Source organism: Ambystoma mexicanum, chromosome 4q (assembly GCF_040938575.1).
Source record: "Ambystoma mexicanum isolate Mex_15411 chromosome 4q, UKY_AmexF1_1, whole genome shotgun sequence".
Classification (NCBI taxonomy): domain Eukaryota; kingdom Metazoa; phylum Chordata; class Amphibia; order Caudata; family Ambystomatidae; genus Ambystoma; species Ambystoma mexicanum.
The window spans coordinates 332,697,675-333,621,664 of NC_090928.1; the positions used below are offsets into that span (position 1 = coordinate 332,697,675).

At 46.8% G+C, this 923,990-nt stretch overlaps 1 protein-coding gene across 4 annotated transcripts; it reads left to right on the forward strand.

Moving 5' to 3' along the window:
• The first annotated feature begins 289,676 nt into the window (after positions 1–289,676).
• FEZ2 (fasciculation and elongation protein zeta 2) lies at positions 289,677–862,730 on the forward strand. Of its 4 annotated transcripts, XM_069607918.1 has the most exons (10): positions 289,677–290,081; positions 490,566–490,674; positions 620,042–620,158; positions 666,581–666,725; positions 714,319–714,587; positions 736,342–736,422; positions 766,116–766,191; positions 799,253–799,318; positions 844,433–844,461; positions 857,735–862,730. In XM_069607918.1, exons 1-9 carry the CDS (start codon positions 289,759–289,761, stop codon positions 844,441–844,443), a joined length of 1,197 nt encoding a protein of 398 aa, XP_069464019.1. In that variant the 5' UTR covers positions 289,677–289,758; the 3' UTR covers positions 844,444–844,461; positions 857,735–862,730. The 4 variants fall into 4 exon arrangements, with proteins under 4 accessions (XP_069464019.1, XP_069464018.1, XP_069464020.1 ...); XM_069607917.1 differs by lacking the exon at positions 844,433–844,461 and having other exon boundaries at positions 289,678–290,081; XM_069607920.1 differs by lacking the exons at positions 289,677–290,081; positions 844,433–844,461 and adding an exon at positions 481,989–482,133.
• Positions 862,731–923,990: the final 61,260 nt, after the last annotated feature.

The following is a 923,990-nucleotide window of genomic DNA, read 5'->3' on the forward strand; positions in this document are numbered from 1 at the left end:
ATGTGTGCTTTCGCGCTCCGCCTTTTATCGCTTTGGGGAAGGTAAAGGGCCGTCAGGTGTGCATGGTTATTGTCAATTGCCTGATGTTGCCTCATCCTTGTGTCGGGACAGGTCAGGTAAACGGCATCGGTTTTAGTCCACTGTTTATCACAGTGGGGGAAAGTGTTTGTATCATAAGATGGGGGTGGTAAACATTCCAGACATCCTGCAGGGTAGGGTTTATGGAATAAGCGGGAATGACCAGGATTATTATCTTGAAATAAGCAAGGGGGATTGTGGGAAGGTAATATTTGGTTAAAGAAGACTGAGCATGCAGGAAATAATAATCAGAGGGATGGTGAGAAGACTGAATCAGGGACTGCTCGAGTAGACAACAGAACAACAGAGATTCGGGGAGATGTAGTTTACCACAGCCTCTGAGATACCTAATAGGTTTACCAGATGTGGAGGGGTTGTTGGATTTAGGGAAGGGAGATTTATTAGGTGTAAGGGAGGTTGATCTGGGGTTACCTATAAAAGTCTCAGAGATTTGGTCCTCCTCATCGTTTTCCCCAGTGTTATACCGCGTCTCACCTCTGGTGTTTTCCTGAGCATGACTCCGTGTTCCCCTACCCAGGTGATCCTCCCCCACTGGTCCACCCCCAGGAACTGGATCCAACAGCGATGGCTGTTTCCTGGCCACTTGGATAAGGGGTTCCTGGGTCTTACTCAGGAGAGCACCCTTGGGTTTCTCACACACCCCTAGACTGTTGCTTCCAGTAAGGGTAACAAGCACCTCTCGGCCACATCACAGGGACCGCCTGTTTCCATGGCTCTCTTCTCTTGCGCTCTCCGCTCCCTGGAGACTCTGAGAAACCTAGATTGTTCTCACTTACTAGTCCCCGGGGATCTGTCATCCAGGTGGCCAGGGCTCAGCCCTCACTATTGGATCCAGTTCCTGGTGCTGGACCAGTGGGGGAGGATCACCTGGACAGGGGATCCTCAGGGAGTTGAAGTGGGACACCGACGGGTAAGACGTGGTATCCCCGTTCTTATAACACCTTTTCCCCATCCTACCATGTAGGATACTCAAACACTCTACCCCCACCCCCCTTTCCAACACAAACACTTTTGCACACCAGGAAAGACGATGGCCAAACACCAGAGCCGTTTACCTGACATGTCACCAACACAAGTGTCAGGCAACGTCAGGCAATTGACCAGAATCACACACACACACTTGATGGCCCTTTTCCTTCCCCACAGGGATAAAAGTGGAGCATGAGAGCACACTACGAGCAAGGCAGACCGCACGTCGAGAGACCTATCCAAGCAGGCCAGTTCAAGAAGAGGAGAAAGGTATCAACAGCTGAAAGTGTGACAAGCCGAGACGCAACCTTACCCTTTCCGACCCAGGCCCGCAAAACCTCTGTAGAAGGAATCGTAAGACCGCGACAATAGCCGACATGTGTTGCAGCAGATGCAAGCAGTACAAGGAGCCCTCCTCTGCTGATTATCAAGCCAGGGAGAGAAACTTGCTACCGTGGTACCGTCCTTGACTCCAGAGCCAAGAAAAGCAAAGCCAAGCGATTCATCACAGCCGGTGAGTCGAGGGGAGAACCGATAAGAAACCAAACTGTGATGAATGAAAGTTACAAAATGACAGAAAAGTGAAGTTCAAAGAACTGTTAACATTAAGGGAAAACCAGCTGCAGAGGGGTCTGGCACCACGTGGGTGCTCATTCAAGAGACGCTGGTTGATCCCACATTTGTTAAAACTACTGATACTAGAAGGCCCTAGGAGAGCCGCAAGAAAAAGGTCAAAGTGGTCACACAGGGGTCTAGCAAAATCCCCCTTTACCGTCGAAAGTCTTTGACCGGCAAACCAGTGAAAACCCAAGGGAAGTGAATCCTGCATCATAAGAAAGTAGAAGGAAATGTAAGTTGGCAATAGTGAAACCCACGTAGGGATGCTGATGGAAAGGGGCGAAGCCTAAAGTCCCAAAGAACAGTGTGTTGACAAAAGTAAACCCGACAGAGGGATGTCCACAGTGTACTGTTTAAAAAGACTTTGAGATTTGTTAATGCTATTAGAGGAACTGATTTGAAAAGCTATAGTGAACTCGATGGAGGGAGGCTGACATTCGAGAGGGGTCTGAGCCCAGAAGAGGGTGATCCATGGGAGAAAAGGCATCACCCAACGTACAAGCAGAAAGGAACTTTTGTTTATTATTTTTGGAACACATCAGGTCCTCGGCAAATGACTTTTTATAGAAAAGAGACTTAACCACCGAAGGTCCTGATACCTGAGAGCGGAATTGTAGTCTTGTGCTGGGAAAGCTCAAGCGTGTGCTGTGTTCCAGAGTTCCGCCTTGTCCTGTGCTCAAAATGTGGGGATGGAGGACCTTGACTACCACATCCTGACTTATTTGTGAACACTTCTTTCTTTCCTGTGAATCCTATCCCACACCCTTTTGTATTTAGTTGTAAGGACTGGCAATAGGTTTTTCTTAGCATGGGCCTTTTTATTTGACAAGACGCCACTAGGACTGCCTTATTATTATTTGATGGTCGTAGCTTGCTCCCATCTTTGATTTAGGGTTAGATTAGGCATTTTTCCAACCTACCTATACAGTTTAATAAACACCCTTGAACTGTGATCACTTCTGTCTGTCTTTGCCGTTGCAACCATGAGTTCCTTACATGTGGTGTCAGAAGTGGGATGCGACTCAATTGAAACGAATTGGGGATCCCTACAATTTCAAATGTGTAGTCAGAGAGCTTCTAACCCTTCCATCGTCAACAAGGAATCAGTAGGGTTTGATATCTGTAGCAGTAGGGAAGCTATTATTCCCCCTGGGAAAAGAGGAATGATTCCTACAGACTTGGTTTTGATAACACCTCTGGGGTGCTAAATAGGATTGGCCCCAAAATATGGCCTAGCGTGGAAGTTCGGGATAGACGTCTTAGCAGGCGTTATTGATCCCGACTTCCGGGGAGATGTTCTCCTACAGAATCATGGTGAGATCCCTTGTGAGGTACGTCGCGGAGATCAAATTGCCCAGGGAATTTCAGAAAGAGCTCTATTTCCTCAGTTTAAAGAAATTGAACCAGATAAAACAGAAAGAGATAACTTATGCTTTGGGGAAACTGATAAACCTCTTAACATCGAAGAAAGGAAGGCAGAAGAACCTACCATCTATCCCGACCTAGCCTTTGTCCAGCGAAATGATCCAACTCTCGCTGAAACCTTTCTACAAGCAATTCTTGAAGGAGAAGGCTTAGAGAAGGGAAGTCCTTTGTTCTTCTTAAAACAAGGATTGCTTTCTAGAAAAGAGACATCTATGGAAGGTTTAGTAAAAACACAGTTGGTAATACCCAAGAGCCACTGAAAGGTTATGCTGGAAATCGTGCATTCCCATCTTACCGGAGGGCATTTAGGGCAATCTAACACCTAGGCACATATTAGTGAGAAGTATTACTGGCCAGGTATCCATGCCGATATAAAGACCTTCATACAAACGTCCAAAATATGGGAAAAAAAACAGAACTCACATCTCATTACCTGCCCCTCTGAACCTGTTGCCGATCGTAGAAGTCCCCTTTTCAAGAATCGGTATGGTCCTAATTGGACCTCTAGAGACATCCAGACTAGGCAATAAATATGTTCTTGTAATTGTGGATTTTGCGACCCGATATACCGAAGCATTCCCAATGCAAAATAATACACAGAGCAGATCCTTATACACCTTGTACTGTATTTCTCCAGGGTAGGCTTTCCCACGGAAATACTAACAGACCAGGGTTCGAATGTTATGAGTAAACTTATGGCAGAAGTCAAAGAGCTACTACACATTACCACCTTGCAAACTTCTGTGTACCATCCCCAAACAGATGGCCTGGGAGATAGATTTAATAAAACCCTGAAGGGAATTTTGCGAAAATTGGTAGATAAGGGTGGGAAAGACTGGGACTGAATGATCCCATGGCACTATTTACAGTAAGGAAAACCCCTCAGGCTTACACAGGATTCTCTCCTTTCGAACTGCTCTATGGTAGAAAGCCCAGAGATGTCCTGAACATGCTCTGGGAAACCTGGGAAGAACGAGAGGAGGCCCCCATTTCCATCTCGCAAACCGCCACCAGAATGCGAGAACTTATGAAATTAGTCCTAGACTTAGTTTATACTCATATGGAAAAGGCCCAAAGCTAACAAAACTCCACTTATGACAAAAAGGTGAATTTAAGATAATTCTCGTTAGGACGAAAAGTACTTGTCCTTTTACCTACCTCAGAAATCAAACTTGTCTCCAAGTGGCACGGACCCTATGACATAGTAGAACGAATGGGAACCTGCACTTATAAAGTAGCCCAACCGGACAGCAAACAGAAGGTTCATTTGTATCAAGTGTAAATTTCTTGAAAGAGTGGAAAGAGAACCTGGCAGCTACCCAAGCCAAGGTACTAGCCTGTCTGGTTCCCGAAGAGATAGATAACTTTGACTTAATTCCTCCCGAGCTATCTACCCAACAACAAGAAGATCTAAAAGATGTAATTGACTCATTCCCCGATGTATTCTCAGAAAACACGGAAATAGTAAAAGGCATCTACTACTATATTGAAACTCCTAAGTTAAAGTGGTACAATTAAAAACGTATAGACTCCCAGAAGCCCGTAATCAGATGGTGTTTGAGGAAGTCAACAAAATGTTGAAAGCCAATATTTTCGAGCCTTCTTCAAGCCCATGGTCCTCTACTATCATGTTGATCACTAAACGTGACAGTTCCTGGAGATTGTGCATAGATTTCTGACAAGTTAATGCCATTTCGGACTTCGATGCCTATCCCATACCCCTCATCGATGAGCTAATTGATAAACTCAGAGCAGCCATCTTTCTAGCTACCCTAGATTTAACCAAAGGGTACTGGCAAGTTTCTGTGTATGGGCCAGATAAGGAAAAGACTGCGTTTTCAACGCCTCTAGGACTGTTCCAATTTAAAGTCCTTCCTTTTGGCTTACACAGCGCGCCAGCCACTTTCCAACGCCTCATGGATCAAATCCTACAACCCTATTCCGATTTCTGTGGAGCTTATGTATTTTTATTTTTTATTTTTTATTAACATTTTTATTGGTTTCGATCAAACTAAAAACATGGTAATAGCAAAAGAAACCTTTACGAGTTTAAGAACTTTAAAACAAACAATGATCCATCAATTTCAGATACAGGTGAGTAGCTTCCTTATTGCTATTATGGCTTAGAACAATCAAGTCAAGAACAAGAAAGGAACCTATACAATAACAAATATCCTTCACTGGACTTTAACTCCAGATCGTGGTAATCTCATCATATGAAATTCTAAACATTCCTTTGTTCCCTTAGTTCCTGTTATTTCATAAACTTCATGCCCATTCAGATTTCAAACCAATTACTGAGTCAAATAATTTGAGCATCGCCAAAATTCACCCTATTTTTTTCCCATTAACAGCAGATCCCAATGTTCTTCTGGCGTCAGATAATTTCCCATAAAGTGCAATCTTTCTCCACGCAGTACCTCACATTCCACTGCTATATGAAAAAGTGTTTCAATTTGATCTCCCTTCTTGCAGAAACGACAGATGTTATTGTCCAAACCTCCCTGGAGCCGTCTGAACAAAACATCACGCGTGGGCATGATATCAGGCGGCTAAGCAGGAGAAGATCCCTGTAATACCTTGAAGGGAATTTACAGAGATACGAAGGAGAGTCGTTTAAACCCTTTTTTCCACCCACCAGTTGAATGTGAGGGGGCGGTAGGTCTGGCTTCATACGTGTTTATCCAGTCACTCTTTTCCAAAATGATCTTTACTTTTTGAGGGTTTTCCCGTAACATATTAATGTCCACCCCACAAATGGACAGTGTATCATTCATCCCCTCAAACCATTGGCTCAAGAATCTTTCATTTACCTCATCCGCAGGTCTCAAGATGACAAATGGAGGAGGGACGTTGAGCATAATACATTTCCTATAGAAAGATATTTCCTTCCATAGTACTATGGAGGCCATTGAAGGTAGACGCAATTCATGCTGAATATTTGCTGTGGATAAGGAGGTTGGGAGTCTTAATACCTTACGCCATGGGTGCACAACATACGGCCCGCGGGCCAAGTGCGGCCCGTGATGCTGCTGGATGCGGCCCGGCAGGGTTGAAGACTTTCCTAATGGAAGGCGGCCCGCAAGCAGCAAAGGTCGCCCTCCATTAAGAAAGTCTTTGTTTTCCTTGCCGGGCCGTGAGTCACGCAGTGTGTGTGTGTATGCTGCCAGGGAAGCTGGGGCTCAGTGACCTAATCTGCCCTGGCAGGGGTGCAGAGTAGGGGGGGCTGCGGGGCCCTCCCCCCCACCCCCGGCAGAATGAAGTCTGGGCTGAGCAATCCCCACCCCCCCACGGGCCGCACAGAAGAGGGGCAGTATGGATGGCCCTTTGTTCCATCCATACTGTCTCTCTCTGGCGGCCCGGGTAAAAGCCGGAGAAAAAAGATGTTTAAAAATGGAGGGACGGATGCAAAGCAAGAGGCTCTTGTTTTGCATCTGTCCCTCCATTTCTAAAAATCGTTTTGGGTTGGGTATACTTCTACATCTCGGCTCCGTCCTGTTTTTTTTGTTTTTGTATGTATGTTGAGATGCGGAGGTGGGGGTGTGTGTCGGGTGTGTTTGTATTTGTATGTCTGCAGTGTATGTTGAGATGCGGGGGTGGGGTGTGTGTCGGGTCTGCTTGAATGTGTTTGTGTGCAAGTGCAGTGTATGTTGAGATGCAGGGGTGGGGTGTGTCGGGTCTGCCTGAATGTGTTTGTGTGCAAGTGCAGTGTATGTTGAGATGCGGGGTGTGGTGTGTGTCGGGTCTGCCTGAATGTGTTTGTGTGCAAGTTCAGTGTATGTTGAGATGCGGGGGTGGGGTGTGTGTCAGGTCTGCTTGAATGTGTTTGTGTGCAAGTTCAGTGTATGTTGAGATGCGGGGGTGGGGTGTGTGTCGGGTCTGCCTGAATGTGTTTGTGTGCAAGTGCAGTGTATGTTGAGATGCGGAGAGGGGGTGTGTGTCGGGTCTGCCTGAATGTGTTTGTGTGCAAGTGCAGTGTATGTTGAGATGCGGAGAGGTGGTGTGTGTCGGGTCTGCCTGAATGTGTTTGTGTGCAAGTGCAGTGTGTGTTGAGATGCGGACGGGGGGTGTGTGTCGGGTCTGCCTGAATGTGTTTGTGGGCAAGTGCAGTGTATGTTGAGATGTGGGGGGGTGGTGGGGTCGGGTCTGCCTGAATATGTTTGTGTGCAAGTGCAGTGTATGTTGAGATGCTGGGAGGGTGGGGGTGGGGGGGCTGGGAGGGTGGGGTCGGGTCTGCCTGAATGTTTGTTGTTGTTGTGTGCACGTTCAGTGTATGTTGAGATGTGGGGGGTCCGAGTCTGTATGCGTGCATGCTTGCGAGTTTGTGTGCTGAGTTGGGGGGGCTCGAGTTTGTATGGGTGCATGGTGTATGCTTGTGGGTTTGTGTGCTGAGTTGGGGGTGGAGGGTTCGGGTCTGTATGGGTGCATGGTGTATGCTTGTGGGTTTGTGTGCTGAGTTGGGCGGTGGGGGTTCGGGTCTGTATGGGTGCATGGTGTATACTTGTTAGTTTGTATGCAGGGGTGGGGGGGTTGGGGTCTGTATGAGTATGGGACATAGTGTTTGCATGAGGGGTGGGTGTCATGGGGCATAGTGTTTGGTTGAGGGGTGGGTGTCTTGGGGCATAGTGTTTGCATGAGGGGTCGGGGCCATGGGGCATAGTGTTTGGTTGAGGGGTGGGTGTCTTGGGGCATAGTGTTTGCATGAGGGGTCGGGGCCATGGGGCATAGTGTTTGCTTGAGCGGTGGGTGTCTTGGGGCATAGTGTTTGCATGAGGGGTGGGTGCCTTGGGGCATAGTGTTTGCATGAGGGGTGGGTGTCTTGGGGCATTGTGTTTGCATGAGGGGTGGGTGTCTTGGGGCATTGTGTTTGCATGAGGGGTGGGTGTCATGGGGCATAGTGTTTGGTTGAGGGGTGGGTGTCTTGGGGCATAGTGTTTGCATGAGGGTGGGTGTCTTGGGGCATAGTGTTTGCATGAGGGGTGGGTGTCTTGGGGCATTGTGTTTGCATGAAGGGTCGGGCCATGGGGCATAGTGTTTGCTTGAGGGGTGGGTGTCTTGGGGCATAGTGTTTGCATGAGGGGTGGGTGTCTTGGGGCATAGTGTTTGCATGAGGGGTGGGGGCCATGGGGCATAGTGTTTGCTTGAGGGGTGGGGGCCATGGGGCTTAGTGTTTGCTTGCGGGGTGGGTGTCTTGGGGCATAGTGTTTGCATGAGGGGTGGGTGTCTTGGGGCATAGTGTTTGCATGAGGGGTGGGTGTCTTGAGGCATAGTGTTTGCATGAGGGGTGGGTGTCTTGGGGCATAGTGTTTGCATGATGGGTGGGGGCCATGGGGCATAGTGTTTGCATGAGGGGTGGGGGCCATGGGGCATAGTGTTTGCATGAGGGGTGGGTTTCATGGGGCATAGTGTTTGGGGGTGGGAGCCATGGGGCATAGTGTTTGCTTGAGGGGTGGGGGCTATGGGGCATAGTGTTTAATAAAAATAGGGGGTTGAAAAAGCCTCCTGCCACACCACGCCCCACCGCGCCTACCGCCCCACCCACATTTACTTTTTGGCCCACTATAGCCATCATGTAAGGTACTTTCGGCCCTCTGTCAAAATCAGTTGTGCACCCCTGCCTTACGCCAAAAGTGGCCTTCCATCCTAGGCCATATTTTTCTACCCAAATTGGGCAGAGTTTCTGCATTGTAGGTGAGCACCTGTATCACCTTTTGTCAGTAAAAGGTGATAATAGGTTTCATAGAGAAGACCCCATAGCGTCTATGATTGGCAATTCCTTGGTTTGTCAGATTTTGTAACTTTACTTTCAACCAAGCCAATTGGGCATTTTCATTTAAGTTCTTATTGATCTTTACTCCCAAATATATCATGGTTTCCACCACATCCAACCACACTTCCTCAACCCTCCATGATTAAGAAGTCTTTTGGCCTCATTACAACTTTGGCGGTAGCCGTGCCGCTATAAACGGCATGGCGGCCGCCGGAGTTGCATTCTTTCCGGCACCCACGAATGGGCAAGAACCGGGTCATGCCGAGCTCGGCGGACCCGGTAATTGCCCATTTGTGGGTGCCAGAATCAAGGGCATCCCGATCCCCATTCTGCCCCATAGGGCTGAATGGGGGTGGGGACGTCAGATGCACCGGCACATTCAGAGTTGTGCCGATGCTTCTGACGTGCTCTGCTCGCGTGTGCCATTTTATTTAGGTAAGCATTGAATGCTGAGATTCTGCGTTGGAGGCCTATTGCCGTATGATCAAGAAAGACAATGGGCCTCATTACGGATCGGGCGGTCTGGAATTAACAGTGGTGGTAAACCCGCCGCCACTGTTAATTCCGGACCGCCCGATCCCGAGTCCTGCAGGCGGGAGATGATCTTCCCGCCAGGTCTGACCTGGCGGGTTGAACACCACCTGCCTGCAGGCGGACGTGGAAACACCAGCACCATCATGAGATAAATATATGAAGTATAGAAGTCCCTGTATATAAGGCCTGCATGTCCTCTAAGATGTGTACTGGGCACTTCCAGGCTTTCAGTTTGGCCCACAATTGACTCCTGTCTACACCATCGAAGGCTAGATGTAAGTCCAAAAAGGCCATATACACCATGGTGTTATTTGCAATTGCCCTCCTGTAAGGGATCACTATGAGCAGGAGTTAGATTAACAAAAATGTGTCTTTATTGACTTAAAAAATGGTAACAAAAGAAAAATTAAGTTGGGTAAGAACCCCTGTTTAGAGTCCAAATTTGTTACCAGCAGGCTTGGTTAGAGAATAAGGAAAAAACCGTAGTTTAGTCTTCATATGCCCACTGGAACCTCTCTGCTGCTTCCTCACACTCTGCAGACCTCTGCAACAGAAAGGAAACGAATCCCTCAGTTTTTCCTTATCTCCTCCCTTATATAGGGGCTTGGCCAATTCCACCCAATCAGGATGCTTCCCGCCCGAAAGCTTGAAAAGCCCCTCCAAGCCCCGCCCCCTTCCTTGGAGGATCCTGGTCACCATAATGGAGCCCACACTGGTGCCTCGTGGAGAACGCTGGTTTTCATTGAAAAAATACACGGGAAGTTCTGTGATACATAGTGCTGTCTTCTACAGTTTTCTGTGGTGCATTCTTTTGTTTACTAACACGCTCGTATGGTTTTCTGTTCCGGTCATTATAACTGCGGTTTGACTTCGAAAGGAACTTGCTGCCCTTAATCTGAAAACAAGTTTTTCCCTCGGCTGCCTGAGCCGGCATTGACTTCAGAGGGAACGTGTTGCCTCTGATGTGTAAACTATTTACATGAGTCATTTCTTTTCCCGCGGCTGCCTGAGCCGGTTCTTTTATGAAGTCTGTACTCGCACGGCCGTGGCCGTGAATCTCAGAGTATGGGTGGGTTTCGTTTTCATGATCCAGCACTGTTTTATTTTCTGTCTCTTGTCCTCACCAACTCTCCTTTGGGTATTCCGTGCCTGGAGCTTCTGTCAGGTTGTCACACACACCCCCTCCGGTATAAAGCGGATCGGGCTGCTCTAGACTCTGTGACAAATACAACCTGAAACGCAGCTGGTTTGTGTACAGTTTTGAAACAGTAAGCTTGGAGTGTCAGAAACCATCTCAGAACCCTCTGATCTGAGCCTGCTGTAATGCCTGCCGGTCCGTTTGCGTTTGATGCAGCTGCACCTGCATTGCCTGTTGCAGCTGTTGCTGACCTTCTGTAAGTGCTTTGATTATGTACGGCTAGCCATTGCAAGGGAGTATGTACTGTGAACACTGTAAAGTGTCTTCCCAGAAGATAATAGCGTAGACTTTCAATTGCCCATTTTATGGCTAGACATTCTTTTTCCAGTGTTGAATATGCCATTTCGTGTGGGAACAGTTTACGACTAATAAACGCTACCGGAAACAAATCATCTTCGGTCACTTGTGAGAGTACGGCCCCCAAACCTGTTCCTGATGCATCTGTTTTTACGTAGAATTCCTTCTCAAAATCAGGACATCTCAAGACCGGGAGTGAGGCTATGTGTTTTTTTAAGTTCCAGAAGGCCATTTTTGCGGACGAATTCTGTGATACGTCTTCTTTATAGGAAGACTTCAGGGCCTCTGTTAATGGACTGGCGATGCTGGAGAACAATGGGATAAACCTTCAATAATAACGCACGAAACCCAAGAAGGCCCTTATCTGCTTTCGGTTGCAGGGCATGGGTAGTCTCATAATGGCCTTCACTTTTTCGATTTGTGGTTTGATGAACCCTTGTCCAACAAGGTACCCCAAGTATTTGGTTTCCGTGGCTGCCAAAATGGTTTTCTTTGGATTTATATGTAATCCTGCTTTTCCCAACGCGGTGATCACTGCTGTTAGGTGATTTAGATGTTTTTCCCTTTGTTTTGCTAAATACAATGATGTCATCCAGGTACGCTGAACTGAATTCCTTGTGGGGAGCTAAGACCCGGTTCATCAAGGCTTGGAAGGTCGCAGGGGCCCTGTGCAACCCAAAAGGTAATACCGTAAATTGGTACAATCCTGAAGGTGTGCAAAATGCTGTTTTAATTTTGTCCTCTTTGCGTAGTGGGATCTGCCAATAACCTTTGGTTAAGTCAATGGTACTGATGTAGTGGGCTGTGCTTAGTTGGTCTATTAATTTGTCGATTCTGGGCATGAGATAAGCCTGATAGGTTGAAATGGCATTCAATTTTGTATAATCCATGCAGAACCGGATGCTTCCATCCGGCTTAGGCACCAAGACGATGGGTGATGACCAGTGACTGTTTGAGGGTTCGATTACCCCCAATCGTAACATCTCTTCCACCTCCTTTTGAACTGCTGCCCTCTTTGCTTCCGGTAGTCTATAGGGTCTGACTCTCACAGTATGAGAGGGGTCCGTGTTGATGACATGTTCTACCAGATGTGTTTTTCCTGGAAAGAACGAGAGAACGTTTTCTAATGGTTGTAGCTGGACCGCCAGTTCTTTCTTCTGTTTTGGACTGATTTGGGGTCCCCATTGAACTGCCTGCATAGCTGAGTCTGTTCCAGTTACCTTTAGGGTGTTCATGTTGGTTGTCTCGGCCACCTTCCATTCTTTCAAGAGATTTACATGATAGTTTTGCTGTTTCTCTCTTCTGTCTGGTTGCTCCACCAAATAATTCACGGGACCCAGAACTCGTATGATTTTGTAAGGTCCCCTCCACTGTGCCAACATCTTATTGGATGACGTGGGCAGCAAAACCAACACCATATCACCCTCTTGGAACTTCCTAGCTCTAGAGTTATGGTTGTAGTAATGAGCTTGGGAGGTTTGGGCTCTCCCCAGATTTTCTCTGGCCATCTCCCTTAGTTTGTTTAGATGTTCTCTCATATCTAGAACATAGTCAGCAAGGTGGGTTTCCTTCTCTTGTTCTTCCCATTCTTTCTTGGCTATATCCAGGACTGTTTTGGGTTTATGACCAAATAATAACTCAAAGGGAGAAAATCCCGTAGACGATTGAGGTGTGTCCCTCAGTATCATTAATACCCATAGTAAGACTCTGTCCCAATTTTTGCCTGTTGGTGCCGTGACTCTTTTGAGCATCATTTTGAGGGTTTTATTATATCGCTCCACCAACCCATCAGTTTGAGGGTGGTATATTGAAGTACGTATATGTCGGATATTTAGCTGTTGGCAAACTTTCTTCATCACTCCTGAGATAAAGGTGCGTCCCTGGTCCGTTACTATTTCTGTGGGCAAGCCAACTCTTGAAAAAAATGGAACTAATTGGTTGCATACCTGTGTAGCGCTAATGCCCTTCATAGGAAATGCCTCAGGGTATCTTGTGGCGTAGTCTATTATCACCATGATGTAGGAATATTCATGACTACCGGGTTCTAATGGTCCAGCCAGATCTATCCCAATTCTGGAAAAAGGTTCCTTTATCAGTGGCATGGGTTGTAAAGGAGCTTTTTCTGGTTTTTGTGGGTTGGTTTTTTGACATATAGGACACTCTTCGCAATATTTGGCCACTTCTCGGTATATTCCGGGCCAAAAGAATCTCTTTAGTAATTTCTCTTGTGTTTTCTCCTTCCCCAAGTGTCCTCCTACAGCATCATCATGTGCTATTCGTAGTACAGTCTCTCTAAAGACCAAGGGTAGTAGTAACTGTTCCAATTCGTCCTTCTTTTGATTCAAAGTTACTCGATATACCAGATCATTCTTTGACTTGAACCACGGATAAACTCCTTCTTTGTTATCTGATGTTGCTTGATCTCGAGCATGTTTTAAAGTCGGGTATAACAACAGTTCACTCCGGAAGGACCTGGTCCCTGATTCTGGTAACTAGTCGATTATTCCTACATATCTACGACTTTCATGCCACAATTTTTGTTTCTCTCTGACTTCTCTTTTTGTCTTCTTAGGTCTTGAATGTGACTTATCTTCGATCTCAGTTTGAGCATAGGGCGCGGTATGTAGCCACTCTTGATCGCGTAGACATTCCTCAAATAAAGGTAGGTCTTTACCTACTAGCCCTTGTGCCGGTAAATGGGGCATTATGGCGACCTTCATCCTCGTACTAACCCCCTTTACCTCAAGATCTACTTCCTGGGAGGGATATGCCTTGGTGTCCCCATGCACACAGGTAATAGGAATAGTTCCTCTACCCTTCCCCGCCAACCCACTTACTTCAGGTTTTATGGCGGTCTGCTCACTTCCTGAATCCAGCAGGGCGTGTCTCGGTTTTCCATCCAGTCGTACTTCCATCAGATACGGATCCTTCCTTCTTCGGTATTCTTGTTTTTGAGCAAATCCGATTTCCTTCGGCTCTGTCTTTGGTTTTCGTGGGCAATACCGGGCAATATGTCCCCATTCGCCATAGTCAAAACATTGTGGTTGTCTGGTCGTCGTGTTCCATCCATTTCCTTGCCCTGGTTGACTGCTCTTTACCTTGGGTAGGGCTGTTCTTTTGGGCACCAGTGTGTTGGGGTCTACCGACGGTGGTCGGGTAGCTCCTGCTTTTTGAAATGCTGTTGCGATATCAATGGCCTCTGCTAGGGTGGGCCTATGGTGGTGACGTACCCATCTTTGCATTGCGGAGTGTAAAGCCTCTATGAATTGTTCGAGTTTAACCTTCTCCATTATTTCCTGTACTGATCCGGAGGCTGGTTTTAACCATTTGTCACAGAGATCGTGTATCCGGTAATACAGTTGCCTGGGGGTCTCACCGGTTCCTAGGTGGGTATCCCTTAGTCTGGCCCTGTAGGCCTCGTCGTCGACCCCCATTCGTTCTAATATGGTTTTCTTGATCTCCGCGTAAGTAACATCTCCTGTTGGATTAGCCGCCTGATATGCTCCTTGTAGGGGACCAGTCAATAACGGAGCAATGAAGTGGCCCCATTTCTCCACCGGCCACTGCGAATTTCTTGCCACTCTCTTGAAGTTGGTAAAAAAAATACCCTGGATCTTCACATTGCTGATATTCTTGTAGTACATTGGTTGGGGCTATGGAGTTACCCCTTGTAGCTGTCATAGTCTCTGTGATGTGCTTGATGGCATCTTGCGTGGCTGCCTGTATCTGTAGAGCCTGCTGTAATGCCTGCCGGTCCGTTTGCGCTTGATGCGACTGCACCTGCATTGCCTGTTGCAGCTGTTGCTGACCATCTGTAAGTGCTTTGATTATGGCCTCCATAGCGTTCTCGATCCCACCGCTGCCACCACTGATGTAAGGGATCACTATGAGCAGGAGTTAGATTAACAAAAATGTGTCTTTATTGACTTCAAAAATGGTAACAAAAGAAAAATTAAGTTGGGTAAGAACCCCTGTTTAGAGTCCAAATTCGTTACTAGCAGGCTTGGTTAGAGAATAAGGAAAAAAACGTTGTTTAGCCTTCGTATGCCCACTGGAACCTCTCTGCTGCTTCCTCACACTCTGCGGACCTCTGCAACAGAAAGGAAACGAATCCCTCAGTTTTTCCTTATCTCCTCCCTTATATAGGGGCTTGGACAATTCCACCCAATCAGGATGCTTCCCCGCCCGAAAGCTTGAAAAGCCCCTCCAAGCCCCGCCCCCTTCCTTGGAGGATCCTGGTCGCCATAATGGAGCCTGCACTGGTGCCTCGTGGAGAACGCTGGTTTTCATTGAAAAAGTACACGGTAAGTTCTGTGACACAATAATGCTGTCTTCTACAGTTTTCTGTGGCGTATTCTTTTGTTTACTAACACGCTTGTATGGTTTTCTGTTCCGGTCATTATAACTGCGGTTTGACTTTGAAAGGAACTTGCTGCCCTTAATCTGAAAACAAGTTTTTCCCTCGGCTGCCTGAGCCGGCGTTGACTTCAGAGGGAACGTGTTGCCTTTGATGTGTAAACTATTTACATGAGTCATGTCTTTTCCCGCGGCTGCCTGAGCCGGTTCTTTTATGAAGTCTGTACTCGCACGGCCGCGGCCGTGGATCTCAGGGTATGGGTGGGTTTCGTTTTCATGATCCAGCACTGTTTTATTTTCTGTCTCTTGTCCCCACCAACTCTCCTTTGGGTATTCCGTGCCTGGAGCTTCTGTCAGGTTGTCACACCTCCGTTCAAGCAAATTCAGGACAAAAAGGTTCACTGAAGTTCCTACCCCCTTGATGAATCCCGTTTGTCTGGGATATAAAATCCCCTTTTCAGTTGCCCATGAGCTGAGATCCCGAAGGATCTTGGAGGCAAAAAGCTTGCCCAGTGAATCCAGAAGGGCAATAGGGCGATAGTTCTTAGGATCAGCCCAATCGCCCTTCTTGAACACCGCCACTACTCAGGCCTCTCGCCAAGATCCCGGCATCTATCTATTTACCATTACCTGTTTGAAAAGGGACACCACAAATTTTGCCCAGGCCTCAGGGTTTTTCTTCAGCATACAGTTGGAAACACCATCAGGTCGAGGCTTTGTCGTGCCGATTCGTGAGCCTCTGAGATCTTAGCCAGTGTGGAATCGATGGTGGGCAGGTTGGTCTGACCCGTCCAGGTTGGAAAAATGCTACGGGGATGAAATCCGTACATGCAGTAAAACAGAGACTCACCGATGGCGGTATGTTTTGAGTTATTGTAAGTGAATTCAGCAGTGGGTAACAAGGGCACCCAATCGTCTTGATTGCTACAGCAGCGAAGATACTGTTCTAAGGTTGCGTTAAGTCGTTTGGTCTACCTATTCGTTTACGGATGGAAACCCAATGACAGAGCTCTTTCTATTCCAAGTTGGTGTCACAAGGCTTTCCAGAATTTGGAGGTATATTGACTGCCTCTATCTGATGTTATCGTGTCTGGTAAGCCATGCAGACGGAAGATGTCCCGAACAAAAACCTCTGCCATTTCAGCCGCTGTGGGGACTCCCGAAAGGGGGGAGAAGTGGGCCATCTTGGTGAAAGTATCAATGGTGACCATTATGCAAGTACGGGATCGAGACTCCGGGAGATCCACTATAAAGTCTGTCGACACCTGACCCCAAGGGCGAGTGGGAGGAGAGCCCTGTTCCAGTAGACAGATGGGTTTGCGGGGGGAGTACTCGCTCTTGGCACACACTAGACAGGCCTTACGTATTCTTCTACTTCATACCTGAGATTCGGCCAGTAGAATGACCAGCGGATGAGATCCACAGTGCCTGACTGAACCCTGTGTCCTGCTGTCTTGTTGTCATGAAACCAACTCAGAATCTTCCAGCGGAGGGTTCCTGCTGGTATGTATACGCTGTTCTTCCAGAACCATAGGCCCTCTCTTTCCTTGAGAAGTTCGGTGGGCTTGATGGGACTGGTTTGTTGCTCCAGGGTAGTAAATAGTAGCTTCTTTGACCTGCTGGAGGAAGGTATTTATGTGTGCCAGGAATCTGTTCCTGGGAAATAATCGCTCAGCTGGGTGGTCCATTGTGGCTTCTGAGGATCCCTTACAGGAAAGGGCATCCACCAGAGTGTTTTGGCTGCCTGGTAGGTATGTGATCAGAAAGTCATATTGTGCAAAGAAGTGCCCCCACCTGGCTTGGGGGGAGTTGATACATTCCATAGACTGCAGGACCCTGAGGTTTTTGTGATCAGTCCGGATGAGAAAAGGGTGGACACTACCTTGAAGAAGGTGGCACCATTCTTCACAGGCTTGTTTCATAGCCAAGAGCTCCTTTTTCAGAACTGAGTAGTTGTGTTGGCTAGTAGTGAGAGGCCGTGAAAAGCAAGCTATGGGGTACTCCACACCAGTGTCCTGTTGTAGTAGTACAGCCCCAATGGCTGCTGCAGAGGCGTCTGATTCCACAATTAATGGCTGATTCTTGTTGGGTTGTCTTAGGATGGGAGCTGAGCAGAAGAGTTCGTCGAGATGCTGAAAACTCTTTTAGCCTGGACTAAACACTGAAAAGACCCGGAACTCTTTTTGAGAAGAGCATTGATTGGCAAACTCACTTCTGAAAACCCCTGAATGAAACGGTGCTAAAGATTTACCAAACCTAAAAACCTTTGTACCTCCTTGACCGAGTTAGGAGCTGGACAGTCCAGTATGGCCAACACCTTTCTCTTGTCCATGGTGATTCCTTGTTCAGACAAGATGAAACCCAGATAGGGTATTGACAAAACTCTAAATATGCACTTCTCTGGTTTGGCCAACTCCAGCACTGCCACCAACCTTCTTGGTCATCCGACCCATGAAGCAGTTGAGGCTTTCGCCGCCACTTTCTCACCTCCCCCTACCCCTTTGGCTGACTCAGACCCTGACATAGCCCTTTCCATGCTCCACTCTGCTATATCTGATACTCTGGATGTTCTTGCCCCTGTCATGAGGATCCGCCTGAAGCCCAAAGCCAAGTGTAACTCTTGGTACGACTCAGACCTCGTCACCCTTAAATGCAAGTCCAGGGTGACTGAGAGGAAATGGCGTGCTTCTGGTACATCCTCCGACTATCTGGCCTGCCGCCTGCTCTAAAAGCAATACCGGCTCTCTGTTTGCACCAAGAAGAGAGCTCACATCCAAGCCCGTGTCTCTGCAGCTGAACTCTTTAAAATCTGCAAGGAACTGGACAATCCTGCCGCAGTCTCTACTTCTCCTGTCCCTTCCCAAGCCCTCTGCACGGCTCTGGCTTCTCATTTCATCTCTAAAACTCAGGACATCCTGTCCTCTCTCTCCTCCTCTCCCTTTCCTCCCTCCACGCCCTGCTCTTCCTCTGGCCCTTCTTTGGCCACCTCTTTCCCTCCTTCTCTGCCTGTCCCCCGTTCTACCCTGACAAGATTTCCTGACAAGTCCGATCTATGAAAGTCTCGTCAAAACAGGTTCACTTCTGCTCCTCCAAAACCATCAAGGACCACATTGACTCCCTGGCTCCTGCCGTGGCCGACTTCTGCAACCACTCCTTCGCCACTGGAGTCTTCCCTGCCCCCCTGAAGCACTCCCTTGTGCACCCTCTTCTTAAGAAACCCTCTGCCGACCTATCTTGCCCGGCCAACTATCACCCAACCTCCACCACTCCTTTCCTTGGCAAATCCTGGAAAAGCTGCCCATCTCCCAGCTTAATCTTCACACTGAATCTGTTGGTTGCCTCCATGACCATCAGTCGGGCTTCAGAGCTGCAGAAGCACGGAAACTACTCTCCTGAAAATCCATGAAGACCTGTTCTCCTACCTTGACTCTAACACAACTGTGTCCTCATCTTACTTGATCTCTCTTCTGCCTTTGATACGGTCAACCATGCCATCCTGCTCAATCGACTCCATGATAACCTGGGGATCACTGGTCTGGCCCTGGCATGGCTGACTTCTTTCCTCTCTGAACGACCCTCCCAGATTCAACCTTGGTCCTTCCTCTCCTCTATCTCTATCTCTACCTGTGGTGTTCCCCAGGGGTCTAACCTCTCTCCCTGGCTGTTTAACCAATACCTGGAACTTCTAGCCCACCACATTGCGCGCTTTGCCCCAACTTCCAGTGCTATGCGAATGACACTCAGCTCATTTTCAGGCTACCCTCAGCCACCTCTTCTCTCTCTCTCATCTCTGACTGTCTGTCCGCCATCCAGGAGTGGTGTGCTGCCAATTATCTCTGCCATAATGCCCGTAAGACTGAGATTCTCCTCATTGGCACACCCACGCCCTCCTTTCCTGTCACTCTCTGGCCCGCCTCTCTTGTCCCTCTTCCTGGTGCCACCGGTGAGGCTAAAAACCTCGGGGTCATCTTCGACTCCACATTCTCCTCCTTCACTCCTCATACCTCTGACGTCTCTAAGAAGTCACACTACCAGCTGCACCTCCTCAGAGGTATTCTTCCTTTCCTCTCCTTCCCCCAGAAGCTCACTGTCTCCAGAGCTCTGGTACTCTCTAGGCTGGACTACTGCAACAGCCTATTTATAAATCTGCCTGCCTCTACTCTCCACCCTCTGCAACTTATCCAGAACAGGACTGAAATCTCTGCACTGTCTCCCAGTGGCTGTGAGGATTAAGTTCAAAACCCTCTGCATTGTCCACAAGGCCTTCTGGGGCCTGGGGCCTCAATACCTTCAACTCTCTCTTCCTAAATATCTTCCTTCTCGAGCTCTTCGCTCATCCGCCTCCAACTCCCTCAGAGTCAGTCGCTTTTCCAAGCAACGAGTTGGTGGTAGATCTCTCGCTTCGGCCTCCCTGCCTCATTGAAACTTGAGGAGAACCATCTCCGGTTCCGGAAGCACCTCAAAACCTTTCTCTTTGCTCCTGCATTTTCTCCTCCTCTCCCCTGCTGAATCCCTGGCTGAAACTGCACTGGTTACCTGGCCACCCTCTGTTCTCGGGCCCAGGTCCCCTCCACCACCAGTCGCACACCTGCACTGCCTTCCTGGCAACCCCCCGCACTCGTGATTGTCTCTGTATCCCTACAGTCCCACTACCAGCACTTGACACCGGATGTCTGCACTTACCCTTGCACTTGCCACCAGCTGGCCGTACTTTACTTATTGTTATGATTCTTTTATCCCATGAACTGCACTTCCCCCCCTCTCCCTCGCACTTTCCCCCTTCCCATGCACTTGCACGATCTGAATAACACCTGGCCTAGAAGGATCGCTATCTGTCTTCCCCCTGTTCCCCCTAACTTGCCTTGTCGCGCCTTGGAACACTTGTGTGTTTTAAATGCCATATCATATACTTCTTGGACATGTTTGTGGTGTTCCAGGGGATTGGTTGAAAATATCATTATATATCGTCCAGATACACTATCATGGAAATGAACATGAGATCCAAAGTCATTCTATCCATAAATCGCTGGAAAATAGCTGGGGCATTGACCAGCCCGAATGGCATCACCTTGTATTCGTATAATCCAAACGGTGTGCAAAAGGCCTTTTTCCATTCGTCCCACATCCGTATTCGGAGTAAATGGTAAGCGCTTCGTAGGTCCAACTTGGTGAAAATCTTGGCGCCTTGCACTGCCTCAATAATGTCGGCAATCAGAGGCATCGGATAGCTGTCTCTTATGGTGACTTTGTTTAAACCCCTGTAATCAATACAGGGCCGTAGTTCAGCTGAGTCCCGCTTAGGGATGAAAAAGAGTGAAGCTCCTGCGGGGGATTTGGAGTGTTGAATGAGACCGTTATGGAGATTGGCGTCCAGATATTCCCGCAGGCCTTGTAGATCTTCAGTGGTGTGAGTTATGGGACCTGATGACAGCGGCAAACCATCAACACCCACTACTTTCTGCCCTTCCTTACGAACGATTCTTTGCAGACCCACTTTGTATGCCCAGATGGTATCAATGGAATTCCCAGCCGCCCCGCAGTCCAGGAGTGCAGGGCCTCAATCTGTTAAAGGTTCATGTTGACCCGAACAGCCACCACCATAAGGCTAGAGTCTTCGGGAACGTCAGATGAGACAGACAAAGAAACGTAGGGACTAATAGTAGAGTAGAACCCCTGGCAACCCATCCCTTCTAGGGCCATGGGTGACCATTTCCCAAACGGTGTGGAGGGACTTCGGGGCAGTCCCGCAGGAGATGTTTCTCAGATCCACGGTAGGCACAAAGACCTTTTTCCCTGCGCCGTCTCCTTTCTTCAGCAGAGAGTGGAACTCTGGTAGCTCCAATCTGCATAGGTTCTTCTCGAGGAGTGGAAGGAGTGGTAGCAGGAGTAGAGAAGGAGTCGCTGAAGGCGGGAACACCCCAATGCTTTCTTCTTTCGCTTCGTCTGTCTTGCAGTCGATACTCTATTTGAAGAACCGAAGACAACAGGTCTGAGAAAGATTTTAGCCTTGGAGAGTGCGCAAGTTCGTCTTTGATTTCTTCTCTTAATCCGTGTCTGAAGATGGCATACTGTGCCTGTTCGGGCCAACCGGCCTCAGCCGCCAGGGTCTTGAACATTTAGATGTAGGAGAGCATATCTAACGAGCCTTGACGGGCATCGAGTAGGTCCTCGTAAGCAGTGTAAGTAATTTCAGGGCGTTCAAACGTCTGTTTGAGAAGGACCCAAAATGCATCAAAGTCTTGTAAGATCGGATTGGCATTGGTGACCAAGGGTGTAGCCCAGGTCAACGCGTTACCAGTCATATCAGATATGAGAAATCCGATGCGGGCCTGGTTGGTAGAAAATGCTCTAGGCCTGAAGGTGAAGTATACCGTGCATGCATCTAGAAATTCCTTTACCTTCTTAGGTGTGCCGTTAAACTTGCCCGATGGTAGTGCCATTGCGGGTAACTCTGGGGGTTGATGATTCAGAAATCAATCAAGAAATGCTTCTTCCTCCTTCACACAGCAAGAAGAATCTTACCTTTCCTCTCTGTCACGGCTCGCTCCCTTCGCTACCGTTCCCGCCACTTGGGGGCATGTTTTGGGGTTTATTCCCTACTGGACATTTCCTTCGAACCCTATGCTACAGTGTTCTGATGAATTGGGAGCGTTAAAACCTTATATTCCAAGTTACTTCCCTTCCGGATCCATTCCAGGTTTTTGGCAGCCAGCATGTTACTTAAATCAAATGACTATGATTCCCGGAATGCCTTGGCTCACTGCTTCGCCTCCTGCTTCCCAGAATGCCTGGCTCACAGCTTCATCTCCTCTCTGGCAGCCAGCATGCTATTTAAATCAAATGACTATGCTTCCCAGAATGCCTTGGCTCACTGCTTCGCCTCCTGCTTCCCAGAATGCCTGGCTCACTGCTTCATCTCCTCCCTTGCAGCACAAGGCTGGGTGGAGGATAGGCAACACCTGTGGTTGCAGGTGCAGCAGGCGGCACACCTGAGGGGTGTGCTCGTTTAGCAGCTTTAAAAGCCTCAGTTTGCTTCAGTCCGGCGCTGGTCATTGTAGCAGTGTTCCTGTTGTGACTAGTCTCCTGTTCCTTGTTCCTGGTTTCTGTGCCTTGTACCTAGTTCCAGTTCCTAGCTTTTGTGCCCCGTTCTTAGCTCCTGTATCTTGTTCCTCTGTCCTGGATTTCGGATTAATGTGCTTAATTGATTTATGCTTTCTGCATTTCCCTTTCTATCTTCTTCTGTCTGCAGACAGCCTTTCTCTGTGCTTTACTATTTGATGCAGCCCAGGTTGCCGGTGCGTTCTATCTCTTTATGCTGTTCAGGTTACTGAAAGACTTGATGCATTAATCTTACTTTTGTAGTATTAGGTTACTGCCTTTTTTCCTTGGTTGGGTGGGAAGGTTTTCTTTGTAATAGCGTTTCCCCTGCTCCTGATCCTACTTTATTCAGATTCCATTCCATATTTTCCATTGCACTTCTGCATTTACTTTCCATCGCATATTAGGTGTGGGTGTTGTTGTAACATGTTCCAGTGTGTATCCCCTTTTGTTTTCCTCACAAGTTAATATCACAATTCATACTTGCCACTGACTAGGGTTAATGTATTTTGTTATCTTTAACACTTTGCTTTTACAGCCTTCTGGGTTCCTGTTTGATCTACAGGGTTCGTGAAATTACTGACATTCTAGTGGTCTTTCCGGTCCTCGTGAGTACTGTTTGAATGTTCCTTATTCAGTATTTTACAGAGTGTCAGTTCACAGAATCTGTACTTGCTTGCCCGCTACGTGGGTTTAGCGCTGTCAGTATCTGTAAGAGCATAGTGGGTAAAGAGTTTGCTGACTTTCCTTTCAGTTATAAGGAGGTCTTAAGTGCTTACCTTACATTCCTTTTTCGTATATTGGTAAATACTTTATTTGCACTCCTGGGTTTATACATACACAAGCTTTGGGTATTTTATGCACGTTGTTAGATCCAAAGTTGTTCCCTGTACAATTCTGTGCACTTTTCCCCTTGCCATAGTCAAGGCCTTCTTCCTTTCGTAACAGAATGACCAGCCATTATTCCCGTCTGAATAGGGCCAGTTTAAGAAAGAAAGGCAGCAAGGTCACTAACAAGTTAGTACAGAAAGTTTCCCCTAAGTCTACCTGTGAAAATCAAAAGTCTGCTCCTGACTTAAATGAACTCCTTGACACGAATGGGTATTTACGTGCGAAGTATTTTACCCACTGGGTGGCCCATCGTACATTGCCTGATCCTAATTCTGTCTTTAATTTTGATCCAGATATGTCCGCACAAGCCTTAGCAGCGGAAAATAAAACACTGTTAGATTTACTAAATACGAGTACATCTGTTGTTGAACCCCATGATTCCGGTTGTGCTTTACCTCAGATTGAACAGTTTCATGATTCAAACATAAAGAATGAAGGGGTTCATTACATATCTTCTGTTTTCAGCCCTCAGTCAACTGCTTACTCCTCTGCACAAGTACTTACTGTAGTCCCTAGTGTCAAGAGGTCTGATGTCAGTAGTTTACTTAAGGGTAACACAGACCAAGTCGGTAAGAGAGAGTATAGATCACAAGACTTGCAAACAGTAAATGACAATGTACAATCAGTAAACGTCCGGACGACTAGGGTAGGATCTAGCCCTGATGTCACCATGCCTTCCCTTGTGCCTACTGATAGGGATGTACAGTTAAGCCCGGGCATGCTAAAAGCTGAATTTGAGGAGTTAAAACGAGAATACATCAGTTTACTAGAGGAGAATAAAAATTTACGATTTTTTCTGACTACACTTCAAACTTTATCCGTTGATGAAGTGAAGACTGTTCAATCTCTGAGTGAGGAGGTTTTAGTAGGTCATGATACTTGTAAATATGAAAAATCTATTGGGAGTGAAAGTCCTCTTTCTTGCACAGCACTTATTCAGAGCACAGATTCTGACAATTGTTCTACCGTTTGTCAGGAATTGCTATTAGTTGAGGATTTACAAGTCACTCCTTTACCTAAGATTTCCTCTGTAGCAGTCAGTCATAATTCAGAGTTTGAACACATACATGCTTCTGGTTCCCAAACATTATCCACAATGGTGGCATACACAGAATCAGTCACTACCGTAGGCTTAGGTTCTGCCCTTGATCTAGCTGCTGAGACTGAAGTAAACATTCAAGCTGATGTGGAAAACGATGCTACCTCTGTGTTCATTCCTTCTTCTGCCAAATTATGTCACAATGAACAATCAAAGACAGTACATAATTCTTGTTTTGATGAACTCATTCCACAGTATACTAAAACAAAGACCCGGCAGGCGATTCCTGAACTGTTGATTGATAATCTGCCACCTTCAGAAGTTGAGACAAAGGAATGGACATTCGACGAAATCCTGATTAACAGAGACTTTACTATGGTGATCCCTCTGGTTGATTTTGATTCTTACAAAGGAAGAGACTCTGTGTCATCCACTAAGGAGAGGGACGGCATGGATACAGCTCAGTCTTTTGTTACTGGTGCCAAGGAGTCAACCGCCCTAGAGGTGCATTCCATTCCTGAGCCACAAATGTGTTTGTTGACTTCTGGGACTTCTGTTTATCCTCCTACAACCATTGACTCTTCGATTATCCAGTCCACGGCTCTGCAGTCATCATTGTCTAACGTGTCTTCAATCAATGAACAATTGCTATGTCTGCCAGTCACTCAAGAGCCTTCACCATGTACGTGGTCAGAGTCAAAGACTTTGACAAGTTTGTCATCAGCTAACGTGACGGCTCCAGCTTGCATGCCCTCAGCCTCTGAATTTCCTCTGGCATGCCTGTTTTCGGCTACAGTGACTCATCCAGCGGATTATCCTTCAGCCACGGAGCCTCCGGTAGCACATCCTGAGTGCCTGTCTTCGGTCCCAGAGCCTACTGCTAGTTTGGCTTCAGTTCATGAAAAACCTGTATCCTGTTCAGCCTCGCTGCCAACATCGGAGGTGCACCTGTCTGCTCTGTTTGATCGTGTTGCAGATTCATCTACTTCAGAGCTACCTCCTAAATCACAACCATTTACGGATGAACGTCCAATCTGCCCTTCTTATGCTTCAGGAGGATCACCAGAAGGCCTGCCTCTTACACAAGTTAATACTCCCAACTGCTTGACTGTAGAATCAGCACCTCCCGCATATGCTACATCTGAGTCTGAATCTTCTGCCAGAAACATCAAGCTGGATCACGACTCGGGATGGTCTTACATGCAAGGCCGTTGGACTTGCCTGGAGTGTTACAATTTGGAGACGGATACCATCCGCCATGGCCCAGACATCGAACAAGTAGCCAACCAGGATAACGGGCTGGACGGTTCACATTTGGGGACCGGTTTGGATCAGCCGCTTGACAGCCTTTTTGTTGCCGGATCACACATGAGCCTGAAGGAAGGGACGGGCACGGCCCCCCAACTGCTGCACCATTCGGGTGCTAGTAGCCAAAGGAAGGACATGACTGCTGCAGTTCAAAATGTGCCCGTTATTACTCCTGCGAATGTGCCTGATGTGCCAAGTACTGCGTCTATCACTCCTATCGGTATGCCAAACGTTCCTGCGGTTGTATTCCATGAGCAACAAGGTGGCTACATGACTGACACCACGAGTGCCAACCTCGTACAACCCATTGGACTTCCAGGTCCCCAAGGCGTGGGACTGATGCAGTCGAACCTTGGTCACCCTCAACCACAGGCCTTTAATCAAATGGGTGACAGAGTATCCGAATCTCTCAGCCGCCACCTTCCTCTTCCGAACATAAACATTTCCTGAAACCTGCTGTTTCCTCACCTCCTGTGTGTCCACTTTCGGCAGTAAGGCTAACAGAACCTCTACCGTTGTCTAAGGCATGTAGCACCAGCCTGCCTCTCTCCTCAAAGATGTATGCATATCCTCTTCCAATGACTAAGTTACCTGGACCTTCCAACTCTGCTTCGGGTCCTGCAAGTCCTTCATGCCTTTCTTCGACCCATGAGTCTCTTCCTCACCGAAAACCTGCCTATGGCTCTTATAGACTGCGGCCTGATTCTATTCATTCCAGTCCTTCTGCTTCTGCCCGTGGGTCATCGTTTCCGTCAGTGCCACTTCTGAAGACAATGCGCTCCTGCATTGGAAAGAAGATGTTTTGTGCGAGTAACGGCCCCCTGGAGTCGGCCGTGGGAGGGGGTATAGTGTCACGGCTCGCTCCCTTCGCTCCCGTTCCCGCCACTTGGGGGCATGTTTTGGGGTTTATTCCCTACTGGACATTTCCTTCGAACCCTATGCTACAGTGTTCTGATGAATTGGGAGCGTTAAAACCTTATATTCCAAGTTACTTCCCTTCCGGATCCATTCCAGGTTTTTGGCAGCCAGCATGTTACTTAAATCAAATGACTATGGTTCCCGGAATGCCTTGGCTCACTGCTTCGCCTCCTGCTTCCCAGAATGCCTGGCTCACAGCTTCATCTCCTCTCTGGCAGCCAGCATGCTATTTAAATCAAATGACTATGCTTCCCAGAATGCCTTGGCTCACTGCTTCGCCTCCTGCTTCCCAGAATGCCTGGCTCACTGCTTCATCTCCTCCCTTGCAGCACAAGGCTGGGTGGAGGATAGGCAACACCTGTGGTTGCAGGTGCAGCAGGCGGCCCGCCTGAGGGGTGTGCTCGTTTAGCAGCTTTAAAAGCCTCAGTTTGCTTCAGTCCGGCGCTGGTCATTGTAGCAGTGTTCCTGTTGTGACTAGTCTCCTGTTCCTTGTTCCTGGTTTCTGTGCCTTGTACCTAGTTCCAGTTCCTAGCTTTTGTGCCCAGTTCTTAGCTCCTGTATCTTGTTCCTCTGTCCTGGGTTTCGGATTAATGTGCTTAATTGATTTATGCTTTCTGCATTTCCCTTTCTATCTTCTTCTGTCTGCAGACAGCCTTTCTCTGTGCTTTACTATTTGATGCAGCCCAGGTTGCCGGTGCGTTCTATCTCTTTATGCTGTTCAGGTTACTGAAAGACTTGATGCATTAATCTTACTTTTGTAGTATTAGGTTACTGCCTTTTTTCCTTGGTTGGGTGGGAAGGTTTTCTTTGTAATAGCGTTTCCCCTGCTCCTGATCCTACTTTATTCAGATTCCATTCCATATTTTCCATTGCACTTCTGCATTTACTTTCCATCGCATATTAGGTGTGGGTGTTGTTGTAACATGTTCCAGTGTGTATCCCCTTTTGTTTTCCTCACAAGTTAATATCACAATTCATACTTGCCACTGACTAGGGTTAATGTATTTTGTTATCTTTAACACTTTGCTTTTACAGCCTTCTGGGTTCCTGTTTGATCTACAGGGTTCGTGAAATTACTGACATTCTAGTGGTCTTTCCGGTCCTCGTGAGTACTGTTTGAATGTTCCTTATTCAGTATTTTACAGAGTGTCAGTTCACAGAATCTGTACTTGCTTGCCCGCTACGTGGGTTTAGCGCTGTCAGTATCTGTAAGAGCGTAGTGGGTAAAGAGTTTGCTGACTTTCCTTTCAGTTATAAGGACGTCTTAAGTGCTTACCCTACATTCCTTTTTCGTATATTGGTAAATACTTTATTTGCACTCCAGGGTTTATACATACACAAGCCTTGGGTATTTTATGCACGTTGTTAGATCCAAAGTTGTTCCCTGTACAATTCTGTGCACTTTTCCCCTTGCCATAGTCAAGGCCTTCTTCCTTTCGTAACACTCTCCTTCATCCACAAAGCACTCACAATCGTCGCCCTAATCATGTAAAGAATCCACTATGCAAACAGCCTCTATCTCGGGACACCAGAATACTGTTACACTCACCTGATATCCACAGGGACGCCACCCAGCCAGGTTACTCACTGGTATGCTTCTCAGCTTTGCACAGATGTGGTCTACGGAGGAGGTTCTGCCTGAAAGCACAGGAGGACTGTGTTCAAGACTAACCGACCGGGGTAAGTATCCTCCCTCCACCCCCGTATGATTTCAGCCCCTCTGGGCCCTCTCCTCACGTGGTGGTAGAATTAGGCGTGCTCTCCTTCCTGCCTTCTTTGCAGGGGTGCGTTGTCTTTCTTCGGCGTGTGCGGTCCAGTTACTTCACTGACGCCGGCCCGTTTGATATTGTTCAGGTTGGTCTTATTGCTGTTCTTTAGTTTTGTTGCTATCCTGCATCCCTTTCTTTGTTTAGAATGTCTCTTTTTCCTCCCTTAGGTATGCAGAGCTTCAGTGCGGCAAACTGGCTTGGTTGAGCCCCGCTGGTAAATGATGGCGCTTTAAGAGCGCTATGATGCGGTAAGTAAGCGCTATGCACAGCTCTACAAAGTCTTGCCTTTGCTAACCTGTGTTTTCCTTCCTTGTAGGTCGCGATGTTCTTCAGCACAAATAGAATGTCTGGAATAGTGCCAGCCGCGATGCGACCCGCCATGTAAGTCTTTTGAGCAGTTCGTAATTTACAAATGTCTCTACTGCTTTCTTTAATGTTGCCTCTATCTTCCTCTTTCGGGTCGTACTGTCCAGGAGACGTGCTGATTCAAGGAAGCTGTTCTCAGAAGCTGCGAGTGGTTAAAGATGAAGACTGCAGGTAAGATGCTGCTGCTAATGATGTTTCTTTTGTCCCCTTGCATGTTCTGCTTCTCCGACGTTCGAGGGAATAGCTGGACACGGTGAGCGTCACGCTGCAAGGTGCAAAGTAACGCAAAGTGTGTTGTCTTGCTCGGGTGTGGTGTAAATAGCCCCAACAAAATAGTCCAGGTAAAGTAGTCCCTAGGCTACCACACCCAAAGCACTAGACCGCATAGCTTGGTTCCTAGGAACCAAGCTATGTGGATGTCTCCATGTTGGCTGGCAACACAATAAGTAGTTCCCAAGCACATGTTTCTGATGGTGTATGAGCCTGGCGCCATAGGCGCCAGGAGTGGCCCCAAGAGGGCTTTGGAAAAGGATGCCTGGCTCTAGAGGCCTGAGTCCTGACTCCACCTGGCCAATGGGTTTGCCAGAGGGGGTTTTGGGCGAGGGTTGTGACAAATACCTCCTGAAGAAACTACAACAGATCCAAAATTCAGCAGCCAGACTCCTCCTCAAACTATCCAGAAGAGACCACATCACTCCAGCCTTAAAAACACTGCACTGGCTCCCAGTCAAACATTGCATCATCTTCAAAACAATGTGCATAACACACAGGGCAATCAGAGGACAAGAAGCTGAATTTCTGCAAAAGAAACTAACAATCTACAAGCTGACAAGACTCCTCAGATCAAGCAACGAAATCCATCTGGATGTCATGCCTCACTCACCTGTTGCATATGGTAGCAGGAGTCCATATGCTTTCAGAATGGCAGCAAGACCGTTCTATTACAGGTGGAGTCTGTTTTCAAACTCCCCGCTAAACGGTATTGCATTCTGGCTCCTAAGGTCACATGATCTCGTTCTGGGCACAACAGTCACGTGCCTTCGGCACGTATTTAGGTACTTTTCTCGAAGCGCCCGCGCTTCTGATTGTTGTTGCAACTTTGTTTCCTGCTGGCAGTCAGATTACGCTTGGACCGCGTCCTTCAGCCCTGGGTTTCTCACAGTGCTTCTGCTTCCAAGTCTACACGGAATCTTTCGTGCTGCAATATTTTGATTCCAGACCTTTTTTCCTCGCTTATTTCCTGAGAAGGGAACTTCAAAGCCATTTGCTGCACCTTGTGGAGGCTTCCCAAAGCTGACTGCTGCTCCTCACGGAGGTGTGCTGCCTGACAGTTTCATTATCCGAGACCGCTCTTATTCAGTCCCGGATGGGTCCTGCCGTAAGTTAGACTCTAACACATGTCTGCTCCTTTGTGTTGACATTTCGCTTATAATCTTCCATGCTACTCTCGTAGTTGCGGGAGTGACTCTACAGCTTATTGTTTAGTTTCTTGGACCAAGTACGTTACTTACAGAGACCCATCAGTACTCTGTCCCGGTTGGGATTTATTCTTTTCCAATTTAAGCATTAAGGGTGAACGCTCTATAACACAGAAAGATTGTCAGTTTGAACACTGAAGATGCCAGGATTCTTTGTTTTCTAATAGTAATCAAGGGTGTTTAATGTACAGCCAACCAGAGGACCTTCCAACCACACCCTGCTGGAGATGCCAGGATTATGTTGTGTTATGTTTTGTGCACAGAACTAAAGGACGCTATCCAGAGTGCACCTACCCAACAATAGCTTGGCCCTCGTTCTGTTCGGGATTAGTTTCCTACTAACCTTCCCTTTCCTTGTTGTTGTTTTGTATTTTGGATTCATCTGGACCTTCAGTTCGCCTCAACCCTACAAACTACTCCTACAGGTTAGTGTAGCAATAGTGGGATTTAAGGAGGTTGACTGAATAGTATTATTACTGACCTTATGATTTATTGTACACAGATTGGAGAATGTGCATTGTTACTCACCCTTTCAATTGATTCCTCGCTCTGGCCATGTTATTAGATCGGGCAGTGGATGAAATCAATAGAAAGGATTTTTCCTCGAGGATACTTCAGTGAAGGTTAAGAAGAAGAATTTGCAGCCATATTGTATCCTTTTATGCTATTTCACCTGTATCCTTTTTTGGTATAGCACTTGTTCTAGTTGAATTCGAGGGTAGCAAGTCACTGGAAAAAACCATAACGTAAGAAAAAACTTGGGGGCTCCTCCTCCCACTTAGCCGCAAAAACCTGGAACAGCATCCCGAAAGAAATAAGAAACACCAAAGACCACCTACCATTGAGAAAACTACTAGAAAACTGGCTCTTCAACATAACAGACTCAAACTGAGAAACCAAAGGGGAAAAACAATGAAAAGGTTGACTATCTAATACGACAATGACAACAGCCAAAACCGAATGAAGAAACTCTTACCACAACAAGAGAGACAACACTAAGTCCAATAGGACACAAACGACACCCATGAGGACACAACCCAAAATCCCTAGCCAACTCCCAGCGAACAACCATTACCCACGCAATAAATGCCACTACCGCTCATGCCTGTTAGGTGAGGGTTAGTGCCTACCACACCAACTAAGCTGTGGATATTGGCAGGGCCATGGACGAAGAGAGTTGTGAATGAAGGCAGACACAGCGCATGGAGCGCTAGAATTGCCTCACTCCAAAGGGGGTAGTAGCGGTAACATGAATGAGCAACCAAATAAGAGGGAGAAGCCGAGGAGACCGAATTTATGGAGGGAACAAACCCGGACTTACCGATGCAACACCCCTACTAGACTAGATTGGGAATGCTCTCTGGGCTAGACTGCAGGGGACGCACAAAATGCCTGCCCGCCCTGCACACAAACAGGGGCCACATAGACGCCGGCACACAACCTGGGCAAGCTTATGCATATGAACGGATGCCATATGGTAAAGGGACCATGAGCGTCGCACAACCCTGTTCTGGATGCAGACACAGTGACACTGACACACCCTGCGGAATTAGGAATGGGGAAATGTAGTGCCCCACTTCCAGACAGCAATGCCAATTAACCAACCCACTAACAACTCCAACCTCTGCATACACCTCTTAAACTCTAACCAAACACAACCACAAACCTACAACACAACAATCTGCACAAACTTCACTACACTACAACAACAAAACAAGGCACACATGAATCACCACAACAGAACACAACGTCTCCCAACAGTATAACACCCCAAGCCCAGCAAACGGAATTCCGGGCCGAGGCCGCCAACAGCACATCACTGCCCTCTTGCCCTTCTCCAGCTCATCCCACTAACTCCCCCCCACCCCTCCCTTTTCTTTCAGAGCCGCCAGAGCACCAGGGGACCACTCCGGTGGTGATAGTGTGCGGTACAAATATCCTTTAACATTAACATTAACAGCAGTTATCAGTTGTCGCAGCACTGCGTTTTTAGCTTTTAGAGATTGCACCTCCTGAGATAGCCCCTGGATGGCCCCAGGAGCTCTTGCACTTGTTCCATCGTAGCCATGTCTACTTCTTGGCATTACAAACTGTCAATACTCAGAGCACCTTCCCCAGACCCACTACTTTCCACTTCCTCCTCACCTGGATCAATGGTCTCAGAGGCGTTAAGGTCCAGGCGGCGTCTGTAGTTGTAGTCCTTCTCTTTTTTAGGAAATACTGGCTTACCTCGGAAGGAAGCCACAGTAGCCGCCTGTGAGCTGCAACCCTGCGCCCCTCCTTCCGAAGCAGCCTGGAAAATGGGGGAAAAGCCAGAGGCAGAAAACCCCCCAGAAAAGTCCAATGCAGAACTGCAGTAAAGATAGTCTTGATGTCTTCAATGGGATGGCTGAGGAGTCCAGAGTAGCAGATAGTAGTCCTGGTCTGTGAGAATAGTACTTCCTGAACAGATCCCTGGAGGGAGAACTCAGATCCGCTTTAGAACGGCAGGAAGCAGGTAATGGTGGAAGCGTCCGTGGATGCCGGTAGATTGACTCAGGGATATGCGGCAAAAGTAGGAGGAAGCGCTGCAAATAGACAGATGAGAGCTTCCGGAGAAAGAGGGAGGCGGAGAGAAAAGGAAACAGGACCGCTGTAGACCAGCGAGGGGAGAATGAAAAGGAAAGGGGAGCGGGTGAGACCGCGAAGAAAGCTTCCGGGCGAAACCGCGGAAGAGAGAGAGAGAGAGAGAGAGAAAGAGCACAGCCCCTCAGGTCCCGAGAGAAGAAGTCGGGAAGAGGCCGACAAAGGCAGAGGGAAAGTGTTACGAGAATGCAGGGAACAAAGCAGATGAAAGGGAAAACTAGCGTATTCACCAAGAAGGAGGAAAAACTGACCTAGCAGTTGCAACGCACCAGCTGCTGGGAGTTCGGGGAATAAGAACCTCCCAGCAGTCGCTATGATGCAAAAAAGACTAGACAGCTGCCTGAACTCCGTGCAGAAATGTAGTAGGACTGTCAATGGCTGCCCAGTCTCCATTGTCGCCATACACGTAAGGTGCCAGGGCGCATGACATCGGTAAAGGGTTCAGAGGGGCAGGTAATGGGAAGAGCGTGTCTGTCTTTTGGCATATTTCGCATGTCTGGATGAAAGTTTTTATATCGGCATGGATCCCCGGCCAAGAACATTTTTCACTAATGTGTGCCTGTGTTTTAAATGTCCTAAATGCCCTCCAGTAAAATGGGAATGTGCAATCTCTAGGACAAACTTTCGATGACTCTTGGGTATTATTAGTTGAGTTTTTACCAAACCTTCGGTGAAGGTTTCTTTCCTGTAAAGTAACCCTTGTTTTAAGAAGAAAAAGGGACTGCCCTTTTATTTGCCATCCTCTTCCGGAATTGCTTGTAAAAAAGCTTCAGCAAGGGCTGGATCATTTTGCTGGGTAATGGCTAGGTCAGGATAGATAGTAGGTTCGTCTCTCTTCCTTTCTTCGATGTCAAAAGATTTATCAGCTTCCCCAAAGCCTAAGTTACCTCTCTCTGTTTTATCTGGTTCAGTTTCTTTAAATTGAGGGAATAGAGCTCTCCCTGAGCAATCTGATCTCCTTGATGTACCTCAAAAGGGACTTCTACATGAATCTGTAAGAGATCCTTCACGTCTCCCCTGAAGTTGGGATCAATAACGCCTGCTAAGACATCTATCCCGAACTTCCATGCTAAGCCAGATTTTGGGGCTAGTCGGATGTAGCATCCTGGAGGGGGTATCAAGACTAAATCCGTAGGAATTATTCCTCTTTTCCCTGGGGGAATAATAGCTTCCCTACTGCTACACATATCAAACCCTATTGATTCCTTGGTGGTGATTGAAGGGTTAGAGGCTCTCTGACTACGTTTTGGAAATTGTAGGGTTCCACAATTGGTTTCAATTGAGTCTTATCCCACTTTTGACACCATTGTAAGGAACTCATGGTGGCAACAGTAAAGACAGACACAAGTGATCACAGGTCAAGAGTGTTTATTAAACTGTTCATGCAGGTTGGAAAAACCCCAAATCTAAACTTAAATCTAAGATGGGAGCAAGTGTCGACCATCAAATGAAAATAAAGCAGTCCTTGTGGCGTTGTGTCAAAATAAAAGGCCTATACTACGAAAAACCTATTGCCAATTCCTTATGCTAAATACTAAAGATTGTGGGATAGTTTTCAAGAAAAGAAAGAAGTGTTCACAAAATAATATGTCAGGATGCGATCGCCTTGAGGTCTCCCTTCCCCACGTTTTCAGCACGGGACAAGGTGGGACTTTAGAGCATAGCACAACTCAGGCCTTCCCAGCACGAGCAAACCGTTCTGTAGCACCTACCAGGTTCTTTGTAGGTTTAAATAAAAGTCTCTTGCCTTCAAGGCCTGATGCTCTTAACATACAAACACAAAGTTCTTGCTCTATGAACACCTTGGGTGATGGCTTCACCCTTGGGTCCCCCTCTTCTGGGCGCAGACCCCTCGCAAGTCTTATTAAAAAATTTCACAAAACATTTATTTTCTTAATGAACTTTGGGCAATGACTTTCCACCCCTGGATCTCCCTCGCCGGGCTCGGATCTCAAATAATAAGGTGGCACTTTCCTTCCCCTTGTCTTGAAATGCTTTCACAAATCTTCAAAAACAATTCCTCATGGGCCTTTTAGACTTTGCCCCTTTCCATTAGCATCCCCCGGATGGGTTCACTCTTGCCAATCTTGCTTGATTGTTTCAAAAAAGTAGTTGCAGAGTCGGAATCAAATTGTCCTGAGGGTGACCAGGACTTCGGACAAAGTGAAAAAAGAAGATATTTTGATATCCGACACGAATACTGCCCGATCAACAATGTGGTTATAACCTCCTACAGTAGGAAACTACAAATGTGGAAACCGCATGTATGCAAGTATTCAGACAACGCCAAGAAAAACATTGCAATGCCAAATGGCACAATCAAACCAATTAGACATCTGATAAATTGCAACAGCAAATATACTGTATATGGGATCCAATGTATTTGCAATAAATACTACATAGGAAGCACCATAAGAACTCTGAAGACACGGATAGACGAAAACATCAGATCCATATCCAACCAAGACCCCAGATCACCCATGGCATCACATTTCTACGAACACCACCATAAGGAACAAATACAGTACATTAGATTTTTTGGTATAGAAAAAGTGAAACCACCACCGAGAGGATATTTCAAAAAAATACTAAGGAAAAAGGAAGCATATTGGATATGCCTTATGGACACCTGCCATTCCAGACTAAACACAGACCAGGAAATGTATAATTTTCTTTAACAAACTTAAATTACAAACAAGCATTGTAAGTAATGATTTGTTCCACTATATAAAGCATATGTCATTTTCATGTATAAGTATATAGATAACAGCATACTATTTAATGTATGCAGTATTATAATTGTTCCATATATGTACTTCTTTTGAATTGCATGCTCAAAACTATCTCCAATATCTCCAAATATAGTTAATATAATTAATTACTTTAGGAAAATATTCAGACTAAACCATGAATGAAAGAACTCGCACAATTGATTACGAAGTATCAAACAAACCAGACAACATCAAAATAAACTTCAAAGTAATAATCGAATCCCGAAGCAAAACATTATGTCACCTAGAAACAATAATATTTGCATTCCCAAGGCAATTTGGCATCTGCATTAGATTGACGCGCAACGGCATGGCATTCGCGTCAAATTGACACCTGACGTCATCGCGCAGACACACGTTTTTGCGTCATTGCGCAAAATAAAAAGTCTGAATTCCCAACAAAATGGACGGCAACCACACCACGAGGAAAGCAAACAGCGTCCTTCTACTAAAAACAGGTAAATGGTGATCCTACTTATTTTTAGTTAGTGCAAACCCACATCATGATTGCAATGATGCCAGAATGATATTTAACCCATAAAGAAACTAAGAATATAAATATCCTCTCCCTATAGGAGGAAAATTATTACCCACAACTGTATACCATGCTGATGTCTTTAAGTGCTATAGAAGCAACCTAAGAAGACTAAAAGCCCAACTAATGAATCTCTGCAACCAAACAGGAAAAAGAGCGTATTTTTCAATGTGAAGACTCTCGTCAGAATCTAATGATATCACCAATATCAAATGTCAAATATTAAGGTTAAAATCATCCTCTTCTTGTAGGAGGAAACCATTACAAATGCTGTCACATTAAGTTGTTACAAAATAAAAAGGAAGCAAGAAACTACTAAGCACAAAAGACAATTTGACTTAACTGTAAATGTAAACAAGATCCAATCACTATATCTCACATGTTTTTTTGTGAAATATAAAAAGGCTAATTTATACAATGTCTGTTTTGCTTTTAGGAAATTGTTATGCTTGAACTAAAATGGTGCTGGTGCGCAGTGCATTCTGGGAACGCTCGGAGCCATGATGGATATTTACTTCATGCCGCAGTGAAAAGCTGCACACATTTTGCTGAGTGTTAGATTCACGGTGCTAAGGAAAACATGCTTTCCAAACCGGGTATGCAGTCAAGGACATTTCTGCTGGGAAAGCTAACTTTGTTATGGTTTGTTACTGTTCTCCGCGGAGCGTGTTTTTAGAGGAGGGAGGCACTCTGCTCCTTGATGGTGGCTGTCGATTGACCCAGCTGGCAACCAACGGCTGCTCATCAACTGCGCAAGTGCCATTTCCAGAAGGTTCGAGAACTGCCACCCCTTTTCGGAGTGTGTATATATGCGGAAACCCGGAGGTGGTCAGGTGAGACTTAAGCCGGAGGAGGACGCTTACGACTGGCACTCCTATGAGCTGTGGTGCTCTCGGCCTGGCTATTCCCGGGGTCTTCCAGCCGCTTCTGGGCGAGATGAGGAATCCAGTTACGCTCACGGTGATGTATTTCCTTTTGAATTCTTTGCTTCTTCTGTGATTAATGTCTATGTTACTTCTGTGAATTATTTCTATGTTATCACTGGTTGCTTCTAAACTTTGAATAAATAGCCGTATAAGTGCTGATTATCTTCTAAGAGTGTGTGGTTGCGAGTTATTGAGTCATTCTGCGTTCAAAGTATTTGCTCTATAATTGCATTGGTGATTTATGTTTTTCCGTGCACTCTGGGGAGAGCAATACATTTTTGGCGTCCGAGTATTCAAGAATCTGTTTGAACGTAGATAGGATTTGGTTGTCTTGCAAGTGAAGTTTTTGAGTAGTGAAGTTTGTTTTTCCTTTGCCGGTGTGTGCGTGCCTGTGGGAGTGATTGCAGTGTGGAGAGAAAATATATATATATAAAGAGGTTTTGTTTTGTTTGCGATAATGAGTAGTTTGTTCAGGAAGAAGAGCGTTACCGCTGGCGGTGACTGTTCTGATGTTGTTATTCCAGGCTGGACTAAGAGTCCATATGATAAGTTGGCCCAGGCGCGGGCATGTGGTGCAGGTCTAAGTGAAACATGGGATCAAGGATTGGGTGATGCCGATCCGTCTGATGTAATGGCATGCTTGCAACAAGTTCCAGTAGAACGTGGCAGAGAATGTGCGGCATTAGGTAGGCGAGGTTGGGTTCTTTTGCATGCTTATAGGAAAATATATCAAATGAAGGTGGAAATGAAAAATTAGGTTTTGCGATTAGAGAGAGAGCTGGCTGCAGAAAGGTAGACTGCGTTAATGCAGCAGATTCAAATGAAACTGTTTAAAGATAAGGCTGACACATATCAGGCTGTGGCCGAGAGGGCAGCAGTCAGAATAGCCCGGTATAAGTATAGGAAAAGACGGGGAGGGGTCAACAAAAGAAAGGTGAGAGCTGTAATTGCTTCCGCTGGTGTGGACTGGGATCCGGATAAGTAGGATGGTGATATTTTTGATTCAACCAGTCTAGAAGGTAGTTCCGCAAATGAGTCTGACCCTAAAATGGAAGCGAAACAGAAAACAGTGGCGGCTAAGCCCGTTAGAAGACGGCGAGCTGGACCCCACCCGCAGAATCCTGCTGACAGAATGATGGATTTAACCACGCTGGAGGATTACACACAGCAGGAGTTTGGGGAAATTTTTACCCGTTTGAGGCAAAAATCAGGGGAAGCTTTAATGACATGGATGGTGAGATTGCTCGATGGGGTGCTGCAGGGTTTTTGGCAGATTCTACGGATTCACCGCGTTTTTTACCCCTGTCAATTGACACCAATGTACAGGAGGTCTTAAGGGCAGGACCACCCCCTGATGCAAATGGTCAAGATACACAGGTGTCTTTGTTGCACCTGGTAGCCCAAGCGTGTAACCGTCAATACCTCATTACCACAGATTGGCCTAGTGAAGAAACAAAGTGGTATACGTTGAGAGAAGCAATTCAAAATGTCAGAGAGCATGCTATGAAAGAGGCTATTCACATAGATGCTCCTGACCACATGGGAGCCGTGCCGCTCTCAGTTTCAACTCGAAACATGGTGATTAGAACTGCGCCACCCGCATACAAAAGTGTCATTATGACTTTGCTCGTAGGTATGACGGGCAAAGCTACTGATGAGGTAGCAGATGCCATTCGGCAACTTGCAGATTTGGGGGAGTGGGATAAGAGCGATAACAAGCCATGGGAGAGAGAGGAGCGTAGTGAGAGAAGAACCGAAGGCAGACGGCAAGATGGCAGAGGCTCCCGAGTATCCCGAAAATACATGTTTTTGGCTTTGTTGAAAGATGGTGTGCCACACGAAGAAATTGATGGCATTGAAACCAGAGTAATGTATGAATTATACAATAAACAAGGACTTGCAGCCAAAGAGCGCTATAAACAGGTTAAGAAACAGGTAGTCACCACGCCACAGGGGGACACCTCACCTTCTGCTCCCCCTGCTGAAGAACAAGATGAAGGGTCTATGGGGACACCTTCCCTGTACCAGCCAACATACACTGATTTGAGAAAGGTGGTGAGTGCAATGTTAGAGGCAGAGTCAAGTCACACTCATTCAAAGTTTGACTAGGGCTTCGGCCAAGCTCCGGCAGCGTCTGCCCGCATAAAAGTTGATAGGCGGCCTCATGTTGATGTTAAGATTTTTTGGAGGCCAGGAAATACACAAGGGGTGCGAGCATTGATAGACACCGGGGCGGAGGCCTCTTTGATTCATGGCAAACCAACACGATTTAATGGCAAACAGTTTACTATTACAGGTCTAAGGGGAAAGGAGACCCCCGCAGTACAAACGAAAGTGGAGCTGAAAATAGGCAATTTGAATCGGCAAAAATACCAAGTGCTGATTGTCCCGATACCTGAATATATAATTGGCTTTGACATTTTGGAAGGTTAACCTTGGGACTTGGTGGTAAAACATACCAGTTTGGGGTGAGTGCATTGATCTGTACACCCATTACTGTAGGCAAATTGAAGATGCCCCCAGTGCAAGTGCCAGTGGCAACCAAGCGGGTAGCAATGAAACAATACTGCATTCCTGGGGGTCACAAGGAAATTTCAGACACCATCAAAGAATACGTGGAGGTGGGTGTATTACGCCCTATTACCACCGCATGGAACAATCCTCTTTGGCCTATTAAAAAGGGAGATGGGTCGTGGAGGATGACGTTGATTACAGGGAGTTGAATAAACACACTCCTCCCTTATTGCCTGCAGTCCCAGATGCCATTACCTTGATTGAGAATGTCCAAAAGTTTGAGGTGACTTGGTATGCAGTGATCGATTTAGCCAATGCATTTTTCTCTGTGCCAATTGCTGAAGAGTGTCAAGAGCAGTTTACATTTTCGTGGAGTGGACGCCAGTACACTTTCACAAGGCTACCTATGGGGTACATACATAGTCCGACTATCTGTCACCGGCTGGTGGCAGAGCACTTAGACAAGATACCGTGTAAACCTGACATACAAATCTCTCATTACATTGATGATATTTTGATTCAGGGCAAGGATGAGCACAGTGTGCAAAGCCAGTTAGATGTCATTACGGAAGGATTGAAGAAGAAAGGGTGGGAGATTAACCCGAATAAAATTCAAGGTCCAGCTGAAACAGTGATATTCCTAGGGATTCAGTGGCATCATGGGCATCGAGAAATGGTGCCAAAAGCCCAACAGAAAATACTTGAATTCACCACTCCAATGAACAAAAAGCAAGCTCAGCAGTTTATAGGGCTGTTTGGGTTTTGGAGACAGCACATTCCCCATTTAGGGCAGATATTGGCCCCCCTCTACAAGGTGACACGAAAGAAATATGAGTTTCAGTGGGGGAAGGAGCAACAGAAAGCCTTTGAGCTGGCGAAAGACACAGTGCAGCAGGTGCTTGATTTATGGCATTTGAAGGAAGGCAAAGTGGAATTAAATGTGTCTGTACAAGACAATTATGCTAACTGGAGTGTGTGGCAGAAACAAGACAGGAAACGTGTGCCATTGGGGTTTTGGAGTCGTAAGTTGCCCGATGCTGGTAACTCATACACTCCGTTTGAGAAGCAATTGTTGGCGTGTGATTGGGCCCTTGTTGATACTGAGCAAATGTACGGTGGGCCATGATTTATTAATGAGACCAGAAATACCAATCATGCAATGGGTACTGAGCTCTCCTAAAATGCATAGAATAGGACATGCTCAAGAAGCCAGCATAATTAAATGGAAATGGTATATTCAAGACAGAGCCAGATCAGGAAAGGGTGGAGTGGCAAAATTACATGAGCAAGTAGCCAACATACAGCCCTCAGATTACATACCATCGGAAGTGCCTGAAAAACGTGAGTCTCCCGTGAAATGGGGAGTACCTTACAGCGATTTGACCGTGGAGCAAACAGAGCATGCTTGGTTCATGGATGGTTCAGCTCGATATGTGGGAACTGAGCGGTACTGGAAAGCAGTGTCGTACAATCCCAAAACAAAAAAGATGTTGACAACGACAGGGAAAGGGAAGAGCAGTCAGTTTGCAGAGCTTTACGCAGTTTACCAAGCATTGAAACAAGAGACCCCTGGTCAATGTTATGTGTACACAGATTCATGGTCAGTGGCGAATGGATTGGCAGTATGGTTGCCAACTTGGCAAAATAATGGGTGGAAGATTCATTCAAAAGAGTTGTGGGGAAAAGAACTGTGGCAAGATATTACAGAAATGTTATTACAAAGTGAAGTCACTGTATATCATGTGGACGCGCATTGTGCCACGGACTCATTAGAACGTTGGTTTAATTCTGTTGCAGACGAGCACAGCAAGATTTCATCTGTGGATGCAGAGGGTCAGGAAGACGATTTGGAGGGTTTGGCCAAATGGGCCCATCAGAAATGTGGGCATCTTGGAGAAAAGGCTACTATCAGGTGGGCACAAGCTGGAGGAATCAGTCTTCCTTTAGAAGTAGTGAAAACGATAATTTTGCAATGTCCAGTGTGCCAACACTAACTGCACAGACCTATCCCTCAGATTGTTCGAGGTACATTGCGAAGAGGAAAATTACCAGGTCAAATTCGGCAGATTGATTATATCGGTCCGATGCCAATCAGTAGAGGTTGTCAGTATGCATGCACTATTGTGGATACCTACTCAGTATATTTGATGGTTTTGCCGTGCAAATGTGCAACACAACTGAACACCATCAGGTTGTTAGATCAGATCATCCTACATTATGGAGTTCCTTTGCAGATTCAAAGTGACAATGGGTCACATTTCAAAGGCAAACTAATCCAGGAGTATTGTCAGGAAAAGAGCATTGAGTGGTTGTACCACGTACCTTATTATCCAGCTGCTTCAGGGTTAATTGAACAAATGAATGGGTTATTGAAAGAACAGTTGCGCAAATCTGGAGACGGCAATTTGGCAGGCTGGCGTGATCGTGTGTTTGATGTGGTGCAAGTATTAAACAATAGACCTGTGAATGAGCATGAAACTCCTTTGATGCGACTAATGACTCCTACTTTACAGGTTCAATCCAATTCAGTCAGAGAAACACTATTGTACTGGGAAATTACTCCGGGTTCTTTAGCTCCCTATCGAGCAACTCCAGAGTCAGCAGGGGTAGACTTGCATTCCCATGAAGAAATCAGATTAGACCCAAGTGGGATGGTTGTAATTGAAACAGGGACTGGAGTACAAATTCCCCCAGAGCAAATGGGATGGATTGCCCCTAGATCTGGCCTAGCATTGAAGGGAGTTCAAGTGTTGGGAGGGGTAATTGATGCTGATTACCAAGGCGAGATTAAAGTCATCCTGATGAATAGTGGGGACCAATTGTTATCAATCCACAAGGGTGATCGAGTGGCCCAATTGATCATTATTCCCATTAAGTTGTCCATGATTAAGAAGGGGGAGCATCCTACAGTGTTAACTGCTCGTGGGGATCACGGTTTTGGCTCTTCAGACAGTATGGTACCATGTGCAAAGGTGTGGGTGGAAAAGCCAAGTGGCCCACCAGTGCCCGCAGATGTCATTGCATCAGGCAAAGATCAAGTAGTTTTAGTCATGGAGCCTGGTAGAAAGAAATGGCAATATGTGCCCGCAGACAAATGTTACCTGAGAGAGTAATGTACAACACTGATATCTCTTTTCTGGGTTTGCCTTGTAGATCCTGTGTCTGGCTGGTCTAATATTTGGGAGAATTAAACAGCCTGCTGCTACCAACGAAAAATGTCACATCTGTGCCAGTGATCAAGGGGATACTGATAGTGATGAATAATGTTGTCCCAAAGCAACCTCATGCCGATGCCGAAAAGCCAGCCAGACCGAAGACTTGGATTCGTGAAATGCAGCAAACACGTCAGGAGCAAGTGAAAACAACCTTGATGCCAGTCATGCGAGATGCATTTTCAGGACGGCGAAAACATTCTCCTATGATCACTCAGACAGAGAATATGTGGATATATCTGGCACAGCAAGTACTCAACATATCACACTTCTGTCTTACTGATGTGCCCAATGCTGAAGCTTTACTGACTATGTGCTTAGTAGCAGTGCCGACGCCTGTTCCGGTTTTAAAGCATATCTTTGGCGTCACACACAATGATTCTTTGGTTCAAGATTCTGATATTAGGCAAGCTTTTTCCGTTTATGAGTACTGTAGGTTCTGCCAAGAAACCGATCGCAAATGGAGAAATTTGACACGTGTTATTACTTATAATATAACCCAAGGTGATGTATGTTATTTTATGACCTGCAATGCACAAGAAATTGGCAAATGCCAACAGATCGATTTAACCAAACAGCACAAGCATACAAGGTTGGAGCAGCGACTGTGTTCGCGAGTGCCACGCAAATGCACCAGTGTAAATAATACTATGTCTTGTAATCATACAGTGATAGCTGGCAGTCATTTGAATCATGTGAAACTGTTACTCACCACTCCGAAATAGACAGAAGATGCAGAGGAAATGACCTTGGAGATGTTGGTGGTATAAGATTCAAAATTCAGCCTTCCATCCCAGCTCCCCTGAGTACAAGACTCAGGCTTCCTCAAAGAGGGGCTCTTTTCCACAATGTACCTCTCTGCTGTTTCAGTTGGGACAGACAGAGGTGTCAATTCAATAAAAGAGCGGGGAGAACACACACCGCCAATACCAATGCTGCAAAGGAATACAGAGATATTAGACAGTGTTGAGATTATGCAAGTGATTAGAACAGTTGAAGTAATTGGGCAACTACCTAGATAGATATTGGAGTGGAGTTTCCCTGGGATGATCTACAAAGAATAACACAAATGAGTGGAAATGATCTAAATCAGTATCGGTTCCAACTATAGCTATAGAATTGATAACAACTGACCTGAGTAAAGATAAATGGAGGAAGAGGAGTCCAGGATTCTGAAGACAACAACAGGAGAAAATAACAAACAGGGAAGTTAGTATAGGGAAGTAACCCCGAACGGCACGAGGGACGCACTAGTGCCGGGTTGGTGCAGTTCAGGAAAGCGTTTATATGCACGTAAGAGCAATCTCACAGGAAAGTCACTCAATGTCCCAGAATCCAACAGAAAACAAATATCCAAACTAGATGTGGAGGTAACAAATAGCAAAGATGAGGATTGTCAATCAAGTATGTACCTGAGTACACGAGTATAGTTGAGTAGCCGTTGAGATGATCCGGATAGTAGACAGCAATTTGGTGTGCAGAGCGGCAACCAGGAATAAGAACCGCAAGACACAGAAGAGTAGCGTTCCGAGTCCAACAACCAGACGAGCACGACAGGAACAAAGGAGGAGACGAGGCAATCCAAAAGTCAGGCAAAGGTCAAAACCAGGAGTTCAGATGAGGAATCGTGTAGGGAGACACGAAGAGGAAACAGACGAAACCGCGTGTAGCTGTAACGCTAATTAGCAGCAACGAGCCCCTTGGAAGACAGTGGTTTTATAGTCATAAGAGGGGCGTGGCTGGCTGTACGTCTTCCACGTACAAGACGTGTCAGGTGACCCAGAGTGCGTCGACGTTTGTACAGACGCCATGGTAGCTTGTACCTGGACCATAGAGGAGCCTGCAAAGAAGTCGTATTCTGCAAGGAGGCCCGCGGGGAAGTCTGAAGTGTAACAGAATCTTCCAACAGGATGGCTCTTTTCATGTGGCAACATCACATACACTTATATTCCAGCTAACATTTCCGGAGGTCCATGTGCTTTAACTCGATTAGGACTAATGATGTTTCCTTTACACCCAGCGATAACTCGAGGTAAACGGTCAACTTTTGAATCTGTGGGTCTATCTCCTGATTGTGATTCACATGTACACTTGTTATCAGAAGCTGAGGTTCTAGCAGTAACCCTTTCACTAGTGGGAGTTTGGGGTTTAGCTGCTGGGGGTTACAAATCTTTGATGAAATTAGCATGTTTAGTAGTCAAAAGCCTTAATCATACTTTCCAGGCATTAGAAGAATTACTCCTTGATAGTCAAGTTATTAGAAAAGCAACTTTGCAGAACAGAGCTGCTGTTGATTATCTATTGCTAAAGCATAATTTAGGGTGTAACGCTTTTGAAGGTATGTGTTGTTTTAATCTAAGTGACCATTCACGATCTATTGAAAGTCATATTCGAGGTTTGAGGGATCTCATTTCTCAAGTGTCTCAGGATTGTACTGGGAATTGGTGGGATTGGTTATTTTCATGGATACCTGATATTCGGGGTACACTACGTTACGCTTTTGCTTGCATTTTCATTATATTAGCTATCATAATAGCTTGTTGTTGTTGTATTCAATGTATTCCCAATTTAGTTTTAACGTCTCGTAGGTTTCAGAGACCGGCTCCTTTGCCACCGGGCTATGGAAGGTAAATATCCAAGAGTGGAATTGTTATGCTTGAACTAAAATGGCGCTGGTGCGCAGTACATTCTGGGAACGCTCGGAGCCATGATGGATATTTACTTCATGCCGCAGTGAAAAGCTGCACACATTTTGCTGAGTGTTAGATTCACGGTGCTAAGGAAAACATGCTTTCCAAACCTGGTATGCAGTCAAGGACATTTCTGCTGGGAAAGCTAACTTTGTTATGGTTTGTTACTGTTCTCCGCGGAGCGTGTTTTTAGAGGAGGGAGGCACTCTGCTCCTTGAGGGTGGCTGTCGATTGACCCAGCTGGCAACCGACGGCTGCTCATCAACTGCGCAAATGCCATTTCCAGAAGGTTCGAGAACTGCCACCCCTTTTCGGAGTGTGTATATATGCGGAAACCCGGAGGTGGTCAGGTGAGACTTCAGCCGGAGGAGGACGCTTACGTCCGGCACTCCTGTGAGCTGTGGTGCTCTCGGCCTGGCTGTTCCCAGGGTCTTCCAGCCGCTTCTGGGCGAGATGAGGAATCCAGTTACGCTCATAGTGATGTATTTCCTTTTGAATTCTTTGCTTCTTCTGTGATTTATGTCTATGTTACTTCTGTGAATTATTTCTATGTTATCACTGGTTGCTTCTAAACTTTGAATAAATAGCCGCATAAGTGCTGATTACCTTCTAAGAGTGTGTGGTTGCGAGTTATTGAGTCTTTCTGCGTTCAAAGTATTTGCTCTATAATTGCATTGGTGATTTATGTTTTTCCATGCACTCTTGGGAGAGCAATACAGAAATTTATCTACTATAGTAATGCTTTATTAGCACCTCCTGATGAACCGGTAAATCTTAAAACGGGGAAACACGTGTTGAGGGGCTCAAACTAGAATTTGAGTGAGGAATCCAAAAATAAACCTAGAATCTGTGCACTATCAAATGAACATAATTTGATAGTCTAACAGAAAGGGGTTCAAACAGAAGACTTGAAAGTGGAATTCATAAGTAATAAAAACTTAAAACCACACTGAATAAAATATATTGAGCAGTTTAGTGAATAAGAAAATCAATAACAAAATCTGTGCACTATTGAATGAATATAATTTGATAAGTCAAACAGAAAAACAAAATACGTGATGATGTGTAAATAATCTTGAATCAGATATGAGGATTGTCATTGAAGGTAGATTATTTAATCTGACAAAACTTGAGAACAGCAATCTTGCTAATAAAAACATCAAAAGGTGCATTTGTGTCGGATATCAAAATGTCTTCTTTTTTCGCAAATCTCCAGGAAACACAGTGTCATGACCTACAGAACACACCCCTTTTGGACTTCCTGGTCCTTGTCTCAACGGGGCTTACACTCCCTGGTACTCCCAACATGGCCGTCCAGTGTGAAACACCTTCCTCGCTCTACACGTTGGACGTAGCGTGTTCTATTAATAGAGCATGCCTCCCGCGGCTTCTTGCGTCTCAATGCTATTGCGAAGTAGCAACCAAACGTGTGCTCCGTAGCTCGCGGTATTGTTATCCTTGGTTCTATCCCAACCAACCCCATTCCTAGTCCCTTTCCCTCCTTTCTTGATTCCTGGACTCGTGTGCTTAGTAGCACACTCTATTAATTTCCCGGATTCCTGGATCGTTGCATCCTGGAACTTTGAACGCACACTGGAGTCGGAAGAGACTTGTGCAGCCTTATTCAAGACCCGATCCGTCCGCGAGAAGGCATCGACCAAGAAATCCAGCAAAGATCGGACTCAGGTGAGAAGGGGGGAACTCCTTGACAGTTTGAGACGCCACCCGACCGAACTCGATATGGACATGGAAGCGGCCGCCCAGGACCTGATGTCACGACTCGCTCCCTTCGCTCCCGTTCCCACCACTTGGGGGCACGATTTGGGGTTTATTCCCTACTGGACCTTTCCTCCGAGCCTTATGCTACAGTGCTATGATGAATTGGGAGCGCTAAATCCCTATTTTCCAAGCTACTTCCCTTCCGGATCCATTCCAGGTTTTTGGCAGCCAGCATGCTTCTTTAACCAAATGACTATGCTTCCCAGAATGCCTGGCCCACTGCTCCACCTCCACCCTTGCAGGACAAGGTTGGGTGGAGGATAGGTAACAGCTGTGGCTGCAGGTGCAGCAATCAGCACACCTGAGGCGTGTGCTCGTTAAGCAGCTTTAAAAGCCTCAGTCTTACTTCAGTCCAGCGCTGGTCATCGTTTGCAGTGTTCCTGTTGTGACTAGTCCCTTGTTCCTTGTTCCTTGCCTTTGTACCTAGTTCCTTGTTCCTGTTTTCTTGTTCCTCCGCCCTGAATTTCCGATTCATGCGCTAATTGATTTCTGCTCCCTTGATTCCCTTTTTGTCTTCCTCTGTTTGCAGGCAGCATTTCTCAGTGCTTTCCCCTTTTAGCTGCAGCCCAGTTTGTCTGTGTTCTATATTTCTTTGACTCTGTCCTTTGCTGCTGTAAACCCGTATGCCTTAGCCTTCCTCTTAGATTAGCATCCTGTCTTTCCCTTGGAGGGGTAGGGGGAAGTTTGCATTGGTTATTTCGTTTTTCCCTGCTCCTGATCCTTATTTTCCATTGGGATCCATTCCATGTTTTCCATTGCACAACTGCATTTATTTCCCATTTGATATTTAGGTGTTGTCACGCCGCCCGTCCTGAGGTCCCCTTACCCGCTACGGCGCTCCCCGTCCTGGAGGCTGTATCCTCGTTTTCGGCTCCGAGGTCCGGGGATGTCCTGGGTCCCTGGCGCTTCCGGGTCTCCTACGCGCACTGCTTCGCGCATGCGCGGGCGCCCGCTCTCCGCGCTCCGCGCATGCGCAGTGCGCAGGATGCTCGGTTCGGGAGGGCGTGCGGCTCAAGCCTCATTGTGGGGTGTCCGTTGCCGGGGAGACGGCACGGCTTGCGTGACAGGCCTCCCAGGTGCTGGCGGGCCTATTTAAGGAGCCCTGATCCTTTTCCAAACCGCGTCTCAACGCGGTTTGTTCGGATCGTGTCTTTGCTGCCTTGCTATTTCCCTTGTTCTGCCTGGGGGACCTCTGCCTTCCACTTCCCCTTGTTCTGCCTGGGGGACTCCTGTCCTCCGCCTTCCCTTGTTCTGCCTGGGGAACCCCTGCCCTTCGCCTTGTCCTTCCTCATTCCTTCTTCCCCTTCCTTCAGCTCCAGAAGTCCCGTTCGCCCTCCTTGGTTTTAGTCTCTGCCCAGTCCTTCCAGTTCCTATCCGCTCTGAGCTTCCCCTCTTGTTCCGTACTTCCTCCTGACCGGCCTGCTCTTCTTGCTTCCTTGTCTTCGTCCCTGGAGGGACCGTTCAGCTTCCAGTCCCCGGACCTGCCTACCATCGGAATCCCACCAAGGACCCCGGACCATCAACTCAGAGGCTCCCCCTGCCAGTGCTTGCACTGTCCTGACGCCACTCAATCAGGGGTGAGCCAACCCGTGGCGTTGGGAGCCGGTTCACCTCCAATCCGGTTCCATTCGGGCTGGTGTTGGGCTGGTTCCCCGCGCCATCCGTCACATCTCTCCGGGTCATCCGACAGCCTGGCCTCATCACCAAGGAATCCAACCGGACGAACAGGTACGCAGCGTTCTCGTGACGCTATTTACAACAGATTGAGACGCCTGTCTTCTGACTCCTCGGACTTTACGATGGAAGAGGATCCGGGTCTTCGTAACGAACTTCAAGCGCTTCGTGCCGAGATGGCGGCACTCCGTCAGGAAAATGTAGCCTTACGCCAAATGGTGACTCAGAACACTGGTGCCATACCACAACCTGAAGGTCCCATGGCTCACACAGCTCCCATCAAGTTCGATGGAGATCCCCGCCGTGTGGGTGAATTCTGTAATCATTGCCGCATACACTTTCTCTTCCGTTCATCACACTTTACCAATGACAAGGCCAAGATCGGATACATATTGGGCAACTTATCTGGTAACGCTCTTGCCTGGGCGACTCCATTGGTCGTTACTAATAACCCAATCCTGAATGATTTTTTAGCCTTCGAGAAAGCATTCTTGGATGTGTTTCAATCCCCCAATCTAGCCTCTGCAGCGCAGAATCAACTGATGGATCTACAACAAGCCAATACCGACATCATTTCTTACATCAGCCGTTTCCGTCAATTGGCAACTGACTCCTTATGGCCAGAAGTAACGCAAAAAACCTTGTTTCGCCGGGGATTAAGAGAAGAATACAAAGATGAATTGTTGCACATACCGGAACCTGATGATCTACAGAAACTTATTGAACAAGTTCTGAGGATAGACCAGAGGTTGGCCGAGAGAAAAGGAGAGAGACGTCGGTTTGAAAAGGGAAACCTCAGACCACTGACTCATCCTACTGGGATATCAACACCTTCGGATGCTACCCAAGAACCAATGCAACTAGGAGCTGTAAGGGGCCCGTTATCGGAAGAGGAGAAGAAGCGCAGGAGAAGTCAGCGACTGTGTTTATACTGCGGAGGCGCTGGACATTTCCTGGGAACCTGCCCTCTACGTCCTATCAAGAAAGGGGGAAACTAGAAGACCTGTCGTCTAAGGGAAAGGCTACGACAGGTCCTTTCTTGCTTTCAGACCTTTCCAGCCCTGGGTTACAACTGCCCCCAATGCAGCCTGCCGTCTTGATGAATCTAGTGATCACTTTGAAGTGGCTTGATAAAAGGATCGATGTCCATGGTCTATTAGATTGTGGGGCCTCCGGGAACTATATTGACGAGACATTCGCCATCAACCTTGGTATGCCTTTATTTACCAGAAGAACGGTTATACCGGTAGAGGTCATCGATGGTACACCCTTAGCTTCCGGTCCCATTCGGTTGCATACCATCGGCATGCTGTTACAGGTCAAGGGGCATGAAGAAAACATAGCCCTCGACGTCATCAAGTCACCATCGTATCCTGTGGTTTTGGGACTGCCTTGGCTTTTGCGACACAATCCTACAATCGATTGGGAGTCCCGTACTTTGAAATTTGTTTCTGCCTTTTGCCTCCGTGAATGTTGCTGCCACAACACCTCCTTGAAGTCTACAACCTTGGTCCCTCTAATCCCGGGAGAGGACTCGTCTGCCTTATGTTCCCTGTCCCAGATTCCGAATGTTTACGCCGACTTTTGTACCGTGTTTTCGGAACCCGGAGAAATACCTCTTCCTCCTCATCGGTCATTTGACTGCCCCATAGACCTGATCCCTGGTGCTGTGATTCCTCATGGGAAGTTATACTCTCTAACTCAGTCTGAAAAACAAGTACTCCGGGATTATCTGGATGATTGTTCTAAGAAGGGTTACATCGTACCCTCCAGATCCTCCGCCGGTTTTCCGTTGTTCTTTGTCAAGAAGAAAGAGGGGACCCTGCGGCCCTGTATCGATTACCGTCAATTGAACGACATAACACTCAAGGACAGGTACCCATTACCTTTGATTCGGGACATCATGGAGTCCTTACGTTCGGCCAAGATCTTCACTAAATTGGATCTCCGGGGAGCCTACCACCTGGTTAGAATCAAAGAGGGCGACGAGTGGAAGACGGCATTCAAAACGCCCTTTGGACACTACGAATACAGGGTAATGCCCTTCGGGTTGTGTAATGCCCCGGCCGTCTTCCAACGGTTTATGGACAACGTGTTTGGCGATCTGGTTGGCATCTCGGTCTGGGTTTACCTAGACGATATCCTGATCTTCTCGGACGATCTGAAGGAACATGTCTCGCATGTCCGCGAAGTACTATTGCGTTTGTCACGTAATCACCTGTACGCCAAAGCCGAAAAATGCTCGTTTCACCGGAATAACATGGAGTTCCTGGGATACGTAATCAGCAATGCAGGTATACACATGGATTCGGGCAAAGTGAAGGCTATTCAGAACTGGAAACAACCTCATGATTTGAAGTCCCTTCAGCGGTTTTTGGGGTTCGCCAATTTTTATCGGCGCTTTATTCCACAGTTTTCACAGGTCACGGCCCCATTGACACATCTGACCAGTGCCAAGATACCTTTCCTTTGGGATCAAGAGGCATCGACAGCATTTGAGTGCTTGAAGACAGCGTTTAGTACAGCCCCTGTTTTGCGTCATCCTAACGATGAGATGCCATATGTCATCGAAGCAGATGCCTCCAACTTCGCTGTTGGAGCGGTCCTGCTACAAAAACATCCTGCATCCGGCGATGAACATCCTGTGGCCTATTACTCACGGAAACTCACCTCTAGTGAGCTGAACTATGCCGTTATTGAAAAAGAACTTTTGGCCATCAAGACGGCGTTTGAAGAATGGAGGCATCATTTACTTGGTGGTCGTTTCCCTGTAGAAGTTCGCACCGACCATCGCAACTTGCAGTTCCTACGAACATTGCAGTGTCGCACTGCTCGCCAAGCCCGCTGGGCCTTCTTCTTCTCTCACTATGATTTCAAAATCACATACATTCCTAGCTCCCAGAACCAGAAGGCTGATGCCTTGTCCAGATCCTTGGAAAAGGAAGAAGTGGGAGCCGGTTTGGATACGCCTATGATAACTCCCAAACACTTTCTCCTAACCTTAGCTCCGCATCTCCAGAAGATCATCCAAGAGACCTTGAGGGATCCGGAACGTGTCGATCTACTAAAGAAACTCCAGATCTGCGAACGCGACGGTTTTTTGTTCTTCCTGAACCGGTTATACATACCTTCGGCTGCCCTTCGCTTGGACATTCTCCACGGGTTTCACGATTCTCAAGTAGCTGGTCACCGTGGTATCAAGGCTACCCAGGAGTTGATCTCCAGACAATTCTGGTGGCCTGGATGGGCCAAAGAAGTAAAGTCATATGTGGAAAGTTGTCCTATCTGTGCTCAGACAAAGACACCTAGAAGAAAGCCTTTGGGACTACTTAGGCCTACTGAAACACCTCCCTACCCTTGGCATACGATCGCTACCGACTTCATTGTTGAGCTTCCGCCCTCTGCTGATCACACTTGTGTCATGGTGGTCGTGGATTGTTTCACTAAATATGCACATTTTATTCCCTTCATGAAGATTCCTACTTCCTCCCAGATGGCTTTGGCATTCCTACACAACATCTATCGGTTACACGGACTCCCTGTGAAGATCATCTCTGATCGTGGTTCACAATTTCTTTCATCTTTCTGGCGTCAGCTGTGTAGTCATCTAGGCATCCATAGAGCCTTGAGCTCAGGCTATCACCCGCACACCAACGGTCAGACCGAAAGGACGAATCAAACCCTGGAGCAATACTTACGTTGCTATGCCAATGCCACTCAGTCAAACTGGCTAAGGTACCTGGACTTGGCGGAGGTTTCCTATAACAATGCGGCCCATGCTGCCACCGGCATCAGTCCTTTTCTATGTTCAGCTGGACAACATCCCAAGCTGGTTCCTTTCTCACCTGTGGTGCCCAGCTCTGTTCCGTCTGCAGACCACTTGGTCTTCAATATTCAGAAACAACATGTCCTGGCCCGGAGAACCCTTACAGAGACACGTGAGCGCATGAAGGAGCAGGCCGATAGGGACCGAACCGCGGAGCCCGATCTCCAGGTGGGCGATCTGGTTTGGTTGTCTTCCAAAAATCTACCTATTCGTAATTTACCTACCAAATTGGCACCCCGGTTCTATGGGCCTTTCAAGATTGCCAAGCGTTTGTCCTCAGTGGCTTTTCGATTGGTGCTGCCCCGCACTTGGAGGATACACCCTGTCTTCCATGTCTCACTTCTGAAGCCCTATGTGAAGGATGTCTTTCGACGCTCTAGTCCTCAGCCCTCCTCTGTTCTGGTACAAGGGGTTCCTGAATTTGAGGTTCAGGAGATCTGTGATTCGCGGATTCGTCGGGGTGTGCTCCAGTTCCTGATCGATTGGAAGGGTTATCCCGCTTGTGATCGCACTTGGGAGCCGCACTATAATGTGCACGCTCCCCGGCTTATCCGTGAATATTTTCTTCATTTCCCCTGGAAACCTGGGGCCCCGGGCCTTTCTGGGAGGGGGCATAGTGTCACGCCGCCCGTCCTGAGGTCCCCTTACCCGCTACGGCGCTCCCCGTCCTGGAGGCTGTATCCTCGTTTTCGGCTCCGAGGTCCGGGGATGTCCTGGGTCCCTGGCGCTTCCGGGTCTCCTACGCGCACTGCTTCGCGCATGCGCGGGCGCCCGCTCTCCGCGCTCCGCGCATGCGCAGTGCGCAGGATGCTCGGTTCGGGAGGGCGTGCGGCTCAAGCCTCGTTGTGGGGTGTCCGTTGCCGGGGAGACGGCACGGCTTGCGTGACAGGCCTCCCAGGTGCTGGCGGGCCTATTTAAGGAGCCCTGATCCTTTTCCAAACCGCGTCTCAACGCGGTTTGTTCGGATCGTGTCTTTGCTGCCTTGCTATTTCCCTTGTTCTGCCTGGGGGACCTCTGCCTTCCACTTCCCCTTGTTCTGCCTGGGGGACTCCTGTCCTCCGCCTTCCCTTGTTCTGCCTGGGGAACCCCTGCCCTTCGCCTTGTCCTTCCTCATTCCTTCTTCCCCTTCCTTCAGCTCCAGAAGTCCCGTTCGCCCTCCTTGGTTTTAGTCTCTGCCCAGTCCTTCCAGTTCCTATCCGCTCTGAGCTTCCCCTCTTGTTCCGTACTTCCTCCTGACCGGCCTGCTCTTCTTGCTTCCTTGTCTTCGTCCCTGGAGGGACCGTTCAGCTTCCAGTCCCCGGACCTGCCTACCATCGGAATCCCACCAAGGACCCCGGACCATCAACTCAGAGGCTCCCCCTGCCAGTGCTTGCACTGTCCTGACGCCACTCAATCAGGGGTGAGCCAACCCGTGGCGTTGGGAGCCGGTTCACCTCCAATCCGGTTCCATTCGGGCTGGTGTTGGGCTGGTTCCCCGCGCCATCCGTCACATCTCTCCGGGTCATCCGACAGCCTGGCCTCATCACCAAGGAATCCAACCGGACGAACAGGTACGCAGCGTTCTCGTGACGCTATTTACAACAGGTGTGGTGTGCGGTTGTAGCTAGCTCCTGTGTGAATGCTTATGTTTTCCTCACTAATTTGTAAACACTATTCCAACTTAGGTATTTAGTTTTCCTCCCATTGCTGTTATAGCCTTTCTGGGTCCCAGTTTCATCAACAGGATTCGTGGGCTAGCTGACATTCAAGAGGTTTACCTCGTCCTCGTGAGTACTGTTCTTTAGTTCCCTTATTTAATACCATCAAGAGTGTTAGTTCACAGATCCTGTCATTGCTTGCCCTCCACGTGGGTTTAGCGCTGTCAGTACCTGTAACAGCAATTGGGGGTAAGGCGCTTGCCGACTTTCCTCGCGGTCAGGTGCTTACCCCACATCCCTTTTCATATATTGGTTTTGTTGTCACACTCTATTTGCACTCCTGGGTTCTAGCATACATGAGTCTTTGTTCCTGTGTGCACGTAGTTTAATTCGAAGCCTTTCACTGTGTAATTTAGTGTACATTTCCCTTGCCATATTCGCTGCCTTTGTACTCGCATGACTAATCCTGACACCTGATGCGTGGCATGCAAGAGCTATCAACCAAGGTGCAGAATCTAAAGGCGGAAAACGCCGCTCTCAAACAATTAGTTCTATCCCGTGATTCTGCCACAAAAGAAAGTGTGTTGCTGGGCGGCATAGTGGACAAATATGATGGGTCGGCAAAAACCCTTCGTGGATTCCTGGATTCATGTTTGGTCCACTTTACTTTTAAGCCCTACTACTTTTCGACTCCCAGGGCTAAGGTGGGTTTCATAATTTCTCACCTTTCAGGAAATGCCTTAACCTGGGCTACGCCCCTCGTTAATTCCAGCGATGCTCTCCTAGATGATTATGATGGGTTCATACAGGCTCTTAAAACCATGTTTGACCGCCCAGAGCAGGTCTATAGTGCCCAGGAATGCCTGTTAGACTTTCAGCAGGGATCCCAGGATATGCTCACCCATGTAATCCGATTCAAGCAATTAGTCAAGGAAGCTGATTGGTCCCCTGAGGCGAGTTTTACCCTTTTCAGGAGAGGACTGAATGAGGAGATTAAGGATGAGTTGGCCAGAGTGGCTCGCCCAAACTCATTCCAGGCACTAATGGACCTTGCCATGCAAATAGACTTCCGTATCCAGGAAAGGAAGGCAGAGAAGAAGAAATCCAGAGGTAATTCTCCGAAAGTGTCCTTTGAGAGCACCACCAAGACGGACACAAACCCAGGCTCAGTCACTGAACCTGAACCCATGCAGATAGGAGCCTTCCGTGGACCTATATCCCCCAAAAAAGGATGAGAAGGATTCATACGGGGTTGTGCATGTATTGTGCCTCAGACAAACACCTGGTTAGGGAGTGTCCTCTAGCCCCTCCTCGGCGTTCGGGAAACGCCAGCTCCCGATCCTAGATGGAGCAGAGCTTCGGGAGAGAGATGTTTGCTCCACATCAATTCCATCCTTGAACTCTCCTGGACAAAACAATTTGGTGATACTAAAGGCCTTCCTATCGCCCTCCAAGAATAAGACCTATTCCATTCTGGCCTTGGTAGACTGCAGAGCTATGGGAATTTTCATTGATCAAGTTTGGGTTGTTAGTCATCATATTCCATACGAGACACAAAGCACCATGCAGCCGGTGGAAGCAATCGACGGAAGACCCCTCACTTCAGGACCCATAAGCCTGCAGACAAAAGAGACCCAGCTTTCTATAAACCATCACCAAGAGCGGATTAGATTCAACATCATTAAGTCAGTACCCCATGGTATTGGGTATGCCCTGGTTACAGAAGCACAATCCGTATATCAATTGGACGGCAGGATCACTATTCCTAGGCTCAGAATTTTGTATGTCTCACTGTCTATTCCTGGATCCCTCCTTGACACCCCCTAAAGAACCACCAAGAGACCAGCAAACACCACTCATGGTTTCCAATATCATACAAGTCCCTGAGGCCTATCAGGGATATGCTGATGTATTTTCAACTGCCATAGTCCAGACCTTACCCCCTCACAGACCTGAAGACTGCGCCATAGATACAGATCCCTCAGCAGTGATTCCCTTCGGCAGAATGTTCATCCTTTCCGAACCTGAGAAAAAGGCCCTCCGAGAATACCTGGATACCAACCTTGAACATGGTACCATAAGACCTTCAAAATCTCCAGCGGGTGCTTTGTTGTTCTTTGTTCCCAAGAAGGACACCAAGGAACTCAGACCTCGCCTCGACTATTGTGGCTTAAATCAATGCACCCTCAAAGATCGGTACCCACTGCTCTTGATCTCGGATATCCTGGAAGCTGTGAGAGGCGCCGTAATAGTCACAAAGTTGGATCTCCGGGGTGCCTTTCATTTGATCCGTGTCCGAGAAGGAGACGATTGGAAAACAACCTTTAAAACACCCTTTGGTCACTATAAATATCTAGTCATGCCCTTTGGAATATCTAATGCCCCCGCAGTTTTTCAACGTTTCATGGATAAGGTGTTTTCTGACCTGTTATTCCTCTTCGTCATTGTCTATCTGGACGACATATTGATCTTTTCCAAGGATCTTCTAAAGCATGAAGAACATGTAAAGGCAGTATTACAACGACTCAGTGAACACAAACTTTTAGCCAAACCCGAAAAATGCCTGTTTCACGTTACTTCTGTTCACTACCTAGGATTCATCCTTAGCCCAGAAGGAATCGATATGGACCCTTCAAAGGTAAAGGCCATACTGGCATGGCCCACTCCCACGTTCGTGAAACAAGTTCAATCCTTCCTGGGGCTTGCCAACTTCTACGGGAAGTTCATATCCACCTTTTCCTAGATCGTTCAGCCGATCGTTGCTCTCTTGAAGAAAGACACCCCCTTTATCTGGTCTACACCCAAAGATAAAGCATTCCAAAGTTTAAAGGCAGAGTTCACGCAAGCCCCCATCTTGGCCCAACCCGACATAAATCGACCATTCCTAGTGGAAACGGATGCCTCTAACTACGCCATAGGAGCGGTCTTGAAGCAGGAATTTGAGGATAAACTGGAACACCCCATTGCTTACCTTTCAAGAAGCCTGACTCCCAGTGAGACACACTACTCCATCCTGGAAAAGGAACTGTTAGCCATCCGCCAAGCCTTCACTGAATGGCGACATCTACTTCTGGGTGCTAGATATCCAGTTCAGGTCCGCACGGACCATCGGAATCTTCAAATTCTACAGTCATTGGAGTGTAGGAACAGTCGTCAGGCGCGTTGGGCCTACTTCTTTGCCCAGTACCAGTTCCACATCACTCATGTTCCCAGATCACAAAACCTGATTGCTGACGCCTTATCTCAACGTCCTGACTATGTAGCTAATGAAGATAGGGCCTATCCTAAGATGTTTCCCCACATGATCTTTGTAGCTCAAGCAGTCAATCTCCTGGAAGAAATTCGAGTGCAAACCCAATCCTCTGATCTCTGGAAGGATATTACAAGGAAGAATCAATGGAACCTAAGAGTTAAGGAAGGATATTTATTCAAGGACAATGCACTGGTCATTCCTACACAGAAATTACAACAATGAATAATAAACCTCTGTCATGATACCCTTCACTCCAGACATCGTGGCATAACCAACACCCTCCGCCTCATACAAAGACAGTTTTGGTGGCCTGGAATGAAGACCAACGTACAGCAGTACATCAAAGCTTGTACTATCTGTAGTCAAAATAAACATGATAACAAGAGACCGGCGGGTTTTCTACTGCAACCTACACTGCCAACAAGGCCATGGGAATTCATTGCCACAGACTTCATTGTGGAATTACCACCTTCCCGAGGATACAGAACCATCATGGTTACCATAGACGTCTCACAATTCTGGAAACATCTCTGACGCATTTTGGGAATCCAATGCGCCCTCTCATCTGGTTATCATCCCCAAACCAACGGGGCCACAGAACGTGCTAATCAGACCCTGGAGCAGTATCTTCGATGTTTCGCCACCAAGGTTCAGGATGACTGGTTGCTCCTGATACCCGTGGCTGAATTCGCCTACAACAATTCTGATCATTCAGCACTTAAGACCAGTCCCTTTTATTGTAGCCAAGGTTTCCATCCATCGGTTCTAGCCTCTGTTCTCCCTCATCCTACACCGGTACCTACTGTCGACTCCTGGATCGAAACCCTCATCAACGTACACCAGGAGGCCAAAGAAAACCTAGGGAAGGCCAGAACACAGACTAAGAGGTATGCGGATTCCAAAAGAAGACCAGGCCCTTCTTATGCAATTGGTGATCAAGTCTGGTTGTCCTCGAAATTACTACCCCAACATCTACGGCCAAACAAGTTGGCCCCTCGGTACTATGGTCCATTTGCCATCAAGGAAATTATAAATCCAGTCTCATACCAGATCAGACTACCAGACTCCTGGAAGAAAATTCACCCAGTATTTCACACATTCTTATTAAAACCCTACATCCAATCCTCCTGGAAATCCTGTCGACCCCCTCCTCTGCTGGTCGACAACCAATTGGAATATGAAGTATCCCGAATATGTGAATCCAGGTATAAACGGGGTCAGCTTCAATACCTGGTTGAATGGAAAGGATATCCTCCTAGTGAAAGAACCTGGTAACCACTTTCTAATCTCAAGACCCCTCGACTGCTCAGAAGATTTCACTTTATACACCCGGGCAAACCCGGAGTAACGGGTCTTCGGAGAAGGCATGCTGTCATGACCTACAGAACACGCCCCTTTTGGACTTCCTGGTCCCTGTCTCAACGGGGTTTACACTCCCTGGTACTCCCAACATGGCCGTCCAGTGTGAAACACCTTCCTCACTCTACACTTTGGACGTAGCGTGTTCTATTAATAGACCACGCCTCCCGCGGCTCTGCGCGTCTCAATGCTATTGCGAAGTAGCGATCAGACGTGTGCTCTGTAGCTAGCGGTATTGTTATCCTTGGTTCTTTCCCAACCAACCCCATTCCTAGTCCCTTTCCCTCCTTTCTTGATTCCTGGACTCGTGTGCTTAATTTCCCAGATTCCTGGATCGTTGCATCCCGGAACTTTGAACGCACGCTGGAGTCGGAAGAGACTCGTGCAGCCTTATTCAAGACCCGATCCGTCCGCAAGAAGGCATCGACCAAGAAATCCAGCAAAGATCGGACTCAGGTGAGAAGGGGGGAACTCCTTGACACACAGTTCATGTGCTATTTTTCAACATGCAGGGTTCACTTCCCTAAGCTTTCACTGCAGTTTCTTATGTCAAAGGCTTTCAACTATACAGGAATTTTTCTTGACCTCCTGTATGACCACTTTGACCTATCTTGGCGGCTCTCCTACGGCCTTCTTGTATCTATAGTTTTACTCAACATGGGATTGACCAGAGTCTCTCGAGTCAGCACCCACGTGGTGCCGGTTCCCTTTGCAGCTTGTTTTCCCTTTTTACAATTCACAGTTCTTTGAGCTTTCTTCAAATGGCTACTTTGCGACTTTCATTCAACACAGTTTGGTTCTTATCAGTTTTCCCTTCGACTCACCAGCTGTGATGAACGGCTTGGCTTTCCTGTATCTAGAGTCAAGGCCGGCACCACAGTAGCAGAAGTTTCCCTCGCTCCTGCTTATCAGAGTAGACACGCTCTGTGTAACCTTGACATTTGCTGCAAAATATTTGGGTTATTGTCCTCAGTCTTACGATTCCTTCTGCGCAGGTTTTCGCAGGTCTGTGTCAAAAAGGGTAAGGTCGGGTCTCTCCTTGTTAGCCTCTCGATATTCACTGCCTTTCTCCTCCTCTTGAACTGCTGAACCTGGATAGCTGTCTCGTTGTGCGGTCTTCCTTGCTTGTACTGTGCTCTTTTGCTCCACCTTTTATCCCTGTGGGGAAAGGAAAGGGCCGTCAGGTGTATGTGATTGTAGTCAATTGCCTGACTTTGCCTGACGTTTGTATTGGGACATGTCAGGTAAACGGCTCTGGTGTTAGTCCGTTGTCTTTCGTGCTGTGCGAAAGTGTTCGTGTAGGAAAGTGGGGGCAGTGTTTTGGAATATCCTACGTGGTAGGATGGGGAAAAGGTGTTTAAAGAAGGGGGATACTGCATCTCACCCGTCGGTGTCCCAGTCCCACTCCCCAAGGACCCTCCATCCAGGTGATCCTCCTGCACTGGTCCACCCCCAGGAACTGGATCCTTAAGTGATGGCCGTGTCCTGGCCACCTGGGTGACAGATCCCGAGCACTAGACAGGGAGACACCTTCAGGGTTCTCACACATTCCAGTGTGTCCAAGTCTTACTCTTGATCCCTTACAACCCCCATACATGGAATGACATAATGCCAAAAAGCTACTGAGGGACATTACCCTGCCAATTGACATGGCATGCAATCAATACCCCAAAAAAAGTAAACCATCATGGATGCCACACATACGACCTACACATGTAACCCAGACTCCCATCATGTACCATTCATGGGAGCAATGCACAGGCCCAGGCAATTCCCTTACCCCCTTGAGGTTCCCTTCCCCAAGGCAGTGGTTCTTAGTTCTTTCAACTCTCTTGGTTGCACTCCTACTGCTTTCATCCGCTTAATGTTCAATACAGGAAAACACTAGGTCTACTTCACCCTCCTTCTGACTTGCTTTAAAAAACATTTCACAGTGCTTCAGGCATCATTTCCTATGTCCTTTTTTTATAAACAATTTTATTTTAAATCGGTTGCACAAATGGAGACAACAAATCAGTACAGAAAATGGAGAACATCACAGCATTCCCACCCCTCTACTCTAGGCACAGTTGTCAGAACAGTCCACCCATCACCGGGCATGCAACCAGGAACCCAAAGCTTCTCATTGGCTTGATTAGTGATAGCTGTAATCTTCACAATGGGGAACTCCCTCGTCTAGGCACAGTTGTCAGACCACACTGTCTAACCCCTCAAAGGTCATGCAACGATGAGTTCCCTTAACATTGTTTGGCCCCTTCTCAGGCTCTTTCGCCTCAAGCTTCTAACTTCTCACACTTGTATGCACTTTGGGTATGGTAACACTCTTCTGTTCATGAAAAACCATTCTGTTAATGTGACACTCTTCTGATGCACGTTGCTCATTGTGACACTCTTGTGACACTCTGCTGTTAATGTAACACTCTCCTGTATTAGTCTTTTGTTTTACCATAGACTTATGGGCCTTTCTCCCACTATTTTATTTTTCTTTCAACAAAACATGTTAGTTCAGAGGCAATCGTTTTTGTGGGTATCGGTCTCGGGCCGTGTGCTGTCCAACTGTAGTGAAAGCCTTGGATGTTAAGTGCTCCTTCTTCCATTCCCCCCCCCCCAACAGTAGTACTTTTTATTGAACATTTTGGTAATAAAGTGCATGATGGCAACCTAACCTTTGCATATATCCCCAATTGTCACCACGCTCCAAAGCCGTTTCTTTTTACAAGGATCAATATGGGGGGGTGCGCCCCACAGATCCACCATGAGGGGCGGGGAACAGATTTCAGACACCCACCAATCATTTCGTTAGCGTTACACACTATCAGCCCTGTAGCCATCTTGTCAGTGGGGGCCTTCGGGTGAGGCCTGGGTACTTTTCAGAGTAGTCCACAAATGGTGCCCATGTGTTCAGGAAGGTGTTCAGATTCCCAGAGCATATAGCCGCTATCTTTTCTGCCACTATAATTTCCCAGCATTTCGACCACCATAATCGAGTCGAGGGGCCATCCGCGTCTTTCCATAATCGGGCCAGTGCAATTTTCGCGGCCAGCAAGAGGTGTGTGCATAGGTGCGCCATCTTCCCTGACAGTGGGAATGCCTCTCCTCCAGTTTCCCCCAGGAGAATTATTCCTGGGTCCCACGGGATTGCTAGTCTTGCAATTGCTTTAATGTGGTCCATCACTTCCCCCCAGTACCTTTCCGCTCTTGGGCAGGACCATAGGAGGTGGAACAGAGTACCCCTGTCTGCACAGCCCCTCCATCAGTTCGGGGGGTGTGGGTCCGAGTTGGCTCTGTTTAGCAGATCCGGAATCCTTTCATTGTTAGAATACTTAAAGGATTGTTCAATATTGCATATGCTTTTTGTTTTGCCCACACTGCTGCTTACATACAGTCGGACATTCAATAAGTCTGTATGACTTCAAATGTTTTGGTTAGCCATGATCTTATTCAAATAGCCCTTGTTAACTTCAAATGTTCCATCAGTGTTCAATACGCTGTGATCTTCAGTTTGGTGTTCAATGTACTTAATTCATATTTTCACCTCAGTTCAGTGTTTAATATACTCAATTAGCAGTTTCAACTCAGTTTGGTATTCAATATGGTTCACATTTTCTTGGACCGTCACTTGCCTGCGGTCCTAGGAACGCTCCAGTCTCACTGTGTCCTCTGACACTCACCGGCGCTTCGCATGTGTTTCAGCGGCTGCTCCTGTGGCTCCTGCTCACCTTCTCCGTGGCGGGGAAGCAGACCGCCATGTTTGTCGGGCACGTTCCGATTGCACTTCTTGACCTCCGTCTTTGCAATAGACTCAGACCGTGTCTCCCCTGCTCCTGGTTGATTTTGCAGCTCCAGCTGCATCCGAGTCTCAGCACAGGCAGCATCTCGCTCTCTCTCTACAGTTTGGCAGCCCCAGCTGCCTGCCTTCCAGATTAAGGATTCCCAGTCCTGAACTCACCAGCTGCAGGTCCTCAAGGATAGATACTAGCATCCTGACTTCAGAGTCTCTTCCCAACATGGCATCTTGACTCCTCGTTCTCCTTCTCCTTGTCCGGCTTCTGCTTCTCTTTCTTGTTTGGGCTTTCCCCTTTTATATACCTGAGTCCCATTAAGGGGCCGCAGGTGTGAGTTGTTAGCTTGTCTAGCCTGGCCATACTTAATCCAATCAATGCGACATACCTGACCTTCAGTATTAGATGTCTTCATACCCCTCTTCTTCATCCCAGTACTAGAGCGGTGTTTATAATAGGAAGTGTGTATTACTCCTAGTTGCTTCTTCCTCTTCTCAGTACTTGGTGGATTTTGAAAAGGTGATATAGGGTCTGAATGGAAATAGCCTATGAAGGTTGAGGAAAGGGAGGGTAAGTCAGTGTTAGGAAAGGCGGGATACCATGTCTCTCCCAAGGGCATCCTACTCCTGGTCCCCACAGACCCTCCACCCATGTGATCCTCCTTCGCTTGTCCTCCCCCAGGGACAGGATCCAAGAGCGACGGCCTTTCCCTTTCCACCTGCACAGAGGATCCATGGAGAGTAGGAGGGAGAATGTATTTATTTATTTTAATATTTATAAAGCACACAGATCCCGGGGGCATATGGGCACTGGTTTACATGAAAGTAGTGGTTACAAATGGTTACAAACATAGGTGGTACATACATGGTGCATAGATCAGAATTTCTGTGAAGGTGACAATTGCCACGTGCTTATAGAGTTGTGCGAGTTCAATTAATTTTGGAGGTCTTGGGAGAAGAGCCAGATTTTGAGGCCCTTGTGGAAGGAGGACCAGAAGGAGGCATCTGATCTTAGAGCTGGAGGCAGGGCATTCCAGAGTTTGGCAGCGATCACAGGGAAGCTGCCGCCTCTGGCCTTCTGACGCCTGTATCTGGGAATGGTGAGTATGTGTGAGTAAGCAGCCTGCATAGGTCTGATGGATGGGGCCTTGGAGAATTTTCTGGACAAGTAAATCAGGACAGTGTTTGATAGATATTTGTGGGTCAGGGACAGCATTTTGAACATGATGCGTTCTTGGACAGGGAGCCATTGGATATTTCGTCTAGCTGTGGACATGTGGTCTTTTTTAGGGATGTTTAGGGCGTTATTCTGAATGACCTGTCATTTCTTTTCATATTGCGAGAGTTGGAGCCTGAAAAGTGGGAGTTACAATAGTCAATCCTGGATAGTAGAAATGCTCTGGCAAATGTGATGCAGCTATCAGCGGTCAGGAAGGGCCTGCAGGCATTGATCAGTTTAGCAATGTATGCTGCCGCTGATGCAATAGCGTTTACCTGTCTAGTTAGGGATAGTGCAAAGTCTAAGTATAGACTTCTTTACCTTGTTTACCTCTTTAGCAATAGTGATGATGTTCCTGTCGATAATGGATTTGTAGGAGCCATTGAGTTTGTTTAACCAAGATAAGGAGCAGTTCGGTTTTTTCATCATTTCGGGAATATTTCGTGTTGTGACATCCAGGCCTAAATGGTTTGTTAGATTTTGCTATTTGCGTAGGAGTCAGTGTCATAATTGCCAGAGATAGGTACGAGGATTTGGGTGTCATCTGCATAGTTTGAGTAGGTGACACCCAGGTCATCTAGCAGGTCAAGGAGGGGCTTAGTAAAGATATTGTATAGTGTTGGTGAGACTCATGAGCCTTGTGGCACTCCGCAAGGGGCTCGCGAGGCTACCGCAGAGGTGGAGATCACTCTCATTGTGCAGTTAGATAAGAAGGCCTCTATCCAAGCTATGGCTTTGGTTGAGAAATGGGCAGCTGAGGAGAGGTGTCGGTAGAGGATTTTGTGATTGACCAAGTCAAAGGCCGCTGAGAGGTCAAGTAAGAGGAGGATGGCCAGGTTACCCTTGTCTAGGATTTCATCCATTTTGATATTTAGTCCAAAAGGGTGGATTCCGTTCCATGACCGGGGCGGGAGCCGTATTGGCTGTAGGCCGAGGAGGTTGTGAGTTTCCAGGTATTTTGGGATTTGCAGGTAGGCTGCTCTGTTAAGTATTTTAAGGAGTAAGTGTACGGTCGTGATAGGGCAGTAGTTGGCGTGAACATTGGCGTCTAATGTAGGCTTCTTGAGGAGGGGGAGTAACCAGGCTTCTTTTAGGTTCTCTGGCACATTGACAGTTGTGAATGAGTTATTGATCAGCACCGTAATGAAAGGGGCAAGCTCTTTGGCACAGTATTTTACAAAAGAGGCTGGACATATGTCTCCTTGGCATCTGGATGATTTCAAGCCTTTAATCATTTTGGTAGTTTCAATAGTCGTGACCGGGGCAAATTCAAACCAGGGAGTTTTTTTGCTTTGATTTTGGTTTGAAGTAGGACGATTTTGTTGAGGAGTGCCTTTTGGATGTTCCAGCACCAAGGGAAGTCTTTAATGCAGTTATCTGGTGAAGGAGCTTGTGTTTCGAGTTCATGTAAAATAGAAAAAGCTCTATTGTACCTGAGTTTGCTTTTTCAATTCTCTCATATGTATCACTTTTGGTTTGAAGAATGGCCTGTTTGTATTTTTTGGATAGGGCAGTGAAATACTGTTTGTTCACGTCTGAGGGTATTTTTTTCCAAGCAGTCTGAGCTGCTCTTTTTGTGGAACATAAGGCTCTAAGATTGGGGGTGTACTAATAATTCAGGTGGGCTATCGGTTTGGGTTTCCGGTTGCTCAAGGGTGCTATTTTGTTAATGGCTTCTAGAAAAGCTTGGTTATAAAGCTAGACCATGGAGGTAGGGTCAGTGTTTGCATGTGAGTAGGCTGTTGGAGGTAGCAGCAGGGGGAGTAGGTTGGCTGGAGTGATGTTACGTGAATTTTCCGAGAGGGAAGCCGTTGCTGGTTGGATCGAGACATCCAATTGTACTATCTTGGTAAAAGTGAATGTGATAATATTATGGTCTGACCAAGGGAAAAGAGCATTAGCTAGTATGTTGGTGTTGCAGTGAGATCTGCTAACCAGTCTAGTGTGCAGCCTTTATCATGTGTGGGGCTTGAAATCTGGTGGGTGAAGCCTCAGGCTTTGATGTATTGGCTAGGGCATGTGCATAGGGATCGGAGGGGTCGTTAGGACCTAAGTTGACATCTCCCAAAAGAATGATTTTGGAGGAAGGCTTGGTGTAGGCTGAGAGGAGTTGCGCAATGTCTTCCTCAAAGGAAAGCAGTTGGCCTGCGGGTCTGTATGACATAAGGGTGGCTGTAGCGAATGAGGAGATTTTGATCGAGGGCAGCTCGCCTTAGCGGATAGTTTGGTTAGAGAGTTCTCTAGTGGGTAAGAGGTTTTTGGCGATAAAAGGTACTCCGCCCCCTTTAGAAACAAATCTGCCTTTCTGCCTTTCTGGGATAGCCAGGGAGAGCGAAGGGTGGCCAGGGAGAGCAGCTGGATGCACCCATGTTTCTGTTATTGCTAGGAAATCAAGGTTGTTGAGGGTGATGAGGTCAGATATGCCGAGGGCATCGGCAAGGAGGGATCTGTCATTGATGAGAGCTCCATTGAGGTGTGTTGTAGCATCCACATTTGTGTCAACAATGGGGGTAGGCTTGTTAGATATGTGTTCTGCGATAGCAGTGGTCGATAGTTTCGGTTTAGCAGGGGCTATGGCACGTGCTGTGGGCACTGTTCCTAGGGTGGTGGTGGTATAGGTTATTGCTGATGTAGCCATCCTGTGGGTACAGTGAGAAATGCCTATGGCAGCATCACATTTGAGAACATTGGGCTCGGAAATGCATATGGCAGCATCGCAATTAAGGACATTGGGCTCAGAAATGCATGTGGCAGCATCACAATTGATGGCATTGGGCTCAGCGATGCATATGGCAGCATCACAATTAAGAACATTGGGCTCAGAAATGTATATGGCAGCATCGCAATTAATAGCATTGGCCTCAGAAATGCATATGGCAGCATCAAGATTAAGAGCATTGGGCTCAGAAATGCATATGACAACAGCGCAATTAAGAGCATTGGCCTCAGAAATGCTAAATCCAGTAGTGGTGGCTTGACACGTCGTGATTCAATTGAGTCTTTCTGAAAATATACCCCTCAAGAGTACAAAAGGACAGATTGAGGTGAGTATTGCCTGAATATATTTGTACACCCTGGTACTCAGACAGCTGGCTGCAAGAAAAATTAACCAAGTATTGACATTTGGCTTAAGGCAATGTAATCTCAAAACAAGGTGAAGAACCGATACTCACAAGCAAGAAGATCAGAATGGGACTGAATAGTTCCAAGCTAGATTGGTGAGTATCCTAAAACAAGAGAGGTAACTGTTACCAGGAGGACAGAATAGTAAGAAAAAAGAAAGAACCAAACTGTATGTGCTTACCAATTGAGTGGTCTGGGTAGAAACAGTAGATGTAGTTTGGGGAATGACGTGGTAGTCTTGGAAACACAATGTCCTGTTTCCTATTCCCGCCGGCACGAGGACGCCTAAGGAGTCTATTAATCCTAGCGCCATTGCGCTAATGTCCTTTGATCCTTACGCCGATGCGCAAAAGTTCTTTCTGTTCCTTAAGGTCTTTGGGCGGTAAGAGAGTGAAGACATAGCACTGATTGTAGATGGAACAATCCAAAAGACTTAGGTCTTGGCAAGCAGGTAAGACGTGAGGAAGAAGACAAGGCAGTCCGTGAAAGTTCTGAGGTATGCAATAATCGGGTAAGATGTGAGGAATGAGGCGAATGCAGTCCGTGGCCGTTCCGGGTCTAGCAATGAGCAGGTAAGACTTGAGGGATGAGGCGAATGCAGTCCGTGTCCGTTCCGGGTCTAGCAATGAGCATGTAAGACTTGAGGGAGGAGGCAAATGCAGTCCGTGGCTGTTGCGGGTCTAGCAATGAGCGGGTAAAACTTGAGGGATGAGGCGAATGCAGTCCGTGGCCGTTCCGTGTCTGGCAATGAGCGGGTAAAACTTAAAGGATGAGGCGAAAGCAGTCCGTGACCATTCCGGGTCTGGCAATGAGCAGATAAGACAAAGGTAATGACAAGAACAAGGCAGGAAAGTCACAAAGAAGACCAGGGATTCAAGGAGCCAGAAGACAAGGTAACAAGATGCGTAGCTTTAGAAGTTTTACAAATTCAGAAGCAACGCCGTGCGCGGGGGCGGGGCTTAAATACCGGTCAGCTGACCGCATGCATAACGCGGCGTTGTAGGCCTGAAAACCTACGCGAATGCAAGGGGCGCCAGCGTCTCCAAGGCAAACCATAGCATTTCCCGAAAGGGAGCGGGTAAAAAGACGAACCATGATTCCAAGGAGCTAAAGAGAGTCCCGCTTTGGAGCGAAAACTGTTCCCTCTACTGTGGATTCTGGAATGTTTGTTCCTATACGGGACCAATTTATGATCAGACGAAGAGACTTCTAATGGAATCCTGACAATATGGCAGCATCACAATTAAACAAGCGAGTACATTAACCACTAGCTACCCACCTCTAACACACCCAAGGGGAAGGCTATTTATCAGAAAATATCCTCACAGTGGAATTTTCATACAATTCTGTCTACCACCACGGTCAAAAAGTTATCCTAAACATATTTTAATCAATATTTACTCCAAACATAACCGTAAAAACAACATAAAAAGCCATATACAGTGTTCATCATTTATGAAAGCCGTAATGGACAAGATGGAAAGAAAACAACACTTCACACTTATGGCTGTAGTTCACATCACAATGTTTACGATCTATCAACATTGGTTATTTGGCGTGATGTTAGTAATAGTGTGACTGAATCGCATAACTATTATACACAAATATGGTATAATGGCGTCTACAATCTGATGTGTTTCTAGCGGCAAAGGACAGCACTGTTGCAGTCAAAATCTCGTCAGTAGTGTCCCAGGACCCGTCTTCAGGACGCAGTGAGTTAAAAGGGCGGTTACACTTGGACAGCACTGTTGCAGTCAAAATCTCGTCAGTAGTGTCCCAGGACCCGTCTTCAGGACGCAGTGAGTTAAAAGGGCGGTTACACTATCACCATGGCGCATATGTAGCAGTGTAGTCACCTATACAGTGAAAAAAATTGAAGCAAATATAAGATTTACTCAATACCAGTAAAAACCTTTATCTCCGTGGTGTGAGTGTAGTACAGAGAAATAGCCAATTTGCTAACCTTATGGTGATTTCTTTTGGTGTGATGAGAGAGGCGATTGCACTCGTCAATCTTATAATGGCGGCCGACAAGTCCGTCCAAATAGTAACAGCTGTAGATCAATACATGTTTTTAGTCAATCAAATATACGATTTTCAAGGGATACTAATCACGATACAAATATTTACTGTTTGGCTTGGACCTCAATTCAATTATAAGTTCCCGCACGGCGTGTTGATCGTGAACATAGGTTATGTAATCATTTGGGCACTACATGTCCCATAATGCACCATGGAATCTATAAAAGATAAGGAATATATCAGTTCTGTGCTGGTTTAATTTAGAAAGTGTAGAGGTTACATACACTCTGCACTTACTTGACAAAGAATGTCCCAAACGCTATCTTGCTTTTTATCTCATATTTTCGTTACTTTTAAGTGTCAGCTCGCATTGTCAACCAGACCAGGGAATCAAGTCCTGCATGGGGGCAGAAAGAGCCAAAGGAGACGGTCAGCCCTCTAGTTATTTGTTGGGTAGCCGTGTGTGTCAAAAAAATCAAAAGAAGCTTACCTTATGTGTCAGTTCACGCGGTGAAAATCTACCGCTGCAGGGCACAGCTTCAATAACATGTACCTCAAGGAGGGACTGCCTGCACACTTCTATCAGAGCCCAGTGGTGTCGAAATAGAAAGTGGACTAACCTAGTAGTCTAACCTAGTAGTTTGCTTCAATTTTTTTCACTGTATAGGTGACTACACTGCTACATATGCGCCATGGTGACAGTGTAACCGCCCTTTTAACTCACTGCGTCCTGAAGACGGGTCCTGGGACACTACTGACAAGCTTTTGACTGCAACAGTGCTGTCCTTTGCCCCAGAAACACATCAGATTGTAGACGCCATTATACCATATTTGTGTATAATAGTTATGCGATTCAGTCACACTATTACTAACATCACGCCAAATAACCAATGTTGATAGATCGTAAACATTGTGATGTGAACTACAGCCATAAGTGTGAAGTGTTGTTTTCTTTCCATCTTGTCCATTACGGCTTTCGTAAATGATGAACACTGTATATGGCTTTTTATGTTGTTTTTACTGTGATGTTTGGAGTAAATATTGATTAAAATATGTTTAAGATAACCTTTTGACCGTGGTGGTAGACAGAATTTTATGAAAATTCCACTGTGAGGATATTTTCTGATAAATAGCCTTCCCCTTGGGTGTGTTAGAGGTGGGTAGCTAGTGGTTAATGTACTTGCTTGTTTGATGTAGCCTTCCTCACATACCACAGCCCCCCCTTACAAAAAATTGAGGAATCCTGTGTGCTCACAACATTTGTTTACAAGCATCACAATTAAGACATTTTGTATGTAAAAGAATTTTTTATAGAAGAAATCAATTATTTTACTTCAAAATGTAAGTTCGTCACAATATGATCATGTAACACTCTTCTCAATTTGCACTAACATTGAGTTTATAGCATGAACGAAATCTTTTTACCCTCAAATCAAGCCTTCAAATATTCTGATCACAGGTAGACAATTTATCACAATGGATTTCAGACAATCATCACATATGAGTAGATTGGAAAAAGCTCAATATTAGGTCATGTGTTTAATCCTTTTGTGCTTCTTTACGCGTTTCGGGGTCTGTATTCCCCCTTCTTCAGGAGTTGTCTACCCAATTTTCTGATTCTTTTTCATATCTACAAAGGATAAACAATGATTAAAATTCAATAATACTAAAGTTCACAAATTCATAAGTGGTCTGTCATGATTCTGTATTTTATGATCACCTGTATATATCTCATCCACGTATTAATTCCACAGTTTCTTCCTTCCATTTGGTTCCTAAGAATTGGTATGTAATTCGTCCTAAAAGATCCAAAATATATATGTAAATAATACCTACCTTCTAAAAAGGCAGTAGATGTTATGCCTATGCTAGTTTCAATCACTGGCATTTAGATCTGATCTAGCGAACAATTCTAGATTTGAATGTGAAGATCTTTTCGTGAGACCACTCAGATAATAAAATCTAGAATTTTTCGCTAGATCAGATCTAAATGCCAGTGATTGAAACTAGCAATGGGAATAACATCTACTGCCAGTATGGGGTTAGGAGGGGATGTCGTTGAGCTCTCGTGGTGAGGGCGGTCATGGCCCTATATCTAAGGAACGCATTTTTCCATGTGAACGGAGGAGTGGTTGTCTGTAGGTGCTACCGGCATATAGCTAGGCGAGATGCTAGTCGCCTGTTCTGATTGTTAAGAGGCTTTGGTGGGGGCCAGCATTGCCTGCCATCTCCCAGGTGAATCTGGTTGGAGAGGCTGCATCGGCTTATCAGAGCCTGGCAGGTTTCTCAGGTTTCTCGCAGTATTCTATTGGCTTTTGCCAGTACTTGTTTCTCATCAAATCCAGTTCCTTGTATTTAGGCTGCTGGCAATGTTTGGTTTCTCCACAGCTGACTCCTTTACTCTTACGATTCCAGCTTTTAAAGTTCCTCCAATCATGATTGTTCCAAAAAGGACTAGAACCCTCACTACTGAAGCAGTAGTTATCCTTACTCTTGCTGTTCTCCTCCTCATCTCAGTACCTGGATGAGATCGGTATGTGTCTGCATTCGTAAAATTAGTATGTGTTGTTCTCTCCCTCATCCCAGTAGCATACTGGTGTCTCCTGGGAAATGTTGTAGGGGATGGATAGGGAAAGGGCTTACAAAAGCATAAAAAGGCTTGTGGGCAGAGGGTTCATTGGGAACAGGGAATGGGGGATACCGTGTCTCACCTAAGGACATCCTCTCCCCACTCCCCAAGTCTCCTCCTCCCAGGTGATCCTTCCTTGCATATCCACCCCCTGGGGCAGGGTCCAAAAGCAATGGCCTTTCCCAGGGCACCCGCAAAGAGGCTACTGGGGAAACAGAAGAGAGGATTCCCTCAGATTCCTCACACCTCCTTGTAGGTGACTCTGAATACCCATTGCTTCTGTGGCTGATGATTCCTCAGAGGAATCTCCAAATGCCACAGGAAGTAGCATATAACAGGGCCCATGGCAGGACCAGGATGACAATAGAGTGCCCCCTTGGCCTCTGGAAGGCTGATTCATAGGCCTGCACTGATCTGGGGGCGTGCTGATGTACAGGTCAGAGAAGGTGGTACAGATTAGTCTGGCCTGTGCAGTGTTGCAGATCTGGACATGCCTCCCCAGAGGGTGAAGCTGAAGTGCCAGCTGGGCCCATGCACGTGGGAACCGAGTGCATGGAGGCCAGGGATGGGCTCATGGCCCGGCAGGAACTGCTAGAGAACTTGTTTTGCTTTCTCCCTCCACCTTGCACACCCCTTTCACCTTTGTATATATTCTACACAATCACAGTAATCAAAAAGAGGAATGCCCTGTCATTGCTTCAAGTGAAAGTGTGTTCTATGTTTCAACGTGAATCGTGAAATGTGCTACACCAAACCAGCTACCAAAATCCCCAAACACCCACCCTCACCACACTCTCGCTAAACACCCATCTTCAACACACCCTCCCCAAATACCCACCTCTCCACACACTCCCCAAACACCCACCCTCCGAACACCCTCCCCAAACACCCACCCTCCGAACACCCTCCCCAAACACCCACCCTCAACACACCCTCCCAAAACACACTCAATGATTCACCCTGGCAGTTTCCAAGTGTTACTTTGGGTGCTTCTTGTGCATGGAGCTTTTCATTGGCTCCTTTCCAGTGAGGAGACACTGAGTGTGGCACCTTGAGGTTCCAGGCAGGTAGCCCTCTGTGCGGGTCACAGAGGTGGAGGTCTCTGACCCCCTCATCCGCATGTGCTGCAGTGGCAGCTGAATGGCCTGGTTGATTGCCTCGGCAAAGGAGGACGAGTCGGTATCCTCCTGTACTCTTTGTGCAAGTGTGACAATGGCAGCAGTGGCATGCCCAAGCGACTGGACCATCCCACGGCTGCACCCCTGCACGCTCTCGTGCATAGCATCCATCTCTTTAAGCTGCTGGCCTGCAAGATCGGCCATGGCAGACTGGTGATCCTCAATGGCACGTAGGCGTGCATTCAAAGCTGCGATACTGGGCACTCAGCAGAGGTGGTGGGCTGTGAAATGATCCAGGGCTGTAGCAGGCTGACGGATATGAGGTGTCATCCCCCTCTTCATCAGCTGTGGGCACATGGGCCCTGCCACAATGGCCTGTGATGGTGAGGTGGCGTGCTTATGCTTCGGCCACTACTGGACACGGGAGGGATGGCAGCACTGTGTCCCTTGACAGGGGCTGGATTGGGCCTAGAGGGGTGTCTTTGGTAAGTGTTGCGGCTCCTGGCTGCCCGGTGGAGGGAGCACTGAGTACTGCCATGGGGATGGCGATGTCCATAGGAAATGCTGGTGTGTCCGTTACAGTGGTAGGTGGAGGAGGTGATGGTGGCAGAGGTGCAGTGGTCGAAGTGGGCGCGAGCGGTTTGGGGCAGTGCTCCTCTAGCTTTTAAAACATGTTTTTCTATTCCTATGCTTTTATTTTAAAAATAAATAATTCCGGAATGGTTTCGTTTTAAAATAAAAGTGTAGGAATACGTTGACACTTGCACTTCAGTGCACTGCACTGAACATTCCCTTACACAGCAGCTGTGTTTTTCTGGGGGTTTCGATTGCACATGTGAGGGGGCATGCCGATGGGGTTTGTGGAGAGCGGGGGCATGTCAGCAGGGAACATAGTTCCACCACTTTTCGTACACTTCGAACACTGTGGAGTTGCGATGGTGGTGATGGTGGCGGAAGTGGCATGGTAGCCCTGCTGTCTGCCCCTGCTGGCAAGGGGTGTGGGCTTTGCAGGTTTGGATGCAGCTGATGTGCCAGATGTAGAGGGTCCAGCCTCGTGACTGTCAATTGACTGTGTTCCTGTTGGGAATATAATGGCATGGTGTTAGTCATCTAGCAGTTAGGTGTGCAGGCTTGCATTACAGTCATGCAACATCATGTGTGTCCTGCAGCTGTACATTTCATTTGGATTACTTGGGTGTGCTGGCTCCAATGTGTGCTCCTACGTGTGGGTGGTGGGAGTGTGCATTGCCTATTGGCCTGCCAAGGTAGCTTGTTGTTGTGTGTGCAGTGAGGCATCAATTCATGACATGGCCTTCTAGGCACAAATGGGTGCTTCTTGTGCATCCATGTGTTGGACTGCACATTTGGCTATGGTACTTGTTCATGGATACATCTAACCACACCCCCTGGCATTTGTGTGTTGACTGGCCATTTGCAGTGACTGACATGTGTTGGACCAATTCCCTTGCCCATTTGGTGCTTCTCTGCTGGGGATGCATGTATTTGGACACAACATTTGCTTGTACATGGTGCCAATTGTACTTAACGCCATCGCCTTGGGTCCTTGCTCCAGCCTCTGCACTCCCAACCCCCTCAATGCCCTCCATGTGCAGAATGGAGCTGGCCGTCTCCTCCGAGGGCATGAGGGACAGGGGGCCGACCGTGTCTCCTCCTGTGGCACTCCTCTCCCCTTTGTGCTTCGCAATGAGACTGTGGACCCTTGCCTTGAGGTCGTCCCATCTTTTGTAGCAATCCCTTGCACTGCGAGTGACAGTCCCCACAGCCATCTCCCTAGCCATAACTTCTGCCCATATGGCAGACTTCCTTTGCATGCTTCTTCTTCTGTTCCTACTTCCAAAGAGTGATTCTAAGTGCTTGATGACTGCATCAGCCAATGTAGTGAGGTCCACATCTTTGATTTTCGGCTTGCGGAGCCGCAGTTCTGGGACCTGGGACTTCTTTGACTGTGATATCCTGTTGGCAGTTCTTCTGGGATCGGATGGCAGCAGGAAATGGGAGATTCGGGGTGGATTGTGTTTTAAAGATGGCTGCCGCTGGGCTGTCTGTACCAGCAGTGATGTTATTTCCATTGCCAGTGTAGAGGAGGTCCCAAATAAAGCCTGCACTCCCATCGCACATTTTGAAGTACCAGGAACATTCACACCAAAATATGTGATGTATGATGAGCAAATAAACCAGCAGAGAGCCGCAGTAGGGCTCTGCCCAGTATCCATCAGAAGAGCAACACCCATTGAAGTACCAATACCCAGACAACCATGGACAGTAAGGTATCCATTGAGAAAACCCTACCACCAAATTAGACGAAATGAAGATTGCATAAGTACCGTCCCGGAAGTAACCAAAAAAGTCTTAATGGAAGACGAATGGTGACGTCACGAGAGCCCGGACGGACTCACAGATAGAACAAATGACGAACCAAGAATGACACAAGGAGACAAAACATCATGAGAAAAGCGATCGTGATCTTAAAGTGGTTGAAAGCTATCAAAGCGTAAGAGAGTTAAGCTGTAAGCAGGATGAAGATATTCAACCAGCTAACACCTGTATATATGCTTGAAACGGCAAGAAAGCTAAGAAAACAGTGCGGCTTGCCATGCTAAGTAGAAGAATAGCGTGGCAAGTGCCATTGTACATAATCTACCTCAAAACGAAGCACATTACTATAAGTGTGATTCCACTTTACACGAAAAGCAGAATCAACTCAGATTACTAGAGGCCAAACAAGACAAGAGTCATATCCTAGCAAAATGAGAAGAGACGGCTGAATTGAAACTCAGTAGGTGCAACTCATGCCAAGAGAGCCAAGGTCAAACCAATAGAAGGAACGAACAGTAGCTACATCTAATTGAAACTTAAGAACAGAATATCCTGTCTTTGAAAGGTAAGGAAGCATAGGCAGGTGGCAAGCCAAATAAGAATGAAATGCACAAATTGAGAGAACCTAGGAAAATTCACGGTGTCTGCATCACGTGGCCATCCGAGCGAGGAGAAGCGCGAGTTCACACCTACGCTTGGCATCCGCCCAGCAGGAGATATCGGAACTTTCCCAGACAGAAGATGCAGTTTCGATGCCAACCACAGTAACATAATTGACACATTGTTGTTAAAGTGATGATTGAGTGTAACCTTAATTTGAGGAAGGCCGGGTAGCTGAGGGGGCACTCTGCACCTGGCTGACCATTCTGCGTGCTGCTAAGTAAAGTGGAAATTTATGCATGGGGTTGGTGCCAACCCAATCACAATGGACCAAATAATCTAGGCTCCTATAATTAGTAGAACCAATGGGACATCATACTTTTAGTGACGTCTACAGTAGTCATTTTGAAGAAAGGGCTTAGACACCCACCTGACAGTATTTATCCAAACCCCTCACTCCGTTACCATATACAGATATAGCACCTATATGGGCTGGCCGGGGGTCTCCTGAGTACACTTGGTAGCAGAGGATGGTTATTGATTATCGATTATTGATTTGAATAAGACACCTATTGACCGTCGACATAAAGTAACTCTAGGTCTTCGGCAATATCACAAGTCCTTTGCCATTCGGCTGAGTAGACCGTGAAGCTCCCCATAGACAATGGTAGTGTAAAGAGACTGCAGACGGGGCCTGAAGGGACCCGTGTTCCCCACGCATCCCTTCCCATTCCTACATGCAGCTGAACGGGCGAAAAACCGAAGAAGGCGGTAACAAAGGCGGTGATCCCGAGGGTCCAGAGAAGAACCATGCGAACTGTGAGTGAAAAAGACTAATGTTCTGGCAAAAGTGCATGCTTTAGAACAAGTAACAGGAAAGGGTAACGGAGGGAGGCGGGAAAAAACTAAATATAGTTTGAAGTAGAGAAGACTGTATATATATATAAGGGGATAATGACTGGGGAATAATTAAATAAATAAGTGTTACCGGGGAGGACACCCGAGAAGAGATAGGTTACCGGGGCAGACACCCGAGAAATGAGAGGATTCGCCTTCTTCCTACGCTTTAATATAGGGGCTAAAAGAAACGTGTACCCAGAGTCCCACATAATGGGAAACAAATAGACTACCACAACGTTTAAAGACATTGTGAAAGGGGTACGTTTACACTCCATGAAGGGGGAATGATTAGAGGCAGAGATATCTATGTCCAGCTGGTGTCAGTCTAGTCTGTCAAGCATCTGTCTTACATGTTTTTTGTTGTGACGTCATACGTAAAAAAAAATCTCAGAGAAAACTGATTTAAATTTTAATGCGATTTAATAGCTGAGATAAAATCGCATATGAATTGATGTTTTTTTAGTAAATCAGAAGGTATAAAATTTTGTTGAAAATTTGGTTTGGAGCTTTCAGCGTTTGGTGCTCGCTCATATTATTAGAAGTTGTTTAAGCCACACGAAGACGTTGACAAGTGTTATATAAAAGAAAGGGGAACAGATTTAAGCATGGAAGATATGACTCCATTGGCACACTTATGCAAGCAGTTGTCAAAACACGCACCCAAGCTAAAGAAATACAGTACCGAGTGGGTTAAAGGTACAGGCCACAAGATGTTTATGCCATGGCCACAAAATGGGTCTTTATCTAAAGCCGTTTGTATTGCTCTCCCCAAAGTACACGGAAAAAACATAAATCACCAATACAATTACAGAGCAAATACTTTGAACGTAGACAGACACAATAACTCACAGCCACACACTCTTAGAAGATAATCAGCTCTTATACGGCTATTTATTAAAATCTTAGAAGTACATAGAAATAACTCACAAAAATAATATGGACATGAATCAGAGAAGAAGCAAAGAATTCAAAAGGAAATACATCACCGTGAGCATAACAGGATTCCTCATCTCGCCCAGAAGCGGCTGGAAGACCCTGGAAACAGCCAGGCCGAGAGCACCACAGCTCACAGGAGTGCCGGACGTAAGCGTCCTTCTCCGGCTGAAGTCTCACCTGACCGCCTCCGGGTTTCCGCATATATACACACTCCACAAAGGGGAGTCAATTCTCGAACCTTCTGGAAATTGCACTTGCGCAGTTGATGAGCAGCAGTCACTTGCCAGCTGGGTCAATCGAGAGCTACCCCCAAGAAGCGGAGTGCCTCCCTTCTCTAAAAACACGCTCCACGGAGAACAGTAGCAAACCATAACAAAGTTAGCTTTCCCAGCAGAAATGTCCTTGACCGCATACCAGGTTTAGAAAGCATATTTTTCTCAGCACCGTGAATCTAACACTCAGTAAAATGCGTGCAGCTTTTCACTGCGGCATGAAGTAAATATCCATCATGGCTCCGAGCGCTCCCAGAATACACTGCGCACCAGTGCCATTTTAGTTCAAGCATAACACTGTTTTACAACATATGACGACATATTTGCATGCCACATATACAGGCAAGAAGTTAGAAAAACGCCTTGCTGTTCTCGAGTTGTGGAAAATGTATGAACAGGGAAAGGAGGAAGAGCCGCCAACAGATTGGATACTTAATGTATGCACAGAGGGGGGTGAGACGCCTACTGCGCCACCTGCCCCACCCAAAATGAAAATTGAAGAAAGTAAGGACGAGGGATTATACCCACTGAGAGAACTCAAATCAGCCACAGGGTACAGCAAACCCGCATATGAGTCACCTACACATAGTAGTGACGAAAATCAAATTAAAGATAAGGATAAGAATATTGCCTCTGCAGTCCCAAGGGACAAGGAGAGATGTGATGACGAAAGAAGAGATCAGGCACAGACAAGTGCATCTCTCGACAAAGAACGAGAAGTGAAGAGACGGAAGGGAAGTGAAGGCAGAACTGATGAGATAGCATTCGCAAAAGACAAATGGATAGGAGGACACATTTTATTGAAGCTCGATGGCAAAGGCATTGATGATGCGAAACAAAAAGAGAGATTAGATGAGACACAGAGAAAGGGTAAAGAGAAGGAGTTAAGAGACGTAAGGATAAGAAAGAAAGACAGACAAAGGTGAGAACAGCTATTTCGCGAAGAGCAAGAGCGACAGCTCGATCGCAACCCAAGAGCAGCCAATGACCAAGACAGACAGAAACAGCAAAGGTTAGAGGAAGAGCAAAGGATACGTGAGAAAAAAATAAAAAGACGAAGAGATGAGGAAATTCAAAGGGCAGATGAACGTAGAAATTAAAAGAGAAAGGAAGAAGATAGGGTCAGAGAAGAGGCGAGGAAACGCAAAGCATTTGGTGACGACAGAGAAAGTAAGCGAAGACAGAGAGCACGCGATCTTGAATATCTGGGGAGAGAGGTTAAAAAACCTGCTCCAGTTGTAGACTGGGAAGACATCGAAGAATTCTTTCCTGAGTATGATTCAGTACCAGGCACATCTAGAGCAAATATTGACAATGACTTCGACACCAGAAGCATCGGAGAAATGATCGATAGAATATATGATGAAATGGGGCTAGAACAAATACCCCAAGGGGAGGGGGGAGATGAGCGCCTGGAGAGCACTCAGCTGTATGACACTGAGGATGTCACCCGAAGTAGTGGGAATAGAGAGCTATCCCTGGATAGATTAGAAATAAGTAGGAACAAGGAGGATACGAGAAGTCGCACTAGTTGGGAACATACAATGTCCGACTTCGAAAGGGAGAAGCGATGGAAAATGAGGAAGAGGGACGGAGCGAAAGACGACTCCCAAGGGGAAAAGGAATAAGGTGGTCAGACAATAGCGAATCTACACTGAGAGCATCAAAGTCCGCCAAGCAGCCTGACCGATATGAAGAAGTATCTCGGGGTCAGAGGGGGGTGTCTTCGCCGCCCTATGGGGACAGACTAAGGGCATTGCCAGGTAGATGGCGATGCGGGAATATTACCCCTGCAATAGACAGAAGAACAATGAGAGAAGAGAGAGAGGGCTACACATTCCAATTTCCGTTGCTCGAGAAGGGGGGAGTGAGACCGCAATATATACCATGGCCACACATGGATCGAGAAAATTTGAAAAACAAGCTTCCAATGCTGACATCAGGAGCCTGAAAGTGGATACATGAGTTAGAAAAAATGACAGGAGGAAACACGTTAGCCATAGGGGACATCAAAGGTCTCCTAATCACCATACTTGGTGAGAGAGCAGACGATGTGTGGGCACGAGCAGGCTACCCTGGCGTAACCACAATTAATACCGCGCACGACGGAGCTCCATCCAACAATTGTACATCCGTAATATGGAAAGTGCTACGAGTACTATACCCAGATACTTCTGATATGGGAGCTATAATGACGCGAAAGATGAAGGATTCGGAAGATATGTTAATTTACATACAGAAGTTTCAAGACGCATGGGTGCTCGAGACTCATGAATCTTGGACGAAATCTATACCTGTGTTTTACCATATATTGTGCCAAGGGCTGCCACAGCCGATACAAAAACAACTCAAGAAATTGGTGGCAATTGAAGCCAAGCCTTGGGCTGAAATACAGTTGACCATCGCACATTATTGTAGACTGCTGCAGGAAAAGAATTGCAAAAAGGAAGCAACTCGAAAGCGTGAGGAAGCGAAATGGGTGCAAAAGAAATTGCCAAAATATGCTCTTGAGGGAGCCATGATAACTAGCACAGCTGAATCAAGCAGGCAGCAGGTGGCTTGTCCACAGCAGAATAATCAGGGCAACAAAGGGTTTTATCTTGGGGGAGAGGATTTAGGGGAAGAGGATGGCAGAGCAATCAGGGAGGTTTCAAAAATAATCAAGGAGGCTTTCAAAATATGCAAAATGGTAACCAAGATATGTCAAATGGGCAAATGAGCCGACCACTGCCAGTTTGTTGGCTGTGTGGAATGGCAGGGCATTTGGTGCGCACATGCAGAAATCGAGGCATGATGCATAATGGCCAAGAGGAGCAGGCATGGCAAATCCACCTGCAGTTTTACAGCAGGGTGGTGCACAGAATCATGCAGTGCAACAACAAGTGCCAGGAGTGCAACAGGTGGTGCAACCGCAAAGCATGGGGAATTTTCCACAAGGACAATCCCAACAGGCACCGCTGCAATTATCACAGACCATGAACCCTGGAATGGGAAGTAACAATGGGAATGGGGGAAATTCACCAGCACCCAGTGGGCCACATTTGTATATAAACTAGGACAGCTCACTGGGAACCCTGATGTGTTCTATCCTATCAGTGACAACAGACCCTCACAGGGAACCTAGGGCGGATATCGTTATAGAGGATAAAGAATATTCCTTCTCAGTCGACACGGGTCCAACATGCTTGTGCATACGTGAAGGCAAGTTTTCCTTGTCCGGCGAGGCCATAGATACTCAGAGTTTTACAGGAGCTACCAGTCATGTTCCCTTCACAAATGCACTTCCACTCTCCATAGGAGAATGTGAAATAAATGTACCTTTATTATATTCTCGGCAGACCCCAGTAAATATTTTGGCTCAAGATTTAATGACAAAGTTAAACATGACAATCACGTTCACGGAGAAGGGCATAGTATGTTCCACTCCAGGAATGCACTACTCAAATGTATGCGAAATGATTAGAGCATACTAAGGAAACATAGCCATGAGGGCCATACCATTAGAGCCAGACTTTTTCGCATATGGTATGTGTGTGCTTATGGCAGGATTGCCAGGCCTTGCAGACAAAATAATGAGAACCCCTGATGAGTTTTTATTCAGACCCAGAATACCGATGCATGAGGAGAAGGGACAAGTATTTCCCTTGATAATACACACGGCTGCAGTGAAAGGGAGAGTGGCCTTGATTGATGGTTATGACGACGAGGGCCGACAATGGTGTGCAGTAATCGCCATTGAAGAAAGATATCGATTGACTGACGTCACCGATGATGATCTGTTTGAAGAGCAAACACATATAGGAGAGACAATGGTGGAAGTGAGTCTCACCTTTTGGGTAAAGATGATTAAAAGAGAAGTACCTCAGAGAATGATGTTGGCACTAAATCGTCCTAAATATTTTTATGACGACATAGCCAAGGTGCCTGTTTCAGTATGGACTACAGGCCCCTATGACGTAGGCCTCTTGAAGGGGGTTGGGGAAGTGAAGATTAAACTGAAACCAGGAGCAATTCTACCAAGAGCCCTACAATATCCCATGTCCAGAGAGGCAGATGAGGGGATTTTTAAGACAATTTCTGCTATGATAGAGCAATGCATCTTAGTGACGTCAGAGTCGTCATGTAATACGTCAGTTTACCCTGTGAAAAAAAGTAAAGGGGGGTCATGGAGGCTAATTCAAGATCTGAAGCCAATAAACGATATTGTTGAGGCCGAGTTCCCTCTAGTCCCGAACCCGTCTACAATTCTATGCAACATACCCGTTGAGGCAAAATATTTTACGGTGATTGACTTGAAAAATGCATTTTTCTCAATCCAGTTGCACCGTGACTCACAAGATCTGTCGTCTTTCACATTCAGATAAATGCACCTGAAAAGCACGAGGCTGCCACAGAGGTACTGTGAGTCTCTTTCTATTTTGAACAGAGTCCTGCAGATGGATTTGAGCAATATCACACTAGAAAGTGTCGTCCTGCAATACGTGGATGACATCTTAATTTGTAGCACAACAGAAGAACAATGCAGGCACGATTCTGTACAGCTATTGACTATACTGGCTGAGAAAGGATATAAGGTTGACAAAGAAAAGTTACAATATTGTCAACAAGAAGTGCTGTACAAAGGCCAGCTGATCACACATGAGGGAAAGAAAGTGACCCCAGAAAGGGCTGAAGCCATATTCAACACGGCTAAACCACACACGATAAAGCAGATGCATAGCTTTTTAGGCCTATGCAACTATGTCAGGGCATGGGTCTTCGACTACAGCTCTTACACCAAGCCTTTACTTCAGGCTCTAAAGAAGGCCCAAGTGACGAAAGAAAAGATCGAATGGTCTGAGACCATGGAGAAAGGATTTGCTGAACTCAAAAGAGCCATTTGCACAGCACCAGATTTAGGGATCCCCAATTATGCGGAGGAATTTTACCTGTTTTCACACACAAATGGCAGCGATATGATGGCAGTACTCACACAGAGAACCACGTTGGGGTACAAGCCCCTGGCTTACTATAGTGGGAACTTGGACCCAGTTATGAGGGGTCATTTCCAGCGCGAACAAAGTTTAGCTGCTGCAGCATTCACTATAGAGAAGGCTACAACCATTGTAATGGGATGCTCAATGACGTTGTACGTCGAGCACTCGCTATTTGCCATTCTAGAGAAACCAAAGGCACATTGACATCTCAGAGAGCTTCTGCTTATGAAGTGATCATATCAAATCCATCGATTTAAAATAGTCTGATGCAAGATAGCGAACCCAGCTATGTTCATAGCAGAGTCAGTCACTGAAGGAGAGCCCATACATGACTGTGCAAATTATGAAGAATTCTATGATGAAATCCCCAGGGTGAAAGAAAATGCCTTGGCAGATGGAGCGATTGTCTTTATTGACAAGTCTTCGAGGATCGACCAAAACGAGGGGCAAAGATACACAGGCGTTGCTGTGATGAATCACACAACGAATGGAGAGCTTCAAGTGCTTCTTAGTGCACAAATACCATCTCATTATTCAGCACAGGCTGCAGAATTATTGGCGTTAATACTCGTTATTGAGAATCACGCAGACCAGGAAGTAACAGTGTACAGTGACTCCGCCTATGTGATGTCAACAGTGCACGCAGGTTTAGCGTGCTGGAAAAGGAGGGGCTACCTCCGAGCAGACGGCACGACAGTGCAGCATGCAGCCTTATTGGACAGGCTGATCAAGGCACTACAGCTCCCAGTGGGCATGGCGGTCGTGAAATTCACCGCCCACACGAAGGGGACAGATTTTAACTCACGCGGGAATCAAGCAGCAGACACGGAAGCCAAGCGTTTAGCATCCAAAAGCAAAACAATCATGGAAGGGGAAATTATCCATGCCAACGAGCGAATGATGGTTACATGAACTGCACCTGAAAGTTACAGTAATTTGGGGCAAACACAGCTAATGGAACTTCAAGGAGAGGCACCACAGGAAGAAAAGAACCTGTGGAAACGTCGAGGGTGTTCTTTAAACCCCTCTGACAGCTTGTGGCGACAATACAGCACTGGTAAACCAGTAATGCCTGTAGCCCTATTAAAAATAGAGCTGGAGCAGTTGCATTATCCGGGGTACATGACAAAAGAGAACCTAGCAGCAACGCTTGCAGAAGCACGTTGCATTCTTTATGGTAAACTGTATAATTTGTCAGCAATTCACGGCAGGGCACACATTAAAGGTAATAAGAGGAGTCATCCCAAGGCCAAATGGGCCTTTTCAACACTTGCATATCAATTACGTCGACATGATTCAAGTATGTAAAGAGTACAGATACTTAATTGTTGTGGTGTGCCCATTCTCTGAATGGGTTGAGGCAGGTCCATGTACACACCCAGACTCTACCTGTGTGGCCACATTTTTTGCGAGAGAAGTGTTTCCCAGGTGGGGGGTGTGCAAGGTCATGAGGTCAGATAATGGCCCTCATTTTGTCAATGCAGTGTTCGAGCAGATTAGCTTGCTGCTTGGTATAAAGCACAAGTTCTCGTCGGCGTATCATCCACAAGGTAATGGGATCTGTGAGAAGCTCAATGGCTTGTTAAAGGAAAGTATAGCCAAGTTGAAGCTTACTCTAAAGAAGGGATGGTTGCACTGCCTTCCACTGGCACTGTATGCACTTCGGAACCAACCCGGGTCCGACCATCATTGTACACCACATGAGATAGCCACAGGAAGAAGAATGATAACTCCTCTGACACCCCGAGATAGAGCTAGATGTGATGCCCAGTCAACAGGAGAGGTTTTAGGGTCTGAAATGCAAAACTATCTGATCTGCATGACATCTTGCCTTACTTTAATTTCAGACCAGCTGCAGCGGCGACAAAAAGGGTGCAGAGCAGCAAAGAACACAGAAGGAGACACTACAACAGACCAAGTTCAAGGTCTACGTGTTCCACCCATCTTCCCTGGAGATGCCGTCCTTGTGAAGAATCATACGAGGAAAAAGTGGGACGAGCCAAGGTTCAACAGTCCTTTTACAGTGGAGGACTGCTCTCCGTCCGCAGTGAAACTACAAGGCAGGAGAGCTTGGATTTTACTCAGCGATTTAAAACCCTACAATGGACAAGGCCTATTGCCTGCACCCCAACGAGAGGAATTGACGAGCGACGGGGAAGAACCACAGCAGGTGCAGACGAGATCCATGACGCGGAAGAAGGACGTGAGACCAGCCAGACAAAGACAAAGAACTTTTTGCAAATTGTAGCTTAAATTGGACACTTCCTCTAAGCAAAAAAGAGGATAAGGACATAAAAAAACAGACACTCTGTGCATCCTTGTTGCAGGGTGAAGAAGAAAATTGCACGCACAAGCCACAACACAGACTGATGACTTTGAACTTTGAACTGAGGCATACTTATGCTTTGAGAAAAGAATATGCCAAATTTGACAGAGGACACTTACATTGGAAGCAAATGCAGTATCCTGACTCGTTCCACACCGAGACCCTATTCGAAATCACTTATGGTGTCCCGCAGTAGCGACATCACCAAGTATGTGATCACCTATTTTGATCTAGTGCTAAGATCATACCCGTCATTGGTAGGGAGGCTCACCAGTGTCACTAACTTTCTACAAGATCCTGAAAATGAAAAGACAACAAGACAACTCCTCACTGTCATTGCCGAACAATTTATCCTACTCCCTGAGTAAAGTGAGAAAGAATCAAATGTTCCCAACACAGGCGGAAATAGATGAGCTCATCAATACACTGTTCTTTCGCATAATCAAAGACTGTCCAACTCTTATTGGGAGAACAACAGATACACTCACATTCCTCAGCAACCCAGCAAATACAGAATATTTAAGCCATCTTTTAAATAAAAGCATAATTCTAGTTGCACTCCATGCAACCGGACAGTGGAGACATTGTTTACATTAAGGAAAAGAACGCATAATCCTGAACCTCAGCAAAGATAGGATAGATGTCCCTGTCACCAGAAGACAGCAGGTTGGCACACAACGTCCTTTTTCGTCTAGTCACCGACTTTCCAGAGCTAGTGGGGAGACCAATCGATGTTGATGTCCTCACTTTCATCAGAGACCCAGCTAATATTGCACAGATGGGAATGATCTTACACGGAATTGTACTCCAAGTAGAGCTTTATAACCATCAGAGGAGCTATCTGAGGAGAGTCTAAGAGCCTTCCGCTGAGGGACAGATCAAGGATGCGGTGCCAAGAACTCCACATGTCATATTTGTTGTTATTTTATCCCTAATCCTTTATACTGATCAACGTACACTATGTCCTCAGGACTGAAGCAAATCCGAGGAGTGGATTGGGAGCTTACCTATTTTGAACATGCACAGTAAAGGGACTCACTAAAATGTTATTTTATTTCTGATTTCTCCCATAGTCTAGTAAAGGAACTGTATCCTGACAAAAGAGACAATTTGTCACTCGCGAGAGGGGGGACACTTGTGGAGCATCTAACACTTTTAAAACACAGAACTCGAAAGTCGATATTGGTTAAGGAAATGCAATAAAATTGACATTTGATAAATGATTGAGATGGGGGTTCAGAGCAGCAATCTGGTCCTACCCCAGGAGGAGAGAAGACCAAGTTTCTCTGGAAGAAAATGCTGCCGCCTGACCTAGAGGCGCATAATGTACTTATGCATCATATTCATTATTGTTTTACTGTCATTCTTTATTGGTGCACAAAGCGTCCCAATTTCGGTGCACCCACCTAACGATGCACGCATAAAAGCCACAAAAGCACCCAGACCTTATATAGTCATTCCAGTCCCTAGAAGATCTGACGGTGGAGTGAATGAACTTGAAATGGATGTGATTAGCAACGATACACACACACTTGTGGTAACAAACTAAAAGAAAAGCTGGAGACAGGGTCAGCAAGGGATGAATGAAGTAACATCACTGACAACTACACACACGCAAACGCTGAATGCACACGAAACAGGCCTAGTGTCAAGGACTGCAGAACCACAAACCAAAGCAGGAGAGAAGAAGAGACTGCCTGCTATAAGAAACTCCACAGCAGATGTTGTGAGAAAACAAGAATTAAAGCAAAAACCCACAGAAGCAGTTGTATCAGAAACTCTTAAGAAAACAAGAGCCAACACTGAGAAACTCTCTGCACAGACACAACTGGTAGTAGACTCATTCGTTCTGCACATAGCCAGAGCAAGGGAACTGCAAGAGGAACAGAAGAGCAAAATTGCAGAGACTGTATTACAAAGCATATATATTCCAACGCAAGGAACAAGTACCAGTTCTTGTTACACCGCTCCCCGCATGAGCTGCGACTCTTCCTACAAAGACACGCCCCCCCACGTCTCTAGCCTCTTCCCATCCAGCACCCAAACACACACGTCCCGACAGGGGTACCTCATTACCTTATCTGGTGTCACGCTATGGGGCACGACGTGGCATGCTTGGCAGGACTGGGGTTTATCGCCCTTCATGTGTGTGGCAAACGAACTGGCGACTCCATCACAGATACGCACGAAGAACTGCGCGACCCAGCGCAGCCCGGAACACGTGACTCGTTGCCTAGCAACTCTCAACGCTTGGGTATACGTGTCACGTGATAATGGTCACGTGTTTCCTTTCCATGGTTAAAAGGAGCCCGGTTACGGAAAACGTTGCTTCACAGCTGTTCTCTCTGGATCACGTGTTGCTTGCGCTTCGTTTTCAAGTCTCCTTGCTTCGCCAGGCCCCTGCTCTGTCTAACGGACTGCTCAGTGCCTAACCCTTGTCTGCTTTGTCTACCTTGGAACTGTGGATTATTGGTTGATGAACTATTTTGCCCAACGGATTGCTCGTGTCTCACCCCTTTCTGCCTTGGAACTTGGAACCATCAACGCCGACCTACGCTTTGCCTACGGACTGCCTCGTGTCTCACCCCTTTCTGCCTTGGAATTTGGATCCATCAGCGCCGACCTACGCTTTGCCTACGGACTGCCTTGTGTCTATCCCCTTGGACACACTTCTGCTACTCGCTACCTTTCTTGTTACGAAGACCCCGTCCTGGGTGGTCACCTGCCTGTCTCTGCCGCCACGTCTGTCCCCCCCCTGGTAACGCTTGCCTCCGACTCCCTGGGACTACGTTCCAGCATACACAACGCTCCAGCATACACAACGCTCCAGCATACACAGTTATATCGTGTCTTGGTTGTATTCACGAGATTTTGCATATTGAACAGTTACATAACCTTATACCTTCCTTTACAGCGCTCCAGGGGTTTTTCCGGTTGTTCCTGAGTCCTGGCTCCACGGACTACCTTCTTTGGTCCTAAGCATCACTCTGGCGGTATTCTTGTGGTTGTCAGTCTGATACTTGGGAACAGAGGGATAGCCCATACTCTGCACGACCAACAGCTGCGTAACAGACTGTGAAGCCTTTTGGTCATCCAGAGTATGAATCCCTCCACCGGAGACCCAGTGACCGCTTTGATGCAAGCAGTAGCGGCCCTCAGGACCGACATGGCAGCCGCTACAACAGCCATACATGACCGTCTTGATGCCTTACAGAGCACGCGTTACCCATTACCCCCAGACACCGAATTCGGGGACTCCGGCCCCTCGGAACAGCCAGCACCTATCCCGGCCTCTGCACCCACTCCTTTGTTGTTTCCGACACCCGTTCCTCTTGCTGCCCCAGAACGCTACCAGGGAGACCCCCGGAAATACCGAACCTTCATTAATCAATGTAAACTCCACTTTTTGTGCAGACCCTTGGCTTTCCCTGATTCAGTCACAAAGGCCGCATTCCTTCTTTCACATCTATCTGGGGTGGCGGCCACCTGGGCAAATCCAATGCTGGAAAACGACCATCCCGCTCTGTATGATTTCGACCTCCTCACAACGGAAATGGCCAAGGTCTTTAATACACATCATAAAGCCCAATCACGGGACCTTGAACTCCTAGACCTAACACAGAGTAAGCTATCGTTAATAGAATACATAGCTCGGTATAACCAGCTCGCCGCCGAGACTTCCTGGCCGGAGGAGAAAAAGGCGATTGTGTTCTACCGTGGCTTATGTAACACCATGAAAGATGCGCTTTCAGTGGTTCCTGCCCTTCCCTCGGTATTTCCAGACCTGGTGGATCTCGCTTTACAGATAGATGCAAGGAGGTCCGAGAGAAGGACAGAAACAACATTCGCTAGCCAGTCCGGTCAGGTCTCTTCTACCACCCCTTCCGAACCCATGCAAATAGGAGGCATCCGAAGCCCGATAACACCGTCAGAACGCGAACGCCGGAGGGCGGATAACGCCTGCTTTTATTGCGGGTTAAACGGGCACTATGTAAGGGAATGCCCCCGATGCCCTAAGAACAAAAACCCGGGTTTTCAGAAGGCTCGCCCATGATACAGGGGGCACCGGCGAGCCTGTCTTCAAGCACCTCTGAACCCGCCTTCGGCCCTGTCAGACCAGTGATAGTCCAGGCCCTCATGAAGCCCACTAGGGATGTCACACATATGGTCCATATAGTGATTGACTCTGGGGCCACTGGTTGTTTTATCGATATCGCCTTGGCCCATCGTCTCAACCTACCCCTGGTCAGAAAAGAACACCCAGAACCCATACATGCTGTTGACGGCAAGTCCTTGTCGTCCGGCCCCATTCAGTTTCAGACCGCACCCTTGGAAGTATTGATCCAGAGCACCCACAGGGAAACCTTGTCGTTTGATCTTATTACCACGCCACAATTCGGTGTCATTTTGGGAATCCCCTGGTTGCGACAACACAACCCGTTGATTAACTGGGGGACAGGACAGGTCTCGTTCGAGTCAGAGGTGTGTCAGCAGTTTTGTCTTGTGGAGGGCGATACGCCCTCCTCTCCTGCCAATATCCTGGGCGTCATGACCGCTACTCGCATTACTGACGCAACCTCCGAGACTGGGCCTTCACATACTGTGGGGGCCGTCCTGGCTGACATCCCCATCGAATACCACGAATACCACATGGTATTTGATAAAGCCACGGCGGAGGGTCTCCCTCCACATAGACCATACGACTGCCCGATTGATTTGGTTACGGATGCGCCTATACCCAGGGGGAGGATCTACTCATTGTCCCAATCAGAGGAGCAGGCCCTCAATGAATACATCCAGCAGGCATTGCAATTGGGTCACATTCGTCCATCAAGTTCCCCTGCTGCCAGCCCGATATTTTTTGTGCCGAAAAAGGAAGGCGATTTGCGTCCATGTGTGGACTACAGGAAGCTGAATGCCGTTACCATAAAAAACAGGTACCCTCTCCCCCTCATCTCCACACTGCTGGACAGGTTAACCAGGGCTACCATTTTTACCAAATTGGACCTAAGAGGGGCCTACAACCTGATCCGTATGCGACGTGGGGATGAGTGGAAGACGGCCTTCTGCTCTCGGCAAGGGTTATTTGAGTACACCGTAATGCCCTTTGGGCTTTGCAACGCTCCCGCAACTTTCCAGCGGTTTATCAATGACGTGTTCTCCGACGTCTTGGATACCTACGTAGTGGTATACCTGGACGATATATTGGTTTTTTCTCCCTCCTTAGAGGAACACATCGTTCATGTCAGAGAGGTCCTCTCTCGTCTTAAAGCGAACGCTCTGTTCGCCAAACCGGAGAAATGCATTTTTCATTCAAAGGAAGTGGAGTTCCTAGGCTTCCACATCTCCCCCGGAGGCTTGTCCATGAACCAGTCCAAGGTTCGTGCTGTCATGGAATGGCCGACTCCGACTAATGTTAAACAACTTCAATCCTTTCTTGGTTTCGCTAATTTCTACCGGCGGTTCATCGCCGGCTTCTCTTCCATCGTTTCTCCGCTGACCGCTCTGACCAGTCCTCTTGCCCCATACTCTTGGACCCCCACGCAGCAAAGGGCGTTCGAGGCACTCAAATCCAGGTTTACTTCTGCCCCGGTCCTACAACACCCCGATCCCGACCTCCCCTACGTTCTGGAAGCGGATGCCTCTTCGTTTGCACTAGGTGCGGTGTTGTCCCAGCCATGTCCAGCCACGGGCCGGTTACATCCGGTGGCCTACCATTCTCGGAGGTTCTCAACAGCCGAAACTCACTACACGGTAACCGAGAAAGAGCTGCTGGCCATCAAGGACGCCCTCCAGACATGGAGACACCACCTCATGGGGGCAAAACACCAAACGGTGGTTTATACAGACCACAAAAACCTGCAAGACCTGGCCTCCCTGAAGTGCGTAAATAGTCGGCAGGTACGCTGGCACTTGTTTTTTGCTGCCTTCGATTTTGTTGTGAAACACAGACCAGGCCTCACCAATGGCAAGGCTGACGCTTTGTCCCGATCTCCCGGTGGTGAGTCCTTAGTTTCGTTCCCAGACACTTTATTAGGGAAAGGCCATGTTGTCTGCTTATGTACGCCCTCGCCACTCATGCTCACTGCCATTAGAGAATGGGTTTCTCAACATCCCCATATGCTCACGGAATGGGACATCACTCTCCAGGATGGGCTCCCTTTCATTCAGGGCAAGCTATTCCTTCCTACATGCGATGCACGCAACCAGGCGCTGGCATGGTCGCATGATGCGGCCATTAACGGCCATCCCGGGCAACAACGCACCCTTGAATTGTTACAACGCTGGTGCTGGTGGCCATCCATGAGGAAGGACATAGAAAGTTATGTAAACACGTGTTCCATATGCGCACAATGTAAAACACGTAGAGGACTACCATTGGGGTTGCTCCTGCCATTACCCATACCTCCCAGGCCGTGGCACACCATTTCGATGGACCTCATTACTGATCTACCTCGCAGACAGGGTTACGATACCATATGGGTTGTCGTTGACTCATACACCAAAATGGCCCGTTTTGTTCCCTGCACAGGCATTCCATCGGCCCCAACACTAGCTCGCCTGTTTTTCAAAACGGTTTTCTGTCTTTTCGGTTTACCACATGTCATCATATCAGACCGGGGATCCCAGTTCACGTCCTGCTTCTGGCGCGCTCTTACCAGGCTTCTGAAGATCGATGCACACTTCTCTTCGGCGTACCACCCTGAAAGCGATGGGCAGACAGAGAGGGTTAACCAAGCCCTAGAACAGTACCTGCGCTGTCTGTCCCTCCAGTACCAGGACTCTTGGTTCAAGCTGCTCTATCTGGCTGAGTTCGCATACAATAATTCCCGTCATTCGGCCACTGGGTTCTCCCCTTTCTACTCTCTGTACGGGCAGCATCCTCGCGCCCTACCGCTCCCTGACTTCTCCTCGGCCACTCCCGCTGCTAACGCCTGCGTGCGTGATTTAGCGGGGGTCCATGCACATACTCTGGTCCACCTCCGCGAGGCTCAGGCGGTGATGAAGGCCAAAGCGGACCGTAGGCGGGCTGAGGCGCCGGTCTATCATGTGGGCGATCGGGTATGGTTGTCGACCAGACACCTGCGAATCCCTGGTTGTCGCAAGTTGTTGCCCCACTTTGTGGGCCCCTATCGGATCGCCGGTATACTTAATCCCGTGGCCCTACGCCTGACTGTACCGCGTGCTTGGCGGATCCACCCGGTTTTCCATATCTCCCTCCTCAAACCGTTCCTTGCTTCCACTCGCATCCTTGTTCCTCCCGCCCCAGTTTCTGTGTCTTCCCAGGACGTTTTTGAGGTCAGTGCCATCCTCGGATCCCGCTTCCATAGAGGCCGTCTACAGTACCTGGTGGACTGGCTGGGTTATGGTCCCGAAGACCGTTCCTGGGTTCCCTCCCATGACGTCCAGGCCCCTCTTCTGGTGGCGCATTTCCATAAGGATAACCCGGCTTGCCCACGGGGTCGTGGGTCGTTGCGGGGGGAGTCTGTTACACCGCTCCCCGCACGAGCTGCGACTCTTCCTACAAAGACACGCCCCCCCACGTCTCTAGCCTCTTCCCATCCAGCACCCAAACACACACGTCCCGACAGGGGTACCTCATTACCTTATCTGGTGTCACGCTATGGGGCACGACGTGGCATGCTTGGCAGGACTGGGGTTTATCGCCCTTCATGTGTGTGGCAAACGAACTGGCGACTCCATCACAGATACGCACGAAGAACTGCGCGACCCAGCGCAGCCCGGAACACGTGACTCGTTGCCTAGCAACTCTCAACGCTTGGGTATACGTGTCACGTGATAATGGTCACGTGTTTCCTTTCCATGGTTAAAAGGAGCCCGGTTACGGAAAACGTTGCTTCACAGCTGTTCTCTCTGGATCACGTGTTGCTTGCGCTTCGTTTTCAAGTCTCCTTGCTTCGCCAGGCCCCTGCTCTGTCTAACGGACTGCTCAGTGCCTAACCCTTGTCTGCTTTGTCTACCTTGGAACTGTGGATTATTGGTTGATGAACTATTTTGCCCAACGGATTGCTCGTGTCTCACCCCTTTCTGCCTTGGAACTTGGAACCATCAACGCCGACCTACGCTTTGCCTACGGACTGCCTCGTGTCTCACCCCTTTCTGCCTTGGAATTTGGATCCATCAACGCCGACCTACGCTTTGCCTACGGACTGCCTTGTGTCTATCCCCTTGGACACACTTCTGCTACTCGCTACCTTTCTTGTTACGAAGACCCCGTCCTGGGTGGTCACCTGCCTGTCTCTGCCGCCACGTCTGTCCCCCCCTGGTACCGCTTGCCTCCGACTCCCTGGGACTACGTTCCAGCATACACAACGCTCCAGCATACACAACGCTCCAGCATACACAGGTATATCGTGTCTTGGTTGTATTCACGAGATTTTGCATATTGAACAGTTACATAACCTTATACCTTCCTTTACAGCGCTCCAGGGGTTTTTCCGGTTGTTCCTGAGTCCTGGCTCCACGGACTACCTTCTTTGGTCCTAAGCATCACTCTGGCGGTATTCTTGTGGTTGTCAGTCTGATACTTGGGAACAGAGGGATAGCCCATACTCTGCACGACCAACAGCTGCGTAACAGTTCTACAATACAATCATACACCGGACCAGTGTCAGGCTGGTTGGCATGGGCATTTGTAACCAGCAGGAGAAAGATGTATGAGGACAGGGAAAGAGCTACCAGACTCTTGTCCACTCAAATGGCGCAGATGAGGAGGCCTGCACCATGGACCAGGATACCTGAAAATCCTCCAGCAAGAAAAAGCCATACAGATGCATTCAGGGATGTAGTCATAGCCAACTACAGGAAAACATTAAGAATCAAGAATCAAGAGAAGTATGCATGGAGATGACAATGAACTCAATGACTGCCTGGACAGCACAGCACATCTGGCAAACAACATATGGTACCAGCACATGAAAGAAGTTGGAAGACGAAGTTCAGAAGGGGAATGCTTTGTTTGCGCACTCCTAACATACAGCATGGGGAAGTACAAGATCTTCGTAGCTGTAGAAATCGATGTCCAGACAGTACACCGTATGTCACTGTCACAATCACTCCCTGGGTCAATCGACTCCTCACCACTATCCAAAGTGACCCTTATGCCCTCCTGCTCACCTGCCGTCTCTTCTTCTGTTTGGAGTCCAAATCTCCTTCTTCTCAAAGCCTCTTCTCTGGAATGAAGATGGGGTCTGCCTCGAGAGGAAGCCACCCTGCCCCTCTGACTCGAGGCCTAGGGGGGCCCCCGAAACGGGGCAGACCAAGGAAGGGGAAAAAGCCAAAAGGCACAAAAAACCCCTCTTGGGTGAGTACGATGACAGGATGCCAGGCCAAAATGATTGGAATGAGAGGACCCAACAGAATGAAAAGCCTACCCAATGAAGGTAGGATGGGAGTGGTGAGTAACAATCAGACAGAGAAAGAAAGGGAAGAAATGTTGGAGCCACGATAGTAGCGAGGACGGAGGGACTGCAGAGGAAGAGGGAAGCCAGAGAGGAACGGGAGTAGCCGATATAACAAGGCTGGACAGCACAAAACCACAGGAGAAGGTAGCGGGAGAAGTGTCGAACAGAGAGGAAAGGACTGGAGCGTACCAACCCGGAAGCCTAACGCGAGTAGGTTGCAACGCGCGGGCTTCCGGGTTGGCGCTCGTAATAAAGCGTGCCGCTGGTCCGACAGCGGAAAGCTGGACCGCGGCTGGAGAACGTGCAGCGTCGTAACGGCCATTTCAATGGCCGCTCCAGCGCCAGCGTCTCCACAACTGCCAGCGGCCGCCGTGCGTGACAGTATGCCCCCCTCCAGATCCGAACCCTCCGGGCTTCCCAGGATGTGTTCGGTGAAAACTCTTAAGCAGTCGAGGAGCATGTACATATGACCTGGGTTCCCAAGAATCCTCTGAACTGAGATAGTTCTTCCACGACACAAGGTATTCCAATCTGCCTCTACGATATCTGGAATCTAAGATAGCAGACACCTCATATTCTTCTGGTATAGACTTGGGATTACCCACTATACCTGTAGCTTTTCTAACAGGGGTGCTTGAATCAACTGGACGGAGTAGGGAGGAGTGAAAGACTGGGTGTATCCGAGACATGGACTTGGGAAGTTGTAATCTATAAGCCACTGGGTTAATTCTCTTGATTATTTTAAAAGGTCCGATAAACCGGGGGGTTAGTTTGGTCGGGTGTACCCATCTAGGCAAATATCTAGTGGACAACCAGACCCGCTCTCCTTCCTTCCAGTCAGGACCTGGTAAACGACCTCGATCAGACACATTCTTATACCTGCGTCTGGTAGATATCAAGCTTTGTTGGGCGGTAGTGTGGGCTGTGGTTATTTGATCTAAGGTGGATTCGATGGTGGGTATATTAGTGGGTGAGAAGAAAACCGGTAGAATACCGCGAGGGTGGAAACCATAAGAACAAAAAAAGGGGCTGAGTCCCGTTGCCGAGTGAACAGCGTTGTTATACGCGAATTCGGCGGTGGGCAGAAGACTCACCCAATTGTCTTGATTCTTATTGACGTAACATCGGAGGTATTGCTCCAGAGAGGCATTAAGGCGTTCTGTCTGACCATTAGTCTGAGGATGGAAACCGGATGACAAGGCCCTCTCTATACCTAACCGTTGACATAGGGCGCCCCAAAATCGAGAGGTATATTGAGTGCCCCGGTCAGAAATGATCTTATCAGGCAGACCGTGGAGCCTAAATACGTCCCTAAGGAAAACTTCGGCCATTTCAGTAGCGGATGGCACTCCTTGCAGCGCTGAGAAATGAGCCAGCTTGGTAAATGTATCGATGGTAACCATAAGACATGTCAATCCCTGGGATCGGGGCAGGTCTACAATAAAGTCTGTGGATATTTGGGTCCATGGTCGGCTTGGCAAGTCCGGTTGCATCAGCAACCCATAGGGCTTGTGAGTGGAGTTCTTACTTCGGGCGCACACCATACACGATTTACAATGCTGCTTCACGTCGCAAGAAAGAGAAGGCCAAAAAAAAGAGCGAGAAATCAACTCTAATGTACCTTTGACACCTCTATGTCCAGCGGTAACATGGTTGTGACCCCATTCCAGAACCTTCAGTTGTAAGGACTTAGAGGGAATGTACAAACGCTGTCCCACCAGTAAAAGACCTTCAGACCAACGAAGTTGAGGGTGTAAGCCACCCGGCACAGTGGTTGCCAAATTAGGTTGGGTTGCTGTCTTAACCTCTTGAAGGAATGACGAGATTATCCCCACTATCCGGTTCCGGGGAAACATAGTATGACTAAGTGAAGAAGAGTGATATTCGGAAGACTGACACCTCGACAAGGCGTCTGCCAAGCTGTTTTGGGTGCCTGGAATGTAGGTGATAGAAAAGTCATAATGGCTGAAGAAATGAGCCCAGCGCACCTGCCTTGAGTTGACACATTCCATATTCCGGAGAATTTTCAAATTCTTATGATCAGTACGTAAAGTGAATGGATGTGAACCGCCTTGAAGTAGGTGTCTCCACTCCTCACATGCCACCTTGAGAGCCAGAAGTTCCTTTTCAATCACAGAGTAATTCTGTTGACTTGTAGATAGTGTTTTAGAAAGATATGCGATAGGATGTTCCAGTCCATCTTTGAGTTGAAGAAGTACTGCTCCTAAGGCGCTAGCAGAAGCATCAGCCTCTACTACAAAGGGCTGATTCTGATCAGGTTGGGATAGAATGGGTGCGGAACAGAATCTCCCCTTTAGATCAATAAAGGCTTGAATGGCTGTTTCTGACCATTGAAATGGCTTGGCATCTTTCTTAAGTAACGAAGTAATGGGCAGCACTATTTGCGAAAAATGTCCGATAAACTTCCTATAGAAGTTGGCTAGTCCTAAGAACCGTTGGACATCTTTCAAAGACTTGGGTGGAGGCCAGTCCATGATGGCAGACACCTTCCTAGGATCCATGGTTATGCCTTCATGGGATAAGATATAACCCAAATAAGGAACAGAAGACATATAAAAGAGGCACTTCTCAGGTTTAATCAATAAGTGTTGAGATTGTAGCCTATGCAACACTGTCTGAAGATGCGATGTATGTTCGGAGGAGGATTTTGAAAAAACCAAGATGTCATCAAGGTAAACTATGATATAGATGAATAATAGGTCAGAAAACAGGCGATCCATGAAACGCTGGAATATGGCCGGAGCGTTAACCAAGCCAAATGGCATCACTCGATATTCAAAAAGGCCAAACGGAGTCCGAAAGGCAGTCTTCCATTCATCCCAATCTCTTATCCGGAGAAGGTGGTAGGCACTCCGGAGATCTAATTTAGAGAAGATGGTCGCGCCCTGTACAGCTTCCAATATGTCTGCTATCAAAGGCATTGGAAAACGGTCGCGTACTGTGACCTTGTTCAGACCCCGATAGTCAATACATGGCCTTAATTCTGAGGAATCCTTTTTTGGTATGAAAAATAAAGAGGCTCCAGCCGGTGATTTGGAGGGACGAATGAGGCCATTGGTCAGATGAGAGTCCAAGTAATTTCGAAGCGCCCTCTTCTCCAATAGAGACAAGGAAAACATGCGACTAAACGGAACCAGGGCATCTGGCACCAGCTCGATGGCGCAGTCTTCCGGCCGATGCGGAGGGAGATCCAAGACAGGTTTGTCTTTAAAAACTCCTTTGAACTTATCCAATTCTGAGGGAATTTTACAAACTTCATGTACTCCTTCTTGTTGGGGGGTAAGGACTTGTACCAAATCTTCTGAGGCATGGAGTAAACAGTTCTGTTTACAATATGAGGAGGTAAAAGCCAGGGTGTTCTGTGCCCAATCGATGAGCGGGTTATGCCTCCTTAGCCAGGGAATTCCGAGGATAACTGGAAAATGGGCTGCTCGTATTAGGTCAAATTGTATCTGTTCCGAATGCTGGAGAATGCACGCCTTCAAGGAAACAGTGGAATGGGTGATAGGCCCCGATGACAGGGGAGAACCATCAACTCCTTCTACCTTCTGGACCTCTTCCAGTTGCAGCAGAGGGAGACCATGTTTGTGTGCCCACTCGGTATCCATAAATACCCCTGCGGCGCCACAATCCAATAGCGCCATGGTGGTGAAGGCTTTTGTCGGGGTTTCCAACAGGATGGGAACAGCCATAAGGCGAGAGTCCATGGTGGTGGAATGAGAAGCTACAGTCATCGTAACATAGGGACTTGTGGTCGGACCTCGGGTACTCGTCCCTTTCAGTTCCGAGGTCGATCGTTTCCCGAGCGTCTAGGCGGGACTTCAGTACAGTTCCGAAGCAAGTGGGAATTGGATCCACAATACATGCAGAGGCCCGCATCTCTCCGACGTCTTCTTTCTTCGGGTGTCAAAGAGGATCATGCGGACCCAACTTGCATTGGTTCCTCCTTATTACTGGAGTGAGACAGTGAGGGCATTGGGTAGGCACTAGGTAGAGGGGTGACCGACGCTTTCTGCTTCTTCTTTTCAGCCTTGCGTTCACTAAGGCGGTAGTCGATCTGTGTTACAATGGAGAATAAGTCCGACAGGGTAGTGGGACGGGCTATCCTGGCCAGCTCATCTTTTATCTCCTCCTTCAATCCTCGACGGAAAATTGTATACTGGGCCCTTTCTGGCCAACCTGCCTCAGAGGCCAAACGTTTAAAGGTGGAGAGGTATGTCAGCAGGTCACTGGAACCCTGTTGCACATCCAATAGTTCTTCTGCCGCCACATGTGTTATCTCGGGTTGTTCGAAAGTCTGGCGCAGTAAGGTCAGAAAACCCCCATAATCTCTGATAATAGGGTTGTTGTTGGTCACAAATGGGGTGGCCCAAGCCAAGGCATTACCGATCATGTTAGATATCATATACCCCACTTTGGCTTGATCATTAGCGAACATCAGAGGTCTGAAGGCAAAATAAATGGAACAGGCTTCCAAGAATTCTTTTAAGCGCTTTGGGGTGCCGTCATATTTGCCTGTGGATAAGGTCATAGGCGGTAAGTCGGAATCTCTAGCTTCCCGATGAGAGATCATCTGCCTCAGGACAGCATTATCTGCCTTTACATTCTGCAATTCAACATTCATGGCCTGGACCGCAGCCACTAATTCTTGTATTTGCTCGGGGGAGGCCATACTTCTTCTTGGGCGTTGCAAACTGTCACAATCACTCCCTGGGTCAATCGACTCCTCACCACTATCCAAAGTGACCCTTATGCCCTCCTGCTGACCTGCCGTCTCTTCTTCTGTTTGGAGTCCAAATCTCCTTCTTCTCAAAGCCTCTTCTCTGGAATGCAGATGGGGTCTGCCTCGAGAGGAAGCCACCCTGCCCCTCTGACTCAGGGGCCTAGGGGGGCCCCCGAAACGGGGCAGACCAAGGAAGGGGAAAAAGCCAAAAGGCACAAAAAACCCCTCTTGGGTGAGTACGATGACAGGATGCAAGGCAAAAATGATTGGAATGAGAGGAACCAACAGAATGAAAAGCCTACCCAATGAAGGTAGGATGGGAGTGGTGAGTAACAATCAGACAGAGAAAGAAAGGGAAGAAATGTTGGAGCCACGATAGTAGCGAGGACGGAGGGACTGCAGAGGAAGAGGGAAGCCAGAGAGGAATGGGAGTAGCCGATATAACAAGGCTGGACAGCACAAAACCACAGGAGAAGGTAGCGGGAGAAGTGTCGAACAGAGAGGAAAGGACTGGAGCGTACCAACCCGGAAGCCTAACGCGAGTAGGTTGCAACGCGCGGGCTTCCGGGTTGGCGCTCGTAATAAAGCGCGCCGCTGGTCCGACAGCGGAAAGCTGGACCGCGGCTGGAGAACGTGCAGCGTCGTAACGGCCATTTCAATGGCCGCTCCAGCGCCAGCGTCTCCACAACTGCCAGCGGCCGCGGCCGCCGTGCGTGACAGTCACACGTAGCAATGTGCAAGACCAGAAGCCAGTTCATGGGTAGTGATGCCTCTCTGAAATGGGCAACTGAACAACGGATCCAAATGAAGACGACTATGTCCAGGACATAAAGACAAGAAACAATGGAAAGACGAAACACATTGTGATCAGATATGAGAAGCCTGGAGTTAAAGGAGCAGAGATCAGAAGAGAAGCAAACCAGAAGCTAAATGTCCAAGGAAAAACTCCAGAAGAAGCTTGGAGATGGAAGAATTGAGGCCAAATGCAAATTTGGGGAACAGTGCTTTCACCAGACGGATGGGAGAAAGGAGTAGTGATATGCCGAGCATGGATGGTCTTCGGTCACTACGAGCCAACCATCAACATAGTGCGAAACGGATGCAAGCCATTATAGCCAAAACTTGAAAAACTATTAACATGGGTCGAAAACAAAGGAGGACCCTTGCAGATAGTGCCACTGGAGAGCCCAAAGTTCTGCTTCAGGAATAATGGCACAAGGAAGATGGGAGAGAATCAGAACTGTGGACGAGTTTTTGAAGCTCCAGGAATGGTACATGGACCTGCATTGATTATGGATCATTATTGGGCGTGTCGATCCAAAGCATACATCAGACTGCCAAGAGACTCGGGAGGGATATGCACGATAGTGAACGTCCACGTTCCAGCATTGGTTATCCCGAAAAGTGACCTGAATATTGACAGTTTCCCAAAAGCAGAAGCTCACCTGAGGAAGAAGAGATCTGTGGAACTGATAACTCGGATGAAGAGAGAGAATTATTTCTCTGCTAAATCAGAAGATGCTTTTCATGCAATCCCATATGAACAGAGGCTATTCAGCCTCACCTCACCGGTGTTCACAACAATTTTCATGCCAAGATTCCAAGTTGGAGCAAATACTAAATAGTTACAGAAAACCAGATGGGAGTTACTGCAGACCATCAACACGACAATAGAAGTATGCAATGCAATGAAGGAAGAGTTAAGAGCCATCCGACTGATGATTCTCCAGAACAGATATGTGCTTGACATGATCACAGCCATGGATGGAGGAGTTTGTGCAAAAGTTGCACATTTATACCTTCTCACGACAAGGAAAATGGAACTTTAACAGAAGCCATAGGTATGCTGACGAAGCTACAGAACCAGATGATCGACCAAACTGACGAAGTTGATGATGACAGCTGGTTTGGATCACTATTCTCTTAAGTCCCACAATGGATGGCAGACATATTCAAGTTCCTAGGAGCCCTGCTAGTGATGATATTACTGGGATTTTGTGTTATCAAGATAATAATCTCGCAATGCCAGCAAACTGCAAAGAAATCCATAGGGATGAAGATCATGATTGATGTCAAGCCAGGATGGAAGCCCAAAGATCTGACTGATGAAGAAGTAAGAGACTTTGTGAAGGCCAGCAGGCACGCGCCAGAAGGTACACATTTTCTCCATCCCAGGAAGCACAGAAACTATGTGGGAAGATAGGTTTACTGTAGCCCAAATGGACAATGTCAACTAATGACATGGAATAAAGACAAACATGTAGGGACAGCAGGAAGCCTGAAAGGAGTAATACAAATATGGACTCCAAACAAAGAGACACTTCTTCAAACCATCATGTATAGATCCAGAAGATGAAGAAGGAATGAACCCAGGCGATGGAGTGAAGATAAACATAGAAGAATCAAGTGAATTGCATCCAAAGAAGGAGGTGAAAGTGGTCGATGAATCGCCCAGAGGGGGGAGTGTAGAGGAGGTCCCAAATAAAGCCTGCACTCCCATTGCCCATTTTGAAGTACCAGGAATATTCACACCAAAATATGTGACGTATGATGAGCAAATAAACCAGCAGAGAGCCGAAGTAGGGCTCTGCCCAGTACCCATCAGAAGACCAACACCCATTGAAGTACCAATACCCAGACAACCATGGACAGTAAGGTATCCATTGAGAAAACCCTACCAACAAATGAGACGAAATGAAGATTGCCTAAGTACCGTCCCGGAAGAAACCAAAAAGGTCTTAATGGAAGATGAATGGTGATGTCACGAGAGCCCGGACGGACTCACAGACGAACCAAGAATGACACAAGGAGACGAAACATCATGAGAAAAGAGATCGAGAGCTTAAAGTGATCGAAAGCTATCAAAGTTTAAGAGAGTTAAGCTGTAAGCAGCATGAAGATATTCAACCAGCTAACACCTGTACATATGCTTGAAACCACAATAAAGCTAAGAAAACAGTGCGGCTTTCTATGCTAAGTAGAAGAATAGCGCGGCAAGCGCCATTGTACATAATCTACCTCAAAGTGAAGCACATTATTATAAGTGCGATTCCACTTTACACAAAAAGCAGAATCAACTCAGGTTACTAGAGGCCAAACAAGACAAGAGTCATATTCTAGCAAAATGAGTAGATCGGGCTGAATCGAAACTCAGCAGATGCAACTCATGCTAAGAGAGCCAAGGTCATACCAATAGAAGGAACAAACAGTAGCTACATCTAATTGAAACTTAAGAACAGAATATCCTGTCTGAAAGGTCAAGATAAGGAAGCGTAGGCAGGTGGCAAGCCAAATAAGAATAAAATGCACGAATTGAGAGAACCTAGGAAAATTCACGGTGTCTGCATCATGTGACCATCCGAGCGAGGAGAAGCACGAGTTCACACCTACGCTTGGCATCTGCCTAGGAGGAGATATCGGAACTTTCCCAGACAGAAGATGCAGTTTCGATGCCAACCACAGTAACATAATTGACACATTGTTGTTAAAGTGAGGATTGAGTGTAACCTTAATTGGAGGAAGGCCGGGTAGCTGAGGGGGCACCCTGCACCTGGCTGACCATTCTATGTGCTGCTAAGTAAAGTGGAACTTTATGCATGGGGTTGGTGCTAACCCAATCACAATGGACCAAATAATCTAGGGTCCTATAGTTAGTAGAACCAATGGTACATCGTACTTTTAGTGACGTCTATAGTAGTCATTTTGAAGGAAGGGCTTAGATGCCCACCTGACAGTATTTACCCAATCCCCTCACTCCGTTACCATATACAGATATAGCACCTATATTAAAGTTACCTTTTCCGAACCATTAGAAATGCGTATTAACTTTTGAGTGTTACACGTCACTTATGACGAATTTTCAGTATAAATGATGTGTCCTTTATGAAGTTCGTTGGACTTGAAGCTAGACGGACTATCGCATCACTGCTGATTGCCATGACTCCCCGTTTTTTGTACTTGTCATTAAGCTGACTCCCTTTGCCAAACCATTGAGTTGTCCTTATTGATTGGTGTTGGAGTAATAAATCTGCACCCCCATCCATCTCAAGGTGCAGCTATCTCGTCTTAAAGTACTCTCGGAGCAAACCTCGGCTATATGGGCCGGCCGGGGGTCTCCTGAGTACACCAGTAATTCCGGTGCTGGTGATTCCAGCAGTTTTGATCGCGGTATTGATATTATTGGCACAAATCAGCCGGTAATACCATCCAATGGCTGTTTTGCCGGTAATACCCGCATGCTGTTATTACTGTTTCTGGCAGGGGGTGGGGCATGCCGACAACTCATGATATGCTGTGATAATTCCAGTGAATGCCGCCCCCCTGCCCCGGTCGCGGTAACACCGACATGCATACGCCGGGCCAATAAAATGTGCCCAGGACTTGGTCCTGGGTTTTTGTCACTCCCTGGTGGCCGGTCTTGAGGTAAGAATGGGCCATATACATGACCAAACTTCGGTGGCACCTAGGGACTCCAATCTCCGATATAAGAGGCTTCACGAAATAAAAATAAAAGGCTCCGCTTTGGTCTAATTGGGTATTTTCAGGGGCAACATTCCGGAGGCTTTTGACAGATTCGGGTCACTCCTTTGCACAAATGCCAGATAGGGTAGGGTTGGAGTGCGTCTGTCAGTTTCTAGATCAAAAACACTGACCTGAACTCGCAGGAACCATGAAGTGAGAACACCTCTGCTAAAAGGGGAAGAGGAATGTCCCTCTTGTAATATTCACAGGGACCTTCTGTTTCCTGTCTCACCAAATTATTCCTCTCTGCACTCTTCTACACCAGGAAGAGCAGGATTGGATGCAAGGCCAGGAGTCTCTTTATTCAAATGATAACAGAATAGGGAGTAGAAGGCGGAAATTAGCTAACATACATATAGCCCACATTTATCCCTCTGGTAGCCCCATGGGTGATTTACTTGTAATGGGAAAGCAATCCACCAAGTAAGAAATATGAAGGCGTCATGAAGCAAGACACAGACAACAGATTCAATGTTCTAAATAAAATTATTTTATTTACTTAAATGTCAGGATGGTGTAAGGCCTAACTTGCCCTACCTAAAGCAACTTAAGATAGTCTGAGTCAGTAAGTTCAATTTAAAAGTATGTCTGTGTCCAAAACCTGTACTTTCCCTCACAGCCAAAGCCAAACAATGTGTAGGGATGTCAGCAACAAAAGAAGTAGTGTTCCAAATAAAGTTCTGAGCTTCTTCCAGCCCTTGGCCTGCTTTCCAGCTCCCCTTCCCCAAGTTCAAAACAGTTAAAAAAGGTCTTGGGGTTCCCTTCCCAAGAAGATAACACAGTTCCAAAAAGGGCCCCAGCGTTCCCTTCCCCAAGACGACAACACAGTTCACAAAATCTCGGTTTTCCCTACCCAAGACTTCAGCTCTTCCAGCTTGTACACTGCGAGAAACCTGAAGGTTCCTCACCCTCTAGTCCCCCTAGATCAGTCATCTAGGTGGCCGAGACACGGCCATCCCTATTGGATCCAGTTCCTGGGGGTGGACCAGTGGGGGAGGATCACCTGTATGGTGGGTCTTCGGGGAGTGGAAGTGGAACACAGATGGGCGAGACGCAGTACCACCTTCCTTCTAACCCCTTTTCCTCTTCATAGCCCGTTGTCATGACGCGTACGCCATGGAAACTGTGGAGACAATGGAAGAGGGGCTGAACTAGTTCCGTGCTGTTAGCGGTCTAGTCTTTCCACGCACGCATGTTACGTCTGGACGCATTTAAATAAGCGTCAGACAAGTAAGCCGATGCATTGCAACCCTGTTGTTCCCTTCGGGTTAACACGCTGTGTATCCTTTCCCTTCCTTTGTTTTTGCTCCCTTCCACCCGCTTCTGCTGTGTTGCTCCCGCGTGCTTCAAGCCTTTTCTACCTCCGGCTCGGCACTTTCCCTTCCCGTGTTTCCCGAGCCTCCTCCCTCCTTCTGCTCGGTTCGGGAGATTCCTTCCTGCTTACCCTCCTCCCGGAGTCTCGTCTCCTGACTCCTCTATAGTGCCCTGCTCCAATCCTCTAGTCATAGCTCTTTCCATCTGTTTCCAGAAGGGCGTTCTGGGAGTTGCAGTCCTTCTTCTACCTACATCGGCAAGCCTTCTAGCCAAGTTATCAACAGTGCTACCTACATTCCAGCACTCCAGGGTTTTTTAGCCACGCTTTTCCCTGGTTTTGGGGGCAGGCTCCCTGAGGGTCCCTTTGCCAGGCAGATAGCTAGTGGGCAAGGTGGCCTCCAGTGGAGCTCGTCCTAAACTTACAAAAAAAGGCCGGACACAGTTTGGAGAGAAAGAAGAGCAATATCCATGGATAGTTCCTCTGAAGAAACCAGTACAGGTGAGGAGAAGGAGGAGGGGGCAAAGGAGGGCCTTGATCAAGTGGAAACTTTACCCTATCATGAGACCCGTAGGGTACTTAGAATCTCTACCCCTCCACCCCCTTTTACGACATGAACACTTTCCTACACTGTGAAGGACAACAGACAAACACCAGAGCCATTTATCTGACATGTCAGAACACAAGGGTCAGACAGAGTGAGGCAATTGACAATAATTACGCACAGCTGACAGCCCTTTCCTTTCCCCACAGAGATAAAAGGCGGAGCATGAGAGCACACTTTGTGCAAGGACGAACGCATGAGGAAACAGCTACACCAGACCAGCAGTTCAAACAGAGGATAAAGACGGCAAGACCTGGAGGGACGATGAGGGGGGAACTGCCCTGGCCCTTTTCATCTCAGACCTGCAAAGCCCATAAATGAGAAACCATAAGACCGGGAAGTCCAGCTGGTGTGTGGTGTGACAGGTGTCAATGGCACACAGAGCCCTCCGGTGCTGATAGCCAAAGCAGGGATAAGCGCTTGCTGCCGGGGTGCCGTCCTTGACCTGCAAGACAGGAAACTCTGACAGTTCAGCACAGCAAGTGAGTCGGAGAAGACAGATAGTAAAACCGAATTGTGCTGGGTCCAAGGTTGTAGGCGGCAATCTTGTTGAACAATGAACTTGTTTAATTGAACTGTAAAGAAACCCTAGTAAAAGGTTGAGAAGCAGAGTGGTCAGGCGTCGTGGGGCGCTCATTCGAAGGAATCCTAGTGAAGCCTTTTTTAGGTCGTGTTGTTTTGTTGAAACTACGAAAACCAAGAGGCCTTCGGAGAGGCCAGTGTGAAGTGTCAAAGTGGTCCTATGAGGGTTGAGCAAAACCCCTCGTACACTCGAAAGTCTTTGACACATTGGGGAAAACTGATTGAACTGTGAAACTGGCAAATGTGAACGAAACAAAGGGAGGCCTACGATTTGAGGGGAAACAATGATGCACCTGTGAACATTGTGATGACAGGTGTGAACCTGGCTGAGGGATGTCCACAATGGATAGCTGTTTAAAAAGACATTGATACTTTTGAATGGTACGTTTTTTAGTAAAAGGCCGCAGTGAACCCGATTGAGGGAGGCCAACAAGAGGGATCAGAGCCAGGCTGAGAGGGATGCAAAGGGGCGAAGAGCTATCGCCCAACGTGAACGATTATCAAAGGTTTTCTGTTTTATTGTTTTTGGTTCAGCCGGCTTTGTTTGTTTGTTTATTTATATAGCACGCAAAACCCTGAGGTATCATGGCGCTTAAACTTAAAAGATTAGTTTCAGTGCTTTGGGTTACAGACAATGAAGCGTAAAAGGTGAGTTAGAACAACGTGGAACGTGCAATGGTGAAACATCATGCGCAAAGTGCAGAGAACCTTTTACTAGGGTTTCTTTACAGTTCAATTAAACAAGTTCATTGTTCAACAAGATTGCCGCCTACAACCTTGGACCCAGCACAATTCGGTTTTACTATCTGTCTTCTCCGACTCACTTGCTGTGCTGAACTGTCAGAGTTTCCTGTCTTGCAGGTCAAGGACGGCACCTCGGCAGCAAGTGATCACATCCATTGAGCCTGACCCCATGTTATGGGTCGGCAGCAACACAAAGATGCAAAGTCAAGTCAGTGGGCACATGCATAGTGCCTACCCCATGTTGCAAGGTGGCAGCAGCACACACATGCGAGAGTCAAAAATAATAGGCAAATACCTGGTGCCTACCCATGTTGCAGGGCAGCAGCAGCACATAGATGTGAAAGTCCAGCAATAGGCAGATCCATGGTGCCTGCCCCATGTTGCAAGGCGGCAACAGCACGCAGAGGTGAAAGAAAATCAATGGGCAGATACATGGTGCTTACCTCATGTTGCAGGGCGGCAGCCGCACACAAATGCGAAAGGCAAATCAATGGGAAAATACATGGTGCCTACCCCATGTTGCAAGACGGCAGCAGCACACAAATGCGAAAGTCAAATCAGTGGGCAAATACATGGTGCGTACCCCACTCAGCAACACAGGCGACCATGAGGGGGGATGGGCATACTCAGCATCACAGGTGACCATGGGTGTCAGAATCCGAGTCCTCGGATTCTTGACTCACCTGTTTGCTTCTTGTGGATTTCTTCTTTGGGTTCGCAGGTTTTCTTTTCATGAATGAGCGTGCCTGATAAAGGTATGCTCTGGAGTCTTCAGGATCCAGTCTGCTGAGCTTCGGAGACAGCACTGGTCCGCGATTCCCGTTCGCGGTGGCTCAGCGGTTTGGGTGAAGCGGCGCTGGTCCGCGACTCCCGTTCGCAGAGGATCTGCAGCTCAGGTGAGGTGGCGCTGGTCCGCGACTCCCGTTCGCGGTGGCACCGCGGCTCGGGTACGATCAGTTGGTCCAGGAGGAGTCCAGGAGGGGACCAGGAAGGAGACAGATAACTGGGTACAGAAATGGGCTTTGAGAAAAAGGGGGGAACCTGGAAGGATGGAAGGAGGATACCAGGATACAAGGAAAAGCGGCGAGACACTAGCACACAACTTGCCTGATGGAACGCAGGCAAGCAAAGCGTTGAGACGCGCCGAGGCGTGGGGGCGTGTCTCTTTTCAAGGGAGCATGAGGTCTATACAGACGACTAGACATCATTGAAACATGGCGTCGGCCATGTTGAAGAGGAACTGATCAATGACTATTGACTGAGGGACCAGGCAGACCAGAAGGGTCGATTTCGCCGATTCATGACAGCATGCCTCCTCCTAAACTCCAGTCCACCCGGCTTGCCTGGATGAGCCCGATGAAAACTTTGCAAAAGGCGTGGTGCATTCATATTGGAGACTGGTTCCCAAGTGCGTTCACTAGGCGGGTAGCCCTTCCATTCCACCAAATATTGGAGACAACCTCTTCTGTACTTTGAATAACAGATCCGGGACACTTCGAACTCGGTTTGATAGTCAACAAGGAGTGGAGGAGGTTGAAGAATTGGCTTCGTTGACTGGTAGAAGGGTTTCAGTAGTGATGTATGAAAAACAGGGTGGATTTTCTTCCAAGTGGTTGGTAATTGAAGTCGAAAGGCGACTGGGTTGATGATCTCTATCACCGTGAAGGGTCCGTAGAAGCGAGGAGCCAACTTGTTGGGTCTTAGATGTCTGGGAAGATAACGTGATGAGAGCCAAACTTTATCTCTGACAGAGTAAGAAGGTCTGGGATGCCTTTTAGTATCCGCAAACTTCTTTATGTCCTTCCTGGCCTTTTCCAAATGTTCCTTGACTTGCTTGTGAATGGAGGTTAGTTGAGCAATCCAGGCGTCTACTGAAGGAGTCAATGTGGGTGGTGGTAGGAGTGTGGGTAACACTGATGGGTGAAATCCTTGGTTATACAAAAATGGACTGATCCTCGTGTAATGATCTGAATTGTTGTAGGCAAATTCCGCCACTGGAATGAGGAGTGACCAGTCATCTAGTACCTAAGATGCAAAACAACATAAATACTGTTCCAGGGTCTGGTTTACTCTTTCTGTAATCCCATTCGTTTGTGGGTGGTAACCAGACGACAATGCCCGTTGGATACCCAATTGCCTACAAAGATGCTTCCAGAACCTGGAAATATATTGTGGTCTGCGATCAGAGATGATTTTGGAGGGTAGCCCATGCAACCGGAATATATGGGCGACAAATATCCCTGCCATCTCGGGCGCAGAAGGGAGTTTGGTTAAAGGGGTAAAATGGGCCATGTGGAAAAAAAGGTCTATGGTGACCATTATGGTGGTAAATCCTCTGGAAGGAGGAAGATCCACGATGAAATCCGTGGCAATGTTTTCCCAGGGTCGAGATGGTACTTCCGGTTGTTTAAGTAAACCTACTGGTTTCCTGTTGTCGATCTTGTTCTGGTTGCAGATTGAACATGCTTGAATATAGGCGTGTACGTCAGAGCGTATCTGAGGCCACCAGAAGTTTCTTCTGATTGTCTGGTAAGTAGCTGTGATTCCACGATGCCCGGTATGGAACGTGTCATGGCAGAGACTCATGATTTTGGATTGGATCTTCGGGGTAGGAACAACTAAGTATTTGTCCTTAAAGAGGTATCCATCCGTGACTGAGAGAGCCCAGGGATTATCAGCAAGATACTCCTTCCAAATGTCTGATGTTGCAGCCTCATTACGGATCATTTCTAAGAGTGAATTAGCCCGTGCTATGAACACCTTGTCGGGAAACATCTTGGGTAGGAGTGGTACATCCTCCTTTATATAATCCGATCTTCGGGATAGCGCACCTGCTAATACATTGGCTGACCCAGGAATGGGTTGAATGCTGATTTGGTATTGAGCAAAAAAGTAGGCCCGCCGTGCCTGGCGACTGTTTCGGCATTCCATGGCCTGCAAAACCTGGAGATTCCGATGGTCGGTCCTTACCACGACCGGATATCTAGCTCCCAAAAGGAGGTGGCGCCAATCCGTGAAAGCCTGTCTCATGGCGAGTAGTTCTTTCTCCAGGACTGAATAATGAGTTTCACAAGGCTGTAATATCTGCGACAAATAAGCTATTGGGTGTTCCAATCCGTCTTCTGTAGCTTGTTTAAGGACTGCCCCAATAGCATGTTCAGAGGCATCAGTTTCTACCAGAAAGGGTTCGGTAGTGTCTGGTTGAGCCAGGATGGGTTCACTAGTAAACAGATGTTTGAGTTTCTGAAAGGCCATTTCTTGACAGGCAGTCCATTGGAAGAGAGTATCTTTCTGTAGAAGACGGATGATGGGTTGAACAATTGCTGAAAATGAAGGAATTAATTTCTGGTAGAAATTTGCAAGTCCTAGGAATGACTGCACCTGCTTCACTGTGGTTGGGGCAGGCCACGAAAGGATTGCTTCCACCTTAGATGGATCCATGGCTACTCCTTGAGGACTCAATACAAACCCTAAGTATTTGACTGTGGACACATGGAAAATACGCTTCTCGGGTTTGGCCAACAAATGATGTTGGCGCAATCTTTGTAGGACCATAGAGACGTGTTTTTGGTGTAAGGTCAAGTCTCGAGAATAAAGCAAGATGTCATCTAGGTAGACAATCACGAAAAGAAACAACATGTCTGAAAAGACCCGGTCCATGAAGCGCTGGAAGACGGCAGGAGCATTGGCTAGGCAGAATGGCATCACCAGATATTCATAGAGGCCGAAAGGGGTCCGAAAGGCCGTCTTCCATTTGTCGCCCTCCTTTATGCGAATCAGATGATAAGCCCCTCTTAAATCTAGCTTGGTGAAAATCACGGCTCCTCGCAGGGCCTCCAAGATATCCAAAATGAGTGGCAAGGGGTATCTGTCTTTCAAAGTACATTTATTCAAACCTCGGTAATCCAGACATGGACGGAGTTCCTTAGTATCCTTCTTCAGCACAAAAAATAGAGATGCTCCGGCTGGAGACTTGGATGGACGAATAGTTCCATTGGAGAGGTTGGTGTCTAGATACTCTCGTAAGGCAGCCATCTCGGGTTCTGATAGAATAAACATCCTCTCGAATGGTATAACTGCATTCTCTTTGCACAATCTTCAGGACGATGAGGAGGGAGTGATTGAACTATGGCAGAGGAAAATACATCTGAAAACTGACGGTACACCTCGGGCACCTGGGTAATGGTAGAGACCGTGAGGTGTTGTGGTTGTGGAGGGTTCACTCCGGCGGACTGTTTGGGTTCTCCTGAAGGACAATGAGTGAGACAGAATTCAGAACACAGAAACAAGGATCCAGCTTCCCAATTAATATATGGATTATGTTTCCTCAACCATGGCATGCCAAGCACTATAGGATAGTGAGTGGCCTTAATTATATCAAAACGCAGAATTTCTTGATGATTGTGGATAGAGAGCATGAGTTCAGACGTTTGTTGAGTTATGGGACCGGAGGATAAAGGTTTCCCATCAATTCCTTCCACTGCTTGGAAAACCTCTTTGGTCTCTTGAGGATTATGATGTTTCTGCGCCCATTCGTCATCCAGAAAAAGGCCCATTGCACCGCAATCCAACAGGGCTAGTATGGAATGTATTTCTTTATGGTGTGTTGAAAGGTTCACCTGGAGTAGCACCAGGGTATTGTGTGATGGACAGTCTTGTGAGGGTGAAGGGTCGGAGCAAGATTCCTTTTCCCCAAACTGGGCTCCGTTCAGGATCGTGAGCTGGCATTTCCCGAGCGGCGAGGAGGGGCAATCGGGCAATTACGCACTAGGTTTTTATCCGATGCACAGTACATACAAAGACCGCCATTGATCCTTTGTGTTCTTTCCTCGGTGAAATGTGGCCTCTCAAGGACCCAAGCTGCATGGGTTCAGGTTCAGATTGACCTTTGGGAGAGGCTTCTTGTTCCCCCGGACTATTATAATCAGGCTGAGGTTTGGGTGGCAGGTTCTGTGTCTTCTTCTTCTCAGCCCTTCTTTCCTGTATTCTGAAATCTATCTGTAAAGACAGATCTAGGAGGGCCTGATAGGAAGCTGGGCGGGCTACTCTGGCTAATTCATCCTTGACTTCTTCACTTAACCCGTGCCTGAACAAGGTAAAACAGGCTTCTGGGGTCCAGTTAGCGTCCTTGGCCAATTGTTTGAAGCAGGTAACATATGTCAACATATCCTGGTTTCCCTGCCGGAACTCTAACAGTCTTTCCTGGGCAGAATACACTTTTTCAGGGCAGTCAAACATGGACTTAAGTGCAGAAACAAATTCATCATAACTATCTAGCACTGAATCCCCATCGGAGACCAAAGGAGTAGCCCAGGCCAGCGCGTTGCCAGATAAATGAGAGATCATGAACACCACCTTAGTTCTGGGGGTTGAGAAATAATATGGTTTTAAGGTGAAATGAACCAAACAAGGGTCCAGGAAGGAGCGTAAGGTTTTGGGATTCCCATCATATTTATCCACAATGCCTCCTACTGATGCGCTTCCCTGATATGCTGAGTCCCTGGACAAGTCAAGCTGTTTTAGGACAGCGTTCTCCGCTTTAAGGTTTTGCACTTCAGTGGTGAGTTCCTGCACTTCAGTGGTAACACAAGATGTGGGGGCCCCCCTGCGAGCCATGCTGAGGGGGCCCCCCAACTCAGCAACAAATCAAGGGTCGCGCCACACTCTGGGCCAGCCTAGATTATCACACTTGCGCAAAACGCACAAATGTGCTGCTGAACGGATATGCCGCACACTGCACTAGGAGAAAGATATACATATGTGTTTTAATATAACATACAGCACACTGTCTGAGAAAAATTGGCTAAAAGCCAGAGTGTTTGCAATTGTTTTGTAGGGTAACACCAATCCAATAGATGCAAGTCACCAACAGAGCACAGGAACATTAAAGCTTTGCTATTAAAAATGCCATGCCACAATGAAAACATGTCCAACTGGCTGCACAAGGTAGACCAGTGTCGACATGTAATAACAATATAGTAAAGCTTGCCAGGCCACATTTAGACATATCTAGACTGGTTGCACCAAAATGGCAGTCGAAGCAATAACACTCATCAAGAATAGAACTCACATTCAAGCCTGTGTCTCTGTGGCCTCTAACAACACGGCCAAACTCTTTAAAATCTGAAAAGAACTGGTCAATCCTGTTGAGGTCTTTACATCTCCTGTTCCCTCCCCGGACCTCTGTATGGCTCTGTCATCTCACTTCTATGCTAAAACTCAGGACATCCTGTCCTCCATCTCGTCTTCTTCTCCCTCTTCCTCTCTCGGCCCCCCTTTGGCCATCTCTACCTCTCTTCCTCCTTTCTCCTCTTTCTCTCTGACAACACCTGACGAGGTTTCTAGACAAGTCCGATCTATGAAAGTGTCATCCAAACAGGTGCTCTCCTGCTCCACCAGATCCATCAAGACCCATATTGACACCCTCGCTCCAGCCTTGACAGATTTCTGTAATCACTCTTTCCCCTCTCCCGTTAAGCACTCCCTTATGCACCCACTCCTCAAGAAGCTTTCTGCCGATCCTGCCTGCCCGGCAAACTATCGCCCAAACTCCATCACCCCTTTCCTGGGCAAACTGTCGAAAAAGCTGGCTATCTCCCAGCTTACTCTCCACACAGAATCTGTTGGTTGTCTCCATGACCATCAGTCTGGCTTCAGTGCCAGAGACACGGAAACTGCTGTCCTGAACACCTGTGAAGTTCTGCTCTCTAACCTTGATTCCAGCATTCCTTCTGTCCTCATCCTCCTTGATCTTTCCTGTGCTTTCGACACGGTCAACCATGCCATCCTGATCAATCGACTCCATGAGAACCTGGGCATCACGGATCAGGCCCTTGAGTCGCTGACCTCCTTCCTCTTGGACTACCCCTCCCAGGTCCAACTTGGTCCCTTTCTCCCCGCTCCATCCTCTCACTCTGGTTTTTCAACCTCTATGTGGCCCCTTTGACCCACCTGATCTCAACATTCTCCTCTAACTTTCAGTGTTATGCGGATAACACTCCGCCTTCCTTCAGGCTCCCCTCAGACTCCTCTCATCTCTCGCTCATTCCCGACTGTCTATCCGCGATTCAGGATTGGTGTGCCTCCAACTATCTCTGCCTTAATGTCAGTAAGATGGAGATCCTTCTCATTTGGACTCCTGCCCCTACTTTCCCTCTCTCACTCTGGCCGCCCGCCTTGGGCCCTCTTCCTTCGCCTTCCTGTGAGGCAACAACACTGGTGTCATCTTTGACTCCACTCTCTTTCTCTCCTCACATCTCAGACTTTGCCAAGAAGTCCCACTGCCAGCTGCTCCTCCTCAAAGGGACTCTTCCCTTTCTCACTTTCCCCCAGAAGCTCACTGTCTGCAGAGCCCTGGTTCTCTCTAGGCTGGACTACTGCAACAGCCTCTTTCTCAATCTGCCGTCCTCTACTATCCAGCCCCTGCAACTAATCCAGAAAAGGACTGCAAGACTTATCCTTGGCCTCAAGCACAAGGATCTTATCTCTCCAGCCCTGAAATCTTCCACTGGCTCCCAGTTGCTGCAAGTATCAAGTTAAAGACCCTTTGCATTGTCCACAAGGCTTTCTGGGCCCGGGGCCCGCACTACATCCAACGCTCTCTTCCAAAATATCTTCCTTCTCAAGCCCTTCGCTCATCTACCTACAACTCTCTAAGGGTTAGAAGCTTCTCCAGGAAGAGAGTGGGGGGTAGATCTCTCTCCTCTACAGGTGCCTCCCTCTGTAATAGCCTGCCTGCCCCTCTCAAGCTTTAGCAGACCACCTGAAGTTCTGGAAGCAGCTCAAAACTTTCCTCTTCTCCTCTGCTTTCTCTCTCTCCCTCCCCTGCTGGCCTACCTGACCTACCTGTCTCCTGTACTGACTGGTTGCTTGGCTACCCTCAGAGTCTCACTGAGTCGAGACTCTTTCTTGATCAGTCACCCTTGCACTGCCTCTGGTCCTACCATGCACTTAAGGGCTGTAACAGTAACCCTACAGTCCCTTGTTCTCCTTGCACTACTGTTATGCGCGCAGGTTCTCGGAATGGTGTACGTACTTTTCATGCAACCAGGAAAAACACGGGAATCAGCCGAACTTCGTGTAGTGGTTCACAGGGAGGAATACTTCGAACCTCGGTCTTCCGAGGCGGATGGAGGTTGCCATGGAAGCTTAGCAATGCGTTGCTAAGGAGACGCAACGTTCGTGCTGGTTCACGGTGGTGATCATGTGATATTGGGTATTTAACCCCGCCCCCCTGCTTGCTCAGTGCTTCTGATTAAGCATTTTTGGCGCTACTTGTTTCCTGACCTTGCATATTGTTTACCTGGTATCTTGAACCCTTGCTTCTGTGACCTGACCTTGCTTTTGGATTTTCCTAGTCTGTTTTGGTGCTTCAGTGATTTACTGGTTTTCGACCCTTGCCTTCTGCCCTTGGATATTGTTATTGCCTAATCCTCAGTCTAAGTTTGCCCGTGTGGATTTGACCCGGATTGTTTAAAGGATTTCTTTTGGAGGTGTTCACTTCAGTTACTCTTGTTATTTCTTGGTACTTCTTGTACTGTTAAACACAGTATCTATTACTTCATGGAACAGCCTCTGCTGCACTGCGGGACAGCCTCAGCTGCAACGTGGGACAGCATCAGCTGCGCCGCGGGAGCGACGTGGGAAGGTATCCGCCGTCCAGCGACACAGCCTCCGCTGCTACGTGGGAAGGCATCCGCCATCCAGCGAAACAGCCTCCGCTGCAACGTGGGACAGCATCAGCTGTGCCGCGCGAGCGACGTGGGAAGGCATCCGACATCCAGTGACACAGCCTCCGCTGCTCCGTGGGACAGCGTCCGCTGCATCGCGAGAGTTGTTTCACCATTTGGTAAAACTGCAGAACACTTTAGCTTTTCGTATTCCTTCTAACTCAGACGGAAATCTAGTTTTTCTCTTTCATCACAAATCTTTGCCTGTCATATTCGTGTGCAATCAACCCTGGAATCCCTCTGGTAAGAATCTCAGTGTCTTTGCTTGTTATTGGTAGTTTAGTACTAAAAGGGATTGTAAACCAGAGAGGTCATTTCTTTTTGCAGAATATTCCTATTATTTCCCGATTCCTGCTCAGATCGTGGTAAATCTTCTTAGGATCAATTCTATCATTGTGCAGGTTAGTGTGGGAGGAGTGTTAGTATTTAGTGAATCCACACAGCATACTTGGATACTAATTGTGCTTCTTTCCTTCTACAGCTAGGGTGGTCTCGGAGGGATATCCAAACATCTTTCAATTAATTGATCCCTGTGTATCTGTGTTGCTACCATTCAGAGGGGTACATTGGTGGGAAGAATTCTTCTTCTACACTACGGGGTCAACCAGTGAAGAGGAATTCTGACATAATCAGAAGCCTTTAAACATGGACCCCAACGAGACCCTAGCTAACCTCCTTCAATTAGTGGCGGATTTGAGAACAGATATGGCTAATGCTCAAGCCACCACTCAGCAGCAAATTCTGGAGCTCCAAACAGCCATACAACCCTTGCCTCACGCAGCACCAGTATTACCGACTCCCCCGGTCGTTGAACCTGCACAGGCGGGGGCCGGGCCGGTGTATGTCATGTCCCAATTTCCCTTGGCTCCACCAGAAAGATTCCATGGGGACCCAAAACATTTCAGGACGTTTCTAAATCAATGTTGCTTGCACTTTTTATGTCGACCAGGCTCTTTTCCTGATTTTGCAACCAAGGCAGCCTTCTTGTTGTCCCATCCTGGGGGTACAGCAGCTGCCTGGGCTAATCCTCTTTTGGAGGAGGGTAGTCCTTTATTGTTCGATTGTGATGCATTGATTGAAGCCATGGGGAAGGTGTTTGATACTCGATACAAGGCCCAAGTCATGGAGCTGGAATTATTAAGCCTGCAGCAAGGGGATATGACGCTGTTGGCCTATTTAGCGAAATTCAATCAATTAGCTGCTGAGACGGGTTGGCCTGATGATAAGAAGGCCTCATTGTTCTATAAAGGACTGTCCGAAACTTTAATGGATACCCTTGCTATAGTGCCTGTAGTTCCAGCCTCCTTTCCAGAATTACTGGAACTAGTTCTTCAGATAGATGCTCGTAAAGCTGCCAGAAAAGGGGAGAAATGTGGTCTGACTCCTGACGTCCAAGTCAACCCTTTATCTTCCCCTAGTACATCAGAACCAATGCAGATTGGGGCAGCTACACGAGGTCCTCTTTCACAAGAAGAAAGAGAGCATCGGAAGAAAAACAACCTATGTTTCTATTGTGGATCTTCGGAACACTTATTGAAAGTTTGCACCAAGAAACCCTCCAAGAAACAGGGAAACGCAAAAGCTCGGCAATGAAAGGAGTCCAGTTGCCGAGCAATTACGAATTCAAGGACTCCATATCTGTCCAACCGGTTGAAATGGTGGTACATTTCAAGCTATCACAAGGCAAGATAGTTCAAGCCACAGCAATCATAGATTCTGGAGCTACAGGAAACTACATTGATTCCCTGTATGCCAAGGATCTGGGTCTTCTTATTATTGATAAAGCAAATCCCGTTGTTGTTAACGCTGTGGATGGATCTTCCTTGGTTTCAGGAATGGTCATTCAGCAGACAGAGGATTTGGAAATGGAAACCTTGATGGGGCATTCCAAAATTATCTTCTTTGATCTTATATCTGCACCTCAGTTCAGGCTCATATTAGGTCTTCCGTGGTTACGGTTGCATAATCCTATCATTGATTGGCACTCAAGCAGTATTGAACTTATGTCAGAATCTTGCGAGAACCGGTGTTGGAAGAACAAACTCCCAGCGAGTAGTCCTTGTCGTCCTCTATTGGATATTGCTTCTACTGGTGGAGCAGTTATCACCAGTGCCTTGCCTACAGAATATTCTGAATTCAAAGATGTGTTTGATGAAGGAGGTGGTTTGGTTTTGCCCCCACACAGACCCTATGACTGTCCTATTGATCTGATCCCGGGGGTAAACTACCCTCAGGTAGGATTTATTCCTTAGCCCACAAGGAAGACCTCATTCTAAAGGAATACATTGATCAGTCACTGAAAACCGGTTTCATACGCCCCTCTCGTTCACCTGCGGCTTCTCCCTTATTTTTTGTGCCTAAAAAAGAGGGGGACCTCCGTCCGTGTATTGATTATAGGGCTCTCAATTCTATTACTGTTCGGAATCAATATCCCATTCCTCTCATCTCAGTACTTCTGGATCAACTGGGTTCCTCCGTTATATTCACCAAATTAGACCTACGCGGTGCCTATAATTTAGTAAGAATCCGTAGTGGAGACGAGTGGAAAACAGCCTTTAAAACCAGGTATGGCTTGTTTGAATACAGAGTCATGCCTTTTGGGCTCTGTAATGCCCCCGCTACATTTCAATATTTCATTAATGATGTTTTTCATGACATGATGGACCAGTTTCTTATAGTCTACTTAGACGACATATTGATATACTCCATATCCTATGACTTACATGTTACACACGTTTCCCGCGTGTTACACAGATTGCGTGAGAATAATCTGTTTGCTAAGTTAGAGAAATGTATTTTCCATGCTTCGGAAGTGGAATTTCTGGGGTATGAGATAACCAGTAAAGGAATTCAAATGAGCCAGTCTAAGGTTAAGGCGGTTTATTAAGGATTTCTCCACTTTGGTCGCCTCATTGACCTCTTTGATGAGCAGTAAAGCGGTCTTTTATTGGGACGGTGTTTGTGATCAAGCCTTCCAGAGTCTCAAAGCAGCTTTTACCAGCGCTCCGGTGCTTCAACACCCCAATCCGAATCTACCATTTGTCGTAGAGGCTGACGCTTCGGACATTGCTCTTGGTGCCATATTGTCTCAGGAGTGCCCAGAAACCAAGGGGTTGCATCCGGTGGCATTTCATTCAAGGAAATTGACTTCCTATGAGCGGAATTATACTATAACTGAAAGAGAGTTATTAGCGGTACAGGACTCCTTTTTGACCTGGCGTCATCACTTACTGGGTACAGCATTCCCTGTTCAGGTTTTTACTGACCACAAGAATTTAGTAGCCTTACAGTCCGTTAAGTGTTCCACTGCTCGCCATGCTAGGTGGCATGAGTTCTTTTCAATGTTCAATTTCACCATTACTTACCGGCCAGGTTCTTTAAACACGAAGGCCGATGCACTCTCACGCATTCATGGCGAGTCATCTCCTCCAAGTACAGATGGTCGTCCTCTATTACCACACCAAGTGATCTGTGCGTGTACTCTACAACCCACCTTGCGTGATGGATTACGGGGATGGGTGAGAGACAATCCTGTGGAAACTGCCAGACTTAACATTGAAGTCATACAAGGGTTGCCTCATATCAAGGGTCTGCCATTTCTTCCAGATGACGATACACGTAAGAGGGCCATCAAGTGGTGTCATGATTCAATGCTAGCAGCACACCCGGGTACTAAGAAGACCATCGAGCTGCTACAACGGTGGTGCTGGTGGCCTTCTATGGCTAAAGATGTTACTGAACACATTGCTTGTTGTTACGTATGTGCTCAATGTAAAAGCCCTCGTTCCAAACCTGTCGGCTTGCTTCAGTCTATGCCTGTCCCTGACTATCCATGGTATATGATTTCCATGGACTTTGTGGTGGATTTGCCCCCGGTTTCTGGCTTCAATACCATTTGGGTGATCATTGATTACTTTACTAAATTGGCGTTGTTCGTACCTTGCCAAGGACTCCCTACCGCCCCTACATTGGCGGATCTGTTTCTTAAACATGTTTTCCGTTTTTTTGGCCTCCCTTGCATTATCATTACTGATAGGGACTCACAATTCACTTCTCGTTTCTGGAAATCTCTTACCGCTTCTTTTGGTATTGATGAGCGCTATTCCAGCTCGTACCATCCTCAAACGGACGGACAGACCGAACGTCTCAATTCAACTATGGAACAGTATCTTAAATGTCTTACTCACCAGTATCAGGACACCTGGCTTTCCATGCTTTCTATGGCAGAGTTCGCTTATAATAATTCTCTCCATACCTCTACGCGTTCTTTGCCATTTTTTGCTTTATATGGTAGGCATCCTAGGTCGATGCCTCTTTCTCAGGCCTTGTCCGCACACCACCCTGCAGCCTCCTCTTGCATTCAGCAACTTGTTTCGATACAGAAGCAGGTTAAACTACACCTGGAAAATGCTCAGTCTACTGCCAGACGTTTCGCTGACGCCCATCGCTCTCCGTCTCCTACGTATGTTGTGGGGGGTAAAGTTTGGCTCTCTACGAAGAACTTGCGTATCCCTGGTAGACGGGCGCTTCTCCCACGATACTTCGGTCCGTTTGTTATCACTGCGGTAATAAATCCTGTCGTTTTACGGCTGTCTCTCCCTGCCAAATGGAAAGTACACCCTGTTTTCCATGTGTCCCTCGTCAAAGCCTTTCATCCTGGTACCTCTCTCCCTTCCCGCCCGCCTCCCCTGTCTGTGCAGGGTGAGGTGGAGTATGAAGTCCACAAGATCCTGGATACCAAGGTTTCCAGAGGTGTCAGAATGTATTATGTGGAATGGAAGGGGTACGGTCCGGAAGAGAGGACATGGGAACCTGTCACTCATATTCATGCTCCTCGTTTGTTGTCTGAGTTTTGGGCCTCGAGAAGATGGGACCCGTCTTTGGGGGAGGGTACTGTTATGCGCGCAGGTTCTCGGAATGGTGTACGTACTTTTCATGCTACCTACAACTCTCTAAGGGTTAGAAGCTTCTCCAGGAAGAGAGTGGGGGGTAGATCTCTCTCCTCTACAGGTGCCTCCCTCTGTAATAGCCTCCCTGCCCCTCTCAAGCTTTAGCAAACCACCTGAAGTTCTGGAAGCAGCTCAAAACTTTCCTCTTCTCCTCTGCTTTCTCTCTCTCCCTCCCCTGCTGGCCTACCTGACCTACCTGTCTGCTGTACTGACTGGTTGCTTGGCTACCCTCAGAGTCTCACTGAGTCGAGACTCTTTCTTGATCAGTCACCCTTGCACTGCCTCTGGTCCTACCATGCACTTAAGGGCTGTAACAGTAACCCTACAGTCCCTTGTTCTCCTTGCACTACTGTTATGCACGCAGGTTCTCGGAATGGTGTATGTACTTTTCATGCAACCAGGAAAAACACGGGAATCAGCCGAACTTCGTGTAGTGGTTCACGGGGAGGAATACTTCGAACCTCGGTCTTCCGAGGCGGCTGGAGGTTTCCATGGAAGCTTAGCAATGCGTTGCTAAGGAGAGGCAACGTGCGTGCTGGTTCACGGCGGTGATCATGTGATATTGGGTATTTAACCCCGCCCCCCTGCTTGCTCAGTGCTTCTGATTAAGCATTTTTGGCGCTACTTGTTTCCTCACCTTGCATATTGTTTACCTGGTATCTTGAGCCTTTGCTTCTGTGACCTGACCTTGCTTTTGGATTTTCCTAGTCTGTTTTGGTGCTTCAGTGATTTACTGGTTTTCGACCCTTGCCTTCTGCCCTTCGATATTGTTATTGCCTAATCCTCAGTCTAAGTTTGCCCGTGTGGATTTGACCCGGATTGTTTAAAGGATTTCTTTTGGAGGTGTTGACTCCAGTTACTCTATTTATTTCTTGGTACTTCTTGTACTGTTAAACACAGTATCTGTTACTTTGTGGAACAGCCTCCGCTGCACCGCGGGACAGCCTCCGCTGCAACGTGGGACAGCATCAGCTGCGCCGCGGGAGCGACGTGGGAAGGTATCCGCCGTCCAGCGACACAGCCTCCGCTGCTACGTGGGAAGGCATCCACCGTCCAGCGAAACAGCCTCCGCTGCAACGTGGGACAGCATCAGCTGCGCCGTGGGAGCGACGTGGGAAGGCATCCGACGTCCAGCGACACAGCCTCCGCTGCTCCGTGGGACAGCGTCCGCTGCATCGCGGGAGTTGTTTCACCATTTGCTAAAACTGCAGAACACTTTAGCTTTTCGTATTCCTTCTAACTCAGACGGAAATCTGTTTTTTCTCTTTCATCACGAATCTTTGCCAGTCATATTCGTGTGCAATCAACCCTGGAATCCCTCTGGTAAGAATCTCTGTGTCCTTGCTTGTTATTGGTAGTTTAGTACTAAAAGGGATTGTAAACCAGGGAGGTCATTTGTTTTTGCAGAATATTCCTATTATTTCCCGATTCCTGCTCAGATCGTGGCAAATCTTCTTAGGATCAATTCTATCATTGAGCAGGTTAGTGTGGGAGGAGTGTTAGTATTTAGTGAAGCCACACAGTATACTTGGATACTAATTGTGCTTCTTTCCTTCTACAGCTGCGGTGGTCTCGGAGGGATATCCAAACATCTTTCAATTAATTGATCCCTCTGTATGTGTGTTGCTACCATTCAGAGGGGTACATTGGTGGGAAGAATTCTTCTTCTACACTACGGGGTCAACCAGTGAAGAGGAATTCTGACAACTACCCAGAACTGTGCTGCCCTGACAGCACTTACTCAGAGCATTGCTGCCCTGTTTTTCCCCTCCCCTCTCCCTTGCACTTCCCCCGTCCCTTTCCCCTTGCGCTTCTCGTTATCGCACTTGCACGATCTGAATGACACAAGGCCTAGTAAGATCTTTTGTCTTGTCCTCCCTCTATCTTCCATTCCTTGTCTTGTCGCGCCTAGAAACACCTGTGTGCAGGTGCGTTATAAATGACTTATATCATATCATTTGATCACAGATGCCCAGAAAAATATACAAGGCTGCAGTAAGAAACGGCTGACTGGCAGCACCCAAATGGCAGTCTAGCCAGGTAATTCACTTAGCAGGACTGCTTTATCATAAATGCCCCATTAAATAAAAGTCAAACCAAACTGAGGAATGACTAGACTGGCTGCACCAAAATGCCTCTCTAGCCACTAATACCACATATCATGCCTGCTTAGCCTGGACATGGACAGCCATTATAATTTGTCGTATAATCCTGCCCCCCCCACACATCCCCTCTCCCTCCCACCCCAACCTCCAAAATCAGCTCCTTGGTCCAGAATTACCTCCACGTCCCTCTTCCTTGCCCCAGAGCTTACGGTTAAGGCTCCTTGCCTCATAGGTAAGTACTGGGATGAGGAAGAGTGGGACTAGGAGTAATGAAGATTACAGCTAGCTAAATCAAGCATTACTTCCATGTACCTCTACCTCATCCCAGTACTTGTGTATGAGGCAGAGTGCCTTATAGACAAGTACTGTCTCATACACACTAGGACGAGGAAGAATAGGGCTAGGAGTAATGAAGATTACCAATAAGTAATCAGGCATTAAACACAAGTATTGGTGCAACACCATTGAGTTGACTGGGATTCAGCACTCCCCCCCCTGAAATGTTGGGCTATGTTGACCAGACCTGGCTGACCTTCAGAGCAGTTGCCAGACAGAAAAGGACACAGATGTTAAACGGCACCTGGGTTTCTCTGTTAACAAGAACCCACATAAAGCAATTCACTGTTAGTACCTGCATTCAAATGCCACATTTTTTAGGCAATTGAAATCGTGATGTGGGTTTAATACTTGCATGCCAGGGGAGTGATTGGAAGGGTAGAGAGGGAACAGGAGACCACTCATTCTCACAGCAGTCCATAAGTGGGTGCTTTAAACCTTAAAGGAGAGAGTTAACTGCTTGTAACATTGAAGCTGCACTAGAATAATCTCATAAAAATGCATAAAGAAATTAGATGACCCAAACAAATAAGTTTGCCCCTCCCCCACCGCCCATGAAGTTGACACCCCTCCCAACATTTGAAGGGTTAGCCCCCGAAATGTAGGTTTTGTTGCACCCCTGAACGCAAGCACACACACCATTCACCATATACACACACGCACACCCAGCCATCCATACATTTAAGTGTGCATTCTTTCACCATACTGGCACACCCAGGCAGCCACCCATAAAATTACGTGTGCACCCTTTCACCTTACAGGCACACACACCCAGGCACCCACCCATACATTTAAGTGTGCACCCTTTCACCATACACTCACACAGGCAGCCACCTATACATTTAAGTGTGCACCCTTTCACCATACAGGCACACCCAGGCAGCCACCCATATATTAAAGTGTGCACCCTTTCACCATACACTCGCACAGGCAGCCACCTATACATTTAAGTGTGAACCCTTTCAACATACACTCACACACACACACATCATTGGGGTTGAGGGGAGCCCTAACACTTAAAAAAGAAATTGGGCCTCATTACAACTATGCCGGAATGTAAACAACGGTTCTGGTAAGCTCACCAGCACTGTTGTTTCCGGGCCGGCATATTACAGCTCTGCGGGCGGTTGCCGTCCTGCCCGGCAGATCAGACCTGCCGGGCAGAACGCCACCAACCCGCATAGTTTTCACGGAAGCACTGGCACCGTTATTAACGGCGCCGGTGCTTCTATGGTCCCCATTCCCATAGAGTCCGATAGGACTTTATGGAAATGGGGACTTATCATTTGCCGGCGCCTGACTTCCCAGACCGCCGGGGTTGTAATCCACCAGTGTTACCGGGAAGTCAGGCGCCGGTAAATCATTACGGGTCTGGCGGCAACCTGCTGGTAGCAATGGCACGGTTGCCGCCAAACCCGTAATGAGGCCCATCGTTTCTTTTTGAAGTCACTCTGACATCATAAAGAAATTATTTCTGTTACAGAAATAATTTCTTTATAAATGCAGAGGGAATTCAAAAAGAAGAAAAAAATCTTTTTTTTTGCAAAAACAAAAAAAAATCTTTTTTTTCTACAAGTGGGGGCCCCTCCCAGGACATGTGATGGTGGGGCCCCCTGCACCGCGGGGGCTGTGGGGGCCCCTGTTACGCCAGTGGTTCCTGCATGCCTCTCGTTAGGTCTTGGACAGCTGCCTCCGTGACGAAATCAGTTGTAGTCTGTTGGCGTCTCCAACTGTCAGAATCCGAGTCCTCTGATTCTTGACTCACCTGTTTGCTTCTTGTGGATTTCTTCTTTGGGTTCACGGGTTTTCTTTTCTTGGATGAGCGTGCCTTATAAAGGTAAGCTCTGGAGTCTTCAGGATCCAGTCTGCTGAGCTTCGGAGACAGCACTGGCCCGCGATTCCCGTTCGCGGTGACTCTGCAGCTCGAGTTCGGCAGCGCTGGTCCGCGACTCCCATTCGCGGTGGCGCCGCGGCTCGGGTACGTTCGGTTGGTCCAGGAGGAGTCCAGGAGGGGACCAGGAAGGAGACAGATAACTGGGTACAGAAATGGGCTTTGGAAAAAGGGGGGAAACTGGAAGGATGGAAGGAGGATACCAGGATACAAGGAAAAGGGGCGAGAACTAGCACACAACTTGCCGGACGGAACGCAGGCAAGGAAAGCATTGAGACGCGCGGATGCGCGCGGGTGTGTCTCTTTTCAAGGGGGCATGAGGTCTATACAGATGACTAGAGCGCACTGAAACATGGCGTCGGCCATGTTGAAGTGGAACGGATCAATAACTATTGACTGAGGGACCAGGCAGACCAGAAGGGTCGATATCGCTGTTTCATGACAGCGGGGGGTGGAGGCACACTCAGCATCACAGGCGACCATGGGGGGGGCACACTCAGCATCACAGGTGACCATGGGCGGACGGCACACTCATAATCACAGGCAACCATGGTGGGGCACACCAGCATGACAGGTGACCATGGGGGGCACACTCAGCATCACAGGCGACCACGGGGCGGGGGTGGCGGCACACTCAGCATCACAGGTGACCATGGGGGCACACTCAGCATCACAGGCGACCATGGGGGGCACACTCAGCATCACAGGGGACCATGGGGGGCGTACCTGAAGCAGACGGGGAGCAGACATGGGCCTTAGGTTCGGGCCTTTGGTGGGCGGGCCATGATAGGCTAAATAAGAATGGGCAACAGCCAATCCAGGACCGCAGTAGGACAAAGCCCCAGGCACTCCAGTGCTAAGGGGAGGGTGGCCATGTTGGAGTGGCAGGCCAGCAAAGGAAGCAGTGAGGAAGAAATGCTTCCATGAGACCTTGTAGGCAGAAATAGTTCCCCCAAAACCCACAACAAGCTGCCAAATGCAGCGCCGCATAATGCACACACAAATGTTGTATTTAGATCACAAAATATGCACAATATTTGGAGGCCCCAAGGGCCTGATCTCACTGATCTCAGTGATTTCTAAGACAAGAGAATTTAAAGGAAAGAGACTTGTCCCCAGAAGGTCCTGCCACCGTTGAAAGGAACTGTAACCTCATGCTGGCGAGGCCCAGGAATGTGCTGTGCTCAAAGGGCCTGCCTTGTTCCGTGCTAAAAACGTGGGGAAGGGATCTCCAGCCCTACCATCCTGACTTATCATTTGGTGAACACTTCTTTTTTTTCTTGTGAACATTATCCCACACTACTTTGTAATTTAGCTGTAAGGATTGGCAATAGTTGTTTTTAGTACAGGCCCTTTTTATTTGACAAGATGCCACTAGGACTGTCTTATTATTATTTGATGGTCGTAGCTTGCTGCCATCCTAGATTTAGGTTTAGATTAGGCGTTTTTCTCACCCATTATACAGTTTAATAAACACCCTTGAACTGTGATCACTTGTGTCTGTCTTTACTGTTGTCACCATGAGTTCCTTACAAAACTTACAATCAGTTCAAGTCTCTGAGTTCTCAAAACCAGTCCCAGGCCAACTTTATAATCATTCAGGCTCTTCATTGGTTCATGCAGATTGCTCTCTTGCTCATTCACTTCAGCAATCCTATTCCAAAGTGTCTAAAGGTTTCGACGTTCCTCTCCTCAAGAATTCAAGAACTGCAATTAGTTCAAGTATTTTGGTTTTCAAAACAGATCCACTTCAACTTTGTAATCCTTTTCACTAGTTCACACAGATTGATCTTTCTTCCACTGCAGCACACCTGTTATGAGAGGTGGTTTCTTCATCTGTAGTTCTTTTTGCGCTTTCCTATTAGAGTTCACTCGGCCTAGGCGCAATTTTTAGAACTCACCGTCCACCCATCACAGGTCAGGCAACTGAAAACTTTTGGCACTCTTATTCGTATGTAGCCTTTGGTTTTTATTGCTTGGCACTCTGTTAGCTTTCAGTATTCTTTAGACTTTCTTGCCAACACATTTTTCTCTCTCACTGCACCTGTGTTTTGGTTTACATTCACCTTTGACTCTCCTTGGCAGTCTCTTGGCTTTACCACAGTGTGTTCTTAAACACAATTCAATTGGTGATGTTCTCTTCCACCACCTTGCTTTCACAGTATTCATAAGTACTCATCACTTGCTTTTCACTCTTTTGATAAAGATTCATCATTTCACTTTAAGTGTTCATCACTTGCTTTTCCACATGGTTCATAAACATTTACTTCATAAATGCTCATTACTTGTTGTTAGGAAAGATTTCCATTTATTTGTAATTTTCCCTCCAGTTGTGAACCCCCCAACTTGTTGCTGTTGTCTGACCATCCTAGCCTGACTTTCACCATTGGAGCCCAGCCTTCTGCTGTACTCTGCTGGGTTTTCGCTCACTTTGTTATGGGGAAACTGACTTGCCCTTAAAGACAATAGGGGGTCATTCCGAGGTTGGAGGTAAGGAATTACCGGCACCGGTAAGGGTGCCGATGCCGGTAATCCCTTACCTCCGTATTCCGAGGTCCCTTTGCAGGTCCTTCCTTACCTCCTGCTTTTAGCAGGAGTAAAGTACGGGACCCGCAAAGGTACTTCGGAGATAATTACGGTACCGTAATTTACGGTGCCGTAATTACCTCCTTCCCCATTCCCATTGAGCCCTATGGGGCAGAAATGGGAATGGGGAAGGGCAAAAGGTGAATGGGGAATTACCGGGTCCTCCAACCCTGGAATGGACCGGTAATTACTCCATTCACCATGCCGGATTTGGGACGGTTTCGGAGGCAAGCATGGAGCTAATTACTCCATGGTTAGCTCCAAACCCGGAATGAGGCCCAGTCAGTACTGGGAGACTTTGTTTCCCTTAGCCTTTCACTTTGTTGCTGGTTTTTAGCAACATGCTAACAGTGCACAAAGTACCTTACAGTGCAGTGTCCTGGGGTGTCATTTAATTTTTTAAGGCCCTAGACACCCTCAAAGGATTTTTCGGTAGAAGTACAAATGTGCCTTGGACAGAGCTGGTGGCAGCTGTTATTTTTCATATATTATTAATCCTTTCGTGTGGTCCATATCGTGTTTACCGGGTTTGGCCCAGGACAGTGACTTGGCTCCAAAATGGCCATTCCACAAGGACCGTTGTTTTGTCCTTTGGCCATCTTGTCCTTTTGCCTTCCCTAGGTCGAGCAGACCCGGGAAAACCCTTATTTGGTCATGCAGATCCCCGCGCAAACCGAAGCTTTCGCATGCTCCTGCATGCCTTGTGTGTGTGCATCTAGGATGTGGGCTGGACTGTCTAGTTCCAATACACATTCTGGCTGCCAGGATGTCTGGTGTGCTGGGAATGACTGGGACCACCGTGGTCCGTGATTGGTCCACATCTGGGATGGCTGTATGTGAGCAGATCTCTCATTGGGTCCTCTTCGTTTTGGCGCGAAGGATATTCTGGATAAGAAAAGGTCCCTTACACCCATACCAGGTCGATCTCTTGAGTTCTCACCGAACTTTGGATAGGAGCCAAGTATCCTGAAACCAAGAAGCAGACCAGAGGAACCACTGGTGACCCGCTGGAAGGTTTGGCACCCTGAGCCCGCTATCGTCCCGTTGGACCCCCTGTTTCTGATCGAACTTAGAAGGTCTGCAAAAGCGCTTCGACCCATTGGAATAGTGGTACTAACTATTCTTGGCACCTCCAACTTAACCTGTAAGCAAGCCTTTTCAGAAGTGTTCCTGGACCGCCCAGTGGACTGACCAGCTTGCACAGTACCTTTGCCCTGGAACCACCGCTATCTTGAGTTGACACTTCAACATTTGGAGACTGTAAGCTCTGGGTGTAAGGACCGAGTTTCGTACACCTAGCATTCCTAGGTCTGGAATTAGGAGAGTACGCCTGAACTCGAGCATACGTGGTCACTGTGTCGCCCTGCTGTGGTGACGAACTTTGTGGGTACCTTGTTGCTGTGCCCCCCTGTGCCCATCCCTTCATCAGAAGCAGAGAAATCGCCAATGTCCAAACACAGAATCATCCCTGGAATACAGCCTCTGAAAGCTGCAGAACTGCACAACTGCAGGAGTCGAAGTGGACTTGACTGTCGAAGTTTGGTCCGGAGTGCACTGAGGATCATGAGTACTTGCAACCCTTACCGGTGGCCCCTTGCGCATCCATCCATTTTTACGCAGAAGTGTCCCCTGAGGACCACTCTTCTTTCTTGAGGTAGCCTGTGCTACCGAGCTATTCCCAACTCTTGGATACTGTTCTGCCCTCTTGGGGAGACCCTCCTCGAATAATGGGAACTTATTCTTCACCTGCCTTCCTGAGCTGCTACAGTCCCTGCAAGAGATCCTGTTTTGGCCCAACCGCACCATTGCGTGCATCATCATCGAAAGTACTTTTGAGCACAAGGCTCCAATCATCATAGGGACTGGACTGCTTAACCGCCGACCAATGCTACCTTGATTGGTCTGGCTTGTCCAGAAGGTTATCCTGTTCCAAGAAACTCGGCTGGCCTTTTGAACCTCTGCCCACCAGGTCAGAAATCCATTTTAACACTTACGTTTCACACTTGTTCTCACTTCATTTGTAAGCACATCAGAACTTTCCTTTAATTCGGCATTCAATAATACTTGCTTCACATTCAAGTTAATTTAATTTCAATATGCAGCTTGCTCAAAATCCAAATCCACTCACTTCGAGTTCACCATTAATTGTTACACGTTTCAGTTCATTCGGCATAACCATATGCCCATCTGTTACCCCGGCAGCTCCCCGGGATGAGTGTTCCCTCTATTTCATTCACGGTACTCTGCCGTTCCACTGGACGTTCTCTCTCTTATTTCTTCCGGCATCCTTCGGCTCTGCGTACACTTCTCGCCTTCCTCAGACCATGCTGCATGTTGCTGGTAGCTCTGCTCTTCACTTGCGGACGCTACCGGTGGCCTGCAGTACTTGGGAGTCTTCCATGCCCCACAGCTTCAGCTCTGGGCACAAGGTAAAGGAGACTCTTGCGGTCTCAACTCTCTCACAGCCCACTCAGGCCCCGGCGTACTGGTCTCTCCTCTGCAGTAACCAGTGTCCTGTCCTTTCCTTGGCAGCACCCTCCTGGGCAGGATTCTTCCCCTCTCAGGCCAGTTCCGTGCGGGCCAAACTCTACGAGCCCAGTTTCTCTCAGCTTGCTGATAGTTCAACCTTTTATGCACCTGTGACCCGTTAACAGGTTGCAGATTCAAGTCCTTGATTTCAATTGTGTGAGGCAAGCATGGTATGAAGAGAGACACAGACTCAAAAGTAACAATTTGAAAACCCTTATTGTCAAACTTTGTGTCATGCCCGGCTAGAAACTATGGAGGAGATGGCGGCGCCATTACTAGTTCCGTTACGCTTCTGCCGTTTCTTGGGTAACGGTCTAGTTGTTTTCACAATGGCCGCTGTCGTGTATACATTTCCACTCTTCCTGCAACTCCGCACGTTGCACTTGTTTTCCTCTCGTGCTTGCGCTGCACTGTGTTTCGACTCGGTGTTTATTTTTTTCTTGTCAGCTGGCCGCTAACTTTTCCTTTGTAGTGGCTTACCTGTTTCCTCCGCTCCCTCTTTGCATGGCAACTGCCTCCCTCTTACCTGCCATTGTTTTAGTCATCCCTTTTCTGGCTTCCCTCTGCCCCGTGTTGTGCTCCTGTCATCGTTCTGTTTTCCTTACCGCACTGTGGTTGCTCCGCCCTCCTGTCCCGGGAACACATCTATCCCACAGATTGAAGGCCACTCTCTCTCCGGAATCAGTATTCGAACTCCCATCGATAGAGAAGTGCGTGGCTCGCCCGTGCAAGCTCCAAGGACCACGTTAGCAGGGTTTTTGTGCCGTTAGGCTTTTCCCTGTGTATTTGGATCTGGCTCCTGGGGAGGCCTCTCTGTTGGAGTATATCCTGCCGACAGGGTGGCTTCCCGAGGAGAGAGACCCTACCTACTGCAGAAGAAGGGGAAGAAAGGAAAGCAAGAGACCCGGAACCCCTGATGTCAGAAGAAATCTCAAGAAGAAGACCTTCTGGAAGAGACAGGTGAGGAGGAGGGAGGGAGGAGGATTCCGACCTTGACAGCATTCCTGACACTTTGTGGGATTGGTGTAATGTCTACCTGGCCCTAGCTCTAAGGGGGTTGTTCCCTCAACTGATGCGTCTAAGGGCCGTCAACGTCCGTAAATCAAAAACCAAAATTGGTCTGTGTCCAAACCTGTGCTTGCCCTCACTCTTGGATCAAATGTGATAGGGGATATTCTTAAAGGAAAAATGGTGGCTCATAAAAGAAATATAAACCACAGCTGGTTTTAGGTAGCTCTGCCAGTTTCAAAAATAGTTCAACTCAAAAGGGTTGTCATCGGAACCTTCCATGTAGGGCTCTTGCAGCAAGTCAGTAAAGTTCACAATGTGTCATGCTGCGCCGTTGGAAACTGTCGCACAACTGGAAACTTCAGTAGAGTTTCCATCATGGTTCCATGAGTTCGTCCTGCAGCGTTGTAATATTCTTCCAAGATGGCCGCCGCCTGTATTTACTCTGCGACGGAATGCAGCACAGAGTGTTGCAACTATCACTGATTTTTTAGGTGAGACGCTAGTGTATTCCTGGAGCCCCTGCTCCCGCTTCAGCGCTTCCGCTGTTCAGCCTTTCTTTCTTTGGCGTTCCATTATGTTCGCCATTTTCCTTCTTGCTCTCTCCCTGTGTTCTCCTTGCCTTCGGAGGCGTCGCTGCTCCCTTCTACCTGCAGCCTCCCGCTTCCGGGTCTCACCCCGGTTCGCCCTGGATTCTCTTTCTCTCCTGGGTCTCGCCCAGGTTCGCCTTTCTTCTTCTCTCTCTCTCTCCTTACTGTGTTGTCCTTTCCAGTTTATGCTCCGCTCTTGCTTACCTGTTGATTGAAGTTGTACCTCTTAGAGTCTGTGTCCTGGATCCTGGCATGCTTACAACCTTCCGCAAACTCCACTCTGTCCAGTGTTCTTTCGGTACCAGCTAGTGACAACGTGCTGCATTGCGGTCCTGAGTCTTACTCCTCAAACACCTCTAAAGAGGATCTGCCACAGGGTTTTTTGCTGCAAGGCTTTTTCCCTGACTGGGGTCGGCTCCCTGGGAATCCCTGCTGCTTGGTGTTTACCAACACGCCAACATGGCCTCTGGAGGCGCTCACCCTTATCTCCACAAGACAAAGAAGGGCCGCAAGGGAGAAGAGACAAGGAAAACCAGAAGGAAGAAGAAGACGGACACCCAGGACAGTTCCACTGAAGACCCAGGTGAGGAGGATTGGAGGGAGGAGTCACCAGAGCACAAAAGCTTGCAACGCCCAAGGATCCCCATGGCATCCCTGAAGCAATACCACAAACTGGTAGCAGCTATGCAGGGTTTAACTGCAGAGGTGCAGTCCCTGCATTCCATAAATGTCAATCTACAGCAACAGATCGCGGTCCGAGAGGATCATTGGGGGCACCTGCCCCCTTTACCCTTACCTTTTGGGAAATACGATGAGAATCCAAAAAACCTCAAAGAGTTCCTTGATGCATGTCTGCTGTATTTTACCTTCCGTCCTAGAGCCTCTAAGATGAGCTTGTGTGGGTTTCCTTGATCACCCAGGCTAAACTGTCAATGAATGTTTATGCACAGTTTACGCACCTGTTCAGGTCTAGGTTCAAACGACCAGATGTGCAATTCTCATCCTACCAGGCCATGCTTGACCTTAGACAAGGAACCCATGATGTACAGACGTATGTTACAATGTTTCAAAAACTGTCTGCTTATGCAGGATGGCCTGATTCAGCCCAACAAACTCTCTTCCGAAGAAGCCTCCATGACGACATCAAGGATGAGCTGGCTCGCACTGCAAGGCCATCAACCTTTCCAGAGCTGGTGACTCTCTCCTTGCAGATCGAATTCCGCCTCACGGAACACCGTCAGGAAAGAAGAACCCCGCTTTACCCACAGCCCATGGCTAGTCCACCCTTACCAGCAGAGAAGACAGGCGGGTTACAGGGTGAAGAACCCATGCAGATCAGTGCAGCCGGGGTCCATTGATTGCTGATGAGCGCAAGAGATGACGGAACCTCGGTCTATGCATGTTCTGCGGTTTCCAGAAGCACCTCCTGAGGAACTGTACCAAAGTCCCTCCTCGTCGACCGGAAAATGCTACACACCTAACCTGACCAGGGAGAGATCCGGGGGTGTTCTTCCAAATCCCTGCAACAACACGCTGAGACCTAACACCACAAATGACAGCCGACTCATGGTGTTCCAGGTGACCCTATCCCAGGATCTCTCACCCCCCATGCTTGATTGTGGGGCCGCTGGAAATTTCATCGATGTCACCTGGGCCCATGAAAACGGCATACCTTTGTCAGCCAAGCAACAATCCATACCAGTAAAAGGAGTGGACGGGTCCCCTTTGACCTCTGGTCCCATCGTACAGGGGACTCGCCCCCTTCAAGTCACAATGTTCTGACATAAGGAGGTGGTGGTGGTTTTTGACGTGATTCGGGCGGCTCATTTCCAGGTTATCTTGGGAATACCCTGGTTGCACCGTCACAACCCCGCTATTGACTGGTCTGCCAACACCATTCTGTTCCATTCCTCATATTGCAGACAGAACTGCTTGCTACACAAGGACTCAACACCACTGGAAAGCATGGAAGTCACCTTTACTGCATCAGTCATTCACTCCTTACACACACATTACCAGGAGTTCACAGAGGTCTTCGAGGACAGAAAACCACACGTCCTACCCCCTCACCGGAATGAAGATTGCGCTATCGACGTACTCCCAGATGCTTCCATACCATTTGGAAGGATGCACCCACTTTCTCTGCCTGAGCGTAAAGCTCTCAAGGAATACTTGGACATAAATCTCCAGCATGGTCTTATCAGAGAGTCCCCGTCATCTGCCGTAGGATCTTTGTTCTTCATCCCAAAGAAAGGGACCCTCGAGCTCAGGCCATGCATCAACTATCGTGGTCTAAACCAACTCACCATCAAGGACAGATACCCAATGCCCCTGATCAAGGAAGTCCTGGAGGCAGTTCAGGGAGCTACGGTCTTCACTAAGTTGGACCTCAAAGGTGCCTACCATTTGCTTCTTATCAGATCCGGCGACGAGTGGAAAACGGCCTTTTGGACACCTCGGGGACACTGTGAATATCAAGTGATGCCGTTCGGGTTAGTGAACGCCCCCGCAATCTTTCAGCAGTTAATGGACAAGGTCCTCGTTGATATTTTGTTTTCAAGCGTGGTCGTATACTTAGATGACATCCTGGTCTTTTCAGCTAACTTGACAGAACATAGGGCACATGTACGTGAGGTGTTACTCCGATTGCGGAACAATCATCTTTTCGCTAAGCCAGAAAAGTGCTTTTTTGATGTACCATTGGTGTCCTATCTAGGGTATGCCCTTTCGGAAGACAGAATCCAGATGGATTCAGGGAAGATCCAGGAGATCCTACGATGGCAAGATCCCAGGAACATCAAGGAGGTACAGCGTTTCCTTGGTCTAGCCAATTTTTACAGGCGCTTCATATCTGGGTTCTCGGGTCTGGTACTCCCTATTACTTCGCTCCTTAAAAAGGGCATACAGTTTCAATGGACACAAGAAGCGGATAAAGCCTTTAACACTCTCAAGCAGGCCTTCACCACGGCCCCAATACTTGTACAGCCTGATCAGTCCTTGCCTTTCGTGTTAGAAGCGGACCCTTCAGGGGGCGCTATAGAAGCTGCTCTCTTACAAAAGGATATGGACGTGCTTGAGCATCCGGTGGTGTACAACTGCTGGACTCTCACACAAAGTGAACAGAACTATTCTGTTATAGAAAAGGAACTGCTAGCCATACACCAAACATGTGAGGAATGGCGTCATTTGCTCCAAGGAGCTGCTCATTGTTTCTTGGCAAATGGAATGCCAGAATGCTCGTCATGCCCGCTGGGCTTCTTTTTTTTCCCAGTTTGATTTTGATATCTCCCATATTCCCAGGAAAGAAAACGCCTTAGCCGATGCCTTGTCCCGTAACCATGGGGAAGATACTGGCCAATATCAAGGAAACAAACTTCTATTGGCAGGGAAGAAGTTCCTAGCTGTGGTTAACACCTTTCTGCAGGAAGTGATCTCCAGTACATCCCAGGGGACCATCCCCAGTATTCCATGAGGCCGGCTGTAGGAAAAGGAGGGCTTATTCTTCAAGGACCATGCCTTTGTCATGATTCCTGCCCCTCATGTCCCCAGCCCTCCAAGATGTCAGGCTGGAGCCAGGCCACGATCACCTACATGGCCCTCAAGGGCTTCTCCATCCCTCCAAAGACCCACTTGGAGTCAGACTTGGCGCTTGTGGCACCAGACTCACTCACTCCCATAGGATAACATTAAGGATTGGACTTGTAGTGCATTGATGGGGACACGATGGATGCCCCCACATATTTCGGTTCCCAGAACTGCATGTGCAGTCTAGTCTTTTGGGTGTGGTTCAGCTCAGACACACCTGGGATACCCAGAGACTATTTAAGCCACACCCAGGCTGAGAAACATGCTTTGTGTTTTCTGCACCTGCAGCGTGACACTCACCGTGTTCGGATCGGTCTCCAGTAGGCCTGCATCTTTCTTCTGCGCTCAGCTCCTGCAAGAACAAGAACACCATTAGGAACAGCCTTACCTTGCGGCGCTTCTGCCCATCATTCATTGCTCCTTCTGTTCTGCGGGCACCTTCGACGGTGTCATTCCCATCCTGGCACGCCGCTTCCTAAGGAAAAGGGAAAAGAACAGAAAAAAGGCATTAGTAAGCATTCAGCAAATCTTCGCTTATTTTTAAAGGCTGTACGAGCTTCAAACGATTACCTGAATTCCAGCCGCTCTGGGGGAACTCTGTCTCCGGAACTTCTCATCCATCTGCAAGAGGGAAAAGACACTCCAGGTTACCGTGGAAACATCTAGAGGCGCAACATACCACGCTTACGCACTGCATTTCTTCTTCATAACCGGCATCCACACTGAAAACGTTGCGGCACCTAAAAGACACAGAAAAAGAACTCAGTGCAATACAAATAAGAAAGGGTCGCATTGCGCATCGCCCTCTCACTCACCTTCAACGCTACTCATCTCAGCAGCACGTCGCCATCCCCGGACGCCGGCCATCATCTAAGGAAGGAAAGGAACGAAGTTAGAGAACTGTTCAAAAGACTCATTATACTTACCTGTCGGACACTTGCCAGTGAAGTAACTAGGCAGCAACCAGCCCACATCAATCAACGCGCCCCTGCGCTGAAAGCAGGACGGAGAGCACACTTTCCAAGAAGACAAGGTGAGCTGTGGATCAAAGGGAAGGGTTGGACCCCAGGGAAGAAGGGGTTCAAGCACACAGAGACAATAAGGAGTTAAACTCTACCAATCCTGTGTTTCAGGCCCAGTCTCCAGTCGAGTAGACTCCAGGGAAGGGTTTGAGATCGTAAGAGGTCAGAACAGGCTGAGTGACGTCCCCGTGGATACCAGGTGAGCGTTACAGAACGCAACGCCTCACATCAAAATCCACCTGGGCATCATGGAAATGTCAGAAACCGACCAGTTAGCCCACATGTTGGGGCAGCTTAGTTCCGAAGTACATGCAGCCAGGCAGCTCTCTCCTCTCTCTGAGGAGAGAGCTGATCATAGCCAAAGAACACACTGATGATTTAAGCCGGCAACTTCTCCAGTCACAAGCAGGGCATGCACCATTGCCAGGAAGCGTGCCCTCGATGCCAGCACCATCAGCTAATCCCGTTCAGATAACCCTTCCTGGGGCAGTTCTCTTGGCACCGCCCGAACGATTTACGGGGGATCCCAAGAGGTTTGCAACGTTCATGAACCAGTGCCGCCTGCACTTCCTTTGTATACCATGGGCCTTTCCGAATGACCAATCACGGGTCGCTTTTGTGCTATCCTACCTGAGTGGTAGCGCCGCGGACTGGTCTGTACCATTTGTGGCCCAAGACGATCCTTTGCTGCATGACTTCAGGGGCTTTCAGCAGGAGATGGAAAAGCTGTTCGCCCGTTGTACTCATGGGCAGGCATTAGACAACGAACTTCTGTACCTACGCCAAGGGAATCAAGACCTATTAACATACATAGCCAAGTTCAATAGACTCGTAGTTGAAGCAGAATGGCCAGTGTAGAAGAGAACCATGTTATTTCATCAGGGGTTGCGGGGGGAGCTCAAGGATGTTCTCGCACAAGTAGTGAACCCCCCGAAAGACTGCTCAGAATTCATTGACCTTGTTGTTCAACTGGATCATAGGTTGCAGGACCGAAGAGCAGATCGAACCAGATGGGACCCTCGCCCTCTGTATGTACGTTCAAAGGACAATATTGCCCGCACAACGGAAGGTTCAGGAGAACCAATGCAAATCGGGGGGGTCAGATCCCCCTTGACTAAAGCGGAAAGGGATAAAAGGAGACAGCAGTAGTTATGTCTGTACTGTGGAAGGTTAGGTAATTTCCTTAAAGAGTGCCCTGTGAAGCCACCGAGGCGGACGGTAGGGGCCACGGATAAGGAAGATACCATCAAGGAATCGGAAAAAACTCCCCAGCCCGACAAGTTTAGGGGTCCACTTGTCTAGCGAAGAAAGTGAACTACAGACCTCCCATTTTGCACTATCTGTGGTCTTGATCAATCACCAACAACCATCTCAGATGCACGCAGTATGAGCTTACATTGACAGTGGAGCCGTTGGGAATTACATCGACCAGGATCTTGCGGCAAAGATGGGGCTTCCGTTACACCCTAAATCAACCACTGACACTGTTACCACTGTCGAAGGCACAGAAATAGCTTCTGGTCCAGTATCCCAAAGCACTGCAGCTTTAACCCTTCTGTGCCAGGATGGACACCAAGAATCTATCGTTTTCGACCTCATTAAGGCACCACAGTTCCGGTTGATTTTGGGAATGCCATGGTTGGTAGCTCACAATCCTCGAATCGATTGGCGAGCAAAAGAATTGGCCTTTCCCGAGACTTGCGCCCACACATGTTATCGCCAAGAGAAACAACCAATAGACAGCAGAACCTCCACGCTTGCGACTGTGGCAATCGGCACCCTACCAAGTGAATACCAGGACTTTCAAGATGTCTTTCAGAAAGGACAGGCTAATACCCTGCCACCGCATAGACCATACGATTGCCAAATCGACCTGATACCCGGCGCACAAATCCCTTGTGGGTGAATTTACGCACTCACGGAACCAGAAAACCAGCACCTGAAGGCCTATCTTGACCAATACCTGGCCAACGGGTTCATCCGTCCCTCCAAGTCTCCAGCAGCCAGTCCTCTATTCTTCGTAAGGAAAAAGGAGGGGGACTTGAGAACGTGCATCGACTATCGCGCGCTGAACCAGATTACTGTAAAAAACTGCTACCCCCTGCCACTGATCCCTGAATTGCTTGATCAACTCAAAGATGCCCAAATCTACACAAAAATAGACCTGAGGGGGGCATATCACCTTGTTCGCGTAAAACAGGGGGACGAATGGAAAACCACTTTTCGCACCAAATACGGCTTGTACGAATATCAAGTAATGCCCTCTGGCTTTTGCAACGCGCCTGCAGCATTTCAATACTTCATGAACGATGTCCTATGGGAATTGATTGATGTCTGTGCTCTAGTGTACATCAACGATATTCTAGTATATTCCGCATCAAAGCAGGACCACGTTAAACAAGTCCGATCCGTATTGGAGAAACTCCGTCAACACCAGCTCTACGCCAAGCTCGAAAAGTGCTCATTCCACGTCTCCGAGGTGGATTCCTGGGCTTTATTCTCAGCCCGAATGGAATCCGAATGGATGTACACAAGGTAGATGCTATCCTGAACTGGCCATCCCCAAATTCATTCAAGGGGGTTCAAAGTATGCTGGGTTTTGCAAACTTCTACCGCCGGTTCATCCCAGGATTTTCGCAAATCGTGCATCCCATCACGTCATTGCGAAGGAAAAGCAACAAAAAGTTCCATTGGACAACAGAAGCCAAGGAAGCTTTCCAGGAACTCAAAGGAAGATTTACATCTGCCCCAATCTTACGCCACCCTCGCCCTGATCTCCCATACCTGGTGGAAATGGACGCCTCAAGCATGGCTATGCGAGCTGTCCTCTCACAAAAGGCCCCCGAAACGTGCCAGTTACACCCTGTTGCCTTCTGGTTGCGTAAATTCACAACCCCTGAACTCAATTACGCTATCACAGACAAAGAACTCCTGGCCATTAAGTCAGCCTTTAAGGCAAAGGCATGGCGGCACTACCTCTTGGGCGCCAGACACACAATCACCTTAATAACTGACCACCGGAACCTCCAATACCTAAAAACAGCAAAGGCCCAATCCTCACGACAACTACGTTGGGCTCTTTTTTTTGCTGAATATGACTATGCGATTACATTTCGACCAGGGGTGAAAAACGGGAAGGCCGATGCCCCTTCCCGTATCGGGGTGGAAGAGCAAGGGTATCAGACCCCTGACCCAATAGCAATCATCCCGAGTGAGAAGCTCCTAGGAATCTCAGCAACCATAACTCAGAAAGAATTATATGAAGAAATCCAAAACCTGATGAGTCCGGAGCAATTACAAGTGTGGAGTGCACAAGGAGAAAATGACATGATAAAAGATCAGTTGCCCTACTTCAGGAATCATTTATTCTTACCAAACCAAGAACTACGAGAACAAGTCACGTCCGGTTATCATGATTCCTTGATCGATGGCCACCCCAGAATCGCTAAAACCCTAGCCAAGGTAAAATGAAATTATTGGTGGCCCACGTGGCGTAAAGACATTATCCAATTCATCCTATCTTGTGGAGTGTGTGCTCAAAACAAGTCATCTAAGCAGAAACCGGCTGGGCTATTACAACCATTGGAAATCCCACCAGCACCCTGGCACACGTTGTCCCTCGATTTTATTAGTGACTTACCACCCAGTCAAGGGTTTAACACTATTCTTGTGGTCGTGGACCTATTCTCAAAAATGGCAGATTTCATTCCTCTTAAAGGGCTCCCAAATGCTTCCACTCTTTCAAAGGTATTTCTTGAAGGCATCGTACGGCTCCATGGGTTTCCTTCAGTTTTGGTCTCAGACCGAGGTACTCAATTTCTATCTAACTTCTGGAGAAAATGCTGCTCTATGGCCCAGATCGACATCCGGCTATCCACAAGTCACCATCCCCAAACAGATGGTCAAACTGAGAGGACAAATCAGACGCTCGAGCAGTATCTGCGTTGCATGTTACACCAAGCTGAAGGAAGCTGGTTCGACCTATTATGGATAGCTGAATATGCTTATAATAATTCCCTAAACACCAGCACTGGGCAGACACCCTTTTATACCATGTATATCAGGCACCCACGTACTTCTGAGTTGGACGTTTCTACAACCCTGGAAATGTCAGCAGTCAAAACCTTGCACACAACCATTTCTCAAACCTTTAAAAGGGCAGCTGAACACCTACTTCAAGCTAAGAATCGCCAAAAGAAGTTTGCTGATCAACACCGAGCAAAGGCCCCCAACTACCAAGTGGGAGACAAAGTCTGGATGGCGTCTAAACACGTGTCCATTAAAGGAACCCGAACTTTCCATCCAAGATACCTGGGTCCATTCACCGTCGCCTCCGTGATAAATCCTGTGGCGGTCAGACTAGCTTTGTCGTCAAACTTGCAGATTCATCCTGTGTTCCACGTGTCTCTCCTTAAACCTGTTCAACCTGGGACCCGGGTAGCAACGCCACCGCAGCCAGTAGTAGACGCCGGGGAGCTAGAATTCAAAGTCAAGAACATCCTGGATTCAAAGTACGTCAAATCCAAATTATACTACTTGGTAGACTGGAAGGGGTATGGTCCCCAAGACAGGACATGGGAGCCTTGTGAGTAGATCCATGCACCTCGCTTGCTTAGACGATTTCATAAAAAACCATCCAAACAAAGCAGGACCAGACAGAAGAGCCACCTTGAGAGCGGCTTTGGGGGGAGTGCTGTCATGATTCCCGCCCCTCATGTCCCCAGCCCCCCAAGATGTCAGGCTGGAGCCAGGCCACGATCACCTACATGGCCCTCAAGGGCCTCTCCATCCCTCCAAAGACCCACTTGGAGTCAGACTTGGCGCTTGTGGCACCAGACTCACTCACTCCCATAGGATAACATTGGGGCTTGGACATGTAGTGCATTGATGGGGACAAGATGGATGCCCCCACATATTTCAGGTCCCAGAACTGCATGTGCAGTCTAGTCTTTTGGGTGTAGTTCAGCCCAGAGACACCTGGGATACCCAGAGACTATTTAAGCCACGCCCAGGCTGAGAAACATGCTTTGCATTTTCTGCACCTGCAGCGTGACACTCACCGTGTTCGGATCGGTCTCCAGTAGACCTGCATCTTTCTTCTGCGCTCAGCTCCTGCAAGAACAAGAACACCGTTAGGAACAGCCTTACCTTGCGGCGCTTCTGCCCATCATTCATCGCTCCTTCTGTTCTGCGGGCACCTTCGGCAGTGTCATTCCCATCCCGGCACGCCGCTTCCTAAGGAAAAGGGAAAAGAACAGAAAAAAGGTATTAGTAAGCATTCAGCAAATCTTCGCTCATTTTTAAAGACTGTACGAGCTTCAAACGCTTACCTGAATTCCAGCCGCTCTGGGGGAACTCTGTCTCCGGAACTTCTCATCCATCTGCAAGAGGGAAAAGACACTCGAGGTTAGCGTGGAAACATCTAGAGGCGCGGCATACCACGCTTACTCACTGCATTTCTTCTTCATAACTGGCATCCACGCTGAAAATGTTGCGGCACCTAAAAGACACAGAAAAGGAACTCAGTTCAATACAAATAAGAAAGGGTTGCATCGCGCTCTCACTCACCTTCAGCGCTACTCATCTCAGCAGCACGTCGCCATCCCTGGACGCCGGCCATCATCTAAGGAAGGAAAGGAACAAAGTTAGAGAACTGTTCAAGAGACTCATTATACTTACCTTTCGGACTCTTGCCAGTGAAGTAACTAGGCAGCAACAAGCCTGCATCAATCAACGTGCCCCTGCAGGACGGAGAGCACACTTTCCAAGAAAACAAGGTGAGCTGTGGATCAAAGGGAAGGGTTGGACCCCGGGGAAGAAGGGGTTCAAGCACACAGAGACAATAGGGAGTTAAACTCTACCAATCCTGTGTTTCAGGCCCAGTCTCCAGTCGAGTAGACTCCAGGGAAGGGTTCGAGGTCGTAAGAGGTCAGAACAGGCTGAGTGACGTCCCCGTGGATACCAGGTGAGCGTTACAGCCTTGTATCTCCCTACCAAAGCTCTGCAGACAGAGGCACTCTTGTGGTGCCACAATCTTCCTACCGCAGGAAACAAGGGTCAAAAGACAACGAAGGATCTCCTCACAAGACATTTTTGGTGGCCTACAGTGTATAGTGACGTGAAGACGTATGTATCCACGTGTCCTGTTTGGGCCTCAAACAAATATCTCACCTTCAGACCAATCGGTCTGCTACAGCAAGAAGGACCTCTGTCTCAAACCTGGGTACACATATCTACACACTTCATTGTGGATCCCCCCTTCAAAGGGGCCACAGCCATCATGGTGACTGTTAATTCGTTCAGCAAACTGGTTCACTTTTCCCCAATACGCAGTGTTCCTTCTCGTCCCAAAACTTCTTCTGTGTTTTTGAAGGACATAGTCCGCCTACATGGTCTTCCTGGGACCATCATTTCCCATCATGGCTCTCAGTTTACTTCTATGTTCTGGGCCTCTCTATGCAAATAGTTGGGTGTCCAACGCGCCTTGTCCTCAGGATACCACCCTCAGAGTAATGGCCTGACCGAACTGCTAAATTCTACACTAGAGCAATATCTGCAGTGTTTCTGCAATCAGGAGCAAGACAATTGGACTGATTACCTCCCAATGGCAGAATTTGCCTACAATTACTCAAAACATACTGCCATCAATATGAGTCCCTTCTGTAACGCTCACCTGGTATCCACGGGGACGTCACTCAGCCTGTTCTGACCTCTTACGACCTCGAACCCTTCCCTGGAGGCTATTCGACTGGAGACTGGGCCTGAAACACAGGATTGGTAGAGTTGAACTCCCTATTGTCTCTGTATGCTTAAAGCCCTTTTCCCCGGGGTCCAACCCTTCCCTTTGATCCACAGCTCACCTTGTTTTCTTGGATAGTGTGCTCTCTGTCCTGCCTTCAGCGCAGGGGCGCATTGATTGATGCGGGCTCGTTGCTGCCTAGTTACTTCACTGGCAAGAGTCCGACAGGTATGTATAATGAGTCTTTTGAACAGTTCTCTAACTTCGTTCTTTTCCTTCCTTAGATGATGGCCGGCGTCCGGGGATGGCGGCGTGCTGCTGAGATGAGTAGCGCTGAAGGTGAGTGAGAGCACGATGCACAATGCACCCCTTTCGTATTTGCATTGAACTGAGTTCTTTTTCTGTGTCTTTTAGGTGCCGCAACGTTTTCAGCGTGGATGCCGGTTATGAAGAACAAATGCGGTGGGTAAGTGCGGTATGCGGCGCCTCTAGATGTTTCCACGCTAACCTGGAGTGTCTTTTCCCCTCTTGCAGATGGATGAGAAGTTCCAGAGACAGAGTTCCCCCAGAGTGGCTGGGATTCAGGTAAGCGTTTGAAGCTCGTACAGTATTTAAAAATAAGCGAAGATTTGCAGAATGCTTACCAATGGCTTTTTTCTGTTCTTTTCCCTTTTCCTTAGGAAGCGGCGTGCCGGGATGAGAATGACACCGCCGAAGATGCCCGCAGAACAGAAGGAGCGATGACTGATGGGCAGAAGCGCCGCAAGGTAAGGCTGTTCCTAATGGTGTTCTTGTTCTTGCAGGAGCTGAGCGCAGAAGAAACATGTAGGCCTACTGGAGACCGATCCGAACACGGTGAGTGTCACGCTGCAGGTGCAGAAAACGCAAAGCATGTTTCTCAGCCTGGGTGTGGCTTAAATAGTCTCTGGGTATCACAGGTGCCTCTGGGCTGAACCACACCCAAAAGACTAGACCGCACATGCAGTTCTGGGAACCGAAATATGTGGGGGCATCCATCTTGCCCCCATCAATGCATTAAAAGTCAAATCCCCAATGTTATCCTATGGGAGTGAGTGAGTCTGGTGCCACAAGCGCCAAGTCTGACTCCAAGTGGGTCTTTGGAGGGATGGAGAGGCCCTTGAGGGCCATGTAGGTGATCGTGGCCTGGCTCCAGCCTGGCATCTTGGAGGGCTGGGGACATGAGGGGCAGGAATCATGACACCTTTATTTGCAACTATGGTTATCATCCACGACTGTCAGGGTTCCATTAGATGTCTCTTCGTCTGATCATAAATTGGTCCTGCATAGGAACAAACATTCCAGAATCCACAGTAGAGTGAACAGTTTTCGCTCCACAGCAGGACTCTCTTTAGCTCCTCGAAATCATGGTTCGTCTTTTTACCTGCTCCCTTTCAGGAAATGCTATGGGTTGCCTTGGAGACGCTGGCGCCCCTTGCATTCACGTAGGTTTTCAGGCCTACGAAGCTGCGTTATGCGTGCGGTCAGCTGACCGGTACTTAAGCCCCACCCCCACGCACTGCGGTGCTTCTGAATTTGTAAAACTTCCTAAGATACACATCTTGTTACCTTGTCTTCTGGCTCCTTGAATACCTGGTCTTCTTTGTTACTTTCCTGCCTTGTTCTTGTCATTGCCTTCGTCTTACCTTCTCATTGCCAGACCCGGAACGCCCACGGACTGCATTCGCCTCATCCCACAAGTCTTACCTGCTCATTGCTGGACCCGGAACAGCCACGGACTGCATTTGCCTCCTCCCTCAAGTCTTACCTGCTCATTGCTAGACCCGGAACGGCCACGGACTGCATTCGCCTCATCGCTCAAGTCTTACCTGCTCATTGCTAGACCCGGAACGGCCACGGACTGCATTCGCCTCACCCCACATTTCTTACCTGCTTATTGCTAGACCCGGAACGGCCACGGACTGCATTCACCTCATTCCTCACGTCTTACCCGATTATTGCATACCTCGGAACTTTCACGGACTGCCTTGTCTTCTTCCTCATGTCTTACCTGCCTGCCAAGACCTAAGTCTTTGGATTGTTCCATCTACAATCAGTGCTACGACTTCACTCTCTTACCGCCCAAAGACTTTAAGGAACAGAAAGAACTTTCGTGCATCGGCGCAAGGATCAAAGGACATAGCGCAATGGCGCAAGGATCAATAGACTCCTTAGGCGTCCTCGTGCCGGCGGGAATAGGAAACAGGACATTGGCCCTCATTACGACCCTTGCGGAAATCAACCGACCGGACCGCCATAGCGTAAATAGCGTTTCCGCCATTGCACGATGGAGCAAAGTGCGGCTCATTCCGACCCATCGGGCACGAGCACCACGCCATGGCGGAAGTGCAAAGTCCGCGATGGCGGAAATGACCCCAAAACGGCCCACACCGCCGCCGTACGGCGCCCTAGGTGCAATACCGCCACCCATCACAGCGGACACCGCAGTGAGCGCCAACCGGAAAGTACGGTGACCGTAAATATACGGAAACGGAAGTAAAAGCATGGTCCCGGAACGGGAAACATCCCGCCGTACACCTATAAAACCACAAAATCCACACAACCATAAAAAATACTACCCTGAGACACATCCCAACCCGTCATCCACCCTAGTGAAACCAAGAAAAATGGGAAAAGTAGCGAAGAAAGCGTGCGACCGCAAGCGGCAGGTCCACTTCTCCCGTGAGGAACTCACGGTGCTCACGGAGACCCTCCAGGAGAATGCTGCCGTCGTCTTCTCCACGCAAATGACCAGGACGGCACTTGCGAACAAGAAGGCCATATGGGCCCTGGTGGCACAGCGTGTAAGTGCGGTGGGGACCGCACCCCGCAACCCACAGCAATGCAGAAAGCGATGGGACGACCTGCGGATACGCGTCCGTAGCATACTTTCTGCCAACCGCAACATTGCCACAGCTACCGGGGGAGGATCGGAATCACCCATCAAGTTGACCCCCTGGGAAGAAATCTGTGCCTCCACCATTGGAATGGAGAGCATAGAGGGAGTCGGAGGGATGGAGAAAGGAGTGCAGACATCCGAAGATTCAGGTAGGTGTCCCAAATAAAACAATGCCAAAACCACAATGTCCAATCATGTGAAGTACCACGTGCCCACATAGTGCAACAGGAACACATGTCCAGGAGAACGTCCACATACATAGGCCTGATAGCACACTTTAAAACTCACATCAAATACATAAATAATTAAAAATCCTAAAAACACCCTCTACACGTGCAGCAGGCACACCCTAACTGCAGGCTGCCAAACAACTGCACCCTCACTCCACACACAAATGAAACCACCTCCAAGGCCCCGACCCAAATCACCCTCAGGTACCACCCCAATGCATGTGATACATTGCCATTCCAATTCCCACAGACCCATTAATAACGCTCGCCCTCCTTTACTCCACCACAGGGTCCGATCCAAACGACGAGCTCCAGGACACCCCTACCAGCACACCTGCAAAGAGGGCCAAGACCAACGGCCAAAGACCCTCCACCTCAGCTGCACGCATCAAGACACGGCAGCAGCACAAATCAAGTGACAGCACACAGGAGGGAACTCCAACAGGCACCCCAGCAGCCAGCATGCCCACAACACCACCACCACAGGTCCCCCCAATGGATGCCACAGTAGGCACTGCTTCTGGTGGCAGCAGCACCATAGGTGATACTGCATTAATGGCAGCATGCTCCGACACAGAAAACGGGGATGTCGAAGTTAGATCCATCCATGACCTGTCTCAATCCCCCTGTCTGTTCCATCCCGTACACCATGAGGATACCACGCAGGGGCACCCACAAGACGACGACTGGCCATCCCCCACAAGCCCTGTGGCAAGGCAACATGAGGTGATCAGCCCCTCTGTGACACCACCGCAAATGGCCATGGCCCAGCAGAGGCAACAGTCCCTCGACCAGTTAATCGTGCAACAGCAGCAACTGGCCACGCTCCTCAAGGACCATGCCGATGAATGTGGGGGCACTAAGGCAGACATAGAAACATCAACTGAGACACTGAGGGCAGAAATGGAGAGAAGTACAGAGACACTAAGGGCACAAATGGAGAGTAGCACCGAGAGCCTGAGAGTACAAATGGAGAGTAGCACCGAGAGCCTGAGAGTACAAATGGAGAGAAGCACCGAGAGCCTGAGGGGGGAACTGCATGCGACGTCCAAAGACGTATGTGCCGAACTTGCCGCAGTGCGCCGTGTGCTCACTGAGCTCTCACAAACCCTTAGGGACATGCATGGACGTGAGCAGGCAGAGACATCATCCGTTGCAAGTTCCGTCCAGGGCAGCCCCCAACGTAGATCTGGGAGGAACCTGCGCTCCACAGGCAGGGGTGCCCCTGATACCCGCAGAGGGGGCTTGCAATAGCGACAGCCCACTGACAATGAGCATCTTTGGACACTGGTGTTCGGGGGGGAGGTAGGAGGGTGGAGGGGGTGTGTTGGGCTCACTTGGGTGGCGGGTCGATAGGGTGTTTAACATGATATCACATATGCCATAAACAATGCACGATCATGCAATGAGATGTGTGGACATTGATCTTTGTGTACGAGGCCATTATAGGCGTACAGTCCATATTGTGCATGTCCCAGACACACACAGTGCTACGAGTCCCGTGTCCATGTATCAGCCACCAGGCGTGAGTGCTAGAAGCATGCATCTATGAGATGCTGACGAATGTCACGGCCCTCCTGTGCCTCGCAGACTCCTTGAGGTGCTGCCACATCCCCACCCTCATCATGACCATCATCAGGTGCTTGCAGTTCTGCGTCAGGGGGCATGGGCACATTTCTACGTACGCACATGTTGTGGAGCATGACACATGCCATGACCATCTTTGCAACCTTCACATGGCGGTACAGGAGTGCCCCGCCAGACCTGCTGAGGCAGCGGAAACGAGTCTTCAGTAGGCCGAATGCCTGTTCTATGACTACACGGGTACGTGAGTGGGCATGGTTGTAGTCCTCCTCATGCTGGTCCCGTGGGTTCCGGACTGGTGTGAGGAGCCATCTCTTCAGTGGATACCCGGCATCACCTGTATGTGGACAAGAAAGGAATATTGAGGAATGCCATTGCTACGTACGCACCCCCCCCCTTCCTGCCAGGTCATTGCCGCATCACATACCCCACATCATCATGCATGAAATGAGACTCACCGAGTAGCCAGGATCTGTTCCCTGCGTGTCGCTCCATGTAGCGTGGTATAGTAGAGTTCCTCAAGACCATAGAATCATGGGTAGATCCAGGGAATCTGGCACAACAATGTGTAATGATCCTGTTGGAGTCCCACACCATTTGTACATTCAGGGAATGAAATTGTTTTCGGTTGCGGTACTGGGCCTCCATGGCATGTGGGACGACCAATTCCACATGGGTGCAGTCGATGGCACCAATGCAACCCGGTATGCCGGCAAGTGCATGGAATCCCACTTTTGTGTTCGTAATTTCCTGCTCCGAGCGTGGTAGAGAGATGAAGTCGTCTGCGTGCTTCAGGAGGGCATCGAGCACTTGCAATAGTGTCCGTGAGAACAGTGGCTGTGATATGCCATGCAACTGTCCGACTGTGTGCTGGTAGGTGCCTGTGGCCAGGAAGTGTAGTACAGACACCACCTTCAGTAGGGGTGGGATGGCGGTTGGGCTATCTATCATGCTGACAAGGTCAGCCTGTGTCATGTCCACAATGGCGGTTATGGTGTCCCGGTCCAAACGGTAGAGGGTGTGGATCTGCTCATCAGTGAGGTTGAACGGATGTGCTCGGAGGCGTGGGATTGCGGGCTGCCTGCGTGGTGGTAGTGGCTGTGCTGGCGGCCCTTGCTGGCCCTGCCTTGGCCTCCTCCTCCTCCTGCGTCTCCGCCGTGCGGCCGGTAGTAGTTGGTGTTCGTCTTCTTCTTGAAGTTGGAGTACTTGCAGTGCTATCAGGTCCCCCAGGGCCAACATGGCTAGTCCTGCCGGTAGCATTTCGGAGTGGGTGTGGTTGTGGGAGGAGACTGGGTGTGCAATTTATGTGTTTTCAGGCTGTATGGCCTCCACCTGTGGTGATTCATTCCACCTGTGCAAGCTGCACTCCCCTTTGGGCGAGCACGTCCCGCACACAACGCTGCAATTCGACGAATGGCATCTTGCTATTGCAATCATGTATTTGTACCCGATGGCAGTGTAACATTGGTTGATATGTTCATTCGGCTATGGTCCCATTGTTTCACATACAATCTTTGCAGTCGCGAACAGACTTGTGAAGGGTCAGTGGAACGTAATACTCGAGTAACGGTGGACCCTCATGCAACACTGTACCGAGCTTCACCGACGGGCGGGGCGTTCCATTTGTGAGTGAAGGCAGTTGCCATTTTCACACACAGCCGCACTAGATGGATTAATTTGTGGTTTCAAGCGGCCACAGATGCCTTTTCGACGTGATGTTGCAAATGAGGAATTCGAAGGGCGGCGCTTTCGGTTTTCAGCTAGCGGCGAGGAGATGCCCACAGGTCTGACTGCAAATATAACGTTCTATTGTTCAATGTCCTTGGGACAGGGGCCATGGCGAGGATGCAATGATTGATATGAATAGTATGGGATGCGCAATAGCGACGTGGGCGATGAGGCCGGACGTTCCCAAATACATGTTACTTCACAACACTTGAATAACGGGCTGGGGCACGGTGGATTTTGCAGGCTGCATAACGCACAGACTCAATGGAAATTTCACATGTTATGTGAGTATGGAAACAGGCGTTTTCATTACGGGATGAGGGAATGATGTATGGATGCATGGACAGATGATTTGATACAGAGTTTGCCATGTACAGGGCTTCTTGGAATCTATCCGCCTCCCCTGCGCTATGTGATGCAGGGCTGCCATAGTGGGGCCATCGTCTATCTGGCCTTGTTGAGCCCTCCCTGTCTCGACGCGCCTTCAGACACTTGTGTCTATGCACGTTACCAATCCCATCAGATGGATTCTGTTGTAACAGACGCATGCACAGGTACACTCGTTTGTGATAGTGTTTTCACCTCGATATAGATAGTTATGATTCGCAAGTGGTTTGTGGGTGGTGATGATCCTTTGGAGTGGGCTAGCATGCATATGGCTGTGGATTTGGTGTGATCATTGAAGTGGTTAATTCAAATGTAGTTCTGATGGCCATACTATTCTTTTTCATTTCATTTGGTTGACAGGTATCTCCTCCCCTTTTGCCACTGCCATCTGTATGCCACTCCTGCAGATGGATTTTACTCCCGACACCTGCTGCTTCGTGTTAATCAGTGGAGCAGCATTAAGATCTTATGGGACGATCGCCAATGGGCCACATGCCCTTACGCAGTACTAGTGGCTAGGAGCAACATTTCGGACTTTCAGCTGGACTAGTGCCTCCCTATTGGGACGGCCCTGCGGTTCTAGGCGCTTCCATGTTGCCTTTTCGTACGGGAATGTAGCCCCTGTGTACCATGAAGGAACAGGGCGTCACACAAGAAGTAGCTGGTCATTTATTGCGGATGCAGCCCACGATAATGAAATTTATTTTGGAGTTCATGGCCTAATGGCTGTATGGGCTTGGTGAATTTGTTGTGCATTAAATTTCTATTCTGATATGAACCGTGTAGCGTTCTTCTTTGCGAGTGATGTGGCATATTCCTATTTGGGGAGCGATGTATTGTGAGGAGATCTGCATTGGGTTCCAGCTTCGGAGTATAGTTGCGTGGTACTGTGCTGGGCGCGTTTGCCTACGGAGCCCAGTGAGGTCAGGGATAAGGGCTGCCATTATGACTGTTTTGATGATGTCATGCTCAGGGGCGGGGGATTAGCTTTTGTGTAACAGATGCCGGTCAGCCAGTTGGATTGGTGGAATGATGTGATTATCGGAATTTTGCTGGTCACAGGTGCCTGTGTTTGCGTGCGTTTCTTGGTGGGAGACTGAGGTCATGTCCATTTGTATAGCTTCTGTATTCGTGCCATCTGTGCCCTGCAGCTCCCATTGGGCACTCTTGAGATTCATTTGTTCGTTGGCAGGCATGGATGACTAGTACATTTCACTGGTTGCATTGTGTGACTTCATTGCACCTAAGGGGGGTTGTACAATGTGGCCAGGGAGCGGTGTACAAGCACTCAGTAGGGCCGTTTACGGTTGGTTCGCGATGCCATACTTCTCACCATGGCGGAATGGTACTTTCCGCCGTGCTTGATGGCGTTAGGTGCATGTCCGCTAGGGTCGGAATTTGCGTACCGTTGCGCCATGGTGGTAATTACGGTTTGGCATGGCGCGCGCGCGCGTGCTTGGTGCAGTTAGCGTTGGCGTTCACTACGGTGTCGCTAATGGCATCGTACTTTGCGGTGACGGGTCATGATCGCACCGAGCGCTATTCGATGGCGGTATTGCATTTCCGCCATTGTTTTTCGATTTCCGCCAGGGTCGTAATGAGGCCCAAAGACATTGAATGAGCGAATGCAAAGACATTACCTGAGCGCTCATCCAGAACTGTTTCACTTCGGGTCGGCGCCATATCTCCGGCACTCCGAACCCCGGCCCCTAAGGGGAAAAAGACATAAGCATTAGCGCTTGCTGCAATTAGACAACGAACATTATTATTAAGCTTGAACTTTTGAACAGAACTTTTACAGCGCCTTACCTGAACAGTCAAGCTTACCTTAACTCCCATCAATCCTCAATCCAGTGAAGTAACTGGGTTTCATCAGAAGCAGGATGGAGAGCTCATCCTTCCAAACCCTAAGGAGGGTATCCAACGAGCCAGGGAAGCCAGAATAGAGGGGCCCTTCCTGTCCATCTTCAGAGTTCTGCGCCTTCGACGCTGCGCCTCCGTGGGAACCAGGTGAGCGTTACAGATTGTTGGCGGTTCTGAGCCGGCTCATCCTCATTGGCCATTGAGATTACGACAACGACTCACCTGATTTCAATAATCGTCCTGAAAGACGCAGTCGTCGTGTCTGGTGTGTCCCGGTTCAAACTGCCTCGATTCAGGACCCTCACCGCTGTGCTCGCAAGACGTGGACCACCGGCCAGAGACGGGCTGTATGCAGATCTGCAGAGGAATCACTTCTCACTTTGCATAGGGGCGCCCCTAAGGCACAGGCTGATCTCGGTCCGGTCACCTCGTCCTCGCTCGTCTCCGCGATGGGGCATCAGTGGGAGGGTCCCTGTTCGGGCACCATTTTGACGGATCAAAGACCGGAATTAAGGCATCCAACCATATACTAATGACACGCCAGTCACAAGGATTCAAAGTCAAATATATTTATTCAATAACAGCATTTGATCAAATCGATCACAGCGCCCCACGATGTGAAAGGCGGATACCTTGAGGTGAGAGAGAGAGCGAGCATCAGTACAACACACACATATATGTCAGACTTCACAGCATTAGAAGGTATTGCCCGGACTCCTTTGTTCAGACATCATCAGGTTAGTGTTCAAGGGGTTACTGCGTAATTCATTACAACAAGACATCATACATTCTTGCCGCCAGTGTCAAGACAATTTACTATCTGAGAACCAGGTGTATCTGGTCGGAGAAAGACATATCATGTTCCCTATGATGTGGTGGCATTCCTTGCTTTACCAACTATTGTTATCTTTCTGTGCTAAGGTCAGACAGTTCTGAAGCAGAAATGAATAACAACTCCCGTGGAAAAGCACATACAGCCATGTATAATTCTTTCTAGCTGCCTGCAAAACAATTCATGTGGCTGTCACAAATCTCAGCCTTATCTGTAATGTTCAAATCACTTCCCACTTCTGTCTCCTCCCACTCCTCCTCACCTGATGAAAGATCCTTTGGTAGCTTCTTCCTTCTTTCTTTAATGGAGGATTTCTTTTTAAGAAGATATGGTCTACCGCGGAACGACGCCACAATGGTTGTCGGAAGGTTTCTGGAAAACCAGTGGCCCCGGATCCGCGATAGCCAAAGGGGAAAAAGCCAAGTAGGCAAAAAAAAACAGAACGTCTTGCTGAAGAGAGGGAATCCAGATGTCACTGAAGATATGGTAAGTATCCTTGTTGCTCCAGAAAACCAGGTAAGTGCCAGTGTCTGTTGGTGGAACTGGACAAGAGAAGAGCGTTCCACAAAATGCTCGGTGCCACAGGGGAAGGAATGAAGGTAGTGCCGCTGAGAGGGTGAAGCAATACGCAGTCCGAGGGCCGGGAAAGAACTAAGCGGAGAGGAAGGAAAACGGAGCGAAGGGAGAGAGAGAGAGAGAACTGGTTGGAGCCCTCAGGAGAGGGAGAGCGAGAGAAAGAGAGACCAAAGCCAGGGAGAATGTGTCATGATCCCTACCCCTGGGGACCCAGACCAATTCCAGCAACCCCAGAAGCAGGCATCAAGTTACCCCAAGCAAACCCAACAACCCCGCTAGGGGCTATTTGGGTGCAGTCCTGGCACCTATGGCGCCAGGCTCATATGGAGAGTCAGTCCTGGCGCCATAGGCGCCAGGCTCATAGATTAAAACTTACCTGATGCAGACCATGCTGCAAATTTACCTGATGCAGACCATGCTGCAAGAGCTCCAAGCCAAACGAGGCTTGGAAGGGACTATTTTACCTATGGACTATTTTTTTACTCGGGTGGGGCTGGGGAGGAATACTTACCTAGGACTACTTTGGAGGCTATTTAAACCATGCCCGAAGAGCAGCACACGCTTCGCGTTATTCTGCTTCCAGCAGCGTAATGCTCACCGTGCCAGCAAGTCTGCATCCAGTCTTCTGCCACGTCCACCTCGAGTTTGGAGCTCCTAGAAAAAGGGAGAAAGAAGGAGAAAAGGTTAGAACAAGAGCAATACCTTTGATCCTTACCTGAATTCCCGATCCATCGCGCCTTCGAGCTGGAAGAAAGAAGTTATTTTAATGCCCGTCGCCTCGCCTGCTTCAGCGCCGCGCTGAACTCACTGGCCTTCGCAGCATCTTCACATTTCACTGCATCCTCCTGCATGTTACCGCCGCACTCCGGCACCTAAGGAGAAGACAAGAACAGCAAGGTGAGCCAAGCGAATACACAGAGGAAAACCCCCCATAGACTTACCTGATTTTACCACCGGGGGTACTATTCTTCTTCACGGGTCGGCGCAGCTTCCACTGCATCCTAGCCGAACCTCGGCCCTTAAGGGGAAACAAAAGGACAGCAAGGTGAAACAAGGGACTAACAAGGGGAACCCTCCTCACCACAAAAGACTTACCTAATTTTACCGCTAGAGGCATTATTCCCCGAGACTTCATACTTTCTCTCAGCGCCTGAATAAGGGAGAAAGCAACAGGTTACATATGGACATTATTTTATCGAACTGTGTTGGATAATACAAATCCTTACCAGAACATTACCGGTTGCCACGAGGAACTCTTCAGTAGGGTCAAGCTACAACCTGCAAGGAATCGGACAAGAGTGAAAGTCAGGCATTTGAACTCTTACGAACTGCATACTTACGGCGTCTTTCCGGGAATATCAGAGTCAATATTGTCCTGGAACTCACCAATTCCTTCGAGCCGGTGAAGCAACTGCTTATCTACGCGCCCCTGCGCTCAATGCAGGATGGAGAGCTCATCTTTTCAAATCATCAGGTGAGACTATAAGAGGGAACATCCAAGGTGATCAGTGGGGAGAACAGCGGGGTGGGGGGATTTACGCTCAACTCCACGGGTGGTTAATTCCCTTTCTCCACTTGCAGAAGAATATTCCTACGGGCCAAGCGAACAAAGCTAGGTGGGCCAGTCCAGCCCGTCATCTCTGCCCTACGCGTCACATTGTGGAGACCGCAGCAGTCCAGTCCAGATCGACGCCTCTGTGGGAGCCAGGTGAGCGTAACAGAATGCGAAGCCTACCCACAAATTACCACCCGGGCGTTATGGATACCTCAGAGACTGACCAATTGGCCCAATTACTAGGGGAACTGAGGGCTGAAGTGCATTCCGCCTGTCAAGAAACCAATGCTCTTAGGAGAGAACTGATTTTGTCAAAGGAGCGAACTGATGACCTTGCTAGGCAACTGTTGCAAAGCCAGGCTGGACAAGCACCCCTACCTGGTTCCGGGGGAATCCGGCTCCTGTTTTATCGAGTAACCCTGTGCAAATAAACCTACCAGGACATATTCCGTTAGCCCCACCCGAACGCTTTGCCGGAGATCCCAAAAGGTTCACCGTGTTTATGAACCAATGCCGCTTGCACTTTTTATGCAGACCTGGAGCCTTCCCAAACGATCAAGCCAAGGTAGCCTTTGTATTGTCATATCTCAAATGCAGTGCAGCTGATTGGTCAATTCCACTTGTTACTCATGATGACCCAATTCGTCGGGATTTTGAGGGCTTTAAAACTAGCATGGAAAGACTATTTGCCCGGCACTCCCAAGGACAGGCCCTGGATAACGAACTTTTGTCCCTACGACAGGGTAACCAGGACCTTCTATCCTACATCGCAACCTTTAATAGGTTAATAGTGGAAACTGGATGGCCTGAGATAAAAAAAAAATCACGTTATTTCATCGAGGGCTTCGAGGAGAACTCAAGGATGTCTTGGCTCAAGTTGTGGACCCACCTCAAGACTGCGCTGAATATATAGACTTAGTGGTCCAGTTAGATCACAGACTTCAGAACAGAAAGGCTGATCGAGCCAAGTTTGAGAATCGGGTGTTGGTCAAAACCCACGCTAACCCTAAAGGAGCAGAGGCTTCGGAACCCATGCAAATCGGAGGGGTTAAAGGACCCTTAACCCAGAAGGAAAGAGAAAGGAGACGGCAAATGCAATTGTGTCTATATTGTGGAACATCTGGACATTTTCTATGGGACGGCCCTGTAAAACCACCCAAGAAGGTGGTAGATGATAAGAGCCATATGGAGTCAGACTCAGGAAACGACCACGACCGACAAGCGTAGAGGTCCGCTTGCCGAGCTTGAAGAAGGATACTCAGACCTCGCATTTCATCATACCAATGGTCATCGTAGATCCAGGGCAGCCATCGCGTATGCACACAGTAAGGGCATACATTGATAGCGGGCCATAGGAAACTATGTGGACTATGAATTGGCTTCCAGGATGAATCTACCTCTCTGCCGAAAAACCACCTCAGATGTCATCACCACAGTCGATGGAACTGAAATTGCCTCTGGGCCTGTAACTCATTCCACCACAGAGATGACACTATTGGGTCAGGATGGGCATCGAGAGACTATTGTGTTTGATCTAATCAAAGCCCCATAGTTCCAAATAATACTGGGGCTACCTTGGTTGGAAACACATAATCCTTGTATTGATTGGCGAGAGAAGAGAATAACCTTCCCGGATTGTGCACAAACCTGTTACCCAAAGAAAAATCAGAACGCAGGCCTGGCCACAGTAACCACAGCAGTCATGCAACTACCTCCAGAATACCAAGAATTCCAGGATGTCTTCCAAAAGGAGCAGGCAAACACCTTACCTCCTCACAGATCGTACGATTGTCAAATCGATCTCATACCCGGTGCACAACCCCCTTGTAGCAGGATCTATGCCCTTACGGAACCTGAGAACCTTCACCTACGACAATACTTAGACCAGTACCTTGCCAATGGCTTTATTCGCCCATCCAAGTCCCCTGCATCTTCAGCTTTGTTCTTCGTACCCAAAAAGGAAGGTGACCTCAGAACGTGCATAGACTACCGCGCATTGAACCAGATAACTGTTAAGAACCGATACCCGTTGCCTCTGATCCCTGAACTACTAGACCAAGTGAAGGACGCTTGTATATACACTAAATTAGATCTCCGGGGGGCATACCATCTGGTACGTGTAAAAGAGGGTGACGAATGGAAGACTGCTTTCCGCACTAAGTATGGGTTATTCGAATACCAGGTGATGCCTTTCGGGTTGTGCTATGCACTAGCAGCCTTCCAATACTTCATGAACGATGTCCTTTTTGAACTCATTGACATTTGTGTTGTTGTGTATATCGATGATATTCTAGTATACTCCTCTTCAGTATCTGACCATGTGAAGCACATCCGAGCAGTCCTTGAGAAATTGCGCCAGCACAAACTATATGCAAAACTAGAAAAATGCGTTTTTCATGCCACAGAAGTTGAATTCCTTGAGTTTATCCTGACCCCAAAGGGAGTCCGAATGGACTCACGAAAGGTGGACGCAATCCTTAAGTGGCCATTACCAAGTTCAGTTAAAGGAGTACAAAGCATGCTTGGCTTTGCCAATTTCTACCGCAGATTCATCCCAGATTTTTCACATGTCGTACATCCAATCACAGCACTCTTGCGAAAAAATAAACGCTTTATGTGGACTGAAGAAGCTGAAAATGCCTTCCAAGAGCTGAAAGCGAAATTCACGTCTGCACCTGTCTTAAAGCACCCGCGCCCTGAACTTCCATACATAGTGGAAACTGATGCATCCAGTCTAGCCATGGGAGCTGTCCTGTCTCAAAAGGACCCTGAAACTGGCCAGCTTCACCCAGTAGCATTTTGGTCCAGAAAGTTCTCAGCACCCGGGTTAAACTATGCGGTTACCGACAAGGAGTTATTAGCCATTAAATCTGCCTTCAAGGCTTGGCGGCAATATCTTCTCGGTGCCAGGCATACCATTACTGTGATCACCGATCACCGGAACTTACAGTATTTAAAAACAGCCAAGGCCCAATCGGCACGTCAACTCCGATGGGCATTGTTCTTTGCCGAGTTCGATTTCGTGATAACCTATCGACCAGGTTGTAAGAATGGTAAAGCAGACGCCTTATCCCGACTAGGGATGGGAGAGGCAGAAGTGAACCCAGAACCAGTACCTATAATTTCCAAACAAAGGATTCTTGGCATGACTACTCTACAGACACTAGAGGACATTCAGGTAAAGATCCAGCAACTCTTTGATCCTACAGCCCTGCAGGACTGGGTAAAGAAAGGCCCGGACTACTCTGTCACCAATGATCTGCCTTATTACCAATGGCAGCTATTTCTGCCACACAAGGAACTACAAGAGCTAGTCCTTTCCCGTTATCATGATACCCTAATGGAGGGGCACCCAGGTATTGCAAAAACTGAAGCTAAAATTAAAAGACAATTCTAGTGGCCAACCTGGCGAAAGGATATTAAATCATTTGTGATGTCTTGTGGCATTTGCGCCCAAAACAAAAGTCAAAAGAAAAAACCAGCTGGACTCTTACAACCTTTAGACATTCCGCCTACACCATGGCACACCTTATCGTTAGACTTTATTACCGATCTACCTTCTTGTAATGGTATTGTGGATCTTTTTTCCAAGATGGCCCACTTTATTCCTTTAAAAGGACTACCTTCAGCCTCAATCCTGGCCAAAGAATTCCTCGAAAACATTGTTCGCATACATGGATTTCCATCCGTGTTGGTCTCTGACCGGGGCAGTCAATTCATTTCACATTTTTGGAAAAAATGCTGTCAATTGGCGCAAATCGATGTGAGGTTATCGACCAGTCACCACCCCCAGACCGATGGTCAAACGGAGAGGACAAACCAGACTCTCGGACAATACCTGCGTTGTATGTTTCATCAGATGGAGAGTAATTGGAAAGACATTCTTTGGATCGCCGAATATGCATACAATAATTCAGTACACTCTGGAACTGGACAAAGCCCCTTTTATACCTTATATGGGCACCATCCTCGAACCTCAGACCTTGACTCACCCCAAGACTTAGAAATGCCAGCAGTGGACCATCTGCACCCTACGATTACACAAGCCTTTAAGGAAGCAACTACACATTTAAAACAGGCGAAAGAAAAATACAAGAAAGATGCTGATCGGCATAGAAGTGATTCTCCACAATACCAAATAGGGGACCAAGTATGGCTAGCCACAAAACATATACCTCTAAAGGGAACACGGACCTTTAACCCCAGATATTTGGGACCTTACTCTATTAAGGCCATTATCAACCCGGTGGCTGTCAAGTTGGACTTACCTGCTAATATGCGAATTCATCCCGTCTTTCATGTGTCACTTTTGAAGCCAGTACAACCAGGGACAAGACTAACCAAGCCACCAGACCCCATCCTTGTAGACGGAGAACCCGAATTTGAAGTTAAGAACATCCTGGACTCCAAACTGATAAAGTCAAAACTTTTTTATTTAATCGACTGGAAAGGTTACGGACCACAGGAAAGGTCATGGGAACCTAGTGACCATGTTCATGCACCACGATTGGTGAAAAAATTCCACCGAAATGTCCCAGACAAACCGAAACCACAGGTAAGAATGACTTTAGGAGGGGCCTTGGGGGGGAGTGCTGTCATGATGCCTACCCCGGGGACCCAGACCAATTCCAGCAACCACGGAAGCAGGCATCAAGTTACCCCAAGCAAACCCAACAACCCCGCTAGGGGCTATTTGGGTGCAGTCCTGGCACCTATGGCGCCAGGCTCATATGGAGAGTCAGTCCTGGCGCCATAGGCGCCAGTCTCATAGATTAAAACTTACCTGATGCAGACCATGCTGCAAACTTACCTGATGCAGACCATGCTGCAAGAGCTCCAAGCCAAATGAGGCTTCGAAGGGATTATTTTACCTAGGGACTATTTTTTTACTCGGGTCGGGCTGGGGAGGAATACTTACCTAGGACTACTTTGGAGGCTATTTAAACCATGCCCGAAGAGCAGCACACGCTTCGCATTATTCTGCTTCCAGCAGCGTAACGCTCACCGTGCCAGCAAGTCTGCATCCAGTCTTCTGCCACGCCCGCCTCGAGTTTGGAGCTCCTAGAAAAAGGGAGAAAGAAGGAGAGAAAAGGTTAGAACAAGAGCAATACCTTTGATCCTTACCTGAATTCGCGATCCATCGCGCCTTCGAGCTGGAAGAAAGAAGTTATTTTATGCGTGTCACCTCGCCTGCTGCAGCGCAGCGCTGAACTCATCGGTCTTCGCAGCATCTTCACATTTCACCGCATCCTCCTGCATGTTACCACCGCACTCCAGCACCTAAGGAGAAGACAAGAACAGCAAGGTGAGCCAAGGGAATACACAGAGGAATACCCCCCATAGACTTACCTGATTTTACCACCGTGGGTACTATTCTTCTTCACGGGTCGGCGCAGCTTCCACTGCATCCTAGCCGAACCCCGGCCCCTAAGGGGAAACAAAAGGACAGAAAGGTGAAACAAGGGACTAACAAGGGGGAACCCTCCTCACCACAAAAGACTTACCTAATTTTACCACCGGAGCATTATTCCCCGAGACTTCATACTTTCTCTCAGCGCCTGAATAAGGGAGAAAGCAACAGGTTAGATATGGACATTATTTTATCGAACTGTGTTGGATAATACAAATCCTTACCAGAACATTACCGGTTGCCACGAGGAACTCTTCAGTAGGGTTAAGCTGCAACCTGCAAGGAATCGGACAAGAGTGAAAGTCAGGCATTTGAAATCTTACGAACTACATACTTACGGCGTCTTGCTGGGAATATCGGAGTCAATATTGTCCTGGAACTCACCAATTCCTTCGAGCCAGTGAAGCAACTGCTTATCTACGCGCCCCTGCGCTCAATGCAGGATGGAGAGCTCATCTTTTCAAATCATCAGGTGAGATTATAAGAGGGAACATCCAAGGTGATCAGTGGGGAGAACAGCGGGGTGGGGGTATTTACGCTCAACTCCACGGGTGGTTAATTCCCTTTCTCCACTTGCAGAAGACTATTCCTACGGGCCAAGTGAACGAAGCTAGGTGGGCCAGTCCAGTCCGTCATCTCGGCCCTACATGTCACATTGGTGGAGACTGCAGCAGTCCAGTCCAGATCGACGCCTCTGTGGGAGCCAGGTGAGCGTAACAGGATGCCACGAGAGACCGCACAGAAGCAGAACAGGGAAAGCGGAAAAAGAGAAGAAAACGCTTGCGGGGGGAAAAGGGAGCCCAGAGCAGAAAAGGAGTGGCTCAACAGATCCAAGGGAAATGATAGGGAGCGCAACAACAGCAGAGTAGCGAAACACAGTTGCAACGCGGCGAGCCGGCTGCAACAGAACGCTAACATTGTGGTGGCGGCCATCTTGGAAAAGATTAGACCACAGCCTAGAGTAGCAGTCCCAACGTGGTGGGACTATCTATGGCGGCTGAGCTTCCACCGGCCCCAATGCTTTACAAAGAAGGGGCACATGACAGTGGCAGCGTGGCATTCCAAGCTATGTAAGCAACTCAAAGTTCAAGCAGTGGTCGGTTACTGTGCTCAAGCTGAAAACCAGAATATATATATATGCGATGAGCAGAGAGCAGAACAAAAACTCAAAATGGCCTCCTTACACAAAATGGCCTCTCAAGCAATGGTTTCAGGTTCACATGTTGCGACATTGTTTCATGATGCGAAAGTGATACGAGTGTGCTTAGGCTAATACATAATCAGACGGCATATTTGCATTTATGTTTCTACACCACCCACACCCCCACACCCTACTAATCTTGCGGCCGCTGATCACTGTGTCCCTGCAACACCTGTTCCCTTTCACTTCCATGATCGGGAACCGGCGCAGCAGGGTCCTTTCCACAATATAGTGAGCAATGGTGCGGTGCTGCCACATATCGCCCATGGAAAGTATGGAGGAGATGGTCGATATGGAAGAAGGACTGATTTATTCCATGCAACGCACAGCGCGTTCTAGTCTTCCTGTTTTAGCCGCCTTAAAGACCAGCAGATGAGAAGCACCTGTGCGTTGCAACTTCCTTACTTTGTACCCGCGAGTAAGTTTGCTTACCCTCCCTCTTGTGTTCCCTTCCCGGTTTCTGCTTACCTTGTTTGTTGTTTGATAGTGGGTTTTGCTTCCCACTCGAACGGCTCCTTGCCTCCTTCCGTTCTGGTCTACTTACCTCTCCGCTTGCGCAGCGTCTGTCGCCGTAACCTGTTTGCCTCTCTCTCAGCCCTTCCTGCTACTGCTGTACTCTCTTCCGCGCTGGGCGGTTCCCCAGCTTTCATTGTTTTCTGTGAGCGGTGTCTACAGTCAGAGCCATGTGATCCTGACAACAGTCCTTTCCTTGTGTTCCATTATCTTCGTGTGTTTACCGCATGCCAGCTGGACCTCTACCCGGACAACAAGCAACCACCTACTACGACATCAACCAGTGCATTCTGGTACTTGTAGGCAATACTACTCTCGCCTTCACTCTTACTGGATTTCTCTACAGACTGCATCAGCTACCATCCATATCAAGATCTACCAGGGTTTTTTCATCCAGTTTTTTCCCTGGTTTGGGGTGGGCTCCCTGGAGTCCCCGCTGCCGGGCACATGGCCTCTTTGGCAAAGTGGATTCTAGGCGAGCCCGTCCTTCTCTCTTCAAATCCAAGAGCAAGATCGAAACCAAGTCCACAAGAACCACCTGGAGAGAAAAGAAGAAGGAAAATTCTACAGACAAATCTACTGCGTCTCCAACAGATTCATCAGGTGAGGAGTGGGCTAGTGGGGCTAGTTGTATAGACACTGTAATTGATCAACCTGTCAAACCTGAGAGGTGCACAACTTTTTTGCACCTTCACTTCCATATAACCCATCCACAAGCACTGACATGCCCATAGCATCAGTGTACTCAGGGGGTTCACAAGCAGATATAAACAACGAGTTAAGAGCATTGCGGGAACGGTTAGTCAGGTTACAAGAAACTGAAGAAGTACCACCAGAAATAAGGGTACCAGTGCAGAAAATAGGGGAGTGGAAGTCAGGAGATTTTTTGGTTGGACTCAACCCTAGGGCAATAAAAAGTGTTTGTGTCAAAAAAGATCATGGGGAGAGGGTATGGACGGTCCTGGGACAAGAAGTAGAACTAGTAAGGGAAAATGAATGGGAAGATCAAGGTGGCAGAAATAATGAAGAGGCAAGGCAAGAAAGAGATCAAGGAGAGGAGGTGGCGAGAAACCTGTCCCCACCACCAAGGGCAGTGAGAAGGGATAGACCAAGAAATAGACCAGATTTAATGGTGGTAGTACAAAATCAGAAAAACACAAAAAAGGGGTAGAAAACAAAATACACATGCAAATGCCTCTTATACATAAAGGAGTAGGGATAACGCAGTATGTGCCATGCCCTCAAATGAACAAAAATAATTGGATTAAAGCTCTCCCCCAGCTTACAGCCAGAGCCAGTAAATGGATCTATGAATTTGAAAAACAAACAGCAGAGGTAGCCTTAGCACTAGGAGACCTTAAGAGTTTACTGGTCGCCATAGTTGGAGATTAGTCTGGGGACATATGGACAAGGGCTGGGCCCTGGGGTAAGTCTTGCAGATAATGATCATAATGGAGCACCCTTCAATGAAGTATTGATATTGATATTTTAGGGGGGCGTGGCCTGGAGCTCATGGCGAGTAGAGGCTGAGGCGCCGTGCTCCGGCCGAGACACCGCATCTTGATCATTTTTGCCTGACCCAAATCACACCTGCGACGAAGAAAAGCGGACCGAGTGTAGCGGAACCGTCTCCCGACACGATCCCGCAACTTTTGTTCGGATCGGAGTCTCTATACCAGCAGGATCGCCATCGTAACGATCCCCCCCCTACCTTCGGCGGGACCCAAGATGGCGGCTACCCACTGAAAACGGCGCCGACAGAAACAGCGGCCGCCTCTACAGCGGCCCCAATCCACAAACTGGTGGGCGCTTCTGAGGCGGGTCGCAATCAACAAGGACCACGTCCCCCTACCTGGGCTCATTCTAGCACGATACCACGATCGTCACCAGAGCTTGGCAAGAAGGAACCAACTCAGGCGGCGATAATGCTAACAACGCCTTAGAATCATGGAAAGCTCTACTGCACGACATACAGTACGCCGCGGACCATAAACCCCCCCTGAGAATGCACCCCTAACAGCAATTTGACTAAGAACCACCCGAGAGATGGAAACCCCTTGAAATCAACCCCTTCTGGCATCTGAATCGCTGAACACCTGCCCCCTCCTCACTCACATTGACAAAAACATTATACTGCAACATGAAGACTGTATTGGTTAACTGTTTGTTTGTTACGTTAATATCTGTTAATTATTAAAGTATATGTATTTGCACAAATGCTAATAAAATACTTTACAAAAGAATTGATATTGATATTTTATTTCTATTGCGCTCGTACACAAGTGTTTCAGAGCGCGACAAGGCAAGGGAGGGGAACAGGGGAGAACAAAACATCGATCTTACTAGGCCCAGTGACATTGAGAACACGCAAGTGCATGGGGGAGGGGAAAAGTGCATGGAAGTGGGGAGAAGTGGAAAGTGCGAAGCAGAGGAGAAACAGATAAATAACAATAAATAAATAATTAAAGCAACAAACAGTTTTAGTGCAGCCAGCAATTTGCAAGTGCTAGGTTTAAGGCAGCAGACAGGGTAGGTCTGATAAGTGCAGGAAGAAAAAGGGGGGGCTGTATGGGAACAGATACAGACCCCAGTGCAAGGGGTGGGCCGGAGGCAGTGCGGGAGGGTGGCAGGGTGAGCAGGTACCTGGGCCCGGAGGAAAGAGGGTGGCCAGGTGCACGGTGCCAAGAGAGAACAGATCAGCAGGGGAGAGGGGGAGCGAAGCCAGAAGAAAAGAGGAAGGTCTTGAGGTGCTTCCGGAACCGGAGATGGTTCTCTTCAAGTTTTAGAGTGGCAGGGAGGCTGTTCCAGAGGGAGGCCGAAGACAGAGATCTACCCCCAGCTTGTTTCTTTGAAAAACGACTGACCCTGAGGGAGTTGGAGGTAGAGGAGCGAAGAGCTCGAGAGGGGGGGTATTTGCGGAGGGATAGCTGAAGGTATTTTGGACCCAGGCCACAGAAATCCTTGTGGACAATGCAGAGGGTTTTGAACTTAATCCTTGCATCCAATGGGAGCCAATGGAGAGATTTCAGAGCTGGAGAGATAAGATCCCAGGGCTTGAGGCCAAGGACAAGTCTCGCAGTCCTGTTCTGCATTAGTTGCAGAGGGCGGAGAGTAGAGGAGGGTAGATTTAGAAAGAGGCAGGCTGTTACAATAGTCCAAGCTAGAGAGAACCAGAGCTTGGGATACCATGAGCTTCTGGGGGAAGGAGAGGAAAGGCAGAGTACCTCTGGGGAGGTGCAGTCGGAAATTTGACTTTTTAGAGACCTCAGAGATGTGGGCGGAGAAGGAAAGGGTGGAGTCAAAGATGACCCTGAGGTTCATAGCCACGCAGGTGGGGGTAGGAGGAGGGCCAAGGGAGGCCGGCCAGAGAGTGAGGGGAAAGGATGGTGAAGGTGTGCCGATGAGGAGGATCTCCGTCTTGCTGGCATTCAGACAAAGATCATTGGCGGCACACCAATCTTGAATGGCAGTTAGGAAATCAGAGTTGAGAGAGGGAGAGAAGGTGGCAGAGGGCAGCCTGAAAATGAGTTGAGTGTCGTCAGCGTAGCACTGGGAATTTGAGCAGAAAGTGGCAATGCAGTGGGCGAGAGTTGCCAGCTATTGGTTAAAAAGCCAGGGCGAGAGGTTAGACCCCTGGGGAATACACAGGTAGAGAGGAAGATAGATGAAAGGAAGGCCCCAAGTTGGACCTGGGAGGGTCGATCTGAGAGGAAAGAGGTCAGCCAGGCCAGAGCCTGATTAGTGATACCCAGTTTTTCACGGGGCGGTTGAGCAGGATGGTATGATTGACCGTGTCGAAGTCAGAAGAGAGATCGAGGAGGATGAGGACAGAGGGAATGTTAGAGTCAAGGTTGGAGAGCAGATCTTCACGGATGTTCAGGAGAGCAGTTTCCGTGCTTCTGGCAGCTTTGAAGCCAGACTGGTGGTCATGGAGACAGCCAACAGAATTGGAATGAAGGTTAAGCTGAGAGATGGCCACATTTTCCAGGAGTCTGCCAAGAAAGGGAGTAATGGAAATTGGGCAATAGTTAGCTGGACAAGAAGGATCAGCTGTGGGTTTCTTGAGAAGAGGATGCACAAAGGAGTGCTTCAGAGGGGAGGGGAAGGATCCCGAGGCAAAGGAGTGGTTGCAAAAATCAGCAAGGGCCGGAGCGAGGGTGTCAATGTGGTCCTTGATGGTTTTAGAGGAACAGGGATGAACTTGTTTTGATGAGGCTTTCATAGATCGGACTTGTCTAGGGACCTCGTCAGGGAGAGAAAAGAGGAAAGGACGAGAAGGATGGTGGGGTAGTGGCTAAAGGAGGGTCAGCAAGCACAGATGGGGAGGGGAGAGGAGAGGTGTGGGTGGAGAGGGTGGACAGGATGTCCTGGGTTCTTTAAATGAAGTGAGAGGCAAGGGCATTGCAAAGAGCCTGGGAGGCAACAGGAGGGGTAGAGACTGCAGCAGGGTTGGCCAGCTCCTTGCAGATTTTAAAGAGTTCGGCCGAGTTGTTAGATGCCGCAGTGACACAAGCTTGAATTGAAAGTAAGGGCTAAGGTATGGGATGCCCTACGAAAGATGTACCCAGCTACCCCTGATTTACATTCTTTAATGCAGTGCACAATGGGTGATGATGAGGACCCAGTTAGGTTTTTTCTTAAGTTACAGGAAATGTGGAGAGTTGAGATAGGAGAGAAATGGGACCATCCAGTACCATTTTTCTACTTTATCAAAAAGAGGGGATTACCAAAAGAGGTCCAGAAGGCACTAGATAAAATTGTCTGAATAGAAGCCCAAGGGTGGGCAGAGATACAAAGTATAATAGTCCACCATTGTAAGAGAATCAAGGAGCAGGACAGGGAGACAGACCGGAAGCGGCAAATGGACGAGGCAAAACCGACCGCACCGGGTCAGCAGGAAAGGACAGGAGACACTCAACAAATTGTGAATGCCACAATTGTGGCACTATGGGGCGAAGGAGGACAGGGACAATGGGGTGCGGGGGACAATACCCCAACCCATAGTGGCAGTATGAAGGAGCACCAAGGGAAAGAGGAGGATTTCGAGGAGCAAGAGCAGGAGGCTTTGGGGGGAAAGGGCCCTGGGGAGGAGGATTGGGAACATCACAGTGCTGGTATTGCGGGAGAAGGGGCATTTCGCAAGAGAATGCAGGAACATGCCTGGGATGGGATTTAAGAATGGGCCATCACTTCCAGGGCAGGGATTCCAAGGGCCCCAAGGAATGGGACAACAGCAATTTGGGTGAGGGGGTCAAAATCAGTTCCCTTATGGGGCTGACAGGCAAGGGCAACGTGGGCAACAACCACAGCAGGGTGAGGGAACACAGTTCAACAGGATGAAAGGGGAAGCAGGTGTGTTTCTGAACATTTGGAAGGTGCGCTTCATGAACGGAGCGTTTTAAAATGGCCTGCAAGTCTAACTTGTGCCCTGCAGCACTGCGAGCCGAACTCTTGCTGCTTCCCCTGCTTCCTGGAGGAGGCGGGGCCTATCGCGCACACGTGAGTGGTCACGTGATTCCAGCCCAGCATAAATTGCCGGTATATCCGCCCGAGCGGCGTGTGTTTCTGAACATTTGGAAGGTGCGCTTCATGAACGGAGCGTTTTAAAATTGCCTGCAAGTCTAACTTGTGCCCTGCAGCACTGCGAGCTGAGCTCTTGCTGCTTCCCCTGCTTCCTGGAGGAGGCGGGGCCTATCGCGCACACGTGAGTGGTCACGTGATTCCAGCCCAGCATAAATTGCCGGTATATCCGCCCGAGCGGCGTGTGTTTCTGAACATTTGGAAGGTGCGCTTCATGAACGGAGCGTTTTAAAATTGCCTGCAAGTCTAACTTGTGCCCTGCAGCACTGCGAGCCGAGCTCTTGCTGCTTCCCCTGCTTCCTGGAGGAGGCGGGGCCTATCGCGCACACGTGAGTGGTCACGTGATTCCAGCCCAGCATAAATTGCCGGTATATCCGCCCGAGCGGCGTGTGTTTCTGAACATTTGGAAGGTGCGCTTCATGAACGGAGCGTTTTAAAATTGCCTGCAAGTCTAACTTGTGCCCTGCAGCACTGCGAGCCGAGCTCTTGCTGCTTCCCCTGCTTCCTGGAGGAGGCGGGGCCTATCGCGCACACGTGAGTGGTCACGTGATTCCAGCCCAGCATAAATTGCCGGTATATCCACCCTTGCGGCGTTAAGCCCTGGAGGCAGTAAGGGCTGGAGAGAAACGCTGTTAAGCTGTTTGGCTGTGACCTGTGCCTGTTCAGTGAGTATTACAGATTTGAAGTTTCTTCATATTAACGTTGGCCCTGATTTCCCATACGTCACTGAGGTAAGGGGGGAGAGTCGGACTCTGGCAGCTCCTTAAGCTGTCGGGCGTTCCTTATCCGGTGACGGGGAGCTGACTAAATATTTTTCGAAAGATAAATTTAAGTGATACAGGGGAAAGCATGACGGGAAAAAGTAAACTTTTAACATTGAAAACTGGAATGCCTCTCAGTGTCATGGTAACACGAGCATCAGTCACGCTACAACCATCCCCAGCAAAACCTTCTCCAACAATTGCGATGAAGAGGAAAATTAGCGGATGCCCAATTGTAATACCAGACAAACGTATGGTTCTAGGTGACATCAGTGAGTTCTGTACTTTACACACATATGGTCTACCCTCCAAAAGCCCTAATCTTAGTAATGGTCAGTTTCCTGACCTGTGTGACGACACGAATCTAATTCCAATAACGAATATTACAATATCTGATACACAAATCATGTCTGAAATTACAGAGATGACGGCGAATGCAGCTACACAAAATGATGTGACAAAACTATCCAAAATCGCTGAAGAAGTGATAGATCTGCAGAAACAGATAAGTGACCCAGAAAGTATGGAAAATGAAGTATTGGAATTAGACAAGGTGGAGGCCGACGCACAAAGTAATGAGATTTCTACTATAAACATATCAGAATCTCAAAATAAAAGTAAAATAACCACGCCGGTAAATAAAATAACTATGGCGGAAGCTGAAATTAGTCTTTACCAGTCACCGAGCCTGTTTGAACATTTAAGTAGTGAATCAATGCAACAATCTAGATCTTTTGCACGAATAACTCAGCGAAAGTCTGTTGCTCCTTGCAGCCCTTCTATTACTTCTACACCTCGAAAAGTTGCTGAAAAAAGGGTTGCCTTACTAGATATCACTTTGCAGGCTATGAATACAACAATAATGACTATGTCCAAACTATTTAACACACTAGAAACAAAAATAGGAAATCAAGAAAAAAAAATTGACGCAATCAGAAGATGGATGAAAGATTGGGAGGTAAAACAGAAGGCAGAAAAGACGTTCTTGACCATGGATACATCTACTGAAATACAAACCATCGATAAAATACCAAAAGATGTAGACACACTAATAAACCTAACTCCTACTCTGGCCACTAAACCTCTCCCTTTCTTCAAAGATATCATTCGCCCAGTCACATCAGAAGATCAAAAAGAAGATGTATATGGACCAAGTAATGAATCGCCAGCTCAAACAAGTGTAACACCTAAAATAGGACTAACATATAACATATTTGGAAGACAAACAAATGAGAACTTGGGCAATAATAATAACCCAAGTTCAGAAAAATCAAATCTCAAGACTAAGATACAAAACAGAACCAAAAATCAGAAAAAAAAACAAATATTAAAAATTTCATTCAACGGCTGAAAAGCTTTAAACTTGCAACCAGAACGGACAGTCGGGCATTACTACGACATAATCATCTAACAAAATTAAGACAAGAAGCCTCTATAAAAAAAGCAGACAACAATAAGGATTATGCACCCCTAAATGACATAATTTCTCTGCTTGAAAAACCAGACAAAAAGAAATCATCTTTAGTGAGTATGGAACAGACAACACAAGAAGAAACACCGAAAACTGATATAAGTCTATTTTCTGCACAACCATTACTGAAAGAAAATCCCAAAAAAATAGATAACAAAACTCTCTACTCAGATGATATTTTAAAAGATATAAGAGCAGAGATAAAAAGATCTCTTGATGATTATATGAAAGTTAAGGAGGGATTTTCTAATCTAAAAGAGATTACGACGACAGAAATTGAAATCCCTAATTCTGGACACGAAAAAACCTTGATATCTGCAGAGAAAAATCTGGAGTATAGTACAGAAACACCATTAATTCATGAAGCACAAAAAATTGCTGTTAAGATTTCAGAAACTAACTCCAGTAAGCTAACACCTGATAGCAAAGCTCAATCCTTAGCAGATAGTAGTAGGGAAAAAAAATTCCACACCATAATTCATAAAGCAATGGACGAATACTTTCAATTGAACTATCGGGGACTGAACAAAGAAGAGGAACTAAAAGATAACCAAAAAAATAAAATTGAAACACAAGGAGGAAAAGTGGGAAAAGTCACAGATTCGATCAAAACAAATAATGAAGGGAGACTTGCAGAATCAAAAACAAAATCTCCAAGACATTCTAAACACAAGCTTAATCCTAATATACATCATAGATTTATCCTCAAATGCCGGGCAGAACCATTCCCGCAATATGATATGTGCCGAACAAGCATAATGGCCATTTTTAGTGACCTACCGAGTCTGAGAGATATTATGTCTGGTGACATAGCACAAGTTGAATTCTTAAACGATGACAACTTGGCGGTGGTCAGATTGTGGATCGCTTCAAATGTGGTTCGAAATGTGATCTGGCAATCTCGACTTGAACTGTTTGCACTGGGATTTTTACTTGCTATTGACCCGACTAATTATGATGATGAAATTGAGTGGGATATAAACACAACTAGAAACAGAACCAAAGAGCTGAATGTATACAAATTGGATAAGCGACATCAACCACAAAGCCAAATGAATGAAATATATCAAACATCTACATCTGTATCTCAACTACAAAGAAACTCATCATAACTATTGGAGGAGGGCGACGTAAGACACCTTTCCATAGTTAGTTGGAACACATGTGGTCATGTACACTTACTTAATGTCTGCTCAAGCCTTTTACCACACACAATAGTAATGTTACAGGAAACCTGGTTGCTCACAACACCATTATGGAATGGCTATGAGATAATTTTATCTCCTGCAATTAAAACAAACGGTAGACCAGCTTCGGGCATGTTAGTGGCACTAAAAAATGGAAGAGGTTTCACATTGGAACCCTGGAGTACGCCTAACCCATATCTACAATTGGTTAAAATTATCTACAAACATGGCACAATAGCAGCACTTAACATATATAGAAATCCGATGGGAATCACAGACTCAAAATTCTTCAAAGACATAGAAGATTTACTAAACATTATTCTAATGACGAAAGAAATAACAAATACTCTGATTGCGGGTGATCTAAATCTTCACTGCCTATCCACTGAAACTCATAAGAGAAATGCAGTGTGTCTTAGATGGGAAAGCTTGATGAAAACCCGAAATTTCCTCATGCTAAATGGGTCTCAAAAAAATGATATACCACCCAAAAACACGTGGACAAGAGGTACGTCTAAGTCAATAATTGACTATATGTATGTTGATACTAAAACTTTCAGTCAAATAACTAATTTTGAGGTGCTGCACCAAAAACACAGCGACCATGAAATGTTGTCTGCTACTTGGAAGAATACACAACTGAATGAAATGACTAAAAATAAAGGATATATTCCAGTGTTAACGATTAACAACTCAAGAACTCGTTTTAGGTGGAACCCAAGTAATTTAGAAAAACTAAATTACGATATTACACTAGGAACCAAGAAAAATGAAGCTATAAAAGATTCTTATATTTCGTGCTTACAAGTGTACAAAGTAACCCCAAGTAGGGGTAATCAAAATTCTTATGCTTCCAAATTTAAGTTTGATGAAAAAATTCAACAGCATAAAAATAACTTGAGAAAGGAAATAAAATTGGCAAAGACCTTATCAACGGAAGCTAGAGGTGGAATCATTAAAACCTTAAAAAACAAATATAAGAACTGGTTAAGAACACATAAAGCATGGCTCTACCAAAACCAAGGAGAAGAAATGTTAACTGCATTGGAATCTAAAAATATTTCAGAAATGTGGACATTGTTAAATAACGCAAACCAATTTACCCAACTGTCAGTACAAATAAATGGTGTATTAGAATCGGATTGGGTTAGACATTATCAAGAGCTATACGCTGGAACAGAGTTAATAAACCCAGAAAGTTTAAGAAACCAAGACAACTTTCAAGATTTACTTATTTCAGAAGAAGACATTTTAAGCTTCATAAAAAAATCTAGTAGATCACGAGCACCGGGCCCTGATGGGTTGAGTAACTATATGCTCAAAGAACATCCTGAGCAGTGGACAAAAATTCTCTTCAACATTTTCTCCTTGATTATAACCACAGGTATAGTCCTGGCATCATGGCGGAAGTCAATAATAGTACCCATCTTCAAAAAGGGCAATCGGACATGTCCTTCCAACTACAGACCGATTGCGCTTTTGGACGTACCAGGGAAAATCTTTGCTAGGTTTATCTTGAGAGACTTCAACAAATGGGCAACAAACAACGACAAAAGAGACCCATGCCAGACAGGCTTTATAGCAGGCCTTGGCACCTCAATCAACCTACTAACCCTAACTTCAATAATTCAACATCATAAACAAACAAGACAACCCCTGTACATGACATTTGTAGATTTCCGTGCTGCCTATGATTCAATTTCACGAGAAATGTTGCTTCAAAAGCTAATTCAAGAAAATTGCCCGTTGCACATAATTACTTTAATAAAAGCTTTATATTCGGACACAAGTATCCAAATAAGGATAAACCAAGAGGGTCTTTTGTCCCCTCCTATTCAAACATATAGAGGACTTCGGCATGGATGTATTCTTGCTTCTGCTTTATTTAGCTTTTTTATAGCAGATTTACGAAGAATATTTACTGCTGAATTTGCGGATGCACCTAAAATAGCCAACAAATGCATTCCGGCCTTGTTATATGCCGATGATTTGATACTTTTGTCAAAAACCCCTGTGGGACTACAGAAACTGCTGGACGCATTATCTACATACGTAACAGAAAATTTATTAGTGGTTAATCTGGAGAAATCCAAGGTCATGGTATATAAGCCATCACTGCAAAAAAATAGGAACTACATATGGACAATACAGAAACAAAAATTGGAAAAAGTTCAACAATATACGTACCTGGGGATGATAATCACAGGAGCTACTCATGAAGCACAAATATCAAAATGGTCCAATAAACTTGACATGCTGATTTCGCAGGCCAAAATAATTCAAGCAAAATATGGGAAGTTTTCCATCTCACCAATCCTAACATATTTCAAACAAAAGGTAACACCGATACTATTGTATGGAGCTGAAACTCTACCAATCTTACATGAAAGCTTATGGGCTAAATTCGAATCAAAATTCTGGAAGAGTGTTTTAAATTTACCAAATTGCACTCCGATAGCATTAATCAGAAATGAATTGGGACTGATTTCTATTTACGCTCGCTATTTGTGGTACCTAATATCTTTAAGCAGGAAGTGCATTCTAGCAATCAACTCAAATATGCTTATAGGAGTTTTGGCACAGCACATACTCTGCTCAGATGACACCTTTGCGCAAGGCTGGCGTAAGGAGGTCATAAATGCAATGGCTTATGCCGATGTTACACTGAAGCTATTAATTGAAAACCCGAATGCAGTCAAAACCAAACTATTCCAGTGGGACTGGGGTAGAAACAGAAACACGTGCTTAAGATATAATGATTTCGATGGAACGGTGTTCATACACAAGAAATACACACTGGCTGAACCATATTTACTAAAAAGCCCATCTGTGCAACATAGAAAAGAGTTTATGAGATTAAGATTTAATCTGTGGCTAACACAAGAGGTTCTAGCAAAAAGGAAAAAAATTTTAACAACAGAAAAAGATTGCAGGTTCTGCAAAATTACATCACAAACGGAAACCTTACGCCACCTACTGGTTGATTGCAGTGAACTTTGTAACCAAAGGGTTAAATTCTTAAAACCAGCGGTAAAAGATCATATAAACCTGTCACATAACACTCTATGGAAAATGATAGTTGGTGGACTTTCTATTCGGTTAAGAATGGGAGCCTTAAATTTTTTAAATAGCTTAGAAGAGCTGAGAACACAAGATAAAAATAAGGAATAAAACAACGAATCCAGACAAAAATCAAATAGCTTCTGATGCTGAAAAAGATAATGAAGTGAACTTTTATGCAAATGTTTTATGTAAAGTAAATGCTACACAAATGCGATTAATTGAACACACTTGACCTTATTGTTGTGAACTGGCTCCCCTTTTGATGTCTAAATTCATTTTAAATGATCTTTTATTGTCATAATCATGTTTTTCATTTTTGTATTGATAAATAAATTGTAAAGTTGATTAATCTCAACTAAAAACAATAAAAAAAAAAAAAAAAAAAAGGGGAAGCAGGTGCCCAGTTCCAAGGAGTTACAACGGCGGGCGGCCATTTTTCATTCCCCTGGACAAATACATATTCTGATTATGACAGCCCACAGAGAGTACTCGTGTGTCCAATCCTATTGACAACCACACACCCTGAAGAGGAGCCTTTGGTGGATGCAGAAATAAGAAACAAGCAATTTATATTTATGGTAGATTCAGGTGCAACTAAATCATGCATTATGGAGCACAACTTTCCATTATCAGGTAAAACTGTTGACACGCAAGGAGTCTATGGGGCTATTTCTACGGTTCCATTCACTGAGGAGCTGGATATAATAGTGGGAGGGAAGGTAGTACGTGCCCCCTTGTTATATTCAGAGAGTTCCCCTGTTAACTTGTTGGGTAGGGATCTGCTCAGTAAACTAAATGTAACTATATCATTCACAGATCAAGGGGTAGTGTGTTCTCCTCCAGGGATGTGTGTAGCTCGAGCAATGGTAACAATCAATGCAGTGGCAGAGGAGTCAGTAGTCCTGTGGTGGCAGATATATTTGTGTATGGTATCAAGGTACTAGCAAAAGCAGTGCCTCAAATTACGACAAAATGTTGGCGAGTGCCCACAGATTTTATTTTCCAACCCATGGTGCCACCCGAGATGGTGGCAGGGACAATATTGTCTTAGATTTGAAAGGACTAGTAGTGTCAGACAAAAGTGTAGTCCTGATTGGAACAGACCAGGACGAGTGTGAGTGGCACATAGTACTATGTGAAGACCCGACAGTACAATTGAAGGAAATGACTGATGAGGCGTTATTTGAGGACAGTGAGCAAAATGGGGAGATAATTTTGGAAATCTGCACCCCCTGTGATATGGTTCAGTATAGGAAGGAATAGTGCCCCCTGATGGAAGTGGTGAACCAGTCTTTATTTATTTAGGGGGACATGCACAGTTATGGACTATTAATCCACATGATGTTGGGTTACTGAGAGATGTGACCCCAGTACAGATTACATTGAAGTCAGGAGCAGTACTCCCGACGGTGTGGCAATACCCATTGTCAAGGGAAGCAGAGGAAGGAATAAAAGGCACTATTCAGGCTCTATTAGAGCAAGGGATCATTGTGCCATCCACGTCCCTGTGTAATACAGCCATATACCCAGTCAAGAAAGCAACAGGGGTTAGTTGGAGGATGATCCAGGATCTACGTCCTCTTCATGATTTGGTGCAGAAGGAGTTTCCAGTAGTTCCAAATCCAGCGACAATCCTATGTAGCATTCTCAAGACAGCAACATGCTTCACAGTGGTGGATCTGAAGAATGCGTTCTTCTCAATCCCACTTCACCCTGATTCATGGTAATTCACTGTGTTTACGCATGGTTATCAACGCTTTGAGCACACAAGATTGCCTCAAGGGTTCTGTGAAAGTCCAAGTATTTTCAATAGAGTACTGCATGCTGACTTGGGAAATATTCAGGTGCCTTGCACAATCATCCAGTATGTGGATGATCTGCTGGGATGTAGTGAAAATGAACATCAGTGCAGGAGGGATTCTATTGCATTATTGCAATAGCTGGCTCACAAAGGGTAAAAGGCAGATAAAAAGAAGCTACAATACTGCCAACAGGAGGTGCTATACTTGGGGCAACTTATTTCTGCAAACAGGAAAACAATATTACCAGATAGGGTAGGGGCAGTCCATGCCAGCCCTAGGCCTAGTACTGTCAAGGAAATGCAGCAGTTTTTGTGCTTATGTAATTATTTTAGGGCATGGATCCTAGACTATGCAGCCTACTCAAGGCCGCTGTTACAAAATCTCAGAGAAGGACAGAAGACAAACAATTGTAAATTGGAATGGACTGAAGAAATGAATAGACAATTTGAGGACTTCAAAGAAGCTATTTGTACAGCCCCTGTTTTAGCAACTGCAGATTATACACAAGAGTTTTATTTATTTTCCAACTCTGATGGACAACTCCTGACAAAGGTATTGACCTATAGTGGGATTCTCGACTCGGTCATGCAGGGATAGCTTGCCTGCGAATAAGCACTTGCATCGGCTGCTTTTGCGAAAGAGAAAAGTTCCACGATTGTCATGGGGTGCTCTGTTACCTTGTTTGTGGAAAATTCACCATTCGCCATTTTGGAAAGATCTAAATCGACCTTGACAACTCAGAGATCTTCTGCATATGAGATTATAATTTCCAAACCTAATTTTCATATATTAAGGTGTAGGAAGGTGAATCCCGCCAAATTTCTGACTGAGGCATCCACTGATGATGACCTGAAAATGCAAGACTATGCTACATACGAGCATTGACAGAAGGAGAGATACTATATGTTGATGGATTATCAACAATTGACCACGAGACAGGACGGAGGCATACAAGGGGTGACAGTGGTGTGCAGCAAGGGGGGGAGCATGAAGTTCTAATCATGAAAAGATTACCTATGCATTTATTCAGCTCAGGCAGTGGAAAATGTCGCTCTCATTGAGGCATTGAGAGCCTCCTAAGGTCAGTGTGTCACTATCTACTCAGACTCGGCATGTATTTGTATTTGTTTATTACTTATATCGCGCGCCAAACCCTGGTGTAACTGGGCGCTTGAGAATATAGGTTACAGATATACAGCAGGTATACAGGTTATACAGATAAATCACAGAAAAAGTGACCCTGGTTACAGCTGGGTCGGAATACGAGATAGACAGGTGGTTGTACAATGGTAGACGCTGGTTACAGTAGGATCTGCCAGGGGAGGCGGCTAGTCTCTTACTGAGAGGGGTTGTTGCTTAGCCATGTTTTTATGCCAGCTTTGAAGGTGAGGAAGGAGGGTTCCTGTTTGAGGGTGGTGGGGATGGCATTCCAGCATTTGGTGGCTTGAACTGGGAAGCTAGCGCCACCTGCTGATTTTAGGTTGTATCTTGGGACCACTAGGTTTGAGGAGTTCGAAGATCTGGTGATACGGGTGGGTTGGTGGAGGCAGAGTTTATCTACCAGGTATTTCGGGGCAGAATTGGTGAGACATTTGTGCATGATGGCTAGAGTACGAAGGGTGATTCTGTCACGGATGGGCAGCCAGTTGGCATTTCGTCTGTGTGTGGAGATGTGGCAGGATCTCGGGAGGCTGAGTGCTGCTCTGGCTAGCGTTAAGCAGCTACTTGTGGATAAAAAAGATTTACAACTATAGATCAGTTTGTTTGTGTAGGCTGTAGAGGATGCAACGCTGTTGACCTGTTTTCTGAGGGAGAGGGTAGAATCAAGATAAACCCCCAGGGTTTTTATCTCTTTGGAGACATTGATTGTGTTGTTGTCAATGACGAAAGATGAGTATCTGCAATCGTGTTTGCTCAGGCATACCTGAGAGCCTACGATCATCAACTCTGACTTGTCGTCATTGAGACAAAGGCCGTTGTCGGCCATCCAGGCTTCAATTTCAAGATAGATATTGTTGAATAGTTTGGAATCATGGTCATAGCAACCAGTAAGATGGATGAGGACTTGGGTGTCGTCAGCATAATTAGTGTAGACGACACCCAAGTTGTCTAGGCGGTAGAAGAGGAGCTTCGTAAAGATATTGTATAAAGTGGGTGACACGCAAGAACCTTGCGGGACGCCGCACAGTATCGGAGTTGGGTCTGCGGAGGCTGAGGGTGAAAAGACTCTGGTAGTGCGGTCTGCTAGGAAGGATTTGATCCAATCAGATGCATTAGAGGAGAATGCTGCTGCTGTGGATGGGTGTTTGGCAAGGATTTGGTGGTCGGCGAGGTTGAAGGCTGCAGATAGGTCTAGCAATAGGACTGCCAGTTTACCTTTATCCTTTGCCTCGTCCATTTGGATCTTTAGGTCTAGGAGGGCTGTCTCGGTTCCATGTCTACGTCTAAATCCGGATTGTCTAAGAGTGAGGAGGTTTTTCTCGTCTAAATGTTTCTGAATTTGCAGATATGCCACCCAGTCCAGAATTTTTAAGAGGAAGGGGACAGTGGTGATAGGCCTATAGTTGGTGGGGATGTTCGGGTCCAGGTTGGCTTTCTTTAGTAGTGGCATGACCCAAGCTTCCTTAAGATTTTGGGGTACCTGACTGGAGGCGAATGAGGAATTGATCACGGTGGTGATGAAAGGGGCTAGGATTTTAGCTCCATCCTTGATGATAGTGGCCGGGCAGACATCTCCTTGGCAGTGTGAGGGTTTTAGGCTTTTAATAATGTTTTCGACTTCCTTAGGTGTTACTTGTGAGAAGGAGAATGAGGGACAAGGGGGGGTTGTTCTGTCGTAGTTGCGGTTAGGAGATTGGTGGTCCTTTTGAAGACTGGCTTTTTTAGCTATGATTTTGTTTTGGAGGAGGGTGATTTTGTCTGCGAGAGCTTGCTGTATTTTGGTGCACCATTCTGCATTTTTGATGCACTCTTGGGTGGGGGTGCTGGGGACTCTAGTTCTTTTAGGATGCTAAATAATTCCTTGGTTCTGGAGTTGGCATTTTAGATTCTGGGTTCATAGGTATGTTTTTTGGCTGACAGGATGGCTGTTTTGTATGTCGCGGATGCTAGCGTGAGCGCTGTTCTATTGGTGGTAGAGGGTGTTTTTCGCCAGGTGGTTTCGGCGGCTCTTTTTATAGTCCTGAGGCTTTTCAGCTCGGGGGTAAACCATTTGTTGAGGTGGGTCTGGGGCTTAGGTTTCCTGAGTTTGAGAGGTGTAACGGTGTCTAGAGCTGACTTGAGGGTGTTGTTATAGAGATCGACTAGGTATGTTGGGTTGAGGTTGTTAGCTTTAGGCTCGACGAGAATGTTTTTGATGAGAGGTTGGAGGCTGTCTATGGAGATGTTTCGACAGTTTCTGGCTAGCGATGGAGGTTCTATGTTGGCTTTTGTTGGGGGCGGTCCAGAGATGGAGAACTGGATGAGGTGGTGGTCAGACAATGCAACAGGATCGTTTTGGGTGATGGCGATAGAACAGTTGAGGTCAGCGATCCAGTCCAGGGTTCTGCCTTTGGAATGGGCTGGAGTGGAAATTCTATGTGCGAAACCAAGGTTGGAGATAGAGTTAGCCAATGATTGGGCATGTGGGTCATTGGGGTCATGGAGGCCGAGGTTTAGGTCGCCTAGGAGGATAGTTTTGGATGCGAGTTTGGTATGTGTGGTAAGGAGATCAAGAATGTCGTTCTCGAAAGTGGATGCCGGGCCGGGGGGCCGGTAGACAAGATGCATGAGTATTGTGGTGGAGGGTGTCAGTGATAGTTTCACAGATAAGACTTCTGCAGATTGGAAGCTGATTTGGGGTATGGCTCTGAGAGCTAGGTGGGATTTGGCGATGAAGGCCACTCCCCTGCCTTTGTTGGATGTTCTGTCGGCTCTGATGATGGGGTAACCTTCTGGTAGTGCTAAGGAGAGAGCAGGGGCTGCTGCCTGGTGAAGCCAAGTTCCAGTGACTGCTAGAAAGTCCAAGCTGTTGAGGGTAAGGATGTCAGAGATCTCTGGGGCATGTGCCACAAGGGACCGACCATTGATAAGAGCTCCTTTGATGTTTATGGTTAGTGGCAGGGGATTTGTGATTTTAGAGTTCATATGGGGAGGAGGGTGAGAGGAGGGACTGGGTATATTCTTGGGCTTAGCAGAAACTTGGAGTTTAATAAACCGTGTACCAAATCTTTGGTTCCGGGTGTGGAGTGGGAGCGGGATAAGAGGTGTGGGACGTGAGGCGTAACGCCGTAGCCATTCAGAGGGGCTGAGTGAGTCCACATGGTCTATGGGAGGTGTGATGAGGGGAGAGGGGGGTTTGGGTAAGGGTAAGGTGGATTTGGTGCAATTCGGGAGTGCTGGTGTCCCTGGGTGAACTAAAGGTAGGAGAGAGGAAAGAGCTAGCGTGGCTCTATGGAAGGAGGACATGGTGGATTGCTATGGATGGGTAGAGGGACAGTGGTCTAAATTAAGGCTAGTAGGAGGATAGCATAGACAGTGTGCTGATAGCCGAATGACAGTGGGGCAGTGCATATAATAGGCGGCTGAAAAGACTAGCAAGGATAGATAGCGCAATGGGCTGGTTTCAAAGTATGGGCAGTGTATGAAATAGGCTACTATCAAGGCTGGCGCAGGGCAGTTAGAGCAGTGGGCTGGTTTCAAAATAGAGGCAATGCATACAGTAGGCTGCTATGAGGACTAGCAGGGACAATTAAATCAATAGGCAGGTTTCAAAACAGAGGCTTTGCATCTGGTAGGCTGCTATGAGGACTAACAGGGGCAAATTAAATCAATAGGCAGATTTCAAAACAAAGGCTATGGATATGGTGGGCTGCTATGAGGACGAGCACGAGCAATTAAATCAATAGGCAGGTTTCAAAACAAATGCTATGCATACAGTAGGCTGCTATGAGGAGTAGCACGGGCAATTAAATCAATATGCAGGTTTCAAAACAAAGGCTATGCATACAGTAGGCTGCTATGAGGAGTATCACGGTCAATTAAATCAATAGGCAGGTTTCAAAACAAAGGCTATGCATACAGTCGGCTACACGTGTGAGGATTATACAGGAGAGATAGCGCTTTATGATTGGGGCATGCTGGGTACAGGCGCTTTAAGTACGGCAGAGATGAAGACTGGTGGGTGGGTCATGTGTCACAACAACAGTGCATGCAGGTCTTGGTGGAAGAAGAGAGGTTTTTCGGAGGGCAGATGGCTCTGTAGTGCAGCATACAAGGCTGTTGCAAGAACTAATTGAAGCCTTATCATGGCCCTCCACTGTGGAAGTGGTCAAATGCGCTGTCCATGCTAATGCCACAGATGAAATCTCTAAGGACAACGTGGCTGCAGACCAGGTGGCCAAGCTGGCAGCCTATCTCCCAGATACAATGTTAACAGAGTGTACAGTCCCCACCCATGTAGAGAGTGAGACCACAGTTCCATACACATCATTGCCCATAGCACAGATTTTAGAGTTGCAAGGGAAAGCACCTGAGGAGGAAAAGGAGCTATGGTTGCTGAGGGGATGCAAACAGTCTCCCACTGATGTATTGTGGAGGCAGGAGAGTCCTGGGAAGGTGGTGAGTCCCCAAGAATCACTCTCTGTGGCATTTCAGCAACTCCATTTCCCCTCCCACAGCTCTAAACAACATATTGTGGCAGATATTCAGGAGGACTGGTTTGTACCAAACCTCCAGGAGAGCATTTACAAAAAAGCAATACATTGTCTGACATGCCAAAGTTTCCACACCGTGATGACATTACGGACATTAAGAGGTACTTTACCTCACCCTATGGGGCCATTCCATGAACTGCATATAGATATTGCAGATATGGGGGAAAGGTGCAATCGATATAGGTACCTTATTGTGGTGGTTTGCCCCTTTTCAAGGTGGGGGGAGGCAAGACCATGTGCACACCCAGATGAGAAGAGTGCAGCATGGTTCCTGGTCAGAGAGGTGTTTCCACTAGGGGGCGTGTGCGAAGTATTGAGATCAGATAATGGCACACATTTCTTTAATGCGCTATTTCAGCATGTCACAACGTTATTGGGCATAAAACCTTGAATGTGCTCAATTTACCAACCTCAGACTAATGGCATTGTGTAGAGGATCAATGGGCTTTTAAAGAGTAAACTGGCAAAATTGTGTTTCACGTTAAAGAAAAACTAGTGTATCCAGTTTTTCTTTAACGTGAAACACAATTTTGCCCATGGCCCTCTTCAGTTCACGCTCAAAGCCTATTAAGGACCACCATTAGACACCACATGAAATAGTCACAGGCAGGCGCATGCAAACACCCATATCCCCTGTGAGGAAAGCGTCAGATGCACATCAATCAGTGACAGTACTAGGAGAGGAATTTAGGGAATATTTAATAGCACTAACACGTGCTATCAAATATATCTCTCGACAGATTGAGCCACCCAGGAGCAAAGGACAGGACACACTGGAAGGGACAGCAACTGCAAACATATCTGCCACAACTGGACCATTATTGCCATGTCTGTGGCTCTCCATTGTAACGCATGATGGCCCTGGTGCATTTGGAGGAGAAGTCAATGCAGGAAAACTTGACTGGCAACAGAGTGCGCCCCTTGTCACTAATTCTTAACCATTATGTTCCAGGAGTCCCGGGCTCAAAAGGCTGCAGCACCAGGGCCATCTTGCCTTACAATGGAGAGCCACAAACATGGCTTTCGCCCTCCCCCTATCAAGGGTAAGATCTGTGCTTTGGAGAGAGTAGTTTCCAGTCACCTGCAGTAGAAATTAAGTGTGAAAAATACAAGTACCAGAATCCTTAGAGACACTATAGTCAATTAACCTGCTACACTTGAAAAGGAACTGAAGACACGCCTGAAAAGGTAAAGAAACACAGCCTCCGTGAAGATTGATGGAGTGATGAAAACGTGCGTTTGGAGGAGAAGTCAATGCAGGAAAACTTGACTGGCAACAGAGTGGGTGCCTTGTCACTAATTCTTAACCATTATGTTCCAGGAGTCCCGGGCTCAAAAGGCTGCAGCACCAGGGCCATCATGCTTTACAATGGAGAGCCACAAACATGGCTTTCGCCCTCCCCCTATCAAGGGTAAGATCTGTGCTATGGAGGGAGTTGTTTCCAGTCAGCTGCAAGAGAAATTAACTGCAAAAAATACAAGTACCAGAATCCTTAGAAACACTATAGTCAATTAACCTGCTACACCTGAAAAGGAAATTAAGACACACCTGAAAAGGTAAAGAAACACAGCCTCCCTGAAGATTGATGGAGTTATGAAAACGTGCCTTTGGAGGAGAAGTCAATGCAGGAAAACTTGACTGGCAACAGAGTGCGCGCCTTGTCACTAATTCTTAACTGTTATGTAGGGATACGTTTAAAATGAATGTCATTTGTTTTAGGAATTCTGCATTATTTTTTTTAGTATTATATTGTTTTTGTTACGCTCAGCTGGTATCCACGGCGACGCCACCCAGCCCTGGTTGGATGATTTGCACTCTCGAACCCTCTCCTGGTCCCATGGTAAGGCCTCTGGTTAAAGATGGGTCTGCAATATAGGAGAGCTGGATTCAATACCAGATTGTCTTTATGTTTTCCCACCTTCCTTGGCCTCAACTCCTTCCTCCCCCTTGGGCCTTCTCCTCACCTTAATATTGTAAAAGGTGGATTCCCCGTCCTGCTCCTTGTGGCAAGGGCGCGTAGATGTGGGGGGGCGAGCAGCGACCAAGTTACTTCACTGGTGCAAGCCCCCTGTGGGAACCCAGGCCTGCTGCGACTCCGTAGGTTTGCTGCTTTACAGTCTTTATATGCAGTTCTTATGTTCCTTTTACTTCGAATAATAATGTCTTGCGTCTTTCCTTTTAGGTATGGAAAGGTCTTTTGGTGTTGTCATGCAGTTTGAAGATGAGCATGGGCCTGTAGGCGAAAGCGTGGTGTGCGCGATGCTGTCCGGTAAGTAATGCGCGATGCGCGGCGCTGTTTCGCCTTTTATATTGCTAACCTGTGTCTTTTCTCTCCTTGCAGGTTGCGATGTTCCTCGCCGAGTGCCGTGATTTTCCAGCAATGATACTGACCAGGAGATGACTACCCAGGTAAGAATTGTGTGGCTTTCTTTGTTCGGGAGGAAACGTGAGTAAACGCTTATTAATGATGTCATTCTTCCTCCTCTTTCCAGGTTATGGTATTCCAGGATGCATGCTGTGCCGGATGATGGAGTTCGTACCTTCAGGTGAGTGGAACTGAAGTCGGCGATGGATTGAAGATAGGATACTATTCCAGGTTTCATAGTGTTCTTTTTCTCTCTGCAGGTCCTTGGTATCAGGTAAGCTGGCATCAAAGAACTGGACACGGTGAGCGTTACGCTGCCCACAGCAGAATAACACGAAGCGTGTTCTGCTGTTTGGGTGTGGTTTAAATAGTCTCAGGTAAAGTAGTCCAGGTAAAGTAGTCCCAGGTCTGCCACACCCAAAAGACTAGACCGCATAGCTCAGTTCCTTGTAACTGAGCTATGTGTGTGCCTCCATGTTGGCTGAACCCCCCCAAGTTAAATCGTCCCAAGTAAATAGTCCCATTCTAATGTTGGTCTTCATTAAGGTTATGAGCTTGGTGCCAAAGGCGCCAGGACTGACTCCAAGAGAGTCTTGGATAAGGTTTTAAGGCCTTTGACCTGGCCCTAACTGGAAGGCTGACTTGCCAGTGAGGGCCAGGGTTAAGGGTCATGACAGCTTTGTATCACACTGGTCATGGTTGTTGGAGTGTATGAAGGTATGTCTGTTATATTGGGTGGCATATAAAGAGGGGAAGGACAGTTCCATATAAAGGAAAATAATGCTAATGATAGTAAGAAGAATCAAACAATGTCTCACTTTTTTCCGGCCACCCCTACAGGTTTTCTTAGATGAATAAAACGGGAAGTACGAATGACGTATGATTTATATAAGGGGTTGGGCTTTGGCACCATTTCTGACATTGAGTACTCAGAATCATCAAACAGCTGGTACTCCAATATGCATACTGCAGGAAGAAATGGGATTAATGAAAGCTCTTAAGTGTGTGCACTTATGAGGGGGGCGTGGCTACGAGGCCATGTGAGGAGACGTGTTCCATGAGGGGCTCTGCCGATCCTGCAGTGATCCGTCCAGAAACGTGCACACGTAGCTGAAAAAGCATGTACATGCATGCGAATATATGGAGCGCACTCGCTGAGACTTTCATGCCCACAGAACGCGTGAGAGCAAAGTTATGTACGGAACGGGAACTACGATGGCCCAGGACACGCGACGAAACAAAATAGCAGCCTGAACATCAGAACAAAGGAACCCATCGTGAAGAGCCAGCTCCATGACTAAGGAGCAGCGAGGGCGGTGTTCGTGTCCAGCAACAAGGGGAAGCACACAGCAGTGCCCCTATAGGAGAAGGAAGCCGTCTGAACCCACATCAAAGCGGGGTGTGCGTGGCTCCCAGCACGCGGAGGTGAGGCTATGTAGAAGGATTGTCCCCGAAGCCGGTCCAAGACGGCTGTTTGTCACTGCAGGGGGAGACGCGCATACGAGCGCTGTTGTCCCACGAGAGGACTGAGCATAAGGTTATGGCCTTGGTGCCTGTATAGCACCGGGGTCAATACATTGTGGCAAGCGGCGGCTCAATTCGGAGCGAGCCGGCGAGAACAGCTGCCTATCACGGCAGCGGGAGGCAGGAGTGGTCTGAGCACACGGCCACAGCCCTCGCATCAGAAGAGCACCGGCGCCGATACTTTGTAGCAAGCGGCCGCTCGAACAATCAGGGTGGGGCGACAGAACTTCACAAGAGATCCAGTGAACCGCAGGATGAAGCTTGGGGAGACACGTTTGCAGCCCGGAACTGAAGAAGGGCTGGGAGGTGCTCACATAATAAAAGTAGCCTTATCTTGGAAGAAGGGTGATACTTCAGATGCACTAACAGTGAATGGATGCAGGGGATGATTGACCACTGACAGTGGGCCCAGATGGTACAGGCACGATCAGAGGGGTGGCTTGTAACAACATTTGCATTGCACAACACAGAGCCACGCCGTTGCACAGGGCAAGGGATTGCTGCATCACAGGGCGCCCCCAAGTGCCATACACCTTGGCAACCAGGAGCAGGGAAGATACCTGTACAACCGCTGCTGGGACCCATTCGAGGGTGCATGTGCAGGCGGAGTGTGGTCAAGCGCGGACTTCTTGCAACTGGTCTGCGCATACAGTAGTGAAGCTGCGAGGAGTGTCACCATATCTTAAGGTGGCCGGACCCCCATGCTGTTACAGGAGTCCCCGGCAATAGTCCTCGTGAGGTACGGAGGAGTCGGACCGACTAAGCGGAGCGAACCACATCCGAGAGCATCCGTGGATGCTCACTGAGCGACAGACAACCCGCAGGGCACGCAGAGAGGAGCATTTGAGGGGCCTGTGGAGGTGCTGGGAGGACACAATCCACTCCAGGCATAGACTCAGCAGCAAACGGAAACCCCCACTCTAGCCCATCCAGGCTCCATTAGAGACCGTGGAACGACCCGGAGGAGCCAAAGACCAAACGCTGGGGCGCCCGCATAAATTCGCACAGTAACACCAGGATGGCCAACAAGCTGGCCAAAACAAAGGGCAAACAACCCACGCTCGAGGAATACGCCAGAACACCGCCTGTGGCAGAAGGGGCCAGGAGCAAGGAGAGGACCCCCACAGGGGGCACTGATGCCACAAACAAAGATCGGCAGATCCTCGAAGCAATTGCGGACCTGAAAGTAGCATGGGAAACCAAGCTGGAATCGGCTATGGTCGAACTGAAGGCGGCACTGGAACTAAAAGTAGGGTCAGTACAGGAGGAGGTGAATCTCCTCCGGCAAGACGTCAGGGCACTAGCTGAACGTTCAGGCGACCTAGAGAAGGAAGTGGCCCCGAATACGGCTGCATGCACATCCCACAAATCTGAGATCCATATCTTAGAACAACGCATGGGCAACTTGGAAAACAGGGCAGAGGAGGCAGAGGGATGCGCCCGGAGGAACAATATACGCATTGTAGGATTGCCGGAAGGAGCAGAAGGACCTAACCCCACAGAGTATGTTGAAACAATGCTGCTGCAAAAGGTAACCGGAGGGGCGCTGACTCAAGGATTTGCGGTGGAACATGCGCATAGGGCCCTGACAGGGAGGCCACCACCAGGAGCCCCCCCGAGGCCGATAATTGCCAAGATCCTGAACTATCGAGACCGGGAAAAAGTCTTAGAGCATTTCCGGAAGGGAGGAACGATACAAAGGGCATCGGCAAACATAACGGCATACCCGGACTACACCCTGCAGGTACAACGACGATGCATGAACTTCGGTGCAGTGAAAAGAAGATTGCGAGAAGCAGGCTACAAGTACATGTTGATCTATGCTGCGAAATTGAAAGTGTTCTACAAAAACAGAGCACTGTTTTTCGATACTCTTGAGGATGTCTCAAAATGGCTTGACACAGAGCTGTCCCCCGGAATCGGGTATCCAGAAGGAAGATGGCGCAGATAAGTAACATGGAGACTGCGGTACCCAGGGTGTTGCAGTCTCAGACACTGGGACTAGAATATAAGACAGGGCAAAGACTGTCGGAGCAGGGCCACCAGGGTTGCATATATGTGATCCTTTGAGCACAGAAATGTATTGCTAGGTATAGGAGCCTAATGGAACCAGCCCTCATACCCCCACGTATAGACAGTTAGGTTACCTGTAGGTCGGTGACACTCTGCTGGGTTCCTGATCTCGGCATTCCGAGGCAGGACCAAATGTGGGGGAGACTGAGATCCGGGGATGGAGCTGGGCACCAGTTGGGGACGGGTAGGGAGGAGGGAGGGAAGGGAATGTGTGCAGTCAACATAGTTGGGATAGGGGAGGTGTGGGGGGTTAGTTGGGGAGTTTATGTTGAAGTTGGGAGGGGTAAGAGCCCACATTCATGCCAAACTAGACTGGAGAGAATAACCGGGAGGGAGGGAGGAGGGACAAACCTCATATGGCAATGGGAAGTCTCAGAATAGTAACCTGGAATGTGAGAGGCCTCAACAGCTACCTGAAGAGGAATAAGGTAATGATGTACCTGAGAAGGCAGAAAGTGGATGTAGAATTATTGCAGGAAACCCACCTCACTAAGGAGAAACTAGAAGTGGTTAGGAAAAAGTGGAGAGAGACCACCATGGGAGCATCATATTCTGCTTATGCAAGGGGGTGGTCACGTGGGTGGCACCTCAGGTACCGTTTCAGCTGCTCCAGACCACAGCAGACCCAGATGGAAGAATGATAGTGGCGTGAGATGCTTGAAAACAGAGAATTGAGCATCATAAATTCATATGCCCCTAACCAGGACACAGCGGCCTATTTCAGGACCCTATACGGTAAAATTAGCCCCCTACTGGGTGGCGCAATTTTATGGGGAGGGGATTTTAACTGTACGTTACACCCCAAAATGGACAGGTCTGAAAATAAATTAGATAGACCCACCCCGGCTGCAAAAGCACTACAGGCCCTGCTGAGAGATTTTGAAGTAGAGGAAATCTGGCGACAGCAACACCCGGAAGATGTTTGTTGCCTCAGAACTTGTAGGGGAAATGATTGGCTCGGAATACAAGGCACGAATACTATCGGACCACTCCCCCATGGTCTTGGAGTGGAGACACCAGCCCCCTAGAGCGAGAATCCCGACATGGAGGCTCAGAGCCGAGGCCCTGCAGGACTCGGTATTCTGCGAGGATCTAAGGGAGGCGATTGTAGAGTATTTTGATACCAATACAGGGAGTGTGCAGTCAGAAGGAACCTTATGGGAGGCGTTCAAAGTGGTGGTACGGGGTGGAGCCATATCCAAATCCCGAGGGCTCCAAGGGGGCATAGAGCGAGAGCTACAGGAGACAGAGAAGGAACTGGAAGGAATAATGCAGAGGGGGAGCACCTCACAGGAGGATGCTGTACGGGTGAATCTATTACAACAAACTAGCAGGGAGCACTGGGATAGACTATATAAATTGAACTATAAAAAATATGTCGAAAGGCAACATGCAGGGGGAGACAAACCGGGAAGGCTGCTAGCATGGTTATACAAGAATGAGACACAAAGACAAGTGGTCAGAGAGTTAAAGGGGGAAGAAGCCCAGACCTGGGACACCCAAGAGGGAGTTAACGAGGGGTTCCTTAGATTCTACAAACGCCTGTACAAGGACACGGGGGAGGAGATGGGTCAAGAGATTCAGGAAACACTGGAAGACATAGGATTACCCAAATTAAACGATGAGGAATGGGAGGACCTGGACGCCCCAATCACAATAGAAGAATTAGAGATAGTGATTCAGAACCTACCCACATATAAGGCTACGGGGTCGGACGGCCTCCCCAGCAAATTTTACAAGACATATAAGCAGGAGGTACTCCCCCCGCTACTCGCCATGCTAAATGAAGCGCTCGAATGAGGGAGGTTGCCGGAGTCTCTGAGGGAGGCAGTGATTATTCCGCTCCTAAAACCTGGCAAGCCAAGCACGGATTGTGGGTCATATAGACTCCTATCTATGCTCAACTAAGACAGTAAAATCCTCATTGCAACGCTGGCAAATAGGCTCAAACGTGTCATTGGCAAACTTATACACCCCGATCAAACAGGCTACGTTCCAGGCAGGAATATAACCGACAATCACAGGAGACTCCACCACATTATAGAGCAGGCAGAGAAGGACCCTGGCGAAATGGTAATAGTCTCGTTAGATGCCATAAAAGCCTTCGACTCTGTGAGGTGGCCGTAGTTGACGGCGGCCTTGAAAGAATACGGGATGGGGCCGGGGTATCTGAGGTGGTGAGGTGGGTCAAAATGGTATACAGCTCCCCAATTGCCAGGGTCAAAACGGGTACAATAATCTCAGACAAATGGCAACTTAGCAGGGGCACTAGACAGGGCTGCCCCTGGTCGCCCATGCTGTACATCCTGGCATTGGAACCATTGGCAATCTGCCTTAGGCAACAATATGGGGAAATAGGGATCCTTACGAAAGGGGGACCGCACCTGATATCATTGTACGCCGATGACATGCTGCTATACCTGCGCTTCCCAGAAGAAAACCTACAATATGTCCTGGAGGTGATGGAATGCTACGCCACCCTCTCGGGCATAGCGGTAAACCCCAAGAAATCAAGCATGTTCCCCCTGGGGAGATATAGGGGGGCCATGCATGGAAACCTACCAGTTTTGTCGATACCCTGGCAGACTAGGACATTACGATATTTGGGAATCGACATATACCACACAGCTGCGGAGGAATACAAACAACACAGAAAGGGCAGTGGAAGGCTTCAAGAATAGTATGGGGTTCTGGTCCAAGCTCCCCCTGGCCATAGTGGGTAGGGCGGCTTTGATTAAGATGGTGGTCCTGCCGAGGTTGTTGCACTTTTTCACGAACATCCCATACATGCTTCCCAATCGCTTCTTTGTGAAACTCCACAGTTTATGCAGGGGCTTCATATGGCATAACTCCAGGAACAGGGTAGCCCTTTGGAAGCTGCAAAACTCGTGTGACAGGGGGGGCATAAACCTACCGAACTTTGAGATATACTACCTGGAGGGACAGCTCCAGTATGTGGCCAGATGATTGTCCAAAGAAGAGACGGCTGAGGCCAGGCTATTGTGCAAGGATTCCGCCCCCTTTTTTCTTAGAGAAGTGGTGTGTTTGCCTAAATCAAAGATGCAAGGAAAAGCGAGATTGCTGGAACTGGGCTGGAAAATATGGAGCAAGGCATGCCAAATGGTGGGAAACCCGACCCCATGCTCCCTACAGGTGCCGCCAGTGGTGCTATGCGGGGAGGACTCACAAATGCTAACAGGGATCCGTAGATACTGGGAACCGATGGGCATTGCGACCCTTGGAGACATATGGCAAGAGGGGGAGATACTAGATTTCCAGAGATTAATGGAGGACACCGGGGTACATAAAGGCCAATATATTACATATACAAGAATTGTCAAACATGTGTGAGAAAGGTGGCCTGAGGCAGTGCTTGCGGAACAACACGATACGGTCATTGAGACGATGTACGATATTTCGGAGGGCGGGCACGAAATAGCCCGTATTTATGAACTATTGATGACCAGGGTGAGAAAGGAGTTGCTCCAACTGAGGCGGGACTGGGAGGAGGAGGTGGGAGAACCCATACAGGATGGACAATGGGATAGGGCTCAAAGGTATCATAAGAAGGTGTCCCGAAATGCGAAGCTACATCAGATCCAGTTATATATCACTCACAGGGCATACATGACCCCTAGCAAAATTGTCATGTTTGGAAGTTCAGTGACACAGAAATGCCCTAGGTGCGGGGAGGTGGAAGCTGGAATGATACACATGTTTTGGGCATGTCCGGAGGTGGGCAGATTCTGGACGGAGGCTAAACTATGCCTGGCCCAAAAAGGGATTACACTGGAGGTGGAGTCAGTCTGGGCATGCATGTTGGGGGGTTTTGCCAGACCACGCAATCAGAAGCACATTAGTAAAATGAAAGACCTGGCCTACATCCTGGCCAAATGGAGAATTGCAATGAGCTGGAAAGCAGCCCAGAGACCCAGAATAGAGACCTGGTGGGCTGACCTGCTGAAGTGGGCGGAGGCAGAGATGGCGGCTTGGTATGAAGCAATCAGTAGGGGAGGGGAGGGGAGGAGGAAGCGGGACCCTTGATAGCGTGGAGACAACTGGTGGCCATGATCGTGGGACCCTCCCAGGCCGAACTCAGTGAAGAGGATACAAGTGGGAACAATGAGGGAGACAAACCCAGAGGTACATAAGCAGTTGCATTGAAGTAGGGGCTCGAGTTAAGGGGGCGGGAGGGGGAAGGACTGTGACGCATGACATGTAAATACAATGATGTGAAGCTTACACGTGAATGTCCTAAACGTTTGTAAAGTTTTTTGTGTTGTTAATAAAAAGAATAAAAATTGTTTTAAGAAAAAAAGTGTGTGCACTTATCCCGCACACATCTGTCGGGCTCCTAAGGTTTTAGTTCCACATCCAGTCCCAGTTACAGAGGCACAATGCCTGGTACATCTTGCACTAGGTAGGATAAAGGACACATTCCAGGCACACAACGTGCAGTTGAGGAGCATTGATCTAGACCCATCGCTATGCAATGGCAATACGAAATACAGCAAGTGTCTACAATTACCATATTTTTCCTTGGGAGGTTACTCACATGTCAACGACAAATGGCAGAGCACCACAGTGACGTGCCCGTCAGATGGACTGATTGAGTACAGCAAAGAAACAATAGCCCAAGTAGAGACTATGGGGCTCATTACAAGTCCAGTGATAACCGTGCCGGTACTACCAGCAGGTTGCCGCCGGACCTGTAATGATGTACCGGCGTCTAACTTGCCGGTAACACCAGGGGATTACAACCCCGGTGCCACAATCACACTTTATGGGCCTCATTACGACCCTGGCGGAACGGGTTAAACAGCGCCGTAAAAGGCTGCGGCGCCGTTCAACCCGTTCCGCCACATTACGAGGTCCCCTCGCGGGACACGTTAAGCACGCCTGGGAAAACCAGGCGTGCATACCGGGTCCCGCGAGGGGAAGAGGGAGCAAACAACGGGCCATCTCGTAATGGCCCGTTGTTTACTCCCTCTCCCATTCCCATTCAGCCCTATGGGGGCTGAAATGGGAATGGGGATGAACCGTGTCCGTGTCCTCGAGTGAGGAATTACCGGGCCATCCGAACTCGGAATGGTCCAGTAAGTCCTCATTCCGAGGACACGGACACGGATGCGGTTTTGCCGGCAGCCATGCCGCAAATTGCGGCATGGCTACCGGCATAACTTGTAATGAGGGCCTATATGTCGACACTCTCTCCCGAACCACAGAGCCGAATGAATCGACCCCTCCCACCGTGGTTGGCACAGGTACCTGATATAGATATACACAGGACACCATCAGCCTCATTACGAGTTGTCCGGTAAAAACGGGCTCATTACCGGCATGCCGGTAAGAGCGGGTCCGTGCTTGTATGAACCCGCTAATAGCGGGTGATTACGAGTGCACGAGCACGCGCGAACCCCCATGCCGGTAATGGTAATACCGGCATGCCACTAAAGGCCCTCCAACCCCCCGATAGCGGCATCACGGGACCCGCCGATACAGGCACCGCCTCAGAGCAACCCCTAAATACCGGCCCGGTAATATCACCATGCTAATACCGGGTTCGCAAAACTAGACCCGGAAATTACGTCATCGCACAGGAATGGGAAATGGGCCGGCGGTCATCTTTAAAAACACAATCCATTGCCATCCTCCCCAACCACCAGTCTTTTCATGTCGTGCTGCATCAGAAAACCCTGAGGATGTCTAAGGCTACCCAGAAGATGACCCCCCGGAGGCGGAAACAGCGTTTCTCTGACACTGAGCTCAACATGTTGGCGGACACTCTGGCCCAGCATGCAGACACAATCAAGTCAAATGACATGAAGCATGCTGCCCAGATGAAGAAAAAGCAAATCTGGCAGGAGGTTGCCCAGAGGGTGTCGGCCGTGGGGACCCCCCCACGCACTGTGCGTGACTGCAGAAAGAGGTGGGACGACCTCCGCTTGAGGGTGAGGAACATCCTGGAAGTCAACAGGAGGGCGGCCATGGTGACAGTCGGGGGGCCACACTCACCAGTAAAGCTGATGCCCTGGGAGGAGACTGCCAGCTCATTCATTGATCCCGAGTCAATAGAGGGATTCGGAGAGATGGAGATGGGTGCCGCATCATCCCCAGAAGGAGGTGAGTGACCCTGCACATCCCTGTAGGGGAAACCATGACGTAGCACAAGTGACGTGGAAGTGAGACTAGGCAAGCCAATGCATGTCCCAGACCCACATCAACATATCCAGTCAATAATGCGTGCCACACCCTGCCACACACAAATGCATGCTGAGTGCCAATCCCAATCCCAATACACGGCAACATAACATGACCGTGCCCATGTAACTCAACACACAGACCCCATATCAATGGCATGCCACCTGCCATGCATTGATGGCCTACATGCCCCCCCAGAACACCAATTGCCACACCCCTGTAATAAATGGATGCATGAATGTATGAATATATCACAGTGCAATAGTATGTCGCTGGCATGTGACACCATCACTGATGACATGAATCTCTTCTAACCCCCCAGGCACCGATGAGGAAGATGCCAGGCAGGAGAGGGGCGCAAGGGCATCAACATCACGCCATAGGACAAGGGCCGCCGCCACCAACACCCCACAGCCAGAGAAACAGGCCAGACCAACACGCAGTGTGCCAGACCGGGTTGAAACTCAGCAAAAAACACCTGCTGCCAGTGTGGGCCACACACATAAAGTTACGCTGTCGACTGGTTAAATTGCACCAGTCTGCTGGAAGGACCTTTGTGAATATCTCACTAATTTGCTTTAAGTAAATGTTCAAAATTTTCCAAGAATTCTTCAAAAATAATAATAAGTTCAATTAGTTGTAACCAAAAAATCTTTTATTTAGAAATCTGCATTTGTCTGAGGCCTTTATCAAGCATTATATTGTCCAATGCATTTCGGTCTGTGCTAGACCTTCTTCAGGGACTATTAGTGATCAAAAGATAAAGAATAAAAAAATAAAGATCATGTTATCTAATATGTTAATAACAGTATACATTTTCATTTAATCTAATGCAACATTTTACATTGTACTTAAAGTTTGCTCCAAAATGTACCTGTATTAAACGATGCTTCTAATCTTAGGCCTGTTTGTATTCAATTCCTTATTGGAGAATTATCCAACTCTGCTTCACTCAAACATGCTTGTTTATATTTTGTTATATGCCCTTTGTGCAGCTTGCTTCTGTTCTTGATAATCTAAATGATAACCAATGTATACTTTAAATTTCAGCAAATATCTAGTCACAAATGGTTCTATCAACCAGAGTTTCACTTGTTCTCAAAAAGAGTCTTACCTGTAGTAAACAGATGTAGAAGCAGCCGGGCACCTTGCTCGCGTGAAAACGCGTTGCTTGTTGCTCGGGCTGCTTTTATAGTGCAGAAAATGGCGCCGGCGCGCAACGTGATGACGTCATCAACGTGATGACGTCATCGCGTGCCGGCGGCCATTTTGAAATGTAAAAAAAAAAAAAAAACTTCAATTGGATGTCGACTGTTCCTTTGTGTGTACCAATGTACATATACAAACTTATGATGTGTTTAACTTCTGGGGTATTAGATCTTTTTTAGTTTCACACATAATTGGTTTCTTAGAGTATTAACTCTATATTCCTGAACAAAGTAAAACCAGCTACAATTCACATGTTCCATATTATGGTATAATTGCCACACATAAATTGTTATATTATTAGTTATTTTCTCATATGAATTATTGCTGTTGTAATTCCACATGAAGTTCTGTATATGTTGTTTCAGGTACATGTAACGCGACTATCAACACTTTAACTTACTTAATATGAACACCCAATGATACGAACCAATTATTTACTGATATGCTCCTGGTTGCTATATACTTCAACTTTGTATACATATTTTGGACATTTAATAATTAACAGCATACTCACATTCATGTGTTGGTACCTAATTTCAACGTAATTTCATTTCATTAAATTTACTTTAAAGAAAACATGCAAAGTTACATTCCTCATTGAGGCCATCCGGATGCATAGAGTTGAGTTTTTCAATCCAGTAGGTTTCCTTCTGATTTAGAAGTCTGTTAATGTCAACTCTCTGTCCTTGAGTAACTTCCAATACATCCAAAATTTGAAATTTAATTTGCGCTATTTGATGATTAGCTTCTCTAAAATGTCTTGCTACTGGAGATTTGATGTTTCCTGTACGAATATTTGAACGATGTTCGTTCCATCTTGTTTTCGCTTTACGGGCGGTTTGTCCCACGTAGTACTTGCCACATGGGCACTTGATACTGTATATAACATTCATAGTGTCACATGTTGCGAATTTCGTCAAGTAGATTTTGCGGCCTGTGTTTGGGTGGAACACAACGTCCCCTTTCTGAACCATGTTACAATTTGAGCAGTTCAAACATGGAAATGTTCCCTTTCTTGTTGTTCTTGTTTTTTGTGTTTGAATGTCACTCCTTATCAACATATCTTTAATATTCCTGCTTCTGGTGTAGGCAAACATTGGAGGAGTGGTATAGAGGTATCCCAGTATTCTGTCCTCTGATAGAAAATGCCAATGTTTCAAAACAATTTTCTTAACTTTATTACTCTCTGTAGAATATTTAGTCACATAGATAAATGGTGTTTCTTTAACTGACGTAGATTTGGTTAATACCTCTTGTCTATCCATGGTTATCACTTTGGAAATAGAATCATTGATCTCTTGTATAGGATAACCTCTTTGTAAAAATCTCTTTGCCATTTATCTATGTGAATACTGGGACACCTCTATACCACTCCTCCAATGTTTGCCTACACCAGAAGCAGGAATATTAAAGATATGTTGATAAGGAGTGACATTCAAACACAAAAAACAAGAACAACAAGAAAGGGAACATTTCCATGTTTGAACTGCTCAAATTGTAACATGGTTCAGAAAGGGGACGTTGTGTTCCACCCAAACACAGGCCGCAAAATCTACTTGACGAAATTCGCAACATGTGACACTATGAATGTTATATACAGTATCAAGTGCCCATGTGGCAAGTACTACGTGGGACAAACCGCCCGTAAAGCGAAAACAAGATGGAACGAACATCGTTCAAATATTCGTACAGGAAACATCAAATCTCCAGTAGCAAGACATTTTAGAGAAGCTAATCATCAAATAGCGCAAATTAAATTTCAAATTTTGGATGTATTGGAAGTTACTCAAGGACAGAGAGTTGACATTAACAGACTTCTAAATCAGAAGGAAACCTACTGGATTGAAAAACTCAACTCTATGCATCCGGATGGCCTCAATGAGGAATGTAACTTTGCATGTTTTCTTTAAAGTAAATTTAATGAAATGAAATTACGTTGAAATTAGGTACCAACACATGAATGTGAGTATGCTGTTAATTATTAAATGTCCAAAATATGTTGAAGTATAGTATATAGCAACCAGGAGCATATCAGTAAATAATTGGTTCGTATCATTGGGTGTTCATATTAAGTAAGTTAAAGTGTTGATAGTCGCGTTACATGTACCTGAAACAACATATACAGAACTTCATGTGGAATTACAACAGCAATAATTCATATGAGAAAATAACTAATAATATAACAATTTATGTGTGGCAATTATACCATAATATGGAACATGTGAATTGTAGCTGGTTTTACTTTGTTCAGGAATATAGAGTTAATACTCTAAGAAACCAATTATGTGTGAAACTAAAAAAGATCTAATACCCCAGAAGTTAAACACATCATAAGTTTGTATATGTACATTGGTACACACAAAGGAACAGTCGACATCCAATTGAAGTTTTTTTTTTTTTTTTTTACATTTCAAAATGGCCGCCGGCACGCGATGACGTCATCACGTTGATGACGTCATCACGTTGCGCGCCGGTGCCATTTTCTGCACTATAAAAGCAGCCCGAGCAACAAGCAACGCGTTTTCACGCGAGCAAGGTGCCCGGCTGCTTCTACATCTGTTTACTACAGGTAAGACTCTTTTTGAGAACAAGTGAAACTCTGGTTGATAGAACCATTTGTGACTAGATATTTGCTGAAATTTAAAGTATACATTGGTTATCATTTAGATTATCAAGAACAGAAGCAAGCTGCACAAAGGGCATATAACAAAATATAAACAAGCATGTTTGAGTGAAGCAGAGTTGGATAATTCTCCAATAAGGAATTGAATACAAACAGGCCTAAGATTAGAAGCATCGTTTAATACAGGTACATTTTGGAGCAAACTTTAAGTACAATGTAAAATGTTGCATTAGATTAAATGAAAATGTATACTGTTATTAACATATTAGATAACATGATCTTTATTTTTTTATTCTTTATCTTTTGATCACTAATAGTCCCTGAAGAAGGTCTAGCACAGACCGAAATGCATTGGACAATATAATGCTTGATAAAGGCCTCAGACAAATGCAGATTTCTAAATAAAAGATTTTTTGGTTACAACTAATTGAACTTATTATTATTTTTGAAGAATTCTTGGAAAATTTTGAACATTTACTTAAAGCAAATTAGTGAGATATTCACAAAGGTCCTTCCAGCAGACTGGTGCAATTTAACCAGTCGACAGCGTAACATTATATCATACCTCCCTTTGCAACGGGGAGGAATCTGGCGACAGGACCAAATACTTTACTAAGTTTAAATTACTGAATTAACTTACAACGTAGTGCCCACTCTATTCTTTCTTTGGACAATGGCCACACACATAAAGACCAGCAGCAGCCACCCATAACAGTGGGAGGGTGTTCCGTTCCTGCACCACCAACCACCGCGGACGTTGCAGATGCAAATGTGGACACCGAGGGAGTCACAGTCGTGTCCACTACACCCACCCCAAGCCCCCTGACCACCTCCCCACCCCATATGGAGGCCGACAGCAGTGATGATCCCTGCCTCCACGACTCCGACCTCGGAGATTCCGACATGTGCCTCTTCGAGGAGGACAGCACCCTAGATGTGGGCCCCACGCAAGCACCATCCACCACCCCGGCTACCACCACCCTGGCTACCACCACCCGGGCTACCACCACCCCGGCCACCAGCACTCCGGCTACCACCGACACCTTTGAGGCTCGCCTGTCAAGGGTGGAGGCACGACAGGAGTCAATGCTTGATCTTATGCGGCAGTATATTGTCGATGGGGAGGACACCAGGAGGGCCATTGCTACTGCCATTGGGGAGACCACAGCAGCCATCGCTGTGAACACTGCTGCCGTTAACGTGTCTGCAGTCGTCAAGAGGGACTGTCTGGGGACAGTAATGCAAGTGCTAACATCCATCCTGCTCCATATGCAGCGGCCACGCCTTGGAGCAGGCATTGAACCTGCCTCTGACACGTCCTCTGCTACAACACCTTCAACCTCAGCCCACACAAGCCCTGTGCGGATGACCCGGAGGAGTGGACGGCACTCGGAGATGCCACCCCCGGATACCAAAAAGGCCAAGAAGTAGATTGTTGGACACATGGTTGTTGGTGAAGGGAACAATCATCAGAGTACATTTGTAGACATTTGGGGTTTGTAGGGTGGGTTAGGGAGTTCACTGGGGGTTGAGGGGGAGTGTTCACATTGTTGCCTGTTTGAAAAATACACCTGTTGTGTGCCAAAAATTAAATGGCTGGACATTCTTCATTTTGTGCATGTACATTTAATGTGTGATGGTGTTCAGTGGCCAACTCCCAACAATACAAGCATGCATGTACACAAGGAGCCAGTGTGTCACTGACACATCTCTATCATAGTCCCTGTGTTTCAGAAGTATTCGTGAATTAGTGCTTGGCGTACAGCATGGCCATCCCGTGCATCACGTACTGGCAGGGGGGCTACTTCACCTCCGTCTCCATCCTCATCATCCTCACCCGGGCCATGCATGTCAATGGCCCTCATTACAAGTCAGGCCGTGGACCATGGTGCTATTAGCACCATGGTCCATGCCGGATTCCGCCATGGTGGATGGCGGAATTACCGCCCCATTCCAAGGTGAGTGGGGCGGTAATTCCCCATTCACCATTTGCCCTTCCCCATTCCCATTTTTGCCCCATAGGGCATAATGGGTATGGGGAAGGCGCTAATTATGGCCCCGTAAATTACGGTGCCGTAATAAGCACCAAGGTCGCTTAGCGCCTTGGACTTTAACGCCTGCAAAAAGCAGGCATTAAAGTGTGAATCAGGCGTTAAGGGTTTAACGGCGCTGACGCTCTTTACGGCGCCGTTAACCCCTTAACGCCTGACTTGTAATGAGGGCCAATGTCAGGTGGCAGTGGTACATTTCTCCGGACGCACATGTTGTGCAGCATGACACAGGCCATGGTGATCTTTGCCACCTTCTCAGGCCTATATAGGAGTGCCCCACCAGACCTGCTGAGGCAGCGGAACCGCGACTTCAACAGGCCAAAGGTCTGCTCAATCACAACACGGGTACGGGTGTGCACACGATTGTACTACTCTTCATGGCTGTTCTGCGGGTTCCGCACAGGGGTAAGTAGCCACGGCCTCAAGGGATATCCTCCATCACCTGCAAGCAGATACAAATAGGTGTGTGTCACTCTAAACTGCCACCTTCAGGGAGCACAGTCATGGCGGCAGCTATTTGGTGTGGGCATACACATGTCCCTGTACGCATGCAAAAATGTCACCTAGATGCAATCTATACTGTCATGAGGTGTGGTAGTCTGGATGGCGTTAAATAGATGATGCAGGGTGTAATCATGCATGCTGAGGCAGATCTGCTGTGGTATTGCAACAATGTTTAGCCTCCAATTCATGCTGTTCATTCTTCACTATGCATGGTCACACTGACCACATTGCCTCAGTTGCCATCCTGTTCATTCATGCATTGCTTGCCAACACCATGTGCCTCTTGTTGTCATCGATATGCATAATTTGTGCAATGTGGCCCAGTGATGTGTCATGTTCCGTTTGGCCGGTTCAGGTCAGGAGTGTTTAGCTCTGCATGCATTATCCAATCACCGGCAATTGCCACCCAGGTGGAGTATGCCCCCCCTTTCCCACCTAGGTGGAGTATGCCCCCCCCTTATGCATCCCTACACATCAGTACCCCAAAGCACTGCCATGGGTCAGTTGTGCAACTCACCAAGCAGCCAGGCACGTGGTCCAGCATGTGGCTCCATGTGATGGGGTAGCGTGGAGTTGCGCAGTACCATGGCATCATGTGTTGATCCGGGATATCGAGCGCAGCAATGTGTGATGATCTTGCTAGAGTCACATACCATTTGCACATTGATGGAGTGGTATTGCTTGCGATTGCGGTACACCGCCTCTATGGCATGGGGGACTCCCAATTCCACATGGGTGCATTTGAGGGCACCAACACAATTGGGCATGCCTGCCAGTGCATGGAAGCCTACTTTAGTGTCGGCATCTCCTGGGCAGTCCGTGGTAGGGATATGTGGCTGCTTGCGTGCTTCAGGAGGGCATCCAGCACTTGGTTCAACATGCGTGAAAATAGTGGCTATGAAATGCCATGCAGCTGGCCCACTGTGTGTTGGTAGGTGCCTGTGGCCAGGAAGTGGAGCACAGACACCACCTTTAGTAGCGGGGGGATGGCAGTGCGTATTTCTATGAGGCTGGCAATGTCGTTCTGTATCATGTCCACTATGGTGGTGATGGTGTCACGGCCCAACCGGTACAGGGTGTGAATCTGCTCAGGGGTTAGGTTAAAAGGGCTGGGTCTGGTGCGAGGGATTGGTGGTTGCCTGCGAGGTACTGCTGGCTGCGCTGGTGGTAATTGCTGGGCCTGTCTCACCCTGCTTCTCCTCCTGCGTCTCCTCTGTGCTGCCTGTTGTTGCTGCTGTAGTTGTTGTTGTTGTTGCTGTAGTTGTAGCAGTATGGGCATGTCCTCCAGCGCCATGATTGCAACAGCTAGTGATAGCATTTTGGTGTTGGAAGGGGTGTGGTGTATGGGTGTGCTCATTTTATACTGGCCCAGCCTCCATTGACTCCACCTGTGGGGATTGTGTGCACCTGTGGCAGTTGCCTTGTATCCTGATTGCTGTTTGCGGGTGGTCCACGATGCCTGTATGGGTGGCATCGCGCAGCCCGTGATTACCGGCTTCACGATGCCGGTATTTGCATGTCCGCATGGGTTGGGATGTCGCCCTATCACCGGCATGCCGGTATATGCTCCCCGAAGGGGCGTCTGTACGCGCCCATGCCGCTATTAGCGGTGCCGTTATTTAGGGTGCCATACCGGCATCGTTTTTGCCTTACCGCCAACCTTGTAATGAGGCCTCATGTGTGTTACGCTCACCTGGTATCGACAGGGATGCCACCCAGCCCTGGTTGGATGATTTGCTCTCTCGAACCCTCTCCCGGTCCCTTGGTAAGGCCTCTGGTTAAATATGGGTCTGCAATATAGGAGAGCTGGATTCAATACCAGATTGTCTTTATGTTTTTCCACCTCCCTTGGTCTCAACTCCTTCCTTCCCCTTGTGCCTTCTCCTTACCTTAATATAGTAAAAGGTGGATTCTCTGTCCTGCTCCTCGTGGCAGGGGCGCGTAGATGTGGGGGGCGAGCAGCGACCAAGTTACTTCACTGGTGCAAGCCCCCCTGTGGGAATCCAGGCCTGCTGCGACTCCGTAGGTTTGCTGCTTTACAGTCTTTATATGCAGTTCTTATGTTCCTCTTTGTTCGAAAAATAATGTCTTGCTTCTTTCCTTTAAGGTATGGAAAGGTATTTTGGTGTTGTCATGCAGTTTGAAGATGAGCATGGGCCGGAAGGCGAAAGCGCGGTGTGCGCGATGCTGTCCGATAAGTAATGCGCAATGCGCGGCACTGTTTTGGCTTTTATATTGCTAACCTGTGTCTTCTCTCTCCTTGCAGGTTGCGATGTTCCTCGCCGAGCGCCGTAATGTTCCAGCAATGATACTGACCAGGAGATGACTACCCAGGTGAGAATTGTGTGGCTTTCTTCATTCAGCTGGAAACGTGAGTAAACGCTTACTAATGCTGTTTTTCTTTCTCCTCTTTTCAGGTTATGATATTCCAGGATGCATGCGGTGCCGGATGATGGAGTTCGTACCTTCAGGTGAGTGGAACTGAAGTCCGCGAAGGATTGGATACAGGATACTGTTCCAGGTAAGTTTCGTAGTGTTCTTTCTCTCTCTGTAGGTCCTTGGTTTCAGGTAAGCTGGCATCAAAGAACTGGACATGGTGAGCGTTACGCTGCCCACAGCAGAATAACGCAAAACATGTTCTGCTGTTTGGGTGCAGTTTAAATAGTCTCAGGTAAAGTAGTCCAGGTAAAATAGTCCCAGGCCTGCCACACCCAAAGTAGTCCAGATAAAGTAGACCCAGGCCTGCCACACCCAAAAGACTAGACCGCATAGCTCAGTTCCTTGTAACTGAGCTATGTGTGTGCCTCCATTTGGCTGAACCCCGCCCAAGTTAAATAGTCCCAAGTAAATAGTCCAATTCTAATGTTGGTCTTCATGATGGTTATGAGCCTGGCGTCAAAGGTGCCAGGACTGACTCCAAGAGAGTCTTGGATGAGGTTTTAAGGCCTTTGACCTGGCCCTAACTGGAAGGCTGACTTGCCAGTGAGGGCCAGGGCCAAGGTCATGACAGCACTCCCCCCCAAGCCCCTCTCACGGTGGTACTTCTGCCTTGTCCTGGTTTGGCTGGGTAATTCTGATGGAACTTTTTAATTAAGCGAGGTACATGGATGTATTCACTAGGTTCCCATGATCTGTCTTGAGGGCCGTATCCCTCCCAATCAACTAAGTAGTATAGTTTGGATCTGGTGTATTTTGAGTCTAGGATATTCCAAACGTGGATTACACATTTTTCAAACATCTATGCAGCTCGACCATTCCAACTTGAAAAAGAAATAAACAACATCAAAACGAAGTGGACAGTAAATGTCACATACGACGACCTGATCTCTATGATTCAAAACCTAAACACATCTAGAGTGCCTGGCCCTGACGGACTTTCAAATGCCGTACTCAAGCAAGACCATCCTGCATGGGCAAACCTCATGTGCCAGATAATATCTATCATAAATACACTCAATCAAATCCCAACCTCCTGGAGATCAGCTACAATTGTCCCTATCCTTTTAGCAGGTGTTAAAAACCAACCCGCTAAGGGACCTTGGTGCTAATTACGGCACCGCAAATTTGCAGTACCGTAATTAGCACCTTCCCCATTCCCATTATGCCCTTTGGGGCAAAAATGGGAATGGGGAAGGGCAATGGTGGAAGGGGGAATTACCGCCCCGCCAACCTTGGAATAGGGCGGTAATTCCCCTTTCCACCAAGGCGGTGCCGGTATTTTACCGGCATGGACCAAGGTGCTAATAGCACCTTGGTCCACCGCCTACCGTGTAATGAGGCCCTTTGTCTTTTTTTCTCTTTTTAAATTTTTTTTTTCTCTCTTTCCTCTTTTCGTTCTCTTTTCTTCCACATCTCGATCACAATGAACACAGCACAATGATGAAAAAGTTTGAAACCAAACTAAAACATCAAAAAAAAAACCTTTACTTCAAACTCTGGTTCTCTGTCAACTAATACTGGTTTTGTGTTACATATTGGCCCTGTCCTGCAGTACCTCCCATTTCTTGTGGCCACATACAGGGGCAAGCGCGTTCCAGAACTTCGTTGTGGCTTCGGTATCGGTTGCCATGGCGTCTGGCCGTGCAGCAGAGAACGTCGCATCAGCTGAGACGTCCCGTGCGCAGAGAACGCGTAAGGAGGCTCCGCCCCCCTGCTCCATAAAAGCCGAAGGGACTCAGCGGCTTGTTGCTGCTAATTGTGGCGTTACGTTCCTTCGGTTTCATCCCGTTCCGGTGCTTATTCCCTTTTTCCTCTTGATTACTTGACTTCCTGGATCTTCGACCCACCTTTGTCTACTTGGATTGTCCTTGCCTGTTCCTTCAAACTGACTTTGAACTCTGTTGCCGACTTCGGATTGTCTTTGGATTGCATTTGCTTTTTCCTCCAGTCTGATCCATGAACCCTGCTGCCGACCTCGGACTGTCCCTGGATTTCCACTGTGTTTTCGCCCTGTCTGGTGAGATTACTTTTTCTTGCTGCTCTACGCAATTTGAACTATCTTCCTACGCAGAGTACCACGCTGCACATTACAAGACCGCTTCACCAACTTGGCCTGTGTTTGTGCAATTAAGGTAAAACTCATCAAATTCTCCTGTATTGTTCATTACCTGAAAATCATCAGCCTTTCTCATACGTGCGGATTCCTGGAACTATATCATTTATTCTTGCCTTTTCTACCTTAACCGAGTGCATAGAAGTGACGCTTTCCAGTGTATGCACCAACCCGTCACTAGTGCGACCCTTGTGCCGCCCAGGTATATTCTTCCTTACTAACCTTCCCCTTTGTTGTTTTGTACCTGTCGTCGTTTTCCTTTCAACTGGTACCCATTTCCCCTAGGAATCCCACTTATCAGGTCTGCTGGGTGTTGTATCAGTCATAGTGAGTTTGTGGTTATCGCTTGTGCATACTCATAGTCTTGGGTTTTCTTGTAGGTTCATCAATTAAGGTCCAACACCACCTCAACCATTGTCTAGGTACTTAGAGAAATATCTGATTGTCTAAATAATTCCATATTGCCTGATTGCTTCTAATCATACTGTGTTTTCTTTGCAGCATTGGTTATTGGCGGTGTGTGTTCTCCCGCTCTTTTAGGCGATAGACATCTCTGCTGGATTTTACTCAAAGGGCAGAGAGGTACATCGTAGAAAAGAGCCCCTCTTAGAGGAAGCCTGAATCACAGAATTCAGGGGAGCTGGAACTCTGAAGGTTGAACCCGAACCTGTTAAATCCTACCTCCCTCCGCGAGGTCGTCTTACCTAGGCTCCAATCAGCATACGGAGCGGTAAGTAACAGAATTAGCAGCCTATAAAAATGTCTACAGAGACAACTGATGCCCTGGATCTGATTGTGCAAATGGTCACGGATCTACGTACTGATTTGACCAACGCACAGGAGGCATTGCGTCAACGGGTGGATGCTATTCAGTCTTTGGTGACTACTCCAGTCTCACAACCCAGTGGCACTGCAGCTACGGCTTCGGGGTCAGGGTTTCCAGCTCCCAGTCAGGAGTCAGCTCCGGTAATGCTTACCACTCAGTTTCCTCTGGCCCCCCCAGAAGGTTTTCTGGGTGATCCCAAGCAATACAGAACTTTCGTCAATCAATGCAAATTGCACTTCCTCTGTCGCCCGGCCTCTTTTCCGTCTTCCACCACTAAGGCAGCGTTTGTGTTGTCACTCCTAGGTGGTACTGCAGCCGCATGGGCAAATCCATTGTTGGAGTCTAACAGTCATGTGGTCAATAATTGTGATGCCCTTCTCACCATGATGAGTAAAGTATTTGATACGAGATACACCAGTCAAGCCACCGACCTGGAGTTACTGAAACACCGACAGGGGAATAACACCCTACTGGTTTATTTAGCCCGCTTTAATCAGTTGGCTGCCGAAACCGACTGGCCTGAAGAGAAGAAATCAGCACTCTTCTATCAAGGTCTATCTGGCGAACTGAAGGACATTTTGTCCACTGTTCCAGTCGTTCCCACTACATTTGGAGAATTACTTGATTTAGTCCTCCAAATTGATGCCCGTGAGGCCGAAAGACGCAGGGAAAAAAGAACAACTGTGTTCGCCCCGGCAGCAGCTGAACCCACATCCACAAACCTACCTGCCCCTGAACCCATGCAGATAGGAGCGGTTAGTGGTCCACTGACGCCTACTCAACGGGAATATCGCAGGTCACACAACTTGTGTATGTACTGCAGAGCTTCAGATAATTTGTTACCCGAGTGTCCTAAAAAACCCAAAAGCAAGGCGGGAAACGCTAAATACCGACAGTAGATAGAGTCCCTACATCGGGATGTTTTACTCTGGACTCACCTTTGCAGGATCCTGTTCAGCTTTTTCGTCTCCCTGTTGATTTTTCGTCGACCCAGAGATTGTCATTAAAAGCTACAGTGATAATAGATTCCGGTGCAACAGGCAATTATATTGATCAAGGTTATGTCTCTGAGTCAGGAATACCCTTACTCCGCAAAAAACACCCTGAAACTGTCAATGTAGTAGACGGCTCTATTCTTGCTTCTGGCCAGGTCACCCATCAGACGGTTCCTTTAATTATGAGTACTGAGGATGGACATATGGAAGAAATCTCCTTTGACATTATCAAGGCTCCAGCTTATAAACTCATTCTTGGTATTCCGTGGTTGCAATTTCATAACCCTGCCATTGACTGGTCAACGAACCAGATCCAATTCCCGTCAACCATTTGTAATACCCAATGCACTTCATTGCTTGGGATAACCCAAGACAGTCCGGCTAGAGCACTAGCATCTCCTTCAATGCATATTGGGGCAATCACTAAATCTTCCACACCCGTGGTCCCATCTCAATATGCAGAATTCATTGACGTATTTGACAAAGGAATGGCAGACACACTATCCCCACATCGGGTCTATGACTGTCCAATAGATCTTGTACCAGGGGGAAGGATACCATCTGGGAGAGTGTATTCCCTCACTCTCAAAGAAGATGTCATACTCAAGGAGTACATAGACAAAGCACTTGCTATGGGCTTTATACGGCCATCAAAGTCTCCAGTTGCTTCTCCTCTCTTCTTTGTTCCGAAAAAAGAAGGAGACCTGCGACCTTGTATTGATTATCGTGCCTTGAAAGCGGTAACAATAAAGAACCAATATCCCCTTCCGTTCATCTCTGTTCTCCTCGATCAGTTGGGTTCATTGCAGGTTTTTACGAAACTTGACCTTAGAGGAGCATACAACTTGGTACGCATGAGAGAAGGGGACGAATGGAAGACCATATTTAAAACAAGGTATGGTCTATACGAATACCTGGTGATGCCCTTTGGGCTTTGCAATGCCCGGCCACTTTTCAGCCTTTCATGAATTACATTTTCCACAATGTTTTGGATCAATACGTCGTGGTATATTTAGACGACATTCTAATTTACTCACAGAATCTCACCGAACATGTCCAACATGTCAAAACTGTGCTTCAACGCCTGAGAAACCATACATTGTTCGTAAAAGCAGAAAAGTGTATCTTTCATTCCTCCGAAGTAGAGTTCTTGGGGTACGATTTAACTAACCATGGGGTTCGGATGAGTCAATCCAAAGTGAAGGCTATATTAGACTGGCCTATACCTAAATCTGTTAATTCCCTACAGTCTTTCTTAGCTTTTGCTAATTTTTATAGGTGTTTTGTGAATGGCTTTCCTGATCTGTCAGCTCCTCTGACCTCCCTGACTAGTGCCAAAGTCTCATATGTATGGTCACCAGAGGCACAGAAAGCATTTGATCAATTGAAATCTGCTTTCACTACTGCTCCTGTTCTTATGCATCCAGACTCGGATCTTCCATTCTTTGTAGAAGCGGATGCCTCAGGTTATGCAGTTGATGCTGTTTTATCACAACAGTGCTTTCTTTCGGGCGACGTACATCCCATCGCTTACTTCTCTGGCAAGTTGACACCATATGAGAGAAATTACTCAATTACAGAACGCAAACTTCTGGCCATCAGGGATGCTTTCTTGGAATGGAGGCATCATCTTCTTGGTGCTCGACACCCTGTAACCGTTTATTCAGACCATAGGAGTTTGTTGGCCTTCAAATCCATGAAATGTCTCACTGCCAGGCAGGCACGTTGGCATTTGTTTTTCTCACAATACCAATTTGTTATTACCTATCGTCCTGCCAAGGCTCAGGTATCAGCTGACGCTCTCTCTCTCTCTTGTGCGGGTGACCGGCTCATACATACGGAACATAAGCTGCTTCTACCGAACAGAGTCATAAGTGGCTGTTCTGTTCAACCCTCCTTGCGATCCGTTATTACGGATTGGGCCTCTACTTATCCTAATGAGATTGCAGAACTGAACTTGGATCTGGTGCAAGGTTTACCATTCAGGGAAGTGTTTTCATTCCGCCTGGTCAAGCTTGCACTTTAGCCCTTCAGTGGTCTCATGATTCACCTGTTGCTGCGCATCCAGGTAACCAGAAAACGTTGGAAGCATTACGACGTTGGGCTTGGTGGTCGTCCATGGCACGCGATGTACAAGACTACATAACAACGTGTGCCATATGTACTCAATGCAAGACTTCCAGAACCAAACCTGTAGGGTTATTACATCCCTTACCAGTTCTATATAAACCCTGGCAGATGGTGTCGATGGATTCCATTGTCGAATTACCAGAGATACAAGTACACGACACAATTTGGGTAGTAGTGGACTACTTTACAAAGTATGCTATATTCGTGCCTTGTTCCGGGTTGCCTTCAGCACCCGAATTGGCCAGGTTGTTCATGTCTAATGTGTTTCGCTACTTTGGGCTACCGTCTGTCATTGTCTCTGACAGGGGAACGCAGTTTACTTTACGTTTCTGGAAAGCTCTTATGGCTTCTCTTGGAATCGATGATAGATACTCTTCATCTTACCATCCACAAACAGATGGGCAAACTGAAAGGGTGAATGCTACTATTGAACAGTACCTATGCTGTCTCTGTCTCCAGTTTCAACAAAACTGGTTTACGGCATTGCCACAAGCCGAATTTGAATACAATAATTCTATGCACACCTCTACTGGAGTTTCTCCTTTCTTTGCCCTTTATGGATGTCATCCCAGAACATTACCAATTGATCCATCATTTCCAAGTTCCAATCCGGCTGCGCGTGACTGCGTCCGTGATCTGGATCAAGTGCACAAATATGTACAATGTCATCTCCTTAGGGCGCAAGACTGTGCAAAGAAGGCAGCTGATGCACATCGTTTGCCGGCACCTACCTATCAGATGGGCATGAAGGTGTGGTTGTCTTCCCGTAATTTACGGATTGCCGGCAAACGCTTGTTGTCACCTCGCTTCGTGGGTCCTTTTTCCATTAATAAGGTCATCAATCCTGCAGCATTCCGGTTGTCATTGCCCAGATCCTGACGTATACATCGGTCTTTCACGTTTCCCTCATTAAGCCTTTTGTTCCTTCCACTAGGCTCCGGCGCGTCCATCCCCTGTTGTGGTAGATGATGAAGAAGAATATGAGGTATCTTGCATCCTGGATTACAGGGTATCCAGAGGTACTATCCTTTATATGGTCGATTGGAAGGGTTTTGGTCCTGAGGATCGTACTTGGGAGCCTCTTGCTAATTTACATTGTCCTAAGGTTTTGAAGGAATTCCATTCCGCCAGGGGGTGGCCGGTGTCTTTGGGGGTGAATGCTGTTACATATCGGCCATGTCCAGCAGTACCTCCCATTTCTTGTGGCCACATACCGGGGCAAGCGCGTTCCAGATCTTCGTTGTGGCTTCGGTATCGGTTGCCATGGCGTCTGGCCGTGCAGCAGAGAATGTCGCATCAGCTGAGATGTCCCGTGCACAGAGAACGCGTAGGGAGGCTCTGCCCCCCTGCTCCATAAAAGCCGAAGGGACTCAGCGGCTTGTTGCTGCTAATTGTGGCGTTACGTTCCTTCGGTTTCATCCAGTTCCGGTGCTTATTCCCTTTTTCCTCTTGATTACTTAACTTCCTGGATCTTCGACCCACCTTTGTCTACTTGGATTGTCCTTGCCTGTTCCTTCAACCTGACTTTGAACTCTGTTGCCGACTTCGGATTGTCCTTGGATTGCATTTGCTTTTTCCTCAAGTCTGATCGTGAACCCTGCTGCCGACCTTGGACTGTCCCTGGATTTCCACTGTGCTTTTGCCCTGTCTGGTGAGATTACTTTTTCTTGCCGCTCTACGCAATTTGAACTATCTTCCTATGCGGAGTACCACGCTGCACATTACCAGACTGCTTCGCCAACTTGGCCTGTGTTTGTGCAATTAAGGTAAAACTCATCCAATTCTCGTGTATTGTTCGTTACCTGAACATCATCAGCCGTTCTCATACGTGCGGATTCCTGGAACTATATCATTTATTCTTGCCTTTTCTACCTTAACCGAGTGCATAGAAGTGACGCTTTCCAGTGTATGCACCAACCCGTTACTAGTGCGACCGTTGTGCCGCCCGGGTATATTCTTTCTTATTAACCTTCCCAATTTTTGTTTTGTACCTGTGGCTGTTTTCCTTTCATAGTCATAGTGAGTTTGTGGTTATCACTTGTGCATACTCATAGTCTTGGGTTTTCTTGTACGTTCATCAATTAAGGTCCAACACCACCTCAACCATTGTCTAGGTATTTAGAGAAATATCTGATTGTCTAAATAATTCCATATTGCCTGATTGCTTCTAATCATACTGTGTTTTCTTTGCAGCATTGGATATTGGCGGTGTGTGTTCTCCCGCTCTTTTAGGCGATAGACATCTTTGCTGGTTTTTACTCAAACGGCAGAGAGGTACATCGTAGAAAAGAGTACCTCTTAGAGGAAGCCTGAATCACAGAATTCAGGGGAGCTGGAACTCTGAAGGCTGAACCCGGACCTGTTAAATCCTACCTCCCTCCGCGAGGTCGTCTTACCTAGGCTCCAATCAGCATACGGAGCAGTAAGTAACATTTCGGGGGTGTTGTAACCCGAGTACCAGGTTACCATGGCTACCTCCAACCTCGTAATCAGGCCCCTTGTCTCCAATTTGATAGTCAGGGGCTTTACTACAATTTTGATCAGCGAATTTCTTTTGTCTGTTCTTGGCTTTGAGTAAATGTTCTGCTGCTTCTTTGAAGGCCTGGGAAATAGTCGTATGTAGGGTTTTAACTGCTGGCATTTCCAAAGGGGTTGGGAGATCCAATTCTGAAGTACGTGGATGTCTACCATATATATGGCCTCATTACAACCCTGGCGGTAAGTGAAAAACGATGCCGGTAAAGGATTACCGGCATCCCTTACCGCTAGGGCTGATTATGAACCGAGATAGTGCTATCAGCGGCACCGTAATCAACGGTGCCGCTAACTGCGCCAAGGGTGCGGGCACGCGACCTCCCACGCCATAAATACCGGCATGGCGCAAAATAGGGATGAGTACGAGTCAAGCAGACATGCTCTTAACGCCCTTGTGAAGGCCGTAAAGTACCATACCGCCATGGTGCTAATACTGCCATCGCGGACCAACCGTAAACGGCCATGTGCAGTTTTCCAACGTGACACAGGTGCACATAATCAGCACAGGTGGAGGCAATGCAGACTGGCCATGCACAAAAGGAGCACACCCCACCCCTTCCCACACCCAGTCACACTTCACAATGATCCCAGTAGGACTAGCAATGTTGGGGCTGGAGGACCTGATTGCAATGGAAGTGTACAACAACAACAACAAGCACAACAGGCAGCACAGAGGAGACGCAGGAGGAAAAGGAGGACAAGGCAGGGCCAACAAGCCCCACCAGCACAGCCAGTGCCACCACGCAGGCAGCCCCCAATCCCACGCATCAGAGCCAGTCCATTCAACCTCACCGCTGAGCAGATCCACACCCTGTACCGTTTGGACCGGGACACCATCACCACCATCGTGGACATGATACACGACGACATTGTCAGCATGATTGAAACACGCACCGCCATCCCCCCCTACTGAAGGTAGTGTCCGTGCTCCACTTCCTTGCCACAGGCATCTATCAGCACACAGTGGGGCACTTGCATGGCATTTCACAACCATTATTCTCACGTACGCTGAACCAAGTGATTGATGCCCTCCTCAAGCACACAGACGACCACATTACTTTACCACGGTCTGCCCAGGAGATCTCAAAAACCAAAGTTGGTTTCCATGCACTGGCTGGCATACCTGGTTGCATTGGTGCCATCGACTGCATCCATTTGGAATTGGTGGTCCCACATGCCATTGAGGAGGCGTACCGCAACCGTAAGCTATACCACTCAATCAACGTGCAAATGGTATGTGACTCTAACAGGATCATCACACATTGTTGTGCCCGATTCCCCGGATCAACCCATGATCCAATGGTCCTGTGGAACTCCACAATACCACACTACATGGAGCGACATGCAGGGCAGAGATCCTGGCTACTCGGTGAGTCGCATGTCATGGCCATGTTAATGTGACGTGTGTACGTGATTGAGGTACAGATGCATACTCTACCTGGCTGATATTGGGGGGGGGAGAGATGCATACTCTACCTGGCTGATATTGGGGGGGGGGGATGCATACTCTACCTGGCTGATATTGGGGGGGGGAGAGATGCATACTCTACCTGGCTGATATTGGGGGGGGGAGAGATGCATACTCTACCTGGCTGCAAGTACCAGAGGGAATGGTGCAAGCTCATACCCCAAAGCAGGCCAGACTTGAGCTCACACCTGACCACATAATGCGAGATGTAAGCACCCCTACCATGTGAATGAAGCTCTGTCCCAACCATTCCACAGCCATCTGCATGTCCACTATACCAAATCAGACCGCATCCACCCTCAACGAAATGCAGCTACATGCAATGACTTCAGCCAATACACAGCACCAAACACCATCTACTGAAAGGCCTGTCCCCCATCACTGCGTAAAAAGGAGTCACATGACGGTAAAAAACATCAATACACCACTACACTGACACAGAGGCCCACCTAAATAGCATAACACCTACTGAATTGCTCAGAGATATCATCATGAGGCTGACAGCAATGGTGCCAGGATGAAAGCATTGATATCACTGGACATCTGCCAGATCACCAAAACAACCATGGTGGACTAACACAGTGCATGGTCACTCACAAGGTACTGGACCCCCCTGTGCACACTAGTTGATGGCATGCAAAACTGTCTATAAGAGGAATACACATATAGCAGTCACATCGTTTGACTCCATTCAGGCATTGAAATGGGGTTCAAAGTAAGAGAGGAATGCATGCCATGGTGTCACTTGATGAGGTAAAATCTGATGTTATGACTAACACGTACATTTGCCCACATACAGGTGATGCAGGCTATCCCTTGAAGAGATGGCTCCTTACCCCAGTCTGGAACCCACAAAACCGGCACGAGGAGGACTATAATCGTGCACATACACGAACCTGTGTGGTGATTGAGCAGACATTTGGCCTCTTGAAGGCACGGTTTCGGTGCCTCAGCAGGTCTGGTGGGGCACTCCTGTACCGTCATGAGAAGGTTGCAAAGATCGTCATGGCATGTGTAATGCTACACAATATGTGCATCAGACGGAATGTGCCCCTGCCCCCTGACGCTGAACTTCAACCACCTGACGAAGAGGATGAGGAGGGTGGGGATGGTGCAGTACCTCAGGGAGGAAGCAATGCACAGGAGGGACGTGCCATGCATCAGACTCTGATTAACCAATGTTTCTAGCACACATGGACGGGGCTTGTCACATGGTGATGGCACTTGGGGCACTGGGTGTGACTCGGACATGCACATTGTGGACTGTTCAACAATAAAGCACACGAACGCAATGAACAATGTCCACACATGTGATTTGTGCATAACCAAAAAGTGTATTGAAATAGAAAATTTAAGTGAACACACCCACTCCCCCCTCCCCCTTCAACTCCCCAACACACCCACTCCCCCCTCCCCCTTCAACTCCCCAACACACCCACTCCCCCCTCCCCCCTCAACTCCCAAAAACATGTTGTGGATGCCTGTGCTCAAGTGCATCATGTGGGATTGTTCCACAGGGCGGCCTCTATTGGCACCCCCCTCTCCCGGCACCCGGTGCACCCCTGTCTGTACGGCGCAGGTTCCTGTCCGATCTGCGGACGGGGCTGGTTCGGGTATAACTGGCAGCCGAGGAGGAACTGAGCTGCTCACAAGGACGCATGTCCCTCATAGTTTGAACAAGCTCCGAGAGTACGTACCGCGCCGCGGCTAGTTCAGCACAAATATCCTTGGAGGTGGATTCTATGGCTGCCTTTACAGTTTCTGCACAATCGCGCATTTCCCCCCTTGCGCTGGCGCATTCTGCCACATGCTGTGTCAAGAGGGAGGACAGTTGTTCTTGCCGCGTGATGATTTCATGCATTGGGTTCTGTGTTTTTTGGCCTGTGGATGCTGCTATTGGCATGTCCATTGAGCTGCTCACCTTCTGGACATCTGCCACTGGGCATGGAGTGGTCGGCCATGAGTCATCAGGAGATTGCTCCTGTGTGCCACCGTCATGCTGGCCGCATGGGGACAGGTAGGGGGAATGAAAGAGGAGAATGAGGGGGACCCACAACAACATCAACATCCCCTTCTTCATTGTCTGAACTGGCAGCGGTGGCAGCAGTCTCCCCAATCGTGCTGCTTCCTGCAAACCCAGTGCCTTCAGTAGACACCACTGGGCAGATGGTTGTTGTTGGTGGTGCCGTAGTGTCTGACTTGCTGCACATCAGTGCCGTGGACTGTGATGTGCTTGTTGATTTTGGCTGCTGTGGGGGTTTGATTTTTGCACCAGAGGTGAAGGGACAGTGTTTTGGGTCTTCGGACCTGGCCTTCTTGGCAGGTGTAGTGCCAGTGTCTTCGTCGGCACTGTCCGAATGAGAGCCTGTGGTAGACCAAAGGAGGGAAAATGTTAGTGATGGGTCTGCGGACATTGAGCAGGCATTGAGATGGCTGCATTCATTTTGATTACTAGATGGTGCACATTGGAGGCAGTGACATACAGGTTGTCTCCCTCTTAGGTGGTAGAGGCATGGAGGAATGTGGGTGGCTACAGAAAGGGTGTGCATAATGCATGTGTACAAGGTGGAGGTCAGCACTGCCTGTAGGCAGTATTTTGCTAATGTGTCATGTTGACCCTCTTAGGCATTATTGCACTCCCCAAAAATCTGGTCTTGAATGAGCTTTGCATGGCTGGATTTAAGGCACCTACCTACGTCGCCTGATGTCGGGGCTCCTCTCTCCATATCTCCGACCCCCTCTATGCTCTCTGTGCCTATGGTTGCGGCACATATCTCCTCCCACGGCTGCATTTTGATGGGCGAATCAGCTCTTCCGCCAGTCACCATCCCCAGATTTCTATTTGCTGACAGTATACTCCTGACACGGAGACGTAGATCGTCCCACCTTTTTCTGCACTGTCTTGCATTTCGGGGTGTTGTGCCAACTGCACTGACCCTCTGGGCTACCATGGCTCATATGGCCTTCTTCTTCATGATCGCCGGTCTGTTCATCTCTGTTGAGAATACTACATCGGCATGCTCTTGTAGGGTTTCAACCAACATATTTAGCTCCTCCCTAGAAAAGCGCTCCTGCCGCAGCCGATCTCTGTTTTTTTTTCAGAACTTTAGGCATTCTGATGATTGATGGGTGTAGGAGAAGGTTTGTAGAGGTTGTGGGGGTCAGGTGTCCACTGGTTGAAGAGGATGGCAATGGATTGTGTTTTTAAAGATGGCCGCCGTGCTCTTTCCCGTTTCCTGTGCGGTGACGCAACTTCCGGATCCGCTTATTTGCGGTCACCGCTAATTGCGGTTCCCGCTATTAGCGGTAACCGCTAATATCGATAGTTAGGGTGGTGGACGTGCTATTTGCACGGCATACGATGCCGGTAAGTGGCGTTTCTAGGACTTTACCGGCATGGAGGTGATTACATTACCGGCATGGCGCAATGCTCGTGCCCGAGATGTCGTAATGTGCCGCTTTTAGCGGTATCTGGCCAGCACGGACACGTTAATTGCACCATGCCGGTAATGACCATTACTTACGTAATGAGGGCCATAGTGTAGAAAGGGGTTTGTCCAGTGCTGGTGTGTAATGAATTATTATATGCTATCCATTACAAGTCCTTCCAATTTCTTTCCACTTGATGTAACATGCAACGTAAGTATTGCTCAAGGGTTTGGTTTGTTCTTTCTGTTTGGCCATCTGTTTGAGGATGGTGACTTGTGGATAGTTGAATGTCAATTTGGGCCATTGAACAACATTTCCTCCAGAAGTTGGATACGAACTGACTACCTCGATCTGAGATCAAGACCGATGGAAAGCCATGTAACTGTACGATTTCCTCCAGGAATACTTTTGCTAAATTGGATGCATTTGGAAGACCCTTTAAAGGAATAAAGTGTGCCATTTTAGAGAACAAGCCTACAACTACTAAGATGGTGTTGAATCCTTGACTGGGAGGTAGATCTGTAATGAAATCAAGGGACAGTGTGTGCCATGGTGCGGGAGGAATTTCCAATGGTTGGAGAAGATCAGCTGGTTTCTGCTTTTGGGACTTGTTTTGTGCACACACACCGCAAGATTGGATAAATTGTATGATGTCTTTACGCCATGTGGGCCACCAATAGTTTTGTTTTACTTTAGCTAGAGTTTTGGCAATTCCAGGATGACCTTCAATCACGGAGTCGTGATAACCCGAAATAACCTGCTCTTGTAAATCTTTACTTGGCAAGTATTGATGGTTCCTAAAATATGGTAACCGGTCTTTAATGGTGTAATGTTCTCCTTGAGTACACCACTCTTGTGAGAAAGTGGGATGGCTACTGGATCTGAAGTTATGTATACCTTTTCATCAACACCCATGCGGGACAAGGCGTCAGCCTTTCCGTTTCGGACTCCTGGCCGGTAGGTGATCACATAGCCATATTCAGCGAAGAAAAGAACCCACCGCAGTTGACGGGATGATTGAGCCTTTGTTGTTTTTAGGTATTGCAGGTTTCGATGATCAGTTATGACCGTGGCAGTATGTCTAGCACCAAGGAGATAGTGTCACCATGCCTTGAAAGCTGATTTTATAGCCAAGAGTTCTTTGGCTGTGATAGCATAGTTGAGTTCGAGAATTTTCGTGACCAGAAGGCCACAGTGTGTAACTGGCCAGTTCCTGGGTCCCTTTGTGAGAGAACAGCTCCCATAGCCATGCTAGAGGCATCTGTTTCAACTATATAAGTGAGGTCTGCGCGAGGATACCATAGAACTGGAGCAGAAGTACATTTTTTCTTAAGTACTTGAAAGGCCTTCTGTGCTTCTTTGCTCCAATGGAACTTTTTATTGTTTTTTCGAAATAGTGATGTAATTGGATGCACTATTTGTGAAAAATCTGGGATGAATCGGCGGTAAAAATTTGCAAAGCCCAACATACTCTGGATTCCTTTAAATGAAGTTGGTGACGGCCAGTTAAGAATGGCATCTACCTTGTGCCTATCCATTCTGATACCTTTTGGTGTGAGGATGAAACCGAGGAACTCCCCTTCGGTGACATGAAAAGAGCCTTTTTCGAGTTTAGCATACAGTTTATGTTGGCAGAGTTTAATAAGGACGGAGCAGATATGCCTGACATGGTCTTCTTTTGTAGCAGCATACACTAAGATGTCATCAATGTAAACCAGGGCGCAAACGTCGATTAACTGCCGCAAAACATCATTCATAAAGTACTGGAATGCAGCAGGAGCGTTGCAAAGTCCAAAAGGCATTACCTGGTATTCATACAAGCCGTATTTGGTAGGAAAGGCTGTTTTCCATTCGTCTCCTTTCTTCACTAGAACAAGATGGTATGCCCCCCTAAGGTCCAGTTTGGTATAGATTTGGGCGTCTTTGACTTGATCCAATAATTCGGGAATAAGGGCCAGTGGATAATGTTTTTTTTACTGTGATCTGGTTTAATGCGCGACAGTCGATGCAAGTCCTCAAATCTCCTTCCTTCTTTGGTATGAAGAATAAGGGACTAGCTGCCAGTGATTTAGATAGGCGGATAAATCCATTTGCCAGGTACTGATCAAGATAAGATTTCAAATGGAGGTTTTCAGGTTCAGTAAGTGCATAGATTCGACCACAAGGAATTTGCGCATCAGGTATGAGGTCGATCTGACAATCGTAGGGCCTGTGTGGTGGTAGAGTATTGGCTTGTTCTTTCTGGAACACGTCTTGAAAATCTTGGTATTCATTTGGTAGAATACTAGTCACACCTAGTACAATCGCCGCCGTACTGGGAGTAGCAGATGTACATAAGTCTGTTTTCCTCTTTTCTTGGTAATAACAGTGGCAAGCACAATCATCGGAAAAGGCCAACTTTTTGGCACACCAATCTATTAGAGGGTTGTGAGCTACCAACCATGGCATCCCTAAGATTAGTCGAAACTGAGGAGCTTTGATGAGATCGAATGCAATAGATTCTCAGTGTCCATCCTGGCACAGTAGGGATAGTGCTGCTGTACATTGGGTTACTGGTCCGGAAGCTATTTCTGTCCCATCAACAGTAGTAACTTTTTCAATAGTCGACTTAGAGCATAAGGGAAGCCCCATCTCTGCTGCCAGATCTTGGTCTGCATAATTCCCAACTGCTCCGCTGTCTATGTATGCTTCGACAGCATGCATCCGAGATGGTTGTTGGTGATTGATCAAAATTACTGGTTATGCAAAGTGTGAGGTCTGTGGCTCATCCTTCTCGCTCGACAAGCGGACCTCTACGCTTGCCGGGCTTGGTAGTTTTCCGACTCCTTGTTATTATCTTCCTTCTCTGTGGCTCCAACAGTTCTCCTCGGTAGTTTCACTCGACATTCTTTGAGGAAGTGGCCTGATTTTCTGCAATATAAGCATAATTGCTGTTGCCTTCTCTTGTCTCTTTCAGTTTTAGTTAAAGTGGGCCATACACCTCCGATTTGCATGAGTTCTACCGTGTTTTTCAATGTACGTGGAACATTATCCTTTGACCTGACATACATAGCTCGAGTGTGTAAACTTATCTGGTCCACTTGTCTGTCTTGTAATCTGTGATCTAATTGCACCCAAGGTTGATTAATTCTCCACAGTCTTTAGGTGGGTTAACCACTTGAGCAAGGACATCCTTTAGTTCCCCTCATAGACCCTGATGAAATAGTGTGGTCCTTTTTTCCTCAGGCCACCCAGCTTCAACGACTAGTCTGTTAAATGTTGCTATATATGCAAGCAAGTCTTGACTTCCTTGACGGAGTGCCAAAAGTTTGTTGTCTAATACTTGGTCTTGGGTATGACGAGCAAAGAGTTTTTCCATTTCCATCTGGAAACCCCCAAAGTCATGTAACAACGGGTTATCCTGACTTACCAACGGCACTGACCAATCTGCAGCACTGCAACTCAGATATGACAAGACAAAAGCAACCCGTGCTGGTCGTTAGGAAAAGCCCCAGGTCTGCAAAGGAAATGAAGATGACACTAGTTCATCAATGTTGCATACTTCTTGGAGTCCCCTGTAAATCGTTCAGGTGGAGCTAAAGGAACTGCCCCAGGAAGGGTTATTTGTACTGGATTGGTGGCAGAAGTTGGTACAGGGGCTGGCAGAATGTTACCAGGCAATAGGGTCTGTCCTGCCTGTGATTGGAGCAATTGTCTACTTATTTCGCCGGTACGATACTTAGTAACAATCAAATCCCTCCTAAGAGCTTTGGTTTCTTGCCTGGCTGAATGTATTTCAGTGCATAATCGTCCCAACAACTGAACTAACTGGTCAGTCTCTGAAGTCTCCATGACGCCCAGGTGGATAATATTATTGAGGCTTTGCGTTCTGTTACGATCAGCTGGTATCCACCCAGCCCTGGTTGGATGATTTGCACTCTCAAACCCTCTCCCGGTCTCTTGGTAAGGCCTCTGGTTAAAGATGGGTCTGCAATATAGGAGAGCTGGATTCAATACCAGATTGTCTTTGTTTTCCCACCTCCCTTGGCCTCAACTCCTTCCTCCCCCTTGGGCCTTCTCCTTACCTTAATATTGTAAAAGGTGGATTCTCCGTCCTACTCCTCGTGGCAGGGGCACGTAGATGTGGGGGGCGAGCAGCGACCAAGTTACTTCACTGGTGAAAGACCCCTGTGGGAATCCAGGCCTGCTGCGACTCCGTAGGTTTGCTGCTTTACAGTCTTTATATGCAGTTCTTATGTTCTTCTTAGTTCGAATAATAATGTCTTGCTTCTTTCCTTTTAGGTATGGAAAGGTATTTTGGTGTTGTCATGCAGTTTCAGGAGGAGCATGGGCCGGTAGGCGAAAGCGCGGTGTGCGCGATGCTGTTCGGTGAGTAATGCGCGATGCGCTGCACTGTTTCCCCTTTTATATTGCTGACCTGTGTCTTTTCTCTCCTTGCAGGTTGCGCTGTTCCTCGCCGAGCGCCGAAATATTCCAGCAATGATACTGACCAGGAGATGACTACCCAGGTAAGAATTGTGTGGCTTTCTTCATTCAGCAGGAAACGTGAGTAAAAGCTTACTAATGCTGTCTTTCTTTCTCCTCTTTTCAGGTTATGGTATTCCAGGATGCATGCGGTGCCGGATGATGGAGTTCGTAACTTCAGGTGAGTGGAACTGAAGTCAGCGATGAATTGAAGACAGGATACTGTTCCAGGTAAGTTTCGTAGTGTTCTCTCTCTCCAGGTCCTTGGATTCAGGTAAACTGGCATCAAAGAACTGGACACGGTGAGCGTTATGCTGCCCACAGAAGAATAACGCAAAGCCTGTTCTGCTGTTTGGGTGCGGTTTAAATAGTCTCAGGTAAAGTAGTCCAGGTAAAATAGTCCCAGGCTTACCACACCCAAAGTAGTCCAGGTAAAGTAGTCGCAGGCCTGCAACACCCAAAAGACTAGACCGCATAGCTCAGTTACTTGTACACCGGAAAGAGGGTGAGGGAAAAACTAGTTTGGATAGGACTGGGGAAACACAGGGTAAAACCTAACCTATACAACCCTGTCATGCATATTCAGATACGTGATACCTGTAGACTTAACACATTCACACATAATGCAAATATTCCCTGCTCAACCTGCCTCCTAATCCTGCCTGATGTTCTACCCTTAAATGAGTATGACAATTCAACATAAACACATCAAAAACACTTTGCCGTAAGCGAGATGAAACAAACAAATGGGAAGTTTCCCAGCATGATAAGACACACATATGGCCTCTTGGGCAAGCTTAAGCGACATGTAACAAAACATAGAACACATGTAGTAGCAGACTCTAGTTAACAGCACTAGTTTTGCTAACACACATAACTTCCTGATTCCAGGATCTGTTGTCTCGTAATAATCAATGACTCGTGGCACTGGCCCCTTTAAAGCTGGGTGTTAGTAATTTCACAAAGTTCCACCAAGGGTGCGTACAACAGACAACTAGACATAAGCCTCTCCCTAGACCATCATGGTAATACTTTGGTCTGTCCGCCAAGGACTGTAGTACATCACAGATCCCTCCTGTACTTATCTTTAGTCCGGGAGTCCTGCGGGACTACCCCGACGATAAAAGCTCTGCAGAAAATGGGCAAACTGGCAGCGTGTCTGTCCTCCTGCCGCAACGCTTAGTCCTCCAACCGCCCGAATAACAATGCGATGGGTGCATCAAAAACTCCTGCTTCCTCCGACAGCATAACGCCTAGCAAAGCAAAATAAGCCGCACCTGTCTAGCGCTGTTGCCGGTTAATAAGCTGTGAGTAATAAGACACAGCTGGCAACGCGCGCGCAACCCAGGACTGCAGGCGGCTGCTAATGCTGCTGGGAAATGTAGTCTTTGCTTCCCCAGCTCTCCGAAGCACTTCATCGTGCAAAATGCAATACTCCCCGTCTGCCCTATCCTCTATTCCTGACACCCGGCGTTCCAGAACATCAGGTGCCAGTACATTGTTAGTCACCATTCCCGTAGAGTCTGGAGTGGGGACCACGGAAGCACCAGCACCGTTAATAATGGTGCCAGTACTTCCATGAAAACTCTGCGGGCGGGTGCCGTAATATGCCAGTCCGCAAACAATGTTGTTTCCGGACCGGCAGGGTCTGAATTTGCCCCTCAAAGTGTGCACAAATATGGCCCCAATACATCACAAGGCTGACATGGATTGGAACAATGGAGAAGCCAGCGCGAATACATAGAGACATAGCCTATGAACTTTGTTTTAGCAATGAAGAAACCGTTCCTGTTTGCGCAAACACACAGTGCAACCACACTCTTGTGATACCTGATATGACGAAAGGTACGGCAGCGGTGATGGATTACTACTGGGTTTGTGGCTGACATGACTACTTGCACCTCCCACCATCCTGGAGGGGCAAATGTTCACTGGCCACCCTGCACTCAGTGCTACTAGTAATCCCGGAAGAACACCTGAAGGGAGAAGAAATGCCTCTCAAGGTGCCAACAGCACCCCACCACCCAGCAGAAGGAAACTTTCAGATCACACAAGAATTTGGTATGCTGCCAGAAAAAGCACGATTTCAACAGCGGGAAGAAAGAAGAGATCAAACTATGTCTTGAAAGACTCTTGCGCACTGCTCAGAGGAATATATGATGAGTATCGACTTTTTAGCTCAGCAGAGACTTTCTTTTCATCTTTTTTGGCTCCTACGGTGCAAGCAGCTGCTAACGCCAAGTGGGTGCAGATAGCCGATGGGAGCTAGTTCAACTTGCCAATGACATAGAGAATGGGTTCAAAGTAGAGCACCGTGCATTGAGACTCATGACGATGCAGAACGCTACATGCTGGATTTGCTAAAAGCCATAGAAGGAGGAGTGTGTAAAAAGTTGGGAAGCAGCTGCTGCACTTTTGTATCCTCGGAGGATGCTGAGAATGGGTCACTCTCCCACATCATCGAGGTGGTGCACAATCTAGGTGTTCAAATGAAGAAAGAAGGTGGAGTTCAGAACACAGATTTGCTATCGGTTGCCTTTGATTGGGTTCCAGCATGGCTGGGGGAAGCAGTAAAAATACTGGTGCCTGTTATATTCTTTTTGGTCCTCTTCTGCACGTGCCAATTGGGTCTCTGATGTTGTGTCAATATAGTTCCTAATAGTGCAAATATGATGGTATCAATTAGGGGATCGAAAACACCTTGCCATACAATAAACAGCGAAACTCAAACTGATATATCTGGGGCTGTAAATATGTCGGTGCGGATGCGTTTGTTACTGTAGGAGTAATGAAGGGGGGGAATGTTGGGAAGGAACTAGGGTCCTCCCGCACCCCCAAGCAATTCAGAATTAGGCAAGACCTCTTTTAGGTGCTATAGGCAGTGGGAAGGCTCTCTCATGCAGATATATTCACATACAAAGACATGGGTAGGCACTGAAGAAGGACATGGGCAGACACTAAAGAAGGCAGTTATTGTTTAAATATAAGGCACAATTAACTATTAGCTGGATACATTTGTAAATCCTATGCATTGTAAAATCTTAGTACGGTAAAAAGGCAAACACCCCCGCCCTTCCCGGAAAGAATGCAGCTTGTGCTAAAAATGGGCTACAGTCTTCGACGATGTTCATGCTGGCACTAGCAGCACAAATTCACTCACAAGCTGTTTACTGTCCGTCAAGGGTTCAGGCAGGCTTTCTGTGTGATGGATTAGAAAAATAAATGTGTAAAACTACAGGGCCCAGATAACATTTGCAGGAGGAGTAAAATATGGCTAGAATGAATGAAAATGGTGTACTCAAAAATGTTTATTTTTTCCTGGGGCTAAGCCTCAATGTTTGTAAAGGCCTGCAGAGCTACAGTGTGTTTCTATGTAAGGTAGAAAAATGTAGAGTAGCATGTTCTGACAGAAACCGCTGACAATGAAGAAAGGAAGACTTTAGAGCATCCCTGGTATGGAAGCAGGACAGTTTGGGATGGAGCCATGGCCTATATCCAGTGACACAACTACAGCAAGCCAGGAGTATATAAGCCCCTGCCTGGCATCACTGTGGCAGGAGAAAGGAATGGATGAGGGACAGGAGAAGAGCATTCAGGTAGCAGAGTTCTTTGCTACCATCCTTATTTTCTGTAAGATTAAACTTGTTATCCTTACAAGATAGACTCTTGGCCTTATTTCCCTAGAGGGGTGTATTTATTCTGGAGTAAGGGTAATTAGGGACACCCTTACAAGAGACACCCTTACAATTCTGCAATCAGCTGTTTGCTACTTTTGTTCAACACAGTTCGGTTTCTTTATGGGTCCTCCCCTCGACTCACTGGCAGTGATGAACCACTTGGATTTCTTCGTATTGGGAGTCAAGGACGGTCTTACAGTTCATTCCACTGAGGTCTCACGGGCCTTGGTCAGAAAGAGCTGGGTCGCTTCTCTCCTTATCAGCCTCCCGGTTTGCGCCGTCTTTCTACTCCTCTTTTTTTTTAATTCGCATTTCAAAAATACAATAACAAAAACTATACGCAACCCTTCTTACCCCCTTGAATTCTTGACCCCAACCTCTCCCACATCCACCTGCTGAGCAACAGAACATTTTTAGTTTTAGTGCTTGTGCCACAGCCTTATGTTTTCATAAATCGGCTAATCATGCAATACCCATAATGCATAGTTTTTCAGGGCAATATTGAACCTTGAAGTCTTCATGTAAAAATGTCAACGCTTCTTTCCAGTCTTGCATAAACGCAGAAAGTTCTCCCTGCAAACCATTCCGAGATGTGGGGCAGATCACTTTTCTTCCAGTTTGGGCTATCACTAGTAGTGCTGCTAATTGTAATATTGCATACGCTTTCTGGGTGGATTTCAAACGTTGTCTAAAATGTTTGACTATTGTAATCATCAAGCATGATCGTAAAGAGCGAGGCATTTGAATAGCAAAATTTCACACATATGTTTCTTCACCTCACCCAATACATTACCAGTTGCGGACAGTTCAACCATACATGCTTCCAGTTCCCTACCAATCCACATCCCCTCCAACATTTATTAGATATAGTATGCTTCATCTGATTTAAATGGGCTGGGGTGTAGTGCCACTGCACCATGAGTGTATGCCAGAACTTTCTGATTTGAATCACTCTGGAGAGCTCGGGTATTACTTTCCATAAAACTTCCCATTCCTGGTCCATTATCTCCTCCCCAATGTTTCCAGTCAGCATTTTTTGTAGATAAGCATCACTTTTGAGGTCCCCTCCCTCATTATTTTATATAGATTAGAGATGATAGCTTTATTCCCTAGATTGGTTGACACGCAATTCTCAAATGGTGTTAACTCCCTCACTGCGGCTGCTTTGATTGGAGGGGCTAGAATGCAGTGTCTCACCTGGAAATATTGGAACCTACATTTTTCATTTTACCCCACTCCCGTTTGCATTGTATGAATGTTTTAGGCTCTGCTCTCATGAACATGTCTTTGGGCTTTTTGCACCCAACCTCCTCCCATTCCTTAAATGCATTTGGTTCTAAGCCAGGGGTGTACTGGGGATTAAAAACATAGGCGTCAAAGGAGAGGGAAACGTTGTGAGGCCATATTTTCTAACCGCCACATCCCATGTTTCTTCCACCAAATACATAATTTCGCTTGCATGTATACTGGCGGGGTGATCCTGCTTTGGTAGCCATAATATATCCCTGATCTATATCCCCCCAACGCTTGTTCCATTTGCAACATCCTTTCACAGGTGGTCACGTGGACCATTAACTCATCACCCTAATTTGAGCAGCGTGATAGTATTTCAGAAAGTTGGGAAGGCCCATCCCTCCTTTGGTTGTTGGGAGCATTAGCGTAGTAAAAGCTATGCAGGGGATTTTGTTGTGCCACGCGAAAGACAAAACCGCCCTATGTATTTTATGGAAGAACAATAGGGGGACTTTGATAGGTAGCGCATGAAAAAGATAGTGCCTTAGGGAGGGTTACCATTTTTACGGAATGAATTAAACCCAGCCAGGAAATCATAAGGGGGTCTAATTTTTTTAATTTGAGATTCAATTTCTTTGAATAGGGTGGGTAGTTGGCAGCTGTCATGCACGGCAGGCAACTTACCTTGGTTCCAGGAACACTGTCTTCACACAGAACTGGTTATGCCCATAGAACTGCTAAGACTTTTCTATTCTAAAGGGAGGTTGTTTGATATCTTGCCCTGAAAACAACGTTTGCATTATTCACGTTGTTGAATTCACGTGATTAGGGATTGTCACGTGTGTTACGGGATTACGTTCATAGGCAGTGTGGAGACGTCACTCGCTGCTTCTGATTGAACCAACATGGCATTCTGTAGCTGAAGCTTTGATCTGCGTCCTTCCATCTCTTCAACAACTTCTTTGGCTTTCCTTGTGTGTGTTGCTTCCCCAGGCGAAACCCTGTTGTTCGCGTGCATCTCTCTACACGCTACTGTCAGCAGTCGTCTACTAAAAGACCAACGGATGGTTTTTCCTGCAGACGCGAGTTCGGCAGTCCCGTCTGCATGTACTCTGGTCACGTGTAAAACCTCACACGGTTTCCTGAATTGTTCAAGCGCGGCTTTCCTGGCTGCGTGTAATTTCGTCACGTGTAAAAACACACGCGGGTTCCTGAACTCTGAACGTGCAGCTTTCCTGGCTGCGTATAATTTTGTCGCGTGTAAAAACACACACGGGTTCCTGAACTCTGAACGTGTGGCCGTCCTAGCTGCGTGTACTTTGGTCTCGTGTAAAAACAGACATGGGTTCCCGAACACTGAACGTGCAGCTTTCCTGTCGGCGTGTAAGTTTGTCGCGTGTAAAAACACACGTGAGTTCCTGAACTCTGAACATGCGGCTTTCCTGGCTGCGTGTAAGTTTGTCGCGTGTAAAAACACACGCAGGTTCCTGAATTTCTAACGTGCTGTTCCTGGCTGTGTGTACCATTGCAGATGTCATTCCACACGCAAGTTGTACTACGCTTTTGATTTAAACCCTGGCACCTATGAGGAGATAACAGGTGGATTTCTACTCCTTATTTCTGTTCTACGTGGGAAAGGAAGTACTGCCGACAACTGTTATTAGACGGTGATTGTGCACAGTACTTTGGACGCTATCCTGTGGTGCACCAACCCGGTATCTAGCGTGAGCCTCGTACCGTTAGGGATAAGTTTTCCCGTACTAACCTTCCCTCCTTTTGTCATTGTTTCCTTATTTGGATTACTACAGAGACTTGTTGGCGGAGCCCCAGTTATCCTAATCTACAGGTTAGTGTTGTCTAAGTTGCTATTGCTGTGCTATTAGTGATAGTTAATGTTGGGACACTTCCTCATTATACTTTATTGTATCCTAGGCTGACTTCCAATGATTCTCCCACGCCCTTTCCAGTGATCCCTCTCTCTGCCTGTTTTCTTAGTCAGAGAGTTGTATCATTTGGAAGGTCTATTTTTGACTTCACTATGGTCAAGCCGTTTACCTCGTCAAGGATCCCGAAGAGCACTACCAAGTGTATCCTTTATGGTTATACCCGTATCCTTTTTCATAAGATACTTGGGTGATTTATGACAGAATCAGAAGCCATGGAGGGTACGGATCCTTTAGCGGTCTTGGCCCAGTTAATCACTGATTTGAGAAACGAAAGGATTACAGCACAGGATACGTTGCGTCATTGCATGGATGTTATGCAAGACGCCATGCATGCCTCGCCTCAGGGAGTGCAGGCCCCAGTAGCCACGGCATCTGGATCCGGGACATCGCCACCACAACGGGAAGCCGTTCAAGTGGTTATGCCAACACAGTTTCCTCTTGCTCCCCCGGAAAGGTTCGCTGGTGATCCTAAAACCTATAGAACCTTTGTCAATCAGTGCCGACTCCATTTCCTTTGCTGGTCCAATTCGTTTCCGGATTTAACTACAAAGGCAGCATTTGTACTTTCTCATTTGGGGGGTACTGCTGCCGCTTGGGCTAATCCTTTATTGGAGACAAACAGCCCCTTGCTTTACGATTGTGATGACTTGCTGGCAGCCATGAGTAAGGTCTTTGAAATGCGTTATGCCACTCAAGCCACAGACTTGGAGTTGCTTAGTCTACAACAGGGTAATCAAACCTTATTGGCATATATAGTAAAATGTAACCAATTATCAGCCGAGACCAAATGGCCTGAAGATAAGAAAACGGCTGTTTTCTACAAGGGTCTTTCAGATGAATTAAAAGACGCCTTGTCTACCGTTCCTGTGGTCCCTACGGGGTTCACAGAACTGCTTGATCTAATTCTGCAAATCGACGCTCGGCGAAATGCTCGTAAAGGGGAGAAAAAACCTTTCTTGCAAGCATCTGTTCGTACTGATGTACCAGCAGCTCCCTCCAATGAACCTGAACCAATGAAGATTGGAGCTGAGAGAGGTCGATTATCTAACGCAGAAAGAGAGAACCGCAGAAAAAACAATTTATGCATGTATTGCGGTTCATCTGAGCATTTACTGGTTACATGTCCCAAGAAACCAGTTCGAGCGTTCGGGAAATGCCAAAACTCGACATTAGCAGGAGTCCCTGTGTCGAGTGCTACATCAGACTCCCAGACAATTCTAGCTTTTGCACCTATAGCTGTGGAGGTGACGTTACATTTTGCAAACCAAGAAATAATTTCCAGGCATATGGTTGATTCTGGAGCCATGAATAATTACAACGACATCACATATGCTAAGACATGTTCTATACCTCTGATAACCAAGGACAAACCTGAAACAGTGAGCAATGTGGATGGATCAGTATTGACTTCGGGTATGGTAACTCAAGAGACTGTACCTATTTGAATGATTTTAACAAACGGTCATTCAGAGGAGATGATTTTTGATGTAATAGCGGCTCCTAATTATAAACTGTTGCTTGGTCTTGCCTGGCTGACTCTCCATAATCCGACTATTGATTGGGTTACGGGACAGATCCAATATCCATCTGTTTATTGTAAAGAACATTGTTTTACAAATCAGGTGGTGTCATCTAAATCTCATATATTGGCCTCTTTGGAGGAAGGTTCAGCTATTATCAGTGCTATACATGAGAGTGGTACACATATACCATGCGAGTATACTAAGTCTGCAGATGTTTTTGACAAGGGACAGGCAGAGAAGCTGCCTCCACATAGAAAGCATTACTGTCCGATTGAACTGGGTCCTGGAGCCAAAATCCCTACTGGTCGAGTTTATTCATTAACCCCCAAAGAAGATGTAGTCTTGAAAGAGTACATAGATAAAGCTCTCGATATGGGGTTCATACGGCCATCCCACTCGCCTGCTGCCTCTCCGTTATTTTTTGTACCAAAAAAAGAAGGAGATCTAAGACCCTGCATAGATTACAGGGCTCTTAACGACATCACCAGTATCCATTAACACTGATAGGTGTCCTGTTAGATCAGCTAGGTACTTCCATGTACTTTTCTAAATTGGATTTACGGGGAGCATACAACCTGGTTCGCATTTGTGAAGGTGACGAGTGGAAAACTGCTTTTAAGACGCGGTACGGCCTTTTTGAGTATCTGGTGATGCCTTTTGGCCTTTGTAATGCTCCCGCCACTTTTCAGTTCTTCATGAATGACATTTTCAGAGACATGATGGACCAGTTTGTGGTAATCTATCTGGACGATATATTGATATATTCATCGTCATTCCCAGAACATGTGAGGCATGTGTCAGCTGTCCTTCAAAGACTCTGAGAGAACAAACGTTTTGTTAAAGCTGAGAAATGTGTCTTTGATACACAGGAAGTTGATTTCTTGGGTTACGATACTACCAACAATGGAGTACGAATGAGCCGTTCCAAAGTGAAGGCCATATTGAAATTGCCCATTACTCATAATGTCAAGTCACTACAATCTTTCTTAGGTTTTGCAAATTTCTATCGCAGGTTTATTCGTTCATTCTCTAAGACAGTGGCCCCACTGACAGCCTTGACTAGTTCAAAGGTACCATTCTGTTGTAACCAGAACACACAAGCATCATTTGAGATGTTAAAAGAAGCTTTTACCACTGCAACTGTACTACAGCATCCTGATTGTCAGTTTATTGTAAAAGCTGATGCTTCCAGTGTCGCTACAGGAGTGGTACTTTCGCAAGTTTGTGCGGAAACCATGGAGGCGCATCCAGTAGCATTTTTTTCTCGCAAGCTAACTCCATACAAACAGAACTATACCGTTACTGAAAGGGAATTGCTTGCAATCAAGGATGCCTTCCAGGAATGGCAGCATCATCTTCTTGGGGCCAAACATCAGGTGGTGGTGTATTCAGATCATCGTAACCTTCAAGTATTCAAAACTACAAAGTGTCTTACAGACCGACAGGCTAGATGGCATGTGTTTTTTGCTCAATACAACTTCCAAATTACATATCGTCCTGCCAGACAACATGTCAAATCGGATGCATTATCCCACATCGGTAAGGAGGTAAAAGAAGGACCCCCGGTTCAAAATACGTTGTTGGCAGACCATGTGATATGTAGCTGTTGTGCACAGTATTACGCTCACTTGGTATCCACGGGGACGCTGCCCAGCCCTGGTTGGATGATTTGCACACTCAAACCCTCTCCCGGTCCCTTGGTAAAGGCCTCTGGTTAAAGATGGATCTGCGATATAGGAGAGCTGGATTCAATACCAGATTGTCTTTATGTTTTCCCACCTCCCTTGGCCTCAACTCCTTCCTCCCCCTTGGGCCTTCTCCTTACCTTAATATTGTAGAAGATGGATTCTCCATCCTGCTCCTCGTGGCAGGGGCGCGTAGATGTGGGGGGTGAGCAGAGACCAAGTTACTTCACTGGTGCAAGCCCCCTGTGGGAATCCAGGCCTGCTGCGACTCCGTAGGTTTGCTGCTTTACAGTCTTTATATGAAGTTCTTATGTCCCTCTTAGTTTGAATAATAATGTCTTGCTTCTTTCCTTTTAGGTATGGAAAGGTATTTTGGTGTTGTCATGCAGTTTGAAAATGAGCATGGGCCGGTAGGCGAAAGCGCGGTGTGCGCGATGCTGTCCGGTGAGTAATGCGCGATGCGCGGCGCTGTTTCACCTTTTATATTGCTAACCTGTGTCTTTTCTCTCCTTGCAGGTCGCGATGTTCCTCGCCGAGTGCTGTGATGTTCCAGAAATGATACTGACCAGGAGATGACTACCCAGGTAGGAATTTTGTGGCTTTCTTTGTTCGGGAGGAAACATGAGTAAACGCTTATTAATGCTGTCTTTCTTCCTCCTCTTTCCAGGTTATGGTATTCCAGGATGCATGCGGTGCCGGATGATGGAGTTCGTACCTTCAGGTGAGTGGAACTGAAGTCGGCGATGGATTGAAGACAGGATACTATTCCAGGTAAGTTTCGTGGTGTTCTTTCTCTCTCTGCAGGTCCTTGGTTTCAAGTAAGCTGGCATCAAAGAACTGGACACGGTGAGCGTTACGCTGCCCACAGCAGAATAACATGAAACGTGATCTGCTGTTTGGGTGCGGTTTAAATAGTCTCAGGTAAAGTAGTCCAGGTAAAATAGTCCCAGGCCTGCCACACCCAAAGTAGTCCAGGTAAAGTAGTCCCAGGCCTGCCACACCCAAAAGACTAGACTGCATAGCTCAGTTCCTTGTAACTGAGCTATGTGTGTGCCTCCATGTTGGCTGAACCCCCTCCCAAGTTAAATAGTCCCAAGTAAATAGTCCCATTCTAATTTTGGTCTTCATGATGGTTATGAGCCTGGCGCCAAAGGGCCAAAGATGGCCAAAGGCGCCAGGACTGACTCCAAGAGAGTCTTGGATAAGTTTTTAAGGCCTTTGACCTGGCCCTAACTGGAAGGCTGACTTGCCAGTGAGGGTCAGGGTTAAGGGACATGACAGCACTCCCACCCAAGGCCCCTCTCAAGGTGGCACTTCTGCCTGGTCCTTGTTTGGCTGGGTAATTCTGATGGAACCTTTTAATTAAGCGAGGTGCATGGATGTATTCACTAGGTTCCCATGATCTGTCTTGAGGGCTGTATCCCTTCCAATCAACTAAGTAGTATTATTTGGATCTGGTGTATTTTGAGTCTAGGATATCCTTTACTTCAAACTCTGGTTCTCCGTCAACTAATAATGGTTTTGGTGGTGTTGTAACCCGAGTACCAGGTTGTACCGGTTTCAGGAGTGATACGTGAAACACAGGATGAATCCGCATAGTGGGTGGTAGGGCTAATTTAACTGCCACTGGATTTATTATGGATTCAATAGAATAAGGTCCCAGATATCGGGACGAAAGGTCAGAGTCCCTTTTATGGGCACATATTTTGATGCTAACCAGACCTTGTCTCCAATTTGATAGTCGGGGGCTTTACTACGATGTTGGTCAGCGAATTTCTTTTGTCTGTTCTTGGCTTGGAGTAAAAGTTTGGCTGCTTCTTTGAATGCCTGGGAAATAGTCGTATGTAGGGTTTTAACCGCTGGCATTTCCAAAGGGGTTGGGAGATCCAATTCTGAAGTAAGTGGATGTCTACCATATATAGTGTAGAAAGGGGTTTGTCCAGTGCTGGTGTGCAATGAATTATTATAGGCATATTCAGCTATCCATAACAAGTCCTTCCAATTTCTTTCCACTTGATGAAACGTGCAATATAGGCATTGCTCGAGGGTTTGGTTTGTTGTTTCTGTTTGGGCATCTGTTTGAGGATGGTGACTTGTGGATAGTCGAATGTCAATTTGGGCCATTGAACAACATTTCCTCCAGAAGTTGGATACGATCTGACCACCTCGATCTGAGATCAAGACCGATGGAAAGCCATGTAGCCGTACGATTTCCTCCAAGAATACTTTTGCTAAACTGGATGCCTTTGTAAGACCCTTAATAGAAAGAAAGTGTGCCATTTTAGAGAACAAGTCTACAATTATTAAGATGGTGTTTAATCCTTGACTGGGAGGTAGATCTGTAATGAAATCAAGGGACAGTGTGTGCCATGGTGCGGGAGGAATTTCCAATGGTTGGAGAAGACCAGCTGGTTTCTGCTTTTGTGTTAGGTATCCACCTACCACTAGACTCCACTCACACACACAAGGTCTCACAGGGTTTGCTAGTTCACATGATACTTCACAAACTATGAGTAAACACACACGCATCTCACCCAGACCTCAGGCAACGGCTAAGCGACTCGTTCTGCATAAGAACCTTCGCCGTTTTCACCAAGTCATGATTTGCACTACATTTCCCAGAGGGTTCAGCCTACGGGACGCTACAGTCGTTCCTGGTGGTTGGCCTGGAAACTATGGCGCCCGCTTCTCATTACGCGGAAGTGTGTCTTGTTTCCTGTTTTTTTAACTTTCTGGATTTTCTGCTGCCTCGACCTCGGACTTCGTGTTTTGGACCAGTCTCATGCCTACTCCTTGTCTGCTTTGTTTGCTTGGATATTATTGGAACTTTGGTAATTCTACCCTGGAACGTTTCTTTGGATTGTCTTGCTGCTCCCTTGTCTGCTACTTGTGCTGTTCATTTCAATTCAGTGTCTCTTGCTCTTTCCACGAACCACGGCGTACCGGACCTGTCTAATTCAACATTCACTGCGACCTTCCAGTTGAAGTGCTTGTATTCCAGTGCAATATCAGCCCTTATACCGTTTCCCCCCAGTCGTACACCTTGGACTAGAGACTGCCTGCTTGGTGTGCTTCTGTTCGTCCTCGTTTCGTCGGGTTTCCCCATTTGGAACTAGAGACTCTACGAAGGAGTCCTCGTGTCGTCGGGCACAGTTGGGCTGTTGCTACTTGGATATTGCACTTTACTTTTGTTCTTATTTGCTGACATCCCTTGGGTCCACAGTAAGGTACATAATTCACATTGCACATATTTTCCAACCTTTAGAACTTCCACCACTTATTCTGTTGTCTTTTGTTTGCTCTATCACAGCATTAAGGAGGATAGTTTTCCCTGCACTTCTTACCAGCTCCTGTCTTCCTCCCATTTGAGGTTGGTTCTGCTACTTACAGTATTCTACTAACATATTGCTTTGTGTTGTTACTTAATCAGGGTGCTTTTCATAGGGTCCTGGAGTTGCTGGCATCACCTTGTGATTATCCTCTGGGCGTCTTCTGGGATCCTCCTGGCGGTTTGTGGATTTCCATCTTTCAAAGAATGCCTCAGACTGTCAGTTATTAGGCGGCCAGTCAGTGGCATTGTTGAGAAGAAATCTTCAGCTACACTACGTGGTCAAGTAATTGCTGTGGATTTCTGACATTTTGGGACTTGTTTTGTGAACACACACTGCAAGATTGGATAAATCGGATGAGGTCTTTATGCCATGTGGGCCACCAATAGTTTCATTTTACTTTAGCTAGAGTTTTGGCAATTCCAGGATGACCTTCAATCAGGAAGTCGTGATAACCCGAAATAACCTGTTCTTGTAAATCTTTACTTGGCAGGTATAGACGGTTTCTAAAATATGGTAATTGGTCTTTAATGGTGTAATGTTCTCCTTGAGTACACCACTCTTGTGAGCGAGTGGGATCCATTAAGAGTTGGATCTTGTTTTGGAGTTCACCTTGTGTCAATGTTGTCGTAAGACCGAGGAGTTTGTCTTCTGGAATGATGGCTCCTAGATCTGGAGTTATGTATACCTTTTCATCAACACTCATGCGGGACAAGGCATCTGCCTTTCCGTTTCGGACTCCTGGCCTGTAGGTGATCACATAGTCATATTCAGCGAAGAAAAGAGCCCACCGCAGTTGACGGGATGATTGAGCCTTTGCTGTTTTTAGGTATTGAAGGTTTCGATGAACAGTTATGACCGTGACAGTATGTCTAGCATCAAGGAGATAGTGTCGCCATGCCTTGAAAGCTGATTTTATAGCCGAGAGTTCTTTGTCTGTGATAGCATAGTTGAGTTCAGGAGGTGAGAATTCTAGTGACCAGAAGGCCACAGGGTGTAACTGGCCAGTTCCTGGGTCTCTTTGTGAGAGAACAGCTCCCATAGCCATACTAGAGGCATCTGTTTCAACTATGTAAGGGAGGTCTGGGCGAGGATGTCGTAGAACTGGAGCAGAAGTTAACTTTTTCTTAAGTTCTTGAAAGGCCTTCTCTGCTTCTTTGGTCCAATGGAACTTTTTATTGTTTTTTCGAAATAGTGATGTAATTGGATGCACTATTTGTGAAAAATCTGGGATGAATCGGCGGTAAAAGTTTGCAAAGCCCAACATACTCTGGATTCCTTTAAATGAAGTTGGTGACGGCCAGTTAAGAATGGCATCTACTTTGTGCCTATCCATTCTGATACCTTTTGGTGTGAGGATAAAACCGAGGAACTCCACTTCTGTGACATGAAAAGAGCATTTTTTGAGTTTAGCATACAGTTTATGTTGGCAGAGTTTAGTAAGCACAGAGCGGACATGCCTGACATGGTCTTCTTTTGTTGCAGAATACACTAAGATGTCATCAATGTAAACCAGGGCGCAAACGTCGATTAACTCCCGCAAAACATCATTCATAAAGTACTGGAATGCAGCGGGAGCATTGCAAAGTCCAAAAGGCAGCACCTGGTATTCATACAAGGTGTATTTGGTACGAAAGGCGGTTTTCCATTCGTCTCCTTTCTTCACTTGAACAAGATGGTACACCCCCTAAGGTCCAGTTTGGTATAGATTTGGGCGTCTTTGACTTGATCCAATAATTCGGGAATAAGGGGCAGTGGATAACGATTTTTTACTGTGATCTGGTACAATACGCGATAGTCGATGCAAGTCCTCAAATCTCCTTAAATCTTTTGAACGAAGAATAAGGGACTGGCTGCCGGTAATTTAGACGTGCGGATAAATCCATTAGCCAGGTACTGATCAAGATAAGATTTCAAATGGCGGTTTTCTGGTTCAGCAAGTGCATAGATTCGGCCACAAGGAATTTGCGCACCAGGTATGAGGTCGATCTGCCAATCGTAGGGCCTGTGCGGTGGTAGAGTATTGGCTTGTTCTTTCTGGAACACGTCTTGAAAATCTTGGTATTCATTTGGTAGAGTACTAGTCACACCTAGTACAATCGCCGCCGTACTGGGAGTAGCAGATGTACATAAGTCTGTTTTCCCCTTTTCTTGGTAATAGCAGGTGCAAGCACAATCATCGGAAAAGGCCAATCTATTAGAGGGTTGTGAGCTACCAACCATGGCATCCCTAAGATTAGTCAAAACTGAGGAGCTTTGATGAGATTGAAATGCAATAGATTCTTGGTGTCCATCCTGGCACGGTAGGGCTAGTGCTGCTGTACATTGGGTTACTGGTCCGGAAGCTATTTCTGTCCCATCAACAGTAGTAACTTTTTCAGTAGTCACTTAGAGCATAAGGGAAGCCCCATCTCTGCTGCCAGATCTTGGTCTACATAATTCCCAACTGCTCCGCTGTCTATGTATGCTTCGACTTGATCAAGTATAGGCGTCCCCTACCGCGTAAACCCAGGGGAGTAACTAAACAAGTAAACAAGGAAGAGGGGGTAACGCGGGGCAGAGTGCTAGAAAAATCAAGCACGATAAGTAACCTTCAATATGAGAGCACAATGAGGAGATAGGCCTGGTCAAGGATAGTATAAAATCAAAAAGTCTTTATTATTCATATATTAAATCACATAATAAATAGTGCTGAATCCATGATAAAACAGCATAAAAACAGACAATAAATATGGAATATATACAGGTAAAGTGCATCACAGTCAACTGAGCTCCCTGCATTGCAGGACGAGTATAAAGTGCAGTCGTCCCCCTAAAAATTGGAAGGAGAAAACAGTCTTGCGGAGAAGTCAAAACAAGTTGGGAGAGAAGAGAGACAAGGGGAGGGAAGGCACAGGAACTGAAAGAAAAAGGGGTAGGGGGAGATACCTTGTTAGGGTCCTGATACTAACACCAGTCTCAAACTGCATGCACAGTCCAAAGGTCAATTCTCAGTCTGGCTGTAACTGGTCAATTTCTGAAGTCTCCATGACGCCCAGGTGGATAATATTATTGAGGCTTCGTGTTCTGTTACGCTCATCTAGTATCCACGGGGACGCCACCCAGCCCTGGTTGGATGATTTGCACTCTTGAACCCTCACCCGGTCCCTTGGTAAGGCCTCTGGTTAAAGATGGGTCTGCAATATAGGAGAGCTGGATTCAATACCAGATTGTCTTTACGTTTTACCACCTCCCTTGGCCTCAACTCCTTGCTCCACCTAGGGCCTTCACCTCACCTTAAGATTGTAAAAGGTGGATTCTCCGTCCTGCTCCTCGTGGCAGGGGCGCGTAGATGTGGGGGGCGAGCAGCGACCAAGTTACTTCACTGGTGCAAGCCCCCTGTGGGAATCCAGGCCTGCTGCGACTCCGTAGGTTTGCTGCTTTACAGTGTTTATATGCAGTTCTTATGTTCCTCTTAGTTCGAATAATAATGTCTTGCTTCTTTCCTTTTAGGTATGGAAAGGTATTTTGGTGTTGTCATGCAGTTTGAAGATGAGCATGGGCCGGTAGGTGAAAGCGCAGTGTGCGCGATCATGTCCGGTGCGTAATGCGTGTTGCGCGGCACCGTTTCACCTTTTATATTGCTAACCTGTGTCTTTTCTCTCCTTGCAGGTCACGATGTTCCTCGCTGAGCGCTGTGATGTTCCAGCAATGATACTGACCAGGAGATGACTACCCAGGTAGGAATTGTGTGGCTTTCTTCGTTCGGGAGGAAACATGAGTAAACGCTTATTAATGCTGTCTTTCTTCCTCCTCTTTCCAGCTTATGGTATTCCAGGATGCATGCGGTGCCGGATGATGGAGTTCGTACCTTCAGGTGAGTGGAACTGAAGTCGGCGATGGATTGAAGACAGGATACTATTCCAGGTAAGTTTCGTAGTGTTCTTTCTCTCTCTGCAGGTCCTTGGTTTCAAGTAAGCTGGCATCAAAGAACTGGACACGGTGAGCGTTACGCTGCCCACAGCAGAATAATATGAAACGTGATCTGCTGTTTGGGTGCGGTTTAAATAGTCTCAGGTAAAGTAGTCCAGGTAAAATAGTCCCAGGCCTGCCACACCCAAAGTAGTCCAGGTAAAGTAGTCCCAGGCCTGCCACACCCAAAAGACTAGACTGCATAGCTCAGTTCCTTGTAACTGAGCTATGTGTGTGCCTCCATGTTGGCTGAACCCCCTCCCAAGTTAATTAGTCCCAAGTAAATAGTCACATTCTAATGTTGGTCTTCATGATGGTTATGAGCCTGGCGCCAAAGGGCCAAAGATGGCCAAAGGCGCCAGGACTGACTCCAAGAGAGTCTTGGATAAGGTTTTAAGGCCTTTGACCTGGCCCTAACTGGAAGGCTGACTTGCCAGTGAGGGTCAGGGTTAAGGGTCATGACAGCACTCCCACCCAAGGCCCCTCTCACGGTGGCACTTCCTGGTTTGGCTGGGTAATTCTGATGGAACCTTTTAATTAAGCGAGGTGCATGGATGTATTCACTAGGTTCCCATGATCTGTCTTGAGGGCTGTATCCCTTCCAATCAACTAAGTAGTATTATTTGGATCTGGTGTATTTTGAGTCTAGGATATCCTTTACTTCAAACTCTGGTTCTCCGTCAACTAATAATGGTTTTGGTGGTGTTGTAACCCGAGTACCAGGTTGTACCGGTTTCAGGAGTGATACGTGAAACACAGGATGAATCTGCATCGTGCGTGGTAGGGCTAATTTAACTGCCACTGGATTTATTATGGATTCAATAGAATAAGGTCCCAGATATCGGGACGAAAGGTCAGAGTCCCTTTTATGGATTTATGTAGAAAGGGGTTTGTCCAGTGCTGGTGTGCAATGAATTATTATAGGCATATTCAGCTATCCATAACAAGTCCTTCCAATTTCTTTCCACTTGATGAAACATGCAATATAGGCATTGCTCGAGGGTTTGGTTTGTTGTTTCTGTTTGGGCATCTGTTTGAGGATGGTGACTTGTGGATAGTCGAATGTCAATTTGGGCCATTGAACAACATTTCCTCCAGAAGTTGGATACGAACTGACCACCTCGATCTGAGATCAAGACCGATGGAAAGCCATGTAGCCGTACGATTTCCTCCAAGAATACTTTTGCTAAACTGGATGCCTTTGTAAGACCCTTAATAGAAAGAAAGTGTGCCATTTTAGAGAACAAGTCTACAATTATTAAGATGGTGTTGAATCCTTGACTGGGAGGTAGATCTATAATGAAATCAAGGGACAGTGTGTGCCATGGTGCGGGAGGAATTTCCAATGGTTGGAGAAGACCAGCTGGTTTCTGCTTTTGTGTTAGGTATCCACCTACCACTAGACTCCACTCACACACACAAGGTCTCACAGGCTTTGCTAGTTCACATGATACTTCACAAACTATGAGTAAACACACACGCATCTCACCCAGACCTCAGGCAACGGCTAAGCGACTCGTTCTGCATAAGAACCTTCGCCGTTTTCACCAAGTCATGATTTGCACTACATTTCCCAGAGGGTTCAGCCTACGGGACGCTACGGTCGTTCCTGGTGGTTGGCCTGGAAACTGGCGCCCGCCTCTCATTACGCGGAAGTGTGCCTTGTTTCCTGTTTTTTTAACTTTCTGGATTTTCTGCTGCCTCGACCTCGGACTTCGTGTTTTGGACCAGTCTCCTGCCTACTCCTTGTCTGCTTTGTTTGCTTGGATATTATTGGAACTTTGGTAATTCGATCCTGGAATGCATAGCTCTCAACCATTTGCCTCGCAAAGGCGGGTGAAATCACCCGATTTTGTTTCTGGTGGGTGAGACGCCCATTGGAATGAATGCGCGTGCAGGAGACTTGGTGGATGAGTAAGCCCTTTGCAAGGCGGGTGACACCCGCCAAAAGCGGGTGAGCTGAGAGCTATGGGAATGTTTCCTTTGGATTGTCTTGCTGCTCCCTTGTCTGCTACTTGTGCTGTTCGTTTCAATACAGTGTCTCTTGCTCTTTCCACGAACCACGGGGTACCGGACCTGTCTGACTCAACCTTCACTACGACCTTCCAGTTGAAGTGCTTGTATTCCAGTGCAATATCAGCCCTTATACCGTTTCCCCCCAGTCGTACACCTTGGACTAAAGACTGCCTGCTTGGTGTGCTTCTGTTCGTCCTCGTTTTGTCGGGTTTCCCCATTTGGAACTAGAGACTCTACGAAGGCGTCCTCGTGTCGTCAGGCACAGTTGGGCTGTTGCTACTTGGATATGGCACTTTACTTTTGTTCTTCTTTGCTGACATCCCTTGGGTCCACGGTAAGGTACATAATTCACATTGCACATATTTCTCGAACCTTTAGAACTTCCACCACTTATTCTGTTGTCTTTTGTTGCTCTATCACAGCATTAAGGAGAATAGTTTTCCCTGCACTTCTTACCAGCTCCTGTCTTCCTCCCATTTGAGGTTGGTTCTGCTACTTATAGTATTCTACGAACATATTGCTTTGTGTTGTTACTTAATCAGGGTGTTTTTCATAGGGTCCTGGAGTTGCTGGCCTCACCTTGTGATTATCCTCTGGGCGTCTTTTGGGATCCTCCTGGCGGTTTGTGGATTTCCATCTTTCAAAGAATGCCTCAGACTGTCAGTTATTAGGCGGCCAGTCAGTGGCATTGTTGGGAAGAAATCTTCGGCTACACTACATGGTCAAGTAATTGCTGTGGATTTCTAACATAATCAGAAGCCATAATGGAAATCCAGGACACCCTACCACACATAATGCAGTTGGTTGCGGATTTACGCAATGATATGGCCACGGCTCAAGCTAATACGGAACTTCGTATTAACGCCTTGCAAGCAGGGTTGCAACCTCCTGCCGCTATGCCTTCAGGGTCTGACCAAGCCTCTGCTTCTGCTTCTGGGTTGCAACCTCAGAGCTCAGGCCCAGTTATCATGACCACGTGATTCCCGCTAGCTCCTCCGGAAAGGTTTACAGGCGATCCGAAGACATTCAGGTCTTTTCTAAATCAATGTCGATTGCACTTTTTGTGCCGACCCATGTCCTTTCCGGATTCTACAACTAAAGCTGCGTTCCTTCTCTCTCATCTTGGTGGAACGGCAGCATCTTGGGCCAATCCGTTATTAGAGTCAGGAAGCCCACTCTTGTTTGATTGTGACGCCCTTATCCAAGCTATGAGCAAAGTATTTGACACGAGGTACAAAACTCAGGCCACGGATCTAGAATTATTGGGGTTGCAACAAGGTTCCTTACCTCTCTTGTCTTACCTAGCTAAATTCAATCAATTAGTGGCTGAGACAGGTTGGCCAGAGGAAAAGAAGGGGGCTCTTTTTATAAGGGTCTATCTGATTCGCCGAAGGATGTTCTTGCCACTGTACCGGTTGTGCCGGTTGCCTTTTCAGAGCTCTTAGATTTAGTCCTTCAGATCGATGCCAGAAGAGCGGAACGTAAGGGGGAACGCAGAACTCTGTTACCCCCTTCGATGTCCACTTCCGCTTCCGCTGTAACTGGCAGTGAGCCTATGCAAATCGGGCTGTCAGGGGCCCATTATCACAAGAAGAAAGGGAAAACAGAAAAAGAAATAACCTCTGTTTTTATTGTGGCTCTCCCGATCACATTCTGAAATCCTGTACTAAGAAACCTAAGAAGTCGGGAAATGCCAAAGCTCGGCAGTAGAAGGGATCCGACTCCCGAGCAAAGGTTTTTTGGGCCCAAGTATCACAGCTCCTTTTTTGGTATCCACAAAATGCTCCATACCTTCCGGTTTGGAATGGGATATTACGGCTGTTCTTGATTCAACTGTCACTGGCAATTATATTGATGCGGAATATGCCAAGGCCTTGGGTATCCCTGTTGTTCCTAAGTCCCATCCTGAAACGGTTAATACGGTTGATGGTTCCACACTAGCCTCCGGACTAGTGACCGAACGGACGGTGGATTTGTGTATGATCACTAATAACGAACATTCCGAGACCATTCATTTTGATTTGATAGCCATACCTCAATACTTAATGATCTTAGGTCTACCTTGGTTGGTGTTAGATAATCCTATTTTGGACTGGAGGTTGGGCACCATTGAATTTGTCTCGGAACATTGTGAAAAAACATGTTTGGGATTCTCTAGTACAGAGAATAGTCCTTGCCGACCCTTGTTGCTTAATACAGCGGCAATTGAGCAGTCACACCTTCTCTTTTACCCCCAGAATATGAATCCTACAGTCTAGTAGGAGCCTAGTCTTTGATGTGAAGGGTGCGGAGACGCTGCCTCCTCACAGACCCTATGATTACCCTATCGATCTGATTCCAGGAGCCAAGATTCCCACGGGTAGAATTTATTCTTTGACCCAGAAGGAGGATCTGATCCTTAAGGAATATATTGACAAATCCCTTAAGACTGGTTTCATACGGCCTTCACGTTCACTGGCATCAGCTCCATTGCTCTTTGTTGTCATGACCGCACTGCAGACCTGCTTCCTACTTTGCAGCCCTTCTGTTTTCCTGACTGATGCTCCCTTGTTCTCTTCCTTGAGCCATCTGTACTCCACCTTAGGTTATCTACCTTTGTATCTTTTGCCCCTTTTGGCTCACAGCTACAGTTTCCTACTCTTCTTTCTTTTGAACTTCCTGCTGTGTGTGCTTATCTGCTACCTTACTTCAGCACAGCCACCCAAAACCTACCTGGGTACCCTGCGCCACTCTTGACAGAGTGCCATTCCTGACAGAATGCAAGACCAAAAAGATTTTTGTTCCATAGGCAGGAAAAGCACACACAGACCAAAGTTGCCTTCTTTTCGGTTCAAGAAACCTCTACAAAGATGTAATGTTTTCCTAAGGACAGCAAACAAAAACCCTAGTTTAAAAGACAGACTCATCCTAGTAAACAAAGGTTTACAAGCACAGTACTACACTCACTGGCTCTCTGACGCTTCTATGTATAACTACTATGACATTTGCAACTATGATCCACAGTCTCTATCTGTAGAAGAATTACAGCTAGATAACAAACTCTTGCAGATTTTGTTACCCCCAACCAGTGGAAAACACTCATGCGCATTCTGGCATTTCTTTTGACACTGCTTCAACCAAAAATGTTGCACTCATTGTGGCAAACTCTCAACCAGAGTACGTTATTGCAAAAGTGACATCCTCAAGATCAGCTTGGCAAGCTACACAACCTCCCCAGACTACCGAATCCACTCATTTAACAGGACAAGCCATTCAGTATCCTGAAGTTAGAGCTGCTAGTCCTGGGTACAAAAGACCAATACTGACCATCGGTTGTCTTAATGCTTCCCCTGTAACTACTAACCACGATAACTCTAAGGTCAGTCTTCAGATGGTAACACCTGGCTTTTCTGCTACACCAGATTCCGAAGTTGTAGAACTGGCTAATGGAACATACCAGTTTCAAGAACAGCTCTTGCGCCTTAAAAGACAAACCCAAGATCTCTATGATGAATTTGTCTATCTGCATTATAAGAATCTAGCATCTGACACTATGTCCAACCCCCGATATTCTGTCTTTAGAGTTTAACAGATTAAGGCCTGTACTGGTAACACAGAAGAGGATACAGACTTATACAGAGCAGTTGGAAGACCTGAACTTGGCATATACATACCAGTTAAAGCTTGACACCGCTCGTTCACTTACTAGCCACTATAACACAGGCTGTCGTTCAGATAGTGAAGAATGGACTCCTCCAGTGGGCCAGATCGCTCACACGGCCATTACACCAAAGATCAAGTGTAATCATCTGACTGGACATTCCGCTGAGTCAAAGGATTGTTCCATTCTTGCCCTTGATGTCAGTCCTTTACTCCCACTTACAGCCTCTACTGAAGTGACCAGATCTGAGATGTACTCTGCTTCTATGAACATTGGCACCCCTGACCATGAGTCAGATCCTGAAACATTCCCAGTACCTGTCTGGAATACAACTTTGCCTACTGTCCATACCCCAGATCCATGTATCAACTTGGGCACACAAGACTTTGCAGGCCAGCCTTCGGACGTCTTACCCTTTCCTGGTCCTACATCCACCATGCTACTTGTTACAAGATCTGCTAGCCCAATCTCTGCTGCTCCCCCTGCTAGTACTCCTGAATCTGCTACTGATGCCTCATCTTAGATCACTCCTACTGCAGTCGAAGCACCCCCTTCCTCTCTGCCTGCAAGGACAGTACCTGTTGCAAAGCCAGTTAAAAGTTCTCCTATTAAGGCTACAGCTCCGGTAGAGCCTGTTGGTGCCTCTGCAGCACCTAAACTACCAGTCACGACGCCATCAGTCTCAGTTGCGTCCCTGTCGGCTGGTGCTCCTGTGAAACCTATACTTCCAGCTGTTACAGCATCTGAACTTCCTACTGCCATTCCTGATCTTCCTGCAACTCATGGTGTTCCTGCAACATTTGTTACTCCTGAAGTCTCTGTCGCAAATCTTCATGTTGCCATTGCTGCTTCTGACTATTTGGACGACCGTCCTAGAGCAACCAATTCAGCTGAATCTCTGGTTCCACCGTTCAGCACTGTACCATTGCCAGTCCTAAGGAAGACCACTTCTTTCAAAGCAATATATGCCATGGAGCCTGCAGCACATCTCCACAGTTCCTCAGTTCATGAACGCACTGTTGGACTTTGGGTCCCTAAGAAGTTGTCTTTTCTGAATTCTACCTCAAAGGTTCAAAACATTGGTAATGTCTCCTCCCTTCAAGACTCTCACCTTGCAGCATTAAACAGTTTTTGGTGCTTCATGATGTGCCTTTTTGGTATAAAACTCTCTCGCGGTGTGACAGGCCTTGGACGTGCTCTTCTTGTTGGTCAGTCTTCAGGGGGCCTGGAGAGGGGCATGGAGAGGGGCATACTGTCATGCCCGCGCCACTGGCACACGCATTGGCAACCGTCATGGACTACTTGGTACTCATTTATCCTCCTAATACTCCTTGAACAACTCCTTTTCACGCCTTGGTCTTTTATTTCCATTTGCTCTACTTTGGTTCTTTCTTATTTTATTCAATGAACTACATTTACCATAATGCACCTGGCTTCAGTCCTCAATTCCTGGCTATTCTCATTCATCGTTATTGGGACCACAATCCCCAGAAGCCCTAGCGGCCAGTGCTGCTTCCACCTGCTCAAGACCAGAGAGGGAGGAGGCAGATTGTTTCAGGTGTGCTGCCCCAGGTGCTGTCTATTAGCCTGCCTCAGAACAGGGCAGGGCGGTATATAAGCAGCTGCCTGCAGGAGCACAGTGTCTTGCATCTTGAGATCTTCCCGCTCCTGTTTGCCTTGACCCTTTACTTTGTATGCTGTTCCTGTTGCTGCATTATCCTGTTTTGATCCAGTGCCCTTTCCGGGCTCCCTGCCTTGCAGCCGATCACGCTCCGCTGCCTTCTACCTACAGCCCTTGTCCTCTGGGCTTCCCGCCTTGCAGCGTATTACAGTCCTCTGCAGCCCTATACAGTCAGCGGCCCTGCTCCTCTAGGCTCACTCCTTGCTGCCTTGCTCTTGCTCTTCTGGGCTCCTTGCCTTGCAGCCTGCCTCACTCCGGCTGCCTACGGTCCTTGTCCTCTGGGCTCCCTGCCCTGCAGCCTGCCTCACTCCGGCAGCCCACAGTCCTTGTCCTCTGGGCTCCCTGCCCTGCAGCCTGCCTCACTCCGGCTGCCTACAGCCCTTGTCCTCTGGGTTCCCTACCTTGCAGCTTACAGCCCTCTGCTGTCTCCAAGCCCTTGTCCTCTGGGTTCCCTACCTTGCAGCCTGCACCTCTTTGCTGCCTACAGCCCTTGTCCTCTGGGCTCCTTCCTTGCAGCCTGCTCCCTCCGCTGCCTACAGCCTGTGTCCTCTGGGCTCCTTCCTTGCAGCCTGCTCCCTCCGCTGCCTACAGCCCGTGTCCTCTGGGCTCCTTTCTTGCAGCCCGTCTCCCTCCGCTGCCTACAGCCCTTGTCCTCTGGGCTCCCTGCCTTGCGGCTTGCTACATTCCTCTGCCTTACAGCCTGTTTTACACGTAGCCGCCTACAGCCCTGCTCCTCTGGGCTCCCTACCTCACGGCCCTTCTGTTTTCCTGACTGCTGCTCCCTTGTTCTCTTCCTTGAGTGCTCTGTACTCCACCTTAGGTTATCTACTTCAGTCCAACTGCCTTTCCTTCATTTCCTTCTGCTAGATTGCTCATTGACTTCCTTTTCGCTGGATATATCTGTTCTTGTCTTCTCATGTGTCTTATGTAAACCCTTTGTACAGAGCTTGCCTGTTGGTTTCCGGCAGGCAACCTCTGCCCCTTCCCTTGTCCCGTTTTCAGTGTTACAGACACCCACTGCTGTTGTTCCCAGCCATCAGCATACAGCGTGGGCCGCTGTTATAGCAATCTGTGCAAAAGGCTGGAGTTTCCTAAGGTTCGTGGAACACTCTTTCCCATTTCAGCATACACCCCAAGAGGAAATCCAGTTTGTTTGTACCTTTATATCTTTTGCCCCTTTTGGCTCACAGCTACAGTTTCCTACTCTTCTTTCTTTTGAACTTCCTGCTGTGTGTGCTTATCTGCTACCTTACTTCAGCACAGCCACCCAAAACCTACCTGGGTACCCTGTGCCACTCTTGACAGAGTGCCATTCCTGACATTTGTTCCCAAAAAAGAGGGGGACCTTCGCCCATGCATTGACTACGGGCACTAAATTCGGTTACTATAAGAAATCAATACCCCATTCCACTAATCTCGGTTCTCTTGGATCAGTTAGGATCCTCAGTGATTTTCACCAAATTAGACCTGAGAGGGGCTTACAATTTGGTTAGGATCCGGCAAGGGGACGAATGGAAGACGGCATTTAAGACCAAATATGGATTATTTGAGTATTGTGTAATGCCGCTTGGGTTGTGTAATGCTCCTGCTACGTTTCAACATTTCATTAATGACATTTTTAGTGACATGATGGATCATTTTGTTGTCGTATATCTTGATGACATTTTGATATACTCAGCTTCAATGGATGTCCATGTCCAGAATGTCACACAAGTATTACAGTGCTTGCGCGAGAACTCATCATACGCCAAATTGGAAAAGTGTATTTTCCATGTTGCCAGAGTTGAATTCCTTGGATATGAGATTTCGGACAAAGGCGTTCAAATGTGCCAGAACAAAGTCAAGGCGGTATTAGACTGGCCAGTACCTAAAACCCTGAAAGCTTTGCAATCATTCCTTGGTTTTGCAAATTTTTATCGATGTTTCATCAAGTCGTTTTCTCAAATAGTAGCTGCGCTCAGTCGTTTTACCAGCTGTAAGAAAAGGTTTGAGTGGAATTCCGAAGCTGATAAAGCTTTTGAGATGTTGAAACAGGCTTTTACTACGGCACCTGTTTTGCAACATCCTGATGTAAAGAAACCCTTTGTGGTGGAGGCTGACGCTTACGATTCTGCTTTAGGAGCTGTGTTATCTCAAGTATGTCCTGATACGGATTTGTTGCATCCGGTTGCTTACCATTCAAGAAAACTGTCTTCTTATGAATGTAATTATACTGTCACAGAGAAAGAGCTTTTGGCAGTATGTGATGCCTTTTTGATTTGGAGACATCATCTGTTAAGCACCAGCACACCCGTCACTGTGTATACAGATCAGAGAAACCTTCTTGCTCTTCAATCAGTCAAATGCTCTACGGCCCGCCATGCCCGTTGGCATGAATTATTTTCCCAATTTTATTTTGTTATCACGTATCGACCTGGTTCCTTACATACTAAGGCAGACGCTTTGTCGCGTCTGGATGGTGATCTTACAAGACACAGATCTCCGGGGTCTTTGCTTTTGCCCAACCAAGTCGTTTGTGCTTGTACTCTTCAGGATTCCATGAAGATCGCCATTCAAGATTGGGTTAAGAAGAATCCGCAGTTATTAACGAACAACGAAATTCAGGTTGTTCACTCCCTTCCTTATGTTCAGGGGAGACTCTATCTCCCAGATACCTCTACAAGGCAAAAAGCCCTGGCATGGTGTCACGATTCTAAATTGGCAGCACGCCCGGGTATAAAGAAATCCTTTGAGCTACTCCATCGTTGGTGTTGGTGGCCGGGTATGCTCAAAGATGTTCAACTTCATGTTTCCTCTTGTGCCGTTTGTGCCCAAGCCAAGTGTTTGCGCGGTAAACCGGTAGGTCTATTACACCCATTACCGATCCCTGAACATCCCTGGTCTATGATTTCTGTGGACTTCATAGTCGAACTTCCATCCGTACAAGGTTATCATACTGTATGGGTGGTCATTGACTATTTCACGAAATATGCCTTGTTTGTTCCATGTCGTGGTCTTCCGACAGCTCCTGTTTTGGCTGATATGTTTCTAAAGCATGTTTTCCGTTCTTTTGGATTACCGTCCATCATAGTGACGGATCGTGGTTTGCAGTTCACTTCTCGATTTTGGCGAGCCTTGACAGGTTGTTTTGGTATTGAAGACCGTTATTCAAGTGCATATCACCCTCAAACTGATGGGCAAACAGAGAGATTGAATGCTACCCTGGAACAGTATCTTCATTGTTTGATGATACATTATAAGGATTCCTGGTTGTCAGCCTTACCATTGGCTGAATTTGCCTATAATAACACAGTACATACGGCCACGGGTACCTCTCCTTTTTTTGCTACTTATGGCCGTCATCCTCGGGCTTTTCCAAATCCTTTGACGATAATACCTTGCAACCCTGCCGCTATTACTTGTACCAATGGATTGAAAAAGACACATGAACTTATCAAGGAGCATCTTGTGGAAGCCCAGGCTCGTTCTAAGTTTCATGCTGATGCTCATCGTTCTGCTTCTCCCTCTTATTCCATTGGGATGAAGGTCTGGTTGGCAACTAAACATCTCCACTTACCTGGACGAAGGTCTCTACAACCACGCTACGTTGGGCCTTATGATATCACTGCCATCATCAATCCAGTGGTCGTTAGACTTGCTTTGCCTAGTTCTTGGAAAATCCATCCCGTTTTTTATGTGTCCTTGCTCAAACCAGTGCATGCAGACCTTCGACTACTTCCTCGTTCTAGACCTGTGGCAGTTGGGGGTTCTGATGAGTATGAGGTTAGTGGTATCCTCGATACTAAGGTCAAGAGGGGTGTGAGAATGTATTTGGTGGATTGGAAAGGTTATGGGCCGGAAGATCGCACTTGGGAACCAGCCGGAAATATTCATGCACCTGTTCTTCTTTCTGATTTCTGGTCTAACCGCAGAGTGAGGCGCTCTTTGGGAGAGGGTACTGTTAGGTATCCACCTACCACTAGACTCCAGTCACACACACAAGGTCTCACAGGCTTTGCTAGTTCACATGGTACTTCACAAACTATGAGTAAACACACACGCATCTCACCCAGACCTCAGGCAACGGCTAAGCGACTCGTTCTGCATAAGAACCTTTGCCGTTTTTCACCAAGTCATGATTTGCACTACATTTCCCAGATGGTTCAGCCTACGGGACGTTACAGTCGTTCCTGGCGGTTGGCCTGGAAACTATGGCGCCTGTGATTGTTTCGTCATCACGTTCGCATCCAGGTCATGTGATTTTGCAGTACTTAATGCTCGATTGCCATGGGTCCCGCGCTTCTGATTACGCAGAAGTGTGCCTTGTTTCCTGTTTTTTGAACTTTCTGGATTTTCTGCTGCCTCGACCTTGGACTTCGTGTTTTGGACCAGTCTCCTGCCTACTCCTTGTCTGCTTTGTTTGCCTGGACATTATTGGAACTTTGGTAATTCTACCCTGGAACGTTTTCTTTGGATTGTCTTGCTGCTCCCTTGTCTGCTACTTGTGCTGCTCGTTTCAATTCAGTGTCTCTTGCTCTTTCCACGAACCACGGCGTACCGGACCTTTCTAACTCAACCTTCACTGCGACCTTCCAGTTGAAGTGCTTGTATTCCAGTGCAATATCAGCCTTTATACCGTTTCCCCCCAGTCGTACACCTTGGACTAGAGACTGCCTGCTTGGTGTGCTTCTGTTCGTCCTCGTTTCGTCGGGTTTCCCCATTTGGAACTAGAGACTCTACGAAGGAGTCCTCGTGTCGTCGGGCACAGATGGGCTGTTGCTACTTGGATATGGCACTTTACTTTTGTTCTTCTTTGCTGACATCCCTTGGGTCCACCGTAAGGTACATAATTCACATTGCACATATTTTCCAACCTTTAGAACTTCCACCACTTATTCTGTTGTCTTTTGTTTGCTCTATCACAGCATTAAGGAGGATAGTTTTCCCTGCACTTCTTACCAGCTCCTGTCTTCCTCCCATTTGAGGTTGGTTCTGCTACTTACAGTATTCTACGAACATATTGCTTTGTGTTGTTACTTAATCAGGGTGTTTTTCATAGGGTCCTGGAGTTGCTGGCATCACCTTGTGATTATCCTCTGGGCGTCTTCTGGGATCCTCCTGGCGGTTTGTGGATTTCCATCTTTCAAAGATTGCCTCAGACTGTCAGTTATTAGGCGGCCAGTCAGTGGCATTGTTGAGAAGAAATCTTCGGCTACACTACGTGGTCAAGTAATTGCTGTGGATTTCTGAAATTTTGGGACTTGTTTTGTGAACACACACCGCAAGATTGGATAAATTGGATGATGTCTTTATGCCATGTGGGCCACCAATAGTTTCGTTTTACTTTAGCTAGAGTTTTGGCAATTCCAGGATGACCTTCAATCAGGAAGTCGTGATAACCCGAAATAACCTGTTCTTGTAAATCTTTACTTGGCAGGTATAGACGGTTTCTAAAATATGGTAATTGGTCTTTAATGGTGTAATGTTCTCCTTGAGTACACCACTCTTGTGAGAGAGTGGGATCCATTAAGAGTTGGATCTTGTTTTGGAGTTCACCTTGTGTCAATGTTGTCGTAAGACCGAGGAGTTTGTCTTCTGGAATGATGGCTCCTAGATCTGGAGTTATGTATACCTTTTCATCAACACCCATGCGGGACAAGGCATCTGCCTTTCCGTTTCGGACTCCTGGCCTGTAGGTGATCACATAGTCATATTCAGCGAAGAAAAGAGCCCACCGCAGTTGACGGGATGATTGAGCCTTTGCTGTTTTTAGGTATTGAAGGTTTCGATGAACAGTTATGACCGTGACAGTATGTCTAGCATCAAGGAGATAGTGTCGCCATGCCTTGAAAGCTGATTTTATAGCCGAGAGTTCTTTGTCTGTGATAGCATAGTTGAGTTCAGGAGGTGAGAATTCTAGTGACCAGAAGGCCACAGGGTGTAACTGGCCAGTTCCTGGGTCTCTTTGTGAGAGAACAGCTCCCATAGCCATACTAGAGGCTTCTGTTTCAACTATGTAAGGGAGGTCTGGGCGAGGATGTCGTAGAACTGGAGCAGAAGTTAACTTTTTCTTAAGTTCTTGAAAGGCCTTCTCTGCTTCTTTGGTCCAATGGAACTTTTTATTGTTTTTTCGAAATAGTGATGTAATTGGATGCACTATTTGTGAAAAATCTGGGATGAATCGGCGGTAAAAGTTTGCAAAGCCCAACATACTCTGGATTCCTTTAAATGAAGTTGGTGACGGCCAGTTAAGAATGGCATCTTCTTTGTGCCTATCCATTCTGATACCTTTTGGTGTGAGGATAAAACCGAGGAACTCCACTTCTGTGACATGAAAAGAGCATTTTTTGAGTTTAGCATACAGTTTATGTTGGCAGAGTTTAGTAAGCACAGAGCGGACATGCCTGACATGGTCTTCTTTTGTTGCAGAATACACTAAGATGTCATCAATGTAAACCAGGGCGCAAACGTCGATTAACTCCCGCAAAACATCATTCATAAAGTACTGGAATGCAGCGGGAGCATTGCAAAGTCCAAAAGGCAGCACCTGGTATTCATACAAGGTGTATTTGGTACGAAAGGCGGTTTTCCATTCGTCTCCTTTCTTCACTTGAACAAGATGGTACACCCCCTAAGGTCCAGTTTGGTATAGATTTGGGCGTCTTTGACTTGATCCAATAATTCGGGAATAAGGGGCAGTGGATAACGATTTTTTACTGTGATCTGGTACAATACGCGATAGTCGATGCAAGTCCTCAAATCTCCTTAAATCTTTTGAACGAAGAATAAGGGACTGGCTGCCGGTAATTTAGACGTGCGGATAAATCCATTAGCCAGGTACTGATCAAGATAAGATTTCAAATGGCGGTTTTCTGGTTCAGCAAGTGCATAGATTCGGCCACAAGGAATTTGCGCACCAGGTATGAGGTCGATCTGCCAATCGTAGGGCCTGTGCGGTGGTAGAGTATTGGCTTGTTCTTTCTGGAACACGTCTTGAAAATCTTGGTATTCATTTGGTAGAGTACTAGTCACACCTAGTACAATCGCCGCCGTACTGGGAGTAGCAGATGTACATAAGTCTGTTTTCCCCTTTTCTTGGTAATAGCAGGTGCAAGCACAATCATCGGAAAAGGCCAATCTATTAGAGGGTTGTGAGCTACCAACCATGGCATCCCTAAGATTAGTCAAAACTGAGGAGCTTTGATGAGATTGAAATGCAATAGATTCTTGGTGTCCATCCTGGCACGGTAGGGCTAGTGCTGCTGTACATTGGGTTACTGGTCCGGAAGCTATTTCTGTCCCATCAACAGTAGTAACTTTTTCAGTAGTCACTTAGAGCATAAGGGAAGCCCCATCTCTGCTGCCAGATCTTGGTCTACATAATTCCCAACTGCTCCGCTGTCTATGTATGCTTCGACTTGATCAAGTATAGGCGTCCCCTACCGCGTAAACCCAGGGGAGTAACTAAACAAGTAAACAAGGAAGAGGGGGTAACGCGGGGCAGAGTGCTAGAAAAATCAAGCACGATAAGTAACCTTCAATATGAGAGCACAATGAGGAGATAGGCCTGGTCAAGGATAGTATAAAATCAAAAAGTCTTTATTATTCATATATTAAATCACATAATAAATAGTGCTGAATCCATGATAAAACAGCATAAAAACAGACAATAAATATGGAATATATACAGGTAAAGTGCATCACAGTCAACTGAGCTCCCTGCATTGCAGGACGAGTATAAAGTGCAGTCGTCCCCCTAAAAATTGGAAGGAGAAAACAGTCTTGCGGAGAAGTCAAAACAAGTTGGGAGAGAAGAGAGACAAGGGGAGGGAAGGCACAGGAACTGAAAGAAAAAGGGGTAGGGGGAGATACCTTGTTAGGGTCCTGATACTAACACCAGTCTCAAACTGCATGCACAGTCCAAAGGTCAATTCTCAGTCTGGCTGTAACTGGTCAATTTCTGAAGTCTCCATGACGCCCAGGTGGATAATATTATTGAGGCTTCGTGTTCTGTTACGCTCACCTAGTATCCACGGGGACGCCACCCAGCCCTGGTTGGATGATTTGCACTCTTGAACCCTCACCCGGTCCCTTGGTAAGGCCTCTGGTTAAAGATGGGTCTGCAATATAGGAGAGCTGGATTCAATACCAGATTGTCTTTACGTTTTACCACCTCCCTTGGCCTCAACTCCTTGCTCCACCTAGGGCCTTCTCCTCACCTTAAGATTGTAAAAGGTGGATTCTCCGTCCTGCTCCTCGTGGCAGGGGCGCGTAGATGTGGGGGGCGAGCAGCGACCAAGTTACTTCACTGGTGCAAGCCCCCTGTGGGAATCCAGGCCTGCTGCGACTCCGTAGGTTTGCTGCTTTACAGTGTTTATATGCAGTTCTTATGTTCCTCTTAGTTCGAATAATAATGTCTTGCTTCTTTCCTTTTAGGTATGGAAAGGTATTTTGGTGTTGTCATGCAGTTTGAAGATGAGCATGGGCCGGTAGGTGAAAGCGCAGTGTGCGCGATCATGTCCGGTGCGTAATGCGTGATGCGCGGCGCCGTTTCACCTTTTATATTGCTAACCTGTGTCTTTTCTCTCCTTGCAGGTCACGATGTTCCTCGCTGAGCGCTGTGATGTTCCAGCAATGATACTGACCAGGAGATGACTACCCAGGTAGGAATTGTGTGGCTTTCTTCGTTCGGGAGGAAACATGAGTAAACGCTTATTAATGCTGTCTTTCTTCCTCCTCTTTCCAGGTTATGGTATTCCAGGATGCATGCGGTGCCGGATGATGGAGTTCGTACCTTCAGGTGAGTGGAACTGAAGTCGGCGATGGATTGAAGACAGGATACTATTCCAGGTAAGTTTCGTAGTGTTCTTTCTCTCTCTGCAAGTGTCACGGATGGCACTCTGTTAAGAGTGGCACAGGGCACCCAGGTAGGGTTTGGGTGGTTTTGCCGAAGTAAGGTGGACGGATAAGTACACACACAGCTGAAAGTAAAAGAGAACAGAGAGTAGGCAAGTGTGGCAAGGAAATAAGGTACAACAGAATGTATTCCCTCTTGGGGTGTATGCATATATGGGAAAGAGTGTTCCACGGACCTTAGGAAAAACGCCAGCCTTCTGCACAGTTTGCTATAACAGAGGCCCACGCAGTTTGCTCATGGCTGGAACAACAGCTGTGGGTGTCTGTAACACAGAAACGAGACAAGGGAAGGGGCAGAGGTTGCCTGCCGGAAACCAACAGACAAGCTCGGTACAAAGGGGTCTACAAACGATACAAGAGAAGATAATAACAGACAAATCCAGGAAAATAGGAAGTCGATGAGCAAACTAGCAGAAGGAAATGAAGGGAAAGCAGTATAACTGAATTGGACAGGGATAAAGAACAGAGGGTTGAAAACAAGGAAGAAAGCAAGGGAGCAGCAGTCAGGAAACAGGGGGACTGCAATAACTGAAAGTAATAAATGCAGGTAAACTGTTGTGGATTGCAGAGGACTGTAGGGTACAAGGTAGAGAGCTCAGAGGAGCAGGACAGCAAAGAGCAAGCCCAAAGGAGCAGGGCTGTAAGGAAGGGAGCCCAGAGGGAAAGGGCTTAGGGCAGCGGAGTGAAGCAGGCTGCACGGCAAGGAGCCCAGAAGGGCGGGCAGCAAGGAGGGAGCCCAGAGGAGCAAGGCCACTGACTGTAGAAGGCTGCAGAGGACTGTAGAGGGCTGCTAAGCTGGAAGCCCAGCGGACAAATGCTGTAGGTAGAAAGCAGCGGAGCGTGATCGGCTGCAAGGCAGGAAGCCCCGAGGACAAGGGCTGTTGACAGCGGAGTGAAGCAGGCTGCGCAGCAAGGAGTGAGCCCAGAGGAGCAGGGCCGAAGACTGTAGAAGGCTGCAGAGGACTGAAGTAGGCTGCAAGGCTGGAAGCCCAGCGGACGAAGCTGTAGGTAGAAGGCAGCGGAGCGTGATCGGCTGCAAGGCAGGAGCCTGGAAGACAAGGGCGGAAGGTAGCAGCGGAGCGTGATCGGCTGCAAGGCAGGAGCCCGGAAGGGCAAAGGCAGAGGGTAGAAAGCAGCAGAGCGTGATCGGCTGCAATGCAGAGAGCCCGGCAGGGCACTGGATCAAAAGCAGGAGTAAGGAGGAACAGCATACAAAGATTCGTAGCTCGAAGCAAAAAGTTGCTGGAAGGACTCTTAATGCAAGAGACTGAGCCCCTGCAGGCAGCAGCTTTTATACCGCCCTGCCCAGCACAGAGGCAGGCTAATTGGCCGCACCTGGATCAGCACACCTGAATACAATCTGCCTCCTCCCTCTCTGTTCCTGAGCTGGTGAAAGCTGCGCTGATCCCTAGGGCTTCTGGGGATTGTAGTTCAGATGATGACGAATAGGAATGGCCAGGAATAGATAGTTATAGCCAAGTGCTGACTTGCCAGTGAGGGCCAGGGTTAAGGGTCATGACACACCGCCTTCTCTAAAACAATAATTACAGGACTGGGTTGTACGAAATCCACGATTGGTTCAGGAATACAACCTATATGACACAACAGCTTGCCTTTCACACAAGGGGTGCTTTATCTACCCACGGATACCACGCGGAACAAGGCCCTCAGGTGGGGGCACAACTCCATTGTGGCAGCCCATCCGGGACAAAAGAAAACTCTAGAGCTGCTAAAGAGATGGTGTTGGTGGCCTTCCATTACACGAGATGTGATTGATTACGTTTCTACATGTTCAGTATGATTCCAATGCAAGAACACTCTGGGCAATCCAGTGGGTTTGCTACAATCTTTACCTGTCCCTCACAAACCATGGCATATGATATCTATGGATTTTGTGGTTGAACTACCAAAGAATAATGGTTACAATACCATATGGGTTGTGGTGGACTACTTTACTAAATTGGTGTTACTCACCAGTTGCTGAACTGGTCGGGACGTTGCTCAACCTTGGGATAATATCGAAGAGGGAGCAGCTCCGGAAAGTATTCAGTCTAAGCTGGGGTGTACAACAGTACTACCCAGAACCAGACCTCCTCAACTCTAGGACCTCTTTAAAGCAATATACCCCTTTGCTGTAGAACAACATAGTCAGAGGAATCCATTACCCAAAAGAGCGGGGAAATCCACACCGCCAAACCCAGGCTGTAAGAAACAAAAAAAAACAATTACATGTCACTGACTTTGGATGTAACTGTACAAATTCAATATCAGAGTGGCAAACAATGCCTGAAGAGAATGTTTGCTAGGACTCAGGAGCAACTACGGGTGGTTTGTCTGGAACCAGGATAAGTGGGAACAGAGAAAAGATATTAAAAATGGGAACCTATTGATTAATAAGGAAACAAACACCAAGGTCAGGGCTTAGCCAATAAATGTTATTAGGAAGGAAAAAGTACTAACCAACGATGGGAAAAAGTAACAAACAGGAGGGTTAGTAGAGGGAAACTACCCCGAACGGCACGAGGGTCGCAACTAGATCCGGGATGGTGCACTACAGAAGAGCGTTCAAAAAGTGCACATCTGATGGTTGAATTAATTCCAAATCCTGTAAATAACACAATAGTTCCGGAAAAGATGGGGCTGGTCAAAGAAGACTGTCAGGGGTTCATGACATTCCCCTTAACCGGTGCTACCATAACTTAGAGAAAGCAACGGGCTGCATGAAGTGTAGCAGTGAAGAAATAACTACAAGGTTGCTCGGAGATGTTTGATTATGAGGAGAGGCGGATTGGTAGAAAGGCTTACCTTACTAACGAAGGCAGCGATGGCCTCAGCAGGTAAGTGGAACAGCTGGTGTGGAGCCTGGAGGATCGCTTGGGAAGGACGAATGCAGAGGGTGGGCTCGGCACACAGGAAGAATGGCTGCCGAGGAACTGCTGTGGGAGGCGGCCAGCCGAGAACAGATGCAGCGTGTGGATTCGGCACACAGGAAGAACGGCTGCCGAGGAACTGCTGCGAGAGGCGGCCAGTCGAGAACAGATGCAGCGTGTGGATTTTGCACACAGGAAGAACCACTGCCGATAAAAGCGCTGCGAGATGCGGCCAGCCGGAGGAACGGTAAGCCAAGTCCAAAGGGTAATCCAAATAGAATGGTGAAATACGGTCCAAGTTCAAAAGTGGAAAAAAGGCAACTGGAATCAACGGGCTAGTAGGAAGTAACGCTAATTAGAAGCGGCGTTTCCTGCTTCGGCACTCGTACTTATGGAGGAGGCGTTACCGGGTTCACGCATAGACGTCGCGTCACGTGACTACCCGATAAACGGGCAGTGGAAACACCACGTCTCCAAGGTAATTTCCAGCGTTGCCAGACTGGGGATGCTTGGAGACGTGGAAAACGGCCGCGGTTCATAACAATTGGCTCTCTTTGTTCCCTGTATTGGGTTACCAACAGCTCCTGTATTGGCTGATTTATTCATCCGGCATGTGTTCCAGTTTTTTGGTTTACCTTCAGTGGTAATTACCGACAGGGGTTCACAATTTGCTTCACGTTTTTGGAGAGCACTGACTTCTGCATTGCTTATTGATGATAGAATGACCAGTGCTTATCATCCACAAACGGACGGACAGACTGAGAGGGTCAATAGTACCATGGAACAATACCTGCTGTGTTTGTGTCTCCAGTTCCAGTCAGACTAGGTAACTGTTCTCCCGGCCGCAGAATTTGCTGACAACAATTCCTATCATAGTGCCATAGGTACTTCTCCTTTCTATGCTCTGTATGGGCAACACCCCAGATCCATCCCTTTGGATTCTGGTTCGTCCATGGATACGCCTGCAGCAGGCCAAAATATCAGAGATCTCAAAACTCTACAGGCAAAAGTGAAACAACAATTGGAGCAGGCAAAAAGACAAGATAAGATTTATGCTGATGCTCGCAGAGTGCTGGCACCCGTTTACAAACCAGGAATGAAAGTATGGTTGTCTACTAAGAACTTGCATATACCTGGCAAAAAGAAGCTGCTGCCTAAGTACATTGGTCCATATGAGGTGCTCAACGTGATTAATCCGGCTGCTGTCCTTTTTGCGTTGCCACAGCAATGGCAAGTGCATCCAGTCTTTCATGTGTCACTCATCAAACCATGCTCCGATAATACCAGATTGCCTATACGGCCTGTTGCTGTTTCAGTGAAAGGTTCAGATGAATTCGAGGTTCAAGAGATACTGGATATGCGACTTCGTTCTGGTCAACCATATTATCTGGTGGACTGGAAGGGGTATGGTCCCGAAGATAGATCCTGGGAACCTCTTTCCAATATCCATGCACCCACTTTGTTGCGTAAATTTCACTTGAAGAGGGGTGCGGCGGCCCATTTTTGGGGTGGCACTGTCATGCATGGCAGGAAACTTACCTTGGTTCCTGGAACACTGTCTTCACACAGAACTGGTTATGCCCATATAACTGCAAAGACTTTCTATTCTAAATGGAGGTTGTTTGTTATCTTGCCTGGAAAACGACGTTTGCATTATTCATGTAATTGAATTCACGTGATTAGGGATTGTCATGTATGCAGCATTACGTTCATAAGCAGCGTGGAGATGTTGCTCGCTGTTTCTGATTGAACCAACATGGCGTTCCGTAGCTGAAGCTTTGATCTGCGTCCTCGCATCTCTTCAGCAACTTCTTTGGCTTTCCTTGTGCGTGTTGCTTCCTCACACGAAACCCTATTGTTCGCGTGTATCTCTCTACACGCTACTGTCAGCAGCCGTCTACTAAAAGACCAACGGATGGTTTTTCCTGCACACGCGAGTTCGGCAGTCCCGTCTGCCTGTACTCTGGTCGCGTGTAAAACCTTGCGCGGTTTCCTGAACTCTTCAAGCGCAGCTTTCCTGGCTGCGTGTAATTTCGTCGTGTGTAAAAACACACGCGGTTTCCTGAACTCTGAACGTGCAGCTTTCCTGGTTTCGTGTAATTTCGTCACGTATAAAAACACACACAGGTTCCTGAACTCTGAACGTGTGGCTGTCCTGGCTGCGTGTACTTTGGTCGTGTGTAAAAACACATGCGAGTTCCTGAACTCTGAACGTGCGGCTTTCCTGGCTGCGTGTAAGTTTGTCGCGTGTAAAAACACACGCGGGTTCCTGAATTTCTAACGTGCTGTTCCTGGCTGTGTGTACCAATCCACATGTTATTAAACACGCAAGTTGTGCTACGCTTTTGATTTAAACCCTGGCATCTGTGACGAGATAACAGTGGATTTCTACTCCTTATTTCTGTTCTACGTGGGAAAGGAAGTACTGCCGACAACTGTTATTAGAAGGTGATTGTGCACAGTACTTTGGACGCTATCCTGTGGAGCACCAACCCGGTATCTAGCGTGAGCCTCGTGCCGTTCGGGATAAGTTTTCCCGTACTAACCTTCCCTACTTTTGTCGTTGTTTCCTTATTTGGATTACTACAGAAACTTGTTGGCAGAGCCCCAGTTATCCTAATCTACAGGTTAGTGTTGTCTTAGTTGCTATTGCTGTGCTATTAGTTATAGTTAATGTTGGGACACTTCCTCATTATACTTTATTGTATCCTAGGCTGACTTCCAATGATTCTCCCACGCCCTTTCCAGCTTTCCAGTGATCCCTCTCTCTGCCTGTTTTATTAGTCAGAGAGTTGTATCATTTGGAAGGTCTATTTTTGACTTCACTGCGGTCAAGCCGTTTACCTCGCCAAGGATCCGGAAGAGCCCAACCAAGTGAATCCTTTATGGTTATACCCGTATCCTTTTTCATAAGATACTTGGGTGATTTATGATAGCAGCGTATAAACCTTGTAAAATCAGGGTAATATTTATTCCCAATAGATTAATTTCCTCTTGCGCCCATCCAAGTTGAGTGTGTGCTCGAAGCTCTAAAACTTCCAGAGGCGAAAGTGATAGATTTACAATTTCTGATTTTTTGGCATTTAGTTTTAGTCCCCCCCACCCCCCCCCAAATGTTTTAAGTGCAGGTGTAGCTACTTGTAATGTACTTGACGGTTCTGCTGCATCAGCATAAGCCATAATTTTGTGATTGCAGCCACCAAACAAGATGCCTTTTATCTCCTCTGTTTGTCGAATTCTGGCTAGAAGGGGTTCCAAATGTAATGCATACACAAAGGTGAAAGGGGGCACCCTTGCTTAAAACCACGCTCAAGGGAAATTAGAGAGGAAAGCTGACAGTTTATTAAGAGGCTTACAGAAGGATTTTTGTTGTTCGCCTCAACCCACCTTATATAGTTTGGACCGAATCCCAGTTTATCTAGTGTCAGAAAAAGAAACGGCCACTCTACTCGATCGAATGCTTTTTCTGCATCTATGGAAACGAGAACCACTGGAATCTGTTTCTTCTCAACTTTCTCCAAAATGTGGCACACTCTGCGTATGTCATCGTGCGTTTGCCTTGACTTAATAAAACCTGATTGCTCTGTATGTATTAGCAAGGGTAACAGGTCAACTATCCGATTGGCTAACACTTTGGTGAACATTTTGGCATCTAAATTAATCGGTGTAGAATGATTGAAATTGCTCATGGATATGATCGGTGTCAGAGGTCATCTCCCCCAAAGGTAATTTAATTTCGTGTATAACCTTTGATGCCACTATTTGGCGAAACTTGGATACCAAAAGGTGGTCCATTTTATTGGCTTTAATATAATATTTTTGTTTGAGAAATAGAAGGGATTTTTCTACTGTCTTGGTTAGGTGAAGATTTAATCTGCCTTCTGCGGCTCTGAAAGATTTCTGCATCTGTGGCCCTCTGTCTATTTCAATTTTCTTTCACAATTTGAAACAATTCTTTCTCTAATTCTTCTTCCAATAATGTTTGTTGTTTGCGCCTATTGGCTTCTACCTCTATAAGAAGACCCTTTATGGTGGATTTAAACACATCGAAAGTAACATTCAGTGAGGTTTCCCCCACCTAAGTTTAAATCAAAACATTCTCTAGTTTGTCCAGCTATCTGCTCCCTGATAACTTGGTCTTGCAATAGGGTTGACAGGAATCTCCATGACCATAGCCTTGGTTTATCTTTTGTCTGCTTTAGCATAAGAGTGATAGGGGCATGATCGGATATAGTGATTGTGTGTGTCGTGATTTGCTGAATAATTCACAAAAGTGGAGTAGAGATCCAGGCGTAATCTATACGGGAAAATGATCTATGCACATGTGAATAAAAGGTGTATCCTGTCTCGTCGCCCTTGAGCGAAAGCCAAATGTCTACTAAAGAAAGGTCTGCAAATATTTGCCATAATCCACCCGAGGGGGAAGGCGTTGCCCGCTGCACATGCTTGAATGATTGTTGGGTATTGGCGCAGGTGAAGTTTCCCTTTGTCAGTACTGCAGATGTGTGTTTCTTGGAGCGCCATCATAGCTGGTTGGTGCCGCCTCAAAACTTACTCCACCTCCTACATTTCTGCACAAAACTTACTCCACCTCCTACATTTCTGCAGTGTATTAAGCCCCTTGACATTCCATGACAAGAACTTGAACTTTGACTATTATGTGCCGTATGCTATAGGATTGATAAATGTTGAGACCATATTAACAAAATATTGAAGCATTCCAGTGCCCTGCATGCTTAACCCCGCCCAACAATCTACCTGCCCCATTGCTACAAACATGCTTACACAACAGCTATTCATATTGTTCCACCCCCAACCTTCACTGACACCCCCGCCCAAAATGTTCCCTAGTGCAAATCACAGTTCCTAACCGAATCTGGGAAGGACTCAATCGGCTGCGATCCATCTTTACTCCCAGGGTAAAAAGCTTCCCCATCTGTTTCTCCACACGGATAGATTCCAAAGTGCCGCTCTGCGTCTTCCTGCTTGTCAACGATATTCCTATTAATGTTACTTCTGCCAGAGGAAATTCGCTGTTGCACAGGCTCGGCTATAATGTTATGATGATGCCTAAGCGGTCGCGCTCTTAAGCGGGATCGCCAGTCTTCCTTTTGCGGTTCTCTACGGTTCCTTCTTTGTCGAGTGCCACTTTGCCATTTCCCGGTCATGGATTTTGGAAATACGTTGCCACTTGCAGATGGGTGTCTGCTGATGTGTCTTCCACAGGGTCCTCTTCTATATGTAACAGAGCCATTCCTGACTCACGCAAAGTTGAATGATAGCCCGAAAGGAAATTTCCATCTATATTTTATGCCCCTAGCTTGAAGAGTGTGCACAATATCTTTCATGTCGCTGTGTTTTTGGAGGGTTATCCTAGAGAGATCTTGATATAATTGTATCTCCGCCCCATTGTATGTGATTGTCGCGGTAGCCCTTAACTCCTTAAGAATCCGTTCTTTTTGTGGCTATAGGGCACATGCAGCTAGGATGTCTCTGGGTCGGGTGCCTGGTTCCAATGTTTTGGGACCAACCCTGTGAACTCTGTCCAGCGGAATTTCAATACGTTCGATGCCGGCGTTAAGATCTGCAAATATTTGACCTATTGCCTCTTTAGTTCTGTGCCTAATATCGTTTCCGGAAGGTTCCTTATCCGAATATTAGATATTCATGATCGGTTTTCGAGATCCTCATATTGTAGTTCTAGATTGCGTGTTGTCCTAGACAACTCTTCCAATGCAACATCTGTCTGTTTACTGTCTTCTGCTAGGGTTTGTATTGCCTGTTCATTCAAGACCGCTCTTTCTGCTAAATGCTAAATTTCTTTGGTTACTTCGGCAAGAGACCCAATGATCTCTGCTGTGAACATGGAAAACTGCAGTTGAAAGTTTGAGGAAAACCGATCTTGAAACTCCTGGAAGCTTTTGGTGAAGTCTTCTTTGGAGGCTGCCAAGCAGGGACTTCACGTTGCACCCAGGTGATAATTGCTGCTTGCGTGTGGGCACAATCCTGAGGGGTGTTTGCTACTGGCCCAAAGCTTTTCCAGCGACTTATGTTGTTTCTGCTGGGACAGGAGCTGCCGGTTTGAATCCGCTTATCTTTGCCGCCTGACATATGTCCTCTGCATAAAGCGTCCGGGGGCTTTATCGCTGGCTCCTGTACTTGTGTCGTGACCGGTAATCTGGTGCAGTTCCGATGGGATTATGTAGCCTGGCGTCTGCAGTGGATACACGCCGTGTTTGGTGACCCTATGTCCATAAAGTGTGTATCTATATGGTCATTAGCCCTCCTTGTGCTGAATCCAGGTGTTCTAGATCCAGTTATACATTGCTTAGAGCCATATTCGAGGAACTCAAGGCTTCTGGTTGCTCTGAGAAACCTTCAAAAGTCCTTAGAGTTTCCCTTTTGTTATGGTCCAGTGTACTTCCCCACTCCCTCCTAGCCTCTGCTACTGATGTTTAATTGTAGTTATGTGATCCACTTGTGTGCATTATTATAACGTCTTTCCCCGTATACACAGGGGCTCAGCTCACCTTCTTTATGGTTAATGTGAGAGGCCCAATCCTGTCAGTGTCTGAGTGCCTCAGAGGGGGAGGTTGCTTGCTGCGCGTGCATTTGTTTTGATTGCTTCTCTTAACGTCCCCAACGCCTTTCATGTTCTGTCAGTGTCCCAATGGGACACCGGCCTTAATTTGCGGCACAGACGACATTGCCTGAATGTTTACCGACCATGGGTGTGGCCAATGCATGGAGCTGCAAACCCGAGTCTCAATTGGCGGTTTCCCGCAGCACCGCATTGATGAGGGAGCGAGGCAATAGGCTTCATCTGCTGTGATCTTCCGGATCGGGGATTCCTTAAGAAAGCTTTACAGCTTCTGAGAGGCTTGGGGGTAAAAATATGATAATGGAAAGATAGAGCACTCTCCTGCACGTCTTCCCTACTCGGTGGCCATTTTGGAATCCAGCTTTCTCCTCCCCTTGAACTGCCATGCCCGGATAGCTGTCTCATCGTACGGTCTGCCTTGCTCGTATTGTGCTCTTGTGCTCCACCTTTTATCCCTGTCGGGAAGGGAAGGGAAGGGCTGTAAGGTGTGTGTGATTCAGGCCAATTGCCTGACTTTGCTTGACCCTTGTGTTGGGACATGTCAGGCAACGGACCCTAACGTTGTCTTTCGTGGTGTGCCAAGGTGTTCATGTTAGTAAAGGGGGGGGGGTGTAGTGAGGTTGAGTGTCCTATGTAATAAAACAGGAAAGAGGGTTTAACAGAAAGGAAATACCATGTCTCACCGTAGGTGTTCCCGTTACACTCCCTTTGGACCCCCCATCCAGATAATTCTCCCTCACTCGTCCACCCCCAGGAACTGGTTCCAATAGCGATGGCTGTGTCCTGGCCACCTGGATGACAGATCCCTGGAGCCTAGTTTGGGAGACACCCTCAGGTTTCTCACACTAGGTACTGAGGATCAAAACCTAGACTTGCATTTTCTCTCTTGTCTGCGCCGCACAAGCACTTTCTATATCTCCTGTCTATAGTGTTGATGTCTTTGCCTGTCTCCTCTCATCTGCATATTGCTCCATTTCTTGTTTTTTCGCTGCATCCTCTCTCTGCAGAGCCACAAAAAACTTTCTCAGGGTTACTCTCTGTGAGGAAGTCTGGTTCTCCATTTCCTGTGAAACACAAGCTCCGAAGGACAGCGTCCTGTCGTCCCATGCAGTACAGTGAGTTTCTATATTCTCGGAGTATGTTGCACACTGCTTGGTTCAATGAAATCTTGCTCAATAAAGTTTGCTGTAGTACCTTTTTGAGGCTCCCCATGAACTTCTCCACCATACCATTGGCTTGAAGCCAGCGCAGTTACTTTCCTCTGCCAAATGCCCAAGTGGTCCATGAATCTCACAAACTCCAGACTGCTGAATGGCGGTCCGTTGTCTGATTTTATTATTTCAGGAATGCACCATGCTGAGAATACATTATCCAGCTCCGGGATTACCATGCTGGTCTTTGTGCAGGAGATCAGAGATCATCTGCACAAGAGGGAACCGAGAGAACTCATCCATAACCACCATGCAATATTTTCTGCATCCAAATGGTCCGAAGAAATCCATGGCCACATGTGTTCATGGGGCATCTGGCATGTCCGACATCCACACGGGTTCCGGGTGGTCGGTCTTGGCCGTGCACTGACACATGTGTTTTCTACCATGTCATCAATTCCTGGAAACCACATGGTGTCCCTTATTTGGGCCTCATCACGAGTTGGGCGGTATCCCGGTCAGGATACCGCCCAACTTTATTTGCATTACCACCCACCAGCCCAGCGGTAATACCTCTGGTCATGGGTTGGACGCTAACCGTTAGTCCCCATTCCCTATTGAGTTCAATGGGCATTTTCCTGGCGTGTTTACCACCAGCTATGATCGGGCGGACCCTTAAATGCAGTGGTAACGTCATTACCACCGCATTTAAGGGCATAGGGCCTCATCACGCGTTGGGCGGTGTCTGGGCGTTATTAACGTTAACCATGGGATTAGTTGCGCAGAACCTGCTGTATCACGAGTCGGTGGACACACGCACACATTCCCAGCGTTAACGCAAATACCGTATAACACAACACCAACAGAACCGGGAATCGGGCTACCGTCTGAAAGTCCAGCGCAAATAGCGCTACCGCCAGGCGGCACCACACGCAAATAGCGTGCGTTATTAGCGCCCACATGAAACGATTCTCTGCCGGAACAGGAAACAGAGTGGCAGCCATATTGGAAATTACAATCCACTGAAAATCGGTACTCCTGGAAGCCATCCAGTGAGTCCAATATATATCACAGGGGCTTGTTAGGGACAAGCCTGCCCTGGATAGGCAGCGCAAGCCCAGGTTCACTGAGGGTGTACTGACAACAGTAGTGGAGGAGGTGATAGGGCACCAATATGAACTCTATGGGCGCCAACAATCAGCAAAAAGGTCACTGCGGTGGGCTGTGTCCATAGGGATGGCGAGGACTGCTACAAAAGATTCAATGACTTGCGGGTTCGGGTCTGGGGCATGCTGGCACAGCACAGGACCGACAGCATGGTAGTAGGGCGAGGACCACCACCGGAGCTGACCCCATGGGATGAGCTGTGCACCAGCATAATTGACATGGCCACCATCGAGGGAGTTGGAGGAGCGGAGGCAGTCACTGGCACCCGGAGGCTGAAGGTGAGTCAAGACATGCAGTGGCTAGGCCATCAATGCCCCCCTGCCATGCCACCACAGGAAATACACATTACCAAGCACTTTCCCCCTCCTTCACTAGGCAAAAATATATACCTACCCATGGCAAAATGATAGCAGGCCAGGCGCATGCATGAGTCCAACCACCCTGTGCAACACCCCTGCCTTTAAGTTCAGCTATGCATACCAAAATGCGTGAGCGAATGCGCCCTAATGCCATTCCCTATGTCCCCTACAGGCGGACAAGCTTCACCTGAGGATGAGGAACAAGCCGGGCCATCCCATCGTGCATCCACCCTCGCCTCCACCAGCACCAGCATGCCACGAAAAGGCTGCCAGGGGACACCGCAGCGGAGGACCCACCCCACCACACCCCACTGCAGCAGTGCAACACCTGCAACAAGGGCAAAACCCACCAGGTCAGAGCATGTGGAGGCTGAGGGCAGAGCTGCAATTGCTGCCACACAAGAGGAGAAAGGAGCAAGCAGTGAGGCAAGAGAGGCATCTGCTTCCCCACACATGGCCTGAACCAGGAGCATCATGCAGGCACCCCACCTCAGAGCCCTGTGCATGCAGCAGTGCACAGCCCACCCACACAGGGCGGGGCATGCCACCATCACATACCAAGCCCAGTGGCTGACAAGGACACCCTGTCCTATGCCTCATCCTCAGGCAGGTCCGACAGGCATCACAGGCCCACCAGGCAGGACAGCCCCACAAGGCAGGACAGTCCTGCCAGGCGTCGCAGCCTCGCCCCACCCTTCCTTACAGGTCCCATAGCCGCGTGATGGGGCGACTGGATGTAATGGAGTCACGTCAGTGGAAAATCGAGTGCCTCGCCACGGCACACAATCAGTGCAACTAAGACAATGGCCAGCGACAATGCCCGCACCAGGAAGGTGGTGGAAACGTGCATGGCATTCCTCACCAGTTTTGGGCAGAGGGTAAGTGAGTTATGTGTCGGCTTCTCTGCATTTGCGGAACAGACGACGGACATTAACAACCTCCTCCGGTCGCAGATACACTGGCCGCCTCCATCACCACCACCTCCTCCACCCCATGAGGAGTCTCAACAGAGGTCACAGCGTCGGATGCAACAGTGCTCTCCCAATGCCGGTTCACGTGGCAGGCGGTGTTGGGGGCTGCTCCGGACCACCGGGCAGCCCCATGCTCGGGTCGGGTGGCACCCGACGAGGGACACACAGGTGCGGCGGTCACGCCGCCTCGGTTGGGGGTGGGGGCTCATCCCACCCGCTCCGGGACACCGGAGCTCCACACATGGCCGGCTGGCAACCGGCTTACCGCGGCCCCGGCTCTGGGGGCACCCAGGCCGGGGTCGCCACCCTGGCCCGACTCACAGGGCCAGGGAGACACACATGGACGGCGTTGCCCAGCAGGGGCACCGTCCGGACGGCGTTGCCCGGCAGGGGCACCGTCCTGGAGCTGGGCCCCTTCCTTGGGCCCAGCACACGTGGTGGGGCGCCGCCATGGCGCTGACACAAAGAACACACACACACCACGGAGTCTCGCTGGTCTCGAGTGCCGAGCCGGAAGCGGCTCGGACCTTTTATTAAGATGGTCACATGGGTAACCATGTGACCATGCCACAGCACACTGGACGATACCATGGCCCCTTGCAGGGGTGCCATGCAACACTCCTCCTTTTTCATAACAACAAAACGAAAAACCCCAAAATCCCCACCTAACCACAACTACTACTATTTGAGCCACTCTACTACTTTGCACACCCTTTATTAACCTGGGTGAGTGGCTCTCATGTCACTAAACAGTACCACTGGGGGCTACTGGCACCACATAAAGCCCTCCGAGTCTACAGGTGTGCACCACCCAACATTTCCCACTCCCTAGGCCATTTTAAGCAAACTCGTGTCTACGGGCTCACAGTCTACAGGGGGACGTCAGTTATGATGCCCACCTCCCATACTCGTGGAGTCGCCGGAAACCAGCTTGCATCCTCACCAGCACTCGTATAGACCAGTCACAGCAAAGTCAAAAAAAACCGGCAAAGCCGCACCTGGGGAGGCCCAGGGGCCACATCGGTCAGGTCCATAGCCTGGAGAGGAGATCGTGGCAGGGTGGCAGAAAAACCCTGTTCCTCCTTCCAGGGGCCTGGGCGGGCAGCTTGCATCCATCTTCCCATCGCGCCCCGGTGGAAGTCGGGCCCGCCTCACCTTGCTGCGGCCCAGGGCCGCCAGGCACCTCATGGCATCCGATGCCGCAGATCTCCCTCCACACGGGGGCAGCAGCACCAGACTTGTTGGGCGACGCCCTCTCCATTGTTACTTTTGCAGGCCCGTGTGTCTTTGGGCCTGCATTCTCATTTCCCCTTTTTTTTTTTTTTTTGCACGTCAGGCCCATGTTCTTGAGGGGCACTGCCGCATGCTTTCCTTCTGTTGGGGGGGGCAGACAGCCCACCTCACGGTGCGGCGACGCCGCAATTTCACCCCCACACGGGGCGGGCAGCTTCTTTGCGGGCCCAGTTGAAACTGGGCCCGCTGCACAATGATGCGGCGATGTTCGCCGCTCCTCCTCCGCGCGGCTCACAGACGGGGAATGGGCAGGGCCTCCTTTGTTCCATTTTTTTTTCTGCGGGCCCATCTGATGATGGGCCCGCCTTCCGTTGGGGGCCGCGTCAGCTGTTGGGCGGCCCATGCCCCAACTCGGTGCCGCGGCCGATGCCGCTCCTCTGTCGGGGCCGCCTCAGCTGTTCGGCGGTCCCTCCTTCCAACCTTCCTCCTCCGCGGCGGCGGAGGCAGCATCCTCCTCATTGCCGCTGCGGGCCCCGTTGGATTTGGGCCCGCATCCTCGCTGTCTTCTTGCGGGCCCGGTTGGACTTAGGCCTGCCACCCTTTGTCCTTTTGCGGCGACGTTTGCCGCTCCTCCCCACTGCGGCTCGCAGGTGGGGCAGCACCTCCTGTGGCCGACGCCGCAGAAACTTCTCTCCCACACGGGGATGCGGGGGGAAAAGAGAGTTTCCGCCCCTCCTCATCGCGGGCCCTGCTGGCGATGGGCCCGCGTCCTATCTTCTTCGGGGCGCGCGGGGCCCCTCTCCCTCCTTAGCGGGCCCAGTTGGAGATGGACCCGCATCCATCGCTTGTGTGCGGCGGATTCCGCGGGGCACTCACACTCCCCCCCGGGAAGGGGAGAAAACAGTTTTCCTCCTTCCTGGTGGCGGTGGGAGCAGACGCTCCTCCACATGCGGCCGACGTCGCTTCACACGCAGGGCTCCAGCCTTCGTCGCCATTGTTGGGGGCTGCTCCGGACCACCGGGCAGCCCCATGCTCGGGTCGGGTGGCACCTGACGAGGGACACACAGGTGCGGCGGTCACGCCGCCTCGGTTGGGGGTGGGGGCTCATCCCACCCGCTCCGGGACACCGGAGCTCCACACATGGCCGGCTGGCAACCGGCTTACCGCGGCCCCGGCTCTGGGGGCACCCAGGCCGGGGTCGCCACCCTGGCCCGACTCACAGGGCCAGGGAGACACACATGGACGGCGTTGCCCAGCAGGGGCACCGTCCGGACGGCGTTGCCCGGCAGGGGCACCGTCCTGGAGCTGGGCCCCTTCCTTGGGCCCAGCACACGTGGTGGGGCGCCGCCATGGCGCTGACACAAAGAACACACACACACCACGGAGTCTCGCTGGTCTCGACTGCCGAGCCGGAAGCGGATCGGACCTTTTATTAAGATGGTCACATGGGTAACCATGTGACCATGCCACAGCACACTGGACGATACCATGGCCCCTTGCAGGGGTGCCATGCAACAGGCGGACACGTCTCCAATGAATCGAATGTGCACTGTCGGCCTGAGGGGCCATGACATGGACACATGGTTGGGTGGGGGAGGGGGATTGTGTGCTGGGGTGGTGTTGGTGGTTGGAGGGTGCGGGGAGCGGGGTTGTGTGCTGGGGTGTTGTTGGGGATTGGTGGCAGGTGGGTTGTGTGCGGAGGTGTTGTTAGGGGGTGGGGGAACAGTGAATGGTTTTTGATTCGATCACATTAAAAGCCATTGAAATCAGAAGAAATGCAAGGACATTCATCATTTTGTAGTAGTGCTCTTTAATCAAAAATATGTGCAGGTTGTGTATTGGGTCCAGTGACTGGACCTCATCACGAGTTGGGCGGTATCCTGGTGGTATTGCCACCGGGATACCGCCCACGCTAATAGCGCCACCGCCAATGGGTCCCGTGCTATTAGCGCCGGATCATGGGTTTGGCGGAACGGGAATTCCCCATTCCCTATTGGGCCCAATGGGGAATTTTCAACGCAACTACCGCTGGCGGAATTACCACATGGTAATTGCACCAAAAATCAGCAAATTTGCAGCGGATTCACCCCCAGCACAGAGCTGGGGTAACTTCTCCCAAACCCATGATTTGGCTGACCCTTAACTGCGGCAGTAATAGCATTACCGCCGCATTTAAGGATTACCGCCAAAGTGATGACCCCGACTGTGTCAAAAATAATTGTCAATCAGTGCCTGTCTGGCCAACCTCCCCTCCCTCACCGCATCCCTGTGTGCATCAGGCCTGGATCCAGCCACATGCTCCTAGTCATCATCAGCCCCTGGGTGTTGCCTGTCTGCATCAGGGGGTAGCGGCACATTCCGGCACAGGCAGATGTGTGGTCCATTGCACATGCCAGGACGATTTTGCCTACTTTGTCCGTGGCATACATTAGTGCCCCTCCAGTGCGATCCAGGCATCTGAATTGTGCCTTCAAAAGTCGAAAAGCACGTTCAATGCAGATGCATGTCTGGCTGTGGACATGGTTGTAGGCGTGGCCATGTGGTGTTCTAGAGTCACATAAAGGGGTCATCAGCCAGGTGAGCTGCGGGTATCCTGAGTCACCTGCAGGTGATGGGATGACAACATCAGGCATTTGTACCATGCGTGGGTCTACAGAATCAGACTATTTAACCATTACGCACCGTGGGCATTCCTGTGAGCAACAGGGCCATGCAAGTGTGATGGGTGTCCGTCCTTTCAATTTCATGCCATGTATTATTTGTCCTGTACGTGGACACTGTGTTGTTGTTGTGGTGGCTGTCCTGTGTCGGCTGACAGTTGACTGCACATGGGATTGCTGCTGTGGCACAGGTGGACATGGCACTACAGGTAAGGGGGTGCATGGGCCACTTGTACTCATCATGTATGGGCATGGACTCACAGTTTGCACCCATAATGGAGTGTAGGAATATTCCCTTCTATTATCGCGCAAGGGGCAGCGTGAGCCGTGTGCCCCGGATTCAACCTGCAATGCTCCTTGGATATGGCTGGGCCAGTGGTGCATGTTGTCCCACAGGATGGTGCTACTGTTATGACTGCCTGATCGGGGAAAGTAGGCATTTGTTTTATGATCTGCCTGTTTCACTGGATGATGGTAAATGTACATTGCACCAACAATTTGGTTTAACAGTTAATACATGCTTCAATGCTCTACTGGGATGCTCTCTCTGTGATGTTCATGTACATATGTAATCCTCGATATGTAATTAACATAGTTGGACTTTGGAGCCCTTCAGATAGCATGCGTGCAATGGATGGGATGCAGAATAACTCTGACACCAAATGATCAAACCAACTCAGGAAGATGGCAAAAGGTTTCTGTTTTAATTTCAATTGTCTAAAACAGGTTACAACGGACATAGATGTTTGCTCAAGTCTCTCGTACATTTCATAAAAAATCACAGTTATATAATAAAAATGTGTCATACGTGACATCATACTATGTGGCAAATAAGAAAAACCTACGAGGGATTGTGATACGCTCAAGAGGAACATGTAAGTATACTTTCTAATATGGGTGGGATTGTGCCCACCTCTAGTGAGAGTCATCTTCAACATTATTAAGTACACAATATATAATTGGCTCTCAAACTATAAGGCCCTTCATTATATGGCCCTCTACAATTGGTTGGCACACTTGTGCCATGTTTGGAACGTTCGGTTCACTTAGCAGCACGTAAGCTCATACCCAGCTGCCAGGAGTGGGGCATGATTTTACCTCCCCACCCAATTAACCCAACGTCTCTCATCACCCATGCCTTCTGCCATGAAGATTGCCTTTGAACTTGGCCTTGCAGTGTATTTTTGTCCGTGAGAATATAAGGGGTGTCCGGGCATTCACTATCACTTGTTCTAGACCTCCAAGCCCAACTCTATTCCCATCCTGGGCTCACGTGACAGGAGACCACAATTTGGTCCGTTTTGCAGTAATTCAATGTCTTAAATGAATAAAACCTGGCACGCTTGGTGTTCTTTTTCGCACCTTATCAAGAGATGATTCAGCTTTTCACGTTCACTGCCTTCAGAATATATAACCAGCCTTGGCTTGCTTCAACTTTGATACCAGGCCAGACAGCTTCACCATTCAAGTCCGCGATCTCAGCTAATTCTTTGCTGCAACAAAGTTCTCGGCCTTTCCTCTTCATGGGTCTGGGCTTACTAAATCATGACACCGATGTCCAGCTTCTATACAATGGTGGCTCCACCTACAGATTATTTATTACGTATATCCAGCTTCTAAGATCACTTAATCTACTTGCGTTGCTGAATCTGTACAATTATTGAACGGCTTGCATTTTCTGCAGTGTTCTTCACACGTGCACTCTTTTCTTCGCATATGAAAGTTTACTCAATTCTTTATTTCGTCATCAGTTTCAATAAAGGTCATATATCTTCTTCAGCCAGTCTTCTCTGTGCGTCAGGCTTGTCTCTTGTGACGTCACTAGCCCCTCTTTCGCTCTTTTTCATATTCCTTCAGGGAGTTCTTCCCTTAGATCATCATCTCTTCGGGAATACATTTGATAAGGCTTTCTCAGAGGGTATCTTCTTTTGAATATTCTCTGTGGTATGGTCACAATTGCTGGTGTCAGGCATGGCACGATCTCAGGCTCCCAACATACCAGAAGTAGGGGGGCAGGACTTCCTGCAGAGGCATTCAGCCGCTCCTTTACACAGTACTTTAGGGAATTGGGAGTGATATCCTCTCACTTCAGAATCCTATCTGGGGCCCTGGGTGGACTCGCTGTTGAGTGATGGGGTGTGGATCTGCACTGCAGCACATGGCGCAGCAGGGCATCCAGCAACTGGCCAAGGATTGCACTGAATGTCGACTGGGCCATTCCATGCATCATGGCCACAAAGTGCTGTAAGGTGCCCGTCCCCAGGAACTGCAGGAATGCCACCAGCTTAACCAGTGGGGGTACCGCTGTGCAGATGGCAATCCGGCTCCCAATGTCATTTTGTACCATGGCCAGCAACTCTGTGATGGTTGCCTGATCCAGCCGGTACTCAGTTACTATCTGAATGTCACTGAGGGCTCAGGGTGATAGCCTGATCTTGGGGATGGGTGCACGCCTTGCTGGGGCTGGTCTCCTTGTCCTCCTCCTCATCCTCATTTCACCACCCCGCTGTGCTCCTTGTGCCCTTGTTGTCCAGCACCTGTAGCTCCAGGCGCAGCATGTGGAACTACTGGTCAAAGCTCCCAGCAGAGATAGGCAGCATGGTGTTGAAAAGAAAGTGTGCTTGGGGTCTTTTCTAGCCCTCTGGTTTGCATCGTATGCACCTGTGGCTTTATTCCTGGTACCTGGGTTGATTTACATTCATCTGGAGGCTGGGGGTAATTTCAGCTGTATTCTCGCCGATTTTCGGGCAGTAATACCGCTGGAAATGGGGGTGTGATAGGTCTGTGATAACGCGCTGTATTTTCAGCGTTGTTAACACCGGCTGTAATAACGTTGTCTGTGCTACCGCTGGCTGAATTAACGCTGGTCCCTTTTGGGTCCGGCGCTAATTTTTTCAGGGTCGTGATCGGGCGGAGCAGCATTCCTGGCGGTAATACCATTGCTGCCGGGTTTAAGGGCTACCGCCCAACTCGTGTTGAACCCCTATGTGTGAAAAGGTACATCCTGAGAAGGTAAACTTTTGTTTGAAACCAGAGGGGCCTAAGCTTGAGGAAGGGAACCCTGAGAGGCCTAAACAGAAACGGTGTCTTTTTGTTTGTAAATAGAAGGATTGAAGCATAGGGAAAGGAACCCCAAGAGACCGAAAGACATTTGGAACTTTATTGACTTGCTGCAAGAGCCCTATGTGGAAGGTTCCGAGGGCAACCCTTTTGAGTTTAACTATTTTTGAAACTGGCAGAACTACACCTAATGGTAAGGCTATGTGAAACCAGTCTTGGTTTGCATTTCTTTTTTTGAGCCATTTTGTCTTTGAGACGACCCCAGAACACATTTTGTCTAAGAGTGAGGGCAAGCCTAGGTTTTGACACCGACGGATTTTGGTTTGGGATTTACAGACATCGACGGCCCTTAAAAACATCAGTTGAGGGAACAACCCCCTTAGAGTTAGGTATAACACTAACCCAACAAAGTTTTTCAATACAAGTTTTTAAACTGTTGCTTTTGAGTCTGTGTCTCTCTTGATACCATGCCTGTCTCATATATGGTGTCAGAGTGGGATGCAGCTCAACTGATAAAAGTTGGGAACCCCGCCAGATTAGAGAACAACACTGGGCAACACCAATCACTGATGGCGTCCGGCCTCACGTGACGCTCCTGTGCGGTCACGTGCCCTGTCACGTGACCTAAATTTCCATCAAAAGGAGCCGAGAGGAAACACTCAGCGCTTCACAGCTGTTTCTACCAGAGACCTGTTCGGCGTGACTCATTTCTTCTTGCTACAGTTTGGAACTCGATCACGGAACGTTACTTTGGACTTGTATTGGATTTTCCTCTGGATTGGACGTATCTTCTGGACCCTTGGAACTCTTGACCTCCCTTTCTGGCCCTGGTACTACTCTGGATTACCCTTTTGTCTTGGCGAACTACGAACCACACAATTCCTGTTTATCACGCTTTGCCCCCTGAGCCACTTGGGGTTCACTAACTATTGTGCTCACTACCTGGACCTTGGGTTGGCTCGCTGACTGGTCACGTTCTGGCTGCAGGTGTGGGTTGGAGGAGCTGCAGTACACCCCAGCCTGCTGTTCATCTTCCCTTGTTGCCCATTCAGGTTTCCCACCAGCTCTACCATCCCCGGGGTAAGCTTTGTCATTTTACCTTGTTTGCTTGCACTGCCATTCCTTTCAAAGTATACCTGATCCTAATCTTTGCTTTACAGCACTCAGGGGTCCTTCCGGTGTTCCCGGTATCTGACGGACGACGCCACTCCACACCTGTGGCCTCAAAGATTGCTAGGGCAGTATTCTATACCTGCTCGAGCGGTACTTGGGGACGGAGGTAGTTTATAGCTGCACGACCATCAAGGCGGACCACCAAGATCAGAACAGAGGCATGGTATCACAAGTATGACACTGACACAATGGGTACAGTTTGTAAAACCTTTATTGAAATTGTTGGGGTTGGATAAATTCCTATTCTGCCCTATAACTAAGATGGGAGTAGTCTCGACCATCAAATAATAAATAACAAAGTGGCCTATGCTTACAAAACCTAACAAAACCTAATGCCTGCCCTATCTATTGTACAAAAAAGTGTAAAAAGGAGAACTGTATGCAAAAGCAAAGTCAGTGTTCAAATGAATAAAGGTGATTGAACTAGCTCTCCTCCCCACGTTAGACCTCACGGAGTAAGGCTGTCCCTGTAGGCAGGATGACACACTCTGGCTCGGCTTCCAATATGGTACACAGTTCCACAAAGTGGATCAAGGCCCGTCGAGCCTTCCACATTTAAGTCTCTTTTCTTAACTTCAAAATAATGTTTCAACCAAAACGTTCACAAAGGTCCCCCTATGTCGGGCTCAGACTTTTCACCACACATTTCTTGTAGGTCCCCCTCTGCCGGGCTCCGACCTCTCCCGATAAAGTTCAACACATACTTGCCGGGGGGGGGGGCTCCCTTCCCCAAGCTTATTTCACTTTGGGTCTCCCTCTGTCGGGCTTGGACCACTTTCGGATTTCAAAGACTTTCGAATGTGTGTGGTTTACTTTCGGACCACTGCAGTACCACTTCGACTCAAAGCTTACAGTTCAACTTTCACTCATCCCTTCTCTAGGAGTTAAATCTCGTAATTTCACTTTTGCTTTTTTTTGCTTACAATTTACTTTTCACTGAGACTTTGAGGGGGCTACTTCCTTTCGCCGGACCACTCCGTTGCTTAGTATCGCTGATTTTGCAGCTGTCTTTTACTTCAAAGTTCATTCACAGGTGTGCCTTTCCTCGTGTCTCACTCACACGCATGCAGCCTTCAATTGTGATAAAATGTTGCTATTTCAAACTTTAACACATACAGGTCTTTCAGGTGGCTGGCCAACTAACCAGCTGAGTGTGTCTTTTTCTTGGTTTTGCGGTATCCAATTCACGAGTCAAGATTAGTACCACAGGCTTGGCCTCGCCTCCCCAACTCTGCCGTTCACCCGGGAGGGTCGCTGGCGTCCTTGAAACACAGTGCAGTCTTCACTTGTTGGATCTGGCCTCCTCCACGTGTTTTCCGCAGCCTGTCGGAGGCAACAACCTCCGGTAGGGAACTCTTGGGGTTTTCGACCCGGTGCTCTCGACCCTTGGTCTGTCGTTCTGCTCTGAGTGGGTTTGCCTTCTTTCCAGAAAGTTCTGCTTGTAGTCATGTTCCGCCTTGCTCAGAGTGTGTCTTTAGGTGTTGCCTTTTATTTGTGTGAGGAGAGTTAACTAGTATCAGGTGTAGGCACTTAGTGTAAAGTGCCTGACTTTGCCAACGGGACATGTCCAGTACGATGTGAAAGAGTTAGTCTGGTAACTCTCAGTCACCCTCTTCCTCGGCCCAGTGTTTGTGTAAAAGGGGGGGGGGGTTGGGACTTTGAAAAATCCTACAAAATAGGATGGGATAGATGAACAAAAAGAGGGGGAATACTGCGTCTCACCATCAGCTATCTCACCCCCACTCCTTGAAGACCTCTCACCCAGGTGATCCTCCCGCACTGTTCCACCCCCAGGGTCTGGATCCAAAGGCAATGGCCGTGCCCTGGCCACCTGAGAGAGAGAACCCCGGGGACTAGCAGCTGGGACACCCTCTGGTTTCTAACAGTAGTGAACCACTCCCGAACATCATGGGGGTTAACAGGAGTGAACATTTAGAAAGCCTAGAAGGTTCAAATAAAGGGCTCTCTGAATTACTACTTCTCTTATTAGTACCCATCTGCCCAACAAAACAGATGGAGAAAAAGATTTGGCAGGATAAACCAACACATGATTCTGTGGGACAAGAAGAGAGGAGAATGTTGCTTTTTGGGTTTTCTAATGCTTCCTTAGATGAGTCGGAATCCTCCTGTATAGAACGTTGTTATTTTTGTGGGGATTGGGACCACAGCATAGATTTCTGTCCCATAAATCAAGAAGAAGAGCTCATGGAGGCACAAACAAAGGAGGGAGTAGAAACCACAGCCCTATGTAGATCTCTGTGTGAATCTCCCATCCCAGAAACACTATCATCAAGATCCTTGTCTCCTACTAACACTGAACCCGACTCTTTTGTGGAAGGGTTGAAACCCTCTTTGGGATATTTTCCTTCAGAACAGGAAGGGAGGAGAGACCTCAGTCCTATGGAGTACTTGTGAGTCTCCAATCCTAAGGACACCATCTTTAGAGTCCTTATCTCCTAATGAAAGCGAACCTGACCCTTTGGGGAAAGAGTTGAAAATCCTTTTAGGAGACCTTCTTTTAGACAAAAGGGGGAAGACTACAGCCACCTGCATGACACCCCTCCATAAACTTTCAGAAATACAGATATCTACGGATGAGCCAGATATAGGACTGGGAGGGGATGAGCACATTGCAGCCTTCCCCTGAAGGCTATAGGGAGGAGGATTGTGAATTTACTGTAAAATACCCCTTCCTAGAACCAGAAGGGGTCTCGTATACAGGGCTGAGATACATTTTAAACACTGATCCAACTAATGAACAGGAAATCCCTACTATAAAATCTGAACCACAAGCAGAACATGGAGACCAACCAGATCCGGAGGTAATGGGTACAAACATCTTATATATCCATTCTGAGGAACTAATACCTACATGAGAAATCAAGTAAGAACAGGTATCTGTGAACCTAGACCAACCGTGTTATTCCTGTAGAGAGTTTGGTCATGTGACACAAGATTGCCCTTTGAATAAAATCAATCCCATCATCGATCAAGGAACATAAACCCCTCCTGCAGCAGGCTGAATAGGGATGAAAAGGTAGGACTAGCATCCAAGAACATCGTATATATCTCAAAAGGTGAAGAAAATTAAGAACAGGAGAAAACCCCATACATTCCTATACACTGGGGTCAATGCCATTTATAGAATACCGGCCATCTTAGAGGGAAGGACTATCTGGCCCAACTGGATACTGGGGAAAAAGGATGCGCAATTAGGGCAGACCTGCTTCTCCAAGGTTGTAAAATAGTTGGGAAAGAAAAAGTGGGCTCTAGCCATGGCCACCTTGAGAAACCTCTACAAGCACAGGTTCACATTTCCATCTTGGGCGAGAATTACCTCTTGTGGTAGCCATAGTTCCCAATCTTTCAGCCCAACTAATTATAGGAAGTAGTGTACCACAATTTGATCAGTGGATCTCCCAAATGACCCAAATAGGGGTTGAGCTAAAGAAACTTAGGCAACATTATGGGTTGGAAAAGGAATCTACCTCAAAGGTTATGCAGTGGTTCTTGGACCGTCATTTCCATTTTTTCACAGGGGAGCACCGGGGAAACCAAAAATGAAATAACATGGATTTTTTTCCCAGGTTCTCTGTGAAACGTCCCGGTCCAAACCGCATAGGGGAAGGTTATGTGAGAAACCTGAAGGTGTTCTCCTACCTACTCCCCCAGGATCTTCCATTCAGGTGGCCAGGGAAGGGCCATCGCTTGTGGATCCTGACTCTGGGGGTAGACAAGCGAGGGAGGATCACCTGAGTGGAGGGTCACAGGGGCTCAGGAGGAGAGTACCTAAAGGTGAGATATGGTATTCCCCCTTTTCCCATTATACATCAAAACCCTCTCCCTCAGCTTTTATGGGTTATTTACAATCCCATTGCATCTCCCCCTCCCCATTTCCAACATATACTGGGACGAAGAAGAGGAGATTGAGAGTAGTAAGATTTACCCATAGGAATAACATTGGGAGGCAGGAAGAGGCTTACTACATTTCACCACTAGGCTGTCCCACTAATAGAGTCAGGCAAGGTCAGACATTTCACCTTAAACATGCACACCTGACTCCACTTGACTCTCAGCTAGGGTGTAAATGGTGTGGTTCTACCAAAGAAGATGAGCGAGCTTGGGTTGCTGGTTGGAACCTGGAAGCCAGGGAGCAGGAGGGTGCATCAAGAGAAGCCTGGAAGCTCTGGAGGGGAGCGGGACGCCAAGATGCTGACCTGGTGTGTCAGATGGGTTGCCGCGTGGCAAGGAAGCCGTGTCTCCAGGGAGCCGGAGTGAGGCATGCCCGCAGCTGCTGGCCGTATCCAGCCAATGCTCGTTCCCCTGGGATGTGTGCCGGCCCCTGGGGTATCTGAGGGGCAGGTGGTAAAACCCTGACCTCAACCTACAGATCTCAAGGACCTGCTCACCAGCGCTACGCTACCGGGTGAGTTTTCACAAAGAAAGAGAGAGAGAAACTCAGTAGAATGCGGGTGGCTGGAGTGGGAGCAAAAATGATGAAAGATGCAAGCAGCCCGTTAATCGGAAAGCAGAAAGAAAGCGAGGAAAACCAGAGAAACAGTGCGCTGGTAGCACGAAGACAGAGAAAGACAGAAACAGTGAATTTAAAGGGAGCGAGAAGCAAAGAGAAGGGGCAAGCAACCCGAAAACAGGAAAGAGGGCGCAAGCGACCCGAAAGTAGAATAAAGTGAGTGGAAAGCAAAGAGAAGATGCAAGCGACCTGAAAGCAGGAAAGAGGGTGCGAGCGACCCGAAAACAGGAAAGAGGGAACAAGCGACACGAAAATAGGAAAAGGAAGGTGTAAGGGTGTGTGGTCAAATGAGAAGAGTGTGCCAGGGCTAAAGCAAAGCAATAGGAGTGTGCAAGAGGCACAATAAAGACAAAAGGAGGTGCAAGTGTGCACTGTAAAGTGTAAAGAAAGGTGAAAGAGAAACAAGAGGAGAGTGGAAAAGGCAGAAGAGGAAAAGGTGCCAGGAGAAAGATACAAAGAGTAAAGAGAAAGGTCAGAAGTCAGAGTGGTCACGCAGGGGAGGAGCAAAAGCTCCACATTTTCGAAAGTCTATGACACTGCCCCATGAAAGGACTATGGGCCTCATTCCGAGTACGGCGCTAACCAATGGCGCTATTAACGCCTTGGTTGACGCCGTACCCGGACCGGCAGCACCTTGGTGGATGGCGGAATCACCGCCGCATTCCAAGGTTGGCGGGGCGGTAATTCCCCATTCACCAAGGCTCTTCCCCATTCCCAAATGAGCCCCCATAGGGCTCAATGGGAATGGGGAAGATGCAAATAACGGTGACCATTCATTACGGTCAGTGTTATATGCTTGGAGGCCCCTTTGCGCCCTCGACTTTAACACCTGCTCAAAGCAGGCGTTAAGGGCGAGGGCGCAGAGGGAACTCGGAGTATGGCGGTAAGGGAATACCGCCACCGGTCTCGTTACCGGTGGCCGCTATCCCTTACCGCCATACTCAGAATGAGGCCCTATGTGTTGAAAGGTACATCCTGACAAGGTGAACTTTTGTTTTAAACCAGAGGGGCCTAAGCTTGGGGAAGGGAACACTGAGAGGCCATCAGAGACATTTTGAACTTTGCAAGAGAGGCCTAGACTTGGGGAAGGGAACCCTGAAAGGCCTAAATAGAAACTGTCTCTTTTTGTTTGTAACTGGAAAGATCGAAACTTGGGGAAGGGAACCCCAAGAGACCCAGAGAAATTGGGAACTTTATTGACTTGCTGCAAGAGCCCTATGTGGAAGGTTCTGAAGGCAACCCTTTTGAGTTGAACTATTTTTTAACCTGCCAGAACTACACCTGATGGAAGGCTACCTGAAACCAGTCTTCTTTTTTTTGAGCCACCATTTTTTCTTTAAGACGACCCCAGAACACAATTTGTCTGAGAATGAGGAGAATCATAGGTTGTGACACAGACGAATTTTGTTTTTGGACTTACAGACATCAACGGCCCTTAGAAACATCAGTTGACCCTTAGAGTTAGGGCCAGTTAGGTATTGCACCAATCCAACAATGTTTTTCAATAAAGGTTTTCAAACTATTGCTTTTGAGTCTTTGTCTCTCTTGATACCATGCCTATTTCACAGCGTGCTTTTCCCATGCAGATGATATGTCACTCCTACAGGCACCACCCCTTGCTTCATGCCAAGCTGATACCAGGGTAAGACTGGAAGGGTTGGTTCAACACCCAGTCCACACTATAGTGTCGACCATGGCCGCCACTACCAGGGGGGTTAAGGATGTCCTGTCCACCTCAAAATATGGGACTTTACCTGTGGCTCCCCCTCAAATAATTCAGCCCACCATTTGCCCTCTGTTTCCCACTAATATTAACCACTTAACTGCCAGGAAAATGGTCCTAATGGTATTCCCCATGCACCTTTGATGAGCAAGCTTGTCCTTGGCACGTAGAGCGTGCATGAAAAGGAATGGGCCCATGGCTTAAGCAGGACAGCTCAAATCTTTTGAGCAAGCACAAAAGCTGTCCAAAAGAATATATATATGTCCCAAAGTTTGCAGACATTTTATTGTTAGGGAGAGTGTGGTGGCAAATGAAATGTGCATTAGAAACAGTGTATATTATGTGCTTAGACGGATTTCAGCTTAAATCGCCATTAAAGACATGTTTGTCAAACATAAAAAACATGTGGTCATTCTGATGTTCCAAAAATGCACTTTGAATGTATGCAAAGCAGGAAAGTGCTATTTGTTCCACTCCCCTTTCTCATAGGTTAATTAGTTACTGGGGCTCCTTCTGAAAGCCGTAACACAGTGAAATTAGTGTGAAAAAGTAAGGCGTCCAGGGTCGGACATGGACGAGAAATAGACCCAGACACCCAGAAGAAAGTGGCCCACCCCTCACCTCAAAAAAGTGGCCCTCAAACCATCATCCGTGATTCGCGTCGTCAATTATCGACTACGGAAAATGCTACTTATGGAAGGTTGATGTTTCTGTTGCATGTTATGTTTTGTGGAAACCCTTGAGAAAGTGATAACAGTCCCTTTGTTCTTTTTTTTTTTTTAAACAACTTCATCACATAGCTAAATACTTATTTGCAGAACCAGACTCAAGGCAGGTCTGCCCATTTCCACTAGTAATGAAAATAGAGTTACATTTAATAAGCGGTACAACCAAATGATGACACATGCACACACGATTGATCCTTCACAAAGCGCATAGGCACCACAAGACTTCATTTCCAAGAATGCAGTCTACTCATTTGACCTCAAATTCAAACATGCCCTAGAATACACTTTGCCTCACTAGATAGAAATGCCTGCTGGCAATACATGTCCCACACTGCGCTATGACTAACCCATTGTAGAGTACAGGGAATTCCATGTCCCAGAATACATTATTCCCTTACTGATTAATGATGTCACCAATCACCACAGGTGTTCTCTCGGATGATACTTGTAGGCACCTATACTGGGTGAATCGCGGGACTGGCAGCTGCATATGTCGGAATGCATTCCCTCACTCAATATGTACACCCTCATAGTGCACTGCATGCCTGAGAACACACACTGCTTCTGTACATCTCTCCTCACCGAACTATAGGTCCCAGACTGCCCTCTGGCTCTTATGATGCAGTTAATGTCATCAAACTAGTTATCGCAAGATTACGTGGCTCACTTAAGAAAAATACCCCCAAAAGTCTATTCATCCCATAAACCAGCTGGCCTCCCTCAAAACAGATGCCACAACATGTCCACGTGTTACGAAAAGCACTCGCTCTGTTCAGAGGCATCCCAGTTAAAGACAATATAGAGAAAATGAGTATCAAAGGGAGCCAAGAAAAGGAAGCCAGGGAAGGATTATGCAAATCATGAGTGGAAAGATGAAAGAGAACACGTTTAGCAGAATCAAAGATTGAGGGAAGAGTTGCTAGCTTGCTAGGCCACTAGACCAATCAGAAGGGCAGAATAGCAGTCGATACAAGAGAAGATTAACAAATACTCAATAAAATTTTAAAAAGGAGGAGGCCATAATTAGAATTTTTCACAGAGTAAAAGGAAAGAAAAGGATGGGCCTTATGCATGTTATACAAATGGAAACTACAGGAATGAGCAATGTTAGAAATGTAATGGGAATCGGATCAAAAATAACCTTAGGATTATGTGGTATCCTCCCCAAAGCATGGCAGTAGCATGGAAGCATCTGGCAGAACTCTGTGGGATACAACATGTAAGTCTTTATTGTAGTTACAGGGCATAAATACAGGTAGTTAGGCAAGAGTCTCAAAGGCAAGCACCCTCTCCATGATCCCATCCTGTCTCATCCCAACCGTCAACTCACTCACACACCACATTCCACTCTCAGCATTCCACAAACGCCCAGCATGTCAGCCACTGTTGGTACAACACAACAAGGTCACAGAATACCACACACCTCCTTCACTAAAACAATCCACAAGTCCTCACACCGATAACAAGAAGCAACCAATCAACAGAGAATCCATTCAGAGAACCAACACTCACATGCAGACCAAATCGTCATAAAGCATTAAGGAGTGAGCACTAACATGCAAGGTGTGCCATAATGCACGTAGAACGTAAGGGGTCCAACAAATCAACCAACATAGGCACGGCAAGCCTCTCAAGCATGCCCACAGGGTGGACGAACAATAACGCATTTCTGCCACACCTGGACCAAGGGCCTATCAAACTCTAGATGCAGAGCAAACCTTGCTACCTTGGCAACACACTGAAAACCCAAAATCGTCTCTTTGTCACCATACCGCAAAGCTAGGGTAAATAAGCAGGACGGAATTCCTACGTGTGCTTGGACGGGCGCTCTCACTGGTCATGAATAGAGCACGCTGTGTACCCCGCGAAGTAGGCGGCCCGGCCGGCACGTACAAGATAAGCGGGGTGGGGGGGCGCGTGCATTGCACCGTGCCTGGTGCCATATCACTGCAGAAACCGGGAACTTTCAGTAATCAACAGCACCCCATCTACGGTCCATCCCGATTCCTGATGCCCATGCTCCAAAGGCACTTTGAGCTGCAGGGCTGCAAATCGTGCTGTGCACAATGTACCTATCTTCATGCGGAATACATGTTTATTCACGTGTAAAGCGCACACGCTTCTTGGCGCTGAACCAGGCAATAATGTACATCGCTGCCCGCTGGTAGTAATATATTTTGTAATGGTTCATGCGCACGCGCTTCTTGGTGCTGCAGCAAGCAATAATTCCCTCCAGCTCCAAAATGTGTATTCATCTGTGAAACGAATCCGCTTCTTGGCGCAGTAGCAGACAATAGAGTGTATCTCTTCTCGCTCAGACTCGCTGGGACTGGGAGTAATATGGTGAAGCGCATTCACTTCTTGGCACTGTAGCAATAATGTATATATCTCTTCCCGGTGACACTGAAATGTGTATTCATTTGTAAAGCGTCGATGGACGTCTCTGCTCGCTGTGGTGATGCCCCATGTACATTTTGTTATTCATTTGGAAAGCACACCTGCTTCTAGGCGCTACATCCGACAATGATGTGAATCTCTCCCTGCTGACTCCGATATCTTTATTCATTTGTGAAGCGCAGACGTTTCTTGGTGCTACAGCAGACAATTATGTACAGTCTTCCCACAGACTCGTATAAGTGTGTTAGTTGGTAAAGCACGCCGATTCCCAGAAGGGTTGGGAGCAGCAGAATAGCTGGACAGCACAGACCAAGGCTCAGAGGGCTGTGCCTTGAAGAAGGGTGGGCCGCGAGTGCTGGACTAATCCTTCACTGAAGGAAATGTGCATGCACGCAGGCCCTTTACTGTCCAGCTTGCCTTGAACTTGTTGGCAGTTGCAAACAAATGGAAGATTTCCCACACAAACGTCTTGGCCGCTGAAGGGGGTGCCAAATGCTGAAGGGGGTGCCAAATGTCTGGCCAGTGCCCACATGTCACTCAGCAAAAAAACGGCGCAAAGAAACAGTAGTCAAAAAGGCTCGGACGAGAAGGTCTGCAGCTTCACATGTCTCCCTAGTGCTAGAGTTCAAGTGGACTACAAGTCCCAGCAGTCCTCGTAGTAGGCCCCTCATCCCAGTGGAGTAACTATGGTGAAAAAGTTTGGGGGGGACATGACATCTGAAGAAAAGGTGCCCCAGCCAAATGAATGGGGAGAAAATGGTGTGCCATTAAAGTTGGGGGTGACAAACACCTCTGTTCACCCCTAAACCTACCCCCTTGCCTGATCCCCCCACCACCACACACAGTGGCACATATTAGAGGTGGGCAAGCCAATAAAATTAAACGGAGAGTCGAGTCAGATACAAGCCGGATGTCTGGGTTGGCCCAAAGAGCCAAACCACAAGCTGAGACATTGAACGGCATGTGTTAGACAGCATAATAATATTATGTAAATAACTGAAGAGACATAATAAAAAATGTTGTGTTCATCATCCCCATAGAATACTATAAAAAAAATCATTATCTATAAGCAAAACTGGATTCGAAGGTTTCTCAAGAACGATTAACTCACACCTGGGGGAACTGGAATCAAGGCGCCGCGGGTGGGGCACGATGACACCGGTCCACGACGACGCAGACGACTCCGCTCCTCCGCTGCTGGCTTTGCTGGCTGCAGCACTGCCTGCTGGCTGCTGCTGAGGGCGGCCCGAGGCTGAGCCCTGACGGAGCCACACAAGGTGCCCAAGGTGGCGGGCCGGGCGTGCTACTACTGCAGTCTGCTGCTGCTGCCTCTGTGTGTGAGCCCAAAATGCCCAGGCCCAGCAATATCCTGATGAGAGATGTCACAAAATTGACCTGACCTCTCCAGGCTGGAGGCACGGAGTCCTGCTTTTCATTGGCTCACAGTTGCTGTCGTTCCCTGGGCACAAGGGTACTCAGACAAAGTTGCTTTCAACTGCAACAATTTGTTATTGTTACTTGGCACCTGCAAAGTTGAAAGCAACTTGCCATCTTGCAAATGGAGTGTACTGCTGTGTGTGCACTGCGAGGTCAGGCCCGGTAGCCCAGGCAGGGTGGGTGAGGGCTGAGGGAGGAGGCCAAACTGAGGCAGGCTAGCATCGCACGGCGGCCCCTCTCCTTCTATTGATGCATGCATGATAAAAATCATCAAAGCAAGGTAACAACGTGTGTGTGTTACCTTGCTTTGATGAATGCTGCAGCCTGCTGCTGCCATCATCCAATCCGCTTCTGGCGAGCTGGCCTGGGCTGCAGCCGCAGGCAGCCAGAAAGTAACTTACGTTACTTAAAGTAACGTAAGTTACAAACAATATATTTCACTGCTATAAAAACCAGCCCTGGAGTGGCTTGGTCTAAAACCGGCCCCCATGTCCTCAAGGTCGTTCGGCCACGGGCCGAACAACCGATAGCGCAGTCGGACCCTGAAGGCATCAATGGCTTCCGCCAGTCTGTACACTTGTTTTATCACTCCAGGGTATTTAAAACATCTTTTGCAGGCAGAGTGGAAGGCAGGAAAGTGAAATATACTTCCCCCTCCTCATGGCCACTCCACCTGCAGAACCACTGAGTTTGATGCCTGCATGAGATTTATTTTCATATATGCATAAAACGAATGGATTTCTGTACAATCTGCCTGTGTTTAAAACATGCTAAACGAAGATGGATACCATAGGAATCCGTTACAAATATTATCTGCAAAATGTAATTTGAAGCCGGCTTTTTAATTGTTGTGCAAAATGGAGAATGAAATGAGAGTGGCAGTGATTTTGCCTTTATTTAATTTATTTTTTCAGTCCATTTTGTAAAAAGGGAAAATTGGCTGCAGGAGACCCAACACTATCTAAGTGCTAACTTACGTTTGTGATTCCTTCCATGGAATTACAACTTTTACCAAAATGAGCCTCACCTATTGAATAGTTCATAAAATGAGTGTGAGTGTGTTTACAGACATCAATTTATTTACAAACTAGGCCAGATAGATTTACTTAAAGTATGCAGACTGGACCCTCCTACATTTGACAGGTTCTTTGTCGATGGGGGAATCCTACTAGGGAAACGTTTGTGTCCCTGAAATAATTCCCAGAATTCGCCCTTCCTTCCAGGGACAGATATTTTATATCCCTCTATGAATCCATAGACCCATCTAGCCTTTGGGCAATCGGCCATGCTTCTTTCAATGGCTCTGGAAACTCTACATAACCGATTATTTCAACATAAACTTGTAATACGTCCTTCTTTTGAGTGAGACAGTGCTGATAACCAAACAAGTGAAATGGAGTGTTTTGCCAATGGGACAATAGGCAGAATATATACTATACGTCTTAGATGCGAAATGTAGTGTATTGGCTGCATGACCATGCCCAGTGTCCATCCATACTCTGGGTGAAAGGTAGTTTGTCCATTAACAAATCTCCAGACCCCATCCCCAAAAAATGACAATCAATTCACTTTCCATAAGCAAACTGCTAGAGGGTATCAAACTTTCAGGTGACAGTCCAAATGGTTTTGTGAATCCCTTTGCTCATTCTTACCAAAAAAGCTTATCTTAAAAACTCATCCTTCCAAGTCACAGGCAGTCGTCACTGAATCCATCCTTCCTACAGGAGGGTTATATGTTCTTATATCGGCAGGTTTTTTTGGAGAGTTTTTAAAAAAAATATTTGGCCGAAAAATCTCATTGAAATTGTTTTTTATATTTGGGGGGGTTTCCCCCGAGCCACCTTTTCTTTATTATCTGGCACCTATTCCCCACACCCACCTACCTCTTGTATCCCCTTACCCACCATATTTTTCGATGAGTTTTCACGAAAAATAGCCTGCCGATATAACAACGTTGTACCTACAGGAGACAGTTCTTCCATTCCTTCCTGCAGGATGCAACCCTGCTGTCACAGTACATGACTAATTGATTTTGCAAAAATGACTTTACAGTTATGTTGCATAGTAATGCTGCTACACCACTCAACCACTATAATCCTAAAAGTAAATAAACTCAGAACAACCTACCTGCGACCACATAGATTAAAACACCTTACCACAAGTGAAGAAGAGTGGTGGAATAGGTTAATGAGTGGAGAATCCATAACTTTGACTGTGGCAACAGCCAAGTTTCTTGAAAGCCTAGAGTTGGAAGACAAACCAGTTGAGAACAAACAGAAAAATTATGATTTTAAAGAAGAAAGCACAGAAAGAGGAGAATTTTAACGATACAAAACAAATCAGAATCACACCATAATTCTCTTCAAATCCTAAGCCAAAAGAATGATTTTTTAAAAATTGTAATACAATTGAACACACACACAAAAAAAAAAGTACATCTGCCAGTATTGGTCCCCCCAACATTTCAACAGTGGTTGCTCCCCTGGAGCCTGTCGACATCCCGTTAGTCTGGTGGAAGGTGAACACAGACTAACCCTACAGTGAACAAAACAATACGGGGCAACAGACTGGAACCCTCTGCGCTTGTCAGAGCTATAGCCACTTGTAGACCAGGTTCAAGTTGGGAGAGAGACAAGTGTGTAGCTGCTGTGGGGAGTTGTGTATAGTAGGAACCTATACCCAAGTTATGCAAGAGACAATATAATATAAGAATGGACACAACCACACTGCACAATTACAAAAGTTATTTGGTTCTCAATTAACTAAGATGAATATAGCATATATTCATCTTAGTTAATTGAATCCAGATCACTTTTGTAATTGCAGTGTGGTTGTGTCCATTCTTATATTGCATTAACCCTACAGTGAGCAGTTTGTACTGTTTAAGCATACTGATGATACAGGGTGCGCTATACTAAGTCTCTATGAAAATGTTTTAAAAAAAGAAAAGTACCAAATGCATTTGAGAACAACCAAGACGAAGAACTTTATTGATTGCTTTGCTTTTGAGTCAGTGGTAATTTACGTGGCAGAAAGTAAAAAAAAATAAAAGTAGCAGTTTTTGCTCGAAAACGGAGTGCCTCCCTACTAGGTAGGGAGGGTTAGAGTCTATAAACGAACTCAAATCATTTGGTGGAAATTCCATTGGGCTCTTCTATAGTCCGTTTTTAGTTCATTATAATTGTGTTAAATTGGTAATCCGTGTGTTTAAAAAAAATATTGATATTTGTGAACAAGCCCTCATTCAATTGCCAATCAGTGTAATTTAAAAGCCTCTCTCTATTTGTTGCGAAATCCGGACAGCTTCAAGGCAAACTAATATAATAACAAAAGTGTAAAGTAGGCAAATATATGATATTGAATTTTTATTTTAAAAAAGCAGTTTCTATAAATAAGGATCATGACACTGCAGGTAAGCAACATCAGGAGTATGCAGGCATGTCATTTCTCCGTGATCTCCTTCCCTTGAGTTTGTATAGGTCTGTGTGAGGCTCTCGGTTTTTTATCCCATCGCTGTCAGTTTGTAGGCAGGGCTTGTTGTGGGCGGTTTTCGGCTAGGACTTTGACAACATTGCTTGGCAGGCGGCAGCCACTGGGCGAGCAGCAGCGCAGTGCTGCAGTGAGCCGCGAGCCGGGCCGCAGCCATGGCCGCCCCTCTGGCCCAATTCGACGAGGACTGGCAGGACTTTTACGAGTTTAAACCCCCAGCCTGCGCGTTGGACCAGGTCAACTCAAATGCCCCGTGTCCCGCGCTGCCCTCCGTCGGCACCCCATTGGGCGTGGAGGACTTGTCGGATCTGGACAACAGCTTCTCTGGTGGGGATATGGGCAGTTTCCAGTCCATGGAGGACCTGGTGAGCGGCTTCGACGAGCAGCTGACCGTCTGCTTCCGTAACTACAGCACGGCGACCGAGGACATCGCCCCCGTCAAGCCCATCACAGAGGAGAGCACCATGAAGGACGACGAGTGAGTGCGGGCACATTCTTCCAGGCATCCTCTCTGTAGGGGGCGTACTCCACTGCCCCACTGCACTCACAAGACCTCCTCACTGCAGGGCCCCGGAACCATCGGGAAGTGGGCACTGTCCCGGGGCACTATCTTGACCTGCCACCTCAAAAGCGTACCGGCCACTCACTCACTTACCTATCAGGCCCCTTCTTAGCCGGGAGCCCTTTGCCCATCACTGCACAGCTCTCTTATCTACAGGGTACATCTGTCCACTGGACAGCACCCATCCATCCTACGACGTCCCTCCGCAATGCCTGTCTCTGTCCAATTACCCCCTCGCAAATCCTTCAGTGCCTGTACACCTTTCGCCAGCTCAATACCCAGGGGCATGGACCCCCAATAACCTCCCATACCATTCTGCACTAAAGAGGCCACCTCAGCTAACTCCAGATTGTGCCATCACCCCTTCCCCCCAAACTAGCAGCATTCGCGGATTATACTGGAGTACCATTCCTGTCAACGGTGCAGCCCCACCTTTCCTTAACATCATGTCCCACTGACTGAACTCATCCCGGGAATCATCATTCCCCCTCAAACGCTGGCCAACAGCTACTATCGTTGTTCTTATCTTCCCCTTCCCACCTTTTTTTGCTCTTGGCAGTAATTCAGAACCGGACCCATTTTCCACTGAGTACTCGCACATTATGCGGCTCATTTCGTACACCAGAAAACATATGTCCTGCCATTATTTGATAACGGAACATTCCATGAATGTGACGGCATTAAGCCTTCTTGAAGAGAGGAATTTCAGACTAACCCTTCTCAGTTGATAGTGGACATTCCCATTTCTTCTAGGGAATTGTCAATATGAATATGTTGATGCATGCCTCCTGGTCTCAAGATTGAGCACATCATTGAAACGTTTCTCCATATCCAGTGCTGCCACATTTTGCAAAATGTTGAGTAGTGATAAGGATTATTACAAATGTCCCAGGCCATTAGAAACGGTGGCATGTGCATTCTTCTTTCCTGTTGTGGAGGATTTCCTTGTGGAGTAGAAACGCAGTAGAGGGTCTGAGTCAGGGATCTGGCTCTCCAGATGTTTTGGACTATGACTTCCATGATCCTTCCTCATTGACTATGCTGTATATGGCTGATGTGAGCTGCAGTTTAAAACTTCTGGAGAGCCAAAGGTTACAGACCCCTGCCTTAGAGACTCTACTGCATTTCTTCTCAGGGTGTCGGTTGTGAGTAAGATGCAAGGTTTCTGTGTCATAGTTAGCAAATGTTTAGTTACAAATATGATGCCAGCCTGTACCCTTTAATGTACATTTAAATGAATGGGCATGCTTCTATGTGATGGTTCTGCACATTTAATCACATCAAAGCACTACCCTGTAGGAGAAGTGAGTTGAGAATTCATTCAGAAACATTTGAGTTGTTCTGACGATTAGGTGGTTGGTTTAATTGTAGATGGCCATCTGAAGCATATCTGCACAGCCGAGGGTCCTTGTTCAGAAAAGCGTTTGTATCCCTTGTAATTGCAGAGGTATGGGGGTGAACGTTTTTGTTGGGTGGGCTCTAGAGGCGTCTGAATTCAGAAAAGCGTGAAAAAGCAATAGTTCAGACGGGCTCTGTAAACTAAATGATCGTCAGTGCACCACAGGGTCTGTGCCTAGACCAGGCCTCTAAGAAGAAGGCGTGAAGGCCAAGGGAGTCATTGAACCTGGGTTGAACTTGGGAAACTCAAATGTGGTTGGGCTTTAGTTTCTCAGTCCGCCCATTGTGTGGTTTCTTGTATCTGCTCTTTCAGAAGCCCTCCTGTCAGTTCCTTTTGGGTTGCCTCTGCTGTGAAGACATATCCCCCTTCTAAGCAAGCGCTAGGTGTTCTCACAATCATCTGCCTATCTCACTCCTTCCCAAACTTCCTCTGTGTGCTGCACGTCACCTCCGTGTATTAAAATGGGGCATCTGATTCAACCAAGTCGGGGTTATTGGGAGCATGCATGGCAACATGCCCCATTCCATTTGGGAGATGCTAGCCCAGTTCTGCTTTTAACTTTACATTCTGGGACTTGTAGTCCTGGATCTCCCTGTTATAAACCCCAGGGCATGTTGGCATGTATGAGAGAGCCTCTACACTTTATATGAAAAGCTGGATGGTGTGGGCAACTTGAGGATGTCCTAGATGGTAGACACAAGTAGAACTAAGTCTTTAATCTACACAAAAAGTGAGAATGCACGAGTTAGCATTTTCCACTTGTTTAAGTGAGTGTGTATTGTCGTGAATCCAGGGACAAGCCGCTGAGGGGAGGATATCCAGTTTGTGCACACCTGCTAGTATACTTTTGACCATTAAGGTATTTTTCATGGATCAAGTGTTATTTAAAGGAATTCTTAATGTTTTTGGTGGAGCGCTATTTTGTCACCTGGCGTCTAATTTCAAAGCGTTTGTCTGCTTTTGTGGACTGTATGTAGATGGAAGGTTAGGAATCCTTTCTTTATTATTGGGGAAACTGAGATACTAGAATGCGCAATGTACATGGAGTTGATCATGGAACTCAAATAATGTAAATCTTGATTTAAAAAAAACTTTAGAGAAACGTTTCGATGGGAATTAATAGATTAATTCTTAAATATTTTATTGAGAAATAAATGATTTTGTTCTCATTCCAATCTACAATGCTGGTAATCTTAAATGCATTCCAATGAGTGCATCATTTATGACCCTGTGGACGTACCAGTTATTTCAACTATTTAATATTTTAACATGAATGCCCATTTCATCTTGAAAATGGTGCATATTAACTGCAGTGGTAATGGTGGAAATGTAATAAGGTAGTAACTTCAACAGCCCCTTGGTCCTCACCAGCGTTCCAGTGCACTATGGAGTTCTGTGCTGTTGTCCTTTGCTACTTTGATTAAAGTCCAATATTGATTAGGAAGGAGCGTACAGTGTTCCCTTTTGTCCTCCTGAAAGAGGTTGGTGAACCTGAAAAGTCGATTTTCTGTTTGTGTGGATTCCTTTAAAAAATGGTTTACTTTAGGTGAACCTGAAAAGTCGATTTTCTGTATGTGTGGATTCCTTTAAAAATTGTTTACTTTATTAAAACAATCAGTGAAATAATAGGAGTATATTTTACAATACTCTCAATTAACTTGTTTAAATGGCCCATAGTCGTGGGTGAACATAGGTTTTCCATTCCTATGATGTTTTTGAGAAAATGTAATCACTCAATTTTTTTTGTGACAATTGTCAGTGCTAGAAGAGATGCCTTCAAATAGCTTTACTCGCCCTAGCATTTCATGTACTCGTGTTTAATCGTAGAATTGTATACAGTCTGTGCCATCTCGGCATGTTGTGCAAAATTTTAAGGACCTTATTTGAAAAATGCAGACAGACTTGGCAATATATCTTGAATTGACTTGTTTATTGGCAGCCAGAGCCTGCCTTCTCTGGTTCATGCACTATTAATCCAGAAGCGGTTATACCACATTTTTTAGTACTACCATCCAGCGCTCGAGTCCTAAAAAATGTGTTGGACTCTGACAAGCTTTGGGAAGTGACGTCACGGGATGTCAAAGTGAAAAATGCAAATTTCATCCAGGCTTGTCTTTCAAGATTGGGAAAAAAACACACATGACAAAAAAGCATTTGCTAAGTGAACAGATTTTATGACCTCACTGCTAAATGCAAGCACCTCGTAAATCTGAGAAGCTGTGACAAAACATGTCCTTTATGGTAATATGTCAGACATTTTGCATCTCCACGGCCCACGATTGCCGTGGTCAAGTGTATAATTTCAGAGGCCAGAGCCAGGGTTTGATTCCCGTCCAGTGCGCGAATACCGGCCGCAGCCTGTTTTATTAATTTAATTTGTAAAGCGTACATACAACCCAGAGGCATTGAGGCGTTGTTGCAGGTACAAGTCAAGAAAACCTACTTTGTCAAGCAATTGTGATTTTCCGTCACAAAAGAACAAGGGTGGCATAGGTGTAATTACAGTTGTATCACATTTACATATTAGCGAGGCATAATCATACATGATGATGGTACAGTGTGGTGGTGATAAAGAACAGTGTTTAACAAGTAGGTGTTGTGTGGAGGTGGGGTAGTGTGTTAGGAGAAGAGCTGAGTTTTGAGAGCTTTACGAAAGATCAGTAGGCTTTCTCAGCCCTCATGGCGGAGGCGGGGGTTGTTCCAGAGTTTGCTGGTAAGGGAAGCTTGAGCCTCCTGCTTTGCATCTCTTTACTTTGGGCAAGACTAGTCGATCAGTGTAGGGGGTCCTGGTGGGTCTTGAGGAGTGAGCTTTGGTGATTGTTTGGATTAGAGACTGCTGTATTGGAGAGACACTTGTGGGTAATGGAGAGAGTTTTAAAGATGATGCGCTCCTGGATGGGGAGCCAGTGTGATTCTCTTCTAGCTTGAGGGATATGTTCTTTTTTCGGGATGTGGAGAGCTGCTCTCAGGGCATTGTTTTGGATGACTTGTAGTTTCTGGATATTTCCAGAGGCGGTGCCTGTGAATAAGACATTGCAGTCGTCGGTCTTGGAGCCAATGATGGCACAGGCTATCTATCGTAAGGCAGTTATTTTCAGTGAGGAAGGGTCTGGCTGCGTTGAGGACCTTAGTGGCGTAGGCTGCTGATGAGGCAATGGCGCTTACTTGTCTAGACATAGTGAGTGAGGCGTCGAGGAAAACTCCTAGAGTCTTTACAGAGGTTGAGACAGGAATTATGCAATTGTCAGTCTGGAAGGCAGTGTATTGCTGTTGAGAGATTTGAGGGCATTAAATGAGCTGACAGTTAAGATCTCGGTCTTGTCGCTGTTGAGAAAGAGATGATTCACTGCCATCCATGCCTGTAGTGTAGAATAGATGTTGTTGAGGGTGGCAGAGTCATCTGTGTAGTTGCCTGAAAGTATGATCAGGATTTGAGTATCATCGGCATAGTTGGTGTAAGCTATACTGAGGGAGTCTAGGATATTAAAGAGAGGCCTGCTAAAGATGTTGTAAAGTATTGGGGCAATGCAAGACCCTTGAAGTACACCCCAGGTGATGGGAGTGGGCGAGGCATTTGAAATCTCTGAGAAGACCCTCATGACCTTACCTTCCAAGAAGGAAGCAATCCAGGCAGTGGCAGGCGGGGAGAAATTGGTGTAGGTGGTGGCACAGGATTTGCTGGTCAACCAGGTCGAATGCTGCAGATGGGTCTAGGAGGAGGAGCAAGGCCGAATTTCTTCATCCCAGATCTCGTCTAGCTGGTTCTTTAGGTTGAGAAGGGCAGATTCAGTCCTGTGCCCTGGGTGAACCTTAGGTGAAGCAACCCTAGGATTTTGTTGTCCTCCAGGAACTGCTGAACTTGCAGGTAGGCTGCACAGTCTAGTATTTTTTTAATAGGAAGGGGACAGTGGTGATTGGCCTATAGTTAGATGGAATGGCTGGGTCTAGTGAGGTTTTTCTTTTTAGGAGAGGGACGACCCACACTTCTTTTAGACTAGCTGGAACTGTGCTTTTAGCAAAGGATGTGTTTATAAAGGCTGTGTTGGCGGGGCTAACACGTCCGCGCAATCTTTGATGAGTGATACAGGGCATATATCGCCTTTGCATTTGGTGGGTTTCAGGCTTGTTGAAATTATGTATTTATTTTTTTAAACCCACAGGTGGGCAGCGGACACCGTCCACCCACGTGGTCCTTCAAATTGAGCTCTTCTACCATCTCCAACTAATCAATGGATATGCTTGTAACAACAATTGTATCATAATGTATGGTACAGCAATCAATATTTAAACAATAAAGCTGTTTTACCTGACACATTTTTATTTTTTTAACGTCAAATATCTACCTCTGTTTTTGAAGAGTATGTGAAAGCAATATCATCACAGCTCCCTAACACATGTTCTGACATCTCCAGAAACCTACCATGTTAACTGGTAGGACACCATATGCCTTTATACATCTTGGACACAGTTTATTTGTAGCGGCGCATTTGCAGAGACTCTTTAGTACACATTGAAGATTTTGTAGTCCTAGTACAGCTGTTTTGTGATTATTGGCTGAATCAGTTGGTTTTCACATCCATAATCGCGACTATAGATCAACTGTTGCAGTGCTAGATTAATATCACCAATGCCAGATAGTAACATAGCCAGATTTTATATTAATAAAGTAGATTCATCTATACATATCCATAATAGTTGTCCATACCATAATTCTTATGATCTAAATCAACTGTCACATAGCTGTATTAATCCTTTGCCCGGTTGTTCCTTTGCCCGGTTGTTTTTCCCTATGTGGATACCCACATTAATTATTCCACCTCTTGAATGGCTACTGCATAACTGTCTCAATTTGTCAGCAAAGCAAGTCTAACAATTGAATAAATCGACTCATAGTTGCATACCTAGATTATTTATTGCACATGCAAGGCATAAAATAAGCAGTGTCTCATAGCAATTTGCTATGCAGTTCTGTAGGTTTGCTAATTAAATTGACATTTGTGTAGCAAAACTTGCTATTTAAGTTATCCTGTTCAATGAAAGCACGGCTCACCCTGCATTCGTCTTTGGCCCTCAGGGCCCTCTCTCCACCCTCTTTTCTCTGCGCAAGTTCAAAGGGGCTAATGGAGGCAGAGAGTGAAGCAGTAATAGTCTCCTCCACTCTTATTGTGGGAGTACTAGGCAACATTTTATTTTTCAATATATTGCAAACCAGAAGTACATTTGGAGGATACTTTTATTAAGCTAACTACCCTGTCTGGCAAACACCAGTGTGCATTAACTTTTTTTTTTTTTTTTTTTTTTTAAGACAGTCATGCGATTCCATTCCTAAAAATGTAAGCTGTTACATAATGCATAATCAGTCTTGCGGCTGTCAAACACTGCATTGTCTCCATGCTTTAGAGTAAAGTTTAGTGTATCTAAATCTCATAGTTCAAACTATATTTCATTTTGTTGGGGAAGATGTATCATATTGAAGTGAACACTTTTGAAAATGTACATGCTCACACAACCAAAGGCTTTTAATGGCAAACCTAGTTCTGTGAGCTGCTGGTTGCATACATCTGTGCAACTGGTGCTCAATCCATGAGCTGATCCCATACTTCATCGCCCAGCTGCTTTATACCAGCTACCCTGAAAGTGAGATGGCAGCAATAAATAGTATTCCACCTAGTTTGGCCAGTCCTCTGCCTGCAATGCCATCCAATCTGCTTATTCCCTTACTTTCGTTCCTCTTACATAATGAATACACAAAGCTAATGAGATGTTTATACAAAGTAGTGATTAATAGTTCCATCCAGTCTGTACATCTACAGATCTACTGCAATACCATGCACTGTAGTAAGCCTCCAGAACTCGCTTTGCTCTATGATTAAGATTGCATTATATATTGGCACCTGTGGGAGAAAGCTGGCCATCTTTTTAGAGTTTATTTTGCAAGATCTATTTATTTGTGTCCATTCATGCAGCTAACCTTTTATGTTTTGCAGACACTCATCCAGCGCTCGCAAGTCTACTCGCCCACTCGCCTAGTCAAGTAGATTATTGGAATCGGTACCATTTGCAGGGGATGTTTGAACATTATATTTAACATTAACCCCTTTTTTCACCCAGAGCCACGCGGGTGCCTGGAGACTTCCCCAGGGTGGTAGCGGTGCACGGTATGTGGTATAAATCAACATAACATATACTTTACAGTAAATGTCAAAGGTTCTGCAGTGCATGGCTGGCCTCTGGTTGGCAGCAGTGTGCCAAAGAAAGTGGTTTTGTGGTCACATGCCCCATTTTACAGAAAGCGCATTTACATTTTTTGTCATCTGTTGCCATGAGTCGAGTGCATTTCTCTTAGGTCAAGTAGGTAAACAAAGTTACTCAACCTGCAGGTCTAGCAGAATTTTAAAGAATTTGCAAGACCTGACTCATCTCACGATTGTCTTACTTTAGTAGTACACAGAAATGCTACATTGTTGCTCATTTTATGTCTTGGGTACAAATAACTTCTGGTGACATTACAAATATTAGTACAACATTGTTAATCAAATGGGCTTGTTTGCTAATCGAGAACATTTTAATTAGCAATCTCTGCTAATCAATTTTTGAAAACTAATTGATGCCTTGATATGCAGATTCATTGTGGCGTGGCTATATTTATTTGATGCATACCTAGATTCATTTTTACATAAGTAGATTGATAGTTGGATGAGTTCTATTCTTCTATAGCCCAATGAACCTTTCACACAAGAAGGTATCAATTCGTTTTAAAAAATGGATTAGCAGAGTTTGCTAATTAAACTACCTTGATTAGCAAACAAATTTATTTGATTAGCAATTTTGTACTAATATTTTAATGTCACAATTTCTACCCAAGACCTAAAATGATCATCAATATAGCACTTTTGTGTACTGCAGAAGTAAGGCATTTGTGAGATCAGCGTCAGTAAAATGTAATGGTTAGCTGCATGAATGGACACAAATAAATAGATATAAAAAAGGCTGTGAAAACAGGTTTTCAGTGCAAGGCTCTGTGCAGCTGGGTCCAGACTGTGTTGCACAGGGCAGTGTCACATACGTTGTATGACCTACATGCTTGACTCCTCATTTGCTCTGCCAGGAGAAATTTAGATGTTTCAGAAATCAAAAAGTTTACAGTGTTAAAGGAAAGTCATAGCCTTAGACTATGTTATGTTATGTTACTTTGCATTTATATGGCGCCTTATGTACCATTGGTATGGTCTCAAGGCGCTGGTAGGTTGACCGCACTCGGGAACCGAAGTTCAGGTCAGTAGAGAGAATAGAGAGAGTCAAAAGGTGTGTGTGAGCACCGGATATGTGTGCAGCTGGTGTGGCATTTGTGTAATAGCTGCTTCTTAGCGGTAGGTGTGGAGGTTGAGGGATCAAGAGTATGTGTTCGTTCTGGCAGGTTGTTATCCAGACCGATTTGGCTGCGTTAGGCCTCAGGAGAAACGCCTAGGCTGGAGGGTGTGTAACCAGCAGAGTTTAGTTAGGGTGATGGGGAGTATGAGTCAAATGATGGTATGAAAACAGCTATACCGAATGGTGTCATAGTATCGCTGTGTTCTAATTGAGTGGAGATGTGAATATGGTGGTTTACCTTAGCTGCTTGAGATCGAGCCCACTCCAATAGTTCCATGTACTCCGACTGTTCCATGCATTACGACAGTTTCAAGCACTCAAAACCATTTCTTTCAATGCCCTCCAAACCATGTAAATCACACCATTCCATGCACTCCAGTCTGTTCCATGCACTCCAGTCTGTTCCATGCACTCCAGTCTGTTCCATGCACTCCAGTCTGTTCCATGCACTCCAGTCTGTTCCATGCACTCCAGTCTGTTCCATGCACTCCAGTCTGTTCCATGCACTCCAGTCTGTTCCATGCACTCCAGTCTGTTCCATGCACTCCAGTCTGTTCCATGCACTCCAGTCTGTTCCATGCACTCCAGTCTGTTCCATGCACTCCAGTCTGTTCCATGCACTCCAGTCTGTTCCATGCACTCCAGTCTGTTCCATGCACTCCAGTCTGTTCCATGCACTCCAGTCTGTTCCATGCACTCCAGTCTGTTCCATGCACTCCAGTCTGTTCCATGCACTCCAGTCTGTTCCATGCACTCCAGTCTGTTCCATGCACTCCAGTCTGTTCCATGCACTCCAGTCTGTTCCATGCACTCCAGTCTGTTCCATGCACTCCAGTCTGTTCCATGCACTCCAGTCCGTTCCATGCACTCCAGTCCGTTCCATGCACTCCAGTCCGTTCCATGCACTCCAGTCCGTTCCATGCACTCCAGTCCGTTCCATGCACTCCAGTCCGTTCCATGCACTCCAGTCTGTTCCATGCACTCCAGTCTGTTCCATGCACTCCAGTCTGTTCCATGCACTCCAGTCTGTTCCATGCACTCCAGTCTGTTCCATGCACTCCAGTCTGTTCCATGCACTCCAGTCTGTTCCATGCACTCCAGTCTGTTCCATGCACTCCAGTCTGTTCCATGCACTCCAGTCTGTTCCATGCACTCCAGTCTGTTCCATGCACTCCAGTCTGTTCCATGCACTCCAGTCTGTTCCATGCACTCCAGTCTGTTCCATGCACTCCAGTCTGTTCCATGCACTCCAGTCTGTTCCATGCACTCCAGTCTGTTCCATGCACTCCAGTCCGTTCCATGCACTCCAGTCCGTTCCAAGCACTTCAACCATTTTATGCACTGCTCCTTTCATTCGTTCTACCCCACGTTATCTTTTCTCCATGCATCATCCATCCACATACGTCATCTTCACATGTTCTGTTCACTTAACTGTTTCCACCCATTTCACACGTTCTATCCACTTCACTCGTTTCACCCACTTCACTTGTTTCGCCCACTTCACCCGTTCCTTCCACATGCTTCACCCGTTCCATCCACATGCTTCACGCGTTCCACCCTGTTCATCCGTTCCACCCAGTTCATCTGTTCCACCCAGTTCATCCGTTCCACTCGCATACTTCACCTGTTTCAACTTCATACTTCCTCCTTTCAACCATATTTTTCACTATATCCATCCACTTCACCCGTTTCATCCACATACTTCAATCGTTCTATTCAATATATTTGACCCATTTTGTCCACATACTTTACCCGTATCGTCCATAAACATTACCCTTTCTTCCAGCTCCAACCTCCGTTGCTACCACCCACTTCACTTGTTTCTTCTCCTTACTACACCCGTTCCCTCCAACCACTTCAGCCGTTCCATCCACATAGATCACCCGTTTGCTCCGCACTCTACACCCGCTCCGCACCCGCACCATACCCTACATCCGCTCAACACCCTACATCGGCTCCACTCTATTATCCATTCACACCCTATATCCGCACCACAACCTACGCGCTTCATCTGGTCCACCACTCACTTTGTTCGTTTAAAAAAATATTCATTTTTTTACTCATTCTAATTAGTTTGTCCTTTTTAGCTAACCAATGGAGGTTATTAGTTTTCGATTTCTTGCTCGGATCATGATGCTACATTGCTATTTATGATCTAGCATTTGGCAAAGTCATTGCGATGCTGTTATCCAGTTTGAGTTTGGGTCGGTTTTAGTAATTTGCGGAAAGACATGAGGTCTTCAGTGAGTCGGATGTGAGGTGGGAGTGCGTTCCACAGCGTGGGGGCCAAGGCTGAGAAAGATGATCCGCCTAACCTAACTGAGTTTGTTTTTGGTATGACTGCGTCGGCTGAGCTTGATCTTAGAGTATGTGCAGGGTGATAGGGTTTTAGTTTGTCTTGAAGATATTGAGGTCCGGTTTTATGCAGTGTTCGGTGAGAAATGCATAAGGTTTTGAAGGTCACCCTTCGGGCAACCGGAAGCCAGTGCAGAGTTTTGAGGGCTGGGGAGATGTGGTCTCTCGGGCCAAGCGCTAGTAGCAGTTTGGCTGCAGCGTTTTGTGCTCTTTGTAGTTTAGTCAGTTGGTATGCGTGGATTCTGAGGTAGAGGGGGTTATCGTAGTCCAGTCTTGATATAACAATTGATTGGACCGCGGAGAGTCTGTTGGCAAAGGCGAGGTATGGAAAAATGCGTCTAAGAGTTTTAAGGTGGTAGTGGCAGGACTTTGAGACGTTGTTGACTTGGCGCGAGAGTGTTAGGTCAGAGTCTAGGGTGCATCCAAGATTTTTTACTGAATTCGAGGGGGTCGGTGAGTTGCCCATGGCAGATTGCCAGGGTAGTGGGTGTGGAAGAAGTTTGGTGTTGCCACATACCATGATTTCGGTTTTGGAGGGGTTTAGCAAGAGGTGGTTTGTGGTCATCCAGAGCTCTATGTCGAGGAGGCAGGAAGCAAGGTCAGGTCGGCAGTTCGGTTTTGAATTCAGGAGATTTAGAATTTGTTTCATCAGCGTAGTTGTAGCACAGGATGTTGTGTGAACGAATTATTCGTGGGAGGGTGGCCATGTAGAGATTGAACAGGAGGGCTGATAGGCATGCTCCTTGTGGAACTCCTGTGGCGACTGGTCGGGCTTGGGAGGAATAGGTGGAGAGTAGGGTTATTTGGTTCCTATTTTTGAGGAAGGATGCTATCCATTTGAGAGCGGTTGCACAAATTTCTAGGGAGTGGAGGCGGCCAAGGAGGATTGAGTGGTTGATTGTGTCGAAGGCGGCGGATAGGTCAGGAAGGATTAATGCGGCGCATCCTGCAGAATCTGCCGTGTTTTTAAGGTCATCCCAGATTGAGGTTAGGGTGGTTTCGGTTCCGTGTCGGGCTCTGAAACCTGATTGAGCGGGGTCTAGGAGATTGTTGGCTTCGACAAAGGCATTTAGTTGGGAGTAGGCAGTTCGGTCGATGAGTTTGGCAAGGAACCTTGTGCTTGAGATGGGGCAGTAGTTTTTGGGCTTGAGATGGTTGAGGGAAGGTTTTTTTATTAGAGGTTTGATGTGAACTGTTTTTTATGCGTCTGGAAAAATTCACGAGGCAAGGGAGTCATTTATGATGGCTCTTGCATGTTCTCCTACGCAGGTAGATGCCCAAATTTCTTTGACGGTTGTGGCCGGGCAAGGGTCCAGCGGAGAGCCGGATGGTAAGTACGTAGTATGGTGTTGCGGCAGGCAGGGTAATTGCCAGCTTCAGGTGGACAAGATGGCCCTTGCCTGTCATTGATATGGTTTTCAATATAGCATTAAATGCCACTTTCGGTGGTGGGCAGGGCCGCTAACGGCCCTCAACCCTGAGCCAGTTAGAACCAATCACCTCATTCTAGCACTGTATATCCATGAAAATGTTTTTTATCATCATAAGTACTCCGAGCCACCATCTGTGGTGCAGATGCCTATTTTGGTCTTCGGCACTTTTAAGAGTGGAGGAGATGATAACTGTTGCACTCTCTCTCCATTGGCGCCTTTGAACTTGCAGTGAACAAAGAAAAGAGGGGGAGGGACCGCTGAAGGCAAGAGAGGAATGCAGATGCAGAGTGAGCTGTGCTTTCAATTTAAATAGCAAGCTGTGCTGCACAAGTGTCAGTTTAATTATCAAATCTACAGATTTGCATAGCAAATTGCTATGTGACACTGGTTATTTTATGCCTTGCACTACTCTCTATTGCAAACCCAGATCAATTCTCACACCACTAGATCTAGTGCCTCACAGCTAGATGTATTTTTACACGGCCAGATACATTCTGTCCTACCACTAGATTAACTCGCTTCATATGAACATTAATTGCCAGATAGCCGATTTACTGTTGCATAATCAGATCAAATGTTTTACACACTAGTTTGTGTTGCTTGGACAGATTAATTTATTCTCACCACTCAATTATTGCAAAGCCAGGTTTTTTTTTGTTGCATATCCAGATTAACTGCTGCATCACGACGTTTATTGTTACAAGCCAGATTCTTCATCGCAGAGCAACATTCATTTCCTCACACAACTTGATTTGGCTGCATAGCAAGATTATTGTTGCAATACCAGCTTCATTTTGTAACTAGTTTGCATAGCTACATTAGGTGTTGCATACCTTAATTATTGCATAAGAAACATTATTGTGCATATCCAGATTGTTGCATAGGTATATTCATTTGTTTATTGCATAGGCAGACTCATTTTTGCATAGCTATGTTTGTGTTGCATATTTAGAGTAATGTTCGCTTACCAAGATCTATTGTTGCCTCGTTTTATTGCTGTCCAACTGTACTTTCCTTCATGTAACCACTGTTTTTCTACTCTATACTAACCTAAGCCCCTCTAAAATCTCCTACCACCTTAGAATGCACACATTACCCGTCCCCCATGTCTACCTCAGGCTTATCTGTGACCACATCGAGTTACGGAGAAGCTCACTTGTTCAGTTTTCCCACCACACCCCCAGCTTCACATTAGCAGTTAGCACAGACCGACAGCGCGATCATTTCAGATCTTTTATTCTCCCCTCCCGATAACCATATTCCTAATTGTTACCCGGCGAGGGTCAATAAGCGTGTTCCAAGCAAGCTCATTGGCTGTTTCCCGGGCCTTACTGAGAAGGCTCTGAAACCTCTGGTTCACGGCTGCGGCACCGGGGTTCCTTCCGTGACTGCCCACTATGGCAAGGAAGAAGGGACTGTTTGTATTCCCTTCTACCATCCCCGGCAGCCATTTTTTTATTTTATTTTATTTGCTCAACTCGATAAACGGTTGCAGTGTCATTTCTCGACTTGAGAAAAATTGCACTTAGTACCTTTGTACGACGTGCCAGGGTTTTAATGGCAATATGACCCTCGGATGGAGACCAGTACCAGTTGGGTAATGCTCCCCGGGCTCCTTTAAAGCCCTTGCTAAGCTCAAGCTTCTAACTATGGCCGCAGGGGCAATACCCGACCGGTAATGACCCCCCCTTGTTACGTTGTTGTTTGGTGGTGAAGGGAAGGAAGTGTTATGAATGAATCTGAACATGTTGACTGGACCTGAGTGTTTACAGTGCTTGAGTGATGTCAGTGGCTGAGTTATGTCATGTGTGGAATGTCGGATGAGCGGAATGATGTTTGGTGTGAGGATCTCACCTTTGTTGCCAGTTTAAGATGGGAAGTTCTTCAGGCAGTTTAGGTAAGGTAGTACTTTATTTGGTTACATCAAGGAGATACATATGTTGACAGGACAAGTATAGGAGCAGGGAGGAAGCTCACTGGCTCCCAACAGCTACGCTACATGATTACCAACTGCCTAGGATGGAACACTCACACCAAACAACATTACACTCATCCTACATTCCACACATGACATCACTCAGCCACTGACATCACTCAAGCACAGCAAACACTCGGGTCCAGTCAACATGCTCGGGTTCATTCATAACACCCCCCTCCTCCTCCCCATCAGGCCATATTTCCTAAGTATCACCGCCAAACCCATAGAAACAGACTGACAGTCAAGAATCTGAAGCTTCCAACATCACATGTTTTGCATCTGCCTGTCCCTCTATTCGACAAACAACCTCCACCCGCTGCGCCAACTCTGCTCTTACAGTGCTACATGCAGCCAGGCCACCAAAATGGCAAAAGGTAGCCATGTAAAACCACTTTACTTTACATCACAATGCTTGGTCCAAAATAAATTGGGAATCATTTCTTTGATTGCCATTTCCCGCAATCTCAGCCAGACTTTCATGTTCAATGTCAACCTCTTACACAGAGTGGATAGCTAATGTGGGGAGGCGAAAACCTTAAGTTCCTACTTATTTAAAGTTCAAAGTGAGTGGTTGTAACTGTGTATCTTTTAGGATAAAGCTGGAACATCTGAAGGCAGATGTTCTGTCTCTACTTCATTGATGTTTTTTTTATTTGTCATTCGGAAAGTGTTGTCCCAATGTATAAAACCACAGTTATCTCAGAGGTTCAACTCCATTTTTTGCTGACGCTGTTATATACATTCCCACAATGGCGGATGAGAATAATCTAGTGCAGAGCTTTTACTAATCTGATGCCTAATGTCACAATAAAAGAGGATGTGAATCTTCACCTTCTTCAGACAAAGCTTATAATAGAATTTGAGAACAAATCCGAATGACCGTAGGGAAAGGAATAGGCTTTGTTCATACATAGTAGGGGGGGGAGGTGAGTGAGAAAAAGATTGGATAAGCAGTATCTAAAAACGGAACCTTGGTTTTGGGCATTACAAAATAAGTGGGACCAACCTCTGGGAACTAAGCGCTGCTACATAGTATGCCGCATATCCAACTTCCACAAGAATGCAAACTTGTTTGTCCATTCTATATGATCAGTTATGCTTTAAATCTCTATAAGCTGTGTCCTAATTCTTCTTATGTAAACATAAAAAGTACCAAGAGTGTGTGTGTGAAGGCTGATTCCAGAACAAACGGGGAGGTTTTCCATTGAACATCATGTCAGGCAGCCCTACAGATAAAGGGTTTATTAGCCACTTTTACCAGTGGTCGAAGTGGGGGGGGGGGGAGGGGCGAGTGGTTGGGACTTGGGAGCGGTGCTTCTCTACTTTTTACTGTTCCTATAAAGTCAACCTCTTACACAGAGTGGATAGCTAATGTGGGGAGGCGAAAACCTTAAGTGCCTACTTATTTAAATTTTATTTTAAAAAGAAACCATTCCGGAATGGTTTAATTTTAAAATAAAAGGGTAGGAAGAAGTTGAAACGTACATATCAGTGCACTGCACTGACCATTCCCTTTACCAGCAGGCGCGTTTGTTTGGGGGTTTGGATTGCGTGGCGGAGGGGGCGTGGCAATGGGCTTTGTTGCGAGCGGGTGCAGGCCAGCAAGGAACTTCCACTACTTCTTTTCGTACACTTCGACCACTTACTTTTACTACCTAAAAATGGGCAAATACTCCCCAAAAATATAAATGGGGAGTAAAAATACTCCCAACCAAAAAAATAGGAATCCGACACATAGGGGCTTGTCCCCCTGCTTTTATCCTCACAATTCCATTGATATGTTTGAAGAGGTAGCACATATAGTACCACAGGAAGAAACTGCTATTATTACTGCTTGATCGGAAAAAATAAACACGCATCTTTTAATGTACATGCATAACAAGGTGTAAAAACATTCTCACTTATAAAATACTTCCACTGGAATTTGGACTTGAAGCTTTTACTCCCTAAAAAATCATTTTAATCCCAACTTTAAAAACTAAGGAGTAAAATACTCCCATCTCCAAATCTTATCTGGAGCACTGATCCCATGTAATTAATACAGAAACATAAAACCACAAGTCCAGTACAATAATAAACCTAGCATAGCAAAATATGCATCAATTTTATAGACAAGCTTTAAAAATGTTTTTACAAAAAGAAATGCATGCACAAAAAATGTGACTGGTTCATTTTCTAAATGGTGACGTATGTGCAAATATGTTGAAATAAAAGTTTTTTTGGGTAAAATTGACACCGATCATAGTCAAAGTTAATTTAAAAATACTGGAAACATAAATCCCAACATGTTTCCGTTGTATGATTGCAAGAGTTTTGCCAGGGGCTGTCAAACCAGTGACTGGTGATGGCGATACGGTTACTTGAACAAGGCAGAACAATCAACCAATAATAGCACTTTCATGCTGGTTTGTTCACAAGTAAAAATGAAGACCAAAAGTAGTTCAAATTGTGCCTTGTTCAAGCAACTGTATTATTGCCATCACCAGTTACTGTTTGGACGGCCCCTGGGCTTGTGATCATATTTTTCTGTATTAATTACCTGGGATGATGTTCAACTGCAACCCGGCCAATTTTCTTTCTGAAATCACTTTTCACACATGATTGGTTCTTTTGTGTGTTCGTGATTTAAAAGCCAAGTTGACATTGACCACTTTTCTAGGCTAATCCCCTTTATTAGTTGTTGGAGAAAAGATTTCCTTATGAACAGGCACAGAAACGGAGTTCATGACTGTATGACACGAGGTGGCCTGGTGAATCAAACGTAGAGCATGATAGATGTTGGTGTCAAGCTAACCAGCAGTTTTGATCCCTGAATACGTTTTAATTTTAATTTCTTTATTTTTTTATTCCCTCAACTCCCCTTTGATGGACGTTCTGGGCAAAATTGTAATAGAAACCCTAGAAATTCAGGAAAAACACTTCAGTCAAATTGACATTTCGGCTTCAAGGCAAAACCTGACAATCGCTGAAATGATCCATTAATGTCCCTGTGGAAATTGACTTTTAGGGCCTTATTAAGAGAATTGCGGTATCCCCAGAGCAGAAAGCACCATACACATTCATCATCATTACGTCACTTGTGGCATGCTGGGAGCTTGGATTTTGATCTGGTCAATGTGACTAGCTGACCTCGTAATCCAACATCGTTCTTACATACTTTGTAAAAAAAAAAAAAAAAAAAAAAAAAAAAAAAAAAAAAAAAAAAAATCATTACGTCACTTGTTTTGGCAGTAAATCCTGCCAAATTATGAGTGGCAAGGTGGCAATGCTGTTCCCATTTTGGTGTCTCATTGGACTCCATTGGGGTTTTGGAGGAGTTCTCACTGGTGGTAATTATGCAGACGGTAATTCCTCAGTTTATTGCAGGTAATGTAGAGGGAAAAACCTTCAACCAAGTGCTGGATGTTTTCCCTCCACATCCTCTCCAAACTAAGACTATAGTAGTCCGGAGATGACATTTTTTCCCCGTTCACCACCATACTCTAAATGAGGGAATTGTCTAACATACAATGTCACACCACTATAGGGTGGTAGTAGAGGTTGCTGTCTGTGAAACAAGCCATATCATCTTCTATACCCAGTTGCACTACTATTATATTGATTAAAAGGTTTTTTAAAAGTTTTCCACAGCGTCACAATTTATTACAGTGAACCTATGACATGGGGTTTACAGTTGGCTTCTCAAATTATTATTATTGGGGTATTTTCTTGAGCGCAGACCTAGCTTTGCGAAGCAAAGGAGCACTTTACAATCATAGGGGAAGAACAAGATTAGGGAGAGAAGAAACAAGGGAGTGGAGACTTAATAACAGGGGAAAGTATGTAATTTTCAGCAATGGAACTACAAGTGACTAAGGGTGACCTGTGTCAAACCACTCTGGGAAAAGCATTACTCCTGTGGGGTTTGGTTCAGTGGTGGCATACATTCCCTTTATTTTAATGGAGGAAATTGCTGCAGGGGCTTCTGTCTCCCTTGTGCTGCCAATCATGAGGGAGTTGTGAGTTATCTCATTCCCAGTGTTTCTGGTAGTGTGGGTTGGAAGTGAGGTTCAGTGGTCCATTAACTGTATGGGTGAGGCTGCGCCTCCCACTCAGGGTATCAAGTGAGTGCAAGGTGTTTGTTCCCCAAGGCTGCTCCCTTTTGGTGGGTGGAGAACACTCCTGTGGGTTACCCAGTCTTCCCCATTATCTGCCTGACTCCAAATCTGTAAGTGCATTTTGCTGGTCCGTTCGATTTTACTCTGTTGGGAACAAGGGAGACGTAGCCCCTTTTATTGTTGGTTTCTTAACATGGCTTAGGCACTTTGGCACAGGGACGTGTTTTCTACCCTTCTTCCTTGCAAATGCAACCTAACTCAGTCTTCTGTATGATCCACCCACTCCCAGGTCTAAAATTGCATTGCAGTATTTGGTATTGTTCAAGAAGCGAATTATGGGACATGTTGTTGTTTTTTCTGGTATTGTTGATGTGGAAAATTCTGTGTGGTCACTTCTCCATTTAGTTGTGGTCACCGATCTTTGTGTGGTTTGACATGCCACACGTAATGTGGCAGAGGTTGTGGTGGAAGGGATTAACGAATTAACACATTTGCTGCATGAAAATCTGTATATAACATAACATATATGTAAGTCCTGTGGCATGACTCTAACATTAATACCACAGCAAATATGCCTGTAACCATATCCTTAAGCAAAGCGCCCAGATCCCCCAGGGCTTGGCTGCGCTCAATACATTTATAAATAAAGGGAGGAGGAGACGCATCTAGAGTTTTAGAGAATAGTTGGAAAGAAAGGATGTGACTGGTCTCGATATTCTGTTGAATGTTGCTGTAGACTGTTAGGATTTTTAATCAATGAAGAAGGCTTATAGTTGTAAACGGAATTCTTGCAGTTAATATCCTAGAAGGTAAACTGCGTTTAGTAACTCGAGTCTGAATCCCTAATTGTGCATTTCTGGTACGAGTAGTCGCTGGGATATGCTGCGCTAGCTGTTATTTTTCTAGCTGCTGGGAGTTTGGCAAAGTTGGGTTATCAAGTCTGCCGATTTAAGGGTGCCGTTTTGGAGAGAGTGTGTTCTGTCCACTAGAGAGGGGCTGTCTGAACTAGCGTAGATTGTGCTGTCAGGTGTGGTTTGGAAAAAGGGTGAAGGCCGTTTCTTACGACTTGCACCGTTGTATAATGATTGTGGCTATGACTTCTTCTCATTGATAGCGGGGATTTCGCAGTGGTTTTTCTAAGGGTCAGGGGTTATATCTGTCAAATTGCTGCCCAATTTCACTTTTGGGTGTAATGGGGTATGATATATGCCAGAGTTTTACTGATTCAGTTGGAAGAGTGGATTGAAGGAAAGACGTTTCCACTAACCATCCACTGGAGGGGTTCCAGCATGAAGTAAGCACTATTGACCAATGTTTTCGACCATTTCTCCTGTTATGGAAATATGCTGTCTTGAGGAAATTAAATCTTTGTCTTAGTCATTGATCTACAGAACGGCCCCTGGTGGTTTACTAAGAGTATAACTATGGGAAATCTGGGAAATACCACAGCCACTGCTGAAAGCAATAATGCCATTGCACACAGACAATGACGCAGTAGGCAGATGTAGCTTCAGTGGTGAAGTAACCTGTTATGTTTTCCCTTGGGCTATACTTGTGTAGTCTTAAGAGATGGAGGCAGGAGTCCAGCAGTGGCGTCACTCCAGTTGTGTTGTAAGTTGTGAGTCTTTATTATCCGGTTCTCAGGTACAAGCCAGGACTATACCAGAGAGATACCGGTGCCCACCACCTAGGCTGATCTTCTCCCAGTCTCTACCTACTGACACCCATTGAACCTCTGTCAGAAGATGCAATACAGGATTTCATACATGACACGGGCCATGACATCACAAGCAGTCACACGCCACTTAACAACCCCTCCCCGTTTACAGTACCGAAAGGTGTGTGCCATGGCTGCGTATTAGCCCCAACACATTCTGTCTATTCATCAATGGGGCAATTGAACAAGTTGAATCTACTCCCATTGATGCACCAACACTGGGCAATGACAAGTGCCTTCATGCATGCTAATATCTCTTACTCCCGCAGGTCTAAAAAAACATCTATTGTCCTTTATAGAATTCTGTAATGACAAGGGACTTCAAATTAATCGCACAAAAACAAAATCTATGGTCTTCTCTCTGCTGTGAAGGAATGGTGGAAGCTCATGTTATCAATGGGACAGATTGCAGTTGAGTAGGTTTAGACATAAGATTATCTGGGAATCGGATTTATGGACACTGGTAAATGGAATATCAGTTAAGAAAGCCAATTTTTACTCTATAGAGATACCTGGCAGGTTTGACAGGGGCATAGCTTTGGAACTTTACGGCCTTCTCTAAAAGTGTATAAACTACAGGCTAGACAGACATCCTTGTATGCCTGAAAACATTTTGACTTTCCCTCCTGCGCCATGATGTCTGGCACTGAGAACACCTTCCTGAAAAAAACCTTACGACTTAACCCGTTATGAATTACCACTATATCTAGAAACAAATGTGCAGTCTAGATCGTATTGTCACACTAAAACCTTTACTGTATTGGGTACGATTATGCGGTATGCCTTCTCTGGCTAAGTATAGAACTGCTTTGCAAGCTCCTGTGTTACAGACCAGAGGTGTTGCCCTTTCCTAGTGTAGACAAGGTAAAGAGCTAACCCCCTATATTGACCACACAGAGCTATGATCCAACCCCGAATCTACAACTAGGAATGCTAAATTGTTTGTGAAAACATACCTAAAGGAAGAAGCTGATGACATTCTGATTTGAGTAAGACTTGCACACTCCTGGGAGTCCAAGGTGGTATTTGACTGTAAATCATATTTATACCACATGAAGCCAGACTATGTTCACTCATTCTACATTACATTTAGTTTTGGCATTTTACTGGTGGCTTGCTGGCTCAACTCTTTGGACGCATCCAGGATAGATCTGTGTTCCTATTGCCAAAACAAAAAAAGAAACGGATTCATTTCATGTTACTGTGTCCATTATACAAAAAGATATAGGAAATTGTATCTGAAGCCAAGCTTTGTTGAAGGCGGTAGTCAGTGCATAGTGTAGGTTATGACTCTATGTAAGATGACTTGGAGAGAAGGAATGTTATGCAACGAGCCTGGATCTGTAGTTTAGGATTCTTAAACTTTGCATTGTATTCCATTTGCTGATTATGTATTGTTGCTAATTCACGTCTGTTAAAATCCTTTGTATCATTGGTATTATTTAAATGAGTTTAGCCGAACTTTATACTGACATATTAGGGTTGTATGCGATAGGAGTTGGGAACCGTACCTACTGTTGGATTGCACTTCAAGTGCTTTTTTTTATTCTATGCTGGTGGTATTGCTTATATGTGGTTATATGAGAACTATTTTATATATTGCATTTGTAGTGCTGTTACTTTGTCGATTTTCTTTTAATATGGACCATCAGGAATAATCTTTTGTATTTGATGAATGATATGTGTATGTATATGTCAAATGACGTTTAGTTGAATAAAGGTATGTTCTACTTACCATACAAATTGTAATATTAAAGAAATGCACACCACGCCCAGTGTGCATTTGTTACTTGGTGATTCAACCGCCCATATAACCCTTTTATCACAGGGATATTTACCAGATATAAAGATATGTCGTCATACTTATGTTCCCAAAATGTTCTTTGATTTTATACAGAGTGGTATTTTGAAAAAGTACAATAGGAGTGTACCAGACTGTCCATTTTAGAATGATAACTTCTATCTGAAAGCAATTAATATATTCTAGGCTCTGATCATGTGCTTTGCTCAGTAAGATAGTGTACTCATCCTGCAATACCTGTATAAGAGCCTATGCATTTTCTTTTTTACAGGCTTGTTGTGACCTCACTATTGACCTGTAGTAAGACAATTACATAACTACGGCGTTGTAATCATTTATTACAGTTGCATTGCGAATTCACAATACCTGCTGCTTGATTCCTTTCTTGTAAAAATAGCTTTCGCTCACATTTTACAGCAATACATGGAGAAGGACAAGTTTGTGGCAGCATGTTTAGTGCTCTGCTGCAGAGCAAGAATCCATCTGCATCTTATTACTTACTTTAAAGTCCAAAGTGTTTTTAGATGCATTTTAATAAAACTCCTTAAACTATTTTTCTACAATACATTAGAAGCTGCATATTGCCATTTTTTTTAATGCAAACAGATTCCTAAAGTGATGCTATGTATTGGCAACTGTAAGATTTAATTTGTTAGATTAAGCAAGAGGTCCATCGTTTTAGGGGAGGACTGGGTGTTGCCATGTCTTATAAGAAATATAATACCCCATACCCTCTATAAGCCCAAACTATTGCATTAGTGTACAGCTAGGGAGAGATGGCATATGAGGAGGCACACAGTGCTTGTAGGTGTTGTTGGTTTTTTTTACCCACCCGTTGACTGCCCATGACCATGCTAATCCCTACCACTCCCACCCATTGACTGCTCCCCCCTGCCCAAAGCACACCCTCCTGGATCTCTTTGAGCTAACTTTTTCAAGACTTAAATTCAAACTTTGCACTGGAAGTGCCGGTCAGGGATCTTTCAAAGCAGTGTTCTTAGAGTTAATGGATTCATTTGTGCTGTTAATGCGCTACTGATGTAATGCTAATATATTAACCAGGTCAGCCTATACCCACTTGATTAATAAGCGGTATGCACGTCCTTCACTGAAGTCTCGTTAAAAACGAGCATTAGCAAAGCCAACATTTTGGCTTGTGTATAGGTATTAAATGGACATTTGCCAGGCCCTGCTATCATATGCTCAGATACTGCATCATTTTGAAGCTGCTACCGTTATTGGCTAGTTAGCAGCATTACGGCAATGTCTGGGAAATACCCTTTCTATATCTGCACAAAGGCAAAAACTGTTGGCATTGCCAATGCTTATTTAAATAGCTGGTTTGGAGATCTAGATCAGCAAATGACCTGCTGGGAACAGCTAGCAAATATTATACGTTTCTAAAACGTTCTTAGTTTTACAATCTCATGGTGGCTCATTCATTTATTAATTTATGTATTGCATAAGTGATTATTTGAAATGAAATCTGAAAGCTTCACGTTCTGTGCCACATGATACTGCAGTGGTCAGGAGGTGAACACATTATCCCAGTGCTTTAAAAACCCAACTGTGTCGAAAAAGAAAGTAAGTAAAGTAAACCGCTCCAGTTTGCTCATGTAAGTAGAGATATTCTTTATTGTAAGAATGCTAGAATTCTCCTTTAGAATTATGCAGGAAGCCAGGACCTGTCTAAAGTTTCCCCAAACGCCAATAATTAAAGTGAGTCATAGATTTTGTGTGAATTAATATAGTGAATGGGATAATGCACTGCTTTTGCCTTTATTAAAGTTGAATGTACGGTGTGGATTGATTCTGTCAACACGTGCAGGCTCGAGAGCCCTGGGAACTAAAGTCCTCTGCGGATGTGCAGGCTGCCTCACGCCCCTTCACCTGATGCCAGGAGACTGGGCGGGAAGGTCGGAGTCCATCACTCATAAACTCCTTCCCCTTTCTGCAGAGATTTCCAGGAGTGGTGCCATATGTCGCAGCAGTGGCGCTACTAGTGTTGTTCAGAGAGAAACTATGTGGAAGCAGATTTGCAGATGAACAGCGTGTGTTTGGTATCCCGCCTAAAATTAGACCAGTCCTCCCAATCAAAAATAGCAGAGTAGCGGAGAGTAAGTTGTGCACTCCTGGATGCCTGCTGCCCGGATTGCTCCGACCACTGGCGTCATCGTGTGATCTATCACAGAAAGAGGAGCTCTACTCTGGTGTGTCCTCCACTGATGAGAGCGTAGAAGATGAAAATGGATCTTCATTTTCAGCCAGAATCACTACCTTAAAAGGAGGGTGAATTTACACAAGAATGCTCATCTTTTAACAAGGGGTAAACATTTCAAGTTGCAAGCTACTTTCCAGCCCTAAAAAGTCACTTGCCACCAAAATTCTACACATAAGCACATTACACTATTTCTTACTCCCAAAGCGTAACTTATCTCGAGCCAATGTCTTGTGATGAATGCATATTTTGCACCCTGTTTTAACTTTTGTTGGGGGAGATTCTGGGGTTGGCACAACCATACCTAGTGTCCACAGACCTCCAGCTCACGGAGGGCCCTAACTCCCTCCAATATCCCAAAGAAGTCGAGGTCCACACAAGGAGCAAAGGTTAAATGCCGTTTTTATTATATCAAATGAGCAGGGACAACATACACGGCATCAAGTTTCATCCGAGCACGTCTCAGCAGTTTCAGGATTGCAGGCCCTTTTAGTACACTTGTGACGTCACAATTGTCGTCACTTACCAAAAATCCTTCCCCGAACCTAAGGCCCATTTTGGTTGGCTCCCAGACTGGTACATCCAGTATAGAGACGTATGTGGGGCCGTGTTATTGGTGGTGGCAGTGTCGGGTGGTACACTTGGTTCATCCCTAAAAGTTGCTACCTGACAATTGTTACAGTAGAACCCCTGATGATTGGCTGGAGATTCCGTCCGCCAGCCCCTGTCTCCTGGTGTGCTGATTGGTCAGGCTTCGGGCCCCCAAGCCTGGCACTAACGTTGTTCCCAGCCTGTGAGACACCTGCTCTCGTATACTATGTATCAACAAGATATAACTATGTGACAATGTGTAACAATGAGGTCTTTGCTAATGCCATGAGAGCAGTCCAGTCCCAGCGCATATTGTAGGTGGATTGTTGACATTTTGTTGCAAGATTCAGTCTCAGACGTGTGACGGCTGCATCTTCCCAGCATCCAAGTGTTGGCTTCATGTCAGGTCGGCCGGATCACGTGTGAGGAGAACGCTAGGGAAGTGGAATTACTTTGATTTGTATTTTAGCTTGAGGTGTCCTGCCCGGTTGCCGGGCTCATTGTGGCACTGTGAGGAATGCCAATTTGCAACATTATGGCCTTGGTGGTGGCAGTCCCTTCCAGGGCGAATCTGTTCACTCAGCAGCTTGCAGTGTCGAGATCTCTGCAAAAGGAGTTTTGTGTGCTGGATTGATCCGATGCCTACCTACATTTTGGTTATTCTTCCAATATGGTTGCTCCGGTTTAAAAGCATGCAATGAATGGTCAGGTCCTTTGAGTGCTCCTGTCCATCCATAGAGTAACTAGCCAATAGCATCTGCAAGCATATACACAAGTTCATCTTGAGCTTCTGCGGTGCGATAGCGGGTCTATATGAAAAATAACAAACGTGCAGACAGAATGTCTGTCACTCTCCTCTAGCTCATAGAACTGTATGTGTATGTTTGTGTGGATTGGTGTATGAGTGTCCCGATTGTGCCTACTGCACATGTGCTTCTTGTCTAATGGGCTATGTCGTCATGGAGTCTCTAACGACCTACAACATGGTTTGTGGGGACATCAGTCGAGTTGGTCCATATAGTCGTCTCCAGCTCGGTCCTGGTTGTCGTTGGTTGAGTTGGCTAAGGCTCGTGCCATCGTGGGAATGGCTGGATGTCTGTCGTGATGTGAGCTTGCGTTGGGAGCGGGGGGACTGGGTGCAATCTCTGATAGTCGACAGTTGTTCTATCGGGAGTGCTTCTTCCGGTTAGGAGCCCCATCAGGAGGGAAGGGACACTCAGATTTTCCCTCTTCACTTTAAAATAAGAATAATTCAGTCGCAGTTGTTCCCTTAAGAAAATCTTCTTACTCTCGGAAGCAGTGAGCAGAACACTTCCACTGCAAGATCCTTTTTGCAGATAGATGTTATGCATCATTTAAAAAAAAAAAAAAGGGTGCAATAGGGTGTTCTGCCTTCCCAAATCTCAGTCATTTAGTTATATTTTTTACTTATGGGTTCCCCAGTGGACTTAAAAAATAAAAAAAAATTAAAAAAAAAAAAAAGGCTGGAAGGCAATGTGCTTTTTGGAACACAAGAATTCATTCACACACCATTTAGATTCTGAATTAGACACTTCTCAGATCTCTTTATTATCTTAATTAAAGATTTACAAGCTTAAGAAAAACAGAAGCACAAAACAAATGAAAAGAAAACAGAAATGTAATACCGTTAGCGTTGTTTTGAATCCCCTCATCTTTTCCAAGCAATTCATTTGAAACCCCAGGTTGGAAGAGAGCCACTCGCCAATGGGAACAGGCTGAGGGTGCACGTTTGCTTCTGTCAGCTCAGCGGAAGTTCAAAAGGAGTGAGAGTGACTTGATTTTACTCTGGCTGTCTGATGTCTTTCACTCTAATGTCAACCTAGTATTTTTCCAGAGACGTTCACTGTCCAGAAAGTTCCACAGCTGCTCGGCCGGTGCAGCCATCAAGCTTCACTGCTTTGTAAACAACTCCTGGTTTCTCACAAGAGCTGACAAATCTTGCCTTCGGCTTCTTGTGGAATGTGCAACAAACTTGGTCTGCACACAAAAACAAGCTGTTTTTCCACGGCTTTCTCAAACGCACACTATGCTCAGAAATGGGCTTTTATTTCAGTTTTGAGTCTGTTAATTTGTGTTCCCAACAAGCATTTCACCTAGACCCCATCTTGGAATCATAGCATTTTCTTAATGCATTACATAGGGAAAACTGAAAACTATGGCTACACAAGTGTGCTTTATGAGGCGGTGAGTGTGTTATGACTTTGAGCTGAATTACAATTGGTAGAACAAAGGTAACTTGGGTTGGCTCACGGAACCCTTACCTGCTGGAAAGCAGTTATTTGTGGAAAGGTGGGGAGCTTTCCTGACTACACGCCTGGCCCTGAGGTAGTGAGACAGGGACAGGGACAGGGGTAAGGCCGGGGAAACCTTCCTGGGGAAAATACCTGATGTAGATTGGACAGTGTGTCCGAGGAATGGAAGTAGAAGTAGTTCAACAGTAGACTGTGTCAATCGGGGTAAAACTATGTTCGCGTTTGAAGTCGCATAGGATACAAATGCAGTACTTTGACTGAGAGGAGGCGAGTAGAGCCTTCTGTGGTTTTGGCAGTTAAAATGTTCAGTCTCAGCTGGAATAGGGAACGTGTTGCGTATAAAGGCACAGCCGGTGTAATTTAACAAAGGCGGAAGATAAAGAGAATTCTGATCCGTAATTTAGCCACTTCAGTGTTCTTCAGCGTTCCGTTTCAGAAGAAACGAGGAATATGTTGCAAAAATAACTGTGGCAGTAGAATTGCAATGCGATAGAGGTTGGAAAGCAAACATGAATGAAGGAAGTAGCGGGAGAAAGGCAACTAGGAAGGCGGGAAGGGTGAAAAAGGGAAAGAATTAAGAACTTTGAACTCACAAGTTTAGAATTGTTCTTTAGCGTAGCACGTAGTCAATATTGTAGCAATCCGCCAAATGGATTCCACAGAGTGTTTTTAAAGAGATGGATGGGTAGAGAAAATGGCAGCCATGATGGAAATAACTAGACTGGGCAAGGTGAATGGGAAATGCAGACCCATTTGACGCCATGTTGGAAGAAGGATGCATAGTGTTATTTTTGTAGTTTCCACTTGTTCCATAGGGAATAGCGGTTTGACAGTGTGTGAAGGAATCCAGAGGAAGCAGTAGGCTCCCTATCTATTATTCACCTGGAGCATACCCTATATGACAACTGTATAGTATTCAGGGTATCTTGTGGTTTCAACGAAGGAAATTACTTCAAAGTTATTTACTTTGAAGTATTTACTTAGAAATATGTAGGTAGATGTGGGCTGACGGGTGAAAAGTGGGTGGGGAAGCAGTAGGGGTAATAGTGAAGGGGAAGGCAGGTTATGAAGGGGCAACCCCCAGTAAAAATAAATAAATAAAATCGAAGTAACATTACAAAGTAAGCACTTGGAAGTAAATGACCTTGAATACTTTTTTTTTCTGCAAAATGACATGGAACCGTATTCAGGGTTCTGGGATGAATTACTGGGTGGTTGGGGACACACCGAAAACTACAGGGATGCAACCATACAACTGAAAGTAATGGCCTAGAAATGTGATGCATAATGGCATCTTGTATTATTCCCTTCTCGCAAGGAATAGCTAGAATGGTGATGGCATGGCCAACATACTTCCAGTCTCCCTATAGACTTGTGACAGGGGTGCAAAAACAAGGATTCTGGGCCCCTCCTTCAGTGAAAGGCAGACTGCAATGAGTGAACCCAGAATTACAGCAGCTCTTCAAACAAAACACAGTTCATAGGTTGAAAACCATGAGTACAACTGTCCCTTGAAATAAATGCAGTTCGTAAGGTTGGCTGCCGAACTTTGCAAATAAAATGCCGGTCTTTAAGGTGAAACCAAAGATTGCAGCTGTCTCTTGAGAAAAATGCAGTTCATAAACCTCTGCACGCCCGTCAAAACACACAATTGTTTACTGCTCTGCCAACTCGGGTCGAATCACCCAATAAACAAAACTTCCTGAAGCCACATTTCACCTCTTTTCCAGCTCCTTTTCCATCTGGAGTTTTCCTTCCTTCCGCAGACGGGTTGGCCTGCCGGCAGATGAGGTGTCCACCGGAGAGTGTTCCTTTTCTCACTAGTAAGCCCACCGGTACTGGGGACTGGCCTCGTTCCACTCCGTGCCTCATTCCATTCCTAAAAACAGAGAGAGAGCTGGAGTCGTTTTGTGAGCCTTTTAACCCGCATGCCCCTCCTCCCTGGTAATTAACGTTGGGTGTTCCCACCCCCAGTGTTATCACACCTGATGCTAATTCTCCTCCCTGCTTGATTCTCGTGGAGTGAGTTCTAGTATTAAACCCTGACTGTGGAAGTCCACCTGAATAGAGAAATGCGGTTTTTCGTCTCCTTTGCCTGATTTCTTTTCCCCTTTTCTGGCTTTTATATTGATGAGGTCTTTGCTGAGGCATTCTGGGATATGTAGTCAGTGTCTCTATTTGTTTGCTCGTTTCCCTCATATTTAACATTATTTTGTCCTGTGTGATGACTGGCTTATACCCCTCCAGGCTGTTCAGTTCCGTATCTTCATCCCTTGTTAGGGCGGCCGCTACTGATTCCCTATCACAGTAGATCAACCTCTGGAAAATGTTTGGGGCTCATCTGCACACATTTTCCTATGCTCAATGCATGGCATACACATAGACTTGTGTACTCTGGGTGTACACCTGCCATATTTAGTTGGAATGACAGTCAAGTACACATCCAGGCATCTCAGAAGGGGAAGGCAAAACCTTTCTCCTGCCATGGCCAGCCTAATTAACTAACAAATGCTCCATGGATCCAGTCTGTCCTTTGTTAGTTTCTGGTGGCAGCTTCACATACTAATCAGAGTGAGGCCTGGTCGCAGGACTAAAATAATACAGGAAAACCCCAACAACCTTTGATATGCACTGTGTCAACCTGAAGCCAGCTCCCACCTCTCGGTATCGAGGGCAGTGACAAGTCATGTCTGGGACTATATATTTACAGTAGTCACCCCTGCAGGGGACCCCATTCAGAAGGTACAAGTGGATTGATGGAGACATACAGTCTGTTCTCGCTGCAGCTTCAAAGGAGACCTGCCACTTTAATCAGGAACCACAGAAAGCTCAATTAACAAGAGAGACCCTTTGATCCACAACAGGAAGATGGGTGGTACTTAGTATTACATGTTTTCACTCCTTTACCTTTTCTGTTGCAAAGCACTCTGGTTATGACCTCAAGCATACAGGAGATTGTTGGTGGGGACCCAGGATTGGTTCATTAAGGTAGGCTTAGCTTACACCAATCACTCGGCCCAATTGGCTTTAAGAGAGGGTCGAGCCCCTCTTTTGGCAGATCTGAAGACTTTGCAAGGACTAACAGAAGAACTCATTTGGACCCTGGCCGAAGGTACAGTCAGCCTTACAGCTTCCGCCAGTGAAGGAAGGCCAGGATTTGCAAAGAGGCTAGTAAGATCCCTCCCCTATATATCTCCCAAGGAACAGGAGATACTGAACCCAGAGGACCCTCCAGCAGCTCCTGAACCGGTCCCCAGACAGCACACAGCGTGCCCTGCTAGGCTCTGCAAGCAAGCTTCCAAGGTGGCAAGTGCCAGAGAGTCTCTGAACCAAACCCAGGACAGGACCGGTGCCTGCAACACTCTCCTCAGCTTTGGGACATCCGCCTTAAAGGACGACACAAGCCCAGTGAAGAAGGTAACAGGAGTGCTTCGACAAGCATTAACCAGAGTCTGCCTTAAAGGACATTTTTGAGCGAGTTGAGCCCCTCGAGCTGCAACCGACTGCACTGCTGGCTGTTACACTGCAGTCGCTAACGCCACACGAGACGCAGCGACAAGTGCTTCAGACCCGCCAACCAGCACTGAGACCCGAGCTGCCATGTAGGCCAGCCTGCAGTCGAACGTCCAGCCTTGCTTGCCAAATTGCCTGCCACCTTCTACCAGAGGCTGTCTTCTGTCTTGAACTCTGTCATAGAAGATGCAAAGCGCCCTGAAACTGACTTGACGCTGTCGAGCAGCAAGAACTTCTACAAGCACAAGGTAGATTGTGGTTCTGTCCCCCTAGTGCTTCATTGAAGAGCCCTAGTGACATTTTAGGACCCATTGCCCCCTTCGTGCTGAAACAAAGTATCCTTGAACTATTGCGATGAATTAATTTACCGACTACCCTCCTGTCAGTATCCAGAGTACATCCCTTTTCCTTCTTTGAAACTGTCCTTTTCATTCTTTTACAGGCTGGGTTGTATTTTGTAGTGTTCTAGAACTGTCGGTTGAATAATAATAAAGTAGATGTTTTTATACAACCTTGACTGGACAGTCCCTTTAATCATTGGGTAATGATTGTATTTTTGCTGGGTTGCAACGATTCACGACCTTGCAGAGATGAGCCTGCCGTTCCGTCCACGTTACCAAAATTGGACAAGGAGGTTTATAATTTGCTTGTGTTTCCAATCTGTTCCGATCCCTTCTGGTGTACTACAGGTGTGGGGCTGATTGATGGTTTAGAATCCGGCATTAATCCCTGGACCACTCGTGCCTCGAAAGTTGATTTGTCGCAACAGTCCTGAGATGATCTGGTGGGATTATTTGAAGAAGGTAGCGGCTGCCCTTTCTGCCCCTACACACACTGCCCTGGCCCTTACAGAGCAGAGGACTGAATATGTTGGGAGGCAATTTTTAGGCACTGTCTGACGAGCAAGATCTGCTTTCTAAGGTTCAGGTGTCCAATGGCCTTGTATGGAATGTGATACGTTTTCTAACAAGAATCCAGTTTGGGTAACTAGTAATATGTGTCTGTGGGGTCTTTGGCCAGAGCCAGTGCAATTCTGCCAGTAGGTGGCCATCTAATAATTCGAAACAGCCCAGCATCTTATAGATGAGCATTAAATACCCGTTCCACAGGCTGTACCGGGTGGTAATGGCCCAGGGACAGAGTTAATAGGCCTGAGCATATAGCACCCGGGTTTCCAATGTCGAAACCCATGGGTGCTGACAGCATTGTATTTTGTATTGCGTCGTCCCGTTCATTCATGCATAATACTTTACTACGATTTCTGCTGTGGAGGGTTGTCCATGAAATAACCGAAAATAAAATACCTAATTAGAAACTACCAATGGGTTTTTTTGGTTAAAAAACCGAAAATTACTTTGGGATTTTTGCCCCCGCACTTTCTTTTTAAAAATTTTTTTTTTTTACCCCCGCACCACCGACCTACCTTAACTTGTACCCTTTCCCCACCCCCACCCATTTTTAAATAAAAATATACACAACTTTCGAAATTATTCGACCACATACATTTATTTTCTACGGATAATGCTGTGGATCTGGAAGATGGGGCTCCAAGTGGCACCCCTCTTACATTTCCATGGCATCCCGGGAGGCTGGATCGGCGGCGGTTGAGCCACTGCCAAAAGAATAAGTTGAGTGGGATAGGGGGTCGGGAGGGCAGGAACGGCGATGGAGAGAAGAGGAGGATGACGTAAGATAGTGGGTTGGGGGAGCAGCCATCGGGTTGCTTGGAACGGGCGATTCAGCCCACGATCTAAGCAACCTAATTGGTTGGCTGCCCCACCTTGGGTGCTAATGGTAGTTTATTGATCTTGACGTCTGCCTTTTCCCAGTTACAGCAAGCATTTTCATGTTTGTCTGCATTGGATTGGAGACCTTGGAGTGGGCTGGATGAGTAGAGTGGAGAGACTTTCTTTATAGATATCCTTGCTAATTAAGCTTTATAGAACTAGCCCTACGGCCCCACTGGGAGTTCAGGGCCTTGAAGAAAGAGTTGAAGACCCGGGCATCGCACGGGTGTTTAACGAGGTTTATGGGCTCATAACTCCAGGTATGGTCTGAGGCGTGGTCAATAAAGCGATTATGTTCCACGTAGGTGTGGTGAAGGGAGGGCGGGGGGGGTCAAAAAAATGAAAAAAGGCCAATCTGCTTGGAGTGGTTGCTGGGCACTGGGTGGGCTGCATCTGACAGGTGCGGCCGGTCAAGGTAATGGAGTGCTGGTCATGAGGGAGAGGCCTAGCCCCACCTGACAGGTGCAGCCATGGCAAAGATTGTGATCAGCAAGGGAGAGGAGGCATCCGTCCTCCACCCCAATAGTTAAGAAGCTTGGGGAGGGTGGGCGATTTCTGTTGGCTGGGAGCCATCTTATCGAGTGCAGCCCGGCAAGGAGGAGAGCAGAAGTGGAATCAGTGGTTTGGGCGGCGCTCCTGTGATGAGGGAGTGCCATGCCGATATCCCTGCCGGCAGCGCGCACACATGCAGCTGGGATGGGACGGAGGGGTGATGCAGTGGTCCCCTATTGGCCAATTTCACGGCCATACCGGATTTCCAAACAACACCACCTTGTATGGCTCGGAAATTGACCAATGTGGGAGTGTCATGTTGCTAGCCTGGGATACAGTCGTGTTTGTTTAACGATGGGGGTAGCACATGTACTGTATGTTACAGTCTGATAGAATAGGTGTAACGGTTTTTTACACAAACAAGTACCCTCCTGAAGGTGGGGCATAAATGACACCATCCTGTTTGGTCAGCGAAAGAGGCATACCAACGTGAATTTGAGGACATAGAGTAAAATACTTGGTGCTGTGGTACCTCTGGAGAAGGAACATTGGCCACCCCTCCTCCATAATTAACACACTTGCATATGTGCCTCCACCTGCCACTTAAACATGTTGCAAGTTAGGCAGCAGGTACCCCATTCAATTTCACAAGTGGAACAAGTACAAATTGACACACTGACACCAAGGAAGCTTTACTACTTGAAGTCGAAAGAACAAGTACAATTATTAGCAAACGAAAAACATTCAGAAAAGTAGTTTCTAAAGGGTGCACCAACAAAAATGTGCTGTTATACACATTGATCATTCACATTTAGATCCCAATTAACCCCACTAATTCATTTAGGGGGAAAGGGTTTATTTTTAGACGGAGGAAAAGGGTACAAGGGCACCCAGCCAGACTTGAGTTATTAATGTCTCTGTTCGAGTCAGGGCAACAGCGGGTTGATAGACTTCTTGACCACATCCGAGAATAGGGCTGTACGGTGAATGCATACACACCACTCCTAGGAGTTGCAGATAAATATGGCCTTATATTATACAGGGATCCTTCAATGCCGGGGTTCTAGCAAGACCCCACCCACCCTCAGAATATTGGAAAGATGCTCCCAATACATGTTCCCCCTTATTTCTTAAGGAACATCAAAGTTTCACTCTTAAGGAGGTGCTATAAAGCATTGGTTGAACCAACCACCTCTGTAGAACTAAAAGTACACCTCGTAAATAAACCGTGTCATGCGATAATAGACCTGCGGGCCCTCTCGGTACCAAAAATATACAGTAACATCTGGGAATGCGCTCCAGGAACCATTAACACTGCGTTCTACCCCCTAATGCTGGTCTTTGTGATCTGAAGCACCTTTGAAGGAACTCCTGAAGCAAAAGTAGACCATGTAGGGACATCAGTACCATCAACTCTAAAAACACTGGGGACACTGCAGGGGCGCTCACGAAGGGATGCTAACCAAACTCCTATAGGAACATCACCCTAATGCAGGAGTTTCTAAACTTTTATTTTATGCTGAGCCACCCCTTATGTATAAATGTTGGCAGGATCCCCAACAAATACTAGAACGGCTTAGTTTTTCTTTTAAAATATCCCCCTTCGCCCACTTCCTCATACATCATTTTGGCCTCCAGGAGGGCCAGCCCCATAATTTGGAGACGCTTTAGGACCCCCTGTTAGAGCACTTTCGGGTGGAAACCCTGAAAGGCAGAGACATCGAGTAAAGCCGCCATGCTCTTCTCTCTAAATGGGCTTCATCCTTTTAAAGGCACCTTTTAAATGTGGTCTGCTAAAACGTAACTGGACATGGCGCTAGAAGCACTTTGCACAAGGGGTGATTTAAAGCACTAGGGTTGTATAGAAGCGTGTTGGAGCTGTTTAAAGGCGGTTTGAGACGGTGCGGATTTGTAATGTTTATCGACTTTTAAGTAATGCCAGTAGTCCAGGGCACGGGGAGAACACTCCGCCGATGTATATGGTACAGGCAAGCTTGGCATCTGCAGAAGAACTAGAATCTACATTGCCACTGATAAAAGGTCAGATAGGACCCCCAGCCTCCACAATACTTATGGGGCACTGCGGCGTGTGGCTGGTGCGCACACGCCGTGAATCATTTGCTTTAGGCTGCTGTTGCGTTTTATATAGGAACCTCTTACTGGAAGCATAAGGGGTACGCGTTGAAGCCCAATGCCCGTGGTTCGCCAGTGTAATATATCGGGCTACACCACAATAAGAGTCCATAGAAAGATGCAATGTGGCTATTCAATAACCGGGACCAAGACGATTGGTTCCTAATGTGGTCCCCTGGCTAATCCATGCCACCTAAATGGCTCCACGTGTAATTCTTAGAAGCATCAATTTCGGGCTATGGTAGCATCTCTGTTTAATTGTTGGCACTGCTTTGCTATTGTAATGAACCGCACTGAGGCGGCCGTACCCCACCTGGATGTTTTGGGGATGACGGTGCTAGGCTTAGAAAGCCTGCATTAGGCCTGCACTGCTGCTGCAGTGCTGCAAGCATTTCATTCTCGGGAGCAGAGCAGGTCGCCCCACCTTCCTTAAGCAGGAGAAACCCATTGATCGCAGTTAAAATCGCCTGCGTCGCAGCATGTGCCTATATGTGCATGTCAGCAACTGCGGGCTTTGAGCGCAGACATTGATCGCATCTCTGAGGTGATCGCCGGTGTTTAGTCCGTCTCTGGAACAGCAGCAGCCTTTCCCCCAGAACCGCGTGGAGATGTTTAACGAGCTTCCATCGTATTTTTCAATATGAGGGATGCGCCAAGCTGTGATAGTCCGTATAGGTTCTATATACTCGTTTCTCCAGCAGGTTTCTTTGTGGTCGAACAATTGGTTCGACAGGAGGGGAGTGAATTTAAGGGATAATGGAGGTGAATGGCAAATATTTGAAAGCTCGGCAAAGTGAGGCCTGCAGGTACAAATGTCTTGTTGCAGTGCTGCCGGGAACTCTCTCCCACCCCTCCCCCCATTGTCATGGTGTAACGTGTTCAAATTTAACCATAGAGAAATAAAATCAATAGAAAAATCCTCCAGCAGGGGCAGGTAGCTCCTCCCTTGCTCTCTAACTAGTTTCGGGACACCCTCAAGAAATTAGGGCAATGGGAAAGGGGTTGGCAGTTCCTCCGAACTGGTAGCTTTGGCAAACCTACCACCATTGTCCAGGTCCTTTGTGCCAAACTCTAGCTTGATGGGTGATTCCCTGCTCAGTTTAGAGGAGGGTGCACCGGGTGGCAGCGGCGAGAGAGGAGTAGAGCTTCTACTGGCTTAGTTGATGAAGATTTGCCTTTAAATAGGAGCCCACATTGTGGGCAGAAGAAGGCTACGATTCCTACAGTAAAGATCACATTTTATATCGATCAAGCTCTGTGAGTGAGAGTCAAATCCTCCATACTGTCAGGAATGGCCAAAACATTGGCAAACCCTTCACTAAAAACTCTGCTAGGTAGCAGCGTGCGTCACTGTTTGGAAATAACAATTTCACAAGCAAGTGGCCATTATCCGTGTAATTCCTAACACTGGTGCAGATACCCATGATAGCAGAAGTTAAAATGCTGAGGCGGAATACTGTGAAGTGGCAAGCTTTGCATTACAAAAATGTTGAATCCAGCTTTCCCCCTACCCGTGACCCCCGCTCTCTACTTACCTTTGCTTGTTGCTACTTATCTTCTCTCCTGTGCGATCCTCCTCTCACCTTTCCAGCTGCAACGTTTGGCTCCTACCACGAAAGTGGGTAGGGACTTCCGTCGCAGAGTCCCTTTTTTTTTTTTTTTTTTCTTTTTTAAGAAGTTATTATTCCTCGCTGCACTACTTCCTTTGGAAGCGGGGACACCGTTGCAGCCTCCATTCAGTATAATGGGATTCAGCATTTTATTTCATGCTGAATGCCAATTTATTGCGCATTCAGCATTTTTTTATTCAACATTTTGGAAAAGTCGGGTTTCTGGAACTGCTGCAGTAGAGAAAATGAGTCGTGACAGGTACTAGACTGGGGCCTGTGCCCGCAGGATACGAGGGTTATGCGATTGCTGGCCCTTCCTGAGTTCCCAGTGGCTTCCGACTCCATTCATCATGGTATCCTAGTATCCATTGTGGGGCTCAGAATGGGTCTACGCTCCCTCTCCTCTTGATCACATCGTTCGGGCATCTTCAGGCATCCGCCCAGTTCGTCCTGTATGTATGTAGGGATGGCTCTACATAATTACATATGCATGTGATAATTAGCCACTGGAGTCTTTCTAGATCAGCTGGTTCTCTCCATTTGTTGTAATGCAATTTGCATCTGTATATATGGAATTTTGTAGAGTGCAGAGAACATCAAGCTGCACAAAATACCCCCGGGCTGTATTCAAGATTGGACGTTGAAGCAGTTTTGGAACGTTAACCTGTTTAAGACTGGCTTTCTATTCTTGATGAACACAGACTGGTGGCAATTTGAAAATATGTCACTCTCTCTATTGCTTTTGACTTCCCCTGGATAGAGTACCAGATGTCCCAGCATCTACAGCTGCATCCCTGGACGTCATCTTGGACCCTTTCCCTGGATAGAGTACCAGATGTCCCAGCATCTACAGCTGCATCCCTGGACGTCACCCTGGACCCTTTCCCTGGATAGAGTACCAGATGTTTCAGCATCCCTGCGCGTCACCCTGGACCCTTTCCCTGGATAGAGTACCAGATGTCCCAGCATCTACAGCTGCATCCCTGGGCGTCACCCTGAACCCTTCCCTGCATAGAGTACCAGATGTCCCAGCATCTACAGCTGCGTCCCTGGGCGTTACCCTGGACCCTTTCCCCGTATAGAGTACCAGATGCCCCAGCATCTACAGCTGCATCCCTGGGCGTCATCTTGGACACTTTCCTTGGATAGAGTACCAGATGTCCCAGCATCTACAGCTGCATCCCTGGGCGTCACCCTGGACCCTTTCCCAGGATAGAGTACCAGATGTCCCAGCATCTACAGCTGCGTCCCTGGGCATTACCCTGGACCCTTTCCCAGGATAGAGTACCAGATGCCCCAGCATCTACAGCTGCATCCCTGAGCGTCACCCTGGACCCTTTCCCAGGATAGAGTACCAGATATACCAGCATCTACAGCTGCATCCCTGGGCGTCATCTTGGACACTTTTCTTGGATAGAGTACCAGATGCCCCAGCATCTACAGCTGCATCCCTGGGCGTCATCTTGGACACTTTCCCTGGATAGAGTACCAGATGTACCAGCATCTACAGCTGCATCCCTGGGCGTCATCTTGGACACTTTTCTTGGATAGAGTACCAGATGCCCCAGCATCTACAGCTGCATCCCTGGGCGTCATCTTGGACACTTTTCTTGGATAGAGTACCAGATGCCCCAGCATCTACAGCTGCATCCCTGGGCGTCATCTTGGACACTTTTCTTGGATAGAGTACCAGATGTCCCAGCATCTACAGCTGCATCCCTGGGCGTCATCTTGGACACTTTTCTTGGATAGAGTACCAGATGCCCCAGCATCTACAGCTGCATCCCTGGGCGTCATCTTGGACACTTTCCTTGGATAGAGTACCAGATGTCCCAGCATCTACAGCTGCATCCCTGGGCGTCACCCTGGACCCTTTCCCAGGATAGAGTACCAGATGTCCCAGCGTCTACAGCTGCGCCCCTGGGCATTACCCCGGACCCTTTCCCAGGATAGAGTACCAGATGCCCCAGCATCTACAGCTGCATCCCTGAGCGTCACCCTGGACCCTTTCCCTGGATAGAGTACCAGATGCCCCAGCATCTACAGCTGCATCCCTGGGCGTCATCTTGGACACTTTCCTTGGATAGAGTACCAGATGCCCCAGCATCTACAGCTGCATCCCTGGGCGTCATCTTGGACACTTTCCTTGGATAGAGTACCAGATGTCCTAGCGTCTACAGCTGCGTCCCTGGGCATTACCCCGGACCCTTTCCCAGGATAGAGTACCAGATGCCCCAGCATCTACAAACGCATCCCTGGGCGTCATCTTGGACACTTTCCCAGGATAGAGTACCAGATGCCCCAGCATCTACAGCTGCATCCCTGGGCGTCATCTTGGACACTTTCCTTGGATAGAGTACCAGATGTCCCAGCATCTACAGCTGCATCCCTGGGCGTCACCCTGGACCCTTTCCCAGGATAGAGTACCAGATGTCCCAGCGTCTACAGCTGCGTCCCTGGGCATTACCCCGGACCCTTTCCCAGGATAGAGTACCAGATGCCCCAGCATCTACAGCTGCATCCCTGGGCGTCACCCTGGACCCTTTCCCTGGATAGAGTACCAGATGTCCCAGCATCTACAGCTGCATCCCTGGGCGTCATCTTGGGCCCTTTCCTAACACCGTCCAAACACTTATAACTATGTAGCTGGCTAATTACCAACCGCAGTGAATCTTTCTCTACCTCTGACGGGCTTTAGGATCGTGGTGCTGGTGCGATGCACTGCCCCCCTTCTGAAAGAGCTACACTTAGTCCAGTAGATAAAAGCGCAACAATGACTCCACCCTCAACTAATGCACACAATCTTTTCTTGTTTTTGTCTCCTGAATTTTAATTGTATTGCAACATAGCCAATCATGACAAAAGACCTGCAGTGAAATCAGTAGTACAGTAAGCATGGCTAAAATCCGGTTTAACACTTTACTGCCGCCTCCTCCCCTCATTCCCCCCCACCCCCCCAAAAAGGCTCTGACTGCCGGGGAATGATTTCAAGATGACCATGGGGACATGTGCATACCTGTTTAGGTAAACCAGACCCATTCTTTCAGATATGCACACACACACACACCTGCATTTACGTCCCAGGCGGCAGTAAGAGGGTTACATTTTAGTAGAAATCCATACAGCATTTAATGTCCGAGTAAAGGCTACTATTGCAGTTCTTCAAGCATCTACAGTGTATTGCCACGTATCCAAATAAGGCAGGTAGGTAGGAAAGTGGGCATAAATAAATATGAAATGTTATTAAATATACATATCGTTTTTGAGTCTACTCCTTCTCGTTTTCATGGAGTAAAAGCAAGCACGTGTACTGTATTGCAGTTTAAGTGATGCAGCTAATACAACAAAGCCATTTGTGATATGGGAAACATATGTTTAACTTTCTCTAGGGCTAGATTTCACTCCCACGAGCAGGTTCTTAACAAATCAATTATTTCCCACTCTTTCCTTTGCAGTATGCATTTGTGCTACTCCTACCATTATGGTGTTGTGCAGTGCCAATGGCAGCACGCTATATCGTCTGCGCCTGCATGGCTGACAGACAGACAGACAGACAGACAGACAGACAGCGCAGGTATAGCAGGCCATGTGCATTCATTTCTTGGCGGCCGGATCCAGGGCCATTCACTGGTAATACACAGGAAGCTGCTGGTACTTTGCTGCGCTGTCTACAGGTGTAAAACAAGCACTGGCAAAGTCACTTTTGCCTGTGACTGTTTTTGTTCAAGTACTAATTATGGTGCAACAAATTCAGGTTTTGTCGCTCCATTTCAACCATTAAAAAGCAGGCACTACGAAGGGATTGCGCTGCTATTAGACCGAACTATAAGCTCAACTCGCTTGAAAAACAAGGAGAAATTAAGAATTTGTTAACAGTACAAAAACTGGCTGAAGCAGCATAAATGGTCTACCAGCAATTCTTGCTGGTTAAAATGAATTGCCTGGCTAAAAACAAGCGATTCACGCTGGTTTTGGGCATGCTATAATGACTTTCACAAATCAACTTCTCCTATAGAACTGAACCCCATCTCCCAGGAGAACTGGCTCAGACATATCCAAGAACTATACATGGATACATCTTTGTCAGTACCGATAACGATTTTCCTTCCGAAAGTAAGTTCTCACCACTCCGGGTTAGGCATTGAAGAGGACACCCTGTCGAATATAATCTTAAAACTTAAGGACTTGCGTGCACCTTGTCCTGACGGAATTCCAAACGTCCTTAAGGCGCATCCAAAACTGTGGGCAAAAATTCTAAAAACCCTATTCACCCACATAGAATGAACTGGGTGCTTTCCCGCAAGCTGGCACAAATCAGTGTTGCTGCCCATTTTTTAAAAGGGTGATGTTGGATCCTTCCAACTAACGCCTTTTGGCAATGATGGACACCAGCCAGAAAATATTCTTGAGGATCATTTTGGATGAATTGAGATCTTGGGCAAAAAAAAATATATAATTTTAGCCAATTCCAAACAGGCTTTCGGAAAGCTTATAGTACTACCACAAATATTTGCACTCTACAATTTCTAATTGGCGAATACAGTAATAAAACTGGCAAGACTCTGCAGTGCTGCTTTGTAGACTTCTGTAAAGCATTTGACTATATATCCCGGCCCATTTTATGGGAGAACCAAAACTGCTGTATTAGATACAGCAATTGTGCACAAATACATCAGTCACAAAACGTTTAAATTCAGCTGGTGTTCATACTGATTACTTCCAAACCATTTGGAGGGCTAAAACAAGGCTGTGTTCTGGGCCCAATCTTATACTTGGAGCAAGAAAGCCAGACACTCCCCCGCCCTTCCCCACCCTCCCCCCGTCCTCCCAAAATCAATGGTGAACAAATTCTGAGCCTCTGGTATGCAGATGGAATCATTCTGTTCAACCAAACGCCAATTGGGCTCCAGAGGACGATGGATACTTTGGCGTTATATGCAAAGAAAAATGGCATGAACATCAGTCCTACAAAAACAAAGACCGTGTGTCTGAGCAATAGTACGCTAGGAACAAATCCCATTGTATGGAAATTACAGAATAGTACATTAGGGAGTGCAAACGCCTTCATGTATCTGGGCTTTCTGTTTAAAAATACACCAATGTTGTATTATGCAGAAATGATCATGGAAAGAACTTCGAAAAAATGGTTGACCTTGAAGAACTATATAGCACATCATGAGGGACAGAACATCGTGGGTTTGCTTGAAATCTATCCTGCTAGCATCGTTGCGTCAATAATGTGCGCACTTGAGGCTCTCCCGCACTTATACGTATGCTGGCTGGATAGATTTGAAATCATTTTACTTTGTTCTGTAATGAACTTACCAAACGCAGTCCCAGTGGAAGCAAGTATGGTCTAATGTCACTATCAACAACATATACGCAGAACACTGTTATATGCCAAATGTCTAAAAACAAATAATAACTCTAATGAACTGTATGAAACTTTGGGCGGGCATGATGCTGTAGACGGGGAAAAAAACGTGTTCATCGCCGAATTGCAATCTAATGCGCCGACACATTTAACTTCATTGAATTATGAGCCCAATATATTTGACGTTGAACCCAACTATTCATTAAAAATTAAAAACCAGTCCAAGCTTTGGGATCGAGCCAAGAATGTAGATGGACTCGGAGATAAAAATGATTATAGGGAATTGTCATCCCAGAGCTTTCCCTTTTTTACCCCACGCAGCTATTTGATCAAAAACTGTTCTATTGGTTTAAAGCGTTTTATGTTGCTCGTGCACCTACGTTTTCTCCCAAAAAAGAGGTGACAGGATCTTGGTAAAAATCTCCACTGTCAGAACGTCATTGTCTTTTATGTAGGGCCCACGTGGAGACTAGCCGCCATTTATTGTCGGCATGCCCAGCACGGAGGTGAGAACTTATCAGGGTCTGTACAACAGCTTCAAAGTGAAGGGCCAACGTTTGTGGCCTATAGCAGCTGCTCAAAGGATGAAATGATGCACAGTGACTCTTCCAAAGAAGCCACTTGTTGCATCACGCCCTGCCACAGCATCAGGGAATAAGAGGATCTTGAATGCCTATTCGCCAAGTTCTTATTTTCATTTCAACATGTCATGTCCTTTTTTGTTGTTGTTGCATTTGAATCTTCTGTGTTGCAGGAAATGGAAGCAAAATCGAGTTGTTCATAACAGCAACCAATGTCTGTCTTCTGACAACTTAAGGACAATGATTGCACAATTATTGTCCATGCTTAGTTATTAGCATGAATAATGTAATGCCATGTGGCTGTTAAGTGGGTTCCATACTCTGTGAGGAAGTGCTCAACAGAACACCCAGTACAACTGAATATAATCCCTCGCCTTTATGCAGGACCACAACGGGTTGGATTGGCAAACGCTTGACAGGAAAGGGGATGGATGTCTGCAGCAGCCACATAGAGATCCACAGTGAACAGTCTTTCACTCATTAAGTGAAGAGGGCAAGCTGGCCGACCTCATCCCGACATTCAAACAAACGAGGCTCAGGCCTGTCCACAGGGGGCTGGGCGGTTTGTCAGCTGCCGCCATGAAGGATTTTGGTAAACTTGAACCCCTGCATATTCCCAAAGGGGAGCCCTTGCTCTCCTCGGCTACCCCTTTTAATAATATTGTACATCATGTGTCGCAGGCGCACAGCCGGTCCGGGGAATGAGCTTGCCATTGTTGCCCTAAAAGAAGAGCAGGCCATAATTTAGTTGACCTCTTATCCTCCCACCCTTATTGAAGGGGGGATTAAGTCATTGATGGGACTCTGTGTTTACTCTGACTCTCAAACGCTTCCCTCGATGCTTGTTTCTCCACAGGCTTGGTCTCAATTCTGCTTCAGTGCCTTTAATTTTGTCTGCTTTGTGGACTTCACTGGGTCCATCAACTGGCTCTGCATGCTTCTTTTTCAGCTTATCTGTAGCTTTTGGAGAATTGGGTCGCATGCTGTCCTCGGCAAACGTGCGACAGGTTTACACGTCCACTGACAGCTCTTCCCATCTCCAGCGACTCTAACTCCTTATACTTTTTCCTTCTCTTCCTCTCAAGTTAGACCTTCTTGTCTTTGGCCTCTCTCGGAGTCCAGTCCATGTGCCAGACGTAGAAAACGAATTCCGTCTGTTTCATCCTTCAAATAAACATCTTGACAGTTTACATATGGTGACTTGTCAAAGTGTGTACTTACGTTCCCCAAACTTGACGTGTAATGTTGTATGAAATGGGCATGGTGCTATGATGAATTTCCCACACACAGCCATACAGATAAGTGGAATACCGGTCAGTTTTACTCCCTACAGGCAAATACAAAAAGTTAACTGCAAGCAATGGACACATAGAATCCAGGCCCACGCTACCGGCCATACAGCTCTAAATATTACCGAAACAGTGGAACTTGCTCAGCAGTACCACAGGAAATAGCTGTAATATTATAACTGCCGGTCTGAAGAGGAACTTTAAGGTAAAATGCAATGCATGTTTTTTATTTTATTTTTTATTTGTATTGAAATGTTGATTGATAAACAAGCAATTAACAAAACAATTCCCCTGCTTGCCCCCATGACAACGGCATAGTACAAGCTGTCGGCTGTTCCTGTATCCATGTTCTATGAGTATATATCCCCTCCTCCATCTACATGAAATCCAATATTCGCATTTTGTGCAGACAACATTGTTTCACAGTCAATTTGTGGGTAGGTCGTAAAATCCCCCAGCCTTGCTTAAATCGCGCACTCTCTCCTTCAGTTATAAACGTGACCCATTCCATTACTAGCATTTTCCAAAAGTTCTGAAGCCAGTCAACCAATAATGGTTGTTTATGCTTGCACCTTTGTGCAAGTAACCAGCCAGGCTGCTACCAACACCCCCATAAATGCTTTCTTCTGAGCTTAGGTGGGCAAACTAACTTATGGGTCAAACAATCCACACATCCACTCTTGTGAACTCGTGGCCGTATCGAGTGTGAACATTGCCTTTACCTGGGATGTAACATCCTCCCAAAATGTTGCTATTAGCGGGCATTCTCACAATATGTGGGCCCAGTCCCCTTTTCCCTGGAATTCTCTCCATCATTCTGGTGGGACTTGTGCAATGCTGTTGGCGTGTAATGCCACTGCATCATAATTTTGTACCAGGTTTACAACCTGAGTTGTATTGACTGTGTCGGATTTGGAATGTTCTTCCACTGTTCCACAGGTATGTCAGTACCTTGTGTTCTCCCGCTTCTTCATATATGACCCGTGTTGTCTAGACATGGAGTCTAGTATCTTCTATAGCATGGAAATCAAGCTCTTGGATCCCATGTGTGTGGGGATAAACATCTCAAACACTGTCAACTCCATCAATGCAGCTTGCTTAATGGCAGCGTCCGACATCCAGTGCCTCAACTGGTAATATCTCATTCTATCCCTTTCTGTGAGCCCTATATGATATTTACATGAATCAAAGGGCAGTAGTTCAGTCCCCTGCCTCATGTCCTCAATTAGCACTCAGCCGACCTTCTGCCATTGCGCAAAGGCACTCGGTTACATCCCAGGTGAGCATTGCGGATTCCCAAATATTGATGTGAAGGGGGAGGGGTTTGAGGAAAGCGCCCCCTTCCCCACACCCGGTCCAACAGGCGACCCCAGCTCATTGATATAATAGGACTTATTCAAGTGTTCGGGGGCCTATCACATCTTCATAACGATAGGTTACCCTCCAGAAGTTTCCCCACCACTGCCCTGTCCTCCTCACCCATGGTTTGATCTGTCTCCGGAGAACCATTCCCTCACTATCTGAAATTGTGACGACTCATATTATTTGAGGCATTTGTGAAATCCGAGACCTCCCCTGTCTCTAGTAGCCATCAGTGCCTTCAGTGCAATCCGGGGGTGTTTATTCTGCCATAGAAAAGCTGACAGTATTTTGTTTAAAGACATGAAGAAGGATTTTGGGACTTGGATGGATAAGGCTTGCAAACAATATAAAAGTCTTGGAAGTGTGAACATCTTAATCCTCGTTATTCTTCCTAACCACGATATTGACAATGGATTCCAAATATCCAGATCTTAGGGGTGTCACGGTATTTGTTTTATGACGGTACGATAACCATGATGTACCGTCATTTGGCAAGAAGGTTATCGCTGTATAGCAGGTGGAGTTAACTGATCTTAACAAATATTTTCTAAAAGGTCATAAATTGACAGATTTATCATCACAAACAAAACCAGGCACCCAGGGCCAGAATTGGGCTTTTCAACATACTTTCCACTGAAATGCCTTGCTTCCACCAAACGCAAACGCACGTGTGGCGAGGAGGGGGTGGGGTGGAGGCCTGCTGCAACTTGCAAAGCAAACTGAAAAGCTTTTCTTAAGTGGTCATTTAGGCTTTTTGCTTCCCCACTGGCTACTGGTGAAGATGAACATGTTGCCATCTTGATAACCTACATGCCACAGATCAATGGAGGCTGATGGTAGTATACGCTTGTGTACACACGCACATGCACACGCACACACGTACACGTACACACACACACACACACACACACTTTTTTTTAAGTTACAACCTTTAGTTTCCTTGCGGGCCAAAAGGTGAGTAATCACTGACATGTTACCCTTTGGTATGGCAGCAGGGAATACCCACAGAGATGAGTGAATTTCGCAGTGTGACTTCTTATATGTAAATTCAATGATAGAACCAGGGAAATCCCCCATTGGCATATGTTTAGAGAACATTATCCATTATAAATATATAAACCCCAAAGCTGCCACCCCAAAGTAAACCCTTTTCCTTCTTGGCACTGTATCTATTCTTCCTATTGCTAACATATTGATTTTGTGTAAGGCCCGTGTGGTTTATGGAATGGCATTAAAAACTGCTCCAACTGAAACTATTTGGCAGACGGCACATCCAACAGTGCAAAACCAAGACTGTGCAGCAATTGCTTACTGCAGCCTTTCCAAATCAGATTGAAAAGCACACTTAACGGTATAACGGTATAAACAATGTGACGGTTATTATTGTTCAATTAAGTGGTTCACTGTATCTTTAACGGTATACCGTTACATCCCTATTCCATAACCTGTCGTAGGACTCGCGCGTAGTTTCAATCATACATCTGAGGTATAGTCTTAGCAATGGTTACCACCAGATACCTTATACCCCCATTGGACCAGCAAAAGTGGGTGTTTTGAGCTACATTATTGGTGTGTTCGTGGGGTGAGGGACAAATCTACAATTTCTGTCTTTTGCACATTAATCTTGAGGCCCGCCACATATTCAATATGTTGAAGCTCCATTAGCAGGGCTGCTATTGATCTTTCCGGTTCCGTCAGGGATACTAACATGTCATCGGCGAACGCGACAATCTTATGCTTCTCCCAGCCAAATTGAATATCTTTTTATACCTGTGTTTTGCCTGATTTTGGTGAGAAGGGGCTCCAAGAATAGGGCATAAAACAGGACAAGGGACACCCCTGCCTTTTTCCCTGGAGGATGGGGACGCATTTAAATAATTGGATGTTCATTAATAACCGTATTGTGTGATTCCTACAGTTCGCTCTTATGATCTGTAAAAATCTAGTGCCAAAGCCCTCTTGCCCCATGTGCTTTAGTGTAAAAGGAATGTCCATTCGACTAAGTCAAATGCCTTTTCGGCATCTAACATCTAATCATTGGTTTTTCAATTAAATGGCAGATCTGCGTAGTTTTGCAAAGGTTTCTCTTCCGGTAATAAATCTAATTGCTCCCAGCATTGATTAACCCTGGCCAATGGGAACAGCAGTTTAGCAAGAATACCTGTGTAGATTTTTGCGTCGATATCCATCGACGCGATGGGTCTATGAACCCAAAGCTCATTGGGTCTTTATTGGCTTTCGGAATACCACCACTTTAGCTTCCGACATTGACTGTGTAATCATTCCCTCTGTTGCTATGGAATGGAACAATTGTGTGACTTTTTAGGCCAACTTCATTTTGAATTTTCTGTAAAACAGGGCTAGAAAGCTGTCGGACCTGGGGCCTTATTTAGCGGCAAGGATTTAATTGCATCCTCGACTTCTGTTCCTGTATGTCCGCCTCTAGCTTCTAGCTCTCCACAGGGGTCAATTTTGGTAGGAGGGTGTCAAATTTAAGTAAACTGCTACTGCACTTTGCTTAGGACTGGAGGGGGCATATAGGGTTTCATAAAAATCCACAAATGTAACGGTGATGGATGCAGTATCGGTTTCCCTTTTTTAGTAGCGATTTTAAGAAGAGTGTGGGTGGCAGTGGATGCTTGTAACTATCTCGCTAATAGACAGTCTGCTTTATTGGCTGTAACATAATACCTCCGTTTTGCATGTAGTAGGGACATTTCAGCTTTACGTGTACATGGTGTATCATTGGTGGCAGCTGGTGGCCCTCTCGGCTGAGTTCTGCCTCCTGCCCTCTTGGGTACTGTGATGAATCTAATGATGTCATCACTGAAAGGCGGTCGCTACCTGATCCTGACAGTGGCTATCCGAGGTAGGACCATATGGGGGTGGAGGGGGTTGAGACCTCCCTCATGGGAGAGAGGTGGACTCACCAGCTAGAACATGGTATCCCCCTTTCCACACGGGGTATGACACCAACCCCTTGAATTGGCCTATTGTAATATAGAACTAAAACCTACAATCTGCACAATACAGTTCTTTCTTTACTTTAATTTATAACACGCAGCCAGTGACCCGTAGGCTTAAGGGTGCACAAATAAGAAACAGACACAGAAACAAAACATATTATAGAGCATTCAGAAGCAGATCGTAATAAGCAATAACATTAAAATTGATTTAGAAAATAAACATGCTTTTAATTTTTTCCTAAAAAACATCTGTAGTTAGAAGTTCACTCGTGTCAAGTGGAAGGGCATTTCAAGCCCTAGGAGCCACATTCACAAAACTCCCCTTTCATAGTTTTATTACTGTTACTTCTAGGATGCTGCAGTTGATTTGAGTTATTCGATCTGAGGCATTTTACACTGATTTCTCAATAAGAAGTTCCTGCAGGAAAGAAGGCATTGTTCCCACACAACACTTGTGTGTGATCAGAAGTAGGTGATAAAGTATTCTGGATTCCACCGGGAGCCAATGAAGGCTCTGTCTGTCTTTGGAAACATGATCTCTCCAGCCAAGGCCTATAACTGCTCTGACTGCGCTATTCTGAATTACCTGTAGTCTGTTACATTCCGACTTTGGGATGCCAATTAAGAGTACAACACTAGTCAATTATTTTAACCTATTATGGCTCTGGTGATGGTTTCTGCATTCACTTGAGAAAGATATGGGCGAAGATGGGACAGCAGTTTGATGTAGTACGCCGAAGATGAAACCAGGCTGCTGACATGTGCCTTCATATTTAAATGCTGATCAAGGGTGGTGCCTAACGTCTTGACTTTCTTTTTTGTAGAAAGGTTACTTTCCACAATGGTGAAGCCATCATAACAAGAACCTAGTTTTTAAAATCATATTTGGGGTGCCAACCACCATGAGCTCGGTCTTGTCTTTATTCAAAGCCAAGCCATTCTGCAACATCCAACTTTGGATGAGATTATACACTCTATTAATGTTGATTTCATCGTCTTCATGTACCCCAGTCAGAGGGATGACACATTGTGCGTCGTCTGCATAATTTGTAAAGGCCACACCATTCCGTTCCAAGAGATCAAAAAAGGGGACTGTGATAATATTGTAAAGGGAAGGGGAAACGCATGCACTCTGGGCGACGCCATATTCCAAGATAACAGGCAGTGCTTCCGCCTCCCCACAATACACGCAACACGCTCTATTACTAAGAAATGACGATATCCAGGAGGCCGCTTCAACTGAAAAATGTTCAATCGCCATTAACAGGGTGACTAAAATGGAATGGTCAACTAGATCAAAGGCTGCAGACAGGTCCAATAACATCAGAAGAGAAGCCTTCCATTATCCATACCCTCAAGGACCTGGACTTCAACTCAAATAATGCTGTCTCGGTCTCATAGCCTTGTCTGAAACCGGACTGGAATTTATTCAGAATTGGAAATTTTGTTTAGGTGGGCCGAGATTTTGATTATAAGCCACACGGTCCAGGATCTTGAGGAGAAAAGAGGGGTTACTAATTGGGCAAGATTTTAAAGGCATTTTAGAACATAATCCTGTTTTAAGATGTGGGTTATCCAAGCCTTTTTTAATCCCATATGGAACTAAGTTTACTAAGAAAGAGGCATTCACAAAATTACAGAGGGAGTCGATCGAATAGGTGAACAAGATTTAATAATCACGGCTGAGCAAGGATCACCCTAGCATTTAGTTGATTTAAGATGGTCAGTAATGCTAGACAGTTCTGGGGCTGAAATGGGCAAAAACCTAAATTGATGCATTGAAGAATTGTCTATTGATACCTCCGCCTGTAAGGCTTCCAACTGCGTTTTATGAGATACATTTTCTTTTTGAGCAGTGTCGGTTTTGATATTTTCTAGTTTGCCTAACATGGCTACCTGAATAGATGTGCACCATGCATCATCCTTCAGCGTAAACCAGAGTCCTGAATATGAGGAGATTCTTGCTCTTTAACAGTTCCTTGACTTTGACTGAGAGTTCTGAATTATGCTATTAAACATGTGTTTCTTAGCATTCATACGTGCTGATTTTATATTGTTTGGCCACAACCTTATAGGCTCCCAAAGTCTGTGAATCCTGGCTAGATTCCCAGGCATAAAAATGTCTTAGTTTGGAGGCTTCAGGTTTTTTAAGGTCGGCAGAAAACCACGAGTTATGAATTTGTTTGTCCTTAAAATGTTACTTTTTTTTAGCAGAGCCAAGGTCTTCGTAATGGCACCAAAATAATGTATAAGAAGGTTAGACATTTCCTCAGCTGAATCCGAATTTAAAATATCTGGCATAACTGAGGTGAGCAATGGTCCAATCTGCTCTAATATAAGATTTTTTGAGTTTCTAGTTAGAACAGCTCGATTACGAAACCCTTTCAGTTTTGTAGGAAGTTCACTAACATTTGTGAAGTGAACAAAAAAATGGTCCGATCAAGGGCAAATCAGAATTTGATGGTTCTTAGTTGGAGTATTATGAGTGGTCACCCAATCGACAGTGTGCCCCTTGCAAGTGAGTAGGTTCTCTAAACTTTTGCTGAAAGCCAAGATTATTCAATGAATCTTCCAAACCAATGGCTACTTCATCTGACTCCTGTCCCAACCAGAAATTAAAATCGCCCAAGACCACAAACTTGGTCTTGGGTTTAAAAAGAAGTAGTAAGAGATTTATCAGGAGTGTTGGGAAGTCAGTCCCTGCAGTAGGGGATCTGTATAACAATAGTAAGTTAATGGTAGTTTCTGCGTTGATGCCAGTTTTAACCATTTTCATCTCTGTCCTGGCAATAACTTGGTCAACCTCCCATATAAAATTTGATTTAAAAATCAGGGTGACCTCCCCCGCCCCCACCTCTTCCTGCTATCCAATCCTGTCGAAACAAGCTGTAGACTTCTGGTATGGCTAGGCCCATAGACGGATCTGCTGCATCGTAACCCCAGGTTTCAGTTATAGCACAGATATCCACCTTGAATTCTATGATGTATGTAGCAACTTCAAGGGCATGCTTAATTAAGGATCTAGAATTCAACAACACTACCCTTAAAGCCAAAGCCGAGGGTTTTGCAGTACCGGTGCAAAAAACTCAAAGGAGCGGCCGGAATAGACTCAGCCCCCTGAGATGTACCTACAGCCCCAAAAACGACACTTATTTCTCCTAATTCTGAGAGCTCCCCCAAATGTGAGATGTGTAGTTCCCTACCTCCCTCTGGGCTACTATGAAACCCTCAAAGGTCTGCTTTCCTTTATATCTGCCATAAGTGGCTCGATTTAAATCCTGCGTTACATCATAGGGATATGTAGTTAATTGAGGATCAGTCCCATCTGATAAACGCTCAAGGGAAACAACCTGAATGGGATTCTGATTAATACATAAGTAATTCACTTCCGTTGATGACTTCTGAGCAAGAATATTGGTAGCGCTTACCTTGATAGGAGGTATCAACGCAGCATTATTTTTGTGAAATATGACTCTGGCTGCCGGTCATACCCTTGTAGTAAAAGGACTGGGACGAAGAATAGATAAAGAGCACTGAGGCCGCAAAACCAGAGGCTCACTCTAGTTATTGTATGGATCCGATATGTGTCGGGACGTTCAAAGACATCAAGCAGCAAGCAACATGGAGAACCACTACTCCTGATGCAGGCCGGGAAATGGAGAAGAAGCAAGTTGCAGCGGGGGACCAAGAGAGCTCCTGCAGTTGCCCTTACGAGAGGCTTGGAAGTCGGAGGTTTGCTGCGCAGAGGCCGAAAGCAGAGGAAACTGTGGAACGTAGCCCAACTCATTGCAGGTAGCAGAGAGCCGACAAGACGCCAGCAAGATGAGGAAGTGGGCCGCTGGGGAGATTGCGGAGAGCGCCCAAGCAGCCAGGAGAGACCAGTGAGCCCAGAGCGGGGAGTTGGGATACTGGGGCGCTTTGTGACATATATTGCACACCATTTACAGACAGATATATGACCTGGGTGAACCTGAGCAGGGGAGCGGGGAGACCAAATCAAGCGTTGAATGAAGCAAGTGAAAGAGGGTCAAGGATGCAGTGGCTGAATAAAGAAAATATAAAAGCCTGGGACTGTTACAAATTGGGAAAGTCCTGGCAGTAAAGTACACCAGGTGAACTGATTGTGAGTCTGGGACCAGCACCCAATTGTATTAGGAGAAGTGTTTGGAAGTAAAGGAGGAGAGTGCGCCAGACCAACAGTCTTGGGCTCACTCTCATGTTTGTCAAGAATCTGTGTGTAAACTGAGGAAATCAAGAGGAGTGAGTCGATCTCTGTGTGTGGAATCCTATGGAAAGGAGTCATTCCCCATGGAATTGAAACGGACATATTGTGGCTAAGGGAAGGGAAGGAATACCTTAGGGATTTGTCAACTGTGCCTAGGAACCAAGAAAAGAGGAATAACATCTTGGCATTGCGAATTGTGAAAGTGACCAAGAGATCAGGGAAAGAACCATACCCTCAAACTGTGAATGGTAATGATCCTGAGGAACTCAGATGAAGGGAAATCTCTCCTGAGGATTGTGGAACTTTGATTATTTCTTTTTGCACCTTTTGGAACTTTGTTGGAACTCTGGAAAAGAGCTGCAGACGACCAGTTTAAAGATTACATCCCTTTTTACTTTATCTTGAGTTTAGCGTGTAAGGATCAGGTCAGGTTAGGATTTGGACACACAACGGAGAACTTTACTTTGGACATTCTGACACAGACATCCTTAGTTTCGTTGAGGCACCTTTTAGGCAAGATAGGATTTCTCCCAACCCTCTTCATTTTAATAGAAGTCTTACTCCTGGTTCCTTACAGTAATCTAATCCACTCCCACAGTATTCCACTTTGCAGGGGGGGGCACCAGGAAGTTCTCACCGTGCTATATCCTCCTCTTCTAGGTGTAGCAGAGTCCTTCACTCTTCACATGACATTATTTGATGTTGCCTCCCTTCCATTGTGAAGAGCAAGCCAAAGGGAAAAGTCCATTCTTACTACGGGACCCATGGCTCTATGCTTTTGCAGGGTTGTCAGCGCCAAGTCTTGCAACAGCTTGACATCCAAACCATTTATGGTAGTTTTTCCCTGTAGCCGCGCTGCCCTCGATACACTCTTTTTGTCCAGAAGAGGTCCTAGCGAACAGGACATCTCTAGGTCTACGACGTGCAGCAGGTTCCATCCTTTTAGGACCCACCCTGTGGATTCTGTCAATCCACATGTATGTCGGAACAGTTTCCAGTAACAGATCACCAGTAACGGATCACCAAAACAATTTTGGAGCATGTCTCTCAGGTCTCTATCAAGGATACTCTTTTAATCCTTTAATGCGCATATTAGACCACCTTGATCTGTTTTCCAAGTCCTCTACCTGGAGTTTCCAATTCTGCATCGTCCTTGCCATGTTTTCCTACAGTTCACTACTCTTGTTTAATCTCCCCTGCTAACTCCGTTAGGGCCTGCTCATTGGTATCTAACCTCCTTCTGGAACCTACACTACCATTCAGTTAGTTTTAAGGGGGTTACTTAATAATGTCCTAGTCTGGTGGAAATATCCAGGTCCTAGATGTCAGCACATTTTGTAGCCAATCGGCTGGGAGATCCAGGAGTACCAGTTGTGGTGTCAAGTAGAAAAATCCAAGGGGACCAACGTTGGATCCTGACGATGCCAAGAAAGACCATAAGGAAGCCAATAATGAAGTGTGGGATACTATACATCCCAAAGATCATGAGTGACTGCTTTTTGCCAAGGCAGTGGGTTTGAACCTGGAGGGTGGGAGGAGGGAGGAGTTGAAAGACTGAAGGAGGTTCAGACGCCTCAGAAAAGGAAGTCCTCAGACCTTTATCTAATTGTGACACAAATAAACCCTACTGTGAACTTTTAATATGGTGTTGAATCTTCCATTGATCCTCTGCCAATGACGGTAACCAGAGTGTTCATTGGAATCCATTGCAACAGTTTTGTGGTCTCTTCATTCAATGGCCAAGTACGTTCATTCTTCTTGGAAATCCCTGGCAGTGAGGCGAGTACCTGGGCATTTGATGGCAGTAACTGGCAGCGGTGTGAGTACTTAGACAGGTCATGACAGTACCAGGCTTCTACTTGAAACGGGGTATCTGATATATTTACGAGTATTGTCAGACGTCGCCACAGGCTAAATCTCGGTTTAATAGTGTCAGTAGACTGCATATGACCGGACTGCTATGGTAAATTATGGCACGATCTGGGTATAGGATGCCATTCCCTTATATGTGGTGGCCATGTCTGTCCATATGATGGCAGTCAGTTTATGGCATGTGTTTGGAGTACCTGGCCATATGCGAATAATAAATGGCAGGAGCATGTGCTCCATATTTGTGCCAAATAAACATAGAAACATCCCATAAGATTATATTACTTGCACGTATGGTGTAATTCCAAAACCACAACCGTGATGCACCCCTTTGTTTGCAGCCATACATGAATCGATATTTACAACCAGATGCATATACATTCAAAATCCCAGAGAGGATTGTATCCCAACCCCCACACCCGTCTATACACTACACAACTCATACAATTAAAACAAACATGATTTAGTTGCTTTGCCAAAGCCTACTAATTGTATCCAATTCCAAGGTCGATAAATTGAGTAGCATTACATTGGTTAATAAGCACTGTTATTGTAGTGCTTATATGCGGAAGCATTCTGGCATAACGTGCTTTACAAAAACCTGGTGATATTATGATGCTTGTAACTGGTCAATAGGTTCACCTGGAAGCATATGAACGTATAGGACGCACAAAAGGCCCTACAAGCCTACCCACCATCCTTTATTTTTTACTCCAGAGTCCTATTTCAATCATTCACCCAGGTGTTCCCTTCAGCTGTCCCCGCATCAGTCGGAAGGTCCACTTGATCTTGTAGATGTCTTTGACCCCCTCTGCTGTGTCACAGAAGCCCAACATGGACAGGATAGGGCCCTTTATAGCGTTACCTTGTAGTTTTGCTTTGTTAATGACCAGGTAATTGTTCCTGGCATTTTAAAAGCAGATTTGGAAGTACACTGCCTTGAGCTCCTGGACTGATTTATTGACATTCCAGCCCCCTTTACTAGGTCTTACAATATTTCCTTGTCTGTGTTAATGATCTCTTTGGTCAGATTCCCATAGGTGGATAGACACAGCCAATGGAAGTAACCTTTTTGCTTACAAAGCAACCATTTGCATTTGTGTTGATCTTGATGACGGTTCATCAGAAGTTCCAGCAGATTTCAGTTTTGAAGATCTCATGACCATGGGTACACTGGCAAAATCGTCAGCTGGGCAGAAACGGTTATTGTATTGGGCAAGCTATAAGGGAAGTCAGATGAGCTGCTAAAGAAGATCTCTAGGGGTTAGAAAAATCTTCAGACAACGCAGCAGTTACGGATTAGGAATGTTAACTTTTTATCTGAAGGCTACGGAAAGCAGCCTAGTTGAATAAAACAATGTGGAAATGTACTACCCCTCGTGGCAATGACGTGGCTTTTCCCAGCTACTAGAAGAGACTATTGCAGGCGAATTATAAACTGAAAATGCTCTTTGATATGCAGGTGGCAATTAATACTAAGTATTCGAGACAATTCAGGCTGCTTGGACATGGTCTTGATGGATCAAGACTTGCCCTTATGTCAGCAGGGGTTCCAGAATGTGTCTGGGTTGAATATCTTGCAACACTTTACATGGACAAGGAGAATGGATGTGCCTTGGTAGTGGTAACATTACTTTAGGTAATGGATGACTCAAGTTCTGGGAAGGCCGTCATCTAACTTGGTTCTCTGGTATTTTTCTCAGTGGTTGCCTTTTTCCTCGGTGGTTGGCCAGAGTTCTGACACCAATAGTAGTACATAGGGGAGTGAGCACAGAAGATGGTGGGGCAGTGTTCTGCTTCTCTTTTAAAGAAGCCCATTCTCTCTGCCTCGATCAACTACAGAATGATAGGTCTTCTCGAAGTTTCAGGGAAACTAATTACAGAGGTTTGCTCACCCACCTTTGTAATATGAGTGAAGCAATCTGCTTCCATTATCTCAGCTAGGTTTCCACAGAAGCCTCTTGGTACCATCGAAATGTAATGATGTTGGTAAGGAAGGGTTTGCCTAAGGCAGTGCGCCCTTTATGCTTTGCATTTGTGGACTTTGACAGAGCCTTTGACAGGTTTAGTAAATGCGAGCCTTGCGAAACAACCTGTTCAACTGGCAAATTCCCTTGCTGTGTCTAAAACTCATTATAAATCTTGTAATGAATGGGTTCAACATGGGCTTGATGGAAATGAGAACTCTCTGGAAACATACCTTTACAGACCCAAAGCAGGAATGCATTCTTGCTCCTCTGTTTGTTAATTTGCATATAGCTCATTTGCTCAAGGCATTAAGTAAGGAAAGACAGTTTTCTTTATTTTTAGGGTCATTGTGGAGTGTTTGTACTGTCGATTGCCAACAACACTGTCCTCATGGACAGGATTCAAACAGGCTCGCATTGATTCCTGAAAGTCCTGAAGGGTTGTATCGCACATGATTTGGTTGTCAAACTTGTCAAAGCCTTGATTGTGTGGCTTGGGATACATAATGGGATATTCTCATGGATGATTGGACTTCATACATTTCAGGTTAAATCCAGTTATTTATATTAGCAACCTCTTCAGAAAGAGAGGAGTAAGGCAACACAATTGACTTCTGCATTGAATACCTTCAATAAATGTTACAGCACCCTTACCATTCTCACTCAGGAAACTGCTTCTGGGTGGGGAGGGGTGTGATTCCCACTCTCCTTTATGGAGTAGAGCTATGGTTTCTGACTTTGCAAGTGGATTTCTCAAAATTGGAGTGTCAGTTTTAAAAAGTTAGGTTCTGGCAGGGTAATTAATTGCTTGAAGATGATTTCATTTATAGCAGTCCATTTATTGTGTCAAATTTAAAGCACTCGCTGAGTAACTTAGATTTAAGGTTTTATAATATGGAATGTATCATCCATGCAACAGTCACGTGAAAAATGCACAGTATTTTCTTTGTCGACTTACTGATTAGGTGTACTATTTCGTTAATTGTTATAAGATGACGAGTTGCTAGTGATCACTGTTGTGATTGTTTATATCACTTTGTAGGTTCTATGTGGTTTCGTAGAAACACATTTTTGAATCGTGATTTTGATTGGTCGAAGTTTTGCATTTTTCTTTTTTTTTCTTTTTTTCTTCTTTTATCCCTCCTATATTCCCCCTTCCTCTGCCCTAGACCCAAGGGCCCAGCCCCTATCCCACTTAAAAAGATATATATAATTTTTTTTTTCTGTTTTGTTTCTATGAAACCACCATATACCAATTTATTACATTTGAAATATAATAAACAAGAAATTCAAATCCTTGAAGGCCTATCACAGTTTTTATATTAAATTCAAAATGGCAGAGAAAAGCATTTTTATGGATTGCTGGAAGCGATTTTATTTTCCGTGTCCAGAATTCTCATGGTACACTGCTATCTTTAATAAATGGTCACATGACAAGATTAAAACTGAGCGGATAGCAGAGCTTTCAGACAGACAGATTTTCGAATCCAGTGAGCATCAGATCCAGACATTTAGGAGCCCCTGTTGCCGACGCACATTTTTTCTTTCTAGCCCTGAAGACCTCTGTAGCAGAGTAGTGGGATAATGATGTAGTTGGGCAGGGTATATTTTACTGTCCATGACAGATCGTGATGTATGAAGGCAATTAAATGCCCTTTCGTTTTACTCTGCTAGACACCAGGGCTATGACTGGTGCCTGGGATAAAGGTCTGTGATGGGAGCATATTTTCCGACTGGATCTACAAGAGATTGAAACGCTTCGGCACTCGAGATCAGTGTGTTCCGAATTGAAGGCCATGCGCTTGCTGCATAGTACAACATGTGTACTTGTTCTTAGTGATGTGTGCCTCCACAAATCTCATTAGCTACACAGTGCGTTAACTACAATCTACTTCTTTCCATGTTTTTGTCACCTTCTGTGAAATAAGGGACAGAAATCTAGTAGCAATTCTTTGTATAGTTAACACATATTTTTATTTTTCCAGTGTTTTTATTTGATATTGGACTTTAGCTATATTTCAGTTTAATAGGTTTCTTTTAAAATGTTTACATATTGTTTACTCTCTGCAGGAAAGAAAGTGATACATCCGGAATGACCAATCCACAATTTTATTAATTATTTTATGGAAAATTATTTAGGATGACTAGCTGTCAAGTAATGTAAATGTGATAAAATAGCTGGCAGGGTTTTAATTTAAAAAATGGGCAACAACTTATAAAAAGAGCATCAAACTGGAGCGCCCAGATTTTGAAGGTTACTGAATTGTCTGCTCTTGTTTTTAAATCTAGGGCCTTGCGTGCACTAGTTTTATCACACCATCACAGGGTATCTGTATTAACTTATTTAGCGAGAGACTCTCCACATGACAAATCTAACTGCTCAAATCAAACTGTCACATATGGCTTTAATAAACCACAGACCGGGGCAGGTAACGCTTTTCCAGACTTTAATATATATACGGGAGAGAGAAGCCTGACTGGTTTGTGGTAACAATGATCCTGATAACAGACGGGTAACAGTTAATGAATGTGGTGTAATTCAGAGGGTGGGGGGGGGGACTCGTGGGTACAGAAGTTGTCAAGAAGCCGGATAGAGAAAAGTATGTTGGATCCGAGACTAGGGCCAATGATTGGAGTAGGGAGGGCCTTGGCCTTCTCCCTCTCTCTCCGTCCAGGGGTTTACTAAAGGGCCAGGTTGCTCTGGTTTCTCCCAAGAGGATTGCTGCTTCTCTCGCTTGTTCTCACCAGTCTCTCACCATCTCCCTTCCCCCACACTCGCGCTCCTTCTCTTATCTTCTTTTCTATCGGTCCTGGTCTTTCTACTCTCCTTCCAACTCTGATCTTACTAATCTCTCTCTACTAATTTCTGCCCCCCTTCCAACCACTCATACACCCCTATTACTCTTATCTCTTCCTCTTTCACTCTCTTGCTCTCTTTCCTTTCTCCTCTGTCTCCCCCCACCCACTTTTCACCATGTGCCGCGTTTTCCGAACGGGAAAGGCATAGTTTGTTGTGGGGCTCTCTCTGCTCTTCAAATTGGTCAAAGTTTGTTTCTTCTTTCTGTTGTATTCTGTATGGGAACCTCTGTGCATCTGCTGGATAATGGCACGTGGGCTGTGCTTTGCAGTGTCCTGTCCACTCACAGGACTCTGATCTGGGTTCTATCTGCAGCTGTCTTGGATCTTCTGGAATGGCTGATTCTGAGAAAGAGAAGAGCCCTGGCGAGCAAGGAGGTTGTATGATTTCATTGTTGAGACAAGCACCAATGTTTTTACACCTTCCATCACAACACATGCTTAGGGGAGCCAGGCATTGCCTCTTCTCCGGATCGACAACTGTGATCCTGCTTGGCGTTGCTAAAGCTCAAAGGCAGCAAAGTTTATTTTAACTTCTTTTTATTGGTTTTACAACATAAAAGGGATGGGAGAGAACAAACAAAAAACAGAAACGAAAGTCCCTCTCCCATTGTCTTTCCCCCCTCCCTCCCCCCTCCCTCTCCCTAAAGGCAGCCGCATTATGTTCTTGGTCCTTTGCCGCCTCGGGGGCCGGCGCCGGTCGTTGTCAAGTTCGTGGCTGAGGGGCCAGTCTCCCAGTGGCCTTACTCCTTTCCTCGGAAATTTCCCTTGGCCTTGTCTTTGCGTGTGTTTGCTGGTCTTTCCCAGTTGGAGTTGCACTGTTCAGAGTCCGCACAGGTCACAACCTCTTCTTTTCCTTCCCCTTAGTTCTCTCCATTGTGAGTTATGTAGTGCCTCCCGACGTGGGCGGTTCAATTTCGTCGTTTTCTGTGTCCCCTGGATCGCTACTGTCAGTCGTATCGTCATCGCCTCCACTGCCAAGCAGGTCTTGCACCAGGGAGTTCCATGCTTGTAATCTGGCTCCGCTGTTGCTCTCTCCCTTTTGTGTAGCTCTCGCCCAGACTGCCGTCTCCGCTATTGCCCATTTTTGTAGGTCGGCCCACCATCCTTCCTTCGAAGGGCCTTCTCTCTTGTTCCATGCCATCGCTATGCGGCGTTTCGCTAGTATCGTCATTAAATCTTTCATTTTCGCCACATGCGTCATCTGCCGGTGCCCTCTTGGGAACAGGCCCAATAGGTATGCTGCTGGCGTTCTTGCTGGCATCTGTATGTCTGCTGTCAACGCTTTTTCTCTCACCGTGTTCCAGAAGTCTGCTATTTGCGGGCACGACCAGAACATGTGCACCATGTCGGCCTGTTCGTCTCCGCACCGCGGACAGCTCCGGGATTGTCCTTCTCCTATCTTTGACATTCTCTTGGGGGTTAGATATGCTCTATGTACTATGTATATCTGCAGTTGTCTGAACCTGGCGTTTCTGGACACCTTTTTTGTGTACATGAGGACTTTGTTCCATTCCTCGTCTTCGAAGGGTTGTTGCAGTTCCTCTTCCCATCTCATCCGTGCTGTTAGTGTCTTTTTGTTGGTGTGTCCCAGTATTTGCTCGTAGAGTCTGGACACCGTGTGATCAAAGGCAGCAAAGTTATATCAAGTCTACTGAATCAAAGAGTCCATAGGAATGACTGAAACAGCCCTTAAATGGTTGCTTTATTCCTACTCAATAGGACCAATCTGGTGGAACTGATATGCCCACCATACCCACAACTTCTCGAGGAGTCCACAGTGCAGAAATTGCCTCGATGACACATATCATCACACACCATTAAGTGAGATTTCATATGTATGCAGAGCAGACCTAGCAACATTTAAAGCTAGACAAAAAGAATGCAGCAATGGCTATATTGCAGCTGCTGCCTTTTACTTAATTCGGAAAAGGTTGTATGTCACCAGTTTTTGCCTAAACACTTAAGACATTACTACTGTAAACGGAGCTCTGTTGGTGTAACGGCAAAATGTATAAAGCAGACATAATGGCCCAAAACCATGCAGCTCCTCTTATCTTTGGCCTTCAACTCAATGTCCAAAGCTCTCTGGCCATGCAGTCCCAGTAATGGACTGCAAAGTAGGCAAGCAAGTGACTTCAAAATCCCATGCACTGCCCACTAGCCATTCCATGATGCCAGGAGACCATGCTAAGGAATCATCCTACAATCTGACTGGCTACAGTGGTGAACCAGAAGAAGGACTCGGACTGCAGTGGGACGTAGTGTAGCTTGATGTATTCAAAGTAAAAGAAAAATGCCTAACTGGCTCTATCGCTATGAGGGGAAGTCCCTACCTTTTTTAAAACAAAAACAAAGGGTGCGCATCGTAGTCCAAACTAAAGAGTCCTGAAGCCAAATTACTAACTATCTGTCCCTAACACTTTTAGAAACCCTAATTAAAAAAGAAAAAAGGCTTGCACAACAGCCTCAGATTGGCTTCTGCCTGGCACGGTTATTGGAGGACTTATTATCAGTCTCAAAGTTCTGTTAGAATGTCTTTATACAATGCACAGTCCTCGGTTGTAGTTGTTGGTTAAAATTGTCTTCTAAACAGTTCTCTCTTCCCCCCCCTCTCTGGGAGAAGACACATTTTTTTCTCTGGGTTTATCTGCTATTTACCACTGGTTGAATCCCTCCAGGATCATTTCAGCTTTTTAACATTAGTCCACTCTCTCCAGGATCACTTTGTATATTCCTTTCTGTATCCCACCTTTGTGGCACTGGGACTCCCCAAATTCCTCTGGCTGTTGGGTATGGTTATTGGTTCTTGGTCTAATTAATCTCATACATGTTGGCTTCTCCAGCCTTGATACGAAGCAAACGTATCCCTTCCACTCCCTGGTTCAGGGGACATGTGCTCATACAATTCTCTCAGGTTCTTATACTGTGAACGGCTTCCCCAGCTTTCATATACAATGTTTGTGCTTTTTTCACTCTGATTTACTTTGGTCGCATGCCCGTTACACTCTCGCTGGCTTTCACGTTCTTGGTGGCTTCTCCAGCCTTGATACGCAATAGTCACAACTCTCTCGCTCCGTATTACCTGGGTCTTGTGCCTGTTCCGGTTTCCCAGCTTCTCGTACCGTGAATGGCTTTGGCAGTCTGACTCCAGTTTGTAGCCCTTGCTGGCGTTCTCACTTTGGGAGCATTCGCTCCCCTGCTTGGGTCTGTCTCGTAACGACCGAGACTCGTCGTATGTTGTTGGTTGCTAGACGCCCGGCCCACCACTCTGCTCTAGTAGTCGTGCCACCAGGGAAGACGGTTTGCTTCCCGTCTAGCCTCCTTTCCTGACCGGAGCCTCTTGTTTGGTAGATTCCAGCTAGTGGGTTTCGTTCCCACTACACTACTGCTGGTTCCTCATAGCTCTGCCCCTCCAGGACCTGTCCACAGAGGCTCACCTCTGGATTCTCCTCCCGCTGTAGGAGTCGCGCGTGCCTCTCTCTATTCTCAGTTTTTAGTCTATTCAAGTATGTCATCTCAATTAAAAAATGTGCGTCTTTTCTTTAAGGCAGCATTCAGATGGAAGTCAGTATTACTTGAAGTCAACAGGATGGATGGATGGAAAGATTGCTGGTATTTGTAGTTAAACTCTCAGAACCAACAGTTCTTTAAAGTCCCATGTAGGCAAACAATGTAGTCCATTCACGGAGGTCCTCCCTGGACTGGGAGTCATTGTCCCCAAGAGGGGAGTCGCTCCCAGTGAGGTCTCACTTGTCCAGACCCCTATGGGGGTTGGGGGATATTGTGTTGCAGGCTCAACCCCCGAGCCTTACAGGGCGTGGCTTCTGTCTGGACGGAAAGGATGAATTGTCCAGATTCGTCACACTACGTAAGGTTGGCATCTCAAAACCTGCTGGTAGTAGATTGCTCTACTTTCAAGTTCACATCTCTTGTGACTTGCTTTAGTCTGTTCCCCCATTTCCACCCATATATGGAATAACTGGTGTTACCCACATCTGATTGGCTAAGTCTTCTGTGCGTCAAAGACCTGCATCTTTATATCCCACATATAGAGCACAGTGCTTCCTTCCCTCCTGAACCTCTTTTCTACAAACCTTTGAATACTCCTCCTCCAAGAAGAGGGCTCACAGTGATATGTGTCAAATGTCGGTGATAAATCACCCTCTACATTTGCTCAAAAGAATTGCTCTCAGAAGTATATTTTTCCTTTACTGTGTGAAAAACCTAAGGGTGTTTTCCTACCTACTCCATGGGGATCCCCTTCTCAGGTGACCAGGGGAGGGCCATTGCTTATAGATCCAGACCCTGGGGGTGGACTAGCGAGTGAGGATCACCTGGATAGAGGGTCCTCAAGGATTGGGGAGGGGAGACCTGGCACCCCACCTTTTCTAACCCCAATCTATCTTACCCTCTCTCTACTGTCATAGGATATTGTCACTTGTGTCCTGTACTACCCCATGACTTTCCATCAGACACGCAAAGGAGAGGATTCGACGGGTCATACCTTTACCATCCTGAACATCACTCTTACATTGAGGTGGGGAAGAGAAAACTAAAAATAATGCAACTTTTCTATCATAAATGCCCCTCAAAAACGGAGTCATGGTATTCCCTCCTTCTCTGACATTGACCCAAACAACCTCCCCGCCTCTCCCCAGCCTTCATGGTATATATTAAGGCACACTGTCTTTGACAAAGAAGAGGGAGTCAGAAGGAATACAGACTTCCCTTGTGAAACACTACTATGGTACTGGGACGAAGAAGATGCAAACGGAGGCACACTAGCATACTCAATGGAGATGTCCCAATAACAAGGCCAGGCAATTGAAACTAAGTATACCCACCAGCAGTATACCCACCTGTAACTCATTAACCAGTCACAGGTGTATAAACAGGAGGGAGAAAGCAGCAACAGCAGTAGCAGTCCTGAGAGTGATGGAAGCAGATGTGGTCGTGAAGCCAGAAGGGAAGGGAAGGGAAGGGAAGCTGAAAGAAGGCGAGACTCTGAGACGAGCTGGTGTATGCAGTGCTGCAGCCTGGAAAGTGCCCCCCATCCTAGGGTCTACGAAGGCTGTTATTCCTGGCAGGTGTGGCTTAGGAGCTGGAACTCCTTGGGACAGAGGCAAGGCAGAGGAAGGAGGCAAGCTGAGGGGCCATTACTCCACCCACCAGTGATAGTGCTGGAATGCCTGGGGGGGTAGAGGAAGAGCCCCTAGGCATTTCACAAAGTTTGTGGCAAGCGCAATAGAAGGGAAAGTCTTCAAAGGGAAGCCGGTGAGTGTGAGAGGCTGAAAAATCTTGTTCACATTCGTGGGCATTCCGGGATGTCTTAGAGACTGAGCAGTTCTTCTGCAGTTGCTTGGCTCCCGTGGAAAAATCTGTTTTTATACCACACCTTTCCAACCATTTCCCTGAGCCACGGGTGCCTTGTTAGATTAACAAGTGGCAGAGTTACGCTCACCTGGTATCCACTGGGACGCCACCCAGCCCTGGTTGGATGATTTGCACTCTCAAACCCTCTCTCGGTCCCTTGGTAAGGCCTCTGGTTAAAGATGGGTCTGCAATATAGGAGAGCTGAATTCAATACCAGATTGTCTTTGTTTTGGCCTCAACTCCCCCCTCCCCCGAACAACCTGGGCCTTCTCCTCACCTTAATATTGTAAAAGGTGGATTCTCCGTCCTGCTCTTCGTGGAAAGGGGCGCGTAGATGTGGGGGGCGAGCAGTGACCAAGTACTTTACTGGTGCAAGCCCCCCTGTGGGAATCCAGGCCTGCTGCGACTCCGTAGGTTTGCTGCTTTACAGTCTTTATATGCAGCTCTTATGTTCCTCTTAGTTCGAATAATAATGTCTTGCTTCTTTCCTTTAAGGTATGGAAAGGTATTTTGGGGTTGTCATGCAGTTTGAAGATGAGCATGGGCCGGTAGGCGAAAGCGCGGTGTGCGCGATGCTGTCCCGTGAGTAATGCGCGATGCGCGGCGCTGTTTCGCTTTTTATATTGCTAACCTGTGTCTTTTCTCTCCTTGCAGGTTGCGATGTTCCTCGCCGAGCGCCGTTATGTTCCAGCAATGATACTGACCAGGAGATGACTACCCAGGTGAGAATTGTGTGGCTTTCTTCATTCGGGAGGAAACGTGAGTAAATGCTTACTAATGCTGTCCTTCTTTCTCCTCTTTCCATGTTATGGTATATCAGGATGCATGTGGTGCCGGATGATGGAGTTCGTACCTTCAGGTGAGTGGAACTGAAGTCGGCGATGGATTGAAGACAGGATACTGTTCCAGGTAAGTTTCGTAGTGTTCTTTCTCTCTCTGCAGGCCCTTGGTTTCAGGTAAACTGGCATCAAAGAACTGAACACTGTGAGTGTTACGCTGCCCACAGCAGAATAACGCAAAGCATGTTCTGCTGTTTGGGTGCGGTTTAAATAGTCTCAGGTAAAGTAGTCCAGGTAAAATAGTCCCAGGCCTGCCACACCCAAAAGACTAGACCGCATAGCTCAGTTCCTTGTAACAGAGCTATTTGTGTGCCTCCATGTTGGCTGAACTCCTCCCCCAAACCCCCCCCACCCCAAGTTAAATAGTCCCAAGTAAATAGTGCCATTCTAATGTTGGTCTTCATGATGGTCATGTGCCTGGCGCCAAAGGCGCCAGGGCTGACTCCAGGAGAGTCTTGAATGAGGTTTTAAGGCCTTTGACCTGGCCCTAACTGGAAGGCTGACTTGCCAGTGAGGGCCAGGGGCAAGGGTCATGACAGCAGTAGGGAGAACCCTGATAGCTTTGTGCAAAAGCTTAATTTAACCAACAAAATTGTGGGATGGTGAAAGAAAAATATGGAGGAGGCCCACAAACTGTGCAAAACGTACTGGCCACTGTTGGAAAATAGGCCGATCCCCCATCTGGGTGAGAATTTCCTTTCAGGAAAGGTTTGTTTTGCCAGAACTCTGTCGGCTGTTAATTATGTCTGCTGTTGGGGATGCATTCTTCAGTATTTCGTTTCTACATTTTTTTTTAAAACTTATTTAAACCAGAGGCTAATGCATACGGATTGGCCAAAAAGGAAGAATAGGCATACATGTGATGCATCAACATACAAGATTGAAACTGCAGCACCATACTGCACATGTATAAACACTGTCGTGATTATACTGAATAACATACATGACTTAATAATATGCAAAAAGGACACATAGGGCGTGGTCTGGAGTGCAGTAACATTCCATACCAAAGCTGCATCATTCTGCAATTGCTAAGTATACTCTCAGTGGAGTTTTAATGTCTTTAGGCCTACACGATGAGACAATGGTAGATACATATAGTTCTTCCCTATCAAAAGTATAAATGAGATCACAAATCCACTCTGCATGTGTCGGAGAACTCTTTGATTTCCAATAGTGAAGCACACACCGCTTGGCAACTACACAGACTACATTAAAGAGATGCCTAGCAAAAACTGACACCTGGCCTATGTCTCCCAGAAGTTACTTAATGGGCCAGCGAAGGGGGGGATATCCAGAATCTCATGCAGTGTAGCCGCAACCCTCTCCCAAAAAAAAGGCAACACACGGGCAGTGCCAGAACATGTGTATAGTGTCGGCTGGGGAGTGTCCACACTTCAGACATTCATCAGAAGTGTCCTGGGAAGATATTGTGAGTTTTTGGCGTGTAGTGCAGTTGATTTAAGAGCTTGAACTGGATGAGCCTATACCGAGCAAATGGATACACCTCCTTAGTGAGCATACCACATTTCTGCCACTGACCATCAGTGAATTGGATGCCTATGTCGTGTTCCCATTTCTGCCTTATAACATTCTTGGGCATTCAGAACAAGACCATAGAGTCTAGATACTAACCGTCTGGATTCTTTACAAGTGACTATTACATCTATAAACGGATGCGTTTCGGGTTCATGTGGAAACATCATCCACTGCCATTTCACAGCGGCCCTCAACCTATAGTACTGCAGAAAAAACAATAGGGTTGCTACCGAGCTTGGACGTAAAGTCATCCAGGGTCACAAACAGCCTGCCTGGGGAAAAGGTCACCCAATACCGGTCCCGCACTGTTGCACCAGGTTTTCGGTAAGTCGACGTCAAAGGTTGGGGCCAACCCAGGAAAGTTCCAGAGTGGTATATTCTTATGGTAGAGAACTGAACATTAGAGCCTGGCCCGTACATAGACGGTCGTGTGTACTGGGTCAAAGGTACAAGAATCAATGTATTTGTCACTGAAGATGACTGCCAATAGGTTATTAGGTAATGCTCCATGTCGTTCAAGCGTCATATGCACAGGCCCAGGCCCCTGTGAGTACCAATAACCTGTCGTGACTTGCCGCGTAGTGAAGAGTAATGGACCTCTGTCCACAAATCACCCACAGGGATGAGTGAATATACTCCCTGTGCGAGCTTTGAGGCCACAGGTGGTTTGTTGGTTCGCCGGATCTGATGACGCCCAGGACCCCGGAGGCTGTTAAATGGAAGGTAAGGTTAGCACAGGCAAACACAGTACTGTGATATGAAGAAGTGTGTAAGAATCTCTTACCTAAACCCAACAGGGATGATACTGGGGTGTCGGGGATCTGGTGCGAGGGAGCGCCGTAGATCCGGACAGCCGTGTCAGCCGTGTCCCAGATGGTAGTTGCCGGTTGTACCTGTAGCCTGACGGTAACTTAATGGGCACTTGAGTTAACCACGTAGCGCCAGTGGCCGAAAATCGTAGAGTCAAGAAAGGGCAATCCGAAAACAATCCGTTAATCAAAGCCGAGTGTCCAATGTACCAATATCCGAGCGACAAGATCCGAGGAGTAAGCAAGCCAGTCCGTGATTCATAAGCCAAGGTCCAAATCCAAAGTATCAAGGTAACGTGAATGCTGCAATTGCCGAACAGAGTCGTGAAACAGCTGTGAAGCGGTGAGTAAACTCGAACTTCCCGGTTTTATGTGCGCCGGCTCCCGATCACGTGAGCGGAACTCTGGGCACGTGATCGGGAGAGCACCGCGGAACCAGGAAGTAACCGCAATCGGGTGTTCCAACCCGAACGCAGTCTCCATGGGAGTTGCCAATGGAAACGAGGCAACAGACCGGGTCGGACTTTCCGCACTGCCCGCCCTCGTTGACGATGGCGACTCCCTCGCACCCTAGGTAAGGAGATGTCTCGGGAGGTGGGCTGCAACCCGGGGACAGTAACCGTGTGTGCTGGTGTATCTGAAAAGGTGCATGGTGGCGGGACTGGTTTGTTGTGTATGACATAACCCACGTATTGGGCCTGTGAGAGCAAGTGATATAATTCAATATCGGGGGCGGCCAGTCCCCCTCGATCATATGGTTCAATGAGCTTCTCCCATCATCATGTAACGTATAGACGAGAAGAAGACCCTGCCCGGCCAAAAGGCGACATTGCAGAAAAATATAGTAACTTTGGGAAAACTATCATTTTCAACAGAGGCAATCGGTCATATAGGGAGAGTGGCAATTGAGCCCATATTTTAAGCTTTGTCTCCAACTGACACGCATAGTTATCCGTGTACAGCTTGGCTGTAGTCGCGAGACCCGTATGCCCAGGTATTTGAAGCTTGCGCCTACCCAGCAGAACCACAGGAGATCCACCATCGGAGAAGTGGCATCTGTGAGGGCGAACTGCTCGGACCTGGACTTGTTGACGCTATACCCAGAGTGTTTTGTGAATATCTGTACCTCGTCCATCATAGGGCCAAGGTTGACCTCAGGATTGCGTACGTATAACAATGTGTTGTCTCCTTATAAGGATATAACCTGTGGGGGTCCTGACATACGAATCCCTATGTGCCCATGTTTACCCCTCATGATCACAGCGATTGGTTCTATTGTCAGTGCAAACAGGGAAGATGAGGGACAACCCTGGCGCGTTCCCCTGTACAAGGGTATGATGGGGGATAGTTTAGTGTTGGTCCTCACCCTAGCCACCGGATTGGGAATGGAGAAGTTGGACATATCCCTGTAAAGCCGCCCTGAACCCAAACCAATGCAAAACCCTCAACAAGTATTCCCAGGACACTGAGTGAAAGGCTTTCTTGGCATCCAGAGATGCCACGACTGCCCTGGCCCGCTGATCTATCTGGGAAATGATGCCAAAAAGCCTACGGAGATTCAAAGCAGTAGATCTGGTCGGGATGAATCCCAACTAATCAGTATGTACGAGATCTGACATGTAGAGGAGGAGTCTAGATGCCAAGACCTTTGCTAAGATCTTTGCATCTGTATTGATCAAGTAAAGTGGCCGGCATGTAGTGACCTCATTCAGCACCTTCCCAGGTTTCACCGGAACTGTTATAATTGCCTCGCCCATGGATTGCGAGAGAACAATAGCCTTGAGAGACTCCTCCCATACCTGTGCCAAGTGTGGAGCAAGAATAGCATCATACTCCTTATACGGTTTCAACCCATAGCCTATTGGACCCCAGGGCTTTGCCAGACGCCAAAGCTGCAATAGCACTCGTTATTTCATCTGCAGTAACTGGAGCGTCCACCGCGAGCAGGGACACGTCCGGCAGTGCCAGGAGAGCAATGCCTTCCAATTACTGAGCCAGTTCCCCGTCTGTACTAGTGTCTCTACAGGAATAAAGGCACTCATAGTACGCCTGGAACGCTACGTTAATATCATCATCATCATCTGGTGTCTGGGTAGTACCAGAGGACACAGTAATGCCTGTGATAACCTGCATGGATAAGTCCATTTTGACTGCTCTAGTCACAGCCTGGCCTGGTCTATCTGCCTTGCCATAACGACGGGCAAGCACAGGCCTAGCGATGTATAGCACCGCCCTGTCTGCAAAGTACTGAAATTGCAGTAGGATGCCCTTAATCAGCCGTAGAAGGGCTCTGTCTTTCTTCCTCCCATACTCGTTCTCGAGGTATCTAATCAGCCCCTCGAGCTTGCGCAATTCCCGCTGTAGTGTCGTAAGGGTCCCGGCTGTCCATGAAAGCAGTTCTCCCCTCTTAACTACATAAAAGGTTTCCCATACAGTGGAGTACAGTGTCACCGATCCCCCGTTTTTGTTAAAGAACTCTTCAATTTTAGTTTAGAGCGTTTCCATGACAACCGAATCCCTCAGAATCGTGGCTGGCATATGATGGAGGGGACAGGGCCTACGTGTTTGAGTGAAGACCAGGGATAACACCATAGGAGAATGATCAGAAGAAGTGTGTGGAAGGAGACAGCACCCACGCACCCTGCCCATCTGGTCTGTGGACAGAAGCCAGTAATCGATCCTGGACATGGAATCGTGGACTGTGGAATAGTATGTATATTGTCTCACTGTGGGGTGGAACCCGTGCCAGACATCCGATAGGTGTAATTGCAGCATAATCTGCGACATTGCTTAACCCGCCAGGATGAGAGGTCAGCAGGTATTGGAGTAGCGTTCCATAGTAGGATCAAGGATCATATTCATGTCACCCCTTCCCCCCAAATTCCAGGTACATCAATGTAGCCAACTAGTATATCTGCAAGGGACTAGTAAAAATTGGGGTCGTCAACATTGGGGCCATGGGAGTTTACCAAAAGTATGTCATCCCCGTCCAAAGTTCCAATTACCACCACATATCTTCCCTGAAGATCTGCATGGCTACTGCCCACTTTGAATGACACCGAAGCGTGTATCAGTGTCCTCCAACCTCGGGCTTGCATGGAGTAAGACGTATAAAAATATCGGTCAGCCCCATCTGGGGGCAAAGGACTCGTGCAACCGTCCCAAAGCATGAGTTTCCTGAAGGATGAGAACCTTAGTGGCATGACCCTCCAGATATGTTGGCAGCCGCATAGCCATAGCTGGATTATTTATGCCCCGAACATTCCAAGTGATAGAGGTCACCACCCCCTGTGGGCACCGCTCATCCCTTCCAGTCATCTTGCATCACCCAGCCATAGGGACCTTTCCACATATACAGACTGCCCATATAACATATTTCATTGTTTGCCTGAACTTTTATAACTTTTCTAAACCCCAAAAGTTCTCTCTGCCCACCCTTGCCCCACCCCATCATCACCCCCAACTTGATGACGATTCCCAAAACAACTGAGATCTCTTGGGAAGAAATTCGAGCAACAACTGATTCCAAAATGCAGCTGGTTACCCCGGCATATTACAAACCCGAGCCTGTTTCGTCATGGGACCAGACTCTGCCAAATGAGTTTGAGTGCAGGTGATACCTATGTTCATTCATCTGCATCGGAGGGGCCAGGATCAGAGCACTGCCTTGGGCCGGGATCCGCCAGAGGCCCCTGTGGCAGAAGTGCATTTGAGGATTTGATGTATGTTATGGCGTTGGCAGGCTATCAAAGAAATGCACTCGTCCTGCATGCTGTATACAAAGTTTGACAGTAAATATGAGGTCATATGTAATCGGTCAGAGTCTCACAATCGATTTACATGATCGTATGGTCTGCACTGTACCTGGACATTAGTGGTGAAGTTGGGGTGGATATGAGTTTTAGCTGCTTCGTAATGCAGTGTGCCACGCTCTCTGCCCAACTCCAACATGAGGTCTCTGTCTCTGTAATTTAGCAGTTTGGCAATAGTCGTGTGTGGAGGTGCCCCCGGGTTTATGATTGGCGCTAGTGTGCGGTGGCCACACTTCACCAAAAACGGTGCCAAGAATTTTGGTGCCTCCAGTAGTTGCTGCAGAAGTTCCTCTACAAATGGTTCCATTGCCCCTTTCACCGGAGCCTCCGGCACCCGTACTATGCAGACATTATTTCGCAGAGGGCACAATTGTATGTCGTTGCATTCACTCCGGATCGCTGCCAGGTCCTTCATTGATGCGATGTGCCGGTCGTGTTGTACAACTTTATCCTCTGTGCTGCTAATCCTGGTCTCTGCCTCCGTAATCCAATCCCTTTCTTTCTCTTATTTGGAGCACAACGAGGTAATGTTAGCGGAGATATCGCCCAATAGTATGTTCACCGCAGCAGAACCAGACTGTATAGCAGTCAAAAAGAGGGTCTGTGGTTCATAGTTCCGCCAGTGTTTGCCCCTCAGCACTACACGCAGGCGTCATCGGCCATTCAAATCGTTGCTTAGCAGCGCCACCCCCTTTCTTCAGTATTTTTAATAGGTTCCTGGTTTTACAGCTTGGGATGTTCCTTGAAAACATGTCTCGATGTACATTTAGGGGCCTTCATGGAGAATATTGGCCTAAATCACCCATTTGTAATGCCTTGATGTCAACCAATTTTCATTCTTTGTCTGCGCTTGTAGCCATTAATTCAAAATGTCATCTGTACCGCATCCTCTCAATTATCCTTTCCGAAAGACAAACCAATCTATAAAGCAATCTTTCTAGATTGTAATGTTTTATCCTCTCCTACATATTTCTTGTCACCTAGCAATGTTAGCAGGTGATGAGGCAGGGGGTTAAGGTTTTAAGTCCCCCTTTATTGGACAGTTTCTGCCTCTGACATTGAGACTTAACATTTTTCAAATGGCTCTTTGCCTTTGTTGTTGTTGGGGCTCCTTGGTAGCTATCCATAAATTCATTCTGGTGCTTAAGCACTACTAGGCCTATTGTATCTCTGAATAAGCAAAGTAAAGTACACCAATTAATGTTGGATATCTCAATAGGTGTACAGTCCAAAACCAATCCCAAATCTGACTAAAAACCACGACTACTCGACATACTGCACATACCACTCAAATAATTAATTTGTATACTCTAACTACTTCTGACTGTATATATTGTATATTACCTCTACAAAATGTATAACTGTAAATTCTATATATATATTGTACTTTTGTAACCTGTCCTTAAGCGCCCTTTTACTCCTGGGTCTGGAGCGCTATATAAATAAACAAACAAACAATGGGAGGCTTAATGTATCCACTCCTAATCGGATTACTGTAATTGATGCATTGGCCTAATATATTGTTTTCTAAAAACTGTGTTATTATGGCAATCTGCTTAAATACTGCAATTTCAAAATCTCTGCATCCCCACCCCGCTCAGGCAATTGTCAAAAATATATCTTTCTACGAAAGGCCTGTTCTTCAGCTCTTCCCTTGATTGAGTATATGAATTCGGGTCCGACTTATTCTCCTCCTCCATTACTTGCATCCTCGTCTAGTAGGAATTGACTAGCTAGGAGCATGCTCTTTTATGGAAGCTCGGCATATCCGATGCAGTAGAACCTATATTTAAAGTGCTCCTATTTCCTATTATATAGGCAGCCCATCTGTTAAGTTAGTATATTCTTGCTAAACGAATCCTCTTAAATTAACTATTTGACTGAGGCGTAGGTGAAAAATGAAGTCTGATGTTAAGCAGTGGTAGAAGTGTACCAAAAAAGTAGTGGAACTGTGACCCCGGTGGGGAACAGGGTAGGCAGGAGGGGAGCAACGTGCAACACACTTTTTAAGGGTGGCAGGCAGTCATTCTGGTTGCCAGCCAATTGAGTTGAAACAGCTTTCAGTTTATCTGTTACTGCTATTGGGTGGTGAAGTTGAGAAATGTGCTTCAACTTCACAAAGAACGGTTCCAGAACGGAGAAAATGTTTGCAAAAAGTAGTGTAAAAAATAAAAGTGGTGGAACTCCACTCCCAACCGACCCCATGCACTTTGCCTGCTGATGTAAAAGATAGTTTTTGTTCACTGGAGTCAATAATGTGCCTAGCTACTTTTTGTTAGCCAGAAGAGTTTTAAATGTCATTATAACATTGCTATATTTGCTTCCTTGCATAGTATTGTACTCTTATGTTACTGCAGAGGGTAGAAAGCGGTCTTCTAGCCCTCAGGATCAGCTAGGCATTTGTGTATGTTAGGCAAACTAATTATTTTCCTGTAGTAGATGAGCAGATTTTCTTATTTAAATATAGATTTATTAAGTAAGCTGCGATTCAGATCAAAACCAACGCCAAAAGGCATGCCAATGTCGGTTAAGAAGTCGCACTGAATTTGGCATGCATACATTCATAAATTGTAGTATTTTTCCTCAAGACAAATTTCGGTAGATGCAACAGAATTGATCAAATGTGTCCCGGAGGCCTGCCATGGGAGTTGCGAGAGTGTGTCGCGTAAGGGATGTGCTAAAGTGAGTGCCTTCCTTGTGCAGCGTGAGCTCATGAATATTTCACCTGAAATAAAGAACAAATCTATTCATAAGTATTCTGAATGATCATGGTAATATTGCTAGTATTTTCACTGCATCTATACTTGCAATGTTCTATTCTATAATAAATGGCGCTCTTGTCCACCATTGTGCATTTCGGTTCTTTTATGAGTTTTTCCTCAGCAGTGGGTATAGAGGTGAGGTACATTGAAGTGGCTGAATATCAAGTAGTTGAGATTCTAAGAGCATGCATCATAATTGCATACATTACAAAGACCTTAATTTTGGATGGGGCCCTACACCAAAATCTTGCGCACACTTGATTTCTACAGTTGGCCTTCCACTTAGATCTTACAGTACAAGGGTGTCTTAGACGGTGGGATCGGAATGGCAACTATGTGATCAGAGGCAGTGGAAGGATGTGATAACATCTGACTTGAACCTAAAGGTGCTTAAAAGCTCACTGTTCTTGTTATCGCAAGATTCCTTTCATAGGACATTCCCATCTGCTCTTGTCTACCTAATATAATATATAAATCTTGTATGTACCAAAACATGTTGGTCACTACAGATCCGCTCAAATCTATTTCCTTATCCTAACAAGAAGCATTATAACGATTGTGGTGAGGCCCAGGCAAAGACCCATTAGGCTCCATTGGAATGATCGTCAGAAAATTGTGTTTTATCAATAGTACAAAGAAGGACTTGGTTGGGTGAATGTGTATAGGATCCTCTAAGGAAAATCGTGTCAAGAATGGACTAAAGTAGGGTTTCCATGCAGTTTACACCTTGCTTTCGTAAAATCATGAGGTTCAAACTCTCTTAAAGTCCTTGCTCCTCCTGGGGCATCCTATTCTACAAAGTAATGTTCAAAAGGCACGGTCAGCAGAAAAGTCATTCTGTGAGTCTTTTAGCCTCCTGTTTAACCGAAGTTAATAGCATAAATGTTCCAATGGTGGCCAACTCAAGAGTTCTCACAACCTATACATAAGTCAGTCCCCATACTAAATCAACAAACACAAAATCCAACGGTTCCCGGGGAAGCACCTTCAGGAACTACTTAGTCTGGACTGTTGTGCTGTCCTCTCGGCTTACACCTGTGAACTCAAGGAGATCTGCTTTTGATTAAGAGATTATTCCCCTTTCTCACCTTGTCTGCTTCACAATGAGCTTCTCTCAGATGTGCTCGTTTTTTGATTCTCATAAATGGCTTCCTTTTTGTGCTCTCCCTTTCTCAGATTTCACCAAAGGCCCCTTCCAGACCTCCCATTTGTCAGGCTTCACACCTGGCCATTCCCAGACTTTAACTCTCTGATTCACCTCTGTCCCTCCTAGACCTTGGCTATAATGGGATTCCCAATAGGTAGCTCCTAGACCATGGATTTATCAAGATTCGCAATATGTCCCTTCTGGACACAGTTTGCTTTGGGTTCACAACATGGGCTTCCCAGATGTTGGATTTGTTGGGGTCCACAACAGGTATCCCTTGGACTTTGGCTTGGTTGGGATTCACAGCATATAATCTTTGGATTTACCTTGGCTTTCTCAGCCTGCCTAACGCTTTAATGCATATTTCTCCCTACTCCCTCGTTTAGGGTACATATCAGGCAGGTGCTCTTTAGTCACCAACCTGCCACAGTGTTGACTTCGATACCAAGGTGTTACTGTTGGTGAGCATTCAGTCCTGGCTAACCAGCTTCCCTAGGTCCAAGAGTTCTTCTAGTGTACCTCTAGACACACCCACCTCCTCAATGTCCCCAGGTACCATCCACTCCAAGAGCGTTTCTCCAAGTGTCAATGGTCTCTAGTGTCGCCTTCCAGGCAGCACTATCTCTCAGCTTCAAGTGTTCCTTCTTTTTATAGGAGGTATTTCCTCATTGGTTTCCCTTTGTGTCAAAGAAGGCCTGCACTGCACATCTGCCTGCACCAGAATTCTCCTCTGTACTGACATTTTCCAACTACCTTTCTACACCTGGGGATGGGGAGGTTCTTCCCAGGCACTTGAATTGCTCAATTGCTCACCCTCCTAGCCTCTCTGAATCCCTTTGCTGTGTGTACATTTTGAATTGCCTTCAATACCTTCTGATTTTGTCTTGGCCAAAGACAAGGGCCACTATCTTTGCCATCTAAAGGGTCCAAATGGGCCCAGTCCTGGCGCCTCTGGCACCAGGCTCATGAAAAAGTGTGCACGTGCATCCAGGCTGGGCGTGGCCATTGGAGAACATTGGGGAGCACGTGCAGGAGTCTCGGAGTGGCAAGGTGGAGCCACAAGGCGGGGCCAAGGGAGGGGCCGGGACCGGGCTATTTAAGCCAGCCCCACCTGCAGACAGGCGCTTCGCGTTAGTCTGCTTTCAGCAGCGTAACGCTTACCGCTGCCTGCAGTGTCCTTACCTGTTTTCCAGCTCATCATCTCGACTTGCATCTCTCCTGATTCCAGTGCATCTTCTTCAGCGCGCACCTTAGCTGCTTCCAGCAATACCACCGCTCGGCGTGCAGTTTACCTGGCTCCAGCAACGTCATCGCTGAGTGTGTATCTTACCTGTCTTCTGCAATCCCATCTCCTGCAGCGCATCGCATCTTACCTGATTCCCATTGCCATCTGAGACGGAGCGCATCCTCCCCTGTTCTGGACGTCTAGCTACGCAGAGTTCTTCTTCTCGTCCATCTTCATGGAGTCAACCATCCAGCGATCGCTGACAGGTCTTCGGATAACCGCTTCCCATTTGACATCGCCAGGCCATCCCTGCAAGAGAAAAGAACATACAAGGTTAGACACTGCATAAATAACTTGCGCTTAGCCGCTCAACACCTGAGCCTTGCGTTCCACCCTGAAAGCCAACTTACCTTCTAAATTGAGAGCCTCGCTATCCTCTTTGGCTCCATTTGGGCTGGCTCTCAACACCGCGACTTTGCGTGGTCATCTTCACACCTATTGGGGAGAGAAAAGACATTGCAAGAATCACGGACAATAATCATGGTGAAAAGACATTGCACAAGGATATGGACAATAATCCTTGTTAAGAACACTTACCTTCAAAGTGGTACAGTCGCAGCTGGCCTGGGCCGCCACACCCACGGACCAGTGAAGCAACCAGGTCCACCGCAGATGCCCCTCCTGATGAGAAGCAGGACGGAGAGCTCATCCTCACAAGAAATCAGGTGAGCCTGTATGGATAAACGCTTGCTCATCTCATTCTGGAACGAAGGGTCCAAGGGAAATCGCGATCCAACCACACCATTCTCATTGCCTCTCATATTCTCTCTGGTGCAGTACCAGCAACCAGAGCAGACCGCATTACCGCAGCTGGGTGAGAGAACCGATCCAGAGGAGCCAAGTCCAGGGAGGGCTCCAACCGTGCCCCAACGTCCCCGCAGAGACCAGGTGACCGTAACAGATTTGCCCAGGTTTTGCATTGGTTAATCATCTGATGGATTAGTAGTTGGGTTAAGTGGGACTGCAGGACTTGAAAGGTGTGAACAGTGTTTGGCACCATCTTTGAGTTCATTAGTTTGCTTGTGACAGGTATGCGATCTCCTCTCTGTTTTCTGGTCTGCGGCCCGCCAGTTAGCGGACTGTGAAAGGACACACCAAACCTTTGCATTTCTCTGGGTTTTTACCTTTCAACAGTAAGAGGGATTTGCTTCTTCCATGGTTGTAGCCTCTTCTGTCCTGTTCTTCTGTTCTGGGGCTCCACCTCTGAGCTGGTTATAGTTGGTCTTGGGCGTTCTGGTCGTTTGAGTCCCTGTTAGAACTGGGCCCAATTATCTCTTTGATATTGCCCTTAAGAGCTTTCTTGGCTATTGGCCACTGCCTCCAGTTCAGGATCTGGGCAAACGCCTTGCCACAAAACGGGATTACTTCTCCTTTGTCGGTCTTTGGGCCGAGGGGATTCTAGGGCATAGAATCTAAGGGTAGCCTTGGCGGGCAGAAGGTTGTTCGGCAGATGGCTGTGAGCAAGCCCGAGGGATGCTTCACCCATTCTCTGAGAGGCCCATCTGGTAGCGGTAGGAACAACCCAGTCCCTAGTGATTAGCTTCCCCCACATAAAAGGTTGGGAGACGGTTCTGACTGTTCACCACAAAAACCCATCCTCCTTTTACAAACTTTCTTTCCCCATAGTCATTAAATGTATAGGATATGTTGAGCCATTTTAAGATTTGAGCTTTCATTTTGTTGATAATCGTAAATGCTTTACAATTGCAGATGCACAAGGCGACTGTTGCGGAGCTAGTATGTGTATGTTTGTGTACCAAACACTTAGAACATTTAATATAGTACTGCTGCTGGATTCTGTCCACTTCTTAGCACTGTAGTAAAGGTTGTGTTGTTTTTTTTTTTTAAACAATTTTGATTTCAAACAAACAATACAAACCAAACAGGCAGTGCATACATCAACAGTTCCATTGTACATTACTTGCTTCCAAGCACTGCTTCCCTTATCCCACCCCCCGTTCTGAGCCTATTACTTTTCACATCCTGTTCTTGCATCTTGTGGTAGGGTCTCCCCTTCCATGGGTTCCGCTGGGTCTCATGTGGACCCAAACAATTCCGCTATCAGCAATTTCCAGACCATCCGGGTCTGTCTCCTCCTCCCCCCGGCTCTGCCCACTTCTTGCCATACCATGGTTTCTGCCTCCGCCCATTTCTGCAAATCCTTCCACCACCCCTTCACTCGCGGTCTATGGCATGTCTTTCACCCCATAGCAATTCTTCTCTTTGCAAGCACATATGCCAGATCCCTCAATCTATCTACATGCTTGAGTTTCTGCGATCTTGGGAACCCCCCCAGCAAACAGGCCCACACTGTATCCACTACAATCTTGACCCCCTTCTCCGCTAGTTTCTGCGCCACTTCGCTCCAGAAGCGTTCAATAACCGGGCATGACCAGAACATATGCACCATGCCCGTTTTCTCCTCATCACATTTAGGTCATGCTTGCCGTCCTACATTTTCAAACCTCGATATCCGGTGGGGCGTCATATACGGCCTATGCGTAATATACAGTTGTATCTGTTTTAACCTCGCATTCCTTGATACCTTCTTGGGGTACCCCTGGACTCGTTCTAACAGCCCGTCTTCCATCGGGGCTCCCACTTCTTCTTCCCAATCTAGTCTCAACTGTGTGACCTCCTTCCCTACCTTCGACATCATCATCTGGTAGATTCTAGATATCTCATGTCCTCCCTCTGCTATGTCATATATTATATCTATAGCAGCATCTGGTTCTTCCTCCAATATAACTCCGGGCCACACTCTTAATTTTCTGCACCATTATATAATACATAATATACTGGCTCGTGTGAAACCCAGTTTCTTCCCTCAGCCCCTCAGCCTATTATAGATCCCTCTCGCCAGATATCTCCCATTGTCGCCAACCCAACCGGTTCCCAGTGGTTCCTGATCATCATCCTTAGTTGTCCTCTCCTTCTGTTAATGCAACTAGTGGTACCTGCGGAGAGCATGGAGACGGGTTCTCCATCATCTGGCATGCCCTTCGCCACATCTTCCACCCTAGTATCATCATCTTGGGACGCCCTTTCATTTCCGCCCTGGAGAGCCACATCATCTCTTTCAAGTAAAGTGGGGCACAATCTTGCCCAAATAACCTGGATTCAGAGGTCCCTTCATCAGACAACCATTTGGCAACATACTGTAGTTGGCTCGCTACATAATAAACCTCATAGTTAGGCAGTTTTATCCCCCCTTTCTCATAAAAATTCTGTAGCTTCCATAGCGCCACTCTGTTGCTCGTGCCATGCCACAGGAAATCCCTGCACATACTGTTCAGTTTAGTGAAGAACTTCTTGGGTATTAGGTATGGTATATTCCCAAAATAATGCAGGAGCCTAGGCAGGACCACCATCTTCAGCATTGCCCCTTGTCCCATCATTTCTAAGGGTAATTTCACCCAGAATCGCATGCTGTTTTCAATTTTGTAATAGCCACCTCCATGTTGCTCCTATGCTCCTCTTCCGCTGTGTGGTATATATCTATCCCTAAAGACCTAAATGTATGAACCGCCCATGGTACCCTTAGCACCGTTAACTGCTCCAATAAGATCCTTTTGTATCCACCCAATGGGAACATGCTAGACTTCTGAGGATTCACCGCTATACCAGACAACCCCGCGTATCTCTCCACTTCCAAAATATATTGGAGATTTTCTTCCGGGTGCCGCAAGTACAAGCAGCATATCATCTGCGTATATGGTGATCAGATGTCGTTCTCCTCTTACCTCAATGCCTATAATAACATATTGTTGTCTCAAGTATATTGCTAGGGGTTCTAGGGCCAGTATATAAAGCATTGGAGACCACGGGCATCCTTGTCTAGTTCCCCTGCAAAACTGCCATCTTTCCGATATCACTGTTCCCGTTTTGACTCCAGCCAATGGCTCACTATATAGCATCTTCGCCCACCGTATATATCCAGGCCCCAGCCCATAGCACTTCAGGGCTGCCAGCAGCCATGGCCACTTGACCGAATCGAAGGCCTTTATTGCGTCCAAGGACACAATTGCCATTTCATCTTCATTTTCGCACCCAAACTCAATAACTCTTTGGAGTCGTCTGTGATTATTAGATATATTCCTGTTTGGGACATAACCCGTCTGATCGGGGTGTATCAGTTTGCTAATAACCCTCTTCAGCCTGTTTGCCAAAAAAGCCGTCAATATCTAGCTGTCTTGATTTAACATCGACAATGGTCTATCGGAGCCGCAGCTATGCCCAGGCTTGTTAGGTTTGGGAAGTGGTATTATAATCGCTTCTCTAAGTGACTCTGGCAATCTTCCCAACTCAAACGCTTCATTTAGCATTTCTAACAGAGGGGGGAGCACCTCTTCCATATATACTTTATAAAATTCACTTGGGAATCCATCCGCCCCAGGGGTCTTGCTAGTGGGCAACTGTCTCGCCACCTCCCCTAGCTCCTCCAAGGTAATCGGTGCGTTTAGCTCCTCTCTCTCTTCCACACTTATCTTTGGCAATCCTATATCTTCCAGTGTTTCAATGATCGTCGTGCGACTACTCTTACCATCGTCTCCGTATAATAACCTATAATAGTCCGCAAACTCCTGGTTGACTTCCTCTTGGGTGTCGGCTACACTGCCGTCCTCCCTCGTTATTGTTCTAATGGTGGATTTAGGGGTTTCGCTTTTATATAGCCACGCCAAGAGCCTTCCTGGTTTATCCCCACCCGCATGCTGTCTTTCTACATAGTTTTTAAAGTTGAGGTTACACAATCTATCCCAGTACTCCGCACATTTCTGCTGTAGCCTGAGTATCAGTTCCATTTCCTCCTTAGTGCCACTTCCACATCTAAATGCCTTTTCTAGTTTCTCTTCCGTCTCCTGTAGGTCAGCTAGAATCCCTCCCTGCAGACCTTTGGATTTTGGTATGGCTTCCCCTCCCATTACAACCTTAAAGGCTTCCCACAGCATTCCTGCCGAGTCCACACTACCAGTATTAGTCTCAAAATAGTTTATAACATATCCTCCCTAAAAAAGGGGTCTCTCAGTGCCTCCGCTCGTAGGCGCCATGTCGGAATCCTTGCTCTCTGGGGGGGCAGTATTGCCATGCGAGGATAGTTCAGTATTTTGGCGATTATCGCTCGAGGAGTGGCCCCAGGCTTCGGTTTCCTCATAAGGGCTCTATGTGCTCGCTCCACTGTGAATCCCTGCGAGAGTTTGTCAGCTCCAACTTCTTGCAAGATCAAGTTTTCCAAATAGTATGTAGGATCTTGGCCTTCCTCCCCCTCCGCCAGTCCGACCACGCGGATATTGTTCCTTCTTGCCCTCCCTTCTGCTTCGTCTGCATGGTTCTCCAGGTTGGCCACCTGTTGCTTCAATATATGAACCTCCTTTGTATTGCTGCTGCTAGTGTCTGTGTTGATTTTCACCACACTTTCCAGGCTGTTCGTTCTCTCTGCCAGAGTTCTAACATCTTGTCGCAGCAGGGTGACTTCTATGAATACTGCGTCTATTTTAGTCTCCAGGGAAGTTCGCAGGTCTGCCATCGCTATCCCCCACGAGTCTCTCTGCTCTGTTATAGCCACCAGTATCTGGTGGTTTTCAGCCGCTAAGGTGCTCTCCGCCCGGTGCTGTCGCGCCGCTGTGCGTTGTCACCGCAGGAGACTGCTGCGTCTTGGCAAATGCTTCCATCGTGGAATGTTTGCTTTTGCTCTTACTAGCAGTTCCTCGCCCCGCCATCTTGCAATTTCTGTTATGTATCTAAGGTTACTTGTTCTGTGGTGTATCAATCCTGCCTCTCTGTCGTGGTGTAATACCAGTGTATCACTCCAGGGCAGTTGTCCTTGAGGAGCCCCTGTATAAGTTTGTGTTTGTGAAGCAGTGTCTTCGGGTGGGTTGCGTCCTCCCACGTTTCTAATATCCTACTGCTTCTTGGAGACTATTCTGTACCACCAGCATGACCACCCATCTCTCGGGCTCCTCATGTTCTTCACGCCACTGCTTATTTCCTTTGCAGTGCCCCCTGTATCATACCGGCTTGGCTACTCCTCCAAAACCCTCAAGTGGGTCGCGTCCTCTCACGTATCTCCTCTGGTTACTGCAGTCGGCCCCCCTTTGCTTATTTCCTTGGATCGCTGGGTACTCCTCCTTCTGCGCCGCCAGTAGATATATTCAATGTTGCCTGTGTGCTTCAATGCCTGCCACCTGTCTTATTACTATCAAATATCCAGGAGGCGCCAGCCCATAGACTGCTCTTGCTACTGAAATGGTAGTACACCCGAATATCCATTTAACCTGGAAGTGCTTGGGTTCACTACCCGTCTCCTCGTGCAGGTTCTGGGTGCCCTCTCTGCCCTTTGTTGATTTAGTTCCTAAGCCTCCTTACAACGAAGAGCAGGCGTCCAGCGCACTCCAGGTGCTAAAGTGTCACAGCTTCCCATAGAGACTCAGCACCCAACTAACATTACAATAGGGTTGCATGTAGGTTAGAGTTATGTGCTCCACTGCACACCAAGGATGTTCATTATTATTTGTTACGTGTGGTTTGCCACCATCTTGTGTTTGTTCCCAGCTCGCCTCCAGCACCTGTTTGCCTCACCCTCGTGGGTACTTCGTGTTCATTTATTACGTTCTGCAGTCAGCTGGGGCTCCGTTTCACTTATCCATCAGCCGCTCACGGCCGGCATTACACAAGCAGCCGACGCTGCCGCCTGCAATCCGTGCCTGCAACAATGTCCTTCTCGAGCGGCTGGGAGCCGCGTAGGCACCAGCCGTCCGTCTTCACTACACGGCAACTGTAGCCATTATTTTGATCAGCTCCTCCGCTCAAGCTCCGTAGCGCCGCCTCGTTATAGCCACATGAAAGTTACATTAGCAAGCATTAAAGGTGAGGTGTTGCGTGGTCTGCGTAAAGGTTGTTGTAACCAATTTAATGGTACTTATGGTGAGGAGTCAGAAATGAGTCGTACGCAAGTTTGCCAGGTTTATGCTTCAAGACCTTTTCTGAAAATGAAAGGGGTTGGGAAAAGGCCTCTCTCACCCTGCTCTAAGGATTCCACTACCTAAACAAAAATGAAGGCTCTCTACATGTCAGGATGTCAAGCACGAAACTGTCCTGTGCCCAACGTTCTATTCTGACCTTCTCACTACAAACTTAACTGTAAGGTGGAAAAGGCGATTTGTCTTTAACCTTGATTGGTTTGCAAAAAGTGTTCGAAAGGAAGGATAAAAGATTCATTTTCTTCAAGGATAACCTTCTTTGTTCCAGAGGGTAGCACCCTTCCCGTGGATTCCTCTTCACTTTTTTTTTATTTTTTTTAATTATTATTATAGAGGAAAAATATCAACTTTACAGCATATAAAATATCAAACATTTTCAAATTTTACACACATTAAAAATATAGAAAACAAAAAAAAAAGGCTATCACAGAAACAAAACACAACATTAAATTGCACACCTATGATTCAGATTCCTCTTTACTCCTTGCGATCATCCTACACCATAGTTATTTGGGGCCTCTCTTGGCCAAGTACAATACTTGCACTTTTTAACTTCACAATTTTGGTTTGTTTTCAAGAATAGTTCTTTGGGCCTCTCTTTGTCAAACGCACGTTAGGCTTCACAGTTTCTTTCAAGAAAAATTATTTGAACCTTTTTTGGCAAAATGCGACATCTGCATGCAATACTGTTTGTCTTTATACTTTCTTTCATGAGTAATTCTTTGAGCCTTTCTCGGCTAAATGCAACACCTGCACATAGAACCTGTTTGTCACAATCCTTCTTAATTGCCTGGCATATTCCCCTACAAGGATTTTATATACCTGAAATTACCTGATGTACTCTCCTGCCAGGACTTCTGATTCACTCCAAGCACGTGTGACTGCCTGGTATACTTTCCTGCCAGGACTTCTGCTCATTTGGGTTTCTCACCCACTCCCAAACTTGCCTGTATATAGTATTCAATAATGTATCTTCTTGATATATGATCTTCTTCCTCCTCCTTTCTTCGTATTGGCAATGTGTACATTTACACATTTGCAAAGGGATTATCTGCTACTTAAATTCCCTTTTTAGTATGGCCATCTTTTTTCTTTCTTTCAGGTAGGTAACTTTCAGATATACACCCTCAGCGTGTTCACTGATACGCCCCGGTGTCCCCATTGCTCTCAGGAGAACTTGCTGGCTTCTGTAGGCATTAGTTTACTCGCCAGCTTCTGTAGGCGTTCGTTCCTTCTCTCGAAGTTGGTCGGGGAAGGATTCCTGCTCGCTTATCTTGCACGTTCTTCTTTCCTTAGCTCTGCGGCTTTCCCATGACACACCTGCTGTCCTTTTGTCTTCGGTAAGCAAACTTCTCTTCCCCTGCGTCTTGCGTCTGCAAACGGCCAGGAGTTGTTCACCTGCTCCTGGCATTCCCGGAGCGTCTCTGTTTCTTGTTCGTTCTGCAGCAAGCCACTTCACTCCACCACAGCGGTTCTGGTATCTCGAATATATTCTCCGAGCTAAGAGGTGTAACTCTCTTGCCAGTCACCACAGCAGTTGCCCTTCGTTCTCTGTTTGGGCTGCTTACATTTTCCGGGCACAGGTGTGGGCTGGGAAACACTAGAACACTCACTAGATTTGCAGTCTCTCTTGTTCCACATTGCTCGATTCCCTCCTTCTTTGTCTCAGTATGTCATGAATTCTGGGAACAGAAGTCCATTGTAAATGATTGACTTTATGAAACTTGGATGAGCATTTCCAAAAGGTTTTGATGGCAAGACATCTCTGATAGACTGATGGAATCAACTTTTTCAATTCCACTTATCAGATTGACCTGGTTGGTTCACAGAATTAACAAGGGGCTTGCCTGTTCTTCATGGGAAAAGCAGTGGAAGCATGGCAGTAAGCCATGAGGGACTCGGACATGGGATCGTTGTTCTCAAGGGGAAATGGGGGGTACCATGTCTCACCCGATGAAGTCATGACATCTCTCTGGAAGCGGTCTCCTCCCATTTGATCCTCCCTCATATTGCCACACCCAGGTTCAGGATCAGGTAGCGGCTGCCATCCCTGTCCACATGAGAGGAGGTTACTTCGGGGTGTTCAGTGATAACTCCACCCGGATTCATCACATTACTTTACAGACCTTGAAAGGATGATGGAGGAACTCGGCCCTGCCAGAATTCACACATGTTGAATGTAGGTTGCAGTGACATCTCTGAGGTGAGCACTAGGCGTGCAAGCTAGGTCACTAATACAATCAGGCGGGCACCCACTTACGAAAAAGAACTAAACTAATTAATATAAGAATCTGTGTACACAGAATGTAAATTGTGGTATTCTGATTCGACAATCCAAACTTTTGAGCACTATAGCAATTGCAAGATTGTTCTTGCAAGTGGTTATTGTAAGAAGGCCATGTGTTATCAGAATTTGGTAATGTCAAATAGGAAAAAAAAATATTATACCACATGGAAGATGAACAAAGAACAGTTATGGATGGCCTAAATACACATGCTGAAATGTTGATGCGTCCACTTTTTATGCAAACTAAAATGAAGGCTATAGATGTGTAGAGAAGAGGGTTGGTTTATCATAGGCTGAAAAAGATTCTGGTTGTTTGGATTAACTAGTTTGAGTCACATTAGCCATTTTAGTAGCAAGCATATGGAATTCAGGATTTTAGTGTCTAGCAGGCAGCAGTGGGCATGCTCTCTGGCCTGCTCCATACATCTCCCATAAACCATGATCTGACCAGGACTTTAGGATGGCAGGGCGCTTTCAATATTGGAAGGCACTGAATATATTTTTCGGAGTCAAAAAAGGTTGCTTTGGATTGCAAAAACACCAAATGTAACACAACTTTAACACAGCTGGGCTATATATGGCAGGGCTCGTCACCAAGGAGCAGGTTGCTGGACTCTGCATAGTAATTCTTGGCAGATCTTCCATACTCCACCATTGCCAACCTGCCTACTATTGCCGACTGGCCGATCGTTGTCACGCAGTCCATCTCGCTAATCTCTCTGCTTTGGACTGGGGAAGAGGCCTTGTGACCCACGCAGTTCTCTTCAGCAAAGACACAACTGTTTGCTTGTTTCTTAGTACGAGTTGCAAAACACCTGAGAAACGGTATGCGCTGACCTAAGCATCCAGATAATTGCTTTATAATTGTGTCCAATGCAAATATCCTCAGATGAATGTGAGAATTCTGTGATTTGAACAATTTACAGTAACGGTTATTTAATGTGTACACTTGGAATGTATCATAGCTGCAATTCCTTACAGTGGTTAATTTGTTAAGTAACTATTTCTTATCAAGCACATATTATGTATTTATTTATTGTGATTATTTGAGTGCAGTCCTAACTTTGGAAACAACAAAGTTCCTTACAACAATGGCTTAGTAGGAATATAGGCAAGTGGGGCACAGGTTACATCTGGGCCGTAATAACATTTCCTCAAATAGTTGTAATACATACCTTTCCATTACAGTGGATGTACTATCCACCTCCGATATAGCATTTATACTGCAAGCTCTCTTGAACGCTTGCATAATTGATGACAAGATGCATGGTTCCAAAAGGCGGATCTCCATAATCGATCTCAAACGACTGGAGTTTGCCTGTGCCTTCCTCTCCTGCAGACTGAAAAGAAGTACTTGGGTAAAGCACGGATTCCACGAACAGATCTTACCTTTACTAAAAGTAACAAAGAGGTGGTATCACGTGTACACGTCTTCTGAAAACTTCTTTCTAGGGAGTTCTCCCTTGCCAGGTGGACCCAAAACAATATTGGAACACTAGCTGTTGCCAGCTGACTGTGTTCTTTTTCTCGGCCTTTCCGTGTGGGTGACTGCTGCTTAGTCAGCTTTGCGTTTCATAGAGCCGCCCCAAACGTGGGATACATTGTATTTTTGAAAAGGCTGCAGTAAAAAGGACATGATTTAATTCTAATACTCTAAACTGGCTCGCTTTAATTTTTTGAAATGCTAAATTCTAATGGTCGCCAGTATATATTTTTTGTTGTGTCTTCCTGTGCAAAACACATTATCACAATCTAGAACAAACCTATAACACGGTGCACAATTTGCACTCGACACTAACCACTGGCTAGTGATATTTGACTCTTGGTGTGTAAGAAGGGGTGCAATATGTGTATGTATAGAATTGAGGTGGCAAGTGACTTTTTTTTATGACTGGCTAGTAGCTTGCAACTTGGAATTTTTACACCCTGCGTATAATAAACTATTTTCTAATAAGTTATCATACCAGTATGGTCAGTCTTGTACAAACCTATTATAAATATCTCCATTGCGGGCTCTAGTCTTCTATGCATAAAATTAGACCGCATTTTGGGATTATAAGAATGACCCCAGATCTTTGAATTTTCATGTTTCCTTTCCCAACCTAGAACTTTAGATTGGTTTTATGGTAACAAACAGTTACACTGGGGAAAGGCAGGAGGAGGAAAGAATGGGGTTGTGGAATGGGTTTTACCCCATCTCCACTTGCCGACAAAAGGGAAAAATCAATGATCCTAAATTACTGAGCAAATTCATAAGGTATTGAGAAACGTTTTACAAGAAAGAGGTTTTGATAAACCATAGAGACGCTACTACCCAGGGCAGTACAGTACACACTCTTGCGTTTGTAGTATTTGATTCAGTACTTCATTTTAATTCCCACTCACGTGGGCGATTCTACAACTTTAATATCCTGAGCCAGAAGTTGGCACATCACGTGGTCACAACATGTCTGTAAAGGTCTTTGTACCATACAGAGGGGTTCTTCCTTTTTGCAATACTTTGCAGAAGGCAGCAAGCTGAAAGACTGCCATTTACAGGCAGCTCTTGAAATCGTCGGGAAGGTAGGCAATTGCATGGTCGTCTTCTTCTTTGCTCCTGCATGAGCTAATTTGTTGCACAGGGACGCCATTTACATACCAATGCATTCATTTGCATTTCTCTAACCCACTCTCAATCCTTGGCACCGGTTCGGGCTGAACCTTTTGGCAGTCACTAACATGCCCCTTGTGGTGGGAAAACAAGAGAAACGAGGACAGGATAGTCTTCAAAGGTACCCTTGCAAAGTCCTCACAGAAAATGAGGAAGTGACCCGTTGATCATTCTGCTCTTCTGGGGTTCCCTGGCCTGTTGGCGACAAACCAATCCTGGTATTGTTTTTGCATTTCCTTGTGTATTACGGTCCTTTTTATTAGGGATATGCCTTTAAGCTAAACAATACAGAGCTGAGCTACTGCTAGAACACATACTTTATTTTTGGGTGAAGATTCCAATACATTTGGCAAAAAAGGGTACCTTCTCAGTTGATACCCATTATATTTTACATAGGCAAGTGGCATGCTATTTCGGTAATGAGATTTTATATCCCACCATGGATTTACCCCCCCCCCCCCCTTGTGCTCGGATGCTGCTGTTCAGTGACCATTCACAGCAAAGCAGGTAGCAACAACAATCCTGTACGTTCAAGCCCTGCAAACAATCAGTGTATGCCTGATAAAAGAAATGAACACAAGGTTTCAGACTAGAGCCCCACTCTACCATCGGCACATGTATTGCACTATCGAATCCAATATCGCCACATCCCCTGCGCCCTACATACCCCCAAGAAGAAATTGTACTTCTGCACTAAAAGCTAGTTCTTGGCATCCACACTTCACCCACTCTTATGTCTACTACAAGCCATTCCTGTTAACCCATTACATTGTGGAACTTTGCCACACAGACTCATTTACAGTTGTGAGCATTGTCACTAGGTCTCTCGCCCAAAGAAACTCGTAGGAGCTGCCTATCAACCCCAAAGGAGATGTTACATGCTCCCTTCTAATACACACAGTAAGCCCCCTCCTTTGACTGGCCATTCTGGGAAACATCCTTAAAGCCTCCCACATTTACTCGAAGTGCGGGGCCAAACTCTTCCCGGGCAATTTACTTTTCAGTTTCTTAAAGAAAAGGTATTGGCAACTTTATAATTCCACAGGAAGCACGCAGATACACATTCATATGGTTATTCAAAGCCGATTTGCTAGCATTAACCATATGTACAGTTGGCTGGTGACTTGATTTGCCTCCCGAGTGCACAGTCAATATATTGCAGGTTTTGTGGATCCAGGAGGGGTTCCATGATTTGGCAAGAGAAACCCCCCAGCAGAATTGAGACGCTTCACCCACATCTAGTGAACATACCGGGATATGTTCACACTTGCTTGTGTTCCATGTTGAAACATCAAACGCAACTGTTCTGTGGTGCATCAAAGCTTAAAGGTGCAGGGAGAAGGAACTCTCTTGGGTTCCCAGAGATCTCAGTTTTTGATTGGGGGGGAGGGGCTGGAAAGCATGCAGTCTCTCGTTAGTGGAGTTTGAGCACTTTGTCTGGCTAGGCACCTGTCTACAAGTGACATCCCTGGTCAAGGGATCAATAGCACCTTCTGATTCAAGGTTACAGCCCCCACCCTCAAAGCCAAGATGGGAGCATTGATTACCTCGTTTTGGAACAGGGCTCTTGTAACATGAATTATTTTTGTCTTCCAAGTGGGTTCAATTTACTAAAAAGGCACACGTTCATTATATCCTAATCACATGTCTGGAGAAAGAACTTATGGAATCCCTTCGTAACGCCTCAAAGACAGCAGCTACTTCTTTTCAGTCCCCATGTCTCCTTACATAGAGAATAACTCCTTAATAGAAAGACTTGTGACTGGCATAAAATGTGCCTCCAGAATTGCTTACTGTGTTTCACATGACCCTCCCCCCCCCTCACCCTTCCCCGGCCTCCCGCACTCTTACCCAACTGAAATCCCCCTTGACTTGCACAGTGTTATGCACCCCTTTCTCTACTCTGGCCTATTGTGTAATGTTGAATATGAATATGTAGCGTATTGTGTGTGTGGATTCCTGGGGGGGTGGGTGTGTGTGGTGTGTGTGTGTGTGTTGGTGTGTTGGTTGTGTGTGTGTTGGTGTGTTGGTTGATTCCATGAGTGGCACATTGTGAAGTTGGTTGATTCGGACAAGAGGTGCCATGATTTTTCCATGAGGGAAATCGCGCCTATAATAAAACGCCAGTTTATCTGCAATAGACCTGATACCAAAATCAGACACCTATCTGGGCTATCTTGCCAGGAAACATGTGAATATTGGACTATATCGGAACTATATATTGTGCCTCGAAAAAGACAGATGTGTGCGAACGTGTCCGCATATTTAGTAGTGACCATGGAATAAATATCGTAATGTCAGCATATCCACTTTGATCAGTTTTGTTATGCAATTAGTTATACTGCTAATGCCAGCGCACGTACATGGAAGAAATCTAAATATGTTTTGTTAGACGAGGCAGGGGTAGCCTAGAGTGCCATAGTCTGCAGCTGTCAACGGATTTGACACACCTTCTCTCACTTAAGCCACAGCACCCTTACACCTGGTCACCCCAAAAATACTTACCGGTTACCGCTCTTACAACGTAGCTATGCATAGATGGATTTTTAACTGAGAGTGCCTTTTAGATTCCCCTGAAAGCAAACATTTTTCAATTAGTTTGGAATGTTACTCCACAGCAAATACCTTGAAGGTCAGGTAACACGATTACAAATCCAGGAAAGTAGCAGAAACAAATGCAAATGAAAAAAAATGTAAGTGAAATTATTAAACTGATTTGCACCTGCCACCAGGCCACTGTGATAAAGGCACCTTTTGATCAGAGAAGTGTGAGGGAAAGTGTCGCTTCTCAGAAAAAAATGTATATACAAAGATTTTCTCTTGCATAAATGTATTAAGTGAAGCACGTTTTCAAGTGATTTTGTCTGTTTGTTCCTTCTATGTTCAAAAACACAATTTTCTCCATTAACTGTTTGCTCTTTCTCTTCAGTGTTTTTTTTTATTCTCACAGAGTTGGAAAATGCGTTATTGTATATAGTCTAAAAGGTCATGTGTTCGGATTGTCAAGTTGTTTTTCTCCTTTATGATCTGCTAGCCTACTGTCCCACTCAACGTTCCTACCCATCAGACCATGTTCTTGCAGGTTTTATTCAACAATTTCCAGCACATAGGATCATATATCTCTGAAGAAACTTCTTTCTCATCTCCCCGTTTGGTTGAGTTCATCTGTTCCGGAAGCTTTTTTTACTGTTGTCTTGTATATAGAGGAGAGGTAAAGTTTCTTTCTCAACTTTATAGCCCCAATTAGCAAAAAGTACCCGTACTCTGCATGAAATCTGTAGACTGACATGATGACACAATGGTCAATTGTTGAAAATCAATGATCCTCTAGGTCGCTGTTGAGAATTGCTTATCGCTTGATGTGCTTTGCACTCTGGAGTAAACTGCACTGAGAATGGTCGCATGTGACTGGCTAACATAGCACAGAGGAGATGTGGAGTTGGCGTGCTGCAGCATACCAGGACCTTCTGTGCAATCTCCCCACCTGTTGCCTCACCCTGCCCCGGTGCAGTGTGTTGAGGATCCAATTTCTCAGAAATGGTGCATCTTAGGGCCTTGAAACGTCGTTTGCGAGGGAACTTCGAGTTTTATTCCCTGCGTCGAGATTCTTAAAATGAGCTCTGTCCGGTCATTCTATGACCACATTAATGTTTTGCTCAAGCATCAGGGGCATGTGTGAAGGGGCTGAAATACAGGGAAAGGGGTGGGGTGTCCAAATGCAATGTGGCCTGTAGTATCCAGAGAGACCTAACGGGTAATTATGCAAAATTTGGTGCACATTGGTGGAGCAGTGTGGAATTGTATAAGGAACAAACTAACAGAACCACTTTTGGGGCCTTCAAATCACTACACCAACATTTGAATGCCTCTTCTCCATACTTTTCTTCTACGCCCTTTTCTTTTTGGTGTTGGACCATTCCTTGTCTAAAGGATTTGTGTTCCTCTCTGCTGTACGCTCACCATATGCGTTTTCTAGGTCAGCTAATATATGGGTCCAAGCACCTCTCTCCGAGTACTACTGCAGGGATCATCAATTGTTATTTGGTCCAGTGCCTCTCAAAAGGCCTCAGCGGCTGTCTTCTGGTGCCATTTTATCTCGCATACTAAACGCTCTTCGCTCTCCTCTTTGGATACTTGCCATTTCCACCAAGTCTTCTGGATACTCCGAGTCTTCTCAGATTGAGGCTTCGTACACCATCAGTGGTCTTGAGGCACCAGGGTTGTCTCTCTTGGACTCACATTAAGCGCTGCTGTTTGCTGCAGTGAATATTAAATGACACAGTGGCTTTCTCAGATGACTTTTATGTGTTTGCTTCTTTGCTTCAGGCCTCTTGCTGACTCCTTCTCCTGAGGCAGTCTCTCCATGTTTAAAACCTCTTTTCTTTTTCTGTAGCGTTTTGTTGGGTCTCCTATTCCCGTCTCTATTTCTAATTAGTTGGCTAATCGTGGGTCTGACAACTCCTCCCACACTGGTCGGTACCCACAGGCATCCCCAGTAATCCAGATACGATTTGGAAGTGGGAATATTTTACTGCTTGTTTTTTAAAGTTGGGAGTAAAATTATTTTTTAGGGAGCAAAAATGTAATTGCAATTCCCAATGATAGTATTTTATAAGCGGGTAAAAATGTTGTAACTCAAAAACTTGAATGTTTTTGTAATATTTATTTCTTTGTACCCATTTATTCATGCTCATTAAAAGAAACATGTTTACTTCTTCCAACCAGGCAGTTAAAATAGTAGTTTCTTCCTGTGGTACTTTGTGCACTACTGGTCCAATGTTTGAGCTTTGAGGGTGAAAGCAGGGGCGCAAGATTCTACATGTCTTTTTCCTATTTTTTGTCAGGAGTATTTTTACTCCCCATTAAAAATTTTGGGGAGTATTTGCCAATTTCAAGGGAATAAAAGTGGCTGATACACCTCTTATCCATCCGGCTGGGCATCTCGAGCTTTCAAATGGATGCCCTACAACTTGATTTTTATGAGCTAGACAACTGGATGTGGTACTCCCTGTCGAAGAAAATGGCCCGTTGACCACCATTTTTTTTTCCTCTGGGCCTTGGTGAAGTAAGTGCTCTACATTCAAGCTCTACAGCAGTTCACACACCTGATTCATAGTCCAATCCCGTGAATGTGATGGCTTTCAGTCACCAAATGCTTGGCCTAGACTGCCAAGCAGCACAGTTCCTTGGACCGAGTGTCAGCACTCCAGTACTGTTTGAGAAAGGCACCCTTTATTTTTAAAAAAATTTCTCTGCAGGGGAGAAAAATAATCCATAAAGAAGACAGTAGTTCGACTCGCTTTGTCACACTGTGAAGAACACTATTCAGCTGTCCAATGTTGAAATGAACATAGCCTGAAAGGTGGAAGAACAATCCGATTGGGGCAGGAACGTTTGTGCAAGTTTTTCCAGGACAATAGAGATGTGTGCAGAAGTACAAAATGTGAAGTTAAAAAGTTAATACGCAGCAATCCTGATATGATAAATCATTTAAAATGCGCATGTACACAAGTGTTTCTAAGCGCGATATACAAGCCAACCCTGTCTGGTAGAATGGAAAGGCTATTAGTAAGTGAACGACAGTAATTGCATTTGAGCATAGTTGAGTTTTAAGAAGTAATGAGATATACCATTTTCCATGGCACTCAGCCATTCCCTATGATGATTAATACAACAGTTAGTCTCTTCCCTCACCACCTACTGCATGTTGTTGTTGAGAAGCCTTCTTTTTATGAACAATTTGTCCCATTTGCAGATGCGCCTACAACTTCAGACAATCTGTTGGCTACATAACACTTACTACTAAAATTTGTTTAGCCCTTCCAATTTCACCCGTTTATTGCTGATATCCTGGGTTGTCGCGCGCCAAGTGGTAATAGCTCATATAGCCGTCCTATTCTTTTTATTTGCATTCCAATAAAAATAGTTCCTTAGAACCATCGGAATACAAGGTAAAAAGTAGACTGAGGTTTTAAAAAATAGGGAATAGAACCACAATTGCTATATTATATTCAATCCCTTTAAACAAACACTTCAATTGCCATACGCCTCAGTTCCGAGGGCCATCTTTCAGAATTTACATCAGTTAACCGGGGCTTGAAGCAGGGGTGTGTGTTGGGACCCATTTTATATATTGCCTACACAGTTGACCTCGAACCAGCTCTCAAGACCATTTGTAATTTTCCACCTAGAATAAATGGCACTAAAGTCATCAGCATGTCATATGCTGACTCCATCATCCTCTTTGACCTGTCTCAAATCAGCTTGCAGCGATCATTATTTGCGCTTTCCGAATATGCCAAGGAAAACGAAATGGTCATAAATTAACTTAAGACGAGAACGATGCGCCTTGGTGGGTCTCAAAAAGTTGTGGAGAAATTTAAATGGCAGGTGGGAGAAAACACACTGGTTAATGTACGAGAGTTCTTGTACTTGGGCTTTCCAGTTGTGACTAGACCTTCATTGTCTTATTACGAGGCCTTCTCTCATGACAAAATCTGGAAAAGATGGTTGGCCATTAAAAACTTCATCGAGCATTGAGGGGGGGGTCCAATATTGAAGGTTTTGTTCAAATTTACAAGGCAAGCATTACTCCATCAATTCTATGCGCCCTTGAAGTTTTACCATCTGCACATGTCAAATGGCTGGATAAACTAGATGCAAAACTATTAAGAACAATTAAGCTCCCTAAATCTGTGCCAGTGGAAGCCTTGAGGCTAGATAATGGCCTTCAATCCCTATATTGACTGTGGTCTGTTAGGAAGATTCTATTATACTCTAATCTGCGTACAACAGATTGTAGATCCAATGCGCTGTTCCAGCTGTGTTGGGCCAAGAGATGGGGGTAGAATGGCGTAATTCTTAAATTATGGAACTTCAAAATTGTATTAAACAATTGTCTGGATTGGGCCTTCATTTGGACATGTTTGAAAGCCATCTAGACTATGAAATAATTATTTGCGAATAATGATTCACTCCTTGAAACACTTGTGTATAGGCACGTTATAAATGCCATATCATATCATATTCAAGTTAAAACTCGGCAATGGGACTTGCCTGTTAATATCAATAAACTTCATAACCACAAAACCTATAGGGAATATTTGTACCAAAGCTTTAAGGCAGGAGTTCCTCATAGCTATTTAATCAAATGGTCTGGGCCAGAGCTGAGGCGTTTTACCATGCAACTCGGCTTTAATATCGTGCAGACTAGTTCACTAACCATTGCAAGAGCTCTCCATCTCACGATGAAATATGTAGATGGTGCCGTCTTGAAGTGGAGGCTTGCCGGCATGTGTTAACTTCTTTTACAGCACTAGGGAACCATTATAGGAGGTGATACAGGAACTTTGTTAGTTCACTAGATAATGTAAGTGAGGATCAATTTTGGGCTACATTGGTTTGGGCTCATTCAGTCATCTTAAATGCCGCCGCCCTAGATATCTGAAAGTCTGTCGCCAACGAGGAAAAGGTTTTCCAAAGCACCTGATGAATTATGGGTTTTACAATCTGATGAAATGTGACAAGTTGATTGTAATAATTTGAGTTTATATGATCATGTAGTATTAATTGCATGCCTTTTTTTACTTTGTATATTAAGATGATAAAGATTTTAATGGAGAGTTCTAATATTAATTATTTTATGTGCGTTCATTTTATATTTTGATAAATACATGTGTGCTTAGTTTTGTAAACTAATGCACAATACAAAAACATGTTTTTATAAAAAAGAAGACCGAGGTTTTGAGAGCTGCAGTGAAGATTGGAAATGTTAGGCATGCTGTGGCCTTTCATCCTTCATTCGTTTTCCTTGCGCCTCCTATTGTCCTGCATTGGAGGGTATCCAGAGCTAAAACCAGATGTTCTTGTTCTCTGTATTCATATGTGATATAATAAGCGGTTGAAAGGGCCCCGAATAAACACAGCGGGCATGAGTCACACACATATGTATCTTAGAAAATCCAGAGATGCCCAACTCTGATGGGCACCTGCTACCCATCTCTGATAGGCACCTGCTACCTTGCATCTGATTCACAAAGCCTGACAGTAAGGCACATCTTGATGTGAAGCCCATGTGTAAATGATATTCACAGCTTTGTGTCACAGAGACTCCCCTAATCTCCATATTCACTCGTTTTCTGGCTTTAAGTCTGTTATGAGGTAACGGGTGCAGATGTGAAATGTATATCTCTTGATTTGCTCCAGGGTTTACCTGTTTGTGATTTATACATAATTTGATTTTGGAGCACTATGCATATTACTCTGGCTTCAAGAAAATTGAGCCTGCATACGTTAACCGATGCTACTTTGAAGTTAACCTTGTCAAAAATCTTCTTTGCTAGTTTTGGAAGCCTCTTGAGTCCTGCGGGAACTGTCACGTTTGCAAGTGTCAACTGTGACCTGAAACGCGATGGTTACTGCTGCCATTTTGCGTCACTGTAGCTTAGGCCGATCACCTCCAATCAGAAATAATTTGTGACGCACTCCCTAGCTTGCCGCCTCCTCGAAAAGCTAAGGGGCTTTTGCTGCGATGCGTCATGCTTTCCAATGATGTCTCTCAAAGTAGCCTTTTCTGTCTGTGCAGAGCAAGGGCTTTCTGCTGCCACATGAACCTTTCAACAATGCCAGATGCTTGGGAAATTAATGTAATTCTGGGTGCAGGTTGTACGTGCCCATATGCTGCCACAACTGCACAAAGCAGCGACCACGAATATAAACTCAGTGCACTTCCTACTGAATGTATATGTATTGTTGCACACTGCTTTCACTCCTAACCCCCATTATTAGACGCACACACACAAACACATTTGTCTGGCCATTCAGAATGCAATACCCTGACTCGTTGAATATGCTCCTAAGTGTCAAAAGTGCAGTGTTTTTTGTGGCCTTGGCTTTTTTGTTACAAATACATTTTTATGAAAGAACACGAGTCATGCAGTAACTGCAATAATGGTCTAAACCTCGCAACACAGCCACCAGACTGAAAAAGGTACCAACCTGTTATCCCGACTTAGAAACTCCTTTTGACTTTCTCTTTATCAGTAAGCGCTAATGCACCCCTCTGAAAAATACTGCACTCTCAAGTGACCTTGCTAAAATGGTTGAGCGTCGGTGGAGCCATGTTCACAGTTGATCTGTGCGCATTTCAAGTTTGTTTTCATTGTGGCAAAATCGCTATGCTGCACAATATTGAAAGGACATCGGGCCTCATCACAAGTTGGGCGGTATCCCAGCGTTAATACCGCCGGGATACTGCCTAGGCTAATAGCGTTACCGCCAACGGGATCAAGGGTTTGGTGGTAATGGGTATTCCCCATTGGGTCCATGGGCCATTTTCAGCGCAATTAGCGTGCACTAATTGCTCCCAAAAATGGGCGTTAAGTTGGCGCATTTACCCCAGCTTAGAGCTGTGAGTAAATGCTGCCAGACTCGTGATTGGGTGGACCCTTAAATGCAGCGGTAATAGCGTTGCCACCGCATTTAAGGGCTACCGCCTAACTCGTGATGAGGCTGATCTGGTATTTTTTACTATATTGTGCAGTTTAATACCCATCATTGTGTAGTAGCTCAGCTCTGTCTCCGCTTATTTCCATGACTTGTAGCCTAGCTTCACCACACCCCAGTCTTACCCTCTCTCTCCACTTTAGTGTGCAAAACCCCCATTCCATCAGATGTTAGCATCACTCAGTAGGCCACATGTGAGTCTGACCCCACCTTGTCCACTTCCATGGACTTTGGTATTCCAGATTTTGGCAAAAAGAAGACTGCACTTGTTCCCTTTGGCTTCCTTTTGTGGGATATTGTGTGAATGCGATACCGGTGCTAGAGGATGTGGGGAGGCATTGGGCCTCCACTAAACTCACATTTCTGCTACAAAGGACTGTTACTCCTCAGGGTATAATTCACCACGTATGCTCATAGCTAAAGAGCTCATCGTGCATTCAATCCAGCTTTTTATGCCTGCAGGTAGTCATCCCGCGTCACAGGTCGTGTTCGAACTGCGTTTCTTCCTGGAGTTTCCTCCCTATGGCCCTCACAGCTGTTCTTCACCTCAGCAGCAGCCTGCAGGCTTATCCAGTAGCCCCCGTTCTGCCACTAGCAGTTAACCGCCAGAATCGCTCTCTCCAGCACCAGTGCTCCCTCCTCCGGACCGGGACTATTCCAAGTCTCCATGGTCTGATTCCAGGGTGAGAATGAGCCGGCGAAATCTTGAAAATCTTTGCCACCAAGGATGAATGGCAATTCTGACGTGGCCCCATAACATCTGGCAGCATCTTTGGCACACCCGTATCTTCCTATATTCTATAGTCCTCTGTTCTGACCTGCCTCATATAAATTGAGATTGTAGCAAGGTGCCTCGAGGAGCTTCGCCCAGCATGAACTTTTTTACGATTTGTGCCATTTTTGCTTGTTAGTCTTGTGTAATGTTGGTAAGTGCCCACTGCCATGTCAACATTATTTGAAAGACGAGACTATTTTTTTCCATGTCTGTGGTCCTAAACAAAAAGCACAAACCATTCAGAAGTCAGTAGCTGGAGGCAGATTTCTGAGCGTGCTAGGAAGCTATTTGCTGCTTAAAAGCCGTAAGATAGCTCAGCCGGTTGAGCACTCGCTGCTACAATCTGAGCGTGAACTGCAAGTTGCAGGTTCGAATCCCGTCATGGCCAACTGTCTTTCATGCTTCCGAGGTCGATAAATGAGTACCAACCAACTTCAGTTGGGTGATATTGTATGTAAACATGTTCTCTGTAAAGCTCTTTGGAGTAAAGCGCTATATAAAAACACACATCATTATCACATCATCATAGAGCGCTGTTGCTAGACCGAGATGCAGAGATCGACCCAGAGTGAGGGCTAGACCACTAGCAGAGAATGGTTGAGAGTGAGGCGGCAGAGAGCTGAGTCACACAGCTAGGAGCGCACACACTGTCCCAGACACTGGACAAATCTGAGATGTCAAGCAGCCAGGGAGGGAAAGGTGCAACACAGAGACGAAACATCAGGAGGGGAAGGTGAGACAGAGACCGAATGCAGAGCCTCGGTATTAGCAGGGGAGGAGATACTCCAAAGGGGGGGAAGCACAGTAAAGGATAGATGTTGACTTTGGGATTTGAAGGCCATGTTCCTCCTTTGACTGAAAAATGAAAAGAGATCAAACCTAGACTCCTGGCATACTGGGGTCGGAAGTCTAAGTTCCCATAATCATCTAAGAAAGGGATTTAGTGGAGAAATGAAGCCCAGGGTTCCAATGCGAGTGGTAAGGCGACCAAATTGAAAATCCACGTTCCTTCCCAGACACCAATGATAGAGACTGAAACACTAACCATTGCCTGCTTGGTATTACTATTATCAACTGGTTTTGCCTTCACTATTCTGAAGTTAGTAGGAAAGAGAAATGCCAGTCTCTGCTGGGTGACACTCTGCATGCAGCCAACTAGAACAGCTAGTGGACAGGGGAGACCAGAAGAAGGGGACGGAAAACATCCTAAGGATAACCATGAAGGGGAAAATCTCAAATGGCTTAACGGCCACCAGGACGGATCTGTAGTGTTAAGGATTTCAATCAGGTGACACACACCTTGGTCTCGGCCTAGGATGCAGCGCACGACTGAAATGCTTATTTTTATACTATATAGATTCAATTTGAGATGGTACACCACTCATATCACACCCCCTTTTCAAATACCCCGGATCACAATGGACCATGAACCAGGCTGGTTGGTAAAATACAATAGTTATTTATTTTAAATTCAAAAGAAATCCTACACTTTTTAATATGGGGCAGCAATCACCAATGGGGTGATAATTACAGTGTAAATGTGAGCAATGCATGGGGTTTAACCTTCTAGTGGAACATATAAGCAGTACAGTGGAATATGAGCACTTTTTTGTTTAGGAAAGATAGCACCAAAGTTTGAATTTCCCCCTGCAATGTTCTTTCAACCCACAAATAATCAATTATGAGTGGATAAACCGAAGCAGCAGGTAATTGGGAATAAGAAACCGGAAACAGAATCCAAATCTGCCCTCCCCTCCCCAAATAAGAGAGAGAAACTGATTTGAAACCCCTTTTAATGTCATGAAATGGCACTCGGAAATGGACAAATAAATAATGAATGTGTGTTAAAAACCTTGATGCAAATATAATTCCTCACTAAAGCAACAATGCAAAGACACTAACAATCACAAAGAATGGATTACCAACAGCATACAGTTCGAAAATGAGTGGAAAGTTTAAAACAGATTGCAGCAAAATTGAAACGTTGGAAACTTTACAATATTTTGTAATTCCTGCCTGAAATTACCCAAACGGTTTTTAATAAAAACGGGTGAAATACATTGATTTGGAGGGGTATAGAGGTATATGCTAGGGATATTGTGGAAGTGAAAATGAGTCTCTAGCTGGTAAATTGAAGGATTTATACAAGATATAAAAAGGTGCGCTTTGAGTAAAATGAAGCTGTGAACTAGGAAAGGAAATCAGTTGTGACAAGAGCAGTTTTACTTTACACTAGAGTATTCAGGCTAGGTCACCAAAGAGGGACACAGTAAGCTACAGGGTTGATTTACGACTTCAACCCTCTCACCTCAGCGCCCAACCCTGGCGGAAACCAGTCCGATCACTCGAAATAGGACTAATGGTTTAGGATTACACAAAACAAAATTACTAAAGAGATGGCGCTAGCATTAGAAATCAAGGGCAGGGTCGCACAGATGATTCTGACAGTTTTCCAAGTTACCAGGATAAAGATAGGATGGCATAGAGAGTGTGATAAGGAAAAAGACCAGATATGCAATGGGTTTCTATGGGGTGGCGATTATACTCACAGTCCACTTTTTAGTTTGGGGATTTTCGGACCGTCAACGGTTCTGGTCACTACACAGAAGCACACCTGGCAAACAGCTGCGCAGTTCTAGTCACAAGATGGCACTTCTGGACTGGCAATTCTGGTCACTGGATACTAAAGGTCAGCTGGATGGCAGGATGGCAGGGGGAAGCAAGCCAGGCTGGTTCGGGATGCTTCCCAAAAGAATACCACAGCTTTCCCCTTTTTAATGGGAGATTAGTGGGTTTCCAGAATTAAGGCCTTGCTGGAGCAGTGTCGGCAATGCTTGTGTTTTGCAGTGGGCCCTAGAGTAGGATCAGCAATGCTTTGGTCTTGTAGTTGGGATCTGGAATCTGGATGGATGGAACTGGAACGCAACTCAGGAAAATCAGGAAGAGTGTGTGTCCAGAGTCTTGTCAGGGACTCGAGCATGGTGACATCATAGACTATATGGCTGGGCCGGCTTAGCGAAGCCCGCCTCTAAACAACTGGATTGGACAATCAATGTTGGTTGCCTCCCCTGGGATGTGACTCAGTTCAGGAGGTTGCATTTTATGATGTAAAAAGACTTACACCAGACCTTTTTGCTAAAAATCTGTCATACCCGAATTTACACATTTGTACAGTTGTGGCACCTTAATAAATGACAATCGGTTACATTTTATGTAGAGCACAGCCGTCCGATCCTGCAATCTGTGAGCCATTGTTTTGTACTTTTATACTTTTTTGCTAATTTCCTGTGTGAAATATTCGGCCTAAAATTCCATAACCACATGGGTGTGGATGATCATAAGGGATGTATGTACAAAACTTTGCATTTGCAACATGGATGCTTTTCTTGTAATCTGCAATACTTTGCCATTTCTGTCCCCAAAGTGTCAGTGAATTCTACAATGTCTTCAATGAAAGCCCATAAAATCATATTTAAACTATAACATTTTTACATTTTTACAAATTCTTGCTGCAGAGATAAAAAGTCGTTAAAGTTTATTTATAAAGCAGTCTTTGGAAGCAAATGGCAGTCCCTTGTCTGTCACTGGACCATTTTTTTTCTTTCTTCAGCTGCCACCAACTGTCACTTCAGCCCTGTGTGGGGTGGGGGGTTCCCAGTTTGATTGAAGGTTTTATGACGCCCTCCACTTCACAGGTTAGTGTCCCAGGACTTCTATTGTCCCAGCCTGGAGCACAGACGAATGTCTGACGAGCGTGTGAACTTTCTTTGTCTTGGTCCATTCAAAGTTTTTCAAGCTAGCTATCACTTTCGTGTCCTGGAAGTTTATGGTGTGGCTCTCTTCCTAGGGGGAGGCTTTAACTCTGCCAACCGGAATAACCTGTTTTCGACAGCTTGCAAATCCAGCAAAGGCGGTTTGAAACCTTTTATTTTCTGATATTTGGTCCTGAATTAAAACAAAACTGTGGAATAAAATAGCCCATGTATGTATTTTCACCAGCCACAAACCCCTTCACATTGCTAGGTAATGGCAGGCTTTCCTGCAACAGTTTACTTTTTAAACAGGCATTTTTCTCCTTTAGTTTTGCAAAAGCCAATTTTTACACATGTGTGGAAAACTGCTAGCATTTCCTTTCAAATTCGATTTTTGCCATCTGATTTCCCAATATTGCCGTGCAGCAGAGGCGTTGCAAGGGGGGGGCCAAAGGGGCTATAGCCCCTGGTCTTTTGGTTGTAGCCCCGGATAGAATTTCAGGAGCTACAACCAAAAGGCTAGCTAGCCCCCAGTCCTGACATTAAAGTAGCCCCGGGTCTTTTCCAGACCTAGCAACACCCCTGCCGTGCAGCCATAGTTATTTTGTTCTAGGCAGTAGTTCATTTGAAGCACAGATGCATTGAAACTGACATGGCTCAGATGGCTGTAGTCTCTTTTGAACTACTGAGCTTTGATATATTTGTAAAGAAATGAACGCGTTTTCCCGTGCAAGTAAAAGTGAAGCTCCTTGTTGATTTTTCTCAAAGTTGGTTTGACAGGGCCTGTCATTCAGAAATCATGCCTGGTATTGCTGAAGCACAATGATACTGGGCATGGCCGTGCCTTATTAATCAGTGATTTAAGGGCGAACAGATGGAAATAGCGTCAGCAGCATTATTTCAAAGGTGAAATGTTTCCTTTATAATGGAGATCCTGGGCTTTCGGCAAAGCCGTGCTGCCTTTTCACTCCATTTCTTTTGTATATGTCCGAACACACTGGCATGCTCTTTCAGTGTGTCCTCTTGTTCCATCCTGCCCAAAGTATGCTTGGCAAGAAGGTGCAGCTATCTTTTTGTTGCTGCAAAAACGCAGTTTTAAGGCCATAGCGCTCACAGGAGCCAGCACAGCCATTTTGCTGTTTCTGCACACATGCAGCTTGCTGATGTGGTGAAATACTGTTGAGTGGGTCAATATATCCCACGTAAGAAGGAGACTTCAAGGACCCATACCCAAGACATTCAGAAGAAGAAAGTCCTAAGACCACACATGAATGAGTAGGAAGAGACCTCAAGCCACTGGACCCGAGGAAGGGGCCATGTAGAAAGCTGGTTCCAGTATTAGTGCGATCCTAGTTATCCGTGGACCAGGATCATTAAGGGTTCCTTCACGCCACCATCCGACTGTAGTTTCACACAGAGTCGGAAGGCTTGCCACAAGCAGCTGATCACCCTGGCACTAATTAGGAATTCGAGAAAGTTATCTGAGCGCCCTTGAGAGAGTTGACTTGCAGATTGAAGCTACAGCTTTCTAAACCAATTGGGATTCAAAACAGTTACCTGAGTGCCCTATGGGGAGCAGATACAGAATGAAGTGATACCATTCTAAACCTTACCCATTTAGAATCTGCAGACACAAGACTACTGTCCAAGCCATCGCCTATTTGATAGGCGCTTAGACCACCTGAACTGACCACTCCCTCCAAGGCCCACGGGAGGCAAGGCCAGCTCCTGTTTTGAGCCTGCCAGCAGTCCCTATCTCCCACCTGTCGAGCAGGAGCTCCAGGTCATGTCCCTGCAGGAGCAGTGGACCCACGAAGCACACCTGCTGCCCAGCCCTGCTGTCTTGAAATTATGGTAAGCGCTGATGTCCTCCGCTCGACCATGCAAAAATGATATGCAAAGCCCCCATTTCTCATCCGACGAGCACGCTTTGTTCCTGAACGCAGCAAAACGAAAATAAAAGCGTTTATTTTCCCAAAAGGCTTTTTAGAGCCCATCGCCGCCATCAAGGTACACGAGGTACCCAACTTTCCAAGATGGCTGATCGCAGTTTGTATTCAGCACCATCCACCTAATCCGGGCCCCTGCGACGAGCTGATTGGCTGCCAGGCCCATATCCAACCTCATTGGCTGCCGGCAGGCAGAGCCGGCCCACTCCCTCCAAGGCCCACGGGAGGCAAGGCCAGCTCCTGTTTTGAGCCTGTTTTGCTGTGGTTGCCGTCTGCCAGCCCCCCTGGCTCCTGCACCCGCCCTTATCAAGGTAATACTACCTCCTTTCGCAAGGAATGCCTATTTGAAATTTACCTCCACTACTGTTTGCACCCATGCGCCAGCATCATCGTTAATTCTCAGTGTCTACCACAGTGAAACTATTCACTCCGCCTCTTTGACTGCTTACGAGCCTTTTGTTACTCTTTTCACTCCATGCTCCTGCACTATCCTGCCGGCGCCTGATTCAAGATCGCTGTGACAACAGCTACAGATACGCTGTTTCTAGCCCACAAACTTGATACCAGCTACAGCATCATGCATGACGCATTTGCTCACTGCACCACTCTGGGAATCTCCATTACTACATGTGCATAGACAACCCTCTAACTGACTACAAATAACACTTGCCTATACTGCTCTATTATATATCTTTTATGTTCACCAGGCCATGCTGCACACTCGTTGCCTCACGCACGATCTGCTATTTCTTACATCTGTGCAATTATGTACCGTGTCACTTGGATTTCTCTGTAGACACCTTATCATCTGTGTACCTCCCATCATCTGTGTACCTCCCAATCATAAACATTTATGCCTGCATTTTACTCTCCATGAGCATTAACGCACCGCCTGCTAATATAACTATAATCACTGCTGACTAGAGTTAGCCTACACAAGCCTGCTATTATCCTGCCCTCTATCAAATCCCATGACTTATGTTGATGCTGCCTGCCAGTCTCTGATGGAGGGCATGTGACACAATGCTCAATTTTATAGAATGCTCCAGGGCCAATGCTTTTAGACTAACTGCCCTATCTCAAATCTAGATGTCACTAATGCATGCCAGTCATTTTGCTCGATGTCTAGGTGCCACTCACTGCCTCTAGCTATTTTTGCTTAATCTAATTTAGATGCTACCAGTGTATTCTTGTTAGCGCATGTTAGTTACTCTGCCTAATGTTAAATCTAGGTGTCACTCATTGCCTACAGCCACACTGTTCTATCTGATTTAGGCGTTACCAGTGCATTCTAGTCAGTGCATTCTAGTTATTCTGTCTAATGTCAAATTTAGGTATCACCTGTTGCCTTCAGCTATTTTTGCTTTATCTAATTTAGATGCTACCAGTGTATTCTTATTAGTGCAGTCTAGCTACCCTGTCTAATGTCAAATCTAGGTGTCCTTCACTGCCTGCCTCCAGCCATATTGCTCTACCTAATACAGGTGCTACCAGTGCATTCTAGACACTCTACCTGACTCCAAATTGTGGTGTTACTCACGGCCTTTAGCCTTACTGTATTATCGCAAATCCAAGTGTCACCAGCGCATCCCTGCCACACTGCCCAATGCTAATCTAGGTGTTACCTACTGCCTCTAGCTACACTGCCTTATCTCAAATAAGGACACTACTAGTGCATCGCAGCTACACTTTCCTATCCTAAGCGAAGTACCTCAATTCTTCAAAGCTAACCCACTCAGTCTTATCTAGGTGTCACCCCAATGAAACTTAGCCTATCTGTGCTATCCTAACCAGGCATCACATTAACACTAATCGGTCTAACCGGCGTCAACTAAATCAACGCCTAAATACCAAACACTTTCACCCTATCACCGAGCATGTGTATATCAACCACCCACTTGCTTGCCTGCACCTTGATCCTCATCAATACCGCATTACGGCCCAGTATGGCTCCTCTGCCACCTAACGCGCGAGACTCATCCACGTCCAACACCAAGTCCTCATACCTAGATATAAACTACCCACAACCACTGCAACGGGCCAGTCTCCCTCGCTCTACCATGAATAGGAACCTAGGACTTAGAGCCAGACTAGCCAAAATTTACGAGCCTTTAGCCCGCTCACTGCCCACCTTACAGAATGCTAAAACCCTACCGAGGTCCTCCACTAAAAAACTTAATTCGCCCCAAAATTCCAACCTTAAACCCTCACTCAGTTCCCCTACTCAGGTTATTCCTGAGTCCACACAAGACAAGTGCCACATTACTTCCACCAAAATCACAACCAGCCCTAAAATAAAGGGAGCTCTGATCAATGCCAGATCGTTAGTAGCTCACGCCACTGAAATTGCTGATCTAATCCTCAATGAAGACCTTGACATCCTTGCCATTACTGAGACCTGGTTGCACCCAGCAGCAGGCCCCATGCTCATGTTGGCAGTCCCAGATAATTATTCCATCCCGAGACAAGATCGTCCTAATTCCAGAGGAGGAGGTGTTGCCATTATCCATAAATGTAGTCTTATCATGAGACTAGCAACACCCACTACCGTCCCATCATGTGAAACACTCTCAGTCAAACTCCCACTGACCAACACCCAAACTCTCAACATCCACCTGATCTACCGCCCGCCAGGCCCCATTGGTACCTTCGATGAAGATATCGGTACCATCCTCTCCACCAACCTCACCAGTTCCACCCAAGTCCTCACCCTGGGTGACTTCAACTTGGGCTACAATGATCCTGAAGACCATTCCGCCAGCACCATAATCAATACTCTTTCGGAACTAGGTTTCACGCAAAGAAGTATGGCACCTACACATGACAAAGGTAGAACACTCGATTGGGTGGCCGATCACAGCTGCCTAGCGAACATTACTAACACATCACCCCTAGCCTGGACTGACCACCACCTGGTTTCGTTCCTGCTCTCTACTGACAGACCCCCACCCCCACCCACTATCAGGGCCCCGCCCACCCTCACAAGAAATAAGAAGAATATGACAGCTGAAAGACTTATCCCGTACTTACTCCCTGCACTCAACTTACTCCCAGACAACCTAGACCCTTAGACCTTGGTTGAAGAATATAACAAGACCATGGCCACCTCGCTGGACCTAATTGCCCCCCTCAAAATGAGACCTAGCAAACCAAAGACGCATCTAAACAAATGGTACACCCCATTCCTTAAAAATTTAAGGCAGCAAAAAAGGAATTGTGAGGCCACTTGGAAAAAATCCCCCTCAGATGCAAATAAACTCAAACTCTCCAAACTAGCCACACTTTACAAAAAAGAAATCTACCTGGCTAAACAAACCTCCTTTGACTCTCGCATATCCCAAGCAAAATCAAACATGAAGGAACTCTTCTCCATCCTTAAAGAAGTTGAAACCCCTACAGTACCTCTCGACACTTGCACTAAAGATAAAAACTGGTGCTCAGAAATTCAAAGTGCCCTAGCCAACAAAATTGCAACCCTCCAAAGTAAAATAGCCTGCAAAAAAGTGTCCCTCAACGGCACTCTTCCCTCTAAAACACCAGACACGCCCACACTCACAGATCTCCCTCGCTTTAACTTTTCCAAAGTCACAATTCTCGAAGTAGAAAAAAATCATCCTGTCTCTGAAACCGTCCAACTGTCAGAGAGACCTATGCCCAGCACAGCTCATTAAAGATGCTGCCCGTGACCTCTCTCCCTTCATCACAAAACTGATTAATGCCTCCTTCACCTCTGGCTCTATCCCCACTAATCTGAAACAATCCTGGGTACTTCCACTATTAAAAAAACCCACACTCGACCCAGCCACGCCTACAAACTACAGACCCATAACGACTGTCCCCTTCCTACTAAAAATCCTGGACAAGGTTGCTTATGTACAAATTCAGAAGCACTTGGAAGAACACCGTCTACTGGGTTCCAGACAATCGGGGTTCCGCCCTCAACATGGAACCGAAACTGCCCTCATTGACTTGAAGGCTCAGATCGACGCGCTCAGAGACAACGGCCAAGTTGCCCTACTTCTCCTCCTCGATCTGTCTGCAGCCTTCGATTTGGTTGATCACTCTGTTCTATGCACACACCTCCACACATCAGCTCACTTCTCGGCCGAGGCTATCACCTGGATTACCTCTTTTCTTAATGGTAGAACCATGAGGGTCTTCTCACCTACAGCGGCGACAGACCCCATACCCATCACTTGTGGTGTCCCACAAGGTTCCCGTGTCTCCCCCACTTTATACAACATATTTACCAAGCCCCTTTTCGACGATCTGGATCATCTCGGTGTTACCTACACTAACTATGCAGATGACACCCAGATCCTCCTTCCGCTTTCTGGAGATTATGGAAAGGATTTGGCCTTGCTAAATAGGGTGTACATCATCCAGGCATGGATGGCCCTACATGGACTATGCCTGAATGATGATAAAACTGAACTCCTCATTCTAGGCACCACATCCAGTCTAAAGAAACTCGGCCCTATCTATAACTCTTTCATGATCGATGGGAACAACATTAAGGTTGGACAAGAGGTCAAAACTCTGGGCTTTTACCTGGACTCTAACCTCTCCTTCAGAAGACAGGTGAACTCCTTGGCCTCCTCCACGGCATATACGTGTAAATTAATCCGCACAGCTAAACCATTTCTGTCTGACACTAGCTGCCTTACCCTCGCTAGAGCCCTTATTCTATCCCGCCTTGACTACTGCAATGCCCTTTATCTCGGATCATCAAAGGCTACCACTAGCAAACTACAAACTCTCCAGAATAATGCCCTCAGAGCGGCCTTGGGCATCTCCAGAAGAGAGCACATCTCAGGACTTAGCAAACAGAATAACTGGCTATCCATCAACGACAAAATTCTCTTAAAAACTGCATCACTCACCCACAAATCCTTAAATAACGCTGCCCCTACTTACCTTATAAATAGATTCCACAGACAACCCTCCCTGAGACCCACCAGAACTGCTTACAAAGACTGCCTTACAGTCCCCAACTTCAAACGAGCCACCATAGGGGGCAATAGCTTCCCAGTGAAAGCAGCCAAACTGTGGAACTCATTGCCGCCAAATCTCAGAGCGGACCTACCCTACCAGAATTTCCGATCTAAGGTTGTTTCTTGGCGCAAAACGTTGGCTGTCTAAGATACTTAAGCAACCCGCACAGACTGTAACCACGTGCGCATACTGGTCTATAAGTATATTTCATATATGTAACTCTTTGTTGACTTGTATTTAATTTTGGTGTACCTTCCTGCCTTTTTGTACATTCTATGACTATTGTAACTAAGCCTCACATATTCCTGAAAATGTTGCGCCCTGATACCCTCGGGTACGTTTGCGCATTACAAATAATAAAACAAACAAACATATGAAGAAGTGGTCAAAATTACAGTGTTGTTTAGGAAACTTTATCCCTGTAATTGAACCTTAAAGTCAATGCAGGTCGACTGTAAACCAGAGTTTTTTTGCAAAGCCAACTCGATCCTCATATGACATTATCCCTGAAGAATTTCCCTCATTTGTATTAAGTCGAAACATGTCGGGCATAGGTCGGCCGCATTTTGAGCAGCTGTCTCACTAGACCACTACGTGGTAATGTGTGCTACATAGTAATGACCTGAATAAAAAAATATTCATACTATGATAGTGTGACACATATATTCGAAGTGTCATATTCAAACTCTTTGAAATTGGTTAGCAGTTAGCGCTTTGTGACGCTTTCTTAATTATTTGATTGAATACTTTAGTGTCTGTTACCGCACAAGTCACTTTAATGGGGTTCGCAAGTCACGTTGTTGATTAATTAGGTACATTTTTTATTTTTTAAGAAAATGTATGTTAAGTATATATTTTAATGATTATTTCTCTGGTGTGTAGCATTCTGTCTGTCAACAAGCGTGCCCAGTATTTAAGGGTTCACATAGACAGTAGAACGATCAGCCAATCCATTTGATCAAAAGCTCAGGTTACTGAGCCACACAATGCTTTCTTGACCAGGTCTTTTGTGTATTATTGTGTTTGTTGTCCCAGGGATGACCCCCTTAACGTCTCTCCTTGAGTCTCAGGTAGAAAACTGTGCCAGCATTTGCAGTATGGGGCACAGGTCCAAAAGGAGAACATGAAATGAATTACCAGGTGATGTGAGGAAAAAAAGCAGGATCCTCAGAACTGCATCTAAGAAGCAGAATTGTAAAACAAACAACACAGTCTGTTCCTCATTTATGCTGCTGGCCTGCTGCACTTCCCAGACTGACCCAGGCTGATTATACATCATCTTGGATCTTGCAATGCTGGCATGACTGGTTAGAAATTACAATAGGGAAACCACTATCTCGGAATCGGATGAATTCTGATTCTTTTTGATGCATCCATGTGCCTTCTGGCCACAGTGATCTTCATGCAGGGGCATGCTACCTATGCCTCAGGCTCAGTGCCCCCTTTGCCCAGGGTACCGAATTTGTCACAGGCAGAAGAATGCCACAGTTACAAACTATGTCCCCTGACAGAGAGACGAAAGGCATGGTCATGGGTACACTAGAATAGTTGCAATCCAATTTCTAAGCTGGCTTTTCGTAAAACTGTGATATTTTGGTTACTCCTGTTTACATCAGCCGCCCCAAAGCATAGCAATCGTGAAGAAAATAATTGTGCTGAATTAAAGCACATCATTATATAATTTACTTTTGAAAAAATGTCAAGTTTGACGCCTGCTGGGAGTGCAAGGTAGTCTTACAACCTGAATATTCCCCCCTTGTGGCCAGATGGATACACCAAGCACTGGGTAACTTTTTAAGTGATAGTTGTGTCTCAGGGCCCCTACCTAAATTTGACGAGACCGATCCAATTTTGATGATGTAAAATGAGGGTCCAAAATATCATGACATTTTATGATGAAATAAATTCTCGCCATTAATTTTAGTATTTATTTAAGTAATTGAATATGAAAATAGGCTACCAATTAGATACATAGAGTTGATGGAACATAGGACTAACATGACATACCAGCTGTCATTTTAATAATTTTGACCTGAAATTTAAGCCATGAACGATAAAGAGGATAGTGTTTAGCATACTTTAAAATAGTTGTCTCATGCATTACAGTTGACCAAATTTGTTGTGTAGATGCAAATGATCCTATTAATTTGCTACAATGATGTTAATGCCGCACCATCTTGTGACTTATATATATCTCTGTAACAGACAGAATGAGATGGGATGAAAGGAGGGATACAAAAATGTACTTTAGGTGTGAGATACATGGCCACTGGTTTTCATAATTATTTTTGCTAACTTTAGGTTATTCGAACTTTCATTACAATCAGTGTTAAGGGAGAGGTTTCCTGGATTTATCCATTTGGAAACAAAAACTATCAAGCACACATATTCAAAAGACTGGACTGGTAAGAAATATGTGGGGGAGTTTTTGACATGTCAATAAATGTTCATGATTAATTAGTTTCCACCCAATGCCCATTTCTGTTTATTATAGAGCAATAAAGAGCAGACTTCTTTTGGAGAAAAACAAATTAAAAGAGAATTTCACTATTAGAAGGAGGTTATTTCTACATCATAAGGTCAGCAGTAGCTTTTCTTTGATGCATTAAATTGGATAGAGTAAAACAGAGTGATACAATCTAGTTGTGGATGAAACATATTTTTGTAGGAAGATAGCTAATTTTACGCCCTCGGGAGTCAGGAAAACGTAAAGCTCATTGTGCATACAGCATCTCTTGGATCACACTGAGAGATTCTTGCAAATTGCTGATCAAAGTGGAATGATTTCATTGTATTTTTTGTCTGCTCTATACAAAACAGATAGTGTATATATAAGGATGATTAAATTGTGTCTATGAGAAACTGTTTTCTAAACATGTTTTTTCTTGGGGTTTATGTAAAATGTACTTTAAAATATGAACCAATTGTATAAAAATACAAATGCATTGAAGCAGAACGTGAAAGTGGCTAATCGAAATTTGAAAACATCAGCAGGTTAAATATATTAAGTATTACAATGGTTGAGAATTGTTATATTTTGGGACTGTTTTTGAAGTTCATATATTTTTTTTGTGTACAACATTTCTTTAAACTTTGTTTGAATACGACCTTTAACGTTTAAGTTTGGTTTAAATTCGTTCAATCACCACACAAGGTTTATTTTTACCTTTTTAGGTTTGTTTCATTGTCCATTGTTTTCACTTTCTTTACCTTGTGTTGCCCCAGCCAGAGCTTGGAATTGTCTTTTGAAATGTGTTTTATTTGTTTTTATATTTCATTTGCCTTTCATCTACTCCCTTGTGGACATCACTTCCTGTGGTGTTACTGCTATTGCACTCCTTTCAACTGGCCTAGTCCAAGGAAGTGACCTCCTGCTTGTGCTCGCTGACCGAGGCCTCCTCCAGTATATTGATTAAAGGCTTGAGTGATCCCCGCTTGGCCGCATTTGCCCGATTACCTGCGGTTACTTTATTTTGACATATTTCTATAATTGTGATTTTTGATTTTGCTGTAAGTTGACATAATATTCTTATTTTGCATTATTTGCACTTTTGGTTCCTTGTACTGCCACTGGCAAGATGCTACCTAACCTTGTATTTTGGATTAGTTTTTGCCTGCTCTGCTCTGCTTTTGTATTTCTTTTGCTTCCGTGGCCTGCTTAGTAGTGCACCAGTTTGCAATGCCATACTCGCCACCCTGTCTACTTGGATATGCACACATCTACAACTGGTGCCGAGAAATCTGCGGTCCCTGTTTTTGTGTTAGCCTGATTCCCAAACTCTGTCACTTCCTAGTTCTGGCTGGTCAATTAGCTTTGCTGAAACCATCTGCGCCTTAATGATTGTATTTGTCCACAAACTCCAGACCTCCTTTTCTTAAGTGTTATGGTTTAAACATGCTTCCCTTACTGTCTTGGTTCTTTTGGTTCTTCTATATCTGCCAGTTATAAAATTCTTCATGTTGATCACACATGCAGACTTTGGAAGCAGTGTTGCCATTATTTTCAGGGACTTTAGTTGTCTCTGTGATCTGGTGCTCTTCTGGAACTCTTGCCTACCGAGAGAGATGCAGGTCAATCCTTCTATTATGTTATTCTTTGTCCTGATTTGCTGCCCATCTGGCTGTGATGCAAATATCCCAGGCTAATTCACCACCAAATTAATCTTTTCTACTCACCGGTTGGCGAGTCATAATTCATGTAATCTATAGCTCAGTGATTCCCTCAACCTCTTGTCTCTGCTCTTCAAAGCAACCTCTGCATTATGGAACTGTGCCCAATTTTGCTGTGCTGCCGTAATAAGGACCGTATCATTGTTCACATCTTTGTTTCTGAAAGTACCGCAGAGTCTGGTAATTCTGCCATACAATTAGTTATTCCTTTGCCCACCCACTAGCCCTTTCTGCCTCTGCGTTCCATCAGATCATTGGGTAAGGTCCACCTTCCTTATATCTTTGCAGCCCTGCTCTCCTCCCTTCTACATTCCCTTGGCAGTAGGCCAGCTTTTCCTCAAACCAGCACCCTGTCCCGTCCCTCGATCCTTGAAACCTCGTTCTGGTTCTCTAAGGCCTTCAGCCAGCAATAAGGAAACCAATTGCCCTGCGCACAGTACTAGTGGACTGTGGGAACATGTTCAATTTCCCCCTTTGGCCTCAAATGGGAATATGCTGCTTCCATATGCAATTATAAATGTGCAGTGGTGTGCTCTGCCACTGCCTTTTTACATGTAGGGAGACCTACTGAACATCATTGCAAAGTGTTGCCAACTGTAATACAGTACATGGAGTACAACTAAAGATCTGATGCAGCTCTCTTGGTGATGATGTAAAATGCTGCACCATTTGATGCAGTTGAAAGATTGTATGTTGGTGGGGCACTCACTGTCTCCTTAACAGCATGCAAAATGAAATGTATGCATATTTTATAGGCGATTTGATTCTAGAGTGGGAGCCTAAGATTTAGCTTCCTAGCAGTGTGTGCGCGTGCCCTGGTCCTTCCTGACTTGCTCAGCACGTTGTCTGATACAAGGAAAGTTGCTGATCTCCATATGTCTTGACATTATTACCCTAAATTGGGCACCCTATATCGGAACGTTACTCATTAGATTGTATTGGGGAACTTGTTAATTTTGGTTATTAGGTGGCCACCTATAAGCCCAAACTATTGCATTAGAGTACAGCTATGGAGAAATGGCATATGAGGAGGGGCGTCAATAATAGTATTGATTGATTGATATTTTATTTCTATCGCGCTCATACACAAGTGTTTCAGAGCGCGACAAGTCAGGGAAAGGGAACGGGGGAAAACAAAAACAACGATCTTACTAGGCCCAGTGACATTGAGAACGTGCAAATGCAGGGTAGAGGGAGAAGGGGGAGAAGTGCATGGAAGGGGGAACAAAAGGAGAGTGCGGAGCGAGAAGGAAAAAAACAAAAATAATAATAAAATAATAGATAAAAGGGCAACAAACAATGGGCGTGCAGCCAGCAAGTGGCAAGTGCTGGGTTTATGGCAGCAGGCCGTGTACGTCTGAAAGTGCAGGAAGAAAAGGGAAGGGCTGTATGGGTACAGATACAGGCCCCAGTGCAGGGGGTGGCCCGGAGGCAGTGCGTGAGGGTGGCAAGGTGAGCAGGTACCTGGGCCCAGAGGACAGGGTGTGGCCAGGTGCATGGTGCCGAGGAAGAGTAGAATCAACAGGGGAGAGGGGAGGAGAAGGCAGAAGCAAAGAGGAAGGTTTTGAGGTGCTTCCGGAACCGGAGATAGTTCTCCTCAAGTTTTAGAGTGGCAGGGAGGCTGTTCCATAGGGAGGCCCCAGCCGAAGACCGAGATCTACCCCCAGCTCGTTTCTTAGAGAAACGACTGACCCCGAGGGAGTTAGAGGTAGAGGAGCAGAGTGCACGAGATGAGAGGTATTTGCGGAGGGATAGCTGAAGGTATGTTGGACCCAGGCCCCAGAAAGCCTTGTGGACAATGCAGAGAGTTTTGAATTTAATCCTTGCATCCACTGGGAGCCAATGGAGAGATTTCAGAGCTAGAGAGATACGATCCCAGGGCTTGAGGCCAAGGACAAGTCTCGCAGTCCTGTTCTGGATAAATTGTAAAGGGCGGAGAGTAGAGGCAGGTAGATTAAGAAAGAGGCTGTTGCAATAGTCCAGCTTAGAGAGAACCAGAGCTTGGGAGACAGTGAGCTTCTGGGGGAATGAGAGGAAAGGAAGAATACCTCTGAGGAGGTGCCGTAGGAGGTTTGACTTTGATACATCAGCGATGTGGGCAGAGAAGGAGAGTGTGGAATCAAAGGTGACACCAAGGTTCTTGGCCTCGCAGGTGGGGATAGGAGGAGGGCCAAGGGAGGCCGGCCAGATAGTGAGGGGAAATGAAGGTGATGGTGTGCCAATGAGGAGGATCTCTGTCTTGCTGGCATTAAGACAAAGATTGTTGGCGGCACACCAATCTTGGATGGCAGTTAGGCAATCAGTGATGAGAGAGGTGGAGGAGGTGGCCGAGGGCAGCCTGAAAATGAGTTGGGTGTCGTCTGTGTAGCACTGGAAGTTTGAGCAGAAAATGGCAATACAGTGGGCGAGAGTTGCCAGGTATTGGTTGAAAAGCCAGGCGAGAGGTTAGACCCCTGGTGAACACCACAGGTGGAGAGGAAGACAGATGATCGGAAGGACCCAAGTTGGACCCTGGGTAAAGACCCCCTGTTTTGTTATCGGGGGGTCCGACTCATGAGGGAATAATCAATTGGAAAAAGATACAAGTGAGTACAGGCTACCCCATCCTTTAACACAATAAGGTACGGATAGGTATCTACAGTGGGACAGGAGTGCAGGTCACTTTGTCGTTAATGATCAGGTAATAATCAAAAAGCTGATGGAACAAAATGCATTCACAATTCAAGATACACCAATATTAAAACAACAAAAGGATGTGTCTCTAGCAGGATTTCTAGTGAGTTCAAAATCAATTTCACAAGGTAAAACCGAGATAACAAAGATATAGGGGGTTAGTAGTTAAGTGACTTGGAGTGCTGTACTCCTTATCAGCACACTTCATTGGTCAATGTGTTTTTTTTCCAGCTCAGGATGACTGAACATGCTTTCAGTTTGAATGTATAATCTATCCTCCATGCTTTCTTCAGGACTATATTGCTTAATGTAATCTTATTGTGAACTCCCTTGGGGGGTGGAGCGGGTCCTCCAATCTAGATTAAAATACATTAAAAAAAGAATATTAAATACAGTGTAGGAGGGGAGATCAGACTATGCTTTGTGAGCGTTCAGAACGCGCAATAGCAGAAGGGCGGAGGAATGGGATAGGTGCTGAGGTGCTCATGGGTGAGCAGCAAGTGAAGTGAAGTGCAATGAAAGGGAAGTCCAAGCCTCCATGGTGGAGGGTGAGCCGAGGCAAGTGCTATGTATAGACAGAAGCTGGGGCGAATCGGTGTGGGAGGTCAGGGCCCTGAGGATGCATAAGGTCCCTGAACACCAAACAAGCCACTGTGAGATTAGCAGAGGTGAGAGGGGGGGGGGGGGAAGGAGGAGGTAAAGAGGAACATCTTGAGGAGTTTCCAGAATTTAAGAAAGTCCTGCTTAAGACGAAGAGGGACGGGGAGGCTGTTCCAAAGAAGGGAGCCAGCAAACGAAAGCGATCAACCCACTGTTTAGCGAAATGCTTCACACACAAAGAGTTAGTGCCAGAGTAGCGCAGAGATCTAGAGGGGGAATATTTAGTAAGAGAGAGTTGAATATAGAGTGGTTCCCAGCTCCAGACAGCCTTCTGGATGATACAGAGGGATTTGAATTGAATCTGTGAAGCAATCAGGAGCCAGTGAAGACTTAATAAGGCAGGAGAGATGCAGTCCCTGGGCTTGAGGCCAAGGATAAGTCTTGCTGCTCTATTCTGGATTAGCTGGACGGGGTCACAGAGTGTAAGAAGGTAGATTCGGGAGGAGGCTTTTGCAATAGCCAAGCCTAGGGAGAACCAGGCCTTGGATAACATTGAGCCTCTGTGGCAAGGTGAGAAAAGGTAGAATTCTTTTGAGAAGGAAAAGCTGAAAGTGGGACTTCTTGGCAATATCCTGAGTGTGAGGTAGAAGGAGAGAGAGGAGTCGAAGATGACTCCAAGGTTTCTGGCTTCAGAAGAAGGAGCAGGGGGAGAACTCACAGAGAAAGGCCAGGGTGAAGGGAAGAAGTCGGTAGCAGGGGTCCCGATGCGAAGGATCTCCGTTTTGCTGGCATTGAGGCTGAGATCATTGAAAGTGCACCAGGCCTGGATGGCAGAACGGCAGTTAGGGATGATGGTAGGTGCAAGGGGGTCAGCCGGAGGTTTGAAGAAGTGTTGTGTGTTATCAGCATAACACTAAAAGTTGGGGTAGAAGGAGAGGAGTAGTTCCATCTGAGTAAGGTAAACGTTAAAGAGCCAAGGCGAGAGGATAGAGCCCTGGGGAACACCACATGTGGAGAGGAAGTGGGAGAGGAGAAGGTACCCAGGATGACTTGGGAGGAGTGGTCAATTGGGAAGGAGGACAGCCAGTCCAGTGCCCACTCCGAGATACCAAGGGTGTCGTGGAGCCTTTCTATGACGATGGAGTGGTTGTTCATATCAAATGCAGAGGAGAGGTCAAGAAGGATGAGGGCACCTGGTGAGTTGGAATCCAGGGATTCGAGCAGTTCTTCACAGGTGTTCAGAAGAACAGTTTCCGTGCCTCTGGATGCTCGGAATCCAAATTGATGGCCGTGGAGACCACCAACAAGTTCAGTGTGAGAGTTGATTTTGGACAGGGCCAACTTCTCCAGCAGTTTCCACAGAAAGGGGCTGGACAAGTAGGGTCGGCTGATGGTTTTTTTAAGGAGGGGGCGCACAAGGAGTGCTTGAGGGAGAAGGAAAAAACCAGTAGCAAAGGAGTGGTTACAGAGATCAGTGAGTGCGGGGGCAAGAAAGCCAACGTTGTCCTTGATGGTTCTGGATGAGCAAGGGGAAACCTGTTTGGAAGAGACCTTCATGGAGCAGACAACTCTGATGACTTCCCCAGGCGAAACAAGGAAGAACGAGGAGAAGGAGGAAAGGGCGTGGCCAAGGGAGGCAAGGGGTTGAGTGATGGATTCGGAGAGGGAGTAACAAGACTGTTCAGGATGTCCTGGGTTTTGGTGGTGAAATTAGTGGCGAGTGCATTGCAGAGGGCCTGAGAAGGAGGATACTGCGGAAGGGTTGGCTAGTTACCTGCAGAATTTGAAAAGTTCAGCCGTGTTGTTGGATGCACCAGATACCTGTGCCTGAATGTGGGCCCTTTTCTTTGAACGGATAGAGAGTCTGTATTGCCTTTGGAGCAGGAAGCCGGCCAGTTTGTCAGAAGGTGAGACCGAGGTTTGCCACTTCAGTTCCGTAGCTCTGCACTTTCATTTCAGGGCTGCAAGTTCAGAGTCATACCATGTGTTGCACTTAGAGGCAGGTTTCAAGCGGAATCCTTGTAACTGGGGCAAGAATGTCAAGAGTGTTGGTGATGGACAGGTGGAAGTTGCTGAGAGCAGTGTTGGTGGTAGAGGCTGAGTTGGGGGGCTAAGATGGGAAGTGAAGGCAGCAGCTGACGCTCGTTTCATTGGGCGGATGTTTGTGAACGAGGCTGGCAGGGCTTTAGGGGGGTGGTCACAGGACCATAGGGACCCAGGTAGGGGGAGAGAAGAGTGGTCTGACCAAGGGAGAGGGGTGACCAGGGGAGATGAGAGGGGGAGATGAGAGGGGGAGATGGGAGGGAGGGAGAGAGGGAGATGCAGAGGTCTATGAAAAGAGTGGATGCTGTGCCAAGGGGAGTCCAATTGGATGTAAGTCACCCAGGAAGAGCAGGTTGGAGGAAGTTGAGAATGAGGAACAGAAATTAGCCCATTCAGAGAGGAAATTGGAGGTAGTACCAGGAGGCTGGTAAATGGTAGCAATGGTCAGGGTGGAGGAGGCAGAGGTAATAAACGTGCATGCCAGACTCTCAAAGGAAGAGTAGAGCTGAGTGGGTAAGATGGAAGAAGGAACCCACTCTGGGAAGATTAGGGCAACCCCGCCATCAGCACAGCGAGATTGTGGCTTGGAAATGATCTTATAGCCATCGGGTAGGAAGGAGTTAAAAGCACTGACCGAGCTGGCATTGAACCATGTCTCAGTAAGGGCGAGAATGTCAAGGTCAGTGTCTTCAAGAAGGAGGAAGATGTCAGCAGAGTGTTTGTTGGCCAAGCGGGTGTTAAGTCGCCAGGTGGGGATGGTCACTGCCTTTTGAAGGTTTTCTGAGGTGGAGTATAGGGGCGTGGTACTTCAGTCAGAGGGGGATTTAGGGGGAGAGGCAGGAGAAGGAAGAAAGTTGACGTGTGGCAGGATCCGGTCAACGAGAAACAGGTTGGCCTGAAGACCCTGAACCAGGATAGTGCCTGTGTTTTAGACATTGATGATGTAGTGTGATGAGAAGCCCCCCAAGAGGCCTTCCCACTTGGTGCCACCATTAATGGGAGAGGATGCGAAAGGGGGGAGAGTAGAGATGAGATGGGAAGTCCATAGATCTGGAGAGGATACAGAGAAGAGGATATCGGTGAAGTCTCTCTGGAGGATGCACTCACATAGGTGTCTGCAATGGGAAGGCCAGGATTTACCCCCAGGATATCTTTTTTTGTGCTTTTTTCCGTCCAGATTCTCTGAGAGGGGGAGGATCGGTGATGGTGTAGCAGTTAGAAAAGATTGGAGAGATGGTGAGTGCCATCTCAGTGGCAGAGGATAGATGAGAGAAGGAAAAAGAATAAAAGGGGGGCGGGTGGCTGCACTGCACGGTCCTGAGCCTAACTCACAAGCGGCCTAGCATGGTTATGAGGGAACAAATACAAATGCAGAGCAATAGGTGGGGTGCAGGAATCCATTTTTAAGAAGGATTACAATGCAGTGCACAAAAGAAATGCAAGATGTAGAAGCACACCCACCAAGATTCAACTTTTTAAATGGGAATACAATGCACAGAAAGGATGCAAGATGTCAGGCAAAAACGCAATGCTGTGCACACAGGGATGCAAGAGGAAAAGGAGAAACACAACGTGAGACAAATTTACCAATTGTAGAACAGAGTGAAGTTACAAAAAGAGGTGGTCAAGGGAGAAGGCAGAATAGGATTGGCACATTTAAGGTCCAGGGAGATAGCTGGAGGAGGCAATGGGACAGTTCAGCTATCACTCACGTTTGCACAGAAAGTGGGGCTTGAGGTGCTGTGGTCCAATTTCATGCAGGAGCAAGATGAGCAAAGGGAGTTGCTGCATTGTTTGTGGAGCCGCAATGGGGTGGGGGCACAACCAACCCCAACCAGGTTCGGACAGGGGCCTTAAAAGTGGGCATTAGGTGGGGGCCGGCGTTCACCTGCCTGCTTCCCTAATTGGTCTACAAGACCGTTGCTGTAGCCAGTGAGGATCAAGAGGAAGGGAAATAACCAAGTACTCCAGTGCTGATGGAAATAGCGGCCATCTTGGAGAATGGTAACACAGAATTAAATAATAATGCCCATGAACTTCGAGCACGATGTTACTGGTGCTCGGAATGTGCACATTTCAGCATTTGAGAATAAAATAAAGTAATGGGGAATTTGCACTTGTATTTCAGCTTTACTCCCCACTCAATCAGTCTCAGGCCCACATAGGGCTTACTATGCTTTGGAGAGGCGGTCATGGGTTAGCTGCTCCGGTGACTCCACACAGGGAGGCAAGAGGCTCAGCAGAAGGGCAATCCAGCGCATGGAGAGGAGAGCGTGCACCTGCAGATGTAGGGAGGGAAAAATAGAAATCTTACCTGCCCCTTCCAACTAAGAGACTCACAGCTAGTCTGTGTCTGACTCCACCATCAAACCGCTTTTGGTTACTACAATCAGCACTTATTTTTCTAATATTGTGGTGGACATTTTTCACCGGGGAAGGGTGCTCAGCCGATCATGTGGCTGGAAATGCGGGTGAGAACACAATGATTCGACTGTGTTTTCCCAGCCACCTGAAACACTACACCGGGTGTTGCCATCTTGATTGTGGGGAGGCAACAGGGAGCTGGACCTGCCTAGAATCGGGCTGGCGGGTTGTTACCGCCCATGTGGATGATGGCTACATATATTTTCAGAAATAGAAATGTTTTCAGCAACTTGAAATGAAGAAGGGCACTGCAGCATTTGATTGGCCATTATAGATTTGGAAATTAGTTGTATGTGTTTTGACAACACAGACCGAGGCAGTGACACTGATGAGCAACAGTAACACTTACATAATGCAATGCAGGACGGAAGTGAAAAGCACATGTTTTTAAAAGCATACTTCACTAATCTCTTCCTTACTGAGCTTCACAGGTTAATAAATCGTGGCTGCTGCTTGAAGTGAGTTTTTAGCTGGAAGCACTGGTTATACCTGGGATAGCCACTCAATCCCTCTAAATATGTACCTGCAATAGGCTGGTAGAGAGCAAGCACTCTAGTCAGACCTACATAAGGGTCAGTTGCAGTTGTGCAGGGAGGAAATACTCCAGTATAAAATAATATATATATATTCACTGGATTCCCCTTAGTCCCCGAAATTCTTCTCGAAGGGAAAGTGTTAAATCCTTTGCTTATGAATTCAGTTTGTAGAACAGAAATCTGATCAGTCTATGGACACCTTACTGTTACACGTATGAATGACAGTGTTGAGCCCTGAGCCGAGGGAGATTACTGCATAAGGTAATGCCCCGGTGCCTGTAGTTACCTTAACAAAGGCCCAAGGGAATTGCCTGCTGCGGTAATTCCTCTCCCGGCGAGGGGCTTATTGCGATTAGTACCCTGGTCTACTAGACCAGGGTACTAATAGTGTCTTTATTTTAGTTGCGAAAATGTGGCGTTTTGCAACTCAAAAAAGAAGAAAAAAAAGATGTGGCTGCCGTGGAACGGGGTTCAGGGACTACACATAGTGCCTTCTCCTTTTCCATGGCAGCCATTGAATTGAGTTTAAAAAAAAAAAAAAATGTAAAAAAGGATGGCCGCCAAGGAATTGGGAGAAGGGACTACCCGTAGTCCCTTCGCCTTTCTGTGGTGGTCATTCGCAAAAGGAACATCGAGGGACGCAGCTCAGGAGGGTGCTTTGACTGGCTGGTAAGGACCCGGTGAGGGCTAATAAGATCATTTGTAACAATCTGATTGCCCCTCGCTGGGTACTAATCCAAGATACACACCGCTAATGAATTGTAAATAAACCAACAAGAGGTGTGAACTCAGCATAGAATGTAGAATGTATGTGAGAGCTTCCATGAAGATCCAAATGGTGTTTACTGGAAGAATGTGTAATGTATGGATGTGAAGAGAGTGAGGGGGTGCTGAAGGAGAAGGAAGGAGGCCAGTGGGGGTTGGGACTGCTCTTAACGTATATACTGATTTACTTACCCTCTTAATACACACATCTTTTGGACTATGCTAGGAAGCCGTTTGAGAATGGGGTGGAATTCAGAACAGCAGCGATTGACCTGTTTTTAAAATCTAAGAGCGAAGAGTGCATCAAATGATTCCGTACGAGATGGTGATTCCAGAAGGGGGCATGTTCGATTGTGTCGGACGGCTGAGATTTGCTTGGCTGATTTATCATTCACCAGGAAAATAGAAACTGAAGACACTGGGCTGACTATTCGCTGTTGCAGTCCTGTTTGGTTCAAAATGCGACAGACATGTGTTGTCAGTTCTTTTTAGCATATCGCTGCCCCTACTCCATCCTGCCGTCCAACCACTGATCCCTCAGCTGGCATCTTACAAAATGCAAGAATAATATGCAGTTGCTGAGCCTGCTAAATTTGTACAAGACTGCTGTCAGTAAGCTTCACGGAGTTGAAATATGTATTTCACAATATGCAAAGCAAGGCAGGCTATTGAGAGAGCTAGCCATGGACTGTCTAACCAGTCTAAACTGTGTCGAAAGACAACCACACTTTGCATCTCATTTGGTTATAAATGCATGGTTCTGTATGCCCAGCCCTGTGGCTATTTTCTCCCATCATCGTGTGACTTCACAGTGTGAATATTGTGCCAGGAATCGGAGTATGAATCATTGCTGCAGAAAGGGAGATGACTACAGTACATGTCAGCGAGTTTTGTATGTATTGCTTTTGTTTGTTTCCTCCAGAGCTCTCGACGTTCATTGGCCCCAGTCTATCTTACATATTGATTGTGCACAGTCTTTCAAGGTGCCGTTCATCGTTTCACCGCTAGGTGGCTGTTTGCCATTCAAAAGGGCAGGAAGCACCTGCACCACCATGCGCTCTCTGCCAGACATTAGTCCTGGTAGACTCTGGGTAAGTCTCTCATAACCAGGACTAATGTCTGGCAGAGGGACTCCCAGGACCCCTTGTTAATTTGCATATTTAAGTAACTTTGGGTCTCACCCTAAGTTACTAGGGGAATCCAGACGTGGACCCCTTGCTCACTATTCTTAGAGAGGCACAGATCCACCCTACTGATGAGGTCCAACCAGACCGAAACACGTGTCTGGGGATGCTGTTGGCACTCTTGTTCAGAGGAGAATTGCCTAGCATTTTGGTGCTGGACTGTCCCAGGGCAGGACAAAGACTGATATGTTTGGGATATTTCTTCTCTGTGAAAGATAGTGAGTTAAAGACTCTGGGTAAATCTCTCATAACCAGGACTAATGTCTGGCAGAGAGACTCCCAGGACCCCCCTTGTCAATTTGTCCCTTTATTATGTACATCCTCTTACTTTTTGCACGTGTTTTTATATACTCAGGGGTACAATTTCCCACTGAGGGAAATAGCAACGTGAGTATGCAATTTTGAAGACTGTACCAAGTGCACGTATACTATCCAGAACATTCCCCTCATTTCCTAGCGTTGTATACTGGTCTCAGAATGTTAGGAAGTTTGTAGAGTGAGAGAAAAAAAGCATCTTTTCTAGATGCCATTTCTGTAGGCCAGATGACCAACGTATAAGTGCCATCCTGGATGTTGGCTTCCACTTACGGCTATAGCTGTCTCTCTCTCACCTCTTACAGCCCGATAACATCTGTCTCAATCACCAAGGTCGAGCTGCTCTTCTGCCAGAGATCCCCCTGCTGTTACTAATGGAAGCAACCCAAACATGTATTGGTTGTTAAATTAAGGGAGGGGGTCTGCAACCAGCTATTCTCCAGATGTTTTGAACTACGACATCCATGATCCTCCAAATTTGGCTATGCTGGGTTGGGCTAACGGGAGTTGTAGGAAACATCTGGAGAGCCAATAGTTGCCGACCCTTGCATGTGGGCCTTGGGTTGCCAAAGAAACTTGCATCTTTCTGAACTGTTACATTTGCGATTTCTCCCAAAGAGCTGATTAGCACCTTCTGCTGTGGTAAGACTTTGCATTGGGTTATTTTTCGTAACGGAAATAGCAAATGGGTATGCCGCCTTAATGGTTTTCCATGTTTCACTCTGCCTAGATAGTTGTTTGAAGGCTCGTGGCCTACAATCCCTTTGCCACAGAAGAACATTTTGCTTCATATTTACAGGCATATAAAATTACAGTAGACGACCATTCAGAACTTGATATGAGGGAATTGAATCTCTAAGTAATGGGGAAAAGGTTAGTGCCCCTCTGGCTAATTTGTATACCCACAATGCTTTGCTCCTGTTGCTCGGGACTGGAGGTGAACATCCAGTGATGGTTCCTGGTTGGCTCTGTGGCATGTGTGACTTGGCTCAATGACTTATTCTTCTTTCACATACGAGTTAAAAAACCAAGATGAACTAATGGAACCCTGAGGCACCCCACAAGTCAAGGCAGAATCTTTGGATTCGAAGTGCCTATTTTCCCAATTGAAGAGCATTCCCTTAGGTAGTGGACCATATAAGTCCATTTGCACTTGAGCATTGATAGTAGGATTTGAAGGTTGCCAATTTGTAATACTGTACATGCGCTAATGGCAGGCGAATGGCTGGAAAAATCCCAGTCATTGACTAGGAATTGGTGGTCGGAGAATGTATGATGCATATGTTTAGGGGCTTCAGGTGTGCTATTGAAAGTATAGACTAGGTCTAAGGCAAGACCAGATCTGTGGCTCGATTTGTTGACTCATGGTATGAAACCTAAGTTATCCATGTGTGGATTTGAGCTGGCTAGTATAGGGATTATTCGGTTGGCCAAACTAGAGAATGTGCATACTTTTACTAGCATTTGCTTGAATACTTGTGAGGAACTCTGACGATTTGTTAATAAATGTGATACTATGTCCAGGAGGGTGATGGGCCACCACAAGTATAGAATTCAAAATACTTATGAAGTGCTGGCAATGGAAATGATCATCTGTGGGATCCCACCAGTTGTGGAAAGGAGGGGAGGGCCGGGTTCGGCGCAGGGGTGGGGGGGAGGAAGGATATTTTTCCCAGCCCCCCATAAATAAACCTTTCTCTTTCTGATGATTATTAATACCTGCAAAACAACCCAAGAGAGGAGGAGCGATTCTTTTAATGTTGCAAGTGCAGTATGAAAGGTGTACACCTTTTTAAACCTACACATCTGTACTCGGATGTTTTCTGCAAAATACAATCCTAGCGGGCATATGCCCAGATATCCTGACCAAGCCTCCAAGTGATTTTATATGGAAGCCTCTCGACCTTGGTCCCAAGACAGGAGTTAGAATCCTGGACTCTGCAGCAAAAGCAGATTAAAAAAAAACACAAAACCCTTGAAGGGTGTAATTGGATTTCCCCTGAAAGAGATTTTTTTTCCCAGAACCGGGAAATTCTGTCCCAGTGAACAGCACTGCTTGCATGTAATTTTTTTCAAATTGTTGGTAGGTATGATATTGATATGGGTGACTTTTCCTCTTTTTAAGAGAAAGCGAGTGCTGCTACTCCACCTGTACAGTATTGGGTCCAGACACAGTCATTACATTTTAAACGCACATGCACTGAAACAATAATACATTGCTACCGAGCAGATTCCCAACCCCCACACGCTAAGTGCGGGTGGATAGCTCATGAGTGAAGAACTTGGCACTGCATAATGGGGACGAAGTATCCCCCTTCCAGCTAATATTGGAACGGTTAGCAGCAGTACCAAAGCAGCTTAAACTGCTCTACTAAAACAAACCTGCACCACAGGACATACCCCCACTACACACACTTGCACCCAGGGTACAAGCCTCAATGTGCCCACCAGACGAGCTGACCGCGTTGCAGTGGCAGATGTGCGATACTAAGCAACATAACACACAGTTGAATGTTCATGGGCTTGACTTTGTCAAGATCCCAGTCTTTTAAATGTTCACCGAAAAAGGCGAGCGTATTTTGTTTTCTGCTTCGTACAGAGAAACTACCCTTTAAAAACACGAACAAGTTTTCATAGTAGTAAAGCTTGCTTGGAGTGTCGAGAGCTATTATTTTTTACCACAGCGCAACTGTTCGGCAGGCATTGGGAAAATAGGCCCTGTGTGGTGGCCTGAAAGGAACACTGGACGCAGGGTGGTTTCGTAGCAGGCTTTATTGCCCTGGATACCACATAGGGTTATATGCACATAAATATTAAGCGTGGAGAAGTCACTGAGACGACCACTGCAGTTAACTCACTGCCATGGGATTGTGACTCTGTCAGTGTCTATACAGGTAATCTGGATGGCAATCACTGCTGTTGGGTTCACAGCAGTGGGTTTTTGCCTTCATCAAGTTAGCTTGTGCTGTTGGCTTAGTGGCACTGTCAGGCAGGGGGCCTGATTACAATATGTACAAGTCAGGCTGTAGACCTGGTTGCAGCAAGAGGAGCGCCGGGAGCGTCCTCCCGTCTCCCGGTCTGCTGCAAAGTCTCGTTGCCGGGATCTCGCGAGACGGGTTCCTCACACCCTGCTAGCTTGTTCTAAAATGCTCCCTCACCCCCTAATATTCCACTACTGTGTGAAAAGGATGGCTGAGTGTGAGGGTTTTCCTGGAGCGCACAGCCGGTTAGCAGCATTTCCACTATCCGGGGGAAAGCTTGTCTGCGTGTCAGGAGAGCTCTCCAGAAACGCAACGTGCTGCCTTCCAAGCAGTTCGCCTTTCTTTTGCAGCGAATAGTCCGGGTAATATAAAAGAAACTTAAGTAATTTACTAGGGTGCTGGCAGCCAGGTTGTAGCATGAACACATCACAAATTACATTGGTTTTTCTGATGTTTTTATCTACCTAGCCTGTGAATGGGGACTGGACGTTTAAGTGCAGTTCCTGCCGAGAAGTGGGCAATTTACCCAGGGAAGTCCACTCTGATTATTCTTTGCTGGCCGATTCCAGGTAATTGAATATTCGCAGGCCACCAGTGACTGGTTGGCCCACACACCTGTTGACAGGTGCTTCTGTAAATGGGCCACACGCTGGTCCCATTTGCTACTGCACCTTGTCCCCGCCCTCTGTACCGCTAGAAGCCTTTGAAACCGCATTTTCTACAATGACCACTCTGTCCACAATTCCAACTCATTGCTGAAAGGCAGAGTTCATACAGTTTACTAAAATGGCATCCCCGCTGATGAAATATTCATGGCTTGGTATTATGGCTATGCACGCTCCACAAGGCTGTAAAACGACGGAGGAGAGAAAGAAATGCCAATTAGCTTTACTCTCCAAGGCCGGACACGATTTTGTATGGTTGAGTTGCTTAAATGAACCAGTCGCAACCCCAAGCTGCTTTGTTATTAGGCATCGCAACGCACGCTGGACATTTCCACATGGAAGAAATAATGTGCCTCGGTGAACCAAGCTTGATGTTCTTAATGGTGAAGTTGAATTGTCACTGTTGGGAGTTTAGCTGCTAGAAGTATGCATCTAAACACTCAGTGTAACATGATACGTGATCATTAGTCTCCAACTGAACCTCTGCTTACAAACTACTACTACTAAGTCTGTTACCAGAGGGACTACTGATATTGTCCTTGAACAGAAGTTGAAAACCGATATAAGGGCAGCACCAGTAAACATGCTCCCGACGCTGTAGGTTTTCTGATGGATTGTAACACTTGTTGGATGTACTCTGATGCCACTGCCCTAGAGCTCAGCATTTCTGTGTTGAGCTCTAGGGCAGTGGCATCAGAGTAAAGAAGGAAATGGCATGAGGGTGAAGGCTTTGGCAAGTGTAGGTGCGATTGTGTGCCTAGGGTTGTATAGGCTGGACTACCTGTGTCTGTACTATATTAAGATGGATTAAAGAACCTCTGACTGACATGACCCCATCCACATTTGATATTCCTTGTGGGGTCATGGAGCTCCTTGGTTGGTTAAAACACATGGTAGTGTACAGTCAATGTTGTTTATAATATATACGTTAAAAAAACTGCCCTTGCTGGAAAGCAGTTTAATGCTCCAGACAGTGGTGAGAGGTCAGAAATGTGAGGCGGACAACTTGGTAAAGGTTTTTCACAATTAGCTATTTTATCAATTTAAAAGGTTGTGACAAACACCTCACTATCACTAACTTAAAGGGAATTTCCCTGCCTATCAAAATAACTAAAGAGGAAACACTGTAATAATAGGAATCTGGCCCTCACACATCAAACTCATAAAGGTAATCTATGGCAGTTCAGATGCAACAGAAATAACAGTTAGGTTCAACATAGACCTGGTAACTGTATATCCGTGTAACCTGGGTTGGCTCCCCTTCCCCAGGTTCAAAGCAGGATTTTCAATCCAAAGTTCAGATGAGAAAGTTCCTCTATGTAGCCATGTTTTAATTGTAAAGTTTGCCTTACTCCAAAAGGTCTTCCACTTGAACTTCTTAACCACAAGTTCACAAGTCTTTATCTCTTCAATTATAGATAAAAGTTCAGCTCAACTTCTCCTTAATAGAACACAAATGATTTCACAATTCTTCTGTATCAACAACAATGTTCTGTCAGGATGATTCCAACACAATTTATGAAACACTTTAGTGGTCTTGCCACTTATTCTTCTCAACTGCCTTCAACCACAATGTAATACTTCAACAAGTTCCTCCTGGTTCACTAACCTGCCAGGACTACTACTAAAAGGTCTCTTACCCTGGTTCACTCTCCTGCCAAGACCAGCAAGATTCTAACCCTACTACAAGTATGATGTGGTAAAGTTGACTTCAAACAGTTTCATCAAGTCTTTTGACTTAAAACATTAGTATTTATGGGAAGACATGATGCACATTAATGCTGGTTGTTCCACTTTTTGATTGCCACATGCAATGCAGGTTATGTTCCTCCCCTCCTGAATACTTTCGATCAGGAGGGCTTCTTTCCTGCCACTCTTGTTTTCCTACTCTTACCTCAACCAACTGTTGGAAATGTTCCTTTACCACACTTGCCCTTCTTTGTCTTTGGCAATGCTTATTGACTTCCTGCTCAACTACTGCCTCTTCCTTACTTTGCAATAATGGTTTTAATTAGTTGTCTTCAGGATTGCTCTTTCTTTACTTTGGCAATGCTTGCTAGTATTAGCTTGCTTTAATATTGCCCCCTCTTTTTCTTGGCAATACCTTTTGGCCTTGATAACAATTATAACGTTTCAGTCTTGTTTGCTTACAAAGTTCCCATTATGCCAATTGGACTTCTTTAAGTTAGTTTGATATTCAAAATGGTTACTTGTACACATTGGTCGTCTACGGAGCGTATCGGGATTGCCCGAGAATGGGAAACTCACTGTTGCAGTCGGACGCATCTGATCAACTTGCTGCCACATCTCCCTCTGCTGCCTCCTGCATGGCAATCTGCTTCTGCTGGTCTCCTGCAGGCCGCATCATTAGGGAAAGGAGCTGCCCTCGCTCCTGGTCCCTTCGATGCTCACCAGCCACCAGAATGTAATGAGCAATCTAGAGTGCCTTTCTCTCCTGCAGGAAGAATTCTTACAATCTTGCTTCAAAGTGAGCACGCTTGGAGACCCTCTCAGGACCGTCACCCGTTCCACATACAGCGGCAGCTCCGGCGTCTCTTCTTGCTTTCTTCTTTTGCTGCCACTGCGAACGGCAGCCTCTGCAATTACTCCCCCTCCTGGCTCTGCTTCTAATGGACTGCACCTGAAGGGGCCATATACATTCAGAAGTCCTGCTCAGGTGTGGGTCATTGGAACCATTAGCCTGTCTCTGGCAGTTTAGTGCCTCCGATTCCCTCTTCCTCGTCCCAGTACTTAAGGCATTGTGGGACTTGAAGTCCCTAATGTACTGATACTGTTTTTCTGCATAATCATGAACTTCAACTTTATTGAATTTATAAGGTTTATTAAATGAATCCATAGAAAAAGGTTTTAGAAGATTCAGTGGCTGATTCAACTTTAAGGAAGTGTTGTATTTATCATAAGTATCAAGATTTTGATCCTCACATGTTTTATTTCCGTTTTGATTATAGAAGGTTTTACTACCCTCAGTGCAATTAGCTTAATGAATGGAAGTCTTACTCTGACAACATCCCATTAAATATCCTGGCACCCTAGAAATTGCCCTCTCTGAAGACTACAAATACAGCGTCTCTCCCAACGGAATCCTCTAGTCCCCCTGGGGATCTTCTCCTCTTAGGTGATTGTGAGGGGTCAGAAATGTGAGGCGGACAACTTGGAAAAGGTTTTTCAAAAGATGCCATTTTATTAACTCTAAACGGTTTGACAAACGTCTCACTAGCCCTACTCTGAAGATTTCCCTGCCTATCAAAATCAACTAAAGGGAACACTAACAAAAGGAATCCGTCCCTCATACATACATACAACGAACTTATAAAGGGAATATATGGCAATTAAAATATAACAGAAATAACGGTTGTGCTCAACATAAACCTGATAACTGTTTCTCCATGTAACCTGTAGGTGATCATTTTCCCCAGATTTAAAGCTGGATGTTCAACCAACAGTTCAAAATAGGAAAGTTTGGCCTTGCAACAGGTTGAAATAATAAAGTTCTTCTTGCTCCAAAAGTTCTCACTTGGACTTTGATCAACAGCTCAAAATAGATGACAAGTCTTTGTCTCTCCTCTTCAACGCAACTTGTTCTTGGAAAACAAAAACACTTCCACAGGTCTACTACTACACAGTCCCTGCCCTGGTATACTCGCCTGTCAGAACTAAAGAAACTCCTAACATTGCTACAAGTACTTCTGTGGTAAAGGTTTGGTTTAAACAACTTAGCAACGTCTTTTGACTTTCAACAACTACCAGCCCACCCGCCCGCCTCCCTTCCCACTCTCTGCTCCGTGATTGGGTCCTGCTGCCCTCTTAGGACAGTCCCCCCAGGGCCCTGGGCCACCCCTGGCTTAAGGGCCCCAAGGCAAAGGACAGCTCCCGAAGTAGCAGCTCCAGTCCGTGTTTGCCCCTGTTTGCCTGTGAAACCTGCTGCCGTCAACCAGCAGTGACTGATGAGGTAAGCGGGGTTGGGGGAGAGAGGGGGGGTACAGCAATTACTGTACTCCAGAAAAACACTACCACTCATCCTTCCTACATAACACAGCACACCAAGGTTAGACAGCTAGTAATTTCTTTTCAATCACTGATATGTACCAATTTCTAGGTGTTTTTCATTTTACTGCTATGTCTCCAATTTAGGCATTTGTTCCTCTTCACAGGTATCAATTAGCCGAACTATGTCAGGGAGCAATTTTCTGCAAGAAGGGAGCCGTCCGAATGGGAGGGAGACCTAGGTGTACCCTTCCCTATAGAGGATCTAACGGGGAAACGGGGTAGAGAGATGGATCAGACTTAATTGGACCACTGATAGAGGGCCTTAGAGGAAAAAGGGGAGAGAGATGGGTGTCCCGATTCTCGGGACTGATGGACCACAGGAAACACTTGGCCCCCTGGAGGAACCCTTGGGAGTGGTAATTGCTGCACACACAAAAATATACTAAAGGGGAAGGGATATGGGCAGCACATAGTCTGAACACTGGGGGTAGAAAAAAGGTACTGCCACTGAATACCCCATTGAGGACCCACTCTCCTGCACACAACATAGGAGTGGTAAGTGTAGAACACCAGAATGTACGACAGGGGAAGGGATATGGGCCACAGTGAATCAAAACGGAGGTGGAAGGATAGGGTACCGCCACTAACCAAGCCTCCTAAAAAACACATCCTTCTGCATGCACCTCTCAGACTCTGATGAACTAAACACAACCATACCTCTACAGCACAACAAACCGCACGCACTTCACTACACCATAACAACAAAACAAACCACTCATAGCCTCGCACAACAGCACATGGTGGCTACCAACTAAAAACATCCCTACGCTCAGCAAACAGTGTCAACTGAACTGAAGCTGCCAACAGCACATCACAGCTCTTGCTCTTTTCTCCCGCTCAGTCCTACTAACTTACCCCCATTTCCCCTTGCTTTACAAATCCACCAGAGCACCAAGGAACCATGCAAGTGGAAACAGTCCACGGTATAAGAACCTTTACCATAACATAACCTAACAACTTCAGAATGTTCTACTTCTTCTGGTAAGTCATGAGACACATTTGTGCTGTTTGTTCCACACTTGTGATTGCCACATGCAATGAAGGTTATGCTCCTCTTCTTCTGAATGTTTTATATCGGGAGGGCTGCACTCCTGCCACTCTTGTTTTCCCACTCTTACATCAACCAAATACTGAAAATGACTATCTCACACCTGCTCTTCTTGGGCTTAAACAATGTTTGTTTAGGTTTTCTCAACTACTATACTAGTCGAGTGGCACAGCGAGTAGAGTGCTCGCTTTGACATCCGTGCAGAGCCTGCTGACGCAGGTTCGAATCCCGGCTATATAAATGCTAAATTATTATTATTATTATTACTGCCCCTTTCTCACTCGGGCAATAGGACTTGCAATGTGTTGCTTTTTAATGTCTCGCTCTTGGCTTTGGCAATAAGTCTTCTTAGTTTGTTTTAGCATTGCCCTCTTTTGGCTTTGGCAATACTGGTTCTTATTAACTGGTTTTAGTATTGCCATCTCTTGGCTTTGGCAATAATAGTTATTGCTAGCTTCTTGTGATATTGCCCGCTTTTGACTTTTGCAATTGCTCTGACCTTTGTAAGTATTATTATAACCCTTTTGTCTGCTCCCAAAGTTCTTACTCTGCCACTTTAGCTTCTTTGTATTAGTTTGATATTCATATTCAGACTTATTCTGCCACCTTAACTTCTTAACATCAGTTCGTTATTCAAAACCATAGTAGTCGGGCGAGTAGGTAGAGTAGTGGGGGAGGAAGCATAGTAGGAGTGGAGTAGTGGGTGGAGGGGGGAGGAGTAGTGGCAGGAGGAGCATTAGTAGGGGGAGAAGGTGTAGTTGTAGAGGGATTAATAGGAGGGGGAGGAGAGTAGTGGTGGTAGAAGGAAGGAGTAGTGTAAAGGAGGGGAGGAGTAATTAAGTTTTGTTGGAGGAGACTTGACATCAACGGGTGGAGGCAAGAGCTAGGAAGAGTGAAACATCGGAGAGACAGAAGGGTGGTGGGTGCAAAAGGGTGACCCAAGAGAAGAAGGGAAGAGGTGGATGGGAATGAACCAGCCTGAGTTTATCCGAGTAAGTGCAAGTAATTATCCCAAATTCCTATTGAGACACTCACAACTGATAAGAACAGGGACAATTTGGAAGCCCACGATTGCCAGCATTTTGGGGACACCTCAAGCCGAAGGTAGATATTAGACATGGGGTTACTGTTCAGTCTAACGACCCAGTGTTAAGGATGGCTGGTATAGAGCAGCAAATCCCAAGGGAGACTAGAGAGTGATGGCCCTAGGGCCCACGCAGTTCTTAATAAAAACATGTGAACAGTGTTTGAGATAAGTGGTTTGTGTGCCATATGTGGTACGTATGAATATATACAGGTCATTTTCACTACTTCCATATATTCCTTCTCTTGGATAAAGTATTAATTTCCCAGACAGAAATAAAAGCATGACCTGAACATTTCCTTAATTACGAACCATCTAAAATAATCAGCAGTTCTACTATGGAGGTGTCTCAGAATAGCTGAACCTGGAAATCACGCAGTTCTGAGTGGCTTTCAAGAATTGCAGCAGGAATTGGGCATCTGCAGGGGATTCTCAGCTGGAAATCACAGTAAAAGGTCTTCCCACAGCCAGGGCCATCTTAAGCACTTTTGGAGCCCAGGGCACGGATACCTTTGGGGACCCCCTCCCTGAACCCAAGAAATGAAGGGGTGCAGAGTACCTGGTTGTGCCCCAAACATCACAATCACAACACATAGGTTGATATGCTGCCTCGCAGCGATCAAAATAGGCAAGGGTACCCTTTCAGTCTTCTTACCCTCTTCATGCTTGCTGTAATCATAATGATAAATGAGTAGCATTTCAAGGCCAACATTAGAAGTCCATCAGGAGAGTACTTATGGTCTACCATAAGTACAGGACACTTTTCATAAATAGCTGCCACGAGAAAGGTATACCCGCCATAGTATAAATGCGGGACAGATCATATGAAAAAGGTGCACATAATCCAGAATAGACAGACAACTCAGATTAGCTGCCTCACAGAATGCAAAAGTGCGGAGGCATGGCTACAGGAGACAAATTGGATGCAAGGAGTAAGCTACACATGCCATATGGTGGATGGAGATTAGAAGCTACCAGGAAGGTGTCCTTATCCAGACAGATTGTCATTATAAAAAGAGGGACATGGTTTTCAAACAGAATTAACATGATATAGCAAAGAAACTCGTGGATTTGGTGTGCAGTATATCAATGCCTACTATTTTTTTTTTATAGTGGAAGCAGCACTATAGCCAGTGAAACAGTGAGAACAAAATCACTCTAAAGGCTGACAATTATGAAAGCTTCAGAGACTGGCAAATTTGCTAGGTTAGGCAATACAAGATTGAAGGGATGCCTAGGATCACACATTGGTTAAGATATGAAGCTGGGATTTTCACCCACTGTGCAATTTCTGTACTTCACCACTTTGTGTTCTAGCACTTACAGTTAACTAAAATAATCACATTGTATAGAACTGACTTGGAAAGTAGACATAATGCATAACCCAACATGACAATTTTGAAAAACAAATGATATAGAAGTGTTTTATGCAAAATGGTAATGATTGTCACTTCATTGTCTCCACCAACAAGGGAAGAAATTGATATGATCTTAAAATACTTTTTCTGGGTTTCTCTTTTCTCTTTTCTATTTTAAAGATTTAAATTCACCCAAAAAAACAGGCTCGTGAAATTATTCATAAATGATGAGCAAACACACATTTGAGTTGTCCAAAAAAGCCAACTGTTTTTATGTCAAAGAAGCAGACCTTAAAATATGCTTGTCGAAGCCTTCAATATCTGGTCCTCTCTCTTCCGTCTAGAAGCCCTTCCACACCAGTGGCCTACATAAAACAATGATGATCAGGGAATGGGCTAAACAATGCAACCAGCATTTGAACAGGCAATCCTTTTCACAGAAGACACCACAGTAATGTCAGTGATATAAGATGATTTGTCCAGGATCACTGTAACGTCTGCTGGCACAGCCAGGATACAAGCATAACATTTTGGTTTCACATTTTTGAATATGGATAGCTTATCACCTCTCGAACTAACACTTTATGTTCATCATTTGGGGTGGCTGCCTAGGTTTTACAAAACCCCATCAGAACAAACCAATTTCTAGACCTTCAGCTCATGATGCTTTGTTTGTTTTTACAGCAACCACCACGTGGTGCAGGTACATTGCTAATAATAGCACCTGTTGTGCTACAAAACAAACTACATATACACAGATGTTATCAGATTCAGCCATAGGAAATGCTGAGTTGACCTTGCTGGGATTTGTTACTGTAATCTTGCATATGAACACAAACCTCTGCAAAGAGTGCTTTACACATTGAGCTATATTCTGAACTATTGGAGCACTCACATTTATCAATAAGCATTTGAACTTTGGCTATTGCACATGATCAATATAATCACAACAGAAAGTTGAGTATGGTACAAGAATTGTGTCTTAGTGAACACACAAACTATGAATATCACAGTGAACACAAAGCATTACATGATTAATGGATCAAAGCAGAATTTTCTTTTCAACAACAGTCTGGCAACAGGATTGGAGTCTCAGCAGCAAAATATCCTGACACGTGGTATTTAAGTTGAATAAACAATGTGAACTGATTTAGAGTAGGCAGGCTTGTAGGGAACCCCTCCAAGGTGGGGGCCGGGGCATTTGCCCCTTTTGCCCACCCATAAAGACGTTTCTGACCGCAGCATGCTTGCCACTCAACTAAAACTTGCATGAAACCTCGTTCTTTAAAAAGTGCAATGCTATATCCATGCACAGCCTTTAGGCCTAAATATGGGCATATGTTCCAGGTGAATTGTGGCTTGGGGGTGCCCAGGCTATCCCCCAAGCAGCTGGCAGTTGCTACACCACTACAGGTGGCTTCTGGGGGCCCAAGGCATTATCCAAGGCCATACCCCGGGAAAACTGAGCACTGCCTCCCTCTTACAGGGTCTCCTTGTAATATGCAAACCTTACCTGCTTTTCCAACTTGTGTCCCTGTTCTTACTAGCTGCCCTTCTGCTCTGCTTTTTATGCTGCTTCTCCTGCTGGCTGCCCTGTTCACCATTCATGCTCCCCCAATCTAAGCCTAACCCCTGCTGCCCCTGCCACTGCCTCCCGGGCTTCTGGCGTACCAGTTAGATTTCCTCTGGCGTCCTCTTTTGTCTTTGCTACTCATTCCTAAAAAGGTGGTAGCCCCACCCCTGCCCCTTTTCTCCCCCACTCTCTAACCCTCACCTGCTGCTCTTGCACAACACTGGGTGTGTGTAGGCATCCGTAGAGAGGTTGTGGGTGTGGGGGGGGGGGCGAAGATCGGCAATTGCTTCCCATAATTAGTTCCTTGACCCTCCCCTTTCCCTCCACTCCAAGCAAGGGACACTTGTCGTGAGTCGTAGCGGTGGCTTCATCCACCACCAGTCAATCACGTGTTTACAGCTTCTCTGCTTGCTTACCCTGTTCTATATTCGGACCATGAATATCATTGCAAAAGGGTGTGGGGGGCTATCTGGGCTCACATTTTTCTAAATGTGCTTACAATTTTATACAATCAACAAAAAGGAAATTTTCAAAGTGAAACATCTTCTTTTTCTTCACATTTATTTTCGTTTTTTTTGGTCGAACTATCCCCACAAACACCCTACGAAATGTGTGCTTGTTCCTTTTGAGTTTTGTTGCATGGTATACTTCTAAAGATGTTATTTGCTTGTCAAGCTGCTCAATCGAAAGGAAATGTTTCTGTTGTGCTCACAGCAGTTAGGAACCTGAGCTGTGTGTTCATGGGGGCCAACAACTTTTGGTTTTCACTATGGAAGGCAGAAATGTCCCTCCTCTGCCCTGAATATGAGCAGGCGTCCAGCCCAGCTCATCCCCTGACAGAATGGCGCATTGTACAACACCCATTTGTTTTTTTTATAAGGATTTGCAAAAAGCCATACGATGTACAGCCAGCTTTAAACATAATTCATTGCAGCAACAGTCACTCAACTTGCTGAGCTACCTTGGTAGCTAGAATGTGCCACTTTATCCTTCAAAGAATTCCTCCTTGGATATGGATCCCTGGTTGTGGTCAACATCACTGCATTATTAACTGCACAGTTCATGTACATGACTTAAAAACTAATAGTATTTCATCCCCAGCCACACTGACACTGCACACAGTTTCATTTAGGATGTAGAGCCAGAAACTGAAAACTGTAAACATTTCTATACCGGCAAAGCAAGGTTCCTGTCCCTAGTACTGCAGGCGCCCCCTTTCACAGGCGCTAATGTGTGTCTCTCATCTGTTAAATAGACTGTCTTTGATTACCTATTGTTTTAAACTGAGCTGTGAGTGATATTTCTTTTATTAAATTGACGATTTTTGACTGCATATTATGTGAAGCTGAGCTGGGAATGGGGTCTCTTCTGCTCCATCTAACTACATATTATTTGAAGCTGAGCTGGGAGCGGATGTCTGTTTTCATTAAAAGCATGCAGTCTCTTGATGAGTGCATACTATTAGGTGAATTATGAGGGATGTCTTCTCATTAAAGGCATGCTGTCTTTCACTTGTATACACATCATGCATAACAAGCTGCATGCCTTCCTCAATTGACGACAAAGTGCTGGTGACTATCGCATGTATAACCCAGTGGGAAAATTAGACATCTTAAATTAGTGGATGTCAGGTTTGAGATGGAAAACAATTTCTCATCATTACATTGATTCTGGTACTTATTAACCTGGCTTTATTTTCTTTTTTAAAAAAAAACTTTATTTAACAGCTGCGGTACACAACTACAGTGCGGCAGAACGACAATTCAAGCATGTATATACCATAAACATTCGATACAGTCTCTCAGCATAGTGTGTAATATTTACAGAGTAGGCGTGTTATTTGGCCCTGCCGGGCTACTGCTGTTCGAGTCCATCTCACATAAAATATACTCTGAGCGGGGCCCAGATGTCCTTCGGTTTACATGGGCTTGGTAAAGTCATTACATAGTACTCCTCACATTCATTTACATACATTAGTTCCTTGAGGAAATAATTCACGTGCGGTGCCTGTACACTCTTCCATTTTTACAGAATGCACTTTTTGGCCACCGCGCATGCGATGTTAAAGAGCCTTCTGATCACCTCGGATCTCTTACCTATATCTCCAAACAGGTATTTTAATGGTGTGAGGTCCGCCGGTATCTGCGTAACTTCTTCCAGAATTTTTGCCACCTCCCCCCAGAATGCATATATGTGTGGGCAGCTCCAATACATGTGGAACGAGTCAGCCTGATCGGCCCCGCATTTCTGACATCTGCCAGGGCTGCTTCGTGTGAATTTCGCAATTTTTTGGGGTGTGTAGTGTAACTTCTTCAGAACCTTAAATTGGATCAGCCGGAGGCCCGCATTCATGGATACCCTCTTGGTCAGTTCACAATACCTCTCCCAGGACCTATCACTAATGGTAGCACCCACATCTGATTCCCAGGAGGCCTTTATAAAGTTCACAGTAGGAGTATTAGCCTGTATGGCCGTGTAGAGCCGCGATATACTGGTTCCCGATCGGGTGGACAGGGTCGCCAGGCGCGGGTATGGTGGGGGCCCATCAGGGAACAGGGGCCATCTAGCCTTAAATGCCATTTTCATTCTATAGTATTGCAAAACCATCAATTGATCTCTACCCATCCCCGTTTTGAATTCTTCCAATGTTATACATTTTCTATTTGGGAATATGTCTTTGATTTTGAATTGTCTCTCTGGATCCCATGTCTTTTGCACATCAGAGTCATACGTGGGTGCTATACCTGGGACGTTCCAGAACGGGGCTTCTGAGTAGTATGGTGACTCCAACCCGAGCCTGTGGAAGATCCTGGACCATGCATGCATTGTTGTACTAACTGGGTCGAATGGACATTCATCCTTGTGTTTGTTTTTAAAGATAACTGACCTTAAATCGGTCGGACGTGCTGCATGCGTCTCTAGAACTATGTGGGGTGAGGTGTCTTGCTCGTCATACCAATGTTTAACAAACTGGGCCTGTGCCACTAGGTAATATAATTCAAAATCTGGTGCTGCTATGCCTCCTTTGTTAAAAGGTTTGACCATCTTTTCCCACTTCATTCTGGCCGCTGAAGGCGAGCGTCCCCCTGATAGCACGATCATCCCCTCAATGAGAGACAATAATGGACTCTCCCAGGATGGGAATAAGGCCAGGACAAAGTGCGGGTGAGCTTAAATGGGAGTTTATCAATCAGAATAGGGCATGCAAAGAACTCTGCAAACTCCGAGAGCGCTCTGTCTGACAATAGCAAAGACAGGCGTATATATTTACAAAAAGCGTCATAAGGACCTACATGCTATAGGGGGCACAAGTTCGTGGGGATTGGGTGGCGACGACTAACTATAGGTGCTGCTGCGATGTGGTTGGTGGACGTCACTGGATGCCCTCGTGGGTTGGGCTGGGCCGGGCAGGTCAGCTGGGCTCATCCGGGTGGTGGTGTTGTGCCAGCCGCGACCAGGGCCACGCACACTGCAGTCATTCAACATTGCACTATTATCTTCCCCGGTAAATCTTTCAATAGGTTATTCTACAGGTTAATGCAACACAGGAGGAATGCACCTAGAGTGGGGTCTTTTGGCGATACAGCAATACATGGTTACCATCATCCTGTTGGCCGGGTGTCATAGGTCGCGAGGTTGGGTCTCAGGGGATGGGACGGCCGTCCGATCTATCATGTCTTGTTAGAAGTCATTATAAATGAGTTCCTGTAGTGTTGCTATAATATTGGGTGTCCTAATTTTACAGGGGCCATTAACTTAAGGTGAGCCGGTGGGTCGTGGAGCCTAAGAAAGGGCGTCTTTGGATCTGTGTTTTAAGGCCGGGGTTTTACTGCTGGGTTGTAAATAATTCAGGTGACAGGCCGTGGCCTTGGGTGCTGCGGGGGGAATGTGAATGCTTGAAGCGGCTCCTGCCGAAATGGGGGAGGTGGAGCAGCGTGGCACAGGCCTCTGCTTTTTCGTCTGACAGGCTTCACTGGGAGGAAGGGGGAATGGCCTTGCACGTGTTCACAAAGGTATTTTCCTCGAGTGTTGCAGATTTAAGTGGAGGAGACATAAACATTCATATAATATACAGTACCCATTGAGTCTTTTCAAAGTTTATGTTTTGACATTGTTAGTGCCTTCCACATGGCCAATTAACACATGTTATCTATACGCTACGTATTTAACACCCACAACATTCTGTTACATTTCTATATATGTACGATAAGTGAGGTAGTAGTAAGGTTGGTGGAGCACGCAGGAGCAAACCGTCAACAAGGCTGGCGGTAGTGATACATAGTGAGCTTGGACCTACAAATGGTGCCTTTTCGTGCACCCCTTACATAAGCTCTCACTAGGGTTGCATTTGTTCTCCTTTGCACTCTAGCAGCATTAGTTCAGTTATGGCGCGGGACCGTGGGGTGCAGTCTTCTCGGTGAAACACATAACACGAAGACCCCCGGGACATCTTTACTATTTACACATAGCTACGGGGATGTGGGTACTTCACCCCGAATGTCATGTAAGCACACATTCTACCATCTACATGGAGGTTACAGTTTTTTAGTTAAAGGGCCGTGGAGAGAAATCATTCATCACAGGTGGTTTGCTCATTAGTGTTTGGGGACTCTGCTTTTGTCAGGGGACCATTTTACAGTTCTTTTCCACTCCGGCCCTGCTGACCGGGTCATACTGGGAACAGCGATACACTGCGGAAGGTGAAATGTTACAGTGTTGGTATCTAACACTAGCTCATGTCCGTCTTGTTCGTGGGAACAGGCTCTCGGCGGATCTGCCAGAGAGCTGCGGCCACAGGGATAAGTGAAACTCTCCAAGGGTGGGGGCTGCGCTGTGGTGCACCAGGGCTCGAACCATCTTTATTAAACAAAATGGTTTCCAGGGCCTAGCTAAATTCAACAGGTTTGGTCAATGTCTTCAGCCAGTGGCCCACCCACCACCTGGGCCCTGGTGGCAGGGGGAACCCTTGACGAGCCATGGACTTCACCGGGGGAGAGGATGCAGGGGAGGGGTGGTCTCTTGGACCAATCCTCCCATATACCGCCCCCCACACCAGACAAACTCCACCACCATAGACCTAAGTTTATCGAAAAATTGCCTACCAGGCCATATCGGGACATTAGTGAATACATATAATAGTTTGGGGAGAATAACCATTTTCAATACAGCAACCCGGCCGATGAGCGATATGGGGAGTTTGGCCCAAAAATGGAGTTTAGCTGCAATTGTGTCCAAGAGGGAATCCTGATTGTTCGACAATAGGGAGGCTCTATCTCTCGACACAATCACACCCAAATATCTAATCTTATCAGGGGACCATTTTAGACCATGTGTATGTTCCGGACATTTAGTGGCGGGGGTTAAGGGAAAGATTTCCGATTTGGAACGGTTCGTTTTGTATCCCGAGTATTCTGCAAATTCCTGTACCACCCCCATCACTGGCCCCAGGTGTGTGTCTGGTTCTCGGACATACAACAAAGCATGATCTGCATATAGAGAAATGGATTGGGTCAGGCCCGACATGTATATGCCCCTCCGACTTTGATGTTCTCTAATGGCTGCTGCGACTGGTTCCACCGTGAGGGCGAACAATATTGGGGAGAACGGGCACCCCTGTCTCGTACCCCTGCCCAGCATACACCAATCAGACATGGTGCGATTTGTCAATACCCTAGCCCCTGGGTTGGTATATAAGAGTTTCACGCATTGTAGGAAGTATGGACCTAGTCCAAACTTCTCCAGCACCAAGAACAGGTATCTCCAGGACACCGAATCAAACGCCTTTTCGGCATCCAGAGACACGGCCACCGCCTGGGCATTAGGCTTAATCTGGGCCATGATACCAAATAGCCTACGGAGATTTAACACCGTGGATCTAGTAGGGATAAACCCGCACTGGTCCGGGTGGACCAGTACTGGCATGTTAGGCAGAAGTCTCGTGGCCAGGGTCTTTGCAAATATATTGGCGTCGCAATTTATAAGGGATAGAGGCCGATATGAGGACATTTCATTCGACGGACGTCTGGGTTTGAGGAGCACCGTTATAATAGCCTCCTTCATGGATGTTGGGAGTGTCCCCAGTTCCAAGGCCTCCACCCACGCAGACAGGAGCACTGGGGCTAGTTCCTCACTGAACACCTTGTACAGCTCGGCCCCCAATCCGTCTGAGCCGGGTCCCTTAACATTAGCTAGTGACATTATCGCTTCCTTAATTTCCTCGACCGATAGGTGTTGGTCAAGCAACAGTCTGTGCTCTGTTGACAGCCTCGGGAGTGTAATGTTTCCTAAGTATTCTCCAATTTCTTGTGGTGTTTTCAGATCATGGTTAGCATACAGGTCTGAGTAGAACTGGGTGAATTCTCTATTTATATCTCCCTCACTTGTGGCCACCCTACCGTCCCCCGCTATTATGCTAGAAATCCTGGTATGATGTCTTTCGGCCTTCAACAAGTTGGCTAGGGTGTGACCTGCCCTATTCCCCACGCCATAACGGCGTGCTTTAACTGGGGTTGCCATATACAGCAGCTCCCTAGTGGCCAGTCTATTGAATTCCTGCAGGTTACCATTAATGTCCGCCAGGACACTGTCCTCATGCGCGGCTGTGTATCGCATCTCCAATTCGCCCAATCGCTTCTCAGTTTCCGCCAGTTCCATCCTGATGGCTCTCAACAGCCCCGTGGACTTGGAGATCAGAATCCCCCTCATCCAAACCTTAAACGTCTCCGATAGAGTTGCACTGCTATTCACTGAATCTTTGTTTGTTTCAAGGAAGAACTCCACCTCTGTGTGTAGTGCCTCCGTCACTGTGGGGTCTCTGAAAATATCGGGTGGCATTTTCCATCTTCTGGGAGGGGGCTTTATATTCGCCAGTGTCCTATTTAAAAGGATAGGTGAGTGGTCAGATAGGGTACAGGGGAGCATCTCACTACTGTCAATTTGGTGCATGAGCGACGCAGACACCAGCCAGTAATCTATCCGGAACTCTGTGTCATGCACTTAGGAGTAAAAGGAGTATTGCCTTTTATGGGGATGAAGAGCCCTCCAGGCGTCCACTAGCGTGAATTGTACCAGGATTTGTTGTAGGATACCAGCGGTTTTGGTGGGGATTCTGTGTCTAGACGTAGAGCGATCTAGTGTGATATCCAGAATGGTATTGAAATCCCCTCCCCACAGCACTTGCTCGCCACCAGAGAAGTTCACCTCTTGTATTACATTTGTGTAAAAATCGGGATCATCCACATTCGGGCCATATGTGTTCACCAGTATCAATTTTTCCCCTGTGATGCTTCCCCACACTATCACATAGCGACTTTGTGGGTCTATCTTGCTCTTACCAAATTGAAACCCAACAGAGGGGTGGATCAGGATGAGTACTCCTCTCGCCTGTGAAGAGTACTCGGTATAGTATCTGTGTTGACCCCACCCCTTCAAAAGCTCAGTGTTTACTTTCTGCAGTGCATGAGCTTCCTGTAACATGACTATCTGGGGGTGGTGTCGGAGCTTTAGTCTCAACCCTCGGGCCATCATATTGGGGTTAGCCATATCCGCATGTCTTCATCACGCCCCACATCGCACTGCTATTTAGGAGAGTTACATGTGCCGCACTGTCACCACGTTTTTTAAGAACTTGTGGGACTCTTCCAACTGATTCCCAATATCCCAACTCCCCCCGGTCATTTCCACAATGCTCAACGGAGCTAAACAACTTGCAATACTTTAATCCCCCACCGCCATCATCTTCCCCAACTTGACAATGCCTCCCTGTAATTAACATTCCCCTGAACTGGTGGAGCTTTCTAGAGGGTCACTAGGTGCAGCCATCTGGCGCGCCCCAGCTAGAGACTCACGGCCTGGATAATCATGAGTCTTTGTTCAGTTTGTCCTTGTTATGTAGTTGTCAATTTTTCCTCAGCTGACAGGTAGCTGGTTTTCATTCCATTTTCAGTCTGTCGGGTCTCGCCTCTCATCTCTTGGTTGTGGTCTCGCATTTTGGTTCGCCGCTCGGTCTCCGGGGGGCAACGGAATTGACGCCTCAACATACGCCATGGCTTCTGTGGGGTTTTCAAAGAAGTGGGCCCGTCCCCCATGTTGTATTCTCATCCTCGCCGGAAAGATAAGGGTATAGGGCACATTACGCATTTGCAATTGTCTTTTTACTCCTTCATACGATCTCCTTTGCGTTTGCACAGTGGTCGAAAAATCCGGATATATGTGGATTCTATTCTGATCATGGTGTAGAGTTCCTTTTTCCCTCGATAGTCGGAGTATAGTGTCTCTGTCTCTATAGTTGAGGAGCCGCGCAATTGTAGCTCGAGGGGAGCCCTGGTTGCAGGCGCGGTGCTAGGGTGCGGTGGGCCCTTTCAATCAGAAAGTGTTCCGGAAGGAGTCGGCGCCTAGGATGTCCCTCAGTAGCGTCTCTACTTGTTTCTCCATGGGTCCTTTGCCATAGTTTTCCGATACCCCAACGATCCGAATGTTTATTTCTCCGGGACCTCAATTCGAGATCCTCGGACTTGGCTTGAGTTTTGTGCAATTCTGATTGGAGGTGGGCTATGTCTCGACTGTGTTGTAATATCGTGTCTTCGCTTACACTTATCCTGTTTCCGCCTCCGTAATACGTGCCCTCTCCTTCTCCACACATGCTTTCAGGGATCCGATCGTCACCACTATGTCATCTAGTTTAACATTCACAGCCATGAATCCATTCTGTACCAGCGTTGCCAGGCGATCCATCGGGTCATTCTCCTGCCCATCTGACGTTCATGGTCCCCCCACCTGCCCCCCAGTCGCCTCTTGTGGTTGCGAACTGGTGTAGGTATCCTTTGGGCCAATCTTTATCCCTCCTGTCCCTTTCTTCTCGTTGCGGCCCATGTGCTGTGGTGTTCTGCTGGGGGTGGACTATGTTCTCCCACGTATTGCCGCCCAATGAACTGGTGACTGGCCCAGGATGGGGAAGGGTCATTTCCTTGTATGTCTGCCCTTAGTATATGGTGGTTCGCTTCTATAAATTGAGTAAATCTGGCAGTTTTGCGCTGGTGGGAGCCCCCCGGCCACCACTCCGGCCTGTATTCGTGAGGGCCTTGTTGGAGCGTTGGGCAGTGCGCCCGGAGCAATAAAAGCGGCGTCCCCCAGTTGTGTCTGCACGTTCTAGGGCTTGAGGTCGTTGCAGTTATACTGCACTTAAGGGCCAATGTTCATTCTTTCCCTCAGTCACATGTATGTGGCCCAATGGGACCCCGGGATGCCTCCACTTTCAAGGATCCGTGTTTATTCCCCTGTATCCATTGGGCTTATAACTGGATCGAGAACTGCCGTGGGGCACGATGTGGGGCCCCCCCCTGCCGCAGCTGCCTCCGCGAGCCGCGTATCGTAGGGGGTCCGCCTCTCGGGCATCGGAAATAGGGCCCCCGGTGCGGCCCAAAATCACTTACTTTATATGTGCGTGAGGCAGACTCCCACCGCACGTGCCCCCGGGCCAAGTCCGCACCCCAGCGGGCAGCGTCGCGAGGAGCCGTCAGGTGCCGTGGGCTGGGGCTGGGCCCTGCAACACTCCCGGTCCCACCGGATGAAGGCGGTCCACTTCCACCGGGTCCCGCTTCTCGTTCTTGCCTCCTCCTGTCTCCTTCCAAGGGCCGCGAAGAGCGATCACCGCTGCAGCCACGATCGTCTCGGGGGCTGGCGGCCTCTCGGCTCTCTCCTCGTCTCCAGGATATCGTAGGCCGTGCGGTGCCCCACCCCGGCTTGCAGTCCAAGCGGTCGTGGAACGACCAGGCGGCCACGCGGATCTCCCTTTGCCGCCGAGAACGCCGGACGCAATAACTTGCGAACACGGGCACAGATTTCCACTGCTCTTTCACCCAATTGTGCCTTGTGTTTCTTGCCCTCGGATGCTGGCTTCTGTTGAAGTCTGGGACGAATCTGAGAGGATTTATGACAAACAAGGATTTTGTCCGAGCCGGAGCTCTCACACTAAGCGGCCATACTTGATGTGCGCAACAGCGCCCTCCCCACCCCCAACCTGGCTTTATATTCTAAAACTAAAACCAGTTACTGAAGAAAAATACTGAATGAAATGTGCTGAAACCAAGGAGTTCATCGTGTTTGCCCTTACAGGACACACCGCTCAAGAGGTTTCCTCCTGCACATTATTATACATCATGTAATGAAGCACCAGTGGGCTAGTCCCCATAGCCATTCCTCCAGATTGTTGGGATATTTCTAGGACTAAAAAGGGGCTGGAAAAGATGTCTCAGTGACATGTAGTTATCTGGTCACTCTAGTCGACTGTATCAACATGCATATAAAATGTAAGCTAAAATCTTTAGAGGTATTCTGGGGGTAGAACAGCCCAGCTAATAAAAGATAATATTCGCTACTGACCAAACAGGATCATTGTAAGGACCCTAGCGCCCCAACAGAAAAAAATGAAGTTTACTGCAGCACGGGTAGCATTAGTGCATAGGCAGTAGAAGTGAAAGCTTCTCTCATATGGAATAGATACAGAAGTTGCAAGCTACACCTTAACCTACATCTTTCCTTCTAGCCCTCTTTCTTCCTATCCTCCCACTAACCCCACTCACCTCAATGTTCATTTTAATATATTCTTTTTTGAACTCTCCTACACCCAAGACCTAGCCTCCTAAATTTTTACTCTTGAATGATGCTGGAGTACATTTTCCTTCCGATGTTGACCTTTTGAGGCAGGTTGTATTTTCCATAGGTTTTTGAGGCCTCAGTCCATTATGTCCTGTGTTTTGAACTATGACAATTTACTCGGGAGCCAGTATCCTGATTGCAGTACAAGGCTAGTGTGGAGTGATTTTTTTTCAAACCAAGGACCTTTTGGTTGCATTATTTTAGACTAATTAAGTGTTTGTCTCTGACATCTGAGTGCAACCTTAAGTCACTCATTTGAAATACTGGCATGGTGGACTTGGCCCTTCAGAAGTTGATAAACTGAGTACGTTGAAGTTCCTCACCCTCCTTACTATCAGCCAAACCATGGAACTCAATGCCCAGAAGACTCCATGGCACACAGAGGACAATCACCTAGTCTTATGAAAATCTGTCGAAACCTGGCAGTTAGCTAGACTCCAAAATAAGCACAGCATCCTGTTGAGACCAGTCCAGGGAGAAATGTCACCATGTAGCCATCGCTGGTTGGGACGGGAAGACCCACGAGAACCACTCACATGCACCAGCAGGGTCCTGTAACTCGCAAGGGATGGATTGCTTGGATTTTAACATAATAGCCATCACAAATCCAGACATAAAAACGGATTAGAGCACCACTCTCATAAACAGGACAAAATAGAAACTGACCCCTTCTCGTCAGCCTCGCTGACCTGTGCAGTACATGTATGCAGAACACATGGTATCAAAGCACAGTCAGGATAGTCTCCCCATCCTTTTCCCCTCTTCACACATACGACGAAACTGACACGACTGCATAATCATAACCTGGAATCCAGAACAGGAACAACCCCTCATCAAGGTGGATAACAACATAACAACCCAACGTGTACTTTACCAATTCGCTATAACTATAACACTAACTATGTAATAGGACTCCTCAAGAACCCCAAACCACCCCCTACCCCGACATTTCAATATACTAGCACCTTTAAACGGTATGCAATGGTGATAACACACATGGCAGATGTATGCCTGCTAGCCCCACCGCAACACTCGGAGCTAATTACACAGCCTACTACATCTTTAGCTTTATCACACACTGTGCTCTGCCAGGGGCTTGCCCACTGTTTGTGCTGTCATGTAGTATCCCTTGAGTTTTTCCTTCTAGGTAGAAAACATACTTAAGTGTCAATGCCACAAACCACACCGAACCATACCAGCACCTAGGACTCTGGTACTTCCAGCCCTTACTCAGCGTCACATGTTTAGTATCTCTCTCCCTTACAACCACCACCTCCCTTTCTTTTGGCAGAACCACATGCCCCAAGCCCACCACAAATTTGAGTGGTTCACTATACAAGACCACGTTGCATTATATTGCATTAGCATCAATTTGGATAATAAAACTTATAGCAACATTTGGAAGAGAGGTATCCCCTATAAAGAAATAGAATGAAATATGATATTATCATTAATGTTAGCACCTGGAGGCTCGGCATGGGGTGTTTACTTCATTTGTAAAGCCCCCACTCAGAGCCTCCTCGGAAGCGGGAAGCCGCCATCTTTCCCGTCTGGAATTAAGTTAAGTGCCCCCCTGGCACTGCGTTCCCTTCCCCCTCATTCCCCCAAACCCAATGTGCACATCATCCACCCACCCCTATCCCACTTACCTTGCTCTCCTTTGTCTCTTAAAGGAACCAGGAACACTGTGTTCTGGGCGCATCTCCGTCGTGGCAATGGCTGCCAAGGAAAGGGAGAAGGGACCATGTGTGGTTGCCTTCTCCCTAATCCATGGTGGCCATCTTGGTTTGTAGTTTTTTGAAGTTGAGAAACAGTAACCTTGTCATTTCTCAACTTAAAAAAACACTATTAGCTTCCTGGTAAACATGTCAGGATACTAATGGCAATAAACCTCTCTGGGTGGGGGGCTTTACCGGGGTAGGTAATGCGTGGGTTAACATTAAAGCCCTTCTGAATGGCCTGGCCATTACCTGGCCCAGTAATGCACCCCCTCTGGCTGGGTTTATTGCTGATTTAATTTTAAAATAATGGACCCAGGTTATAAGGAACATTGTTATGGAATCTGTTTCAAACACTGAGTGGGTACTTTAAGTCAGTTGAAGTGTCATGTTGTAATTGTCATATGTAAGTTTGGTGGGTGTGCCCTTCAGGAGGCTGTGGGCTGGACCTAGAAGGTACCTGATGAAAGTGAAAGTGGGCGATGATTGCAGACTGCTCATTTCTTTTGTTGTGCAATTTTTAATTCATTTTGTATTAAAGCTACAGCATCAAATGATAAAACGTATTCAATGAAAAACATCCACTAAAACACTTGTAATACTAAATGCCTTTGGAAGTTTTTTGAAGGCCCATATGCAGCTGATGAACATGACCTAACTTTTTAGGGTGCATATTAACGTGATTCAAAACTTTTATGGTCCTTTTTTAACCAGGTTGCTAAAACATAGGTTTGCTTAAATCACTTTGAACTGTAGACACTTCTTTGATGTGCCACCACCCTCCCCCTTGCTCTATGTGTGCCCACTTCGTTCCCCCCACTAATATTTATTTCTAGAGATGGCACTGGGTTGTGGGCGTTGTCTGTTCTGGCATCACATCAGTACATGCATGAAACTTCCCTGCGCGTTTCGTCTGAACCTTATTTTTAGGTTGAGGCCTGCACTTTTCTACGTATGACTGCGGTTCGCTGCAGGTGCAGAGAAGCTTGTATGATTACCGCATTTCTTAGTGTTCATGTTTTCTGCTGTTAATTAAACAGATTGGTATCTTCAAGCCCTGGTGGTGCTTTAAGATACCAATCTGTTTAATAAACAGCAGAACTTGTACATTTGGAAAACATGAACACTAAGAAACGCAGTAATTATACAAGCTGCTCTGCACCTGCAGCGAACCGCAGTCTTGAAACGCAGAAAACTGCAGGCCTCAAACTACCCAGCCACCAGTAACCAAACTGAGCATCGCACCCTATTATTCGGCGCAACTCGTGGCCACCACCAGCACTATAAGACTATCCTCAAGCAGTGGCTCTTACAAGTCACACGGCCTTGCCTTGATAAAAACATGCTGGCGGTTCGGCTCCTTCAGCATCACTTTACTAAGCCTGTCACAAGGACAGGTCAGACCTAGACACATTATCGCATTATTGACAAAACCTTGGAGGAAACTCCCCGACAAATTCTGCAAGCGCCAAGTTGCCTCTGGTCCTTCCTCATCCACGTTAACTCCTTCTGGGCAGCTCGGGGGAGGCCCCAGACCAAGGCCCGTGCTTCACGCATCCAGTAGCACTAGACTTGACCTATGCCCAGCGCGGGGGATGATAGTTCATCATCACCCGCCCTCCCTACTCTTTATTTTTATTTTTTTATTTCGTTTTGTAGAAGCCCTTCCTGTGACGTGGATAGAGCCATTGCTCAACAGCCCAAAGATAGATTTATAGATCCACAGACCGAAGGACCACTAAACAGCGAGGAGTATTTATTTATTTATTTATTTTTAAGTGTAGTGCTAATAAAAAGGGCAAGTGTACAAACTTTGGAAATACCAACATTCATGCACAAACACTTAGTACACATTAAGAATATTACCAATACAAAGTCCATTACATTAAACATTAGTTCACAATAGAGCACTACTTCGCAACACTGGATTTCGATATTCGGCCTCTGATAGCACTGCTACAGTTAAAGTGTGTGGATTGCAGTAGAGGTTTAGTTCGAGTTTACTTTGTTTTAGGGAAATACATCATATGAACTTGGTGTTTGTACCTTCTCTTCTTTGTTAGACTTACCCGGTTAACATTTTCTTAAGTGCTTTTTCCTTGGAGAGCTGCCTAGGAACAGATGCATACACGCATACATTCATCGTAATCCTTTCATACCGTGAATGCACTGCCGTTTTAAGGGTTATCCCAGTTTAAGTCTTTTTATTCTGCTTTATTTCCTTGAAGGAAGACCAGTAATGCTCGACCGCTTTTTTTCTTCTGCAGAAATTCAGGGTGACGCGGTTGGATGTGTCATGACATTTTTTGGACAGGAATTGCCTTAAAGCAGATCTCGGCTCCCCGGTAATAGGGTGCTGCTGCCACATCTTTGCTAAATGTCTAACGGTACGAAATGCGGCCTTTGGACGTTTATGGTTCATTGGGATTCCGCGCAGAGCTAGCCTGGAAGAATGTTACATAACTTTTCAGGGGGACAGGTTCCAGTTCAGCTTCGAGCGACTGCTTCATCTGGAAAATCAACTGTATTATTTTCAGCAGCTCAACCTTATTTAGTCCCCAATGGCCTTCGGTTCTCTGAACGGAAACTTTGAAGAACGCTCATTGCTAGACCGCACATTTGTCTTTGATTCAGTATAACTCTGTACCCATCTTCCAGCCCTTACTTTCATAGTTAACTGTATGGCTCACCATAGGGCACAGGCTTGGCCGTGTATCCTCTCCCTACAGCGCCTACTTTTACCAAATATGTAATTGGGATGAAATGACTACTGCTCCGCAGGATTACTGGAATGACTAGTTGCTCAAGCGCCTACTCAACCCGCACTACTAAGCCAGTAATGATCCCCACCCCCATCATAAAGTTGAAACAGGCACCACCCAACAGATACCTCCTTCACCACTTCAGGAGGAGTGTGAGCTGGCACAGATGCAACACAAGCTACAATGGTACTGTGGTGCCAAAATAAGACTGTCCAACCAAAGTTCTGTGAAAATAGGATCTGTAATTAAACTAACAAAAATGCACACAACTAATCAAAACTGGCCCACCCCTGTAAGGAGACACACAGATAAAGCTAACTTTAAAGAGCACTCTGGGTTGTCTGATGTAATGTCTTGCCTTAACGCATTAGTGGATGGTGGAATCGCCAGTAGGGCACTTCATCGGAGGATAACTGTAGCTACTCTTCTCTGTTAAAAAATTGAGATGCAGCATCACCACAGAGCCAACAACACTGGTATGCTTTGCTTGCAACTCGGATAAGGTGCTGACGTTGCTACAGAATCCCCAACCAACTAAACAAAGAGCGGGACCTGAGCTACACCAAAGTAACCCTGAGATAGTCAGCCAGGAGCTTAAACAACAAGAGGGAGCTGGGAATCCAATATGGCGGATGTAGTTCTCAAAGCTGTGTTGAAGACCAATCCAGGCCCACAGAACAATGATTCCTAATTTCACTGTATATAAACCACCACACCTGTTCACCTTCCCTTTCCACAAGAGGGAGGCTGGAGGGAGGTCAAAATCACCATACAGCCTCAAGGGCTCAGTTATTAGGTGGCAGTAGGAGGACTTTTCCAGCGTGTTGCTGGACTCACTGGTTTGACGTCGCTGTAAGACTGACTCAGAGACTGCTGCTGCCTTGCTGTGTTGTTCAGTGCTTCCTGTTACTGAAGGACTGAGTCTGTCCTCTATTCCCATGCAACAGTAGGAGGAGCCTTCTCTACACACACTCCACTCCTGACGCAGAGCGTCGGCCGAGTGTTGGTAGAGTTTTCCCGGTGCCTATGGAGCCAGCCATGATGCAGGACGCTGGGGGGCTGCAGAGAACCCGTAGCCAAGCTCGGACGCATCAAAATGGAGGTAATGGAGCGGCTGGTTCGAACCGTCTAATTTCGGTTAAAGTTACAAAAACTGTACCATCTACTGTAACTTCTGGAGCCATGGACCCGTCAGGGAGCAAGGTACCTACAGCCCAAAGCATAGTGGCTGAAACCAGAACTGGTCTGCCCCCAGGGTATCTTGTGCCCACGACCCCTCCACTGTTGTTTGACACCCCTGCCACCGCCTCTTCCATTTCATCGATGGAAGCGCAAAGTCATTACTTAAGATCTTCTCTCCCTCTCCGTCCATAAATGGTTGATGGAAAAGATCTTTGAGTGTGGGGTTAACAGAATGCCGAACATGAGGGGAGGGAGAGGGAGGGTGAGCCAACATTGTGTGAAGGGGATTCCTCATTGGATGGTGCTGCCTCAAGAACGAAACTCTTAAATTATGAATCGCCTAAATCCCAGGAGGTAGTGAATGGGAATGAAGCAGCCCCAGACTCAATCTCCGTTTCTATCCTCTTCAATCCCTGGCAGAAAAAAGGGAATGTTTTCCCCCGTCCAAATCAGTAGCTGCGGAGGTCAGGAATGACCACCTGTATCGCTTGGGTGGAGGAGTGGCGTGAACCATCCGATGCACAATTGCTGGCGGGTTCCATTCCCGCTGTGTTGTCGCATACGATCGGCCTCCTGCAGTCCCCTATCCGAGCGATGGAACGTGAGATGAAGACTTTGAGGTTGGAGGAGGAGACACTGGTCGAGCACTGTGGGAGTACAGAGCTCTGCTTTGGAGGATGGTGCCAGTCGAATCGAAGATTACACCACTACACAAGACTTAAATAAAAAGTCTTGTGAGGCCTCGAAGGTCCTACCATCAGCAAAACCTTTTTCAAACCTGGAATCAGGTCGGTCCTGGACATTGACCCGCAGGCCTTAACAGAGGAAAAGGCTTTGGCGGCAGGATTCACGAAGGATATTGCAAGTGTGATGCTGCAATTAAGTATGGATTGTAATCCTAGGGGGGCAAAACACCCAATCACAGAAGTTGGAATGGCGCAGAACCAGGCTTGGTAATTCTGTGTAAGAAGCCGAAATCTGCAGCTCCTATTAATATCCCTTTGACTCCCAGGGCTCCGCCCCACCTATCATTGGGAACTGCCTGCAGACGGGGCTTTGGTGGAGAGTCTCCAAGGGGACATTTTCCTCGGTGCAAAATCTGGAACCCCCAAGATCCACAGGAGCTAAGAGAAACGTGCATGACAACATCTAGTGCCGATTTGCGAGGCCAGAAGGAAGCCTCCCTAAAAGTGGGCCGTACAGATGGCCAGGCCGCCCATCTACAGGCTACCATTGGTTTGATGGTCTCCATTACACTGTCACCCTTTTTGAAACTGTATGAAAACCTAAATGACTGTCTTAAAAGACCAGGCGATGCTACTTGCCTTAATGCACACCAAGTTGGTCTTTATGGAATCAATTATCGAGGCTACTAGAGAAAAGAGATCAAGGGGAAAGGAGGCAGAGGGGGTGATTATCAAAACACTTATTGATTTAATTCAAGAAGCAAGGGATGATAAAAGGATGTTCCTGGGAGGGATCTGGGATACAATTACACTATTGAAGGATCAAGATGGCGCTACAGTGAGCAAACAGGATGCTAAACAAGTCCCAGTAGCAACTGCATTGAGTTTACCGCTATCTGAAACCATACTGGGTGCGAAAGAATCAGTTGACATTGCCCAAGTACCTACGTGTTGAGAGCTCGCTGATGATTCACAAGCTTCCCCTCCTTGGGAGCAGCCCTTACCCCAGGCCCCCTGCTGAACCCAAGATTGCCTCTCTCCGAAAGCTCTTCAGCTTCTTACCAGGTACGAGCGAGTTGCAGCTCAGAATTAACAATGGTGACTCGGCCAGAGAAGCAAGTAGGGAGAGTCGTAAAGAGTGCAGATCACTTCCCGATCTTTAACCAAGAGTCCCAAAAATAGGACATTTCCCCAGCTAAAGATAAGATGCTGGGTCCTTTGAAAAAGTCTAAAAATAGTCCCTACCAAAATCCCCAAAGGGGGGTGGTGCACAGAACTATATTAGAAATCTAAGAACTGTATCAGAGGAGCACACGCACGTCATAACCCCAACTGAAAGTCGTAGGTTGGGATGTACTAAGGAAAATCATCTGACCCAGGGTACAAATGAAGAGGTTAATAGGACCACTCATACACAGGAGGCGATAATTGACATAGCTCTGCAGATCCTCTGATGCAGTTGTCAACATACAAAGCTCATGATTCTGAATATTCTATGGATGAAAATCTGACAGAGGGTAACTTTACCTTCTCGGTCCCTGTAGAAGAAGGGCCTGAACTCCAATCCAAGAGGCCAACCCAACGCAGTGGCATTCTTGACTGTGGAAGAAAAATGGGCAAGAACCACGAACAAGCCTGCCATCTCAGAGAAGTCGCCCTCTTTGCTGGGTAGAATGATCAAGCACTCCCACAATGATGGACAGATTTTTGAGGCGGTGGGTGAGGGGGATATTAAAAATTGGGCGGCGATGTCTCGTTCTCAAAATCACTCTCATGACAGAATGTCTAAGATACAGGACAGGAACCACACCAGCCGCACGGTTATCCTGGAAAGGGTACTGAAAGCGAACCATGGTTTAATATTGAATCAACACAATATAATGAGCCTCCACCACCACGTCCCTCGATTGCGTGTGATTGAATCTAAAATTAGATTGTGGATTTTCCAAATGAAAATGAAAACGACTGAGTGTGTCTACATAAGACTTTTGCCTCCTTAACAGCGCTTATGGTTAATGCGATCGATGAATTGCGAGCTCTGTGGTTTGATCTAGAAGCCTGCAAGCACCCAATGAAAACATCCTGAGAGTCGGGACGGCAGGGGCGTGGCCGACCGCCATGTGAGAAAGCCGCGCTTCGTAGCAGCTCCGTTGATGCGCTCATCATTTTGCCCACAACCTGCATCCACCTTAAATGAAACTACACCTGCGACCCGAAGATCGCTTCGGTACAGTCGGCTGACCTTCCGACGGTGTTTTGGGGCCGGTGCGTGGCCTCACCGAGGAGAAACGCCGTGGTGTAGGAGGAAAGCGCACGACTCAAAATGGCGACCGCTTGCTGACCGCGGAAGAGACGAGCGCCGGATCGCGCCCAACACAGAGCGGAAAAGGAGGCTCGCCTCGGACTCCGGCTACCAGGGGGAATTGGCCCAGTCGACCGACGGCCGGAGACTGCATCTGCCCCGTGCGCCTCCCCTGCGGTAGAGGCGCACAACGAAGGGCTCAGACCCGGTAACAGCGCTACGAGGTACGGAGTGGGAACAGGGCTGGGGGGACATTCGGCTCGTCGACCGAACCTGCTGCATCATCCCTGAGAGAGGTTGCACTCTACCACCGGCCCTATTGGAGGCCGGGGCGCTCCGGAAGCAAGGGTTTGCCGAGATCATAATCCTCGCCCCCCAGCACCCCAACCCGCCGGCGCCCCCCATTCCAAGCCCGCCCGCACAAGAGATGTCCGCAAAAGGCCCCAGGAACAAGCACAAGCAGACAACCATGGAGGCGTTCGCAGCCACTGGCGCCCTCAAACCAGATGCCGCCTCGACGACCTCGGAGGTAGGACCCTCTGAACCCACGAACTCGCAACTACTGGAAGCCATTACGGCGCTCCAAAAAACCATGGAGGGCAAGATAGATGCCATGGCCATCGACTTAAACCTACTCAGACAAGATGTGCGCTCCATTGCGGGCAGAACGGAGGCATTGGAGTCCCAGGTTAAAGAAAATACTGACGCCAAAACTCGCCTCTTAAGAGAGGTAGATGCCCTAGCCCAGAAAGTCAAGAACCTCGAAGACAGGGCGGACGAGGCGGAAGGACGGGCACGCCGCAATAACATAAGAATTATCGGATTGCCGGAGGGGACGGAAGGGAACGACCCCACGAACTTTGTCGAAAATCTGCTGCTGCAAGAGGTCGGTGCCGGCAAATTGTCTCAGGGGTTCACCATCGAGAGGGCGCACAGATCCCTCACTAAGCGCCCACCACCGGGGAACCCGCCAAGGCCGATAATAGCTAAAGTCCTCAATTACAAAGACAGAGAGACTATCCTGGCCCACTCACGGAATGGGGGCCACATTGAGTCTGGCTCCGCCAAAATCGCAATCTACCCGGACTATACCCTCCAAGTCCAAAGGAGCAGAGCCCAATTCGCCCACATCAAGGCCAGATTGAAAAATGCGGGCTTGCGATACATGCTACTATACCCGGCCAGACTTAAGATCATCCATAACAATCGAACGCACCTCTTCGAATCACCGACAGATATAAATGAATGGATGGACAGGGAGCAGATCCCTGACATAGAAGGAAGGCAACGGAAAACAAGAGAAAACGGCACCCCCAAGGAAGCCTAATGAAACCACTTTATCGGGACGTATGCGAAGTAATCTCACCTTGCAGATTGTGGCACCATCGAGTGTCTTGGAGCTGACCGAATGGCACCGCTTGGTATCGGACACTACCAAGGGGATTGGCCCGCACCCCCGAATCTCTTTGGGTATCTAACCCGCCCGTAGGGCACCAGAGGACCGTAGGTCTAATGGAGCAGAAACGGGGATGTCAGGATGGGGGGAACCCCGTTAGACTAGTTCTGTTATTGGCTAACGCCAAGTTCACTGTTTGCAGGGTCGGGAAATTGCCCGTTAGCATCCCGTCCCAGTTAGTTAATGGGAAAGTCCGGAACCACCTTGACCACCACACATCACCACTTCAAACTAGTATTGTTAAGTGCCACCGCCAGAGCAGGCCACTGAACCATACACTGATAGGCCGGGGGGCGACACCACAGGGCAGCCCACCCACGTCCTCACACTCACGCTACACCCATGACTAACGTTGTTAAAGTCATGTCATGGAACGTTAGGGGCCTGAACAGCTACATCAAACAACACAGGGTCCACACCTTCCTCAAACGCCACAAGATAGGAATCGCCCTATTGCAGGAAACCCACCTGAATGCACAGAAACTTGCGGCACTGGCTAAGAGATGGAGAGGAACCCTGATAGGCACCACGTACTCTAACTATGCACGGGGAGTCCTGATATGGATTGCCCCCACCATTCCCGTCAACCTCGCATGCACCCACATCGATAACGAAGGTAGGATGGCCTTGCTCAGAGGCACCATAGACGGCAGAGAATTCTGCCTAGTAAACACCTATGCCCCCAACCATGATGCGACGGTCTTCTTCCGCTCCTTATACACCCGGCTTAGCCCGGACAGAGACGGCACGCTCATATGGGGTGGCGATCATAACTGCACCCTTGACCCGCGTATGGACAGATCGGATAACAAACATACCCGCCCCTCCCCTCCCGCTAAAATACTGAAAGCCCTCTTACATCAATACGCCCTGCTAGACCTCTGGAGGACTCAGCACCCGGAAGAAAGAGGCTACTCCTTTTACTCACCCCCTCACGCGGTCTACACTAGAATCGACAGCCTACTGGTGAGCGAGGAACACTTAGACACATTTGTAGACACGCAATACCTCGCTAGAGTGCTGTCTGATCACTCCCCCATAGTAACCTCCTGGACATTAACGGCACCGCGACCCCCCATACCCACATGGAGACTCAGAGGCGAAGCACTGTTAGACAAGGCTTTCCAAGAACAGATTAGGCAATGCACGGCGAACTATTGGCTGACAAATAAGGACAGTGTCCAACATGTCAGCACGGCATGGGAAGCTTACAAAGTAGTGATTAGGGGGGAGGCGATAGCCACTATAGGGGGGGCCCAAAAGTCTATCACAGCTAAGTTGGCTATTGCTGAAAACGAGCTGCAGCAACTAGAATCTTTGGCCTCCTCAGACCCAGCCCACGTACATAGCATAATCGAACTAAAGAAGGCCTGTCTACAACATTGGGAGGCCCTCGGGAAACTCAGCTACACGAAATACATCGAAAGAAACCACGCCCTAGGTGACAAACCGGGCAAGCTACTAGCGTGGCTCTGCAAGCGGGAAACCCCTAGAATACCTATCTGCCACATGCGCGATGATGAAGGCGTAGACACGTACTCACAAGCAACCATAAACCATATATTCACGAAGTACTATCAGGCCCTCTACACCGACCCCTCACAGCCAACAGACACTGAAATAGGGGATGTATTGGACATCATTGATTTACCACACCTCGAGGAACACGCGGCTGAATCCCTGGAAGGGCCAATAACCCCCGACGAGGTCGCAGTGATCATTAGAACGCTCCCCGCAGGGAAAACCCCAGGTCCGGATGGGCTCCCGGGCGAGTTCTATAAGGCCTACGAAGCCGAACTAGCCCCACTACTTGCCCAAGTCTTCAACGAGGCATACGACACAGGCCGACTACCCAGCACCATGAGAGAGGCAACCATCATACCCCTCTTGAAACCTGATAAAGATGGCGCAGAGTGCGGCTCGTACAGGCCGCTATCCCTACTGAACACAGATAGCAAGATTCTCGCAGCAATCCTGGCCATGAGGTTACGCAGAGTCATCCCGTCCCTGATCCACCAAGACCAGACAGCATATGTGCCCGGTAGAACCATTACGGAAAACCTACGCAGACTGCACCATGTTATCCACAGCACTGAAGGCAGACGGACACAATGTGCAGTAGCATCCCTTGACGCCTCTAAAGCATTTGACTCAGTGCGCTGGAGATGGCTCCTGGCCACCATGTCTAAGATGGGAATAGGGCTCAGCTACATAAAATGGGTCACACTCCTTTACACCAATCCAGAGGCCAGAGTACGCACCAACAGCACCTTCTCACACAAATGGGAGCTTTCTCGAGGAACTAGGCAGGGATGCCCCCTATCACCCATGCTGTATATTATAGCTATAGAACCCGTGGCAGCATATGTGAGACAGGAATACGGGGATGGAGGCATACTAGTAGATGGGGTGAACCATGTGATTTCCATGTACGCCGACGATATGCTCCTCTATCTAACAAACCCCACACACATACTGCCCTACATACTGGAAACCTTAGATAGATTTCACAGATACACGGGGATCCAGATCAACCGGGACAAATCATGCCTATTCCCCCTCGCCGCCTTGAGCGGGAAAATGGCCGGTCAGCTCCCCGATCTTGCCCTAAACTGGGAACCCTCCTCCTTCAAATACCTGGGCATCAGAGTGCACAGAGACCCCAAGACTGAGCACGTACTGAACACAGTGAGGGCAAAGGAAGGCCTGGCAAGGTCAATGGAGTTCTGGAGCAGGCTGCCGCTATCGGTAGCGGGCAGGGTGGGCCTGCTGAAAATGGTGGCGCTTCCCAGACTGCTGTATTTCTTCACCAACGTACCACACAACATACCACGACAATTTTTCAACGAACTACACAGACTGTGCAGAACATTCTTGTGGCAGGATGGCAGGCGTAGGGTCGCCCTCGAAACGATGCAGAGACCGTATGACAAGGGGGGCCTCAGAGTGCCCAACTTCGAACTGTATTACCTGGCCGGACAATTGAAGCACGTGATACAATGGATGGCCGACGAGGCCACTACGGACACTCGCTTGCTACAGCCGCAAGTCCCGCAATTGCTCCTCAGGGACCTGCTATGGTCTGAACCCAAGTCTAAACAACCTCACTCATACCTGATTCTCTTGGGCGTCCAAATCTGGCGGAGGGCCTGCAAGGCTGCACTGATCCCTGACCCCTACTCTCCTCAGATCCCTATAGCCGCCATCATGGCCAACAGACCGGGAAGCCATAGGATAATAAGAGACACTTGGGAACCTTGCGGCGTAGCTACCCTGGGCGACCTGGCGGATGATCAGGGAATCTTAACCTTCGCGGAGTTACAAAAAGTCTCTGGTATCCACACGGGACAGTTCTTACTCCACAATGCAGTGATTAGGAAACTGGTGACCCGCTGGCCACCAACGGATCCGTTAAATACTGGTCACGAACACATTGAGGACCTGCTCGGGGCGGCCGAGGGTGGCCATGAGACCTCAAGAATATATGACACACTGCTAGACAGCGTCACCCAACGAAACCTCCAGTGTAAGGCGGCGTGGGAACAGGAACTAGGATCACAATTCGAAGACAATGAATGGGGGGCCATAATGGGATACCACAGGAAAGTATCCAGGAACGCCAGGTTCCAACTCATCCAATTCTACATTACGAATAGAGCGTATCTCACACCAGACGTCATCTCCAGATTTAGTGGAGCTGTGACCACTGGGTGCCCCAAATGCAACGAAGCCCACGCGGCGATGATACATATGTTTTGGGGATGCCCCGCCATTCAGTCTTTCTGGGCCCAGGTCAAAGCCAAGGTGGCCGAGGCGAACATCACCCTAGAAGTTCATACGCCAAAAGCATGCATCCTCGGCATATACCCCAGAAGCAAGAAGAACAGACCACTCAATAAACTAAAAGACCTAATGTATATACTGGCGAAGAGACGCATTGCAATGAATTGGAAGCGCCCGCGGGCCCCCTGCTTGTTGACTTGGTGGCAAGACCTCCGCAAATGGACGAACGCAGAGACAGCGGTCTGGGAGATGGCGCAGTGCCAACAAAGGCAGGACACCTCAGACGACCTACTACAATGGGTGGAGCTAACGGTTACGCTGTTCAGCCCCAACATGGGAAGCTCCTCTGGCGATGACACAGATGACCCACAACAATCACGTGGATGAACTGGTGGTGTAACACGTTTGGGCCCGGACAAGTTGGGATAGGGAGGGGGGAGGGTGGGATGGGTGTGATTGCACTTTGTTTTTTGTGTATGTTCACGTTGATGACACAATGAAAATAATAAAACAGATTAAAAAAAAAAAAAAAAAAAAAAATCCTGAGAGTCGGGACAACCTTTATATACTCCTAATCAAAAGGAGGAGACCCAAGCGGTAAGTAGAGACTGCACAAATAAATGAAGGGCACAAACAAACTAAACCGCAGCGAGATAAGCCTCTGGTTTTACTTGGCCCAGACTCTTTAAAGATCACCATAAGAGGCTCTGGAAAAGGCCCGGGTCCGGAGGGCAGGGATGGGAGTGCCGAGCCTTTGATGCAGACCATCGCTAGAGAGCAGTCCTGGCATTGGCTGGCATTGGCTGGCCAGCGACCTTGCCCCAACCTCTAGAGACTAGAGTTTGACCTGGAGAGGAACCGGGAGGGTGGACTTCAGATCCTGGAACACCAGAGGCTTTACCCACCTTTTTCATAGCTTTGACATAAGACCATAAGAATGGTCAAACTGAACATTATGTTTACAGGAAACATTTCCTTTATTAGGTGGCTATACATGATATCTAAATAAAGCAACAAAGGGGGAATTGGGAAGGCCCAGCTCCCATCTTCTAACATTGATAAAAAATAGTTCCATAGAGAAGGTAATTAGTCATACATCCTAACCCCGTTATTCAGATATTAATAATCAAATTAACGGACCATCCCTCGGATAGAAAGCGTTGTCTGGCACTCTTCAACCTTTACTGGAACCCAAATTCTGAAGAATCTAACACGCTTGTAGATTTAGTAATGGAATTTATAGATTTGTTCTACTCACAATTAGACGACCCTCAAGGAATGATCTGTTGTGATATAAACATTGTGTGTCTTCGTCCCACCACAGGTACAGAAGGGAGGGTGGTGGGGGTGGCGTCCCATAACAAGAATGCAAAATGCCTGGATTGGATGGGAGGAACGGCTGTGAGAGATATACATATGGTGAATGGCCAAGTTAAAGGAGACCAGATTGGAGCCCCGACCTGGCATTCAGGGTCAGCAAGGGCAACTCTGGACTATTTGTTTGTTGCCGGGACTGTGCTCCCATGGGTTATATCCTTGACGGTTTATCCATCTAAACAGAGTGACCATGATCCGCTGGTGCTATCCTGTAATAGAAGGCAACGGATAGGAAGAAATAAACCCTCCCCATGGAATTACAAGACTTCTTTGGAACCAGTAAGAAACAGGATGCACATTATTACAGCATTGGTGCCCCAAATGACTGAAAACCTGATAGCTCGGCAACAGTCCGATGTGGGGGGGTAGAATACAAACCTATTCTGCCCATCTTTCACAAGAAAGAAAGAATCGGAAGTAAACCCAGTTTCAAGCCAAAACACTCCTATGACAAAACAATCGTAACTCAGAAGCGTTTGCTACATAGTGACCTCAGGACTTTAAGATCCCTCTCAGCCGTCAAAAGGAGTCTAGCAACGAAAAAAAGTGGAAACAATGGTACAAGTACTGGTCATCTCCTACAGAGCAACACTTTATCAGAACGATTCTGAGGCCATGCTCCAGACTTTGGATTTAAAACATTTGAGAAACCTATGGAAATTGCAAAATGGTAGGGAAACTGACAATGGCTCACTTCAATTAAACCCGGTTCCAGAGATTTGCTGGGTTGAACATTTAGAAAAATGTTTCATGCAGAAGATCCGACAGAAGGAAGGGATGACCCACACCAAGCCTACCCACTTGGTCACTCCATTGCGACGGGGGAGACATCTTACGTAGTATAAAGAAAGCAAGTCATTCACATGTCCCAGGGCCTGATGGGCCTGATGACAAACGCTATGCTAAAGGATGCCCCAGAGGCTTGGGCTGACTTTTGCTTGGCTTTATTTTGCCGGATCATTTGTTGTGGCAGAGTTCCAGCCACTTGAAAACGGGCGGTAGTGGTTCTCATTTTCAAGAACGGCAATGGGGTGGACCCAAAAAACTTCAGCCCAATCCTCCTTCTTGATGTATTGGGAAAGATTTTTGCGGGTATTTTGCTGCTGTGCCTGAAGGAGTGGATCAAGGCGACTGGGTCTTTCGACCCCAGACAAAATGGTTTTGTCAACTGAGTCTGCTGTGGCCTGAACTTGCTCTTGATTAGGTTCTTAAAGATGAAGACTTTGAAGGGGTAAGGCAGGCTTTATATGACCTGTATAGATATGGAGTGTGCCTTCGACTGCATTAGCTGGGGCCGAGTATGGGCCAAATGAAGGCTATGGGATGTCAGGAGGACCTAGTGTCTGCAATCAAACACCTGTATTCTGGGAGAGTCTTGCAGGTCAAACTTGACCAGGCAGGAAACTTGATGAGGGGAATTCCTACCTACAGGGGCCTGAAGCAAGGCTGCCCTTTGGCCCATATTCTATATAACATCTTGAGTACAGACATGAGAGGTCCTAGATCCCCCCCCCAGGTCCTGCCGTCCCAGAATCAACAGAATCTCTGCGGCATGGCTCTTGTACGCAGACGACTTAGTCCTCCTGGACAGAACTCCCATTGTGCTGCAGAAGAAGTTGGACATACTGCAGAATTATGTAGACCAGAACAGCTTGAAGATAAACAATGCGACGACGGAAATCTTTATATTGGGAAGTCCTAGGGGGAGGAAATCAAAAATCCCAAGTTGGATGTTGGGGGGGGGGGGGGGGGAGGGCAACTGAATACGACCTGAATAAATACTTAGCAGTGGATGGGTTGCCTAAACATAAACGTAAAACAGCTCACTGCGCAAGGAATGGTGATTGGGAGGAAGTATGGAAAGTTTTTCTCTCCTCCAAGTCATATGATATGATAGGTTATTTGTAACGCGCTTAATATCCAGAGGTTTCTAAGAGCGGACCCGCGGTTCGAACCTGTTGCTCCGTGTCACCTTGCTTCCAAGGCGAGCTTGTTGCCCCTGAGTTATCCTCCTGAGACAACTTGTTTATGAACCCGAGGTCATAAACATTTACAACCACAAGGTCATACCAACATTGACTTATTCCGGAGAGGCTTGTTTGGGTTTGCCTTTGGGTATTTGGGAGAGATTAGAGAGTCGTTTTTGGAAGACAATATTACGACTCCCTAATGCAATTCCAATGGCAATCATCAGACACGAACTTGGCCTCCTCTCACTACATGTGAAACTTGTTTGGAAATCACTGACGTTCGGTAAATTAATTGCCCCAGATTTCCCCCAACAATTCCAAATTTTAAGGATGAAGGAAGAGAGCATGTTTGACTGGTCGTTGAATTTATGGTGCGAAAGATGCATGGGATCATTGTCCAACTTCGGCGAGTCAGTCGACACACTATGCAGGAATCCACTCCTGACAAAGACTGCTGAGTGGAACAACAGCAAAGTCAAAAGATAGAACTCTAACACCCATACCCCCTCAAACGCGTTCCAGTGCACCAAACATAACTCCACAATAATTTAAAAAATTCCTGAATGCAAAACACAGGGACCTGTTTCTCATATTTTGCATGAATATAATTCATACAAAAGTGACATTGCACATGTATGGTGGTCTTTCAGAGGATGACAGATGGCGATTATGCAAAAACCATGCAGAAACATTAAAGCATCTGTCCGGAACTGAGAACACAGAGAACACTTTTACTCTATGAAAAGATGAGGAGGAGCTTTGGGACAGACGCATATGCCTGGTGGGAGGCACTTTATGGGGGGGGGGGGGGGCAATGTGGGGCTTATTCGAAATGTTGTAAATTTTCTTGAGTTGATCTTTATGAAGAAATTCAAGGAAACAGAAACCGAATAAGAACGGCCCCGGTGAATTACCTTCTGGCTTTTTCTGTTTATTTGTTCCTTTGACCTCTACTGCAACTTTCCCTGTGTTCTTTTTCAAGTTTTTAAGGTTTCTTTTTTTTGCTGGTTTGTAATGGAATAGTAAAAGTTTGAAATAAACTAAAATTATAAAATTAAAGTAAATTTAGTGCTGGCTGCAGAAAGGAAGAGTAGAAGTTACGGAAAGAGCTGAAGGCAGGCAACTGGAGCAGAGCTCCTGGAGCCTGAGGGAGAACTGGAGTCGGGAGGCAGCAGGAGAAAGCTTGAAGGCTGGGGTTAGGAGGAGATGGGAGGCCTCACGGAGGACCTAGAAGGATGCGTAAATGCAGACCCAAAAGGTGGGGAGTTGAGAGACCCAGTGGTTTGGAGAAGTAGTACTCAGAAGGTTGGGGAAAGGAAGGTCCAGAAAGTGACCGAAATATGGGAGCGGTAAAAAATAGTGGTGGGTATGGGGAATATGCCGTGAAGGGTGTGAAGGGAAGAAGGTGGGAGAGTAAGGAGTGAATTGAGGAACCAGAATGGTTTATTTATTTACTTCTACTACACTTATTAAATAATTTTTCACACAATATATATCAAAAATGCTTAAACGTTTTGAATCCAGTAAATATGCATCCTAAAACGTTAGACGATCTATAACAAAAAATGTAATTATAAGTTGGTGGCAATATTATTTTTGATGGAAGAAATGCATACAAATCCTACTTTGGTTGCAACAATGGTGCAAATAATGCCTTATATGCATAGGTGACCTTATCACAGAAGTTGTTCTACCTGTTAAAATCTGATTCCAAAACATGTCACTGTGCAAAATTCTAAAATCAAAGGACCCAAGAAGGAAAGGACCCAAGAAGGTCATGAAGGCTTCTCTAAGCATTATACAACTTATTAATAAATGACGTGTGCTTTCCAAGTACTCATTATCTTTACACATTCTACATACCCTTGCCTATATGGGTATATTTAACTTTGCAGGAGTCTCAAAAGTGAGGGCAGTGAGTTAAAACGTAATTGCATAAAACATCTGTGTACCATAAGGGAGAAACAGTGTCAAGTGTTTTTATGGTTTGTGTATGGCCAGTATCTCGAAGATACGATCTTGATAAGGATATTTGTAACCGTAACCATAATTTTAATTGAAATGCCATAATTGTAATTGACATGGCCAAAGGGGTGATGATGTTGGGAGTGTTGGAAGAGATTTGGACCGAAAGGGGTGCAGGAGAAAAAACGGCTATTGCAAGAAACTATTGATGAGGGATGGGTAAAGGAAGGACATGCAATAAAGGAAAGTGAAGCAGAGTGGGCAGAGGAAGTATTGAACGAAGTGGAAAAACCTTGGGAAGGCAGGAAATAAGGTGACAGAAGTGAAGGGGGAACATTGGGTATCCTCCAAAAGGTGAAGGAAAAGGTATTCAGGGAAACGGAGGATGTGCAGGGGAGTGCGGTTAAAGGATTAGGAGAGCAGTGTAGCAAATCAGGAGGGTACAGATGTTTCACATGATTTTATTAAAGGAAAAATTATACGGTCTAACTTTCCCTATCACTATGGGTGGTCCCTATATATGTTACTAAGGTGCTCGCCAGCCATTCGTGAATGTCCAAACGAATAAGTCCTCTGTCCAAACTAACTTAACTGACCCTACCACTATGATGTTAATGTTAAAGGACATTTGTACCGCGCACTATCTCCACCGTAGTGGTCCCTTGGTGCTCTGGCGGCTCTGAAAAAGGGGGAAGTGGGGTTGAGTTAGTGGGAGGAGGCAGGAAAATTGCAGTGATGTGCTGTTGGCAGCCTCAGCCCGGTGGGTCCGTTGGCTAACTAACTTGGGTCTGGATAATGGCTGCCTTCTCCTGAGGGTACTTCTGGAACCAGTCTTAGGATTCCTTGTTTATATATAATCTTCAACTAGTGTCGTTATTTCTTGTATCCGTCTCTGTAACTCTTCAAGTGGTCTGCTAGCTTTTTTTCTCCTCCTTGTATATAGCCTTAGTGGATCTTTTATAAGGTCTGTATTCTTGGTTCCTAGATTCAAAGTATTTTTTTTAAAGTATTATTTCTCTGATAGACCTTCTCTCCTGGACAATTATGGTTCACTTTATTCTGGACTGTTTGATTTTGTATAATGTTCACCGGGACAGTTCCTCTGACCTCTGGCGTATAATATTCTCTTTCTCTTATGTTATTCTCTTCTTGTATAGAATACCAGGGTACTTATCCATTTTCCCAGGGTATTGTTATGCATTGTTCTTTTCTTTCGCTCGCACGATTTTCAATACTACTTTCATATAACAATTTTTAAGTTCATCAGTTTCACATTCAACATTTCCTCGTGAATTTTACTGGGATGAGTTTCTTGCACAGCATAATTATTCCCTCTGGGCCTCACGGTATTACCTTTCTCCTCGTCAGCTCTGACTGTGAAGGAGAACGTCTTCGGGCTTCTGGTTTCTCTGGGAGCTTCCCTCTTGCCCCATATTTCCATTGGCTTGCTTTCGCCACGTTTCCTTCCTCCGGTTTTCTCTTCTCACGGCATCCCAGTACTCTGCTGAGTGACCGGACACCTTGTTTCTTTGTGCTTGCAGTGGTATCATTGATAGTTCGTGAGCTAGCTGCCCACCGTGGCTTCTCATGGTGGGGATTCACTGTAACCCTGTTAAGTACAGTGTGGGCTTGAAACTCGTGGGCTTCACGGCACACGTCTGCTCCATCTCTTCCTGGTGATACGCACCTCAGAGCCATCCCTTGCCCGCAAATGCATTCCTCTGTTGCTCGTCGAGTACACTCTATTCAACTAACTTGTCCTGGTTACAAAGTCTCTGGTATTTTAGAGCATTCTATGTAGGCCACAGTGTGCACAACTTTAGGGAGTTTTTCACAGGAACAGGAGTCCTTGTCATCGAAGGGGGAGTCTCTCCAGGTGAGGTCCAACCTGCCTCGACCCCTAGTGGAGCAAGCTCACCTCCGTAGCCTCATGTGGGTTTGGGAGCTCTCCGTTGGGAAGAAGGGATATCATTTCCTTGATTCATCACTGGGGTTATTAGAGCAAAATGTTGGGAGCAGAGAATTGTTAAGACAGAGGTGTTGGACCCTGAGATAAAATGGATACACCCAAAAAGACCAATAAGGGCAATAATTTGTGGAGGCAAGATTTGAGGGGTGACCCTGGGGAGAAGAGATTAGAGCGGGTGGTTGGAGGAGCCCAAACCCTGAGAAACGGGGCAACTGAGGGACATAATTGTGCTACCCTGTCCAAACTTTAGGGCAGCCTCCTGTGACCCTTTTGCTCCAGTCCATCTGGTAAAGCTTGCCTGTCGTGATCCCCCTAACAGAATCCTTCCACTATTTCCAAGTATGGGGTTAACACCCGGGATTGAGAGCTAAGGAGAAAAGACCCCAAGAACTGTGAAAGGTAGCGCACAGGAACTCTTTCGAATCTGTGACTGAACTCACAAGTATTGTGCAACCTTTACTGGGTGAAATTCAGTCCCTGGACTTAGTGTTGGCAGAACATTCGTTGGACCGTTTTACTTTATAGAGACGTTTTCTTTGACTAACTTTTCCCAGAGCACAACCCAGTAAGGAGAAGAACCATCCTGACAACTTTTAATGTAATTTAAGAAACTTTTTGTTTATTTTGGCTAATATCTTGTGCACGTTTAGTAAAAAAAACCTTTTTGTTAAACTGATTCCCTGGCCTGGGCTGTTTGACAATCACTGTCCACTGGTGTGACAGTTAGAAGACCAGGGTGCTCAAGCTAAGATTTCAGCAGCAAAAGTCAAGTTCATGGAAAATGTTCTTCAAAAGAGTGGAAGTGGGTCTTAAAAGTCAATAGAGTTGTTTAAGGTGGACCAGGGGTATAGGGCCAGTTCAAGTTCCTTATGTTTTTGTCATTGGGGCTTAACCACTTTGAGCCAGGCTTCATCAAACCTGGAACTTGAATGCTTTCGCCTCATGAGTGGGGACATGTCATGGAATGGCAGTGACTGGTTTCAGTGATGTAGTGCTGTTCAGCAGCGGAAATGGTTTTCAGGTCAAAGATGCTGGGGACAGCAGGTAATGCCATGTTGAGTGGGGAGAAGCTGAATCTGGCCGGCGGGATGTGGGCTTGGCTGGCTCAAAACAGCATCTAGGGACTGCAGCGGCAATGGCTTGGAGCTCAAAGAAGCTGGTAACCAGCCATTCGCTTTGAGTTGGGGACGCTATAAGACTTGGCGGGTCTCAGATGCAGAGTTGTCAGAGCTTCTGTGTTGACTGAAGCTCAGAGATGCAGAGGTGGTAAGAGTGTCGAGCGGCAAGTGCTGAGATGACTCCGGCGGTTCCGTTGCAGAAACCTGGATGGCATATGAGTTCCCACACCATTGTAAAGCCAGGGGTTGCTTCCTTGGTTATGTTGTTGCTGGGAGAAGCAATCCAAGGTCTGAGGGCAAGGCGAGTCCTTTCCTCTACACTCCCTTCCAGGAAGGTTTGTAGAGGGCACTATCAGGAGCTCTGTCACCTCCAGCAGCAGGGTCCTGGGTACCAGTGACTCAGTTGCAGTAGGCCTTGTCCACACAACGGGTTCACCTCAAATGTGCCCTTGGGATGGGAGAAGAACTTTCATCTTCCTTGGAGTCTTCTGTCTTCACTTATGTATCAAATGACTTTAGAATAGATGGTTTTCCCAACAGAGTTCCAGGTGAATCTCCCTTGTCTAAGTCCAAGATGAATCAACTAAGTGTAACACACACACACACACCACACGATCCCCTCCCCCTCCAGATTGGTCCAGAGCAAGTCTGTTGTTCGAGTCCAATCCAGGCTACAAGTGTCCTTTGCCTTCTGATGACATACTCTTGTGTGCTAACACTTTTGTACAGGTGCGTTATAAATGCCATATCATACTCGGAGTTCCTTGTCTGTAGGAAGGGGTCTGAATGTTTAGGAAGCCCTACCAGAGTTCAAGATTGTGGAACCCCTCTCTGGGCTCACACGCTCTCATCTAACTCCACCCCTTCTGCTGCCTGCCTACTTCACAAGGCCTCCAGTAATCAGAAACCTGGTGCAATAAGGCCATTGTCATAGCGCTGTCTTTGCAGCACTGGCCCTGGAGATCCTTCCCGATGGCTACAAGATCCTCTCCGCTCCCAGAACCAACCTTCCCGATGGGAGTGTAGACTTGATAGTCCCGGAGTGGTTCCCTGCTTCTATCATTCTTACGCAAGACTACTCCTCCTTTAAATGCCTGGTCTGCAGGCTTTCTCGGTCTCCTGGCCTTTCTCTCACTGTGGCCACTATCTATCTACCGACCAGGTAGCCACCTACCTCTGAGTGGGCTGATCTCTCCTCCTCCCTCCTCGCCTCTACCTCTCAACCTCTCCTCCTCTGAGACCTTAACATCCACCTTGATGCTCATTGTCCTTCTGCTGGACTCTTTCGCAACCTCTGCGACTCCCTCTGTCTCTCTATTCTTCTCTCTGGGCCGACCCACTCAGCAGGGCAAACACTGGACATTCTGATCTCCTCAGACCTCCCCCTCTCACCACTTCTCTCTCCTGGGGTGACCACTTTCTCCTTTCCTCCCATCTCTCTCTCTCTACCCACCAGGCCAAGCCAATCCCAACACTGCCCACCTACTTTCTTGGTCATTAGTTCCATGAAGTCTGTGTCAGTTGAGGCTTTTGCCGGTAGGTTCTCTTCCTTCTGCACCTTTGGCTGACTCACATCCTGACACATCGCTCTCTAACCTCCATCTTTCTATCTCTGACACTGTTGATGTGCTTGCCCCGTCATGAGGATCTTCTTGAAGCCTAAATTCAAGTGCAACTCTTGGTACGACTTGGACCTCATCACCCTGAAACGCAAGTGCAGGGTGGCTGAGCGGAAGTGGAAGGTTACAGCCGTGCCCTCTGACAAACTGGCCTGCCACCTGCTCCAACGGCAGCACAGACTCTGTCCTCACCAAGAATAGAGCACACATCCAAGCCTGCAGCATATAACAACTCGGCCGAGCTCTTCAAAATCTGCAAAGAGCTGGCCATCCCTGCTGCATTCTCTACCTATCCTGTTCCTTACCAGGCCTTCTGTACTGCATTGGCCTCTCATTTCATCACTAAAACTCGGGACATCCTGTCCACCCTCTCTTACTCCTCCTCCAACTCCTCTCCTGGCCTGTGGCCTCCTCTCTTACCTTCTCTTCCTTTCCCTTGTTCACCCCAGACGATGTTTCTAGACAAGTCCGATCTATCTAAGTCTGGTCAAAACAGGTTCTTAAACCATCAAGGACCAAATCCACACTCTTGCTGCAGCCCTGGCCAATTTCTGCAATCACTCTTTTGCCACTGGAACTTCCCCTCCCCATTGTGGGCCCCCTCGTTAAGAAGCCCTCTGATGATCCTTCCTCTCCAGATAACTATCGCCCGATCTCTATCGCTCCTTTCTTGGGTAACCTCTTGGAAAAGCTGGCCATCTCCCAGCTTAACCTTCACACTGAATCTGTTGGTTGTCTCCGTGACCATCAGATCAGCAGAAGCACAGAAACTGCTCTCCTGAATATCTGTGACAAACTTTTCTCCAACCTTGACTCTAACCTTCCTTCTGTCCTCATTCTCCTTAATCTTTCTTCTGCTTTCGACATGGTCAACCATGTCCTACTGCTCAAGCGTCTCTGTGATAACCTGGGTATCACTCATCAGGCCCTCTCAGGTCTAACTCTCTCTCTTTCTCTTTCTCTTTCGGTACAACAGGGGGGACATGAGAGTTGTTTGCCTGGCTAATAGAATGCAACTTGAAATGTATACCCCTGGTAGGAAGCCGCCCCTTATTTTCTTGTGCTCCGATGTAGAGTTGTCTTTTTATTTTCTACATAGTGTTATAGTGCCTCCTTAAAAGGTGGTGCAGGGCGGAGGGCTTTATTTCAAAATGATACCTTTCATGGAATGAGCAGCCACCTTGCTCTCTGTGGCTCTTTGTGTTTTTTTTTTTGTATGCATTTAACTGTACTCGGCTCCTGCAAATCATGGCAGCATCTTTTGTTATGGTCTGCTCTCTTTCAAATACTGCTTTGTGAATAAATACCAGACTGGCTCCTGCTCTGACTTCATATCTCGGAGTCATTTGCAGCCTTTCATTTATTGGATTACTGCCGCTCTTCTGAAAGCCTAATCTTGTTATGGAAAGTTAAGTAGTTCGTGTGGCGATTCGAGCCTCTCGACTTTCAACGAGTCTTCATATTGTGGGGAGGCAAGCAGGCTAAACCAGTTAAATGTCACAGGAAGCATAAGGCTGGTGTAGCACATATTCCAAATGTTTGCAGAGATGACTGTGCTCTCCCATTGGTACTGATTTTCTGCTTCCTTCGCGGGTGCTGGCAAATGATCTGTAGAGCACCTCTTACGAAACGCCTATTTTCTCTGGTACCTCTCCACTAACTTGAATTCTTTAGTAGTTAAATATAAGGCAAACAACCAACCCATTCCTGTAACCTACTGAAGATTTGCCTTGCCTTGCAGAGTCATTGCTTCATTTCTTCTGTCTGCAGAGGTCCCTGCTGGTTGCTTGGTCTCTTTGGAGAAATTCTTGGCCTCGTGACTGGTCCTGATTCACTTGCACGCCAGCTCCCTAGTTCCTCTGACATGCATGGCACCCACCATGGGTTCGATTGATTGAACCGTTATTGTGTAAATGCCTGATGGCTGTTCTCCTGATATTGAATATTTGCTTCTTCATGATGCAATGATAGCTGATCATGATTTGATTGGCATTGCATCAACCTTTAGATCCGTGGAACATTGTGGGTGTCTAATGCTGCACGTGAGGTCACCACCATATATCCACGACCCACTCTCAGTAATGCTTAAGGTATGTTAAAAAGGTGTACCTAAAGCATCCCTTTTAGATAATCCACAACATGACTTCTCATATGTTTTGTCGCGTAACAATGGGAGATTTGTGGAACTATGACATCCGTTTTTAGGTTCTATAACATGCTTTCAAAGTGGGCGTCGGGAAGGAGGGGTACAATTTCATTTTATTTGCCATTATGGTTTTTTGTCCAAAGCCATTCTACCCAATTACTGAATGTTCTGTCCTGTAAGCCCTTGCTAAATGGAATTGGGAGTCGTGCAGAGTCTCGTGAGTCTGCTTTACCTGCTGGACTGTTTGCTGGAGCCTTCAGTCCCCTTTCTACTGCCATTAACTGTGAAGGGTGTGCTCTTAATCCCCTGTACTCCGCGGAGCGGCGCGGAGTCGTGCAGAGTCTCGTGAGTCTGCTTTACCTGCTGGACTGTTTGCTGGAGCCTTCAGTCCCCTTTCTACTGCCATTAACTGTGAGGGGTGTGCTCTTAATCCCCTGTACTCCGCGGAGCTGCGCAGAGTCTCGTGAGTCTCTGGAGGCTCTCGAGGCTCAAAGAGCACAATCCTTATGGATCGAGGAAAAAATCACAACCTGCCGACAAGAACCATACATCACCCCCTCACCCGTTTGCAGCTGAAACGTGCAGAAGAAGGACCAGAGGTTACTTTACCTGCGTGCTGAAACAGATTTACCGTGACCACCTTATCAGCCGGGAGCAACCAAGTAAGAAAATTCAAACCTCATTCTTCCCCTGCCGCACGTATAATATCTCTGCCGCGAGTGCCAATGGAAGTTTTGAGTGCTAGCACTAATGATACGCAAACTGCGTATGTTGCTGCAGACGGCTCTCATTGTGCAAATCGTTCCGACACAGAGTCTGACTGTATCCCTTCTTTTGATTGCACATCGAACTTAAAAAAAAAAACAGAAAATGCGGCCAATAGCTCTGTCTCCAGGGAAAATGAGGGGAGCTTGGTGAGGAGGGAAAGTAAGGGTGTTTCGCAAAGTACTTTAAGTAAGGGCGTGCATCATTCCCCCGGGAGTGGTGCTCAAGCATTGAACGTGTTGCCTCCTGTAGGCGATTTTGTTGGCTGCGAGGATGACCGATGCTCGTGCGCACTGCCGGCTGATATGGGGGGTCTGGGTGCTTGCCTGGTGCAGGATTGTTAGCTGCTGATTTGCGGGTCCCAGTTAACCGCGAAACACAAAGGCTAACTTCGGAAGCCACTGGCTCTTGGCTCCAATGCAGTTCTGATCCCTGGTCACCTCAGCCTAAGTCCCTGAGTTTGGGAATCCCCTCACTGTCCCCCCAGTCAAATGTGTTTGAACCCCTGCCGTTTGCTTCTAGCTCATCTCCATCACATAAAACTTCCCTCAAGGCGGTTGAAAGTACCTTTGATAATGTAGTTTTGAAAACAACCTGTCTATAATCACGACAAAAGAAGATGAACGAGGTATGAGTGAAGCAAATTGCAGTCTTCCCCCTGATAACTATATAGACTCTAATTATCTGAAAACACCTCAGGTTGACAAATGTAATTCCCTGGCCATTGTGAATAAACTCCTACTAGATGTAACAAAAATGAACAGCTCAATGAACGCCAAACCAACAACAAACGTCATTGATGTTAATAGTGATCCTACCAACAATGAGACTTGTTCCAGGGCAAAAGAGCTTGAGGCTAATGTACGAAGAAGTAGTGCACGGCCGAGCGGTCTCAGAAAAAGAAGACAAATTGCTTCAAGTGAATCTCCTCCGATACCATGCTCCCAAAACAGGAAACAACGGGGTCGAAATTCGCTGACACAAATCTCGCCAGTACCATCTAGCTGTCACAAGAAAATGAACACAAGACATTCTATATCCTCATATAATGAGGAGCTTTCTGACCACTCATCCTTGGATGAATCGTTGAATGTTTCCCCTATTAGTCATCAGCCCCCGAAAGAGGGAAACCTTCCACGTACAGGAAATCTGCTTCTCAAACAATGAAAGACCTCAAGCTGCTAAACATGGTAAAAGAAGCTTTAAATGATCTTAGACAGTTTGTCTTGTCATCATTGACCATAGCCATGGCCCCAATGTTAAAACTCTACGAGCAACTAAATGATAACATCAAGGATTTAACTTCATTGGTAACATTTTCAAACTCTAAGCATGTTACAGCAGAATTGTCGCAAAACGGAGGAAATATCAAAATCCTGGATTATATCCAAAGACTTGAAGTCCTAACAAGGATCTGGAGGATCAAAAACGCTCAAACTCTGACGACAAACGTCTACTGTCTGAAATAACATTGGAAGCGTTAAGTTTGCTGAAACAAACCCAATTCTCAAAGAGATCGTATCATGCAACCCTCCAAGATACTTGGGGTATTGAGCAAACATCACAAATGGTGGACACACTCTCAAATGTTCACAATGACTGTGTCCCTCGCAATGATGATCTTGGAACACCGTCAAGGACAACTGCCACACTTTCGACACCGAATGGACAGGTGGGGGCTAATACTCCCAAGCCACATCTAAAACAGTTAATCATGAGTGTTCCTCGTAAGGCTTCACCAAGTGTTGTAAGACCTATGATTGAGGGAGTAAATCCCTTGGCTGAGACTCAACTGAATTCATCATTGAAACCGTCATCGACTGCTCTGGTTGTTGATGTTGTAAATTGTCTGCCAGTTGAAAATATATCATCATTTACCATCGAGCAAGCAGAAACCTCAATGAATCCTTCCTCAGTTAAGCCATCAATCTCTCCTGAAATCAATTTGTTGGATGTAAATACCTCAGTACCGTCCACGTCTGCAAATGCCGAAGGAATCACTGGATTTTTACAAGAAAAAGAAACCTCCTGTCCAGACACAAAGGACAAAACGTACAATATATTCCAGAAAGCTCAGAGTTCCGATGTAAACAAATTGCAGGAAAAAAAACGAAGAACCAAAAATGTAAACGGAAAGGCAACAACATGGGTTCAAGGAAGTTTCTAAGGAACCTAAAATCAGTCAATGTATTTGTTAATACAGAAAATGTAAATGAACCACCTAAAAAGACCAATACAGATTTTATGCAAAAGTGCTCCGTTGCCCCTGAACCGACAATTGTGCTGGATGAAAGTGTTGACCAAGAGATCCTAAATTTGTCAGTTTATGAAGATGTGACTAATACCGAAAGTGATGAAGAAGACTTGGATCACAAAATTACAAACTCGGAGGCTATGGCCAAATTTGATCGGCCAAGCTCTCAGAAGGGAGCTTCCCCTGGTATTAGCGGGCGAGTGTGTGAATTAATTCTTCCACTAGCAGAAGAGACTCGTGGCTCCCGCTGAAACTTCTAACAAATTTGAAACTATGGTGGAAAAAAGAAGGCGCATGGGGGCTCGGATTGAAGCTTCAAAAATCGCAACTGAAAGTAGTTCAGTTTGCTGGAAAAAGCACAGCAAAAAAGCAGCCGGAAGAATCGGCTAAATTGAAATTTGACATGATTGATACGGCTAGAACAAAACAGCCTACCGGAAATTACCCTAAAATGCCTATGACTTTAAATCTGGCAAACAAAAATCGAGGCACTTCGCAACAGAACCTCTTTGTAAATAAAGATAAGCTGGGTAACTCAGCGAAGTACATACTAATTTTGGAAAGAATACTGGACACAAAAGATGGTTTCATCTTGAACAGCAACAATGTCCTTAGGTTATTACATCATGTTCCTGGTCTGCGGTCAATAGAGTCCAATGATATTCAAACAGTGGCTTTCATCAATGATCTTCAGAATGATAGTCAGTCTGCATATAAATTCCAGACTTGTCTGTGATTTACTTTTAAATGCAGTTCCCTTTTTACTATCCTTGGGATTTGACATTCATGAGGTTTCTGAAAACAATGTAGCGGTTCCTTGCCCCACAAAGGTAACGGAAGCAACGGATAACAACTTGCCTTTAACCGATAGGGTCACCTTTGGAAACAATGTTAGCCCAAAACTTCCCAATAAAGTTGCCACTGTGACATCTGCCAACAAGCTGGAACTCAAGAAAAATCTAAACAGTCCCTCACAAAAATAATTTTGTTTGGGAGGAAAACATCAAAATTACAATCCTGGGATCTGTCTCCTCAGCTGCAAACGACCAAACCATCAATCCACAAAGCCTGGAGGTTAATGATACGCTAAAAAACTGGAATTGGCTTGCTGGCGTTTTGGGAGGGCAATCTAGCTAATGCCATCATATGAATGTCCTCTCATGGAACACCCGAGGTTTCACACATTTGTTTAACGAATCTAAAAATAGTCTTTTGAATCAAACCGTGATCTGCCTCCAGGAAACATGGCTGACTTTATGCCCATTGTCGGATGACTATGAAATAGTCATGAATCCGGCCATTGCAAGAAAAAAAGTCCGTCCATCTGCTGGTCTAATAACGATGGTTGAAAAAAATTCGGGATGGAAGGTGAAAAGTTCCTCCAATCATACTCCATATATTCAACACACAATTGCAGAAGCTACTTCAATTAATCCCGGGAAAAAAACTCAGCTTAATATAATTAATTTAAACTGGCATCATAAAGAAGCTGACACATATAAATTCATGAACACAGTCCTGGATTTAATCGATGACATTAACAGCGAGCAACAAGGACCCAACATAATTTGCTGTGGTGATCTGAATTTATCGTGCATAAGGGATGTGAAAGAGTCTGTAGCATTGACCACAACGCAAAAACTGGCAGTTAAATGGTGTTCCGCAATGCAAGAAAGAAACATAGCAATGGCGAATGGGAATATCAGTGGAGATATTCCTGCACAAAAAACTTGGAAAAGTGGAAAGTCGACTTCCATCATAGACTATTTCTTTATCTCTGAAAATCTGTGCCAACTTTCGGTGGCGCTAACGGTATTAGAAGATCCAAATAGTGATCATAGTAAGCTAACACTTACTTTACTCTCTCCGACTGTTATGAAACCAAACATCTGGAAAAACCAAGTTGAAGTCGAGTCCAACAGAATTTGCCTGAAAATAAGGCCATATGAGGTAAAGCGGATTACAGACTCGTACTACAAACTTATAACCAACTCAACGGACCCCTGCCTTGAATACACTGATGTATTAACACAGTTCATAACCATCCAAAATGGTTCAAAAAGACCGGACTTTGCACCCAAACACTGTTACGATCTTGAGATTGCAGTAAGAAAGAGGCAATTAAGGAAAGAACTAAGACAGCATGCTCAACTTGAGTTCGATCAGAGACAGCATGCAAAAAAATTCTCTATGCAGCATTATAAAAATTGGCTAATTTCGCACAAATCCATACAATACCAACAGGACAGCGAAGCCATGTTAGCGGTACTAAGCAATAAGAACTCAGCCGACTTTTGGAATCTGATTAATAATACGAACTGTCAACAAAGTGCAATTCAAACAAACATGGTCCCGCAAGCAGATTGGCTCAATCATTTTGAGTCGGTTTACAGAAAAAGTAGCCTAACAACCGCTCCTAAATTACCAATACTCAATGAGTGGGATCTAAAGTTTGACAAGGAGAGCATAGTACAGAGCATCCTACGAGCTTCTTCTTCAAGAGCACCAGGTCCAGATGGACTTACCAACCATCTAATAAAACAAAACCCAGAGGATTGGTCTGAGTTCCTCATGCTATTGTTCAAAAAGGTCGCGGAAGAAGCCAGCATTCCATCTAGCTGGAAATCAGCAATTGTAATTCCCATTTTCAAGAACGGAAATAGAACAGATCCTAAAAACTATATGCCGATAGCATCATTAGATGTTCTGGGGAAAATCTTTGCTATCCAGTTACAAAACCAACTGATGAAATGGATCGAAACTACAAAACATCTGGACCTCCGACAAACTGGTTTTGTCCGAGGTGTCTGTTTTGGCCTAAATCTGTTACTATTGAATATCTTGAAAATGAACGCCATACGGGTAAATAAGAAGATCTATTTAGCCTTTGTGGATTTATCCCAGGCATTTGACAGCATTGACAGGGAACTACTATGGAAGAAAATGGGGACCTGGAACTGCCCTCTCAGTCTACTCTTGGCCATCAAAGCACTTCACACTGATAGTTATAAGGGTGGGACTGAATCGACAGGGTCTCCTCTCTGAGCCAATAACAACCCATAGAGGAGTTAAGCAGGGTTGCCCTCTTGCTGCCATAATATTCAACTTGTTCATCTCAGACCTGGGTGAAGCCTTTGAAAACATCAATGCCTTCGCTCCAAAAATAAATGGCAATGAAGTGAATTGGCTCTTGTATGCAGACAATCTAGTTTTACTAGATTCAACACCTATAGGATTGCAACAGAAACTGCACATCCTTGACCAATATGTCATTCAAAACGGATTAACTGTGAATCCCAAAAAATCTGTAATCCTAACTCTGCAAGATCTTCAAAAAAACAGAAGGAGATTTGGTTCGAAAAAGTTTGTATGGAGAATTGGGAAGGAGTCGTTAAAAAGTGTTGACCAAACAATGTACCTTGGCATGTGCATCAGCTCAAGTATGAATGAGTTCCCTTGGGTTGCAAAAACAAAAGAGAAATGTAAACAACTAACAGCACAGGCCTGTATACTTAATAGGAAGTTTGGGAAACATTCATTGAAACCTGTCATAGATTTCTACAAAATGAAATTCATCCTGGCCATCATACATGGAGCCAATAGTGCTCTGGGATGTCCAGACTCCCTATGGTCTTCGCTTGAACATCACTTTTGGTCCAAAGTCTTGCGTCTTCCAATGGGCGTACCAACTGCTTGCATAAGATACGAGCTAAGTCTGTTGTCAATCAACGCAATGGTGATGTGGTATACTCTGAATGAGTTCAGAAAGATAACTAGTGATCCAACCGTACCCCAATATCACATCTTAAGCAATGCAGGCACAAGCCCGATTGGTTGCATTTTGTCTCAATGGTTAAGACGTTGTGACGAGTCCCTAAGCGACCTAAGCACTAACGGAGAGCTACTCCATATGAATCCGGTTAAAGTAAAATCGTTACTTTGGCAGAAAGATTGGATCGATACAGTGGACATACGAGGGACTCATAGAATTATGAAAACATGTCCAGCTGAAGCAAGAAAAGTAAATGACCCTCAATCCTACTTGCTTAATTTCCCCTATACCGCCCGCAGACTCCTTTTCATGAAATTTCGTTTGAATCAATTTCCAACAAGAGAAACACTGGCAATCCGACATAAATATGGAGCTCCAATGCTGACCTGTCGTCTATGTGGGGAGGAAATCGAAACACTGAAACATCTTATTCTGTTTTGTACACAATTACGACAGGAACGCTCTTTTCATTTGGGTAGACCTATTGTGGCAAGACCAACTTTGTCTGCTGAGGAGTGGTGGGACATCATGCATCAAGACCTAGAACGCAGCCTAACTCTCAAACTGACTTTTCTATTAGAAAAGGTGATCAAAAAACTGGAAAAACATGAGACTGATAACAATGTTGCTCAATGTTCAGCCTGAACTTTGGGAATTTAAGAGTGTTTGGGCCTCCATGGTTTTGAATTGTGCCCTATGTGCCTCCTTCTCGATTTTCTTTCGTCTTGCCTTTTTACCTCTATATTTCAATCTATCTTTCCATTGGAGCTCTCTCTGTGGATTTTTTCTTTCTCAAGAACGAACTTTCTAATTGAGTTTTTCAGAACTTTTGTATATACATTTTCTTTTGTTTATTTTTTTTTAAAGGTTTGTAAAAAACCAATAAAAAAAAATTGGGACAACACCTATTTTAATACAATCAATGGATAACTGCTTCACTGAAATTCTGCCCCGCCTAAGGTGGGCAACAGTACCTCCCCAAGTCCAAAAATTGTCAGCAGGGCTAGATCTGCATGCACGAGGAGTAAACCTTGGATTTGAGGTCTCCAGTTCAATCTGGATGCAGGATGCTATTGTTAGTCGCCAGGTCGACCCAGTGTATCATTCTGCCTCTGCATGTTTGGTCTGTCTTAAACATTCTCATGGTATTGGTCAGACATGGGGTTGGAGGGTACATCTCAGGACTAATATATGTAGTCCCCTGTACAACCTTTAATTTCTCTTCCCATCGACCAGTTCACTTCTCCTCAAGGTGGCAGGAAAGACTTGTGCGATGGGCACAGAGAAGACACTATTCATGCCCTTGGTATGTTTTCCTCGCTTGCTATTTTAGGCAGTAACTGCCTTTGCAGGATTACTCAGGCGCTAATGGCTCACCGACTAAGTTAAAGGTCCCGAGCAAGGCGAGGGCCATCAACAAGGTAAACCATTTTCATTGCCGGCTTGGAAAGTAGACCAACGAGGGGAGTATTGATATGAATACCCCAGCATTGCATCCAGGGATACTAGAGACAAAGTTTATTTTGCCACAGGAAATGGCACGCTTGATGCTAGCAAATTCTCATGTTACAGAAACTACAAAGGAAGATGGCTGCCAGGGAAGTGGTAGGGGATCTCCAGGTATTTCTTTACCATTTCCATTGGTGGCTTGTGAGTGGGAGAGTGGTGAGGGAGACTGGCATGGATTACTGCAGGCAAGTATATTTTGTGGTGATTGGGTAGACTATTGTATGGGTGTGGAGCGGCAAATGGCAAAAGAGGCTGACGCTGTGAGCCAGGATGTGCTCAAATACAGGGTATAGGAGGGCAGGCACTTGCCGCCATGTTCTTCCTGCATTCAGAGTCCACTCATTGGTTAAGGCATCTAGGTGCTTCTTTCTTGTAGTGCTTTTACTTGAAGTATTTTTTCTCAATTTCTTAGAGTGCACTTTTTAGTCTAGCAAAGCTCTTTAAAAATATGATATAAATTAATGTTTAAGTGCTAACGTGAATAAAAAATATAGTGCAGCATTTTTAAAATCTAGGCCCTTGTGCTCAGGTTAATAAACCATTAATATCACCTTTTACTAGAGTGCTTCCTGACAGATTTCTCATGTTTCTAGGCACTGTAATGCTAGGTGGTGTCATTACGAACTTTAATTGGATTCAATGTATTGACCAAAGAAGGATGGTGGTTCTCAGGGCTTCAAATGTCATCAGTAGGGCTCAAGTCCAGAAAAAAACGTGGGGATTCATTAACATACGCAAAGGGACTGAATGTATCCTAAAGTGAAATATGCACATTTTTATTCAACTGGCCTTTCCAATTACAAAAAAAATCCAAATAGAAATGAGCATCGTCTTTCACTAAATTAATCGTCAATACCCGGGAAAAAAACAGCTACAGGAGATTTTCCTAGAAAACTGCTGGCAAAGTATAAAAGATGTGGACCTTTTAACCCAAAAATCTATATTGAAATATTCACTGGAAAGCAAAATACCAATACAAGATGTGTTCTTTGAAGACACTTTCATGTGGTTTTGTGGGTTAGTGGGTTCAAATCCTTGTGGGCGAAAACTTGAGCAAACAAGCTTTTTTGCATACTGGCCTCAAACACACCCAAGGTGGGGATTGAGTTGGCATCGTGAAAAAAGTGGGTGGATGCTCTCAGCCCACATCTAATCTCAACTTGTACCCTGGAAGTCAGCACAGGGCCAGATAGAACATCTACAGTCCAGCAACCTCTCATCCCCATCCATTGACCTGGTAAACCATCACAATCTGATCCCGCTCCTCACCAGACGTTTGGCTTTCAATAAATCCGGTTTTATAAATCGGACTTGACAAGTAAACACATCATAATTAAAGTACTGCAGCAATATAGGAACCCTTTTAGAAATATGTTAAACAAAAGAAGTACAAAAGTGTTATTTTCCACATTTTGAAAAATGGCTTGAAGGCTGTCTTTCGAGACTTAATCATAACAAAAGATTATGTGAAATGGTAACCTTTTGCATCGTTTGACAAAGGCATACTTTTATATGATGTGAGTGAAATGTGACATTCTCCCTCCATCCCAAATTTAACACACACAATATGCATACATATGAATACTATCGAGACAGTGCACAACTCTTTTTTTTATTTATTATTATTTTTTTTTTTGTCAACATATTTTAATTGTCTTCAAAGAAGACAGATTTGGGCGGCAACCAGTTTTCTTGTATTTGCTTTCAGAATAAAATGTCCCTTTTCAACCACTTGTCCAAAACGAAGGTTCTTAAATGGGCCATTACTTTAAACAAAGAGCATGATGAGCTGTAACTGTAAGGCTGATGGGCTGCTGGGGAGGTGGGCGGGAGGTATTTGACTCTATGAGCGCATCACCGGGGGTTGGGAGCTGAGAGCACGCTCTCGCTAAAACGGGCACAAAGAAAAGACATGTGGTTGGAAGTAGACCAACCCTCGTTAATTCTTATACTCATGGTAGCAGGTAGCTGCAGGGGCCCCAGGAGCACGGGCCTGGGGCGACTGCGCAGACTGCCCATGCCTCGGGACGGCTCTGCCAGGGGGTAATAGCGATAAACAGTTTGTTCGTGGATGGACGGGGCTGGAAACGTCCATAAGCACTCGTCAAAGCCACTGCTATGCTCTGGTTGACCATGTCCAGGCCAAGCGGGCTGCTACCACCACCGACTGCCTGCAAACATGGTGCTTTTCACTGTAATAGAATATTGGAATGTTGGCAGTTCTGGTGCAGACAATGCAGTGACGGAGGGCAGTAGTGGCCGGGATGTTTTAATTTCCAACATTTCGATGTTTTACCTTTTGACTTTCCTTGTTTTAAAATGAGCATTCTACCGTCTTTGGGTGGAATGTTATAGCAATAATGTACTCCTCTGCGAGCAATTGCCAGCTAGTAAGAAACCTCGCTTTGCGCTCCTTAGATACACATTCGAAAAGGGGGTCTATTAACTTGGGCCTACAACCATTACTACCTCGCAGTGGCCCTATGGATGTGGTATTATTGCTTAATTTGGACATTTGAGACTGCACTTGACATACAGCTGTCAAAACCTATTGGCTAAGCCCTTGCTAAGTACGTGCCTAGGGAAAACGTTTTTCTAGGAGGATGGTTAAAATGCGATGGTTAGATGGTAGAGGGAGGGTTATCCCAGTCAAAATGGCTAATTTTATTGAACATGAGGTAAATGTTCTGGTAACGTTTTGGTTTGTAGGGAATGTAGCGGAGGAATGGATAATGTATTAATAAAATTAAAGGATAGCCACAGAGGGAGTAAGTGCTCAGCTAAAAAAAAAACGACTGGGGGGAGGGAGGAGAAGGAGGAAAAGCAACTTTAGTCTTCTACCGTGCAACTCGTGGGAAAATGCTGTTGAGCAAAGAAAACTCAGGAAAACCACAATTAAAAAAAGAGGCATGAGAAAATAACATTGGGCCTCATTACACGGATGGCGGTGAACCATGGCGCTATTAGCGCCATGGTTCATGCCGGTAAAATACCGGCACCGCCTTGGTGGAAAGGGGAATTACTGCCGTATTCCAAGGTTGGCGGGGCGGTAATTCCCCCTTCCACCATTGCCCTTCCCCATTTTTGCCCCATAGGGCTCTATGGGAATGGGGAAGGTGCTAATTACGGTACCGCAAATTGCGGTACCGTAATTAGCTCCCTGGTCCCTTTGCGGGTTGGTTTTTAATGCCTGCAAAAAGCAGGCGTTAAATTCCCCAACCCGCAAAGGGACCTCATAGTAAGGCGGTAAGGATTTACCGGTACCGGTAAACCCTTACCGCAATCCGTGTAATGAGGCCCAATGACTGCAGAGAACAGTGAAACCTTGAAGGTTGTGAGGCATCCTTCGGCCAAAATGTTCACTGGCTCCCTGACTAAGTTGTAGTTGGTAAGGCTTGGGATCGGACCTGCCTTTGCCTTCGCTTCTGTGTCACTGTTATGTTCTGCTCGTCTTGGGATGAATGGGACCTTGACTATGTCATGAGTATGTAATGGAACAAAGACAGAACACAGACCTAACAATGTTTACACTTCAGGTAGAGACTGAAGATCCTAATCTTCAAATAAAATCTTGCTGATCGCTGAGCTCAACCATAAGTACCGCCCCCTGGAGCTTCCACCTCGCTTCCCTTCCTCCCCCACCCATTCCAGCTGCCTCTACCATCCCTGCACAATACCTGCATCCCTCACAACACCCGTATACCTCTGGGAGCCTTCGCTGTGTACAGCGCTCCATTGCTTCCCAGCTGAGATTGCGCTTTTTAAAACCAGTACTAAAGCCGTTCATTCAGACATGTTTGTCTGTTGGAGCGTTGGCGCCCAGATTTAGGGATACCAGGTGACAGTGTTTACCTCCTCGGATGTCAAGTCAGGGGATAAACTTACCTGCCACCAGACGCTGCCTCAGAGTCCTATCTCTGACCAGATTCTCATCCCCACCTGATATAATGGGATCAGTATTGCGACACTCCAATGAACGCCCCTCGCCGGCTGCCCTGGAGTCGTCTCTTTCAGCATTCTTTCTTTGGGTGGTAGTTACCTAAATCGTTCTGGACTGGTTCCTACCAGTGTTGGCCCATGTTTGTTTGTTTTTTTTGTGTGCACTTTTTTTGCAGATGTGCTCCTTTTTTTATACAATATAGCCTTATTGACCGAGGGAGGGGTCCTTTTCGCCGAATTTGGTAACTTGGTGGCGGGTCATCGCCAGTGATTATGACCACTTCCGAGGTCTATAAGGTTATTGTCACATAATGGTGGTAGCAATACATGTTTTAGATTTTGGTGGTGAAGTTAAAAACCTTTTACTTTAATAGTGGGTAGGGTAAATAACAGAGTAAGGAAATTAAATGTGTTTTTGTTTTGCAATATTGAAATAATATATTTGTCCTCATAAATTAAGCATTTTCATTGTAAACTTGGTTGAACTGAAACCTGTTTGCCATGTCTTAGCTTTCTCTTTCGTGTGTTAAATGGGAAGTTGCAGCAAAAAATTTAAATAGCTGTCATTGAGGAAATGTCTTGTTGAAAGTAACCTTGCCTGGAAATTGTATTGTTGTTTCCGTGTCTGCCTTTGAAGACAGAATGTTCAGAGCGCAGGCAATGCCAGTAGTTATTGACTGCACTCTCAATAATCTGATTGGTTGAGAAGAGGTCAATAACTATCTCCATGTGCTAATAACCATTATTTGTACATTTGCTGACCGGTGACCCAAATCCTGTCATTATTAAAGATACCTTCCCACACGTGCCCCTTATTAAGGTATGCTTTTAGCACTGCTCCATATGCCTATAGTACTGTTCCTCTTTTTGCAGCAAATGCTGCTGGTGATGTTTCATCTGACTGACTAGTTCTTTTCATTTTATAGAAGAGACTGGTCAGTTCTACTGTCATGTTGTGGCACCACAACCTATGTGTGACACCCGATCCTTTTGTGGACACAATCCATGCAACTTTTCTCATCCTTTTGGAACTTCTCTTCCACACCTGCCTCTTGTGCCTGTGTGTGCGCTTCGTCTGAGTTCTTTCTTCTTTTCCTTTTTATTCAATTTCATGAAGGGAGGTGTGCTGTGTCCTGGAATGAATGAAATGTTGTGTGCATGTGGTGAGTAAGTAATGATGTGGAGTGTTGGGGGTTCGTGTTCTGCCTCTCTGTTGCACGTGTGTCCTTTGGCACAGTTGGAGCTGATCACCAAGTATTAGAAATGCCCATTGGCTGTCTCCCTCTTGTACAACTTACCAACTCATATGATGCATCCTGACTGGGGGCGAAAAAAGTAACCTCCCACCAGTTGTCGCCTAAGAGTAATCTCTCCACTCCCTAGACCTATATAATGTCTACTGATTACTCACACTTGTGGTCTGACTTGGCGAGAACTAAATAAAGTAAACAAAGCTAACAAGCTGTCTCAAAATGATTCTAGACTGGACGAACTCCAGCTGCCTGTGCCTCACCGGGTCCAAGACTGAAGTCATACTGTGGGGTACTTCGCTCAGCCCCTTGCTCTTGTTTAAACTGCCAACTGCGCTGGCCACCTTGCCAATCCGTTTTGCAAAAGCTAAAGACGTTGGGATCCTGTTCGACTCCAACCTCTTTCAAACCACACACCAGACCACTATCAAACAAGTGCTACCATCCCGTACAAATCTTAAAGAAAATCCTGCCAATTCTCGACCTCCACCAAAGATTAATTCGTTAAAACGTTGGTCCTTTCAAAAATGAACTTTTGTAATAAAATCTACAGAAAGGAGCTCTGTAATCTCGAACATGATCAAAACAGAGTAACGCCTGGTCTTTGCCATCAACAAATGCTACTTTCCTGCCAAGGTTCCTCAATCACTACACTTGCTTCCAGTCCAGAAGGGATTACCATGAAATGATCGAAAAAAAGGCCAACTGTTTTTTTAGAAATGCGGGAGGAGACCCCCACACCTCCCCCCACTTTCCCCTACCTTAACTTATCCCCTTACCCCACCCCCATTAATTTTTAATAAAATAAAATTAATAAAACCAATTCGACCAAAAAAGTGGTCATTTCTCATTAGGTATTTTTGTATTCGATCATTTCTGCAGATACCTACAGAATCACACAACCCTGAAACTCTTATGGATTATATGCGTAGCCTTATGATCCACAGGGCCTATAATAAACTTCTCTACAGGGAATCGCACCTCTTGATTTACCAGAAGACCCAATCGCCATAGCAAAAGAAGCAGGGACAGAATGTCCCTTGTCAAGGGCCCAGAACTTTGGAACAGATTTCCATTTGCACAAAGACTGAAGCCTAATGTCTTTGGGTTCACGGCTGCTTTTAAATACTTCCATTTGTGTGGCCTGCACAGCCTGATCTACACTGCTATGATCCCTAATCTGAAGTAAAACTTTCTTTTTGGATAACTGAAAGACAATTTCATTGTCATTGTTAGGGCAGAATTTTATTTTGGGGGGGTCTACTATCCCTTTTCATGGATCGTCAATATTTTTGCTTCCTCCCTTGTTTTTTTGCATCTCTGACTTCCTTGTGGTCAGTGAGACTTCTCCTGAAGTCTCCCAGTCACAGAAACCCTTTTTGGTATATGGTAGACTATATGCTTCAAGGGATAAAGGTGCATCTTGAGCCCCCCCCCCCCCTATTGTTGGCCCCAGGGTGATGTTCTCACACTTCATTGGATTTAAGACGTAAACTGGTCGCAGCTGCAATTCATTTTTGGCTTCCCCGGGGATGCAATGCGATTTACCCCATTAGTAGCCTAATATACCTTTTTGGTTTTAAGTCCTGCTCTTGGCCATTTTTTTTGTCCCGTCCTTTTGTCTTTGGAAACCACAAAGAAGTCCTAAAATAGCTGTTGTACACATATGGTCTTACTCTGAATCCAGGCCTGCACCGCTAATGTGGTTTTGACTGGGAGTGGGCCTGAAAGTTTGATGGGTTTTGGGGCCTACGTCATTGGCCGACTGCCAAATCCTTTATTGGGAACTGTGCTATGTTTTTGGGTGGCTGGCTTTCACTGTCACAGGAGTGTGTTGGTTTTTCTAGGGGAGACCCTGAATTTGCCCTCTGTTTTGTCACATTTTTCTTGGAAGGGTGTTGGTTTACTTATCTTTTGGAAATGCTGGCATAGATGAGCTGCTGCTGCATTTGAAATCCACTTTTGGCCATACTGGCTGGGCTTCTGTCTCATTACCTTGGACATTCTTCCTGAGTTGTCCTCTTCCCCTGGTGCTTTGACTTTCTCTCTGTCGTTTTACGGCCATCTTGCCGTTTACTGCCGGGAGCAGTCGCCTTTGAATGGGAAGCTGACGCCACTCAGAAGGGTGTTGGGACACCAATACTAATCCCCAAATTTTCATTTAGGCTGTCCTGGGACGACACCACCGTTGTTTCTGTCCTGGGACTATTTTCTGTTTGCTGGCTGGGTGTCCTAATTTCTCCTGTGAACCCTCAGAACGTGCTTTGCCGGGTTCCACCAACTTTGAAGAGCCATTTTGCCATTGCTTTCGCTGCTGGCTGAGAAGTCTCACTCCAGGGAAGACTATTTTTTTTTGTGGCCATCTGGGTCTTTGTTGGTCTGGGGTTGAGGTACCTCAATGACCTGATACTGTAAACCGTACCTGGAAAAGAAGAGCTGTACTCACTGGGTTTTTTCCGCTTTCCTGAGGTGTCTTTTTCAGGAACCGCAACCATGAGTACTTCATTATGGACCTTGGGTTTGTGATTTTCTTCGAGATATTACTCCCGAGGGTCCCTGTGGTCAGTGATTATTGGGTCCTGAAGGTTCCATTCACCCGCGTTTGGTCATTTGTTTGCATTGGCCTGGTCCCTGCTTGCCTGCATCTCTTCTTTGGGTTGCTGAGTCTCGGACCTGGCACTGGAGCTCCTCAGCAGGATCTCCTTTGGCACGCCCCACATGATCGGTTGCTGTGTGCTCCACTGCTGTAGGCTAGAACTGGCCCTTACATTCCTGTTATCCATAACTGAGGCTGTGCCTACTAACTTTGTTTCATGTATTCCTATGGGGAACTCTCTGAACTCACCGGGAACTCTCCTAAAGTGACTTTAGAGGTACTTACCTGTTTTGGGACATTTTTTCTGTGCCCCCTTTGGGTCTTGCGCGTTTTAGACTGAAGAATACAAGTGTAGCATGCATCATTGATTACGCACTTGCCTATGAAAAATGCCTGGTTACAAAATATAACGTGTTACTGCATTCATTTTGCCTCGGACTGTAATGTGTTGGTACTATCAGTCTAAAGGTATTCTAACTGTTGGTCGTCTCTGGGATTTGTGTTCTTCATTATTATCTCCCCCCACCCCCCGTCCTACATTTACTGTAATGTGTGCATTGTATTATGTACAATTCTATACTCTAGGGCAGGGGTCTGCAACCCTCGTTCCTTCAGATTATTTGTACTATTACTCCCATGATAGCTCCCATTAGTTTTGCTGACTATGGCTGATAGAAGTTATAGTTATAGTTTGGCAATGGGTAGTATAGCGCAGTGGCATCACGCTCATCGACGCAGAGTAACACAGGTCTGAACCCCGGTCCGTGCTTAGAAACCTCTTCGGTATTAAGCGCGTTATAAAAAAACAAATAACGGCCAAAACCTCTGGCAGCCAAAGGTTGCATATACCTGTCCTAGAGGATTAGGGATACAGTGACTGGGTTTTGTGTTGGTGTTGGCAAATAGGACTCTAAATATGTCTGCATGAATGTACTATTCTACTGTGTCTAGGGTCTCGTTGTATTTCTACCATTAGCATATGTATTGTGTCTATTCCCAGATAGTGAGCTTGCATTTCAGTGTTTAGGCGTGGGTTGGGTTTTAACTGATCATTACTGGTTTTTGTAATAAATTCACTTTTTTTTTTATACCGGTGCATGTTTTCTTTGCTCAACTGTGTGGACTAATTGCACTTTACTAGTAGACCTCCAAACTCCCCTTTTGTAGAGCGGTTTGGTTTTACTTTTAGGTCAGATTTGTGTCTCTCCTGAGGTTTGTGCAGAAACCTCTTGCACAGGCCACCTGCCCTGCCCTACTGCATTCTACACAGTCCAATCCGCTCCAATCTCAGCACGCTGAGGTGACTTAGAATGCAAGCAGCGTCTTCTGAAAGTCCAAGTAAATCAATACAGATTTCCTTTTACATTAAAATGACTGAACTGAAAATAACATATGCTTTAGAAAGTGTGCATATGTGGCTGTGCACACTTTACCTCAAGTGTTGACCTACGTAAAGCTCTGCTTACTTACCACATCACACGCCCGGTGGTAACTCTACAAAGTCAGCGTCTGAAATGCCATTTTACAGCCCTCAGTGCATGCTTAAGGGCCATCCTTTTGTATAAATGGTTGGCAACAGTATCAACCCTTTAGCACAGGGCATGCTGAAAGTTGAATATTTAATGTAGCGCAGTAAGAGGCATTGAGATGTTATAGAAAATGCCACAGTGCATGGCAGCGAGCCTAGGCAGACGTTGGTTAATTCCATTACCTAAAGAATAATCCAAAAGTACCTTTTAATTGGCAGAAGCAGCTGTGTCCACGAGACTACCTTTCCACATATAGACAGAATGTCAGTTTCTCTTGTACAGTGAGCTCGGCTGTCAGTTACTGCCCAGAAGGGATATTTCTTTCCTCTTCATTGCCTAGAAGCAAAGCCGCCCATGGCCATCAATGTCATCCCATGCTGCCAAGGGGAAATGCCACGCTGCCCAATTCTGCTATTTGAGAAGATCGATGTGTGGCATGGAAGGTAAGCTGGGAGCGCTGCGCTCAAGTTTATTCGAATTGTCTTATTAACTCGGGGTGTGATTGAATGTGTACGCATGTCCACTTTTAGACCACAATGCCTTGATTTTTAATTATAAAGGCTGCAAGGAAAAATCGCTTGCCATTGCTTTGACATAATGTAATGTTTATAATGGTAGCCAGCGTTTGCCGGCGATGCACCTCAGGTCACCTGGGTGTCTGTGATTTGCAGAAAAGGCAGGTGTTTCAGGAAGGTGACAGATTGCCTGTCCGAGCAATAGCCTGCCTGAGCAATAGCTTCGGGTGTTCCTTCACAACAACTCGCACTCCGTTCAGTTGCAAAACCTTGGCATGCCACATTCCCATTTTTACTCATAGCTGCTTCACGTAGATACTGTATATAAGTGAGAAATTATGAAATGTTGATTATGCTTTTTCTACTACACCTGCTAACATGTACCCATATCTCCAGGCTAATCCGGATTTATAAATTAGTCGGATATAAGTGCCTGGAGATGGGGTAAGAAAGAGGCCAGTTGGTATTACCTGCCTCTCTCCTGGGGCTATGGTCTGGTCCTGACTACTACAGAGGTCGCACCCAATGGATTCTCGGGTGGCTACTGTTGGAGCGGTGGCTTTAGCTGTTAACCTGGCAAATTTGAGGGTTCCCCGGTTTGTAGCAGCCAGGCCAGATACCACACCTGACCCCATATGTAAAGGTGCAGAATTAAGACTCTGGCATGGAGGGGTCATATTGATTGCTATAAACTTTTATTCAAAGGTAAAAAGGAAACGAAAGCGTCATGTTGCCTTAACTTTAAGAGGGTTTTCCTTGCCTCAACTGAAATAACTAGTATCAGAATGCCCAAAGCAAAAGTCCCAGTGTCAAAGTCCTAATTCTGTGCTTGCACTCTAAGGTAACTAAATCAAAGGCAATGTCTTCTTGATCCAGGGGAATGACTCCCTTCCCCTGGACAAAAGGCAGTTCTCGTCTTGGTAGGATTTTCCCAATGTGGTTTCAGTCACTCCTTAGCTGTTGGGGGACTCTCTCCCTTTCCCCAGCCTTCCCTAGGCTTACAATATAGTTCAACGGTTGATGGGGGAACTGTCGCCATTTCCCCAGCCCTGCTCAGGCTTGTGTTTCCACTCCACAATTGGTGGGGGGGAGAGTCTCCCTTCCCCCCCCAGCCCTTCTCAGGCTTATGACTTTAGTTTCTTGGGGTCCCAGACCCTGGTTGGCAGCTCTGGCTTCCTCTAGCCGTATTCTGCACATAACAGCTTGGATGCACTACCCAAGCAGTAGTGGGTGCCTGTCCCTGGTTGGCAGACCCGGTTCCCTCTCCCCAGGTACTGCAACAAAGAAGATGCACTCACCAGGCTGTGGTGTCCCTAACCCTTGTGGGCAGACCTGGTTCCCTCTCCCCAGGTACTGCAACGAAAAAGATGCACTCACCAGGCTGTGGTGGCTCTCTGACCCTGGTGGGCAGACATGATCCCCTCTCCCCAGGTACTGCAACGAAAAAGATGCACTCACCAGGCTGTGGTGGGTCTCTGACCCTGGTGGGCAGACCTGGTTCGCGCTCACCAGATATTGCAATGAAGAAGAGTAGCCTGAATACACTCTCTAGGCTGTGGTGGCTCATACAGACTTGGTTTGCTAACCTGCCAAGTACTGTATGAACTACCCATTAGCTACCAGTTCTCTTTATTTGGGTGCGAGTCCCAGACTTGCAATTCCAGCCTTAGATTTCCTTTCTGTCGGCTTGGTTCACTCTCTTGCAAAGCCTTCGAACAAGTCCATTTACTTCTTTGCTTTTTACCCACTGCAGTAGGGTCGAAGACCCTCCTTTCCCAGCCTTGCGATTTGTGCCACCACCTCCTTGAGCTTTCAGCGCCTTCTCGGCTACCCCTGAACCTTGTTGTGTGGTCTGCGTGAGTGTCATCTCTCTTGAGGTAGCTGGACTGGTTCGCAGGGCTCTGGTAACCTCCTGGAGCTTCCCTCGCTCTGCAGTCTTCTTTCCTTCCAGGTTCAACTATAAGGGTACCTGTTAATACCACAGGTCCTCCAGGTAAGTAGTACAGAAAATAGCACAATGGACCTTGGTAAGTGAGATTGGAGAAACAATTTACATAAGTTTACTTAAATGGTTTCCAAAAATAGCACTTTTATTCAAGAAAATATTTGCAATTATTAATACTGTTTGCTCATAGAGCACATACATTCCATAGAATGCTTGAAGTCATATATATTTCACATCTTCCTATTCATACCACCATACATTAAAACTTTCACACATACACATCCAATGCACAAAACTATATACAACGTGGATCATTCAAAACCCTAAAAGGACCTATCAATAAATCATTCCCATACACCTATATCGACTGTGAGTGTATCTTTGTCAAATCGCACTCCACTTATTTGAACAAACATCTACAGAGGGCAAATGACACAGCGCCCAACAGTTGCCTTTTCACTTGCACAAGTTGGAGATCTGTCTGGCAACACGGGCTCAGTGTACAGAGCTGCATCAACGAAAATGTGTATGTATGGTTTTGGAAACCATTTAAGTGAACTTGTTATGTAAATAGTTTCTCCACTCTCACTTACCAAGATCCATTGTGCTATTTTCTTTCCTTCCGGGACAGTACAGTCTGGCACTCTCAAGCTTCCCGGGTCTCTGGGGCACCCAGGATCTTAGTCCGCCTGCAGGCCATGCGGTCCTCATGTCCTGCACCAACTTCCGACTCTCTCTCTCCTCGTTCTCGGCGTCCCAATCAGCACTCGCCTGTATGTCGGGCCTGTATTGCCTCTTGCGGCTCCTCAAGTGAGGGCTTGACATTGTATCCAGGCCGTCTTCCGTTTTTATCTGGTTTCTTCCAATCAATTGTGGCAAACCACTAGACTGGTAGAAGTGTTTCTTATGGTTATTCAGTATTGCCCCACACTTCCTCCTCGTCTCAGTACTAAGTGAGTGCTGATGTGGTAACTCACTAAGGATCTTCCTCGTCTCAGTACACACTTTGTGCCTACTGTCAGCTACATGACCTTTAGAAAAGTACATAGGGTAATGGGGCAGGACTGAAGAGGAAGGATGTGAAGGAAAGGTGGGGTAATTGTGGGAAGGGGGTTTAGGAATTATGTGATTGATGGGAATACCAGGTACTCCCGATGTGGTTGTCACTGGTCCCAAAGGGGGTTTCCCCTCCTATGAGATCAACCCACTGAGTACCACCCCCAGGGAGACTATCGGATAGCAGCCTCACCACCTTGGCCTCATGGAAAGCGACTCCCACATCGGAAGCAGTGACAATAACCTGGGATTCATCACAACAGGCATGTTGAGGTCCAGGTCATGTCACTCGCAAGTGGTTCAATGTGGGAATTGGGAGTCCTGAGCTGTTCCTTGACTTCTCGATTGCTGGGAGGCCTAATTCAGGCTGTTCAGGGTAATGAGTCCTTTTGTTCTGCACTTCTGCTGCAGAAGGTTTTCTGGAACCTACAGAATACTCTTCGCCTCCAGTGAGCAGGTTCCTTGTTCCAGTGCACAGCCAACAGAGACCATGGGCCAACAGCAGTTCCTCCCTCACTGTTCCCTGGGGATGGTTAGGTGTTGGAGCACTCCTCTGCCTTGAATCTGATCTCTTCACCCCTGTGCTAGAGGACTTTGGAATAGACTGTTTTCCCAACAGAGTCAAACATTGAATCAAAGAAGCAGAGGGTTTTCTCTTCCTATAAAGGCAAAATGTCAGACGTTCGGACCAAAGCAGCATGCTGTGAGGGGACCAATCCAGGCTGTTGTAACCAGTTCCCTTTGCCTTCTGACATCACACGCATAGTGGTGTCTTTCCTGCAGGAAATGGGGGCGGCAGGAAGTGATAAAGAGACCTAACAGAAACCCAAAATGGTGGAACTCTTCTGTCAGTCCACCTTTCCCTCCAGGCTACTAATGATACTGCCCTTTCCTATGCCTGCTGACTTCAAAGGGACTCCAGTAATACGCATCCTGTTGTGAGAGAGGCTTTGTTATGTCAGTCAACATTTGAAGCACAGATTCCTAGGAGACCTCCCGGGGAAGGTTCCTGTGTCCTGGGAGAAAGGTGCTGCGCTTCCTACAGGAGGATCAACATGCCAGTAACCTGGCTGTTGTCCCACATGGCAATTGTGGTTACAGTTCAACCAGACACCGAATACACCTCAGTCCTGTCATAGCTGGGCCCTGCTCACAGATCTGACACTAGTGTGCCATCACATTTTTGGGGTAGCATAAATGTGCCCTCCCTGTAGTCCTCATGCCAGAAGCAGGCATGGCTTATATTTAAGAATGTATGTGCCACCAGATGAAGGCAAACGATTAAGTTATTATGTTTAGAAACAGAGATGCAGAGGGTTAAAAAGCCACCTATGCCTGCAGGAACATTGTGTTCCAGAAGCTTTCGGGAATGCTCATTTTACCCTTGAACCTGACATGTGCCACTGCAGGGCTGAGACTGATGGTGTCTGTAGACTACCTCAAGTAAGGCACATGTGTGCACTGTAAGTTTAGCCTGGGGCATTTATGTAAGTCAGGGTCTGATTAGCAGACCTCACTTTCAGAGACAGAGTAACCAACAACATTTTAATTAATACAAATAAAAAAAACCTATGGATTTCACACACTCTGAGATGGCAATCCGTCACACCGACACAAAAGGATTTATTTTCCTGGATTTTTCAAGATAAGATAAAGATTGGCCATTGTTGCAATGGGAATCTGTTGCTTGTTGCATTTAAAACTCCTTTAGTCAAAACAACTTTGCTTTATGTCTGGCTGCAGAGTCAGAGGGTAGCTATCTTACACAAACTTGGCTGATCTACAGAAGTACAAAGAATAAAGTCAATCTGGTTGGTTCACTGCATCTCACGTTGTTCCCTGATTGAAGTGCGAGCATCCTCAATCACAAGGGGAACCTCCTGTTTGGAAGACCCAGTGCAGTAGCTTGAAATTATTTATTTTGGGTTTGGAACAGAGCCTGGGGTGAGAAAATGTAACTGGGTAACGCAAGATGCAGCTGCACTGGTATTGGAGCAGAGGGGTAAGGCCCTTTTAAAATGTCCTTCAGAGGTAGATATTCCCTCACCCACCCTTCTGCGATGCATGTGCCCCTCTGCATGGGAACGCATCAGAAATGCTTTTGCCTTATTGGGCCCCATCAATTAGTTTTAGGGCACGCAAAATCTACTAGACTACTAGTATTGGCGAGTCGTTTTTATGAAGGAGGAGTACTATTTGCATGATACTCGACCTTGTTGGAGAATATGGGGATGTTAGAAACATATTTTCCATTTACTGCAAATACACTTTGTTTGCAGTAAATGCCAAATTCAAGTTTCACTGTGAATACTTGGCAGCATTGTACCAAATATGAAGTGTGCTTATGGTGACATGCATCCTTTTACAAAAAGCACTAGTAAAAATTTTGTCACCAGTCCCCTTGCGGCAAGTGATTTTCTGTTGGGTCGAGTATGTAAACTAAGGAACTTGCCCTACATGTCTAGTTGGATTTTAAACATTTTGTAAGGCCTGCAGTTACAGCATTCCGTTGGCACAGTGAGCAAAGAAACCACAGCTGAAAACATCCCTGTCGAAAGATGTCTTTGGTAGCTTGCTCCTACGCAGAGTGGATGTGACAGACTGCTTCACACGAGGGAAGGGCTCAGAGGATTTTCTTATGGTTGGTTCCTTTCCTTACTGGCACATAATACAAATAAATAAAATTCACTTTAATTTGGTAATACTTACAAACTGTGGTCTAAATGTTTGTAAGCAAAGGACAGACCAAGTGCCCGTCTCATCACAAAACAAGTCCCACACTTGTAACAAGTGTACTACTGATTTTTTTCTCAGTCTTGCAGAAAAGGGCACAAAACAACTGTTCTCACAGAGCAGATACTTTTCTGTGTATTGTGGTGACCTGGAATGAGGTGTCTGACCAAGTGAAAGCATATTTGTTGCTACAAACCTTTATTCATAAAACCTAAATGTAATCCTATCTATCCCTAAAGCTAGAGGTGGTTTCCCTACCTCAACAAAACTGGGTCTTTCAGGAAGTCTGTGATGTCCAAAGCAAAGGTACCATCCTAGTCAACACTCCTACTCTATCCCTGTCACTTAAACTACGCTAACAGAAAAGTTCTTATATTCTAACCCAGAAGAGTGACCCCCTTCTCCTGGGTAAAAGTCTCTCACAGTTTGTGTTTCACAAAGTTCCACAAATCTCACTGGACTAGGAGAATGGCTCTGTTCACTAAGTTTATAACCAGCTTTTAGCAGGCTTTTCTTGACTTGAACACTGTCTTTCAACTTGCCCCAACGGGTCGAGGGAGAGAGTCCCTGAGCTATCCTTGATTCTTCAATGGGTTTTTGAGTTACTTCCATTTTAGATTCTTCAACAATTCTTTAAGTTCTCTCCATGGATATAGTGTTATCTTTACTTGAACACTGTCCTTCAACTTGCCCCCAGTGGGATGACAAAAAGGCTTTCTGAGTCCTTCTTGACTCTTCAATACCACAGTCTTATGGAACGGACCAGGGAGTTTCCTGCCAAAATAATTAATTTCTTTCTTGGATTTTGGTTTCGCCGTTTTCCCAGCTCTCTCCTGGACTTACTACCATTCTGGTTACCTTCTCTCGAGGAACTCTTCACTGGTTTTGCCAGGGGTTGTGGGTTTGTTCTTTCTCTTCTGCCCTTCTTCGGCCCACTTGACTTCATGGCCCATTGATGCTGGTGGTCTGGATGCAAGTTTCGGACCAAACGATCCACTTGTTACAGGTCGCACAACCACAGTTCCTCATACTTCCCATGCAATCAACTACACGGCTCTGCAGTAGGCTAGTTTTGGCGGTCTGTGCATAGTTCATGGACTGCACGGTCCACCCACCACAGTTCACGCCACCACCACACTGACTCTCAGCTTCAAGGTTGTCGACTCCCAGCTGATGGACTAGACTCTTTTCTGATATCCTTCGGTTCGCTCTCGATACTCTGAACTGCTGCTTGACCCAGCCTTCAAACTCCCTGTTTCAAACTTATGGGCTTTTTGGCGGCCTCTTAGCTCACCGACTTCTTCTGGATGTTGCTTCCCTTGTCCTTCTTTAATGTTTAGCTTAAGTTGCTGGGACAGCCCCAGAATAAAGTCAGTTTGATTTAGAACAGGTGGTCAAACACTTTTCATGCATGACGGTTGAGTTTATTTTTTGGTGGTTCTTCGTCCCAGTAGCTATCATAGTGAGACTGTCTGCCACATTACAATAACATAGTCTTGGGCTTTACCATAGGTAAGGAAGGGTTGGGTGTTGTTTCTACCCTGTGGGGATGGGGGATAAAGAGGCTTTGTCCGAGATGTACGTTCTTGTCCCCGGGAACGAAGTCTCTCCCCATGAGATCCTCCCGAATGTTACCACCCCTAGGGGGACTATCGGTTAGCGGCCTCAACCTCCCTTCCCTCATGGAGAAGTGACGTCATCTGGAGGATCGTCACAGTATCTAGAAGCCAGGCCTTTCAGTTTGCCTGGGCTTGTTATTGCCAGTGTCCTTCTCTTTAACAACCACAGTTGGAATTTCTGGCAGTGGCCATGCAGGTTTACTTTCTGATTCTGAAGGAATAGTGTAAATTCAGCATGTGTACTCACAAGGGCCACACGGTTTAATATAAACAAGGTTGATACAAAACGGCTGCTGGTGACACTATCTGATAACTTTTATTCATTACCCTCACATTCAGCATCATAAAGATAAGGGGATGATGATGTTGGCAATGGGATCGGTGCAAACAGTGTGGCGTCAATAATACTAAGAATCTCATGGAAGTGTTGTTTTAATGAGTAAGAAATTGTTGCCACTTGAAGTTAAGAATTTGGAAGTTTCTTTTTGCCTAGTTTGCAATACTTGCCATTTACATTTTGCCCAAATTCGAGGCATGACCCAATCACTGTGTTCCTCAATATGATTAATACAAATGTTCAAGATACTCTATTGAATGCATTTTGGGCACCACATCTCATTATATCTGGTGGTAGTTTTTATTCTTCTGAGATGTCTAGTGTTGTGGTTTTATGTGTGCGTCGGGTTTCTTTGTGGTATGGATTCTTGCTGAGCCTCACAGATTAGTCCGTCTTTCGAGCTGTTCACATCTTAGTGCCAATATTTTTGTAAACATCTTAGCTGATGTTGAGCATTGATGTAGGTCTGCACAATTTCCATAGTTTGGGTTCTTTGCCTCCTTTTGAGGTGAGTGTGTTCAATAGCAATAGGATGTGCCTTTGATTTGTTTTTATCATGTTTAAAGACGTTGGCCAAATGCATGCAGAGTGAATTCAGTGTTTGGAAGTACTTTTTGCAATTATTTTTTGTTCTTTATCTTATATTTTTCATTCTTCCCTCTCCTTCTAGGATATGGAATGCACTGACGGACAATTATGGAAATGTGATGCCTGTAGACTGGAAATCATCGCATACCAGAACATTGCACTTGCCAACACTAAACCTCTCGGAAAAAGCGGTAAGTACTGTTCAGAAATTGATTACTCCTCTTCAAATTCGTGGCTTCTCTGAAGACAAGAGTTTGTAAGTACTCCCGCAGTGTTAAAGTTGTCTTGTCCATGAGCTGCTTGTTGTGGAGCATTGTGCTTATATTTCTTCTAGCCATCGACCGGTTCATGGAAACCTTTCAAACGTGATTTAAAAAACACAAAGCTGGTACTTGGCATGTCCATGGCGTCTCTAGCATGATCCCCCCCCCCCCACACCTTGCCACAGGGTACTATCAACATACCCCTGTTGATTTCTGTTCTGCGAATGAAAGAATATCAAATTAATATAATGGGCTCTTGATATTTTTTTTGCTGTTCCAATATGTTGTTACTGGGCATTTGTGTAGCACCTTTCACCATTGGTATGATCTCGGCACACAGTTAGTTGAACGCCCTTTGGTACTGTAGTCCAGGTCCGTGGAAAAATAGAGTGATAAGTAGTGCCTGTGTGCACTCAGTATGTGTACAGCTAGGCTGAAATGTTGCGTTGGGTAACTGCATTCTCATGCTAGGACTGGTGTGGAGGTTGTGTGAGACCAGTATTATGTGTGCAGCTAGGCCGAATTGTCTTGGCTAGGTGCATTCTAGCAGAGGTGGTTTTTGTATATGAGATTGTGTGCAACTAGGCCGATTTGTTTTGTGGGGTATAGCTGCACTCTAAGGATCGTTGAGGGGTGCATGGTGGTGTATAATTGTGTGCAGCTGGGCCAAAGTCAATAATGGGTATAGCCTTATTCTAATTGTTTTTGGTACAGAGGAGAGAGTCCGCATATTGGTGAGTATCTGCAGTTGGACGTCGTCCCCTGTTCCCGATTACCTTCCTATGCCTGTCGAGATAACTATTGCTCCCTATTATAGAGGTTTAATGCTTTAGTAGGCCATGACCTTTTCGGTCTAGTGTGGAGTCAGTTCTGTTCTGCCAGGCCTGGCTGTATCTCTCCCGGACTTAACAATATCAACAATGTGGAGCTTGGCCTTTTCCCAAACCTGCTGTACCAGGTTATTCGCTTCCCTATGCTTTGGAGTGGTGAATGTTTAGGTCTAGGCCTGGCGGGGCAGTGAATGGAAGTGGTCATTCTAGTGGTAAAGGTCCTGGTGCTTTACTGGGCCAAGCGATTGCAGATCTACAGTCTGACATCCCTGTGTCTACTGGAGCAGGCAATTGCGTGTAGGTTAACAACTTCTCGATTAACAGTTCTGTTCTGCCGGAATTCCTAATACTTTCTTGATACGTGGTTGGGTACTCCATGAACCAAGGTACAGCGCCAGAACCAGGCCATGCTGTTAGTGCTGTGCCTGTCTGACATTTTTAGGTGCAGTGGATGGCTGAGTATTCCAGGTCTAGTGTACGGTTTTAGTAAGAATGCCAGTCCAGTCATAGTGTTAGAACATAAGTGCTAATAGGCCCAGGGTTCCGAGTCCTGGGTATCCGTTTACAGCAAATGGATGAGTATTCCCTTACTAGTTTATGGTTTTAGTTGTGAGTAACACACATTATTGTCCCTTACAAGAACTGAACTTGCCAGAGACATCACCTGATCTGAGAGTGTAGTGCACACCTGGTAGACGATAAAGAGCCAGCCCAATCATAGCGCTAGAACATAAGTGCTACTAGGCCCTGGGTTTGTAGTCCTGGTCATTCATTTCCAGACAAAGGGTAATCACAGTCCACGTGTTAGCGCATAGGTGCTGCTGGGCATTCATTGATTAACATGTAAGGAGCCAACATGATCATAACGTTAAACACAATTGTTCCTGGCAACTGGGTTCCGTATCCCAGTCATTCTTATGTCTTCAATGGGACAGGCTTTCTTGTAGCATTAAGTGCCTGGTGGTAATGGCCCAACCGTCTGAGCCTTTGTAAGAATGAACAAAACCGGGGCCTCAGCGAGGGCTCTCTGCCATTTCCACCAAAGTATGCCCGTGAAAACAGTTCTTAACTATCAGCACCCCGGATGTCGTGTGTGGTGCCAAGTTAAAAGAAAAAAATAGAAATTCATCTCTGCGCATATCACATATGTCTAGGTACTTGAGAATGAAAAATACTAATGAAATAGCAGCGATTAAAAATAGTACAAGGATGGTAGTCCTTTTATTATTTCTACTGGCATAATGTGGCAGTCAGGTTGTACAGCATGGAGACGGACGGCAGTGGCAATATTATAGAGGATTTGTGGCAGGGGCAGTGGTCGGGTGGAAGGATGGTGAGAATGTGGTGGGACTGGAGGGAGAAATATTGGAGATCGAATGGGAGTGGTAAGAGTGGGGGGGGGGCGAGTCCCGGGCGATGTTTGAAGAAAAAAAAAAAGGTTGGGGGAGTGGCATTGGGGGAGATGTGGGCCCATACTGCAATTCACGCTGGCGTTCCTAGCTGCCTGATGAGCTGGCACCTCTCCCTGAGTTGCTAATTGTAGAACCGCAAGCGTTTTTTCTGCCACGTTTTCCAGAGGAGTGTCCCACTCCTGAAGCAATGTCACCTTTGCTTCAAGTCTGGCTCTAGGGGCTTTCTAGTTGTAAAACATCATTTTCAGTAATGAATCTCCATCAGAAGGGTTTGCTTACTAGGCCTCATCCAAGTCACCTTTGCATTTTGGTTAAGTATCAGGTGTGTGGTTCCTTGCGTTTGGGGCTATTCGGTTGCTTAGCAAAAGTGTTTACAGTGCACACCTACTCTTCAACATTTAAACACAAAAATCGTAATGATCAACCACTTAGGTGCAGGGAACTACACACATCCCTGACACGAGGTAGCAACAGATACAATAGCTATGGTGTCTTAAAAATTAGGACTCCAGTCTCCTGCACACCTGTATGCTGTAAAAACAGCCAATAATTATAATGAAATGTAAACAATATTTTTTAAAATATTTAAAGCAGCAAAATAATTCACAACGCATTTTATTTAGTACAAAAGGTACTAAAATGAAATGGTGAATATGTTTACTAAATTAATGTTCTCTACACTCCGTTTTGGTGTTTTTGATAAAAAAAAGTAGTGTCACCTTTGATAGTAGAGGATATTGTTGTTCTACCTCCTTGATTAAAAATATTGAATATAATAAGGTATCAAGGATGGAGAGGCTCTAATACAAGTGGTTAACAACCTTAAAATTAGGTCCCATGTATCTCCCTAACATGCCAATGTCTTTTTTTTTTTTAAGATGTCTGTTTGAGGGATCTTATGTTTATTATAGAATCAGAATCCCCGGAGCAGATATCCCCAAACATGAAGGATTTTTAATCTATAAATTCTATAAAACGGATGGTTCTGTTTCCGATCCAGTGAAGTCAACTTTTAAGGGGGTTGACTGGTTGAAGCATTGGCTGGGGACTCTACCCACCCCCCCCCTCTCAGCTGACAACTGGGTGCTCTTTCAATGGACCTCTGATCAAACAAAGAAACCAAAAGTACTGCTTATACACACCTTTAAAAGAACAAAAGAGAAACCGCAGAGCAGACACACTGTTAAAACTGTTTAGAGAAAGAAGTGTGTGCCATGCATAAACATGTGTTTGGATCTCTGGATGTGACCATATTCCTGGTGACCCTCGTTTTGCTATGTTCGTATTGATTCCCAGTTTTCTTCATCAGTCTTGAGTCTGCTGTACCATTCAACCGCAGGAGTGGAATCTCCTTAAGGCAACTGATGTTGCTCTTCATAACCTTCCATAGCCTAGTTTGGTAGATTTAGCATCTCAACATCTAAGAAGTGGGGCACACTTCAAAAGCCCTCCCTCAGCAAGGGCACTCTGCAGAATTGGAATTACAGTTTACCATTTCACAAAGGAAGTCTCCTTATCGGGACTTTATATTGATAGCGTAGTAATGTTTGGGAGGTGGTGAACTCACTCCCAGGAACAGACTTTCATTCTGAATAACATCTTTATTGTAAAATTCTCTCCTCAGAGCAGTTATGATGTAATCACATTCCGATCTTCACTGCAAATGCCAATTTCAGCTCCCTGAATCTCTAGCAATTTGGTGACATTACATTTTAGCAAGAAGTAATGTCTTGCCATAGAGCTATTGGGAAATGCTACTGTATAACTGGGTACATGTCCATGTGCCTGCCAATATTTGCTCAAAGACCCACTGTTGACATTGGAGGCCAACCTTATGGTATCCGATTCTCTAATAAATATACAGAGTCGCCATTTCAACCATTTTCTCTTGGATGTTATCTGCTGATTTCCATGAGTTGATGTTACAAGTCCAGATAACCAAGTCTTGGTCTTTAACAATTTACCAAGGGTACCAAACTGTTCTAAGTTATCCGGTATTGTACGAAATTACCTAATACCAAAAGTTCGACCCCCCAAAAGTCTGACCCCCAATTTTCTGCACATATATATATATATATATATATAATATATATATATATATATATATATATATATGGGGGGGGGGGTAAAGTGAATAAAAATGTATAGGGGTAAGGTGGGGGGATGTGGGGGGACTCCCCCCGCATATATATTTGCGGAAAAATGGGGGAAAAAATTCAGACTTTTGGAGGTCGGACTTTTGTATTCGGTAATTACGAAGGGATTGTGTCCTCCGATGTATTCCTTATCTTTGATGTTACCCATTCCAGCTTGCTGGCCTCGGAAGTTTTTTCAGTATAGGGAGCTGCGCATCGACGTCCCTCGAGTCGGTGTCCCCCGACAGTCTCCGTATCAGCACCAACGTCATTGTGCGTATAAATAGACTCACGCAGCGTCCGTTGCTCAGTTCAGTTTTTACGCGCTTCGTGGGCCTCGGAAACGTGATGCTCAGTTCCTTTCTTCAGGAAGATTCTGCTTATTCTTTGGAGATATTATCTAAATACGATGGCTTCTTCATCCGAACCATCGACCCCACGGTCCGGTTTCAAAAAGTGTCGTGACTGTGGGAAGAAAATGTTGTTAACGGATCCTCACAGGATCTGTTTGTGGTGCCTGGGATCGGAGCATCACTGTTCGGAATACGAGGACTGTATGTCCATGACGGCGAAAGCCTTGAAGGAGCGTAAGGGGAAGTTAGAAAGAGCTAAGAGCTTTAAAACTTCTACTCCCTCGAAAGATTCTTCGGCTGAGTCGAGACATTCGTCTCCTCGTCGACACAAGAAACATTCCTGTTCAAGGTCTCGAAGCTGTTCTCATCAGTCTTCGAGATCAAAACATTCTAAAAAGAGGCATCATAGATCTTCTTCCTCTTCCTCTTCTTCCTCCTCTTCTTCCTCCTCTTCCTCTTCCTCCTCTTCCTCTTCCTCCTCTTCCTTTTCCTCCTCTTCCTCTTCCTCCTCTTCCTCTTCCTCCTCTTCCTCTTCCTCCTCCTCCTCCTCCTCCTCCTCCTCCTCCTCCTCCTCCTCCTCCTCCTCCTCCTCCTCCTCCTCCTCCTCCTCCTCCTCCTCCTCTTCTTCCTCCTCCTCTTCTTCCTCCTCCTCGGAAAAGGTCACCTGCCCCACGAAACACAGCTCCCCATTAAGTGGGAGAAATTCTGTAAGAAAATGCTTAGCGTCTTTGAGAAAGCGGCTTCGACCCCCTCGGAGACGTCTAAAGGTGATACCCTGAGTGAAAGACCCGAAAAATCAAAACGCTGCGAGTCGTTTCACCCGGCGAGAGAAACTACCCGAGAGCGTCATGAACCCTTGAGTAGAGGCAGTAAGACCGCGTCATCGACGCCGTTGTCGAAGGTTTCTTCGACTCATAAACCTGCATCATCGACGCCTTTGTCGAAGGGCCTGTCGACCCATAAATCTGTTGCGTCGACGCTGTCTTCGATGCCACTGTCGACGCCAATTAAAGACAGACCTACAACTGTCACTACATCTCAGACAGTAGAGGTGTCGAGGACTTCGACCATGACGTCGAGGATGCCGTCGACAATTTCGACGACACCGAGTAAGATCCCGATCCTCCTGAGTACATAGAGGTCTTTTAAAACTTTTACGATGCCTTTTTCGGGTTTGTTGAAGCCTTTGACTTCCACGTCGACAACCTCGATGTTTTCTCAACCAGTGACAACCAATTTGGCTCCTTCTGCTCTAGAAATGGGTTTTAAACCATATCCTAGGTCTGACTATTTTAGAGCTTTGTCCTCTATATATGAGGAACGGGAGGATTCCGACCATGAGAGACCCTTTGGTTTACAAAGGACTAACACCCATGCCAGAGGAATTAATCTCTGAAGAGAACAGGTTAAAAGACCTTCAGGACTCTCTACATGAGGCAAGTGGTTTAGATACTTCTCCAGAAGTAGAGTTTGCTAAACCAGACCCTGGGGAGAATGCTGAGACCCCTTATAGGATTCTGATGGCCAGAATAATCGAATTCATGGGGTGGTCTACACCTACACCTTCCTTTCAGCAGGATGACCTTACTGATATCTTAGATAAAGGTCCACAGGAGGATCCTGTTGTTCCTTTCCATACTGCTCTGCAAATTGGGAAGCTCCTGAAGTTATCCCTGCGGTAAACAAGACATTTTCTGCTAAATACAGGGTATCTGCTTCAGATCCTGAATATTTGAGCAAGCGCCCAACTCCAGAGAGTTTGGTTGTACAAGCAGCAACTTCATCAAACAGTAAATCTGCTTACCCTACTACTCCACAGGACAGGGATGATAAAAGATTTGATGCCATGTAAAAAAAAAGTATTTTCGGCATGTAGCATGGCGCTTAAATCTATCAACACCACTTGCACGCTAGCAAGATTCAGCCATACACTTTGGGAGTGTACTTCATCTGTGGCTGACTGTCTCCCAGAAGGAGAAGAAAGGGAAGCATTCTTAAACATCATCAAAGATGGAAAATATGCAATGTGCGAGTCCCTTCAAACAGGCATTGATTCTGCTGACAGTATCAGCAGGGCCATGGCGGCAGATTTGCGTGGTTGCGGAAGTCTGGTTTTGCTCCAGATGTACAAGCCAGACTTTTGAACATGCCCTTTGACGGCACCTCTTTATTTGGTAAGAAAGCTGATGACAGCCTGGAGAGATTACAAACATCCAAGGCAGCAGCGAAATCTCTTGGGGCTGCAATCCGACAGACTCAGATTAGCCCCTCAGGAACCTCCTGGAGGGGAAGGTCCTTACGCTTTTACTCCGCATTTGGAAAAGGCAGAGGACAGCCAGCTCAAAGGGGCCAGAATCGATTCACCTGTGGTGGACAAGTCAAAGGTACAGAAGCCGCAGCAGCAGGTGCCACTTTACCCTCGGCAACTACGTCAGGCGCTTCTAAACCTCTCTGAGGTCTCCCCTCACAAGACACCAGTAGGGGGCAGGTTAAGTCAACATCTGGCAGAATGGCAGGCTATTACGTCAGATTCTTGGGCATTGGAGACAGTTTCCCAAGGTTACTGCCTGCCCTTCCTACACACCCCTCAGTCATCCACCGGGGAACAACCCTTTGAAGCTTCCAGACCCGCTCCTTATGCAGGAGATTGTAAACCTGCTAGAGAAGGGTGCCATAGAACCGGTACCTGTAGCAGAGAGGAACAAGGGTTGGTATTCCCCCTACTTCCTAGTACCAAGGAAGGACGGAGGACTGAGACCCATCTTGGACTTGCGAGAATTGAACACATTCTTCAGGAAAGACAAGTTCAAGATGGAACCCTTTCTCAGATCCTTCAGGCCCTCCAGCTTCAGGACAGGTTGGTATCTCTAGGCCTTCTGGATGCTTTTTTCCATGTGCCAATCCATCTCAAACTCGGCAAATACCTGGGGTTCGCAATTGGCAACTCTCACTATCAATTTAGAGTTTTGGCATTTGGGCTGCCCTCCGCCCCGAGGGTCTTCACCAAGCTAATGTCGGTAGCGGCTGCAAGTCGAAGAAGGGAAGGGATCCACGTCTACCCCTACCTTGCAGATTGGTTGATCAGAGCAGTATCTTCGGAGCAAGCTCAGATCCAGTGTCAGGATTAGTCAGGCGCGTACAAAGGCAGCGAATATGGCAAGGGAAATGTGCACTAAATCACACAGTGAATAGCTTCGAATTAAACTACGTGCACACAGGAACAACGACTCATGTATGCTAGAACCCAGGAGTGCAAATAGAGTGTGACAACAAAACCAATATATGAAAAGGGATGTGGGGTAAGCACCTGACCGCGAGGAAAGTCGGCAAGCGCCTTACCCCCAATTGCTGTTACAGGTACTGACAGCGCTAAACCCACGTGGAGGGCAAGCAATGACAGGATCTGTGAACTAACACTCTTGATGGTATTAAAAAAGGGAACTAAAGAACTGTACTCACGAGGACGAGATAAACCTCTTGAATGTCAGCTAGCCCACGAATCCTGTTGATGAAACTGGGACCTAGAACAGCAAAGGGAGGAAAACTAAATACCTAAGTTGGAATAGTGATTACAAATTAGTGAGGAAAACATAAGCATTCACACAGGAGCTAGCTACAACCGCACACCACACCTAATAATCAAATGGGAAATAAATGCAGAAGTGCAATGGAAAACATGGAATGGATCCCAATAGAAAGTAAGGATCAGGAGCAGGGAAAAACGAAATAACCAATGCAAACTTCTCCCTACCCCTCCAAGGAAAAGACAGGAAGCTAATCTAAGAGGAAGGCTAAGGCATACGGGTTTACAGCAGCAAAGGACAGAGTCAAAGAAATATAGAACACAGACAAACTGGGCTGCATCTAAAAGGGGAAAGCACTGAGAAATGCTGCCTGCAAACAGAGGAAGACAAAAAGGGAATCAAGGGAGCAGAAATCAATTAGCGCAAAAATCCGAGATTCAGGGCGGAGGAACAAGAAAACAGGAACTAGGAACTAGGTACAAAGGCAAGGAACAAGGAACAAGGGACTAGTCACAACAGGAACACTGCAAACGATGACCAGCGCTGGACTGAAGTAAGACAGGCTTTTAAAGCTGCTTAACGAGCACACGCCTCAGGTGTGCTGATTGCTGCACCTGCAGCCACAGCTGTTGCCTATCCTCCACCCAACCTTGTCCTGCAAGGGTGGAGGTGGAGCAGTGGGCCTGGCATTCTGGGAAGCATAGTCATTTGGTTAAAGAAGCATGCTGGCTGCCAAAAACCTGGAATGGATCCGGAAGGAAAGTAGCTTGGAAAATTGGGATTTAGCGCTCCCAATTCATCACAGCACTGTAGCATAAAGTTCGGAGGAAAGGTCCAGTAGGGAATAAACCCCAAATCATGCCCCCAAGTGGTGGGAACGGGAGCGAAGGGAGCGAGTCGTGACATCCAGCTAGATTATGTCTGCCACTTCCTTCACAAGCTGGGCTTCTCCCTCCACTTAAAGAAGTCACAGATGATACCATCACAGAGACTCCAGTTCATTGGAGCAGTCCTGGACACTTCCCTGGGAAAAGCCTCGTCACCAGAGGTGAGGGCTCAAGATATTCTGCAGATGGTCAACAAGTTTCAAAATGCCCAACGTCTACCAGCCTTTGACTTTTTGAGGTTGCTAGGCCTCATGGCATCCTGCATTTTCCTAGTGCCAGAGGTTCGCCTGAGAATGAGATCCCTCCAGTGGGCGCTAAGAACCTAATGGTCGCAATTCTCAGGAAGAATGTCAGATCTCCTTCAGTCCCGGACAGAGTGGCTCGAGACCTTCAGTGGTGGGCCTGTCGGGAGAACATCTTGAAAGGAGAACATTTTTGGCAACCATGGCCGTAGTCATGGATGCCTCACTAACAGGGTGGGGAGCCCATGCCAACGAGTTGACCATCAGTGGTAGTTGGTCTCCATCGGAGTCCAGACTACACATCAACCTATTAGGGCTGAGAGCGATCAGACTAGCGCTGAAAGCTTTTCTGCCATCAGTAGAGCGGAAGAATGTCCTGATAATGACGGATAACACAGTGGCCATGTACTACCTCAACAAAAGAGTCGTCGTAGGGTCACTGCCACTGTGCAGAGAGGCAATGTAGCTCTGGTTTTGGGCAATACAAGAAGGAATCTCCTTCGGCAGTTCACCTAGCCGGAGAGAAGAACTTGACGGCGAATGCTCTGAGCAGACAGAGTGCAGTTTCCCACGAGTGGGAGCTAGCTCAGGAAGTCCTTCAAGAGATCTTCACCCTTTGGGGAACCCCTCAAGTGGATCTGTTCGCCACGAGCATCAACAGGAAGTGTGATCAGTTTTGTTCAAGGGAATGTCCTCCGAGAGGAGCTCTAGGGGACGTGTTCGTAGTGGACTTGGAGTTTCCACTTCTGTATGCGTTTCCTCCAGTCCCTGTCATTCCTCAAATGATCAGGAGGTTGAGAAGATTCTGGAAAGCCATGATCCTAATTGCCCTGGATTGGGTCAGGAGAACGTGGTACCCGGACCTTCTAGACATGTCCATCTGCCCTCCGATTCGTCTTCCGCAAAGAGAGGATCTTCTCTCGCAGAAGGGAGGTCAGGTTCTCCGTCCAGACATCAAAACCCTCAACCTTCACGCATGGTTTCTGAAAGGTTGAGATACAAGGATTGGGATCTCCCGGATGACGTCATGGAGGTGTTGCTTTCAGCTAGAAGGCCAGCAACAAAGACTTTATACCGCTGCCTTTGGAACACATTTTGCAGTTGATGTAGAGAAAAGAATATTGAACCCTTTTATGCAGTACACCAATGGTGGTATCTTTCTTACTCTATTTAGCAAATTCAGGTCTTCAAGTTGGTACAATCAAGGGCTACCTAGCAGCGCTGTCAATCTTTAAGCGCACTGTGGAGGAGCTTTCATATTTCAAATTACCCCTGGTAATCCAATTTCTGAAAGGGCTAACTAATGTTTATCCCCCAAAGCCTTTCCAAGTTCCATTGTGGGACCTAAATCTAGTCTTACATTTTCTGATGGGTACTCCTTTTGAACCACTCCATTCTTGTTCATTAACATTTCTCACTCTTAAACCAGTCTTCCTAGTGGCTCTAACATCTGCCAGAAGAGTGAGCAAATTACAAGCTCTATCTTGCAAACCTCCTCATACAATCTTTCATAAAGACACGGTTGTCTTACAAGTGAAGCCTAATTTTCTCCCAAAGGTGGTCTCTGAATTCCACATTACTCAAAAAATAACTTTGCCTTCATTTTATCCTCCTCCCCACCCAGGGAAAGAGGAAGAGGGGTTACATAGGCTGGATCCAAGGCGTGCCTTGAGTTTTTATATCAACAGACTTGCTAGGATAAGGCAAGCAGACCAACTGTTTGTAGGTTATGCAGGATACAAATTAGGATTGCCAATCACGAAACGGACCATTTCAAGATGGATTATTTTAACCATTCTAGAATGCTACAAATTGGCAGGGAAAGAACCCCCTTTACATCTTAGGGCTCATTCAACCAGGGGTATTGCAGCCTCTTCGGCTCTCCAAAGAGGGGTTCCGATTCGAGACATATGTGCGGCTGCCACTTATGTCCGCACATACCTTTACAAAATTTTACAGCCTGGCCAGGAGACAAGATTTGGGAAAGCTGTGTTGCATTCTGTACACTCTTAAAGGGAAATATTCCAATGTTACTCCCGTCTCCTTTTTTACACCAGTGCTATGGGAGTCTATCAAAGATAAGAAATACGTCGGAGGACACAATCCCTTCGAAGAACAAGTTACTTTCTTACCTTGTAACGTTCTTTCGATGGGATGTTCCTCCGACGTATTCCTTATCGCCCCTCCCATCCATCCCTGCAGTAAAACTTCCCTTGTAGTTGCAGCTTACGCTCCTTCAAGGTCAATAACCAATTCATGCACGGCAAATATTAAGCTTCAAACCGGAACTGAGCAACGGACTATGCGCGAGTCTATTTATACGCACGATAACGTAGGCGCCGATACGGAGGCTGTCGAGGGACGTCGATGCGCAGCGCGCTCTACTGAAAAAATTTCCGAGGCCAGCAAGCTGGAATGTGTAACATTAAAGATAAGGAATATGTCGGAGGCACATCCCATCGAAAGAACGTTACAAGGTAAGCAAGTAACTTGTTCTTCTCGCAGATCCAAGTTATCCAACCCAATAAATGCTTTAAAAGCTTAAACCATTATTGTGGTGTTCTTAAAGGCCACAGGTTTCTCATAACACATAACCAATCTACAGGTATTTTCCACCATAATACTCTTCTGATCAAATTCTAGTCGTAGGTGTTCTGTTGCCAATTTTCTAGGCTTCAATTTTGTCACCCCACATTTCCACCACATAAATGGGAATGTTTTTGCCGAGTATGACACGAGTATTGTTTGAATGGACCAGCCTCCCTGGCTACTGATAAATGAACTTATGGCATATGCTATCCTCATGCAGTTAAGCTTATTTGCTTCCCACTGTGCAATCCGTCATCAATCAGTACACCTGGACACTGCCTTACTATTTCAACAAGTTCAGAGTTTATCTTCCACACACATTTGGGGGACACATTTCTGCTTTGTGAATGCCATTTATCTTTGTCTTGCCAATGGTATTAAAAACCCCATTCTCATTAGCTTAGGTTCCTAGTGCATCAAGCATGCGTTGGAGTCCCTTGGGTGTGTAGTCAAGCAGGAGCAGATCTGTATATTCTAGCCAGCCAATCTTTAGTGCTCCCATTTCTACTGGACATGCCTCAGGGATGCTCAGTGTGTCTACAAGATCAGCAAGATATAGATTAAAAAGGGTTGAAGCCGGTATACATCCCTGTTTTACTCCCCTCAATGTATGGAACAAGTTGGACAGACTGCCCTCTCCATCTGGTCACACTCTCACGCTTGTGGTCTGGTGCAACAACATAATCGTACTCAACAGATCATGTGGAATATTCCAAGATGTACATTTTTTCCAGAGGCGATCTCTCATCACTGTATCAAATGCTGCACTAAAATCTTCATATGCAGCATATAGAGGAGGTTGCCGTCTATGCCAGGCATACTCCACTGCAGATACCAGAATAAGTAGTTTACAGTGCTCAACTTTTTCCTAAAACCTGTCTGGTTTGAAGGAAGGATGAAACTCCCCCAGCTCTCTTCTCTGCCAATTCTACCACTGCTTACCGCTGCTGGGATGTTCCCATTAGCTTCTCTTTTTCACTTGAGGCAGTGCTTAGGAGTTAAATCCAGCCCCTGGGTGCGGGCTGATTCCGGAGTTAGATGCTCACAGCATTCACAGCCCACAGACCATTAATTGTAAGGTATGGTGCCCATGAGTCAGGAGTCGTCGGAAGAAGACAGAGAAGAGGGAGAGTCCAGATTCAGCAGCAGTAAGTTGGCGACTGTCAGCTGTGACTAGTGTCTCCACTGCCAGCAAAAAAAGGGGGCACGCATTTCTGCCAACCATGCTGCCAGGATGGGACTAGGGACAAAGAAGGGTAGTGGTGGATGTTGGTGGAGGTGTTTGGGGGCTAGTAGCAACACTTAATTGACTAATGTAACTGACCTTTATAATTATGCAAATAATGTTGGATCATAATGCCAGTACTAAACAAGTATACGCCCAAGATATAAAGAGGAATCCCCATCATGTATCTCTGTAAAAGCAATTCTGCAATAGGCCCAGTGACAAATCTGCTGCCATATTGCTAGACCCAATGTAATTGGGCGAGTCTATTATGAAGAAATTGAAAAGGCACCTCAACACTGTGGATATACACGATTTCACGCCGACCCCCAGTATTCTTCTAGTTGGTAAGTTGCTGGCTTCTCCACTTACCCAGACCTTGTGCTCTTAGTCAAATCACAATCTTCTTTCTTTCCCACATCACCCAGTTTTATTATCATGTGCAAATCTCCAAGTTGAAAGAAAGCATTTAGAAACTAGCAAAATTCTGGAAAACAATTTGTTGCAAAGGACACTGTACCAGACAGACCAAGTGCACCATCTTTCAACAACAAGCATGTCATACTTGTAACAAGTGTACTACTCTACAGGGCCCCGGTGCTTTCTATCCAGGTATGTGCTATATAAATCACTACATCCATACCCTCTTTTCACACAGTCTTAAAAAAAATAGCACCCAAAACATATTGCAGTGCACGGCAGACAAAAGCTTTTTAGTGTATAAAACCCTGACCCATTGTCAATACTTGATGTACGGGTCATATCCTCCAGCTTATCAACCTCGTTCAGAAGGGTCTGACCGTTATCATGCAATTTATTGTGGAATTAAGAGTTTATTAAGGAATCTGAACCCAACAGTTGCGTGAGTTTTGAAAGTAATAAGTAAAAATGATGCAAACGGACTGTATGTAACTGTATCGAAGATAAATAATTATTAATACTGCTTCAGTGTAGGAATTGGACCGGCACAAGATGGAACGGACCTCTGGCAAAGTTTGTCTTACCAGAGATGATCTCTGTCCAGAGGCCTAGGGGCTAGCCCAGGAAACTCCCAGATCTGTTCACATGCAGGCTTCGGTATACTCTGCATGGGAGACTGACTGCAGGAACAGCCGAAGCCTCACATTCCATTCAGAATCTGAACAAAATGTATAGACATTTTTTGTTAGGGTGGGTATTATGACCAATGAAAAGAGCAGAGACAAAGTTCCATTGCTCACTGAAGAGTTTCTTGCTGAATCACTAGCACAGACATGTTTCAGAATGAAAATGATGGGCATTCTTATGTTCCCAAAATTCCCTTTGCTTTTCTTTTATGCACATTGTCAGGCCTAGATTCCATTAAGAGATGCTGTGCTGTGTAACCTGGCACCACGCCCCTCACTCCCCAGCCCCTTCCACCAGCCCCGCCCCCTCAAGACAGGAGTGTTCTGAGAGTACATTGCACTGCTTGAAAGAACATTACAGGGCGGCAGAATAACTAGAATGAAGTAGTTGACGGTGGCAGTTTCTTTAAAACGAAGAATTGCCCACTTTAGTACGGTTTTGAAAAAGTACAATTGTTGCCACTTGAAGGTGATAAATGGTCAGGTTTAAAAAAAAAAAAAAAAAAAAAACAATTTGGCAACACCTGCTAATTCATTGACGTCCACCCGAAATGTGAGGGCTGCTTGTACAGTCGCCATCTTTCCCACCAGCCCCTTTTGAAGCTGGAGACTTACTTTTGGTGCATATTTTTATCGTTTTACCGAGCATCCTTGGCCCCTTTAGGAGCCAACTGCTCATGTACATGACCTGGCAAAAGGGGTAGGCTTGGGGTTTAAGGTTACTAAAGTATCTGCAGGTGAAAACATTCGCTATCACTAGAAAATGCGCAGCTCACAAATCACATTTCTTTCAGATCTTTAGGTGGTTAGGTTTGATGGCAGAAAAGGTTACTGAAATGGTGTTGCTGCTACAAAACGGCGTTGCAGCATTCGGGATGTCAAATAAGCTGGATATTTTTTTCCATGTAATGTAATTGCAGTCTGAATTACAGTGGAATCTGCCGGATGGCTCTGGAACAAATCAGTAGTTGGACTTGCTTTATTGGCATGGCTGCATCAATTGTCAGCGGGCGGCTGAAGATGTCGGGGCTCGTGTTCTGTACTGTCGCTTATACATTGTGCAGCGCTTTGGCGAAAGTGCTATAACCATGGCAATAAAATACAAAATGTTAATAGGAATGGCTAGCTACAACAACGTTGAGTAGGGGGAACAGGCGGAATGGGACACATCGTTCTTGGCTTCAGGGTTTGGTGGATAAAGGGTACTTTGGGGTCAGTGACGATTTAAGTCTCGAAACACACGTTGCTAGTTCTTCGAAATGGAAGATGGCATGAGAGCGAAGAGAAACAACAAATCTGTGAATTTAGTTATTAAGCACTTGGCTCAGCGATGCAGCCAATAGTATAATCCAGGCAAGTTTTCAAAATGACCAAAAAGTACTACATAATCGTCATCAAAATTCATTATCCAATTTATTTTTGTTTAAAAGTGTTTTAATGCAATTTCTGTTCACTTCAAACTATAGCATTGGAGTTACAAATAATCCCACTTACATTTCCCGGATTCTAACTTATTGTGCTTCATACAACACTCTCCTTGCGTTGCATTATTTAACTTGTAGACATGTTCAGCACCCTAGATTCTGAATGAGTGGCCTTCCTGCCCTTGATTCAGAGATAACGGTCCTCCCACTTCTCCTGGATTCTCAGTTTTTTTTATGGACCAGCCTTTTTCCGATAAACCATCTTTTCTTCCTTCATTTCATCCATTGCCCTCTTCCATGTAGCCAGTGTTTGCAGCTTGCCTTTACCCCGCGTTACTGCTGGTCTGCCACCATGTCAACAGCTGAACATACTTGGACTTTGATGAATTTCCATCTAGCAAAGACGAAAACCATGATCTTTCATCCCACGCAAAGGAAATCCTGCAAGTTGACACTACTTTTGGATGGTATAATAAAGTCACAAAGTTTGATTACTTGGGGGTTACGGTTCACGAGTAATTGTAACTTGGCCGATCAACTAGAAAGATCTTGACACTAGATAGAATTAGCTGTGTAAAAGCAAAATGTGTTCTTACACATGGTCATTGAGCATTTACCCCATCTTTGGAGTTCTATAGACTACAGTCAAGTGTGGCTGCATTATATGGTTCAGATTTAAGGATTTTCCATAACTGTAAATTTGGAGTAAAAAAAAAAAATTCTTGAAGAGTCTTGAATTTACTCGAACGTACACACAATACCTAATTACATATTAAAACGATAAGTCATGTGTAAATACTCCACACCATGTCGTGAATATTGGGCCAGTAAGAAAGAGCTTGGATATGAGGAGTGTCTTGATTTAATCAGTCCAACATTTGCCCAATTGCTGTATGTAAGGTTTTGCCTCTAACCTATTTTATGTATTCCTGGAGTTTGCAAAACCCTGACCTTTTCACAGGCATTTGCGAGACGGGGGAAACAGAACTTTCTTTTCCTCTTTGTCCCTGATACGGGGTACTTCGATCAACAAATATAAAACCTCTGCCGAGACAACCATATATACGCTTGTTACTTGATGCAATGATTCTATGCAAATCAACTAAATACAAGTGGGAATATATTCATAGAGTGTATCCTCTGTACAGGCTGATTAATGCATACAGTTCTATCTAATGATAGAACAACTTTGGTCTAATATGACTAGCTCCATGTAATGTAACTGTACATACTAACAATATGAATGTACGTTCAACTGGATGTAATTACTGATTGAATGCGTTCTAATGTGTTACTTTAAAACGCAATGGCTTTCATGATCGACGCACTGAGAATGTGACCCGCCAGATGGTCTCTACATTATGTTACACACAATGATGTGGCTGTACCATTCAAAATGTCACCATTGAAAGCTGTTGAAATGCCCGTAGATGCAGATGCGTTCACCATAATAATGTGTTCCACAAAAGATCGATAAATAACTACTGACAAGATGTGGTCAAATGGTTTACGTCAAACCGCTATGTCATTCATGATCAATATACTGAGAATGTAGCCCACTTGATGATTGTGTGTGTGTGTAGCCTAGTGTTGCAATGATGTTGCTGTACTATTTAAATGTCACCATTGAAATATGTTGTAAGGCTTGCATGTACAGATGCGTCCACCAGAATAATGTATCCAACAGAAGTTTGATGCATTGATGTCATTCTATTGTGTCTAAACTGTAAATGCAAAATGTTAGTGATATTTAGAACTATCGAATTTGACCATATCAGAAAAGGTATCCCCACAGATATTCAGATACCATCACCCATAATCTAGATCACATCATACCTTTTATGTATTTACTAAGAGAACTCTGAAATGGGATCACTGAGACAGGCCTTGCATTACCTACCTGCGCACAGGTAAATACACTATTAACATAGGACGTCAGTGCGCCCGCAAAGACGCGCTGTAATTCATTATTTAATCAGCCATTTTCAACACAGAGCATTCCTGCACTGTTGAGCGGACCAAGCAGTAATTCCACCGCCGGTAAGACATTCGATTTCTACAAGCTAAGCATGACACAATGTAACTAGAAATCAGAATGAATCATATAGAGGATGAGCAAAGACTGTATCCTCTACATTTATTCTCCTTTAGAAACGCAGGACTGGATCCTATTCCTTTCTTTTCACATTCTTTGAATCCTTGTTTCAGATTGAATTGAAAAAATGAGATAAACATGTGTTCGAATTTGTTACATGTAAATGAGCATGCCGCTCACATTACCAATAGACTACCTTACCCAGAGATCTATGTTCTTTCTAGAACTGGAGGACAGAATAATGAAACTTGCCTATAGCGAGTCATAAACCTTCCACATGCATTTCTTCCCTACTGCCTTGGTCTTAGAGGTTGATGATTTTAGAGGTAGGCATCTTGAATTGATATTCACTAAATTGGAGAACTGTGATAACCAGCGTTGGTACAAATTCTCTTGTCTGACATGTTTTCCAGAACACAGGACAACAAATGGGCCATATATGGATATCAGATTAAGAACACTAGTTGGTCTACAAAAAGCAGATTGATAATCTCCTAACATTGATTAAGGTGATCTTTATGTATATATACATGAATGATCTATTTGGTCAAATGTATAATTTTAGATTCAGAGCCAAACGGACATTGGTGTTTAATTTACTTTGTAGATGAAATAGGAAAGTTGATGACTGAATCAAGTATCTGAACCTTATGAATTATTGCTCCTGATGAAGGGATTTAGTCTCCCAAAACACGTTGAGCTCTTTTACTATATTTGTTTCTATTGTTGAACTATTTTTGTCGAAATTTGAGAATATGTTATTTATTATCTATATCCACTAAACTGTCATATGTAAACATTTATAATATGCAACCCACGGCCTATATGATACTATAATCAATATCTAAATACCCATGAGTTTAATAGACTTTTGACTGACCTTACTGTCAGTACATGAGGGGTGCACGGGACAGGAGTGTCCACCAATTGAGGACACTTAATTTTTCTTGATTGCATGTACTCCTCTCTATCATGCTCTTCCCAGTTGGACAATGCCAGTTTCTCTCTCAGATCCATTTTGAGGAGTGACAGAATTTCTCTCCTTTGTCATTTAAGATTATGTTAAACTCTGCCTGACCTTTTGATGGACGTTGGCATGGATTTTCAAAACTATGCCAACAATACCCAAATAGTATTTCACCTGAAGGGTTACACACTGAAAAATGTTAGTTTCATTCAACATACATACCTTTCAGAGGATCTCCAACTGGATGGCAGTTAACTGGTCAGGCTTAAACCAAGCTGCTTATGATCCCTTGCAGGTCAATGAGATGGAAAGAAATCTAATTTCCCTCAGAATTATGTTTAGTTACTTGCCCCATTAAGATCTCAATATAGCAACATCATTAGATTCTGGAAGCAACTTTGTCAATGACCTCTCAAATCGGAAGTCTCATTACCTCAAATATCATCTAATGGTCTTAAGGCAACTAAGGCCACTATTGTCAGAAAATCATTGCGGCAGGTTGGCCAGGGCCATTATTGGATCTTAGGTTGATTATTGTAACATCCTCTACATTGCAGCAACTAAACCAGAGAATTGACGACTTCATGTGGCACCTCATATAATTGCTAAGAGGCACAGGTGGGATCACGTCTCCCCAATTCTGAAGCAACTTCACTGTCTCACCTTTAGTGCCAGGAGGAGTTTAAACTACTGGTGATGATCCGTAAAACGTTCAATGGCTTTGCCCCGACTTATTTGAAGAAACGTTTTGTTAAGTATTCGCATTCAAGAGCCTTGAGCTAGTCTAGGCAATTAACGTTTCAAATTCTCAGATTGCAGAAAATCTGAACGGTTGGAAGATCTAGCACTGTCTTGGGTGCTAGACTGTGGAGCAGTGTTCTTCGCTTTACCAGACACATTTCTGCACTTTTGTCCTTTACAAAAGAAGGCAATAACTTTCCTCTTTGATTCATAACTTTAATTTGTATTCTTTCTTTCTTGGCATTTTATGATTTTTTTGTTTGATTTTCAGTACACTGAGAAACCCTTGGGTCGTAATGCCTGCCTACCTCCTGTACAACTGTATGGATCAGAATAGAATAGAAATGGTTTACTTTCATAATCATGATGCTTTAAGTGGTACTCTTTTTTTGAAGGGTTATATACACAACCTCCACTAAATCATTTGCATTGGTCTCTTTCTCTCTCTCAGCCCATCTTGTGACTTGATTCCAAAAGACAGTTCACTTGAGAGTTCCGGGACTTTTTTTTTATTGTCCCTACGGGTCGGCCATGTGTTTGTAAGCATAAATCGGTAGATCGTAGGAAACTTTCCTATGGACCTTACCCGACTTTTCGCCCATTATCGCACTCGAAATCAGCCTCCATTTTGTGATAATCCTATCATTCCGCCGCATCGACCTGGCTCACCTGCCTTTGCGGCACTAAATCAAATCCCCCGCCCCTGAGCCTGACATCAGCAGACGCGTACTGCCCATTTCAAGCACGTCTCGTGTCAACAATCGCTGCGCCTCAGCTATTGACGTGTTGCCATGGAAATGGCAGGACGCCTCTTTCCCCAATAAGTATAAACACACCGTTTCACAACACACAGCAGCAGATTTTCGATTCCATTCCTCTCTCTGTGTTACTTTGAGTATTCTGTGACTCGTTTCTGTGCTCTGGTCAGCTACCTTCGCCGCTTGTAGCCCGTGTGAACACCTGTACCATCTCTGTAAATTATTTTACTATCTTTACCGCACAATGGCCACAATAATGCCGTATATGTACGAGCCCAAGTACACCGAGGAAGAACTACTGGAAAGTCAAGCACGCGAAAACGATGGGGATTCGGACGGCAGTTGGGAGGACCAGTCAACGGATGAAGAGCCTGGACCATGTCGCATGGACGGCGTCTCCACCTGGTGCACGTGCAATCGGTGCGAGCTAATGCCAACTGAGGAGGAGAACTGCTGCTGCCGTGAAAATTCCGGGTGCTTGGCCTACATTTCGGAAAGCGAGCAAAGTCTGCAGGAAGGCGAGCAAAGTCCGCAATGCATCACCGAGCTGCCAGAGTTCAGGGAAGCCTGCCTCTCACGGACCGTGTTGAGGATGATGATGGTGCTTATGCACGAACTTCGCGGCACTGTTCGTCCGCGTAATCCGAGTAACGAGTAAGTATACTCTGTTTGTGATGTCAGTGATGCCACCACTATTTCATGGTCGTCTCCCACATATAAAATTACATTTACATATCATTCGAACGCATGTAAATTTGTTCCATATAGTGCATTTTCTAGATATAATTTTTTTCTAAGAAAAATGACATGTGTTACCTGAATCGACATTGATAAGAAAGTTTGGTCAGTTTAATACAGTTTGCATCTTTTTTTTTCACAGGTGGTACAGGCTGGTGGCCTATCGTTGCTTCACTTGGTGGCTTCACGGGAGGCTCGGACACCGCGTTCGGAGAGTAATACCTGCCTGTGCGGTACTTGCCATTAGACAACATTTCCCCAGTGACAGTGGACAATACCGCGGATTTTCCCTCGATGTGCTGCAACCTCAACTTTACAATGTGTAATGTTTATTATTTATGTTTAATTAAAATCTAAAATAAAGCCCAACATATATTTTAACAATGGTTGTTTTGATTTTTTAAATGAATCTAGTGTATATTCTCCTGGGAGGGTGAGGTATTTATAAACTCACCCCCCTGCATTCCATGTAGTAGATCCTGCAGCCATCCTCTTACATTCAGTTAGATGGCCTCTCCTTGGTGAGGCCCTGCGGCAAACTGGTCTTGTCTGCACGACCACCGCCCCGATCCACCCCCCGCCCTATCAAAGGCAGTTCGCACCGGGGTACTTGTGCTGGCAAGTGGAGCTGTCAGGGAGCGATAAAGGCCAAGAGGTGCCAAAGACCATGTACACTTCAAAGTGGTCTATAGAGCATGGGTTGTTGTTCCCATGTCTACCTACAGACCCCGTGTCTCCTGCCAAGCATCCCCCCTCACGCTGGACGCCCCCCTGCAATCCACATAAGTGTGTCTCCATTCACAAGTCTTCCTGTGACTTGTCTGCACGACCACCGCCCCGATCCACCCCCCGCCGCCCTATCAAAGGCAGTTCGCACCGGGGTACTTGCGCTGGCAAGTGGAGCTGTCAGGGAGCGATAAAGGCCAAGAGGTGCCAAAGACCATGTACACTTCAAAGTGGTCTATAGAGCATGGGTTGTTGTTCCCATGTCTACCTACAGACCCCGTGTCTCCTGCCAAGCATCCCCCCTCACGCTGGACGCCCCCCTGCAATCCACATAAGTGTGTCTCCATTCACGAGTCTTCCTGTGACTTGTCTGCACGACCACCGCCCCGATCCACCCCCCGCCGCCCTATCAAAGGCAGTTCGCACCGGGGTACTTGTGCTGGCAAGTGGAGCTGTCAGGGAGCGATAAAGGCCAAGAGGTGCCAAAGACCATGTACACTTCAAAGTGGTCTATAGAGCATGGGTTGTTGTTCCCATGTCTACCTACAGACCCCGTGTCTCCTGCCAAGCATCCCCCCTCACGCTGGACGGCCCCCTGCAGACCGCATAATGCCACGACATATACACGTCATTCATTCACAAACACACCCCTGTTTCGAATTCTTTATAACCCACTTCATATTTCTAATGAGAACTTCTTTGCGCTTTGCTAGTCAACCCGTGAAGGTGCTGGTTATCTGCTCTTCGTCTCTGTGAACTTCCGTGACCACTTTGAGCAAACTCGTCAGTTTGCAACCTGTGAACTGCTCCCTGTTCTACGACAAGAAACTACTCTGATCCCTGCATCTAACTGTTTGTTCGTCAAGGTAAGTCCATGTACCATAATCATTTTGCGTCCTATTTTTTGATTTATATCTATTTGCTAGTAGTCATCAAATTGCATCCATGTTTTCTTTTCGTTCACGACAGTACATGCAAGGAACTAGTCACATGTTCTGAGTTTAGTCAAATTACTTTTTCTATTTTTTGAAAGTTATTGAAATACTTATCCGCATGTGAATAACGTGTATAGTTCCAAGAACCAAAACGGACCTTGCATTGAACCTTTTATGTGTCATTTAATGTTTTAACACATTGGTATTCATAGAGAATTGTTGATCTTTACTTTTCAGAACTTTCCATAATGCCTGCCTGTTCCATTGGCGGTTGCCCTTCAAAGACCCATAACAAATCTGAAGGTACTATAATGCATGTTTTCCCTAAGACAATAGATCAGATAAGAGAATGGGTCCGATATTGCGGATATCCAGCCTCTGAGATAGAAAGTAGAGTCCTAGAAGTCTTTGCGGACAAGAGGGGTGATCGATACCGCATCTGCAGCAGGCACTTTAGCCCAGACATGTACTCCACATCATTGCTAATAAGGACGAAAACACCGCGAGCGAGGCGAAAATTGCTCTCAACCGCTATTCCCACTCTATTCGTCCACATCCCTCCACTGGTGAGTCAAGTTTACGTATTTATCTCTCGGCATTGCGGTAGTGTGTAGCATTAGCTAACAATAATTTCCCCATTTATGTATCCACTCAATATGAAGGCTGAAGATTCTCCATCCGTGTCGTTATTGCAGTCATCAGCCACTTCAAGCGCCTATCGGGTAATCTTACTTAGCTATTCTGACACTGACTTGTTTTAGGCATGTAAATCAATAGTTTTAATTGATCGTGTAATTATTTTACCTAATGGTACACCACAGTACTCGTCCTCTAGTCTTTGTTTTCAGTTATAATTATTGTTATCCAAAATAATGCAAGTACTGTCTTTCAGGGAGATGCTGAGGAGTCCAACGCATTGACGACAACCGTAGATGTCACTCAGATGCTCGAGGTACGTTTCCGGACAGTTCCATCGATGGAGATCATCAGATCTTGCATTCTTGTAGCGTGATTGTTACACACAATGTTTCTTTCGTTTTTAGCCATTGGTATGTCCTTCTGTCGTCGCCCTCCTATGTGTCTTCTTTTTTCAATATTGTGTTCATTACTAATGAAAGTCCTATGTTTCAGGGAGTCGATGGAGCATTAGTCCAAGAGGAAGGGGGAGCATGCAGTTACGGGTCGGCGCAACAGCTTGCAGAAGTGTGCACCGCAGTTACAGCGTCCCTTGATGTTCTTATGCATTTCGAGGTATGGATACTGACAGATCAATCATGCGAGATCAAATGACGTGATTACATCCGCTATACTTCCTTCTTTATTAACGCAAGTACTATGTTTCAGGGAGCTGACGGAGCTTCTTCAACAAGAACATCACCCCTAGTAGTTGATGCAGATCTCTGGGTGGTGACACTTCCAACGATGGAGCAAATCGAATCATATTTAGATATCCATTATTTATTTTAGACAACTGATCATTTGTGCAGGTCTATTTAGATGAGCCGTTGACGCCTGCAGAAAGTTTATGTTCTTTTAAACAAAATACAAAACCATACTAATGCAATTACTGTGTTTCAGGGAGTTGCTGAAGCCTCATCTTCAATAATATCATCAATGGAAGTCTATGCGGAGCCCGAGGTATGGATCTTGACAGTTCAATCTAACTAGATCAACAATGCGTGAACTATTGTCGTTTGAATGTTCTACACAATGCGTTCATTCGTGTTTTGCTATTGAGATGTACGTATGGGTATTGGTCCCCAAGTACATTTTGTGTTTTCAATATTATTATACATACTAATGAAAGTTCTATGTTTCAGCGAGTCGATGGAGCCTCAGTGAGTGATGGATGTGCTTATCATGAAAGTATAGTCGTTGCAGCGCGAGAGGAAGTGGAGACATGCACACACGAGTCGGAGCAACAGCGTCCAGATGTTGAAGTTCGAGGAAAGAAAGTTTCAAAGAAAAGAAAGCAAAAGAAGGTTAGTGTCCTGTTCACTATATTATGTTGTCTTTCACTGTCAATAGTTCAATACTGTAAGTTGTGTTTAAACTGAACATCCCTTTTCTAATCTGTCCTCTAGTTGCGAGTGGGTGTAAGAACTAGATCTACACAGACAGTGAAGCGAACGAGAGATGTTGCTTGTCAAACCTTTTGGCAGGGACTTGAGACTGGAGATGCATCGTGCCAATGGGAAGAATATGAAGTGATTGACAACGGAGCTATACCACCACCAGCCATTGATAGTGAATGTCCTCCTGGTAGTTTGGATGCAGTCGTAGATCAATTCACAGAATCCACACCCGCAAAAAATAAGAGCACGCGAAAGTTGAAGACATTGTTTTTTTCTCCCATCTCCGGACAAGGAACAGATGTTGCAATGGAAGAGAATGAAGTGGACGACAATGAAACACCATCAATATCACTCAGCATAGCGGAAGACGATATCAGAGATTGTACCTTTCATGCGAGTGACATGTCCTCAACGTTACAGGCCGAACCAGCTGGGATGCAGAGTGACAGTATAAGGAAAGAGGCCAAATTCATTGTATTCGATAGCTGTTTGATGGATATTATTATGATGATGAAATGTGGGCATTGGGTTGGTGGGGAAGTATGTGGGGAGCCATTGATTAATGTGACTCGTGCAATTCGAGGCACTAACCTTAAAATACATGCCACCTGTACACAATATCATCCGTTCGCATGGTCTGCACAACCCATGCTGGGGCAACTGCCAGCAGGCAATCTACTTTGTGCAGCGGCCGCACTTTTTAGTGGTTCAAGTTTTAAAAAGTTACAGTATTTCTTTCAGTTTGTGGGAATCCATTTCATTGCGAAAAGTCAGTTCTACAAATACCAAACCGATTATCTATTTCCAGCCATCAGCGAAGCTTGGAGAATGGAAAAAATGTCAATGGAAAGTACATTCGCGGGCAAACGCTTCAGGCTAGCCGGTGATGGACAATGCGACAGTCCAGGATTTTCAGCCAAGTACTGCACCTACCACTTTCAGGACATGGAAAGTAAGAAAATTGTGAGTTCGGTGGTCGTGCAGGTGTCACAAAGTACATCCTCAGTGGCCATGGAGAAAGTTGGCTTTGTAGCATCATTGCAAGAACTACAATCGCGGGGAATGGTGATCGACCTGATAGCCACGGACAGACACGTTTCAATTGCCAAGACAATGAGAGAACAGTACAAAAATATAAATCACCAATTTGACGTTTGGCATCTTGCAAAATCAATCAATAAAAAATTGTCGGCTGCAGGAAAAAAAAAAGATATGCAAGGTATTTCACAGTGGTCCAAGTCAATCAGCAACCATCTTTGGTGGAGCTCAAAAACATGTGAAGGGTCGTTGGAAATTCTACTGGAAAAATGGCGGTCAGTAATGTTGCACTGTAGCAACGTACATCGATGGTCGACAAATGAGCATTTCCACAAATGTGAACATGGCCATTTGTCCACAGAGGAGGCACGGAAGACGAAGTGGTTGATTCCTTCATCACCCACTCACAAGGCCATTGAAAAGATTGTATTTGATAAAACTATAACAAAAGCTTTGAGGGGACTCACGGAATTCTGCCACACAGGAGATTTGGAGGTGTTCCACAATATGTGCCTCAAGTACAGGCCCAAAAGATTGCATTTTGGCATGGAAGGCATGATAAATCGGACTCTTCTAGCGGTCTTGGCACATAACCATAATGTTGGCCGTCAACAAAGTAGGACGACCGGAACTTTAGGGACGCTTCGCTACAATAAGGCCTTCACTAAAAGAAGTAAACAATGGGTGATCAAACCAGTGTTTGAGGATATGCAATATGAGTTTATTGAGAGACTTATCGTAGATGTCCTCGATAGGCACATACATGGAGTGGTGAACGAACCTATGCAGGGGACAACTGCATTGCCACCCAACATTGCCTCTGTTCCATGTCCACCTAAAGCAGAGCTCATTGAGAAATACACATCACGGTTTAAATGATTGTAATTCGATTGTCTGTTCTCTCTTCTCTCGAGTCTCCTCATGTTGCAGGCCCATTGCAATTAAACCAAACAGTAATATAAATCATTTTTACAAAAATTATAGAATGTTTCCGTATTACAAACACATGGCCGACCCATAGGGACAATAAAAAAAAAGGCACGCAGACAAGATGCCCTTACACTAACTGGAGCTAACTAGAAATGTGTGCTCGCTCAAAGTGAAGGTCAGCTGCTTTGATGTTTTGCTCGGGTGGCGGAACGGCCCACGACCCAATATAAGGTTCTATTGTGATTTGACCTTGACAGGCCGGGACCATCCTGAAAGACTAAGAAAAGATAATGAATAAAATTTCAGAAACGAAACGATGAGCAACGTTCATTAGAAGAAGTAACGTCGACAAAGAAGGAGTGGTGTTTCGGGTCTGCCCTACACAGAGACACAATGGAAAATGCAAATATAATGTAAGTAACTTTTGATGAGTTTATACCGCAATTTCATTACTATACAGTGGCTTTAAAGACGGGTTCAGTTGTACTTGTTCGTTCTATGTGGCATAGTGTTTTCTACCGCGCTCTATCTGGAGGAGAAACATCTGCTTTTACTGAAGCACCTCAAAACCTTCCTCTTTGCTTCTGCTTTCTCTCTCCCTCTCCCCTGCTACAACTGGTCCACTGTCTGCGACCTTGGTCCTGGGCCCTTCCACTCTCCACCTGCACTGCCTCCCTGTCAACCCCTGCACTGGGGGACTGTCTCAGTATCCTACAGCCCCCCCTTCCCAGCACTTGTTCTGCACTTACCTTGCACTTGCCACCAGCTGGCCCTATTTATTTATTATTTTATGCTACTTACCTTGTACTCCACTCCCCCCCCCCTCCATGCCTCGCCACGCCTTTAAACACTTGTGTACACCCAGTAGCGCTGTCCTCGCTATGAAATGAATAATTTTAATAAGGATCTGATGGTGAGACTAATTTCATTTTTTATGTTTTTAGGTACATCATTCACTACTGTCTGTGTCACGAGTACCAGACACCGGCGGACGGCTTCTACAGCCGCCAGTTGCTTCTCCGCGTGAACAACGTTACCACCCTGACCATTTTATGGGACGATCGCCAAGTACAAGTATGCCCTTACGCGGTACTAACGGTTAGATGCAACATACCTACCGTTGTGGTGGCCTAGTGCCTCGTTGTTGGAACAGCCATGCGATTATCAGTGCGACAGAAGAGCTTATTTTTATCGTAAACCAACACCCTGTGTACTGCACACGAACATCGCTTCCCTCAAGACGAACTAATTTGGATCGAGAGCAAAGAAAAATGCAAATCGCTGAATATTCTCTAAACATTTGATGTCCAATAAACGTACTTTGACAAATGTACAATCTTGCCGTTTGCTTTTAAACCACGGTTTCACATTCCGAATTGTGGTGCTGTATTGTGAGATGCTCTAAGACCCTGTGTACTGCAAAGGACCATCGCGTTCCTCAATACGAACTTTTTGGAACATGAGCAAATAAAAATGCAAATCGCTGAATATTCTCTAAACATTTGATGTCAAATAAATGTACTTTACCACATTTACAATCTTGCGGTTTGATTTCAAAGTACAGTTTCATATTCCGAATTGTGGTGCGCTGTATTGTGAGCTGATCTGTGTTGATTTCCGGGGTCTGTGTGGAGTCGCGTAGAAGACGCCTGGGCGCGTTTGCCTACGCAGCTCAGTCACGTCACGGATAGAGGCGGGGAATATGAATGTTTTGATAAAGTCTGTTTCAGGGGCGGGGGATTTGATTTAGTGCCGCAAAGGCAGGTGAGCCAGGTCGATGCGGCGGAATGATAGGATTATCACAAAATGGAGGCTGATTTCGAGTGCGATAATGGGCGAAAAGTCGGGTAAGGTCCATAGGAAAGTTTCCTACGATCTACCGATTTATGCTTACAAACACATGGCCGACCCGTAGGGACAATAAAAAAAAAGTCCCGGAACTCTCCTTTAGTTATTTTCATGCTTCTCGGGGCTACCACTTTGCCGTGTGAAGTGTTACAACTCTAACTTCTAACATATCCTGCTCACTTGTTTGCTTTCTCTCTCTCAGCTGTTCCTTTTCGCGTTGTGCAGTGGCAGGATTGCAACCTAAAGTTGACTTGTATTCGCTTGAGGCTTCTGAGCACCACAGGCTTTACCTTGTGAACTGTTAGAACCACAACTTCTCACTAGTTTGCTTTCTCATAGTGCCTCTTGCATCGTGATGAAGAGGGACTGGAGGCCAACTCTCAACATAGTTCGATTTGGCATTCTTTGGGTGCCTCAGTGCTCCTTGTGCTCTATTACAGAGTGCCAGAATTATTGGCCCAACAGGCTCTTATTGTTCTCACTGTTCCCTCCTCCCCAACACCTGCTCTTTTTCCGAACCTTGTGCCTCTTGCTGCTAATGTCCTTCATTTACATCGCAAGTTCATACCCGGGGGTCTCGTCTGTCTGCCTTAATACTCTCACTGTTTCAGCTTCCTGAGTTGGCGATAGCAGGTCATTGTTCCCCCTCAGTCATAGATTCAGAAAAACACAGTGGAGAATCAAGCTATATTCCGATTGCCCCAGATTTGCATGCATATTTATTTTTTGTTCCACCCTTTTTCCTTTACCCAGCACAGCCACGGACCTGGTCACCTGATCTAAGACATGGAGAACAGACCTACACATCAACCACTTTGTTTTCTCTAGAAACAGCACTTTATCACAGTCCACCTTTATCTCCATGTTCTTCAGATTGCCCGTAGTTTGTATTTCTGATAGTGATCGCATAAGGTTTTTTGACAAGAAACACTGAACAAAGGACAAAGCAAGACTGTAGCATTTCCATTTTTGGGTGCTTTGCAATTGGAAGATGATGCTGGGAGAAAGTGCATTGGGCTAACTATTAGGACATGCAAAGGGTGGAGAAACTGGAGAAGATCAGAACCATCCTATGGGTGGAAAGGCAAGAGCGGTTGGGAAGTGGGAGGGGTTCCTGACCCAGTGCAGGGATTGGGTTGGGCAGATGGGGGCATGAGGGAGCAGAGAACAGACCTGGGGTGGGAGGGCTTCACTGTTTATTTACATCATCTTTGGAGGTGTCTGAACACAAATTCTTTCAAACACCTTCCAGCATTAGTAACAGTCCAACTCCGCCTCCGCTCTGAGCTACTTTAAATGCCCGTGTATATATATATATATATATATATATATATATATATATATATATATATATATATATATACATACACACACACACACACACACATATTCTCATAAAGATTGGAAGCGGCTCAGGCAAGATAGCCTTTGGACATTTGCCACACTGTCAAAATGTGCAAGCTTGCACACACTACACAGATTGATTGAGGTTAGCAAATTATAGATGGGGCCAAAGACACAGAGATTGGCACTCAGTGAATCAGCACTGGGAGCTTCATTCAGTAATTATTATGCGCGAATAGACACTCTGTGTATGGGTTTGTGAGGCATGCACAATGATTGTGTAAGACAGTAATCAGATTTGACACATTGTTAGTGGAAGTGGTTAGAGTCAAATAAGACACTGCATTTGTGCAAGGAGATTGGCAAAGCAGCATTTTACTAATCCAGTGAAAGAGGTGCTCCTGTCAAGGGTTTAAGGTCAGAGACGTGCCCTCAAAGCTGAGGGGAGAATAGTTAACAAGAAACAGGAGTGTAAGGAGTCCTGCAGACAAGGAATGATGGCAATAACTACAGACAGGCAACAAAGGCAGTGAACAGAAAGCAGCAGGGAGTACAGGTCAGACAAACACGTTTGATTGCCACTTAGGGTGTACACAGAATTGGGGAAGAGTTTCCCTCAGGATCAGGGGAAACTCTAGCCTTCTGAGCTGGTTACTATTACAGGGTCCCACTCAGAATGCACATGAAAAGGAGCGTGTCTGTGTCTGGACTCTATGGCACGAAAAGTGAAACCGTACTCTCAAAACTGAAGCCTGTACGGGTCCAGCAGAAACTGAACAGTGACTGCTTCCTGAAACGGGAACCAGCACACTGTTAGCAAAATGTCACGAGGTACAATGTTGAAATGCGACAAAGGAAAGGGGCAGAGATTGCCTGCTGGGAAACCCAGCAGCTAGAAACTCTGCAAAGGAATACACAAGCACAGGTGAGGATAAGGACCAAAAAAGAAATATCCAGGGAAAGACCAGGAAGTAAATGTTTGCTAGGTTCAAGGCTGAGAACAGAAAGGAAGAATATAAGAAAGAAGAAAAGGATGAGTCTGGAACCGCAGACTCTAAATTAAGACCAGGAGCAAGAAAACTCTGGAGTAACATAACAAGGGCTGCACTGCTGACTGATAGGAAAAAAATACTATGACTGGAATCGCAAGGGCAGGACTTCAGATGGATAACCAGGAAACCCAGGACTGGAATCTACGAAGCGAAAGCCAGGTAACGGAGACTATGGGCAGCGAACAGGGAACAGCAGGCAGGGAACAAGAGAATTGATGGTAGAGAGCCAAGGGCTGCATACAGGAAACAGAGAACAGCAAGCTCGGGACCAGGGCAGAAGGCAGTGGAGTGCACGCAGAGTGGCAGGGATGCCGGGCAGGGAGCACAGGGCACAGGAACAGGTTCTGGAAACCACAGCAACAGGGCAAAGCAGAAATCCAAGGATCAAAGCACAAGGCGTTGGCAACAAACTTGATGCAAGAACCCTGTGCTCCACCAGGCAGCTGCTTAAATACGGACTTGCCTTGTGCTCATGCAGGCTTGTTAGCAGCACATGGACCACCACACCTGAATGAGGAATATCTCCTCCCTCTCTGGACCTGGGACAGTGAAAGCAGCACTGATCTCTAGGGCTTCTGGGTATGGTAGTTCTAAGACTGCTGCATAGAAATTACCAGGTAATGAGAACTGCGAAAAGGTGCAGTATGGGATATATAGGATATACATGGGATATATATTTTGGAAAATTAAATGGGGAACTACCAAAGTGCTGCAAAGGAAAAACAAAAATATGAATAGGTGTTCCGGCAAGGATTATGGTGATACGTTTTGAGTTTGTAATAGTCCACAATGGGTGCCAATTGGTTTTCCAGTGGCAGGGGCCAGACAGTCCCTGCAAATCTCCCACATACCAGAGCACACAAAACGGAATCCATACAAAAAAACAGAAAAATGAACGAATGGGAGACCTGACCTGAATTTCGGCTGTATGCAAATTACTTACGGCCGAATTTCAAACAATTCCCACATTCGGTTGCCTTAAAGTGAACAAGGGCCTGGGGGGGGTCTGCGCGGGGTTCCCCTGCACCCTTGTTCACTGTACTGTTGTGATGCTGGAAATGCATCGGAGGGACATGGCCTCCGTATCCTTGTCCTTTACTGGTTTTTATCGTGTGTTCCGTCGTGTTTTTCGCACAGGAGTTCATGTGGGACTCCTGGCGGTGCAGCTCTCTCTTTTGGTTTGGTGAACGGACCCGTGGGATACCCTTATGGCACCCATGGGTGGGGGTACAACCCTGTGCCCCTAGTGTATGTTTTTGGGCACCTGTGGGTGGCCCACAGAGCAGGGTATGGGCTGGTGGCAGCTCCATGCTGAAATCGACAGGTGCGCGGAGTATCCTCCATTTTGGGATACCCCGGCCTTGCCATTGGGATCAGTTGATTCCTGACGGAAAACAAGATGGCCCCTGTGACCTCTTGCTTTCTATTACCCATTACCTTGTTTTCCCAAAGTCCTGGGAAGCCCGGACTCTGTCCCTTCCCCCTGACTGGCTGTTGGATGGAAGTGCCATATATGGTGTTGTTGTGAAGGCCCGGCCAGACTAGCTGGAGCCTTCCCGGTGATGTATGTTGTGGGTACCTCCTGTGGGTGGGACCTGGGTGAATAGAGTGTGTGACGAATATGCATTCTGTGTTATGGGTGTCTAGTATCTGGTGGTGGACACAATAACTGAGACAACCCTGCCCGAAACCGGTATGAATGCAGCTTGGAGTGTTGAATGGCTCGGTACTTGTCCCAATACACATAACTTGTTGTGAGTGTCTGGAGAGAAGTGAATGGCCTGAATACCTTGTGTGCCTGATTGGCTGCCTGCCTGCATGAATCCCCGTAGTCGTGATTGGATGCTTGAGTGTGACCCAGCGGAATGAATGGGAGATCAACAGTATATCTGGGGACCTCTCACTGCTAGGAATCGTGTTCAGAAGCTGAAGTCCACTACGACGAGTAACTGGAGTAACTGACGCTTGACCTTGATGCCCTGCTGGACGAGAAGAATTGCTGTTGCTCTCCTTCACAATCTGAAAGCTGTTGTGCCTCCAAGGACGGACCCAGAGAGGACCTGGTAAGGCGCCCTCTTCCCGAGCTACGAGGGACCATCGTGCACAGGTGATCTTTGCCAACGCTCCCTGGTAGACAGACCTTCGACAGGCTGCCGACCCGATACGGGGACTGCTGCGGAACTCCAAGGAGAAGCACTCGGACTGTTGTCCACCACTGTCGACGACCGCCGTCGCCGACCGGAGCTGCCGTGCTCCCGTTTGCTTAAGAACTTCAATTGATCATCGGACGCTCTCGCCTGCATCGTCATCTGCTTGTCTCCCGCTGGAGAAGGCCCGACCGTCGACACGCTGAGGAGCATCCACCGGTGGGTTTCCCACCACCTAAGGACCACAGAGACGCCGACGACTCGACGCCCTTGCTGGGCCACAGTTCTTCATCATCTCTTTGCGGTCCAGAACTATCGTCACCGAGGTGCCCCGCACACCTCTTCCTTGCAGGATGCCAACACTCTGTCGTCGACGAGCACCGCTAGGAACGAAGCTGTCCCTTCCATGCCGTAGTTCACCCTGTTCAACGTCGGACGTTCGACGACCCGTGACTCCCGCCTTAAAGGGAGGGCACTCAAGAAGGGCCATCGATTCCCCGACACTGAACGCCGAGGTCCTCGACAACTCTCGACGATCCGTGGCTCCTGCCTGAAAGGGAGTCACTCAAGAAGGATCGGTCGACGCATCGTCGGAGACCTCTACTCCACCAGGTACATTGGGGGTGTAAAACCTTAATAGGAGGAAGTAAGACTATCAGACAATATATGGACTGGGCTTGTGCTATATATCTTTATTTACAGGTTGCCCAGGTGGGGGGGATCTCCACACAGAACTGTGCCTAGTGGTAGGGGTCAGCATTCTGCCTATTGTTTCAACCATTTTACGTTCCTGCCTATCTCTATTGCTGGTTTCCTCGTTATTAATCTGTGTGACAGTTTAACCGTACAGTTGATGCACTTTAATTAGATTGGATAACATTAGTGGTACCACTTTAGAATTGTATATATTTATCATTATTGACTTCCAAGTACAAAGTGCGTTATTGTGATTGTGTACATACCTTTCAATATTAATTATATAAAGACTGTTTTCAGTAATAGTGTGTGGACATTCCTTTGTGGGGGTTCGGGGACTACACTGTACTTAAGAACCAGCCTGCATCACCTCCTGAGAAGCGAGGCCTTGATTGCTCGTCCATTGCTACCGTAATAAAGAATCTTGGCTGGGGTTCTCTGTGCCTCTCCTCTACCATATAGAGAGCAGAAGTACAGACACCCCCTACCAGTCTTTACAACTGTCACCAGGGGCTGCAGGAGTGTGCCCTGCACCTGTTGAAATAAAGTTTAGGGAAAAAAAGAAAAGAGGACCCTGCGGCACCGGTTCCGATCCACGGAAGTGACGGAAACCAGCGTCGCAAAGGGATGCAGGAGACGGCAGCACACAAGGAGGTGTGCTGCCCACAGGTAAGTAAGGTGGTGGAGAGGAAGGGGGTTGTCCGAAATATGCGGCCGAGAGAAAACTGAAAGCTATTTTCACTTAAATAACTTTTGTTTTTCTCCTTCGGACATTTTGGATTCAATTTAATTCACAGTAATCCCACAAAACCTGCTCACAACTGCCCACCGGAGGGATCTTGTAGCCGTAATGGCCATGCAGGTTAATTTCCCTCCCTACCTTATTTTGCCCCAGCTCAAAGAGTGTGCCACTTCTGGTGAGTGTAGCCTTTTTGCCTTAGGAGTGTGGATGAGGTGGTGTGTGTGTGTTTGTATCTGCATTTGTCCCTGTTACTAGGTTATATGTGAGCCTGTACCTTGGACAAGATGGCTACATCAAGTGAAATGATGGCTATAGCCAGGCATATTGGTCTGCACATGCTCTATGAGACCATTACCTTGACCTTTGAGGTTGTGTCCAATTTAGAAGATTGTTTCTAGCACCTGATGGCTATGTGTTCAGATAATGACTACTTCAACCTATTATGCATGTGCAGGGACATATGGTATGTGGAGATGGACATGTAATGCTGCACTTGGAATATAACCGTATGCCGTGATTATATGAGCTATACTGAGCATCTGATGGCAGTCCTTCGGCATATGTGTCTTACTCAGTATGTTAATACTGTACTGGGAATATTAAACTGCTACAATACCATAGGCTCTATTTAGTACCCAGTGCTGTCTTTGCTCTTACATTATACATGTTGTGGACCACTGCCCTACGCTCCTGTTCTTTCTATGATACATACGCGTCCCCATTTAAATACTATTTTTAGTTTTTATTTTAGCATTTGTATAGCGCGCTGTAACCCGTGGGCATAGAGCCGCTGAGAAGAACACATATGCCGGCTTGCTTGAGGGTTACAAGATAGCGGCCCATTAAAATCAATAAAACAGTTACATCTAATACAGTAGGTTACAAGTCGGGTGCAGTAAGCATAGACAGTCGTAAACTGAGACAATAGGGGGAGGCAATTTTAGGCAAAAAGCTTAGTCTTCAGGGCTTTACGGAAGGTTGTGTGTGATTCGGTCATCCCGAGTTGTTGGGCAGGGTGGGTGTTCCAGTGACTTGCAGCCAAAGTAGGGAAACTAGAGCCACCGCCTCTGACTATTCGTGTGTGGGGAACAGTGAGGCGATTGGCATACGCAGACCTGGACTGTCTGGTGGGTGTTTTTATGGTGATCCTCTGAGCTAAGTAGGTAGGTGCCAGTCCATGGATGCATTTGTGTGCAATGGCCAGTGTTTTGAAAATGATCCTTTCTTTGACGGGCAGCCAATGGACCTGCCGTCTCACCCCAGAGATGTGCTCTCTACGATCTATACCCGTTGCGGCCCTCAAGGCATTATTTTGAGCAAATTGAAGTTTTGACAGGTTTTTTTGGGAGGTGCTGGCATAGAGCATGTTACAGTAATCTAGCCTTGATCCTATAATGGCCCTTGCAATGGTGATGCAGTTGACTTGTGATAAAAAAGGCCTCACTGCATTAATTAGTTTGGAGTGGTAAGCAGCTGAGGAAGCGATGGCATTAACCTGTCTGTCCATGGTCATGCTAGGTTCCAGGTATACGCCTAGAGTCTTGATGGCTTGGGACACGGTAATGGGGATGTTGTCTATTGTAAATGCAATGTATTGCGCATCGAGTTTACTGAATGTGGTTGTGGATCCAATTAGCAAGAGTTCTGTTTTCTCGCTGTTTAGGCACAGCCAGTTTTCAGCCATCCAGGACTGGATTGTGGAGTAGAAGCGATTGAGAGTGTTTGTGTCTGTCTGGTAGTCACCGGTCGGAGGTATGAGCACCTGTGTGTCATCCGCATAGTTGGTATATGCGATGCCCATGGCGTCAAGACGTTGGAACAGTGGCCTCGTGAAGAGGTTGTAGAGAGTTGGTGATATGCAGGACCCTTGAGGGACACCGCATTTGATAGGGCTAGGAACAGCACTTGAGGAGTCGGAGAACACCTTCATCACTCTCTTTTTGAGGAAGGATGATATCCATTCGCAGTCTTTTGGGGAGAAGTTGGCAGTGGAGGACAGATGACATAGGGTCTTGTGATCTACCAAATCGAATAAGGCTGATAGGCCTAACAAGAGAAGGAGAGCAGGCCTGCCGGCATCTCTTAAGTCATCGATTTGATTTTTGAGATCCAGTAGGGCAGTTTCTGTGCCGTGCCGTGGTCTGAAGCCAGATTGGCGTAGCCCTAGGAGCTGGTTTTCTTCCAAGAATTTTTGAACTTGCAGGTAAGCTGCTTTATCAAGAATCTCTAGCAGGAAAGGGATAGTAGTGATTGGTCTGTAGTTCCCTGGGACCATTGGGTCCAGGGAAGTTTTCTTTAGGAGTGGGCGGTCCCAGGCCTCCTTCAGTGAGGTAGGTACCTGAGCTGAGTGGAAGGATGAATTAATGGAGGCGGTGATGAGGGGAGCCAGGGAGTGGGCACATTCTTTAATGATGTGTGCGGGCAGGCATCCCCTTTGCAGTTGGAAGGCTTAATGGATTTGATAAGGTCTATAACTTCTGCTTCAGTCAGGTCAGAGAAGTCAAAGGTGGCTAATTCCTCGGCTGCGGTGGGTGCGGTGGGTGGGGAGGGGGGCTGTGTTTGTAAGATGGATAGTAAAGCTTTTTGGTGCGCTATAATTTTAGCGTGCAGCGTGTCAAGCTTGTCTAGCATGGCGGTTTGAATAGTGTTGCACCAGGACTCATTCTTGATGATGGTTGAAGGAGGGGTGGTAGGAGTCTCAAGTTCCCTGAAGATTGCAAAGATATCTTTGGTTCCAGATTTGGCATTGTTGATTCTAGAGTTGAAGGATGCAGCTTTAGCCTGAGTGATGGCTGTTTTGTACTGTTTAAAACAATTTTTGAAAGCTGTTTTGGTTTTATCGTTGGGTTTTTTTCTCCAGGTTGCAAGCAGGTGCCTTTTTGAGGACCGTAATTTGATAAGATCTTGGGTGAACCAGGCATTCGAGTGCTTAGATTTCTTCGCTTTCTTAAGTGTGAGCAGTGCTATGGTGTCTACGGCGCAGGTGATGACTTGCTTAAAGGTGTTAGCGAGGAGGTTTGGATCATTCGAGAAGGGATGCTGGAGGGCAGGAGCTAGGAGGTGAGGAAGGAGGTTTTCAGTGGTGAGTTTGAGCGAGCTTCTAGAGAGGGCTGCTGGCAAAGCTGGGTTGGGTCTGGTGGGCCCTGTGGTGGTGGCAATGTTGAATTTGATGCAGAAGTGATTTGACCAGGGGATGGGGGAGATCTCGGGGATAAGGATGGGGCAGTTGTGATGCGCTACCCAGTCAAGCGTCCGGCCTTTTTGTATGGGTAGGCTCAGTGATGGACTGGATAAACCCTAAGGTGGACAGGGCTTTATGTAGAGTTGAGGCTTGGGCATCGTTCTTGTCGTTGAGGCCAAGATTAAGGTCACCTAGTAGCACTATCTTGGAGGTTTTTTTGATGTTGTTGGACAGAACATGTAAGAGAGCCTCTTGGAACTCAGAAGAGGGGCCAGGATGGCGGTACACTAGATGGAAGGCTATGGTGGAGGTGGGCGAGGTTTGGAGTTTGATTAGGAGATATTCAGCGTTGGACCCAAAGTCACTTTGAATTCTTCTAATGTTAAGAGTGTCTCTGGCAATAATGGCGACACCTTCTCCTCTTTGGCCGACCCTATCCTGTCTAAAGATGGTGTATCCATTGGGGATGGCCAGGGAGAGGGCAGGGCCGGATGTTTCTTGGAGCCAGGTTTCACAGATGAAGAGAAGATCTAGGTGGTCACAGGTAATCAGATCGTGAACATCCAGTGTGTGGGCAGGGATTGACCTGGCGTTGACCAGGGCACATTTCAGGGCAGGTGTGCTGCTGCTGTTTGAGGCTGGTGGTTTGCGAACTTAATGCCTGTAGGTTCCTTTTGTGTAATGGAGAGGGCAATGAGCACATAGTCAAGGCAATCAATAGCAATCGGAGGCAGTAGGCACACAGGCATCACTATCAATATCAGAGTCAGTAGGCACACAGGCATGACAATCCGCAGCAATATCAGGGTTAACCATGGGGACAGTAGGCACACAGACATGGCTATCAGTAGCATTCTCCAGCATGGGGTCTGGCATGGATTGACATGCTCATGAATATTCCCCGTCGTCAGTCCGGGAATCTTCGGTAAAGAAAAAAAATCAGTATCAGGTTTGTTTCTGATCTGTCTTTCTTAGTAGTAACCAATCACTGGTCTCTGGGTCATGCTACCCCCAGCCAATGACTGCCCTCTCCCTAAGCCCCGCCTCTGGCAGCCATCCTCAGATTTTTACCGCACGCTCAAGTGTTGGGAGTCCTCGTGTTTAGCTCTCAAGCTTTTTGCTGCGTTTTCGTGCTTTTTCAAAGAGATTTTCTCATTTTTCGGTCAAATAGAGCCTCAAGCTCCACCGTGTCTACATCCGATCAACGGGGACCAGTTTCGGATTTTCTATGCCCCTCAAGGGTGAAGTTTTCGTTGAGTTAGGCTTCTTGGAGGAGTCCAGAAGTTTCTGCGGCCTACCCGGTCATGGCCCAGGAGAAAGGAAGCTCGACGCCCGGAAATCTGTTCAGGGTTTGCCCTGGATGCCAGCTGCAGAATGTGTTGAAGGAGGACGAGCACTCGAAATGTCTCTACTGCCTTCATGAGGACAAAACTCACGTGGAGAAGGACTGTGCATTTTGCGGGAACATTTCGGAACGGACCATCAGGGACCGACACCTTCGTCTCTCCAACTGGCTGGAAGAAAAGAGCCTGTCAGGTGAGAAGAAGAAGAAGAAGAAGTCGTCCCAGCGGTCTTCTAAGTCCTGGGAGGGAGCCCCGGCGACGGGGGCCCAACAGAAGGCAAAGCACTGCGAGTCCACGGGCACTGGGAGCGCCGAACGGTCGGGCTCCTCGGCTGCCAGGCAGGGCACATCCTCTCCAGCGCCATCAACTACGAGCCAATGCTCTGGCTCAGGGAAGAGGAAGGCAGAGAACCCGGCGAAGCTTCTGGAGAGGCCCCGGTCGATCTCGAAGGATCCAGCGGAGGGGGACACAGGCGGTGACCCTCCCCCCAAGGTGAAGGCCACAGGCCCGCAGAAGGTGGTGAAGGCCTTGATTCACCCGGCCAAGGCCTCTATCGAAGAAGTTGCGGTGGCCCTGGCCTGAGGAGGCTACACCAGTGGAGGCGACCTCGGGGCCCAGAGTTATCCTGCCACCGCGGAGGGAAGCCTCTTTCAGGCCCATCGAGAAGACCCCCGTGAAGACCCTGGCGGAAAAAGAGGGGGGAGCCAGTGGCCATTGTGGACACGGACACAGCCGCCAAGGAGGAAATGGTTGACGTTTTGGAGGGCCTCGACGAGGGCATCGAGGAGGCCCGGTCCCACGGAAGGGATCCCGACGAAGGAGACGACGAGAGCGCTGGCGAGGTTCCTAGTCAACCGTCACGCCCGTCGCTTCCGGAGCTGCAGGACAACTCGGCGGCCATTTTGTTGGCAATACAATCCTTATGATCGGAGATAAGGACGAGATTGGCCCTACCACTGATGAAGGATCTGGAACCAGGCCCGACGGTGGAGTCAGAGCCAGGCCTGTCGGGAAGTCCCCCAAACAAGAGAAGGCGGACCCATCCAGCCCCGCCTTTTCAGCCCTTGCGGCCTGCTCAGCCTTTGCCCACGTCCCCCGTACCTGGGATGACACGGCGACGACGGCAGCGACGACGGGCGGAGCTCCCATTGCCTCCAGCCCGGGCCTCCCCGCCCGACGAGATTGGGTCTTTCCAGGCTATGATCACCAGGGCATCTGAGCTTTTTCAGCTCTGTCCCGAAGAGAAGAAGGAAGGTTTCCTTTAGCAACGGCGCGAGGCCAAGAGGAAACTCCTCACCGTGCCTCTGCTGGATGACATCTGGGACGAGGGTCTCACCTTTCTCAACCCGTCTACGATACCTGCCAAGAGGGATCGGTACGAGAAGAAGTACTGGGTCCCCGACGCGGCACCTTTGTGCCTTAGGGCGCAACCAACCCCTGACTTGGTCGTCTCAGCGGCGGCCAAGAAGAAAGCGGGGGGGGGAGGCATCGGCCTCAACGTCAACTTCCCCGCCGGACGGCGAAGGAAAGAAGCTGGATGCAATGGGACGACGAGTTATCTCGTCGGCGTCAACAACGATTCAGGCGGGCAACCCCCTCGTGATCGTATCCCGCTACGACAGGGAGTTATGGTACAAGATCGCCCCCCTGTTGGACTTCCTACCGGACGACAAGAGGGCTGAGGCCCTGGAGATCTTGCAAGAAGGTGATGTGGCGTCGGACCACGCCATTACGGTGGCAACGGACATTGCTGACACCGGTTTCCACCAGCTAGGCAACGGTGTTTGCCTCAGACGACGAGGGTGGCTCAAGGCGACGGATTTCTGCCAGGACGTACAAGCCAAGGTTTTGCACATGCCGTTCAACGGGAACAACCTGTTTGGGAAAACAGTGGATGAGTCCCTCCAAGCCATCAAGGCGGACATGGAGACGCTAAGGCCCTAGGAGTTCTCCAGCAATGAAGGCTGTCCTTTCGGAGCTCCGGAGGCAAGCAGGGTGCCTCCAAGGGATTCGGCGGTGGCTCCTCTACCTACCGCCAAGCGGCCCGCTCCTCATCGCAGGAAGCCTATAGAGGACGAGGCAAGTTGGGTGGATCCCGCCATCGTCGCCAGAGAGGCCAAGGCAGCAAGTCGTCCTCCAAGCAAGATTGAACCGACCGTGGCGTCGGGCCCCCACCAAAGCACCCCGGTGGGAGGCCGGGCTGGCGAAGTTCGTCAGCGTGTGGGAGTCCATCTCCACTGACCGTTGGGTGCTGGACGCCCTGGCCCAGGGGTACACCCTCAAATTTCTAAAAAAGTGCCCAAAGAAAACCACGTCCCTCAACTGCTGTTGGAGGTAAGCGCAATGCTCAAGAAAGGTGCCATCGAGCTCGTCCCAAAGAGGCTCTGGGGCTCTGGAGTATACTCAAGGTACTTCCTCGTGAAGAAGACAGAAGGGTGGCGACCCATCCTAGACCTGCGACGACTGAACAAGTACATCAAGGCACAGAAATTCCGGATGGTCACCCTCCAGCACGTGCTCGGACAGCTAGAGGAGGGCGATTTCCTGTCGTCATTGGATTTGGAGGATGCATACTTTCACATTCCCATTCTAAAAGGACACCAGAAGTTCCTCAGGTTCGTGGTCCAAGGGCGGCACTACCAGTTCAAGGCCCTCCCGTTCGGATTGAAGTCGGCACCCAGGGTTTTCCCCAAGTGCCTCGCTACAGTGGCGGCGCGGCTGCGCCTGCAGGGGATCCAAATCTACCCCTACCTGGATGATTGGCTCATCCGCGCAAGGACAAGGGAGCTTGCCGTAGAACACACAGCGAAGACCGTCCAGTTGCTCACGGACCTGGGGTTCTCCATCAACTTCCCCAAGTCCCACCTGGTCCCCTCTCAAGTCGCACTGTTTCTGGGAGCCAAGCTCGACACAGTGGCACGTCTGGCCTCGCCGTCGGAGGAAAGGACAAAGGCCATCCTAGGCAAGGTGCAGCGTCTGCTGGCCACAGACGTGGCCAGAGTGAGGTCCATCAAGTCCCTCCTCGGGATGATGTCCTCTTGCATTTATCTCAGGCGCCTGTGCAGGCTTCGGATGCGCCCACTACAGGAGTTCCTCGACGCCCGCTGGATTCAAGCGACTGGCAACTTCGAGGACTGGATCCCTCTCAACGAGACCTTCCGACGAGCTATCCGGTGGTGAGGCACCCGCGCTCATCTAGCGGGGGGGACAGACTTTCAGACCCCGGCCCACCAGGTGACGGTGACGACGGATGCCATCCTGGAGGGTTAGGGAGCCCACACCAGAGATCTTCACGCAAGAGGCCTTTGGCTCCCGGAGGAGAAGCCGCTCCACATCAACATCCTGGAGCTCCGGCAATGTTCTGGGCCCTCAGGTCCTTTCTCGGACCCTCAAGGGCAAGGTGGTGAGGATCTTCACCGACAACATCACCACAATGTTCTACATCCGGAAGCAGGGTGGAACCAGGTCCCCGGCCCTATCCAAGGAAGCCCAGGACCTGTGGCATTGGTGCGTTGCTCAAGGGATGTTTCTGGTGCCGTTTCATCTGGCAGGGATAAAAAACACCATCGCCGACTCACTCAGCAGAGAGCTGCGCTTGTGCCACGAGTGGGAACTATGCCAGGATCAAGTGGACCGGCTCTTTCAGTGATGGGGCAAACCCCAGATCGACCTGTTCATGACGGCGACGAACTCCAAGTGCCAGAGGTTCGCCAGCAGGTTTCCCCAACCGAGGAGCATGGGCGATGCTTTCTCGTTCCCCTGGGACGGCCTGTTCCTATATGCGTTTCCTCCGTTGACGTTGCTGCTCCGACTCATCAACCAGCTCAAGAGGTCCCGGTGCAGAATGATCCTTGTCGCACCGGCGTGGCCGAGACAGATCTGGTTCCCGGACCTTCTGGACTTGTCAGCGTCCCCACCAGTCAAGCTGTCGACGGACGCAGATCTTCTCTCCAGAGAAGGAGGCGCAATTCTTCATCACAAACCAGAGTCGCTGAACTTGCAGGCCTGACTCCTGCAGCACTAGAGTTTGGAGGATACGATATCCCGGCCGACTGCAGAGAGGTTCTTGCGAAGGCCAGGGCGTCCTCAACTCTCAAGTGCTACGGACATAAGTGGAAGAGGTTCTGCATCTGGTGCTATGCACAGAAGATTAACCCTCTGCGGATTACGGCCCCTCAAGTATTGCCGTACCTTCTGTCGCTAGCTAAAACTGGACTATCTCATACTTCAATCAAGATACACCTAGCAGCGATTTCCCGATACACCAGGACTACAGGGCGGTCATCCCTGTGGTCTCATCGCCTGGTTAAGGAATTTATGAAGGGACTGTTTCGATCATTCCTGCCAGTGAAGGCGCCAGCCCCGGCGTGGGAGTTCAACGTGGTGCTGACCAGGCTCATGGGTCCGCCTTTCGAGCCATTGCATTCGGCCCTGTTGAAGTTTCTGTCGTGGCAAACAGCGTTCCTGGTGGCCATCACCTCTGCACGACGCGTGGGAGAGATCCAGGCACTATCCTGCAAGCCTCCATACCTGACCATTCACGATACAAGGGTAGTGCTGAGGACGCACCCCTCCTTCAGGCCCAAGGTGCCGTCGGACCTCCATCTCAACGAGCCCTTGGTGTTGCCAGTCTTTTTCCCGCCGCCTTTGTCGCCGGCCGAGAGGACTTTGCACTCACTGGATGTAGTTGGAGCGCTGAGGTTCTACGTGGACTGAACAAAGAGTTTTCGGAGGACATCACAGCTGTTTGTGAACTTTGGGCCTGTGAACCAAGGGAAGGCTCTCTCGAAGGCTTCCATTTCCAGATGGCTCTCCGGCTGCATCATGCACTGTCACCGGTTGGCGAACCGACCGTTGCCCGGCCGTTCGAGAGCCCATTCGACCAGAGCGGTCGCTGCTACCACGGCGTTCTTGTCTGGTGTGCCCCTGCTGGACATCTGCAGGGCTGCTATGTGGAGGTCGACGCACACCTTCACGAGATTCTACTGCGTCGACCGGGATTACAGGGAGGAGTCCAGGGTCGGCCAAGCAGTGCTGCACAACCTGTTTGCTTAAGGTGATCCTGGTGAGGAGGTAAGAAATGCTTAATGTTGAGTTTTGATGTAATGCTTAATATTGAACCTTTGCCACCTCCCGTGGTTGTGCATGTGTGTTCTGCTATGTATTCTTCTATTCATGAGCATGTGAATCCATGCCAGACCCCATGCTGGAGAAGGAACAAGTTACTTACCTGTGACTGTTGTTCTCCAGCATGGGTCTGGCATGGATTCACATGCGAACCCTCCCTCCTACCCCTCTGCGGCTCTTCACTTGGTAATGCTGCCACTTTACGTGCTACCAAATCTGAGGATGGCTGCCAGAAGCGGGGCTTAGGGAGAGGGCAGTCATTGGCTGGGGGCAGTATGACCCAGAGACCAGTGATTAGTTACTACTAAGAAAGACAGATCAGAAACGAAACTGATACTGATTTATTTTTCTTTACCGAGGATTCCCGGCCTGATGACGGGGAATATTCATGAGCATGTGAATCCATGCCAGACCCATGCTGGAGAACAACAGTTACAGGTAAGTAACTTGTTCCATATCAGAGGCAGCAGGAACACAAGCATGACAATCAGCAGCAATATCAGGGTTAACCATGGGGGCAGTAGGCACACAGGCATGGCTATCCGTAGCAATATCAGGATTAACCATGGGGGCAGTGGGCACAAAGGCATGACTATCAGTAGCAATATCAGAGGCAGTAGGCACACAGGCATGGCTATCAGTAGCAATATCAGAGGCAGTAGACACACAGGCATGACAATCAGTAACAATATCGGGGTTAACCATAGGGGCAGTGGGCACACGGGCATGGCAGTTTGCAAAGGCATAATGGTGACAAATGCGGGTAGGTGAATTGGCTTGCAGCGTTGTTGTCGCTGTGTCTCTGGTGGGTCGCTCGTTAGCTCTTAGGGGTCCGCCCCTGAAGTGGGGATTGTGTTGAGCAGGCGCATTGGGAAGGGAGGCTCCGTTGTGGGCTAGCGCTATAATTTGAGAGCGCAGGCTAGGTAAGTTGAGCGCAGGGTTGTCAGAACATTCCCTAGACCGCATTCTTAGGCAGGCGTTGCGGATGGTAACGCGGCGGGGAAGTAGGAGTGTGCTTCTGTGTGAAGCGTGAGCCGAGTCGCTCGTTCCTAAGGGTTGCTGGCCAGCGAGTATGAGAAGTTTGCGCAGAAAGGGGAGTGTGCTTTACAGGATTGTAGTATGTGGGCTAATTGCAAACAAAAACAAGCATTTTCGTGCGTAATATCAGGTTTTTACAGCACTTCATGCCAGACCCTTCCCCCTTTACTAAGCACTATATTATTTCCCAATATATCAATCCAAAAATAAGCCCTTAACCATCGAGGGAAACCTATTGGTTTGGTTACTGCTGGTGTACTTTTCTTTTGCCGATGATTGTCGCTTGGTGGATTGTCTTTATAGAGTCAATGATTGCCAGTGCTTGTGAAATGTGCTTGCTGCCTGTGTGACTGAGGTCTTCTGAGGCAACGCGCCCAGGGGACGCTTGACTCTGGGCATGTTCCTATCCATGTTGTTAAACAGAATTAGTGAACGGCTCGTTATGCTAGAGGTCAGCTGTCCCCACTGAAGACAGATTGCGCGGGCTCCCGTACATAGTAAATTTGCCTTGAAGCATGACGAGAAATTGCTTAATTGCAGAAATTAAGGCCGATTTTACACTCCCGTTATTTTCTGTGAATTACCAACCATCCCAAATTCCTATTTTTATATTTTTTAATACAGAAGCACTCGTCGTCCTAGTAAATAATTTTCTAATCCACTCATTAAGAAATGCTCGTTTTATTTTCGCGTATGGCTGCAGGGTGGCAGCAGGCAGGCCCCAAATAGGCGAGAGGCATTATCGAGTGATTTGAGGCATCGAGGTGTAAAACGTTTCTCGCTTTTTCGACACTGCGGTTTAATGCCACATATATTGCGAATGTGGCTCTGCCTCGTTGACACCGACACGATTTATTAACGTAGCTCCTTCGACTAAAACCACAGCGGTAGCGTTTTTACTTCTACTCGCTGCGAATGTGAAATACCTTTAATGAATTGATTTTCACATTGCACTTTGCCTTTGCTGTAAATATTTAAATGCACACCAACAAATTAGTTAAGATTTATGTAGGGACATAACAGGACTTACTTGAAAACGGTGTTAAACCATTGAAATGTTATCTTTAGGTGCATATGTGGCGCACTTATTTGACCAATGTGATCGTGAGTGATAAGCGGTCCATTTTAAATAGAGTAATAGGAGTTTGTATTTATTGTTTTGTGCTTTATTTGGGGTTTTATATAGGCAAACTTACTTTGGAGGGCACCGAGCGATTACATGATGTTGATGGTAAAATATGAGGTGGGGTGGTATTATATATGAGGCAGTAACATCAGTGCTGGTCATTGGGCCGGCTCTCAGCGGATCTGAGATCTGGCACCAGATATGGAGCCGGTTCTCGCGATCCGGCCAGAGTCAGCCGCCCAACAACATGAACAGTGCTGGAAAACTTTATAAAAAAAACAAAAGGGCCCGCGACGGCAGCATTGCCTTTTACCGCTGCTTTGGCACTGTTGTGTAATGCACAATGCTCACTACATGTACAACTGATTCCTTTCAGTTGTACATGTAGCGAGCATTACACACCAGTGCAAAAGCAGCGGTAAAAGGCAATGCTGCCGTCGCGGGCCCTCTTTTTTTTTTTTAAAAAGTATTCCAGCATTGCTGAATGGTCACTACGAGCCCCGCCCCTATAGGCCACGCCCTCGGGTGCCGCCACCTCAAACTCCTCCCCCAGCCCAGCCTGTGTTCCGGGATCCCCCACCACATTTATTCCATTTCAACCACTGAGTAACATAAGGGTCCTAGGTGTTAACTATGTATTGACTGAAGAGTAAGGCCTTGAGTTCGGTCATTGGCAGCAAGAGCGTTGGCACAGTTTGTTTTGCTACTTGGATGGTGTTCCAGTAGGCAGTGGCATGGGTGGCAACATTTGCTTTTCGTGATGTGGGAAAAAATTCCCACACTGAGTCAATTGAGGGAGCCGTACCCATTCCTGAGTCAAAACAATCCATTGTAGAGCACATTTTGCACCATGAATTGGGGGCGGGGGAGAGTATATGATTTATAAGCAGGTCTGAACATAGAGCATTTCTGCAACCGGCGGCCTAACCTGCTGAGATGTCTTTCCTCAGCATTCTGCTTACGGATATCCATCTTACCCCCTAGTTTTTCCGTGCCTGCCAAACAGATTTGGCCTGTCCAGTTCTCCCATTCCCACTACACCGCGCTATGTAGGATCAAATGGTCCATTGATGAAGGGGCCTTCTCACTTTGGGGGGAGCAACACTTGCTAACACTTCACTGAGCCTCAGCACAGTATGAGAGGAGCCAGAAGCCTTGTTGCGCCAGCGATTTAAATGTGCACGGCACTGAATGTTTTGTTCGGTTTTCTTTTCTGGTCGCTCCCCTACTAAAATATGCTGAATATCAACGGGGGCAAAATGACACTCCTTCCCCCGTGGTTCCAGGACTATGGGTCAACTGCCCCGCTGCCCACGTGTTGTACTCTACGCCTGTGGGCAGGGGTGTAGCAGGAGATGTACTATTGACTGTTTTATTTACTTGCAGTTTTGTTTCGGACCTAGCTATGACCTGAATTCAATTTTATCAGCAGATCTACTCTCCAGTAACGCGTCCAACCTCAAAGCACGTTTAGGAGATGTCAGCAGTCTTCCCGTGATTTTAGCTCAAGAAATTCTCACCCACATGAGTTACTGCTCTATTAGTGCTGTGTGATTTCTCAACAGAGAGCATAAGGTTATACTGGTTATGTAGTTTACATGGCTTTGGCCCCCAACAATGCAGGATGTCAGGGCTGCATCATCATCCTGCCACTTTATACTACTTTATCCAGAGATATTGGCGACCCATCCACTGTAAATGAACCACGGATATGTGGAACCACCTAGAGTGGAGAGAGGGCACTAGGCACCAAAAAACCCAAAAAAACTGGGATACTTCCTTTGGAGGTGGTCTGACTGCTCCCAAAACAGAGGTGGAAGAGCATTGCACAGCTTCGGAGCCAGAACGGAGAAAGAGCACCCAGCAGTGCGGACCGGACCCTACAAAACCTGGAGATAAGAATCAAAGTTTGGGAATATGAGCACTAAGCTCTAGAAGGAAAATAAGGTAAAAGTTTATGTTCAAGAAAAGGAGGGTCCGAATGCTGGACAGCCCGATGCATGATTCAGAGAGGCTTAAATTCAATGCGTTGTTTAATCGGGAACCAGTGAAGCTGGTGACGCAAGGGTAATGTATGGGTGAGTCTCGGGGCATTCAGTGCAAGGCGTGCTGCTGAAATGTCCAATATTTGAAGAGTGTGTAATAGAAACTCCGGCTGCCCCAGATGAATACCATTACATTAGTCAAGAGACCCCATAATTGAGGCAGTGACAACTCGGGACTGGAGATATGGGGGAATGAAAGGTAGAACCTTTTTGTTAACAGTTTAAGAAACCCTGCACTGCGCACATGTAATCCGTGCTTCGAAAGGATTGTGTCTCCCACGTATTCCTCATCTTTGATATTCGTTATTCAGCTTCAGCTGCTTTGGAAAAGAAATTCAGTGCAGAGGGCGCTGTGCGTTGATGGCATCGACTGGGTGTCCCTCGAGGGCCTCCCTCTCGAGGATGATGTCATCCAAGGTGTATATATAGCACGCGCAGCACCAGTTTTCTACAGTTCCTTTTTTCCGCTACAGCTTTAGCTTCGAGAAATACGGCGCGCTTCTTCACTTTCGTGACAACTTCGTTATTTCGAGAGAAAATGTCTTCTTCGTCGACACCCCCGAACACCGGGTTCAAAAAGTGTTGTGATTGTTGGTTGAAAATGTCATTGACTGATCCTCATCGTATGTTTGTGGTGCCTCGAGGTAGACCATAACACCTCCGACTGTTCCAAGTGCCAGTTGTTGACAGGAAAGGCCTTGAAGGAACAAAAGGGGAAATTGAAGGTACATCGAATCCCCAAATCTCCTACCCTGGCCAAGAAACCCTTGACCGACGAGCCGAGAGGTGACTCTCCTCGGAGGAAGAAGGTTAGGCGATCGAGGAGTGGATCTCACCGATCCTCGTCGTCCTCGATGTATAAGAGAAGACAGCATAGGTTGCCTTCTTCGACTTCATTGTAGGATGCTTCCCCCTGAGAGGGTATCTTGTTCAACTGGAAAATCCACTCTGGCTGAGTGGGAGGCCTTCAGAGCAGAGATGCTCAAAATATTTGAAAGCAGATGCCTCCAAGCCATGCTCCTACTGCGCCTTCGAAAGGAGCCAGGAAGGAAAGGACACAACCTAAATCCTGCACGCCTTCAAGCCCGGGACGAAGGCCTGATCCACATCGGGAGCTGTCGAGGCCTCGATCCTTCGATGTAACATGATCGGATCACTCGAGCGGAAGCATAAATTTAGGTAGTCGACACCTTTGACGTCGCCGACACCTTCTACGCTAGCCAAACCCTCAACTTCGACGCCAGCTGCGCCACTATTACCAGCTGCGCCACTGACGCCGAGTGCCCCATTAAAGCCTATGGCGCCAATGAAAAAAGTTTCAACGGCTCCTCCAGTGTCCAACCCATTGTTTGTAAAACCCCTCATACCTGAGAAGACCTATCTACCTCTGCTAAGAAAAGACTATTTTAAGTCTCTTTCTTCTATATATGGGGAGAATGAACAATTGGATGACGAGGCTCCATTCGGCCTCCAATATGGTATGCCAAATGTACCGGAGAGTTTTATAGCTGAGGGGTTGAGGTAGAGAGACCTCTGACAACATACAGAGAGCTACTGGAGTGGACACCTCACCTGAGTTGGAGTTTGGGACACCAGAGGCTAGGGAGCATGCTGATGCATCCTACAGAGAGCTCATTTCCAAGGTAGAGGACTACATGGGGTGGAGTAGGCCCCCATTGCTATTCGAACAGGATGATTTAACAGGCATCCTAGATAAGGGTCCTCAGTCAGATCCTATATTGCCTTGCAAAAAAGTGTGGCGACGAATTGGGAAACGCCGGAAACCAATCCGGCTGTAAATAAAAACATGACCAAGAAGTACCGCCCTTCTGACCCCGACTACATGTCGAAACACCCCACTCAAGAGTCTGGTGGTGCAGGCAGCTACTGCAACATCTAAGCAAGAGCTTACCGGACCATCCCTCCTGATAGGGACGACAAAAGAGTAGCTGGATGGACAAGGAAGGTATTTTCTGCAGGGAGTATGGCACTCAAATCTGCAAACTCCACATGTTCCCTTGCAATATGTACGTTCACTCTATAGGAATGCATTTCCATGGCGGCAGAGCACATTTCCCAGGTGGATGAAAGAGACAGGTTCTTAGCCATGGTTGGAGACATCAAAGAAGCAATGTGTGAGTATCTTCAGTCAGGTCTGGATTCTGCTGACATCAGCAGAGCCATGGCTGCTAGCACAGTTATGTGCAGGTTTGCATGGCTGCGGAAGTCGGGTTTTGCACCGGATGTGCAATCCAGATTTCTCAACATGCCCTTTGATGGGTCTCACCTTTTTGGCAACCAGGCTGACAAGAGTCTTGAAGTTGCAGACCTCGAAGGCGGCAGCCAAATCATTAAGTGTTACTATTAGGCAACCCCAGTCTTTTCGACCTTGTGGACAACCTTGGAGGGGTAGATCTTTTTGCTACTACTCATCAGTTGGAAGGGTGAGAGGAATGGCTGGTCAACAGGGCCAAAGATTTCCTCGTGGTGGACGAGGAAGTGGTGCAAAGCCAGCTCAAGGAGGGGCATCTTTACCATATGCCACTGCATCAGCCGCCTGAAAACCTCTCTGAGGTCTTGAGTCACAATTCACCAGTGGGAGGCAGACTGTCTCAGCATCTAGAAGAATGGCGAGACATTACTTCGCATGCTTGTGCTTTGGAAACTGTAGCCCACGGTTACTGCCTCCCTTTTATCCAGAGACCTCGGAACAATCCACCAGGGAACCACTCTTTGAGGGTTCGCAGTTGGCAGTTCTCGTTATCAATTTCGAGTTATGCCATTCGGGCTGACCTGCGCCCGAGGATTTTCATCAAACTGATGGCGGTGGTGGCAGCGAATCTCAGGAGAGGGGGGGATTCACGTCTACCCCTAACTGGACGATTGGCTGTTGAGGGCGAGTTCTCCTGAACAAGTACTGGATTATCTCAACGTCACCTTCCACTCCCTTCAGACTGGGCTTCTCCCTCAATTAGAAGACGTCCCATATGACTCCTTCTCAGAAACTCCCAATTCATCAGAGCTGTTCTGGATACATCCTTGGGAAACAGCTTGCCACCCGAGGTGAGTGCTCAAGACAAGGCCTTTCTGCCCTCTGTACTGGGAAGGAATGTCCTGATAATGATGGACAACACAGTGGCCATGTACTACCTCAACAAAAGAGGAAGTGTAAGGTCACTACCCCTCTGCAGAGAGGCAATGCAGCTCTGGTACTGGGCAATTCAAGAAGGAATCTCCCGATCAGCAGTTTACCTAGCCGGAGAGGAGAACAAGGTGACGGACGCTCTGAGTAGTCAGAGCACAGTTTCCCACGAGTGGGAACCAGCGCAGGAAGTCCTTCACAAGATCTTCACTCTTTGGGGAACCCCTCAAATGGATCTGTTTGTGACCGGTGGCGCAAACCGTATTGCTCCAGGGAATTACCCCCCAAAAGGAGCTCTAGGAGATGCTTTTGTGGTGGGCTGGAAATGTCCACTCCTGTATGCGTTTCCTCCAGTCCCCGTCATTCCCCGCGTGATCAGGAGGATGAGAACGTTTGGGAAACACATGATCCTAATTGCCCACGATTGGGCCAGGAGGATGCAATACCCAGACTTTCTGGACATGTCCATCTGTCCTCCAATATGTCTTCCACAAAGAGAGAACCTTCTCCCGCGAGAGAAGGGTTGGGTTCTCCATCCAGAGGTCAAAACACTCGACCATCACGCTGGGTTTCTGAAAGGTTGAGATACAAGGATTGGGGCCTCCCAGATGACGTATTGGAGATTTTGCTTTTGGTCAGAAGGCCAGCAACGAAGTCTTTGTACCGTTGCCGTTGGAATACATTCTGCAACTGATGCAAAGAAAATAATGTAGATCCTTTTCTATGTAAAACACCGGATGTTTTATCCTTTCTGCTATCTTTAGCCAATCTGGGGTTCCAGATTGATACTATTAAAGGATAATTGACGGCGCGGTCCATCTTTAAGCGCTCGTCAGAGGAATGTTCATACTTCAAAATTCCACTGGTGACACCATTTCTAAAGGGGCTCATCAAGTTGAATTTCCCATGCTTTTACAGCTTTCGTTCCTTCAAGATGGAGTGTGGTCATTCCTGTGGTTATGCAGGTATTTCTACTGTAAGGGAAAAATCGGAACTGAAGCCAAAGCGGGCTGCGCGTGCTATATATGCCTTTTGATGACATCATCCTTGAGACGGAGGCCCTCGAGGAACATCAAGTCGATGCCATCGATGCACAGCGCCCTCTGCTGAGAATTCTTTTGCTAAAGTAGCTGAAGCTGGATAAAGAATATCAAAGATGAGGAATACATAGGAGGAACATCCAGTCAAAAGAACGTTACCGGGGGCAAGTAACTTGTTCTTCTCAGGAGCCAAATGATTGTAATTTAATACCCAGGCTTTTTACTGAAGCACTGGGAGAAGGGCACAAGCCCAAGGACTAAGGCCAGGAATCAGAGTTCCACAGGTAAGTAGCCGCCTCGGAGCCGATCATCAAAATCTGTCTTTTCTCAGTTTAGCTTCAGCCAATTTCCTGACACCCAGTCCCCATTCGAAGCCAAGCATGAAATTCATTTGCTCAGAGGATACGATTCAGGAGCATTAAGTCGGAAAATCAACTGGTGTCATCAGCGTAGGTGCAGAACTGTACACCATAAAACCAGATTAAATCCGCAAGAGGGCAAAGATAAACATTAAAAAGTAGAGGACCGAGAGAAGGCCCCTGGGGGATACCACAGGTAACGGGCGTGGGCTCCGACTTAAATGGAAACAGAGAGATGTCTGGGAGCGATCTGATAGAAAAGATAGAACCAGGAAAGAGGAGATCCAATGATAGCAACTGCTTCCAACCGTCCCAGTAGGATGGCATGGTCAATCGTATCAAAAGCTGCAGAGTTCAAGTAAAATAAGAACTCCGACCGCACAGGATCCTGATGCATAGCCATGTCTTCAAGGACCGAAATCATCACATATCCTGTTCCTCTAAGGTCTAAAACCTGTTTGGAGCATATGGAGATGGGAATTCGACTCAAGAATTGCTTGTTATTGTCATGCTTCAGTTCAACCAATTGTTAAATGGTATTGTAGATGCCTTCTGCTTAAAAGGGACAGTTCGGCAAGTTGCGTTAGAACTGCCTGAAGAAGGGGCCCGTATTGTCGTTTACACTTGAAAATCGAAAACAGAAAAAAAGAAAATCCAGTCAAAAATGTATAATTTAAGTTTAGTTTATTATTTATAGCGCACTACATACCCACAGGCCTCAGAGGGTTCAGGTCCAAACCACGGACATACAATAATTACAATGTATTGGCAAATTATAACTAAGTCATAGATCAAAGTAATAAAAGAAAACATTTAGAAAAATGACAAAAATAATCTAAAAGGAATAAAAACCATGGGCATCAATATAGTTTATATGTGGAGACTTGATTTACAGGAGCCATTTCTGTCCAAAACAAGATAAATGTTGCTAAAAAATGACTCTTCTATATAAGGCTCATGCAACCTGTTTCTCGGCACAATTCATAATCGGCACAGCCTGAATTGCTACTCTGTTTGGATGCTGAATTGTGACATTTCTTGCATCCTTGTGAGGGTGACCGCAAACTACTTCCAAGTTACAGATGTTTGATATATGAGGACCTTGTGAAGATTCTTTCCCTCACAGATTTGAGGGTTTATCCTGAAATTCACTGCACTCGTTCTTGTAGATTCCTGCCTCTAAGCGGGCTTCCATCAAGCTCCTGTACAAGCATGGACAGGGCACACAGCTCTAAATCTGCAGGTCCACAAAATACATGGCTTTGTCTACACTTTTTTTTCTCTGTCTCCCAGTGCCCCCTACGATTCCAGTCAGGCATTTCTAGGGGTTTGCAGATAAGGGTTCTAAGCAGCAGGCAACAAAGATTACAAGTCAAGTAGAGGAACTTCTGTAATGTTTCTGGAGGCAATGCGTGCAGATGGCTGGTTCCAACTTTGGTAGACTGTGGCGTTGGTTATGATGAGCAAAGATAATTTTCTGGTACCTTTTGTGGGCACATAGATGCCTTCAGGAGGATATGGAGGGTTTGGGCTGCTCGCTTGGCAGTTCATGAAAGAAAGCCCTAATCCTTTTGGTGTACATTTCGAGCCGGATTGGCGCCAGTCCCAACCATTACCTAAGCTGGTCTCCACCCCATGCCCCCTTTTACTATAGTGTGGTCTCAAATAATCTTTAGAGATTTGCTTTAGCCAGCCCATATCATAGACAGTACTACTTCCTCCCAATCTCAGCGTTCCTGATGTTTTAAGTAGTCTTGCTTTGTTCAGTCTCCCCTCTTGCTTCCAAGAGGGGATATTGGTGGCAGTTTCCAGTACCTGATACAAAACAATATAATAGTGTCTGCTGAGGAATGCAAAGCATTCAGTGCACGCAGACCCTTCCCCTCTTGTGCCAATTCAGATTCCTTTCCCTTTGGGGCAGGCAAGAGAGAGTCATGAGTGAGTGGTTATTTACCAGTAACATGCTTTTGAGCCTGCATTATGAGCTTTTAATTCTTCTGCTGCTCCCAGTCGGTCTCTGCACCAATAGAGTTGCACTAAGTATTAATCTTGAGCCTGGGAGCCACTACTTTAAACTGGCTGCATGCCTACTTTTGCAAAATACCTTCTGCTATTCCAAGGCAACACCTTCAAAGGGGATACAAACTCCTGCCTCCCACTATGACCCCCAGTTGCAGGAGCACAGCCTCTAAAATTGATTGTGCTTGAACAGCTTTGTTTCTACTAAGTTGGGAACAATAGAAATGCAGGGCCACCATGTTTGCTAGTCAGCAAGTTGTATATTCTGCTGCGTTTGGAAGTGCCCCACTATCCCTGTTGGTTGATAGACAATTGGGTTGGAGACCAACCGTGTACGCGCGGAACACTCGAGAAATTCTCTTGTATTGTTGCATGGTGCACTATATACAAATCACACATATGGTTGACTCATGACACTAAACTGTCTAAACTGATTAGCTTTGAAAAATACCTGTAAGTTCGAAACACGTGTCAGCAACTCATAATAAAAGAAACTCTTTTGAAACAGAATATATGATTCCGTTAGCTTGACTAAAAGAGGATTCTATAGCAACAATACAAGATAATTCCTTGAGTGTTCATTGCGTACATGGTTGATCACAAACCCAATATTCTTTATACTACGGTCGGACTTGCTCTAATCTTCCTAAACACAGTTGCAATACCCTGTTTAGTTTTGTTCTTTTGGAGGCATTTTTGGGTGTTGGAGGGATGCTAGTTAGGACTTTAAGTTCTGCCACTTACCGTCCCATAAATTCTTGGCACACCCCTCCTCGATCCCCCACAACCAACTTCAACTGTAGCACCATCGACTTGCAAATCCAGTCTTGCCAATATACTGCTTAATGATCCTTAAGGCAGGCCTGGTCCCATCTCTTGTGTGTGGAGTTCTCAATAGCCCAATACTGCAGACCTCTGAAAGAGAGTCTGCTTCTTGCCCATGGGTGTTCTCTCCTTAACACTAAAGTTATTGTAGAATAAGGCCCTACTCTTCATGTTTTGGTGGCCGTTACAGTGTTCAAAATTAGGATTCGATGAGCAGGAGCTAAAAGCAGCTCCTGGGTTTCGGGCATCACCCAGTAGGCAGAAGCTACCACTGGGGAACCAGGAGCGGGTACTCTGTACATTGCAAATCTAACTTCCACATGAGATGCACACTTAAACATTTTGCCCATTATGTATGATGCATTATATTTACAAATGCCCTAGATGTGCCCTAATTCTTCTTTTATTTACATTTTCAAAGACTCAAAGTTCGGGGAGACAAAAGTAGCTCCTGGTAACTTTGCTTTAAGCTAACCAGACTCTTCTAGGGTAGAAGCAGGAGCTAAATGGCTCTGAGCAATTTTGAACCCTGATGTTGGTGAACTTCAAATGTGGTTTCCACCTTGGGCAGAATGTTTTACTCATGCACAAACCTTCTTCTGGCTCTCCTGTCTTTTTTCGACATTCTTTTAATAACATCTAGCTGCAGCTTTGCAAGCCCTGAACGTCTGCATGCTTCAACTCAAGTGTTGTCATAGCTCCTCAAAATAAATATTCTGGATGCAAGCAAATTGTCAAACTCCTCATGAGTGTCTGCCTTATTAACCTTATTCCGACCTCTTAATAAGTCAGTGTAGTGTCTACCCAGGCATCCCATTTTTGTTTCACCTTCTTAGTACTAGCACAACAGTTCCCCAGAAACTAATCTGGGTTCAAAGCAAAGTTTCTTAAGAACGTTCTTTATGTATGCATAGTATTTTTTTTTTTGTGGCTCCAAAGCTCTTATAGCAAACAACACATTTATCAGGGTTCATTATGATAGGTTCTACTATCAGTTGCGGGTGCTAATAGTTAATCCTGAGATGATCATTATTTTTTTTAACGTGTGGTTAAGTCCTATTTGCCTTATGTCATCAACACATTTACACATATTGTGTCCATCTATAAATAGAGAATTGACCCCCAAAGTGATAAAGAATAATAATTTGTATAATTTCACATTTTGTTAATTAAAAAATGCAGTTGAAAACACTGAACAATAGAGTGTCGTTATTGTCTGTAACTCAAATAATTGAAAGACAAAATGTATGTGTATATGCACACAAACTATGGGTTGACAGAGGGAATTAACAATTCTATGGAGTGAATGCTAAATGGCTCTCAACTCTAATTTAATTCCCCTGATTTTTCTTGAAATAATGCCTCAGATAAAATAAATACAACCTCATACATATGCTCAAAAGAATAGAACGAAATGGTGAACAAAGAAAATGGTTGACGCAATGCATTTCGGTCTCAAAAGATATTGAAAACTATTGCTCCCAAGTGTAATTTAATAATAGCCTTCATCAGGATAAAGGTAATTTCTGCTCACTTCATGGATTGATTCTAAACACAAGTTTGTGGTGTATCTGTTGGCATAAGTGTATAAGGTGTTCTCACTGAGCTAACCTTACTTCACAAAGGGTTATGTGAATACTACACATTCCAACTATTCAGCAAATAGGTGGAACGTTGAAAAGTAGTACACCCTCCTGGTATTTCTCGCATCAAAACCAAAATGAACAAGCATTGTCAATGCCAACAGTTTGGGCTTTTGTGTCGGCATGGCAAAAGTACTTGCCATGCACTGACACAGTGGTAGTATTAACTGTCAATTATTAGTAGCAGGTGCAAAATTATGCAAGTACCAGGCATCCAATAGAAGTGCCTGGCAAATGCCTAATACTTATACACAAGCCAAAACGGTTGGCTTTGGCAATGCTTGTTTTTCACAGGACTTCAGTGAAGGGCACACAGATTACTTATAAATTGAGTGACTGAGGGCAGATGTGGTTGACATTTGTATTACACCAGTAGCGGGTTTACAACTCCAATTAAGTCATTAACTCTGAGGACTACTTTGAAAAAAAAACTGGCAGGCACGTGGAGTGCAAAGTTTGATAGTAAGGCTTGAATAACAAGCTCAAAGAGTTCCCATGAGGTGATGTTTTGGATGGGAGGGGCAGGTACTGGCAGGGAATGGTCATAGGGAGCAGCATGGCCATAGGCAGTAAATGGGTGTCCAAATAACCGAACACCCCCTACAAGCTTTGTGTCCCTCATCATATGCCATTCTGCCCTATCTGTACTCTAATGCAATCATTTTGGCTTATAGGTGTTGCAAGCAACACCTAATAGCCCAAACTAAAAAAGAGGCCCAGACAATGGTGGAGGGACCTCACGCTATTCATTATGTATGTGCCGACTGGTACATATTGAAAACTCTCACAGATTTCCTGTGATGGTTCTAGCTGATCATTGTGAAACAATCTTTTTGCAAATCACATTGCATTTAGATTTTTGTTCAACAAGAGTTTGAAAAGTATCTCCTTTGGTCTCCATCCACCCCCTAACTCCTCAGCCTCACCGTAACTATTCAGGGGGATACTCCAGGAAATCATGCCAATGTTCTCCCTTCAACTCCTCAGCTGCCTCCCCCATGACCCCCATCACCACTCTGTTGCCCACCTCAATGACCCTCCTCCCCACTTCACACTTAACTTGTATTGCGCAATGGATATTTTGTACTGGTTAGGTGCGTATTATCTGTCACACAATTCAGGAATTACATACCCTTGATATCAGGATTGTGGAACAGTTATCCCATATTGTATTCATTTTATAAAGGTAAAACAACATTCATTGGGGCCTGTGAGAGACTACATCTCAACTCCCTATGTATTATTTCTCCATATTCTTTTCCAAAACACTTAATTAATTTTCACAAACATATAGAACGATAGCAAATGCAACAATGTTCCACATTGATTAGAAAAAATGCAATTCACAGAATATCAAAAGCATCATAAGTATAACAGACCAAAAAAAGACCAATTCAAGTGAAACATCAGCAATAAAGCAACCAGAAGACATAAAGGACAACACAAACACAAAGGACAACATAAAGGACACCACAAATGGGAAGAGGGAAGAAGAAAGAAAAGGAGAGAAAGAAGAGAAGAGAGAAAGGACCTGATATGGGTTTATGTCTAATTCTGCAGAAAGTTGTTGGGCGGTTATATTGGATGCCGCTAAAGAGGTTTCAATTAAGGTTACAATCTAATGATTTGTGTTGGTGTTGTGATGTTGGTAGGGGTACCTTATTGCATTTGTTATGGGATTGCCCGAGAGTACAGGCGTTTTGGACGGCTGTGATAGATGGGATCGATTTGATTTTTGGTATTGTTTTGCGGAGATCGGCAGTGAATGTCATTTTGCTTTCCCATAATGGTAGATGTGGAAGGGCTGGGAGACATTCTTGCTGGATTGATAGGGCCGTAATGATAGCCATTAAGTTAATCCTCAGGATTTGGAAAACGAAGAAAAAAACGGATGTTGAGGATTGGCTGACGGAATTGCATATTTTGGCTCAATTTGATAAGGTTTCATTTCGTAATAAGGAAAAGGAAGAGGATTATAGGAAGCTATGGGGTCCGTTTATGGCTCTTTATGATTGACATGGAGGTGGGATTGCTTTGATAGCTTTGGTATTTGTGGTAAGGTGGGTGGGTTCCTCTCCATTTCTCCATATTTTGATTCTTTCAGCTGAACTGTTGCACCACTGGCAGTCTGAGGCTTAGACACTGACGGCCCAAGCTCCCTGTCTTTTTGTAAACCAAGAATCCCTCAGACACACCATACCCCAGTACTGGGGTGGTGAGGAGGGTTCAGATTCCAAAAGCCCTGTATAATGTTTAGGGTAAATCTGTAGGGACTGAATGGCAGTCTGAAGGATGGCCTACCTAGACAGACATTTGCCACGTGCTATTGGAATGTGGCACCATTGACAATTTATATCCACGGATAGAGATCAAGGCCTGGGGTTGACACCTCAAACTCGCTGAGGTGTGCTTGGAGCATGGATATTGTGGACATGAAGCTAAAGACTCCCACCCACTGACCAACTAAAGGCCTGCGCTGCCTTAAGGGTCCAAACTAGGGATAGAAGAGAACCTTGCAAGTGCGAAGTATGAGCCAATAGCTGTACTAGCCTTAAGGATGACATTGTAGGATGTTTTAATTGGGCACCTTCTAGTTAAGGGGAATTTCCACCCATCCCAAATCAGGCATGCACACTTTTTTCATTTACTTAATAAAGTTCCTTTTATGAACCTAAGACACCAATTTAACATAATGGATTCTCTACAGCACCCCTCCTCTTTCTTGACAAGAAACGCACTTGCATGTGAATTTCTTTTGGCTGTCTCAGACAGCTCGGCACACTCTTAAGTACTGTTTCAATTCTCCCCCTCTAGGAACAGGTGCACATCACTTAGCAAGATTGCAGTCAGCTTCCCTCCTCTGCATGTCTGCTTTCTCTTCCGATGAAGAAGACCTGAGACTTTAACTTCTGGTAGACCTCACTTACAATGATCTGCCAATAATCAAAAAATGGGTCCAAAAGGAAAATAATTATTCCATTGTCCCGATCAAACCTTACCTTACTGCTTGTTGAAGGGTTCTTCAGGTGAGTGCGGCCTCCGGTACCCTGGCCAGCCACTGCGTCCAGGGGATGGATACTGTATTTTGGTTCTGCCCATGGGAAGCAGAGCCAAAGAGATGCCGGAAAAACATCTTTTGGGTAAAAACCTGCCTGACCAGAATGATGATACCAGCACGCAAGGGATATTTTCCACAGGAACCCACACAAGATAATCCAATAGGAGCAGGCAACCATTCAGAGGAAAGGGGAATAAGAAGGCAGAGAGCAGCTAGAGAAGGGAACCAGCGAGGAACTAAGAAAGGGCAAGCAAGAGGGCAGTGCAATGAAGTAATGTTGCAACGTGCCGATTCCAGCTGCCTTCTTAATGTTATGCATACGAGCGGACGATGTCACGGTGTGCAAGCATGGAATCACATGATGTTGTGCGCCATGTTGGATGGGGCAGAACTACTTCCAGCGATGGCAAACGGACCATATGGGAGCTGTCTGTGTACGCCGGTAAGTCATGAAATCCATCTCCTTCCAGGTATCAATTCTCCTTTCTCTCCATCAGTCATTGAGTGCTCCCCTCTCCCCAGAATATATGGATTTGAATTTGTATAGAGCAGAAACCACACCCCTAAAGGGTGTGTATCATTTCTCTGATCGAATTAGTCAATGTATACGATTGGACAGTGTGCCAAATGTTACATCACACTAAACCCAACCCTCCATGGTCATTGGGCATATTAATGAGGAGAGCAGTTGAATGCCCTTCCATTTGATGTGATAAAGAGATTTCTGAATTATACATTTCTAACTTTGCTAATCGGTTCATCAAATTGCTCTCTCAGGCAAATTAAATAATGGTAGTCTGATCTTGACACAATTTATGGTGGATGAGTTACACATGTTTGTCTTTTTCGCACTGATACTTTTATACACACATTCCATTTCCATATCAGTATAACTGGTTCTGCAGCACGGACGCTAGCATATATAAATCGCTAACGTGCACCGTTTCTGCAAATATCTATCCACATTTTCCTAATTTGCATAATGAAGGTAACTGAAAAAAATGCCTTTATGATCATCTAATAGGGCCTTTCAAGCTGAACATTTAAAAAAAGGTGCTCTCAACATTTCATTGCAATGATGCATTTTTTTTCTGACTACTGTGAATACTTGGTCTTTGCCAAATGGTCTTTGTAGTTAAGCTGGCAGGGATTTTTTACTTCAATCCTGCCTTCTTGAGTGATTGCCGTACCTAGTATAAGAACAAGAAAATATCGAGGCTGAGTACCAAAAAAGGAAATGCACAAATCGCAGGCTAGAAAGATTCACAGATCTTTATTCTGTACAGTTACAAAGAAACACAGATAGCTATCTGGCTCTCAACACCCCACAATGAGTACCAGCCCGTCAGAGAGGAGAGAGAGTGCTGGACATTAGAAACTTTCGTGCTTTTATACAATTCTGAGTAATATTGTCCAACCTCTCTACATGTTAATAATTCGTGGTCTAGAGTTCGTGCCTAGTTCACATACGGGTTATACAATAATATGCAAAGGATTACATAGGTTTGCATTTCCATGAAGACACAATGACGATGTATGTTCTCAAATCCTGCAGCAAGCACTGTTTGTTGTCTCCTCACAATTACATTCGGCCTGTTTCCACGCTTGAGGTTTGCTTTATATTGTCCCAATGTTTATACAAGGATGAGGATTGTGTGCGCAGACAATACTTAGATGACAGTTCATATGGAGCGCAAGGTCTCTTTACCCAGTCTAAACATTCGGCTCTTGGACAGCCTAAATATTAACAGAACTCAAAGGTCAGGTGGCTTGGTTGCAAGCTGAAAACACAGTCCACCATTTAAGAACAGAGAATATGCAAACAGAAATCAAAATGGCGGATGATTCTAAAATGGTGGCGAAGTCGATCCAAAAATCGGAACTTTGCAACAGGGTTTTCCCCATAGAGCGACTAGGCTTAGGCCAATATAAATCAAAAGGAGGCACTATATGATTTCCGTTTAACAAACCCTCCTTTTGGCATAAGCCAAGTGGTAAACTAAAAATTAGTCGCTTCACGAGTAACTCCACGTTTCAATGTCCATACATCCTGAATCACATTCATCAGATATATCGATCGCCTTAAGATCTGCGGCGGAAATTTCCTTCATCACAAATCTGTTGGTCATTCTTCCCGGTGCGTGTACCTTTGGTCCTAACGTTCCCATAGTCTGTGCACAACATCCCCCTAACATTGAACATATGGCACGAAGACATTGTATCCAACAACAGCAAAACAGAATACCCAGAATTAGCAACAAGACCGAGAGAAGCTTCCATCCCCAAGATCGTAAGAAGACCCAGAACCAAGTACAAAGATCCCAATTTCCCTCGGGAAAATGTACTTCTGAACTCAGGAAGTGCAGATTTTCTATTGCCTTAAAGATGGTCGGGGAGAAATCTGGTACGAAAACACAGCAAGCGGACCCCACTAATTTGCATACTCCACCACGCTCGCCAAGATGACGTCTAATTCCATCCAGTTTTGTAGTACCAATAATCTGATTGCCTTTTGCTCTAGAGTCATGTTATAGAGTATGTCAGTGGTTCGGTTGATGGTTTTCTCCAGTACTCTTGCTAGTCTCCTGATATCCTTGATATTCAGGATCTGCCCCCAAAAAGGTACAAAGGATTTTGTTACGTCGCCCAGAGTTTGTGACAGAGTATCGCCATTCTCATCCCGCCTAGGACGAGTCCTAGAGATTTCAGTGGTATTCGCTACATATAGCCCTAGTAGCAAAATTCCCAAATAGCAAGTTCCCTGCCCATCTCTAGGTAGCCTTGGATAAACTTCATTACCGCAAACGAAATAGACAGATTCGTCTACATACAAAGGTCTGTCCTCACTGGTCAAGTTTGCAACACTAGTGCAAACTTTGAAATCGCCCTTTGACTGAGTACCATTCCTTTGTATGCAGAAAGAAACTGAGTTGGGGCTATGGTTAACAGTGTAGGAAGGTGGCGTGGCATCCCTATTACCTATAGGAGCCATCTTAAAAGAAATCAGAGATTGAAAAGGTCGGGGCAGTCTATCAGAAGGCCTAAAAGAAGCGACATTCAGCTTGCTCCTATTTGCGAAGAGTGAGCATCCCAGAGGCGTTAGGACTCGCCGTTCAAATTCGTTAAAATTCGTTCCATCAAAGTTTCTTGAGATGCTATCATTCCGCCCGTAGAGAAGCATGACATGCAGTAGTTAAAGGCAAAGGATGAATATACCAGCCCAACCCTTTTTCCCCATGTTGCGGTAAATGAGAGCAAATCCAGCAGTTTGTTTTGTTCAAAATGGCATGAGTTGCATTCATTATTAGCAGTAATGTATTATTATGATAACTCAGTCTATGTTGAGAGTCCCTAGGAGATAGTGTGCAGGTGCACAAAAGGTGTAGATACAGTAGGAACATTCTCAGTAGGCAAGAATGTTTCAAGCGGGCGTTCCAAAAATGGCCCTCAATGTTTGAAAGGTTCAGATTTGCACAGAGGCCCACCTGTTGCACGGCGGTGCGGATGAAATTGGTCCCCTGCGAGCAATTTACTGTACAAAAGAATGACTTACTATTTATCTCTATAGAGATATATTTTATTTTAAGCGATCACCAGATTAACAAATGATTTTCAGCGCTTAATTCATTCTTGAAGTGTAGAGCACTTAAATAATAAGTCAAACGTATCACATGTTTTCAGAGTTATAAGTATACCTGATATTAATACATACAGTTAAAGAGGCAGAGCGCCTAATTGTATTGCTGATGTATTATGATTTTTTGTGTACATTTAAGAGGAGCACAGCGTACAGAACTGACTATGGAATCTTTATCTTGTTGTTCTGGGTGTTCGAGAACCACACACTTGCCAGCTAAGCGTTTTACAATCCTGCCAGCCTAGATCCTTACACATAAATAAGAGGCAGGTAATCATTTGAAATGGTAGAATATATCAACCATGACTGACTAGTCTGCCTATTTCACTGCATGATTATGGCCGGTATGATCTAGTGAGTCTCCACCTCCTGTATTTGCTGTTATGCTCATAGGACACTGATTCCTCTCTCCAAATCAGTTGGGAAATTACTGATTTACTCCAGAATTTGCTTTCTGGAGGGCCGTTCCACACCGCTACCACGCTTTCTGTGAAGAGCTTCCCATTGCTACTCCCAAGTCTTCAGCCGACAAGTCGTTTTCATTACCTCTTATTTTCAAACCACTTCTCTGCAGGAATATGCCCTCTATAGCTACTCTATGCAAATGCCACAATCATATATTCCGTACTTTCACCAGCCCACTCCTCACTATACCGGTACCAAATAACGATACTCTCCACCTATACCTCCCAAGCCCGACCAGTCGACACGGGAGTCCCACAAGGAGCATGCCTATCCGCCCTCCTGTTCAATCTTTACTTGATCACCCTCCCACCAATAATTCGCTCATACAACATCCTGTGCTACAACTACGCTGACAACACTCAACTAATTCTAAAACTCCTGAACTCAAAACCCAAATCCCGATCTGGCCTCCTGCCTCCTTGACATAGAACTCTGGATGACCCAAAGCCACCCCCTGTTAAACCCCTCCAAAACAGAAATCATGGTATGTGGCAACTCCGAACTTCTTCCGCACCCACTACCATGGCCATCCGCCATGGGCAACTCACCGACCCGCTCCAAATCAGTGAAAAATCTTGGATGCACCCTTGACTCTGACCTAACACTCTCGCGCCAAGTCAACGTCTCAAAGTCCTGCCACTACCACCTTAAAACCCTTAGGCGCATCTTTCCATATCTCTCCTTTCCCAAAAGAGACTCTGCGGTCCAATCAATCGTTGTATCAAGACTGGACTACGCAAACCCCCTATACCTCGGAGTCCACGCGTACCAACTGAATAAACTCCAAAGGGCACAAAACGCGGCAGCCAAATTGCTACTTGCGCTTGACCCAAGAGACCACATCTCCCCAGCCCTTAAGACGCTGCACTGGCTTCCAGTAGCCCGAAGGGTGACTTTCAAAACCTTATGCATCTCCCATCGAGCACTGCATAAAACCGGACCTCAATATCTCCAAGACAAGCTAAAACCCTACCACCCCCCCCACTCACCCTAAGATCAAGCTCAGCCGGCCTCCTAGTCATACCGAAGACAAATTCAGACAGGTTAGGCGGATCATCATTCTCAGCCTTGGCTCCCACGCTATGGAACTCACTCCCACCCCACATCCGCCTACCTGAGGATTTAGCGTCTTTCTGCAAACTACTGAAAACTTGGCTCTTCCCCTAAAACCAACCGGTACCAAACTAACCCAAACAGACTAACAGCAACTCAATGACACCAATCCAACATACTACCTGATGCGAGAAACTGACAGCTAATAACCCCTAAAATAAACTAGAAGGACAAACAAAGAAAGTAGATCAGAGCAGTGAAATGGTTAATAAGAGTAAATCATACAGAAACAGTAAAGAGATTTAAACTCCTGAAATGGACAGAATGCATGATGAGTGAACGAAATGAATGGCGTGGATGAAATAGTTAGAATGGATGAAGCAGATGGAACAGATGAATGCCCTGAGTGGAAGAATGCATGAGTGGAAGAACAGATAACTATATAGTTCGAATGAGTGTGGAAATCGAATGAATATGTAGATATGATGATTGTATAGAATGGTTGAACATACTGAGTGAATGTGTGTAGAGCAGCTGGGTGTGTAGAGCGGAGGAGTGCGTAAATACAGAGAAGCGAGTAGAACGCAGGAGTGCGTAAAACAGATGATTTGTGCAGAACGGATGAGCATAATCCGGATGAGTGTGTAGAACAGATGAGTATGTGGAGCGGATGAATATGGAGAGCATGTGACGGCTCCAGATCGTATCTGCAGGTATCTGCAGGTATCCGCAGGAGAAGCAAGTAGAGCGCATGAGTGTGAATAGCGAATGAATACGGAATTGCCGAGAGTGTGTAGATTGCTGGAGCAGATGAGTGTATAGAGTGGACGAGCGGATAGTGGACGAGCGGATAGAGTGGACGAATATATAGTGTATAGAGCGGATGAGTGTACAGAGCAGATGAAGGTATAGAACAGATGAGTGTAGAGATGATTTTATAGAACAGGATATTGCTGATGAATGCGTGAAAAGTACAAGTGCGGGGAGCGGATTGAGTGCGTAGAGGGGACGAGTGCGTAGAGGGGATGACTGAGTAAAACAGGTGAATGCATAGTACGTGCAAGGGCATAAAGCGAACGAGTACCTGGAGCAAACGAGTGCCCAGAGTGAACAGACGTGTTGCATAGAGCGGACGAGTACGTAGAACGAACGAGCACAGATTGCACCCAGTACTGATGAGTACGTAGAATAGATGAGTACATAGAACTGCTGAATGCGTAGAGCGTGGGGCAGGCAGGAGTCCATGCGTGGGGCAGACAGGAGTGCATGCGTGGCGGACTGGAGCGCACTGGGCGGGCTGGAATGCATGAGTGCATGGAGCGGACCGGAGTGTATAGAGTGGATAGGAGTGCATAGAACTGACTAGAGTGCATAGAATTGCCTAACGTATATAGTATGGTTTGGAATGCAGAGAACGTTTGAAAGAGCATATAACCCATCATATCACACCACCACGCTTACTCTCTTCTTTACATCACCACTCAACTAGAACACAGAGATACTATGACACCATTCGGTATAACTGTTGTCATACCAACATCCGCCGCTCACTCCACATCATTCTAAGTAAACACTGCTCGTTACACACCCCCAGCCAGGCGTTCTCCTCAAGCCTAACGCAGCCACATCCGGTCTGGATAAATCCTGCCAGAACAAACACATACTCCTGATCTCTCAACCATCACACCTACCGCTAAGGAGCAGCTATTACATGAATACCGCACAAGCTGCACACATACCCGGTGCTCACACGCACCTTTTTGACTCCCTCTACTCATCTGAACTTCGGTTCCCAAGGGCGTTCAACCTACCAGCGCCTTCAGACCATACCAATGGTATATAAGGCGCTATATAAATGCAAAATAACTTAACATATACCAAAATCCTAAGGCAGCTAATACTATGAAATTGGTTAACACAATTACAAGAAGACAACACATCTTAAGAGGCCATGTATTTGATCGTCCGTTGTCATTGTTGGCCACACACGCGATTGTTTGTGCCGCACGAGTAGGGTCGGTAACGGGCATCGTTCCTTGAAGCTCTTCTCTGATAAATTCCTGTGAAAATCTCCGTAGTCCGTTCGCTGGTGATCTCCTGATCACGTGATTTCTTAGTCTTTCCCAATCCCCAGCCACCTACTTTCCTTTAGTGCAGAAAGTGGCAAAGGACAAGCTCTGTAGTTGTTCCCCCAGTGGGCACAGTCGTATTTGTGCAGTGAGACTAGTGCCGTGGATGCAGATTGTACCTTGTGACTCCTGGTAACGTGTGATTTGCGAACAGTGTGTCGTTGCTTCCTGATGGAAGAGATGAATTTGCAGCAGAACCAGACAAAGGTGCAAAAGGATCTGTAGAGTGTGGAGACGAAGCAGCAGTTTCCCCAGGCCCCGCGGGCTCAGGGAGTGTCTCTGAAACACCCTCAGTGCTGCTCAATGCTGAATGATCGCTGCGAACAGAGCAAGTAAATTTCTCCTTGTTTTCTTTGTCGTGTGGCAAAGGGAAAGGTATCCTCTTGACATGTGAGGCATGGGTCCAGTGGCGCTTCCCCTCTACTCGTACGGCAGCCTGTGTGGCCAATGGGACCTGGTGGGTCCCTCCAACGCGGTGCGAGACAGGATGCTCTCTCAAACGATTTAGTCGGCACCTAGTCACCAGGTCGGATGCTGTGACATGGCCCCTCGTATTTGGCTGGGAGGGCTTCTCGCACCTGTTGATGAATCAAATACAGATTTTGAGTTAACAGTTCACAGTATTCAGAAAGAAGTACGTGTTCTATATCCCTCAAGGCCCTAGGCTTAGGAAGATTCCAAATGTTAGGTGGCCTCCCCATCACCACCTCATACGGGGAGAGCCCAGTCCTAGTCTGCGGGGTCATGCGCATAGAGAGTAACACTATCGGTAAGGCATCCAGCCACTTCAAATTGGTGCCGGCACACGTGTTAGCGAGTTTATTCTTCAAGATTCCATTGTGCCGTTCTACCCATCCAGCACTCTGAGCATGTCTGGCCGAATGGAACCATTTATCGATCTGTAATCCTGCACATATTTGCAGAATAACAGCAGCAATAAAATGTGGACCATTGTCCGACCAGATGACCCTCGGCAAACCAAACCTAGGAAAATATTCCTTAAGCATGGTTTTCGCCGTCGTCATTGCTGTGGCATCTTTTAAAGGAAAGGCCTCGACCCATTTACTAAAAGCACAAATAACTACAAAAACATATTTGAGATTATTACAACGCTCCATTTCAATAAAGTCAAAGTGAATTACCTCAAAAGGGACAGAAGGTGGACCAAAACTACCCCTTGGTGTCGATGTGCCCTTCCCCACATTGTGCTATAGACGAACGATACAACTCTGGACAAAACGCTCAGCGGTTTTTGGGATGTTGATATTTACCCAGACAGATTCTAACATTTTGCAAATTTTCCTAGCGCATATGTAGGTGGGACCATGAGCCATTGAAACCATAATAGTGACGTACGTGTCTGGCAACAACCATTTTCCCTCCGAGTTATCCACCCAGCTCCCATCATCATCCAACCTTGCCAAGCCCTCAGCCCATTGCTTAGTTTCCTCTAGAGTGGCATCTGCTTGGATATTCTTTATGGAATCAATTCCTTCGTCTATAGTACAGACATTTGTGGCTTCCCTTGTAGTGTGCCTATCCAAATGGAGATCAGTAGCAGTCTGTTTGACTATCTGGTCAGCGAAAGCGTTCTCTTTTCCTACATCGTCTATGATTTTCTGATGTGCCGCGCACTTCATAATTGCTAGCTGAGTGGGAAGTGCAAGCGCTGAGAGTAGCTGAACTATCAAGGTGCCATATTGGATCTTCGTCCCATGTGAGGTCAAGAAACCTCGTTATGTCCAAAGTCTACCGAAGTTGTGAACTACCCCAAAAGCATACTGACTATCAGTATATATGTTTACTTTAAGCCCTTCAGAAAGTTCACAAGCTCGAGTCAATGCAATAATCTCTGTGGCCTGCGCAGAGTTATGCAAAATTATTTTGGTTTTGACAATCGTGCGTAGTGTAGTGATGGCATAAGCAGCAGTGGATGTACCATCCGGAAGTTTGAAACAGGAGCCATCGCAAAATAGCTCCCCTTGAGGATCGTTCAAAGGTGTATCTTTCAAATCAATCCTGCCTTTAGTTTCTTGTTCTGTGGTATAAAGGCAGTCATGTGAGGTTTCGTCACTGCAAGCAATATCTTGCGGAAGAGGTAATGATTCAGCCGGATTCAGTACACATCTCTTAATTTTGATATGCAGTGCAAACAAGATCAATTCATATCTCGTTAATCGTCTGGAAGTGAGATGTTGTATTTGCGTTCTATTTAATAGAACGTCTACAGAGTGAGGTACCAACAAGGTTAAAGCATGGCCTAGGACCATACCCTCGCTCTGTTTTACGGACGCAGCAGCGACGGCTCTCAGACATCTCGGCAAAGCGCATGCAACAGGATCAAGGGTGGAGGAAAAGTAACCGCACAGCCTAGTCTTCCCCCCATGTTCCTGCGTTAACATAGCCAAAGCACATCCATCACGTTCATGCACATACAACTCGAAGGCCTTTTTGTAATTTGGTGTGCCCAAAACCGGTGCTCAACACAGTGCGGTCTTGAGCAAATCAAAAGCTTTCTGGTGTTCCAAGTTCCACGGCAATGGCAAAGAAGTGCCCTTCTTTGTCAATGCCAACATTGGTTTAATCACTAGTGAAAAGTTTGGGATCCACTGCCTATAGTAAGAAGCCATTCCTATCAAGGCTCTGACTTCCTTCTGTGTATTTGGGACAGACATGTTAGACATGATTTTAATTCGTTCAGGTGTCAATCTTCTTCCCTCCTTTGACAGGAGATAGCCTAGTTAGGCAACCCCCTGTCGACAATATTAAAACTTTTTCAGTGAAGCTTTAGGTCCATGTTTTGCTAGACGAGTAAGCAATAGCACAGTGCATTCTTTAAAAGGACTTTCTGAATCTGCAGCCAAAAGAAGGTCGTCAACATTTTGAAGCAATGTACAAGTAGCATGCAACTCAAGTGTATCAAGCTGTTCTTTCAAAGCCCTAATGTAAATGCTCGGACTTTACGTGTACCCCTGTGGCGCACGGGTGAATGTAAACTAGCGTCCCCCTAGGGTGAACGCGAACAGGTATCTGCTATCTTTGTATATAGGAATGCTAAAGAAGGCATTCTTAAAATCTACAACACTAAAATGAGTAGCAGAAGCTGGAATCATCGTTCATATCGTCCTCACATCAGGCACAATAGGAAATTGTGGAGAAACAATCTTGTTGATAGCGGGTAAATCAATAATAAAACGAAAAGGAATTGCATTATCTCCTTTCTTATACACTGGTAAAATCGGACTATTGCACAAACTACCTACAATTTCTTCAATTACCCCACAGTACACAAAATCGGAAACTATACACTTCAAAGCTTGCTCACCATCAACCAAAATCTTATGCTGTGGAATACGTGGCAACTTTACTCCATGTTTCAAAATGATTTTAACAGGCTCAATCTGTAAAACACTGACGTCATTGTCATCATTCGCCCATAAACACTCTGGAACGTCACTAAATTCCGACGGCAAAGGTCTAGTCAGAAACTGTGAGGCAGAAAATTGCTGTGGTGAAATCGTCAAACGCACTCCATCTGAAGAACAATGAATTACCACATTTAATTCCTTCAACAGATTCAACCCCAGCAAAGTCTCACCACAGTTTGATGTCAAAAGAAACAGACAGTGATCTGTGAATGGACCCAGTGAAATCGTACCGGCAGAGAAACCGGACTAACCACTGGTGTACCAGAAAACCCTACAGAAACATTAGTTTGCCCCGAGAGTGGAATGTCTGGAACCCGTGAATGGTCAATGGAACACTTCTGTGCTCCTGTATCTATCAGAAATAGATGTTTCCTATTTTCCACCATCATCTCAACGTAGGGACCTTTCTGATTAACGGTAATAGGCGTTGGTTCCAAACCCTGCGTCGGGCAATCCTAGCGAAACAATATATCATCGAAGGGAAAGGCTTCAGAGAGATGAGCAGTAGAAGGATGATCCAAAACATTTCTATTATCCATACTCGGTGGCTGATTGTCTTACGATAAGGACTGAGAATTCTGAGAAAACTGGCTTCTACCAGGACCCCCTGCCCCAGGACGCCTTCTCGATCGTCTACCCATGATACCATATTTGTTGTTCGACCTCTGCTGGAGGATCAGGCATTGTGCTAGCCAATTACCCTCTTGTCTGCAATAAGCACATTGGTTTGCGTGTACAGGACCCAACGGCACATTACCTTGTGGAACATACTGTCCCCGAAACTGTGTACTACCCCCTCTAGGTCCTCTAACAATCTGTTGCAACAACACCTTTGTTTTCAAGTCTTACTTTTTCTTTTCAATCCTTTCCTTCTCATTATTGACTCGGTTTTCATAATACTCAGCCATATGCAACACTTCAGACTGAGACTTAGCTTGCCAAGCACTCTCAGAAGTCATAATTTGCGACTGGATGTCAGGTAACGATCCACACACACATTTGTCCACAAATAATCATTTTCCAGACTCTGTGCTTAAATCTTGTCCACTAAAATCTGAAAATACTTGTTCAAACCGATTAAAGAATTCGGTAGCACCCTCAGATTTTCCTTGGATACAAGCAGTAAGTTTGTCCCAAACAATCCTTCTCTCAGGAATCAAGGCTTTCAGTTTTGTCACTATTCTATCAGGGAAAGTCAGTATCATCTGTGGTGGTCTCTCGCCAGCTTTCCTTTCTCTATCTTGCCTAGTCAAATTATCCCATGTGTCTCCTAAGCCTGGTACATTGTCTACTGTCCTAATCTGTTTCCACAAATCGGCAGGTAGGAGCACAGGAAATAGCAAATCTATATCACCCAAAGGGAATACTGACGACTGCAAGACAGATTCCATTTCTTTATAAAAACCCTGTCGGGTTCTTCCTAATATCTGGGATGGATTGTCTAATGGTATTCACCTCCTGTCTTGAGAATGGGACATGAACAAACTGTGATACATAATGTGCATCAAGGTCATAAGCGGCTACACCCGTTGCGGCATTAGCCGGGCCCTCAACTTTAGGGACAAATGTTGGAGGACCGCTCTCATAGGCAACTGAGAAGTAGGCAACTCTGAACGCTTACTAAACAACAGAGCTAAATCGAGCGCTAAAGCAGCTGAAGGAGTGTCAGTGTCACAATGCCTGCCCCCAGGAAACCAGGTTTGGCCCAGCTACCCCGGAAGCAGGCATCATGCCATTTAATGCAAGCCCATGAACCCCAATTAGGGGCTATTTGGGTGCAGTCCTGGCGCCTATGGCGCCAGGCTCATAAGTTCAGAATCAGTCCTGGCGCCATGGGCAAGGACTTACCTGAGGCAGACCATGATGCCAGTGACCAGAAGTCAAATGAGGCCTAGGAGGGACTATTTTACCCTGGGAACTATTTTTTACTCGGGTGGGGCCGCGGAGGGATACTTACTTGGAACTACTTCCAAGGCAATTAAACCACGCCCTGACAGCAATCCATGCTTCGCGTTATTCTGCACCTGCAGCGTAACGCTCACCGTGGCTGCAGCAGCTTCCAGTCTTCAGCCACGCCCACCTGGATGCCGGAGCTCCTGAAAACCTGAAAGAAAGCAGAGGGAAGGTTAGAACCGGAGTTTTTACCTGCAATCCTTACCTGAATCCTGAATCTTCTTGGCTCTGACCTAGAAGGAAGAAATCATCAGACACACGCCGCTTCGCATCCTGCAGCGCCGCGCGGGAACTCGCCTGAAGCAATCCTCTGCATACCATCGCGCTTTTCAGCATCCAGCGGCCGCTCCAACACCTGTGGAAATAAAGACAATAAGGGGAGCAAGGGAGCATTCCCAGACAATAAAGGCAATCCCCAGGACTTACCTGATACCACAGGGGGTACTTACCTCATCTCGGGTCGGCGCGGCCTCCACAGCTTCTCCGCCGTACCCCGGCCCCAAAGGGGAAACAAAAGCAACACAAAAGCGCAAGTAGGGGAAAACCGAATTCCGCTACAGACTTACCTGGTTACTGCCTGAGGCCGCAATCACCGGAACCTCCACCGATTCAGCGCCTGCAAAAAGAAAGGGTCACAGGTTAGACCAGGTCCTCCTTAACGAACTGAACAGAATCCATAAACACTTACCTGCATCTTACTGGTTGCCACTTGGAACTCTTCTCAAGAACTATTAAGGCAACCTAGGGAATTTGGACAGAGTGAAGGCCAGACATTTTTGAACTCTTTTTCAAACTATTTCCTTACGGAGTCAATACCGTTCTGCAACTCTCCAACATCCCACACCAGTGAAGTAACTGGTCATCTACGCGCCCATGCGCTCGAGGCAGGATGGAGAGCTCATCTTTCCAAACTATCAGGTGAGAGCATAGCAAGAGTTCGGAAGTAATTTGTGGGAAGAGATCGCAGGAGTGGGGGAAGGTGGGGTTGGCGCCCAGTCCCCGCAGGTGGCTAATCCCTTTTCTCCATTACAGAAGAATATTCATACGGGCAAAACAAGCTAAACTGGGTGGTCCGGTCCAGTCCATCATTTCGGCGCCCCGTGTGTAGCTGGAAGAGGTAACAGCCCAGTTCAGATCGACGCCCCCGTGGACACCAGGTGAGCGTAACAGTCAGATGAAAAAGCTCTTATAGATATTCAATAATTCTGCGGGACAACAAATCTTGCTTTTTATACATTCATCCTGCAGGTTTTCTACCATTATCTGTATCACTTTCCTCTGCATTTCTGGCGTATACTGACTATACGGGTCATATACTTCTACGGGAGATATCGACATGTCTAAAATCACCTAAGGGCATCTCTTGTGCAAATTCACGTTTCTTCACTCATCGATTTACAAAGAGGAAGGAACTACTTCTGTACAAAAATAGCGCCCAAACTATCACCATCTATTTCATCATTCCGTAACATTTCTAACTCCCTTCTAAACTCAAACTCTCTCGACATGCTCATATACTTTCTCCGCAGTATCTCTTGAATATGCTCAAACATTCAGATCCCTCAACCCTTGTGGGATATCTTCATCATACAGTCTGTTCCACATTACGGATAAATTAATTCCCATCCCTTCAATAAAAACAGTTTTGTCAGGAAAACTTTTTAGATTAGAGAGTGTAGCAAAAACATCAGCTTGTTCACCTTTCTCCATGCACTGTCTAGCCCATGCATTCAGGTCTCGCTTTCTTTATAAACTGTATTGCGAATTACAATTTTCGATTCCGCTCTGTTATCAACTACAAGCGGAACAGAACCACTCGGAAGAGAAAGAGTAGACAAATCTTGTACAATCGATAACAAAGGTGCTATCACTGGTGTAAAAGACACATCTACCGGACCCATGACAGCAGGCAAATATGGAGGTACAGGTGGAGGAGCAACAATAGGAAGAGGAGCAATAGCTAGTGGCGAAGGAATAATGAGCGGTGCAGGAATTACTACGGGAGGAGGAACAACAATAGGAAGAGGGAAGGCAACAGGAATAGGTACATAAGGAGGTGGCGCAGTGGTGCCAGGCCTTCGTTCATTTAAAAGCTTATCAATCAATTCATCTGATGCATGAAAATCTTTAGATGGGTATATTTTCTGGATGCTAAGTTGAAAAGCCCTATCCATGTTTCTAACTGACTCTGAATGTTTTTGTTGATCATACAATAACTCTTTCTCGGCGTTCGATATATGTCGGTGCGCATGTTTCTCTCTACTTTCAAGCTGCTGCATAGCTTCTTTTTTCCAATTTTGTAATATATTAAATGCTGCAGGTCTAGCTTTTTTCTTTAGCAATATAGATTCTAAATATTCTATACGAGACATCTCAAAGCTGCCATTAATTGGCCACTGAAGTTTGGAAGCATGTCTAGTTTGTCTGTGTCAAATATCGTTGAACACTATACTACCAATGCCGTACTTGCAGTACATAGTACATGCCAGCGACCCCTCCTGTGGTGCCGGACAGGCAAATTCCAAAGATTGTCTGTCTCTGCGGAATAATGCCCTGAAACAGGCAGACAATTTCTCAGGCATATCCGATTTCTGGTGTTGCATGGCAATAATTGTACTCGCAAGAACAATGCTCCAAATCAAATATCAGGATACTTAGGAATCGGGGTATGACTCACCTGATCAAAGGACAAAGGAGGTCTGATTTGATTACTAAGGACAACAAAGGACCCCCGTGGTTGGTGATTTCCGCAAAACTGCCCGCCTCGAGATATGGACCCTCGTCAAGATGCTGTCTCAGACTGCGTGCTCACTGTCCAGGGATCGGGTTATGCAGAACTGTTGAGGTGTCGCGTCTCATCCAAGAAGGGGCCCCCTTTCTCACCGTCCGATCCCAGTCCGATAGCCGTGCCAACACTTCAACGAGATGGCATCAATCTTGAGGGTCCTTATTCGGGCGCCATCTGTAAGAACAAGAAAATATTGAGGCTGAGTACCAAAAAAGGAAATACACCAATCACGGGTTAGAAAGATTCACAGATCTTTATTCTGTACAGTTACAAAGAAACACAGATAGCTATCTGGCTCTCAACACCCCACAATGAGTACCAGCCAGTCAGAGAGAGGAGAGCGAGTGCTGGACATTAGAAACCTTTGTGCTTTTATACAATTCTGACTAATATTGTCCAGCCTCTCTACATGTTAATAATTCGTGGTATAGAGTTTGTGCCTAGTTCAAATATGGCTTATACAATAATATGCAAAGGATAGATACTCCTCACTATCTCTGGTAATTACCAAGAAGACTCCGTCCGGATCAACAAAATATTCTCCATCATTCAGGCATGGATGGCCTCCCATGGTCTCTGCCTGAATGATGAGAAGACAGAGCTCCTAATTGTCGGCTCCCCCAACACTCTAACTAAACTTGACCCTAGCTGTAATAACATCACCGTCGATGGTCATTACCATAGCCAAAAGCGTAAAAACCCTTGGTTTCTATCTAGATGCCAACACCAACCTTAGCAAACACACCAATATGACCGCCTCAGCCGCTGCCTATACCGGCAAGCTCATTGGGGCCAGCAGACCCTTCCTATCACCCAACAGCTGCCTCACCCTTGCCAGGGCCCTAATACAATCCAAACTGGATTACTGTAACAGCCTGTACCTAGGCGCTAATCAATCCGTACTCAACAAATTGCAGGTAATACAAAATAATGCCTTGCGCGCAGCCCTCAACATTCCCAGACAAGAGCATATCTCTGCTTCTAGGAAAGCCTGCAAATGGCTATCCATACGGCAAAAAATTGATCTAAAAACCATCTGCCTCATGTACAAAGCCCTCAATCACCTAGCACCACCTTATCTAGCTAATAAACTCACCCTGAAACCTGCCACCAGATTCACCAGATCCTCCAACACTCTTTGCCTACTAGTGCCCAGGTTCCACCTAAAAAGAGCTGGAGGGGTAAGCTTCACAGTGCTTGCCCCCCAACTCTGGAACTCCCTACCGCTTAACATCAAAACTGTTGAATCCTTCCAGATCTTTAGGAAGCAGGTCATCAGCTGGCTGCTAAACAAAGAATAACACCACTAACTCTAGACCCGTGCGGAAACTGGCTTAGACACTGTATTTATTCTAAAAATTGTATATTGTACGTACTGCATATGCTCTGTTTATTGACCACTGTATATATATATGTATATATTATAAACCTGTATGAAGTATGCAACACACAGATACTTCTCAACTCTGTAACCAAATTCTTAAGTGCCCTTCTACCTCTGGGTTTGGAGCGCCATACAAATAAAATAAACAAACAAACAAACATAGGTTTGCATTTCCGTGAAGACACAATGACGATGTATGTTTATATCCTGCAGCAAGCACTGTTTGTTGTCTCCTCACAATTACATTGGGCCTGTGTCCACGCTCGAGGTTTGCTTTACATTGTCCCAATGTTTATACAAGGATGAGGATTGTGTGCGCAGACGATACTTAGATGACAGTTCATATGGAGCGCAAGGTCTCTTTACCCAGTATAAACATTCGGCTCTTGGACAGCCTAAACATTAACAGAACTCAAAGGTCAGGAGGCTTGCTTGCAAGCTGAAAACACAGTCCACCATTTTAGAACAGAGAATATACGAACAGAAATCAAAATGGCAGATGATTCTAAAATGACGGCGATGTCGATCCAAAATCAGAACCTTGCTACGCGGATTTCCCCATAGAGCGACTAGGCTTAGGCCAATATAAATCAAAAGGAGGCACTATATGATTTCCGTTTAACGAACCCTCCTTTTGGCCTAAGCCAAGTGGTAAACTAAAAATTAATCGCTTCACGAGTAACTCCACGTTTCAATGTCCATCCATCCTGAATCACATTCATCAGATATATCGATCGCCATAAGATCTGCGGCGGAAATTTCCTTCATCACAAATTTGTTGGTCATTCTTCCCGGTGCGTGTACCTTTTGGTCCTAACGTTCCCATAGTCTGTGCACAACATCCCCCTAACATTGAACATATGGCAGGAAGACATTGTATACAACAACAGCAAAACAGATTTCCCAGAATTATCAACAAGACCGAGAGAAGCTTCCATCCCCAAGATCGTAAGAGCAACTAGGCTTAGGCCAATATAAATCAAAAGGAGGCACTATATGATTTCCGTTTAACACTAGCTGCCCCTTCCTATTGCTTACGGTAGAATTTCAGTCTTGACACGTGTGCAGAATTTCCTTCACGAGAGGCCTGGCTGATTGTGATATCAGATTAGATGAGAGAGGACCACTACTGAACGCTGTTCAGAGTAAATCCAATGTATATTTAAGGATTTAAACCCAATCTCAGAGGCAGATATAAATTGACTGCCTTGGTTTTTATTATCTAGGCATGTCTGTTGAACCAGGATCCAAGCAGTCCTCAACATTTTATGGTTTAGCTTCAAAAGCCGAGTGTCACTTCCTTGATAAGGCAAGGCAACTCGCCTTCTAGTAGCATGTTGGGGTATGAAGGGAATTTGGCTGGTTTCAGCCCAGCTTCATTCAGGTTGGTTTCATTCACAACTGCAACTTTTAAAATTAAACTTTTTTTAACCCTTGATTTTACATTTTAACAAAAGACAGCAATTTCTACATTTCTTTGCAATCGAACCCCTTTCACAAAGACATATTTTTAATATCTGTAGGTATCAAAATACTGATTCCAATAAAGGAAATACACAATGCAAAGCCCCAATTCGTCTTTTGCCTTTGCTGTCACAAGCTGTGCTTTTCATCTCCAACTGGACAGTTTTCTATTTTAATAAAAATTGCATTATACTTGGTTACTTGGAAATATTTATCTCTCGTTTTTTTAGTCACTAAGGACATCAATTCTGCTTGTAGATGAGCTGTAAACGTTGTACAAACCCTTGCACGTGTCACTTGTCAGATGGTGTGTGCAGGCTGCAGCTCACACTTTTTTAAACGGGCACTTTTCTTTCTTTGGCTACTTTTTCTTATTGTTTCTGTCCGTGTCTATCCACATTAGCCTAATTTGCATATTGAGGCTAACTTTAAAAAAAGAATAATTTTGTTATTATTATAATAGGGCCTTTTTAAAGCTGAACATTAAAAGAAATGATCTCACTATGCCATTTCGGTTGAAAGTTATTGACAGACTTAGAAATCCAATGTAATTTTAATGACGCATTTTGTTTCTGACTCGTGTGAATGCTCGGTCCCTGCCAGGTATACAACCTGACATCCAGACAATCTGTTTCTGTTCAGAGAAGGGCTTAGAATCCGAGGTGGAAGGAAAGATTATAGCTATCAACCACGTGCCGGGGAGTGAACATGGCTGGTAACGGCCAGTCAGCCTGAGCCTCAGCGAGGACTGTGTGCCGTTAATGGCCATGCATGCCCCCAACAAGGGGGTGATAGTCTCTCTCTCTCTCTCTCTCTCTCTCTCTCTCTCTCTCTCTCTCTCTCTCTCTCTCTCTCTCTCTCTCTCTCTCTCTCTCTCTCTCTCTCTCTCTCTCTCTCTCTCGAAAAAGGACATATACCCTTTTATATTTCCATGGCAGCTGTGGAAAGGAGGGAGCGAGTCAGTATACACCATTGTTCTTTGCATATAGAGGGTCTTTGATTGATTGATATTTTATTTTTATCGCGCTCGTACACAAGTGTTTCAGAGCGCGACAAGGCAAGGGAGGGGAAAAGGGGAGAACAAAACAGTGATCTTACTAGGCCCAGTGACATTGAGAACGCGCAAGTGCATGGGTGAGGGGGTAGGGGAAAAGTGCATGGAAGGGGGGAGCGGTGGAAAGTGCAAAGCAGAGGAGAAACTGATAAATAACAATAAATAAATAAATAATAAAGGCAACAAACGGTGGTAATGCAGCCAGCAATTTGCAAGTGCTAGGTTTAAGGCAGCAGACAGGGTAGGTCTGATAAGTGCAGGAAGAAAAAGGGGGGGGCTGTATGGGTACAGATACAGACCCCAGTGCAAAGGATGGCCCGGAGGCATTGCGGGAGGGTGGCAGGATGAGCAGGTACCTGGGCCCAACCAGAGATGGTTCTCAAGTTTGAGTGGCAGGGAGGCTGTTCCAGAGGTAGGCCCCAGCCGAAGACAGAGATCTACCCCCAGCTCATTTCTTAGAAAAACGACTGACCCTGAGTGAGTTGGAGGTAGAGGAGCGAAGAGCTCGAGAGGGGAGGTATTTGCGGAGGGATAGCTGAAGGTATTTTGGACCCAGGCTCCAGAAAGCCTTGTGGACAATGCAGAGGGTTTTGAATTTAATCCTTGCATCCACTGGGAGCCAGTGGAGAGATTTCAGAGCTGGAGAGACACGATCCCAGGGCTTGAGGCCAAGGACAAGTCTCGCAGTCCTGTTCTGGATTAGTTGCAGAGGGAGGAGAGTAGAGGCAGGTAGATTTAGATTGAGGCTGTTGCAATAGTCCAAGCTAGAGATAACCAGAGCTTGAGATACCATGAGCTTCTGGGGGAAGGAGAGGAAAGGCAGAGTACCTCTGAGGAGGTGCAGTCGGAAATTTGACTTTTTAGAGACCTCCGATGTGGGCGGAGAAGGAAAGAGTGGAGTCAAAGATGACCCTGAGGTTTTTAGCCTCGCAGGTGGGGGTAGGAGGAGGGCCAAGGGAGGCTGGACAAAGAGTGAGGGGAAAGGATGGTGAAGGTGTGCCGATGAGGTGGATGTCCGTCTTGCTGGCATTCAGACAAAGATCATTGGCGGCACACCAATCTTGAATGGCAGTTAGGCAAGCAGAGATGAGAGAGGGAGAGCAGGTGGCAGAGGGCAGCCTGAAAATGAGTTGTGTCGTCAGCATAGCACTGGAAATTTGAGCAGAAAATGGCAATGCAGTGGGCAAGAGTTGCCAGGTATTGGTTGAAAAGCCAGGGCGAGAGGTTAGACCCCTGGGGAACACCACAGGTAGAGAGGAAGATAGATGAAAGAAGGACCCAAGTTGGACCTGGGAGGGTCGATCTGAGAGGAAAGAGGTCAGCCAGGCTAGAGCCTAATCGGTGATGCCCAGGTTTTCACGGAGACGGTTGAGCAGGATGGTATGGTTGACCGTGTCGAAGGCAGAAGAGAGATCGAGGAGGATCAGGACAGAGGGAATGTTAGAGTCAAGGTTGGTAAGCAGATCTTCAGGGATGTTTAGGAGAGCAGTTTCCATGCTTCTGGCAGCTCTGAAGCCACACTGGTGGTCATGGAGACAGCCAACAGAATTGGAATGAAGGTTAAGCTGAGAGATGGCCAACTTTTCCAGGAGTTTGCCAAGAAAGGGAGTAATGGAAAATGGGCGATAGTTAGCTGGACAAGAAGGATCAGCTGTGGGTTTCTTGAGATGAGGATGCACAAAGGAGTGCTTCAGAGGAGAGGGGAAGGATCCCGAGGCAAAGGAGTGGTTGCAAAAATCAGCAAAGGGTGGAGCGAGGGTGCCAATGTGGTCCTTGATGGTTTTAGAGGAACAGGGATGAACCTGTTTTGAAGAGGCTTTCATAGATCGGACTTGTCTAGCAACCTCATTAGGGGTGAAAAGAGGAAAGGACGAGAAGAATGGTGGGAGGGTGGCTAAAGGAGGGTCAGCAAGCACAGATGGAGTCGAAAGAGGAGGAGTGTGGGTGGGGAGGGTGGACAGGATGTCCTGGGTTTTTTAAATGAAGTGAGAGGCAAGGGTGTACAAGTTGCTTCTGGTAGGCCACTACACTTGCCTTGATAAGTTGACTGTCCTCTCAACTCAATTCAGAACAGATTGATCCTGCATGTGAGACCTGCCTGTCTTGCTGTGTTACTTCCATGAAGGTAAAACTTTAGTGGAAGTGAACGATTCAGGGCACAGAGGGCTCCTGGGCCATTCACAAGGCTCCGAGAAAATGCACAGTCTAGGCCACTGCTTTGAAGTGCACTGCAGGAGCAGCAAATATCCTTGGGGGACCCTTTCTCCAAATTTCAGATGACTAGGTTACCCAGAATGTGGTTAGCCTGAAAAGAATTATTTATTGACTTGGAGCAGTGGGAGCATGTGTGGAGCTTCTACGAGTGTTCCATTGTGAGGTTTTTAGAAGGATATCAGACACTATGCAGCCGTAACATTGCTATGGCACTCAGGAGGCCATGCTCCCATCTTTGCTTTATGGATAACCGAAGGAAAGAAATGACCCAATCACACACTGCAGCACTCTGACATGGCTACGACTATTGCCAGCTCCCTACTAGAGGTCAGAACTCAGTGTCAAAACTTATGGCACACTGTACTGCCTTGGAACCATCCCAGCTGGTGGGGTAAGGAATTTTTCTTCATAAAAGTGACAAATTGTGAAGCAAACCTTTCCAGCCGGGTGTGGCCTTATCCGTTTAGCCATCTGCAGGTGCTCGCAAATCAGCCTCTTTGTTGTCTACATTATGGTCTGGACAACAGGGTAACACTTTTCTCATTAGTTAGTCAGATTTTAATGTTTTCATTTGGTTAACATTGGTCCCCTTTGCAACCCATGTTGTGTGGCCATACAGATGGCTTTTACCGAAAACATTTACAATTCTTTTTCTTGGTTTCCTTTAGGGGATTTTATCAATTTTTATTGTGATTAAAAAACCCATATGGTGGGATATTTATGGTGTTTATAGGTTTATGTAAACTTTTCGCTGTGAATTTTAGTTGAATTTTTAAACATATTGCACCGTTCACCACTCTTATGAATTTATTTTGAGCTTGGCTTGTGCTGTCTACACGCAAGACAATGGATACCGTTCGGGTCTGTTGGTCAGCCCAACAAGAACCCTGTGGTGCTTAGTGCTTGCAGTGCTTAGTGCAGCTCCATTCTAATGCAGCCACCACACAAAACCCCTTTTTCTACCTCTAAGTAATTTAAACAATTCTTAGGAATATATGCCCTCGGCAATCCCAAGATTGGTATTCCACTCACCTGATTATCAGTAAAGCTACTGACAGATTAGTCCTTTCAGAGCCTCTTTCAAGGTGCTTGATCCCACTTTCCGTGGATCAATCTTTCCAAAGCCACTTTTTCCCCTACATTCCTCCCTCTCCATCTTACGGTGTTAAGCTTAAGTGTGTCTTTAGTGGTAACTGATTATTTGTTTTTCCAGTGGTATCCTCCATTTAGTAAATTGCTGCATCATTTACTGCCCGGCGCTCCATCCATCTGATTATTAAAGATACATGAAGCCTCCTTTTACACCCTTGTGAGAGTGAACACAGAAGCACATCTAATTTTAAGATGTTGGATAGGTGATGGAGTCCAGTAGATGTTCCCTCAAATTGTTTACAGGTGCAGACTTAAGTCATTCCACTCCTCTTGTAGATATTTGCTTGTAAGAACGGCCTACCACATGTAAAAGCAAGCACACCGATCTGGGTAGCCAGGTTGTTATTTCCAAAATCCTAAAGTGGCTAGTGGTCCAAACATGCCCTACCACCCATTTTGATAGAGTATGACTTTAACCATTCTTGAAGGATTTGGTGTGTGGTAGCCCAAATCGTACATTGTACATACTCCCAATTCCTATATTGCAGACATTTTGTGTGGCTTGCAAGTACTCCTTCTTTGGATTCCCCTCGCACCCCCCACCCCTCTTCTGGTACTTTCCAGGCTGCTATCGCGATTACTCGTCAATACCTAAGTGCTATAACCGTTGGTTTGTCTTGGCATTGGTGTAAAGTCATTGGTTCAGGAGTATCTTTTGGTCTGTTTTAATCCGGCAGGATCCTTCCCAACTCAAACGCTTAGCCTTTGTTTTCTTTTACTGTGACCTTTCCTCATTTTTACTTTAGATATCTTGTTCCCTGAAAAAAACATGCTCCAGGAGCAATGCTTTTATATCGAAACCAAGGCATACCCAATACCTTGTCACTGATGTAAAGACGTGCCAGAGCCAATTAGTAATTATAGTGGTAGCGACCCACATGCTATGCTTGTAGCCAGTAGTCCGACTTAGGCCCGTTTAGCATGATGGCCGACTGCTTGGACTGATGAACAAATTAACACTTACTCATCCTGAAATTGACCTAGATGCAGCATTGCAACAGGCCTGCCCAGGCTACTCTGTTAGCCTAAAAATAACTCCTTTTAGGTCAATCCCTGACCATGTTGTTTGTTGTCTGGTTGAAATAAAGTTGGAAACTAAAACATATGTATTAGTACGACAACAACTAATTTAAAATGTGAATTTTATAACAAACTAGATATAGCTTTCATTTGTTTTGTATATCCAGTCTGCCACGAGGGCGACCTTAAAATATAGAAAATTAGTTAATGCACAGAATGTCTGTCGACAGCATTTCTGTAGGCACTGACAGGGATCATGCACATATTTGTATTTACAAAAGTGGTTCTTTTAGCATGTCCAGTTTTTAGTTTTTAAACCAATCCTAATTCTATTGTAAGCATCCACTGATTTGCAAACCACGGTTTTAAATAGAATTGGATCCTCATCAATGAATTGCGCCACAATATGAATAAAGTTTCAAAGCTTTTTATTTTGAACAAAACAGTAAATGCTCCCTTTGGAGAGGCCCCCTCATGACCCGTGTTTCGGGAGTTAGTGCCTTTTTCTAATCAAGGGCATTTGTTTCATGTTACTTTTTCATTCATTCAACACATTGGTTATAATATATAGATATCAGTTAAAAAATAAGACAGAAAAAGAAGAGGTGTAGGGGAATTTAATCAAAGAAGAAAAACAAGCACTTAAAGACCGGAAAGAAGACACAAAGATTCTTATTAAAGAAGCAGATAAAGGCAGATACATTGTGATTATGAACAGAGGCTTATATCACCATGGCCAACAACATCTTACGACCAGAAGTACCTAAATTGCAAGTATCCCTGAAAGATACCACAGATACACTGAAGATCTTACAATAAATCAAATGGTAACCCAATTACATCTTGGCCACCTTGGACTTTGTGCACTGTACATGTCAATAAAGCATGAACTTGCAATACAAACAATAGATTGTGTTCAAAGGAAACTCTGCCTCACATTATCAAGTATCAAGGCTAAAAGAAATGCTTCACAGGTAGCGGTAATGCTGGGCTCCCGATCCCCATTCTGCTCCATAGGGCAGAATGGGGGTGGGGAGCATGGTTGCACCGGCACTGTTTATGCCGGTGCAATCACGAGTTCTGCTTGCGGGTGCAGCACAGCCCGCCAGGTACAGGCAGTCAGGAAACCGCGAGCAGAACTCGTAATGCGGCGGCCCGGTATTCATACCGTGGCCGCCAGCCTTCTAATGAAGCACAATCTTTCTGTTTGACGGTAACTTCTATTGTTAAAAGAAGGGAGTGTCGATGGGCACAAAATATGCCCCTGCTCTAGCAAACCTCTTTATGGGGATGTTATGGGGATGTTCAAGGACAAAGTAGTATATGCAGATGAATCATTCACAGACCAAGTGATTTTAGGGGCACATTATATTGATGTGATATTGAGTTGGAAGGGAATGATGCAACAAGTAGAAGAATTTACAGGAAGACTAAATCACAATGAATTTGGAATTGAATTTACTGTACAAAGTAGGCGAACCAACTAAAATTTCCTGGATCTGACAATCTATGTAGAGAAAGACCACTGCTCACTAAAACATACTGCAAAGAAACAGTAAATTCGACCTTATAAGCAACAATTTTTCACTATGGACCTGTCAAACACAATATACCAACTAGAGAATTTATGCGGGCATGCAGAAATTGCCAAGATCAACACAAATTTGAAGAAGAATGTTATCCACACGATTCAAGCAAAGAGGATACCAATGGAAACATATTAACAAAGCCCATGATAAGGCCAGGAAACTAACACATGAACAAACCCTAATTCAAAAAAGAAAATTCAGGACAGAAACAGGAAAAAGTTTTCTTCATTACCAAACTTTGTCACGACAATTACAATATTAGGAAAAGTTTTTTTTAAAATGGGAGTCTTTTGAAGCTAGACCAACACATAGCCAGATTCGTGGAAGAAGGGCCCATAATAATCTACAAGAGAGCTAAGACTCTCAGAAACAATCTGAGTCTGTCACTACTCCCTGAAGTCCAAGATATACCAATATAAACTTGGTTAAAAACGGATGCTCAGAATTTAGGAAATGCGGAACATGCTTACGTAAGCAGAAACACATTTCAAGATGAGCATGGCAAAAGAATGAAGATAAAGGAAGCCATAAACTGTAGATCGAAATAGGTAATATACGCAATAATATGCGTGTGTGAACTCATTTATATAGGAAGCACAATAAGGGAACGACGAACAAGAGAACATTTGACTGCAATTGGGAGCCAGAACCCCATGCTGCCGCTTGCACACCATTGGCAGCAAGCACATCAGATGGACCGAAAACAGGATATAAAATGTATCCGATTACTAAGAGTCACCCTTGGCAGGAGGGGTGGGAACAGAGAGAAGATACTCCGGCAAACCGAGGCCAGACTAATTTGTAATTTCAGGACTCTAGAATTGGGTCTTAACAAAGACACTGAGATGTCTGCTTTTTTGTAGCAGGAATAATATCATAATATATCTATTAGTTATATATTTTCTAAGCAATGTGTATCGAGCAAAATCTCGAACATCCTTAACTCACAAATCGCACATGACCGTGAGATTCAAGATGTATGTACTCAGAATATACAAGATGTTTAATTTTTAGTTTACACAATGGAATGATGAGCAACCTCCACTGACGAGTAGCATATGATGGTAAAACATATAGGTGTATAAAGCAACATTTATATATTATGCAATGTCACTATGTCCTTCAATTGAGCATGTATTTGCAAATTACTGGTAGTATATCTTTGGTAGCAACTATGGAGGTAACATCTGATTGTCCTGCTGCTTACATGTGTTTCCAGGACTACTAGTTTTAGAATAATGGGACATTACTGCTCAGTTATGCAAGGAGCGGCATATTTAATATATAGGTACATAACGGGCATAAAGCACTGTCATGAGATAGAAGTACTATTCAAATTTAATGCAAGGGTAGCAGTTCTTTCCATTTGAGCACGTTTTTGCAAAATGGTGTTATCTTTGCTCAAATCGAGAAACATTATAAATCTTCAAGTTTAGTAACATATCAAGTAATCGGGAATGGGATCTAGTTTCCACATTTATTTAGTGGCTCAGTCTGAAGGTTCTTAGGCACTTTGCCCCATTTGTGATGCATGAGTAGGTTACTTTGGGAAACAGCATATTAGAGTTTATGTTCACTAATTTCCCAGTTCCCAAAATACGGCGGCCGGCCGGAACGGAGCATGGAAAGCGAAAATGGCTCGACACGGCTACCATGGTAACCGAAGGAAACAATTGAGGCATAATTCGGTTTTCTCCTGTAATCTGAAGAGCCGACGCATTATGACGGACTGAACACTCGATTGGTGAGTGTGCGCTATTAAAATAGCAACATTGGGAATCTATGCTTAAGACTTACACTTTAAATATAGTTGTGACGCTGGGTCTATAAATGTGCGCGTATCTCACTTGGGAATGCGCAACAGTAACTCTCACTCTGAGACCGTTTGAAACCCCATGCATTTGCTGTTTAAACATAGTTCTGAGTTTGTGTTAGCAACCCATATGAAACATAATCGAGCAAATCTATGGCAGGTAAACTCATCACACAGCAATGACAAGGTGCACTTTATTACAGGCGGAATTGATACGTATAGCAACACACCATGAGACTGACTACTATATACATTAGGTAAGAGAAAAATAGTATTTTAACTACTATTGTGTGAATTGGTCAAACGAAAGACTTATGATAGGGAAGACAAAAATATGTTTTGAAAAATGAATGTTTGTTTGAATTCGACACATTTATTTGCCATCATTTTGGTTTTGTAAGTCCATGCTAAACGAGTTTACTATTAGTGTTTCTGGAGACATGTACATATGACATGTTTGTTTTGACCCCGGCAAAGAAGAATTCTATTGTTTTAAAGGATCTGAGACTTATTGTAACGCCTTAGACTGTGCAATGCAGGCATTTTTAACTATGATAAGACATACTGTTTGTGTAAAGATGTACAGGTATATTTTAAACGCTATTGTATGTATGATACAGCAAGAACAAACCATTAATCTGGTGTTTGTTTTTTCATTTGTGTCCCTTTTATTTTATTCTCTATTCATCTACATTTTATTTCAATTCATTTTACCTAACATTCCTTCCCTACACCTCCTCTCCCTTTTCTCTCTTATTTTTCAACTGATATCTATATATTATAAGCAATATGTTGAATGAATGCAAAAGTATTATGAAACAAATGCCCTTGATTTGGAAAAAGGCACTAATTGCCGTGTTATCAGAGGGCCTCCCCAAAGGGAGCATTTACTGTTTTGTTCAAAATAAAAAGCTTTGAAACTTTATTCATATTGTGGCACAATTAATTGATGAGGATCCAATTTTATTGTACTAATTGGAGGTGGGATTCTTTTTTTTTAAAAACTTTATTTTTGGTATTTCAACACACCATACAAATACACACCCACATTAGGGTGGAGTTTAGCTTTACGCCGTCAACTAGAGCCCAAACCACCCCCCCCCTCTGAGTCCCTCCCCTAACCCCCGCCGCTCCTCCGTATCGTCCCTATTGTGCATCATTTCAGCCCCCCTGCGACCCTGTAGCAAGTAATGTCGGCCCGAGTTAAGACTGGATGAGGGTGTGCTCCCAGCGTCCAATGGTCCCTCTGAGGAGGTGTCGGCTTCACTTATCAGGAAGGATATCAGCGGGCCCCATATGTCGGGCGGGCGTGCGTGAAGAGGGAGGAGTTTTATGAAATCTGCTTCTATGTCCTGATAGAGTAAGTCTTTCCGCCAAGCGGTGTAGGAAGGTGGGGGGCCGCGGCCCCGTGCCATGGCAACTCTCCTGCGAGCTAGTGTCAGTAGGACTCCAGTCAGTCTCCTCGACGGCGTGGATAGCAATCTTGTCATTCCCAACAAAGCTGCCGTGCATCTCGGTTGTATTACTTCTCCCACGATTGCGGTTGTCGTGTCTAACACTCAGTTCCAGAATGGGGCTACTTCAGGGCATTCCCATGCTAAGTGTATGAAGCTCGCTGATAGAGTTCCACATCTCTGCATTCGGCCTGGGTGTCGGGATGGTGTTTATTAGCTTTTTCAGGTGTATAATAGGTTTGGTGGAGGAAATTAAAATGGATAAGTTTGAGACGGGAGTTAAGTGCAATTTTCTGGGTTTGATTCAGAATGTAGCCCCAATCAACCTCTGATATACTTACATTTAGCGCTCGTTCCCATCTTGTTTTAGCTCCAGTGTTGACGGGGGGTGTTCCGGTGGTCAGTGCTTTGTACATTTGCGACACTAGCCTGCCTTCCCCCTGTGCTTGAATGACATCATGCAGTAACTGCCAGGTCTGTGGCTGGCTCGGGAAACCAGGCAGATGGGTCTGCATAGTGTATCGAGTTCGGAATTAGAGGAACACGTCCAGTGCTGTGTTGCCCCCTTTCTGTTTGGCTTGGTCAGGGGTCAGGAAGCCCTCCTCTGTGAATAGGTCTCCTAGGGATTGTATGTGTAGCTTGTCGACCCACTGGTGAAACACTTTCTCTGATGTTAGGAGGATTCCAGGAATAAACTTGACCGGCAAGAGGGGGGGGGGGGGAGTACCTTATCTGCACCCCCAGTTTATTTGCTAGCGACTGCCAGACCTTGTATGTTGTGAGCATCACGTTCATTGTGCGGTTGGGAACGGGAAGTTGGCTGAAAACCACAGCAGTCAGGAAGTTGGGAGTTGCCAAGGCCCTCTCGACCTGTACATGAGGGCGAATCGTTTGCGTTGCATACCAGTGGCTGAGGTACTGTGCCTGAGCTGCCCAGAAATATTTTTCCATGTCAGGGAGGGCTAGACCACCGTTGGACACGGGAAGCGTCAGTATTGTGTACGCCACTCTGGCTGGTCTGCCAGCCCACAGTAGATCCAGAACCAAGCTTTTCAGCCTTTTCAAGAAGGATTGTGGTAGTAGCAGCGGGATATTGTTGAAGAGATACAGTAATTTTGGCAACATTACCATTTTGACTAAGGAGGTTCTGCCCTAGAGTGTCAGCGGGAGCGTCTTCCAGCGCGTGACCTTGTCCTGAAGGGACTTAAACTCCTCCTCATAGTTGTCCCGGAATACCTCTTGTGGGTCCAGTGACAGCTGGATTCCAAGATAGCGGACCCCAGAGGTTCTCCACTTGAGTCCGAAGTCGTCGGCGAATTGTTTCGTGTCTCGGGTCAATGGGAAGACGACTGATTTTGAGTGGTTGGTTTTCAATCCGGAGGCCGCCCCGAATCTGATGACTTCCCGCATGACCGGGTTCAGATTGACTTCTGGGTCCCTTATGAATAGTGCCACGTCGTCGGCGTATAAGGATACGATGAGTTTGTGTGGGCCGATGGTGAGTCCCATTTGTTGGCGTAGTTCCCGCAGGTTGGAGGCCAGTGGCTCCATTACCAGAGCGAATATTGGTGCTGACGGGGCATCCTTGTCTCGTACCACGCTGCAGGTTTATTGATGCTGATTTTGCCTTGCCCACTATGATATTAGCTTGTGGATTGGTGTACAGGAGAGAGACAAGTTTGATAAAGCGGGCCCCCAGCCCCATTCTGATGAGAACCATGAACATGAACCGCCATTCCACGGAGTCAAATGCTTTTTCTGCATCAAGCAGGACCGCGATTGCCTGGCCTGTAGGGTCTAAAGCCTCACCGATTCCAAACATTCTCCGGATACCGAAGGTCGTATTGCGGCCAGGTATGAAACCTGCCTGGTCTGCTAGCACCAGGGCAGGCATCATGGGCATCAATCTATTCGCCAGGATCTTAGCAAGAATTTTATTGTCCAGATTGAGCAGGGAGATCGGGCGATACGAGGCGCAGTAGTCTGGTGGTTTTCCTGATTTGTGTAAAAGAATGACATTGGCCTCACGAGAAGAGTGAGGGAGGGTCCCAAGCTCTAGCGCTTCCTCGTACACCGCTGCCAGCAACGGAGCCAGTGGTTCTGCAAAGGCCTTATAAAATTCTCCGGTTAGGCCATCAGGGCCTGGTGCTTTGGAGGGTGGTAGGGTCTTTATGGCTGCTTTAATCTCTTCCTGTGAGATTAGTTCGTTCAGAGGTTCACGTAGTTGATGTTCGACCCAGTAGAGGTCTGTGTCTTCCAAATATTCCAGGGGGAGGCGTGGGTCTTTCGGTAGCTTGGCACTGTAAAGATCTTGGTAGAATAGACTGAATTCCTCCGCTATCTTTTCGTCAGTGTGGACCTCTTCCCCTTGCCTAGTTCTGATCCTTTCGATTAGGGACTGTTTATTGTCGGCTTTAATTAGATTTGCCAGTAAAGCTCCTGGTTTCTGACCCTCGCCGTATTGGCGGATTTGGCTGGTGCGGTGTAGAAATGTAACCTCACGTTCCGCTGCGTCGTTGAATTTCTGCAATTCCGTCTTCAATGCCGCTGCAGATTCTGGGTTGTCTTTGTTCGCGTTCTGAGTTTCGAGCTGTTTTAATTTATTTTCACTGTTTGCAAGCTCGCCCCTAATGAGCTTGAGAATGCCATTTTCTTTGGCCAGGCAGACTCCTCTGATAAAACATTTAAAGGATTCCCAAATTATGCTTGCCTAGGGGACCGATCCCAGGTTGGCTTCTAAGAACACGTCAATCTCCTCTCTTAATTCGGAGGCAAAGACCTCGTCCCGCAGTGATCCCTGTTTGAAGCGCCAACATTGTAGCGGCGGAGTGAGGCTAGCTGGCTTGAGCTTAAGGAAGATTGGCGAGTGGTCCGAGAGTGTTCTCGGGTGGATGTGGCACCGGCCACACGCCAGGGGGCTGTTTGTTGAGGTAAAAAAGTAGTCGATTCGCGAGCTTGTATTATGGACTTTAGAATGAAAGGTGTAGTCGCGCCTTTCCCCATTGGAGACTCCAAGTGTCCTGTAAATCAAACGCTTTGCACATTTCTTTTATCTGGAGGCCAGCTTTGGAGGTTGGTTGTTGTACGGCCGATGATCTATCTCTCGTAGGGTCCATAACCATGTTCATGTCACCGCCCCAGACAACCGTGGCCGGGCCGAGCGCGGAGAGCTGCGTCAGCACCCAGCCAAAGTTGTCAGGGCCATCCACATTCGGAGCAGTCACTTTCTGACCTGCGACGATGCCACTCACCAGTAGTGCTCTGCCTTCCTCGTCTTTAGCTGTGTGTAGTAGCCGGAAACTGAGACGCCTGTGTATGAGGATCGCGACTCCTCTCGAGTACGTGGAGTAGGATGAAAAGTATCTGTGGCAGCCCCAGCTTTTGGCCCACTGGTGGTCTCTCCCAGGAGTAAAGTGCGTCTCTTGAATCAGGGCCACGTCTACATCGTGACGTCTGAGATAGTGCAGAATTTTTCTAGATTTAGCCGGGATGTTACCGCCTCTTATATTCCATGTTAAAACATTGAACGGGGCAACTTTGCTTTTATTTCGGACCACATTTCTGATTCAGCGGGCGGCCGTGGTCTGGTTGAGCCAGAGCTGCTGACTGGCTCTGTATGTGAGGGATGGGGGTCTCGATGCGATGATGTGTATGGCAGCGGGTAGGGAGCAGGCGGCGAGCGGGACATTCGGGATCTGGTGGCGTTGAACTTTCCTATTAACTTTGTAATATTGAAACTTCGGGCAATCCCCAACAGGCCCAAGACGTAACTCTCCCGAGGGTGGGCAACCCTGAACATGCACACCAGGAGGTTCCAACTTTCCCAACCCCAAACCAAAAAGGCCCTTGGAGTCGCCATGCCGAGACGTGAGGTCCACACCTCGTCGGACAGACTCAACTCAGGCTAACAGTAACTTAACAGTAGCTGTGCTGGGGGCACCTGGGGTCTCCCAAGTGTCCAAGCCCCGACTTGTGCTGCTGTAAATGATCTGGCCCACTCAGTGCTGCTGTGCCGGGTCTTGTGTCTGGCCATGTCAAACCGTTTAAGGAGGGTTCCTGGGGATTCTGTCTCTTTGCAGTCTGGGGCGAGCCTGATTCTGATCCGGGAGACCTAGACGGTCCAAGAACAAATTTGCTTCTTCTGGGGTTTGGAAAAATTGGACCTTTCCCTCGTGTTGGACTCTTAAGCGTGCTGGATAAAGCATGGAATACGGCAGTTGGCTGTTGCGGAGTCTCTGTTTGACGCTGGCAAAAGTTTTCCTTTGTGACTGTACTGCCGGGGAGAAATCAGGGTAAAAATGGATTTTGTCCCCGTCGTGGCTCAGTTTGCCTTTTTCTCTGGCGAGGCGGAGCAAGGAGTCTCGATCTCTGTAGTTCAGCAGTCTCGCTGTTATGGGCCTAGGGGGAGCTCCCGGAGCAGGTATTGTCGCGGGAATCCTGTGGGCTCTCTCGATTATGAATAGGTGGGATAGGGCTTCGCGGCCGAATAGAGTGGTGCATAAGGCTTCTACGAAGTCTTCCATTTTCTCCTGCGTTTGATGTTCTCTCACACCGACTATACGTAGATTGTTCCTCCTCGACCGACCTTCGAGGTCCTCGCACTTAGCAGCGGTTAGTTTCATTTGCGATTCCAGCTGTGAAACTCTATTAGTTAGAGTTGCCGAACTGTCATTGAGATTTGACACCCTCTGCTCCATCTCGTTTAGGCGTTCGGCCTGGGAGTCCATACGGTGTTGCATGAGATCAACTTTGGACGCGAGACCGTCCATTTTGTTACTCAGGCTGCCAATGCCTGCTTTTAAGTCGAGAAGGATTTCTCCAGCATGGGGTCTGGCATGGATTCACTTGCTCATGAATATTCCCCGTCGTCAGGCTGGGAATCCTCGGTAAAGAAAAATCAGTATCAGTATCGGTTTCGTTTCTGATCTGTCTTTCGTAGTAGTAACCAATCACTGATCTCTGCGTCATACTGACCACAGCCAATGACTGCCCTCTCCCTAAGCCCCGCCTCTGGCAGCCATCTTCAGATTTTTACCGCACGTTCAAGTGTTGGGAGTCCTTGTGCTTAGCTCTCGAGCTTTTACTGCGTGTTTTGCGCTTTTTCAGGTGAATTTTCACATTTTTTCGGTTAATCGAGCCTCAAGCTCCACCGTTTCTACTCCCGTTAACGGCTACCCGTTGCAGGATTTTCCTACGCCCTTCAAGGGTGAAGATTTCGTCGAATCAACTTCTTGGAGGATTCCAGAAGATTCGCGGCCTACTTCGAGATGGCCCAGGACGCGAGTTCGTCACTCGGACCCAAGCTGTTTCGCAGCTGCCCTGGATGCGGGCTGCAGAATGTGTTTAAGGAGGACGAGCATTCGCGATGCCTCTACTGTCTTCATGGGGACAAGACTCATGTAGAGAAGGACTGCCAGTTCTGCAAGAACTTGTCAGAGCGGACCATGAGGGACCGTCGATCCTGTCTCGCCAGCTGGTTGGAGAAGGGCTCAACGGGTGAGAAGAAGAAGAAAGGGTCCGAGCGGGCTTCTAAGTCCTGTGCGGGCGCCCCGGCGACGGGGGCCCAACACCAGGCCAAGCGCCGCGAGTCCGCTGGCTCCGGGAGCGCCGAAAGGTCGGGCTCTTCGGTCGCCAGGCAGGGCGCGCCTTCCCCGGCACCGTCAACCACGAGCCAGCGCTTCGGTTCGGGAAAGAGGAAGTTCGAGACCCCGGGTAAGCTTCGGGAGAAGCCCCGTCCGATCTCGGAAGAGGGGGAGCGAGGCGTCGCCCCTCCCCCTAAGGAGAAAGCCCGGGACGCACCTAAGGTGGTGAAGGCCCCTACCCAGCAGGCAAAAGCCTCTATCGAGGCGATCGCGGCGACTCTGGCCAAGCCGGCAGAGACCCCGCCAGCGGAGACTGCCTCCGGGACTAGAGTTTCCCTGCTGCCAAGGAGGGAATCCTCTTTTCAGCCCATCGTCATGGCCACCATGATGGAAGAAGCGAGGGGGGGCACAGTAGCCTCCTCGAGCGCAGTGTCAGCCTCGGAGGAGGAACTGACCGAGGCCGTGAGGAATCTCGAAGTCCAATTCGAGAAGGTTCGATCCCGTAAGGAAGATCCTCGGGAGATAACCGAGGAAGACGACAATGGCGAGGAAGAGCAGCCTTCCCTTCCGGCGCAGCCGGAACCTAGGCCTCAGGATAGCTCGGCGGCCATTTTGTCTGCGATCCAGTCCTTATGCTCTGAGATAAGGACGAGATTACCACGGCCCAGGCCGGAGGACCCGCAACCTGGCCCGTCGGGAAGTCCTCAGAACAAACGACGGAGGACCCAACCCTCTCATCCACTCGCCCCCGTAGGGCCTACAGTTCCCTCCTCATCCTCCCACGAGTCGGGAGATGACGGTGCGATGGGCTCGACGACGGGTTCTGAGGGCGACGACGACGGAACGGGTCTCCCGTCACACGGGCCTCGCCGCCCGACGAGATTGGCTCATTCCACGCCATGATCGCCAGGGCGTCCGAATTGTTCCAGCTCTGCCCGGAGGAGCAGAAAAAGGAAGGTTTCCTCTATCAGCGCCGGGAGGCCAAGAGGAAGACTGTCATCGCGGTGCCTCTAATCGGTGACATCTGGGAGGAGGGCCTGTCGGTTCTCAAGAACCCCTCCACGGCACCAGCCAAACAGGACTGGTACGAGAAGAAGTACCGGGTCCCCGAAACCGCTCCCCTGTGCCTCAGGGCCCAGCCAACGCCAGACTCGGTCGTCTCGGCGGCGAAGAAGAAGAAAGCAGCGGGGCCAGATGCCTCGACGTCGAATTCCCCGCCGGACGGCGAGGGAAAGAAGTTGGACGCCATGGGGTGGCGGGTCATTTCGTCGGCGGCGACAACGATCAAAGCGGCCAACGCCCTGGCGATCGTGGCCCGTTACTACAGGGAGCTCTGGTTTAAGCTGGCCCCCATATTGGATTTCCTACCGGACGACAAGAGGTCCGAGGCCCTGGAAATACTTCAGGAAGGCGAGGTGGCGTCGGACCACGCCATAACGGTGGCAACCGATATTGCCTATACCGGGTTCCGCCAGCTGGGCAACGGTGTTTGCCTACGATGACGGGGTTGGCTCCGGGCGACCGACTTCCGTCAGGACGTCCAAACCAGGGTGTTGGACATGCCGTTCGACGGCAGCAACTTGTTCGGGAAGGCAGTGGACGAATCCCTCCAAGCCATAAAGACGGACACGGAGACGGCCCGCGCCCTAGGAGCCCTTCAGCAACGACGGCCCTTTCGGGTTCCGGAGGCAGACAGGGTGCCTCCAAGGGATCCAGCGGTGGCTCGTCGTCCTACCCCAGGCGGCACGCTCCTCGTCTCAGGAGGCCTACAGGGGTTGCGGCAAGCAGGGAGCGTCTCGCCGCCATGGGCAAGGTGGCCAGGGCGGCAAGGCCACCACCTCCAAGCAGGATTGAACCGGCCATGGCCTCAGTCCCCCACCGAAGCACCCCGGTGGGAGGCCGGCTGACGAAGTTCGTCGGCGTGTGGAAGTCAATCTCCACCGACCGTTGGGTGCTGGATACCCTGGCAAGAGGACACTCTATCGAATTCCTGAAGAAGTGCCCTCACGTTCCACCTGTGGCCAGAAAGGAAAATCACGTCCCACAACTGCTGTTGGAAGTACGGGCGATGCTCAGGAAAGGCGCCATCGATCTTGTCCCGAAGAGGCTCCGGGGCTCCGGGGTGTACTCAAGGTACTTCCTCGTCAGTATTTAGTATTTAGTATTTTATTTATTTCTATAGCGCACCAGGCCCAGGGGCAACCGGGCGCTTAACTTAGTTACAACAAGATGAAGGCATGACAAGGCATATGACAGAGTATTACAGGAGTATTACAGGAAGATTTACAAAATTTACAAAATATACATTCAAGCGAATATCGATAAGGCAGTGATTTACAGGATAGTTAATAATGGATGCAGAGTAGGTCAAAGTGCAAGTAGGGCAGTAAGCTGGTGTTAGCTGTCTTGGGCGGATAGCCAAGCTTTGGTAAGGTGTTTGAATTTCAGGAAGGAAGGTTCTGCTCTAAGGTCATTGGGGAGTGAGTTCCAAAGTTTGGCTGCCAGGATGGGGAAGCTGGTTCCACCTGATCTTTGGAGATTAAAACGCGGGATGACAAGGCAGTTGGCTTGGGCCGCTCTGCGAGGTCTGGTGGAATTGTGGAAAGAGAATCTGTTTGCCAGGTAACGAGGGGCTTGGTTGTGGAGGCATTTGTGTGTGAGAGCCAGGGACTTCAAGGAGATGCGATGTGGGATAGAGAGCCAGTGCAGGTTGCGCCTGGTGTCAGATATATGCTGGCGCCTAGGAATGTTAAGGGCCGCTCTGATCGCATTGTTTTGGACAATTTGTAGCTTGTTTAAGTTGCGGAGATTAGTACCTAGATAGAGGGCATTACAGTAGTCGACCTTGGATAGTACGAGGGTCCTGGCCAAGGTTACGCAGTTGGCAGTGGTTAGGAACGGGCGACAGGCGGTGATGAGCTTGCAAGTATACGCTGCTGCAGATGAGACTGCGTTGGACTGTCTAGTCAAGGATAGGGTTGAGTCGATGTAAATCCCTAGGGTTTTCGTGTCCTTGGCAATAGGGATGGTGTTCCCATCAATGGTGAAAGACTTGAAAGCAGGGTCAAGTTTAGTGAGTTTTTGTGGTGAACCAAGAATGAGGAGTTCTGTCTTTTCATCATTTAGGCAGAGGCCGTGTTGGGCCATCCACGCTTGGATGACCTGGTAGATGGCGTTGATGGCGCGGGAGTCAGTTGTGTAGTCTCCTGTGATGGGGATAAGTATCTGTGTGTCGTCAGCGTAATTGGTATACGTGACGCCCAAATGGTCCAGAATATCGAAAAGGGGTTTGGTAAACACGTTATATAACGTGGGCGAGACACAAGACCCTTGAGGCACACCACAAGAGACAGGAGCGGGTGGTGCGGCCGCAAGTGGGGAAAACATGCGCATAGATCTATTATCCAGGAAGGATCTGATCCAAGTAGAGGCATTTTCTGAGAAATGTGCGGCTGATTTGAGGTGATGGCAGAGAATTTTGTGATTGACAAGGTCAAAAGCAGCAGAGAGGTCCAGGAGAAGTAATAACGCCAGTTTGCCTTTGTCTTTGAGCTCTTCGATCTGCGTTTTTAAATCGATAAGGGCGGTCTCAGTGCCATGGCGAGGCCGGAACCCTGATTACCTGAGTCCCAGAAGTTTATTTGATTCAAGGTATTCCTGAATTTGTAGGTAGGCCGCGCGGTCAAGGATTTTTAGTAAAAAAGGTACAGTGGTAATTGGTCTGTAGTTAGTAGGTATGCTGGGATCCAGGGTAGGTTTTTTCAGAAGCGGGATGACCCACGCATCCTTAAGATTGTCCGGTACAATCCCAGAGCTAAAGGAGGAGTTGATGAGCGTAGTGATGAATGGTGCTAGGTCGTGAGCTGCTTCCTTAATAATAGGTGCAGGACAAAGGTCACCCTGACAATTGGACGGTTTAAGGCTAGTGATGATCTTTTCCACTTCGAGAATGGAGAGTGGAGAGAAGCTAAAAGGAGTCAGAGAGTCTGTGATAGAGAGGTTTATGGTAGGTATAGGGATCTGTAGAGGGTTGGATTGAAGGCTAGATTGTTTGTTGTTGATTTTGATTTGGAGAGTGGCAATCTTACCTAGGAGAGCTTCTTGGATTTTGGAGCACCAGGTGCTATCTTTGGTACAGGTGTCAGGTGGAGTAACAGGAGTTTCAAGTTCTTTTAGGATTTTAAACAATTCTTTGGTGTTAGATTTGGCTTGTTCGATGCGTTTGTTGTATGTGTCTTTTTTTGCCTGGAATATAGCTTCCTTGTAGTTAAGGGTGGCCAGGAGTACGCGTGATTTGTTAGCTGGCGAGTGATTGCTTCTCCAGTGGGATTCTGCAATTCGTTTTTCTTTGCGTAGGGCTCTGAGATGGGGTGTAAACCAAGAGTTTAGGTGGGCTCGAGGTTTAGATTTTCTCAGTTTCGAGGGTGCGATGGTGTCTAAGGCTATAAGCATGGCCCGGTTGAATGTGTCGACCAGGGCCGTAGGGTCAGAGCATGAGGGATCCCGGTCATTGAGAGCTGGAAGGAGGAGGGGGAGGAGTCTATCGCAGGTAATGTTGCGTTTGTTGCGGGTGGCCATAGCCGGGGCAATGTTGTGAGGGAGGCTGATAGGTTTGGACTCAATATTGAATGTAATTAAGTTGTGGTCTGTCCAGGCGCACTGTTGGTTAGAGGTGATGTTGATGGGACAGTTGAGGGCGGCTAGCCAGTCAAGGGTTCTGCCCTTGTTGTGGGTGGGTTGGTTTAGGAACTGAGTGAATCCAGCATTAGTGAGGATGTTGTCAATAGACGAAGCAGCAGTGTCCTTGGGGTCGTGGAGGCCTAAGTTAAAATCCCCCAGTATCAAGACCTGGGAGATAGCTTTGGTGTTGTGTGTGAAGATGTTAGAGAGGTCCTCCGCGAAGGTGGATAGTGGGCCAGGTGGCCGGTAGAGTAGATGGAAGGTGATAGAATGGTAAGGTGTGACAGCTAGACAGGAGTGGAGGAGTGATGTGTGGCTGAGAGGTGGAAGTTCAGAGCGTTTTTGTGGATGATGGCGATGCCACCTCCTTTAGATTGGATGGAATTACGGTCATGTCTGATAATGTTGTAGCCTGGAGGGATAGCGAGGGAGAGAAGAGGACCTGAAGCTGGGTGGAGCCAGGTTTCAGTGATTGCTATAAAGTCGAGGTCAAGGTTGATGATCAAGTCAGCTACTTCTAGGGCGTGAGCCGGGAGTGATCTGGCGTTGATTAGCGCGCCTTTGATATTGTTTGAGTTAGGGGAGTTGGAAGATGGTGGTAGATTAGGTGAAAGTGTGGGTGGTGACAAAGGGAGAGGCAGTTTGATGCGGTGAGCTAAATGATGGGAAGCGTGGGTAAAACGCGAGCCAAGTCTAGCATTTCTCAAGGAGATAGAGCAGGGTAGGTTAGGTGAAGGTCTGGTGGCGAAGTGCTGGATCCAGAGGGCTGGGTTGTTAAGATAGGGGTTGGTGTGGTGAGCGTGGGATGGCATAGTTGAGGTGTGATGCAAGTAAGATTGGTAGATAGAGGTGGTGGTAAGGTATAGTGCAGTGCAGCCAGAGTGCAGTATAAGGAGGAGAAGGGTGGGCAGCAGTCTGGTAAGTAGGATACTGAAAGAGTACAGAGGAGAGTTTGCAGTAGTTAGACTGTTGGTGGGGGGCATGTTGACCTAGTAGAGTCTAAGCGCGCGTGGTCTAGTAAGGATCGTGAGGGCGACCATATGACACTTACACAATTACAGTAGTCTGTTAGTGACCATAAGGCACAGCACAATTGCAGTGGTCAGTTAGCGACCATAAGGCACAGCACAATTGCAGTGGTCAGTTAGCGACCATAAGGCACAACACAATTGCAGTGGTCCGTTAGTGACCATAAGGCACAACACAGTTGCAGTGGTCCGTTAGCGACCATAACGCACAACACAATTGCAGTGGTCCGTTAGCGACCATAAGGCACAACACAATTGCAGTGGTCAGTTAGCGACCATAAGGCACAACACAATTGCAGTGGTCAGTTAGCGACCATAAGGCACAACACAATTGCAGTGGTCCGTTAGCGACCATAAGGCACAACACAATTGCAGTGGTCCGTTAGCGACCATAAGGCACAACACAATTGCAGTGGTCAGTTAGCGACCAAAGGGCACAGCCAATAGCAGTCATGAGGCATAAAGCACTAGGGGCTGAAAATGACTGTACTATTAAGAGGTGGCAGCAGTAACGCATAGAGGCGGCGGAGGCATAAGCGTATGTAGCAAACAGTTATCGGAGGTGAAAGAAACCAAGTTCAAATGTTTATGATTGCGGAGTAGCAGAAGACATACCAGAAAGCCCAATAGTGTAGACTGAGGGTATTCCCTCTACTCGCAATGGATTAAAGGTCCGAGTAGACACTGGCTCCGAGGCTCCGGAGGCGAACAGGGGGCAAACAGGGGCCTTAGTGCGGGCCTTTGTTGAGAGGCCGGCGTTCCCGCCTGCCGGCGGAGGGGATAATTATGAATGGGGAGGTCAACAGCTGAATCGTGCGGCCAGAGCCTCACTCTGGTGCCGCGAAGCGCCCGCCATTGCTGGGCCAGGCGGAGGAATCCGACGAAGTCAGTCGATTCTCAAGAAGCGTTGCGCCTCAGAACTCGACGTACAGCTGGAAAACAATAAATGTGCACGATGGGCATACCTGACTGTGATATGATGGCAACCCTCGCCCTTGAGGGTATTCGGTGGGGCAGGGTGATCTGAAGCACGGCCGAACCGTGTGTAGCTGAAGATGCTCCTCGGCTCAGGAGGCTAGTGCTCCCGCCCTCCTCCGTGGTGTGCTGCTGCGGCTGGAACGGTGAGGGCAGAGTTTGTGGCCCCTGGCTCCTGTGGCTCCAAACAGGCTCTCAACAGGCCTTTGTCAGGAAGAAGACGGGCGGCTGGCGCCCCATCCTGGACCTTCATCGTTTGAACAAATACATCAGGTCACAAAGGTTCAGGATGGTGACCCTCCAGCACGTGCTGGGAGAGCTGGAGGAAGGCGACTTTCTATCGTCGTTGGACCTGGAGGATGCTTACGTCCACGTTCCCATCCTCAAAAGTCACCGAAAGTTCCTCAGGTTTGTCGTCCAGGGACGCCACTAACAATTCAGAGCACTGGCGTTCGGATTGAAGTCGGCCCCCAGGGTCTTTACCAAGTGCCTAGCACCTGTGGCGGCGGGGCTGCGCCTGCAGGGGATTCACGTCTACCCCTACCTGGATGACTGGCTCATCTGCTCAAGGATGAGGGAACTCGCCGTCGAACACACTGCGAGGACCGTCCAGCTACTCAGACCTGGGATTCGCCATAAATTACCCAAAGTCCCACCTGGTGCCGTCGCAGGTGGCCCTGTTTCTGGGAGCGAAGCTCGATACAGTGAGGCGCCTGGCGGCACCGTCGGAAGAACGGACGAAGACCATTCTAGGCAAAGTGCAGCGTCTGCTAGCCACGGACGTGGCCAGGGTGAGGTCCATCAAGTCCCTCCTGGGGATGTTGTCCTCTTGCATCTACCTGGTGCGCCTCTGCAGACTACGGATGCGCCCTCTTCAAGAATTTCTCGACGCCCGTTGGATGCAGGCGACGGGCAGCTTCGAAGACAGGGTCCCCCTCAACGAGGTGTTCCGGCGGGCGATTCTCTGGTGGGGTGTTTGAGTGCACCTCACGGTGGGCAAGGACTTTCAGACGCCGGCGTACCAGGAGACGGTGACGACAGACGCTTCCCTGGAAGGCTGGGGCGCCCACACCGGAGATATCCACGCAAGAGGCCTCTGGCTCCTGGAGGAAAGGCTCCGCACATCAACGTCCTGGAACTCCGAGCCGTGTTCCGGGCTCTCAAATCGTTCCTCCCGTCGCTCAAGGGCAAGGTGGTGCGGATCTTCACGGACAACACCACGACAATGTTTTACATACGGAAGCAGGGAGGCACCAGATCCCCAGCCCTATCCAAGGAGGCACATGATCTGTGGCACTGGGCGGTCGCCCAGGGGATGTTCCTGGTTCCCTTCCACCTGGCAGGAGAAAGAAACACCATCGCTGACTCGCTCAGCAGGGAGCTGCGCGCGTGTCACGAGTGGGAACTGCGCCAGGACCAGGTGGATCAACTCTTCCGACGATGGGGCATACCTCAAATCGACCTGTTCGCCACAGCGACGAACTCGAAGTGCAAGAGGTTCGCCAGCAGGTTTCCCCAGCCGAGAAGCATGGGCGATGCGTTCTCGTTCCCCTGGGACGGCCTATACCTGTATGCGTTCCTTCCGTTGCTGCTTCGACTCATCAACCAGCTCAAGAGGTCCCGGTGCAGGATGATTCTCGTCACACCGGCGTGGCCGAGGCAGATCTGGTTCCCGGACCTTCTGGACTTGTCAACGTCCCCTCCCATCAGGCTGTCGGCGGACGCGGACCTTCTCTCCAGGGAAGGAGGCACCATCTTCCACCACGACGCAGCGTCGCTGAACCTGCAGGCTTGGCTCCTGCAGCGCTAGAGTTTGGAGGCTACGATATACCGGCTGATTGCAGAGAGGTTCTTGCAAAGGCCAGGGCGTCCTCGACTCTCAAATGCTACGGTCATAAGTGGAAGAGGTTCTCTATCTGGTGCCGAGCACAGAAGATCAACCCCCTACGGATTACGGCCCCTCAAGTGCTGCCGTACCTGCTATCGCTGGCAAAGGCTGGGCTAGCCCATGCCTCCATTAAGATTCATCTGGCGGCGATCTCCAGATATACCAGAACCACAGGACGAACGTCCCTGTGGTCCCATCGACTGGTAAAAGAGTTTATGAAAGGACTGTTCCGGTCGTTCCCGCCGGTGAAGGCCCCGGCGTGGGAACTTAACGTGGTGCTGACCAGGCTCATGGGGCCCCCATTCGAGCCGATGCACTCCGCACCGATGAAGTTTGTGTCGTGGAAGACTGCATTCCTGGTGGCCATTACCTCCGCACGACGAGTGGGAGAGATCCAGGCCCTATCCTGCAAAGCACCGTACTTGACTTTCCATGCCTCGAGGGTGGTGCTTAGGACGCACCCCTCCTTTATGCCCAAGGTGCCGTCGGACTTCCATCTTAACGAGCTCCTGGTGTTACCTGTTTTCTTCCCGTCTCCTTCGTCGCCGGCCGAGAGGACTTTGCACTCGCTGGATGTGGCTAGAGCGCTGAAGTTCTACGTGGACCGCACGAAGAGTTTTCGGAGGACATCCCAGCTGTTCGTGAACTTTGGACCTGTGAATCAAGGGAAGGCTCTCTCGAAGTCTTCTATTTCCAGATGGCTCTCCGGCTGCATCATGCACTGCCACCGGTTGGCTAACCGACTGCTGCCAGGCCGTCCGAGAGCCCATTCGACCAGAGCGATCGCTGCTACTACGACGTTCTTGTCTGGTGTGCCCCTGCTGGACATCTGCAGGGCTGCTACGTGGAGGTCTACGCACACCTTCACGAGATTCTACTGCGTCGATCGGGATTCCAGGGAGGAGTCCAGGGTCGGCCAAGCAGTGCTGCGCAACCTGTTCGCTTAAGGTGAGCCTGTTGAGGTCAGAGATGCTTAATGTTGAGTTTTCTGTATTGCTTAATGTTGAGCCTTTTGCCACGTCCTGTGGTTGTGCATGTGTGTACTGCTATGTATTCTTATATTCATGAGCATGTGAATCCATGCTAGACCCCATGCTGGAGAAGGAACAAGTTACTTACCTGTAACTGTTGTTCTCCAGCATGGGTCTGGCATGGATTCACATGCGAACCCTCCCGCCTACCCCTCTGCGGCTCTTCACTTGGTCATACTGCCACTTCACGTGCTACCAAATCTGAAGATGGCTGCCAGAGGCGGGACTTAGGGAGAGGGCAGTCATTGGCTGTGGTCAGTATGACGCAGAGATCAGTGATTGGTTACTACTACGAAAGACAGATCAGAAACGAAACTGATACTGATTTTTCTTTACCGAGGATTCCCAGCCTGACGACGGGGAATATTCATGAGCATGTGAATCCATGCCAGACCCATGCTGGAGAACAACAGTTACAGGTAAGTAACTTGTTCCTTCTTTGATTTCAAAGGGGTTCTCAGCCACTTCATCCTGGTAAGAGCATTCGGACGATGAAGCTTGGTCTTCTGGGTGGTGAGGGGCTCTGGGGGTCGGGCCACTCTCAAAGTTTAGCTTCCTCTGAGATTTATCGATTTTCCCCATCGTGGCTGTGAGAATGGAAGTGTCGAAAATGGGTTGCAGGTGGTCTAGTTGTGCCTCGAACCCCCTCGGGACCTACCCCCGGACCGGGGTGGCCGCGGGTGGTTGTATGGGGTGCTTGATCAGAAATGCGGGTGGGGGGGGGAGCGGTTTTCGTCGTGCGCCGAGCTCTCCACTGTTAGCGCAGCCCCCTTGGTGGGTTTCAGTGGAAGACCGTCGTAGGAAGGATGTTACCCGCTATGTGAGCTTCTTAGTGGCTGGGGTTGACTGTTGAGGAGTTTCGTTGGCACGTGTCAAAGATGTTTACAGAGGATTTCTGCCAGCTATTACTACTTCAGGAGGCGAAGTGTTGGTCAATTCCTTGTGCCCCTGTTTTGTAGTACAGGGCCGGGTGTTGGTCTGCGGCAGGGAGGATGCTCTTCCCAATGTGGCGGGGTTCAGGTCGTCCGAGTGGACGGGGCCCCCAGGTGCTCTGCGTGTGCGGATGCCGCACCAGTCCTGGCCCAGCGGGTTGCAGGAGTGAGTGGTTTGCCGGGGGTGCTGTGCTGCTCGCTTGCTCCTGCCACTGCGGGTGAGGCCGCCGCTGAGGGGAACAGCGCCGTCTCCCCACCACTCCTTACCTCCCGGCACCCCCGGAACGACCCCTCCGGGCGTCCGCCGGCCCCGTGAACGCGGATGCCTTCAGGGGAGCCTCCCGCTCACCCTCCGCGTCGCTGCAGCTCCGCGATCGCTCGCCGCCTCTGAGTGGGTGTGGGGATTCTTGCTGGGCCGCTGGCCGTCGTCCGGGGTCTGTCGCTCCATGGCCCTCGGCTGGGAAGCCGGATGCCAGAGCCGCAGGAGCAGATTCAGGGAGTGGGGGAGGCCCTGGCGTTTTACGGCTGTCTCCTCCACTCTGGCGATGGCTCCAGGCGGGGGGAGGGAGGTGGACAGGATCTCCCGTCGGCCCACCGCTATTCGGCGAATGCTCCCCGGACCGCTGCCGTCTCCTTGCCAGGAAACTGAGCCCCCGTCTCGTGGGTGCCATGGGGGGAGCGTCTGGCTCCGCAGTGAAGGAGCTCGGCTCTGGATGCGTGGAGCCGAGTGGCCGACTCTGCGAGTCTTCGCAGCCGGGCCTCCCGGGCCGAATCTCGGGCCGGGAGCACCGATTTTACACGAAACTTCGGGATGGCATAGCTGGGGACATCAGCAGTTCATGCACCGGCAGACTGGGGCACAGTAATGCCAGGATCCGCAGGGTTTTCCAGGATTGATGCGGGGCTACGAGGGAGCTCTGACCTAAGCGGCCATCTTGGATGGCCCTCTAGCACCCTCATGAGGTGGGGTTCTTTGACCTCCGTTTTCACATATGGGACACTGTCCATTGGGAATTGATGGAAACTGGTCGTCGGGCATAACAAGTTGACAGTTGTAACCCCCACTTTAACTGAACTCAGGAGGTGTAAAAGTGGCCAGAGGAGCAACAAGACCCCTTGCAGACTCAGCTGTAATTACTGTCTGTCTGATTCCTTCGGGCAGGCCCAGGGGACTTTGTGGCATGCTGGGTCCCTGAAGGCCTGAGGCGGTTTTGGCTGGCTGCTGGTAGGGGCCAGGGTTAACATTGTGGAGCTTGCAGGAGGGGCCTTGCCTGGGGGCCGGCGCCACACGTCCACGGATCAATTGTAAAGCGCACCAAGATAAAGACACCAGACTGGGGGCTGACCTGGTCGCGGGGCTTTGTGTCTGAAGAGCTTGACCTAACGCCCCCTGAGAGCCACACAGGTCTGGGGCCAGGAGACCATTTGAGACACCGGTGAGCACCCTGTATTGGGCAGCGAGTGGTAGCCCCCTTCTAGGACTCTTCAACACCCCGTGGTGTGAGCACAGTTTTGTGGCAGATCAGAAAAGAACAAAGTTGGCGGGCGGCGTTGTGCCAGCAGTGGGGTGCCTGAGGAGGAGCCCTTAGGCTCCCCACATGACAACGCATAGAAGGGGACTGAGCACAGTGAATGGAAGGCGTGTGACACAGGAAGTGGTCAACCCAGAGAAGCAAGAGGCTTCTGGGCTCCAGTCCATGCAGCGCTACAGGAGAACACCGGCGATGGATCACGTGGGAGCGCAGAGCGTGAAAGGAAGCCATGTTGGACGGAGGGGCCACCCCTTCCATCATTAGAGACGACCTGAAGCAGATCTTTCAAGAAATGAAGGCCATTCTGGACGACATACAGGCATCAATATGTGACCTGAGGGTTAGGGTTGACGAGCTTGAGGACAAAATGGAGGGTATGGAGAATAACCACCTACAGGTTGACCAACAGGATATTAAATATGAAGTGCGATTCACAGACTTTGAGACTAGGAACGAAGAAACCCTGTTGAAACTGGACGACTTCGAAAATGGGGGACGCAGGAACAACATACACATCCTGGGAATTTGAGAACAAAAGGGGGAAGCCCCCGCTGACGTGGGCAGGAAGGTACAAGGCCTCATTAACACCCTCTTCCTCACGCATGGTGGGAGGTACAGCTAGAGAGAGCGCACAGAGATGGTTTAGGAGGGGGAAAGGCACGAGGTCAATAGTGGTTCGATTCCTCAGAGATAGGGAAAAGATGGAGGTCCTGGAGAAGGCGAAGCGCTTGGGCATTGTACAGTTCGAAGGAGACGATGTGAAGGTCTTCCAGGACCGGTCTGGTCCAACCCTGTCCCGACATCGAGACCATCGCCCCCTCACTCAATGGCTCAAAGGGTAGGGAACTAGATACCGCCGGTCATTCTCGTTTGCTTTGGTGTTCGAAAGAGGAGAAATTGACTACAGAGTTACCAGTGGGCAGGAAGCACAACAGGTGTTACATGTGCTGAAGGAGGATGCTGATGCGACTGAGACAGTTGAGTGGGACGGAGTGTCCCCAGCCGAAGTGGGTTGGTCGAACGGCTTTCACGCGAAGATGAAGATGCGGGGTGGCAGGAAGTACAAGAAGCTCAACACACCTCCACCAATTAGGGTTTAGGTATTAAGTTAAGTAGGGGAAACAGAGGGGGTAAGGGAGGCGGCAGAGGAGGCACAGGTTAACCTTGGTGGCCCATCGAATGGTGGGCATCTCCGGTGAGAAGTTGAGGTTTTGGGAGGGGCACAAAAGGCCGGGTTGGTGAGGGTGGGGGTTCAGGGTTGTTGGAGACAAGTTGAGGTTGTAGTTAAGTTTCTTCGCCTATTACGCCAAAGAGGGGTCTGGGAAGGGGTTGAGTTAGACATGGTGTGCACTGCTGGAGGGGGCTGGGTTGACGCATTCAAGATGGGGACCTTAAATTTAAAGGGCCTAAACTCCCCCACCAAGCGATCCTTGATGGGTAGGGAGTTCTGTGATAGGGGGATGGATGTGCTGCTGGTACAGGAGACGGGGCTGGGTAGGGGGGGGAAGAAAGGCGCATTCCGGGGGCTCAGAACGGGGAGGTATTCTGGGCATTGGGGCCTACTAAGAAGGATGGAGTGGGCATCCTCCTCAACTGGAGAATTCGCTTAGGGGAACCACAGGTGTGGCGGAAAGCGGATGGTAGAGCCCTGATAGTCTCTGGTACTCGAAGGAATACAGGTGACCCTGGCCATGGTCAACTGCCCGAATGTAGGACAGTGCCAGTTTCTGCTGGAAGTGATGGGGGAGATATTCAGACGGATGGTGGATCTACTAGTGTTGGGGGTTGGGGGGACTTCAATATTTGGGCCGGCCGCCAAGTGGACCACAGTGGGGGGGGGGGACAGCCAGCTGACAGGCGGGGGAGCACAGGAAGGGAGAGGCTTTATTAGTTACATGATGGAGCATGGTCTGGCAGATGTGTGGAGGGAATGCCACCCTTCTGACAAGGGGGATATACCTTTTTCTCCGCAGTCCATGGCTCCAAGACGTGGATTGGCTATTTGGTTTGTACAGCAACAATACTTGAGGAGGGTTTCGGGTAGCGGATTTATCTCCATTAGTTGGTCAGACCATGATATGGTAGAGGTGGAATTTTCGATGGTGGACCTCAAAACGAGGGACTCCATATGGCGCTGCAATGACATGCTCCTTGAGGACGTGTTGTTCGCTGGGGAGATGAGGACAGCAATGGAGGAGTTTTTTTAGCTTCAATGACAATGGTGAGGTGGACATCAGAACGGTGTGGAAAGCCGCAAAGGCTACATGGAGAGGCCTCCTGATAAGGGAGCGTGCGGTCAAAAAAAGAGCTAGGACCTTACTGGTGGAGAGGCTGAGGAGCGACATTTGCGGGTTGGAGGTTGAGGCGTTGGGTGGAGGGAAGAGGGACGGCGACAACTGGCGCCTAGCGAGGGAGAAACGGCAGGAGTTGAAGGAATTGGAGATGGGGAAGGTGGTGTCCAATTTACAGGTCCTCCGCCAACAGTACTATGAGAAGGGGGATAAAGCAGATGCCCTGCTGGCATTGAGACTGTAGGGGCAGCAAGCAGATCCATGGTTGGGGAAGGGTTGCTACACTCCACCACTGGGGAAGTGCTCCAGGAATTTGCCTTGTTCTATGAACAATTATACTGGAAAGAGGGCGTGGTTGACGAGGGTGATCTGCAGCGATACCAGAGGGGGGGGCGCCCTTGATGGTCTTGAACGAGAATTAGAGGGAAGACCTAGAGAGGCAGATCACTCAGGAGGAGGTATTGATGACGATTTGAGGGCTGAAGGGTGGGAAGGCCCCCGGGGATGATGGGTACATGGCAGGGTTTTATACATTATTTTCGTGCAGCCTGGTCCAGCATATGGTAAAGCTGTTGATTTACATCCTGGCCACAGAAAAGGCGCCTCTGTCCTTCTGTAGTGCTTTAATATCTGTCATTCCGAAAGCAAGGCGAGACCCCAAGAGCTGTAAATCATATCGCCCCATATCCCTCCTAAACATGGATGCCAAGATCTTCACCATGGTCCTTGCCACCAGAATGGAGGGGGTAAAGCCAATGTTAGTGCACCAGGTTGGCTTTATCCGGGGCAGACAGGGGGCCGATACGCTGCGTAAAATGCTGCACTTAATGGAGGCAACGGCTAGGAGAGAAGGTAACCCGGTCTTGGTTGCCCTTGACCCCGAGAAGGCATTTGACTGGGTAGATTGGGGTTTTCTCTATGGAGCCTTGCATAGATTTGGGTTTGGTGAGCGGATCTTGAAGGGTATTCGGGCACTATACTCATCATGGTGGCCAATGGGAGACTCTCACGGAGCATTAACCTGAGGAGGGGAACAAGACAAGGATGCCCCCTTTCGCCACTCTTATTTGCGGAACCGCTCGTGGAGAGTCTTCGGTGGGCGCCCCAGGAAGAAGTCATCAAGGTAGGGGAGAGGGAATTCAAGGTGGGGCTCTACGCAGATGATGTCCTACTGCATCTTGTGAACCCACAGTTCAATTCCAGCAGCCCTGGACATCATAGAGGAGTACAGGGGTTTCTCCGGGTTCAAAGTTAACAAGGGGAATGCCTTCCAGATGTTACCCCTACAGGCTCTGAAGGGCCTTCTGCGTGAGGCCAAAGCCTGGATGGTACGGTTCCTATGGCAAAACCAGAAGCATTGGGTGGGGATATAATACCCTGATATTGCCCAAGGATCGAGGAGGGGTGGGGCTGCCAGACCTAATTCTGTATTATACAGCCGCCCAGTTCAGAGCAATGGTACCACACTTGCGGGAGGACTGACAAACAATGGGTCTACCTTGAAAACCACATCTGCGCCCGTCAACGGTGGGGGAGTGGCTCTGGGTTCCAAGGGAATGGATGTTGAGAAAGGGCGATGAAATGCAGGGAGTCACCATGTGGCCTTCACCGATGAACCACATCTGGGCCCCGCCGGTGCAGGAGGGGATACCTGAGCCGGAGAGATATCGGAGATGGTTCGAGGCGGGGCTAGCTAGAGTTGGTCAACTGTGGGTTCAAGGGTAATTCATAGGGATCCAGGAACTGGAGACCGGCTTGGGCATTGGAGGGCTGCCCGTGCTGCTCTATCTCAGGCTGAAAGGGATCTTCATGGCAGAGAAATGGAGGGACTTGATCCAAAGGGACCTCACACCGGTAGAAAAGGTGCTTGACAAACATACAGCTATGCAGGGCCTCATCTCAATACTTTATAGGGTACTGTTGGAGACCATGGGGACACGATGGAGGGACTCTGGCACAAGTGGGAAAGGGACCTGGGTTTGGAGTTGAATCGCCATCTCTGGTAAATGAGTCGGAGGGCATTTAAGACATTGATAGCCTGCCAGTGCAAACTGCACTGACTGAAGTTGCTACATAGATGGCAATATGAGCCACTGCTGCTCGCAAAGATTTTCCCATCAGTGAATTCCCCTGTGCTGGCATGGATGTGGAGATAGGGCACACTATTGGCACATGTGGTGGAGCTGCCCCAAGGTTCAAATGTACTGGGCTGAGATCCTGGGATGGATCAAAGAGGTGGAGGGGAGGGAATGGGCATTGGAACCCATTGCTGATACTGTTTGGTTTGGACATTCAAGACGGACAATGGCACGCCCTGCCTCACTTGCCTCACTTTTTGTTGCTAGCCGCAAGTGCGTGCCTGGCAAGGCATTGGAAGAGAAGGGAACTTCTGAGCCTAAAGGAATGGTCAAACACAGCAATGGATATTTACTGTATGGAAAAAATCAAACCAGCAATATGCGGGGCAAGTACAGGAATAGAGGGGGAATGGCAGCTTTTTTTGCACCAGATTTAGGAAGGCATGTTGAAGGTGCAGCCGTTTAATGTGGTCCTGCTCGGTCCCCGCCGAAGCAATCGTAGATGTTGGCTGCGCACTTTTGTCATGCTTATGTTTGTGGGACCTCTCTACCTTGATGTTGTTATGGTGGGCTGGAAACTCTATTTGTATGAGATATCATGGGAAAGTTTGGGGGGGGAAGATAAAATGGGAGGGAGGAATAAGAATTGAGCTCAGATTTTCTGTTTAGGAGCAAGATATGGGGTTTACCACCCTCTGGTCTTTTTGTGCTTATTGTTCTTCTAAAATCAATAGAAAAACATTTTAAAAAAACATCACTGATGGATCCTGCAATGAGTGCCCATGCTGTGTGAATTGTCGATCCAATGGTGTTTGTTTTTGTTGTTGTTCGAGATGGTGTAACTATGTAGGTTCATCCTTTCCTAATTCTATGTCCCTTGTATCTGTATTGTTTGATTCTTTGGGGTGGTTATGACAGATCAGGGGCATATGTGTTGGCAGGTTTTTAATTTCCTTCTGTTGCTGGGGTACGTTGCGGTCTTCCTTATTCTTGATCTAGTGTAAATGTACTTCTGGTCAGATACTGTGCTATGATTCTTGATTGTATGCAATTAGGGGAGCTTCTTGGAGGAGGTCAGCTCATCAGGATTTGCTTTTCCTTTTTTGTGTGAATTGAAACTTTCATGTAGAAATGTGTGCCGTTTCCAAACAGTTGTGTGTTCTCTGCTTCCGGGAGTTGTATAGTCTTTTAGATAAGACAGCAGTTTGCAGACGCACATTCCAGGCAATACTGTTCCTTCTGCCAATGAAGAGTGAAATGCCTTTTTGTCATTTTGAGAACAAACAGTGCTGTAAATTTCTCTTCATGAATTATTTCACGCTGCACCATTCTGAGACTTCGAAAGGCATTGCTTTGTTCCATCTCTGCATTATTTCAGTTTGCCCAATGAAAGGTATCAAAGCCTGCATCTTGTGTAATCTGGGTTTATAGAAAAAAACATTGAAGATAATCCGTAACGATGCCGAAAAATGCAATGGATTATGTTGGGAAAATAATGGAATTAGTGTTTTTTATTTATTTTTTACAAAAGTCTTTTGGCAATATGAAAATTATGAGATTTAAATGCTGCTAGCATATTCTTGTTTTATGCCAAGAGTAACCGGTTGTCTAGTCCAGAGGTAAAAATGTCAAGTTGCAAGCTACAAGCCATTCATAAAAAGTCACCCCATCTCAATTTGTCACATGCACAGAGCACACATTTCTTACTCTTCAAGAGTCGGTAATTACTAGCCATTTGCTAGTGGCGAAGGCACATTTTGACCACTGGTCTAAGCATATTATTCTACAGAAACGTGTGCACATGAGACAAAACATCACTCAGCCTGATTCATGGAATTATTTGCGTGAAAAACGCAGATTTGCGTGCCTTTCTGCCCGAAAATCCCTGTTTTAAGTATAGGGATTTTCGGGCAGAAAGTCGCGCAAATCTGCATTTTTCACGCAAATAATTACATGAATCAGGCTAACTGAGCGAATGAGCATTGTGAAGCAGCAAGTGGCTGACTGAAAAGAAGAGAAGCACTCTTACCTGCTGGGTCTCAGAAATGTCCTTGGTTTGTCTGGTGCCATTATCACCACTGGCCTTCCCTTCTGAGGAAGGAAGATATTTTGGGAGCCCCTGCTTGAAAGGGAACATGAAAGTGCCTCTCACGATGAGCATTAAAGCAGGGACGTCATTTGGGGGTCGCCAGAGGTCGCAAGAGTGACCGCTGGTGATTGGCCAGCGACCCCTGTCAATCTCTTGCGACCTCTGGCCGTTGACCAATCAGAGGAGGAGGGGGCGTGGCCACAACGTGCTGCGACGCTTGTGTTGGCCAGCCTCCATTTTGATTATTCCACGTGCGATATACGTGTGGTGCTTCCTTCTCCGAGTCTTGCTGCTGTTGTGTCCAGACAGAGCAAGCATCCACGTCGGTCGAATCGGGTCGATCCAACCCCACTGAAGGAGGCCAGTGACTTCGAGCCTCGAGGTAACCAACTCGGGTGAGTCAGTGAGTCGAGCGGTGCCGTGCCTTTTCACTTTGCATTCCGGCGCCTGTAGTGTTTTCTCGTTGTTCGCATTGAACTCCAAGTCCCAGCATGCTGTTGCGAGGTAGGGTTCGTCCAGGTCCAAACGAAAAAAAAGTCGCACGGGAACATCGCTTTTATATTTTTTTCTTTTGTTGACACCTGAAACGGTGTAGGCTTGCACCTACCGGTCTCCGTTGCTCACATTGACACCAATGTGCGCGGCATTCAGAGTAAGCGGTCAGGTTCACGGGGAGTGCACGCCGTGTGACTATGGAAGCACTTCCTCCCCACACAGCTCTCCCCCCTGCACCTGGGCGGAGCCCCCCCGAACCCCTCCGCCATGTGCGTAGCGCCGCCAGGTTCCTGTGTTGGTTTCGCTTTGAGTGAGGAAGCGGCGCCTTAGTGTGGAGTCTCCGCCGGTGCGCATCCTCCACACGGCGCCCTGACTGGAAGGCAGCGGACGGAGTCTCTCTCCTCAGAGGGAACCCCGCCTCTGCTCAGCAAACGGGTCTCTTCTCGGCGGGGTATGAGCAGCGGCTGTGCGGTGCCCCAGAGATGAGGGGCGCCTTCTCCTCGTGGCCGTGGGTGATGCCCCTGCTGGTCCTGACTGTGCGCGCTGCCGCTTGAGATTCCTCAGCGAGGCACGTTGTGGAGTTGAAGGTAGCGCTGGAGGAGATCCACCGAGTCGACCCCAGGTTCCTGTCAGTGACCATCGATGCCAGTCTGGCCGCAGACCCCAAGTACATTGCCTTTTTGGGGTAAGTGGCGGGGGCAGTGCCCTCTCCCCACACCCAGGGTCCACTCAGTTGTGCGTTTTGGTAAACGGGAAATAAGCCCCCATGTTGGGCTATAAACACTGCCGGTCGGTAAGGCACTGTTGATGGATAATATCCAGGGGCACGCCACGACTGATGTTGAATGCTTAAATGTTGAGAGACGTGGCCATAGCTGGGAAGGTAGCTCAACAGGTTGATAGACGGCTGCTGCGATCTTCCCATGGGCGTAATTTTAGGGGGAGGGACAGGGTTGTTTGTCCCCCGCCCCCAACTTTCAGGGCACACCATGTTGTCTCCATTCATTTGGCTGGGGCACCTTTTCTTCAGATGTCATCTCCACCGCAACATTTTCAGCAAAGTTCCTCCACTGTGTGCATCACCCGCGCACTACTGCCCGTTCTAATCTTTGTGGGTTCGACTGTGGCCTTTTCTTGTTCTGTGGACCTTCTGAACCATGACTTTTTTTTTCCAAACCTTATTTTGTATGAAGATTTCTTATTATAGTGTCAACCAGGTATGAAAGCAAATGAAAATATAACGTTCATGCATATCGGTTCAAGGAAATAAGTAAGTGTTTTGCTTGGCCCAGTGCAGGAAAGGGCTGGGAAGGAGCTCCGTTCCGGCAAAGTCTGTATTGCCGGAGGCCCGGCTGCCACAGAAAACTCACCGGGCTGTTCCCAAGCAGAGCTCTCACCGAGGAGAGGGGCAGTCCAGCTAGAAGAGTCCGCAGGCACACTAGACCGAATGTCGTCGCTGACCGCGGCAGGCAGCATCAATTCATTTTACTGACGTGGAAATCTGTGCCGGCGGCGGCTTGCAAGCTGCCGCCGGCACATATTTGCAATGTAGTAAAACGAATTTGGTGCTGACGGCAGCCGCAGCACGGCAGCCGCAGCACCAAATTCATTTTACTAACGTGCAAATATGTGCTGACCGCGGCGGCAGGGCAGATCCACATAAAGAGGGGATTGGGGTTCATACACTTCACGTGGCAACATGGACCTTGACACTGATACATATGATGATCCATTCTTATATGAAATGTCACAATACACTGATATCGTAACAATTTTTTTCTTAATGCACTGAGCGATAATGCTTTATTAGGCCACTTCCTGTGATGTCATGGTGGGGGTGTGGTCAAATGACATCACTTCCTGTGGGGGTGTGGTCAAATGGCATCACTTCCTTTGGGGGTGTGGTCAAATGACATCACTTCCTGTGATGTCACTCTTGGGGGTGTGGCACTGTGATGTCACTTCCGCTACCCCTGGCATTTTGGTGAAATGACGTCCCTGCATTAAAGCAATGGAAAGTGCCACAAGAAAAGCTTTGGTGTTAAGCACTTTGTACATTCGCTTGATTGAGCAGTAGGACACAATTCCTTCTCAGCTAGGTCGATCACTTTTGGATCTCATACTAGAAGTGCTTTGCTGTTTTCATTTTTTTTTTTTTTTTTTTTTAAAATAGACACACAAGTGTTTGCATTTCTGAGCAGGCAAGTGTGCCTCTTCTTACGCCCATGGTCATGTCTAAATGTATTTTTTTGTGACAGATTCTTTGGCTAGCGCAATCATTTGTGTCAACTGATCTAAAACGCCTATACATGTACTAACAGTAGTTTAGTGGTCGTCTAATGCTGAATTGTGTTGGGCCTTTAACTTTAATGGGCAAAAAAGAAACTATATGGGCTTGTGCAAATTCAGACCCTTTGTATCGAATACCTGTTCTTGGATATTCTTCCCCAAAGGTGTATCTTATTTCCTTATCTAAATAATGATTTGTCCAATCCCTGGGGGATTGGGCCTCCCCATGTGACGGATGCCGCTCGTAGGACTGCGATTTTGGATAGTAGCTGGGACAGAGGAGTCCCTTAGGCGCTGTGGAATAATTTTCACTTAACCCTGTGGTGGGAACGTGGTAATAACGCCTCCTTTCAGTGTGGGTGCAGTCAGAGGATGGAAGCATGTGAAGGAGAATCGGAGCGTAGAGATAATGTGTTTGGGTGTTGGGAGCAAGCCGCCCCTTTGCTACTCTTCAACCCTCTGTGCTCCTGCAATGTAGTTTACCAGATACATTAACTTGAGAAGAAGGATTTACTGGCTCAATGCAGGAGTATGAATCCTCACTCTTATTTAATAGCCCGCACTAGATTGAAGGTTATTTATTTTATTCCCCCTTTTCTTTCTGCACTACCCCAGGCACAGAACATTTGGGAGTGTTTTTGTTTGTCCCAGCGCCTTCCTTTTGCACTCTACCTAGTGTGCTGGACCAGGCGGCTCAGATATTTCCAGTGCAGTTGGGTCATCCCGCTGCTGCGCCACCGAATTAGAAGCATGTGCGGGCTACCCCAGCCTTGCTTCTGGTGCCGGAGCATCACTTCCCCTCTCCCGAAACCTTGCAGCTCTCATAGTGGAAATATTGTATTGCAGGCATACCCTGCACGCTTAAACCTATGAATGATCTTCAACAAGAAGGATCTTCAGTCCAATAAAGACCTATATTAAGTAAAGTTGAAGAAAGCAGGACGAAGGGCAAAAGGACAGGCCATTCATAATTTATGGGCAATTAGGGGTGCAGAAGTCATGAATGAGAGATTTTCATTTTTCTCAAGCTTGTAAATGGCACCAAGCCTTTAATATGTTTTTAGTTTTGCTGATTAGTCCCACATATAAGACAACATTATTGCATTGGACTACAGCTCGGATGTAGATGGGATCTGATATGGGACACACAGCTTGTGGGTGGTGTTTGGTTATGTACCCACTTATTGACTGCCCATAGCCATGCTAATCCCCATGGCAATTCCCACCCACTACTGACCCCTGCCGACCCAAACCACATCCTCCTAGGATCTCTTTGAGCTAGCTCTATCAAGCAGTAACCTCAGTCTTTGGCCTGCCAGTTTCTATCTACGCAGTCAAATGGCTTAATTGCAGTTTTAAATGCGTCACTGGTACAATAAACATGCCTCAATCCAGTATGCCTGCAGCCACTTGACGTTTAAGCAGTATGAGTCCCCTTGCACTGAAGTCCTGTTAAAAACACATTTTGGAAAGCCATCTATTTTGCCTTGTGTAGGTGTCAGAAAGGCATTTCCTAGGCACTGTTATCATATGTACAGATACTCGTGCTATTTTTTTTAACTGCTACCATTTTATGGCCAGGTGGTACCATTGTGGCATTGCATGGCAAATCCATATCCCATTCTACACAAAAGCCCAAACTGTTGGCTTTGCCAATGCTCGTTTTCTTTTCTCTTTGGTGTGAAGATGGAGTGTAATACATGAGTAGAATCTGATCTTCCAATAGTTCTCCAGTCTCAAGCCCACCATTATGTGCGAGCCTCAGCAATTTGGAGCACTCTCAGGGGGCCCAAATGCCTCAAAGCGGTACAACTGAATCGCTGCACTGCAAAGATACTTTCCAGAGCATGATAGATGTAATTATATATAGGTAGCTATCAACTACAGGGATATATTCCACTGAGGGGTTCTTGTAACATCTGATCGACAATGAGAGTGAAGCTCCAGTTGTCCGATGTTTCTCGGAACCCTGTAGTTCAAACCTACCCTTCTATAATATTATTTGGTATATGGGCTCCCTCCTCTACTGCACGGGTTATTCAGTGGTGGCATGAGGGACTTTGTACAACATAAAAAATATGAAGGGCCTCCTTACGAGTCAGAGGTGTTTGAAAAAAATAATGGTTACGTCGTGGTAATTCGATTAACTTCCCTTTAAAAGGAACTTCCTACACCTCCAAATTCCGGGTTTTGGCTAATTTGGAGCAAATACTTCCAGAACGTCCTGGAAGTTTTTCCTCCACTTTATCACCATCATATAGAGGATTTATCACAGATGAAATTACTGTCGGTGGTAAATCCTTAATGGAGACCCCTGGGCTCCATGAAAGTGGCGCAACACTGCCATTCTGCCACTGATAATAGGGTGCATTTACAGTAGTTGCGTGTGGCAGAAACGGTAAACAAATGACACAGCACGCTTGGCTTTATTGCCACAGGAAATACAACTATACTTCTAATGAGGCTTCAAGTTCTCCTCACCTCACAGCGTTCACAAAAGGGAAAATCATAACTGCCAGAGAAATTGCTGTATCCTCCGCACAGTGATGGCATAGCAGTTGATTGGGACTGTCACAAATGTCTACTAAGACGTCACGCAGGAAAGTACAGCATGCTATAGACAAAAAAGAAATTCCCCGAAAATTCTCTCTTCACAGCATCTTCCCAGACTTTGTAAGACAGCAAAAAAGCACGATAAATGTATACCAAGTTATCCCCTAATTACCTGGGTGGAGGCAGTACACATTCGCCGAACGTTAAATTGAGTTGTTTCTGTTTAAACCTTGTACATATCTTCAGTGAAATGAGCTCATTTTTGTGACCTTCTGGAGATCCACTTTTCCAGCTGTGCCAGTGGCTTCATTACTGGGATGTGGAGCCTTGGGGGAGGGAATAAGGGGCTTGGAAGTGACTCGCATTACATCATGGGTTGCTTAGATACAGCCGGCCCTGCATTCTTTGCTTCAGCTGTGTCCAGAGAGCTGAAAGGAATGATTTATCAGGAATTGAATGCCACCCTTGGCATTCGCATGCTCTGGTGAAGTCATGATTCTTGCTCTGCTAAATGCGCGGATTCTTTACAGAAAGGATATGTACTATCTAAGCACAGAGCTCGAAATCAAGGCATGATGTGGAACTCTTCTTTGTTGGGCGTCGCAAGCATGACAAGGTGTTTGTAAATTAGCCTTGGGCTCGGTGTCTTTGCCACGCAATAAAGATTCTCAATATCTGTCCAAAATCATATTTGCAGAAGCGTTCCTACAGAAAATTCTCTTTTGCATCGAACATTATCATCATGGCTTCACTTTCTCAGCGTTCCTACAGAAAATTCTCTTTTGCATTGAACATTATCATCATGCCTTCTCTTTCTCGTCCCAATCCCTAATTCGCCGAGGCTCTAATTCAACCCCCCTTTTAAAAAATAACTATCCCTTTCTCCATTTACCTTCTATCTCCCCCACCCCAGACCTTCGGCAGGGTATAATTGGCTTGTCTTACCCTTCATGTCCCTATTTGTTGTCATGGAGTAGGCCTGTTGGTCTTGCTTTCCTCTCCTTTTATTTCACATGAGGGACCACCGTTTCCACTGCCACTGCTGATCATGTCCTGCAGTGGAGCTGGACTGACACTACGAAACTAGGTGAGTAGTCTGGAACCTATAACACACGATGGACCGTGTCTGGGATCCTGCAGGGTTCTTGTTGTATGCCTGGCTGTGGGAGAGTCCTGGCTGTAGGCAGCAGAGGAGGATAGAAAACTCGATGTCAGATGAGTGTTTGGTGATGGAGTGGGTTCAGCACCTCCTGAGGGTTCTTTCTCCAGTATATGATCAAGGATGCAAGTCTTTGTGGTCTGGCTTTGGATCATGTTCTGTGTACGAGTGCTTATAATGTTATGTGGGAGGCCTCTTCAAGTGCTCAATGAGGCGCTCCTATCTCCATAAAGGGCTACATTTGTTCCATGGTGTTTTTGTTTGCTGCCAGTATGGGGCTTCAAGTGCTCTGAAAAGCACAGTGATGGGTCTTCTTCTGATCCCTCCAGCTGTCCATCTCTTCATAGCTCATTCAAAAAGAAGAAACAAAAAGCCTCTCCCTTCAAAGGCTCAATGCCCCGATTAGGAAAACCTTTTAGGAGGAACAGAGGGCTACCCGTTTAAGCGGTAGGCCCAGGGCTTACAGAGGCATAGATACACCTTCCTCCCCATTCTCATCTTCCTTGATATACTCTCTCTTATGCGCTGTCTTCTGGTGATGAAGCGAAGGGATATCTGGGAGGCAAATGTCTGGCCATTGAGGGTCTTAGCAATCTCTTGGATAATGTTTCGGTTGACTTGTAGTTTTCGGGGATTAGTTGCATGATCCTAATGCTAAGCCTACGGTCGGGAAATTCCTGAAAACCTTCAAGAAGGACTTCCCGCTTATTCCAGATATCAAAAATAAATTCCAGAAGAAGAAACCTGATAACATCTCAGTGCCTAGATTTCAGTGATCAAGCCGTACCTTCTACACTGACGGTATGCTACCTTATGTGCAACTTGTGTCACCCCTCTGTCACCTGAGGAGGCTGTGGCCTGTGACCCCAAAGATTACAAGGTCGACAGTGCTTTGCACAAGAATTATACTGGTATTCATGCATCCTACACAGCCCACTCGTTTTTCAATGACTTTTACAAGCTTTACACCTTAATTGAGGAAGGGGCTGAATGTTCTCGGTTACTCGGCACCGTGCATCACCTAGCAGAATTCCTTTCAGACTTATCCTTTGATGTGCTCTGCACACCTGCTGTCATCGTAGGGAAATCAGTTGCTGCCAAGCAGCATATCCACATCCAGGACTGGCATACTGAGTCTTCTCAGCCGACTGTGTCCGCCCGGCTTCCCTTTCAGGGCTCCAGACTGTTTGGGGAAGAGCTAGAGAAGAAAGTTAATCAGACCCACAAAGAGGAGAAACATACTGGCACCCCAACATGTAAGCAGAAGTCTTTTGCTAGAAACCGTAGGTAGTTTTTCGTGGGCCTCTCAAGAACACAACCTATGGTGGGCCGTGGAAGGCCTTGGTCAGCGAGAGACTGCATACTCCAACAGATTGAATTGGGAAGTCCTTTCCTCCTAAGACATCTCACTCCTGACTGGTGATGCTCCATTCCATTTTCTGCACTGGGCATAAGAATCCTTTAGTTGAAGGATATTTGGAGCAGCCCTGTCACAGGTCTTTTTTTCTCCTTTCCTCGTGACACAGGGACACTGGACCTGCAGAAGACTGCTTGTATGAAGGAAATTCTGAATCTGCAGAACAAGAGGGCATTCCGTGTGGTTTTGCTGCTCTACAGAGGTTTTGGATGCTACTCCAGGATGTTTCTGCTCCCCAAGGCTTTAGTTTATACAGACTGGTGTTGGACCCCAAGGAGCTAACCAAGTTAATGCCCAAAATAACATTCACGATAGAGACTATGTAGCGAATCATCATTGGGTGTCAACCAGAGATTCTCTTGCTTCCCTGGATCTCAGGGATGCCTATCTTCACGTCCCAATATGATAATCCACCCAACACTTCTGAGGTTCTCCCCTTCAACCTTTGATCAGCCCTTAGGGTGTTCATGAAGATACTGGCTCCCTTGTTGGGGAGGCTTATTGAGGAGGGGTTGATTGTATATCCCTACTTGGACGACCTGCTAATCCAGGGCTTATCCAGGGAAGGGGTGATTGTAGCAGTGGCCAGCGTCTCCAGCTTCCTTTCTTCAGACTCCTTCCTTCACAATGTTTAGAAGTCTTATCCTATGCCATCCCAGGATCTGCGCTTCATTGGAACCCAGTTTCTGACCAGTTTGGGCTGCATCTTTTTCACAAAATCTAGGGCCTTCCACATCATACAGAAGGTTTTGCAGTTATATCTTCTGAAGAAGGCCTCTGCCTTGAGGTGCTTGTGGATTCAGGCTCTGATGTCTACTGATGTACTTTTCACGCCATTCAACTTTGCCCTTTCCTCTGGCATCCCCATTGGCATTGATCCCCAACCTCGATTAACTTCGTCAAGCCCATGCCAACAAATAAATACCCTAACGATAATACCTTCAGCATGTTCTTCCCCCTATGATTGTGAAGCACTCCATTGCTTCCCGATGCTCATTTTGCTTTCAGTAAACACCCTAATAACAGATTTGTTTTATTTACAATTTGTATTGATGAAGAATAGGTTGACATTTCAGAAAAGAAATTACTTATAAAGTAGGTAGTAACAAAGAGCAGAGTCAGTCCTAGGGTAAGGTGCCTTTACATGTGCCATATACTGTGTGTTGAAGGGGTAAGAGTGAGAACATTATAATGGGGGCAGGGAATGGAGGACATGTTCACACTGCTCTGTATTGGTGGCTGAATCCTGCAAATCTCCTCAAGGAGTTACCTCTCCACCCTCCCTTTCCACCTCTCCTCTTTCATTCATATAACTAAAATCTATGTATAGTCTAGCCTACAATAGACAAAATACGTGAACCTTTTGCCTCTTGTCGGCTTCCTTATCTCCCAAATATTTTCATAAACAATGGTTAATTTAATATACTTTTGAATTCCTCCAACATCGATGGAAAAAAGTGTTGGCTTCAGAGAAAAATGTCAAATTAATATTTAGCTGGAGTTTCTCTCACGCCATGGACCAGTATCTGCATTATAGAAAATCTACATTATATGCTTTGAATTCATTTAAAAATTCTCATTCGTAGGGTAATTAAATATTTCTGTATGTTTCTGTTGTTTTCTAGTGTAAGTATGTACATCAAATGCAAACTCTGGTGGGCTACAGTAGGAATATATAGGGTTGGGTTTATGGAATTTTGCTTTCATTTTGGAGAGCACCAATTATTGTTTCAATTAAATATCATGCAAACATGAAAATATTCTCTGCAGGGATAGGAACCAACCCCTCTCTTCCCATCCCTACTGGGCATTTGGAGTCCTTCTTAATACAGGGTCCTTAATTTTCTACATGACATTATAATAAACATAAAAGGCTTCATTTAAATGGGCATCATATCTGGGAGATCGAATTGGACAGGTTTATCTCCCTCGTATGCCACTAGAATGGTTTGGCTGTACTCCTAATTTCTCTTTTTATGTAACTGTTACCTCCTCAGGTCAAACGTTAAATAATCCTCATAGAGATTGTTTTACACATGTTCAGAGTTCATTTTATAATACACTTGGGAAAATACAAGGTTGGATGTACCAGATTACTGTCCGAATCACAACCTGCATTTTGCGCCAGAAATGCGAAAGCATTCTTTTTTAAATCACTTCCCCAATCCCTTCCCTTACAGCTCAACCCATTCAATGACCTAGCTGGGAAATAATTCCTGAGCACATATAATGAAAGGCCCTGGTGTTTTTATACTCACGTTTGTGTTTGTCTTTTAAGGCACAGTGCCGGTATGGCACCTCACCCGGCTTTTGCTTTTAGCATTCAACATCCTCAGAGACTTTGATTCGATTTAGGAAAAGTTCTGAATCCGGTTTCCTCTGGTCAAGGCCTTCTGAGGGGTCCTCCTACCATCTCAAAGATATGATCCCACTTCAGCCCTTACCTTGTGCAGGATTCCCCAGTCTGCAGATTTCTTAAAATCCCAGGGCTCTCCCCACTTCTGATGTGTTTGGGCTGTAAGGGCGCAGAAGGAGTAGACCTACACACAGGTGGCATAGTGGTTGCTATAGACTTTCATTCACCAAGAAAATAAAATGAAAACCTAACTTTCCTTATCTCTATGAGGGGGTCCCCTGCCTCAACTAACGTTCTAATGGCTCTTTCAGAATGTCATTGTAATTTAAAAAGTCCACCGCCATGTGTCAAAACTCTAATTCTGTCCCTGACACTTCTAAACTAGGAGTTTGCATCAATGTTCTTGGTCCAGGAGAATGTACTTATTTATTTATTGGACATTTGTATGGTGCCTATGCACAAGTGTTTCCAGGCACCACAAGACAAGATGGGGGGGAACAAGTGAATAACAGCAAAACAAAAGACTGTTATATTGCCCTTGTGACAATCCTACTGTGGAAGTGCTTGAGAAGATGGTAAGTGCAGGGGGATGGGGGGGGGTAGACGGAGAGTCCAGCGTGGGCCCCCCGTCCTACCCGGGAAGGCAGAGGGAAGTGCTGGGTGGCCAAGAAGCAGTGCCAGGGGGAAACAAAGGGGGGAAGGGAGGATGAGTGCAGTGGGCAGGGTTGACCAAGTTGGTTAGTCTGGGAAAGGGATCCCATGGGCAAGTGCTGGCAAAAGGATGCAGGGTGGACTGCTGGGGGGGGGTAGTCTGGTCCCTGTGTGACTCTGAAGGGACCAGTCAACAGTCGTGGGAGAGAGAGTTAGCATGGGTGGGGAGAAACGTTTGACCTGCAGAGAGTTGGAGCCAGAGGACTCTGGTCGGGGGCATTTATGGAGGGAGAGCTGGATGTAAAGAGGTCTCCGGCCCCAGATGGCCTTGTGGATGATGCAGAGGGTCTTGAATTTGATTCTTGCGGTCACTGGGAGCAAGTGGAGAGATTTTAGGGCAGGAGAGACGCAGTCCCTGGGCTTGAGTCAGGGATAAGTCTTGCTGTCCTATTCTGGATTAGGTGAAGGGGGTGTAGGGAGGAAAGAGGCAGATTGAGGAAGAGTCTGTTGCAATAGTCAAGCCTAGAGAGAACCAGGCCACCGGAGACATTGAGCTTCTGGGGGGGAAGGTGAGGAAGGGTAGATTTCCCTGAGAAGGTGGAGCTGAAACATTCAGGTCCATTGACTCCCTTCTCCTGTACGAGGCGGCACAGTTCTGGTTGCAAGTTCTTAACCAGAGGGAACGACTTCCTTTCCCTGACCAAATGTGTTCACCAAAATACTATGAAGTTCCAATGGTTTTCTCCAGGAAGAATGTCTCCGTTCTCCTACTTTAAAATGTCCTCAAAATTATACTCCAATGTTTCTAAAAGTTCACTACACATGCCAGTGGGAATGACTCTCTTCCCCTGGTTGAAGACTTTGTGTTCGGTTTCCCTTTTAGCCAAGAGAATGACTCCCCTCTCTTGGCTTTTCACTAGCCTGCGGGATTGACTTCCTTCCCCAGGCTCTTTGGTCCTTTTCTCAAATGTTACCAGAATAATGACTGTTCTCCTGGTGTCTTGGATTTCACAGTCCACTGTGCCCAGAGGGAATGGATCCCATCCCCTGGTCTCTTTGATCCACCTATAGGATTGTCAGCAACACCGTTCACAGGGTCCCTAGACCCAGGCTTCTCCACTTCTTGAGTTTGGCACACTTGGTTCACTCTCCTGCCAAGTACTGCCAGGAGGAAGATGACTTGTGTAATTGTTAGGGACTGAGATTGTTCTTCTTGTTGGGGTTTCCCCTACCCCTGTTATGTTTTGCGTACTATCTTAGCACCTTTCTGCCCCTTCAGTTTGCTACTAAGCCGTGAGTGAGCTGCCTCCGCCTGCCTAGTGACTGTTCCCGTGCCCCCTCGGCCTTCCCCACACTGCCGGTTACCTTGCTTTGGGACCCAGTACCATGTCGGGACTTCCTGAGGCTGGACTCTGCCTCTCTCCTTCACTGGGCGGTCGTCAGTGTCTGTGGTCGTCCAGCGTCTACTGTTCTCGGGCTGCTCAGCTTCCCTTCTTCTGGGCAGTTCACACGGCTTCGCTCCTGCGAAGCCCTCAAGGCGGTCTTGTGGCTCCCTGCCTGGGTGCTTTTTCTCCAACGCCGGCTCCCGGACAGGATTTGGATCTCCCACGCTGGAGATCCTTTGCACCTGATGCTTCCCTCATCTGGATTCAACCACTTCTGCCGTCCTCCTTTTGGTTTTTATTTCGAGATCCTCAGTTGCTGTTTGGTAACGACTAGACGGCTCATTATTAGTTCTTCTCATGATCTCCATGACTCCGCACCTCCTCCTCATACTGGTAATACCCGTGTGTAGCTTGGACTCTTCTTTGTGTGAGTCATTATTATATCACTGGCGTTACACATGTACATGGGGTGACTGGATGTGGTAACAGGGGATGTACAATATGTGTAGGGTTAGGAGGGGTGTTTGGGAGGGGGAAATACCACATTCTCCCTAGATGTTCGTCCTTGTCTCCAGAGGGGGAGTCTCTACCCATAAGATCCTCCTGCTGTGACCACCCCCAGGGGGACTATTGGGTAGCAGCCTCACCTCTCCGGCCTCATGGAAAGGGGTCCACTCCTCCCCTCCTTGGGTGAAGTGACCACATCTAGGGATTCGTCACATGATTTATATAAAGGCTACATTTTCCACTGCAGTGTCACTTGACATTGCAATTTTTCATTGGACACATGTTCTCACTAGTTCCCTGTAGATTACCCTCCCTTTGATACACTGCTCTACTAGGATATGTCCAAAACATTTAGCCATGTCACACAGTGAGGTTCTGGTCTGATTTGGAACCAAATACATTTTTCTTCCTTATATGCTGTTAGGAAGATATCCTGTTTGAGAGATGGATTTTTAAAACCAAACAATAACGATCTATCTGTAGCTATATTAAACGTTCCAGTAGCATGAACGATGACCGTTATTGAATTATGTACATTTATTAATTGAAATGTATTAATGTATCATGTTTATGCTTGTACTGTGTGGCATATGCCACTAAATCCAGATGTGTCTTCACCTTTTCGAATGAAGTAAGCGTTACAAATGTATAAGTGAGCATGTCATTTACATTATTTGTTCAATTTGGAAAATACCCTTTTATATTGAGGTCCGTTTAAGCTAATCATTAAGTTGAGCAGGCCTGGCTTATGTCTCTTGGGATTCAAGCCGTCCATTAGACATGCACAGTTGATATGTTCTGGCCGAGCCAGAGTTCATGAAAAATAGAGGCTGAGTGCAGCTTCTCTTCTTTGATCGTTTGTTCTGTGAGAAACAGGCCTTCCAGCATGTGACCAATTCTAAGCCATAAAATGAAAGGAAACCATGAAAATATATTTTTCAGAGAGCATAGGGTGTATTATTTTTGCTAAGATGAGTATTTGTTCCCTGTGGGCGAAACCCAGCTTAATGGGTTTTTCCTGATAATGGATAAGAGGCCTGGTATTGACAGATGGCTGACTTGTGTCTTTAAAAGTCATTGGCCTCCCACTTTATTCTGAACCCTCTTTGTCCTTTCAAAATAACATGCAGGGGACAGGATGTATGTATTATCTGTGCAGGGTTCGAAATTGAGATTCAATGAACAGGAGCTCAAACCAGCTCCTGGGGGTCATGTGTCACCCAGTAGGTGGGAGCTAACACAGGGGATCCAGGAGCTACCAGAGATACTGCTTTAACCTTTTTTTCCATTTTGTACGAACCATTGTGTTTAAATGTGTATTAGATGTGTTCTAATTCATTTTTATTAACATTCTCAAATAATTAGTTAATGTCAGATTTAGATGTTTGGAAGGCACCAGTTGGCCCTAGGAGGCAAAGGTAGCTCCTGGTAGTTGTTGTTTTCAAACTAACCGGTCTCTACTATGCTAGAAGCTGGTGCTAAATGGCTCCTAGCTCCCCTCAATTTTAAACCCTGCTGTTTTATTTGGCAATATGCAGTACTATTGCATGTTAATTCAATATGTAGTTTGATTATCTATACGTGGGTTACAGTTCTATTTAGCATTAATACAATGCCTACGAGATAGCATTTATATAGAAAAACGACACGGTGCATAGCGATTGTAGAGAGAAAGGGGATTTAAATGGCCTATTGTGTTACACAAGCCCTCTAGCTGTAATGTCAGGCAATTTAACACTTATGTTATTTACTGCACTGCCAATATAGTTTTATTCTCCATAGGCATAATTAAAGACAAACATACTTCATTTCACAGACTTTAAATCTGAATTGGAATATTATGTAGAAACATGATGGTGATTTTTGTAAAGCATCTGCTTAAGGGAACACCTTTAATGGGATGGTACATAACAGAGCAACGCAGAATACATTTTGCTTAGTACAAATGGGTTTCATTTATATAAAATCTACTATATTAATTCACAGATGCACCTGTCGGCGCTGGGGGCCATTCCTGGAGACAACTATGCATGGACTTTGGTCTTCCTGGTAGTCTGTGGGCCTTCCTCTGGGGGAGTTGAAAGCCATCCATTGGGTTCTTGTGGTCCTTTCTGCCCAGATCAGGGTGGTGTGTTGTTGGTCCTCATTGACAATACAACAGTGGTTGTCTATGTGAGCCGTGGGGGCCAGGTGTGAGGTCTGCCCCCTTTCCCTGTCCCTGACCGCCTCTAGCTGAGTTCTTGGCCATAAAGAAACCTGTCTCTGGAGGCCTCATTTGGGCAGGGGTAACTGAATTCCCTTTCAATGCTTCCACCCGCAATCACATTCCATTATTTTTTTCCATACCTTGTTATTGATTTGCGATTCATCTGGGTTCTTTTCCACGGGTAGTCTGTTGAATACGTTTTGGCCCTCCATTCCCAGGTCTCCTGTTGGTCCATGACTGGTCCACCCCCAGTGCTTCAATGTAGATCTGAACATTTTGCTTCCTCTGGTACAGCTGATGTGTGCATAAATGGTGGTGTAGTCCCTAGTGCCATGATTGTTGTCTTGTTCTCATCCACCTTACCATTCACATTTTTTGATAGTCTCTTTGTCGTTTGGTTCTTCAGTCATAACAAGCTCATCGCCACTTGTAATACTGGCTTTGTGGGCAGAGAGATTATTCATATGTTTAAAGCACACATTTAAGTAAAGGATCCTCATGCTCAGCTGTGCTTGTGTATATTGTTTCTTAAGTAAGCGTGTTAATAACACATGAGCCGCAGGTGACAACTATTTAAAATTTCTCCTATCCCTGAACTCGCAGCCGCTCGTACAAATACCCTGCACTACTGTAGCTTTTCCTTCCCTAACATCACATGCAAGAACCATCACTACACTCAAGTAATTAATTGTGTTTTATGTTCATGGAAAGGGATGGAAGATATTCAAAACGAGTAGTCTTGCCACCTAAAGAACCATAGCTCAGTGGGTTAAATCTGTCACTGTTGCCAATCTATTGGTTTAACATGGTACTGCTAGCAGGCTATTTGTTGTTCGTGTTCCGATACACAAATACTTCTGAACCGTCCCCAAATAAGTTATCTTTTTTTTTGTTGTTGTTAGACTTTTGTGCCAAAGCAGTCATCTTTTCAATTAACACTGTAATTCGACCCTTAGACGTTGCTCCTTTGTTTTACATGCCACATTTTGCTGTCATCATCTTCATGTTCCAAGCTCTATTTCGATAGTTAAATTGGTCTAAATGTGTGTTCTTTTTTTCTTTCTTTAAGGGGAACAACAATTTAAACTTGGACTTCTCAGATGATGAAGAGTTGAGAGAACAGCTGGATATGCACTCCATCATAGTCTCCTGCATAAATGACGAGCCGCTCTTTACTGCTGATCAGGTACTGTATGTGTTTGGTGAATAAAGAGCCCTGATTTACATAAACTGACCTAGAAGGATGACAGCGGAGGCTCTTTTAACCTTAATGCAATGCTGATACCAATATGTGTTTTGCATTCAGCATCAGTTGTTTCAAGTTTTTGGAAGAGCACATTTCTATTGTCTGTCTTATTTTTTGGCTGTTGTATAATATTTTATCTGCCAGGTTCTTTTATTCTTTTAAGCATCACACCTCTGTTGGACTGGTGTCTTGTTCAAAAGTCAATATCAATGTTTTAGTCAATCTTATGTGAGTCTGCTAACAGTTGCTTAAAGGAATAGTGCACTCAAAAATATTATTGTCCCAAAAGATGGGCAATAATCAAAAACATGCATTAAACATTTTAAAGAAAGTTCCTATGTAAACATTTGTTCAAACGAGGCTCAAAGCGTTTACATGGGAGCATCCATTTTGCCACCGAAAACGTAAAATGAACGTGAAGGCAGCCTCCTCAGCTCATGTTGAGCTCTGCCCTGGCGGCCCTAAACAAGCAGCAAAAGCCCCCTACTGGGAGCTTTTGCTTACTGCAGCCAGAGCAGAGCTGTAAATGAGCTGAAGAGGCTGCCTTCACGTTCATTTTATGTTTTCGGTGCTCCCCAAGCCCAGAGAAGCACAGAAAACATATAATGAAAGGCAAAAAGCAAAGATGCAGCAATTATAAATACAACGTTGTTGTGATTGCCGTGGTTGGAAAACCATGGAAATCATAAATACAGCAACGTTGTATTTCTGACTGCAGCGGCTTTTGCTTTGAGTCTCCTGGGCTGCCCCGCGTTGGGGGAGGCAAGGAGACTCAATGGGAAAGCCGCTGCAGTCAGAAATACAATGTTGTTGTATTTGTAAATGCTGCGGTTTTCTTTCTACAAATACCACATCATTTACGAATACAACAACTTTGTATTTCTGACTGCAGCAATCTCTCTTTGAGTTTCCTGGGTTCCCCCGAACTGGGGGAGTCCAGGAGACTCAGAGCGAAAGCCGGCGCAATCAGAAATACGTTGTTGTATTTGTAAATGCTGCGGTTTTCTTTCTACGTTTCTCAAGCTCCGGGAAACGTAGAAAGAAAACAGCATCTTTAAATACAACATCATTGTATTTGTTTGCTGAGGCTTCCCCAGGAGACTCAAAGTTGAAGCCGCCACAGTCAGAAATACAACGTTGTTTTATTTGTAAATGCTGCGGTTTTCTTTCTCCGTTTCTCAGGCTCCGCTGACTCGGAGGAGCCCAGGAAATGTAGAATGAAAACCACAGTATATTTAAATACAACATTGTATTTATGTTTGCTGTGGCTTCAGCTTTGAGTCTCCTGGGCTCCCCCGGGATCCCCTCGGGACCCGTTTTATAAAACGTTATAAAAACTGCAGTTTTCAGAAAACTGCAGCCTTTATTTTGCAGTGCTTTTAAAAAATAATGAAATTTAAAGCACTTACCAGCAGCAGCTTGTGTTAATCTCTGCTCTATGGCAATAATGAAGCAAAAGCCACCTGCTGGTTGCTTTTGTTTATTGCAGCTGGCTGGCTTTTGCTTTATTAGTGCCTCAAGGACAGAGATTAAGAAAGGGGGCTCATGCATTTAACAAAATGGATGCCTCCTAGTGCTTTAAATGTGTGACTTTGAGCCTCATTTGCCCAAAAGTTTACATAGGAACTTTCTTAATGAATATTTTTTATCTATATTTTTGATCATGGCCCATCTTTTGAGCCAATAACATTTTTGATGGCACTATTCCTTTAATCAAGAGTTAACGGGGCAAAATTTTGAAATTGTCAAACACGTGACACAAATAAAGGACAGTGGTGAGAATAAGGTTTTTACGATTAGAATAACTATAAGGAATAGTGTTCACTACCAAGAAACATAATAGGCGAAGAGAGGTAAGTGGGAAGCAGAAATTGTTAGTGTTGTCTTTTTTTAGTTGATATTTTAACTAATCTAATAGAAACAAATAGGCATATGACTATGGAATAGCCGCTATTAATCAGTCTCTCTTAAGACCAACTGACGAATGGAACAGTTGGATTGCTGACCTTGGAACTTGGACACCCTTGTTCTGATCTTAGCTAAGGCACTTGATTTAAGTTGTGTGATTACGGCAAAATACTTCTCCCTTTTGTATTAATTTATTTAGTGTGCATTTGTTAGGTGCTTATACAACAAGTAAATTGTGTTTTAAAGGGCTCACAGGGCAACAGGAAGGCAACCTGGGATTGAGAACAATATATAAACTAGAGGATAGATACAAACCTACAAGGTCTTGTGAGTCTCAGAACATGCATGTGCAGAGATAGAAGAGGGGAGTAGGGGGTAAGTGCAGTGGCGTAGGCCAGTGGGTGCCCAGGCAAGTACTGTGTGTAGTTTGAGAAACCAGAAAGAGTCTCACCCGCTAGTCCCCGGGGATCTGTCATCCAGGTGGCCAGGACACAGGCATTGCTTTTGGATCCAGTTCCTAGGGGTGGACCAGTGCAGGAGGATCACCTGGATGGAGGGGTCTTCCGGGAGTGGAGGTGGGACACCGGATGGTGAGACATGGTATCCCCTTCTCTGCAACACCTTTTTCCCATCCTACCAGATAGGATACCTAGGAACTTGCCCCCCCCCCCTTCCCGACACAAACACTTTCTCATTGACAGCTCACCGTGAGCGACAACGGAACTTAAGCCCAGAGCTGTATACCTGACATGTCCCAATACCATGGGCAGGCAAGGTCTGGCAATTACTGATCATTACACACACCTGACTTCCATCACACTTCCCCACATGGATAAAAGGCAGAGCACGAAAGCACACTGTGTGAGGCAGAACACACGAGCAAACGACAGTTCCAAGATGTAAGTTTAATACAAGGAGAAAGAAGCAAGACCAGAGAGGCTTGCAAGGAGGGAAGTGCCCTTGACCTTTAAAGACCATTACTTTTGTGAACCTTGGAAAGTAAGAAACCTAAGACCAGGAACTAAAGCTGATCAAACCTGCACAGTGTGTCTGAGGTATCTGGGCTCTCCTGCGTCAATAACCAAGGCGGGGACGAAGGATTACCGCTGTGGTACTGTTCTTGGCTCCTACAACAAAGCGGCGTCAGTAAAGACAGCACAGCTGGTGAGTCAGAGAGACTATTCCAAACCAGCCTGTGTTTTGAACCAAGGTTGCAAGCGGCAACATTGTATGAAGATATCTAGAGAACAGTGTGTGAGATGTATGTGATGAGCGACGCAAATATATCATTGGAAACCAAAGGAGTGACTGAACTTTGGAAGGCTGATGAAAGATACAGAAGACAGAGTGGTCTGTGCCACGTGGGTGCTCATTCGAAAGTCTCTGTTAGGTAGCCGCCTGATAAGTGTGAGAAAAGGGAATCTTGAGATCGAAGTGGTCCTGCAACGGGTCAAGTTAAACCCTGTGCACATTCCAAAGTCTTTAATGTAAACTGCAATTTGTTAAAGCCCGGCTGAGGGAGACTAATTGGGTAAAAGAAAGGGATCTGAGCCCGGCTGAGGGGGGATGTGGGGTGAAACCATGAGTCACCTGAGAAAGAATATTCTCTAAACATTGAAATAAGGGGATCTGAGCCCGGAAGAGGATGATCCAATGTTGAAAATGTGTTTTTAAAGGCATTTGAGCCCGACTAAGGGGGGATCCAGGGAGAACACCCAATTTGAATACCTGTAAAAAAAAAAAAGAACTTTTGCATCTTATTTTTGTACATCACGCCCTCTGAATCAAGGGACTTTTTAAGAAGTAAAGAGACTTGGACATAGAAAATTCCGGTGCTGGTAATGGAACTGTTTCCTCGTGCTGCAGAAGCCAGAGTGTGTGCTTTGCTCGAGTTAACCGCCTTACCCCGTGCTGAAAACGCGGGGAAGGGAAGCCAACACCCCGAACATCCTGACATATCATTTTGCAAACACTTCTTTCTTTTTCATGAACACTACCCCTCACTATTTATACATTTCTAAATTAGTGGTAAGGATTGGCAATAGGTTTTTTAGTATAGGCCCTTTTATCTTGACAAGACTCCACCAGGACTGCATTACTAGTTATTGGTCGTAGCTTGCTCCCATCTGTAGATTTAGGTTTAGATAGGCATTTATCACACCCATGCGAAAGTTCAATAAACACCCTTGAATTGTGATCACTTGTCTGTCTTAGTGTTGATACCATGCCTTCCTTATAGTAGGAAGAGGCTGAGGCGATTGGGTGTGGAAGGTCAGGGCTCCGAAAGACGCTTAAGGGCCATGGTCACCAATCACAGCAACTGTGAGATTAGCAGAGGAGGAAAGAAGGGAATGAGGAAGTGAAAAGGAAAGTCTTGAGCTTCCAGAATTTTAGGAGGTCCGGCTCAAGATGAAGGAGGAGGAGGCTGTTCCCTAAGAGGGAGCCAGCTGAAGCAAGAGATCAAATGCTTTTCACACAGCAATTTGGTACCAGATTAACGTAGGGGTCTAGAGTGAGAGTATTTAGTAAAAGCAAGTTGCAGATAGCATGGTCCTCGGCCGCAGACAGTTTTGTGGATGATGCAGAGGGATTTAATTGCTGCCCTGTTCTGGATTAGCTGGAGGGGTCGTAGAGAGGAAGAGGGTAGATTCAAGAGAAGGCTATTACAGTAGTCGAGCCTAGAGAGAACCAGGGCTTGTGTAACATTAAGCTTCTGGGTGAAAGTGAGAAAAGGGAGAATTCCTTTGAGAAGCAAGATTTGAAAGTGGGACTTCTTGGCAATGTCCTGGATATGAGGGAGGAAGGAGAGCGAGGAGTCGAAGGTGACTCGACGTTTCTGGCTTTAGAGGGAGGATAAGGGGGAGAGCCCATCGAGGATGGCCAGAGTGAGGAGAACTAAGAGGGAGCAGGGGTCGCAATAGGAAAGATCTCAGCCTTGCTGGCATTGAGGCAGAGATCGTTGGTAATGCAAGGCAGTCCGGGATGATGGAAGAAGTAAGAGGTCCACGGGGAGTTTGAAGAAAAGTTGTGTGTCATCTGCGTAGCACTAAAAGTGAAGCGAGACGCTGGAAATGAGGAGTTCAGTGGACCAATGTACGTGTTAAAGAGCCACGTGGAGAGGTTGGAGCCCTGGGGACACCACAGGTGGAGAAAGAGATGGGGGTGGGGGAGAAGAAGGTGCTCAGAATAACCTAGAAAGGATAGTTAGTAAGAAAGGAGGTCAGCCAGTCCAGTTCCCACTCCTTGATTACCAGGGTATCATGGAGTTGTTTTATGAGGATGGAATGGTTGACTGTGTGAAAGGCAGAAGAGAGATCAAGTAGAATGAGGACAGCTGGTGAGTTAGAGTTCAGAGATGCGAGCTGTTGCGGATGTTCAGGAGAGCAGTTTCCGTGCTCCGCCCATTCAGAGAAGAACTTGTTGGCTCTTTTCTTGGCGCGGATGGACATTCTATATTGTCTTTGGAGCAGGCGAGGGGCCAGTTTGTCAGAGGGTGAGCCAGAAGTCTGCCACTTACATTCCACAGCTCTGCACTTGAGTTTCAGGGCAGCTAGTTCAGAGTTGTACCAGGTGTTAAGTTTAGAGGCAGGTTTGAGGCGGATGCTCATGACTTGGAGCAAGAATGTCCAGGGTGTTGGTAATGGCCAGATGGAGGTTATTGAGACCTGAGTCAATGTAAGAGTCTGGGGCGGGGGTGAGGACAGGATGAAGGTGGATGTGAAGACAGAAGCTAACACTCGTTTCATCTGTTGGATGTTCATGAACAAAGTTGGCAGGGCTTGAGGAGGTGCAGTCATAGGGCCAAGGGGACCCAGACGAGAGGAGAGGAGAGGAGAGAGGAGAGGAGAGGAGAGGATGGTCTGACCCGGAGAGTGGGCTGACCAATGGGTGGGGGGGGAGAGATGAGAGTGGCTGAGGGCGTCTAGAGTGTCCAGCTGAGTGGGTTGGACCAGAATGGAGAGGGATAGATAAGTGCAGAGGTCATGGAAGAGAATGGATGCCGTGATGGGAGTCTAGATGGATGTTGAAATCTTCCATTAAGAGGAGTTTAAAGGTGGTTGAGAGGAGAGAGGAGCAGAAATCAGCCCATTCAGAGAGTAACAGGGTGGTAGAACCTGTGGGCCGGTAGATAGTGGCAATGGTCAAAGAGGAGGAGGGAGAGATAACGAACTTGCAGACCAGGCTCTCAAAGGAGGAGGAAGTCTGGGTGGGTATGAGGGAGGAAGGTACCCACTCAGGGAAAATCAAGGCAACACCAATGCCAGCACGAGTCAAAGCAGTGACTGAGTTGGCATTGAACCACGTCTCGGTAAGAGCAAGGAAGTCGCAGTCCAAGTCTTCAAGAAGGAGGCCAATGTCGGCGGAGTGTTTGTTTGCTGAACAAGCGTTGTGTTGCTAGATGAAGGAGCTCTCTGCTTTTGAAGGTTTTCCAAAGAGGGTTACGGGGACGTGGTACACCAGTCGAATTTGGAGGGACAGAGAGAGGAGGAGGAGGAGGAGGAGGTACAGCAGGAGGTACAGCTGCGGCTGCTACCATCCATGGCTGGTAGGCTGGGACAGCTTGAGTAGCAGAGATGCAGAAAGACCCTGACCGTGAGAAGTACAGGGTGACCTGAGCTCCGGAGCCCAGCAGTCCGAGGCGTTCAGCAGAATGGGCAGGCCAGCGAAACCGTGAAGTGCTGGCGGGAGGAGTGAAGTGGGAGGGAGCAGGTCCCTTTTCGAAGGGCAGAACACACAGGAGCTGCCAACTAAACCTGCAGGAGAGAACCTACGACACTGGGCCATGCTGCTGGGATCAGAGGGGGAGAGTCCCTGATGTCTTGCCCACGTGAGGCATTGCTACTGCAAGTGGGAGAGTGGTGAGGGGGTACGACCGGTGGCGAGCCTGCCTGCACTGCCCTCCGACATCAGGTCCCAGATACCCGCACAAGTAAGTTGCCTGCCCTGCCATAGCCCCGAGGAGCCCATAGAAACCCAGTCCGCCATCCCATGTGAGACTGCGGCAATCCTCACCACCGGAGCGGGTAGAGGGCTCACAGCGAGGAGAGCGGACATAAGCCGCATAAGCCGGTCAGAGCCAGCACAGGGGAGGCCCCGACAAACCCTGGGCCCAGGCTGGCCGGGGGACCCCACCCAAATACATGAAGACGGACACATTGCCCGAGCACAGCTGCCCATGGACCCACAGGGGATGGAAGCATGGAGGTGCCAATTAGTCACAAAGTCAGCCCCTCGCAGAATTGGACCATAGCATGGAACACTGCGCGCAGATCCCCGGCAGTGAATTGTTGATAATCCCCAACAGGCAAGGATGGCGTGTACAGAGCAGTGCTCACCAAACTGCAGCAAACCTTAAAGCCTGCATACTGCGACGTGGGGAGTTAAAGGAGAGGTGGGGTGAGTATGCTGTGGGGACGGTTGCCGAAGGCATGGTAAGAGCCCCAAAACCTGGCAGGAGTTGAGGGGGGTATACCAACACCAGGGGATGGTAAATTGACCAGTTCATCGGTTATTCGCAGGACGAGGTCGTAAGCAGCGAGGACTGGTGTGCAGGGGAGTATGTCAGAAGAGATTCTGGCAATAAATAGAGTGTAACTTCCCTCACTACACCCAACAGTGTAGCAGGTGGCAGTGACGATAAAGTATACGTGCCCGAACCAGCTGCGCCGACGACCGGGGTGGGCCGCAGTGGATAAAGGCAATGAGTAGGCCAGAGTTGGCGGTCAGGATGTCTCTTTTGTGCCTTTTCCTTCCAGACTTTGTAAGAGAGGGCGTGTGGGGTAGGCAATTGTATAGCAGTTTGAGAAGATAGGAGAGATGGTGTGTGCCGTCAGGGTGGCAGGGGATAGATGAAGGCTGGAAGGGGTAGTTGCACTGCACAGTCCTAGCCCAAGATCACCAAGTGGCCTAGTAGTTACAGAGGGACACAAAATGCAATGCAGCAGAGGGGTGCATGATGTTAAAAAGCGCACACACCCAATTTCGAAAATCAAAACAGGTCACAGAATGCAGTGAAGAAGTAGTAGAATATGTGGGCCAAGGAAGGCAGTTTGAAGAGGCACAGTTATGGTTCAAATTGTGAGTGGAGGAGGCAGTTGATAAGTTCAGACATCACTCACGGGTCGAGGTGAAGAGGGGGGCCCAAATTCGTGTTTGGTAGCCAGCTGCATCATGTGGCTGCTTCGTTGTTTGCAGGGTCAACTTTGGCAGAAATTGGAAAATAGAGGCTGCCCTAAAGATCTTCTCTCAGCTATCAACGATCTATACACAGGAACGTGTATGCAAATCACCTGGACCAGTTTGGCACTCTACCCAAATAAATCTGCACCTTCAAGGGCTTAAAACAGGAGTGCCCATTAGCACTGGTCCTTTTAAATTGTATTTATTGAGGACATAAACAAATTGTTGTCACAGGCTGCGTCTTTTCACTGAAAATAAATTGAACGGAGATAGGCTGTCTCCTATACACAGACGATTTGGTGCTTTTGGACCAAACCCCGATAGGTCTGGCCAAGAAAATGAGATTCTCTCCAAAACTACGTATCCCAAAATTCTCTAAAAATGAATGCAGCTAAATCGGAGATAATGGTATTCGGAGGACAAACCACCATGAAGAAAAGGATCAGCTGGGAACTGAATGGCAAGCGACTCTGGCTGACAAATGAGATAAAATATTTCGGTTATACAATAAATGTAAACCAAGGCAAAACTCCCTGGTTATGCTGTTTAAAGATAAAGGTACAACATCTAACAAACCAAGGAATCATGATGGAGTGTAGATTTAGAAAATTCTCACTTCTGCCAGTCATAAATTACTATAACCAAAAAGTCGTGCCAGTTCTCTCCTATGGACCAGAGGCATGTCTGGGACTCAATTGGGAGATCTGGGAGTCTCTGGAATGCTGGTATTGGAAAAGAGTACTGCACTTAACCAGATCAATCCCAATGTCAATCATCCAACCGAGGTGGGCTTGATATCAGTATATGCCAGAGTAGGATGGAATGCTCTGTCCCTTTTTCGGAAGGTGACTCGGGCAAAATGCCCTGTGCAGTTCGATGTGATTAAAGTAAAGGGAGCAAATATAAACGATTGGGTATTAAATATGTGGTAGAGCTAGTGCCGAGCCATCTTAAAGAACCTACGGACCACAACTGAAATGTTGAGTAATAACCCAATGCATGTGAAAAAACTTCTGTGGGTAGATGATTGGCGAGAAATGGAACAGAGATCAATCTCTGCTTTACATATGCTTTCGAAAAATGTATTTGCGCTTCCAAACTTCACCCCACAGTACTTGAGAAGATTCCCGAATTAAAGACAGAGGGATCTCTTCCGAAGTTTTTGGCTGAATGTTCTACACCCTAACATCGTCTTAAAGAGATAAGGAAACATGGAGAGAGGCAAGTGCTGTTTTTGTGACATATCAACAGTGACATTGCAACATCTTACTCTGTTCTGCCCAGAACTGAGAGACTTGAGAACAATCTATCTTTTCAATTTTATTAATGAGAAACACGGACTGGATGCCGAAAGGTGGCGGGGCGCTCCTTATGGGGGCAAAAACCAAAGAGTTATATATGCCCCATAAAGTTCCTCGAGGCGATCCTTCGGAAAATCAAACATAAAGAATCACAGGGCCCAGAATTTTTCTAAAAAAGAAAATGGACTATGTAAGGACGAGGGTTTTTTAGACACCAAGAATAGTTTTTAAACATTTTTTTTTTGTGAAGGATGAAATGTATGAAAATGGTTCAGATGTTTGTAATAAACTAAAATGCCAATAATTTTTTTTTTTTAAACAGTTTGCAGGGTTAAGGAAGGTGGGAGCCCTATTCAGCCCAGACATACACAGACATGGCTTAGATGTTGGCCTTCGATTGAGGGGCCGGCTTCCGCTGCCTGTGATTGGCTGATTAAGAAAGAAGCAGCCAATCACGGCAGGGTAGCTTGTTGGCAATCGATGTCTCCTCGGTCCTAGGAAGGGGCGGCCATCTTAGAAGTGTCGATATTACCTGTGATCATTACCAAAGCGCCGTACATAAAATAATAAGATACACAAAATGACAACTGCAAAAAGTGCTGCCTATTGTCCCAATCACATGTTCCCATATTTCTCCTCTCCACCAACACATTCTGATTTATGCTTTCCAGGCCCAACCGAGTCCCTAAGGCCATACTTGTGTATAGACGCATTATAAATGCCATATCATATCATATCATATCATATACTGTTAAATGTGCAATGCCTAATGTTTGAGGTCCTCGACCTAGAATAAAAATGGTCTCTGTAAAGCACCTTGCTCCTCCTTAGAGGTAGATCTGACTATATCAAATCTGTAAAATGGCGGGTTGCCATAGGTGCCATAGGTGAAGGAAACAGAGTTATAATTAAGAGGACCAAAACCTGTTTCATTTAGTATCAATAATATGGCTATAAGCCAGCTTTTGACTTATCTCAAGACCCAAATAAGGGTACTTACTCACATATTCAATGGGATCCAGGCTCGTATTTATCTGTTAACGATTTATCTTTTTTGAAGAGATCAGCATAGCCTTGGTTTTTGACATATTTACTGTCAAGTCATTTTCAGAGTTGAAGTCATCCACGTAGATCAGACCCAGGATAGTAGTCCCATTTATTTTAGGGCAACATCCGGTAGTCTTAGCTAAAGCCGCTGTTAAATCACTCATATAGAGATTATATAGTATGGGTGCCAAAGCGCAGCCCTGTTTGACTCTGATATTCAAAGTCAATGGTGCAGATAATAAACCAGCGTCATTCAACCCAACTCGACCAGCTGTGCTCACATGGAGCTTTCGCAGGATGTCTAAAAGCCAGTTCGGGCATCCCAGTTCGCCAACTTTGACCATAATTTAGTGCGGTTTACGCTGTCAAAAGCTGTACTAAAATCTATGAAAATAGCATATAACTGGTTTAAAAACAATGCATAAATAAAAAGTTAAAAAAACGAAAATGCCTCTAAAAATAACTTGCTGTGCAAATCAAATGTACTTTAGATTGCCATATATATTCTTGTTGACGTTTTCTTGTACAATACAATTAATTACAATATGTAACTCATTTGAAGCATCCTACATCCATTTGCTACTTCTATCCATTTTCTACTTATGTTATTCTCATTCAGTAATACCACATAGGTTATTTAATTACCCCTTACCTCATCCCTCATAGAGAGGCTGGTTACAAAATGTAATCCTCCAATAACTCTAAAGTATCCAAAATGAGATTTTTAATTTTTTTAATTTTTATTTAGTTGTCGTCTAGTACCAAATGGGACCATTCTGGGGAACCCCGACACTGAAATTGTTAACCAACAAGTGGGATGTCTAAATCTAGGACTGATCATACCACCTGGTCACCCCACAAAGCTCCAGTTCATACATAAAAGTGACGAATATGGAAGCATCAGTGAGGATAAATGCAGAAGGGAAGTGTTATGTCCGGCCGTGACTTGCCCCGTCGTGTAGCCGAAGAGGTCTTCCCTACAATGTACCCCTCTAACTTGAATAATCAAATAGACAAGCTGAGGGATCCATTCCATGAAAGACAGGATGCAAGACGAGACGCAGGAGGTGCAGGCCTGGATTTCGGGATTCTGCGGTTCCGCTGTTACAAACAATGGTTTAACAACAAACGGTTACCGTCACTAAACAACAAGACCAATTGGAAAACAAGTGTAACCATATAGTAACTGAAGTTACCACTGACCTGATGACCGCAGGATACGGAAGCAACCAGGGAGGTTGAAGTCTGTGCAATAGCTTCCTGTCTAGGTGTTGTAGATCAAACGATGCGCTGGAAGAAATGTTCAAGCAATTCCAAATGCTGAAAACCCAACTGGCTATTCCCGACGGCACGAGGACGCCTCTAGACTTCAGGCACACCAAAGAAGTCTCTAGTCCGTGTGCCGAAGTCAAAAAAGTCACTGATTGGTTTTGTGGGTCTTGGCAGAAAGTTCGAAAGCAATCCGTATGAGTTCCGTAGTCGGCAGGATGCGGGCAGCAGAAAGCAGGACGTGTCCAATTGCAGTCCGTTCAGAGTTCCGTAGTCGGCAGGGGGCGGACAGCAAACAATGGCAAAAACGTGTCCTGAGGCAGTCCGTTTGGAGTTCCGTAGTCGGCAGGAGGAAGGCAGTAGAAAGGCAAGGAAGGAAGGAGTGCGGGTAGGAACAGGAGCAAGAACGAGAGAACAGGAGCAAGGGTTAACAAGGGACCAAGCAAGGGAAGCGCTAACTGTTCGAAACGAAATTCAGAAGCACCGAGACTGCAGTGGGAGGTGCTTAAGTCACATGAACCGGCAACCACGCTCGAGTCGAACGTGTCATGTGACGGAAAACAGGCTTCCAGCGTTGCCATGCCAATTTCCAGGCGCCGGGCTGAGAACGTGGAACACTTTGTTTAGTACACACCGGGACACCTGGATTACGGTGTTTGTAAGGTAAAGCCCGGGCTTCCATGAAGCGTGTGCGAGGCTTGACAGGAAGGTCTTGTCCAATTTCAAATGACCTACACATCTTGCTTCGAGACCAGCCTCCAAAAGCCCCACCTCGCCACCTCTGACTGTCTAATTTGTGCAGAGGCTAGAGCTAGGTATTTAAACCCGATTACCTCTAGCCACCAGTCATTTATGTGAGAGGTTTTCCAGAGAGCCAGTCTTTTGAGGTAGGAGTCTGTGCAAATATAACAAAAGAGAGAGCAGTTTCGCCTTCTTGGATATTAGTGTGACATGGCATATTACCTAGCATGGGCTTATTCAACCATTATAATGTGTGAACAGGAAAATACAAATGCAGTAGATCTGCAGCCTCAGGTCCACATCTACAGATCCCATCATCTAACTAGAATGCATTTGCCATCTTTGGAGCCAATATAGGTTATATATTATAAAAATAAAGATTCCATCTGAGGGTAGCGACTTTAATAGTCTTGCATGTTCATCTAATTGATTTTTTGCACCTGTCATCCAGCAGAACAGCCACAAAATATGCTGTCCCTGTTATGTTTTAACCTGCTGTAGGTAATTAACACCGGCATTAACTTGTATGTGGCAGTTCGAAGATCAAAGTCTTCCATGTTAATGATTTGTTTCCACTTCATTGGACATATTTATAATTCTCTGCAATTTACAGGGTAATTCATAGAATTTCGCAGAAAAGTGTCGCAAGCGGCTGGCGCAGAGTGTCCGCGTGCGATTGTCTGCGCCAGGCACGCGCGCTAAAACCGATTTCCGCGCACAGCGTATTCATGGATTTTAGGCTCCCAAACCAGCCGTGGCGCAGAGTATCGCAGCGACCCTGCAGCAGCGCCAGTAACGGCCCCAAGAACGCCCTCGCGCAAGGAAAAGCCATCAAAATCGCTAAATCATCGCAAAGGGCTGCGCTAACCCTGGACCAGTCTACAGGGCTGCCAAACAAGGAACGCAAAGCGGGTAACGTGCATATCAGGGGTACGCGTGAAGTTATACACGCGATTAGCCAGGGTACGTGTATTACAGGGGTACGCGGGAAGTTCTACACGCGATTGGCCAGGGTACGTGTATTACAGGGGTACGCGTGAAGTTTAACATGCGATTAGCCAGGGCACGTGTATCACAGGGGTACGCAGGAATTATCACACGCGATTTGGCTGGGTACGTGTATTACAGGGGTACGTGGGAATTATCACACGCGATTTGGCTGGGTACGTGTATTACAGGGGTGCGTGGGAAGTTCTACACGCGATTCGGCTGGGTACGTGTATTACAGGGGTGCGCGGGAATTCTCACATGCGATTTGGCCAGGTACGTGTATTACAGGGGTGTGCGGGAATTATCACACGCAATTAGGCTGGGTGGGTCCTCACAGGTGTTCCCTGTACACCCTCCACGGCCCCTGCAGGCAGCCCACAAAACAGGGGACTACCCTGCACACCTGCTCATGTCCCCCTGCACCCCCACCCCCCAGCAGTGCAGGGGCAGCCTCCACCAGGCCCCCACCCATGTCTCCCAACACCCCCACCCCCCAGCAGTGCAGGGGCAGCCTCCACCAGGCCCCCACTCATGTCTCCCACCACCCCCACCCCCCAGCATCCAGGGGCACCCTCCACCAGGCCCCCACCCATGTCTCTCACCACCCCCACCCCCCAGCCACCAGGGGCAACCTCCACCAGGCCCCCACTCATGTCTCCCACCACCCCCACCCCCCAGCAGTGCAGGGGCAGCCTCCACCAGGCCCCCACTCATGTCTCCCACCACCCCCACCCCCCAGCATCCAGGGGCACCCTCCACCAGGCACCCACCCATGTCCCCTATCACCCCCACCCCCCAGCCACCAGGGGCACCCTCCACCAGGCCCCCATCCATGTCTCCCACCCCCCCCACCCCCAGCATCCAGGGGCACCCTCCACCAGGCCCCCACCCATGTCTCCCACCACCCCCACCCCCCAGCCACCAGGGGCACCCTCCACCAGGCCCCCACTCATGTCTCCCACCACCCCCACCCCCCAGCAGTGCAGGGGCACCCTCCACCAGGCCCCCACTCATGTCCCCTATCACCCCCACTCCCCCGCCACCAGGGGCACCCTCCACCAGGCCCCCATCCATGTCTCCCACCACCCCCACCCCCCAGCAGTGCAGGGGCACCCTCCACCAGGCCCCCACCCATGTCCCCTATCACCCCCACCCCCCAGCAGTGCAGGGGCACCCTCCACCAGGCCCCCACTCATGTCCCCTATCACCCCCACCCCCCAGCAGTGCAGGGACACCCTCCACCAGGCCCCCACCCATGTCACCTATCACCCCCACCCCCCAGCCACCAGGGGCACCCTCCACCAGGCCCCCACTCATGTCTCCCACCACCCCCACCCCCCAGCCACCAGGGGCACCCTCCACCAGGCCCCCACTCATGTCTCCCACCACCCCCACCCCCCAGCAGTGCAGGGGCAGCCTCCACCAGGCCCCCACTCATGTCCCCTATCACCCCCACTCCCCCGCCACCAGGGGCACCCTCCACCAGGCCCCCATCCATGTCTCCCACCACCCAGCAGTGCAGGGGCACCCTCCACCAGGCCCCCACTCATGTCCCCTATCACCCCCATCCCCCCGCCACCAGGGGCACCCTTCACCAGGCCCCCATCCATGTCTCCCACCACCCCCACCCCCCAGCCACCACGGGCAGCCTCCACCAGGCCCCCATCCATGTCCCCTATCACCCCCACCCCCCAGCAGTGCAGGGGCACCCTCCACCAGGCCCCCACTCATGTCCCCTATCACCCCCACCCACCAGGGGCACCCTCCACCAGGCCCCCACCCATGTCTCCCACCACCCCCACCCCCCAGGGGCACCCTCCACCAGGCCCCCACCCATGTCTCCCACCACCCCCACCCCCCAGCCACCAGGGGCACCCTCCACCAGGCCCCCACCCATGTCCCCTATCACCCCCACCCCCCAGCAGTGCAGGGGCACCCTCCACCAGGCCCCCACTCATGTCCCCTATCACCCCCACCCCCCCGCCACCAGGGGCACCCTCCACCAGGCCCCCACCCATGTCTCCCACCACCCCCACCCCCCAGCCACCAGGGGCACCCTCCACCAGGCCCCCACCCATGTCTCCCAACACCCCCACCCCCCAGCAGTGCAGGGGCACCCTCCACCAGGCCCCCACTCATGTCCCCTATCACCCCCACCCCCCAGCAGTGCAGGGGCACCCTCCACCAGGCCCCCACCCATGTCCCCTATCACCCCCACCCCCCAGCCACCAGGGGCACCCTCCACCAGGCCCCCACTCATGTCTCCCACCACCCCCACCCCCCAGCAGTGCAGGGGCAGCCTCCACCAGGCCCCCACTCATGTCCCCTATCACCCCCACCCCCCAGCAGTGCACGGGCACCCTCCACCAGGCCCCCACCCATGTCCCCTATCACCCCCACCCCCCAGCAGTGCAGGGGCAGCCTCCACCAGGCCCCCACTCATGTCCCCTATCACCCCCACCCCCCAGCAGTGCAGGGGCACCCTCCACCAGGCCCCCACCCATGTCCCCTATCACCCCCACCCCCGGCACCCTCCACCAGGCCCCCACTCATGTCTCCCACCACCCCCACCCCCCAGCCACCAGGGGCACCCACCACCAGGCCCCCACCCATGTCCCCTATCACCCCCACCCCCCAGCCACCACGGGCACCCTCCACCAGGCCCCCACTCATGTCTCCCACCACCCCCACCCCCCAGCCATGTGGGATGTATTTACCCATGCATCCGAGCCCTACCTCAAAACTGTGCAGTACTGACATGAAAACATCATGATGGCCAGAGCTTCCCAGAAAATGCACAGGGAAATGCAGGAAGAATAGGCTGCCACCCATTTTTGCCGATGTTATGGGCACAGAAGGACACTGCCTAAAACCACCATTGGACTACCCGCACAGTAGTCTGAAACCATTGGGAATGGCAATGCTGATTGCCAAATGCAACCTAGAATTGTGGGGAATTCATTCTTAAATCCCAAAAATGGGTGCAGTACCAGTACTCACCACTATCCAAAAGCCGGCGTTTTAAAACCACCCTGTGTTTCTCTGAAGGCAAGCCAAAGTGTCTATTTTAAACATTGCAACATGTGCAAAATATTCACTGAACACCAGCAGACATTTGGCAGAATGAGGTTTTGTGTGCTTACAAAATCTGGGAAATGAAGAGCCCAAAACAATGCTTATAACAAAACTGCTATGGAGTCAGCAGTTTAAGTTGCACTGGATTTAAAGACACTAAAATCGAAAATGTTTAGATTAAATGAGTGACCTATGTTTGGTGTCACATGCCTTTGTAACTGTTGAAATGTCATAGTTTAAACTTAGAATCAGCATTCTAGCTGCATGTGTAAAATTGCAAGTTAATTTAAAAAGCAACAAAAAAACATGACAGTTAGCTGAAAGTCTGGCTTAAGGAACTTGATTCTGCCTGGCAACTACCCCCATCAGGAGTGAAACTTGAGTCACAACTGTGTTCCCAGGCCCATCTGCCTTTTTGCTGCTCACACTAAGGATATGCCATCTATCTGATAATTGAATTACCTGTGCTCTACAGGAGCTCTGAACAAAGCCCTGTCCTGGCTCAGGCAAAGGTTTTATTGGCAGGAGTCGTAAATGGTCGTAAAAAGTGGCTTCCTCCTGAGGAAAGGGGAGGGGCACTGCCTGTGAGAGCAAGCTGGCTTGGCAGAACTGGAAAAACCAGTATTTCTACCTTGTGCTGAGAGGAAACCACACCCCTTTGTAGCCAGAATATTGTTTAGAAAAAGATGAATAACTCATAGTACGGACATGTGAAAATTTTATAAATGACACCATAATTCTTGTGATTTTTCTGCCCACATTTTAAGAGGTTTTTCGACCCGGTGGCGTGTTCAGGGGGGTTTTAGCGGAAAAGTGGATATTACTCTAAATGTATGCATGTTAAAAATCTGAAACTTCATCAGTTAATGTCCCTACTCCCTGCACACATGTATGTAAAGTTGGGTCAATGTCAGAAAGTGAAAAATCAGTTAAAAAGTCAATTATGTGCCATTTCTGAATGCAAGCTCTTAGAAACAGCAGATTTGGACAGAGACATGGCTAAATTCAGCCACACCATGTATATGTAATTTCAAGCAACTGTGTAACTGTGAAATATGTCTTTTATTATCAAATATAGAATGTGTGCAATCTGACAGAGGAGTGTCCTATCTGCAAGCCATAAAATGACATCCCTCTGACTCACAGTTCATTCCCCAATCAAATGATAAATGGAAGTTTGACCAATTAGAAGCTGAGAGAGAGGTAGGGTCAGTGATGCTAGAACACACCCACATTCTAAACACATAAAAGCAGACAGACAGGACAGATAGGGACCTTCAATTCCATCTGCAGCGGGACGCTCTGCCGGAAAAATCCATACTTTACCTCCATCAAACCTCCAGAGAGCCAAACTAGAGACTTCAATCTATCCAGAACTAGAGACCCAGACCAGAGAACCAGAGAGAGCTGACCCAGATCACTGTGAAGTGCAGAGACAGAGGCGAGTTTAAAAACCTGACCAGATCCATGGCGAGGCCCATTTCACTCAAGAATATAGTGTGAGTACCTAGAAAACTGTGCAGAACCAATCTCCTAGTTAAAATAATATAATTCAATCTAGCTTAATCTAAGTAGAACTGTCTCCTAACTGTCACCTGTCATTTGTAAAGCTGTCACTTGTCATTTCCTAGTTGCAAGCTGCACTTGTCTTTTTGAACTTTAAAATTTCAAATCTGAAAAACGACCTTTATTTAATCGCTCATATCTCCGCGAGATCCTAGGCTTTCCTAGGACCCCAAAACGATAGAGATAGTCCTTGTGGTTCCTCTGTAATAGCGCTCGGCGCATCCGCAAAGTTTACCGCGATTTGCAAATTTCTCCACATGTAAAATCAGCTGCTGCTTGCCTTCCATTTGCCAGAAATTCGTTTAACCTGCTAACTATCCCTGCCTCATTGCTAGTGTGAGCCTGGACTAATATTAACTAGATACCACTCACCCTGAACCTCTGAAAGGGAATTAAAAGCATTTCCAGCATATTTCTCATCCATTGCTAGCACATATCAAAGCATTTTGCCTGTGTTTTCGTTTTCTGTAGTGTAAGCTTGCTGGGGTGAACTGATTTACATTGATTGCATTTCTGAGAACTGTGTGTTTTCCTTCCATTTCCTTGCCTTGCATCAAGGGGGGGAGGGGATTGCCAGAGAAAAGTGATTACATTGTTTGGTTGAAATCATATTGAGTATTTTCTGTACTGCATTCATTGAATATTGCATCCACCTGAGCTTACATAAAGCATCCTCTACCACATTATACTTTTGTTCCTATTTACCAGTGTGCTACCTTATCCATTTCATGTCAACTCATTAGTGATTATAAGAAGTGTGCTAGTGCCAGATTCTCCGTTGTTGATCTTTATCATATCAGATTAAGTGTGCTATTCAATTATTAATTTATTATAAAGTGTGATATATATATATTTTAAATTATCAAATAAACCTTTTAAACTTGCAAAACAGAACTACTTCTTGGCTCAGTGGGGTCAGGGGGATTCCAAGAGAGGGGTGTTATATAGGGGTAGTCATCCAGAACGCATGAACTGGACATAAAGATATATCAATAAGGTTTTTCATTCAGTATTCTAGACTAGGCGTTAACTTAGCTGTAGTGCTGAATTGAATCCTCTTACAGCCACCAGGGGCACCCTCCACCAGGCCCCCACTCATGTCTCCCACCACCCCCACCCCCCCGCCACCAGGGGCACCCTCCACCAGGCCCCCATCCATGTCTCCCACCACCCCCACCCCCCAGCATCCAGGGGCACCCTCCACCAGGCCCCCACCCATGTCTCCCACCACCCCCACCCCCCAGCCACCAGGGGCAGCCTCCACCAGGCCCCCACTCATGTCCCCTATCACCCCCACCCCCCAGCAGTGCAGGGGCACCCTCCACCAGGCCCCCACCCATGTCCCCTATCACCCCCACCCCCAGCCACCACGGGCACCCTCCACCAGGCCCCCACTCATGTCTCCCACCACCCCCACCCCCCAGCCACCAGGGGCACCCTCCACCAGGCCCCCACCCATGTCTCCCAACACCCCCACCCCCCAGCAGTGCAGGGGCAGCCTCCACCAGGCCCCCACTCATGTCCCCTATCACCCCCATTCCCCCGCCACCAGGGGCACCCTCCACCAGGCCCCCATCCATGTCTCCCACCACCCCCACCCCCCAGCCACCACGGGCAGCCTCCACCAGGCCCCCACCCATGTCCAACCCATGTCTCCCACCACCCCCACCCCCCAGCATCCAGGGGCACCCTCCACCAGGCCCCCACCCATGTCCCCTATCACCCCCACCCCCCCGCCACCAGGGGCACCCTCCACCAGGCCCCCATCTATGTCTCCCACCACCCCCACCCCCCAGCATCCAGGGGCACGCTCCACCAGGCCCCCACCCATGTCCCCTATCACCCCCAGCAGTGCAGGGGCACCCTCCACCAGGCCCCCACTCATGTCCCCTATCACCCCCACCCCCCAGCCACCAGGGGCACCCTCCACCAGGCCCCCACCCATGTCTCCCACCACCCCACCCCCCAGCCACCAGGGGCACCCTCCACCAGGCCCCCACTCATGTCTCCCCCCACCCCCCAGCCACCAGGGGCACCCTCCACCAGGCCCCCACTCATGTCCCCTATCACCCCCACCCCCCAGCAGTGCAGGGGCACCCTCCACCAGGCCCCCACTCATGTCCCCTATCACCCCCACCCCCCAGAAGTGCAGGGGCACCCTCCACCAGGCCCCCACCCATGTCCCCTATCACCCCCACCCCCCAGCCACCACGGGCACCCTCCACCAGGCCCCCACTCATGTCTCCCACCACCCCCACCCCCCAGCCACCAGGGGCACCCTCCACCAGGCCCCCACTCATGTCCCCTATCACCCCCACCCCCCAGCAGTGCAGGGGCACCCTCCACCAGGCCCCCACCCATGTCCCCTATCACCCCCACCCCCCAGCAGTGCAGGGGCACCCTCCACCAGGCCCCCACTCATGTCCCCTATCACCCCCACCCCCCAGCCACCAGGTGCACCCTCCACCAGGCCCCCACCCATTTCTCCCACCACCCCCACCCCCCAGCCACCAGGGGCACCCTCCACCAGGCCCCCACCCATGTCTCCCACCACCCCCACCCCCCAGCAGTGCAGGGGCAGCCTCCACCAGGCCCCCATCCATGTCTCCCACCACCCCCACCCCCCAGCATCCAGGGGCACCCTCCACCAGGCCCCCACCCATGTCTCCCACCACCCCCACCCCCCAGCCACCAGGGGCAGCCTCCACCAGGCCCCCACTCATGTCCCCTATCACCCCCACCCCCCAGCAGTGCAGGGGCACCCTCCACCAGGCCCCCACCCATGTCCCCTATCACCCCCACCCCCAGCCACCACGGGCACCCTCCACCAGGCCCCCACTCATGTCTCCCACCACCCCCACCCCCCAGCCACCAGGGGCACCCTCCACCAGGCCCCCACCCATGTCTCCCAACACCCCCACCCCCCAGCAGTGCAGGGGCAGCCTCCACCAGGCCCCCACTCATGTCCCCTATCACCCCCATTCCCCCGCCACCAGGGGCACCCTCCACCAGGCCCCCATCCATGTCTCCCACCACCCCCACCCCCCAGCCACCACGGGCAGCCTCCACCAGGCCCCCACCCATGTCCAACCCATGTCTCCCACCACCCCCACCCCCCAGCATCCAGGGGCACCCTCCACCAGGCCCCCACCCATGTCCCCTATCACCCCCACCCCCCCGCCACCAGGGGCACCCTCCACCAGGCCCCCATCCATGTCTCCCACCACCCCCACCCCCCAGCATCCAGGGGCACGCTCCACCAGGCCCCCACCCATGTCCCCTATCACCCCCAGCAGTGCAGGGGCACCCTCCACCAGGCCCCCACTCATGTCCCCTATCACCCCCACCCCCCAGCCACCAGGGGCACCCTCCACCAGGCCCCCACTCATGTCCCCTATCACCCCCACCCCCCAGAAGTGCAGGGGCACCCTCCACCAGGCCCCCACCCATGTCCCCTATCACCCCCACCCCCCAGCCACCACGGGCACCCTCCACCAGGCCCCCACTCATGTCTCCCACCACCCCCACCCCCCAGCCACCAGGGGCACCCTCCACCAGGCCCCCACTCATGTCCCCTATCACCCCCACCCCCCAGCAGTGCAGGGGCACCCTCCACCAGGCCCCCACCCATGTCCCCTATCGCCCCCACCCCCCAGCAGTGCAGGGGCACCCTCCACCAGGCCCCCACTCATGTCCCCTATCACCCCCACCCCCCAGCCACCAGGGGCACCCTCCACCAGGCCCCCACCCATTTCTCCCACCACCCCCACCCCCCAGCCACCAGGGGCACCCTCCACCAGGCCCCCACCCATGTCTCCCACCACCCCCACCCCCCAGCAGTGCAGGGGCAGCCTCCACCAGGCCCCCACTCATGTCTCCCACCACCCCCACCCCCAAGCCACCAGGGGCACCCTCCACCAGGCCCCCACTCATGTCTCCCACCACCCCCACCCCCCCCCAGCCACCAGGGGCACCCTCCACCAGGCCCCCACCCATGTCTCCCACCACCCCCACCCCCCAGCAGTGCAGGGGCAGCAGGCAGTCAGGCAGCAGCAGGTGGGAGCGTGCTGGTGGCTCTGGGGGGCAGTAGTTCGGCCTTCCGGGCAGGAGCGTGGTATTCCGTGTGCGTACGCGTGGCCAGCTTGGTACGGAGTGATTTGGCACGTGAAAATCCTGCACGTCAGCGTGAAAACCGAGGAAAGGCCCTCAGCGCGTAAGCGCGTCTGTGACGTGACCCGCACGGGTGTTTCCCACACAGCACGTGATGACAGAGCACACGTGGAAAGACTGCACGTCAGAGTGTAATCGCGTGTGATTGGTGGAAATGGCCCTACACGCAGAAGTGACAAAGCGTGTGATTGGTGGAAATGGCCCTACACGCAGAAGTGACAAAGCGTGTAATTGGTGGAAATGGCCCTACACACAGAAGTGACAAAGCGTGTGATTGGTGGAAATGGCCCTACACGCAGAAGTGACAAAGCGTGTAATTGGTGGAAATGGCCCTACACGCAGAAGTGACAAAGCGTGTAATTGGTGGAAATGGCCCTACACACAGAAGTGACAAAGCGTGTGATTGGTGGAAATGGCCCTACACGCAGAAGTGACAAAGCGTGTAATTGGTGGAAATGGCCCTAGCGCGTACACGCCGCGTAAGTGACGCTGGACGTGTGGGCCTGTATAAAAGGTACGTGTAGAAAACGTTTTCCTTGTATGTGCTTTTCGTGGAGAGCGAGTGGGTGAATTCTGTACTTCTTGTCGTTTCACACGCGATTTACTTCACGGCGTTTCAAGTTCGTATTCCCTGTTACCTCTGACAGCTTTTTCTCTTCTTTCGCTTTTACTGGTTTACCTGGGCCTGTTCCCTCAAACAGTGTTCCCTTCTACTGTTGTCCTGTCTCCTCAGACAGCGTACAAATCTTCTTTTGGCTGGGGTGTTGCCAACCAAACGTTCTCCTTTTACACGCTCGTTTACCAGGCAGACGGTGAGTCACGCACGTATCTAACATCTGTGCTTGCCCCGTGTGTAGAGAAAATAGAAGAGGGCCCAAAAGGTGGGGCCCTCCCGTCCCCTGCACACTATTTACTGATGCCACATAGGGCCTTCAAATATATAGATATAAATCTATCAATGTATAAATATATAACAGCAGTTTTGTTAGTTGAGCATATAACGATTTATTTGGCAAAGAAGAAAACAAAATAAAATTTGCCAAAAAGCACAATCTGTTATACAAAGTAATTCATGATAACTAAACCCATAACAAAGGAGATGTATTGTGTGAGATCCACCTACATGGTGGGATCTAGAAAATGGCGTGATAAAAGATTGAACAGATCGAGATAAGCCAAAGGCGGTAGTGGGTTATAAATAGCAAGGACCACCCTTGAATAGTGAAAAAGCAGAGACAATATGGGGAGCGTGTATAAGAAAAAAACCTTACCCCTCCTATGGACGGGAAAAGAAAAAAGAAAAACTCCAAAAGAGCGTTACTGAATAAAATAAATAATACTTAGAATGAACCGGAAACGGTTTTAAAGAATGCACTCACTCGAGTTGCGGGACGGGTAGCCAAGGTATCAGGGGCATCCGTGTGGTCAACAAATATTTGAAACAATTATACGATGCAGGGCATCTGCAAAGAGACACGTACTGCTGGCACCTAAGTGGGGACACATACATTTCTGTTATACTGAAGAGAAATGAACATGGGGTCTCCCAACCGGGCAAAGAAATCCAAGTAGCGGTAGCTTACCTATACAGTGTGTAGAACACTGTTAGTGGAAACTGAAACCGGCAGGCAATGGCTCCGCACGGTCGTGACCTAGGAAACGAACTGTGCTGGGGACACGCCGTCAGACGTAAAAAGGAAACTAAATAATAAACATAAAAAAGGGGGCATAGAGGACGGTGAGTGAGGAATATGGGGGCCATCTTGCAATGGCGCATAGTGCAAACGTACTCATAAGGACTGACCAGAGATCAGGATGAATAAGAAAGGTAGAGTAAATATGTTCCATAGTGAAATTTAGGAATTCTGGTGTTCACCATCGTAACGCATTTTATAATTTAGGTACTAAAAAAAACAGAAATTTGTGAATAGTACAGTAAACATTACAGTCATGATAGATAACACAAATGGTACATGCAGTTTACTCTAAATAGTCCAAAACAAATCATATAGAGTAATGAGGCTACTCATTATATAGTGAAACAGTTATGATACAATGGCAAGGGGATTGAGGGCAAGGATAAGAGATTGCGATATAGCCTATTACTCATACAAGGTTCGAAATTTAGGAATTCTGGTGTTCACCATCGTAACGCATTTTATAATTTAGGTACTAAAAAAGCAGAAATTTGTGAATAGTACAGTAATCATTACAGTCATGATAGATAACACAAATGGTACATGCAGTTTACTCTAAATAGTCCAAAACCAATCATATAGAGTCATGAGGCTACTCATTATATAGTGAAACAAGTATGATACAATGGCAAGGGGATTGAGGACAAGGATAAGAGATTGCGATATAGCCTATTACTCATACAAGGTTCGAACCCATAGAAAGATGGTTCAATAGGTCATTCGTGGACAAGTGCAAACAATTAAGTAAATATAGGCAAATCAAACAAAGGAGAATACAGTTCCTTTGGAGAAAACATCAAAGTCACAACAGTTGTAATGAAATAGAATATTAAAGTAGTGTAAACAAAAAATTGTTTTAAATCCGGGATACAGACACTTGTGTATAGTAATTGGCAATGTAGTATGTGGATTTCACAATTAACTATAGAAAGCAACTCAAAGAGAATTCATCATTCAGACCCTTAGGTTGCAAAGTGTCAAGTGTGTGGATCCAGTACTTCTCTCGCTGTGACAACAGGGATTGGTAATTGCCACCTCTGGGTGGACGTTTGACAATTTCTATAACTTGAAATTTAATTTGTGCAATCGTATGTTGGAATTCGATGAAATGCCTTGCCACTGGGGATCTGAGATTCTTACATCTGATGGTGGATTTGTGTTCTGACCATCTTTCTTTGACGGGTCTTATGGTTTGTCCTATGTATAATTTACCACAGGGACATTTCAATGAATAGATGACACCTGCGGAGAGGCAGGTGGAAAAATCTCTGATTTTGAATTTCTTCCCAGTTTGTGGGTGAGATATCGTTTCACCTTTTATAACATTGTTACAGTTCGTACAATTCAAGCAGGGAAATGTACCCTTCTTTATGGTACTCAGTACAAGTTGTTTGTCTTTAGGAGGTCTTTCCGCTCTCACTAGTTTATCTTTGAGATTGTGTCCACGTCTAAAGGCCATCATTGGTGCTTTAGGAAATAATTTCAGGAGAAAGGGATCATTGTGTAGTATGGTCCAATTTTTACGCAAAGTTTTGCTGATTTGGAAACTCTGTCGTGAATACTTTGAAATGTAGAGTAGCGGTGTGGGTTTGTCTTTGACTTTAGGGATGCGTAGTTGTTCCTTCGTGAAGGTCTCTGATCTGTTGCGGGCTTCTCCTATGACAGTATCTGGATACCCCCTAGAACCAAATCGTTCAACTAAAAATGAACATTCTGAGTCGAGGCCTGCTGGATCTGAGATAATTCTCTTCAATCTTAACATTTGACTGAATGGTAGGCTTTTAAGCATGGGTTTAGGATGGAAACTGCTGAAATGTAAAAGATTGTTCACGTCTGTTGGTTTATGGTACACCGTGGTGTCGATGTGACCCTCTTTGATCTGTAAGCTCACATCCAAAAAATGTAATGAAGGATCCCCTACTTCCATTGTGAATTTGATTGTGTTATTTACTGAATTCAGATGTTCCAAAAAGAGATCCAATTCATCTCGTGTTCCACACCAAATACCAAAGATATCATCTATATAACGTTTCCAGGTCAAGATTTTGAATGACCAAAATGGGTGCTCCAACACGTTTTCTTTTTCAAATTTATACATGTAGGTGTTAGCATAAACCGGAGCCATGGCAGACCCCATTGAAGTACCTGATGATTGTACATAATATTGGCCCTGAAATCTAAAATAACTATTGTGAAGAATTATTTCCAATAATTCCACAATAAATTCTTTATTCCCTCTTATATGTTCATGATTCAACAGAAGCCAGAGTACAGCATCGACCCCTTCGATGTGGGGAATAGAGGTGTAAAGGCTGCATACATCCATACTAAAGAGAATACAGCTAGTGTCCAGGGCTATGATTTCTTGTAAACAATTGAGGAAGTCTGTAGTATCCTTCAGGTAGGTTGGTATTTTCTGAATTAGAGGTTGAAGTAAACGAGAGAAGTACTGGATCCACACACTTGACACTTTGCAACCTAAGGGTCTGAATGATGAATTCTCTTTGAGTTGCTTTCTATAGTTAATTGTGAAATCCACATACTACATTGCCAATTACTATACACAAGTGTCTGTATCCCGGATTTAAAACAATTTTTTGTTTACACTACTTTAATATTCTATTTCATTACAACTGTTGTGACTTTGATGTTTTCTCCAAAGGAACTGTATTCTCCTTTGTTTGATTTGCCTATATTTACTTAATTGTTTGCACTTGTCCACGAATGACCTATTGAACCATCTTTCTATGGGTTCGAACCTTGTATGAGTAATAGGCTATATCGCAATCTCTTATCCTTGTCCTCAATCCCCTTGCCATTGTATCATACTTGTTTCACTATATAATGAGTAGCCTCATGACTCTATATGATTGGTTTTGGACTATTTAGAGTAAACTGCATGTACCATTTGTGTTATCTATCATGACTGTAATGATTACTGTACTATTCACAAATTTCTGCTTTTTTAGTACCTAAATTATAAAATGCGTTACGATGGTGAACACCAGAATTCCTAAATTTCGAACCTTGTATGAGTAATAGGCTATATCGCAATCTCTTATCCTTGCCCTCAATCCCCTTGCCATTGTATCATAACTGTTTCACTATATAATGAGTAGCCTCATTACTCTATATGATTTGTTTTGGACTATTTAGAGTAAACTGCATGTACCATTTGTGTTATCTATCATGACTGTAATGTTTACTGTACTATTCACAAATTTCTGTTTTTTTTTAGTACCTAAATTATAAAATGCGTTACGATGGTGAACACCAGAATTCCTAAATTTCACTATGGAACATATTTACTCTACCTTTCTTATTCATCCTGATCTCTGGTCAGTCCTTATGAGTACGTTTGCACTATGCGCCATTGCAAGATGGCCCCCATATTCCTCACTCACCGTCCTCTATGCCCCCTTTTTTATGTTTATTATTTAGTTTCCTTTTTACGTCTGACGGCGTGTCCCCAGCACAGTTCGTTTCCTAGGTCACGACCGTGCGGAGCCATTGCCTGCCGGTTTCAGTTTCCACTAACAGTGTTCTACACACTGTATAGGTAAGCTACCGCTACTTGGATTTCTTTGCCCGGTTGGGAGACCCCATGTTCATTTCTCTTCAGTATAACAGAAATGTATGTGTCCCCACTTAGGTGCCAGCAGTACGTGTCTCTTTGCAGATGCCCTGCATCGTATAATTGTTTCAAATATTTGTTGACCACACGGATGCCCCTGATACCTTGGCTACCCGTCCCGCAACTCGAGTGAGTGCATTCTTTAAAACCGTTTCCGGTTCATTCTAAGTATTATTTATTTTATTCAGTAACGCTCTTTTGGAGTTTTTCTTTTTTCTTTTCCCGTCCATAGGAGGGGTAAGGTTTTTTTCTTATACACGCTCCCCATATTGTCTCTGCTTTTTCACTATTCAAGGGTGGTCCTTGCTATTTATAACCCACTACCGCCTTTGGCTTATCTCGATCTGTTCAATCTTTTATCACGCCATTTTCTAGATCCCACCATGTAGGTGGATCTCACACAATACATCTCCTTTGTTATGGGTTTAGTTATTAGTATAGAGTATTTCTCTTTTATCTGAGAGTTCACTCTTTTCACCATACTAGATCTCCAATATTCTGCTTTTCACCATCTCGCTAGCATCTCGAGTTATGTACAGCTTGTCAGTCAGTCCTTGACTGGTATGGAAATAAAATAAAAGATTTTACTTTTTGTCTCTTTGTAATGTTGTCAACAGTTCAATTGGGCCCTTATGAAGAAGAGGTTACCCTCGAAACGAGTCGGCCACCCCACAATTGGACAGCATCATCTCTTCATCATTTATTGCTTCATCGCAATTTGTTTTAATATGTCATACGTCATGAATTACTTTGTATAACAGATTGTGCTTTTTGGCAAATTTTATTTTGTTTTCTTCTTTGCCAAATAAATCGTTATATGCTCAACTAACAAAACTGCTGTTATATATTTATACATTGATAGATTTATATCTATATATTTGAAGGCCCTATGTGGCATCAGTAAATAGTGTGCAGGGGACGGGAGGGCCCCACCTTTTGGGCCCTCTTCTATTTTCTCTTTTCTGATTTAGGCTTTGTGCCAAGGCCTTGTTTCCTCCCCCGCACCTTAAAATTCTTAAATCAGCTCTGCTGTACGTATAATGACGATTTGAATTTCTATATCAAATGTTACCAGGTGTGCACCACTGTCAGCATTTTTTGCTTGCCCCGTGTGTAGCCTACCCCTTCAGAGGTCATTCTAGGCTGCGTGTGACACGCATACGTTCATTCTTGTGTTACTGGGTGCCACAGCGTAGTGCAGGTTTTTCTTTCTGCACACGTGGTCTAGGAGGGGTTGCGTGCACGTCATCTCCCTTTTTTGGGGCTCCTGTGCGTAGCGTGACCCGTCATCTTTCCCCAGGTGTTACAATCAGCCTTGCAAGAGCACACGGGTACAATTACCATCTGGTACCCAACCCCTTTGACCCCCAATTGCCCAGGACAATAGTATACATCCACTCCCATACGCACATTTACATCAGTGCCATGGCTGGGAGGCGAGGATTCCGGGTTCAGGGTGGCAAAGGTGGAAGAGCCACAAGTGGTGGCCGTGGTGGATCCGGTAGGGGACGTGGTCGTTACTTGCAGGGTGAGCCTGTCCCCCCCCATGTGTGGAGGACCAGTCAAGCGCACCCATAATCCCCCCCCACCCCCTCCCGTTGAGGCTGATGTGGCTGACACCATCCATGCTCAGCCCTTGTTGGACCAGCCCATTGTGGCACCAGATCTGGCTGACTCCATGGCTGACTTCCAGGTCAGCAGGCCTATGACACGTGCGCTGGTGCACGTTGATGTCACCATGCCACGTGCATCTGGGCCAGCAAGGTCATCTGCTGCACCAAGGAGGCAGGGCGGAGAGGCTGCAGGGGCAGCTGCGGCTCCATCCACCCCAGCCCTCACACACCCAGCCAGGACAGTGTCGGTCCTAGTCCATGCTGCTGACATTCCCCCTGACACCATCACACTAGTGCCAATGCCTGCACCAACTCCCATGCTGAGTGTGCAATCCCACACTCCTGATACAGAGTCCACCAGGGCTCCTGCCCTAGTGTCCAGAGCGGCGCAGGACACTCAGGATCACCACCACCTTCCAAGCGGAAGAGGAAGAGTGCTCGTCCGGCACAGGCTGATGCCCCAGACACGGCTACACAGTCCGGCCCGTCCAGGAAGCCCAGCTTCACGGATGACGAACTGAATGCACTTGTCGAGTATGTGTCCGGACATGACAACGAGATGGTCATTGTTGCAGGATCCAAGACCACACCTGCACAACGCCAGGCACACTGGCAGACCGTTGCGGACATCGTAAGTGCCCTTGGAATCGTGAGGCGCACAGCCAATGATTGCTATAAGCGCTGGAATGACCTAAAGCGCAGGGCAAAGAGTAAGCTGGCCTCAAGTCATGCCGCAACTCTAGTGACTGGAGGTGGGTCTCCAGTAGTAGACATGGAACTCACTCCACATGAGTCAGTCGCTGGGACCTACGTCACGGAGGAACAGATCCAAGGCGTGGGAGATCTGGCTGATTACGAGGCATTGTCCGGTGAGTGCACATGCATGTGTGTGTCATCCATGTGCATGGTGTGTGTGTGAGGGCTTCTGTTTGTGTGCCAGGTGAGAGTGTGTGCGCCTGAGTCGTATGGGTCAGCCATGTGCTTCATGGAATACTTCCTGCGCAGCTGCATTTGGCCATAGCAGTATCCCTTCTGCCAACAGTAGACATCTAGCCCAACTGCACGCCAGTTGCCCTTGAAGTGTCACCTTGCCACAACATAGTTGCTTATTTATCACTGTTCATTCAGTCAGATTGTTTGCATTCCACCACTTTTACTAGGCATGTCGCTGTCCACTAGTCACATGTCTGACATGGCTATGGTAAAGTGGAGTGACTTTGTTACCTGGATATCATTTGTACACACATGTCCCTGTGCAATTGGACCATTTCAGACTGGCAGCTCCAGGTGAAAAATCTGACCTGTTAGAATTAGAAAAGCGATTACATGCGGGAACTGGACTGAATGAATAGGTGCTGCCCTCCTCTCCATCTTCACTCAATAGCAATGGTACATGCCATCTGTGTGATGGCATGTGTGTTTCACCTGGCAATCACAGGTGGGGGGGCCTGGTGGAGGATGCCCCTGGTGGCTGGGGGGTGGGGGTGGTGGGGGCCTGGTGGAGGGTGCCCCTGGTGGCTGGGGGGTGGGGGTGGTGGGAGACATGGGTTGGACATGGGTGGGGGCCTGGTGGAGGCTGCCCCTGGTGGCTGGGGGGTGGGGGTCGTGGGTGACATGGGTGGGGGCCTGGTGGAGGGTGCCCCTGGTGGCTGGGGGGTGGGGGTGGTGGGAGACATGGGTGGGGGCCTGGTGGAGGATGCCCCTGGTGGCTGGGGGGTGGGGGTGGTGGGAGACATGAGTGGGGGCCTGGTGGAGGATGCCCCTGCACTGCTGGGGGGTGGGGGTGGTGGGAGACATGGGTGGGGGCCTGGTGGAGGATGCCCCTGCACTGCTGGGGGTGGGGGTGGTGGGAGACATGGGTGGGGGCCTGGTGGAGGATGCCCCTGGTGGCTGGGGGGTGGGGGTGGTGGGAGACATGAGTGGGGGCCTGGTGGAGGATGCCCCTGCACTGCTGGGGGGTGGGGGTGGTGGTAGACATGAGTGGGTGCCTGGTGGAGGATGCCCCTGGTGGCTGGGGGGTGGGGGTGGTGGGAGACATGGGTTGGACATGGGTGGGGGCCTGGTGGAGGCTGCCCCTGGTGGCTGGGGGGTGGGGGTGGTGGGTGACATGGGTGGGGGCCTGGTGGAGGGTGCCCCTGGTGGCTGGGGGTGGTGGGTGACATGAGCAGGTGTGCAGGGTAGTCCCCTGTGGTGTGTGCTGCCTGCAGGGGCCGTGGAGGATGTACAGGTAATACCTGGGAGCACACAGCCAAATCGCGTGTGGAACTTCCCGCGCACCCCTGAAATCCACGTACCCTGACAAATCGCGTGTGGTACTTCCCGCGCACCCCTGCAATCCACGTACCCTGCCTAATCGCGTGTGGAACTTCCCGCGCACCCCTGAAATCCACGTACTCGGCCAAATCGCGTGTGGAACTTCCCGCGCACCCCTGTAATCCACGTACCCTGACTAATCGCGTGTGGAACTTCCCGCGCACCCCTGAAATCCACGTACCCGGCCAAATCGCGTGTGGAACTTCCCGCGCACCCCTGTAATCCACATACCCTGACTAATCGCGTGTGGAACTTCCCGCGCACCCCTGAAATCCACGTACCTGGCCAAATCGCGTGTGGAACTTCCCGCGCACCCCTGAAATCCACGTACCCTGCCTAATCGCGTGTGGAACTTCCCGCGCACCCCTGAAATCCACGTACCCGGGCAAATCGCGTGTGGAACTTCCCGCGCACCCCTGAAATCCACGTACCCTGACAAATCGCGTGTGAGACTTCCCGCGCACCCCGGTATACACGCACACGTTTTTTTTCTGTCAGCGCGTGTCTGTGGGTACCCCTTTGCACGTCATTTGTCCTGGAGGGCCACAGTATTGGGCATTCATCATGGCTGTATATAGGTGCTATTTGTTGGCGCACCTTTTGGCGCACATTTCTTCCAGGCGCAGAGACGCTACCGCCTGCTTTCTTGTGGCGGTCGTGTTTGTGCCTGTGCGCTGGTTTGTGCGTGCGCTTTTTTGCCCTATTCTATTCCATGAATACGTGTTGTAGGCGAGCGTGTGGGCGTTCCGCGCACTTGTACCCTGTGCTTCCCCCGTGACGCCCACATTTTGGCAAGTTGTTCCCCATTCCGAGTGGTACGCCCCGTGTTCCGCCTACCTTTGTTGCGTGCGCCGCGCTATGTGCGATTTTCGCTGTGGCCTGTGCGATTTTCGCTGTGACCTGGCGCACGCTGTTTGATGGCCTGTGCGCCAACGTGCGCCGCGCACTTTTTTATCGCACATCCGCTGGTTTTCTCGCGCACGGACTTCCATGAATCGACGTGCGCTGCTTTTCGTGCGATTTTCGCACTTGCACTGCGATTTTCGCTATTCCACTGCGAATCGCACGTTTTTGGCCACTTGCGCCGCGCTAATTATTCCATGAATCGGCCTTCAAGTCAGAGCAAGTAGTATTTGAAACAAGAGATTTGAGTCCCAATTTTCCCTTTGGATACAGCATGAACTTTTAGTACAAAATCAACTAATAACTTGTACCCATCCTGCTTCAAAGCTATAGCTACCCTCTCCAAACATATTCATTTCAAACAAAAAAGTCAAGTCTTAAAAAGCCAATCCACCCATATCTGTTGCTGTTTGAAGTTTCTTCCATTCCCTTCTGGCCATCTTTAATGTCCACAGAGATGAAGCGATCAGACCCTGTATTTTATGAAAACCGCCTAGGGTATATTGCTGGATATAGTATCAAACGGAGCAAGCAGCTTTGGAGAAATTACCATTTTGATCACACTCCGTCTCCCAAATATGGTGATAGGTAGACTGACAGAAATCTTATTTTTTTCCATCTCTTAAATTTGCTTGTTGAAGGTTTCCTTAATTAAATATGATCTGACCCTGTCAAGAGGGGATGGGGATCTCTCTCGGCCTGGAGCAGGAGGCCTACCACAGCATTGCCCAATTTCAGTCCTGCCCCAGATGTGGGGTGTGAGAGTTGGGATGGGGCCCGGTCACTGTCTCTTCTGCTTGTTCCAGCATGAATATGTTGAGTACAACTAACGTTTGTGAATAGCTGTTCCGCACTATGCTCGCCAATGTTTTGATTCACTGCTGCTTGTCTGCGTCGGTTGCTTTGGCAATGCTGAAAGCTGTGTGGTACCAATTCAAAATGGCGGAGTCATGCTGTGCATGCACATGTGCAACATGCTCACTCCAAGATGTTGGTATACAGACCACACCAAGGAAACTCGGCAGATTCAAAAGCTCACTGCGACAGTAAGGCGGTGCATCAAAACTCTTCTCCACTGCTTGGTGCCTCCTTGCTTGTCCCATGTGTACTGCCCTGTTCTTGGTGTCTCTCCTCTACGTGCTCCGCGTTTTTGTATTTCTCTCCTCCTTGTATATCCCCGGCTCCTCCGTGCTACCTTCCTGCAGTACCCATCTCTCCCAGAGGCTCAGCCGGCATTCCCTCTGCGCTCTCTTCATCTCTGGGCGTCTGCTCTGCCATGGAACTTCATGTCTCCAGCTGGCCCTCTCTTGTTACGGATTACTGTGCTTCTTCTAACTGTCCCTGGATTTTACCAGCATGTGGCCCCAGCTGCAGAGGTGTTTTCCAGTAAGTTTGTTTTCTCCTCATAACAGAGTCTGAACCCCTTGGGCAGCACCTGCTCTTGGTTCCCATTAGAGGCAGAGGTGGCAATCCAAGAGAAACCCATCTTATTTCTCTTCTGCCAAGAACTTTGAAGCTCCTCAGATAAGGCCAGATGCTTAGAGCCAGTCTTCCTCTCTTTCTACATGACTACACTTACCATCATGCCTAGTGGTGGAATCACAAAGTGACGGAGCACTGGGGACACAATCCGCATGCAGGCAAAACGGCTGGGTAACACCAGGCACATCCCACAACTAGCCCTATCGCTGTGAGAGAAGTTCCCTACCTAACAAAACCAAAGCCAAGGGTGTGCTTCAAAGTCCAAAATAAAGTTCTTTGGTCCGAATCCTATCTAACTAACTGCCCCTACCACTTTAGAAAAATGTCTAACTAAAAGGGAAATGGGAGGCTTTGTACAATAGCCTCAATAGGGCATCTGCCTGGCCCAATTTGTATTTGGTTTGTCGTTGGGTTTCAAAGTTCCTCTTCCAACCACAGGATGCTCTTCCCATCTTTGTTTCAAGCCAGGGTTTCACTTTCTCCTGTTAACAAAGAAAATTGTCTGTTATTGTAAACCGTTCCATTCCTCCAGGATTTCTTGTGAATAAAAAAGAGTACTTCCTCCCCTATAAACGTCACAGAAATAAACAGAACAATGTCCTTTTTTGCTGACCATGGTGTTCAGACTGTATTAAGCCTTGCCTGTAACCAATACATGAAAAGAAGCATCTTTGTGGAGTATAGTAATTGCAGGAGATCTTGTAGTCTTTTCCACATATATATATATAGGCAGACAAGGTGGTTTGGACTTTGAGTTCTGCTCTGGAATGGGAGTCCTTGTCCCCAAGAGGGGAGTCCCTCCCAGTGAGGTCCTACTTGACCAGACTCCAAGTGTGGGTATTGTGTGGTGGGCTCACCTCCCTAGCATCTAAGGGTGTGGCTCCCCTCTTGGGGAGAAGGGTTAAATTGTCCAGATTCGTCAGTGTCTGGCAGAGTAAATGGAAGTCGACTGGCAAATGTGTGGGCGGAGTGGAGTGAATTGGAGCATAGTGTAGTGGGAGGGAGTGTTGTAGAGTGTGGGAGTAAAGAGAAGGGGGAGAGTGTAAAAGTGGGAAGAGACTGGTCAGAGGAGATTAGTAATGGGTAGTGGAAGGGGAGAGTAGTGGGGAGAGAGAGAGAGATAGGGAGAGAGATAGAGTAGTAGAAAGTAAGATCAGAGAGGTTTGCAGAAAGAGGGTGAAAGAGTGACATTGGAGGGACATAGGAGAGAGCGTGAGGGGGAGGAGATGGTGGGAGGGGTATAAGGAGAGCGAGACACAGAGACACACACACACAGACACACACACACACACACACACACAGAGACACACACACACACACACAGAGACACACAGGCTCATGGTATGGGGTATACACGCTTGGAGAAAGGGCAAGTGGAGCCTGGATATTTGTAAAGCACTTAACCCAGTTGAAAAATCATAGTTTCTTGTGGGATCCCTGGGTGGGATTCACCTAGGAATTTTCAGAGGAAGCTAGATTAGTCTATTCGATAGTGGGGAGTTACCGTTCTCTAGTCACAATCTTGGCGTTCAGGGACACCTGTGCTAGAGAGGGAAGGCCCTTAGTGAGACCCTTTTCAGAACTATCAATAAAAATCCTTGAACCTTCTCTGCGAGTTGGTGTGTTCTTGAGGCCATCAGTGAAATTAAGCTGAGCTCTGTGGGCCTAACCTCCTAGATGTCCCATTGATCTAATTGAATGGATCAGCAATGGTGAAGATATTTTCCAGCATTGTTTTTTGCTTAATGTTTAAATGACTTCAAACCCCCACTGCTGGCGCAAGTATTCTTCAGCTTTTAAAAAAGCAGTCTTTGGAAGTCGGGTGCAGTGGAGTAACTTTGCTGAAAAAGTTGAAGGGGACATCATGACAACTGAAAAAAAAGGGCCGGTGGAGTGGGCAGTCCTTGGCACTGAGGGACAAGACTAAAGTACTACACGACAAGAGTCCATTGCAGTGCGCTCGGTTATAACTTTCATAAGACTGATGGGTATCTTTAAAATTAAATTCTAAAGACACGCCAGTCTTCTGAAACTTATAACACCACAGTTGGTCTTTAGAATTCACTGCATTGAAACAGTAAAAAAAGCCTGCTCCCCTCTACCTAAAGAGGGCCTGCAAGCAGGCGGAAGGGAGCTGGTGTTTGATTATTGCCACCAGGGCACTTATTGGCAAAAAAGAGAATGCCCATGCTTCATCTAACAGAGCTGGCATTAGCATCTCTTATTAGTGCTGACATGCAGCTAGTGAAAATCATGGTGCGGCAGTGTAGAAAGGGTGTTTGGCCTAGTGGATTTATAAATTGAGGCAACTTCTTTGCTTTGTGTTTAAGTGTGGGAACATTGTCATGCTCGTCAGAATCATATGCACAAAACATTTCAGTGTGCTCTTATATGGACATTGGGCACATCAGACAAAAACAGGTATATGTGCTGTTACATAAGGGAGCACCCCATAGGCGCCATTAACCAATGGGGTGGTGACTTGTGCAGCGCACAAATCTTTGCTTTAAACATATCACTGCACTGATTTGCCATGGACTACTGTCTGCATGGTGACGGACAATGAACTCTGCTTTCCAAATCAAGGTGCCAAGTGAAATTGAGTTGCCATTAGGTGTGCGTGCTGGGCAGTGGCTGGCTTGTTTAGACAATTAAATGACCTTTGATGCTGAGCAGATGCATTTAGTCCATGTCTCAAAGCAGCCACTAGAATACTGAAGCAGGAAAATTAGAGTTAACCTGCCAAGGGATGCGCGATATGTAACTAAATAGTTAGTTAATATACAAGAAAAAAACGTTTTGCCATGTCAAATAAAGAGACATGAAAATAGTGTAAACTTTCCTGTGTGGCATTTTAATTCTCTTTGAATAATGCATAGGTTTGGTCAGCTAACTGATACTTGTGCTGGCCTGGTGAATACAAATGCCCCATGTTCAGTTCTTAACACTGAAATGTTGAGCACAACATACTGTGTAAAAACAATGGCTTGTTAAGTGAGCCAAATTTATAAATTGCCCCACTTGAAAGGCTGTCAGCACAAAGAATAAGGGGCGGGGGTGTGCGACTCCAGAGCACCTCATAGGAGCACTCGCCGACCAGAACAGCAGGCTGCTTAATCTGTTGTCCAGTACCCTGACCCACTCCGCCACACCTTTCGGGGGACGCAACGCAAACCTGCCCCTACACCAACCCAGTTACACTTGGTGCCATTAATCCAGGGGATATCCCTGTAACCTCAACCACTCACTCACCCAGGCCCTCTTCAATGCCCATTTGTTTCCCCTTGCAGAGCGGAGATAGCAGCTGACCGTTGTCCTTTCCTGCCTTTTACACCTTGCAGGAGGAGGACTCTCCTGCCTTGGCCTCCAGGTGATTTTATTTTGTTTTCCTGTACCTTGTGGGCTCGGAGCGCATTGCCCTCCCTTCCCCCATCCCCTCAGCCACTTCCGTGTTCCCTCTTGCCTCCCTCCTCCCAGCCCGCCCCCTCCCCGCCCTGATTGGTTGTCTGGCAGCTGTTGTTTGGGCCATACAGTCGCTGCTCTCCCCGCTCGCCTCATTGTCGGCAGAGCGGAGATAGCTGACCCTGTTTGGCAGCCCCTCTCGGCTAAGCGCCCCTAGGCAAGGGGCGGCTCCCTGACTGGCAGTGTCCGCAGGAGACACCAGGCCAGTTGCCATCCTTCTCTACCGTCGGGGTTCCCGTGTCCACCTGGTTCGACCCGCTAACCTTGCTGTGATCTCACCCGTTGAAATTATGTACTGGTACCGCATTTTTAAAATAGCTCTGTGAATCCTAGGCGTTTCTCCCTCTATTCAGGACTCTCAAATCTAGGTGGGTTTTTCACCTGTCTTTAGCTACGAAAGTCTGAGTGCTGGCATCCTGGCACACTGCTCAACGCCCTGCCTCTCACTTCTGGCTTGCCGACTCTAGCGTCCACTCCAGTACCTCCACCTCTCTCCTTCCCAACTACTCTATGGTGCTCTCTGTCCCTCCTATCTTCTCTAACTGATGCTCTATTGACTATCCTGCCCTCCTCACTAAATCTGGTAGGAAGAAGTTTAAAAAGGACATCCTGGTCTCCAACCCAGACCTCCCTGTCGCAGACACTTACACCAGTGCCTCCTCTAAGGAAACTCTCACCGACATCCTCTTTGTCGTTCCTTCGCCAGAACAATGGACCCTTCATATGGTCTCTGTGCTCTCCCCTTCTCCACGGGACGCCCTTCTGGCCCCCTTCCATTCCTCTAAGGTCATCATTAATGTTTACTTAAATGGGACCGTCTTGGTCCAAGTCCCTCAGGCCAACCTTCACCTCTTTGATCATAGCTTTCCGCGCCTCATCAATTTCCTTTCTTCTCCTGCTGTCCCCTCCTCCCTTTCTGTGGCTACCTCACCTCCCTCTTCTGCCTCCAGCTTGGCTACCTTGCCTTCACCTCTCTCTGCCCCCTCCCGGTCTCCCTCTACACCTCCAAAGGACGTATCTTTGAGCTGTACCCCGCCTCGGAAGTCCTTCAAGGATGGCAACCTTCTCCATATTGCCACTCTAAACTCTCGCTCTGCTGTCAAACACTCCTCTGATATCTGCCGCCTCCTGGAAGAACTTGACCTCGATGTCCTTGGTCTCACAGAGACATGGTTTACGGCCAGTTCTGTCACTAGCTTTGACACGCTTCTACCTCATGGCTACAAGATCTTCTCCGCGCATAGGCCCAACCGCCCTGGAGGGGGTGTATCCCTGATCTTCCCCGAGTGGATTCATGCCTCTGTCACTCCCACGCAGGTTTATTCCTCCTTTGAATGCCTCGTCTGCAGGCTCTCTCTCCCCCCTAGCCATTCCCTTACTGTGGCTATCTATCGGCCACCTGGTCAGATCTCCTCCTTACTCTCTGAGTGGGCGGACCTCTCCTCCTCACTCCTGGCCTCAACCACTCAACTCCTCCTTCTTGGAGACTTCAACATCCACCTGGATGCCTCCTGTCCTCCCTCTGGACTCTTTCGCGACCTTTGCGACTCTCTCTCACTCACTATTCTCCCCTCTGGCCCAACCCATACTGCAGGACACACTCTGGATGTCCTGATCTCCTCAGACCTTCCCCTCTCTGCCCCTCTCTCCACTCCTCTCTCCTGGAGTGATCAATTTCTCCTCTCCTCCCACCTCACCCTCCCTATCCTCCAGGCCAAGCCACCTCCAGCACTGCCACCCACCTTCTCGGTCATCCGACCCATGAAGCGCGTTTCAGTTGAGGCTTTCGCCGTCTCCTTCCCACCTCCTCCTCCCCCTCTGGCTGACTCTCACCCTGACACAGCCCTCTCCATGCTCCACTCTGCTATATCTGATACTCTTGATATCCTTGCCCCTGTCATGAGAATCCACCTGAAGTCCAAAGCCAAGTGCAACTCATGGTACGACTCGGACCTCGTCACCCTAAAACGCAAGTGCAGGGTGGCCGAGAGGAAATGGCATGCTTCGTGTACATCCTCTGACAGGCTGGCCTGCCGCCTGCTTCAAAGACAATACCGGCTCTCTGTCCTAACCAAGAAGAGAGCTCATATCCAAGCCCGCGTCTCTGCGGCATCAAACAACTCGGCAGAACTCTTTAAAATCTGCAAGGAACTGGCCAATCCTGCCGCAGTCTCTACCTCCCCTGTCCCCTCCCAGGCCCTCTGTACGGCACTGGCTTATCACTTCATCTCTAAAACTCAGGACATCCTGTCCCCTCTCTCCTCCTATCCCCCGCCTACCCCCACTCTCTGTTCCTCCCCTGGCGTCTCTGCTGCCACCTCACCTCCCTCCTTCTCTGCCTTTCCCCTGTTCTCCGCAGACGAGGTTTCTAGACAAGTCCGATCTATGAAAGTGTTGTCGAAACAGGTTCACCCCTGTTCCTCCAAAACTATCAAGGACCACATCGACTCCCTGGCTCCTGCCCTGGCCGATTTCTGCAATCACTCCTTCACCACTGGAGTCTTCCCATCCCCCCTGAAGCACTCCCTTGTGCACCCTCTTCTTAAGAAACCCTCTGCCGACCCCTCCTGCCCGGCTAACTATCGCCCAATCTCCATCACCCCCTTCCTGGGCAAGCTCCTGGAGAAACTGGCCATCTTCCAGCTCAATCTTCACACTGAATCTGTTGGTTGTCTTCATGACCCTCAGTCTGGCTTCAGAGCTGCCAGAAGCACAGAAACTGCTCTCCTGAACATCCGTGAACTGCTCTCCAACCTTGACTCTAACACCCCACGTGTTCTCATATTACTTGATCTCTCCTCTGCCTTTGACACTGTTAACCATGTCATCCTGCTCAACCCTCTACATGATAACCTCTGTATCGGTGGTCAGGCTCTGGCGTGGCTGACTTCCTTCCTCTTTGACCGACCCTCCCAGGTCCAACTTGGGTCTTTCCTCTCCGATATCTTTTTCTCTACCTGTGGTGTCCCCTAGGGATCTAACCTCTCTCCCTGGTTGTTGAACTAATACCTGGCACACCTTGCCCACCGCATTGCCGCTCTCTGCCCCAACTTTCAGTGCTTTTCGGATGATACTCAGCTCATTTTCAGGCTACCCTCGGCCTCCGCCTCTCCTTCCCTCATCTCTGACTGTCTGTCTGCCATCCAGGAGTGGTGTGCCGCCAATGACCTCTGCCTTAATGTCAGTAAGACTGAGATTCTGCTCATTGGCACACCCACTCCCTCCTTCCCTGCATCTCTCTGGCCGGCCTCTCTTGGCCCTCTTCCCGCTCCCACCTGCATGGCTAAAAACCTCAGGGTCATCTTCGATTCTGCACTCTCCTTCTCTCCTCACATCTCTGATGTCTCTAAAAAGTCACATTACCAGCTGCACCTCCTCAGAGGTATTCTTTCCTTCCTCTCCTTCCCCCAGAAGCTCACTGTCTCCAGAGCCCTGGTTCTCTCCAAGCTGGACTATTGTAACAGCCTCTATCTAAATCTGCCTGCCTCTACTCTCCGCCCTCTGCAACTTATCCAGAATAGGACTGCAAGACTTGTCCTTGGCCTCAAGCCCAGGGATCGTATCTCTCCAGGACTGAAATCTCTGCACTGGCTCCCAGTGGCTGCGAGGATTAAGTTCAAAACCCTCTGCATTGTCCACAAGGCATTCTGGGGCCTGGGGCCGAAATACCTTCAACTCTCTCTTCCTAAATATCTTCCTTCTCGACCTCTCCGCTCTTCCTGCTCTAACTCCCTCAGGGTCAGTCGCTTCTCCAAGCAACGAGTTGGTGGTAGATCTCTCTCTTCGGTAGGGGCCCCCCTCTGGAACAGCTTTCCTGCCTCCCTGAAACTTGAGGAGAACCATCTCCGGTTCCGGAAGCACCTCAAAACCTTCCTCTTTGCTTCTGCTTTCACTCCCCCTCTCCCCTGCTGATTCTCCTGACAGTTACTGCACTGGATACCTGGCCTCCCTTCTGATCTTGGGCCCAGGCACGCCAGTTGCCCACCTGCACCGCCTCCCTGGCAACCCCTGCACTTGGGGACTGTTTTTCTGTATCCTTCCAGCCCCCCTACCAGCACTTATGTTCTGCACTTACCATGCACTGCCACCTGCGGGCCATTTTTATTTATCTTATTTATTGTACTATCCCTTGTACTGCACTTCCCCCTTCTCCCTTCCCCTTCCCATGCACTTGCACGATCTGAATGTCACCTGGCCTAGTAGGATCGTTGTCTGTCTTCCCTTTGTTCCCCCTCCCTTGCCTCGTCGCGCCTTGAAACACTTGTGTATAGGCGCGTTATAAATGCCATATCATATCATATCCCCTTTCACCACTTGCATTGCTTCCCCCTCCAGGTGCCTGGCCGGGCCAGTCCCTTCCCCTTTCATGGACCATCCGGTCCAGAAAGGATGTATCGCACTACCTTTTTCAGCAATGGATGGTGTGCCTCCTTCACCCAGGCCCACCCCTCCAGTGCACTGCCTTCTGGAAGGATGAGCCCAGCCCCCAACAGACATTAACAATGCACTCGCATTCCCATTATCCAGGGAAAATAAGTCCTACTGCTGCTGTGCCATATAACTTTAAAATTACGTTCATCACAAGAATGTAAATTGTGAGGGAAGTGCTAAAAGTATCAGCAATACCCCACGTTCTCTTCTACAAACTGTTTGCCTCCATCATTGTTGTGGAAAAACACAAACTGAGACATCCTCCTCCTGCAGGCGCTTTACTGGCGGGTGTGACTGGCAAGGGGGCCCGGGCCGCATGGAAGACTCCTAACAGAGCATTAACTCTAGATCTCAGGCATTGTCCTGCACATTATGCACACAGAACGGGTTTAAAAGTAAAGCACTTAAGACGTTCCTAAGGCACACTTTAAATGCAAACATAGCAAAGGATCCTGTCTGTCTTCTGTGTGACGAAGAACACCCTACTCCAATTCTGGGCCCTGCTTTTATTTCTATTTCAGCCCTTTCATTTCTATTGAAGTGGCCCAACACCACAAAGAAGTGAAACCCTAGTGCTGGGACATTGTGTGAGGTGGCAACCCGGTGCAGTGTGTAAAGAGCCCAGTAGAGGGACTGCAGCGTGTACAGAGGTCGGTGTGTTTGTACTCGAAGAACTACAGAAGGCGCACACGGCTATAGGAAGGGCGGCAGTGTTTTTAGTGGACAACAAACTGGTTGCATTGTGTGTACAAATGGCTATAACTGTGGATGCAATGTGTACAGAGGGTAATAGTAGAGGGGTTGCAGTGTGAAAATAGGCTGTAGTGTTGTACAAAGGGTTATACAGTTATGGATGCAATGTGTACAGAGGAGGGGCTGCAGTGTGTTCTACAAAGGACTATTTGGGGGGCTAATTAAAACTTGATGGGCTGCATTGTGTATGGAGGGCAATGGAGAAGGGACTGAAGTATCTACGGGAGCTTCAGTGTGTACAGGGGCTGCAGTGTGCCATACAAAGGGCTGCGTGCGGTATGGCAGCAGTGTCGTACAAGGGGCTATGTGCTATGGCTGCAGTGTGTACAGAGGGTAATAGAGATCGGGCTGCAGTGTGACGTACAACGGGCTATAGTGGTAGGGCGTCAGTGTGTGCAGTCAAAGGGCTGTGCAGTATGGCTGCAGTGTCGTACAATGGGCTGCGTGCTATGGCTGCAGTGTGTACAGAGGGTAATGGAGATGGGGCTGCTGCAGTGTGGCGTAGAAAGGGCCATAGTGGTAGGGCTTCAGTGTGTGCAGGCGATGCAGTGTGTCATATAAAGGGCGGTGTGGTGTGGCTGCAGCGCGCACAGAGTTGGGGCTGCAGCGTCTGCAGACATTGGCGTTGTCAGCTGCTGCAGGAAGCAGGTTGGCCAACTTCACAAAATGGTTTCTTGGGACACGTTAGACGTGGAGGCGCATCGGAAACAGACTAGGTTGTGTGGTGCATCATCCATAACGCACCATTAGCGCCCCTCTTTCCCCCCGACCCCCATATTCCCTTTTATGGTAACCTTAGTGGCAAAAGGCATTTCACCATACAAAAACTGCGCAAAATAAAAACGATCAAGCTGGCTGTAGGGCTGGTATGCATGCATGGATCTCACTGACATATTAGCTTTTTCCCCTAGTGCAGTGGTCTTCAAACTAGGGGTGCCTGAAGAAGGGGGGGCACGAGGCTCTTCAAAAAGCAATTAGGGTGACAGCTGATATTAGCTATGGCATCTAGGGCAGGCCCAGCAATGATATTCGTACTTAGTGGCTGGGGGAGTGGGTGGGGGTTGGGCTGGGTGCAGCACAAGGATTTCCGAGGCCCTGTGCAGCAAAAATCATGCAGACAGCATCATTTGCATTTGTGTTGGTGAGAAGTAACCACTCAGAATATAACACTACAAGGAGTGTCATCAGACTTTGATACTCAGGGCATAACTGGTAGTGAAATTAAAAGACACAATGGGCCTCATTACAAATCGCCTGGTATGGAAACAACGGTGGCGGTAAACCCGCCGCCACCGTTGTTTCCATGCCGGGCGATCACCACCCCTGCAGACGGGAGGTGATGTTCCCGCCAGGTCTGACCTCGCGGGTTTAGCACCGCCCGCCTGCAGGCGGACGAGGAAACACCGGCAGCATTACGAGATGCTGCCGGTGTTTCCATGATCCCCATTCCCATTGAGTCCCATATGTCCACTATAACGAATTTCATTGGCTGACAAACGGCCAATGAAATATCGTATACCATAGTATCCAGTCCAGAGAGAAAGCTACAAACTGGCCCGGCCTGCCGAAGTGCTGCAGAAGCAGAAAATAAAGCTCAGCTGAGCTGAGCTGAGTTTTATTTTCTGCTTCTGCGTGGGTCAGCCCACAATGCAGCCCCCTGCTTGCCCTCCTGCCAAAAGATGGCGGGGACAATAAGGCATGATACAAAAGTTGGGGGGGACAAAACCCTCTTTGCCCCCCTATAATTACGCCAATGGTCAGGTGCTAGTAAAATATCACCAGCATAACAAATCTTTCACTAGTTTGAAAACAAAAGGGAGGTGTTGACTAATCTTTTCTAAACGTTTAAAGACTGAGCTAAGTGTTTCATGATGAGATCAAATGATAAAGTTGAAAGTTGACATTCTTGTTGTATTCCACAATGGATCTTAAAAGGGTAGGTAAAATGTGTACTATTCACCATAGCTTCTGTTCTTGGTTGATAATGAAGTGCCTGGCTTGGCCCACAAAAAGACCCAAGACCCAAGCAGCATTGTCCATTGAGAGAGCTGAAGAAGTAGAATGGGATTGAAGAGTGTCAAGACAGGAGGATACAAAGAGAGGGGTATTGAACGTGCGAAGATCGTGACAGTAAAAAGGAGTAGGAGCAGAAGGGGGGGTAAGCAAGTGTCAAGAACAGAAGGATAAATAGAGAAGAAAAGCAAATGATGATCAGAGTAGTAAACCGGATGAATGGAAACATCAGAAGTAGACATAGAGGAAATGAAAATGGGATCCAGAGATGCGAGGAGGAATAGGAAGGGGACAGAGACGATAAGAGTCAATAACAGCCAGAAATGGAGAGGCGGCATGAGTGATGTAGATTAAAGTCGCCCAGTAGTAAGAAAGAATGAGAGCAAGGCAGGATGAGACTAATCGAAGCCTCATTGTCGTCACAGAAAGTAGAAAGTATCAGATGTGAATAAGGAAGCAGGAATAGCAGAGTTATAAGATGAAAGCCAAGTCTCAGTAATGCATATAAAATGCAGATTGAGTCGTAAAAACATATCAAGAATAGAATGAGTTAAGATGGACCAAGCATTCCAGAGGGCGACATTAATACAGGAATCTCCAGAATCGGAGGGTGGATAGACGAGATTAGAAATATTGCGTGACGCAGGAAAATGAGATCTGTGAAAGGACCAGTGAGTAGGAATAGGACTAGGCATAGAAAGAAAAATAGACTTGTTATAGCTGTTGGAGATTAAGTGCAATGATGGGAGTAAAACTAAGATGGAACCACAAAGAAAAATACCAACTAAGAGTCAAGTTGGGCGTGCTGCATTCAGGAAAAACAACCGTACTAGAGTGGAAGAACAAAGACCAGTAAACAACATTATAAAAAATTGAGAACAATAAAAAAAGACAGTAAAGAACATTCAAGAGCGGACTACTGCACCCAGACTGGGTGCTGATGTAAGCAGTGTCCGTAGCTGATGGATGGTGGCCGATGGACGTCCACAGAGAAAGTGGAAAATTTCAAAACACAAGTTGGAGAGTAGACCGGCACAGTACCCAAAGCCCCCAGCATGGCAGGTAGTCAGCAAGCAGTCTTACAGAGGGACTGTAATTCTCAAAGCTGGCTCGCCTCCCAGTGAGGTAATGGGCCGTAGACCGGAGCAGATTAAATAGGCATGGTAGGGCAACGCTGGGTCGGGGTAGCTAACAGTCTACACAATTAGTCTAATTAACAGGACATGCCTGACCTTCAGCTCTATAACCCTCAGGCTCCCTTTCAGTACTAGAGTGGTGTTTCGTATAGGTAATCTTCATTACTCTTGGGGTTAGTTTCTTCTTCTCAGCACTTAGTCTGACTTCAGGGGGAGAAGTAGGATATGGGCAACAATATCCTACAAAGGCTGAGGGAAGGTAAGGTAAATCACTGTCAGGAAATGGGGAATACCATGCCTCACCCTCTGGCACCCTCTCCCCAATCCCGAAGACCTTCTGCCCAGGTGATCCTCCCTCGTTAGTCCACCCCCAAGGTCAGGATCCAAAAGCCCTTCCCTGGCCACCTGCACAGAACATTCCGATGGAGTGCCCCTACTTTACCTGGAGTGAGGTCCCTTTAGCTTGGAGGAAAGGAGGCTAATGTCTCTAAGTGTGCATAAGGCACCAAGGTGATGTAATTGTCCTGTTTGGTATTCTAAGTTGAGAAGGGTCTTTTTGAAGCCAGGTCACATATGCACTACCGTAGTTGTAGGTTTGTGCTACCCTTTAGTTTGAACTGTATTCACCACTTGTGTAATTAACATGAGAATTGGTTTCTTTGTGAATGCCACATGCAGGTTATTGAAGAAATTGAAGAAATGATGCAGGAATCCCCTGATCCAGAAGAGGATGAATCACCAACACAACCTGATCGGCTTTCTATTCTCTCCCAGGAAGTCCAAACATTGACCAGGACCAGTGCAAACAGCAGCTATGAAGAAAGTAAGATTTACTTTGTCTGTAATTTATGTTGCAGAACGTTTTCCTTAAACCTGCTGTATACAATGGTGTTTACTCTGAGCTGAGCAACGATAACATGTATACTTTATTATACAAGCAAACAATATAACAAACTATTTGAGATTGACTTATGTCAATTTACATTGTAGATCAAGTAGGGATGCGCGGGTTGAATGGGATTTGTAGGTTGAACGAAGGTTAGTTTTTTAATTCGTAGAGGTGAATGAGTTTCTCTTCCATCAAGGAGTACTTAGACGTGGCGGTTGTCTTTCTGGAAGATTGCGGTGCTCTGTGTGTTTCTTCCAGAAAGACAACCCCCACATCTAAAGACTCCTTGGAATCTAACCAGATCGCTAAGTAAAGAATTTGTTTAATCACCAGATGCAACTATACTTTAGGCACTTGCCTCTACTGTAAATTGACGTTCTAACAGCATCAACAAAATGTATACACATTGGAAAATTGATACACATTGTGAAGTAACAGTTTATTAACATTGATGTCAAAGTAGCTGTGATTAATGCAACAGATTTTCGTGTTCATTACAACTTCTTGAATGTGTAAACGCCTTGATAAAGCCAGAGAAAGGGAGAAACATTTGCATGTGCCACCATCAGGTTAAATGTTGACTCAGAAGTAGGGTTCTAATAAGGCCTAACCATTACTTGGAACTAACATACAATAACAAATGACTCTAGAAGGACACTGAATAAATCTATTTTTACAAAAAATGTCTTTGGTTTGACTTTCTACATTCCTGGCGCAGTTCTTCACCTAACTATGTCCACATTGCTCTTATAGTTAGACTGACTAACGTGAATATCAGTCTTAGTTAGGGTACTGCAGCAAGGATACACACACAACCTCAAGACCTATCCAATTCACTATAGAGTGGCACACAGGCTTCACTTTCCAAAACTAAAGATTGATCGTGTCAGGAAGTCCAAATCAAATGTCTGTCATTGTCCAAAACCTATGCTTACCCTCGCATCTAATTGTATACTATGTGTAGGGATGTTGGCATCAAATGGGAAGTGTTCAAATAAAGGTTCAGAGCTTCTTCCAGCTCTTGGGTGGAGAAGGGGTTTCCCTTTCCCAAGGTTCAAATAGTTAACGTTATCAAAGAGGGGTCCCCTTCCCCAAGCTTTCAAGTGTCTCAATATAATAAATAACACAATCTTTCAAATCTATTAATGATCCAAAATAACACAATTCCTTGGGCTACTTCCCAGCTCTTCTGGTTTAGTTACCGTTCACCAATTTATAAAGTTCAATTCTTCAATTTCGGTTCACATATGTTTTCCTTGTTTCAATCACACCTAGGTGGGGTACCCGGTCTAGGGGCAGTTGTCGGACCACACGGTCCACCCGTTACAGGTCAAGCAACCAACACACCTACTTGTTTTTGCTTCATATGTATCATGCCACAGTTTCAGCTCTACAGTAAGGCATGACTTATTCTCATTTCACATGGCCTTGATACCTTATTATAGCTTGCTTTATTACCATTTCAATTGTTTTAGTAGCTGGTGCTTGAAAAGAGCAACATGGGCGTCCAAGGTCACTTTCCTGCTTGGAAACTCAGTCTCTGTTTTAGTTCTTTCGTACAAGCCATCATAAACTTCCCAGTACACTCTCCTGCTAGGAAACGTATCCACCGTTTCACTTCTTTTGACCAACACCTCTGGCACCCTTTGCCAGGTTTATATCTTTTTAACTCTTGGCAGTGCTTGTTTGCCTCTTGCCAATGTTCATTACAATCATCCATTCCTTTCAGTAATAGCTTGACTTTTGGAAAATGCTTCTTTGTCTCTTTAACAGTTCCCGGTCCCCTGTTCTCGGACCTTTACTTTATTCAAGTTCTCTTAGCTTGTTTAGTTCTATTGGCACACCCCGGGTCCCCTTGCCTTCTGGACAGACTCAACTTTTTCCAGTCACGTGTCTGTCGGCTTTGGTGTGGCACTGGAAAAACCCCTTCGGTTCTCGTGGCTTCGTGCCACCTTTCTGCAGACTCTGGTTCCCTTTTAAAGGACTTTGCTTCACCCTCTGCCTTCCCTGGAGCACTGGTAAGCACTGTCCTCGCGGTCCTGCAGCTGCGAACACAAAGGGAGCTTCCCTCTGCTCCCGGCGTCTCTGCAGCGTTCCACAATGCTGGTTCTGCTTCCCCCGGCTCACTCGCGGGTCTCGACCTGGCTTCTCTCCGGTTCCCGCTCCTCTGCTCCTGAAGCTTCTCTGGGTCTCTGCGTCTCGTCCTGTGTCCCACTGTGTTCCCAAGAGGAAACAAAGTGTCTCTCTTGTCATCGTCTCCTCATTTTAAAGTTCCCGGCATCAATTTAGGTTTCAGAAAAACTAGACCGCTCCTTGTCAAACCAACAGTCTTTCTTCAGTGTTTGATGCCTTTTCCTCGTCCCAGTACCAAAGTGTTGTTCGTGTGTAAGAGTCAATAAAGGGAGGATGTATGGCGCTGGTGTGTCTTTTCCTCGTCCCAGAACATGACTGGTCTTCACTGGGATATTATTTATGTGAAAGACAGGGAAGGGACTGGTAGTAACCTACAAAGGCCTGGGCGTTGTTAGAAAAGGGAAATGGGGGATACCATATCTCATCCAAATGTGCCTCATCCCCACTCCCCATTCTCCTCCACCCAGGTTATCCTCCCTCGCATATCCACCCCCAGAGTCAGGATCCGATAGCAACAGCCTTTACTTGCCCACCTAGGAGGAGGATATATTGAGGAAAGAAGTGAGGCCGGCCACAGATTCCTCACATGTCCTATTCCTTTCAAAGTTAGAATTCATGCCCTGGTAATGGTAGAGGAAGATTAACACACAAGGGGAGTAGAGGTGGGGTTCTCACACCCTGTACATAATCCCAAGTGTACTTTCACACATAACGTGTACAGCTATTGTCAACCATTTACTTTTCGTCATCTATTTTTTACAAACTCTATTTGACCCTACAACCAAACTAACTTAACCCTTCAGTTGGTTTCTGCCCCTACGTGCCAGTGATTTGCCACCATCTAGGATGAGGGGACAGAGAGAGGCTAACCCAATTTCTCAACTACAGTAAAAAACAACAATGAGACTTGCTAAATATTGTTAAATTTACCCATTTCTCCACCCCAATGTCGAGTCACCGAACTTCCACACTCGACGCCGGCCCGGAGAAGAATTCGACCGTCGACAGCTGCACGACGGATTTGGGCCTCGGAAGGCCTCTGGCCTCGGCCCGGGCCTTGGAAGGCCGCTGGCCTCTGCCCTGCAAGTAGGGAGAGTGGGGGGTGGACATACTCTACACTCTTTTGGTATATAGGTACATTCTTATATATTCCTACACTTACAAGCCCGCTGCCACAAGGTGCGTATGGAGGGTACCCCTTTCCAATTCTGCCCCAAGTGCAACCGCAAGTACCCTTGGGTCGACAGGCACACCACGTGCAATCTCTGCTTGCCAAGGGACCACCCTGAGGCGAACTGCAGAGCGTGTAGTAGGTTTAAACCCAAAACACTTAAGGACCGTTCGATCAAGCGTTGGGCCCACCACGCCAGGCGTCAAGAGGCCATGGCAGCGGAGGGCGCCTTCAGCGATGGCAGCGACGCCCATGCTTTCGGACGGTGAGGGCATTATGGCATCGAAAGACAGCCGAGCGCAAGTCCCCGACCTAGGAAGGTCGTCGGGCAGGGCGGCTATGGGGAAGACCCCCGGCGACACAGGCGCTTCCCACAGCACTTCCACAAAACACATGAAGTCCACTTCCACTCACGGGGAGGGGGAAAAACAGCAAAGCAAGCAGCCTCTGCCTACTTCCACACCTTTTAAACACTCCACTCCTCATAAACAGACAGACAAGTCCAAGTCTTCTGCTATCACAAAGACCCCTGCTCAGACCACCAAGTCTAGTCAGGATAAGTCAGAGAAACTTCCAGAAAGAGTCATTCCCAGTTCTAGAGAATGGTCTAGTGATGACATAGACAGGGTCATGTCAAGGATGTCATCATTGGCAGATTGTTACACTAAAAACCCTGAACACTTTCTCTCTTATACTCCCGACGGTTCAGCACCCTCAGGCTCTAAGGATCCTATACCTCCAAGTAAAAAGTCCCGGTTTGAAACGCCAACACGGTCTTCGGACCCCTTCTATGTACAGCCCTACTCTCCGTATCAAGGAGAGACAACCTTTTGTGAGGATCCAGATTTGGGCATGTTGGAAGAACAAACTGGTACGGGCTACTATGGGGATGATGAGGACCAAGAAGTGGATGAGAATGACCAGGAAACCTACAGAGTAGACTCCCCGGTAGAGAAGGAACCCCCGGTTACCGACTCCCCTGTCGACAACCAACCTCTCCTAAATGAAGTTCTGTCTCGAGCAGCTGAACATTTCCACATTGACACCCAGGGTGCTCAAGAGGAGAGGGACTTCGCTGAGGAGTTAGTGGGAGAAAGGAGGCCTGTTGCTCAGGCCATCCCTATCCTAAAGTCTATTCAGAGAAGAATAGATCCTTCACTCGTAAATCCTAACCTCACCAGGGCAGTGAACCCCAGGATTGAGAAACTTTTCAGGGCAGCCCAATCAGACCCACTGTATATAAGGGGGCATCTGAAGCCGGACTCCCTGGTTGTTACAAACACCCGTAAGAGGGCTGGAACACCCTTGTCATCGTCCGAAGCTCCTCCCGACAAGGAGAGCAAGAAACTGTATGGTTTGGGCAGGAAAGTAGCCTTCACTTCCGCCTACCAGGCAAGGATTGCCAACTCCACCACCCTGTTGGCCAGCTATAACTGCCATCAGTGGGAAGAAGTCGCGGCACTCATAGACTCCACCCCAGAACCCTTAAAGAGCCAGTTGGCATGAGTTTCGGCGGAGGGAAGAGCTGTGTCCGGTTGCATTTTAAAAGCAACCTTTGATGCCGCGGATAACGCCGGCAGATTGATAGCAGAAGGAACTGTTATCAAGAGACATGCTTGGCTACGGCAGTCTGGATTCAAGGCTGAAACCCAAGCATCATTTTTAGATAAACCGGTGGAGCCGGATCTATTGTTTGGTAAGGCGGTCGAGGACGCGCTACAAAATGCCAAGGACGAGTATGAAACACTCCAATCCCTAGGCCAACTAACCAATAAACCCCCTAATCAGAGAAGGAATGGCAATTTTTGTCGCCCACGCGGCCAAAATTCTCAGAGAGGATCTAACTATTCCCAGGGGCAGGGTACACCGTGGAGCAATAATAACCAACAGTCTACCCAGGGTTACGCCAGGGGTAATAAAAGAGGACGTGAAAAAGGTAGAGGCAGTCCCAGTAGAGGAGGCGGCACGCCTCCACCAAAACAGTGACGCTCCGTTCAGGGTCCCTTCTCACGCAACCCCAGTAGGGGGACGCATTTCCAACTTCACCCTAGATTGGGAAGGGATCACATCACATCAGACAGATGGGTGCTGTCCACAGTATCCGCAGGGTACTGCATAGAACTGTTAGAGCGTCCCCGAAACCATCTTCCACGACAAAAAATACATTCTTTGGACCACCAGAAGATCCTCCTCAAGGAGATCGTCAATCTGCTAGAAAAGGACGCGATAGAACTCGTCCTGGGACACCAGGTAAACAAGGGTATTTATTCAACTTACTTCCTTGTTCCAAAAAAAGATCTGACAATGCGCCCAGTATTGGACTTACGGCCTGCAAACAAGTTTGTCAAGCCCCAAAAGTTTCGCATGACTACTCTCCAGGAGGTAATCCCCCTCCTAAAAAAGGGGGATTACATGGCAACATTGGACATGAAAGATGCCTATTTTCATATTTCCATGTTCCCAGCGCACAGAAAAAACTTGCGCTTCAAGGTGGACAGTCGGCACTACCAGTTCAAGGTACTGCCCTTCGGGATAGCTTCGGCTCCAAGGGTATTCACCAAGGTACTGGCGGTAGCAGCAGCACACCTATGCAGGGAGGCAATCCCGGTGTACCCTTACCTGGACGACTGGCTCATCACGGGGGAGACCCCAGTAATTTGCAGAGCAAACATTCAAAGGACAATCGACCTCCTCTTTGAATTGAGCTTCTCAATAAACGAGAAAAGGTCAAGTCTGGTGCCAAGCACATCCAAACAGTTCCTAGGAGCTATCCTAGACACTCAAGAGGGGTTGACCTTTCCTTCCGAGGAAAGAATTCGGAATATACTGCTGCAAATTCTGCAATATCAGTCCGGTCGCCAGATAATGGTACGCAAAGCAATGCGTTTGCTGGGAATGATGGCATCATGTATTTACCTGGTCCCCCACGCGCGCCTGCGCATGCATCCCATGCAGGAATGGTTGGCGAAACAGTGGTCTCAGGCAAGTGGTCAGTGGGACGATCTAGTGGTCGTTTCGCCAACACTTGTACAAAGCTTTCACTGGTGGACAAGAGAGAATCTGTCCAAGGGGAAACCCTTTTATGATCCCGAGATACAGGCGGTAGTCACAACCAATGCATGCCTGACAGGGTGGGGAGCACACCATCTCCACCACACAGCTCAGGGTCTCTGGTCGCACTCAGTGGCCAAGAATCACATCAACCTGTTAGAGCTTCTGGCAGTATTCAGAGCACTTCAAGCATTCGAGCCCTACCTGTTAAATCTGTCGGTGCAAATCCGGACGGACAGCACTACAGCCACGTTCTACCTGAACAAGCAAGGAGGGACTTGGTCGCCAAATCTGTCCAAGCTTGCCCAGAAAATCTGGATATGGGCACTCAGACGGAACATCTTCCTGTCATCGCAACATGTTCCAGGGGATCTCAATTCCCTAGCGGATGCTCTGAGCAGAGACCCCCACCCAGAGGAACACGAATGGTGTCTACACAGAGAAGTCGTAGAAGATATCTTTTCTCAGTGGGGTTTCCCCACTATAGACCTATTCACCACAAGCGAAAACAGACAATGCCCAGGATTTGCAGCCAGGTTCCCCCAACCAGATTCCCAGGGGAACGCCCTGTGGATGAACTGGTCAGGGATGTTTGCGTACACTTTTCCACCAACTCCTCTAATCAGGAAGGTGGTCAACAAGATGAAGAGATTCGATGATGCTCGTCCTAGTTGCTCCCATGTGGGCAAGACAACCGTGGTTCCCACACTTACGCAGATTGGTGGTGTGCGAACCCATCAAACTTCCGGGCTGGTACAACTTATTGTCCCAGCACCAAGGTCAAACTGTGCATCCTCAACCCAACTCAATGAACCTGGCAGCATGGCTCCCGAGGTCATAGAGTTCGGACATCTCAATTTACACAGAGGTGTATGGACTTCCTAAAGGAATCTAGGAAACCTAACACGAGGCACTGCTACTTTGACAAATGGAAGAGATTTGTTATCTGGTGCCAAAATAAACAAATCAACCCAGTTGATTGCACTCCTTCCACTATTGTTACATACATGCTCCACCTGCTGGATGCAGGACTGGTTTTTAACTCACTGAAGGTACACCTGGCAGCCCTGTCCGCATACACCACTTCCCATAACAAGGTGTCGTGGTGGAAAGTACCAGTAGTTAAAGCCTTCATGGAAGGAGTAAAGAGACTTCACCCTCCTATTTCAAACCCACCATCAGGGTGGGACCTTAACGTGGTGCTATCTAAGCTCATGGGGCCCCCCATTCGAGCCCATGCACAAAAGCAGTCTCAAACACCTGACTTATAAGACGGCCTTCTTAGTAGCAATTACATCTATAAGAAGAGTCAGTGACATTCAGGCTCTGTCAGTGCAAGATCCCTTCTTTACTGTCCATAAAGATAAACTGGTTTTACGCACACACCCTAGGTTCTCACCTAAGTTTATTTCCAAATTCCACGTGAACCAGTCCATCGAGCTTCCAGCTTTCTTCCAAGACCCACAAAGCTCGGCTGAGGTGAAACTACACACACTAGATATGCGTAGGGCGGTCCTCTACTATGTAAACAAAACCAGACTGCTAAGGAAAACAGATCAGCTGTTTGTCTCCGTAGCTACAGGCAGAGAGGGGGATTGCGTCTCTAAAGGTGCCATCTCTAAGTGGATTATTAACTGTATCCAGCTGTGTTACTCACTATCTGAAAAAACTCTGCCTTTCACGCCTAGGGCCCACTCTACAAGAGGCATTGGGGCCACTCTGGCTTTCATTGCAAATGTACCTCTTGACACCATTTGCAAAGCAGCTACTTGGAGCTCTATTCACACTTTTACTCAGCACTACTGCATTGACACCCATTCCAAGACAGATACCAAGTGGGACGAGCGGTTCTAAGACACTTATTTGCTCATGACCCTTCTCACATCCCACCTCCTTCTTCAGCTACTGCTCGCTAATCTATGCACAGCATGTGATCTAAGCAGATTCCACAAGCCTCAGAAGGGATACATTACTCACTGTAATCATATTTCTGATGCTTGTATCTGCTTAGATTCACATGCGACCCACCCTTCCTCCCCTCTGAGAGAAGGCGCATGGATGCTTGTAGTCTTACCTTTCTATCTATCTGCTTGGATTATCTGTACTCGCGCTACTCCTCATGCTACCTCATGTCAGAAAAAATACAATCTGAGGGTCCTAGACACGTGAGGGATCATGGGTACAGTGGACGTCACACTAGGGATAGTATTACTGGCACGCCCTGTGTCGACACCCTTTTTCGAGTTTCGAAAAAAACAAACTGTAATACTCTGCAGCTTCCACTAGATGTCGGCCTATGCACAGCATGTGAATCTAAGCAGATACAAGCATCAGAAATACGATTACGGTGAGTAATGTAGCCCTTATAAATCTGTTGACCATGATGGTGTACATATGTTAAACATGGGGTCTCCCATTATTACTGGGAAATCCCTTGGTGATGTTGGCCGACCGGTTTTGGTGCCTAATGGGTTGCCACACTTTCATCCGGACCTTTAGGTGCTCCTTTTCATATAGAGCGTGACTTCTTCTGCTCCTAGGTTTTTGTATTGGTGTCAATATGTATTATATTACTTAATTAGCATAGGAGTTCCCTCTGTGCTTCTGCAATCTGTAGGGAGACAGGAGATTGAGGGGGTGACAAGATGTATGTTGCTACTAATGGCTTCCCTCCCCTTTTGTCTGAGTGGTAATGTGGTTGCAAAACAGCCTTGCTTACTCAAAATGCGGGCTTCGTATATATTTACCAGTAGCAGGGTGTCCTCGGAGTTCAATGTGCTTTTAAACCCTTGACATAATCGTAAAAGTATTGTCAGGTATGATAGTGGGGTCACAGATTGCTTATTTCTTTTAAATCGGTCCCTTCCTCATTTATATTCAGTCCACAAGCATGGTGACACTGGTGAACAGCGTTGCCGTCTGCCCACCAGTAGTCATAGCCTGCTATTCTCTTGCCTCAATATCCTTGCAATCAGTGTCTTAATTCCTGTGGTGCCGGGTCTCCGCTGTGCGGCTGCTAGACAGTGTGCGCGGCTTCCCCCGGCACTCCTGGCTTCGTACCGGGTGCATGCGCGATTGTACTGGAGAGCTCGGTTTCCACCACGGACGGCCATGTTGGAGTGTTGTCAACCGTGTAATGATTTATAATTCTACTACACGCCGCCTGCTGAATTCTCGAGTTATGATATTCCTAAAATATAAATCTGTCAATTATTCAAAATTTAGGATCGGATTACACCCTAGATATAATTTTGTACAAAATGTTTTTTTTTTTTTGTTTCTTGCAACCTTGAGATGTTTTATACACCTTTCTCAGGTGTTCACTCCTTGTCCCACTCTGTTATCCTACTATTTTACCACAGCAGCTCTCCGAGCGTCGTCGAGCAACGTTTCGTGTGCTATGGATCGGCAAGTGTCCATTGCCAGGCAACCACATTTGCTCCACAGTAAGCAGTCACGTAGCTGGCAGCCTGGCTTGCAGATGTGCCTCTGGTCACATAATGTAGCATTTATACATGTATAGGATCTAGGTTCATGTAATCACCGCCCTGGAGTCTGTCCATGTGTCGAGTGGGCGTTCTATAATACAATACCCAACATGATTAGCTCTGAACATGTAGTCTCTAAACCCACGCACAGTTACAGGCTAGGTTGCGTCTAGTGTCTATAGGTACTTCGAAAACCAGAATGTTTGTGTTTGTAAGAGACATTACATGACGGTTATGTACTTTATGCAAACCAACTAGTTAGTTCCCAGAACGTTTGAATTTGTCAGATTCTGTATCGAGTGATGTAGACAGGTTTAGATGCTGCCTGTTTTGACCCCTCAACACATCTGTGTGGTTCACATGGTTGCTAGCAAATGTCAACTTGTACGTTCATCCAGACCTATGACGCCTGCATGCAAACGGTAGATCCAGAGTTGTTCTCTTTTAATATTAAATAATGTAAATCGCAACTTCTTTTTGGGGCGATGATTTTCTCCAATATGGTTAAAGTAAAATCTGAGTGGCCATGTCATTTTTGTAAAAAAATGTCTACCATGGATGCACTATTCTTAGTTCTGATACATGAGCGATGCTCTCCAATACAGGTTTTGACTGGGCGGGTTGTCATGCCCACATATCTAATACTGCATGGGCATGTGATGATATAAATTACGTTACACCTATTGTAGTTCGTGAATTTCTTTGGCTGCCATGGATGGTGCTGACCTATATCAATTGATCTACTTCTATGGGTCTTGGACCCACTCTGCATTGACTGAGGCTGGGGTTGTCCCATAGCGTGTTCGGGGACTTTTCTTCAACTTCCTTGTAGGTGTGTATTAGAGCATCCCGAAGGTTGCTTCAGTGTCCAAAATCTGGAGAGAACAACATTTATTTTCTTTTTTCTTAATGTATTGTGGTACAATCATAGTCGCATTCTCTGAATCCTTGTCTGGTGTCATTGCTAGGCATGGAATAAAACACTGTAGCTGAATTCAGCAGGGAGTAAAAGTATGGCAACTTTTATACAATGAAAGTGGGCATTTGTCTCATTTTTTCAAGTATACTAGTCAGCTCCTTTTTTATGCCCTGCACATTCCAACCCATTATACTTAATTCAGCCATGTCACATATATCCCTGCTGTCACAGATGGCTCAGGAAATTTTGTGTTCTACACATAACAAGGGTTTTTATGAGGAATTCAGTGGGCACTAGGTCTGGCCTCTCTCTCCCCTCTCTTGTCACCAACCCTCCTGTTGGGAGTTGCACAGGACACCAAGGTAGGTTTGGGGTGGATGTGCTGATGTAAAAGGTCAGGGAAGCGCATACAGCTGGCGGGTAAGCAAGAAGGTAAGAATGGACAATTCTGAACAACGATACAGGAAGAAAGGGCAGAACTCAATGATGAAAAAGAAGGGATGATAACCATGCACTGGACAAACAATGAGGAATCCCACTCGGAGTGCATACACAGGTTGGACTAGAGACTACCCACAACTATAAGAGAAGCTCAATGCCTCTGCAAGTTACTTTTACAGGCACCAGACCTTGCAGGCCCCATGCAAGGGGGACAGCAAGAGTGCCTTCTGTGTCTGGACCCTAAGGCACAAACAAGGCGTGTACTTGCGCAACACAAGCTGGTATGGGTCCAACCAGAACCTACATTGGATGCCCTCTAGGGGAACAGAATGTAACGCACCGTTAGATTAAATTCATTATAGACTACAAGTAAAATGAGCCAATGGAAAAGGCAGAGATTGTCTGCTGGGAAACCCAGCAGCCAAACTCTGAACAAAGGAATAACAGAAGCACAAGTGAGGACAAGAACAGTAACACAAATATCCAGGCAAGAGTAGGCAGTCAAATAAAGCCAGGTGCACGATAGAGACCAGGAATGAAGGAGGAAAAGCAAGTATAAAAGAATAGAAGTGCAATGGCACAGAAGACTGGAAATGCAGACTATAAACTATGAACCGGAATCAACGAACAGTAGACTGAACTGTAGACCAGAAAAAAGGAAAACTCAGGACTGAAACTCTGGACTAGGATAACAAGGACTGGACTGTAGGATGTAACAGGAGTACAAGGGACAGTAACTCCAAGCTAGAATAACAAGGGCTAAACTGTAGTCGGAGAACAAGGAAACTCAGGACTGGAATCTAGGAAGCTAAAGCTGGTGAACATGGACTATGGGCAGAGAGCAAGGAACTGCAGGCATGGAACAAGAGACTTGGTGGTAGGGAACAAGAGACTGCAGACAGGAAACAGGGGACTACGAGCAGGGCTGCAGTGCAGGAAACACACAGGTTCAAGGCAGAAGGCAGGGGAGGGGAGGTAGAGTAGTTGGGATGCCAGGCAGGGAAGCACAGGACACTGCAACAGGAGCAGGAACAGGTCCTGACAGCAACAGGACACAGCGGAATGTCGAGGATTAAGGCACAAAGGGCTGGGAGCAAACCCAATGCAAAAGACCTGTGCTACTGCAGGCAGCTGCTTAAATACTGATCTGCCCTGTGCTGAAGCAGGCTCATTAGCAGCACCTGGATCAGCACACCTGAAGGTAATTGGCCTCCTCCCTCTCTGGTCCTGGGAAAGTGAAAGCAACACTGATCTCTAAGGCTTCTGGGGATTGTAGTTCTAAGACTGTTGCATATAGCCAGGGAATGGCAACTGCCACAAGGTGCATTATTGCACATGTAGTTTGTGAAATTAAATAAGGAAGTTTCAAAGTCTTGCAAACGAAAAGTAAAGACACATGAATCGGTATTGTCCAGGGAGTAGTATGGAGATGAATGAGTCCCAAAAACTCCATGATGGGTGCCAATTGGTGCACCAGTGGCACAGTCTCGACAACTCCCTATTTGGCACCCATTCTTCCCAGGTTAGTATATTGAGCAGATTCCACCCCACGGTCCAAGTTCTTAACAATGTGTGAAGTAAAGGCTGAACGCCTTCTCGCTCTGTCCGAGGCTTCCAAACTGTCACTAGGCTATCCAGAGGTTAGCTGTCTAACAGATTGTGCCTTAAAGACATATGGCCCGATTCTATCTCCTTCCGGTCAATCTCTTACACTCCCCTTCCTCTTGCTTCCTGGTGTTCTCTTCTCACTACTCTTCATCCTTTGACTCCTTCTTCTCCTTCTCCTCCTTCTCCTTCTCCTTCTCCTCCTTCTCCTTCTCCTTCTCCTTCTCCTTCTCCTTCTCCTTCTTCTTCTTCTCACTACTCTTCTTCTTCTTCTCACTACTCTTCTTCTTCTTCTCACTACTCTTCTTCTTCTTCTTCTTCTTCTTCTTCTTCTCACTACTCTTCTTCTTCTCCTTCTCACTACTCTTCTTCTCCTTCTTCTCTTCTCACTACTCTTCTCCTTCTCTTCTCACTACTCTTCTCCTTCTCCTTCTCTTCTCACTACTCTTCTCCTTCTCCTTCTTCTTCTTCCACACTCACTAAGCCTCGGCTCCACCCATCGATGTCAATGCAACATTACTGATACACTTATGCCCACCTCTGCACTATTGTGCCTCCCGCTCCACCTATCTCCTACTCAGACACCCTTTCAGTCACTTAAATACCTCACATACATGCCCTACACCTTCTCTCTTTCATGCACACTCACAACTCAGCAGTACCACTCACTAGCCAATGGCTCAACTGTTCCAGAAATCTCCTCCACTCTCTTCTTCTTATTCCATCCTCCTGATGGTCCCCAACCTCACCCAAACAATCTCTTCCTCCCTGCTTTCTAGTGCCCTCTTTATGCCCCCTCCTCCTGACATTGCGTCATTTCTTGACCAATCTGTCCTGGTCTTCTCCATCCAGGAGGTGTTGTAAGCAGCAAATATGTTAAATGGTGTGTTAACTCTGGCCCTTTTTCACTGTGCAGACCCATTGTGGAAAGGGGATGGCTGTCTGGGGATTAGAATGTCCTAGTTCTTGTTAGGAGACTTGTTCTGGGCTCCCCTAGGGTATGTGTAGTCTGTGTGCGGGTCTTTTTATGTATGTATGTATGTAACTATATTAAGTGCGAAACCGAGGCCCGAAGTCATCTGGACACTAACAGCAGACCAGCGAAGAAGCAAGATAACAGTTATATGTGATTTTACCGCTCCCAAAACATCTATACACATTTATAAAGCAGTATTAGTAACTTTTAAATAAATATCAACATGCCGTTTACATCGCACTTATTATGTACATGCAGACTGTTTCTATAGTGTGTGACTGCCATCTAGTGGCCCTTTTAATCGTTTAGAATCGTGGTGTTGTGGCTTTTAAATGTCTTTTCAGTAACTTTTCCCCCTGACCTTATTACTTTATACCTACTTATACCTTGCTAATACAGTTTATGGGAGACACCCCCTGTAACCTCCAGACCACTTAAACCTGGCATTCCTATTTTTCATCATCCTCTTTATACTATTTTTAACTGAAGTCTAATTGGACTTATTTTCCCACTTAAGCTAAAACCTGCATTAATATATAATTGCCTATATGTCATTGTTTTTTCATTCTGCCGCTGTTTTTTACCCCCTTTATTTTTGTATTGCATTATTTTTACCCCTTCATTTATTCTTTACTGAAATGTAATCACTGGTTACTGTAGGGGAGGCATGGTATCACAAGTTTGACACAGACACAATAGATACAATTTGTAAAAACCTTTATTGAAGTTTCTGGGGTTGGGAAACTCCTATTCCGCCCTTAAACTAAGATGGGAGTATTCTCGACCATCAAACTATAAACAAAACAGTCCTAGTAGAGTCTGTCAAATCAAAATGGCCTATGCTAACAAAACCTAGTGTCTGCCCGATCTCTTGTACAAAAAGTGTATAAAGGGGAAATGTATGCAAAGGAAAAATCAGTGTTTAAAATAATAAAGGTAGCTTAATCAGCTCTCCCCCCTACGTTAGACCACACGGATTAAGGTGATTCTTGTAGACAGGATGACACACTCTGACTCGGGTTCTCAGTACAATAAACAGCTCCAAAATGCAGATTGATGCCCGCCTGGCCTTCCACGTTTAAGTCTCTTTCCACTTCCAAATAATGTTAAGACAAAAAAAGTTCACGTAGATCCTCCTCTGTCTGGCTCAGACCTCACGCCGGTCCCCCTCTGTCAGGATCAGTCCTTTCACAGCAAAGTTCAACAGTGCTTGCAAGTGGGCTCCCTTCCCCACGCTTATTACACTGCGGGTCTCTCTCAATCGGGCTCAGACCGCTTTTGGTTGTTGAAGACTTTCAAATGTGCATGGCTTTCTTTACAGACCTTTGCAGGACCACTTCGGCACAAAGTTCACTTTTCTGCTTTTTACTCTCCCCGGGTTAATTTTCCTTATCGCTTTTTCAGTTCATTCACTTTTTGTCACTACAAGCAAGGTACTTTTCACAGAGACTTTCGAGTGGGCTGCTTCCTTTTGCCGGACCACCACCCTGTATCGCTGATTTCACAGCTGTCCTTCAAAAGTTCATTCACGGGTCTGCCTTTCTCTGCGTCTCATCCACACACATGCATTCTTCACTTGCGATACAATGTTGCCACTTCAAACCTTCTTTAACACACACCGGTCTCTCGGGTCGCTTGCCAGTTCATTGGCTGTGTGCGTTTCTCTCATGGTTTTACGATTTTCCATTCACGAGTCAAGGTTAGTACCACAGGCTTGGCCTCGCCGCGCCAACTCTGCCATTGACCTGGGAGGGTCGCTGGCATCCTTGAAACACAATGCAGTCTTCTGTTGCGGGATCTGGCCTCCTCCATGTGTCTTTCGCAGCCTGTCTGAGGCAGCGGCCTACAGTCGGGAACGCTTGGGGTTTTTTAACCTGTTACACTCATCCCTTGGTCCGTCGCTCTGGTTCAGTAGGTTTGTCTTCGCCCCGGAAGTCCTGCTCATACTTGTGTTCCGCCTTGCTCTGAGATTGTCTTTAGATGTTGTCTTTTATCTGTGTGAGGAGAGCTAATTGGTATCAGGTGTACGCACTTGAAGTCAAGTGCCTGACTTCGCCTAACCCGATTAACGGGACATGTCCAGTACAATGTATGAGAGTTAGTCTTGTCACTCTGTCACACTCTTCCTCGGCTCAGTGTTTGTGTAAAAGAGGGAGAGGGGGAGTTGGAACCTCTGTATATCCTACAAAATAGGACAGGGTAGATGAACAAAAAAGGGGGGAATACCACGTCCCACCATCGGCTACCTCACCCCCACTCCCCGAAGACCCCTCACCCAGGTGGTCCTCCCACACTGGTCCACCCCCAGGGTCTGGACAAAAGGCGATGGCCGTGCCCTGGCCACCTAAGAAAGAGATCCCCAGGGACTAGTGGGTGAGAAACCCTTTGGTTTTTCATATTACCCAAGATAACATGCCCTAAAATAAAACCGCTTTAAGGTTTTTCTGAAAGAGCAGATGATCAGCGATCCTTTGCAAGCTTTGAGGTAGAGGGTTAGACGAAGTCAGAGCGAGTACAGAAAAAGCGGGTCCTCTGGACCTAGAACTATGGAAGCGTGGTACTACTAATAGGTTTTGGGAGGCTGATTGCAGCCTTCAGAAAGGAGTATAGCCAGTTAGCTTTAACTGAAGGAAAGCGGTACCAATAGAATGAACAGAACGGTGTACAATACACAAAACTTTAAACGTAATCGGGCTTTTCGCCAGCAGCCAGTGGTTCTCAACCTACAGCCTGGTGGATTGAGAATGCGTGGGAGCATTTAGGGCCAGATGTGCTGCAAAATTTTGCAGGATCTGGAACTTTTGGACTAAGAACTCAGGCTGCCCAAGGTAGATGCTGTTAGAATAGTCCAGAGAGCCCATAATAGGGGTAGTAACTACCAAGGATCTACATTGAGGCAGTAGAAATGGTAGAACTTTCCTCAGCAGTTTCATGTAGGGAAAAAAACAGAGAGCCCTGAAATTATACCTACATAAAAAGAAACTGGATGACGTCGGCGAAATAAAATACTTGGGTATCTGGTTAAATCAAGGTATCTCAGAAAAGGAATGGTTTCTACATTTAAGAACAAAAGTAGAATCCCTGGCAAGACGAGGCTTAAGTCTACATAAGACATTTGGAAAAGTTTTCGCTAAAACCACTTATAACATTCTACAGACAAAAGGTGGTAGCCATCTTAACATATGGCAGTGAAACTCTTCTAAATCTGCATTGGAAATCTTGGGATCAGCTTGAAGCGATCTTTTGGAGGAAAACATTATATCTCCCAAAAAACATTTCCAATAAACAGAATATGGTTCGAAGTAGCAACTCAATAATGACTTCGAAATCCTTGGACCTCTTCCGAAAAACTCTACTAGATGAAGTGAACTCACCGCTCGAAATGTTAAGAACTAAGCTTCAAACTTCTCATGCCTCAATCCTAGAAACGTGGAAAGAAGCCTTCACTCACGAGATATACTCTTGATACAACTTTGGAAACCTTGATGCTAAGACCACAAGTAATCAAACGAAAGCTTCAAAGATCTGATTGCATAGAGACAATACAGAAGGAGGACTCATATAAATTGTCAATAAGAGGAGTGACTGAAAGTAGAGCTTTAAATCAGCTTCCTCAGTACTTGATGCTCTTTCCCTGTCAAAAAACGAGAGACCTCTTTCTAAGAATGAGACTTCACATATTACCAACAAAAGAAGTACTTGCCACCAGGAAACAAGTTTTGTCGTTTCTGTAAACGGAATGATCAGATCGAAACATTGCATCATATCATCATGAACTGTTCTGCACTGAACGAAGAGATACAGAAATGTTACCAAATACAAACTTGAAACTACCCCCTGAAGAGAGATGGACATACCTTATGTTGAGAGTTGACAAAAAACTGATCTACAGAGTAGCCCAATTCTGGTCAAAGATAATTGGGAACACAACTGTGTGATCCTGAGAGGTCAAAGATGATTGGGAATACATCTGTGTGATCTTGAGAGATTTGTTATTACCATCTCCGCGAGACAAAAGATGCGATGGAAGACGTGAAGGCATGCAGAAGAGAGGGTGTTTAGGTTGTGCAAGTGCCGCATAACAATAACTAAAGACTGATGCCTAACTCCTGCCGCTCATGTCCATAAAATCTGTAGAACATTTGAAGGAAATGCAGAGTACTTATGGCTGATTTGCTTGACTTAATGGAATTTTTGTTTTTATTGATATTGATTTTTTTTTTTTTGTAAGGTTTTTGGTATTGAGGGGGACAAATAATGAAAGTTTTCTAAAAAACGATATCATTAATAAAATACAAATACATAAGACTCCTGACAAGGGACAAGAAGGAATTGTGATTAGCGAATAGTGAGAAAAACATAGGCATTCACACAGCAGCACACCACACCGAATAATCAATGGGGAACAAAGGGAGAAGTGCAATGGAAAAACTCCAAGAGAAAGTAAAGGAGCAGGGAAAACGAAATTACAAGTGCAGAAAATCCTGCCTCCCCAACGAGGGAAGTAAAGGCAAAATGGGACAAAATATTAAATCTATAAATGAGGAGTGACTAAAGAATCAAGGTGTCACTGCAGAATAGGGCAAAGACAAAGGAATAAAGCACACAGACAAACTGGGCTGCACAGAAAAAGGAAAGCACTGGGGGTGCTGACTGTAAAACAGAGGAAGACAAAAAAGGAATCCAGGAAGCCGAAATTACTAAAAAGCCACCTAAATTCGAAATCCAGGGAAAAGTGAACAAGAGAATAGAAACTAGGAACTATACACTAAGCTAAGAACCAGGAACAAGGGACCGGTCACAAACAGGAACACTGCATCAATGATCAGCGCTGGACTGAAGCAAACTGAGGCTTTTAAAGCTGGCTAATGAGCACACGCCTCCGGTGCAGTGCTTGCTGCACCTGCCAGCCACAGGTAATGCTTATCCTCCACCCAACCTTGTCCTGCAAGGGTGGAGATAAGCAGTGGGCCAGGTATTCTAGGAAGCATAGTCTTTTGATTAAAGCAGCATACTGGCTGCCAATAACCCGGAACAGATCCCAAATGGAAATAACATGGAAAATAAGGATCTATTGCTCCCAATTCACCACAGCGCTGTTGCAGAAGGTTCGGAAGGTAAGTCCAGTAGGGAATCCACCCCAAATCAGGCCCTCAAGTGGCAGGAACGAGAGCAAATTGTGACCTGTCCCTGCACACCGAACCAGCTTGACAGCTGCTACAGTCTCGCTCGGCTCCCCATCTGCCTTTCTCCTTCCCAGAGTGTGCTCCATCTTGCGGTTCCTCCAGGGTGGGCTTGACACTTTGTCAAGTTGTTCATTGCTTTTAACTCGGTTACTTCCAATCGGCTGTCGAGAATCACTAGAATTGGCAAAGTGCTTCTTGTAGGTACACCATATTGCTCCGTGCCTCCTCCTCGTCCCACTGCTGATTGAGTTATGGTGTTGGAACTCACTAGAGATCTTTCTCGTCTCAGTACTCCCTACATCTGGCTTACTACATGGGATAGGAGGGCAAGGGTGGAGAGGGAGGAGGTGAAGAAGGTGGGGTGTGATATGGATACTGCATTCTCCCGATATGGTCGTCACTGGTCCCACAGGGGTTTCCCCTCCCATGAGATCCACCCGCTGAGTACCACCCCCAGGGTAACAATCTCGCATGATCTCCCTGCCCTCATGGGAAGGAGCTCCCTCTTTGGAAGCAGTGATGACATCCTGGGATTCGTCACACTGCACATTAACTTGTAGGCGTACACAACACACAGCTGCTTCTTGCTGATGCTTGGACACAGGAACTCTGTCATGAACTACTATCGTACAAAGCAAGTATCATTTACGGCAACAGCATACTCTGTTTGTTCCAATCGCTATCTCCCAAAGGTCAAAGACCGTTTTCTCTCATTATTGATAATGTTTTTCATTATCTGAGAAAAGGGGAGGGGAAATATTCATGCAAAATGAATCTGTAGGATGATTGGCCAAGTCTCCATGTGTACGTTGTTACAGACGCAGAATGGGGAAATGTAAACACGCCAGAAGATAAAATGAAAGAACACATTTATCTCCTCAGCCACTTGTTCTTTCAGTGCGTGCAATTGAGAGCACCAATGTCTATTCTCAGACAGATCTTCTAAGGCCTGAAATTTGATCCACGCTGTTCGCTGTTAAAAATCAAAGTACGTGTTCTCCTTTCTGTCAAGTCACCAGCTGCCCTTTCTCAGAGGTCAAAACTGCTGCCTGAACGATGGGCACAGAAAACGAAAAAGTGAGCATTTACAAGATTTGGATGTCGAAAAAGGCTCGATATGCAACTTTTATGGAGGCCTGGTATCTTATGGTTTTGGGTGACAGACGTCGGCCTGCCAAGTGACCCGGCGATCCTCGGCACACGCCCTCCTCCACCCCCTGCCCAAGCCGCTAGTTATCCACCGGCCGAGGGAAGCACTCGGCCTCCTGGGTCACTCACTCTTCTGGTGGTCCAAAGAGCCAGGCAGGGGACTTCGATACAGGCCATATAGAGTGCCTATTGTAATTAACCACTGGCTAAAATGTATACTGTTAACCATCTAGTTTGTCCCTACGCCCCAATTATTTGTATTCGGAAATCCTAGGCATGTATTGCCACCCTACTTGTGCCTCATTGATGTTGAGTTCCTCCGATAGGCCCTATAGGCCGTGCCCCTAACCACCCAAGTGTAGCCCACTACATACATACTAAGGGGGCTTCTTGGTGACGAACAATAGGCTTACATGCTTTTGCTTGTTGTTCCCTCCGCGTCCCTTCACGCTCATTGCATTGAAGCCCACCGTGATACTTTTGGGTAGTATGTAATTCTATCCTAGCAGTTTCTTGTTTTGCTTCAATGCTAGGGCAGACGACTTACTTAATGGTTGGCGACATTCTTTCTACTAATGCGCCCTTGCGTTCCTCGGCAGAAGTCCGCTCCCTTGCGCCCTCCAACCTACTTCTCAAGGTTCTGCTATTTTGCATGCAAAATGATTGCAGTTTTTAATATAATAATCGCATGCGGTCTCCAGAAAAGTGTCTTTCCAGCCTATTTTACACTCTAAAGAATCTGGCCAATACTTCCTACAAAGAAACTAAAGCGTAGCAGGTGTGCGTGTGTCTGACCAGTTATGCAACTTGCACTGCTCCAGGGACATTTCTTGTCTTCAGACCAGTGGCTTGAGCAGCTCTTTCCACAAGGAAGACCTCTGCTATGGCGCTGCTTGATTTGAACCTTGCCTATGAGATGCAATGCTATTTTTTTATTTACGGCACTTGCTGGCTACAAATATCATTTACAAGAAGACACAAATGTAATTAAAATGCATATTTAATCGGCTAAATCTATGCCAGCCAAGACGACGAGCGATGTTTTTACACCCTAAATCCTGTTAATCAGAACTACCTAAAATAAGGGATAAAATACTCTTATGTTAAATTCTTGTCAGCAGCCCTGTGCACCATTGTGTTTTATGTAAATTATTCACCATGTACTTATTGGGATGAAGACTCTTTTGAAATCCAAATAAAACATTAAAGCCTGGCAATAACGGTGGTCATTGATTTCCGTCGGACCTTTTTGATTGGTGTTTGTGCCTAGGAGGGATGTCTCCCAAAAAGTACATTGTATCCATCATAAGTATGCCACATTAAAGGATAACTGCATTGCATAAAGCAAAGCATACCAAAGACAGCTCTTTCAAAGGTTTAACACAATGTGTCTTGTGAGATGTGCATATGCAGAACTCGGAGAGGTTTTGCTGTACGGAATTAGGGAATGCCTGAAGATTACAAATCAAGCAGTATTGGGGTGTTGCAATAATTCTTACATGCTCTTTAATGTGTCTTTCATAACCCGGGAACTTATTGAAACGAGTACGTCTAAGAATTGTCTGTCTCTATTACGCGACTAATTGTATTACCACACGAGGAGCAGGAAAAGGACAATTACTGTGAAGATTAGACTCTTAATAACCTAAGCTGACGGTGGCGGAAGGATTGTGCAAAGCTGCTTTTCTAATTCTAAACTTAGTGTTGCTTTAGTTCTTCCATGTTTTAAGTGTCTTTCGGTCGCAAAACCCGTATTGTCTCCGTCTGCTGAAAAAGCCTGCGCGTAAAAGCAACTTGACTTAATGCTGCTTCGCACATATGCTAGTTAAGCTGTGTAATCGACAATAAAGCTGCTTTATTAGGCTACGCTGGAATTCCCAAGGCATTAATGCTTGTAAATAGGTTAACACACATAATTCTGTCGGATAATCAGGAACACTTGCATTGATTTGCTCTTTAGTCTCAAAGCAAAAGCAAACGCAGCATCAGCTCATGGTATTGTGTGACGAATCCTTCGACGTCGTTGCTTCTCCCCTGAGGGGGACCCTTCCCATGGGGCCAGGGAGGTGAGACCACTACCCGATGGGCCCCCTGGGGGTGGTACGCAGCAGGAGGATGCTATGGGAGGGGACCCCCTCTATGGGAGAGGTGAAGACTATTGAGGGAGAAAGTGGTATGCTAGCCACCATGCCGCCAGGCAATGCTCACCCAACAACATGGATAGGGCCCAAGCACCCCCACCTTCTGTCTTCTCTTTCTTCTGCTAGTTACCTTGTACATTGCAGCCCTGTATCAGGTAGGCGGTGCTTTGATGAGAAAGAGTGAATATGGATGACTCCAAAAGTACTAACTCGAGGAAGAGCAAGGCCATGAGGAGCCCTATGCGGAACCAAGACAAACATGCTAGCTATCTGAGACTCAAGAGTCAATCTGCCATAACAACTGATGAAGGACTCTCCTCAGTGTCAGTCCGGCCCCAGAGGAGCATCGTGCTGGGGAACGAAGCAGCGCAGAGAGGACGTGCTGCAGACCTGAAAGCCTGGAGTGGGAAGGCAGGGACAGAGAAGGTAGAGAAGAGCCAAGACTTACCCGAACGCATAGGGAACCTGACTTTTGGTGGCAGGAAGGCAGCATGGCAGAGCCGCTGAGAGCAGACCACAACAGCCCAGGGGAAGCCGAAGAGGCTTACCGGTGTTGCCGAGGACTGTAACCCTTGCGGACCAAGTTGGAAGGTATGCGGAGCGGGACCAGGAAGGCAATAGGAGACCCTAGAGGCTGTGGTTGGGAGGAAGTGCACCATCTTCCTCGTCCCAGTGGGACCAAACAGAGAGATCAAATAAGGACATATTGGGTGAGAGAACACCCCAGAGAGACGCAGATAGATGCAGAGATGCAAGGAGAGGCCTGGCAGGCTAGAACACAAGGCCTGATTAAGAGACACTATAAACCTGAGAAAGGGGTCTGGGACCCGAATACTGAGAAGCTGAGAGAGTTGTACATGCAAGATAACGCCTGGCAGGATAGTCAACCGGGCTGAAGTAACCGACATTACAAAGCTGAGAAGGGGGTCTGGGACCCACATAACGAGAAGAGAAGACCAAGGGATGAGAAGGATATTGCTGTCATGGTCATGAAGTCAGGGGCACAGGCATGCAGGGGTTGCATGCACAGGAGACCTGGGTGGACACTGTCCTGGCGCCAGGCTCATGAACAAAAGTAAACAAGAACATCCATTTAACACCAGAAGGCTTTTATTATGGACATAGCACTTCAGATGCATTAACCTTGAACATTCCATCCATTAAGCAGGATGCATTAACCTTGAACATTCCATCCATTAAGGAGCCCCAAGTATATTCTTGGGTGTGGCTGCTAATGGATTGCCTTTGCACGTGCTCACTCTCTAGGAGTGGCAGGGTGTGGCAGGTAAGCCGGCCCTAATGGGCGTGCCCAGGATCTCAGCTATATAAGCTGCCCCGATCCTCAAGACAGACGATTTGCGTTATTCTGCACTTGCAAGCAGTGTAACGCTCACCGTCGCCTGAGGTCAGACTTACCTTTGCAGATCCAGCTTCCTGGACATCCTGCTCCCTGCCAGCATACTTACCAACTGGGGGAAGCTGTTCTTACCTGTACATCTCTTCGGTGAACCAAGTATTCATCTTTACACTTTCCGGAATGCCGAAATCTTCATCTTGGCACCGCAGCACGACACGCTCCATCGTCAACAGCAGCGCCTGCAAGGAAAAACAGAAGACAAGGTTAGACCTCAAAAAACAGTCAGTTTAAGGTTGTGCTTCACCATACTTTGCGCCTTTCCTTAAACCATCACTTTCCTGCTGTCGAACATTGCGGTAGCATCCATCTTCCATCCGGCCGCGTCTCACGGCTGCATTGAGGCGCATTTCCATCTAAGGGAAGAAAACAGAAGAGAGACATTATTGCGGGCATAAATGGGAGCAACATATAAAGACATTAAACAGAACGAACAGCATCACAAGAGCTCAAGAAAGACTTACCAATCATAAGGAGAAGCATAGTCGTAGCTGGACTGGACTAATCCTTATCAGGGATCAGTGAAGGAACTAGATCCCATTTGACGTGCCCCTGCCAGAAGTAGCAGGACGGAGAGCTTATCTTCCATAATTCACAGGTGAGCTTTATGGGCCGGCGAATGCTCACAGAAACCCTACTTTGGGGGGGAAGGGTTCGAGAGGTACAACAATCACAGATTGGTGCACTTGCACACTCTTAACTCCACGCAGGAGCAGTATCACCACGTACCACCGCTCACAGCTTTTCTACTGGGGGAGAGGCCTGAAGAGGCTGATTCAAGTTCAGGGAGGGCTGCAACCGTGCCCCACCGCCTCCGCAGAGACCATGTGAGCATAACAATCCTTTGGCAAAAGACAGAAGAGAAGACCAGCGGAAGAGAAAGAGATCCTTTGGCACAAGTTAAGAGAAGACCAGAGGAAGGCAGACTTATCCTTTGGCAGAAATTCAGACAATATTGATGCTATCGAAAGAGAGCCTAAGAAAGGCTTGGGGAGAGGAGATATGTACCCAATCTTGTTTTTGGAGCTATAAGCCAATCACCTAAAAAGGTCTGGCGAAGGAAGAGTCCTCCTCCCAATCTGTGTGGAAGAATACAGAAAAGCCTAGTGACTGCTAGGGGAAGAAGGATATTCCCCCATTATTCATGAACTGCTAAAAGTCATTCCGAAGGAGGGAGTCATCCTGTTGGAGTCAGGCTGCAGCCTACTTTATAGATTTATTTTGAAGTGTAAGGGACTGAAATATGTTTGGGACATAGGACAGTGGACGTTTTTGTTTTTGACCGACATTCTGACGCCATCCTTAGTGTTTGAGGCAGGGAAACCCCTTTTAGTCTTAGGGACAGGTAGGGTTCTTGTGTATTTTCTGTGAAATAAGTCTGTGCCAACAAGCATGCCACCTTTGTGTCCCGAGTCTATTTCTGCACACTTTCAGTAAGGTCCAGATGTCCAACTGTGGTGCAGTTGCTACACTTATTAACCTATCACTGTATCATGGTATGTGTGATAGATTGTTATGGTCCACTTCAAACCACCTCACAAGATTAAATAACATAGTAGCCAAATTGTGGCTAGGATGTTTTGTCTGAGTATGTAATCTGAATTCCTTAATTTGAATGCCTTTCAGTTTCAAACCATTATGGTTTGTTTTTATATCTGGTTCATTAGATAAACATTTGCTTTTTTGTTTGACAACTTCCTATTATATATCTTTATAGAACTGCAATGTCTATTATCCTAATTTGAGAAGACTACTGAGTGCATTACTATTGAGTTAATTTTACTCAATTTGTAAGCATTTTGAGTCTAATCTAGTGCATTTTCGAAACGTTTTATAATTAAAATGGAATGGGCATTATGACACAGTTTAAACACTTGGGTGCAGAAAATCCTAGCACAGGCCACAAAGCAAGTTGTTTTCTAGAGCCCCCATGAAACTCGTTTTAAAGTTAATGCGATTTTTAACAGACAGCAAACCCCTGTTACCGACCCTTCAGGCACATCCTGCCTGCCTACCCCAAGCAACTGCAAAATTGGTCTAAAAATCTTTGTAAACCTTTCCAAATATCTCAACAAAGAATTCCCTTTCTTAAACTGTACCCCGAGTTCCTTCTATGGAGTTAAAAATATTACTTAGCCCTTACATTACGCATCAAAACAAAATGAAAAATGTACATATAACAAAAGCACCTATCTCCTTGTCCTGTTTATACGTGTCATAATATTTGCCATAAGGTAAGTCACTATCGCAGATGCAGTACCCGTTTTTTAATATATTAAAAAAATCTACTTCGAATGGATTGTGTCCTCCCACGTATTCCTCATTTTATGATAACTCCTTCCAGTGTCAGCTTCTTTGGAAAGAATTTTTGTGGTAGAGTGCGTAGTCATCGGCTCGATGTCCCTCAACGGCCTGCGTCCCCTCTTGAGGCTGACGTCATCGACATGTATAGTACGCACTGCACCTGTTACTCCAGTTCTGTTTTTACGCTGGCTTTGCTTCAGATACGGTGTGGTTTTTCTGTCGAGTATTACGATGATTATTTGAAAAATGTTGACCCTTAAGATCGGGTTTAAGAAAGGCGTTGAGTGCGGATCGAAGAGGTCAATCACAATCCTCAATGCGTTTGTCTGTGGTGCCTAGGCATCGACCATAAAACAGCAAACTGTGGTTCCTGTCGGTCTATGACCGGGAAGGCATCATGGAGCAAGACACAGACAAGGCCTAACTTGCCCTATGCTGAGGTGGGGTTTCCCTACCTGAACAAAAATAAAGAAAATCTGAGTCAAAGAGTTTAGCTTAAAAGTCTGTCTGTGTCCAAAACTTTTCCTTGCCCCCACAACTAAAGCTAAACAATGTTTAGGGATGTCAATAAAAAAAAATGGGGATCAGCACAAAGGTCTGAGCTTCTTCCAGCTCTTTGCTTCCCTTTCACCTCGTCTTCCCCAAGGTCAAGAGTTCCACAAAAGTCTTAAGGCAATACAGTTCCACACAATCCTCGTGGTTCCCTTCCCCAAGTTTCAGGCAACACAGTTCAAAATTAAAGGGGTCTTGAGGCTCTGTCCTCAAGATAACATTTGCAGCTTCTAACATCTCAGGGTTCCTTTTCCCCAAGACTGCAGTGTAACAACTGCAAGTTCTTTGTCTTTCCAAATTCAACACAACTCTTGGTCAACCTGACACTCCTTCTGGGTGGCATCACCAGTTCGCTTACAGTGCATCTCCTTACTTTTTTTTCACAATGTCTTTAGCTTTCACAGTTTAGGGTTCACTGGTCTAGGCGCAGTTGTCGGACCACACAGCGCAACAAGGAACCCTAGGCTCTCTAGCCCACACATGTTCTTCTGTACTTGCCCCTGTGTACATAGTCACATTCACCTAGCTTTCCTTAGTCAGCCTGTTGACTTTATGGGCAGTTTCACACACTCCTGGCTTCTCCTAGTTAGCCTCCTGGTTTTGCCATAACATGTTACACATCTCTTGCCAGTCTTTGGCCTTGCCGCACTGTATCCATTCATAAAATCCATTCATAAAATCCATTCCTTTCTGTTACACACTTTCACACTTGCACTTTTCTCCGCAGGCTGCTTTCAAATAGTCCCTTTCCCTCTTGGCTTTCATCCGTTAATAGCTTTGCTCATAAAGGTTTATTCAGTTCAGTATTCAATATGCTTAATTTCTCTTTGTTTCAAGTTTTCATTCAGTTCGGTATTCAATATGCATAATTTAGCTTTACCAGTTGTCATTCAGTTCAGCCTTCAATAAGCATCATAAGTCACTTGTTATTTATGCGCAGCCCTCTAGAAATTCACCAGCTTTGAGTGACTTCCCCGACACTCACCAGTCCTCTGCGTTCCTCTCCAGGCTGGCGGGCTGGCCTCTGCGAGCCTTGCTCGCACTCCGTGTGCTCTCATGCACACGCCAGCGGCTCCGCTTCGACTGCCGGATGGCGTCCTTTCTTCTTTCCTGCTTGCTCACAGGTCGAGCTTATATTGTTGCTTGTCGCAACTGCCCGCTCACGTGCTCTCCACGCAATGCCTTATCTGGTACAGCTGACCACCTTCCTACTCTCTCGCACCGCCATACCGACGCCGCACCATATTACAGCACCATGGATGCCTGATCCTGCTGCTGCCTCGGTACTGTCCTCAGGCCGGCGTTCGCAAGCACATTGCTTCCCCAATGCGTACCTTGCAGTTTGCACACTTGCTGCCTCGGAGCAGTGACCACCCCACTTTGCCTTACAAATGCTGCATTTGCACATGCTTACTTGCCACCTCTGTCTGATACCACATTCAACCTTTGAGCTGTTTCTCCGTTAAATTGCCTAATTACTATTTCTGCATCTGCACGTGTCCACATGACGCCACTGTCTGATACTGCATTGAACCTCTGAATCGCTACGGCCTTAAACTGCCCATTTTATTGATACTGTATTTACACGTGTCCACGTGATGCTTCTGTTTGATTTTGCATTGAACCTCTGAGTCGCTACGGCCTCAAATTGCCGAATTATTATTGCTGCATTTGTTTACCTGTTGCCTCTGTTGGTACTAGACTCAGCCTATGAGCTGATACTGCCTAACTGCTCTATTTAAACACTGCACTATATACAAGTATACTTACTGCCACTGTACTGTACTGTACATTGTGTAGTGATCACCTAAATTGCTTTCAGTAATCCCACTACTATGACTATCCAGCCAACTCTATCTGGTTGCACCCACTGCGCATTGTACTTCCTCCACGTCCTATTTCTACTGATGGGTCCACTCCTACGCTGTAGTCTCACCACTCCCACTACCTCATCACTGACTTGCTATCCCACGAATTACCTACTCCCTTGCGCAGCTCAGCACAGCCCAGTCCAGTCACAACTGGCAACCATCATGCATCCGTTCCCATTTGCACCATGCTTTACTGGCTCCCCACACCTTGCCTCTTAACCCTCTGCTGGCCACCGCATCTAATGCCGCCTCTAGTAACCCCTACCTCAACTCTCCTGCCCCCTGGCTTGAACTCTTTGCTTCCAAACCTACCCCCAACCAACCTAGCATGGGGCCCCTGAGAAATCTGACTCGCCCCATGCCTCCCACCACCGCAGAAATATCAGCCAACAGACTACCCAACCTCACATGGAGTCATCAGCCCCCACCCTTTGCTCCCCCACGCCCACAGCAGGCGCTAATCTTAACGTGAGCACCCAACCTCAGACCTACCCAGTGCCCCTTAAGGCAGCCCTGATTAATGCCAGATCACTCACTGCACATGCACTTGATGTGGCTGACCTCATCACCACTCATGACCTTGATTTCCTAGCTGTTACCGAGACCTGGCTCCATGCAGCCTCAGGCCCACTCTTGTCACTAGCGATCCCTGATGGCTATACTATCCTAAGAAGTGACCGCAACACTGGTCAATCTTCATACACAAAAACACCATCAGTCTTCGTCTTACCACTGTTCCCCATATCAGCTCTGCTGAAATACTCTCAGTTAAGCTAGCCTTCACTCCCAATCAGACCATTACACTCCACCTTATCTACCAACCATCTGGTCCCATATCCTCATTCGCTGAAGATCTCTCCCACATCCTTACGAACAACACCAAGATGAAGTCCCAAATCATAATACTTGGTGACTTCAATATAGGCTACCTAGACCCCAATGATGCACCCGCACACAACATCAACAACCTGCTACTCAACTTAGGCTTCTCACAACAAGTCAATTCGCCAACACACTCCAAGGGCAGGACTCTCGACTGGTTAGCTACCATAAACTGCGACACCAACATCATATCTAACCAACCCTGTACCTGGACAGACCACCACCTCATCACCTTTAGTATCCCCACTAAAATCACCCACACTGCACTGGACATCGCAGCTGCCACCGCCACAAGAAACAAGCGTAACATAACCTGCGCCAATTTACTCCCACTCATCCTCCCTGCACTCAATGATCTCTCTTCCTCGTGCTCTGATCCCACACTCTTGGTAGACACGTACAATCGGACCATGTTGCAAGCACTAGACCTCATCGCACCCACCAAACTTAGAAAACCCAAACCTCGGGCCCACCTCAACTCTTGGTTCACCCCACAATTGAGATCCCTTCACAAGGAAAAAAGGGCCTGCGAACTACACTGGAAAAGTCACCCAACTGAAACAAACAAAGCCAGTGCCACGCTAGCTACTCTCAATTACAAAGAAGCCATACTGCAGGCCAAAAGAGAGGAGTACAACAAACGCATTGAACATGCCCAATCCAACACCAAAGAACTATTCAGAATCCTCAAGGAACTTGAATCTCCCACCACACCCCCCTGACACCTGCTCCAAAGATAGCACTTGGTGTACGAACATCCAAAAGGCCCTCCTCGATAAAATTGCCAACCTCCAAATTAAAATCAACGACAAAAAAAACAGCTTGGGTCATTCCCCTCCTTAAAAAACCTACTTTGGGCGCAAATATACCCACTAACTACAGGCCCCGTTCCTTCTGAAGATTCTTGATCGAGCAGCCTACTTGCAGATCCAAGATTACTTGGAAAATAACAATCTCCTGGGACTTAGGCAGTCAGGTTTAGATCTCTCTGAAGCCTTCGATCTAGTAAACCACCAATCCTCTGCCGCCACCTGAAAACCGCCACCCACTTTTCGGACAAAGCTACGACATGGATCACCTCCTTCCTGGAAAACGGATCCATGAGTCTTCTCCCCATCCGCTACTGCTAACCCTGCTCTGGTCACCTGTGGGGTTCCACAAGGATCGTGTGTCTCCCCAATACTCTAACGTATTCACGAAACCACTGTTTGACATACTGGACTATCTGGGTGCCACATATACCAACTACGCTGATGACACCCAGATACTCATCCCCATCTCTGGTGATCACAAAACTGACACGCTAGCTATCAATTCCATTTACCAAGTTATTCAGGCCTGGATGGTGCAACATGAACTGTGCCTGAACGATGAAAAGACAGAGATTCTTATCCTAGGCTCTCACCAAAAGACTTGGCAAGCTAGATCCGTCCTTCAAAGCCTTCACAATTGATGGCAACACCATCAAAGTAGCCAAAGACACTAAAACACTTGGACTCTATATCGACTCCTCCCTCTCACTCTCCAGGCAAATCAATGCAGTTTCCTCTGCAGCATCTTACACCTGCAAGCTCATCACGGTATGCCGCCCATTCCTATCACCTGCCAACTGTACTACCCTAGCCAGGACCCTAGTCCTTTCCAAGATAGACTATTGCAAAGCTCTCTATCTCGGCACCAACCAATGTAACATCAACAAATTACAGATTACTCAAAACAATGCCATTAGAGCGGCATTAAACATCCCCAGGAACTCCCACATCTCGGACTCCAGACGGAGTCTCCATTGGCTCTCAGTCTCCCAAAGAGTCTCACTCGAAGCATTAGAACTAACCCACAAAAGCATCACAAACCAAGCACCTAGCTATCTGGCCAATAGATTCTCTCTACATATCCCTGCAAGACCACTTAGAAGTGCTCAAGTCAACTGTCTTTCTATCCCCCGCTTTAACCTCCAGATATCAGGCGGGAGCAGCTTCCCAGTCCTGGCTGCGAAACTCTGGAACACATTACCTAACCCTCTCGGAGCAGAACCGTCCTCCTTGGCCTTCAAGAGCAAAGCCAAAGCCTGGTTGTCCTCCCAAGATCAGCCTTGGTGCCCTGCACCAACTGCTCACCCTGTCGCTTTCCACTTGCGCCCCCTGTTAGGTTCCCCTACTGTTCGTCATTTTGTACAGCTTCTGCTAGTTGGCCTAAATTACCTATTTATTGTATTGCGTGTACTCTATTGTATGCAAATTGTTCTATATCAGGCACCTCATTGTTGCGTCCCTACTTTGTCTGTAACCTATGTTATGCGCCCGTATGCCCCTGGGCCTGGTGCGATTTACAAATAAAATAAGTACTAAATACTAAACGAGGCGTCGTACAGACAGCTAATGAACAGGGTGGCTCAATACCTGGGTCGGGGAGACCAGCTGCTGGCTATCAGCAAGATGACCTAACGGACGTACTAGACAAGAGTCCATAAAAAGACGTTAATTGCGATTTCTCTCAGCATTACAACAAAAGAGTGTTTTGGTGAACTGGGAGTCCCCTGACACCAACCCAGCTGTTAGTAAAATTTTGACAAAAGAATATAACCTATCCAGCATTAATCCAGATTTCCTCTAAAGGCATCCTACCCCGCAGAGCCTTATTGCGCAGGATGCCACATCTAGACAAGCAGCTTACCCTACCATTTCTACAGATAGGGATGACAAGCGCTTTGACACACTAGTAAAAAGGGTTTTTCCGGCTAGTAGTATGGCCCTTAAGTCTATCAACACCACTTGCGCTCTGAACAAATTTGCCCACACTTTGCGGGACTGTATTGCGATGGCAGCTGAACAGAGAAAGGGAGGGTTTCCTTAATATCGTGAAATATGGAAAGGACGCAATGTGCAGATCCTCCAATCAGGGTTGGACTCTGCTGATAGTGTTTGCAGAGCCTTGGCGGCTAGCACAGTAGCTCGTAGGTTTGCATGGTTATGAAAGTCCGAATTTGCACCGGATGTGCAGTGCAGACTTCTTAACATGCCCCTTGATGGCACGCACCTATTTGGCAACAAGGCAGATGAAAGCCTTGAAAAATTACAGACCTGAAAGACAGCGGCCAAATCTCTGACAGCCTCAACCTTCTCATACTACTGCTCAAGCAAGAAGGGGGTCATCCTTTCACTACTATTCTTTATTTGGAAGAACGAGCAGTTAGGCCATTCAAGACGCCAAAGAAAAATTCCCTCGTGGTGGACAAGGAAGAGCTGCTAAATCCGCCCAGGAAACAGCTGCTTCAGCTACCTCAAAATCACTTTGAGGCGTTGGTACACAGGACTACAGTAATGGCCAGGCTCAGTCAGCATTTGGAAGAATGGAGAGGCATTACTTCCGATGCTTGGGCCTTGCAAACAGTGGCCCAGGGTTACTGCCTCCCCTTTTTAAGAAGGCCTCCGGATCATCCACTGGGGAGCCACTCATGCAAAATTCCAGATCCGCTCCTCTTGCAGGAGATCTACAGTCTGCTAGAGAAAGCTGCAATAGAGCCAGTACCTATGACGGACAGGAACAGGGGGTTGTACTCCCCTTACTTTTTGATCCCCAAAAAGGACAGAGTATTGAGACCTATTTTGACTTGAAATACTTGAACAAGTCCCTCAGGAAGGACACGTTCAAAATGGTTACCATTTCCTAGATCCTTCAGGCCCTCCAACTCCAGGCTTGGATGGTGTCATTGGACCTTCAGGATGCTTTCATGTTCCTATTCATCAAAAGCACAGAAAGTACCCGAGGTTCGCCGTTGGCGGTTCTCACTATCGGTTTTGAGTTCTGTCATTCGGGCTGACACCCGCACAAGGGTTTTCACTAAGTTGATGGCGGCAGTGGCAACGAGTTTCAGGAGGGGAGGGATTCATGTCTACCCCTACCTGGACGATTGGCTGATCAGGCCCGTTCTCCCAAACAAGTCCTGGAACATCTCAGCATCGCCTGCAACTCCCGACACAGACGGGGCTTCTCCCGCAATTTCAAGAAGTCGCAAAAGCTCCATTTCATCGGAGCGGTCCTGGATACTTCCTCTGGGAAAGCTTTGCCACCCAAGGTGAGGGCTCAACACATTCAGCCGATGGTAAACAAATTCCAGAATGCCCAGTGTCTTCCAGCCTTCGATTTCTTAAGGTTGCTCGGCCTCATGGCATCCTGCATTTGTCTGGTGCCAGAGGCTCATCTGAGAAAGATATCCCTCCAGTGGGCCCTCAGGTCCCACTGGTCTCAGTTTTCAGGCAAGATGTCTGACCTACGTCAGGTTCCCATCAGGGTCACACAGGATGTCCTGTGGTGGGCCTGTGAGGATAACATTCTGAAAGAGGAGCCCTTTTGGTAGCCAAGGCCGGAGATAACGGTATTTACGGGTGGCTCACTCAAGGGATGAGGATCCCACGCCAACGATCTGTCGGCGGTCATTGGTCTCCATCAGAGTTTGAACCTGAGGGCAATCAGACTAGCGCTGAAAGCCTTTCTGCCAGTTGTAAAGAATGTCCTGATAATGAAGGACAACACAGTGGCCATATACTACCTGAACAAGAGATGAGTTGTAGGGTAACTACCACTGCAGCTCTGGTTCTGGGCAATTCAAGAGGGATTCTCCCTATCAACAATTCACCTAGCCGGAGAGGAGAACACGGTGGCAGACGCTTTGAGCAGGCAGAGCACGGTCTCCCACAAGTGGGAACTAGCTCAGGAGGTCCTTCAAGAGATGGTCACCCTATGGGGAACCCCTCAAGTAGATCTGTTTGCATCCAAAGTCAACAGGAAGTCCAAACTGTTCTGCTTCAGGGAATTTCCTCTGAGAGGAGCACTGGGGGATGCATTCATGGTGGACTGGGAGTTGCCACTGCTTTACGTGTTTCCTCCAGTCCCCATCATTTCTCACATCATCAGGAGGTTGAGGAAGGTTGGGAAATCCATGATCCTGGTTGCTCCGGGTTGGTTGAGAGCACATGGTACCCAGACCTTCTGGACATGTCCATCTGTTCTCCAATACGTCTTCAGTAAAAGACAGGACCTTCTCTCGCAAGAGGGGGGTTGGGTTCTCCATCCAGAGTTCAAGACTCTCAACTTTCATGTCTGGTTTCTGGGAGGTTGAGTTATAAGGATTGGGACCTCCTGGAAGACGTGATGGAAGTTTTGCTTTGGCCTGAAGCTCTGTCTCACTGCCGTTGTGGTTAATTTCTTGAAAGGCCTCACAAATGTGTTCCCTCCAGTCCCTTTTGTGGTTCCCGTTTGGGATATAAATCTGGTTTTGAAATTCCTTGTGTGCTCCGTTTGAGCCACTTCATTGTTGTCCTTTAAGGTTTCTAGCATTGAAGACTATCTTTTTAATGGCTGTAACATCTACACGAAGAGTCAGCTTTTATGAGGAAAAAGTCATACTGAGACTCCGACCCACTTTTCTGCCGAAGCTGGTTTCGGAATTTCACTTATCTCTGAATATTGTATTACTGAGCTTCTACCCTCTGCCTTAGTCTTGTAAGGAAGAGAAGAGACTTCATAGACTTGACCCAAAAAGGGCTTTAAGCTTTTATATTTCTTGTGTGGCAAAAGTAAGGCACAATGACCAGTTGTTTGTTGGATACACTGGAAACAAACTGGGTCTTGCAGTGACAAAACAAACTTTAACCCGTTGGATAATGTTGTGCATCACTGAGTGCTATAGCTTGGCTTAGAAGGATGTCCTTATGGGCTTGCATGCTCATTCGACAAAGGGCGTGGCCACTTCATCAGGCTTGCAAAGTGGGGTGCTGGTACAGGATATCTGTGAGTCAGCCACTTGGTTATCTGGACTCTGTCGGGACAGGAGGCAGGATTCGAATAGTCTATGCTTCACAGCAATAATGACAAATCTTGAAAATTCTTACTCCCTCCTCCAATACCATACTGCTTTGGGAGGGTATCATAAGATGATGAATATGTGGGCGAACACAATCCATTAGAGTGGCAAGTTACGTACCCCTGGTAATGTTCTGTCCACTGGATGTTCCCCTCACGTATTCCTCATCGCCCCTCCCATGCTACCCCTCAGTAAAATGTCCGTGCATTACACATTTCTCTTATTGAGTGCCTGGTCTTCTTGAATATTGGGTATTCTGATACAAGAGGGGGGAAAAACTAGGAACCGGAGTCGCGGGCATAATTGAAGGAAAAATACTAAAACATTCCTCATAAGATTTATAAACTGGGTGGAGGCAGCCAAGCAGGCACAGAGCATGTCTCCTTTAATCTCCTTAACCAGCTCCATTGTCTGGTTTCCTGCACAGGCCTGTAATGGTTGGATGTGCAATCCAACAACTGCACCTAGACCAGAGAACTCCTATATGTGTAATAATTAACTGCTGAAAGCGAATGCAAGGTTCCCGGTTGCGTGACCTGTAATGGGCGGACCGTTTGGTCTAACAACTGCACCAAGACCAGAGAACCCATATATGCTAGCAAGGAAGCTTGTTATTGTGTCATGTAAGGGATTTCAATCAGGCACTCACCCAGGTCTTGCCTCGCATGTAGCGTGTGATGAAACCCTTATTTATTTTTGTCTATAAGTTCAATATTCTGAATGATATACCACTCATATCACACCCCTCTCAAAATACCCCCCAGGTCACACTGAAACAGGAATCGGGCTAGTTTGTAAAGGTAAAGATTTATTTATTTATTTAATATTCAAATCACACAAATGTAATATATATATATATATATATATAACAGCAATCACCAAGGGTGACAATACAATTCAGAAAATAAGCAAAGCAATTGAATTCACTTATAATGGTGCAGCATAGAAAGCACAGGAAAAAGAACCGTTTTTGTTTTGCGCACAGATATCGTATAAGTTAATAGTTCCCCCTGCAAAGTTTTGTTTAAATACAAATGAGCAATCCTACACCAATGTGAGTAATCAGCAGGTATTCAGGAATGAAAGACAAGGTCTATAGTTTATAGGCAATCTTCCCTCCCCCAACAAGAGAGAAAACTGTTTTTGGCAAATGACACTTTTAAACTGACATATGAAAATTACTTTGGAAAATAATGCAAAAGGGTGCAAAATGCTTAAATGGATAGAATGCGAGGAAAGCTACACTAAACAGATCCTAACACACACGAGCTATAATATAAACAAGAATACACACCTCAGATCAAGATGGGATGGAAGAAGCACTTTGAAATGGGCAAAAGACACATGTAACTTTGGCTAAAATTGCAAATTCACGGCAAACTTTTACTATACGATATTGGAGAAAAACGTGTCAAATACACTATTGCGATGCAATTTTTAGCCGTAGCTAAGGGTCTTAGGTAGCAGTGAGAGTTGAAATTTCGTTTCTATCTTTAAAACTGAAGGAGTTATAGAGGTTTTAGTGAGAGGCGTTTTTGAATAATAGGTGCGAAAATGGAAACAGGAATTAAGTTTTAAGAATGAGAAATGGGTTTCATTCCACTATATCAATGACTATGAAAAAGAGAATGCCACACATGAAACTTCACAGCTATGTGGCCAGCGCAACCAGCCAGTGGTGGATATTCCATTTCTGGGATTTACTTTAGTTATTCAAAATCACTAGGGAGTTATGGTTTTGTAACACAGGTGAGACAATCAGCGCAAGAAGGATTCTAACAATACTAGGGTTCTGAATTTAAAGATGGGATGGGATGGGTTGAGATTGGGACAATGCAATACAGATATGCTATGGGTTACTGTTCTTCCTGTTATACTTGCAGTCCTTTATAATTAAATTGGACCATCAGTTCTGGTCATTGGGTGGATCGGGTCTACCGGCAGCAGGGCACCTCTGGAGGGATTTGGATCAGTGGCGCGGTTCTGGTCAATTTTGGACTGTACCTCCAAGAAAAATAGAGGAAATTTGCATAATATTGTTGGAAAGGAATGTTTTATTTGGCATTTTCCTCGTGCAGCCATTTTTTGAGCTTTTTAATACCTGGAGCTGCGTTGCTATTTTGAAAGCACTCGTTTTTTCCTCCTATTGCTGCTTATTTTACTGTTTTTGGCCCTTCCAAGATGGCCGCCGTGGTTTTCTTTGTTGTGTAGACAGGCTGTGCTGAATCACCTCTCCCTGTGCTGCACTCCCATTGGCTGCTGAGTGTTTTCTTCCATCCAATCAGGGACCGGCAGGCTTCAGCCGGCCCTCTCAGCAAAGGCCCACTTCGAAGGCCCCTGTCTGCTCCCTGTCCGCTTCCAGAACGCTAATTGGGGTCCTCCCTGCACCTTAACCACAATGATGCGGCCACCTCTCTCCTCTAAGAAATCCAGACTGCCTTGACTTTGCCACCTCCAGAACTATGGGTTAGTTCCCTCCTTATGGACTCACTTCTACTGCCTTTGACTATCAATGTTCTTTCTGTTTGTTGCTCCCATGTTGACATCTTGCTGCGCAGTGCTTCCTAAACCCTTTGCCAACATCCGATTCCAAAATTGAAAAAGTCAAATCTTGCTGTTTTTGCTTTGCTCTAAAAATTCAAATCTTGCTGTTTTTGCTTTGTGCTAAAAAGTCATATCTTGCTGCCCAGTGTGACATTTTCTGTATTTTGCTTGTATACTGTTTCTTTTCTGTAACTTGCCAGCCCAGTGACCTCGCCACTCTTTTGTCTCACACCTACCTGCCTTAGCCCCCCGAGTATCTCCATCTTCTCCTTACTTCCACCCCAATGGCGCTTTCTGTTTCTCCTATCTTCTCCAACTGCTTCTCCATTGACTATCCTTCCCTTCTCACAAAGTCTGGTAGGAAGAAGTTCAAAAAAGATATCTTGGCCTCTAATCCTGGTCTTCCTGTTGCCGACACCTCCTCCAATGCTTCCACCAGACAGACCCTTACCGACATCCTCTTTGTCGTTCCTTCGCCAGATCTATGGACTCCTCATATGGTCTCTGTGCTCTGCCCTGTCTCCTCCTCTCCCATTAATGGTGGCACTCGCTGGGAAGTTCTCATGGCTTCCTTCGACTCCTCTAAAGTCATCATTAATGTCTACCTAAATGGCACTGTCATGGTCCAAGGCCCTCAGGCCAATCTCCTCCTCTTTGATAGGCGCTTCACTCGCCTCATCAATTTCCTCTCATCTCCTGCTGTCCCTTCCTCTACCCCCTTGGCTTCCTTGCCGTCGCTCTCCTCCTCCTCTGCCCTTCCTAGGGCTCTTGCTCTTCCGCAGGACGTACCTCTGATCTGTACCCCTCCCCGGAAGGTCTTTAAGGCTGGCAACCTTCTTCATATTGCCACTATCAACTCTCGCTCTGCCGTCAAACACTCCTCTGACATCTGCCACCTCCTTGAAGAACTAGACCTTGATGTCCTTGGTCTTACTGAGACATGGTTCACAGCCAGCTCTGTTACGAGCTTTGACACTCTCCTCCCTGATGGCTACAAGATCCTCTCAGCACCCAGATCCTCCCGGTCCGGTAGGGGGGGTAGCCCTGATCTTTCCTGAGTGGATTCCTGCCTCTATCATTCCCACTCAGACCTACTTCTCTTTTGAATGCCTTGTCTGTAGGCTTTCTCTCTCGCCTACCCATTCTTACTGTGGTTACCATCTACCGGCATCCTGGTCAAATCACCTCATTTCTCTCTGAGTGGGCAGACCTCTCCTCCTCCCTCCTGGCCTCTACCACTCAACTCCTCCTCCTCGGTGACCTAAATATACATTTGGACTCTCCTTGCTCCTCCTCCTCGCTCCTCCTCCTCTGTACTTTTCCGTGACATCTGCGACTCTCTCTCCCTGTCCATCCTCTCCTGTGGCCCGACTCACTCTGCAGGGCACACACTCAATGTCTTGATCTCCTCTGACCTCCACCTCTCCATCCCTCTGACCACTCCTCTCTCCTGGAGCGATCACTCCCTCCTCTCATCTCATCTCTCCCTCTCTTCCCCCCAAGCCAAGCCTACCCAAACACTGCCACCTACCTTCTCGGACATCCGGCCCATGAAGCGTGTGTCAGTTGAGGCTTTTGCCGCCACTTCCCACCCCGCCCTCCACCTTTGGCTGTCTCTCATCCTGATATAGCCCTGTCTCTGCTCTACTCTTCAATTTCTGATACGCTTGATGTTCTTGTCCCTGTCATGAGAATCCGTTTGAAGTCCAAAGCCAAGTGCAATTCCTGGTATGACTCTGGCCTAGCTACACTTAAACGCAAGTGTAGGGCAGCTGAGAGGAAATGGAGGACTTCCTGTTCATCCTCTGACAAACTGGCCTGTCGCCTGCTACAAAGGCAATACCGACTCTCTGTCCTTACCAAGAAGAGAGTCCACATTCAAGCTCGTGTCTCTGCTGCATCTAACAACTCGGCCAAACTCTTTAAAATCTGCAAGGAGCTGGCCAACCCTGCTGCAGTCTCTACCCCTCCTGTTGCCTCCCAGGCTCTTTGCAATGCCCTTGCCTCTCACTTCATTTCAAAAACCCAGGACATCCTGTGCACCCTCTCCACCCACACTCCTCCTCTTCCCTCTCCATCTGTGCTTGCTGACCCTCCTTTAGCCACCCTCCCACCATCCTTCTCGTCCTTTCCTCTTTTCAACTCCGACGAGGTTGCTAGACAAGTCCGATCTATGAAAGCCTCGTCAAAACAGGTTCATCCCTGTTCCTCTAAAACCATCAAGGACCACATTGATACCCTTGCTCCGGCCCTTGCTGATTTTTGCAACCACTCCTTTGCCTCTGGATCCTTCCCCTCCCCTCTGAAGCACTCCTTTGTGCATCCTCTTCTCAAGAAACCCACAGCTGATCCTTCTTATCCAGCTAACTATCGCCCAATTTCCATTACTCCCTTTCTTGGCAAACTCCTGGAAAAGTTGGCCATCTCTCAGCTTAACCTTCATTCCAATTCTGTTGGCTGTCTCCATGACCACCAGTCTGGCTTCAGAGCTGCCGGAAGCACGTAAACTGCTCTCCTAAACCTCTGTGAAGATCTGCTCACCAACCTTGACTCTATCATTCCCTCTGTCCTCATCCTCCTTGATCTCTCTTCTGCCTTTGACACGGTCAACCATACCATCCTGCTCAACCGTCTCTGGGAAAACCTGGGCATCACTGATCAGGCTCTGGCCTGGCTGACCTCTTTCCTCTCAGATCGACCCTCCGAGGTCCAACTTGGGTCCTTCCTTTCATCTATCTTCCTCTCTACCTGTGGTGTTCCCCAGGGGTCTAACATCTCGCCCTGGCTTTTCAACCAATACCTGGCAACTCTCGCCCACTGCATTGCCATTTTCTGCTCAAATTTCCAGTGCTACGCTGACGACACTCAACTCATTTTCAGGCTGCCCTCTGCCACCTCCTCTCCCTCTCTCATCTCTGATTGCCTAACTGCCATTCAAGATTGGTGTGCCGCCAATGATCTTTGTCTGAATGCCAGCAAGACGGAGATCCTCCTCATCGGCACACCTTCATCATCCTTTCCCCTCACTCTCTGGCCGGCCTCCCTTGGCCCTCCTACCCCCACCTGCGAGGCTAAGAACCTCGGTGTCATCTTTGACTCCACCCTTTCCTTCTCCGCCCACATCTCTGAGGTCTCTAAAAAGTCAAATTTCCGACTGCAACTGCTCAGAGGTACTCTGCCTTTCCTCTCCTTCCCCCAGAAGCTCATGCTATCTCAAGCTCTGGTTCTCTCTAGCTTGGACTATTGTAACAGCCTCGTTCTAAATCTACCTGCCTCTACTCTCCGCCCTCTGCAACTAATCCAGAACAGGACTGCAAGACTTGTCCTTGGCCTCAAGCCCTGGGATCTTATCTCTCCAGCTCTGAAATCTCTTCACTGGCTCCCAGTGGATGCAAGGATTAAATTCAAAACCCTCTGCATTGTCCACAAGGCTTTCTGGGGCCTGGGTCCAAAATACCTTCAGCTATCCCTCCACAAATACCTCCCTTCTCGAGCTCTTCGCTCCTCTACCTCCAACTCAGTCCGGGTCAGTCGTTTTTCTAAGAAACAAGCTGGGGGTAGATCTGTCTTTGGCTGGGGCCTCCCTCTGGAACAGCCTCCCTGCCACTCTAAAACTTGAGGAGAACCATCTCTGGTTCCGGAAGCACCTCAAGACCTTCCTCTTTTCTTCTGCCTTCGCTCCCCCTCTCCCCTGCTGATCTGTTCTCTCTTGGCACCGTGCACCTGGCCATCCTCTGTCTTTTGGGCCCAGGTACCTGCTCATCCTGTCACCCTCCCGCACTGCCTCCGGGCCACCCCCTGCACTGGGGTCTGTATCTGTACCCATACAGCCCCCCCCTTTTTCTTCCTGCACTTATCGGATCTACCCTGTCTGCTGCCTTAAACCTAGCACTTGCACATTGCTGGCTGCATTACCACTGTTAGTTGCCTTTATTATTTATTTTTTGTTATTTATCTGTTTCTCCTCTGCTTTGCACTTTCCACCTCTTCCCCCCCCCTTTCCATGCACTTTTCCCCTCCCCCCTCTCCCATGCACTTGCGCGTTCTCAATGTCACTGGGCCTAGTAAGATGGCTGTTTTGTTCTCCCTTGTTCCCCTCCCTTGCCTTGTCGCGCTCTGAAACACTTGTGTACGAGCGCGATAGAAATAAAATATCAATCAATCAATCAACCTCAGGCTGGATTAGGATGAGCCCTTCTGGTCACTGGACATGGCAGATGACAGGATGCAAGTTTCAGCAGGCAAGCCTTGATGGTACCAAGCCAAGCTGAATCAAAATTATTCTTTTAAGTTCTGGAGGTTTGCAATTGGGTCAAGCTAGCAATAGTTCAGCATTGCTAAGTCTGGATTATGAAAAGAAATCTGGATCTTTGAAGAGTTCTGGGTCAAGGTGCTGCGCAGATATCTGGATGGGTTCTGGAAGCAGTGTGTCTTTTGTGTAGTGAAACTCCTATATTTATACATTACAAAGTTTATGGCGTGGGCAGAACTTTAAAACACCCCCCATGTCTCTGAGTGGCTACAGGCATGTGATTTGTCCTGGTTGGCGGTCTGTACAGAGCTGTCATCTTTATGACAGGATTTAGGAAATGCCACCTTGATTTTTACCAAAACATTTGCACAAATATACATTTCTAACATTATGTACCCTAATAAAATTGGACACACATTTTATATTAGATTGTCTACATTCACATTCACTCCCCATCCTTGTGCGAGCTGTCTTGGTCATTCTATGGATTTTTATCAATTTCCACTGTAACGGTTTGGATTAATCATTTCTAATTCGGTACATGTCTGGGCACTGATCAGTATATCATGTAAATACAATTTTAGGTTTGCAACATTGATCGTTCTGCTACAATAAGACATTTTTCATAACTTTGGTTCCATAAATGGTACAAGTTTCATCAATGTCTTCAAATCACAAGGCTGAAATTTGTTTAATGTCTACCAATTTACAGATTTGTTCCTCTTTAGGCTGCTCAGTTAAAGAGTTCTAAACTTTAATCAAACATAAGGATTTAACATCAAAGTCCTCCTTGTAAGCTCCCCTTCTCAGGTAGCAGCTGTCCAGTCTTTTGATCAGGGGGGTGGAGGGTGTTCGCTTCCTGGAGGGGGAATTTCCTGCCCCTCCCATCAGAGGTCCATGCTCAGCCTGTCCTTTGTTCTTTGGCTCAGCCCCAGATGAAAGACTACTGAGGTCCCATTGTACTGCTTGTTTGTCATTATGCGGGAACCATTAGCATCACTTAAGCTTTCCTGTAGCAAGGAAGTGTCAAGCTGAGATGTCAACTTTCCCAGGCCACACACTGTCAGATCAGAATTAAATAGTTGATTAGCTCCATACTGGGTTCCTGTAAAATTCACCTACAATCTTTTATTTAAGATATAAAATGAACAGAGTTTATAATGGATTTTGACATGTTAAAGGAATTAAGCCCTTCACAGAAAAATGCTTTAAACAGGCGGATTTTTCACTTCCTCAGGAAAAAGAAAACACATTTAAACTGGGTTTGACAGCCAATTTCCTTAGTCAGCTGTCAGGCAGTGATGCCTGGATTCCTCTGACTGCCTGGAGAATCCATGATTTCAGCACACTTTCCTTTCCATAATTCTCTGGGAAAATGACAGATTTTTTTTAAGGGCATTTTTGGATTTTGCCCTTCTGTGGCTTGTTTCAGGTGACAGGTGACAGATGACAGCAGTGATTCTTGTTTTTACACAAACTTTGCCTGTGTGTGTGGCTGGGTGTGCAGCTCTTTTGTGGTTTATGCACCATGCACAATTTTGCAGATTTAGTGCACACAGGGGTTATCACCTCCATTTTTGGCAGTTTTCTTTCCCCATTGGCAAAGGGGTGCAGTGTGACACATTGCCGTGGATACAAATATTCCACAGTCAAAGGGAACACAACCAATGGTGCATATAAGACTTGGGGGAAGGGAACCCTGGGATGTGAAGAATTATTGAAACTCAGTTTAAAGACAAAGTATCAAGATACTTCTTTTTTGTTACATTGAACTTGGGTAGGGGCACCCTGACATTTACAAAGGTGTGGAACTTATTACTTCAAGTCCAAAAGAAGGTAGTTTGAACATTGTGGTGAAATTGAAGATTAAGCCCGAGCTGGAAATAGCTCAGAACTTTACTTTTGGAACACTGTTTAGTTTATGGTTGACATCCCGACACATTGTTTTGTCTTAGTAGTGACGGCAAGCATAGGTTTTGGACACAAAGTCTTTTCAGTTGAACTTACTGACACAGACTATCCTTACTTTCTTTAGGTAGGGAAATCCCACCTTAGCATAGGGCAAGTTAGGCCTTACTCCATCCTTACACATTCATTTATAAAAGCCACTTGTTGCACTTTAAATCTGTTGTCTTTGTCTCCATGATGCCAACATCACAGTGCCCATAGTTATGCCCACCTGTCCTTTAATATGCTCACTATAGAGTGTACATTTCCACTGCAAAGGCAGTAAGCCCATTCTTCATGTCTTTAAGTAGCCAGGTTTCTTTGACTATACACACATTCCGCTGATGTAGGGATTGCATGCCTCACACGCCATAGCCTGTTCCTTCATGTGGCTGCAAATGCATCTCTATTTCCAATTGAATAGTTTCTTTGAAGTTAACGGATCTATCAGTTGCCTGTGACTTAAATCGCAAGGTTTGTAGCTTCGGTTTAGCCACGGTTATCTCCAGCAGTAGCCTAAGTGAACTCTGGTCTGAAAGTGTACGTGAAAATATGTCGCAACCGTTGATCATTCTCACTATTGATTTTGACATGAAGATATTACCTGTGCATGAGGCAGAGTCGTGCACAATGGAGTGATAAGTGAAAGTGTGAACTCTCCAAATGAGCTTGTGGTACTCTTATTAATTGGTGTATTACCAGGAATGCTTTAAATGGTAACACGGCATGCTCCTTCTACTATCATGGTAAGGGTCCCGTAAGACATTGAAATCTCCAAGTAAGATTACCTTAACAGCCACTTCTTTTGCAGTGTTCCTTCTCACCTCTTCATATAACTCTGGGAAATCTACGTTAAGGTCATACCTGTTAATCAGAGGTATCTATCTCAAAGATAGGTGGCCCAGAAGTGCTATGCACCTGCTTCCTTTACCATTCTCTCTAGGGCCAAACCTACTTCCCACTGACCCTTTACTTTCAACATTTATCCCATCAGTTTATCCCGGTCTTATCCCCTTCCTCTAGTTATTCAACTCCTCTCTTTCCATGCTGTGTTTCCCTCTCTATTCAAACACAGTTTGATCCTTCCCATTCTGAAAAAAAAACTTCCCTGGACCATTCCTCTCCTGCTAACTTTCGCCATATTTCTCTTCTGCCTGTCCTATCTAAACATTTGGAACGTTTAGATTTCCCCTCCTGTCCTTTCTAATTCTCTTCTTCCCAGTCACCAATCTGGCTTTTGACCTTCACATTCCACTGAAACAGCTCTTCTTGCAGTCTCAAATTCCCTTCTCACTGCCCGATATTCCAAGCACTCCTCTCTTCTTGTTGTACTTTATCTTTTTGTGGCTTTTAATAATGTGAATCATTCTATCCTGCTTTCCTCTCTCCACAATCTTTGCTTTCGTGGCCTGGTCCTGGACTGGTTCTCCTCACATCTATCTTCCCGTACTTTCTCTGTCTCCTGGCTCTAACAATCTTCCCCTACTCACCGTTCACCTATTGCGATTCCCAGGACTCTATTCTTGGTCCTCTAATGTCTTCTTTATAAACCAGCCAATTGACGCTATTACCTCTTCCGTTGGAGTCTTCCACCCCCTTTATGCTGATGAATCCCAGATCTTTCTTTACTTTTCCTCTTTTTCTTCTGAAATTCACTCTAACCTTTCTGCCTGTCTACTCGCCCACCAGACTTGGGTGGCTTCTCACTTTCTTCACTGCAATCCCTCAAAATCATAGGTGATCTTCTTTCCTGCTTCCACTGTCCCTCCCCCGCCTTCTATTCGCTTCCCCCCTCTTCTTCTATTACCCACATTTTGGGCAGTAGGAGAGGGAGTATTATTTTAGACTCTTCTGTTTTCTTTACTTAACCAATATCTTCTATTTCTCAATTTTTGTCGGCATCAGCTGTACAATTTAGGAAGGGCCCGTACATTTCTCAGCACTCATGCTACTAAACTTCGTCTTTCGTCATAGGTTTTTCCATTTATTCTATTGCTCTTCTATTCTCTTTGGCTGTCCTGTTTAAAAAACTTGCCCCCGTCCGCTCAATCTATAACTACTGTATTCATCTTATTTTTTCTCTATCCGCTCATGAATCTAATCGCCCTGCCCTGCCCTCTCTACGTTGGCTCCCGCCTATTGTTCCTTTTCACTGTCTTGTTTTTAAATGTCTGAACCACCTTGCTCCTCCTTATCTGACTTCTCTTCTCACTTATTACTACCTTGATTGCTCTCTTCAGTCTCAATCTCAATTTCTTGTATCTTTTTCTCTGCTTGCTCCAATATTTTTGAATACTTTTCCCTTGTCAATTCTCCTCCATAACTCTGTTCAAAACCCACCTCAAAGACCATCTCCTATCTCCCTTATCTGACTTTCCAACCTGATTGTACACTTTTGGTTATTTTACCGCTTATTGCTTTGTCCAGTGCTTTTGTGTAAGGTGCTTTATAAATCAAAATAAATACAAAGATAGGCGGCCCAGTAATGCTATGCACCTGGCTACAGGGAACTATTCATGTTGACCAGTTTGAAATCTATTGACCTATGTACTTTCATTATTGTTATAACAAGAATAATAGCGATGTTTACTCCTGAATGAGGCCACCTCAGTACAGCATTTGGTCTGTGTGTATCCTTCAGAAAGACTATCTTTGCTCCAGTTGTTAACATAAGCAAGTACTTTCCAATTTGTTTGTGGTTAAGGCTCCTACATTCCAGGCGTAAGCAAAGGGTGGGTCCCGATTTTTTGTTACAGTGGGATTGAGCTAAAGTAGGGACTAATTGTAAAGTGTAAAACACGCAAAAGAAAAGCTCAATTACCCCTCTTTTAGTGCACTTTAGACTTTGATCAGGGAAAAGGGAGATGGGGATAGATTATCTATTTCATCTATCTGAGAGTCTCACAAAACAAATGTTATTTTCCAAAGAGTAAGCAAAGTAAAAAACACATTTTTAATCACATTTTAGTAACAAAAAAAATATGGTGGGCGCTTTCCACAAGGCCCCTCACAAACTTAAAACAAATTGAAAAACTCAAGTATTAAATAGTCCAGCAAAAACCCATTTTTTCTACTAGTAGTGTCTAACGTTAGTATAGTGACAAGTTGTAACAGATCACCTTGACAAACTGTTTTCAAAATATTGATTGTCTTAAACATTTTTAGGGGAACATACTATGAATGGACAGCATAAAAGTTCTGATGCTGTAGGAAAAAGACACATCAATTATAGTGTCTACTGAATGTCTACATATGTTCCGGCACACAGATTACATCAACACCATCCCTGGTGTTCTGCTGTTTTAGTTGTGGCCCTCTTCAGGACGGTATATTGCTTTTTAAGATGACAGAAAAGTTCACAAAAACAAATCCCAGGTTTTTCACAGTTTTTCAGGTACTTTATAGACTCTTATAGTTGGACTAAAGATTGATTTCTCTGGCAAAGAAGATGGGAAAGTCACTTCCTCTTCGTGGGTTGTGTTATGCAGCTGAAGCAGTCAATGTACGGCTTCTGTCAAATGTTATGCCGTTGTCAGAGATTCTCACAGTAACTGCTTTGGTTAAGGTTGACGGCTAATACAAATTGAAGCAGCGTGCCAGGTAATTGATTTCAGTTTTTTCTTTTCTTTGCATTGAAGGGGTGAAGAGACTATCTGTAGCAGAGTTAAACGAACTTCTGGAAGAGATTGAGACCACGATAAAAGACTACTCTGAGGAGTTGGTCCAACAATTGGCACTACGGGATGAGTTGGAGTATGAGAAGGAGGTGAAGAATAGCTTCATTTCTGTCCTCATAGAAGTGCAGAACAAGCAGAAGGAGCACAAGGAGTCGGCAAAGAAGAAAAAGAAGCTGAAGAATGCCAGTCCGGTCAACGGCAGACAAGAAAGAAGCCACATGCCTGGAACGGTGAGAGGAGATGGACGAGAGCTGTCTACTTGTGGCTACGTATTGGAATTGCATAGCTTAATGTCCTTTCAGCAATAGCTTGTAGGGTCCTCGTACCCCTGGTAATGGCCACTAGCACTGCAAAGTTAGCATACATTAGAGTATCTAGGCTGTTCGTACCATTTTGCTTCTAAACCATGTGTTTCATCATTAGAATTGTGGCTCCTTGCATTTAAGTGTAAAACCTTACTTTGTTTTTTTTTTTAAGTTAAATGACCAGTGACATGGGAAAGCCCACTTTCCGTAAGAAACCAAGAGAAGGTAATGCTGTGACAGATTTGCCTTAATATACAGACTCCCGAGGATGGTTATAGGGTTTCTGTTTGGCAGAACTCAAATTATGTGGAAAAACCTGATGATATTTGGACAGAAAATGGCACACTGGCAACATCCTCTCTCGTCTCCCATGGGCTTCTTACCTCTCCAGCCCAGGCTTGCCTATTCACATGGCTGGCCACCAGAGATGGGTAACACCTACTCTCTTAAGATTCTGACTAGGACAGATGTTTTTCTATATCACTCCCTTCGGGACTTTGCTGTCAGGTTCTCAGTAGGAACTGGTGCCTTTTCAAATGCCCAGTCCCTCGCTCTCTGCACTTTTTCATGCCCAGTGCATTCCTATCCCCAATGTTGTTTTCCTCACCTCCTCTCTCTCCTGTATACTCCCTCCTCCTGTCCCTATGATGGTCACACAAACTCGTATCTACACTTTCTCGCTCCCTCTCTCTCTCTCTGATCCTTTCCTCTCTACTCTCCACTCTCCTCCCCTCCCACTGACAGTCACCTCTTACATTCTCTCATACTCTTCTCACTCTCATTCCCTTGGTCACTTACTCTCTCTAACCTTCATTCACAACTTCCAACAATCATTCACACACACTCTTGTACAAAGGTACAACTCTCTCACAGTCGATACCTCACCTCTAACAATCTCCACCAGTCTCCTCCACTCTCCATTCCACTGTTCTTCCTCCCCACCTGACCTCACCAAAACAACCCTTGCTCTGAACTCCATTCTTGCCCTTTTTATAGTGCTCCTTTTGAAGTCATGACTCCCTTCCCCAACTCTTTCCGTTAGCAGCCACACTCGACTAACTCTATGGAACAATACGGAGCTGTCTTTTCCCCAGAGACTTGGTTACAAAGGTAAAAGGCTTTCAAAAGTCCTTTAAGGCCCACCAACTTTACAACAGACCTCCTTAAACTGTGTCTGGTGGTGTTTTGAAAAGCTGTTGGTGTAGCATTTCGTTTTTGTTCCACTGTGGTGGAGTGTTTGTTTTGCAGGTGCACAATAAGCTGTTTCGAATAGATTGTGTCCTCCCACGTATTCCTTATCTTTGATATTTCCATATCCAGCTTGCTGCTTCAGAACTTTTTTTTCAGTAGAGAATGCTGTGCGTCGATGACTGTCGAGTCGATGTCCCTTGAAGGCCTCCATCTCAAAGTCGACGTCATCAGTGGTGTAAATAGTTGCACGCAGCGTCCGATGCTCAGTTCCGTCTTTCCGCGCTTCATGAGCTTCGTGAACATGATGCTCGGTTCTGTGAAGAGAACTAATTCTTTGGGTTTTTGTCAAGAAAACCTTCGATTCCTCGGTACAAGATGGCCTCTTCGTCGGCTCCATCTGCACCCCAATCCGGCTTCAAAAAGTGCAAAGATTGTGGGGCAAAGATGTCCTTGTCAGACCCCCACAGAGTCTGCCTATGGTGCCTTGGGGCAGAGCATCCCTGTTTGGAGTGCAAAGAGTGCCGATCGATGACAGTAAAAGGCTTAAGGGAGCACAGAGGGAAGCTGGAGAGGGGTAGGCCTAAAAAAATCCATTACCCCCACCAAATGTACCTCAGACGAGTCGAGACTACAGTCTCCTCGACGAAAAAAACACTCCTGATCTAGATCTCGGAGCGGATCGCATCACACATACGCTTCGAAGCACAGTAAAAAAGAAGTGTCACAGATCGCCCTCGACATCATCCTCCAGTTCACCGGAGAGAGGAACATGCCTTTCCAAAAACAGCTCCCCGGCACAGTGAGAGGATTTGCGTTAAAAGAATGATGAAGGTGTTAGAGAACGCAGCCTTGCCCCCCTCTGAGACACCTAAAGGCGATACCCCAGCAGAAACACCTGGTAGAGACAAAAGCTGTGAGTTGTCAACCTCGGCAAGACATACTCCGCGAGAGCGTGACAAACTGTCTCACACATCGACGCAGAAAACTGCATCATCGACACCTTTTGGCACCTCTGTTGAAAGAAAGCTCTTCGACGCCTCGAACGTCGACCCTGTTGACGCCGATCACTTCAATCCCTTCGACGAATTTGTCAAACGTTGAAGCTGTTGTAGATTCTATCGACGTCCTCGAGGCCAATCACAAATCCATCGAGGCCAATGACGTTGACATTGACAAGTTTAACTCCTCCTGTAATGACTGCTATTGCTCCTTCCTCATTGGCAAAGAGCTACACACCTCTACCATTTCTGATTATTTCAGAGCTTTATCCTCAATTTATGAGGAGGGAGAGAATTCAGATACAGAAAGACCCTTTGGTCTAGTATGTGCTAGACCTCACATTCCAGAAGAACTAATTCCAGAAGAGGTCAGATTGAAATGTCATATTGAAAGATCTGCAGGATTTCTTGCAGGAAGAAAGCGGAATAGATACCTCCCCAGAGATAGATTTGAGCAAGCCTGAACCAGAGAAACATACTGAGAGTAAATATAGGTCACTTATGAACAGGGTCATGGAATATATGGTGTGGTCTAGGCCTACACCCGTTTATAAACAAGAAGACCTCATGGACATACTTGATAGAGGACCACAAGAAGATCCTATCCTCCCTTTTCACAAGGCTTTACAGAAAAACGTGTCCAGCAAAGCCTCCATATTTATCTAAATGTCAAACCCGAGAAAGCTTGGTTGGTCAAGCTGCAACTTTGTCAGGAAGACAAGCTGCATATCCCACAATCCCGCAGGATTGTGACGATAAAAAGGTTGACGCCATGGCCAAGAAAGTTTTCTCGGTATGCAGCATGGCGCTAATGTCTGCAAATGCCACATACACGCTGGCAAGATTCATCCACACCCTTTGGGAGTGTGCTTCAATGGCGGCTGACCGTCTCCCAGAAGGGGAGGAACGAGATGGTTTCTTGAATGTTATCCAGGACGGGAAGGCTAGTACCACAATCCGCATTTTGCGTGGTTGCGGACATCTGGATTTGTTCCTGGTGTGCTATCTAGACTTCTGAATATGCCCTTTGACGGCACCCATCTATTTGGTAAAAATGCTGATGACCGTTTGGAGAAGTTGCATACTTCCAATGTGGTGGCCAAAAACTAGACAAACTCCACACTGCCCCTAGGGTACGCCCTGGGGGGGGTAGGTCCTTTTGCTAGTACGCCACATTTGTAAAAGGCAGAGGACAGCCACTTCAAAGGGGCCAGAGACGATTTACCCATGGTGGACGGGGCAAAGGTACTAAGTTTGCATATGCAGGTGCTGCTTTACCCTCAGCATCTGCTTCAGCCGCCCCAAAACCCCTCTGAGGTCTTACATCACAAGACATCAGTAGGAGGCAGGTTAACTCAACATCTGACAGAATGGCAGACTATTACTTCAGATGCTTGGGCATTGGAAACGGTTGCTCAAGGTTACTGCCTGCCTTTCCTACCCACGCATCAGAATCATCCACCTGGGAACAATTCTTTGATGTTTCCAGACCCGCTCCTTATGCAGTAGATTTTGGACCTGCTAGAGAAACGTGCTATAGAACCGGTACCTGCGGCAGAGAGGAACAAGGGTTGGTACTCCCCATATTTTCTAATTCCAAAAAAAGGACGGAGGAATGAGACCCATCTTGGATTTGCGAGAATTGAACAAGTTCCTAAGGAAAGACAAGTTCAAGATGGTTACACTTTCTCAGATCCTTCAGGCCCTCCAACTCCAGGATTGGTTGGTATCTGTGGACCTTCAGGATGCTTACTTTCATATGCCAATACATACGAAGCACAGAAAATACCTGAGGTTCGCCATTGGCAGCTCTCAATATCAGTTTCGGGTTCTGCAATTTGGGCTAACTTCCACCCCACGGGTCTTCATCAAGCTAATGGAGGTTGTGGCAGCGAGTCTCAGGAGAGGGGTGGATTCACATCTACGGGGAATATCTAAATTTGAGCTGATAGTTCTAAATATGTTCCAATGCTTTCAAATGATATCCTGAATCACAAAACTATGATTTGTGAACGTATTGACACATACCAAGCTGTCTTCAGCGTTTTTTTGTTTTGTGTTCTAATAGGGCAGCTCTATTATTAGAAGCCCGCTTTGCTGCATTTTTAATCCCATTTTAGGATATCTTCTTCTAAGCTTTTTCTTTGTGTTATGCTTCCTCCTCATTAGATGTAAGGCGAGTGCTGTTACGTTTCAGCCTAAGAAACTGTCCATAAGGCAAGTTCTCCTTCAAATCTATCCAAACTCGACTATTGCACCACTCTATTCCTGGGCTCATCTGAACACAACCTAAATAAACTCCAGGTACTTCAGAATAACTATCTGAGAGCAGCCCCCAGCCTCCCCAGATCCTGCCACATTTCTTATCACAGACAGAACGCCAACTGGCTACCCATTCGTGATAGAATCACACTACGCACCTTGGCCATCATGCACAAATGCCTCACGAACTCGGCCCCGAAATACCTGGCGGATAAAATCTGCAAACACCAACCTACACGCACTACCAGATATTCTCCCACAACCTGGTGGTACCTAGATTCAATCTAAAAACAGCCGGTGGTGCTAACTTCCCTGTGCAAGCAGCCAAATGCTGGAATTCCATTCCCATCCCCTTCAGACAAGAACCCTCCTTCCTCACCTTTAAAACCAATATAAAAAATTGCCTGAGCTATAGCTCTCCCCATCACAAGCCCTCCACCATGTAAACAGACCTTTTCTGACCTACGTTGCTATTCTCTTGTCTGTCATTTCTGATTCCATGCTTATGATCTCCTGCCGAACCCACCTGTAACCAGGGTCCCTCATTGTTGATATCTCACATGACTGTGAAAAGACTGTATTGCACTTTCTGTATGTAACCACTAAGTTTCTCAAGCGCCCAGCTACCTCAAGGTTTGGTGCGCAATACACATAATAAACAAATACAAAAAAATACAAAATACAAATGCTTGATATGGTGACTCTGGTAGTGTAGCAATGAATTCTTCTCAGTACTCTTATGGAATGATGAAGCAATGGAGCAATGAAGAAGACAAACTATAGTAAACCTTCCATAAGAGTACTGAGAAAAATTAATTGCTCGACTACCATCTCAAATTTAGATATTCCCTTCTTTGCATGCAAAAAGACAACATCTATTGGTAACTGTGGTAGTCGCAGCAAGCTCAAAACTAGAACTGTACCCATGGCAAGCATAACCAGCCAATCTGGTCTGAACCCCATAACATGACACTATCTGTGTGGACATTGTACTATATGCACACTTACTTCAAAAACCTAAGAGATTGGTATTGGTATCAACAGACCTTGGATACAAAAAGATTTTTCGAATTGCAACTCTGATCATGTGGTCTATATGATAATTTGTCCGTGCGGGCTATTCTATATAGGAAAAACTAATAGGAAAATGAAGACCCACATTATTGAACATAAAAGTTGCATTAAAAATAAGATAGTACAAGCACCAATGGTGAAGCATTTTTTGGAAAAACATGGTTTTGAAGAATTTAAATGGACCTTACTCATGGTGGTCATAGGTGAGAACCAAATCATAAGAAATCATAAACTACTACATACAGAACAAGAACTTATTTTTAAAACAAAAAGTGATAGTAGGGGACTTAATGAAGCCATTGAATGGCTGTCATGATGCCTTCCTCCAAGGAGCCAGGTCCGACCCAGCAACCCCAGAGGCAGGCATCATTTCCCCCAGGGGAGTGCCAGCGGGGCCAAGCTGGGGCCCTTTGGACGCAGTCCTGGCGCCTTTGGCACCAGGCTCATGTTGGACCTCTGTCCTGGCGCCTTAGGCACCAGGCTCATAAAGCTAGACATGTGTTCAAGTGTTTTAATGTGCACTTACCTGATGCAGACCATTCTGCCATATCCAGGCCCTCTTGAGGCCTGAATGGAACTACTTTACCTGTGGGACTACTTTCCACCTGGGTGTGGTCGGGGAAGGATACATACCTGATCGGAGGAAGGATACACACTTGGGACTTCTTCCAAAGCTATTTAAACCACACCCGATCAGCAACTCATGCTTCGCGTTGTTCTGCTCCTCGCAGCTGGACGCTCACCGTGTCAGCTCCTGCATCTGGATTTCAGCCATGCCTGTCAGCATCCTGGGTCACCTGCAAAGGGAGACAAGAGACCATACCAGCTAAATCTGCACCACGGAGACATCACCGACGATCCTGAAAGGGAAGACATTATTTTTAAAAGCATTTCGTTACGATCGCTGCAGCGCTGCATTTCACTCACCTTTCCTGGGTTCCTCCATCTTCAGCAGCGATCATCCGGATACACAGCCACTTCCCAGAGCCTAGAGAAAAAGACAAGAATAAGAGGTGAGAGAAGGAAGGGAATAAGACTTACCTGTTGGGTCATTCCCATTTCATTTCGGGTCTTGCCGCTTCCAGGCATTTTCCGTACCCCGGCCCCTATGGGGAAAAAAGACAAAGACATTGAATGAGCGTATGCAAAGACAGTTCCCGAGCGCTCATCCAGAACTAACCTGCCATTTACTGGAACTGGAACTGCACGTTTCACTTCAGGTCGGCGCCATATCTCCGGCATTCCGAACCCCGGCCCCTAAGGGGAAAAAAGACATAAGCATTAGCGCTTGCTGCAAAAAGACAATGAACATTATTATTAAGCTTGGACTTTTGAACTTGCAACAGAACTTTTACAGAGCCTTACCTGAATAGTCAAGCTTACCTGAACTCCCATCAATCCTCAATCCAGTGAAGTAACTGGGTTTCAACGCGCCCCTGCATCAGAAGCAGGATGGAGAGCTCATCCTTCCTGACCCTAAGGTGAGACTTCACGGGGAATCGTGAAAGGGTATCGTGGAGGGTTGGAAGAGAGTGGGAGGCTTGAGCATAACTCAGTCAGAAGGTAATACTCCCTTTTCACGCACAGGGGAATATTCCTGCGAGCCGGAGAAGCCAGAGTAGAGGGCCCTTCCTGTCCATCTTCAGAGTCCTGCGCTTCACCATTGAAGAAGCATCAGCACTCGAAGCCAGACCTGCGCCTCCGTGGGAATCAGGTGAGCGTTACAATGGCATAGAATCAGATCAGTTTAGGTTGATACTGAGTGGTCCCTCTCAGGAAGGAAAGTATATGACTACATTTGGGTTTGGCAGCATAATTTTGCAGCCAAGACTGTGTGGTAAATAACTACCCAGTTCATGACTAACACCGTCGACTTTTTTCACAACTAAATCTGTCGGATTCTGCCCAGTTGTCTTTGCTTAGCTAAGACAACGATATGGGCACAGCCGGATTCTGTTCCATTATGGCCGCCCTTAATGTTAAAGGTGTCTCTGCCTTTCTCTGCGGTTTAGAGTACCGCAAGATACTGAGTTGAAATGAAAAAAGGTGCAATAGACCCTGTGAGCGGTTCCCTTTCCTAAATGGCCGCCTCAGTGTTTATCGGTTTTCTCTGTGTTTTCCGGACCGCCATGGTAGGAAACTAAAAATAATAGAAGGCCGACGCAAATGATATGTGTCTGTTATGCTCACTTGGTCTCTGCGAGGACGTTGGGGCACGGTTGGAGCCCTTCCTGGACTTGGCTCCCCTGGATCAGGTTTCTTCCCCAGCTGCTGTAGTGTGGGCTGCTCTGATTGCTGGCACTGCCTCTGAGAGAATACAAGAGGTAGTGAGAATGTTGTGGTTGGGTCGTGATTTCCCTCTAACCCTTTGTTCCAGAATGAGATGAGTGTGCGTTCACCCATATATGCTTACCTGTTTTCTTGTGAGGATGAGCTCTCCGTCCTGCTTCTCATCAGCAGGGGCGCCTTAGGTGGATCTAGTTGCTTCACTGGTCCGTGGATGTGGTGGCCCAGACCGGCTGTGACCGTATCACTTTGAAGGTAAGTGTTCTTAACAATGATTATTGTCCGTATCCTTTTGCAATGTCTTTTCACTGTGATTATTGTTCGTAACCCTTTTAATGTCTTTTCTCTCCCCAATAGGTGTGAAGATGGCCACGCGGAGTCGCGGTGTTGGGAGCGAGTCCAAATGGTGCCAAATGGGATTGTGAAGCTCTCAATTAGAAGGTAAGTTGGCATTCAGGGTCGAACTCAAGGCTGTGGTGTTGCACAGCCAAGCGTAAGATATTTATGCAGTTTCTAACTTTGTATGTTCTTTTCTCTTGCAGGGATGGCCTGGCGGCGTCAGACGGGAAGCGGCTATCCAAAGACCTGCCAGCGATTACTGGATGCATGGATCCGTGAAGATGTTGGGTGAGAAGAACAACTCCAGCGTAGCTAGACGTCCGTAACAGGTGAGGATGCGCTCCGACTCCGATGACCATGGGAATTGGGTAAGATGCGATGCGCTGCAGGCAATGGAATTGCAGGAGGCCGGTAAAATGCACGTTGAGCGGTGGAATTGTTGGAAGCAGGTAAGGTGCACGCTGAAGAAGATGCACTGTTGCCAGGCGAGATGCGCATTGAGATGGTGAGCTGGAAACAGGTAAGAATTCTGCAGGAGGCGGTAAGCGTTACGCTGCTGAAAGCAGACTAACGCGAAGCGCTTGTATGCGGGTGGGGGTGGCTTAAATAGCCTGGTCCCGGCCCCTCCCTTTTGGCCCCGCCTTCTGGCTCCACCTTGCCACTCCCAGAGACTGCTGCACGTGCTCCCCAATGTTTCCTGATGGCCACGCCCGGCCTCGATGCATGTGCCCTAGACACCAAGTGAGCAAAGCACACTTTTTCATGAGCCTGGCGCAAAAGTCACCAGGACTGGGTCCATTTGGACCCTTTAGATGACAAAGATAGTGGCCCTTGACCTGTGGCCATGACAGAGCCTAGTATTAAGGTCTGGAAGTACGAAACAGATGCGGGACGGTTTCTGTACCCCTGCAATGTCAACGTGATTTATACACCAATGTTGACACGACCATGTGGTCTTCATTTATGTCTGAAATTAGACTTTAACCAGGGTTTGTATAAGAAAGGATTTGACTAAATGTATACGGTCAGGAAGACTGCGTCACCTTAAGTAGTATCTTAGATGCTGGGTGGAATAAGTTTTAAGTTTAATTCTAATTAGAATCTTTGATAAAGACTCTGAATCCCGTAGTAAAACCTTTTTGTCAATATATTGTTTTCTTGTAGATTGCCCGTAATGACATTTTCTGCTACACACTGATGTCATTTGACCATCGTAATCTCTCGACTGAGAGTGGGCTCTACGAATGGTTTATTAACATCTATCTAAATGCATTTGAAAACAAACGCTAGGTAAGAATAGCGTTTATTAAATCGAAAATAATAGTTTCCCCCAGACATAAATGTTAGCATATGTAGAACCATTGTGCACAATTCAACCCTGAGTGTGTATCTTTCACTTGACAGACAACACGCATTTCCCTTGTTACAGATTCGTCCTAGACCTCGATACACAGAGAAAGCTAATTTCAGTCACTTTAGAAAATTTGGATTGACTGAGACGACACAGCATATTAAGAATTAACCCTTACCACTAGTCCTCCAGGTAAGCATATATCGACCCCACAAGAGCACGTTTTTATGAGAGCAAAGTTATACAATTTTCTCACTGAATTTGTAGTCTTATACAATTTATATGTATCCCCTAGACTAAATAGTCCCATTTTTGTGCACTACAATTTGACGAAGGAATATTCAAGATCCCTGTTCTGCCTCTAATACTAGCACTCACCAGGCGAGGTAATGGTTGTTGCTTTCTCAGCCTCGTGCAGATTTCATTGCTTATAGCAGTAATAGCTTATACCTTTTTTATGTTTTGTTAACGGGCATCAACCTTTTAAGCACTACTAATTGTTAAACCGGGAAGATTAATAGAGATCTCCTTTAAAGTAACAGTGACCTCACTCTATTCTCCTGAAGAAGGCTCCTCACTCAAGTAAAGAACTGAAACATGTCAAGACTAAATCTAGCGATTTGTTTGTACTAGATGAACATTTGTATCATCGTAGATATAACCACAGTTGAATAGTACATTAATTATCTATCCTGAGGTATTGATGTTATACTTGTATGTTTACAGGAAAACCAACAATCTGATGACACCCTTTATTGGTCACTAATACTTTTTTTAAAAGTTTTTTTTGTGCTATGTTTCATTAATTGTGAAGCATATCTTTGTCTAAATTATTTGTATTTTTAACGTTCTGAATAAACAGACATTTTCTTTAAATCATTTATTAGCATGGTTGCACTGTTGAGATTTGTCTCCATCTACCTCAGAGCACCATTATCCTGTTCACTTCTTCACTCTGTTTTACACACATCTTAAAAAAAACAGACCTATATATCCATCAAAGGCAGAGGACGGTGTGATGGATTTGAGGATATCATCACTCCTTTCCCTGGGATAGCCTCCCCCAGGGTGGGCAGGGACGGCAGGCCTTACCTGGCCCTGATCCTGGCAGTGGCTATATGAGGGAGGACCACCCAGGTGGAGGTGCCTCTCGGGGAAACTCAATGGCGTCCTTGGAGGAAGCCACATGCCCTCCTCTCCCTTTCAGGGATGTCTCCTTAGTCCCTCATGCCTCAATGTCCTACTTTCACACTTGTCCCCCACCACTGTATAAGGCTAGTCCCGACAAAGGAGCAGAGAAGTGAAGAGAAGTGAAGAGGCAGGCGGTCCACCGCTTACAGAGCAAAAGCCGTGGAAACCGAGCATCAGGAAAACCGACACCACAGGACTGCTGAGCTGCAGGAGGCGCATACGAGAACAGTACAACAAGGCGGAGAGGAACGAAGAGGCACAACAGACAACTAGTAAGCCCTGGGAAAAAAGTAGAGTTACCATGTTGTCAGTGAACAAAGGTGGCTGTGTAGCAACAGAAATAGCCGGTGAACCTAGAAGAGACAGATGGGTTACCGAGTTGTTAAAGGGAAATGTTTCATAATCCAACATGACCACCTCCAATGACACTGTTAGAAATGGGTACCTCCCTGCAGAAACCAAAGAAGTCTCGGTCAAATACGTACCCATCACAAGAAAAACACTTTCCTGAAGTTTCAAAGACCTCAAGTTCTTCAGTGAATAGTGTGACACGGCCTGTCAGGGGAGGGAGCGTGATTCTCGATGCCCAGCAGGTGCTGCAATGTCTGTGAACAGACACACTCCCATCCTCCCCTTACCTTCATCTGCAGTGGTGGGTATGATGGTGCAGCACCTAGATGCTTCAGGGAGGCGGGCAGCCCCAATGCTGCAAAAGAATGTAGGGAAGCCAGGCCATGCCAGTTGGCCCAGCACAGCAGTAGCCAGCAGAGACTCAAAGTGGAGAGATGGAGAGACTGAGTCAGCGTCAGAAGCACCACCATTGCGCAATACAGCGAGAGCACAGCTCCAACCGACAGACCCTACTGGAGCCCGCACTTTGGGGACCAGCACTAAGCCACGGGGGACTTCTATTAATGAAAGACCTCCATGGTGGACGTGGTAACAACTCCACTAGCCCACCAGGGAGAGAGAATAAAAACTAGTCTAGCAAAAAGTCATCAGACCTACATGAAGGGGCGTGGCTTACAATCCCTTTTACACCCTGCCCCTGTCACACCCATTCAGCCAGGTAAACTATTGGATAAGGTAAGTGGCCAATCCTGGAGGGGGTGGGGCATTTAAGTCTGTCTGTCTGAGTTGTTTAGTGTTGGTTAGTTGGGTGAGGTAAGGAGGTGGAGGAGGACGTCAAAGAGACCAGGGGAGGAGAGCATGACCTGAGTGCGGAAGCTGTTGGTGAGAGGTTGTCTGTGGAGTGATTGGGTGGGAGAGTATGGAGTGTGTGAAATAGGGATAGAGTGGAAGGTAGTAGTAGTTGGGAGGTTTGGTAGTAACAGAAAGTGGTAGTTGGTAGTAGTGGATGGTAGAGAGGGGTAGCGACAGTATTGGAAGTGACTGTAGTGGGAGAGAGATTTAGTGAGAGTAATAGTGGTAGTAGTAACAGCATAGAGGTAGTTGTGGTCGTGTGAACGTAGTGATAACAGTAGAGTGTTAGTAGAAGGTGGAGTAGCAGTGAGGAGGAAGGAAGGAGATAGTAGCGAAGGTACTGTAGAGTGGTGGTTGGCGACAGCATGATAATTTGTGGTGGGCACCCCATCACACTACCTCCTAGTAACTTCAGTGAGAGCATCTTTTCACATCATTAACTTGATCTTCATGATGCTGTGCACTTTCCTGATGTGTTCAAAAGAAGCCCTATCAACCAGTTACTCCAGAAAGCACACCTTGACTCTGACATGCTCTCTAGCTTTTGCTTGATAGCAAACCTTCCTGTTAGATTATTTTTGCTTGGGTGAGAGCACAGAGCTGATTGGCAAAGAACATGGCCCCTTATTTACTTCACTACTGACACCTCAGTTGCTCATCGGGGCCTCACGTGCTACTGCAATTTGTAAAGTTAGGCAATTTACACAAGACTTTGCCGACCTCTACATGTTGGCAAGGCACTCTTCTCTCTTGTGTCACAAGGAAGGGCAGCCTCTTTGCCTTTCCATCTGCCTTCTAGTTACCAACCACAATTATGTTGAACAAGTGTAGTGTCCCCTTCACCAGCTTTAATGGCACTGTTTCTTCTGTGGTTATCCCAAGGTTGTGGTGCCACTATCCCCAGCCTCAGATAACCTTTGTCACCTTCAGTATTGGAAGTCTCTGGGGTAACACAGCGTCAACAACTCTTAAAGAATCGTGAATCTTAAATGAGCTGTATGTGATGATGTAAAAGGGTTCAGTCTATTCGCTTGGGCTGTACTTGTTCGTTGCTCAGCTTCTATTGCTTTTATAACTTCTGCTTCATTGTTTGGGATGTTACAAGAGATCAGTTTTCTTTTAGAAATTAAATTAAGCACACACAATTTCGTTTTCCCTTTGAACTGCCACTTCAAAGTTACATGTCAGCTTCTTAGCCTCCAGGAAGTTGCATGCGTGACTTCTCAAGATGTGGAAACTGTATTTGTAACACTTCAGGAGAGTCCATTAAGATTCAGAAGCTTCACCGGCAGCATTATCATTGTTAACGAGAGTCACCCGACTGCTCGGCATTGAGTTATGCTTGACAATGGGGAAAAGGAAAATTGTTTTACAACACCTGGGTTTTTCTGCTTTGATATTTTCATCACATGTTACATTTCCCACGTTAATAGGACTTCCAACTTCTACATACAAGGGCATCTCTCGCGTGCATATTCATGCACATGAGTGAAAAGAAAGCCTGCTTCTGTTACCGGCAAGGTATTTAACTTGATTTGGAGTACAGAGTTTCACTTTTCCGACTCCACGATCACTGCAACTGCGGGCTGCTTCTGCTTCCTGACTTATTTTCTTCAACTACGACTGCTGCAGGCACGCCTCGGACCCACATCTCCCTGCTGCACAAGTGTGTCTGGTCCAGCCTCATCAAAGGAGAGACTTCCCCTCTAATTCCCCTCGGTTTGCTTCTACACACAGGCGTTGGGTGGATGCACAACTTCATCTTTGCATTCACAGCAATTAGTTGCAGCTGGAAAGACTGCCTCTTTCCTCCAGTCTCTTCCAGTGCTGCCACAGCCAAACAGGGTTTATGAGCACAGGACCAACTCGAGTCTGCAGGTGAAATCTGCCCTTCCTTTGCTTAGGCGTCCCTTCTGTGGTCACACTGGCCTTGTGCTCTGCTCCTTCTACTTCTGCTACCTTCGACCTTCCGGCTTTCACTCCAGCTTCTTTCTGTGGTTCCTTCTTGCAGCAGCCTTTTATGCCCCTAAGGTGGGTTAATTGGTTTCAAGTAAAGGCCCTTAGAGCTAATTGCCTGACCCTGCCAAGAGCTGTTATGCTTGCCTGCCTCACCTGAGCTCCTGTATCGAGTTGTAGTTAGTTAGATGCAATGGCCTCAAGGTCTCTCTTTAGCCCATGTCTACAGTGCCAGGTGCATGTTAGGTCACAGAGAGAGAATGTATTGTTTTTTTCTTTGCATAACCAGCAATTTATTGTAACTCCATGCCTGCTGACGTGTGAGGATTGGCCCACGTGACAGAAGATGGACAGACAGGGCTGGGACCAATGGCCTGGCATCCCATATGGAGCAGGTAGCCTATGTATAGGGTTGCACCAACCAGCCATTCAGATTTGCACCCTATGTAAATTACATCACTGATGACGCTGCGTGTCTTTATAAAATGTTGCTTGTACTACTTTTGGCCGAACGTTCGGTGGCAGCAGAGTTCTTTGCTGGTACATCTCTATTTTTGTAGAAATAAAACTGTGTTCTCCTTGCAAGTGTTGTGCTCGGCTTTTTTACCTAGTGGATTGTATTTATTTAATGGTCTGAGCATTGAGGGGCCTTCTCTACAAAGGTTTCAATTTCTCTACATCTTTAAAAGGATTAAATAAAGAGTTCTCTCCCTCAATGTTGTTATAATAGGACTAGGCATGTTTAACCTTTTTTGAGACAGATGAGGCAGAGAAAGTCAGACATTGTGTAGGATAAGGATTTGTAGGGGTATAAAATAATGGTTCTGAGAAGTTAATATTTTAAGATATTTGACAAGATGCAATAATTTCTCTGGGAATGATCTTCGTATCGTCCAAGGAACAATACCATGTCTCATCCTGTAAACTTACCCCACCACCCTGGGCCTTCTCTCCACCCAAGTGATCCTCCATAGTACACCACCCCCAGGATTGGGATCAGGAAGTGTCTGCCCTTTCATGGCTGTCTGCAATGAGATTTAAGCAAAGTTTTAGTGGGGTTCCACAGGATTCTCCACACAATATAGACTCGTAAAAAGGGGAACAAAACACCTGCAAATAGTTGGTGGTGACTGGGATGCAGTCAGCTGAGAGCTGACTGGAAGCAGCTGAAAAAGGTGGTGTTGGCACAACAGACGTTATGGACAAAGTTAAGGTTGCAATGGCTATTGGAAAAGTGTGAGAATTATAGAAGGGCAAATAGCGTGCATGTCGTGGGTGTTTCCCCAACTGGTTATTGAGACTGATCTTTGTGAAGAGATGTAGCTTTTCTAGATGATTCGGTGGCAAAAGAGATGCTGTGGAAGAGGTCATCACTCACACATGTCATTCCCATTGGAATGGTAGCAGGGTGCTTCTTTTCTCCGACCTAAGCTCCAGTACTGCGTTCAAGTGAAAAAAAAAAAAAAAGAATTAGCAAACGTTGGGTCACAGGGAGGACCTGATCTCTATGGGAATGAGGGCATGCGGGTTGCACCCTGCTAATCCTAAAGTGGATTACAGAGGGAGAAAGATCTGTCTTTACTGAACTTGAAGTGGTGAAAGCGTTTATGGAAAAGTCATACAACTAACTTATTTAATGCTCGCTTGCAAATGCCATTCTTTCTGGCGTGATTTGGTGCAGAAAGGTTCGAGCTAATTGGAAACCTAATTTCCGTTTGCTATGGCAAATATCTGTATGGCTGCTTTGGCTGCGTATTTTCGGTTACTGATTTAGGTGTTATTTTCTACGCGTTGTATTTATTTTAACCAATCCTGCTATTCTGGATTTCACCATTTACCCCCATAATTGGATTTTCCTTAAAAACTATGGTCCCAAAGGAGTACAGACAATCTACCATTTTAAATGGTGGTTTCTATAGAGGTTTTGAGTATGTAGGGCAACTTTGTTTTCAGGGTATGTTCATATTTTCTTTGACTTTTCTGTTTTTTCTTCAAGCAAATAAAGTTTAAATTCAAAATATTATTCGTTTTCTTTTTTGATCCTCCTTTCTGTTACTGATCAGGTCCTTATGGTGTCAAAATGCCATTCCATTTTAGTTTCATTGTAGTAATTGAGTCATATTCACGGCCTGCATCCTCGTAAGGTCCTGGAATGTAAAGAGCATTAAAACGGTGGCATAGGTAATGGGTGTCCTCTAATGTTGTAGTAGGTCCGGTCCTCAACGTCTGGCCTCCTCCCAGCAATCACAGACCACCGGTGAATTCCTAATGAGGGAAACTTAAAAAATAACAAGTAAAATAAAAGGGTGTGCCATTTGTTAATGCATGAGCTTGTGGAAGAGTCTGCAAATAGAAGCTAACAAGGGCTTACCCCCTGACCAATTCGGAGGATAATCTTGAGTAGCATGCTTGCACAATTGCAGTGGGGCTGAAATAAATGATTGCAGGATTTAAACATATGGAACTTCCCAGCATTTTACTTGTCACTTGTTGGACCGGAAAACTTGGCTGAGCAGACTTTCTTCCTTTACAAGGGAAAATACAGTTGCATGCTGGTATATCAGTGGTATTTCTTCTTGTTAGCTGATCCTGTGTGTCTGTTGAGAAATTGCAATGATTTATTACAGAGGGGTCTGATTTCGTACTGATGTGCAGGTCAATGGAGCATTCCAGATAACAAAGTGGCAGATAACAAAGTTTGTCATACTATAATGACGTGTCAACTTCACGACATTCTTAAAAAAATTTCAGGTCATACCAAAAAGTTCTAGATCAAACAATTGATTGAGGGTGGCTGGCATGCTGGTTGCATAAGAGAAATCGTTTCAGGGCCTGGATAAGGAGCAAGGATGAAAATGCAATATTTTTTTGTGGTCTGTTCCTGGCATTATTCATGAAGTAGTTATCCGTGACGTGAGAAACATGAAGGCACTCTCACATCTATTCCCCGGGGATCTTCTATTCAAGTAGGGCCATTGCTTTTGTATCCCGACCCTGGAGGTGGACAAGCGATAGAGGATCACCTGGGTAGAGGATCCACTGGGATTGAGGCGAGAGCCAATGGGCGAGACATGGTACCCTCGCCCCGACAGTGACACGCCCTTCCCTCCACCCTTCTTTATAGGATATTGTCACGCATATCCTACCCCCCACCCCCTGACTTTGTACCATATACTGAGATGAAGCACCCAGGAGTAATACATATCTCTCCTCAGAAACACCAGTATAGTACTGGGACGAGGAAGAGGGCTCATGGAATCTACAGATCTGAAGGTCAGGCATGTCACCTTATTGGACGTATTATGGTCAGGCAAGTAAAGCTGGGACTCCACACCTACAGCCTGTTAGAGACGAACAGGTGTATAAAAGGTGGAGCACACAACAGGGAGTTAGTCAGCAGTTAGGAGAGCAATAGGGAGGCTGCATGGCTGAGTCCAGCAGAGGATCCCTTTTTGTGTGGAGGCAGCCATGTTCTGACTGGGACCAGAGCCAGGTCACCAGCACAGATCCCAGGAGACTTGAGGGGCCTAAGGCTAATGCGCCATATTTGTGTCCCGGGTGTGGGAACATCCAGCACAGTGAGCTGAACAGAGGAGGAGTTTGGAGACACAGAAGCGTGGAAGGGAAAGGTGAAGCTGCAGGTCAGATGTGCCACAGCATGGAACGGAGAGCAGAAGTACCTGAAGGACCATGGAGGACTGGACAAGAGTGGGACTTAAAGGCGCTGAAGGAGTGCAGAGCAAGCGGCTCAGCGGAAGCCTGGCGAGGGAGCCATGTCTCCAGAGAGCCGGTCTGATCGAGGGAAGGGAGCCGGGTGTCAGAGCTGCCCTTCCCGTTTGGCTTCGGTGACTGCTCGTTCCCCTGGGCAGCGAGGCTGGCCCAGGAGCGTCTGAGGGACAGGCGGTGAGACCCTGACTTCGGAGTGATGTTGGGGTGCAGGCACAAGAGCCCAACAAGCAGCAACTGTGATCCATGAGTCCCTGGGAGTGAACAAGACCTGATGCACACATGAGAGACTGAAGCCATTTGCTTAACCAGAGTGGTTCAAGTAACTCGCCTGTTCTCAAAGGTCTCCGGTAAGGCTGCCGAGGGGAGTCTAAAAGAATGGTGCATTGTGGAAGGTGTAGTCCAGAAAGGCAATGTGAATCTCGATTCCAAGAGAATTGAATGAAACCAGTTTAAAATTCAAAACAGAAACCCTGTGATGTTTCATGGGAAACTGAAAGCTTCTGAATGCTCTGAAAACCCCTGTGGGTATCAAAGAAAGGATACTGGGTGACAGGGAACAGGGAAACCCTGTGCGGAAGCGAAGTGCGAGCAAAAGGCGCAGGTTAAAAGGGTGAGCTGCGCAAAGACTGAAGTGGGTGCAAAATCCCCAAGTGTTAAAAAACGGAGTGAATTGGACAAAGGAGAAACCCAAAGGTGAAAGACATTTTATTAAGTGAATAAACTGCAGAAGAGGCTTGAGCACAGGGAAGGCAACCCGGAGAAGCCTAGTGAACTGTGTAAAATTGAGCAAAGGCTTGAGCTTGCGGAAGGGAGCTCCGAGAGGCCTATTGAACTGTGTGAAACCAAAAGGAGGCAAGAGCTGGAGGAAAAGGAACCCTGAGAAGCCTTTTGGAACTATAGTGGATTGATCTTTTCTTTGAACTTGGGGAAGGGAGCCCTGAGAGTTGTTGAACAATTGTGGAAACTAGCAAGTATTTGGAACTGTATCCAGAAATTAAGAAAGGGGCAAACATAAGCTCCACGTTTTGCTTTTTTACACGATTTAGTTAATTGAGAATAACCCTTCACAACCTTTTGTTATTCGAAGTGAGGGCAGGCATAGGGTTAGGCACAGACAGACTTTTTTTTGGGACTTACTGACAAAGACGTCCTTAGATCCCTCAGTTGCGGGAAATCCTGCAATAGAGTTAGGGCCAGTTAGGCCTTTCACCAACCTCAACTTAATAAATCTTTGTTAAACTGTACCCGAAGTTGTCTGTGTCTATTCTTGATACCATGCCTGTCTCACAGTGGGCATGGGATGCACAGTTTCCTCAAGAGCTGTGGAACTTTCCTCTTGATGAATCCATTAAGACAAGGTTGGGCAGCCCAAAATGAGTCTTCTTCTGGCAACGCCGAACCCACATTAAGTTAAGGACATTCTCGTATTCCTGAAACTGAGTCACTCCATCTTTGATATCTTGACTACATTTGCAAGAATCCTCTGACGGTAGCATGGCCCCAAGTTCTATCTTACTAAGGGATAGTCAGACCTAAGACAGATTTATTTTTAAAATAAAACCTTTTATTTGCATTTTGTAATTGTTATTGTACTAGAAACAAGAACATGGTGAAAACACATAATCTTAAATTCAAGCAGTTCTCCCCCCGCCCCCCCCACAGACCTCCTATGCACACATAACATGCCTTCAGAGAGGACACATCATTGTTCCATACTTTGAACAGCTCTGCTCACACAGAAATGGTATGCCCAACTTTGCACTTTTTTCTTTATACCCGCATCTTCACCCCCCTTTCCAACCTACTCTGTCATTGATGATGGTTTTTCCACTTACCCAACACCTTGTATTTGACTGGGCACCCCATATTCTTTTAATATTACCTTGTGCCAAGCCATTACATTTTCCTTGCCAGCCTTCCAGATAGGCACCCTCTGTGGAATGTATTTGCTCCAGTTTACAGCAATGTTTCTCTTAGCTAATACAAATACAAAAGCTGTGTTAAAAGGTGATTGAACATGCTGTTTACTTCCATGTACTCCCATATTACCTGCAGGGCCAATCTTGGGTTAGTCTCTACCAACCTTCCCTTTACCCGTGACAATTCACAAAGAATCTTGACCAGTTTCTTCAAATATGTGGGCAAGGCCATACTTTGTGAAAAAAGGTTTCTTTCTTCCTAGTATACCTGGAGCAGAGTTCCTCCCCGGCTTTGCCCCATTTTAAAGAGCCTGTCCTTGAAGTACAAGAATGCATGTAGATATTTCTCTTGGATGTGGTACAATCTTGAGCTGATGGCTGCCTCCCTTGGAAACTGTAGGCACTCCCTTCAGTCCTCTTCTGAAAGCTCCCCTACATCTTTGACCAGGTGTGGCCCCAAATTGTCCAGCTGGGACATCATTAAGGACACCAGTACCCTGCACAGGGTGGAATTCTGCTTGGTGCATATTTCACTCTCCAGAACATTCACTTCTACTGAGGAACCACTAGGAAGTGCTAGCTCGGTTCTAAGTTACTTCCTTCGTGCATGCTGGAACTCTAGGATGTTATAAACGTCTTCCTTATCTAGAGCGTGGGTCTGCAACAGTTGGCTCTACAGCTGTTTTGAACTACAACTTTCATCAACCCTAGTCTACATAATCATTGGTGAAGGATGATCAGAGTTGTAGTCCAAAACATCTGGAGTGCTGTAGGTTGCAGACTTGATCTAGAGTGAAGCCGTCCTTCAGAGTCTGCAATACCATTAGTCCTCATTACCAATAACACCTCAGAGTTTCCTAATTCCTTTGTCCTGCCACATTTTAAACCCTGTCAATTTAGGTAGCTCCTTCAACATGTACAACCTGTATTGTACTGTAACTAAGTAGAACTACAAGTAACAGCGCTGTGATGTGCTGGGGCTCCTGTGCGCTATATAAATGTAAAAATAAAACGTGTTGTTCCCCATAACATAGTCCAGGGTTAGTTTGTTTTTCCGCACAAGACTCGTCACCACCTTTAAAGCTACACCCACTACTTTCGTCACCTGCAACGACTTTGCAAACTATGGCTATCCATAGTGCAGTAAGAAAACCACCCACTCGCACATTATTACTCTTTCAGATGTAAACCTTTGTGAATTTCACACTTAATTTGTGATGTTTCTTCCAGTTATTCCTTATGTACTCTGGCCCACTCTGAGCTTTCTCCTTGTCCCATAAAGTTAGCGTGCAGATTTGCCTGCTTATCCTACAATGCTCGATATCTTCCATTTAGATTGTCAATGGGTTTGGTGGAATTTGGATAACAAACCTATGCCATGTTTCTCTTGAGGGATTGCTCGGTGCTGAGCTATTAATCCATTCTTATATATCCGAAGATGGGAGATGGATCATCTTGAGTGTCACTCAGAAGGTGTTACCCCCAAAGAAACGAATAACAAAATAACGAGGTGGTAAAAAAAGATGGCGGAAGTGGGGAGGGAGTGCGTGGTGTTGCCCCGCTTCATTACAAGAAAAGTGCAAAAAGTCCAAAACACTTTTTGTAATACGAACAAAAAAACGAATTCTTTTCCACCTCCTTTTTTTCAGGATTTTCACGTAGATCTTTTGGTTTTCGGTATGTTAATTCTGTGATGAGTCGAGGTTTTAATATGGTGTGTGTGAGTGGTGTGTGTTTTTGTTATGAGTGTGTTGTGGTGTGAGAAATTCTGTGATTATTGTTGTAGATGTTACATGTGCATTGTTTTGACTTTGCGGTGTGGCAAGTGCATTATATGTTGTGTTCCATAACGTGTGCATGCATGCAAGTACAACTTTAGACAACATGTTGTGATCTTCAAAGCCTCTAAATGAATGGAGCCCATCATGCATAAATAAAATTGAGCCACGTAATAGTGTTATGATTTTCCAAGGTCTTTAGGCCAGATCATCCTACAGATCGGTTATTTGTTACAGCTTATGTCTGTCTTCTGTCTCATACAGATTGTCTGTCCTATAAATATTGCCTTCCACTACACATTGTTTCGTCTGCGCACCTTAACCTGTCATTTTGTCACCTGCTTACTAATAGCTTTGGGCTGTCTTTTTCTCTCTCTCTCACTCCGCCTTTCAACACCTTAGCGCTTCAGCATGGAAGGACTCTCAAATGTCATTCAGAATGGCTTTCGCCACACGTTTGGGAATTCTGGTGGAGATAAGCAGGTGCTTGGATTTTCCCTTTTCTTTTCTTGTTCTCTGCTGCTTGTCTGTCTGTGTCTGTTTTCTGAACGCCACTCCTCATGGACTTTGCTTTGGTGTTATGGGCTCTATGGTGATGGCTTTGAGTGTGGGTTACCAGTTGTACTTGGCCTGTTCCCGGAGCCCTGACCGATGTTGCATCCATGAGGATTGGAGTCGGGGCATAGTTTTCTATCGAAATCATGGAAGCTGCAAGGCCATTCTAAAATTATAATTCGCGGAATTGTACCTATTCCTCTGCATGTGTTTATCTGACATTCCAAAATTGCATAACTGAATGAGTTTAGCTGTATTCTGCGTTACCCCCGTGTTGCTGATAAATTTCTATCTTGTCATTGTGTTTTTAAAGATACTTGATCTTATTTGTCTTGTGTTTTTAAAACTTGGCGCAGGTAGCATCTTAATTTGTATTATTGCCTTTTAGATACTATTTAGGTAACTTTGCAGTGTAGTGCGATTTAAAACAGTCACATTGGCACTCTGCACGCACCTCTTAGGTCAAAACTACATTACCCAGAAACTCCTGTAGTTGTTTGGCCTATAAATCCGGTGCGAACGCCATGCAGGCCAGGAAGGACTGAAGCCTGGCACTTTCACCCAGCCTTTCGCTTTTTATAAGTGTCAACCGAGGGGAGTTATGGGCATCACAGAAGTCCTGGCAGCAATAGCTGATGCAAGAAAGATCTTTGATAACCAGAAACCCCTCAGAAACCCTTATCCCCCTGGTAAATGTGACCAAGTGCTTAGAGGTCTCCCCGCCTGTCCACTTACGGGCTCCACATTCGACCAACCCCTGTCCTCATGACATAACTGCTAATTTAGGTGCACCCAGCACTTTAGGACAACTTTCAACTTCTAGTATCAGGCAAATGGCTATCCCCCACCCTCTGCTCAGACTAGAATGCTTTCCATTTCACAAAATGATATTGTCGTAAGATCCGCTGTTTGCGGGTCCCCAGCCTTTCTTAACCCTACTTCGCCTTCCGTATCAAACTTGACCATGCAAACAACCCTGGGAGCCGACCAGTTTCTTTGAATGAAAAATACTGTTGGTCTCCAGTGCATAATTAACCTGTTTTACTCCTCATTAACAGATCCATGGTGAAACCCGCTGTAGAGATCGCATCATATATCGAGCTATCAGACACTGATCACTGTGCTTTTACTGAAACTTGGGCCCATAGTGCAGCGGGCCCCTCACTCAACTTGGCAATACCTGAGGGTTATTCTATGTTAAGGGCAGACAGAACGGAGGGTAGAGGAGGAAGAGGGGCCTTGATTTTGTATACTGTTACAGTTTGGGAACAGGACTGCACTATAACGGACGCTATCAAATCCTTGCAGGTGACAACCGCCCTTAATGCTGAATCAACCTTAAACCTACTCCTGATCTGTAGACCTCCCTCCCTTAATGAAGACTTCACAGCAGCACTATCAAATCATCTAGTAGCGTGTCTCAAACCCAACTCCAGTTTCCTTTTAATGGGCGACTTCAACTTCTGGTTAGGACACAAGGACGACCAGAGGGGTATAGAGTTGGAGACTACTCTGGCCAACCTAGGTCTGGACCAAAGAATCGGGTTGCCCACACATAGCCTTGGGCACATGTTGGACTGGATCTCCGCCACTAATGTGGTGACCAGAGATCTGTGGGTATCACCCTGTCCCTGGTCCGACTATGTATTTATACATTTCTCCATCCAGGCAGACTTCCTGGTAAAGTTCAGGAACAAGGAGCTGCAGGTAGAAACCCTAGGCTACTCACACAGGCCAGAATGGTACCGCTGCTAAGCACCGACATTAATTACGCACCCTCAGTTTCTGTGACAGGGTTGTCGAAAGCCCTGATTTCAAATATGGAGGATGTTACCAATACTCTGGCCCCAGAGAAACATAGAAAGGCTCGGTCTGTAGCTAGATACAAAACTTGGTTCTCTACTGATCTCCAAAAGCTAAAATCCAAAATGCTGAAATTGTTCTATTGTTGGAAAGGCAATCCCGCACCACGTCACCTCGCTGTGTACAAAGGCGCCACAAGAGCATATAAATCTGCAACCCTGAATGTGAAAAAAAAACTTTCTCAGTGCTAGGATCGAGAATGCTAAATCGCAGACTTAAGAACTTTTAAAAATTCTTAAAGCGCAGGAGTCTACCAAACCTGCCGATTCTGGTTAAGTGGTGAAAGACACATCCTGGTGTCAGAGCATCCAGGACGTAATGGTTAAAAAACAGAAGGATATCAAGGCTAATAAATCACTCAAGCTAGATGCTGCCCTGTTGGATCCAAGCAAACCTAGCTTTCAGCCCTTTAACAGAAGCCCCTCCATTCCACAGTTTAGTTTTTCCCCTATTTCTCAATAGGAACTGACGGAGGTTGTGGCTCACCTCAAAACCACTAGTTGTAAGGGCGATCCCTGCTCAGCCGTCATTATAAAAACGTGTCCTCCGAATTTGCTTGCAGCTATTTGCAGTTTTGTCAATGCGTCTCTTCTGGAGGGGCATGTGCCAGATGATCTAAAGCAAGCTTGAGTGACCCCATCATTTAAAAAAAAAAACGGACCTCCCATCTGGAGTTCCCTTAAATTACAGGCCAATAACTAATTCTGCTTTCCTACTGAAGATCTTGGATCGGGTTACATACAGGCAAATCACCCTCCATCTCAACAACTTTGCTGTCTTGAACTGCCGGCAATCCGGATTTAGAGCCTGCCATAGCACAGAGACAGCACTACTAGAATTAAAGTCCAGGCTCCTTGATCATATGGACAAGGGACTCGCGTCTATGCTCATGCTTCTGGATTACACGGCCGCATTCGACCTGGTAGACCAGTCTTTACTAGTGTCTAGGCTTGAAGAAGTAGCACATTTTACCCCAGCAGCGACTCGTTGGGTTGCATCTTTTCTCAACCACAGAAAAAGCATAGTCTGTTGGGAGATATCCAAGGCTGCTGCAGTATCTATTTGAATATGGTGTCCCACAGGGGGCGAGCATATCCCCCTGCCTGTATAATATTTTCATGGCCCTGTTCTTTGCAGTGCTTTCCCAGGAAGGGATATGGTTTACCAACTTTGCTGATGACATTCAGTGCGTCCTCCCTCTGTCGGGCTCGCACGATCAAGATGAAGAAAATCTGAATACTGCTTATGCGAGCATTGAAAATTGGATGACACAGAATGGCCTGGTACTTAATAGGTCCAAGACTGAAATCCTGATTGTTGGTAACCAGTCTACGCTATCTAATCTGGGTTCGGCCTATGGTGACTTCCGTTAAGGCGATGTGAAGATTATCCCCCTCAAGAAGGTTGTCATTAGGGGTAACCTCGACCAGTTCCTTACCATGAAAGCCCATGTAGGGAGCCTGGTCTCGGCCGCTGCATATTATATTAAACTTTTTGCTCACTTACGCCCCCTCATATCACAGCCCAATGCCGAGACAATAGCAAGAGCCATTGTAGGCTCCAAATTAGATTATTGTTGCAGTCTCATGGCTGGTTTCAGCAAAGCATAAGTCATTAGACTTCAGGTCATACAAAACAGAGCCTTCCGGGTTGTCGTGGGCTTGTCCAGCCGTGACCAAGTAACCAAGACCAGAAAAGCCTTGCACTGACTGCCTGTGGAGGCAACACTACGTTATCGCCTCCCTGTTATTATTTTCAAGTGTACTCTGGATACCATGCCATGTTACCTGAGGGATTTGATTGTAAAAAAGGCCTCCAGTAGAGCCCTCAGATCCAGCAATCTCAATTTATTAGTGATTCCCAGATGCAGATCTAGAAAGACAGAAAATGGGGCCGTTTCAGAGGCGGCTCCATCAGCCTGGAATGATCTCCCTCCTGATCTCGGGTCACAGATCATGCATGAACCTTTTTAAAAAAAACAAGGCTGAAAACTTGGCTTTTTGCCTAATTTATGCTCCTTGCCTGTTTAGCTCTCCTCCTTGATCTTAGTCCTTGAGTGTTTCATTAACCGTTCGCTTTCTTGTTTGTCAGTGCCCTCGTGCCTAAGGGTCCATTGTTGTGCTATACAAATGATTAAAAGTAAAAAGTAAAGTATATGTTAATTGATGTGGCAAGGTTGCAGAGAAATCTCCTTAAACAATCTTTACCTACAGTATGATATTTTCCTGCTTTTGATCATCAACATAGTCATCGTTGCATATGAAGACAAGCTAGAGCTCATCAGATTTTTTCTTCTACCATTACAACATATGGATACACATTTCTGGGAGCCTTTACTACATAGAGCCCAATTGCTGGGCGCTATTAAGCTCTTTCTTGTAGCTTGGACTAGACTGGTTACCTTGACACCAACATCTACCAAGAGCTACTTTTGACTTCTTGGCCAACTGGTGCCATACAAAAATATTTACAACATTAATTGTGTGGGTTTGTGAAAGTGTACAAAGGAGCATTAAGACAACATTGGTTCTCCTGCTCAAGCCTTGGCTGATTTCTGTAATCACTCCTTCGCCACTGGATCTTTCCCCCCTCTCTTCTCAAGCACCCCCTACTAAAAAAAAGCCTTCTGGCGACCCCTTCATTCTGGCAAACTATCGCCCGATCTCCATCACTCCTTTCCTGGGCAAACTCCTGGAGAAGTTGGCTATCTCCCAGCTAACCCTCCACATGGAATCTGGTGCTTGTCTCCATGACTTTGTCTGGCTTCAGAGCAGCCAGAGGCACGGAAACTGCCCTCCTGTCATCTGTGAAGATCTGCTCTCAAGTCTAGACTCTAGCTCTCCCTCTGTCCTCATTCTCCTCGACCTTACCTCTGCATTTGACACAGTCAACCAAAACATCCTGATTACTGGTCTCCGCAAGTGCCTGGGCATCATGGATCAGGCAGTGGCATGGCTGACCTCCTTCCTCCTGGACCGACCTTCCCAGGTTCAGCTTGGGTCCTTTCTCTCCATCACCTCTTTCCACATGTGGTGTTCCCCAGGGCTCTATCCTCTCCCCCGGCTCTTCAGTATCTATCTGGCCCCTTTGCCCACTAGATCTCTACCCTTTCCTCTAATTTTCAGTGTTATGTGGATGACGTGCAGCTCTATATCAGGCTACCCTCCTCCTGCTCCTCGCTCATCCCTGACTGTCTATCCGCTATCCAGGCAAGGAGTGCCTCTAACTATCTCTGCCTTAATGCCAGTAAGACTGAGATCCTTCTCATTGGGACCCTTGCTCTCACGTTTCCTCTCTCTCTCTCTGGCCACCCTCCTTGGGCCCTCTGTCCTCACAGCTGTTCCTCCTCAGAGGTATTCTCCCTTTTCTCACATTCCCCCAGAAGTTCACTGTCTCCAGACCCCCCTGGTTCTCTCTCTAGGCTGGACTACTGCAACAGTCTTTCTCAATCAGCCTTTCTCTACCCTTCGCCCTCTTCAGCTCATCCAGAACAGGACCGCAAGACTTATCATGGGCCTCAAGCCCAGGGACCGCATCTCTCCGGCCCTGTAATACCTCCACTGGCTCCCAGTGGCTGCGAGGATCAAGTTTAAGACCCTCTACATCATCCACGAGGCTTTCTGGGGTTGTGGCCCTCACTACCTTCAACTCTCTTCCTAAGTACCTTCCTCTAAAGCCCTTCACTCGTCTACTTTTAACTCTCTGCGGGTGAGTTGCTTCTTCAAGTTGAGAATGGGGTGTAGATCCCTCTCCTCTGTATGGGCCTCCCTCTGGAATGGTCTTGCTGCCTCCCTCTGCCTTGAGCCGGATCTGCTTAAATTCCAGAAGCTCCTCAAGACCTCCCATTGCTCCTCTTCTTTCTCGCTCCCTCTCCCTGCTAACCTTCCTTTGCTCCTGCTCCTGACTGGTTGCTCGGTGTCCTCCGGGTCTTTCATGACACCAGCCCTGCACCCGACTAGTCCCCCTGCACTGCCGCCTGGCCCAATTTACACTGCTGCCTGGCTAACCTCTCACTACCGGGCTGGGATTGTCCTCTGTAGTCCAAGCCTTCCTTGCACTTAACTCAGAGCCCTGCTGCTCTGCGTGCCCTCTCCCTGTAGCCCCCCTGCACTTTTTGTTGCGCACTTGTACGATCTCAATGACACAAGGCCTAGTAAGATCGTTTTCTTGTCCACCCTTTGTTCCCCTCCCTTGCCTTGTTGCATTTTGAAACATGTGTGTATAGGCGCATAATAAATAACAAATCAAGCAATCAATCAGGGAAAAAATGTAAAGCTTTATGGCTCAAGCATAGTATAGTTGTATCACATGTGGAAGTTATATTTATGGGAGGCAATGTACAAGCATTTGTTTCCCAAGGGGTATCTATAGCTTTTGGGGTGAATCTCCCTTCGACATCAGGAAACTCCTGCAGCTAATACGACGAATAACCAAACCACCACCTTGACCTCCCTCTTTGAAATCAGAAAATAGCTTAAATATAGCTTAACTACAGCAAGCTTAAAACTTTGTAGTGGTATACAATGTGTGTGTGTGTGAGTGACAGCTTTGTGATGCTTGGAATTAAGATATTTTATGAAGCTGCTTGGTATTTTGTGTTGGCAGTAGAAGTGGTGCAGTGGTAACTGGTCGAATCGAGCCAAAGTTCCCACAGCCCGACTTGTCACTTTTGTGGTAAACACAGGAAAGGAGCTATAATTGGATGGGGCATTCCATGTAAGAAGTGTCAGGGTGTCGACCATGTTGCAGGTAGAAGTAAAACTTCACGGATAAAAAAAAGGGCTAGGATTGGGTGGAAGAAGCCTCAGTGAGGGAGGCAGTGACCACCATCAGACACCTTCCTGTGAGGGTGCCCGATGCCACCCTGGCACAGAGGACGACAGCAGATTGACGTTTAGTGGTATGAAGTGCCACAGTAACTTGACCTTGTTGGTGAGAGTTTGGTATACCAGAGGCTTGGGGATTGCTCTCTCAAATGCCCAACAACCCTTTCCTCAGAATAACAGAGGACTCAGCCAAGGGCAAGTTAAAGGGTCTTTTATTACAAAAAATGATAGGGATCATACAGGATAGTCACAAAAATGTCCCAGATTCCTCCTCCGAAATCCATGCAGAACCTTTATAATGACCGATGGCGTCACAAACTGGGCCCTTCCCCGAAAAACCGATCTCACCCTCCCCCCTCGCTGATTGGGTGCTCAGAGTGGTATCACCGGTAGCAAGCCCGTATAGAGGTTATTCTACTGGCCCTCGCATTTCAGGTGGCTGATCTTCCCCTTTCCCATGAAACCATCTTTTACATTGTTGCAGGGTCGCAGGATTACCATTGGCCCTTATCCCCTGCCCACCCACCCCTGAATTTCTGTCCCCTGATTGGTTGGAAATGGTCTCCTCAGGCCTGAGACCCAGCTCAGTTCTCAGCCCTCTGTGCACCTTCTCAAGGTGATGTGAAATGACTGTGTGCCCATTGTATCTGTTAAGACTACCACTTTTTGCCTGTGAGAGTGTGTTCCACGTTGTAACATTTGGTTTGCCCCTCGTCTGGGCTGTTGAGAACGGTTCATCTTGCCAATGCAGATGAATACCCATTGTCTGGGTTGGCCGCATCACGTGGTTGTGGACAACAAACTGAGCTTTTTTTGCCTGCAATTATGAGTATTTATTCGGTTTATCTGCAGCTGGCCTCTTGTCATTTGAAGCTTGGAATGTGTTGGTTATCTCTAACCTTGGCTGTGAGCTTCTGGCCTTCCCGCTTTGTGCAGCCTGATTTTGCTCCCCTTCGTCTCGTCCTGTGGTTTGAGGCCTTCTGTGATTTTCATTAGATGCATAATATGATTTCTACATGCTTATATTGTGCTAGGTCTCCTATAGGTTAGTCGTACTTGGTCCTAGCAGGCTCCTTACGTACTCCTGTAGTTCCATAGGGTTAGTTGCTGTAGGCATCTGCAAAGCTGGCTCTGTACTTCTTCGTTGCCATGTGTTTGGCATTTCTTCATTTGGCTAATGAGGAAAATAATACAAAGCTTTTGACAGTATGTTTATTTATCTGTCCACCATCTACATAACTGTGGAGGCGTGTTCTTCATGTGTGCGAGTGTGTGTTTGTTTAAGGCTGTGCTGGGCTGCAAGTGTGCTTCATGACTAACGCTGCTATGTCGTGGTGTCACTAGTGACATCGGCACAGTGGTTTCTGGGCAGCTAGTCAGTGCTGTCCATCATGGGGTTTGGACCCATAATCACTATCAAAGCACCTGCATCCATAAAGACATTCACTCGATAAGGTTGGTATGACTTTCTAAGAGAATACATCTCTGCATACGTGTAGGTCAGTTGTGTACTTGTGGGTTGCTCGAATAATGAGTGATTTTGAGCATTCCTGACTCTTTGGGCCGTCATGTTCATGGGGATGAGGGGGGCAATCCATGGGACCCTCTCTTCAGTCCCCCCTCTGGTCTGCTTGTCAACCAATTCTCCATACCTTGTCACTTTTGCCTTGGGTAGCCATAACTTGGTGACTCCTCTGAGATGTGCATAGAAATTATCATTGAAGCTCCAGGTCATGTAGGCTCAGTCTCCTTCTGGGTTGCACCTCATCACTTCCCTCAATATCTATTATTGTCGTATGGGTTATCGAACTGTATGAATTCTTGTCCTTTATTCTCAGGCTATTTCTTTCTTCCACTATCTTGTCCTTTTCTTCTCCCATATTCACACCCACCATCACCTTCATACCTATTGTTTTCTCAGTGGTCTTGCGGCATTGTGTAATGCATATCTTCACTTCATGCAGTCCTATTAGTGCACCTCGTAACACCTTCAGTCCATCTGCTAGCCAGGACGGCATCCAGGACCATAAGTATGATGACCAGCTATGGTATTTCCCTGTCCCCTTGGCTTCTTCCTCCATCTGGGCATGCATCTTTGATAATCCTGTCACTGCTTCTGTGAGTGTGCAATTCTCTGTGTCATTTGCAGTCGCAAATATACAACAGGAACCCCCCATTTTGACGCAAACTCCTCCTTCCATAGATGTGAGGAGGTCTAGAACATATCTGTTCTGGGATGCCATTAGCCTTGCTGCTCGGAGCTCTTCTTTTATCGCATTGAAGCCATTCACTATGGATTTTATCGTCTGCATCATCTCCCATCTGGTAATCTGCAACTATTTCGCGTTAGTTTGTGTCTGGACCGCTGGAACCACTGACGCGAAAAACATTTCTGTCCGGCTGAATAACCGATGTTCAGGTGGTACATCGTGTAGGGAGGCTTGTGATTCTGATGAGAAATAGTTTCCTCTTAATCTACTCCTTCCACAGACCGTTTCTTTCTTCCCTTTTCTTCCATCGTCACTGAACTCCTCTTTCTTCTGTTGGCCTCCATCTTAGGGAAGTCATCTATCTTTATGTCCTTCTAGGGCACTAACAGTGCTGGCATATTGATGTGCAGCAATTGGCAAACACCTCCCCAGTTGGGTGGCAATTTCTCATACGCCTTGGACCCACATGCCCAATAGTGGTCCATTAATAGTACTGTGACGACCTTCATTGCTGGATACTTCTCTGTGTACCTACACTGTGTTATCTTCAACCTTTACTGTGCCTTCATTCTCGTAACACCATGCTGGTTTCTTCAACAGTATTATGGGCATTGGTTCAGCTTTGTTGTCTACCCAGGTGATCAACTTGGCACTTGCATCCATTCTTTCAAGCATTTATCATTTTCTCCTTGCACTGTGTTCACTGACGCTTGTACTAGGGTGTGGGCGTTGCTTGCTACTACTCCATCTTTCCAACCTTCTGCTGTGTAGACTTGGCCATACACGAGCATCTGCGGTCTTTCGTGCATCCTGGTTCTCCACCTATTTCCTTCAACTCCCTATTTCCTTCACCCCCCTCTTCGGGCAGGGCAGTTTCTTTAATGTTGTTGTTTTTTGTCTCTCCTTTTTGTGTACCACCTGGTTTGTATTATATAGCTTGGTCTAACTGCCAGTAGTTGTTCATGTCAAGAGTCTTTAATTAACTGTCTTCATAGGGGAATGTTGTCTGAGACATCCATCTCAATGTTGCCGTTTTCCCTCTGAACCTTCCTTGGGTTGTAACCATGGATAGATACATGAGGCATTGTGTTTTTGCTGTTTTGCTGCAGGTATTTCAGTTGCTATACATGTTATGGAGGCACTCATGGCATAGAGGTTAGTGAGCAGACACAGCAGCTCTCCCCATTGGTTTCTTTACCTACTTTAGTAATTTGTTTGTACCACATATTATTGGACACTCGAGCAGCGTCAGTGAGATATAGGTCCACCGCCCTATGTCTTTCAGCACTGCGCTTACCTCCCCTTACTGTGCTTGCAATCTCCTGTCCACCTGACATGGTTCCTCCTCCTCCTGCTGGAGTTGGGGTAATGTTAGTAGAGGATACAGCAGTAGCACTAGCAACAAGAGATATTTGCCAAAAGAGAAATGCAAAAACCCCACTTGGAAATAAGAGACACGACAGGATAAGATTTATTTTTTTACTTGTTTATTTTAAATTCGTTTGCACAAGCGTATACAAGTACACAGACCATCATTTGACAGAGCATCATACCAAGATATGACAGAGAGAGAACATTGTCCGGTTCCGCCACACACCCCACCCTCCCCCCAAGCTAAAGTCTCCCCTTGGTCCAGCGGGACCGGATTGTCTATAGTTAGCTCAGCATCTTGCAGTAGGGCCAGTCGGGCTAATCAGGGTTTGTGAATCTGAGCTGGGAAATTCCATTCGTAGTCTATACGTGGGGACCAAATATTTGTGAACCGGTGTAGGAGGCCTGCCTAGCTGTCATGATTTTTTCCGCCACTAAGATGTCCTATAATGTGGACCACCACAGAAACATTGAGGGGCCTTTGGCGATTTTCCAGGTGCGGGCAATAGTGATTCTACCCGCTAGTAGTAGTTGTGTGAGGTGGTTAGCGGTCCTCTGCGTCCTTGGATAAGCCCCTGAAACTGGTGCGCCCAATAAAACCACTTCCGTATCCCAGGGAATTGTCACTTGAGTGATGTCTTTTATAGCCGCTATACACAGGTTCCAAAGTGTTTGTACCGTGGGGCAGGTCCACCACATGTGCAGATACGAGCCAGGCTGTCCACATTTGCACCAGCACTGGGGGTCAAGGGATTGATTGAAGTGATTGAGGCGAATTGGGGGATAGTACCAACGTAAGAGCAGATTGTGGGCACATTCTCGATTAGTGATACAGAAGTAGGAGGAGTGGGTTCTAGTCCAAATATCCACCCATGCCTGGTCTTCCAGGGGGTGACCCAAATCCGTCTCCCATTGTGTCATGTATGAAGGTCTCATGGAAAGTGGGTCTTCTTGCAGTAACTTATAACGACTGGAGGACTTCCCCCACCTTAGCGGCAGTCCCTGGAGGGTGAGTTCAAGGAGGTTATAGGTTTGTGTGGCTTCCTGTCGAACTTGGGGATTGGAACACCAGTGCCGGAGTTGCGAGTAGGAGAACTTTTCTGTTTCAGCCAAATGGAAGGTCACTTTACAGAGTTTAAAGGTGCGGAGCTGGCCATTTTCAAATAGTTGCCCCAAGGATTCGAGTCCCCCCGCTATCCAGGACTTGAAGTTGGATGGGTACAATCCGGGAGACAAGGCCGGGTTATGAAAAATCAAGGAGAGTGGGCTAAGACCACGTCGGATGCCCTTATATTTCAGTGCCATATACTAAGGGTGTTTTTAGTGGATGCCAAGATCCTTGCCTAGGTCTTCCTCAGGCGGGAGGGCGGGATATGTGGGAAAGAGTGGAGGGGGAGCGGGAGATGGGAAAGCTCTAGCTCCACCTATTACGGAGGGCCGTTGGTCAAGCCCCAGGCATGAACGTGCGCCAATTGTGAGGCCACTTGATGTTTACGTAGGTTGGGGACACCCAGACCTCCCAGGCGGGAGCTGCCTATCATTACCTTCTGAGATATTCTCGCCTTCCTGCCTCTCCACACAAAACAGAGCATTTTCCTCTGCAAATGCAGAAGGGGAGAGAGTTGGACCGTGGTGGACAGGGAGGAGCAGGCATAAAGAAAGCATAGGAGAAGGTTCGTTTTGCAGGCGGTTATTCTGCCAATGAGGGATATCGCCTTTGAGGTCCATCGTTCCAGGTCCCTATCCAGCTCCTTAAAGAGAGGGGGGAAGTTCACTGAATACCCATCTTTCGGACGGACTGGGATATGAACTCCCAAGTAGGGTATAGACTTTCCGTTCCATTGGATAGGGCAGAGGGGTTTTGGATCTTCCCACTCCCGGGGTTCCAGGCCTATGCCTAGGGCAGCTGATTTCCCGAAGTTAATGGCAAACCCTGCAACCCTCCCAAACCTGTGGAGCTCCTGAAGAGAGGATATCAAAGAGGGACAGATATCTGTTATGGAGAGTAGGATGTCATCTGTATAAAGTGAGATCTTATGCTGGGAGGCGCCAACTGGCAGACCGCTAATATTAGGATCCATACAATCCAAGGGGCTCCATCACTAGGCAAACAGGAGAGGGGATAGGGGGTATCCCTGTCTCATTCCACAGGTAAAGGAGATGGGATCCGATAGATTATGGTTAACCCGGCGAAAGGTGTTTGGGGATCGATAGTTGGTCAGAACCATTTATGGAAGTTCGGGCCAAAGTGGAAAGCTTCTAAAGTGAGCTGCAGAACTGTCCAGTCCACTTTTTCAAAAGCCTTAGAGGCATCTAAGGCCAGCAGGGCCAGTTTGTGCGAGTCTTTGGTCGCTATATCTATCAGGTTCAGTGTCCTTCGGATGGTATCCCCGGTGGACCTATTCATAATAAACCCTGTTTGATCTGGGTCGCTTAAGTTGGGCAGAATGGCCGCTAGGCGGTACGCCCGAATTTTCGAATAGATGTTAGCATCGATGTTTAGTAAAGAGATGGGTCTGTATGAGCCGTTTTCACTGGGGTCTTTGCCGGGTTTAAGTAGGAGAACGGTTATAGATTCTTGCATAGATGGAATAATGGTGTCCGAGACGGCAAATTAGTGGGCAGTTAGCGATGCTATCGGTTGAGGGCGAAATACTTTATAAAACCTTGTTGTGAACCCATCAGGGCCTGGCGCTCTAGGCTTCAGCGACTTGATGGCTGTCTCCACCTCCTCACCTGCAATCTGGGCATCCAAACCCTCCCTGTGAAGCCCCTCGAGTTGTGGAAGGATGACACTTAGTAAATAGTTCATCTGTTCAGCTTCGTTTCAGAGAGGCGAGGTGGGCAGCTGCCATTTGTAGCTTCACCCCGTCCGAATATTGGACCTGGCCTTGAGGGTCGTGCAGGCCCACTATGTTGTTCCGTCTCTTAGTCTTGGCTAGTTTATCCACTAAAAGTCTGTTCACTTTGTTGTTCTTAGCATAATAGCTTTGCTTAGTTTAAGCCAACAAATGGGCTGTCTCCTCTACATAGTGGGCCTCCAACTTCTTCCGGGGGTGTCTGTAGGGCCCGTTGGATCTTGGGGGAGGGGTGTCCAACCTTTTTTGTGATGGGCCTCAGCCTTTTGTACCTGTTCCTCCAGTTCCAGGAGGGTTCATTGTTTACGTTTGATATGCCGGACCACGTGCGATCAGCTCTTCCCGCACTACAGCTTTCATAGCATCCCAGGTATTGGCTGGGGACGTGTCTTCTACCGGTTCTGCTGGAAAAAGTTCCAGATCACTTTGGCTACTGCATCTCTCAGTGACATGTCGTTTAAGATAGGGTTCTATAAATTCCAACTGCGCTGGCGAGAAGGTGCAGGGTTGTGTGCTCTAAGGTTTAGTTTGACTGGGGCATGATCCGAGAGTACCTTTGTCTCTATGGTCAGATCGTCCACAAAGGCCAACATTTGTGGGAAGGTTAGCAAGAGATCTATACGGGAGGATGTCCTGTGTACATGCGAGGAGAAGGAAAAGTCCATGAGTCTACAACCCCCCCAGGGTTCTGAACAGATGGAGTAGGCCCATGGCGATCTTGAAGTCTCTGGGGGCCGGAGGCTGTGATCTGTCCCATAGGGGATCCGGGACCCAGTTAAAGTCTCCACCAACAATTATTTGGCCTTCTACAAAGGGAAGGAGGTTTCTCCACAGTGCTTCGTAGAATGCTTTTTGCCCTTCATTGGGGGCATAGACTGAGATGAGAGAGTCAAGTTGTCCGTATATAAAGCCTTTAACTGCTGTGTATCGCCCCTCCGGATGAAGTGATGTCTCTAGTGCCCTAAACTGGACTCCTCTGGCTAAGAGTAAGGCTGTTCCCCCTTTCTTTGTTCCACTAGTGGCTAGATACTGAAGTGGGAACTGCTTACTGCGGAGACGAGTGAAGTCTGACGGCAATAGGTGTCATGATGCCTACCCCTGTGCATCCAGACCTAGTCCATCAACCCCAGAAGCAAGCATCATGTTACCCGGAGCAAACACATCAACCCCTTTAGGGGCTATCTGGGTACAGTCCTGGCGCCTATGGTGCCAGGCTCATATGGGACATCAGTCCTGGCGTCTATGGCGTAAGACTCATATGTTAAAACTTACCTGATGCAGACCATGCTGCAAGGGATCCAAGCATCCAAGCCATTGTGAGGCTTGAAGGGACTATTTTATCTTGGGGACTATTTTGTTACTCGGTTATGTCTGTGGAGGAATACTTACCTGGGACTACTTTGAAGGCTATTTAAACCACGCCCGAAGAGCAGCACATGCTTCGCGTTATTCTGTATCTAGCAGCGCAAGGCTCACCATGTCTGCAGTCAGCATCCAGCATCCTGCCACGCCCGCCTCGAGTCCAGAGCGCCTAGAAAGAAGGAAAAGAAGAAGAAAGGTTAGAATAAGAACTTTACTGGATTTCTTACCTGATTTCGGATTCAGCGCATCTTCGAACCAGAAACAGACTTCATTAAAAGAGCGGCGCATCGCCAGCAGCAGCGCCGCGCCGTACTCACCGTTCCTTGCAGCATCTCTACGATTCGGTGCTGTCTCCATCACCTGGTTGCCGCATTCCAGCGCCTAAGGGGGACAAGAAAACAACAAGGTGAGCCAAGGGAGCAAACCAGGACAATCTCTTGCCACCATATGCTTACCTGATTTTACCGCAGGAGGTATTATCCACCAGCACACCAAATCTTCCTACGCTGCACCTGCAAGAAAAGAGAAAGCAGCGAGTTAAACCTTGGCATCATTTACCGGACAGTGTTACAAAACACAGACTCTTACCTGAACGCTTTCATCTGCCACAAGACGATCCTCTTTTGGGTCTAAGCTGCAAAAGAAACAAGGAATAGGACAAGAGTGATTAATTGGACATTTTGAACTCATTAGAACTATATACTTACGGCCTTTCGCCCGGAGGTTTGGAGCCAAGATTTGTCCAGAACTCTTCCAATATCCTCAAGCCAGTGAAGTAACTGGCCATCAATGCGCCCCTGCATTCTTTGCAGGATGGAGAGCTCATCATACAAAACTATAAGGTGAGCTTTGTGAAAGGGAATGTCAGAAGTGATAAGTGGGGACGCAGTGAGGTGTTAATAATCAAATCCACGGGTGGCTAATTCCCTTTCCCCGTCTTTAGGAGACTACTTCTACGGGTCAAGCAGACGAAGCTAGGTGGGCCAGTCCAGTCAGTCATCTCTGCACTGCGCATCACGTTGGTGGAGACCCTGGCTGTCCAGTTCCACTCGACACCCCTGTGGGAGCCAGGTGAGCGTAACAATAGGTGCGTTTCCTGCAAGAAGAACACCCAAGCCTTCCATGTCCTGGAGCCGTTTTAGTGGCAATTTCCGTTTAGGGGTAGAGTTCAGGCCCTTTAAATTCATCGAAATTAAGTTGAGTTTCTGATGTGGTGGGGGTTCCTCCGGGGTGCTCATGTTCTGCGGGTGGGGGCCGGGTGCAGCTCAGTCGCCATCTAGGGTGTCTGTGTTTTTGGTTCCACAGTGTAACCGAGGTTTTAACTGAGGCTTCCAACGTGAAGCCACAACAATGAGCCCAAGGGATGCCGACCATCTTTAGTCAGCGACATCCCCAAGTAACTGAAACCGAACTGTCTGTAGTTCACTCCAAGGGCTTTCAGGTGACATCCACCTTGGAGTCAGGCATGAGCCGCATGAAGCCCTTCACCGCCATAGAGATGTATGGTATTCCGAGTAGATTGAGTGTCCACGAGACTGACTGTCCCGAGTCGCAGGACCGGGGAACAGACAAGTGCTGGGGCAATGGGGGCCTCTTGGATCCAGGCCAGCCGGGCTATGGGTGTCAGTCTCTTCGGTTTCCGACCCTTCTGGACCTTTGACCAGGTCCTCTGTCTTGGTTTTGGGGGGAGGGGTTCCTCATTGCCGCCATCAGGGGAGACAGGAGAGGCATCAATTTTGTTTGCCGACGAATTGAGATGTAAGATCATCTCTGCATCTTCTAGATGTCCAATCGTCCGATTAACTCCTTTGTAGGAGAATTGAAGCGCAGTTGGAAACAGCCAAAGGTACCTGATGTGTTGGTCCCGAAGGAACAGGGTCAGGGGCCTCAGGGCCCTCCGCTTTTGTATTGTTGCCACAGATCGGTCATGAAAGGTTTGGAGGGGGGCTCCCTGGAAGGATAATTTGCCTCGGGAGCGCCCTATTGCCGTGATGGACTCTGGTTATGTAGAAGTTGACCCTGGTGATTACATTGGGGGAGAATCCGTCTCCACTCCCCGTCAAGGATGCAGTCTGTGGGTGTGGTCTAGTAAGAGTTGAGACTTGGAACAGGTCATCCACATACTCTGTGAGGTTCTGGTCCGAGATGGAGGCGGGGACCCCCCGAATACATAGGTTGTTCCGTCGAGACCTGTTCTCCAGATACTCTTGTTTATATTCTAGGATCTCATTCTTGTCGATTAGGGACTGTATTTTGCATTGCACTTCCCCCCCCCAACCCCCCCCAAAAAAAACAAAAAAGGGGTTAAAAAAAAAAAAAAAAAATTCGACCATTTGGCATTCGACCAAATGGTGTCGACCAATTGTCCTGTCGACCAAATGTTTTCGACCAATTGACTGGTAACTGTCTGGCTTCTTCCCCTTCTCTGCTGGGAGCAACATAGTGGAGATATCAGCATTTCTTGCCATTTTATGGGCTTGTAGTATATTTCGATGTGGCACCTCTGAGATGTGGGGATGAGCGAGAGCTGAAGAGAGTTTCTCCAAGATGGGGGCATCTGTGTCGCCCAGCCCCTACGGTGTTGGATTCCCGGGGGCGCAACAAGGGTGGAGCGGGTGCTGGTGTGGGCTTCCGCCCAAATCACACTCCTCTGGGGGTCGTCTTGATACTCGGCTATAATGGAGAATATTGAGGCAGTGGGGGAGGGGTAGAGCAGCCACCCCCTTCTGTACTACTACAAGCTGTTGTCCATTAGGCTTCCAGGCTCACTCGCCCTGCATATCCGGGGGAGGGGGGAGAGCCGGGAGGCAGCTTATCTCCTGGGCATCCAGGTCCGTTTACATGGACTTAGTCACAGTCCCCTCAATTAGGAGCCAAGGCAGTGGTATGCACCATGGGGTGTGTTTACTGGGATAACATTAGGTGTGGCTGCCAGGTGGTTATTGCAGATATTGCCTAGGTGGCGGTGGCGCTCCCCAGGGCGGGCCCAGCTTGGCTGAGCTCCTCTTACTTGCAAGAGTTGGCTGCTTGATGTGGCTCCAGGCCCCTAAGGAGATTAGCAGGCGTTAGTCCCCACTGCTTGTCACGACGGGAGCCGCGGTTGAACCTCTGTGTGGAGCGAGAGATCAGGGAAGCGTCTCCTGCCCCTCTAGTACTGGACGCAGTCCAGGCGGCACAGTAGCTGCGGTCGATGATCCGTCATGGTAACGGAGTTCGCATAGTTTACCGGTGCCAAGGGAATCCTTGCAGGAAACGGCTGTTCAGTGGGGCGCTGAATGTAGAGGATTCCAATGGAAGTAGCCCACGTTCCGAGTCGTGTCCGGGAGCCAGAACACCCATCTCTGAGTAGAGCGGGGACCGCGGGTGATTACTTTGTGCGCCCCAGCTGACGGATGGCGTCTCGGTCATGCCCCAGTGTTTCGGCTGTGGCTGGGAGACCGTAGTGAGATTTCGATGCCATGTCAGGGGCGAAGGTGCAGGCGATGCCTCCCTGTTATGATCTTTTCCGAGCAAGGCAGCAGGGTCCTGAGCAGCGGCGTCTCCCCTCCCCCTCCCCGTGGAGTCAGTCTGCCATCTTTGTGCAATCGCTGGACAGGCGCTGTGGTTGCAAGCTGCGGTCAAAGGGAATGAGGGAGCGTTAAAAGCTCAAATTGCTGTTAGCAATGCCCCAGCTGTTCAGATCACTGTGGATGGTTCCCTTTGGCAATTTAGTGGTTGGCATCAGCTTTTCTCATCGATTCAGCTGCTGGATTCATGCTGAGGCCATTAGAGGAGCAGCCTCATCGGTGGTGCTCAAGGCCACGCCCCGATAAGTACATTTTTAATAACGCGCCCCTCCGTTTTACCTGTGCTGCTTTGATCCTTATGCAACTTGAAGAGATAAGTTGCCTGCCTGAAATGCGCAAGAATATGCATTAGGGATTAAGTGCAGGGTTAGTTAAAGCCCTATTAATCATATAGTCGGAGATAGCAAAGATAAATAATTGTTCCCAGACAGTCTGAATATTAGGGTCTCTAAGGACTGCCAGAACGGATGGGTTTTCTTGTTCAAGTTTTGGATAAGTGTGGGCCAAATATGCTATGAAGACGTGATAATATACACTAGGAGGACGTGCTTGGAATTGATTGGATCTTCTAATAAGCTGGACAAAATATCAGGATGGTGCTCATAGGGCAGCATGGATAGAATGCAATGAAACGGTCACACCGTCTCGACGAATATGTGTAGAGAGAAAAATGGCAAACCGTGTACCCTCACTCTGGATGTGTAGGAAGTCCTTGCCCTAATTCTGCTGCCTGTGAGCGAGTAACCATGGGGCGTCCTCTGCTCAGCAGTGCTGCTTCCAAATTGTTTTCTGATTGTTGAGGATCGTTGGCCCTGTCGATATCGTTGCTAGGAGAGGTCACAGCTTTGTAGGGCTTGATGTCGATATGATTGCAGACAGTCTTTCGCTCGAGCTTACCCGCTCTCTGTCACTGCTTCTACAGTGTGGGGACCCATGAATCTGGGTGCGTCTCATCATCAGGAAAAGTTTCAGAGAAGGACACTGTCCCAAGGTTATACAGGTGGCTGCTTTAGTAAGGTCTGTTGTTGACACTGTTGCTTTTCCCGTTTGCTTCAAGGCCTCCCTGGTGTCATATCTGGCGAGAGATGAGAGGCACTAGCAATCAAGGAAGTAACACACTCATACATGTCTTGACCCAGTACATTCGCAGCACTGTGTGCATCTCTCATTGCCCTAGTGGGAGGAGCCAGGGGAAGTTAGCATGCACCGTTATGGTGGATTCCCAGCAAGGCTGTAATATGCTGAAGCATCTCATTGGTGAAGTGAGGGCCATTGTCAGGCTGCATAACCTCACACACGCCCCAACTTGGGAATACTTCCTGGACCAGGAATTCTGCTGATCTGAGGGCATCCGGATGAGAACAGGGACCATCCTCGATCCAAAGGGAGAATGGACATAAAACCACTATCATGTAGCGGTACCCTTGTCAGACTTGGATCATGTCGACATAGTCAACGTGGAAATGCTGGAATGGACAACTTGGGCGAGGTATGGCTCCTCTTGCTACTCTTAATGTGTGTCCATCAGTGAATTGTTTGCTGGTCAGAGAGTTGCTCATGAATCATGTGTTCTGCCAAATTAGGACACAACCATGTTTCTCCAATATGGGTGGCAAGCACCTCCTTCCACGTATGCGTTGGATAATGTAAGTGTGTCAGTGCTGTGTGTAACAATGCTAGTGGCATTACTACTTTCCCTGTGTTGTTCTGCTGTCATAAGGCATCCGTTGGGGAAATGGTATATCCCCTCCTGAGCCGCAACTCTTTGCTCCCTGGGTGCTCCTCCCTGCAGTTCCATTATTTGCATTGCTGGCAATGCATTGCACCCCTCTTTGATCATCATTGCCCTTGCATAATCGCAGGCATGTGACGAAGCCTCCATTTCTAAGAGTTCTCCAAAATATGTGCTGCATTTTGCTTCTGCGTCGGCTGCTTTGTTTCCCCTTGAGATAGGATCTTCCTGTTTTGTGTGTGCATGGCACTTCACAATTGCCAGCTGCTCAGGATAATTTGACATCCACTAGTCTGCCCAATAGGAGTGCATGCTGCACTGATGACCCATCAGCATGTCTGAAACCCCTTTTCATCCATTGTTACAGCCCAGAATGCACTGTGGATGTCTCATAGGCTGAATCTGAGTAAATAGTCACCTGCTTTTTCCTGCTGTGCTCCAATGCCAATATTAAGGCCACTAATTCTGCTGCTTGTGCTGACTAATGGGATGGCAATTGTGTGCTCACTACCACCTCGTTGATCCCGTCATCCCTTAGTCTCACCACTGCTGTCCCAGTGTGTCTGACGCCATCTGTCTGGTCAGTTGTCGAAGACCCGTCAATATAGAGCACGTCTTCCCCTCCTCAAGTGCGTCCTCCTGTACCTTGCAAGTTTCACTGAATTCTTGTAGGTTTGCTGAGCAGTCATGTGCGTAGTCGTCATCTTGCAGAACGTCAGCGAGAAGGTCGCTTGATTAACAAGTCTGCATCCCACTACCTTGTGAGCAGGATTCTATAGTGACACCTTGTACCCTGAAGCCCTTTGTGCTGTCAGTGTACTCTTTGGTCTTTCCAGTATTGCGAAGAGAGCATGCTCCATGTAATGTGGGGTGCTGTATCCCATGATAACACTCGCTGACTTGTGCACTGCTAATGCGGCAGCAGCCAAAGCTTGTTCTCACAGAGCATGTCCTCTCATTACTGGTTCTAACTTACCACTGTAGTATGCTAGTGGCTTGTGCCCCAAGCTTGTATTCTGTGTCAGTACCGCTGTCATAGCTACCCCATCGGAGTGCGAGAACAGAAATAATTCCTTTTTGTAGTTTGGGATTCCTAACACTGGAGCTTTGCATATTGACTTCTTCAGCTCATTAAATGCTTAAGTCATTTTTTTTGTCCATCGTATTATCTTGTCCCCTTTCTGTGCTTCCTTCAGTGCACTCAGTAGAGGCCTTATATAAGTATTGTAGTCAAAGACCCATGCTACACAGTAATTGCATAACCCCAATAACTGCTGCATCTCCATGACTGTTGTGGGCTTTGCTGTCCTGCGTATTGCCCCTGCCCTCTCTGTCGTTACCCGTCGGCCATTTTGGGAGACCACCTGCCCGATATACAGCACTTCTGTCTGACAGTACTGTGGTTTGGCTCGGTCTAACTTGTTTCCCTTGTCGGCTAACACTGTCCGCATGTGTACTGAGTCATTTCTACACTGTTCTTCTGCTGTGCTTCAGAGCAATATGTCTTCTACTTACTGCGTAACTGTACTCTCCATCTGTACATTGCCTAGGTCCATCAGAGGGACCCTATTGATTGTGGAGGGTGATTCACAGTACCTTGAGGAAGTCTTGTATGTTTCCATGTCTTATTTCTATATAGAAATGAAATCAAGTCTTGTGAGTATGGGTGTAGCAGTATAGAGAAAAAAAAGCATTCTTCAAGTCTATGACCGTGAAATAGGCAGCTTCCGTTGGGATACTGCACAAAATTGTTGCTGGGTTCGGAACTAAAGGATGTTCTGCTTCTACAATATGGTTAAGAGTTTGCAAGTCCTGTATAAAATGCATTGGCCCTCCTGTTGCTTTCTTAGCAGGGTACACAGAAGTGTTGCATGGTAATTCTGATGGCATTAGGACACCTTGCTTCACTAGTGCTGCAATGGTTTCATAGATGCCCTCGTCTGCCTCCCTTGAGAGTGGGTATTGTTTTACTCGTGGCACAATTGCTCCTGATTTTAGCTTTATCTTCACTGCTCATATCCCCTTCAGTAGCCCCACATCATAGGGACTTGTAGTCCATAGGATGCGTTGTACCTTGGCCAGATCCTCCTCAAGAAAGGTTGGCAGTGCCTTCAACGCCATTGCCATTCTCTGTGGTACCTCTCTATAATGTATTCTCACCCAATAAGTGATGCAAATTTCAAAGACCATCACATGGTCTGATCTGTTGTCTGTGACTGTGGTCAGCCTGTACCCTTCAGCTATGGCGATCACTGCTCGCCATGGTCGTCCTGTGTCATCTGGCCCATGCACTGCTATTACTCATCTCCCATGATCACTGCATCTAACTCTAGTGGCACTATCGTCCCTTCCTCTTAATCTAATGGTATCTCTGGTCTGAACAAGTACTCATTTGTAATGCGCCACATCTTCCCTTGAATCCCTGAGAGCCATGCTTTTGCAATCTCAGTCCTATATTGGAACAGCTCCTCATCCACTGGCACCACCCCTCTGTACCCTTTGTCCGCAATATGCTTAAATAATTTGTCTCGCATCAAGAAGGTGTATTGCAGGTGTGGAGCACACTATCCCTTTCTCACTGAACGAAATAGTCATGTTGAGTCTGCTCATGAGGTCTCTCCCCAGTATATTTACAGGTGTCTGTCGGGAATAAGGCAAGGATAGAGCACGCTCCCCTATAGAAAGTGCAAATTGTCTGTAAAAGGAACCACTTCCATTGCCCCAGAAAACCCTTGAGCATTCATGCCATCGTCTGACAAACTATATGTTCCCTGTCGGGTGCAGGACTTAGTCGCACCTGTGTCTACAAGAAAGGAAAACGTTTTGTCACCTATTGTCACCCCTATGCATCGTTCCTTCGCAGGGTTGGGGGTGATCGATAGGATGGAACACATCAAGTCCATCTGTGGACTGTCCTATTGAGGGTATAGGGACATCCCGTCCCCCAGGAATGGGTTGTTCCCCGTCATGGTGACTCCCCAGCTTTCTAATGGGGGCCGTTGTCATGGAGTCTGTGCCTGCCACTGTCATGTCGTCCAGTTGGTTGCTATTCTGTGTCTGTGGTGCTGAGTATGCATGCTGCATGTTACCTTATATCTGTAGCATCTATGATGGCTGCAAATACTGCGGTATAGTTGTTTGCATTTGTGGTGCCTGTGTCATGGGCCGCCGTGTCTGTGGATATGTACTCAGTGCTTGTCCTTGTTGCAGTGTTTGGTCCTGTGAGTAGTACTCATATTCCCCCTGATATATTGGTTGGGATGGCATTCCCCCATTCTGTGGTATTCCCCTGCTTCTGCACCCTCTTGAAATGTGTCTTATCTGTCTGCACACACAGCATTGGGGTGGCTCTTTCCCCCATCCTTGGGAACCCCCAGAGAATTCGCCTAGGCCCTGCTGCATCTGCGGTTTGTACCCTCGAGACCCCGCTGGAAATCCCCCTTGGTTGTGGTGTATCTGTGGCCCATACTTGTGTCCTCTAGGTGCCCCCTCCTCCCTCAGAACCTGTGCTGTACATTTCCCCACCCCATAAGTCCTTCCCCCAATGGTAGCAGTGCGTACTGCATCTGTGGTGTCCCCTGTCCTCCCGTGCTCGTCAGTACCGCCCCTTCCATGACATATTCAGATAGCTTTCTTTGTACCAACTTCGCTTCCTACTGCTTCCTTTCCTCACGCTTTTTCCCCTCACGTTTTCTTGCAGTAACCTACAATGGTGCACTATTGTGAGCTGTATTTCTGGCCACGGGTTTGCCTCCATGCCCACTAATTTCTTGAGCTGGTTCTGTACTGGTTCTGGCAACTCTTGGCACAATATGTATAACAAAAAGTATGGGTGAAGGGCCTAGGGTTGCGCGCTATGTCCACCTAAGAAGATTAAAGGGGAGGCCGAGCTGCGTTGCCAATGTCACATTAGAGGTGCACCCATCAGCACCTACAAACAGTGAATAAGTATTTAGAACGGGACAAGCACATCACGCTCATTCCCTAGTTTGAAATTCAAGGAATCATATATATCAAAGTCCATATACTATTTAAGTAAGAGATATGTCATTGATATCATTATTCATGCAGAATGTCAGCCGACATGTGTTTCGACGTTTGTCGTTCTCAAGGCTGGCATTATCATCCAAATTTGAATACAAGATAGACCATACACCATTGTATCCAAAACATAGCACAATGAAAAGATTAAATATTCAATACACACAGTCAAATCACAACAGTGTTCAAAGTATACAACTAGTCATAATGAAATAAATAGTTAACATACCCCATTGTTAGGCAGCAATCAAATGTGTGGCATTGGGGGAGACAGACCATACAGAGATAAAAACAAAAAGCTTTCATAAATTGTAATCACTCACTGGTGCATTGTGACCCTAGAAGCAATGTGGCATTGATGTGCAGTGAGGGCACCCATTGTTCACTGCGGCAAGATAGCCCGTGTGGAAAATAAGCTGGCAAATAGACATAAATAGAAAATACCAGTAATATATGTCATAATGTTGGGATTGTTGATTGTGAGAATAAAAATTGTGCCAGGAAGTACTTTATGTGACTTCGGGCAGCAAATATTACGCATTGAAAAGGAATGGTGTATCATCTATCTTGTATTCAAATCTGGATGATAATGCCAACCTTGATAACGTCAAACGTCGAAACACGCGTTGGCTGACATTCTGCCTGAATAAAGATATCCATGACATATCTCTTACTTAAATTGTATATGGACTTTGATATATGTGATTCCTTGAATTTCAAACTAGGGAATGAGCGCAATGTGCTTGTCACGTTCTAAATACTTGCCACAATATGATACAATAATGCTACTGTTTTATCTTGTTTTATCCCACTGTTCTCGCATTTCAAGGTGCCAAAGCTCTTGAATCGCCTGGATATATTGTAGGGGATCTTCGCCTTCCCCCATTTTGCATGTCATAATCTCACTGATGTCTTGTGTCTGGGTATTGTGTCCTGAGAGCTTGCCATATGGCTGCACTGTGATTCACATTGTGTGCTTTATCCTGGGTGGTTACTCCTGGGTACCCCCCTTCTCCATATGTCATCAGTGGCCTCCCCAAGGATTGACACTAGCAGTCCCTTTACATCCCCCACGGCCAATTTCTGTCCTGCTGTCAACCTCTCCATTTCGTATATCCACTTCCCCGTACCTGTGGTTAACGAGGGTAGCCTAAACCTCAAATTATCCTTGTCGATGTGTTTCCATGGTATATATTGAGGTCGCCCCCCTCCTTTTTCCAATGGGGGGAACTGTGTGAACCCTACCTCCCCATTCGCCCTCACCAATTGCGTGTACCTATCCGATCCCCCAGCATCCTTAGTGTCAGTGAATGCTATAACCGTTTCCCCTGTCTTCGTCCTGGGAGATACTGGAGTCTCCCAACGTATGAGATCAAGTCGTCAAAGTTGTGTGATGCATCTCTGGTTCGTGATAACCGATCATCCCCATCATCCTTGGATGCCCCTGTATTCTTTCTTCCTTCTCATGCCACACTTTTCTCCACACTGTCCCCCGTGGATCTGTGCTTAGGTCACCCTCTTCCCTCATTCCCACTTCCTTCCATCTCCTCTTCTGAGTTGGTGTCCATACCACTGCAAAAATCATCCACGAAGCTCAGTCTCCTAGAGGTGGTGTCTTCACCTGGCTTCCCTCTGAAGTTGATCAAGTCTAGGTCACCCCTTTCTCTGATACGGTGGCGGCCCTGTCCTGCGTGGTTGTGCTGTCTGGCTCAGCCCACCTACCCCCCTCCCTTTTTGTCATCTTGCATGCTCATTGCCCACCGTGTCCTTATGTCTCTGATGGTGCGATCCTCTTCCTCCTTGTGATTGTTCTCTCGCATAAGTCGCTCTAGCTGCCATTTTCCCTGTTCCCTCTTCACTAACACTTGCTTTGCCTTCTCATCCTCTTCTTCTCTCAATCTCTTCTACTAGCTCCCTCCTCCTTTCTCACTGCTCACTCTTTTTCTTCCACCCTTTGTCTCTCTGCTCTCTCTCTTCAGCTTCCCTTTCCCTCCTGTCTACCTCCTCCATTATCTCTGCACAGTCCCTAGCTTCACTGCTCTCCTTAAGACCTTCCATTTCTTTAGTCGCCCCCGCTGCTTCTCCCCTTGTCTTCCTATCTAGCTTTAAGAGGATCTGTCCCCCTACCCACTCGTTCGTGGCTATGCTCTCTAGCCCCTCTTTCGTGCCCTCCGGCGCCTCGCTGCTTGCTCCCTTTCCGCTGGTCGTTTGCCTGATCCATTTCTGCCCCTCCTCCTTGGTATACGGTGAAGGTTGAAATACTGGGTTTGTGTACCCTTCTGCTGCCTTTAGCTCCCGTAGTGGGTATAGCCCCTGTTCGTCATCTGTATCCCCTTCCTTTTCGCTCGCAGTCGAGGGTGGGCACGCTGGCCCCGGTGTCTCCTGTTGACTCAGCATCCATTGACACCTCACTATTTCCCCCTCACCCCCCCAGAACATTCTCCAGAGCTTGAATATTGCCATGCGGTTGGCTAACTTCTTCCCCTTAAAAGTGTAGTAATTGCGGCACATTCTTGGAGAAACTTCTGCATTGTGGCCATGGCTTAGCCAATGTACCCTCTGTGCTTTTCGTCCATTCCACGCTATATTTACAAATCTTGTCCTTATAGGGTGCAAGGGTCTTACTTAAGTGCTGTAGGAGCATGTCTCCTCGCACTTCCCTTCGTACATTGCTCTTATACTTACTTGACCTTGAGTCGAGGCTTTCGGCACTCCGCTGTTGGTAAAACATAATATAATCCAGTTCTTTCAATCTTTCTTGAGCTTCTCTGGCCCCAAAACAGTCTCAGGTGTGCTCTGCACACCGCCCTCCTGCAATGCCCCGCCTCTTCAGGCACACCTACGAAACCTGTGCATACATCTTCCGTGCACTGCCGCTGGACAACCTCCTCTGTCAATCTCAAGTCTCTCAATGCCGTTTCCACAACACCTCATGCTCTCCAAGTCCTCTGCACAGGCCTTATGTGTGACGTCACTAAATCACTAAGCAAGGCAGTGCTGAAGATCACTTAGAGCGTGCACAATACAAGAACCCCATTGCACAAAAATATACACACACCCACATGAACCCACAGCTGTCTTCATGCCTACTAACAGGGGACACCAATATTCTTTTGTGTTCTATCTGTACCTATAGCGTTGCATTATAAAACGCCTTTGCGAGACTTAACCAGATGAATCACCTTCCGCAGCCTAGGCCAGCTCCTTTTGCTAAACCTTACGGGGATACCATCATCTATGACCCGTGCTAAAATGCCCAAACCACAGGAAATCCAGTATCCACATAACATCTGTCATCCACGCCCTGAAGTTGATAGTCTAGGTTATTCATCAGAACCTTTTACCTCCAGACCGAATGTGTCCTAGCCACACAAATGACATCTACCTCTGCTCCGTTCCCTACTATACTGGACAATGCTCGACAATACTCAATACCACCCTCGTACCTGCCATAAATTTCCCATTCCCCTCGATTGCCATGTGGCTGAGTCAATACTTAGACTTTGTGGTCGGCTGACGGTACTCGGCTGTAAGGTCTCCCAAAGATGCCACGCTGCCCCTCTGGTCTGCTGGACTCCTCACGGACTGCGTGCAGGATATTTCCAAGCAGGCTCCTGACGGCCTATACATGGGGGTTCGCATTCCCCATCCTCCCAAAACCCGCGAGGCATCCCACAGCCCTCTGGGCGCTGCAGCAGGAGAGTCAGCTTTGCGCCGAACTGGCATAGTCCAACTGTCCTCTGCTACCAACTTGTTGTTGAGAGTTTGGTGTACCAGAGGCCTGGTGATTGCTCTCTCAAGGGCCCAACAACCCTTTCCCCAGATTAACAGAGGACTCGGCCAAGGGCAAGTTAAACTGTCCTTTATTACAAAAACCGACAGGGATCATACAGGATAGTCACAAAGATTTCCCAGATTCTTCCTCCCAAACCCCTGTAGAACCTTTTAAACGCTCAATGGCATCACAAACTGGGCTCTTCCTCGAAAAAACCTCCACTGATTGGGTGCTCAGAGTAGCCTGTACAGAGGTTATTCTACAGTCCCTCGCATGTCAGGTGGCTGTTCTGCCCCTTTCCCATGAAACCATCTATTACATTGTTGCAGGGTCGCAGGATTACCATTGGCCCTTGTCCCCTGCCATCCACCACTGGATTTCTGTCCCCTAATTAGTTGGAAATGGTCTCCTCAGCCCTAAAACCTAGCTCGATCCTCCGCCCTTTGTGCACCGTCTCAAGGTGATGTGAAATGACTTTGTGCCCATTGTATCTGTTAAGACTACCACATTTTGCCTGTGAGAGTGTGTTCCACTTTGCAACATTTGTTTTGCCTCTCGTCTGGGCTGTTGAGAACAGTTTATCTTCCCACTGCGGGTGAATACCTATTGTCTGGGTTGGCCGCATCGCAAGGTTGTGGACAACAAACTGAGCTCTTTTCGACTACAATTATGAGGATTTATTTGGTTTTTCTTCAGCTGGCCCCTTGTCATTTGAAGCTTGGAATGTGTTGGTTATCTCTAACCTTGGCTATGAGCTTCTGGCCTTCCCGCTTTGTGCAGCCTGATTTTGCTCCTCTTCGTCTCTTGTCCTGTGGCTTGAGGCCTTCTGTGATTTTCATTAGACTTTTATAATATAATTTCTACATGATTATATTGTGCTAGGTCTCCCTATAGGTTAGTCGTACTTGGTCCTAGCAGGCCCCTTACGTACTCCCGTAGTTCCATAGGGTTAGTTGTTGTAAGTATCTGCAAAGCTGGCTCCATACTTCTTCGTTACCTTCTGTTAGGAGTTTCTGCCTTTGGTTAATGAGGAAAAGAATAAAAGCTTTTGAAAGTATGTGTATGCATCTGTCTGTAAGGCTGTGTAGGGCTGCGAGTGTGCTTCATGACTAACTCTGTTATGTCGTGGTGTCATTAGTGACGTCAGCAAGTGGTTTCTGGGCAGCTAGTCAATACTGTCCATCATGGCGTTTGTATCCATAATCGCTGTCGTTCACCTTTATCCAAAAAGGCACTCGCTGGATAAGGTTGGAATAGCTGTCTAAGGGAATACCACTCTCCATACGTGTCAGTCAGTGGTGCATTTGGGGTTGCCCAAATGAGTGACTTTGTGCGTTCTTGACTCTTCGGGCCGTCATGTTCATGGGGATGAGGGGGGGGGCAGTCCTGGGACCCTTTCTTCAACCTTTAACCTGTGGAGTAATGATGAGCCTTTCAAGGCGTTTAATGTAATATATATTCTAGTCTAAGCCTCTAAATTAAGGAAATAACTCTAAACCCAATGTTGGTCTGGTTTAATGACTGCATTTCCTTCAGTCGCTGATAAATTGAGATAATGATTTTTTGTTTTATATGCCATATAAATGTCTCTCGATAGCTGCAAAAGGATTACAGCGCAATTGCAGCTCTTTGTGAACCAGCAGGGTGTTCAGAGTTAAAAGAGCAGAATGTTCAGTGCTTTTGTGTTAAGGTAAAATGTAGGCGTCATAGGTAGCCTGAATTTCACTGTAGTTGAGGTGAACTTGGCAGGACCGCGCATGGTGGTTGCCGTTTCCCAGAGGAGAGGAAGTGTATTCCTTCTGAAATTTACATTGTCCTCTATACTCATTTAGGGAACTTCTGCTTACGATCACTCTGACAAACTACTAGAACTGCAGTGCAAGATGCAGGTTGTGAGTTCCTCTTTAAAAGCATGTCTCCCTTTGTAATGCTTTGATTGTTCTAGCAAAGCCAAAGTGTGTTCCTGGGTGCGTACAACCGCTGCCAATGGCTAAAGAATGTTCTTTTAATTTTGCAGTACCTGACAACAGTTATACCCTATGAGAAGAAGACTGGGCCACCTTCCGTTGAAGATCTACAGATACTAACAAAAAGTGAGTACGATGACTGGAGAACAGTGGGGATGTTTCTGGCATTTTGGCAGGCTATATAATCACAAACATGTATATCATCCAGGCGTGGGTGAGCTGCCAGTAAGGTTACTCGATTCACAAACGTACTCCACCGGTATAAGCCTGGTTTCGAGCAAGCTGTTAGTACCTTGCATGCTCACATTTCACACCTCCCGCTGCTATGTATGGTTTATTTTAACTTAAACAAAATTACCTGTAACTATTGTAGGAAATGTAGCCCACCTTTGAGAGATGACACATTTGGGAAAACATAATTGTCTGGATGAGACTCCGTTCTTAGTGCCAAGAAAATCTAGAAAACATGTAAGGTATCTGGGATGTTTGGATTTTTGTTCCTGTTTGACCAACCGTCAATACATCCTCTTCTCCCCTGTTCTAGTGGAAGACAAGCTGTGTACAACGCACACTATCATGGTAAACATGCTTTCCTTGCATTGCTATAATTTCTATTGTTCAGAACTGAATATTGAATTTATCCCCATAGACCATGTCCTTTTGCATCGTCTTCCTCTTTCCTTTCCCCTCCACTGACTTTAAAAGCTCCTCTGTCCTGACTGGTTTGCAGAAGATCTACTCTTTTGTATTGTTCAAACTCCATCACTGTTTCAGGTGACTATTTGGGGAACCAGCAGTACTTTGACCCTTATATTGGTGCTACCCTTTCTTTCTGGCTCCTTCCAATAACCTTTCCTTCTCTCTTAGATTAGTTGCATGAACAATCATTGTTGACGCACCTCCCAACCTTCTGAGTCGCTGTACCTCTACTGGTTTTAACACTAGCATTTGTGCACAGATATGCACAAATTAGGTCCTTTGCCCTGCCGGGACACAGTCTGTCCATAATTCAATTTCCTATCTAGTGGATAGATTCGGTCCTTCCGCTCAATCAGGAAAAGTGAAAGGTGAGTCAAAGGCAAATCTTACAGGTATTGAGAAGGTTAACCCTTGCAGCTATAGAGGTACAAGGAATAACTGCTGTATTTTCAGATTGCTGGCGGAGAACCTGCAGGTTACAAGCCACATAGTTGAGGTAAAGTTGTCGGGGATGTGGGGGTAGAGGGAAGGAAATGTGAGGCTTTGGAGGTGACCTAATTTTTTAAGAATTGGGCATCAAACAGTGACAGTGAAGCACAATCCAGTGTCAAATGGTGGTCATTCAGTGATCTGGGAAGAAAGCTCCAGAGTGAAGACTAGGAAAGAGAAAAAGATGTGGGTGTCATGGCAAAGAGATAAATCAAGCCAAAATAGGAGAAGTGCTTGCACAGGGAAATGTTTTAGATAGTGACAAGGAGAGGAACAATGACATACTCCTGATGGTCCCCAAAACAGTAGATTAGTTTCAGAGGAAATCTCAGTGATCCAAGAGATGGAAAAGGATCAACCAGCTAAGTAGGAGCCAATCCATGCAATGGAGGTACCATGTAAGCCAAGGCTTGGAAGAATGTGTCAGAGGGATGAGCAGACAACGGTACCAAGTGGATAAACATAGAGGAATGTTGGGAGTGGTGGGCTGTATCAAGAAAACATGAGATATGGGTGGGCACAGATTCTGTAGAGGGATAGCTGTAGAACGTGGACTGGAAGTCATTGATGAGTCCATGTTCCTCCTCTGCTCCAGGTAATTGGTGATGCAGATGAACACAACACGATCAAAGCTTTTAGAGGTGTGAGGGCAAAAGCCGGTTTTTAGTAGGATTACTGTGGTCCGGCATAGGTATTTTGAGAGGGGGTAGGATGGTAGCCACCTTGAAGCAAGGTTTGAAGAGGTTTGGAAGGTAGATGCAGCTAAGGGGGTGGCACTTCCTTGATGGTCCAGAATGCAATTGCAAAGGAAGGGGCACAGAAAGGTTTTTCAGAGTGATGGATGGGGTCAAATTCAGCTGGAGTCATGGCTGGGAAACTAATTGGAGAGGAAGTGGTGATAGCGGTTGAGAGTTTGTTTAAAGGTTGGCTTGATGGATGGATTGATAGATGGAGGGAGACGGAGGGAAAGCAGATTTGTGAGTGTCACAGATCTTTATGATTTTGGTGAATACGTAGCAGGCAAAGTCAGCAAGGAGAGAAAGGATTGGAGAGCAAGAGGGGAAGCAAGCATAGACTGTAGGGTCTTTGATGCCTCGCAGGGATGAAAGCGCAGGGGCAAGTTGTGGTGAGCATGGTAGCATGACTTGGCAGTGTCTAGGTTGGTGGATAGCATGAGGAGCGATTCCTTCTAGATGGGAGGAGAACAGGGGACTAGATGGAGTCAGCAATGCGTTTTCAGGTGCACGTTTGTTCGCAGTTGTTGAATTGAAGGCGATATTAAGGGTTGAGGGGGGGTTAGGAAGCAAATGGGATAACCCTTTTGATTCGATCCTTTGACTGGCAACCCTGGGAGGCAGCCACAAGTGCTTGTTTGAAGCCAAGCAAGGCCTTTTCATTAGAGTTGAGAGCACCTGGAGGGAGGAGGACCTGCCTTTATCGAAATGGGGAGTCATTAAGTCCTATGGGATGACCGCAGCAGGTGGTGGGGGGAGGTTGGATACAGTGAAGTGCAGGAAGGAGTGATCAGAGAGCAGGGAGTACTAGAGGGTGAGGACTAAAGAGTGAGGATGAAAGAGTAGATCGAGGGAGCTACCCCGAATGTCGGTAGTGTTATGGCTGACGACTCAACAGACCACTCAAAAGGTAAGTGTTACATTTAAGCTCTTCATTGGATTCAAAAGAAAGGTCAGGGGATTGGATTCGGCTGAGCCCGTGGTGTGGGCTCGGGAGTCAACACAAAACCCTTGCATTCTCTGCCCATTGACCTCTTGAAGACTTTCTTGACTGGGCTAGTCTTGTTTTGTCGGGGTGTCGAGTTGGTCCACTTGGACTATTGGAATATCGGGCATCACCAGCCCTAGAGCTTTGCCTCACCTACTGTTGTGCCCCGGAAATAGCAGCTTTCTCTGTTTGATTATGTAAAATGTCTCCACTGAAAGATAGATGGAAGGCTTAATATACGATGGAGTCTGAACCCGTTCGTTACAATAATGATCAAAATTACACAATCAAATCCACAAAATAATGTATTTCAATTCCATCTAACGGCACTCCAGAATGCTCAGATGTTCAGCCTTTTTTCGTCTCCCAAAGCTAATGCTGGTGATAGGGAGATGCACACTATAAGTATGCAGATAGCTATACCTAACGTGATAAAGCACAGGGACACATCTAAATATAAACTGTAATTGTTTACACACAATATGTTCCATTATATGTATCTTTAATTTAAATCTGTTTGTTAATAACTATGCAAGAAATTGTAAACGGGCATTACAGGTTTCAGTCAAAACCCACAATCACTGGTACACCACCAGAATGGCTTTTACCATCTCAATGTTTTTTACCTACCTGTTAAAATGCCTCCACACAGTGCAGTACAGGTTGGTATCCAGCTGAGTAAGCAAATTTGCTTCACTCAGCTGGGATGCGCTAACATCAGAGGCAAAGGTATTTTTCCCCCTTGTTGTTTGGGTCACCTGTCTGGTACAAGCTTTTCAGCAAACAGTGCTTTGCATGCTGGTACTTGTAGGCCCATGTCTGTGTTATGAAAAGGCAGAACTCCAAGTCCCAGCATGAAAATGTGTTGAGCTGGATAAATGTGTTCCTACTGATATTAGGCCTGTTTGGAACTCATAAACAGAGAGAACGTAGCCTTTTGAGTGTGCAGTGTGCATGTTCCTCATTGCTAAAAGGGGCAAAGTAATGCGTCAGCGTTCTACCTCTATGTAGCAGCTCTACTCCTGTGTCACATTTCAGTGATTTTCATGAAAATTCCCAGTATTTTCATGCCGACTGCAATGGGTGTCCGGTCTTGCATTTTTCTTGGCATCGTCCTGCTTTTCTGTTATAAATGCAGGACTACAGGTACCAGAATTAAATGTATGGGGCGGGGATAGATGGATTACACCAAACCTTGCACAGTTGAAATCTCTGGGGTTATTTGATGATTGCACTCATTCTAGAATCTCTATGTGCTAGCTATTGGAGCACTGCTGCTCAGCAGACTTCACTCAAAGGAGCCCTTGCTGTCAAATTGACCTTTCACAGTGGGTCCTGCATGTTATCCACTGCCCTCTTTGTAGTAAAGTTCAGGGGAATCAACACGTTCTGAGTAATCACTAAGGACCGGAACAAAAAAGTGTCCTAAAGTGATGGATGCGTTTTTCAGATTCAACCCTTCGTCTGGAGCAAATTTGTTTTTAGCAAATGATAAATCTTCAAGCTTCAAAAGTCATCTAAAGAGTAAGGTAAACATATTCGTGTAAAATCACTGTTAAAGAGATTTCATGTTTTATCTTTAATATTGTCTTGCTACTACTGGGAGACTCATTGAAAACAGGAACACAGCCAGGTGTTTGAAAGCTGAACATTAACTATTTGAGTTTTTGTCAACTTCTTTAGTTCTTACTCATGTACAAATTGAATTTGTTTAACAGTGATCTTACACAAATATTTTTACCTTACCCTTTAGATGACTTTTGAAGCTTGATGATGTATTTGCCAAAAAGCAATTGGCTCCTGACTAAGGGTTGAAACCGAAACGAGTTGAGCTCACTTTGTTTATTACATTATGAATTTGTATAGACACTTTGACATGACATGGCATTTATAACGCGCCTATACACAAGTGTTTGAAGGCGCGATGAGGCAAGGGAGGGGAAACAGAGAGAGCGATCCTACTAGGCCAGGTGATATTGAGATCGCGCAAGTGCAGTGGAGGGGAGAAGGGGAAAAGTCATTTGAATTCCTAAATTGTTCCCATCAACCTTTTGAAATGTATTGTGAATACAACTAAGTTTTGACAGATTTGTTCCAGTATCCAAAGGTGTGCAGGGGATGGGAATGTCCATTACTCTAGGACACTAGATTTTCTTTGTTATACCAGCAGCTTTGTGTGCCAGACTTCCGTAATTCTCTCACGCACCTCAAATAACCTTAAACAACTTCTTGGAGTGTCATAAATTAACCAATTGAATGGTGTGCATACTATGGGACGGTTTCTAATCAGTAAGGACCACCTTTCCCTGTCTTGGGTCCCCAGCTCTGGAATTTCCCTTCCATCTCCTCAACTTTTGTTATTACAAAAGCTTTTGAAATTGTACTCTTTCAGCACTTCACTGTTAATAGTGAATGTGCAGTTGTATTTCAAAAGAAAATGCATCTTAAATATGTAACAACTAGTGGCACGTTACCTGTGCCTTCCGCGACGGTCGATCGCTAAATTGGAACCGCCGCACCGCGCACACCCTGGTATCTATTGAACCAGGTTACTTCACGCTGATATGCTGCGTTTTGCTGCACAACCTATTAAGTGGACAGCCTTAGATGCCTACTACCGAAGGGCGCCGCCCATAGCCGTGAGACCCAAGGGGTAGACTTCAGTGGCCGTTCTGGGGACGGACAGCAGCCACTCCATTCTATTTCCATCTTGGCCGTGAATGCTCATACATATGAGTTTTTATGACTTCTTACTCCTGATAAAGACGTTGTCCAAAGTACATTCTACATCGAAACCGGTTCCTTCAGGGATGTGATCTACATAATATTCTTCTTCCTAGATCCACCCTTGCGATAGATTGTTTTTAATTATCTTTATTGCTGCGTTTGTAAAACGTCAAATACTAAAATAATCAGATTGGACATGAGGACCGTTTGTATATCCCACCACCTACTGCCAATCAATTTTGTTGTCTTTAGCAATTGTTGTTTGGTTAAATGTCACTGAGTGTTGTGTATGGTCTGAATGCTGCACTATGAATGTTTATTGTAGTGGACTACTTTTAGCTAGTTTTTATGTATACCCTTGCTGTCTTGTTATGTGATATAATAATGTAGTGTAAATTAACATGTCATTAACTGACTCTTTAGAATTTTTTGTATCATGGTGAATAAAATTTGATACACCATTGTGATCAACATAATTCGCTCTTTGGACCATTTTTTCAGATTTGTGACAACTAGTGGAAAAGCCTGTGTACAAGGACTAATGTGCATAATTGAAGATCTTGCTCTTTTTACGTGGAGGATTAGTAACCTCAAAAAAAATCTCACAGAATCTGTTCAAAGTTTAACATATTACATACGTCCAATCGTATCTACTCCTCATTGTCTTGGATTCCTCTTGCAGGTTTCAGACTCAAATATATCATTTTGAGGGATATCGGAGTAATAGAATTCCCGTGCAGCATGATTTGAAGTAAACATCTATTTTTATTTATTTATTTTGGCATTTATATTGCGCACTTAAACCGAAGGCATCATGGTGCTGGCGCAAGTTAGACATTTTAGAAATTTGTAAAGTAGAAATTACAGTAGTTAGATATAATCGTTACACTAAGATATAGAATGATGCACTTAACATGCACACTATAAAAAATACAAACTAATGAAAGTCCTTTCGGTAACAAACTCGTGGCAACAGTAAAGACGGACACAAGTGATCACAGTTCAAGGGTGTTTCTTGAACTTTATAATGGTGAGATAAACACCTAATCTGAACCTATATCTAAGATGGGAACAAACTACAATCATCAAATAATAAAGCAATCCTAGTGGCGTCTTGTCAAATAAAAGGGCCTATAATGAGAGAAACCTATTGCCAATCCTTAACGCTAAGTTACACAACAAATAAAAGTGTGGGATAATGTTAATCAGAATAGAAAGAAGTGTTCACTAAATGATAAGTCAGGATGGTTTGACTGGGTCTCCCTTCCCCCCTTTTTAAGGATGGGACCAGGTGGGACTTCTGAGCACAGCACGCTTCTCAGGTTCACAGTTCTCATTCAACGATATCAAAACCTTCAGAGGCTAAGTCTCTTTCCTATGTCTCTTGCCTTGAAAAGGTCTGCTGTTTCATGGTGACAAACAAAAGTTAATTTGGTATTCTCCAGCATGGGGTCTGGCATGGATTCACATGCTCATGAAAATTCCACGTCGTCCGGCTGGGAATCCTCGGTAAAGAAAAAATCAGTTTCAGTTTGTTTCTGAACGGTCTTTCTACTAGTAACCAATCACTGGTCTCTGGGTCATACCGCCCCCAGCCAATGATTGCCCTCTACCTAAGCCCCTCCTCTGGCAGCCATCTTCAGATTTTTACAGCACGTTCAAGTGTTGGGAGTGCTCGTGCTATAGCTCTCGAGCTTTTACTTTGTTTTGAGATTTTTTTCAATAAGTTTAATCTTTTTTTCAGTCAATCGAGCCTCAAGCTCCACCGTTTCTAGTTCTGATCAATGGGGACCCGTTTCGGAATTTTCTACGCCCCTCAAGGGCGAGGTTTTCGTCGAGTTACGCTTCTCGGAGGATTCCAGAAGACCTTGAGGCCTATCCCGTGGACATGGCCCAGGACAAAGGAAGCTCGACGCCTGGATTCAAGCTGTTAAGGAACTGCCCTGGATGCGGATTGCAGAATGTGTTCAAGGAGGACGAGCATTCTAGATGCCTCTACTGCCTTCACGAAGACAAAATGCACGTGGCGAAGGACTGTGCGTTTTGCAAGAACATGTCGGAGCAGACCATGAAGGATCGGCGGATCTGCCTCACCAACTGGCTGGAGGGGAAAAGCCCAGTGGTGGGTGAGAAGAGGTCTGAGCGGTCTACTAAGTCCTTTGAGGGCGCTCCGGCGATGGAGGCCCAACAAAAGGCTAAGTACCGCGAGTCCGCGGGCACCGGGAGCGCCGAACGGTCGGGCTCCTCGGCTGCCAGGCAGGGCGCACTTTCACCGACGCCATCAACCACGAGCCAACGCTCTGGCTCGGGGAAGAGAAAATTTGAGAACACAGGTAAGCTTCTGGAGAAGCCCCGGTCGATCCCGACCGTAACAGCCAAGGGGGAGCGAGGCGGTGACCCTCCCCCCAAGGTGAAGGCCTCCGGCGCGCCTAAAGTCAAGAAGGCCCTGATTCACCCGGCTAAGGCTTCTATCGAGGGAGTCGTGGTGGCCCTAGCCTGTTGAGGCTCCCCCAGTGGAGGCGACCTCGGGGCCCAGACTTTCCCTGCCACAGCGGAAGGAATCCTCTTTTCAGCCCATCGATAAGACCCCCGTGAGAACCCCGGTGGAAAAAGAGGGGGGGCCGGTGGGCATCATGGACACGGATACAGCCTCTGAAGAGGAGCTGGCTGGAGTCGTGAAGATCCTCAACAAGAGGTTCGAGGAGGCCCGGTCCCACGGGAGGTATCCCGATGAGGCAGACGAAGAGAGCGACTGCGGTGCCGACGAGGTTCCCGTGGAGGAGGAGGATTCCACTCCCCAACCGTGCCGCCCGTCGCACCCGGTACCCGAGCCACGGGACAACTCGGGAGCCATCTTGATGGCGATCCAGGCCTTATGTACGGAGATAAGGACGAGGTTGCCCTTAGCCCCAAAGGACGATCCAGCTGAGCCTTGCCCGTTGGGGAGCCCTCCAAGCAAGCAGAGGAGATTTCATCCCGCCATGCCTTTCCAGCCTTCGCGGCCCTTACCGCCTTCATCCCCTTCCCCTGATCCTAGGGAGGACATGGGAACAGAGACAGCCACGACGGGAATGGATGATGACGGTTGTGACGATGGGATGGGCCTTCCATCACCACCCCCTCGGTACTCCCCGCCTGACGAAATTGGCTGTTTTCACGAGCTCTGCCCCGAAGAACAGAAGGAGGGTTTCCTCTATCAACGGCATGAGGCCAAGAGGAAGACGTCCTCTCGGTCCCGTTGCTTGACGACATCTGGGACGAAGGGCTTTTGCTCCTGAAGATCCTGTCCACGACCCCTGCCAAGAGAGACCGGTACGAGAAGAAGTACCGGGTCCCAAGGCGGCGGTGGCTACGGCTTCGACTTCAACCTCCCCTCTGGACAGCGAGGGGAAGAAACTGGACGCCATGGGGCGACGGGTCATCTCGTCAGCGGCGATGACGATTAAAGCGGCCAACGCCCTAGCGATTGTGGCCCGCTATGACAGGGAGCTTTGGTTTAAGATAGCTCCTCTACTGGACTACCTACCGAACGATAAGAGGGCGGAGGCCCTGGAGATCCTGCAGGAAGGCGAGGTGGCGTGGGACCACGCCATAACGGTGGCCACGGACATTGCCGACACCGGTTTCCGCCAGTTGGGCAACGGTGTTTGTCTTCGACGGCGTGGTTGGCTCAAGGCTACCGATTTCCGCCAGGACGTGCAAACCAGAGTTTTGGACATGCCCTTCGACGGGAATAACCTCTTTGGCAAGACAACGAATAACTGCATGCATCAAGGCCGACACAGAGACGGCCCGGGCCTTGGGGGTTTTGCAGCAACGACGGCCACCCTTTCGGAACTCTGGAGGCAAGCAAGGTGCCTCCAAGGGATTCGCTGGCGGCTCCTCGACGTACCACCAGGCGGAAAGCTCCTCGTCGCAGGAAGCCTACAGAGGACGCGGCAAGTCAGGAGGATCTCGTCGTCGTCAAGGAGGCCAAGGCGGCAAGTCCACCGCCAAGCAGGACTGAACCAGCCATAGCGTCGGGCCCCCACCTGAGCACCCCGGTGGGAGGCCGGCTGGCAAAGTTCATCAGCGTGTGGGAGTCGATCTCCACCGACCAATGGGTGCTGGATGCCCTGGCCCGCAGGCACACTCTCGAGTTTTTAAAGAAGTACCCCTGCATTACAACCGTGGCCAGGAAGGAAAATCACATCCCTCAACTACTGCTGGAAGTAAGGGCGATGCTGAAGAAAGGAGCCATCAAGCTCGTCCCAAAGAGGCTCCGGGGCTCCGGAGTGTACTCTCGATACTTCCTTGTAAGAAAGAAGACCGGAGGTTGGCGACCCATCCTGGACCTTCGTCGTTTAAACAAGTACTTCAAGGCCCAGAAGTTCTGAATGGTCACCATCCAGCATGTGCTGGGGCAGCTGGAAAAAGGTGACTTCCTATTGTCGCTGGACTGGGAAGACGCCTACTTTCACATCCTCATCCTAAAGGGCCATCGAAAGTTTCTCAGATTCGTAGTCCAAGGATGGCACTACCAATTCAAGGCCCTTCCTTTCGGATTGAAGTTGGCACCCAGGGTATTCACCAAGTACCTAGCACCAATGGCGGCGCGGCTGCGCCTGCAGGGAATCCACGTATACCCCTACCTGGACGATTCGCTCATCCGAGCAAAGACGAGAGAACTCGCCGTCGGGCACACAGCGAAGACCGTCCAACTGCTCACGGATCTGGGTTTCTCCATCAACTTCACCAAATCCCACCTGGTTCCGTCGCAGGTCGCACTGTTTCTGGGAGCAAAGCTCGACACAGTTACGCAACTGGCCTCTCCGTCGGAGGAAAGGATGAAGGCCACCATGGGAAAGGTACAGTGGCTGTTGACCGTGGCCAGGGTGAGGTCCATCAAGTCCCTTCTCGGCATGATGTCCTCATGCATCTTCCTAGTGCACCTGTGCAGACTACGGATGCCGCTACTGCAAGAGTTCCTCGATGCCCGTTGGATGCAAACGGCGGGCAGCTTCGAAGACCAGATCTCGCTCAACGATGCCTTCCACCAAGCTATCCGGTGGTGGGGCACCCGCACGCATCTGGCGGCGGGTATGGGCTTCCAAACCCCGCCACATCAGGAGACGACGGATGCCTCCCTGGAGGGATGGGGAGCGCACACCGGAGATCTCCACGCAAGAGGCCTTTGGCTCCCAGAGGAGAGGTCACTCCACATCAATGTACTGGAGCTCCGGGCCGTGTTCTGGACCCTCAGGTCTTTCCTCTCGTCCATCAAGGGCAAGGTGGTGAGGATCTTCCCCTCAACACCACCACGATGTTCTACATCCGGAAGCAGGGAGGTACCAGATCCCCAGCCCTATCCAAGGAGGCGCAGGATCTGTGGCACTGGGCCTTCGCCCAAGGGATGTTTCTGGTACCCTTCCACCTGGCAGGAATAAAGAACACCATCGCTGACTCACTCAGCCAGGAGCTGCGCTCGTGCCACGAGTGGGAACTGCGACGGGATCAAGTGGATCTGCTATTCCAACGATGGGGCAATCCCCAGATCGATCTATTCGCAACGGTGACGAACACCAAGTGTCGGAGGTTTGCCAGCAGGTTTCACCAGCCAGGGAGCATGGGAGATGCCTTCTCGTTCCCCTGGTACGGCCTGTTCCTGTATGCGTTGCCGTTGCTGCTGCGACTCATCAACCAACTCAGTTGGTCCCGGTGCAGGATGATCCTCGTCGCACAGGCGTGGCTGTGACAGATCTGGTTCCCGGACCTTCTGGACATGTTAGCGTCCCCCCCCAGTCAAACTGCCGACGGAAGCAGATCTCCTCGTCGGAGAAGGAGGCGCCATCCTCCACCACGACCCGCGGTCGCTGAACTTGCAGGCCTGGCTCCTGCAGCACTAGAGTTTGGAGGGTACGATATCCCAGCAGACTGCAAGGAGGTGCTTACAAAGGCCAGGGCATCCTCAACTCTCAAGTGCTATGGACACAAATGGAAGAGGTTTTCTGTCTGGTGCCGGGCACAGAAGATTAACCCTCTATGGATTACGGCCCTCAAGTACTACCGTACTTGCTATCGCTGGCCAAAGCGGGGCTGGTCCATGCCTCAATCAAGATCCATCTGGCGGCGATCCCCCGCTACACCAGAACTCCGGGGCGCTCATCCCTGTGGTCCCACCGCCTGGTGAAGGAGTTCATGAAGGGACTGTTCCGATCCTTCCTGCCAGTGAAGGCTCCGGCCCCGGCGTGGGAACTCAACGTGGTGCTGACCAGGCTCATGGGGCCGCCATTCGAGCCTCTGCATTTGGCACTGTTGAAGTTCCTGTCATGGAAGACAGCGTTTCTTGTGGCCATCACCTCCGCACGACGAGTGGGAGAGATCCAGGCCCTCTCCTGTAAATCTCCATACCTGACTTTCCACGAGTCGAGTGTGGTACTGAGGACGCACCCCTCCTTCATGCCCAAGGTGCTGTCAGACTTCCATCTCAATGAGCCCTTGGTGTTACCTGTTTTCTTCCCGTCGCCTTCTTCGCCGGCCGAGAGGACTTTGCACTCGCTGGATGTAGCTAGAGCGCTGAAGTTCTATGTGGACCGCATGAAGAGTTTTCGGAAGACATCACAGCTGTTTGTGAACTTTGGACCTGTGAACCAAGGGAAGGCCCTCTCGAATGCTTCCATTTCCAGATGGCTCTCCGGCTGCATCATGCACTGTCACCAGTTGGCAAACCGACCGTTGCCTGGCCGTCCGAGAGCCCATTCGACCAGAGTGATCGTTGCCACCGCGGCGTTCCTATCTAGTGTGCCCCTGCTGGACATCTGCAGGGCTGCTACTTGGAGGTCAACGCACACCTTCACGAGATTCTACTGTGTCGACCGGGATTCCAGGGAGGAGTCCAGAGTCGGCCAGGCAGTGCTGCACAACCTGTTCGCCTGAAGGTGGGCCTGGTGAGGAGGTAAGAGATGCTTAATGTGGAGTGATGAAATGCTTAATGTTGAGCCTTGCTCCCTCCCGTGGTTGTGCATGTGTGTACTGCTATGTATTCTTATATTCATGAGCATGTGAATCCATGCCAGACCCTATGCTGGAGAAGGAACAAGTTACTTACCTGTAACTGTTGTTCTCCAGCATGGGTCTGGCAGGGATTCACATGCGAACCCTCCCTCCTACCCCTCTGTGGCTCTTCACTTGGTCCTACTGCCACATTTCGTGCTACCAAATCTGAAGATGGCTGCCAGAGAAGGGGCTTAGGTAGAGGGCAGTCATTGGCTGGGGGCAGTATGACCCAGAGACCAGTGATTGGTTACTAGTAGAAAGACAGTTCAGAAACGAAACTGAAACTGATTTTTACTTTACCGAGGATTCCCAGCCTGACGACGGAGAATATTCATGAGCATGTGAATCCATGCCAGACCCATGCTGGAGAACAACAGTTACAGGTAAGTAACTTGTTCCTTCCTGTACCTTGGCTGATAGCTTTTCGCCCCTTGGATCTCCCTCCGTTTCGTTTGGATCCATCTTGCAGCTTGGGCCTCTCTGTCGGGTTTACTATGGCTTTCTTTTAACACAGTTTATGTATTGCTTAGTTTCATCAGAAAGTGGTGTTTTCCTTCGCCTAGCTTTCTCTCGGCATCCCTCGGTCACACTTGCCTTGTTTCACAGTTCACATTCTTCTCAGAAAGCGGGGTCCCTTCCCCTAGCTTTCCTCCTGGTGACGGGTCAGGGACTTTCGATTGTACAAGGGATTTGACGTGACCACGGACCACTGTGACGCCTCCCGCCCCTTTCCTAGGGCCTTCTTTTTCTTGTAGTATTAAAACAGGTCCTGCTCGGAGTCTTTCGAATGAGTGACCATGTGGTTCCGGACCCCTCTGCACCTGGACCTCAACTGGGCTTTCTTTAAAAGTTCAAACACACACAGGTTCTTTCTCTTGCAAATTCCTTGCATTCAAAATGTTGCCACTTGCAACCTTGGGCTCAACACAGCTCGGTTTGCTATCACCTTCCTCGGACTCACCGGCTGTTCTGAACCTGTTGGTCTCTCTGTTCTCTGGAGTCCAGGATAGTACCATGGTTGCCAGCTTGTCTCTCCGCCTGCGTTATCAATGCGGGTGTCCCCCATGTAACATTGACTTCTGCTACTCCGCACGCCACCTCTAACTTCCGGTTTTATGATTTCCCTTTCGGAGGCTTTGCGTGTCTGAGTTGAAAAGGGCAAGGACAATTCCCCCTTCGTCGTCCTTCCAGGTCTCACCGCCTTTCTTATAAGTTTGAATTGCCAGTTTGGTGTAGCTGTCTCCTCGTGTGTTCGACCTTGCTCAAAGTGTGCTTTCGTGCTCCGCTTTTTATCCTTGTGGGGAAGGTAAAGGGCCGTCAGGTGTGCATAGTTATTGTCAATTGCCTGACCCGTGTGTTGGGACATGTCAGGTAAACAGCTCCTGTGTTAGTCCACTCGGATGTTAGTCCATCGTCTGTTATTGTGTATGAACGTGTTTGTGTGGAAAAATGTGGTGGGGTAGAGCTTCTAAATGTCCTACAGAGTAGAAATGGGGAAAGGTGTTGTAAGGAAGGGGTTACTGCATCTCAACCCTCGGTGTCCCACTTCCACTCCCCGAAGACCCCTCGCCCAGGTGCTCCTCCCCCACTGGTCTACCCCCAGGAACTGGATCCAATAGCGATGCCGTGTCCTGGCCTCCTGGACGACAGATCTCTGGGGACTAGCGGGTGAGACACCTTCTGTCGTCCAGGAGGACAGGACATGGCTTTGCGTTTCTCTGCACCTGCAGCACGACACACACCGTGCTCAGATCGGTCTCCTGAAGGCTTTCACCTTTCCTCTGCATCCCGCGCACCTGCAAGAACAAGAACAGCATTAATATTACACTTACCTTGGGGAGTATCCAGCTTCCATCCATCGCTCTTCCGGTCCTGTAGCAGCTTTACAACGGTGTCACCTCCATCTCGGTACCCCGCACCTTGGGGGAAGATAAACGAACGAAAGAAAATACATTAGTAAGCATTCTTCATATCCCAGCTTACTCAAAAACTGAAAGAAGAGTCAAACGCTTATCTGAACTCGAGCTGCTCAGGGTAACTTCAGCTCTGGAGCATCCCATCGACCTGCAAGGGGAAAAGACAGTACAGGTTAGCACAGAAAGCATAATAAGGCGCCGCACATCGTGCTTACTCACCGCACCTTATTCTCTCAGCCGGCAGCCACGCTGGGACATTGCAGCGCCTGTAAGGGACACAGAGATAGACATTGATCAATACAAGAAAGAGTGAACAGCGCCGCACATCGTGCTTTCACTCACCGCTTAGTGCTCGGCTTCCCTAAGCAGCACAACGCCATCTCCAACCCCTCCAACACCTAAGGGAGAAGAGACACGTTATCAAGGGGACAAGAGACAAGAAAAGGACAGTTCATTGAGAATCATCCAACCTACCGGTCGGCTGGAATTACAACAAGCCCAGTCCGTTGGGCCCGTGCCAATGAAGCAACTAGGCTGCATAGAACCCACATCAGTAGACACACCCCTGCACCGAAGGGCAGGACGGAGAGCACACCACACAAGAAAACAAGGTGAGGAGAGGACATAGGGCAAGGTTTGGTCCCCAAGGGAAGAGGGGGTCAAGCAACCAGAGACAATAGAGTTAAACTCCGAAAATCCTGTGTTTCAGGCCCAGTCTCCAGTCGAACAGATTACAGGGAAGGGTTCGAGGTCGTAGGAGGTCCAAACAGGCTGAGTAGCGTCCCTGTGGATACCAGGTGAGGGTTACAGATTTTCCGACTGGCAACAGGATAAGATTGGATTTTCTGTCTTGCAAAGACACCAATAAAGAGAGAAAAGCATCAGCAGACATGCATTTTAATGTTTCACCATCTGTCTCCAGGAAGTTTGGCAGAAACCTTGTGCTCACTTGACAGATGCTGGTATGTTGCATTATCAGAAGACAGGCTCATCAACACTATGGTGATCTTCATGCGTATGAGTGTGGCCCACCGGCTGCCTGCAAAGCGGTGAAGTACCTGCCTACCAAAATGCTGCAAAAGCGAAACGATCTTCAGACGGGCACCTTTCGCGCATCTATCTCTCAACACAAAGAGCAATGACGACCAAAGTTCATGCAATCATAAAATAAAGTGTATTGAAGTCAAATAAAGTTTAAAATGTACAAGAAGAATATTATTGATATAATACAAGCTAAGAGATATTACAATGAATACTAACATAATACACAAGTACATTAAAACAAAGTGATGTATTTTATTAGAAAAAATGTGTTTAATCAAATTAATTTCTGTTTATATTTATTTTTAAATGTATATATTTTCTTTGTTTATGCAATTTGAATTATGCTTTTAAAGTGGTATCCCTGTTTTGGGCCTTTTCTGCAGCTAATTTTATGTTATCATTCTTGAAATACACCTTTTGTTTGCCTGGAAGATGAACTTGAAGACTTATTGTTGTAAGCATAAGGAACGACTTCCTCTAGCGGTGATAACAGGCAAAGCGGGCAGGGTGGCTTCGTTCAAACCTACATCTGGCCGTTTATTATATAGTATAACGATTGTAGCCAAATTTGTTTTTCAACCCCTGGGAAACGGTTTTTTTTTTTTTTTTTCCAAACTTTATTTATATTTTACAATAACCGGTAGGCATGGCTCCAACAGGGAGCTGCTGAATGCAATATCCCACAACAATTCCCCCACCCCACCGCCCCCCATCCCCCGTATCCACAGTATCTTTGAGAGTTTCTACTCATTGCCTTAGTCGCATGGACGTTTTCTCTCCTTGTCTTCCCGCTCCTCCCTCTTACGGACCTGAGTTCTGGGTGTTTGGATTATCAGGGTCCGAAGTAACAGATTTGTTCATCAGGTAGGTGATATATGGTCCCCAGATATCAGGAGGGCGTGCGTGTAAAGGTAGTGTACGAATAAATTCAGTGTCCATATCTTGGCAATAAGTTATATCCTTTTCCCAGTCAGCTACCCTAGGGAGTGGGCCCCTGCCCCACGACATGGCTATTCTCCTTCGTGCTAGCACCATGAGGAGTGCCGCCAGCTTGCGTGACGATGGCTGCAGATGTCTTGTGAGGCCAAGAAGCGGGCCCAGCGGCAGGGGGGTCATCTGCTCTCCTATAATCTCGGATGTTGTTTGTATAACGGTGGACCAGAATTGCTGGATACCGGGGCAGACCCATGCCAGATGAAGAAAGTCGGCGTTGGGACAAACGCATCTCTCACACTGGGCCGACGCCTCTGGGTGGTGCCTGTGTTTTTTGGCGGGTGTGTAATATGTTTGGTGTACAAAATTGAAATGGATCAGTTTGTAGCGAGAATTTAGCGCCACTTTTTGAGTTTGTCGCAGAATGTAGGCCCAGTCTTCCTCACTGATTGGTTCCTGCAAAACCGATTCCCACCTGTGTTGCACTTTAGGTAGGAGCTTCCTCGTGTCACTCACCAGGGTTTTGTACAGAGTTGACACCAGTCTGCCCTCTCCCTGTGCTAATATTGTGTTATGTAGCAGCTCCCACGTGGGGGGTTGTTTAGGGAATGAGGGGAATAGCTCCTGCAGGGCGTGACGGAGTCTGAAATAGAGAAAGACGTCCAAGGATGTGTTCCCTCCCTTGTCCTTGGCCATTTGGGTGGTCAGAAAGGTGCCCTCTGGGAAGAGGTCTCCTAGCGTTTTTACTCCTATTTTGTCTACCCATAGCAGGAATACCTTTTCGTTCGTGAGAGGGATACCGGGGATAAATTTTATAGGTAGTATGGGGGAGAATCGTACAGCCACTCCACACGCACTGGCGATCTTCTTCCATATCGCATATGTAGACAGGACCGTGTTCAGTGTCTTATGCGGCACAGGGATGTGGCTGATTATGACTGCGGATAGTAAATCGGGGGAGGCCAGGGCTCTTTCCACTTGCACATGTGGTCTTACATAGTGGATTGAGTACCAGTGGCTCAGGAATTGAGCCTGAGCCGCCCAGTAATATTTCTCTATATCTGGGAGCGCCAGACCTCCCTTCGCTATAGGTAAAGTGAGTGTGTCGTAAGCCACCCGAGCCGGTTTCCCCGCCCATATTAACTCTAGGATCGTGCTCTTGATCTTTGACAGAAAGGACTTGGGGAGAAGTAGCGGGATATTTGTGAAGAGATATAAGAGTTTGGGGAGAATAACCATTTTCGTCAGTGAGGTCCTGCCCCACAGCGTCAATGGGAGTGATTTCCATCTCTGAATACGTTCAAGTAATAGCTGCAGTGCGGTTCCGTAATTATCTCTAAATATCTCGTGATGGTTACGTGACATCTTGATCCCCAAGTAGCGCACTTTCGAGGTTTCCCATTGGAACCCATGGTCGTCGGCGAACTCTGAGGTGCACGGAGTCAGGGGGAATACTATCGATTTGGAGTGGTTGGTTTTGAGCCCTGACATTAACCCGAATTTTATCACCTCTCGCATTACGGGGTTGAGGTTGACTTGGGGGTCGCTAATGAACAGCATGACATCGTCCGCGTATAGGGAGACGATTAGCCTGTGAGGACCCAGTTTTAACCCTCGCTCTAACTGCTCGGCCCGTAGCCTCGAGGCTAGGGGTTCCATCACCAGGGCGAAGATAAGGGCCGAAAGAGGGCAACCCTGTCTCGTCCCGCGTTCCAATGTGATCCCCGATGATTTAGTGTTCCCGAGTGTGATGTACGAGCGTGGATTATTGTAAAGCAGAGCTACTAGCTTCAGGAAGAAGTTGCCCAGACCCATCTGCTTCAGTGTCGCGAACATGAAAGGCCACTCTACAGAGTCAAACGCCTTCTCGGCGTCCAGCAGTACTGCTATCGCCTGCTGTGTCGAGTCTAGGGCCTCGATGACGCCAAACAGCCTCCTTATGCCGAACGTTGTGCTACGCCCCGGGATGAACCCGGCCTGGTCACCCAGCACTAGTGCTGGCATCAGAGGGAGCAGTCTGGCCGCCAGGATTTTGGCCAGGATTTTGTTGTCCAGGTTGATCAGAGAGATCGGTCTATACGAGGCGCAGCTCTCTGTAGGTTTTCCGGGTTTATGCAGCATCATCACGTTGGCTTCACGCGTCGTGGGGGGAAGTGCTCCTCGACCCACCGCCTCTTCGTAGACCTGCAAGAGGAGGGGGGCCACTATGTCCATGTGCGCCTTGTAGAACTCGCCGTTGAGCCCATCGGGGCCGGGTGCTTTGATATTAGGTAGGGATTTGATTGCCATCCGGATTTCTTCCAGTGAGATGGGCGCGTTCAGGGGTTCGCGCAAGTCTTGGCTTACCCAATACAGTTCTGTGTCATTCAGGTATTCTTGTATCGCTTCGGGGTCTGATGTTCCTTTTGAGCTGTACAGGTCTTGATAGAATTCCCGGAAGGTGTTGGAGATCCCCTCCTCCGTGTAGACTATCTGTCCTTGCGCATCTGTGACATATTCAATATGAGGTGGGACTCTGTCTATCGATAGTAGTCGGGCCAGCAGTGCACCTGGTTTTTGCCCCTCACCGTACTGCCTGATCTGCTGTCTACGACCCATGAACTTCAGTTCGCGGTCCGCTGTCTCCTTAAATTTCAAGAGTTCTTGCTTAAGCTTGGCTTGCGTGCATGGATCGGGGGTGTTGAGGAGATTCTGTTCCAATTCCTTTAAACGGTCCTCTATGTTGGACAGTTCCCTTCGGATCATTTTTAGTGTCCCGTTTTCTTTGGTCAGGCAGATTCCTCTGACAAAGCACTTGAATGTTTCCCAAATGGTGCCTGCGGAGTCAACCGAGTTTTGGTTGGTGTCTATGAAGGAGAGTATTTCTTGCCGCAGTTCTGCTGCAAACACTGCGTCTGTGAGTGAACCGGGTTTAAACCTCCAGTTGAGGCCTGGCACTGCTGTGCCCGCTAGGGTGGCCTCCAATACCACCATCGAATGGTCGGAATAGGACCTTGGTAGGATCTGGCACGCGTCCCACCTGAAAGGGCTGTGGGAGGACTGGGAAACGGTTTACCAGAGTTTTCATTTTCAACTGGGGAAAAATGGGTAAGCCATGAAACACAGATTTTACATTTTTTTAAAACCCTGGAAAACCACCACCAACGTTAACAAAACGTAAGCACTGAAAAAGGGACTCCTAACATTAGTACCTGGAGTCTTGGTGTCAGCGATTCACATAGTGAGAAACACCAGCCTTGATATCTATTAAAGCTTATAGAATTCTCAGTGTAATTACCCTTACATGCATACCAATCACTCCACCCCAGGTGTAATGGTGGTGCAACAATTTCCATACCTTTGCAAACTTGGAGAAGCCGTAGCCAATTTCTTAGTTATAATGTAGTTAATCACTGGAAGCAGTTCTCTGCTGCCACATTTCCTTGAACAATGTCACATTTGCAGCAAGACTAGATCTGCGCGAGCGTTTATGGACGAGACCCGGAAACAATGGGTACTGTAATGTGAGATAGTCTTGGAAAGCAGTCACTAAAGGAATAGATTGGTGAAACTGATGAACGGAACAACAGCAAAGTAAAACCCTCCCCTCAACCAGGGTCTGCTGGTTCACCATAGCAACTAAACTAGTTTGACCCCAGGCAGCAAATAAAGCATTCAGTACAGTGAATGTGCACCCACTGTTCAGTACATAGAACTATTTTATTTTGATAACATTCTCTTTTCTCTTAAAATTCAAATATATTTTTCTTAAACGTTTCCTCTTCTTCATGGTATTGTTATGCGCAAATGAAGGGTTTCCTTTACAAATGAGGGCAGTGTAATGAATTCTACTCCTGCTCCAGATAGCAGCTACCTTTCAAAAACCATAGTCCTACTGAATTGTGGTCTTTGTAACACTCTGAATTTCATAAAGCACCCATGGAAACAATACATATTCATACTCAAAAATACTAATACTGATGGAGGACTTTACTTGGAGTTATCCACCCAAAAAGCCTTCAGTTGAATCAGCGTCTGGTTGAAAAGCAAACATAATACAGCCGAAATGGGGGACGCTGACTTGGATCCATGTATAAATAAATCATCCATTTACTATTTACCAGGATCTGCTTTTGCCAAAGAATGGGAATACAACCAATTAGGATTTTGAGTTTATGGCCCTTTAGTAACGTGCATGCAATGGATGGAGTTGCAGAATAACTGAGTCCAAATAATCGAACCAACTCAGGAAGATGGCAAAGGTACTGTTTTATTAACCATTATCTAAAACAGGGAGGTTACAATGGACATCAACGGGCATTCGCTCAGGCTCTGAAAGAATTTCTGCTAAAAACATCCTTGTATGCAAAAAATACATCAGAATTGACATCCTACTACATGGAAAATAATAGAAAACCTATCAAGAGTTGGGATTGGTTAAGGGAAACATCTAAATATACTTTCTATAGGGACTAGGATTGTGATCGGCTGCCCGCTGTCAGGTGGAAAACTTGTGCCTACTTCTGAAACATGTAATCTTCAACACTATTAAGTACACAGTTTATCATTGGTTGTCAAACTATAAGGGCCTTCGTTATACGGCCCTCTACAATTGGTTGGCACGCTTGTGCCATGTCTGGAACATTCAGTTCACTTAGCAGCACTTAAGCTCAGACCCAGGTGCCAGGAGGTGGACTTTAATTTACTCCACACACAATTAGCCCAACATCTCATCACCCATGCCTTCTGCCATGAAGATTGTCTTTGAACTTGGCCTTGCAAAGTATCCTTGTCTGTGGCAATTTAAGGGAGTGCCGGCACTCGCTATCGTTGTTCTAGGACTCCAAGCTCCACTTTATTACCATCCTTGGCTCAAATGACAGAAGACCACGATTTGCTCCTTTTTGCAGCCTTTAAATGTCTTAAATTAATAAAACTTGGTGCTCTTGGTGTTCTTTCTTTACACCTTAACAAGGGCTGATTCGTCCTTCGCACGTTTACTGCTTTCAAGAATAGATAAGACCATGGCTGCTTCAGTTTTGATACCAGGCCAGACAGCTTCACCATGCGCTTCCACAATGTCGGCTTATTTTTTCTGTGACACACTTCTCGCCTTTTCTCTCCATGAGTCCTGGCTTACTAAATTCAGGTATACAATGGCGGATTCACCTGCAGTCTATTCTCTACATATAGCCATCTTCTATGATGACTTAGTCTACTTGCATTTCAGCATCTGTACAATTATTGAACGGTTGGTATTCTGCAGCATTTTGCACATGTGCAGTCTTCTTCTCACATATGAAAGTTTACTTGATTCTAAACTTCGTCATCCGTTTCGGTAAGATCCATGCATTCTCTTCAGCCAGTATCCTCGGGGGGAGGGGGGGTTACGCATGTCTCTTGTGACTTCTCCAGCTTCTCTCTTTGCTCAGTTTCATATTCCTTCAGGGAGTTCATCCCTCGGATTGTCGTCCCTTCGGGAATACATTCGATAGGGTTTTCTCAGTGGGTACCTTCTTTTGAATATCCATTGCGGTATTGGCACAGCTGCTGGTGTCAAACATGGCACGATCTCAGTCTTCCAACATATAGTTGGTCGGGGGGTGGGATTTCCTACAGAGGCATGTAACTGCTCCTCTAAATTTACTGTATTGAATCCAGGTATACAATTGGCACAAGTTGACAGTCGCCAATGTGAACATAACCTTCACACATAAAGTTTCATTTTTAATTACTTAGTTAACGTTTGTGAGACACTGCTGTGACGAAATACACAGTCTACCTCTGTCGACCGCCAAGGAGGTAACTTGCGGGGGGGATCGATTTGCCTCCCTAAACCAGATCATTCTCCCTTTGTCCCTGTCATGTGACAGGCACAGTCACAGGATCAATCTCAGTTGACCCCCTGCACAGCTGGGAGAGCCTAAAGCTCCCACTAGTTGTACCCTAAGTTCCAAAAGGAAACCCAAATGCACCAATTCCTTGGCAGATTGCTTTGCTAGCAGGATTCTGTTAATCTTCATCCCACAACAGATAATGACAAACTTCAAAGGCTCCCCCCCCAAGAGATTCTCCCTGAGCCCTGAATTCCTGTGTAAAATACAATGTTACCAGCTCATAGTTTCCCGCATATTTAAAAAATGCACGCAATTATTGTTAACAACCATACCCATGGCTGGCGGCGACATACTTCAAAGGCCCAGAGATGTTCTCCTCAAGCCCAAGCTCCTCAATGGGATACAGTGTTACCAGTTTGAGGTTTTCCAGCAGCCATGCCAGCTCTGAACAACACAAACTTAACAATTCTCTGTGTACTGGCAGTCTACCTTCACTGGAGAGACAGAGTTGCAATTTTACCAAGGCAAAACCTTCCTCTTACATCCACATCAGGTTCACATCGTTGGGGATGTGAGGGGAGCTGTGTCCTTCTTGAACAGCGTCCTGCAGTAGTGAGAAAAACAGAGCGGTTTCCAAGAAGGTCCCTAAAGCCCAGAATAAGTTCAGGTGCCACAGTGTGAGAGTACCAATCGCATATCTACAACAATTTTGAGACCTAGGTTACAGACTCGCACAAGGAACACAGGGCTGTGTAAAACCCCACTGGGCCAGTGTGTTTATGTTAGAGTTTAGAGAAGGAGGTGGCGAGAGTAGCACAGAGTGGCGAGAGAGAGCATGCATGGAGGAGAGTGGAGAGAACTGAGAAGGAGGGTGGGTTAAGAAAGGAAGATATGGTAACATGAGGTGGTGGGAGAAGTAAGGAGTAGGATGTAGCGGGATGTGGCTTGTGAATGAATGAATGAATGAAGGAGGTGATAACAGGAGATGGTTGGAAGAAGGAAGGAGGGAGTGGTAACATGGGGAGGTAGTTGGAGAAAGAAAGGAGAAAGTGTTGAAACATAAGGAGGTTGTTGTAGGAAAAGCATAGAGGAGGTGGTACAATAGCAGGACGTGGTTGGAGACAAAAGGAGGTGGAGAAAAGGAACAGTACAAGATAGTTTTGGTGGCCTGGTTGGGCCTAGGCCTGTGAAATAGGCAGGAGGACAAACAAGCACCCGACGGGGACCCTACAGAGTGCAAAGAGGGCCAAGCGATGTCCCAAAGGATAGGGAGATAGTCCTCTATAGCTCTGCCTGTCACATAAGAACACTCCACAAGGACTTTGAAAGTGACTATCGGGAAGAGTCCATGGAGATCGGGATCTCGGTACAGATTGGTTCAAGAAACATTTTAAAATCCACAGCAGACATTGGAGAGAAAGAAGGGTTTGGGAGCCACTTGGAAACCCTCAACAGACAGAGAAATGAAAATGCAGGATCCCCTCTGAAACCTGCAATGGACCTTTGAGAGAGACTGGGCCGATATCCTGCTTCCTTTCTAAGAAAGACAAGTCTGGCAAGGCTCCCATTGGGTTCTCGATGAGAATTGAGAATCCTCCTCATGCAGAAGTGTGTGAGAGGCTGGGCTGGAAAGCCTTAATACAGTAAGGGGTCAACTTTAAGGACTCCATTCTGAGGAATTTGATTTACTTATCTTCTTTGCTATTTGGGCACACGCTGTGCATCTTTTCCCCCAGTAAAGTACTAGTTTCTCTTTGTCTTGATCCTTGTCACCTTGTGGCAACTGTCATGAAGAACAGATTACTCGCACATGGAACAATTGAAATGTGTTACTTTTATTCTTACTTAAACAAATTGTGAGGTTGGTAGGGTGAGAGTTGTATAAAAGGAATTCCTGCTTGGCAAAATGGAAGTACTGAACAAAAACATGCGTCTCCATAAATAAAGAATGGCCTATTGAGCACTACTCGATACACTACGTTTTATTATTGTAACAGCCAGAATCGGACTGGTGGTTCTCCCCCTTTTTCCCCTTTCCAATTCCCCCAAACTAATCCCCCTTACTCCTATGTCCCGTCCCCTTTCCTCCATACTTATGGGACATCTCTCCGTCCTGTGGGACTGGACCGGAGCGCTTTATAAAAGCATAAAAAAAGTCAAAAAAAAAAAGTGTCCTTCCTCTCTTTCTACGCGGGACCCGGCATGCGCCCGTAACCCCACCCATCTCGGTTCCGCATCGCGCATCAGTCCTTTTCTCCGCTTGTTCGGGACTGGACACGCTTGGATCCTCGGAAGATCTTCTTCCCTTTTGTCCTCCTCTCTGGCTCTCGCTAGCGATCATGTACTAGTCTGTCTATGTCGTTCAAACTAGACTTTCCAGATTGTTCATTGTGTCACTGACGCTTCGCCAGGGCGGATCCCCATCCTCTTTGTCTAGAGTGTTTGGGTCCGGATCACCATTGGGACTCCAGTTTTTATTGCGACTCCCTTTTGGTCCGGGCACTTCAACGTCGGTTGGAGCGGTGGGAGGAGGTGTTTCGACGTACTCCTCCTTCGCATTTTCAGGCGTTTATCGATGAAAAGAAGAAACGCCCAGTAAGTTCTTTACTTTTCAGAGCACCCCAGCCAGGAGATACCTTTCCGGGCTCTTCCCGAGCCGGGAGGAGCGTCGAGCGCTCTGTCACCGGGGATTGCCCCGAGGTGCATTCTGGGCCTAAAAATTGTACCAGAGTTTTCTCCGAGGGTCTCTGTAAGGGGCCTGTGGATACCGGAGCACGCTCCGAGGCCCCTCCTGTGGGGGCTGCCTGTAGACCCTGTTCTACTGAGTCGTGGGGTACCGGAGCTCGCTCTGAGGCCTTGTTATCGGCTTCCCTTAAAAGTACCAGGGTGCGCCCCGAGGCCTCGGCTCGGCTTGGTGTTACCGAACGGATGTTCGAGGCCCACGCTGGTAAGGCTGTTACCGGACCTGGGTCCGAAGGTCCCTCGTTCAGAGGCTAAAGTGACCAACATTTCTGAGAGGCCTGCCAAGGCCTTATCAATGAAAGTTGTTCCTCACCGTTCCCACTCTTGTGGCGACGCCAGAACTGTTGAGGGGGCAAGGAGTGAAAGTTCTTCCTTTACCGGCAGTGCCGAGGTCCTTCCTGTGAAGGCTAGTTCGGCCATTGGTATGTCACAAACATTCCAGGCCGCATAGTACTGGCTCTGCCGAGGTTCCTTATGTAAAGGCTAAAATTAAGACCCCTGACCCACCGACGGGGACCCCTGCATCACTTCCACACGTACCGCAGTTCCCCTCAGGTGATGGTAAAATGGTGGCCGTTCCCGCCACGACCATGGCGGCCATTTTGGGTGCACACCCTACAACTGTGCCATCGGCCTCAGGTGTAGGAGTTGGTTCCACGGGTGAACATAAAATTCCTTGTGCGCATCCGTTTCGTCCAGTTTATGATTGGAATGCCCGGATGCCCATTCCGCACAATGTTGCGTTGCCTGTGGGTTCAGCACCTTTGATTTTTGTGGACACTTCGGGGGATGGGCCTGTGTGGCAACCCTCCCCTCTGCGTCCCTGGAATTATCCTCCTCATGAGAGGCCTTCTCTGGCAGTTCCAAAACCGTCTCCGCAGGACGCCTTTTTCGGCAAATTTCAGACGCTCATGCGTACCGACCCCATTAGAGAGTATTTCAAGGGTCTTTTCAGGGAGATATGCCCTCCTGTGCCTCTGGCTCCACCCGTTCCGCCAGTGGTTCCGCCAGTGCCGCCCTTGCCTACGGTGCCTCCACCGACCCTTCCGCCCTTGCCCCAATTGTCCCCCGTGGATAAGACGGTGTCTGACACGGTTCAGCAGGATCCTGACCTGTCGGATGATGCGCAGGGCGAGCAGGACAGCAAAGACCAGCCCCGCTCTATAAGAGCTTTTCACGACTGGGTACTGGACATGATGTGCCTATTGGATGTTCCGGTGCTTGAGGCACCCGCTCCGCAGGAGGGTGTGCTTTTGGGGGTGTTCACCTTGTCTCCTTTGGAGCGTACTGGCCTGTTCTTGCAGAAGGATGTTTTGGCCGAGGTCCGCAGGGTCTGGGAAAACCCACACTCTGGACTTTTCGTCAATAAGAAAATTGACGCGCGTTACAGGCTGCACTCTTCGAAGGAGGTAGCCCTGTCATCTTGTCCGCCCCCCCTCCTCCACAGTGGTGCAGGCCTGCAGCGTCCTCTTCTACGACAACGATGACTCAGGTTCTGGGGAAAGAGGACAAACTCCTGGACTCCCTTGGGAGGAAGATTTTCGCTAACTCCGCCTTGCAGCTCGGGCAGGCCAACGCGGAGCTGGTGTTAGCGGGGGCGAACATGAAGATGTGGAAAGGTCTGTCAGAGTTCGAGGAGTTCATTCCGGTCGAGAAGCTGGAAGACTTTAAGGTGGGTTTATCTGACGCCAGAGTCTTGACCCAGGATCTTCTTGAGGCCGCGGCTCATCACGTCGGCTCGTGGCCTTATGCTGGGTGTTGACACCTCTTGACAGGTGTGGCTGCATGCCACCATGTTCTCAAAGGAGGTACAGGACAAGGTGTTGGACCTGCCGTTTGACGGCAAGGAGCTTTTTCATTCCACAACGGATGTGGAGCTCACCAAAACGAACGACAGCACCCAGACAGCTCAGTCCTTGTTAGTCATGGTTAAAACTCCTTTCAGGTCCCAGAGGCCGCTGTCGCAGAGCTGGCCCTCCTCTGGTTTCAGGGGATTCCTAGACCGAAAATCCAGCAGAGTGGCTAATCCTTTGGGTAATAACCGCCAGAGGCAACAACGGACTCGGTTTTTCTCCCGCTCCTCAGACTCCTCCTCAGGTTCAGGTGGTAACATCACTGAAAAGCCTGCCAAATGAGGGTTCTCTGCGCTCGCATGAGACCCCGGTGGGAGGACGCATTGCGTCTCATTGGGAGGCGTGGCAGACCATCACCGAGGACAGGTGGGTCTTGTCAGTCGCTCGGGTGGGCTTCCGCTTACCCCTACCCCACCCTTCAACCCTCCTTTCCAGCAGTCGGGATCGCCCTCCCTAAAAGCCGAGGTGCAGAGATTGCAGGGCCTCAGAGCTGTGGAACCCGTTCCCTTTGGGGAGCGAGGGGAGGGCTTCTACTCCTGGCTTTTTACAGTGCTCAAACTCAACCAGGCTGGCCTGTGCACCATCCTAGACCTTTCCAAGTTCAATCTTTTCCTACCCCAAGAGAAATTCAAGATGATCACGCCTGGCCAGATATGGTCTTCCCTGCAGATGGGCGATTGGCTCAGCGTGGTAGATCTTCAGGATGCCTACATGCATATCCTGATCTGGGGTCCACATAGATTTCTCTGTGGGAGACGAGCATTTCCAGTTTCGAGTGCTTCCTTTTGGCCTAAGTTCGGCACTGCGTGTCTTTACGAAGATGATGTCGGTGATCGCTGCCTATCTTCGTCTGCAGGGTATCCATGTATATCCATATTTGGACGACTGGCTCTTAGCCCTTGTCCGCTGAAAACTGCCTCCAATCTTCAGTCTCTCCTCCAGCTCCTGTTCCACCTCGGGCTGTCGGTGAACTGGTGGAAATCTTCCATGACGGTCTCTCAGGACTTGATCTTCCTGGGTTTTCGCTGGAACACGATCGACTGCAGAGTGTACCTGACCGGGGACAGAATGGCGGATCTGTTGGCCACGTTTCAGATGTTTGCGCAGTCGGAGAGCATGTCGGCCTGGTGGTTCCAGAGGCTTCTGGGCCTCATGGCCTCGTGCGTTTTGGCACTTCCTCTTGCTCACCTCAAGATGAGGCAGACTCAGATGGCTCTTCAGAGTTCTTGGCTTCAGGCTGTGGATCCGGACTCCAAGTTGATAACGATCCCGGCTTCCATGAGAGCGGACCTGGACTGGTGGTCGTCTCTCAGCAACCTGTTGGTGGGGGTGGGGTTTCAGGACCCAGCTCTGGTCGCCTCAGGACAAGCTCCTTCACATAAATCATCTGGAGCTCCTCGCGATCTTCCTAGTGCTCAAGACGTTCAGACCGATCATAGCCAACAAGGTGGTCCGGATTCGTACGGACAGTGCAGTGTCAATGTTTTACATCAACAAGCAAGGGGGCACCAAGTCTCCCCCGCTCGTGGAACTGTTGATCCAGATTTGGAAGTGGGCGGTTCAGCATGGTGTTGTGCTACTTGCAGTACACATTCCGGGCCAGCTTAATGTCACGGTAGATGCCCTCAGTCGGGAACTGAAGGCAGAGGTCCTCTCATGGATTTTCCTGCGCTGGGCACTCCGGCAGTGGACCTCTTCGCTACGGCGGCAAACAAGAAGCTTCCTCTGTATGCCTCCAGAAACTGACGGGTAACCTCCTCTCTGGGTGATGCTCTCGAGATTCTTTGACACAACATGAGGGTTTATGCCTTCCTGCCTCTGCCTCTAGTTCATCGGACGATTGGCAAATTGAGGAACTCGGTGAACTGTTCTCTCCTACTCGTAGCCCTGAGGTGGCCGGCCAGGTTTTGGTTCTCAGAACTTCAACACCTGTCAGTGTATCTGCCGATCGGGGGTCACCGGTAACCTGATCTTCTTCACCAGGGGGAGCAACGACTGTGGCATCCCTCCCCACAATTGCTCAGCTTGGCGGCGTGGTGCCTGAGTTCAGGTCTTTAGAACATCTTGGCCTGTCAGCGGATAACAGGCGCATTATCCAGGCAGCCAGAAAACCTTCGACTAGGTCCCAATACAAAAGCAAATGGCTTAGGTTCTTTCATTGATGTTTAGACAAGCAGATGGACCCTAGGCGGACTACAATTGACACAGTACTGTCTTTTGTATACCACCTAGCAGAGTCAGGAGTTCACGTTCTGTCATGTAGAACTTACCTTTCTGCGATTTTCCGCCTACCTATCTACGGATCAATGCTCTTACTCTCTGTCTAATCCAGTGGTTAAGAGACATTTTACAGGCTTGAAGAGCCTTTATCCTCAGATTCGCAGTCCGCACCCGGTGTGGGATCTAAATGTGGTCCTGACGGCGTTGTATCATAAGCCTTTTGAACCGATGGCCACGGTGGACCTCAAGCACCTCTCATGGAAGGTGTCCTTTTTGGTGGCCGTCACTTCGGCAAGGCGCGTGAGTGAACTCCAAGCTTTGTCGGTGGAACATCCCTTCTTGGCTTTTCACAAGGATAAGGTGGTCCTACGGACAAACCCTGCTTTCTTGCCGAAGGTGGTTTCCGAGTTCCACCTAAACCAGTTTATTTCCTTGCCGGTTTTTTCCCGAACCCCACTTCAGAGGTGGAAAGGGTTCTACACTGTCTGGATGTCAGAAGGGCTCAATCTTGACAGAACTTCCGAACTTAGGAGCTCTTCTCAACTGTTCGTCACCTTCGGTAATCCACAAGGTAAGCAGGCCTCTAAGGCGACCATCTCCGGATGGATCGCGGCCTGCATCACGGAGTCTTACGCATTTCAAGGGCTGAAGCCTCCTAAAGGTATTCACGCACACCTGGTGCGGGGCAAAGCAGCCGCAGTTGCCTTTCAGAAATATGTCCCCTGTGAGACCATTGCAAAGGCGGCTACTTGGGCCTCCCCATCAGCTTTTTGTAAACATTATTGCCTAGACCTGAGTTCAAGAGCTGATGCCCAGTTTGGTCAGGCTGTGCTGAAGAACCTGTTTCAGGAAGGCGTTTTTTCCATCCATCCATAGTTCCTGTAAGGAGTGCTTGGGAATCTCCCATAAGTATGGAGGAAAGGGGACGGGACGTAGGAGTATAACCAGGTTACTCGCCGTAGTGACCTCCATACTCCTAGTCCATAGTCCCCTTTCCTCCATACGCCCGCCGTCCCCTCTAGTAAGGTTCCTCTGTTATTGCTAAAAGCCATCTAACCTGGCGATAGAAAAGGACTGATGGGCGATGCGCGGGGCGGAGCCGAGATGGGCGGGGTTACGAACGCGTGCCAGGCCCCGCGTAGAAAGAGAGGAAGGACTAAAAAGAATTTTTGGGGGAAATATTTGGATGCTTTTACAAAGCGCTCTGGTCCCGTCCCACAGGACGGAGAGATGTCCCATAAGTATGGAGGAAAGGGGACTATGGACTAGGAGTAAGGTGATCACTACGGTGAGTAACCTGGTTATTCCTCTAAACCCGAGTCCTAGCTTCAGAGTAGGCGGAGAGCAACCCCAAAAGCACCCAGGGGAATATCACACCTGAATCTACCTCTTAATGCTGTCTGGGTGGTGGAGTGTAAACCAAGGCAAATGAAAAGAGCCTAAGCTAAGAGGATTTTAACGTCCTCAGTCCAACCTCCAATCCCTGTCCTATGCAACAGAGTTCCACAGTGGTCAGCCCTCAAAGATCTCTTTCAATGCTCATCGTCTCAATGTGTTTTACATTGCTCTGGCACACTTCTTTTCTTGGTGTTGGCAGATGGGCTGCCCTTCAGGAATCTGTAGTTGTGTGGAGCGTTCCTACTGGGGCAAGACAATTCAGATTTCCCTTTTGCCCTAGTGGATTTCCTGAACTCCTTCCAGGGGAAGGCCATTTAGTATTTCCCCTCTTACCCTAGGGTGAACCACTCTGCCTGCTCCCATCACACTGGGGTTCTTTTAAGGTTGTGTTAATTATAACCCCTCCGTCAAGGGTCCCCCTCCAGAGCTTGAAGCCTACTCAGGTTCTCAAAGCTGCAAGAGTCCTTTCAGCTCTGTAAGATTTTCTGTAACAAGTATGATCAGCATTGGAGCCCCAGCAGGCTACTATCTCACTCCTCTTTAGTGTCCATTGGTTCCTGCCAGCTCCTTATTCATGGTCCCCAGCAGGGTCCTGCTTGGTTCCTGCCAGCAAATGTTTGTGTGGCCTATTTGACTTATCAACCTCTTGTTTCTCATCTTTGTCACAGCATGGCAACCCCCTTTCCTCTCTATCTGCTTCTCCTGCATCTCTTACTGCTGCCACACCAACTCTCTGGAGCCCCATCCTAATGCCAACACAGCTTAGTGGTTTGTGCCTATTTTGTATTTAGAGGCTTTGTTGCAAAGAGTTCTGGTTGGTGCATCGGTTTCCCAATCAGCTCGAGGTAGTGTGAATGGCGTTGTCTAGTTTGTTCACCTCTACATTTGCGAGTACCTTTCCCTCGGGTGAATTCATGAGTTGTGCCTCAACTACTGATTCAATGTGACTCCAGTTTCTTGTTCCTGTGGTACAGGGAGCAAATAGGATAGCCATCATCTTATTGTCAGGCTTGAGTGTCATGGTGGATGGCAGCCTCACATTGTAGCAGCCCGCTCCTCTTCCAGTTGCACTCGCTTGCTAAAATCGTTTTTGTTCTGTGTGCATAACCCTCTCTGTTTTCCCTTCTTAGCCTGCAGCTACTTTCCCCCAGGCTCCGATTAACGTTCCTCTCCAGAGCTTGCGCTCCCAAGGTGTGCTCGGTGAGGAATTTTGCTCTGCAAGCGCACTGGCTAATTAAGCCCAGAGCAAGTGGCGTACTTTCAATGTATTCTTATTGTGGGCAAACCTTTTGCATGGCTGCTTCTCTCAGGATTTCATCCTCTTTACACTGCTTTGCTCGGATTGTTGTACTTTGGGGCAACGTACCTCATTTTTCACGTGATCAATTTCCTGATGTTATATAATGGGGACATCTCTCTGATAGGCTGACTATTGGATGTGTGGTCTGACAACCAAGGCGGCCTGGGGATCCCCCTTTTACCACTTCCTGGGTTTGAGTCGTGTAGCTGGTGGCCCCCAAAGTCCCTCTCCATGGTCTCCCCAAAAGGGTGTCTGTCAAAATACCGAATTATGAAGTTAATACCAGCTATCTGCCTTTTCTTTGAATGGTTAACCCCTCCATCTACTTGGAAGTGCATGTAGCTGCAATATGAATTATTAGAACATACCAACGGGATATAGAAAGTCTGGTCATGAGGTAATACTTTGTCTTCAGTGTTGCTTTAAATGAAAATCTGCAAAAACGGCAATGTTGCTCTCCAGATGCTGCTTGAAAGGTACATGCCCTTTAGTGTCCTTGGTTGAGATGGAGACCTGTGGGACTAGTAAGGCAAAACGTCATCAAAATATTTGAAACTCGGAAACAAACTTCAATAAACTGTCTATGGTTCCCAGGTGTGACTAATTGAATGGGCTATGAATGCTATGCACGTGGACTGAACGAATCTATATCGCATTAGAGAACGTGTCCAGAGTGGCAGCTCTTTGAACATCAGCCACCAAGCGGTTAGCCACTTATGGACAAAACAAAGGAAGTGCGATTTCCGGATACACTGCCACTAATTGCACTACTGATAAAATGTCCTCTCTCTTCGCCAAGTCTTCATTCACAACCTGACATTTTGCGTATAATCTGTTAGATTGCTTAAACGTGTTCCTGTTCAGCTGCTCTCATGGTCATGGCCATGTGTTGGAAAGGGCTGCAGGAAGTGGTCTACTCACACCTGTGTTTTTCACCCTGCATAGACGGGCCCATCACGTCGGTATGTTCCTCAGGGCCTATTGCATTTCACAAGTCTAGACAATACCACCATCGGCTCGGAAAGTCTTTGAGCAAAGAGCCATTTGATTTCGGGTTACTCATGGTTCTGGCTTCTTAAAGTGGTGTCCTCCTTTAGTGTGGGGCTCTGTGCAGCTGAGACCGGGCCAGACCCAGGAAGGGAGTAACCAGGCAGCAAGCACTATGTGTGGTTGTGACGGGGAGTTCGAACGCGCTAGAGACCTTGTGTATGTGGTGCTATGCAAAAGTCTGGTGAAACAAATGTCATTATCTTGAGAAAATAACCACCCACCTCCTTTGCTTTCCCTTTTTAGTTCTTCACGCTATGAAAGAGGATAGCGAGAAAGTGCCAACTTTGTTAACGGACTACATTTTAAAGGGTAAGTTTCCAATTTATCATTGATGTTGGGTTATCATGTTGCTCTCATTGGGCCTAATGCACTTTAAACTGTGCATTCCGTCCTGCACTTTAAACTGCTGATAGAGGAGCAAGTAATGGATCAAAGAGGTTTTTTTCTTTAAACCCTACCTCACCTATCGCATTACAAGCACATCACATTTTCTCTGTTCAAACCAATTTTTGCAAATTTAAAAATATGGAACACTGCACGCACGCACACTCACTCTCTCTCGCCCTCTCTTACACGTACACACACACACACACACTCTGGAACAATGTTTACGAAGTATCTGAACTTTTTGTTTCCATACTCCATGCCTCTTCCATATTATCAATCTCATGCTCTGCTCTATCTTGCAAACTGTGAAGGCCTTGCTATTGATGGACCAAAACACTTTACAATAAAACTGCATCGTGGCATACGAATAACAAAACGATACATGTATTTAATCATTTTGTCGTCGCTACTAAGCAATCCAGTAAGGCACTGTCTGTGTCACACTGCCTTCTTGGTGGCAGAGCCAGCCTTGCATCTGGCAGCGCCCGGGGTGAGGAAGCAAAGGTGCCACCGCCCCATTCCCTACAGTGGGGTGGGGGTTGGTGCCAAATTGTGTCTCCTTGCCCAGTTGCTCTGCTAAATACAGCACCACTGCCAAACCAGCAGCCAACAGCACTATATTTAATGTTGATTAACTCCCCACTCTGCCATGGGAGCAGGGAATTAATCACTGCAGTAGGGCGCTGATACTAAAGCAGCATGGGACAGCCTTTGAAAGACTGCCCCATGCTGCTTTAGTATCAGCGCTCTTTTGTAATAAAAAGCACCCCGTTCTCATGATGGAAAGCCCACCGCCAGCACGCGAGCGGGGGGCATTTTATTACAATAGTGTGCATGCCGCGCCTTGCCCCACCACGCCAGCTCGGGGATCCCTTGAAAGACTCTCCCCATAGCTGGCTTGGCAGGGGCTATCGTGGCGCCCCTGATGTGTTGATGCGTGCAGACTGGAATTCTCTGACCTCTACATATGGGTCTGTTTCTAGATGTTCTTAGTTGAGAGCATAGAGTCATTGGTGTCCAGAAGGAAATCTCATGTGCCCATGGTGTTGGGTACATTGGCCTGGGCTGTGATATGCAAGTTGATTGTAGAGCTGTTACGTTCTGTTATTTCCAGAATCAGCATTGATGAGTGGTTCCCAGCGGACCACCCTGGTATATAAGCAAGGTCTTTTCACACTTGGTGGAACTAAACTCTCTCTGGGTACCATCACTGAGCAGCAAGGGTCGGACTTGGGAAATCAGGGGTTTGGTATGTAATTACAACTAACCTATAGGCTTGGTGAAAGTTATAGAGGGCCAAACGGATGTATACAAATGTACCATTTTATTAGGCCAAAGCACATGAAGGTAACAATATACAATGTGCTTCACCTGTACACAATATCTAGCCTACAGCTGGGGGGCTTCTGTGATGAATCCTGCCAAGTCATCACAGAATCCCAGCCTAAAGTCTCCTCCCATGTGGCCAGAGAAAGGCAGTAGCTAACTGATCCTAACCCTGGCGGTGGTGTTCGGAGCAAGGATCACCTGGGAGGAGAAGGCTGTCAAGGGAATGTGGTGATTCCGCCAGGAGAGATGCAGTAGTCCTCTTTTGAGGATGGGGTTCCCATGGTGCCTGAATATTGAATCACATGTTTTCACAGTAAGGCCTCCCCTCCCGGACTTTCCCAAGATACCAAGTATAAGAACCCTCTTTGTAAACATGGGGATGATGTATATAAGAGTCAGGGTGTCAGTGCTACTACTTTTAGTACTAATGATTCTCCATGGGGTTCAGGTTACAGACCCAAGAGAAAATCCATATGTCCTTTAAAATCTTCCCCTAAACAGACTTCATGTAAATCCCCTAAACAATGTGGATTAAATTATGTTAAAACTAGGAACATTGGGGACTTCAAGTCCCATAATGCTCCTAGTGCCGAGACGAGGAAGAGGAGTCCAGAGTTTCCAGAATGTAATGTGCGGTCTAATTGTCCTAATGACCCACACCTTAGTGGGACCTTTTAAACTGTTAAAGGCCGTTCAGGTGCAGGCCAAAAAAAAACAGCAGAGGAAGCAGCAGAAGCAGCAGGAAGAAGCAGGGAATGGAGTCGCCTCTGTGCTGACTGCGGGATGCCGTGCAGAGAGCCTTCTGGAGGGCGGGATCCCTGGTGTATGCAGAGGACGCGCAGTGGGAAACGGTATCAAGGCCTGCGACCCCGAGGGAAAGAGAAACTCCCTGCGTCCTACAACCCTGTCACACCCCTGGAGTATCTCACAACTCCTTCCTGACCACGGAAGCCAAATGCAGTTGACCCCTCCCACCTTGGTTGGCACAGGCTCCTGATTCTTGCTACCAGGTAAGCTAGAGGCAGCCATTGGGGTGAAGAGGGTTAGGGCGAAGTTGTGGATAGGGAAGGGGGGGAGTTTAGGATAACCGGATAACCGGATAGAGGGAGAGGGTTCCTGTAATGGATGGGAAGTGGGGTTGCAAGGGAAAGGCACATATAACACTGACCAAAACCTGTAGTAACCCTCTAGTTCCTGGGCTTCTTTACCTCCTGACCTCTCTCCTAAACGGAGCACAATCCTTCTTGATTAGTAATATGCTCTCATAGTACTTGAACCATCAAACGTTCATATCCTAGTTATGAGCGACTAACATAAGCACATAGCTTCCAGGAGACTCCTGGACAAGCAGTAGCACACACACAATACAAAAGAACAGAATCATGACATTTTAGCCCTTGAAAACAGACTGAACACAGGACCTCTTGTGCTCTTAAATGCCTTACTCAAAAGGAGTTACTTCCCGAGTACAATTCGCCACTAAAGACACACTACGCTGCCTGCATTCCTTCTCGAGTGCCTCTTTGTGCAAGCAGTGACAAAGCATGCCCTTGAGACAAATGTTCTCACACAGTGTGTCCTTAATAGCGTTTAACGCTTTCTGCACAGCTTTCACCAATTAGCTTTCATGTGCTGTACAACGTTCCTCATCCCCAGCACTCATGCATATCTCCCTCCCCCGTTCTGTGTTACTGAAACCCCCCCCCAATGAGGCACTGAACTGAGGCCTGGGGGGGTGGATGGCACCTCCCCAGGCAATTAACAATCTGTGTTGAAACGAGCGGACCCGCTGTCTCACAAACGCTTCTCATGCTGTGAGGGAGAGGAAGCTCTGATATCCTCCACTACCCGCCTGCAGACCCTTTCACCCCCTCCGGTCTCCTTAGCCCTCCAGCACTCCTTCCTGCTCTCCTTGGGCCCGTGCCTGCAGAACGCCAAAATCACCAACATGCTGCATGGGCCGGGAAGGAGTCTTATTGGCACTCGCATTGTGCTCACACACGCACTCCACACCCGCGGGGATCATGGAAGTTTGTCTTTTGAGTATCCCAGCCCGTACATAGGACTTCCTGACACCCCATTTCCTCACAAACCTGCTCCGGTGTATGGTTCTCACTGGTGAGTGTTCAGGGTTGTGCAGGATTCGTTGACGGTCAGCGCTAGCAGTGGCAGGTTGGTGCGAGCTGTCAAACTCTGCAGAAGTCCTTACGAATGAAGAAGTGGAGTCAGCATGTTAGGAGGTGCCAGGAAAAACCAGTGAGTTGGCCTGATGCAGGTGACCCCAGGACGTTCCAAGGGAGACCGCTGAGTAGTTTTACATACCGAACATTTGAATTTAAGCAAACTGGGCGCAACTTTCCTATAATGAGTTGTCAAACTGTCGAATATTGTAACCTGCATTGCAAAAGCCAAACTGGGGAATAATCAATTAAGGAATATTATAGTCTGCATTGCCAAAGAGGGGTGATAATAAAAGGAGATACAACTTTCCTGAAGAGGGATATCTAATAAGGGGGCATTGTAACTTGCAATGCCAAAGCCAAAGAAAGCTGAGAGTGACATTACAGCAAGTTACATTTAATAGTCCCATATCAAGATACCTTGAGGGAAGGAGTTGTAAACCACGTTACCAACAGCCAAATGGTTGTGTAAAGGAAAGTCAGATTCAGCAGGTGAAAAGCCCTCCTTGTAACAAGGAACAAGGTTGAGAGAAGCATAACCTGCATTGCTTATGCCAAACCAATCAATGCGACACAATTGTCCTTTTGTGTAGCATGTTGGAAAAATAAACTGTATGCTATTTGTGATAACAAGCCTTACCAAAGAGTACAAGTTGTAGAAGTAGGAGTTTATTTTGTTATCCTGGCAAGAGAGTAAACCTGGAAAAGGACAAACAGTGGTTAGTCAAAGCAGATGAGTGGACCAGGAAGATTATTATTTGAAGTACTGTGTGAACATGGTACAAGGTTGTGACAGAAAAGTGGCAAAGCCATTACGGAGTTTGTTGAATTATTGCATTACCATCCTTGCTAAGCGGTTGTTTCTAAAGAAGAAATTTGACGCAATAATAACTGATTGATCTTCAGAGAACAGTTGCCTTGACTTCTGACTGGAGATGTGAAGAGAATGTTATTTTGTTTTGCCAATCAGAAGAATGTTGAAACTTTAACAACTGTTCGTAAGTGGGGGAAAACCTTTTGAACGGAGATAGTCTCTTTTCCAAGTGAAGAATATATTGAATGAAAAGAACTTTAAATTCTACTTGGAGTGAAACCTGGATTGTGAAAAGAAGTTTTCTGAAACTGAACCTGAGTTGGAAACATCCTGAATGTATTCCCGGTGGAAGAGCATCCATCCCGGGTCACAAGGACTGTTGGTTATAACTTTTGGGTTTGAACATATGTTATTTTGTGAAGTTAAATCACCAAATGATTCCTGTATTATCTTGTTGTGTGTACTAGTGTGAGGGTCAGATGTTTTTGGACATTAGGCCAGTTTCCTTTTGCCTTAGTTTGTCATGCAGGGAAACCTTTGTTAGGATGGGGAAAGATGGGCATTTGTCTCACCCCTTATTTCATAAAATGGCGACTTGTGACATACGTATACGTAAGTGTCCATGTGACAATGATAGAGGCAACTGACTCGTGAGTCAAGGTGGAATGTTCAACTCTTTATTAAATAAATTACAGTCTCACAAGATGTATCAGTATGTGTTTTCGTCATGCTCTTCCTTTCAGCTGGGTGGCTCTGGGTCCAGGGTCCTCCTGTAGGGAGTATGCACCTTCCTCCTACTGCTCCTGATAGGCTCGCCACTTCTCTGGATTCCCTTCTGCCCACATCTCATCCTGTAAGTTAAGAAGTGCAACAATGTAATAGGAGAGCCTTCCCTTTTTATAGTCCCACCTGCCCTGTTCAGCCAATCCATGTCCTTCTTTCCAAAACTCACCAATCCTCTCTTTTCTGAGGAAGCCCTGCACCAGGCAATGGCCGCCTTCCACCTCTCATGTCCTTCATGGCTGTGCCATGCTTCTATGGCATTCTAGCTTCCCCGGAAAGTACATCCTCCATTATTGTTAACTGGCCCCTGCCCACTATTATATCTTCCTATGTGTGGTGGGGAGAAATGATTATCTGCAGTGGGGGCTGTTTCCCCCGTCCGTGTGTTATTTCCTAAAGCGGTAGTCACAGTTTTCTGCAACGCATTCATTGTAGTGCTTGATGCAGTTGAACTGTGGGTGGCGGTTGCTGCCGTGTTCCCCCGCTGTGTCTGGTGTGGTTCCCAGCACTGCACTTCCCCTGGCTGTGTTTGGTGAGGTTGCCGCCGCACTTCCCCTGGTTTCCATTGCTGCGGCACCCGCTGTAGTTGCCCCTGCCACACTTCCCTTGGTTTCCGCCTTCATTCCTGTGACACCTGCCGCCTGTGTCCTCTGACCTGCGGCACTGCTGTTTTCCTCGTTGCCCCCGTGTATGTTGACCCTTGGAGCCCCAAAGTTCGTCTCTCATGTCTGACTCCTCACACTTCGCAACACTTTACAATTGCACGCAGTAATATGCAATAATGCAAAGCTGTACTAGGTAAAGTGGGGGAGCAGGGTGGTTAAACAACCAAACTGCCTTATATTCATGAGACAGTTACCTTAAAATGTAAGCCACCCTTCCCAAACCAGGCCATTAATGTCCCAGCAGTCTAAAGGAATCAGTTCACAGATAAGTTCTGTTTGGGGGGATTTAGAAAGCCACAAAGTCCCTCTTCAACAAGACTTGGCCAAAGCAAACTGGTACGCTCTTTACAATTTAAAAGAAAACTTTCATGGAACATTTGTTTCTCAAAGAAAAGGGTGTCAACTCCTAACTCCTACAAACTTGAGTTGGCCCCATGAATGAATTCCTGACCAGGTCACCACTGTCAGATGAGGGTAGTTGGAAATTGGCATATATGACAATTTAATCTCTATGGTGCAAGGGGGACAATAAGATTGCTTAATGCTCTAGGCCCCTAAACTCTCATCCACAGAACTACCACATTCAGCTACCTAGGAATTACCAGTGGCAGGTGGTCCAGGGATCGTAGGTGCAGCTGCTGAAATCTGTGTCAGGTTTGGAACTGACTTGTGGTGGTTCCAGTTTCATGAAGCAAACCCGGTTGCAGAGATTTAGCAGCTGGACTGGACAGATAATCTTGGACAATGACAATGACCATGTCACTCCACGACAAAGGATGACCCCTAAGAGACTGCAGGCTCAGTGAGTTGGTGAAGTAACTCTAGTCAGGGTCAGGCAGTCTTGGATCTTGGCAGTGGCGAAATACACGCCCCAAGAATGCCCCTCTCCAGAGTATACAGCAGCTGCTGCCGGTGATGAGGATGTACCAAGTGGCAGGCTTCTGGCCGAGACGGTGTCCGGTACAACATTGATCCTTCTTCAATCGGTGGACAGCCCCCAGGGGTGCTCCATGGATCCTTCCGAAGTCTGATGGCAGGAAAGCCGTACAGGATACAAGACTGATAAAGCCAACCAGCCTAGGGAACGGATGACGGTCTTCCCTGGTCTCTGAATACGATCCTGGGGATCCTTGCTGGCTGGCTTTGTCATTGATGGTTCCCTTTAGTAGCTGTCCTTTAACTCCTCTCTCTGATATTGTCTCCCTTCAGAATCTTGGTTGCAGTGGACAACCTCCCGAATGGCTCCAGACTTTCAATTCTTATGCAAAAACCGTGCATGGGGCTGCCCAAGCCCACCAATGAGAAGGATCTGCACCATTTGAACTGCCAAATCATGGACAGCCAGCTGGCTCACATCTTCCCAACAAACATACCCTGGGAGAAATGTGGATTGGGACCAGACAGTCCCAATCCCAGTTTCAACTAGTTCCAGTCACACAAAGCAACGACCGGGAACCCAAGGCTGGATACTGTGAGAGTGCATTTCTTCATAGTTTGAGGTTAGTGTTAGCAACTCTCGCAAGACCCTTATGGGGTTAATGTATAGACCATAGTAGTAACAAGGGATCATTGTTTCCGCTATTTAACAATACCAGCGCACACGCAGCCATCGAGAACAGAGGATTTCCCCAACGCGTGGTTCGGCCTCCAGTCCTTTTGGATTACACTCTATTTTGGAGAGTGACCACTGTAAGGACTGCAGCAGTGATTGAAGGCTAAATGCTGAATCGGGTGAATGTATCCCGTTTTAAATAACCCACTGCAAATTTAATAGCAGCTACTTTTGAACCGAACTATAGATATAGCACTATCATTGTATTAAGCTCTATACTGAAGCCCGCAAGCACAGGTAAGAAGCACTTTAACATAGATATAGGCATGTGTTAACACTGAACTCTAGGATGTACGAGTAATGACATTAGCATTATGAACATTGGTGTGAGCAAGTGTGGTCTGCTGGGGGGAAACATCGGAGGTACTGGAGAGTCAGTTGCTGGAGGAACTGTTTGCTGCTGCAATGCGCTGACTACACAAAAACTGCTCTGCTGCGCAGAACGGAAGTGTGCGCAAGTGTGGTCTGCTGTGATCAAGGGCAGGTGGGCCAGCTTTTTCTGATCCTAGACGCTGTCATTGCATACCGCAAAAGCGGTCTAAAGCGTAAGGCAATCAGACAGCCGGCGGCACCGCAGACCCGGCGATCCAGAGAGGAGAGCCACGAGCGAAAGGGAACAAGTTGCCTGCCCAGGAGCCGCTGCAGAAAATGAAGTTTCAAATTAATGACTTACTCCTCTTAACTCCATCTGTGAAAGGCTTCAAATTCTTTATAAAAAAGCAAAAGAATCCTGAGCAGGCAGACAAATAGGAAAAGGTCTTACAATGTACTCCCAAACAAAAGGACTATCGCGGCAGATTGCGCAGGAGATTAACTAGGAGATCAATGCAAGCAAGGGCATAGTTACAGATAACATGCCGGCACCGCTGCAAAGGAATCCCAAAGGAAAAATTATTAATTTCTTTGGGCCAGAGAGTAAATGTCCCGCGAACAACAACACCCATCAGGACGCACAACTTGACGAGTCTAACAGATCGAAATGCATCGTTATCGACAATAATTCACTCTTAAACCTCTGCTATTCACTGCAAACAGAAATTGCAAACAACCCAAGAACGGAAAAGACTGTGGAAGGAATAAACCAGCCGGGCACGGAATCTGCTGGGCAAACTATAAAACCAAGCAACTGTTTGTCTGTAGCCCCGGAGCTATTTGCAGAAAGAACTAGGAATGATAGTCTGTGAGAGTGTAGGTAGTGCAACTTCACTGTTCTCGTCCATGGGGACACTACAGTTTGCCATTCAAATCCTACTAAAATTGTGCAGCAAGATCCATGGTGACATTTGCACACAAGGAGCGACATTACTAAGAATCCAAAAACAGCATATATTGAAAGAGGCCAAGGCTCATGGACCCATATCTAGCTTCCCCAAAGAAACGAAAGTAGGGGATGTGATAATCGTGGAGCTTGATGAAGACCCTAACGTGGCGGATACTGAATCTCCATCCGCCCCCCCCCCCAACCCCCAACATGTAATAAAGTGGTAACCTTGCCGTTTTGGATGACTCTCGTGGTAGCCTTATGACACGAAAAGAGAGACATTGACAAAAGAGGATTAACATCTTAATCTAAAAGTGGGGCAAAGAAAAACTATATTGTAACTACTTCTAAAGTAACTGAAGAGGATGGAAAGCCTATGCAGATAAAAAAGCAAGAATAAAAGAAAACAGTCGACTTTAAAAGAGGGTAAGAAAAACAGGGTACTTACTAGCTGGATATTAAGAGCGCAGGATGGAGTATTCGCCAATGCAGGTTCAAATGATACCAAATCTACTCACTCAATATGAGAAGAGGGCCTAATGACATTAGTAGATAGATGCTGTACGCCAGAAGCGGTAACTCCTAGGTTGGTAATCGGTCATTCTGCCAAAATGAGGTGACGCATGACGCAAAATGATGTAGGTAAACAGGTTGTTTTCAAACAAAAGGAAACAACTGTATTAGAGCGATCTACGTTTACAATAAGTAAACTACTTCATCTAGAAATGAAACATTGTTAAATCGCTCACAAATCCTACAACTGTTCAACTTGATACCGCTGCTTCGTGTATTGCTTTCCAGCGACATTGACTACATGGAGTTCATTGAAAATACGACTGCACCGACCACAAGGGTGTGCTGCTACGCCCAGGGATGGACTGGGAACCAAAAGAGGCCCTGGACATTTTTTTTTAACTGGCCCTATATTATACATTTTCAGCAAGCCCAACCATTTTCCTACGAGAAACTTTGGAAATAAAATAGGCTATCACACAAAATAGGCCCAGGGTGCAGAGGCCTACCGGGCAATCTCCAGAGTTTCCAATAGGCCAGTCCACACCTACCTACGGCAAGCGAGACAGTGGATCTCGCAAGAGTCCACTTGAATAACTTTTAGAAAGTGGGAAAGGAACTGGACACATGTAAAAATATCACTGTGACTAGGACTTGGGCCCTGGCAGTGGAAGGTGGCTTAAAGATCACCACCACTACATTGGGAAGGTCGTTTGTCTGAGAGAATGAAATGGGTAAGCACAGTAAGGAAATGCAAGAATGGAACTGACTTGCTGTATTCCTACCGGTAAAACCCTTGAGTAGACCCTGAACCCTGAAAATACTAACGTGTAACACATGTGGCCATCGCCAATACACCAGCAGTCAAGGGGGACACAATGTATGTGATCTTTTTATCCTTGAAGAGTGCTCGTTGACATCCCCCTTTTACATAGATGGCTACAAAATCCTACAAAAGCTTTTGCCAAAAAAGGTTTGGTAGGCCACCCTGTAGGGGAATTAATGATTGGAACGTCAAACAATATGACTGCGAGTACCTGACAATCAAGCTAACATACCGGCAGCAGGGATCAAACATATAAGAAACGTCGAAAGTGAAGAGATGTTAGTGATAACTGTCTATGATCCTCCTGTGGGCATGCTAACAAAGGGTATACAGGTAACCCTGGGTGATGTGATATAGTGGATTGGCAAATGGTGAATAGGGACACGTTCGTCATAATAGAGGGAGACTGTAATGCACATTGCATAGATGATCAGATTACTGACGAGACAGCGAACCCTAGGACTAAAAGCACTATGATGCAGAGTACCCAAATGAGCGCGCAGGCAGGCAATGGTTGCACTTTATGAAGGATTGGGGATTCATTATGTTGAATGGTAGAATTAGGGGTGATAACCTAGGAGAATACACCTGGCGATCAGGACACAAAAAGGCCACACTGAACAATTTCTTTGTTAGTATTCAAAATGTTGCCTGCGCTTTGTTTTAAAACTGTATTTAACGAATATAGTGATTACGCAGCCCTTGCGCAACACCTAAATATGGAGTGGTAAATGAATCTCCATATGATCATTGATGATCTAGACATTAATACAGGAAATAAGATAATGTGGAAAGTCCAGAATGTCAAGGCGATGTGACGAATTAGATAATGTCATCCCTTTCCGAGAGGGAACCCTTCCTTTAAGGCCAAAACAGGGCATTGCAAACAAGTTCCCACAACTTCCCCTATTAGGACTACTCCAATACCACACAAACTAATATACATATGTAAAGTAGAACCAGCTTTCTATGTGAGGAACACAGACGAGGAGGCCCCATGAGGATGAAAGAAGAAGACATGAGAACTCTAACCAACGTTCTAGTCTTTGCTGGTTAACTAAAAGCAATTTAAGAATAAATACAGAAGGATGAGATCTGGGAAGTAGTAGTAGTGGCTGGAGTAGAAGAAATTGTGGAAGTAGAATAACAGGGACGAGACAGAGAAACTGAAGGGATATTAGCGAACGAACTATGAAGTGGTCAACTGAGCCGTGGTCATTGAAGGAGGTGGGGAAACGAAGCGGTAACACGAGAGACGTCACCAGAGAGAACCCGCTTGCTAGGAGGAACAGCCGACCTGAGGCAAGACACCAAAGCTTTGCAGGTACAGTGATCCAGGAGTCCATCAGCAGCACGTCAGACAGTCTAGTGAACCCGCTGAGCTCCGTAACTGATGTGTGGTCAGTGATGACAGCAGAGGACTTGCCGAGGGACACGGATACTGTGCCCACAGGGAGCGGGGTCGAGTGGAGACGCCCCCTGACCTGTGGCAGAGCGTATGAACATTGCAGCCCCTCAGAATCCCACGGCAACAAAGCAAGCCGTGCAGCAGAGTTATCGGAAGGCTGAGGGAAGAGCACGGACGGTGTCCGCAAGTGGAGCTTTGCTGACTGGGGATTCCACCATCTTGCTTTTCTCTGCGAAGACCACTTGTCACAATTGGGTCCCTTAAAGCAGGCTTCATTTCCTCCAATCCTGTGTGGCCCTTTGCCTATAAAAGATGGCGTCTCCCATCACATCTTGGATTCACCTTTGGACCATGCAGTACTTAAAGAAGTATTCATTTTGAGCTTTTTTGGGCGAGTATCTTTCCAAAGTCCACAACCCCCCTGCAGGTGTCAGCCAGCCTCCCCTGTGTTGGGAGAATGAAAGAAAGGACTCATATCTTCAAAGCCTTTTTTTTGGGTCACAGCAACTGAAGAAACAAATCAGCTGGTCTCCTGCTTTTATACCACATTGAACTGCATTGAATAATCGACTGTGTTCAAAACCTAGAGGTCCCGCAGTCTTATCTTTTTCATCTCTTGGACCCGCTTTTGCTGCTCCTCAACCCAGTTTGCTTTTGTGCCATGCCAGCTGTGCTCGTTGATTGCCCCGGCTCGAACAAGGAGTTTGCTGCTGCGGATTTCTTTGACCCATCATGTTTTCAACAGTGCCTCGAACCACCAGCATCTTCGCTGGCTCAAGCTGGAACGCTGAACTGACCCTGGTGCCCTTCAGCCCGCACCCTTCGAACGCTGCATGAGCTTCAGTTCAAAAGCTTCATCCGAACCTAATTTAACCTGCTTGATCAATGATACGCCTGGTTAGATGCTGTCAATGGAGGGAAAGTTGCAAAAAGAAATAATCTCCATAACAGGATGATTATTCATATGGTATAGTGCTTGAATGTAGACATTCAGAATGTTAGTGTGGGGGAGGTTAGAGTCAGGTCCTGTGGGCAACTTTAAGCATCCATCCGTGTGTGCATGACAACTTATTGGTAGTGGTGACAATTGTGCACTGTCTCGGTAGTGGTGCCCTTGGTGTAAGGAAGATGTCCTGGGACACCCTGGTGTGGGCTGATATCTCTTGCAGTTGACATTGTGCAGTGACGTGTCTTGAATGAGAGTGGTGTAACACTGCAATGGGAGTAGTGGAAGGCAAAGAGAGATTGTACCAGTGGGTACCATGTAAACATTTTTTGGGATTAGATCCGGAGGTGAGTTCCGAGTTAGCAATTTCAGAGGGGCCAGAGTTCTGGTGGTGTCCTTAGGAACAACTCACCTAGGTACAAGGCCTTGTTGCAATATCTAGGGGGCAGTGATGCAAATTACATTGGCCATCAGGGAACCAGTGGGGCTTTTTAGAAGATTGTGTCTGGAATACAGATTGCGTCTGTGTGGGATACATGATTTGGAGCCCTGTTGGCCTTAAAAAGCAATATGACACCAAGCATGTGTGACTAGGTCAGTAAGCTGACCTTGTCAAGAAGGAATGGGGACCCTTCTCAGCCAGAGTGGGATGCCTACCAGGGTGGAAACCAGAGACACTCTTATCCCAGAGGGGGAAGGTGCCAGTTGAGAGGGTCCCAATCCATGTCCCTTCCTGCAGTTTATTTATTTAAATGTATATAGCACGCTAGCAGCCCAGAGGCATCGAGGCGCTGGTCAAGTGAAATGTTTTAACATCGTACAGAGGATGCTACTGGTTACACAAATCGTAGTAGAGCGGTGCATACAGTACAATATTTTCTTTGGTTGCATGAGTTATTACAAACAATGTGTACCCAATAATCTAGGGTGAAGGTGCATATTGCGCAATATACAGGTGCATACAGTACAATATTTTCTTTTAGTTACATGAGTTATTAAAGGCAATGTGTACCCGATCTAGGGTGAAGGTAGGTTCAAATGAAAAGCATGGTCTTGATTGCTTTGTGGAAGGCTAGGTGCAAGGTTATTCCTCTGAGGTGCGGTGGTAGCGCGTTCCAGTAGGAGGCCGCAAGGATTGTGAACTTGTTCTCAGAACTTTGCGTACTGTAATACGTTTGGTTTAGGGGGTTCTGGTGGGTTTGGCAGTGGGAGGTATAGAGATTATTTTGGAGAGATATAAGGGGGCTGTGTCGTGCAGGCATTTGTGAGTGAGCGCAAGGGTCTTGAAGATGACCCTTTCTTTGATGGGGAGCCAGTGTGCTTGTTTCCTGGCATCTGTTATGTGATCTCTTATGGGGATGCCGATGGCTGTCCTGAGCGCATTGTTTTAGACAACCTGAAGTTTTTCAATGTTTTCGGTGGAAGTGCCGACCAGGAGGGTGTTAAAATAATCAATGCGGGATCAAATTATGGCTCTGGCTATGCTGTTTTGCTGAGAGAGGAAAGGTCTGGCAGCGGTGAGTAATTTGGAGTGGTAGGCCACTGCCGACGCTATGGCGTAGGTAAGAGTCCAGGTGGACGCCAATTGTTTTGACGGCTTGGGAGACAGAGATTTGGACATTGTCGATGGTGAAGGCGTTGTATTTGTCATTGAGTTTCCTTAGGGTTTCAGGGGACCCAATTAGGAGAAGTTCGGTTTTGTCCCCGTTTAGACAAAGCCATTTTTCTGCTATCCATGCTTGGTTGGTGGCGTAGATTGAGTTGAGTGTTTTGGTGTCGGATTCATAGTCTCCTGAGAGTGGGATGAGTACCTGCATGTCGTCCCACAAGGTGGGGGAAATGCAGGAACCCTGTGGAACACCGCATTTGATGAAGTTGGGGTGTGGCTGGTTTGCCCTTGTCCCTAATGTCATCCATTTGGTTCTTGAGGTCTAATAAGGCTGTTTCTGTTCTGTGACCTGGGCGGAAGCTGGACTGGCGCAGAGTGAGAAGTTTGTTGGCGTCTAGGAATTTTTGTACTTAAAGATGAGCTGCTTTGTCCAAGATTTTTAGAAGAAAATGAACTGTGGTGATGGGTCTGTAGTTCCCTGGGTTGGTTGGGTCAAGTGAGGTTTTCATAAGGAGGGGTGAAACCAGGCTTCCGTGAGGCTAGCTGGAACATGCCCAGTGGCGAAGGAGGTGTTGACAAATGCGGTGAGAAAGGGGGCAAGAGTAGATGCTCATTCTTTGATAAAATGGGCAGGACAGATGTCACCTTTGCAGTTGGATGGTTTAATGGAGTTAGCTTGCTTGCCTACAGTACCACTGACAATCATATAATCCCTTTCTCGCATGATGCTAGCCAAGTTGGTGTATTGGTTCAGAGAAACTATACATTGTCCAGCATCCCCTGCGAGGAGAAACACATTTACCAACTGAGCCAAAGTTTCCCCGAGTAACCGAGAACCTGAAAACGTCAACTTGATGTTTTTGGAGTAGACTCTGTGGGACCTGGGAAACATCAATCAGCAGCTCAGCGTAGGAGAATCGCCGTACAAACCAAAGGTTTCAGAGGCCCGCACACACACACTGAGCTCTCTGTGGACATTGTGCTTATCTAGGAGAGAGCCACAGTGCGGCTCTGCAGTCAACCAAGCAAACTGACTGGCTGACCAGCCCCCTCAACAACTGGCACTCAAACGACATTGCACTTTACCTGGGAGAGAGCCGTAGAATGGCTCCCCAATCAAAGGAGTGAACTGACAGGCCAACAAGGCCCTCACACGAATCTGTGTCGTCTTGCTTCCAAGGCGAGCATGTTGCCCCCGAGCTATCCTCCCGAAAGAGTAGAGAGCTGGGAGACAGAAGTTGTGGGTTGCTCAGGTGAGGTCAGATGTGGACCAAGTGGCCAGTGTTAGACTCTGTACTAATCCCTGGTCTATCTGGCAATGATGGAAGCGCATCTGCCAGCCAGGAACCTAACATCCTGGATCTTACTGTGCCAACCCCAATATGGCCACTATGTGTCAACTTTCTTTTTGCCCTATGCTGTTTCTCCTTCTGTTCTACTCCACTGGTCCTTGCTCTTGATTCCTGCCTTTCACCTTTAATCCTTTCTTTGATTCCTGTTGCCTCGTCCAGTACGGCTACCGATACTGCTGTAAGCTGATCTACACTACGCCTCCATCAACATCTCTGACCTTCTTGAGGTTTTTTTCCTCCACAAGAGTTTTTCCTTGGGTCTGGTCTTCCTGTCATGCCGGACGCCCCGTTTTCATTCGGGCTGCCCTGGCTTTCAGAGAGGATCAACCTTACCTCTTCCAGAGAAAATCCTCTATCAAATCTCAGGTAAGGCCAGTCGCTACAAACCACATGGAGGAAGAATGGTTCACGGGAGTTTTATACAGTCAGTGTGCTAAGTGAGGTATTGGTTGGTGAGAGGAAGTGGGAACTCAATGAGAGGATGCATGGGGAAGTGAAAGGGGAGTGAATGTGAGAGAAAAGTGGGCAGAGAGCAATAGTGGGTAGAGGAGTGAGTAGTATGGAGAGGGGTGAGTAGGGCTGTGAAGAGGAGAGAGTAGTACCAAGGAGAGGGGAGAGTAGTAGCATGGAGCAAGATCGGAGGGTGGAGGTAGACCTTAGTGGACGGAAATTTGGAGGCAGGAGAGAGAGAGAGAGAGAGAGAGAGAGAGAGAGAGAGAGAGAGAGAGAGAGAGAAAGGGACCATTGGAGGCACAGTAGAAAGTGTGAGTGAGAGTGAGGGGAGGTGGTTGGAGGAGTAAGAGGGAAGACAGTAGAAGGAGAAGAGGACGAGTAGTAGATGGCATCAGGAAGAGCGACATTGGGGCGTGGAAGGAACAGTGAGGGTAAAATCCCAGGTTGTTTGGAAGGCATAAATCATTCCCTGGGGAAAGACTCATTGGATAGGAACCCATAGTTTGTTCCCTGAGGAAGTTGGGATAGAAAAGGCTTTATCGTTTAGGCCATCACCAGCTCTTTGGACTGATCTTCATTGGTACCAGCCTGGAGTCGAGGGACGCCTGGGTTAAGGTGTGATCATCTCTTCCTTAGGATAGAGAGGGGGGGGGCGGCCATGAGGCACACTGCTGAACAAAACAATACATTAAAAAAAGTAAATTGAACCGTCCCTGGGAGTTGGTGTATTATTGAGGCAATCTGGGAAACATACATATGTTCACACTTCTCGCCTTAGGTGAGGCTAATGCTGGGATGGCATATTTCCTAGCTCAAATGAAAATCTGATTGCTCAGCCCTAAGCATGTACTTTTCTCTATGAAGAACTTTAAAGTACTTTTGAGTAAAGTTATTGTGTCTCAAATCCATGTATCAGACATAATCCCTTTGATGAAAGGTCTTCAGTGTTAATGGTTTCTCTATCCTGTCTCAGTCTAAATGTCATTATTTAACCACCTTAGGTCCAGTGCATTGTCCACAACTCATCTTTAAGGAGGATCATCAAGCCAAATAATTGTTGGCAGTCAAATGTAACACTTATTAATTTAGGATTGAGTGAAGTAGCCTAATGTATTGATGCTGTGAGGCATTGTGGGAGAGAGGGTTATGATGCATTTTGTAAAGGGATGCCCATGCAATAGCAAGACCTATTGATGTGCGTGTGGGTAGTTTGTTTTGCTGTAAGGTTCATGGATCCTCACAATCACGGTGTTGTATATGGTTCCATGTCATTTCCACAACAGAAATGACTCCGAAGTAATTACCTCGAAATGTAATTTCGAATTCTTTATTTTTTTTACATTTTAGCGGGTGGGGGGGGGGTGCAGGCCCCTTTCCCCTTCACTACTATCCCTATTTTTCCAGTCCTGGGTCACATTAGACATATGCAGTAAGTAATTGTGTGCCCAACAGTGCTCTTATTAAAACCGAACCAAAAATCCAATACAACTACAAAGAACAAGGATAAATACATAAATTGAATAATAAATATTAGGTTTGGGCCATTGAACAAGATATATAGTTGTTTTTCTACTGCTTCCTGTACAGTAACTTCTCCAATCTGTAGATTTGTTTTCCATTTTTAACCCCATCGCCTACTCTCCAGTTCCATGGCTTCACTGGGAGCAGGTCTTCCACGCCTTCTAGATCGGAGGTCTGCAACCCTTGGCTCTCCAGATGATTTGCACTACAACTCCCATCAGCCCTAATAAGTCGTCAGTGGTGGAGGGCTATGCGAGCTGTAGTCCAAATCTGGATTGCAGTCCCCGGTTCTAGATGAGCCACCTCCCCACCCTCCGACCACGCATCTGTTCGCTGGATGGGCATCTTGGATAATCACTGCTTAACAGCACTGACTTTTTCATAACCTTATAGGGGCATTATAATTGTGGCCCAGTTTCTGTAGAGAGGAGGCAGATGTTCAGGTCAGTGATTTCTTCGAAAGCCACTGCTAGCCAGCCACGAAGGACTCTTGGCATTTCATGTGGGGGGGCATACATTTGAGGAGATTCTGCAGCCTGGGGAGCTGGAAATAAGCCTACCCAGGGTGTCCGTGCTCAAGTTAATCCACACCGTACCCCTAGATTTGTTTTAGAAAGAGTAGTTCACACACAATGCACTTTGAGATGTAATATGATCATTTGTACAACTGGTATTATTATTATGTTGCTGCATCAAGCACATACGTGCATAGATGAGCGTTTATGGTGCATCACTCTGCACTCGCACCTTCTTATGTCATTGAGTGCCTACTCGGCAGGACAGTAGAAACCGGACCGTATCTGGCATGGCCAGATCCTTGCACATGGGCAGTGTGGTTTGCGTCTTGCGCCGCACTGTTGAGTGAGGGGAGAGGTGCAGTTGTTTTTCCGGTAGGCCTTTTCACAGTGGAGAAAAAAGGAATAAATGTAGTTGGCTGCTCGCTGTGGCGCTGGGTTTCGGTTGCTGCAAAGAGTGCATTAGGTGCCATCCGCCATTCATTACAAATGTTGATGAGTGGTATCCTTTGCCTAATTAAGATACTGCATGGGAGCAGTAAGAAAACAGGCATAATAGTTCTTGTGGGGCTAAGCAGGGCAACAAAACAAACATTTTTCAATAGGCAGCGCCCTATTGTTATTAAATGCACCCTCTCCTGACAGCGGGGCGTATTTAATTTCAATAGGGCACTTGCCTGGCGGTCGCCCATGTGGCCCTGCCCTAAGGCTGGCACTGGGACTAGGCAACTTCAGACATGGACCGTAGCTGTGAAAGGCAGGAATAGGGCGGGATTGAGGTTGCTGTATTCATCACCCCCGAACTACCCTGTATCATCACTTAAAGCCAATAGAGGGAGGCCTAAATGTGCTCACCTTTCCCATGCACCCTCCCTCTGCCTTCTCTCTGTGCACCCTGCTTTCGACTGGGATGCAGGCGAGTTATTTCATTACATATGTGGGATCAGTGACGGCCCCCCCTAGGCTCAGGTGATCCTGAATGCAGCATGCAATGAGCCTGCTTTCAGGTCTGCAGGAGAAAAGGTATCTTACCCTTCTAATGCCCCTTGCACTACTCACCACGATGGTGACTTTAGAAAAAGATGAAAGATGAAAGATGTAAACACAATATGTTCTTCGGGATACCACTAACACCAGAACCCTACTGAAGCTTTCAATGCAATGGGTCCTGTTTAGATCAATGTGCTTGGCAATCTGAGTTACAATATTCATGTTTCTGAAGGTTTTCATTAAAGATCTTCAAGAACACTACCAAACACCTCACTCCCTATTGAGGGATAACTCACTATTCCCCTGGTTCTGGGAAAGGGCCATTTCCTGGATTCTCTTGTAGCTCCAATATGCCACAGATATTGTAATCTGATACATAAATAATGCTGTATGTCAGTTAACCCTTCCTATGGGACAGCGGCCTGCATCACACCTCCCAACAAGCATTGGCAAAGTCCACTGTGTTGGCTTTTGTGTCGGCATGGGGAAAGCATTTGCCAGGCACTGTCATAGTAGTATTAACCGGTCATTGATGGTAGCAACTATAAAATGGTGCAAGTGGCCGTGCATCTAATATCAGTGCTTGGCAAAGGCCTAATACTTATACACAAGTCAGAACGGTTGGCTTTGTCAAAGCTTGTTTTAAACAGGACTTGAGTGAAGGACATGCATAGTGCTTATAAATGGAGTGGCTGAAGGCAGCCCGGGTTAAGACTTACACCAGGGGTGCGTTTACAGCACCAATTAAGCCATTAAAAGTCAGAAGACTGATTTGAAAAAAACACTGGAAGGCTCTTCGAGCATAACGTTTGATGGTAAGGCTTGATAAAAGTAGCTGAACAAGATCCCAGGAGGATGTGTTTTGGGCGGGGAAGGGCCAGAAGTGGAGGGTAATGGCGATGGGCGCTCTGAAACACTTGTGTATGAGCGCGATAGAAATAAAATATCTATCAATCAATCAATCAATGGGCAGTCAGCGGGTGAGTAAATAACCAAATAACACCTAGAAGCTGTGTGTCTCTCCCCATAGGGCAATTCTCCCTAGCTGGATTCTGTTGCAGTGGTTTCGGTTTTTAGGTGGTGCTTAACTAAAAAAGGGTGGGAAAAGCACCTGCCTTTAATACACGCTCATGACTTTTCTTGGTCATGTGTTTATTCATTAATGGGCAACAGCAGGATGTGAGAATTACTTGATGATCGCCCATGAAAGGTAGCATCGTTGGGGTCATCAGTTATAAACTGCAGAAAAGCATAGACCGGAATAAATGGAAATAATGTGCGCACTGGCTGGAAGGGCAGCCCCGGGCACACACAATGTATAATCCAATGCGACAACTGCTCAGCACTCCTCCAGAAGCCACACAGCACTAGTGGCCTGTAAAGGGCCATCACTCCGTTCGGTTTTGACAGCAAGGCTTTTTTCGTGCAGAATAAAGCAATGAGGCACGTGCAGATGTGTGTGTACAACGAAGGCCACACTTGTGGGCCCAGTGGAGACGCTTCCCTGCTATTTAGCTGAGGATTAAACCATTTAATGGGTAGTGCTTAGCCCCAAACCCTTGGTTCTGAGCGAATGTCATCTTTCAGCGCTTGCCAGTGTGACCCATGAACAACGAAACCCCTGTGACACATTGCAACGGTTTGCTGACATTATTCGACAATTTTGCATGAACTGAATTTTGTGGGCTCTGTTTTATAAAGCTAGGTAATGTTAGTGGAGCGAAACCCGAAGAGCTCAATTTAATTCAGAGGAGAATTGCATCTGTAGGTTTGTATGCGAGTAACCGAGGACAGGTTTACTAGTCCAGCACTGGTGGATTAGGGGAAACGAATGTCAACCCGTGGAATTTCAGCCCGCTTCTGCGTATTCTTCTGGAAATCGGATCCAGCGTAATAGCGTGTGGTCTACTCTCTGTATGCCCCATGCAGGGAAGAGAGTAGAGCAGCCATCATTGCCTGGTGAGGATTGCGGGTGGTATTATTAGGAACTATATCATGTTTCCGTCTCTAAGTGTGTGCGGCTCCTGATTCATGTCCAGCCCGCATGCTAATGTGTTGTCATGATTATGCCAAATTCCAAGCGAACCTGAGGCCACACGTCCGAGCATACTCTCCTGCATGGTTGCCCACAGCCATCCGAGCATACTCGCCTGCATGCTTGCCCACAGCCATCCGGGCATACTCGCCTGCATGGCCATCCGAGCATACTCTCCTGCATGGTTGCCCACAGCCATCCGACCATACTCGCCTGCATGCTTGCCCACAGTTATCCGAGTATACTCGCCTGCATGCTTGCCCACAGCTTTCCGAGCATACTCGCCTGCATGCTTGCCCACAGCTATCCGAGTATACTCGCCTGCATGCTTGCCCACAGCTATCCGAGTATACTCACCTGCATGCTTGCCCACAGCTATCCGAGCATACTCGCCTGCATGCTTGCCCACAGCTTTCCGAGCATACTTGCCTGCATGCTTGCCCACAGCTATCCGAGTATACTCGCCTGCATGCTTGCCCACAGCTTTCCGAGCATACTCGCCTGCATGGTTGCCCACAGCCATCCGACCATACTCGCCTGCATGCTTGCCCACAGCTTTCCGAGCATACTCGCCTACATGCTTGCCCACAGCTATCCGAGTATACTCGCCTGCATGCTTGCCCACAGCTTTCCGAGCGTACTCGCCTGCATGCTTGCCCACAGCTTTCCGAGCGTACTCGCCTGCATGCTTGCCCACAGCTATCCGAGTATACTCGCCTGCATGCTTGCCCACAGCTTTCCGAGCATACTCGCCTGCATGGCAATCTGAGCATGCTTGCCTGCATGCTTGCCCACAGCCATCTGAGCATACTCGCCTGCTTGCTTGCCCACAGCCATCCGAGCATACTCGCCTGCTTGCTTGCCCACAGCCAACCAAGCATACTCGCCTGCGTGCTTGCCCACAGCCATCCGAGCATACTCGCCTGCATGGCCATCTGTGCATACTCGCCTGCATGCTTGCCCGCGGACATCCGAGCATACTCGCCTGCATGCTTGCCCACAGCCATCCGACCATACTCGCCTGCATGCTTGTCTGCAGACATCCGAGCATACTTGCCTGCATGCTTGCCCACAGCCATCCGAGCATACTCGCCTGTATGCTTGCCCACAAGCACCGTTGTCCCTTTTTATGGTCGACGGTGGTGGCTGTGGCTTCATGCTAATCCACTCAAGTGAGCTTTTAGGTCTTGATTGTATTTTCCGTAAAAAGTACATTCCTGAGTTCTGCGCGCTCTTCTCTGTGCCAAGATCAATGCTTTTTTTTTCCTTTACATTTTTAGGTTCTGTCTCATAAGTGACACACCTGGTTTAGCCAAACACTGATGCGATCAGTAAGATGAAGGGAGCATGGCATGCTAAAATGGACATATCTACTCCAGTGCTTTAGCCATGCTCCCGCCGTCACGGATTTGTTGGCCGACACAGGATTGCAGCTGAATCAGGGGGGCTTATTTGCCGCTTTTGGCACCGTTGGCCATTGAATTCTCCTGAGAAGACACCTTCCCCCGGCTTTTACTGAAATGTCTTTTCCTGGCTCTTCTCTTCTTTCTGCCTGCTTCAAGTTTATTTCCTAACCCTCTTTAGGGGCTGTCATGTCGTCATTGATGAGCTGTAGTTCTCACAGGCTCAATTCTGATAAAGTAGATGTCATTGTATTAGCGTTGTCTTTCATGGTCTTGTCAATCTGTAATGCTCTCAATGCTGGCCTTCTTCCTTGGGTGTCTCTGGCCTATCCCTGTTCCTACAGTAAAAAATCTTCCAATTAAATTGGATGACTTTTTCATAGTCTCTTAGGCCAAATTGTGCCATTTCTCGCCGATCTGCTCAGACCTCTGCCTTGTCAGCACCCTCCCAGTCCCTCCCTGATTACTCAAAACACTCTTTATGTTGGTCTCTGCTACCCATCTCAAACGTACTCAAATTGTTCAAAACTCTGCTCTTCGCCTAATTTTTTGGCCTTCGCCACTCCTCATGTCTCCCGCTATTTGCCTCTGATTAAAGCAACGGGCTCAAATTGAAATGCTGTGCATTCTTTTTCGCTGTCTTTCAGGATCTGTTCCCTCTTTTCTCTGTAAGAGAAAAACTCCTTATTGCTCTACCAGAAATGGCTGCTTCTCCAGGCTTCTACTTCATGTGTTTTTTTAATATCTTACATTTTCCTATCTCCTGTAGGGATGGCCATGTGTTGGCCCTGCCCTTTGGAGCTCTCCCATTTGAGCCCTGTAAATGCCCTTCATTTGACTTGTGTCACCATAAACTCAAGGCAAGGCTTTTCACCCAAGAATTGGCCTGTTTGTGCATTCCTCTGACTTCGGTGTTGGACGCTTCTACAATTTCACTCTATGCTTCTTAAAAGGATAAGATTCAAGTTAGCTGCTATTTTATCTAGCTGCTAGAGGACTCTTTCTCTGGGCTCTGGAAATTAGACTGGCGTTATAATAGACGTAGACGTTAAAACAGGATATGCAATTGGCTCTTCTATGCTGCCATTTAGAGTTTTAACATAGTCAAGCCAGCTCTGTTTCTGGAATGTACGTTTTTTATGTCACTGTCTTCCTTGCTTGTCGAACGTATGCGTTGCTTATGCGTTATGGAGTGCTAGAAGTTGATTCTTCTGGCCAATGTAACTTATCTGGGACATATAAATCTCTATTTGTATTGCTTACCTGCATTTCCCTGCATGACTACTACAAATATTACAGTGGAGATGGATAGCATATTGGCCCTATGTGAGGTGATCGTTGACAAAGGAGCAATGTATTTGTAAACGTGTTGAATTAAACTCTTTCCTGAGTTTCCTCCAAAATGCCTGGATCTCGTTCTTTCAAAATATTACCAGATTTGCACAGTTAAATGCACCTATCTACATTTACGCCAATGGCTGGAGCTCCAAACGCCACGACGTTTAGTGGTAGCTGACATGGAGGGCTTTGCAGATCCCACCCTTGCTGTCCTCAATCTCTGCTGGTTAATGTTCTTCACCTGAAGGCTATCATTCCAGTTTACTATTACCTAGTGATTTCTACAGGATCCACTCCCTCATCAAGTACGGATTTATCTTCATTTCCTGAAGTGTTATGAAGAAAGCCTCAATGGTGATTTTCACTCGCTTCCTGTGGACTATGCCACCCTCCCTGTGCCTGTCCATAAAACAGCAAACGGTGCTCTTCTTGTTCCACTCTTTCCCTCACTCTACGTTCCTCCTTTCCTTCCTAACTGCCCCCTTTTTCACTCTGCATTATAAAAAGTGGCAACCTGCTGCAGCATGGGTGCTGCTACAAAGCGCACTGTGACACTGGTAAAATGGATGTCTAAAGTCAACCTGGGGGGAGATTGTAGGAGGCCACCCTAGGTATGGTGAACAGGGAGCTCTGCGAGTTTAGCCAAAACCCAAAGACGGTACTTGGATGAGCAGTCAAGGCTTAGTCTCCGGAGTAAGTGAGTGGTCTAGGGTCCAAACAACCACACAAATAATTCATCTTTGTCAGTATCTAGAAAAATAGTTATTTACTAGGCCTTTAAGAACACACTAGGTAGTATCGCACAGAACCATATATTACCTTTATATACATTCACCAGTGGGTTCACTTACAATGCATCAATCAATAATTAACCAGCTAAGTTAGGTAAGTAATCCGGTGCAGGTACAATGAATACAACCAACACAATCACAACTCGCTTTCACTTAAGAAGTGCAGCTTAAAAATGTATGAGGCTAAGGGCCCAAAAGAGACAGGTTTCTCCAGGGAAGGTATTGGCTAAAACGATGCAAAGGGCTGTGGTCGTGATTTCAAACAGTTTAAAATGATTTAAAAGTGGAATAAATATTTATCCTAAAACAGCTAAGTTATCCTCTCTCTTCCAGTCCCAAGGGCCCAGGTTCGACGACCAAAGGTAAGTACAAAGGGAGTTGGGAGAACAAAGGGCTTTGCACCCAATGTTATCTTATGGATGACGGGGGCAGGTAGGGCAATAACAGATATGCTTACTTACCCTCCCAGGTCACGCTGCAGATCGTTCGGGAATCGCTGGGGACACATTCTTCCTGAATGGAGTCCCATAGAAAACTATGGAGGGGAACGTTGCAAACAGAAAATCTTTCCCAACAGACACTTGCAAATGTACAGGAATGTACAAAGATAACAGTGAAACCATGCAGTTAAGCTGGCAGGCAGGTGGGCAAGACAGAGATGTTTTTCTTTCTCTGGCTTAGTGGGTAAAATAAATCGATTTATAAAAACGCAGATTTTAAGGAGTTTGATAAGTGTTCATTAATAGATTGCAGAGAAGAACCGGTCAGGCAAAGTTTGGCCAGATGAATTGCCTGGAAAATGGCACTTTTGTGTGTATTCTTAGTGTATTGAAGTATTGCATGCATTACCCTGCATGTATTTAATTATTTATCTACTTGGAAGTTTCATATGATACACTATTGGGGCATTTAAGGCAGCACATGCCATATCGCAGCAGCTGCACATGTAGACATGAGACTATCTACCTGGTGTTCAAAGACTTCCAATCCTACCCACAGGATAGGATGGGGTGGGTGGAGGGGATGGAGGGGGTGAAGGGAGTGGAGAGGATAAATGGAAGTGATGGAGTGGATGGAAGGTATGGAATTGGATGGAATGGATCGAATGACTGGATGGAGTGGACGTAGTGGATGAAATTGGATGGGATGGATCGAATGGATGGAGCGGGCGTAGTTGATGGAATTGGATGCAGTGAATGGAACTGGGTGGAGTGGATGGAATTGGTTAGAATGGGATAAAACGGATGGAGCGCGTGGAGTGGATCGAATGGAATGAGTGGACGAGGTGGATGGAGTAGGAGGAGTGGATGGAGTGGTGAAGTGGATGGAGCCGACGGAATGGGTGGAGAGGATGGAAAGAATGGAGTTGATGGAGTGGACGGTGTGGACAACATGGATGGAGCGAATGGAAATGGATGGAGTGGACGAAAAGGATGGAGTGTAGAGGAGGTCCCAGATATGGCCTGCACTCCAGCCACCCATTTTGAAGTACCAGGAACGTACACACCGAGATATGTGACGTATGATGAGCAAATACACCAGCAGAGAGTAGCACTAGGGCTCTGCCCAGTGCCCATCAGAAGAGCAATACCTGTTGAAGTGCCAATAATCAGACAACCATGGGCAGTAAGGTACCCATTGAGAAAACCGTACCAGCAGCTGACACAAAACGAAGACTACTTACAAACTGTCCCTGAAGAAACCCAAAGGGCCTTAAGTGAAGGCGAATGGTGACGACACAAAGGCCCGGACAGACTTACAGATGAACGAAACGAAAACCAAAAGATGACACGCAAAGACAAAATCTTATGAATAAAGATGCAATGGACTTAGAAGAAGAGGCGATGTTGAAATATAAAGAAACGTAACCATAAAGCAGGATGAAAATATGCAACTAGCTAACGCCTGTAAATAGGCTTGGAACGCAAGAAGCTAAGGAAACAGTACTGCTTGCTATGCTTAGTAGAAGAATAGAGCGGCAAGCGCCAACTATCTACCTCAATGAAGCACATTATATAAGTGCAAAGCCACTTTATACAAAAGCAGAATTAACCCAGGTTGGTAGTGGTCAAACAGGCTGGGATTCGTATACCAGCACAAAGCCAGACGAAAGAGCGGAATCGAAACTTAACAGGAAGCAGCTCATGTCTGGGAATTCGAGGTCAACCCAAGGAAGGGAGGAGAGCGGCAACTTAGAAGAATCGATACATAAGAGCATAGCAGCCTGCCCCGTGAAGGTCGAGATAAGGAGGCCCAGGCAAGTGGCGAGGCCGAAGGGAGAATCCAATACGCAAAAAGAAGGAAAATGAAGCAGATTCACGTTGTACTAACGCGTGACCAGCCAGGCGCTGAGAGGTACCAACGTCTGATGTCACCCAAAACCAGAGGATGCCATAACATTTCCTGATAAGCTACAGTTTCGAGGCCATCCTCAGCCAACTAATTGACACATAGCCCTAAAGTACTGATTGATGGACGGGAGGCAGGGTGAATCTTGGGGCATACCGCATCTGGGTGACCATTGTGCATGCTGCTAATTAAAGTGGAGATTTATACCTAGGGGTGTAACCGACCCAATCACAATGGACCAAACACTCTAGAGTCCTATAGCTAGTAGAACCAATGAGACGTCATACTTTTAGTGACGTCTGGCACGAGTGATGTAGAAGGATGGGCGTAGACGCCCACCCGATAAGAGTTATCCAATCCTCACACTCTGTTACTATATACAGATATAGCACCTATACTTAAGTTACCTTTTCCAACCAATAGAATTGCATGACAAACTTGTGAGTGTTACATGTCAATGATGACGAATTTTGACTATATTTCTGTCTGAATGAAGATTATGGGAGTTGAAGCGAGACAGGCGATCGCATCATTGTTGATTTCCATGTTTCCCCGTTTTTTGTACTGGTCATTAAACAGACTTCCCTTTGCCAAACCATTGAGTTGTCCTTATTGATTGGTGTTGGAGTAAGAGAATCCCGCATCCCATCCACCTCAAGGTGCAGCTATCTCGTCTTAAAGTACTCGAGGGTGAGCTCTGATCCTATGGGGCCGTCAGAGGTCACTCTGCCCTCCTGTACACTTGGTAGCAGAGGATGGTTTTGACCATCGATTATTGATTAAAATAAGACACCTATTGACCGTCGACACAAATTAACTCTAGGTCTTTGGCAAGATCACGAGTCCTTCACCATTCGGCTGAGTAGACTGTGCAAGCTTCCCGTGGACAATGATAGTTTAAATTGATCCAAAACTGCAGTGGGCCTGAAGGGACCAGTTTTAAAAACATAATCCTTCCATTCCTATGGGCAGCGGATCAGTCAAAACACTGATGAAGGTGGTAATGTAGGCGGTGATCCCGAGGGTCCAGAGAGGAACGATGCGAGCAGTGAGTGAAACAAAAATTGAATGCTTTGGCAAATGTCATAGGCATTAGAACAAGTAAGGGAAACGGTAACGGAGGGAGGTGGGAAAAACAAAATAATCAGAAGTAGAGAAGAGGATACGCCTTATTCCTGCGCTTTAATATAGCGGTCAGAAGAACCGTGAACTCGGAGCCCCACATAATAGGGGACGACTAGGCTACAACGTTTTAAGATGTCGTGAACGGGGTTCGTTTAAACCCCATGTTGGGGTACTAATTAGAGGCATGGGTATTTGTGTCCAGCCTGTGTCTGTCTAGTCTGTCAAGTCTGTCGTATGTGTTCTGTTGTGTGTCACATGTAAGGAATTTTGTGGTTGTTGTTTAGAACTGATTGGGATTTCACGCGATTCTATAGTTGAGAGGGAATCGCACGCGAATTGATGTTTTTGAGTAAATTGGTGATACAAAAGTTTGGCGGGAAAAAATTGGATTGGAGCTAGGAGTGTTTGGTGCTCGCTCATATTGTTGACAGTGTTAAAGTTGCATGAATGCATTGAAAAGTGATGTATAAGAGGAAAATAGAACAGAGTTAAGCATGGAAGAAATTACACCATTAGCACACTTATGTAAGCAACTGCCGAAACATGCACCAAAGCTTAAGAAATATAGCACCAAGTGGGTTAAGGGTACTGCCCACAAGATGTTTATGCCTTGGCCACAAAATGGGTCCTTATCTAAAGCCGTCTTACAGCATATGACGACTTACTTGCATGCCACATATACAGGCAAGTAGCTAGAAAAATGCCTTGCTGTTCTAGAACTTTGGAAAATGTTCGAACAGTCGAAGGAGGAAGAGCCACCTGCAGACTGGATATTAAATGTATGCACGGAAGGGGGTGAGACGCCTACCATGCCACCTGCCCCGCCTGAAACAGAAACCGAGGGAAGTAAGCCTGAGGGACACTACCCATTAAGGGAGCTTAAAGCAGCTACAGGGTACAGCAACCCCACATATGAGTCAACTACATACAGTAGTGACGAAAATCGAGGGAAGGATCAGGACAAGAATCTTACCACCGCAGTCTCGAGGGACAAGGAGAGACGCGATGATGAAAGAAAGGATCAGGCACAGACAAGTGCATCTCTCGATAAGGAGAGAGAGGGAAAGAAATGGAAAGAAAGTAAAAGCAGAACTGATGAGACCGCATTCGCAAACGACGAATGGCTGGGAGGACAAATATTGAAACTCGATGGGAAGGGAAGTTATGACGTTAGACCTAAAGAGAGATTAGATGAGGCACAGAGAAAGGAGAAAGAAAAGGAGTTAAGGGACGAAAGGATAAGAAGGAAAGATAGGCTGAGGCGAGAGCAGCTATATCGCGAAGAGCAAGAAAAGCAGCTTGTTCGCAAACAGAGAGTAGCCTATGACCAAGACAGAGAGAAACCGCAAAGGTTGGAAGAAGAGCAAAGGGTACGTGAATAAAGGATAAGGAGACAAAGAGATGAGGAAGTTCGAAGGGCAGATGAATGTAGAAATGAAAGGAGAAGGGAAGAAGATGAGGTCAGAGTAGAGGCGAGGAAGCGCAAAGAATTTGATGATGATATTGAACGTAAGCGTAGACAGCGGGCACGCGATCTCGAATATTTGGAGAGAGAAGTTAAAAAACCCGATCCAGTTGTAGACTGTGGAGACATTGAAGAATTCTTTCCTGCGTACGACTCAGTACCAGGCACGACTAGGGCAAATATTGAAGATGACTTCGACACCAGAAGCATCGGGGAAACGATCGATAAAATATATGATGAAATGGGGCTAGAACAATTATCCCAAGGAGAGAGGGAAGACAAGCGCTTGGAAAGCACTCAGCTGTATGACACTGAGGATGTCACCTGAAGTAGTGGGAGCAGGAAACTGTCCCAGGACACATTAGAAATCAGTAAAAACAATGATGACACAAGGCGTTGCGTGAATTGGGAACAATCAATGTCCGATTCCGAAGAGGAGACGGAGTGCGAGACAAATGAAGAAGGGAGACGGCGCAAAGAGCGGCTGCCAAGGGACAAAGGGGTGCGATGGTTAGACGCTAGCGAGTCTGCACCAAGGACATCGCAGTCTGCCGCACAGTCTGACCGGCATGAAGGAACACCCCATGGTCAGAGGGGGGTGTCAGCACCCGCCTATATAGACAGATTGAGGAAATTGCCAGGCAGACGGCAATGCGGGAATATTACACCTGCGATAGACAGGAGAGCTATGAGAGAAGAGAAAGAAGGCTGCGCATTCCAGTTTCCGCTACTGGAAAAGGGGGGAGCAAGACCACAATATATTCCAAGGCCACACATGGATCGAGAAAACCTGAAAAACAAGCTTCCAATGCTGACATTGGGAGCCGAGAAGTGGATACATGAGTTAGAAAAAATGATGGGAGGAGTCACGCTCGCAATAGGGGACATTAAAGGTCTCCTGATCGCCAAACTTGGTGAGAGAGCAGACGATGTGTAGACACGGGCAGGGTACCCTGGTGTAACCACAATTAACACTGCACACGACGGAACACCATTTAACAGTTGCAGATCTGCAGTATGGAAAGCGCTAAGAGTGTTTTACCCAGACACTTCCGATATGGGAGCTATAATGACTCGAAAAATGAAGGAGTCAGAATATCTGTTAATTTATATCCAGAATTGCTAAGACGCGTGGATGCTCGAAACGCATAAATCTTGGATGAAATCTATACCAGTGTTTTACCACATGTTGTGCCAAGGGTTGCCAGAACCAGTGGAGAAACAGCTCAAGAAATTCGTAGGGGTTGAGGCTAAACCTTGGGCTGAAATGCAGTTAACTATCGCGCATTACTGTAGATTGTTACAAGAAAAGAATCGAAAAAAGGAGGCAACTCGAAAGGGTGAGGAAGCGAAGCTGGTGCAAAAGAAATTATCAAAGTATGCTCTTGAAGGAGCCATGCTAACTAACCCAGCTGAACAGAACATGCAACAGGTGGCTAATCCACAGCAGAGCAACCAGGGTAACGTAGGACTGTACCGAAGGGGAAGAGGATTTAGAGGAAGAGGATGGCAGAGTAATCAAGGAGGTTTCCAAAGTAATCAAGGTGGCTTTCAAAACGTGCAGATGGGCAACCCAGATATGTCAAATGGACAAATAATCCGACCACCGCCAGTATACTGGCTGTGGAATGACAGGGCATTTGGCGCGCACATGCAGAAGTCAAGGCGCGTGGCAAAATAGCCAAGGAATGGTAGCAGGCATGTCGAATCACCCTGCAGTCTCACAGGGTGGTGCACAGAATCACACGGTGCAGCAGCAAGTGCCAGGCGTGCAGCAGGGTGGGCAAAAAGAGGTTCAACCACCGAACATGGGAAATTTGCCACAAGGGTAATCCCAACAGGCACCACTGCAAACTTTTCAGGGCACAAACTCCAGAAGGGGAGGCAACCCTGGGAATGGAGAAAATCCACAAGTTTACAGTGGGCCAAACTTATTTTTTGAACTAGGGCAGCTCACTGGGAACCCTGATGTGCTCTATCCTATCAGTGACACCAGACCCTAATAGGGAACCTAGGGTGAATGTCGTCATAGGGGGTAAAGAATATTCTTTCCTAGTTGACACGGGTGCAATACGCTCGTGCATACGGGAAGGCAAGTTTTCCTTGTCCGGCGAGGCCATAGATACTCAGTTTTACAGGAGCTCGCAATCGAGTTCCCTTTACAGACGCACTCCCAATCTCTGTAGGAGAGTCCGAAATGAATGTACCTTTGTTGTATTCATGACAGACCCCAGTAAACATTTTTGGTCGAGACTTAATAACAAAATTGAACATGACAATCTCGTTCACGGAGGAGGGCATAGTATGCTCCACTCCAGGAACCCATTATTCAAACGTGTGCGAAATGATTAGAGCATATTAAGCATACATGCCATGAGAGCTATACCGATGGAGCCAGAAAGTTTCGCATATGGCATGCGTGTACTTATGGCGGCGATTGCCAGGCCTTGCAGACAAGGTCATGAGAACCCCAGATGAGTTTTTATTCAAACCAAGAATACCTGTGCATGAAGAGGAGGGACAAGTATTTCCCTTGATGATTCATGCTGCAGCAGTGCGAGGGAAAGTAGCACTGTCAAAGGATACGATGATGAAGGTAGACAATTGTTGCACGATTATCGCCATTGAAGAAGGGTATCGAGTGACTGACGTCACTGATGACGATCTGTTTGAAGAGCAACCAGACTCAGAAGAGACAAGGGTGGAAATGAGTCTCGTATTTTGGGTAAATATGATCAAAAGAGAAGTGCCTCAGAGAATGATGTTGGCGCTGATACGTCCGGAATACTTTGATAACGACATGGCTCAGGTGCCTGTCTCAGTATGGACTACAGGACCCTATGACGTAGGCCTCCTGAAAGGGGTGGGAGAAGTGAAAATTAAACTGAAACCAGGAGCAATTTTACTAAGAGCCAGACAATATCCCATGTTCAGAGAGGAGGATGAAGGGATTGCGAAAACTATTTCCACCATGATGGACCAGGGCATCTTAGTGACGTCAGAGTCACCATGTAATACAGTGATTTATCCTGTCAAGAAATCAAATGGAGTGTCTTGGCGTTTAATCCAAGATTTAAGATCATTATACGATATTGTTGAAGCAGAGTTCCCTATAGTCCCTAATCATTCTACAATTTTATGTACTATACCCGTCGAGGCAAAATATTTCACTGTGATTGACTTGAAAAATGCTTTTTTCTCAATCCCGTTGCACCGTGACTCCCAAGATCTGACGTCGTTCACTTTCAGACAATTGCGTCTGAAAAGTACAAGGTTGCCACAGGGGTACTGAGAGTCCCCGTCCATTTTCAACAGAGTCCTACAGATGGACCTAAGCAATATTGCATTAGAAAGTGTCGTCTTGCAGTATGTGGACGACATCTTAATCTGCAGCACCACAGAGGAGCATTGCAGGCACGATTCTGTTCAGCTATTGACTATACTGGCTGAGAAAGGTCATAAGGTTGACAAGGAAAAGTTACAATATTGTCAACAGGAGGTGCTATACATAGGCCACCTAATCTCACATGAAGGTAAAAAGGTGACCCCAGAAAGGGCTGAAGCCTTCTTGAACAAGGCGAAGCCACACACGATAAAGCAAATGCAGAGCTTTCTAGGCCTGTGCAACTATGTTAGAGCATGGGTCTTCGATTACAGCTTGTATACCAAGCCCTTGCTCCAGGCCCTAAAAAGGCCCAGGTGACAAAGGAAAAGATTGAATGAACTGAGGCAATGGACAAAGGGTTTGCGGAACTCAAGAGAACGATTTGTACGGCTCCAGTTCTCGGGATTCCTAATTATGCAGAGGAATTCTACCTGTTCTCGCACACAAATGGCAGCGTTATGACGGCAGTGCTCGCTCAAAGAACCTCGTTGGGGTACAAGCCCCTGGCATATTACAGTGGGAACCTGGACCCAGTAATGAGAAGTCAATTCCCATGCGAACAAAGTTTAGCTGCCACAGCGTTTGTCGTAGAAAAGGCGACAACCATTGTAATGGGATGTTCCATGACGTTAGACGTCGAGCACTCATTATTCGCCATTTTAGAGAAACCAAAGGGCACATTGACATCCCAGAGAGCTTCTGCATATGAAGTGATCATATCTAATCCATCGATCAAAATAGTTAGATGTAAAACAGTGAACCCAGCCACGTTCATCGCTGAGCCGGTCACTGAAGGAGAGCAGATACATGACTGTGCAAACTATGAAGAATCCTATGATGAAATTCCCAGGGTAAAGGAAAAGGCCCTGGCGGGAGGAGAGATAATTTTTATTGACGGTTCTTCAAGAATCGATCAAGAAGATGGACAAAGATATACAGGCGTTGCTGTAATGAAACACATAGCAAACAGAGAATTTCGAGTACTCGTCAGTGCACGAATTCCATCTCACTAGTCAGCACAGGCTGCAGAATTATTGGCATTGATGCTCGCCATTGAGAATCATGCAGACCAGGAAGTAACGGTGTACAGTGACTCTGCCTATGTGACGTCCACGGTGCACGCAGGACTAGCATGCTGGAAAAGGAGGGGCTACCTCCGAGCGGACAGCATGCCAGTGCAGCACGCAGCCTTATTGGACCGGCTGATTAAGGCACTACAGCTCCCAGTGGGCATAGTGGTCATGAAATGCACCGCCCACACGAAGGGGACAGATTTTGTGTCACGCGGAAACTATGCAGCAGACACAGAAGCCAAGTGAGACGATCATGGAAGTGGAAGTGGTGTGCACCCATGAAAGAATGATGGTGGCATGAACGACACCTGAAGCCTATAGCAATCTGGGGCAGACACAACTAATGGAGCTTCAAGGGGAGGCACCCCAGGATGAGAAGAACCTGTGGAAACGTTGAGGGTGTTCTTTAAACCCCCTGACGAATTGTGGTGGCAAGACAGCACTGGTAAACCAGTAATGCCTGTAGCCCTACTAAAAATAGCATTGGAGCAATTGCATTACCCAATGCACATGTCAAAAGAGAATTTTGCAGCAGACTGGTTCATACCGAATTTAGCTGAGCATGTTGCATTCTTTATGGTGAACAGCATAATCTGCCAGCAGTTCACCGCTGGGCACACATTAAAAGTAGTGAGAGGAGTCATCCCTCGGCCAAATGGGCCTTTTCAGCACTTACATATCGACTATGTCGACATGATTCAAGTATGTAACGGGTACAGATACTTAATTGTAGTGGTGTGTCCATTCTCTAGATGGATAGAAGCAGGTCCATGTACACACCCAGACTCTACCTGTGCGGCCAAATTCCTAGTGAGGGAAGTGTTCCCTAGATGGGGGGGGGGGGTGGTGAAGTGATGAGATCAGATAATGGGGCTCATTTTGTAAATGCAGTCTTTGAACAGATTAACTTGTTGCTTGGTATAAAGCACAAGTTCTCGTCGGCGTATCATCCGGAAGGTAATGGTATTTGTGAGAGGCTCAACGGCTTGTTAAAGGAAATTATAGCCAAGTTGAAGCTTACTCTAAAGAAGGGATGGTTGCACTGCCTTCCATTGGCATTGTATGCTCTTCGGAACCAACCAGGCTACGACCATCATTTTATGCCGCACGAGATAGTCACAGGAAGGAGAATGAATACTCCCCTAACCCCTCGAGACAGAGCTATATGTGATGCCCAGTCAACCCAAGAGGTCCTGGGATCCGAAATGCAAATGTATCTGAACTGCATGACATCCAGCCTTACTGTAATTTCAGGCCAACTGCAACGATGACGAAAAGGGTGCAGCACAGCACAAACACAGCAGGAGACACTGCAACAGTCTCAGTTCAAGGTCTAAGTGTTCCACTCATCTTCCCTGGAGATGCTGTACTTGTGAAAAACCACACGAGGAAAAGGTGGGACGAGCCGAGATTCAATGGTCCTTTCATCGTGGAGGACTGCATTCCGTCAGCTGTGAAACTGCAGGGCAGGAGAGCATGGATTTTTCTCAATGACATTAAGCCCTATATCTGAGAAAGCCCTCTAGCTGCACCCCACTGCGAAGAAACTACAGACAATGGGGAAGAACCTCAGCACGTGCAGACGAGATCCATGACGAGGAAGAAGGACGCATGAGCAGCAAAGCCAAGACAAAAAGAACCATTTTGCTAGTTGTGGCTTAAATTAGACATTTCCTCTAAGCAAAAAGGGGATAAGGGCATAAAACTGACACTCTGTGCGTCCTAGTTGCAGGGTGAAGAAGAAAATTGCACATGTAAGCCACAACACGTTTGTTGACACAAACGTTTGAACCAAGTCACACTTAAGCATTGTTGAGAAAAAAGACTATAACAAACATTGATCAAGGACTTTTACATTAAGAGCAAAATACAGTATCCTGAATCATCCAGTACCAAGACTTTGTTTGGCATCACTTATGGTGTCCCCCAGTAGAGACATCACAAAGGACGTGCTTAACTACTTCCATTTAGTATTGGTATCATATCCGTCGCTGGTAGGGAGGGTCACCAGTGTCGGACTTTATCCAAGATCCTGCCAACAAGAAAGTAATCTGGCAACTACTTACTGTCCTCGCGGAAGCCTTCAATGTACTGCCTGAATACTGTGATAAGGACACGAATGCTTCCACCACAAGCGATTCTACACGAACTCATCAATACGCTTTTCTTTCGCATAATCGAAGACTGTCCAGCTATTATCGGGAGAAAAACTGACACTCTGACCTTTATTCGAGATCCAGCAAACGCTGAACATTTGAGCCAGCTGTGGAACAAACCTAGCTGTTTAGTAGCACTCCACGCGTCCGGAAAGTGCAAGCATTGTTCACATCAAGGGAAGAGCCTGTAATCCTGAACCCAGCAAGGCAGGACAAATGTCCCTGTCACCCGAAGACAGCGACTGGCACATAATGTCATTTTTCGTCTAGTCACTGACTTTCCAGAGATGGTGGGGAGACCTATCGAGGTTGACGTCCTCACATTCATCAGAGATCCAGCTAGTGTCGCACAGATGGGAACGCTCCTCCATGGTGGCTCTGTCTAACTTTCAGAGAGATTATCTGAGGAGATTCCAGTGAAACATTCCGCCGTGGGACGGATCGAGGGAACAGAATCAAGAACCCTAATTGTTGTATTTGTTGACATTTTTTCCCCCTTCTTCACATCGACCAGCATCCAGCATGTCCTCAGGACTGAAGCAGATTCGGGGGGTGGACTGGGAACTCACCTACTTTGAGCGTGCACAGTAAAGGTGACTTACTGAAGTGTTGGTCTAATCTATTTTTTCCATAGCGTAGCAAGGGAACTGTATCCTGTATCAAGAGACAATAGTCAACCGCAAGAGGGGGGGACACGTGTGAAGCACCAGACACTTTGACACAAACTGTGCAAAGAGCGATATTAAGTGAGGGAAAACGATAACATTGACATTTGGGTAAATGATCGAGATGGGGGCCCAGAACACTAACCTGGTCCTCCCACAAGCAGAGGGGCACCCTCGCTTCTCTGGAAGGAAATGCTGCCGTCTGACCTACCGTACTATTATGTATTTATGTATTGTTTATCATTATTTTGTCTTTGACGATCAGAACTGCATTTTTTATTGGTGCACGAAGCGTTCCAATTTCAGTGCACCCACCTGAAGATGTACGCATGAGTCCCACAAAAGCACCCAGACCCTGTATAGTTATTCCAGTCCCGAGGAAATCTGATGGTAAGGTAAATGAACTGAAAATTAATGTAATTAGCAGTGATAAATGCACACTTGAGGTAACGAATGAAGAGAAAAGCTGGAGACGGGGTCAGCACGGAATGAATGAAAACATACCCCTGACAACTACACGCACACACACACTGAATGCACACGAACCAGGGCAAGTGCCAATGGCCACAGAACCTCAAGCGAAGGCAACAGAGAGCAATGAGACTGCCTACCGAACAACCAGTCCCAGAAAATGAGAGAGACCGAAAAGAAACAAAAGAAAGGCCAACAAAAGCAGACTTAACAAAAGCCCTTAAGAAGACAGAATCGTCTGCAGGAGAATTCACTGCCAAGAATTCACAAATGTTAATAGATCATTTATTCCCGTTTATAGCTAGAGCGAAGAAACGGCATGAGGAACTGAAAAATAAAACCACAGAGACTGTATTGACAAGCACACAAGATCCAAAACAAGGGACAAGTACCAGGCCCACGATGCAGCCATACACTGGGCCAGTGACACGCTGGTGGTTGATAAAGGCACTTATAGAGGGCAGAAAAAGAATACAACAAGAGAAGGAGAGAATTGCAAAACATCTACCTACCTCATTGATGCAGATAAAGGAACTTGGACCGTGGACTAGAATGCCCAAGCGTCCTCCAGTAAGAAAAAGCCATACAGACGCATTTAGGGATGTAATTATAGCAAACTACAGAAAGACACTAAGGATCAAGAGAAGCCTGCATGAAGATAACAGTGAACAGAACGACTACCTAGACAGCACAGCACATCTAGGAAACAACATTTGGTACCAGCACATGAAAGAAGTTGGAAAGCACATGAAAGAAGTTGGAAGAAGAAAATCAGAAGGAGAATGCTTATTTTGTGCACTCCTACCGTACAGCATGGGAAAATGCAAGATCTTTGTGGCTGTAGAAATGTATGTCCCGACAGCACATTGTCTGTCACACGTAGCAATGTGCAACACCAGAGGACAGTTTATGGGGAGGGATGCCTCATTGATATGGGCAACTGAAACGGATTACCCTGATGAAGATGACTACGTCCAGGACATTCAGACGAGAAATAGAGCTCATACTAGGAATCACGTGAATCAGGTATGAAAAGCCTGAATTTAAAGGAGCAGGAATAAGATGGGAAATAAATCTGAGACTGAACGTCCAAGGAAAAACTCCAGAAGCTCAAATTTGGAAGAACAGAGGCCAAATGCAGATTTGGGGAACAGTGGTTTCACCAAACGGATGGGAAGCAGGAGTGGTGATCTGCCGAGCATGGATGGTCCTTGGAGCCTGCAAAGAAGCAATAGAAAACTCAGAGGTTGTGCAAACCTCTATGGCCAAAACTCACAAAATTACTGACATGGGTCGAAGACAGGGGAGGACCCTTGCAGATAGTGCCACTGGAAAGCTCAAAATTGTGCTTCAGGAACAACGGCACGAGGAAGATGGGAGAGAATCAGAACTGCGGACACATTTTTGAAGCTCCAGGAATGACTCACGGAACCGCAGTAATTATGGATCACTACTGGGTGTGTGGATCCAAAGCATACATAAGACTGCCGAAAAACTGGGGAGGCATATGCACAATAGTGAACGTCCACATTCCAAAACTAATGATCCTGAAAAGTGACCTGAATATTGACAGTTTCCCGAAAGCAGATGCTCACCTAAGGAAGAGGAGATCTGTGGAACTGGTATGCCGAATCTAGAGAGAATTACTTCTCTGCCAAATCAGAAGAAGCATTCCATGCAATTCCATATGAACACAGGTTGTTCAGCCTCACCTCATCAATGTTCACAACAATCTTCATGCCAAGAATCCAAGTTGGAGTAAATACCAAATGGTTGCAGATAACCAGATGGGAATTACTGCAGACCATCAACTCGACAGTAAAGGGATACAATGCAATCAAGGAAGAGTTAAGAGCAATTAGACTGATGACTCTCCAGAACAGATATGTACTTGACATGTTCACAGCGATGGTTGGAGGTGTTTGTGCAAAAATCGGAGAATCATGTTGCACATTTATACCTTCGCATGACGAAGAAAATGCAACTTTAACGGAAGCCATAGGTATGCTAACAAACCTGCAGAACCAGATGATCAATGAAACTGACGAAGTTGATGATAGCTGGTTTGGAACACTATTCTCATGGGTCCCACAATGGATGGCAGACATATTCAAGTTTCTGGGAGCCCTGTTAGTGATGATACTACTAGGATTTTGTGTCATTGAGATAATACTCACAATGCCAGAAAACTGCGAAAAAAGACATAGGGATGAAGATCATGATCAATGTCAAACCAGGATGGAAGCCCAGAGACCTGACTGACGAAGAAATAAGAGACTTTGTGAAGGCCAGCGAGTATGCGCCAGAAGGAACAAAGTTTATGTATCCCAGGAAACGAAGAAAATATGAAGGAAAGTGGATCTATTGTAGCCCAAATGGACAGTGCCAGCTAATGACCTGGAACAAAGACGAATATGTAAAAACAGCAGGAAGTTTGAAAGGAGTGATAAAAATATGGACTCCAAAGACACTCTTTCACACCATCATGTACAAACCCAGAAGACGAAGAATTGGATACAGAAGAACCAAGTAAGACGAATCCAAAGGAGAAAGCAGAAGTGGTTGAAGAACCGACCAGAGGGGGGAGTGTAGAGGAGGTCCCAGATATGGCCTGCACTCCAGCCACCCATTTTGAAGTACCAGGAACGTACACACAACGAGATTTGTGACGTATGATGAGCAAATAAACCAGCGGAGAGCCGCACTAGGGCTCTCCCCAGTGCCCATCAGAAGAGCAATACCTGTTGAAGTGCCAATAATCGGACAACCATGGGCAGTAAGGTACCTATTGAGAACTGTACCAGCAGCTGACACGAAATGAAGACTACTTACAAACTGTCCCTGAAGAAACCCAAAGGGCCTGAAGTGAAGGTGAATGATGACGACACAAAGGCCCGGACAGACTTACAGATGAACGAAACGACAACCAAAAGATGACACGCGAAGACGAAATGTTATGAATAATGATGTAATGGACTTAGAAGAAGAGGCGATGTTGAAATATAAAGAAACGTAACCATAAAGCAGGATGAAATATGCAACTAGCTAACGCCTGTAAATAGGCTTGGAACGCAAGAAGCTAAGGAAACAGCACTGCTTGCTATGCTTAGTAGAAGAATAGAGCGGCAAGCGCCAACTATCTACCTCAATGAAGCACATTATATAAGTGCAAAGCCACTTTATACAAAAGCAGAATTAACCCAGGTTGGTAGTGGTCAAACAGGCTGGGATTCGTATACCAGCTCAAAGCCAGACGAAAGAGCGGAATCAAAACTTAACAAGAAGGAGCTCATGTCTGGGAATTCGAGGTCAACCCAAGGAAGGGAGGAGAGCGGCAACTTCGAAGAATCGAAACATAAGAGCATAGCAGCCTGCCCCGTGAAAGTCGAGATAAGGAGGTCCAGGCAGGTGGCGAGGCCGAAGGGAGAATCAAATACGCAAATAGAAGGAAAATGAAGCAGATTCACGGTGTACTAACACGTGACCAGCCAGGCACGGAGAGGTACCAACGTCTGATGTCACCCAAAACCAGAGGATGCCATAACCTTTCCTGATAAGAAGCTACAGTTTCGAGGCCATCCTCAGCCAACTAATTGACACATAGCCCTAAAGTACTGATTGATGAAAGGGAGGCAGGGTGAATCTTGGGGCATACCGCATCTGGGTGACCATTCTGCATGCTGCTAATTAAAGTGGAGATTTATGCCTAGGGGTGTAACCGACCCAATCACAATGGACCAAGTAATCTAGGGTCCTATAGCTAGTAGAACCAATGAGACGTCGTACTTTTAGTGACGTCTGGCTCGAGTGATGTAGAGGGATGGGCGTAGATGCCCACCCGATAAGAGTTATCCAATCCTCACACTCCGTTACCATATACAGATATAGCACCTATACTTAAGTTACCTTTTCCAACCAATAGAATTGCATGACAAACTTGTGAATGTTACATGTCAATGATGACGAATTTTGATAATAATTATTGCTGTCCGAATGAAGATTGCGGGAGTTGAAGCGAGACAGGCGATCGCATCACTGTTGATTTCCATGTTTCCCCGTTTTTTTGCACTTGTCATTAAACAGACTTCCCTTTGCCAAACCATTGAGTTGTCCTTATTGATTGGTGTTGGAGTAAGAGAATCCCGCACCCCATCCACCTCAAGGTGCAGCTATCTCATCTTAAAGTTCTCGAGGGTGAGCTCTGATCCTATGGGCCCGTCAGTCAGTCTGCCCTCCTGTACAGGAGTGGACGAAACGGATGCAGTGGACGAAATGGGTAGAGTTGGATGGATTGAATAGTGTTGGATAGAGTGGACGGAGTTGGATGGAGTGGACAGAGTTGGATGACGTGGACGGGACTGAATGGGGTGCATGGAATGGGACATAACTGGATGCAATGCATGGAGTGTACGCAGCGGATCGAATGGGATGGGTGGAGCGAATGGAATGGGTGGATGGAGTGGGCAGAGTCGATGGAGAGGATGGAATGAATGGAGTTGATAACATGGACGGAACAAGATGGACCGAATGGAACTGGACAGAGCAGACGCAGTGAATGGCGTGGATAGAGCGATTGGAACGGATGGAGAGGACGGAACGATGGAGAGGAGAGTACGGAACGGAAAGAGTGGATGGAACGGATGGAGTAGATGGAACAGAAAGAGTGGATAAAACGGATGGAGTGGATGGAGTGTTTGGGGGTCTGACAAAGTGGATGGAAATGAGGAATGGATAGAGTGGATGGAAATTAGGAATGGATAGTGGATGGAAATGATGGATAGAGTGGATGGACGCGACGAATGGATAGAGTGGTGAATTGATGTAATGGATTGCACTGAGGAATGAATAGAATGGTTGGAACTGATGAATGGATAGAATGTATATAAGTGGATGGAATGTATAGAGTGGATAGAATAGGTAGAATGGATGGAATGTATAAAGTGGTTGGAATAGGTGGAATGGATGGAATGTATAGAGTGGATGGAATGGACGAAGTAGAAGGAATGGACGGGGTGGACGGAATCAATTAGGCAGAATAGAATGAGCGGAATCCGATGGAATTCGCCCCCACACGTTGTATCACTGTCCCACTGTGCACCCTGTACCCGTGTTCTCCATGCTGTTACTTTATATCTGCACCCTGTCCCCCTGTTCCCGACGCGGCTGCTATATATCTGTATTCCCCCCATATATGCTATATATCTGTATCCCCCCTATATACCTGTTTCGCCCCTGTCTCCAAGTGTCTGTCTGTCGTGTATTCCCACCATCCTGGGCGCTCTAAAGATATCCATCACATCACTAATCTTACTCTCTACTATACACCATCACTCGGCTAGATCACAGCTATACCCCTGTTTAATTCGGCCTAGCTGTCCACATACGAATACGACCTCATCAACACCTCATCACCCTACTAAAACGCAGCTAGCCAAGCACATTCCGGCATAGTTGCTCACATATGCGTCCTTCAGGCCTAACGCAGCCAGAGCCCACTGGATTTCCACCCACTAGACAGCACACATCCAACTGACATCTCCAGCAACTCCCCTAAATGCTAGGACGCAGCTACCAACTGGCAATTACACCAGCTGCACACATATCTGGTGCACCCATGCACCCTACGACACCATCTCTCTCTACTGACCAGAACTACAGTTCCCGAGGGCGTTCAACCTACCAGCGCTTTGAGGTCATACCAATGATATATAAAGCGCTATATCAATGCCAAATAACATAATATAACTGAGGGGAACTTCAGGGGGATATCTATGTCCTCCAGCACAACAATATACTAAAACATTGCATCCAGGGAAGGCTTAGGTCCTGTGCCTCCCCTGGGAATGGCCTGATCCCATGTTCAGATATTCCTTTCCACGTCCTTCTGATTCCTCTTATCCAGAAGCTGATCCTTACGTGGAGGTTTTCCTGGTGAGCCTTTGTGATCCTGGTAACTCTTCACTGGCCAGCCATATCTGCTTTTCAGACCTGTGATTACTCCTCATCAAGGTCTGATATTTCTCCCGGTATTTCCTCAGATTCTCCCCAAGAAGTGGGGGGAGTGGGAGGGAGGTTCTCGGCCTCTCCTCTCAATTGCTGAGCTTGGTTGTCTGGTTCCTGAAGAGCTGACCCTGAGGACTTGCTCATCTTGCAGGAAAACAGGAGTTATTCAGGCAGCCGGGAAGGAGTCTGCAAAGGGCCAGTACAGGAGTAATTGACTTGGGTCCTGCTCCTGCCAATGTTCTTTATTTTTTTTACATTTTTTTTTAACCATTTACATTTTATTGAAGGAAAGGAGTCAGAACAGTATCTGGTCAAACATACCGGGCAAACGTGTAATATCATGAAACAAAAAAATAATTAGGTGCAGGAAATCAAACCAGTTAACTACGGACAAAATAAGACGAGATTAATAAAATGCTAATTTGAAAGATAATAAAAGAACAGACAAACCAAAAAGAAATGAACAATCCAAATAACCCAGGTCATTACAGCACTCAAAGCAAAAGCCAGCATAATCATAAATACAACAGTTGTATTTATAAATGCAGGTACTTTCGTTTCTAGTCTCCCGGGCTCCCCGGCTCGGAGGAGCCCGGGAGACTCAAAACGAAAGCTGCTGCTGTCATAAATACAACGCAATTGTATTTATAATTGCAGTGGTTTTCTTTCTAAGTTTCCCGTGCTCCTCCAGCCCAGCAGAGCCAAGGAAACCTAGAAAGAAAACTACTGAAATCATACATACAACAAAGTTGTATGTATGATTGCGGTGGTATGAATATAAAAAGTAAAAAAATAAGCACTTAGCAGGCAGCAGCCTTCCTGCCTGCGTTCTCTGCTCTCTGCGTCTCACTAATGAAGCAAAAGCCACCGCTGTAATAAAAGCTACCAGCAGGTGACTTTTGTTTCATTAGTGCCACGAGGGCAGAGATTAATCCAAGCACAGGAGGCTCGTCCATTTCACAAAATGGACACCTAGTGCTTGATTTGAAATGGGTTTAAATATTATTTGTGTAAACTTTTACATAGTAACTTTCATTAAAAAGATGTTTATTATATATTTAGTATTATTGCCCATCTTTTAAGCCCATAACATTTTTGAGTGCACTATTCTTTTAATCCTTCCTGAGGCTCCTGGCTCATCTTTTCCCTGAAGACCTCCTTTTAACAGTGTGGCATTGAATGTATGTATCCTCAACACCGCTTGGAAGCTATATACATGTGGTTTTAACCTAACGTAGTCTTTGAAATGAATGATGTAGTTTACAAAGAACTCGCTGTAAGAATATTAGTTGGAAGAGAACAAAGAATCTGTGATAATGATGAGAAAACCTAACCAGAATATCTGAAATGTACTTCCAGAGACACCTTCACACTGTTGTGCACTACAAAGGTGTCGTAATTCACGTTTGTCATTATAACTGCGCTGAACTCAAGAGCACTAGTTGCTACCTACATACGTTTTAAAGTGATCAACTAGATTTGTGCACAGAGCTTGTGTGCCTGTTTTTAGCATACATGCCAACATGCCTGATTCCAGTCTGGAGGTACAAGTCCAGTCATGCTTTCAATGTTGCATTCTGAGACTTGCTCTGGTTTTTATAATGGGTGATCTAGAACTACAAGCCCCAGAATGCAAAGTTAAAATGAGGACTGCACTAGCATCTTTCTTAATGTAATGGGGCGTGTTGGCATGAATAGGTCAGGAGAAGCAGCAGCATTTGATGGTAAAAGCCCTTGTGATGGACGCCACTTTGTTTATTGGGCCGGGGCGGCTGTCAACCTGTCTGTGGGAAGGATTAGATTATGTATTGTATTTCTGTGCACAGCCAGCAAGGACCATCAACTGTATTTAATCGTTATGTCTTTCACTGAAAAGCATTAGCACGTTCTATTGGTAGATGGGGGGGGGGGGGTCCCCCTTTTTGTATGTTTGTGGGGATTAAACGTTTTCTCTGCTACCCTCTTCCCTGACTTATTTCTTTGCCTTTATGTTGTGCTAGCCTTGGTGTGAGAGCTGAATTGCCCCGAGGTTTGTGTCTTCACTGAAACAGGAATGAGAACAATGCAAAGAACATGTCTGTAGCTATTGCTTGCATTTGGACACCACTTCACCCACAGGGCACAGCTGTACTAAGATATCCAAGCAAATGAGCTCCAAGAACCTGTTTCTTCCTTGAAGTGTGTCCTGCATTTGCTCACATTGCCTGTAATGTGCCTTCATCGAAATGTTCTAACCAAAAGTTGACTGTGGCAGAAATGTGGGCAGTACGATGTTAGCCCATCAGAAATATTTAAATCGTATGCTGCTACTTCACTGACATACTGGCTATAAAAGACAAAAAAGTGTTCCTTTGTACGAGTTTCCCTGCTACATGTATTACTTGATAGTAGTGATGGTAGTACTGCTGTTTCAGCCTTCTGCTACTCTTTATATTCCTAGCTAATGGAAACTTGCTGACACCTTGTGGCTTTTCTAGCAACTGTGCCTAAGCAATTATAGCATATTTGAGTTCAAAGTATACACCTGGTCCTGCTTTCCTTATGCTCCTGCACTTTTCACACATTTCTTTATCAGGACTGAAACAAGTGCCTTAGTTCCTTTTTTGAATGAGTTGGTGCCAAGTACTAGTTTTCTTGACAGATAATCCCTGCTTTTGGGGGGCAACTAAGGGGCATTAACAAACCACCATGCCAAGCCAAGATATGGACCTAGTGAAGTGCATCAGAGTGGCGCTGCTGCTGGCATGTGTTGTGTAAGGTGAGGAGAGCGAGTAGGGCTGCGACTGCGTCAATGCGTTTGCTGATCTGCAGTCTCCTCTACCAAACGCAGTGGGTTATTGAAACAGAGAATGTATGTGCCCAGAACCTTCTGCTGGACCAGGCTCCAATTGGGGCCTTCAATTGAGCTCCGGTCTTTAGGAGTCCATAGCGCCTGCCCCATCTGTTGGCAACATCCATGTGCTCCTACATTGGTAAACCTGAAGATTGGGTCTCTTGGGAAGGATCGTGACACTACCAAGGCAGCTCTCATTCCCAATGCTTAAGTTTAAGGTCCTTCTAGGGAGTTCAGCGTTAAGATTCTTAAAGAATAAAGATGAGAAGGACACCGACAGAGATAGCAATTGGTTAATAACCAATCACTCTGCCTTGCAAACGAAGACGGTCAATCAGTACTGGTGTGTTTTGTGAAGTACCTCAGAAAAGCCTTTTGAACATTTGGACTCCTGGTTGTAGAGCAGTGGTCGCCAACCGTTTGCTCTCCAGATGTTTTGGACTGCAACAACCATTAGCCTTACCCAGCATGGTCAAAGGTGACTTACCATGGGAGTTGTAGTCCAAATCATCTGGAGTGCTGCAGGTTGCAGACACCCGATGTAGAGCCTCTTCTAGTTTCTTTTTTCTTCCTATGATGTTCATTCTCTTAGGGCTGCTCTTTGTGGCATGTAAAATGCAATACTTACCTACTGGTGGTTCAATTTCTGGAAGTCCCTTTTCTCCTTCCTCTCTCCCCACCTCCAATCAATCAAGTAAGTGGCCACTCACCATGCAGAATATAAATTACCACATTCACTCACAAGAATTTCAGTGGGAAACAGTGCTGTTCGCCTTATTCAACAACCAGATGTAAAGACTCTCACAGAAACAAGGATACTGATCATACCCTTATAAGCCACAGCCAATGAGATTGAGGGACTTGAACTCAAAAAGTCAGTAGCCTTCTCATGGTTGGATCTGTTCTTCATGCAGTTCTGTATTCTTGAAGTGGCATGGCAGGCTTAAGGAAATAACCGAATGTCTGTAATATCCAGGAAAATTGAAACAAGTTCCAATTTGCATGCATTTTGCAGATTCAATCTCCAAGTCTCCCTGCCCAGGGATGTCTCCGGAACCACGAGGAGGTTGTAAGGCACCTCCTCCCTTGTGCAAAGGCAGGCCAAACAAATAAATTACGGTAATAGATGCCTTAGTCGATAAAACTGCTCAACAAGTAAAGCACTCACTTCAGAAATCTTTTTCAGAATCAGTTGATTTGACTCAGCCCTTCATTCTTCCCACAGCTCATAAATTGAGTACCATTAAATTAGGTAATAACATATATTTTAAAGGAAATTGCAATCCGGAGTAATTCAGCTCAAACCACTATATAATCAGATGTTTGCATGTCAGTGCAAGCTTACGGTTGTTCCTAAGCCTGATATATTTTTGTCCAAATGTGACATCCTTCTTGTGCTGCTATCTTTGCCAAGACAATGCATTGTGATGATCCTTCAGATAGTGTCACTTCTTCCCAGGGGGAAGCCCCTTTCCATGAGCCTCGGGAAGTGAGGCCGCAACCCAGTAGTCTCCTTAGGGGTGGCAGCCTGAGGAAGGGTCTCATGTTGAAGGACTCCTCTCCTGAGTATAAGGACGTGATTGGGAAACACGGCTGCTTGAAACACTGATGTTAATGCCAAACCTTCTGCGCATAAATTCACGTCCGAAACGATGTGTTATTGTAAAATATCAAATACAAATATTATTTAATTTGGCGAAAAATGCCATAAAAGACAACATGTCAAACGGTCATAAAAACAGTCATATGAACACGGGGCAAGTGCAAGAGAACATAAATTAAAAGTGGCAGTAGCGCCACATGTTCTATACATCACACCAAAAGACAGCATGTAAATAACATTAGTTTCAACAGAGTTCCTCGTTTCATGAAAGCAAGTCCAAGAAATATCACAACTGCCACAAAGGCTTTGCGAGAAGGGCATCGTTTCATCACATCCAGAGCAGCACAGATGATTCTTACATTGAGCTGGTTCCACATTAGTCTAAACCATTTGGACCTCTCTGAGGAATACATGGAGCAGTGGAAAATAAAATGCGCTTTGGCCTCAATCTTGGTAGGACAGAAGGGGCATAGAGGTGAGGATAAAGAGTTCTTGTCCCATTTAGCAGTAAATTGGGCAGGATTCCTAAACAAAACTTGGTGAGAATGCTTTTCAACTTCAAACTTGAGTGGTTATCAAGATACATTTTCAGCCCCCAATTTGTCCTAACTAAGAAATAGTTTGATGCCAGTGAAAACTTATGGTGGTTCCTAAGCCTTATAAAATTGATACACTTCTTGTACTGTTAGCTTTACCAAGACAATGCATTGTGACGATCCTTCAGATAGCGTCACTTCTCCCAAGGGGGAGCCCCTTCCCATAAGGCTAGGGGGGTGAGGCCATTAACCAATAGTCCCCCTAAGAGTGGCAACATGTAGGAGAATCTTGTGGAGAAGGACTCCTCTCCTGGGGATAAGCATACGATTGGGAGGCACGGCCCAGTGAAAAACCGAACCTGCCGGCTGATATTAATGCCTGAACCTTCTACAAATAAGCTCACATCCGAAACTATGTGTTGTAAAATATCAAACCACCCTGATGTCATAGATACAGGGACAAAGAAGAGCTTGAACGCTACAATCGAGTAGGACGAAGGTTCGATCAGCTGCTGTCAATTGGACTGACATTATGCTTGGGCCGTCCCTGCTATTTTAACTGAACAGCAAGGATGGACACAGAGCTCGATATCTGGAGAAGGAAGAAAGATCTCGATATCTGAAGATGGAGGAAGGTGTGGCGAAGACGACTGTAGTAGAAAGTCTTGTCGGTCGACAGGACGTCTGCTCTGAGAGTTGTAGAGGTAGCAGAGAGAAAACTGTAGGAGAGAACCGAACTAGTCACATGAGACAAAACGGTAAAACTGAGGTCAGTGGACTGATTGAGAGAAGAAACAATTGGTCAAACGCCAGACCTGTGTGGGAATCCGAAACCGAACATTGTGAGGCCGCAACGAGGCAGTTTGAGAAAAGGAGGAAGAGAAACTGAGAGGATCGAGGAAAGCATTTTACATACCAGCCGGTGGCCAATGCAGAGAAAGAGCGGAACTGCTGTGGTGGTTGTGTGACCTGTAATGGGTGGATTATGCGGCCCACCCCACTAGAAAGAGGGACCCCAGGTTTGAATACATCACGGCCACACCTGGTCCGAAAACTGAAAAAGCTAACAAAGACGTAATGTGCATCAGTGCAGGGACCCAGTGAGAGTATAAATGGCCTCAAAAACACATAGTAACTGAAAAGAAGAAATTCAATTCAATTTCGTACTATGACAAAACTAAATTTCACAAGTTTATTAATATAAAACCTCATTGTATACAACATGATTCATAAACCAAAACAATGCATCACAACAAATGTATCAAAATGCTCAATGATTGTTGAGCCTCCTTCAGAAGAGTCGCTGTGCGAGAAGGTCAACACCTATTCACACGAGTAGTGAGCTTTCCAACAAGACTACACTCAACAAAACAAAAAAGTGGACCACCCATTGAGTAACATACAAGGTAAATGAATAAATAAACTTTACAGATGTAATACGTCAACAAGTGTAAATCAAGTGAAAAACAAAGATAAAAGTGCAAACAAGAAAAAATGCAAAAGAGTTATAAAGAAGCAATAGAAATAATGAATAGTTAACAGCAAGAGTCTACGTGTGACTCAGTAGGAAGCCTACTTTAATTGGTTAAGGCTGCAATCATCCCAACATGCATCTTTCCCACAATAAAAAATGTATCACAATTATTAGGGAATTTCATCAGGGGTTTTGTCTGTTGGCAGTCTTACTGGTAACACTTCACTACGAACGGTTTGGAAGCCAATTTCTCCTTATTTTCTTCACCTGCACATAAAGATGCCCAAAGAATGAACTAGTTATAATTCATTTTCATGGCGTCAACGTGATATTATTTCATCACGGACAAGGAGGTAATTATTTATGAAAACTTTTTAACCTCCTAAAACCAGCCACACTTACCCAATTGATATATTGTTCAATCAAGGGTATGATAGGAGTATTGATTTCAGCTTCTTGTGACTGTCTGTAGAGAGACAATAGGGGAGGGGGACATGGAGGAGACTAGCATTAAGGATCTAATCTTATCATTCCTATAAAACTGTGTGACTGTAGTGTAATCAGTTACTTACATACATGTGCGGTCCGACAACTATGCAGCGACTGCTAAGTAGAGCCTTCTGCACATAGGCATAGAAGCAGGTGAATAAGACCGTGGCCGTGGCGTGACGCGTGATGGGTCGATCGTGTGGTATGAAGTTTGCACCCGAACCGCTAGCAATAGTTGGCTGCGAGAGCAAGCAGGCCCAACTCGAGAGCGACTTTGGAGTCCATAAAGAAGTGAAACTGTGGCCCACGAAAAGGACTTAAGGTACAATCCTGGAATCCAGATAACCCGCTCTGTGTCAAACTTGAGAGGGGCTGGGAAGCTTCAAAGGCCATTTATAAAAGTCAATTACTTACCCGGAGAAATCTCCCTTGCAGAAGCGCTCAACCCAAAGTGTTGAGAATCGTGGTGGTGTAGGCTCCTCGAGGGACACTTCAGCCCACATCAATAAAGCAGGATAACCTGACGGCGAATAATGCCGACAAAGTAGGGAAAGGACCCCACTTAACCAGAGACCATTGTCCTTTGGAAGTTCCCCAAAACAAAGAGGGGGAGTCTTTCCAAAGCCACGAAGGGACACGCTCATCAAGAGAAGTTCCCGCCTTACTGTTGGAAACCCCAGAAGAGTAACCAGCACCCCGTGGGGATTAGTCCTAGGGACCTACCTGTGTTTGTCTTGTGCGAACACCGGATCAGCCAAGAATCATGCTAGCCCCATGAGGATACTATGGAACTGTTTATGAAAAGCTTGGAGCATTTACTTTGAGAAGACTTGGCGTCCTTTGCATCCAGGAGAAGGGAGTCATACTCCTAGGTCACGATCAGAGCCAGAGCTTTTTTATTAGTTATTGTAGTGACAGGGATAGCATAGGAGCTTTTTGACTGGGACTGTGGGTTTTGAGTTGGACTTTGATGGACTTCCTTTTTAGTTTAGGTAGGGAATCCCCATTAGAGTTAAGGACAGATAGGCTTATCTTTTCTTTGAATAAAAGTTTATAGCCAAAAGCTCAATTCACCTGGTCAGACTTCTCATTTTTTGTCACCACAGCATTCAATGCCAGAATCGCTACATACTTCTCCAAGAAGAAAAGGTTTAAAGAAAACTGTTCAGAGTTCTCTTTAAGCCACCTCTTTGTGTAGAGAATGGCTGCAGTTTTTCAGTACTGTCTTATATAATTCAGAACACCTGCACACAAAATATTATCAAGCAGTTTTCAAATTTCACTTTTAGCAAACTCCTCTCATTCCATGCTGTGCTCCTCAACGATCCTTACTAGCTTCTTTGGTGAAAAGTTTGGAGAAAGAAGCACAGTTTTTGCGCCAACTATAGTTTGTCTTAGAGTTTGGGTATTACGTTTTGACCAAAAAAAAAATAGTGGTTGAATCACTTGTTTTTAAACTTGATTTATTTAATCATATTTTTGGTGCAGTGAGTCTTTATAAAGGTAAATTGAAAATCCTTGATTTCTGAGTCCTCTACACGTGTATCACCAACAAAGAGAATGCTGGTTCATCAGGAGGAGATGGAAGGATAGGTTTTATGTATAGCAGTGAAGTTCATTGAGCTTATTTTGCAAACATTCAATTTGCTTTGTGGATCGAGTGGTTCATGGACATGTCTAAAGTTAGTGAATAGAAAAAAATGAGAAAGAAATAGAAGAACATAGAAAGTTAGTTAAAAGTGAATAAATCAACCCTTGGTTTAAAAGGCAGTGATGCTCTGTTTTGGGTTTTAATGCGTTGTATTTATAACTAATGGAAGAGACTTTGAAAGTAGAATATGGCATACTTACAATAAAAACGCAAATTATATGATAGCAAAAGTAATTTCTTGTTCAAATGAAGAATCCCATATCTGGGCTCAACATCAAAAGAGGGCCAGTCCTTCCTGTAGGTTGGGGCACCCTGTCAGTAAAAATGAGGTTTTACAAAAAACTGTTTATGGTTCAAGTTAGGAGCGAAGGACAGGGAAGCAAACGCAAATTTGGCAGCGCAGTCAAGGTGCATGACTGACTCCAAAGTGTGTTTAAACGAACAAAATGTTTTTGACAATCGGTTTACCTATAGAGGATTTGTCTGTTCGGCAAAATCCTTTCTTTGTCCTCGCAGAAGAGGCAGAAGCAGCGAGCCGGTATAATTCGGCATGCTGAAATGACGGTGAAGTGTTGGATGAGTAAATATGAGCTCATTACGTGCTGGGCTGCGCATGCGTATTTGTGATTATGCGATGCGTTTGAGAATGTAAACGAACCGCAGAGGCTAAATGGGTCGATGGACCTGATGGCCTGAATAACTATGCTTATGCTGTATATGCTGAAAGGAGACGTGGTGGTTGAAAGAATGTTGAGAATTCAAACTTCGACAGAATAATTTGAGTAAATCGAGGTGAGGCCATAGTTTGCTTATCTTCAAATGATAAGCTCATGCCTCAATAAAAAAATAACCTTGTGTTGGAAAAATATTATCTCTGGGCACAGAGATATGATCTAAAGTGCAGGGTTACGTTTTGGTTGTTAAAGTGTGATTTTAATATGCACACACTTCGGTTGTTGAAGTGTCATGTCAGTTGGCACAACCTGGAGGTGAAAAGAAAACTGATCCTAACTTGAACCATAAATCGTTTTTTGTAAAACCCCATCTAATTTTACTGACCAGGCGCCCTAACCTACAGGAAGGACCAGCCCTCTTTTGATGTTGAGCCCAGATATGGTATTCTTTGTTTGAACAGAAATTACTTTCGCAATCATCTAATTTGCATATTTATGGTAAGTTGGCCATATTCTACTTTCAAAGTATCTTCGATTTGTTATAAATTCAAAACATTAAAACCCAAAACAGAGCATCACTGTCTTTTAAACCAAGGGTTGATTTATTCACTTTTAACTTTCTATGTTGTTCTATTTCTCTCTCGTTTCCTTCTATTCACTAACTTTGGATATTTCCAAGAACCACTAGATACACAAAGGAAATGGAATGTTTGCAAAATAAACTCAATGAACTTTACTGCTGTACATAAAACCTATCCTTCATCTCCTCCTGATGAACCAGCATTCTCTTTGTTGGTGAAACACGTGACTCAGAAATCAAGGATTTTCAATTTACCTTTATAAAGACTCACTGCACCAAAAATATGATTAAATAAATCAAGTTTAAAACAAGTCATTCAACCACTATTTTCTTATTCCCGAACTCTAAGACAAACTATAGTTGGTGCGAAAACCTTGCTTCTTTCTCCAAACTTTTTTCTAAGAAACAGCTATTGGGCACACTCCATATCTGGAGCAGCAGGTCAGCAACAACAAACACCAAAAGCCAAATCCACGACGTTCGCCAGAGGTTTGAATCATGTCTGCAAACGCACAAGCAATATATTCTTAGCTTCTTTGGGAAACCTAGAAACTCCTAGACAATCAAATGCATGGACATAATCCTGCAAAGCACCAAGATTTGGAATTCTTCTCTTTGTATTTCACAAACAATGACGAACAAGGAAGGACAATGCTTCCTTGGGATCCCTTCAGGGTATGGTGGCACTCTGCTGAAAGGTTACTGGCTTTTCCTCATTTGACTTGAGAAAGGCTTGCCTCAATTGCCCTCAGTGGGATGAAGGCAAACCAATACAATCTTCAGGTGTGCAATGATGTCCCAGCATTAGATGTACATCACTGGCTGAGTTAGGCCCCCACTGTCGTCACCACGGTCGAGTGGGGGCAGTCTTCTTGCATGGCTGTGGCTACACATCTGTGATTATCTAGAGAATTGACTTATCAAAGCACAGTACTGGTAAGAATCCAGGTCTAGCCATTGAATATTTGCAGATGGCACCCCGGGTGATTCTTCAACCAGTTACTCATCCCATCAGCCAATAAGGAGTCTACTCACCCATCCTATGTTATGTTACTGTGTTTTTGTACCACTGTACAATCACCACTGTAGTAGTTTCAAAGTTCTGAATTCTTGTTTGAGACGCATTGTGCCTCTGCCTGGGATAACTAGATCTATGTCTATACACAATTTATAATTTAACTTCATTTAATGTGATACAGTTTTATAAACAAAAACAATAATTCAAGGGATTTAAACAATTGAACAATTAAACATTTCTTAATCATAAAATGCATCTTCTAAATTTCAAACAAACTCATACAATACAACATATTTCTTATTCTAATGTAAATAAAAAATAAAAATCACTACCTTCAAATAAACACATACATAAATAAATAAAGATAGAAAAGATAGAAAATATCCATTGATCATAAATTCTGACATCAAGGTACTCGTTCTCAAATTTTTTGCTTGAGTAGAAAGCTAGACTCCACCCCAACAGCAGAAATTAATACACACCAATCTCAAGCGATCCCTTCGTCAGCCTTTGTTAAATGAAGAGGTTGCTGTCCTTCAGTCTTTTCTTGACCATGTACCACACTCTATATAGTGCCAAATAGAGACTTGCATTCAAAGTATTTATACACATATACCAGAACTCATCTTCCTTAATGTGTTCCAGATTATGAACAGAACTACTGTAATGCTTAATGTAGGATAGACTCAACCTGGGACACAACATAAGGACATGTCTAGTTGTTTCGGGTGCAGCTTTGTTATTACAGATCCGGCAAAAGCGCTCTGTTTTAGGTATTGCTCGTTCAGGGCCAATCACTGTTAACATTGGCAGGTGATTAATGCGCAAAAGCAGTATAAAGTGCCTTAAATTATCCGATGGGCACAAATTTAAGTACCCTTGGGCCCTTCTATAAGTATAAAGTAGGTGTGATCTAAATCCATAACTACTTTAACTTTGTAAGTGTACAAAGTTATTTTGCCAGTCCCATAACTTTAATCGCTCCCCCGGTTGGTATTTCCAGATGTTCTGAGTTGTCATCCCACTTAGGAATCCATCCTATAGTCTCAAATAGTGTGGTCATTTCTACCAAGAACTTGGACTGTTTGTTACCGCTCATATACTCGTTCACAGACACCAATAATAGATTGGTAGTGTTCATATGTATTTTATATAGAGTTCCACTCTCTTCTTTAAAACTAAAGATTTCAGGGAGGACAAGCCCAATTCCAATCTCAGAATTGCCATCGGTATACTTTGCGGGAGACCCAGAAGCTTTCGCCAGAACTTGCTCTCCATTATCTGAAGCCAATCCAGATTGATGTCAACCAGGGCCTCTAACGCATATATCACCATTGGTACCAGACATTGGATGTATAATTGACGGGCAGCCTAAATGGAGTATCCACTCTGATTGCGGGAGAACAGGCAAATCATAGCAGTTAGTTGGACCGCTTTTATTATACGGTTTTGCACACAAGAGTAAAAATTTCTGTTGGACTCAAATTCGACTCCCAGATATTTATACGAGTGAGTGTATTGGATTTCCACACCTCTGATATTCACTCTAGGGCGGATAACCTTGCCATGGCTGTAGAGAATCAGTTCTGTTTTAGTATGATTTATTGCCAATTGATTTAATTCTGCATATTCCCAGAGCTTCTCTGCTGATCGTAATACTCCGCTAAATGTATGGTCAAAGATGACCACATCATCCGCGTAGGCAATTTATAATGGAGTTATGGGAGTGTGCACTACACCACAATATCTCACTTTGCACTCGACATGTAGTTAGGAGAAGAAAGGGATGACCACACGCCCTCCGCCCCCCTGACCTCCATCCCCTCCTTAAGGTCTTACTTAAGTTGCCTCTTTAAGAACAGGCACAGCCCCATGGAAGCAGTATGTACTCTTCCTAGATCGTAAAGGCCCCTTTTAATGCCTTCCTCATTGACCTCTCCCCCGGCTCATATATAGACCTCAACCCTTCTAAAGAACCATAAATATTTTCAAACACATGAAACTACCTGAACTGTAGACACATTCTGATGATCAAACCCTCTGCATGCCTTATTTTGTTCTCAAACAAGATACTTTCTTCTTCCCCTATCCTTAACTGTACCTGTCTATCTTTAGCATTCATTAGCTTGCAGTCAGTGGCATGTTAGTGTTGTATTAGCCAAAAAGTAAATGCTTTCAGTTTTCAAGGCTTATTGTGCCTTTGTGAGGTTGCAGGACTGGCAGGAATACCTTCCAAGCCTTTGTTTCATAATGGACCTATTGAGAGCATCTCCCATCGCTATCGCATAAAAAGGATGCCTTTGCTTTGCACAGTTTCCAAAGCAAAGGTAGCTTAAGGGGCTGTCCAGAAAAAATCCTCAATTCCTGAGATCTTTCACCAGTCTTTCGAGCCATTCTTCTTTTATGATGTAAGCTCGGTCAGATGCTAATTTTACCCAGGCAGTTCTTTGTCATTTGTCTGATACCTTGCATTAACCTAACATGGGAGCACCAACCCTGTCTGGCAATCGTTTCCCAATAATTGTGCAGATTCTCTGGATTTCTGTGGGCATGGACCACTTCAAGCTTTAGCTCTCCCTTTTGGATTAGAGACGGCTCCCAGGGTCTTCACAAATGTGCTTTCCCCATTGGTGGGATTGCTTCATGAGAGGGCTATCTTGGTCCATCCATATATTGATGATTGGCTAATTCATTCTCCTTCGGCGTCCCAGGCAGCAGTCAACATGAGGACTGATTGTACCCTCTTGGGAGCCATGGGCTGATGATCAACTACCAGAAATCAGGATCACTCCTTCACAACGGCACAAGTTCAGCAGGGTCCTCTTGGGCACTAAAGGCCTGAAAGTAAGAATAAGTGAACTTTTCTAAGATGGAGAAACTTTAGCAACCTCCTCCATCCACTGCTGGCAAGGCTCTGCTAAAGGAGACTTTCCATAGTCCTAGGGGTCTGTGCACAGGGGACAAATTAGGTGCTCAGTGTGTAATGCATCGCCCTATGCGTCTCACTATTTGTATCTGCTAAGGCACATTGTATCCTGCCTCAAGGTGGTATGCGTTTCCCAACCGTTGGCAATGGTTCCTACAGGGTAGTAGGTATCTTGTCACTGCATTTCAGCATGTGTAGAGCGTAGCTGCTTCGACATTAGTAGTAGAGGCTGTCTGTAGAGCAGTAGAGTAATGTTGGCTACCTTTAACCCGCTTGCCCTTAAACTCTGCACAGTGCATACCTTAGCTCTAGAATTCTACATTCTTGGTCCCATTTGTTGGTGCCGTGTTTCACAGCTACTCCACCACCATATTGAATGTACATCTTCTGAGCCGTATACGGTTCACACGAATGTCATTGCTCTCCATCTCACACTGCTCTTGTCTAAAATGCAAAGTGCAAGACATGTTTTTTTGGGTCAACTCATTCCTGTACAAGTCATTTGTAATCTAGCCTAAAGTCATCTCAAATGTATGTTCTTTTGTATGTCAAAATGCTATTTGTTGTGGACTGCAAAATGCCTCTGACGTCCATATTGTGAATGGAACTACCATTCACTCAGCACCAGTGCTTGCCTCTTAACACCTTGGTTTTGCCGTTTCTTCAAGGTTTTTCACTGTTTGATGGCAAGTGGGTCACAGAAAAACAGAATGCTTTCTGATTGGTCCGTTGTGGGTGTTTTCCACCTTGATGAGCTGCTGTGCAAGCTAATCCTGCCCGCTTTATCCTTCTACGAAGCAATGTTTAAAAAAATAAATAAAAAAAGGATATGCAGAACTTCAACTAGGGTGTTCATTGGCCACATCATATAACCTTATAAGCTTTTGAGAATTAAGTTTTGTACTTTTATTTTTAATTCAACTTGAAAAATTCTTGTTGGTGTTGTACTCTAGAATTCCTAAAGCAGATGTCTCATTTGCTTGTAAAAATAAATTCAACGTCTAGAGATTTTTTTACTTTAATACCCGGTGATGTCATGATTTAGATACAATGGGCGTCTGGTTTCAATTCATCTGCTTTTTTGGATTATGATCGAGCCGGAGCAGAGTAAGAAACCAGCTTTCAAGCGTAAGGGACTTTCTCCCACCCAGCCATTTTGATCTCCATTTTCTTTCACATGACTAGTTGTTTCGGATGATACATGAGAGCATTGCTTGGCTCTTCTTCCACAATGAGGCTACACTGTTATAGCTGGTGGTAAAGCTGCCCTGCCTCTTGACCACAGTTTATGGAAACGCTGCTCTCCGAAGCATGTCTTTCATTTTCCAGTGGCATACTGGCAGACATTGCTCTTCTAAGAGTGCTTAGGGCACCTCTTCTATCGAACGCCTCCTATATGCCATTTAGTTGTACGTTTTTAATATAATGTCTTCTTTCTATGTCAAGCCTTCGTTGGCAATTCTAAATGTTCAACCAGAAACTGAATTAACGTAATGTATTCTTATTTTTCTTTTACAGTTTTGTGTCCCACATGAAATGGATTGCTCGTCATTAAGAGCGTCAACACATCAAGCTTTGAGAGAAAATACCATTCGTTCCTTTTGATGACCAGGCGTACCTGCCACTTGGAAAAGTGTCAGTTTTCCCATCCTTCAATGGCAACGGATCCAGGGTTGTCTGTGTTTTGGTTGCCATCTTTGTTTGGAATGTGCTTCTTACCAGCATCATCAGACTTCCTCCTTGGCTCCCTGCATCCTTCGTCCCCTAGTGGTGGTCTGTGATAGCACAGGCTGGCTCCGATTTGTTAATGTAATGTTCTTGAACGTAGAACAAATGGAAAACAAATGTACAGTTTTAACCACAAGTATTGTTTCAGCTGGAAAAATCTATTTTTACAGTTACTAAATGTTTACCCCATCTTTACATGCAGAGGGTGAACAAAAATACTTTAAATAATGTAAATAAGAGGTCTATGGATTTAAGTAGCCCGCAGTTGAGCTGCCAGATTTTGTATTTAAAGGTATCTAACACTACACAGCACTGAAAAACTTCATTCAGAGAAAATTTAAATGGATTTCCCTGACGTAAATATAAAAACAAAGGGGGTAAATGTATATGAAAAGATATTGTGTAACTTGCAATGCTGCTTGATCTATCATACAAGGTGGCTACTATACACTTGAGGAACTAACATTTTTGAGATAACATCTCCCGCACCTGAAACACCATAATTTCCTTCGCCAGTAGTGACCCGTGGACGAACACTGGACATTCCGAGTGTTTAATTCTCCAACCCATGCTTTCCATTTACTATAGGCATGGTAGGATTGTGTCTCATGAACAGGTGCGCACATTTGAACCCTACTTTAATTTGGTAGAATTTCTGTAAAACAGTCATTTTTATTTTTTATTTTATTCTAGCAAGATTTTAAACTGTTTTAATCATTACCTTCACATTTACATTTTAGGTTTTTGTGAGATAAACCATCATTTCAGAATTCAAAACGATTTAATATCTCATGTACGTTTTCGCATTACTTTTCAGCCGCTTGTTGTGCATTTGCCGATGCAGGGGAGAGGTTGGCTGAATGAATGAACGAACAAACTTCTGAAAGACAAAGGATTGAGCTGAAAATCCCTGTGTTTTTGAGTGCCCTTCAAATCGCCCCATTCTCTTGTGACTCCACTCTAGAGCGGGATACTATTGAACCTCCCACCCACCTCAGGCAGGGACCCATTTAAAAAAGGCTGCAACGTTAAGATTTTATCGTCTTGCATCTTCCCTCACTCAGTGTCCTTCCAAACTCATTGGTCAACCACCATTGCTCACGCAATCCCTTTTACTATTTCTACTGTGACCTTAAATTAAGTTTTTATTCTTAAGAGCTGGTTTTACAAACACTGCTCATTGTTAGCACTTACCCTGCTTGTTCTCTTGTGCATGGTTTATTCTTATTGTTTTTAATCCCATTTTCTTGTCCACAGTTTTATTTTAACGTTTTCAGGCCTAGTCTGAGGTCTTCTTTTTCTTCCAATGGCCAGTTCTTAAAGCATCCCGCCCAAGATAGTGTTTTAGGATTGCACCATCTGCTGCTACACAGAAGCAAGAACTCTCACGATTCTTGCTCATCTTCCCTTGCATTTGTTCAGAACCTCAGAGACAGGAAGTCGTACTTGCATTATTTTCCCAGATGCTAAGAAAACTGCCTGAAATGAGCCCATCCTCTGGGTACGTTTATGGCTGTTGGTGATGAAGAAGACTACAACTTCTCACTTCTGGTGTCATGCCACATTAGATGCATAAGCCAGAAATCTCAACCTAACTTTGACCATTTCCAGAATAGTATCAGGTGCTGGGCTACTCCTTTCACTAGGCTCGGGACAGCAGAGGTAAAGCAATGGAAGAGGAAAGCACAAGGAAGAGGATGGGAAGAAAAAGGAACAAATTGCAAAGTTTGCGGGTGGGAGAAAGGACTAAAGGGCTTGAGTATGATGGATGGATGGATGGGTAGGGGTAGAGCCAAGGATGGGAGGATGAAAGAAAGGAAGGAAGGGAGTATCCAAGTAGGTGGAAGGATGGATGAATGGACGCAACAAACTGAAAAGGATTGGAGGAATGGGAAAATAAAGGAAGAGAGAAAGAATGGGTAGCGCTGGCCTGGGGCTGTGGTGCAGCCTCTGGGGCATTCAAGGGAATTATCACTTTAGGTAGCAGATATATAGCTCTGGCACTGCCTCTCGTCATCAGTAAATTGAAAGTGGCTTAAAAGTCCCCGGGGCAAAGTAAAACGTGTATGCCTAAAGCATTCTGTATTATCGATATTGAGAGGGTATTTCAGTTGCCCCTTTAAATCTTTTGTCATCCTACTGCGTGTGACTGCCTTCCTCTGCACTGAAGACATTTCACTACTACCAGGAGTTTCTCAATGGCCCAGATAGGCCTCCCCTGGGTGTGTTGCTTTTGCTCCGGATCGATTTTTGATTCTCCATCAAACCTCTGTACAGAAATCATCCGTAAAGATTTTCTTGGTGTTTCAATCCCTCTGCAGGGAAGGCATGGATTGACAGTAAGACTCTGAGGACAATGTACCCTTGAACACAGCTATGTGGGGGCTGATGCTTTTCCCTTTCCAAATAGATGCACGTCTTTCCAAGACACCATTGAAGGATCACCAGCTGGATTTCCTCCTGCTTTTGGATGTATTTATGCTGATGCCAGTCAGTGACATCTGCCAACGTGTTGTCTGTTGATCTCATCAACACAAATGCTTTGGACATTAGCCAGGGCAGAGGTAGGTCTTTGCCCAATGCCTTTCCCATGAAGTAATTTCTGTGTAGCTTTTTACACCACCAGACTTCCTTGCAGGAATCAACTGTCAAAATGGGGGAAGAAGAGAATCGGGTGAATGGGGAAATCGCACTTCAGAGAAATTAAATGTTTCCATTTTACACATACTGGAAAACATCTAGACACTTTCTTTCCCTCCATCTATCGATGAGGATATCATGACTGGTCCGAAGCGCTTATTTTCTCTTCTGAATTATCTTCACCCAATTCTGGCTTTCTCGGTACTCGTGAGTTCTCATTTTTATGTTGTTAATCCGTGCTCTTCAGTACTCTCGACTTCAAAGATTGATTTCGTTGTACATCAACTTTTATCACAAAATAGTCTTTGTTTAGGGGTTATCAGTTTGTGGAATTTCGTGGGCAACATAAATTTAGACTGAAACAGTTAACAAAGAAAGTTGGTCTACAGCCACAATATGTGGCAAAAATAGTGTCTTAAACCCAAGCGTCACGTTTGCGTTCAAGATTGTAAAGCTCTTTGATGCGAAATTTATCAAGCATGCATTTGCCTTCCACTTGAAATCCTTAAATACCAAATCAGCATCCGCAAAGATGCCCAATAGCTTTCTAGTAAAACCTAGGTTGGTGAGAGATGTCTTTGTAGAGTCCATCGATTGACTTATTGGATCTTCTTGCTTGCCCTCTGGACATTCGTGAAGTATCTAATGTGTGTGAAGACTAAAGTTTCCTGGGTATGGGGGTTACACCCACAGCTGCAGTTTTGACAGTATTTTCGTATTTCCTGTACCACTTCTTCAGTTTTACGACACCCCATTTCCGTTACACTGCAGATAATACCAATTCATTTAGGAAGAAAGAACTTTGGTGAAACATGCATTTTCTGATCGATTTTTTTTTGTCACCAAAACAAACGATGCAACTTTCTCATTCAACAAATGCAATTAGGAAAAAAACATTGTTATAGTGTTATTCCTGCCAGTCCTCGTGTTGTGAATGTGCTTTCATTTATACAACGTAAATAAGTGCATGTTAACAATGAGTTGTCGTATGCTTTTGCTGTGCTATGAACATCTAGTGTAAAAGGGAAACCATTATTGTAACTGTTCCACCTGTCGGGCATTGGTAAAAGAAGGCTGAAGACTAGCTTGTAACCAGCAGGTATAGTGCCCACTTAGTCCGTTTGTGGGGTAACATTGAATCCTTGATGGGCTTTGCTGGCTCTGTCCTCTTCGTTAGATTCAGTGGTTGCACGAAATACAATTGATTGCAAAGGTCCTCCAGGTGAAAGTTGTTGAATGGCTTAAGTTCCTGTAACAACTTCTCCAAAAGCCATCTTCTTCTCACTTGTTTACAATGTTTACAAACGATTCTCGTTAAAATAGTTTTTTTTAAAACACATCACCAGCCAGGAGCCAGTTGAGACTACTACAGCAATATGCAGCGAATGCAGCAACTACATGGGCCTCTGTGGGGTAATTCATTTCCGTGGTACACTATGCAAAGCTCCACAATAAATAATTATTAAATAAATTCTATTTCGGAATGATCTAAATTTCTTCATCCTATAAGGAAATTTAGAGTAGAAAAATGAATGCCTCAATGGAATCACTTATGTGTCTTAGAATTCCAGGCCATTGGCTTGTTTGGAGAATGTTTCTAACTACCCGAGTTGCAAATAGAAGAGAAATTCCCAGCTCTCTCATATAGAGTGGACTCCATCAAGGTGTACACAATTTGTAGACTTGGCCCAGGGCATTCAATGCCATCTGTCTAAAAGGCATCCTCTGCAAACGAGATTATTTTTTCCTTCTCGTTTTTAAGGAGCGACCGAAGCACATGAATGAATTGGAGGCTTTTGTAGCATGAGCAAATTTCTTTAAAAAATCCTCTTCGATCTTTATCCCTCGTAAGCAGGAAAGGTTATTGCTCCATCGCATAAAGTAGTGTGTTAACAATTCAGCGGGATGTGCAAACCCCGGCATGAGCTAAGCCTGTACATTTTAGATGCCTCCTACCAATGCCAGGCATGTGTACATGGAACAATCCTTTTAATGTACATTTTTAGTGTCTTCTCATTTTATTTCAGTTTTTTTTATTTATTCCACTTGTATGCGTTTCTCTTTTGGAACATGTATTAAACCCTTGGTTGTTACTTCCTACTGGGGCCGTATGAAATAACCAAAATAAAACTTGTTTGAAAACTCAGTAACTGTGCATTGTAATTTTTGGTAGAATGTGGCGATACTGTGTATTTGATGGATCTTGTGTTTTGTGAGCTAATGTTTGTAACTGTTTACCCATCTCCCTCGATGCAAGTGAGCATCCTCGTACCATCTACCCAAGCAGTTGGGAATTTCTAAAACTAACTATTGTACCTAACACATGTAAATTTCATACAATGGAACACTTGTACGAGTTGCCGCTTTGAAGTCCAAGAAGACCAGAAGACACACTCAGTCAACATACTTTTATTCGATATAAAAATCTTCAAGTTAATACATATTATACATCCATATAAAAATAACAAAAAATTAGTAGGAAAAATATAATTGATAAGATTCATATATAAGCTATATTTTGGAGCTAGACGATGGATACACATTTTTAGTAATATAGAAAAAACAAAATGATTCTGTATGAAATTGTAAATGAGGGTCCTATCATCTCCGCACCGGGCATTGGCATCCCTGGGTCAGGAAGACACTTTGAAGAACATCAGGAAACTGGAAGCAGGATTTTCAGAGACATCAGTTTTATTCTTTTTCAGCACAGCAGGACACAGTTTACAGCACACCAAGACATCTCTGCAACTCCCCTCAAAGTTATAAAAATGTCCCTCCTTGTATACCCTTCTTGGTTGTCTCAGCTCCCTATCTATGATGCAGGTTCAGGCACTCCAAGACAAGCCCCTTCCCCCTATAGGGTTGGCTAACTGACCTGCCAATTCACAAAAGCCTGCATATCACACTTACACATGCAACTGATTAAGATTGTGTGAAATGTATCTGACCTTTAAAATGGAAACACTACTGAGGTCAATCCGGAGATAATTTTAGCAACAGCATCATGGTTTTCTGTCCCAGAAGCCCAAATATGCTAATTGAAACAGCTGCATGCAACACTCACTATCTTCCCTTGAATGATCCCTTGCTCCCACGGCTTGTCACTGTCAAGATTAGAGATAGGAAGCCCAGACACCATGTCATTGACAACTGAAGTCTCACTGAACTGCCATGAGGTAATGCTTTCTTCATTTCAGCATGGTTTTATATAAATCCACTATGTGTATGCCCAGCATTATCTCAGTGTCTGTCTGACTTTGTCCCACCCCCAAAATGGATGATCACTTATGACGTGCCGGACCAACCCATTTTTGCCCATAGCTTAGTCCCTACTCAATTTCGAATCTAGACTGTTTGATAATATATCATAAACATGTACTACCTTATATATTCTCCACTTTGCAAGGCATTCTGACGTCATAAAATAGATTGCCCTTCAAAGTGCATTTCTAAACAGCGCTACCTTTCTTATTTTTTACAATACTAGTCATCGATCAACCCAACAAGTTATCAGCATTTGGTTTGAGCAGGAGGGGGCGTCTATCTCAAATGCATTCAGTTTGAGGGGGCGGGGGGAGATAACTAACTCCTGTACAAAATTCGTAATCTTAAACATTCATATCTATAACATTTTTCTAATACCAAAGGGTAGAAAATAATTAATTAAAGATGAAGAGGATAGCCTTGCTCTCAACCTCTTATGTATTTAATTTTAACAACGTTTTCCTTAGCAGCCAGGATCTATGAGTGAAGTGGGCCATTACAAAGATAACATGGTTGAGCAAACTCTACCGTAGGAATTTCATGCCTGATCTAGTGTCCTGAATTATTACATCATTCAAGATTGGCTTCAGATATCTATTCCTCAAGTGCTTTGTTTTTACAAAGATTAACATAAAATGCAGCATTGATTCTCTTGCTGCCACACAGATGCCACATTGGTCCGATACGGATCCATTCCAAGATTGCGTGAAGCCAGCTACAGGGAGAATTCCCCTTTCGAGGGGATTGTGTCCTCCGACGTATTCCACATCTATGAACGGTAATGACCACAGCTGTGCTGCTTCAGAACATTTTCAGCAGAATGCGTCCTGCATCGATGACGTTGATACCTTGTTCCTCGAGGGCTTCCGTCGAGGGTCGACGTCACTGGATGTTATATATAGGACGCACAGTGCCCGTAGCCCCAGTTCTGTTTTTTCCACAGACGTGTTTGCTTTGGAATCTCGGCGTGCTCGATTCTTCTCTTCGATAGTGATTTCTTCTTCTTCTACTACCCCAAAGTCAGTCTTTAAAAAATGTTGGGACTGCGGTTCGAAAATGTCCATCATGAACCCGCACGACATCTGCCTCTGGTGCCTCGCCACCGACGACTGTGATGATTGCCAGTCCCTGATGTCTAAGGCCTTGTGGGAACGTAAGAAGAAATTAAATGTAGGTAAGCTGTCTAAGCCCCATAAATCGAAGTCTGCTGGGCTTTCGACCGATTACTCGAGGGGCGACTGTGTCGTTGAAAATCCAGGGGGTCTCGGTCTCGGAGTGGTTCCCGCCATTCCTCTGCTTCTTCGAGGCATTCTAGGAAGCGCTGTCACCAGTCGCCTTCCCAGTCCTCGTCGGAGGACTCTGCCAGATGGTTGACTTGTCCCACCAAGTCTTCGTCGCAGGCAGAATGGGATGCATTCCGCCAGCAGAGGATGGCAATGTTTGAATCACAAGGCACAGTTCCGGCCGTGCCTTCGAAAGAAGCTGGCAGGGAACGGGCTCGGTCCACCACTCGCATGCCTTCGGGCTCGGGCAGTCAGCACGATCATCGGGAGCCGTCGAGGTCCAGATCGGACAAGGAAGATCGCTGTAGCCGTGCCAGATCCAGGACCCGGTCCTCGATGCCATCGAGACCGTCGGAACTTGTGAAGCCTTCAAGGAAGGCGTTGATGCCATCGGCGCTGTGTCCGTCGAAGGACGCTTTCAGGGCTCCGCCCTCGAAGAAGTTGTCGACGCAGATTCCCTCAGCGACTTTGATGCTGTTTGTGGAGGATTTGCTAGAGGTGCCCCAGAGGGCTGCAGAAACTCTGAGGAAGGCTCTCAGTAAGTCTGTGAGGCCTGTTTTTGAGCCCTACTCTGTTCCTCCCCCCAGATTGGATTTGTTCCAACCTTTGGATTATATTTTGGAGGTGGAGGAAGGGTCTGATGAGGAGATGGTTGTGCCTCCTGATGTCCCTGATGACCTTTTGTCTGGGCACAGTCAGATGGAGGAACTCCCTCAGTTCTTGCATGACGCCAGTAGTCTTGACACCTCTCCGGAGGTGGAGTTTGGCAGGCCTGAGCCTGGGTCGCATGCCGAATCCTCCTATAGGCGTCTCAAGTCAAGGGTGACTAATTACTTTGGGTGGTCAGCTCTACCTGTTGATTTTGATCAGGATGATCTGGCGGACATCTTGGACCAAGGTCCACCCACTGACCCGGTGTTGCCATTTCACATGGCTTTGCAAAAAAGGGTGGCAGTGGCTTGGACTGCTCCAGAGAGTCTCCCGGCAGTGAATAAGTCACTTCCGAAAAAATACCTCCCAGCCAGTAGTGACCCCTGCTACTTGCCGACGCACCCTACTCCTGAGAGTTTGGTGGTGCAGGTGGCTACGGCCCCCGCGAAGCAGGCTGCGTACCCTACCATCCCTCCTGATAGGGACGATAAGCGCTTTGATGGTTGGGCGAAGAAGGTATTTTCTTCTGGGGGTATGGCTTTGAAGGCAGCCAACTCAGTTTGTACCTTGGCGAGATTCACTCACACTCTGTGGAATTGTGCATCTTTGGTTGCTGAGCATATTCCCGAAGGGGAAGAACGGGCTGGTTTTCTAGCCCTCGTGCAAGACAGCAAGGATGCCATGTGTGAATCCGTTCAGTCAGGTTTGGACACGGCAGACTGTGCCAGCTGGTCCATGGCTGCGGGCACCGTGATACGCAGGTTTGCGTGGTTGCGGAAGTCGAGGGTTTGCTCGTGATGTGCAATCCCAGCTTCTCAACATGCCCTTTGATGGTGTCCACCTGTTCGGCAGCAAGGCTGACGAGAGCCTTGAGAGGTTGCAGACCTCCACAACTGCAGCAAAGTCTTGGAGCGCTGCAGTACGTCAACCTCTGCCTTTTCGTCCTAGGGGACAGCAATGGAGGGGAGGTTCCTTTCTCAAAGGGGCCACCGTAGGAGTACCAGAGGTGGAAAGCAAGGTACTCGAGGTGCCAAAGCCTCTTGTGCAGTTGCCTCTTTGCACTCAAGGCACTGCCGCAGTCACTTCCACTCAGTCATGAGGCCATGTCCCATGGTTCGCCAGTTGGGGGCAGACTTGCGCAGCATCTTGGAGAATGCACAGGAAAGTACCTGAGGTTCGCAGTTGGCGACTCGCATTTTCAGTTCCGGGTCCTGCCATTCGGATTGACCTCTGCCCGAGGGTTTTCACCAAGCTGATGGCTGTGGTGGCAGCGTATCTCAGGAAAGGGGGGGATTCACGTCTACCCATACCTGGGCGACTGGTTGATCAGGACGCGCTCTCCCGAGCAAGCCCTAGATCATCTGTCCGTCACCTGCCACTCTCTTCACAAGCTGGGCTTCTCCCTCAATTTAAGGACATCCCCTTTGACACCTACCCAATGGCTCCAATACATCGGAGCAGTGCACGACACATCACTGGGGCAGTGCTTGCCTCCCCAGGTGAGGGCTCATCACATTCTGCAGATGGTGGACACATTTCAATGTGCCCAGAGTCTCCCGGCGTTCAAGTTCTTGAGGTTGCTCGGCCTCATGGCATCCTCCATTTTCCTGGTGCCAGAGGCCAGGCTGCGGATGAGATCTCTGCAGTCGGCTCTCAAGATGCAGTGGTCGCAGTTCTCCGGCAGAATGTCGGATCCCGTTCAGATTCCGCCCTCGGTCTGATGAAGGGAGCTCCATTTTGGCAACCTTGGCTGGAGGGGACTATCATGACGGACGCATCCCTCATGGATTGGGGAGCTCATGCCAACAATCTGTTAGAGCTGCAGGCTGTCAGGCTAGCCCTGAAGGCTTTTCTGCCGTCTGTGCGGGGGTAGAATGTCCCGATTATGACGGACAATACGGTGGCCATGCACTACCTCAACAAAAAGGGGGGGGCAGGGTCATTCCCGTTGTGCAGGAAGGCGATGCAGCTCTGGTTCTGGGCCATCCAGCAGGAAATTTCGATCTCGGCAGTTCATCTGGCCGGAGATAAAAACGTGGCGGCGGATGCTCTGAGCAGGCAGAGCACGGTCTCTCACGAGTGGGAGCTGGCTCAGGAAGTTCTGTTGGTGATTTTCGCCCTTTGGGGAACCCCACAAGTGGATCTCTTCGCCACCAGTGTCAATTGGAAGTGCGAAAGATTCTGCTCGCAGGAATTTCCTCCAAGAGGAGCCTTAGGGGATGCGTTCGTAGTGGAGTGGTCCTTCCCACTGATGTTCGCATTTCCTCCAATCCCTGTCATTACGCAAGTGTTGCGGAGGTTACAGAGTTTCGGTTCCCAGCTGATCCTCATTGCTCTGGCATGGGCCAGGAGAGCGTGGTACCCAGACCTTCTAGACATGTCCATCTGCCCTCCGTGCCGTCTTCCCTACCGAGACGATCTGCTCTCATGGGAGGGGGGTCGGCTTCTAAAAACAGACCTTGTCTAGATGGATCATTTTGACGATCTCTTGAGTGTTACCGTTTGGCGGGAAAGGACCTTCCAGTGGGTTTACGGGCTCACTCTACTAGGGGTGTGGCTGCCTCCACTGCTCTGAAGAGGGGTGTTTCGATTCGCAACATTTGCGAAGCAGCCACATGGGCCTCTTTCCTTACTTTTGTGAGACACTATTCCTTGGACTCCATCCATGGGCAGGATTTGACCTTTGGTAAGGCAGTCCTCTATTCAGCCATTTGATTGGGCATTCTAAAATTATGAAATTGTAAATTCTTTTCCCACCTCCATACGTTGGTACTGCTTTGGGAGTCTGTCATAGATGTGGAATACATCGGAGGACACAATCCCCTCGAAGAACAAGTTACTTACCTTATTGGGTAACGTTCTTTCGATGGGATGTTCCTCCGACGTATTCCACATCGCACCCTCCCGCCTGCCCCTCTACAGAATTTCTTATGCAATTACAGCTTACGTTTCCGCAAGCCTTTCTGCAGTCATACTGGCAGGAGATTGGTGCTACACGTTCTGGGGAAAAAACTACAACTGGGGCTACGGGCGCAGTGCGTCCTATATATAACATCCAGTGACGTCGACCCTCGACAAAAGCCCTCGAGGAACAACGTATCGACGTCATCGACGCAGGACGCTCTCTGCCAAAAAATTTCCGAAGCAGCACAGCTGTGGTCATTACCTGTCATAGATGTGGAATACGTCGGAGGAACATCCCATCAAAAGAACGTTACCAGATAAGGTAAGTAACTTGTTCTTCCCACTTGGATGTAAAGAGATTTTTCAAATGGTGGTGTAATGAAATCTAGGTAGGACTTTCTGCCTTCTGAGTAAGCTTCTAGATATGCGGAACCTTGTTTCAGTTTTATAGCACCAACCATCAACTGTTCCCTTGTCCTTTAGATTGCTCCATTTCTAATGGATTTCCTCCTTTCCCTTGGCTGATTTTGGGGGTTATCCCAAAGGGCACCATACCTGGCACCTTGGAGAGTCTTTTCGACGTGTGCCAACTAGTCAATTGATTTTCCTTCAGCAATGGACATCAGAAGGCATAGTGCATCTCTGTATTTCTCTAACCCTTATTGGTTCCACAATCTCAGCCAATATAGCACAGGGCTCAGTGACCCCAAGAACCCTACCTGTGTTATCTCTAGTTCCAAAGCTACTGTTGCAGAAAGTGTGCTCTTTGGCAATAGCATTTATTTTAAAGAACTTATGCTCACCAGTTGTTCATTTTGAGAGGATGGAGTACCCCCATCTTTCGGCACCATATCATGCGGCCGGAGCAGCTTGTTTTCCACATAGGTATACTACAGGAGAAATAGCCCCACGGCCGTGTCTTGTGTGAAAGGCTTGGATTGAACCGCCCGCGACCCAAGTTTTTTTTAGTGTGGAGCCCGAATGGTTAACATGGTTGGCCCAACCTCCACTGAAAACAAACCCTTAGGTAATCAAAGTTTTTGACTTATTCTAATTGTACTCCACCCACCTTCAGTGCCATGGGTTTGATTTCTGTAAATTGTGCTTTACCTTTGATGTTTCTATGTTCAGATTCAAATTCAGCTTGTTGCACTTTGCCACAAACATCGCCAATGAATTTTCTAGCCCTTTTGGCGTCGACAATAAAACATTTATCCACATAAAATAACACAGGACACTTATCCACAGCCATCTTTGGGCAGCCCTGGCAACCTGCTAGCAGCGTGCTGATAATCTTTTGTAAGTACAGATTAAATGGGAGGGGGCCAGGGGACAGCCCTGCCTCACCCCCTTTGTGACTGCAAATGGGTTGGTGTTTTCGCCTCCCTGGCCATATTGTACAGATGCAGTGTTGCCGGTGTAAAGGAGCCTAATTATCCTAAATCAAATAGGCTGGGGCGTTTATATGAAAGGAATACATTCCATCAAGTCTCCCTTGATACTGAATGAAACGCCGTTCTTAAATCGAGGAATACGTCATATAGTTTCATGTGTTTAAAGACTGTGCATTTTTGTATCGGCATGAAATAATGATCTAGGGTGCCTCTTTTCATACGGAATGCAGCCTGAAGATCACTTTAAAGGTTGTTACTATCAGCCCGATGTTGTAGGTATTTTAAGATGATTCTTCAAAACAATTTGCCACACTGTCTAAAAGGGATATTGGGCGATAATTTGCCAGACGATTCCCCCCCTTTTTTGTACAGGGGGATTATCATGGCCTTACGCCATGAATCTGGGCCTGCGCCTTACCTTAAGATTACATTAAACACTTTACACAAAACAGGCGCCCAAATTTGCACCTCATCCTTGAACAAATTGCCCGGGATGAGGTCAGGTCCTGCTGCCTTTCCACCCCTCTGTGTTTCAATAGCTTCCGCTAGGATAGTCAGCACTCAATGGTTCAGCCCTCATGCTGCTTATGGGCTGAGCTGCTTCGTCCCCATACCTCTATACAAACACTTGAAGTGTAGTCACCACTCTTCAGCTCCTATGCAGCAATTGTCTGATCGCCCTTCAATTTCCTATTCGTTACCATTTGCCAGAACAGTATGTTATTTTTACTTTGGAGGGCTACAAACATGGATCTCCACTTTACTTTCACAAATGCATTCTTTTTAATATGTACTATTTTTTTAATAGTGTGCACGGCCCCATTGCAACTTACTTTTATTTACTCCCTCCTATGCATGTACACAAGTCATAATATATTCTTTTGCTTCCCGACACTCCTCATCATACGACCAATTTCCATGAAGGGTTTTCTTTTTAATCTTTCCCTTGGTGGTTGAGATGAATGGTAATACATTCTTGTTAAGATTTTAGTAAGTATCCAATGGGAACATTTCAGTAGGCTCTGGGTCAAAAATGGCTTCTAAAATATGAAATGTGGCAGAGTATAGATCTGGTTTGTTATCTCGCTCAATAACTTTCACCCATTTAACCAATTTCTGTGCATGGCCTTCAAATGTCAACATTTGACCTTTTATTGGACCTTGATGTTCCATGTTCATATGCCTGGTGACAGTAATTTGGGCTTTTAAGAGATAATGCTCGCTCTCTGGTCTTATCTTGATTTCAAAATCATCCACCTTGGCCGAGTCAACTCCTGTGACAAGGATGTAGTCTGAGAGATGACCCGTTGTGACCATGGAAAGCCATTTTAGCAGGCTGATCTTTAGGAAAACATCACTTACAGGCTCTTGGATTTAAGTTAAACAACAAACAGGCCGTCTCTAACGCAAGAGGTTGTGTTCTCACTGGAGGGCCCGCAGTCAAATCTGTAATATCCCAGGCATAGTCTTGGTCCTCCCAAAGACCTACAAATATTCCTGGTAGTTCTATCTGGAGATTGGGATCTCCTACAATCATTGTTAACTTGTTTGCTTTTCATTCTCCAGAGGCTGAGTTAATGCTGACTTTAAGGCAAGTTAGCGTGGCCATTCCTAGCTGGGAGGAGGGCCTATTATATATATATATATATATATATATATATATATATATATATATATATATATATATATATAATACAAGTCTATTTGTTTCCCTTCCATTGTCAGGATAGACGCACATTGGAAGTCTTCTGAGCCTATAGGCTTTTCTACCACCCTCCACCCCAAGCTAACATCTACCCAGACTGTCAGACCAAAACATGGCCTGCCCTTTGGGCCCTTTTTCGCAGGCACCTGAAAGGTTTGGTACCCTTGAAAATGGACAGCTTCTATGGACCATTTCTCTTGGAGTGCAATTACATTAAAGCGCCTCACAAAAGTGCACCAATTCACATAATCCATTAATCTATTCAATCCAGCTATGTTCCAGGATAGCATGGTATCCCCCACCCCCTAACCTCCTGGCACTCATCCCCATCTACATCCTCTGTGTCGCGATAGTGCTCTTACCATTGCATGGTTGCTTCTTTCGATTTTATACCCTCAATGGGTAATTTACGCACCCTGCTCTCAGGGTTGCCCCTCTCCTTTATCGTGGATTGAAATTCTGATAATTTTAGGGCTATTTAGTTTTTATCTGAAGAATAAGCCTTACAATCTATACTCAGAAGACCTTCTACTTGGGCCCATGATCGTAAGAACACCTTGATTATTAATTTTGGGAGTTGGGGGATATATCCTCTATGGCAGGATATTATGTCACTTCTTATTATCGAAAGGCAACCTTTGGTGTGCCGTATAAAGGTGGATACATCTATTTATGAGGCTCTCTTCGTCCTTGAACATTCCTTTATTCAAATGTGGAATATTAATCATAACTACGGGTGGGCGCAGATCTCTTACTGACTTGTTCATGACATCCCCCATAGCGGCATAATCAAGGTGTTTATGTACTGCTATAGTATTCGGGCCTGTTAGGGGAGGTCCTTTGTATTTTTTTGTTTTGTGCGGATTTCTATATTCAGGGGTCTATATTCCATTGGCCTCTTCTGTCAGGATAAGCCTGTCCTTGCACAATTTTATCTGCAGGGCCCATAGTCCTGGGCACCCCCATGGTTATGGTGGGCTGCCCCCTCCATTCACACTCTGCCCTGCTTTCGTTAGCCGATTACTTGATGGTCACGTCTACCGTACATTAATTTGTACTGGGGGGGGGGAGGGGGGGGGGGGAGGAGGGGAACTAGCTGTATCACACATACATCTGGGCTTTTCCCGTTTCGTGGGCCTCATATATACCACTTTAGTTTTGATTTCCTTAATTTTCCCATTACCTCATTCAGCCACTTCTCCATTTTGGATACAATACATTCCTCTATCTCTGCTATAATTTCTTTGGCTATTGATCTCAAGTTATAGGGCTCTGTTGTTCCTATGGCCCCACTAGCTTCATTTGTGCTTACTGTCTGAGTTCCTACTGTTTGCACACCTGTCAAGTCTAGATTTATTTTGCCATGCGGGCCCGTTTCTCTTTCCCCTTGGGTGTAATTTTCCTTTTACCGGCAGTTCCCTGTTTATAGGCCGTCTTGCCACTCCCTCTGCTAGTGGGTTTGGTGGGCAATTCCGTCAGGGGCATAGAGTCCAGTAGAGGCCCATAGCGATCAGACAGCGCTATTGCTGGCGCTACTCGAATTCCACTGGGTCCTCCGCCTGGCTCTCCCTGGATCTCCCCTGGGTCCCGCACAAAACCTCAACTTGGTCACTATCCAGTTGAACGGGAGTACTTATCTTCCTTTGTAATTCGTCTTACCCCCCTAATTGGGCATTTAATTTATTGCATCGGTTCGGGATCACAGAAGTCTATTAGGTCCAGGTTCATGACTGCGCAGTTTGAGTTCATCGTTTTACATTGTTCCTTAACTCCCTTGGTCCCTTGCATGGTTTTCCCTTCTGGATCTCCACCCTCCTTTACTTTATCAGTGCACTCTATATCTATTTTATGTAATAGACTCTTGAGCTCCGAGATCGGGTGTTTAACATCTTTAATTGGTTGGAGAATCCTAGAGATTTTGTTTTTGGCCACCCTGGGGGATTGGACGAGGGGAGTGCATATCCCTCAGCCTTCCTTTTAACCATTGTATTTGTGGAATGTGCAAATAAGCCTGTGTGCAAATAACAAATATATGGGTAGTACTATATGTCTCTACCTCTGAACCATTATACAAAACGTGCAAGATGTACTGCACAATTGAAATCACAATAATACAATAACACAATAAAAATAGTATGTTGATTTATGCATGAATTCAATTCACCAGTTAAAAGAATAAAAGTTGTCTCTACTTAAAAATATTAGTTATCAGGATTGCCTTAAAGATTTTTGGCGGTTTTTGCAGGTTACAGTTTCAGTGGGCGCCACACAATGGGTGTCTCACTCAATTCACCACTGATTTCACCACTCCCAAGAGCGAGGAACGCCCAACTGACACAAGGGGTATCCAAAGTCTGCCTCCCTCCCTCCCCCCCACCTCCACTCCCTTGCTCCCTGAGGTTGACTGAATGGAGGGTTGATGAGAAATGCACTTCTCTTTAGTAGAGTTTGCCTCACTGTGCCTCTCACAATGTTTCCAAATGCAGCAAACGGTTTGTTTTTATAATTTGAAAATTCAATTTCCTGGTATAGCGTGTCTCCTTTACACTACTTTATACTACTTTAGATGGTGATGCTGGCAGGCTTGATGGCAGGCTTGATGGCAGTGCTATTGGCAGCTTTTTGCACAATATCAAATATAAAACACTGTCTTATATATGCGGGCCGGCGCATGCGCGCTAGTTAATAAAGGCTGTGCCCGGGCAGTTCGCGCCGGAGCACCGGAACGAGCAGACGTCTCCGGCGTGTGTTCTTGCGCGCCGCCACCGCGCGCTGGTGTCCCGACCCAGGGAGGCCCGCACACCACCTCAGGGCTCTCCCAGGGCACAACACTGGCGACGAGGAGGTACGGACTGCTTCCGTGCCCCGACAACCTCGGAGAGACGGAAAGCCTTCCGTATTACGGACCCGCGGAGCGCCGGCGGCCATCTTGTTTTCACTCGCTCCCCCTTCACACGAGGCGGCAGTGGTTGCGGCCCGAAAGGGTGCTCGTGCGCCACTCGCCAGCTGTGTTTGAAGGACACAGACAATTTTTGGAAAAGCCCACAGTCCTGCAGGCGCAGGGCTGTGGCAATTAAGAAGAAAGAAGTGGGTTTTTACACCCCAACACTACCACGAGACCAGGACAAGCCGCCCTTCTCTCCAGACAGACAACTGTGAGTACTTGACGCAGAAATGGGTGAAGAGGCCGACGATGAGGGTGCCGCTGCCCCAATCCCCCGCAGATCTCGCAACTCCCTAGCCCCCATGCCGGAATTCGATACTACTGGCCCCCCTTCCCAGCTGGGCCCAAAGTGGCTATTGTGGGTCAAGAGACTAGATATGTTCTTCAGGGCATCTGGGGTGGACGATGATGGCACCAAAGTTGCGACTATGATCTACTCGGCAGGCGCAGAAGTCCACAAGGTCTACGACTCCCTCGTCATCCCCGTGGTCACGTATGACGCAGTCAAGCAGGCGCTCAAAGACCATTTTCTCCCCATGGCTAACGTGGATTTTGATAGATTTGTCATGGGCGCTGAAAGACAACTGGACGACGAGCCCCTAGACAAATTTTGCGCCCATCTGGGACACCTGGCGACCTCCTGCAGATGGGTCAATGAGGAAGAAATGGTCCGCAACCAATTACTGCAGGGGTGCAGCTCCGGAAAACTTCGAAGGCAGGTACTGAGAGAACCTGGCCTGACCCTCCAGCAAATCTTGGACCTGGGTAGAGCACATGAGCTGGCGGAAGCCAGAGGTGCGAAAATGGACGCTGCCACGCGACCGAAGAATGATGAGGATGCATTCGCTGTGGGACGGTCAGCAGCGGGATGGTCAGGGTGGGCGCCGAGAAGGCCTGATACCACGCCCACGCCAGGCGACGCCCCATCGTGCTCCTTCTGTGGGTATGACCTCCCCCACAGTGGTGACTGCCCGGCAAAGTCGAGAACACCGGGGCACTATGCCAGGATGTGCCGGGCTGCCTCCCCCGTTGCGGCAGGAAGAGGACCGGAGAGAGCTGGACGAGGAGGCGCTCGCAGAGTGAGAGGCATCTCTTCGATCGATCAGGGCCTGCAGGACCTGGACATCGCGGAAGAAGATGAGGAGGAGGAAGAGGTTTTCTTCATCTCCGGCATCGCAAAAGGTCCTGGCACGAGGCGCCAACCCACATGCACTGTCAACATCGATGACGTTCCCACCCCCATTCTCATTGACACTGGGGCTTCGGTCTGCGTGCTAGCCACCAAACATTACGAGGCCCTGCCAGGCCCACCGGAACTATCAGCGTCCACGGCACGAATATATGCATTCGGGGGGGAAACACCCCTACCCATCCAAGGTGTGTTCGTTGCCCCGGTTTCTCATGGACAAAACACCATCAAAGCTAGGTTCTTTGTCACCAGCGTCAGCCCACATTCCCTGTTGAGCTGTGCGGCGTCAGAGGCACTCGACATTGTCCACTTCACGTTTGGGGTATACCACGCCGATCTGAAAAGCATGTTACACAGGTTTGAAACTCTCTTCAAGGGCATTGGTAAACTGAACGCAGAGCCCATTCGCCTACACATCGACAAGTCCGTTAGGCCGACAGCCCTCAAACACCGCCGGATTCCTTTTCACTTAAGAGCCCAAGTGGAGGAGGAGCTGCAACAGCTAGTCGACCGGGACATTATTGAAAGAGTGGAAGGCCCCACCCCTTGGGTTTCGCCCATCGTAGTAGCCCCAAAGCCGAAACAGCCGGGGGCTGTACGCATCTGCGTGGACATGAGGCTCCCAAACGCCGCCATCAAAAGGGAGCGTCACCTCACACCCACTCTAGACGACATCGTCGGAGAACTCCAAGGCGCCAAAGTCTTCTCCAAACTGGACCTCAGGTCTGGGTACCACCAGTTGGAGCTACACCCCGAGTCGAGGTACATTACGACATTCACTACTCACAAGGGGTTGTACCAGTACAAGAGACTTAACTTTGGAATCTCGTCCGCGGCAGAGGTCTTCCAGAACGCCATCAGAGGAGCCCTGTCCGGACTGAAAGGTGTCATTAACATGTCCGACGATTTCTTGGAAATTGAACATCTTAAACGGCTAGAGAACACTTTTGAGAGACTACAAGCGGTAGGCCTAACCCTGCACCAAGAAAAGTGCGAATTCCTCAAAGACCGACTGGAATTCTTTGGGTTCACCTTCCATGCGGGGGGCATATCCCCGGACCCTGGAAAAGTGAAAGACATAAGGGATGCGCCTCCACCCACATCACCGGCGGAGGTTCGGAGCTTCTTGGGGATGGTCAACTACTGCGGCCGATTCATCAAAGACCTAGCCTCTCTGTCGGAACCACTGAGGGCACTTACGAGGAATGACATGGCTTGGCAGTGGACTGAGATTGAACAACGATCCTTCAATGCCATCAAGGAAGCCCTGTCGGAGCAGGAGACAATGGCCTATTTCAACCCCAGCCGGGAATCGGAGATTGTGGTCGATGCCAGCCCGGTGGAACTGGGGGCAGTCCTCATGCAGGCAGACGAACTAGGGGTCATGAGGCCCATAGCATATGCCAGCAAAGCCCTCACCGACACGGAAAGACGGTACTCCCAGATAGAAAGGGAAGCCCTTGCCATCTTGTGGGGATGCAAACACTTTAGGATTTACATCCTCGGCAAACCCGTCGTCGTGATTACGGACCACAAACCCCTAATTCCTATCCTGTCCGGAACGTCATCCAAGCCGCCTCCCCGCATCGAAAGATGGATGCTGTCCCTCATTGAATACGGCATCAAGCTAGTATACCGCCCAGGCACTCATAACCCCACCGACTACCTTTCTCGCCACCCAGGCTCGGGGAACGCCCAGAGACCCGTAGAGACGACAGACGCTGGGGACGCCGTGCATCTCGTCATTGAATCAGCCCTGCCAGTAGCCTTGTCGAGAGAGGACATTGCGGACGACTCGAACTCCGACGAGGTGTTCCTAAGAGTGAAAAGGGCGGTGGCCACCGGAGAGTGGCGGGACATCCTTCTAAACAATGCCAGGAGGAACCCAGAGGTACAAAGAGACCTGCAACTGCTGTGGAAAGTTCGACACGAGCTCTCGGTGTCCACGGACGGCCTGTTGCTGCGAGGGAACCAAATCGTGATCCCCAGGTCGTTGAGAGTCCTCCAGTTGGCCCACACAGGGCACCAAGGCATGGCTTGATGAAGGCGCGCCTCAGGCTGAAGGTCTGGTTCCCCGATCTGGAACACAGGGTAGCCGAATTTGTGAGGACCTGCATCCCTTGCCAGGCCACAAGTCCTGTGGAGAGGGGTCCACCCATTCGGGCCATGGAACGGAGCGACGTGCCATGGGGAACAGTACACGCAGATTTCGGCTCGACCGGAAGAGGTCTATATTTCTTGGTGGTCACGGACCAGTGGTCGAGGTACCCGGAAGTGGAACTCGTGGAATCCACCGCCAGCGATCACACCATCCTGGCCATGGACAAAATCTTCGCCACCCATGGGTTCCCATTGGAGATCTGCTCAGATAATGGAGCGCCGTTCCAAGGGCAGAGGTTCGCTAGATACTGCGCGGAACGAGGCATCAAGCACCGGAAGGTGACCCCGATGTGGCCAAGGGCCAATGGAGAGGTTGAGCGGTTCATGCGGACGCTTAACAAAATTTGTCGCATTTCTGTCAATGGAGGGGAGGACCTGCAACACAACCTAATCGACTTTCTCCGTGGACTCGGCAGCCTGAGTAACGAAGTCTGTTAAGTACAGTTTGATTTGAGCCACGTTGGCTCCCCTGTTTGATGTGTTTGTTGTTTGAGGGGGAAAAGGAAGGATGTTGTGTATGTGGTACACGAAGCGCGCATGCGCAGCCCAGCGGGCCGGCGCATGCGCGCTAGTTAATAAAGGCGGTGCCCGGGCAGTTCGCGCCGGAGCACCGGAACGAGCAGACGTCTCCGGCATGTGTTCTTGCGTGCCGCCACCGCGCGCTGGTGTCCCGACCCAGGGAGGCCCGCACACCACCTCAGGGCTCTCCCAGGGCACAACAGTTGCAATCAAGGTGCTTGCGGTGTAAAAGAAGCCAGTTCTTAGTGTGTGGTGCATGTGAAAGTCCCTCTGATGAGGCAGACACCGCTATTGGTAACCTTTTTAATTACTTTTTGGTTGTTTCGTGCTTCCGTCAGGTTACTAAGCAGTTGCAAAGACTTTACCTTCCAGCCTGTATTACACTGCTGCTTACCACCCTCTGCAAGAAAACCAGCAGCGCACCTTTCCTCACAGTGGGCTTCACAGCTCCGGGTCACAGGGGAACGTTTTCACGGCAAGGGGGTGTGGCCACAAACAGAGAAGGAGGAAACTCTCCTTCTGTCCACACAAGCGGCGCCAACACCGCGCCCTTCCTCTCCGCGGCTTCACCGCTCTAGGTTCCAGGGGAACGTTTTCATGGCAACAGGGCGTGGCCACAAACAGAGAGCCAGGATGTCCTCCTGCAGTTCACACAAGCGGCGCCAACACCGTGCCCTTCCTCACCGCGGGTATTCCTCACAGTTTTGAAGTCCCCTTCTCAGCAGAGGATCCTCACCTATTGAGGGGGGAATGGCCAAGAAGAAGAATGTAGTGTGAGTAAGGGGATTATTTAAGCTCTTGCCATTACTGATAAATCACAGCAAGTTGCATTTTGTTCCAGGCCTATGCTAGCATGATCATTGGGCACATTTGTGTAGTACAATTTTACCTGATTGGACTGAGCTAACCCTGTTTCATCAGATTGTTTGGAGTAGTTTGGACTCGATTCCATCTTTTAGTTCTAGTTTTGTATCATACAATCCTGTGTCGTTTTTGCTGAACTTTGGCAAAAATACTCTAATGGCATTTGAATGAGAATTTTATTTTGGCACCCTATCTTGATGCCGAGGGTGGCATCATTTCCCCTCCAAAACAAAATTTACAAACAAATTCAGAGTGGCACGGCTTTGTGCAGTTGTGTTTAAAATTACAAAGTTATAACATTCCTAAAGTCGCATTTTCTTCTGTGTGTGCAACCTCAGTTTGTCAAGTAATGCAAACCAACTTTGGCATAACCTGGAGCCATGGGTTTCCATTGTAGTACAACCTTCGCCTAACCCTACTGAGTCAATCCTAAAATCATTTATATGTGGGAATCAGATCCCACTTCTGTCCTACAATTCTATTAACTTGCCAGATTGTGACCTAAATAAACTTGACATATTTTAGAATTGATTAAAAGAGCAGAGTTTACACACACTACACATTGTTAGCACACAGCAGAGCATAGAGGGAAAATGCGATTTATCTGCATAACTGTGTTCCCTTTTTCCCTTTTTGTTTGCTTTTAGTTCTTGTGTGGAATATTTTTCCTTCTCCACAAATGGAAGACTTGGTTCTTTTTTAGACCCCTACCAGCTACTGACGCTTATTGTGAAGCACCATTTTTTTTATTATTGCTTCTTCTCTTCGATCACAACCTCAAAGTTGGGAAGACCTCTTCATTTTATTCTCTCAAACCACAATAACACTGCCTGAAACATGCCCATCTTGTAGTCCAGCTGTGGATCTTGATACCACGGGTAAACCTTTCTTCCATCTGGAATCATGCCACATTGGATGCTGATGGCAAACACTCCAACTTGACACTGACTAGTCCCAGAATAGTGTCAGGTGAAATTAGAGAGGGTTTTCGAGTCCTTGAGGCCAAAGAAGATTTGTAAGAGTAAAGCGTCATGAATACTGACTCATTCTATAACATAGAATTTCTTTCGAATGGATTGTGTCCTCCCACTTATTCCTCATCTTTTGATAGATATCCTTCCAGCTTCAGCTGCTTCAGAAAGAATTCGGCACAGGGCACAGTGCGTCGATGCAGTCGTCTTGATGTCTCTAGAGGGCTTCCATCCCAGGGTCGACGTCATCGTCAGTATATATAGCACAGTATATATAGCACCCGTTGGCTTCAGGTCAGTTTTTCTGCAAGAGCTAACGCTTTGAGAAATACGGCGCACTTCGGTTCTTGTCAGAACTACGATCGAGTCCGATTACTTCATCTCAAAATCCATCAACCCCCAAGACAGGTTAAAAAAATGTCAAAAGAGCGAATACAGTGCCAAGATGTCTCTCACGGATTCTCAGAGTGTCTCTGTAGTGTTTTAGCATGGAGCCTAGGACGGCGGACTGTGAGGTAATCACTGGTAAGGCTCTGAAAGAGCATAAAGGGACATAAGGAGTCGGTAGGCCCCCAACTAAATCCCCCTTGCCAACTCAGTCGTCGACGAAATGATCATCCGATGAGTCGAGAAACGTCTCTCCTCGAAGGAAAAGATCAAAGAAACATTCACCCTCTGGGAGCGGGTCGCACCATTCTTCGTCCTCATCGAGGAAATGGAAGAAAGGGTGCTATAGATCGCCTTCTGCTGCTTCTTCTCCCAAGCGAAGTATATCCTGTCCAACCAAATCCTCCACTCTAGCTCAGTGGGAGAAATTCAGACAGAAAATGCTTAAAATATTCGAGTAGGAGGCCCGAACCCCTCTAAACAGAAAGAAAAAAGGCATGTTCCTGTTGAGCCGTAAAAGCCGACTGAGAAGGAGCTAAGGCCAAATCCTGTGTGCCCTCCAACCCGGAGACGCAGGCAGGAGACCCCTCGAGAACCGTTGAGATCTTGACACAGCGAAAAACTGTCAAGGACTCCATCGAGTAGAAGTTAAGTCCTTCGAAGGTTCCGTCGACACCTCAATCAACGCATAAATCGTCATAGTCATCGACGCCATTATCGTCGAGACTGTCGACTGCATCGGCGCCATTACTGTTGAAGCCATAGATGCCTTTATCCTCAAAAACACCAGTAATTGCAAAGGAAGTAGAACAATCACACAAACCTTTGCCAAGGAAGGATTTTTTTCCAGGAACACGAGCCGTTGGACCAGGACACTCCTCTTTTTGGTTTGGAGTTTGGCAGTCCAGAGGTCTGAAAAGTCTAGGCTAAAAGATGTGTATGAAAATCTTCAAACAGCTAGTGGGATTAACACATTACCCTACGTAAGTTTCGCAAGCTGACCCGGCAGACCATGCTGCTGCCTCTTATAGGCAGCTTATGACTAGGGTTATTGATTTCCTGGGATGGGGCAGACCTGCACCACCATTTGAGCCAGACAACCTAACAGACATTTTTACAAAGGTCCACAGAAGGATCCCATACTTCCTTCTCATGTTTCCCTCCAAAAAAAGGGTTATGGCAAATTGGGAGGTTCCAGAATCTAGTCCAGCGGTAAATAAGAACCTAACCAAAAAATATAGGACTTCAAGTAGCGATCGTAGCTAGTTATCTAAAAACCCAAAACCAGGGAGCTCAGTGGTTCAAGCAGCATCGTCTAATTCTAAAAAGGCTGCATACCCAACCATCTCATCAGACAGGGATGATGAGCGTTTCAACGCTTGGGCTAGAAAGGTATTCTCTGCCTGGAGCATGGTTCTCAAGTCTACAAACGCAACTTGCGCCCTAGCAAACTTTATATTCACCCTGTGGGACTGTGTAGCAATGGCGGCTGATTATATTCCCAAAGGGGAAGAAAGAGATGGCTTCCTGAATGGTGTAAGAGATGGTAAGGAGGCTATGCGTGAGACTCTTCAATCAGGACTGGATTCAGCGATGGCATCAGCAGAGCCATGGCAGCAAGCTCTGTAATACGCAGATTTGCGTCATTGATGAAGTTCGGTTTTGCATTGGACGTGCAGTCTAAGCTCCTCAACATGCCCTTTGACGGCACTCAGCTGTTTGGCAGCAAGGCTGACGAAAGCCTGGAGAAGTCGCAGACCTCAGAGGCGGCAGCAAAATCCCTTGCTGCCACTATCAGACAACCACAGCCATCTCACCCCATTGGATCGTCTTGGAAGGGCAAGTCCTTTCGCTTCTACTCCTCATTTGGAAAAGCGAGAGGACTTAAAGGTCAAAGGGGCCAAAGAAGATTCCCTCGTGGTGGATGAGGGAGAGATGCAAAGTTTGCATAAGCAACAGCCGCCTTACCATCACCCGCTGCTTCAGCGGTCTCAAAACCTCTGAGGCTTTAGCCTACAAGACCCCAGTGGGAAGCAAACTCTCACGGCATCTAAAAGAATGGCAGGGCATTACTTCAGATGTGTGGGTGTTAGAAACAGCAGCCCAGCGTGTCTGAGGCCTTTTAAAAAAGAGAAGGTAGTATCATCCCCCAGACAGCCACTCATCCAAAGTTATAGATCATTTACTTTTGCATGAAATGTTGAGCTGCTAGAGAAAGGTGCTATGGAACCAGTACCAGTGTCGGAGAGGAACAAAGGGTGGTACTCTCCCTATTTCCTAATCCCCAAGAAGAACAGATGATTGAGACCCATCGTGGACTTGAGATGCATGAACAAGGATTGGATGATGTCACTGGACTTTCAGGATGCTTGCTTTCATGTGCCAATCACAAGCACAGAAAGTACCTGAGGTTCACCATTGGAGGTTCTCATTATCAGTTTAGAGTTCTGCCATTCAGGCTGACCTCTGCCTCAAGGGTTTTCACTAAGTTGATGGCTGTGGTGGCAGCGAGTCTCAGGAGAGGGGGATTCACGGTTTATGGTCCTCTCATCGATGGAAATGCATCAAAAAGCAAATCCATCGATGGAAATGCATCGTATGTAAATCCATCAAAATGCTATCTTTAACATGTAAAGGTAGATATCCATCGAAACTTGTCCATCGAATATAGGAATGGACAAGTTTCAATGGATATGTACTTTTAAATGTAAAAGATAGTATTTCGATGCATTTATTTTTCAGATTAAAACGTTACATGAAGCTGTCCAGTGCTGAAATCTTCAAAGTGTTTCGGCACTGGCCAGCTTCATGTAACATTTCATTTTTTTTTGGAGGGTGTGGGGGGTTCCCCCCACAACCTCCCCCCCTAGCCTCCAGGCACCCCCCCTTACCCTAACCCAACTCTAACCCTAATTCTAACCCCTGCCCTACCCCTTACACTAATCCTAAATCTAACCCTTGTCCTACCCCTTACACTAACCCTAATTCTAACCCTAATTCTTACATTAAAAAATCCATTGAATATCCATCGGATTTTATTCAATGAAAATGCATTTCGATGGAAAGTATTTTCAATGAATAAAATTCGATGGAAATGACTTGGATGAATAGATATTGGATGGAAAGTCTAGATACCAGGGATTCACGTCTGCCCCTACCCTGACTGTTGGCTGATCAGGGCTCGTTCCCACTGGAACATCTCAGCATAACCTGTCACTCTCTCCACAGACTGAGCGTCTCCCTCAATTTGAAGAAGTTCCACATGATACCATCTCAAGCACTCCAACTAATTGGAGTGGTGTTGGAAAAGACTCACTGCCTGAGATGAGGGCTCAACACATTTTGCAGATGATCGCCAAATTCCAGAGTGCCCAGCGTCTTCCGGCCTTTGACTTTGAGGTTGCTCTGCCTCATGCATCTTACATTTTTCTGGTGCCAGAGGCTCGCCTGAGAATGAGATCCCTTCAATGGGCTCTCGGGACACAGTGGTCTCAATTGTCGGGCAAGATGTCAGACCTTCTACAGGTTTCCGACCAGGGTTGCACCGGATCTCCTGTGGTGGGCCTGCAGGAACAATATTCTGAAGGCAGAACCTTTTTGGAAACCATGGCCGGAGATAACAGTAGTTAGAGATGACTCACCCATGGGGTGGGGAGCCCACGCCAACGATCTGACCATCAGCAGTCGTTGTTCCCCTTCGGAGTCCAAACTTCACATCAATCTTTTAGAGCGGAGGGCGATCAGACTTGCGCTGAGGATTATCTGGCCTCTGAACGGGGAAAGAATGTTCCGATAATGACAGACAACACAGTGGGCTTGTATTACCTCAACAAAAGAGGAAGTCTAGGTTCACTACCACTGTGCAGAGAGGCGATGCATGTCTGGTTCTGGGCAATTCAAGAAGGAGTCTCCCTATTGGCGGTTCACTTAGTTGGAGAGAACACTGTGGCAAACCCTCTGAGCCGGCAGAGTACAGTCTCCCACGAGTGGGAACTAGCTCAGGAAGTCCTTCAAGAGATCTTCACCCTTTGGGAAACCCCTCAAGTGGATCTGTTTGCGACCAGTGTCAACCAGAAGTGCAAACTGTTCTGCTCCAGGGAATTTCCCCCAAGAGGAGCTCTAGGAGACGCGTTTGTAATGTACTGGGAGTTTCCACTCCTGTTCGCATTTCCTCCAGTCCCTTCATTCCCCGCATGACCAGGTTGAGATTGATGGGGACAAGATGGATGCCCCCACATATTTCGGTTCCCAGAACTGCATGTGCGGTCTAGTCTTTTGGGTGTGGTTCAGCCCAGAGACACCTGGGATACCCAGAGACTATTTAAGCCACACCCAGGCTGAGAAACCTGCTTTGCGTTTTCTGCACCTGCAGCGTGACACTCACCGTGTTCGGATCGGTCTCCAGTAGGCCTGCATCTTTCTTCTGCGCTCAGCTCCTGCAAGAACAAGAACACTGTTAGGAACAGCCTTACCTTGCAGCGCTTCTGCCCATCATTCATCGCTCCTTCTGTTCTGCTGGCATCTTCGGCAGTGTCATTCCCATCCCGGCACGCCGCTTCCTAAGGAAAAGAACAGAAAAAAGGCATTAGTATGCATTCTGCCAATCTTCGCTTATTTTTAAATACTGTACGAGCTTCAAACGCTTACCTGAACCCCAGCCGCTCTGGGGGAACTCTGTCTCTGGAACTTCTCATACATCTGCAAGAGGGAAAAGACACTCCAGGTTAGCGTGGAAACATCTAGAGGCGCTGCATACCGTGCTTACCCACCGCATTTGTTCTTCATAACCGGCATCCACGATGAAAACGTTGCGGCACCTAAAAGACACAGAAAAAGAACTCAGTTCAATCCAAATACGAAAGGGGTGCATCGCGCATCGCGCTCTCACTCACCTTCAGCGCTACTCATCTGAGCAGCACGCCGCCATCCCCGGACGCCGGCCATCATCTAAGGAAGGAAAGGAACGAAGTTAGAGAACTGTTCAAAAGACTCATTATACTGACCTGTCGGACTCTTGCCAGTGAAGTAACTAGGCAGCAATGAGGCCGCATCAACTAACGCGCCCCTGCGCTGAAAGCAGGACGGAGAGCACACTATCCAAGAAAACAAGGTGAGCTGTGGATCAAAGGGAAGGGTTGGACCCCGGGGAAGAAGGGGTTCAAGCGCACAGAGACAATAGGGAGTTAAACTCTACCAATCCTGTGTTTCAGGCCCAGTCTCCAGTCGAATAGCCTCCAGGGAAGGGTTCGAGGTCGTAAGAGGTCAGAACAGGCTGAGTGACGTCCCCGTGGATAGCAGGTGAGCGTTACATGTCCATCTGCCCTCCAATACGTCTTCCACAATGAGAGGACCTTCTCTTGCGAGAGGAGGTTTGCGTTTTCCATTCAGAGGTCAAGACACTCAACTTAAATGCATGGTTTCTGAGAAGTTGAGATATAGGGATTGGGACCTTCCAGATGACGTAATGGAGATTTTGCTTTCGTCCCGAAGGCCAGCAACAAAGTCTTTGTACCGTTGCCGTTGGAACAAATTCTGCAGATGGTGCAGGGAAAAGAATATTCATCCTTTTCAGTGCAATACACCTATGGTGTTATCCTTTTTGGGACTCCAGATTGGAACAATAAAAGGTTATTTCGTAGCGCTTTCACTCTTCAAGCGCACATCTGAAGTGGTATCTTCTTTGAAGATGCTGTTGATCATTCAATTCCTTGAAGGGCTCACTAACGTGTTCCCTCCTAAACCCTTTTCAAGTGCCAGTTTGGGATCTCAAACTTGAAATTTCTAATGTGCGCTACCTTTGAGCCACTCATTCATACCCATTAAGGCTATTAACATTTAAAACCATTCTGTTAGTTGCATTGAGTGAGTTGCAGGCCTTCTCTTGTAAGCCTCCATTTACTATTTTTCATAAAGACAAGGTTGGCCGTAGGGTCTTCTTTTTTGCCAAAAATCTTATAAAATTTTCACTTATCCCAGAAAATTGTACTACCAACATTTCATCCGGCCTCCTCATTCTAGCAAGGAAGAGGAAAGACTACATAGCTTGATCCCAGAAGGGCTTTGAACTTTTATATCCCACTGATGGTGTTAATAGGACAACATGACCAGCTTTTCATCAGATACACTGGACACAAACTGGGGCCTTTGTCCTGATGGATAATTCTTCCTATTACAGAATGCTATGCAGTGGCAGTAAATAGATCCCCCTGAAGGCCTGAGAGCTTATTCCACAAGGGGCATGGCAACATCTTCTGCTCTACAAAGAGGGGTGCCTATAAAGGTCATTTGTGCGGCAGCCACTTGGTCTACCATTCACACATTTACAAAGCATTACAGTTTGGATTCATCATCTAGCGAAGGAGGGTTTGGGAAAGCTGTCTTATATTCAATCCATGACAAATCTTAAATCTGAAAATTATTACTCCTTCCTCCTGCTTTGGAAGTCTATCAAAATATGAGGAATACGTGGGAGAACACAATCCGTTTGAAGAACAAGTGACTTACCAATGGTAACATTCTTTCATTTGGATGTTCATCACACGTATTCCTCATCGCCCCTCCCAACCTACCCCGCTGTAGAATTTCCAGACATTACACTTTACGCTCTTTCTGAGTCTGGTACTGTCTGGGGCTCACTGATGCTGGTATTCTATAAGAGGAAAATCAGAACTGAAGCCAATGTGCGCTGTGCTTGACGATGACTTCGACCCTGGGATGTAAGCCTTCGAGGGACATAAAGTCGACTGCATCGACGAACAGCGCCCTCTGACAGAAAAGGTTTTCTAAAGCTTCTAAAGCTGGAAGGATATCTATTAAAAGATGAGGAATACGTGGGAGGAGCATCCAATCAAAAGAACATTACCCGTGGTAAGTAACTTGTTCTTCTGTATCCCCTTTAAACCTTTTTGTATCCTACTGTTCATGAGTCTAAATGTTTTCCTCTATACTGAAACCATTTTATGAATTCAAGGAGTCTTCCCTTTAACCGTTTCCCTTGTTGCATGGACAACCATTATACCAAATCCTGACCCCGCACACAGGACACATTTTAACACCTAGGAGGAAGGCAAGGATTGGCATTTGAATCTTAGGACAAATTACCATTGCGCACTCCGCTCTGGGTGTTTATGCTTTTTTTCGTTCAAATGCAAAGCTTTGTTCATATAAAACAAAGGGGGGTCTGGGAAACCTTCTACCAGCACGAACACAGCCCATTGACTTGTTCTTGGGTGGATAGCCCCTGGGAGAGTCTCAACCAAGTCTTTAGCTCACTATTCTTTTCACAGAGAAGAAATTCCCCTGCATATCAGTCTTTGTCCTGCCCTGGGGCAGTCCAGCACCGAAATGCAAGGCAATTCTCCTCTGAACAAGAGTACCAACAGCAACCCCATACCCGTGTTTCAGCCTAGTTGGGCATCATCAGAGAGGTGAAGCTGTGCCTCTCTAATAGCAGTGAGCATGGGGTCTCGTCTGGATTCCCCTTGTAATTTAGGGTGAGACCCAAAGTTACTTGGTATGCAAAACAGAGGGGGGGGGGGGTCTGGGAAACTCTCTACCAGCACGAACACAGCCCATTGACGTGTTCTTGGGTGGATGGCCCCTGGGAGAATCTCAACCAAGTCTTTAGCTCACTGTTCTTTTCACAGAGAAGAAATGTCCCCGCATATCAGTCTTTGTCCTGCCCAGGGGCAGTCCAGCACCGAAATGCTAGGCAATTCTCCTCTGAACAAGAGTAAAACAGCAACCCCATACTCATGTTTCAGCCTAGTTGGGCATCGTCAGTGAGGTGAAGCTGTGCCTCTCTAAGAGCAGTGAGCAGGGGGTCCACGTCTGGATTCCCCTGGTAACTTAGGGTGAGAGCCAGTTACATGGTATGCATAAATTAACTTTGGGTCTTACCCTAAATTACCAGGGCGATCCAAACGTGGACCCCTTGCTCACTGTTCTTAGAGAGGTACAGCTTCACCTCACTGATGATGCCCAACAAGGCTCAAGGCTGAAACATGTGTATGGGGTTGCTGTTGGTACTCTTATTCAGAGGAGAATTGCCTAGCATTTCGGTGCTGGACTGCCAAAAACAAAGACTGATATGTGGGGAAATGCCTTCTCTGTGAATGGGACAGTGAGCTAAAGACTTGATAGTCTCTCCCAGGGGTTATTCACCCAAGAACAGGTCATTGGACTGTGTTCCTGCTGGTAGAGAGATTCCCAAACCCCCCTTTGTTTTGCTTTGTTCATATAACGCCCATCTAAAACACATTGTAAGATGTTATCTTTTTTTTGGTATAAATCAATTATTTTGTGTTTATAAGCAAAGCATTTTAAAACAGTAAGCAGACATTAAAAGAACACCCTTGATCCAAAACTCCCATCTCCCTGGCCAATATCCAAACCCCAGGAACCACCCACCTCCCCTGGTTATACCACCACATCTCCAACCGTCACATGGATCCCTCACCTGCTGCTGAGGCCCGCCAGGGTCAATAGAACAGATTTAGAACTCCAAATTCCACTGGGCAAAGAAGTTCATAATTAGTGTCAGCTGAAACCTCCAAAAACAGTTTTTAGGTACAGGGAAAGTTGGAGGACTCTGAATCGAATTTGTTCCAAAATCAAAATCTCCCAGAGTCTTAGAATGTGTTTGATGTAGTTGCGAGGGTGATTTTTCTTGCACATGGCTGCAATGGTGAGTTTAGCAGCCAATAAAAGCTTCCTTATCAGTTTCTTACAAAATGTAGACCTGAGTCTCAGGACATGGTCTGTCAACCTTAAGATTGAATAGACTGCAATTTTTCTGATTACATCTATGTCTTTTCAGTAGGATTTCAATTTTTATCATCACTGTACATAAAGATTGCATCACTCTTCCCCATAACTCCTTCAACAGTCCCTGGCAACTTAAGGAAACATCTTGTGTAATCTAACTTGTGTGTGTAATACCAACTTCAAAGAGGGGATTTCTGGGTTACTGACTCTAAAATCTTCTGGTCCGGTCATATTACAGAGAGAAAGATTTTTCTACAGGAGGGTTCTCAAATTCTCAGCATCTGTGTAATATACATTAGAAGTAGGGCTGTTTTTAGTTGCATGTGGTATCTCAGCATTTTCTTGAGCTAAGTGTGGAGGTGAGTGCAGTTTCTGGCGCTAATCCCTAAAGTGTTGGGGTTCCCACATGGACAGATTCTTTGGTGACACCAAGCTGGGTTTGAAAAATGTACAGTCTACGTGGAGCACCGTGCGAAGACGAGTGCGGTTCCCAGCAGTTGTAGGCAGGTGAGGGGCAAGCGCTCTAGCCCTCCGTTACTTTATCCTATATTTGGAATTCATTCCCAGCGTAGGCCCTGTGTGTATAATTTGGGTAGTATAACAATGACCCCATGCATTACAAAATAGGTTAAAATGCTGGACCATGAAATAGTGAAAATAACAACTAATGAAGAAATTTGAGAGGTGAATATTGTACTTCAGAATTTGCCCTCGTTTCCGCCTGTGCCTGTTGTCAATACAATAAAATTACTAACTTTTTTTCACCCATCGAGCCAAAATACACTATGGTAATATTGATGGTTTCCGATCACCAGGAGATTCCGGTGCACAGGAACCTAATACAATCAATTACTTTAGTGTAGCTGGTTTAGAATCACTCATAATTTCATCAGCACCTTCAGAGGGAATGGCCCTTGTAACGCCTTGTATTGTGGATAAGATGGTGTGCATCACCCCGTAATCTCTATCAGACATTCCATCAATATTCTCAGAACACTTGTCCCATTCTTCTGATAGATTGTCCTTGTTGAGTAGCACCCCAGATCCATCAATGCTTCATCACACACTACAAGGCTTGCACAATAGTGTTAAGTTAGGATCTCCCTCGATTTCCACCCTAAACTTGGTGCTTAGCTCCTTTAATAATTTGTATGATAACATTAGCACAGAAGTGAAAATCCATTCTATACTGCTAAATACACTAAAAACCAAGCTAGAATTTATGCCAACAAAACTAAACTAAAAACCAGAAAAGGAGTGGTGTAAACTGAATGTCCTTATTCTAAATTAATTTAAGCCACTTACTCTGTTCTCTAAGAATAAGAAGAAACAGACAAATATTAATTCCATCATACCTAACTACTGTCCTATCGTTAATGAGGAGGAGGCCCTGGACGATGCACCATCCTTTAAAACCTGAGGGGCCCAATATGACTTGGGATCGGGATCAGGATCCGGACAAGGCAATTAAATTCATGAGGGGACAAGTCAAGGCATCTGCAATCTGTTCAAGTTCAAACTCTGCAAGCTACGCTCTATGTTAACGATGCACACATTTTTAAAAATAACCCACATCTACATTTCTCTGAGGGGTCATTAACAGCTGGCCAACCCCTTAAAAGCAATTTGATGTATGGGTATCTGGGGAGTGGAGCCATAAAAGCGAACTTTAAAACATCTAGCCTCCTTCTTCAGTTTGTGTTAACCTGTGAATCTTGTTTTTTTAAATAGATCAAATATTCTCACACTTGTGAAACAGATTCCCCAGCTAAGACTTATTAGTTCAAAAGATATTGATTTGGTTGACTTTGATCCTCTTAGAACTGATATTGTATTCTGAAATTTCCCTACCATTATATCGGATTGGTCTTGCCTTCCATCAGTATTGCAAACAAGGAATCCAAAAACAGTAGAACAGACTCATTTGCCTTTAGTGAGAACTGTTTGGTGAAATGTATTTCCTGGAACACGTATGGGCATCATAATCTTTTAACAAATGTTTTTTATGTACCCAGGAAAAGGGCCAGTTTAGCTTTGACAGTTACCATTTGATTACCAACCAGGAATTTGTGGGAAACTTGATATAGGCCCTCTGGAGGCCTTATTGTTGCCATCAAAAATAGCCTGACTCTAAGTGTAGAAAAGATTTATAATGTGCATCAGGGTATCCTGGCAGTGAAGGTTAGTCTCTGCAAAGACACTCTTTTGAAAGAGATCCTCCAAATTAAGGTTTATTGGAACTCTTCCAATTGTTTGCTCAAAATATACCTCTCTGACCTTAAAACAATATTGAAAAGTTTCTCTCTGAGTTAACGCCATGAGACATTATATTAGCAGGGGATTTCAAGTCTGTATGTCCCAAAGACCATAGAGAGGAGGACCCATTTTCTTCCACAATTGCATCATCCACTAAAAGGCAATCCCATGGGAATCAATGGGCATCCATCCTTAGCCACTCAGGTCTTCACATGTTAAAGGGAGAAATTTCAAATAGGAGTACTTGGCATAGGGGTAAGGATTACTCGTCTATGGATTACATGTTTGTTTCTACTGCATTATTTTACCAGTGACAAGAACTGTAATGTTTTACAAACTGATTTAAACGATCACAACATTGCTTTTAGCTCGCCGGAGGTGCCTAAGGAAGGACAGACCACTTTAACAGTTCATTCTAATAAGAAACGTGTCTCGCGTGGCCCATAAGGTTCTGTTTTTCATCTGCTTATGTGGCAAGTATATAAAAATACTACATGTAAGTGGAAAACTAAAAACAAGTAATCAGATATTTTTTCTAGATTTATAAGGAATAACTTAAAAAAAATTACCTACTGAAAAAGTAGGTACTAATATTCGGGCACACGTTTATGACAAATGTATTCAACAGAGGACAAAAGATTTGTTGTAGCTTCAAATCTATCAATAACAGAAGGATACTAAGACCCAAAAAAATAGATTAGCATGTGTAACGAATCAGGGGATTCCGACACTTCTCCAAAGGGGCTAGGGTGGTGAGCCTGCTACGCGATACCCTCGCTAGGGGTAGAAACATGCGGGACCTCACTGAGTACGATTCCCCCCTTGGGGACAAGGAATCCCATTTCAAAGAGGAACTCCCTAAGTTACTCACCCACTCCCCACTTCCAACAACTTTCATCCAAAGAACTCATGAAGAACCAATTAATGTATGTTACTGTGGTGCAGAAAAATAAGGAGTACAATACTGTGAAGAAGATTGTCTGAGTCATGCATAGTATTCAGGCAAAAGAAAAAAAGGAATTGGACGCTCTGCCGGGGAAGGCCCAGCCTGTCATAAAAGGAGGAGAAGAGATCATGTCGGAAGAGGAAGCCCGGGAGATTCGAATCAGCTGTGTGTGTAATGCTGAACCTGACTGGAACTCACAGCTTGCAAACAGGGAAGCAAGCTGGCGAGTGAAGACAAAGTGAGTAAAGCGTCAAGGCAGAAGAGCTGAAGGAAGGAAACCTCAGACCAACTACTGAGTCCTAGGTGATGGTGTGACCGAGAGTCCTTGTCAGAGACTGTTCAGTCCAAGAACAACTCTGAGACCACAGACCCGTTCCCAACACAGAGCGGATGCAGAGAATGAACGAGCGAGAAGTCGAGAGGCAAGCTGGCAAACAGAAGGAAGCATCCCGTCCTGATCATGGGTCTGGTGCTGCTAACCCCAAGTCAGAAAGGTAACGGGCAAGGCGGCAGAGAGATAACTAACATAATGAGCATAATAATCATACTTGTCCCAGTGAGGAATGCAACCCAATATTCTCTAAAGCGAATGGGAAGTTATATGGGGACATTTAATGAAGGTATCCGGTTAAATTGTCTAAACATATTTTCGAAATGCCATTTTTGTGAAAACAAAATGCCGGAAAAAAAATTTGAATGATTTTTTGTTTATTTTGTTTTATTTTTGTTTCGTTAGTAAAAAAACGTGTCAATAAAAAAATGGGGGGGTTAGGGAGAAACCCCCCCCATTTCAAAAATAAAATTAAAAAAAAAAACATTCGTAAAATAAAAAAAATCGGCAATTTTGTGTCTGGCATTACCAAAATATGGCGTTCGAAAAAGTCACTATGAACCTAATAAGAAAGAACGAACAGTGGACAATGAAGAGAATAATTGCTGGTACCGTCATACTCATCCAGTAATACCAAAGAGGAAGAAAGAAGTTATAATATTACTTGCATCCTCATACTTATCCTCACCCTTAGCCTCATACTTGTTCTATTAAAACTAAAGAAGTGGAAACAGGAGAGAATCATTGCTGGAACATTCATACTTGTCCCAGTAAAACCAAAGACGTGAATACAAGAGAGAATCATTTTGGGAATGTGTATACTAGTCTCAGAAACTATCAAGAGAAAGAGTGGAGCGAGAGTTTATTTGAGAATCCTTAGGACTGGCCGAGCGGGGAGAAACAGTGGACATTGTCTATAGAAGAAGTGTACCTAATGAAGAGCAAGCAAAGAATAACCTCAAAAGGGGAAAGCAAGGTGTCAAGGACACAAGAGAGAAACTGAAGAACTAGGAACTGGTCAGAATAGTTGCCAAGAATTATCTACGATCAAGTTACTAAAGTGACTTTGCTGAAAACCAGACCACAGGAAAAGGGAGTAGTTCTCCTGTGCTTAAATTGTTTTGATAGTGGTAGGGACAGAATAGTTTAGCTTTGGACAGATGATAGATCTTCCTTTTGGAATCAGCAACTACTGGCAAGCACGCAGGTTAGTTTGTGTTGTGTAGGGAAGAACCATAGCTTAGGGATAGTTGGGAGTTATCTTCTCTTTATTTTTAATAAACGTCCAGAAATGGAAGGACCCGTCTCTGTCCTCCTTCTGACTCGCCACATGTGGCAATTTAAAAAGAACAGGTATATAAATCACTGTTCTAATTTACTAAGGAAAAAGGGGAGAACATATTGGAACTCCTAATAAGAAAGCAGAATAGACACTTTTGGAGCTTGATTATTAACAGTATTGAACTAAACCAACTTGAAACTCGACAAAACCCCATTTTGGGGGACATTTTGGTTTTGCCTTTTGAGAACCTATATTGGCCTCCCCGTAATAACCAAACTCCTATTCATGGAGCATCCATTTTGAATTACATGATATTCTAAAATGCATTCCAAAATCTAGTAATTCAAGGGCACTGTGTCCCAATTGACTTTGTAATAGAATATTTAACAGTGCACCAGATTTATGGGCAGCATTTCTGACAATGTTTTTCAACCACATAATGCAGTCTATGAGGCCAACTAAAACATGGAATGTCCATCCTATTCCTATTTTTAAAAAGAGGGAGCAGGAGAATCCTAGCATTTAACCTCCAATTTTACTTTTGGACGCTGAGTCAAATTTTCACTTCCCCCAGTCCTAAAGGACCTTGCATCCTGGGCACTACAAACAGGTGGAATTAAGAATTCCAAACAGGCTTTTGGAAAGAGGTTGGCACTTCCTTAAATGGTTACATTCTAGATGGCATGCATCAATCCTTCCCTGGCCTTCGACATGGTCAACAGGTCTCTTCTTTGGCAACAACTGTTTGTCTCCGGATACCAAAGGGTCTATTAACTATTGTAATGTATTTGCATACCGACACAGTATTGCAAGTAAGATTAAAACTTACAGGATGATCTCACAAAAGAAATTGCCACTTTTAGAGGACTACGACAAGGGTGCTTAGTGGCCCCTTTCCTTTTTAATTTATATTTTTCTGACCGTTTCTTAAAAAGGCAGCATTTGTATCCCCCCTGCATGGATATGTTAAAAGTTTGTTGGGTATTGTACACGGATGTCATTTTTATGGATAAGACCTAGTTTGGGTTGCAGCGTCTCATTAACGATTTTTACCACACACATTGGAGAACGATTTAAGAATAAATTGTTCTAAATCAAAGGCAATTAGATTCTCTAATGGAAAATAAATACAAGTAAGTCAGAAATGTTATATGATTTAAAAAATATGTTGGCTTTCTTATTTTCACAAGGCCAAATAGAAATTTGATTACACAAATGCGTCTCAGATGAAGCGTATTAAATATGGTATGTTTTCCAACATTCCCCTGATTAAATATTGTAAAGCTAGAGCCCTGGCATCCTTAAAATAAGGGGTAGAGATTTCCCATCAAGCTAGCAAAATTGATCTAAATGGAATCGAAGGAATGCTTTGATGAAATGCTTTATTTTAAGCAAGAAGCATTCCTATTGAGTTTGTCTGACACCAATGCTGGTAAAGAAGCCCCATATGTGTTTGTATTGGTGCAGAACCTGTGAATAGCCTGTGAATCGATCAAGTGTTCTATGTTTTTACAAATACATTCCAAGAACATAAAGTGGGGGAGGTTGTTCCCCATTTAGTGTAGTTTTCAAACATTCTGCGGAGCTCAACAGGTTTTATGGTTCAGACTTAAAGGATAGTTCCGGGACTTTTTTTTTATTGTCCCTACGGGTCGGCCATGTGTTTGTAAGCATAAATCGGTAGATCGTAGGAAACTTTCCTATGGACCTTACCCGACTTTTCGCCCATTATCGCACTCGAAATCAGCCTCCATTTTGTGATAATCCTATCATTCCGCCGCATCGACCTGGCTCACCTGCCTTTGCGGCACTAAATCAAATCCCCCGCCCCTGAAACAGACTTTATCAAAACATTCATATTCCCCGCCTCTATCCGTGACGTGACTGAGCTGCGTAGGCAAACGCGCCCAGGCGTCTTCTACGCGACTCCACACAGACCCCGGAAATCAACACAGATCAGCTCACAATACAGCGCACCACAATTCGGAATATGAAACTGTACTTTGAAATCAAACCGCAAGATTGTAAATGTGGTAAAGTACATTTATTTGACATCAAATGTTTAGAGAATATTCAGCGATTTGCATTTTTATTTGCTCATGTTCCAAAAAGTTCGTATTGAGGAACGCGATGGTCCTTTGCTGTACACAGGGTCTTAGAGCATCTCACAATACAGCACCACAATTCGGAATGTGAAACCGTGGTTTAAAAGCAAACGGCAAGATTGTACATTTGGCAAAGTACGTTTATTGGACATCAAATGTTTAGAGAATATTCAGCGATTTGCATTTTTCTTTGCTCTCGATCCAAATTAGTTCGTCTTGAGGGAAGCGATGTTCGTGTGCAGTACACAGGGTGTTGGTTTACGATAAAAATAAGCTCTTCTGTCGCACTGATAATCGCATGGCTGTTCCAACAACGAGGCACTAGGCCACCACAACGGTAGGTATGTTGCATCTAACCGTTAGTACCGCGTAAGGGCATACTTGTACTTGGCGATCGTCCCATAAAATGGTCAGGGTGGTAACGTTGTTCACGCGGAGAAGCAACTGGCGGCTGTAGAAGCCGTCCGCCGGTGTCTGGTACTCGTGACACAGACAGTAGTGAATGATGTACCTAAAAACATAAAAAATGAAATTAGTCTCACCATCAGATCCTTATTAAAATTATTCATTTCATAGCGAGGACAGCGCTACTGGGTGTACACAAGTGTTTAAAGGCGTGGCGAGGCATGGAGGGGGGGGGAGTGGAGTACAAGGTAAGTAGCATAAAATAATAAATAAATAGGGCCAGCTGGTGGCAAGTGCAAGGTAAGTGCAGAACAAGTGCTGGGAAGGGGGGGCTGTAGGATACTGAGACAGTCCCCCAGTGCAGGGGTTGACAGGGAGGCAGTGCAGGTGGAGAGTGGAAGGGCCCAGGACCGAGGTCGCAGACAGTGGACCAGTTGTAGCAGGGGAGAGGGAGAGAGAAAGCAGAAGCAAAGAGGAAGGTTTTGAGGTGCTTCAGTAAAAGCAGATGTTTCTCCTCCAGATAGTGCGCGGTAGAAAACACTATGCCACATAGAACGAACAAGTACAACTGAACCCGTCTTTAAAGCCACTGTATAGTAATGAAATTGCGGTATAAACTCATCAAAAGTTACTTACATTATATTTGCATTTTCCATTGTGTCTCTGTGTAGGGCAGACCCGAAACACCACTCCTTCTTTGCCGACGTTACTTCTTCTAATGAACGTGGCTCATCGTTTCGTTTCTGAAATTTTATTCATTATCTTTTCTTAGTCTTTCAGGATGGTCCCGGCCTGTCAAGGTCAAATCACAATAGAACCTTATATTGGGTCGTGGGCCGTTCCGCCACCCGAGCAAAACATCAAAGCAGCTGACCTTCACTTTGAGCGAGCACACATTTCTAGTTAGCTGCAGTTAGTGTAAGGTCATCTTGTCTGCGTGCCTTTTTTTTTATTGTCCCTATGGGTCGGCCATGTGTTTGTAATACGGAAACATTCTATAATTTTTGTAAAAATGATTTATATTACTGTTTGGTTTAATTGCAATGGGCCTGCAACATGAGGAGACTCGAGAGAACAGACAATCGAATTACAATCATTTAAACCGTGATGTGTATTTCTCAATGAGCTCTGCTTTAGGTGGACATGGAACAGAGGCAATGTTGGGTGGCAATGCAGTTGTCCCCTGCATAGGTTCGTTCACCACTCCATGTATGTGCCTATCGAGGACATCTACGATAAGTCTCTCAATAAACTCATATTGCATATCCTCAAACACTGGTTTGATCACCCATTGTTTACTTCTTTTAGTGAAGGCCTTATTGTAGCGAAGCGTCCCTAAAGTTCCGGTCGTCCTACTTTGTTGACGGCCAACATTATGGTTATGTGCCAAGACCGCTAGAAGAGTCCGATTTATCATGCCTTCCATGCCAAAATGCAATCTTTTGGGCCTGTACTTTAGGCACATATTGTGGAACACCTCCAAATCTCCTGTGTGGCAGAATTCCGTGAGTCCCCTCAAATCTCTTGTTATAGTTTTATCAAATACAATCTTTTCAATGGCCTTGTGAGTGGGTGATGAAGGAATCAACCACTTCTTCTTCCGTGCCTCCTCTGTGGACAAATGGCCATGTTCACATTTGTGGAAATGCTCATTTGTCGACCATCGATGTACGTTGCTACAGTGCAACATTACTGACCGCCATTTTTCCAGTAGAATTTCCAACGACCCTTCACATGTTTTTGAGCTCCACCAAAGATGGTTGCTGATTGACTTGGACCACTGTGAAATACCTTGCATATCTTTTTTTTTTCCTGCAGCCGACAATTTTTTATTGATTGATTTTGCAAGATGCCAAACGTCAAATTGGTGATTTATATTTTTGTACTGTTCTCTCATTGTCTTGGCAATTGAAACGTGTCTGTCCGTGGCTATCAGGTCGATCACCATTCCCCGCGATTGTAGTTCTTGCAATGATGCTACAAAGCCAACTTTCTCCATGGCCACTGAGGATGTACTTTGTGACACCTGCACGACCACCGAACTCACAATTTTCTTACTTTCCATGTCCTGAAAGTGGTAGGTGCAGTACTTGGCTGAAAATCCTGGGCTGTCGCACTGTCCATCACCGGCTAGCCTGAAGCGTTTGCCCGCGAATGTACTTTCCATTGACATTTTTTCCATTCTCCAAGCTTCGCTGATGGCTGGAAATAGATAATCGGTTTGGTATTTGTAGAACTGACTTTTCGCAATGAAATGGATTCCCACAAACTGAAAGAAATACTGTAACTTTTTAAAACTTGAACCACTAAAAAGTGCGGCCGCTGCACAAAGTAGATTGCCTGCTGGCAGTTGCCCCAGCATGGGTTGTGCAGACCATGCGAACGGATGATATTGTGTACAGGTGGCATGTATTTTAAGGTTAGTGCCTCGAATTGCACGAGTCACATTAATCAATGGCTCCCCACATACTTCCCCACCAACCCAATGCCCACATTTCATCATCATAATAATATCCATCAAACAGCTATCGAATACAATGAATTTGGCCTCTTTCCTTATACTGTCACTCTGCATCCCAGCTGGTTCGGCCTGTAACGTTGAGGACATGTCACTCGCATGAAAGGTACAATCTCTGATATCGTCTTCCGCTATGCTGAGTGATATTGATGGTGTTTCATTGTCGTCCACTTCATTCTCTTCCATTGCAACATCTGTTCCTTGTCCGGAGATGGGAGAAAAAAACAATGTCTTCAACTTTCGCGTGCTCTTATTTTTTGCGGGTGTGGATTCTGTGAATTGATCTACGACTGCATCCAAACTACCAGGAGGACATTCACTATCAATGGCTGGTGGTGGTATAGCTCCGTTGTCAATCACTTCATATTCTTCCCATTGGCACGATGCATCTCCAGTCTCAAGTCCCTGCCAAAAGGTTTGACAAGCAACATCTCTCGTTCGCTTCACTGTCTGTGTAGATCTAGTTCTTACACCCACTCGCAACTAGAGGACAGATTAGAAAAGGGATGTTCAGTTTAAACACAACTTACAGTATTGAACTATTGACAGTGAAAGACAACATAATATAGTGAACAGGACACTAACCTTCTTTTGCTTTCTTTTCTTTGAAACTTTCTTTCCTCGAACTTCAACATCTGGATGCTGTTGCTCCGACTCGTGTGTGCATGTCTCCACTTCCTCTCGCGCTGCAACGACTATACTTTCATGATAAGCACATCCATCACTCACTGAGGCTCCATCGACTCGCTGAAACATAGAACTTTCATTAGTATGTATAATAATATTGAAAACACAAAATGTACTTGGGGACCAATACCCATACGTACATCTCAATAGCAAAACACGAATGAACGCATTGTGTAGAACATTCAAACGACAATAGTTCACGCATTGTTGATCTAGTTAGATTGAACTGTCAAGATCCATACCTCGGGCTCCGCATAGACTTCCATTGATGATATTATTGAAGATGGCGCTTCAGCAACTCCCTGAAACACAGTAATTGCATTAGTATGGTTTTCTATTTTGTTTAAAAGAACATAAACTTTCTGCAGGCGTCAACGGCTCATCTAAATAGACCTGCACAAATGATCAGTTGTCTAAAATAAATAATGGATATCTAAATATGATTCGATTTGCTCCATCGTTGGAAGTGTCACCACCCAGAGATCTGCATCAACTACTAGGGGTGATGTTCTTGTTGAAGAAGCTCCGTCAGCTCCCTGAAACATAGTACTTGCGTTAATAAAGAAGGAAGTATAGCGGATGTAATCACGTCATTTGATCTCGCATGATTGATCTGTCAGTATCCATACCTCGAAATGCATAAGAACATCAAGGGACGCTGTAACTGCGGTGCACACTTCTGCAAGCTGTTGCGCCGACCCGTAACTGCATGCTCCCCCTTCTTCTTGGACTAATGCTCCATCGACTCCCTGAAACATAGGACTTTCATTAGTAATGAACACAATATTGAAAAAAGAAGACACATAGGAGGGCGACGACAGAAGGACATACCAATGGCTAAAAACGAAAGAAACATTGTGTGTAACAATCACGCTACAAGAATGCAAGATCTGATGATCTCCATCAATGGAACTGTCCGGAAACGTACCTCGAGCATCTGAGTGACATCTACGGTTGTCGTCAATGCGTTGGACTCCTCAGCATCTCCCTGAAAGACAGTACTTGCATTATTTTGGATAACAATAATTATAACTGAAAACAAAGACTAGAGGGCGAGTACTGTGGTGTACCATTAGGTAAAATAATTACACGATCAATTAAAACTATTGATTTACATGCCTAAAACAAGTCAGTGTCAGAATAGCTAAGTAAGATTACCCGATAGGCGCTTGAAGTGGCTGATGACTGCAATAACGACACGGATGGAGAATCTTCAGCCTTCATATTGAGTGGATACATAAATGGGGAAATTATTGTTAGCTAATGCTACACACTACCGCAATGCCGAGAGATAAATACGTAAACTTGACTCACCAGTGGAGGGATGTGGACGAATAGAGTGGGAATAGCGGTTGAGAGCAATTTTCGCCTCGCTCGCGGTGTTTTCGTCCTTATTAGCAATGATGTGGAGTACATGTCTGGGCTAAAGTGCCTGCTGCAGATGCGGTATCGATCACCCCTCTTGTCCGCAAAGACTTCTAGGACTCTACTTTCTATCTCAGAGGCTGGATATCCGCAATATCGGACCCATTCTCTTATCTGATCTATTGTCTTAGGGAAAACATGCATTATAGTACCTTCAGATTTGTTATGGGTCTTCGAAGGGCAACCGCCAATGGAACAGGCAGGCATTATGGAAAGTTCTGAAAAGTAAAGATCAACAATTCTCTATGAATACCAATGTGTTAAAACATTAAATGACACATAAAAGGTTCAATGCAAGGTCCGTTTTGGTTCTTGGAACTATACACGTTATTCACATGCGGATAAGTATTTCAATAACTTTCAAAAAATAGAAAAAGTAATTTGACTAAACTCAGAACATGTGACTAGTTCCTTGCATGTACTGTCGTGAACGAAAAGAAAACATGGATGCAATTTGATGACTACTAGCAAATAGATATAAATTAAAAAATTGGACGCAAAATGATTATGGTACATGGACTTACCTTGACGAACAAACAGTTAGATGCAGGGATCAGAGTAGTTTCTTGTCGTAGAACAGGGAGCAGTTCACAGGTTGCAAACTGACGAGTTTGCTCAAAGTGGTCACGGAAGTTCACAGAGACGAAGAGCAGATAACCAGCACCTTCACGGGTTGACTAGCAAAGCGCAAAGAAGTTCTCATTAGAAATATGAAGTGGGTTATAAAGAATTCGAAACAGGGGTGTGTTTGTGAATGAATGACGTGTATATGTCGTGGCATTATGCGGTCTGCAGGGGGCCGTCCAGCGTGAGCGGGGATGCTTGGCAGGAGACACGGGGTCTGGAGGTAGACATGGGAACAACAACCCATGCTCTATAGACCACTTTGAAGTGTACATGGTCTTTGGCACCTCTTGGCCTTTATCGCTCCCTGACAGCTCCACTTGCCAGCACAAGTACCCCGGTGCGAACTGCCTTTGATAGGGCGGGGGGTGGATCGGGGCGGTGGTCGTGCAGACAAGACACAGGAAGACTCGTGAATGGAGACACACTTATGTGGATTGCAGGGGGCCGTCCAGCGTGAGGGGGGATGCTTGGCAGGAGACACGGGGTCTGGAGGTAGACATGGGAACAACAACCCATGCTCTATAGACCACTTTGAAGTGTACATGGTCTTTGGCACCTCTTGGCCTTTATCGCTCCCTGACAGCTCCACTTGCCAGCACAAGTACCCCGGTGCGAACTGCCTTTGATAGGGCGGGGGGTGGATCGGGGCGGTGGTCGTGCAGACAAGACCCGTTTGCCGCAGGGCCTCACCAAGGAGAGGCCATCTAACTGAATGTAAGAGGATGGCTGCAGGATCTACTACATGGAATGCAGGGGGGTGAGTTTATAAATACCTCACCCTCCCAGGAGAATATACACTAGATTCATTTAAAAAATCAAAACAACCATTGTTAAAATATATGTTGGGCTTTATTTTAGATTTTAATTAAACATAAATAATAAACATTACACATTGTAAAGTTGAGGTTGCAGCACATCGAGGGAAAATCCGCGGTATTGTCCACTGTCACTGGGGAAATGTTGTCTAATGGCAAGTACCGCACAGGCAGGTATTACTCTCCGAACGCGGTGTCCGAGCCTCCCGTGAAGCCACCAAGTGAAGCAACGATAGGCCACCAGCCTGTACCACCTGTGAAAAAAAAAGATGCAAACTGTATTAAACTGACCAAACTTTCTTATCAATGTCGATTCAGGTAACGCATGTCATTTTTCTTAGAAAAAAATTATATCTAGAAAATGCACTATATGGAACAAATTTACATGCGTTCGAATGATATGTAAATGTAATTTTATATGTGGGAGACGACCATGAAATAGTGGTGGCATCACTGACATCACAAACAGAGTATACTTACTCGTTACTCGGATTACGCGGACGAACAGTGCCACGAAGTTCGTGCATAAGCACAATCATCATCCTCAACACTGTCCGTGAGAGGCAGGCTTCCCTGAACTCTGGCAGCTCGGTGATGCATTGCGGACTTTGCTCGCCTTCCTGCAGACTTTGCTCGCTTTCCGAAATGTAGGCCAAGCACCCGGAATTTTCACGGCAGCAGCAGTTCTCCTCCTCAGTTGGCATTAGCTCGCACCGATTGCACGTGCACCAGGTGGAGACGCCGTCCATGCGACATGGTCCAGGCTCTTCATCCGTTGACTGGTCCTCCCAACTGCCGTCCGAATCCCCATCGTTTTCGCGTGCTTGACTTTCCAGTAGTTCTTCCTCGGTGTACTCGGGCTCGTACATATATGGCATTATTGTGGCCATTGTGCGGTAAAGATAGTAAAATAATTTACAGAGATGGTACAGGTGTTCACACAGGCTACAAGCGGCGAAGGTAGCTGACCAGAGCACTGAAACGAGTCACAGAATACTCAAAGTAACACAGAGAGAGGAATGGAATCGAAAATCTGCTGCTGTGTGTTGTGAAACGGTCTGTTTATACTTATTGGGGAAAGAGGCGTCCTGCCATTTCCATGGCAACACGTCAATAGCTGAGGCGCAGCGATTGTTGACACGAGACGTGCTTGAAATGGGCAGTACGCGTCTGCTGATGTCTGTTTCAGGGGCGGGGGATTTGATTTAATGCCGCAAAGGCAGGTGAGCCAGGTCGATGCGGCGGAATGATAGGATTATCACAAAATGGAGGCTGATTTCGAGTGCGATAATGGGCGAAAAGTCGGGTAAGGTCCATAGGAAAGTTTCCTACGATCTACCGATTTATGCTTACAAACACATGGCCGACCCGTAGGGACAATAAAAAAAAAGTCCCGGAACTATCCTTTAATCTGTTACCTACTAGAGAATTATTGAGCATTAGGGAAAAAATTATTCGATAATGAAGTTTGGTAGATATATAAATGAAACGGGTACTTCAAACCACCTGCTGCTAAAATATCCAGTAGTGCACAATTTGCATATTTTGTATTTTGTGAGATTTTAACATAATTAAAATTTTCTTACAACAGATGCCTTTTGGTCGAGACTGTTTTTGTGGGTATTTATTACTCTTACAATGCTGTAGTTAGATATTGATAAAGACTTAGGGCCTCATTACAACCCAGGCGTTAAGGGGTTAACGGCGCCGTAAAAGGTGTCAGCGCCGTTAAACCCTTAACGCCTGATTACGAGGTCCCTTTGCGGGTTGCACTTTAGCAGGCATTAAAAAACCAACCCGCAAAGGGACCTAGGAGTTAATTACGGCACCGTAATATACGGTGCCGTAATTAGCGCCTTCCCCATTCCCATTGAGCCCTATGGGCCAAAAATGGGAATGGGGAATTACCACCCCGCCAACCTCAGAATGGGGTGGTAATTCCCCATTCCGCCATGGCGGAGTCGGTAAGTTACCGGCATGGACCATGGTGCTATTAGCATCATGGTCCAACGCCTGGGTCGTAATGAGGCCCTTAGTTTGGTAAACCTGTGATGAATTTGACTTTTAATGTAATATTTTATCCTATGTATTTGTATAGATTGTTGCTTATGAATTATTTGTGTAAGGTTTACTTGAAACCATCACACTAAGTTTAAAAAAAAAAAGAGTAATACCTACGACGATGCAGGATTTTGTATTGGACCGATCTACTAATAATGCATCTAATACTCTTTCACATTGAGTCGAAGAGGTTTGACTCCTTTGTGGAGATTTCCCTCTCCAGTGTTTCCCCCCGTGTGTCACATAGCTCAGTATCCCTCTATTCGCACCATTCACAAGTAAAACATAAATGTGAGAGATCAGGCCTCAAGAGAGTGAGTATACTTGTCTGAGCCTTTCAAAGCCAGCAGGAGACCTGAGTTATGCTTTCCACATGCTGGAATGGAGGACCCGATGTCACAGTTTTAAGTAGTGTAATCTGTTTTCCCCAGCACAGAGTTGGTCTTCCTTTTTTCAAGGATTTTGTCATTGGTTCTACAGGCATGTTTCCCAAAGTACTACAGTCCCCTTTCCTCAACATTTCAAATGGCACATGGACCAAGCTAATGGGTGGACTAGGGTTTGAAGTGCAATATGGTGAGAGACGATGGAAAAGATGCAAGCCCGTCCATTAGTGCTAGCCTGTCCCCAGGTTCTAGGTCTGTTTTAATTAGTGTGCCACAATATAGGTTTCACATTTCCACAGCCCTGGATTGTCCCAGCAGTCCTCTTCAGGACTATGTTCTATAAATGCTTGTCTCCCTCCTTGCCCATTTAAATAATGTTCTTAATTTGCCGTCTTACCAGTAAAGGAAGACATCAGGTTGTCCGACCTTCAGAAATGATTTACTTAATGGTACCGCTTTTATTGTAGGTTATTCTCCTGCCAAATGAAGTGAGGGATAGAGGTAGTGCTTGGAATATATGCAAAAGAAGACGGGAGGACATTCATTTTCACCACTGTTTCCATACCAAGGCATACCAAGGCAAGCGACATAAAGCTAACGCCACCAGGATAGGGCACCAGAGATAACTGGAAAAAGCCTAAATAAGCTAAAGCTGGCCACTGAATGTGATTAGATATTCAAACTCCAAAGTACATTATGTATTTGGAAGCCGGAATAAATATTGATTCCCAAATAGGAAAACCACATCTAGGCCCACTGATAAGTTAAAGAACTATGATACTTTAGAGCCAGAGACTTGCCTATATATATAATTCAGTTAATAGATTATCAATTGGAATGAGGGCAACCCCCAGTGACAAAAGCAGGTCCTATGCAAATAATATTTTATGCTATTCCCCACCAAACATGATCCACTCAATTTCTTGTTGCCATCGTATCCTTTCTGCCAGGAGTTCAGTTGTGAGAGCAAATACATGAGGGACAAGAGGACACAACCACCCTCTTTAGCCAAAAATGTTCTGAATGGTATTCATTAACTCCTAGCCTAGCTGAAAGAAATGTATAGTTAGCTAAGACCGTGACACATAGTTATCACTAAATCCCATTTCATTCAGGACCTTCGACATGAAGAACTAGCTCACTTAGTCGAATGCCTTTTTTGGCAACTAATCAAATATTGTGATATCTTTCCTTTGTGTAGCCATTTCTTTAAGATGTAGAAGTAATCTAAAGTTATCCTGAGCTTGCCGTCCTTTGGTGAACCCTGACTAATCTTGGTGGAGTTAATTGGGGCAATGAAGTGGTAGAAAGCACATTTTGAAGGGCCCTTGTTTGGGAATTAATGCAATGTCTACTTTAATCATAGAATGTGTGACTTTGCCAGGGTCCGATAAGGAGTTAAAAAGGTTAGTGAAAGGTTTGAGTAGCAAATGCCTACATGGATTTGTAAAGCATACTTGTGAAGCCATGCAATACCTTTTGAGACCTCCTCTTAATAAATTAGGAATCCAAGTAGAGTGTCTGATGCCTAGCTTTAAGAACTCCATCTCTGTCTATGCAGGATCTGATAGAAGATTGAAAGCTCATTCAATGTGTCCTGCTCAGAGTAGATAGTATGACGCGGTCAGTAGTGTTACTCTGCCAAGAGGGTATGGGGACCCCTCTCAGCCTGTAGTGGAAGGTCTACCAGGGTGGAAGCCAGATTCAGTCCTATGGCCAGAGAGGAAATTTAGCAGTTACGAGGACCCCAATCCAGGTCCCTTCTTATAATGCCAGTATGCTTCTCCAGAGTACCCCTGATCCTACACATGCCTCACATAATGCTGGCCAGTTTCTTTTCATTTTTTCCAAAAAACCACATTGCACCATGGCAGGTGGTGAAAAGCCGGCAGACTGGCTGACCTGAAACTTCAGAGGGGCCAAGTACCTACAAACCCAAACTGGAAATAGTCTGAAGGGACTCTGCTATAAGGACCTTCTTCTTACCTGTCACTGAGCTACGGAAGGGTTCCCCATCCAAACTAACGTGCTAATGATCCTGCAAGACCGTCACATGACCTGGCACTTGAAATGCATTGGTCGCCACTGTGGGCGTACATTGCAAAATCCTGGCAGATATCCACATGAGAAAGGGGCATGGCTTAGGCTCCCTTTCATGTCTTTTTTTGATTGTACCACCTCCATGGAGGGGAGAACAGAGAGCGATGGGCCCAAGGAACCAGCAGGGGAGGATAGCCAATTCGGAGAAAAGGGGAAGAAAGTAGGTTTTGGGTTGCTTGGGTGACGTCCATTGCAAAAGAAAATGCAGGATAAGGATGGTGAAGAGGAGTTTTATATAGGTGATGCACAAGGTGAGGTATTGGTTGGTGAGAGGAAGTTGTACTTGGAGGTGAATGAGCATGTGTAGAAGTTGAGTAGCAGGGGTGGGAAGGGAGTGAATGCGAAGGTGTCTGGAAGTGTGTAAGAGGGAATTATTGGGTAACTGTATGTGGGTGGAGTATTATCAGTGGGGGAGAGTAGCCTTAGTGAAAAGAGAGACAGATCACACTAGAAGGAAGACCAGAGATTAACATTAGCCAGGAACATAGGAGGTACAGAGGAGGAAGAAGAGATGGTGTGTGAAGGAGGGAAAAGAGTAGGAAGAGAAAGGGAGAGTGGCAAATATAGGGAGAGACACAACAGAGCATGTAAGGACAAGATATAGTGGAACCTAAGTGTCTGGGAGGCACAATCCTTGAATCTCAACACTAGGAGGCCATTGGGTAGGAACCCCTAGATTGTTCCCTGAGGTAGTCTAAAAAGAGACAGTGTTTGCCTTTAGGTCTTAACCATAAGACAGGTAGCCTTAGATAGTAGGGGTTACCAACCTCTAGTAGCAACTTGGGGTGTAGGGATTCCTGGGCTAGAGAGGGGCTGCCCATCCCTGGGTTAGATAGAGAGGGACGGCCATGGGCGCCCTTTTCTGTAAATAAACACCATTGCTATCTATGGGAGTTAGTGTTTTCTGGAGGCCATCTGTGACAATAGACTTTCCCCATACAATCTTGACTTGTTATATAGCACTCCTATCAATTGTTATGCAAAGTTGTTAGGCCAGTCATCTACTGTTGCTCTTCTTCCTATGTGGTTGGCCTAAATCTCCGGACATCCTAATCTCCAATTAGAGGCTTAAAGTTTGATTAGCTTTCTTATAGTCTGTGCATTGCAGAATGCATGCATGGAGGGATTTTCCCAGTAGAAGCTTTTGGATTCCCTTAATTCCGCAGTACATTTTTCATCCACTAATTCTTTTAGTTCTGCAGATATTAGCTAAAATGTATGTGAAATTACCCCTTGTACAAGATTTAAATGCGTCCCAAAGCATCTCCCCTGAGGGGGTGGGGGCAGAGGAGTAATAATTAATTATTATGAGCAATATAGTCTTTGATGTGTGATTAGATTTCTATTTTTGTAGATCAGATCTTTAAGGATGATCTGGAACCCTAATAAATCCAACATCCCACCATCTCAATAGGAAATTACTTGCAAACCATATGTCCTCTCAGAGGATCAAGGATTTGATATATTCTTCTACTTTTAAAATAGCGATTGTTTGTCAATTACGTCTTCCAATATATGTTCTGTGAGGATCTTGTCTTGTCTGCAAGAACAATATGAACTTTCACTTCACTTTAAGATCACACTGTTTTCCTTCTGGCATTGAGTTAATCTGGCTGGATATGGGGCAGGAGTGATCTGCTGTGGTCCTTTCAGCACCTTTGGAGCCCAGCAGTTGATGAAGCGGTGGAGAGCCCCCTCCTTCGCCGCTGTGACTTTCTCCGCCACCAGTATCTCCCAGATTTTTATCCACCAGAGAGCTAGATGAGGACCTTCCTGAGCCTTCCACTTCCGTGCCACTGTAATCTTAGCTGCTAGCAGTAGGTGTATCAGCAGTTTGGCGGATCAGCCCGTTTTAGGATAGCAGTCCGGGCTCGCCACCCCGAGAAGGACTACCTCCAGGTCCATCGGGAGTTTGTGTTGGGTGATGTCTTCCGTGATCTGCAGGACCTCCCTCCAGAAGGTCTGTACTGTCGGGAATCCCCACCACATGCGGAAAAAGGATCCCCGCTCGCCGCAGCGTCTCCAGCAACTCGGGTCAATGTCAGAATTGCAATAGTGCAGGCGGACTGGGGAATAGTACCAGCGGTAGAGAAGCTTCAGGGCGCATTCCTTGTTTGTGACGCATCTGGATGTCGAGTTGATACTGTACCATATCTCCACCCATGTCTGGTCCTCTATAGAGTGACCCAAGTCTGCTTCCCATCCGGACATGCATGATGGTCTGATCATCAGCATGTCCTCCTGGAGCCGGCGGTACAGTTTGGTGATCTGACCTCGACCTGTGCTTTCCTCTGTCGCCTGTTCAAGAGGGTGGAGGTCCCGGGTAGCTCCCCGATGGACCACGGGCTGCGATATCCAGTGGCAGAGTTGGATGTATGCGAACCTCTCTCCTTCTGTCAGCTGAAAGCGGGCTTTGCATTCCTCAAAGCCGAGTGGGTTGTTAGCCTTGTAGAGTTGGGAGAGGGTTCGTAGGCCTCCTTTGGATCTTCGGCTGAATCAAGCTGCCTCCATTCCTGGCCTGAAGTCAGGGTTCCAGATGACCGGGGAGAGCGGGCTCTGATCTCTGGGCACCTTCCTCCTCCGTCGGGCCCATGCTTCAAGGGTCGCTTTGGTGGACGATAGCATCTGAGGTCCATAGCTCTGGGGGGGCCCCAGGATGTGTAGCAGGGAGTGTAGTTGTGGCTGGCATCTGGATTGTTCGATGCAGGACCATTTCGGGGGGGCTTCCGGATTCGCCCAGGCCGCAGCGCTCGCCAGTTGGGCCGCCAGGAAATAGTTAATCAAGTTGGGGAGCCCGAAGCCACCCCATTTTGCAGCTCCAGTCATGACCCTCATGGGTATCCTGGCTCTGCGTCCCCGCCACATGAATTTTGCTAGCTTCCTCTGTAGATGTTCCAAGGCCTGTTTGGGGGGGGGGACTGGGAGAGCGGAGTACAGGTACAGCAGTCTAGGGAGGAGGTTCATTTTGCACGCTGTGACCCGGCCCAGCAGGGAGATCTCTTGGCTGTCCCATCGTTGGAGGGCCTCCTCCAGTTCCTTGAGAAGCGGGGGGAAGTTAGCAGTGTAGAGCTGTTTCGGGTCGGCTGTGAAGCGTATTCTCAGGTAGGCCGTTGAGGAGGAGCTCCATGCTAGCGGGAAGAGAGCCTGGAGGTCGGCTACGAGGGGAGCCCCCAGGTTGACGCTCAGTGCCTCTGATTTGGAGTAGTTCACCTGGAATCCAGCCACTGCCCCGAAGGCCTCCAGCTCAGCCAAGGTAGCGGGTAGGTAAGGAGGATTGGCAGTTGGTGATGGAAATCATCATGTCGTCACTGTATAGGGAGATCTTGAATTGTTCGCAGTTTATTTCTAGCCCAGTGATGTTCTCATTGGCTCGTGTCCTTTGGGCAAATGGTTCCATGACCATAGCAAAGATCAGCAGGGAGAGCGGACAGCCTTGCCTTGTCCCACAAGAAAGCCGGATCGGGGGTGAGGTCTTCTGATTCAGGCAGAGTGATGTTCTCGGGGCTTTGTAATTTGCTAGCACCATTTTCTGGAATATCGGGCCAAACCGGAATGCCTCCATGGTGAGGCGCATGAAGTTCCAGTCCACCCTATCAAATAATTTGGTGGCATCCAGGGTCAAGACCGCCATACCCCGATGTTCTTGAGTCGCGATTTCGATGAGATTGAGTGCTCGACGGATGTTGTCCATGGTGCTTCTCCCTCTGATAAACCCTGCCTGGTCCTGGTCTATGATAGTTGGGAGGATTTGTGGCAACCTTTTCGCCAGTACCTTTGAGTATGCATTAGCGTCCACATTGAGCAGGGATATCGGTCTATACGACTAGCACTCCTTTGGGTCCTTGCCGGTTTTCAATAGCATAATTGTGGTAGATTCTTGCATAGAGGGCGCAATAGTGCCCAAGTTCGGAAGGAGTTAAATATCTCTGTCATTGGGTGCAGCAACATGGGGCGAAAGAGTTTCTAAAATTTTGGTGGAAAGCCGTCGGTGCCTGTGGCCCTGGGTTTCAGGTTTTTAAGTACCTCCTCCACCTCTTCGGACGTGATCGGGGCTTCCAGGGAAGCTCTGTTTGCTTCTGAAATGTGTGGGAGCCGGGCGTCTGCTATATAGCGTTCCTTGAGGGACTGTGGGCGGGGGGCTGAGGTCCAGAGTGTCGGTTAGATGAGCTGTCGCCACCCGCAGTTTCGTTCCTTCTCTGTACAGCTTTCTGCCATTCGGGTCCCTTAATGCGGTGATGTGGTTCCGTCGGCAAGTTTTGGCTAGTTTGTTCACCAGATATTTATTGGCTTTATTGCCATTCGCGTAGTAGCTGTGTTTGGTCCGGAGCAGTAGTAGTGGGCTTCCAGCTTTGTACGAGCTAGTCTGACCATCTTGGCCACTTTAGGTGACCACTTCCGTTTTAGGGCCGTATCAGCCTCCCTCATGTCCTTCTCTAGTTGGTTTCTGTTCATGGTACACCTCCTCCTACATGTGGCAGCCTGAACGATCAGTTCCCCTCTTATTACGGCCTTCATGGCTTCCCATCTTGTCGCTGTAGAGGTGAGGTCGGGGGGGGGGGGTTCCTTGAAGTAATTGCCAATCGCCTTGGCTATGGTATCACGCACCACCATATCATGCAGCATTGGTTCATATAGGGACCATCTACACCGTTCCGGAGAGTCGGGGTCAAAGACCCTTGCAGTAGGGGCGTGATCCGACAGCACCCTCGCGACGATCTCCACGTCTTCTGTGAACTGCAGGAGCTGAGGGCTGGCCAAGATAAGGTCAATTCGGGATGAGAAGCGGTGGACATGTGAGAAAAAAGAGCAGTCCACAGTGTCTGGGTGGAGGACCCTCCAGGTGTCCACCACGTCCAGTGCTTTGAACAGGCGGCAGAGGCCCAAAGCCAACCTAAAGTCCCTAGAGGATGGGGTGCCCGACCTGTCCTTCGAGGAAGGGGAGGAGAGAGGACTCCAGGGTAGTTAGAAGGCCGCCTGGTCATCGTTTGGTGCGTAGACCGCAATCAGCGTGTGGAGCTACCCTTTAACAGCCACAAATCTGCCATCTGTGCTGCACAGGATCTCTTTCTCTCTAAAGGGGGGATGCCTTTCGCTAACAGAATTGCTGTGCCGCCTTTCTTGCTGGAGCCAGAGGCCAGGTATTGCCTTGGGTATGCTCGGGAACGCAGTCTGGTGAAGTCCTCTGATAAGAGGTGGGTCTCCTGGACGAACCACACCGAGGCCTGAAGGTCCTGCAGGCGTCAGAGAATGGATTTCCATTTTGTGGGAGAGTTCAGGGCCCCGACGTTTAGTGCGATGTTGCAGAGTTTGGTGTGCTCCGTGGGGAAGGTCAGCGGGTGGCCATTGTGGTACAAATGGATGGTGGGTAATCCTATGCTCAGAGGGGCCCATCGAGGGACCTGTGTCTGCATGCGTCAGCTGCAACTGAGTTTATCTTCGTATAACTCAGGGCCAACCGGGCCCAGGTAACCAAGGGGCCTGGGGGGGTCCCCGCCCCCGCCCAACCAACAGAACAGAAGGAACAAAGGTTAACCAAACTCACCCAGATGGGCCATGGGCCGGAATGACTGTCCATCCACTCGGCTGCGGCATTGCGGGGGACGCCCGGGTGCCAAGAGTGCAGGTTCCGGCATGAAGTGCTGAAGGTCGGTTACTGATCGTGTGCGGCAGGGGTTTTCCCCGCTTTTGGGACTTTCATCCAGTGGCTATGTTGGGGTTTTGATGTTAAGCTGCGTGGTTTATTTGTCGGGGAGGTGGATGTGTCCTCCTCGGGTGTCGAGGGCTTGCATGCCATAATGCCGCTGGCCTCCTCCAGGGCATGGCCCACCCTCGTTTGGCCCTCAAGCGTGAACTGAAGCGAAGCCGGATAGAGCCAACAGTATTTCGATTTTCCACTCCTGCAGAAAGGTCGTTAGAGGGCAAAGGGCTCGCAGCCGTTGGACCGTGGGAGCGCCAGGTCCTGGAACAGCTGTATGGTGGCTCCCTGGTATGTCAGCTCGCCTTGTGAGCAGCTTGCTGCCATGATTTCCTGTTTCGTCGAGATAAAATGCACTCTGGTGATTACTTCAGGGCTAGCCGCCAATGAGGTGTTCCTGCGGCCTCGCAGTCTGAGTGCGATCGAGTAGGAGTAGGGACTTTTCATAATCTGGGAGAAGAGTCTGGAAGAGGTCTCCGATATGGGCCGGGAGGGCCTGGTCCGGGATCGAGGCGGGAACCCCTTTGATACGAATGTTGTTTCTGCGGGTCCTGATTTCCAAGTCCTCCTGCTTGCGATGCATAGATTCAGCGCTGTCCTCTAGCAACTGAATTTTCTGTTGCAGCTCCGCGATCTGTGCTGAGTGTTCCAGGACCTGGTCTTCTGTGTCCCGGACTATATGCTCCACCTCCTCCACGTGGTTTTCCAGGCCCTCCATCTTGGTTGTGACCTCGGCCATGCAGTTGCGGAACTCTGTTTTAATGTCGGCTAGGAGGCCCTGGATATCTTCTTTCGTAGCCCACTGTCCTTGGGGCCTTGCGGGCGAGGAAGGCTGGGTCAAGGGGGGGGGTGTCCGGCTGCTTAGGTTTCTCTTTTAGGTGGAGGAAATTGGCTATGTCCGCTGACTTCGGACCCTTCTGCCTAGACATCTTGGTATCCGGATCGCCGATTACCCAGGTGCGTGCTCCCCCCTAATACCGCAGGCTGGTATTAGGGGGGAGGAAGATTCCAAGTGCGGTCCCTTCTTCGTCTCCGCTGGGCGCTTGTATCTCTGATGGGGAGCCTGGGGGAGGGGAGACCCACCCCGAGAGTTTCGACTGTCGGATCTCTGCAGGTGGGGCGCACCACTTCTTCCGGGGCCTCCGGAGCCAACTGGGATGTGTGCCCAGTTGCCCTCCGTCAGGTTGCCAGGTGAGCGCTGGGATCTGGATCCCCTTCACTCTTTAGGGTCCAATTGGTCCAGGCTAGGGCATCTGGGTAGAGCTGGGATCTCGCCCCTGCCAATATCTGCTGGCGTTCGATAAAGAAATGGGGGGCCTGATGCCAGGCAATCAGAGAGAGTTATTGGTGCCAAGAGTGGGGTTCCGGGGAGAGTCCCTGGTTCCCCTGACCTCCCAGGAGCCTTCTCAGGCCGGTGTTTGCTGAGTTTTCAGCTGTTTTGTCCATTTCGTTTGGCTTGTTGGGTGCCTGTTGTTCTCGCTGTTTTGGTGTGATGGGGCTGTCCGGACAGATCCTCCTGTATAGTCTATGTTGGCAAGGGACCACCAGTGTCAGGCGTGTAGACGGGGACCCCACTGCCTGGCAGCCACGTGCGGCGAGGATGGGCTGGCGCCGTGTTGCTGTGCCCCCCAGTGTTGTGCAGAGGAAGGGGGGGGGGGCCCTTAAGGCAGTCTACTGGGCCGTTGGGGATCAAGGTGAAGAGGCCCAGAGAGGCTGTTGTCTTGAGCAGGAGGGGGCCAGGGAGGAGGAAGTGTGTCGGGCCTCACCCAAGCTGCTGTCAGGATCCGTTGCCTTGTTGCAGGGCTGGGGGTGTGGTGCAGGTTTGCTCCATTGGTGGTCTGGTTCCGACCGATGCTGGGCCCGTGCTGGGAGGGAGCGTGCTGTCTGCGGGCCCTCTGCAGCTCCCCGGAGACCCAGGGATGGTGTGGCGGATCCACAAGGGGCCGTGCTGGCTCAGCGGCGTGGATGACTTGGCCCCGCCTGCATGAGGGGTACCGCGGCTGGGCCGACCCCGGGTCTGGTCCGGGCATTGATGGTTCTGGCCCGGAGAGAGGACAGGCCAGTCCTCCGCAGCTCCCTGCTGTCCGCCAGCTGCGGAGGACTGGCCTGTCCTCTCTCCGGGCTCAGGTGCGTGCTGCGTGATGGTGCATGGTGCCGCTTGGGAGGAGGTGCTGAGGGCATCCCGCTGCTGGTGCAGTGGCCGCGGGTGGAGGGAGCTGCTGTGGTTCGCCCCACAGCCCCCTGGCGGGGAGAGTTTCCGCTATCCTGGTGGGCTGGCGTCAGGCCCCAAACCCCTCCTTGTTGCTGGGTACTGGGGTGCAGGGTTGGGGCAGGTGCTGCGGCCCCTCGATGCTCACCGTCCGGGCCCCAAGAATCCGTGTCGGGCTGGACAGCTGGGCTGAGGGCCTCAGTTCAGGTCCGCGGGGGCCACCATCTTGGAGGGCAGATCCCGCCTCGGGGTGAGCTCTTAGTTGTGAGCAGGGGCTCCCCCACTCCGATTTTGCTCCCAAGTCAGGCTACTGGCTCCCGGGGTATTCCACGGCAGTTTAGGGTGTCTTCATGCTGGGGTTGAAGCTATTAATGGGCGTTTGATGGCTGTAAATCCTGGGCGTCGCACAGAGCTCTGTGAGGCGTCCATATCATCGGCGCCTCAAGCCACGCCCCTGACACTTTGGGTATTTTAATAACATTTTGTCTCTGGATTGTTGGGATTTTTTAGTGCACCTATGAACTAATCTTGTTGTGAATTTTTAATAGCCGCATTTAATCTTTTTTTATTTTAAACTATTGGACTGTAACTTTTAGCTAGCACTTGGTTTTAAATCGCTTTTAACAATTTCAAGTCTTCTAAGGGTTGGAAGACAGGCACTAACCAGCACACATTATTGTAGGCAGTCCTGGCTTGATTAACTGGTAAATTTGTGAATATTTGACTTATTCTTTGGTGCCCCACCCGGATACTGACTGACCTACATATTGGTCAAATAAGAGGTACCCTATCTGCACATCTCACATTTTTTGCACGCCATGTACCTCTGCATTTTTTTTGCACCTGTGCATTATTTTGCTCTCTTGCATTATCTGCACTTTTGCATAGCTTGCAACTTTGCGGAATTTGCACATCTAGTGTTTTATCATGTCTAAACGCAAGGCCAGAGATCTTCCACAGGCCATAAACAAAACTAAGAAGAGTAAACCAACCAGACTGGCCCAAAATTGAAGGGGGCCCAAACCTCCCACCAAACCTCCCTGAACAATTATTTAAAACAAATGGCAGTAAAAATTGAGGAGAGAATTATAAACACAAAGGGCAATTGAGGTCGCATTTTCACAACCAGGCACCTTGGAGGCACCTCAATACTTCCACCCTGTTCAAATACGAGCCCTGCAACTGCATTGGGCTGTACTAAACCAAGCAAACTGGCAGAGGCAGGGGCACCACACCTCCCTAGCAGGCCCCTAATGGATTATGTTGCAAATGGACACAGTGCATTAGAAGGGGGCACTGAGGGTATCAAACTGTCCCATTCATCGCTTGAACAGGGTGATAACTCTATGAACTCAGCATCTATCGATTTTCGAATCTCGGAAGAGGTGTTCGATAAGAAACTAGCTCCTGTCCTGACTGACATCGCATCTCTTAAAGACTTCCTTAGTATCTCTCTCACCATTCTGGATGAACTAATTAGGGGGATGAAAAAGGATGTCCTGGAACTCCCAACAAGCAGTCTCCAAAAACTGCGTGGCCTCTACAGGGGCCAGAGCTTTGAGCCCAGTAAACGCGATCCATTTGGTATCCCAGAATGAGGTCCAGAGGAACATCCAAACCATCACCCCAGTAGTCCCCTCGCACACTTACCATATTAGGTTAAGAAGCAGTACGACTGATCTACCCAGTGCTAAATGTTCTAAGATATCCTTTCCCCCTGACCCCGTTGCACAAAGTAATGGCACGACAGTACGCCCTAACAAAACTGTAATTAACCTCCTGCCTGAAGCTGCACCTCTGGTGGGAGTTATAATGGGTGTGCCCTGCTTAGTGGAAGGGGTGGTAGAAACTACAATCTCCCTAATAAATAAAACATCCCAATGGATTAATACCTGCCTACCTGGCATGAAGATCAATCCATGGGGTATCCTGATGGCCAGAAGGGTCTCCTGGATAGGCAACACTCCTGAACAGGGACAGGGGGATTGTGTGATAGTCACAGCAGTGGCTCCAACCACGTTGCACTATCTGATCACCGCACTCAATCCTGTGTGGCACACGATGGGGAATAACACTTATCTAAGTACCTTCCTCTCCGTAGCCGCCTTCTACCCCTTTCACTGCAACCCCTTAACTCCACAGCACGCTGGATGGGAGATGACAAAGGGAAGGAGCAGGGTAACACATCCATCTAATATGGCTGTGAGAGGTGTGTGGATGGGGAGGACGCAATCATCACCGCAAACCAGTTTGACACTTTGGCTGGCATCGAGCAATTGGGTTGACTACGGCCCTCTGAGGAGGGCATTTTAAACACCCAGGGGTCGAGGCCAAATTCCAACTCGCTCAGCACCCTCACTCGGCACCTGAGTAGGCTGACTGCACAATCATGGAACAGACTGTCCATCATCCCGAACGTGTTGTCACCCTTCTTAGCTGGAATATCTCTGGGGTGGCGGCGAAACTACAAAAGACATTGTGACATTTGACATTTACTTGGACGGCTTCGTCTCATTTTCAAACCCAGAACGGAAAAACAAAAGAGGCCGGTGCTATGGGGGAATGGAAACCCTGATAAAAATCCTCTTTAAATTTCATACTGAGGCGAGGGAACAGAATGCCCATACTCTCCAAAAATAGTGGTGACACCTGAGTGAGGTCACAAATTGCTGCTGGTAAACATTTATAACAGCCCACATGTCTCAAAGGTTTTCTGGAGAACGAAGCATGGGAACAACTTCTCTTGGCTGGCTCTAACAAGGACTCTAAGACATTTTGGGACTTTGTTGCAGGCGGAACGGCAAATAACAGGTGTTTAAGGGTCAGGTAGCCAGGCATGAGGACGGCGACCAGCGTTCAACCGTACGTCTGACCCTGAAGGAGGTGGAAACAGCAGTTAAACAGCAATCACAAAACCGCGTACTGGGCACAGACGCAGTGCCTGCAGATTTATTTAAGGGGGAATTGGACCTCTGGGTCCCACTCCTGACAACATGTTTCAATTCCTATTTGGAGTCGGGAGTATTTCCACAATCATGGAAAAGCGCAATTATATACCCCATATTTAAAAGGGGTGACCCAGAAAGCCCTTTAGCATACAGGCCCATTTCTTTGCTGGACACCTCCTCCAGGTTTTTGGACGTGTAATTCTGCATCACCTTGAGGACTGGATTCGCCATAGTCAAATTTTCTCAGAAACCCAATATGGCTTCAGGCCTGGACTGGGTACTCGAGACCAAGCACTTAATCTATACTTGGTTGGGATGTCCTCTATCTTTGTAAATGGCAAACCGATCTATTTAGCCTTCATGGACCTTAGCACAGCCTTTGACAAAGTGGATAGGGCCTTGCTATGTCAGGTGCTTGGGTCCATGGGCTGCCCGGCTGAGTTGATAAAAATACTACAAATCATCCATGAGGACACTAGCACTTGCGTTCGATTTGGGGAGCAAGGGCAATGCACAAATTACTTTGAGGTAGCTTCGGGAGTACGTCCGGGATGTCTTGTAGCTCCAGTGTTGTTTGCATTGTACATTAATGGGCTATACAGGGCTCTGGTGGAGTCGAACGCAGACAATCCAAGGGTTGGTGCTAAACCCCTTCCCATACTGGCATATGCAGATGACACGTTTTTAATCGTGCGTACCGTGAAAGCCCTGCAGAAACGAATGGACGTCTACACTACTTTAATGTCTGACATGAAGTTAACAGTCAATACCAATAAATCGGCAGTAATGGCTTGTTCTCGAGGGGAGGGCAAGAAAATCTAAATGTACAATATGTTAAGTAATGGTGCTATTATCCCACGGGCGTCCAAATTCGATTACCTAGGTATTTGTTTTACTGAAAATTGGCCTGTCCCACATTCAGAAAGAGATCATGAAAATGAAACAGTCGCTGGGTGGCATCATACGATTCGGGAATATGTGCCGGGGCAGCCACTCAACCTCATCCTTGAAGTCTACAGAGAACAAGCCAAAGCCGCGACCAACTATGGAGCGGCACTCTGGGGCAACGAAAAAATAACAAGTATTGAGGTAACTGAGAATCATTTTCTGAAGAAACTATTGGGCCTCCCCTGCTCTGACCCGAATGTTGCTGTACATGCGGAACTGGGTATCACTCATATAGGGTATGATTGGCACATGGCAGTACTTCTACACTGGTTATCTGTATGGTCAAATGCAAGAGCCAGCCTTACTCGCAGTATAGGTAAAGGCATACTGTTGGGGTCCTTTTAGCATACAATTCCATGGCTGAATTTTATTTCAAAGTGTCGACCTGCTTTGGTCTTTTTATTACGTGCTGAATCAGCTGCTGTGCCATGGGGGTGTTTGGAATTTTTAATAGAATGCAGCATTTACTGCATGAACAATTTTGACCTGTTAAGTTTTTACTGCTGCTGCTATTTATGCAATGTGATTATTCTGACTCATATCTTCCTGGATTTTATGTACTGTTGCATTATTTGTGTTGTGGTTTTTGGATTTTATCCGAATAAACTTTGATTATTAAAACATGATAGGAAGGAAGGTGTAGCATGTTTTAAGTGTGTTAAAGGGGGTTTCCTTATTTGGCATTTTCTAGACCTGTATGTAGATGAGTACTATTATAAATAGCTACATGAACTAGTTGATCACCTTTTGAAGAAAGAGCAAAATGGGAGCTCATGTACATACAGATTGGAGAATGAACTGACGCATCTGGTCATTTCCCCACTGCTTTCTTTTTGGTCGTGTTGGCCTAAAGACTTAGAAAAATGAAGCTTTGGTGCCAAGTAGGTACAAATGGGGCCATATCAGTGTGTCTTGACTAGATGGTATGATGAAAGCTAAAATTAGTCTGTCTCTTTACTACATAATCCCAAATCTCTTAAGATTGGCCTAAAGCTTACAGTATGTGGGACCGGCACCTGAACATATATGGTCTGATGGCATTCAGCTTGCAAATAAAGTAATACAAATGAGAGAATGAAAAGGCAACTAAAAAGAAAACCATTTTTTTCATTTTAAAAAGCTTTTCAATTCAATGTTTGCGTACTGTTTGTTGAAGTTTGGAAAGTGTTTTGCAGTACTTTCCATGTGTATCGATTGTTAGGCAATACCATTTATTCCCCATCGTGGTATCTTCAATATTAATAAAGCTTGAATATTTCTATCTGTGTACAACATCTCAGAACACTGTTACAGAGAAAAAGCCTTTTTAGTTGTTGTCAATTATATATTGTTTGAAAGCTTATCTGGCTTACTTTTAATTCTTTCCTCCCAAAGATAGTAAACAATTTACCTCCAGAAAACACAATAAAGTTGCTTTAAAGTGCCTACTTTCCATTCCTGGAAATGGCATGGAGGACCTTCCTTCTCCCTCCTAGCAACCAAACTCTGGAAATATATGCCTAAACACCTCTGCACAGAAGACCACCATCTAACCTGCAGAAAACAACTGCACCAAAAACCTCGACCGATCGTACACCAGGTGCCGTTGCCACACCCTTAGAAGCAGGTTAGCACTCGGTATCTGATTCTTTCGACTTACACACTTTAACACCAGGGGCTGTGCATCTGCCTCTCCTGCTGTCCCCATAACAATCTCCCCTCCCTCTTTTCTTACAGAGCTATGTGCATCAAGGTCAATAAACATGGCAGAAAGATGCTATACTGAAAAAAGCAAAGAGAGTTGGATAAAGCTGCCTTGTAGAAAAAAACACATCTGAGCACTTTTTTAAGCTTTCCAGATTGATTGTACTGCTACAAAACCTTTTGAAATGGGTTTTCTTTTGCATGTACTCAGGAATGTACACTTTTGCTACCTAATGAGGACAGATTTTAGTGGTGGTAAGACTTTATTTTTCACCTTTCTTTGCCTCAAGTCTTGCCCTCTAATCTCGGAGTGACCTTGTGTCTTGTGGTTCGCCATGTCAGATTTGTGGAGTCAAAAACTTCCACTCCATTGAGTTGTAATCTTTGCAAGAAAATATTGTGCATGAGATTTAAGGAGAGGGAAGGGACCAAGCTGGAAGTGAAGCTGAAGGCATCTTCACAAGCCCTGTCCACATCTTCAGTGTCCTGTCCTCCTCCAAAATGACCCAGGCTCAGTGATTCCCATGCTTCTGGTGCCTCAATGATGAGTTCTAAAGCCCCAGGACCCTCCCAGAACAAGGCTGCCACAGTCACTAGGAGCACCACTCAGCTTTTCCATTGACTTGCTTGCTGTCGAGAAATCATTCAACATTGATATCCTTCCTGGCGTCAACACTTTCAACTTGAGCAAACTTTCTGACAAGCTCCTAGATGTGCAGGCCAATTAATGATGGTGCCCGAGCCACAAAAAGACCTGCCAAACTCTTTACTTCTCCCAGAGGAGGAGAACATATTATCGGCACTTAAGACTCTATTGGCAATGGAAGACCTGTTGCCTACACTTATATCTCTGAAAACAAGTTCTTGTGGGCATGCCCCAGCAGTCCCCAGGTAATCTACACTGCATGGTTAACATTGTGGTTTCCGTCGCTGACCATCTACACTGGCTTTATCACCTACTCTCAACCCGGATTATAGCCTCAAGAGGGATTGAGAGTCTGGCCACTTATTCATCAAGATCCCTGACGCTTTGTCACATGTCTCCTTTATTCACCCATCTTGCAGCCTTATCACAAAGTGAATTAATTATATTCACCCCTTTCTTTCCACCAACTGTGCCTTGCTTGCCATCACACTAGTCCACTTCAGACTTGACTATTGTAGTAGTCTCCCAGCAGGCACCTCACAGTCTAACATTCAAGCCCTGCAAGTTGCACAGAACAACGCGGTTCAAGCCATCCAGGGACTGCCTAATGTGCTCATATCTTGGAGGCCAGGAGGGCACTTCATTGGCTGCCTATTCGACATAGGATCACTCCTAAGATCTTGACCCTGTCCTTCAAATGTCCAATAAATGCCTGCCCGACCTATCTCATTGGCAGAGTAAAACCTAAGATAGGCAGAAGGAAGCTTCCCTCCTCCGCTTTCCCCACACTCATTCAACCTAGGTACAAACTGGTATACTTTGGAGGTACTTCCTTCAATGTCCAAGCACCACTGCAGTGGAATCTTCTTCCAGGACATATACGCATGGCGGAAAACCTGGCACTTTTAAAAAAAAAGAAATAAAAACGTTTCTTTTCAACCTGAACCCGGTCTGAACATAGCCTGCTTTTACTCTGCTGACTCCCCCTGATCCTCCCTTTTTGTTTCTTTGTCTTTTGTGCGCTCTGAGGCCTGCGGGCGTGTGGTGCTTTCTAAAAATTGAAATAAATAAATAAGAACTTTCCCAAATGGGTGACCTCTCTTTTGCAGATGTGACCAAGTGAGTGGTCACCAAGCTTAATTTCCTCATGACTAATTCACCCTGACGTTCTGTTTATTTTTAGGAGTTTAATGTAAAAAAAGATGCGTCCACTGATTCCTTTGGTTCCTGGTCTGCTAGACCCTATCATAGACCATGTCAAGACTCCAACAGTCGCACAGCCGATTCCTTCATAGTGGCAGCCATAAAAACGAGATACTCTACTTCTACATTCTCCACAGTGCAAGAGAAAGGAAGTGGGAGACTAGACTGTCCAGGCAAGAAGATCTGTAACAATTCTGCTACCCGTATACATGCCACCAATTCAGCGCTATTGGAGAGATTTGACAGACCTTCATGGGACTCAGTGCAAAGTTTTCCTTCCTACATCTAAAAGGGGGGCCCTGGGGGGAACGCGAAGCGTTTCCCCAGGGGAAGTTTTTGGCGCTGCACACGGCCAGCGAGTGGCCGTGGGGGCAGAGCGCCCCTCGGGGGTATTTAAGGGGGCAGGGAAGGTTCGGGAGGCAGGCGACGGTTGGACTTGGCGATTGTGAAGTCCTGTCGCCTGCTCCCGAGCCTTCCCTGGTATTTAGCTGGGCCTACGGGTGTGCGTGTTAGTGAGGTGAGGAAGAGGAGGGTTGGTAGTGTGGTCGGGTAGGTAGTCTTGGTATAAAAACAAAAGATATTTAGTTGGGGAACGTCTAGTTAGGGTGCCGTAGATAAGACACCCTTTGTTGGCTTACCGGCGGGTCCCGCGTTGTCTGGGCTGCGGCGTTGGGAAGCCTTGGGGTTGGCGTCTCGAGGTCCCTGGGGGTGCTGTGGGGGAGTTTCTGGGCAGGCGCTTCCTTCCCTTGTGGGGGCCGCGGAGTGGTGGGAGGACCCGGTGTTGGCGCCGCTTCGTTCTGTGTCTTCTTCCCGGGCGCTGGTGCGGAGTGAGGCTGGGGTGGCCATTGTCGGAGCCCGTGTGTTCCGGGCTCGCTAGGCCGAGTGCGCGGTGACGGGCTTCGGCATTAGAGGGCAGTGCGGCCCTCTTAAAGGGGCCGCTCCCTTTGTGCTTCCAAGGAGCGGCAGGGCACTGCGGTGTGGTGGGAGGGCCACCAGGGGGCGGGCTTCAGATTAAAGAATAGGCACTGGGGTGCTCAGTAAAATAAAAAAAATAAACAAAATAGAAATAAATAAATAAAGACAGAATAAAGGAACAGGAGGGAAAGGGAGGGGGTTTTCTGGGGGG

Bases quoted from the DNA above. Each gene is read 5' to 3' on its own strand.
- FEZ2 (XM_069607917.1), top strand. From the start codon at position 289,759: ATGGCCGCCCCTCTGGCCCAATTCGACGAGGACTGGCAGGACTTTTAC. The intron at 490,675-620,041 runs GTAAGTACTGTT...TCTTTCTTTAAG, and splicing joins TAAACCTCTCGGAAAAAGCG to GGGAACAACAATTTAAACTT. The intron at 736,423-766,115 runs GTGCTTGGATTT...TTAATTTTGCAG, and splicing joins ATTCTGGTGGAGATAAGCAG to TACCTGACAACAGTTATACC.